Consider the following 1,153,433-nt stretch of genomic DNA (forward strand, 5'->3'; position numbering starts at 1 on the left):
GATTTTGCCCAAAACCGGGGTATACAGTATGCCACATTAAAACAGCCTTTTATCTCCCCCATGCTACTGAAAGGGTTGAATGTTTTAATCATAAAAAATGGTCAAGGGGCCAACCTGGCACTGGGTTTCTCATTTAGTGAGGCACTGTCACAGACCGTACTGCATTACAGAGCTGCTCAACATGTTACAACCACCATTTCCCCAGCTAAACTTGCGCTCGGCTGTGAGCTGGATCTACCTTTGCACAGGCTTCGTCCGCTACAGAATTTTCACCCATCGAGTCAGTTGAATCAACAGTGCTTAAACAACAAGCAAAATCCCGAATTTAACAGGAGGAGGAGAACACGGATTCCCAATTCAGAGTTATGGACTGGATCAGGGTCCGCTGCTTGTGTTGCTCTGACAAGCTTCACTCCTTCTGGTTAGCACCCTTTCAGATTAAAAGACAGCTTGGACATACAAACTTTCGGTTAAGTGTTGGTAGCATACAAACAGGCCACGCAAGGTGCCAGCCCCTTCAGGGTCTGACATCGTCATCAAAGAGAATCCTAGTCCACATAACACAACTTGGATGTCCCATGCCCCTTTCCGTCTTCCCCAGAATACTGATCTTCAACTCCATGCCGCCAGTGGGCCCCATCTGCGTTCTTGGCTTACCCGCTTCCAAGACTTTTTGACCTCTTTACACACCTAATTCAATAGGTTTTGGGGAAGCTGGGGATCGGGTTTCAATGTTATACGTGATTGTTTAGCAATGCTTTTGTCAATTATTTTACGTTCAGTTATTGATTATTATGGTCTACATCTTTTGGGACTTATGACGTCTACAGGAGAGAGTGTGAGTATCAAACACAGCACGTTAAATGTATAACGTTAGCGAGCAAAGATTATTAGAAACGTACTTCTAAGTGTCTTTGCTACACTACAGACAGTTACTTGGTGGCAAAATAAAATACAACTTATTTAAGTTAGACATTCATTTTACTGCAGACACCTTTCTCTTACTACTATTGTGTTCCGTGAAAAAGTGCGAAACGGCGTCCTGATAGTTTATCATGACAGGCACTGCACAGTTAGAAAGTGTTCAGACAAAATGATTGCAATGACTTTTATGGAACTACACGGTGCAGCAGTAACAATTTAAATGTCAATCAACAATACAGATCATTGATCTCTCATGACGTTTTAAAAAATATTCTCGCTTAGGTGATTTTGGCCAAACAACCAAACAAATTACAATGTTATAAATGCTTACGTTTTATTCTGCAATTGGTGCACAGATAAGGGACTCTATACGTTGCTGAAACAGGATCGATCTTCAACCAATGAGATGCTTCCATATTCTTTCTTAACTAGGCCACCATATAACTAAACCCCCCAAAAATGACAATAAATATCTACAAAATAAAACCAACTACTTTAAAAGGGCTTTAAAACTTTAAAATCACGTACAGTATTGTGAACATGTATAGCTAAAGCAATATCGCTTACACGTCCAAGACTCTGCGCTTAATCACTTACAATGCATGTACTCCAAAATAGCAAAACCATAAATCAACCCTAAAATAACTGTATAACAATATATTACATATTTTAGTGTTAATTCTAGTAGTAATGAATATTCCTTGATTTTAAAACGTTAATAAGTACTATAACGACACCAGTCTTTCACAATTTTTGCATCGTAACCCTTTTTTCCCCAACATGGCTTACCTGTTCTCCAATATCCATTGCAACACAATCTCGAAAGAAGTCGTTAATGTTTTGAACCGGACTGTTTGGGGGAAAAAAACGTGGTGTACCTTTTCAATGAAACAGTCGGCTTAAATTACTACACTATGTCTCTTCCGCCACACTAGCAGTAAGCGGCACTCTGGAATATTCGCTCTCAAAAAAACACGAAAACGTGACGTTACGTGAAGATGACGTATGTAATCTGTAGTAAGTTACAAATATCTATGGTGTTTGTGACGGACATGTTGGAAGGGTATCGTTGTACAGGTAGTTCTGTAGTTTCCTAAACGAGAAAGTTAGTTTCCTCGCGAACCTGTAACAGACAAACAGGATTCTGAAAAGTTCATGGATGGAAATTAAGAGAGAAAACAGCAAGCTACTGTAAACGAGTTTTATTAGATTTTACAGAAACGTGTATGTGTGGATAGCGCGTTGCCGTACCCTACACACGAGTGCAGTCGGTGTGTATTTGGAGTAACCCAAAGGACGTGCAATTGTAAAAACTCGCATTGAAAATAATGTTTTAGAATTTAAAACATGAACATTTTCAAATGTTATTTAATATCTGTTTTTAAAAACTGCTATTTGGGAGGATTAAACTGTACTTAGACGGGTTTGTGGCTATAGATAGATAGATAGACCATCCATCAATCTGTCTTCTTTATTTGTCCTCAAGGGGAAATAAAAAAAAAACTTTATTAAAAAATATAAAAAGATAAATATAACAAACCCCCAAACACACACAAGAACTTCTGGCTTTAATAATAAGGTAGACACTGCTGTGAATAGTAGGTCTGTAAGTGGGAGGAAGATGAGGTCAGACAATTTACAATACAAGACAATTTATTTTTGTATAACCCAAAATCACACAAGAAGTGCCACAATGGGCTTTAACAGGCCTGCCTCTTTAACAGGCCAGGCCCCCCATCCTTGACTCTCTAACAAGACAAGGAAAAACTCTCAAAAAAACTCTAGTAGGGAAAAAAATGGAAGAAACCTTGGGAAAGGCAGTTCAAAGAGAGACCCCTTTCCAGGTAGGTTGGGCATGCAGTGAGTGTCAAAGAGAATGGGGTCAATACAATACAATACAGGGTCGTCCAGATCTAATTATGCAATTATTGCATTGCATTAAAAGTTGCATAGTTAGATCTGGACCACCCTATACATAGAACAAAACACAAGTAATCCTCAATACAGTATAATAGTAAAATAAAAATATTACAAGTACAGAGCAGAATTTAACAGTAGATGATATCACATAATATGATTTGGATTTGTTTAGAGTTCTGGAGACCTCAGGCATCAAGCTGCCTCCCCCAATTGTCGATTCCATAGCTGAGATATTACTGGGCCAGCCAAACTGATAAAAGGACCCCTCTACCTGACGATTCCTGTGATCCTCCATCAGAGATGACTTTACCTTAGGCAGGCAAAACAACATGGCAGATGGGCAGTGGCATCAATTGCCACATTTGAGTACCAAGAAAAGAAACAGAATAGGTGAGGGTTAGTAACAAGTTATAACTATCTTATTTCTTATGTTTTAGTGCTAATGACTAACAACAGAAATGCAGTCTGTACAGTTAATCAGCAGCTCTAGTCAGGATATGCTAAACTGAAGTAGTGAGTCTTAAGCTGGGATTTGAAAGCTGAGACCGAAGGGGCATCTCTTATACTAGCAGGCAGACCATTCCACAGTTTAGGGGCCCTGTAACTAAAAGCTCGACCTCCCACTGTTATTTTATTAATCCTTGGAATCATATGCAGACCAGCATCTTGAGATCTTTTTTTTTAAATTTTATTTATTAAGTTTATTGTAATCATTCCATACAAATAGATCAATTTATAACAAAAAAAAAAAAAATTGAAGACAAATCAAACCCCACCCCTGAGAAGGAGAGCTTAGCCAAAGGAGAATTGCTTAGGGCTTTTTAATAAGGCAACAATAAACAAAAGAAAGGAAGAAATATATATAGGTAAATAAAAAATGGAGAAGGAAAATAAATGCGGTAATAGTTATTTCTCTTATTCTAAAATAATATTGATTAGATCCTGCCAGGTTTCTAAAAAATTCTGTACAGATCCTCTAACTGAGAATTTGATTTTTTCCAATTTCAAATAATATAAAACATTGGTTTCCCACTGACTTATCAGAGGAGAGTTAGGATTCTTCCAATTTAACAAAATAAGTCTGCGTGCCAAAAGTGTAGTGAATGCAATCACCGTTTAATTGTCCTTCTCCACTTCAAATCCATCTGGAAGAACACCGAACACAGCTGTTAATGGGTTAGGAGGGATTGTGACCCCAAGGCTGCATGAAAGGCACTTCAAAATTTTGGTCCAAAATGATGTTAGTTTGGTGCATGCCCAAAACATGTGACCCAGTGAGGCAGGAGCTTGGTTGCAGCATTCGCAGGTTGGATCTTGCCCTGGAAACATTTTGGACAGTTTTAAGCGAGACAGATGTGCTCGATATATAATTTTTAGTTGAATAATTCTATGCTTTGCGCATATGGAGCTCGAGTGAATTCTCTGCTTTGCTACCTTCCACTCCTTTTTTGATATATTGATTAAGAGATCTTCTTCCCAATGTCCTCTTGGGTCTTTGAAAGGTAGGGACACTAATAAGATTTTATATAATGCGGAAATGGTGTTTAATTCCTCGAAATTGAGCAGTATTTTTACAAGCATGGTGGAGGGTACGAGGTGAGGAAAATCGGGCAGTTTCTGTTTAACAAAATTTCTAATTTGAAGATAGTGAAAGAAATGTGTAGCTGGGAGGTTGAATTTGGAACGTAATTGTTCAAAAGATGCAAATATGTTGTCTATATATAGATCTCTCAGCATTTTAATCCCAAAACTTTTCCAGGTATTAAAAACTGGATATGTTTGCGAGGGTTGAAAGAGGTGGTTCTCTTGCAGAGGTGCCGCGGATAAAAGATTTTCCATCTTAAAATGCTTTCTAAGTTGGTTCCATATTCTGAGTGAGTAAAGCACAATTTGGTTATTAGTATATTTGCAATAACTTGACTTTATTGGAGCGCAGAGCAGGGAGTATAAAGAAGTACTACAGAATTTTACTTCTATTGCGAGCCAAGCCTGTGTATGTTCATTTTTTTGTGTCCAGGTTTTTATGGCTTGTATGTTTGCTGCCCAGTAATAAAACTGAAAATTAGGTAAAGCCATGCCACCTTCTGCCTGAGGTCTTTGTAGGGTCGCTCTTCGGATATGTGGGTGTTTTGAGTTCCAAATGAATGAGGTTATTGTTGAATCTAATTGCTTAAAAAATGATTTATTGATATATATTGGAATGTTTTGAAATAAAAAAAGAAGTTGAACATCTATGCAAGTCTTGCTTAATTTTTTCCATATAGACGGCAAAATTTTGTTGATAAAGAGCTTTATGTTTACTTGTGATATTTACCCCTAGGTATTTAAACTGATCTGCTATGGTAAAAGGTAGGGTGTCCAATGTAATATTATATGCTTGTGAATTCACTGGAAAGAGTATACTTTTATTCAGATTAATTCTGAGACCGGATATCTTTTGAAATTCTGTTAGTGCTGTTAGAACTGCAGGCACAGTGTTTTCTGGGTCTGATATATATAAAACCATATCATCTGCATATAGAGAAATTTTCTGTTCCAGTCCTTCTCTGACAATCCCCTTTATCTGATAAGAATTTCAACAGTGAACCGCCAGTGGTTCAATGGCGATTGCAAACAGCAGTGGTGACAAGGGACATCCTTGTCTGGTACCATGTTCTAGCTTAAAGTAGTCTGAACAAATGTTGTTAATACAAACTGAAGCTTCTGGATTGGTATACAGTAGTTTGATCCATGCACATATATTTGGGCCAAATCCAAATGTCTCCAATGCAGTGAAAAGGTAGTTCCATTCAATCATATCAAATGCTTTTTCTGTGTCTAATGATAGTAATATCTCTGGGGTGTTTGATTTTGCTGGTGAATATATAACATTAAACAAGCGTCGGAGATTGGAAGATAAGTGTCGGCCTTTAATAAATCCAGTTTGATCCTGTGATATTACCGAGGGCAGCACTTTCTCCATCCTTCTAGCTAGAATTTTTAAGAGTATCTTAACATCTTTATTCAGGAGTGAAATTGGTCTGTATGATGCACATTGTAACAAGTCCTTATTTTGTTTAGGAAAGACAGTGATTAATGTGCTTGACGAAATGTTTGAGGTAGTATTTGGTTGTCTCTAGCTTCTGTAAATGTTGCCAATAAGAGGGGAGCTAGCTGAGTTGAGAATTTCTTATAAAATTGTACGGGGTAACGATCAGGGCCTGCTGATTTCCTGCTTTGAAGTGACTTTATAGCATCTAGTAATTCTGTTAGAGTCAGAGGTTTATCCAGTTCCTCAGCACTTAAAGCATCTATTTGTGGTGTCTGTAATGTATCCAGAAATGCATTAGATTGTGTGTTGTCTTCTTTGAACTCAGTAGAATATAAGGATTTATAATAATCTCTGAATGCGTGCATTAGATTTTTATGGTCAATGATTTCTTCTCCTGCGGTGGGTTGGCACCCTGCCCAGGATTGGTTCCTGCCTTGTGCCCTGTGTTGGCTGGGATTGGCTCCAGCAGACCCCCGTGACCCTGTGTTCGGATTCAGCGGGTTGGAAAATGGATGGATGGATGATTTCTTCTCCATTCGTGTTGGTGATTACTGGTATTGCATTGCGAACTTCTTGTTTGTGAATTTGTTGAGCTAAAAGCTTATTAGCTTTTTCTCCATGATCATAGTAATGATGTCTTCACTTATAAATAAGTTGTTCAGTTTCTTTAGTTGTTAAGATGTTAAGTTCTGTATGCAGGGCCTGCCTTTTCCTGTGAAGAACTTCACTTGGACGCCTGGCTTGTTCTTCATCTATTCTAGTAATTTCGCTTCTTAGCTCTGACACTTTCTTGGTTTCTAATTTATTTCTGTGGGAAAGATATGGAGGCCTTTATTGTTTCTCAGAGTGTTCCTGCAGAAACCTCTGTGGGCGTGTTTATCTCTAGGAAGAAGCTGATTTGTTTGGATATAAATTCTGTGCAGTTCTCGTCTGCCAATAGAAGAGGGTTAAGACACCATCTGCGAGGTGAGTGTGAGGGGCTTAATGATTTTAGCTCCAAGACTAGAGGGGCATGGTTGGAGATAACAATTGTGTCGTATTTGCATGATTTAATCGTAGGCAGGAAATTATTAGCTATAAAAAATAATTCTTGAGTAGCTATAATGCACTGGTGAGTAGAATGAATATGTTCTTGAGTTTGGGTTAAGAAACCTCCAGGGGTCTGATAAGTTGTGGTCATTTAAAAACTGTGTAATTGTCTTTGCAGTGTTAGATGTCATCCCCCCTGTCACAGGAGTCCTATCTAAGAGTGGATTTAAAACACAATTAAAGTCCCCAGCCATTATAATTTTATGAGTGTTCACATTGGGAATGGATGCAAATAGATTTTGAGATCTTAATGTGTGCTCTGGTTTGTGAGTCATGATAAGTTCCAACAAGTAAGCCAGACCTTGGCCATTTAAGGCTTTATATGTTAAAAGGACGATTTTGAAATCTGCCCTAAACTTAACCGGGAGCCAGTGTAAGGATTTAAGAACTGGAGTTATGTGTTCGTATTTTCTTGTTCTTGTAATAATTCTTGTAGCAGCATTTTGGATTAACTGGAGGCTGTATAAAGAACAATTTGAACATCCAGTGAACACAGCTTTGCAGTAGTCAATCCTACTAGAAATAAATGCATGAATTAATTTCTCAGAATCCTGTTTATTTAGAAAGCGCCTTAATTTCTCAACATTGTTAAGATGGAAGCAACATGATTTGGACAACTTTGTAATGTGCGCTTAAAATGACATGCTAGAGTCAGAGATAACTCCTAGATTGTGGACTGATTCAGTAAAATTAATGGGGATTCCAACTGAGTTAAATGATGACAAAATATTGTTGCAATCAGCATCATTCCTTCCAATAATTAACATCTGTTTTATTTGTGTTTAAAGATAGGTAGTTCTCATTCATCCACTCCTTTAATTCACTAACACAACTAATTAAAGACAACATTGGAGAAACTTCATTTGATCTAAAAAGAAAGGTATAACTGGGTGTCATCTGCATACAAGTGCAAATTAACATTATGTTTCCTAATGATAGATCCCAGTGGAAGCATGTAAAGTGAAAACAGTAAAGGTCCAAGTACTGAGCCCTTTGGAACACTATACTGTATCTCAGTTCTGTGTATAATGATGAAGTACTGTCAGCACATTTCTGTACATATTGGAATCGATTTGATAAATAAGAACTAAACCAAGCGAGCACAATGCCTGTAAGCCCAACCTCATTTTCTAGCCTGTGCAGTAAAATAGAATGGTCTATGGTGTCAAATGCTGCACTTAAGTCTAACCATATAATTACAGTGGAGTTTCCTTCATCATAGGATATCAGAATGCTGTTTACAACACGCGTTAGTTCAGTTTCTGTACTATGACCAGTATGGAAACCAGACCAGAATTTCTCAAATAAATTGTAATGCATAAGGTGTGACTGAAGCTGACTGTTGACTACTTTTTCTAGTATTTTGGAGAGAAAGGGTAAATTTGAAACTGGTCTATAGTTATTAAGAATGTGTGGGTCTGGGTCAGACCTGCCCAGTTGTACTGCAAGTTTATATTTCAAGACATGAGAGATGCTGGGTATATTGGGAAAAGGATGCTAAGAATAGAGCTGCCAGGCAAGAGAAAAAGAGGAAGGCCTAAGAGAAGGTTTATGTATGTGGTGAGAGAAGACATGCAGGTGATGGGGGTGACAAAGCAAAATGTAGAGGACAGGAAGATATGGAACAAGATGATCCGCTGTGGCAAACCTTAATGGGAGCAGCCAAAAGAAGAAGAACATTTAAATAGTGTAGGTCCAGCTTGTTTTGTCCATTAATGGAACGCGCTGATAGAAGTTTATTGGCCTGGTTCAAGTCACTGTCATTCTAGGGTCCCCTTCATGCTTTTTCCACTCTGTCTGATTGCATCTGATGAAACCTATCCAGCATTCTTTGCAGTACCCAAAATGTTGCAGTACCTGAACTCACCATAACTCACTATGAGATGTGACAGTTCATTCAACTTATACAGTATAAAAGTTATTGAACATTCTTCATTATATGGGGGCAGGCCATATGTGGTAGAATCCTTTCCCCGTTACTTTTATCCTTGCTCCTGATCTTCTTTCTGTTCCTCCAATAAGGTGTAAGGGACCTTCTTAGGCAGTGATGATTGCAGTGTTACCAGCTGAGTACTGTCATAATTACTACATCCCACTTTACATTCCTCTTAGTTTCTTACATTCGTAGATGGTGTAATTATAAGGTAGCCATCAGATCCTTCAAGTTTGGAGCTTGTCAGAAAGGCAGTTGAGATGGGCTGGCACTCGGATCTGCACTGACAGCAGAATCACTGTAATTTAAAAATCCATTAAAAAGCTTATAGTAACAGGCCAGGAGCCAAATCTTAACAGTAATAATTAATAATGTTATTAATTGTAAAAATAAAAAAGTCCATTAAGAAAATTCATATCACATTTATTTGTTGATTACATTTAAGCTTACTATTAACAATTGTGTATTTTATATAGTTAATCAGCCCTCCTCTTTTCTGAACCGGTCTATACCAATTAAATGTACTTTAAACATGATATTGTTGCTCATCTGTGCTTTACTATGTTCATTTCCTTAAATTAACCAATTTCAATTCAGTGATTTTATAAGGTGGTCAATGCAGAACACAGGCCTGGGAGCACTCACACAGATTTACAAACAAAAATACAGTGGTGTGAAAAACTATTTGCCCCCTTCCTGATTTCTTATTCTTTTGCATGTTTGTCACACAAAATGTTTCTGATCATCAAACACATTTAATCATTAGTCAAATATAACACAAGTAAACACAAAATGCAGTTTGTAAATGATGGTTGTTATTATTTAGGGAGAAAAAAAATCCAAACCTACATGGCCCTGTGTGAAAAAGTAATTGCCCCCTTGTTAAAAAATAACCTAACTGTGGTGTATCACACCTGAGTTCAATTTCCGTAGCCACCCCCAGGCCTGATTACTGTCACACCTGTTTCAATCAAGAAATCACTTAAATTGGAGCTGCCTGACACAGAGAAGTAGACCAAAAGCACCTCAAAAGCTAGACATCATGCCAAGATCCAAAGAAATTCAGGAACAAATGAGAACAAAAGTAATTGAGATCTATCAGTATGGTAAAGGTTATAAAGCCATTTCTAAAGCTTTGGGACTCAGCGAACCACAGTGAGAGCCATTATCCACAAATGGCAAAAACATGGAACAGTGGTGAACCTTCCCAGGAGTGGCCGGCCGACCAAAATTACCCCAAGAGCGCAGAGACGACTCATCTGAGAGGTCACAAAAGACCCCAGGACAACGTCTAAAGAACTGCAGGCCTCACTTGCCTCAATTAAGGTCAGTGTTCACGACTCCACCATAAGAAAGAGACTGGGCAAAAACGGCCTGCATGGCAGATTTCCAAGACGCAAACCACTGTTAAGCAAAAAGAACATTAGGGCTCGTCTCAATTTTGCTAAGAAACATCTCAATGATTGCCAAGACTTTTGGGAAAATACCTTGTGGACTGATGAGACAAAAGTTGAACTTTTTGGAAGGCAAATGTCCCGTTACATCTGGCGTGAAAGGAACACAGCATTTCAGAAAAAGAACATCATACCAACAGTAAAATATGGTGGTGGTAGTGTGATGGTCTGGGGTTGTTTTGCTGCTTCAGGACCTGGAAGGCTTGCTGTGATAGATGGAACCATGAATTCTACTGTCTACCAAAAAATCCTGAAGGAGAATGTCCGGCCATCTGTTCGTCAACTCAAGCTGAAGCGATCTTGGGTGCTGCAACAGGACAATGACCCAAAACACACCAGCAAATCCACCTCTGAATGGCTGAAGAAAAACAAAATGAAGACTTTGGAGTGGCCTAGTCAAAGTCCTGACCTGAATCCAATTGAGATGCTATGGCATGACCTTAAAAAGGCGGTTCATGCTAGAAAACCCTCAAATAAAGCTGAATTACAACAATTTTGCAAAGATGAGTGGGCCAAAATTCCTCCAGAGCGCTGTAAAAGACTCATTGCAAGTTATCGCAAACGCTTGATTGCAGTTATTGCTGCTAAGGGTGGCCCAACCAGTTATTAGGTTCAGGGGGCAATTACTTTTTCACACAGGGCCATGTAGGTTTGGATTTTTTTTTCTCCCTAAATAATAAAAACCACCATTTACAAACTGCATTTTGTGTTTACTTGTGTTATATTTGACTAATGGTTAAATGTGTTTGATGATCAGAAACATTTTGTGTGACAAACATGCAAAAGAATAAGAAATCAGGAAGGGGGCAAATAGTTTTTCACACCACTGTATTTACTCATTCATCCATTTTATATTATGTCTACCAGTTCTTGTTCAAAACCATTGGGCACAAGGCAGGAACCAAACTTGATGACTTGGAAGCCTATCCCACAGGACATTTATGTATACACCATCATCCTCACACACTGGACCAGTTCAGCCTCATCAATTAACGTAATACAAAAACTTGGGTATACTGTATGAGAGGAAAACACACAGGTAGAAAATACAGATTCCACGAGAGAAGTTCTGGACAGGACTCATGATTTATGAGTCGTGAAGCAGTGCCAACTACTGTGCCACCCCAAAATTAAAAGTGTTTATGTCATAAACTAAAGCACACATCTGATTAATTTATAGTGATAACATCTTGCCTGAAGAAGGAGCCTGAGTTGCCTCAAAAGCTTGCATATTGCAATCTTTTTAGTTAGCCAAAAACAGGTGTCAATTTGCTTGACTTCTCACTATAGTAATAAGACATTAATTTTCTGAACTTGCTAATTATAAATGATGTTTTGGAAAAATCAAAACATTTTGATAATCTGTTCCCAAACCAAACAAAGAAATGTATTCATTTACTAAACCTACTTATTCCAATACATATTGCTGCCAATACTGAGTGCAATATAGGATCTCATTGAATGGGACATTAGTCCATTGCTGAATCAAAGACTTACCAGTTGTCCCAAAAAAATTAAGTTTAGTGGTTAGCACTGCTGTTTCACAGGTTCAGAATCCTGGGTTCAAATTCAGAGCTTGGTCAATGTATGTGTGAGTTTGTATGTTTTCACCTGTTTGGAAGTATAGATGTTTTGTATGTATAAGCCTCATCATAGATTTACAGCACATTCCATTGAGGACTGATTTAGGCTTCACACCTGATGCTGCCTAAATAGGCTCTGTGACCCAAAAACTGAATAAGCAGGTTCGAAAAAAGGATAAATTAATTGAAACTCATTTGGCCTGCATTTCCTCACCCATACTAAAGACCTGTATATTAGGTTAACTGGCAACTCTAAAATGATCCAGAATGAGTGAATGTGGAGGTGCGTACCTGTGATATACTTCTGTCCCATTCAGGAGGAGTTCCTGTCTCAAACCTAATGCTTAGTGACTCAGGGTCATGATAGACATATCACAGGAAGAAAACTGTGGGCACAATCATACTTCATGAACCATCTTAAATTAATAAACACTAAAATACATTAGTTCATGCATAATCTAAATCCTCTTTTTCAAAGTAGCATTTTGCCAAAAACAGAAAAAGGAATGCTACCTACATAAACCAAGTTTACTTTGTGATTAAAGGAAAAGATGGATTGGTATCCAGTATGGGACAGAGGTTCCCCTACCTGACCAGGAGACCCTCAGAATAGTTAGACCATGTGGATGGATGGGCGTTCCAAATAGGATGGATGGTATTCCCTTTTCCCAGTTAAGCTGCTATAATAGAAGGACAGAGGAAGACTGCCTCCTGGGACAGCATCCCTCTGGTGGGACTCCCTTTCATACACCTATAGGGCTACATGGAAGCTGCAGTCCTGATGGGCGGATCTGTTGGGGTACTTGGGTGCCGCCAGAACAGACTCCCTTGTCCTGTAGAAGTTCCATCTGACCCAGAAGTGCTTCCTGGTGGCAATATTGTTGCACCCCAAGTACGCCCGGAATCTTTGTTTAAATGGAGTTGTTCCGTCTCACTTGGGTAAAATGGAGTTGGGAGTGGAGGAAAAGACTCACCTGGGTTGGATTGGAGTAACAAAATGAAGAGAATTGTAGTGTTGATTGTGAAAGGAGTCTGTTTAAAGCAGGGGTCGGCAAAGTCGGTCTTGGAAGGCCACATTGGCTGCAGGTTTTTATTCCAATCCAGTTGCTTAACAAGCAGCACTTATTGCTCAAATACGTCTTTTCTTCTTCATTTCAGTTGTCTCGCTTGTTGTTCCTTATTAGCAAAAAGAAGTAAATGATAAAAGAAACCAGCAGTTGTCCATTTGTTCTGTTGTCAGCGCAGTTCGGTCTGAGCTGCCCCATAGTGGTCACAAGTGGTGTACGCACCAGGATTTCCTGGCTGTCTGCAGGCTAAAACCTTTTTAACACAGCTTTTTGTTTTTCTTGCTGGACTTGAATCCAAGACCAGACACTCTTTTTTTTGTGCCTCCCTTAGATCTTTCTATATTTTCTGATGGGGAAGAAAATGCTACCAAAGAGGTAAACAGAATTAAAAAGGTAGGCAAACATACTATGAGAAGCCCATACACAAGTCAATAGCTCGCCATAGAACTAACTACCTGTGCAGTTGTGTCTGGGGTTTAAGAGTCTGGGACGCCCCAGTTGTCACAACTCCCATCCCAAAAATTCCTTTCAACCTGATCAAACTCAATGAAATATGCTAAATAAATAAAATATAACATGTTGGGTACTTTCTAGAGTCTCACACAGATATACAGTACATAGTCTCTAACCAAATGCACTAACCGTCCTTTGTCTGAGGTTCACCTTATTGAGAAAGTGTACAAACCGGTATCTGCAAAGCATGCAAGTGTTTCTGATAGATGATTGAAAATAAAACAAGAATGTACAGTATGTGAAACCAGTGTTTAACAACCAAGAAAGTATTTTATTGGAAAGATTTGAAATCTCCTTTTTGTCATATTTTACAGGTATAAACACACTTGCCTTTTCTTCTTCATATAATGGATAGTCCTAATCATCTTTACCATATAGCATTCAGTAATTGTCCTGAAGAAGCAGCTCTCCCTCAAAATGCAATAGCAGTTTAATACAGTAATTCTGTGGAGGATTACCTACCACAGTGCATTTGTTCATTCACACTCTCAGATATCCACCCAAACTGAATACCAAATATTCCACATCTCTATTCTGTTACTCTTGGTGAGGTGATTCTTTCTATAAATTACATCTTTTGTTTATTGTTTACTTTTGTTGTTATTTATCTTATGATATGAATGCATTAAATATGTTATTTAATATGGTTTCACTCTAATGTTTCTAATAGGTTTGTATATTTTCAGTACTTTTGCTTTTCACATTATTGACAGATGTTTAGGTTGGTCCATTAATTTTTTAAATGTATGCTCAGCTATTGTTCAGATCTTTTGTTTATTATGTTTCTATTACCAATCCATTTTGAATATTTTATATAATTTACATTCATTTCAAATGTGGTTTTGAATTTTTTTTTCCTATATGCAGTAAATTAACCATTTTTTTTTTAAATTCCTTTGCCAATATTACTTCCTGTTTATTTCATATCAAACTGGTCCTGCCCTAAGCATAATGCTCTTAATACTGGTAAATGCTTCAATCATCTGTCTTGTTCCTACACAGTAGATCCTGAGACAGACAGATGAATTGAGTAACCACCATGAGCAACATGTAGTAACATTTTCTCAACCAAACTCTTCCACAAAATATAGGAGCCCGTTTTAGATTAAGCTTGTTCTTCTCGACCTAAAAAAAGATGCTGCTGCATGAGTAGTAATTTTAGTATATTATTTTACTGTTTTGCTTTACAAAAAAAGATAAGCAATACCATGAGCTGGTGCCTTTTCAAGAGATTGTTTTCAATCTCTGAATCCTTAATTGTACTTTGTTGGATCGAGAAGAAGATACAGATTCTTCCTATGTTATGTAACTTCCCACCACGCTCATCTGAGTTACTACCCTTGATTTAACACCAATACTTTAAATTATGTAAAAGTAATGCTAAAATAAAAATTTCTAAGAGATTCACCTTTCACACAGCTTCTATCTAGGAAGCTTCCAAACCAATAAACCATTCTGACATTATGTGTGGCATTACAGTTAGGTCCATAAATATTTGGACAGAGACAACTTTTTTCTAATTTTGGTTCTGTACATTACCACAATGAATTTTAAATGAAACAACTCAGATGCAATTGAAGTGCAGACTTTCAGCTTTAATTCAGTGGAGTGAACATAACTATTGCATAAAAATGTGAGGCAACTAAAGCATTTTTTAACACAATCCCTTCATTTCAGGGGCTCAAAAGTAATTGGACCAATTAAATAATTGGAAATAAAATGTTAATTTCTAATACTTGGTTGAAAACCTTTTGCTGGCAATGACAGCCTGAAGTCTTGAACTCATGGACATCACCAGATGCTGGGTTTCCTCCTGTTTAATGCTCTGCCAGGCCTTTACTGCAGCGGCTTTCAGTTGCTGTTTGTTTGTGGGCCTTTCTGTCTGAAGTTTAGTCTTCAACAAGTGAAATGCATGCTCAATTGGGTTAAGATCAGGTGACTGACTTGGCCATTCAAGAATTTTCCACTTCTTTGCTTTAATAAACTCCTGAGTTGCTTTGGCTGTATCTTTTGGGTCATTGTCCATCTGTATCATGAAACACCGCCCAATCAGTTTGACTGCATTTAGCTGGATTTGAGCAGACAGTATGTCTCTGAACACCTCAGAATTCATTCGGCTGCTTCTCTCCTGTGTCACATCATCAATAAACACTAGTGTCCTAGTGCCACTGGCAGCCATGCACGCCCAAGCCATCACACTGCTGCCACCGTGTTTTACAGATGATGTGATATGCTTTGGATAATGAGCTGTTCCACGCCTTCTCCATACTTTTTTCTTGCCATCATTCTGGTAGAGGTTGATCTTGGTTTCATCTGTCCAAAGAATGTTTTTCCAGAACTGTGCTGGCTTTTTTAGATGTTCTTTAGCAAAGTCCAATCTAGCCTTTCTATTCTTGAGGCTTATGGGTGGCTTGCACCTTGCAGTGCACCCTCTGTATTTACTTTCATGCAGTCTTCTCTTTATGGTAGACTTGGATATCGATACGCCTACCCCCTGGAGAGTGTTGTTCACTTGGTTGGCGGTTGTGAAGGGGTTTCTCTTCACCATGGAAATGATTCTGCGATCATCCACCACTGTTGTCTTCTGTGGACGTCCAGGTCTTTTTGCATTGCTGAGTTCACCAGTGCTTGCTTTCTTTCTCAGGATGTACCAAACTGTAGATTTTGCCACTTGTAATATTGTAGCAATTTCTCAGGTTTTTTCTGTTTTCGCAGCTTAAGGATGGTTTCTTTAACCCGCATGGAGAGCTCCTTTGACCGCATGTTGTCTGTTCACAGCAAAATCTTCCACATGCAAGCACCACACCTCAAATCAACTCCAGGCCTTTTATCTGCTTAATTGATAATGACATAATGACAGACTTTCCCACACCTGCCCATGAAATAGCCTTTGAGTCAATTGTCCAATTACTTTTGAGCCCCTGAAATGAAGGGATTGTGTTAAAAAAATGCTTTAGTTGCCTCACATTTTTATGCAATCGTTTTGTTCACCCCACTGAATTAAAGCTGAAAGTCTGCACTTCAACTGCATCTGAGTTGTTTCATTTAAAATTCATTGTGGTAATGTACAGAACCAAAATTAGAAAAATGTTGTCTCTGTCCAAATATTTATGGACCTAACTGTATATATTCTGACATTATTGTTGTGATGGATTATGAGGTTTCATTGTGCAACTTATTTTTTCTTAGACAATAATTGGTTTAAATTCTAATTTGATCAAACACTAATGATTCCTGTTATTACACTTTGTGCATGACAGTAATTGTTATTTTCTAGTGATCATACAGTATATCACTCTCACAAATATATGTCTTACTGTAACAAGTAAATGAAATTAAATATTTTAACAGTGACTAAGTTTAAGTACAGGAACACAGAGAACTGGAGCTTACACTTGAAGTACTGGATGCAAAGTAACAATAAGTTTCGAATAGGACACCAAGCCATTAAATGGCACACTCAAAAAACATACGGGACACTCATACAAGATTTAGTGACATTAACGATTGTATCACACATACAGTGGTGTGAAAAACTGTTTGCCCCCTTCCTGATTTCTTATTCTTTTGCATGTTTGTCACACAAAATGTTTCTGATCATCAAACACATTTAACCATTAGTCAAATATAACACAAGTAAACACAAAATGCAGTTTTTAAATGATGGTTTTTATTATTTAGGGAGAAAAAAAATCCAAACCTACATGGCCCTGTGTGAAAAAGTAATTGCCCCTTGTCAAAAAATAACCTAACTGTGGTGTATCACACCTGAGTTCAATTTCCGTAGCCACCCCCAGGCCTGATTACTGCCACACCTGTTTCAATCAATAAATCACTTAAATAGGAGCTGCCTGACACAGAGAAGTAGACCAAAAGCACCTCAAAAGCTAGACATCATGCCAAGATCCAAAGAAATTCAGGAACAAATGAGAACAGAAGTAATTGAGATCTATCAGTCTGGTAAAGGTTATAAAGCCATTTCTAAAGCTTTGGGACTCCAGCGAACCACAGTGAGAGCCATTATCCACAAATGGCAAAAACATGGAACAGTGGTGAACCTTCCCAGGAGTGGCCGGCCGACCAAAATTACCCCAAGAGCGCAGAGACGACTCATCCGAGAGGTCACAAAAGACCCCAGGACAACGTCTAAAGAACTGCAGGCCTCACTTGCCTCAATTAAGGTCAGTGTTCACGACTCCACCATAAGAAAGAGACTGGGCAAAAACGGCCTGCATGGCCGATTTCCAAGACGCAAACCACTGTTAAGCAAAAAGAACATTAGGGCTCGTCTCAATTTTGCTAAGAAACATCTCAATGATTGCCAAGACTTTTGGGAAAATACCTTGTGGACTGATGAGTTAAAAGTTGAACTTTTTGGAAGGCAAATGTCCCGTTACATCTGGCGTAAAAGGAACACAGCATTTCAGAAAAAGAACATCATACCAACAGTAAAATATGGTGGTGGTAGTGTGATGGTCTGGGGTTGTTTTGCTGCTTCAGGACCTGGAAGGCTTGCTGTGATAGATGGAACCATGAATTCTACTGTCTACCAAAAAATCCTGAAGGAGAATGTCCGGCCATCTGTTCGTCAACTCAAGCTGAAGCGATCTTGGGTGCTGCAACAGGACAATGACCCAAAACACACCAGCAAATCCACCTCTGAATGGCTGAAGAAAAACAAAATGAAGACTTTGGAGTGGCCTAGTCAAAGTCCTGACCTGAATCCAATTGAGATGCTATGGCATGACCTTAAAAAGGCGGTTCATGCTAGAAAACCCTCAAATAAAGCTGAATTACAACAATTTTGCAAAGATGAGTGGGCCAAAATTCCTCCAGAGCGCTGTAAAAGACTCATTGCAAGTTATCGCAAACGCTTGATTGCAGTTATTGCTGCTAAGGGTGGCCCAACCAGTTATTAGGTTCAGGGGGCAATTACTTTTTCACACAGGGCCATGTAGGTTTGGATTTTTTTTTCTCCCTAAATAATAAAAACCACCATTTACAAACTGCATTTTGTGTTTACTTGTGTTATATTTGACTAATGGTTAAATGTGTTTGATGATCAGAAACATTTTGTGTGACAAACATGCAAAAGAATAAGAAATCAGGAAGGGGGCAAATAGTTTTTCACACCACTGTATTTGTGAAAGGAAACCAAAACACCTAAAAAAAAATACACGGAGAGAATTGGCAAATTCTACACAGAGAGTAGCTCAACTAGGAATGTAACCCAAACCCATGACCTATGTAGCAACTGCGCTTATCACTATGTCAACCCTGCAATCAATCAATTAAAATTATGTTACACAGCACCATTAAAAACTTGGACAATCAGTTAAGTGTAAGCTTACAAGACATTATAAATATAGGTAGGTAAAGGCATCAATGAAAGCAGTGCTCTTTTTTTAGGTTGATATTGATAGACAACTTATGTAAATGCCAAATGTACATTTTAATTACAAATAATTCTGAAAGGCTACATTTAGTCAATTCGGCTTTATTTTGCACATTATATTACATACATCAATTTAAAGAGCTACCAAGAATACTAGAAAATAATACTACATTTCTCCCATCAAGTATCTATTGATCAATGTTTTTAACTTGTTCAGAAAGCCAGAGCCCATCAAAAATATTTCTGGACATAAGTAAATCAAATGCAATATAAAAGGTCAACTGAAATAAGCTAGAGAGAGTTTGGGATAAAAAATAAATTGGAGTCAGACAAATTAATTAACACTGAAACATTCTGTGTTAGATGTGTTTTGAAAGTTCAATAAATGTAAATATATACCTTCATAGTTTAAGCAGATATTTTAAACAGAGTAGAGCAACAAGGTGCATCCCAGAACTTAAGGACATCTCCTACACTTACAAGCTCAGAGAATTAAGCCTGTTTTAGTCTCAAGCAGACTAGGTCATTTTAGGACCAAATCCAGGTCTTCAAAACTCTCAAAATCACTGATACAGTTGATCCAGAAAATTCTTTCAACTAAATAGCAAATCATGTACATACCCATGAAAACGGAGGAAGCCAGTAAACACTTTCTTATTCAAAGAGTTGTGGGAATCTGGAACAAACTTCCAAGTCATATAGTTGAAGCAGAAACCTTAAACAACCTCTAAGAAATATCTGGATAAGATATTGGGACAGGTTTGATGAACTAAATGCTCTCCTCTCTTTTTTCAACTTTCCTATGTTCAAAAATATACTAATTTCAACACAAGTTAAAGTTCTGAGAAAGCAAATTATAACCGAAAATTAGTAATGGTACATTTACCTTAAAAATTGATATTAAGTAAATCAAATATTTTCTACAAGATCACACAGAACATGGTCACATTAAACTTCTATTTTTAGTTATTTAAAGGCTTGTATGGTGGCGTGTGTTAAAACAACTCAGTTATGTTTTCAAAGTCCTTGTTTCAAACTTAGAAAGCCCCATTGTCATTGTGCTGTTTATCCATGTGGGTTTTCTACCGGTGCAGATTTCTGCTCCCGTACCTACATGACATGAAAATTAAATTAACTAGCACCTTTAAACTGGATCTATGTGAATATACTACAATAGCTTGGCACTCTGTACAGGACTGAATCATGTTACTCATTCAGTGCTCCTGAGATAGGTTTCTGTATTACAATAAGCAGACACAAAAAAAGAAAGTAAAATAATTATGTTTATCATAACACAATAATCTTACATAATACCCTTCAGAGCATCTTTAAAATACATGACCTTTTTAATAATCAAAAACACAATTCTTGTTTAAATATTTTAATTACCAATATACAGTAATAATGTTGCCATTATCAATTAAACATTTTTTTTACTTAATTGACTACTTCTTAACTCTACATAAAAGTAGAAAAAATATGGAATCTTTTCAGTCCAAACTGGATATCTATTTAAAAAACTCCCATTTGATGCTTGTTGCTACCACATTGCTCTTTGGATCCCAGACATCTGACTATGATCTGCAAATTGGCGAAACATAATACGACTAAGACGCCAAGTGCGCTTTACACCTCGTGGACGTGAGGTTATCACACATCTATTTCGAATTCGCACCGGGCAGCTGTCTTTTGGGAAAGCTGCAATTTCTTTATCAGCCACCTCCTGAAAAATAAATTTAAAAAATTACTATTAAACAATTTCAATTTTATAAAAAAACAAGTTACATAAAACCAAACATATCGCCCAATATTCAATTACCACTAATATACTTAAAAAAAATTGGTATTTAATAATAATGATGCATACAACACAACATTGAAAAGTTAATCTCTTTATCTTGTTTATAAAAATTCATGATTGTTTAATAAATCTCTAATTTTAAATGAAAATGAATTTCAAAATAATGTTTTTAAGTCATTACTAACAAACTTCATAAGTGGGTTGAAAGACAGACATCCAAATCACCACAAAAGTAACATAATAAAAAAGTTTGCGAACCTGAAGCTCTTTTGGAAGAATTGTATTTTTCCTGATTGCATTAATCCGTAACCTTTCACTGGCATACTGAAAAGCCATCTTCCTTCTCTTGACATCCCGAAGCATCCTCCAGTCTATGTAGTGACTTCGCACTTGCTCCAAATAATGGGTTTTAGTTTGCAATGCCTAAAATTCACAGAAAATTAAATGATTACAAGGGTATTTTTCTAGAAAGTTTGAAAATGAACTTGTGAAAAAAATAAAAAATTTCATCACACCAAAATGCATTGAACCTACAACATACAGTAAATGAACAAAAACTATAAACCAGGGCCTTAGTATACTAGCCATACTTAATTTGTACCAGTATTTACTTTTATAAAGTGTACTCCCCTACAAAGCCTAACAAACTATAATGCACGCATATGAATGAAATAGAAAATCACATGTAGCAAAACACAATAAAATGAAAACAGAATGAGAAAAAAAGGTCACATGTACATATTGTGATGTGTAGTTAATACCCCTGCTGGTGGCCTATGTGAGAGCAGAGGGGGGATCCTTGGCAGACAAACCTCTTAGACAGTGCTGCCTGATATGGTTTTTATGCAAAGTTGGGCTATTTTTCTATTGTTTTCCATGGAGGAAAATACCTTATATCGTTTGTGATTGTTTGGGCTTCTTTTGAAAAACATGAACCAATACTTTGGTCTATTTTTAAAAGTAAAAATAAACCAATACTTTGGTCTATTTTTAAAAGTAAAAATAAACACTGCCACGGTTGTAATAACCTCCTGGAGAAGGAAGAACGTTACAGTAAAACCTTAAATTTTAATTGGAAAAAAAACTGCCAACATGTTAAAATGCTAACAATATTAATGACTTCTAGCACAGTATTTTTTTCATTTTGTATTAAAGCTGGAAACTAATAGACTATGAAAACTAAGGTGGTCCAACACCATTTAACCTTGTATAGTTCCCATTAAATATTATAGCCCTATTCATTAGATATGAAAGGGTGCCAACTTTGCCAGACGATTTGACCCATGAAACTGCGTTGAGCTGGGCTAAACTCAACTCTGACTTAAAAAAGGAGTCTACCCTGCTGTTAACGCTAAAGAAACAGAAGGCCGAAAGCAAGTAACTTGCCGGACGAAAAAGGAGCTAACTTCAGTCTCGGGAAAATCTCTGTATTTAAACATTCGACTATTTTAGGCTGATATTCCAGGTGATATCTGGCAAACTGGCTTTTGGAGTGGAGTGACAGGAAGAAGGCGCGAGGAGTGTGTGCAGTATTAGGAAAGAACGGAAAAATTTACAAGAATGGAAAGATCATTTCTTGTTTTGAGGTGGACAGGATGCCGTTTTTAAAGGAACTAAAATTTTAAATAAAACATTAAAGTCCAGCAACACACAGACCTGTGCGGCTTACACACACGTCTCGTTCCAATACATGCAAATCTGTACACGTTATATAATCGCGTATTATGCAAAGAAACACGGCTTTTATTATTTTGTACTGAAAATATTTTAAACCTACTTATAACACTACCAAAAACGCGTATGCAATTTAATGATGCAATTCAGAAAACTGCAACATATTACAAACTATATCAGCTTTCAATATCTTATTATCCTCATATGCTTCAGTCGACTTACTAATGGAAGTGCTTAAACAGCAGAATAATTATTTTGACATACAGCTAACAAAAATATTATAGTTCTAAAATATGTCATGATGTCACTGAAGAATGTCTTTCTGTCCTTGAGTGTTTACAATCGGATAACAACTTTAACAAAATATGCAACTTATTTACACAGCATACATATCTAAATACAAAAAAAGAGAAATCTATATATATATATTACTCGTTTTACCTGGTTTGCTGTTTTAAACGATGACTGCAATAATCTAAAACCCAGACTAAGACTCGCACGCCACATAGAAGCGGCCATGTTTGAATTTGACGTTCAAACTACAGCAACTTTATTTACACGATTTTATTAACAAATGCAAACTTTAAGTATCAGCAACAGTCAGATGCGAGTTTTTTTCGATTTTACTGTTTTTCTTTTTAGGATGAGGGCTATTTTTGCTTTAAACGAAGTAATAGTATGAATTACTTGTTATGTTCAATTTATGACCTATTTTCCATGACATCGCTGCAAGTGAGAAATCCTCAGGATGCGCGTACATGTACCGATAAACATCAGCCCAGTTTTCTGATGAAAAAACAATAACGTTTAAAACAGTATCGTTTACATACAACAGATTTTGGCGAATCGTTTAAATGCAATTATTTATATCCATTTATACACTAATAATGGCAATTATTAAATAATAATAACTAGTATTATTATTGTTAAATAATTCCTCCCATATAAGTAGCATTTCTCGGACTGCCTTCTTCCATCTCCGAAACATTTCTAAACTTTGCCCTGTTCTTATGCAACACAGTACTGAAGTATTGGGTAATGCCCTAGTCACCTCACATATAGATTACTGTACTGCTATTCTATCTGGCACCCCACAAAAACGTATCCATCTCTTACAACTTCTTCAAAATTCTGCTGCCAGGATAATAACCTGCTGTTCTAAATCCACTGAACATATTACACCTATTCTCTCTCAACTTCACTGGCTCCCTGTTAACTACAGAATACAGAATCCTTCCTCTCCTTTTCTAACGCTGAGAAACTTGTCCATGCTTTTATCACATCCCGCATCGATTATTGTAATTCCCTACTGGCAGGTGCCCCTTCTAATCTTATATCACAGCTCCAGCTTATTCAAAACTCAGCTGCAAGAGTCCTGACACGAACCAGCAGCAGCGAGCACATCACACCCATCCTGCTCCGTCTCCACTGGCTCCCTGTGTCTTACAGAATCGAATATAAAATCCTACTAATAACTCACAAAGCCTTAAATAACCTCGCGCCAAACTACATCAGTGACCTCCTCCATCACTATGTGCCTGCCCGCCCACTAAGGTCCTCTGATTCTGGCAACCTTGTTGTGCCTCACACTAATCTACACTCCATGGGTGACAGGGCCTTCAGCTATACAGCGCCCAGACTCTGGAATGACCTACCAAAATTAATCAGGTCAGCTGACTCCATGAATTCTTTTAAAAAACAACTCAAAACTCATCTGTTCAGGAAGGCTTTTAGCTCTATTTGACTTTATTACACTTCTCTCAGTTTACTTCTCTGTCAAGATGCTAATGTAACCTGTGTGTGTGTGCTAGACCATCAATTATGTTGTCTGTTTCTTTTTTTTCAGAATTCACTGTCTTAATCTTCTTTATTTATTTATCTGGTTTGTACAATGCTAGTATATACTGTATATGCTGTCGTTCTTTATTATATTCTGTAAGTCCCTTGAGCATGGGAAAGGCGCTATATAAATAAAATGTATTATTATTATTATTAATACAGTACAAAATACTGCTTTTAACATTTAAAGCTCTCCACAACCTTGCTCCCCCCTACCTCACTAATCTCCTACAGACTTACACTTCCTCTCGCTCACTCAGATCCTCATCTACAGCTCTACTTTCTGTACCGCACGTCAAACTCTGTTCTATGGGAGCTTGAGCGTCTCTCAAAGTGCTCCACAACTCTGGAATTCTCTTCCCTCTAATATACGTCAGCTCGATTCAATAACACATTTTAAAACTACCTTCAAAACTTATCTTTTCAAACTGGCATACCAATTGTGAATTTTGCACTGTTACTGACAGTTATCTTTCTTTTAACAGTGAAATGATACACTCAATGACAAAAAAAAAAAATTATTGTATGCAAATTGGCTTAATAATTTCTGAAAACATTTCACTCATTCCTCTCTCAATCTCTCTCTTTTTCTCACACATACACACAATGTGGTTACTTAAATATATACAGGATAGGATCTAAAATCCATGAAACAGAACTGTCTTACATAGATTTTTCCGTGTGTTGCCACTCTGTAATTTGAGAATATTCATTCTGGTAATATGGTGCAGCCTTAGTTTGTGGAAGACAGACACAACTAAAGACATGAGCATAAAATGATAGTTGTCAGTTTCAAACTGTGTTTCCTCAATGTGCTCCTTGAGAAAAACAAATCATCTGAACCAATCTCACCCCGAACAAACTGATTGATTAAGGATACACTGACAGCTTGTCCTAATGTCGACTGTTGGATAACACGCTCAGCTACTTTGACCACCTTGACTGTACCCTCAGAAGGAATCGTCAAACCTCCTTTGTTTTTTAATGTGAGCAAGCGGTAGCTTTGATCATATGATGCCGGTACAGCATCTGTTACCAAACTAGCACGGCACACATCACATGAAAGGCACACATCACAGTACAGCTTTCTCAAAATCCTGTCTAAGGGCTACCTCCCACTGCTTCCTGAGGTGGATTTCTTTGGGAAACCTTCAAAGTTTGAGAAATGTTAACAGCTAACAACAATCTACATAGTGACTAAATATGTTTAGCCAAAACGTTGTTTGGAGGCTCACTTGAGCACATACAGTTAGGTCCATAAATATTTGGACAGAGACAACTGTTTTTCTAATTTTGGTTCTGTACATTACCACAATGAATTTTAAATGAAATAACTCAGATGCAGTTGAAGTGCAGACTTTCAGCTTTAATTCATTGGGGTGAACGAAACGATTGCATAAAAATGTGAGGCAACTAAAGCATTTTTTAACACAATCCCTTAGTTTGTGGACCTAACTGTAAATGCATAGCTTTGCTAGCTTAGCCTGGCGTAGCTAAACTTAAGATTATAAAACGGGATTTTCTAATGGCCAAATATAACAAAAACAATTGTTCAGCTTTACCTATGAAATGTAATCCCCCGGGATCTGGTTTGGAGCGTACAGCGGTTTGTACAATCCCAAGCAACACATGCATGAGGCATCTTTATCCATTACTTCACTCCACAGCAGTGCCACTCGCAATATGGCGGCGACGTTGACGTACGATACTGCTGGTCATGCAGCGTCTAGTAATGTCTATGGTACTGACGGACAGGACAGTTTTGTGAACGGAGCAAGGCATTAAATCAAAAGAGAAACATTGCGCAAACATGAGGACGTCCCTGACAATGACAACTTAGTGCGCCACCGCCAAATCAGAATTGACACTGAATTCTTCGAGGCACAGACATCTTCATAACAACCCAAAACAATTTACCATTTGATTCGTCTTGATGTCTAGATATGCAAGACGTTGAACTTTTTCGTGTTACCCCTAATTTTGGACCTGTTGACTCGAACATCCCTTATTCTAGGAGATTGTTCTACTATCTCTTGTGCAGGAAATGACACCCTTAGAGTAAACCAATAGTTGTCTTTGGCAAAACAATCAGAAGGACTTGAAGTCGTGAACTGCACATCAACCGACTCCAGGGCTTCACCTCCTAATGGGATACAAAAAATCAAAATTAATCCAATTTACATAACTCTGAAAAATTGTACATTGCTAATATAGGCATGAGTGTTGTTAATTCTATTTCGAGGTGGCTGATCACAAAAATATTTTTGATATTTGATTCTTTACTGGTGGTCAGCCCTCTAAGCACCATTCCCAGAAGGTTAAAAATGACAAACTTCAAACATAAGCATGTGGGGTATTGTTTTAGATATTTCAAGGTCAGTAATTACAAATATGTTATTTTTGATCCTTTATTATTCATTTCATTTAATATTTATTTCAATAGCATATTTAAAAGACAACTTGTTTCAACCAAAGTGTCTGTACAACAAAATAAATTACAACAAACCAAACCTTTAAACAAAATAAAAGAGAAGTGTAAAAAAGACACATTTTAAAAGGAACTAGCTAACATAGCTGAAATACCCAGCGTTGCCAGGGAGCAAAATAAAGTGTTTTTTTTAATTGTTTGAGAAAAATATAATTTAAAAAAAAAACACAACTTTAAAAATAAAAATAAATTAACAAACAATGAAGACTCACCAATGTGCTTGTCTTGCGGTCTTGCATGTATGTTATCATCCAGTTGATGCTCGGAACCGGACAACTCTTATTTAATTTCAAAAGCAACAGGGGCACAGTGCTGCTCAAACATAAAGAATGCTGGCAGTCACCTCCACTTCGCCTTCTGGTGGTCGTTCCGAGAGTCAACTGGATGATAACATGCATACAAGACCGCAAGATCACCCCCCACCCTACCCAGAAGGGGGTGGGTTAGGGTTGATTTCAACCCTATAGTATTTTAAGTCGACCAATGAGAAACGTGTACTAAGTTTCATGAAAATCGCTCCAGCCATTCAGAAGTGATGCTGGAACATACATACATACATTGACTTTTATATATATAGAGAGATAAAACAACTAACAGATTAAAATGGATCTGGCCGTCTATGGACCTCTATCAGAGGGAGGAAATGACACATTTCTATTACAATCAAGGATATTTAGACTTTAAAAGTTAAAATCGAAGCACATATATTAATATTTAAAATATCTGACAGAACTATTCTTGTTTATTATGTATTTCTACCAAATTAAGTAAATTATTGCATTTCTTATGAACATCCAGAATTAGGACAGCCTATACTAATTCAGCCTTTTTATATTTTCTAAGTAACGTAATGGCACGACTCATTCAATAGGCAAAGGTTTCTTTAGAGCAGAGTCATAGGGTTCAACAGTCAAAATCCCCCCATAAGCAAGCCATTTACCCCCATTTTGAAAATATTCTCCTATTATGAAAATCTAAAAGAAACTGCTTCAAAAACAGTCTGTCCTTTTGTAGAGAAAGGTTTTGCCACTTTTAAGTACATTTTATTGCCATCCATCCATCCATCCATCCATTTTCCAACCCGCTGAATCCGAACACAGGGTCACGGGGGTCTGCTGGAGCCAATCCCAGCCAACACATGGCACAAGGCAGGAACCAATCCCGGGCAGGGTGCCAAACCACCACAGTTTTATTGCCAAAGCTGGTTAGTGAATTAGCTCTGGCTACAGTTGTAGTAAAATATTTGAAGAGAGTTTATGAAGAATCCCCTATTTTCAATGTGCATTCCTGTATACCATCATACATAGAACTATGGGCTCCTCCTAGCGGCCTGGGGGTGAGGGCCGGACTGGGAAGCCGGCAATCCTCCACAGTTCCCCCCTCTCAGCGAAGCCAACTGGGGCGGAGCGTTGATCCCCGCGAGGGACGTTCTCCTCCAAGAGGACACGTCGTCCGGACCTTGGCGATGATGTCGAGATCCCCCAGCGAACCTTGGGGGAACGGTGTATCTGCTATTCCACCGCTCCCCTGTCCTCCAGGGACAACTTCGCCATAGGTGGCCCGGTTGATGGCAGTTGTAACACCGCCGCCGTCCTCCTGGTCGCCTCTCTTCTCGGGACCTAAAACACCTCGGGAATTCAGTCAGGGTTAGCTCCGCCCTTTCCTCTGCCAAGGAGGGAATTACAGCCGCTTTGCTGCTCTCAGCACGTCTCTTTAATATGTCAGGAGCCCCACGTGTCTGTTTGGGAATCTCCTGCTTTTTCTGGGGCTGGTGCACAGCGTGAGGCTCCCTATGGAAAACAGAGAGCCTCTTTGCTGTTTGCACGCCCGTTGTCCTATGCATTAACGGAGGCGGCGTCATTAGTACCACATCGCTCCGGTAACAGCACTGTCCAGCCGGCCCGGTTCGATTGGCACTTCCTCCGCCCCTCCAGTAACCAACGGCAACCCCTTTATCACGCGGGTCGGGGTCTTAAGGTCCGCATCGGTCCAGAGCGGCGTCTGATACCGCCGCCCCGGTTCTATCGGACAGTTGCCCGACCACTCCGTCATTACACCACGCTCGACTGTTGGATTCACAGTGCTTTGGCAGCTGCTACTTATTAAACGCGGTGCCGGTTCACACTGCGTCCCCTTATTATATACGGCGCAGATTTCACTCACCTGCACCACCGAATCAATCGAGGCCGGGGCTTCACGGCCTAATCGCCGAAGGTATTCTTGTAGTCCCTTCAACGGCGCTTCGGCTGTTGCTCGCAGCTCCTCCACTCGAGCTTTCAGTTCCTCCAGACCCTGGAAGAAAGTGTAAAGGGGCGCGAGACATTTCTCGAGCTCCCACAAGTTTATAAAGTTATTTGTCTCGGCCGGAGGCAAGGCTACTTCCTTGTTATGATCACCTGCCGACCGGGAACCAATGAGCACGTCCGCTCCTGGCACGTGCTCTGCTGGGCTTCGCGAAGGCTTCTGGGACTTGGAGTCTTCTGAGGGACGGGTGACTGCAACAAGCCGACTGAGGTCTGCCTTTTTTACTTTAACGGCAGATCCTTCAGTCACATCCCACCCCTCTTTCTCTCTATTTAATATTGGCGCTGCTTCGCTCGCCGCCCCCTTCCCCTTCAGGGAGCGCAGACGCGTTGGGGAATTATTGACCTCACCGACGGCTCTAAACTGACCTTCTTCCTGGTCGCTGTCGCGCGAGGTCACGTGGACACATCCCACGAATGGGTTGACCGCTTCCAGCCTACTTCCAGCCCGACTTGTCTTCTGAGTATTGCGGCCATCTTGCCACGGTACAAGGCAGGCATCCGATTCACCGGTTACTTTCCGGAGGCAGGCCTCTGCAAAATAGGAATGATACATCCCCTGCCCTTCGGGCGTTGCCCCGGCACATACCTCCAGATTTGTCCGCGGTGTCCCTAGTCCAATTAGGGCTTTTGGCGCGGCTGATTGCTGACAGCCTTCTTGCTGTTGTGCCCTTCGGGCTTGCTCAGCCTTTATCGGCTCCCGGTCCTCCTCACACCCAGTCAGGTAAGTCCAGGTCAGCTCGGCGTCGGTCACGGTCTTCACCCAGTCGGTGTTTACCTTCTTTTTGCCAGACTTTTTCCCCATTGCGGCTGGCTGTGTCTCACGGCTCCCGATTGCAGCGCTCTTGGTCGCGGGTGGAGTTTTCACCTCCGCGGTTACTAGAGGGACCTTCCCTGGGTTCTCTGCCACAACGAATTTTATAGGAAATGCAGATCCTCTGCCACCGGACGGCCAGAGTATCCTGCCGACTACGCCAGTGTAGCAGTTAAGGCTTTTGTCCACCTCTTGAACCCTCAGGTACCACTCTGATGACCAGGTGAATGTATAATAACTATTTATTTTGTTATTATAATGTGCACAAAGCACTCCACACACCACACTATTCATATACACAATAAACTATTCAATAAACCAATCCTCCTCGCCCAGACACGTCACCACCCTACCTCCCAGCTCAGCTCAGTGTTCTGGGCTTCCCACAGTCCTTTTATACACCCTGACCCGGAAATGGTTCCTGGCCAAACCCACAAGTCCGTTTTCCTTCCGGGTCAGGGCAAACAGTCCTTTTCTTCACCCCGGGAGCACGTCGTTTCTTCCGGACACGTGATGCTGACGCACTCCCGGGTTATAGGGCATACAAGAGCCCACTAGCCCCCCTACGGCGACTCCTGGCGGCCCCCAAGGTATCCAGCAGGGCTGTGTCACAACACTACAAAGTCCATGAGGCCCTGCTGGAACTCGGGGCACGAATATGCTGTCCGGGGGGCTCCTCCTAGCGGCCTGGGGGTGAGGGCTGGACTGGGAAGCCGGCAATCCTCCACAATATATATATATATATATATATATATATACATTTAGAGAGAGAGATACAGAATATATATGTACAGTATATATAAATATATATACCAGTGGTGGTGCAGGGAAATGGGAAATTTTGGAACTGTTAGCGACCCTGGGGCGTCGGCAGTTGTTTGGGACCAATGCGACCTCGTTTAGAACCCCCTGACATTAGTTATAATGGAGCAGTTGAGTGGTGTGCAACGAGCGTTTGGTGTTGAAGCCTTTTATAAGAATGGTGCTAGTGTGACTACTGCACAAAGAGAATTTTTGGCGTCATTACCATTAAGGACATCATGATCCTGTCCTGTCTGCTCATGCGATTACAACATGGGTGCAAAATTTCGAAGAAACGGGTTCAGTCTTAAAAAGGAAGCCACCAGGTGGAGCCACTTCACATACTGCCCAACAATTGATGGCAGCCATTTGACAATTGTTTGGAAGGCGCATCATTTCATGCAACGGTGACATTCCATGGCCTCCGAGATCCCCAGGTCTCAACGTTTGTGATTTTTTTCTGTGGGGACATCTTAAAAGCCAAGTGTACCACACACGTCCTGCAACCATTGCTGAACTATAAAGGAGGATTGATGAAGAAATCACTGGCATTCCTCTTGAGCAATGCAGAATTTCCACAACAGGCTGTCAGAATGTGTACGGAGAAATAACTACTTTGAGTAGTTAGAAAAGCACTATATAAATGGAATTAATTAATCAATTAATTATGTTACCAGGGAACAAAAACAAAATTTGTTGACCACTATTTATATCACTGACTGTCATGAGTGACATTGTTTAGTTATGATTAACATAAGTACAGTATGGATGTCACAGTACACTGTGCAAAGACAAAAATGACCCTATAAACCTACAGAACTTTAACCATGTTTTGTAATGATTTTTATTCTCTAGTAATAATTGAAGAGAACATTTAAATGAACACTAGGGGTCAGTATTTAGTTACACTTGAGGTCAAAAAAGAGAAAAATGGGGCTTTTTGGTTTCTTTAGTTTGCTATGTGCCTAAAACAATGTTATTTCTACTTTAATTACTTTTTAATGCCCTTTACACCATTGGTTTGGTATCATAAATAGGAATGAGCTGTATTTGTTGCTAACATTACTTACATTTTGTTGGCAGCTGAGTGACAGGACATGATAAAGAAGGTTAATGGGGAATCACAGCTCCTTTCTAAAATGAAATTAACATCAAAATGGGAAACTGTGTAAAAGCATATGTTTGGAAAATGATATATAAAATGAGTTTACTTTTTCAATTATTTAGCTTGAAAACATTTTTGTGCTTTAATTTCTAGCATGCCCTTTGTTTCTATGACGTATTCATTCTAATAATGTATGCAAAGTAAATATACAATGCTCTAAACCAACAATTTGCAATGCTATATAAATTTTTTAATACAATAAAAGTTGCAGTTATGGTGCATTTACTGTTCTCTTTTCCGAGTTCATGATACTGAAGCCTATCATGACAGCAGCTAGAACAAAGCAGGAACAAACTCTGGAAGGCATGCCAGACCATAACAGAACACAGTCTCAAAAACATCAGAATAATTTAAAGGATCCACGTAAAGGATGGTGATTTAAAGGAAACCCACCCAAATGCAGAATTTACAAATGCCACACAGAAAACACATGACGTGGGACCTGCAGTAGGGCCGAAGAACCTTTGAGGTGGCAGACTTTTCTGTTGTATGATCATGCCACCCCATTTAGCAGCCCTTTTCTAATATTTAAACCCTCACATTCATAGTTGATTATATTGATAGACATAAACCATATTTTCTCTGTAATTATATACTATGTGCATGTATATATTTGGCACTAAAAACTACATGGTTATTCATTGAAAACAAAGGTAAAAAAAGTCCCACTTTGCAAAGGAACATCATTTTTCATGTATTCAGAAATTGTATCTTGTTTTACAGCTTGCCCTGTGGTACCATTCGTATTTATAGTTTTAATATGTGTGTTGTTTGGTTTCTATGTTGTTACAGTATATATTGGCATGGGGTCAAAAATGTAAGAGACAATTAAATTAATAGGCATGAGTACAAGAATTATAAAATGTTATGTACTATAGCCTTAAGAAATACTAAATTAAAATATCCAGTGAGGTACAATTAACTCCCCTCCTCCATCCCCAACAAGAGGAAGGCAGTCTTTGTAATTAAAAGTGTAACCTCGCCATTTTGTTAAATTCCTGTCTGTCTCAGGTAGGGTGGAGAACTAGCAAGAGATGTTGCCTGGACCTGAGAATGCCATTATGAAATGGGCTTGCTGATGCTTATTTTGTGGTCTTTTGGGAGATGTAAGCCCAAAGGGGAATAGGTTTTGACTTGATGCATTAAATAGGCTCACTCATTTAGTGCCTGCATACTGCTTGTTGTCTAGTAAAGTATACTTTAACAAAAAAGGCTTTATTTTTTCTCGCATATTTTAAAAAGGTATCAGTGAAATGGATTGTTGAGAGTTATTTCAAAGTCTCAGCTTTTCAGAAGGTTTTTCAAACATAATTTCTTATTAAAGTAAAAGAAAACATCATCAAGAGAAATTATACTACAGTTATTTTTAATTGCTACATTTTAAAGTGTTCCTGAATTAAAAAAGACATCAAGTTAATGCATCTGCAGCACAATTTAGAAAAAGGTTGGTTTATTCAATGTTCTTTTAAGATGTATTAATTATCAGGCAAATTAAAAAAAAAATCACCTCTTTCATATTTATGAACTAGGGATTTTTTAGCCTTAAAAAGTAAAGTTATATTAAACAACATATAAGCTCTTTCTGTCCATTGGAGAAATGCTACAATAGTTATTAATAGCAATCTTGCATTCTCTCTGTTTTTTTTCCCCTTGTTTGTTCTGTCTTGAAAAAGTCTCCAATGAATTATTGCTTAGAGCTACTAGTAATTTGCATTTGGAGGTGCTTGGGAATTTCATTGTTATGTGCATTATCATGCTGTTCTGTCTCAATATCCTATGAATAAAAATTAGAATTACTACTCTCAGTCTCATGCATCAATAACATGGATAAAATTAAACTTTAAATGATATATAGAACCCTACAGCTCTGAACTGGACTAAGTGGGAACAGAAAACAGATAGATAGATAGATAGATAGATAGATAGATAGATAGATAGATAGATAGATAGATAGATAGATAGATAGATAGATAGATAGATAGATAGATAGATAGATAGATAGATAGATAGATACTTGTAGTGTAAAAAGACCAAAAAAAAAGTTGAGGCTTTATCTAGATGCCTTGGTTAACATCCAGAATTCAAACAAAAAACATAAGGTTAGTGGTGACGGATTGAATCAACTTCAAGATCATCTAAGTCGTATACCTTGTACTTTAGATATGGAGTTCCATCCTCTTCTAAAGTAGGTCCAACAATGCACACTGACTTCTAGTTAAGGAGTTGGTAACGTATGTGGGAGACTGAAAGAGGCAGGGCTTTTCCTCATTTTCGCTTATGCTGTGCAACCCTGTTTGGTAATACTTCTAGATCTTTTTGTTTATGCATTAAGCTCTTGTGCTCTAATTATTCCACATCATTCTTGAGTTTTCATATGAGGAGTGTTTTGCATATATTGCAGGGTGTCTCATTCTCGGTACATTTATATAATAATAATAATAATTCCTATGCATATTTCAATATAAATGTTGCTAATGTCAGCCAGCAGTACCACACACCTGAGTTGTGGTCTCTGCCCAGTGAGGAAACAATATTCACATTGTCCGAACACAATGTAAGGAGAGCTTTCAGGGAAGTGAACACCAGGAAAGCAACAGGTCCAGATGGTATTCTAGGATGTAATTTTAAGATCTGTGCTGTCCAACTTGCACCCATGTTTACAGTAATATTTAATCTCTCTTTAACCAAGTCTACATGCTTTAAAAGATCCATCATTGTCCCTGTACTCAAGAAACCAAGTCCAGCCTGTCTGGATGATTATCTTGCTGTCATAATAATGCTTATTACAATGAAGTGCTCCAGGAGGCTATTTATAACTTACATATGGTCTTCATTCCTCAAAGAACTAAATCCATTACAGTTTGCATATTGATCCAACAGACAGGTCCACAGAGGATGCCATCACCTTGATTCTTCATACAGTACTTGCTCACCTGGACAATCAGAGGGAATTATGTGCAAAATATATTTATAAACTATATTGAACACAATAAACTCCTCCAAACTAATCACCTAGCTCAGAGATCTGTGACAGGACAATCCACTATGCACCTGGGTCTTTAACTTCTTGAAAGGCAGACCGCAGGTGGCTCAAGTGGTTGGTCAAACCTCATTCATTATCTGTCAGCCTTAACACAGGGGCTTCAAAGGGCTGTGTTCTGAATACTTTGCAGTACTCCCTCAGCAAATATGACTGTATAGCTGCACATGACTCTAACATCATTTTCAAGTTTGCTGATGACACAGCTGTGGTGGCCATGATCACTAACAACAGTGAGCAGGCTTAACTAAATGAAGTACAGAGTCTCTCGTGCTGGTGTCTGAACAATAGTCATCTTCTGAATGTCAGCAAGACAAAAGAGTTGCTTCTGGACATTGGTGGAAAACAGCAGAGACACTACCACCTCAGCATTAATAGCACTCAGGTAGAGAGGGTGGGATGTTTCAGATACCTCAGTGTCCACATCACAGAGGAACTGGTCTAAACACATTGACTCCTTGAAATAGAAGGCACAAAAATGTCTCTACCATGTCAGACAACTCCCAGTTACTAAGCAACATCTACACATCAACCATTGCAAATATGCTGACAGAAAGTATTACTGTCTGGTTTGAAAATGGCACACAGCAGGACTGCAAATCCATGTAGAGAGTGGTGTCGTTGGATGAGCACATCACCGGATGTGCACTCTCTAATTTCCTGGAGGACATTTATCATATCAGACCAAAGCAAAGAAAATTATCAGTGATACCAGCCATCAAAATAACAGCCTCTTCTCTGTGCTGCAGTCAGGTAAACACTACAACTGCCTCAAGGCCAACTCAGAGAGACTGAAGAGGAGCTCCTTTCCGCAGTCAATTTGCATTTTGAATGAGGAAAGTGCGTAGAGATACAATACATGATGCCCTATTGTTGATTCTCTAATACTGAGTCATTTAAGTTATTATTTATTCAATGTTTTTTATCACGTTTTGTATTTCTGGTGTAATGCATACTATTGCATTAATTTACCTTAGTGATGTCTTTAATATTTGTAAAGTTGTGTTATTGTTTATTGCTTACTGTCCTTTTATATTTCTCTTTATTCTTCTTTAATGCACAGTCCAACAACGAAGCATTTCAGTACATATTGTATACTACTAGGGGGCTCTGCCCCCTGCTCGCTTCGCTCGCCAACCCCCATGTTTGGTTTACCGGACATACAATACAATTTATTTTTTGTATAGCCCAAAATCACACAAGAAGTGCCGCAATGGGCTTTAACAGGCCCTGCCTCTTGACAGCCCCCCAGCCTTGACCCTCTAAGAAGACCAGAAAAAACTCCCAAAAAAAACCCTTGTAGGGAAAAAATGGAAAAAACCTTAGGAAAGGCAGTTCAAAGAGAGACCCCTTTCCAGGTAGGTTGGGCATGCAGTGGGTGTGAAAAAGAAGGGGGTCAATACAATACAGTTCAATACATAGAACAGAATAAATCCTCAATACAGTATCAAAATAAAAATTCTAGAAGTACGGAGTAGAATTTCACATTAGATGATATCACATAATATGATTTGGATTTGTTTTAAGTTCTGGAGACCTCATTCATCAAGCTGCCTCCCCCATTTTGCCATTCCACATCTGAAATAGCGCTAATCCGATGAAAGGACCCCTCATTCCCACATCCCCATTCATCAGGGATGACTTTACCTTAGGCTGGCAATCTACAATTTAAATAGATTGTTATTTTCTTGGGAATTGTTACATATGCATTATTTTCACTTTTTTACTTTAAAAACTTTTGTAAAAACAATACTTGTTTCTTTATTTCCTGCCTTGCGCGTGGTTACATCTCTTTCTTGCCAGACGTATAATGCTGCTCGTGTTGTGAAGGGTGTTGCAGCTGAACGTATGCTAAGGATATGCCTTTGGATCATTTGTCTTTCTGCTGCCTCTTCTGCCTGTCACATGTCGTTGTTTTAAGAGCTCTGAGCACATGATGCTTGCCTGCCAAAAGCAATCCAACAACTGCTAGCTTAGAGATCTGTTGACTTGTTTTAAATGATGGCTCACTGCCTGGTCTCGCGTGATGTTGTAAAAGCAATACCTGTCTTTTATTTCTGGCCCCGGGTGTGGTTGAATTCTTTCTTGCAGGATGAATAACGCTGCTCGCGTTCGGTGGGGGGGTAGCTGCTGTCGCGCTGCCCTTCAATCTTTTTAAAGCCTTTACAGCCGCTGTCCTTTTTGCTACGGCCCTGGGACAATCTCTTGGCACCAAGTCTTATGTTTACGGTCCCCGCGAGACGCACCGTGGAAAGTCTCCTTGGTCTCGCGGATCTTTAAAATGTCTTCCGAGATGATCACGTATCGTAGCCTTGCATTTGCTTTCCAGGACAGGATTTCTTTTTAGAATAGAGAGATGTGTATAACTGTATGTTAACAATAATATTTGATTTGATTTTGATTTGATATTGCTGATTTTTCCTCCACATTTTGAACATTCTTAAATCTTTCTATAATGTTCAGATTCTTTAAGAGCTGTTAGTGTTTTAAAGTTGGCTTTTAAATTTTGACTCTTCTTCAACACTGTGCCAAACAAGTATCTTCCCATGACCATCATTAGTACCACTCTGTTTACGGCTGTATTTACTGTATGATTGTGGCTGTGTACTTCAAGATTACCAAGGAGGTGAAGTGATATTTGGAAAGCTGAAACTTGCTGATTGCACAATATTTTATCCCAACATTAATACTTTATGGAATCATATTTGAAAGCATTTACACTGGAACATCTTATTTGATAAGACTCTACCAATTAGGATTTTGCAAGTTTTGCATTTTGCATCGCACATTCACTTTAGCTCCCATTTTTTTCTATGCAGATCACTGACAGATAGTATTGTTCCATTCTAGTGGTGCGTTATCTTTGAGTTACCATCAGCAAGTTGACAGAGCCACTGAAAGAAGCTGACTTTTTTGAAAGACACTCCAGTAGAGCTTTGGCTTATTCATGAATGAATTTGATTCCATTTTTAAATTTATAGGAAGAAGAAGGATATTTACTTTATATACTTATTACTTAACTTTTTCCTTTTCTCTTAATTCTACCTTGCTTCCCAGTGCTACTAATAAGAATCAGTTCTATAATAAAATGTTGCCGGTATGGCATTGAATGAGTGATGCAGTATGTAAGGATCATGGAAGAAACAATATATTCCATATAGACCACAAAAACATCTTTCCAAATATTTTATTATAACTTTGTATCAGTTAACAGATTGAAAAACTGTGTATGATTTGAGGACATTATCATTTATCCCATGGATTGAATTACAAAACTTTTTCAAAGTGCTTGATGGCCTTCTACTGGTCTTCCCAACAGCTTGTGAAGGAGAGACAGTTGGCCTAGACATTTTGTGAGCTATATGATATGCCTAACACTTCTTAAGGATCAGCTTTACCGTTCTTAAAAGAGTACTGTTTTTTTAATTATTTTTGCTGATCTCTGGGTTATTTCACCTTCAATACAGCATTCATCATGATTTTGTAATTTTCAATAAATATAATCAATATGAAAAACGGACATACAGTCATGGCCAAAGGTTTTGAGACTGACACAAGCATTGGTTTTCACAAAGTTTGTTGCTTCAGTGTTTTTAGATCCTTTTGTCAGATGTTTCTATGGTATACTGAAGTATAATTACAAGCATTTCATAAGTTTCAAAGGTTTTTATTGACAATTACATTAAGTTTATCCAAAGAGTCAATATTTGCAGTGTTGGCCCTTCTTTTTCAAGACCCTTGCAATTTTCCCTGGCATGCTGTCAATCAACTTCTGGGCCAAATACTGACTGATGGCAGCCCGTTCTTGCATAATCAATGCTTGGAGTTTGTCAGAATTTGTGGGTTTTTGTTTGTCCACCCTCCTCTTGAGAATTGACCACAAGTTCTCAATGGGATTAAAGTCTAGGGAGCAATGAATAAAGAATGGTACCAAAACATCCTCCGAGAGCAACTTCTCCCAACCATCCAAAAACAGTTGGGTGACAAACAATGCTTTTACCAGCATGAAGGAACACCGTGCCGTAAGGTAAAAGTGATAACTAAGTGCCTCAGAGAACAAAACTTTGAAATTTTGGGTCCATGACCTGACCTCCCCAGACTTTAATCCCATTGAGAACTTGTGGTCAATTCTCAAGAGGAGGGTGGACAAACAAAAACCCACAAATTCTGACAAACTCCAAACATTGATTATGCAAGAATGGGCTGCCATCAGTCAGGATTTGGCCCAGATGTTGACTGACAGCATGCCATGGTCTTGCAGAGGTCTTGAAAAAGAAGGGCCAACACTGCAAATATTGACTCTCTGCATAAACTTAATGTAAATTGTCAATAAAAGCCTTTGAAACTTATGAAATGCTTGTAATTATACTTCAGTATACCACAGAAACATCTGACAAAAAGATCTAAAAACACTGAAGCAGCAAACTTTGTGAAAACCAATACTTGTGTCATTCTCAAAAGTTTTGGCCACAACTGTACATGTACTGTATATAGACATGGACTAATTACATAAACATTATGTGACCATTAAGGAATTCTGCAGAGCAAATCTGAGCCCAGAATCAAAAAGCAGACCTATGTAAATGAATAATAGAATTTTTTTGGATATGATAAGTCATCAGCAAAAGTGGTGATAAACCTATAATACACAAAAAAACAAAAACTAGTATCTTTTATGACTTTCCTATATTATGGAGAGCCCCTTTCTTGCCTACTGGAGTGGCTACTCCATTTTCCTACAAATATAACATTCCCCAAAATTCTTGAATCTCCCATCTTTCCACAAGCTGTCCAGCCTGTCTTCTTTTTCTCCAGGCTCAAAATCCTAATGGTGGGAAGAGACTTTTAAGCTTTTTGATGAGACTACTTCTGAGTCCTAGGCTGGAGTAATTTCTAAGGTCAGGAATACCCCATATAACTGCTGGTGAGGCCCATATACAAGTGAACCCTCACCTATTTTTCAAGTGCAAGACAATACCTGCAGAGATCTGAGTAATCAAATGAAGAATGGTGGCCAAGCATTCTGCTAAATATTGGCCTGGGAATTATTATCAGTTTATTATTAACTGTTCCCAAGTGTCCAATCTTTGTTATATTTTTCCCAGAGTATCTAATTCCAGGGTTCCATCATTTCATACACAGAAACAGTGGTTATTTTATTAGGTTCATCTGCCCTTCCCTCATAACTGATTGCTTAATCAGTAATAGCATCACATATACAGACAATGCTACATGTAGCAGATAAGCAGGTATTAGTGCATTGTATGCGCCTGTGTGTGTGTGTGCTGGGTGGGGCAGCTTGAGTGCAATTCTGGTGGAGAATGGGCAAAAGTATAAATTGTACTTTGAGAATACAAGAACAAGGAACTTTGCTGGATCTTCACTCATCAATGTGTCTTGTATGTATAAAAAATAAGCTATCTAAGGGCTGTCTTACCAGCATCATAGGCCCCCAGGCAAAGTAGTGCACTGGGGCCCCTGTTTTGATAGCAAAACAGAAACGTATGAACTGTAGGTATGAGAAACATCATGGGCCCCTATGATCCTGGGGCCCCCAGCCAATGCACATTCTGCCCATATGTTAAGATGGCCCTGAGCTATCTCCCAAGAAAAACAAACACCAGTCCTGGAATTAATAAAAGATGTTGATGGGAACTAAAACTACAAGTCGTCAACAATATGAGTATTCCCATGAGCCACTAGAAATAAACACCTTGTATGACAAAAATTGATTGCTTCCTTTGTAGCTCCAACACTGTCAGTCCTGAAGAAGATCCATGAATTCTGATCAACTCCAACTTTCTCCTCAGCAATATTCCATCAGTCTTTAAAGTTCACTCAGTGAAGAATAAGAGCCATCTGATGACAAAAATCTTTCTTTTTCTGTTTCACTAAAGCAAAAATACAACCAATTATCATTAAACCACATTTTCTGCTAGAATCCCAACTCTTGTCACTTTTTAAAAAATTTTTTAGTTTGAAGAGTAAAAGACACCTTATGGCCACCCTGGTGGACAGCCCGGGCCCTTGTCCAGCCAGGACACATCCACGCTGGGAGGACCGGGCGAGCGTTGCCAGAGTGTTACCTCCCACAGAGAGCTAGATAGCAGCCTCCCTGGGTTGCAACAGTGCCTAGGACTCCCGCAGGGCTCCATGGGAGTTGCAGTTTGGTGCAGCCCTGTTGGAATCCATGGGGGCTGCCAGGTGGTGCAGCAGCAACTGCTGAGGCCTCATGGGCAGTTCTTCCGCCACACCCTGAAGTGCTGCCAGAAGTAGGTCATCAAACACCTGGAGCATTATATATTGGGCCAGCACATACTACTCGGTGAGCCAGAGTGAGGAGGAGGGAAACAAAGCTTGCCGAGAAGGAGTGGAGGAGTAAAAAGAGAGAAGAAAAGAAGAAGAATTTGAGTGGTATTGTGCCTTATTGAATTGTGCTTGGGAGTGTGTTTGACTTGTGGGAACGGGGAAGGCATTGCCCACAAGGGGGAAAAAGAAAATAAACCCGTGTGTTTTCCCAAGTGTGTTCCTGTGTCTGTCTGTGTCGGGTTGGGTGGCTTGTACGCCCCCTACTGGTGTCACACAATTCAACTAAAAACTAAGCTGAACATTGTGTTGAAGGAGGCATTTAGAAAGAACAGCTTGTTATACATTATCATGGATTATATATGGCAGTCAATTACTCTATCCAATTTTTATTATCAGCACTTAAAAAGAAGAAGCTGCATTAAATTTAGCTAATGAACACTGAGACCAGTAGAGGGCATAACAGCACCCCAAGCATAACTACACAATGCAGTCCTGGGTTCAAACAGAAAATATTTTTTTTTATTTTACAGTACTTCCAAAACTTTTCCACAATAGTACAATACAGAATCTTCGCATGTGTTTTCCACTAATACAAATCATCTTGTCTCCTTACCCATCTCCAACGTAGTCTCATCCATAACTTTGCTTCTTTTATTCCGGACCTGGGAGTACTTCCAGGTCTGGTGGAAGTTCTTTAAAGTGAGGACAGTCTGTTCCCACAGTTTTCTGTGGTGGCACCCAGGGACCACAACAGGGCTGCCTCATGTGAATGCAATTCCCAGCCTGCCCTGTTAGTATCCACTAAAGTCCAGGAAGACTGCCACCTTTTGTATCGGTAGTCTATGTGATTAGTCTCTCCTTGTCTTTCCATTAAACTTTCCTACCAGCCGTTTAAGAACCTTGTGCCATCCTGGCCAGAATGCCGGCCCATGCCTGGTGTCCATGACAAAACATACATAAAACTCTTCAAGACCCCTCCATCCCCAATCTCCCATGGACCTAATGTCTCAAATGCAGGCCAATGGCTACAGCTAAAACATCTGTGAATGAGCTGTGCTTTGTCACCATGACACTGGTCCATAATGTAGGACTAACAATGTGCCTCAATCAAGCATTTGTGAGATGAGAGTATTGAGTTATCTGGAGTAACCAGATAATTAGATAATTGGAGTAGTTCATAACATGCTGATCTGCAATAATTATTGGATACCTGGATCAGGATCTCTACTGTACTTATGACAGTTTGTTGAGTCTTTGCCCCAGTGAACATAAGCTGTTCACCTGACTTGCAATGGATTGTCTGGGACAGATGACATATGGAAATGGTACAAGAAAAGATAACAACCAATTGGAGGCAGTTCAAAGACAAAGGAACATACAACATTTTAAACAAAGAGCCACCCTGATGCCAATGTAAGTGAACTGCCAGGTGCCTGGTTAGGTTAGGCTAGGTTAACACTGTAAGAAAGAGAAACTCTAAGGACTCTTTAGTAAGAGAGTGGCCATGAAAGACTGACAGGAAGCCAAATAAATGTGTTTTAAGTTTTCAAGTTTCCATATGAAACCATTCTCAGAAGATAAGACTGCTGCTGTTGCTGTTGTTCGTGTTCAGTTTTTGTTTTTAAGTCCTTTTCTTTTCTCATCTTTTTTTGTAGTTTTCCCCACTCATTTGTTTGTCATTTGTTTAGATTTTTTGTGTTTGTTGTAAATTTTACACCAGTTCATTTTCCTATTTATTACTATGCTAGACAAGCTAGAAAACATATTTAAGTAGTAACCAGGAGAAAAAAACAGAGTCAAAAAACAAAACAAAAATTGTCAAAAACTGAGAAGTCTTCCGCGCTGATACCAAAGTCAAACTGCCAGACAAAAATCAAAGTCAAGAAATTGCAAGTCAAAATCAGGGAACAAAAGTAATATAATTTCTTGGCAAAAATGGGTTGTTTTGAATTTGCAAACTCAGATAGTGAAGTTCTTCCAAAAATTACCTTTTTACCCATCGCATTGTTAACTGGATGTCGCAACCTTTCAGGACATGCCCCTAACAACATGAGAGGTTGCCCTAACGACAGGAAGTTAAAATTGCAGCGGTCGTGAATAAACAAAAATGGTGGCAAAAACAGTAAAAAATATATAACAAAAACAAAAGTAAGCTTTAATTTGGAAAACTAATTGTAGGTTAAGATTCAACGATTCAAAGAAATCCCAAACAAGTGAAAGAATTTGTAAAAATATAGAGAATAACATGCAAAAATTAAATAATGAATCCATTTATAACACATTTATGTGTCTAGAGTTCTCAGGTTTCATCTAGAAACCCTATTTTAAGGTACTTGTTGCCATATCCTTTTTTAGGCATTATCTATTCTTGATTATGTTGCTTGGATCCTTTTTGTGCTTCCTTCCTTTTCCTGCTTTGTAATTTTGGTTGGTGTTTTGACACTTTCTGGATCAAATCTTTATTTTTGAATTTTGGTTCTTTTTGCTGACTTTTCATTTGGTTTGCCAGTTATTTAGCTATTTTTTGTTTTGAGTAATAGGATTGTTTTTTGTATTCTAAGAGTTATTTTTGTTTTGATTTTGGAATTTATTATTTTTGAATTTTGTATTTTTTTCTGAAATTCTATTTGAAGATCTATTTTTTATTTTTGCTTTGCTTGATTGTCTGAAATGCGGTCAGTAGACATGACAATTTAAAAATTAAGGTTTAGTTCTTTACCCTCTCCTTTACTGTGACTTTTTTGGCCTCATGCTAACTTTGCAGTATTATATGCTTTTTGAAGTTTTTGAAATGTCTGTAGTTGGGAATTTAGTTGATATAACCTCACTAACAAGGAAGCAAAGCAATAAAAAGGAGAAAGAAATGACCGGCTTGTTGGGGCAGCAAGGGTTTTTCGTGTTACCCTGTATACATTATAAGTACGGACAGGTAAAATGACATGGTCATTTCTTATCCAGAGGCTTATTTTCTCCAGACATGCTGTTAACTTAAGTTTTTCTTTTCGTCTCCGCCTTTGTTAACTGGCCACAGTCCAACCACTAATTACTGGACTTCATTAATTGTAATCCTTTGCAAATGCTTGGTTTTACTGTCTGTTTTAACCCCTTCACCGCCCTCTGCCGGATATATCCGGCACCGTTGTTTTAATGCTAACGCCATACTGCCGGAATTATCCGGCACATTTGCCTGTGGTTATATGAATGCCTGGCAAGTAGTATAACTGACAGTTTGGCGTGGGTATTATTACTACGTTGTATTTCGACAAGTCTGTGGTTGTTTTGGCCGGTCATGTGACGTGATTCGCATGTAACAGCTGTGAATATGGCGAAACGTAAACTGACTTCAAGTGAGGCTTTGCAGGTGATTTTGGACAGTTCTGATCATGATTGTAGCAGTTCTGAAGAAGATTTTAGTGACAGTGATGAGCAGCAACGTGCGCTGCATGATATTGTGAATGAAGACGCATCGGATGACGGCGCTGAGTGGGTGTATCCCCAGCATCTCAGCTGGGCTGCTGCCCGTGGTGAACTACCTTTTCTGCATTCGTTTGAGGGAACGTGTGGCTTTATTGTTGATGTAAACAATTACACTGCTGAGCAGTTTTATGAGCTGTTTGTGTCACCTGATTTGATTAGACATTTTGTTCATCAGACAAATCTGTATGCAGCACAGTTTATTGAGAAAAATCCCAATTTACCTCCACATTCCCGTGTTCGTGCTTGGTTTGACACTGATGAAAACGAAATGAAAAAATTCATTGGGATTTTGATGTTGATGGGAATAATCAGAAAACCAGATATTGAGATGTACTGGTCTACAGATCCTATGTATGCAACACCTATTTTTGCAGCTGTCATGACACGTAACCGATTCTCTTTGCTGCTGAAATTCTTTCATTTGAATGACAACAGAAACGAGCCAGATAAGAAAGATCCAAACCGCGACCACTTGTTCAAGCTACGTCCTTTGATTGATCATTTATTTGAAGCATTTCAGTTGCCCTACATGCCAGGACCGTCAGTTGCAGTTGATGAAAGTTTATTGTCGTGGAAGGGCCGCTTACAGTTTCGACAGTATCTACCATTGAAAAGGGCACGGTTTGGTATCAAGATGTTTTGCTTAGCTGAGAATTCAGGTTACATTTATAGATTTTGTGTATACACTGGCAACTTGCACAACATTTAGTGGTCAATACTGCTTGAATAAATGTAAAAAATGTAAAAAAAATGTAAAAAAGTAAAAAAACAAAAATTGTTCAGATTTCGCCTGGCGTGGGGAATATTTAGGGAGTTGGCGGTTAAAGGGTTAATAAACCTGTGTCTTTATGTGTACCCATTACGTAATTAGTAATTTGTCACAACACTCTGCGCCTATACTCTGTCATGATTTGGTATGATTTTGGGTCCTCATAGGCTGCCAGTGTTTACTTCCATTGTTAGGTCTGCTTCCAGTACTGCTAGAGGCGTGGCGTCTGGTTTCAGGACCCATGCATAATCAACCCGACAAGATAAAAGGACAGCTATGACTGCAAATCCTTATCTGATCTGCTGATACCAAATTTCTGAAGTATTCAAAGTTTATCTTTGTGCTCTATTCTTGCCATTGCTTTTGGTTTTGACAATCATTTTTTTCTACCACAATTATTGTCTCTTTTACATTTGGCTTCAGTTTTGTTTTGCTTTATATTATTTTTCTTGTTTTGTTTTTTATGTGCATCTCCCAGTTTTTTTTTTCGCTGACAGAACATACTCAGTGAAGAACACTATAAAAAATAAACTGAATTCATTGAACTGTACATAATCAGGGTCAAATAGCAAGGTAGAATATGACCTTTTGACCTAATGGTTTCAAGACTTTCTTTAAATTTTCCTATTCACATATACCGTATGTGTGTGAGGCCAAGTTAGAAACAACTGAAGGTTTTATATTTCAGACATCTCTCTCCTGTTTTATGAAGGAATGCCAATGAGGTACCCTGCCAAACTATACTGAAACATGTAGAGTCACAAAAATTTTTCATAAAGTTAAGCTAGGGCTCTTTGCCATAGGTCATCTAGTTGTCTTTTTAAAACAGAAGCCCACTTGTATGTTCCTAAAGCATGGTTTGTCTTACTGCATAGCCATTTTAGAAAAAAACTTTCTCAATGTTAACAATAGCTTATTAATCTGTGTACTGCCAAGCAAATTTAAAAAAAAAAAAGAACTGGGGCCCTATTATGTTCCCTGATTATGTGGTTACTTTTTGTTCTTTCATTTAGGGTAATCTCTTATGAGTTCCTACCATCACTGTAATACCCAGATAATACCCTCGACAAATTTGGTTTTATGAGTGGTATGAGTGAGCCTGTGTCCTGTGGCAGCACTTTTCAGAGTCTAAGCAGGAATCTGCTTCATCAGTGCAGCCCCAGGGAAAAAATGTGTAGAGTCATGGTGAAACCTGATGTCGACTTGGGTCTTTCACACTTCTTTTGTTTCCTTCAACAAAAATGTAGAATGTAGATGTAAATCTACATGTAAATGTAGAAATTGTTCAAGCTATTACCATAATGAATTGACTCCTACTGGAGTCCATGGTGAAATTCAAATGCTAAATTTTTTACTGCATTTTTCAGTATTTTTATTTTTTGAAAGTAGATCATGCTTTACTAGCATGTTCAGTCTGAAGGGCCATAATGAAATAGATAATGCTTTATTTGGGTTTATGTTGTTTCACTGTCAAACAAAAATATTAAAAATGTATCCCATCTTGCATCACATCAGACTCACTAATATTATTAATATACTTTGCAACAGTTATTCTGGCATGTTAACAGAGCGTGTCTACATAACAGTGGTCACAGAGTGTTCCTTTTAAGCAGTTGTAAATAAAAGAGTAGAAAGTCAGAATCCTTATCAGGCCAATTACTAAACTGTCGAGTGTGCTGAAGAAGTGTAATAAAATTATACCAAATAAAACCAAGTAAGTATTTCTGCCTCTGCAAACAGATCGTTCAGTTATAGAGACAAATAAGGAACTGTTCTCAGTTGCCATTACAGATTCCTTGAGGGAAAAGGAAATAAAATGTTTCAAGTTTAACTTTTTGAAATGCACTTTGCCAATATGGGGAACATTATAGTGTTATTACCATTCTAGGATTAATTACATCTTCTTTTTCTCAAAGTATCAGTAGCATTGGAAATACAATCCAGATAATCTGCTTTTCTTAAACCACCTGAATATGGGTTTAGGTTTAAGTAGGTGAAACTCTTATGTGCAGGGTTTAATGATCAGATCCTGTGATACAATACCTGTGATACAATACTAAACAACTAGACGTTTTTTGTTTGTTTTGCTATTTATATATCAAATTTTGTAAATCATTTTACACTTTAGTTCTGCATTGATAGGTTTGTATGCATGTTCTTGTGTATAAGTGTGCATATAGTGGTAGAATGAAGCCATTGTGGCAGGCCTACACTCCCAGAACAACGCACAGTAAATAAAATTGAAGTAAAAATTGTCCCTTTATTAAAAAAGAGTTGCAGGTAGGGATGAAAACAGTGAGAAGTTTGAAGTACAGATAAAGAAAGTGAAACCAACAAAGCCTATTCTCCTAGTTCTGGCTATAAAGGTCTTGAACCTCACTCTACCATGTGCATGCTTGCGTACAAACTAGCCCAAAACCAAGTACCTCAAGAAAACTCCCTATATTGTTATTCCTTCCATATCCTTGTCCTCACTTTAGTTTAGTATTTATCGCACACTCATTACAGCTCTGCACTCAGTTCTCTTCTGGCTGTAAAGCTCCATTAAACCCCATCCTATGGTCACTTCTAGCTAAGCCTTTCTAGTGGTTCCTAGTGACCTTGCACCAATGCATTTTCAGTTTCTCTTAAAGTGTCAGATCTCCATGGTACCCCTAACACACACCCAGTTCCCCACACTATTTATAGGTTTATAAGTAGTTTTTGACACTTGTACAGAATACAGGGAAAGTTGTAATTATGCTAATCAACATGAAATACTCTGGATCCAAGATTAGTGAGCATAAGTACAGCACCTTACTTCAGGGTTTCTTTCTTCCATACCTTGAGTACCAGCATGGTTCCATACTTTCCTTCCTGGGAAGGTGAAAACTCTAATGGCCAGGGGCTTCATGTATAAACGGTGCATACACACAAAAATGTTGTGTACGCCCATTTCCACACTCAAATCGTGATGTATAAAACCTAAACTTGGCATAAAGCCATGCACATTTTCACAGGAGCTCAAACCCTGACATACGCAAGTTTTCCGCTTGGTTTTGCAAACTAGCAGCACCCAGAGTCAAAGCAGTGCTTTTGTTCCAGTGTGGTTTCCCTTTCTTTTTTAGATCCACATCCCCGACACTGCTTTATCATATACACTGAAATTAACAGCATATTGTTTATTAGTTTAAGGCATCCAATTGTAATTAACTTGTAACAATATAATGGTCCACGAAATGGCCAAACTATTCCAAATACCATAGCTGTTTTAGCATTGTTACTCTCACTATACCTTCTTCTTCTTTCAGCTGCTCTTTTAGGGGTTGTCACAGCGGATCATTTTTTTCCATATTTCTCTCACTGCACCACTCGGATTATTTATATCATGTGTGGAATCACAGCTCTACAGCAGTTGATTGGAAAGAGAATTATCGGTATACAGCATCAAGCACACGCTGCCTCAGCCATGCTGCCTATTGAACTGCTCTCATACAGCAAACGCTTCAGAGTCTTTCCTGTACTGACCTCGCAGTTCAGAAACAGTTTCATCCCAAGAACTATAAACGCACACAATCAGTCCATCAAGTGCTCCTTGTAGAACTGTTTCTACTTATTAGTACAATCACTTCACTGTAAACTTGTGATTCAGTTATGATATTGCACAAACTGAGCCACTTTTTAAAGCGTGTATTTACATATGATGACATATTATTTTTAAGATGAAATGCAGCAAAATATGGTTGTTATATTATACAGATAAAATGTTAACATCATTTAAATAATCTATATTGTTAATAATTAAAAATGTGAGGACATGGTGGCGCAGCGATAGCTAGTTCAGGGATTGTTCCTGCCTCGCGCTGTATTCTTGCTGGGGCTGGCGCAACACTGGAAGGATAGATGGATAGAATAATTAAACATGTACTACGAAGATATTTCAATGTTCCTTAAAAGATTTGAAGAATCAGGGTTCTACAGATGGCTTAACATCTATTACAGAGCTGATTGTGTGGTGATTGGTTACTTGGAGAAAGAAAACGAAGGACAGGAATTGGAGGTTAGTATGTTTGAAAGAGACAGTACTGTTGATGTAAATTATTTCATCGAAGGTTGTGCATGGCGCAGAAAGCATCTTGCGGGAGGCATGAACAATCTTTGGACAGGGCGCCAGCTTGTCACTATCACTGCGCCACCGTGTTCCCATGTTTAATAACATGGTTTAACTTTAACTTTATCATCATGGAAATGATATCAAGTATACATCTCAGTATTTTAATTATTCAGAGAGCTGTAATATCATGAATGTAATGGATAATGTCTCCTGTCGGAGGAAGAGAAAGCCTGTTTAAGAAGCACGTAGTGATTCACACACATAGAGCACATAGAAGAACATACTATAAAACAAAGCATTTAACGTGCTACTTTAGTTACAATGGTATTTGAGAAACTAGTAAATTAAATGATTTAAAGATGAAGTTTATGATGTTCTACTTTAATGACAAAGCGATTAAAGTTGACATTTTGAGCTTTTTTCTCACTATGTCCCTATTTTTTTTTCTTTTCTCTATACTCTAATAAGCATTCATATGACACTCAGACAGTGGGCTATGACTCGCCTTTTCACAGTGACTTTGATATCTGACAACTTCTTTTTTATTTCGGGCACTGTGCGACTTTGTGAACTTGAGCGTTCAAGTTTCTCTGACACTCTGTCACTCGATCAACTTCCTTTTGTTGTTTATACCACTGTTTAAACCAACAAATAGTACTTTTTCCTTGCCTCCACTTGGTATTCACTGAAATTCTTCTATTTCCCCCGCCCCTGCTTTTGCCATTGCCTTTTCACAGAATGCTGAGCTTAAGGGCTATTTATATTGATTTGCATATTCAAAGGGCGTAATTCTGGGAGGAGTTTGGGTGGGGCAGCTGCCGCATGCACGTGCGTTACTTTTCACACTGATCGAGATTTATGGAGCGGAAGAACATGGAAGTTGGCAAATGCTTAGATTTATGCATCTGGATTTTTTTGTGCATATGCACATTTCCGCCTTTGTCCTTACGCCATGTTTTAGTGTGAATGTTATGCACGCCGTTATACATGAGGCCCCAGGAGGTTGTTTTAGCCTCTCTCTGTCTCGTCTTCTGTTCTCACACTGTCATGTGTAAGTGTTTAAATGTCAAAAAAAAAATAAAGTCACCATAAAACAAAAATAAACTTTCTATATACTAACAAGAAAAAAACATCAAAATAACAGATCAGATGAGCTAGCTGTTCAAAGTTTGTCCATAGGCATACTGCAAATTAAATACTCTGATAGTATGCTCAACTAACATTAAGATTTTTACTGCAGTTTCCATCCTGATGTACAACAAAATAATCCCATTCAAGCAAAGCAACATGAAAAAAAAATCAGAAGCAATATCTCTATGACCAGTAAGTAAACTTTGTGAGCAGTAATGTCAAAGGTCTCAATCACCAAGATAGTATTTTTACAGGAGACTCACTTAATCAACAAGGATCAGTTTCAATTGCAAAGAGACTTGACTGGCCAAATATTCCACTCCAGCTATACAAAGAAAGCTAGAGGTGTGGGAATCTTAATTCACAGAACAATTTCATTTGTAGTATCAGATCCTGAAGGGCAACATGTGATGGTTATGGGTAATTTATTTAATTGTAAAGAGATTTTGAAAAATATCTATGCACCCAATGTCGGTGATAGAGACTTTATCCATTCCTAACTTGAACACTTACAAAGTTATAATGGCCAGAGATGTTAATTGTGTTTTAAATCCAGACTTGGGGCCTCATGTGTAAACGGTGTGTACGCACAAAAATGTTGCGTATGCCCGTTTCCACAATCACATCGTGATGTATAAAAACTAAACTTGGTGTAAAGCCACACACATTCTCATGCCAGCTCAATCCATTGCGTATGCAAGTTTTTGGCTCTGTTTTGCAAACTGGTGGCACCCAGCGTCAAAGCAGTGCTGCTGTTCCTGTGTGATTTCCGTTTATTTCTTAGATTCACATCCCTGACACGGCTTTGTCAAATACACTAAAATTAACCACATATCATTTATTAGTTTAAGGCATCTGATTGTAATCAAGCTGTAACCAAATAATGGTGCACAAAATGGCCAAAGTATTGCAAATACCATAGCTGCTTTAGCTTTGTTACTCTCAGTGCACCACTCAGAGTATTTTAACCCACACGGAAAGATCTATGGTAGACTCTGACGAGAGCAGAGAAAATTATTCTAGCACACGCTGCCTCAGCCATGGGAACAGTCTATTTGAACTTTTCCATTCGGCAAACGCTTCAGAGCCTTTCCTGTAGGGACCTCATGGTTCAAAAACAGCTTCATCCCAAGAGCTATAAATGAACTCAATCAGTCCATCAAGGGCTCCAGCTAGAACTGATTACTTATAAGTATAATTACCTCACTGTAAACTTGCACTACAGTTCTAATATTGCACAACCTGAGCCACTTATGCTTTCATATTGTATATTTTTATTGTTGTTGTTGTTATTTTATCATTTTATAGGAAAACAAGTTTATGGAGGATTTGCATATTGAATCTCATTTTACCATACAATAACAATAAAGAAATTCAATGGAATTCAATAGAAGAGAGTGCATATTTACAGATGATGATGACTGGCTTCTAAGTTGATTTAAATTTCCAAGCACTATCTTCTTGGAGCTCTTGGTATCATTTTTAAGATGAAATGCAGTAAAGTATGTATATTACATTATACAGATACATTTTTAACTTTAATTAAATAATGTATGCTGTTAATAATTAAACTTGTGGGCACGGTGGTTCAGGGATTGTTCCTGCCTTGTGCTGTATGTTTGCTGGGACTGGTGTGACTCTGGATGGATAGATGAATGGAATAATTAAACATGTACTACAAAAACATTTCAATGTTACTTAAAGGTTTTGAAGAATTGGCATTCTAAGTTTACAGATGGCTTGAAATTTATTACAGAGCTGATTGTGTGGCGATTGGTTATGTGGAGAATGAAAAGGAAGGACAGGATTTGGAAGTTAGTACGTTTAAAAGAGACAGTACTGCTGCAGTAAGTTATTTCATCGAGGGTCTCGCACTGTTCAGGAAGCATCTTGCGGGAGGCAGGAACAATTTGTGGACGGGGAGCCAGCTCATCACTACCACTGCGCCACTGTGCACCTATGTTTTATATAGGCTTTAATTACTATTGTCATGCAAATGATACCAGCTATACATATTGGTATCTAAATTGTTTACACCAGTGCTTAAACCAACAAATAGTATGTTCTTCCTTGCCTCTGCTTGGTATTCGCTGAAATTCTTCTATCTTCCCTGTGCTTTTGCCTTTGTCTTTTCAGAGAATGCTGAACTTAAGGGGCTATTTATATTGATCAATCTTATTCTTGTAAAATTGATCTATTTGTATGAAATGTTGTGTGATTTCAATAAAATCAATAAAATTAAATATATATATATATATAAATATTGATTTGCATATTCAAAGAGGCGTAATTCTGGTAGGAGAAAAGAACGTGGAAGATGGCGTATACACAGATTTATGAATCTGGATTTTTTTGTGCGTACACACATTACTGTTTTTGTCCGTATGTCATGTTTTGCTGTGAATTCTACACACATTGTTTTACGTTAGGTCCCTCTGATAGGTCTTCAGCTACAGTGGTGACACTGCAAAAATAATCAGAGTTTGTAATTGATCATAACTTATCAGACCCATGGAGATTTCAAAATCCATACTTAAGAGCATATTCCTTCTTGTCACTAGTACATCACTGTTACTCAAGAATTAATTATTTCTTTATAGATAACAATTTCGTGCCCATGATCATATCTTGCAAATACGATGCTATTGTTATCTCCGACCATGCCCCTCTGATCATGGAGCTTACATCACTATGCACTACACAGTGATCTTGCAGCTGCTGTCTTAGCGCCCTGTCATTAGCTGACGAGAACTGTACAGAATTTATATCCAAGCAAACTGATTTTTTTAGAGGCAAATGCATCCTCTGTGGTTTCAGCAGGAATACTCTGGGAAACTCTAAAGGCACTTTTGAGAGGCCAGATTATCTCATATCTTTCCCACAAAAATAAATCAGAAACCAAGAAGGCACCAGAGTTAATCTGTGAAATTACCAGAATAGATCAAGAACACACCATGTCTCCAAATGAGGCACTTTTTAGGAAAAGACAGGCTTTGCAATCAGATCTCAACCTCTTGACAAAAAAAAAAAAAAAACCAGAGCAACTAATTCTTAAATTGCGACATCATTAGAGAAGACTAACAAGATCTTCTCTTACAAATCCATAAGCAGGAAGTTCGCAATGCAATATCAGTAATCACCAACGCATATGGAGATAGAGTCAAGGGCCATGAAAATATAATGCACACATTTAGAGACTACTACAAGTCCTTATATTCTACTCATTTTATAGAGCACAAGACACAATCTAATGTGTTTTTTGATACATTACGGATACCACAGCTAGATATTCTCAGTGCAGAGGAATTGGATAAACCTCTGATTTTATCAGATTTACTAAACACTATAAACTTACTTCAGAGTGGGAAAACAGCAGGTCCTGTTGGCTACCCTGCTGAATTTTATAAAAAAAAAATTTCAATTAAGTTAGACTTCACTTATTAGCTACATGTATAGAAGCCAGAAACAAAAAAAATCTGCCTCAAAGTTTTCACCAAGCATTAATCACTGTTTTTCCTAAGAAAAATAATGACTTATTACAGTGTGCATCATACAAACCAATCTCACGTCTAAATAATGATGTTAAGATACTCTCTAAAGCCCTAGCTAGAAGGATTGAGAAAGTGCACCCTTCAATAAAATCACAATAGCAAACTGGATTTATTAAAGGTAGACATTTAGCTTCCAATCTTTGACACCTATTTAAAGTAATATAGTCACCCATAAAGTCTAACACTCTGGAGATAGTATTATCTTTGGATGCAGAAAAAGCATTTGATATGGTTGAATGGGATTGCCTGTTCACCACTTTGCATAAATTTGGGTTTAGTCTGAACATATGGGCATGGATCAAACTACTGTATATCAGTCTATAAGCTACAGTTTGTATTAACAACATTATCTCAGAATACTTCAAACTAGAAACAGGTACTAGACAAGGATGCCGCATGTCACAACTATTTGCAATCTCCATTGAAGCATTGGCTGTTTACTTTCAAAATGCATCAGAGATAAAGGGGATTTTCAGAGAAGCACTTGAACAGAAAATATCCCAATATGCAGATGATATGGTACTGTATATATCAGACCAACAAAATTATGTGCATACAGCCCTAACAGCATTAGCAGAATTTCAAAAGATATTATGACTCATAATTAAGTTGAACAAAAGTGTGCACTTTCCAGTGAATTCTCCAGCAAACAACACTAGATTGGACACCTTCCCTTTTATCATTGCAGATCAGTTTAAATACCTAGGGGTCAACATCACAAGCAAATATAAAGCTCTTTTTCAACAAAGTTTTGCTCTTTGCATGGACAAAATAAAACAAGACGTACATAGATGTCTACCCTCCACCTTAATTTAGCAGGGAGAATAAACATTGTCAACATGAATATCTTCCCTAAGCTTCTGTTCCTATTTCAAAATAGCTCCATATACATTAACAAATCTTTTTTTTAAGAAACTAGGGGGCTGTGCCCCCTGCTTGCTTCGCTCACCCACCCCCGGGTTTGGTTTACCGGATTTTACTAAATTTAAATTTTAGTTTCAATTTAGTTTCATGGGAATTGTTACATATGCATTATTTTCACTTTTACTTTAAAACTTTTGTTAAAATAATACTTTATTTCCGGCCCCGGGTGTGGTTACATCTCTTTCTCGCAGGACATATAACACTGCTCGCGTTGTGCAGGGGGTGCAGCTGAATGCACACTAAGGAGAAGCACTCGGATCATCTGCTGGTTTTCTGCTGTTGGCAAGCTGTGTGTTTTGCTTGTAGCTTGTCGTTGTTTTAAGAACTGGGAGCACATGAAGTGTGTCTGCCAACAGCAATCCAACAACTGCTAGGTTAGATGTCCATGGATTTGTTTTAAATGATATCTCACTGCCTTGTCTCGCACAACATTGTCATTTATTTATGTCCCCGGCCGTGGTTAAATCTCTTTCTCGCAGGACGTATAACGATGCTCGTGTTGTCAATTTGGGGAAGGGGGAGGGTGAACGCCTGCTAAGGAGAAGCCTTTGGATCATCTGCTTTCTGCTACAGTTGCGCTGGCCGTCGATCATTTTAAAGCCTTTACAGCAGCTGTCCTTTTGCCACATGGGTGGGAGTGGATTTGAATTTAATTTAATTAAATTTAGTTTTGTTAAGTTTGACTTGATTGTATGGAATGTTATATGCTTTTAATAAATTCAGTAAAAGATCAAAAAGAAATCGTAATTATTTAAAAGCAGCACATAAACAAACCTTGAGCATGGGAAAGGTACAATATTAATAAAATGTATTATTATTATTATTAACTGACATATGCAGAACCTGACAACTGGCACACAACCAGTCATTCTTTAGCAATTATTACATCTTCTTTATATATAAAAGTTCATATTTATTAGTCTCTTATTTTTGTTACAACATGACTCCATTTTGTTTTTTGTTATGGCAGCTGCCATTTTATGTGTTCCTTGCTTAGACACAAGGGTTGTTTTTTAGGGGGCATATCTGATCACCGTAACCATTAACAGCAAGTCCAAGTTTGTGGATAACTTCAAAAACAATGTTTACTCTTAAACTTTCTTAGTTTTTTGTCTCATAGATTGGGAATTTTGATTATGATTAGTGTCCTTCATTTTAGGTAATAGTGAATTTTGATTACCCAGTTTTTATATTATTTTCTTATAATTTGGACAGTGTTTACCTCCTGATATCATATTTACATTTTATACTAGACAGAACATCAGGAAAAATTCCTCTGAAGGGTACATGGCAGCAAGGGGATTCTTGACTGGAAGAGGTGGGATCTTGCTACAATTTACAGTGAACAAGAACCTGAGACCCACCAGGTATTCCTTAGGTTTTTAGTTATACAGTGCACTTTATGGATGCAGGAACACGTAAGGCCACCAGAGGGAGCCTGAGAGTTTACATGAAGTCTCAAATGGCATTACTCACTCTGGAAGTAATTCCTGGTTTTGTCCTGGAAATAACCCTTAGGTCAGCTTCAAGAGCATCACCCTCTCAGTGACCAGTCAAGCTCAGACTAAGAAGGTGGTTTGTGTTATGTGTGTTTTCTTTTTTGCTTAATTTTCTATAAATTATTAAGTGAGAAGTACTTATTTTTGTGTATTGTATATTAGTATATTGCATGTTTTGATCAAATTTTATTAATTCATAATTTTGAATTTATTTATGAGGTTATTTTTGTTGTGTTCAAGCTTTAAATCAGTGGTTCTCAACCTTTTTTGCTTCTATTTCTAGTTTTATCTATTTTTGGTTGGTGATGACCTTATATAATATTTTCCCTTGTAACATTTAATAACACTGTACATTGATGAAATATAATACTCTCTGTCTATGTCAGATTCTTTGTACTTTCCCTGATGTGCACAATTAAATGGGTTTTGAGAGTTTTGAGTGACGTGAACTAGGGAGTTACTCCAAACAAAGATTCATAAAGTGTTCAGCTTGTGTAACAAAAAGGGCAAATGAAGAAACTTTATAAAAGGTAAATTTTATTACACAGAAATGCTCTGAAGCAAAAGAAAGAGTTGTCTACAAACCAGGCAATATTGTAGCAAGCAGGTCCTAAATACACAGTTCCCAAAGCGAAGTAAAATAACAGAGCAAGTAGGTCCAAAGTCCAGTACACAGCAATATCAAAAGAGAACTCACAAGAACTCGGCATAGGAACAAAATGAAGTACAAAGGACTGTATATCATTTGTGGTTTTCCCTTGACAGGAATGGATAGGTGGACATGGAAGCATAGACACCTAGATATTAAATACACAAAACTAATAAAAAAAAACACAAAATAATGCAAAACATTAACATAAGTAATGATGTGTATGAATTACTCAGCCATAGAAACAGCTTTTTTTTAGCTTGAGTTGGCAACCCATTGACAGTGATCTGTGACCCAATGATTGAGAAACACTGCTTTAAATTATGCTTCTTGTGCCCGTCCTATATTTTGAGCCTAGGGGGCAGTGCCAGTTGAGGAACTGCCCCCAGTACTACTGTATTTAAGTAGAAGTGGCTCATACAAGGACTGTGTCAGCATTATATTTTATCAGCTGTCATTTGGCTTATGATTTTGCATTTCTTTTTGGAGTCCTTGATATTAGATTTCTGACTTTAGTTATAAGTCTTTTTTTCACTTGTATTTGTTTCCTTTTTAGCCACACATTTTTTATTTCCTGTTTTTACATTTTACTTTCTTCACTTTCTCCAGTAAAATGTTTTAATTCTTAATGAATCGTAGAATATTAGAGGAATTTGGTTTTCTTTTAATGGACCTAAAGTTTTTTACAGGGTTTTTCTCTCTTTAGAGTCTGAAGCCTTTGCCCCATTCCCTGTGGTTAATGTAAGCTTGCATACTGAATTTGGGGCTAAGCTTCCTGGGAGTGGTGAGGCCTACACTTTTAGAAAGACCTGTGTGGGACAGCAGGTCTGATTTTATTTTTTTCAGGCTTTTCCTCCATTTTTTAGATTTGTGACCATTTTTTAATGTTTGCTTGAGGCGAGCACTCAACTGACATCGTTGTTTTGTAGCCAAAGTACAGAAAATACAGAGTATGGGAGGAGAGATGAAGTGTTTGATGCATAAAGAACATTGTTGCAGGAGGGAGAGGGGATTAGCCACACTGTCGGATAGGCCAGAACTCAAAGCCTCCATTAGCCAGGCCACAAGGGAGGTTGGAGTTTGCTTTTTACCTGTTTTCTTTGATGGCATGTATTACCTTGTTTGGCTCTTACTTTTGTAGACAAAAAGTTAAAACAAGGTTTGGGGCAGCCACCCATATATTGTTCCATGGCTGCAAAAGGGTATAAGTTATGCCACTGATGTGCACAGATTGGAGTTCAAAATGGAATCGATGGTATGGAAGCAAGATGGCAGCTTTAAAGGCCAGTACAGGAAGTGACGTCATTGGGACAGGAACCGGAAGTGATGTCATCGAGACTTGAAGTGATAACATCAATAGCACCAGACCTGGAAGTGACATCTTTGGGACTGGAAGTGACGTCTTCAATGGATGGGTGGTCTGCAGAGGATTGAGAGAGAGAGAGTTAGTGCAGCTCGCCACCCCCTGGTTTGGTGTAGTACTACTATTATTCAGGCCCTCTAGCTGCCTCCCAATCGCATGTGTGTGACTTACCCTAGTCACAACACACATTTATGCTATAGCTGCAGGTCACCAATGGATCTCCTTGGTATCCAGAAAAGACTCTTAGTCTTCACACTTGACTTTCCTAACAAGATCATCTTTTTACTCCCTCCTGTATGCCACTTATATGCCTTTTCTGGTCCTTTGGTGCAGTTCTACTTGGTTTTACATGCACAAGCCCTTTCCTGAACAAAGATGTGTTATTGTTATATCCAGGTAATGAAGTGAGGGTGTTCCATTGCTTCTGTCCTTTTGTAATTCCTGGACTACACCTGGCTAGAGGACTGAAAAACACTAAGAGTGTGGTTACATAATGGTTTTATTTTTCTTTTGCCCCTCTTCTTGTTGTTATTGTACACAGGTACTGACGTGTAAGGCTTGCAAACACTCACTTAAATGAAAACAAGGAGTCACTTTGAGTCTTAAATAACCCAGTAATTTATTCTTATATGTTGTAAAACTTACCTCCACTGAAAATCTAAGAATGCCGTACACTACAGAGTGGTGGGTTAATAGGTCAATCATTGGGAATGATATAAACAGTCCAAGATCACTACTGAATTGGAGAACAAAAAAAGGAAAATGGCGATGCTTATTTCCCAAAATTGTTAAAAACCCTGAACCCAGCCACAGGGGATGCACAAACCAGTGTGTTTCTTCGTGCCGGTCCCAAGCCCGGATAAATGGGGAGGGTTACGTCAGGAAGGGCATCCGGTGTAAAACTTTGCCAAATCAATATGCGGACAACAATACAAATTTCCATACCGGATTGGGTTAACAACGACCACCACCAGTAAGAACAAGACAGAATACATGTGTGTAAATGAGATGGAGGTCAGTGGAATGGTGAGGATGCAGGGAGTAGAGTTGGCGAAGGTGGATGAGTTTAAATACTTGGGATCAACAGTACAGAGTAATAGGGATTGTGGAAGAGAGGTGAAAAAGAGAGTGCAGGCAGGGTGGAATGGGTGGAGAAGAGTGTCAGGAGTGATTTGTGAAAGACGGATATCAGCAAGAATAAAAGGGACGTTCTACAGGATGGTAGTGAGACCGGCTATGTTAATGGGTTGGAGACGGTGGCACTAACCAGAAAGCAGGAGACAGAGCTGGAGGTGGCAGAGTTAAAGATGCTAAGATTTGCATTGGGGGTGACGAGGATGGACAGGATTAGAAATAAGTACATTAGAGGGTCAGCTGAAGTTGGATGGTTGGGAGACAAAGTCAGAGAGGCGAGATTGCGTTGGTTTGGACATGTGCAGAGGATTGATGCTGGGTATATTGGGAGAAGGATGCTAAGGATAGAGCTGCCAGGGAAGAGGAAAAGAGGAAGGCCCAAGAGAAGGTTTATAGATGTGGTGAGAGAGGACATGCAGGTGATGGGTGAAACAGAACAAGATGCAGAGGACAGAAAGATATGGAAGAAGATGATCCGCTGTGGCGACCCGTAACGATAGCAGACTGAAAGAAGAAGGAGAAGAAGTTAAAAACCCGATATCAAGTACTTTTACTGTAACGAGTGTACACTGTGCTGCATCCTCATACTTAATTTAAATGTTGAAGTTGACAGGGCTTCACTGATTGAACTAAAAGGATTTGTCTCCAGCAGTGTTTTTATTGATATCTGGAATTTTAAGCAGATCTGTATTGTACATTGTGAGGTATAAATATTGATATGTTCTGTAAGGTATGGTTGAGTAAATCATTTCAGGCTTTATATGTTACAGGGGATTTTCAAGTCAACTGTAAACTTCTCCGAAAGCCATTGTAGCAATTTAAGAACTAGAGCTATACTGTATGTTCATACTTCTTAATCCTAAGAAGATCTTAAGATTCTTACTACCATGGTTAAAATTAAGTGAAAAAAATTTGAACAGCCTGACAATAATGTGGTACAGTAATGAAAGAAACAAGGTTTTCATGATCATTCTTAATTTCACCATACAATACAATACAATACAGTTTATTTTTGTATAGCCCAAAATCACACAGGAAGTGCCACAATGGGCTTTAACAGGCCCTGCCTCTTGACAGCCCCCCAGCCTTGACTCTCTAAGAAGACAAGGAAAAACTCCCAAAAAAAACCTAGTAGGGAAAAATGGAAGAAACCTTGGGAAAGGCAGTTCAGAGAGAGACCCCTTTCCAGGTAGATAGGGCGTGCAGTGGGTGTCAAAAGAAGGGGGTCAATACAATACAGTACAGTACACAGAACAATTTCTCAATATAGTAAGAAATAAAAAAAAATATATATATAAATTTTAGAAGTACAGAGCAGAATTTAACAGTAGATGATATATCCCATAATAAGATTTGTATTTGTATAGAGTCCTGGAGACCTCATCCTTCAAGCTGCCTCCCCCATTTGGCCATTCCACAGCTGAAACAGTGCTGGGCCAGCCAATCCGATGAAAGGACCCCTCTCTCCCACGATTCCTGCGATCCTCCATCAGAGATGACTTTTCCTTAGGCAGGCAAAACAACTTGGCGGGTGGGCCGTGGCACCAAGTGCCACATTTGAGTACCGAGAAGAAAAACAGAATAAGTGAGGGTTAGTATACAATTATAACTGTCATGTTACTTATGTTTAAGTGCTAATGACTAACAACAGAGATGCAGTCTGTACAGTTAATCAGCAGCTCTAGTCAGGATATGTTAAACTGAAGTAGTGAGTCTTCAGCCGGGATTTAAAAGCTGAGACCGAAGGGGCATCTCTTATAGTAGCAGGCAGACCATTCCACAGTTTAGGGGCCCTGTAACTAAAAGCTCGACCCCCCACTGTTATTTTATTAATCCTTGGAATCATAAGCAGACCGGCATCTTGAGATCTTAATGTGCGCTCTGGTTTGTAAGTCATGATAAGTTCAGACAAGTAAGCCGGACCTCGACCATTTAATGATTTATATGTTAAAAGAAGGATTTTGAAATCTGCCCTGAACTTAACCGGGAGCCAGTGTAAGGATTTAAGAACTGGAGTTATGTGTTCGTATTTTCTTGTTCTTGTAATAATTCTCGCAGCCGCATTTTGGATTAACTGGAGGCTGTATAAAGAACAGTTTGAACATCCAGTGAACACCGCATTGCAGTAGTCAATCCTACTAGAGATAAATGCATGAATTAGTTTCTCAGAATCCTGTTTATTTAAAAAGCGCCTTAATTTCCTAACATTTTTAAGATGGAAGAAACATGTTTTAGACAACTTTGTAATATGCGCTTTAAATGACATGCTAGAGTCAAAGATAACTCCTAGATTGCGGGCTGATTCAGTAAAATTGACTGGGATTCCCATTGAGTTAAATGATGACAAAATATTATTGTGATCAGCATCATTCCCTCCAACAATTAACATCTCTGTTTTATCTGTATTTAAAGACAAGTAGTTCTTATTCATCCACTCCTTTAATTCACTAACACAACTAATTAAAGACCACATTGGAGAAACTTCATTTGATTTAAATGAAAGGTATAACTGGGTGTCATCTGCATACGAGTGAAAATTAACATTATGTTTCCTAATGATAGATCCCAGTGGAAGCATGTACAGTGAAAACAGTAAAGGTCCCAGTACTGAGCCCTGCGGGACACCATATTGAACTTCTGTGTATAATGATGGAGTACTGTCAGCACATTTCTGTACATATTGGAATCGATTTGATAAGTAAGAACTAAACCAAGCGAGCACGGTGCCTGTAAGCCCAACATCATTTTCTAGCCTGTGCAGTAAAATAGAATGGTCGATGGTGTCAAATGCTGCACTTCAGTCCAACAACATAATTACAGTTGAGTTTCCTTCATCAGAGGATATCAGAATGTCATTTACAACCCGTGTTAGTGCCGTTTCTGTACTATGACCAGTGCGAAAACCAGACTGGAATTTCTCAAATAAATTGTAATGCATAAGGTGTGTCTGAAGCTGACTGGCGACTACTTTTTCTAGTATTTTAGAGAGAAACGGTAAATTTGAAATAGGCCTATAATTATTAAGTATGTGTGGGTCAAGGTCTGACTTTTTAAGTAATGGTTTAATGACTGACACTTTTAGTGCATCTGGTACTGTGCCATGCAATAATGAACTATTGATAATGTTTAGGATAGGCGCTGCAAGAACATCCATTGCACTTTTTACTAGTTTTGTTGGCACTGGATCTAGGGAACAAGTAGTGGGCTTCATTTTAGAAATTAAACTTAAGATTTCCTGCTCAGTTACAGGATTAAAATTACTAAAGTGCTGAGTGCAATGTGAGACAGGGTCTGCTAAGCTAGTATTTGGTTTGTACTGTGATGCAGAGACCTGGGATCTTATATTTTTAATTTTCTCATTGAAGAAGTTAATAAAGTCTGCACTGCTAATGTCTGTTGGTATTTTGCACTGTTGATCTGAATTTCCATTTGTTAATTTAGCCACTGTTCTAAACAGTGCCCGAGGATTTTTATTATTGCTATCTATTAATGTAGAATAATATTCTGACCGAGCTTTAAAGAGGGCTTTTTTATATTTATTAACACTCTCTGTCCATGCAATTTGAAAGACCTGTAGCTTTGTTGTTCTCCATCTGCGTTCCAGTTTTCGACACTCTAATTTAAGAGCTCGAGTGTTTTCATTAAACCAGGGAGAGTTTCTATGTGCTTTGATCACTTTTGTTTTAAGGGGAGCCACTGTGTCCAGAGCATCTCTCAAGGTCACATTATAATGTGATGTTAGCTCATCTAGATTGTTTTCTGTGTTTACATTTGATGTTAACTGATCTAAATGGTTTTCCACAATTACACTCGACTTACTCAAAGTATCTATAAATTTTGAAGCAGAATTACAATCTAGATGCCGCACTGTCTTTGTTTTAATCTGGGAGTGTGTTCGCAAGGGCAGGACCAAATCAAATGTAATTAAGTAGTGATCAGAAATAACTTCATTTAATGGAGTAATAATTAAATTTTGAATTTCAACTTTGTAAGTTATAATTAAATCTAATGTGTGGTTATGATTATGAGTTGGACCTCTGACATTCTGACAAAATCCTACTGAATTTAACAAATAAGTAAAACATTTGCTAAAAGTGTCAGTTTCCACATCAATGTGTACATTAAAATCTCCCATCAGTACTACGTGATCATAATTTATAGCCAAGTCAGATAAAAGGTTGCTAAATTCAGACATGAACAATGAATACGGCCCTGGTGGTCTATAGACTAGCACTATAATTGTGTTGGAATCTGTTTTAATATTTAAAATGAATGCTTCAAAGGATGTAAAGTTGCCTAAATTTTTAGAAGTGATTTGCATTTTGTTACAATGAATTATTCCAAGGCCCCCTCCTCGACCTGAATCTCTAGACTTATGAAGGAACGAGTATCCATCTGGTGACGCCTCAGCTAGGGGTACAGTGTCACATTTACTAAGCCAGGTTTCGGTGAGAAGACACAGATCAGAGTTTGTACTTAATATAATATCATTTACCAAAACAGCTTTAGTGCCAAGAGAGCGAATGTTCAATAAGCAGCATTTAAAACTGTATGCTTCTTTCTGAATTGGTGATATACTTTTTGTTTTAATTTGTAGTAAATTTCTATTACAGATGCCCCTGGTGGAGGGTCTGGTTTTATCCCTTGGTCTAATTATACACCTTATTTTTTGGTTATCAATTAATTTAAGGTTTGTATCAAGACTAAATTTACTGGATGCCCCAAGACAAGGATTATGGGTAACAGCTTCAGGAAAGTAACAGGTGGGATAAACAACAGCCTGTGATTTAAGATCACATGACTGCGGCCTGGATGGTGCTCTAATCAGTCAACCAGGCAGTTTTGCTGCCATATTTTGGGATAATACATAAGATCCCCTCCAGTTAGGATGAAGACCATCTCTTCTGAAAAATCCAGGCCTTTCCCAAAAATCATCCCAATTGTTCACAAACGCTATGCTTTTGTTTGCACACCAGGTTTCTAGCCAGCAGTGAACTATTTCTGAACTAACACGTCATTTCTGGCGATTTACAAATGTTGCACATGTGTGATTGGGAGAGAGCTGAAGGGTCTAAATGATAGTAATTCCACAGCAGACCAGGGGGCAGTGAGGTGCGCTGACTATCTCTCTCAATCTCTTAAAGACCATCCACCTGAAATCCCTCGGGTACATCTAGTCCCGATGACATCACTTCCGGTTCCAGCCCCGATGATGTATTTCCTTTACTGGCCTTTAAAGCTGCCATCTTACCTCAATATCATCAGTTCTGTTTTGGACTCGAATCTGTGAACATCTCTGTTCAAATGAAATCATTTTTGCAGCCTTGGAACAATATACGGGTGGCTGCCCCAAATCTTTTTGATATCTGTGACTTATTCTTGTGACACAAACCATGCTAAAAGTCATGCCTATTGAGGTAACAGTTTTCAGCATTGCCTTTCTGAATTAATATTTTCAGAGTTAATACCCAATAAAAAAGCTTAATTTTGTAAATTTAAGACAAAATCATTTTTATTTTTCAATATTTGCCTTGTTAAAGCAGTTAGTTAATGGATTTAATTGAAGACATTTGGTTGAGCTGATAAATACAATTAGTTGTCACCAAGATAACGAGTCTTAGTAATATATTTAAGAATTACATCTCCAAATGGCAATATAAAAAGACAAAAAGGAACCAGTTCCAGCAATTGGGAACAAATGTATAACTGATATGGGAATGTAGGAATATTGTTATAAGGCTTCTGTACATATTGAAAAGACTTTGGTATGTAAGAAGTAAATCGTCAAAGACTAGCTCAATTAAACTTTAATGTCAATGTGGTACAATGTGCTTAAATGTAAAAGGGGTATCATTTGTAATTTGAGCTAAAGCTGTTTCTGTTCTGTGACCTGGTTGAAAACCAAACTGAATTTTTGGAATAAGACTTGAGTTGTGAAATTACAGTTGTCTTTAACACTGCATGATCTTTTTCTCAGGCCTATGAATTCCTTATCCTATTGAAGGGTATTTCAAAAGCGGATGACAGCGTCAATTCTTTTCATCAACATCCTGGCTTCAAAGAGATCCTCACAATCATGTGCAACAATAAGAGATTCAGAATATACCTCCTTAGGGCCTTCCTAAAACAGTGTTACCAGCCAAAAACTATCTGGAATTGTGATCTGTATACGTAAAATGCAAACACATGTTTAGTCAAAGAGAATTAAAATGAGAAGGTTAGCCCTGCATGTTTAATAAACCATTCTAAGTACTAATAAATTACTTGTCATTTAGTACAGATTGAATAGATATGAAAATTATTTTTCATCTTTATTATAATATTCTACCGTGTCTGTTTGTTTGTCTGTCCTGGATTTTAAATCACCTGTAGCTCGCAAACAGTTTGACCAATTGACCTGAAATTTGGTACCCATATACTATGTGATGTCTACTATCCACATTCAGGGTGATGGTTGACTTCCAAGGTTATTCCTCTTTTTATTTTTATTTTATTTTATTGTAAAATTAACTCTTGGCAGCGGCCATCAGGGTGGCTGTGCAGCGCATGCGTATGGTGCTGTTCTTATCCCTATCACCTTTGCCATCACTTCCCCTACCTCTTCATATCTTAAATCATTCTTGAGGCAGATTGAAGACTTAAGTGCCAGCTTAAGTGAAAAATTAAAGAAAACGTACTAAGTAATTGCAGCACAATCACTAACGTGATCAATTTTAACGTGAAAAGATGCCGAGGAAAAAAGAGAAGAAGTGGGTCACTAGCGTGGAGAAAAGAAGAGCTGTTCAGGAAGCAGCAAGCACATCAACCTCTGAACAAACGAATGCTAAACGTACAGAGAAAAAGTATGAAAACTAGGAATGCTCAAGTCAAGTGGATTCTGCGCCGTTACTGGTAGGGTTATATTTAAACATCTTCACAATTTTGTAATTGATTATTATTTGTTCATATCATTACTTGGTATTTGTAAGTAGAATTTGTGCTTTTAGGTTATTAATATGATTTCTCAGTCTTTTTGCTTACGTTCTTCCCTTCAACTTACAAAGGACATTGCATTATTTAAGTTGACCATTGACTCGTCTACAGTATATCTATTGAATTCTTTTTAGTCTGCCTTTTAAAGCTGCCATGCCACCACTCCACCACCATGGGTCACATTCATATTATGCATGCCTTTATCTAGATTAGCAATGCTATATCATTCTCCTCTCTGCTTTCCTTGACCTCATTCCTTCTTTTAAGACTTTGTTGACAATTATCTACTGCTGCAGCAGCTGAAGAATCATGCTGAACAGAGGTGTTGAATGAAGCTGCCTTTGCAAATGTATACAAGTAGATCTTTTACTGGTGGATCCAATTCCCAACAGCATCCCTCAAAGCTCCTTGTAAGGTTCACTTCTATTCAGAAAATGTATGCTGGGTTACTTGATTCACTAGTCTGACAATATGGAGTGTAGGCTTGCTAACGGCACCCATTTCAACCCTAGATCATCCCTTAAATTACAGTAGACATGGGCCAGATCAACTTTAGCTCTGGAATTTCTTGATTATGCCTAAAGTGAAATACTTACAATACTGAATTGTTTCTCTTGTAATCTCCAGCACAGCTTTTTCTGCCAACATCTTTATTAGCATTCTGTCTAATTTGGAGCCTAAATACATTGAGGACTCATGCAGACATGCACTTAAGAAATGATTATTAATGATGTTTGCATAGCCTATTACTCCTCATTACTTTAGACAGGAATTCACTTGCATAGGCTAGAGCAGACCAAAGACAATGGATACTAGCAACGTTTACTGTCACTTACTAATAGTGTGTTACTACTTCCAGTGCTGGTCATTATTGGGGTCATCCCCCTCAGCTGCTAATCCTGTGGGAAAGAGGTAACAGTCTACCCACACCATGAGACTTATGTTTACTTTATTGCCTTAATATGTGTAGACAAAGAATGGAAGTTTTAAAGCAAAACAATATTTTTTTAATTGAGTAAAATCAGCAACATATAAATGAATAACAGCAAAGTCTGGATATAGGGACCTGATTAAAATACACCCTTATCTCAAAGTCCTTAAGTTTTCCCCCAAATTAGTGGAAAAAATAATACTTGTGATCTATCCAAAAAAGCATCTCTGTGAGGCCAGGTTGTAATTCAGAGGTCAAGTTGAACGGTTCATGAATGATGTCTCTTGGGTCCAGCTGGATGGATTCTTTTTAATTAAGGATTTCAGACTCCATGATGTTACTAACAAATACAGTGGAACCTCGGTTCACGACCATAATTCATTCCAAAACTCTGGTCGTGAACCAATTTGGTCGTGAACTGAAGCAATTTCCCCCATAGGATTGTATGTCAATACAATTAATCCGTTCCAGACCATACGAACTGTATGTAAATATATATTTTTTTAAAGTTTTTAAGCACAAATATAGTTAATTAAACCATAGAATGCACAGAGTAATAGTAAACTACTGTAAATGTAAAAACATTGAATAACACTGAGAAAACCTTGAACAACAGAGAAAACTAACACTGCAATGGTTCGCGCTATAGCGCTACCAACCACTGGCTAAAAACACTTTTTTTTAATGAATATTTGAAAAAATCCGTAATTTAATAAACCACCAAGAAAAGTAACATTGCAACAATACATGCTGTGAACTGATCGCTGTAAATAGGAGTGAAAACAACATCAAGCCCAGTGCATTCTTTAACTGCCTTCCTACCTTATGCGTCCAGCTCTCTCTCTCGCGCTGCCTGTGTATGTGTGTCTGTCTCTCTCTCATGCTGCCTGTGTGTGTACGCGGCTCTCTTTCGCGCTGCCTGTGTGTATGCATCTGTCTCTCTCGCGCTGCCTGTGTGTGTGCGTCTGTCTCTCTCTCGCGCTGCCTCTGTGTGTGTGTGTGTCGCGCTGTCTCGCTCTCTCTCTCTTGCTCCTGCACAGGAAATGCACAGGGAGAGACTGAACATGTACAAACCAAAAGGGAAACTGGCTTGTTCATATACCGAGTGTGTGGTCGTGAACCGAGGCAAAAGTTTGGCAAACTTTTTGGTCGTAACCCCATTTGTACGTGTACCGAGACATTCGTGAACTGAGGTTCCACTGTACAGTACTTTATCTTGTCAAGAATGTTAGCCTGTACTGTATCCAGTTCCCTTGGAATAGATACGCTCCACCTAGTGTTTGATTTACAAACCAACCTAATATTATAATAATGTGTTTTACACTGAGACGAAAAAGAAAATCTGTATAAAATTACATAAAGTACATAGAATTATAAACCAAGTAAAGCAGTGTCCCATAACTGTTGCTCGTATGTAACATCTGTGAGCAAAAGTTTACCTTCAAAGAAAAAGGTCCACAGTCCAAGTTCAGGTACATCTGAATAACATATAGAAGAGGCATTTGGCAGCTTGCTTTTAAATATAATACTGCAGTCTTAAAACAGTGATTTATAATGTCCGTATGTAATATCTTAATTTTATTTAATTTACCTTACTCTGAAGTTTTTTTGTTTATCTTCCTGCTAGAAGTTTAAAAGCAATACAAAAGACACATATTACTGCTAATAGAGTTCTGATGCAGACCAAAAACAATAATTGCATCTCTGATCCAGGTATTCTAACTTCCTGTCCATTTACAATTATCTTCATGAATCTACTACTTATCAGCGGGTTGGAAAATGGATGGATGGATGGAATCTACTACTTATCTGTGTGTTTTTTATTTTTTTTTTCTAATGTAAGAGAAGGCGGGCAGCTCAACCCGGCTGGGACACCCCTGAGATGGAAGGATGGGGGAAGGCAGTTACTTGCAGACACTACCTCCCCAAAAACGGTAGATGGCACCTCCCCTGGAGTGTAGCAGTGCCACAGGGCATCCTTGGACTTGGAGTTTGCCTTCTCGGCCCTGTTGGGTACTGCCAGGGGGTGCTTTGAAAGGACCTGGGGAGTCATGCTTCCCTTATAGCTTGGAAGTACTAGGAAGTCATGAGGACGGAAGTCCCGAAGTACTTCCAGGCTAATTAAAGAACTTTAATTCTCTGTCTGACCTGGAAGTGCTGGAAAGTCATGTGGGTGGAAGAGCAGAAAAATTTCCTGGTCAAGGACTATTTAAATGACTGCTGAAGACCCAACAAGCGAGCCAAAGTTGGGTGGAGGTGGATGAAGCTTGATGGGAGGTGTGGAGGAGATATTTAGAGTGAATTGTGTTTATTGTTTGATTATTTGCCTGTTTAATGGTGGTTGTGGTGCTTGAAGGGCACTGTTTAAAGAAGAAAACAATTAAAGAAACTTCTTTGTGCTTTTACCTTGTGTTGTTAGCGTCTATGTGTTGAGATAGAGGAGCAACAGTTCCCTCTAGTGTTACACTGGGTAGGAAACTAAAACTTTCAATTTACCTGTCAGCCTATATACTCTTCTTTAATCATGGTCACAAGTCGCCAGACAGCAGCCAAGTGTTTGAGTTTACAAATAAAGAAAAGAGATTCCTGGACTCATCTTCTGAAGTGTTTAGCTACACAATAAAGAATGACCTCAAATTAGAACTTCTTCACACTGAGAGGCGCCAGCAGAGGTGGTTTGGGCATGTAGCAAGGAAGTCCCCTGAGTGCCTCCCCCTTTGGAAGTGTTCCAGACAAAGTCTACTGAAAGAAAGTTCTGGTTTAGAACATTAGAACACTCTAGACGAGAACAGGCCATTCAGCCCAACAAAGCTCGCCAGTACTATCCACTTATTTCTTCCAAGAAAACATCAAGTCGAGTTTTGAAAGACCCTAACATCTTACTGTCTACCACACTACTTGGTAGCTTATTCCAAGTTTCTATCGTTCTTTGTGTAAAGAAAAACTTCCTAATGTTTGTGCGAAATTTACCCTTAACAAGTTTCCAACTGTGTCCCCGTGTTCTTGATGAACTCATTTTAAAATAACAGTCTCGATCCACTGCACTAATTCCCTTCATAATTTTAAACACTTCAATCATGTCACCTCTTAATCTTCTTTTGCTTAAACTGTAAAGGCTCAGCTCTTTTAATCTTTCCTCATAATTCAACCCCTGTAGCCCTGGAATCAGCCTAGTCGCTCTTCTCTGGACCTTTTCTAGCTCTGCTATGTCCTTTTTGTAGCCTGGAGACCAAAACTGCACACAGTACTCAAGATGAGGCCTCACCAGTGCATTATAAAGGTTGAGCATAACCTCCTTGGACTTGTACTCCACACATTGTGCTATATATCCTAACATTCTGTTAGCCTTCTTAATGGCTTATGAACACTGTCGGGAAGTAGATAGCTTAGAGTCCACTATGACTCCTAAATCCTTCTCATAAGGTGTACTCTCGATTTTCCGACCACCCATTGTGTATTCAAACCTAACATTTTTACTTCCAATGTGTAATATTTTACATTTACTGAAATTAAATTTCATCTGCCACAAATCTGCCCAAGCCTGTATACTATCCAAGTCTTTCTGAAATGATATAACGGATTCCAAATTATCTGCTAATTCACCTATCTTGGTATCATCTGCAAACTTAACCAGCTTGTTACTTATATTCCTATCTAAATCATTTATATATATTAAAAATAGCAGTGGCCCTAGCACTGACCCCTGTGGAACACCACTCTTAACATCGGCCAGTTCTGATGAGGTTCCTCACATCATCACCCTCTGCTTCCTTTATCTGAGCCAATTCTGCACCCATCTACAAACATCACCATGAACTCCCACCTCTTTTAATTTGATGCCCAACCTCTCATGTGGCACCTTATCAAATGCTTTCTAAAAGTCCAGATAAATAATATCATAAGCTCCACTTTGATCGTATCCTTTTGTTGCCTCCTCATAGAATTCCAGCATGTTAGTAAAACACGACCTCCCTCTTCTGAACCCATGCTGACTGCTTAGAATAACTCCTGTCCTTGCCAGGTGTTGCTCGATCTTATCCTTAATAATTCCTTACATTAATTTTCCTGTGATGCATGTTTAAGCTTACTGGCCTATAGTTGCTTGGATCTGCCCCGTCACCCTTTTTATATAATGGGATGATATTTGCCATTTTCCAGTCCTTCGGAATCTCTCCAGTGCGCAGTGACTTCCTAAAAATATGCGTCAAGGGTTTATATATGTACTCACTAGCCTCCTTAAGAACACGAGGATAAATATCTAGGTTTAGGCCTAGAATATGTTGGAAGAATTATAAGTCCTGGCTGATCTTGAGTGAATCAGGAGACTATTATAACGGCTAAGACCGCACTAGTAATTGATCTATGAAATTCAGCACATTACCTCCTTAGCAGTAGTAAGGTAAAGGTAAAGAAGTGACATACAAATTTCTTTGTGTGCATGGATGTAGACTAAATATCATGTTGGCATCAGATATTGTGGATAAATAAAGTACTGCAAGTTTCGCAGATAAATGTTGGGGTGCCACCTCAGTTGTCCCTGTTAACAACTGAGCGCCCTCTCTTAACCTGGTGTGATCCACAGATGCACATGCATGACAATATATATTTTGATATCTGTGAATTGCAATGGCCTTACAGTGTCAGTAATACACAGTTACAATTGTCTTATAGAGACTGAATAGTTTATTTATGGCACAATTCCTTGACAGATGAAGATGCAAGAACAATTGACTGTCCTGGAGAAACAATTAATACCGTGCATCACAATTTCTTTACAGGTGACTGCATAAAGTTATTTGCAACAGAAGAACAAGCAATCAAATTAGGAAGATTTCTTCAAGCCCCTTATCTACAATATTCCTGAAGAAGTCAAGGTTATTCAGCAAAGGGGTTAAAGTTAAGTGGTGAAACTGACAGTTTTAAGTATCAGATAAAAGTACATGATAAGCTTGCCACAAAATAAGGTATTGTGTCTGTTGTCAGCTCAGTATATGACCCCCATGGTTTTTAAACACTAGTTATACAGCCCACAAAGGTTTTTGAATGAAAGACATGTTTTCAAAAAGTCAGACTAAGTTAAAAACCAAAAAGTCAACCGTGACATCTAACTCCAAACACAAAACTAAAATTCTTAGGAAAATGCATGCAGAAAAAAAGTAAAGACAAATTGCATTAAAGATGCATTAAAATTATATTTGCAATCTCAGACAACTAGAATGTACTGTATATGCTAACCTTTATAATTTTGACCTGGTGATATCACAAACTGCATACTCTCAGTTGACCTTGCCTTACAATGACATAGCAACTGTCAACAGAATTTACTCAAAATAGCGGTACCCACAGAAAAACAAAATGGCATCATGGTAGAATGTGAAAAATTTTGAACAATGCGAAAACTAATCTAAACTGAAAACAAAAAACTATTCTGTAAAGAGAACTTTTTATTAAAGCCCAGGAAAGCTCAGAAAAAATTAATTAAAACTGCTGATCATAATAATGAGAAGTTGCAGTATAGAAAAAGCGCAAGGTTAAGTCACAAAAAAGTAGGAGCCAAAACAAAAGATGGACATTTAAGCTATGGAAATAAGTGTTTCATAATGAAGAAGACGTTTAAGCACATGCAGTAATATATGGTAGTTATTATTTATTTTTAAGTTAGAATACATAAACTTGTTTGTTTGGGAAATGCATGACACTGACCTGCGGTGGGTTGGCACCCTGCCCAGGATTGGTTCCTGCCTTGTGCCCTGTGTTGGCTGGGATTGGGTCCAGCAGACCCCCGTGACCCTGTGTTCGGATTCAGCGGGTTTGAAAATGGATGGATGGATGACACTGACCTTTATATCATTGTGGTAATTACATTGTGCAATGCAAACCACTGGTCATCCTGCCTTCATCCGCCTAGAAACCAAGCAAACATAAGTCACGAAGTGGCGGGGCCTATAAGAAAACCAAGATGGTCCCGTGACAGAATGTGATTTGGTCCTAACTCTATCAAAAATGTATCGTAATAAAAAAATGTGATGATTTGATTCAGTTTTAGTTAGAGGTCAAGGAGAAACTGTAAAAAATTGAAAACAAAAGCCAGATCAAGACATGCTGCTTTTCAAATCTGGTGTATACCTACTTTCCAGAGCTAGAGGAGTCCAAATCAAGATATGTTGAGCTTAATCGCTGCTTACAACTGTTAATGCTGACATATTGATGGGTGCCACGTTTAGGCATTTTCTAAAGGGATTCAACACAATATGGCATTATAAATTGCACAGTACTGCTATTCTTTAATTTAAATGCTATAGTGTATAGTGGTTCTCCTAATGTTGTATGCTTTGTTTTAGAGCATTTTTTAAAATTTTATTACATTAGCTTTTTAAATAATAATATTGTTCCAGTAAATAAGCAAACTTTTCAGTGGCAAAAATCATAATTTGGTTCAGGATTAGGTATCATAATTGCAATTCTATTTAAATGTGTACTGTATATGTAACAGAGAAATTATTACCAAGGGTGGTTTGCTAGCTTTTTCCTTCACATCATTTCTCACAGAATACATTTGTTGGTGCACTTTTACCCTGCACGTCTCAGCCATGCTGCCAGGGCAGTGATTTACTTTTTCTCTCATTCTTTACATATATTTCCTTTATAGATTCTGTGTTTCTCCTTCAACCTTAAACTGTATTCTTAGGCCAACTGAGATGGCTTTCTAGAATGTGAAAGTGTTGGTGTGAGGCTCATAATTGTTAGATAATGAGATAAACAGCAAGTCTTCCCTTGGAAGGTTATAGGTCACTCTTGTGTCGGTACATACAGCCTATAATTATGTGTTAGATGAGTAACATCTAAGAGAGCACATAATCAAAACTGATTGTGCTTTATAAGATAGTTATACATTGTAGCTGTTCTGACTTTTGATGGGAATGTGTTTTTTGTGTTTGTGCATGTTTGTTAGGCCCAGAAGTGGGATAGTTATTTAATTTTGTATAATATGTAGTGTGTCATTGCTAGTGAAATATGTACATATTCATGCTAAAACTAATTGCATCTCACTATTTTCTCACTCAAATTTTATTATACGGTTTCATGCACTATGTAAAGGACAAATTGGCAGTCTTTATGTTACACCCTTTATGTTACATTTAACTTAGAAATTTCTCTCTGTCTCACTTCTTTGTGTTCTGAAACCTGCATTTTAAAATGCACAAAGTAACAGACGCATCCAAGTCAGTGGGAGGTGTGAGTGGATTTCCTGCTGTGAGTGCTAGCTGGCTGAATCTACTTGCTGATTTCAACAGAATGGACAAGGCAGTAGCTGTTGGCTGTCAGATGGAAAATGTTAAAAAAAATCTTTGGGGAACTGAAACCAGATGTTCCTGAGTGAGGACTGTCTGTCAGTGTTATAAACTTTATAGGCTTCTTATAAGAAACATCTTTCTTCAAAACCGTATTAGCTTCCTTTTAAATCATCATAAAGCCCAACCAAGTGTGAAACTGTTTACTTGTTTTAGTTTCAGAAAATTGCTCTATACTTAAAGTATTACAAAATATTTAATGTTCATTTGCATTATAACTATACAAGATATGCCATTAATGAGCATTTCAGTTTAATATAGCTTTTCACGCTGCACTGTAAATGTGCGAAAAAGCTTAATAATGGTAAATATACCATACAATTTAAATTGTATGTTCTGAATTCAAATTAAGTAATTAAAGAAATTGTATATATTACTGTATAGTCTATTTTAATATATAGGAAAATACATGTTAATAATATTATTGGACATTCTTCCTGCATGTTTTATGTAGGATCTTTCCATATTGTCCATCATCCCTAAGCATTTCATAAGAACAGATTTTCTAAAGAACACATAGTGAGTCTGACATGGGACCAAATAGGAGAGCTTGCTGTTTAAAATCCAGTTCTTTAACCATTTGACAATACTGCATGGCTTTACTGACAGCATATAATATGTATAGCTTTTATTTTTCTAACCCTCTTTTTTCAGGGTCACAGGAATGCAGTAATTATCCTGCCGGTATCGTTATGCAATTTTCTTATTATCAACTTAATTATTCAAATAAATAAATATACTACAAAGCAACAATTCTAGCTATTCAGTTGAGCTATTTATTGTATGTCCAAGGTCCCAGAAGACAATTCCAGAAATAAAATAGCTCACAAAATAATTCAATTAAAGTTAAGGTGTCTATTGTTATTTGTTTGCCCAACTCCGGATTATTGTAAATTGCGGGATGGTGGCAGGAGAGCGGAGGTAGGCATGATGTTAATGTTTATATACTTGTAAATATAAATGACTTAGATAAGAGCTTGGGCCAGCATATACTACTATTTTTGCCAAAATGGACTATTTGAGATTTGATACTAAAATAAAATGCCATATTAAACATACTTTCCCTGTTCATCAAATTCTTACCGCTGTAATTTTAATTATGGTCAAAGAGCATAGCTAAAGCTTGGAGCAATGGGTTCAGTTTAGGAAGCCACCTTGAAAGGAGAGCTAACTTGTTAGAGGCATCATGCGCACACCGTCACACACATGCACACAGTGAGACTGACATCTGACTAACTGAACAAAGTAATGCTTCTTAAAGTGTGCCACACTTACTTTCAGGTAATTAAATATTTCCGATCACGCTGACCCATTGAAGAGTTCAGACGTGTTAACAGTCATCTGACATAGACATGAGGAAACGCAGATTACATGTAAAATATCAGCCTACCCAGAGTTAAACCTAGGAACAGGGAAAATTTCTTAATAATATGTAAAATAATCATTTATCTGACAAATTAACCAACATAATAATCTTATTTTCTACCACCATTTCGAAAAAATATTCCTAAAGTTTAATTCATTTTAATCTTTGTTTTTCACATGAAGAAAGCAAATAAAAATTTTATTACATTGATAGAATTACACAATATACAGTCCAGTGGTCATTTACAATTTTATTCATTTTCACTCTTAAAGTCTTTAAAAGATCTTCTATTAAATCTGAGGAGTAAATGGAAAGCTATTATTTTTTCTTAATCATGCATCTATTAAACTGTTTTTTTTTTTTTTTTATTGTGGCCACGTTCTCATCAAATTACAGGTTGCTTCATATATCTGGATCTTTAATACATTTTCCATTACCAATCTGTGTCAGATTCTGCTTATACACAAAAATAAGACACCTCAATAAATATAAGTAACGCCCTAATCTACCACTGAAGTGGAAGCCCTCCAGTCTCTCTGCATTTCCCACTTAACTTAGGAAAAGACCCACCACACCCAGGGCTGAGGCTTTTTGGAGAGCTGCCATGGTAACCAACCGTGATTTGAATTGATGAACACAGACAAACTAAGTTTACATGATGGTGGTATCTGATAAAATTCTTTTCATACTCTAAAAATGTAAGGGTGGGTACAAGAGATGAAAAAGATGAATAAGAATAGTATACTGTATATATACACTGTATATACTGTATATATACTGTATATATATATGTGTGATAATTTTAGTCAGTTTGTTTATGTCAATGGTTCTCAACTAATGGGTATAAAAGGCTGCAGCCCAGTAGGGGGCCCCAGTAAACTTCAGGGGAGCTGCAAGATAACTGAAAATTATTTTGCTGCTATTCTATAATTTTCAAATCACTAAAAATCAAGCTGCAGTAGCAATATCAGACTTGTGATCTCGCTTCGTCAATATTCTAAACTCATTACATTTTGTCCACAGTGACTGTTAAGTTTACTCAAAGACACCCATTTTTAAGTGTGTTTCAGATTGTCTGTATCAGCAAGACTGGATTACATGTACACCTGATATTAAAATGCATCCCGGTGTCTGCACAGTCTGCATAGAGATAAGATGGACGCATACCAATATCGGGGTTTAGTGGTCACATGGATTTGGGCTGCTTGTAATGACACAACAAGGAAAATCTGAAATAATAATTACATATTTAAGCTCCACACCCCATCCTTCAGGTTTAGCCATGTTTATGTTGTTGCTGTATCATAAAATGTGTATCCTGATATACAGTAACTTCAGCTCGTTTGTTTTACTCTTGATATTTTTAGCATTAAGGGTATCAATTTTTTTATATTAAAGCCAAGAATTTTTAATGTTTACTGATTTTGGGCTTATTAACTGTAGGCTAGTAATTTTAAAGTTATCTTATTGTTACTAATACCACTATCTGTTCCTTTATAGAAAGTTAATGATCAGCTCTAACTCCCTGCCTTCAATAAAACAGTATAAAATTAGAATGGCCAATAACAAAGGTATACATATTTTATTTTGTTTCACTTCTCTTATTTAGCCCTTAATAAGCCTTCAGTAACAAACTGAAAGTGGTGTGGAACTCCGTATATAACTCCATATGTAAGCTGTCCTTTGCCCTCATTCACACACAGGAGGACGTCTGAAAGAGCATGTGCTGCCAGTTATTTCCTGCTAAATTGATTCTAGTAGACAAAAGAAATTTACCTCCATAAAATGGTAAAGCAAACAAAAAAGCTTCTACTTTATAAAGAAAATATAAAAATAGACAAAGGGCTGAGTAACATCATCATCCTGACAAAGGGCTGTTTAAGCCAGTGATCATCACCTGTTCCCTTGAACGGTGGCATTGTTCAGTTTGTCTAGCTTAGGTTAGAGTCACCTTCCGGAAGACCTCTTCACGCCATGGTGAGAGGTAGTTTAGTTTATTTTTTATGGCTATTTCCACATTTTCCCACAAGGGTTTGCAGTAGCTGCCTCCTAAGCTTTGGAATACTGTACCCTTTTATATTAGGTCAGCACCAACTTTGGTCACTTTTTTAACTCTTTGGGTGCTGAATATTTTTTTCAATAAACATAGTTTTCTGAGACGCAATGGCTTCACACAGAAATCAACATAAAACGTCTGTTGCTGCATGCTGTGGCTGCCAGTTTGCCAAGAATGTGCGGCAGGCAAGCTGCCAGGCTGTGTTCACATGGTTGCACGGGGCAGCAGCAGAGGTCACAGTCACAGTGCATTGTAATCTGGTTTCTACCTCTTATCATTGTTAAGTGGCAGTCCTCCCAGGCGAACAGTGCCATAGGCTGTGTCAGCTACATGAACCTGTTCAGCACCACAATTAGCTGGAGACTAATCCGCTGAAGCTGCAAAACCTCATATTCGTTTTTGATCGCTTGTATCAAAATCAGTGTACGACAAATCTTAGTCCAATTCAGAGAGAACAGGCAACACGTCCTCCACGGAGTATTTTTCTTTATGCTTTCACTTTAATCTCTCACCAGATGGCAGTGCCACTTTTGCCATTGTCTGCACATTACTACTCACGGGAGCACAGGAAATCTCGGTCAAAACCAATGACGCTAACTTTCCTTCTACCAGTGAGAGTTTAACTAAAACGCAACAGTTGGTTTTGTTACAGTTTACAGCTGATTGCCGATTATCGTCAGCTCCTCCTATTGACAAAAGTTGACATCAGCCCAGAAAGAGTTAAATCCAGTCTGAAAACTTATCTTTTTGGCCTAGCTTTTTAAACTTGCATGAGAGTACTATTTTTTTATTTTTATATACTGTATATTTTGGTATGTTTATTTACTATCTATACATTTATTGGTGCATTTATGGAAATTGAATAGCACTTTGGTCAACTGCTGTTGTTTTAAATATTCTCTAGAAATAAAATTGACTTGCCTATGTGACTAGTCTGAGGTGTTTCTCCTTAGGTGTGCACCGACTGCTAATAAAGATAATAGGCCTTTATTAATTAAAGCACATGCTTGTGTGAACACTTATCTTCATTGCCCTGACAACCGTGAAGTGTTAAGCTGCAATGGACTGTGTCCCCACCACTTTAGATACTACATGCGCAATGTGGCAGGACACGTAGCATGATAGCAAATATTCATTTTGTGTTGTATTCACATACACAGTTTTTGAAGGGTTAAGCTATTGTTCTATTGAACTTAGTTTTAAACCAGGAAATTCCCTTAAAAATCATAAGTTTCTTAATAATACTATACATATGTGTTTCAGGTTTTGATATGCATAACTATGCATGATTGGAAACAACAATTTTAATAAGATATAGACTGTAAAATACTGCTTTTTAAAGTTTTTATTTAACATTTAGCACAAAATTGGCCCTGGTCTGTGTTTGGTGTATGTGTGTGTGCATGTGTGTGTGTTTGCCTTGCAATGGACTGGTGCCCTGTCCAGGGTTTATTCCTGCATTGCACCCTATTCTAGCTGGGATAGGCTCCAGCAACCCCCACGGCCCTGGTCTGGATTAAAATAACATAATATTTACCACAGACAGATAGAGATGCAGAGACAGAGGAGCACAGTAAAGGGCACAATAGAGTCTGCAGACACATTTATGATGGGGACAAAGAACAGGTGGATGTGAGAGAACAGAATAGGAAATGAAAATGGAAGTACCAATGAAACAGGTAACACATTGGAGAAGAGGGTAATGAAACACAAGAGACAGAGGCATATGCCATGAGGGCAGCCTACACAGAGGACAAGAAGACAGAATGAAGAGATGATGGAATGGATGGAGAACCTGAGGTGCAGACAGAGGAAACAGAAGTAAGTAAGATGTTGCACAAACAATGCTGTTGGAAGCCAAAGTAAAGAGGGAACTGTAAAAAAAGATTTTGAAAAAAGATATGATAAAACTAAATAACACTAAATTTACCTGCAAACTATTAACAAATTGCTGAGACAGCAGTATAATGGGAACTCTTGTCTGGAATATTCCATTGAAACTAATAGTATGAATTGCTTCAGTTGGAGGCTTTTTATGAATCAAGACAAATATAAAAATACAACTGGATGGAAGTCAGTGGGTATAAAGAACTGGAGAAAAGATTAAGGAGCACAGTCACAGTGAGTGCATCATTCAAGACATGATAAAGTGCCATGAATTAAAAAAATATATATACTTAACTGATCATGAAATTGAAGCTGCCAAGCAACAGGAAAGGTGGAAAGGCAGATCCTTGGTCTAAAGATTAATTAACATATGTTGTTTCTTGCACGGTAAGGCCTTCCCTTTCATGGGAATGATGAAGGTTACACTGGTTCAAAGAAGTGAATTTTTGTGGAAATGGTTGAACCCCTTGGTCATTATGATAGTATCATCGAGCTTTTCCTTTAGTTCTAGATGACACGTCAACGACTAAGCAAAGAAGAAAGAGCATGGACAAACATTCAAAAAATTTGTTTTACTTATTAGAGTGAAAGAAACAATGTTCACTCACAGGCAGTTATACATTGCGTTGTCACAATGCAAGTCCCACACGGAATCAAAATTCAACGCAATCTTGAAGGAAAGTTAATTCCAAATATTGTTTTAACTAAAGTTTTAAAGTAAAAGTGAAAATAATGCATATGTAACAATTCCCTTGAAAATAACCTCTTAAAATTGTATATCCGGTTAACCAAACCTTGGGGTGGGCAAGCAAAGTGAACAGGGGGCAGAGCCCCCTAGTATAAAAATATCAGCAAAGTTAATACACTGCCAAACTGTTGTCAATATAAGGCTATTGAAATCAGCCAAACTAAAATAATGTAATTTATGTTTTAGCCTATATTTATTTGGCTATAATGTTTAGTGAATGTCATTGCCTTTAGAGACTGCAGTGGCTTGAGTGTAATTGTCCTCGAGAGTTTAAGGCTTGCTAACCCAGCAGACACCAAAGGTGCACCCTCCAGGACTCTGCTAAGGATGTAGAGCTGGTCCACTGTTCTGCGACCAGGACGAAAACCACACTGTTCCTCCTGAATCCGAGGTTCGACTATCCGACGGACCCTCCTCTCCAGAACCCCCGAATAGACTTTTCCGGGAAGGCTGAGGAGTGTGATCCCTCTGTAGTTGGAACACACCCTCCGGTCCCCCTTCTTAAAGAGGGGGACCACCACCCCGGTCTGCCAATCCAGAGGCACTGTCCCTGATGTCCATGCAATGTTGCAGAGACGTGTCAACCAAGACAGCCCTACAACATCCAGAGCCTTGAGGAACTCCGGGCGTATCTCATCCACCCCTAGGGCCCTGCCACCAAGGAGTTTTTTGACCTCCTCGGTGACCTCAGTCCCAGAGATGGGGGAGCCCACCTCCGAGTCCCCAGGCTCTGCTTCCTCATTGGAAGGCATGTTATTGGGATTGAGGAGGTCTTCGAAGTACTCCCCCCACCGATCCACAACGTCCTGAGTCGAGGTCAGCAGCGCACCATCCCCACCATATACAGTGTTGACAATGCACTGCTTCCCCCTCCTGAGATGCCGGAACGGTGGATCAGAATCTCCTCAAAGCCGTCCGAAAGTCGTTATCCATGGCCTCCCCAAACTCCTCCCATGCCCGAGTTTTTGCCTCATCAACCACCGAAGCCGCATTCCGCTTGGCCTGCTGGTACCTATTAGCTGCCTCCAGAGTCCCACAAGACAAAAGGGACCGGTAGGACTTCTTCTTCAGCTTGACAGCATCCCTCAATGCCAACGGGTTCGGGGATTGCCACCATGACAGGCACCGACCACCTTACGGCCACAGCTCCGGTCAGCCGCCTCAACAATAGAGGCACGGAACATGGCAATTTGGACTCAATGTCCCCCACCTCCTTCAGGACGTAGTCGAAGTTCTGCCGGAGGTGGGAGTTGAAGCTACTTCTGACAGGGGGCTCTGCCAGACGTTCCCAGCAGACCTTCACAACATGTTTGGGCCTACCAGGCCTGACCGGCATCCTCCCCCACCATCGAAGCCAACTCACCACCAGGTGGTGATCAGTTGACAGCTTCGCCCCTCTCTTCACCCAAGTGTCCAAGACATGTGGCCGCAAGTCCGACGACACGACCACAAAGTCAATCATCATGAGGCCTAGGGTGTCCTGGTGCCAAGTGCACATATGAACACCCCTATGCTTGAACATGGTGTTTGTTATGGACAATCCGTGACGAGCACAGAAGTCCAATAACAAAACACCACTCGGGTTCAGATCGGGAGGGCCATTCCTCCCAATCACACCCTTCCAGGTCTCACTGTCATTGCCCGCGTGAGCATTGAAGTCTCCCAGCAGTACGAGGGAGTCCCCAGAAGGTATGCCCTCTAGCACCCCCTCCAGGGACTCCAAAAAGGGTGGGTACTCCAAACTGCTGTTCGGTGCATACGCACATAGAACAGTTAGACACGTCCCCCCATCCGAAAGTGGAGGGAGGCTACCCTCTCGTCCACCGGGGTAAACCCCAATGTACAGGCTCCAAGTCAGGGAGCAATAAATATGCCCACACCCGCTCGGCGCCTCTCACCGGGGGCAACTCCAGAGTGGTACAGAGTCCAGCCCCTCTCAAGGAGATTGGGTCCAGAGTCCAAGCTGTGCGTCGAGGTGAGCCCAACTATATCTAGCCGGAACCTCTCAACCTTGCGCACAAGCTCAGGCTCCTTCCCCTTCAGAGAGGTGACATTCCACGTCCCAAGAGCCAGCTTCTGTAGTCAAGTATCGGACCGCCAAGGTCCCCGCCTTCGGCCACCACCCCTCACACTGCACCCGACCTCCTTGGCCCCTCCCATAGGTGGTGAGCCCATGGGAAGGGGGACCCACGTTGCCTCTTCGGGCTGTGCCCGGCCGAGCCCCATGGGTGCAAGCCCGGCCACCAGGCGCTCTCCATCGAGCCCCACCTCCAGGCCTGGCTCCAGAGGGGGGCCCCGGTGACCCGCGTCCGAGCGAGGAAAAACGCTGTCCAAATTTTTTATTCATCATAGGAGGTTATGTTGAACTGCACTTTGTTTCATCCCTCACCTAGGACCAGTTTGCCTTGGGTGCCCCTACCAGCGGCATAAAGCCCCAGACAACAAAGCTCCTAGGATCATTGGGACACGCAAACCCCTCCACCACGATAAGGTGGCAGTTCGAGGAGGGGCGATAGATAGATCTAGATACTTTAGATAGATAGATACTTTATTAATCCCAAGGGGAAATTCACATACTCCAGCAGCAGCATACTGATAAAGAAAATATTAAATTAAAGAGTGATAACAATGCAGGTATACAGACAGACAATAACTTTGAATAATGTTAACGTTTACCCCCCGGGTGGAACTGAAGAGGCACATAGTGTGGGGGAGGAACGATAATGGAAGTACGAAAATTCAAAAGTCTCAAAAAAAGGATAGGAAAGATTGCATTAGTGCAAAGAAACAGAAATTATTACTTGGTGAAATAATGGAACAGCAAAAAGACATTGAATATATTGTTCAGATTTAAACTTTAAGTTGGAGACTTGTAGATCGTCTAATTCATGTTGCCAGCGAGAATTAAAAGATTCCAAAAACTTTGGTGCAGTATGAAGCCTCGTGAGACTGACACTTTTAGCATGAGATTCTTTAAAGTCAAGCCCCACTTACAACTATTTTCAAACAAGACCACAGTCATCTAACCTCGTGTGAATGCTTTTGTCAGACACACTTCCTGCACTCTCAGCTCTTATAAATTTTTTCAGGACAATAATTTTATACGTTCTAGATGACACGTCAACGACTAAGCAAAGAAGAAAGAGCATGGACAAACATTCAAAAAATTTGTTTTACTTATTAGAGAGAAAGAAACAATGTTCACTCACAGGCAGTTATACATTGCGTTGTCACAATGCAAGTCCCACACGGAATCAAAATTCAACGCGATCTTAAAGGAAAGTTAATTCCAAATATTGTTTTAACTAAAGTTTTAAAGTAAAAGTGAAAATAATGCATATCTAACAATTCCCTTGAAAATAACCTCTTAAAATTGTATATCCGGTTAACCAAACGGGGTGGGCAAGCAAAGTGAACAGGGGGCAGAGCCCCCTAGTATAAAAATATCAGCAAAGTTAATACACTGCCAAACTGTTGTCAATATAAGGCTATTGAAATCAGCCAAACTAAAATAATGTAATTTATGTTTTAGCCTATATTTATTTGGCTATAATGTTTAGTGAATGTCATTGCCTTTAGAGACTGCAGTGGCTTGAGTGTAATTGTCCTCGAGAGTTTAAGGCTTGCTAACCCAGCAGACACCAAGGGTGACAAACCCTTTGTCTTGACAGGAGTTATGGTGACTTGGAAAAGACTGACTGAATTCCTTCAGACTGCCAGATGGCAGAAAAGCATAGTCTCATGGGATGGATGGGAGCCTGTTCCCTTTTGTGTAGACCAGGCAAAGCCAGGAGCAATAAATACGATTAATCTCAAATAAAAAGCAAAGCATAATCTTAATGTGTCACTACTGAAAAATAAAATAATACAACATGCTATTATTATTGATAGTATTTCAATCAATTTGTCTATTTAACTTCCTAATTTAAACATTTGAAATGAAAATAAATCAGATATTAAACTCATATTTATTTCATTAGTAGTAGTGTTGCTTTTTTGTGTCATACCTGTGAAATTGTATAACATACTGTGAAATACTTCATAGTGTTAAGAATACGTATTATATTACCATAATTCGTTTTGGGTTTGTTTTGTTATTAAGAAATGTTTTGACATTACTGTATTATTTTTGTTGTGGCACCATTTTGTATGGCAGTTTTTCATGGCTACCATGTTTTTTGCCAACAGTATCCTTTGCTGGCCTCACAGGTTTGGATGATTACAGTTTGAATCATCATTATGTAACTTTTATAAAAGAAGTCTGCACGCTTAGTGAAGAGTCCAAACATTTAGAATTGTCTGGTGTATTGATTTACACTTAAAAAAGAGTAATATGTAGGGTGCTTGTGTAGTTTTGATTCTTGCTTTGTTTCTTCTCAAATTACATTCTAGTTTTGTTTTTGCTTTGGTGTAAGATTGTTCTGACTTTAGTGTTTCTGACTTCTGCCCAATAAATAATTCTTCTCTTACTCATCCCTGTAAAATATATGCTGGTCAGTTTTCATTACACTCACAGAATTTGAACATTCATAATAAATAATGAGTCTTGTTATTTAAAAAACTACTGCTGCAAAGCAAGTTCTGTCGGTAACAAACCAATGTTTCCTGCTACCTAAGAGCTGTCAAAGAACTTTGTTATTTTATAGTTAAGTTAGACAATACAAAGCTAATCTTTTGTTTTCCTGCCATACATTTCCAACCATAGGCTTCTATTTCCAGGACCTCTAAAGCCATTCCATCCCAGGGGTCCCTATGGCTTTCAAGGCAATGAAGTTTTTATCTGTTTATCCTTTCTCTTTTAGAAAGTTCAACTTTGAATTACCACACCTTCCTCTTAAGGATTTTAGACTATACTGAGGAGTTTATAATGTGCGTGACCGAATGCTATTTTGTTTAACTGAGACTAATCACTTTTCAGCTTCTCATTCCAACGTCTGAGCAGTTAATGCTTGGCGTCTTTTGATTAGAACTCTGAATGGTTTGTGTTATATGGATCATATAAGCTTACTGGGCAAAGAATGTAAATAACAAATGCCGAAAATTACAAAAATAAAATGGAAAACAAATATAAAGGCAACTTAACTTGAAAGTCTTAATATACAGGGTGGGGCAAAAAATGTATACACACTTCAACAAAAGAAAAACCTGTATTAAACTTGTAATATTAAATTTATACAGATATCAAGGGATGAATTGAAGTCACTTTTGACTTCTGCATTTACAACAGGTGCTCAAAATGGTTAGCAACTCTTGTCTCCAGTTCACATTATTTGGTAGATGTTTGTGGTGAGCCTGTACATTGTTCAAACACCATAGCCGAGGAAGCAGGACTTGTTTCTGTACGAGCCCACCTGGATCTTCCCTTTTGTACATAGCACACAATACCATGGGTTTCAAACTTATCATGAATACGTGCAATTGTCAGGCGTGTTCGTGGCTCAATTGCAAACTCATGTCTCCATTGTCGTTGTACTTCAACAACATTCTCAAATTTGAACCATAACTTTAAAATGGTCTTGCACACCTCGAACAATAACTGCACCCCTGCCATTTTGTTTGAGGGTCCTGCCTGCTACATGTTGATATTAGCATTCATGCGAGTAATGACATCTTCTGAGATAATGTCATACTACACGTCCTTGCTGCAATTCAATTCAATAACTGTGTATGCATCTTTTGCCCCCCTCTTTATATTTAAACTTAATTATGACAAATCAGAAACACTGCTATTTTCATCAAAATTCAGCACACTTATTTCAACTATTTTGTTATATATTTTAGTCATTTATTTAAATACCAGTAACAGCGTTAATGCACTTGACTTGAGCATTCCTAGTTTTCATACTTTTTCTCTGTACGTTTAGCATTCGTTTGCTCAGAGGTTGATGCGCTTGCTGCTTCCTGAGCAGCTCTTCTTTTCTCCACCCTAGAAATCCGCTTCTTCTCTTCATTCGTCGGCATCTTTTCGCGTTAAAAATGATTAAGTGAGTGTTTGTGTTGCAATTAATTAGTACGTTTTCCTTGATTGTTCACTGAAGCTGGCACTTTAGTCTTCAATCTGCCTCAAGAATGATTTAAGATATGAAGAGGTAGGGGAAGTGGCAGCAAAGGTGGTAGGGATGAGAACGGCACCTGTACACATGTGCCGCACGGCCGTCCTGCTGGCCGCTGCCAAGAGTTAATTCTACAATAAAATAAAATAAAAAGAGAAATAACCTTAGAGGTTAGTCATCACCCGAATGTGATAGTGATAGTAGACATCACGTAGCATATATGTACCAAATTTCAGGTCAATACGTCAAATGGTTTGCGAGCTACAGGTGATTTAAAATCCTGGACAGACAAACGGACAGCCACGGTAGCATATTATAGAAGAAGATAGCTTAGGTGTGCAATCAAAGCTTCTGCAAGCTATTGCTTGTAATATCTGTTGTTTAAAATACAGTATATTGCCTGCATAAAGTACTATAATTTACCATGTATAATAGACTGAATGAAATGCTACTTTTGAATAACTGCATTTTGTCATCAAATAATACATTTTAAAATATTCTTTACTATTGTTGCTAATCCTAGTGATTGTCTCATTGTTAGAAACACATGGTCATAAAGCTAAATGCTGATTTTAAATAGACTATTTAATTATAACTGCATATGAAACTAACAGGAGGCAAATGAAGAACAGTTACTCTAAAATATTTGGTGGGGTAAAGCAAACAGCAGGTTTTCTACTTGAATTTATCCATGCACTGTGCATTTCAAAACATACAAGTTAAGAGTGGCATCAGGGTTCACAGAAAACTATGCTGGTAAAGATCTGAAGTGCATCAAAATATGTAATTACACAAGAAAAATAAAGGCGAGCAGAGCTGATAGAGCAGAACTTGCAAATGTTTATTCAGTAAACTCAGGATACACTTTTCACTAACTCATTTCTCACCTTATACCTCTTGATCCTGGTAAAGGCTGTTGTCGCAAGTTAACCAAACCTAGGCCATGTCCACACAACTACATTTTCATTTAAAAATGCAGACATTTGTCTCTGTTTTTACCTTTTGTCCACACTACCCTGGTGCTCTCCAGAGCCATATACTTTTAAAACACAGTCCCCTGCAGGTCATTGTGAACGTGCTAATGATGTGGTGCGTTCCTTTAGTTCAAAGTTTCTTAATCATAAGGTGGTGAGCAACTTTTGGTTCGTGGATTGCAATGGGGCATGAGTGAATCATGGTGGGTCATCTAATCAATCGACAGTGCTGTGCAATATTTTTCCCTGTATCAAGTCAGAAATGTGTCCTGAACGGGAACTACAGCTTTTAAATGAGCACTCTTATCACCAAGGGAGACCCCACCCCATGCTTTTAAATTCATGCTTATTTCATTTGAATAAAATTTAAAAGGAAAAACTGGATCCTGAGACTTTAAAGGTTGAGAAACACAGCTCTGTTGTTTTTCTGTACTTTTCTGATTATCTGGATTATTAAACCTCTGCTTCATTTTTTCTTTATTTTTTACTTTACCCCTTGGCTTTTATTTTTAGTAATAAAACCTTCCGTTATTTGAACCCAGGACTGTGCTGATGTGTTCGTGTTTGGGGTTTGGGGCTTGCTAATGGCTTGGTTCCATCACAAAGCATATATTTATGTAACAATGGATTATTAAAAGCATAAGGAAAAGGACTGAAGGTAACTAAAGGGTTAACTAAGTGCAGCTTCAAGCTTGGGCACGTGAGGCTTTTCCCTCATCTAGAGGAGCCACCAAGATAGTTGTTAAGGTTCAAATGAAGTAGATACAGTATGTAATGAACACCTCCTTAAAAAGTGAGAACTAGTGAGAGTATCCTAAACACCCTTATTATGAAACTGTGATAAGATCAATAGGAAAAACCGTAGGACATCCCTATTAACAAAGCGATGTTTAGAATAATGGAAGAATCGACATGTATTCAAAATTACTGCTGACTGTAGTCGATTGACTAAGATGATAGAATCCTGCATATTGAGTGTGAGATGATGTGATGTATTTGATAAGGTAATGGTAATAGAAAAGTATCAAAGGGAATGAATTGTATTAATGAATGATCACTCAATGGACTGAGACATTTGTGCATATGTACATTCAAATAAAGAACATTTCTGCATTTTCATCTGATCTACGAGAATGACTTCACTGAAAACAGAGGAAAGTTTTTTTTTCCACAACAAATGTAGCTTTCATTTAGCTTGTTTTGATGTATATGTTATCTTATTGTGTATTTATTTGGATGAAACTGGTTATTGCCAGAATTAATATGATAAAATGGTGAGAAAATCTCCATATTAGGTCCTGGATTTAAACAGCTGAAATTGAATATTTCAACTGATTAAAAATGCTGTATTTCATTGTGATTTTGTTTAGTGTGTCCTGATGACCCTGAATGCACCAGTGCTATTTCAAATTTTGAAATCAAAGTATTTTTCTAGTTTAAATAGTTTATATACCATAAGGTCCACTCAAGCCCCAGCCAAGGAAGTCATTGAGAAAATTGGTTAAAGCAAAAAAATACAGAGCTAACGAACAAATGTCTGTGTTCTTTTTTAAAATATTGCATTCAATGGTTGTTGCCTGTGTCATGAATGCACACCTGAGCATCTCCATCCAAGCAGTTCGCCGGTTTGTGATACTACCCCAGGCCGAGAGGTGGTGCTGCCACTAATTGTCTTGTTGTTTTCTTTCACCACAGCTTCGAGAAACCGGCCAGTGAGGGAAACTGACTCCGCCCCTTCCGGTCCCGGGGGTTGAAAAGAACGACTACCTGGAAGGAGGCATCACTTACTGTAATTAGAAGATGACCTGAGCAAAGAAGCTCCATATCAACACACCCAACGGCAGAGCTGGATTAGTAGTAGCCACTCTCCTTATGTGAAGATTCTTCACATCATCAGGCATTGTTTTTTTAATAACTAATGGTAAACAGGGAGAGTTGTATTGGCACCCCAAAATTCTTCTGTTGTCAGACCCTTCAGTTTCTTGGAGGGATACAACTTTTTACTTCTATGTTAAAATTTGCTCATTTTTAAAAAAATGCAATAATTTTATCCACTAAGTAGGTCTGTTTTTGCAATGCACTTTGATGGTCATTTACTTTTGTTTTTAACTTTTTTTTTTTAAAAAAAAGCTGACAAAACAGGTGTACTTGATAAATGGGTTGTATTTGGATGTCTTTTAATGGCATTCGGACAAATGCATCTCATAGGGTCTATGTTGCATTCATCAGGACCCAGAAAACACGGACAGAAATTCTTGCTTTAACCTTCATTGTATTCTGCTGCCACCATCACTTTAAGTTTATAATGATATGCTACCTATAAATTATCAACAGGGAAATCCTTCAAAAATCATTGTTTACCAAATGGGAGCTGGGCCGGATCTGCTATAAACTAATGAAGCTTAAGCTTCAGGGCCCCTAATCCCGAAGGGCCCCCAGAAGAGACTTCAGTTCACATTGCTTAAATATTTTGGGTGTCTATTGCATGAGGAGTTTTTAAAAATAATAATATTAACAATATAGTGTAATTTGATACAAATTAATAGTTAAAATATAAATGTAAAGGTTATTAAAGTATTATGTAGATTAGCTATAAATGAAAAAACATTCAAATTATTATTTTATTTTTGTTTGTGTAAAATGTGCTTCATGAAGTTCTCTTAGGTGTCTAAAGTAAAAGATGACATTGACTGCCATCTTTTCTGTTTTATTTCATCATATTATGGTGCATCATGAATGCATATAATATTTCCCTAATTTTCATCCCCCCATTAAATCAAAAACTATAAGGCATATAACATTTTTATTCATACTAGTGACTTTGACATGTGAGATAATCCAATACAGCAATTTTAATCAAAATTTGAGATGTAGTGGTTACATTTTTAAAACATTTGTGGTGATATGTCATGGAAGAGTGGTTACCCAGAAGTCATTGCTAGCTGTGAAGGGGCCCTCATAACAGTTCAAAAATCAGAGCCCCAAAAATATCGGTCCGCTACTGTATGGAGATAATTAAAAAATAAAAAGTACAATGTTTTGCCAGCTGTGGCATACTTTTTATAGAACCAGTTGCTGAATTGTTATGTGCTGTGTAATATCTTATTCTTACTTAGCATGAAATGAACTTTTAGCTGTTTTTCCTGTTAGGTGCCTTAGTGCAATATTTAACACTGCTGCCTCATGGATCTGGTACTGAGACTTTAACTTCTGTACCTGGTTGTCAGTGTGGAGTTAAAACATTCTCCTTGTGTCTGTATGTGTTATTCTCCTTCATGCGAAAGATATATGTAATTCATTAATTGTTGAATCTCAATAGGTCCCACGTAAATGTCTGTGTGTACATGAGTTGGTCCTGTGTAAGCCAGTCGTTGGACTGAGGACATGTTGAGGGTAGATTGCTGCCCTGTGTACAATGCTGTCAGTCTAGGCTCTGGCTCTGAGTGATCCAAACCTGTATTAAGTAGGACTGAAAAAATGATGCGTTATTTCTCCATGTATAAGTTCATACGTATGCAGTCAATATGCAATTAGTTAATTCAGAGCAAAGGCATTATAAAAGACTATGTAATAAAAGACATTGCAAAAAAAATACTTTTATACCTTCTTACATTTTTCTTTCATTTTCTTGATCCCTTGAATGAATATTAACTTCTAGTCTTTTACTTTCAAAGTGTTTTAATTGGGAGATTAGTAATGTAATTTCCATTGTAACAATGGAATACTTTTTTTTTTACCAAAGCACTTGTTTAGTTTGAGCTGATCTTACAATTTTAAAACTGTCAAATGAAATGTATTGCTTAGCCTGCATTTCACTGGTGATGGTTTCAGGTGCTGACCTGCATGAATTCAATTAAAATGTGTTTGCATATTTGCTTATTCTGAAGTTTAATTATATTTGTTATTTGTAGACTGATCATTAATTTGTTTTATCAGCATGTGTTGGTTTCTTAAACATGATTGTGAAGTTTGTCTTTTGCCTTTTCTGACAGTTGGGTGTACGGTCACCTTGTTCATTTTTAGTTCTATTACGTGGTATAATTAATCATTTAGGAAAAGGGTGTTATTGAAAGGATACAAAGGGGCTGTGTTTTCTTTTTTTTCCCTGTATTACATTTTGGGAATGAATAATTTTGTGGGCATCTTCTGACCTATTCCTAGCCTAGTCAGTGAATTTCCATATAACTTTAGCTTGCTTGACTCAGTAAAGAGCTGTAAAGCTGCTATGACTGCACAAGACGTCCACTTGCCAACATCTTACTGTGTCCTTCATCAAACTAATTTTTCATCTAAGCTCACAAATGCCATATGGGTCTCCACTACACTATGTCATAAATATTCGAGAGATGGTCAGCTTGTACAAATCTGGCATTTTTCAAGGTCAGGAAATATAAACGTTTTTGACAAGCTGAGATTTGAATGCCTGCTCCTTTCATTCAAACACCTTTCTCAAAGCTTGCTTCTCTGGATGTTCATCTGCACATAGCTCCTACTCATAATGGCTGAACATTTTTTGTTATTTTATTAACTTCAAAGAGTTAATCATTAAATTCGTATTATATATCAATAGTGTATGCCTTAATCAATGCGACACACATCACTATATATTACTTATATCAGAACACACAACGGCCTGTTTCTCATACCCACTGGGAGAGGAAAAAAAGAAATGTAGTATGATTTTCTCAGTCAGAAATACTGAAATATGCAGAAGAATACCAATGGCTTGACATGTTCCATATCTGCATTTTCAATACAACAAATGCATGTTTTTGTTAAGATTTTAATGAGTACTTCTGAAGCAAAGATGGTAGGTGCAACCATGAAACGGAGCACCAAGGGGAATGATGAAAATAAAGATAAAAAAGGTGAGTATTTAATACTATAAAAACTAACAGAGCCAAAAACTCAACACCAAAAATATTTGTGGAATCATCTTTTAGCTTCCACTGCCACTAAAGAGGGTTTAGAGAATTGAAAATAAGTTTAGAGATGTTTTAAGGTGTCTATTACATGGATGACATGTATTGATATGGTTAACATGTGTGCCGCCATCTTATATAGACACAGAATAATGACACTAGATGTCATTAGTCACATGACTGGAAATTAGCACGGCAGCTGTAAACATTATGCCCATGGCCATGCAAAGATAGTCACAAAATGCCTGTCACCACCCAAAAAGCATAAACAGAACTACAATATAATAATTCAAGAACTGGAAAAATAGAAAAATGTATGCAGAAGATGCACAAATGAATAGCAAAAGTCACAATACAAAGATTACAGCTGTCTTTCATAAATGGCATCAGCTGTAAAATGATACAACCTAACGTAAACTGATAAAACCTCACCCCAGGCATGCAGAATATGCCATATTCTTAATAATTTCTCCTAATGCAGATAGAGCCCCATCTTTCCCAACATCCTTACTGTCATGATCAGGCTTATAAGTCTGAATTTTTTCCAACTGTTCCTTGGCCTTTAAAATACACATATTTAAGTGTGGTTTTTGGAGTTTTTGAACTCAAGAAATCTAGTGGTTATATTCATATTTGGGTTCCTTTTGTTTTTAACAATGTTAAAAATGGCTCCGATTTTCTTATGAGACTATGAGATCTAGCTTTCTGCTGGGTGGCGGTTTCTGGAGGTCTCACATCATGCAATGTTTTAAAAGTTATCGCGATGCATATCTTATCATCCAAGATTTAGACTTGTGAAAGAAAAACAAAGAAAATCCTTTATATTTTTTCTTATTGTTAGTTTTTTTTTTTAATTTACAGTATACAACAATTTTTTGGCCTCTAATTATGACCCTCTTTGTAACCTTTATGGCTTACGACATACCGATCTCTTCTCTGACCATAATTCTGGCTACATGTCTTGAGCTTTGTTATTTAATTATTGTCTTCCAGATTATGACCCCTGCGTGCATTCTGACTTCCCCCTGTCATCTCCTTGTGTAAGCAGAACTCTCAGTCCTTGCAACCTTGAGTATTTCCAAGCTATCAGGCAGTGAATTCTTCACACTTATTTATAAAACTTGCTGAATCTTTCTGTGAACTTGGGACATCACACCACTTAAAGTCTCTGACATTCAGCTACAAGGCGTCAGCAAAATCACAACCAAAATTATTATTAGGCAGACACCTTTATCCAAGGCAACTTATAACATTTGAGACACAATTGATTATTTCTTTTGTTTTCCAATTAGAGCACAGACAGGTGAAGTGAATTGCTTATGGTTCCACAGTGTCAGCAGCAGTGTTTGATTGTACAAAAGTCCAAAGATTTAACCAGTACACACACTGCCTGCCGCATACCACGCTTCTGGCTAAAATGAAAGGGGTTTGGTCTGTCTTAGTCTGATCTACCTCTGTATTTGTCTCAGTGTTTACATCACACATCTTAGAGATTGCTGCCATCATCATGAACCTTTATTCACTTAAAGTATTTAGAATAATTGTTAATAACGTGAGCTCTGCTATGCTTCGTTTCTACTTGTTGTTTTTTATTACTTGATCTGTCACTTACCTTTATTCACTAGACATTGCTTGTCTTTTACAGTACAGGTACTGTCTTTTTACCCCAATATGATCTATGCTGTACACTGGCATTATGGAACATTCTCCGAGTAAATTATTATAAACAGCAGTACACCTGGTTATCCAGGTGATTATCTAATGAGCCAATCATGAGGCAGCAATGCAAAGCCTAACATCATGCAGGGCAAATATAGGACAACAGCTTCAGTTAATTATTCACATCAAACAACAGAATGGGGAAAAATGTGATCTTGGCGATTTCAACTGTTACATGATTTTTGGCGATACATGGGCTGGTTTGAGTATTTATTTGAATTCTGATTTCATGGTATTTTCATGCACAACGGTCTCTAGAGTCTACAAAGAACTGTGCAAAAAAAAAAAACATTCAGTTCTTTGGTGTGAACATTAGTGGATGTCTTGAACCCCCAAGCCTCAGACACAACCACACAAGCAATAGTTCCAGTTTCAAACAAGTTATTTTTATTAGACAGAATACTGTTCACAGGCTGTTTTCTCATAGCACAGTCACAACTCTTATTCTCCTCTTCAACTCCTCTCAAACGAGTGTTGTCCACCTCATCCCAACTCCAACTCACCCAAGAGAGGTGGGCAACTTCCTTTATGTGACCTGGGAGTGCTTCCACTGCCAGAACAGGGCACCCAGGAAGCACTTCCAGATCAAGAGAAACTGCCATAAAATATGGTAGTCTTCTTCTGTCCATGCCTCCCAAGAAAGCCAACCTAGCTGCTTTCATTAACAAGTCCCATACAGTCCTGCTGGTGTCCAAACTGGAGCCAGACCAGAGGAGCACTGCCACCTATTGAACTGGGGGAAAGATTCATCCTGGCAGGCAACTTCCCCAAGTCCATTCTTTCTCCCCAAACTGGGTTAGAGAATAGGATCCATCCTGACTGGAATGCACATCCATCAGTGATATCCTTCTGCCCCACAGCCTATTTCAGTATTGTTGCTGACCATGTGCATCCCTTTATGACCACAATTTACTCACCTTCTATTGTCTACTTCCAGCATGATAACGTACCATGACAGAAAACATAATCAGTTTCATTAACAAAACACTGAAATTGGTGTTTTCCAGGGGCTTTCCCAGTCACCACATCTGAATGCAGTAGAACAGCTTTGAGATGTGGTAAAACAGCATGAATGTGCAGCTGACAAATCTGCAGAAACTGCATCATGTCCACATGGAGAAGAATCACAAAGGAATTTTTCCAACATCTTGTAGAATCAATGCAATAAGGAATTGAAGCTGTTCTGAGAGAAAGAGAGGGCCCTACTCTCTATTAGTATAGTGTTCCAAATAATTTGCTCAGTGAGTGTAATTTAGTCATTTAAAACAAGATATTTTGGCACTGATCATATACATGAATTACCTGGCATGTAATTAAACAATCATACGAGATAAAAACATTTTGCCCCCAGAGTTTACTGCCTTCTGTAACTGTAAATTTAGTTTAAAACAAAATATATCCAGAAGTGACCCTTAGTCATGACACCAGAACTCTTACTTGTGAATCACATGAGTGCTTTTAGACATATGTAGTCATATGTCCTTGCACTAAATTTGTAGTTTTCAAGAAATAATCTTTACCATTAGGGTACAATAGTTAGTGTGGCTGTCCTGTCAACCCAGTGGCCTGGGTTTGAAGCCCACATCAGGCTGCAGTTTCAATGGAGTCTGCACATTTTTGCCAGGTTGTCTCTGGGTACTCCATTTTCTTCTCCCATATTGTAATGGCTGATTGGTGACTTTAAGCTGGAACACTATTGGTGAGAGTGTGTCTGTATATGTGTCTTGTAATGGGTAGCCATCTTGTGCTGAGTTTGTTCCTCCCTTGCACTTAAGACTTCCAGGATAGGTTTGGATCTCTGCAATCTTGGACTGGTTTAAATGAAGATGGGTTGTTATTTTATTTTCAATAATATTTGAGAGGTTATAATAAACATGAATGGCATGGCAGTCCATGGCTTAAATGCCATTTCCCACCACAAATACATTAACAGTTTTTGAGGACATAATGTCTGGATGCAAGGGAAGATGAGTATATAAAACCACATCCATTCTGAAGATAAAATTTTGAGACATACGAGGTGAGACACAAAAATAACTGGACTGGGCTTGGGGCTTTCCTGGAAAACCGTATGGAAGTCAACCATACATGAATCATAGAACTATAACTCCTCCTACACAACCTCTCAAACCACCGACCGGCTAAGTATATCCTGTGAATAGCCCAGTCAGTATTTGCACAACAATCGCTACACAAGTTGCTGCGATAATGTCGGGTGAAAAAAATCGAACAGCAAATCAACATCAAATTTCTCACACATTTTCTCTTTTTCGTACAGCAGTGTTTGAATGACAAAAATATTCCTGTCCTCAGTCAGCCTCCCTATTCTTCCAATTTAGCTTCCTGTGATTTTTACTTGTTCCCGAAAATCAAAAGTGACCTGAAGGGAACACATTTTTCTTCAATGGATGAAGTGAAGGTAAAAACGGCAAGCCTGTTGAAGAGCCTCAAGCAAGAAGACTTCCAGCACTGATTCAATCAAATGAAGAAATGTGTGGAGCGGAGTAGAGATTGGGAGGGGGAGTATATAGAAGGTGACAATGTTTAGAATGCTGTAATTCATCAATAAATTTTTTTTTTTTACCAATCTTTTTATTTTTTGTCTCACCTTGTAAACTGCATCCACTGCTTGGTGCTGTTAACCATGGAAATATGTTAAAAGGTTTACCTACCTGAAAATAATGCACATTAAACAGATTTTTTTCTTTCTTGTTTAATTTTGCCATTCACTTTTAATGTATTGTTTATTTCCGCTACAGTGAAATGCAATAAAATACTAAGTTCATGCAGCTTCTAAAAATACAACACATTTTATATTGTTTCGTGCCCACTTTCAGGATTAGAATATGCTGAGTATAAAAGGTAATTAATTTTAAAACATTGCTATACTGTTTAATAGCATGTTTGTACTACAATGTCACTTGAGTATGGAAAGGTTATTTTCTTTTCATTTTTATTTTATTTAGCCCTACTGCAGATGTAAGTTTTTTTGCAAAACCTTTGAAATTCCAGCAAAATTATAATAATATAATAAATTTATCTTTCCAAGATGTGATCTAAATCCATGACCAAACCAAACTTCAGGCATTTTAGCAAATTGTTTTTGATAAATGAATTAATAGCGGAAGTGTAATAAAATTTTTAACATCAAAGAGGACTTGGTACACATTTTATTATTACATGATGATATATTTGGCATATTTGACTCATAGAAAGTTGTGCTTTATTAACTGGACGTTTAATGCTTTATCCAGGTCCACTTTGCAGCTTCAACTGATTTCTTTGACTCCTGCAAGGGTATGACTGTATTGTGTGCTCTGTGATGTTTACTTTTTTGTTGTCTTCTGGAACACAGGCACTTATTTTTGCGTAATTTGATTTACAGCCATGAAATACATTGAAAAAAATCATGCAGCTTAATACTCTTATAGTGTGGCAGCATAAAGTGTTGAACCTCTAATTTAGGGAACTGAGGAGTATACACATAAAAGAACTGCTTACGAATTATTCAAACTAGCCTGACATCTTTAATGGGATGATTCAAAAAGCATGACCACAGTTAATGAAAACAGTGTTAAAAATAAAAGAAAAAAGGTAATGCGCTTTCGAAAGCAGTAGTATGTATGGTCTCTGATTAGCAAAGTGCACATTCACCAATGAACCATAATGCAATAATACGTCAATTGATGAAGCGGATGCCTTCTGTGGTTTTAGTTCACTATAGTGTCTTTTTTTGTTGTTGTTTTTGAAACGATTTTTGACGATGATTTAAACTAACGTGTCAGCTTTGGTTTTGTGTTATTTCCCTGGTTTTTTACTTTATTCCCTCTGTTTTAACGTAACTATTGTCCCATGTATTGAGCTTTGGTTATTACTTTCTGGACATCCTGGTTATGGTTCAAGTTTCCAGTGTTACTGCTGCATGCTCTGTGGAGTTAGTGTAGTACACCAGTGCATTACACGTAATCACCAGATAAATCAGTTCTGTTCAAAGCAGAGGATATGGAGGCCTGGGTTCATGTCCCTGTCCTCCCTGTGTGGAGTTTGCATGTTCTCCTCGTATCATCACAGGTTTCCCTGGGAACTCTGGTTACTTCCCACAGGCCAAAGAAATGCAAGTTAGGTGGATTAGTGAAACTAAATTGACCCTTGTGTGTGTGTGTACGTGTGGGTGGATGTGTGGGTGTCTATGTGTGTTCGCCCTGCAATGGATTTTTGCCCTGTCCATAGTTTGTTTCTGCCTTGCGCCCTTTGCTAGCTGGGATAGGCTCCTGTGCCCCTGTGCCCCTGTTCAGGACAAAGCGGGTTAGAAAATGACTATTCAAAACAGAATGCATCTGACCAATCAGCTATTTTGTGATTGTGCCTCTGTCAATATGTCTGCTAGTAAGATTGTTTCAAATGAAACACAGCCACCACATAAAGAACAAGGATCTCTGTACCTCCACCTAAGAAAGAACTCTGCTTTTATAAATTATAAGAAAGAATTCTGCTTTTATAAATTATTACACAGCTGTTAGTGACACAGTTTGTCAGTAACGTTGCTGAAAGGTTTTGATAGTAGTCAGGTTTTGATTTGTAGTTAGCGGTTTGTATCATTTTCACTTTTTTTGTTTGGATGGGTGTAAATACATTTTTTCAGTGCACTAATAAAGCAGCCTATATGATCTGTAAGTGTCTGTGTCTGGCGCACTTTCAAGTTCTGTCAAGCTGTCATATCATTGAGCAGAGTTAATGTGAAACCTAAGGGTGTGTGTTATAATATTGGCATTACAGAAAAGAATTCAAATATAGGAAAAATGTTCTGAAATGTATGACTTGTTATTGTTTCTAACTCACCCATTGAGGCAGGAGGAGGAGGAGGCCTCTTACTTCTGGCATTACGTTACTCTACACATCTGGGGACAGTGATAGTCAGAGATTTACCAGGCCAGTACAGCTGTCAGCCTTTAACACAAATGTCCTAAGGTGAGCTAAGGAATGCTGAAAGAAAAACAAATGCAAATCTAAAATACCCAAAAAATGGCTTGATCTAATTTTCAGTATGAGTATAGATTTCAAACTTTTTGGGTTTTAAGCAGAAAGTGAAACATTAACAATCACTGGGTTAACTGACTTATAGCAGACAACGATTCTATGTGATGTCAGACTTTTAGATTGTCTCTCACTATCATTTTGAAGCAGTGTTCACCAAGATCTAGGTTAGTTATTGATTACTGTCAGGTTTCACAGAAGGTTTAATCTCTACTTTATTTGCTTGATTTTGCTGACCACATTTTGGCTGTTCTGTTTGCCTGTTAGATACCGTTTTTGCAGCTTTGAACTCATAAGCAGGTACAGGCTCCTTGCCCATAATTGTGACCAACATGCACACACTTATTAATCCTTTACTGATCGCCACCTGTATAACAGCAGCAGACTAATGCAATTAGGTTTCTTCTGCATGAGCGAATGTCATTAATCCAGAATCAATTTAATATTTTCTGAAAGATAACATTTTTTTCTAGTGAACAATTGGACTTTCTAAGGTTGTTTTTTGCATGGAGAATTGCTTTATACATACCTAGGGTGTTACATTTAAAAGTATAAAATTGCAACATAATATTTTTAATTGAATGTAATAAGAGCTTTGTTTTGGATGGATGTCGTCATTCTTGACTTTCTTACTACACATATTTGCTAGGGACATGGCCCTGGAAATCACGATCATTGTCACCATGTCTGGGATGATACTAATGATTACCATGTTGAAGTTGATGCTGTTCAACCTTGGGGATAAACAAAACTCTTTTTTTTTAAATAAAATATATAATAATAACTCTTATATATATAAAACTCTTATAATATAAAAAGAACTCTTTCATGAGTTATTGAAATTCCTAGCTTAGGATACCTGTGTATTCTCTATTGTGATTCTGGTACCACAAAATATGAAAAACAGATGACTTCAAAACGACCTACAAAATGCAGCTCAGAATCCTAACTGGCCTGTCCCAAAATAGGTCTCACCCCCAGGAGCCAGACCCTAGGAAACTGGAAAGTGTTAGGCCTGTCTAGGCCTCAAAATGGAGAACAGGCTTTTAAAGTTAAAAATGCAAAAGGTAATCTGAAACATCTCAAAATAATGTTTCACAAAAAGGAGTACCGTGAAACTGTGCCCTGTACAGAAAAAAGTTCCACCACAATCTTTATAAAAGAGGCTTTATTAACAAAAATGTAAAAATAACAAAATACTCAAAAATATCAAAAAAAAGAAGGCAGAAAGGATTTGCCTAAAATGGTAACATCCCCAAATTGTAATCCAACAGAGTAAACCAATAAATAGAAGCAAAAGATCAAAATAAGTGTCAAAAACTAAAGAAACAACACTGCCAACAAAACTCACCTTTAAAGTGTATTCAATGAAAGGTGATGAACTGCATACTGTATCTCATAAGCTTTTATAGGACTGGGAGCAGAGCCTAAACCGTGATGGACAGGTGGCCCCGCCTCTTAGGGAAGCACACACAAAACACAGGGAACATAAAGATATTTTTTAAAAAAAAAGCACATGAATATTTTTAAGTATAATGAAAACAACAAAAAATTAAACATTTTGACAAAATGATAAATGAACAACAACAACATAACAATAGTAACAGAAATAACAAGCTAAATAATTCAAACTGAAAAATAAATGTAAAAGACAAAGAAATGAACATAAACATAAGCCAGAGAAGGAACATTGGCCAAGCAGAACAACAACTTGTTTTCCCCCTTGAACTTTGTTAGCTCCATTCAAGTCTTCATTGTGGATATATCGCCATTCTCATCCTGGTCCTTCCTCTCTTGCACCTGTTACCAGTGCCATAACAAACACTTTGTTACTCATAAATGTTCTTCCTTGTGGTGTGTTTTTTTCTTTAGTTTTATTTTGGACTATGACTTTAGTGAACTCCCTTGAACCCGATAATTGATCTCTTGACTCATTATGTTTTCAACACATTAAATGGTTACAGTATGTCTAAATTCCTGCCATTCAATTTAACAGGAGTAGCCCATTAAGATTAATGGTCTGAACAGCAAGCAGAGCAGTTTCATCTCTGTGTCTTATTTTTTTGTGATCACTTAGAGGCAGAGTAAATGTCTGTCAAACAATACTATTTTATTTTTCATTCAAGGAAATGTGAGCTTGGGTTAGACTGTCATAAGATATTTTAGTTTTATGTTTAGAAAGTATCTGGTCCAAGCCTTAGAATCACCCTTGTGGTCAAGTGCAACCTTTTAAAATATTGTATTCAGCAGGCTAAAATGTCCTCTGGTAGAGGTAGAGTCTCTGCATCCCTAAAAATGAGAACTTGTTCACCCCTAGGGCCTATACATAGCCAGGACTCCAAAGCAGCTTTGGGGCTTCCCGCTCTCTTTCTCTCTTGGACAGCATAGTCTGACGTGTCCAAGTTTGGATGTCTGTGATGCCAACTGCTGGCTAGAGGAGTTGTCCTCAGCTTCTGTCTTGGTTTTTCCTCTGGGGCCCTTGGAGAATTCACTTTTACAGCCTCCACAATAATGCTCCTTGGTATCTCCTTTCTGTCCTTCCTACTTCTTGGGGGTGTGCTCTTACTGTCAGTGTGTGTTGCTTTTTCTTTGGAAGATCTCTGTCTGGACTGTTCCCTGGTAACACCTTGGCTTCTGGCAATGTCTTATATTATTAATTTATTTAGGAGAATAAACTGAAATTTAAAGAGGAACTGGAGAGTCTGATTGCAAGGATTCCTCATTTTATGTCTCCTAATAATTTTGCCTTTTCTCAGTAAATCTGCCTCTGGTAGTAATGTACATCTGTTTTTTAAACGTCGAGCAACAATTCATACTAAGTTTCACGGAATGTTATATTTCAGTTTGGATAGTAGAGTCATTTGTACCTCACTTCTGAGCTGGTGCTGTTTGAATAATGCTACTCATTGCTGTTCTTAGCATAAGGCATTTTAAAAAACAACACTATTAAACATATTGTCAAAAGAATTTATAATGTTTCTATCATATTTAATCTGATCTGAGATATTTCAGGAATTTTAAGCTTAGATCCTGTATTGCTACTAAAGCCAAATATGTACGGATAGTCAGTTCTGTGTGTGGCCTGAAAATAAATATACAAGGACAAAAAGGCATGACTTGAAAAAAGACACCAATGCTCTAAAATAAAGTAATAAAATAAACTTTTTATGTTATGAATGGGAGCTGTTTGAGGCCTTCTCAGTGATGACTGCAGCAGAGACACTCAGGCATAAATACCTTTTTGAAAATCCCAATTTCAAATTTACACTAGACTGCTGTTTTCCATTCATTCTGAAATGTATTCATTTTATCAGATCAAATAAAGACAATACATATTTAGAGACTTGTTAAGCATTTTAATAAAAAAAAACTCTTACTGCTGTGCTGTACATGGTTTTGTCTGAGCCTAATGAGAATCTAACAAGTAAGATTACATGCTGTACGATTTTAAAAATTTTGTGTTGACATTATGCAACAAATAAAATAGCTTTCCTGCAAGAATGTGCTAACAGAGCAAATTATAAAAAGAATGCTATATGTCTAAAAATCAATTTTTGGATTCATCTGTGCATATTTATTAGTTGTAATCAATATCAGGCTCTTTAGTGAATAAAAAAACTTTAGACATCTAATTTGCGAGTGATTGGGCAAATACACAAAGCATTAAAGGTTACAGCTTTTTATTTATGGGAAAAAATCCAGCAACATTTGTTTGAGTTCTCAGTTAAATGTTATACCTTAATAGGTCTCAATGTAAGAATGTATTTGCAGCTTTCCAAGCAGTGGCAATGTTAGGAGGCTTTAATGGTTCTCTTTTTTCATTGGAGCAATGCAGAAAGGGAGAGGGGGTGTGGAAATGGGGGTTATACAGTGGGCAGAAGCAGAGTCGGTGGAAATTAAGCTGTCAGTCCTTCTTCATAATCACTTCCCCGTTGAAGGAAGATCAATGTCAAGCTGCTTGCGTGCTGTCTCTGTGCCAGCCAAAGTGGGAACTGAGTATGGGTATAAGCCAGAAAGGGAGTGTTTTGGTGATACGTGGGAAATGAACAAATGGGTGACCCACTTCACTGGGCATTTAGGGTTACTCTTCATGAAGACAGGTCTAAAAAGGCAAAAAGGCTTTGTTGGGTTGTTCCTTTGCACTTCATATTTATCTTTCCATAGTCTGCATTATTTTTACAATAAAGAAACCTTTTGCAGATGGGTTTTTCAGTGGAAGCTCCCCAAATCCCCAAGATATGTGTCTTAGATTAACACGTGTGCACGCGCCAAACCTACAATGAACTGGCACGCCATTCAGAAACCATACAACCCTGAAATTGAGAATACTGTGTTACGTTATGATAAAAAATAATCATTTAATAATTTTCTTTTTTAAATATTAATGCACATCAGTCTTTATTTACACATTGTGATACTTTGTGCATTTTTAATGTCAGTTTTAGGATGCCAGGCTTCAAAGTAATTTTCCTTTGCCTCCTCATTAATGTATTTTTCTTATTTTCTTAATTGCAGTATAATGCTAATAATACTTCTGGTCCATTCAGATTAGTAAAATTGTTTTTTTAATTTTAGTGGACATTTTCCTGATTTGAATTTTTTTGAAAGAGATGGAAAGACAATAAACAAATTTACCTATATTATATCTTGCAGTGAAGTGTATACCTTCCAATATGAAGCCATAAATGCCAATTATTTCTCTTCTGAGTAGTTCAGCATGTCTATAGTGTACCAGATACCAAAAATATATAACTGAGAAGTAGGCAGTATGGTTAAACACATTGGAAAAAAAACTTCAAAAAGCCTGTTTGGCACTGCAGTCACAGTAGCGTAATGAATAGTTTGCTTTCAGAATTAATTACAAGTTATCTTGTTGTATGCTTGTAATCTTGACATGGATATATACAAATGGTGCAAGCTGGGATGCAGACATGATATCACTAGGGTAATATTGTTGGTTTTGAAACAATAACAAAATGTTCAAAATTAAAGACTAGAGTGAGAACTGACTAGAAACACATGCCTTTCATACGGTAGGAACGTGTTAGTTTTGTATGAATATGCCAGCCTGCAATGTATCAGTTATTTCTTATATTTTTTGTACACTTTTATCCACTGATTGAGGATAAGTTATCACTCAACTAAAATGTCTCCCAATCTCAGTTTTACCTGCTTTATCTATAAGCTGAGCCCTCAAAATGCTTTTTTCTAAGATTTTTTCCTTCTTTGTCTTTCACTAGTGAAGATCAAAATGTACACCAGTTGTTTAATATACAGAATGCATTTTGTTTTAGTTTTCTTTATTCACAATTAATCGTGAGGTAGCAAGCATATAATCATGGGTGCTGACAGGGAAGGTGAAATGGCCCTGGGCATAGGACGGCCTGTGCAGAATTTCATTGTTCCTTGTAATGGTGCCATCTGTAATAATATCGTAAAGAGCGTCAGAAAAAAACTGAGAGCAGCTGTAGCAAGAAGTAATGCATAATGAACAGGCCATTGTCAAAATTAGCTCCCTGCTTCTAGTGTCCCACTGCTTGGCTCAGGATAAAAGCAGCCTCTCACCTCAGCCAAATTTCAGTTTTTCCACAGTTGTTGACCAAGCAGTGCCCTTAAGGACAGCATTCCAAAATCTATGAAAAATTACTTACTTACATGCAGCGATGTACCAAGAAAGACTGAACAGTCTTGTGATCTTGTATATCAAAATGGAGCTTGCAATGTCAAGTGAGCTTTATGGATATCATTAACGACTTTACAACTACAAAAGCGCTGAGGTGGATTCTGTAGAAATTAGTACAGTAAGAGAGGACCTGTTATTTACTATACTGTACGAGGGGGGACCCAAAAATAACCAGGAATAAATAAATAACCTAACAACAACAAAATTCCGGTTATTTTTGGGTCCCCCCTCGTATACAAATTACATAACATTAAAAAGAAATGTTGTTACATTTGGCTTGCAGTGTTACAAAATACAAGCTGATACCCTTTTTTATTTGATTTGAAGTGTAAAAAATACAATACAAGGACAAATATTTGCATTTGTATTTGGGCTGAAATGTTAAAAAATTCATACTGGTAATGGTTGCATTTGGAATGAAATGTTATAAAATACACGTTGATAATGTTCTTTTAGTAAAAGTGATGGTAAATGGCTAGTATGTTGTGAAGCTGAGGCTGAGGAGAGACTCATTAATACAGTTTCTATACCAGTAGAACTGTATAATGTCACGTATGGCATTCATGCTATGAATTGGACACTATATTGCGCCCAACCCGGCACAGACTCACACTGAGGCACATGTAAAACACACAAAAGACTATTTTTCTTCACCTGTTGGGCATGTCTTCCCTGTGAACCCCACAGGCAATACACAGTCCCAAAAGCACTCACAGTTTCACACAACGCACCTTCTCTTCCTCCACCACTCCTCCCTGGCAACCTCATCCTCTTCCTCTCGATTCTGGCACTTGAGTGGTGGATGCTGGCCCCTTTTATAGCCCACCCAGAAGTGCTCCATGTACTTGATCACCTGTTTCTGATTGCACTTCCGGGCGAGGCTACAGAGTCGTCCATGCAGGCTCAGAGACCCATGCAGCACCCCCCTGGCGGCCACCCTAGATCCTAACAGGGCTGTGGAGAACTCCATCTCCCAGGGAGCCCGGCGGGAAACTGAGGCACCAGCGTCCCAGGGGAGGTACTGAGTAGCCCATGGTTGTTCCCATGGAACATACGTAGAAGGGGCATGGGACCTGGCTGCCCGCCACAATGCATATAATACATATAATAGTTTATAAAACAAACGTTCACACCAAAGAATACAGCATAAATACAAATTTGCATGTTATAGTTGAAGAATATTTGTCATAGCTCATCTAACTAGCGTCCAAAAGAGCTGGATCTGCTTTTGCCATTATGTGATGATTTTTGGTGAGGCAGGACAAGCAAAGCATGATTGCTGCAATGCCCCTTGTTTCCACTGATACTCTGACCAGTTTATTCCTCTTAACTGTGAAATGGGATCACAAATTGAATAAGGAAAAAACTCCAGCATTAGGCCATTATTTTACCACAAACATATACTTCGCCCTAGATTAAAGTAATGTGTAGAACGGCCAAGACATTTTGTTAGATTTTGATTTTTCTCAGGTAATGTTTGCCCCTAGAGGTTTATTTTCTTCAAGCCCTATATCAATTTGATTTTTCATTTGCAGTAATTTGCAACTGTTACACGTACACTGGAAAAATTATTCTCCCATCAACAGCATAAGATCATAAAAGAAAAGTAACATCAGGTAGCATTGAATCGAATTGTCTTAGATTTTGTTATGCTGTAAACGAACACTCTACTACTCTTTACTGCATACAATTACTACAGTATGTGCTACAAGAATGAGAAATGCTAGAATATGTTGTATTTTCTTTTTTAGCAAAGAGCAATTCCAAAAAGCAGAAAATGAAAAACTCTGTAAACAATTTAAGTACTGTTATACCGATACAAATAAAACTGAATACAGTAGTGATAAAGAAGAATAATAAGATGTTAGGTTACATAGCACAATGTAGAGTACAGTCAAGGGGAATTATGGTAAGCTATATAACATGCTAGTTAGGCCTCATCTGGAGTACTGTGTGCAGCTTTGGTCTCCATATTACAGAACAGGCTGGTTCCAGGACAGATATATGAGTTATGAAGAAAGACTGAAGACCTTCAACCTTTTCAGCTTGGGGTTAAGCAAACACAGAATAAGATAAGAACTAACATCACTGAAGTTGTTACAAATATGAAAGAAATTAGTACAATGGATTCTGATTGTTTAACAGATGGAAACATGTTGATCGTAGATTTTGCAAAAATATTAGAACATTATTTTCTTCACACGGAAAGCCGTAGACACATGAATTAAATTAACAAGTAGTGGGGTAGAGGAGGAGGAGGTTAGGAGCACGCGCTGATACAGCACATTGCCGCACCCGCCACATGACAAACCAACTCAGGATCCCAGATTAGGACCCGAGTGCAGCCTTGCAATGGGTGACACCTCAGCACCATACTAGTTCAGGTGGAAAGGAACAGTGTGAGTTTTTTTTATAGTGACTGGAGTGCAAATTCTCCACCAACCCCCAAGTTTTTCCTGCAGGTAGGAGGGCCTTAATTCAGGGCTGGATGCAGATTAACATCATACCCAGGATGGAGCAATTGCAGGTTAAAGGCCTTGCTCAGGGGCCCAACGGAGTGGATTCACTTTGGGCGTTTACAGGATTTGAACCCGAAGTGAATCCACTCTGTTGGGCTCCTGAGCAAGGCCCTTGATGTTATTTTGGAAAATTTAGGCAAATAGGACTGGAAAGCTTTGTTGGACTGAATGAACTATTCTCCTTAAAATTGTTCTAATGTTCTAATGGCTCCAGCGGACTCCCGTGACCCTGTGTTCGGATTCAGCGGGTTGGAAAATGGATGGATGGATGGACGGATGTTCTAATGCAAAAATGTGTGCATAAAATCTGTCGATCAATAAAGATATACATACAGTATATAAAAATGCTGCTCTATCTTGACATCTGCATTTGGCTACAGGTTCTTATCCACATTGTATGTCCTTTTTTGCAGTACACCTGGGAAAAAAATGATACATGTCTCTCTCAGTCTTCTGCAGATACCGTATATGTGGGCATCCAGGAGGAACATCTGATCATAGGGACAGTAATCACAAAACTGTCCGTCTGCGTGGTCCTATGGGTTTGATTTATGGAGAGTAAGGTGGAAGAAACAGTAACCCCATCCTTGGATAGGCTGCAAACCACTCTATGAGCGTGAGGAGGTGGTGAAATGCCACATCATACCACAGAATTACAAAGGTTTGTTTATTTTGCAGTTCTTACTGTCTTTCTTCACCTGGCAGAAGCCTTTTATATAGGTCATCTAAGAATAAAATCAGGGGCTTTGTATTGTATGGCCCAATTAGAGGATTATGTAATAATATCAATCCATCAGAGGCTATCACTGCAAACATTGCGATGCTGGCACCCCTCCAGCCTGTAATATACACTATTGTATTTTTCTCTTTAAACTTCTTCCTTTCCAGTAAGCTTTGACCAAACCAGCCTCATCGACAAATATGAATGCATGGGAAGTTTACCTGGCTTGAGCCTTCATGATGCTCTAAAATAAATCCAATAAAGGCCATTACGAGAGTTTTCCTGGATTTACGCAATTGCAGTACATTCAGTTATACCTAATACATGGCTCTCTTTGCTGTGTCCTGTTTGGTTTTCTTCATCTGTATTGCACATATATTATTACCTGAACATAATTTGCATCTGAATTTCTCAGACATCCTCTCAAACAGGACAACGTAGAGCAGCTTCTTTCAGACCTGATGTTTTTTTCTTAGAACTAAATAGTTGTCCTGCTGGTTTGTTGCTCTAACTTCAATGATAGGCTGCAGTCCCCTGTGGCTCTAAATTGGAAAAAATGGGTTCAAGAAATGTTTGGTTGGATGGATGGAATCTGCATTTAAAAGTTAGGTTCTTGAGGATCATGCATCTATCCTTGGCTGCATGTTATACAAGGCAGGAACCAACTTATACAGGTCCATTGTAGGCTACAGTGTATTTGCACATGCACCCACAAACTTTGAGATATAGGATGAGGACTGGAGTGCCCTGAAGAAAGAAATAGATAGCAAGAATACTGAGCAGACTCCTCACAGACATCAACACTACCAGGATTCAAACCCAGTCTCCTGAGTCAACAGAGCAAACCACTGCACCACTCTATCACCCCATGAATAGATTTACAAGAGATATGTATTATAAGTGCTGGAAACCAGTTCCTTGGGGTATCGTCTTACAAGAATAACTTAAATTAGCTGCAGAAATACTGTATATGTAATTACTGGTGATGCTTACTTGGTGATGCTTGTATATATACGTTGTATATATATATATATATATATATATATATATATATATATATATATATATATATATATATATATATATATATATATATATATATATATAATGAACTTTTATTCCACACAAACACTTCCTTTCACCAAGAATAACCCAACTTCCTCCTTCTGTCGTTCGCTGAGTGTTGCCCGCTGCTTCCCAACTCTGACTCCTAGAGCTATGGCAGTGGGCTCCTTTCAAAGTGAACCCAGGAGCACTTTCGGTGATGTGACCTGACCAGTTGGAAGCACTTTTGGGTCATGTAAAAGCCAGAGAGATCCAACAGGGCTGCACTTCCAGACTCCAACTTCCATGCAGCCCTGTGGGTGTCCAGAATGGGACTCTACATGAGGGGCACTACCACCTAGGGTGGTAGGGGATGAACTGCTCCCCTGCTGGTTTCTGCAGTCCTTGGGCATCCTGATCAGGACAGAAATGTCATCCTTCCGTTATGGTATCCTAACTGGATAAGGAGTCCTCTTCTGTTCTGGGCAGTATGCCCATCCAACCTCTGGGGCACCTACTGTATATATTTATATATATTTAAAGTATACATATACATACATATATATATATATATATATATATATATATATATATATATATATATATATATATATATATATATATATATATATAGTAGGTGCCCCAGAGGTTGGATGGGCATCCTACCCAGAACAGAAGAGGACTCCTTATCCAGTCAGAATACCCACTATTCCTGTCCTGATCGGGATGCCCAAGGACTGCAGAAACCAGTAGTAGTATATATATATATATACATAAATTCTTTGGCAGAGTTCAGATCCATCACAAGATATGCACACACAGACCCACACTCACTATCTCAAACAGCCAATTTAAGGTCACCAGTAGAACTAAGCTGCACATGTTTAGAGATGGGGAAGGAAATAAAGCAGTCAGAGGAAAAAGGGAGAATGTGAAAAACCAGACAATGACCGCATTCAGACCCATAATGCAGGATAAGTCAGGCAATAGTATTAAACACTGTGCCAAGGAGACGCACAAGTAAAAATTAACTTATGAAAAAATAAATCAGTTCTTATTAAAGATACAGAGATGATACAACATGAATAATTTATAAAACACTGTTATGTATGTTTTCAAAAGTGAGTCTTATTTCAATTCATTGCTTATTTGCCGTCGTTTTGTCCTCTTGCAAGTTTGAAAGAGAATTTTGTTAACCAAGTCAGGCAAGTTAAAACATGACACTGACGTTCTTCTGAATTTTTTGAAACTACCCATCCGTCCATTGTTAAGCCCATTTAATCCAATTCATGGCTGTGAGAACATTTTCTGAATAGGCTTTAATCTGTTTTACCTGCTTGTCTTGCCCCTGCTTACTCATTGTATGATGGAGCACCCAACGAAGCAGCTGAATAGAAAGTTCTAGAATATACAATCACTTTTTAAACTATAAAGCTGTCCAAAATTGCCAAACATTTAATGAGAATAGCATAAGTGAAGTCAAAGCAGTATGGAGAGTTACTGTAGTTCAGCAGTATATTATTGAATTCAGTTCCACAGAAAATATTGTTTAAGCATTTATTTACAAAAGAAATTATTTTACAGATCAAATAAATATTTAGAAAACTTTTCAAAAAATCAAGTAACTCATAGAGATTGAAGGTTTTCAGTCTTTCAGTAAATTCTACGTAAGGGAATACAATATCGGGTGGCACAGTAGTGAGTTCTGCTGTCTTGCTTCTGCAGACTTCTTTTAAATTCTGGGCATTACCTGTGTGGAGTTTGATTATGCCCAGTGGGTAGTCCAGTTGTTACCTGCATCCCATAGACATCCTGAAAGCATCAGGTTGATTGATGATTCTAAACTGGCCCAGTGTGAATGTGCCATGCAATGGATAACAACCATGTCCAGGTTTGTTTCCTGCCTTGTGCCCATGCCTGACATAATACAGTATGCCATCTGTCTGTGATACTGAGCTAGACAAACAAGTTAAAAACAGATAAATGCCATACAGAATTATGTTACAGAAGTGAAATACAAATGCCCAGAGGTTACCTTGCTGTGAGCTTCTAAAAAAATCTATGAGTACCCTTTTATCCTAATTGTTTTATGTTTTTATTACTCTCTTTTAACTTTTGCACTGACTGGCTGGCAAATGTATCATAAACATAAACTGATGTGATGAAATAATTAAACATGTTTTTACTTGCCAGCATTTTCCCTTTTAATTTTGAGTTTAAAATATTATATTTTGATTCTGGGCAATTATTTCCAGATGTCAAAGATCCCATTGAGCCTACTTGATCTAAAACTAATCTAGAAGGTTGCTGAGTTGTACCTTTAAGCTTGGGTGATATTGCTATTACAATAGTAGACTTACAGTAATCTCAATTCCTTTTTCTTTGACAAAGCATTAATTGTGTTTTGTTTTTATCTTTTAATAATGTGTACATTTATACTGTGTTTTCAAAAGTTTTTAAATAGAAAACAGACATATTTAAAAGCCGCCCAGAGATCAGATGGATAGGTGAGCTTTACTGTCATATCTTTAGGTTCAGAGTTATTATGTGGCTGTTGGTGGTCTTACCCTGGGGTAAACCAGACCTCCTACAATAAGTAAGCCTCAAGTGACTAAGCATGTTACAAAATGTCCAAGTGTGTGATTGACACCCGTCCCTCAAAAGCTCAAACACTTACTCAGTCTAATAGAGTTCTTCTTGACCTTATTCAGTGAGGAAGGCTTGGGTTTTGCTGCTGCACAGGTTTACAGCCCAGAGGGAGGAAAGTGGAGTGTGCGCAATGCAGTGAAGTGCCAGCTGTAGGTGTTCACATGAGCAGTCAGACAATATACAGGAGCATTAGGATGGGTCTGGCCCATTGTCTTCTGAAGTAACAGACTTCCATAAACACAATTAATTTATGTTAATCCCAGGTCTAGCGAGAGCACACTTTAAATGTAAAAGCCTTAAATACTTTTCTTCAGAGCTATGTTTTCAGTTTCTAAGCTAACAAAAATGTTTATTTTGTTTCTGGAAATGACTGTTAGAAATCAGAAGCTAAGCTTTGGTTTTGTAAATGCATGCAGGCAGTGGAGCAAAATCTGTCCATTCTCTCCCTTTGGGTTTATGTTGCAATGAATATTAAGCACATAACGATCACTGTAAGAAAGCCATTTATATTCCAGAGATGATGATTTTTTTCTGTGTGTTCAAAAGTAGGGAAAGAAATTAGGTTAAAAAGTATACACTACTTTACAATTACTGTTCAGAACAAGATTGTAAAAAATGTATAAAACTTCTGTGAATGAAGGTGTGTGCTTATGTACCTAAAATTCCATTGTTTAGAGACAGGTTTTACTTGCGAAAGTGTTACTTTATTAGGCCTGGAGCTGAATATTAGATAACCAAAAAGTGAAGAATCAAGTAATTAATATTTTAGAAAGACTGAATATTAGATAACCAAAAAGTGAAGAATAGAGTAATTAATATTTTAGAAATACATGCATTCAAACTTAGAAACTAAAAGTTGATATTCCTTCAAGTACAAATTAGTTTATGTGAAGCATACAGTAGATTCGAACATATTCACATAATCAGTTCTAACCAACTCTGCAAAATATATCTGAGCATATCATAAAGATTCAGAATGATAAGAATTGCATCATGTACTCAAAATCAGAGCTTAAAAATTATAAAGAAATACAAAATAATGTACAGTATATAAAGCCATATTACTCAGTATTAGGCTATCCTTTTCCTATGAATAGTTTAGGGGTGCAAATTGCACATATATTGCATTAAATTGTTAAACAACATCCTACCTTATTCATTTGTTGGGAACAAATTATAATTACTTTGCATTCATTTTTTAAATCAAAAACACAGTAATAATTTATTTGCTAAAAACAAATTAAACTTACTTTACATTTTATTTGCTAAATTGCACCATGCAATTTTATTCCTCTTTTTTATTAACAATTGAAATGCATGCATAAATGTTTAATTGAATTTAAATGCTTTTAAACTATGTTATATTGACTTTTCTTTTTGCATTTGGGTTTCAGACCTCTCCAGTCACCTTAGAAACTGTTTCCTTGGAAACCTGGGAACCTTGTGACATCTCAGACTTCAAGGCACCTATTTGCCACATTCAAAATGTTGAGCCTCTTTGGAACACTGACAAGCTATTTCACCTCTTCTGTCGAGAAGTAAATTGCACAAATGTCTTAAGTTTTGGAGAGATCAATCAGTCTGAAATAAACTGCTGCAGCATTTTGGATTAACACATCAGTGTTGTTTTTGTTCGAGATACCAAAGGTTTATTTTCATCCATCCATGATTCATTATTTATTTTATGTGATACCTTTCATGGTAATGTGAAATTAAGGTAAAAACAAAATTGAAATTAAAAAAAATATATAAATTAATTTTTAAAAGCAAACTAAAATAACCTGTTTTCCTAGTGCTTGTAATCAGTAATTTGACAATTATCCAAAGGCAACATACAAATATGTCTGAACAGCCAATCATTACACTGTATTGGCATTAGAGAGCAAGGGCAGGCTTCCCTTATCATATACGACATAGTATCTGCTCAGAATCCTATAATAGCAACTCATTTCAGTGAAACACAATGTTTGCACTTGGAAATCAGTGACAAAGGGCAGTCATTTTATTAAAACACTAAGCTGAAATATTGATTAATGTTCCTGTAGCCATCTGTTTGGGGGTATGTGGCATACCTCTAAAATAAATCTCTTTCCATCCCTTCACTTCTTTACTCTAACTTCTTATATTGTTCACATTTGACTTGTAAATCCATTTCCCTTTTTTATCTGCTTCTATTTTTTCTTACCCAGCCTACATTAGAAATTTGGGTCAGGACGTAGTCTACAGTTATCTAGTGAACAAATGAGCGAGCTGTGCAAATTTGGTTTGGTCCAACAGTATGTATAGCGGACATATATATATATACATATATATATATATTCATGGGCGGCACGGTGGCGCAGTGGGTAGCGCTGCTGCCTCGCAGTTGGGAGATCTGGGGACCTGGGTTCGCTTCCGGGTCCTCCCTGCATGGAGTTTGCATGTTCTCCCCGTGTCTGCGTGGGTTTCCTCCGGGTACTCCGGTTTCCTCCCACAGTCCAAAGACATGCAGGTTAGGTGGATTGGTGATTCTAAATTGGCCCTAGTGTGTGCTTGGTGTGTGGGTGTGTTTGTGTGTGTCCTGCGGTGGGTTGGCACCCTGCCCAGGATTGTTTCCTGCCTTGTGCCCTGTGTTGGCTGGGATTGGCTCCAGCGGACCCCCGTGGCCCTGTGTTCGGATTCAGCAGGTTGGAAAATGGATGGATGGATATATATTCATATATTGTGATGGATGGCTGGCTAAATATTCTGGCCCACACCTCCAGGCCACCAGATGGAGCCCTCCCAACAGCATGGAGGTTCCCCGAATTCCAGCAGGGCCTTATGGACCTTGTAGTTTGTATACACAGCCCTGCTGGATACCTTGGGGACCACCGGGAGTCGCTGTAGGAAGGCTGTCGGACTCCGGGTCAGGGGGTATAAAAGGACTCTGGGAAAGCCCAGACATTGAACTGAGCTGGGAGGAAGGGTGGCGAAGTGTCTGGGAGAGGAGGAGTGGTTATTGTATTTGATTATTCGTATTTGTTATCTATACTGATATGGGCTACATAATTTGTTAGGAATGAAAGGAAGCCACATCGTTTAATGGAAATGAAAATTATCAACCTACAGAGGGTTGAATGCATAGACACCCCGAAAATCAAAGTGAAAAAATGATGCGGCAGGCTAGTCCATTTTGCCCAAATTTCATTGCACCAACTCAAAATCATACTCAGTAGTTTGTATGTATGCCTGACATCGTCGGGGGGGATTTGGACCAGATCTGGACCAGGGCATCACTGAGCTCCTGGACAGTCTGAAGTGCAACCTGGTGATGTCAGATGGACTGAAACATGATGTCCCAGAGGTATTCTATTGGATTTAGATCTGGTGAGCGTGGGGGCCAGTCAATGGTATCAATTCCTATAGGGTCTGACAATGGGTCCAAGGATTTCATCCTGATACCTAATGGCAGTCAAGGTGCCTTTGTCTAGCCTTTAGAGGTCTGTGCATCCCTCCATGGATTTTCCTCCCCAGACCATCACTGATCCACCACCAAATGGGTCATGCTTAACGGTGTTACAGGCAACATAACATTCTCCATGGCTTCTCCAGACATTTTCACGTCTGTCACATGTCCTCAGGGTGAACCTGATCTCACAGTCAAAACCCTGACTAGAAACCCAAAGGGCTGAGGCAAATCTTTATTTTTTTGTATTATTATTGCAAGCACAAAGCTCTGAAGATCACAACGAGATCAAGATAATTAAACAAACAAAGTCCGAAAACAGAATCCAAAAATCGTTGTCAAAAACAGAGGTTCAAGAAATCAATAAATACAGTGCCAATATGAAATTGAGAGGTGTGGTCAGAAACAGAGCAGTGGATCAATAATCCAGAAATTCAAAAGTAATAACAAGGCACAGATACTCAAAATACTCTCTATTCCCTAGTGCATTCAAAATGAACCACCAGGATCTATGGAAGGTGTTGATGTTGATTGGCAGGTGGCTCTGCTCCCTGGGGAACCACCCACAAAGCACATGAGACATCACCTAGCCCATTCCCCTTTACCAACACACACACAGAAAAGTGAACGTATTAAATTAAATAAACATTAATACAATAAATGGCATAAAATTAAACAAATCAAACAAGAAACACAGCTGTGAACATCAGCCAGGGGGAAAATGCTGGCTGAAACATGACAGTTACTTTAAGTTTTGATTCCATAGGAACATAAAGAATTTGACAAAACGAGAGGAGAGCATTCAGTCTATTAAACTCACTTATTTAGCTAATAGCTAAACTGTCCCAATGTCTCGTCCAGATTCTTCTTAAAGGTTGTTGAAGTTTCTGCTTCAGCTACATGTCTAGATAGTTTATTCCAGATTCCCAAAACATTTTAAGCAAAGAAGTACTTCCTAGCTTCAGTCCTAAAAGCATTTCCCCTTAATTTCCACTAGTGTCCCTGACTATGTGATTTACCCTTAAGCTGAAAGAATTCTGCTGGATGTACTTTATCGATGCGTTTGTGAATTTTGAAGACCTGAGTTAAGGCCCCACAGAGCCTCCACTGCTCGAGACTAACCAGGTTTAATTCTCAGGTGTGTCAGAGAATACCATGTTATTTAAGTCCTGGGATGCACTCAGTTGTTCTGCACAGCTTCAAATGCTGCTATGTCTTATAGCGTAGTGACCTGAACTGCACACAATACTCAAGACGTGGTATCACTAGTGCATTAAATAGTCTGAGCATAACATCCCTCAATTTAAATTCTACTGTTTTTTATGATAAAGCCTAACATGTTTAATTGCTTTTGTGCATTGCTCAGATGATGAAACTGGTCCTATGTTAGTATGGCTTAACGTGCTCTGTGATGGACTTGTGCTCTGTTTAGGGCTTTTTCCTTTCTTTCACAGAGTACTGCACTCTATTCCCCTGTATTAGATTAAGCAAATTTGAGAATATACTGTTAATGTTACACTTTTTGTTTCCAAATAATAATTTATTCCTTTCATCAATTATCAAATCTGCTCTTCATAGTTGTTGAAATGACACAAGAATGAACATATAAATATGTTAGTTGTCATTAAAAATAAATCAAAATATGAAAATCAAATCCTTGATCAACAAATTAAAAATCAAAAATTAAAATCAAAAGCATTTAAACAATCTTCATGGGATCTACTAACAGACGCAATACAGCACATCACATAACCTGGAGAAGGTTCAGAACACATGCTTACATGGGACCAATATAGATACTGCTAGATTATTTACTGAGCCTTTTAAAACAATTTATTTATTTATTTACTAGGGGGCTTCGCTTGCCAAAGCCCCTCTCTCCCTGGCCTATGGTTCACGTTTCTGCCGCTCGCATTGTGAAGAAGGGGGCTGAACGCATGCAGTCGCTACTCCGAAACCCCCTCATAAACGGTGATACAATGGGAAACAATTACAGTTTTTTTTTACCTCCTCTTTGCTCGATCAGCTGCTGGTTTGCTTCTGCTGATCTGCATCTTGCGCGGCGTTTCGAACATTTAAAAGCCTATACAGCAGCTGTCCTTTTGTCTCACTGCCTTGTCTCTTTTCTCCCCCAGACATCCTCTGCTCCTGTTGGGGGTCCTACTCCCGAGGCACGCCCCTATGTAGAGGAAGATTTTCTATTCTTTTAATTGAGAGACGGAACTGTCCCCTCTGACAACACACAGAGCTCGATCCACTCCTGAAAGAGACTTATGTTTGTTTGAAGTGCCTGAATAACATTTCTGTCTCTACAATCTCCTGTGTATCTGTGCAACTCTGTGACTCAAGCATGACAGTGTATGTGGATTTCGCTTTCACCAAAAAACAAATCTTTTAATTCTCACGGATACACCTCTTTATTGGGAAGAAACACTACTTTTCCCTGATGGCAACACGAATTAGACGATCTAGAAGTCTCCGACTTAGTTTAAATCTGAACAATATATTCAATCTCTTTTCGCAGTTCCATTGTTTCACTAAATAATAATTTCCGTTTGCGCTAATGCGATCTTTACTATCATTTTTTGGAGACTTTCGAATTTTCGTACTTCCATTATATCTAACCTGCTCTGCATGTGTATCGCACCAACGTTTTTGAATTCTTTATGACATTCTACTTTGTCATCTACTCTTTGTCTCGCGGGACGTGAAAGTGTCTCTCTGAGAAAGTCACGTCTTGCCTCTCTGAAAAAGTCTCGTCTCGTCCCAAGATTGTTTTTATATAATAGAGAGATTTATTTATTTATTTACTGCCAGCAGGCTGCATACTTTTTCATTCTAAAGCATGTGACTACACTTATACTACATTAATTTCAAACCTTTTCTAATTTCATGATACTGCTATTACTTACATTTATATGACAGCTTTTATATATTTGCTTTGGGAGTCACCAGTTCTTGGAAAGGAAACATGAGTGCCATAGTTGAACCATATGAAAGGGAAAGATGTTGTACTCTGATTTTTTAAAGATGTTTTTATTGATCTTGTAGTTCAGTTTTGCGATATGTCTTAAGTTTGAGTTGGCTGCAATTCTCTTGTTAAAGGTCTTTATCCAGGAGGTATCAATAGGTAAAAAAAGGTTCAGGCTGGTGCTATAGGAGTGCTAAATAGAAGCAAATGTTGGAGATTCCATTGATTTATTCACACTGGCTTCCCTTCAGATATCAAACTGTCTTCAAAACTCAGCTACTGAGTTGTTTGTTTCAATTCTTGAGAGTATGTATTTATATTACTCATTCCATACAAAAGTGGCAGACTGATTCTGGCCTTTTTCTGTTCTAAATCTCTTGCTATACAGCTCGTTCATATTTGTGGCTCTTATTTTGTGGAGCCGTTGTCTGACCTGATGCTCAGACTGAAACTGACAGCCCACCTGTTTTCTCTGCTCCTTCATTTTCAAGCCTCAACAGTCCCATTTCCAAGTATAGAAATAACACCCTGGCACTGGAGTCAAACTTGGGCAGTTTACTGTCAAAAACTCTACTTCACATATACAACCCTGTACTGTCACTTTATCTCACTCTTCCAATGTACCCATTGTAGATTTCTGTTGTAATTATATTTAATATATAATCCTTTTTATGATATCTGCTGTTAAAGTTTTTCAGGCATTCGTCTTAGCTTAACATGGAATCTGTTAGTTGTACTTTTTTTGTATCTTCTGTTTTACATTTTTATATTTTATGTTGCACTGATTAATTTGAACTTTATAATCTGTTACATGATCATTTGCTCTTTTGAGCATCTTATAATAATTCATGCTACTAATGGAGATAATACAAATATGGAACGATTGAATGATTTATTTGTAGTTTAATTTCAAGAGACTAACAAGATAAGAAATACCTTAAGATTTTTGGGACATTGTCTCTTATGCCAATAACATGTTTTGAAAAACTAAGGTGAAACTGAAAATACACAAAAAATGTATTTGTATATAATGTGTAGGACAAGGCTGATATGCCCCTTTGTGAGCATACATCTAAAAAAAACATGAAAAGAATTATTATCCAGAGAAAATTTTTCTTACATTAATATACACTTTGTAATTGTGAAATGCCATAATTTATTACATACATGAGGTTCATTTTTGGCATGATGGTAATGTAATATGCATAATAGTAATTATATGTCATTTTACGAGTAGCAACAATATTTCCAATAAAATCAAAAATAATACACCCTGAACAAATTGAATCCATTATTTATGCCATAGGAAACTGTTGTCAATCCTGGCACATGAAGCACAAGACAGGAATTGACCCCCTCACTGTTACACACCGACACACGTGCTTACTGGGGCTATAGAGAGTCACAGTTCAAACTAATTTACACATATTTGGAATATGGACTACAGATAATGACCAGCTAATGAATGAAAACTCATTTCTTAATTTCTTGTCAGTGTGAGGCAGTGGCCAATCACTTTGTCATTGTACAGCCCATATTAAAAATAAGGTCAAAGCACAGGTATGTGTAAAATACAAATTAAGGTTATATTTAATAAAATCAGCAACTTATGAAATAGAAGAGAAACATTCCACAATATTAAATGAAAATTAATTCAGGTATTTGTATAGCAGTGCTTATGTTTTACTTCCTGCAATACAGTCTCAAGTCAAAGAGTGGCAACATGTTACGTGTTGTTTAGCACATGCATGTAAGAATTTCACTGTACTCTGTGCATGTGACAAGAATGACCCTATAAACCTATACATGTAACTGGCAAAGTACTAATCAAATATTAAAAATGGATAAAATCATTTATATAATTCAAGTTAGCTGTGCTATAGAAGTCGCAACAATATTATAATTCTGATAAGCCATAATCTTATTCTTGTTGGAATAACAAATTAGATTTCTTTACTATTACTATGATAGCTACTTTTTTGTTGTTATTATGATTTTTTTAAGGTAAAGTGTTCAAAAAATTAAAACAGAATTGTAGACGGAAAATATACTCCTTTTGGGTAAATCTGAAAGATCATCAGGGAAATGTACTGTATCTTTCTGTGTTTATACCTATATGAATTTACTACTATTACCTTGTGTTCACACACAGAGGCAATTCTGCACATTGTAATACTTTTACAATCAAATGTCAAACGTATCATTCAGACACCGGCACAACACTACAGTAGTCCACTTTGGTTTCTCCTTCTGCTAGTGGCCCTTACACTTTACAAGTGCATTAGCCTCCTAACATAGACACAAGATTGCTCACATACAGCTAGTATATTTTACTTTTTGTCTCAATTTATTATATTATTACATTTAAACTAACACATTAAACAAACAATGATGCAAACAATGAAAGTGACTTACACAGTATAGTAAACAGTAGTTTTTATATTTAAAAAAAAAATCATGTAAATTTGTTGTTCAGAAAGACTATTTGACTTGACTCATGTTGCAAAAGTTCCAAACTGTGGACCACTCACATGTCGGGTGTCATGTTTTAGGTGCTGAGCAATTGTTTGCCTACTGTGATCCATTTCCTTGCAACAGTTCATGCACTTGACTGTTGTTGCTAATGAAGCGCTATTTACGAGATTTACACATTCAGTCTTGAAGACTTTCTATTACATGCTTGTCATTTATTGCTTGTTTATTGTTTCCTGCATTCTTGACCACTAGCCTGTTTTTACAGCTGTATATTGTTTTACCCCAGAGAAAAACCCCCTTGTTGATAATTTAACAAATTGTTTGGGATTAGACACATCTATACTCTCTTGCATTCTGACTGAATTCCTTTTTTTATTTTGGGTGGTATGGGGCTCAGATGTTATCGCTGCTGCTTCACACCTCCTAGAGACAAGCAGTAGTGTTAGATGCCAGTGTTGTCATTGAGTGGATTTTGCATGGTTTGTTATCTGCATTTTTTAAGGGAAAATAGTGTTCTTCACTCTTCTGAAAGATGGGCAGGTTACATTGATTTTCATCTTGGAACTGGCCATATACAGTGCATCCGGAAAGTATTCACAGCGCATCACTTTTTCCACATTTTGTTATGTTACAGCCTTATTCCAAAATGGATTAAATTCATTTTTTTCCTCAGAATTCTACACACAACACCCCATAATGACAACGTGAAAAAAGTTTACTTGAGATTTTTGCAAATTTATTAAAATTTAAAAAACTGAGAAATCACATGTACATAAGTATTCACAGCCTTTGCTCAATACTTTGTCGATGCACCTTTGGCAGCAATTACAGCCTCAAGTCTTGTTGAATATGATGTCACAAGCTTGGCACACCTATCCTTGGCCAGTTTTGCCCATTCCTCTTTGCAGCACCTCTCAAGCTCCATCAGGTTGGATGGGAAGCGTCGGTGCACAGCCATTTTAAGATCTCTCCAGAGATGTTCAATCGGATTCAAGTCTGGGCTTTGGCTGGGCCACTCAAGGACATTCACAGAGTTGTCCTGAAGCCATTCCTTTGATATCTTGGCTGTGTGCTTAGGGTTGTTGTCCTGCTGAAAGATGAACCATCGCCCCAGTCTGAGGTCAAGAGCGCTCTGGAGCAGGTTTTCATCCAGGATGTCTCTGTACATTGCTGCAGTCATCTTTCCCATTATCCTGACTAGTCTCCCAGTCCCTGCCGCTGAAAAACATCCCCACAGCATGATGCTGCCGCCACCATGCTTCACTGTAGGGATTGTATTGGCCTGGTGATGAGCGGTGCCAGGTTTCCTCCAAACGTGATGCCTGGCATTCACACCAAAGAGTTCAATCTTTGTCTCATCAGACCAGAGAATTTTCTTTCTCATGGTCTGAGAGTCCTTCAGGTGCCTTTTGGCAAACTCCAGGCGGGCTGCCATGTGCCTTTTACTAAGGAGTGGCTTCCGTCTGGCCAGTCTACCATACGGGCCTGATTGGTGGATTGCTGCAGAGATGGTTGTCCTTCTGGAAGGTTCTCCTCTCTCCACAGAGGACCTTTGGAGCTCTGACAGAGTGACCATCAGGTTCTTGGTCACCTCCCTGACTAAGGCCCTTCTCCCCCGATCGCTCAGTTTAGATGGCCATCCAGCTCTAGGAAGAGTCCTGGTGGTTTTGAACTTCTTCCACTTATGGATGATGGAGGCCACTGTGCTCATTGGGACCTTCAAAGCAGCAGAAATTTTTCTGTAACCTTCCCCAGATTTGTGCCTCGAGACAATCCTGTTTCGGAGGTCTACAGACAATTCCTTTGACTTCATGCTTGGTTTGTGCTCTGACATGAACTGTCAACTGTGGGACCTTATATAGACAGGTGTGTGCCTTTCCAAATCATGTCCAATCAACTGAATTTACCACAGGTGGACTCCAATTAAGCTGCAGAAACATATCAAGGATGATTTATTTTTAATACATTTGCAAAAACCTCAAGTAAACTTTTTTCACGTTGTCATTATGGAGTGTTGTGTGTAGAATTCTGAGGAAAACAATGAATTTAATCCATTTTGGAATAAGGCTGTAACATAACAAAATGTGGAAAAAGTGATGCGCTGTGAATATTTTCCGAATGCACTGTATGTATGAGTGCAAGTATGTGGGTGTTGTAAAAGAATGACAAAAGAGTCATAAAAAGGTTTGGGGCAACCTCCCATATACTTGAACCCGGCTGCAAAATGTTGATAAATAGATAGTACAGTTGTGTACAGATTGGAGTCCTAAACAAAACTGCTTGGGTGAGGTAAAGATGGTGGCTTTAAAACAAGGCATAGGAACTGATGTCTTCAGGGCTGGTAGCGGAAGTGAAGTCATTGGAGCCAGGCTGAATTTCCCATAACTCGTCTGCAGTGGAAAGAGAGAAAGGATTAGCACACTCCGCCACCTCTTGGTTTGGCGTGGAATTACCCTCAGTTGAGCCCTTTAGCTGCTCCCATGCGCAAGTGTGTGACAGTGTGTAAAACTGATTGCTCTTCTGTCCAGGGTTGGCACATTGTCACACTGAATTGGAATAAACAGAATCAGAAGACAGTTGGCTGTTTGGGTTTTGTCACAGAAAGACAACACTACTTCTAATGGACTACTTCTTTTAAAACAGTAGTCTTCTTCTCTACCAAACTATGCAAATGAATTATGCACACTATTCAATAAGTATGAGTAGTTTATCTGTAAAAACAGACGATAAATTAGGATATAATGATATGGCTCTGTCTTAAAATGTCTCATAATGGAATTTTGCAGACAAAATAATTAAATGATAGATAGATAGATAGATAGATAGATAGATAGATAGATAGATAGATAGATAGATAGATAGATAGATAGATAGATAGATAGATAGATAGATAGATAGATAGATAGATAGATAGAGTTCACAACTGAACTGAACTAACAGGGAGAGTCTGCTTTATAAGTATGATGGACAGGAGAAAGAGGTGGAGTCAGGGCAGCTGGAACAGGAACTGATGTGGTGTGAAGGTGAATTCTGGGTACCGGAAGTGATGTCATCAGGGTTGGCCGGAAGTGATGTAATTGGGTGGACTGGTGGTGCTGTCACTGAGAAGCAGGGCCTGAAGAGGAACAAGAGGAGAGGGGATTAGGTGAGAACGCCAGCCCCCAGACTGGCAAATAAATAGCAGCATTTGAGCATGTAAACTGTTCCCCATGTGCACGTGTGTGAGAATAGATAAATAGATGGATAAAACTTTATTTGTTCTTTAAATAAATAAATAAATGCAAACATAAATAGATAAATATATATCTCTCTATTATAATAAAAAATCCTGGGATGAGATGCGACTTTTTCAGAGAGATACTTTCACGTCTTGCGAGACGAGACTTTGTGCCAAGAGGTTTAACCACGCCCGGGGGCCAGAAATAAAAAACAAAGAGTAGATGACAAAGTAGAACGTTGTAAAGAATTCAAAAACGTTGGCGCGATACACATGAAGAGCAGGTTAGAGATAATGAAAGTACTAAAATTCGAAAGTCTCAAAAAAGTGATAGTAAAGATCGTATTAGCGCAAACAAACGGAAATTATTACTCAGTGAAATAACGGAACAGCAAAAAGAGATCAAATATATTGTCCGGATTTAAACTTTAAGTCGGAGACTTGTAGATCGTCTAATTTGTGTTGCCATCAGGAAAAAGTAGTGTTTCTTTCCAATGAAGAGGTGTATCTGCGAGAATTAAAAGATTTGTTGTTTGGTGAAAATGAAATCCACATACATGAGTGGCAGAGATGTGAAGTGGCTGACGCATAGTGCAGGCCGGGGGGGTTGGTGAGCAAAGCGAGCCGGGGGCACAGCCCTGTAGTATATATACAGTGATCCCTCGCTACATCGCGCTTCGCCTTTCGCGGCTTCACTCCATCGCGGATTTTATATGTAAGCATATTTAAATATATATCGCGGATTTTTCGCTGGTTCGCGGGTTTCTGCGGACAATGGGTCTTTTAATTTCTGGTACATGCTTCCTCAGTTGGTTTGCCCAGTTCATTTCATATAAGGGACGCTATTGGCAGATGGCTGAGAAGCTACCCAACTTACTTTCTCTCTCTCTCTCTCTCTTGCGCTGACGTAGGGGGGTGTGAGCAGGGGGGCTGTTCGCACACCTAGACGATAGGGACGTTGCTACTTTCTGTGTGCAGCTGCTTCCTGAAGGACATGCTGCACGGTGTTTCGCATACTTAAAAGCTCAAAGGGCATGTATTGATTTTTGACTTTATTTTTCTCTGGCTCTCTCTCTCTTTGACTGCTCCTGACGGAGGGGGTGTGAGCTGCCGCCTTCAACAGCTTTGTACCGGCGGTGCTTCGCATACTTAAAAGCTAAACAGCCCTATTGATTTTTTTTTTTGACTGCTTGCTTTGTTCTCTCTCTCCTGACGCGCACTCCTTTGAAAAGGAAGATATGTTTGCATTCTTTTAATTGTGAGACGGAACTGTCATCTCTGTCTTGTCATGGAGCACAGTTTAAACTTTTGAAAAAGAGACAAATGTTTGTTTGCAGTGTTTGAATAACGTTCCTGTCTCTCTACAACCTCCTGTGTTTCTGCGCAAATCTGTGACCCAAGCATGACAATATAAAAATAACCATATAAACATATGGTTTCTACTTCGCGGATTTTCTTATTTCGCGGGTGGCTCTGGAACGCAACCCCCGCGATGGAGGAGGGATTACTGTAGTTCATTTGAATTTACCTGTTGTTAATTTACTGTAAGCAATACTAGTATTACTTATTATTAAGTGGAATCCTTTATCCAAGATGGCTTATAACATTTGAGAGATACAGTTGGATAGGTGACTTGCTCATGGTCACATAATATCAGTAGCAGGATTTGAACCCGCAGCCTCACTGTCTGTGGTGTAAAGCCTTAACCACTACGCCTCTCTGCCTGCCATTATTATGTGGTATACTCTGCAAAGGTTAGTACACATGGAGTGAGTGAGACAATCCTATCACAGGTTACTACAAGTGCAGCACACAAATAGGCATTTTTAATATATATCTATGTACCAAATTGGGTATTAGTATTAGCTCTTGTAAAAATCAAATTAAAAATCAGGCATCAAATAAGAAACCTACTGGTTTTGGAGTTATTTTTGGCACACTGTGCCCTCAATTCTTAAGGAGGGTTCTGAACATATTGGGATCATTGCTTCTTAAAACAATTTCATTATTCTTACTATTTCCATGTTAACAAAAGTAGAACTCAAATATTAATTATTTTCAGAAGAAAAACTACTACTTGGGTGGGCAATGTTAAGGGAGTAGTGTTTGTCCAAATTGAGTATATAATTTTTTCCATTTCATGTACAAATTATAAAAATGCCAACAACATACAGTAGAATCGTAAATGCTTGATAGTCAGGAAGGATTTCATTTAGACTAGGGACTGAAAGTTAAACATTCAGTTAAATTAGAAACGAAAGGCAGATGTGTGACTTATTAGAAGCAGGGGGGCAAAAAATAAACAGAGGCTAAAGAGCCGATTAAGCTGTAACCATGTGGTCTTGCCCTGTTTTGCATTACTTTGGTAAGGGGGTGATGTCCCTTTTTACTACTGGCTGGACTTAATCAGTGGTAACTGATACAGGAAATGGGAACGTATAAAAAATCATTTGGTCTTTTCAACAGGATTTACCATATCTGTTTATTCGTGTGGCTGAAAATTTACAAGATTATGCCAGTTGACAATAGATTACTTTTAAATGAAATCAGATGCTAAACATTAAATAAAGGGTGATATTGAATAATTGTAAATGCAGCATTCAGAACAAAACAACTTCACTTCACTTTCTGTCCACTTCCTAGTGTGGATTATAATGGCTGCATGCACTGCTGGACTTCTACAGATAAACAAGACAATGCAAAACCACTTTCTGCACACATTACAAAGGCATGGCTGCGGAAGAAGAGGGTATGGGTACTGAACTGGGCTGCCTACAGTCCTGACCTGTCCCCAATAGAAAATGAGTAGAGAATTTTGAAATGGAAAATGAGACAAAAGTGACACTGTACTGTTGCACACCTTAAGACATGTTTCCAGGAAGAATGGGACAACAATAACACCTGAAATGCTTCATCGCTTGGTATTTTCAGTGCCGAAACGTCTTTTAAGTGTTGTGAGAAGGAATGACAATATTACAAAGTGGTAAATGCTTTACCATCCCAACTTTTTTGGAATGTGTTGCAGGCCTGATGTATATTAACAAATGAAATGAATTTGACCAGACAGAACATGAAATATATTGGGTTCACACTGTCTTCAATGAAATACAAGTCAAAGTAAAGTTAAGAATCACTGAGTTCTTTTTTATTATTTGCATTTTCCATAACCTCCCAACTTTTTCTGATTGGGGGTTACATGAAATAGCTACTGTAATAGAGAATATTGTAACACAACTGTGATGGCATCACCAAAACAGCAATAAAAATAAATTACTCCATAAAACAAAAAGATTTGTATCAAATGATATATGCAGTTTGTTCAAGATTTACAAAAAGTGACAAGATTCACTGATGATGTGATTTTTTGTTGCTTCCTAATGGAATTCCAGTATATTAGTGAAACATGATCTACCAGTCTAAACCTATGTTGACTCTTTACTAATACACCTGGGGGGTATTTTTCGTACGTCGCTTAAATCATCCGAGATCAGGTGCCTCATCTTGGATAAGTTAATGCCGGTGACACTCATCCGGGATAGGTCGGTTTTTCAAACGCAGCCGTGTAGTAGATTAGTCGAGCTGGATCTAATCATACGAGATGAATGCGCGCGCCCACGCTGAGTGAAAAGCCCATATATATTGAGTCTAGAAAACATGATCAGCAAGTCTGATAGGCTGTAGCAAAATGACGAACGAACGGGCGCATTTTTTTTTCACACACGCGGCGCAAGACCTTTTATTCGAAGGACATGAAGAATTTCAAGATTTAATATGCACAAGGGGTAACACTGCAAAAGCAGCCCAGACCAGAAAAGACGGCTGCCAAAAAGTGGCCGTCAAATTAAATGCTAAGTAGTGTGCATTGTACTTACTGAATGCAGCGTTTCATTTCCTATGTGTCAGATTAATTATTATTTAATATGTCATAATTCCAGATCAAACGTGAGCACAAGGAGAACATGGGAACAGGTTAAAGTGAAGTACAAGAATATACTTCAAACTGGTAAATATTGGTATATAACTATTTAAAGAATTGTTGACATAAAGAATCATATATAATATAAAAAAACATTAATTTTAAAGCTAATAAGGAGGCAGACAAGCAAAAAACAGGTGGAGGTCCACGCGGTCCAGACCTAACCCCTGCAGAAGAGTTGGCTCTCCAGCAAAATGCCCATCACCCTGTTTCTGAGGGCATTCCAGGGAGAAGCTCTTCCTCAGAACCAGTGGCAGCATGCAGTGGTCACTTAATTTCAAGTAAAGGATGGTCATTGCATATATTTGTCCTCCATGTGTGCCATAGGTATGTTCCATATAGCCCTTTTTTTTTGTTGAGTCAGTTACAGGGAATGTCATATCCCTTGAACCTGTGTCTGACCAACGAGATATTGACGAAGGTCAAATATTTGATGAAGACACTGTGTCTGATTATACATCAGGAGGAGAGGTACATTTTCCAAATAATGTTTGATCAAACTCCACTCTGATCAGTCCCATGTGCCCCAATCACTTTTGGAAATCCTGGTAATGAGAATGTTAGGCTGATTGTGGGATTCTTTATGGAACTGTGGGTGTTTTTGCCTGTGTGTTACCTACATGCAATGGCATGATACGCCTCTTTTATTGTCTGCAGACGCAGGTGTCCAGGAAACACAATGAAAACCCGAACGAAATGTTTCAGAGCCTGAAAGACTTTACGAATTGCCTGGCAAACTGCACTTTTCGATAGATGTTCCGCATTGCCTACAGTATATAAAAAAGTGCCGCTTGCAAGAAACCTCAAAGCAATGCATACTGTCTGTGTGGTTGTGACAGCCTGACTTCGCCGAGTTTGACTTCGAATATACGGAGCTAATAAATCTTTGAGGTACAATATTCCCCCTCGGCTAAAGCGGTATCTTTCGTACAGAATTTCCACCGGGAGCAATAAAGGATCTTGCCAATCGCGCAAAACCCTCTCTATATGAAATTCTCTTCATATAATTTGCGCACCAATATCAATTGGTCGCTCATTCAGGAACGGCGAAGCCATGACTGGATGACTTCCACGCACCATCACTGATCACGTGTGTAAACTAATCCTTGTTTATGTAGAACAAACCTGCTCAGAGCAGGTTTGCAGATTAGGATGTGTTGCTATGACAACACTTCCAGCAAGAGTTTCGAAAAACCGACAGATCCAGGATCAGGCCAAATCGTCAACAATTACATCCGGCTAAACGACTAATCCACGTACGAAAAATAACCCCTGTTCTAGACATGTGCTGCTCAGCCTTCTCTTTAATTATTGCCTCCACTATTTTACCTGAAATATACGGTATGCTAAGCTTCCTGGCCTATTGTTATTTGGATTGACTTGATCACGTTTTTTATACTATGAGATAACATTTGCTACCTTCCATTGTTTTGGAACATTTTCAATGCTAAATAATTTCTGAAAATACCCCTTAAGGGTTTATATATGTCATCACTAACTTCCTTAAGCTCTCTAAGATAATGTTATTTGGCCCTGGTGATTTATTTCTTCTGCTTCTGAGCAAAATCCATAACTGATATCCACTTTCTAACCTGAGTCATCAAAAGGATTGCCAGAACCTATTTTAGGCCATCCATCTATCTTCCAAACTCACTAATTGAGAGCAGGTCGTGGAGAAGTTGGAGCCTATCACAACAAGCATCAGGCACAAGCCAGTCCATCTCACGGAGAACACAGAAAAGAGCCAGTTTAACATTACCAGTCCACCAAACCTGCATGCCTTTGAAAAGAAACTGGAGCATCAAAAAGAAACCCATGCAGACACGGGGAGAACATGCAGACTGCATGAAGAAAACACCTGAGACTCAAATCCCAGTCCCCTTACTGCATGGCAGGATTGCTACCACCGTTACCATCATACTGCTCTCCATGTCCCAACCGAATTTCTCCCATTCACTGCTGCAGCTGCTGTTGGTGTTGCTTATTCAAATTAGAGGAATTTTCAGATAAAGATGCCTCTTCCTTTTAACCTGTCAGCTACCCTTACCAATGGTGTTCATCATTTGGTTTAGAGTTGTTGCCATGATAGAAACTAATAACTATTTTGCCTCAGCTTCTTGTAGCTGCCCCACCTAGTAAAGTGTTGACCAAGTTTTATTTAGTCTCCATGTCCCATGATTCTCCCATGATCTATGATGCTCAATAGATGTATCTATTAGTTTGTTTGGGTCTTCCAGGTCCGTTGTGTTCATCTAAGCCAACTAATCATCAGGTTATTATTAGTTGAAAGATTAGTTTACAGTTAGTTGACAGTCCATAAACAGACTCATGGTCTAGGACTGGTCTTTGCCAGCAAGTGCCTCCTGGGTGAGTTACCCGAATTGCATAGTCAGTTCTATCATGAAAATGCTGCATGCAGCTAATGTTTAGAATCATTAAACACAAGGTGAAGAACAAGTGCTGGACAAAATGTCAATCTGATTTCAGTGACCATGAAAATGAAACTAAATCTACAAACCTGCACTTGAAGAAAATAAATGTACAGACGTTGAGTATGGTGCATCCTGGGATTTGAAAAACAATGTCTAGATTGTCAATGGTTAAGACAAAATACTTATAGTATGTGACAATGATATAAAACAATGTAATCATACATTTGTATTTGAGTCTGAGTTTGAATAAATGTCGCCCCCAAATTGTTCAGCCCTAGGCAACCACATAGTTCGCCTAAATGGTAGAGTCAGGCCTTAGTATAATATTAACTTGAATGAAATTCAAAATATACCAGTGCAGACATGTCTTAAAAAGACCATCTTCAGCCACATAATTTAAAGTATTCCCATTCAAGTCCTGTTTTACTGATGCTGCCCTTTAAGTAAAGTCCATTTTAAGTAAGTGGCCAGACAAAATTGAATAGACACCATAGAAACTGACTGAAGGTCTTGCCTATCTGCAGAGGCCTGGCTACTGGTCATAAACGCTTCATTCATTGGGTTTTTGTTGTTGTTATGGTTTAGAAAAAGTACATCATCCTGTAGCACGGATCACATTACAGTATGTGTTAAACTAAGACTTTGGACATTAACATGCACATATTAGGTCAATCAATTGCCTTTTTTCACTGACACAGAAAGAATTTCCAGTCTTGCTGGGGGCAAAGTTTTATTGGCCAAAATACACAGATCAGCCCAAACTTGAGAGAGTGTCATAAAAAAGTAAACTAAAAGAGATCAAATAAGCAGACGAGAGGGAGTGTCAATGTGAGTGTAGTCTTTTGTTCAAATCATGCCAGATGTTCTTTAGGTCTAATATGGAGGAAAGAGATCAGAACCCATTATATATTGTTAATACTTTTTTAAAATTTTTATTACAGCTGATAATTGTAAATATTGTGATAATGTGCCTTGAAATGAATAAACATTGACTAAATCCATCCAGGAAATTCACCAGAAAATTCACCAGAAAACAGAAATAATTTGAATTATATCTCCTCTAAGTCCACTTTTTATTTTAATGAGAACTTTTATTCTATCAATTATAAGCTAAAAAATTAAATGTTTGAAATAAATAGAAAAACAGACACAAAAGATAAGATTCTAAATTTAAAACTCTGGAGCTGTGAGACAGCAAGTATGATGTCAGCCATATTAAATATATGATATATGATTTTGGCAAAAGTACTTTTGGACAGACTATGGAGTACTTTTGTAGTATGCCAAAAGCAAATCTCCTAAATGGCAGTGAACAACGGAGAATGATATTTCCCTAGTTTTACTGGAAGTTTTAATGTAAGCCACTTGGGAGATGATTATAATATGAATTAAATTAGTGCATTCACTCAATAATAATAATAATAATAATAATACATTTTAGTTATTTGCTGGCAAAGGCAGAGGCACTCATGTTCACATTGCCAATCATCAATGGATTATTTAAAAAACTAGAGAGTATGAGAAAAACCTATACATGTGTTTCAATGATTACTCAAATGCGTTCGATGTCCCAAAGCACAGTAGGCTCTGGACCTGCGAGAAGGAAATGCACACCACCACACCTGATTGAACTCATAATTTGACTCTATCAAGATCGAGAAGCTAAAGTCTGAACACCATATGGAGACACAGATTGGTTCAAGATCGGGAAAGTTACATGACAAGGATTCATCCTGTCACTAGTAGCTTTCAACATGTACACAGAAGCTGTGATAAGGTGAACAGGCTTAGATGAGCCCAGAATTGCCATGAAAATGGGTGGTATCAACATGCTGATGATACCACCCTGCTGGCTGAAAACAAGAAGGATCTCAAATATCTGATTATGAAAGTTAAAGAAGAAAGTGAAAAGGTTGTGCTACACCTGAACATCAAGAAGTCAAATTTAATGAGAACAACAACAAAAAATGCAAACATCAATATCAAAATCAACAATGTAGAAATTGAAGTGGTTGAAGATTTTATATTTCTTGGCCCCAAAACTGTTTGTGATGGCGACTGTACACCAGGGTTTTTGAGATGACCGGCACAGGGAAGAAATATGATGGTCAGTATGAACAACATTCGGATAAACAAAGATATTCACCTGAGAACCAAATACAGATTGGTCAGTACAATCATTTTTCCAATAGTAACATGTGGCTGGGAAACCTGGATGCTGAGAAAGGCAAACAGATGAAAGGTCGATGTATTTGAACTGTGGTGCTGGAGACATCTTTTACATATTGCATAGTCAACCAGAATAATAAACCAAGTAGTACTAGAATGGATCAAACAGGAGATCTAACTGGAAGCCTAGACAGCAAAGCAAAAACTCTCCTACTTTGAAGCAGGTCACTTGAGAAGGACGTCATGCTTGGAATGGTCAGTTGAAAAAGAGTAAGTGGCCACCAAGAACTTGATGGCTAGGCATCATCAAGAAAGATACTGGACTGAACATAGTAGAATTGAAAGAAGCTGTGAGAGATCAAAAGACGTGGAGATCTTTAATCCACAGGGTGACCAAGAATTGTAGTTGATAGAACGGATAGAATATATACCTAATGGACTGAGCTGTAACATTTGTAAAACAGCTTGGTCTTAATGGGGATAATCAGAAGGAGAGGATAATACTATTATGACTTATCTTGTATGATTCCATTGTACACAGCACAGTATAATGCTTTTGATGGACTCAAATCTCCTCCAATGATGTGTTAAACTTGTGCAGTGGCTCACAGTCTAATCTAAAAGAAGTCAGCCTAATATTTGGGTTTGACACTGATTTGAAACATTACTTTGTTGCTTGATATTGACAGAAAATGTTCTTTCATTTAGCATTGCTGTGTCTGTACTCATATAGTCAACCATTTTCTATTTGTAATCCAAAAATATCTTTTGGGGACTGAAGGCTATCCTGACAGAGCACCAAAACATCATAGGACACAATATCACACTTACTTGTAATGACCTGATTTGGATTCACCAATTAACATAACACACATCTTTGGGATCGAAGAGGAAAACTTGTGGAAAACTTACACAGGCATGAGAAGAAACTTCAAATTCCACACAGACAGACTGGGCTAGCATTTGATTCCAGGTCTCTGGAGCTGTAAGGCACCCAGCATCTTGCTATTACAGTGCCCATAGTGGATACACATAAAAATGCAAATGTAAGTACTAACCACTTTTACAGTAACATGATAAGATGCTGTAATATATGTATTTATGAAATTGTTACACTGTAGTTTTTCACAGGCTGAACTAAACAAATCCAATATTTAAATATGTAAAATATGTCACTTGATATGTACAATTGAAAACATTGGCAATTAGAAAACCTCCAATACAGAGATTTACTCATGAAGAATGAATGAAGAGATCAGTCCGTTGTCTGCCTTAGGTACCTGTCCAAAGAAAGTAGCACAATTCCTATAATGATATTTCTTATTTTGCTATGGAAGTAGCAAAAATGTTGATTGAATTTAATATCACTTACAATTTTTTAATGTGGTCACTGTAACTAGCATTGCAAATCCTCCTCTTTCTAAGGTAATAAATAATCCTCATCCCTAATCCCTCTTTGATGAAAGGAAATTTAAAACTTTAAATTGATAAAATGCTATACATTTTTTTAACAAATGTCTACGGGAGAAAATCACTTATACACATGTTTATATATAGAGGTTTAAAAACGTAAAAATATAGGGAAGCCAAGATTACATTTTAGGGGCAGGCTATATGAATATTTTCTTCAGAGTAATTGAGAAGAATTTCCTTTTTATGGTACATAAGCAACACGCTATATACAGTACCATACGTAATAAATAATTACACATTGTTATTTTGGAAACATTATTATTTAAAAAATGTTCAAACTGTTCTAATGATGATCTCTTCTGGGCTGTCCTCCATCTGATGTACTGTACAATTTGTGACATAAGACATCTTTTCCTTATGAGGTTCCAGATGTTTTAAGTGTGCAGTGGAAATTTATGCTGGATGGGACCCCAGTCTATTGCAGTGCTCACTCATCCAAAGCTAATTTAGATTAGCAAATGAACCTGATCCACAGGATAAAACCCACACTGTCACTTGGAGAACATTCACACAGGCAGGTTCTCATGCTAGGATTCAAACTCGGAAATCTGTAGCCTTAAAGAGACAGGACAAAAAAAAAAAAAAATATATATATATATATATATATATATATATATATATATATATTTTTTTTTTTATGTATTGTGGTGGACGGCCAGGTCCCATGCCCAGCCGAGATGCCTAGAAGGAGCAGGAGAGGGATTAAACCTCCCCTGGGCCATGAGAGGGCAGCCACCCTGGTCTGTATGGTGACCACGGGAACGGGGCATGGAAGCTCAACCCCACTCGGGCCTGCGGCCACCACAGGGGGGCGCCCGGGAGGATTGTGGAGCCCTGGGTGTCAGCACTTTTGCCACACTCAGAAGTGCTGGTGGAAGAGATATCAGGGACACCCGGAGTACTTCTAGGTGCTCATGCGGCACTTCTGCCACACCAGGAAGTGTAGCCGAAAAATCATCAGAGAACACCTGGAGCACATCCGGGTGATTATAAAAGAGGAAGCCTCCTCCAAGTGAGAGAGCCGAGTCAGGAGGAAGAAGGCAACACTTGGGAAGAGAGGTGGAAAGGCAGCAGTAAAAGTCCGGAAGGGAGAGAAAAGGACGGAAGAAAGGTGTTTGGTGTAGGGGCACTGTGTTGTATGCTGGACTTTTATAATTAAAGTGCATTTTTTGGAACATTGTGTCCGTGTCTGTCTGTGCCGAGGCTGAACTACCACAATACAATATATATATATATATATATATATATATATATATAGTGACACTAGACGGCGCTGTCGCTCCTCAAACCCACCAGACAAACATCCAAGACACCAAGTAAAAGCACCAAGAAATAATTTAATTTCTTCTTTCTTTGATATTGTGCCAGAGTGCATCACAATCACCCCAATAAACAATAAATCAATAATACAATCCAATAAATCAATCCTCCTCTCCCAGCAGCTCCGTCACATGCCCTCCCAAATCCGGCTCTACTTGCTGGGTCTCCCATAGTCCTTTATATAGTCCTTGACCCGGAAGTGCTCCTATCCTTCTGTCCATGTGATCTAATAGCACTTCCGGGTCAGATGAAGACTTGCATTTTTCTTCACTCCGGAAGTATTTCTGTTCTTCTGTCCCCGTGACTTGGGAGTACTTCCAGGCTATAGGGAAAATAAAAATTCCCACATCTCCCTGCAGTGTCACATGGCAGCACCCACGGCACCCAGCAGGGCTGTGAAGCTGAATTCCATCTCTATGCTGCAGGGGAGACACCATTTAGCGTCCTGGATGTGTCAGCCAGGATGGCCTGCCAGCCGTCTATCACCGTATATGTGTATGTGTATATACTGTATATAATATATATATATATATATATATATATATATATATATATATATATATATATATATATATGTATATATGTATATATGTATATGTATGTATGTATATGCATGACCCATGTTTGACAGCATTTAGTGCTCATCTTCAAGCAAGATTCACTTAACCAAAGTGAACAAACTGCTTCAGTAAATGTCATGACTACAGTAAATTAAGCAGAAAACAAGATCATCATCTGAAGAGTGTCAAGCAAGGTTTTTTCATTGATAAAAAACATTTACTCTAGTCTCATGAAATTTTAAACAAAACAAGAACATTACTTTTGAAGAATGTCTCCAACATTCTCTGCCCTTTGGGGTATACAGCTTTGCCTTTATGTAACTAATTTGTTGGTTTCTTAAACAACATTTTTTATCAACACTGTGGTATGCTAAATGGGGCCAAACTGCTTATGTCGCGCCTTAATGACAGAATAAAAAAATACCTTATACTTTCTTCCATCTGCATGAAATTGTTTAAGTTAGTGGGTGACCACTAAAGCCATTACATCATTTATCTGCATATACCTGAAAAAAGAGAGTCTTGTTCATGAAGCCCAAATTGCTCAATTTTCTTCAAAAACAGAATTCTTTAAAGACCAGAGTCTGTACGGTGGTTTTCTAACACAGCCCACAGTATTTAAAAAAAAATCAAACTTTTGATTTTAACCTAAAACGTACTGTATTTTATGTCTTGCAAATGTTGCCATAATTATGAGTCAATTAGAAACCTATTTGTAGATTTCTCTTCTGCCTTTCTGTTGCCATGAGTCACCCCATGGCAGCTATAATTCTTTTTAACATTCCATATCCCACAAGCAGGTAAAAAAGAATGTTTTCTTTAAGTTTAGTTTAATCAAATCAGTTTGTGCGGCTTACTGCAATATACCCTGAAGGAGAAGCACTTATTAGAAATAAGCACAGATTATTTATTTTTTAGTCTGTTATGTCCTGGTAAAGGAGATCAGTCTATTAAGCTCAAAAGCATAGAGCAGACTTTCTTTGCTAGAGAAAAAGATTGTGACTCCTGTTCGAGGATTTTCAGACCAGCCATTCAGAGTAATACAAGGAGTAATAGAAATAAAGCAAAATGGTGATGTTGTCTCATTTGTTAGAATAGCTGGCTTACCCTTCTCCCTCCATCCACACCTGCAGTCTCTCTCTGTTTTCCAGCATTATTCCACTGATCCTCAACACAGGCACTCCCTAGGGCTGTGTGTTGAGCCCTCTGCTGACCTTAGATTAGATTAGATAAACTTTTGTAGCCTTCTTAGAATTATGTTTACCCTCAGAAAAATGAGGCAGAAATGTTTAATTTTTTTCAACAAGAAAAATGTTATTACATGTAACAGAAAAATGTAAATATCAAAAAATCAACATTAATACATTAGAAAAGGTATGTGTATTGTCCACTGCTGTACTGATGCAGATTTAGTACACATCCTTTAAGTGATACATTTTGAAACCAACCCACAACCCAATGTTACAATTGGAATAGTAGAAGCATGTTTTTTGTGCACTTTTCTTATATTTTTCTGCTGCTTGTCCATGAGAGGGTAGAATGTCAGTGGCTGATTCACATGATGGACTTGCCCATTGTGCTCTTGTAGGCCACCACGGCGTGAAGCTCAATGACTTCCATATTTCCACTGACATGAACATTGACGGTTGTTGCATTGTGAACAGTGCTTAGAGGGCTAACATATTTCTTGTCCTTGCGCTTGATCGCATTCATTTTGCATTTTTGCCACGTAGTTACTGTTGCACCACAATGAAGCTAAATGCAACCAACGTCGCTAGGCATATCACTGCAGTTCAGTCGTACAGTTCTGTATGCATCCGTTTCACTATCCATCCCTACATCTGATGACCAATTCATATTGTCATCAGTAGTGCTTGATTTGGGCACTGGTTCAGTTTCAGTTTGTTATAAAATTGGCTTTATGGCTTTTGTTTGCCATTGTGTTTTTACCTGAAAGCTCTACCCCACTCATAAAAACTGAGAAGTTACCAAAAAGTTACCATAAAGTGGCAGAACACATACTGATGTTATATTCATGGGATTGGAGCCTTGATGTAGAAAAAAATATGGCAGCAGAAGTGGCCCAAATAAAATTGCAAAAACTAAAGTGAATACAATTTTAAGAAAATGATTGCTGAATCAGATTCCTGGGCTAGGAAAAGCTCCACAACAAGTGTAAGAACACTCAGTTTGAAAAAATGAAAGACGTGGTAAATGTCAGAAATTCAGATTGCTAACAACACTCTTACCACTAGATTCAGAAAAGCTACTCCATGGCCACTGCATGATTGTCAATTGAGAAATGCATTATTTTTTCTTCTATACAATATACAGTATGTGTTACAAACAGTGTTTCTCATTTCTTATTTGCGACCCGAGATTTCATAACAGTTTTAATCGCACCCCCCTGACATTTTTTGAAACCCTAATAAAATTTATTCCTATATTTTTTGCTGCTGATACACCGCTACAAGTTTAAAATTTTCCTACGAATAGCGAAATTACGCTACATATGGCAACATTTGTGCCCCCTTTTTTGTTACTTGGGCGCGCCCCACAGTTTGAGAACCGCTGTGTTACAACTATAATGAAATGTATTATTTTTCATCTCTCATTGGTATTGTAAAACTGCTAATAGTCTCTGGGAGGCATGCAAATTAGAATTTCATTATATTTGTTACGTGTTAGGCAACTTTAAATATGTATTACATGTCTCATAATTTTTTTTTCTGATAAGTTCCTTCATTGCTTTGACAGTTTTTGGATAGCAGAGATAATTTCTGGATGCGTGTTTTTCTTACAGAAAACTTCTGGAATTAAATATATTTTATTATTGCTACATCTTCATTAATCATGAAGCCATTTTGTTTTGGTTACAAGCAGTGTGTCATTGTGATGGCTTCAGTGTCACCATGCAAATGGTTGCTGTCTGGTCCCAGAGGTCATGTTGTAGGACGTAATCAACATGACAGGCCCAAGACATCATCGATGTGACAGACCCGAGATTGTTGAGAGTAAATTTTGGCGTAGGCGTTTTGCTTTGGTGTGTGATTCTTGATTCTCATTATACTGACTTTCAGTTAATTTTGGTCTCAATCCATCTCCTGATGCTTTTTTCCAGATCATTTTTGTAGCAGGGACGTGTGGATTTAAAAAACACACACACACACGTGGATATTCTTAAGCTGGAACCCAGTTGAATTGCTAGCTTTTTTCTGTCATTTAAATAACAAGTTTTTTGTTCTCTGCCTTTTTCCTCTGACGCAGGACTATACTTTGTGCACATAACAGTAATCCGAATTGAAGTGGACTGCACTTAGACATAATTAGTTTCCAAACTCATTGGCTAGCTTGAATGTCCACCCCTTCATCCATTTTTCCAATCTTTTCATCCGTTTGGGTGCAAGGTGGGAACCAACCATGGATGGAGTGCCAGTCCTTTACATTACACACCCTCACACACACCCAATCATACTGGATTCAGTTAGAGTCCTCACCTCCTTTAATTTTCTCATCTGTCTGTCTCCAAAGAGTATCCTTCATATTGATTGCATATGACCTGGAATGACCGGCATATATCTATCTGGACAGAAGCATTATTTTTTATTTAACAGTGGTGTCCCATTGATGTCTGTCCAATCATTCACTCACTAACGGTTAAGGTCTGACATTAAGAATAAGCAATTCTTTTACTAGTGAAAACATAACTTAAAATGTAGTAAGACTTAAAGCAGGGCCTCTTGGGGGTTCACATCTGTCAACCTGAACCTAAGATTTTATCAAATGGCGACCAAGCAATTGGAGCTCATCAGTTAGCTTGTCACTGATCTGTTGGACAGCAACATGCAGAATTCATCTCCTTCCAGGTCAGGGTGTTGTAGCCCAGTGTGACCTGCTGACTTAGAGTTCTTACCTCAATGCGCAAATTATTTAACGTGTCATTGTCCCATTTGTATGTGTGGCTTTCTGTGAAGTTAATCCTTCTATATGTGTTAACATTTCAGAGATTAGACTGCAAGGTGCTATATAAAATAAATATTGTATAAGTGCAATATTTTTTTTTTGCACTTTTTGCACCGAGTAACCAAATCATGACAGCTTTGTTGTGCAGCAGACTGGGTGTTTTTATTTTGTAAAATACCTGCAAAGTGCTGACCCATAACACACAACAGAGCGGCACAAGATCCTGTACTGTCAAGGTCAGTGCAAACAGTGGGGGATGCCTGGTTTACACTCATCACTCTTGACATAAGGGGCTGGTCTGTGAAAGGCCTGGCATATGGATCAATCCAGTACAGTGTTGAGAACAAATGATAAACAAATTTAGCTGTACTGTGTCTGAAGTATGAAGCTGCCATGAGGCACACAAAGGCAACATTAAACAAGGGAAGGTTGCAGCTCTTTTCTAGTGTGACATCTAAGTGATACACTGATCTTATAACTTTACTGCATCTCCAAAAAGACAGAAATATGGACATCTCTCTATACATTCGTCAATCTCTCTGCCCATTCTCCCTTTCATCCATCCATCCATTCATTTGCATACAAATCCAGTCTTCCCTCTGTCTGTTTATTTACCTGCTAGTATATTGAGCCATCGTGTCTATTCACTCTGTTTTTTGTCTGTCTGACTGCTCATCTGTCAAATTCGCCATTTTGTCCATCTCCCTGTCTTTCTAGCTATCTGTCTATCAATCTATGTGTCCATCCATCCACTCCAGTTTTCCAGTCCATCTCGTATTCATCTATTCATCTTTCTGTCCTACTGTACATCCATTCCTCTGTTGATCCATTTACCTAGCTGTCCATCTATCCATCCACTCAACCACCAATTTTCTGTTAATCAGCCTGTCTGTCCATCTTTCTGTCAATCTATCTATTGTCCATTCATCCTTATGTCTACCCATCCGCACACCCATCCATTCGTATACCTATCCATCTATCCATTAATCAGTTCTGCCTTCTGCTTATCTATCCATCTGTTCATCCATCCACCATTTCCTCTGTCTATATTTGTCCTTTCACCTAAATATCCAATCCTTTCTTCTATAAATTTCTGTTTTATTCTTCCATCTGAGTTGAGCAGCAAAAATGTAATTAATAATAATTGCATTACTGTGACTTATGCTGTTAGTGAACATGCAGACGTACTGTATATGTGATTTTTTTGCTATGTTTAATTTTTTGCAGATAGAATTACCCTGTGTCACAAAAAGCATGATGAGACATGAGAAGGTTTGGGGCAGCCACCCGTATATTATATGCTGGCTGCAAAGAAGTAAATTGGTCAGAGTTCATTACTCATGTGAGTCCAAAACATAACTGAATTGCTGCCTTAAAATGGCGGCTTTTAAATACAAGCAGAGGAAGTGATGTCATTAGGGCCAGAACCAGAAGTGACATCATCGGCAGTGCCGGGGCCGAAAGTGGCGTCATCATCAGCGCCGGAACTGGAAGTGACGTCATCGGTGGTCTCGTGACCAGGCAGGATTTCCCGAGAAGGGTCTGTAAGGGACTGAGAGAGACAATTAGTGCACCTCGCCGCCCCCTGGTCAGGCATGGAATTACTCTTATTCAGGCCCTTTAGTTGTCTCCTAATCACATGTGTGTGACACCTGATATAGCTACACATGTAAAAATATCTAGGCTTGTATTAGAAATATTAGATGCAGTACTATAAGAGTTGTAAAAAAGGACACCTTTCCAAATGTAAATATTTTGAGACAAACTCCTGGATACAAAAGGAAGAAGAGGTACAGTATATAAAGAAGGAGGATTATTTTGTAAGTAACTAATATATTGTTGAGTAACAGTCTATCAAAATGATTTATTATCCAAGAGCTTTTGGACCTCTTCTCTAAAGCAGATCACTTGAATAAACCTGAGGAGCTAAGACCTCCATAGCAAACAAGAAACCTGTTCATGATCCTGTTTGAAATGAGGCTGTTCTTCTAGTGAGGTGCTGTTTCCACTGCCTTAACTGATGCTTGTTTTGAGAGGTGAAATCACCATTAAAGCTAAAGATTTATGTTGTTTTCCTTTAATGTTTAAGCGTCTGTCTTCTGCTGTTTGTTTTAAGGCATGAGTGCATTTTTGAAGGTGCAAACAGTGGACTACAAGACAAAATAGCTCATTTTTCAGGAACTGTGTGCCCCCTCCATCTGCCCTTGTTAGGAATCCATCCACCAGTTCATCTTTCTGTTCAACCACCAATCCATTCATTCATCCATCCAACCAATCTTTTTTCCCCATTCCTCTGTCCATTTATTCATCCATACTCATTTCATAGTTTGGAGGGGAGTAGGCTAATGTGAACCCCATTGAATATATCAATGTATATATATAGTATATATTCCTGGTGTAACCAAAAATTATTACAATTTATTAGCAACATGTCCAAGAATGAGTCTGGATGCTGAGCATCAAAGGGCAATAAAAACAATGTCCTCAGAATCCCAAATGTGATTTTCTACCTGCACCATTCCTCATCTCCCTTTCTTCTGTAACTCTGTCTGTCTAGCTGAACAATTTAGCTCAGCTCATTCTCTTTTCTTTGGCTTAAACCAAACTCACATTACGCAGCTTCTAGTCATGCGTTATGTTAGACCAACTGCAGCTGCTGATCTTGACACCAGACCACATCAATCTGAATGACTCAAAATCTCTGAGCATGTCTAATTTACCAACTGAGTGCTGATTCCAGTACAGCACAGTCGTGCTCACCCTTTTCTGTGACGGCCAATGATGTGCTGCTTGACGGAGTCAGTACTGCATAAAGGGTTAACAGATATGGCAAATCCAGCCACAATCCCTATCCTTTTTGTTCTGTTTTTCCAGTTTCTTTTACATAAAACACAAGACAAGCTGCTCTTTTGTTTGTGTTTTTATTTATTCTATTTTATATGACTAAAGACAAAATCAAGTCTGTTTGATTTTATTGGAGCAGGTCACAGACTAGTTGAAATGAATCACTGGGCATGTCACATTATATAACTCCCTTCACTGTAGTGCACTGTCAACTGCCTCCAAATCATTACAATCATGCAAATGAAAGCTAGAACTAAAGAATCCCTGGAACAGTTGTGTAATGTGACAGGGCCTTTAGGCGTTTTAACCTTTGCTCTGTATTCTCACCCAAGGTGGCTAAATGTGCCATTTCTCACAGCTTCCACTTGTCTAACTGTGCTTGCCAATTTCATACTTCTCTAATTTGAACATACTGTCTCCTTCTAGATGCCATGATTTGTTTCCCAGCTGACTTCAAAAGGAAGGAGTTTTAGCGTGTAAACTGCTAAATATCAGCAGTGAATTGGTGTACATGCTAATATCACTTGTCAATGTCTCTGCTTGGTCAGAATATTAGCTCTGATGAAATGAAAACCAGCAGATGCTGCAAACTACAATGCTCAATTTTTTAAGCTAATTATTGTTTGCTATGGACAATTGGTGTGCATATTTGTAGTTGGTTGTGTGTACACAGTAAATGACAATGGAACACGTTGTAAAGCCACAGAAGCTCTTCATAAATCACTGTTTGTGTGACAACTGGTGAGTGCTCACTTGTCAGTAATGCAAATCGTGCCTTCCTTTTGTTTCATTTCTTCATTTTATTTACTTTTCCCAAACCCTGGAATGTTGCTTTCGTTTATCTGGTCAGTGGAACTCAAGCTCCTGCCGTGTTGTGTACATTTTGACAATAAGGTGGGCTGAGCTCCACTGCGCTGACCTCCACAGTTCAAAGAGCTAATCGTGTCTTATCCTGCCCAAAATCCTTAAATGCAGCTAATCCGATCAGCTCCTCTTGTCATTTTGATTTCTGAATTAGGTTTTACACGTATGACTTCATATTTACAAAGTTAAATTGATGTAAGCATTTCCAAGATAATATAAGCAAATAAAAATAAAAATAATATCATAAATTAATATACTGTATTCAGAAATATAAATATTTATACACTAGCTGTGTTATGTGGCTTTGCTATGGCAATTTTCTAATTTAATGGGCCTCAGTTATAGCGCCATTGGTTAATCAGATGTATTAGAAGTTCGATGTACCTAAATACTTTTCTGGATATAATATTTGTACATTTTTAATCAGGGGCTAATATCATTAGTTTACTGGTTGTACTTTAATTTAGGTACTGCAACAATACATTTATTACTTATTTACTATTATTTAACACGGCAGTAATAAATTTATCTTTTGGTCTTAATAACACTTACAACACTTTGCAATATGGCCTACTAAAATAATCCCACTTTGGAATGGTCAAAGGTGGCTTAACTGATACATGTTTTTCTTGATATGGCATATTTGAATATAAGACCTATGAAACCTTTTTATATTCACAATTAATTTTACGAGAATGTCAATATGCTACACTCCACAAAGGTGAATAATCACTTAAACGATGCTTTGTAAAGATAACAGGACCAAAAGAAGCTTTTGCTAAGGTCTTGTTACATAACAGTAGATGAGTAATAGAGGCATTTTCAGTACCTAAACAAAAGTGTTACCAGTCCACTTCAGCTGTTTACTGTTGAACATGATAAATACCTTCCTTGGTGGTGTTGGTGTGGAACAGATTGCTGTGGAACGTCATATTAAAGTGGTATTCAGTTATGTTACAAAGGTGATTCAAAGTTAATTCATTTAAGGCTAAAATCTGCTAATAATTTTGACTCTCTATTAGCATCAAAGCCTAAACTCCTAAACTTAGTACTTCCACAGTATACAGTGAATTTGAATAAATGTCTACCAGCAAATAAATAAATAAAAGTCACTACGTTCTTTTTTACTCACTAAAAAGCACCGACTTGTTCCCTTTTTATCATATTCTGAAAAATTGCATCTCCATCATGTGTAGCAAAAAAATCACACTTCATTCTATGCAATCAGGGCTTGGCTTCATTGGTTAAACTGCATTTTTTTCTTAATTCATTTCCTCTTTATTTTGTTACTCCAAAAAGCACTTAATGTGGATTGTTGATTGGTATTACGAACTTAACGGTGATATGCAGGTGGACAACAGTGAGGGCTTTTTCAAAAATGTAAGGCAATGCAGTGAGGAAAAAAATGTTATCAATTTTCAGTAAATCTCAGATCATCGGTCTGCCAAAGCAATTGACAAGGCTGTCCAATATTTTTCCCTATTTCTAACTGTGCTCATTTCACCAAGTTGACCCCCTACCCCCTGTTCTTTTATTTACACTTGATTCACAAAGGTGGTAACACCTATACCCCCCCATTCATCAGGGACTGGGTCCTAAGGTCACAAAGTTTGAGAACTATGGCTGTAAGATAAATGCTATAATACAGTCAGACAATGAAAAATTGTTATCCCAAAATGGTTGAGGAAAAAAAAACAGCAGTTGCTACCTTTGATGACATGCTCTTATTTAGAATCATCTGGAGCAGCGTGCTGCATGATGGGAATTGTACTCCCCACTCTGGCATCTGCACAAAGATAAGATGAAGGGGCTGGGGAGGTTATATGTATTAAATGCCTTTCTTACTGGATCAGTTGCAGGAAATTGACTACACTCACAGCCACAGCACCTGGAAAGCGATTACTAAATACGTCTTTTTCAAGCTTTGCTCTTTTCACTTTGCTTCTACAGACGGCCCTCATTTGCATTACCTGGAACACCACATTTCCCCATGTAATCATTATCAGTGCTGTGGAAAAACCAGGGACACACTGCATTAGAATGTCCCACTCACTAGACCATTATTAGTATCAGGAAATAAAAAAAACATGGGTGAGCTTATTTTTGTTTTTCTACAATGTAACCAAATTTCAATCAATCAAACTGTCAAGGCATTTTTGAGATTTTGGTGTATTTAGTTATTCTATTGTGGTTTTTTTTTACCCCTAAATAATGATATACCAAAATGTCATTTTTAGTACATACCTACTTTCCTAGATGTACCATCCTGCAAAATGTAATCATTTTGGCTGAAAGGAAAATAGTGTTTCTGTTGATGAGCGAGAAGTTAGTGAGTGAAGTTTTCATTATATATATAGATACAGACTGTGATATGTGGCCGGCCTTTCATCTCGGCCAATATCCCCAGGCTGCCAGGTGAAGCCCTTCCTGCAGCATGGACGTGCCCCGAATGCCAGCAGGGAATACTGGACAATGTAGTTTTTATTCCCAGCCCTGTTGGATACCTTGGGGCCCGCTAGAGGACGCTGCACAGAGACTATTTGCCTTACGCCCAGGAAGTACGTCAGAGTCACGTGGACAAAGGGAACGATGTGCTTCCTGGGTGAAGAAAAGAAGGATTTTTATCTGACCCGGAAGTATTCCAGATCACATGGACAGAGTGGGTGAAACACTTCCGGGTCAAGGACTAAAAAAGGACAATGAAACACCAGAGCGTTTAGCTGAACTGGGTGGAAGGGTAGCAACGCGTCTGGGAGTTGAGGATTGTGATTATTGTATTATTGATTATTGATTTATGAGTATTGTGGAGTGGAGGGTGCTTTGTGCACATAATTATTATAAAATAAATTATATTTGTACTTTTACCTGGTGTCTGGCGTATTGTCCGAGGGTTCAAGAGGACGACAGCGCCCTCTATCTGTCACAGTGGCGTAGTCAGCAGGATTCTCTAGCGTCTTTTGCAAAGGATCTGTATTTAAATTTTCTGTGGTCAGAGAACCCTGAGAAGGCAGCGTCCGGACGCGCAGAAAAACATCGCCAAAACCCCAAATTTACTAAGTCCGTTATGGGGAAGAAGAGAGGTAAGCAGAGCGGCAGCGCCAGCGGAGCAGTTCTTCTCATAATGGCCGACGCTCGGCCAAATTATATTTGGACTTTTACCTGGTGTCTGGCGTATTGTCCGAGGGTTCAAGAGGACGACAATGCCCTCTATCTGTCACAGGACACAGATACTGTATATATAAGTGTCTGGCCAAATTGGGAAATGGCCAATGTCGCTCTAAATTGACTGGCCAATGTCTGATCTTTTCCTCAATTTCGAGATTTGGCCAGCCAGTTTGCAAAATGGCATGGGGGTGATCAGCCAAAGTCAGAAAAAAAAAAGGCATGAGCAGCGATTTGTTGCGCACTTAGTAGAGCAATTGCATCGAGTGTAGCCTTGGCGGCTCTTGTTCAGAAAGCGGACGCCACTTGGTTGTTTCACAATAATTAAGATTAGGTATATAAGTAGGTTTCACATTTCTGTTATCATTTTAGCCCTAAAATAGTGACTTAATATCAGGGACCTATTTTATTGACCTTAAGGTTAGTGTTTGGGCAAGGGGAAGGCCATCTCAAGTGGCGTCCACTTTCTCAACAAGACCCGCCTTGAGCTGTTTCTCGTGCAGAATGGAAAATTCACTTCTGAATCTGCATCTGAAAGTTTTTAAGCATCTTCGGACCTTGAGCCAACATTCTTACATCAGGGCATCGGATTTTGGCCAGGGAGTTCTCGTCACTTCGCGAAATGGCCAGCCAAAGTAGCATATACACTGGTCATTTCTAGTAATTTGGACTTTGGCCATACCTCGTGGCCAAAATGCGAAACGGCCGCCCAATTCAGGAACTGGCTGAACTTCGGGTTTTGGCTGTAATATATATAAATGTATACATATATTTAAATATATATGCAAAATATGTGCATATGGTAATTTATGATATTTTTACATTATTAAGAAAAATTGCTAATAATGAGAATTTTATGGTACTGTTGTGTTTATGTTCTGTTCAGTTGTTGTATCATAATCATGTTAGCCCTAGAAAGGCCCTTTATGATGGTACGTGCTGATCTAAAATTTCTTATCGGTCACTTTTGTAAGTAATCTTGTAAAAATCCATCTGCCAAATAAAAAATGCCAGCAATAAATGATTATTTGCTGGTAATAACAAAATAAGTAATAGATAATCTATTACTTTCAGCTAATACAGAACCTAAACACAACTAAATCCTGGGGCCCACAATCACAGGGAAAAAGCAAGTCAAACCCCATCTGACCTTGGGCACACAGATTGTTTCTGGGCACTCTACTCTCTGCCATGCCCAGGGACTTGGTTGAACATTACACAGTACTTATGCTGGATTCCATTGCGAGATCAGGATGGATAGAGACAAAGTGCCACTGTAGGACACAATAAAGCAAAAGAGAACGGAGACTTCTAAATGTTTGACATAAAATGCATTACATCATCATTTGTATATGATAAAACCAAAATATTTGGAGTTAATTATTCCTGCTATAATTGCTAGTATGGTGTTATTTGTTTTTATTTCAATGTCTTCTATTTAATTGTATAAATAAAAATAATCAGATCATTCAGAACCTTCCTATCCTTGCATACCCTAGCTGCATTGTCTAGAAAGCATGAACCAGTTCTGTATGGTATAACAGTCCATCACAGGTCACATTCATGGACATGCCCACAATGGCTGAATTTGCAGATCAATCCAACTTTTATGTCTATATTGGTTAACTGTCATTTAAAGCCAGTGTTCTGAAGCTGTGAGGCAGATACACTAACAGCTTTCCCACCTAGAATAAATAGAGATCAGTTTATTTTTGGGTGGCTGAATGAGCTGCCCACCGCCATTGAAACTGTTAACTCCCTCAATGTGTTTAAGAAGTGTTTGAAGACTCTCTTGTTCTGTGTATGTCTGTCTAATTGGCAATGGCTATAATAGATTCCTGCAACAAAGGAAGTGTAACCAGCATACATTTTTTTAAAGCTCTTCATTTGTGATGATCAATTCTGTAACCCTGTCTTATAACACTTGCGCCTAAACAGTCTTCTAGATTGATGTTTACTCGATTATGTTGACCTCTTTTGTAGGTTACTTTGGATAAAAGCATCTGCTAAGCAAATAAATGAGAATGTAAATGTAATTTATTGGTATAGTGTGCTCTTCTCAGCAGTACTTGCCCAGAGATTTCCGCATAAATACTGAAGGTAATAGCTAAAAACGGTAATAGACACACAAAAACTGCAGCTGTAATTGTCTTGTTGGCAAATATATATAGCTAACTGAGGTGGCATCCTGGGCTGAAGGTCAGTATGGCATTAATATGCATGGTACAATGCTTTTGGGAGCTGACTGTGCTAAAGGTTGACCAGGATTGTTATTCGATTGCAAGTGAAATGGTAAATTGTGAGAAACATTTTGGAGATGTGGCAGCTAATATCCTGTACTTATATTAACTAATATGTGTCACTTGTTCAGAGTAAAAGGTTCCTGATCATAATATAACCCTGTCAACCTACTTGGATCACAAGGTGCAGGTTGAGGTGCAAGCCAATTCTGGATGGGCCACCAGTCCATGGCGCCAATGCTCATGCTGATCAATTTACTCTGGCCTAACATGCACATCTTACGGATCAGGGAGGTAAGCATCAGCACCCTGGAAAAAAAGGCTCCACATCCGACGATTGTTGTCTATATATAAATAATATTTCTGCTCCTGGTCTTATTAAACTAAAGTATTCCAACTGCAGTATTTCTTATACCAAGTGCAGCTTTTTACTTGTGTTTGACGCTTTGCTGGAGGTTATAAAGCCTGCTTTAACCACTAATATTTCTGATTTAGCATTCAATAATAACATTTTCCATACTTTGCTTTAATGAGTATAAGATACACCTTCCTGCTTCATTTAAAAAGCTACCAGCAAACATGCAAGTAAGCACTTGATTCTAATTGCATTAAAAGCGCGTAGTTCCTTCCATGTCTCTTTTCTCAGCCGCCTGGTCAGCTGCCATCTTCACTAATATCGCCAAGCAACATGCAGATACCTCCACCACCCTCATGGTTATCCTGCAGAAGCCTAGAACCTGGCACAGTGTTTACTTTTTTTTTCTTTGTGCGTCATGTACTGTAGATAGTAATCCATATCATTAGGAAATGGGTGTACATTGACTAGTTGAAACAGGCTTTAAAGTATTTATGAAAATTTAAAGATTGTTTGCAGTGTACAGCTGACTCTGCAAATTTGCTGTGATTTTTATTTTTAGTTAAGAAAGCATGGCCAAGTTGTTAATGCATTGGGCTGCACACAGGTAGGCTGTTTTTGCAGTCCCTGCCTGTATACAATTGAGTAAGTGTTTGGAGAAAATGCACTAAATTTCCAGATTCATAAAATAACTTGGGATGCCTCTTTATGCAGATTTTACATGTTTAGCCATTGGCTAAGAGTGCCATAGAAAATTGGAAATATATTGGAACATTTGGAATTATTGGTTACATAAATTGATTTCTACCATATCGACATCTGTAAGTCACCATCTGTCAAATAATGAAATGCTGATTTTGTTCAGGCAAGACTAAGCTCATGTTTAAAATCTTTGGGTGAATGCACAAATATAACTAACAATGCTAAAATTAAGAATATTGGTTTCTTTTGAACAAGAGCAACTAAATGATGATGTGAGGTTAACAACATTACTAAACAGTTCACTTCAGAAAGAGTCTTAGCTTTGATATGGAAAACATTTTTTGTAAATAGTTATAATATTCTAACCTCAACTGTAAAGAAAATTAACATCAATCTTTTATCTGAAACCGCATAATGCATGTTTAGGGCCACAGCAGTGCCTGAAGTAAAAGCAAATGAATGCTGGTACGCTCCACGTTTTTCAGCTTCTTAGTTCTCCTCCCGATACGATGTACACACCATTCACTGCTGGTATGCTGAGGCAAATAATGGAAAACTGCCAGTACGCCATACAGGTGCATACCGGGGGCAGAGGAAGCCACAGCCTATCCCAGTAGCAGCAAGCACCATTTTCAATTTGAAACATTGTTCTTAATGTTTCTGACTTCCAGCCATTATCAATGGGCAGTATGGATAATTCAGTGGTATTCTTGAGTAAAGAACAAGACTCTTGTTGTAAAGTAAGAGGTTACTTAGAAGTCATAGTTCTTCATTGAGGTGTGGTATGATGCACCCAAAACACAAAAACCCACTTATGCATCCATTTTTCACTTTCTGCTAAATCTAATTTTATTTACAGAAACTAGGAGATGAAGTCTATCAAGACTGCAATGGAACTAAGGCAGGGCACACTTACTTGGTCACACACTCACCAACTCACTCACATGCTTACATTCCCTCATACCAGGCTGGGGCAAAGTTGCAAATAAACTGCTGAGTATGTCTTTGGGATGTGGGTGGAAACAATGGTAAAATCCCATGCTGAAACAGAGGGAATTGCAAAGAAAATAATTATCATTAAATAAAAATAAAATTATTCGTAACTTGGATAGAACCTAAAAAGGAGATCTATGTGTAGTATTTACACTACTGTGTACATCGTCACATCTGTGTAACTGATAAACATCCATCCATGCATCCATTATCCAACCCGCTATATCCTAACTACAGGGTCATGGGGGTCTGCTGGAGCCAATCTCAGCCAACACAGGGCACAAGACAGGAAAACAACCCCGGGCAGGGTGCCAGCCCACCGCAGGGCGCACACACACACACACACACACACACACCCACACAACAAGCACACACTAAGGACAATTTAGAATCGCCAATGCACCTAACCTGCATGTCTTTGGACTGTGGGAGGAAACCGGAGTACCCAGAGGAAACCCACGCAGACACAGGGAGAACATGCAAACTCCACGCAGGGAGGACCTGGGAAGCAAACACGGGTCTCCTAACTGCAAGGCTACAGTGCTACCCACTGCGCCACTGTGCCGCAACTGATAAACAGTTAATGTAAATAATTTATAGATTTTATTTATTCTGTTTGAGTACTTATTCTTTTTAAACATCCCAAGTTTCTTCTCTTCTCTTTCTTTAGTATATTATTGGCACTAGAGTGTGCAAAATGTGAATCCTGGCTTAGTCAATATCAGTGTGGAGTTTACATGTTCTCCCCATGTCAGATTTTCTTGGAGTACTCTACTCTCCACACCCTTGGACTTTTGAAGACTATTAATTGACTGTGTTTGAGTGAGTTTGTTCAGATGTAGACTGGTATTTCATCCAGGGGCAGATCCTGCCTAAGAACATATGTAACTCATGGCCTTGTAATAGAAAAATGTGTTCAGAAAATAGATGAACAGGCGGCATATTTTGCACTGTATGTACATAAGAAGCTTGACTGTCTTGGATTGGCACCCCATCCAGGACTGGTTACTTCAGTGTAGTTGCCATTCAGTACCCTGAATTGAAATAAGTAGTTCCAAAAAATGGAAGGACAGACGGACGAATAGATAAGGAGGTAAAAGAGGAGTATGTCATTATGCAAGTGCAGCAGGATAAAATTAGTGCCAATTTATTTGTCATGTCTTTAACAAATAATTCTAATTGTGAAGGATCACAATCAAAAATATTGCACTCCTAACATTCTTTTTTTACTATTCAATACTGAAATTATTTTTAACAAAGTTTGTTCTTTTGTATATTATCAAAGCACAATAATCATATACACAAAATCATCTTTTCAAATCATCTTTGGATTCTCATGTGTAATTCAATTTAGCAGAATGTTTTTGTTGTAACTACTTGAGGATATTCTTTTATTTCAATGTATGCTTTGTTTTTTTAACTATACCTATTCAATGTTTTAGGAAAATTAAGTTACTGCAGTGACATGTTCTGTCTTAGTCACGGGACAAAGGACAAATTCCAAGATAAAAAAAAGTTTTCATAAGTTATTAAGAAGAAGAAAATGCAGTCCTGAGATCTTAGTACTTGATTTGTTCCAGGGAGAAAGACAGGAATTTCTCATTATCTCGCCTTATTTTCATTCCTGCTCAAAAAACAGAGAGCCCTCCCAGAGCATCCATTGGCTCCTGCATTTAGAGGGAAGGAGATTTAAACCCTGAAGAGTGCTGGAGGAAAACAGAGAGGCTAACTGACACTTACTCTCAGCCACTGATCTTTGGCTCAGCAACAGGTGTTTAAAAAAGTTTGTTCTTAAAAGACAAAACAATTTACCCTTCCAGCTGCAAGACAATTATCTAATCATCAGGAATTATAAAGGTAAGAATGACATGCATTCTGTTTTTATTGTGTCTAACTGAATGTGAGGCAGGGAAAGGAAGAATCCAAACAACCCAGAAATAGAAACAATAAACACAATAAACAGTTATTACCAGCTTGTGGCAATATAAAATATTCTCTTCTCCTAAATGCGATTTTGTAATTTCTACTTTTTGATAGCCGTTATTTTCAAATGCAGACAAACATATGAATGCATGCATCCTGTTTAAATTGCTGCAAGTTGTGTCTGTTACTTGTGTTTTTCTTTTTTAATGTAAGATCATTTTCAGAGAATTAAAATTTGCTTGAAATATCAAAGAGATTTCGCTAAAGGTATCTATCTATCTATCTATCTATCTATCTATCTATCTATCTATCTATCTATCTATCTATCTATCTATCTATCTATCTAAAGAAATGCAATTTTAATATGCAATGTAAACAGTAGGTATTACATGTATATTTTCTTAATCTCATAAAATATTTAGTGTATTTTGTTGCTCGGGAAGCCAATGATTTCTTATGATCTGTTGCAAATAAATTATTGTATTTTCATGGGTAAAAACTTTGCAGATAAAACATACAAGTTGTAAATGCTTTCATATAATGTACAACAACTTGTATTAATACAAAATAAAACATCTATCTATCTATCTATCTATCTATCTATCTATCTATCTATCTATCTATCTATCTATCTATCTATCTATCTATCTATCTATCTATCTATCTATCTATCTATCTATCTATCTATCTATCTATCTATCTATCTATCATCAAGGTAGCCCCCTCATTTTAATTTTTTATTTCATTGAAACAAAAGCATCTGTATGCAATTTAACTATCTAAAAGTCATTCCCCAGTATAAATGTTTTCTTTGTTCAACAATCCTTTAGTCTAACTTGTACAACTGCTATTTGTAAGTGCAATTTAAGCAAAAAATAACCGTTATATACTCTAAAATTGATCAAGGGCAGCAGCCCTTTTTAACAAATAAGAAGAAGAGGAGTGTTACTGTAAGTACTTCACTTATGTAAGTAATAACAGCAATGCAGAACAGCACTGTTTTATTTTCCAATACCATAACTAAATAAAAATTCACTGACAAGACTTTACATTGAACTTATTTGAACTTTTGCCTGCTTTAACTGAATTTTGTATCTGTAAATTGTGAATCCTCTTAAGTGCATTCTGTGAACAAAATCTAAATCTTAAAGTATAATGTAACAAAATAGGTTTAAAAGTTATAATTATATCTTTAAAAATTTTAAAGCAAATGGTCTGAGAATGTAAGAGTTTCTTTAATACTGCAATACTGCTTTGTAATTATGCTATTTGAATATCTTAAATTTCATACCATCAGCAGCCAGAACTTACCACATATAATTACTCAATTTTTGACCTCGTGTAAAGAACTTTTTCCCTAAGACACTACAATGTGCTGTGAACAAAGTAGGCACAGATGTGAATGAATGATCGAGGTTAAGCACCAAAGTGCTTCATTGTGAATATCTGGCCATATCAGGTTAGAAATACTTCTCAGGGGATTAAGTGAGTATCAGCTTTTGGCATCTAGGCCACAGCATTCTCCAGGGCTCAGGATCAAATCCAGCAGTAGAGAAGGCAGTGTTCAGACAGAAGGCTTTTTTTTCCTGTTGTTTTGACTATTTACTGTTTATGCAATGCCAGTAACCATTAAAGGAAATGTAAGAATACCATAAATAGCACGGAAGACAGGGTCATAAACTCCAAATTACCAATTGTAGAATCATTTTATGTATATTTTTAAACATAGAAACCGGTCAGAACAACTGCTTTCTGCATAATTTAGAAAGAATAAATGCATATTAGTGTTGTACATCATCCACCCATTCATCCTTTATTGATCCCTCTGGATTGATTTTACATTACACAATACAAATCCTAATAGCACAAGTTGATCTGTTTGTGTAATGCCTCATGATTGAGCGTACTTTGGGCTGAACCTACACAAACTTTACTTTGCCTTTTTTAAGGCTACATTTTAAGGTCTCTAGGAAAGTCTAAGGAAATATATAAAACCTATAATTTTGAAAAGAACATTTTAATGTGATATCTTCCCTGATTTGTTCAGCTTTTTCACCACTAAAATATCTATATATATTTAAAAAAAAAATAAATTGCATACTACCTGATTTTCTTTTACAGAACTAGTGGTAATATTGTGATTATGTTATATTAGGTATACATGTATTGTGTACATTTAAATACAATTTATCAATATAATAGATTAAGCTTCATTTGCAAGATTTCAAATAGGAATGCTTGCTGTCCTTCTTTCTTCTTCTTGTTTCTTTATTTGACATCCAGTAATTCTTCTGTTTTTGTGCCTTCGTTTCTCTAACAAAGACACCATAAATGCAGGGGAGTACCTTCCACATCATCTAGTGATTCTATTCTAAATCTCTCCATTAGATGGCTTTGCAGTCACAGGGTCTCTTGTTGTGTGGTAAATAAGAAGTTCCCCTGTCAGCGTTTTCCTTTCACCCCTGGGCAGCCTCTAAAGAACTGAGGGCTCATCACTGGAATTCCAGTGTCTTCAGACATTAAAAAGCTCAGTCCGTATTCAAAGAGTGACCGTGTCAGTCACCCAGAGCTACAATGCAGAACACCTATTGAGCTAGCCGCAGAGAAATCTTTCTTGCCCATTGAATAGAAAGGTTTCCCAGAGTTCATACGAAAGTGTCTTCTTGCATTTTTGTTTGTTTTACTCATTTTTCCAAAAACAAATTGTACGTTATTTTTTACACCTTCACAGTTTTATTAGTTTGGACAAATAAAGCTGTATAAACATAGTCTAAGGCGAATATAAGTTAGCTGCTTTCATTTGTTACACTCTGACACGGTACCTTCATCAAAGACTACTAGATGTGTTGAAATTTAAAAAAAAAAAAAGAACAAAAAATACAGTATTCAGTTAAAATGCCACACTACATATTGCCAATTCCATGGTAAAAAAAAACAGTGCTTCAGGCCAACGTGGAGCAGTGCCAGCCCGAAGATCATGCAACTCATAATCACTTCTCTATAATTTATGCTATGATTTTCAAACAGATGCACTTTGTACAATTTCTAGTATATTATGATGCTCTCCTGATGAGGAGTATCTTGCTGCAAAATAACAGGAATTTCATTCAAATTTTTTGGAAACCCAGGGGGAAAAACCCAAATTTATGAATGTATTCAGTGCTCCTTACAGATTATAAAATTGAGCAAATTCAAAACAAATAATTTGTTGTTTGGATTTGCGGTTTGCCAGTTTCTACCTTTGCATCAAACAAATGGGCTGTTTAGTCAACCTCCTTTACTTTGTGTTACTCATCATTTTCACCACTGCGCTATACTTACCTTATTTCCAGTCAATTGAAATATCACAACCAAGGTCATTTGGCATCGTGCCTGGTGTTGGCGCTTAGCTTGCATCTGATGGATGGGTTCAGAGAATGGAGGAACAGCTGGATGGCTACTTGGTTTGGCAAGATCTAATACTTACAGAGCTCTTGCTCCTTTTAAATGAAATTCTCTGCTTAAAAAATAAGTAACTTGTATAATGTTTTCATTTTTACAATACATATCTGAACAACTATGATATCATAAGGAAAAACAATTTTTTAGTGAGATATATTTCGAGTTTTGTGTACGTGTATCATGTTAGTAACAATATAAGGAGAAATTGTTGATGACTAGAAAGTGTGAAAAGAAACAACAACACATATAAAATGTGGAAGAAACATCTCTTTTGTCCACTACTTAGAACTGATAATAAACAAGAAGAACAAAAATGGTGGGAGGAAAGGTCTATACTAAAGGAGTAGATGAAAAGTGAAAACAAAGATGTGTAAGCAAAGGCTGCAGTAATGGTTATGTCAGATTCGGCATGTATATATAGTTCTCTGCATTATTTCAGCATTTTTTCATAGATTTGTTTAGAAGATATCCATTTTGTCTCTTTCTCCATTGTTGTCACATATGCTTATTGTTAGGCGGATTGGTGATGTTAAAACTGACCCCAGTGGTTTGTTCTGTGTGAGTCTGTTCACCCTGTGATGTTCTGGCACCCTGTCCAGGGACTGTTCCTGTCTTGCACCCGATACTTGCTTGGGGTGGGCTCGGCCTCCACCTGACCCTTCTCCTGATAAGTGAGTTTCAAGGATGGATTAATGCAGGGGTTGGCAACTATTTTTTATGAGGGGCCACATGAGAAAAACAGCTTGTTGAGAAGGGCCTTAGGCCAAACACATTCTGTCAACTGTTACATTATGGTAAATATGTTCTATTTCTTTTTCTCACCATAATAAAATTAATATAAACCACATATTCACAGGTTTTGTTTGAATCATTGAACCATGGAACATACGCACACTATAGCATGTCTTTAAACACAATCTATAATTGTGTAAACCAAAAAAACTAAATAAGAAATACATTTTACTGCTTTGACGACTGATAAAGTATTTTACTGTATGTCTGTACCTATGACAACTTAGTGGGAAAAATTAAGGCTTTGTTCAGCTTCACCCTAATGCACTAAAGTCAGATAGACAGATGGTGATCACTGAGAGAAGATCTGTACCTGGATTTGTTGAATTTGTTTACTGAGGACATGTGTTCACATGTGTATGTTGATCCAAAGAGAACATGCATTTTCTGAGCTAGTCTTCTCAAGTGTGGGAAATTCTCCTTTTTGAGAGAATTGTAGAATGTCAGTAATTGCGCTGACTTGAAGTGACCTGCCAACAATGTATCAGACTTTAAGTCTATAATTTCAAGTTGTACCTAACTGGGGGGCACTGTCCACATCACATGTAAAAGATGGTGAGCATCTCAGTTTCCACTGCTTTGAAGTCTTCAAATTGCCTGGAAAACCCACCATGCAGTGTCCGGAAGATGGCTGCTTATCAGTTAAACTGATCAGTAGATAGATTCCTCCCTCTCAGTGTGGGAAGATGTGTCAATGTGTTCCTCTCTATTTGTTCAGGGAGAAGCAGCAGTTTCCTCCTGAAGGCCTGTGTATATCATGTGCAAAAAGACTTTTGCCTTGTAATTTTGTATTCAGTTCATTTGTATGTGCAGTCACATCAACAGCAAATGCTAATTCTGATAGCCACTCAGTGCGGCTTAGTTCAGGGATGGGTTTTCCTTTCATTTGACAAAACTCCTAAATTTCTGATTTCTGATCTCATACCTGTATGAGTACTTTGCCCAAGCTTAGCCAGCTGGCAGCTGTGTGGTAGCCCAGATCAGTATGATCAGTCTCCATGCTCCTCCAACAACGTAAGAAACTGTCTGTAATTTAATGTCCTAGCCCTGATGAAATTTATAGTATTTATTACAACATCAACCACATAATTAATTTTCAGCATTGATTTACATAGCACTGCTTGGTGAATAATACAATGTAAAAATAGGAGTTTTTGGGATGGGTTAATCTTAGCCACTTTTTCCTGCATCCTTTTTAAAAATCCTACAATTTTACCTTTCACATTAAGAGAACCACTAGGTGTCTCACCAACTAATTTTTCCCACTGGAGTCCTAAGTTGTACATGCATGTACTGAGTTCAGTAAATAAATCCTTACTGTTGTTGTCCCTTTTGCTGACTACATAGAACCCTGCAGTTCCTCTGTCATTTCATAGTCTTTCCTTATTCCTTTCACAAAAATCAGAAGCTGTGTTGTGCCATGAACATCACAGCTCTCATCCAAGCCAAGGAGAAAAAGTCGAGATTTTCCACCATGTGTTTCAGCTGTAGTACTAGATTCTCCGTAGTTTCCTCAGTCCACCTTGTAACTGTTCACAGTGAGAGGGACAGATGTTCATACACATCCTCCTTCTCTGGGCAGAGGATTGCCGCTGACTCCAATAAGCACTATTTAACAAATTCTCCTTCAGAAAATAGTTTGCTTCTTTTTATAGTTTTGTGAGCGAATATATGGTTGTTTTTTTCACGTTCCTTCCTTTGCTGCATGAAGCGTTATAAAAAGACTTGGCTGTTTTTGCAGTTTAGATAATTCCTCTGCATTTTTTACCTTCTGCTCTTCAGATAAATTTCTGTATTTTCGGTGTGCTTGGTCTTGAAGTGTTTACTGAAGTTGTAGTCTTTAAATGCAGCAATGTACTATTTCCACACCAAATAGATAACTTTACCACTAACGTCTGTGAAAAAATATGTAGGAGTCAAGGATTTGTTGAATTTCATTTTTTACTGCTCATTTTTCTTGTTTCTTTGCACAAAATGCAGATGGGACACAGATTAACAAAAGGGGTCGTCTTCCTTTATTGAATATAACATGAACAATCTCTGTATCACCCCTTTCTCTGATGCAATCTCTCAAAGTTTCCCTCTTTTATATCCTGTCCTCTCTGATACCGATCTCCTGCAATTTCCCATACATATCAACTTTGATCTATGCGGTCACATCTAGCTGTGATGAAGAGTGACACACCCAGGCAAGTACTTGTCGTCCTGTCCGTACCATCCACAGGACACACAGAACCAGACCATAGGCTGCATTTGCCCCATGGGCCCAGGTCTGGATTAATGGACAAATGGATGAATGGAAGCGTGTTCTTCTTGGCAGTCATGGTGGAACGCTTTATGTGTTGTCTAAATACATTGTGAATGCGGCAACTCATTATATAATGCATGTCATCTTACAAAAGGACTGAGCTGTAGCTTGTGTGAGCAAGAAAATTAAAAAAGGAAACACTTTTGACTGCATTTCTAAAATGAGTTTTTTTGACTTTAATCATTTTTGACTTGGAGTTTTGGTTTCACTCCATTATAGTTTAAACACTGTGCTGACTATTGCCTACTTTCTCAGTTTTGATTTAAGTCTACTGTCTTGTCTACCAGTAAAACAACTGTTCACCAAATATTTGATGTTTTAATAACAGATACATTCTCTGCTCATAGGTTCTCTGCTGAATGCAGCATGGCTAAAGGGGTTTTAAAATGAAATAAAAATGGTTTTGAGGTGCACTTACAAAAAAACTCATTCATCAAATGAGACACTTGGAGAGATTTGTGTCAAGTACTGCCTGTGGACATGTCTATTGACATGCTTATTGCCAGCTTCTCTCTTGCCATTTCCTGAAAGTAATAAATAAACTGGTGCCTTATAAAATCATCTGAGCCTGTTCTAGTATATTACGTCTAAGATTTAGGCATGCTTAATTTTCTCATCTTTTGAGTCTTTCACATTTTTTTAATAATAATAATATTCTGTCCTATGTTTCCCGAGCTCCTTTATAACATTGTGTCTTTGTTGCTCTACTCATGTTTATATTGTTATGTATATGTTTAAACCAAAATCTCAATTTTTTAAACATTAATTGCCCGTTTTTCTTTAGCCACACTTCATCCATGTCTCCTTGTACTCCACCTGTCAGGCTCATGTCGGTGAATTCAATTTTTAACACTGTCATCTGCCATATTCATACATTTACTGTTTAGGCAAAGTCCTCACAAGTCATGAATGGCATGCCATTCAATTAAAAGCGTATCTATGAATACTGCAAAGGAGATAACTCTGTAAGAAAAGAATCACTAAAAAGCAAGTCCTTGTCTTTGAACAGCTCCTGTTGTGGGTATAAATTCTCAAATCAGTTCGTTTTATATGCTGGATTCCATTTTTCCTTTGGTTTATTTTGCCTAATGGTTCATTACCTTACCTTCTATAAAGAGTGAAGTCAGTGATGTGAAGTCTTGAAGTCTAATTTAATGAAAGCCAATTGAAACACTAGAGCCTAGTTCTAATGCAATGGATTGTAAGTACAAGGTTCCTAGATCAACACTCAATAATAACAATAATCACAAAATGATCCTGAGTAAGAAAAACTTTCTGATGTTTGTGTGAAATTTACCTCTAGTCACAAGCAGACACAAAGGAGGAGTGAACAGAAGGAGTTGTTAAATTCAATGCAATCACAAAATGATAGGGAAATCCCACATAGTAATGTAATGCCAATAACAACAACTCTCTGTATTAGTGGACATTCAGATAAATTGACTCCTCATACTACATTCAAACCATACCAGCAGGGAGCAGCTGTTTATATTTCACTATCAAGTTAACTTCACTAAGAACCTGCTAATCACTTGTCAAGTTACCAATACACAGTTCCCTCTCACTGTCACTGCGAGTAACATCAGATAACATTCTCAAACCTGTTTAATCTAATTCAAGCTCATTGGGCTTCACGCAGAGAACCATAGATATGTGGAATAAGGAGGGTACTACTTTGTCAAATTTCAACTGGAGAAATTAAGGAAATAGAATTGACAGACTTTATTGACCAGAGTAGCCTGTTCTTGTCAAATTTGCTCCGAGATTCTATTATTTATTACCAATGTTATGTGCATTGCCTAGCTGGATGCAGATGCCAATTGCAGAAATTCTATAACTATAAAAAAGTTCAGTTAAGCAATTTAAAATGTCATCTAATACGTCAGAAAAAGTTACCCAAGTTCATAAAGAGATGATCTGAGTGTTTTAAACTGGGAAAACTTGAAACCAGCTTCCTTTTAAGTGATTCATCCTTCAACAACGAGAATACACAGTGGTCTTTGTGAAGACAGGACTCGTCCTGATTTGTGCTTTATAACTAAACACTGATACCTAAAGTGAGGGAATTCTCTCTCAATGAGAGTGTTTACATGCACACATATAACACAGGGATAAGGTGGGTAACCAGGTCAAAGCAGAAGCCTGATTTCTTAAAAACCTCCTGCAACCACAAGGGATCGCCAGAGAGCCCTAGACCACAGATCCAGTGAAACACCACACGTTATCAGGATCAAATAAAGGCTTTTTATTCTCTCCAAGCAGTTCTTGCCAATCCTTCTCTCCAGTGAGAGAATTTTGAATAACAGTGTATAATGCTTCCTCCTTCTCTCCTCCAGTTGAGTGTTGCCCACTGCCTCTGACTACGTAAGGCCATCTCCCAAGCACCCCTGTGAGTGTCCCTGCTGGGTTCCCATACGAGGAACCACTGCATCCTGGGGTATGGGGGATAGAACCACTCCTGACTCTCGGCTTCTGCTGGTCCCTCCATTAACTTTATTTATTTGTTCTGTCGGCCAATCCATCTGCGTCAATTGAACTGGTCTCCAGTCTGGGTAATGGCTTCTTCCCCATCTCATCTGGGATGCCCCTTCTGGCCCTTTACACCCTGTTTACATGAGTAAATCCACTTATTAAGCATCATCAATGGCTTTCATGAAACCGAAAGCAAGTATAGGGCCTCTGTCTCTCAAGATTATGCTGCTGAGCTTAGCACTATTATGTTTAGGTTATAAAGATATATTAAGAGATTTCTGAAATATTGAGATTATTTCAACCAGAAAAAGGGATAATGCAATTGTTCATGCATTTACATCAGGAAATTTATCTTTGTGGACCCTTCCACTGCCTTTAACCCATGGCTGTTGGATGCTTGTGTGAAGCAAACATATGTGCAGGCTAACAAAGTGCAACAGACAATGCGCACACTACAAATTCCTTAACTGCAACCTGGTTAAGGGTTTATCTGGCCACATAACTAAGTTACTCAGAAAGAAATCTATGTGTGTTATCGGTTTCTCAGAGGACATTATCCCGATATCACTAACTGGAATAAGGGTATGCTGCACATGACATTTATAAAAGTTTGATTCCTGTAAATAAATGGGTTATTAATGCACATGTAAATGCACTGAATGTAATGATTAGGAGTTACAAACAGAGCTAAAACGAGTTGAGGCCTCCAAAATAAGCCGCAAAAGCAGGCCAGGAACTTCAATAGACTGCCCAGATCAAGAACATCTCAACTCTACCAGCAGGCTAACTAGATATGTCCAAAATAGAGAAACAGGCTTGCAAGGCTCAAAATATATTTTAAAGTCTCAAAATATCCTAAAATGTCTTTCAAGGGAGAAAAACCACGAAAACCCTAGTGTGTAGAGACTCTCTGAAGTGAAGAATCTTTATTAAAGAAAATATTTATTTAAAATGCTCCAATGAGCAAAAAGTAGTTGCCCAAAAGGCAATCCAAAGTAAACTAGTCCCATGTACAATCCAAATGGAGGATCTAAAGACAAAAGCAGAAATAGTCACAAAAACAAGAAAATCCAAAATGAAAAGGTAATACTTACAGATTTCCAACAAACTGTCACTCGCTCAGAGTTACTGCTACTGAGATGTTTTCCATGGCTCAATAAATACCGAGGGTGAGGTCCCAGCGGCGGTGATGTCATGGTGGCCCCATCTCTTGGGGTTTCATCCACAAAGCAAAAGGCAACAAAAGAAAACAATACTTCATACACAGATACAGAACTAAACATAAACATAATATTAACAAAAATTATATAAAAACCTAAAAATGCTTTGGAATAAAAACAGAAAAATATAAAAACAACGTAAGCCAGGAAAAACCCTGCCAAAATATAACACTCAAAGGATGAAACCCTCACTAAATTGATGGGGACGGTATAGATTGTCTTTTCATTTGCACTCTAAAGTGAGAATCTGTACCAGCAACAGTGATGTCATGCTTGTGTTTTTAGAATAGCTATGTGGAGCTCTCTGAAAGCCACAACATTTTTGTACATAATGAGTGGCTCTGTTGTGGGAGACTGATTTTCTTCACTTGCTTTTTAACCTCTTATGGGGAAAGGGGGGCGGGAATTAGCAAGCAAAAGTTTCCTCCTTCTAAGGACAGCACCTACCACAGTCCTCAGAGCATGTATTCTAACCTTCAGTAATTAAAATAATTGCCTGTCAGACAACTGTCAAAGGCAGCCACAGATGGAGATGAAGAAAGTTTCTGGGCCTGATTGTTTAATTAAGTTTGAAAACTGCCCCATGCTGGAGGCAATGGGCAGTCAGTCTCATTAGTGGAGCAGGTATAACACTGAGAACTGCGGCTTAGATGGGAAACTGATCAAATAAGACCAAAGTTAATAAAAAAAAACTGCCATTGATGCGCTTTGAGGGCAAAGACATCAGATTTTCTCCAAGAGGATTGTTTTTCCACATTGAAAATGTTTAATCTTTTGAAAGTTACCATGGGAGTACACTGGATCTACCGATTGAACAGAACACCCATTATTTTTCCCCTTGTTTAAATTTTTTTCCTTTCTAAAGTCACCGTGCAATTACCAAATTGGCACTTACTATGTGCATATAGGCTGAATTTTCTTCTCTCAAATATAATATAAAGTTACAATCAGAAATATTCAACCCCCAAAGATTGTAAGGATTTACTAATGAAAGTTTTTTCAAAGAGCTAGATTTTGCTTTGGATAACTTCTTTATCAGTTGAGTTTTACAAAAACATCAACAAAGAAAATGTATGATGTAGTATTTGTGAGTAACAGGATATATTATTAATATAGCCATGTAACAATTATTCAATCCCTATATAATATTGCTGTTTTTAAAACCTTCTGCTAGTTTTTTTTGGCCTAATGTGGAGCTAAAACATAATTAAGCCCATTGGGAATTCAATAATGACCCTTAATTGGCTTCATCTGTGATGTATATATAAAGCCCATCCACGATGGTGTTGAAGGAGCTTTCATAAAAGCAGAGAGAGGAAATTATTTCATTGCACCTGAAGGGCATCGATATACAGTAAGAAGATCTCCCAAAAATTGAACATTCCATGAGGCACTACTGGGAGCATTATAAGGAAGTTTAAAACTTGTGGCACATCTGCAAATCTGCCTGGCTGAGGGAGAAAGTCTTAAACAACTAAGTCCGGACAACTATGAAAATAAGCCCTTGTTACTGCAAAACACCTACACTTTGACCCAATGAAGGCCGGGATAAGTGCTTCAGTGGTAACTACAAGACAAGCACTGAATAAGCAAGGACTTCATGGTCACACTCCACTCTTGTCCATAAAGAACTGCAAAGGTTGACTAGAATATGCCAGGAGAAAATTGGGAAACAGTTCTATGGACTGATGAAATTAAATTGGAACTGTTTGGAAACATGAATTACCAGTAGGCCTATGTCTGGTGTGAGAAAGGCTAGGCTTTTGACCAAAAAGAATACCATCCCCACAGTCAAGCATGGGTGGGTCACTGATGATGAGGGAACATTTTTCAGCTGCATCGTGGATTTCCAGAAATACCTTGCCATTTTAAAGAGGAATTTGATGCCTTCTGTTCAGAAATTGAATCTTGGTTATCGTTATCCAATAAGACAATGATCCCAAGAACACCTCCATGTTAACCAAAGCTTGGATGAGAAATAGACCCTTCTCAGTCCCCAGAGTTAAACCCCATTGAAAATCTTTGGTGGGATTTAAAGAAGGCAGTTGCAGCACGGAAGTCACCATACATCAAAGAGCTGGAGGCTTTTACACATGAAGAATGGGTAATGGTTCCAACAAAGAGGTGTAAGAAGCTTGTCAGCACTTACCAAGAATGGTTATTAGAAGTTATAAGCCTAAGGGATGCTGGAGCTTGGGGTTGACTAATAGTGCGCATGAACATTTATGAAAAGAGTTACATTTTTCATTTGAACTCAAACTTAAGTCAATTGTTGTTCTCAAAATAACTCAAAATGTGTCAATAAATATTTTTTGTTGTTTAATGAGGCTTTTTGTCATATTTTCATTAACCTCGATTCATATCACTATAATATCTTTCTGATTGCAACTGTAGATGCTAAAAGGAGTCTGTACAGTGACAGGCTTTTCTGTATGTACTAACCTCCCAGACATAAGTGTTTTATTTTAAGTTAATGTGTCTTAAATGATGATTTAAAAAATGTTTTATTTATTGTACCGAATCCACTGAATTAAAATGATGGGGAAAATGGTGTGTATAGGCAAAAAATAGCATTTGTTTTTAATCATATTAAAATATTAAAATAAAAATAAGGATCTATTTATGGAATAAGTTTTGTAGAACAACATGGGCATGTGTTCAGTTTCATTAAGTGTAGAGTTTGCACCTTATCTCCTGTGGACAATCAAGGGTTGTGCAGCCCCCTCACCCGAACTCAGACAGGCACAGAGACACAAGTCCAAGCACATGCTTTTATTCCCTTTCTTTTTAGCACACAAATCACCATCTCAGTCCCTTCTCTCTCTTTCTTCTTTTATCTTTCTTTCTCTTCTCTGCTGCCTCCACTCCTCTGTGCAAGATTTGTCCTCCTCCTCCCGACTCTGGCTCACCGAGTACTGCCTGCTGGACCCTTTTATAAGGCACCCGGACATGCTCCAGGTGCTCGTTGACGCATTTCTGGCAGCACTTGCAGGTGTGGTAGAAGAGCTGCCAAGAAGGGATCAGCAACTGCTGCAGCACCCCCTGGCAGCACCCACAAATCCCAATAGGGCTGTATCAAACTCCAATTCCCATGGAGTCCTGCGGGAGTCCAAGGCACCGTTGCAAACCAGAGGGGGTTGTCACCCAGCGCTCTGGGGGATGTAATGCTCTGTCCACGCTTCCTCTCCCGGTCCTTTCATCGTGGAGGCGTCCTGGCCGGGGAAGTGCCCCTGCCATCCGCCACACCTCATATTTTCATGGATATTCTTTCAGAGATGCATGTTTTACGTTAATCTGGTGTCTCTAAATATGCCTTACATATATGTTTCTGTGGTGTGTGTTTAAGGATGGATATATGTGTGAGTATACATTGTGTTGATCTGATGTCCCACCCATGATTGGTTCAGGCCTTACACATTGTCCTGCCAGGGCAGGCTTCTGCTCCTTGTGATGCTTTACTGGACAAATTGGGTAAAGAACGTATGGATCAATGCATGGACGGAGAATTCAGTGAAATATTTCTTTGCTCAAATACTAATCACCACTCTTAAACCAACCAACATAGCTTCCTTTAAAATTTTCTAAGAATTACCATTTATAACAGAAAATTTTCACTTCGGCATCAGTCCTGAAACTGCTGTATTGTACCATACCTTACCATGCCATACTACACCATACCAATTTTCTAAGCCCGTTTAATCCTGTGTACAGTTGAAAAGGACTGGAGTCAATCCCCCACTGTATTATATACATCAACAATTAGTATGAATTAATGACCTGATTGAGCTGATAATGACTTAATGGCTTTCAGTTTGAAATTATAAAACACATATTAACAAACTGGGTGCATTTGTTTCCTTTGCAAATGCATTTGTGTTACCCTTTTAGTGGCTCACAGGAGTTAATGTGTTTTAAAAGGTGTTCTACACATGCCATGTTCATATTTGTTGATGAATGGAGAAGCAAAGCAATTTTTGATATATTGGTTTAATAATTGTGGAGAGCAACAATCAGAATGGAATGGATTACATTCTAAAAATAGTGCTGATCTTATTCCTAATAGGTGTTGCTGCAAATGTGCCATGGATTTAAAAATTTGATTACTGCTTTTACAATAATCTGCATTGTAGCTCTGTGAATATTTATAATGAAAGTTAAAATAAATGATTGCCATCTCATTGTTTATCATTTATAAATTTGTATGGAGCAATGATTGTGACTGCTGAATCTACTGGCAGAATTTCAATCATTTCATTATTGTCAATGACATCTTCTCTTGAGCACTGCTGTCTCATTGTAAAGCAATCTTTCTGATAATGCCTGGCCATACAATATTCAGATACTGCCTGCAAAAAGACTCTCTGAATGTCATTTTACTTAAGGTTTATCTTATTTTGTAAAATACTTTATCCACCCATTTAATCACTGTTATCTAATCACTATCAAGAGGGCCAAAGACTGTCCCAGTAGCATCAGGCATAGGGCAGGGATCAACCCTGAACAAAGCACTACTTCAGTAAAATCTTTTTTTATGTGATCTTTTTGGTTTTTTGTTGAATGAAACTCACTAACATCTTTAAACATCAACAACAACAACAACAACATTTATTTATATAGCACATTTTCATACAAAAAGTAGCTCAAAGTGCTTTAACATGAGTTGCATTCCCTATTGTGAATTTCCCCTTGGGATTAATAAAGTATCTATCTATCTATCTATCTATCTATCTATCTATCTATCTATCTATCTATCTATCTATCTATCTATCTATCTATCTATCTATCTATCTATCTATCTATCTATCTATCTATCTATCTATTGATAGTGTGTTTCAAAGGGTCACACTTAGATAAGGCATCTTTACGTTTTCTGATGTTCACATAGATTATGTGCCTTGGATGAAATATGAAAGTGTAAAATTGAATAGTTATCAAATATTTCATTTACTGTTTTACCAAAAGGTCATTGCAATTTTTGACATTTCTTATGTGTAATTAGTTATCCAAAACTTCAGATGTATAGTATACTGCACTACCATTGTGTTTCAGACTCTGATTTGATAGATGAGAAGCTCACAATTGGCGCTAACACATAAACAGTAGTGACACCAATATTTATAATCCTGAGAAAATGAGTGGATGGATGTATGCATGGATGTTTAATTGAATTTTACTGGTACATTCTCATTTCTTATTGTGAAAAAGAAGTGTATTAAAAATAACCTGGCAAATGTAGCTTTATAATGCATACCATGCCATGTGATTCATCACTGACTGGGTGGAAGTCACCCAACCTTTAGTTTTTTCTCTGGCATCACTTAACATAATCTGATATCTACAGAGGGCAGTTTATCCTACTAAAATTCATATTTGTTCCTATGGTCTGTGTGGTGTGTTGCACCAAATACCATCTGCATCTGAAGTCATCTGGAGTGAGTTCAGTGCTCAAGGAGCAGTTAATGACTAGGGACTTTAGTTTAATTGACTCTGTGAAGCACATTTTCCTCATCATATATTACTCATCCTAATTTAAACTGCTCTCATTCTGCCATCTTTTCCATTAAATTCATATTTATTTATTTTTCTTTGGTTGAGAATCAAATTCCTACTGGGAAAGCATATCAAATGGATAAAATTCCAAAAAGACCTTGATTCTACAAAAGTAAGTGTTGCCATTCCTCAATATACACTGGACAAATTAAAAAATAATGAATGGTCTGTTATTCTGGTAATACAGAGGACCTGCAACAATATGCTCAGACTACCACAGTTTTTATTTTAACTTTCAAAGAATAAAATATGGCCTGAGATATAGATACTACACTACCGTACATCTGATTGTAACATGACTGCTTTCTCTATTCCATTAAGCATAAGAATCTTGAACATGCATACTTGAGTAACACATGAATATACAAAAATTGATCAAAAAGAACCAACTGAACATGGCTTCTAAAAACTACAAATTCACACATTCTGTCGTAGCCAGCCTTTGTAGAGAACTGGTACTGGTATATATTGACTAGGCAAGAATTAATGAATACATGAAAGCATGTTGTTCTCTAGAACTAGAAACTGAATGACACCACAGGACTTGGTTTTGTGTTTTTTTCTGTATTAATATTGACATGGTTCTAAAATAAGAAAAATACACTATAAACCACAAATGCCAGAAACTCAAAATTTACATTTCTTAGTACATTTGAGCTAAGCATACAACATCAGCACCAAGAACACACCTTTCACATTCAAAACTTTTTGATCACTCCTCCTACATAACAGATTATACATAACCTTATGGTTTCCTTGACATCTTAAAAATTTCTGTTAATCTTGACAGATCAGATTATTTCTAAATTGAAAAAGGTGAAGTTATTAAATAGTATAAAAGTTTCAATGAGAAAACCCCATTTATTATAGAGGATAACTGGTTGTGTCATTTGAGCACACTTTAGAGCAATGAGTCTGGCCCTTACCGAGGTCCGTTGAGGTGCTTCCATCCAGTTGCATAAACCAAATGGAAATGGCCTGGAGGTCCTGTTATAAGGATGACTTAATGACAAGCCATTTAGATGGAGCTGTGGCCGAAGTCAGGTTGGAGTCTCTGATCGTCAATGTAGTTGGCGAGTTCTGGAATGAGGAGGAAACAGACAGACACATTATCTGACAGGCAGATGCAGTAATCCTTTCTTGTCTATCCTTGAATTTAGCCTCTGTACTCTTCATCAAATGGTTACATTCATGACAATGTGTAAGTATGTTATAAAAAATGAATGTTAGTCTTTTATAACATTAAAAATGTCCAGTTATCTGCAGTTTAATAAAAGCTTACTGCTGTGTAATAAAATGCTGAAGATTCCGCAGCCCTGATTTGGAACCATTTTTGAATTTTCAAGTCAAAACCCAAATGCTGTTTCATACTCAAGATCTAAGCAGCAATTTAAATATGGTACGGCAAAAATTAAACCATTTTCTTTATCCTTTTTATTTTCAATTAATACTAATAACAGAGAATCATGACATATAGAGTTTCTATTTATTGTGTTACACATATACAGTTTCTGCAATCTGGTTTATTTTTTAACATTTTACAGATTCTCCTTGGCCTCTAAATATAACTGAAATAGTTTTAGGGGCTTTAGAGGTCAATGAATATGGTTATCACATTGATTTTTGAATCTGATGAACCATCACATTGGTTTTTGAATCTCTTTTAGAACTTGTGTTCATCATCAAAGTTTGTGAATACAACCAAATGTTTGTGTTTGTACTTTCAAAAATATCTGGTTTTGAACTCTATTCTGCTCCTCGACTAAGATTTATATTTAATGTTTAGGCTGTGGCTTGTTCACCATTTTTAGTTTCTGATATTCTCACTAGAATTCTCAATTTACTGTGTGTCCCAGGCTGTGTTACTAAATACTGTCTCATCTTGGCTAGTTATTTTTTTTAATCCATCTTCTCATTTCATTTCTATTCAAAATGACTGCTACTCTGAACTGTACACTAGTGGTGATCTATAATTTCAAAGTTGCAGAGTGTGAATATTTCATTAAGACCAACCAGTGTGTGATGGTGCTCATTATTACTTCTACTTTCTTGCCGCTCCAAGGATCAGGGTTTTATTTCTGGCCCAGTCATTGTTTGTGTTGAGGACATTCTTTCCATCTCCTTATGGGTTTTCACTTAGTATTCCACTTTCCTAACAAATCCAAAAATATTAATTGTGGGAAAATGACCATGTATAAGTGTAAGTGTGTGTATTTGACATCTTATGTACGTGCGCAGATGGCCTGGTGTAAGTGTCTGTATTTTTGTGTGTGAGTATGCTTTGAGATATGCAGCAGCTCCATTTGCAATTCGTCTCTGCCTGTGGCATTTGTTGCAGCTCCCTCTGATGCTATAATGGAAAAAACAGGTTCCCAAAGTTGATGGATGGGTTAGACCAAACCAAAATAAAGATAATATTAAGGTACAATGAAACAAATGAGCCCTGCCACATCACCAGTTTCACCCCAAATTATATTACAGCATGTGCAAAATGGAGCCAGAAAGTATTAGGTAATCGAGACACACCCAAGAAAGAAAAAGAGAGTCAATCCCAAACACTGAGGTTGCCCAAAATGACTACTTTATTAAATGAAGACTTGCAGGAATGTGGATATTAAATATTACTTGTTAAGTGTATCATTTTACTTCCGTGGTAAAAATAAAATGGTTTGGATGGTGTGAGTATCATTGAGGCCTTCAATTACATCATTTTACTCAAAGCCTTCCACACTGTATGACACCCTTTCTAGCAATTTAGTTTAATTTTAGGAAGTGCTGGATGCTTTTTTGGCAAGCCAGTTGGCACGTCCAAGACACTGTGGTTTGTATAAATGATAGGGATTCATCTCAGACAGGCCAACACTACTGTTCTGTTGAGAAGCATTTTATAAATGTGTTGAATTTCCACAAATAAGCAAACAGAAATATTAATTATTTTTTCAGATTTTTGGCATCCAGCTGCATTTTCAATCTTTCTACTTATCTTGTGTATTTGTAATTTTGGTATTCATTCCAAACATACTTTCCAACAGTACCTCATGCTGCATGTCCTCACTTTAAAATCTGATTAAAAGAAAGTGGCAGATGTGAAAACTACTAGATAGTTTAGAAACCTAAAATGATATACTATATCAATGCTGATAAAAAATATGCTTCAAACTGTGTGCAAGCAAATACTTCATATTTGCATTGAAATCCATGAAATGTATTTTTTACACCAATTGCATTCATTACAAGGCAAGGGAGAGACTTTCTTGTAAATTAATGAAGGTCTACAGGTCAGGGAGCATGCACTGGTACAGCGCATTGTCGCACCCACCACATGACGAAACAGCTTGGGATCCTGGTTTGCAACCCTCCAGGCAGACATGCAGTCCAGTCCCACCCTCTGGAAATGACCCTCCATCTGCCGCAGCCAGGTGTTACGTGTGTGTCCCCTTGGCCTGGTCCAGCCACTCGGGTCCTAAACAATGAAAATCCTGCAAGCCGGATCATCCTCGGGGAATCACATGGCCGCAGTGGCATAACTGATGCTCCCTCACAATGCAGGTAATGTGCCTTATTTGGGACTCTGTCAAACCAGCAGTACCCGAGGATTCTCTGAAGAGACACAGTACTGAAAGAGTCCAGTCTCCATGTCAGGTCACTGGATAACATCCTTGTCTCTCAGCCATATAGCAAGACAGGAAGCACCAGGACTCTAAAGACTTGGACATTCATCCAATGAAGGTCTACCTTATAAAGCAAATCTATCAATATATCTATCTATCCATTTTGTAAAATAACTTACCCAATTCAAAGCCATGGTTGGCCAGAGCTGATTTCAGCATCATCTAGTGCAGGGGAGTCCAACTCCAGTCCTGGATGGCTACAGTGGCTGCAGGCTTTCGTTGTAACCCTCTTCTTAATTAGTGACCAGTTTTTGCTGCTAATTAACTTCTTTTGCCTTAGTTTTAACCTATTAGTTGTTTCTTTTTCCTTAATTAGCAGGCAGACAATAATGAGACACAAAACGAGCCACCACATGATCAGCTAACCACAGTATCTGAAAATGAAGAAAGGTGAAGGTGTCAGGTTGATCTGCTCAGGTCATCAAAACATTTGAAAAAACAGAAAATCAACAGTTTTGGAAATATCTGCTGTGGCAGAATGATAGCAGCAACAAGCCATGGAATTAAATAACAGGGTTAATTGGCAGGATTGGCACTTCAGCCACTGTAAGATAACCTCACAATGTTGTGTGGTGCTGAGGTGTCACCCGCTGCACTCGGGTCACAATCCAGGTGGCTCGTCATGGGGTGGGTGCAGCAACGTGCTATTAGCACATGCTCCCAACCTCCCTCTGTCTTTAATTAACAGCAAGAATTGGTTTCTCATTAAGGAAATTCATTGGAGTTTGAAGCTGCAGTTTAGCTGGTTATTTCACATCTCATTTCTGTTTGGCTGCCATTTAATGAAAAAAAGAATTCAGAAGACTGAATCCTTAAAAACAGGACTGTTAAGAAGAAGGGAGAATAAGTTAATTGACAGTGAAAACCAGTCATTGATTAGGAAGAGGGTTAGAATGAAAACCAACAGTGACTGCGGCCTTCCAGAACTGGAGTCGGACACCCCATATCTAATGCAAGGCAGGAACCCAACCTGAACAAGGTCAGTCAGTTAGTCATCATCCAACCTGCTATATTCTAACACAGGGTCACGGGGGTCTGCTGGAGCCAATCCCAGCCAGCACAGGGCGCAAGACAGGAACAAACCCCAGGCAGGGCACCAGCCCAAAACAGGGCACACACACACCCACACTAGGGACAATTTAGAATCGCCAATGCACCTAACCTGCATGTCTTTGGACTGTGAGAGGAAACTGGAGCACCTGGAGGAAACCCACGCAGACACGGGAAGAACATGCAAACTCCACGCAGCGAGGTGCCCAGGAAGCGAATCCAGGTCTCCTTACTGCGAGCCAGCAGCACTACCACTGTGCCACCATCCCGCCCACCTGAACAAGGTGCCAGACCATATAAAAAAGCAAACTGTAGCAGTTAGAAATATGGAACAATTTTTAAGTCCATCATTTTTTATTCTGTTTTCATAGAATGCTTGAGCTTTCCACCAGCAATGGGTACACAAGCCTGGAACCAGTTCTGCATGATATGCTACTACATCATAGAGCCTACTCAAAGCTTATACACCCAGACTTACTCATTTTTTCCCAAATTAGCATTACCACTCAAGCTATCGGCTTGTCTTTGAACTACGAGAGGGAGGTAGAGCTGCTGGGAAAATAATTTCTACTTTCTAAGCCAACTCTGTTTATTACAAGGTCCGGGAGAGTCCGAGCCTATTCTGTCAGCACAAGGTATGGAGAACAAATCCCAAACTTGGCATCAGGCCATTGCAGGGCAGTAAGACACACTGTACTGGTTTAAAGCCATCAATTCTCCTAATGTACACGTCTTTTGAATGTGGGAGACACAAGGAAAATATGCAGCCTGACACATGGACGGCAAACAGGCTGGAAAGGTAAAGCAGAAGCAGCAATTGGTGAGACAACTTGTTGCCTAAGACTTTTAAATGCATTGCAGAATCCTTACGCTGATATTTAGACTGTACCTTAACAAAACAGACACTCTGGATATGAAAAACTCTAATTGTGTGAATTATTAAAAAATGATAGATGACTCACCTGACCCACACAATGTAGTCAGCCCTTAGGGACCTTTCAAGAGTCTAAAGCTGGGATAAGTTCCTTTGGTCCTGGAGGGTAATAGTGTTGTTTACTTTTCAGTCTACTTGAGCTTTTAATTAAGTTATTTGGCTTAATTTATGGGTAGAAGTGGATGCTTTCTATAAGCCCTAAAGTACTTTTGGATCTTTTCTATTAAGTGCAGATTTATAATAATCTTTGAAAAAATGTGTCCAATATGTCCAAAAATAATTTGAGCAATTAAGAGAGAATTAAAGCCAGAAATCCTACTCATCCTTAAAATCTTGATCTGTTTATCCTTGACAGAGAAAACAAAGAGGTTCTTTCTTCATACATTCAAGTCTGTATTGCATACAAAGAAATTTGGACAAATGTTATTTGGTTGCCATCTTTCAAAAGACACTGCAGTACATATGGATGATCAAACCGAAGGATTTAAAATAAAATGTAGCATTTGAATCAAAATAAACAGTAGTAAAAATAGCAAGATATTTTAACAAATAATACTGTAATGACAAAAGTAATAGATGTGTTTATGACTTAGGAAGCTGGTCAATGCATTGCAAAAAAAGTCATGATTGTTTTTTCAAGTAATTAGTAGTTTTAGCTTTTAATTCATAGTGTTTTAAACAAAGGAGAGAGCAGATATGAGCACCACAGTATTAACTTTAGCAATGTGTGTGTAAATATAAAAACAGCAAAGTTAAATAAATCTTTTATCCTTGCTGATTATGGTGCTGGGCAGTGGTTATGTGTTACAAGTTTGTCAGACATGCAAATAAGAAATTTTCCATTCTGTGAACATAAATCTGAATTTATGCATTTGACTATAGCATGGGTATATACTGGCACTCCAAATGCTGCAACTCCAGTAATCTGATTCTTTTTTGCTTACTCGTTTTATTTCAAGAAATAAACATTACAGCAGAGAAACACACATTTACACAAAATTTTAAAAAGTAACAGGAGCAGGAAATAACAATGAGTTGCTTTCCTGACCCACCTCTGATACTGATCAGAGCTGGGCTCGTACATGATGTAAGAAAAATGGATTGAGCGAATCACTCATGATCTTTATCTGCTGCTCATTCTTTCTTTTATAGTCCTGCAAGGAAATATACATTTCTACCCATACATTTTTCCGAATCAGCTTTGTTCATTCCTAGGATCACAAGGATCTGGAGTTCATCCTAGCAGCAATGGACACAAGGCAGAAAGGAACACTGAACACCTGGTTCCACACTCATGTTCTTCCATACTGGGATAGTTTTCAAAACTGCCAGCTAACCTAAATGACTGTCTGCAGGGTACCCAGGAGAAGATAAACATGATCACATGGAGAGCTCTCACGCTGACGCTAGGCTCACAGAGATATAAATATCTATCCATCCATTTCCTAAAGCCACTTCATCCGATTTTACGGTCATGGAGAGCTACAGCGTTTACTTGTACTATCACGTAAAATGAGAAAAAAACATGAAACAGAATAAACAAATTCATAAAATTAATATGCGTCTCTATAATGTAAAAGTACAAATACAAATGCAAAATGTAACAAAAGGTTATAAACATGCTGGTGTTATGAGCAGCCCTTTCAAAGTAGTCTCTTTCTAACCATAGTCGAGTTTTGGAAGGCAATGGTGGACATTTTCTGATATCCGTTTAATCAGTTATATTATTATGGATGGGTGGAATGTCATCAGATATTCTCCTTTTCAATTTCATTTTGATTTGTGAGATTGGAAGGAAATCACTTGGGGCAAGGCCATGTCAAAATGTAGGGTGTGGGATAACAGAATTGTATTTTACGCAAAAATTCATTCAAGTAGAAAGCAGTATATGCATAGGGGCACTGTCAGGGTGCAAAAACCATTCATCATTTTCTTTTAAAATGATATTGAATTTATTAAAATCAAATAGCATTCCATACAAAGCAAGTCAAGTTTTACAAAACTAGGTTCGAAACAAATCTACCCCCACCCCTGAGAAAGAGAGCAAGGCTAACAGAGTAAAACTTTAATAGTAGAATAAATAAATAAATAAATAAAAAAAGGGAAGAGAATCTGCTTACTAAATTTAAATGCTTATTCTAAAATGTTATTGATTAGATCCCGCCAGATCCTGAAGAAATATTGTACAGATCCTCGAAGTGAGACCTTGATTTTTTCCAATTTCGGATAATATATAACATCAGTTATCCACTGACTTAAAAGAGGTGATTTAGGATTCTTCCAGTTGAGCAAGATAAGTTTATGTGACCATTCATCATTTTTGAACACCTAGGGACAATTCCTACTGCTAAAGCTCCTCAATTCAGTTACCTTTTTCAAGAGAAGCCTGGTTTACAGTGGGTGGCGCAGTGGGTTGTGCTGCTGCCTTGCAGTAAGGAGACCTGGGTTCGCTTCCCAGGTCCTTCCTGCGTGGAGTTTGCATGTTCTCCCCGTGTCTGCGTGGGTTTCCTCCGGGCGCTCCGGTTTCCTCCCACAGTCCAAAGACATGCAGGTTAGGTGTATTGGCGATCCTAAATTGTCCCTAGTGTGTGGGTGTGCCCTGTGGTGGCCTGGTACCCTGCCCGGGGTGTTTTTTCTTGCCTTGCGGCCTGTGTTGGCTGGGATTTCCTCCAGCGGACCCCCGTGACCCTGTGGTTGGGATACAGCGGGTTGGATAATGGATGGATGGTTTACAGTCAGATCAATTATAATGAAAGAGATTCTGAATGACAAAATGGCATCAAAGTCAATCCATGTTTACTCATCTGCTTAGTTTATATCTACACAGACATTTTGATTGCACCTTGCCCATGTAGATTTCTTTGATGAAAGATTATATTAGTTGTATTAAAATAACATGTATTCTGCATCTCCATTTTCTAGATATATAAGTAAGAGCTGTGATATACTTTAGCTAAAATTACATTTTTCTATTTGAGTTATTCCACTATAATTCATGCATTTATGACACACTAAATAATTTGTGGGACATTCAGTTTTGTTCATCTCACGTAGAAAGGGTTATGAAAGTGGCTATAAAACGTTTTCTCCCCCTTGGATGTTTTCACGATTTATTGTTATACAAAATTCAAATCACAATGGATTTATTTTGACTTTTTTTGACATTGATCAGCAGAAAAAAAACGAATGTCAAAATGTAAACAATCTCTTCAAAGTGGTTGAAATTAACAGTAAATATAAAACACAAAATAACACCCCCTTCAAGTCAGTGTCCTTCGGCAGCCATGATAGTTTGTCTGTACACAGGTCTCTACCACTTTTGCTCATCTGGACACTGCAGGTTTTTCCAATTTTTTTCTTGGCAAAACTGCTCCGGCTCTGTCAGGTTGCTTGTGAATTGTGAATGAACAGTCTTTTTCAAATCCATCCACAATTTCTCAACTGGATTGACATCTGAACTCTAACTTGGCCACTCCAGGGCATTAACATTGTTGTTCTTAAGCCAGCTCTGTGTAGCTTTGGCTCTATGTTTGGGATCATTGTCTTGCTTGAAAACAAGGTGCAGTTTTCTTGAAGATTGCTTCAGGTTTTCCTGCAGGATTTACTTGTGTTTTACTGCGTTCCCTCACAAGCCTTCCAGTGCCTGCTGGCAAATTCTGGCCGAGATTTTGTATGTGTTTTTTTAACAATGGCTTTGTCTTTGCCAGTCCCCCATAAAGCTGTGACTGGTGAATCCCGCAGGTGCAGTTGTGGACTGAACAGTCTATCCAATCTAAACCACTGTAGCTTGTAAGTCATTTAACGTTGTATCTTGGTGGCCTCTCTCACTAGTTGTCTTCTTGCATGATCACTCAGTCTTTGTGGATGGGCAGCTCTAGGCAACTCTTTACAGCTGTCCAGTACACTTTCTGTTTCTTAATGACTGATTGAACTGGACTTTAAGTTGTATTCAGTGACTTCAGTATTTTCTTGTCTCCATCCCCTGACTTTTCAATGACCATTTAACAGAGTGGCTTGGTGTGTTCTTTTGTCTTCATTGTGTAGGTTATGTCATGATTCTGGACCTTCCACTTACAGTGGCATTTATACTATAAACAACAGAAATACCAGACAGGTGATCTCTACTGAACTTATTATGTGACATCTAAAACCAGCTGGCTACACCAGTGCTGGTTTAGGAGTATCATATTAAAGGGGTTAATACTTGTATGATTCATTATTTTGTGTTTGATTTTTCTACAGTAATTAATATTGACTATTTTGTAGAGATCTGTTTTCACTTTGATATTAAAAAGAGTCTTTTTCAGTTGATCAGTGTCAAAAAACAGATTAAATTAACTGTGTGGCACAACAATACAATGTGAAAATATCCAGTGAATACTTTTTATAGGCACTGCATTTACAAAGAAATGTCAAAATAAAAATGCAGTGAGTATAGAAGTTTCTTTAGAATGGCTTCTTCTGTCAAACAGCTCCCTTTGTTTGATATAAAGACTTGCAAGATTGGCTATGAGGAAGCCTTGTGTATGTATCCATTTATTTGTCAGTTTGTATTTGTAGTCAGTGAGCTTTATATACTGAAGAACACAAGATTTTGTATTGCAAAAACAAAAGTCCCAAATACTTTAGAATTAAACTTAGTGAAATATACTGTAAGTGTCACTTAACATTAGTCATTCTTGCTTTTTCAACTTTTGTGGAGTTGTCTTAAAAGCAAAAAATATAGGACATTATCCTGAAACTGATGTCAGTGCACCACAGGGCTGTCTCTTTTACTCACCAAGATTCTTTCATTTCAGTTTGTACTTGTTAGCAACTTACTGTGTCCAGCTTGGTTAACACGGATGACTTTGAAAATATTATTACTGTACGAGAAAAAAATCATTTGCTAGTTATCAGAGACTTCTCTACTGTCTAAAGAAATTGAACGTTCTCAAGCTTAAGCACCACTGGCACTTATGCAAAGCTGTTTTGCCCGGTGAATACTCTACTATTACAGTGTTATTCTGTTCAAGTCACATACAGTACAAACACAAAACCAAAGATTTCCATGCTCTGTCAAAACTTAAATTGACCATAACAAACACAAATGGTGCTTCGTCAAGCAAAGCTAAGACATCATTTGTTTCTAGGGAACGTTAAACTTAATGTAAATGTAATAAGTTTCCCATCTCAGGTAGTACAGAATATCTCATTTTGCACATGGCTGACTATTCTTCTTATTGTTAGCAATTACATCTACCAGTAATTTATTTAAAACACCTTTCTTTCCAAGTCTGAAGCCAATGATTTAAATAAAAAGGCTTCTAAAGGTATCTAGTGGAGATTAAAAGAAAGACAATCAATAAAAGCAAGTTAATAAAGCCTGGAGGCATACTTCATTATCCTTCCCTTTTGAATAGACAAAGCAAGACAGATTAGAACAGAAGTGGGCCTGTGGTTCAAAGGAGGCCTATACTAACCAAAATCAGATTTATCTAAGAATCTATATGCAGGCATCTCAGCATTACAGCCTCAACAAAAGGCAAAAGGCTTTGAAATCCAAAAACTCAGACCTATAAAACCCCTGAACCTCAATGACAAAAACAAAGTTTTTTTATACATATATATTGTAAAGATTTATTTAAAAAATGCATTCAAAAAGAAACAGAAAAATGTAAATGTTTCCCAAACTATAGCAAAAAAACCCACAAGAGGAAGGGTCTGCCAACCGTCAGCTTGTTTAACATAGGGGAAACAAAGAATCTTCATAAATCAAAGAGTTTATATTATAAAAATGTTCTTTGTAACAAAAAGCTCTAAGGAGTACAAAAGGCACAGCAAGAGTAGGAAAAGGCAATCCAAGGCAAACAAGTCCCAAGAACAGAAATCCAGAAAGAACAGTAAAAAACAGCATGAAGGTGGTAAATTCCAGTATATCCACAGAAGCACAAATAATCTCTAGGACCAAAACCACCAAGCGCATTCAAATGAACCGCAAGGGACTGCACACTCTCTCAGTCTTTATAGAAGAACCACCCTATTTTTAGAAGTCAAACAGTTATGTTTAAATCCAAGGTGCAGTGAAGTTTTCATTGAGAAATAAATAATCCTTCACATAAACAGTATGAAGAGGACGTCAGCATTTCATAAATAAATAATCCATTACAGAAGTTAAAGATCAATGGTTAAATATTGTAGAAGTCAGGGTCTGTACATAAAAATCATCACGAGCCTCAGTGCATTCATCTAAAACCACATCCCTGCTGCTCAGCCATGCGATCTACTCTACAGCAGGAGACACCTTCTGACAAGAGTAGTCAACCATCTAACTGGCTCATACCCCTGCTGCCATCCCTCGCTATTCAGTGGGGATCTTGCAAGCCCTGCTCTGTTCTCTCCGGGGTTTTGAATGAATCTCTTGAGACAGTGGGTCGTTCTTGCTACTCTGGACACTCTGCAGGAGCAACCCTACCCTGTGAGTACCGTCTGCGTGCTACACTTGGGGCATCAGTCCCAAACACTTGCCTCATCACCACAGCACCCACTCTGCCAGGATCCTGTCTCTTCTCTTCTTCTTCCTTTCCTTTTGATTTTACCTCCAGTCTTTCTTTTCTCTTTGATTGTTTCATTCTTGACCTTCTCCTAACCTTCTTAGGATCTCTTTAATAGTATTGTGGGTGCAGGTGCCATGATTATGCCTCATAATAAAAATACATTTTATTTATATAGAGCCTTTCCCATGCTCAAGGCACTCAAGATACAAATATTGTCTGCACAGAACAATAAACAAATAAATACAGGATATACAAAACATTAAATAGAATAAAAGAGTATAGTATTACATTCAATACTACAAGAAATGCCCGAACATATAACATCATTTGTGATATACAGTAACACACACACACCAATTATCCTGAGTATCTGGGCAGAGAGGCAAACTGAAAGAAGGGGCGGAATGTTAGGTTAAGTTAAAAGTCTTCCTGAACAGATGAGTTTTAAAATGTTTTTTTTTTAAAGGAAAGAATGGAATCAGCTGATCTAATTAATTTCGGGAGGTCATTCCAAAGTCTGGGTGCTATACAGATGAAGGCCCTGTCACCCATAGAGTGCAGGTTAGTGTGGGACACAACAAGATTACCAGAATCAGAGGACCTTATTGAGTGAACGGGAGCACAGCGATGGAGAAAGTCACTGATGTAGTCCAGTGCAAGGCCATTTAAAGCTTTATAGGTTACAAATAGAATGTTATATTCAATCCTCTAAGACACAGGTAGCCAGTGAAGGCGAAGCATGTTTGGGTGTGATGTGCTCGCTGTTGCTGGTTCACCTAAGGACTCTTTCAGCAGAGTTTTGAATTAACTGGAAATGTTATTTTGACTGGGGTGTTATAAAAGCAGGTTTCTCAGCATTAGAAGAACAGAGGAAAGAGCGAACATGGGATATGTTACGGAGGTGGAAGTAAGGTAGTTCTTAATAGTAGCACTTTGAGCTACTTTTTGCACTTTGAGCTACTTTTTGCACTTTGAGCTACTTTTTTGTATGAAAATGTGCTATATAAATAAATGTTGTTGTTGTTGTTGTTGTTAATGTGGTTTATATGGGTGGAATAAGAAAGGGAATACTCAAAAATGACTTGCATTAGAAAAAATGCCTGATGAGATCACCATTAAGGGTGACTGAAAAGGAGCTCATTTTCTTATGTTGTGCTTTACTGCCAATTTGCAGGAGTTCAGTTTTGTTGCAGTTTAATTTTAAAGAGTTCTGCTCCATCCAGGTTTTAATTTCACTGAGGAAAATTGTGAGCTGAGAAAGCCCTGATGAAGTTTCACTTTTAAAATTGAAATAGAGCTGAGTATCATCTACATAAAAATGACAACCCAGTCCAAAGCTATTAATAGTATGGCCAAGGGGAAGCTTATAGATACCAAGGACAGAGCCCTGAGGAAGGACAGAGCCCTGAGGAACACCTTGTGTGACTGGTGCTGAAATGGAGGCTAACAAACTCCTGCCTGTCAGTTAGATAGGACTTAAACCAGTGGAGGGCAGTGCCAGAGACTCCCAGAATGTTCTCCATTCTGAACAGGAGATTGTCACTGAGGAAACCAGCTGAACTTACTGCGTCAGCACATAAAAACACAGTAGGCCAATTTCCCCAGTAAACCCCAGGGATTCATGGCTATGCTATCTCATGCATATCCACACCCACTAAGTCTGAGCACTGTTTTTAAACTGCACACACTGCCACAGACCCCTAAATGCACTTTACCTCATCAATGTCTTATAAAATTCTGCATAATCATTTGAATGAGATGTCAAAATTCTGTTTTACTAGAAAAAATAAATGGTCTTAAGCACCACCAATAAAAAGCAGCATGGCAGAACCATACTGTCTCAATGGAGTGTACGCATTCTCTAGGTGTCCCGATGGCTCTTTCTCCAGCTAACACAATTTCTGCCCACAGCTCAAAGACATTAAGGTTAGGTTAATCACCAATGATAAACTGGCCTGGTGGGAACAAGCATGGCTGTGTTCTTGTGTGGCCACTGTGGTGTGCCAGGCAGTGTTGGGTCCATTCTTATTCCAAATGCTGTTTTGACAGGCTGTAGTTCACAGAGCCCTGCAAAGGACAAAGCATGTGAATAAAATGCTAAGATAATTTCATTAGTTTCTTTTTTATTTTCCATATTTAGGTATAAGTGAATACAAATGTATAATTCTTAATGCTCTGTTATTTTTCTTCATTTCAGGAAGGATCCTATTTCCTTTTTTATGGAATTTTTATTAACAGTTAGTTGACATCAAAGATTTCCACAATGGTGTTTCAAAACAGGCTTCTAATTCTTTTGGGAGTGTTGTATATGCAGTTCTCATTAATCATCACCGAATCCCAATCTCGAGAAGGAGAACATGGGCTCACCTTTAGTCATGTCTACAAAATTGACCTGCCAAAGTCTTCTAGTTGCAATGTGGAGTTAGACTCTCTCCCAGCCAAAGACCAGGGCTCTGAGATGGTAACATCACCTGAGGGTCAGCTGGAAGACAATAATTTGGTCTTCAGGCATAACATTCGGCTGCAGACACCCAAATGTGATTGTGAAAGTTCAGATGCATTCAAATCCATGTTGCTTAGACTAAGTCGTCTAGAAGAAGAAGTAAACTCCCTAAAAGATCAGTGCTCTCAAGGATGCTGTGGTGGAGGAAAAGGAGGTATGTATTTTTATCATGAAGTGAAATATTTATTTGTATGTTCTATTTTTAATACTAAAAAGTAAACCTAAGTGGAAATGAAAAATATTTTTCATTGATGAAATTTATGTTTGTACTATTGTGAAATGAACAGGGAATGAAACAACCGACATTTATAAATTGGATGCATTAATAACAGAAATAAAAAGAAGCAAGGCCATAGTATTTGATATTTAGAAATCAAAAGCAAAACCTACTTACTGAAAGCTAATTTCATAAGAAAGCAAAACATCAAAAATGATGTATATATTATGGTGCAGCAGATAACAAGTACTTGAGAAGTGCCATTTGTTACTTAGTTAGGTTATTTTAAATTGATATAAGTATTTTCCTGGTTATGTTAAAATGTGTGTCTCTATATTAGTACCTACTTAATGGAAGGTTCTATTATTACCCCTACAAGGTAATTTGTACATAGAATATTCCAATTATTTCTTATCAGTCTATGATCTTCCTTGCAGTTGGCATTGTGGGCAAACAGTTTCAAAATGTACAAATGCATTGAATGAACTGAAATAAGTCTCAGCGCTTCGGTCAGTTGTAATGCTGTGTTTTTAAGCGCTTAACAAATAAAAATGGTATGGTAATGGTATGTAGGTTCACCATAGAAAAGTAACAACTTTTAAGTACAGAATGTAATTGAAGTTTAACATGAGAAAGCTAAGATTGTAATGAAACAGAGAAGAAACCTTTTTCTCCTTTTCAGCCTTTTGTTCTGCGTGTTTAGTATTTTGTTCTGAATTGTTGTGCTTTGTTAATTTATAAATTTTCACTAAACGTTTTTTAAAAATGAACTTTATTGGACTGTGAAATTTCTTTTGTTATGTGTTTGACTCAAACCAGATGCTACTTTGCCTTGCTCAGTAGCTGCTTGATTTTGAGAACCTGGAAAAGATGCAACTACATAGGGAATTTTGAAAGGCTTGGGCACCCATTAACAAAGCTTCATAAAAAATCTGTATATTTGATATTGTTCACAGTGAACGTCTAATGTTGGGCAAATAAATGTAAGGGAATTCATGCACTGCAGTATATTTGTCTGATTATATTATGTAAAACTAATGGCTCAGGGTTTAGGACTTGCAGCTCCAAAGTCTAATCCTACAGTGATCATCGTCAATGTGAAATCTGCACATTCCTCTTATCAATGTAAGGTTTTTCTAACTATTATGGGTTTCTTCTCACACATCTCAATCATGGAATTTACCCTAAGTATGACAAGAGTTTATGTGAATACATAACTGCGTGTGCTTTAATAGGCCACCATTCCATTCTTGTCCTGAGCTCATGGCTATCAATGAAAGTTTTGACTAATCTCATGAAATAAACAGGTACAGAAAACAGATACACTATGCTTGACATTTTTTGGTATTATTATTTTACTCATTCCAAAAACATTCTGTTTATTTGATTAGCAGTGTGAGTTTATGTGAATATTTTTCTGTATGCCCTATCATTAACTTGTGGTTATTTTATGGTTTGCTCGTGATTCTACTAATGCAGAAAATGGGTACCGAAGATGGATGTCTATTTTTTATTTGAACTATTTATTCATAGATTTATTTTTTAAAACCAGAACGAATGTCTTTTTATAACAAGTTATATTTGAACAACTTGCATTACATGTCTTTGTTTCAGGCATTGCCAGTCTTTGCAGCAACCATGGAACATTTAAGAGAGAGACATGCGAATGTGATTGTGATGAAGGCTGGGAAGGAGAAGACTGCTCAACCCGCAGCTGCCCAAATGACTGCACTGACAATGGCCGATGTGAAGATGGCAAATGCATATGCTACCAGGGCTATGCTGGTGTCGACTGCAGTGAGTTGCTGTGCCCGGGTGACTGCAGTGATAAAGGTCACTGCGTGGATGGAGTTTGTCAGTGTTTTGAAGGTTTCATGGGAGATGACTGCAGCCAGCGCAGGTGTCCCAATGACTGCAGCAATAATGGGAAATGCAACAATGGTGTCTGCATTTGTGACGAAGGATTTACCGGTCACGACTGCTCCAAAGGTAAAGATAAAATAAATAAATTCTGATTTCTTTCCTTTAGAGTTAATTAAGGTAGGCGACCAGAAATTAAATGCAATTATGAGGATTCTTATCTGATCCTTAATGATTTTTCATTTATTTGTAAGCGTTTTTTTTGTTGAGCTCCATAATTTCATCACTACCTAAACTCTAAACTCCACTTTGCATCAAGCTTTTTTGTCAGTGAGCCATGACATTGTATTGTGTGTAATTCAGTTACTTGTGCTAACAGGAATTAATAATGGCAACCTCTGTTTGAAACCTGCAATCTATAACTATTACAGCAAATTTCAAGCATCAAAATGTACAAATTTTGACTTGCAATGAGAACATATATATATATATTACAGCAACCATCACTCCCCAGCATCAAATCTCTACTCTGCCAATTGTAAAATATGCAGTATGCTACCTGAGGTTCACTCAACTCAGTATTCAATTAAGTTCTACAGCACAGCATGCAAATTAGATTAGTAACAAAATTAATTTGGGTTTGAATATTTCTGTCAGATTCCAAAAGTGCATTTTAAAGGCAAAATTATTGTTTCTAATCATCTTTGTATATAATATGCTACCGTGGCTGTTCGTTTCTCTGTCCAGGATTTTAAATCACCTGTAGCTTGCAAACCATTTGACCTATTGACCTAAAATTTGGTACACATATACTATGTGGCATCTACTATCTGCTTTTGGGGTGATTATTGACCTCCAAGGTTATTCCTCTTTTTATTTTTATTTTATTTAATTGTAGAATCAGCTCTCAGCAGCGGCCATTAGGGCACCGTTCTCATCCTTATCACTTTCACCGTCACTTCCCCTACCTCTTCATATCTTAAATCATTCTTGAGGCAGATTGAAGACTTAAGTGCCAGCTTAAGTGAAAAATTAAAGAAAATGTACTAAGAAATTGCAACTCAAACACTGACTTAATCAGTTTTAACGTGAAAATACCGCTATTGCCGCTAGGGTGGAGAAAAGAAGAGCTGCTCAGGAAGCATCAAGTTCATCAACCCCTGAACAAATGAATGCTAAACATACAAAGAAAGAGGATGAAAACTAGGAATGCTTAAGGCAAGTGTATTCACCGCATGTTATCGTGCACTATATGTACTATATGTACTATATATATAATGTTTTTCAAGAATGAATTCATGATCTAGATCACGGTTTCTTAAACTTTATTTTTTGCTGCCACCCAATCTTGTCCTTTTCAGTATGTTTGAGACCCTTTCTTTGTTGATGTTCATCAGTGTGGTTAATCGTGGCCAATCATCTGAGCTAAGGAGTCCCCATTGTTGGGGAGGGGTTATTGAGGACAATCGTTGGAGCATTTACAAACTTTGCAAACCATCTGCGAATCATTACAATTAAATACAACAGTAATTTGTGAGCCAATGGTGGTAACCCATAGTTTAAGAAATTCTGATATGTTTAATTAACAGGTGAACCGAAAAGATTAAGCAATCTGCCCACAAAACAAAATGTTTTCCAAAATCAAATCCAAGAAAATATTCTAAAACATGTGTTCTCATGTTTACCTGGATCATGATATCATCACCATTTTAAGAATTATTAACCAATATCTATATCTCCACATAAAATGATACGATGCTGGTGTAGTGGCTGAAGCCCGTCACAAAACAAAATGCAGGGGGAAATGCTCATATAATCCTAATATCTAAGTAGCGTATGTTCTCAGGAGGAAAAATAGACCATATCTTTGCCTTTCATTACTACAAATAGTTACCTGAATCAGTTTCAGCTTAGTTTCACGGACTTGCCGCAGGAACAGAATCACAGCAGAAACCAATTTTTTAATCATACCAAAGACGGAAAGGTACATGAATACTTGCAGACAGAAATAAAAGCAATCTTTGTGCTCTGAAGCCTAAATTCCTGTCTTTAATCTTTGGTGCTTTTTTTCAGCACATTGCTTTTTCACAATTATGTTGGAGAGTTAAAAAAGACTATTAAAATTTCAAAAAGTGATATTGAATATTAATGGAAAAGAAAAAATTCCTCTGTGAAGTCAGATTGTGAAACTTCATCCAAGCACAAAATTGAGTTTTAACAAAGTGAACCATAAATTTAGTGAAACCAGCAAAAAATCGGCTGATGTTAGTGAGCTGGACAATGGGATATTTTTTATTCTTAAACAACTTCAATTCTGTCAGTCAATAGTGGGTTTTGATAATTTTAAAACATCTGAAGCAACTTTATTAGTAGTTCCTGTTAAATAAAGTCCCGCTATCAAAACGTCATGTAATTCTTTTAAATTACAGCAATCAAGATCTGCTGTACTAATAAAATCTTAACCATATTAAAATCTCTAGACCACAGACAGAATGCCAAGTTTTGTTATAATCTACTTATAAATAAGGTTTTTTTTTTTTTCAACTCTTTGGTTACATTTGGTTACAAAGCTTCCCTCAGGCCTTCACATGCCAGAGACGTCCTTCGAGTAGAGCTGTCTGTCAACAAGCTTGATTGTCTTTAGAAAAATATGCACTGCAGAGGAAGCAATTCTAAAGTCATCTGGTGTCAATGCTGAGTTTATTAGCTCAGCTACAAAAACATACGAGAGGAGCTGTTAGCCTCACAACTCTCAACTGCATTAAACTTGCATGCAGGTAGGCAATTTTGAGATTTGGTGAGTTAAATGTTAAATTATGATTTAATGCAAAGTTAAGTGTGATGGAGGATGTAGGAGTTTGCTTGTTGAACCAGTATTTTGAATCTTAGGTGACCAGGGCTGTTTTTCTGAGCTTTTCACAACAGTCCATCAGGTAAAATGACAGAATTATGGTTAATCCTAACTATAACTGTAACCCTAATACTTAGCAAAGGTGGAAATGATGAAGTAGTTCTGATAGTAAGATCAGATCAAGTAGTTGATGGTAAGATACGAATTCCATTTCTGCCACTAAACATTCTGAAGATGTCAGGAGTGGTTGTTCACTGTAAGCTGCAAAGTAAAATATGATAAGGCCATCTTAACTGTCCAGAATATATCTTAAATCAGGGGTGTGGTGGCTGCAGGTTTTCATTCTAACCATTTTCTTAATTAGTGACCAGTTTCTACTCCTAATTAATTTCTTTCCCTCATTCGTAATTGTCTTGCTATTTAAGACAGAGACACAAAATGGGCCAGCACACGACCGGCTAACGTGTGCATCATACAATATCTAAAAATAAAGAAAGGTGAAGGTCTCAGTAATGTTGATCTGCTCAGTCCCATAAAATATTTGATGGTTCTTTTAGAAAAAAGAAAATCAACTGTTTTGGAAATGTCTGCTGTGGCAGAATGAGAGCACCAGCATGTCATGGAAGTAAATAACAGGTTTAATTAACAAGAATAATCTCCTAATTAAGAAACTGGTTGGAGGGAAATAGGTGGAAGTTAGCTGGTCATCTGTTGGTTCACTTCACATCTCATTTTTGTTTGGCTGCTATTTAAAAAAATCAATTCAGAGGATGGAGTCTTTAAAAACATGGCAATTATAATGAAGGGAATAAAAGTCAATTAACAGTAGAAATTGGTCCCTGTTGAAGAAAGTGGCAGGAAGAAAAACCAGAAGCCACCGCAGACCTCAAGGATCAGAGCTGGACCTCCCTGCCTTAAATGGTATGATATTTAATTTGTAAAAAATTGAAATCTAATAAAACAGTTTAGAAAATGATTACATGCATGGAAACGTACCACAAACGGGACATTCTGCAAAAAAATTGAGCATCACTTTCTGTTCACCTGGTTTTTCTACTGCCAAATGGATTAATCAATAATAGGCCACCAAAGTGCTAAATTAAGCCACAATGATAAACATATATAAACATATATTGTATACACAGGCATACAATATACCTGTATATATACTGTACATACTGTAAGTAGCTCACTATGGAATGAAGCATTCCATTACACATTTTGAAACAGTTACTTCACCATAAATTCTTTATTTGTTTAAGTAGTTCTTTCAGGTCTTTACTTAGCCTTAGGCTAAAAAAGATGCTCCGTTAGCATAAGTAGTATAAGAAAGTAATATGAAACAACCTTAGCAGCAAGTCTAACTAGGGTCTGGCATGCTAAAATAATGACTCTTGAGTCTTGATTTGAATGCTGAGAATGATAGGCTTTCTCTCGTACTGGTAGGCAGAAGTTCCCAGAGTTTGGTCCCTACAGGTAAACACACTGCTTTCTATAGCAGTGTTCAATGGAGTATATTCACAAATAGGTTTAATATAGTAAATTGAGGTTATAATCCCTTCTATAAATCTTGTTTTTTGTAATTTGTTAATTTAATTTAGTCCCTTATTTTGTGTACTGTATTGTGAAGATACCGTATACAGTATGCTGTTGCAATAGGCTCTGTCATAAAGCTATCTCTCACTTTAGATCAGGATACACACATACTGAGCATCTATTATCACCATTGCTCAGTCACCATTCTCAGTTTAATTAATGTTGTCATACAGTTTATGTTACAGTAAAGGTGGAGTGGCTAGCACTAGTGCCAGATTCCAGAACCATTTGCGTTCATTGGCACTTTCTCATCATGTCCATGTGAACTTTTTCCAGGTAATTCTGTTTCTTTCCATATTCTAAAGTCTTGCACATGAAGTTAATTAGTGACTCCAAACTGGCCCAGTATGAGTTAGGACACATCTTTACTCTATGATAAACTGGCATACCACCCAACTTGGTTATTGCCTTTTTGCCTAACTCTGCACCAGTAAGCAATGGCTCTCAGAGGCTCTATAATAGAAAAAGCAGGTTCAGATACTGGGTGGATGAATGGATAGTTATAGCAATAGATTTTGGCTATGTCAGTTTCAGTGCTTTACAGTTTATTATTCTCAGTGAATCAATGCTAAAGGCAAAGATAAATAACTAATAACAGTAAAAACAGTCTATGTGTTTATTTTTGTTCAGTAGCTATAAATGATAAACTAAACAACATTCCTTAAAACTGTCTAACAGTTGAGATTGTGTGACCCTTGGTGTGAAAGCTTATTAACATTCTCCTTGTTCAAGCCAGCATTTTCTTGCATCTGTTTTTTATCACAACCTTAGATAATTACCACTTAATTATGCCTGTCAATAATTTAAATGCATGTATTATGTTCTCATCATGCCATTTGAAACAACATTTCATCGACTTCTCCATTTTCATCCTGAGGCAAAAGCAGGAGTATTTTGGAAACTACAGGGCATAATTAGTAACGTATTGACATACTTGACAGACAGGCCTTTAGCTGTATCACCATAAAATGCAATACATCGAAATTCCAGATGCCAACCCCTTCCTTGACTCTTTCACTTTTTCCGTGACTTTTTCCTCCTGTCTAAACCCAGGCGTTATGCTTTCCTCTGGGAGAGATCCCCTGTTCTAACCTTTACCTCTTCCTTTGAAACTAAATCACCATCAGTCTCAGTCAACAATCTAGACCATCTCTTCCTGGCAGGCCCTCCCAAGGGAATGTTTGTAAACCACACTCCTAGGAATTGATCATCATGGATAAAGAATAAATATTTGTTGTGGAATATTGGACTGAATGGGTCTTTGTACAGAGACTTCTTTTCTAAATATTTTTATTAAAAAACAAGACTGTCCATGGACAGAGAAAGCCATACTACTGCCAGATTTCTTCCTGAGCATGCATATTTGAATGTATAACTATTGCCAGGTTTCTTCAGTTCATTTTCTAGTATAATGTTTATAATATGTAGTTATTTCTGACACAAATGGAATTAAGTACAAAATGGTGTCTTATTCCAACTGCAAATAGCTTGAAAATGTGTGCTGTGTTTACAGAAACTCCTCTAATATAACAATGGCAGGTCATGTTTAAAGAAACGACATAACAGAGAGCTCTGTAAAACAAATTACTGAAAGAGGAGAGATCAAGCTCTTCAAATCGGTCTGATTATAATTTATAACATGGAATTCATGCTGCAAAATGCCCTATAATGTAGGTGGAAAAGGCAGTTCAAGTAGTTTTAGGTTGCACCTTTTCACAAAGGCACACAGGTCAAGATTTGTAATTGTTCTCTTGTCAGATTTCTTCTGAGCTTAAGCTGGAGCAGGTCGAAGCAGTGTGAGGAGGTGAGAGGAGGGGCGGTGTTATATTTCAAAGATCACCAAGAAAAAATAACTCAGGATTTTGTGATTGACGCTTTTTGACAGGATGGATAACACATTTGCTGTGAGATCTGACAGTGCAAAACCATAGTCTTAAGCCATGGAATTTCTCCACAGGGGATAATACATTACAACTAAAATGTTAAGCTTAAAATGGCTACAAAGGAATCAGTTTCAGATTGACAGTCTAATATAAATTTCTTAAAGGGGTTTGCTGCTGCTACAATGTTTGATTTGAAATGAGAAGCTCCGACAAGCACTTTTTTATAGCTACTGTATGGTATGCCAGACAAAATGAGCAATAATGTGACAGATCAATTTACCTTTAAGCACAAGAAGCCTCTGTAGGGTTTATTACTAGTTACATTGGATCAACATATCTTGTAGTAATAGGACTAGATAACCAACTGGCAATGTTTGCCGATCAGGATACAGCATAGTTTTTTTTTTGTTGTTGTTTGCAGTAGTATGATATTATCATTTAAAGTCCTTTTACAAAATCTCTGAGCAAAGAAATTTGGAAGTAGACACAATATTTTTCTAATAGTCAGTGGTTGGAAGGTTGGAAGACAAAGTCAGAGAGGCGAGATTGTGTTGGTTTGGACATGTGCAGAGGAGAGGTGCAATGGTATATTGGGAAAAGGATGTTAAAGATAGAGCTGCCAGGCAAGAGGAAAAGAGGAAGGCCTAAGAGAAGGTTTATGGATGTGGTGAGAGAGGACATGTAGGTGATGGGTGTCACAGTGCAAGATGCAGAGGACAGAAAGATATGGAAGAAGATGATCTGCTGTGGCAACCCTTAATGGGAGCAGCCAAAAGAAGAAGAAGAAGGCATCCGTTATGAAGTAGTTACTTGTTCATTCTGCATGTGTTTGTCCTGGGGATGGTGATGTTGGCAGCTTGTCAGACTGGACAGAGCAGGCCATCCTATCTCAGGAGGACATTTCTGGATATTTTTTGGGAATTCCAGGGAGCTGTCAGGGTAGTTGAGTGTTGAGTGATAATCCTTCCAAAGTGTCCTACATCAGCCTCTAGAGTCTCTCCCACTGGCCTTTATCTGGTCCAAGAGAAAAAGTTTACAATATTCCTGTATTGATCCAAAGAAACAATGGTCTACTCTGATGTTGTCCCCCACTGATTTTCTTACTTTGTCAGGTGATGATCACCCAACAGCCCTGTGAAGTAACAAGGTTTTGGCATCTTATATTATTACTTGGCTGCTTACAGATTAGAATAAAGATGAACTTTAGATTGGCTGTTAAATGATAAGTATCATTTAAAGACTTAGCTGCCATTTGGCTATCACAATTCAGGACAACTAGTATGTTTACAAAACTGCCAACATCTCAGTGTCTTGATCTTGATTGATCTCAGTGTCACCGATACCATGCCTCTGTATCCTGCAAAAATTATTGTTAGCACTTTAGTTTAAAATTACCTTCCATCCTAGATATAGAGGGTTGGATAATGGATGGATGGATGGATCCTTCTATTCATTGATCTTGTGGATCCACGTCAGGCTCTACTTTGGACAAAGTCTAGCAGTAAAGCAATCTTGTGGATCTGAATATCCACGTCAGGTTCTAGTTTGGCAAAAGTCTAGCAGTAAAGCAATCTTGTGGATCTGAAAATCCACGTCAGGCTCTAGTTTGGCCAAAGTCTAGCAGTAAAGCAATCTTGTGGATCTGAATATCCACGTCAGGTTCTAGTTTGGCAAAAGTCTAGCAGTAAAGCAATCTTGTGGATCTGAATATCCATGTCAGGGTCTAGTTTGGCCAAAGTCTAGCAGTAAAGCAAGTATTTCCTCCAAACACAACCATATTAAGGACATTTAGAAACTCTAGCTATCTCAATGTCTTTGAAGAATTTGCAATTGCCAGAGTGCATCAGTAGAAACACACCCAAGAAAGTTTAAACTTCATGTAAAAGCCTGAAACTAAACTAAACAAAAGATGTTAAGCATCAATGCTACTGCCTGCAACTCCACAGTAGAGCAATATAGGCAATGCCATTTTCCACAGTAGCTGAGTTACAGGTTCAAAACTTTCATGGATTAAACTCTGTGTGGAGTGTACCTTTCTCCACACAATAACAGTAGCTTTTTAATATTCATGTGCCTTGTTAATTGGTGACATTAAATTATCTCTTATATGCTTGACTGAGGGCCTTGTGTAAATTATTTGCTAGACCTGTTTTATCAAACCGCCTCTACGTATGCGTTTTTTCATTACAGGAGTAACTTAAGTTCTCTGGGCTCAGATTATCTTCTAGACACAGCATTTTTTGCACAGTTTACATTGTCATCCTAGAGCAAAGATTTCTTGGACTGAGTTCAAACAACAGATAGTTCTTCCAGAAGGCAGAATTGTAGTAATTTAAGCAAAAATCAAAATAATGCAAGGGGTACTCAAAGTGAAAAACTAAGGATAAAGATCTGGTTTAGAAAATGTTAGCACTCTTGGAAGCTACAACATAACACTACAGGTTTTTAAAGTGGATTGAGGGATGGTTTGCAATGCCAAGACTGTGGGGAATTAAAAAATAAAATTATGTAACACATTGCTTTGTACCTAATGAAGGAACTCCTGCTCCTGCCTCCTGCATTAAAGTTGCATGTATTTGGAAAGAAAATTCTTTATGACTATTTCTGTAGGAGCTTACAGGATTTGAGGTAAATTTTCACCTCTTCGGCTGCCATGTAATATTGCCTCCTGATGGAATATAGAAACATTAAATAGAATACCAGAATTTGAGGTATTGGGTTATTAGGAAGAAATACAAACTATCTAGTCATGGCTTAGGCACCAGGCAATGGCGGAGCTACCATTCCCTACAGACTACTGAAATATTGAGAAGAGCTTTTATTTTCTTTATTCATAACTCTAGGTCTTTGTGTTTCCCTTCTTTTATGTGGACTGTCACTGATGTTTAAACTGCATGAAAAATATTGCAAATAAAATTACCAACAGCATGAAATGTACTAATTAAACACAGAACATCTTTTACAAGGCATACATTGCTCAGGCTATACAGCTACTTAAAAATTTGTCCAACGAAGGTTTATAAAGGATCATATATTTGAAGATAATTTCAAAAACATAATACTCAGAAACCAATAGAACAGAACATATAGTAATAAATACCAAGAAATAAACATTATATGTGCTGAATACAGTATATAATGACAGATTGCTAGCAGAAGCAAGAAGCAAAGAGGAAGTAAAAAGTGGATCTAGAATTATCAATACATTAATAGGAGAGCTCATGATATTTGTAATTTAGGTTGACCACTGTAATAGGTTTGTTCTACTAGTTATGATCCTGAGAATATTACTCTACACAGAAGTTGTCATGACACAGATGTATACATTTGAGGGATACAGGGAAACTCAGGGCCACCAGAGTTTAGTCTACTGTTAGGACAGGAAGTTGTTCCTGGCCCAGGAAGTGATTTCCTTAGAAGTACATCTAAGGAGAAGTATGAAGCCACACCTTGACTTGAGGAGAAACGAAAGAGGTGAGTTGGGAAAAAACGCCTTCTGGAAGGGAGGGTGTATGGTAAATAGAGGTGGTATCAGAGGTGAGCGGGAGACAGGCTTTGTGTAAGTGCTTGTGTAAGTACTTTTTTCTTTTCTTGTAACATTTTTTGTCATTTTGTAAAGCACTTTGAGCTACACTGTTGTAGAAAAATGTGCTATATAAATACATGTTGTTGTTATTATTGTGTAATGTTCTTAGGATGGTGGGTGTATGGAGCATTCATCCCACTAAGTAGACAGTGTACAAAATCCTATTGTGAGGACTATTGGTACAGTCAGGATTTCTTCTGGTTTAGTTTTGGTCATTACTTGATATTCTCCCAATGTTTTTTTCTCTGTCTCTTTTACCCTCTAAGCATGAAGGAGTGCCTCTATCACCATGTATATCTGATGAAAGCTAACAGCTGAAATGTTGTGTCTCTAACCTTATTACCGTAGAAATAATCTTTAATGTTTATATATATATATATATGTATATATATATATATCCATCCATCCATCCATTTTCCAACCCGCTGAATCCGAACACAGGGTCACGGGGGTCTGCTGGAGCCAATCCCAGCCAACACAGGGCACAAGGCAGGAACCAATCCCGGGCAGGGTGCCAATCCACCGCAGATATATATATATATATATATATGTAGAGAGAGAGAGAGAGACAGAGAGAGAGACAGAGAGACAGAGAGAGAGAGTAAAAACCAGGGACGCTCCAGCTGCCCCAACCACGACACAGACAGGCAGAGACATAAGCACAGCACACCTTTATTTCCACATAGGAAGCGTGTCTCCCTAGCACTCCTCTACAGCACAGTACACCAAGCACCAAATATACAGTCCCATCTTCTTTCTTCTCCCTTTGTTGTTCTGCCTCCACTCCTCCTCTGGCAAGCTTCCTCCTCTTCCACCCGACTCTGGCTCCCTGAATGGAGTGAGGTGACTCCCTTTAAGCCGGCCCTAGGAGTGTTCCAGGTGGCTCATTAATCAAACCTGGAATCACTCCAAAGTGTTGTGAAAGCCCAAAGTAGGGCTCTGCAGCACCCCCTGACGTTCCCCACGGAACCCAACAGGGCTATGCCAAACTCCCAGTGTGCCCTACGGGAATCCATGGTGCCACAGCCACCCAGGAGGGCTGCCCTCTAGCACACGGGGGAGGTAGTGCCTTGCAGATGCTTTCTTCCCTGGTCCTTCCATCCAGCTGGCGTCCTAGCCAAGTGATGGACATGGCCGCTGTCACTATATAAATATAGATAGATAGATAGATAGATAGATAGATAGATAGATAGATAGATAGATAGATAGATAGATAGATAGATAGATAGATAGATAGATAGATAGATAGATAGATAGATAGATAGATAGATAGATAGATAGATAGATACTTTATTAATCCCAATGGGAAATTCACATATATATGTATATGTGTGTGTATATGTATATAGTGGTAAATAATCAAACCTTGACACAACAAAGAGGTTTTGGGCAGCCTCCAATATACAGTACTTGACAATTGCCTGCAAATGCGAAAAGGTTGAGAAAAATGGTCTTTACAGACAAGAGTCCAAAACAGAACTGAACAGGTTAGGAAACATGGCCAATATAAAATTGAATAGCAGGAAGAGGAGGGATCTTAGGACCGAAACTGGAAATGAGGTCATTAGGAGGTGGGCTATTCTATTGGTATGGAAGTGACGTCTTCTGGGGCGGAACCAGAAGTGACTTCATGGGAGCCAGCTGGAATTTCCCGCATTTGGTCTGCGGGGAGATAAGAGAAAGCATTAATGCACTCTGCCACCCCCTGGTCTGACCGGGAATTGCCTTCTTTTGAGTCCGTTAGCTATGTGTGTGACCATATACTATATATATATATATATATATATATATATATATATATATATATATATATATATATATATATATATATATATATATATTATAAAAAAAATCTTGGTGGAAGGGAGACCAGGGAGACAAGACGTGATCTTCTTGGAAGACACTTAAAAGACCTGCAAGATGAAAGAGATTGGCCCTGGAGCGTCTCGTGGGGACCTTAAACATGAGACTTGGTGCCAAGAGATTGCAATTTGACGTCCCGTGAGATTCACTGTAATGTCACGCGAGACAAGGCAGTGAGACAACATTTAAAACAAGTTCACGGACATCTAACCAAGCAGTTGTTGGAATGCGTTTGGTAGTCAGACATCATGTCCTCCAAGCTCTTAAAACAACGACAAGCGACAAGCAGAAAACGCAGCTTGCCAGAAGCAGCAGTTGGAAGCCAGCAGATGATCCGACTGCAACTCCTTAGCATGTGTTCAGCCCCCCCTTCACAACGCGAGCAGCAGAGACACAAAGTGGCAAAAGGACAGCTGCTGTATAGGCTTTTAAATGATCGACGCGCAGCGCGGCAAACATAACAGGCAGCTCACCAGCAGCAGCAGCAAGACAACATGATCCGACTGCATCTCCTTAGCATGCGTTCAGCCACCCCCCCTTCAGAACGCGTTATACGTCCTGCGAGAAAGAGATTTAACCACGCCCGGGGCCGGAAATAAAGGACAAGTATTGTTTTTACAAAGGTTTTACAGTAAAAGTGAAAATAATGCATATGTAACAATTCCCATTGTATATCCGGTAAAACAAACCCGGGGGTGGGCAAGCAAAGCAAAGCATGGTGGTATGCAAAGGTAGTACCCTTAGGTTCAGCTAATGCCTTTTTGGCTTATTCCATCCTATATTTTAATTGGATATTTTGAATTTAAACCCGTAAAGAAATTATTATGAAAAAAGAATACTATGAAGGTCTGACAAAGAGTCTTTCACCAGTGATATCCCCACAACACATGTATCCTAAGTGCCACCACAACAGCCAGAGAAGAGAAACAAATGGTGATGCTTAAATGCCAAACAAATCTATTGCTGCAAGTTATTAAAAAAATATGAAACAGCCTCAGCCTTGCTCTAACAAGCATACACTATACTAAAATAATGATGCTTCTTCTTTGATTTAAATGTCAAGGTTATAGGGGCTTCTGTAATAATAGCAAGTGCATCATCCCACAGTTTTGGGCAAGTGATGGCCTTGCCTGGCATATTAATGTAACTTGTCCTTGGAATTTTGAACAGGCTGACATCATGACACTGTGGCGTATACTATGAAGTCAAAGCAAGGTATAGGGGGCAGGGCTATTAAAAGCCATCTAATATTATGTATTACAATTAACTCTAAACTTAACTATAAACCAATGGTCAAATTTATGAACATGATTTACAGTGATCAGTCACAATGGTAAAACCACCTGCCTAATGCTGTGCAGGTCCCCCTCGTGCCGCCAAAACAGCTCAGACTTCTTGAGGCACAGACTCCACAAGACCCCTGAAGGTGTCCTGTGGTATCTGGCACCAAGATGTTAGCAGTAGATCCTTTAAGTCCTGTAAGTTGCATGATGGGGCCTCCATGAATAGGGCTTGTTTTTACAGTTTATCTCACAGATGCATTCTCTTTCCCAGGTAAAAGATGCACACACACACCCAGCTGTCCACATGATCTAAAAGAAAACATAATTCATCAGACTAGTCCACCTTCTATTGCTCCAGGGTCCAGTTCTGTTGCTCACATGCCCATTGTAGGCACTTTTTGTAATGGACAAGGGTCAGCACAGGAACTCTGAGTGTTCTGCAGTTACACATCCCCATGTTCAGCAAGCTGCGATGCAGTGTGTGTCTTGACACCTTTCTCTCAGGTCTAGCATTAGGTTTCTGAGCAATTTGTGTTACAGTAGTTCTTCAGTGGGACTGGACCAGATGGGGTAGGGTTTGCTACCCAAGTGAATGAGTGAGCCCTGGGCACCCTGTCGCTGATTCACAGGTTGTCTTCCTTGGACCACTTTTGCTAGGTACTAACCACTGCATAACGGGAATACCCAACAAGACTTGCCATTTTGGAGATGCTCTGACCCAGTTGTCTAGCCATCACAAAGTTTCTCTGATCCTTACACTTGCCCATTTTTCCTGCTTCCAACACGTTAATTTAAACAACTGACTATTCACTTGCTGCTAATATATCCCACTCCTTGACTAGTGCCATTGTAATGAGATAATTAATGTTATTTACTTCATCTGTCAGTGGTTTTAATGTTGTCGCTCATCAGTGTATAAGCTGGTACTCCTCAGTTCTAATTAGTATCCTTAATGATAGATTTCATATAATTGTATAGTAATTTAAGAAAGATTTTGAAGAGCCTGACAATATAGGTTATTTTACTAAAGTATTAAAATAATCAATTCTCCTTTGAAACAAATGACCCAAATAGTTTCTCAAGATTCTGCAAATTAATAATCCATTTTAACATACAAAGATGGAAAAAGCAGGCTTTAGAAAGAATGGACATATGGTTTGAAAAGGGTAAATCCAAATAAACAATAAAATCTAAATTTTGGATTCAGCCACATAAAATCCAAATCTAATAATGTCATAGTAAATTCAGACTGTAAAAATCCTCTTTTTGCAAAAAATGACCACTTAACATGCAGATTGTTAGTGCTGCTGCCCTAATGGACCCTGTGTCCTAGGTCTGAATGTCATGTCAAGTCATTCTTTGTGTGGAGTTTGTGCATTCTACAAATGTCTCCATAGGTTGCTCTCTGAGTACTCTGGTGTTAGTTCTATATTCCAGAGACATGTTAAGTTAATCAGTAATTCTAATATGACCTCATTGGTATGTTCATCAGTACCCCCTATGATGGATGGGTCCACCATCCAGGATTGGTTGTTTAGAACTCACCTTATGATTCAAGACTTAGTTCAGCACTGGCAGAGAGTTTAAACTGTAAACTGGGTTCGACTTCCTACATCTCATGTCCTTCATGTGGCAGCATGATGGATGTTTTGGGGCCACTTTAAATTAATATTTCCAATATTCAATATCAAGTCCAAAGCTAAAGATCACACTTCTCTGGGCTGGGGCATGCCGATATAGAATATGTCCAGATGAAAAACGTAACGACATAGGATGATAATTGGAGATCAACTTTTCTGTATCACTATCAAGTTACAAATAAACCCCTTAGGTTTGGGATTCACCACTTAAAGGTTCACCCCGTTGACAACACAATATTTCTTGTTTCGTATTTTACAAGAAAATTTTTATATTTTGAATTATAATGTTTTACCTGCTTCCCCCAAGTCTTTCTGGGATTCTTTCTGAGTGGTTCTTGGGTCTTGGGCCCCTCTTCTGACTATCCTTCTGACTCCTGGGTCAGAAATCTTGCAAGGAACTCCTGTGCGTGGCCAATTGATGGTGGAGTGATGTTAATTTCACTTGCAGATAATGGCCCCAATGGTGCTTATTGGAAGATTTAGAAGTTTTGAAATACATCTGTAATCAGTTCCATTAATATGGTCTGCAAAAATCAGGTTGTGGAGGTCTTGAGAGAGCTCTTTGCTTGAAACCATCATGAGATGTTTCTTGTGTGACACCTTGGTAGCAAAACACCTTTTTAAAGCCCATCAATACATATTAACCCAGCTGATATCAATTTGCACAGACAGAAGGTGGAATTATTTTCTAACTACTTACGGATTTCAGCTGGTTCCTTCCCTTGGTGTACTGTTTTTTGTTGGTGAGTTCAATACTTTTTCCCTGTGTCATTCCTCTTTATTAGACGTATCTTTATTTATGGTGTTTAATGTTGCGAGTTCTTTATATTTGTGGATTTCTTGACTTAATACCAATGTCTTGTGAGAATTTCATGTGAATAGCCTCATTGGAAATATATTTAGTGAAAAAAATGTTGATGCGTTTAATGCTTATTTCCCCCATTGTATTTGCTTGCTTTTTCTTCACACTTAAGATGTGCAAGGTACAGAATAAAATGGTGTGGCATTTTCATTTTATTTTCACCATTAAACCTATAATATTTTTCAGTAAATATCTTTATTTCTACAATCTCTGTACATTTTACACTTTATTTAGGCTTTCTAATGTTGGGTTCTGCTCAATCTGTTAAAAGGGCTAATGATGAATAACAGCCTTTGACCCAGTCGTCAATCAGTGTCGTTTCCATCCCTTTCAAAGCTTCCACTCAAATCAACAGCTTTGACATAGAGGTCATGCTGTACAGTCAGCGTGTATAATTTAGGTTGCTTTTAACAGTTCTCTACAGGGAAGCTTTTAGTATTATGCAAATAGCCAACAGAAAACTGCCTATAAATTAAATAAATTAAAAATTGTTAAAACAGCAGTCATGCTTCCTTCAGTTTTACAGTTTTACTGAAGTGTCTTTTGCAAATAAGAAGTTGTATTTTTAGATTATTCACTGAAGAAAATGACTTAATATTTCAATTAATTACAGTGTTAGAAATTACACAGTTCTAGCATACCCTTTTAAAACCTGCTGAGCCAATTCGAAGTCACTGTAGGTCAGAGCCTTTCATGCCAACATAGGTGGGAAACAATCCTGGATGGGGTGCCAATCCATTGCTTTAACCCTTTTAGTTTTTCACCTTTAGAAACTTTCCAACTCTCATCTTTTTTCTTCACCCGTATTTCTCATTATATTGTCATAGGGAGCCCTTTATGGCAGTGATGAATGCAAAGCAAAAAATAACAGTTCATTACAGGGTACTCTTATGCCCTGTTTAGTCTATTTTGACATGTAAATCTTTGGTTTCTGAGGGCTAAATGAGGTAACCCAGGAAAATACACACAGCCTATGCAAGGCGAGGATTTGAACGCAACTCTGAGGTGTCAGTGCTAAAAACAGAGCCAACCAACACTTTTATATGGAGTGCAAAATAACACCATTAGAAAGAAGCATATTGATATCTGTTCACTGTACAAGTCCATGTCTAGCATTCATTTTCTTTCCCTCTAAAAGTTGCACTCATTTTTTCCTTACACAGACAGAAAAATATCACATGTAAAATTCACATCTAACGAACTGCGTAGATAACATTTCCACTAAAATCTAAATTGTTTAATTATGGTGATCAAAATAACAATATATCTACAGTATTTATGTGTGCTAATATACAGCATGTCGCTTTAGACTTGAGACTCTGTGATGATTTAAAACTGGATTTAAAAAGAAATGTAAGAAAAATGTTTAAAATAACAAGGAAAAAAAACGATGTGGAAAAGTGCAATTTTTCTTTAAAAGTCTGCATTCATCTTCATTAGCGATATGGTTTTATTACAAAGTAAGTCTGTGTTAATGGATTCTGCTGATCATATATGCCATTCCCCAGCAGCCGAGCTGGATACCCGCAGCTCTGCAGTCAGGCACCTCCATTCATTCCACAACATCCTGCCACTTAAAGCCCTCAGGTAATATGATGAAATTAAAAAAGAGCTCAGTGTTATACATTACAAACAGTTTTTGTGGTGTTTAGCAGCCCATAATAGAACACATATGATAACAAAGCGAAAGCCATTCAAAGACCCGGACATATTGCACAATAAAGTTAAAATCTTCTAAAAGAAACCTTTTGATCCTTCATTCTGTATTGCGTGCCTTCCAGAGGAAGTAGTGGAGACAGATTATTTACCCAGCATTGGTAATTCATTACTTATTTTCTTTGTAATGATTACGAAAATTATTGAAATATTTGGTTATTTCTGTATTTACTGTGACAAAAAAGCCCTCAGTTAGTGTCATCCTTAGAAGCCGCAGTTACCTACAGTGCATTTCTCTGAAGAATGTAACTGTTGAGTCTTGAAACATAAAAGGCACCTTAATAGAAAGTCGTCTCCCTGCTGTGAAAAACAACATCCCAACCTGTTACACAGATTTTCCTCGGTTTTGTGGTCTACGGGCTTTCAACTCATTTTTTTCTTACTTGAATGTTTTTCATTTTTCTTTAATATCATGGTTAGAATTTACTTCTTCTTTAATATTTCTTTTTCCTATACCGCAAGATAATTTAAGAAAGGAAATCTGTTACTGCTGATCCTAAGTGTCGCCTTGATTCAATTTACAGTTGTGGAAAGATCCGTTGATTCTTTCTTCTCACTAGAAACCAAGCAGAGAATATGGCTACATCTGGATGAAATATATTAATTTTTGTAAATGGGCCCACTTAGTTCTTTTCTCAACTGATTTTCAAACTTTGCTGAATAAAGATTTTCAAAACTGCTTCCTGTTCATGCAATATATGCTCAAAACGTAGGCCTCTGTCTTTGGCTAAATTCTGATCAGTCTGGCTGGAATCTTTAAGTTTATTTCCAGAATTGGATAACGCTTTCATATTCATATTTAAGTACAACTAGAATTACTTACATGACCCGAAACTGATCAGTCAGTGATTTCTTTAGCTTTGTTCCTGTCTGCTTTAAAAAGGATGAAATTAGAGAAGACTATCGCTGCAGTAAGCTAAAGACTGCTAATGAAAAAAAATTGCATGACTCCTTTTTTATTTGCACTCCTGCTGTCCAAAGAATCACAGTGTGCTACTCTGCTTTGTTGCAATTGGAAAATGGCTCAGCAGGGTCAGCAGTATGATTACAACAGAACAACTGAGTGGAGGCATCTATCTAATCTACTACACTTGTCCAGAAGGTGCACTTAATGTTAGTGACAGAACCAGTAATCTGCCACCAGATGTGGAGAATTCTAGCCTAAAAGCACAAACAGGTAACAAGTAAAGTAGATTCAAACTTGCTTTGAGCATTAGAGCAGGTGTTTGTCAGTTTAAAGTGAAATTTCTTATCAGGTTAGTGTGGCAGTTCAGAGGAGAGGATGCCTTTTAATGTGTAATTGTAAGGAAAGGGTCATGGTTACACCTAAAGTGTGAGAGGAACTAACAAAATCATTGTATCTTTAGCACAGGGAATGACACCCTCAAAGAAGAACAAGTCACTAATTAAATTTCTCACAAAACAGACAAAACATTTCAATAAAATCTTGTTTTCAAAATCTTAGAAAGATTAAGTTGTTAAAAATTATAAGAACATGAACATGTTTCAGATTTAATTATCCAAAAGCAAATGATTTATTCAGTAGTTTTTATAAAAAAAAAATGTCTGTAATTTTTAGTCTATATCATGGGTGATCCTGGAGCGCTACTGTGGCTGCAGGATTTCATTCTAACCGTTTTCTTAATTAGTGACCAGTTGTTGCTACTAATTAACTTATTTTGTGTGAATTGTAACTGACTTGCTATTTAAGACTCAGACCCCTTAATTGTTTCTTTTTCCCTTAATTGGCAGCCAAACAATAATGAGATACAAAAGAAGCCAACATGTGAACAGCTAGCCTGTGTCCATTACACAATATCTGAATATAAAGAAAGGAAAAGGTCTCAGTAATGTTGATCTGATCAGGTCCACAAAGCATTTTGAAAGTTGCTCTTAATAAAAGAAAATCAACTGTTTTGGAAATGTCTATTGTTCCCTGAATGAGGGCACTAACAATCCATGGAATGAAATAACACGTTTAATCAACCAAAAGAACTGGCTTTGGTTGGCGTTTGAGGACTCAATTTAGCTGGTCATGTGTTGGCTCATTTCAAATCTTGTTTTTTGTTTGGCTGCTATTTAAAGAAAATAAAACCAATTCAGAGGACTGAGTCTTAAAAAAAATGGCAATTAAAATGAAGGGAAAAGAAGTAAGAACAACAGAGACTGGTTACTGATGAAGAAAGCGGCAGGAAGAAAACACAAAGTTTTTCAAAATGCCCCATGATGCTTTGCGATGCCAGCATGACTTCACATGACAGGCAAAACTTTCACACATGCTTAGTGTAAGCCTGTTGCCTAATATGCTTCAGGCATGTGAGATGTCAAGACCCTATAAAGCCAGATTTGTACCCAAATGCATTCAAATATTTATTAAAATTATCAAAGTATTATCATTTGAGGGGTATATTAGCTGACCGTAATGATAATATTATGAGGACTACCATGGCATACTGCGGTGGGCTGGTGCCCTGCCTGGGGTTTGTTCCTGCCTTGCGCCCTGTGTTGGCTGGGATTGGCTCCAGCAGACCCCCGTGACCCTGCATTAGGATATAGTGGGTTGGAAAATGACTGACCGACTGACTGACTGACTACCATGGCATATATTAAACTGATCCCTGTGCTGTGGCAGCACAGCACCACATGACTAATTTGCATACATAATTAGCCATGTGCCGCACAACTAGTCAACATGTGTCTTTAAAGTAGCCCTCCTCCTCTCTCTCTCCTCAGATCAGAGTAAGACCCTATAACATAATAATAATAATGAAAGATTCATTGATGAAAGAAAAAAGTGCAAAGTATCTGAATTGATAGTTGCACTTGGAGCCCTGACTTAAGGAGCCAGCCCCAAGCCAGCACTTTGTGGCTGAAATGTGTGCTCGAAGACTGCCAATTGCAGCATTCCTTCTGTAATGTTGTGCTGCACAATAAATAAATAAATTGCTATTGTTATTGTTGTTATTATGTACTTATTGCTAGTTTGTTGCTATTTGTTGTACTTTGTGGCTATCCTTCCATTTCAGTTTTGTTATTATTTGAGGCATGGCCGTGCAGTGATTAGCACTACTGCCTCACAGCTCAAATAGCATTTTTAGCCACAATAATTAGTCTGGCATAGTTGGCGGACCGTAGTAAATGAATTTTGACGACTTGATAAAAGCCAAAGTCTGTACCTCATATTTACGGGATACATGTGTAACAGTCATACACTTTACTTCTTATACAAAAAGTCTGTACACAAATGCTCTACACACATTAATAAATGAGTCCCATTAAGTTTATACTTAGCTTTGCTGTGAATGCTATTTTGTAAGAAGCAATATAAATCAAAACAATTATAGAACAGGGTAATCATGATCGTGTAATGTTAAATGAAGACAGAGAATATTTTCTAAATAATAATAATAATAATGAATTCATATGAAATATTTCATTGCATTTTTTTTTTCAGTCCTTGGTCCCAAAAACCTGCGTCTAGTTAGAGCAACTGAAGAATCGTTGCTAGTGGATTGGGAACACGTGCCGGGTGCAGAATATTACGTCATCACATATCACCCTGCAGGAGCAGAAGGATCTATCCAGCAAATCAGAGTTCCCAGATCCCAGAACTCTTACCTGATCACTGGCTTGATGCCAGGTGTCAAGTACATCATTCAGCTATATGCTGTGATAAAGGAAACATCAAGTCAGCCAAGCAGCCTGGAGGCAAGCACAGGTATTGTTTCAAATTACATTTCATTGACATTTATTAAACATTTCTGTATAGTGTACAGACTGCTTGTTAACTAAATAGTACAAAACTGGAAGTTTGAAACAATAAAATGTCATTAACAAATACTTGTTTTCCCTTACACTTATAAGTAAAATATACATGACATGTGACAAAACAATACATTTGGGGTCTTGAAGAAATTAATTGTTTTATATGTACACTATTTCGAATGGTGGCATTGCTAAAAGGTTTCTAAGAAGAAACATAAGAATTTGGTGGTGGCAGCTTTTTGAATTTAATTATAGGAAACATATTAACTGAGCCTATTAGTTGAACTAAACTTACAATGTCCTCTTCACTACGGCAATTTCTCATACATTGCAAGCAGTTTCTACAATGATATCTTTACAAATCCCTTAGCTAAATCAAAACAATCGTTTAATGGCTTGACAAAACAAATTTGGACATTTGGAATGTTGTCATTTTTCATTGTGATACCTCACATGCACCTTTGTACCTTCTGTTCTGATGCATAGTTTTAATTTTCCTTTGTGATATTTTGCCCACATTTTCCATTAAGAAAAATATTTAATTTGTGGCAAGTATTTTTATCTATAAGTTACAATGGTTTATTCAATTTGCATCTATGCTTTCACTAATAATCACAATGATATTCATTAGTGGTCATGTACTGTCATTATCCTTTTTATAGTTTCTGTTTCACCATCTTTAGATACTAGCTTTATGAAATCTGAGAGATATTGAGATCTGAATTAAATAAAACATCCATTAATCTGTGAATTTTAGAAGTGATTTTACCACAAGGAGGTGGAGAAGGACTTTTCCATGTAGTGTAAAGACACTCACATGCAAATTAACATTAGTGAGATTAAAGAGTTTGTCTGTCACTTCTGGTGTGCTAGTGAGCCCCTGAAATCAGTTACACTAATGGGGAAGGGGTAGGGGTGATTGAGCCCTATAAAGACCTGGGGTCAATATGAACATTTGAGTGGACTTGGTGGTCAACATTGACTTGGTGAGAACAGGATACTCGGGTGTTTTAATGTGGGTGACAGGCTACTGAGGGTGTCCTATTCATTTATAATAGCCAGTGGCCTGTTGGTGGAGTGACACTTACTCAGGGGTTGTGACAGATACCTGGATAAACTTATCAGGAAGACAGGCTGCATTATAGGACTTACCATAGACTCACTTAAGACAGTGGCAGAAAAGAGGATGATGCCAAATTTAGAGGCCCTCATGACTAGTTCTGACTGTCTTCTTCATGGTACATTCTACTGAAGAACCTTCAGCTGTTTTTACCCAAAGGCATTTGACTGCATTTGGCCACTGTGTCCTTCTTCACCCACACCAGTTATAATAGGTACACTGGCAGAGAGACAATATTTCTTAAATATTAATAGTATACTGGTGACATTGTTCTGGTTTTTGCACTTGTGCTTTGGTTTGAATGACATTTTACTGTTTTTTCTGTCAATGGGAAGTGCTGTTGAAGCAAAAAATACCATTTGGGGAACCATAATCAGTAAAATACTATCTATCTATCTATCTATCTATCTATCTATCTATCTATCTATCTATCTATCTATCTATCTATCTATCTATCTATCTATCTATCTATCTATCTATCTATCTATCTATCTATCTATCTATCTATCTATCTATCTATCTATCTATCTATCTATCTATCTATCTATCATAATTTAATTTTGGCCTTTTTGTATATCTAGTTTAGTTACTTGATATGAACTCAGTATTGTGCCTGTTTGTCAGTATATGTCACTGTACACTATTTTTCTAGTAAGTGTTACATTGCATGCTACAGTATGTTGACGCTTTGTTTACTAAAGAACTTGCTGTGTAATATTACAGAAGAACTTTTTCTTTTCTTTCCTCCTGCTGATTATTCTTCCTTTTCTTCAGTCTTGTTTTTTCCTTTTGGCATAATCCAAAATCTCTACCAGATGCGGATGCTTCATGACTTAAACTTACTGTTCCAAGATTTCACTGCAGTTATAAGCAGGGCTGTGACAGAACTCACAATTTCAGTATAATTAACCTGTATTTGGAATTAAACTATTGTTATTTATCCTCAAATTGAAAATTAAATGTTTATAAAGTATGAATAAATGGATAAAACAGACTTATAAAAATGTTATTTATCATCATGACATTTTGCATTCTTCATATATATTAAAAAAAAAAACTACAGTCATCTTTATCGTGTTATCATGCCATTACCCCAAATCTTTTAACCATTCTGTGCAATCCTACTTTTTCTTTCAAATTTAATTTATAGTAGGAATTAATCAATATTTACAGTAAATATATTCTGCAAAAAGGGCAAATATTATAGAACAAAAGAAAATGAGACCAATGGAAGGTTAATTTCTGGCATGTTCAAAATTTGTTAAACCGCTTAAAATTGATTCCTGTTGACTTAGCAGAGTTCCATAGAGGTTCAGCACAGTGAAGCATGAGTTTGCCCACACATACATGACTTTTCATCCCAAGACTCTAAGCATTAATTGCATGAAAATGCTTCAGATCTAAAACATAGCAAAGGGAGTTGGTGAACAAAGCATAAGAATGACTCAGATGCGCCCTCATTTCAAAGGAGCCACACCTCACGTAAAAGTTTCTCTAGTCTGCTATGTTTTTGTCAAGAAGGAACCCTAAAATAATTGTAAATGTAGGTTTAAAAGGTGCAAGTAATGCTAAAAAAATGTTTGTTGTGAAATAGATAAAATGTCCAAAATCAATCCTAGAATCCAAACATTAAAACAAGCAACCAAGAAGCTTTACAACATTTAATCAATGAACTCTGAAAGTCAAAAGCTGGCACTACAGTACATGTGAGATGTCTTACATTCAAAGAGAAGAATTGACAAAGAGGAGACCATTCAGTCCATCGAGTTCATTTGTAAGCTCATCTTACTTAAAGGTACAAACCAACTTGGATTGCTATTGGCAGATTCCCTGGCACTGTTATGCATAATAAATGGGATTAACTTTCAGGGAAAAAGTACATTAAATGCATGCATTGGCTATCATAGTATTTTCAGTTAAAAAAAAAAACAAACAATCCATTAGTAAATCTGTGACTATATGGAACATTCATTTTAGCAGTTTTATAAATGTGAAAATAAGTTTGTTTTATAAAGATTTTATAAATAAAAAGTGTACCATGCTTTTTAATTTGATTTTACATCCCTTTATCCATCCAGCCCTCCAGTTTTAAGTCCACTTATTCAGTAACCGGTCCAATTCAATTCAATTCAAGATCAACAACAGTTTTTTTTTTTTTGTTCTTTATTTCGCATTATACAATTTCTTGTATTAGGAATTTATTAGTTTTCACATACCACTTGGAGTCAGAGCGCAGGGTCAGCCATTGTACAGCGCCCATGGAGCAATTACAGGTTAAGGGACTTGCTCAAGGGCCCAGCAGAGTAGGATCTCTTTTGACAGTGACAGGGATTCAAACCAGCAACCTTTGGGATACCAGCACAGATCCTTAGCCTCAGAGCCACCACTCTGCCCAAGTTACATAAATTATACTGTACATATATTAATTGTTTCATGCTTTACATTAGTACGATTTGCAGTGTTTTTAAGTTAAAATATAATGAATTCATTACATTTTTCTTTAATTCTAATTAACAGTACAAGCTCAAAGCACATTAATAGGTTTATAAAATTAGAATCGTTTCTATGTTTATTTGTATATTGTATTGTATACTTTATGAAATCTTATGAGCTGTATTATATTTATAATATTTAAATATCTATATACTTTTTTTTTAAGTTGCACTTTCCACATTCACAGCTGCTTTCAAATGTCTGTTTCATTTTGAGTCTGCTGTAGACTTTACCAAGCCTAATTAAGTAGAGAGGTCTGTTAAGGGCAAGGAACTACTTACAATGAAGCCCAGGTTTTATATGGATCTAGCCCATTTCCTTTTTAATGACTTTCTTAGTGCCAGGGACTGTCTTATATTTCCAATATCTTTGACTCAATTATGTCTGATGTTGTTTTTACATTGTTTCTGCAGTGATCTATTTAATTGACCAGATCAAAGTGATCTCACAAACAGAGGATTCGATTCATGTTGAATGGAAGAACCCCCCAACTGAAGTCGACTATTTCAAGTTGACGGTTGTCATGCCTGATGGTCAGGAGAAAGAAATTAGGGTAGCAAAAGGAGAAGGAGCTAAAACAAGTTATATAATAAAAAGTAAGAATCAATTTGACTTGTTTGTTTTCGAATTTCAATGTATACACACAAATAAGGACATTTATATAAAACTGAGATCCCATAAATATTATGCCAAAGATGGCAAATATAACGATTTTGGAATATTTGGAGTCAAATGTTGCATATGAAATCAGTTTCTGAATGTAGAAGGTCAGTATCAGGTATATTTAGAAACTATTTTCATATGCAGTATATTTACTCTATATACTTGAATATTTGTACTAGACACTGATCCTATAAAATAAAATGTTAACGATAATACATTTTTATATTTCACATGTAACCAAATTAACACAAAAGTGTATTTTCACAGACTTAAGTGGCATGGCAAATTAGTGCAATTATGTTTCAAGGTCCATGCCTTTGTTTTCAATGCAGTTTTGTAAGGTGAAGTTATATAACCTATATACTGTTTATAGTTATATTTATCCATGTCTGTTCTGTAAAATTCACTATATAGAAAAGAAAAGACTAGCTCTCATTCCTTTTCTCCTGTTGTTTGCCAGATCTCCTTCCCGGCACCATGTATCTGATTAGAGTGCAGTCAGTCCATGGAGATGCAGAGGGGAAGCCATCGTCTGTCAATGGGATGACTGGTAAATAAAACTATGTAATTAACTGCTTGGATAGTATAATTTCTCATTAAACAATTAGCATTGTTTCTTGGACTCTGCAATAAATTAAGCATGTTATTTTTTTGCAGGTTGAATTAAAAAAAACAACAACTTGAATATTACACATTTTTCTTATGATCTGGCTATCATGAAACATGTAATCCATCACATTTTGTACTTTTTTTTACTTCAGTGTTTAGGAACAGTATATATGCAAAGAGTAGGACATATAAAGACAATACAGGTTTTGAAAATCACTTGACTGGGAAAAGGTCACATGCTCAGTTTCCAGAAACAAATTTCATTCAGCAATTTATTACCATCTTCATTCGGTTAGTCATTAATGGATAATGGAGTTGTCGTCAATCAGCTGCAATGGAGACAAATTAGTAAGCAACCCTGAATAGGATGCCAGTCCATCACAGGATATCGATTCCCCCATACACCAATACACTCTAATATAAGGCCAGTTTAGAGTTGTAAATCAGGCATGTCCTTGTGATGTAAGGTAACCATAGGTTATGGAGAAAATCCATACAAAGAATGTGCAAAGTTCACAAAGTGTATAAAGTGGCCAGATCAAGAATTAAATCTGAGCTCCAGGAGCTTATGGGTGGAGTGGTGTCTCTGAGGCTAGGGATCGTTGCCATTAATCAGAAGGTTGCCAATTTGAATCCTGTAAACGCTAGAAAAGACTCCACTCTGTTGGACCCTTGAGCAAGGCCCTTAACCTGCAATTGCATCGTATAATGTTAATCTGCATCCAGCCCTGCAAGCAGGTCCTCCAACTTGCAGGGAAAACCTGGCACTCCAGTGGCACTCCAGCCACTGTAAAAACCTCACCCTGTTCCGATGTGGTGCTGAGGTGTCACCCGCAGCACTCAGGTCCCAGTCCAGGTGGTATGGCGTGTGGTGGGTGCGGTAACACGCTATCAGTTCTTGCTCCCAACCTCTCCTCATCTGGAGCTTTGAGGCAACAAAACTAACCACTGCTCCATTAAATCATTTTAATTATGATTAATTATTACAAATGAAAAACTAGAAATATAATGAAGTACTTATATATGTATATAGAAAACAGAAAGGGTTGTGTCTGTCAGTCATGTGATTACTTATGACCAACTGGGGCTAGAACCTTGAACTTGGTCTTAATTGAAAGCAAAATATCTGGCTACCAGCAAACTCGGCAAAGTTATTGGGGTTTGCTCCTTCCCTATGGCAAACTGCACAGGGAAACTGACTGACAAGGTGACAAGGCAGAAAGAAAAGGAAGAGCAGCAACATTTGAGTGTGAAGCAAATTTCAGAGGCTGATTATGTAATAGGAATAAGAAGAATGACAGATCGGCATCCACTTAGCATCAACCATATACAGCAGAGCAATCTGCTGGTACCAGCAAACTACTGGGGCTGGAGGATTAGAGGGCCACATATTTCTAGTTATATTTTATTGTAACTGTTTATTAATTTGTTATTTGTATAGATGCATTTAAATGAAGACAGAATGGTGGAATGTGAACAGGGTGCTTGAAAACTTTTGTTTGAATTTTGCAGTTTTTCTTTTACATGATTTCACCTTTCAGAGTCCTGTGATTTCCATATTTTTGAACTCTGCAGCTTTCATATGGAATACAGCATTATTAATTGGAAGTGAAGTGAAATGTTGTATGAGGAGTCAATTCAAAAAGGGAATCACCTGTTGAACTGATCAACAGGAAGACTGTCAGAAAATAAATCAGGCCTCTGTAAATAAATTCTCTTAGATATCAATATCAGGCTGTGTGTTACTGGTTTCTTAACAATCTTTTCATTTATATACAGTAAGTACTCAAATATTCTTTTCAACAGAACAACAGAAAAAAGTTCAAGTATTATTAAGTCAGGCTTGAAGATGCCTTGTAGCAATTTGCTGTGAAATAACATTAGTTAAAAAATGATGAATAAGACATGAAGCCCGTAAAGTAAAGTTAAGGAAGTAAAATTCATTTTATATAAAAATTTCTAAACTGGACCTTAGTCCTTAAAGACAAATATAGATAATTTGAAGCACTACCAAGTAAAACACTTGAGTTCGCTGGTGCCTGGACAGTAGGATCATTTTATTGGATATGGACAATAGGAGATTCACTTACTCGACAGGCTACTTTGTGAAACTGTTGATATTGGATAAAAAATTGTTTGTAGACTTGTTCGTGATCAGAAGCATATGAGGCTAAATGACACAGTAAAAGCTTTCTTCCCCCATGTAAATGATACTTTGACAGCCTATTAGCCTTCTTTGAGTGATTGTTTAACTAAAATTTGGCATATTCATGCTGTCATTTGCTACAGATGGCTTACCATCAACCCCTCTTTTAATTTCCCTTTCCTAATGATATTATGATACAACAGCTTAAGGGATATTTTTTGTTATGACTGTCTTTATGTAAATATGAAATCATGAAGAGTCTGTTTTAGTGAAATCTGCGTATGGTTTTAATTCAGCTCATATACAGTTTACTGTATGCCTTTTGGAATTTGGACCTCTCCAGCTCTGTTACTTTTTTATCTAGAAAAAAATAAAGATTTTAGATTGAACAACAACTCATTCAGCAATCATTACAGCCATCAATGGGGATGCTAGATTTAAACACTTGGGAGTCTGTACAAATACAATCAATTGGAAAATCCCATCAAAATGTATTTTAATTTAGTGTTGACAGATTCATTGTTGGTGGGTATTTGGGGGCAATATCCATCCAATAGGTAAGAGAGCCAGGCCCATCCATTAATGATTTATTTTTTAAGAAAGAAAACAGAAACACACACTACATTTTATACACACACACACCCATGCACGCACGCACACATATATATAATATAGTTACCATTAGGGGGTGTTGCAGCACCCTAAACCTCAGACGCCACAACCTTACCAACACAAGTCCCAGTTTAAATAAAAGGTTTGTAGCGACGTTTTTCCAAAATTACCAAAGTTCAGCAGCTCTAGCTTAAAAATGGCATTTAACAAAAGCATGATGCACTAAAATGATTCCACAGACAAAATATCTTCGTTTTTAAAAGTTTTAGTTAAAATTTAAAGTAGAACAGTTCACACAAAAAAGAGAAAATTAAAATTGCAAAAAAAAAAAAGGTTTCTTGTTAAGAAAAGTTCTGTTCAAAGCTTAAATCTTGTTACATTTCAAATGGTTACAAATTACTTCAAAACGTTTCTGAACCATTTCAAAACGACGGTCAGAAGACTGCATGCCTATCCCATTTCTAAGCTGAAAATGGGACTTTTAAGTCCCTGTGCACTGGGACCTGTTCTAAACGAAGAAGCGACTCAACACACTATCTTAGTTATAGCAAGAAAGTTCTATCTCTTGTTAACTTATAGGGGAAAAGACTATACCATTGTCTATGACTATGAAAGAAAATTATATTCTATTCAAATTAAGCAAAGTTTAACTCAAAGCTTTAACTTTCTATGATTGGCTCTTACAAGGTTAATTAGCACAAAAACCTTACAAAAAGGCAAAAATGACATAAGCACAAGCACAATTCTCTTCTTCTCCCTTTTTCTTTCTCCTTCCACTCCTCCAAGTTAGCTTTGTCCTGTTGCCCCAGGTGTGCCATCCATCACTATATGTATATACAGTGGTGTGAAAAACTATTTGCCCCCTTCCTGATTTCTGATTCTTTTGCATGTTTGCCACACAAAATGTTTCTGATCATCAAACACATTTAACCATTAGTCAAATATAACACAAGTAAACACAAAATGCAGTTTGTAAATGGTGGTTTTTATTATTTAGTGAGAAAAAAAAATCCAAACCTACATGGCCCTGTGTGAAAAAGTAATTGCCCCCTGAACCTAATAACTGGTTGGGCCACCCTTAGCAGCAATAACTGCAATCAAGCGTTTGCGATAACTTGCAATGAGTCTTTTACAGCGCTCTGGAGGAATTTTGGCCCACTCATCTTTGCAAAATTGTTGTAATTCAGCTTTATTTGAGGGTTTTCTAGCATGAACCGCCTTTTTAAGGTCATGCCATAGCATCTCAATTGGATTCAGGTCAGGACTTTGACTAGGCCACTCCAAAGTCTTCATTTTGTTTTTCTTCAGCCATTCAGAGGTGGATTTGCTGGTGTGTTTTGGGTCATTGTCCTGTTGCAGCACCCAAGATCGCTTCAGCTTCAGTTGACGAACAGATGGCCGGACATTCTCCTTCAGGATTTTTTGGTAGACAGTAGAATTCATGGTTCCATCTATCACAGCAAGCCTTCCAGGTCCTGAAGCAGCAAAACAACCCCAGACCATCACACTACCACCACCATATTTTACTGTTGGTATGATGTTCTATTTCTGAAATGCTGTGTTCCTTTTACGCCAGATGTAACGGGACATCTGCCTTCCAAAAAGTTCAACTTTTGTCTCATCAGTCCACAAGGTATTTTCCCAAAAGTCTTGGCAATCATTGAGATGTTTCTTAGCAAAATTGAGACGAGCCCTAATGTTCTTTTTGCTTAACAGTGGTTTGCGTCTTGGAAATCTGCCATGCAGGCCGTTTTTGCCCAGTCTCTTTCTTATGGTGGAGTCGTGAACACTGACCTTAATTGAGGCAAGTGAGGCCTGCAGTTCTTTAGACGTTGTCCTGGGGTCTTTTGTGACCTCTCGGATGAGTCGTCTCTGCGCTCTTGGGGTAATTTTGGTCAGCCGGCCACTCCTGGGAAGGTTCACCACTGTTCCATGTTTTTGCCATTTGTGGATAATGGCTCTCACTGTGGTTCGCTGGAGTCCCAAAGCTTTAGAAATGGCTTTATAACCTTTACCAGACTGATAGATCTCAATTACTTCTGTTCTCATTTGTTCCTGAATTTCTTTGGATCTTGGCATGATGTCTAGCTTTGAGGTGCTTTTTGTCTACTTCTCTGTGTCAGGCAGCTCCTATTTAAGTGATTTCTTGATTGAAACAGGTGTGGCAGTAATCAGGCCTGGGGGTGGCTACGGAAATTGAACTCAGGTGTGATACACCACAGTTAGGTTATTTTTTAACAAGGGGGCAATTACTTTTTCACACAGGGCCATGTAGGTTTGGATTTTTTTTCTCCCTAAATAATAAAAACCATCATTTAAAAACTGCATTTTGTGTTTACTTGTGTTATATTTGACTAATGGTTAAATGTGTTTGATGATCAGAAACATTTTGTGTGACAAACATGCAAAAGAATAAGAAATCAGGAAGGGGGCAAATAGTTTTTCACACCACTGTATATATATACTGTATATATATCTCAAATTCCATTACAATGAAGTGCTTGGGACTGGAAAAAAATGCTATAACAGGGATTTCATTATATAAATACCAAATACTAAATAATGGAATTGGAGCATGGCACAGTCTTTTGGTACATATAGTTGACAAAGCTGACTGCACAATACCAAATTCGATGGCAATATCTATTTTCCTATTGTTAGCATCCATGGCAGTGAGAAGTTCCACCTTTTTATGAAAAATAAATTACTTTAGTTACAAAAACAGTTCACAGTCAGTATTAAGTTCTTGTGAGTGGATTGGAGGTCCTCCCTGGTGTTCGGAGTATGTGGCCCTCAACTTTCAAAAACAGTGCACCTCAGCTAATGGAGTAACTGTCTCTCTCTGGCTGCTGTCAGTTATTTTGTGAGTCACCCTTTTTTTTAACCTGGAAAAGTTTTACATAAAAAGATCATGATAAAAGTTTTTGTGGAAATGAAGGTCATATTCATAAATAAGAATTGTTGGATTCATAAACTTCTAAGATCAAAATTTATAAGACACATTCAAATGCAACACATTTTTTTTAAAGATTATGGTGTGCAGGTTTTCATAGGGTAAAATCTCGGTGAATTTATAAAACATGTGGGAAACTTTTTAATAACCACGAGGGAGGCTCAACAGTCAGAAGTTTGGCAAACCAAAAATTTATCTTCAGTCTGATCAATGTGCTCAGCGAAGTCAAACATTATCTCAAAAAACATTGAAAAAAGTGACAGTCAAGTTGTAGAAAACAATCCAGAGCCCCTAGAAACGTCCACAATGCCTCCGCTCTGCAGTAACCTTTCGTGAGCTGCGCAGTTGCAAGAGTGTGACAACTGTCGAGTGAACCAAGTTACATCATCTATTTGGCTGTTCAGCAGCGCTCCTGAATTGCGATTTTTTGGACAAGCACTGAAGAAAGATGTGTGTTTTGCTACTTTTTTAATGAAAAATGACTTAGTTGTAATTTATTTAGTAGACAAAATGGACTTCACTGTAATGAGGGTTTTCAACATTAGTTCTATAGCACATTGAACAGGACCACATAACAAATTGGTTAATATGAAGATTTTGTTAAAATGGAGTTTGTTTAAACTGAATTTGGCCTGTATAAATATATATAGAATAAAGAGTAAATTATAGTTTTTTTTTTGATTGGTTAGTCGGAGCTGACAGTAACTCAGCATTACCTTAGGCCGGAGCTTGAGCATAAGCGCAAAATTGTCAATGTGAATTCTTTTTTTTTTTTTTTAATTTTATTGTAATCATTCCATACAAATAGATCAATTTATATAAAAAAAAAATTGAAGACAAATCAAACCCCACCCCTGAGGAGAAAGGAGAATTGCTTAGGGCTTTTTAATAAGGCAACATTAAACAAAAGAAAGGAAGAAATATATATAGGTAAATAAAAAATGGAGAAGGGAATTAAATGCGGTAATAGTTATTTCTCTTATTCTAAAATAATATTGATTAGATCCTGCCAGGTTTTAAAAAAATTCTGTACAGATCCTCTAACTGAGAATTTGATTTTTTCCAATTTCAAATAATATAAAACATCGGTTTCCCACTGACTTATGAGAGGAGAGTTAGGATTCTTCCAATTTGACAAAATAAGTCTGCGTGCCAAAAGTGTAGTGAATGCAACTGTTTGCTTGTCCTTCTCCACTTCAAGTCCGTCTGGAAGAACACCGAACACAGCTCTTAATGTGTTAGGAGGGATTGTGACCCCAAGGCTGTCTGAAAGGCACTTAAAAATTTTGGTCCAAAATGATGTTAGTTTGGTGCAGGCCCAAAACATGTGACCCAGTGAGGCAGGAGCTTGGTTGCAGCGTTTGCAGGTTGGATGTTGCCCTGGAATCATTTTGGACAGTTTTAAGCGAGACAGATGAGCTCGATATATAATTATTAGTTGAATAATTCTATGCGTTGCGCATATGGAGCTCGAGTGAATTCTCTGCTTTGCTACCTTCCACTCCTTTTCTGATATATTGATTAAGAGATCTTCTTCCCAATGTCCTCTTGGGTCTTTGAAAGGTAGGGACTCTAATAAGATTTTATATAATGCGGAAATGGTGTTTAATTACTCGAAATTGAGCAGTATTTTTTTCCAGCATGGTGGAAGGTACGAGGTGAGGGAAATCGGGCAGTTTCTGTTTAACAAAATTTCTAATTTGAAGATAGTGAAAGAAATGTGTAGCTGGGAGGTTGAATTTGGAACGTAATTGTTCAAAAGATGCAAATATGTTGTCTATATAAAGATCTCTGAGCATTTTAATCCCAAAACTTTTCCAGGTATTGAAAACTGGATATGTTTGCGAGGGTTGAAAGAGGTGGTTCTCTTGCAGAGGTGCCACTGATAAAACATTTTCCATCTTAAAATGCTTTCTAAGTTCCATATTATGAGTGAGTAAAGCACAATTGGGTTATTAGTATATTTGCGATAACTTGCATTTATTGGAGCGCAGACCAGGGAGTATAAAGAAGTGCTACAGGATTTTACTTCCATTGCGGACCAAGCCTGTGTATGTTCATTTTTTGTGTCCAGGTTTTTATGGCTTGTATGTTTGCTGCCCAGTAATAAAACTGAAAATTAGGTAAAGCCATGCCACCTTCTGCCTGAGGTCTTTGTAGGGTCGCTCTTTCAGATACGTGGGTGTTTTGAATTCCAAATGAATGAGGTTTTTGTTGAATCTAATTGCTTAAAAAACAATTTATTGATATATATTGGAATGTTTTGAAATAAAAAAAGAAGTTTAGGAAGGATATTCATCTTAACAACGTTAATTCTTCCGGCTAGAGTGAGATGAAGGACTGACCATCTATGCAAGTCTTGCTTAATTTTTTCCATACGGACGGCAAAATTTTGTTGATAAAGAGCTTTATGTTTACTTGTGATATTTACCCCTAAGTATTTAAACTGATCTGCTATGGTAAAAGGTAGGGTGTCCAATCTAATATTATATGCTTGTGAATTCACTGGAAAGAGTATACTTTTATTCAGATTAATTCTAAGACCAGATATCTTTTGAAATTCTGTGAGTGCTGTTAAAACTGCAGGCACAATGTTTCTGGGTCTGATATATACAGTACCATATCATCTGCATATAGAGAAATTTTCTGTTCCAGTCCTTCTCTGACAATCCCCTTTATCTGATAAGAATTTTGACAGTGAACCGCCAGTGGTTCAATGGTGATTGCAAACAGCAGTGGTGACAAGGGACATCCTTGTCTGGTACCATGTTCTAGCTTAAAGTAGTCTGAACAAATGTTGTTAATACAAACTGAAGCTTCTGGATTGGTATACAGTAGTTTGATCCATGCACAAATATTCGGGCCAAATCCAAATGTCTCCAATGCAGTGAAAAGGTAGTTCCATTCAATCATATCAAATGCTTTTTCTGTGTCTAATGATAGTAATATCTCTGGGGTGTTTGATTTTGCTGGTGAATATATAACATTAAACAAGCGTCGGAGATTGGAAGATAAGTGTCGGCCTTTAATAAATCCAGTTTGATCCTGTGATATTACCGAGGGCAGCACTTTCTCCATCCTTCTAGCTAGAATTTTTATGAGTATCTTAACATCTTTATTCAGGAGTGAAATTGGTCTGTATGATGCACATTGTAACAAGTCCTTATTTTGTTTAGGAAAGACAGTGATTAATGTGCTTGACGAAATGTTTGAGGTAGTATTTGGTTGTCTCTAGCTTCTGTAAATGTTGCCAATAAGAGGGGAGCTAGCTGAGTTGAGAATTTCTTATAAAATTGTACAGGGTAACGATCAGGGCCTGCTGATTTCCTGCTTTGAAGTGACTTTATAGCATCTAGTAATTCTGTTAGCGTCAGAGGTTTATCCAGTTCCTCAGCACTTAAAGCATCTATTTGTGGTGTCTGTAATGTATCCAGAAATGCATTAGATTGTGTGTTGTCTTCTTTGAACTCAGTAGAATATAAGGATTTATAATAACCTCTAAATGCGTGCATTATATTTTTATGGTCAATGATTTCTTCTCCATTCGTGTTGGTGATTACTTGTATTGCATTGAGAACTTCTTGTTTGTGAATTTGTTGAGCTAAAAGCTGATTAGCTTTCTCTCCGTGTTCATAGTAATGATGTCTTGACTTATAAATAAGTTGTTCAGTTTCTTTAGTTGTTAAGTTGTTGAGTTCTGTATGCAGGACCTGCCTTTTCCTGTGAAAAGCTTCACTTGGACGCCTGGCTTGTTCTTCATCTATTCTAGTAATTTCGCTTCTTAGCTCTGACAGTTTCTTGGTTTCTAATTTATTTCTGTGGGAAAGATATGAAATAATCTGTCCTCTTGAGAAGGCCTTTAGAGTTTCCCAGAGTGTTCCTGCAGAAACCTCTGTGGGCGTGTTTGTCTCTAGGAAGAAGCTGATTTATTTGGATATAAATTCTGTGCAGTTCTCGTCTGCTAATAGAAGAGGGTTAAGACGCCATCTGCGAGGTGAGTGTGAGGGGCTTAATGATTTTAGCTCCAAGACTAGAGGGGCATGGTCGGAGATAACAATTGTGTCGTATTTGCACGATTTAATCGTAGGCAGGAAATTATTATCTATAAAAAAATAATCAATTCTTGATTAGCTATGATGCACTGGTGAGTAGAACGAATATGATCTTGAGTTTGGGTTAAGAAACCTCCAGGGGTCTGATAAGTTGTGGTCAGTTAAAAACTGTGTAATTGTCTTTGCAGTGTTAGATGTCGTCCCCCCTGTCACAGGAGTCCTATCTAAGAGTGGATTTAAAACACAATTAAAGTCCCCAGCCATTATAATTTTATGAGTGTTCACATTGGGAATGGATGCAAATAGATTTTGCATGAATTTCTTATCATCAACATTGGGTGCATAAACATTTATCAAAATCATTTTACTGTTAAATAAGTTGCCCGTGACAATCACATATCTCCCTTCAGGGTCCAATACTACATCTGATGCTACAAATGGAACTGTTCTGTGTATGAGAATTCCCACCCCTCTAGTTTTCTTTATAAAGCTAGAATGGAACATTTGGCCAGTCCAGTCTTTTTGTAGTCTGAACTGATTCTTGCTTAGTAAGTGGGTCTCCTGTAAAAATACTATTTTAGCATTTAAGCCTGTTAGGTGAGAGCATACTTTCTTTCTCTTTAATTCGTGATTCAGGCCTTTAACATTCCAGCTCACAAAGTTAACTGTCCCATCATGGAGACATTAATTCTGAGTTTTTAATGTCATTTTATAATCTTAACTGGTAGTGAGGCAGTTTTAATCTTAATTTCAAAATTCCCCATGAGTTATTGCATTTTAGCCTATTGTTGCATTGATATTTATAGTTATAAGGATGAGAAGAATAGATTAGATATAGCCTGCTCCCTTTCTCTCCCCCATTTATCCCCCCAACCCCCCATTTTTCCTCCCCACATGAGGCTTGATCCCACTTCGCGATGTCCCATTCCTCTGACATACAAAGAGACAGAGCACGTCTAAAACAAAACAAACCCCACCCTGCAGCGGCATTTGAGAATTAAAACAAAGAGATATCTATTGCAACTGAATTCTAAATACTATCTGCCGAAAATATAATCGTTAACAGTCTTTAAGCTTAAAATAATCTTCAGCAATTTTAAGATATTAAGATAATAAAAGAATGAACCATGGGAATGATTTTAAAAAGTAGTCTAGGATAAACATAGTAAATCCTAATGTAATAGTATAATGTAATAATATAAATGTAATAGTAATAGTAACTGCGGTGGGTTGGCACCCTGCCCAGGATTGTTTCCTGCCTTGTGCCCTGTGTTGGCTGGGATTGGCTCCAGCAGACCCCCGTGACCCTGTGTTCGGATTCAGCGGGTTGGAAAATGGATGGATGGATGGATAGTAATAGTAATGTAATAGTAGAAATAGCAATAAACCAAGAGTATGATGTTAAACAGTCTACTTTAAGGTAGTAAAAAAAAAACAAAAAAAAAAAAACAAACCCTACTTTAATTACTTCCACACTCACGTCTATAACTGTAATTAAGACATAAACATATAATGTCCGAGTAAAGAAAAGGATGTATAATTATAATACCAGTCTCTTTAAAAGTGGATCTGACAGCAGATGATAGGTCCTTCCCATGCCTTGACAGAATACGGCTCCTTATTAACTTTCAAAAGAGTGTCGGAAACAGCTACTTTAGTTCCTTTTCAGCTTCCTCCTTGCTTGAAAGTACATAATATTGGTCTTGAACTTCCACTTTCAGTTTGGCGGGATACAAGAGGCTGTATTTGATATCGGCTTTCTGTGGCAGCTTTTTAAGTAGGCGGCGCATTTTGCAGCTGTTAATGGTGAGAAGTCGGGGAAAACACGAATAAGATTATTTTCAAATATAATCTCTTGCTTGTGTCTGAGAAGTGCCATCACATCAAGCTTACATCGTAATCGCTCGAAGCAGACAATAAAAGACCTATGTGAATTCTAATAATTCTAAAGCAGGCAGCATAAATTTACAGAAATTACAGTACGGATATTAGGAAGTGCCTGAAATCACCTTTAGTACTTTAATTGCAGGCTAGATGGGAATATCGCAGCCTAAGAAGCCCACGTTGATGGCATCTTATAGACTTGCTCTGGCCACTCTGGTTTCTACCCAAGTAGAGGAATGTTTAAGTTAATAATACACTCAAAATCTTCCCAGTATACAGACAATATGTGTCTTTATGAGGCTGGACTACAATGCACTATTGTCCATACCGGGATGGCTTCCCGCCTTGTGTTTGTTGCTACAGTGATAAAGCCTGACTCAGTATGACCCCTTTGATATAAAGACAAATAAAGATATGATTATATGTACTGCGGTAAAACCTGCATTTGTTTTATGCAGCAATAGATTTATCAAATAGATTTATAAAAATACCCAGCCGCGGGGGATGCATAAACCAGTGTGTTTCTTCGTGCCGGTCCTAAGCCCGCATAAATAGGGAGGGTTACGTCAGGAAGGGCATCCGGTGTAAAATTTTGCCACATCAAAATGCAGACAACAATACAAATTTCCATACCGGATTGGTTGAGCCCCGGGTTAACAATGACCACCATCAGTACTGTTAGGCAACAGGGTGCTGGCGGAAATTGGGATACTGTTGGCTGAAGAAGAAGAATAAGGAGAAGAAGAGGGGGGAGATGTGTCTGGAGGCAGGAGGAGAGGAGGAAAGTAAAGAGAGTGACACTGAGGGTAGGAACTTTGAATGTTGGCAATATGACTGGTAAGGGGAGAGAGTTAGCAGGTATGATGGAGAGAAGGAAGGTTGACATATTGTGCGTGCAAGAGACTAAATGGAAGGGGAGTAAGGCCAGGTGGATTGGAGGTGGATTCAAATTGTTCTATCATGGTGTGGATGGGAGGAGAAATGGTGTAGGAGTTATTCTGAAGGAACAGTATGTCAAGAGTGTTTTGGAGGTGAAAACAGTGTCAGGCAGAATAATGATTATGAAGCTGGAAATTGGAGGTGTGATGATGAATGTTGTTAGTACATATGCATCGCAAGTTGGGTGTGCAATGGGTGAGAAAAAAGATTTTTGGAGTGAGTTGGATGAAGTGATGAACAATGTACCCAAGGGACAGAAAGTGGTGATTGGAGTGGATTTCAATGGGCATGTTGGTGAAGGGAACAGTGGAGACAAGGAGGTGATGGGTAGGTATGGTGTCAAGGAGAGGAATGAAGAAGGTCAGAGGATAGTGGATTTTGCCAAAAAAGATGGACATGGCTGTGGTGAATACGTATTTTAAGAAGAGGGAGGAACATAGAGTTATGTACAAGAGTGGAGGAAGATGCACACAGGTAGATTACATCCTTTGCAGAAGAGTTGATCTGAAGGAGATTGAAGACTGCAAAGTGGTGGCAGGGGAAAGAGTAGTTAAGCAGCATACGATGTTGGTCTGTAGATGATGTTGGAGATCAAGAACAAGAAGTGAGTGAGGGCAGAGCCAAGGACCAAATGGTGGAAGCTGAAAAAGGAAAACTGCAAGGTTGAGTTTAGGGAGGAGGTGAGACATGCACTGGGTGGCACAGAAGAGTTACCAGACAGCTGGGAAACTACAGCAGATGTAGTAAGGGTGACAGCAAGAAGGGTGCTTGGCATGACATCTGGAAAGAGGAAGGAGGAAAAGGAAACCTGGTGGTGGAATGAGGAAATACAGGAGAGTATACAGAGGAAGATGATGGCAAAGAAGAAGTGGGATAGTCAGAGAAATGCAGAAAGTAGACAAGAGTACAAGGAGATAAGGCGCAAGGTGAGGAGATAGGTGGCGAAGGCTAAAGAAAAGGTGTATGATGAGTTGTATGAGAGGCTGGACACTAAGGAGGGAGAATAGGACCTGTACCGATTGGCTAGACAGAGGGACCGAGCTGGGAAAGATGTGTAGCGGGTTAGGGTGATAAAGGATAAAGATGGAAACATACTCACAAGCGAGGAGAGTGTGTTGAGCAGATGGAAAGAGTACTTTGAGAGGCTGATGAATGAAGAGGACGATGTGGAGATAGTGAATCAGGAAGTACAACGGATTAACAAGGAGGAAGTAAGGACAGCTATGAAGAGGATGAAAAATGGAAAGGCTGTTGGTCCAGATGACATACCTATGGAAGCATGGAGGTGTTTAGGAGAGATGGCAGTGGAGTTTTAACCAGATTGTTTAATGGAATCTTGGAAAGTGAGAGGATGCCTGAGGAGTGGAGAAGAAGTGTACTGGTGCCGATATTTAAGAATAAGGGGGATGTGCAGGACTGCAATAACTACAGGGGAATAAAATTCATGAGCCACAGCATGAAGATATGCGAAAGAGTAGTGGAAACTAGGTTAAGAAGTGAGGTGATGATTAGTGAGGAGCAGTATGGTTTCATGCCAAGAAAGAGCACCACAGACAGTGGCGTAGCGTAGTGGGGGCGGCCCGCCCCAGGCGGCACTTTTAGGGGGCGGCAAAATTTCACAATAAATAATAATGATATCTTGTAAAAATTTGAACCATACCTAAATAAGGGGGCGGCGGAATTTTCCTCCGCCCCGGGCGGCTGACACCCACGCTACGCTACTGACCACAGATGCAATGTTTGCTCTGAGGATGTTGATGGAGAAGTTTAGAGAAGGTCAGAAGGAGTTGCATTGCATCTTTGTGGACCTGGAGAAGGGATTTGACAGGGTGCCTCGAGAGGAGCTGTGGTATTGTATGAGGAAGTTGGGAGTGGCAGAGAAGTACGTAAGAGTTGTACAGGATATGTACGAGGGAAGTGTGACAGTGGTGAGTTCTGCGGTTGGAGTGATGGATGCATTCAAGTTGGAGGCGGGATTACATCAGGGATTGGCTCTGAGTCTTTTCTTATTTGCAATGGTGATGGGCAGGTTGACAGACGAGATTAGAGAGGAGTCCCCGTGGAATATGATGTTTGCTGATGACATTGTGATCTGTAGCGATAGTAGGGAGCAGGTTAAGGAGACCCTGGAGAGTTGGAGATATGCTCTAGAGAGGATAGGAATGAAGGTCAGTAGGAACAAGACAGAATACATGTGTGTGAATGAGAGGGAGGTCAGTGGAATGGTGAGGATGCAGGGAGTAGAGTTGGCGAAGGTGGATGAGTTTAAATACTTGGAATCAACAGTACAGAGTAATGGGGATTGTGGAAGAGAGGTGAAAAAGAGAATGTAGGCAGGTGGAATGGGTGGAGAAGAGTGTCAGGAGTAATTTGTGACAGATGGGTAGCAGCAAGAGTCAAAGGGAAGGTCTACAAGACGGAAGTGAGACCAGCTATGTTATATGGGTTTGAGACGGTGGCACTGACCAGAAAGCAGGAGACAGAGCTGGAGGTGGCAGAGTTAAAGATGCTAAGATTCACACTGGGTGTGACGAGGATGGATAGGATTAGTAATGAGTACATTAGAGGTTCAGCTCAAGTTGGACGGTTGGGAGACAAAGTCAGAGAGGCGAGATTGCGTTGGGTTGGACATGTGCAGAGGAGAGATGCTGGGTATATTTGGAGAAAGATGCTAAGGATAGAGCTGCCAGGCAAGAGGAAAAGAGGAAGGCCTAAGCGAAGGTTTATGGATGTGGTGAGAGAGGACATGCAGGTGATGGTGTAACAGAACAAGATGCAGAGTACAGAAAGATATGGAAGAAGATGATCCGCTGTGGCAACCCCTAATGGGAGCAGCCAGAAGAAGAAGAAGATTTATCAAAATATTGAAAAACCATGACCATTTTTGCTGGTGTTAGAGAGAGACAAACAGTGAACACTCATCCACCCAAAAGCAGAATTAATGGAGAATTTGATGTGAGAGGAGGTTTTACGGTAGACAGTCAGTGAGTACCTGCAATTCAAAGTTGCATACATATTTTAAAAGTGGAAATAAAAGGAATGAAAATGTTTTTTTTCATGGGTGAACATTTGTAATTGACTCTGGGGGATAATTCATTCATATAGTTCATTCAAAAAAAAAATACATCTCTGGTAGTGCTGCTGACATCAAATGACCATTTTCTACGTCTTTTTTCATTTACATGTTTACATTTGGGGTTCCTACATCATTCTCTGTGTTGTAGATTTTGACCTTTAGTGGTCTCCAGCTTTCACTGCGCACTTAAAATAAAACGCTTTTGTGTTGCCAGTTTACCCAGACATACGCACTACTAAGCATTGGCATGTCCCCAGTGTTGACACCCTTTTATCATCATATAGCACTGCATATATTGTGGTTTTATAACAACATGTGCTTTCATTTTAGTTCTTTTACCAATATTTTCTTTAGAATACAGAACACATTCCATTGCACCCCACAGATTCCCAGTCAGTGGTGTTGAGGTCTGCAGATTGCAGAGGAAAGTCAAGATGCTAAACATGCGCCTTAGCCACTGTAAATCAAATAATGGAGAGTAGAGTGTTGTGCTTTGTTTCCATTTAGGTAATTTAACTGTTTCACTTCACTGCTTTTCATACTCATTCAAAGTTATGAACTAAATCTTTGATTCTCTAGTAGATTTAACTTTATTTAAAGTTTCAAAGGGTTTTATAAAACATTTACTACTTGAGCACTGGGTCCACAGAAAGCTGTTACAGAGGTTAGCACTGCTGCATCACAGTTCAGATTGTCTGGGTTTGAATTCCAGTCGAGTCACTGTCTGCCTGTCTAGAGTCCACACATTCTCCCAGGGTCTGTTGGCTTTTTCTCTATCTGAATATGTGCGGGTGGATGTGTGGGTGAGTGTGTGTGTGTGTGCATTAGGTGAATTGTCAAATCTAAATTAGCCCAGTGTGAGAAAATGCTTGAGTGTGTCCTGTGGAATGGATTGGCATTCAGTTCAGGGTTGGTTCCCATCTTATAGTCTAATTGGTTATATAGCTGACATTACACAAAAAAATACATGCAATAAAATGATAATGTATAGAATTGAACTGATGTCACTATCTCTACAAGTCTTGAAAAGTAACTAGTTGAATGAATTTATAGAGTCACAAAGTGTGACATACCAACCCCCAAAATCTGCTCATTCTCCCTGGACAGCAGCCGGACTTAAACTCACGGTTTTATGGTTATAGAGCAACCATCACTTGTACTGTCCCATCAGATACCTCCTTTAGAACAGCTGTCTGAGAAGACCGCTCTATAATCTGAAGGTCCTGAGCTTGAAATCCAAAACTGCTGTCTCAGGGAGGATGAGCAGCTTAGAGGGTGGTATCATCCTGCGTGAATTCACCAGCACAGGTAGATTTGCTCAGGTAAGGGGTAATTGTAATAGAAGCAGTGAGTATAGGATGACTAGCATGAAGGAGTTTGCTTTAGCTCCAATGGATAAGCAGCTGCTTACTGATTTTTGGGCCCTTTGTTTATAGTGTGAGGATGTAAAATTGTGTCTCACTGGTGAGATTTGGAAGCTTGTCTGGGATTGCTCATGGGAAGGGCAAGTGTACTACTGATGCACTGATGCTAAAAATATTACAGTACTCAGATGTAGTACCAGTAAGAGGGATGCTGGGTTTCCTTTTGATCCACTGGATAAGCTTCTGCTTATATACATGGAGGCTCCGGGTTGTCAGCCATCCCCTCCATTTGAGGATATGACATGTAATGCTTCCTTAGGGCGGCACGGTGGCGCAGTGGGTAGCGCTGCTGCCTCGCAGTTGGGAGATCTGGGGACCTGGGTTCGATTCCCGGGTCCTCCCTGCGTGGAGTTTGCATGTTCTCCCCGTGTCTGCGTGGGTTTCCTCCGGGCGCTCCGGTTTCCTCCCACATTCCAAAGACATGCAGGTTAGGTGGATTGGCGATTCTAAATTGGCCCTAGTGTGTGCTTGGTGTGTGGGTGTGTTTGTGTGTGTCCTGCGGTGGGTTGGCACCCTGCCCAGGATTGTTTCCTGCCTTGTGCCCTGTGTTGGCTGGGATTGGCTCCAGCAGACCCCCGTGACCCTGTGTTTGGATTCAGCGGGTTGGAAAATGGATGGATGGATGGATGCTTCCTTAATAGTGATAACAAAGAGATGGTTTCTCAGATGTGTGTGGTCCTTTACTGTATCATTTGCTTTTTTGCCCTTATATGTTTATGGTTCTAAATATGGTGCCACTTCAGGAGTTTAATTTCTTCTGCTAATCCAACCCACTCATTGTTCAGATGCATTGCCAAATCAGATTATTATGTAGGCAGTGAGTGAGCTTTCAGTGGCTTCTGTAGAAAACTGGAACATTCCTATTTGGGACAGATTGTATTTCTAAAGGAAAATCAGGCACTCCTGAGGTTGCTTTACAGAGGAATAATGTTTTCTTCCCACCTCAAACTGAAAGTAATAGAGAGTGAAAAGGAGTTAAATAAATCCACCCTATTGAATGTGACACCATTCATAACCACAGAGTTAGGGGAAGGGTTTTATTGTTCCTAAAATGAATGGATGAAAGGATTTTCACAGAAGAAGACACAGACAGTGAAACACATGAAGAGCAATTTCACAGCAAGAGAATCAAGAGTGAAGCTTAAAGAATGTAATTCTTACATTATACTAGGAAGAAGGTTGTTTTAATTTTTTTTTAGCTTTGACGTGAAAGCTGGTGCTGAGGGAGATTCACTGACCAGATTGTCATTTACCCTCATGCAAGTAAACTATTTTGTAATGTGTTTTCCAGAAATCACATTTTAACCATCAGACCCAGGGGGAGAGTAAATGAAAAAACACCTCAAATAGGAAATAATTAACATTGGAGCTCTAGCCAGTGGATTTCTCTGATCCTGGCCTTTGGGCAAGAGCTGAAAGCTTTTGCAGTCATAACGGAACAAATTCTGCTCATGGTCATTTAGATACAGCAAACCAACGTCTTTCATTGGTATGCCTTTGAAATTTATTAGTGGTAGAACTTGGTTATTTTTAGATCTTTATTGTTCCTTTTCATTTTCTGTGCCAAAATATAAAATATAGCTTTTAGAAAACAAAGTACAAGATAAGACCTCATTCACAAGATTTAAAAAAGTCTGAAAAATCAATGATCAGATTAAGACCACTAGGCCCATTTTATGCACAGTAAAGTGATAATTATTTAACAATCTCTGCAAACAGTATTCATTCTGTTATTTTAACAAGTGTTATATGTATATACAGAATATTACAATTTTATATTTTTTTTTCTTTCCAAACTGCAAAGTATGTTGTAGAAATTTTATTCGCATCTTAAAAGAAGAATTCATCTATAAACAATTGAATTGCTCATTCTACATTAGTGGATTGTCATAATGAGAATAACTGTCATTCTGGTTTTGTCACTTTCAAGAGGCTTAGCTAGTAATAATGTGGGCATGTGCCAATAATCTTTCCTTATTTGGCTGAATTCAAATATTTGCTGGATTGGCGCATGTTCAGTTTTGTGAGACCACTCAAATATATTTACATGTTGTACATAAAGCATATGAAAATTATAAAAAAGGTTTGTGTAAAGATGGACAAACACCACTTAATATAATTTAGGGGACGGTGATAATAGGGTATGATGATGAGCTTACTTTGGATAAACCAGTGTGTGTGACCATGCTGGTCACTCTTCTGGACTACAGTAATCCCTCGCTATATCGCGCTTCGCCTTTCGCGGCTTCACTCTATCGCGGATTTTATATGTAAGCATATCTATATATATAAAAATGGAATGGGTGGGTCGTCGGGTGGGCCTTTTTTTCATTCCGTCGTTTTTTCGACGTTTTGAAAATGTAGAATGATTATTTGATTTTTTTGTTTTTATTTGATCGTGTCTATGTAGCCGCCGTCGTAATAAAGTATCGCTAAAATCGTCATTTATCGTAATTTATTTTTGACGTATAACGTCGCCGTCGTCGAGGTCAGTGATACCAGTGCAAAAAATCTGCTTACGGTTGAAAGACACGCCCTACTCACTGGACAGTTAAAAACACCAATCAAACTAACGATGACATCAAGTATTACCCAATCAAAAGTAGGAAAGGAGGCATCATCATAAAATGCGTGTGGGATGATTTGCATGAGACGCTGCTTTAAAAAAAAAATGATAAAAAAAATACGGGATAAATCCCGTCCAGTATTGATTCAAAACGGGACACGCAATTTCATTCTCAAACGCGGCACGATTCCGTATTTTAAAGGACGGGTGGCAACCCTACAGTGCCAGGTAACCACCCATACAATCACATTGTGATTCAGACTAGGAATGCAATGAATGTAATTACCCCGATCTACATACAAGGCGAAAGTCTTGCAACATTCAAAGATGATGGTTTGGGATAAGTACACCATACAACATAAAAGAGCTTATGAAGCCTTGAACCGAAAAAAGCAACATCTCAGAGATCGTAAAAAAAAAAATAGGAGCTAATGTCGTTTTACTCGCTGTAGATTTTAGTCAAACATTACCAGTTATTTCACGAGGGAGACCAGCAGATGAACTCAATGCGTGTTTAAAATCCATGCTTCTCCCACGCTCGGTTATATCTCGCGTGTTCTCGGGTAGGTGCACCAAAAAATGTATACATTTAAGCATGTAATGGGCAAACAAAAAATGAGGTATACCCGAAGGCACAGCAGTAGTACTTAATGTAACTTTACTTCTTAAATGTTAATGTTTTACTGTTTAATAATTTATACGCTTCTTATATGTTGTTCAAATTCTTTTATCAAAATACCACTGACAGCGCAATGCACGATACCATCGAGTGAATACACCATACGCATCCGCCCACGGCTGCCCTGCTGTGCGCAGATAGGACTTGATTGTACAATAAAATAAAATAAAGATAAAAAGACTAAAACAATCATCACCCATAAAGCGGATAGTAGACGTGACGTACTATATGTGTACCACATTTCAAGTGTATAGGTGCAACGGTTTGCGAGCTACAGGTCATTTAAAATCCTGGACAGACACACAAATTGCCACGGTAGCAAATTACAGAAGAAGATTTTACTGTTTAATAATTTATATTTATATGAAATGTGCTTCTTATATATTACTTCATATTCTCATATGATAATGATGTTAATGTTTATATTGATTTCTGTGTTATTAAAACTGCATGTATGTGTGTATATGTATATATATATATATATATATATACGAGCTGTATATACCCGGCGTTGCCCGGGGCAGAAGTAACCTAATCGGTCAAACACTTACATATATACCAAAGTAAACCTAATCGGTCAAACACTTACATATATACCAAAGTAAACCTAATCGGTCAAACAGTTACATATATAAAAAAACCGAACCTAATCGGACAAACAGCTTCATATATACAGAAGCGAACCTAATCGGAGAAACAGCTAATCTATATACATAAGCAAACCTAATTGGTCAAACAGTTACATAAATACAAAAGCAAACCTAATCGATCAAACAGCTTCATATATACAGAAGCGAACCTAATTGGTCAAACAGTTATGCATGTGCAGAATGATTTTACAAACATTATGCGTGTTAACAATCATTAAAAAGAAAAGATTGAGGAACTCTTCTTCTATATGTGATGAAGCCACTAATAGGACAGATTTTTTTCAGGACCCAGCTGTTTCATAACTAAACTACTGCCACCCCAAAGTAATGCCTAATAGTGGTTTTTGGGGTAGCTGTGGAATAAAAAGGGTGTTTTTTAGTCAGTAAGAATCTGACACTACCCTTCAGTACGGGCTGAAGGGTGCCTATGTAAGGTTTTACATCCTTCCCGTATGGAAAAAAAAACATACTAAACTTTTTTTTCATCATTACAGATAATCTCAGTCAAATCGAAGTACGCATTCTCAATTTATTTTTATCTAATTTTTACTTTTTCACAAAGCCATCCCATGCCAATTTGTATGAATAAACTTTTGCTAGAGAGTTAGCAAAAGTTTATTCATGCACATATTTTAATACGGATAATCTATCTCTAATCAAGGTTCTCATTTTCATTCTAATTTAAAATAATAATAGATACTCATTTTTTTCTTCTGTTTTAGAAAAACCAATCTATGCCACCTACGTGTTCGTCAAGTCAGCTTCATCCAGCTTCATCACATATAGAAGAAGAGTTCCTCAATCTTTTCTTTTTAATGATTGTTAACACGCATAATCTTTGTAAAATTATTGTGCACATGCATAACTGTTTGACCAATTAGGTTCGCTTCTGTATATATGAAGCTGTTTCATCGATTAGGTTTGCTTTTGTATTTATGTAACTGTTTGACCAATTAGGTTTGCTTATGTATATAGATTAGCTGTTTGTCCGATTAGGTTCGCTTCTGTATATATGAAGCTGTTTGTCCGATTAGGTTCGGTTTTTTTATATATGTAAGTATTTGACCGATTAGGTTTACTTTGGTATATATGTAAGTGTTTGACCGATTAGGCTACTTCTGCCCCGGGCAACGCCGGGTATATACAGCTCGTTTAAATATATATCGCAGACTTTTTGCTGGTTCGCGGATTTCTGAGGACAATGGGTCTTTTAATTTCTGGTACATGCTTCCTTGGTTTGCCCAGTTGATTTCATACAAGGGACGCTATTGGCAGATGGCTGAGAAGCTACCCAACTTACTTTTCTCTCTCTCTCTCTCTTGCGCTGACTTTCTCTGATCCTGACGTAGGGGGTGTGAGCAGGGGGGCTGTTCGCACACCTAGACGCTACGGACGCTCGTCTAAAAATGCTGAAAGATTATCTTCACGTTGCTACCTTCTGTGTGCAGCTGCTTCCTGAAGCGACATGCTGCACGGTGCTTCGCATACTTAAAAGCTCAAAGGGCACGTATTGATTTTTCACTGTTTGTTTTCCTCTGTCTCTCTCTCTCTCCCTGCTCCTTATGGAGGGGGTGTGAGCTGCCGCCTTCAACAGCTTTGTACCGGCGGTGCTTCGCATACTTAAAAGCCAAACAGCCCTATTTATTTGTTTGGTTTTCTCTCACTTTCTGACATTCAGTGCTCCTGATGCGCACTCCTTTGAAGAGGAAGATATGTTTGCATTCTTTTAATTGTGAGACAGAACTGTCATCTCTGTCTTGTCATGGAGCACAGTTTAAACTTTTGAAAAAGAGACAAATGTTTGTTTGCAGTGTTTGAATAATGTTCCTGTCTCTCTACAACCTCCTGTGTTTCTGCACAAATCTGTGACCCAAGCATGACAATATAAAAATAACCATATAAACATATGGTTTCTACTTTGCAGATTTTCTTATTTCGCGGGTGGCTCTGGAACGCAACCCCCGCGATGGAGGAGGGATTACTGTATATTGCCTGGTGACTAAAGGAGACAAAGTTACTGGGGTCTCAAAGAAATTCTTCCATGTCATCATGGCTAAAGTGTATGAAGGAGAGAAAGTTAATTCCTAGCATTCCTCCAACATTTTTTCCAGGTGTTCTCTTGAATGAATCCCTATAAGGCTCCTGACATGCTCCCACAGCTGATAAAGCATGGCGTGCACAGACACAAACTGGTAAATGGCCTCATAAGCCTGGAAGTAATCTATTCTTGGCATTTATTATAAAAGCACCATGACCACTTGGCTTATTTCCATGTTGAATAACATATTGGAAACTCAGGGCACAGTGATGATATCTAAGTTTCACATGAATTATAAACTGAAGTAGTGGCATTAGTGCATTAAGTGTCATCTGAACACAGCCCCCATTAGATGTTGTGGAAAATTAGCTTCCCACAGTCATTTAGCCTTTTAAAACGTTTTAATCAACACTAAACTTTAAGAAAAACTAATTACAAAAATCACAAAACCAAGGACAGTACCATAAACAACAGCAGGGTTCAAAAACCCAGAAATCCAATCATGAAAAACAACTAAGCAAAAACAGGAATCCTAAAGCAAAGATACAATACTGAAACAGTTTTATTTGTTATACAGCTGGATTAGTCCAAATGCATCATTATGTGGCCCCGCCTCCTTGAGCTACACTTATAGGATGCAGGGCAGATAACGCAGAAAAGTAATTCATGGACACTTGACATAATACAAAATTGAAAACTAATTAATAGATAACACCATATTAATAAAAATCATAATATTGCGTAAATATAAAGACAAAAACTCAAAAACATAATATAACAATTACATTAAAATAATAACTAAAAAATTATAAACTTGAGCCAGAGCAACAAACGTGGCTATAACACAACAGCTCTTAATCATTTTTACAATGATTATTATCATAGAAATTATTAGAAAGGTGATGCATGCCAGTTCTTTGTGGCATGGATTTTACAAGATGTTGGAAACATTCCTCCAAGATTCTGATCTATGTTGACATAATTGCATCACACAATTTCTGCAGATTTGCCAGATGCACATTCATGCTGTGAATCTCCTGTTCTATCACATTCTAAAAGTGTTCTATTGGATTTAGATCTGGTGACTAGGGAGACCACTAAAGAGCATTGAACTCTTTTTGAGGTGACTATTGATTTGTGATATGATGCATTATCGCGCAGGAAGTAGCCATTAGATGATGGGTAAATTGTAGCCATGAAGGGACACACATGGTCAGCAACAGTATTCAAAGATGCCATGGCGATCGAGTAAATATTGACTGGCATTAAAGGACTGAAAGCAGGGTCGGCTCAAGTTGGAAGGGTCGGGAGACAAAGTCAGAGAGGCGAGATTGCATTGGTTTGGACATGTGCAGAGGAGAGATGCTGGGTATATTGGGAGAAGGATGTTAAAGATAGAGCTGCCAGACAAAAGGAAAAGATGAAGGCCTAAGAGAAGATTTATGGATGTGGTGAGAGAGGACATGCAGGTGATAGTGAAACAGAACAAGATGCAGAAGACAGGATGATATGAAAAAGGATGATTCGCTGTTGCAACCCCTAATGGGAGCAGCGAAAAGAAGAAGAAGAAGAAGAAGAATTAAAGGACTGAAAGTGTGCCAAGAGAAAATTTTCCACACCATTTTAATACCTCCACCAGCCTGGAGTGTTGACATAAGGCAAGTGGTGTGCATGGATTCATGCTGTTGCCACCAAATTCTGACCCCACCATCTGTGTGCCTCAGCAGAAATCAAGATTCATTGGACCAGGCTACATTTACCAGTCTTCAACTGTCCAGTGCTGGTGAGGCTGTGCCCCCTAGAGTCTCAGATTTCTGTTCTTGGCTGACAGGAGTGGAACCTGATGTGGTCCTCTGCCATTGTAGCCCATTTGCCTCAAAAGTTGATGTTGATTCTGAGATGGTTTTCTGTTCACCACAGTTGTGGTTATCTGAGTTATCATAGCCTTTCTGTCAGCTCGAACCAGTCTGGACATTCTCCTCTGATCTCTCTCATTAACAAGTCATTTCCATCTACAGAACTGCTGCTCACTGGATTTTTATTCTTGTTTTCTACACCATTCTGAGTAAACTCTAGTGAGTGCTGTGTGTGAAAATGATAGGAAATCAGTAGTTACCAGAATACTCAAACCAGCCCATCTGGCACCGACAATCATACCGTGGTTGAAATCACTGAGATCACATTTTTTCCCCATTCTGGTGTTTGATGTGAACATAAACTGCAGCTCCTGACCTGTTTCTGCATGATTTTATGTATTGTGCTGTTGCCACTTGATTGGTAGAGTAGATAATTGCATGGGTAAATAGGTGTACAGGTGTTTCTAATAATCTGCTCAGTGAGTGTATGTATGTTTAATATAGAGTCTTACAAAAGAAAGACAATCATAAACAGCACCTTTAAAGCTGCTTAAAGAAAAAAATCTTTGATTCATGCTTGTCAACTATCTTCTAAGCCAATAGGAAATTGAAACAACACCTGCATACAGGCTCAACCCTAAATTTAACATGTTTTTGAATATGGACACATAATTCCTGTAAATGTGACAATACTGACCCTATAAACACTCTCTATATTAAAGCCTATGCTTAAAAGTGCAACGATTTTGTGCAATGATTTTATGTGACTTTTTATGTCACGTTTTTTGTCATACTTTATATCGTGCTTATTTTAAAACCTACATATTTATGTTTGGTATCATTCTTTTCAGAATTTATCGAACTTTAATGTGATGTTATTAGATTTTCAGATTCTTATTCCATTTTTAAATTATAAACTAAAATATCTTGAACTCAGGTCCCACAAGACAAGACTTTATGCCAACAGATTTACCCACACCCGGGGCCAGAAATAAAAGACAAAGAGTAGGACAGCTGCTGTACAGCCTTTTAAATGTTCGAAGCGCTGCGTGAGATGCAGATCACGCAGCAAACTAGCAGATGATTGAGCAAAGAGGAGATAAAAAAAAAAAAAACTGTATTTGTTTCCCATTGTATCACTGTTTAAGAGGGGGTTTCAGAGGAGTGACCGCATCTCCTTGGGGTGCGTTCAGCCCCCCTCTTCACAACACGAGCAGCAGAGATGCTAAGCGGCTGGCGCGTAGCGCAGGCAAGGGGGGTTGGTGAGCAAAGCGAGCAGGGGGTAAACCCCCTGATAATTCAATTCTTTTCGTCTCTTTTCCTTCATTGCTTCATGTGGCAGACAGAAAACAGGTTTGTTTAATTTGTTTTTTATTTTGTATGATACAATGCATTTTTTGTTTATGTATGTATATTTGGGGCTTTCTCTGCTGTATATAATATATATATTGAATCAAGATCAATTCTTTGTGTTTCAACAAATTTATCTCTGGCTCTCCTATCTTCTTTCACAGTCACATATCAATATAAATGTTAATTTATTTTCATTTCATTTTGACTTTCCATGGATTTTCCTTTTACAGCATAAAACTTTCAATCTACTTTCATTACCAAAAGACAAAACTTGCCACAGAGCCAAGGTTTATGTGCAGTCCAACTTGAACTTTCCACACCAAGTGTGTCACTTGTAATTAAAACAGATTGGTTTGTGCTCTTAGTTTATGACATTGGCTTGGACTTGAACCCATTAAGTCAAACGTTTAAAAGATAGTTGGCCCGGCCTCATAGTCTATACTTATACTAGCTGAACTACCCGTATATTTTGTCCAGTTGGTGTTCAGTTCACTTCTTTAATTTACATGTGCAAGCCTGTGAAAACTATAGGCTTTCTCCTCTATTTCTCAAAATTATGAAAATAAGTCTAAAAGTATCCACAGTGCACAATTTTTATTTTCAACCAATGGTGTCAGATGCCAGTTTTTGGAAATATTGAATTTATCTGTTTATAGACTGACAATTTGGAAAATCATACTGTGAGGTCAAAGAAGCCACTTATGATTTGCACTGAGGAGCCCCAGTACGTAGCAGAATTTCATAAAAGATTATTGGTTTAGTTTAATTAAGACATATCAAAGCAGAGCATACGTTGACTGTATTTCATTTTACATTTTGCTGTGTCAGAATAATATTCAACTACTGACTTAACTTCATGCACAGTACAAGAGTAGGGGAAATAAGGGAAGCCTTTGCCACTGGTGATAAAGGCCCTAGTTAGTACTCCATTACACTTGGTGTAAGAGAAAGCATGAAAGAGGAACACAGACCTGTTAGGTGGCTGCTCAAGATATACAGTATGTCTTTAGGGAAGATTCACTGATGGAGTTCTAAACCATGCCTAATCTGAAAGGGGTTCTGCAATAGGGTGACAGTTAAGATAGAGTCAGCCTAGGCCGAGTGAAACAAGGTAGGTGATGTTCAGATTCACCATTAGCAGCAAATGTGTATCAGGCCAGTTCCCATTATTCCTTTTATCTCAGTTAATCACATTTTAGATTGATAGATTCAGCCAAATTGTAAAGGTTTGACTAAATTAAATAAAAACAAATTTGGCAGCCTTTGGAATGTGTGACACAACTAATCTTTAAATTTTGCCGCAGACAATAAGACAGAGTGACCCCGGTGATCTTCAGCATAAGTCTTCCAGGAACAACCTGGACGAGTAATATTTGTCTGTAACCTCTGCTGAAAGCATACTACAGACCTATAGAAGGTCAAGCAACAGACTATTGTGAGCATGAACCTCTCAGCATGAATTCTGTCAACTAATGACCAATTACTCCTTTTATGGCAAATTCCTTTTCGCTATGGATTCCTTGCATTATCTACGTGGAATTGTTTTGTCAGCTTAAATACAACTCATTTGAGGTGGTGGTGTCTAGCTTGATGCTGTTAGTATTTGCACTTGTCCGGTGGCTAGAATGTGAAATGAAAACATACTAGTAGTATACTAGTCATAAATACCAATAATTAGCAAATGTAGTCACTGATATAAAAGCAGGCCTATTGTACATAACCCTGAATTGGTTAAACACTGTTGAAAATTAATGTATGGATGTAAAATAATTATCATAAATGGTATAAAAAGTGCAATTAGATTTTTTTCAATTATTTGTTTTATTAACAGAGCTTGATAGTCCGACTAACCTGGTAACAAAGAGTGTGACTGAAGACACAGCTACACTGTCATGGAACAAAGTATTGGCTCCTATTGATAGCTACAGAATCAGCTACTCCTCTGCAGATGGCCAGAGTCAGGAGATCTCGGTAGGTGCTGATAAGAATACTCACATGCTGACTGGGTTAAGACCTGGAGTCGAGTATACCATCTACATCTGGGCAATAAAAGGAAACCGGAAAAGTAAGAAGGCTTCAACTAAAGCGGTCACAGGTAAGCAATTCACTCTCATTTTACAAAGTCAAATGAGATTCTTCCAAGAAAGGGATAGATTTAGGAGGTTTTATTCTTTTTTGAATGAAAGCTGTTGCTATTTCAAGCTGTTGCAAGTCAGATAATATAAATCAATGTATTTTTAATTTGATGGTTATCATACAGAACTGCATGCAGCCAACTATAACTATTATATTCTTCTGAATGTTACTGGTTAAGTAGTTAAAGTACAGAACCTTTCCCATTATCTGGTTTTACAGCAATGAAGCGGCAGACCTGTGATTACCAGTAGTTCTTGTTATCATAAGTGTTCTGTGATTCTCATACATGCACACCTAAAGTAAATAGACCAAATAGTAACAAGACTTGGCATAGCAGTAATACATTTTTCTTTTGACTTAGACTTAATTTCAGATTGTTATTTATTGATTTGTATAACAGGTTTCTTTGTTATACTAAACAATAAAAAACAAAGTTCAATTTTTTTGTCCCATTAAGCAGTGTGACAGAGAACAGGTGAATGGAAATGAAAAATTCTGGGATTTCAGCAGATTATTAAACTTGCCCTGTAGGCATTATTAGTATCAGGAGGATGAAATGTATAAAATGGGCAGTTATCTTTGTTGATAGTGTCATTTATGCAACAATCTTCTGGTTTCAGTTGGAGCCAGGCTCTTAACTGTGCCCATTATGCTGAAATGAAAGAATTGTCAAGTGTAAGAGGTACCACTGTTATGGTCAGTAGTTAAAGCACTGGGTTATACGTATGTCAAGCTGTAAAGGAAAAGGATTTTATTGCTAACCATGTGATTCACAAATTTAACTGTCTTGGAGCCTGATGAAGAACTACAGTAATCTCTGTAAAGTTTGTCCTTCTGCATAAAACAGTAGCAGCTTGATAGACATGGTGAATTATTAGAAAACCAGGCTTAATAGACACGTCAGGTTCTGTTGTTCTTTTTAACTTTAATTTTATGATGGTCATCATAATGTAACCTATTGATTTATGTAATTACCCTGGCACATGCTGGCTTAGCAGTCCTTTGTGTGGGTGGGCAGGTGGCATTTTAGAGTGAAAGAAAACCTAAAATTTAGAAAATATTAGAAAACTGCATGACACACAAAAATTAGGATTATGTTTGCTTGTTTTTTCATGGACATTGTCCTAATATCTCTGTTTCATCTGTGCTATGTGTGAATGCTTTTCACTATCTATTCAGTAAGCAGTAGGGGTGTCACTGAACCTCCAAACCCCCAGACACAAGTAAATGCTACAGTCCTGAGGTTCAAATACAAGATCTTTATTTTACAATACCTCTACCAATTACTAGATTGTCTTTCACGGTAGTACAATCCGATAATGTTTTTTTTCCTCCCTCTGCACCTCCCTTGTAGTCTCATCCACACTCCTCCTGACTCTGACTCATTGAGGTAAGGTAGAAAGCTCCTTTCATGCTGGACTCAGATTGGTTTCCAGTGACCCGGCGTGACTTGTGGGGAACACTTCCAGGTTGTTTGGACACCAGGGTAGTCCTTCCCTGACAGCGCCCCCTTGCAGCACCCAGGGACCCTGACAGGATTGCACTTTTGAACTTCTCATGAACCCCTGCAGTGTCTAAGCTGGGATGCCTACAGCAGACCACTTTCACCTAACTTATAGAGGACGGAACTGCTCCTGGCCTCCTGCTTCTGTTTGTCCATCCCCTGGCACCTTCCAACTTAGCAAGAGTTCATGGCATTATCCAGCCAGGATCTCAATCTGTCCTCCAGGGCACTCACAATATATAGTTGCCACTGGGAGGCACCTTGGACCCCCTTACACAACTAAAATGACAACAGTCCTAGGTTCAAAAGAGTAAGTCTAGACAAACATTTCTTCCTCTTCTTCTGTCTCCAGTTCACCTGGGTGAGGCATAGCAATTGCTTTTCTTGCCAGACCCTGGAGTACTTCTGGAGCCACATTATTGCAGGTCAGGTGGAACCTCAAAAAGGACAGGGAAGCCTCCTTCAAGCAGCACCCTCAGGTGGAACCCAGGGACACCAAAAGGTCTGCATCTGTGGACTACAACTGCCATGCAGTGCCCTGCCAGTGCCGAAATGGGAGCCCCCACAAAGGGATGCTGCCCCCTGGAGTACTGAGGGTACACGTGTTCCTAGGAAGGGAACACCAACAATCCCAGCAAGGATTCCCATCCATTGATGCTCTCTATGAAGGCCACCTGGCCAGGTAATTAAGCACCATCCATTCCATCTGGGATGCCAGTCCATCCCTGCCTTCTGTCACAGGTGTCTGGTCACACTTATAGGTAATCTAACTATGACACCATTAAAATATCCGACTACGCCACCCAGTTTTATTAAGAGACTGGGAACTCCTGAAATTTACCAATAATAGCACACAGGTTTCTTTAAATTGGGCGGTGAGTAAACACACAATGAAAGACACAACAGTAATTTTAGAAAAAAGCAACAGTAGGTTCTATTACACAAAACAATATAAGGTACATTAAACAGATGAACACACATAACAAAAACTAAACATATCAGGAATCAATTTCCCTTTTTTTAAAAGGAAAATACACAGTCCACCCTCTAAAAGTCCGTTAAAAACAAGAATTGGAGGATACAACCTTTAGTGGTGCAGAGTCCAGTTTGGGCACTGTGTTACCCCAACACTTAATTGTTCAACTGTCCATGGATGCACTCTGTTCCCCGGCAGAAGCTGTGTCAAATTGTTGACTCCCTGTCAGCGTCTCTTCGTTGTTCCTTTTTCTTCCACCCTGGGCTCCTTGTGTGGCTGGGACCTAGGCACGCCTCATTCCTCGTCTGTCAGCTTTGCTTGGTCCTCTCATGCGGCTTCCCTCTTTCGCTGGACCCACAACTGGCGTCTCCTTGTGGAGCTGTCTCTTCCTCCCTGGAAGTAAATGTTGCTGTCCTTGTGCCTCACGTCGTACCAGCCAGGTACCCTTGTCTGCCTGTGAGCCCCCTGTGCCCTGTCTGAGTGTCTTGGCAGCGTTTCCTGTTGACTCTTCCTCCTGCCTTCTGCTGCCCAGGAGTTTATATTTAGTCCCTGCTGTTGTCAGTCCTGGACAAACAGTTTAATCAATGACACATCTAAATTGCCTGGGTTTAACAATTAATGAAAACACAAGTTAACAAAATGTATGGTTACCAAACATTAATAAGTACAGATATGCTGATTAGGAACCAATATTTCCAAGCCAGGTAAATACAGGCATCCTCCAAGGCCAGACTTCAAAGCAGTGACTCCCTTGCAAGACAGCAAATACCATTAATAAGTACAGACAGCCTTTTAACTTCTCATCCCCCAGTCCCAACAGTGGGTGCCTAATGGAACCACCCAGTGCACAAAAAAATGTAAAAGTGTCCCCCTCTGACACTTCTTTCACAATATGTATATACAAGTACAGTTTGATCAGTGTATCAATAGCCATCAGTTATGTTTGGATGTAACAACATCAGGGTGAACAAAATTTACTGAAAAAATGTAGACCAAAGATACAAATTTCTGATATTGATTCATAAATGCTGAATTTGTAAGATGTAAAGGAGCAGAGGATTTGATAAGATAACCTTGAAATGCTATCCTATGTAGCAGCCAAGATGATATCTGTGATAATAATATAAAACATCTGTGCTGCTTTAATTTCTTCTTTAATTTATAATCAAAAGGGTTACCATGAGGCATGACTGATACGTTCAGGTTAGTTTTACTCAGCAGGGGCTTTATAATTGCTGCTTTGAAGCTAGGAAAGAAAGGTATTTACTAAAGTTAATAATCAACTAATGGGGGGTTTTTATGTAGAAAGGTGCTCTTCTTGAAGCTCTCTAAGGACAAATTTCCACAATAAAATTGATCCTATAGTACAAAAAATGTAACACAAGAAAGAGAGAAGTTCAGGTAAAACACAAAGTTCAATGCAAACAGAAAAGAAACAAACCCTGTTGAGTCACAGAGCTTGACTGTACAGGCCTTGCATGCCTAGTCAGACTGCCAACCCCGATGCCCCCTACCAAGTATAAGAAAGCACTGCTTTCTCAACCTCATATCGCTGTGTTTTCTTGTCTCTAAGCTCTGATCTCTTCCACTCATCAGAGGAGCTATGTCCTCAGTTGACCCCCTGATTCTAGACTAGTTCTGTCCTTGAGGTGGATTTGCACCCCCTCCTGGTTCACTTTCTAACCAACCCCACAAACTTTTACCAGGCTTGACAGTATTTCTGCTTTGGGTACATGCATTGAGCGGCTCATGGTGCCTCTGTAAATCTGAGCCTTTATTTGCCATTAAAGGACCAGGTCTCATACTGGTGCCTATGTCCTTGAAGTTGATTTGCTAATCTGCCCCTTAGTGGGTGAGGAGGAGAGTACTAGCTGGTTTCCGATATTTTATATTTTTAGTCATATCTGCAACTGGAACCATGTGTATTGAAGTGCTGCATATACAGTACTCACGGATTAAGTTCTACCATGGATAAGTCAGAACTTGCTTTTACAGTATAATTTCTGGCATTTTATAATATCAGTCATATAAGTTGATTGCGGAAAACTCACACTATTGGTACAAAGGATTATGATATGCTAACACCCACCTGAGAGAGTAACCATCGAGCACACTGCCTTTTTTTCTATGTGGGTGCGGCAATGTGCTGTATCAGCAGGTGCTCCTAACCTCTGTCTCTCTTCCTCTATTGTGCCTAAGTGACCACATGATAATAACCATACTATTCCAAAGCAATGTTTGCACTGATTTGTGGTTTTTGTATCTCACACCCTCATACACCTTTATTGTAACAGCATCCCTTATCTATGATGGAGCGTTCGATCAGAAGAAAATAAGAAGCTGGTTTTAAATTAAACGTTGTTGAAGTAGCGAAAGAAATTGGTAACTGCGCTGCTGCAACAAAATTCGATGCGTCTGAGAAACTGATGCAAGACTGGAGGAGGCAAGAAGATGTAAAAAAAAATTAAGTGTCGCATTTTTGAACGGGCATATAAGTCGGGTCTGATTTTATGATCGATTTTTCGGGTGTCAAGACCTGACTTATATGTGAGTATGTATGGTAAATAAAAAAAATCACCATGGGTGCACACCCTTAGCAGAGTTCTGGGGGGTGCATGGGAGTTCGCCCAACCAGTCTACATGTGTTTTGTGGACTTGGAAAAGGCGTTCGACTGTGTTCCTCGGGGAATCCTGTGGGGGGTGCTCCGGGAGTATGGAGTACCGGACCCCCTGACAAGGGCGGTTCGGTCCCTGTACAACCGGTGTCAGAGCTTGGTCCGCATTGCCGGCAGTAAGTCGAACCCGTTTCCAGTGAGAGTTGGATTCCGCCAGGGCTGCCCTTTGTCACCGATTCTGTTCATAACTTTTATGGACAGAATTTCTAGGCGCAGCCAGGGTGTTGAGGGGGTCCGGTTTGGTGGACTCAGGATTGGGTCACTGCTTTTTGCAGATGATGTTGTCCTGTTTGCTTCATCAGGCTGTGATCTTCAGCTCTCTCTGGATTGGTTCGCAGCTGAGTGTGAAGCGGCTGGGATGGGAATCAGCACCTCCAAATCCGAGACCATGGTCCTCAGCCGGAAAAGGGTGGAGTGCCCTCTCAGGGTTGGGAGCGAGATCCTGCCTCAAGTGGAGGAGTTCAAGTATCTTGGGGTCTTGTTCACGAGTGAGGGAAGAATGGAGCGTGAGATCGACAGGCGGATCGGTGCGCCGTCCACAGTGATACAGGCTCTGCATCGGTCTGTCGTGGTGAAAAAGGAGCTGAGCCATAAGGCAAAGCTCTCAATTTAACGGTCGATCTATCTTCCTACCCTCACCTATGGTCATGAGCTATGGGTAGTGACCGAAAGAACGAGATCGCGAATACAAGCGGCTGAAATGAGTTTCCTTCGCAGGGTGTCTGGGCTCTCCCTTAAAGATAGGGTGAGAAGCTCAGTCATCCGGGAGGGGCTCAGAGTAAAGCCACTGCTCCTCCGCATCGAGAGGAGTCAGATGAGGTGGCTCGGGCATCTGATCAGGATGCCTCCTGGACGCCTCCCTGGTGAGGTGTTCCGGGCACGTCCAACCGGGAGGAGGCCCCGGGGAAGACCCAGGAGACGCTGGAGGGACTATGTCTCCCGGCTGGCCTGGGAACACCTCGGGATTCTCCTGGAAGAGCTAGAAGAAGTGGCCAGGGAGAGGGAAGTCTGGGCATCTCTGCTCAAGCTGCTACCCCCGCGACCCGACCTCAGATAAGCGGAAGAGAATGGATGGATGGATGGATCATGGGTGCAAAAGAGAAGTTAAATATATTATTTGTAAACTGTACATAAGATTAATCCAGCAGTCACTCAATTGGAGAAGCTCCTGATAACTGGAAATTTGCCAATGAGAGCTCAATCCAGAAGAAATGAGATCAAATGAACTCTAGTAATTAATATGTCCATAAAACCTTACTTGAGTGCTCTGTAGGATAATGGAAACTACAGTCAGAAAAATTTTAAAGCACCATATGAAACTCACAAGATCTTTACAGTGAAATTTGTTTGATTTTTTTGAACTGTAGCAGGGAAAAATGAAATGTACACCACCATGTATTTAGAATTTTAAAAAGACTTCAGTATTGTTTAAGACCAAAGATACATTTTGAAATCATTAGCATTAATGATAGGTTAGAAAAATAGATTTCAGATTGGTTAATGGGCAGGAGATGAAGAGAATGTCCTTAGGGATTTGTTTGGGGACCATTGCTTTTGCTAATTTATATTAAATGGCAAAAAGTAGCTTCTGATAAAGTGTATTTACCTAAGTTATTTGATGAAGATACCAAAGTTAGAGGTACAGAAAATACCAGAGACACTGTTGGATTCTAGGATATTGGTGACAATTATAGAACATGCATTCATCCAGAAAGTACTTCTTCACACAAAGGCTCAAGGGAAATCTAAATATGAAGCAAACTATTGGGTTATTTTGCTGGGGTGAAGATCCTGAAAGCTTCTAAAAGTATAAACATTAAGTATTAACTAAACAAATAGTATGAAGCAATAAATGGACTCCTCACATTTGTAAAATGTATGGTCTTATTTGTGCATTTAAAGAAAAAAAGGGAAAAATAACATAATTTTATTTATTTATTATTTTTTTTATAATTTTATTGATTTTATTATAATTATTCCATACAAATAGATCAATTTTTACAAACAAAAATAGGATTGAAAACAAATCAACCCCCACCCCTGAGAAAGAGAGCATGGCCAACAGACCAAAACTTAAACTCATCAATTTATTTATTTTTACTATTTTTATTACAGATAAATGGAGAAGAAAAAGAAATGGGGAGAGAATGTACTTCCTCAGTGATTTAAGAGCTTATTCTAAAATATTATTGATTAGATACTGACAGGTTTTGAAAACGTTCTGCACAGATCCTCTAAGTGAGAATCAGTTTTTTTCCAATTTCAAATAGTATATAACATCAGTTACCCACTGAGTTAAAAGAGGAGAGTTAGGATTCTTCCAGTTTAGCAAAATAAGTCTGCGTGCCAATAGTGTAGTGAAGGCAATCACAGTTTGTTTGTCCTTCTCCACTTTAAGTCCATCTGGAAGAACACCAAACACAGCTATTAGTGGATTAGGAGGGGTTGGGACACCAAGGTTGTGTGAAAGGCACAATTTTTGCCTAGAATGATGTTAATTTGGTGCAGGCCCAAAACATGTGACCCAGTGAGGCTGGAGCTTGATTGCAGCGTTCACAGGTTGGATCTTGCCCTGGAAACATTTTGGATAATTTTAAGCAAGACAGATGTGCTCAATATATAATTTTGAGTTGAATAATTGTATGCTTTGCGCATATGGAGCTTGAATGAATTCTCTGCATTGCTACCTTCCACTCCTTTTCTGATATGTTGAGTGAGAGATCCTTTTCCCATTGTCCTCTTGGATCTTTGAAAGGGAGGGACTGTAAAATGTTTTTATATATTGCATAAATACTGTCTGAGTCCTCGAGACTGAGCAATATTTTTTCCAGCATAGAGGAAGGTGGGAGATGGGGAAAATCGGGCAGGTTCTGTTTGACAAAGTTTCTAATTTGAAGATAGTGAAAGAAATGTGTTGCTGGAAAATTAAATTTGTAATGTAATTGTTCATAGGATGCAAAGATGTTGTCTATATAAAGATCTCTAAGCAATTTAATCCCAAATTTTTTCCAGATATTAAAAACTGCATATGTTTGCGAGGGTTGAAAAAGGTGGTTCTCATGCAGAGGTGCCACAGATAAAAGATTCTCTATCTTAAAATGCTTTCTACATTGGTTCCATATTCTGAGTGAGTGAAGCACAATTGGGTTATTTGTATATTGGCTATATCTTGCAAAGTAATGTAATTTTAGCATGATTACAAAATGCATCCTAAAGGTAAAACGATGTATACAAAAAGTTTCCATTACAATGTTACATTTTTAAGTGAGATGAGTGAAACATTTGTAGTTCCTAGCAAACATATGTAATAAATAAGTTCAAAAAGACGAGAGCAGTGGGTGAAATCTGCATGTGCCACCTTCAGGTGCCATTTGTGTAGTTATTCATACTCTAAAAGTATTATGGACCTGTTCAAAATTAAAAGGCATTCAGAAGGTTTGAGAAGTAAAATGAAAATGACAAGCTAATGTTAGGCTCAGATGATAGAAGGTGTGCAGTCACAACTTGTATAAGCAATAAAATATAAACAATTTTGTAACAAATATAAATAGTCCAAAATGAAAAACACTTCATTTTAGGAATATGAAAATTCCAGACTCATTAAAAAGGTGTTATTGATTCTCTAATGTGTAGCCTCCTCCCAGTTCCTCCAGTACACTTAAACATTATCTTTTTCATGTATGACTTTGTTCCTGATGTCAAACATGTTTACAAGCAGTTACATGTTCAGCTTATGCTTAGGTCAAATACCACAAGTAACAGAAAAATGGTCAACAAACAGATCTGCCAATGCAGTCAGTGAGCCTGCACTTGTGAGAAATCATGTAGGAATCTATAAAGAAAAATCTACTGGCACCATGGAATTGCAGAATTCAGAATGCAGAATACTATTGATTTTCTAAGAATTCAATAAAGAGCAATGGCAAAGGCATAGGCAAGGAAATGCAGGGTTTGCATTTGAGTTCTATGAATTAATTGCTGAATTTAAAGGTTAATATAACATTTTAAAAGCAACATAGGAAAAAGGCACATGATGAATAAATTAATAAATAATGGTATACAAACAAAAACTAGCCAGTAGTTTGTGTAAGGACAACTAATAACTGGATATTTATCTCAATATGGACTCTCAGGTGTTTGGAAAGCCATATTGAGCTAAAATTTGAAGTTTCTCTGGTCATTATGAAGAAGAAGTTTTCTTTTAAATAAGTTTCAATTAACGACAAAGGCAAAAAAGTGAAAAAGTACCTGAATATGGTCCCTCCTGTTTTGGACTACAACGGGTATGAAAAGAATAAAATTTCACACTCCGCAGAACTTAACAGCCTAACCAGTTCTGTTACCAAGAGAGGATCAGAAGGCATAGTAACATTGTTCTAGAAGAATGTTCATATCCCACTGATGACTGCAAAATTGTACTGATCAACTTAGTTGAGCAGAACCCAGAATTCTCTGTAGGTTCCAGCATAACTCTCATAACTCTCATAAATTCACTGCGCTGAGGCCGAAGTGGAATATACTGTTTTACATTTGTGTCATAATGGGAAATCAGATTAGCAGTGATGGGTAAACGTCATGTATGTTTTAGTATATTGCAACTTTTAGCTCATATGAAGGGAAGAGATGTTTGATGATAACAGTAAACAAAGATAAAGATTACATTTCACAGCAATCATGTTGCAGTAGCAGATATCAGCAGCAGGTGTCTTGATAACATTCTTTTGACTAAAATGAGGATTTTAATTCTCAGTGCTGTTAGCAGAACATTCCATAGTTTGCTCACTTAAGAAGCTGTCATACACATACTGTTCAGTATAATTATTTAATAATAATTATAGCAGGGATGCCTGGCTGTCACTCTGGTTGGAAAAAAGTGAAACAATATCCATTTATTATTTGGCAATCAATGTATTATTTGTACATTGTTCAAATGTCAAATTGCCATTATTAATGAATAACGGATTAAAGTTGCTACAAATCATTTGGAGTGCCTTATGATACATAACGTTTTTCGTTTCACGATTAGGAGCAAGAACGTATAAATTCTTTCCTGATCCTACTCTGGAAGAGGTGACATATAGCTGTGAAAAACGCGGTTCTTTGAGGTAAACTCCAGTAACTTTAAGTGATTGTCCTTACGCCTAATTTATGGACATCACAAATGTAAAACATACTGAAAATTGAAGTTGTTTGAATTCGAAACGGAGTTCATTGGAAATCATAGGTATATGCTGAATGAAAAAATCCTCTCCATTTCCAGTTCTGGTTAGAAAAGTAGCTTTGATTACGTGTGGATGACATGACAGTGTTCCCATGTTTCTCATAATCTTGATATATAATTTTTTCCGAATTAAATTAGAATTTACTGTTCTAGGGTTTTCCTTGATTTTTTGAATCACGCTCACACATTTGAATTTTTTTATTAATCACCAAAACTGAAGCTTTTGGATATTTACTCTTCCTCTTATTTGGTGATTGCGTTTTGACGAACATCAGGACAGACAAACTTTCTTGCTCATTTATTATATGTAATAACATTAACTGTATCACACTAAACCAAAAAAAATGTGTTAGAGCTAAGTCAAGTGAAGGGCATGCAACACCAAGGGGATCAATAATAAGGAGATAAACATTACAAGTCCACAATGAGGCTACTGAATATGTATGGAGACAGAAGGAGTGTCGTCAGAGCTTAAACAGTTAAAGCGCTATGCATTATAAAGAGGATATGAAGACATTAGTGGCATGTTTTTAGAAGTGGTCCAATGGTCCCATCAACCAAATATATAAAAACACTATACAGTTGCACCAAAATTTTTGTGAAACAAGTTATAATATATCTGTAATCAGAAAAGTGACAAGATTGTCATAAGGTGAATATAAAAATTAAAGCTTATTTAATGAAAAAGTGGGGTGAGAAAACATCAGGATATTATACCTTTGTTTTTAATTATCATCTACTTAACTATCAAAGACGAGTCATAATAAATGGTAAGATAATTTGCTGCTTCACAGACCTTGATGGCCCCACCAATTTACTAACAATGAGTGTCACAGAAGACACAGCCATGCTTTCCTGGAACAAAGCACTTGGCCCAGTTGATGGCTACAGGATCAGCTACTCTTCAGCAGATGGCCACAGTCAGGAGATATTAGTAGGAGCTGAAAAGAACTCTCATAAACTGACTGGACTAAGACCAGGAGTGGAGTATGTAGTTAACATGTGGGCTGTGAATGGAAACCAGAACAGTAAGAAGATCTCAACAAAAGCTACCACAGGTAACAGCTTTAAGCTAAGAGCAGCATGCGCCCAAACATGCATGGAGAATGTACAGGCGGAGGATTTACAGCAGGCAATTGCAAATTGTGCAGCGCTTTCCAAGCAAAATGCTAGAAATACAAATACATCTTTAAAGTGGGTGTGTTTTTTAAACTTAATTGCATGAGTGGAGAAATGCTTTAGATAATGAACAAAAAGGAATGCAAACAGTATGAAAGATGATGTGGCTGGCCATCATCTTTAGAACTTTTGAAAGGAGTTGGTGATAAGCGGTAAGAAAATCTACTGCTTCACAGACCTCGACAGCCCAACCAATTTACTAATAAAGAGTGTCACTGAGGATGCAGCCTTACTATCCTGGAACAAAGTATTGGCACCAGTTGATGGCTACAGGATCAGCTACTCCTCAGCAGATGGGCAGAGCCAGGAGATATCAGTGGGTGCTGAGAAGAACTCTCACAAACTGAGAGGACTGAGACCTGGAGTGGAGTATACGGTGTATGTGTGGGCTGTGAAGGGAAACCAGAACAGTAAGAAGAGTTCAACAAAAACTACTACAGGTAATGGCTCTAAGCCAAGTGTAGCATGCATGTTAGTTATTTACAGACGTGGATTTACAGCAAGTAATTGCAAATTACTCTGTTTTACAAGAGGAACTTTGCAAATACAACTGCAGTCTTAAAACCAGTCTTTTTAAAATTAAATTCCAGGAAGTCATGATGGTGGCATAGGTGTTAGTGCTGTTGTTTCCTGTAACTTAAATGCTGTCACTGTGGAACTGGCACAGTCTCTCCATGCCTGAATGTTTTTTTCTCTGGGCCCCCTGATTTCTGACTGCATCCTAAAAACATATTTAATTATTTGCTTAGAGACTCTGAACTGGCCTAGCATGAGTGTGATTGTATTAAGTGTGAATGTATCCAAGAATGAACGGACATCCAGTCTGATTTGGTCAAGCATTCTACCGAGTTCTGCTGAGTTAGTCACCGGAACCCCACAATACTGTAACTAAAAAAAAACAATAGATGGATGAATGTTTTGCATGTCTGAAGCAGAACCTCAATACACGACTAAAGCAAAAACATTTTTGTAGTGTAATCAATTTCCTCCATGGGGTTGGACTGCTGCCTTGCAGTTAGAAGACCTGGGTTCACTTCCCAGGTCCTCCCTGCGTGGAGTTTGCATGTTCTCCCAGTGTCTGCGTGGGTTTCCTCCGGGCGTTCAAGTTTCCTCCCACAGTCCAAAAGACATGCAGGTTAGGTGGATTGACGATTCTAAATTGGCCTTAGTGTGTGGGTGTGTTTGTGTGTGTCCTGCGGTGGGTTGGCACCCTGCCTGGGATTGGTTCCTGCCTTGTGCCCTGTGTTGGCTGGGATTGGATCCAGCAGACCCCCGTGACCCTGTGTTCGGATTCAGCGGGTTGGATAATGGATGGATGGATGGGTTGGACTGCACTTGTAAACCTTCAAAAGGCGATAGTGAAATGTTTGTAAAAAAATCTACTGCTTCACAGACTTCGACAGCCCCTCCAATTTACTAACAAAAAGTGTAACGGAAGACACCGCCACACTTTCCTGGAACAAAGCATTTGCCCCAGTTGATGGCTACAGGATCAGCTATTCTTCCAAAGATGGGCAAAGCCAGGAGATTTCAGTAGGAGCTGAAGAGAACTCTCATACTCTGACTGGACTGAGACCTGGGATGGAATATACGGTCTATGTTTGGGCTGTGAAAGGAAATCGTAATAGTAAGAAGATCTCAACAAAAGCTACTACAGGTAACGGCATTAAGCACCCAAATATGCATGGAGAATGCACAAGCAGTGCACTTAAAGCAGGCAATCGCAAATTGTGCAGTGTTTTCCAAAAAATGGCTTGATTATAACAACTTCTTCAAAATTTGTGTGTTTTTTTTAATTTAATTGCATGCATGGGACCAACGCTTAATTACTGCAGATAATGAAATTGAAGGAATGTAAGCAGTGTAAAAAATTTTATCTGTGAATCTGGCCATCAAGTTTTGATTCCTTAAAAGAAGTTGTTAACACATAATAAGAAAATGTACTGCTTCGCAGACCTCGACAGCCCCACAAACTTACTAACAAAAAGTGTCACAGAAGACACAGCCACACTTTCTTGGAATAAAGTACTGGCCCCAGTTGATGGCTACAGGATCAGCTACTCCTCAGCTGATGGGAAAAGCCAGGAGATATCCGTGAACACTGAGAAGGACTCTCATAAACTGACAGGACTGAAACCCGGGGTGGAATACACAGTCAACATCTGGGCTGTGAAGGGAAACCAGAACAGTAAGAAGAGTTCAACAAAGGCTACTACAGGTAATGGCTTGAAGCCAACTGCAGCATGCATGTAATTATACAGTATACAGAAGTGGATATGCAGCAAGTAAAAGCAAATTACTCTGCATCTTAAAAGAACAATTTTCCAAATATAACTACAGATTGAAAAAGGGACTTTTTAAAAAGAAATAATGCATAGCCATCATGGTAGCACAGTGGTCAGTACTGCTTCTTTCAAGGATCTAATCATTGTCTTTGTAGAATTTGCACAATCTCTTCATCTTTGAATGAGTTTTTCTCCAGGCTCCTTGACTTCTTACTGCATCCTAAGGACATGCTTGTAGTAGTTGTTCAGACTCTAAATTGGCCTGACATGGGTGAGTGTGGGTTGAACGTGAACGTATCCAAAAGTTGACGGGTGTCCTCTCTAGGGCTGATTCTGTGATTTACATGATTCTACTGAGATGGGCAATAGCTCCCCATAATGTCTGAATCACAAAACTAGGTTTAAAAATAGATGAGTGGATGGATACTTTGCTAAACCTACTGTGTATAGATGCAAAAAAAATAAGAAATTAAAGCAGTGTGAAAAGGTTTGCTTTATGAGGCTAGTCAGCATTTTATGGACCTTCAAAAGGAGATGGTAATATATTGGTAAGAAAATCTCTGTTTCACAGACCTCGACAGCCCCACCAATTTACTTACAAAGAGTGTGACAGAGGACACAGCCACACTTTCCTGGAATAAAGTACTGGCCCCGGTTGATGGCTACAGAATCAGCTATTCCTCAGCAGATGGGCAGAGTCAGGAGATAACAGTTGGTGCTGAGAAGAACTCTCATAAATTGACTGGACTGAGACCCGGAGTGGAGTATAGAGTCTATGTGTGGGCTGTGAAGGGAAACCAGAACAGTAAGAAGGCCTCAACACAAGCTACTACAGGTAATAACGTAAAGCTAAGTGCAGCATGCACCCAAACATGCTTGGAGAATGTGCAGGCAGTGGATTTACAACAGATAATTGTAAACTGTACAGCTCTTTCTAGGATAAAATGGTAGAAATACATTTACGCCTTTACATTTTGTGTGTTTTATAGTGTAAATGCATGTGTGGGACAAATGATTTAGTAAGTAATGAAAAAGAAGGAATGAAAACAATATGAAAGATTGCATTTGTGAGGCTGGCAAGCATCTTTTGATCCTTCTAAAGTGGTAAGAAAATCTACTGCTTCACAGACCTGGACAGCCCCACCAATTTACTAACTAAGAGTGTCACTGAGGACACAGCCACACTTTCCTGGAATAAAGTACGGGCCCCAGTTGATGGCTATAGGATCAGCTACTCCTCTCCAGATGGGCAGAGTCAGGAGATATCAGTGGGAAATGAGAAGAATTCTCATAAACTGACAGGACTGAAACCCGGGGTGGAGTATACGGTCTATCTGTGGGCCGTGAAGGGAAGACAGAGCAGTAAGAAGACCTCGACAAAATCTACTACAGGTAATGGCTTTCAGCTGAGTGCAGCATGCGCCCAAACATGCATGGCAAATGCACAGGCAGTGGATTCACATCAGGCAATTTTATATTGTGCACCATTTAAAAAGAACGACAAATACTTTTTTAAAAATGTGTTTTACAAACCTTAACACAATTGCATGTGTCCAGCAAAACAGTCAGGCACGGAAATTAAAAAAGGAATTTAAACAATGTAAATGCTATGCTTGCTAAAGCGGGTAAGTATCGTCTAATGTAAAATGACCTTTCAAACAACTTTGATTTTGAAAATGACCTCATGATAAGTGAATGGTAAGAGAATGTACTGCTTCACAGATCTAGACAGTCCTACTAATTTACATACAAAGAGTGTCACTGAGGACACAGCCACGCTTTCCTGGAACAAAGTTTTGGCTCCAATTGATGGCTACTGGATTAGCTACTCCTCAACAGATGGTCAGAGCCAGGAGATATCTGTAGGAGCTGAGAAGAACTCTCATAAACTAACTGGACTGAGACCTGGAGTGGAGTATACAGTCTACCTGTGGGCTGTGAAGGGAAGCCAGAGCAGTAAGAAGGCCTCAACAAAATCTACTACAGGTAACGGCTTTAAGATGAATGCAGCATGCGCCCAAAATGCATGGCAAATGTGCAGGCAGTGGATTCACAGCAGGCAATTTCAAATTGTGCACCATTTAAAACAAACAATAAATACACTTTTTAAATGTGTTTTAAAAATCTTAATGGAGTTGCATGTGTTCAATGAAATTAAGAAGGAACTTAAAAGCTGTTCATGTTTGCTAATGCTGGTAAGTATAGTCTAAACCTTTAAAAATGACCTCATAATAAGTGAATAGTAAGACGGTGTGCTGCTTCACAGAGCTAGACAGTCCTACCAATTTACATACAATGAGTGTCACTGAGGACACAGCCACACTTTCCTGGAACAAAGTTTTGGCCCCAGTTGATGGCTACAGGATCAGCTACTCCTCAGCAGATGGGCAAAGCCAGGAGATCTCAGTGGGACCTGAAATGGATTCTCACAAGCTGACTGGACTTAGGCCTGGAGTGGAATACACGGTTAACATCTGGGCTGTGAAAGGAAGAAAGACCAGTAAGAAGGCCTCAGCTAAAGCCACGACAGGTAACAATTTTCAGCTAAGCATGTATGGAGTACTACAAGCAATCGCTATTTATGGAATGCATGCAAGAGACGCTAATACAATATGTATATTGTGGAACATTCTATTTGTGAGATATTTCAGGAAAGGCAAACTATTTTTGATACATTTTCAAGTATAATCATTCAAAAAATAAGCATCGATTCCAAGCAGTTTTAGAGCATTTTCCCCTCAGGTGTCTGACCAGCATCTTCTCTGATCTGAGGGTAAAAAAATGTATTACTTCGCAGATATTGACAGCCCAACTAATTTGGTGGCAACAAGTGTGACTGAGGACACAGTTGCGCTGTCCTGGAACAAAGTACTGGCTCCAGTGGATGGGTACAGAATCAGCTACATCTCGGCAGATGGGCAAAGTCAGGAGATCTCAGTGGGAGCAGAAAAGAACTCCCACAAGCTGACTGGGCTCAGACCTGGAGTGGAGTATACTATCTACATCTGGGCGGTGAAAGGAAATCGAAAAAGCAAGAAGACGTCCACCAAAGCTACAACAAGTAAGCATAGTGCGGTCTAGGCATGTGCATTCCAGGCTCTTTCAATCTTTGATATAATTATAGTAATCTATTTCACAAAACTAATAGCTTTGTGTTTATTTTTAAATTGATGGACATTCCCTAAAGTGTTTTTATTTTAACTAGTATAGTGAAAAGTCAAGCAAAATGACACCTTTTATTGGCTAACTAAAATGATTACAATATGCAAGCTTTCGAGGGAACTCAGATACCTTCATCAGGCCTGAGTTGCCTCGAAAGTTTGCATATTGTAATCTTTTTAGTTAGCCAATAAAAGGTGTCATTTTGCTTGACTTCTCACTACATTCATAATGGCTAACATGGTACAACACCCTAGTATTATCAACTAGTATAGGAAAATAAAGTACAGGTAGGTAGCAATAACAGGGAAAAAAACAAAATCAACAAGGTCAAAGAAGGAGGAAAAGAGGAATTTCCACAAACATAAATGAAATAATTGCTACTTGAGTCAAAGCAGTATAAGCCCCAAACAAGGAATTGGTAGTAATAGAAAAATATGTAATTTTATACCACACCAAGTGCTAAATAGGTGTGTACTGAGTTTGTGATCTTGTGCAAGTTTTAAATTACAAATCTTAAATAACACAGTGACATTTGACATGTTGATTTTATCTTTCAAACTGACCGCTACTTACCTTATTTGTTTCATCAGGAATCACATAAATTATACACAAATGACAAGTCTAACGTAAAGAACCCAATGGAAGATTTCCTTTTGAGAGATGCCTAGTAATAGTAATAAAAAGGGAGTTTGATTTTAATATTATCAGAACTCAAGAAGTAAGAATGTCCATTTTCCTGTCCACCCAGTGCCAGCTCCATTCATCCAAGCTGATGCCCCAATATGGTGGCTCATTTAACATTGCTGGTGGTGAGAAAAGTCATATCTTAGAGGCATTCTATTTTCAAGATTTTATTAACAGCTGTGGTGTGATGTTCTCTTCCCCAAATCTAAAGTAATTGACTACCTCTCCATCTTGAATTGGTGGCTGTCCCTTCTAGTCATTTTATCTCTAAAATGCATGTGGTTTAGTAGTCAGTCTGCGGCTGCATAAATTACTCATTCTGTGGAGCTTCTACATTTACACACACCAGCTATAAAGCTGCATCTGTATGGCCAGTCCTACAGGTCATTCTATCACCCATTAATCCCTTCTAGTTATATTTTTTTAGTATGGAGTGACAAAGGAGGTTCAAACATGGATTAGGACACCATCCATCCACACCATACACTTGTGAAAACACTCGCACTAGTTTAGATTTGCCAATGAAGCTAACCACAATGATGGAAGAAACCTAATCGGCAACGGGTAACCTGCAAATTCTGGAAGGACACAGGAACTCTTCTCAGAAGGCAATGATTTAAAATATAAAAAAGATACCATTTTATTAATTGAGTAAGCATTATAATATACAGTGCTCAAGTTGTATTGTAGTAACAAAGTAATTATTACAGTAAAAATGAGCTATACTTATTGGATGAGGCAAAGATGGCAAAATTTTTCACCTCCTATCCACTTGCATAAATAAAATAGAAAAGTGTTCCCAATGGACTGAGAAATATATTTTACTGACTCGCTACACTGGTTCATTTTTTATTCCAAAAAGTTGGTAAAGGTAATAGCAATTTTATTCTATCACTTCCTGCATGCATGTAGGGGTAGCACAGTAGTTCATCAGTTAGTGCTACTGCTTTATGGTTCGAGATGACCGAGTGTCACACCAAAGTTTGCACATTTAACCTGAGTTTTTGTTCTCTTTGTGCACCAATTTTATTCTAACATCTAAAAGACACTCAAGTTAGGCTGATTGGTAATTAAAATGGTCTCATTGGATGCCAGAGTGAGTGTGTCTTATGATAGACTGAAACCCCTTCCATGGCCGTTTGTTGCCTTTCACTCAGTGACATTAAGATTGGCACCAGGTCCTGGGGACCCCAAAATAGAATTAAGAGCATTCTTTCAATGTGTGGATGAATGTGTAAAAATCTTCATCAACCTAATTATTTCTATTTTTTGCATGGCTGCTTACAACAGGGCGGAAAAATACTGAAAAAAGATTATGACAATCTAGCCATGAGTTGCCTATTTTAATATGACATATTTTCTCATAACGGTGGCCAGATATGACACATCTGAGGAGATTTACTATTCAGCTTTCTGTAAAAATAGTTTTTTTTTTCAAAATACCTATGGATAAGTTTGAATACACTGTTATCAAAATCATATGGTCACTACTGCTGCTGCTGTGAACAGTCTTTTATTTAAAAGGTGCTGTATATTTCATGCTTCTGCTACCATCTGCCAAGAAGCAGCTTTCCATGATATAGCACATATAATGTAAGAGGAACAGAGTTTATAATACTAACATGGCTATAACAGAGAGGAGACATGGAGGAGTGCAAGAGCACCTTCCCACTCAGGATAAAAACACAAATACACACCACATCTGTAGAGAATGAAACAATAACATATTAAAAGTAAAAAGTGATATCAGAACAACCTCATCAGTTGCAGACAAGTAGAATACAGCACAGAAAGAAATTTGTTTTTGCTTTAGCAGAGTCTCCATGTGTTCACCATGTCATGCAGCTTCCATTCAGCTATACCCAGAATTTAGGGAAGTGGGGACTACTGCAGAAAATGTGTAAAGGTTTTCTCTTAGTGAATCATTTACATCATGTCACCTGCTGACTTAATCTTTGAACTTAGAGGTTAGGAGTGGTGACGTCTTTATTGACTGTTTCACTGAGAGCTTTATTTTTGTATTTTTTGTGTATTATTATTGAAATAATAAAGGGAAAATGATTTCCATAGGACCAACTATGTGCTTTTGTCTGTATTAAAAGTCTTGAATGTTTAAGTCTGCCATCTGTAGCTCATGTAACTCTCCTGCCTTCATAGAAGACAAAGTCTGCGAATGTTGTCTTGATTTCAAGAAACACTGCAATCTTCCAAACCTCAAGAGCTTCACTAAAGTTCAAGCTTCCTCATGATATAGGGTAGCTTATTCTAATGTCTTCTGGTATAATACGCCACCGTGGCTGTCTGTTTGTCTGTCCAGAATTTTAAATCACCTGTAGCTCGAAAACTGTTTGACCTATTGACCTGAAATTTGGTACACATATACTACATGACCTCTACTGTCCGCTTTTGGGGTGATGATTGTTATTCCTCTTTTTATTTTTATTTTATTTTATTGTAGAATCAACTCTCTGCAGCGGGCAGCATTGCGGCCATGCGGCACATGTGTATGGGCACCATTCTCATCCCTACCACCTTCGCCGTCACTTACCCTACCTCTTCATATCTTGAATCATTCTTGAGGCAGATTGAACACTTAAGTGCCAGCTTAAGTGAAAAATTAAAGAAAAACATACTAAGTAATTGCAATACAAACACTGATTCAATCAGTTTTAACGTGAAAAGATGCCAACTAAGGGTGGAGAAAAGAAGAGCTGCTCAGGAAGCAGCAAGCGCATCATCTGAGCAAATGAATGTTAAACATACAGAGAAAGAGGATGAAAAGTATAAGTCAAATGTATTCACTGCACGTTATCGTGTAGTCTGCTGTTACTGGTTCTGAATATTTTCTTTAGCAGATATCACATCCTAGTCAGCACATACAGTATCTGTACCTGTAACATCTCCTTCAATAATAATAATAATAATAATAATATATTTATTAATATATATATATATATATATATATATATATCATTTAGCACCATGCAAATATGTCCAGTTAGTTCACACACTGAGTCAGTGGTGGGCACTGACAGTCCAGTGCTTTAATTACTAAGGCCACATCATGCCATATTATGACTTAATATACTGTATTACAATTTCTTTAAATCATTTAATTTTTTATATATTTTATTTATCACAATGATATATTACTACTTTCTTTTACAAATATATACATTTTCATATATATATATATATATATATATATATATATATATATATATATATACATACACAGTATAATATATATATATAACCAGGAAATAAGAGCAGGTTGGATTTTTCAAAGAAAAAGAAAAAAGACCAGCCTGTGACATGAGAGTGCTTTACTTGGACTAATTTTTACAGAAATGCACAACTGTCAGAACAAACATCATTAAACATGTCTTTATAGTAATAATAAAACCAATACTGATATGAAATATTCTAATTACAAGGAGCACTCAGATAACTTGACATTTATTACTGCTTCCTAATGAGTTAATTAATTGTAATCCTATGGATGTAAATTTAAAGACTGTAATTACAAATTTTGAACAAATGTTATTTATCAAAGGTAACATTTCACTTTGCCATGTCACTATCAACATATTTTGAGAGGTGTTGTGGTAATGTGACTTTGTTTCAATACATGTTCTGTTTAATGACAAGCATGTCTGTGATACCAATTTTGGTCAGCAGGTGGTGCAATAGTCATAGTTCTATATCTGTAGTGACCCAGAGCAATGGCACTGTGAAAAATCTCAATATACTCAGGAAAGCAAATTATTTTTACAAGAAACACATTCAGTGAGTGTGACAAGGCTAACCGTAACACAGACAGCTACACTATAATGTTACTTAAATGTTTTCTGTCACTCCCAATGTAGCTTGTTATTAAACAAGATAAACAATTACATGGAATTTCCTTTTTAATGGTCAGGAATCGTAATTTGATTTTACCCAGATCTGAACATTTTATGTTTCTAAAATGTTTACAATAGTCAGCTTTGATTTTTATGTGATCCTGCCTCCTGTTTTCTTTGTCTAATGTGAGATTTCTTTCACTTCTTTCAGATGATCTTCTCTTAAATTATATTTGATTGAGTGATATATGCTGTGACTTGTGGGTTATTATTTATAATTGGATGATGTCTGACATGGATTTAGTGAGTCGCTCTGCATTACAGTTATAATAAAAGAATATTTTTAAACCTAAGTCTTTTATCTAACAATACTGCCAAAGGGCATTACCTTTTTTACATACATTTTTTCAATTTCTAGATAATAATATGTACTATCTATCTATCTATCTATCTATCTATCTATCTATCTATCTATCTATCTATCTATCTATCTATCTATCTATCTATCTATCTATCTATCTATCTATTCTGTTTAATCTTACATGATATTTTATTCTGTGTTTCAATCCATTTCTTAATACATCTTCCAAGTATTGTGTTTGGCACTTTATTGTTTTGGAATTTGATTTAGCAATGTGGTTTATGTTGTATTTGATGATAATATGAATATACACAAAGATAGGTTCTGTCAATACAATTTTATGTATATTTATTATTTCCATTTGTTTGTTGTTTTAAAATGTGTGCATATTTGCAACAGTTTTAAACTTTGGGGTTATTAACTGTATGTGTTTCTCTCTTTGCTAGCTACATTTTCTGGGGGTGTTATTTTTAAATTTACCAATGGGTTTTGACTTTTTCCATTGTCAAATACAAGAAATACAATATTTTCTTGTGTCTTGTTGCATCTGGTTGTTGGCCATGTTTAAATGACACGTTAGTACTGAGCTGTAAGCATGTCCTGTAGTTTCATATGAGCAGGCCGGTACTGAATGCGTGACACACACACCAGTGTGCAGAGCCTGAGGTCTCCGACAACTCATTACCCTTAAGAGTGCAAAGCAGTGCACCAGACACCAAAACATCTTTCTTTCCATTTTGTAAGATTAGTGTGCTTATTTTGTCAGATGATCTTCAATTATGGGTGAAGTAGTTTGGCACTATTTAAATATGAGATTTTTTAAACTAATGCTTTTAAATTGAAGTTGATTCAATATACTGTAAATATATGACAGAGAGACATTGTTAACTGAGAACACAGATACCAGATTAAAAAATGCTTTGATCTCAGTAGGAAACTAAAGAAGCACAACAATCATACAGTACTATTAATTACAGATGCATAAGACAAGCCGTTAAATATACATGTAGGTACACATTAGTGCACTAAGGCTGGGTCCTCTTATAAACTTTCAGACCTAAACAAAATGACAGTACAATTCAACAGCAAATTTCATGTAGCTTTGAAGATATAGTGTATTTCTCTTACTTCACAAATACAGTCATATTAAAAAGCTTGGGAACACCTCTCAGCCTGCATAATAATTTACTCTACTTTCAACATTTCCTAGGAACATCTGAGTACTGGGGTGTTTTCCGAAAAAAGATTTTTAGTGAAGCAGTATTTAGTTGTATGAAATGAAATCAAATGTGAAAAACTGGCTGTGCAAAAATTTGAGTCCCCTTGTAATTTTGTTGATTTGAATGCATGCAACTGCTCAATACTGATTACTTGCAACACCAAATTGGTTGGATTAGCTCATTAAGCCTTGAACTTGATTGGACAATCATGAGAAAAGGTATTTAAGGTGGTCAATTGCAAGTTGTGCTTCCCTTTGACTCTCCTCTGAAGGGTGACAGCATGGGATCCTCAAAGCAACTCTCAAAAGATCTGAAAACAAAGATTGTTCAGTATCATGGTTTAGGGGAAGGCTACAAAAAGCTATCTCAGAGGTTTAAACTGTCAGTTTCAACTGTAAGGAATGTAATCAGAAAATGAAAGGCCACAGGCACAGTTGCTGTTAAACCAGGTCTGGCAGGCCAAGAAAAATACAGGAGCGGCATATGTGCAGGATTGTGAGAATGGTTACAGACAACCCACAGATCACCTCCAAAGACCTGCAAGAACATCTTGCTGCAGATGGTGTATCTGTACATTGTCTTACAATTCAGCGCAATTTGCACAAAGAACATCTGTATGGCAGGGTGATGAGAAAGAAGCCCTTTCTGCACTCATGCCACAAACAGAGTCACTTGTTGTATGCAAATGCTCATTTAGACAAGACAGATTCATTTTGCAACAAAGTGCTTTGGACTTGTGAGACAAAAATTGAGTTATTTGTTCATAACAAAAAGCGATTTGCATGGCGGAAGAAGAACACCACATTCCAAGAAAAACACCTTACCGTCAAATTTGGTGGAGGTTCCATCATGCTGTGGGGCTGTGTGGCTAGTTCAGGGACTGGGGCCCTTGTTAAAGTCGAGGGTCGGATGAATTCAACCCAATACCAACAAATTCTTCAGGATAATGTTCATGCATCAGTCACAAAGTTGAAGTTACGCAGGGGTTGGATATTCCAACAAGATAATGACCCAAAACACAGTTTGAAATCTACATTCATTCATGCAGAGGGAGAAGTACAATGTTCTGGAATGGCAGTCACAGTCCCCTGACTTGAATATCATCGAAAATCTATGGGATGATTTGAAGCAGGCTGTCCATGCTCGGCAGCCATCAAATTTAACTGAAATGGAGATATTTTGTATGGAAGAATGGCCGAAAATACCTCCATCCAGAATCCAGACACTCATCAAAGGCTATAGGAGGCGTCTAGAGGCTGTTATATTTGCAAAAAGAGGCTCAACTAAGTATTGATGTAATATCTCTGTTGGGTTGCCCAAAAGTATGCACCTGTCTAAATTTGTTATGATGCATATTGCATATTTTCTGTTAATCTAATAAACTTAATGACACTGCTGAAATACTGCTGTTTCCATAAGGCATGTCATATATTAAAAGGAAGTTGCTACTTTGAAAGCTCAGCCAGTGATAAACAAAAATCCAAAGAATTAACAGGGGGTTCCCAAACTTTTTCATATGACTGTATTTGCTTTAATTTTTAACAACAAATCCTAATTTCCTGAAAACTATAATTTTGAAAACAATATTATACACGCAGTAATGCACATTAACATTCAGCCTTTTAGCCTCTAGCTGGCAGATGTATGTCAGTATCGGCCGAAGGTAACTTCTAGTTTCTTTCAAATAATTACATATGCAAATTTCAATAATTTATTCCAAAAAAAGTCATTAAGTGGTATGTCCATTATTTGCCAAAATACAGTACATGCTTGAATGTTACTTTGACTTGATGAGGGTGTGGATACTTTTCTGTTGCTCAGCTAGACTAAAGTTGTAGTTCAGTGAGGGTCAGAATCTGCATATGTTTAATTAGTGTTCTATACCTATTGACTGGTTCCAGGTCAGGGTACCTGACAAGTCACGCACAGGAGTTGTGATGTTTTACAGAAACTCTCTAGTGATAGCAGCAGTATCTAGTCACACATTATCATGCTACATGACATACTTCTGAAAAGTTAAGATTCCTTCATAATAACCAATCCAGACCTGCTGTCTGGATTATAGAGCTCTCCAACCCTTTACATCAGGCACTGGTAGTGTATGCCACTTGACAGCGATCTCTGGAAGAGCTTTTTCTCTACAATGTATGCTTGCCAATTTCACCCATCACACCTTCCCAGACAGAAATGAGATTCATCACTAAAGCTGAATCAATGACACAGTGTCCAGGGCATTGATTCTAAACACCAGACAAGTCACTGCTGTCTGAGCTGAGGTGTCACAAAGTGGTTCATAGTATCTCTGAAATTAAGGTTAATGTCACGCAGACAGTGACTTGTTCTGTTCTGTGAAAAGTAATGCTAGATTTGATCAGTTGTGTTAAACAGTCGTGCACTGCTATCAGACATACCTGTATATGTTGATCGTTCCTGTCTTTAGTCCATCTGGGTGGTCCTCTCCAAGGGGTCGGATTTATTTATAGTTTATATAGGCAGGTGCTCATGTATTTACTAAAATCTTATTTTAGAAGAGATATTCAAGTACCACAAATAACATTAAACAGTTATGAAGTAATTGTCCTGAATGTGTAGAACTCTGTTTGTGTTTTTATATTTACATTTTTCAACACAATTTAAAAAGGTAGCTTTTAACATTTTGGTGACAGCATTTTTTTCTCTATTTTTCCCAAGATTGTTGCCATTTTGCCACTTTCTTTACATGTCCTTAGTCATGTTTTTGTCAGTGATGACTCCTTTTGCTAACGTGTCACATGTTGCCTCACCGCTTTTTAAGACTTGTTGTTCATACTTGCATTTTTTTTAAAAATGTTGATTTTGATTATTCATAGTTTAAAGCTAAAGAATTCTATAACAGTTAGACTCTTGTTTATACATTTGTATTTTTGAGCATTTTTGTTTAGATTTTGATGCTCAAAATTTTGATCTTCTTGCTTTTGACCTTTGCCTGTTTCAATTTTCTCTTTATTTTATTTCTTTTCTTTTACTTATTCCAATTCAACCTTTAGGCATGACATTTTAAACCAGACATGGGTATAATTATGTTTAGATTACAAAACTGAACAACATAAATTTGGACTTGTATTAAAAAATGTGCATTATTGTTATAACTGACCACTTCAGATCAGATAATAATTTTGATGGTATGCTATTGTTTGGAATTAATGGCCAAAACAGGCTTTGTACCTGCTATCACTAAGTTGTACATTAGATAGATAGATAGATAGATAGATAGATAGATAGATAGATAGATAGATAGATAGATAGATAGATAGATAGATAGATAGATAGATAGATAGATACTTTATTAATCCCAATGGGAAATTCACATTCTTCAGCAGCAGCATACTGATACAATAAATAATATTAAATTAAAGAATAATAATAATGCAGGTGAAAAAAAGACAGCAACTATGTATAATGTTAAATGTTAACGTTTACCCCCCCGGATGGAATTAAAGAGTCGCATAGTTTGGGGGAGGAACGATCTCCTCAATCTGTCAGTGGAGCAGGACAGTGACAGCAGTCTGTCGCTGAAGCTGCTCTTCTGTCTGGAGATGATACTATTAAGTGGATGCAGTGGATTCTCCATAATTGGTAGGAGCCTGCTGAGCGCCCTTCGCTCTGCCACAGATGTTAAACTGTCCAGCTCCATGCCAACAATAGAGCTTGCCTTCCTCACCAGTTTGTCCAGGCGTGAGGCGTCTTTCCTCTTAATGCTGCCTCCCCAGCACACCACTGCGTAGAAGAGGGCGCTCGCCACAACTGTCTGATAGAACATCTGCAGCATCTTATTGCAAATGTTGAAGGACGCCAGCCTTCTAAGGTAGTATAACCGGCTCTGTCCTTTCTTGCACAGCGCATCAGTATTGGCAGTCCAGTCTAATTTATCATCCAGCTGCACTCCCAGATATTTATAGGTCTGCACCATCTGCACAGTCACCTTTGATGATCACTGGGTCTATGAGGGGTCTGGGCCTCCTAAAATCCACCACCAGCTCTTTGGTTTTGCTGGTGTTCAGGTGTAGGTGGTTTGAGCCGCACCATTTAACAAAGTCATTGATTAGGTCCCTATACTTCTCCTCCAGCCCATTCCTGATGCAGCCCACGATAGCAGTGTCATCAGCGAACTTTTGCACATGGCAGGACTCCGAGTTGTATTGGAAGTCCGATGTATATAGGCTGAACAGGACCGGAGAAAGTACAGTCCCCTGTGGCGCTCCTGTGTTGCTGACCACAATGTCAGACGTGCAGTTCCCAAGACGCACATACTGAGGTCTGTCTTTAAGATAGTCCATTATTGTTATTCTCTGTCACCATGATTAGTAAATAGTAATAACTTACCTCGAAACCTATGTCACCTTTATCTGAAATAACTACCTTACCTTGAAGTCAGAATTATAATTATTGAAGTCCCATGAATACTTTAAGAGCACAGTGAAGTAACCAATCAGCTTGTTTTTAACTTGCTGTGTACACATTTGAATAGGGGAGTTGAAATGATGGCCAGATGAGTCATTGATTGGCACATGCATGATGCAAGTAACAATGTCATTTGTGTACTTGTGACAATTCTGACCCTATCAGCTATGAATCTACATACAGGAATTATTCATTACATTTGTCGTTTTTTTAAACAAGCTAATAGTGCCTGATTTATTGGGGTTTAAGTCACACATGAGTGCGAATAGAACAAACATTATGATCAGCACACCACTACCTTGGGCAAAAGCTAAGTGAAAAATATACAGGTAGTACATCAAGAAAAAACTATGTTGTTCATATGTGAGAATTACTGCTATTAAATCTCCTTTCAGATTTAATTAGTGTCGAATTGCTTGTGTCGCCATAACTGTTTCTGCCAGTCTGTAGATTTTAGATTTTTGTTTTTTCAAACATTAACATTTACATTATCCATTATCATGATATAAATGACTAGGATGAGATCTGGATTTGCTTCACTGATGGTTTTCATGAATTCCCTAGATTAGAGTAGGCTCCCACTAACACCTCTCTGCTCTGTTCAGGTCCCGTCATTTGAAAGATGGCACAGAGGTCATCATGCTGCCTTATACTTCTATACACATGGGTTAGACTTATGGCCTTGTCACTCACCACTTTTCTTCTACATCCCAAACATGTGCATGTCAGGTTCATTAAGTCAATGAAAAGTGGCCTGGTTTGAGTTAATGGACGTGTACAGTATATGGTAGTGTGACTTTCAAAGAAAATAAATCACATCCTACTTTGATTGCTAACTTGTATTCAATGTTTCCAAAATACTCACTTGCTTCCAGCTATTCAATTTTGGTCATAAAGGTTTCAATGATTGATTGAATGATATATATTGTCATCAAAAAAATGAGCAAGGCTGGATTATGAAAGTTGTGTACATTTTATTCCCTTAGATGATGGTCTTTATAGGCAGAATGGGGGCTTGCTTGTTATAATAGAGACCACAGCTGGGGTTCATCGCAGCCTGATTCAACTCATATTTGAAATTCCCAGTTAAATCCAGCCATTTGGTTACTGAAATAAGTAGGAATGTTCTGGTATATGGTAGAATTAAAGAACATTGTGAAATACAGTAGGCAACAGTCCCATAAATTTAAATTCTAAACATATACACTATGAGAATTCAAAGATGTTGAAGGTAATAAAAACACCATTCTTGTGTTAAAGTTACATCTTATAGTTTTTCAACTAACAATATGGAAAACTTAACTATTTTCTTCTAGTTATTGCAAAAATTAGTAACCTTGTTGCCAGAACAATGAAGGAACAGTGATTTCATGTAGATCATTGTATTTGTATGGTTCTTTCAGATATTGATGCTCCAACAAATCTGAAAGTGACTGATGTGAAGCAAAGCAACGGAATTGTCACTTGGACTCCCCCCAGTGCTTCTATTGATGGTTACATCCTGACTTATAGGAGAGCTGATGGAAATGGACAGGTAAGGAAGAATGAAAAAGAGCTACTGGCCATGTTAAGCAGTGAATACCAGCAATCACCATAGAATTTTACATGCTCACCAAACTTTACATTTTTTTAAATGATGTTGCAATATGTTGTCTGTTTTACAATCATCTTTCAAAGGATACTTGTACTGTGGCACTGTGGTAATGCTATTGCCTCGTTATAAGGAGATCATGGGTTTATGTCCTGTGTTCTCCCTGTGTGGAGTTTGCAAAGCACTTTGAGTAGTGAGAAAAGTGCTACATAAATCCATCCATCCATTTTCCAACCCGCTGAATCCGAACACAGGGTCATGGGGGTCTGCTGGAGCCAATCCCAGCCAACACAGGGCACAAGGCAGGGAACCAATCCTGGGCAGGGTGCCAACCCACCGCAGGCTACATAAATGAAAAGAATTATTATTATTTCAGAATGCACATATTTACATTAAATTGACGAACGTCCATTAAAAAAGCTTTTTTCATTAGGTCACATTTACTTCTTTAAAAGTTTTATTTGTTCCAAATCTTTGTATGATAGATATATATAATCTAGTCCTGAACTTGCATCTGTCCTTCATGACACGTTCTGGAAAATATGTACATAAGAAATTTGCCTCGAAAAGGGGTACAGGTCACTGCTGATTAATACTGTATGTTGTCTTTTCGAAAAATTGTAGTAAAAGGGCTAATTAAACAGATTGGGTGACATGTATTCTGACTTTCAAAAGAAAATAGATTATGAATGGCCTGACTTTAAAATTGTAAGTGGCTAATGAATGTAGTTTACATTTTGTCAAAATTGCAATGAGATGCAGAAAACATCTTTATGAAATGAGAAAAGTTTAATAGCATACATAGAGTTGTCTTATATGAATGGTGAAGAATATTTACATCCACTTAAGTTTTTTACAAGCTGCCTTGTATATTTTGTAAAGTACAGTATATTTTTAGTGAAGCTATTGAATTGTAGCTGATATAAATGGTAAATGTAACAAAATAATGTTATATATTACTTTTATTCCAAAAAGGAGACTGAGAAGCAACTGGGCCCTTCAAACACGAGGTACACCCTTGAAGGATTAGAGTTGGGGGTCCGTTATATTGTTCGTTTAGTAGCATTCAAAGGTGTGCAGCGCAGCCGAGTGGCCGAGACCACATTCTCAACAGGTATTACTTCTGATTTAGCATGAATAAAGAATGAATTAAAATAACAAAATTTAATGTTTACATGTGTCTGCTTAGTGTTCGTCTATAGAGTTTTAATGTCACAATGTCACTTGTAGCTTTTACAGATTTTATCCCAGCTCACCAACATATGTTTCTGCTTCAAACAATGTACAAGTGAAATACTCCAAGAGTTCATGTCATTATTATTATTTCAGAATACACATATATTTACATAAATCAAAGCAAAGAAGAGACATTATTGTAGAGGCACATGTGCATAGAATAATGCCAAGGAGGCCAAGTCACATAAAAACAGAAGATTTTACAAAATAAAAGAAACAATATGGCAAGTTAAATGTAGAGAGAAACATAAAGTATAAAATGAACAGAATAAAAAACAAAACTTGCAGCTCCTCTAGGCCTACCCATACAGTTTAACACTGTCTACCAGAAAGGCTGGCTCATCTACTCACCCACACTTTGTATCTTTACCTTCATTAGCTGGGATGTCTATTCCTCCCACTCACTAACTCACCTCCCTAGTCTAGACTTAGTGAGACTATGGCATGGACAAGGCTTGAAACTCTATCAGTTTCAGGGTCACCTTCAGCCAAGTCTTGAATTACTTCCACATGTGGGGCAGCCCTACCTATGCAACAGGAATGACAGGCTAAAGTTCCCTCTGTTGGCCTTAGTTATAAGATTTTAAGTTGGCTATTTTTTTTTGTTTCCTTCTTTTTTTCATTCATTAGACATAGCTTTGTTAATTATTCTTGATAAGAATTGGGAAACTTGTTTTATTTGTGCCCTGAATAATTTTTTAAGGTTTACAGAATTTTGCCTTTTGAAATTTGAAATTTTAGCTTTATTTTTCTACATGAATTTGAACTTAATTTCCTTCTTCAAGAGAGGTTAAATTTTTTTTTGTTTAAATTTAACTGTGTCACAAAACCACTGTGAAAGCCACTAATGGTTGCTATGGGATCTTGGCTGGTTGCTAAGGACTGCCTTTGTGATATAAGATGATAAATTGTAGTGCTGCGATGCAAACTGCTTTGTCTGAGACACAGATTCAACCAGTAAACAAGTGCTCTTTGAAAGTCTCACTTTCGGCTTTCAGCACTTTCTTTATCTTGCCATTTTAAATCTAGTTGTAATGTAGGAGTATGGTGAATAACTCTTTGCAATTCTTTTCTGATAATGATTATGATTAAGACCCCTGGTTTACAAAAACTGATTTCAGTGTTCAGTATAGTTTACTTTTTGGTTTCCTCTTTTATTTCCAGTTTCCAAGAAGGAAATCGTTTGCTTTTTAGCTGAAAGAAACATCACCTAACATCCAAACAATGCTCTGTAAGAAACGGTGTCAGTAGTGGTCCATTTCCCACTTCTCTTACTGGCATAACACTTTTCTATTTGTTAATCATTTTTCATTGCTGTTTGCCTGTTAAGTTTATTTTGTGTTTGGTTAATTATATTATTGTATATAGGAGTGGGGACTTTAATTTGGTTACAGCCCTCAGGTACAGGGCTTCGGTTACCTGAGAACTATTTAAGACACCTACTGCCACTGCCTCATTGCAGTGACATTACCAAGCTTTCTGCAGTAGTTTTCTTCTGGTAATATTTGTAGTTCTCTGTTGCTCAGTTTGATTGTCTTTTGAGCATTGTTTTCTTTTGACTCCTCTATTGTTGAATTATAGTTTTATATTTCATGATTTTTGATATTGCATCTTGTGGACTTTAGTGTGATCTCTCAGTTTATTGTATTAGTTAATTATTTTCCGTCATATTTTTGTATTTCAACTTTACATTTATTTTTCTTCATTTTGACATTTGAGAGATTTTTTTGTATTGTTTACATTGTCAGTACTTTTACAGTATTAAGTTTGTAAATTATTATCTATGAGTATAATTACTGAAATATTTTTGAACAGTGTGTTTGAACTCTTTCGTTAAATGTTTAATAAATTAAATCAAATCAAATAAATATGCTCGACAGGGTTTTGGTCTTTCCCTTTGGAGTTATTCATACCACCAGTTTCCCTGTATTCATAAGCCATCACTTTTTTTAAGAAGACTGCCTCTCCAGGACTGTCTTCTTGCTTCTTCCCCATAAAAAGTTGTTGGCCTGGTGGTCTTTACCTTTCCCCAGCAATCCATGGCTTCTCTATAGTTTTCTATAAGAAGGGCTTGGACTTCTTGGGAACTACTGGGCAACCTACTTCCCACTAGCGTCCTGAGAGAAACATCACATATTTGTGCCCTAGACATATGTCACTTTCTAGCACCTGGGTACCCATGTACTTTGTTTTTCTGGGGCACTCCATACACCTACCATATCACCTCTTGGTCTTGCCCTTTATTCTACATTGGCAGTGCATGTTTTTCTTTCCTTTCTGTCATTCACTGAGGCCTATATTTGAGCTGTGCCAACCTCTCATACCTGTCTGTATCTTTTTGTGATGCGCCATGTCAGCGGCCATGACATCTTTCCCCAGTGGGGCATTTTGTAGGTTGTAGACCAAGGATGGACTAGGGCAAGTGAGGAGACAACCACAAATGTTTTAGATGTAACCAGAGCAAAAGTGCATGTTAATTAAAAGCAATAGTTTCACAATAACAATACATGAGGAATACAATAATTTAAACAGTTAAAATTAATGTCTTCATTTCATATGGAATCCTTTCCAAATCATAGATCTCCGAATGCAATCATTCCAGCATTCATGCTCTTAAGTGAAAAAACTGCCGCCACTTCTCCATCGTAAAAACACTAACACCATCCTAATCACCTCACGTATTCCATCCTGTATCACACTTGGAAACTCAGACGACACTTCCTCTTTCTGAAGTAAAGCAGGTTTGACTGTACTCTCAAGAACGGCATTTGAAACTCAAAAGAAATTTATAATAGACCAGACCACCCATTTGAGTGCCCCAAACAATACTTCCTTCTTACTTTCTCTAATCCTTCCATGCTTTGAACTCTCCTCCTTACTACTACTCAGTCAATTTATCTACCTGGAGTAAGGCGCAGTGTGAATTGCCACATGGAGCTGTCAATGCGGAGTGGCTGATTCCATTACTTTCTCATTACTCAGTTGCACGCGCTTATTAAATTACCCAATCCCTGCATTAACTAGTCCACTAGAGCACACCACTTGCTTATTTTATTGCTACAGACACACTAGCTAATCTGAATAACACCTTTCAAAATTCTATAGCGGCCATTTTGCAATTGCCCTGTGACACAGAGTGTCAAACTTTTCCCTCTCGATTAAGCCATGCATCATAAAATCTAATCTTCAGGCTATAAATGATAAATATCTGTGTGTAACTTTATAATTCATACACTAAATTGTTTTGAAAGCAGAAATAATACATTTAAACAAGTACAAGTCAAAATGATGATAATGGTTCAAACTGAGAAAAACTAAATATAATCTTCTATAAAATTATTAGTATGACTAATTAAAGCCATGTTAAATTTGATAAAGTTAAGTATTGTATCCAGAAACTAATGAACCTCAATGAACTGGTGCTAAATATTTTGTCCGTCTTAAACAGAATTCTCCATTTTTTGCAGTTGGTATTCCTTTCCCCTTCCCTATGGACTGCACCCAGATGATGAAGAATGGAAATACAACCAGTGGAATCTACACAATTTATGTGAACAATGACCGCTCCAAACCAATGGCTGTCTACTGTGACATGACAACAGATGGGGGTGGATGGATTGTATGTTTGTTTATATTCCTTCTTCCTTGCATGTTTGCTAAGAAACTTTATAGAAGATGAATACGAAATATGACCATCTAAGCAATGAAAGATGACAAGATGAAATTAATATAATCACAAATTTCAGTTTTGTGTGTGCCACCTGATTAGTGGATTGGTATATAAAATGTAAGCTATAAATCTGTATTGAAATTTAAAAGAAAATATTTGCATTCAATCATTGTAAGAAATAAAGGTCAAGGAACTAGAGACACCTTTAAAATTCATCACCTTTACTTTTACATTTATGAACCACTGTTAAATTGTACAAAATGTTGTACTAACTTCAATAACAGTCTAAAATCTTGCTTAGTTTAATTATGAATTGTGAAGTGACGGAGCCTATCCCAGCAGCACTAGGTACAAGGCAGAAACCAGCACTTATCAGGTGCCAGTCCATCACAGGGCTCTCATGCACACACAGACAAACTAACAACAAAAGTATTGAGAGTAGTGAATTTGGAACATAAACAATCATTTATGATTTTAAATATTAATACTATTATTATAATTATTGATACTATTATTATTATTGTTGTTGTAGTGAAAAAAGAAAAAAAACAGTTTTTGATGTGGTTTGGTGCATATTAAAAACATTTTTTTTCCTCTGCAGGTTTTCCAGAGACGCAATAGCGGAAAAGTTGATTTCTTGAGACGATGGAAAAATTACACTCAAGGCTTTGGAGACATGAATGATGAATTCTGGCTTGGTTAGTAGTGGGAGCAAAGCAAGAAGGAACTTGTAATGAAATTCTGTATTCTTCTGAGTTTACAAACACTAAACCTCTGCTTACTGATTTGTTTAATTTTCTGGATGTGTTGATTTGCTTCTTAGGTCTGGAGAAGATTTACGAACTAACAAACACCCCAACTCAGTATGAGCTGCGTGTTGATCTAAGGGCAGGTTCGGAGTCGGTGTATGCTGTATATGACAGCTTTAAACTTGCACCCTCAAGACAGAAATACAAAATCTCTGTTGGCAACTACAGAGGCAATGCAGGTTTGTCTAAACAGGATTTTAAATTTAAAGTGTGACATGCTAGAGTCGATAGAAATAGAACTTCCCAAAGAAAATGATATTGATATAATCACAATTTTCAGTTTTAAATGTGACTTTTGATTAGTTAATTAGATATTGAAATTCAATAGTAAATAATTTCATACAGTGTACCTGCAATTGAACCTATATACTCTAAGTTAAGCAGTTAGAAGTTGTTATAATGTAGATATGGTAAAGACTATTTCTCTGTAAACAGTGCGAGCAAAAATATCATACTTTATCATACATAAATATTTAGAAAGTACTTGGAAATTAAATGTTCTTATTCTTAGCTTCACTAGTATATTATACTCCAGTTTCAATAAAAAAAATTGTAATAAAATGTGATTTATTATATATTACCATTCAATAGGTTTCAATAACTTCAGTTTTCAAGTTGAAGTTAAATGAAGAAGTGCATCGCTAAGACTGACAGCCTGATTTAAAGCTATGAACACCACATCATCATTTTAGCTAATTACATGAAATATGTCAGTCATTTAAATTTGTATTTCTTTTAAAGTGAGAACTACTAATTCAATAAATATGTCTCATTTATATTAAGAATAATGAAAGATTCATCCCTCCAATTTAGCTATGTCGATTTAATATTTAACATACTGTATCTGTCATGAGTAGTGATGAGCCAGTAATTTGTGCAAATTGAATTTGTAGCAATTTGGGGTATTATGACCAGCGTGACTGCATGATGCAGAAAGAAAAATGTTTAGTTCCTATCATATAAAAAAACAGCATTCCTGTCCCCATCACATTACTCCACTCTTGTGGCTAGCGATTATTGATAAAGAGTTTCTTAGGGATGTTCCCTTATCCTAGCCACTATATTGACTTTGTCTCTGTCACACTTCTTCTGTAGTTGAACAATTGTGTAAACCAGTCATCACAACACTATGACAGACAAAGCAAGAGGAAAGAAGTGACCTCCCACAGGACAACCTGCAGAAACGGATATGCTGAGAGAGCACCTAGTGCTGACACAAGTGGGCAAAGTGGCGCACACATTAGCAGCAATAGTTTGCGCTTTTTATCCGAACAATCCTTTACAAAAAACTCATAAAACTCCTTTTAGTTAGTTGTACATTTTGTGGTCCTGAAATCACATGGAAAATGAATTTGTTTTCTAAATGAAACTCTGGTGTTTTAGTCAAAAGTAGACATGAGTGAATTTGGTGGTGAATCCACAGTAAATTTCATTGTTAACAGTTTTTATTGGAGAAACTGAACGATTTTATGATTTGTTACTGCAGTATAGACAAAAGCTGATGATCTATCAAATAACCACTATACCAACAAAAATATTCTTTTTCTTACTTTTTTATTGGTCACATTTCTCTTTTCTGTATAAGCTGTGTCTTCATGTGATGCTGTAATTCCAGGTGATGCTATGACCTACCACCAAGGAAGAGCCTTTACAACAATGGACCAAGATAATGACATTGCCTTGAGTAACTGTGCCTTTTCACACCGTGGAGCTTGGTGGTACAAGAACTGCCACTTGGCAAATCTCAATGGAAAATATGGAGATAGCACCCATAGTCAGGTAAATTATGCCGAGCATATGAATCTATTTCAAATATGCATTCAGTCACGGCACACAATTACATTTGTCAGTCTGCTTAACAGCATGTCTTTAGTCTGTGGCAGGAAGCCAAAGCCTTTGGCAATAAAATGCAAACATGGTGTAAACATGTAAAGTTCAAACTAAAGTACCCATTACTAAACCCTTCAAACTCTGGGAAGTGTTCTTGTAGAACATTTATGCAGACACTTTTTTGCTTCATGCCAGATTTCTTTTTTACATATTGAACATTTATATTTAGCACACTAACCTTATATATAAACATCTATGCATGGAAGTGTGTGTGTCTGTCTGTCGGAAAAGTGAGATGTGGAGTTGGAGTAAGGGCTCCACCTCAGAGGAAACAGAAAACGAAACATCTACGCGTGGAGGTGTGTGTGTGTGTCTGTCTGTCTGTCCCGGATGTGCAAGGCTACTACAGCTTGAAGCTCAGACAGCTGGAAAGGCAGCCCCAAGTTAATGAGCCGGAAGAAGAAAGTGACTCTGTTGCCAAAGTAAAACCACCGAGAAAAGAGAGAAACTCTTACGCAAGGCGAGACGAGCACATCGGCAAAATGAAACCTAGGAGAGAGACGCCCAGAGTAGTTCCTTTCAATTACCTGACATCTCTACATTTCAATTTTTTTTCTGAGAATTTCAATAGTTTCTAGGAGCCTTGGCATTTTACAGCACAGGTTTACACAGGTAGTTTTTAAATATTTCCTCACCAATTATCCATATACACTAATAATAAAGATGAAATCACATACTGTATGTGAATAGACAATAAGAATATGTGCTTTAACCACTCAACTCAGCAACAGCACAAGTGGCCAGTCTCCTTAAAGCTCCCGTAGAAGAAGCATCCTGCCCCACCTTGATCATACGCTCTTATTAAAACAGTAACCATTCAGGCCCTTTGCATGATCTTATTTTACAATATAACGTTATGATTCAATACATTCTTCCTTTCACATTTACCACTTATTTAAGTAGTAATTCAGATGCCATTAAAAATATCATAACCGTTATCATAACTATTATCATGTTTTGGGACATTACATATGTGCTGTATAATTTAAATACAGTTGAACGAAAGACAAAAATATACAGTATGTAAATTAATGTTCACATTGAGTCAGTTTACATTCACAAAATAACATAAAAAATGTCATTTTTTAGACATGGGAATATCGTGAAGAATATTCAAAGAATAATACATGCAGGAAAAGTGAGAACATGCAGAATCCACACCAGCTTTTGGACATTGGATTCAAACTCAGACCCTGCATCCGAGAGGCAGCAATGTTAATTATGGCATCATCATGCCATTTACTTTATTTCTATCATCTAACATTTTTTAATTGTCTCTTTAGAAAATCTACACACAGTGTGTTGAAAGATTATTCATCAGCTAATTCTGACAAAACCTTCACTGTAATAACTTTTAAGAGGCAGCATATTGAAGAACAGCACGTTACTGAAAACAGAATTAAGTCTTTTATTTTCACTTATAAACCATTTCTGTAAGGAGGGGAAAAGGCCTTTTTCTTTTTCAAGGTTCTTCTTCTCCAAACCAGAAATCCACCCCGTTGCTTTAATTGGTGTCTGACTGGTTGCTGTCTCTAGTCTTTATACATAAATTGATTATCTAAAGTGCATTTACTCACTAAATTATGGACGGCGTAGATTTTCAAAGCCACCACCTGTGAGAAGATGATCACAATAAGAAAAGCAAGTGAAAGGAGACAGAATGTGTGCCATGTGAAGACAACAGAATAGAACGATAGAATATGAACTTAAAATGTTTCTGGCAATACCGAAATTACAATGACTGTGGCTGAAAAAGATGGTTGAATAAAAAAAAAATATTGAGGTAAAAAGTTAAGGTTTCTCATTCATAAACAAACATTGAATATAGTCACAACATGTCATATTTAATAAGATTATAGAAGTAATGAAAAAAATGATGTGATATGTTAATATTAGAAAAGATGGAAAAATCCAATCAGACACAGATTTCTTTTTGTATTTAAAGTGTGTGGTAGAAATGTTTAACAATGTGTATTAGGCAAAACAAGAGAGTTTTCAGAAACATTGCAAATGTCTGAATCACATGAATATCATGTTATCTTATAATCAAAACCAAACTTGAACCAGAATTGAAAGTCAATACAAAACAGAAGTCAACAGTTATAAGGGAGTGCAAGTGAGATGTTAAAAATGAATGTCGAATGTATTCTGATACCACACAAATAAGCAGAAAAACCAAGGAAAGAATCACAGTCAAAACTAAGCACAGGTCAAAATGAAATAAGTCAAGCCAGTCTTTTGTCTTGTCAGAACTGAAAGTCATTAGTTCATAGAAAAAAAAATAATTTACAAAGAGTATTCACAATTTCCACAATCTTCAACAAGCAACAAAATAGCTGATGGCAACCTTTATGCCTATACCACACATTGCACAATTCCAGTTGATCTTGCTATCTTGCCTATACCTTTCTTACTGCCTATCACCAAGGACAACAAAAAGCCTAAAATGGCAGCACCCATAACAAAAACCAAATGGTACCGTGGGAAAAGTAAGTTGTTTTTTAAAACAGTGAAAACACTTCATATCCAAAAATAAATGTAATTGCTACATTCCTTGATCGCTAAAACATATGTTTACACTAAAGTAAATGCAGACCCAAATTTATACGGCATATAAAAAAATTTAATCATAACAATATGGAGAGGAAAACAGTTGCAAAAAAAAAAAAACTTGTAACACAAAGAAAAATTTAATTAAATGTTTTATTTAATTAAAAAGTCAAGAAAAAATATATATGGCCAAAAAGGAGACAGAAAACAAAAATAACAACTTCAACATCTGAAACACAGAAAAGTAAATCATATCTTGATCACAACAGATTTTTAGACATATGTTAACAAGACCTGAATAAACAATGCCCAAATTCACAATCAAGATCAGTATCAAAAAGACAAAGCAACAAGGCAAAAACAGACATTCATCAAAACAAAATGGTCAAAAGATGACCAAAACCAAAAGCACAAGAACAAAAAGGATAGCGGAGACAATGGGAACCAAGTAGCTAATGCCACTCATGTGCTAACAGTTGGACCTTAATGCAGCACTAGAGTGCATTTACCTAATGTGTTGTTTAATTCCAAAGCAATATATGAACAAACACAGGACACTAAATTATATGAATTAAGCAAAATTCAACTAAAACAGAAAATTAAAACAAAAACATAAAAACTAAATACAAAGAAAACGGCAGATAAAATCCCACAACCAAACACAGTAATGAACGAATTTTGGACTTCAGTGATGGATCATTAATGATTGGTTTGTTTCATCACAATAGACTTCTTTTTAGTGAATCAAAGCAATCAAAGTATGGCAAAAATGTAAATGTTCTACATGTAAGAAATTGGGTGTCACATCATCGTTTAGCAATGACTGATGTTTTGCTCAGAGGTATGAAGAAACCAATTGGAAGTACTGTATGTGCTGAAGTGTAAAGTGATGTGAAGTTATGACGCTCTGACAAGAATGGTGTGATCTATTTAAAGTGTGAGACTTCTTGAGTGCTGAAGCATTTATAGTTGTGAATGAAGGCACTGCAGTATAGAGTGAATAAGAAAAAATAATCATGTAATGGGCAAAAATTAAGGAAACACAGCAAGTGAGAGATTCATTGTGAGGCAAATGCACATAAATCTGAAAAAGGAGCTTGACAGAGTGCTGTAGAATGTAATTAGGCTGGCATTGTGAATGGCATGTAAAGGTAAATAGGCATATTTATAGTGAAAAGGATGTAAAGTGTGAGAGTTAATGGTAAGTTGAATAAGAGTAGTCATAGTTTTGATATGAATATGATGATTCATCTTGAATGTATTCTGTGGACGGCTCTGTTGTTGACATTAAGAAGCTGACCAGAGATGTGCAATAGGATCTGTAATGAGTGCGCCTGTATTCATTGCAAAAGACGGTTGAAACAAATTGAAAACTAGTATGAATGCAAAAGCCTGAAGGTGAACAAAAGACATGCCAAGGTGATTTTTGGAGATCAGAGGGCAGTTGGTATAGAAAGGCAGTAGAAGGCAATGTGATGTGTGGTGTAAAGGTGCAAAGAGGATTGTACTTTATTCTCTGCTTGGATTAGCTTATTAAAATATAGCAGTATTTGTCTAAAGTATGTCAGTTTGTACTGCATGCTGATATAGGTAAATAAAATTTTAGTTATTAGCAGTGGAGTTGCTTTGGAAACAGTAAGGTAGTTCTGATATTTAGTTAATATACTGAATGACAGTGTAGGGAGAAAAGATGAAAAATTCTATGATCACCTGATTTCTAGGTGACAAAGGGAAATGTTTATACAGTTTGTATGAAGAGCTGAAAAGTAGTGAAATATGGTTGATAAAGGCAGAACAAGAAGAAAGAAATGAAATTAGAGGGAGAGACAGCAGAAGTGGTTCTGTGGGGTCTCTTGCTGAAAATAATCATGATCCTGAACATCTTTCAAAACAGGTTATGTTCATCTGTGTACAACAACAACAACATTTATTTATATAGCACATTTTCATACAAAAAGTAGCTCAAAGTGCTTTACATAATGAAAATAATGTAATGTAACAAACATACTGTACAACAGTCCTACTAGGATGTGCACACTCATTTTACCGCTTCACCTAAAGTTTTTGTCATTTGTATCCTCTGAGAATTTTTTTTTTAACATTTTATTGAATTTATTAAAATCGAGTAAAATCCCATAGAAGCAAGTCAAATTTTACAAAACTATGTTCGAATCAAATCAACCCCCACCCATGAGAAAGAGAGCTAGGCCAACTAAGTAAAACTTTAATAGTAGGAAATATAAATAAACAGAATAAAAAAGGGAAGAGAATCCTCTTCCTCAATTTGAAAGCTTATTCTAAAATGTTATTGATTAGATCCTGCCAGGTTTTAAAAACATTTGCACAGATCCTGTAAGTGAGAATTATATTTTTTCTAATTTCAAATAATACATAACATCAGTTACCCACCAACTTAAAAGAGGTGGGCTAGGATTCTTCCAGTTGAGCAAGATAAGTTTACATGATAATAGTGAAGTAAAGGCAATTACAGTTTGTTTGTCCTTCTCCACTTTAAGCCCATCTGGAAGTCCACCAAACACAACTGTTAATGGGTTAGGAGGTATTGTGACACCAAGGCTGCATGGAAGGCATTTAGAGTTTTTTGTTCAAAATTATGTTAATTTGGTGTACACCCATGGCCCAATGAGGCTCGAACCTGATTGCAACTTTCAAAGGTTGGATCTTGCCCTGGAAACATTTTGGACAATTTTAAACAAGACAGAAGTGCCAGATAGATGATTTTAAGTTCAATAATATGCACATATGGAGCTTGAGTGAATTCTGTGCATTACTACCTTCCACTCCTTTTCTGAAATGTTGAGTGAGAGATCCTTTTCCCACTGTACACTGGATCATTGAAAGGGAGGGACTTTAAAATGTTTTACTGTATATATTACAGAAATGCTGTCTGAGTCCTCAAGACTGATCAATATTTTTTCCGGAAAAGAGGTGGGTGGTAAGTGAGGAAAATTGGGTAGGTTTTATTTTGCAAAGTTTCTAGTTTGGAGGTAGTGAAAGAAATGTGGTGCTGGAAAGATAAATTTGGAGTGTAATTGTTAGTAGGATGCAAAGACATTGTCTATGTACAGATCTCTAAGTGATTTAATCCTGAATTTTTTCCAGACATTAATAACTATGTATATTTGAGAGGGTGGAAAAAGGTGGTTATCGCGCAGAGGTGCCACCGATAAAAGCCTTCTCTGTCTTGAAGTACTTCCTACATTGGTTCCATATTCTGAGTGAATGAAGCATAATTGGGTTGTTAGTATATTGGCGACAACTTGTATTTATTGGGGTACAAAGAAAGGAATATAAAGAAGTACTGCAGGATTTTATTTCTATTGTGAACCAAAACTGTGTATGTTCATCTATGTGTGTAAATATCCAGGTTTTTATAGCTTGTATATTTGCCACTCAGTAATAAAAGTGAAAGTTAGGTAGAGCCATGTCATCTTCTGCCTTAGGTCTTTGTAGGGTCACCCATTGGATATGTGGATGCTTTGAATTCCAAATAAATGAGGTTATGATTGAATCAAACTTCTTAAAAAATGATTTATTGATGTATATTGGAATGCTTTGAAATAGAAAAAGAGGCTTATGAAGGAATTTCATCTTTACAGTGTTCATTGTTCTAGCTAAAGTGAGTTGAAGGGTAGCAATTTTTTTTTGATAAAGAGCTTTATGTTTACTTGTGATGTTTACCCCTAGTTATTTAAACTGATCTGTGATGTTAAAAGGGAAGGTGTCCAATCTAATATTGTGTGCTTGAGAATCCACTGGAAAGAGCACACTTTTATTCAGATTAATTCTGAGACCAGAAATCTTTTGAAATTCTATTAGTTCTGTTAGGACTGTAGGCACAGTATTTTGTGGATCTGATATGTATAGTACCATATCATCTACATATAATAAAATTTTCTGTTCAAGTCTTACTCTGATAATCCCCTTTATCTCATAAGCATTTTGACAGTGAACTGCCAGTGGCTCAATGGCGATTGCAAAAAGCAGTGGTTATAAGTGGCATCCTTGTCTAGTACCGCATTCTAGTATGAAGTAGTCTGAAATAATGTTAATACAAACTGAAGCTTCTTGACTGGTATACAGTAGTTTGATCCATGCACATATGTTCTGGTCAAACACAAATTTCTCCAATGTAGTGAAAAGGTAGTTCCATTCAACATATGAAATGCTTTTTCTGCATCAAACAATAATAATATCTCCAGGGTGTTAGATTTTTAGGGTGAATATATTACATTAGACAGGTGTCAACGATTAGAAGCTAAGTGTCTGCCTTTAATAAATCCAGTTGGGTCTTGTGATATTACTGAAGGAAGCACTTTCTCAATCCTTCTCAGAAGTGAGATTGGTTTGTATAATGCACATTGTAATAAGTCCTTATTTTGCTTAGGAAAGATGGCAATTAATGCTTGGCGAAAAGTTTGAGGTAGAATTTTATTGTCTCTAGCTTCTGTAAATGTTACTAATAAAAGGGGAGATAACTCAATTGAGAATATTTTTTATAAAATTCGGCAGGGTACCCATCAGGGCCTGCTGCTTTCCCACTCTGAAGTTAATTTATAGCATCTAGTAATTCTGATTTACCCAATTCCTATGCACTGAGAGTATCTAGTTGTGGTATCTGTAATGCATCCAAAAATGCATTAGGTTGTGTCTTGTTTTCTTTAAACTGAGAAGCATTTAAAGACATATAGTAGTCTCTAAATGTGTGCATTATATTTTTATGGTGAATGGTTTTGTCTCTGTCTGTGTTGGTAATTGCTGGGATTGCATTGCAAACTTCCTGCTTGTGGATTTGTTGAGCTAAGATCTTATTAGCTTTCACTCTATGTTCATATTAATGATGTCTTTATTTAAAAATTAGTTTTTCTATTTCTTTAGTTGCCAAGAGGTTGAGTTCTGTATGCAGAGCCTGTGTTTTCCTATGAAGTGCCTCATTTGGACACCTGGAATGTTCTTGATCTAGTCTGGTAATTTCACTGATAAGATCTGATACTTTCTTGGTTTCCAATTTATTTTTGTGGGAAAGATATGAAATAAGCTGTCCTCTTAAGAAAGCCTTCAGAGTTTCCCAGAGTATTCCTGTAGAGACCTCTACATTCTGTACAGATCTCATCTGCTAACAAAAATGGGTTAAGAAGCCAGCTGCAAGATGAGTATGTGGGGAATAATGATTTAAGCTCCATGATCAATGGGGCATGGTCAGAGATAACAATAGCATCGTACTTACAAGATTTAATCATGGCAAGAAATTGTTATCTATAAAGAAATAATCAATTCTTGAGTAACAGTGATGCACTGGTGAATAGAAGGAATATGCTCTTGAGTTTGGGTCTAGAAATCTCCAGGGGTCTCATAAGTTGTGATCAGTTACAAACTGTGTAATTGTTTTTGCAGTGTTAATAAGTGGGTCTCCTGTAAAAATACTATTTTAGCGTTTAGACCTGTTAGGTGAGAGAATTCAATCTTTCTCTTTAATTCGCGATTGAGACCTTTAACATCCCAGCTCACAAAATTAACCTTTTGTTCATGGAGACATTGCTACTGAACTTTTGTTGACATTTTGTAGTCATAATTTAAGATGTTATGTAGGCAACCCCTTAGAATATATTACTATTACAAATGCACAGAACTTTCCATTTGTAAAAAAAATGCTAGTACAATGAATATATGGTTTTCATCCTGTTGATCTTATGACCTTTGATATAAATTGCACTACAACTAATTTAACACTGACAATTGTTGATTTTTTTGTTACTTTCTCTGAGCTACGGATGGAGATTGAATTCTGATTTGTTAAGTTTGACTTGATTGTATGAAATTTTATTTTCTGCCAATAAAATTTTAAAAAAGTAAAAGCACCCTTGTACAAAAAATGAGTATATCCAACTCCTACATGTGCTTATACATGTTTTTCCTAAATCACATTTCTAAAATATAGATTAATTTCCCACTTTCCATCATAGAGATTTGTCCCAATGAGGAAATGTAGCTTTTTACAGAAGCACAATAAAAAATATATATTTTAATAAACAACAACATCACCTTTCAAATACATACCAGAATTTCTAAAAGTAAAGAAAACCTTCTGACTTGGCCAAAGATAGAAAAAGCAGTCGCAGTCACAGTTTCTTTATAAGGGTGTAATGCTGTAGGTACAGTGCCATCACAAAGCTTCAGATCCCTTCCATTTTTTTTCACATTTTGACATGTTGAGGTCTTATGCTAAAATCATTTAAATTAATTTTTCCCTTAGAAGGTAACACTTAGTGACAGTATGACAAAGTGAAAAGAGGATTTTAGAAATTTCTACAAATGTATTAAAAATAAAAAAACTGAAGTATCACATTGACAGAAGTATTCATGACCCTTTATTCAGTTCTTTGGTAAAGCATCTTTGGCAGCAATTACAGCCTGGAGTTTTCTTGGGTAAGGAGTGACATGCTTTGTACGCCTGGATTTGGAGATTTTCTGCCATTTTTCTCTACAGATCCTCTCAAGCTCCATCAGGTTGAATGGAGACTGTCAGTGGACCTCTATTTTCATGTCTCTGCAGCAGTGATGTTCTGTTGGATTTAAGTCCAGGCTGTGGCTGAGCTATTCATGGACATTCCCAAAGGTGTCCCTAAGCCACTAATGTGCTGTCTTTGCTTGTCATGTTAGAAGGTGAATCTTTAGTCTAGTCTTAGGTCTACATTGTTCTGGAGCAGATTTTCATTAAGGATATCATTGTACTTTACTCCATTCAGCTTTTCCTCAACCCTTTCTAGTCTCCCAGTCCATGCTGCTGAAGAATAACATCACTGTATGATGCTGTCTCAACTGTGTTTCACTGTTGGTATGGTATTGTGCAGGTGATGAGCGCTGGCTGGTTTCCTTTCAAGGTGTTGCTTAGAACTGAATCCAAACAGTTCAATCTTGGTTTCATTAGACCAGATAATCTTGTTTCTCGTAGTCTGAGAGTGCTTTAGGTGCCTTTTTGTGAAATCCACGTAGCTCCCATGTGTCGTCTGGCCTCTCTGCCATAAAGCTCAGATTAATGGAGGGTTTCAGTGGTGGTTGCCCTTCTGAAGGTTTCTTCCATCTTTACACAGGATCTCTGGAGCTCAGCCCGAGTGACCATCAAGTTCTTGGTCACCTCTCTTACCAGGACCCTTCTCACCTGAATGGTCAGTTTGGCCGGGTGGCCAGCTCAAAGAAGAGTGGCTGTTGTTCCAAACTTTATTCCATTTAAGAGTTATGGAGGCCACTATACTCATGGGAATCTTTAATTAATACATACTAGCCGAAGCCCGCCGTAGCATACGGGGGTGTAAGAATAGGAACAGAAAACGGTGAGAAAGGAATTCAGAAATCAAGAAGAAATAAATACTTCTTGAAAGACGCAGTTGTAAATAGGTGTTTTGGTGGGGACGACAGATAATTAGTCGAAAGATCTACTCGTACTACAATATCTGGTCTGTGCTGTGGTCTTTGGGTATCCGACAGTGCATGTAGAATTTCCGGCCAAGCAGGATTACATGTGAAAGTGATAAATAAATCAGGCTTTCCGAATTTTCGTACTATGGCCATGGCGTCCTGATAGTTTTGTTGCATGTATGTTGGACTTCCTGGAAATGTGGACGGTAATATGATCATTTTGCCTACAAGTACGTTGTTATTTTCAGCGTTTGCTTGCAGTGCGTCTGATAGTCCTTTGTATTGTTCTGCGTCTGATAGTCCTTTGTATTGTTCCATGCGCAGATCTTGTTGATGTAATCTGAAATAGTTGAGACGCACGCCCTCTGTTTTAACATATGCATCTACGATGTACTGTTGGAATAGCTTGCTGCTGGAGTGAAAAATACTAAATGTATTCCTCATTGCTAAAATTGGCATTGAGTAAGCCTTATTCGCTTGGAGGTTCTTTTATCGGGAACATGTTGTAAATCTTTGTGCCAGCCAATGTCTCTGTAAGGGAATAAAAGCGGGTAAAACATAGGATCACAATTCATATTGAGCGTGGAAATCTGTTTACAGGAGTTGCGTACGGGATAGATGCAAATGTCCCTTTTGGCAGGTGGTTCGCCATCTTCTCCAACGAAAATCACTGCAACATCGGTGTGACATGTCGGGGCATTGTACTGTCATAAATCCTGCCTAGGGTTTTCCTTGAAAACCATTCGTACAGATGCTGTTGGATTGGACAGAGTGATTTCATGCATGTGTTTGTATGATTTAGCGAAGGGGTTGATGGTTCTGAGCATGGAATCTAGCTGGAGAAGTACATTTTCGCTGCATACAGAGTTTGCTTTATTTTGTAAGCATACTTCAGTAGCTTGCACTGTGTCAAAAACATACAACTGTCCATATCCTGGAGATGTAGAAGTGTTAGCGTATAGTGGAGAGATTTGGTGATAAATTTGCCTGTGTATTTTAAAACAGTATGATCCGTGGCCAGGAGGTTGAGTTATCTGAGCACCCATGGAAGCAAACGCTAGAGAAGAGTTGTATTCTCGAATGTGTTCACGATAATTTTTAGCTTCTGATGTTTGCTGTGTAAGAAGCTGTTGTAAAGACACAGGTGACTCCCGCAAAGGTGGTAAAGCTACTTTACTGTTGTGGCAGCACCTTGAGTACTTGTTGGATGTATTACTCTCAGCAGGCCAGTATAGTGCATGACAGGGTTTGCACTGCCGGTCCGGAGTCCCAATGTTGTTCTCTTGGATGGGAAGACAGGAATTAGGTGAAGAAGTACTTGTGGTAACAGGAAGAGGATTGTGTGTATGTCTGCTGAGACTGCGCTGGTTTGGAAACGTTGCTTTGCAGATGTCGCATTGCAAGAATTGTGAATGAGTTTTGTTGTGTTTAGTCAGACAATCGTGTGTAGTGAACTTCTTATTGCATTTCTGGCACTCATATAGTTGTTGGGAAGAATGCCTTTTCTTGTGTTTAGGAAGTGAGGTTCGCATTTGAAAAGTTTTGTTGCAGGAATCGCACTGGAAGAATGTGGGGAAGGGTTTGGAGGAGAACGAATAGAAATCGAGAAATGCTGTGTCGTCTGCGTGTGGGCGGGACCGGTTTTGAAGAAGAGCCACAGGCAGCATGGGGAAGGGTTTGGAAGAGGACGAATAGGAATTGAGAAATGCCGTGTCGGCTGCGTGTGGGCGGGACCGGCTTTGAAGTGGAAGCAGGACGAACCGGAAAAAAAATGATATATTAGAGATTGTGCTTTGAGACAGTACTGTCTCTAATCTCTACAGGAAATGCCTTCAACCCCATGGCTAAATTTATATACACAGGTGTAGGCCTTTCCTAATCATGTCCAATCAATTGAATTCACCATAGCTGGACTCTAAATAAGAGGTTGAAACGTCTCAACGATTATCAATAGAATGGGATGCACCTGAGCCAAATTTCAAGTTTTGTAGTAGGGTTTGAATACTTGTGTCAATGTATTATGTAAGCCTTTTATTTTTAATACATTTACAAAATTATTAAAAATCATGGTTTTCACAAGAGGACTCGTGTAGTTCAAGACCAGCCTCTCAAAGGTGTTCATGATCTGGGATGTAAGTGCCACTGATCTACTAATCATTATGTGAAGGGGCATCTGTCTTCTTTGGAATGAGAATACTACAAGCCGCATCACTTTCTGGAGCCTTATTGGCAGACTGAAGAAGTAACAGAGGACAATACAAAGTTAGCCAGCAAAGGCCTAAAGAACTTAAGGACTGATTCCATCTGGTCCTATGGCTTTTCCTGTGGGTAGCCTCATCAGTTGTCTCCTCACCTAGTCATCATTTATGAACTGCCACATGACCAAATTTTACCAAGGGCTTACTAGGGCAGTAGCCCAGGGCCAACAGAAAAGCATTTTTTGCAGTGAATTTGACAGGTTTGCTGATGGCCTTGTTTGCTGAATTATTTTCTGAAAATTTGCCATTTGGCCGGCTTAGGCAAACTTTTTTTTCCCAAACCCCCATGCTTTTTGGCGAGGCTACAAAATTACTCACAATTACTTAAACATTTTAAATGCATGCATTACTTTAGTCCTCTGCATCCTCGCTTCTTCCAGGCCTCCACTCCTTTCTGATCCTTGGGGGCAAATGACATGAAGTCCGTGTTCGTCTATATTTTAGATAAGTCGGAAAACGGTGAGTTGATTTGTGTTGCACAAAAGGAGTCACTGAATGAACTCAGTATATCCACCTCATTATGTCATTATGTTTTTTTATGTGGCAAACACTTTCATTAATTGCAACTTGAAAAATTCTACTACCAAGTTAAAAATACTCTGCAAAAGTTTAAAACAAATCATAAGAAGCATAGGTTATAGTTAAAAAAGAAGATAAAAACAGCTTGTGCAAGGTAGATCAAGTGTGTGGAGCATCCCGATTTGATATATTTGTGGAGAGGGGTGGCCAGTGGTCAAAAAATAATACCGCATGATTAAACAAAACAGGATTATTTCCTTTACAAATGCAGCAAAAATATAACATATGTAAATGTAACAATAATAATAATTATAATACATTTTATTTTTATTCATTTGTAGGTGCCTTTCTAAACACTCAAGGACACCGAACAATAGATAAAACACAGATTATAAACAAAACTAAAATACAAAAATTAAAATCAGACAGAGCAATTGTAGTCAAAGAGAAAAAGCAGTCTTAAACAAATGAATTTTAAGTTTAGATTTGAAAAGTGAAAATGATTCAATATTTGTAAGCTCAGATGGTAGTGAGTTCCAGAGCTGGTGAGCAGAGCAACTGAATGCTCTGCTCCCCATAGTGGTAAGACGGACGATGAGTACAGTCAAGTGGATGGAGGAAGAGGATCTAAGGGTATGAGAGGTAATGGCAACATGGAGGAGGTCAGACAGATATGGAGGGGCAAGGTTGTGGATAGCCTTAAAAGTTAACAGAAGAATTTTGAATTGAATGCGGAACTTAACTGGAAGCCAATGAAGCTGCTGCAAAACGGGAGTCATATGGTGAATAGAGGGGGTTCTAGTAATGATGTGGGCAGGTGAATTCTGGACCAGTTGAAGCTTATAAAGAGATTTGCGAGAAGGACCAAAGAAAAGGAAATTGTAATAATCCAGTCGAGAAGTGACAAGGCTATGAACAAGGATAGTGGGGAGTGGGGAGTGAGGGAGGGGCGAATACGATTAATGTTACACAAGTGGAAATATGCAGATCGGGAGATGTTATTGATGTGGGACTGAAAGGATAAAGTACTGTCAAGGATGACACCCAGACTCTTAACCTGTGGGGAAGAGGAGACAGAGGAATTATCAATAACAAATGAAAAATGATCAGGTGTAGGATAATGTTGATTTTGTACCAATGAGAAGAACCTCAGTTTTGTCACTATTTAATTTAAGAAAATTTGAAGAAAACCAGGATTTGATTTCTGCTATGCAATCAATAAGTGAGGAGGGTGGAAAGGAAGCAGTAGGTTTGCTAGTGAGATAGAACTGGGTGTCATCAGCATAATGTTATATTAACGAAAGATATTACCAAGGGGAAGGAGGTAAATAATGAAAAGGAGGGGCCCCAGGACAGAGCCCTGGGGCACACCTGAAGTAGCAGCGGTGGGGTGGGATGTGAAAGTTTTAAGCTGAACAAACTGAGTGCGGCCTGAGAGGTAGGATCTGAACCATTCTAGTGGAGTGTGGGTAATGCCAATTGAAGATAATCTATTATGACAAATACTGTGACAAATAGTGTCAAAGGCTGCAGTCAGATCAAGGAGGATGAGAATAGTAATTAAACCAGAATCAGCTACCATAAGGAGGTCATTAGTAATTTTTATAAATTTTTAATATTTTTATTACTTATTTAATATTTATAATACTTATTTTTCATTTCCCCTTTGTTTTAGGAATTTTAGGTCTAGCCAGCAGCCTTCAAAAGGCAAGTGTTGGTTGAGGTAGCATTCCTGGCACTGAAAATGCTATTTAAAATGTTGATTTTAAAGCTGTTATGATGATAAAAGGAAAATGAGAAATATAGTAGTTATTTCCCATTATGTTCAATGGGAAAAGAATACATTTTTTTTTTACTATATCGAATACTTAATGGTTTTGAAAAAAAAAAACAATAGCAAATTTTAGATTTTGGGTTGAAGGATTAAATGGAACTGGATCAGGAATAAAATTTATTTTTAGGGCAAATCTGTTGTTATTTCACCCATTAACCCAAATGTAGAGCAGCATAGTAGAAAAATATGTCAATTTTAAAAATGACGATACAAACTGACAATTAAAAATTATAAAACACTGATCAAAGTGAAAGTGATCTGCAAAACACAGGCAAAATAAAAACATATTGCAGCATAGCATCTCTGGAGTAACATGTTGCCAAGATTGGTCTGAGGTAAAAAAACAAAAAGGACCACTCTTCTACAATCTAATGTCAGTGTTTGCTTTCAAATAAATATTTTTTTCATATAGATTTTAATTGTATTCATGTAGTGATGTTTCTTCTGACAGCCCAAATACTAATTGAAAATCCACCCAGGAAAAACTACAAAAAATGTAAAAAAAAACTGCTAATCTTACAAGTAACACTGATGCTGATTTGATTTGATTGAATCCCTTGTTTCAATGGCTGTTAATAGTAGGAGCTTGGAAGTGCTGAGAGCACAGAGAAAGAGAGAGAGAGAGAGAGAGAGAAAATACTCATGCTGTGCTATTTAAATTTCATAATTATATGTATGTTGTAATTATATTTTCACTTGCTGCTAGTTTGTGAACATGTGATGTATTTTATTTGTGGTTACTGTGTCGTCTGCATTTTTTATTGTTTGAGGCATGGTGGCACAGCAGCTAGCAGATCGTTCAGTTCTTAAGCACTAAAGGCATTTCATCCGCTCCAGAGGTGTTACAGTGTCTTGGAGAAAATAAACTTGCAGCACATCTTCCCAGATGTAGATGCTGCTGTACCTGATGTGACACTGCTTGTCACAAATGCAAGTTGTGAGTGATCTTTCTCCATGCTCAAGCTAGTGAAGAATGGGCTCAGATCCACAATAGGACAGAAAACATTGAATTATTTTACTCTAATGTCAATTGAGAATGATCTGGTTCAGAAACTGGATTTTAGTGATCTGCTCAATGACTTTGTTGCAAAGAAATCCAGAAAAGTACAGTTTTGAAAAGCAATCAGTTGTCTGTGTTAATAGTCAGAATGGCCTGTGCAGTGTTTGATATTTCCTCTTTAGTAGGCATTCACAATAGTTGTGATGGTTAATTGGTTACTTGTCGTCTGTGCAGCAATGGCTAATTAAAGATATACGATTTGATACATCATACTTGGTCTCTCATAATTTCAGACAGTAGGCCCTTATTGTTTTCCATTTTTCAAATGTTTTGCCATTCATTTTAAAGCCAAGACTCAGTAGTACATATTTACTTTACTTGTTGTGCCTTTGAGACCTTGAAGTTGATGTGCACTCATAGTATTTTGTGTAGATAGAACCCCCAAAAATGCCTCATACTGACGGACAAAAGTAAGAGTTGTCGATGCAGTAGGAAAGGAGTGGGGGGATTTGATCATTAGAAGAAGGTGGTGAAGATAGAAAGAGGCAAAATCTGTTAAAAAAAACATACCCAGGGTATTAGCTTTGTCCAAATTCACAGCACCTGAGGCCAGGATTTTTTGAGTCCAGTAATTATGCCCAGTCCATTCCAAACATCTTTTATGTTGCTTTGAGTGAATTTGTTTTATCGGCTACCTTTCAATCTTTTATCTATTTTCACACCTGACTGACCTCTTTTGTTAAAGTTAAGGGAACAGCACAACTTGCGGGACATTTTTCTTTTCCCACATATCAGTTCACTATGCATAGCTGAATGCATCAATTTCTACTTTAAAAAGTTCAAAGGATTTATTATATTTATTTGTCCAGCAGATGGCAGCACAACATTACAGTTGTAAAGTGTACAGTACATGGCCAATATCAATTGAATTTAAGGCATTTGAACAGAAATTTCACATCTGTAACTTTTGCAGTCAACGTTCAACATACCAAAGACTGCATCAATAAAAACTGGGCTGGAATAGAATAAACATAAGATTCACACTCTAATGTGTCTGGATAAAATGTCTGACTAAAATATAACTTTATGAACTGTCTTAATATAAACATTTTTGACCAAAGAAAGTTTTTTGTTTACTTACTTTATGTACACAGTGTTGGAAATGATAAAATCTCAAGGTATAAATTGACAGGCCAAACAGTGTATATAACATGAGAATATCACGGTATGAAGTCAATAATCACCTTTAGTGTACAGTATATTATATGGAATGTTCCTTTTTTCATCTCATTGAGTGATTATTCTTATGCTTTGAATTGGGGATATTCTTATTGAGTTAAAAAAGTCTCTTAAAATTATTAAAAGAAAAATTGTAACAATTTCTGTGCAAAAATAATGTCAAATCACACATGCTTTTGTTACCAGTTACCAACTGTACTCCTGTCAATATGACATTCTTCATATTAATAACCCAGATTACAGTTATCTGGATTTACACATGTTTTTGAAATAATGTAAAAAGACAAGACTTCTTTATTATTATTCTTCTTACTATTATTATTATCTTGTAAACCTTAAATGGGAAAGGCCAACTTGAAAAATGGATAGAGTACTCATTCATTATCCCAATTTTCCTCTCGCATCACACATATGTTCTTGTTAAGTTGTTCGGTGACTCAAAATTCACTCAAAAATGTGGGGTGTGTGTGGATGTGTGCATGTGTGTGAGTGTGTGTTTCACTAGGTCTTATGATGCACCAATGCCTTATCCAGGCTTCGTTCCTGCTTGGCTTCCTGTGCTGTCTGGACTGGCACCAGTTCCAGGTAACCCTGTACTGGATAAGAAGATTAGAAAATGTAGAGATGGAAATTCAAATTTTATTAAGGCAAAGCATGTATTTATCTATTTGTTTTGTTTGTGTTTGTTTTTACTTAGTACTTTGATATTATACACAATGAAAATTATTTGCATATTTGACAACCTCATTGTGATAGATAGATAGATAGATAGATAGATAGATAGATAGATAGATAGATAGATAGATAGATAGATAGATAGATAGATAGATAGATAGATAGATAGATAGATAGATAGATAGATAGATACTTTATTAAACCAAAGGGGAAAATTCACATACTCCAGCAGCAGCATACTGATAAAGAAAATATTAAATTAAAGAGTAATAACAATGCAGGTATACAGACAGACAATAACTTTGTATAATGTTAACGTTTACCCCCCCGGTGGAATTGAAGAGTCGCATAGTGTGGGGGAGGAACGATCTCCTCAATCTGTCAGTGGAGCAGGACATTGACAGCAGTCTGTCGCTGAAGCTGCTCCTCTGTCTGGAGATGATACTGTTTAGTGGATGCAGTGGATTCTCCATGATTGACAGGAGCCTGCTCAGCGCCCGTCGCTCTGCCATTGATGTCAAGCTGTCCAGCTCTGTGCCTACAATAGAGCCTGCCTTCCTCACTAGTTTGTCCAGGCGTGAGGCGTCCCTCTTCTTTATGCTGCCTCCCCAGCACACCACCGTGTAGAAGAGGGCGCTCGCCACAACCGTCTGATAGAACATCTGCAGCGTCTTATTGCAGATGTTGAAGGACGCCAGCCTTCTAAGGAAGTATAGCCGACTCTGTCCTTTCTTACATAGAGCATCCGTATTGGCAGTCCAGTCCAATTTATCATCCAGCTGCACTCCCAGGTATTTATAGGTCTGCACCCTCTGCACACAGTCACCTCTGATGATCACGGACAGCAGCCATTTTTGCACCAGTATACTCACCTATTAGGTGCTGAAGGGTTGAGACATAGTTAGCCAGTCAGAGACAGAGGATGTTTTGGGGGCCAGCATGACTTGGCCATGGTGGGCAATTTAGCCAGGACAGTGGGATACACCATGCTCATTACGAAGGATGTTCTGGGAACTTTTATGACCAGAGAGAGTCAGAACCTCGGTTTTATGTCTCATCCAAAGGATGGCACCATATTTACAGCACAAAGTCCTCGTCACTGCACATTCAGACCACAGGGTAAGTGCCCCCTGCCGGCCTCAGCAACACTTCCTACAGCAGCAACCAATGCATTTCCCAGATGGTCTCCCATCCTAAAAATAAAATTCTTTGCATTTATATAGCGCTTTTCTCACTACTCAAAGTGCTCAGCAATTGCAGGTTAAGGGCCTTGCTCAAGGGCCCAACACAGCAGAGTCCCTTTTGGCATTTACAGGATTCGAACCGGCAATCTTCCGATTGCCAGTACAGATCCCTAGTTTCAGAGCCACCACTCGTACTGGCCCTAGGACTAATCCTAGTACTGGCCAGGCCTGAACATGCTTAGCTTCAGGTGGATTACCTGTTCTGAAGTGTATGTGGTGTGACTGCTGAATGAATCAAATGTTTGCAATGTGTGATCCTTATTTGAAAATGTTGTTAAGAATAACACAGAGTCAGATGACACTCTCCAGGTTACTGCTGGGAAAATGGACAGTAGAGTAAACATTTACCCCAAATCATTCTTTTTCTGCCTTGATTGTTCTTGTCTGCAGGGAATAAACTGGGAGCCTTGGAAAGGCCATGAGTTCTCAATTCCATTTGTCGAGATGAAAATTCGAGCACACGTATCAAGTGATCCTACAGCTACTGGGAGGAAGAAGAGATCTTTGGCCATGAGAGGAAAACGAATCAATTAAAAAGGGAAAAAAGAGGAAGAAAATGACAGCACAATGAATTTGTTTATTGTATGTATCAGGGCATTGTCACTAAAACAGAATGTTGATTAGACGAGAGAGGTAAGGCATGTGTACTGAATGGGTGGAGAATAAAAACTGATTTAACTTCTCTCAATCCTTGTTGCTTATAATTTTGTAACATTGTATGGATGACCACACCCATCTTAATTATGGGATCAAACAGATACTGATATTCAAGTGTATGTGCAGCAGTTTGGTTGGTTTGGCTACAGTATGTAGTATTTCATGATCACTTCACCTTTCAGACCTTTGTGACTTTGCATTTATTTCAGTTAAAATCCGAAAGCATCTGTTTAAACCATGGCTTAAGACTTTAAAGGTTATACATAACATTTCATATATATTTATATATATATATATATATATATATATATATATATATATATATATATATATATATATATATATATATATATATATTTAGAGCTCTTTATGTACCAAACAAATACCTCTGCTCTGTAATTTTAATCTTGCCATAATATTTAAGGAGTGCCTGGTCCAGTCATTTCATGGATGCTGTATGTATAATCTCTCATATTTCACTTCTTAAGACAGTAACTAAATTTATGTATAAACTCAGTTTAAAAATAACTATTGGAATTGTGCTTCTGAATCTGTATAAACCTCTGACATTTGAGGTCAGTTATGTTAAATCTTGGTGAATTATTATTGCTACCATTTGTTCCTATTTTGAAAGTACAGTGTTAAAATGAAATAAGCTATACCTCAGTCAAGAATATAATATAAAGATGTTTTTCGCTGGGCAGTCAAATGGTTTGTTTCAGCATTGACAAACTGAGCTCACTGCAGTTACCACAAACATATTACCTAATGGGTTATTTGCTGGTGTATTTTTATTTTTATCAAATAAAGTATGTGTTCTGGCAATGTAATCCTACAGTCCGCTCCACTTTAAACACTAAAATTTCATAATTTGCCACTTAGAGGTTGAATCAGTCAAGTCAATCTGTCTCACAAGCAGTATTTCTTCATATACGTTATCAATATCAATTCAGCAGCAAGTTTCAAGCTAATAGGGGAAGAAGCAAAAACTCAAGGTTCTCCATACTATTCTGGTTGCCATCCATTGTTAAATATATAATTCACAGTCAATCTGCAAGAAAATCATCTGATGTGATGTCTAACAGTTTGTAATTTGCATATTAAAACAGCTCAAATGTGAATGCTGACAACAGCAGTAGAATTAGGCAACAGTTGAAGCATGTGCTAAGCTGCAATGAGTCACTTATTTCTCAATGTGCACTCTTCCCTGGAAGGCTTAAAGCCTTTATCTGCCCTGAGTTCATTTTCTATCTGGCTTGTCCTTCACATTCATGCAAAGCGCACAATCAGTTTCCACTGTAGTAATTTATTCAGTTTTCTATGTATACATTTAACAGTGCATCGTGTTCTTGCCTGTTGCTTCGTCATCCTACATAACAGCACACAAATGATGGCTGTGAGTTGTTAATTTCTGTGGTCAACACCTCACACATCCATAGATTGTGAAGCATTTTGAGTTCCGAGTTTAAATTTAAAAATGACAACCATTTTACAATATACTTTTCTCTAGGTTCATTTGTTTTTTATGCAAATATATGAAGTAGTTGTATAAGACCATAATTCAAAGCTACTTAAAATATTATCATAATAAAGAATTTTACGAATTCATTAATCAAAAAATAAGATTAGTATATGTAATTGCAATTTCAATTCTGCTGATGATTTATTGCAACCAAATTCTGCATTTGGTGGTGGGTACAGCGACTAAATTGACTGCATTCGTTACAATTAAAAAAGCAACAGTGTTATTGTTTACCAAAAGGAGTAAATTTATATGTTTTAATAATCAATGATGTAACTTTTATTATTGCATTCCAAATATTTTTTAAATTTTATACACCAGTAAATGTATGTTCTTTGTTCATTGTAATAGTTACATGTGCATGGTCTGATTGGTTCAAAAAAATAAACATACTTCTCATAATTACTGTTGTTTGGCATCTTCATTTCTTCGGCCATGGCCAATGACATATCCACCGCTCCACCACTGGTACTGTGTGAATTTTGTCTCTGCACGTGTCTCTCATTGCTTTTAGATTCTGGTCATGCACCGTACTGTCAGTTGCTAGACAACTGCAATTACCTGGCTGTCACCTGAAGCCATCCTGCTGGTAAAGTTAAACCAACACCTAATCTTGACTCTTGGCTCAGTCATTGAAGTTTTTATTCTTTTTTTGTACACCCTGTTACTTCCATTTTGACCATATCTTCTTGTTCTTGTCTTGTTTATAATACACTACCTTTTAATAATTTTTCCAAATGTCCTTGTGTTCTCAAGCCTACACTCTTTCTCAAAAAGAGGTTAACTATGAGTGCAGAAGATTCATAGATTACAGTTACAATTATAGACTGTTTACAGTTTAATGTATCCCATATTAATAAGAGTTAGTAGAATTATTATAAGAGACAGATGCATAAATACTTTTAAACATACAGCTATGCAGAGTTTTTATATGTGCTTTGTTACATAAAATCTGCCTTGCGGTAATGAGCATGATCTATTGGAATATGGAGTGATCCCTCAACTAATGTAACTCAGTGGGAACCCTGAGGAACAAAATATTTAATTATTTAAATACTTATTTTTTCAAATTGACTAATCCCTTACAGGGTCGCTAAAAGCAGAAGTCTGTCCTACCAACATAATGTGCAATGCAGGAGCCAGCTCTGGTGATGGGACGCTAGAACACACTAGGACATATTCACATACATAGTTACACTGACTCCTACTGGGCCAACAATTAATCTAACTGGCATGCCTTTGTAATGCTGAATTAAATAACAGTACCCAAAGAAAAAACACAAAAACACAGCAAGACTGACAATGTCTGTGACCATGACCCAAACCAAGGGTTCTGGAACTCTGATGCAGTAGTGCCACCCACTCACCATTGTGCAGTCCCAGCCAAATTATTTAATTCTGTTTAAACACTTTAATAATGTTTTTAAGTATCCCCAAGGTTCCTTTATCAGAATTAAATGTATACATCTATTAACTAAGAAATAGTAATTTTATCTCATTCTGAGACACAGATTCAGCATCCTGAGTTTGAATCTCACACTCAGTCATTGTCCATGTGCGAAGTCTGCATGTGTATTTCAGTTTTCCCCCCATACTGCCAAAAAGATGCTTTTTAGGTTAGGTTAATTGTGTGGGGCGGCACGGTGGCGCAGTGGGTAGCGCTGCTGCCTCACAGTTGGGACCCCTGGGGACCTGGGTTCGCTTCCCGGGTCCTCCCTGCGTGGAGTTTGCATGTTCTCCCCGTGTCCGCGTGGGTTTTCTCCGGGCGCTCCGGTTTCCTCCCACATTCCAAAGACATGCACGTTAGGTGGATTGGCGATTCTAAATTGGCCCTAGTGTGTGCTTGGTGTATGGGTGTGTTTGTGTGTGTCCTGCGGTTGTTGGCACCCTGCCGGGGATTGGTTCCTGCCTTGTGCCCTGTGTTGGCTGGGATTGGCTCCAGCAGACCCCCGTGACCCTGTGTTCGGATTCAGCGGGTTGGAAAATGGATGGATGGATGGGTATGTGTGTGAGAGGACCCGGTGAAAGACTGGCACCCTTTCCAGGGTTGGTTTTTGTCTTTCTATGAAAGTTGCTGGGATAGGCACTGACACTCTTGACTCTGAAAAGAATTAGATGATTGTTATATAAGAAGCAACTCAAAAATTTCAGGAATTGGTCAATAGCACAGGAATAGGGTGTATTTATCATTTACAGTATGTCATTAGATGTTGTCGTGTTAATCAGTCCACGGAGTATCATCATGCTGAGTTGATAGAGGTGCATATATCCAACATTTATTCTACAATCACGTGTGTGACTTTAGTGATTTTTTTCTCCAAGCTGATAAAAGCATGCTAGGTCATATCAAACGTCAAGACAACAATGTTCACGCTTTTCTGCATTGATGGACTTGTTAATCAAGAGATTCACCATGAACAGACTGTTAATCAGTGACATTACACTGAACTGTTGAGGCATCTGCAGGAAAGACATCAGGAAAGTAAGTATCTTGTGCAGTGGCACCCGCAAAAGCTACATTTTGAACCATGAAAGTCATCTGAATGCATCAGCCAAGGAGTGTTTCAATAAAAACAATGTGGTTGTTACTCTGTACACTACCCAAATTCACCAGATCTTGCTCCCTGTAACTGAGGGAAGTCAATTACCTTATAGTGTTAGTACTAGGGTGTTGTACCGTGTTAGCCATTATGAATGTAGAGAATAGCCAAGCAAAATGACACCTTTTATTGGCTAACTAAAAGTGTTAGAAATACAGGGAAAAATCGCAGGAGGTTCTAGACACTGCAACAGTTGATGACTACAAGCAAATTTTTCTACGAATGGAAGAAGCACTGGTACAAGTGTATTCATCTTAAGGGGAGTATTTTGACGGTGACTAAATTGGTGTTGTAAGTTGTATAATAATGTTTTTTTTTTTTAATAATTTCTGGAATTTTTGGGTTCCCCTCGTATTATGTTATTCTTCTTGCTTTCCCATCAAAGGTTGGTTTCTGACTTATGCCCAATGCTCCTGAGATTGTCTTTAGCCCCATATGACCCTGAATTGAAATACTTTTGAACTGAAGATCTGCCTCTCCTGCTCATTCATTGGTCATGAATCTTCAATTAAAAATACTTTATTATGGGAAAGCATTATTCCTATTTCTCTTTTGAGTTTTCCGTAAGCATCTTAATACATAATTCGCCAGTCCCCTCACTCACTCACGTCCGTCCGAAGCCGAATGCGCAGTCGCCTTCTGCGCACGTCGCCTTCTGCTCACGTCCGAAGCCGAATGCGGAGTCGCCTTCTGCGCAGCGGCCCAAAAAACCTTACGAGACCGACATCGCGGCAGATGGTGGATTTACGGCCACGAAAATTCAAAGAGAAAGGTGACTTCGACCGACAGGCAACCCCAACATCGCGGCAGGCGGCGGATTTACGGCCGCAAAAGTTCAAAGAGAAAGGCAACTTCGATTAAAGCTTTAGAGGCCTGAAAGGCGATTTCGACTACAGCTCGAGGCCTAATTACACATTCATTCAATACACCTATATCGGGTTTGTGGTGCTTATACTTATCACTATTCCACTCGTGCCCGTTTCATCTTACGTTGTCGAAACGGGCTCTTTGTCTAGTTAATAATATTTTCACAATAAGTGCACATATTTGTTCATTTTGAGCATACATACAAATGTATAATGAACATGTTTATAGGACACAAGTTATGTGAGAATTTTTTTTTTCCATGGACATTTTTTAACATCATTTGCCTTTTCACTACACTGGTCACTATTGGGTTCCTTTCAATTAGAATCTGTATGATATACATTTGTCAGTGAAAAATGATTTAAAAAATTATTAATTTTACTCTTTATTTTAGTCCCTGAATCCAGCATAGTCTGATATGTGGTGGAGAGTTCTAATTACAATAAGGCCATTTAGCTTCTAATTCACGTGCTTCTAACCTTATTAAAAACCACATTACATGTTTTTACATGAGTAAGTATACAGTACACCATCACATTATATAATATGATGACTTATTTTGTTTGGTAGATTTTCCAAGTGTCATTTATTATATCATTTCTAAAGGAATATTTTGTGTTTCAAAAGTGGTTATATACTGTACCTTTTCATAATTGGGATTTAATGGAGCTTTAGAACAGCAGTTGAATTAAATCTGGAATTACCCATACTTTGGGAAAATAAATGATTCACACATAAAATGTAATACAGATCATAAAAGATTGTCTTTTTGTGTTACACACCCTTCAGTAAGTAAAATAACATAATCAACTTTTTATGCTTGAAGTGAAATCTTATTATACTGGTAACTGCATATATATCTTGTAGCCACCATGGTAACATGGTAAAGGAACACTCTTTAGAAGAAGCCACCAATAGAACATTGACTTCTCTATCCATTCATTTTCTGAATTGCTGAAGTTGCCAATATATTGTCATGCTTGGGTCACAAAGTTGCATAGCAGAACTCAGGGTTTTCCAAGAGACAGAAACTTTATTCCAGTACAGGCGGAACAAACACAAGTCTCTTTCAGGAGTGATCTGACCACACAAGGGACAACTGTCCCACCTCCTGGTCAAAAGAACATTAAATTTTCCTCCTCAAAGTGGCTTGCTGGCTCAGGAGCCCCGACCAGAGCAGAGGGTGTTTGGGTGAAGAGAGACAAGACAGTGAGACACTAGGACAGCCACAGCATGGTCTTTTAAATGTCTGGCTTGCAGCTGATCCTACAAAGAGGAGATGGAAGGCTGTGTTTGCTTCCCATTAAATCACTGTTTAAGAGGGGAGTTTGGGAGGAGCGGCCGCATCCCCTTGGGGCTGTGTTCACTGCGTTCACAATATGTAAAGAGCAGTGAGAGAATTTGGAGAAATCACATACGTACACTCAAGCAAAGTGAGAACCACTAAACTCCACTGGGACAGTGATGGTACTGGCATTGAAACTAGTCTCCAAAATGCTGTTAGGCAGCCACCCTATACACCATACCACCTTTCTTCCTTTTTATTTAGTTGGATGAATTTTAACTGGAATCAGAATACAGCATCAAGAGCAACATGGCAAACCCAGTCAGGTTTTAAGTAGAGGCACACGTGCAATATGTCCAGTGGATACATTTAAAACCACTACAACTACTCTATGTTCCTATATTTTGAACAACAGGCTTGCTAAATTCAGTTTGCAGTTAAATGATATATATCCTATTTCCTTTGCTAAAATGTGTTCTTTCACACTATAGTTTCATTTCATTTTTTTAACAAAAGAGAAATAATTTTTACCCATAATACAGTATTAGAAGTACTACAATTTCCATAGCTATGGCAATGTAAACAAACAGCAAAATGTAGTTGAAGGGCTGCGCCTCATTTGTATAAATAGGGTGGGGCAGGCAACAGCATGTCCATTAATGTGAATGAATCATAACATTCCCTTACATGCTTTTAAATTCGTATCTCACAATCATTTCAAATTTAATAAAGTATTCAATGGACTATAGCCAGTAGAAATATACTGTTTCAGGACGATAAAATAAAAATGTATACCCAGCAAATGAAGTTATGAAAAACTGCTAAAACCTATGCTTCTACATATCAGGACCAGTCATGAGTTTGCTGTCCTGCTGTTTCTTTCTTTAAAAGAAATATATTTAAATTCCAGTGGATGAGTGTGTGTGGGTAGACTTGGCAGACATGAGTTAACACAGTCGGCCAAAAGAAATGCAGATGAGCTTTATATGTGGGATTTAACAGACGGTTGGGACTGATCTATTATTTCTGACATTAAATGTGTAAAATAGTTTTGTGGCAAATCAGGTTTGTTAAAATATTTTTTCTGCCATTACCCAATACTCAATTCATGCATTCATTCAATTTATCATTAATTTCTTTTCTGAATATGCTTATTCCAGTATAGTGTCTAGTAGAGCCTAAGCCTAAACTGCAAAAAGTAGGATGCCAAGCTTAAAGGTCTGCCAGTCCATCACAGGTCACAGTCATCAGATTCTACCAAAGTAATTTACTATAGAATTACCAATTGGCCTACCCTAACAATTTTACGATGCAAAGTGAAAACCTGTAACAAATCTGAGGAGATGTTTAAACTCTAGAGACAGGATTCTAACTCAGTTGTGAGTTGATTTTTGTTATTTTTGATTTAATAACAGTGTATATGGAAACAATTTCAAGTAATTTTTGCAGACAATTCCATTGCCATTTGGACAGCAGCAGCTTGCCTCTTAATTTAACACTGTGAATTCTAGCACTTCTTAAACTTTCTCGAACCAACCATGAGATGGCTAAAATTTTCATAATTCCTTCAGTTTCTTGTGATTTCAAATGATTAGGCAAATTAACACTTGCTATTGAATTATTGCCTAAGACATATTCCATTACGACATATCATCAATCCAAGGACTTACTTTTTTCTCCATTTTTTTTTATTACAGTACAGTATTACAGTAGAGTGGGTTAATTTTGATGCAGTGACATCAGCACAATTTTGTATAATTGATTGAAGTTTTAAGAATTGATAGGGGGTGGAGAGAAAGAGGGCAATCCTATTTCTATTTTATCCCTTATACCCCAATAACCGTTAGTGACAACATAACAATATGCTTCATAGCTGTATCACTTGGCAATAATATGAAATCTACCTCAAAGCTACTACAAAATGTCAACAAAAGTTCAGAAGAAATATTTCCATGACCAAATAGTGAACTTTGTGAGCTGGAATGTCAAGGGTCTCAATCATGAATTAAAGAGAAACAAAGTACTCTTGCACTTAACAAGTCTAAATGCCAAGATAATATTTCTACAGGAGACTCACTTATTAAGCAAGGATTTTGTTTGCAAAGAGGGGGGTCTGGCCAAATTTTTCACTCTATCTATACAAAGAAAACCAGGGGTATGGGAATCTTAATACACAGAAATATCACATTTGTAGTGTCAGATGCAATATCTGATTGTGAAAGGCGATCTGTCATAGTGACAGGCAATTTATCTAATACTACAATGATTTTGATTACTATATGATTTTGATATACTATAGATTACGCAACTAATGCGGATGATAGACCTTTCTTCCAAAATGTACTTGCATCTATCCCTATTGTGAATACTCACAAAATTATAATGGCCAGAGAGTTAAATTTGAATACAGAGTCTGTATTACAGACCTGGATAGATCCTCAGATACAATGGCGATAACATCTAAAACTGCAAAGATAATTACACAGTTTGTAACGGATCATAACTTATCTGGCCTATTGAGGTTCTTAAATCCTCCTCTTATATCCTAAGGGCATACTCCTTATGCTCACCTATACATCATTGTTACTCAAGAACTGATTATTTCCTCATAGACAATACATTTTTTGCACACTATCAAATCTTGTAAGTACGGCGCTATCGTTATCTTTGACCATGCCCTTCTGTTCATGGAGCTTAAATTACTGTGTACTACACACTCATCTCGTAGTTGACACCTTAACCGCCTGTCATTAGCTGATAACTGTACAGAATTCATATCCAAGTCAATTGGTTATTTTATTGAGACAAATGCATCCTCAGAGGTCTCAGCAGGTATACTCTGGGAAACTCTGAAGGCATTTTAAGAGGACAGATTATTTCATATCTTTCTCACAAAAATAAACTGGAAACCATGAAGGCATCTGAGTTGTGAAATTACCAGAGTTGATCTAGAATACGCCAGGTTTCCAAATGAGGCACTCTATAGGAAAAGACAGGTTTTGCAATCACAATTTAACCTCTTCAATACTAAAGAATTGATTGTGCCAACCCCATAGATGCTGCTACATTGCACTTTTTTTCTCCAGCCTCTATGCGCTTAATAATCTTTAACTTCATTTCAAGCAAAATTGACTGTCTCTTTTGTGATTACATTAAATATTTCTACACACATAACAAACTTTTGGGATGCAGTATACTAAACATAAACATTTGTTATGTATACAATATGTTGGGATATTGCACATTATCTGAATAATACCACATAAGTTTAGCAATAGTCAGAAGTTAGCACAGTATGAGGATTTGTTAAGCAATGTATTACTGAAATTGGCAACAAGTACATTATCACCTTGGTGGGTGGCATTGATGAAATACACTCCAACAGCATATAGATTAAATAAAATCACATCCATTTTGACAGTGAAGTGTTGAGAGAAGACAACCCATCACCGCCCTCATTGCTGCTGGACGTCTCAGATTTGAAATTACAGGGAAGTATGCTGGTTTAATTGGGTCAACACTGCTAAATCCGAACGTGAAGGGATGAATATATACCCTTATCTATATATACAAGCACATCTATATACATAGATAAAGTATTTATGCATTGCTAACCAAATCTTCTCTTTCCTTGACTCCAGTTTAGAGAAAAAGACATGATTAGACCTTGCTGCCACTTCCCAATCTAGACATCTTAAGAGCAGGCATCTATTGTAGATACCTTAATGAATAGACTGGCATCTCACCTGGGATGAGGAACAGCACCTTACCTGTACAATAGTGGATGGGCTGCTTAAGTGGAGGTGTAACCCTGCCGAGATAACACTAGGTTCCTATCCTATTGGGGTGGTCAGACAATGGATGGACTGAGGGAGACTAGTTCTTTGGGACAATTTATCCCCCAGGGAATATGGTGGCAGTGTTACTCTGGTATATTCACAGTTTGGACTCTTGCAGGGTTCCATGAGGTATGTAGTATGGAAAGGCAACCCTGCTGGTGTTCTTGATTGCCACCAGAGGGAGCTGCCGGGAAAAGGTCTTTCTACTTTGGGGAACTTCCACATGACCCGGAAGTGCTTCCACCATGCTATGTCGAGAAGAAGAGCACTGTGCTTGTGTTTGTGTTACTGGGACTTGTGTTGATGAGGTTGTGTCTATTGTGTTGTGTTTATATACATATAAAATAAACACACTATATCAAAATTAAATATGAACCAAAAACAAAACTGACCCCACTGTTGATTAAATAGCACAAATAACAGACATCACTATATACAGTGAAAATGTAATTAAATTCAACTGAAAAATGTTTTTGCACATCACAACAAAATCTTTATTAGCTTTGGCTTACTGTATAATCAGACATATGGAGCAATAAATTAACCAGTCAGTACAGGCTTAAAAGAGTGAGCTACTGACGCAATTAAGGTGAAGTTTTAATCCAAATGTCTTAATCAAGTTCAAGGGTCAGGTGCCTAAAGAGCCTTAGGAGATTGTCAGTGCAATTTTCATACTGAAATTTGACTTGAAAATTCATAAAAAAGACATTATTTCTAGCAGTTCAGAAATGGAAGATATTAGAAAGAGAGCAGCAACTGGCAAAACCCACGTTAATACTGTTAATTCAAAATGCATGTAAGGAATACAAGGTATTGCTTTCTAAGTGCTCAAGACAGAAAAGAATGCTGACAGAAAACATTGTCCTCTTGGACACTAAAAGTGCATAATATGTTGAACTGAAGTAGATCATCTCTCAGTTTTGTTTATAAAGGATAAAATACCTGACAGTCACACTGGAAGGATTCAGATTAAATTGCAGATCCTTGAAGATTGCTGAGACCCATGTTTAATGGAATTTAGGATTACCTGATAGCATCTGTCACTGAGCTTACAATTTTAAAAGCTTCAAGCTATTTTATTAGGCCAACCCGAATGGAGTTCAACACAACAGGTAAAATGGTGTGAATAATTAAACTAAACAGTTGTCAGCGCCATCCGGTCTGGAGTCATAGGCCCTGGTTTCACAGAAATCCAGAGGTCTTCTGTTTTTTGCTTTTTGTTTTTTTTCTTCTTTTTGTCCAGCTTTGTGTGTGACTCTGGATCACCACTACCACAACAGGAACAGCAATGTTGCTTACGACAGCAGCAGCAGTGACAGCACACCACCATCGATGTAAAGAGTACCACCAGAGGCAGTGCCAGTAAAACTACCAGACAGACTGTGTTGTAAATCCCCTCTTCGTGCTTGGTGCTAGCAATATTCCATAAGTTATTAAAAAAAGTTGTCACGTTTTCCCACATGTTTCAAACTGTTTGCCTTTTTTTATCAAAGCAAATACAAAAATATAATAAAATTCAGTCCAAACAAACACGTACACACAGTGCCTCCATTTTGTCCAGAATATGAAACAATGTACTGTAGTTATTCAAATATTTCAGTCACTTTATCAAAGAAAAATCAAATCAGCTCTTCAAAAGCTTACTCCACTGGAATCACAAAAAATAATAAATCTCCAAGAGCAAGAAACTTCTTTGGATTTGCATCTTGCACAGAGCAGATCCTAAGCTAGTCATCTTCATCTGATGCGTTTTTGCTATAAACTTTGTGCAAAATATAAAAAAGTTGACTCCCTGGGCAGATTCCAAGCAGTTTATTACTAAATGTGCCCATGAGCAATGTTCTCAAAGAATTCTGTACTTTCCAGCTTTGTATTAATCTGTACTGTGCATAATTCAAGAAGCCACAGAGTTCACATGAGCGGCTGGTCAAAAATGGAAACTTCTGTGAAGACAAAAAAAAAAAAAAAACAAATATAGAAAGTTATTTGCCATTCCCTAAAGTCTTTTACTGTGAGTCACAGGAGATTAATCTAGATGATAGAATCACAAATACTGTGTAGTTTCAGGGTTCGCCAACCGTCTGCAATATGTGTTTGCCAACTTTCAAGCCATACGCTCTATTTGTGTATTTACATCCCATGCAAAACTTAAAAAGCAGTCACAATACTCTAATTCAGTAAGAAATGAGGAAATACATTTGAAAAGCTATGACATTTACCCTTCAAATATTGAATATAAAATTACACTCAAATTACAGATTGCATCTTGCTCATTTAAGCATAATTACATTGAACTTATTTAATAACAGACATGATTTTACGTTTTACTAACAGCAGGCAGAGGAACGTGCATTATTGTTAGAGAATAAACAACATTTTAAAGAAATTCATTCTATGGTTTATACTTTGCCTCCTAGTACCATACACTGAATAGACTGGTAGTTAGTTAGGCACAACCTATGAGACATTTTTAGTGGCATGTGTTAAGTTTTAATGGATGGGGAAAAATCTTAAGAGTATTGGATTGAATGATTGATTGTCCTTCTGTTCAAGACATGTACAGTATACAACGATTGTTATTGGTCCAAATTGTTAAAGGTCCAAATTATTTTCACAATCATACATTGGCTCTAATTATTACTTGTACTGAGATTTAAAATGTAAGTAATATTCCATTAAACAAATTCACTGGTAAGCACTACTAAATTATATTTGGCTTGTTCCTGCTTTTAACAATACAATCACAGACTAAAGTGAGTAGAGCACAATACTGAGATTACAACTCTACTGTAAATCAAAATTTTGTAAGACACAGACTTAATTCTGCAGAACAACACAGATTAGTTGGCACATGTTTATAAAGTGTCTCTAAAACAAGCTTTAGATACAGTGACCCTCCTCCGAACAAAAGTGATCTGAACACAAATAATCTCTCATTTGTTTAAAAAGACCACTCACTCATTCTTAAAACTAGAAAGCCTTAAGTGCAGATGGACAGCAACAGAGCTATAGGGCTCTTAAGCAGCTTGGATGGCAGCTTTTAACTGGCCCACTCTGAATTTCAGATTAACAGATGAAAAATAAAACAATCTTCATGCACTATTTAGTACATTTGCTAATTTGATTAAATGTTAGAAGCACAGATTTTACAAACTTCTTTAATGATAAAATATATAATATATGGAATCCCAGCAAACAAGGCCATCCTAGAGATTTAGTATTGTGGTATCAAATCCTTAGTAATTTTAACCTTTTAATAGAAGAGGAAGTCATAGTCTGAACTTCAAATATTAAACCTACTGCCTGTCCTTTAGACCCATTCTCTGCAAAACCATTGAAAAGCTCAATCCGTGTGGTGGCAGCATCCATTATTAACACTGTATTGACCAGCACAGTTCCTAATGTACTAAAAGTCTCATTTGTAGGACCATTACTGAACAAAATTAGAGCTTGACCCAGTAATAATTACAGAACTATTTCATATTTACCTTTTCTTTTTGAAGAACTTGAAAAAGTAGCCACCACACAGCTTCAGTCTCACCTGACTCACTACAATGTACCTGAGATGTTCCAGTCTGGCTTTCACTAAGGTCACAGTACAGAAACAGCATTCATTTGTGTTGTTCACAACATGTAAAACATTACAGTTACTACAAATTAAATTTAAGTGAAGCATTGGCACCATTGACTATTCTATTTTTTACAGATGTTTGAAAATTATTTTGGGCTCTCAGGTACTCTCCTTTTATCCAATCCATTTTAGCATAAACTGAAATTATTTTGTCTTCAAGTGAGATGTGGTGTTCCTTAGAGCTTACTACAAGTACTGATACTAATTTCACTTGCATCATGTCCTTAGGAAATATTGTTAGGAAACACAACATCTGCTTTCACTTGTGTGCAGATGGTACTCCACTACAGTAAATCTTTCCTTTCGAGCAAATGATGTTTCTCCTATTGTGTCCTTAATGAATTGTGTCAGTGATTTAAAAAACTGGACATGTAATAACTACTTGTCTTTGATTACAGTACAACCAGAAACATTATTAATTTTTAGGCATGAGATGGGCAGAAATAACATCTTTCTGACTAAACAGCATAACCAAAACAACATGCAATTCACACTTGATGTCTGACCCTAGTCTGTCTCTTACCATACATATTAGAACACTAAAGGTCTTAAACAATATTGGAAAATTATGTTTTCCAAATATGGAGTGCACAGAGAAGTTATTTATGATATTTTATTAATCACGGGCTGTTCCAATAATACGATTTGTGGCTTTGAGTTCATTCGGAATGTAATGTTTTCCTTGGATCGTTTAAGTTCTTCATATACCAGTTTGTGCTTGATTTTTTTGTTATAATAAAATAAAACAAAATTTCTGCTTCAAGAATCATTATTAGAACTTGGAAATACCACCACATAACTCATGTTCTAAAGTCTTTACACTGGAAGCCATTTCAATTTAGGGCTGATTTCAAAATCATTCTTCCTTGCCACTGACTGCTCTAAGATGAGCAGAGAAGAAGTCCAACGGTGAAAGCAGAAACTGAGTCTTAAGTGACCTGTTGCACTTCATGGTTTTGTATGCTTGAGGCTTCACAACAACATCCTTGACTAACTTCCATGTGATTCCTGCCAGCCCCACTAGCAGATCTTCAAACTGCTTGTCATTGATGACAAGTCTGATTTGTGAACTAACAAAAACGTCATCCTTAATTTTGGCACAGTATTCGTGGAGATATCTGTCTCAAATATTGACATCCTTCACCTTTCTTGTTAATTACTTTCACAAAAATTTTCATGAGCCCGATTGTAATATGTAGAAGAGCTAAAAATATCTTTGTCAGGTCAACAAGTGGTTTATGTGCCGCACTTCTCTGCCTTGGAACTAAAACCTTGCAGAGTGGCCAGTTCTTTTGAATGTAATGAGACTGAAGGCAGTAATGTGTATATTAAAGCTGCATTTCTAGTAGCAAGAGCACTGCATTTTTATCACCACAGAAGTTCTAGTTGAAGTTGTTGTACTGCATATGCTTTAACAACACTTCCATATTTTTGTAGGTTTATTTCATTTGTACTGCATAGCCAATGGGTATTAATTGGTGGGCATTGCCATTGTGTAACAAGACAGCTTTCAGGCTTAACAGTGACAAATCAATAAAAAGATGCTATTATCGTGGGTCATACTCACAACCCTAAGCCATAAATATTCCATTGAATCAATAAAATAGCTTACTTTATCTGCAAAACTTTAGGAGACTTAAAATAGGAGTTCAAATCACAAAAGTAGGCGTTTGCAATAAATTGCATGCAATATAATAATTTAAGGCCGTTTTTGTGTTCAGCAGGCCAAAATCCATAAGACATATCCAAACGTGTTCAAGACAAAATATTCATTGCCCAGTGTTATAGGACTTAAAAGCTATACTTACCGATGTAAGAAATTCTCCATCATTCTCAGCGTTTAAATTCAGGCTGAATGAACTCATTAGAGCTGCTAATTAGCTGTGCATATTCACATTCTGTGAACAACTTGAACAAAAATACAACTATGATAATTATTATGAACTATTATAGATCATCCTCTGTTCTGTTTCTCTTCTTGGTATGTTGCTCAGGTAGTTGCTGTGACTTCTATACTCCCAAACTGCAAGTTCTACCAGTGAAATATGAAGCACCTTGGAATCCAAAGATTAAGACGCTCGATCTTCATGTTAGATTGTCTAGCACATACTTATAATGTTGAGGAAAAAAGCCAGAACTGGACTGGGTAACTCTACCTGCTTAAAATGACCGTATGTTTTATTTTTTATCTCTAAGAATGCAGTTGACCGAAGTTTTTGTTTTGCTGTCCTCCGTTGTCAACTTGTAACGGCCGACCCCTTACCCAGCCGGAAGCTACACTACCAAGACCTGTGGCCTGGATAAATTACTGAGATGAATCTACATATACCAAGCCGTACCTCTAACATCCATCCATCCATCCATTGTCTCCCGCTTATCCGAGGTCGGGTCACGGGGGCAGCAGCTTGAGCAGAGATGCCCAGACTTCCCTCTCCCCGGCCACTTCTTCTAGCTCTTCCGGGAGAATCCCAAGGCGTTCCCAGGCCAGCCGGGAGACATAGTCCCTCCAGCGTGTCCTGGGTCTTCCTCGGGGTCTCCTCCCGGTTGGACGTGCCCGGAACACCTCCCCAGGGAGGCGTCCAGGAGGCATCCTGATCAGATGCCCGAGCCACCTCATCTGACTCCTCTCGATGCGGAGGAGCAGCGGCTCTACTCTGAGCCCCTCCCGGATGACTGAGCTTCTCACCCTATCTTTAAGGGAGAGCCCAGACACCCTGCGGAGGAAACTCATTTCAGCCGCTTGTATTCGCGATCTCGTTCTTTCGGTCACTACCCATAGCTCATGACCATAGGTGAGGGTAGGAACATAGATCGACTGGTAAATTGAGAGCTTTGCCTTGCGGCTCAGCTCCTTTTTCACCACGATATACCAATGCAGCGCCCGCATTACTGCGGATGCCGCACCGATCCGCCTGTTGATCTCATGCTCCATTCTTCCCTCACTCATAAACAAGACCCCGAGATACTTGAACTCCTCCACTTAGGGCAGGATCTCGCTACCAACCCTGAGAGGGCACTCCACCCTTTTCCGGCTGAGGACCATGGTCTCGGATTTGGAGGTGCTGATTCTCATCCCAGCCGCTTCACACTCGGCTGCGAACCGATCCAGAGAGAGCTGAAGATCACGGCCTGATGAAGCAAACAGGACAACATCATCTGCAAAAAGCAGTGACCCAATCCTGAGCCCACCAAACCGGACCCCCTCAACGCCCTGGCTGCGCCTAGAAATTCTGTCCATAAAAGTTATGAACAGAATCGGTGACAAAGGGCAGCCCTGGCAGAGTCCAACTCTCACTGGAAACGGGTTCGACTTACTGCCGACAATGCGGACCAAGCTCTGGCACCGATCGTACAGGGACCGAACAGCCCTTATCAGGGGGGCCGGTACCCCATACTCTCGGAGTACCCCCCACAGGATTCCCCGAGGGACACGGTCGAATGCCTTTTCCAAGTCCACAAAACACATGTAGACTGGTTGGGCAAACTCCTATGCACCCTCCAGGACCCTGCTAAGGGTATAGAGCTGGTCCACTGTTCCGCGACCAGGACGAAAACCACACTGTTCCTCCTGAATCCGAGGCTCAACTATCCGACGGACCCTCCTCTCCAGGACCCTTGAATAGACTTTTCCAGGGAGGCTGAGGAGTGTGATCCCTCTGTAGTTGGAACACACCCTCCGATCCCCCTTCTTAAAGAGGGGGACCACCACCCCGGTCGGCCAATCCAGAGGCACTGTCCCTGATGTCCATGCAATGTTGCAGAGGCGTGTCAACCAAGACAGTCCTACAACATCCAGAGCCTTGAGGAACTCCGGGCGTATCTCATCCACCCCCGGGGCCCTGCCACCAAGGAGTTTTTTGACCACCTTGGTGACCTCAGTCCCAGAGATGGGGGAGCCCACCTCTGAGTCCCCAGGCTCTGCTTCCTCATTGGAAAGCATGTTAATGGGATTGAGGAGGTCTTCGAAGTACTCCCCCCACCGACCCACAACGTCCCGAGGCGAGGTCAGCAGCACACCATCCCCACCATATACAGTGTTGACACTGCACTGCTTCCCCTTCCTGAGACGCCGGATGGTGGACCAGAATCTCCTCGAAGCCGTCCGAAAGTCGTTCTCCATGGCCTCCCCAAACTCCTCCCACGTCCGAGTTTTTGCCTCAGCAACCACCAAAGCCGCATTCCACTTGGCCTGCCAGTACCTATCAGCTGCCTCCAGGGTCCCACAGGACAAAAGGGTCCTGTAGGACTCCTTCTTCAGCTTGACGGCATCCTTCACCGCCAGTGTCCACCAACGGGTTCGGGGATTGCCGCCACGACAGGCACCGACCACCTTACGGCCACAGCTCCGGTCAGCTGCCTCAACAATAGAGGCACGGAACATGGCCCATTTGGACTCAATGTCCCCCACCTCCCTCGGGATGTGGTCGAAGTTCTGCCGGAGGTGGGAGTTGAAGCTACTTCTGACAGGGGGCTCTGCCAGACGTTCCCAGCAGACCCTCACAACACGTTTGGGCCTACCACGCCTGACCGGCATTCTCCCCCACCATCGAAGCCAACTCACCACCAGGTGGTGATTAGTTGACAGCTCCGCCCCTCTCTTCACCCGAGTGTCCAAGACATGTGGCCGCAAGTCCGACGACACGACCACAAAGTCGATCATCGAACTGAGGCCTAGGGTGTCCTGGTGCCAAGTGCACATATGAACACCCCTATGCTTGAACATGGTGTTCGTTATGGACAATCCGTGACGAGCACAGAAGTCCAATAACAAAACACCGCTCGGGTTCAGATCGGGGGGGCCATTCCTCCCAATCACGCCCTTCCAGGTCTCACTGTCATTGCCCACGTGAGCATTGAAGTCTCCCAGCAGAACGAGGGAGTCCTCAGAAGGTATGCCCTCTAGCACCCCCTCCAGGGACTCCAAAAAGGGTGGGTACTCCGAACTGCTGTTCGGTGCATACGCACAAACAACAGTTAGGACCTGTCCCCCAACCCGAAGGCGAAGGGAGGCTACCCTCTCGTCCACCGGGGTAAACCCCAATGTACAGGCTCCAAGTCGGGGGGCAATAAGTATACCCACACCCGCTCGGCGCCTCTCACCGGGGGCAACTCCAGAGTGGTACAGAGTCCAGCCCCTCTCAAGGAGATTGGTTCCAGAGTCCAAGCTGTGCGTCGAGGTGAGTCCGACTATATCTAGCCGGAACCTCTCAACTTCGCGCACTAGCTCAGGCTCCTTCCCCTTCAGAGAGGTGACATTCCACATCCCAAGAGCCAGCTTCTGTAGCCGAGGATCGGACCGCCAAGGTCCCCGCCTTCGGCCACCACCCAACTCACACTGCACCCGACCTCCTTGGCCCCTCCCATAGGTGGTGAGCCTCTAACAATCGATGGTTTAAACACAAGCACACAAAAGCAGGTATGTCAAATAAGTGAATAAATATATTAAATTAAACACAATAATAAAACACTACTGCACATTCCCCACGTAGAAAATATATATAGATGTGTATATCCAACCACCAAAGCAACAACTTGAAAACACCATATATACAATAACAAACCCTCCCTTGCCCCTGTAACATATAACACACACAACACAAATAACAATAATGGATATATACGGAAATGACAATGATCGTGAACTTGAGTCTGGGTATGTTACTGTCCTGAATAGGGGTGACTGGTCAACAAAGAATGGATGTGTTTGAATCTCCCGGAAAAATGGAACAATCTCACCATGTATCCTCGGCGTGTGGTGGATAATGAAGTCCAACCCCATGGTCTTTGGTGATGATTGAACTGAAGTAAATCTGGCGGAATGAAAAACAAACTGGATACAAAAGCGCGATGTGAAAAATAGCAGGTAATGGTGGTTCGTTGTCGTAAAATGAAATCTCCGTCTTTCTCCTTCCTCCTCCCTCTTTTCCCTCCTGATTGTTTAAATAGTAATGAACCAGATGTAACTGAATGTGAACAGGTGCTTTCCATCTTGGGGCTGCGGTCTCTCTCCCTCATCCATCCCCTCTCATTTTACGGGGACAACATTCACTGATGCACACATTATAAACAGCAAACGGGATGATGGCCCCGCTACAAACTGGCCATATCTCAATTAGAATTTATTATTATCATAATTTTTTATATTAATCAATTTGAAATTGCTCTGTTTTACTGTGTATTCCAGCTAATTTGAGTGTTTGTGTATGTGAAGAATTTCATCCATCCATCCATTATCCAACCAGCTACATCCTAACACAGGGTCACAGGGGTCTGCTGTAGCCAATCCCAGCCAGCAAAGGGCACAAGGCAGGAACAACAGGTCTCCTTACTGCGAGACAGCAGCACTACCACTGCGCCACTGTGCCACCCGTGAAGAATTTATGATTTAATAATTCCTTAACAATCGGAGCCTGTACTCAGTAAAGTGCACTATATAAAAATAAACTGAAATGAATTGGATATAAAAAAAAGACAAAGTGTATCATTAAAGAACTTAACAGCTCTGTACAGATACTTTTCTCTCTCCTTCATTTTGGTAAATGACACAGGAAAATTCACACTAATACTATAAAATTACAGGACAGGTTTTGCGCAAAGGCCAAAAGGCTACTAAAGAGCCACTGCATGTGAGTGTCTTGTGTATATTCTCTGATGTTGGTTTTAATGGAAGGTGTTGTGTTCATTGTCTGTTGTTGGTCTATTATTTCTGAGGTAGGAGACATGAAGGTAAAAATGTTATTGCACTGCATATATTCTATACAAGTAACAATAAACTTGAGACTGAACTTGAAACTGAATAAATGAGTAGCAGTTATAGGTCACCTCAGCCGTACTGTATATCTAAGATCCATGGCTAGACCTGGAATAGGATGGAATAGGATCAGTTCCAGCATATTCCTGTTAAGCACACTTCCACTTAACAACAACAGTCCAATCTCACTATAAAAATAGTAAGGGCAAAAAAATAGATTAAATCACAAAGTTATCTTTTGTCTTAAACTCCTTTACATAAGAAGATGAGTAATACAATTTTCTTTGTTTTTTTAACTCATGGAATGGCATTTAATTTCAAGCAAATGAAGCAGCAGACTTCAAAATTGATTATGGTAATTGCCTAACACTTATTTTTTCAGCAATTTGCACCACATTTGCTTCTTTAACAGATACAGAGACACAAATAGTGCAGTTATTCTGTATGTTCAATGTCATTAACCTGCTGTGCCTGTATTTTGATGTATATGACCATTTTTAATATTGTAAACCTTAGCTCCATTATACCACTTTTGAAAATGGTACAGAAATTGACATAGACCAATGAAAACAAAAGATAGATAGATAGATAGATAGATAGATAGATAGATAGATAGATAGATAGATAGATAGATAGATAGATAGATAGATAGATAGATAGATAGATAGATAGATAGATAGATACTTTATTAATCCCAAGGGGAAATTCACTAAAACACAGTCCACATTCTTTTATAACTTGTAAAATAACCTGAACCTTAAATTAAAATATGAGCAGGTAAAACTACAATATTTCAGAACAATTCTGCACATTGCTAAAGGCAGCAGATGAGATGTGGTGCATACAGTTTACTGAAAATTAATGTTATTAGTATTCTAAAGGAAGAAAATGGCACCTTGTCATCAACATTTTAAGGAAACACAAAACTGCAGCAGCTTTGTAAATGTTAACATTTTGGCAGCTGCTTTGTTGTGGGAGTTTGTGAACCTCAGCAACAGGAAGTTAGCTTAGCAAAAAAGAAAGAAGCACATTGATAAACAAGAAACCACCTTCTCCAGCTGAATGTACGCAGACATACTGCTTTACTCTCAAGTCACTACAAATGTTACTGTTGAAAAATAGGGGGTCAGCTTTATTATAGGTGACTTTGACAAGCTATTTTATTGGGAAAAAAAAAAGATTTTTCAAAAGAAGAAAACAGAAAAAGGTCACAGACAGTAGGCTTTGGCAGCTTTACAGTAAACATTATTATTTTATTTGGCAACGTGGACCTTTTGGCTACCACAAAGTTGAAGTTTGAAGCGGAAGCCCAGACATGCCTGGGTGGAGTTTGCATGATTTTCCCATGTTCAGTTATTTATATATAATATTAATATATATATATATATATATATATATATATATATATATATATATATATATATATATATATATATATGCAAAATCTTTGACTCATTTTGTTTATATAAATATGAAGTGAATAAAATGGGCTAATATTAGACATTAGCTCATCAAGAGACACACCCTGTCTTAATCCTTTCAAGCTCCCTAGATGGTATAATTAAATCTAGAAAAAATATGTAATATTAAAGAAAAAACTGTGAAACACGGCACATACACATATGTGGTATGTCAGACCGAACCCTAACGCACTCCTTCAGAATGAAAATGAGGCGGAAAAGCTGAAGATCAGTTGGATAAAGTCTTGGTAAACGTTGTGCTGAAAATGGAAAACAGACGTATTTGCCTTTTTGTGGTGTGAATAATTCATATTGACAATCCTTATAATTGCTATATATTAGTAAGGCGCCCATCTGCTGATGGTGTGTGAATCTAGCTTAATAACTTGCGTATTTCATAGCTTGTCTGCGTGGCTGATGAAACTGCTGCAGTATCATATACCACAATTCAGCTACTTCTGTGAACTTGGCTAACAAAACAAGGGGAATTTTCTAAATTCTGACATTCTAAAACAGTTTTGGCATTGTAAACTGCTTTTATGCAATGAGGACTGCACTAATTCTGATGAGCATTACTAAGCAGATGACTAGTGTTTTAGATTTCCAGTAATCTCACACAAAATGAGTTATAATGTGTTACAAAATACATTTATTGTTTGTAATCTTCTCTTTATAACCAAGTAGTTAAAGCTTCTTTTAGAATAATATTAAAAATATGATATTAGCTGGCGGCACGGTGGTGCAGTGGGTAGCACTGCTGCCTCACAGTTAGGAGACCTGGGTTCGCTTCACGGGTCCTCCCTGCGTGGAGTTTGCGTGTTCTCCCCGTGTCTGCATGGGTTTCCTCCCACAGTCCAAAGACATGCAGGTTAGGTGGATTGGCGATTCTAAATTGTCCCTAGTGTGTGTGGGTGTGTTTGTGTGTGTCCTGCAGTGGGTTGGCACCCTGCCTGGGATTTGTTTCCTGCCTTGCGCCATGTGTTGGCTGGGATTGGCTCCAGCAGACCCCCGTGACCCTGTAGTTAGGATATAGCAGGTTGAATAATGGATGGATGGATGATATTTGCTTTGGGCAAGTATAATTATACAACTGTCATAGATGTGTTTTCAATTTTTTAGCCCACATTTTCCTGTTCAAAGTCCTGAGGAGTTAAAGCCTACAGTAACATTAATAATGGACAGGACACCAGACCCTACTGAGAATTCTGTTTAAAAAATTAAAAAAAAAAGCAAATTCAAACACCATCCTCATCATTCATCCATGATATATAGTTGTATTTCATATTCTATAACTCATTTTTTATTAAAGGTTTTGTAGACCTGTGATCTATTAAGTCCTACAACAGTGACATGCATGTAGACAGCTTAAATAATTTCACATTCGCTTCTACAGAATCATGCATCTGAAGGAGATTAAAGTACATGCAGATATAATATATACTTCAATGGCCTACATAATTTTAACTGTTGATTTTAGAATGAATACTTTCATCCATTTGATAATTTAATGGTCTCTTTTCAAATATTATATTCATATATCTTATTCCAAGAATGATTTGAACCATAGAAATATGGCATTGACAGCAATAATGTGGGAATTGTCCACTGTATGATAGTATAAAAGTTTTAAAATTAAGGTAAATTAAAATAAAAAATACATTTCTAGGTGAAAATCTTACACAAGGCATAATAATTCTCAGACTTCAAACTAAACAAGATGATAAGTAGAAGATCATAGTTCTGACAGTGGTTAATACTTTTCAGATCTTGTTTTTTTCTGATGTCACTGTATTGTATGGTATTTTTGCTTCCTATTTCTCACTGTCCATCCACTCATACATTTTGTAAGTCGCTTATTTAGCTCAGAGAGCACCTTCTCCACTCGGATGGTACCTGTTAACCTAACGGCAGGCAAAATATGCAAACTCAACACAAGCAATACTGGGCCAAGACATGAACCCATTACTTAGGCTGTCCCAGCAAAGGGTCGAACTAACCCTGAAAAGGGCACCCATCTACCGTAGGGCACAATCACATATACACATAACTCACTCATACAGGAATCACCACTTAATCTCACACAAACAGCTTGGAGTTGTGGGAAGAAAAGCGGACTTCTTCTTCCATTTTTTTCTTCTTCTCTAGATACTCCCATTATTATATGGGGTTTCTGACGCCAACGCTCCCCAAATATCCAGGCCTGGGGCCGACTACAAAATGGAGCCTAGGTTGGAAGAAAAGCAGACTACCTGAAGAAACAGCCCTCACGTGTACAGAAGTACAGAGAGAGCATGTCCAAGTCTATGCATGCAGTGATCAGGCTGGAACTCAAATCCTGTCTCTTGGAGTATCGAGGCAGCAGTGGTAACCCTGGTATCATCCTGCTGCTCTCATTTGCCTTTTCCATGTTTGCTAAATCTTTAGCCCACACAGACTGTCCAATTTTATAATTTCCTTCTTGTTTTTACTGATCTGTTCATCCTAATAGCATTACGCTGGGTGGTTTCCAATTGTGTAGAGTACAGTGTCTCAGACCGGCTAAGTATCTGCCATTGACATGCAGAAGCCCCACCATTTGGCTGGCAGAATTCTGCAAATAAACATTTTAATTTAAGTTCTTTACTTTTCTGGGCCTTGGGCTAAGGTGACTAATGGACAAATGTACTGAAACATCTGTAAGTCAGGCAAACACTGACTTCAGCTGTAATACTATTAATGTAGCTGCAGATGAAATTGCTTTCCGGAAAGAATAAATCTATTTTTTCACATTAATGCACTGAGCCGACTGTGATCAGCATTTCTCTGGGACCCACTCTATACAGTAGATCACAGCATGTTTTCAATAGTACAAGGTGAAGTCAAGTATATCGATTTGTTTTAAAGCTGACATAACTGCAAAGAGGTCCAGTTGTGAAACCACTGCCACAAGCATGGTGAGTGACATTAAATTAATTCACTGAGGTTCACACCCTTAGAGTTGTCTGGTAACAAATCAGTGACAGTGTAAAGAATAAGTGCAAACATAAAATGAAAGAAGAATGTTGATTGACTGAGGTTCACACTTTAACTGAGCCAGCAATTAAAATTCAGTGAATAATTCAGGGTGAGCCAGCATCTAGTGATGCTGCTGCGCCACAGCTCCAAAGACTAGGTCCACATCTTGCCCAGATCACTGTCCGTGTGCAGCGTGCACATTCTTTTCTTGGTCACCCAAGGTTTTTCAGATGGTCCTCTATAGTTTTTCTACCAAATTCAATAGTCTTGAAGATTGGTGAATCTACATTAGTTTGGTGTGCGTGTATAAACGTGACCTGTGACTGACTAACCAGGGTTGATTACTTTATTTAAATTCAGGGTCAGATTTTATTATATCAGCATTGGCCACAAGTCAGGACTCAGTCCTAAACAGAGCATCAGTCCATTGTAGGGCCCATTCATTCATGCTTTGCTGTCAGTTTGAAATCTTTAATTATATGGAAGGAAAACTGGACAACAACAACAACCACATACTTGCATAAAATAACTGACTGATACTTTTTAGATAAATCCGAAGTATGCACAGCAATGTGCCGGTAACCCAACGAAGACAGGAGCCTGCCTTGCAGCTGATATGGTCAAGTTCTTGTGAACTACCACCTTCAAACAAAACAAAAGGCTTTGAACTTGGATGGATGGAAAGATTACTTATGTTTATTTGTGATTTACAAGTAGTAAGTGTCAGAAGACAAGTTATTAACAATGCTGTGATGGTCTAAGTGTACTAGACTTTAGAAATGTAATGGCTAACGTGATAAAGAAACTGCAGGAAATGATGTAATGTGTTATAATTTAAATACACTTGTTAATCAGAGGTGTCAGGAATGAGCTGTTTAAGAGAGCCATATTTAGTTAATCTGCCATACCACCCAAAAAATAAACAAATTAGAAACAACAGACACATTTTACTTTTAAAAAAAAATTGTCTGTTTATTTCAATGGAAATGTATAAGCTTTTTGGAATGATAATGCTTGTTCTAATCAAATATGCCTTTGTGCTCTTACTATTTAATTGATTTCAATGGTGTGCATCAATTGATACTACCTGTTTAGGGTTGACACTGCTTTTTAATAAGCACTTTAAGCATTGGAAAGCTGCTATATAAATAAAATGGGTTATTATTAAATAACCAGTCTCAATATTGGCCCCATTATATGGCTTTCTCTGGGTAAGAAAGAAGTACTTACATTAGGTTTACATTAGAACACTCTAGACGAGAACAGGCCATTCAGCTCAACAAAGCTTGCCAGTACTATCCACTTATTTCTTCCAAGAAAACATCAAGTCGAGTTTTGAAAGACCCTAATGTCTTACTGTCTACCACAATACTTGGTAGCTTATTCCAAGTTTCTATCGTTCTTTGTGTAAAGAAAAACTTCCTAATGTTTGTGCGAAATTTACCCTTAATAAGTTTCCAACTGTGTCCCCGTGTTCTTGATGAACTCATTTTAAAATAACAGTCTCGATCAGACAGTATAATAGTCTGATAACAGTTTTGTCTGATAACAAATAACAGTTTTCTACTTGTAGCAGAACACTGAAACGTAACAAGCTGAAGCCCTTAGAGTTGTCTGGTAACAAATCATCCATCCATTTTCCAACCCGCTGAATCCGAACACAGGGTCACGGGGGTCTGCTGGAGCCAATCCCAGCCAACACAGGGAACAGGGCAGGAACCAATCCCAGGCAGGGCGCCAACCCACTGCAGGTAACAAATCAGTGACAGTGTAAAGAGTAGGTACAAACACAAAATGAAAGAAGAATGTTGATTGGTGGAATGATCATCAATTGAGTGTCAATGTGTGGTAAAGTGTATCAAATGACACAACTAAGATTATACTTTTATGTTGTCGACAAAGAGGGAGGACTAATAATGACAGTTGTGCAAAATGATCCCCATTATATATGCAGCACATACATACCACTTTGGTTTATCCTATGTGTATGATGATTTGTTTGTTCTAGTTCAAGTTTACTGCCATGTGTACATAATAAAATGAATTTCTAGCTGTCAAGGTTTCTGCTTCAACTACATGTCTCGGTAGTCTGCTCCAGATTCCTCTGTAACTCTGTGTAAAAAAAGTGCTTAATGGCTCCAGTGAAAGTCAACTAAATACACTTTCTCTTAGTTTCCACTGATGTCCATGAGTATGTGATTCACCCTTAAGCAAAATGAATGTTTCTGATTCTAATTTATCAGTGCCTTTGAGGATTTTAAATACCTGGATTAGGTCCCCATGTATTCTCCTCTGCTTGATACTAAACAGGTTTAATTTTCTGAGTCTATCAGAGCAGGACTTGTCTTTAAGTCCTGGGATGCTCTTGTGTGATCTCCTTTGTACAACATTGTGCACGGTTATGTCTTTATTGTAGCATGGAGGCCAGAATTGCACACAATACTCCAGATGCAGTCTTACATTAAATAGTCAAAACCTAATGTCCCTCAACTTTCCCACTTGTAACAAAATGAGACAAAAAAGTATGACAACACAAGATCATCTGTAGTACAAATTACAACACGAAGATCACTCACTTGTGGAATTAATGTAATTATTTACACTTAACAGTTTTCTCAATTAGAACATGTTTCATAAAATATCATAGTATAGGTAAGGTTTTCTGTAGTGCCATACACTTCTTTACTTCAAATCTTGTAATAAAATGATGGGGAGTCACAACGACCCCAGAAACCCACTCCTTCATGAATATTTAATGAACATTTGTAGTCACATGACAAAGCAGGTTAACCCAACACAATCTTGTTTTATATTGAATAAACCTCACTATATTAGGCTATATCATAAAAGGAATTAAAAAGAGTCAAATCCATCCATCTATTTTCCAACCCGCTGAATCCGAACACAGGGTCACGGGGGTCTGCTGGAGCCAATCCCAGCCAACACAGGGCGCAAGACAGGGAACCAATCCCAGGCAGGGCACCAACCCACTGCAGGACATACCCACACACCAAGCATACACTAGGGCCAATTTAGAATCGCCAATCCACCTAACCTGCATGTCTTTGGACTGTGAGAGGAAACTGGAGCACACGGAGGAAACCCACACAGACACTGGGAGAACATGCAAACTCCACACAGGGAGGACCCGGGAAGCGAACCTGGGTCTCCTTACTGCGAGGCAGCAGCGCTACCCACTGTGCTGCCCAAGAGTCAAATCAAGTAGAAAAATTTCTTTAAAATAATTATGACCCATGTTCACTGTTTTCATTGTAGACATCATCTTCTGGTGATGTAGAAACTGGATAAGCAATTCCAGAAATGGATGTCAGGGTACGATAATGAAAGGAGAGTGTGCACCAACTCACCTATCGACATAGTGTAAGAATTAAATACTGGGTTAAAACTTTTGAAAAGCTTTCAAAATAATGAAATAAAGCATGATTAAACACCCTATATATATATGCTGTTGCTGCATATGGCAACTGCTTTCATCCAATCTAGTATTGGTACTTGTGTTATGTCTGACGCTGCTTGAATAATTTTTACATCTTTAACAGCATTTTTATCTTTAATATCCCAAAATCATGCAAGGAGTGCTTCAATGGACTTTAACAGGCCTTGATTTTGACAGCATCAATCTTAACAATTGTCCATTGGAGAAACAGGGTTCAGAAAAGGCATGGATGGGTGGATGCATTTTAACTCATCTTTGACCGTAGGATGGAATGGCTGCCCAGGGATTAAGTTTCGTTTCTGACACATTTGTTATCAGACGTTTGCCCTTTCTCATTTCCTCTGAAAATATGAGATTGCTCCACATCCAAAAGACATGTGCTGTAGGATATTTGATGGCTCTGAATTAGCTTTGAGTGACTGATATTGAGTACAGGCCTGTAGAGAGGAGAGGAGCGGAGCGCCATTCAGGATGTTCTCTTGTCATTTACTGAATGCTGCCTGTTATTATTCTGGTGAATTCATAGTAAAATGAATATTTTGCTGTATTGTTTCTATATTGAAATATCATGTCAGTTTTACACCCTAACTAACAGGACAATTCCAAAGGGTATGGACATCTTTATCTTTAAAAGAAATTAAAACATTCACAGTCATATTTATGATAAAATTTCAAAATATAGTAAGAGGTAATACAAATCCTTCCATTCCTCCATCCATTTCGGATTAGGTCTGTCCAGTTCTAAGTTGTAGGTAGTCAGTGCCAATCCCAAAAACACCAGGCAATCAACCCATCAAGGCAGTACCAGTTCACTGCAGGGCCTGGGTCTGCTTTTGCTTTAAGTAAATTAAAGCAATTATGACATCTGAATTTTACAGTTATGGAAATTTACATGGCAATAGCAATTAAGGGTATATTTGACATAGTCCATAGATTGTAAATAAACTGGCCATTTTCAAATGACCAGTGGCCTCTTCCTTCACTAACACTAAAACATCTGAGTAAATGACAAAATTAATTTTCATGGTTTGGAACTGGATTGTTATATGGAGTACTTCAATCCCAAAAACGAGTATATTTTACATTGTTCTTCCTTTAAATCTCTTATCTTTCAGTCACAATAAATAAATAATATTCTTAAAGATATGACAATAAAGATTCTACAATGAAATAAAATTTTTGTGAAAATAAAATTTAATGGGGCAGCTCAGTGGCACAGTAGTTAGCCCGCTTGCCTCACAGACTTAGGTATCCCAGGTGAATTTCTCTTTTGGTAAATGACTGTATGATATTTGAAGGATTGACAACCTTTAAGAAGAATTCGGAAGACATTTTGGGACGGCTTAGCTATTAGCTGAACAAACGGGATAGATGTACTGAATGGTCTCCTCTCGTTTGTCAGATATCTTATGTTTCTTATTTAAATGTTCTCCCTGTGGCCATGGGAGTTTTCTCCCGGCACTACAGTTTAATCACATAACATTCAAAACAAATTTAATATAAAGCCACAATATTTATTAATAGTATGAATATTCACATATAGTACATATCAGATAGCCATCTGAAGTTTAGATGTGGCCATCTACCAATAACTTTTTAAACTCCACATATGATTTCCTTAAACAGCATAGTTTCTCCCAGCTATGTAATAGAGAAACAGATTCCTTAGCACCAAAGGAGAAGTCAGACACAGGTTTCCTTTTTTAGTAAAGCAAATGCTGCACATGTCTGAGTAGTTATGATATCTGCAAAGCCTGTGCAAATGTCAAGGCAAAGAAAGGAAAGGCTGCAAAAGAATTCATAAATCTGTACTTTTTACAAGACCTTTTGAAACATATTAGTCTTCATTCCAGCATGAAGGCATTACAGTAAACATTATTTTCATTAGTTCAGCATACATTCATAAAACTGAAGATGTTATATTTCAATTGCATTGTAATCCACTTTCTTTTATCATGCTGCCTGTGTTGAATTCTAGATTAGTTTGCAAAGTGCCTTGTGGTAACAGTTGCCGTGAAAGACAAAATATATAATTACGGATATGATGGGTTTGTATTATCCTGTCAGATTAATTTGCTCTACTGTTTTTTTTCCTACAGTATATTTAAAAGAAAAGACAGAGCAGAGTGACTGCTTCAGTGCCCACCTCACACTAGTTGTGTAACCCTGATCACGTCACTTACATTTTTACCCTGCTTTATTCACCTTAGGTAAAGGTGTCTGCCATGTTTAAAATAACAACAGTAACACATTTGTCGGTATTCTGTGACTGTATTACAATGCTGCATAGTTTGTATTGTCTATTTCCATTTTAGATTTCAAAAACTGAGAAGGGTTGTATGTAATAATTATTTGAATTCAGGCGAATTCCAGTCTGTTAAAAATGTGAAGGTTATGTGAGCCCTTCCCATTCTCTGGGCTGGATCAGAACACCTGCCATCTATAAAAGGATGAGTAAATCCTCTATCATCCATTGGTGACACACCCAAACAAGTGTGCTCACTCTGACTTAGTGGGTGTGAGCTGCATTTCCAAAGCAAGCTCTCAGTTCCCATTTGAGGACCTCAGCATCCACTTTTACTTCCCTCGCAGTCCCAACCCTGACTGCATGCCCAAATCAGCTATCAGCTATTGTAATCTTTCACTGATAAGTAATTAAAGAGGAACACTTCTCCCAAGTGACTTTAATTCGTATCTGGACGTCAAAGGGTTGAATCCAGCTCCTCTAACAATGACAAATCATTTCATTTTACAAAAGAAAGAGTCAGAGGAGTCAGAAAATATAATGACTCAATGTTGCGGAATGTCATAAGACACATTCCTTCAAAGAAGTACAAGTGAAATCCAAGTCTCCGCTTATGCTTGCTAAGCTAAAATTAGAACGGTACACTCCTGAGGTTCAATCACTAGGCCTTTAAACCTGAACTTTTGACTTCAACTTATAAATTACCGTTCTCTTGTGATCTGTGGTGTGCAGCTGGTCAAATTTAAAGTGGTTGGAATGACTGCAGTTATTCCGTGTTACCTGCTGCTGATGTTTTCCTGGTTAAAACAGATATGCTAATTACATTCATTAACAACTTTGTGCTTTCCTCACTAAATTACTGATGATTACTGAACACATTATGCTGTTAAAGTGAAGAAGTGTGGTCTATTCATTCATAGCCGAAAACATTAACAGTATAAAAGACTAAATTACACATTTTGCATATTTCTTTTTAATTTCCTACATTAAGCAGCAATTTTCCTTTCACATCTGCTATTTTGTACACATGTATAATTGTTTCATATGTTGGTTTGATTTTGAAGAAGATTAATGCATTACAAATTTACTGATTTTATTTATAATCTGTGCAGATGTCTGAGACAGTCTACTATTAAAGGAGCTATATAAAGTGAACTGAATGGTCTCATGAAAAAAGAAATAAACTCAACAGTTTTCTGTCAAGTGAATGTTACAAATTTAACCTGAGCTACTGGTTTGACCCAGCAGGTACGGTTATCATCCTGTCGTGTTTAGAAATTCAAACTATTGCAGGTTTTTCCCATTATACACATGGATTTACTTTGCAGTCTCATGTTTCTTCCCCTAATAAAAGTGATGCTGCCAGGGTGACGGCTGTCAACACTTTGTCATGGTTTTGATTATTAAATAGTGTATGAATGAACAGAATGTCTTTCCGTCAAGTAACATGGGCACAGGAATGAAATATTAACTTCAGTAAGTATAAACATCCAACATTTACATGAGAAAATAATTACATTTATTAGCCTACAAGGCTTACAAATTATTTATTCATGATCAAACCCTAATATAAATTGTGTCTGAAATTTATCAATAATCAATTCATTTGAAGCTACAGAGAAAGAGTACCTCCGATAACCTCATTAACATATGCCTATTTTTTCAAAAAAATAAAAATTCTTTAAATTCAGAATTCTATAAACTAATTTCCCTGTTAAAAGGTATTGGCAAAGGTTGTAAAACTTTGGAATTGTTAATGTGCAGTGCTTATAAAAAGTTTTCACTCCCCTTGCAAGTTTTTACATTTTCATGTTAACAATATTGAATCACCGTGGATTTAATTTGGTTTTTAGACACTGATCAACAGAAAAAGGTTCTCGAATGTCAATAATAAAAATTGATGGTCTACATTAATCCACCTTAATGAAAGGATAAGTGTCTGTGTGTCCATCCAGCTGATATGTCACAAACATTTTTATTAATAAATGTATTGTATTTATCATTCTAATAGACATTACATCACAACATTAACACTGTTTTCATGAATACCAATGGCAATTGGTAGATGTGCTCGCCCTGACGGCCAATAGCATCCTGCCTGACATGGCTGCCACTGTACGAAGGGTTAACAGCTGCAGTCAAATCAGCAGCAATCTCTGCCCTTTATTTCTTTTATCCATTCTGCTTTGATATGTAAAATACAAGAAATCAGACAAATGAGCTTCTCTTCTGTTAGTGAGGTCGACAGCCCCCATGCTGCTTGATGGAACCGGCACTGTATGAAGGGTTAATAGCTGAAGTGCTTTCAGCTGCAGTCTCTGCCCATTTTTTTTATATTTTCCATTCTGTTTTAGACCATAGAGCACAAGATATCAGACAGAGAAGCTTCTTTTCTATTTGTGAGGTTCAAAAAACATGTGTTCCTTATTCCTCATCACTACATTCTATACATTTTTCTTCCAGATGAGCATTAATTGCTTGTCAGCTCTCCTGCATACATAGCCCATCCCTCCAACTAAAAAGAAAATCAAAACTGTTTGATTTTATTGTAGCCAGTTCCAGACTAGTTGGTCTTAGTTATTAGGTATGTCACATTAGATCAGGGGTCCTCAATCACGGTCCTGGAGGGCTGCAGTGGCTTCAGGTTTTTGCTCCAACCCAATTGCTTAATAAGAAGCACTTACTGCTCAAGTAACACTTCTGCTTCATTTTAGTTGTCTCGCTCGTTAAGATTTTGAACCCTTATTGCTTATTTTAACCTTAAATAGCTGTATTCTTGGTTTTTAATTACTCCTAATTAACAATAACATGCAAATGACAAAAGAAACCAGCATTTCTCCATTTAGCTTGTTACCATTTACACCACTGTGTATTTATCATGCACTATTGGGTTTAATGAAATACTTGGTAGGAAAGTGAAGAGAAAAAAGTGAAGGACTGAGAATTACTCATTCATTTTAGACTTCAAATCATTTGGATGATATCCTTAGAAAGGGGAAGCAAATCTAGGATATGAGAATGAAATGACATGGCAGTGTTAAAGCCATGAAATTAAATTATTGGCAAGAATTGATTTCTAATTAAGTAACCGGGTTAGAACAAAAACCTGCAGCCACTGTGACCCTCCAGGACTGTGACTGAGGACCCCTGCATTAGATGATCATCTTCATAGAAGTGTGCACCGCCAACTGCCTTTAACTACCTTTGACTGGCCAGGATTATGTAAGTGAAAACCATGAATGAATATCAGTGAAAAATGTTGTCTAATGATACAAAGCTTAACCGTGTGTGCATTTCAGAATATCTAAAATGCATTTAAATAAAACACACATATTCAATACAAAATACAAATTATTAGCATTAGAACCTCCTTAATTATTGCCATCTCTGGACTTTGCATAAGCTCTGAACAGAGACGTGTTGTACTCTAGTCTGGACGCCTTTGCATTGGGCAGTACTGTAGTTGGTTGTTGTTTGGTACTACTTTATACTCCTTAAGGTGGTCACCTTGTTTATCATTTCTATTTGTTGTAGCTACCCACATAACTGACACTTACTAAACCTCAGTTACTGATGCTTTAAATGACAGTGGCACGCAAACCTTAAAGTCTGCAATGTAGTGGTTAGTTACAGAAAAGTTACTGTATTTAGGTATGGTCAAGCTCTGGTTTATTTGATTTTGTTTTTTGCCTCACATTTAGATTTTGATTTTGCGTACTCGTTTGACCTTGGTTACAAACTGGAGCCTATGTAATGACAATGCTTTGGCCTAGATCTACTAAAACCTTCTTTTCCTTTTTGGTTCGCTTGCCCTTCTAACCAAAATAAGATGAATGTAACTACTGATCTGCTACATTTCATAAATGTAAGGTTTATATTCTAACCCCAAAGACTCAGCTCATTAAAATAATATGAACTCTATCCTATTTAATTTATGGATACACTACATTTTTTGTGCTTTCATAGTATCCTGGACTCATCAATTAAATGTTTCAATAGAGCTCCGAGCTTAAGATCAGTTTAGGCAACCGTGCACAGAAAAATCACCAATTTTAAAATGAGCTCACTTAGTGTTAAAGTAACACTTAACACTATAGATGTGGAAAGAGTTTTCATATGTACTTTTTAAGTATTAATTTATTTACCTCTGTTTAGTGTGTTTTAAACCTCATTCATGGCTTATTATGTCTGAATTTGAAAATTTAACTTTTAATTTTTTAAACCAATGTATACAATTATAATTGCAATTTTAACAGTCATCAAGAGTGATGCACTTGTCATTAGCTGGATGGATCAATAAACAGTAAGCAAATCAAAGGTAAACTAATATTCAAATACCATTTTTAAAGTATCATGGTGTAAAGAAATAATTTTAAGACTGAACAATAAATGTGGATGAAGAAAGCCCTCTTTCAGAGACCTAAAGCAGAGAGAGGGTTGGCCATATTGAGTTGAGTTCTGAATGTTAATATTTGATGTTGAACACTTTGTCTTTGAGAGTCTGGAATGAATCATTTAACTCTGAACCTATGGTGGCTAGTCTAGCTATATAAAGGAGATCAAACTTTTCTTTCTCTACTCTTTTGACCCATATCTGACTATAACAAACTCATTGAGAATCCACTACTTCAAAACACGCTTAGAAAGTGACACCATTAGAGATGATAGCATTAGCCCAAAACTTTATTACAACTCTGACTGGTGTTTTAAACTTTATAAAGAATTCAAAGATCCTTAGAGGCATGTTATTTGCAGACCTTATGCCCCTGATGAAGTTACCCATGACAAACTGGTCTAAGACAGGGATAGGCAATGTCGGTCCTGGAGAGCCGCAGTGGCTGCAGATTTTTGTTCCAACCCAGTACTTAATGAACAGCCAATTATTGCTGATGAAGCACTTATTGCTTAAGTGATAGTTTGATGCTTCGTTTTAATGGTCTTGCTTGTTAAGTTTCCCCTCCCTTAATTGCTTATTTCAATCTTAAACAGCTGCATTCTGTGTGTTAATGGCTCCTTATTAGCAATAAGATGTAAATAATAATGTGGCCAGCAGTTCTCCATCTAGCTTATTTCCATGTGTGTTCATCATGCACTTTTTGATTTGATGTAATAAAACACTTAATAGAAAAATGTGACAGACTGAAAATGTTCAGTTTTAGGCTTCAAATAATTTAGATGATACCCTTGGAAAGGAAAAAAATCTACAAGGTAAAAACCTAACATTGTAGGCTAACAAGCCATAAAATTAAATAAGGTCTGAGATTGGCAATCATTGGTTTCTAATGAAGCAATTGGGTTGGAACAAAAACCTGCAGCCACTGCGGCTCTCAAGGACCGACTTTGCCTACCCCTGGTCTGAGAGAATGAATGAGACAAAGAACGGCCAAAGAATTAGGCACTTGTGGAGTAATGGGACACAAATCTGGAAACACTGACAAGTACCTAGTGACCTGATAACCTATGTACCCCATTCATGTAGGATTAACACCTGAAGGAATAGCAAGAAAAGGGGTGGTAGAGGCATCAATGCCATTCAGTTGACAGGTATGTTTGGGTTATACGCAGACATACTAGACCTTGGCAATGGAAACTGGTTCTTGGGATGGAGAATAAAAAAATCTGGCAGAGGAGATAGAGCCAACACGGGATTTTGAAAAATGGCATTTTGGTAAATTTAGACTTATCTTTATGCATAGCATAGAGCACACTAGTTGATCAAGGGACTAACCATTTACCTATTCTCATAAGCGCCTGGCTGTAGATGCCATATGGAACAGACTTGTTTCAATGGTCCAGTCTTAGATTTCAGGAGCAACATGCAGAATTTTCTAGGGAAAAGCTGACCAAGCCTTTGTAGCTGCTAAGATAATTAATATACCTGGGAATATGTCAACAAAAATAGTCCATTCAACCAGAATGAGCCAAAAACACTGAATTTTTTCATCAAGACAAAATGTTATTGCATGTAACAAAAACATATAAATACCAAAATGTCAACATAAATACAGTAGAAAAGATATGTGTATTGTCCGCTGCTGTACTGATGCAGATTTAGTCCACATTCTTTGTGTGACATGTTTTAAGACAGACCATAAACACACAGCCTAATATTGCAATCACAACAGCAAAAGCGTGTTTCTTTGTGGACTTTTCTTATATTTTTTCTTGTTGCTTGTACATCAGAAGGTAGAATGCCAGTTCCTGTCCTGCATAACTGATGTGCCCCTTGTTTTATTGCAGGCTATCACAGCACAATGCTTACTGACGTACGCATTTCCTCTGACACAAGAACATTGCTTAGGCAGCTAATGTCTTGCTTGTCCTTGCACTTAATCACAATTATTTTGTCTTTTTGTAACACTGCTACTGTCACACCTTGGTGAAGCTTCATGCGACTGAATACAGTGGGCACATAACAGCAGTTCACTCATACAGTGCCGTATCATGCATCAGTTTCACTGTCTGTGTCAATGACTGATAACCAGTTCACATCATCATCACTATCTAAAGCTGCCTTTACAGCTTTTCATTTGCCATTGTGTTTTTCAAAGGAGGCTCCAGCCACTCATGAATATCGATGAGTTACCTGACAGTTACTATAAAGTGACAGAAACCATAGAAATATTTTTTTTTTTGCAGCATAATGTTACTTCATCCACTAGATGGTAGCAGAATACTGTCTAAGGAGATATTTGGGCTAAACACTATAAAGTGTATCACTGCATGTTACCCTTGAGCCTCACTCAGGTTTAACCGTAATTACATGGAATTCCAAGCCTGAGTCACGCTTGGGTTTAACGTCAAGGAGGTTAATACTTCTTTAAAATAAAATTATAATTAATTTAAAAATGAACAGTATTGCTGATGAAATTAACATAAAAAATGATAATTTTATTTTGATTTAAAATAATAAGTAATTAAATATAAGACAGAGGTATGACTTCATCTGGTATTATGAAGCATAATACGTGCCTTGAAAGGGAAGGAACAGAACTACAGAATTAATAATACCAATCCATCCATCAATCCATTATCCAACCCACTATATCCTAACTACAGGGTCAAGGGGGTCTGCTGGAGCCAATCCCAGCCAACACAGAGTGCAAGGCAGGAAACAAACCCTGGGCAGGGTGCCAGCCCACCGCAGACAATAGCAATACCCTAAAGGAAAATATGAATGGCTATTTTTAAACTTACTGTGAAGGTGTACCGGGTGAGGACCAACTTTGCAGCCAAAAAGTAAGGGGAGTAATAAAGGAGGGTAACACATATTTTTATAAAAAGGAAGTGCCCTGGAAGTAATAACTCCATGGGAACAAAGTAGGAAGATGACAAGGGAGGGGGCATTTAATCATTTAATAGTCATATAGGCGGAAGCAAGAAAGTCGGTTACAGTAAAAGTGGTCCCCCCTAACTGACACCACTGTTGCTGTCTATCAAACTGGGTAACCTCACTTCAATCATTACATGTGCCCAACTGGTTTGTTCCTATTATTTATTATGGTGATTATTGCTGGGAGTCGCCTAGTCTTTTACGTACGTAATGGGCTTTAGGAATGCAGAAATTCCTGGGATTGGTAGGTGAAGTTCAAGAAAAATGGCCCTGGAAGTTCTGAAAGGCATTTCTGACCAGGATTTAGATGCTATTTCCATTTAGTCCATCATTTAACTTACAGTCGAGAGGTAAGCAGAGTGGTGGGTTGAGAGGCCAGAGGTAAGTGATAGACAGGTAACTTATCTTGTATAGATAAGCCCTAAGGTGTTTTGCTTATTTGGCAATATCTGTTACTCCTCTTGTTTAGCTTTCCTTTGTCAATTTGTTTATAATAGAAATACAACGGGATGGCTTAAAAAGTGCCCTTTATTGACAACAACAATGCCAGTGCCAATACCAGTGCCCTTCATTAGTCTTTATTAGAGATTGCTCCTGCATTTACTGTCTCATGTGCCACATTTCATATAAATAACATCTTAAAGTCTGCTTCATCACTTTGACAGGTTAGACTCTGTATGTTTTAAGAGCTTCTCTCTTTAAATAATTTGTGGGTAATGGATGCTTATCAAGCCTGGGCAAGTTGCTTATGGTAGTTAATAAAAAGTAATTAAGTAAAAAAAAAGTATAGAATTCTGTTAAAGAAGAAGAAGCTTATTTATGAGACATAAGTTCACCTTTCTGACTTTATTTGCAACAAACTATTCTGAGCTTTCTGGAGCATTTACATCCTGTCAAATGTAGCCTTAGTGTGCAAATGTACAGTACACTGTGGAAATATCCACTTCCCTATTTTCAAACCTGATTGATCCTAATGTGTGGCAGAGGTGAAATCGAATCACAACATCTCACAACTTAAAATCCTTAAATTTTCTTAACCCATTTGAAGATTGCAGGGTGCCAATAAATTGCCGATCGTACTCATGCACACACCCTCAATACACTCACAAAATGCCAACTGTAACTGGCAATTAACTAAACCAGTGCATCTGTTGAAATGAGGAACAAAAAATAAAGAGTGTCCAGAGGAAACCCCTTACAGATCGGGGAGAACATACAAATGGCAGGCAGTGTGGCATATTGTGTAAGGTTTTAGACTTGAAACCCTGAGGTGGTGGGTTCAAATCCCGCTACTGACACTGTGTGACCACGAGCAAGTCACTTCACCTGCCTGCGTTCAAATTGTAAAAACAAAAGAAATGTAACTAATTGCATCTCAATTGTTTTACGTCACCTTGGATAAAGGCATCGGCCAAATAAGTAAATGCAAACTCGACATAGACAACGACAAGGCACAAAGTTTGAACCCAAACAAAACAAGAATTAAGAATAAATCTCATCTGCTGTCATTTTTACAAAAAACAAATAAAAAAAACATAAATATTAGACCATCGTTCTCTCTGAATGGCCTTGACTGAATTGCAGTAAATAAAATATCACAGCAAGAGACCTGTAGTGGAATATGGACATAAAAGTTTGCTGTGAATTGTATAATCTCTTTTTGATGTAAATATTGTCACAGGCCATCAAGAATATCTTGTTTGCTTGTTTGCCAAAATGTAAAAGATTGGCACCTTCTTCTGCTTTGAGATAATCCCTGAATAATTTAGCAGTTATTTTCTTGGCAGGGTGAGGTTGCCAGCAGGTATTGTTTATTGTTTGGTGTATTTGTGAATCTTATCAATAAATGACAGCATCCATGAACAACAAAGAAACACATTTTTCTTTTTTCTCTAACTCTGACTACTTAAAATAAAAGATATGATTTCATACCATGCCATTTCTTTTTGAAAGTTTAGTACAAAGTTAAGCTTGGCCATAAATGTTGGCATGCATTTTTGAAGGATAGTTTTACCTTCTCTTTTGCAGTTGCAAGATATTTTAGCCCCAAAACCATAGTGTGTATTTTTTTTCACAGAATTAACTCTATTAATAAATTACTGAAGTAGTGAATGTGCCCATTGCCAAGACTTCCAACTTTTTTTCCCTAATATATTATCTGGACAAACAGTCAACTGTTTATTTTTAGTTCCTACTTTTACAATCTCTTTGTAAGATAATATAACTGTAAACTGTCTGATCAACATAAAACAATTTAAAACAGCATTTCATTTGCCATCAATTTAATGACAGTTTCACACTCACCTACCAGGCTAAAAAGTTCTGTGCTTCTTTTCCCTCTGCTGTACCGTGTCTGTCTGCCTTGCGTGGCTCATATGAATATGACTTAACTGAAGTGTGATTAAAGTGCCCCTCCCACTTCAAAGCTCTTGTGCAGGGCCTGCCCGTTTCTCCACCTGGGCTCCAGTATGCTCAGTTATAAGTCAGCCAACTTCACAGACAAGGCAAGCGTTCATTTTGCAGTGGTTAAGAAAGCACCTTCTGTTCCTCTTTGAACTTACTGGCTGACACGCTGCATTCTTGTGGTTAGTTTATACATTAAACTGATCCGTGATGTCACACAGCCCAGCTTCCTGAGTCTACTGACGCCAAATCCAAAGCCTGGTAGGGCTCTGCACGTAAAATGCAAATAAAACTTCAGCTTTGCATTGGCGAGGCCCCTGCTACAATTTAAATGTAGTCAGTTGACAGGAATGGAAGAGAGGATGTTGCATAATCTGGGTGTTGCCTGCTGAACAAGCAGTGCATTCACCTGAAGGTTTGAACAGTTACAGATTCTGTGTTAGTTTTTTTGTATAAGTTTATTACAGGGCACAATTTTTTGTTAACTTTTTTCACTTTTGCCTTATTGTTTTGGTTACAGACTGTGATGCCACTGAACCCTACTTAAGTAAAACTAGGAACTGAAATATTAAAAATGCAGGATGTACATATTTTTACTTTTTAATTTTAAAATGAATCTCTCCCATGAATGGAAATGTAGGGGGCGGATCACAGAGACCATACCAACCTGATGGCAAGGCCTTCAGTAGGTTTATTCAACATTTTCTCTGCTGCTCAACTTTCTGTCTTAAGCTCCTTCAGATCTGATGAAGTTAACCAACCTTTTGACACAAATCTTCCAGGCATTTGGCCATGTTGCATTTACTGGGAGATGTGACATAAAAATTATACAGCATGTGTCACGCACAGTCATCTGAGGATCACCTTCCAGGCTCTGATAAGGTATGCAATAACCCGCCAGGACAAGAGGGGGCGCCAACACTAACCATATTATCTATTTTCTCCTCCTTAGCTTTGAGAAGCCACCCAAGGAGGGCACACCAGTCACGCCCTGAATCATTTAAGCCACTCCCCTTCAGGACAGGGTGGTATAAATCTGAGAGCTCCCAGAAGATGGTGTCTTCATTGCAGCAACAATGTTCCATATGAATGAACTCCCACAGGACTGGCATAAATCTCAGAGGTCCCAGAAGATGGCATCTCAGTTGGAGGAGCAATTTCTTGTATGAACAAACTCCCAGACACAAATTCGTTCAAGAGAGATGAATATTTTAAGAGGCTGTTGAAGCTCACAAGGCAGTTGTTACACTAATTTTCTGCTGCACCAGTATTTACCCAATTTTGTTCTATTTTTTTTTTGGACATTTGCAGTAAAAGAGGTGTACACCACAAATCATCTTCAGTTCCCCAATTCCTTATTTGACTTCCACACATGATACAGTATTGTCCATCATTCTGGTGGAGCCAACTCTAGGTGCCTCTTCCATGGCTGCTAAGGATACCCATGTAGTTTTTATCCAGAAGAGATTTACAAACTAAACATTTTTAATTAAGTCATTTATATGCTTTTACAGCAGGGCATAAGAAATGTGATGAGAGGACCATTCAGCCTGTCAAACTTGTTTGTTTAGCTAATAGATAATCTGTCCCAATATCCCATCTAGATCATTCTTAAAGGTTGTCAAGGTTTCTGCTTCCACTACGTCTTGGTGGTTTGTTCCAGTTTCCCACAACTCTTTGTGCAAAGTAGTGTTTCCTGGCTTCAGTTTTAAATGCATATCCCCTGCTTCATTGAATGTCTATCTTCATGGGTTTGAAATCTACATCCAGTCATTGTCCATATGGAATCGTCTCCAACCAAAAGTTGTACAAGTTAGGTTAATTAATAATTTCATATTAGCCCTTGTATAAGTCTGTGAGTGGGTCCTACAATGGATTAGACCCCTTGAGGATTGTTTCCTTCATTGCACCCAGTGCTGCCAGAATAGGCACTGCAACCCTGAAATGAATTAAGTAGGTTGGAGAATGCTATGTTACAAATGACTTTCCTTTAGTTATTTAAAATGTTAGAAGTTGGGCATCAACAAGGCAGCCTTGTGGTTTATGGTCCAGTTCTGCAATTACTGGGCCACACTTCCTTATTTTTCTTCCTAGTACAGTTAAACAAGGTGTAAATGTGCTTTAATGCTAGAACTTAGTTTGAAGATTATATACCCTCCTTATGTTCCGTCATAAACCGTGATATACTCCCATCTCTACTCCATTGTGTACTTGAGTATGACCTGTTATGGACTTTGACTTGGCTAGGCATAGTCAGATTTCAAAACCTGAAGGAAGATACCGAATGATCCAAGTTTTCTTCTTCTACAGCGTGTATGTAGTGCACTGTGTGTTTTTTGTAGGGTTGCCAACTTGGGCATATTTACTTTGCCTTAGTGATGCTTTTGATTTTTCAATGTATTCTTTGAAACTGATTTTAACAAATAACACAGGCATTATGAATTTATAGCAAGTATCTTCACCTGAATATTCTTGAAAACAATCATTGTCTCAGGTTTGTTTTTTAATACTCTGCCTCTGGGCCCTCATTTCTCACACTGCTTTTGTTTAACCCCATTTTGTTTAAATCCCTACTTAAAACAATTGTGAAGCAGTCACATGATAGTAGGGGAGGGGGAATAAAAGAAGAATTGTGACTTTCTGGGGTGCTGTTCTATTCAGCCATCCCTTGAAAAAGCCATTTACTTTGCTGTAGTATTTAGTTGAGCTTTGGTATTTTTAATATTTTAATATGTTGCCTGGATGATTTTGAACATAGAACATGAGAACAGTTTTGACAAGAACATGACTTTCAGCTCAACAAGTTTGACAGTACTTTGCAAACGATTTCTCCAAAATAACATCAAGTGGATTTTTCATGATCCCTAAAGTTCTAATCTCTACCACAGTCATTGGTAACTTATTCCAAGTGTCTGTAGTTGCCTGTGTAAAAAAAAAAAAAACTTTCTAGCATTTCTGTGATGTTTGCTCTTAACACGTTTCCTCTGTGTCCCCACGTTCTTGTTGAAGAATTTATAAAGTAACAGGTGGGATCCACCACACTAACTCTCTTCATAACCTAAAACACTTCAAGAATGTCACCTCTTGATTTCATTTGCTTGTACTCTTTCCTCATCAAGTAGCTCATAACTCTTGGTCTGAGAATCAGCCTAGTCATTCTTCTTTGGTCTTTCTTTAGAGCTGCTGTACCTTTTTTGTTATATGGAGAGAAAAATTGTACACAGTGCTCCAAAGGCTTTAAGGATTTTACTTTTGATTTGCTTCATTGTGCTTACCATAACTTTTTTATCTTACTTTTGCAAATTTCTACTTCATCATTTCTCTGGCTCCTCACCATTGTTTTTACCATGGTACCTGTTGTGATTTGCTCTGGGCTCTATTTCAGATTTACATTCAGTTTACATCCTGCCTCAGAACTGGATTCCTGCACAGTGAAAGACAGCTCAGAAGCATCACTGTAAGTACTGGTGACAAGCTAACCCCACTGAATTCACTTCAGCTCGAGTTCCGAGAAATCATGGAAATGTTTGGGAATTTCTCTGAATTCATCAAAATGCATTGAAGTCAATGGCAAAGGAGAAACTGAAGAAGTTTTGAGTAGATTATAATGGTTATAATGGTACAATGGTCTTTTAAGTGTCCTGAACAGCTAGGGAAACATGTGCCAACTATGCCATACCAATTTTTGCAATCAAAAATGTGACCTGAGCTGGTAGGCTGCAGTGGTAATTACTGTGCTTCTGTGCCTCCCTAAAATACAATTAATAGAATTAAATATCAGAACAGTAAAATTTCCTGTAGACAATGTCAGACAGGAAGCATGAACTCACTGAGTCTTGTCCCTACCACAGATTCAATTGCAGCTACATCTCTCAACTGAAATGTACAGTTTGTTTTTTTTTTCTTGACGGTTTTTCTTGCTCACAGTCACTGCTGCAAAATAAGTGCAACACTAAAGTATGTGCATTCTTCACTATTTCACTTATTCCTGTTTGTATCAACTGCATAGTACTCTGGGTAATACTGTTAAAGGGAAAAGCTGGGTGTTACACACAGGTTGCATACAAATCCATACAAAAAGGCATTACATTTAAGACCAGAATTCACAGATGCATTTCCAGTTTCCTTCTGTGTATGTGTTTTGTATTTAAATGTATTCACCAGCTTTTAACTCATTTTTGTCCCATTTCTAGTATCAGCATTATATATTCTAGGAGCTGTCCCATCTAGCATTAGCTGCTACAGATCTGTGATGTCATGCTGGCCCACAAAGCATTGTGGAGCGCAGGGAAAAACTTAATTTGAGCTCCTGCATGCTGAATTTCTAGGAAAATATTTGGTAGACATGGTCACTAACAAACACAGTATATTTACAATGAGGAAAACGCTTTGGCCAATTTTGCCCATCAACACAAGTAACTCTGCATGAATATTTTATGAAGGAATAAAATTGATTTGATGCACTCTAGGTTTTACACTTTTCGGGGTTTTCATACATTCAGAATTCACTTCTGTGTTTATGTTTTCTCTTTATTTTGAGTTTTGTATTTTTATTAAATTTTCTATTATTATTTTTTTTATCATTCCATAACACCATTTTGTTTTTCTAGCACTGCCATTTTGCCAGGAAATCAATAAACAAAATTGCACTTGAAACAATCAAGGTTTCTCTCCACAAACTCAAATAAACAGGACCAGTATAAATGCTAACCCATGCCATTCTAGCATCTGGTTGCCCTTTAATGAAACATCGCTAGAGTTACATGGGGGTACCCATGGAAAACAAAATTGTGTTATGGAAAGACATCAAAATAGTTAACACCTTTAAAGAAAACATTTCACAAAAAATAGTTATCAAAATTAAATTTAGCGTCCTTCAAATTCCCTAAATGTTTAAAAATGTCTGAAAATGAGAAACAAAGATGTGAAACATTTACAACGAAAGAAACTAATTACAGACGAGCAGTATGCAAAAGGTTGTCTCATAAGAGGAAACTGAAAAATGTTCAAAATATAAAATCTGAAACCCACAATCAATACCAAAAACTGCAGCAGGAATCTAAAACCTAAAAAAATCAATATCAAATATAACAAATTGTGAGAGAAACAGCAGAAGCAGTAACTAATTCCCTGACTCTGTGTTGAGGCATTGCAGGTCTTTATATAGGTTGCTTGAAATTTTAGGGGGTATGTCCTTTTTAGATCAACATACAAGAACCAAGGAAATTAATTAACAAAATTAACAAAACAAAAAAAAACCACATAATACCAGTAATAATTTAATACAATACAAAACAAAAACAATAACATAAACCAGAAATAAATTAATAAAAGAATAAACAAATAAAAAGAAAAGATACTAAACTCAGGGGAAGAAGCTCTGGTTAAACCATGATAAAGTGGCTTTAATGTTTGCCAGTTTGTTCCACCATAGCAAAACACTGATAAAAACAACAGACAGCTGATAACTTTCAGTATTACATTTATGCCTCACCACAGCACTGTCTTTTTTGCCAATTTTTTTTTATTTATTAAGTATTGTCAGTTTAGTTTCCAGCCAGCCATGTTAGGACGAGGCTATTTACATATTCAGTGCTCACAGGTGCTGTGGACATTAGGGCTGCAGTCACTTGAGAGAAATATAAAAGATCTCTGTCTGCCTTACATTCCTTACAGTGGCATTGCCAATGGACCTCTCTCTCTCTCATTAGGTATTTAAAGAGCCTGTAAAGATGTATTAGTTGTTTTTGGGGATCATTTTTATTTATGAATTGTACTAGCTTTGTGAGTGATGATAAAATATGAGTTTTTCAGTCTTCGGTATATTTAGAATTTACTATTTAAATAGTCCAATATAATTAAGAGTTTTGGATTTTACTATCCAATCTGTTTTTTGGATTTCAAACTTTTAGATCAGGCCCTGGGTTAGGTATGTTAAGAATGTCCTAAATTCATTTTTCCTGGTTATTTCTGCATCTTTTGTGGTAGGTTTGGGTTCTTTTATAATTTATAACAATAGAGAACTTAATTCTAACTGTTGCTTATACCTAAAATAATTTCATGTCTTCTCACGATGCCATTATTGATTCATTTTTACATGTCCTTATTTTGTGGAACTTTTGCATATGGCTGCTATGGTGTTGCTGTCTAGGCATGCCTGGGATACGTGACATCAACAGTGTGACTCTATAACAGTCAGAGCACTGATATTCAAATTAGTGTTTCTGTGCTTTCTTTCTTATTTTCAGGTTTAAGATCCTTCACTGTACAATTTTGGATTTTTTTATTGTGTTCTGGTTTTACATTTATATGTATTTGATCTGGCTGATGTCTTTATTCAAGGCGACTTATAATTGGTTACATTTGTTTTGGTTTCTTATTTGGAGCACAGACAGGTCAAGTGACTTGCTTAGGTTCGTACAGTATCAGTAGCAGGATTTCAACCAACAACCTCAGGGCTTGAAGTCCATAGCCTTAACCACAACACTTCATGGGCCTTTTGGTTATACAGTGCTTAATCTAGTTTATTTCCTGGTTATGAACTAGTGCCTGCTATTTTGATTACAGTGATACTCCGTGTCCTGGACAAAGGACACTGACCTCTTTCGGGGCATCTTGTAGTCATGTACTGAGATAGACCAGGGCAAGTAAGCAAATAGACATGATATTTTTTATCAAAAGCGAAGCAGAAGTGAACTGTATGCAAAAAATGAAGGTATCCATAGTACAAAGAGTACAATCAACAAATAATTTTTCTTTAAAAACAAATTGTGCCTTAAAAGCATTGTCTCCAATAAATAAATAAATATACTTAAAAAATCCATACAAAATCCAGCAAGAGGACGAGAGGTATTCTAATTTTTTTACATCCATGTCTGGCCATCAGTAATGTCGAGTCCATAGCCCAATACTGTCTTCATTCATTCACTCAGTCACTCTCTCTTTCTCTCTAATGAGTGAGTGGTCGCTCTCCACGATCCCATTCTTGTCTCTTAAGCACTTATCCCACATCCTTTATATTCTTGTGGCTCTTTGCTCTGCACCCCACATCTGGCACTCAGCAATTACTGCAACACATTCTCATTAATTGTATTAGTGATTGTACATGCTCATGTGCGATACACTCATGAAAAGCTGCCAGATAAGCATTTAAAACATTTAAAAGCATTAATAAATGAACCCATTAAAACAACCCCAGATTCACCTTACTACAAGTATGTTTCATCTTCTGGTCTCAATTCTATTTCAAAGTGCTTTCTGTCAATTTTTGGCACTACAGAGTTAAGTGTGGAGTTTTTTTGTTTTTCTCTACTTGTTTTTTTGTCTTTTGTTTTATTAGCTTATTAACTATTTGCCCTTCAGTCTCTTTTATTTTATAATGGTTAGGAAATCTTCATTTGTTTAAATTTGTTATCAATGCAAGCCTTGCTGCATTTGGTGACTATTTTGAATATTAATTTCTTTTTGTTAATTACTTTTTGTAACATATTAGTTTAATATGGTATACAGTTGAGTCTTGAGGAGGAACTTAATAGGTTTTGGTATTCCTCCTAAGCAAAATCACAAAAAAGAAGGCCAACTTGAGTCGTATCTCCTGTAAATAATTAATTATAGAAAATATGTTTGCCAGGTAATCTTGTAATACTGTCGTGCATCTGAGTCTCCAGATATACAGTAAATACACTGAACAATTTAAATATTGATGACCTGTCCTACACTATGGAGAAGCAAAATGGTGTGAATTAAGTGAAGTAGAACTGAAATATATTTTTACTTTACCATGCATTGTAGGGGCTGACGGAACATTTTGTTTCAAAAATGGAGATGAAATTCATGTTTTTCAGTTTTCTTTGTTTTCACAAAATAAACACATGGAACTACAGTTCTGGTTGAAAATTAGTTTTATGTTCCATTCACACCTGCAAAGGATAGAGATACTGTATTATCATGGAGACAAGCTAGAAATCATATAAAAAGGACACTCTGTCATAAAAAAGAAATGATAAAAGCAATGTTATGAATTGCCTAAACACAACAACTAACTTCCTCACTCCAGTTAGCCTGTGTTATCTCCCTATGAAATCTACAGCAACAATTTAGCAATTTACTCTTTAAAAAGAAGTCATATTTTTAGTTTCTTGAGAACAACTTTTTTATTGTAGCTAGTGAACTTAAATATTTATTGATTTAAACAAATAACTGTGTGACGTGTGATAAGAAATGCATCATAGTAAGATGACCCACCCTGACCTTGAATAGGTTGGGTAACACAAAACTTTGGTCTGGAGTTCTTCTTCTTTTAAAAGACCTTTCAAAGACTCCAGAGTACATTGGGAAAAGGATCTGTCACTTAATATTTCAGAAAAGGAGAAGAAGGCAGTCATGTACAGAATACACTCGAGCTCCATATGTGCAAAGCATTCAGTCATTCAACTTAAAATCTTTTATTGAGCGCATTTATCTCATTTAAAATTGTCCAAAATGTTTCCAGGGCAAGATTCAACCTGTGAACGTTGCCATCTAACTCCAGCTTCACTGGGCCACATGTTCTGGGCGTGACACCAAATGAACAACATTTTGGACAAAAATCTTTGCATGCCTATCAGACAGCCCTGGGTGCCACAATTACTCCTAACCCATTAACATTAACTGTTTGGTGTACTCCCAGACGGCCTTAAAGTGGAGAAGAACTAAGAAACTGTAATTTCATTTCCTTTACTATACTACTAGCTCATAGACTTATCTTGCTCAAAAGGAAAAATCCCACCCCACCACTCTTAAGTCAGCGGGTAAGCAATGTTCTGTACTACGTGAAATTGGAAAAAATCAAATTCTAATTTAGAGGATTTTGTTCAAAACATTTTTAAAATATGGCAAGATCTAATCAATAACATTTGATTTGATTCCCCCATTTCGGGGAAAAGGAATACCCTTCTTTTCTTGCTCCTTTTATAGAGTAGCTATTGTTGCTGGCTACTCTCTCTTTCTCTTGGGTAGGGGTTGAATTTTGCTTTGATTTGTTAAATTTGACTTGACTGTATGGAATGTTATCTGTTTTTAATTAAAATAAAAAAAATGTTAGGTTATATCATTAAAAATGTTGAATGTAACTCAATGGACATTATGCGCAAACTATATAATGCACTCGTAAGATCGCAACTGGAATTTTGTGTATAGTTCAGGTCTCCACGGTACAAAAAAGACATAGCAGCACTTGAAGCTGTGAAGAGGAGAGCAACCCAGTGCATCTGAAAACTTAAGGACATGACTTTGACAGACTCAGAGATTTAAACCTGTTTAGTCTTGAGCAGAGATGACTGAGTGGGGACCTAATCCAGGTATTTAAAATCCTCAAAGGCATTGATAAAGTAGATCCAGCAACATTCTTTCAGCTGAAGGGCGAATCACATAATGAAGGACATCAGTGGAAATTAAGGAGATTTGCCTTTAAAACTGAAGCCAAGAAGCAATTCTTTATGCAAAGACTTGTGGGAGTCTGGAACAAACTAATGAGACCTGTAGTTGAAGCAGAAACTTTGATGAATTTTAAGAAAAATTTAAATGAGATATTGGGACAGCTTAGTTATTAGCTTGATGACCTGAATGGTCATCTCTAGTTTGTCAAATTTCTTATGTTTTTATGAATATATAGTACATATACATATGTATTACATTTTACAGGTCAACTGACATACACAGTACTTGAAATAATAGAAAGTATTTGAGTGCAATGCCAACTTGCAAAGACTGCAGTGCTTTCAGCACTTTCCTCCATTCAGAAACTGTATTAAAATCTGAACTTTATTAGAACATATGTGGTCCCAGAGAAAAAAATAATCTGAATGGTAGTTATGAAAGGTATTAACCAGATAAATGATGAAAAGTCAAGAAAACGATATCAAGAGGGAGCCTGCACATATGCTTTCCTTAGTGTGTGGTGTCATGTTTAGAAATTTTGGCACTTAAGGACATTTCCCACAAATGCACTTTACAAGCATGACTTATTTGGTGAGGTACTGACTCGTTTTGCCTTGATTCCCTTTTCTTCTATCATCATGACAACAAAAGTGTAAATTACAGACAATTGATTGCCAATAATTTGTACATTAATAAGTATTAGGCACCATTGACTGTGGTCAATGAAATGTGAGGAAACATATATACTAGAAAAATACAACATGTACAAGTCATTTTAGTAATAAGGAGTCATCTTACACATTTTCAATAAAGACTGTATTTGTATCTTTTTTTGCATATTTCTTGTAATTAAAAACAGGGATGAATTTATGCATGAATTTCATTTTATGTTCTATCACTGTCAATATTAATTTGTAGCTAGCATTAAATAGTTTAATTTTTTTTCTAAATCTTATGAAAAGGCTAAAACACAAGCAGTTTGCCAGCTTCCCACTCTCACATCCATGGTTATTGAATATAGTAATTAAAAATGATCTTGTCTGTCCAGCTATCTGTTTATAATTTATAAAATACACTTGCCCATGAATTAAAATCATGTGGTGCCTCTCACAAAACTCCTAAAATATACACAAGAATACCATACAAAGCAATAGACTGACACGTGGAAGCTTCTGTCATGCATTTAAAGAATATATGGTAGCAGTTTTTTTAAAAGAAGAATAAAAGTCAACAAATTAGTTAGGTGGTTAAAACCAAATGCACTACCTGATGAAAGTCTAGAAATATGTGTGAAAGGTGAACAGATAAAACCTGTATTTTATATAATAAGCTGGTTAGTTTTATACAATAATCAGGTTACATAATATAACCTGCTTTTTATTTTTCTACTAACAGCTATCCATCTTTTTTCTGAGTCAGCCTTTTGTTTCCTTAGCAGCTGGTGAAAAATACAATTTAATATAAAAGTCAAACAGAATGTTTCACAAAGCACCCTGTACTTAACAGGTACTTCACAAAGTATACAAGAGTACAATCACAATAACAGGTAGAATCAAATAATTAAATGCAATTCAGAATAATTAATCAAATGGCCAAAAAGGTTAAAATACAATTAAGACTAAGACCAAGCAATACAAAAAGCCAAGTAATAAAGAAATGTAATGACATAAAAATATTTTAATGAGAAAAAGGCAAAGGTACAATAATAAGGCAAAGGTCAAGCAATACCAAATGCAAAGAAATTAGAAAATGTAGCCACGGTGTATTATGAGGTGCATTCGGGCACTAAGTTCACTGATATAAAAGATGGAGATTTCACATTTTTTTAATTTACTTCATTCAATAGTGTGGGGAGATGGCTCTGAAGCTAGGGGTCTGTGCCGCTTTGAATCCCGTAAACGCCAGAAGTGACTCTACTCCGTTGGGCCCTTGAGCAAGGCCTTAACCTGCAAATGCTTCGTCCTGGGAGTGACTTTAACCTGCATCCAGCCCTGCAAGCAGGTCCTCCAACTTGCAGGGGAAACTTGGGGGTTAGTGGCAGGATTGACACTCCAGCCACTTTTAAAAACCTCACACTGTCCCAGTGTCTTAATCTAGGTGGCTTGTCGTGTGGTGGTTGCAGTAACACGCTGTAGTCAGTGCATGCTCCAACCTCTTCATCCAAGAGTCAGTTATGAAGTATTTGTTAAATATTTTTGTAACATTAAGTTATATTAAAAAGTAATAGCAAAAATAGAATGCAATTCCATGCGCTAGTAGTCAGCATTAAATATGTTTTTTAACAGCACTTTACAGTGGAGTTAAAAACGCAGTACAAACAGGCATGTGGTGCCTCAGTAGCTTTCATACACAGCAGATTGCAATTCAAGGGATGTGAAACTGACATCTATTGATGAATCTTAGGGGAGGAGGGTCTGTGACTAACTGTTGTTCAGTTTTCTTAAACGAAAGTATACCCAAAAATTAGCAAAGAAAAAATAACTATTAATACAAAATGAGCAATACTAGCATACATTACCCTATGAAAGGAGGAAAGCAACTGACATAAGTTTCCCATCTAGCTATTAATATTATTTTAAAACCAGCAATTCCTCAGAATTATATAAATAATTAAGAACTTGAAAAGAATGAGTTATTACATAAGAGAAATACAAAAGGTGAAAATTATCTTAAAGATTTTAATTCCAGTCTGAAGATACATGGAAGTAAAAGGGTACAGATAAGCCGACTGTCAGTCTGTTGTACACCACACCACTAAACAATCAACTGTAATCCTGCCCTGTCCTTGTTATTAGCAGCCAGCATATCTCTGTCTATATTTACTGTATATCAGTTAGGGCAGCTGTACCTTTCCCATGTAATTAATTTCTTCAAGCACTGTTTAGGTGCACATTGATAAAATCGGTTCTTACAATAATAATCTGCAGTTCATTTAACATTTGTATTTCTATGAATAACTCACCTAAAGTAGCAGTAGACATTCGCTGTTGTGTGAGCACACACACACTCTCCCCAGCATCTGACTCACTTGCATTGGGCATTTGAGTGTCTATCAGACAAGTAAAATAAAATAATACACAAAATATACAAGTTCAAGCAACTGATTTCAATATAAAATTGAAACAGTAAACTAAATTCTAGCTGAAGTCAAATAGAATGTTCTTCTGTTCCTCTGTTTTAAGATAAACTATTTTACAAATAACCAATACTCTTCAATGGGTGAATTTAAAATTTCAAAAATGTGTATGGCACAATCTGCTTGAGTTATCTCAAGAAAAATTGAACCATCTTGACAAATTTCCTTGAAGAATAAGTGAGCCACATTTCAACTAAATTTTTCATGGGCTGGTGCAGTTGTTTCATGTAGACAGACATGCAGAAAGAAGCAACACTAAAGGCCAAAAAATGACCAAACAATTTAAAAGGCCAAGCTACACAGAATCAAAACAAATCTAAAGCTAATTTTAGATAATATAATCCAGAATTGTGAATTTTTACTTAGAAAATGGGAGCCAGTGCCAAAGAGAACAAAGTCAATTCCCCAGCAGTTAACTAGGGGCCTGCAAAAGACTAAAAAGGAGGCTGAGGTGGCAGCCCCGTTACCAAAACTCCTGCATAACTGGGAGGTCCTGTGTGCTCAACATTAAAAGTTAAAGGCCGACAAGATAAGTAATGCAATTAAGAGACAAAAACAAATTACAAAATTATTAACAAACAGGGCCATACATAATGAAAAATATATAAATAATGGAAGAAAATAATTAATAAAAATTACATTAACTAAATGGGCAAGACTGTTTACAAAAACCGAGTGTATATTTGGATTCTCCAATAAAAAGCTCAGTGTGACTTCTAGTTAAATAGGGAAAGGATATCAGAGCAAGTTTTTTGTATTTTGCCTATGAGCTTTGCCTCTTATTTTTATTTGTCAGCCAGTATCCTTGTGGTTATTTTTGTACTAATCAGAGCCTTCTTGTTGACACTGCCAATGAATTTCTCTTAAGGAAAAATCTTAATTTCTGGATCCAGTCTTTTCTTATTTTTAAAACATTAGAAGAATATTTTCTTGTCAGTATAGCAAAAGACTTGTGATGTTTAGGGGTAAGGATAAATATTTTCAATGGTGGGTTATTGCTGTTTGCTAATGCCTTCTCTCTTCCTCCCTCTGCAGAACAGAAGATTGACAGCCATTCCACCGCTGACATCACTTCCGTTGACCATCCTCTTGGACCCACCCCTTCCTGCCTGGAGGCCATATGACCAGCACTTCGGCCATCTTGAGACAGTTCTATTAGGAACACAGGTCAGAAAAGACTACTCTGCATTCATTGCATACTTTCATTTTTCTTTGTTTTTTCTTTGCTTCCATTTATAAAGGGTTATCAGGGAGGTGCCCCAACCTTCTGTTTTTGGGTCTCCTTTTACAATGGGAATAAAACAAAACGTAAAAAAAAAATAAATCACTACAGAATAATCAAATGATCTGATAAACAGATTCTACAAAGTACAAAAAGCTTAAAATGATACAAAATGCATGTATAATGTATGCTTGTTAAGTGTTATATTGGAATTGTGAATTGCCTGAGCTAAAAATTAAACCATGAGAGTTGGTAAATGTGAAAAAAATTGTATGGTTGACAATATATTTTTGTAACTTCACTGTAAAAATTTAGACATCAATGTTTTTTATTTTTGAATGGAGTTATAATTTAATAGCAAGTTAATTGCCTTTTTTGATTCTTTGAAATTTGCACTGACTGTTATCATTGAAATGGGGAGCAGTACCTTTGGTTTATAGTGCCTAATGATGGATGCAATAATGGAAGAATAAAAGAAAAAGAGCAATAAAAAAAGCAATTGTTGTATATACACATACATTCCCATAATGATTTAGAATTTGTAATTATAAAATTAACAGAATTTCTTTATTCAGTGGCTGTGAACAGAGCATAATCAGCCCAGAAGGACACCCACCACAAGCTACACAACACTCCTTCTGTTTAATCGCTTGGCATGCGCTTAACACATAATCAACATAATCAAAAGGGACTTTTAATGTACTATAACAAAAAGCAATGGAATGTTAATTGGTAAACTATAAGTGTATGTGTATGCCATGGTCAGTCCTTGAGAATGTCATTATACTCCTCTGTTGTTTCATAACAGTTTTAAGCACCAGTGCTCATTTTGTGTGAATTCTAGTATTCTAGAAGTAATTTTGCTGCTGCATAAAACTGGCACTATCTTAGATTTCCACTGCATGTACAGAGTTGGTACTTTCTGCTATAGTTCAATTGGGTTTCCCGAGTAAACTCTAATTATCTCTCACCATCAAGTAACAAGCAGTGAGACTGACTGTCAACTCTTAAATGGCCAAATGTAAATGAGCATGAATGTGGTCATTTGATGTTATACCCAGAGTTTTTAAATGCCTTGTTGCTTGGCAATGTTCTGACTTGCTGGTACACTGCACTGGATGAAAGAAATTAAGAAAATTCGTGAATGGTTGGATTGCTTTGTTGTAATTAAGCACAAAGTAGAAATGTACACATTTAGATTAGGATTATTTATAGGGTGACTGGATAATAAAACACTGTTGTTATCCAGACTGCCGGTAGTTGAGCATGTGTAATCACAAATGCCTGCTGTACCACGTCTCAGGATCCAGCATAATGGTTGGACATCTGCTTTAGCTGGAACATTTAATCAGTTACTAAGAGGACAGTGTTAAAAACTTTTACAACCAAATCAAGTTAATCTGCTAAAATAAAGAATATAATATATAAGAAAACATCAATCTGATACAACATTGTTTCAATATTTAAATATTTTATTTTTATTTCTCTAGGCAAAATAAATGATCAGAATAAAATAGTGTATGTATGAAAATGTAGTGGAGTTAAGTTTAATTGTACTCTATAAATGCAAGAATTGATTTAAAAGTTAGTTTTGATAAGTTTGGCTGGAGTTTATTTAAATTTCTGTCACTAACATTGCCAAATGTTGTGGTCCAGGTCAATCTGTCTATACAAATAAAATGCTAAGTGTTGTCTGTCTGTCACGCAAAAACTTACAAACCTCTGATCTTTAATCCTGCTCTTAATCCAGAGTTTATAACGACCCACAAATTGGAGGTGTGGGCTACCTTGACCATATAATTGGCCTATGGTCCCTTCTCATGGCAAGTGGCAGCACAGCACCACACTGTACATGACAGGAAAAGAACCTCAGCAACATCTGCTGACAGTGAACCACTTGCAGACGTGGACTGTGGCAAGAACAAATACAGCAACTCATTGCACTGTGCGCAGCCTGCTTGTACTCACAAACTACTGGGACTGGATCTGCTGCGGGAAATTGCAGAATTTGATTACATAATAATAGGAAGAAAAATTATCACTCCAGCCTCCATGAAGTTATTAGGGTTTGGGTATTTCTTATGACAAACTACATAGACAAAATGATCGAGAAGATGACATGGCTGCTGAAAGTGAAGCAAATTGCATGGAACGGAAGTTCAGCTCTGGTGCAGGCATGGAAGTATTCTCAATTGGTGGACTTAGAGAAGGCATATGACCTTGAGGGATTCTGTGGGGGGTGCTGGGAGAGTATGGGGTCCCGGGGCCCCTAATAAGGGCCATTTGGTCCATGTATAATCACAGTGAGAGCTGTGCCCGCATACTTAGGGAAAACATCCGCACCACATTCAGTGAGTGTGGGATTCCACCAGAGCTTTGCTTTGTCTCCTATCCTGTTTGTGATTTTCATTGACATGATATTGAGGCACAGCCAGGGAGAGGAGGGGGTCCAGTTTGATGGCCTTTGATTGCATCACCGTTTTTTGCAGATGACACATTCTTGTTGGCTTCATTGGTCTGTGAACTCCAATACACATTGGGATGGTGTGCGACCAAGTGTGAAGTGGCAGGTATGAGGATCAGTATCTCCAAATCTGAGGCCATGGTCCTAAGTAAGAAAAAGTTGGACTGTTCTCTTCAATTGGGATTGAGTTACTAAATCAGAAGGAGGGGTGTTCTTCACAAATGAGGGGAAAGGAGATGGTGAGATTGATTGAAGGATAGGGGCAGTGAGTACAATTATGCAGTCACTATACCGATTTGTATTGGTGAAGAAAGAGCTGAGTCAGAAGGCAAAGCTCTCAATTTACCAGTCAATCTCCATCCCTACCCTCACCTATGGTCATGAGTTTGGGTAATCGATGGAAAAAATGAGATTGCAGGTACAAGTGGCCAAAATGTGCTTACTGTACAGGGTGGCTGGGCTCTACCTTAGAGATACTGTGAGAAGCACAGACATCTGGGAGAGGCTCAGAATACAGCCGCTGAGCCTCCGCATCGAGAACAGTCAATCGAGGTGGTTTAGGCATCTGATATGGATGCCTCCCAGACATATCTCTGTGGAAGTTTCACAGGCACAACTAGCTGGGAGGAGACCCTGGAGAAGACCCAGGGCTCACTGTGAGGATTATGTCTCCCAGATCGCCTAAGAAAGCCTTGAGAATTGGCAAGTGTGGCCTTTGAAAGAGATGTACGGGCCTCACTGCTTAGACTGTTACCCCCGCAACCTGGTTTCAGATAAGCAGTTGAAAATGAATGAATTAATGTCATACATTGAAAATGTATGCTAGTAAGCCAAAAGATTTTTAAAAGCATTTAGAGAGGAACTGATTAGGTCATTTTGACTTTTTCTTGTTTTCTTCACTTTGCAGTTATCTGTGTTAATGACAGGAGGCTGTAAACCAGTCTTGTCAGTCTCCTATTAACTTGTTGCCCACTTGAAAGCCAATTAATTCAAACAGAAAAAAAAATTAACAAAATGTTTGTTTCCATTTTCTGCAGTCACATCTTCCAACATAACGTCACAAATTGCCAGAGCAATGCAGAAACCAACTCGGAAAAGCTGCTTCTTCACAGGGCACGGCACAAACACACCACACTTTGAATGTCAACTCTAATTTAACATGCGAGTTTTAGGGAATTGGGAGGACACTTGAGCATCTGGAGAAGTTCCTTAAGAACACAGGTGGTACACGCAAAATGCATTTAGACCCTAACTAGGCTTGGATTAAAACTCCTACAGTATGACTATTGAACTTTGAGGTGATATTGCTTATAGCTGTTCCAGTATGCCTTTGAGGGATGGGTTATTTATTTTAAAATCTTCCTATGGTTCTTTGCTGAAATTTACTATGGTTTAACTTAACATGCAGACACGATTATGGCTGCTTTTCCACAGTGTGAACTAATAAATAAGACACCCATTAGTTTAAACTTTACAATGGTAGATTTCAGGCACCAGCAAGACATGTGGTACTTGGGTGCAGCTTCACCCCAGCTGCTTGTGCCTAATTGTTCTGTGTGTGTTCGGCCTCATTTCAGGACGCTATATACTGTTGGGTGATCATATGTTTTAAATGTCACTGAACAGGATGCTTGAACAGTAAGAGATTGTAGGTATGAGCATTGTGTCTAAAGGGACTGACATCTACAGCTCCTAGGAGTTCTGGGAGGGATATAATTTCAGTATTCAGTACAATAATTTTTAATAAAAATACTGTAACTTTATTGAAATTATTGAATCAGTCTCCCAATGTTCTGTAATACTTTAAGAATCTAGGATACCCACATTAAATCGTGTAGGTACACCATCCCTTAATTTGTCACCACACACTGTGACAAAAAAAGGTAATATTAATAAAAAAAGCAATACAGAGCAACAATTAGTACCCTAATAAACGTGTTAAGCCTGATTAATATATGTAGGCAAGAAAGACGTCAGAAACTGAGACATGTCCCATCATGCGACTTGAGCACATTGGGTTTTTGCCATGTGCTACACACAGAATTTTCCTTGGCTACACCTCAATGCAAACATAGCACTGCATATCCAAAAGTTCAAATTCCTAGATGAAGCTGGTGTCACATGTGAGGCAATATGGGTACCTGTATGAATGCTTGTCCTCCCTTCACCATTTTTGGTTAATGGGTCTGACGCTCCACCTTCTCCATTTTTCCCCTCTTAAAGCCAGTAATAACAGGCCCAACATAGCAGAGTCTCATTGAGCATAGCAATTTTTCACGCAACGATCATGTAAACCATACACTTCCTCTGCTGTGAAACTGTTATAAACGCAACATTGACCAAACACTGCCACCTCCTCAGTACAATGATACTGATGTGCCGATGGAACGGGCTGTGACAAAGTTAAACATGATTTTGTCACTGACAGTGTATGCACTTTGCATCACAATCTACATGCAGCAATAATGGTACTGAACAGCTCTTCGTCACTAGCATCAGCACTTTACCAGTCAACTTCAACAAGCCTACACTCACCAGTCTGCACTCAGTATTACATTTTTTCTGCAAATTATTTGTTCTTCTCACGTGCTTGATCACATTTTGATAGGCACTCGGTGGCTAGAGAGTAATTGGTGATTACAGTAATCCCTCCTCCATCGCGGGGGTTGCGTTCCAGAACCCCCCGCGAAAGGTGAAAATCCGCGAAGTAGAAACCATATGTTTATATGGTTATTTTTATATTGTCATGCTTGGGTCACAGATTTGCACAGAAACACAGGAAGTTGTAGAGAGACAGGAACTTTATTCAAACACTGCAAACAAACATTTGTCTCTTTTTCAAAAGTTTAAACTGTGCTCCATGACAAGACAGAGATGACAGTTCCGTCTCACAATTAAAAGAATGCAAGCATATCTTCCTCTTCAAAGGAGTGCGCGTCAGGATCAGATAATGTCAGAAAGAGAGAGAAAAGCAAACAAATCAATAGGGCTGTTTGGCTTTTAAGTATGCAAAGCACCCACGGCACAAAGCTGTTGAAGGCAGCAGCTCACACCGCCTCCGTCAGGAGCAGAGAAAGACAGAGAGAGAGAGATAGAGAGAGAGACAGAGAAAAACAAACAATCAAAAATCAATACGTGACCTTCGAGCTTTTAAGTATGCGAAGCACCGTGCAGCATGTCGCTTCACGAAGCAGCTGCACAGAAGGGAGCAACGTGAAGATAACCTTTCAGCATTTTTAGACGAGCGTCCATAACGTCTAGGTGTGCGAACAGCCCCCCTGCTCAATCCCCCTACGTCAGGATCAGAGAATGTCAGCGCAAGAGAGAGAGAAAGAAAGGTAAGTTGGGTAGCTTCTCAGCCATCTGCCAATAGCGTATCTTGTATGAAATCAACTGGGCAAACCAACTGAGGAAGCATGTACCAGAAATTAAAAGACCCATTGTCCGCAGAAATCCGCGAACCAGCAAAAAATCTGCGATATATATTTAAATATGCTTACATATAAAAGTGTGAAGCCGCGAAAGGCGAAGCGCGATATAGCGAGGGATTACTGTATCTTCAAAAGAAGTGTGCTGTACAATTTACTATTTTAAATTCTCAGTAATATATTTTTGTAACACATTCTTGTTTATTATGGCTCCAGAGTGTCAATCTGATGCATTTCAGTCAGTCATGCAAGTAAGAAATTCACGGTATTCTGTATATGTGACAATACTACAACAACAACAACAACAATTTTTATTTATATAGCACATTTTCAAACAAATAATGTAGCTCAAAGTACTTTACATGATGAAGAAAGAGAAAAAAAAAAGTAAAAATTGAAATAATAGAACACTAATTAACACAGAATAAAAGTAAGGTCCGGGTCTATTTCTACAACTCCCTGAGACACAGGGAGGGACACAAACACGAGACTTGAGAAGGGGCTGCTTTGATGGTAAAGAAGAGGTGTTTATCTCTCCCTTGCATGTTAAATGCACCACTTTATAGGTTTACAGGATAATTGCTGACATGTATATGGAGTACAGTGAAGTTCTTACTTACATGTTGATACCTTTTGACTCCATGGCACTATTCAAGGTATGAAGAGATGTCCTGAGGGAGTCCACTCTTGTTACAAAGTGTTTTTCTGATGTAAAACATTGGTGTGCATGTCTCAAAAGGAAGCAATCCCCCATTGCAATCCTTTTTTATAAGTCATTTGAAAAAATGCATCAAATGATTCTCAGTGTTGTGAGTTCAGTATACAGTTGCATATCATGTTTACTTCATTGTGCACAGAAAAAAGCCAGAACATGACAGGGACTTGAAATAGCCTTAGTAATTCTCTTTCTTGGATTAAACTGAAAAACTAAGTTGAGAACTGCCTATTTGGGTAATTACTGAATTAAAGAAACGTTTTACCCACTTGGAATAAACATGAAAGACATTGGAATTTTTGAAAGAGTAATGAGTGGAAGATTTTGTGATTTAAAAAAAAAAAAAAAAAAAAAAAGTGTTAAGAATGACGGAAACAAAAGTAAACAGGTTCTGCTGTTGCTAGGCTCTTACAGAAGTAGTGAGTCAGGCAGATGAAATTCTGGACTCCATTTCAAAATAATACAATGATTGTTGTATTTGGATATTTACTGGCTGTCTCTGGGATGCACAGTAAGATATTAGGCAATTGGGTGACTGACATTTTCTGACTTGTAAGATTGCTCCTCTTTGCTCTGTGTAGCGCCTGCCTCATTTGTGCATTTTCTGTATGCTACCTGTTTCTTCCCACATTATAAAGATTTTTATTCTGTGTCAAGTAATTAAAGTAAATTGACCTCTTCTTCCACAAAATGTAAAAGTGTTGAACCGAAGTCTCATCTAGGGTCTAATTCTTCTGTGACAAATTTTGGCTGTCCAATGCCCTGTGAATGAAATTCAGCTCTAAAGGTTTGGACTTTTGTATTTTTATACTTTACTTATCTGTACACATGGTATGTACAGTATGTTCATGCTGGAGAATGTTAGACATATAAGTAAAAATGTCACTGTATTCTGTAGAATGGAGCTACTGCTACCACTACACTCATTACTTTTAAAACCATTACATTAGTGTTCTTCACTTGTTTTAGTAACTTTAAAGTTATTATATTTTAAGTGATTGTAATTTTTTGTCTATCTATACAGTGTGAATCCACCAGGGAGCATACAGCCACACACAGGTTTAACACAACACCCCTGTTTATTTACAGCTTAACGTGCACAATCACCGGCACCAATACACAGTCCCTTCTTGCCGCCAGTCTTTCTCTGTCCTTTTCCTCCCGACTCTGGCCCTTCAATGGAGTGAAGTGACTCCTCTTATTCAGGTCCTGGGAGTGTTCCAGGTGGCTCATCAGTATTACCTGGAGTCATTCCCAGGTGTGCTGGAGGTCCTCTATAGGGCTCTGCAGCTCCCCCATGGAACCGAACAAGGCTTCACCAAAGTCCAGCTCCTGACATGCCCTGAGGGAATCCCTGGTGCCACAGCTTCCCAGGAGGGCTGCCCTCTAGTGTCCCAGGGGAGTTATTGCCTCACCAATGCCTTCTCCCCTGGTCCTTCCACTCTGTTGGCATCCCAGTCAGGTAGTGGCCGTGGCCGTACATCACAACAGTCACTTACTGTAGAGTTCTAGTGAGCAGGTCTTTGCATGCACTGCACCCAGTCTTCTGCTGTTGATACAGTATATATCCATCCATCCATTATCCAACCCGCTGAATCCGAACACAGGGTCATGGGGTACAGTATATATTTTAACAATTTAATCTATAAATTGATTTTTTATTCTTCTTATCCAGTTCAGCTGTGCAAAGATCAGGAGTTTTTACTAGCAGCAAAGGGAGCAAGGCAAGAATTTATTCCTAGACAATAATGCTACATACACACATCTATGTTTTCACTTAGAAATTGCCATCTTAAATGAAAATGATCTCTATCCAGACTAGCATTTTCACATCATTTATGAAAGTATCTCCGTCCAGACTGAAAACGCATATGACATCAATGTTTGCCTACACTGGGCATTCATATTGCAAATATGCAGGTGTCCATTAATTATTTTCCACATTTAAGCTGTACAAAATTTAGTTTAAATGCATAAAGGTAAGCAATGCATCAAGAGCCTTGGAAAGCAACTCTGTTTTTTCATGTGAAGGCTAACCAGTCAGGGAATGAGATATTGTAATAAGCAGGATCCAATCAGAGAAGGGCTACGTAATAAGCACAGACAAATCAGAGCGTGATGAGAGTCTACATTTTCAAAACTCTGTATTTTCACCTATCCACATTGCAATGCCCAGGCCTCATTCTTCAAAGTATACAGCCCTGGAGAGAGTTTTCAAAATCTGTTTTCATAGGTTAAAAATGTTGGATTAGTGTGGATGAAATGCGAAAACAGACTTTAATCAAAAAAACATAATAGTGTGAATGTACCTTTAGGACAAACCCCTGGACACTCATACTCACTCATGTAGCTCAATTCAGAACTGGCCAACTGACCTAACATATACATATTTAAGGATGTGGGAGGAAAAACCACAAACCAATTCTCAATCCACCTATTTAATGGCTCTACCTAGTTTCTTCAGTTCAAAGTCACTTTGGACAGGAGTGTCAGGTGCAAGGCAGAAGTGCCAATCCATCATTGAGGAGCACTCATGCACACACCTATGGTCACACTGAGCTAAAGTAGACTCAATTAATCTGTGAAACATTGTGGTGTAGGAGAAAAACTGGAGTATGCAAAGAAAAACTCAAGCAAACATGAAGAGAATGTACAAACTCTGCCCAAACTTTTCTCAGGTCAGGATCTGATCCTGGTAGAAATAAAAATAGCACCACAGTGCTGTACCTCCTTACAAATATATATCTTATATATTTGTATACAGTATATATAATTGTGGAAATGTCAGCCCAGCTACAGACAGAAACACAGACCCACAATGTCCAGAAGATACACTGTTTATTTTTCCTTTTGAACAAGACACAGCACAGTGCACAAATTACCCCCAATTAGGTTCAGTTCTTTCTTTCTTTCTTTCTTTCTTTCTTTCTTTCTTTCTTTCTTTCTTTCTTTCTTTCTTTCTTTCTTTCTTTCTTTCTTTCTTTCTTTCTTTCTTTCTTTCTTTCTTTCTTTCTTTCTTTCTTTCTTTCTTCCGCCACACCAGGAAGGAAGGAAGGAAGTGCTGTGGTCCAAGGCTCCATAGTCCTTCGGGTGCCCCCTGACGGTGGCCACGGATCCCCACAGGATGGCTGGCCTCTTGTGTCTTGGGGAAGGAATTGCACCTCTCCCGGTCCCCTGCTTCTGCTGGCCTCCCGGTGGGGCAATATATAAGTAAAATACTATGTGTATCTGTGTGTGTGTCAATTAAAATAATTATTTTCTAAAAAGTGAAGTACAGCTTTCAGTGTATGTTTCAAAAGAATAAAAGAAAGTTGGCAACTGAGAGGGAGACCATTAAATCCAACAGGATTTTTTGTTTAATTAATAGCTAAGCTGTCCCAAAACACAAAATCTTAAATGAGTATTTTCACTTTACTAACTAATATGTAGAACTAAAATCCATATCAGGATATACAGACACTGAGGGGAAAATGGCAAACTCCTCACAAACAGTGACTGACTATGGTAGGACCTTGTCCCTTGACCCTGTCAGCAATAGAAGTACTAGAGACTAATGATATCCCAAATCAGATAACTGATCTCATGTCATTATTTATTTAACTGTAATGGTTTCCACATAAATCTCCACCACTCGACTCAGTCCCTACTGACCTCTAGACTATATGTCAGCAGTATGCAGTTTCACTTCAGCTCTTTCCAAAATAGTTGCCTAACAGGAGGACAGGCCCAAAGGATATTGCACATTCATGCTGTTTGCCCTGTTTGGCAATGCTAATCATTTTTAAAAACAGCAATACTAGTATCCTGTAAAAGGTTTGATCTGAGCTAAAATGGTTCAGTTTCCTCATCTGAATGTCCGGTTCATTATTCAGTGAATCATATTTTGCTATAGAATGAAATAATGCACCGAGGTAATATGCATGATTTTTTTTTTCAATCCTTCTCAGTCTATTTGAGGGGCCAGAGCCCATTCCAGCAGCATTGGTGCAAGGTAGGAAGCCCAACGGTAACAACAGATGCGGAGAAATGAATACTTCCGCTAACAAAAAGACACTCTGAAATTGCCAATCATCTTAACAACAGAGATATCAGGAATTAAAAAAAATAACATGAGAAAGGAGATGCTAATAATGTAGAAGTCAACCCTAAAGAGATCTTTCAGTTTTTAATAAGAACATAATAGTGAAGGAGGGAGGACTTGTTGGCACTTTGGTTAGTACTTCTCTTTCAAGGATCCAGTATTTGGTTCCTGTGCCTGGTTGCAGTCTCTTGAGGTTTACTCATTGTGTTCACAGAGCTTTTTGTCCACATTCTGTGGTGTTGTGTTCTGACTTCCCAATAATGTGTAATAGTACTGTCTTGGTACATAAAGCATGTTTGTGAGGTCCAAAGCATTCTTTATTCCTTGTTACATCATTATATGTATTGTACTTTCAGATGAGCATTCATTGGTCATCAGCTCTCGTGCACACAGAACTGCCACTATGAGTAAGGACAAAATCAGACATGTTTGATTTTATGAGAGCAAGTCATGGACTAGTTGAAGTGATACGCTGGGTATGTAACATTATGTAACTGACCTACATGGAGTGCACCGTCAACTGCCTCCTGCTCACTAAAATTATGTAAACGAAGGCAACAACTAAAAAATTTCTGGAAAAAAACGTCTAACATGGCACAGCCTTAACCCTCTTCCCGCACAAATATTCTCTTATCTCCCTGATATTTCTGAACCTGACTTCCTGGTGAGCCCTTGCCTATATTCTGCGCCCAACTCCAAGCTCACTAAACTTGTAGCCAGAAGGAGACCAATCTGCGTCCAAGTCATGAATTATTTACAGGTTCAGAAATTCTCCATACGACTCCCAGGGCTGTCTGAACAAACTCTTTCTATCAGTTGCAGCTGTCCTCACAGTCCTGATCCCTGACCCATATTATAAGGGCAGGACACTCCCAACAGAGCTTTCCAATCAAATAGAGAGCATAACGCCTTATCAATATGGCAGACCTCTAGATTATTAATTACCCATGCCCCAGTCTCCCTCCATTATTCACACTATATCAAAATAGCTACTTTTAGGGCTCCTTCCAATATCTGCACATCTGCATTCCTGCCAGGATACATTTCAATAGCCTTCCTAACCAGGACAATCCTGACAATGCCTAAGCTTACAGTGATTTTTCAAGACAGAATTTAAAATGCAGCCCAGTTAGTGCTGGTGGACACTGAATAGGTACTGCCTGTGAAGAGTTTGTACATTTTCCCTGTTTGCATTGATTATTCTTGTAATATTCTGGTTTTCGTCCCAGATTGCAAAGTTGTACAGATAAGTCGACTGCCTTAGCCTAGTGTGACTTGTGGGTGTGTGCATAAATGTTCCAGGCCAATGGACTAAAACACTGCCTATGGTTGATTCCTGTCTTGCACCTGATACTCTAGAAGAAAGTGGCCCTCAGTTGAAAAAAGTAGGCTAGTCACTAAATAGTTTGTTAGAGGCTGAAACTGTTAAATTAACTCTTTATGTGATTTTAAACGGCATAGCATCCATTCATACTTACTTGAGAGTTTCTAATACTTAGCAAAATTATTCCTACCCTTTCATCTGTGAAGTTAAAAACAGGCCTATAGTATACAAGAGACTGCTGCCCTTTTGTTCCTGGCATAGCCATTTACTAGAATAACAGTTTTCATGAGAACTTGCCTGTTTATTTTAGGTAGATTAAATGATCTTAGACAAAGCCAGCGCTCTAAGTTTGGTTCGTTTTTTCAAATGCAGATAAATATAGCATGCGTCATGAAGTAAGCTTGGATAAAAAATACATTTTTCAGAGGTGGAACAGGGAGGGAGATAGGCTTACAGATGCCACTTCACCAAGCAAGGACTGAATACTGCAGATGGGCTGCTTCTTTTTCTTTAATTTACAGGATATATTCAGCATGCTTGTTTTGTTTAATTTGGGTTTCTTTAAAACACAAGAGGAAACACAAAATTCAGTGCTGTATGTGTCTTTTTGAATAATTCACTTCTTTAAGTAAGCACAATTTGTACTAAATTGTATTGCATTGCTGGTGTATTTCCTTGTTCTTTTGTTTTTTTTTGTTAATTACCTATCCATAAAAATAAAATAAAAGCTAAAATAAAACAAAACAAAAACAATATATGGTATACTTAATGAAGCAATTTGCACTTCACATTTCACCTGAAAATCATTAAATTTCATTTCCTAAATCCACTGTCTCTAGTTCAGTGTGATATAGAGCCAGAGGTTTATCTTGGCAACATCTAACATAAGACAGGGATTATCCACAAAGAAGATACCAGTCCATTAAAAAAAACTGACACACAAAGCCACACTCAGTCAAATTGGAAAGTTCCATCCATTCATTATCCAACCCGCTATATCCGAACCACAGGGTCACGGTGGTCTGCTGGAGCCAATCCCAGCCAACACAGGGCACAAGGCAGGAAACAAACCCCGGGCAGGGCGCCAGCCCACCGCAGAATTAGAAAGTTTAGGGTCTCAAATGAACTTCACCTCATGACCTTGGGATGGATTAGGAAAAACCCATACAGGAACATTGAGAATGAAAAGAAAGTCTGACTGGCATTCAGACTCTTTCAGACAGCATCCATATTTTATGTGTCAAATCAACATACAGTAATACCTCGTCATATGTCAAATTCAACTTTACATTGTTTTTTTGTTAAATATTATATGGAAAAATACAAATTGTCTTAAGTCAGTTCATAAAACCTTGCGTCGGTCAGCCAATATTAAAATATGTAAAATAATATGGTATATTATAATATATAAAATCAAATAAAAGCTTATAAATTAAAAAAATATTGTCTTATTTACCAGGTCTTTGGTGCCGATAACTCTGAGTCAGTCAGTGTTGTTATTTGTGCAGAGCAATTCATTCAAGCTTTTTTGTGCTATTTGTAGTGTCTCTTTTATGTTGCATTTATGACTTTATTATTTGCCCCCATGACTACGAAGAATGTTCATAGCATTAAGCATCATGCTATATCATTGGAAGGTAAGGTTAGCATGATAAATTGTCACGAAAGGGATGAAATATTGCTGCTATTGCTTATGCTTTTGATTTGAGTCGGACAATGGTATCAACAATTGTGACAAGGAACAGATTTTAATCCACATTAAGGATGAAGCTCAAGGGATGAAGAACACTGTCATCAGCAAGAGGAGAGGTGAGATTTATGAAGAAATGGAAAAACTGCTCTCCCTTTGCATTGAACGACAGACTTGTCAGCGTATTTCCATAAGCTACATGTTGATTCAGGAGAAAGCGTTGTCTTTGTTTTCAGACCTCAAGAAAAGGTTTCCCGATGAGAATGACAGAGTTCAAAGCAAGTGCAGGATGGTTTATGAGGTTTAAGTAGCAATAGGGCCTTCACAACATCAGGATCAAAGGCGAAAGTGCGTCACCTGACAAAACAAATTCCCTGCAACATTGGCAAAGCTTATTACAGAAAACAGATTTGTTCCAGAACAGATATTCAGCGTAGAGGGGACTGGTCTTTACCTGAAAAAGATTCCAGACCATTTATTTATATCCAAAGAGGAGAAGGGTATACCAGGTTTCAAGGTTTCAAAAAACTGTTTGACCGTTACATTAGGAGGAAAATGTGCAGGCAACTTTAAGCTAAAGCCACTGCTAGTGTATTTTGCCCAGAATCATCAAGCGCTGTAGAACATCCCCAAGGCATCTCTTCCAGTAGTATGGATGTCATATCAGAAGACTTGTGTATCTTGTGAAATTTTTGAGGATTGGTTCTTCAACCAATTTATACTAGCAGTGGAGAAGTATTGTAAGGAGAAGGGAATCCCATTTAACATCCTTCTTATTTTAGACAACAATCCTGGCCACCTAACAAACATCGTTGACTTTCATCCCAGTGTCTCTGTTATTTACCTCCCTTCCAACACTACCTCTATTATGCAACCGATGGACCAGGGGATCATTGTCATATTCAAGCTCTACTACATACATACATCTACTACTAATACACTTTGCCAGGCTGTAATTGCAACCCAGCTGGATAATGGCGTCACACTGTGATTTCTGGAATGTATGCAACATTTACAAGACCATAAAGATCGTTGTTTGGAAGATTGTGTGCCCTCATTTCAAGGGCTGTGACAAGGTTAACAAGGACTTGGTGACATTGAGCACTCAGCTGCAAATGAAGTTGGAGGAAAATTTCATTTCATTATTTGAGGCAGACAAGCAGCCCTTGATGAACAATGAGTTGATGGAGCTTCTTGAACAGCAGCATCAAGAAGAAGAAAATCCAGAGGTACAGCCACGTGGCTTCATCATCAAGAAAATGCACCAGGCCTTTGTGCACATAAAGAAAGGTTTTGCATCCTTTGAAGAGATGCATTCCAATTCTCATCGCTTTTCAAATATTATGGGAGTATGTCACAACATTTTGGCTCCATATATTTTCATCCTAGATGAAAAGATGAGCAAGAGCCTTCAGGGCACTCTGGACCAGTTTTTGCAGCGTGTCAACACTCAACCTCATTTGTCTGCTACTGATGAGAGTCAGCTGTCAACATTTCTAACACCTTCAAATCTTCATTGTAACCTCTTCCTCCTCCAACATCTATGTCATCCCCAGTGAGCAAAATCAACATCACTCGTAACATTTTTTTAGTAAATTTGTTTTGTATCTGGTTTATACCACTTGTCATCATAAGAGGCAGTCCTCCTAAGTGAACGCTGGAGTGGTTGCATTAGCTATACAGACATACTCGGCACGATGATCAGCTGACGCTGGCCCCTCACTTTCGTTTTCAATTTCCAGATCACATACATCAAAATCTGACAACTCAGAGTCTGACTCAGCGATATGATACGCAAAATGTCATCCACAGAGTATTTTGCTTTGCGCATTTTCTTTGGTCTTTCGCCAGATGTCAATGCCATTTGAGGGGTTGTTTTCTCTTCACTACTTGTGCACGTGCAGAAAATCTTGGTCAAATCAACAAAGCTAACTTTAAAGAGAGCTGAACTAAAATATAACAGTGAGTTTTGTCACAGTTTACAGCTGATTACCATCCTCTACCCCTGAATTTCGACATCCGCCCTGAAAGAGTTAATTTAACAATAATAAAGTTTATACATTTACGGCAATGCTTATTAGGTGTTTATAGGGGGTCTGAATAATTTTTTAGGGTTTTTTCGTGTTAAGTCATTTTTTGACTTAAGTCATGCCTTTTGGAACCAATTAATGATGTAGGGTGAGATATTACTGTACCTCCATTCAGCCAATAATTTCCTAAATTTGCCTTTTTTAGCTACAGGGCCACAGGAAGTGAGAGTCTAAAGCAGCAGGAATCAGACCTGGGTGAGGAGCAAGGCATAGATGCAAGTCATTCATAGAGAATAAATTTGAAGTCTGCAATTAACCTGACAACACCTCATTGAGATGTGGAAGGAAACTGGAAGAAACAGAAACAGAACGGCTGGTCCTGGATTTGACCACAGGTCACTGTGGCTGTGAGGGAAAGTTGGCAGTTATTATAACACCCCATTATACCACATAATCATCAGTATTTCAAATTTTTTTTAAAAAATAGTTTTTCTCATTCTGATGTGACACAGTGGTAAGCACTGCTGCTTCAAAGATCCTGAATTCAAATCTGTACTGGGTTGTTGTCTATGTGGAGTCTGCAAGGTCTCCCCATGTCAGTCTAGGTTTCCTGTGGTTACTCCGGTTTTCGTCCTACATTCTGAAAAGATGTGTGTTGTAGGTGAACTGACCCCATTAAGTCAGCCTCAATATGTGTGTGTGTGTGTGTGTGTGTGTAGTACACACCCTTGCTTAGGGATAGGAACAGGCCCCTGCAGCCCAGAGCTGGATTATGTATGTTTAAGAAAGTATACATTCAATTATATATTGCCACCAATTATTATCTACTATATAATAAAACTCTAATGTTTGTGTGTAAGTGTGTCCAGACCCTCCATGCAATCTGATCAGTCAGTTTGGCTTTGATCAAATTGATCAGTCTTTCCTTGGTTGCTCAGTTGATATACATGAGGATACCGAGGAATGGTGTAGGAGAAATGCTGAGAGTTAACTTTAAACACAAGAAGTGTTTGCAAGAATACAAATGATATTTTTACAGTGGGGCATGTCTATCATTGATGAGTCATAAAAGTGGACAGGAGATAAACAACAGGCTTCAGAATGACAGACTGAGAAGCAGGAACATGGATGAGAGAAGAAGACACAAGAGAATACAGAAGAATAATCATCAGTACAGTATGAAAGATCAAATATTTTTAAAATGTATTCTACCCCTGCCTGGGGTTTGTTTCCTGCCTTGTGCCCTGTGTTGGCTGGGATTGGCTCCAGCAGATACCCGTAACCCTGTAGTTAGGATATAGCAGGTAGGATATTGGATGGATGGATGTATTCTATTACCTCTCTTTGACAGGTAATGTTGCTAATTAGAATTTAATTGATAAAAAAGCAACATTGTGATTAAATGCAACTTTTCTAGGAGTTTAAATGCTTTCTTTAATACTTAAATACAAACTTTGAAAACAGGAACATTTCTGTATGTGAAGTGTGTGGCTTCTGTGCTAAAAGTATAAACTTAATCTCATTCTATTTAAGTTTTAGAAATTTTATTGGAGTCTGTCAAGAAAGTATGTCATTAACTCTATAAAGCTCAATTTAAAAAGTTTTAAATAGTTTGTTTGTGCCATACATTGAAACAGTACATGAAAACGAAACCCTGTCTTGGTGGTAGCTGCTCAGTATTTAAATTGTACAATTATCCACCTCATTAAGTGAGCAACCTGTCCAAACAGAGTGCTGTATAGTGAGTAGACTATAGGAGTGAAAGGAGGGAAGGAAGCTTTGAGAAGGAGACAGGGAGAGGGCACATGAGGGGTTGAATAAAAGCAGAGCAAGAGGCACAGGAGAAATAATGTCGATGGAGTAGCTAGGAGTGAAAGGGTGGAAGACAAAAAAAAGAAACTTCGTGAAATTGAATAAATTGTGTCAACATAAAAAAGACAACCAGGTCATTATATGGTGTGCCTAAAAAGGAAGGTGTCACACAATGGTTAATGGTGTATTAGAGGCATCCATGTAGTGTATGTTAGCACTGTGCCAGAAACAAATGAAAGCCCGTTGGTGACCAAAATCTACATATATATTTTATTAAGTGAGTGAACTTTCCTGATGTTCTGTGTCAGACTGAAAATTTTCTATACAGTCATTTTCTGTGTAGGCTTGGTTGGAGAGACCTGTAACCCTGCAACCTGCAGTTATCCATGGATGAAATGGGCATCAATTTACCACACAGGAACTGAGTAACAGATCTGGAGGAGCTTGTGTATTATACACACACGTTTTAAAATCCAAATGTTACTGAATTTGAAATACATAGTTTACATACATAGGCACACAGTGATGAGCTAAAGCATTATGACCACTCACATATGAAGCATATGACACCATCTATCACGTAACAATAGGTTATGTTAAGGTCATAGATATATTAGATAGTAAGCTGACATTAGATACTCATAGTGTTAAATACAGAAGATATAGGCAGGTGTGAAGACCTAAGTGACTTTGATAAGGGCCAAATTGTTATGACTCAATTCCTGAGAAAAAGTATTTCTTAAATGGCAATGCTTGTAAGATGCTCATGTATCAGCCATGGTGAGTACCTACCAACAGCAGTCCAAGAAGGGAAAAACCATGAACTGCCAACTGGGTGTTGAGTGGCCAGGAGTTGTTGACATGAGATGTCAATGAAGACTATCCAAGATAGCAAAAGTTGCAGAGAATTTTAATTATGGTTATTTGAGTAATGTGTTACGACACACAATGCATCAAATCCTCATGCGAATGAGACTGTGTACCCACAGATAAGTCCTAATGCCCATTCTAACCACTGGCCACTGTTGAAAGCGCCTACACTGGGGATAGAAACATCAGAACTGGACCTTGGATCAATGGAAGAAGGTTGTCTGGTCCAATGAATCCTGTTTTCTTTTGCATCATGTGTACATCTGGGATTCCTTTGGAAGAGATGGCAACAGGATGCATTATGGGAAGAAGACTAGCTGTTGGAGGAAGTGTGATGTCTTGGGCAATGATCTGATTGGAAAACACAGGGTCTGGGTATTCATATTGGATGTTAATTTGACGCATAACTCCGACCAAAACATTTTTTCAAACCAGGGACACCCCTTCATGGCAACTATATTTGCTGATGGAAGTGGCTTCTTTCAGCAAAGATAATGTGCCCTGCCGCGCTACACAAATTGTCTAAGAATGATTTGAGGACCAGGATAAAAAGTTCAAGGTGTTGCCCTGGCATCCAAGTTTTCGAGATTTCAGTATAATCAAGTAACTGTGGGATGTTTCTGAATAACAGGTCTGATCCATGGCAGCTCCATCTTACGACTTACAGGAGTTAAAGGCTATACTGCTAACATCCTGGTGCCAGATACCACAGAACATTTTCAGAGGTCTTGTAAAAGCTTTTTTGGCAGCACACAGAGAAGCAACAGCATATTAAGCAGGCGGTCATAATATTTTGTCCCATCAGTGAATATATATATTGTAAATATATCTTTGATTATGTATTGATTAAAACTGCATATTTTGTGTTGCTCATATACATAGTGCACATTTAGTTAATTGAGTAAAGTGAACATTGGCTTTTGCATATAAAGGAGTGTGGCTTCCATCATTTAACTACTATTTACATTAATCAGTGAATGATAATTGTATTGAATGCTGGATGTATTTGGTAGGTAAAAAGGGTGAGAATGTACTGTATTTTAGTAGAGAAAATCTGCATTCTCCTTGCAATATTTCTAATAAAGGACACACTGCCAGAAAATGAAATGGTGTTTCCTGTTAAATGAAGGAACAGGCCCCAGTGCAATTGAAGCTTTTTGGTATAGATGCCGACATGAGAATGAAGAAACCAGGTCCTGGCCATGTTGAGATATACAGTGCAAATTAAAGGAAGTCCGGGTCGGGCGCTACATGTGTAAAAGAAAAGTGACAACTTGGCATCTCTCCACACACAGAATTTTACCAAAGACTCAAGATCATTTTCAAGTTTGCTAAATTTACCTGAGGATTACACAGACTATAACCCTTCTGAGCAACGTTTGGGTGCAAGACATGAAATGTTTCATTGTGGTATATAGAAAAAGATGCATTTATTATTTTGACAATGTTATATAAAAGAACTTGAATCAGGTAGAACTGGAAGCAAAAAGTAGAAAAATAAAAACCAGTCAAGAATGCTACAGCCCCACTGAGCAATCCTACACAGCATTGTTCCATCTCTGCTATGAAGCTCACCCTTTCCTCGAGGTGATTTTAAACTCCCCTTGTCAGCATTGCCTTTAGTCCATACTCTTAATTCATTTCTGGAATCAAAGGTGGCCCACTTTGGCTCCAGTAATACCAGACTAGAAACCCTAGAATTCTGTATAGTCCTTAAAGGGCCTGTTCTCCAAGACAGCAATCAAGTCACCTACCCTTTCTCCTGAAATTCCATCTTCTACCTGTTCCTATTGAGAGCTGTCTGCTGTCTCCTACCACCATGGAGGAATTCCCCTGGCTTCCTGTTAGTCCTCTCTGGCGTTATTCTTTTATTTTCAAGATCAGAGACTTAAATCACCCTACACTAATTGCACTCTGGTATCATCTGGAAGTTTTTCCAGCTTTCTGTCATGGCCACCTCTTGAATATAAACCAAGGAATGTTATGCTTAGGCATTATAATATGCTAGTGAGATTGCAGGTAGGGTACTGGGTGCAGCTATGGTCAACACACAACAACAACAACAAAACCATAGCAAAACAAGAAGAGACACAGAAAAAAGCAACCAAGTCCATGATGGACCTAAACAGCATGTCCTACTCTGATGGGCTTAGGGAATAAAACCCATTTCAGCCTTGAGAAGCAGTTACATGGAGACCTATTTCAGATGTTTCTCAAAATTCTCAGAGGCATCAATAAAACTGATCCAGCAGCATTATTTTAGTTCCAGTGAATCACATACTCCAAGAACACCAGCGGAAATTAAGGGGAAGTGATTTTACGATGGAAGTCAGGAAACACTTCCTCACATAAATTGAAATGGGAATTTGAAACCAGCTAACAAATCATGTAGTTGAAGCAAAAACCTTTACAACTTTTAGAAAGTATCTGGATGTGTGCTGTGGCAAAGTAGGAATTAGTTAGCCAACTGAGCTTGAAAGAATGATTTCCTCACGTTTAGTAGACTTCTTATGATCTTATGTAATGTACACTCATTTGTAAACTGATCTGCACCAGCTAATAGCATGTTTCAGCTGAAGTTCTCAGCTCATCGAATTACAGTTTCTTTCTTCTATCATTCAACCCCCCAAACTTGTTTTGAAGTTTAGTGCAGTGCAGTGAAGGAGAGAGAAGAACTAAGAGCACAGGAAGCATGGCAGCAGAAGGGTGCCACTTCCTATTTGCGGCTTTTGGAAGATAAGTGAGCAGAGTTTTCGCAGAGAGTTGTAATTGAAAGATCATCTTTTGTAGTTCACAAGGATGGACTATTGGGCATTTCAAAACATTATCTCTCAAGGGTCTCTAAAATAAAAACAGCATGGTGCAATGTGTGTTAGGATACAGAGTGTTGCCTTATGTACTGTCAGTACATGATGATACAAATGAGGATATTGTTTGGGTATTACACTGTAAGTGAAAGTTGTTTACTAGCATATCTTGATACATTCTTGTTTATTGTACCCTTTTTCATAACTTTCCTTTGCATTCATTTACATCATAGGTTAATGCTTATATGATCCAAAAATGCATGGTTCTGTACAAATGCTGATGCAAGTCTATAGTGTTGTATCAATCAGTACACAAGGAAATCTCCAGGTTGTAATCTCCAAATACCTTCTTTATTACAGCAAAACCTCTGTTTTACAATCTCCTTCTAGGAACTCTCCTCCCATCCCTCTCCCAGTTCTATTTATATCATTTTTGTACAGTGCCACCTACTGTCCAAATTAATAACATTAATAACACAACATAACATATAGTAATGAGAGCCTTAGATTCACCACTTACTGACACTGCACCTCATCTTATCAGTTAACTGCACTGAATGCGCTTGTAGATCTTAGAATGTACTTCTGACTCCATAGAATGCTCAGGAAGAGCATGTCAATCAGTTTCCCTCGCTCAGAAAAACTGGAACTTTGCCTGTTGCAAAGGATGATGGACTCAGTTTGTACACATTCACTCCATCATTTATTTTTCCCAGGAGTACTGTTAACAAGATATTTTATTTTTCTGTCTTCTGCTCTCAAGTGGGCATACAGTATCTCATATTATGAAATTGGCTTATGTTGGCATTAATTTGTTATGTATAACTGTTGATATTTGCCTTTATCAATGAAAATTCTGTACATTTTAGCACTTTACTGTATTATTATTGTGTGCTCTTTCTAAGCCTGTATGCAATGAAGAGTCCTGTACAAAAGTAAATTGAGCTAAATTCAACTGAATAACATTTACATTGGTTTTCTCAGATTTATTTTGCTGCTTTGAGTTCACATTGCCAATAATCTGGCTCTGGATGCAGATCAGTGAAGGTCTTTACTCGTGAGGATGTTCTGCAGTTTCCAGGAGAGTTATGCAGCAGTTAGTTCTCATTAATTTCATCAAAATTCCAATAGGCCGATTCCAGTGCCATTGCCGTTAATAACTGAATTAACACAAACAATTATGGGGTTTGCTTTGCAATGAGTTTGGTAAAATCAAAGAAATGTTTGGGAAGACATTGAGTTCAAAGGGAAGGAGAAACTGAACTAGTTTTGAATACATCATAATGGTGCTATGGTCTTTTAAATGTCCCTGAGGGCTAGAGAAGTGTCTGCCAACTACACTGGACTAATTGTGCCCAAGCATATGACCTGAGCTGTGAATAACCACTGTGCCACCATGCCTCAAACAACAAAAGATGGAGGATGGAACAATAATCATAAGTAAAATACAAAAACTGATTATAAACATGAAATAAGTTAAAATATATATATAATTTTTGTCACAGAGTTCCAATATTTGGGGCACTAATTGGTTCATTCCATTGTTTCAAGTGACAGTTCCAATCAACTGGAACATCATTTTTGATCTATCTGCACAGAAGGTTCACACTTTTTCTTCCGTCAGGAAAAAAGAAACACCTTGTAAATAGTGATAAACCTTTCACTATTATTATTATTATTATTTCACAGGGTTTCATGTGTTTTCTGACTTGGACAGAAGGTGTGGAGAGCTTCTTTATGGTTTGTTTTGACTCATCACTCCGGCAAGTGGCTAATTGCACATGCATTCAGCTGACATGTGAAATTAGCCCCACGGTGTGATGGTAAGTGATTGAGCCCACAGGGATTAGTTTTATACTGTATATTATTAGTAGTAATCCTCATAAATATTCTCATTATGATTAGCCAAAGTACCCCTCAAATGAAAATACTGCAAGTTTTTTCTTTATATGTATGTAGGGTGAAAACTGCACTGATTTACCAATTAGGTTGTTAAATCATGCAAGTGCAAAGCCGATCAAGCAGCAACGTAAAAGCTGAAGTGGAATATACTTACAGTATGCATTCATGAAAGTTTTGCACATAGTTGCTATGGCTCTGTGATGTGACTTGCAAAGCATCATGGGGTACTGGGAAAAAAATATTAGTCTAGGCCAGCCGCATTTCCAGGAAAATATTTGGTGTAAAAGTTATCAGAAAACACCGCATATCTGCTATGAAAAATACTTTGGCAAATTTTGCCAATCAACATTAAAATGAACAAACACAGCCACAGAAAATATATTATTCAGACTAACTCATGTAGTCTATTTGTGTTTTTAATTATATTTATTTTAAAAATGTATACATATTGTGATAGACAGCCAGCAGCTGAGCCCAGTCAGACACCCTGAGGATGGAAGGATGGGGGGAGACAGCTACTTTTGGACACTGCCTCCCCCAAAACGCTAGATGGCAACTCCCCTGGAATGTAAAAATGCCCCAGATTCCCGCAGGGCATCCCAGGAATTGAAGTGCAGTTTCTCAGCCCTGTTGGGAACTGTGGGTGCCACCAGGAGAAGCTGTGAAAGGACCAAAGGAGCCATGCCTCATCCATAGCCTGGAACTACTCACGAGTCATTAGGACAGAAGCTCCGAAGTGCTTCTGGGCTGAAGAAAAGCCAGTTCTCCATCTGACCCGGAAGTGCTAGCAAGTCACGAGGACAGAAGGGCAGAAGCAATTCTGGGTCAAGGACTATATAAAGGACTGCTGGAGACCCAGCAAGCAAGCTGGAGTTGGGTGGAGGTGGACAAAGCTTGCTGGGAGGTGTGGAGGAGAGAATTGTATTTATTATTATAGTGATTAGTGATTTATCTGCCTGTTTAGTGTGGCTATATATATATATATATATATAAAACATTTGATAATATGAATTTTAGAAGTTCTGGAACACACTTAAACTTTATTCAGAATAATACAATTAGTTAGAATACCTGGCCCTGAAAGTGAAAACTAAACACCTGTTTTATTTCATACTAAAATGAATCCTCTGAAGGAAAATCATTTAGTTAATACCATTTGGTATTCCATTTTCTTGGCAGTAGATTTATTAACTCAGATTAATTTACTTTAATTAAATGATTATTCTCTGTTATTTTCATTGCCAATGCACATACTGAAACATTTTTCACTTGACTTTAATGTTGTTAAGTTTATGCAGTCCAGATACACCATACTGCTGCCTGTTCTGTAATAGTAAAAAATTAATAAATAAATGCAAATGTAATTAGAACAGCTTTCAAACAAATAATCTGCTTTATGCTTTGCCAGTGTAAAAATTACTAGGGAGAACTAACAGAAATAAATGAATATACTGAATAATTCACTGTTCCTTCACAAAAGCAAGATTTAGGTAATAAAAAAATCAGGTTGCTCTGTTGGATTGGCTCTGATATGGAGTCTTGTTGTCAACTGCTTTTCACACATTTCTCCTTCAGCCGACCAGCCCTCTGGAAGGCCACCTGAAGATGATTGTGCCAGAAGATGTTTCTTTCATTCTGGATGGCATACCTTTACAACCAAGGTTAAGCAGTGTACATGCAGTTACATACTACTAAAAACACGTTTAATTATTTAGGCCAAATAATAGATATACTTTTATTTTTATACTTGAAGGAATAATACTGTGGACCATGATGACCAAATCAAAACAGCTTCAGCAAAGTTTATTCTATATTTTCTTTTCCATATCTCTGCTTTTCCCAGGACTCTGACAGCACATGGATGTGCAGAAATGACCTGGGGAAACTATGCTCAATATATATTTCCAGACGCAAACAGAAAAACAAGTCTGCAGCCAACATAATAATTTATAAACAAGTCATTTGTAATCAGTTTATATAGAACTAAAGGAGACGGTGTCCCTGTTAAGCGGTTTGTGACTATGGCCATGCAGATGTATGATAGCAGATTACATTAACAATGAAAAGAATTGTGTTTTTGTGAACATCTGTGGGCAGAAAGCTGACAGAATTCAGGTACTATTTCCAACCACTCTCAAGCAAAGCTACTGTCTGAAACAGTGCCATACAGCTTTTGACAATTTAATTACAAAGTCCATAAAGCAGTGAGCCTAGGTCTGAAAATGATTTCAAGCAGATGATCCTGTAAGCCATTTTTTACACTGCTTTTTTCTTTGCTGATGGTCACCTGGCATTAATAGTTGCAAGGACAGACATACAATAAGCCTGGTTTGAAAGGCAGCCTATCTGAGGTCACCTTTATCTCTTTACGCATAACATTTCTCCCATTCACAGTGGACCAGTTTAAAGAGCAGAGCACAACTTGACTTGAAAAAAAGTCACTGGTTTCCTGGGGCCTCATGCATAATGCTGCGCATAGAATTCGCACTATAACATGACGTAAGCACAAAAGCCAAAATGTGCTTACGCACAGAAAAATCCAGATGCAGGAATCTGTGCGTTCGCCAACTTCCGCGTTCTTCTGCTACATAAATCCCGCTCAGCATGGAAATAAACGCACGTGCACGCGCCTGCTGTCCCGCCCCAACTCATCCCAGAATTACGCCTCTTTGAATATGCAAATCAATATAAATAGCCCTTATGCCCAGTGTTCTGTGAAAAGGCAATGGCAAAAGTACGAGGAAAAATAGAAGAATTTCAGCAAATACCAAATGAGGCAAAGAAAAACGTACAATTTGTTGGTTTAAACAGTAATATAATAAACAAAAGGAAGTTGATCGAGTGACATAGCGTGTCGGAGAAACTCGAAAGCTCAAGTTCACAAAATCTCACAGTGCCGAAATAAAAAAAGAAGTTGTCACATATCAGAGTCGGCGTGAAAAGGCAACTCGTAGCCCACCATCTGAGTGTCATATGAAAGCTTATTAGGGTACAGTGAAAAAAAAGGCACACAGTGTGAAAAAAGCACGAAATGTCAACTTTAATCTTGAAATTTCCACTTTAATCACGTAGTTTATTTTGTCAATAAAGTAGAACATCATAAACTTCACCTTAAAATCGTTTAATTTACTAGTTTCTCAAATCCCATCGTAACTAAAGTAGAACATTAAATGCTTTGTTCTGTGTTTGATCTTCTATGTGCTCTATGTGCCTGAATCACTACGTGCTCTTCCTCCGACAGGACACAGAATCCATTACGTTCGTAATATTACAGCTCTCTGAATAATTAAAATACTGAGAAGTATACGTGATATCATTTTCATGATGATGAGTTAAAGCATGTTATTAAACATGGGAACATGGTGGCGCAGTGATTGTTCATGTCTTACAGCAACAAGATGCTTGCTGCGCCATGCGCGACCTTCAATGAAATGCTTTATTACAGAAGTACTGTCTTTTTCAAACGTGCTAACCCCCAATTCCTGTCCTTACTTTTTCTTTCTCCAATTACCCAATCGCCACACAATCAGCTCTGTAATAGACGTTAAGCCATCTGTAAGCTTAGAACGTCGATTCTTCAAAACTTTTAAGGAACATCGAAATATCTTCGTAATGTTTAATTATTCTATCCATCTATCCTTCCAGTGTCGCGCCAGCCACAGCATGAACACAGCGCGAGGCAGGAACAAACCGTGAACGAAGCTCAAGCTCGCTAGCGCTGCGGCACCGTGTAGTTAGTTAGTTTTATCTGTATAATATAATCAACATATTTTGCTGCATTTCATCTTAAAAATTATATTGTCATCATATGTAAATACACGCTTTATAAAATGGCTCAGGTTGTGCAATATTATAACTGTATCACAAGTACAATTACCTCACGGTAACTTGCAAGTACAAACAGTTCTACAAGGAGCACTTGATGGACTGATTGAGTGCGTTTAGAGTTCTTGGGATGAAACTGTTTGTGAACCGCGAGGTCCGAACAGGAAAGGCTGTGACGTGTTGGTCGGATGAGAGCAGTTCAAATAGCGAATGGCTGAGGCAGCGAGTGCTTGATGCTGTATACCGATAATTCTCTTTCCGATCGCTGTAGATCTGTGATTCACACTCAGATACAGTGATATATATACTCCGAGTGGTGCAGTGAGAGTAATATGGAAAAAGATGATCCGCTGTGGCAACCCCTAATGGGAGCAGCTGACAGAAAAAGAAGAAGGCTAAAGCAGTTATGGTATTTAGAATAGTTTGACCATTCTGTGGACCATTATATTGTTACAGGTTAATTACAATCACATGCATTAAATTTATGAACGATATGCGGTTAATTTCAGTGTATTTGATAAAGCCGCCGTCCTGGATGTGGATCTAAGAAAGGGTATCCACACAGGAACAGTAGCACTGCTTTGACGCTGGGGGCCGCCAGTCTGCAAAACCGAGCGGAGAACTTGCATACGACAGGGTATGAGGTACCATGGAAAAGTGCGTGGCTTTACGCCAAGTGTAGGTTTTATACATCGCAATTTGAACGTGGAAACATTCTTATGCAACATTTCTGTGCGTACGCACTTTTTATACATGAGGCCCCTGGTGTATTGTATTTAGTGCCAATGAGGTAACAGCAAGCTGAGGAGGAAGATTTTACATTAGCATACCCATATGGTGTTTCTGCACTAAGTCCATATATCGCAGAAAGGACTACATTTCATTATTTAGTAACACATTTGCATTTGGAGTTTGCTAAGATAATCAATGCTTTAATAGTGTAGTCTAGTACAAATTTATTTCTGGGTCTCTGCACTCTACAAACTATAAACGACATTGAGATCATGTTGGATTATACAATGGGAATATCTACCACTGGTGCATTTTGTTTCTGATAATTTTGTCAGCTCATTTTTTCATCACCCACTCTGTGCCTTCTACATGTCACTGCTCTGTGCACACATATTGCCTGCTGAAGCTGAAAACAAATATGGCCAGCTCTAACCTGAGCAATGCCTTTACAAATGTCATATAATAGAAACACCTTTGTGTCACTACAGAAAAATACCTTCAGAGCAACTCATCAACATCACACCATGTATTTAATCTCTCATTTCAATGTTTTGGTAGCAACAATGGGCCCAGACTAATGTTCCACGGTTTTTACAATATGGATCAATTTTTCTTTAAGGCTTGGGATAACACAGTTAAGATTATCTAATTTGTCAACTCTCCATTATTAATCCATGATGTTTTTACTTCTTTTTGCCTGTTATGGGTCAATCTCTAAACTGGACACCACTCAGTCACAGTACAGATAGTGAGCAAAGTTATCCAGTAAACAGCTCACTGGTGACTGAGAAGTCTTACCCACGTTATAATGTAGTACTAGGGTGTTGCACCCTAGTACTACAGACATACAAGACTCCGAAATGTACCGCTATTACATGGAACTAAAGACCCGGTGGAAGAAACTGGCACACATGGACAGCGACATCTTCTTTTTAACGAAATGCAAAAAGGAAAATCTTATCCTGAAAGGCATCATGATAAGGAATCCAACCATCCACACTTATAATACTCGGTCTGCAGAGCAACTTTGTTTTAGGACATCTGCAAGGATAAGAAACCACTTAATCCAAATTTTCTATAACATCAAGAAGAACACGCAAAGAGAGATCCAAGACCTCATCCTGCTCCTTGGAAATGACAGGCAGGAGATGGTAAAGGAGCTCCATCGCTATTACAAAAGACTTCTGAAACTCCCTATTGTCAACAAAAAGAAAAAAAAGCTTTTCTCCACATTATAATGAAAAAATCCCACACTTTTTACGCTGAGTTTCACAAGATCCCAGTTTCTGCGCACATTTCTTTACACCCTCATCTGCTGTATATACAAGACCAGATTAAAACCCCACAAATCTGTGGGTGTCGAAGCTGAAAAGTCCCCCATCACTTTATCTCACTACCCTACTAGGCACACACATACACATACACATTGTGAACATTATACGAGGTGAGACACAAAAATAACCGGATTGGTAGAAAAATATATATTTTTATTGAATAATTACAGCATTCTAAACATTGTCACTTTCTATATACTCCCCCTTCCGATCTCTACACCGCTCCATACGTATCTTCCATTGATTGAAACAGTGCCTGAAGTCTTGCTTGGGGCGCTTCAACAGGCTTGCCGTTTCTGTCTTCACTTCATCCACTGAAGAAAAATATGTTCCCTTCAGTTCACTTTTGATTTTCAGGAACAAGTGAAAATCACAGGGAGCTAAATTGGGCGAATAGGGAAGATGATCAAGGACAGGAATGTTTTTGTCAGTCAAAAACTGCTTTACGGAAAAAGCAGTATGATCATCCCGAATAATCTGAATCACCGTTTTGATGTTTTTATCCGGCCGAGATGGCCGTGGGCGACCTGTGCATTGAACGTCTTCCAGATTTTCTTCATTGTCCTTCCTTGAAATGTTTGTGCCCCTCAAAAACTTGTGTGTAAGACAAACTGTTATAACAGTACACTGTGATAACTTTACTGTTGCTGTTTTGTTCAGTTTCATGAGAAATTTGATGCTGATTCGTTGTTTGATTTTTTTTCACCTGACATTACAGTGGCAACTCGTGTAGCGATTGTTGTGCAAATACTGACTGAGCTCTTCACAGGATATACCCAGCCAGTCGGCGTTTTGAAAGGGTATGTAGGAGGGTATATAGTTCGATGATTCACGTTCGGCCGACCTCCAAACAGTTTTCCAGGAAAGCCCCAAGCCCAATCCGTTTATTTTTGTGTCTCATCTCGTATATGTTACAAAATCAGATAAAAGGACTGAAGTAGATAAACAATCCAAAACTTTATATCAGGTCACCTTCGTCATCCTCTTTTGTTCATTAGTGTATTTTAATGAATGTTACAAACTATTCAATGAGAGCAAAATCACATTTGAGGAAAATTTGTTTTCTACTTCCTGCACAGTTAATGAACACCTATTACACATTTTTGAAGGAATGAAGCAAGGCTGTGACAAAAAGGTGAGATGTTACTGCTCGTTTTGTGTTTGCATATATACACCAAATGAAATAAAAAACTGCTTATTAGGGTTTGGTGTTGTTTGGTGCATCTTATTTCCTGCGGTACGTCATTGTCCCTCACCTTATTGCTCACCTCTATATGGGTGTTATAGGACTGCATGTTTCTGTTAGAAGTGATATTAGTCTTTTCTTAACCTGGCTATCTGTAAGGTTGCTCTCATTGGTCTGAACTGCAATATTTATGGCTTGTTCAAGTCATTTTGGTTTATTTTTAAAAAATGCCAGATAAAGTTTTTCACTAAAACTGCACATTTTGCTTATATCTATTTTTCATTTTTTTTCTTTTTGCTATACCACTGGGCTTTCATTTTGAATGATCATCCTTATGGACTTTTTCTCTTTTGCAGCATGGTAAAAAATTCAAATTTACAACCTCATAAAAGTGACCTGTAGACACCTACACTGATTGTGCCTCACTCTTATCAACCAAAATTACCATTTTTCTTTTGAAATATGTTTATTTAGGTGTGATTGGAGAGGTTCATAGGATCAAAATAAGGAAGGGATGTGTGGCGCATAGCAGATCACTGTGTGTGCCTGTATTGTTAGTTAAAATGTGGTCATTTTCTGTTATTGGGTATTTCTCAGATATGCTAAGGCCCCTCTGGAAGCAAGGCTCCAGGGTGCATATCTGAATCACCATGATGGTAAATCCAACTATGCGTATGTAGCATAGTAAATTACAGTGTTTGTCGTAATTTGCAATACAGCTATGCACCACATAATATTTGTTCGGGCAATGTACGACTGCATATAGTGTATGTCAAGCAAATCCATAATAGAGTTCAGAAATCCTGACCAGGGAACAGGATGTAGTGAACATAACGATATAGTGAATGCAACAGCTTCTCGCACATAACATGGGTATCTCACGTCTCTTGTAATCAAAGCAATTGCGCCATCAGTACTGTACTGTACTTTCTAACATTATTTTAATGTGAACTTCCTTACTTACAAATAAAAAGTTTATATATAACAGTTGTCACATATGTGCGCATAGTAGGTAGCTAAAGAGTCTAAATATGTGTAATTTAACACCAGACCAAGGCGTGGCGGAGTGCACTGACCTTTTTTCTCACTTTCCTGCATACCGTTCATGGGAAATTCCGCCTGGCCTTGATGATTTCACTTCCGTTTCCTACCTTGATGACATCACTTCTGGTTCCAGGCAGAATAACATCACTTCCTTTTCCGGACCCATGGATAATGTCACTTCCGGTGAAAAACCCAAGAGACTGAAGAGACTTCCAGTTCCGGCCCTTTTGATAATGTCACGTCCAAGTCCAAAACTATGGAAGAGGAACCTTCCGCTTCTGCCCTCGATGACTTCACTTCCTTTTCTGGTCTTTAATGCTGCCATATTTGACTAACCTAATCAGTTCTGTTTTGGACTCCGTTCTGAGCACATCAGTGCTAGCAATTTACCTATTTGCAGCCAAGGAATATTATATGGGTGGCTGCCCCAAACCTTTTTATGACTCTTGTGTCTGCTTTTTGTGACACAGCGTATGCTGTGACACATAGGCAGCAGCACCCTATCTAGCGTATCACATGTCTCTGGAGCGTTGTAGCGTTATCTCTATATATTTATTCAAAACTAGTGTACTACAGTATTCCGTATAGCTTTGCAAAGTACTGTATATAATATGGTGTTTGCATAGCTTCCATATCGCATAACATCCTGTTTCACAGAACATATCATGGCCATTAAGTAACACAGCATGTACTACTAATTAATTATTATTAACAAATTATTACAGAACAGCATTATCACTTGTAAAAGCTACAACTATAACTTAGCATATACAGTATATTAAATTGGAGTCAGAATCAAAGTTTTTCAACAGCTTCACAACCTAAAGCTAACATGCCTTCTGACTATCATTGCATTCCTGGTATATTCATTCCCTCCTTCTTTCAGAGATTACAAGTCAGGAATGGGCTGGATTTCTCCATAATTGAGACTTCATACATTGGCCTTGGGTTACAAAATGTATCAGGGTCAGCTGAAGCACACAAATCGATACTTTGCAGAATTATCTATGGTTCATTTAGTCAAAATCAATAACTTCATTCCTTACCAAGTTGATCTTTTTTTCTAGTCGAACTGAATTTAATAAGGCACTGTTATGACCATATGACACAGGCTAGCCTAGCTGGGGAGTCAAGAGAAACACAATCTATTTTACAAGCCTTTATTTTGCACATTCAGTTTACACAGTATGTGTAATAGTGTGGATGGAAACATTTTTGTTTCACCTTTCTTGAGGTATAGCTCTAGTCTGTTATTAGTGATCATAATTATTCAATGAACACTGTTTTACTTGTAATGCAAAATGTTGTATCTTTCTTTTTCTTACAGTAGCTGATTGCACCTTCATATCTTTCTTGTGGAGAAACAACAGAAGCGCTTGTTGCATTAATAACATACGCCTGTTTGTACACCACTAACTCTGACTAACAAGTCAGCACATGCAGCCAACTTACAAGTTTAGAGGAACATAAGGAAATGCCCTAATGGCTTATCCTGTGAATGCATAATTGAATTTAGAAGCTTTTAGCCTAGTGTGGAGAGGGAAAAATGATTTGCATGGCAGTCATTTCTCTCTGCAAATCATCTTCCTTAATTACAGAAAATACTCGCTGCTAAGTAAGGCACTCTGTGTCGTAATAAAATAAATGTGAAGGGGTATTAAGTGCAAAAGCCTGTGCAATAATCATTTACATTTTGTTAATTGGATTTTTAGGAAAACAAGTAAAAATGTCTTAATTAAGTGCAAACAAAATCTAATAATAATCTCACAGAAAAATAAAATATTGATGATAAAAAAATGGCAGTATCTCTTTTCTTATGTTTAATATCTGTTCAGAATGGCCATGTGCTGACATCATGGTGGTAGCTGGCCTGACTGAGTCTGGGTGGGTGGGTTACCTTGAATTAGAAGCCCACTAGGGATATACAAGGAGCATACGCAGTGCAGAAAGGACCTGCCCCAGAAAAGAAGAGAAGCAAAAGTGGCTTCAGGCAGCTAGATAGACGCCAGAGAGGTTGTGCAGCCATGGAGGGGTCAGGCTGTGTAGGCGGGCTGTCAGGGAAGGCGCCCAGAAGGCTTCTTCAAATCTTAAGGCTGTTCAGATTCATTTCGGGATGCAAAGAGCAATCCATAAAGAAGGAACCTAATGACATTTTTCTTTTATAATTAATGTGTGTATATATCACTTAGGAAATATATTTAAGCGCATAGTAAATAGTTATGCCAATTTACATGAAATGCATTTCATGTACAGTATTCTCTGGCATAATATAATTTTGACATAGAAAAGATACTAATAAACAAAATATCTAACAGTTGGTTCACTTAACATGGGATAAGAATGTGTTTTTTTTTTCTTCCTAGAAACAAAGTAATTATTACAAATGAGGCGCTACTGCGGACAGAGCCTTGTTACTAGAGCGGCAAGCCGGCCTATCTCAGGCACTGCCAAGTCTTGCCAACTCAGACTCTCATCCTACACACCAACCATGAATGCAGCTGCCTCCAGTACTGTACTCCTTTGAATCTGAAATATACTGAATATATTTACATACACAGGGTAGTGTGAGCAACCTGGCAAGGGAATATGCCAGCTGGAGATTTCGTTTGCTCCCTCTCTGGCCACTTCACCACAGAGTATGTTATCGTATCTAGCATGGACTTTTACCATTTCATTCACTGCAGACTTACAACCCATCTGATTTCAATTGTAACTTATGATTCATTCAGTTCCATTTAGGAATCTTCTATTTCTGTCTCATTTGTAACTTTTAGTTTTTCTTTTAGTATTTGGGAAGCACTTTGAGTGTCCATGTCTGTATGAAATGTGCTATATAAATATGTGTTGTTGTTTCTGACAAGATGGAAAGCAGAAAGCTCACTGACATTTGATACCTGCTTATCAACAAATCTATACAAATATAATGCAAAGTTGAATGACTGACTCACTCACTCATCAGCAAAAACACAATTTCCCTTTTTATTAAAAAGCTGAAGATTGGTAAAATGGTACATCTAGGGCACCATATATCTGCTAAGAAAGAACATTTCATAATATCAATGTTTAAGAGTAACTTCTCCAACAGAAAAACTAAATACCCCAAAATCTTAAACTCTTTAACTGATTTGATTCAAAATTGGTGAACTTATAGAAAATCAGCAGATGCATGTTTTTTTTTTATTTGTCAGTACATTTTTTATTTATCCATATTTACTAGTATTATGTTAACATACATGCTGTGTGCTGCACTGACAGGGGGCTTTACACAAGCAAAGGATGAAGCAGAAGCAATTGATGGGCCAAGCAAATAGCACCACTAACCAGTTGGGTGGACAGATGACTGAAATCTGGGTGGTGTAGTGGGCAGGGAGAAAGAGACATGATCATGGTGTGAAACGGAAACAGAAAGTTTGAAGTTCAAGGAAAACGGAAAGCTCAAAGTTTATCAAGTGCTGTTTGTTTTGCTGTTAACTACCGATGCTCTTAGATGCATACTTGCGCACTCATCTTAGTTATATATTGTGCTTCGTCAACCTTCAGACCCTGGTCGCGGCCAAAATCACTACAACAATGAGTGCCCCAACCCTACCCCCCACTTTGATCACAGCGCTTAAATCACACACTACTCTAGCATCGACCTTAGATCATGGTGCTTGAATGTCTAATGGGCACAGAAATTGTGTAATGATGCTTGAAGCTACTGCTGTGCGCTCTTCGCATTAACACATCAGTGTAACGCATAGGGGATTGGCACTTATGTTTTTCCACTTCAAGCACTGCTTTACATATGTATTGACATCTGCAGACTTTAAAGGTGAATTACATACAACTGACAAAAAAACATGAAAACAAATACTGTACCTGAGTGAATGACATAAACAGTGAAAATCGTAAACATCTGATAGTATATATTTGCAAATTTCAAATTATTCCTACTGATGACCTGTTTCAACTAAAAAAAAATACACTTTTCTGTAAAATTATGTTTTGCAGTGACCACCAACAAAAGCCAAGTCGCTAGGAAAAGCAGAAAAAAGTAGCTGAAATGAAATGCAGGAATGTTTTACTCATGGATACTTGTGTATAGCGTGTTCAAGAATAAGCAGCTCCAGGAGCCTAATAATATTATCATCAGTTGACTGATGCTTTTCCCCAAGTCAGTTTAAAACATCTGAAACACAACTGATTACATTTCATTTGTTGTGACTTGCTCATGGTCACACATTGTTGGTAGATGGATTTAAACTCACAACCTAGAGTTTGAAGTCCTAGATGCAAAGCCTTAACCATTACAACACACTGCCTGCCAATAATATTAGCACTAGGTAATGTATACAGAAAAGTACTGTTAGTTACATAGTACTTCTGATATACCAGATTAAGCAACAGCACTATAACTGATGCCCACTGTCTTACGAAATGCCTGGGGTATCACAGCTAGTAAATAGATAAAGAATAAAGTAAAATTACACAATGGTTGGATGCTCTGGGGAATGGAACAGAGGCAGGATTTGTCCAGGAATTAGAATGTCCTTCTTCAAGAAAGAATGCAACAACTACATTGATTTGTGATGGGGTCTTAATGCTCTACATCCCCTGATTGGTGATGAAAGATGAGACTGATCTTTTCTTAAATGAAGTTAAACATAGCCTGACAAATTTAATGTGACTTAATTGTCAGAAACCTGCTGCTTCATGTCCTGCTTTTGCCCCACCCTGCTTAGAAAGTTAAACCACATAATAGGACAGACTAATGTAGCACATGTTTACTGCATTTAAGGGGATAACAATCAGATATACTTCATATCCCTACTATTAGTCTTCCTATCACTTTTAATAAAACTATATCTTATATTAATTACTAGTTGTACTACCCACCATCTAAGGTAGGTTAAAATCTAATAAGCTGATTTCTGTCCTTTCAGCAGTTATTCTATTGGATGTATTCTGTATTAATGTTTTCAGTGCTCCGTCTATTGGAATGTATTGTATTTTTGATGCATGTAGTAATAAAATGTACTGCATTTTTTTCATTCCAACAGATGGCACATCATAAACATTGCCAGTGCTTTTATAATCCCATACCAAATGACATAGCAACCAGATGGACACACAGATACACAGACACACACACATACACACAGATACTTGCCCTTTTATTAAGGTGGATATATAACATGATGAGTAACGGAAAGGAGATTAAATGGATGAGTAGATGTAACCACCAAGATTATTTTGCGAATAAATGTAGGCATCTTTAATTGAGCTAACTTTTTAAAAAGAATTGAATGAAACTGTGAAACCTCATTCACCACTTAACAATTAATGCTCGACGTCTATCATCTTTACTCTGTTACTAGCTTGCCATTTGACTATGTAAAAGCTACCTGGAGTAACCTATAACAATGGAGTTCAATGTTCAGACTAAAAGGACCTCATTTTCTTCTTGCTATCTGTAAAGCACATCAAGAGTTTTTTTTCTGATGGTAATATGCTGATTTAATGTGCTTCAAAAGCACTTTATTTTAAGAAGTTAATTAAGCTTTAAAAGTATTGTTTTGCACATGGGAACCCTTCTCTCCGCAGTTTGAGAATAAAGGTAAAGTGTCAGGGAGAGTGTGTCCTTCAAAGAATATAATTTTTCTCCTTCTCTGACCAAAGAAGAGAAAGGTGCCATACCTGAATGGGACTTCCCAGGTGGGTGGATGGACATCCCAAACAGAGGGGAAGATTCCTTACTCCAGGCAGAAGCACAGGTGTCCTAAATGGACATATATGCAGCACCTTCCCTGGCCAGGACAAAAGGGAAAGATGAGGAAGGACATTTGATTCCCCTGGCCCGCTAGATGGCAGCAGCCGTCAATATCGGCGCCCATTCGGGAACCAGAAGGAAATGCCATAAGTTGTATTCCAGCAGCACAGCCCTGCTGGGGTCCATGGGTGCCACAATAGGGTGCTGCAGGGAGATGTAATCCCTATTATATGGGACTTCCATGCGAACCAGAAGTACTTCCAACAGGCAGCAGCCATGATGATGGAAGTACTCCCTGGTCCTCAATAAAAGGGACTGCACTCGCATGTCCAGGCAATTTGCAGTTGAGAGAAAGGAAGGCAACACTCGACTGGAGTAGGGAAGTGCATTGGAGAGAGGAGAGGTGATTGTTGAGAGATATCTTGTACTTGGTGTTCTTTGGAAGCATTCTTACAATAAACATCCATTTATTTGAACCCAGTACTGTTCTCCCTAAAATACTTGAAAAAATACATGAAAAGTAGTTGCCGATCAGGTTCAGTCACAACTTACGCATCACAATTTACCTGAGAAATTTCAGTCTGGTTTCCACACTGGTCATAGTACAGAAACTGCACTAATGCGTGTTGTAAATGATATTCTGATGAAGGAAACTCCACTGTAATTATGTTTTTAGACTTAATTAGCGTTTAACACCATTGACCATTCTATTTTACTGTTCAGGCTGGAAAGTGATGTTGGCCTTACAGGCAGTGTCCTTGCCTGGTTTAGCTCTTATTTATCAAATCGATTCCAATACGTACAGAAATGTGGTGACAGCACTCCATCATTATACACAGAACTGAGATATGGTGTCTCACAAGGTTCAGTACTGGGACCTTTACTGTTTTCACTTTACATGCTTCCACTGGGATCTATAATTAGAAAATATAATGTTAATTTTCACTCGTATGCAGATGACAACCAATTATACCTTTCTTTTAGACCAAATTAAGTTTCTCCAATGTTATCTTTAATTAGTGAATTAAAGGAGTGGATAGATGAGAACTACTTGTCTTTAAACACTGATAAAACAAAGATGTTAGTTATTGGATTAGATGATTCTGACCACAAGAATATTTTTGTCATCATTTAACTTAGTTGGAATCACCATTCATTTTACTGAATCAGCCCACAATCTAGAAGTTATCTTTGAATCTAGCATGTCATTTAAAGCGCACATTACAAAGTTGTCTAAATCATGTTTCTTCCATATTAAAAATGTTGGGAAATTAAGGCGGTTTCTAAATAAGCAGGATTCTGAGAAATTAATTCATGCATTTATTTCAAGAAGGATTTACAACTACAATTTGTTATTCACTGGATGTTCAAACTGTTCTTTATTCAACTTCCAGTTTATCCCAAATGCTGCTGCAAGAATTATTACAAGAACAAGAAAATATGAACACATAACTCCAGTTTTTAAATCCTTACACTGGCTACCCATTTAAGTTTAGGGCTGATTTCAAAATCGTCCTTTTAACATATAAAGTTTTAAATGGCCAAGGTCCAGCTTACTGATCTGAACTTGTCATGACTTATAAACCAGAATGCACATTAAGATCTCAAGATGCCGGTCTGCTTATGATTCCAATGATTAATAAAATAACAGTGGGAGGCTGAGCTTTAAGTTACAGGGCCCCTAAACTATGGAATGGTCTGCCTGCTACTATTACGTATTATGTAATATCATCTACTGTTAAATTCTGCTCTGTACTTGTAATATTTCTATTGCACTATTACATCCCGAAGGTTGCCAGTTCGAATCCCCATCATTGCCAAAAGAGATGCTACTCTGCTGGGCCCTCCCTTGAGCAAGGTCCTTAACCTTCAATTGCTCCAGGGGCGCTGTACAATGGTTGACCCTGCGCTCTGACCCCAAGGGGTATGCGAAAAGATGCATTTCACTGAGTGTTGTCCTGTATAACTATGTATGTGACAAATAAATAATGATTATTATAAGAATTATATTGTATTGAGGATTACTTGTGTTCTGCTCTGTGTATTGTATTGTATTGACCCCCTTCTTCTCTGCACACCCATCCTACCTGGAAAGGGGTCTCTCTTTGAACTGCCTTTCCCAAGGTTTCCATTTTTTCTATATAAGGGATTTTTTGGTAGTTTTCCCTTGTCTTCTTAGAGAGTCAAGGCTGGGGGGCTGTCAAAAGGCAGGGCCTGTTAAAGCCTATTGCGGCACTCCTTGTGTGATTTTGGGCTATACTAAAATAAATTGTATTGTATTGTATTTTGTGCAGTGGCGCAGTGGGTAGCGCTGCTGCCTCAAAGTAAGGAGACCTAGGTTCGCTTCCCGGGTCCTCCCTGCGTGGAGTTTGCATGTTCTCCGCGTGTCTGTGTGGGTTTCCTCCGGGGGTACTCCAGTTTCCTCCCACAGTCCAAAGACATGCAGGTTAGGTGCATTGGCTATTCTAAATTGTCCCTAGTGTGTGCTTGGTGCTTGGTGTGTGTATGTGTGTGTGGGTGTGCGCCCTGCGGTGGGCTGGCGCCCTGCCCAGAGTTTGTTTTCTGCCTTGCACCCTGTGTTGGCTGGGATTGGCTCCAGCAGACCCCCGTTACCCTTAGTTAGGATATAGCGGGTTGGATAATGGATGAATGGATTTATTTTGTGTGTTTGTTTTGGGGTTTGGCACCCCGTTCTATAACATTTTATATATATATATATATATATATATATATATATATATATACATACATACATACATACATACATACATACATACATACATACATACATACATACATATATGTATGTTTGTGTGTATATATATATATATATATATATATATATATATATAATATTTATTTATATATTATGAGGGGCCGTTCAGGAAAAAAAGATTGGTTCATAAATATATACATTGGTTCAGATATATATATCGGTTCGGATACATTGGTTTGAATATATACATTGGTTTTAATACATCTGTTCAGATATATATATCGGTTCAGATATATACATTGGTTTAGATACATTGCTTGAGATATATATAAATTGGTTTGTATAGATCCGTTCAGATATATATACATTGGTTGAGATACATCCGTTCAGATATATACATCGGTTTGAATACATCTGTTCAAATATATACATTGGTTGAGATATACTGTATATATTGGTTGATATACATTGGTTAGGATATACATATATTGGTTTAAATAGATTGGTTTGGATATACAGTGATCCCTCGCTATATCGCGCTTCGCCTTTCGCGGCTTCACTCCAACGCGGATTTTATATGTAAGCATATTTAAATATATATCGCGGATTTTTCGCTGCTTCGCGGGTTTCTGCGGACAATAGGTCTTTTAATTTCTGGTAAATGCTTCCTCAGTTGGTTTGCCCAGTTGATTTCATAGAAGGGACGCTATTGGCAGATGGCTGAGAAGCTATCCAGCTTACTTTCTCTCTCCCTCTCTCTCTCTCTTGCGCTGACGTAGGGGGGTGTGAGCAGGGGGGCTGTGTGCAACTGCTTCCTGAAGGACATGCTGCACGGAGCTTCGCATACTTAAAAGCTCAAAGGGCACGTATTGATTTTTTTTATCTGTCTCTCTCTATCTCTCTTTATCTCTATCTCTTCCTGCTCCTGACAGAGGGGGTGTGAGCTGCCGCCTTCAACAGCTTTGTACCGGCGGTGCTTCGCATACTTAAAAGCCAAAAAGCCCTATTGATTTTTTTTTTGACTGCTTGCTTTGCACTCCTTTGAAAAGGAAGATATGTTTGCATTCTTTTAATTGTGAGACAGAACTGTCATCTCTGTCTTGTCATGGAGCACAGTTTAAACTTTTGAAAAAGAGACAAATGTTTGTTTGCAGTGTTTGAATAACGTTCCTGTCTCTCTACACCCTCCTGTGTTTCTGCGCAAATCTGTGACCCAAGCATGACATTCTAAAAATAACCATATAAACATATGGTTTCTACTTCGCGGATTTTCCTATTTCGCGGGTGGCTCTGGAACGCAACCCCCTCGATGGAGGAGGGATTACTGTATACATCGGTTCAGATATATCCGTTCATATATATATATTGGTTCAGATAGATCGGAATGATCAGATTATCCCTACTTCACAAATAACGAGTGTTTAACTGTTTTTATAGTAAAACTGACGAAACGACACACATGCACATGTACACACGCACTCAAACTCACAAATCGTGGGTCACACACACTACTTATTAAGTGTATGTGTCAGGTGTGATCATCAAGAGACACTGGTTTATCATTGACCGAAAACTGCCCGGTGATTTCTGTTATTCCGTATTGACAGCATTTCATTAAAGGGCGATCTGTTTAAGCAAGGACATTAGTCCTGTTTGCTGAAAGGATGTTATGGAGGAAAATACTGGAATAGCGCTGTTTCTTCTGAATGTTTATCAGTGATCAGGGATCAGAATGATCAGAATATCCCTGCTTCACAAATAACGGGTGTTTAACTGTTTTTATATTAAAACTGACAAAACCACACACATGCACACACACACCCACACACGTACATGCACGGACACACACACACACACACAAATTCACAAATCGTGGGTCGCACACTCTACTGATTAAGTGTGTGTACATATATATATATATATATATATATATATATATATATATATATATATATATATATATATATATATATATATATACATTATATACAGTATGCATATATATCTCTCTATTATAAAAAAAATCCTGGGAAGGAGACTAGGGAGATGAAATGTGATCTTCTCGGAAGACAATTTCACGTCCCATGAGACAAGGCAGTGAGACAACATTTAAAACAAGTTCACGGACATCTAACCAAGCAGTTGTTGGAATGCTTTTGGCAGACAGACATCATAAGCTCCCAGTTCTTAAAACAACGACAAGCGACAAGCAGAACATGCAGCTCACCAGCAGCAGAAGCCAGCAGATGATCTGACCACTTCACCTTAGCTTGCGTTCAGCCCCCCTTCACAACGCGAGTGGCAGAGACACGAAGTGGCAAAAGGACAGCTGCTGTACAGGCTTTTAAATGATGGAAGGGCAGCGCAACAATAGGAACAAGCAGCTCGCCAGCTGCCAGCAGCAGCAGCAGAAAGACAGCAGATGATCCAAAGTCATCTCCTTAGCATGCATTCATCCGCCCCCAAACCCCCCCACCCCCTTCACAACATGAGCAGTGTTATACGTCCTGTGAGAAAGATTTAACTACGCCCAGGGCGGAAATAAAGAACAAGTATTGTTTTAACAATTCCATAAAAATAACAATCTCCTTAAATTGTATTTCCAGTAAACCAAACCTGGGGGTAGCCCAGCGAAGCTAGCAGGAGGCAGAGACCCCTAGTTATATAAAAAAAAAAATCCTGCAACGAGACAAGACTTTTTTAAAAGAAACTTTTTCAAGTCCCGCGAGACTTTGGGGATGAGATTTTTTCAAGGCACGCCCTCCTCTCAACCATATTCAACCACGCTCACGGTCTTCTCGCCTCTCATTCATGTGAATGCTTTTGTCAGACACTGTTCCTGCTCTCTCAGCTCTTAAAAATTTTAATGTTTTCTTCACTTTAAGTTCCCAATTAAAGAAGACATATTATGTCCAAATCTTATTGAAGAATTTCATCACGAAGGGTTATCAACAGAAAAAATAAGTATACGGGCAATCCTAGCACCTAGAAACAATAAAGTCAAATGAATTAATGCCAAAAATGTTGATTGGTTACACTGCAAATTGGTTGAATGCGTATCAATAGACTGTGCTGAAACAGTTGGTGGTGATCCTGTGGAACATGAACACATCAACTTACAATATCCTGAAGAATATCTTCAACTGTTAACACCTTCTGGTCTTCCACCGCACAAATTACTGTAGAAAGAAGGATGTATCCAAGAAAGGTAATGTAGTAAATCTTCCGTGGAAAACATCAGACAACAAAGGAAATCTTGATATGCCATTCATATTAAAATGTTAACAGTTTCCCGTTAGAATACCTTTTGCAAAGACAATTAACAAATCTCAGAGCCAAACATTTAAAAAAGAGAATGAAATGAAGTTCAATCATGGGCAGTTATATGTTGCATTGTCACGATGAAAGTCCAAACGCAGAATCAAAATTCAATTAAAAAAAGGTTTTTACTGAAGCTTTACAGTAAAAGTGTAAGTTTAAAAAGTATTTGCATGTTAATTTTAAAGTCAAACAGTACGAAATTGTATTACTCAACGAATAACTCTAACACAACATGAAACATAATTTACTTTCAAATTTGTATGTTTTACTATTTTTTAACATGGTTAATTACTCACTGTAATGTAAAAGAGTTAGTTCTATTATGCATATGTAACAATTCCTATGAAAATAAAAATCTGTTTAAATTGTACATTCGCATCCCCATACACGAGTGGCAGAACCGCAAAGAGGCTAAGTGCGTAGTGCAGGCCCAGGGGTTGACAAGTTTGTATGTGTGTGCTTGTGTGTGCTTGTGTGTGCTTGTGTGTGCGTGTGTTTGTGTGTGTTTTTATATATATATATATATATATATATATATATATATATATATATATATATATATATAATATAGTGGCAATGGCCACTAGGCACAAACCAACTCTGAATGGGATGTCTGTTCATCAAAAAGATCACTCACTTTGGACCAATTTACAATTGCCAATTAACCTAAACTGCAAAACTTTGGTATATGCCATTACTTTGCATAAGATCTACAAACCTTCTAAATTTGTCAAAGGAAAGAATGCTATATGCAAATGAACTGCACTATGATTGAAGGACAGACTGAAGATTTGCGTACAACTGCCAAGGTCACTTGGAGTCTGCCCACAGTGTTTGATGCTGGTACTGTATCACTGTCCTCTAACACAGTACATTAGAATCCTTTTTCTTGTAGGATGTTAGGAGACCCCTAACCACTGGATCAAGACCTCATATAATATAATATAATATAATATAATACAATATAATATAATATAATATAATATAATATAATATAATATAATATAATATAATATAATATAATATAATATAATATAATATAATATAATATAATGTGGCGGCACGGTGGCGCAGTGGGTAGCGCTGCTGCCTCGCAGTTGGGAGATCTGGGGACCTGGGTTCGATTCCCGGGTCCTCCCTGCGTGGAGTTTGCATGTTCTCCCCGTGTCTGCGTGGGTTTCCTCCGGGCGCTCCGGTTTCCTCCCACAGTCCAAAGACATGCAGGTTAGGTGGATTGGCGATTCTAAATTGGCCCTAGTGTGTGCTTGGTGTGTGGGTGTGTTTGTGTGTGTCCTGCGGTGGGTTGGCACCCTGCCCAGGATTGTTTCCTGCCTTGTGCCCTGTGTTGGCTGGGATTGGCTCCAGCAGACCCCCGTGACCCTGTGTTCGGATTCAGCGGGTTGGAAAATGGATGGATGGATAATATAATGTTCATAATGCAATTGAAAAAAAATTGTCAAACCACACTGATTTCTGTTATGCTGCCTGCTCTGCAATACAATACCCCTTTTTTTTTACGTTTATAACACCCTGCGTCCTTTAGAGGTGACCCACATATTGGCCTGCTAAAGAAATTTGCCACCCATCTATATGCATAAAGTACATAATGAGTAACAATTATGCTCTGGTTAGAGTATGATGCTTCTGACAAAATTATTTATACATTGTGAGAAGCAGCCCAGACACAGACAGACGGACATTGTAAGTTTTCCCAACACACGTTTATTTACACTATTTACACGATTCACTTGTGCACAGCCCAGTGCCTCCAGCACCAATCCCCCAAAGTCCAGGCCTCTCCTTCCAGTGCCTGCTTCCTTCAGGCCGCCTCCACTCTTCTCCACCAAGACTTCGTCCACTCCTCGCCCGACTCCAGTCACTGTCTGAAGGGAGGCGGCCCCTTTTATGCACCCCCGGATGGGCTCCAGGTGCTCCCCGACACTCCTCTGCCGACACTCCCCTGTGTGGCGGAAGTGCCGGGTGCACACCAGGAAGGGCTCCGGGTGTCCCCTTTCTTCTTCCCCCCAGCACATCCGGGTGTGGTGGAAGTGCTGAGGTCCAGGGCTCTCTAGGCACTGGGGCACCCCCTGGCGGTGACCAGGGGCCCCTACAGGGTTGGGCTTCCAAACCCTGTACCAGTCAAAAGTCTTGCAACATTCAAAGATAATAGTTTGGGATGAGTGCACCATGGCACATAAAAGAGCTTATGAAGCCTTGAACCGAACAATGCAAGATCCTCAGAGATCCTACCAAAATAATGGGAGGTACTCTCGTTTTACTCACAGGAGATTTTCGTCAAACATTACCAGTTATTCCATGAGGGACACAAGCAGATGAACTCAACGCGTGTTTAAAATCCATGCTTCTCCCACGGTCAATTATGTCACGTGTTCTCGGGTAGGTACACCAAAAAATGTATACATTTATGCACGTAATGGGCAAACAAAAAATGTAGTTTACCCGAAAGCACTGCAGTAGTACTCAATGTATCTTTACTTCTTGAATCGCTTCTACATTATTAGATGGAGGCCGTACAGCACATTCGGCATTGCAATTACCATTAAACCTCGCTCACGATAAAAATCCAATTTGCAACAAAAGCATGGGCTCTGGAAAGGCAAAAGTCTTGCAACATTCAAAGATAATAGTTTGGGATGAGTGCACCATGGCACATAAAAGAGCTTATGAAGCCTTGAACTGAACAATGCAAGATCTCAGAGATCCTACCAAAATAATGGGAGGTACTGTCGTTTTACTCACAGGAGATTTTCGTCAAATATTACCAGTTATTCCATGAGGGACACCAGCAGATGAACTCAATGCGTGTTTAAAATCCATGCTTCTCCCACGGTCAATTATGTCACGTGTTCTCGGGTAGGTACACCAAAAAATGTATACATTTATGCACGTAATGGGCAAACAAAAAATGTAGTTTACCCGAAAGCACTGCAGTAGTACTCAATGTATCTTTACTTCTTAAATGTTAATGTTTTACTGTTTAATAATTTATACGCTTCTTATATGTTGTTAAAATTCTTTTATCAAAATAACAGTAACGGCGCACTGCACGGTAACGTGCAGTGAATACACTTGACTTGAGTATTCATCCTCTTTCTCTGTACGTTTAGCATTTGTTTGCTCAGAGGTTGATGTGTATGCTGCTTCCTGAGCAGCTCTTCTATTCTCCACCCTAGCGGCCTGCTGCTTCTCTTTCGTCGACATCTTTTCGCGTTAAAACTGATTAAGTTAGTTTTTGTGTTGCAATTACTTAGTATGTTTTCTTTGACCTTTCACTTAATATGGCACTTAAGTCTTCAATCTGCTTCAAGAATGATTAGCGAAGGTGGTAGGGAATGAGAACGGCGCCTGTACGCATCCGCCGCACGGCTGCCCTGCTACACGCTGCCGTGAGTTGATTCTACAATAAAATAAAATAAAGATAAAAAGAGTGATAAAATCATCACCCCGAAAGCGGATAGTAGACGTCACATGGTATATGTGTACCAAATTTCAAGTCAATAGGTGAAACGGTTTGCGAGCTACAGGTGATTTAAAATCCTGGACAGACAAATGAACAGACATGGTAGCGTATTATAGAAGAAGATTTTACTGTTTAATAATTTATATTTATATGCAATGTGCTTCTTATATATTACTTCATATTCTCATATGATAATGATGTTAATAATGTTGTTTATATTGATTTCTATGTTATTATAAGTGCTCTTTATTTGTTGAAAAATAAAATTGGCAATTAACAAACTTATTTTATAAATACTACATTTTTTTTTTTTCCCCTTGCACTCAGTGAGTGAAGCCACTGGGTAATCAGCTAGTACATAATTAAAATTTAATAGGTTGATGCTGAGGTGACTTTGAGCAGCTGTTTTAATAAGAAAAGCCTCAGCAAAAGACTTGTGCATCCACCATACCATTGTCTACAACTGTTCTATCATGTATTTAATTCATTTATATTTACTGGAGTATTATGGTGTTTATAAAGTCTTAGTTTTACAATCTAGCTTCAGCAGCAGTAGAGTTTATACTGCAAATATTTCAGGTTCTGAACTTGAAACATGAAAGGAGATTAAAGTCACATAAGGCAGACTATTAGATTTAATAAACAATAAAAACATTTTCTCCCAAGAGCTGTTAATAGCATTTTGAGCTAGCACCGAGATTCATGCTGTATGTTATATCAACTCTGGTTTAACTTCACATTAAGTCTGGACAGGCTGAAATTGGCAGGCAACTGGCTGTCGTATGTAATAACAGATATTCGTCATACTCTTGAGTGCCTTATTTTTATGAGCTGCATCCTTCTTCTGCCAGGCACATAATTTAAGTTCCTATTTATGGTAAGTGGCATCCACTCTAAGTTGTGGTCATGATAACTACAGAAGTCCATGTCTCAAAGAGCTTGTCAGTACAAGGCCTAAACCATCAAGTCTCAAGTGCTCTTCTTTTTGTGTGCTGAAGTAATAGAAAGCAATAACTTGACACAAACAGATTGTTTCGCCTTTGTTAACTGAATTACAGAGCACTTTTATGAATTGTAACTGCCTATACTTGCAAAAACCCACAAGCGTAAATCCATCTGACAGCCCATTAGAGCTCACATGCATCTGAGGAAATGACAACAACAATCATTTGTGATTTGCACACTGTGTCTTTTTATTAAGGTGGCACAGTGGTTAGAACTGATCCCTTACGTTTGCTGAGCTGTGGATTCAAATGTCAACCTGGCCACTGCCTATGAAGGAGGTGGAATATTTCCACCATCTACTCCGTCTTTCCTCTCTGATCTCAAATGTGAGCAGGTTAGGTTAGTTAGACTTTAAAATACAGTACTATTGAAGGTATGTAAAGCTTTAAATAATCTTGTTCCTTCCTATATTTTGGAGTGCCTGCCCCCCTACATTCCAAGTTGTAACCTTGGATCTTCTAATAGTGGTCTGCTTATTATTCCAAGAGCTAAGCATAAAAGAAATGGTGAGGTGGCATTATGCTGTTATGCCCCAAAAATCTGGAATACTTCACAAGCCAGAATGGTTCAGTAAATCATTAAAAAAAACTCTTAAAACCCTTTTTTTGAATTTGGCTTTTTCATAGGCTGCATTTTATTTCTGCTCCTAATAGGCTATACATGCAAATAATTATATTCTTTTTGAATTTACACTCATTGCTAATCTGTACAGTTGCCGCCTGTGATGTTTGAGTGAAAGCAGATTCCCCAACTGTTGAGATCCACTGCTTTGAATCCCAAAGGGTGAAGCATAAAAACAGTAAGGAGCTACATAAGTACTTTTATTTTAGGTAGGATGCCCAGTGGGAACTGGGTAGTCTTCTGGCCTAAAAAACACTGCGAATTTTATTTTTCTTTCTCCAGCATCTCACCCTGGGAGATATTTTCATTTTTTCTGATCTTCCTCAACCATCTGACCTTATCACTGGACTCATCTTTAGAGACTTGAATATATATATAATATAGTTGAAAAATAGTTTTACTGTCAAATAATGCAAAGAGTACGCGACACGTGTTTTGCCCTAATTCTGGGCTCATCAGGAGTACACACTCACTGCACCCCCCTCTCGGGGAATCGAACCTCAGACGTCAGCACTAGAGGCAAAGCCTCTAACGTTGTGCCATGGCTTGTGGTTCGTTCATTTGACAGCATGTAGATCGGGGTAATTACATTCATGGCATTAGTAGTCTGAATCACAATCTGATTGTATGGGTGGTTACCTACCAGGTAATGCTTGTGGTTGGTCAGCAAGAGGCTTCGCCTCCAGCGCTGACGTCCGAGGTTCGATTCCCTGAGAGGTGGGTGCAGTGAGTGTGTACACTTGATGAGCCCAGAATTAGGGCGAAACACATGTCGCATACTCTTTGCATTATTTGACAGTAAAACTATTTCAACTATTCTATGATCTACTTCTCGCAACTGAAAGAAGGCACCGTGGAGGATGTTAGCTGACTGGCTGACCAACCACAAGTGTTACCTGGTAGGTAACCACCCATACAATCAGATTGTGATTCAAACTATGAATGCCATGAATTTATATATATATATATATATATACATATATATATATATATACAGTGCAATCCATAAAGTATTCACAGCGCATCACTTTTTCCACATTTTGTTATGTTATAGCCTTATTCCAAAATGGATTAAATTAATTTTTTTCCTCAGAATTCTACACACAACACCCCATAATGACAACGTGAAAAAAGTTTACTTGAGGTTTTTGCAAATTTATTTAAAAAATAAAAAAAAACTGAGAAATCACATGTACATAAGTATTCACAGCCTTTGCTCAATACTTTGTCGATGCACCTTTGGCAGCAATTACAGCCTCAAGTCTTGTTGAATATGATGCCACAAGCTTGGCACACCTATCCTTGGCCAGTTTCGCACATTCCTCTTTGCAGCACCTCTCAAGCTCCATCAGGTTGGATGGGAAGCGTCGGTGCACAGCCATTTTAAGATCTCTCCAGAGATGTTCAATCGGATTCAAGTCTGGGCTCTGGCTGGGCCACTCAAGGACATTCACAGAGTTGTCCTGAAGCCACTCCTTTGATATCTTGGCTGTGTGCTTAGGGTCGTTGTCCTGCTGAAAGAAGAACCGTCGCCCCAGTCTGAGGGCAAGTGCGCTCTAGAGCAGGTTTTCATCCAGGATGTCTCTGTACATTACTGCAGTCATCTTTCCCTTTATCCTGACTAGTCTCCCAGTTCCTGCCTCTGAAAAACATCCCCACAGCATGATGCTGCCACCACCATGTTTCACTGTAGGGATGGTGCCAGGTTTCCTCCAAACGTGACGCCTGGCATTCACACCAAAGAGTTCAATCTTTGTCTCATCAGACCAGAGAATTTTCTTTCTCATTGTCTGAGAGTCCTTCAGGTGCCTTTTGGCAAACTCCAGGCAGGCTGCCATGTGCCTTTTACTAAGGAGTGGCTTCCGTCTGGCCACTCTACCATACAGGCCTGATTGGTGGATTGCTGCAGAGATGGTCGTCCTTCTGGAAGGTTCTCCTCTCTCCACAGAGGACCTCTGGAGCTCTGACAGAGTGACTATCGGGTTCTTGGTCACCTCCCTGACTAAGGCCCTTCTCCCCTGATCACTCAGTTTAGATGGCCGGCCAGCTCTAGGAAGAGTCCTGGTGGTTTCAAACTTCTTCCACTTACGGATGATGGAGGCCACTGTGCTCATTGGGACCTTCAAAGCAGCAGAAATTTTTCTGTAACCTTCCCCAGATATGTGCCTCGAGACAATCCTGTCTCGGAGGTCTACAGACAATTCCTTTGACTTCATGCTTGGTTTGTGCTCTGACATGAACTGTCAATTGTGGGACCTTATATAGACACGTGTGTGCCTTTCCAAATCATGTCCAATCAACTGAATTTACCACAGATGGACTCCAATTAAGCTGCAGAAACATCTCAAGGATGAAGGGGAAACAGGATGCACCTGAGCTCAATTTTGAGCTTCCTGGCAAAGGCTGTGAATACTTATGTACATGTGCTTTCTCAATTTTTTTATTTTTAATAAATTTGCAAAAACCTCAAGTAAACTTGTTTCATGTTGTCATTATGGTGTGTTGTGTGTAGAATCCTGAGGAAAAAAATGAATTTAATCCATTTTGGAATAAGGCTGTAACATAACAAAATGTGGAAAGAGTGATGCACTGTGAATACTTTCCGGATGCACTATATATATATATATATATATATATATATATATATATATATATATATATATATATATATATATATATACTGTATATACATATTGTAAAAGATAGAGGGCGCTGTCGACCCCTTGAACCCTCAGACCAGACGTCAGACACCAGATAAAAGTCCAATATGACTTTATTTTATAATAATAATGTGCACCAATCACTCTACACTCCACTATACTCATATAATAACACAATAATCCAATACAATAATCAATCCTCCACTCCCAGACGCGTTGCCACCCTTCCACCCAGCTCAGCTCAACGCTCTGGTGTTTCACTGTCCTTTTTATAGTCCTTGACCCAGAAGTATTTCACCCTCTCTGTCCATGTGACCTGGAACACTTCTGGGTCAGATTTAAAATCCTTCTTTTCTTCACCCAGGAAGCACATCGTTCCCTTTGTCCACATGACTCTGACGTACTTCCTGGGCGTAAGGTAAATAGTCTCTGTGCCTCCCTGCAGCGTCCTCTAGCGGGCCCCAAGGTATCCAACAGGGCTGAGAATAAAAACTACATTGTCCAGTATTCCCTGCTGGAATTCGGGGCACCTCCATGCTGCAGGAAGGGCTCCACCTGGCGGCCTGGGGGTGTTGGCCGGGATGACTTGCCAGCCATATCCCACAATATATATATATATATAATGACTCTATTTCTCAATTAATTACATATCTATTTTATGTGTATATTTTTGTATGTAATTTAGTCATTATTATTCTTGTTTTTCTTTTCTTGTAACTATTTTTTTTGACATCTTGTAAAGTACTTTGAGCTACATGCTGTGTATGACAGTGTGCTATAGAAATAAATGTTGTTGCTGTTGTTGTTGCAGCCATTCCAAATTTGTCTGTATGTGCCCTGCAGTGAACACTGTGCCCAGTCCAAGGTAGGTTGCTGCCTTGTGCCTAATCCATCTGGGATAGAGCCATGTTCTAGTGTCCTAGAAATTGATTTATCAGGTTTGATAATAAACCAATTTTCATATTGACAACTATGATGGAAATTCTTTTACTCAGAATGCAGAAAACTGATACAATACATTACAAGAATCATGTAGGAAAAAATATTTGCATGCAGTCTCTACATCTGTCCATTTTTATTTGCATAATGTGGTACTAGTACAGCATCGTGGCCTGAGATGCAAAATGTTGGTTTAATATAGTGCCTCTTCTGTAATATGCAGCATTCTGTAACATTTCTCAAGCATGGAGCAACAGCAAAATTGCTTGCTTAAAACTGACACATAACTAAGTTAATGGACTTTCTTGGAGTCATACATTAAGTCAGAGGTAAAGATTGAACCAGCAGCTTTACAGTTTACAGTCCTATTCCTTACTCACTAGGCTGGATGGCCTAGGAGATGGATCACGCTAGTCATCTTTGTTCTGCAACCTCAGGCAATCGATGTAATAATGGATGGCATTTACTACTGTATGAAATGAGATAAAAACAACAAAGACTGATCAAGCACTTTCACTTCCTTACTTATTCCATTCATAAATTTCTGTTTGCTGTGTTGAGCTCTTTCTCTTGGTTTGCTAGACCGCTTACAGCACTGCACTTACTGCTTTTACTTATTGATGAAGGAGGTTAGCTTGGCCTTACCCATCACCCTCACAATGTTATCTGTGTGACATTAATGTCTGTCACAATCACAAAATGGCTGGAGTAGGTGTTAGATCACTACCATTAACTCTCTCCAGTGCTGTGCTTTTGCAAATGAAACAGGTGAAGAATTTTATAAAAGATGAATCTGCCAAAGCAAAGAGCATTATTCAGGATTTTTAGTAAATATCATCACATGCCTTAGTTGCTTGCTATTGCAGTAATTTTAAAACCAGTCACTGCCTTACAGTAATTGAGAAGATATTTCACAGTGGTTTAGCACTGTTGGCTTATGGATTGAGGGATTGGGGTTAGATTCCAGGTCAAGTTATGACTTGTATAAGGCTTACATGTTCACTTTATGTTCATATGAGTATTCCCAGGTGATTTGGGGTCCTCTCACTTCATAAGGAAATGCATGGCAGGTTAGGTGGTGACTCTAAATTGGCTGAATGTGGGTGAATGTGAGTGTGTGTGGGCATTCAAATCTACTCTATGACGGATGGCTATTTTGCTTAGTAATGTTCCTGCATTATGCCCGGTGTTGTTAGAATAAGCTCCAGCTCCCTGTGACGGAAGGAAATGGGCACAATAACACATAATGTAACATTAAATTGGAGTAGCTGCATAAAAATCTGTGTAAACATGAGGCATCATGTAAACTGCTTATAAACAATGATTCAGCCTCCACGCCATGCCACATACAAGGTACAGTGTGCATACATAAATACACAAAAATCCACATTCATTTACTAAGCTTGTTTAATGCATTTTGTGGGTCGCAAGAGATCAATGCAAAATTTATCAGCTCTGAATGCATGCCAGGAACAAGCACATCACTGGACACACTCCTGCCCAGTTCCACATTCACTCATACTATGACAGTCTACAGTCAACATTTATGTTATGTTGAATTTGGGATTTTGGAAGAAAGCTGGAAAACCATGTGCGTGCCACAAAAATAGTAAATAATACTGTACATACACATACAGTACTTACTTAACCCACTTTATTCAACCTGGGTGGCCAGATCCTATTTGATGCCGAATGTTCATCAGGAGACCTCTGTTGACATGACTGCACTTCCTCATAGGACAAACTCAGACGCACACCCACGCTCAACAATACCAGGCCAAATTAGAGTCACCAGCCAACCTAACACACATTGTATACATCTTTGCAATGAGGAAAGCATATTCAGAATAAACCCACATAGTGCAAACATGGCACACACAGTGACCAGGCTAATGCTGTACGTGAGATGCCCCCACTTGTCATGGGTATCTGCATCCAGCCCTGCAGGCAGGTCCTCCAATTTAAAGGAAAAACTTAGGGGTTGGTGGCAAGATTGGCACTCCAGCCACCATACAAAAAACCTCATAGTGTTCCAGTGTGGTGCTAAGGTGTCAACCACTGCATTCACGACCTAATCCAGGTGGTTCGTCATGTGGTGGGTGCGACAATGCGCTATTAGCGCATGCTCCCAACCTTTACCTCTACCTACCCACAGAAGTGAGATCACTCACAGTGTAGCCCCTAAGTACTGGCTACTCTACAGGAAAAGTCAAGCCTCAGAACTGCAGCATGCCTGACACTGTAAACGTATGTGGGGTCGTGACTGCAAGCAGCTTTCATAAATATCCAGATGGACTGAATTTTTAGTGCACAATATTGGAACAACATACTTCAGTCGGAGTTTCTCTTTTATTTCTCTTGCTCCTCTTGTCACGTAACTGCAGTACGTTTAGTGGTGCTGGGCAACAGTTACTGATAGGATGGGCCAAGAGCCCAGTGCAGACAACAGAAAGGACTGGGATGGAGCCTAGATCCCATCCTGACACTGCCAGGCCACACACATAAACACACCTTCATATTTATTCATTTATATTTTAAAGAAGATGAAGTTTGGCAGGATGGCACAGCTGGATCAGTAGGTATCGACTAACATTTCAATATATCAATATTTAGGGCTATCTCCTCCGATTGAATAACTACATACTTCAGAATCTCAAAACTGCCTTGACAAATTTGATTGAGATTTGGGGATTTGTAGAAAAAAAAACCTAGCGGACATGTGCCTTTTTATTTGTCGATATTTGTCATTAATAATGCTCTAATATTGACATTGTGTCCCCTTTTTGCCATACATGCCGATGCCGATCGCAAAGAGAAATGGGCCGTGCAGGTTTTTGCAAATGAAGGCAGAAGTGAAGTGAAAGGTGCAAAGTTCATTGAACTTCAAACAAAATGTGTTTAGCAAGTGCTATAAAGCTGTGGCTGTTAGTGCAGTGAATTTTTTGCAATTGATCCAGTAAGAAAGGCATTTAATATATCCTACCCCCCCATCTTATTTTTAACCTTGTGGTAAATGGTGATGTGGAGACTACAATTCCCATCAGCCAGTGTGCTACCCCAGGTAATTTCATCAAGTTTAAATAACAGCATTGACAATTATGACATGTCATTAAAGGTGGCAATTGCTGTGTTTTTTTTCTCTCAACCACTCTGAGATAACAATTTCATTGTCTCGCTGGATTGCAGCATTTATCTTAGAGTACATCTTTTGTCTTCGATTGTGTATAGACATGTTGCATTTACAAAAGACACTTTTCCACTGTTTATTTTAATGTGAACCTTTTTCTGAGAAATGTGTTGTCAAAACAACTATATGCAGTATTGACAAACCCTTAAAGACTAATCTTTCTTTCTTTTTCTACACTCCGGCCAAAAAACTTAAAAACTGCCAATCCCAAATATCTATTTTTAGTGAGTTTTCCATTGCTAACACGCACACAAAATATAACATTTTCAAAAGGAAACTCAGTTGTTTTGACTCTCATTGCAAACTGTAATGTTATATTTGGCATAATCTACAATATGAGATTTGGGCAACTAGATGTAGTAGGGTAATGCACTTGACCAAGTGTACACTTCATTCTATTGTGGCCACTGAAAGTGACAATAAATTGATTACACTACATTTTTTTATCAGTGCCTAGCCTTGCATTTTTGAAAAAACTAACACTGTTTTCCACCTGCATAGCCTTATTTAGTTCAGAAAACAGCAATCAACAGTGCTTGAAGTGGAACCATAGTACTGGTGGTGCTTTATTTATGGAGTCTCAGCTGCATTCAATCGGCTGTTTGGGAGGGGCTGGGTGTCCCCATGAAGATTCACTAAAAGATACCAGTACTCACTAGTACAGCGCTAAGAAAAGGGGCCTGTACAGTGGAAAGTAGATCATCACAATACACTTACAGTGGATCAAAGTGGGAAGGGGGTACTCACTGATACTCTATGAATAGGTGCTGGTGCTCTATGTTGAAAGTGGGCTTTTTGAATTTTTTTTTTTTTTGTTGCTGGTGGACATTTATTCAAACCCACCATATACTGAGGCAGAACTAATTCTAGACTTTGATGCTAATTTCTAGCATTTCTTTAGCTTTGAATGAATGAACTTAAAATCACCTTTGTGACATTAACAAATATCCTAATTTGGTGATGTCCTTTAATATGGAGTTCTGCTGAAATCTGCTTTACACCAACACCACCAAGAACTGTATTTAGCATGTTTGACAGTAAGCAGCTAGTAAATAAAATACAATAGAATAAAATACAAATATTGTATACAGTAGAGTACTTAGTTAGTTACATAGTTACATCCGATTAACCAACAATACTAATACTTTGGGCCTTTGAATTAGAAATTTCCCAGGTCAAGGTGGGTAACATAGGTAGTATATAAATAAAAAAATCTCTATATATATAAAAGTCAATGTATGTGTATGTATGTATGTATGTTCCAGCATCACGTCCGAACGGCTGGAGATTTTCATGAAACTTGGTACACATATTTCGACTAAAATTACTGTAAGGTGAAATCAACCTTAACCCACCCCCTTCTGGGTAGGGTGGGGGGTGAACTTGCGGTCTTGTATGCATGTTATCATCCAGTTGACACTCGGAACGACCACCAGAGGGCGAAAGGAGATGACTGCCAGCATTCTTTATGTTTGAGCAGCATTGCGCCCCTGTTGCTTTTGAAATTAAATAGAGTTGGCCAGTTCGGAGCATCAACTGGATGATAACAAACATACAAGACCGCAAGACAAGCACATTAGTTAGTCTTCATTTTTTGTTAATTTATTTTTATTTTTAAAGTTGTGGTTTTTTTAACATATTTTTCTCAAACAATTAAAAAAAAAAACAAAACATTATTTTCCTCGCTGGCTTTGCTGGGTATTTCAGCTAGTATGTATATATATATATATATATATATATACTGTATATATATATATATATATATATATATATATATATATATATATATATATATATACAGTGGAACCTCGAGATACGATCACCTCTGTATACAAGAAACAAAACATTATTTTCCTTGCTGGCTTTGCTGGGTATTTCAGCTAGTATGTATATATATATATATATATATACTGTATATATATATATATATATATATATATATATATATATATATATATATATATATATATATAGTGGAACCTCGAGATACGATCACCTCTGTATACGAGAAATTCAAAATACGAGGAAAGTATGAGCGAAAAATTCAGATCTAAATGCGAGCATTGGCTCATGTAACGAGCCACGAGCTAGGCTGTGGGTATAGCTCGCGGCTTAGCGAGGGGGCGTGGTAGCAGTTGCAAGCCGCGATCTGCGGTGTCTGCGTTTCTCACTTAAGTGCACAGGTGGGAAACTGCCCACATCCATGATTGTTCCTGTGGCTGATGGGCTGCAGCTGCCATGTCCTCCCCGCATATATAGAGAAGCGCGAGCCGGTTAAGGGGGAGAAAAAGTAAAAGGAGAGAGAGAGAGAGAGAGAGAGAGAGAGAGTGAGAGAGTGTGCAGGCTCGCGTGTAGCTGAACAGGCGAGCCAAACAGCTGAAGCAGGACGGTGTAGAGAAGGTCAGCTGCATTAAGAGTGTCTCGCCTGTTGCAGAGCCCGCAGGTGAGACGCTAACAGAGAAGAAGCACCGGGGATTGTCATCTGTTTTTTAAAGACTGCATCCTTTTGACGTTTTAACCTCGTGTTAAAGGATTGTTATTCTTGTGTATTTTAAACCTCCACTTCACAACTGTTTTAAGGATTATTTATTTAAAGATTTATTGAATGCTCTACTGCACTTTGGACACCTGTTTTGATTCTTTTAATAATCAGTTATATTATTTACCAGTGTTATTTATTAAAGGTAGACTACAGTATATATAATTTATCAGTGTTATTTGTTAGGAAAATTGATTTTTATGTTAATATATTTGGGGTGCGGAACGGATTAACTGGATTTCCATTTTTTTCAATGGGGAAGTTTGTTCTAGATACGAGAAATTCGCTATACAAGCTCAGTGCTGGAACGAATTAAACTCGTATCTAGAGGTTCCACTGTATATATATATATATATATATATATATATATATATATATATATATATATATATATATATATATATATATATACACTGTATATATATATATAGTGACCACTATCGCCACCTCTTCGTCTCCTCTGGTGGTAGAAGCTATACGGAGATCATCTGCTGCTCTATCACCCTGTCTACCACCTGCATTTGCGTGCATACACTGTTAACTTACCCATGTTACTGCGTGACTTATTATTGCACAATGTCTAGTACATTTAAAGCTGTGCGCTCACCTACCCTGTTGGCTGCTCTTTCTACTTTTTCTAGACTGCAATTGAGTCTGAAAAATGAGTTCTTACAAACTGAAGTAAACGGTCGATCAGCTAGGAAGCTGCCGCTTCTGCCGACTGTTTGAATGAAAGCTTCTTTATTGAATAAATTCTTAATGCTCTTCCTGCTAGTCCCAGAATAAAGTTTTCTTTGCACAGTACTCAACTGCTTGTCTTTTGTGTGACTCAGAAACCCAAGCAGGACAATATATATAGGACTTAATTTTGTTTATACTGTATATAGTGGCTAGAGTTGCTCCCTTGTGTGTTTATCCCAGACTGGGTGCTTCAGTGGGAAGTTTGCATGTTCTCTCTTCTTGTATCTCCAAGTGTTAGGTTAATTATGTTAGGGTAATTACTAATCGTGAAAATGGCCGAATGCAGCTGATTGTGTGAATGTGTCCTGTGATGGACTGTTATCCTGTTTAGGGTTGGTACTTCTGGAATAATATCCAGGCCTCATAACTCTGAACTGGATTAAATGAATTCAGAAATGGAGACGGTTTATTCAACCTGATCATATACATATGCAGATTTGTACATATAAGCAACACAGTACACATTTTTTAAGTGTGAAATAACACAGACAAAACATATTCAGCCTTAGTTGGGATGTTCACATCACTTACATGCTGTGTTCCATACTGAAGCCAAAGCATTGACCAAGGACAATGGATCCAACATTCAATTTCAGGCGTGTTTATTGCCACAGGGGTGCACATAAATTTATCACGTTAAGTTAGACTGGCAACCACCATTACGAAAGTCAGTGGTCTGGACTTTGGAACCCTTCTGCTTTTTTAAAATTTTTTTAACTACTTAAACCCAAATAAGCAGAGAAAAAAAGCTGACATTTTTGTGTCATTAAAGGTTCCAGTCTCCAAACTAACACATTGCATTGACAGCTGTCCTGTAGTTTGCCATGTCATGCTGTCATCTGTTTTGTCCACACTGCGCTTTTAAATAAGAGATCATTAATAAAAGAGAATCCTTACCTTTTAAATGATAGCACAATGTCTCTCTTGATCTCCCGTGAGAATGTCAAATAAAAAAAAGAAATCTTCTGCTACCAGCTCAGCAAGTCTGCTATCTTTTTGCATGCAGAAATGTTGATGCTGTACTTCGAATCCATCACGGTGAATTTGCTATTAAGTCGACATGTTTATGGCGCTATTAGCAAGCCCTCCAACAGGGACAGTAAACCAGCCTATTCTTGTGTCAGTAGTAATTTAGTTTGAAGACCCACTGATTTGTAAAACCACCCCATGTTTCACTGCTGTTTATTTTGCTGCCTTACATAAAGCATACTCCAGTGATCTGCCATTTGAATGGGGGAATCAAAAAGTAAAAGCCATTAGTCTAGCTCCTTACTGGCAGTTATGATGCCGGTTTTTCCTGGATGGATGCGATTAGCTTCTTTCTTTTTTCTCTCAAAACTGCACATCTAGATTCTACCAGCTCTGGCCCCATAATTAGCACTGCCATTCCTATTAATACCTTGGGCTCTATTTTAATCTCAGTGAGTTGTGCGTAACTGATTTAAATGCAATAAAGCTACAGCTTAATTTTTCAGCTTAAGGACAGCTTCCATCTCTTTAATCCTGCTAATGAAAATGAACTCAAACTGCTAAAGTCTATTACATGCCTATTCTTTTTTCTTTAATTGCACCAACAAAAACACTAGGCAACACTTTATTTGAATTATATTGTTACCTGTAGCTCCACACCCCGCGATCTTGCTGAGTCTTGTGAGGTAAACAACGAAGCAGACCGGGTACGATGATGTGCTATGATAACTCCATGCTCCCTAAGAAGTAGCTTATTTTAGCGACACATCATCATAGGATGCATTCAAACAAACAAGCTTTGGAGTCATTATATCCAGAAAGTAGCGTTACTCTAGCGGTCGCCCGTGAAATCTTATCAATGTCCTCTATGATTCCCCAAAATTCCCCTTGCACAATCTGACAGGCCCCGACTGGGAAGTTGAGATGCCGATGGTTCATTTCAGTCTGTCGGTCAGTGAACAAATTAAAAGCACATTTGTAGGTCTGGTGGGAATAATGGCGCAGATGCTTGGTTTAAGGTGGCTGTCTTGTGCCATTGTCCTGGATATACTGTAGTTAGAAGGGCTTCTTGTTGTCTCTGTTGAAGATTTCTTTGAAATGCTGCTTTCTAAGGCGGCTTCCCTTTTTGTTGCTGTTGCTGTCAAGGCTCATTTCATCATTCTGTGACATTAGCGTTTATGAAGCATATTGCAGTGCTATCCATGCAGAATGCCTTGCTTCGTTCACTAGGCTTTCCCCTGTTTACTACAACAGAGTGGATGCTGCGCTGGAGTAATTCTACAAACCATTTCTAAACTGGGCCCTTTGTGAATTAGACCTTTTCACATAATACTTGTTAAACTAACTAAATTCCCATCTTCATTTTAAATGTTGAAATGTATTTACCAGTTATATACCAGTTACAGACAGGAAGGAAAAGAATTCACATTTAGATGTATGAGATGTTGGCTAAACAGAGAAGCACATTTAATAGCATACAGAGACAACTTCACTGCTCTAAGGAGCACCATGTGAGCTTCTTTCTACCCTCAGCCATCAAGCTCAATAATGAGATACCCCTCAGTCGAGGTGATATTGTTCCTGTGTGCTGAACGATACTGAGCTGGTCTAGTAGACATCTTAACAGACAATGATGCTATGTGTGATACTCTGTGCTAATACTATACTGTATATGCCACCAATGACTGTCATTCTCCACTGTAAAATTGTAAATTGTATACCAATCAACCAAAACAACAACAATAATGAAGTAAATAATTTTAATTAGATAGATAGATACTTTATTAATCCCAAGGGGAAATTCACATACTCCAGCAGCAGCATACTGATAAAGAAAATATTAAATTAAAGAGTGATAACAATGCAGGTATACAGACAGACAATAACTTTCAATAATGCTAACGTTTGACCCCCGGGTGGAATTGAAGAGTCGCATAGTGTAGGGGAGGAACGATCTCCTCAGTCTGTCAGTGGAGCAGGAAAGTGACAGCAGTCTGTTGCTGAAGCTGCTCCTCTGTCTGGAGATGATACTGTTTAGTGGATGCAGTGGATTCTCCATGATTGACAGGAGCCTGCTCAGCGCCCGTCGCTCTGCCACAGATGTCAAACTGTCCAGCTCCATGCCTACAATAGAGCCTGCCTTCCTCACCAGTTTGTCCAGGCGTGAGACGTCCCTCTTCTTTATGCTGCCTCCCCAGCACACCACTGCATAGAAGACGGCGCTCACCTCAACCGTCTTACAGAACATCTGTGGCATCTTATTGCAGATGTTGAAGGACGCCAGGCTTCTAAGGAAGTATAGTCAGCTCTGTCCTTTCTTACACAGAGCATCAATATTGGCAGTCCAGTCCAATTTATCATCCAGCTGCACTCCCAGGTATTTATAGGTCTGCACCCTCTGCACACAGTCACCTCTGGTGATCACGGGGTCCATGGGGGGCCTGGTCCTCGTAAAATCCACCACCAGCTCCTTGGTTTTGCTGGTGTTCAGGTGTAGGTGGTTTGAGTCGCACCATTTAACAAAATCCTTGATTAGGTTCCCTATACTCCTCCTCCTGCCCTCTCCTGATGCAGCCCACGATAGCAGTGTCGTCAGCGAACTTTTGCACGTGACAGGACTCCAAGTTGTATTGGAAGTCCGATGTATATAGGCTGAACAGGACCAGAGAAAGTATAGTCCCCAGCGGCACTCCTGTGTTGCTGACCACAACGTCAGACCTGCAGTTCCCGAGATGCACATACTGAGGTCTGTCTTTAAGATAGTCCACGATCCATGCTACCAGGTATGAATCTACACCCATCTCTGTCAGCTTGTCCGTAAGGAACAGAGGTTGGATGGTGTTGAAGGCGCTAGAGAAGTCCAGAAACATAATTCTTACAGCACCACTGCCTCTGTCCAAGTGGGAGAGGGATCTGTGTAGCATGTAGATGATGGCATCCTCCACTCCCACCTTCTCCTGGTATGCAAACTGCAGAGGGTCGTGGGCGTGATGGACCTGTGGCCTCAGGTGGTGAAGCAGCAGCCGCTCCATGGTCTTCATCACATGTGACGTCAGAGCAACAGGCCAGAAGTCATTTAGCTCACTAGGATGTGATACCTTTTTGGACTGGCGTGATGCAAGATGTTTTCCAAAGCCATGGGACTCTCCCCTGTTCCAGGCTCAGGTTGAAGATGAACTGTAGAGGACTCCCCAGCTCCAATTCACAGGCCTTCAACAGTCATGGCGATAATCCATCTGGACCCGCTGCTTTGCTGGCACAAAGTCTCCTATATCATTTATATCATTACAATGGCACTTGTCAAGGGATGGGATATATTAGCAGCAAGGGAACAGTCAGTTTTTGAAGGCAATGTGTTGGAAGCAGAAAAAATGGGCATATGTAAGGATCTGAGTGACTTTGACAAAGTCCAAATTGTGATGACTAGACAACTGGGTCAGAGTGTCTCCAAAACGGCAAGTCTTGTTGGTTGCTTCTGCTATGCAGTGGTTTATACCAACCAAATCTGGTCCAAAGAAGGAGAACTGGTGAACTGGTAACTGGTTCATGGGTGCTCAAGGCTGATGTGTGGGGGGAGTGAAGACTAGCTGTTTGGTCCAATCGTACAGAAGTGCTACTGTAGCACAAGTTGCTGAAAAACTTAATACTGGCCATGAGAGAAAGGTGTCGGAACAAAAAGGAGTCAAAACACACAGAGCATTGCAGCCTGTTGCGCACTCTGCAGTCCAGTCAGAATGCCCATGTTGACCCCCTGTCCACTTCCGAAAGCATCTACAATGGGGACGTGAGAGTCAGGACTGGAATATGGAGCAATGGAAGAACGTGGCCTGGTCTGATGAATCACAGATGTATTTTAGATAAAGAGGATGGTGGGTGCCTGTGTCATTTTCCTGGGGAAGATATGGCAGCAGGGTGCACTATTGGAAGAACTGTTAGAGGCAGAATGGTGCTCTGGGCAATGTTCTGCTGGGAAATTTTAACTCCTGACTCCTGCCAATCATGTGGATGCTACTTTGACACCTACCTATAGATTGTTGTGGACCATGTACACCCATTCATGGCAAGGGTGGTTACTTTCCACAGCAGGTAAAGCATTTTAAGAGGGGGAGCATCCTGATTCTGAAGAGGAAGAGCATATAGACAATCTCATAATGACAATAAGAACTGGTTAAGACCACATAGCAGGATGGAGCTATCAGTCAACTGACGGTCTATACAGCTTATTTGAGCATCTTATGGTAAAAATTTCAAAGATGGAGAAAACCTAAAATTATGAAGTTCTTTTATCTAAACAACAAATCAAGTAATCAAGAACAAACTAAAGAAGATAACATTGAAGGTACAGTAGAAGCCAAGAAACACAATGGATCCTGGGGTTCTGGAACAAACCAATTAGACATTTGGTTTAAGGAATTGGGGAAACATGGAAAGCAGGTAATAAATAGATGTTTGTGTGCCCTGTGATAGACTGGCATACCTTTCAAAGTTGGTTCCTGCCCTGCATCTAGTATTGCTGGAATAGACACCAGTTCCCCACAGCCTTGAACTGGAAAAATACATTTAAAAATGGATGATTTACTTATATATTAGTCAAACAAACAAATACAGACTGATCATATCATGACTCTTGACTCTAAAATGCACAAACAGACATTAAGGATATCCTCCCTAAAGTCAGTTTGCTTACCTGTACATTTTACAAGACACTGGTAATCAATACTAGAACGGTTCCTGCCTTGTGCCCACTGCTTCTGGCATGGGCTATAACTTCCCACCACTCTGAATTCAAACTTAGATAAATTGAACCGAGTGCAACTGGCACTTCTATCATTTTATTCTGCAATGCTGCACTGATTCAGTATCATTTTCTCACTTCTAACTTTTCCTTTGATTTGTTCATTAACATAACCACTCAGAAACGAGACACCTGCTTTGTGTTCCTTTTCAAAATAATTCATAAAAGAGCTCATTATGAAAGATGCTATACAGAGCATATGTACATACAGACATAACAGATTATTCTTTCTGCTTTACTGTTTGTGTGTCAGGTTGCTACAAATCATCACTTTAATATTGCTTAAACAAAGTCCATCCACCCACTGCGTAATGTAGTTCATGTTCATAACAACAACAACAATATTTATTTATATAGCACATTTTCATACAAATAATGCAGCTCAAAGTGCTTTACATGATGAAGAAAGAGAAAAAAGACAAAATAAATAAGAATTAAAATAAGGGAACACTAATTAACATAGAATAAAAGTAAGGTCTGATGGCCAGGGAGGACAGAAAAAACAAAAAAAAAACTCCAGACGGCTGGAGGAAAAAATAAAATCTGCAGGGGTTTCAGGCCATGAGACCACCCAGCCCCCTCTAGGCATTCTACCTAACATAAATGATCAGTCCTCATTGTATTCAGGGTTCTCATGGAAGAACTTGATGATGACAGTCATGTGGACTTCTGGGGCCTCATGTATAACGCCGTGCGTAGAACTCACACTATAACATGGCGTAAGCACAAAAGCGGGATTGTGTGTACACACAGAAAAATCCAGATGCAGGAATCTGTGCGCACGCGAAATTTCACGTTCTTCCACTACATAAATCCCGATCAGCGTGAAAAGTAACGCATGTGCACGTGCCTTCTGTCCCGCCCCAACTCCTCCCAGAATTACGCCTCTTTGAATATGCAAATCAATATAAATAGCCTTCTGTGAAAAGACAATGGGAAAAGCACGGGGGAAAATATAAGAATTTCAGCGAATACCAAGTGGAGGCAAAGGAAAAACGTACTATTTGTTGATTTAAACAGTGGTATAATCAACAAAAGAAAGTTGATCGAGTGACAGAGTGTCGGAAAAACTCGAAAGATCAAATTCACAAAATTGCACAGTGCCCGAAATAAAAAAGAAATCACATATCAAAGTCGCCATGAAAAGGCAAGTCGTAGCCGACCGTCTGAGTGTCATATGAAAGCGTATTAGGGTACAAACAAAAAACATAGGCACACAGTGGGAAAAAAGCACGAAATGTCAACTTTAATCTCGAAATTTCCACTTTAATCACGTAGTTTATTTTGCCATTAAAGTAGAACATCATAAACTTCATCTTAAAATCGTTTATTTTACTAGTTTCTCAAGTAGCACGTTAAATGCTTTGTTCTGTGTTTGATCTTCTATGTGCTCTGTGTGTGAATCACTACGTGCTTCCGTTCTTTCTCTTTCTCTGACAGGACACAGAATGCATTACATTCGAGATATTACAGCTCTCTGAATAATTAAAAAACTGAGATGTATACGTGATATCATTTTCATGATGATAGGAATGAAAGCATGTTATTAAACATGGGAACACGGTGGCGCAGTGATTGTTCATATCTCACGCAAGAGGCTTGCTGCACCATGTGCGACCTTCGATGAAATAATTTATTACAGAAGTACTGTCTCTTTCAAACATACTAACCTCCAATTCCTGTCCATACTTTTCTTTCTCCAATCGCCACACAATCAGCTCTGTAATAGACATTAAGCCATTTGTAAGCTTAGAACGCCGATTCTTCAAAACTTTTAAGGAACATTGAAATATCTTCGTAGTACATGTTTAATTATTCTATTCGTCTATCCTTCCAGTGTTGCGTCAGCACCAGCAAGAATACAGCGCAAGGCAGGAGCTATCCTTGAACTAGCTATACGCTGCGACACCGTGTCCTCATATGTTTAATTATTAACAATACAGATTATTTAAATGAAGTTAAAGTTTTATCTGTATACTATAAGCAACATATTTTGCTGCATTTCATCTTAAAAATGATATTGTCATCATACGCGCTTTATAAAGTAGTGCAGGTTGTGCAATATTATAACTTTAGTGTAAGTTTACAGTGAGGTGATTGTACTTATAAGTACAAACAGTTCTACAAGGAGCACTTGATGGACTGATTGAGTGCGTTTATAGTTCTTGGGATGAAACTGTTTCTGAAACGCGAGGTCCGTACAGGAAAGGCTTTGACGCTTTTTGCCGTGGTTGAGGTAGTGTGTACTTGAAACTGTATACCGATAATTCTCTTTCCGATCATCTGCTGCTGTGATTCACATTCAGATACAGTGATATAAATACTCCGAGTGGTGCAGTGAGAGTAATATGGAAAAAGATGATCCGCAGTGGCAACCATTAACGGGAGCAGCAAAAAGAAGAACAAGATGCAGTGAGCGTAACAACGCTAAAGCAGTTATGGTACTTGGAATACTATGGCTATTCCCTGGCCCATTATATTGCTACAGGTTAATTACAATCAGATGCATTACACTAATAAACAATATGCAGTTAATTTCAGTGTATTTATAAAGCCGCGTCAGGAATGTGGAGCTAAGAAAGAAAGGATGAGCACACAGGAACAGTAGTTTGACCATTCTGTGGACCATTATATTGTTACAGGTTAATTACAATCAGATGCATTAAATTTATGAACGATATGCGGTTAATTTCAGTGTATTTGATAAAGCCGCCGCCGTGGATGTGGATCTAAGAAAGGGTAACCACGCAGGAACAGTAGCACTGCTTTGACGCTGGGTGCCGCCAGTCTGCAAAACCGAGCGGAGAAATTGCGTACGCCAAGGTATGAGTTACCGTGGAAATGTGCATGGCTTTACGCCAAGTTTAGGTTTTATACATCGCGATTTGAGCGTGGAAAGGTTCGTACGCAACATTTCTGTGCGTACGCACCGTTTATACATGAGGCCCCTGGTCTTTAATCCATCAATGTAGGGGCGCAGGTCGGAGATGTTTGTATGATGGCAACAGTCAAGAATCTATCCTGGACAAAGCAGCACATTAATAGCAGGCCAATTTAGGGGAACATTTAAACACCCCATTGATGGTGCATAGAGCAATATTTGAACCCAGGACTCTGGAGCTCTGTGGCAGCAGACACACTACTGCATTTCTCTGACACACACTAATTGTATTGAAATTGGGCCTCAATCAAAATAAAACAAGCCAGTACAATGGTGGGCCTCTCTAACAGAAATGCCCATCAATGACAGTAGCTTAATGCTGGATTAATTTTATTCTATTTTCTTAATTAACTAAAGTGCAATTTTTGTTCGTTTTCATGTGGAAAATTTTAGCCTGTAAATATTTGCATTAATTTTACTTCTAGCTCCAAATGGCTTCATACTTGATTACTAATGCATTAGAAGCATACACATTGCCTTATCAGCATGTCCTTGTTTAAACGTGCAAGGTTTTATATATGCAAATAAACATAACCTAAGAGGAAATGAACAAAGTGGTCCCTGATTGAAATTTGTAATCAGTTTTTTGTATGAAAGCCTTGCTGCTTGTCATGTTTCTCATCATGAAAGAAAAGAAAAACTTCAATTATCTCAAAAACTTTAATAAGGTTAAGCTACACTTGTCAGCGTCTTTAATATCATTTTCTACCTAATGACACCCTTTCCAGTGCTGGTTCCTACCAGTTACCCAGTACTGCCAGAACAGACTCTAGCTCTCATGACCCTGAACTGGATTATATTGACTCAACAATAAATCGATGGATATTTTCTGCTTATTTAAGTCAACAGCCACACATTTAAGGATGGTAATAACTGGCATGGTGTAAATAGAGATGCAATGTCTCAGAGTATGGCTTTGCTTTAGAATAGGTAATATAATTTTGCCAAATCATTCGGATCCTCCAGGCATTGTACTATGTCTTGGCCAGCTATGTGCGATCCAAAATGAACTGTATGAAGATTTTTCCATCCAGACTGATGTTTACCAGGTAGATGTGGTCTCTCCTCTGCTGTTCAATGTAGTGGTCAATGTGATTATGAGGAAGGCATTTGTGGGCAGGAGTGGAGTGCAGTACGATAATAATCATTTTCTAACTGACCTGAGGTTTGCGGACAACACCACCATATTTACTGACAATGACTCTGAGGCCACAGATGTTGTCTATGATATCTCCCACATCCCACAGTCACATAGCCTGAAGATCAATAGCTTTATCAAGTATTAATTTCTGATTTTCCTTTTCTATTTTAGACCCTTATTTAATGTAGGTACAGTATCATGTTCTTAGGACCTAGTATACTGTAACCTTTGTTCTGTTATTTTTTTTTTTTGTGGTATTATGATTTTCTAGTGTTATGCTTTGTGCCAGTTGCCCATGGCATTGCCCCTTGTTGGGGCATCTGTAGTCACAACCGAGGATGAATGGTGGCAAAGTAGACTAACTTGTCTTCTAAAATTGTACAAAGCCAGTGTGTTTATTGTGAAAAAGTACAAAAGCACATTAAAGTGCACAAATAAATATTCTTCTTAAAAGCACACTTTCATAAATATATACATGGTTAAAAGCAGAGCCAATCCCATAAATCAAGAGAAAAAGAAACACTCCCTAAATCTGACCAATCATCGATGTTGCAATAATAAAACTGGGAGACCCTCATAGCCATCAATCACTCTTCACCTGCGGATTCAGCAGAATGATCGTTCCGTTTCTCAACTCCTACAGACCCCCCACAGTACACGGTTAGCTCACGTGACCCCACACATCTGTTCAAATCTTTCTAAGTTCAGCTCAGCAGACTGCCCCCACTTCACCTCTCTGCTACCCAGCGTCATTATTGTCTCCTGCATCCCTTTGGCTACGTTAACCCTCAGCCAATTCGACTGCTCAATCATCCAGTTTCACGGATCTTCCCTCTCTAAATCTATGCCCTTTCCCAACTGAACTTGTAGAGTGTATCGCAATGCTCCTCCCTCATTCGGTCTCCACCCTGGTGCTTTTATCCTTCACCCATTCACCGCACTCAATTGCTTGGTAAGTGCAAAACAAAAGGAAATCTTTTTATAATGTAAAACAAATTCTCATCTTTCAAACGATCTGTGATCTCTCTCATCACACCTAGTTTGCTCTTGAAATTTTCATTAGTTTTGTTTATTATTTGTTTCTGGTTTCCCTGCTTGGTTTAAATTGGTATTTTCCTTTGAATAAATGTTAATTTCTAGCTTTGTTATTTGTTTTGTTCATATTTTTTATAATTGAACAATTTATAAATATAAATTTAACCTAATAGTTGATTTTGTCTTGGATTGTTATGGCTTTTTACCATCCTATTGAGCATAAACCTTAATACAATTAGGACTTCAAAATAATTGAGCTCATTATCACTGTCTGGAGAATCGGACATAGTTCCAGATACTTCAAACCTCTGTAGTTTGTTTTTCACAGATCTGTACTTTTCTTCAGGTTGTGTGGTTTCCGGTTCTAAAGCAGCTTTGCAAACCATACATATAAGTGTCATAAACTACATGTGCAGCTGAATGATAAATCAGGTTTCAGAAGAAACTGCATACTAGTAATCTTCACTGTTCAGTCATTTCAAAGCCAAGGCAGAGTAGTAAGAAAATTAAAGCCAAGAAAAACTAAAAGATTAGGAAGGTTCATCAGTCACCAAATTAATTTCATTTAGATTCAATCTCACTCCTATGTGGCTTATACATGCAGCACACTGTCTTTGACAGAAGCATTGCTTTGCACTGAAAAGTAGAACACACAAAGTGGGGTGTGAAAAGTGTTCTCAGGTGAAGACTGTCAGCTGACAGCACGCTGTCTCTGTTTCATCCATGACGTTACTATGAAACAGCTGAAAAACAATGCAGAGGAAATATATTTGTAAAGAAGAGGGAGAGAGGCAGCTTTTCAGTTAACAAATAAAATCAAGTAAATAACTTTAGGCTATTGTAAATACATCCACACCCAAATAATGAAGACAATGACAAACAAAAATGTCAGGTTATGTTACAATGGCTATGGCTAATACCAAAATGTAAAAAGAAGGCACATAGGAGAACAAGGAGCATGTGTTCCCATCACCAGCTTGGACACCACAGTGATGAATTTGATTGAGCTCCTTCATTAATCTGCCTTTTTCTCTTTTTTGATTTGTTAACTATGAAAGTGTTTTCATAGTCTTTTTTCCATTATTCTTACTTACTTTAAAAATGACAGCAAAGAGGTATGTCAGTGTTGGTAACACTTAACAATGACTTTCAGTACATTCATTAATAAACCATTACAAACCTTTTGATAGATAATAGACAAATACTTTCAGCCACAAATTAGGTACTGCAATAAAGATCAACAACTGACGATTCAGTGATTTATAAAGATATAAATAAGCATTATATATTGTTTATTAGTGACTTACTAATTAATTTTATGATACATGATCATTTAATGATTCCTTAATTATTCTTTTTAGATTACTTAATGTAAATTCATATGTAAATTACTAAGGCGTACCCATCTGTCATATGCGTACTTGCAAACTGCTTGGGCTAGTACCTTGATCTCGGTTTTGATCGAAACCTTATGACTTAATACATTCTGGAAATTCAAAGAAAATGAGGTAGTGCCAACCTGACCTGTGCTCGTGTGTTTATTACAGTAATTGACAACCAAAGTGATATGGCAGAAAAAAAGAAGACAAGCAATATGCATAGAGCATCAAGCAAATCACAGAGGCCAATGATGTGATGCAGAACACCATACTAGAAAGAAGAAGGACAGCATTGCCATTAGCTGAGCATGAAGTGAGGGATACAGAATGCAAGAACAACAAAGACAGAAAAAGGCTTGTGATCGTCAAATACGTGTTCAGAATTAATTATAAAAAGTGAGCTCCTAGAATTACTGGCAGAGAGTTTACTGTTCTTTATACAGTATCTAGCCATTTGTTGTGTCACACAACCTATTCCCTAACGCAAAATGCTCCTTACATTACTTTCCAAAAACAATATGCTTAGAAAGCCAACATTTTGTTTTAGATTGTATTGTATTTTTGATTATTGAACACTGAACTTTATTAAACATGCATAAAGGATGGTGACCTGTGATTATGTGTTAACAGGAAAGTAACCATAAAACAAAATTCTAACCATTATAACAGCAGAAAAAAAGAAGAAGAGCAGTGACATCTGCTGAGCTTCATGCAAATTACAGAAGAAGCTTCAGTAACAAAGAACGAGAAGGAATAAGAAGACAAGACACTGAAGCACATAGCCAAGCAAGAAGTAATCCTGAAATCCTGAATGCATTTCATCTGTAGCCAAACACAATGGCTCGTAGGCATACAAGATAAAGTACAGGATACAGAATGCATGAGCAACAAGACAGAAATGCATGCTGATAAAAAGAGATCATCAAATACTCTAAAATTCCAATCATATGCAAGCTTTGCTTTTACATCCTTATATTGTTTTATTTGTAGAGCACTACAGTACTTAGGAAAGGTAGGTTACCAAAGAGATCACTCTGAAGCTGTACTTTTTAAGGTGAAAACAAAAGAATGTGTTGACAAAATGTAAAAGTTCAGCTTGTTCTATTTGAACCACTGGAAGTATTGAAATAAATGATCACTTCTACATATAGTGAAAGAAATAGCTATTTAGAACACATAAGAAGTATCAACAGCTCTTTATCTTTGCATTATTGATAATCCCCAAGGACAAGCTGTATACATGTTCAAAATTCATAGTCAGGTTCATTATTAGGTCTACACCTGTGCAAAAGCCAAGCTATGCCAGCTTTTCCATGATGGTAACTATTTAGAAAACATATAAAATATCAATAACTCCTTATCTGTAACTGTGTTTTGATTTTCCTTTTAATTTATAACTACTAAGCATGTCAGTTAGAACCACAGAACTGTGTATTTCACTAGTTATTAATGAAAATTATTATAAAGTGTTACCTCAATGCCCACTTTCATTGTAATTTCATACAGTTAACACCCTTAAGTATTTATCAGTGTTTATCAGGCTTAGATGTTATGGGATTTCCTCAAAGGCAAATGATTGTGAGGCATCCAAAAGAAGATATCAAAGCAGGCCAGGATCTTCACTGGTCTTTTCATCAGTACCTCACCTGAGTTCAATGCAGGCTCCAAATATTACCTTGGGAACTGGCAAAATAACACAAAACATATCAAAATATATGAAAAAGGCCCAGAAAGAAGAGAATACCCCTAAAACCCAGGTTGTTCAAAAAAGTTGAAACAGGAATCTTTATAAATCAAGGATTTTTTTGAAAAAATGGCAAAAAAATGCTCAACAGAGAAAAACAAGACACAAAAAGATGACCCATAGGAAATAAGTCAAAATCAATAAGCAGAAGTTATAAAACTTATAAAAAAAAAAAAGAAAGAAATGATCTCATGCTCATAAGCCTTCTCAGCTCATTTACATAGGCAGAGGGGAGGGTTCAGGAGCAGTGAGATCAGGGTGGCCCTGCCTCCTGGGGCTTCACCCACAAACAAGAAGGAGCAGCAGAACATTTAAGGAGGCCAGAAAGTAATTGCACAAACAAAAACAAAACCAAGAAAAATAATAACTCAAAATTAGCAAAAGCAAAACAACAATAAACCACACAGCATGCATAACTATGAACAAATAAATAAAAGTAAAATATTTACTTTTCTGTCAGTCCATTTGCTGAACTTGTTTATTCTAATTCAGGTTGCTGTTAAGGCAGAGCCTATCTGAGCAACACTAAGTGCAAGAGATGAATAAACCTTGGATAGTGAACCACCAACTTATATACTGTATCTTTGGCATGTGGAAGCAAATTGAAATTCAATGAGGAACAACTCACATACACGCACAGAAATAATTTAGCATTGCAGTGTGTGTCCAGTGTCCTATAGAGGATGTGCAAACTCAACAAAGACAGTGAAAAGCATGTGGGATAATTTCAATTTGCCATTAGGAAAGCTGCAAATAAATGGACACAAGAAGAAGAATCCAGCCCCACATAGACAGGCAAGCAACTGGCCGCAACATCTCTGAAGCACTAAAGCAGCTTCACGAACTACTGCACTATCCATAAGAAAATCAACAATATAGAAATAACTGTATTTCTTTAAATATGGGAGCATATCCATGTTCAAAATTGATTTAACAAAGAAATGGATTCAGTTTGGCTGAATTTTTAAGTATCACATTGTACAACTTGCCCATCTGCCGGTCTTAATCCCTAGGGCAGTGGAGTCTTCTAGCCATTCCATTTGTACTTTGTATAGCACCAAATATTATTTCAAGTAGAATGAAAAGTAAAATGCATCATCACAGCTTTCACCTAAGCTTGTAAGTACTGTACACAGTACTTAGGTGTTCTTTAAAAACAGATCAAATACAGTATAGATAGATAGATAGATAGATAGATAGATAGATAGATAGATAGATAGATAGATAGATAGATAGATAGATAGATAGATAGATAGATACTTTATTAATACCAAGGGGAAATTCACATACTCCAGCAGCAGCATACTGATACAAAAACAATATTACCAAATTAATGAGTAATAAAAATACAGGTATAACAGACAATAACTTTGCATAATGTTAACGTTTACCTCCCTGGGTGGAAAATATTTAACATGTGTTAATCCACTGAAATGTAAATTAATTTATTCAGCAAATTATTATTATTTTACTTTAAAGTAGTTGACCTTAAGTAGTTCCTTAGATAGAATTACCTTCTAATTAATGCCAGAGCAAATATTCACAGTTATTACTCCTATGCCAAACCCAGTTGATCCTACTGATTATAATTAAGATGCCTTAAGAATCAGATAGACATTCTCATATTGTATATAAATGAACAGAATAAGTACAGTTTGTATAACACATATCATTAAAAAACTACAAACAGATTCCAATGAGCAGAACTCCACAAATCTCTTTAGTAGTGCCATTATAAGGGGTTCAAAAACAACATGACTTAAATGATGGACTTGATGGACTTGGGAGGGTATGTATGTTTCTGCTTATTTTTTTTAACATAAAGGTGAAGTAATTTTGTAATAAATATGTAAGTGTTGTGCCCAATCTTCCAGCTTCACTATAAACCCAAGGATGATTATTATGTCTTTATGCATTTTTATTTACTTATTGATGTTTTCTGTTGGTGCTATTCACCCTTATTGTATTTCTAAATAAAGATATTTTAAAAACTGCTGAAATGTCAGGTTTCAACCCTGTCCTATGATTAGGCCCACACCCTTGCCAATGTATGTGCTGTATAAAATGTGATGCTTTAAAAGGAAAACAACAAGATGAAGTTATATCTAATGTACATTACCATAGATCTGAGCAAAGGATGTAAGTGCGGCTACATTTTGCCTGTCAGCAGAAGAGTGACTTTTATCCTCCCGAGTCTTTATCTTATTCTTTAATGAAACATCTCTTGGTTTTCTTTGATCTTCTGTGTCTTGATCTTGGTCTGATTACACATTACTAAAAAGAAAGAAAACATGCACATGCCTTTCAGGGAGATCAGTTTCGGAATTATAGTACATCTCTGTGTCTCAGAAAGAAAATCAAGATGACGATGATAATGTGAACAATAGACCTCACAGGCTGAGATAGGTCACCAGGCAGAAGATCTTGATCTGGAGAGAAAGAACAGATCTTGGCTGAATATGCAATTGAATTACCTATAAAATTTGCAGATGATTCAATATTCATTCAAAATTCAGAGATAATGACCTTGGCAAGGACTGCTCCTGGGTTGTGCCTGCTGGTTCACATGTTCAGTAAGATTCCTTTTGCTTTCATTCTGTAGAGTTTCTTCTACCAAAAGAGCTTTTCCACTTTTCTTGTTCATTCTCAATCTTATTGGTTCAGTCAGCAACAAGACAAATCATAGGTTTTTGAGTTTAGTTTTCATAGCTTTCTGTCTGCTATCATTACTCCATCTTACTCAGTGCTTTATGGTGGTTTTCAATACACACTGCTAACTCCTCATGACCTTTAAGCTCAACTAGCAGTTCAGTATGAGAAGACATCCACACATGTACAGTTCATTTATCAGTCTGATGGTAGCATATGCCATTATGGGGTGGGAGTAAAAGGTAACCAACACATGGAATGATTGAGTCCAAACAGGAGAGATCCAAGAAGAAGACAGTGTTGGTAAAGAGGAAACATTAAGAGGAGTCCTGGGCAACCAGCACAGGTAAGCCAGAAATTTATGACCTGTACAGATCCATGCTGTATTCCCCAGGGTACATCTGGGCAGATGATCCAGCAGGAAAGCTCCACCTTAGAAGAGTGAGGCCATAGAATGCATACAAGAAGTATACAACCTCGTGGGCCAACGGTTTCCAGCATACAGCCACTATCAGGATGGATGGGACCGCGTTGTCTGCTGAAGAGTGAGCTCATGTTGCTCATACTCTCCCCGTATATTAACAAGTAGACAAACAGATTTAAGTGGGCACAGACTGTATTGAAATGTACAGACCTTTTAAATGAATACTCATCTGAGAGATTACCTAAGAGATAGCACTAAAAGGTCTAGAGGAGTCTCAAGCAGAGACAGACCTACATTTTTCGGGCCCCTTCGCAACCAGCAATAAGGTCTGGGTAATCACTGGTATCTTCTTCAGTGGGGTTGTTCCACAACAGATCACAAGAAATTTTTCTTTTAATACTTAAATAATCTTTCAATTTTATTTTGAACTATTATTTTGTATTGAATTACACTATATTATTAATATTGTTACTTTTCGAAAACCCCTTCTCATACAGTAGACATCAAAAATATTTAAGTAAAGTTGCTTCTGGAGCCCCTGTGGGATTTGGAGCTTAAGCTTCATTAGTTTCATAGTAGATCTGCCCCTGGGCTCAAAAGTGTACGGGCACCAGAGGAAACTACAGGGAGCTGTCCTACTGTCCTTCTAGCAAAGGTAGAAACCTGACCTCATGAAATGGCAAGAAGTGACCCCAAGTATGGCTTGGAAACTAATTCTGCCAATTTGTGGGGCTAGTGGACAACATGATACACAGTGGTCAAAAATAATGTAGGCAGTCCCATAGGGGCTTCAACTTTGCTTTTTTGCTTTTAAGTAGAACTTTGTGTACACCCTGTGTTCATGACTTCCTTGTGGTTTATACTGTATTTATTAAAATACACAGTTTCTTACACTTTTGGCCTCCATGGTGTTATTTTGGGTCTGGATGGTTTCTCCCAAATTCCCTCTCCTGTCCCAAAATGTAGGGTTAAAGGAAAAAAAAAATAATTAGTAAGTTTCTTTAAAGTGTTTATGTCTTGGGCATAAATATAATGGTACCTGGGAACAAAAGTTTATAGTGCAGTAAATTTTGGTGTATGACACCATATTCCTCAATTTGACACCTTCTTTGCAAAGGTCAACAATTTGATGGTAGCTGAATTGATAATACTGTGACTTCCAGGCCAGTTCCACAGGCAGAATACTGTACCAGTAAGGGCAAAAATGATTCCTTTTGGTTTACTATTATGTTTTACCAAATTAACTTTGAAATTGTTGTACAGTTTGCCAACTGCTTATGTGGTGAGGCCTTAAACCAAAAGTGTTCTAGCCCAGATATTAGGATTAAATTAACCAAATTCCTGTGTTTGTCATGCTTGAAATTGTCAGCAGATGCAACTGTCATTTCTGTCCATCTGTAAGTGTAATTGACTTCAATGAATAATGCAGCACGAAGCTCAACTGATTAAAGTCAACAACTCCGACTAATTCAATCCAAAGGAACCGTCAACTGAATTATGTCATGAAAGCAGACTGCCTCTCTGAGGAAGATGTCACAAAGTCGTACAAGGACAAAAAATAAAGGATTTAAAGTACACTGCACTTTTACCAACTATGTGCATAATAAGAAAGATTCAATCTATAAACATTAAAAAGAAATTAGACAAGAGAATCTTACTGTTTTCTTTATACCATTTAAATGTCCCTTTCTGTTCTGTTAATAGTACAATAAATACCAAATCAACCCTAAAGCACAGCAGGATGATTCTTTATAATATACAACCATCTATTTAGTTCAAACATTTAAAATTGTACTCTTGCACGCCAAAATGAAAAGACATTTGATCCTTGACTGATGCAATTAGAAGTTATTTCCTGTGGATGGAGGCAGCATTTCAGTTTAAATGGCACAGTTTATTGTTTGGGACAAGAAGTAAGATATGCACATTATTTACATCGTGCACATATTTGACTAGTATGCCTCAAGCAAAACACTTCCACAAAATGACTTTTAATGCTGTATGATTATTGGTATTTATCACAATTGTGACTAAGTGCCTCCTCGCTCTATCTGTGAAGCTGGGTTTAAGTCTGCAACCTTCTATCTTCCAGTCCAATTCATGACTATCTTGTTTACGCTGCTCACTTACTATCACAAACCAAATTGAGCAGTGCTTATTTATGCTTGGTCTGTTGTTCTAATGTCTAAGCTACTAATTGTGCATAATAGAAAGAAAGGACAAAAGACTAAAACAACTGTAACAATTACAGGCGGTCTACGAGGTTGGAAAAAACATCCCTTTATCTTTTCTCATTATCTGATTATCAAGGCACATTTAATAATTACGTAGAGAATACACTTTTATTCTTGCATAACATCTATGTAATGAGAAAACTAACATTTGTCTACTTATTTTTGAGTAAATGAAACTAAATTGTAAATTTGCTCTCAGACAGTCTCATCACTAACACTATGTGTTACAAAATAATTTGAAAAGATAAAATTCAAACATCTCATTTCTTGAAGCTTTCAAAATGTAATGATCAATTAAGTCTAAAAGCATCGAACACAAATTACAATTTAGCAATGCAACATGACAAGGTTAGTTAGTGAGTATGTAATATTAAAGCCAGGCACTGCTACTTTAAAGGTGGATATTTCACCTGCAGTTTATACAAATACCATATTTATGTGTCAAGCTTTCTAAATCAGATGAAATAAAACAGAAATTGCTTCTTTGCTGATGGCTTGTGCAGTAATTCTGTGTGCAAAGGAGATGTAATCCATAGCAGGCTGCTTACACTTTTACAGAGTCATTATTATCACATATACAAAATATGGTGCAATTCTTATTTACATTTACCGCTAAATGTTGGTTGGAAACCAGGTGTGCATTTAATAATCATATCTTTTTACATTAAAGTGGGTGATTTTTGGGATTATTGAAAACTTGAGAGAAATGTCAGCCTGACTAAATCTTACACCATCTAAACCTCAGCCTTGTGATCTTATATCCTACCTGTAGTTAGCTACTACCTGAAATCCCTGTATGTGAGTCTCAAGAAAAGACATTTATATCAGAGTCAAAATCTACTTTCTACTATTGGATCAAATACCATTATTTCCTTATTTTATCATATTAAAACACTAAATATAAAACCTCTCTATGTACATCATTGCAGTTTAAAATATTGCTTGCTGAACATTCATAACAAACATAATTCTAAAATACAGCTATTCTGGTTAAAGACATTACAAAATCAGTACAAGTTTAGATGTTTGTTTGCCTTCTCAAACACACCTTTTTTCATACTCTCAGTCACATGTTAGTGCCTTTCAAAAGAAAATATTAAGAGTATAAAGAAGCTCACTGTGATTTACCAATAGCACACATAACTTACTGAATTGTAGAGCACCGAGGAAAACCTGTTGTGAACGTGCACAAAAGTCTCAAAAAAATACTCAAAATGCTCACTGGGGGGGGTCATCAAATCATGGCTAGTAAAGAAAGGGTAAATGTAGATTCTTTAGAAATAAAAGATTTTTTATCACAAAAATGTACTGAAAATAGTGACGCTCCAAAGAACACAAAAGGCACAGCAGGGAAAGCCTGAAAAGTCAAAGACAATCAAAGACAGACAATTCTCAATACACAAAATCAAAATATGAAGTCAGAAACAGCACATAAGGCCAGAAATACAGTAAATTCAGGAAAGCATAGAATAGTTGCAATAGAAAGTCACAAACGCATTCAATGAACCGCAAAGGACTGTGGATTTTCTTCATCCTTTATAGTGCTCAAGGCAGTCCTTTCATGGTGAAGGGCAGGTGTCCCAGACCTCTTGAGAAAACACCTACACGACACATGGAACATAGCAGAACAAGCATAAACAGATAAATATTAAACAATACACAAAACTAATATGTAACACAGCATAATGTAAAGAATTAACACAAGTAACACTATTACCATAAGCAAAAGAAGCACAAATGGATAAAAAGGACATAAAGATGTAGGTTAAAATATAACAAAAATAACTGATAACTAACAGATTTACTACACTGCATGGAATGAAAGTGTGTAAAATTATAAAAATTTACTCTATCAGGCCTGTTCGAAATATTATTACAAAACAAATAGGTAAAAACAGAAGCAAATCTTGCATACTATTTAGAACAAATAAGACTTGTAAAATTTCTCCCAACTTTAACAGCACTGATTTTCTATAGTTTTTAATGATGAGCTAAACAGTATAAGTGTACATAGTAGATTGAAAAATCAAGTTCAGAATTCAGTACTGTACAGTTGAAAGGTCTTGTGCACACCATGTTAGAAATTTTAACTTAAAAATAGAACTATAAATCGTACTTTGCATTTCTAGAATGAAACCAACCATGTGTCCTTTGGGCCCAACCCCAACTAAGTTAATGGAAAACATTGTGCTTAAGATATTTTAAACATAGTCAAACCTTTAATGAATAAGTCATATTTAGACAGAATATGTTCATTTGCAAATTTATAATGTTTATTAAATAACCTCCACACTTTATTCTCACCTAAAATACTTCAACCTATTTAAATGTCCAGTCCAGTTCAATGGCAACAGCATAGCAATAGCCTAGCCTTATGCTATCAATAACATTCCAATATCTGTGAATAGAGGAAATGCAAGTTTATTGCAGTATTAAGTTTAAGTATAGTTTGATCAAAATGTTTTCAGTATGTAGAGAAATGTAACAATAGCATTCAGTCATTGCACCTTGAGCCCTTTTGCATTATATGATTCCATTTAATTTAATGCCTAAATATTTGTGTCTCCTTACAGAACCTGAAAATATTTCTGTTATTGTGTCCTCAGAAATTTTATAAATTCTACTAGTTCGCAGAAGTTTTAAAGTCATTAACACGATGCTGTCAATTTTTAGGTGGTAGCTTTGAAACTAGTCTTTCATTTCATACTATTATTTCTGGATTATCTAATGTTTGTGTTTTTGCATATAAGGAAATATAATAATAATAACAATAATAATAATTCATTACATTTATGTAGCGCTTTTCTCAGTATAAGGAAGTTAATTCTGTATTTCCTGCACTAGGGCGGCACGGTGGCACAGTGGTAGCGCTGCTGCCTCGCAGTAAGGAGACCTGGGTTTGCTACCCAGGTCCTACCTGCATGGAGTTTGCATGTTCTCCCCGTGCCTGCGTGGGTTTCCTCCCTCAGTCCAAAGACATGCAGGTTAGGTGCATTGGTGATTCTAAATTGTCCCTAGAGTGTGCTTGGTCTGTGTGCATGTCCTGCGGTCAGCTGGCATCCTGCCTGGGTTTGTTCCTGCCTTGCGCCCTGTGCTGGCTGGGATTGACTCCAGCAGACCCCCGTGACTCTGTGGTAGGATACAGCGGGTTAGATAATGGATGGATGGATTTCCTGCACTATATTGGATGCAGAAAACAATGCTTTGTTCACAGACTGTCTCTGAGCTTAGGATCTATTTCAAAATACAGAAGTGTACAAAGTTTTAAATAGGTTTAGCCTTTATACAGAACTATTTAATTTGTACATTCCAAAGCATACTTTATGGTTAGAAGATGAAAGACTTCTAACAACTCCAAAAATAAATAAATCTAAAATAGGAGGTAAACTCCTTAACCATAGTACACCCAAACTGCGGAATGGTCCACCTATTAGTGTTAGTGATACTCAGAATTTAAACCATGGTGAAGACTCATTTCTTCATTGTGGAATCTTTTTGTTAAAGAAGCTGATATGGTGGCTCATATGACATGTATGTTTGTTAGCTATTTCTCCAAAAAAAAGGAGTCAATTCATTGTGAGCTCTTTCTAAGCACATAATTTGATAAATGAGGATTCTCCATATAGATCATGGGACAAAGACAAAGCAGCAATGGTGAAAGGTAGGAACCAGCCCTAAATGTCCATCCAGCTTAGTTAAACTTGGATGATTATATTACAAGAAAGCTGATAGAGTATATGAGCTGTTAACAGAGCTTGTGTGAACAAGTTTGATTTTTTCCCTTGTGATACACTGGCATCTCATCCTCTGATGATTTCTGATCTGTGCTCATTACATTGTCATTTAGTGTCCAAATATGAAAAAAAGTGGTTAAGAATGGATGGATGGGTTTAACTATAAATCATACAAGTTAAATAAATTCAGCATTTTATCATATATAACAAAAGATGCACCATTTAATGAATGCTTGCTTAAGAATTCATGTTCACTCTACTGAGTTCAGAATCATTTTTACAGTTTGGTGAGCCTTGAGGAAAATAAAAGTTTGTGCTCTGTTAACTTCTGTATTTCAATCCATTCTTTTAATGCTTAATGTGTGAACTCAAATAAAATAATTCATAAGATGTCTTACACTGCATTTAATTATTTCTTTTACTGTTTGGCATTCATTATGCTAAAATGTGCATCTCATAGCATCTAAAGCAAAATTTGCAAGAGTTAAAATTTAGATCAGTAAGCATTTTCCATAATTTCATGACTTTGGTGACCTTTACTGTACTGCTGAGCAAGTTATTCTTTTACTGTTCTGCTAGCTCTGAGTTTCACATTCTTGTGAAACACTCGTTTTCAAAGACATACTTAAACTTTCAGGTAAGATGCAATAGTGAACACATCATAAATAATTTATCAGAATGATAAAATATAAATCAGTTCTTTTGTTGCAATACATTTGAAGTTAGCTGTTAAAGCACATAATTTCCTAGAACACGTATACAATGTGAACACCTATAGTTAGCATTCTGCATATCGACAAGAAATTCAAAGACCAAAGTTAAAAACAATTCATGGTACTGATGTCTTCCATCCTGGAGACAATTTTCTTTTATGCTCTGATATTCACAGTGAATACTGACAATACTTAAATGAATTTCCAAAGCAATGAGTTCACATGATGCTCAAGAGTGGTGGCTGTTTAAAGTTTGAGCTTCCTCACATTGCATCGCCTGAGCCTCCCTTTAGACTGTTAATTACCACGACTGTTACTAATGCTACTTCCCTTGCCATTTGAGGCAATGTCATCTTCAGGAAGCAGAACCCATTCAGCTCCTTTAATTCTGTCTAAAAAAACACAGTGCTCTGACATGGAGAATTCTGATAGAGACAACAGGATGGCACAAGGACCTTGGGGAGAGAGAGTCTGTATCAGAAGGGGTGGAGCCACCCCAAACCTAACCGTAACTGTGAGAAACCATGCAGAGGTTATTTATGTGGATTTGTGTGAGGGAGTACGAGAAAGAAAGAGAGGTGATCAAACTTTTAAAGAGCAGAACTTACAAACCTACTCTTCTGCTTCAAGTTGTTGGCTGCAGTATATGGTCTCAAGGGTCTCCTGAAGGATCCTGGCATGGACCACCTGAATGAGTTGGGGAAAGTGGGTGCAGAAGGTATAGCATCTGATCATAAGTGAACTGTGAATGTGCAGGCTCAGAAGGTGGTAGGAGAAGATCATTGGAGCTACATGGATGGGGCTGTGGAAGACTGAAACATCAGCACTGACATTAGAGTGGCCAAGGAAGAAGATGGCCTCTAGGTATTTCATGCAAGGAGCCAGGGAGAGACATTGCATTCACCAATGTTTTAGACCAGGGGCTCGCACATTTATAGGAAACTAAACAAACCTTCTTTAATATTGAAGGATTCAAGAAGGATTGTACAAAAACAAAGGTAGGCACAAAACCACAAAGCTAAAAAGAAACAAATCCAAAGGTCACAAATTAAAAACAGTGCCTTAAGCCGAAAGCAAGGGTCAAAACCTGGAATCCAAGCTCAGAATAAATGCACAAACTAAAAAAGAGGTATGAGCCTTATTCTAAAACCTCCATATTAAAGGCTACATCATTAGGTGGCCCTGTCTCTACATAAAGCGGACCAATACATACACTGACATTATAAAATACAGAAAGAACACAACCAAAACATAACCAATAATACAAAATGCAGTAATATTCAAAAAGGTTAAATAAAAAATAAATCATAATTGATTCAGAGCTAAGAGGAGAGGAAGAGAAGCCCAGAGGAAGTATATTTAACTTAGAGTTGATGGAAAAGATATTTGTAACATCATGCCAGGAGCATCATAGTTAATAGACAAACTGAATTAACTTTTTTACAGGGATTATTTCTGAATCCAGACGCTAAACTTACTGTATATTAATTCATCTGAAATAACTGGGCACATTTTTACTTTACTACATATTATTAATCGTCTTCCTTTCAAAATTGAATTGTGTTACTTAAAATGGAGACAAAAGCATTGCAATACGGCAGTCAGTGCTTTATCAAACTATGGACTCTTTTAGTTAGAATTAAAATAAGTTCAGGCATCTTTGAGTATTCTTTAGAAAACAAAGTTGGTTGAAGGTCAATATAATTAAGCACTGCCTTTAAAAACTTCTTCATTTCGCTGGGTGATCACCAAACACTTATAAAGCTGGAAAGTCTGTTATAATTATGGTATGAGTTGTGACTACTGCCTATCACTGCAGTAGAGGAACTGGAAAAGAGTAGTAAGAAGTCAACTTAAGAGAAAATGAGGTCTGTAAAATTGTGATAAAAATTGATTAGGAATTGCACTGACCAGCTAAATATTAAATGTTTTTGTTATTCACTATGTTCATTAAACATCAGTGAAATTGCTTTATAGATTCTTTTTTGAGATCTATGACTTCTGCTCTTTAACATGAGCAATTCATACTGTGAGGTGAGTGCCGATGAGTGTGTTTCTGCATTGGGTTGAATTAATGCTCTTCTGGATCATGTTCAAAAAATGCTAGTTCTCAGTGAAGGAGGTATTAAATTTGAAGTATTATTAGGCTACTGACCTTTTATCAAGGTGTCTAACAGGATTTGAGATACAATTGGTTACATTTCTTTTGTTTTTCCAATTGGAGTAGCACTATGTGAAGTGACATGCTTATGGCCACACATTGTCAGTAGCTGGATTTGAATCCATAGCCTCAGAGTCCAAAGCCTCACTACACCAAACTGCCTGCCTAGAATGATCAAAAATGAACCGCTATTTCATTCATTCAGAATATGAAGGAAGCACTTCAAGATAGAGAAGCTTTTATGTGTGGCACCTCTGCACGATAACAACCTTTTTCCACTCTCTCAAACGTATGCAGTTTTTAATGTTTGGAAAACATTCTGGAATAAAACACTGTATATCTATATATAGAAAATGTCTTCAAATCATATGAACAATTACACTCCAAATGTAACTTTCTAGCAACACATCTCTTTCACTACCTCCAAATTAGAAAGTTTGCTAAACAAAACTTGACTAATTTTCCTCACTTCCAATCCACCTCTATTCCGGAAAAAGATATTGATGAGTCTTGAGGACTCAGACAGCACTTCTGTAATATAGTATATTAAAACATTTTAAAGTCCCTCCCTTTCAAAGATTCCAGAGTACATTGGGGAAAGGATCTATCACTCAACATCTCAGAAAAGGAGTGGAAGGCAGAATTCACTCGAGCTCCATATGTGCAAAGCACACAATTATTCACCTTAAAATGATCTATCAAGCACATTTATCTAGTTTAAAACTGTCCAAAATGTTTCCAGGGCATGATCCAACCTGTGAACATTGCAATCGAGCTCCAGCCTCATCGGGCCACATGTTCTGGACCAGCACCAAATTAACATCATTTTGGATGAAAATCTTTAAACGCCTTTCAGACAGCCTCAGTGTCACAATCTCTCCTAACACATTAACAGATGTGCTAGGTGTTCTACCAGATGGGTTTAGAATGGAGAAGGACAAACAAACTGTAATTGCCTTTACTTCAATATTAGCACGTAGACTTGCTCAAGTGGAAGAATCCTAGCCCACATCTTTTAAGTCAGTGGGTAACTGATGTTATATACTATTTGAAATTAGAGAATCTGTCCAAAACGTTTTTGAAACCTGGCAGGATCTAATTAATAACATTTTAGAATAAGCATTTTAAATTGAGGAAGTGGATTCTCTTCCCCTTTCTATCTTATTTTGTTTTATTTATGTATTTATTTATTTATTTTTCCTACTATTAAAGTTTTACTCTGTTGGCCTAGCTGTCTTTCTCATGGGGAGTTGTTGATTTGACTTGAACTTAGTTTTGTCAAGTTTGACTTGCTTGTATGAAATTGAGGGCAAAGACTTAAAAAAAATTCTACTTCACAAAATATTACGGTTTAATGTTGGGACAAAGTTTAAAGTCTGAGTAATGGTTATTGCCCACACTTTCCTGTTTATGGAGGAAGTTGTAAGATAGCTGAAAGCCGCAGGATGCTCTGACATCTAGTTGTGAACTTGTCCCTGTTACAGTGTCTGCTAATTTTAGTACAATACCCTTCATGAAAGTGTAACTGGATACATGTTACATTTTGTATTAGTTAAATTTTTTTCTGTGACTCTTCAGCAACAGGTTAATAGGACTATTTTGTACCAAAAGAATCTAATGAATAGTCTGTTGACAGTCAAAATTGTAATAGGAAGTGACTTCATCCAAAAATGCAGCATGTAACTCTGGCGTGTGCACATTTACCTTGAATAGCTGTACATGATTCAGTTATTGAACTATGCATGATTATTATTATTATTATCAACTATATAGTCATAGGAGGTATGTAACAAAAAAAAATCACACTCATTCCAGAGTTGCAGTAAACAGAGAAAAATGTGGACACATAATGAAAGCAGACAAATGTTCATTTTATTTGCCACACCCTAAGACTCGGAAAGAATTCTGCTGGGACTGCAAGAGTATACTAAGTCTGGTGAAACAAATCTTTTTCCTCAAAAGAATGCTCACTAAAGACTCCATTTATTTGTGAACTGAGTGACAGCACTTAGTGCCAAACAGGATTCTTCATTTCTTTCATGTCTGTATTTTCCCCAGCCACACAAATGCTGTGGTTTTTCTAATCTGGCCATATGTGCTTTTTTTTGTTGTTTTATTTTGTTTTTTGTCAGACACTCAAGTTCTTGGGGTCTGATGATGAAGACTTTTCTTCTCTTTGTACATTGGCAAACAGAAGAGTGTAATGTAGCATTTGCCATACTGCATGATGTGAGAGGAGGACACAGTGTCATATTGAGATGAAAAGCGCAGCATCACTAATACCAGTGCTCTGCTCTTGTGGGTACCATCGCAAATAAAGCACGGTTTATACAAGCAGCCTAGCAAGGGTGCTTAAAGGGAACCACTGCAATCTGAAGAATACTTAATAGATGATGACTCAGGCGCCGCAGAGAGTGGCAGCCTTTTCAGCATGCGAATTTCCCCTTGGGATTAATAAAGTATCTATCTATCTATCTATCTATCTATCTATCTATCTATCTATCTATCTATCTATCTATCTATCTATCTATCTATCTATCTATCTATCTATCTATCTATCTATCTATCTATCTAGCCAAATAGGCAAAAAGAATCAATAGAGGCTATCCTGTGCCTGGCCCCCCAGCACCTGTGCCATAATATTAAGTAAGTCTCAAATATAGGATATTTTTTTCCTCACATTTTTTTAAGGCCACAGTTAGCGTAAATATGTTAATTATCAATGACTGTGCCACAAAGTGACACAGTGGTGGTGTTGCTTCCTCATAATAGCTTTCCATAAGGGTTCACATGGTTTTGATCCAGTTTCCTCCCATCATCCAAAGACATACCAGTTAGAAGAATGGGTGATTCTAAATTGACCTGTGTGTGTGTCTTCACCCTAAGATGGGTAGGCACCAAGTCTTTACCTGTTGCTAGCTGGAAGAGGCTCAGACTTACTGAAGTTTAAAATCTGTTAATCTAAGTGAGGTTTACTACCTATTGTAATTTTATATTACAAATTTATAAGATTTGGCATGGGATGTGATGTAAATATGTATCAAACCAGTTGAGACTCTAAAAACAATTATCATGAATGGTTCTTGTGGCTCACCCCAGCCTTGCTTGCTCCACAGTATGGCTTAGTCTCAGTTTTTGACTGATGAAGGTGATATGTCCACCAAATCCATCATCACAGTCCTTCCTTCATACAAAACAATGAGGAATGTTTATGGAAACAGCAACCAACAAAAGACAAAGTGGTTGATCAATTCTCATATTTTATTAATGAGTAGAAAATGTATTAAAAAAAGGGCCTATACACATGTTTAGAATAATTAAAGCTAAAAACACACACATCCAGTAGGTAACTATATAGTTCAGCTTTTTGCAGAAACAAGACAATGCATGTGTGATGTCGCCCCCATGGTTTGTGCCATTTTTCCCAGTATTTATACAGTTAGCACCAGTCCAGCATGCAATGTTAGATCCATAAAAAAACAATAGTAAGCTATAGAGTAAAGCTATGCATTTACATCAATGTTAATTTCATTTGGAGCGGTTAGAAATGTCATCATTTTTTTAAATAAATATATGTTGAAAGCTTTATAGGACATAAAATAAAATGGGAATTCAATTATATGCCCTTTTTGTAGGTGAAATTAGTTTTAAACACTTTAGGATTTCAATTAGGGGAGAAGTTAGAAAAATGAAAGCAGTGATATTTTATTTGATGTCCTTCATAATGGCCTCTACTACAAAGCAAATTACATGAAATGAAATAAAATTTCTATGTATGCATAAAATCAAATAAAAAAATCACTGAATTGATTATGGCCAATTGAATTAAGTTATTCTGCATGGCTCACTGAAGTGTGTGAACATCACCTGATCATAAACCATGTCTTATTAATTCACCCATTATGTCTGAAACAATTAACATGATCCACAAAATTCAATAACTAATAACTTCATCGCATGGTTGCACAAAACACATTACATTTTAAATATTTGATACAATCATGAATTGAAGATATACATTAATGTAATACAGAAGAACATTTCAGAGATCATTTAAATATACATTGGCCTTCTTTTGGTATGTGAACATAAAAAGGTAAAATTGAGTTTCAAAAACTGAAAACGTGGAATAGAAGCAGTTATTAATTACAATTTTTCTCCTTGCATTGCTTGGATTTTTGAAGCTTTCAACATGTTTTAGAATGGTGTGTTTAGTTCAGACATGCTGTACCTCTGCTCTATAGCTTCATCTTAACTGACAGCTTAGCTTCTGCTTAGAAAGGTTTGTTTTCAAAAGACTTCCGCAAAGCATTGTGGATCTGGAGACAAGCCATATCCATGAAAAACAAAATATCTAAAGTTATGTCTTGTAGCAGCTTAACTTTTAAGCAATTATCATTTTTTGGAATGTGTTTAATTGCAAAAGTGAAAACAACACAAATCTTTGTCAACAAAAAAGCAATAAAAAGTCTAATATCTTATGAATGTGAAAATAGTTATGTTCTGCGGCACTTAAATTGGAAGATCAGCTTTCTTCAAAATATTCTATAAGATCAAATAAATTCCATTAGGGTCACAGCTACACATAAGATAAAACTTTACTCTGTAAACTGCATAAAGAAAATCCATTTTTGGCCATAGTAATAATAGTAAAGGTTAAAAGTCTGACTTCATTCACATTTCTTAGAATGTGAAGATTTGAAGTGATCATTCTGAAATTTCCTGGTTGATGCTCAGGAATGCTTTCTTTTGTGTTTTTATTTATATAAACATATTCATCCATTTTCTGAAAACATTTTCCAAAACACAGTCATGGTGACCTGAACCTATGCTGGCAGAACTGCACACAACGGGAGAGCTGGCAGCCCATTACTAGACACTCTCATCCGTCCTGCAGCACACACTCACTCACTCATACCAGATTACTGCAGACTCAACAGTAAATTTACATCTTTGGGATGTGGAAGGAGAACAGAGTAACAGGAAATATCCTACATGGATACAGAACATGACAATGCCACATGGATGGTGTCTGAGCCAGGAGCCAAGCCTGAGGCCCAGGAGACGTGAGGTAGGCTACTTGACTTAGTCAGTGCTTGCTTAGCCAGTGATGATTAACAAGTGTTTCATTTTCTTAGCTATCATTCCCATATACATTTAATTTATAGATAACTTATATAGGTCTCTGATCAGAATTTTAATGGTGTTGTTACAGTTTTGTGTAATATTGAGATTTAAAACCTATAAATTAAATGCAATAAACAAAATAGAAATGGTACAATGAACAATAAGCAATTAGCTTAATCTTAGCTTGTTGGAGGTTTTTCTTTGCTCTGCATCAGGCTAAGATCAGGGGTGTAGGCTTTAGGAACTCGCCCAGAGACAGTTCACTAACAACTGATGACAACATTGTGGTAAAAAAGAAAAATCTGTATATATTCTCTTTTCCGCTCCATTGTCATGCTTGTATGTTAGTCATTTTTGTTCTCATAAATATGTACTTGAAGTCTTTGGTCTTTCCTGCAATGAATTCCAAAATCTTGAGAAGTTGGGTTGGGCTCAAATCAGAGTTGCATATACATGGTATAAATATGAAGTTGGAATAAAATGTTTATGTAGGTTGTATTACTTAGGAAGAAAAAACCCTTTTCAGGTCAGTATTTAGTCTGTGACCTTCCCCAGGATGAGTTGTTGGGCTCATTTGGGTGAAGATCAAGAGTGTGGGACTGCATAAGGAATATGCTGGAACACTGAACTGCTTTACATAGCCAAAATGTGTATAATTTGTGCAAATGGGTGTAGTAAACACGAAATGAAGTTCCTCTGAATACTCTGGCATTCTCCCACAACCTAAAATGTTTTGAGTGAAGAGTGAATCATCATCACGCTGTGATGAATGGGCGTCCTGTTGCGAGTTGGTTCACCATTCTGCCAGATTTCACACAGATAGGATTTTGTGCCCTAAACAGAACAGTTTAGGAAAATAACAAATTTAATTGCTCAGAGTACATGCAACTTTTGGATTTTTCCTAATTTTTTGCTAGCCCTCATATTTAGGTAAATCTGTGTACTGTTTGTCTCATGGAAGGCAAAGTACATCCATCTATTTATTCTGAATCTTCAAAAATGGTCTTTATTGCCACAAAATATTAAATGCACTTAATGCAACAAACTAACATGTGCATGGATATAATAATAGCCACAAGTAAACAAATCAAAGACATCCAATAAAATTATTTATTTGCCAACAAACATGATCAAGAAATGAAAATGACCATAAGTAAAAAAAAACACCTTTTGTCTGAATTAAAGGTTATTATTCTGAATTGCCTGCTCTGTAAATTACCTTCCAAGTTTCTCACACATACTCTGTTTAATTCCTGGAAAATTATTTCACAATATTGTTCGAATATTTGACAGTATGTTATTTTTTAATGAATATTAGTATTTGAAAATAAATGATATCTGCAGACTTTTTAACTGTTTTATTTTAGAGACTATTGGAGTTTTTCAGATTTTTTCTGGAGCTGACACTTTTTAAAAATAACCTTTGAGCAGTATGATCCTTCAAAGAGTGGTATAAAACATAGCAGTATGCCAGTGTGCATGGATAATAATTTATGCAGCCTTGATTTACTTACCAGAGATTAATTAATATTTAAAACGGAATACACACAGAGGAGTTCAGGTTGCTTCTATAGAAATTTCATGTCTTTTCGTGCCTTTCAATCCACAATGCTTTGCCAATAAAAACAGAGAAAACAAGGGGAAGCAGACAGCTTTCTTAGTCAAGGACAGAATCATTTAATATTAAAATTATTTTACAGCACATTTTTTACTTTATAAATAAAAATGTTTAACTGATGCCAACAAAGTATTTGAATGTCAGTAATGAATGAGAGGTATACCATAATTTTAACCAGTGTTTTATTTTACATAGTATAAAAGACATGGAGAAGAAAAAACCCTTGTACTCCCTGATACAGATAGACTTGTAAACTTGTAGACAGCAGACACCTCTCAAAATGCCCACATTTTATGTCAGCTTAGAACAACTGAGCAATGGCTGATACAAATGAACAACACCACAAATGTTTGCTTGAAGTGAAGCCACTGTGATTGCTTTATGAAAGTGAAGAACATGTTATTTAAAGTAAATATTGCTTTTATAGGAATGATGGACCCTTGGTACCCTCAATAATTGGTTGGTAAATATTTGGCACATATTTTAGCGATGTCCAAAAAAATGACCTAGAATACAATAATGTTGATAACTAAACAATCTATAAAAGGTAACAGGATAATATTTACAAATATCTAGATGACTACAGTGCAAATGGAAATGGAAAATTGATGTACAGCATGTAAAATAAATAAAAATAATACTAAAGTAACAAACTACTATAAAATTGCACTCTTTTGTACTAACAGCTCTTAATTTGCAGCCAATATGTTCTTAATTGCATACTGTATCTATCTGTTCAACAATAAAAAAAAAGAGACATCAGAATAGAATTAATAATGGCAGCTCACAGAAAGGGCAGCCACAGTCTCATGAGTGTTCAAAGAAAACCTACCTAGGCTGACATGCACTTATTTTCAAATTTAATCACGGTGAGAGAAACATTGAAAAATGTTTTTTGTTTTTGTTCAGATTATTACACATTTATATAGTGATGGCTGTAGTTAAGATTTTTCATGCAGAGTGTTGTACATGGTGGCATTTAATTAATCTGTAACCGATGAGAACATTTCTGAAATTCAGCTAGTCTGGTAGACATTGTTTTGAAATAAAGTTCAGTGAGTTTTGAGAATGCATATGAACTTATATGTTATTATTTATATTTTACCTATAAAAATACTTTATAAGAATTATTGTCTATATCAGGTTAGTTGGAGCCTGTCATGGAAGCAACATTAAACAGGGCACTATCACATAGTGTCACGCTTACTCATACCAGAACAATTTAGTGTCTCGAATTAACTTTACAGCAGGTCATTAGGATGGGGAAGGAACCCCACAGTAAATAAATATATGGAAGAAATATGTAAAGTACACCCAGAATGCACACTTACAGGAACTCAAACTTGGATTCAGAAATTGCTGGCCATATTCAGTCTAGCCTGATATTGGGACGAATTCAGTGAAAGCCCAGATCGACATTGGAGGAACATAAAAATTATTATTATTATATTAAATAACTAGGGGGTTCCCCCTGCTCGCTTTGCTCGCCAACCCCCCCATCCTGCACTACGCACCAGCCACTTCACGTCTCTGCTGCTCACATTGTGAAGAGGGGGGCTGAATGCACCCCAAGCAGACGCGGTCGCTCCTCCGAAAACCCCTCTTAAACGGTGATACAATGGGAAACAAATACAGGTTTTTTTGTCTCCTCTTTGCTCGATCAGCTGCTGGATTGCTGCTGCTGCCGTTCCACGTGATCTGCATCTCGCACAGCATTTTGAACATTTAAAAGCCTGTACAGCAGCTGTTCTACTCTATTTCTGGCCCCGGTTGTGGTTAAATCCCTTGGCACAAAGTTTCGTCTTGCAGGACATGAGTTCTTGATATTTTTTAGTTTATAATTTAAAAAACAGAATAAGAATCTGAAAATCTAACAACATCACATTAAAGTTCGATCAATTCTGAAAAGAATGATACCAAACATATATATGTAGGTTTTAAAATAAGCCCGATTTAATGCGTGACAAAAAAGTCACATAAAATCGTTGCACTTTTAGACTTAGGATTTTATATATAGAGAATAGATATAAGTGTGCATCACATTATGTTACTGACCAGGAATTTCATTATTTACGACTTTAAGACAGAAGCAGTTAATCTTCATGAAACAAATGATAAAGACAAGCCACCTTATGCCAGTAAGGTGTAAGAAGACTTCTTAAAACCTTAGAGATACAGTACATGTGTACTGTACCGTGCAGTTTTTGAAAGAGCCGTTAGACTTTGCGCTGATAATGGTTCGGATCACCCAACACATTTCCAGGCTTACTTTTTATAGATGTCATATAATGAATGCTTTGATTACTTTGTGAGCAATTTTGGCGATCTGGTCCCTTTTGCATGCTTGATGTGCACCGTCCCACTGCCCCAAAATAAGTTTCTGTTCCCTTCCACTTGCCCTCAAGCAGCAGCTGCTCTTGGGTGTGTGTCCCTTCATACTTTTCACATCCTGGAAATTTTGCTTATGTGTAATGTCGCAGAACATTACCACAACTGCATAGACTTTAGCAGGTGTACAAACAGAAGGTGATAAGCATGCCACCAGCAGACAAATGTTTGCTCTCTGTAACTCCAACATTTGTCACACATTTTGTTAAAGGTCAGCAGTAAATATCTCCACAAATGAGTATATGAAAAGTGAAAAGTAAATTGATTATTTTATACTATACTGTTGTCCATCAGGAAATGCCAGTAACACTTTTTAAAAATTTAAATTGCAGTACTACTAATAGCATCTGAGGAAATAATAAATGCCATGAAATTTGTTGGATTTACTATAATTACTAGTTAAGCATTATTTTAGGTGGATCATCTGTAGCTAAATATAAATAAGAATTCCCCATACTCAAACTGTAATATATATTTTTTAAACTGATGAAATGTGATGCTGAAATAAGAAAATAAAGAAGTAAAAGCTTGTCATCTAAAACTCTACAGCAGTTAAGCACGGGATTTTAATTTGGCCACTTTTTTTCAAACACATCAGACTAAAACTCTAAAAGTTCAGTTTGAAAATTTGGATAGACGAGCCAAAATTCTGAAGGCGCAAATTATGCTGGCACTCAGTTTCAGTCTAGTACTTCAGGTCTGGATTTTAGCACCCCTTAAATTAAGACATGGACCTTTGATACAAACAGTCCAAAGTTAAAAACAAAGCAATAGAAAATCAGGAGTCCTGCTTAAGACATGAAAACAGATGAAGTGATGCACTGCATTATGTGTTTTAGCATCCAGCTAGGACACAATTTATCATAACATTAGTCAAATAAAAGCATCTTGGCCTAAAATCGTTTTTTATAAATATCACCATGACCAATAAGACATCTGATGGCAAAATGATTGAATGAGGGCTTTGTTATTTTTAAACATTCCTGTCAGTTCTAAGAAGGAATAAAAAAGATCAGTGGAACACTGCTAATTTTAAATAGTTGATATTCACTCTGGCATTTTGTTCTGCTTACTTAATTTCTGAGTCTTTGGTTTAGTGCCACTGGTCACCAGTCTTGCTAAAAATGAACATATGTCAATTAATAAATAAAAACTGGGAACAAACTGTAACATTTTACCAAGGGAAGTGTGTATAATGTACCTGCTATAAAACAGTTATCAGAGGTAACATTAGTTAAATATACATTAAAAACTATCTAGGGTGGTACAATTTGGTAGTACTCATGGACCAAATGTCCTGAGCTGTGCTCAGATGTAGTTCTTGTGAAGTTTGCATGTTCTTGCCATGTCTGTGTGGGTTTTCCTTTAGGTACTCCAGTATACTTCCCACATTCCCAAAAACATACAGGCTAGGTTAACTGCAAATTCTAAACTGGTCTCAGTCCCTGTGTGGAGGTGTACTTGAATGGGCCATGAGACGGACTGCATTCTGACTTTTGCCTAACTACCCATCCCCTGAACTGGATTAACTGGGTTTGCATATGTTATGTTTTTATTTATTTAACATTTGTCACCTCAATCATGTCTCTAGGATGTTTTAAGAAACCTGGGTATGTAAAGAAGGTGGACACTTCACACAGACAGAGTCTAGACTGGGTGGTTTCATCGCTAACTAAAAGTATAATATAATGGATATTTCCAACAGATAAGATGTTTATTTAAAAATTGCAAAATTATTCTCATGTGGACTTAATGACATGTTAAGAAAGTCAGATATACAAAATTCAGGTGTACAGCTCAGAGGTGAGGAGTTATTCATTTCCACTGATGCATGAAAAATACCTTTACAACACCTAGAATATGGTTGCCATCGCTAAAGTAATGCCTTTTATTTATATTTTTTGATTTACAAGTGGAAGCTTATGGTGACACTAATATTAAAAGAGAATTTTGGATTTTCACGGTTTTAAAATGAAATATAGAAATAAGCATTATTAGGGTGATCCTTATATACAATAGTAGTACTTGCAGACCTTTAAGAGAAAAGTTCCCAACACAGTTACTTTCCTCCATCTGTAAATCCTGCTTCACTAGTCTTGCTTAAAGGAGCACAGAAGAATACTGATCTAATACATATTTTCTTAAGATGTTATAGATAAGATGCATCATCAGACCAAGGGGATGTCAATGTGTGGCCAGTTCTTTGTAAGAAGTGTAGCGCATTCTCTTTGTTAAAGTGAATGCCATAACAGATAGACTGGCTTAGAGGCCTTTTTGGAAGGACAACATGAATGGAAGTGTAACCTAGCCAGGATGGTTTTTAATTCTTTTCCTAGTTGAGGTGAACAGATAATGAATGGACTGGGGAAGACCTTATATCAAGAACAATTCAGCCCCCAGTAGAAGAGGTGGACATGGTCCTCTGACTTGGTCCCATTTTGGACACCCACAGCGTTGCCTGGGACTTGTAGTTTGGACCCTGTCAGGGTCTTTGGGTGCCACCAGAGGGTGCTGTGAAAAGAGAACCTCCCTGTTTTGTGCAGCTTTCATATGGCCCAGAAGTGCTTTTGTCATGCAAACCTGTGGCATTAAAAGTAGTCCTGGGTCCAACATAAAAGGAGGTGTCTCACCTCACTCTATGAGTCAGAGTCAGAAGGAAGAGGATGACACTCGCTAAAGAGGAGTAGAAGGAGATGGATAAAGCATCTTAGCTGTATTGTATTGTGCTAAATTGACATAACAAACCTCTTAAGGTACTGTAACCTGGGAATGTGTCTGTGGCAGCTCTTATGGTGTTTGGGGCTTTGAGATACCCCCTAGTGATTGCATTAGCTTATTGGCCATCACCCACAGTTACCTTTGCTGCTGCCAGTTATTTTTAGGCTGAAAAAGAGGAGAGTGAGATAGTCACATAATATGACAAGCCTACCTAATTTCATTTTATCTCATATAGAACTGCACAGCGCCAAATACCAACCCAGGTCTTGGAGACTTTGCCTGGGATGGAACCCCAGCCCATTACTGAATCTGCTTATTTATAAAAAAAAAAACAAAAAAAAACATGCAGAATCCTCTTGCATATATTTTATATTCTTATCATACAAAATCCTAAAGCTTACTGCATTATTCACTTCTGATGCAAGCCAATTTTAAATCATTTCTAATTTTAAGTAAGGGAGACAAATCATTGACTAAACTATGTCCAGAATATTATAACTAAATGCTTATGGAAATGCTTACACAAATAATGCAGAGGGAATTCTACTAAAATAAATATTTTAAAGAAGAAAAAAAGTAAATGCAATTTATAAATATTAAAATTGATGAAAGTGAATGTAGCCTACCTAGTTGCCATAAAAAAAAAACAGCGTACGATATTGCTTCTGAAGGTTAAAGTAACAATTGAGAAACATGTGACATGGTGGCGAGGTAAGTACAACAGGTATTACCGAGTAGCCATTAGGTTGAAGCTGTGAAATGGTAAAAGTACAGCAGAAGGATGACCATGGAACTGTTAACGTGAAATAACCTCGTCACAAATCAAATAAATTCCATTCTCAACTAAAAATGTGATTGGAGTTAGGAAATCTGATAGTTACAAAATCAAGATACAGTACCTGTTTTAAAAAACAATAGTTATCAGCTAAAAGCATATGTGCTATGCTTCTTACAAACTCTATGCCAGTAAGTAGACACCGAATAAGCTAAAAGGAGAAAAAGAAAGCAAAGAAAAAAAACACCTTCCCTCTAAATCCTCATGTTGTTAAAGCCTTAGTTCATTTCCCTTTTTATACTTCTATCCTTTTCTGCAAAACCATGCTGTAAATTCACTTCTTAATCAACAGATCTTTATCCTTTTCACTCCTTTAAAAATAGAAACAGCTAGTTGTATTCTGAAATTATAGCCTTGTGGATCTTCGCTTTTTCTCACTAATGTTTCGATAGTTGAATGGCCGCATCTTCATCTCTATGAAGGGAATAGAGAATTCATGTCCTTTCCAGTGATACCAGTTTATCCCCTGTAAGACAATAATGAGTTTACGTTAGAAAGAACTTTGACAGGCTTAAGGTCTAAATTAGAATACATGAGCACAGAGAAAAAGAGTTTCATTACAATGAAAAGGTTAAAAGAAAAAAAGCTTATCCCTAATGATTAAAGAAAAGGTTACATTTAATTTAAACTGTCAGCACTTACACCAAAATTAAGCAATAGTTCAAACTGACTTGTGCAAGGAGAGAGATGGAGTTCTACAATGTTAAACAAAGAATTTTCCAAATTTCTTTTGAAAATATGTGTAGCTGACTAGAAGAAAATTGAGCCATTTCATGTGATATAACAAACTGGATCTAAGAATCATGTTTTGTATTGAAGCACATACAATGACAGTAATAAATAGTACTAAAGTAAAATAATTCACAACATAAATTACATGCTTCAGTATTGCCCCAGGATACTGGAATGATACACACAGCTGATTCAGTGTGTGTACCCCACAGATCTTTTTGATTTTCCTAAAATGCCCAGCCTCTGAGGGTTTGTTCCACATTAAAAGGCCAAGAAACCCAGCTGCAGCATTCCCATAGAATGTAGCCAGGAGGCGGAGTCTGGGCTCTCTTTTTCACTGCACTGCTGTGAAAAGAAAATCTAGGACAGCTGGTCACCCTAGAGCAGTGTAACATTGCAGGTCAGATGCAAAGGAATAAGCAGAGCACAAAATGAATTTCTTTTAGAGCGACAACATCCTCTCCTTTGGGTGACGCACAGATTCCCAGCTGCAGCAGTTATTTTTGCCCAAACATGCTTAAAAATTTGCTTTACTGATTATAATCCACATATTTGTATCTCACTGACCTGACTATGCCTAGACTCTCCATATTTTCCATTCAGGTTTGCTCTGTGACAGTTTTTGTACCACCAAGCTCCTTTATACGATAAGGCACAGTTGGTGACCGCAATGTCATTGTCTTTGTCCTTAGTGGAGAATGGGCGACCCTGGTGGTAGCTTAGGGAGTCCCCTGGAGGAAAAAAGTATTAAACAATTAATCATCACATGGTTATAATATGAAGAATCATGTTATGAATAAACGGATATTATAAAGCAATTGGTAAAAGACTTGTAGTCCCCTATTGGTTTATTATCCCTAAGGTACACAGATAAACATTAAGTTAATGTCTAACATCTTTAACCACATGAAAAAGCTGCTGTAACAATTATATACTTATGTAGTCCGCCCAAAATGCTCATATGTCTTCCAGCAAAAGAAACAGTGCAAACCATCTATTCTTCTTTTACTCAGCGACCTTAAGTCAATTTCATGCACATGGCAAAAGTGGATTTGCAGGAAGGAACATTGGATGGGGCACCTGCTAATTCAGGAGATACTTAAACACAAAGGCCCAGCTTGGAGCTGTCATCTAATGTACTATAAAATGTATGTCACTGGGTTGTGAGAGAAAGACATAAGCACCAATGCAGATGCGGAAAGAATGTGCAATTTCAACCCAGCCGAATCCCATAAATGACAGAAGTGATTCCACTCCGTTGAGCCCTTGAGCAAGGCCCTTAACTTGCAATTGCTCCATCCTGGGTATGCCATTAACCTGTATCCAGCCCTGCAAGGAGGTCCTGCAGCCTGCAGGGAAAACTTGGGGGTTGGTGGCAGTGTTGACACTCGAGCCACTGTAAAAAAAAAAAAAAATTTCGCACTGTTCCATTCCATTCAAACTAGTGTGGTGCTGAGGTGTCACCCGCTATGCTCAGGTCCTAATTTGGGATCCTGAAGTGGTTTGTCATGTGGTGGGTGAGGCAACGCACTGTATCAGTGCATGCTCCCAACCTTCCAAAGATGTTTAACCAATAATTTATTTTAGATGAAGCAGGATCCTGGTTAGGGCGGCACGGTGGCGCAGTGGGTAGCGCTGCTGCCTCGCAGTTGGGAGATCTGGGGACTTGGGTTCTCTTCCCGGGTCCTCCCTGCATGGAGTTTGCATGTTCTCCCCGTGTCTGCGTGGGTTTCCTCCGGGCGCTCCGGTTTCCTCCCACAGTCCAAAGACATGCAGGTTAGGTGGATTGGCGATTCTAAATTGGCCCTAGTGTGTGCTTGGTGTGTGGGTGTGTTTGTGTGTGTCCTGCGGTGGGTTGGCACCCTGCCCAGGATTGTTTCCTGCCTTCTGCCCTGTGTTGGCTGGGATTGGCTCCAGCAGACCCCCGTGACCCTGTGTTTGGATTCAGCGGGTTGGAAAATGGATGGATGGATGGATCCTGGTTAGTGGCTTCATGGATATGAGTAATAACAGAACCCTCTGTGTTCATCACACTAATGTCATTATGTCTGTAAGCTCTATTGCCTTTATAATGTCATGGCTCTTTTTTGGAATATCTGTTATGGTTAATAGCAGAAAACTGCAGTACATGGTATTTTTTTTGAAAATTCCAAATTACACAGAACTAAATATGTCTGAAAAATTAACAGTGAACCCTATCATAAGACACCCACATTACCAAACTGATATCTTCTTACAGGAAAAGCCTTTCAATGCAATTAGGTCAGCTGCCAGTAAGGTAGGGCCATTAGTCCTTCAGTGAATGTGATCACTATTGTAAAGAGTGTGACCATTCTATTGACTTCAAGGGACCACAATAAAGGGAAGGTAGGGAGGGGGTAGTCTTCAAGTATAGAAGCATAACATGTCTGTCTGTTTCTATAATTTCTTGCAAATCACTGAGCCAAAAATAGAACTGTAAAGTAAACCTGACTTCTCCTCCATTACATACTGTGGCGGGCGGCTGGGTCCCATGCCCGGTCGGGATGCCCCTTCCACATATGTTCCGGGGGAGCAACCATGGGCGTCTCACTACCTCCCCTGGGACGCTTGGTGGCAGCTTCCCTGGCTGACGATGGTGCCTCAGTTTCCCGCAGGGTCTCATGGGAGATGGAGTTCTCCACAACCCTGTGGGGTTCTGGGATGGCCACCAGGGGGTGCTTCATGGATCCCGGAGCCCACCTGGACACCTCTACAGTCCCGCCCGGAGGTGCAATTAGCAACAGGTGATCAAGCACCTGGAGCACTTCCGGGTGGGTTATAAAAAGGGCCAGCATTCACCACCCAGGAGCCAGAATCGGGAGGAAGAGGACGAGGTTGCCTGGGAGGAGTGGTGGTGCCAAGGTGGAGAGAAAAGTGTTTGTGTGTTGGCAAAGTGCTTGGTTTGGGACTGTGTTGTGGCTGGAAGGATTAAGGGGAAGACGTGCCCTCCAGCTGAAGAAAAATGAAAAGTCTTGTTATTTTACACGTGCCTCTGCGTCAGTCTGTGCTGGGTCGGGCGCAATATAGCGCCTTCTATCACAATACATAAAACAGGAAGATAATACAATGGAAGACCACATGATGACCTGAGTGGGACAAGGAATAGGCTGTTTTTACACAGAATCTCAGAATGTACCATAGTGATGTGTTGAGAAATCAAATGTTCATCTGTTTCCACATCAGAAAAACTTGAGTGTGGTGTAACTGGAAGTGATGATTCATATTTGGAGTCAGACAACTGAAATTGAGTTAAACATGGTCATTCAATGGGTTAGAAATTAATAAAAGTAAAAGAGCAAATCTAAAAATCATAGTGGAGGGAAAGAATAAGCAACAGGGTCTTGAGTACACAAGGTGTAAAAAAGTTACGTAAATGCTAGAAACAAGGATAAGAGTTCTTTACAACTGAGTACAGGGGCTTGTGTAAAATACTGACTGATTGGAAAGAGTTTTATGAGTAGATATAGAAGGAAATAACCTTTCTACCAAAGAACCAGTGTGGAAGTCAGTTTTTTTGTTGGCATGTAGGATTCATTCATTTTCATTGTAATATGAGGAACTTAGTCCTTCACACCCAATGCTGATTCATGAATGGTGCTCTTGTGCAAAATTCTTCAGGCTGATGACAATGATGACCAATGATGATAAATACTGAAGTTTCATTAGTCTATTTAATGAATCAACTGACTGCAGTTTCATACTTGTGTGCACCAGAACATTAGGGCTTTCTCAACTCTCCTAACCAAAAAACATTTATGTTCTATTCCTGGCTAATTTAGAGCTGTTCAATAACTTAGAACGCATGTCTCAGGCATGTGGGAAGAAACATGGAGTAGATGGAGAAAGTCCGGCATGACCATGGGAGCTCCATGCAGACCGTGATTAAGTTAACATTTAAACATCACCTCTTGGTGTTGCATGGTGGCTCTGAGGTTAGGGATCTGTGCCAGCAATCAGAAGGTTGCCACTTCAAATCCTGTAAAAGCCAGAAGTGATTCCACTCCGTTGATCCCTTGAGCAAAGTCCTTAATCTGCAATTGCTCCATCCCGGGTATGATGTTAACCTGCATACAGCCCTGCAAGCAGGTCCTCCAAGTTGCAGGGAGAACTCAGGGATTGGTGGCAGGATTGGCACTCCAGCAATTGCTAAAAAAACTCACACTGTTCCATTCCATTCAGACTAGTGTGGTGCTGAGGTGTCACCTGTTGCATGGTTGCGCTTGAGTTTTAATTTGGGATCCTGTGCTGTATCATGTACCATCCTTGCGGTGTTATAAGAAGGAAGCAGCAGCCTCTGTGTCTCCTGGCCGCATAAATATTAGTACACCACTAGAACTTAACTCTTTAGTTTATGATAACACTGTCCCATCAAAAAGCCATTTCACTTACTACACTTTCTAACTGCAGGTATCCAAACAAGGACCATTAATATTATCTTGGATCTATGACCATTGCTTGCAGCCGGTTCTGTAATACACGTTCACATAATGTAATGAATGAAGAGCACACGCTCATTTACTTAAACCAGAACTAGTTTAGAGTCACCAATTAACCTAACATACCCATTTGTGGTATGGAAGGAAACAGGCGTATGTGGAGGAAAAACTTTGAAGATACTGGGAGAACATGCAAACTCCACAATGTATAAGTTAACGTAATGGATGGATAGACAGACAGACCATTGGGTAAATGCAAACTGCATTTATGAAGGTGACTTATATTTCATATCACTATATACAGTATAAATTGTGAATTTCCCATTGGGATTAATAAAGTATCTATCTATCTATCTATCTATCTATCTATCTATCTATCTATCTATCTATCTATCTATCTATCTATCTATCTATCTATCTATCTATCTATCTATCTATCTATCTATCTAATACGCTAATGTGGCTGTCTGTTTGCCTGTCCAGGATTTTAAATCACCTGTAGCTCGCAAACCGTTTGACCTATTATCCTGAAATTTGGTATACATATACTACGTGATGTCTACTATCCACTTTTGGAGTGAGGATTGAGCTCCAAGGTTATTTTTATTTTATTTTATTGTAGAATCAACTCTCTGCAGCGAGTGGCTGTGTGGCACATGCATATGGGCCTCATCCCTGATCTCATCCCTACCACCTTCGCCGTCACTTCCTCTACCTCTTCATATCTTAAATCATTCTTGAGGCAGATTGAAGACTTAAGTGCCAGCTTAAGTGAAAAATTAAAGAAAATGTAGTAAGTAATTGCAACACAAACACTGCCTTATTCAGTTTTAATCCGAAAAGATGCAGACGAAAGAAGAGAAGAAGCGGGCCGCTATGGTAGAGAAAAGAAGAGCTGCTCAGGAAGCAGCAAGCGCATCAACCTCTGAGCAAACAAATAGTAAACGTACAGAAAAAGAGAATGAAAACTAGGAATGCTCAAGTCAAGTGTATTCAGTCAAGTCAGTGTGCCGTTACTGGTACTGTATAATCTAACTACAAAAACAGTGAATATTTTACTTACAACAGTTAAAAACAGCAATTTTAATATTTTTTGAATGTTACAATAGCAATACCAAAAGTCTTTACTATTACATATAAGTTTTAATTCATAAAGTATATTGAGTGATCTGAAGTCCTTAGTAAGCTTAATTTGCAATCTCATTTTTCATTTTCATTTTCTTTTAGTATTAGACATTGCATCATTCTTTATCTGCATATCCAAAACAAGCAGATTTATTTTGTGCCAGAAAACAGTTATCTCTTTTGAATTGTTTCAGATTTGGTAGTGATTGACTTTTCTTCTCAGCTTTTAACAAGAAAGTATGGAGCAATGCATAAATAAGATACAAGGCAGTAAAACTTGCATTGTAATTTAGACCTTTTGATAATGGCCTTAAGGAAAGCAGTGTGGGTGGATTCAAAGTAACAGGTAACATCAGTTGCCTACACATTTCATAGTACCTGGAGTTTTTTTACTCACCCGCTGTTCCATTGTACTCCCCAATTCTGAGCTTGTACAAGTTTCTTGCATCACCGATGAAGAATCGGTCATAATTAGCATACACAGATTCTTGTCCATCTCGCATATCGATTCGGAGTTCATAGCGCCCTTGAGAGGTGATCCGATGAATATTATCTAGTCCTATAAAGGTAAAATGACAATAATTGTAACTGAATTTATGCATCTAGCCATTTATTTTCTGGGTGTAGATCCCCACTTTCCAAAAAAATGCTCAAGTGTTTACATTTATAAATGGAGAGGAGCCTCGTATAATAAAAAAAATGGAAGCACTACACCACAATGCTGTCCAGGCTTTGCTACAATACACAGTATAAGTTTATTACTTGGTTGATGCTTAATGTTAAATTATGTGCAGAAAGTAAAGAACATCTATTAAAAAACTCACAAAATTGTGTTTACGTACAGTATATGGTGTCTTTTGAAAAAAAAATAAAAACAGGTGCGCATAAGTACGTAGCTCAGTAATTTATGGTGATCAATATCCCAAAGCAAATGAAGAACACTTTCACACTCAGAGCATCAAACAGTCTAACAAATTTGTGTTGAATTCTTAATTAAATTTATCATGAAGTCTCTATTCTTAACTATTTGTTACAATGACATTCACATCCTTATAAGCAAGATGTGTGCCAAAAATCAGCTTGGACAATAAGATTATTAGACTTACTATTTTCTGAGTTGATTTCAAACATTACCGCTGCTAAAAAGTCACATTCAACAATTTTTTAGTTTATGAGCAAGTAAGCGATGTATCTGATCTGAACTTTACACACCGTGCCCAAAAAAGCTGAAAATGCAATTCATTTTTAACCACGTCCTGTAAAACCTGATTTCCTGTTATGCTTTCATGGTTTTCAAAGCTATAGTCATCCTTTCCTAGTATTTATCACATCTTTAAAAAAGAATTCTCCAATGTTTTTCTTCTGTTTGTATCATAAAAATAAATATTTTAAATTAAATATTTTAGATAGATGGAAAAATTTACACTGATAAACATCCTACACCATGTGAAGTATTCACTTCAACTCATTTACTTAAAAAATAACAGAACAGCACAGGATCAGATATAATAACAAAGAAAACATTGTTGTGCACTAGAGCGTCTCATAATAATAAGACAAGCACTCCACAGATACTGAACATTTAGTGTGAAATACCACACACTCTATGTCCTGCCAAATCTGGTGGAACCATTAGAGTGAACTACATTTACAGAATCATTACCAGAAAGAAACTGTGAACTACGAACAAATTGCAGAAAATAAAATAGCAGCAATTAAAACATGTAAGCATCTTGAGGCAGGTAGACAGCAATTTAACCTCAGCTACAGTCTATTTCCTTACACTTATGGCACTCAGCAATGGTTCTTTAAAAGTACACATTCTTCTTAAGTAAGCCAGCATTTTCAATGCACCCTGCTGTTGTGATTCTATAGTTAATAAACTTCTTTTCAAACCTGTCTGTTGAGTTTCATTTGTAAAGCAAATATTTAATTTCTCAGCCCCCTTTACATATGTTGTTTAACTAACATATTTGTTTTATTCCAGTAAACACACAGGCTATATACATTTTAAAAAATGCCTATAATTATAAATAAATATATTATAAAATTCTGTCATGATTTTTTTTCCCCCCACACCATCCCGGGTCACTTTCTGTTTCAAGTCCAATGTGGCTGGGATGAGCCCAAATCACTGTTGTGGGGACTAAAAATAACAGAAAACAGGAAGGGGCAGAGCCATAAACCAGACTGGTAACTAATCTGATAGTTTTCTCTATAGCTTAGATACCACTGATCAGGAAGAAGAGCCTTAGACCTGTTTCTACTTAGAGGACCCCCCCACCCCACAATACAGAAATTATCTGTTTACTGGGAGTTAAGAGAAGGGTGGTCTCTTTTGTTCACAGAAAGAGAAATAAAGAGACCATTGACACAGACCACTGAACTGGAGATGGTAACAGTGCCTGCCTGCAGGTGGATAACACCCTATGACACAGCCAGCATCTCAAAAAACAGAATCTGTGTTGCTATCCCTAACCATTATTATTCTAATTATATCCGTAAGTTCTTAACATTGTATTAAGTGAGTTTTTAAAGTAATGGATAATTGTTTCCTATTTGTCTTCCCTTCAGTGACTTTGGTTTCCTCCCTTAGCCTAAATACACTGACTTCTCTGCAATTGTCCAATATGAGTGAGTGTTCCTATACTCTTAAGTCAATGTGAACGTGACCTACAGTGGCCTGATACCCAGTCCAAGCCTCGATCCTGCCGTGTGCTCATTGGTAATAAAAGAATCAGTAACAAAATGTTTACTTTACCGTAAAGGGATGGACTTTAGTTTCATGCCTGTTATGTAAATTTGTTTTCAAGATTTTAAAATAAATATCTCAATAATAAGGCTTACAAGCAGGGAATGGGGCATTTGTTAGGGCTGTTATGAGGAGGATGTCCTTCTTTGGGCCGCACACCTACTTCCTTGCGTGCCTACTCACTCATTCCTGAGCAAAGCCTTCAGTTTGATCATTGCTGCTCACCACCCCCTATCATTTCAGCTGTCTCTGGTATTTCATCTGTTTCTGTATTTAAGATGGGAACAATATCTTAAAAAAGTATACTGTAGTGAAAAGAGGATTGTTTCCCATAGCTAAAGAAACAAATTTCAACAGAGCTGTTAGACTTTATCTTTATTCTACATTCAGTATAAAAGTCCTCATTGGAAATCACATATTACAGTTATTTGTTTTCAACTGTCCAGTGCAGTGGCTGATGATCGTTCCATTATATATTGCATCCTCACAGGTGGCGCAGTGGTAGTGCTGCTGCTTTGCAGTAAGGAGACTGTGGAAGATTGTGGGTTCGCTTCCCGGTTCCTCCCTGTGTGGATAGCGCTTTGAGTACTGAGAAAAGCGCTATATAAGTGTAATGAATTATTATCTTAAGCACATCTTATCTGTATCTTACATCTATTGACTTTATATGTTCTAAAATGTTTTTTACTTCATTTTTCATTAATTTCCACATTCATATTAACTGAATATATTTCTTTTAATAAGCCACATTTGATGGCTACAGAATATTAAAAGTAATTTTCTACAATTATCCAGTAAGGCTGTCATCAAGCCAGTCTTATCTAAAGGTCTAGTGTGATCTGAAAGAAAAAAGTTGCTTTTTAATGTGGTTCTTGTATACATTAGCTTGTATACATTAGGATGTCATTCCACTGACTATATTTACATGCAGTGTGAAAAATGTTTATTTTAATTGTTGGACAGAATTAGATTTTTGTTTATTTTCAGTATTTACTACATGCATTGTTGTAAAGAAGCTTATAGGTGAAGGAGAGTCAGTGTAATGACAAAATGGCAGGTTAAAGGCTCACATCAGACTTCCTGAGAGAAAGAGAGAGAAAGGCAGCACTGTGATAGAAAGAGGATATTACTGTACATGAAACTAGTCAAACTCTCAGCATGCATGAGGCGTGTTTATTCTAAAAACATATATTACAGAGTTGTCAGCTAATTCCAAAGAATTACCGGTACTTTATCCAGAATGTATTGTTATGGTGTGACGACTGACTACTGATGCACTGTTGTGAGCTGCTCTCATTGCCAGTAACAACCAAGCTTATTTAATGCAAATTAATTTTTCCACAAACTGACATTCACTTCAGTGCAAGCACGTATATAACGCTTTTGCTTATACAGAATCATTCTACAGGAATACTAACATTGAGGCATTATGCCAGATGCAATGTGAATAATGTGCACTCAGCAGTAGTATGCTAGCATGTAGATCTGTAGTATCTGATTTCAGCTGCTGGTCATACAGTATATACTTACCGACCAAGTAAACCCTTACATAAAGGAATAGATTTTCCTTTTTACTTATTTTTGCCTCAGAAGCAACAATTGATTTTGGCTTATTAGCACCTCCTAGAGACCACAACTAATGTATGTGGAGACAGACATGCTTACTCGCCAACCCAATAAAACTGTCTTATAAAAGAGTAGATTAGGGAAAGATAGGACCACTAGAGGGCAATTGATCCTATCATGTGTGAAAACTCCAGCAATAGTAGTAGTCATACTGTCACATGTACAATGTTCACTGAGATTTCTACTTGCATGTCCAACAGAAATGCATCACATCGCCATGATAAATATATTTAACAGAAAAACATAAATCGGGTTTCCTGGTGTGTTCCTTATTTCTATTTCTATGCTCATACTTCCAGTAACCTTTAGAAAAAAGTACAAGAGAAGCTCCAATATAGTTAGCCCTCCTTACTCCTGTTTCAGAGATGCCCTTGTCACTGTTATATGTGTTATGGAGGGGTTTAATTAATTGCAGTATGAATAAAACTTTAGTTTACACACATGCTGATATTCTACCAGAGTTAGGGTGGCACCTATGAGTGGATTAAGACATTTAGGGACCCTAAGGAGTGAAAAAATGATGCTGTGCTCATTTGTAAATTGAAAAAAAAACAAGATTGTAAAATATTACTGTTTATTTGTATAGTATGGTCTGACTAAAAACAAAGAAATCCAAAAAGAAGGAAAACATCTGACTTGGCAGTCCCAGTCACAGTGAGGCATTATGCAGACATATTGTTGTTGGTATAAAGGAGCCCCAGTAGTGTGCCTTGATGTACTTCTGCTGAGTAATTAGTTGGTGGAAAGTACTCAGTGTTTGTGAGTCAGAGAGAGGATGTGCAGTATTGTTCATAATGGCACTCAATAATGTTTTCATTCTTTCATCGACTACTACATGTTTAAAATCTATTTAAAAATGGGTTCAGAGCATTCGCTTTTTATACATCTCCTTCTAGCACCTGAACCCTGGATTGTTTAAGTCCAGTGATTATGTCCAGTCCATTCCAAACATATTGATGTTATTCCATGTTAAATTGTTTTTTTCCCATTCCTTCACTCAGCCTTTAATTCAGTGCTCGCAGGACACCCTTCAGAGCCTTTTTAGCACCAGAAGAGTGTTTTGGAGGTGAAAAGAGTATCAAGCAGAGTAATGATTATGAAGCTGGAAATTGGTGATGTGATGATGAATGTTGTTAGTGCATATGCACCGCAAGTTGGGTGTGCAATGGGTGAGAAAGAAGATTTTTGGAGTGAGTTGGATGAAGTGATGAACAGTGTACCCAAGGGACAGAAAGTGGTTATTGGAGCGGATTTCAATGGGGATGTTGGTGAAGGGAACAATGGAGACAAGGAGGTGATGGACAGGTATGGTGTCACAGACAGAAATGAAGAAAGTCAGAGGATAGTGGATTTTGCCAAAAGGATGGACATGGCTGTGGTGAATATGTATTTTAAGAAGAGGGAGGAGCATAGGGTTACGTAGAAGAGTGGAGGAAGATGCACACAGGTAGATTATATCCTATGCAGAAGAGTTGATCTGAAGGAGATTGAAGACTGCAAAATGGTGGAAGGGGAAAGTGTAGTTAAGCAGCATAGGATGGTGGTCTGTAGGATGACGTTGGAGATCAAGAAGAGGAAGAGAGTGAGGGCAGAGCCAAGGATCAAATGGTGGAAGTTGAAAAAGAAAGACTGCAAGGTTGTGTTTAGGGAGGAGGTGAGACAGGCACTGGGTGGCAGTGAAGAGTTATCAGACAGCTGGGAAACCACAGCAGATGTAGTAAGGGTGACAGCAAGAAGGGTGCTTGGCATGACATCTGGAAAGAGGAAGGAGGAAAAGGAAACCTGGTGGTGGAATGAGGAAATACAGGAGAGTATACAGAGGAAGAGGATGCCAAAGAAGAAGTGGGATAGTCAGAGAGATGCAGAAAGTAGACAAGAGTACAAGGAGATAAGGCACAAGGTGAAGAGAGAGGTGGCGAAGGCTAAAGAAAAGGTGTATGATGACTTGTATGAAAGGTTGGACACTAAGGAGGGAGAAAAGGACCTGTACCGATTGGATAGACAGAGGGACCGAGCTGGGAAAGATGTGCAGCAGGTTAGGGTGATAAAGGATGAAGATGGAAACATACTCACAAGTGAGGAGAGTGTGTTGAGCAGACGGAAAGAGTACTTTGAGAGGCTGATGAATGAAGAGAACGAGAGAGAGAAGAGGTTGGATGATGTGGAGATAGTGAATCAGGAAGTGCAACGGATCAGAAAGGAGGAAGTAAGGACAGCTATGAGGAGGATGAAAAATGGAAAGGCCGTTGGTGCAGATGACATACCTATGGAAGCATGGAGGTGTTTAGGAGACATGGCAGTGGAGTTTTTAGCCAGATTGTTTAATGGAATTTTGGAAAGTGAGAGGATGCCTGAGGAGTGGAGAAGAAGTGTACTGGTGCCGATATTTAAGAATAAGGGGGATGTGTAGGACTGTAGTAACTACAGGGGGATAAAATTGATGAGCCACAGCATGAAGTTATGGGAAAGAGTAGTGGAAGCTAGGTTAAGAAGTGAGGTGATGATTAGTGAGCAGCAGTATGGTTTCATGCCAAGAAAGAGCACCACAGATGCAATGCTTGCTCTGAGGATGTTGATGGAGAAATATAGACAAGGCCAGAAGGAGTTACATTGGGTCTTTGTGGACCTGGAGAAAGCGTATGACAAGGTGCCTTGAGAGGAGCTGTGGTATTGTATGAGGAAGTCGAAAGTGGCAGAGAAGTACGTAAGAGTTGTGCAGGATATGTACGAGGGAAGTGTGACAGTGGTGAGGTCTGTGGTAGGAGTGACAGATGCATTGAAGTTGGAGGTGGAATTACATCGGGGATCGGCTCTGAGCCTCTTTCTTATTTGCAATGGTGATGGACAGGTTGACAGAAGAGATTAGAGGACTATGATGCTTGATGATGACATTGTGATCTGTAGCGATAGTAGGGAGCAGGTTGAGGAGACCCTGGAGAGGTGGAGATATGCTCTAGAGAGAAGAGGAATGAAGGTCAGTAGGAACAAGACAGAATACATGTGTGTAAATGAGAGGGAGGTCAGTGGAATGGTGAGGATGCAGGGAGTAGAGTTGGCGAAGGTGTGATGAGTTTAAATACTTGGGATCAACAGTACAGAGTAATGGGGATTGTGGAAGAGAGGTGAAAAAGAGAGTGTAGGCAGGGTGGAATGGGTGTAGAAGAGTGTCTGGAGTGATTTGTGACAGACGGGTATCAGCAAGAGTGAAAGGGAAGGTCTACAAGACTGTAGTGAGACCAGCTATGTTATATGAGTTGGAGACAGTGGCACTGACCAGAAAGCAGGAGACAGAGCTGGAGGTAGCAGTTAAAGATGCTAAGATTTGCACTGGGTGTGACGAGGATGGATAGGATTAGAAATTTGTACATTAGAGAGTCAGCTCAAGTTGGATGGAGAGGAGAGATGGTGGGTATATTGGGAGAAGGATGCTAAGGATAGAGCTGCCAGGGAAGAGGAAAAGAGGAAGGCCTAAGTGAAGCTTTATGGATGTGGTGAGAGAAGACATGCAGGTGATGGGTGAAACAGAGCAAGATGCAGAGGACAGAAAGATATGGAAGAAGATGATCCGCTGTGGCAACCCCTAACAGGAGCAGCTGAAAGAAGAAGAAGAAGAATCCAAGGCTTCTTGATTGGAACGGAACACACAGTCTTTGAGGGTACCACAGCATCAACACAATAGTTAATATAGTCTGTGATGCAGCCCCTCAATATCATCCCCATGTTACTCGCACATCATTTCTCAGTCTGTCATTTAGAAGCAGTCATTCAGAGCCAATTCTGCCTCCATTTCTTCACTATTCTAGTGGTAATAGGTTGCCATCTAATCACAGAATTGTAGCTGGGATTAAGATAGATCAGACTGTGGTCAGAACTTCCAAAGAGTGCCAGACGTTTACACTTAAATGCATCTTTAGTATTTAGTGCAGCTAGGTGCAGCTAGTCATTTCCTCCAGTGGAACATGACACAAGCTGATGGATGTCGTTGTTTCTTCATGGTTGAAGTTACCAAATTATAACTGTATAACCACAGCGGAAGAAAGATGCATCACTAGAGTATTGGTGACAAAGTGAGTAATTTCTGTTGCTGAATTCTCATTTGCAGAGACAGGAATATAAACAATAATGATGATGCATCTTCCCTGGGCAAATAATATGAACAAATTCCAACAGTGAGAATTTCAATGTCTGAAATACAAATTGTAGTTTTAAGTGTAATATGATTCCTTTTACTCCATTCCTCATTGATATAGATGACCAGTCCCCCTCCTGCCTTTTTCCACACCACACTGTGTCTGTGTCTGCTTGAATAATACTAAATCCTTCCAGCATTAGAACAGTGGTATCAGAATTAATTCAGCTCTCAGTAAAACACAAAATGTCATTGCACCTGCATGTGCACCGTGACCTGCTATGAGAGCAGAGAGTTCACCCATCTTATTTGAGAGCAATCATACATTGCCCATTACAAAGGATGGTAGATCAGTTGTAAATCTTTTAGCTTTGCTTTTATTCTGGCTGCAGCTCTTTGGCTTATCCATGGACAAACAACTTTTACAGTATGGTAAAACTGAGCTTCTTAGGTGCTTGTGATTGCAGTGCACGTAGCTGATTTCAGAAGTGTTTAGTCCACCCCACCCCTATTTTCTCAGTGTCTCTTATGTTTTCAGGTGCTGCTGGCATACTGTAAAGTAGCCTTTGAGGTCTGCTTTGCCACCCTTTCCAGGTTCACAGGTTGTCCAAAAGTACAGACGAAACAAGCTGGTACCTGGGTTTGCATTGTCCTTAGCAGATAACTGATAAACTTGAAATACATTTAAAATCAATTTATCCAATTTATAGTGGCTACTATCAGTGATGAGCCAACTAGTAACTTGTAAAACAAGTTCAGAAGCAAAAAGAAAAACAGAGAGAAAATGGGGTTTAGAGATTAGGCTAAGGACTTTGTTTTGCTTGTTTCTTAACCTCAAATGTTGGCCCTTATTTTGAGCTTTGCAGCAAGTTTTTCTTATTTTTACTTTGGTTTCAGATACCAGCCTGTTTATTTAACTGTGAATTCTGGAAAGTCCCTACAAAAAAGCCCTTAATTTTCTGATGAAATTTACTCTTTTTGTCAGAACTTCCGGCTTATCTATGACTTAAGGCATTACAGATACACAAACGTGGACAGGTCCAGCAAGATCTGTACTACAAAAGAGAAATCTACACATTGGCAAATGGAAGGCTATTTCAAGTGTTAAGGCAGCCACATGGGGTAGCATGCTACCTTTGTTTAAAAAGTGTTCTAGCAGTACTTACTCTGAAGGGGGCATAAGGAAGAGCTTATGGTTTATTCTCCATGGACCAAGGAAACTGTCCTAGATCAGTTGGTGACAAATAAGGAGATCTCGATTATAACATATGAGCTTGTGTTGCTTAAAATCAAAGACAGGCAGCACTGGAGCCATCAGGAATGGCTGAGTCTTTAATCAAGATTGGGGCTTGGGGCAAATTTTAATTAGAGAGGCTCTGGTGGGATGGTCCGAGGACTTTCAAATGGATTCTGGGAAATGTCTCAAAAGTAGCCCATGGGGAATGGTTGGGAGATGGGTGGGTTTAAAGGGTACTTCTTGCAAGAGTCCTGTCATAATAAGAGAATGGGAGATGAGTTGGGGCAAGACTTGTGAGCAAATATACAAACTGTCCTACTTGGTAGGGTGCAAATCTGGTGTCTTGACCACTGGCAGCTTTCTATAAAAGTCCAGATGGACCAGACTAGGTAATCAAATAGAAGTCAGATTTAACCAAAGTCAGTAACATTTTCCATGCAATCATGTAGCAAAACTACTAATACTAAAGGAAGTCACTAAATGCAAAATCATAAAACAACAGGCATTAAACCAGAGGGTTCTGTTCAAAAAAGAATGCTCAAAAATGTCTCAGTTTTTTGGTGTCTCAGTTAGTTTTTCGGTTAACTTTAAAAAAAAAGTTCTGACACTGTTTAATGCTCAAAAATAAAGCTTTCCTGATACATTTTTTCATTGTTTTTCATTAAAGTTTTGTGCTTTTGAATGTGCATGGTCATTTTTATAACAGGCTGTGATAATGCTATAGGTCTGGCAACTTCTTTAGATTGTAGTAACTTGACACACAAAATGGGAGCATCCATGAAAATGAGAAACATAAAATTGTGGTACCCATATGTAAATGTTTTATGAAAAAAATTCTTGCAAAATGGCAATGAAAGTATATGACTGAAATAATGGTACAAATATTTAATTATGTATAAAACAAAGGCCAAATTAAGTAATTGGATATTGTTTTCTCTTGTGTTTTAATACCTTATGTTCTTCGTCTAATAATTCCTGACTCAGCAATTTCATTAAATAAAATATTCATTGATTTCGAGGTAAGATTGTACAGAAAAGTGTCCCTGTCATGTTATGTATGATGTAGAATATTCATCGAGACACACCTTGATTTCTATTATTTAAGAAATATGGATTAACACTAGAATTGCCAGAGCCTACGAGAAAACTCGTAAATCTGGCCCATGTTAAATCCGTTTGCACCTTTCCGTCAGCGTCTTTTGTCCTGTAAATGTGCTAATAAAGACAAGCAGCAAGCAGCCTGCTATTCCATCCCCCACCATCGCACGTGCACAAAGTTCTCCCAGCTCATGCCTTGATTGATTATCTGGGAGTGAAGTGCTGGAGTTTTAGAGTTGAAATAATAGATTGTTATTTGGAACACATGCATTTCATGTGTGTTCCGTTTCTACAGTAATCTGTGTAAACACATTGTTAAAACAGAAACTTTTTCATATTTTAGTAATAAATGTTACAAAATGTAGGCATAAACTATAGAATGTGTGAAACATGAAGTCCAAAGATCAAATAAACACTTTCACAAAAGGTTCAAGAACAATACAACAGCTTCTGCGGTGTAGTGCTAAGATTTGCTGACTTGTAATCAAGAGTCCCCGGTTCGATCCCCACTGACTCCTATATTTGCCGTTTTCAGTAGTGAGCTGCTCTTATTGTTAATATTATACAGTACACATATACATTTGGTTTGTGTCTGTAACAGCCGCTGTACATTTATAGTACTTGTAAAAGTTACCATTTTTTTCACTTTTATTCTCTCAGTCACGACCACGATGCATACTCCTTCCCCAACCGGGATCTGACGATGTTACTTTTATCTGAAACTGGGAATAACTGTAGATGTGAGTGGTGTTTTGAGGCAATGGAACTGGACATTCTCTTATCTGGATGGATAAAAGACATAGGTATATATGATATTTGGAATAACTCATTTTATGACCTGTATAGTACATTTCGGAAAACATTGTGGCATGGATGCAACATTATTTATATTATTCATATTCATTCACATAACATCTTGGGCGAGCGAACCCCCTAGTACTACAAAAAGATGAAAAATAGGAAAATATTAGAAAGACAGTGTTAAAATGGAACAAAAGAAGTAAAAAATAAGTCATAATGTAGCTGAGCCATGACACTAAGCAATTGTGGCACTTCATACCAGATTATACTGGTCTACCTATCATGCTAAAACACCTGAGGGTACAAAAAGGAAAATAAAAAAAATAAATAAATTAAGATGTACTGCTGTGTTTGGAATGGCTAGCCAAACCACAAATAGGCAGGGTTACTTAAATTTGTGAAATGCAGAAATCAGACTCAGAAACATAAAAGTTATTATCTAATATGTTTAACCTAACTTTGTCATATATTTATAGTAGTTGAAAAACTATAATATTCTAATGAAGGAGTTGAAAGGGGTCTTGTACAAAGCAGCTTGTCATTGTTTTATTTCTTGAATTCCGATAGCCATTAACTATGTAGGTGACGATTATTTTTTTGCTGGGATCACTTATGATCCTTCTTAACCTTGCTGTACTCTTAATGGAAAGGGAATTGTAGCAGAAAAATATTCAAAGTAAAATGTAAAGTTCTATTCAAAAATGACTTTTATGCTAACACATCTTCCTCAAGAGGAACTGGTGCTGTTGGGCTTTCTTGTAAACAGTATGAGCATGCTGAGAGATAGACAGAGAGCCATCGTAATACACGCTGAAGTACTTAACAGCAGGAATGTGTACCGCAACTTGTCCCTTCAATCTTAAAAGGTTGAAGAAGGGTTTGGGAGTGAGGTATGCTAGACATTCTGTAAACCCTACAGCTCAAATGTATAGTTCTGGGAATAAAGAGGCAGGCTTCCAATTGAGGAAAAGCACATAAGCAGGTTGGAGTTCAGTTATTCTCCAGGACAGTATTATTAAAACTGCTGTATAAAACAGTTCAGTTGTTGAACAGTGGAAGCCGTGTTGCAGCACATGGTCTTGGCTGGCTTTTAGGGTTTGTTTTCTATTTAAATTACCATTTACTTTGTTTTTGTAGTTGCAATTGGCCATCTCTGTTACCCTTTGCTAATTTCTTTGGAATTAATCTGCTTATGTCTTGCCATGGACTGACACCTTGCATTTCTAGTCTTGTGTGCAGTGCTGCCAAGATAGCTCTCCCTCTGTGACTCTGAATTGGACTAAATGGTTTTAGTTTTATTCAACATTTATCAGTCATGGTGACTATATGTGCTTGCCCCAATAAATTAAACAGCACTATATGGAATGTTCATCTATCCCTCATTGAACCACCTTGTCAGCCTGAGCCTATCCTCACAAAACTGGGTATAAGGCAGGAATCTAGTCTGGTCTTAGGGGTCAGTGAACTGCAGGACACATTTGTGTACAGATTCACATTAGCACCGGGCCAGCACAGAACCACCAGGTACCCTAATGTGTAGATCTTTAAAATGGGGTTGGTCGGTGTAGTAAAATTATATTACATAGGCACACAATATCCTAATTGACAGTTACCAAGTCAAGTTAAGGCGGTTGTCATGAGTATGTTATACAATGAAGTGTGTATTAGCATATCTCCTTAGAACAGCTGACAAAATACACTCCCTAAAACTACCTGATTATGAATAGATGAGAGATTAATAAACTGTAACAGGTGAAAGTGTGGCTAGTGTAGAATAAAACAAGTTACCACCAAGGCATACATTGGGAGCTCTGTTACTATCAAGAGTGTCTCATGTGATGGGCAATGACATGCTTTGTGGAAGCCTTATTGAACGTATTTGAAATAAGTGCACTTCAGAAAGTAAGAAACTAATCACAGCTCTATTAGATGGACAATAGGTGATACAAAGAAAAACTTTTCTTACCATTTAATTAAAAAACACAGCATGTGCAATGCATCAGTCATAAATATGATCCCAAACACTATTCTAATTACATTAGACATAATTATCCATTCATTTCGTTATTGTGAGGAACCATGCAAAATACAGTACACATGAGCAAGGTGAGAAAGGTGAAAACAGTAAGCAATTAAGAACTTGAGCTCTTCTGGTGAAAGAAATAGAGACCAAAGTGGACTTTAAAGTGAAATCAGTTATAAATGTCATTTAAATGAAACAGAGATACAAATGGAGGATTTGCAGCCACATCTATTCCCCATTTTGCAAGTTTTAATGTTTCAATATAAAGAAAATAGATAGCACTTTAAAAGAATCACTTTAACAGTACGGTACTGATTTTGGCCATGATTCTCCTTTCCTAAAAAGGAAAAAAGACTAGGAACAGCATTACAATGCAACTTTTTTGGCATCAGATGTTTGTTGAGGTTAAGAATTACCATTGTGATGCCAAGTGCATTTTCTAAAGGGCTTGTGATACCTGAAAAATGTTTTTGTTTTAGCTGTATCTGCCAGCCTATTGTTAGCCTAGCCCAAAGACAAAAACTCACTTAAAGTAGGCAACAAAGGACAAAGTACTCAGAGATTAGAGTAAAACAGCAATTATCTTGACTTTTAAACCTTATCTAATTTCTCGTAACAAACTACTGTTAAGGCATAAAAAGCAGAACATTGTCACAACAAGGCAGCATACTGAAGAATAAAGAAGGTTGAATGGGATGATAGCAATGCCAGAGACAGCTAAAACCAAAACCAATGATCTTACCTTTGAGAATATGACTTCTTCTCTACCCTGGCGCCTTGCGAGTTTGCCCCAGATTCCTTCTTGTTCGTGTGATGCACTTATGTGATGTAAAGGCCAAGAGAACTGAAGATGACATCTGGCTAAAGCTGTCCAATTGTGTATTTGACCAATGAAAAAATCCTTTCCTTGAATTTGCTTTAGAGCAAAGTTATTGAGTGCCTTTATTTTGACTATTCTGGCTTTGCTCTTGGCCATTTAGTTTTGTTTGTTTTTCCATTTTGCTAGTCTTTTGTGTCTTTTCTCTAGTATTTTTGCCTACATTGTGTTTTTTGATATCTACCTGTTTTGACCTTTTAGACTGCAGATATATTTTACATTACCTGTTCTTCCTGACTGCTCTCCTTCTAGCTTATCTGGATTTTCATCCCCATTTTTCTTGCTCAACACGATTGGGCCTCGTTCCAAGGATCACCCTAGTGGCTCAGTGTTTATGTCACAAAAGCTGTAGCCAAGATCTCACAATAAGCCAGTGATCACCTTCGAAGTCTTGGTTGTAAGAGGCATGCCTGTCATTACTAATGGGTACAGTCTCATTAACAGTAGAGGCATCTGAATTCAGTAATTTTTTAGACTGAATGCTTACGGCAGCATTTATTGGACTGATTCTGTGTTTCTAAATCTTTTGCAATTTTTCAGACATTGATCAATAATATGCTGAAACCACATTGACGAGTTCCTTCTACGTTGTACACTATCAGACAATGCACAGAAAAACCAGTGAAACTAAACAGCTACAAAGACAATGTGGGCTTTGAGAGATGCAGAACTTATAGCTAAAGCAAAAGAAATGTCCACTAAGCTGGCAGAGTGGTGTTCAAGTTCATCTGACAGAGTGTCCAGTCAGGCAGGATGTTATTTTTTAGGAGAGATAAAGATAAGTAATCTTTCTTAAGAAGATAAAACAAAAAAGATCTGTTACACAAGTTTCTTTTGAAAGCATTAGCAAAACCAAAATTCTTGGCTGATTAGAACTCAATTCAAAATAAAGAGATTTTACAAAATTGTTTTTTGCTCTAGCACTTGTCTCTATGAAGTTGTACACATTTTTGGATTTTTACTTAACGCAAATTGCCATCAAATATACAGTATCATGGCTGCCTCTGTGGCACAGGTCATATGGCATATGCATCTCACATGTCCAGCAATCCTGTAGCACCATAGCAGCCAGACACAAAATATAGTGACACTGATGTTATCTAGAAATGCAAAACAGTAATTCTCATAATTAAACAAATACATTAGCCTCTTAGAATTTTGAATATCAATTATGTTTTGAGCTTTGTTGTGAAAACATTTCTCTTTCCTTGCTAATTCAGGTTAACAATGTATTTACTGGTTCATGATCCTCTGCCTTGGTGTGCTGCTAAGTTTATAATATTGTCCTCACAGGTGGCGCAGTGGTAGTGCTGCTGCTTTGCAGTAAGGAGACTGTGGAAGATTGTGGGTTCGCTTCCCAGTTCCTCCCTATGTGGATAGTGCTTTGTGTACTGAGAAAAGCGCTATATAAATGTAATGAATTATTATTCTTGACAGTACACTAAGATTGCTCCTCTTAACTAAAAAAACAACAAAAAAAAGGTCAGGTATCTTTCATAGCTTGTCACACTTGCACATCAGAGGATCTCCTCACAGGCTTGATTGAGGTATTTGATAATCTGCCAGGGTGAGAGGGGGTGCTGTCGCTAACTTTCTTTTCTCCTTCTCTCCCACAGCTCCAAGAAACCACCCAGTGAGAGCACTTAGCTCCGCCCCTTTGTGTGACATAAGGACCTCGGCTGCCCAGAAGGAAGCATCTTTTGCACTAAGAGTGACCTACCGGATAGAGCTCCAGTGATTGACCCCTTTATTCAATGGCATCGAGTTGAATAATTTGTTGCTTTGCCCAATAGACTATTTACACTGTTGTCAAGAGGCATGATTCTTATTTGGACTGTTGTCATTAAACAGGACGAGCCAATTGGTGTCCCAACTTTTCATTTGTGCAGCAACCTGTCATTCCTGCACTCGACCACAAGATATTACCTGATTTCCATTTAGGAAGTCTGTGACTGTGGCAACAACATCGTAAGGTCTTACTAACTACTCACTGCATCTTGAGGTAAACATTGCAACTTGAGAGAAATTGTCCTGCTATTAAAATCCCAAGATTTCTTGAAAAAAAGAGTTTGCTGCTTCAGTCAGTACTGTTCTCACAGATACTGTATACAATAGATAGAAACTTCCAGTCCAAAGCTAAACATATTATGGTGAAGAACTAAGTGCAGGTTGCCAAATGGGTTCCTAAGACTCTACAACAATGGGATGACAATTTACTTTGTGCATTGAAGCTGAAGTATGCCATGAAGGAGGATTACAACTACAGGGTTACAAGATGTTCTCTGACCTTCCACATGTTTCACTATCTCAGAGTGGTAATGAAGATGCATTGTTTCATATAAACTCATTTTTAACTAAAACAGAATTCTCATTATGTGAGAGCTGAGCCAAGGAGGGCAGAGAATGTGTGTATCAAAACTTTGGAAGAAACCATGAAAAACTGCTATATGCTGACTTTAATATTTCTGTTTCTCACTGTTCCGACTTCTGTGATTTATAGGATGACTATGGCTTCCAGGTTTTAGAACTAAAACAAGCAGGGTAAGATGAAAAAGAAGTAGAAATCCTCTACAAATTCAGGACAGCATAAGAGATGCAGACTGAAAAGGATGAGATAACTCATTTCTGTAATACAAAGGACATCTGTAACATTTTGTGAAAGGTCCTTGTGGGCCTGCCTTCAGAAAAAAAAGTTATTTTGTAGAAGTTACCCAGCACTTAAAGAAGTAACTGGGAAATTCAGAAAAGATAAGGGCCGAAAAGTAGATAAGAAGCTATACAAGAGGTTGGCAAAGCCTTGAGTGAGCTTAGCCACTCAGGACCTTCTTGCAGTACAGAAAACAGCACACACACATACACACGCACACACACACACACGCACACACACACACACACACAGAGTATATCTGAGTACTAAAAAGAGAATTTTTTTTCTAGGCTAAGATTCTGTTGCTATGGTAACTCTTGGAGGAGGCTGACTGCTCAAAGGACAGCTTGTTTTAAAACACCCCAGTCCTCTTCAGCTTATATAGTTTGTCTCATGGATATCGCACTTGGCTCGTCATTGACCACCCTCATCTTCATGAATCAGGAACTATATCTGGAAAGATTGTCTCTATAAATAAATAAATCTGTACTCTACTAGACTAGACTGTTATGTCTGGAGAATTACAGGGCCCTGTGAAAGCCCCAAAGGGACTGAAATAATATACATACATTTTTTTTGTCAAGCATTTTATTTCTGGAAATTCAAATATTCTTTCCACTATCCAATTCCATGGTAAAAGTACAGATTAGACACTAAGTGAAGAAACAAATGTAAAAGTCCACTAATAGTTATTATTTCATTTCAGATAAGATCACAATACAGTATAGGTCTTTCAATGATCACCTTTTTCCTGCCTAATATTCTTTTGAATTTGAGAGAGCTAATAATTCTTCAGAAATGACAGTTAAATAAAGATGAGCAATGCAAACACAGCCCCAGAGCAACCTTCATGTCAGTCATTCAGGCTGTTCTGCAAAAGTCACACTTTCCTTTTGTTTCTTAGTGCATCAGTATATTCCAAGAACAACAATGGGAACTGAGGATGAAAAAAAAAGAAAAAATCTTACCAAGCCAGAACTCATTCTCCAGGTTGCCGAATCCAACTTTATAATCATTCCACTTTCTGGCAAAATCTGTCAAGCCATTCTGTCGCCTTTGGAATACCTAAAAGTTATCAGAATTCCAACTGATCAAAAAAGTAATAAAGGTGTAGAAAGCAAAAAAAAAAAGTGCTCGGAAAACTGAAACTGTCTGTAAATATCTATGCATGCCTTAATTTTCTAAACCTATTTTTTCCAAGTCTGGATCGGATGTCAGTAAACCAAATCTGAAGCCTGCACTCTTAGCAGGGCAATTCAGCTTCAGTACACTGTAATCATTATAGAAACTGTACTGGAAAAACAAATTGTGGGGTAATAATAATATACTTTATATTCTAAAATGGCAAGGCCTGGGTCTGAAGTAACACCCCATCCCTACAGCTGTAAGAAAACAAAGACACCATGTTGTTCATGAGTTAAACAGCTACGTCAGATAGTAAGAGACTCAAAGTTGAAATGAATGTTAATTACTGAACATATGGTAGTCTTTCAGAAACATATTAATCAGTCAAACAAAAGGATTTCATGAAAGAAGTTATAAAACATTTCACTCAGTGCTATCCCTTACTTAACTATATATGTCCAAAATATCTCTGAGACCAAAGTGAATTATATAAACATACATGAATTTATGTACATTTGTACCGAAATGATGACACGTCTTTCTATATTTAGCTTTCCTAAGCTTTAGCCTTACTTACAATCCAGCCTCCACTATCGGTAGTCATGTCACAGTACACTTGAACTCCTTGATTTGGGTCCTTGTTTATGTAAATAGTGTAAATGCCACTAAGGGTTTCACCATTCAGAAGGTGCTGCGCACAGTTCTGGGGCATGGCAAAGAGACGACTGCCTAGAAAAACAAAACAAAAAAAAATAAATAAAGATAATCTAGACATCTACCACCTGAAAATAGGTACTGCAGTAACTAAAATGCCCTTTTAAAATGCACAGCAGAAATGTCTGTTCTTCATGATATACAAGTAACATAACAATGATGACTAATAAATGAAATAAAGCAATTTTCTTTCAGTAACATTTCAGAAATAATGACAGAAAATCAATATAAAGTCTAAGGAGGATTACTCAAGTAAGGTATGTTTAATAATACTTTTTATTTTTAATGCTAACTTTACAGTTTAATTAAGTATGTTGATTGTTGTTGGGGCTAAACTGGATAAAGTGGGCATATAAAATGGAGGGATGGCAGTAAATGTCATACATAAATCTAATTCAACTGGAAATATATCAACTCTGCATGACCTCAGTTTTACCAAGAACTTTCATAGTTGGTTACTTAGCAAATGTGAACATAACTAAAAAATCTTTTATTTCAATTTATATTAGGTCAAAGAAAAAATATTCTTCATTAACACTATGAATATTGACTGCATCTGTTATGCATTGAAATACTTTAAATAACTAACAGCACTGACAGCACACAAGTAAGTGTGAAGGTGTTTGTTGAGTGTGGCTTGTAGTTGACTGGTGTCCTATCCAAAGTTGATTCCTATCTTATACCCAGTGCTGCTGAGAGAGATTCTAGTTGCTTGTGACCCTTAGATGGGTAGATGGAGTGATCATTTTTCTGGTATATAGCCAAAATATTGTGGCTTTAACGTTATTTTTACAGTAAGATAATCTTGAGTCATTAGGCTCTGAAGAAAATACCTGTGAAAAAATGTGTTACCTACAGCTTTCAGAAATCTTAATCGACTTTCCATTTTCTTAATGTGATGTAAAATAAAATTGCCTGAACATAATCCATTGCTCCACTTTTGTGTTACTTTCAAGATGAACTGAATAGTAAGACATCTGCAAGATCAGACCATTTCTGGCAGAGAATGCAGCACAACTCCTAGTCTAGGCTTTGGTCTTATCATGTCTGGACTATTGCAACTCTCTGTTGGCACAAGTACCAGCATGTGTCACCAAGCTGCTGTGGATAATACAAAAAGTAGAGGTACATCTGGTGTTCAGCAGCCTAGGTGCGCGCACATGTCACTCCTCTTTATAGATCTCTACATTGGCTCCTTGTAGCAGCACATATTAAGTTAAAATCCTTGATGCCTTCCAATTGAGTAATCAGTGGTCAGAACCTATATACATGTAGACACTCATGCTTCTTCTCGCCTGGTCCAGTATGCTGATGAATGTTGTCTGGTGATGCCACTTCTGTGTAGCATCAAATCTCAATCAGGTTGCTCATTCCACTGTCTGCATTCGAAATTCTAACTCCTTTAGTGTGTTTAAGAAGCATTTGATTTCTCTGTAGACAGGTGAATTTCTGTCTCACTAATATTGGCTGTTAGATATTAGTAACCAAGTAAATGTAACTAGCTTGCTTTTTGTTGTGAGCTCTTCACTTGTCATGATCAATTTTGTAGCCTGTCCTGTAACACTTGTTCTCAAACAGTCCCTCAGAAAGATGTTTATTCAGTTATGTTGACCTCTTTTGTAAGTGAGCAAATAAATGTACATGTAAGTCCAGGTTTTAAATAAGACAGCCACAGAGATGTGCAAATATTTTCTTTAGGGGCTCGGCTAGAGGATAGTCAGAATTGTAGTAAGTAATTACAATGTAGTAATTGTAGATCATTTTATCTTTTACCAAAACCAAGTCGCTAAACTGAATTGCAGGTCAAGAAACAAACAAAATAAAAACAAGAATTGTTTTCCTAATTAAATCCTTGATCAAGCAATAGTCTCTTGCAAGTCTTCCCTTTAATGGTCCTAAAGTTCAGACGTCCCTAATTGCGCACTGCCAGAAATGTAATGATGTCTTATGTTGAGAAGTACACAAACATGTGCCCAGCAATAAACACCCTTTCTAACAGCAACATAGAACTGCCCATGTAAACATTATCCGCAATGGTGGCGTCCACAGAAAAACACACAAAACAGCAACACAATGACATACTGGCAAAAATGATAAAATATAAAGAAAGAAAGTAAAAATTAATAATATTCTGAAAAATAAAATAAAAACAATCTCTAGCTTATTCCTAATGCCCAGAGCATTTTTATGTTGTTCGTATTCTTCATGTACAATTTACGAGAAAAACTCTAAAAATTGTTTGTCTATCAATGACTGCCTTGATGTGCATAAGCTTATACTATCACAATGTGTTAGAATTTAAAATTAGAAATTCTAAAGAGCTGTAAACTCTCAACTATATTCATCCCACTTTGTGGAGTGCTTTAACACCCATCCATGTAGTTTCAGAGGATTTAAACTTTATACGCACAGTCCATTCATCTAAAGGGATGTGAGGACCAAGAGAAGCTGCACTCAGTCAACTGCATGATGTCGCCTCACTAACCTTAACAGCCTAAGTGACCAAGGGCTCCATCTTCATATGAAAGACACTGCTTAGTTTACAGGATGTCCAGTCTGCATTACTTATCATGTTGTTGATTACACTGTGGATTGTAGTCCATAATGACAACTAGAGACAAACTGAGCTACATGATATGTCAGAAAAAAAGCAGAAACCAACGTACTGGTGGTGAAAGTGGTGAGGACGGAGTCACTAGTTTCAGCACCATGAGCAGCATTTAACCTGACCGAATACTCAGTGGTTTCTGAGAGGCCTTCCAGCCGGATCCATGTGTCTTCAGAGTCCAAGATCAATTCCTATGAAATAAGAGACAAACAGATCTGAATGTGAAAAGAAGAAATCTTGAGTAGTGTTGTTCAGGCTAAATTTATAAAGAATATGGCAGGCTCTTGTCTTTCTTGTCTTGTCTCTAAAGCAAAAACCAACATTTGCATTTAGAATGAAAAAGAGCCTTTGGAGACGAGTCCTCCCCAAAGGGCCCATAACACACTTTGCAGAATCCTTAAGTCATATTTAACATGTATTTGTTTTGCAGACCGGTTTCTGCTCCTTGTTGTTTTCTAATAACTGTACTAAGGTAGTGCACAAAATACCTGACAGCTCTGGCTGAGTGACTCTCCATCTGTTCATATACAGTCATTTATATACAATATTTGTTGTACTTTCTGTCATATAAAATGGTATGTTTTTTCTTCTTCATTTACTGCCAACATGCTGTTGCATAAGTTGTTTAAAGAAAGACAAAAATCGTCAACTGTTTATTCATTGAAATGGTATTTGTAAAACGCATTACCCATTAAGGACGGAGACTCTGAATAAGCTTGGGAAGTTCTGTTTAAGACCTAAAAAAGTAAAACTACCATCCATCCATCCATCCATTTTCCAACCCGCTGAATCCGAACACAGGGTCACGGGGGTCTGCTGGAGCCAATCCCAGCCAACACAGGGCACAAGGCAGGAACCAATCCCGGGCAGGGTGCCAACCCACCGCAGGACACACACAAACACACCCACACACCAAGCACACACTAGGGACAATTTAGAATCGCCAATCCACCTAACCAGCATGTCTTTGGACTGTGGGAGGAAACCGGAGCGCCCGGAGGAAACCCACGCAGACACGGGGAGAACATGCAAACTCCACGCAGGGAGGGCCCGGGAAGCGAACCCGGGTCCCCAGGTCTCCCAACTGCGAGGCAGCAGCGCTACCCACTGCGCCACCGTGCCGCCCATGCTTTGTCAGTATAAAGTAATTTTTTTGCATATATCTAGTATACTTTCAGCCTTGTTTGGCTAAACATGACTGCATGCAGGTAAAGATGCAAAAATATTCTGTAATCTTAAAGAATGAACATCCTCTCAGCCCCAGTTTAGGTCCTATCATTTCTAAACTTACATTGTAGGGACAATCTAGGCATAAGGTACATCATGTCGTCTTCTGTATAATGAGCTTCCAGTTATCAAAACAAGACATCAGCCCTTTAATAGCATCAGATTCAACTATGATCCAGCCACAGTGAGGATATAGACTTTGCAAAATGGATACATACTACTTTTAAAAAAAGTATCCACACTCTCTATAATATATTACATATTAATTAACTCACAGTGTGAATCCATATCTTCCTGTGCGCACATTTTCCTCTGCCACAAGAATAATAATGAAAAGTATACATGGTAGCAAATTTAATTTTCCAAAAACTGCTCATGCAGGCCTTCATACTGAAGTCATTCCTTTATTATTTCTGCCACCTAGTGGCTTATGAGATAAACTGTCATTTTCCTCCTCGCTTTATTCTGTAATTTTACTGTACTAATAAGAAATATATGTGTTCACTGTATGGAATTATAAGAAATCTGCATCACATTAATTATAAGGTTAAGTCATCTACACATTGGGAAATACATTTTAAAATTAAAAGGTAAAATAACACATGTAAGCCACTGTTTAATAAGGCAGGTGATATCCATCTAAACTGACAATAATAAAAGCAAGTATAAAGTGAAATTAATTTGTATTATAGAGAGTTAATGGCCATGTATGCACATTTAGGTGTTAATTTAACAATGGTGTTTCGTTTTTCGTGAAAATGTTACTGAAATTGAAAAAAATCATTCTAAAACAAATTTGTATTAAATTTAACTATGAAGTAAATGGCACATATTAATCTTCTGTATTTAATCATTATTTGTTAAAGTTCCAGTTTTTATTACTGACTCATTTATTATTAGACAGAACATCACTTCTTACTTGATTTAAAACAAACCGGCACATCTTCCTTATCATGCTATGAACAAAAGAATACATTAATAAAAAGTTTTCTTGCTCAGGCTATTTTTCACATATTCCCGAGGAGTTATGCCTGTTGCTGGGTGATAGCAATATAATTGATTTACCTCACTTCACCTGAGGACTGAAATGTAATTGCTGGGTTAAAGTGATTCCTTCATCTTGATCTGAATTCTAACAATCTTGTTAAAGAATTAGCTTACTAAAGCAATTCGCAGGCTGGAAGGCCGTGCCTGGGAAGCTTCCTTCTTTGTCTAGTCTTTATGTGCAGAATTAAAGAAGACATGGCCATATAAGCACAGTTACCTTTCTGTTTCGGTCAGCAGTTGTGTAGGTGAGCACATAGTTGTCAATGTCAGAGACTGGAGGCTTCCAAGCAATTAGGGCGCTTCGATGGGTCACTTCAGTAGCTGTCAAGTTCTGTGGAGCATCCATAGCTTTAAAAATAAATAATGGGAAGCATTAGAACACAGCATTTCAGGCTGATTTGTCAATTTATCAGCTGTCACACAGTGTCATATCTCCAGGGCTATCCTTAGCCCAGTATCTATTCACAAAACAAAAAAACAAGCCCCTGAAAAGGAGTAAATATTATAAAAAATGGCTGTGGCTTTGCAAAAGTGCCCTTTCACTTTAGAAGTCACTATGGAAAACAGATTGATTACCAATGAAAGTAAAAACATAATGTCAGGCAGGGCACGTTGTGAAAGGCATCTGCCCTACTATATAGGAGTAAGACGCTTTCTTTTTGTAAATTGCCATTCGGTTCTCAGCACATACTCAGTTAAAGGTAAATTGGCCTGATTGACGGCTCAGGTGTGTACAGCTCATCCTTAAATTAAACAACTGCATGAGCAACAGAGAGGAAAAATAGATAAAGAGAGGGAGAACCCAGTATAGCCATTACAAGCTCTGCTGAAAGCGACAATGATTGTAGAGGAGGTGCTGCAGAGAGCACCAAAGTGACCTGCTGTCACAAGCGCTCTATTTCTTTTCTCTATTTATTGGTTTGTACATACCCAGGTTCACATCTTGAGAAGAAATTTGTGTCATTGCTGGCATTATATGGCTCATAATTGACAGGCACAGTATTGGATATTTCATTTCAGGGGTACTGTTAATAAAAGGCAACAGGGAACTGGGGAAAAAGTGGCAACTTTTCAGTTTGGTGTACAAAATAAAACCATGATGTCTCAGAAGATTCTGTATTTTTGGCCTAAAAGTGTCTCCAATTCATATATAGTAGATGACAATGTTGGCTCCATCTTTCTGTCTATCCCACCATAGGAGGTTTTCTAGCATGTAGACTGAGGGCCATATTCCTAAGGGACACAATGTCGAAGGTTTGATGCGCACCTAATGCTAACCTCACATGATACTCACACATAGGTGATGACTTAGGCTGTTATTAGGCAAAAGAAGAATTGTTTAAGTACCATCTATGAAGAAACAGCAATAAAATACATTAGGGGATAATTCTCCAGTTAGAACAGTTTTGGTACGGCCATAACATTTTAAGTACCTTTTGCTGAAACTTGATGCTTCAAAATCGAAAGCTGGTGAAATACTTTCACAGTAAATCAGCATATTTCTGAAGTAAAATTCATAGGCCTCCTCTGCCCCTCTAAAAAGAAACTCTACTGTACAGAGCAGAATTATGTCAAAATATCAAACTTCTTCTATTAATTGGGCTCCACTACAAGAAAGTAATTACCTAGAGGGGCTAATGTAGTTTTATTGCCAGTGACAAAAGCCAAGTCTACAAGCCTACATCAGCCATAACCAGAGAAGATAAATTAATTTTATAACCTTCTTTAAAAAATACATTTTCCAGAGTCCAATGATTGTGGCCAAGAGTGCTAACATTCCAACTTCATGTATTGTGGAAGTCTAGTTTGCCCCATAGGCTAAAGCTAAAGTATGACAAATTCTTTATACTGACACCGCCTCAATGTTTGCTGACAAGTTCTCCTCCCTAGTGGAGAAAGTACAGTATGTCCTCTGTGCCTGCAATTCAAAGATCACTGAACATTCCAGTGTTAAACTCACTTGACAATTCTTGAAGTGATATGTTTGTTGGCTTACTGTCAACTGGAACATGATTTCAGGTTGTATAATTTGAAGTCATAATACAGAATTTAAGTGTCTTAGTTTAGACTTGCTCTGCCAATACATGACAGATCATAATCATATATTCGTAGCCTTTTCAAAAATGTCAGACACAGCAATCCATTAACTACAGTACAAGTTGGCCCTTGTAAGTTCTCTGAGCATTGTTTTCAGCTTTTCTAGTTATTTTTTATGTTAACCTGTTCAAACCATTGATCATGGTGCCATATCCAATGAAAGTTCAGATACTAAAGACAACATGAGAATTAAAAGATTGCAGACTTGATTCTAATTTTCTAATATTTAGCATAGTGGAAAAACATGTAGTGACACTCCTTGGTGAAATCCTCAGGTTCTGTCTAAAATCTCTCATCATAAATTCCCACTAAAAGTATGAGTGTATGTAGATGTCATTCCAAGAAACAGAAATTATTGTAATGCAAGATTCTGTGTTTGTTGTACTGGATTCTGCAGGAACAAAACATGGAACTATGGAAAGAAACATGAGGTTCTGTGGTATAGTAGGACCGCGGCCCAGAAAGGCCCATTTTAAATAAATAACTCTGCGATATGCTGAGAAGAAGGCTCATCTCTAGGTTTATGAGAAGTGGTCAGCTGACTGTGCGTTGCCTTGCTGGCACATGCGGATGGTCTGATTGTCTCATTATTAGCCTGGGGTGGCAATCAGGCAATCGCACCAGCAACTGCTTCCCAGCACATAAAAGGGGAGTGCAAAGGATCGGAGGAAAGAGACAGGAAAGGACATCAGCGAGGCAGTTTAAGGAAAGAAAGAGAAGCAGGCAGGAAGACGGGAGAGAGAGCCGGTGCAGGTGTGAGAGAGACAGAGAATGAACCAGGAAGCTGGCACCTGTGAGGACAGCCCCTCTAAGGAGCGATAAGGCATCTCTCTGGAAAGCTGTTGACGAGGATCACTCCAGTTGAGTGACATGGGAGTTGGAATGACTAGGTGGTGAAGGCGGCTCACTGCAGAAGTCCAGGAAGGCACCGGGAGTCGGCAAGACTCAGACGGGGAGCCCCACTGTGAGCATCATGGCCTTTGGGGACCTGAGCCTTGGGTCTGGATGAGGTGCCCTGTTATAGCCATGGAGTGGCAGGGACCCGGACCCTTAGAAGGATGATAGGTGCCTGTCAGATAGATGTCTCCTTGGCTGCAAAGTCCCATTAGGACAAGCTGAGGAGACCGCTATTTTAAAGGAGTGCACCCAGGCTCAAGTTTTTAAAGACTGTTTCAGGTCATGTTTTAACCTCACTTTAACTGATAATGGGATTGTTTTTAACCTCCACAGCACTTTGTTTTATGGATTATTTATTTATTTATTGGACATTTTGCACTGCACAATTTTTGAACACTCTTTAGATTTGTTTGCTTTTCAATAAAAGCACTGAGCACTGTTCGACCTTCTCCTTGCTTTATGTGGTGTCCTCATTTGTTTGGCTCATCCCTTAGAAATGTTATTGGTGGTGGTGGGTTCAAGAGGCTCCCGGTGGGACCTGGTAGTTTGGGGCTGACCCACAGGTTCTTTGCCAGCCTTTTGAGCTGTTACTGAATTTTTAGACAGACAGCCTTCGGACTTTGTATAATGAAACAACTTTGCGTGCAAAATATTGCACCCCACTTAGAAGAACCTATTGTTTGTCAACAAAGTGGAGAGTTGCTGTTTTATAAAGTTTGATACCACCATCAATGTCAATTAAATCAATTATTTAATCAAGTGGAATACCTCCTGTAGCTAATTTCCTATTACTGACCTCTTCGTTATTTGAAAAAAATGACTGTACTTTCTATTCTTAATCACTAAATGCAATTTCCCACACAATGCCCTTAATAAAATTTACTTGCTCTGTGATTTTTCTTTTAATGTTAAAATGCTGAAACATATTTTATGGTTATTTTTCAAAAATATTTCAAGAGTTAAATTACAGTTGTTATCATTGATATCTGTGATAACTACTATAGAGGTGCTTTTACCTTCCTAAGTGTCACACTCATCATGTAGACCTATCAGTAATGTCTCACATCTTTCCTGAACCCAGTTGGATAAGGATTCTTTTTAATATATCTCTTGATGTCATGGGCTCTGGCCATGAATCCTCTTTGTCCTTTGCCCTTTTTTTTTTAAATTAACCTCTTCTTCTTGAGTCTCTGCTCCAGCCTGTGCTCTGCCCAGTAGGACAAATTATTTATTTAATTAAGTCAAATTCCTTAATGATGATCAGTTTGCCTGCCTGGAGTTGATCCTATTAATTATGATTTAATCAGAATGAGGCTTGGAGAAGAAAGGGGGGGATATCTAGGGGCATTAATTAGATGTCCTTGTCAGTTTGTGTAGCAGCCTCAAGTTTGTAGAGCAAGCCTGGTTGCTCCTTTGCTTTGTCCCTCCTCAGATTTTCTCTTTGTTCTAATTTTCTGTCATGCCTTTGGCTCTGCTTGTGGGTTTGTGTCTTATTATTATTATAATAAATATTATTAATAATATTTTTGATCAAGCCTTCTTAGTGTCATAGTGTTGGTATCTTCCTAATTTCAATAGGTGCCCATCTGAATCTTAGAAGAGATTTAATATTTAGCTTCTTTTGTTTCTTTATTTCAGCTTTCTTAATTTCTTTGTTCCTTAGTTTTGCCATTTGATTCAGTTTCTTATTTCATTTAATGCTAATTTGGCAATTTTCTTTTGATTGTATTAATTAATTTATTGGCTTTTGTGTTCTGTTTGCCTGTATTCTTGTCTGCTGCTTCTCTTAATTATATAATTGGCATTTAAATAAAGATAATTAATTAGATCAAGGAGTTTCATTGCTCTCAGTTAAAGTCAGAGTTAAGCTAATTAAGGCATTTTAGGATATCAGGGCTGCGGTCAGGTTTTACTTACTCAACACTGTTTTGGATTGTTCTTAATCTCATATTGTTACATTCTGGAATATTTTTACAGATAACATTCATCAAAAATAATTCTCTGAAAGCTGTTCTGTAAGTGTGCAAGCTTTCTGCAATTATATTTTATGCTTTCAGTATACTGAGGGAATGCAGTTATTTCTCACATCTGTAGTATATTTCACCATTTATTATACATTTGGATAATCCACCTTTGTTCTAACAGAATTATATTGCTGATTTTGATATTTGTACTACTATACAGTATACAGATGCAATACACCAGCTCTGTGTTAAGTGTAATAAACAGTTGAAACATAAAAGGAGTTACCAAACTTTGAAACTAAATGACACATATTACACAATTAAGAGCAAGGATGCAGACTAGACTATATGATATGCATATTAAGTGTTAATATTATAATATAGAATAGTTACAGGCTAAATAAATAAATTAAAAATGGAGCCAGTGTGTTTTGCCTCATTTATTTTAAGATTTATGGTAATGAGTTTTCTGTTTAGAGAAATTGAAACAGAAAGGTAAAATAAAATGCATGCATTATTCATTGATCTTAATAAAGAATGTAAGGATGTTATTTGAACGTGTTCTGCCAACAAGGCAATTATTTTTTTAGAGCTGAATAAACCAAACTATTGAACAGTTCATTTTTTATTCTGTAGTCTAAGGATTAACTTATTCACTCATGACAAAGGCAGCACTTGAATTCAGTATCAATAGATATATATCATAATAGTTAGGAATGTCTTCTAATAAAGGAATTTGGATTATTTCTCCACTTTTAATTTACAGGATCAAATGCTTTAATCCAAATATCATTATACACATTTTTGTAATATATTTTCTAAAAATAGATTTCTTTCTCTGCGGTGGGTTGGCACCCTGCCCGGGATTGGTTCCTGCCTTGTGCCCTGTGTTGGCTGGGATTGGCTCCAGCAGACCCCCGTGACCCTGTGTTCGGATACAACGGGTTGGAAAATGGATGGATGGATGGATGGATTTCTTTCTGAATTGTTTCATTATGAGCACAAGACAAATAAGACACCATTTTACATTTTTAGTGTGGGCACAGTGCTTTCTGATTTTTTTTTTCTGCATGCTTTTATTTAATTTATTCCTTCATTTACTGTATACAGTAAGGGAAAAGAAAAAAAAAAGTGCTTGAAACTGCCTGCCTGTCAAACTAGGACTTTCTGATTTGAAAATGAAAATGAGATGATATATAACATTTAACTTTGTGCTTCTCTGTGATAATATTTCGCATATGATTATTCATATTTCTTACACCTGGACTTGTAATATCTTTAACTATTTTGGGATGTTACTTTATACTTAATTCAGAGGTATGCTTCTCGAAAATTCCATTTATCTAAAGCTGATTGGTGAAAATTCAAATACATTGGAATTTGTGATGTAACTGATAAAAGGAAGCTTTCTGTTAGATTTCTTCAGTCTGCTATGATGCTTTCAAGAAGGTACATGGGGGCTCCACCTGTAGGTGCAAATAAAGGATGGCCATGTTTGAATTTTACAAAGATGGCTCAAGACTCTTTTTTTTTATTTAGTATTTCCCTCAACAATACACTTCAGGGTTGTACGGTCACACAATCTGTACTAATTATTTAAATGGATGATACAAATTATGTAATTTACCCACAATTTCGTGCATTTGTTTTATTTTTAGAATAAAATTCTATAAAGCATTATATATTTTGCTCCCAATGGATATCATGTTACTGAAGATTTACAATTACAGAGCCCTGGTCCAGTCAATACCTATGTGGAATTTGTACTTTGTTTCCATTGTCCATGTGTTTTTTCTAGGCCAGGGAAAGTTAACACATTAATTTTTGCAATTAATGTGGTCTGCAAACACCTCTGGCATTACAAAACAATTGTACTAATAAATTAGGTGAAGTTAAATAGTACAAGTAAATTAAGTAATGTAATTACATACACTTCCAATACCATTTATTTTTTACCTTTAAAATTTTATGAAATATAATTTTAATTAAAAGGTTTAACATTTTATATTACGTGGTTCTCAGTGATACAAAACATGTCAATACCAGTGATATGCAAAGAACAAACAAGCTAGTTCTCTCAACAAACGTAGTGGCAAAATGACACTAAGGAATTAATCTTTACAACGCATGTACAGTGCGTGGTACATTTTATATAACATTCCGTGACAGTCTGGGCTATCATCGTAATGTTACTCAAATGGCTGTTGTCTTTGGGAAATAATCCATCAGTAAACTGTTTCAGCAAAACAGTCTTGACGACAACTAGCCGTTGACTGACTTAATAGATGACACCAAGCACCTCCCTCTGATCGGTTCACTCTGACTGACTATGATCATCTCAGTACACAGACTGGTTGAATAAACCAGTATGCCCCCTACTGATCTGAAGAACCATTGCAAGTTTGTTCACGAACTGCACTGAAGAGATTCGCAGTACAGCACACTGAACCAGTTTGACTTGCAGTACATTGAATCTCAGTTCAGTTCACTGATGATATATGTATAACAGATTGCATCGGAAAGGACAGGATACAAACGAAAGAAATTGTGGAAAATTAATCCAAAACTGAAAATAATTTAATTTAGTCATATTTCAGTGTTCTCACAGTTTTATCATGATGTGCGCACTTTTCTAAAGTTCTATTTGTATGATTGTTTTTTTTTTTTCTATTTATTGTCAAAATTTTATTTATTGTCAAAATTCAATAAAAAAAGAGAGGTTAGGAGCACGCGCTGATACAGTGCATTGCCACACCCACCACACGACAAACCAACTCAGGATCCAGATTTGGACCTGAGTGCAGCCATGCAAAGGGTGACACCTCAGCACCACACAAGTTAAGATGGAGTGGAACAGTGTGAGGTTTTTTATGGTGGCTGGAGTGCCAATTCTGCCACCAACATCCAAGTTTTTCCCTGCAGGTTGGAGTGCGTACATGCAGGGCTGGATGCAGATTAACGTCATACCCAGGACAGAGCAATTGCAGGTTAAGGGCCCAACAGAGCAGAGTCCCTTTTGGCATTTACGGGATTCGAACTGGCAACCTTCCGATTGCCAGTGCAGATCCCTAGCCTCAGAGCCACCACTCGGCCATAAATAAAAGGATTGTTCTTATTATTATTATGTGTGAACTACTTATTTTGTTGCATGTTTTTTATATTTTTTGTTTGTTGGTTAAAGTTGTTGCATAGTTATGATACTATTCTACATTTTAAACCAGAATATAGCTTGTAGTTTTTGAAGTGAATGAATTAGTGATTCAAAGATTCAAATTATTTTTGTGAACATGAACGAAATAAATCAATAGTTTTGCACATTACAAGTCAATATGTAGCCCTGGGGTTCACTTGCTTGATTTATACCTACTGACATAGGCGCAGGGGAGTGTCAGGAAACGGGGTGGGTTATAGCAGCCCTGGTGCAATGCTAGAGAAAAGTTGTGAAGGTAAGAAATACACTCTTTATTTCATTTCATGATTCTGTAAGAAGATTGAATCAATGTCATGTCACATAAATGCTAAATAAGTTATCTTTGAGTGGCACTAAAACCAAAATAAGTTGCTAATACCTCTGTATTTAACTCGCCAGTCTGCCAGAGAACTTACAGTACTGACTGCCCAAATATAATGACAAAATTTTACGAAATAGAAGTGCAATGATTATCCCTAAACATGATTCAAGTTTGCAGTATTTTTGCTAATTTATGCAAAGAGCGCAACATAACTATCCAGTAATGCACTGTGTCAGTTTTAAAGTAAGATAAAAGCTACAGAGATCTTTTTTTTGCATGCAAGGAGCACAGGTGTAGGTGTAGTGGTGTTTTACAACTGTTTTTCTGTGGTGGCACATTTTTTGTAACCCAAAAAATCCCAAAGCACACGATTCTACCAACCAAAAAAGTATTAAATCTATACCTGTGCTAAACTGCCTGAAGGGTAGGGGAATTAAATCAGTTTTCAGCAGTACATTTAAAGTCAATAATCATTTGGATAGTTTCATTTTTACTGTGTCTCATACGGTATGGCAATTTGATAATTAGTACACTGGCCTTGCTTTCTTATTACCTTCTTTTCAAGTTGCCCTTTAGGAAGGCATTCAGATTCAGGTTGTACTTGCTCAAGCAGTGTTTTGTTAAAAGTTCAAGTTTAAGTTATTGTTTAAATTTAAACTATGCCATTATTTTTTTTAATTCCTTTAAATTCCTTTTCATTAAATGTATGAGTCAGTGTCAGTTTACTTCATGATTTATGTATTAATTTTATAATTACATGTTTTAGTGTTAGATGCGACTAGTCACAATGAGTTCCACACATGTATGCGATTAATTACTTAATTTTTTAAATCAATTTCCAGCCCTAGTTTTTTTCTTTTTAAGTTGTAAAGTTAATTAATAATTCTAATGTAACTCATTATGAGAAGGTTTGTGAATGTACCCTGCAACAGATTTGCACCCTATCCATGCACCCCCTGCTGCCAAGATAAACTGTGACCCTAATGGTCTTGAACTATTAACGATTAAGCAGGTTTGATATCAGACAGATGGATGGATGGATGAATGGATGGATGGATGGATGAATGGACGTCACATGCATGTAATAGTTAATACAGAGAGGAAAAAAACTTCATTACATGTGTAATATTATTTGAAAATTACACTTTAATGTTATTAGCGTGTTATACCGTGTTAGCCATTATGAATTATAGTGAGAAGTCAAGCCCTTTTATTGGCTAACTAAAAAGATTACAATATGCAAGATTTCGAGGAAACTCAGGCCCCTTCTTCAGGCAGGATGTAATCGAGATTTTTAATTAGCCAATAAAAGGTGTCATTTTGCTTGACTTCTCACTACTTTAATGTTATGGAAAGTGAAATAGTTATGGCTACAATGTCTATAATATGCATGTCACAATAAGAAGTCAAAGGAAGCACCATCCACTCACTTTCTGACAGAATGGTTTGCTGTGCAGGGACACAAGGAACAGCTCCTTGTCACAGCAGCAACTGGCACCAGGCAGGAACTAATGCAACATATAGAAAAACCCACATGCACACACAGACACGCAAGTGCACCATGCCAGTCAACTTGAAGCTATTTCTTTAGAGCTTAGGGATAACTAACTGTAGTCCAGGAAGAAATCCATAGAGAGAGAACATGTAAAGTTCACACAGACGGCACTCCACTCACATACAAACTCTGTGCAATGTCAGTGCTACCAACCATGCCACCATGTCAACCAAAAGCAAAAGGTAGCCATTAATGTAAGATATTGAATCTGAGATTTAACCAGAGCCCTTCTCCAACAGGAGACAAACACCATCCCCTACACAGCTCTGCAGGAGACTGAACACATAAGTGGGAGTATCTTTATCTTGAGAAACCAGTATCCTTATTAAGGGGTAAAAGTGCCATTTCTACATCTTAACTTTTTGAACACAATTACAAAATTAAAATCAGAGGAGTGTTCTTTTAACAAAGTTGTGTTGATTAACTAACCTTATTGAGCTCATACAGTTTGAATGTCAATACACTGTAAATATTTATAACACTACAAAGATTAAAATTAAAAATACAGCTAGAATTTTCATGGTCTTGAGCACACAGGCTTATGATAACTGAATCTTAATTATTTCATATATTTTTTTTCTCTATATGAGAATATCGTAGTACTCTGGCAATTTGCAAAATACATGGATGAAAGTTTTACATATAAGTGCTTTTCAATCATCACTTCATTCCTCTTGATGCAAGAGTATTTTCCACTAGCATTATTGCTGCATTTTACTCCCACATTTTCATTGATTTGCTTGTTAGGTTAATTGGATGAGTATGCCCAGCCATGGACTGACGCTGTCGACCAGACCTGGTTCCTGCGTTGCACTCAATACTGGCAGTATAAGCTCTGGTGCTTTATTTCCCCTCAGCTGGATTAGGCGGTTTTGAGACTGCCATTTTCTGTTATGATTATACATTTGATATGATACATATTTGTATCTATTGTTTTCCAAACACAATACAGTGACGTACAGTAATCGAATTCTACCTATGAAAATAAATCATAGCACAGCTACAAAAAATAACAAATAAAAAACACATTTATAATTTACATGGGATCATTTTGGGATGCCGCTTGACCTAATAATGTGTCTTTTACACCATGAAGCAATAATTATACTATCCAGCCAAAAAAGGCAACATTTTTTAACAATGTATAAATGCCGAATCAATAAACAAACACTATACATTATCCTAATGATCAAAATGATTATTTTACCACTCTCTTTTATTAAAGACAAATACATACGTGTAGTAAATTTGGTATTAATGGTTTCACTGGTCACAGATCCCTTGGTAGCATACATGGCCACTGTGTAGGTAGTAGTGGGAATGAGGTTGGTAAGTTTATACTCTCGACTGGTGCCTTCCACGATCTTGGTATCCGCTGTCACTAAAAACAAAAAGAAAGAACAAAAATCTATGGAGATTGTGCCAGAAACAAGCAATTGATAATAAATATTGAAATAATAATCCATCTTCTTAACCCTCTTTCTTATTACAAGATTGTTAGAAGGTATAAGCCAGCAACATGGAAATAAGTCTGAAATCGGTCCTGAAGGGGATGCATGTTTTTGGCTGAAGATATTTACTCACACCTGTAGCTAATCAACTTAACATTTGTCACTTTAGGGTGTAGGGTGGTACCACCTGGAGTTTATGGGGAGAATTCACAATTCCACAAAGTGAATGGACACAGAATTCAAGTCCAGGTTGCTGGAAGCAGCATGAGCAAAAAAGGAACCACAGCACCACCTGTAAAATGAGCAGTTATTTTATATTTTACCTTTCAATTTAACTGCTTGGTATCCTGTTCTTTTGATTTCTGTCTTCTTTAAAATTATTGTCATGTTAAATTTCTACTGTACTACCAGGCACACAATATTTGACTTGTGTTAATAGACTCAAGCAAAACAATTTCATCTTTACTTGCAATCATGCAAATGACTAGCCATAAGTTAAAAAACATACTACACATACTTACAAAACTTGGCTATTAGCTAAATAGGCAAGCAAGATGGAATTAGAACTTTCCTTTGGTCTAAAAACACTCCCAGATTTGAAATGTATAGGCCACTTGGTATTTACTTGTCTCTCTATTATATGAAAAAATCCTTCAACACGAGAAGACTTTTTGGAAGAGAGATTTTTTCAAGTCCCACGAGACAAGACTTTTGCCTTGAGATCTTTTCAAGTCACGCCCTCCTCTCAAACATTTTCAAACAAGACCACAGTTCTCTCAACTCTCATTTGTGTGAATGCTTTTGTCAGACACACTTACTGCTCTCTCAGCTCTTATACATTTTAACGTTTTCCTCACTTTAAGTTCCCAATTAAAGAAGATGTATTATGTCCAAATCTTATTGAAGAATTTCATCACAAAGGTTTATCAACATAAAAAATGAGTACACAGGCAATCCTAGCACCGAGAAACGAGGAAGTCAAACAAATTAACACCAAAAATGTCAAACAGTTACATGCCAAATTGGTTAAATGTGTATCAATAGACTATGCTGAAACTGTTGGTGGTGATCGTGCGGAAGATGAAAACAACAACTTACAATATCATACCCTTGGTTTATTGTTATTATTGCATTAAGACTTACTATGCTTATCCTGGACCACTTCCTAATACCATCCCCTGGGTTTATTATCTTATTACTTTAAGATTGCTGAAGATTATATTATATATTTTATACTTAAAATTTGTTAATGATTATATTTAATCATAGTTTGTTAATGATTATATTTTAGGCATATAGTATTTAGACTATATTGGCAATAGATATCTCTACTTTTTAATCCTATAATTCCGCTGTGTGGGGGCTTGTTTTGCTTTGGACATGCTCTGTCTCTAGGTATGTCAGAGGACCGAGACTTTGTGAAGTGGGGTCCAGCCTCACGTGGGGAGGCAAAATGGGGGGTGGGGGGATAAGGGGGGGAGAGAAAGAGAGCAGGCTATACTGTATCTAATCTATCCTTTTAATCCTTATAATTAAAACTACCAACGTAACAATAGGCTGCATGGCAATAACTCTTGGGGATATAGGAAATGAATGTTAAAGCTGTCTCACTTCTAGTTAAGACTATAAAATGACATCAAAAACTCAGAATCAATATCTCCATGATGGGACAGTTAACTTTGTGAGTTGGAATGTTAAAGGCCTGAATCACGAGTTAAAGAGAAAGAAAGTACTCTCTCACCTAACAGGTTTAAACGCTAAAATAGTATTTTTACAGGAGACACACTTAGTTTAAACGCTAAAATAGTATTTTTACAGGAGACACACTTAGTTTAAACGCTAAAATAGTATTTTTACAGGAGACCCACTTACTAAGCAAGGATCAGTTCCGTCTGCAAAAGGACTGGGCTGGCCAAATGTTCCATTCTAGCTTTACAAAGAAAACTAGAGGTGTGGGAATTCTCATACATAGAACAGTCCCATTTGTAGCATCAGATGTAGTATCTGAACTGGAAGGGAGATATGTGATGGTCATGGGCAACTTATTTAACTGTAAAATGATTTTGATAAATGTTTATGCACCTAATGTCGATGATAAGGAATTCATACAAAATGTATTTGCATCCATTCCATTCCCAATGTGAACACTCATAAAATTATAATGGTTGGGGACTTTAATTGTGTTTTAAATCCACTCTTAGATAGGACTCCTGTCACAGGGGGGATGACATCTAACACTGCAAAGACAATTACACAGTTTGTAATGGACCACAACTTATCAGACCCCTGGAGGTTTCTAAACCAAAACTCAAGAACATATTCTTTCTACTCACCAGTACATCATTGCTACTCAAGAATAGATTATTTCTTTGTAGATAATAATTTCTTGCCTACGATTAAATCTTGCAAGTACGATGCTATTGTTATTTCCGACCATGCACCACTGATCTTGAAGCTAAAGTCACTATGCCCCACACACTCACCTTGTAGATGGCGTCTTAACCCGCTTCTATTAGCAGACGAGAACTGTACAGAATTTATATCCAAACAAATCAGTTTCTTCCTAGAGACAAATACATCCTCAGAGGTTTCTGCAGGAATACTCTGGGAAACTCTAAAGGCCTTCTTAAGAGAACAGATTATTTCAAATCTTTCCCACAGGAATAAATTAGAAACCAAGAAAGTATCAGAACCAAAAAGCGAAATTACTAGAATAGATGAAGAACATGCCAGGCTTCCAAGCGAGGCTCTACATAGGAAAAGGCAGGCTCTGCATTCAGAACTCAACCTCTTGACAACTAAAGAAATTGAACAACTAATTTATAAATCCAGACATCATTACTATGAACACGGAGAGAAAGCTAATAAGCTTTTAGCTCAACAAATCCATAAGCAAGACGTTCGCAATGCAATCCCAGTAATCACCAACACGAACGGAGATGAAATCATTGACCATAAAAATATAATGCACACATTTAGAGACTACTATAAATCCTTATATTGTACTGAGTTTAAAGAAGACAACACACAATCTAATGCATTTCTGGATACATTACAGTTAACACAAATAGATACTTTTAGTGCGGAGGAACTGGATAAACCCTCTGGCGCTATCAGAATTACTAGATGCTATAAAGTCACTTCAAGGCGTAAAAGCAGCAGGCCCTGATGGTTATTCTGCAGAATTTTATAAGAAATTCTCCACTCAGCTAGCTCCCCTCCTATTAGCAACATTTACAGAAGATAGAGACAATCAAATTCTACCTCAAACTTTTCACCAAGCATTAATCACCGTCTTTCCTAAACAAAATAAGGACTTATTACAATGTGCATCATACAGACCAATTTCACTTCTGAATAATGATGTTAAGATACTCTCAAAAATCATAGCTAGAAGGATGGAGAAAGTGCTGCCTTCGGTAATATCACAAGATCAAACTGGATTTATCAAGGGTCGACACTTATCCTCCAATCTTCGACGCCTGTTTAATGTAATATACTCACCAACAAAGTCAAACACCCCAGAAATATTATTATCATTGGATGCAGAAAAAGCATTTGACATGATTGAATGGAAATACCTTCTCACTACATTAGAGAAATTTGGGTTTGGTCCGAACATTTGTGCATGGATCAAACTACTGTATACCAATCCAGAAGCTTCAGTTTGTATTAACAACATTTGTTCAAACTACTTTAAACTAGAACGTGGTACCAGACAAGGATGCCCCTTGTCACCACTGCTATTTGCAATCGCCATTGAACCACTAGCGGTTCACTGTCAAAATGCTGATCAGATAAATGGGATTGTCAGAGAAGGACTGGAACAGAAAATTAATCTATATGCAGATGATATGGTACTGTATATATCAGACCCACAAAATTCTGTGCCTGCAGTCTTAACAGCGCTTACAGAATTTCAAAAGATCTCTGGTCTCAGAATTAATCTGAATAAAAGTATACTCTTTCCAGTGAATTCTCAAGCATATAATATTAGATTAGACACCCTACCTTTTATCATTGCAGATCAGTTTAAATACCTAGGGGTAAATATCACAAGTAAACACAAAGCTCTTTATCAACAAAATTTTGCTGTCTGTATGGAAAACATTAAGCAAGACTTGGTCAACCCTTCATCTCACTCTAGCTGGAAGAATTAACATTGTTAAGATGAATATTCTTCCAAAGCTTCTTTTTTTATTTCAAAATATTTCAATATACATCAATAAATCATTTTTAAGCAATAAGATTCAACAATAACCTCATTTATTTGGAACTCAAAACATCCACGTATCAAAACATCCAAAGATCTAGGGCAGAAGGTGGCAAGGCTCTACCTAACTTTCAGTTTTATTACTGGGCAGCAAGCATACAAGTTATAAAAACCTGGACACAAATAGATGAACATACACAGGCCTGGTCCACAACAGAAGTAAAATCCTGCAGTACTTCTTTATATTCCCTGCTTTGTGCCCCAATAAATGCAAGGTATCGGCAATATACTAATAACCCAATTGTGCTTCATTCACTCAGAATATGGAACCAATGTAGAAAGCATTTTAAGATGGAGAAGCTTTTATCTGTGGCACCTCTGCCAGAGAACCACCTCTTTCAACCCTCGCAAACATATGCAGTTTTTAATATCTGGATAAAATTTGGGATTAAATTGCTCAGAGATCTTTATATAGACAACATCTTTGCATCCTAAGAACAATTACATTCCAAATTTAACTTTCCAGCTACACATTTCTTTCACTATCTTCAAATTAGGAACTTTGTTAAACAGAACCTGCCCGATTTTCCTCATCTTGCATCCTCGTCCATGCTGGAAAAAATATTGCTCAATTTCAAGGACTTAGACACCATCTCTGCAATATATAAAATTATTTTACATTCCCTCCCTTTCAAAGATCCAAGAGGACAATGGGAAAAAGATCTCTTAATCAATATATCAGAAAGGGAGTGGAAAGTAGCAATGCAGAGACTTCACTCGAGCTCCATATGCGCAAAGCATACAATTATTCAACTCAAAATTATATATCAAGCACATCTGTCTCGCCTAAAACTGTCCAAAATGTTTCCAGGGCAAGATCCAACCTGTGAACACTGCAATCACGTCCCAGCCTCACTGGGTCACATGTTTTGGGCCTGCGCCAAATTAACATCATTTTGGACCAAAATTTTTAAGTGCCTTTTAGACAGCCTTGGTGTTACAATCCCTCCTAACCCATTAACATCTATGTTTGGTGTTCTTCCAGATGAGTTTAAAGTGGAGAAGGACAAACAAGCTGTGATTGCATTCACTACACTTTTGGCACGCAGACTTATTTTGCTAAACTGGAAGAATCCTAACTCTCCTCTGATAAGTCAGTGGGTAACCGATGCTTTATACTATTTGAAATTAGAAAAAAATCAAATATTCAGTTAGAGGTTCTGTACAGAATTTTTTTAAAACCTGGCAGGATATAATCAATAAAATTTTAGAATAAGCTCTTAAAGCACCGAGGAAGCAGTTATCTCCGCATTTCTTTTTCTTCTCCATTCATCTCTACTGGCCTATTAAACTCATCAATTTAGGTATGTCTACAAGCCGTAAGTTTTACCCCGTTGGCCATGCACTCTCTCTCTCTTGGGGGGGGGGGGGGGGGTCGACTTGTTTTTCAATCCTATTTTTTGTAAAAATTGATCGATTTGTATGAATGATTACAATAAAATTAATAAAATTATATATATATATATATATAAAAAAAAAACTTACAACATCCCAAAGAATGTCCCCTCAGGGGCTCTGTAATTTGGGTTGTTAACAATAGCAAAATATTTACATGCTTAAAAATACAAGTTGCTTTGAATCAAATTTAACATAAAAAGGATTATTGGGAAAGATATGTCTATTAAACATTATGGGAACGCGTTGTAAAATATTTTATTATTCTAAGTTTATTGTTTCTGAACATTTTTATTATTCAACTTGTTGACATCAAAGTTCTTGCTGAAAATATGAGTTTCCATTCAAGTTAACTGTTACTAAATGACCCAATTACAGTGAGTGTTGATGTGGTCATAAGAGTGCCCTGTGATGGACTGGCATCTCTCCTTGTGTCAAGCACTGACAGGATAGGCACTGAACTGAGAGTGAGAAAGAACATATGTCAGCCAAATATCAAGAAATGGACAGAGATGCCTATGATCGTAGGATCTGAGCTATCAGATCATTAGTTGACAAAAAACTGAAGATAAAAATATTTTGTGTAGCAAGTGGTATTGATAGTTGGATTTTGTAAATTGAGCTGACACATATGGTATATTAACACCAACATTAAAACATGTCTAGTTTTTAGAAACAAACCTTTTTAGTCATTTAGAGATAATAATAATGCAAGATCAATCAAACAAGGCACATTTTACCCAAGTCAAAGTATAGCACTCCTAATTTTGTTTGCAGTGTTTTTTGTTCCTCTTTCTTTTCCCACATTTCACAAAATGTAACACATAAAGATAGACAGACAGAGAGATCATTTATTCATTTCCCTCAGGGAAATTCAGGTGTCCAGTAGCTCAAGCACATCAGTAAAAATTGTTATAAACCATTAAAAAGGCAAGGAGAACAACAAATAAATAGTACATAAATAGTAAAAAGTACAAATGATCAATTGTTATGGTTTGACTTATCTTTTCAAAATAAGATAATTAATTTAACCCACTGTCAGACTCATAAAAAGTGTAAAAATCATGCTGGTTAGTTTTCTCTTTGATTCCTATACCTCCTGAAGCTGTCCTGACCCACTTACACTAGTCCTTTAGCAAGCACAGTGCAATTTCACAGCTCACCAGCAGATGGGGCTGTAGAGAGCCTTCTCCTGATGCTCACTAACACAAAGTCCATTCTTTTTCCATTTTAGCCTTTCTCATCTGCTTTCCATCATTGTCTGCAACTCTTGAATAAGTAGGCAAGGCAGGTGAAATAGAATCTCAGTGTAATTAAAAGCGACTGGTGCAGGGCCCTTTGGCTCTTTTATTCTGGTGACCAATATTTTATTATTTAGTTTGCTAATGGATAAAATCATTAATAGATAACTAGACCATTACTCCAGACACCTAGGTACTACCCGCAATGTGTGAATGTCTATGGTAATGTAAGACTCTGGCACATGGCTCAGAATAAACTGTTTTAATTTATCTTAAACAATGGATTCAATTGTAAGTGGACTGGAATGTATGAAACTTTCAAACTATTTATATTTTCATTAAGCACGTCCCACCACCAAAGTGCCGATATTGTGGTTTTGCCTTGAAAAACCTTAGACCAAGCATCACAGTAAAGAAGACCGCCACCCTTTTGAGTGTATGGTTGATTTGGCTTTTGCCAGCTTATGACATCAGAAATACAGCTCTCTAAGCCCAGAATGTGTTTTGTTCCTTTTGCAATAAACATATTAAGTGCGGTCAAGTGACTCTTCCTGCCTGAATCTATCAAATTAGTATAATGGCAAGCAAGGGTAATGAGCTGAGTGGGATGTTTGTATGGATTTGAAATTATATGGTTTTTATGCATGTCCAGACCACTGCTTGTAATGTTTCTTAAATACAGTACTTGGATTAGTTCCTGCTTCGTCATGATCCAGCTCAGGAGAAGTGGGTTTAGAAAATGGATGGATCTAATCCAGTTCAGGGAGAAAATGTATAATGTGAAGTTGTAATTTAGTTTTTAAATCACTCAATATGTTTAAGAAGATACAGTATACACTTCAACTGTAAATGAAATTCTCCAAATTAACTCATAAACAATATGCTCATATCTGTCTCTCTATTATAAAAGAAAATCCTGTGGGATGGAATGACTAGGAGATGATACGTGATCATCATGGAAGACAAATAAAAGAGCCGCAAGACGAAAGAGAATGGCCACGGAGCGTCTCACAGGGATATAGAACATGAGATTCTTGCAAGACATGACGTGACAGCAGCTACACCCAAACCAGAGCAGCGTTATACGTCATGCAAGAATGAGATTTAACCATGCCCAGGGCCAGAAATAAAGGACAATTATTGTTTTTACAACGTCACGCGAGGTTGTGAGGCAGTGAGCCATCATTTAAAACAAGTCCACAGACATCTAACCAAGCAGTTGTTGGATTGCTTTTGGCAGACATGCATCATGTGCTCCCAGCTCTTAAAACAACGACATGCGACAGGCAGAACAGGCAGCTCGCCAGCAGCAGAAAGACAGCTGATGATCCGACGCTTAGCGTGTGTTCACCTGACCGCCCCCCCCAAAACGCGAGGAGTGTTATACGTCTTGCGAGAAAGAGATATAACCATGCACGGGGCCGGAAATAAAGGACAAGTATTGTTTTTACAAAAGTTTTTAATGTAAAAGTGAAAATAATGCTTATGTAACAATTCCCATGACAATAACAATCTCTTTAAATTGTAAATCCGTAGCACACACAGATCATGTGCTCTCAGCACATTTAAAGCCTATAAGGACAATACTTTCTAGATGAAACAACGCAAAGAAGAAAGAGCAGCATGAAAATTTTAACAGGTGACAAGAAAGGTGATGTATATATTCTGCGAATAACATTAGACACCAAAGGAGATCGTGATATGCCATTCGTATTAAAATGTTTACAGTTTACTGTGAGAATAGCTTTTGCTATGACAATTAACAAATCACAGGGACAACCATTAGAAAAAGTCGGATTATTTATTAGAGAAACAGAAACAATATTCACTCACGGGCGATTATACGCTGCGTTGTCACAATGTGTCTCCAAAAACGGATTCAAAATTCTATGCGATCATGAAAAAAAGGTAATTCCAAATATTGTTTTTAATAAACCTTTAAAGTAAAAGTGCAACTAATGAAATTGAAACAATTCCAAATAAAAAAAAAGCTTTTAAAATTGTATATCCGATTAACCAAACGGTGGCACAGTAGCGCAGTGGGTAGCGCTGCTGCCTAGCAGTTAGGAGACCTGGGTTTGCTTCCCGGGTCCTCCCCGCGTGGAGTTTGCATGTTCTCCTCGTGTCTGCATGGCTTTCCTCCGGGTGCTTCTTCCCACAGTCCAAAGACATGCAGGTTGGGTAGATTGGCGATTCTAAATTGTCCCTAGTGTGTGCTTGGTGTGTGTGTGCATGCCCTGCGGTGGGCTGGCGCCCTGCCCGGTGTTTGTTTCCTGCCTTGTGCCTTGTGTTGGCTGGGATTGGCTCCAGCAGACCCCCTTGACCCTGTAGTTAGGATATAGCGGGTTGGATAATGGATGGATGGATGGATTAACCAAACACAGGGGTTGGCGAGCGAAGCGAGCAGGGGGTGGAGCCCCCTATTTATAATAAATATTTTCTTAAAATAGTTATTTTATGGTGAATACACACTGGTGGAAAGAGTACAATGATAACTGGTTAAATGTAGAATCTCTTGTTATTTGCAAACCATTAATAATTGGAAAGAAATAAAAATGAACTTGGAACACACTTATTTAAAATTAACACACAAATGTAAACAAAATAAATGAATAAAAATTCAGAGACTGGATTAATATTAAAGCACATAAAGGAGTGACACCCATGAGCATTTTTGTTAATTTCAGAGAATAATGCACACTACTGGGAATTTCTAAAACTGTAATCAGAAAGTTGAAGCAAACTATTTATTAAAGGATAAATTTGATTAACAGCATGGATTTAGGCCTAATTAATAGGGGAGATGGAGCAGAAACCTTCAACCATTGTTACTCTCCAAGGCCAAGGTGGCCTACACCATCTAAGCAACACATCTGTTAATATTAATTATGTACATTAAACCATATTTTTGGAATAACATTATCTCAAATTCATCTTGTATTCATGTCAGAATAGTGAATAAGAAAAAAAACAAAGAAAGGGTTTAACAAATGAAGTTTTTCTTATGGTGAAAGACGTTGTCTCTAAACTATTTTTTTGGTTAGATACATGATGTTAACATTCAACTTTTAAAAATCATTCCTTCAGTAATTTCAGTAGAGCAATTATCATCTTAAATTAATGGAAATGATAAGGTCAAGACCTACTCTTTTTGCAACAATATAAAGAAATACTGAGTGCAGCTCAGCACATTACTACAATTGAAAGCATGCAATGTTCATATGAAAAAAGAGGATTGTCAAATAAATTAAAGCAGTTTAAAAAAAAAAAAACGCAGCACAACAGCTTTCCATGAATTCAACATTAGCAAAGCAAAGTGCATTCATCTGCACATCCCAATTATACTCTGTAATGTGTATGAATTAATTTAAAAAAATGAAAAATCTCTTCAGCTAAGATGAGGTGATTAGCTGAATAACTCTTGCTGCTATTGTGACAGGCAAAGATCAAGAGGACAGACGTGGCACTTAAAACCCCTTAATAACTGTGCTTTTTCAATTTGCTTTTTAGACATTTTATGTTTTATTAGTTGGTTGATTATTTCTATGGCAGAGTAAGTTCCTTTGCTGAACTCTAGCATTTTGTATAAGTATGGGTAATGACTAGCAGTTTTAATACTGAGTTTTAAATGGACTCAAACAAAAAGTACATTACTAAATTTTCTTTACAGGCTGGTCATTTCATGTTAAGCAGAATAAATTATCATAATGATAGTCCAAAGACATGCAGGTTAGGTGGATTGGCGTTTCTAAATTGGCCCTAGTGTGTGTGTTTGTGTGTGTCCTGCGGTGTGTTGGCACCCTGCCCGGGATTGTTTCCTGCCTTGTGCCTTGTGTTGGCTGGGATTGGCTCCAGCAGACCCCCGTGACCCTGTGTTCGGATTCAGCGGGTTAGAAAATGGATGGATGGATGGATGGATAGTGAAAATTTTTTTTGTACATGCTAAATACTCAGCTAATCAAATATCCCATTCTGTATGTAAGATCTCTTAAGTTTCTACTGTAAGACTACACAAGTATTCAAATAACCAAACAGAGTTATAGCAGTTTAAAAATAGTTCTAACATGGGCTTTTATCTTAGTGAAAATTTCCTCTTTTGGTACAATTGACTCATTTATTATACGATCCTTCCAATATTAAGAAATACTGCCTTTATACCATATCCACTCTTCCTACAAAGGCAAAGCAAAGTATGCCTTCAAGAAGAAAGTTATTATTAGCCATATCCCTTACAAACAAGGTACCTTATCTTCACATTGTTATTCATTCAGGACAAGCCTGGTAATTCTTTACTACTCAGTGTAATTTATTATTATACAACATTCTTCATCATACAAGGGGTAAGCAAAAGAAGGTTTACAGTTGTTTGTATGGAAAAAGACTTGCAGGTTATGATTATTACAATAACTTTACTAACTCAATAGCTTTATTAACTTTATTAACTCAAAAGAATGTCACAATGCCATGGTGTACTTAGATACAATTTCGTAACTTCTGAAATTGCTGGCCTTCATTATTTACACATTCTTGTAGTCTACTTGCTAATAACAATAATAATAATAATAATAATAAAGACAAATAAGAAAACAAATAACACAATGATTAATAAATAATAATACAAGAGTAAATTCTGTGTTACGTATACTCACAGCTGTAAACCTATTTTTGCCCATCCCTGTATATTGGCTCAGAGTGTTCCACACAGTGTCAAATGTAAAATAGCCTACCAATAAACAATTCATTTTGAATTAAGATTTATTCATAACAGTAGTTACTTCATACAGGTCCAGCATTATAGCATAGAAGACTGAATGAGAGTTAACATGACATTTTTCAGGGACACTAAAGGTCTAAGTCCATCCATCTAGGCCTGGCTGAAACGCCGGTCCATTACAAAGTCTGTTTGTGCACATACCCATGCTCATATACTTGGTTAATTCAGTAGTACCAGTCAACCTAATACTCCCAGGAAAACAGAAGGAAACATATACAAACACTGGGTGAAAATGCAAAATCCCCCTGGTTGCCATCAACTAGTGTGGATACACAAACACTGGGGGGAAAATAAAAAAATCCCCATGGTCGCCATTAACTTGCTGGTGGTCTGTGAAAAAGCAATTACAACCACTGTGCCTTGGTACCAAGAATGACATTCAATAGTATTTGTTTATCTTTCAGACACTTTACTTTGGAGCTCATCTTAAAGTGATTGTCCACTTACTCTGATTGTGCGTTAAAACCAAAACATAGTTGTCCACACTAGAGAGAGGGGGGTGCCATTGAAGCAGAGCTCCATTTGGAGTGATATCCACAACTTGCAGTCCCAGAATGCTGTCCATAGCTGAAAGAAAAGGACCAAAAAAATTAATACATTCTTGTCTAATAGCACAGAACCCCAGGATTGTTCAATAAATATGCAGGGCTACTATATAATTTACATAAAAGGAAGAGAAAGAGAATTACAGCATCAGCTTAACACTAGAATTACCAAAGCCTATGAAAAAACTTGTAACCCCAGCCCACCTTAAATCTGTTCACACCTCTCCATCAGTGTCTTTTGTGTTGTAAATGTGTCTATAAGCAAAAGCAGCAAGCAGCCTGCTATCCTATCCCCTCACCAATGCAGAAAGTTCTCTCAGCTCATGTCTGTTTACCTGCGTGTGACTTGCTAGGAGTTGTATAGGGTAAATAATATATCGTTATTTGGAATACATGCATTTCATGTCTGTTCCGTGTCTACGACAATCTTTGTAATCACATTATTAAAACAGAAACGTTTTTCATATTTTAGCAATGATTGACAAAATGTAGACATGAAGTGTATAATGTGTGAAGCCTGAAGTCCAAATATCAAATAAACACTTTCACAAAAGGTACACGTATAACAAAACAAGTGCGCTTTTATTCAAGAATATAATGTAACTGCAGAAAAAGAACTTGTGATAGAGTGCGACATTGACACGCCCTTAATATGACCGCTTTGGTGGTGCTGATGGAGAGGTGTGAACGGATTTAAGATTTGCTGGGATTACAAGTTTTTTTTGTAGGCTTTGGTAATTCTAGTGTTAAAAGCCAAAAGCATTTTTCCAGAATACACATTCAGTGATATTTGTTGGGCAGGATTTACCTCATATCAGTCAGTTTTAAGAGAAAATCTATGACAAAAGAAAGACACTGATTTATGTTGTTTTAATCTGTAAAATTTGGCAAATAAATATCACTTATGTGTGTAAACATTCTGTCAGAAATACACAGGGCTTATGTTTCAGAGATGCAGAAGCTGTGTTCATGTCTTTTCACTTGGTGATTCAGTGAAGCATGCAGTTTGACAACAGATGCCCAAACGTTTACACACAATTGTATTTCTCACTGGCACCGTAGCACAGTCGTTAGCTTTGGTACTTCATGGATTTGCTGTCCTGTGTTTGAATTCTATTCTTGGACATAGTCCTTGTGGAAACTATATACTCTATGCATTAATGTGTCAGTTCTTCTCTGGGTACCCTACTTTCCCTCCCACATTCCAAAAGATGTGTATCTTTGGGGAACTGGCAATCGAAATATGAAATGTGTGAGTTTCAGTGTAACTGGGTGTATGTTTCCATTTGTGGGGTCATATTTATAAAGCTTATGTATACTCCAAAATATGCCCAAAATGTTTGTACACAACTTTTAACACAAAAGTCAGGAGTAATAAAAGAAATGTTGATGGGAGAACTTTGTATTTATTTATATCAACTTTGACCCATCCATGCAACATTTTGGAAAAACAGGGAAATGGATCAAGTAGCTCAAGTATGGAAATGGAGCCAAATCAGCTAAATGACGATTTGTGAGTATAATAACTCATATTATCAAGCTTTTATTATAATGTGCATTGACATGAGAAACACATTAAACCTTAAAATGTATGAATATGATGAACAGACTTTATTTTAATACTCTATTAAGAGGACCAATACTGCATATTTGGACTGAAGAAATAACTAAATAACCGATGAGGTGCTATATTCAGCTTCCTTATGGTGTGGGTGTTCATACATAAAACATAACATGTTTTTGCCAACACAAAAAGGCAATTTTTGTAATCATAGCACTTTACTACATTCATTGCTATAAGTGCACCTAGCAAGAATGAAACTACTTTTTTTAACTGAAAGCAGTGACATCCCATTAATGTGCAAGTCATCCGTTAGGCCAAGATGAGACTGACAAACATTGTGGCTCAGTAGCCAGGGTCAACACATGATTCATTGTTTTGATGAAAAGTATGTTTGACAGATGTGATGGTACTGTACGTGGTGGCTGACTTGTTGGTATGGTAACTGGATGAACTCTCCGTGTTTCATATGACCGTTACTATTTATTATAACAGAAATCATGCCATGTGATGATGTGGTGACCGCTCAGATGCTGGCACCTTATGCCTTTCACTAATGAACAGGACAGGCATTACAATGCCAAGTGTTCCTTTGCGTGTTCAGTTTGGAATCACACCATAGGATTTGGTGCGTTAGGAAGGAGGATGCTTCACCAGCCAATCAGCCATTTAAGGTCTGTAGCATTGTGAGTGCATACAGTTAGGTCCACAAGCATTTGGACAGTGATACAGATTTCATAATTGCCACCATAATGTATTGTCGCAAAAACCAGACATAAGAGTCATAAAAAGGTTTGGGGCAGCCACCCGTAGCCGTTGGTAGCCTGGCTGCAAAGTTGCAAAATGCATAACAGCACTGATGTGCACAAAACCCGAGTCCAAAACAGAATTGAGGGACTAGGGAAAAGGTGGAGGCTTTTAAAGGGGAAGACAGGAAGTGAGGTCAAAGGGGTTGGGCTCATAAGGGTCTTCAACCATAGGCTTGAGCCCGGATGTGACATCCCAAGCCCCAGAGCCAGCAAGGGTTTCTTCCATAGGCTCTGACCTGGAAGTGACATCAAGAGGACCAGGTGGAATCTCCCGTGAAGGTCTGCAGGAAAGGGAGAAAAAGAGTCAGCGCACTCTGTCACATCCTGGTCTGATTCGGAATTGCCCTTACTCAAGCCCCTTAGCTGTCTCTCATGTGCACGTGTGTGACAGTATTTAAAATGAAATACAGACTCTGATGTTTAATTCAAGGGGTTTAACAAAGAACATTGGATGAGACATTTAGAAAAGACAACCATTTTAATATATGGTCCCACCAAATTCAGGGGCTCAAAGGTATTTGGACAAACTAACAATCATGAATATAACGATAATTTTCAAAACGTGGTTGGTCCTTTCCAGTCAAAGACTGCCTGAAGTCTGAAACCCATAGTCATCTTCACGTGCTGGGTTTCCACGCTGCTGTTGCTTTGCCAGGGCTTTAATGCAGCTGTCTTCATGGTCTTTTTGCCTTCAGCTTTGTCTTCAGCAAGTGAAATGCATGTCTAGTTGGGCTGAAGTAATTTGATTGACTTGGCCATTGAAGAATATTCCACTTCTTTGCTTTGAAAAGTTCTTGGCTTGCTTTCACAGTATGTTCTGTACTGTGAAGTGTCAGCCTATCACTTTTGAAAGCATTTGTCTGAATCTGAGCAGGTAGTATAGCCCTGTACACTTCAGAAATCATCTTGCTACTTTTGTCAGCAGTCATATCATCAATAAATACTAGTGACTGACTTCCATTGGCAGTTATGCATCCACATGCCATACCACTACCTCCACCATGTTTTACAGATAATGTGGTATGCTACAGATCATGAGCCGTTCCTTCTCTTCTCCATACTTTTCTCTGTCCATCATTCAGGTACATATTGATCTTAGTTTCATTTGTCCAATGTCAACTATTCCAAAAATGGATTTTTTAAAAATATGTTCTGGTAAAATTCGAATCTGTCCTCCCTATGCTTGATGCTTACCAATGGTTTGAACCTTGTAGCAAACCCTCCATAATTACTTTCATGAAGAATTCTCTTGATTGTAGACTTTGGCAATGGTAGGTCTACCTCCTGGAGAGTGTTCTTGGTTTGGCTAAATGTCATGAATTGTTTTTTCTTCACCAAGGAAAGAATTCTGTGATCATCCAGCACAGTTCCGTGGTCGTCTAGGCTTTCTGGTGTTGCTGAGCTCACCAGTGCATTCTTTCTCTTTAAGAATGTACCAGATGGTTGATTTGACCACTCCTCATGCTTCTGCTATCTCTCTGATGGGTTTGTTTTGTTTTCTTTGTCTAATGATGTTTTTATACTCATATTGAGAGTTCACAGAGAGAGCTTCCAATTTCTAACTTGGAATCAACTGCAGACCTTCTACCTGCTTAATAGGTAATTAAAAAATGAGGGACCTGCTCACACCTGGATATGGAGCAGCTGGTTAGTCAATTGTCCAAATACTTTTGAGCCCTTTTGGGACCATGTATAAAAATGTCTGCCTTTTTAAATGGCTCATAATGTTTTGATAAACCTCTTGAATGAATGCTGAAAGCCTACACTTAATCACATGATGATTGCTTTATTAAACCCATTGTAGTGGCATACACAGCCAAAATTATGAAAATTGTGTCACTGTCCAAATTCTTAAGGACCTAACTATATGTACAAGATTGATTAGCATAGTTCATATATGGTTGTTTCAGGGTGGCAACAAGGCAGTGTTTGAGGTGCGTTCACGTACATACATTTACAAAGTAATTTAGATTTATAAATGGTAAATTGTGTAGAAATGTTTGTATGCCGGGTTTAATAAATCAGATTATTTTTTTAACGTACACATTTTCTTCTTTTTTTGGCATACATATATTTTGAAGTTCAAATCGATACAAAGTTTTATAAACAAGGTACCAGGGATGTTTTCTGTACCCCCACAGAATTAGATTAAGTGAATTAGAAAATATCATGTGTTATATTATGTACCTGGACCACTCTCTTTCTTTGTTTAACCTTTTTTTTAACCCTTTTTAAAATAGTTTTCCAGATGGCAATTGCCACACTGATGCTGTACCTGTTATGAAACATGGTTTTCTTAATTAGGCGTAAAGGTGGAAAAAGAAGAAAAGGTTACAATTTAAAATGTCACATTTCTGTGACTGTGTTAATCACAAGCAGTGAAAATCTATTCTGAAGTGACAAAGTGAAGGAATTATTGATTATCTCCTGTATATTTGTTGAAAATAATTACTGAATGCTGCATATGGAGCATATAGACTTCAGTTTCCAGAGGCATCACTAGATTTTTTCAATGTTATTTTTTTAAAATAAGAACGCTTTAAGAGGACTTTTTTACTAGGGTGATTTCAACAAATGTTTCATACACTTTCATAACATATTAAAACCCTGAATGATTTTTTTTATAAACTGAAGTGCCTTGAGGTGTTATTCCGTGAGGAAATTGTTCCGCTGTCAGCCCTGACTATTATTGGAATTCGTCTGCATTCTTATCATACATTTCTGGTGTCTGCTGAAGGTTGATTACAGTGATCCATAGTGTGCGGAGGATGAGAACCCCAAAAGCAATCAGGTTTGTGCCTGAAGCATCTTAATGGCTCATTCACCATGTTACTAATGATGTAGCCTGACAGAGCTGAGCAGGCTATGACATTTCCAAGATCAGAGGCTTGAATATATCAATACTTCACACTTTAGGATCAGGGCACATCAAAGCTGAGAGAGTGAGACAATTCCATTTAACACATTTTGACCTATGGGAATTCTCAAGGTAATACTATTCAATTACACGAGGGACTCAGGAAACTGGGAGAAAAGACAAAAAAATCCATTCTCTGCATCTTTTAATATGTTCAGTGAAAATCAGCAAATATGGCTATGTTACAAGCTTTTCTTTAAATTAGCATTGCAAAAACAGAACACATTACTTACAAGTTTTATCATTACAGAGTTCTTCTGGTAAACCTAACTTGGAAAATGACTATACAACTTTTTACATTCAAAGTTTTTCTTTCTAATTAAAACTTTTTGTTTTTTGTCTCCATTATCAAACCTATAATATTTTAGCTGTAGCAGAGATGATAGTTGAGTTCCATCAGACACACTCATAAGGGGCACCTTCAAGGCTCCTGTAAGGTGGGCACTTCAACTCCAGAATGCAAGTTGGCTCTATTGGGTAACTTCCTCTCATTTCTGCCCAAAGAACTGAAGACCTACATCAAGACAACTACAGACATCACTTCTGCTCCTTTCCACGAAGTTCCTCCACTTGTGCCCTGGACAGTATTTATGTCAGTGTTCAGACTTCGATTGAGTATGACAGAGCTTGTTACCAGAAGTGATTGACAATTGCAGCGACCTGATCGGTTGCCTTTTATTTTTTATGCCATTTCATGGCCAACTAGCTGATCATTACAAGGGTTTGCCACAAAGTGCCCCAACTCTTTATTTATTCTGTTTTGTGCTCCTCTTTTTCATATGCTATGCACTGAAAATGGAATGTGCTTCACCACTCTTGAATTCATTAGAGTAGTATCATAAATGCATTTGTGTGTGAGTGTTATCTTTGGAACATTTTTCATTCAGGAAACCTATAAGAACACTCTGCATATTTAGTAGGAAATTCAATGAAATAAATGTCTGCCTTCAAGGACAAGAAAAGTTAGATATCTGCTTAATGATAAGGGAGAATACAATAAAGTGTACATCCTGGAAATTAATTATAGCTGGAAACCTACTTTTGAGCCCCAGCCTCTGAGCCTTTACTGGAAAATCCGCACTAACACCACTAAAAGAATAAGTTCAGTATTTTTCATATCCAGGTTATTTTTCACAAGGATTGTATCTATGTATTTGCCATGCAAAATTGTGCTCAAAAGGCAAACATTTTCTATAATTTTCTATTTCTTGCCCACACTGGTGCTTCACGGGACATGAACTCAAATCAGTACTTGATAACATTTTTGGCTTGAACAATGAATGTGTTTGGAAAGTTTTAAGGATTTTGTTTTCTGGCTGTACCCATGCCCCATGATAAAAAAAATATAAATTTACTTGACTTTATTTTGGGGAACAGTGACATTACATTCACTTTGGGAAGTTACTGTATACAGTGTATTAAAATAAGTAATGTAAGTACCCAAAAAGTTAAAAGTATAACCATAAATAAATGGCTTTGTGATCAGTAAATACTAGTTTCATGGTGTTTGTATGCATTATATCTACAGCATACAACAACAACAACAACAACATTTATTTATATAGCACATTTTCATACAAATAATGTAGCTCAAAGTGAATACAAGCATTCCTCATTAGTATTTCAACTTACAGCATCATTTCCTTAATAGAACAGGCTGTTAATTGCAAAGACTGTCCATCCGTCAGTAACCTGTACTACTCATTACATTTTAAGTGTCAGCATCATTCTTAGGGAGGCATAGGAAGCCATACACTGTAAATATAGTGAGATTTTTGAAAACCCTGACCCCCTCAAAACTGTCCTGTGTCCCGGTGCAGGCAAACTCTATTAACTTAGGCAAGGATTGACTGTCCACTGCTGGTGCAACTGCAAGTTCACAGGCTTGCCATGTTACGTGTCTGTTACCCGATGGTTGATGCAGGGGTCTTTTAAACCTGACCTGGTCTTGCTCTCTTTTTTCTGTCTACTCGCCCCCAGAATGAGCTGGCTCCAGCCGCTGATCCACAGCCGCTGAACTTACCTGGTGAGGGAGGCTATCTGCTTCTAAACTGAAGAAGGGAGCTGATGTTTGTGTGTACTGAAGTGGCAGTTCCCGTTTGAATAAATGCTGTTTCTGTTCGTATGAAAATAAAGCTGATTTCCTTAAAAACCTGGATTCACAACTCTTGTGACCCACACATCACAATAAATATTATATATACACAAACATATTGTGGACGTTGGCCTCGGACAGAAGCAGGCAGACACAGGAAGTCCCGAAACATACACGTTTATTCACAATGAAAGTCCGCACACAACACAGTGCCTTGCACCAAACACCCTTGTGTCATTCCCTTTCTCTTCCACTCTCTGGACTGCTTCTGCCGCCTTTCCACCTCTCCTCCTTAGCGTTGTCTTCTTCCTCCCGACTCCGGCTCTCTCATGCAAGGGAGGCGGCCTCTTTTATAATCACCCGGATGTGCGTCAGGTGCTCTCCGATGAACTTCTGCCAGCACTTCCACACCAGGAAGTGCCGGCAGAAGTTCATCGGAGAGCACCCGGAAGAACTCCAGGTGTCCCTGGAATTCCTTCCTCCCAGCACCTCTGGGTATGGCAGAAGTGTTGGCCTCCAGGGCTCCACAACTGTCCAGGCCCTCCTGTGGTCCAGGGGAGGTCCTTCCAGGTGTTCCTAGCATTACCCAGGTAATGTTAGAGACTCTTATGTTATTCCAGTTTTACCCAAGTCTGTTGGATGCTAGGTTTATCCAAATTTTTGTGGTTTTCCTGTAACACATAGACACACACACACACGCGCACACACACACACACACACACACACACACATATATATATATATATATATATATATATATATATATATATATATATATATATATATATATATATATATATATATATATATATATATATATATATATACACAGTATATCATAATCAAGTTTAAATGTCATATAATAAAGGATTAACATAAATTTAATCACTCTATATAACTTCTAGGACTTTTATAGAGCCCAGTCAATGAGTACATTCATTTGAATATATTCATTCTGGTATTAAAATGCACAGATTAATATCAGAAAGCTACTGAAAAACATTTCCAAATGATTTAATAAAAATGCAAACACATATAATTTTAGTATTTTCAATAAACACTGTATTTGAAAGTCAAATGTGTAACATTATGCAACACTTGAAGAATACAGAGACGCTTTTTAATTCCAAAAATAAAATAAAAAGATATTCCTGTGTGGCATGCCATTGTTATCAGGCCACAGGGGCAATAGAAGATTAACCAAGATATCTTACAATATATAACGTATGTCTTTGTTGTGTATGCATGGTATGTGTTTATAGGCTCTTTTAAAAAGGCTACTCAATAACATTTCACAATAAAAATGACAGCAGGCAGTGGTAAATGAAAAAATGAATTATTATTATTATATAAAACAATATAATGTAGATTTCAGAAGAAACTATATTCTGATACATTACACTATCAATATAATTAACTCGGTTGTCTTTCATGTATATGTGTTATGTGTCTTACAGTATATGTGTTTGTGTGGCGCCCTGCTCGGGGTTTGTTTCCTGCCTTGCGCCCTGTGTTGGCTGGGATTGGCTCCAGCAGGCCCCCATGACACTGTAGTTAGGATATAGCGGGTTGGATAATGGATGGATGGATGGATGTTATAACTAGTAATTAAAAAAAATACTTTTTCTAAAAATATTCACCATCTTCCAAAAATGTAACTGTTTTTTTTTATAAGACATGACATCCAATTCAGAGTTGCAGGGGCCAAAGCCTATCCCTGAGACACTGAATGCAGTGCTGGACAGTCCTGGAAAGGGCCCACTCATGCATGCACATATAGATCCAATTTGAAACTGCCAATTAGGCTAATGTACATATCCTTTCGAATATGGGTGTGATAAATGGAGTAACAACAACAACAACAACAAAAAAATCCAGGTAAAAATAGGGAGAATATCCAAACTTAATGCAACAAACACCTGAGTATAGAATTGATGTTGAAGCTGAAACTGTGTAGTTGCACCACTAACCACTGCTGCATGATGCCACCTTGGTGAATAAGAAATTATACATTAATGTTTAAATCAAAATGGTATTTGAAAAGGTGAATGTAATGTATTTGTTTTCTTGCCATTTTTTAATAAACTAAATATTTTGATTCCATATGAAACACTTTTTTTTTCTTATATTATAAGCCGCTCTGTTTATCTCAAAGGCCTATATCTGTGTGACTTTAAAAGATGCCAGAACGCATAAAACCCTCACTTATCATCTCACAGTCAGAATCTACCACAGTAGTGTGATGTGCTAATAGCTAACATGCAAATAGCCTGGCCTAGTAATCAGAATAGGGAAATGTGTTTGAGTATTTAATGTGTTCAGTTTTGAAGCTTAAAATTGTCAATTCAGTTCCCATCACCAGCTTATTGACTAAGACTGCCTGTACTCCAATGAAAAGTAAAATAAGTGTGGACTTGAAAACTGTTTTGGGATAGTGTTCAGTATAGAGTAAGCAAACACAATATAAAATCAAGAATGTTTCGATTGACTGTTTGTGAACTAATGTCATCCTTTAAATGCTAAGGAGAAAAATCAAGACAATCGCTTTTAGAAATCAAGAAAAGTGCAGAAAATTGGAGGGCATTGAATATCAAAGACAGTAATCTTAGTCATCAGAAATGTCTGTGTGGGGAAAAAATCTAATGTACTGCAACTTGTGTTGCATAATCCATGTGTCAGTTATCCAATTGTTTGCTCACAACATGCAAAATACATAAATGTTTTGCTAAAATATTGTTAAATAGATACTTCTGGAAAAATCAGTGTGCACCATAAACAGGAAATGCAATTCACATGGGACAGAACTTTTGAATTTAAGGCAGGACTCTTAACCAATGAATTAACAGAAACAACTGCATAACTGACATGTGGATGAGGCATGGTTTATGTAACACAAATAATGTGAGACTTTTGTTTTCCCTCCAAGGACTTTCTTTATATCATGTGCCATTGAGCAACACTGGCCTCATTGGCTTGTTTTCTATGACAAATTTTGTATCTCTGTTCTTCATGAAAACATGAAATAAAAAACAATTTCCAGTCATCACTTCAAAACACATGGGATATGTAACTGTTGTGGTGTGAAATTTTGTATACAGGTTGACACATGCATGTCTTTATTTGTAACTTAGACAAAGCAATGTAATATTAGTGTTATATCACTGATAGGAACAGCAGTGGTTTGATGTTTAACTAACTACACTCCCCCCTTTAGAACTGAGTCAGGATAGTGAATTTATGACAGGGTTGGGGGTAATTGCCTAAAACAAATATGGCAAGTGATTCTCTGCAGGACTCTCTCAATCAGCCCCACAGGAAAGCCAGACTACTTAGCTGGCAAGCATCCCCTTAACAAGTGGTTTTGGGGTCAGTTGTGAAAGGTATTGTGTGCCCCATTGGTCTGAAGTATGGCTGTTTGGGATTGGTTTGAATCAGAGGCCATTCTGTAGCACAACACCCTATTGGTATAAGGATTTCGACAAAGAATATATACATTTGGTTTTGTTTACCCCTCCCCCTTTCTCTCTTTCACACCATCATGATGAAAGAGTATCTCACACACCATGGACAGTAAAGAAGACCACACTGAGAAGCACAGCTCAGCAGCCTTATCGAGACAGCCATGCAGCCTGTCCTGAAGAAAGCTAACTAAAAATGATGACTTAACTAGAGACGTTTAAAGTAACTAACAAATCCGTGTGCCACCTGAAACTACATATCAGCATTTTTCAGGTTGTATGGTTGCCAATATTCAAACATACTTTGCTTATTGCTATTATTTTATGAATATTAGCCATAATACATTATTTAAAGTTATAACTTAACTCCTGATTGTCTTTTACTCTATGTAATTGCCTGATGTTATAGATGTAGAAGGGAAGGTGGGGAGAAGTTATAAAGTACAATACCTTATAAACAGTACTAAGTCTGTGGGATTTGAGGCATTCTGACAAAGGCTACACATTAATAATACAAAATGGGAAAGTAGAGTAATACAGAACCCTACCAAGACAAAACAGTAACATATGAAGGGGTACCCAAAAATAACCAGAATCTAGAATTAGTTCTAAATTTCACCACTAGGTGTAGCATACTTATAGTATTCTGTGGCAGTCTGTCAAATGGTGTTGCTCTGTATTGTTGGTACAGAATTCCGTATCAGCTTTTTCTTAGTGCTTATTAAACGTGTTCTGCGATTTTTGTGATGGGTGATCATAAAGAACAGTGAGTCTGCATTAAATTTTGTTTTCTCTTAGGAAAAACAGCTGCTGAAACCATAGTGATGCTTGAAACTGGTTTATAAGTAAAACACAGGTCTACGAGTGGTTTTCAGGTTTCAAATGAGTGGAAATGTCACTTGAAGACCAACCAACATCTGGCTGACCTTCCACAATTAGGAATGACAACAATCTTGAAAAAAGTTCCCAATCCAATTTACGAAGATCGTCGTCAGACTATTGAAGAGATTTCTGAATTGACTTGTGTGTCTTGGAGTTCTTGCCACCTTCCCTACTCACCTAATCTTGCTCCATGTGACTTTTTCTTGTTCACGTATATGAAAAAAGAACTCAAAGGAAAGCGTTTTTGTACCATGGAGGAAGTCAAAGAAAATTGCCACAGGCATTGGACAACGTTCCTCTCCATCAATTCCAAAAATGTTTCCACCAGTGGGAAAACCGTTGGAACAAGTGCATTCATTCACATGGAGAGTACTTTGAAGAAGACTAATGTTTCATTAAGTAAAAATTATTAAAGCAATTTTTTTTTCAGTTCCTGTTATTTTTTGGTACCCCCTTGTATAAAAAAATGTATCATTTTTAAGTATAATAGTATTCCTGTAAAGCCCCTAATCTAAATTGTTTCTAATCAGTTTTATTGCGTATAATACTATTCACAGACCACCAGAAGTGGGTAGAGTTGCCAAAAATTGTACTCAAGTAAGAGTAGCGTTACTTCAAAATAGTATTACTCAAGTAGAAGTAAAAAGTAGTCATCCAAAAAATTACTCAAGTAAGAGTGAAAAAGTATTTGGTGAAAAGACTACTCAAGTACTGAGTAACTGTTTGATCATAATAAGTTATTTATATTTTAGAAATGTTGTAATAAGGCACACAAAAATATAAAATAATGTGCAAATTCTGCTATTTCCAAATAATAAAATAAAAAATGAGTAGAAAAATAACATCTTTACAAAATAAAGATGCACAAATAACACAAAGTTCCAAATCTCAGTTTTTCACAACAAAGCTTTTGAAGCCAATACCTACAGTATGTAACATGTATGTTTGAACAGTGCAAACTACTTACAGTGACAAGATATACTGTACACTGACAGTATAATACTGCATATTCACTTGCCCTCCAAATAGCACAGCTGATAGAAAATAACATTAGAACAAGGCAGCTTGTGCACGTACAAAAAGTCTCACTTTACCTGACTGTCCGTGTCTTTGCACGTCTGGCTAAAACGTGCTTGTTCTTCACTCAGTGAAGTGATGGTTAAGCTTCAGCAGGAGTTGGCTCTCATTTTTCATGTATTCTTTCTTTCCCTGTCTGCTGTCTGTGAGGAGTTTGTGCTACTATGCCGCCACAGTTTGTGTGTGGTCATGTGACTGCATGGCTACGTCTGATTTGTGAAACGGAGCCATGTGATTATTGTTGCTACGTCTGATTGGTGAAACAGAGTCTTGTGATTATTGTTGCTATGTCTGATTGGTGACACAGTCATGCAGTAGATCCACTGGCGGCTTCTCTCTGGCAAAAATATAGCGTATATAATGGAAAAAGGTAACGATTCAAGTGTTGCCCAATGTAGCGGAGTAAGAGTAGCGTTTCTTCTTCACAAAAGTACTCAAGTAAAAGTAGAAAGTATGGTGCAGTAAAACTACTCTTAGAAGTACAATTTTTTAAAAAAGTTACTCAAGTAAATGTAACGGAGTAAATGTAACTCGTTACTACCCACCTCTGCAGACTACAATATTAAAAAATCACTTCACAAAGTAAACATGAATATATTATAAACTTTGGTAGAACCATCCAATAGTTAAACTTCCAGATCCTCAACACATATGCAAAGAAAAATACTTAAGACATGTTTTCATTATTTAACATTAACATAATAGGAATCAGCAAAATACATTCTAATTCATTGTGAAAAACTAGATGAAGTGGAATAACAGAGAAATCAATGTAAAAATTAAATGTCTGTTGAAAATTCTTTCATAAGGAAAGCTTATCTATCTATCTATCTATCTATCTATCTATCTATCTATCTATCTATCTATCTATCTATCTATCTATCTATCTATCTATCTATCTATCTATCTATCTATCTATCTATCCTAAGAAAAATAAATAATGTATGAATCTGCAAACTAGAAAGGTGTTCACCTGTCAATTTCATATCGGAACACTCAGTATAACAGTATACACTAGACTGATCTAATCAAATTGGACTAGCCTGGTTAAAAATTGATTTCCCAGGTGCCAGAGATAATGTATTATCCTCTCTGTCACTGGAGATTGATTGTATATTTTTTCTAATGCGCATTTCAACATTTATAATGTTTAAGGAATTTATTAGTAAAGCACATCACTTCAGTGAAGTTGCATTAGCAGGATATTGGTTATTTGATATTGTAAATGCTAAATCCAAGCATACAAGATCAGACTAATTTCACTGGGGTATGCATATCTTAGTGTGTTAATGTTTCCCTAGAGATCACAGATGCAATATTATGATTGCTCCCATGTTTCTGTAAATTCAGCTGTTGCTTTTGATGCACCTTGTTGTGTTTAATGATGCAGAGAGAAAACTCTGGGCTGGCGGAACAAAAAAAAAAAAAAAAAAGTGCTGCATATACACAAATGCCAAGGAGAGAGAGAGAGAAACTATATTTATACGGTCCATTTTAACAAGATGAACTGCAGCCAAACTCTAAATCTCATGTCTCTGGTGCAGCAGACAACATGCAAACAGATTTTGTTCATGAGCATTGCAGAGCAGAGTAGAGTAGTCCAGATGGCTTGCTATAAAAATGCTTTTCCAGTCTCAAAATATTTTGTATTCATATGCACCAAAAAAATAGTTGATATCTGGGATATGTTATTAAATATATGCTAAAATAAATGCCCTGATAACAGCATGAACATCTGTCAAATGTAATGTGTATTTTTTTTGTCATTTCCCCTATATGCATTTGTATTCCTTTGAATAGGCTTATTTTCCACAGAAGTCTCCCACCCGCAGTCCTTGGGGACCTTTGTAGTAGCAGATTTTTGGTCCTGCCAGTTCCTGCTTATAACTGCATTTCTGTCTCGATTAAACCTGCTGTTATTTCTCAGTTTCTGTGTTTTTGTTTAAATCCAGAAATACTCATGTGTTTATTTACATTCTGTGAAAATATAAAAGGTAATTGTATGATTCACTGGGATAACTGGGATAAACCTAATTTCCTGTTAAGTCTGTTAAAATTCTGCAGGTTTTAGCATGAAATGTTTCAGTAATCAAGCTGCTTCTCACTAATGATCACACGAGGTGGAAATAACACTGAGGTAGTGACTCCACTTTAGCATTCATTGTTAGTTTGCAGTTGTATCTGCTCTTTGTTAATTGTCAGCATCTGGATACAATTAAGGAAACAAACTACTGAAAACAGGATAGAAAATAAAAGCGAAAGAAAAAAATAGACTTCTATATAGATAAAGGTTTATATCTATCTATACTCGTATTGTTCACAACATTACCTTCCATAATACTGTGTTATTTGTTGGTATTAGACAATATCACCACTGTCACGTGTGTGTGCAGATGAGACAGTTTAAGGGCTCCGGTGACTGTAATTAACCGCTGCTCTAGGGGTGGGCGCTGTCTTCTAATGCCTTTTCTCTGCATCCCTGTGCAGACTGGATGATTGGCGGCTTTAACACTTTTGAGGTTACTTCCAGTATCTGTCTGCTTGGACCAGCCTCTTCCTGACGGAGGAAGTTTGGCCATTTTGAAAACCGTTCACTTTGGAACTCGCGTCTGAAAAGACGTTTTTGTAATTATTGCTTGTTTTCATTTTAATTTCTGTATTCCAATTATACGGGGTCATCAGGATGGTGTCCCAACTCTTTATCATAGTCTGTCTGTTCTATTACACTACACAATCAACATAAAAATGCAAATAACAAGTTTAGTAACCTGATTTTTTTTTAAATTAATTTCTTTTAATACTGTATGAAGAAATCAAGTTCTGACTCACTACACTGCTGGTTGTTGAAAGTGCAGCCAGATGCTGAAGGGCAATAATTGTAGCTTACAGCACTTTGATTCAAAACTTAAAGCATGTGTCAAAATAACTCAGTGAGTCGGTGCAAGTCTACCCAAATCAGGTGGCACACAACAAACAAAGCTTTGCTAAACAGCCAAGGTTAAATGTTATAATTACGTATTTTTGCTAGGAGGACTAATTTATTCAGATAGTCCTGATTTAATAAGTGTCGTTTTCCCAAAATCCATCATTCATGGCATATCCACTACAAAGAGTGGAAATCTTTAATGTAGGTATAGGGCTGCCAAATCTTTTTCTATGGAAATGAGGAGAATTGGGTCAAAAAAAATGAGGACTTTTGAGGACGCCTTTCCCAATGATGCCATAATATGCCTTTATACTGTCGTATGGTTTTTTAAAATGACATAAACCTTTAGTAACAGTTTATCACTATAATTATGATATGATGGCCACAATCACTGTCACTGGCAAACTAATATCCCATTAAATATTTTGAATATGTCAAGCCTCTTAAGCTATCCAAATAAGAATGGAAGGAATGAAGTCTGCTAATTTAACTGTCGTAAACCTATAAAAAATGATACACATGGTAAATTCACATCACTTTCAATTTAGTTTATTTGCATTTATCTACATTCTTTTATATTTTTCCACTGAAGCTATTTTTCTCAGTAAATCTGGGTTTTTGTATAAATATGAATAGAAATCTTTATATAACATGCTACTGAAATTGAATCTTATGAGCATTAGCCCCTTAATTGAATCAATAGTGAGAGCATTTCTATCTTTAGACCACTGCATCTCCATCATTGAAAAAAGTCTTTCTGCAAAAGCATTATGTGGTGGTATGGAAAAGCACATTTTTAACAGCTCGGAGAACAACTCTTCATTGTTACAATGGCTAAAATAATTAGCCCATCTCACATTACAAGGAACAGAAAAATCAGTATCCTTCCTTTCTGCTACAAATTTTTTAAAATTACAAAATTGGTCGAAACTTTCACATCATCTACACACACTCCTTTTTTATGAAGGTACCTTATTGTGGAAACCACACTATCCCACTCAACTGGGTCTCTTAAAGTTTTTGTTTTTTATGTCCTTCCGGCCATCAGACCTTACTTTATTCTTTGTTATTTAGCATTATCTAATCTTATTTTTATATTTCTATTTTTTATAAACTTTTCTTTCTTCATCTTGTAAAGCACTTTGAGCTACATTATTTGTATGAAAATGTGCTATATAAATAAATATTGTTGTTGTTGTTCCAGTGGTTTCAGCCACATGTCCAAGTATTCAGTATAGGAGGTATACAAATTCTGGACATTTATTTTCAAAACTCCACATTTATCAGTATATCCCTCTTCCTCCCTCTTCTTCAACATTTCCTTAATTCTAAGGGAAATAAATTGACATCTACTTCTTTCTTCCAGAATATTCCTTACAGAAGCAAGAGTTTCAACAACCACTATTAAGGAATTGTCATTCCTTTCAACTTCCTTTATATGGGAGTTAAAGCCTGACAGTACTGTTTGACAATGAATGAAATAAATCTCACTAAAATCATCATCATCATCAAAGAAAAGCTTTAAAACCTTGGAGGGCTGGGGTTCTTGAGACAAAAAGAAGGATTTTAGAGCTGGAAAAATGCTTATAATCCTTTTAATGGCAGGCAGAAACAAAAACCACATTTTTCTGCTGTGATACAGACGCTTTCTTTAAGTAACTTCTGTTATTTTAACATGTATTGAAATTTTATATTATGTTGGTGATGTTATGACATTCCATTTTTTATTGTGTCTTTCTTCACAGGAGAAGCCGTGTTGTGTCCTGAATTCCCAGATGTCGTCATACTGTTGTTGGTTATGGCATGGGTGAGGCGCATGATGTCATGTGGATATGGCATTTCATACGTTCTTTCATTCAAACTTGGGATCTGGTAAATTACACAATCAATTTCAGACGGAGATGGCGACAGCTTAATGTGAGGACCCTTAGGACTTTGAATTTTGGTTTTGTTTCAAATTTTGACACTTTGCTTCTCTTATTTATTTTGTACTGGCAATTCTTTTGGTTTCACCCCTAAAGAAAACCCTCAATTTCCTAATCTTTAAAAAAATATATATTTTAGGTCCTTTGGACCTGCCATTTTTCTTTTTTGGCCACAAAAGAAAGAGCATGAAACTGCATCAACAGTGCTTTAACATAATTTGTAACAGTAAATCCCAAACCTGTGTGTGCTGTAATGCTGACAATGTCACTCTCTTGACTTCCTCGTACAGCAGTTAGGTTGATGTCATATTTTGTAGCAGGGTGCAGATTGCTCACGGTGTATTCTGTTATATGATTGTCAATCACTATATTTTCCACTCTTCCTGTAAATTCAACAAAAACAAGTAGAACCGTCAGACTGAAGGCTTCATCAATCAAGGAATGGTCTGGCATGTTAACAAAATTGTAATGCAATTGTATTTTCCTTATTAGTATGCTGAGAGCAACAATTTATAATAAGATACTACATGACAGCACCCTGCTCTATTGGCCTTTTGTTTACAAAAAACATCGATAAAAAAGTAACATTCTGAATTAGGCAAATTCTAGTCAATAAACAGATCAATATGTAGCCCCAATGATTTTTAAAATGTACTGTAATGAAAAATACACAAATGAGTTGAGACACTTAATAATCAGTATTGCTTTAAAATGAAATATCTAGGTTTCGTAATAAAAATTGTAAAAGTGTTGTATGGGAATCCTGTAAACTCCCTCTAGGGGTGCCTTCAAGGGACTAGATTGGAAATTTACTAGCTGAAGCCATTAATCAATATGAAAACCTTGATTTGACAGATACACTAAATTTTATTACATAGAACCCAAAAATAACATGGAAAATATATCTTTTAACTGTCACATAATCATTCAGAGAAAATGAACATGAGTGTGTCCTTTACTAGTTACTGTAAGCTCTACCAGCTGCACTGTCTTAAATACATACATTGATAACCTAATGTGTGACATAAACCTGAGAACCATAGAAAAGTAACCAAAAATGTCAGATAATGAAAAGAAAAACCAACAATTAAAAAGAAAGTGAACATTGAAAACCAGAAATATATAGCAGCCTTTAAAATGTGTTTTGTTAGTCTGGAGACTAGTCAGGGCCATGAGAACCATATGTGGAAATGTACTAAGACAGAGTAAGCAATATGTGTTTGCTTATACTGTATGTTGATTATACGTGATAATAAGGGACAGAGATACACCCAGCATGCCCTTGAAGATGGACTACACAAGATGGAGACAATTAGCTGTACTGCTTTTGGACAGAAGATTTTGCCAGTGCATTCTTAAAGCAAGATTACTTCCAGGCTGTCGCCCAAGGCATAAGCACCTTTCTTTGTCAGCCGCATTTAGTTTTATAATTGCTGTGGTGCATGCAGTTTTTCATGGACACACTAAATCCAAACTTTCTTTGATTGCAATAGGATGCATGAAAGTAATCATACCTTCTCAAAGTCCAAGGTAGAACTGGCCAAATCCCCTAACTGTATGATATATTTTTATTGCTACAACTTACGGAATTAGATGCTATACAGCATCTTTAGTTGACATGTATAATATACACATCCTAAATTTGTATATTCATAAGATATTTAGCAAAATATGATTAAGTGTTGACATCTTGAATTTTCTTATTGCAATCTGTTGACTTCTTTTAATGTTCTCATCACTAGGGCCATACCTGTAAGGCCTGACATTAAAACTCGAATGTCATCATTGCATCATAATATCCTTATATAAAAATGTAAAAGACATTGTTTTTAGGGATGCTAGCAATCACATAATTAAAATGCACTGACATCATCTATCATTGATCAATCCAAAAACAAAAACATGTTTCTGGAAGGGTACATTAATAGAAACTTCAATATATTTAGTTATATAACTGTTTTGAAAAAAATCTAGCGAATAAAAGCTTCAAAGAACAGAAAGACCTCGTGATGACTGGTAGGACATCTTGTAGTAGTCAAATGGTGCAATGGGTGGTAACCAGGATAATGAGACTGAGTCTTCTGTAACATTTAAATATGATGTTTCCCTTGGTGGATCCAGTCCTGTTGAACATAAAAAGCAAAAATGTCATTAGGTGAACATCCTCATATGCTGTATTGGGCTTCATTCATTTTCAGTACTGTAAACACATATGTCATGGATAGATGGAATATAAACATGCACCTTTATAAATCATGCCACTCATTTTTTATATAACTTTTCTCTCACATTTCTCAGAATCAACATGATTTATAAGGCAAATAAGCACTCATGTCTCAAGTTTCAGTATTTTGATAGGATGATATAGACACACATTAAAACCATTTAGTGCTTTTTGTGAATAGTAAATTTTTATTGTTCGTATCATGCAGATAATGTGACAATAAAGAGATCATTTAAAATTGCTATGACTACTGCTAAGGATTAAGTGCCTGAAAGAACCCTATGCAAAATTATGAAGTGTACTACTTTTTTAAAATACTTTACTTACAGAATCCACCATTCTGTAATAGTTTAAGTTATTTAGAACAGTTTGCTTTGTGCAACAAAGCAGTACACTAAATAAACAGCATTTGTATTTAATATTAAGTAAGATGAAGAGCTTTTACATCAAACAGTTTAAGAATTAAATAGACTAAATAATCCATAATGCCATGTTTTGAAGCATCATGCAATGACTCGAAAAGCTTTGTGAAATTTACTTCATCAGCACAAGTTAGCACTTTCCCTGACTGTTTTGCCAATAAATGGAGAGATATGAATGATAACAGTTGCTGCTATCTGTTTGGATTCCTGCAGGTTTTTAGAGTCGACACAGCCTGCAGCTCCCATCATTATCCACCAAAATAAGATAAATGCATACAACACAAAAATGATTTTAAAGAACATAAAGTTTGTTTGCCCTGAGAAAGGGAACGGTTTACAAAATAATTAATATAAATAAAATGTGCCTTTGTTATTCACAGAGTAATTTCAGTTGTTTAAATTACTTAACTAATGCTCAAAAGGGAAGAGTAAAGATGTTAAGACATGAACCAGTTGGAATTCTAGACATAAATAACTAAATAAATAAATTCCATTCTAATGTAACTGATAAAAAGACAGATATTTAATATGAACATGGACCTCTATATGGACATTTTCACTCAAAAGTCTCTTTTATACAATAAGGTTAGCAACGGCTTTGCAAATATAAAAACAAATATTGAAAAACAAAACTTCTTCCTAACAATTAAAAATAAAGCAAGCTCTAATTGGAGAAAATTTTAACTCATTCTGAAATCTGCATTTTTAAATGTGCAGACATTAATCGTTAGTTTAACAATGACATCTATGTATAATGTGGCTAACAATTACTGTATTTAATGTTTTAACAGATATGTTATGGGCATTGTTGTTCTTTACATAAGTACAATATCCTGTATCAATTACATTAAAACGTCTTATCACTTACTACACATGTTTCTCTAAAAAACTTCACAGCATGACGAGGAAATACACAAGCTGCCTCTAGGAAGACTGAAGAGGAGAATTGCTTTGAAATGTCACAAATCAAGTAGTCTTGATCTATGTTATTCAAGCAGTACTATACATCTTTTAATGTGTATGATTAAAAATACAGAATGTCCTCAAAAGAAAATGTGTTAGATGCTTATAAATAGCAAGAAAGGAAACATTTGATTAATGTAACCAATTAAGTTTGTTTATTCCATTAACTAAATATCATTACATTTTAATAGTGTATATTAACCTAACGTTGCTTGAATTCTCATAGTAGATACAATGCATGTAAATTTAATTTGTTTCATCAGAATGAGCAAAATACTGTAAAACTCTCCACTTTGAACTTCTTTGTTACTATTTGTATATCTGTTATTCTAGGATTTAACCATCTGCCTCAACAGTAAAGCAAAAATGAAGGATACTTTCAAATACAAGGAATTGTGACATGAATTTAATGTCTTTTTATTAGGTAACAAATAATAATTGTGTTTTAATTAGCCTGAATAGCAATGCATATTATGTAAATACATGCTGAGTGTCACCTGGTAATATAATGACAAGCCAGATGCAATGGCAGGAACATAAATCAGTTGCGAGGTAAAGCTAGCATCTTGGCTCATTTCATTAAGATTCGCCTAAAGCACTGACTACAGCATTCATCGTATATTATAGTAATCTCAGGTCGATATATATGTTAGGGATGCAAATGTGATTTATGGACAAAATTACGTACATTCTTACAAACACTTTCAAAAATGTAAAGCTCAAATATACCATCAGACATAAATTAGTAAACATTTATGTTGTTGGCTGGCCATGCAAACACGCAGGTGTCAGTCAGTGGAAAGGTGGATGTACAGCATGTTACAGGCTTGCTTATTGGCAGATTACAAGTACTAGATGGTTGAAGAATTTGAAATATAACAAATCCATTTCAGTCATTTTTGTTTTTCCTTTGTATAGATAACAATGGCTGGGCCCCAGGCTTAGAGAGTCACAGTGCAGATGTTCAGCACATTTTTGGTCTGATTTTCCAATAATTCTTCTTTTTGCCTGTTTCGGCACTGCCTATGAAATATATACTGCCTTTCAATACAACCAGATCAGTGATAACTATATATAAAGATACCAATTGACATGACCTTTCAGCTTTACCTGTTCATGCTATGTAGGCACAGTGGAGTGTGTCTCCGACAGAGTGGTAGCTACCTCATGTTTATCTACAGTAGATGCTGTGCTCATATGATGTATCATTAAAGTACAAACCCAGACGCAGACCAAAGGCAGGTGGTGATTTATCTAGTTGGATTAGAGCATCTTAATCTGTTTGACTAAATATGGTAAATTGAAGGGGTTTGAATCAAAAGACAACAGACTATAGAGCTACTTCAGCACTATTAGGGTGATCCTTGGTCAGCAGACCCTCTACAGAGTGCATGAAACGTTACTCATCCAGGTAAACTTTTTAATAAAAAGTATAAAGGTTCACAAGTAAGGCATATGTGTGGCCACAGTCTGAAAGATAAGAGGAAGTGGTAATAATAAGCAATGTTAATAGTAAAATACCTGAGAAGTGTACTGGATAAGCAGGAATGCTTTTTCATCTAATGGGTTGACATCAGGTGTTTATAAGACGAAAGTGGAAGAGACAAGTGCAGAAAATTTCTTATCCTGTCATCATTTTCTCTGTTACCTCTCCCTTATGTATAGGTGTGTGATAGGGATATGTATTATAGAGAAATATAGTTGCAGTCAACATGTTTGTGGGATTCTAGATTGTTTATGTGTAAAAATGATTGATTAAATCAGCCTGATTTTTACAGCCATTTAAAAAAACTACAATAGCAAAAGCCAAAAAAGATAAACTGCACTGCAATACTTTAAGAGTCACAACATCAGACACTGTAAGTTTCCCCCATATTTCACATTGCTGTCTTATGTCAGATCTGAAAAAACAAGGAATGTGAAGCCTACAAGTGGTTAAGCAAGGAAATTTGACCCTTACAAGCCTATATGTAATTAAGCAAGAAAATCTGAACATCACAACAGAAGTCTTTAGCAATTGTGACTCTCCAGGACAAGGGCTGGCCACCACTCGTATAGATTAGTCCTGCTGTGCAATTTAAATTATTATAAATGACAGTAATATTGTACTGGCTTTAATTTAATACTTATCTGAGATATCTCCACCATCCAAAATTGATTTACCTTCTGCAAATCTCTCCAAAGGTCAATTTCTATTTAATAATATTACATTCTTTAAATAGCTATTTTTGCAGATTCTAACACAATTTAAAAAGACATACCCATGAGGGAGAAACTGTATACTTACAGGGTATATTCATTTAAAAAGTTGAAGACACAGTTAAAAATCAAATAGTGTGTTTCTATATTTTTATCAGTCAGGTAAACCTTTTATGAATATGATGTACAGTATTTCTAGCAAAATCGAAACTGACAATTATGACACTTATTGCAGATTCTGATCAAATTGTTACCAATAAACAAGCATGTAGTGGCATGGATGAAAACACAAAGCATACAAGCTTTATTTTGTTGTATGTTTTGCAGAGTACCTGTGGTTACTGAGCCCGTTACAGGTTCAAAGGGCACAGTGCCCTGTATAGTGACCAATGTGACAATATACTCTGTGGATGGTTGCAGACCGGTGAGTTTGGCCTGAGTTTTTGAGCCTTCAAGAGTGACCTGTAAGGTTTCACCATGGTCCTGGGGATTGTAGTTGAGGATAAACATATCAGCTGGTGGGGCAGGTGAACTCCAAGCCACTGTCACTGTGGAAGAAGTGATTTCGGAGAAGTACAGCTGTGTGACAGGTCGGAATCCTGTAATCCAAAGTGACTGGTCAACAACAATTTTATGAATAGAGCAGTGATAAGAAATCACAGTTTTGTTTAAAATTAAAGAGAAAACATCTCGCAAACTAGAAAGCTGCAATCAGATTTAAACTTGAGCCAATGCAGCTTCAGAAAATATACAGCACTGATATTCGTTACAGTTCAGATTACAAAATTATAAGATACAGAACAGAAAAAATAAAGAAAATTCATTTGATTTTCAACTTCGTAATATCACACCTATACACAATATGACAGTTGCACCATATTATTTCTAATCTTATGAAAACATTATAAAATTATTTGGGTTGAAGCTGCTTAATAAATGAGTGTACAATTATGAAAATATAAGCTTTTAGAAAATATTCTTAAATAGATAATAGTTTTGCTCTCTTTATAATTTCAGCACAGTAATCAAAGCAAAGTAAAATTTGTGCATTTACAAATTACCAATCTCATTCACTTCAAAATATTAGCAAGATGCCCCATCCAAAACTGCTGCAATGGTACAGCAAGTGACTCTGCGGCCGTCGTCATTTTCTAAAATCAGTCACAATCACTAATCTGCTGTTAAAGCAGCAGGAGATAATATAATATCACGCAAAAAAAGACACTGCTGGGAGCAGTGACAAAATCTACTGAAAATACAAACTTCTACAAAAGAACGTTCCACCACGATGCCTGCGATTAATGTGTTAAAAAAACCTTCCTGGATATTCAGGGGACTTTACTGAATATTTCAAGCATACGGAGAGTCGATTTGGGGTGCTGTGTTTGGAACAGCCAAGTCAAAGCTGCTGGATGGATTGGAGAGTGACAATGGAGAAATAAAGTTCTGTGAGCTCTGGAGTGGCGTGTTCCCTGGATTTCTTCATCTAAAACTAAGCTGCAACTGTTGAAGCTGCTGGCATAAACTGCTTATATTCTAATAAAAATTACTGAAAAGAATGAATAAAACTACTGAAGTCTGAAGCATCTCAACCACCATTGGAATTTTTCACAGCATTATGAAACCAAATCTTTGCTTACAAAATAAGCAGATTATTGGATCCTGCAGAAATATATTATATTGATATCACATGCAGTAAATCTCTCAGCTATGCACTGAAGCATTTTTGCTTTTGAAAGCACTGAAATAACAATTTCATAAGAAAAAGACACATAAGCAAAGTATATTTATTCTTGGGCAAAAAAAAAAGAAATGCAGGATCTTACTTTATAGCTATCTATTTCTACAATTTCAAATTTCTTTTTTCAAAAAAGTCCATTCATAGAAGTGATTCTGCAGTACGCATACTCATTACGTTCAACACATAGAACTACACATCTGATAACTGACAGCTTTTAATGCAGTCTGAAGTGGTGAGTACAGTACAGCAGAGAGGGAGCTCACAGACAGCCTTGCCTGTACAGACAAAAAGCTTGGAAGGTGCATACCTGAAGTCACCAGTGTAAGGATGTATACAGTAACATAATGTGGAGCTGTATCCTGCCTAATGTGTCCTAATAAGCTTTTCTAAACACCAAGCAAATGCTTCAGACTATTCAATGCATATCCTCATAATTTATGGGTCTAGCAGTTGGTTGGATTAACTGGTGGTCTGATAGCAAATTCTTTCATTCACTGGATGCAGAATGACAACTGAAAATGAATTTAAACATTGAAAGAAGCATAAAATTATTTATATTGTCATGATCACTTTTTGTAATTTGTTCAGAGTGTTTGGGACATTTTTTGCTAGGGACGACTCCCAGAGAGATGCTGCTGAAGACCATGCTTCCGTTTGGTGACATATTAGACAAAATATACGTATTACTTTTTATTTTTACCTAAATAATAAAGCAAAGACATTTACACTAACAAAAGAATTAAAGGCTTCTTTTGGTTAAGAATTTCATGTTCCCAATTAAAATCCTCTCTCCAATATCATTCTTGGTTTGCCTCATCACAAAACCTCGCCTGTATAATCGAACAAAGCTTAAGGCTTCAGTTCATGGCTTGTGTATTCAATCTCTTTCACTCAGAAAATTAAACCAATAGGTTAATTTCTTTAAGAATCATAGATTTCAGCTCAGCATTCAACACGATCATCCCCCAACAACTGATCGGGAAGCTGAGCCTGTTGGGCCTGAACACCTCCCTCTGCAACTGGATCCTGGACTTTCTGACCGGAAGGCCTCAGTCAGTACAGATCGGGAACTGCACCTCCAGCACCACCACACTGAGCACTGGTGCCCCACAAGGCTGTGTGCTCAGTCCCCTGCTGTTCACACTGCTGACTCACGACTGTGTAGCAACACACAGTTCAAATCACATCATTAAGTTCGCTGATGACACGACCGTGGTGGGTCTCATTAGCAAGAACGACGAGTCAGCGTACAGAGAGGAAGTGCAGGGGCTAACGGACTGGTGTAAAGACAACAACCTGTCTCTGAATGTTGACAAGACAAAGGAGATGGTTGTTGACTTTAGGAGGACACGAGGCGACCATTCTCAGCTGAGCATCAACGGCTCCTCTGTGGAGATCGTCGACAGCACCAAATTCCTGGGCGTCCACCTGGAGAAGGACCTCAGCTGGTCCCTCAACACCAGCTCCCTACACAAGAAAGCCCAACAGCGTCTCTTCTTTCTGAGAAGACTGAGAAAGGCCCAGCTCCCACCACCGATCCTGACCACCTTCTATAGAGGAACTATCGAGAGCATCCTGAGCGGCTGCATCACTGTCTGGTTTGGGAATTGTGCCATATCGGACCGCAAGACCCTACAGCGGATAGTGAGGACAGCAGAGAAGATCATCGGGGTCTCTCTCCCCTCTATTGAAGACATCTACACCACACGCTGCATCCGCAAAGCCACCAGCATTGTGGCTGATCGGACACACCCCTCCCACACACACTTCACCCTCCTGCCATCTGGAAAAAGGTACCGAAGCATTCCGGCACACACATCCAGACTGTGCAACAGCTTTTTTCCACAAGCCATCCGTCTCCTCAACAAAAAGGGACTGGACTGACAAACACACACACACGCACGCACACACACACACACACAAACATTATCACTTAGCTTAACTCAACTACCTCAAAACATTGAGAATGGACTGACTAATCAACACAAGCACAAACACACTGACCTACACTACCAAACTAACGTACACACCAACCTGTAAATGCTTTTTTTGCACAATATCCATTACTGGACTACTTTTTGCACTAACTTCTTTACTTCCTAATTTAAAAAAGTCTTCCTTAGATAGTTAGTTAGTTTTTGTTGATTTATATTGTAATTCATGTTAGGTAATTCATGTTAGGTAATTTATGTTAGGTCAATCTGTCTTGTCTCTGCTAGCCAGCTAACTAGGCCTCTTAGTTAGCTAGTTTAGTTTTTCTGTTAAATTATGTTGTAAATTTATGTTGCATGTAGCACCTTGGTCCTGAAGGAACGTTGTTTCGTTTCACTGTGTACTAACTGTATATGGTTGAAGTGACAATAAAGCCTACTTGAACTTGAACTTGAACTTGTTGCTTGTTGTCTCTGGATGCCATTATGAATGCCATTCATAATGGCAGTCTAGTAATGTAAATGTATTCCATTACAGAGATATTCCAGGGGTATTAATGCCAAAATTTTAAATGTTAAAACTGTGGGAACCTGCTGTGATAAAGGAACTGAATCTGCAACATAAGGTATTACTTGTCTAAGATGGTGAAGTAAGTCAAGCTTGTGCAGAACTGGGTTGGAAAGAAAGAAAGAAAGAAAGAAAGAAAGAAAGAAAGAAAGAAAGAAAGAAAGAAAGAAAGAAAGAAAGAAAGAAAAAGAAAACTAATAGTGTGAATAAACGTATTACTATGATTATCTGGACAGAACAAGTCAAATCAAGTTGGGGAGGATGCACTGGTATGGTGCATTGCCGCACCCACTACACAACGAAACAACTCGGGATCCCGGTTTGCAACCCCCCAGGCAGACACGCGGTCCAGTCCCACCCTCCGGAAACAACCCTCTATCTGCCACAGCCAGGTGTTACGTGGGCGGCTCCTTGGTCTGGTCCAGCCACTCGGGTCCCAGAACCAAACCTTCAAAAAGCCAAAGACGACAATAAGGCATTTTAATCTAGCACACCTAACAGGAGGTAATGGATTTACTATTTTAGCATATATTGTTTTTGTATTTGAACTGTATTTCTCCTCTTTTTTTCTAGGTGGTAGCCTTGGGATATGTATTTGTAGTTTCAGGAGATCCACATAAAAGAGATCCTTTAAAATTAAAGAGTGCAATCAGTTAATAAGTTCAAATTATCAGTACTGAAATATAATTATAATTGTTAATAATTAACACCATAGATCTACAGTACATTATTTCACTTTTTTTTTTTTTTACAAATATATTAGTATGTTGTGGTCCTGGTAAGAGTTTATTACTCACTTCCATGCCTAAAGAAAATTTACAAACACAAATCAGATATTTTTTCTAAGTACATCCAACAAAACAACACCATTTTCATATTCATTAATATAAGCTTGATTTGCTGATTAGACCACATAAATACAAAATGAGTTACTGCTGTCTTCACCTACAGTTTGTTGTAATATATTGTGTCTTACTTAGTCAGTGCAGAAAGCCCAGATACATTAATTTAGCATTAGGGATTCATGGTAGGCAGCTTCCCAGGCATTTAGTTGCTGTGCATATTTGTCCTAATCTAACAATTACTTTGATTTTTTTTTCCTAGAATTTCTGCATCCCTCCTAATAGAGCCATTTGCTACCATTACACATTTTCTGCAGTTTCAATAAGTTAAAAGCAGTGAATTTAAGTATAAAAGTAAACTAAATCTCTAAAATTTAAAGCATGCTTTAGAGAAGCAGTGAGTGTCAATTGTATGGCCCTCCATAAACAGCAGTGACCCACTAGAATAGCTTTTGGCTGTGGCAGCAGCATGCTGTGTGCTTAATTTATTAAACCTAGGACCTTTCCATTTTTTTGATTGAAAGGAAATAGCCAAAGCTTCCAGTGCTGTTTTTGTAATAATGGAGTAGAACAAGATCTGTTTTCCTCAGAGCCATGATGTTTAGAACACCACTTACTGAAACAGGTGTGCTAAAAATAGCCAGTTTTCTGGGAAAAATAAACCATCCATTTGATATTTTTCATTTTACATCACTGTCACCATCACAATGGATTGAATGTTGAAATGGATGTTTTTCTGCTAAATTTCCGAGTACATTTTCAAAATATAAAAATAAGGGAAAGAATGAATGAATGCTCTAAAGAGAAAATAAAAAAAACATGCATGTATTATTTTTATATATTATTCTTGAAATGTCATAACATAAAAAGATAAACAATCATGTAAACCAACAACTGCACACTATATTAAAACATTTACATAGCATTACAAATCCCCAAAGCACAGTAAATCCTATTAAAACAAGAAAGGAAGAACTTGTTGCACTATTGTGAATCTGTGTTGAGCAGGAGTCCTTACAAAAACTGGGGTCCAGGACAAAATATGTTATTCTGGGAGTCACCAAGCAGCCTCTAATAACCCTAAAAAAATTACAGTTGTATATAAACTAAATGGAGGGCACTTTACATATAGGGGGTTTCTAAAGGTTGCATCATCCTGTAAGAAGCATGTAATCCTGACTTTGACTTCTCAGAAGTCACACTGGAGACTTATACCAAGTAGAAAAAGATTAAATAGTCTGCTAAGTTCAACGATGCGCTTGGGACAAGTTTAAAACTACACGTTCATTTTCAGACCACCCTTAAGGATGGAGGTGGCCATATGATGTTTTTTTTTTTTTCTGCATCAAGACTTGGAGGCTTTTTTAAGATAAAAAAGAAAGCAAATACAGCAAAACATGAAAACTCTTCTGTTCACATGAAACCTGGAAACTGGGAGAGCCTACACCTCCGAGCAGAGCAATAACCTAAAACCAGGTTTAAAGAGGAACTGACTGAGGGAGTCTGAACAATTTCGTAAAGAGAAATGGGGGTTTTAACCCAGACAATTTAAAAAAATATATGTATAATGAAGAAATGGGTGTAGATGTGGTAAGCATTGTTGCTTCATAGACTAAGGGTCCTGAGTTTAAAATCCTGGCCCAGTCGTTTTCTGTGTGGAATTTCTATGTTTTACCAGTGTCTGTTTCACCAAAGCTGCAGTGCCAATAAAAAGTATTCACCCCACTGAAAGTTTTCACATTTTATTATTATACAAAATTGAATCACAGGGGGTTTAATTTTGCTTTTTTGACATTGATCAACAGAAAAAGACTTTTTAATATCAAAGTGAATTCAAATCTCGGCAAAGTGGTCTAAATTAACTGCAAATACAGAAAACAAAATAATTTATCACATTAGTACGTTCTTCTTTCCTCTTTCAAAGCTCCATATCCCACCAATTCACAAATTGGTAAACTTCTGGATCTTGTTCTCTCATGGTACTTCACACAAACACACACTTTTTTATTCAGTTTTCTCTGCATCTTTCCTCTTCCCCACTGCCATTGGTTCCACTGTGTCCTTCCTCCAATACCTTCCTTTCTCCTACCCATTTCTCTTCTGTAATTAAATTTATATAGCGCTCTTCTAACCTATGTAAACTGCTTTACATAGACAATGGGGAACCACTTCACTACCCCTAATTGTAGCATCCACCTGAATGAAGCAACGGCTTCCATTCTTAATCTAGTATACTCACCACACATTAGCTTTTAGGTGGTGATGGGATGAGACAGATAATTAGACAATTAGAGACAGAGGATGATTAGTGGCCAGAATGAAGAAGGCCATGGTAGGCAATCTAGCCAGGACATCATGAAACATCCTACTGTTTTCAAAGTATACCCAGGGATCTTTTGTGACCACTGCCACTGGCAACCTGTGCACAGTATTGTACTCTTGACTTGATGCTGCAGTCTATCCTCACTTTTCTGGGCATGCACATGAACAACCCTCCTGCACATGGCTTTCTGAAGTGCTACACGACAAACAGACAAAGCATGGGACAACTGAAACAAAATGGATGAAGACAAAAGCCGGGCTAACCGGGATAAATATCAATCTCTTCCATCTTCCTTCTGTCCTGTTCAACCAATACTAAGAACAGACTTCTTGATCCTAATAATTTCAGAAGGGTCCACTTCACTGAGATGACTGTATTTATTATTGTAGATACTTTATAGCTGCCTAGAGTTACCAACATGTTATCTGTCCTCATTCTGCTGGATCTCTTATCTGCCTTTGCCACGGTCAACCACCAGATCATCCTTGCCACCATCGCTGACCTTGGCACCACTGGAACTGCCCTTGGTTAGTGTCAGTGCTACCTCTTGTGGAGATCCTACCGTGTGTCTAGGTGTGCAGAGATGTGGAGGGAGCAACAGGCATGCCCAGGGGTGCCTCAAGGATCAGCTCTGGAATCCCTCCTCTTCTCTCTACACACCTCCTCACTGGGCCCTATCATCCTGTCCAATGGTTTCATTTATCAGTGCTATGCTGAAGCTAGGCAGATGTAACTGTCATTCCCTCAAGAGGACCATGCAGTATTAGCTAGAATCTCTGCATGTTTAACATATATTGCAACCTGGATGATGGAACACTATCTCCAGCTCAACCTGGCAAAGATGGACCTTCTTGTTATCCCAGCTTGTCCATCTATTCAGTATCCCATCTCTGTTCAGCTCAGCTCATTAATGTTAACATTTCACAAGTCTGTTTGCCACCTTGGTGACATGGCGATCGATGACCTTCACTAAAAATGGCAATTCAGTATTCTCTGTTCCTCCTCTCTTTCCCAAATGATTCTCAGTCTTGTAGATTCACTTTTACAACATCCAGAAGATCAAACTGTATCTGACAGAGCATGCAGCACAACTCTTAATCCAGGCTTTGATCTGGATCCACGTGGACTATTGAAGCTCTCTGTGGCAGGAGTACCGGCATATCTCACCAAGATGCTACAGATGATTCAAAATGCAATAGCGTGTCTGGTTTGCAAACAGTCAAGGCAGACACACATCACTCCTCTTTTCAAATCACTACAATGCCTCCCTCTTGTGGCAATATATATATATATATATATATATATATATATATATATATATATATATATATATATATATATATATATATATATATATATATATATATATATACATACACATATGAATAAAGGCCATTGTGAGGTCCTGAACCTCTTGTTAACCACATCAGGTCTGCTGATGAATGGTGTCTGGTGATGCCATCTGTGTGTGGCATCAAATCTCAATTCAGACTCTTTTCACATGATTTCCGTTTGAAATTCTGACTCAACGTGTTTAAGAAGTGTTTGAAGATGTTTTTGATGTGAACTTCTATCTAAGTGATATTAGCTGTTAGGTTTTTATAACCTAGGAATTGTGACTAGTTTGTATTTTGCTATGAATTCTTCACTTTTAATGATCAATTTTATCCTATAACACTTGTTTACAAACAGTACCCCAGACTGATGTTTCCTTGATAATGTTTACTTCTTTTGTAAGTCACTTTGCATAAAAGCATCTTCTATGTAAATAAATGTAAATGTAAAATTATATGCAAATGTAGTCACCCCTTTCAATATGATACAACTAAATCACCACTGGTGTAACCACTTGGTTTTAGAAGTCACATAATTAGTTCAGTGGAGGTCATCTGGCTGTAGTCAAGGGTATTCAATTGATTATAGTATAAATACACCTGTATCTGGAACGTCCATTTTAGGGTGTGTCCAAATCTCCAAATATCCAAATCAATAAATATCTTAAATCAGTCATTAAGAAATGGAAAGAGTATGACACAGCTGTAAATGTGCCTAGAAGAGGCAATTCACAAAAACTGAATGATTGTGCAGGAAGAAGATTAGTTAGGGAGGCCACCAAGAAACCTGTGAAAACTCTGAAGCAGTTACAAGCTACAGGAATACAATTGGAGAGACTGTGCATACAATAACTGCTGCCTGGGTGCTTCACCAGTCATTGGTTTATGGGAGAGTGGCAAAGAGAAAACACGCGCATGGCATCTAGGCTAAAGTTTGCCAAGCACATGGGAGACTTTAAAGTCAGTTGCAAGAAGGTTCTATGGTCTGGTAAGAGTAAGACCAAAACCAAGCTTTTTGGGCATCAGACTAAATGCCATGTTCGACATAAGCCAAACACTACACATTATTAAAAACACACTAATGAAACATGGTGGTGGCACAATCATGCTATGAGGATGCTTCTCTACAGTAGGTCCTGGAAAGCTTATAAGGTAAGAGGGGAAAATGAATACAGGGAAATCCTGGTTGAAAACCGGATGAAATCTTTAAAAAAACATGCACGTTGGGAGAAGATTTGTTTTCTGGAGCCAAAGCCAAAACTACACAATCATAATTTAAAACCAACAATGTTATTTTCCTGGAGTCCAGATCTCTATCCAATTGAGAACTCATGGTTAGACTTGAAAAAGATTGTTCACTCACGACCTCCAGGCAATGTGACAGAGCTCGAGTAGTTTTGCAAAGAAGAATGGGGTAAAAATGCAGTGTCCAGATGTGCAAAGTCAATATAGACCTATGCATGTACGTAGGTTCAATGATCTCATAGCTGCCAGAGGTGCATCTATTAAATACTGGCTTGAAGCGGGTGAATATGCAATCAGTTATTTTGTTTTCTCTTTGTAATTTAGACCACTTTGCAGAGAATCTGTTTTTATGTTAACAATAATGAGTCTTTTTCTGTAGATCAGTGTCAAAAAAGACAAATTAAATCCACTGTGATTCAGTGTTATATATTAATAAAATGTTGAAACTTCCAAGGGGTGAATGCTTTTTCATGGGCACTGTATGTGTGTTAGATTAATTGACTCCAAACTGGTGTGGTGTGGGTGCGTGTGGCAGCATGTCATGTAATAAATGAATGGCCCATTTCGGGTTGACTTCTGCATTACTCCCAGTGGTGCAGTGATAGGGTATAGCTACCAGGGAACTCTGAAATCGATTAAAAGAGTTTAAAGTGTCATGATTAGTTTATTTAATTTATTTTCAAAGCGTAAAAAATTTTAAGACTTTTAACCGAAAGAATGTAGGAGAAAAGGCCAACCTGAATGAATTTAGTGATGCTGGTGATTGAATAATTCTTGAAGGTTTTGTTTCAATTAATTGTGCTAATTAATAAAAAAACAACTAAATATGCTCTATTAAGCTTCAGGTTTGTAGGACAGAGCTAGGAAGAAATGTGTTCTAACAAGCTTTGAAGAAGTATAAATAATCACTGGTACTGAAGAATTGTGAGATTTGATTAAATAATAAGAAGCACAAATATAAAAAGGTGTATTTCTATAAAAATAGGGTTAATAGATAGCATTAATCAATTCATTTTGGGGACCTTTTTTTAGTACAGGTTCACATAGATTTTATCTTGGCAGTCTAAGGAGACAGTCCAAAGGAGACATGCTCACACTATTGTAACTTACAGCAGACTAAATGAGAGTCACCAATTTGGGATGTGGGAAGAAACCAAAAAAAACCCCAAAGTCATAGGGACAATGTGTCAGCTCCTCACAGTCTGTGACGAAATTGGGATATCAAACCAGGCCAACATGACACACCTGATTAATGAACAGCTAACATTATGTATTTCTCACATTACCTGCTTCAATCAGAAGCAGCACTAAGTGTACAGCCCCAGGGCAGGACCAACTCAAGCACGTTTATTTCCTTAGACAACCACCCCAATAATATGCCTGATATAACAGCTGTGATGGTAGAGGTTAATTCCCTTATCAACATTTCATTGTGAAATTGAGAGAATGGGAATGATTTTGATGTACAGTATCTTCCATACCCTGCAAAAAATGATCACTTACCATTTAACATTTCACTGTCAAAATGGACATGTTATTCTAATCATCTGTGCCATGGGCTTGTACATTATCGGTGTGCCCCTACAAAGAGACAGCCCACAGGCAGCCACATAAATAGATTGTGCCATGGGCCAGCATCCCCTGTCATACAGTTGAGTCTTAGACAAATTTCTGTATCCCCTATGCCACTAGCAAGTGCTACAATACGTGTGATGACAAAGCTATAGTGTTTGTGACACCATATTATCTTGAAATTAAAATGCTGTCTCAAAATGAAATATCATTTTCTCCCCTCAAGTCTCCAATACAGAAATTGCCTCAGTGTTCACAGCTGCCAGGACAGGCTTTGGTTTATGCAACTTAAAATTACATTAAAATGGGTTTGAAAATGTTTAAAAAAAAAATGTTTCCTTTTTCAATCATTCTTTTGCAACCTAGACATGAGACTGTATTTATGAAAATCTGCCAAGTCTGATTTTAAACATACACAAAATAATATTCCATTCCTTGCTACAAATGGTCCTTTTTGATATGTTTTAGGTTAAATATGTCTGAAAATTATTGCTCATTTCATTACACCTTTTACAAGTCACCATCATACTGGTAAGTATTTTGGATTACAATCATAAATCATCATTTTGTCATTACTGTAGTGTTTTTTCATTTCAATGTATACTGTGGAAGGTATTATAATCATTACATATACATAAATAAGTATGTATACATTGTACAGTATATAAATGTATATGTTTATCAAAAATGTATGTGTTTTTATTATTTGATAAGGAAGTTGCATTCTCTGATTAATTTTGACATTAAACTTGGAAAACATATATAAATCTTAACTAGAGTAAATCCTTAGAAACACGCACACAAAGAAGTGCATGGTGGCAAAATAGCTAGCTTTCCTGCCAAGATTTCTTCCAGCCTGGTAACTACCTGTGAATTTCTCATGATCTCCAATTGTGGGCTTTTGTCTAGTTTTAGGTGAATTGGCGACTGTAAATTGATGCTGTGTATTTGCGTTTCCCATGATGGGCTAGCAGCCCATCAATGGCTGGTGTCTACTGTACACTGCACCTGAGATAGGCTTCATCTCCTTCTGATACCACATTAGAATTACGGGGATTCAATAAATGGTTTACAGATTTATATAAAAATTGAATCAATGTATTTGGCATATATTTTGTATATATTTTGTGCTGCTTGTAGAAATTGTTTGTTGACTTGGAAGATCAAATCTTACACTTGTATAAAAAATGTATTGTTTAAGCCAGAGGCCTGCAAAGTGAATCCTGGAGTTCTATAATGGCTGCAGGTTTTTGTTTCAACCAGATTACCTACTTAGAAACCTATCCTTGCCCAATAACACAGGGGTCCCTAACCCCCGGTCCGAGAGAACTGCTGGCAATGGAGACTTACCCAGTGAAGGGCTACAGCAAAATGGCTCCCCCCTTCACTGAGGACACTTTTCAGAATGCTAGGCGGGTGGGGCTTTGCAGCGGCGCAGAGTGAGGAGAGGGAACGAGGTGAAAGAGTATTACAACACAGTATTTTTATGGTCCCGACAGTTTCCCCATATGACACGAGTCTATAGAAATCTTGTTACAATGAAGTACATTCAGCAGATACTTTCAATACTACGAAGTGACCTTGAAATGTCTGAATGAATCATCCACAGAGCAGTTAGTTCTGTGGTCGCAGCTCAGTTGTGCACAACGATCCCCAAACAGAAACATTGTAAAAAAAATTTCTTTCTTCGAACTTTCCTCATACTGTTTTTTTGCTGTTTTTGTTTTCTGTGGTTTTACCTTTTTGCTTATTGCTCGTCAACAGCTGAAAAACATCCACTGGAATTTAACTCATTGTCACCCTCCTATAGAAACGGCAGACACTAAAAAACGATAACAGTGTTAATGTATGTGATGTGCAATCTGTTGGAATGACAAATGCAATGCATATGTCTTTATTATATGCAAAAAAAGTAGAAAAATCTCGGGTTGCAAATGTATGCGAACGGCTGCATTTGAAGACGCCAAAAAAAACATTTTTATGTGGTTCAGTGTTGCTCGTTCAAGAAACATTCCTATTAATGCGGCACTCATTCAAGAAAATGTGAGGTTTCTAAACTCTCTTGGGACCTCCTCCAACTGGACAACAAGCCGAAGAGCATCCTGAAGTGCGATCACCGCTTCTGTTGAAGACTGTTTATCCGTTGCCGGGGCAAAAGCAGGCTGACAGCTCTGCTGTGCCTCTCTCGCCAAAGTAAACAGAAAAGATCTTAATGGGTGATGCAAGGAACATTGTAAATGCAGGGAACAGGATTACTTGGCCACTAACCTGGCCACAACCCTGCCTGACTGCTGTGTCTGTGTATAGGAGGAGTGTGGCAGATCACATTACAATAAATAACCGTGCTGTTCCTGTTTCAAGCTGAATAAAGCTGGTTTTGCTAAAGTACTGAGACTCATCCTCGTGTTTTGGGGTGTAAGACAGGGACGTATAGCATGACCATGATCTTTTAGGATTCGCTTCTGTGGCGCTTCACTGCAGCGCTGTGAACCTGCTGTTGCCCTGCCCCGGCAATGGACAAACAATCTTATACAGGCACGGCAATCATGCTTCGGGACGTGTTGCATTCCCATTCCCATTGGGTGGGGGGTGGGGGGATCCCAAAAGAGTTCAGAAACCTCACAATATGAACAGGCACTCTTCGGCACCCCACCTTTACCCACCCTGCAGACTCAGTATCTAACCAGGCTGGAGGAGTGCTGGAGGAGACTGAGGAGGAAAATCTGAGGCAGCGGTGGAGAAGCAGCATGTGGGGCAGAGGCAGAACATACCCATTGTTCAAGTTGGTAGATAAAGTGGCTGCATTCAAAGCCAAACTTGATTTATGAAGCAGACGAGTGAATATTGGGATTTTTGATATGTTTCAAACGTTAGCAGAGGTTGTTAAAGATACCAAGCCTGGGCCTACTTTATCCCAGCTGGTGTATGACCACCTATGTGAGCTTTCAATGGAGTTTGAGCATTATTCCCAACCACAAAAGACCCCCGAAATGGGAATGAGTGGATCCGTGACCCATTTGTGAATAAGCCAAGTGAATCAACTTTGTCTGTGCTTGAACAGGATCAACTGCTTGAATTTGCAAATGATGGTGGCCTTAAAAGTATGTTTGAGACAACTTCAAATCTCCATACGTTTTGGATTAAAGTCAAGGTTGCCACAAAAACACTGAAAAGTCTGCTCCCATTTCCAACACCCTATCTTTGTGAGGCAGCATTTTCTGCAGTGACAGCAACCAAAACGAGATTACGAAGTAGACTGAACATAAGCAACACACTTCGCATGTCACTGTCTTCCATCGTTCCCAGATGGGATTGTCTGGTTGCAGGAAAACAAGCTCAGGGCTCCCACTGATTCTGCATTATGGTAAGTTGTATAATTTCTATTATGATATTCTAACTTAATAATAAAAGAAATGTAATGTAAATTGTGTATAAAACTGCCCCTGAATTCCCCCCCACCAGTCCCTGGAAAAATTTGCTTCTAGTAAAGCGGTCCTTGGTGTCAAAAAGTTTGGGGACCACTGCAATAACAGATCTTATTTAATTGTAGGTCTTGTTGGTGATGTCATTCTGCAATGTCAGATGATTTTTTTCCTGTCCAAGGATATCTTCCAAATGATCTGTAGCCTGAAATTGGTTATCATTTTTCAATTCTTTACCTTTAGTGTTCTTGCAAATATGTTATTATATCAGTTCATGATGAATACACACAGTTCTCCATCTAAATAAGTTGAAAGGAAAACTGCTGGTTCCTTTGTCATTTGCATCTTATTTCTAATAAGGAGCAATTAAAAACAGTGCATGCAGCTGTATAAGACTAAAATAAGCAATTAAGGGTGTGGGAATCTTAAAAAGTGAGACACTTGAAGCATCCAAAGTGTTGCTTGAACAATAAGTGCTTTAACAGCAACAATCAACTTCTTATTAGGAGAATGGATTGGAACAGAATCCTGCTGTCATTATGGCCATCCAGAATTTGACTTTGCAGACCCTAGGTATAAGCTATGAAACAAACTGACTTAAAAATTCATCATTAAGTAAACATAAAACTATTAGAAAGAACTGTACCTGTGAAAGCATCAATGCTGACTGGAGAGCTTTGCTGCCTGCCACGCTGTGCTGTAACCACTATTGCGTACTCAGTTCCAGGTTCGAGGTCAGTCAGTGTGATGTCTGACACATTCTGGAGGACAAGAACTTCAGCTGCTTGCCCATTGGATGCAGTATATTTGACTCGATAATGATCAATTGGACCTTTGACTTTTCTCCACTGCAAGGAGATTGAATTATCAGTGGAGGCAGTCACAGTCAAATCCATAGGGCTGTCCAGATCTGAATACATTAAAAGAAAATAAACAAATCAAACTGAATTATTAGTCTACCAAACATTAATCAGTTTGACCAGAACTTAATAAATGACACTCAAAACAATATATTACAGATACCCTGATCACTATTCTTATTATGCTAAATAATACATATTTTTAGAGTATATAGATTGTAGGTACAATTCTCGTTCAATAATGTGAAGTATAGCTCAGTGATGTATATTGCTTGGAACATTCCAGTATGACTTAATTTAATGTATGCCCAGCTTACTGGTTATGCATTGAAGTCTGAGTTTGTGAAACAATTAAACCAAACTTCTGTCAAGCTTGAGTGCTACCAAAGTAATGGTTTATGCTCATAAAATAGTTTTCTTTTATCTCAACGAACTATTGAGATCTAGTAACAAGTTGTACAGTGCGTTCACATCTCTCTCAGACACGGTTATGAATGTATGACAGCAGATGGTGCAGATCTTTTGCTAAGAAATGGTAAGACAGACACTAATGGGCTACGGTTACAAGATCAAATATGTATTGTTCTTCTTTCCTTTTCTGGATACATTGCTTGAAATCATTGCTATAAAATGTAAAAGAAAATTCTACTGCTCCTGACCTGTAAAACTTTGCTAGTGATCCTTATAAATGTAGACAATGACAGAAAAATCCCACATCCTGGGTAGATGTTTCTAGGAATTTTTTGTTTCTCTCATTTTTTAATATATGAACAACATGTCTGATCAAATAGCCATGGATTTGATTTAGGCAAGTTCATTTCTTAAAAGATAAATCAGAATGACATATATTTTATCGAGCACTCTACATTTAGAGCTTACTTTATAAATTAAGAATAAGGTTTGGCAAACACCTATTGTAAACACTACTTATTCATACTTAAGTACTAATTTGTTTTCTAATAACTGTTAACAACAATAATAACAATTATGCAAATCAATTATGCAATTAATAACAGTTTATGCAAATCAATATAACATCAATCCTGATGCCAAATGAATAGTAAAAGTCTCTCATAAAGACTAAAATCCAACGATGTTTATTGTGGCAGTCTGTGGTCTGGAGCACACACTCACATGCACACACACACGTATATGCACACACACATACAGTCAAGCTGTAGTCAGATATGTTCCTGTCTATTGTATGTGGAGGGCAATGGTATTCTTACCTGCTTCTGACAAGTTTTATCACCGCTCACCGCTTATGACTTTGATCTTTCCAGTAATACTAGATTATTTATTTATCCTTATGGAAATAATCTTCCTAGTAAAGAATGTAGAGTGCACTTACTCCAAGAGGCAGCTCTCAGTTTCACACACCCAAGCCGTCAGCCCTTTTACACTTAGAAGGACTGATATGATCCTTTCCAATGTTTGAATTTTTAATTGGCCAGAAGGATCCCAATATCAGTCAGTCAGTATCCAGCCCGCTATATCCTAACTACAGGGTCACGGGGGTCTGTTGGAGCCAATCGCAGCCAGCACAGGGCAGGAACAAATTCCGGGCACACACACCCACACACTAGGGACAATTTAGGATCGCCAGTGCACCTAACCTGCATATCTTTGGACTGTGGGAAGAAACCGGAACACCCGGAAGAAACCCACACAGACACAGGGAGAACATGCAAACTCCACGCAGGGAGGACCCAGGAAGCAAACCAGGTCTCCTTACAGTGAGGCAGCAGTGCTACCACTGCACCACTGTGCCGCCCCAGATCCCAATATTTCTATGTATAAAGCAACTAAGGATATTCACATAAATTCTTCAAATGCCCCATAAAGTTAACATTCTATATGTTCATATTATTTCAACAGAACATAGGATGGACACCTAAATAACCAAAATATTGTAATATCTCATTGAAAGTATCATGGCTGCAAGGACTTTAAGATACAATCTGTATTTTTCAAGTCAAAGTTATTTCTTCAATATTTAATTTGCCACACAAAATTGTTCTCTAAAGTGAAGCCTTTTCTTTTTATAAATTTTAAAAATACCTTGTCTGCTACCTTGCAGCTTACAATGGGGATGGAGGGTACACAGGTCAATTGATTAAATGAATATGTCCATTTCTCAAGCTGTGTCTTGAAATTACATATGTACTGCAAAACAGCATATTCATGTCATTTTAAGAAAGAAAAAAAAAATACAAAGCAAAATATGGCTTGGACATCTAGCCATTTTAAAAGGAGACTGTGCACTTTGCTCTTTCACTCATCTTCTTTTGGCAGCATCTTCCACAGCCAAGCAAACACTGCTTATGACACTCAGTTTTGATGCCCAGATGTGAATTGCTGTCTGTATTTTGTAGACAATGATGCAATAATAACTGAAAAGAACAAATTTATGATCATTTTTATTCTTTCACCATACTGAAACTTATTTTTTTATTTCAGTGGCTGCTTCCACCATGCGGTGACATGTTCTCCCTTCTTAGTCCATGCATCCAGGGTGAGAGGCTACCCATATGCCATTCTTTCCCCCGGCTCTTCATCGTCACAATCAGTTTTCTACTAAACATGCAAACTGTATTATTAATCTTTCTTTCCAGATATGACTAATAGCACCTCCAAACAAGGTGATAGTATACATGCTCAGCAAGAGTTGTGTCTGCAATCTTCACCTTTGCCCCACCCCTCAGCACTGCCGGTGCTCATGGAGCTCCTTTTATGTCAGCTTCTGTAGGTAGCGCAGAGCTGTATTTCCTGTCTCACAGTGCCAGGGTTTGCATTAGCTTTGCTTGCTTTCTCTGTGTATTACAGATTGATTATTTGTACAAAGTACAATGAAACTCTTAAGTCCACTTTTAACTACGCTCACACTCAGTGTGTATCTCGCACTGTAGACTTTGTAAAATGACAACACAATGTACAGAGTAAAAAGTAAGTGCTGTTTTGGAAAAAATATTCATAAGATGTGAGTACACATCTGTCTGTTATTAAAAGCCATGGACAAACATACTGTAACTGTTAAAATACAGAACTCAGAGACAAAAGTAGGGTAATAAGCAGAATAGAGCTTTGCACTGGAGGCTTGCCGGGTTGTCATAACTCCACCCACGACGGAAGATGTGAGTAGACAAGCAAAAAGAAAATGTGTTCTTACCTCAAGTAAAATATTTCCAAGAATCCATGACAGAAATAATTATGTCTAGTTTCCTTTTGTGATCACAAAGATGCCTCATACAAACAAGAGTCATATTTTCTTAGATCAAAACCTTTTCTTGTTCAAAGTGGATGCATTTGGTCAGTTTTATTGCAATAATTTTCATTCACCATGGACATGGGTATTCATTAGTCTTATTGTTCTTATTCTTAAAATGTTAAAAAAAAGCAAATGCTTCACTTCAGAACATAATTTTTGTGGCAAATTAATAGATACTGTGAAGAAATAACTTTGACTTGAAATAAACCAAAGACAACCAGCCTTGAGATCTTGCAGGAAGACAGTGGACTGCACTGAGGCCTGACAATATGCAAATTTGCTCCTGAAAGGCTTAGTGGTGTGGCAGCAGCCTGAGACTAAGGGTCTCAAATGACCATAGATGAGGGGAGCAGGGGGCTGGAAAGAGTAGAGGATATAGGTGTGCATCTTAATGCACAGAGTTAAGTTGGCTCCTGGATGCTGAGACAGAAAGGAGTAACGGAGATTCATGATCGATGAGCAGTGTGACAGGCAGAGACAACCAGCAGTGCTGTGCTCCAGGACCTTAAACACCAGAGCAGAGTAGGTGGTCTTCTGGCAGTGACATGCAGGTATAGAGCATTGTCCAGGGCACTGGAGCAGCATAAGGAACTAGCAGTAGCATGCTTTGGTTCCCTGAATACCAGAAGGCATTAGGCAGGCATCACGTATGGCCATAACAGTGGAGGGAAGTGATTAGAGTGTTCATAGTTCAGAGTTCTTGTATCATTATCTTTGCTTGTCAAATAAATGATCTAGTGGTACATTTTCACCAAACCTCCGATTATGAGGGTTTTCCTTTTCTCTTCTCAATTCAGTAGGTCACTGCACAATAATTAATGTACAGTGTAGTAAGGTACTTACTATAACCTCATTTTGATGCTGAGAATTTTGTTTCCAAATTTTAAAAAGGATGTGTTCTCTACACTAGCATTAAGATATGGCTGTCATTCCCCAATACAAACTCTTAAACCTTTATTCGATAAAAGCCATTTTATCAAGCTAAAGTTCATACTTTAAACATAAGTATTAGCTTAGTTTTGGAAGAAATATTTGACTTTAGAGTAAAGAAGTTAAATACATGAGTTTCAGCCTGTATGATTGATAGCATGGTATAGCTCACCTCCAAACTACTACGTAAATGGGACATTCTAACTTATGTTTTGGTGTAACCACTGAGGTAAACAAAGTATTTTGTTTACAAAGGGCAGGGTATAAGGGTACAGTATCTAGTTTACCATGAGAGGCCAAATAGCACTTTTTTGTGTTATGTGTCACACATAGTAGCTATACAATTTTGGAAACATAAAGGTAATTTTATTAATATCTAAAATATTTAGAGTACTTTGAAATTGTATACAGAGTTTAGAAAACAATTATTTATTTTTGTCAATTTTTTAAATAAATGATTTTGTACAAGGTCACAAATCAAATTTGGGTGGGGCAGTGGTCAGCAGTGTGGCCTTATGGATCTAGAAACCAGGGATTGAATCTCCACCAATTTATTGTCTCTGTGGTGCATGTTTTCCATGTATTATAGGACAGACTGACATTACCCATTTTGTACTGCATTGGCACACAATAATTTTGTTTAAGAGGCAACTGCCAGACCTTCTAATCTTAAGATAGAGTGTCAGTTCTACTCACAGGGACTCTCTTTGGAATAATCTGTCAGAAGCAAATGACATCCAGAGATACACCATTTAAACACTTGGATAGTGAACAAAGAGCCATAACTAAATGATTGGCAACCTTGATGGGCAAAACACCAATTGTCAACTAAAACAATTGCGCCCAAGAAATACAATGGGAAAATATCCAATCCTTCCTTTATAACCCACGGCAAACACTAGATCTGCGCTGTCTCTGTATGCTCTCAGTGCTCTTGACTTGGCCATGACTTCTGCTCCAAAGCAGGGCCCCTGTTGCCTAGGGTGTAGCCATAAAAAAAGACTGGAGAGCCCCCTTTTACTCTGAAGGGCAAACTAGCGCTGGATTGTGCTACCAGCAAACAGGGATTAGTGTTGTATATCTAGTGGCAGTATTCTTAATGATCTTATTATGGTCAGCTAATGTGCCACTCAAATGAAAACACTGCAATTTTAACATATGGGGGGTGGAAATCCAAGTGGAGTACTGATCAGGTTGTGATCAAACATGTGGTTATGAATGTGTGAAAGCATGCACTTGGCTGCTACAGCTCTGTGATGTCATGCTGTCCTCGCAAAGCATCATGGGGCACTGGGAAAAAAAAATGTTTGTCTCAGCTGCCCAAATTTTCAGGGAATGTTTGGTAAACCATGCCACCAGTAAACACAGCATATTTGCTGCTAAAAACTCTTTGGCAAATTTTGCCAATCAACACTACTTCTGAACAAAGAAAGAATAAGAGCACTGAAAATCCTTAAATGTGTGCCAAAGAAAGATAACCCAGAAGGACTGGAACCTAGCATCACCTACACTCAGATTCAAGAGGAACTAAACAATAAATATACAGACTTTGATTCTGAAAACTATTGATTGTAACTTAGTACTTAATTTAAAGCCACCTAATGTGTTCTGGTTATTGGTGTCACTGTAACTAAAAAGCAATAACCTTTGTGTCTGCAGCTGTTATTATTAATTTCCTTTACTAAATTCAGAGTTCAGAACAGCATCTCACATATGTGGGAGCTGGGGAGGTAAACCAGCGTAGACTAGCTTTGAGCAAATCAATACCACCATCACAGTGCAGGCAGTAGGACATTTAATAACTAGCTAAAGAACATATCTGGAATGAATTATGTTTCCTAAATATTTGTTTAGACAAGAATTAATAAAGTTATAGTATGTGCCTTTTTCTATAGGACAGAAAAACATCAAACTAAGCTAGCATAGATGTGTTGTGTAGTTTTATTTTTGTCCTTTATCTGAATATATTTTTTGGTATTTTGTACACTGTATTAATCCCCGAGGGGAACTTGTCTTTAATTGAATAAGTGAATATTCTTTTATGTTTATATTATGAATAAATTGTATTATTTGTTTATTGTAGCAAACATGTTTAGGTTATTTGCTGAAAACAGGCTATCACCACGTTTGAACTGCAAACTGAGAAAATTAGGTATTTATTGTGGAGTTTTAACAATAAATTATACAGATCTCTTTTTAGCTCTGGCTTCACAGCTGGATCCAACACCCACACCACAGGGTCCCAAGGGTTTTCTACTTGGTATTCCAGTTTGCCTGCCATATCACCAAGGGCATGCATGTTAGTTTAACTGGCAATTCCAAAGTGTGATGTACTTGTGACCAATCATCTGCCTTGCACTCAATACAGCTAGAATAGGTTTTGGTAACAGATGACTCTAAATTGGACTAAACAGGTTTGAGAATGTTACATTTTGTTGTATATATCAAACTTCAGAAATCTGTATTTCAGAAATAAAATTAAACATGTATTCAGCCATTCATTCTTACATCAGTTATTAACCCACTTTTGTGATGTACAGTTACGAGGTGAGATGAAGGAACGAGGGGTAAATTCAATACACAAAGCCACGCTCATTGACACCAGCAGCTTTATATGCATGTACCCAAAGTAAAAGTCTATGCATACACAAAGAGAATGTGTAAACCCCATCCAGATAGTGACCTGGCTGCCCCAATATACATTTAAATTAATCTACAAAAATAACATTGTATTTTGTAAAACATTAAAAAATAACATTACAGAATTTGGAACAGATAACATGAGCAAGTAGTTTAATATTTACAATTTTTTTATTACCTTCTAACAGTTTGGGCAATGTTGCATTTATGTTATTTCACAACCCTGAACTGACAAATTTAATACTGAAAATGGAGGGACAGTTGAATGCATATAAATTATATGCAGATAAGTTTAGATTAAATGATAAGTCAAAGAGCCTCAGAACTGGCCATCAAACACAAATGCTTGCAGAATAGCCATCTGGCAGGAAAAGCTTCCTATAATATGATGGAAAGGTGGGAAACAGAAATCTAGGGGTACGGGCTGGGAAGTTTACTTTTACCAGTGGAATCTGTCTGCAACCACCCGTTTAGCTAGAGAGCATAATAATGAACAGAATTAAATATCTGAAAAACCACATTATTGACAAAACAAACATGAAAAAAGACTCTGGTATATAGTAGCAAATGGACCAAAAAATAAATCAAATCATTTATGAGGTCAAATAAAGTCAAATACACAGTAAACCATACTCACCAGTTCTTGCGTTCATAGTTGCTGGTGAACTTCGGTTGCTGCCCATGCTGGCAGATATCCCAATACCATATTCTGTACCTGGTACTAATTCTGAAACGCAACAATATGAAGAAAAAAAATACCACAGTCAACAAGTCAAGTTATCTCAAGTCACCTATAAGTAATATATATTATTATAATTAGAATTATAAGTATATAAGTAAGTCAAGTTAACTATAGTTTAAGGTACATAGAATGAAATTGGAACTAACAGGCACCACATTTCTAATAGTATAGACTAATGACTGTAAATAGCATTTTATGTTAATGTCTGAGGTGCTTATTGGAACACTGGGTTAAAGGATCATTTTCACATGTTTCCTTCACCTCCATGTAGCCCACATTACTTAAACTAATAATTATTTTGCAAAATGTTATCTTTACTCAGCCTTGCTAATCACTTGGCAGATGCTGGAACAGCAGCTATTGATTTATTCAGTGATGTTGATGAGACATTACTTTAGAATCTAAGCATGATCCAAGCCATTATCATTGAAGGCAAGCTTTACCATTAATGATTACAGAAGAATGCAATGTAAGCTAAACTTCATCAGTCTTCCTCTCGCTGTGTCTGCTTGCACATTTCTTGCAATTAATGCTTTTTTTTTTTTTGCTGGACATTAACTCATTATCTACAAGACTACTCTGATGTTGTTTATGCATACAGATATTGTTTCAAACATTAGCTACTCGTATTCTATTCCATTACATTACAGGCATAAGCTGAGATAAGCAACCATGATGTGTGTATGTATTTTTGAATAAAATCAAGTTCATGTAGCATGCATTTTGGTACTTGTGGTGGTATCATGCAATGAACATCAGTAGAAATCTGGCTGTTACAAGGACTACTAATAAAAGATTTCATGTATCCAGCACATTCGTTTCCCCACATTAAGCAGTGATTCTTACCAGTAAAATACTTAACACTCAAAGTTTAAATTTTGAGTCTATCACAATAGTAGTAGTGTTAGCAGTAACAGATATGTTCATTTTATATTGAATATGCCTAGTAGTAAATGTAAGCAAAGTAAAAAAATTACATTTATTTTGTTAGCATACTGTATTTCACTTATATTTAAACACAAGTGCTGCACTGTACATAGTAAATCCTTTGATGATGTAATTTCAGCAGTTCTATTGTCATAGATGGAAACTCTACTTCCAAGTTCACATTTAGAAAACATTCTCTGCACCTCCTAGATTCACTTCTAAACAGCAGCTTTTTTGACAGCTGCCCCTCTGCTTGTACAGGTAAAAGCTTCTTTTATTTTAATTTCTCTTTTTACACAGGTGGATTACATACAAGTGAAGGCACTCTTACTTGGACATTTCATTTAGAATTATTATCAAGTGTTTGAAATTTAAAAAAAAAGATAATTCCTGGCAAGTGGGATTAGTTTGCTGAGAGAAGTATTTATAGAATTTTCATAATGGAATGCGACTATATGTACATGCTGTACAAAATTGACTGCCCTGTTAACTACACAAGTAACACAAAGTCTGGGTCTATATTCTTCAAGCACAAACAGTGACAACATTTTCCAGGTTACACTCATTGCCACACTCTTCCTGTGCTCCTGCTTATTAAATGATGGCTGTGAGCTGGAGACACTGTGGGATTGAACAGGCAGTGTTTAGGTGAGCACAGACACATGAGGTAACCAATTGATGACACATTTCAAAATGATGCATTATAGAACCAAATAACTTTTTTAGACTCAGAGGAAATGAATTAGGTCCTTTTAAAAAATGAATAAACAAAATACTGTATGTACAGTTTTCTTTCTATGTAAGCTATGACAGCAATGTGCATCCTCATACATGTTGTATAAATAAATGACAGACTCTACTGGGCATTTCTGACTGGAGATTCATAGCCAAGTTATTTTATAAACAAAATATTTCATTTAAAGTGCTGACTCTCTGAGTAAGCAATTATTGATTTACTCATACACTAATGGAACACTCCTCCTAATAATAATAATAATAATAATAATAATTATTTGCATTTATATAGCGCTTTTCTCACTACGCAAAGCACTCAGCAATTGCAGGTTAAGGGCCTTGCTCAAGGGCCCAACAGAGCAGAGTCCCTACTGGCATTTACGGGATTCGAACTGGCAACCTTCCTTCCTTATCTAGTTTTAGTGTTGCACATAAGGTCTAATCTACCACAGGGCCAATACAGAGTTTTCCATTTAAGTTAATATTCATGTCTTTGACATGTGCAAGGAGAAACAATCATCTTCCCAATGTGCAAACAGAGAAGATCACTATGCCACACAGTTTGAAATTAACTCATTTGAAAACCACCATATGGATTTAGAAGGCAAACTAGCAATGGAGAGCCATGTGAGAAAAATAACATCCTTCGCCTGGGGTGTTTCTATTTAATTATGAATTTCCACATTATAATTACAAAATAATCAACTTTCAATCATATTACAAACCTGTGAGTGCAGCTCTAGTGGTTGGTCCATCATTTCGTGGTACAATGACTTCATGATACTGATCTCCAGCCAGAGTACTGTAGACCACTTTGTAGCTATCCACTTCAGCTTCACTATTGTCCCACTCTAGATCCAGAGATCTAGAACTTTTAGAGACTACACGGAGATTTTTTGGAGCATCAATATCTGATGGATATAAAAAAAATGCACATTACATGTATGTAGAAGGTACCAAACATAATTATTAATAAAATGTGGATAGTGTTCTATCCCTGATGTTGTGCTACCATTTCTCAGAAAAGACCACAAATGATGTGAAACTCCAAAGTTTTGTTATTGTGTGTTCTTTTCCTTATTCTGCTTTTAAACAATCTATCTGTCTGACTTATGCAAATTACTGCATATCTTTATATACTGTATAATACGCTACCGTGGCTGTTCATTTGTCTGTCCAGGATTTTAAATCACCCGTAGCTCGCAAACCGTTTGACCCATTGACCTGAAATTTGGTACATGGATTTAGCTTAATATTTACAGATTTTATGGACTCTACTTTGACTGGGAACAGCTGAGTCTGTGGATCACGGGACGAGACCTATGAACATTTCTTTGTACCTGGCGATCTAGGACCTCGGGATGATCTGTCTCTGTGATTATATTCGCTATGCTGATCTTCTCCCGTTTCATCTTACAGTACTCTATGACTGGGAACTGATCTGATGTTCATACTAACCTGGCTTATGGCTCCAGGGTGATCATGCCTGAAATTACCAAGTGTTACTGTTTGTGGCTGTGTATTGGAACCTCCAAACCTCCTCCTGCTATGCTTTCTGCTGCTTACTATCGCCACTCACCTATGCTACCACACCCGCCTGTCCTACCTGCTTCTCCACTGCTATTCAGATAAGTAATGCCCAGTATCATGTTAAAATACTCTCATGACAAATTCCTTCTTATTAAACAGTTTGACCAGAGCAAATGGTCTGACTGGAACATCCTAAAGGACGCCGGTATTTTGCAGCGCCCGAAATATGTACATCGCGGGTCAGGTCACCGCCACCTCCGGGTGCGAATGAAAAGACTACCAGCAGCATTTGCTCAGGAATAAGCCGTCCTTCTCATGGCCCTGGAAATAGAAGTGTCAGTGTTCCAAATTTACATTATGTGGAAATAAACCCTGATCATGGCTCTGTGCAAAAAGAAGCCTCTTTAACTAATATTGCACTGTTTACCTCGAGATCTCTTAATGGCAAAGCATTGGTGCTGTCAGAACTCATCACTGACACCAAACTTGATATTCTGTGTTTAACGGAGACTTGGCAAAAACCAAACGAATTTACGTCTCTCACAGAGGCGACTCCAATTGGTTTCACTTTCCATACAGAGCCTCGCAGCTCAAGGCAAGGCGGTGGGCTTGCAGTAATTGTCAAAGCAGACTTAAACATCAAACAAATCCCAATTGAGTGTCCATTGTCTTTTGAGTGCCTGGCTCTTAAACTAATAACAAAATCAGGTCCTGTCTCACTCATTGTTCTTTATCGTCCCCCAAAATACAATGCATCCTTCTTATCCGATCTGATTGAACTTTTGACCCACCTAAGCTCTTACTCTCAGAGAATTATCCTTCTCGGTGATTTCAACATCCATATTGACATTACTACATCTAAACTGAGAAATGAATTCCTATCCTTACTGGACTGTTTTGACTTGACACAACATATTGATTTTCCCACCCACTCTGGTGGTCATATATTGGATCTGATCTGCACTTCTGGACTATCTGTTGCCAACATTTACAGCACTGATTTGGGACTCTCTGACCACAAAGCAGTATTTTTCACTGTCTCACTGCCTTTCCCTCCTCTTACCTGTAAATGACAAATTTCTTACAGAAACCTTAAAAATATCTGTCCCTTTATCCTTTCTGGATCCATTTCTGATCTTTTACTGTCTTCACCTATTCCACCAACACTAGATAGTCTTGTTGATCACAATAACTCAGCCCTTCATTCAGCATTAGATAAAACAGCTCCTTTAAAACATAAGGTTTCCTTTAAATGTTCAGCTCCTTGGTATAATTCAGAATTGCGATCTATGAAAGCAGCTGGCCGACGCCTTGAGAGAATGTCACGTAAGACTGGCCTCACCGTGCACATCCAGGCTTTCTCTGACCACCAAAGAGCTTACAGAGAAGCACTAACTGCTGCCAAGAACACCCATTATGGCAGAATAATAGAAAATGGCCATGATAACCCAAGGGTTTTGTTCTCTGTAGTTAATAAACTACTTGAACCCGCATCTGGCCCAACTGCCTCTTCTACTGAAGTCTGTGAGGAATTCCTCCACTTTTTCCATAACAAAATTAAAGATCTAAATAATTCAACTAACATAAATACATCATCTGTTTATATATCTCCCTGTTCTCCCACTCCATCCAGCTCCTTCTCTAAGTTCTCACCAGTCACATCTGCGTTTGTTAATAACCTGCTTTGTAAGATGAGGCCGACTACTTGTGTACTGGACCCCATCCCCAGCACACTACTTAAATCCTGCCTTCATGCCATAATCCCAACTATTACAACAATAATAAACTCATCCCTTGACACTGGCTCTGTGCCGCTCACTTTTAAAATTGCTTCTGTAACCCCAATGTTAAAAAAGTCTGGTCTTGATGCTGACAATCTTAACAATTTCCGGCCTATTTCCCACTTACCTTTCCTGTCAAAAGTTCTCAAGCGTGTTGTAGATTCCCAACTCACCAATTACTTAACCTCTAATAACTTGATGGAACCCTTTCAGTCTGGTTTCAGGGTGCGGCACAGCTGTGAAACCGCTCTGCTATGGGTAACCAATGATTTGCTTAAGACAGCAGACTCTGGACAATCCAGCATATTAATTCTGTTAGACCTCAGTGCAGCATTTGACATGGTCAGACATGACATTCTACTGTCCAGAATGGAGAACATGCTGGGTATTTCTGGCACTGCCCTCCAGTGGTTCAAGTCCTACCTGACTGATAGGCAAGAGTTTGTTAGTCTTGGCAACAGCAGATCTAGCTTAGCGTCAGTCACACAAGGAGTCCCTCAGGGCTCTGTCCTCGGCCCTCTTCTCTTCTGTATTTACATGCTTCCCCTTGGCCATATTATCTGTAGCTATGGACTGGGTTATCACTTTTATGCAGATGATACTCAACCCCACGTCAATATTCAAAGTGGAACTTCATCAGAGCTTTCTCAGCTCACAACCTGCCTTAGTGAAATTAAAACCTGGATGGAGCAGTCCTGTAAATTGGGACTAAAATACAACTTAATAAAATGAGCTCCTTCCCAGTCTATCTTGGCGGTGATCTCATCAGACCTGCCTCTACTGTAAAGAATCTTGGTGTCATTTTTGATTCCTTCCTCTCTTATTCCACCCACATAAATCAGATTAAGAAACTTTCTTACTTTCACCTCTGTAACATATCCTGTGTTCGCTCCTTTCTCTCCTTCTCTAATGCTGAGAAACTTGTCCATGCTTTTATCACATCCCGCATCAATTATTGTAATTCCCTACTGGCAGGTGCCCCTTCTAATCTTATATCACAGCTCCAGCTTATTCAAAACTCAGCTGCAAGAGTCCTTACTCAAACCAGCAGCAGTGAGCACATCACACCCATTCTGTTCCGCCTTCACTGACTCCCTGTGTCTTACAGAATCGAATATAAAATCCTAACAATAACCTACAAAGCCTTAAATAACCTTGCGCCAAACTACATCAGTGACCTTCTCCATCACTATGTGCCTGCCCACCCACTAAGGTCCTCTGATTCTGGCAATCTTGTTGTGTCCCTCACTAATCTACACTCCATGGGTGACAGGGCCTTCAGATGTATAGCGCCCAGACTCTGGAATGACCTACCAAAATTAATTAATCAGCTGACTCCATGAATTTTTTTAAAAAACAACTCAAAATTAATCTGCTCAGGAAGGCTTTTAGCTCTACTTGACTTTATTACCCTTCTCTCACGTTACTTCTCTGTCAAGATGCTCATGTAACCTGTATGTGTGTGTGTGCGAGACCATCAATTATGTTGTCTGTTAGGCTTTTTTTTTCTCTGAATTCACTGTCGTAATCTTCTTTATTTATTTATCTGGTTTGTACAATGCTATGTACTGTATACCCTGCCGTTCTTTCTTATATTTTGTAAGTGCCTTGAGCATGGGAAAGGTGCTATATAACTAAAATGTATTATTACACATATACTATGTGACGTCTACTATCCACTTTTGGGGTGATGATTGACCTCCAAAGTTATTCCTCTTTTTATTTTTATTTTATTTTATTGTAGAATCAACTCTCAGCAGCGGCCAGTAGGGTGACCGTGCGGTGCATGCGTACAGGCGCCGTTCTCATTCCCTACCACCTTCACCATCACTTCCCCTACCTCTTCATATCTTAAATCATTCTTGAGGCAGATTGAAGACTTAAGTGCCAGCTTAAGTGAAAAATTAAAGAAAATGTACTAAGTAATTGTAACACAAACACTGACTTAATCAGTTTTAACATGAAAAGATGCTGATGAAAGAAGAAAAGTGGGTCACTAGGGTGGAGAAAAGAAGAGCTGCTCAGGATGCAACAAGTGCATCAACCTCTGAGCAAACGAATGCTAAACGTACAGAGAAAGAGTATGAAAACTATGAATGCTCAAGTCAAGTGTATTCACTACACTTTATCATGCAGTGTGCCATTACTGGTTGGAATTATAAAACATTTTACAGAATGCCATCAGAATGCATCATTCCTGATTTATCTTCTTAAGAAGTTTTGCTGTGAAGTTTCCACAAGAACCAAAGTGAGAGGGAAATGACTCCCATTGTGCATCACGTATTGGTGTTCTAGGCTCTGCATGGAGCTACACTGAATTTTTAAAACTTTGTCACACATTACCATGTGTTGTTTCACTGACTACAGAATCCCAGTCTCTAAAATAAAGCACCTGATCTTTCATGTTTACCTTCTCATCACACAGCATCTAAATTTATGAAAACCATTTTACTTCAAGGCAAAAATTGGAATGGCAAAACAGAACAGCTGTGCAGCAGAAGTCTCATTTCCATCAACATGGAAGTGTTACATGAAAAACAATATTCAAACATATAATTTTAGTCAAAGTGATGCTTAGTTTTCTCCATATTGACTTGGTCATTTTTGAAATGCACCTATACACTAGAAATGATAGCTCAGAGTACGTAGGCTTAAACACCTGTGACATTGATAAGTAAAGTCCAATGAAGAGTCATATAAAAACATTTGCCTGAAATATGAGTATACCTAGAATGTGGTATTTCAAGGATAAAAAGAATTAATGAAAAATATAAATAAACAGCATTGCATTTTTTTTAACTGGGATGCTGTTAATATATGAAAAGTAAGACAAAACTGCCTTTCACGTGTTTAGTGGATGAGGTCATAATGTTTATTAATATATAAATATGATTACTTACCTGTAGCAAATACATAAGACATGCTGTCACTGGTAACTCCTCCCTGAATGCCAGTAACTGAGACTTCATAGTGAACTCCAGGCCGGAGAACCTGCAAGGAGTACTGGCTTAAAGTAGGCTGCAATCTGAACATTGTCCGGGGAGCATTTGCATCCAGGGGTCCATAAGACAGCAAGATTTCATCCACCTTTGCCTTTGGTGGTGTCCATTCCACAAAGGCCACTGTATCGGATACATCTCGAACAATCAGATGACTTGGACCATCAATTACTGACAAGACAAAAAGGAAAAAAAAAAACATTTTAGGCTGCATTTAAAGTGCACTGATTATCCTTTATGCATTTCAAATCCAGAACAGAATGTTTATGGCTGTACAAAGACAAGAAATTAAAAATTTAGAACTGGTACATATATCTGCTGACTCCTTAAATTTAGGCAAATGTGTCATTTTCAATGTTGATTGCATTATAAATGTATAACAACTCTGCCAAAACCTCTTCACTGTCAGCTTAGTATATCAATAAATTTTCTTAAGGTAGAGGATACACAACAGAAGACGTTTTTTGTAATTTTTTACTTTATTACCATCAAAGCAACATCATCAAAATGCAAAACTAAACAATAAAGGATTGGCCAAATGCACCCTTGAAAACACAAACTATATCATTAAAAAATGCTAATTCTTCACTGAAATCTTTTGTAATGATGGTTTTATGAAGTTATCTAGGCAAAATAAAATGTATTGATGCCTATAATATATATAAATGCAATATTTCCACCCATTATTAATAGGATTTATGTATGTTTTGTTCAGGTGATCTGCTGCCAAAATGCTGATAACATCAATCAGTCAGTTTAAGAAAAACTACTACATTTTTATAGTCATTTCCAGAATATGGAATATAGGTTGTATTTATTATCTGAATACATTTTTAACTACAGAGTGGCTAAACTTGAGATGCTATTAATTAAATGCAATATACTCTTTTAGTACATATATATGATATCATTTTCTAACCTACTTTATCCAGGCCAGGGTCACATTTGTTGTAGCCTATCCCATCTAGCATAGGGCACAAGGCAGGTACAAACCCTGGATAGGGAGTCCATCACAGGGCAAACTCACTCAAACACATTCTCCAAACACCCACTAGGGCCAAAATAGCATCATCAATTCACCTAACATGTGTGTGAGTGTGTCTGTGTGTAATCCCATTTAATGTAGTTCAGTGTGGGGAAGTGCTGAAAGCAGAAATCACCCTGGGTGGACTGTCAGTCAATTTCTGCATACACTCTCACACACACTCATGAGAGGCCATTAACCTTACATGCCTTTAGGATGTGGGAAAAAGAAAATGTGACAACCCTGAACACCTTAGCACCATAATACAGAATTTATTGCTAGGATGCTGGATCTGTGAGACATCACTACTTACACCTACATCAACAGGCTACTCCTTGCTGATCAATATATTGTATATTTATTATTATAACTGTTCAATATAAAATCATTCAATAATCTGCAAAATGCTGGTGGTAAGAAGTTTAAGTTTATTTTCGTGTGTGCACCATATACTGTAATGAGATTTTTAATTGTACATCTTCCACAAATATATTACAAAAGACAGAGAATACAGCACCATTCATCCAACATAAAATCAGACAGAATATACAGTAAAAGAATACACATCAGTCACGTTCATACAATAATCAGTATGAGGAACTGTTGAATAGCCTTATGACCTGTGGAGAAAAACTGTCTCTGAATCTAGTGGTGTGAGTGCTAATGATCCTGTACCATTTCCAGAGTAGGTGACTGTGCAAGTGACTGTGGTCTTTAATAATACTGTTTGCCTTTCTATGGCAGCATGTGTTTATTTCATGAACAAAATGGACAGTGTGTGCCAGTAATATTGCATGTAGTGGTTTGTGGGATTGAACTCAGCAGGCATGTTTGTGCTTTAGGGATTTACAGTTGAGAAACATCAACACTAGGTCCGGGTCCTGGATGGCAATATCATTTGGGATCCTTTAGTGCCTTATCTAATGGGATACAATCTGGTATTAATAAGACAGGCTGTTCTTGACACCTAATGATTTAAGGTTGAAATATTTAATGAAGGGTGGCTCAGAGTTAAGTGGGATGGACTTATTTTTTACATTTCAGCATTATATTAGATGAAGACCTTTCCAGACTCTACTAATAAAATACATTATTAATGGAATTATACTTACTGTATGTTCTGCTGTATTTTATGTACCTTGTAAGTGTTTGGAGATGAGGCATATTGTTTATGTGAAGACATCTTCACTTATTAGGTCTAGATTGTAAGACTTTGCAGCATCAAATGCTGATTATGATAAAATACAAGTAAACAACTTTGATGTACAGTACAAGGTGTTCCTAAAGCATTTGTCAAGTTAAAAATCAGAAGAACAAGAAAAGTTTATGGGCCTCAATATACTTCTTGAGAAATGTGTAGACAAACAGTAGCTAACCATTGTATATTCACATGTTAAAGGACCTGGTGGCCCACTGGTTAGTTTAGGTTTGGGTAAACTACATTCACATGAGGTCCATTCACACTGCTTAACAGTAGATAGATAGATAGATAGATAGATAGATAGATAGATAGATAGATAGATAGATAGATAGATAGATAGATAGATAGATAGATAGATAGATAGATAGATAGATAGATAGATAGATAGATAGATAGATAGATAGATAGATAGATAGATAGATAGATAGATCTTTATTGTCATTGTCACTTTTTACAAAAGAACAACGAAATTGAAGGTGCAATCGACTCAGTGTGAGGAATAAGAGTTAAAAAGACAAAAAGACAAGAAGAGAGAAAAATAATAACAAACCGAATAGTAATAAATATACAAATTGCACTTGTTGACTTAAGGTCTATATTGCACATTGGTAGAATAATATGAAGCAGTTTTATTCTGAGTTCAGGGCCATGATTGCTTTCGGATAAAAGCTGTTTTTAAGGCGGTTTGTCCTAGTTTTCATAGCTCTGTATCTCTTGCCCGATGGCAAAAGCTGGAAGAGGCAATGACTGGGATGTGATGAGTCCTGTGAAATGTCTATTGCTTTTTTGCGGCTTCGGGAGGTGTAGACTTGTTCCAGAGTGGGGAGGGTACAACCAATTGTTCTCTCCGCTATCCTGATGACCCTGTGGAGCGCTTTCTTTTCTGAGGAAGTGCAGCTGCCGTACCACACACACAGTCCGTACGTGAGCACACTCTCGATGGAACAATGATAAAAAGCAAGGAGCAGATTTTTTGGGAGGTGGTTCTTTCTGAGAATTCTCAGAAAGTACAGTCTCTGCTGCGCCTTCTTTAGCAGCTCCTTGGTGTTGGCGCTCCAGGTGAGGTCATCCTCCAGCTCCATACCCAGAAACCTGAACACCGGGACCCTCTCCACACAGGCCCCGCCAATGATGAGTGGCTGGATGTCAGTTTTGTTTTTCCTAAAGTCAATAACAAGCTCCTTTGTTTTTTTGTTGTTGAGGAGCAGGTTATTGACTGTGCACCACTCTGACAGTCGCTCTACCTCGTCCCTGTATGCTAGCTCACCCTCCTTGCCCAAGATGAGTCCGACCACCGTCGTGTCATCCGCAAACTTTATAATCTTGTTGCTATGGTGAGTGGGGACACAGTCATATGTGTAGAGGATGTAGATGAGCGGGATGAGCAGACAACCCTGCGGCATCCCAGTGTTGAGGCTGAGAGCAGTGGATGTGTGGAGACCCAGCCTGACCCTCTGGGAGCGACCCGACAGGAAGTCCAGTATCCAACTGCAAGTGAGTGATGGAAGTCCCAGATCTGCCAGTTTGGACACCAGTCGTTGTGGGAGGATGGTGTTAAACGCCGAGCTGAAGTCTACAAAGAGCAGTCTGGTGTAACTCCCCTGCTGCTCCAGGTGGGTCAGGGCAGCATGAAGGGTTGTGGCCACAGCATCCTCTGTGGATCTCTTTGCTTTGTAAGCAAATTGAAATGGGTTCAGGTCTGCTGGCAGGCAGGCGATGATATGACTCCGCACCAGTTTCTCAAATCACTTCATGATGAGCTTTGGGTCCCACAATGCTACTACATCACAGATCTGGCATCCTGGGTTCATATCAAATACTTCACTGTTGTCTGGAAGAAGTTTTCATGTTTTACCCCTTGGTACTCCATTTTTGCCCCCTTAGCTGCCATGATTATGTTTATTAGTCATTCTAAATCGCCCTGTTTGAGTGTTAGTGGAGGCTGATGCCACTCCAGAGCTGGTTCTGGCTTTGTGTTCCTTATTTTTGCTGAGATAGGCTTTGGCCTCTGTTGACTCTGAATTTAATTAAATCAGCCTGAGAATGTTATATAAAATAACCTGACATAAACAAAAAAGACATTCACAGCTTGTAAAGAGTATATAGTTAGAACATTAGTAAAATTTTGATGAGAACAAGCCACTAAGCCCAACAAAGCTCATTCGTCCTGTTCACCTAATTCCTCCAAAACAACATCAAATAGAGCAATTACGGTCCCTGAAGTACTACTGTCTACCACAATACTTATTCCATGTCTCTGTGGTTCTATGTGTGAAGAAAAGGTTTCCTAATATTTGTGTGAAATTTACCCTTAACAAGTTTCCATCTGTGCCCCCTTGTCTTTATTTAACTCATTTTAAAGTAACAGTGTCAATCCATTGTACTAGTTTATTTTATAATTGTAAACACTTCAATTATCTCACCTCTTAATATCTGTTTGCTTACACTGAAAAATGTCCAGCTCTTTTAATCTTTCTTCATAATTCAAATCCTACACTCCTGGAGTCTGCTTAGTTCCTCTTCTGTGGACTTTTCCAGCACTTCTATGTCTTTTTGGTGGCCCAGAGACCAACACTGCACACAGTACTCCAGGTGAGGCCTCATTAGTGCATTATAAAGTTTATGCAATAACCTCCTTGGACTTGCACTCCACATATAGTGCCATATAACCTAATATTCTGTTAACCTTCTTAATGGTTTCTCAGCACTGCCTGGAAGTTGATAGTGACAGGTCCACTACTACTCCTAGGTCATTCTCTTCAGGTGTATTTTCAAGTTTCAACCCTCCCATTGTACTGTATATTCAAATCTAAAATTTTTGCTTCCAAGTGTCATACTTTACATTTACTTAAATTAAATTTTTTTCAAATCTGTGCAAGTATGCTGTCCAAGTCCCCTCTAATGATTCAATGGATTCTAGATTATTTCCCAATGCTTCCAACTTAGCATCATCTGCAGACTTGTCCAGCTTGTTGTTAATATTCTCATCCAGATCAATTATATATATTAAAAATAGCAGCAGCCCTAGCACTAACCCCTGAAGGACACTAGTCTTAACATCACTCAATTCTGTTAAGGATCCTCACAGCATAGCCCACAGTGTATTCCCCCCAAAAGGGATAGTGGTATCATGTTTTATTCAGAGCAATTTAATTAAAACACCTTCATTATCTGCCTGTCAGTCTTACCCACTTTATTATGTACTTGGCACAGAAATTCTACAATTATTTCTAACTGGCAAAATGAAAAGGAAAATCCCGCAGCAAAGTTTAGGACAATACAGCCTAAACTTGCCATGCCACCCAAAACAAAGCAGAGAAAACGCTTGGTGATGACTTGTATGTATTTATTTTTAACACAAACTTAAAATTGGTTTGTAATATTCAATTAGGAAATATTTACCCTAAGTACAGTAAACTAGACCTGGGGGAGAATGTGCCAGTCTATGAGTCTTTTATTTGTGATCTTGCTCCTTGGAGATAAAATTATGAGTATGATAATGACTAAGAAAAAGTCACACTTGTTTAGCTCAAGAGAATTAAAGTGGCTTTGTTTTCATCTGAAGTGCTAAGGCAAAAGGCCAAATGCTGTGTCAAACCTTTAGTCAGCTATGGTATCTTTAGTAACAATCTCAAACAGGATTTGTTTTATTAACATTTTAAATTGTTAGGATATAGCGGGTTGGGAAATGACTGACTGGCTGTCAAATACATCTATTTAGACTAAATTTATTAGATTTCCTCTGTGAAGAACCATTAGTCGTGGCTTGGTCTATCTAGCAAAAGGGAAAAGTCCAAGTTTCCAGCACACACCCTTACCCTACTTATAAACCAATTCTTTCAAATCCAAAAATAAAGGTTTTGAAAGAAACATATGAGTGGGTAGGGCACAGTGAAAGAAAGTGTCTAATAGGTCACTTTTATGAGATTGTGAATGTGATGTTTTACCTTACCTCAAAAGAAAAAAAGGAGAAAATGGATGGTCATTCAAAATCGAGGCCCAAGTGGTGCAGTAAAAAAAGGTATTAAACACAAGAGAGGTCCAAAACACTGTTTTGCTAAAAACTACACTTGACATTTACAGCTGTTAAACTTGATGTTATTTTGGGAGAATAAAGTGGATAGGACTGGCGAGCCCGAACAGCCTGTTCTCATCTAGATTGTTCTGATGTTCTAATGAACAACTACATATACTGCAGTTGAAACTAATGAGACTGACCTTACAGTTAGTCAGGAAATGGCTAATAGCTCCACTTCTAGCGGCATAGCAGAAATCTGTAGTCTGATAACAACGACAAAGACGTGAACAACTACGGTATATGGAAGACAACAAGACCACCAGAGCAGAAAACACACACCAAACATCGCATTTGATTCCTTATATGGTCTTTTATTTAATTTAGTGCATATATGTAACTGCAAAATGCTCAGTTATATATATATTTTTTGCCACAAAGTGGCATAAGTCTTTTAAAAATATTTAATTGATATTTGTTAACTGAGCTACCTGAAGAAAGTTGATTTCCTATAGATGTGATGTTGCACCCATTGGTCTGTTTGTTAAAATCACTGCATGCACTGAGGAGCGAAAAAGTAAGTTGTAGTTGACCTGATCAAGTATTTTGGAGGTTTTTTTTTCCCTACACTAATGCCTGTACCTGATTTATTGCTGATATGTGCGCAGTTCATAATGTGTGTGTAGAGTATATGCATGTGCCTGGTGGGGAAGCGGCTTTTGAGTTTTGACTCCCTGGGCCCTGTGAGGGTCTTAATCAAGCCTTGAGATTAGTCATGAAAAATAAGAATACATAGGATGGAAAATAAATTGACTTTGTTAACTCCTTTTCAATATTATTATCTACCACAAATTTAACTTAAAACAATATTCAATAAAGAGTATGGAGTAAACATAACATTATCAGAACTGTTTCATTCAAGATTGCATGAAGCTGAAGAAGGCAGGAGCGAGCCCTGGATGAACAGCCAGTCTTTACTTGTGCCCATTCATACCTAAACCCAGTTTATAAACAACAATTAGCCAAACCTTCATGTCCTTGGAGAAATGGGATGAACACTGGAGTGTCTGGAGAAATAGATATGCAAACATGCAAAGGTCATGCAAATGCCCCCCAGACAAAGACTCAAGACAAAGATCAATGTGGCAGCAGTACTAGCCATTGTGCCACTAAATCACTAAAACAATTATATTCACTGAGCTATGCTTTGTTACCTGTATGGAAAAATGTAACCGCATTTGAAATTGTATTCATTTTTGAATTTTTTAAATTACACTTTCCAAGCAAAATATTAAAAATCTTCACATATACAGTATACACAAATTTCTTTAGGGAGAAAGTAACCAACAGTTTAGATCTTTGACACATGAATTTTAGATATTATTTTGATTTCTAAATACTCAATGAAATTTAAATGCATTAGCTATGGCTATGCTAATAAATGCTAATGTAATTCTTACTTACAGTAGGTTATGGCATTTGAAATGTCATGGGACAGTTCAGTAGAATGCAATCCAGTCTTCATCTACCAACATTCTGAGGAGTTCTTGAGTAAAGTTCACATTAAGTGCATAATTGCTCTGAGATTGCCACATTTATCATTATGACAGGTTCCATTAAACATAGTAGTGGCATTACTATTCTAGTCAAACTTTGGAGCGTTCTCACAAATTGCACTATGGTGCATTTTTAATAATCAAATTGCACCTATTAAAAGTATAATGATATATAAATATGGTAAGAATGACATTCTAATATGTTTAGCTGGGGATACAACAAAACACAAAGATACACAGACTTTCATATTCTCTAAATATCAGCAGTTTTACCAATATAATGCAATAAAAATCCCCTTGGTTATTTGCTCAAAGGGTCTTTCAGCATTACAGAACAGGACAGAATGTTGTATTGTTATCTGCCGGAAGCCTTACAATAGAGCAGACATATTATTGTTGTTGTATGCCCTCGACACTGAACTCATAACAGCTAAATCTATAAAGCTGCATCTGCAAATCTTCTTAATGGTGCAGGTCATGGGGTAGAAAATGGAACAACTGCATTTCTGACTTGCAGTACACGCATTTATTTCAGCGCTTTTCTGTAAAGAGCTAAAAAGTAATGCTAATCAGACATCTTTCTGTTATTCTACAGACTGAACTGTAATTTAAAACTAATGGACGCCAGCCACATCTGTCCTTCTTTTGACAAACTATTATGCCAGTACATCGCCATGGATTCTTAGTAAAATGAAATATTTCAATGAATCTTATACACTATAATTATGAAACCAGAAGAGTGAAAAAAGAGCCGGGAAAATGAACAAAGAACATAATAAAGGTATTGTGTTGCACAAAATGAACACATCAAAAATAGCAGAAAATAATATCTGCCCAAAAGGCTTAATTTAAAATTGGTGAAAGGGATATTAATATGATGGGTGCTATTAAGTATCTAAAGTTGAAGTTCATGAAGTTGTTAGACTAGTTTCAAAGACATGAACAATGATGTGGAAGATAACAAGACCACCATGGAGGAAAACACACATCAAACATCACATATTATTCCTTAAATTGTCTTTTATTTAATTTAGTGCATATATGTAAACCCAAAATGCCTCAGTTACATATGAAATTTTTGACCCAAAGTGACATAAACCTTTTAAAAATGTTTGATATTCATTAACTATCTGAGCTATTTGAAGAAAGTTAATTTCCTATAGATGTGATGTTTGTTAAAATCACTGCATGCACTAATGAGCAAAGAAGTAAGTTGAAGTTGACAAGATCTAATGTTTTGGAGTTTTTTCTATCTATATTAATGCCTGTACCTGATTTATTGCTGATATGTTTGCTGTTCATAATGTGTGTGTACAGCATACGCGTGTGCCTGGTGGGGAAACGTCTTTTGAGTTTTGACTCCCTGGGCCCTGCAAGGCTCTTACTCAGGCCTTGGGATTAGTCATAGAAAATAAAAATACACAGGATGGGAAATAAAATGACCATGTTAACTCCTTTTTACTATTGTTGTCTACCACAACTTTAACTTAAAACAAAATAACGTGTTAAACCAGTTTCAATTTCAATAAAATGAAAATGGTGAAGTATCCAACCATTTTCTGACTTGACAAATGTAATGTATAGATAAGCTTGATGAAGAGCTAGTATGGAAAAAGAGCCTATTAAAATTCTTTCATATTTTTTAAACTTTGAAGACAATTACAGTATGTTGGTGGGTGTGTGTGTGTAACTGCAACAAACAGTCAAATAATGGTATTGAGTAAGATTTTGCAGTCCTATATATATATATAAAACTGCTCAAAAAAAATAAAGTAACACTTTGAAAACACATCAGATCTCAATGGGAAAATAAACTGATTTGGACTGAGTTTATGACCAGTAGGGGGCGGTGCAACCTCCTAAACCTCAGACATTATAAAGCTGAAACACACTTTATACTGAAATAAAGGCTTTTTATTGAGCCACAATACAATACAATTTATTTTTGAATAGCCCAAAATCACACAAGAAGTGCCGCAATGGGCTTTAACAGGCCCTGCCTCTTGACAGCCCCCCAGCCTTGACTCTCTAAGAAGACAAGGAAAAAACCCCAAAAAAACCTAGTAGGGAAAAATGGAAGAAACCTTGGGAAAGGCAGTTCAAAGAGAGACCCCTTTCCAGGTAGTTTGGGCGTGCAGTGGGTGTCAAAAGAAGGGGGTCAATACAATACAATACAATGCACAGAACAGAACAAATCCTCAATACAGTATAAAAATAAAAATGGTAGAAGTACGGAGCAGAATTTAACAGTAGATGATATCACATAAGAAGATTTGGATATATTTAGAGTCCTGGAGACCTCATCCATCAAGCTGCCTCCACCATTTGGCCACAACTCCTTCTCCAGAAGAAGCACAACCAAAAATACACAGCAAGCACAGTTCTCTTTCCTCTTCCAAGAGCGTAGCCCACTGCCTGATTCTGACTCAGTCCAAATGAAGCAGTGGGCTCTCTTTTAAAGGCAACCCGGGAACTGCTTCTGGTCTCCTCTCCAAGTTGTCCTGATCAGTTCCGGATTGTGCAAAAACCAGGGAAGCCCTTCCCTTGCAGCACCCTCTTGCGTTTTTGGACTCCATTTCCCATGCCACCCTGTGGGTGTCCTAATCAGGTTTAGCCCTGAGGAACAGTGCCTGCTGTGTGGGGGAATGCCCTGCTCCTGGGGAGCCTGTTCTCTTGGTCCTTCCATTATGGCCTCTTGACCTGGTATGAAACCTTCCATTATACCGGCCTGTATGCCTGTCCTTGCTTCTGATGATGACACCCAATAGGTTGTTGAAAGCTTAGGAATAAAAAACTATTTTAAGATGCAAGACTCATTTTCTCCCATTGTGGTTTTCTAGCTACTATATACATCTTGTGATGTTTGGGTGTCAGACTTGTACAAGAGAGAAGGAGGTGAATCCAGGTTTCCGAAAAAATCAGCTTTACTGTTGTGCTGTGAGGAGCATTCCTAAAGCATTTATTCACACATGAGCTGTCACTTAAACAAACACAGCAGGAAAGCAGTGACGATAATGTCATCCTGCATTCGCTCCCTTCTCAGATTAAAAGAACAGATAGCTTTCCTGCACAAGAGAACAGACAGAAAGTGAGCACAAGGCCAGGTCAGGGTCCGGTTTAAAATGTTCCCCACTTCAACTGTAGGGCGACAGACACGTTACGCAGTAAGACTTCAAACATGCAGTTGCACTGGAGGCGGATAACCAATTCTTGGCTACATTAAGAGAGGTTTGGCATAGACTGCAGGTGGGGGTTTATATATATAGGATATTTGTAGTTAAAATGTCAAATGTTGAAAATATACCTCAACATCTTGAATTATGTGGTATACTTTTGTTAATGCAGTGGCAGCACTTGCAGTTTCATATTTGTGCCTAAAAACTCTTCAGCTTATTTGATTTTTTAACACATACAATGTTGTTTAGGATCCCTACTAGGGAATGAATTTTTGTTATCTAACCTCAGTGTAGTTATTTTTGTTTTTAATATTAAAACACTATATTCAGGTCTGAGTGTCTTTCATGTGGATCTCTCATCTTGTTCAGGATTCCATCTCAGTAGCCTAGTATTCTTCTACAGTCCAAACATATTCTGCTATGTCTGTTTGTAACTCTAAAATGCTCCAGTCTGAATGTATGTGGCTGTGATGGATTACTATAAATTCCACATGTGAGTACTGATTTGTGTTTTTCGCAATTGGGATAGGCTCTGGGTCCAGCTCCCTTTCATCTTCATCAATATTAAGCATGCAAGAAAGCTGAGGCATAATCAGAAATACATTCATGTATGGGAAAAGTGTTGAGAATTTATTAACATCTCTTTTTTTTAAATCACATAATACAATCTACAACAAGTGGCTACTTTATTAGGTGTAGCTGCCCTTCAAACATACTGTAGATACTCAATCAGTGACAGTAATTAGTCTCTTCTGGAGATTAGGAGCCACCAGAACAACTTAACTCTTGTTATGTAAACTAAAAACAAGACTGTATAGTTGCATTTGGCTATACATCAAAAAGATTTACCATTAAAAAGATTTTTTGAGTTGTTATGAATCCCAATTTCAGCCGATTGACTTTGATCAGAGTGACAGAATATCTTTAGAACCCCATCAATTCATTGATTCATTCTGCCAAGAGTAAACAATTCAAGCTAGTGGGGTGAGGTAATGGTGTGGATTGTGTATTCATGGCACACACTGGGGTTATTGAAATTACTACAGCAATATTTGAACTCTGATTTTTACTCTTCTGGTGAATCCTTTACAGGTAGCAGTGTACCCTTTTGCAAATTAGCCTTTTCTGCATCTCATTTGTAATTTTTTTCAGTTTTGCCTCTGATAACTAATAATAAAATACCTAAAAAAGATACAATATACTGTCAGTGTGTAATCTACACCACTGCTTACTGCAATAGATACTAATAGTAGTCTTAAATTTTCCTTATTGGTAAAAAAGAACTAAATGTTCCAGTGAAAACAAAACTGTCACTATCTGAACAAAGACTTTAATGGTATGATAATCTGTATTTTTTTATATCTTTGTGCTCTTTATTTGCATTGGTTTTCTGAATTTTCCCTGTATAGGCTCAGAGGAATGTTAACTTACAATGGAATAGTGTTGTTTTTTGTTTTTTTTTCTCTAAACATTTTACCACTACTATTATTTCATGATAGACAGAGAGCAGACAGAGGTTGTTAAGGACAGTTAATACCCACGGAAGCAGAAGTCATGAAATCCATCCATCCATCCATTTTCCAACCCGCTGAATCCGAACACAGGGTCACGGGGGTCTGCTGGAGCCAATCCCAGCCAACACAGGGCACAAGGCAGGAACCAATCCCGGGCAGGGTGCCAACCCACCGCAGGACACACACAAACACACCCACACACCAAGCACACACTAGGGCCAATTTAGAATTGCCAATCCACCTAACCTGCATGTCTTTGGACTGTGGGAGGAAACCGGAGCGCCCGGAGGAAACCCACGCAGACACGGGGAGAACATGCAAACTCCACGCAGGGAGGACCCGGGAATCGAACCCAGGTCCCCAGGTCACCCAACTGCAAGGCAGCAGCACTACCCACTGCGCCACCGAAGTCATGAAATCAGATGGCTTAATTACAATGGGAAACTCTGCATAAAGTTGGCCCCATGGGGACTAAGGTGCATCTGATCTTAGCCATGATGTTTTCATTTGCTTCCCATGGTTGTGTAAGCTGGACAATGAATAAGTTAGACATTCAAAGAATTGACACTTTCGAAGTGTGGTGCTGGCAAAGAATTTTGAACGTACTATGAACCGTACAACCAGAATAATCCTTAGAAGTGAGGATGGTGAAACTCATGTACTCTGGACATGTTTTCAGAAAAGATCGCCCCCTATAAAAGCACATCATGCTTGGCAAAGTGGAAGGACAACGAAGGAAAGGAAGACCCTCATGAGATGGGTTAATACAGTGGTTGCAACAATGGGGTCAAACCTGTCAGAAGTTTTGAGGATGGCGCAGGATTGGGTAGTTTTTCATTCTGTTGTACATAGGGTCAATATACGTCAGAAACGACTTAATGGCACATAACAATAATATTACTTTATACAGTGATCCCTCGCTATATCACGCTTCGACTTTCGCGGCTTCACTCTATCGCAATTTTTTCTCATACACGCTTACGTCACTACGCATGCGCTTTCTGAGAACTTTTATCTAAGCCCCACGATGGCTCCTAAACATGCTGCTTTTTCTAAGCCTTCTGACAATGAAACTAAGCGCCGGAGGAAGATGCTTACCATCCAGGAGAAGGTGAAACTCTTGGATATGATCAAAGATGGCAATACCCTACAAAAGCCTCCTCACACATATGAAAAGACAGCGCCAGCAACTGCCTATCAAGATGTTCTTCAGCCACGCACCCAGACACCCACTGCCTACTCCTAGTACTCCTTCAGCGGAAGAAAACAACGACGCACCTGCTGAAGATACTGCACCACTTTGTCACGCTTGGGTCACAGATTTGCACAGAGACACAGGAGGTTGTAGAAAAAAAAGAACTTTATTCAAAGCACTGCAAACAAACATTTGTCCCTTTTCAAAAGTTTAAACGTGCTCCATGACAAGTCAGAGATGACAGTTCCGCCAGGAACAGAAAATGTCTGAGAGAGAGAGAGAGAGAGAGAGAAACAAAACAACCAATTCCAAAGCTGAGAGGCGCTGCACAATACTTTCAAGTAAGCGGAGTACCGTGTGAGAGGTTTATCGCGTGTTATAGCGCAAGTAAGAAGGGTAAGGAGCAATGTGAAGGTAGACTGTCAGCTGTTTCAGGGGTTTTCCCAGGGGCGTCTGTGTCCTCTGAGGGTGCGATCAGCGCTCCAGCTTACAACCTGAAGACTCTTCTACTGAGCTCGTGCCTTCATAGGTTAGTGGTTGTGTGTAAGAACTGTGTGTGTGTGTACAGTAATTAAATGTACAGTACAATAATAATAATATGATATTTGTAACGTCTAATATGTCTTATTTTCTCTTATTTTGTCTAATATATTGGGTAATACGAGTGTAATGGTGACTAAACGGTGGTATTTCATGTCTAGAGGGCTCTAATAATATTAAAAAACTTATTTAGAAGGTCGTAAACAGGTTTTCTATACTCTGTGAAAATATTCGATTCATAAATAAAGAATCCTACTTCGCGAAAATTCATTTATCGCGGTAGAGTCTGGAACGGATTAACCGTGATAAACGAGGGTTCACTGCACTTTCTTTCAGGTATATATATATATATATATATATATATATATATATATATATATATATATATATATATATATATATATATATATATATATATATGTAAAATTTTAACTTATAGCTCATCAAAGCACTCTGATGTCTTTCAATCCTGGTGTATATGCTGGTTACAGTGACACCGAACTAGAACTGTAAAACTAAGTAAGCAGTGTGATGTAGGGGTCAAACTAAACTAAAGGAATACTTCTCCCAAAAATGATATCTTTTTATATGCTATTTAACACTGTCACACACGTGCGCATGGGAGGCAGCTAAAGGGCTTGGGTAAGGGCAGTTCTGAGTCATACCAGGATGTGGCAGAGTGCACTGACTCTTTTTCTCCCTTTCCTGTAGACCAAGATTCCACCTGGCTCTCTTGACGTCACTTCCGGGACCGAGCCTATGGAAGGAGACCTTGCCAGCTCCGGCCCCTGTGATGTCACGTCCGGGCTCGAACCAATGACTGAAGACCTTCATGAGCCCGACCTATATGATCTCACTTCCTGTCTTCCCCTTTAAAAGCCTGCACCTTTTCCCTATTCCCTCAGTTCAGTTTTGGACTTGGTTTTGTGCACATCAGTGCTGTATCTCATTTTACGACTTTGCAGCCAGGATACCAAATTATACGGGTGGCTGCCCCAAACCTTGCTATGTCTCATTGTGAGTTTTGTGACACCACATATAGTTTGTAGTAATGGCCAAAAAAAAAAAATTAATCTCACATTTTCATTTAAAATGGAAATAAAAAGTGCATAATCCACATGTCAAGTCAAACAGTTATATTTTCACAAAAGTCCTTAACATCACTTTAACATTTCCATAAAATTATCATGTGAACAAAGATGAAATGTGCTCAGATGCGAAAGAGCTTTTGAACTGTAGACATACGTCATTACATTTATATTCATATCCACAACTTCAGTACCTTGGAATTATTTAGTGTCAGGCTAACTGCACTTGTGAATTGAATTTCTGTTTGTTGACACATCTCGGATGTGCACAAGTACAAGGCATAATTTTCCTGATAATCCTTGCACTTGCTTTTCTTTAACTTTGAATCTGTAGTTGTACTCATCTCAAAAGTGTAGTCTGAAATGCTGATATCACACAAAGTGCAATGTTAGCCACTGAATAGTCTGTTACTGGGCAGGACTCATGACTAAAGATTGTGGAGGTAGACCTTCAATTCAGCTGTTCTGGTGCATTTGAGTGTGTTTCATTTTCTTTTATGGAAGTGCTTTTGGAAGTGGTTTGTCTAGCAATATTCCAGCAAAAGTACCTGTGCTTGGGAAGTTGTAAGCATGCGACTGGATGACTGGAGACATGAGTGACATCATATTTTTTTCATGAGCATTTTTGATATTATTTGCAGCTGTCAAGTGTCGGTTGCCATAGATGCCTATTAAGTCAGAAATTGGCATAAATTGGCAATACATTTTCGGATGTAGTATTCCTTAAACCTAAACTTTCTGGTTGAACTCACACCTTTGACTTGCCATGTAAATCTGTCTATGCTCCAGTTTTAAAAAATATGCATGTGTATACAATTGTACAGTGTCCGAACTCTATAAGGTGTTAAGTACAATATATAATATTTAAACATAAAAACTTATCTAGTAGTGTCCCATTCAAAGCAGGAATAATATTACAATAAATTTCAACATTGATAGTGTAGATGTTACTTGGTAAATTGAATGTTCAGTTTGTATTATGCAAGATGAAAAAAATCAATGACAACTTTCAAACAGTTATTTGAATCAAAAAGATCAGTGCTACACATATTGACCAAAACAAAGAAAAAGAAAATAGAGCAATAAGAACTTGATAAAATTTGAATCTTCCAATTAAACATTCTTTGTATTATCCACAGAATATTCAACAAAGCTAGAAAATGATTAAATTCTGCCAAGAAAACAATCAGCACAAAATAACAGATCAACTCCGACAAAGACAGTCAGAGAAGACCTGCAAAAGCGTTAACAATATGAATTTTCAATGAGAAGGATTTGTCGAACAGAAAAGGAATAAATTTCCATCATTCTAGTGCCGAGGAATCAAATACTGATAAAGTATTCATCAGTCTCAAAGAATCTGTTTACAACATTGCTCATAAAAATTCTTACTCCCTCGAGACAATACCAAAATGTGTGATAAAGTCTGTCACAGATGGAAAAAATACTAAATGTGTAGAGTAAGAAGTATCACTGTATCTGTGAGCTGCCACAACTACAACCTTAAAAAACACCTCGATTTACACATAAGAGAAACAACTTTAGAGAGAATGACCTGAATTATTGTAGTGAAGTTCAGGTAGAGAATAAGTTGAATTTTTGTAGGTGCTATTTATGTTGAGCTGTTTAAAGGATGGATTTGAAGGAAAAGAACTTTGAAAAAGTAAATATTTACAGCTATGTGCATCACCATTGTTAGACTATACTCATATCAAAGTGCCATTAAACATACTATTATTACTTATTATCAAACATCTATATTTATATAAGGTATCTTGGCTTTACCACATATATGTCAGGATATAACCAGGTTAAGTAAGCCAAAAACAAGTCTTGAAAGTAATATTAAGATTGTTGAAACTCTAATATAAGGTTGAAAAAAAGAGACACCGAAAAAAGAAGCAGAGAGAGAGGAAGACATGTGCTGACAAATGAAATGTTATCTGAACACTGTGAGTGCAATCCACTGCTGCACTGGACTGTGGATATGCAGTTCAATTCATTTTCAGGTTGTATTCAAGTTCGTAATTTGATTGGTACATTGCCTTTTGACTTTGCTCACTGTTAAAGCTAAACATTTAAAACCTGTTTGTGCCCACATACAAATATTGGAATATTTAGATGGTTTATAAATTAGGAATATACTGAGTGATTAATTAATGTATTTACACAGAGACGAACTGACTACTTCAATGTGCTATTCACAGACTTTTCAAACTGTTCTATATGAAGCCTACAGTTAACTCAAAATGCTGCTCTAACACTCATTATCGACATCAAAATGTAACTCTTTCCAATCATTTAGACTAGCTTTCAGTTAAGTTTGGGGGGAATATCAAAATCCTTTTTCTTACATGCAGTATAAAGCTTTGAATGATTCTGGACATATACCTATCTGAGCTGATCATGTTATGTGAATTTCCCATTGGGATTAATAAAGTATCTATCTATCTATCTATCTATCTATCTATCTATCTATCTATCTATCTATCTATCTATCTATCTATCTATCTATCTATCTATCTATCTATCTATCTATCTATCTATCTATCTATCTATCTATCTACAGTACAGACTGGATAGCACACTATGATCCCATTCTGCTAAACATTTTAATGATAAATAAAACAACAGTCATTTAGTATCTCAGAAAAGGAGTGGAACTCAGTCATACACAGAATGCTCTCAAGTTCTGTATGCCCCAAGCATCCCATAATTCACCTAAAAGTCCTTCACTGATCATAGTTATTTCATTTAAAAGTGTCCATATAATAAAAGTATAATATACCCTGGGCCGCTAAATCTTTTTCCTTTTAGTTTTACCTATGTTTTTTGATCCACTTGTACAGTAATTATTGGCTGTTTTTATTCGGTTTCCATTTTTCATCACTACACTCTTCTTGGTTGTCTCCTCTATCTTCTAAGTATTGATAAACTCCAATATAATTTTTTCCATTGTTTCTCCTTTCAACTTTTCAAGTGTGTCTTGTTTATTATTTACTTTAATTTTCTTGAGCCTTAATCTTAACTTTATTATGACTATATTATGGTCCATGTCTGCATCTACCCCTGGTAGAGTACCAGCATTCTTTATACTATTTTTATAACAATGTGTTACCAAAATATAATGAAACTGAAATCCTCCTGTGTCTCCCGGGCTTTTCCATGTGAATCTTATTCTATTTTCATGCTTAAACCAGGTATTAGCAACCATTAATTTACAGTATTTCCTCTACAGAAATCAACCAGCCTCTTCCCTTTCATTCCTTGTTTCTTGTCCAGAAAATCCAGTTCCTTTCCATTTCATCTCTCACCTACTATTGCATTGCAAATCACCTAATCACTATTATAATTGCATAAGTATTTGCCTTTTCAAGTTTCAAAATATAATCTATTTTGCCATAAATCTTCTCTAAGCTACAACATTAATTACAAGTGAACTGAACAACATAGGTAAAATTAGGAAGAAAAAATGTAATAAGCCATGGATCACAGAGGATATGATAAAAGAGATGATGGAAAAAGATGGAAGAAGTGTGTGTGGCACCCTGTGTAGTGGCAAGGATGGTACCAGACTACACAATGAGCGTCTTGTAGTTCGGGACTGATCAGGATCAGAATTTAGAGGTGTTTGACAGGGAGACACAGACACAAAAAGATGGTATTGCCAGAAAGAAAACTGAGCTTTATTTATAGGTGCACAAAAAACAGTATCGGGTAGGCTTTTTTTAACACAGTCTTCACCCAAACAAAAATAGTTAATATTTACAGTGAACATTGCCAGCCCACAAATGAAAAATAATCAAAAATAATAAATGTATGTACACAAAGAAATTGGTCGTCTTCTTAAATAAAAAAGCAGTCAGAAAAATACTACATAAAAAAGTCCTTCCAATAAATGACAAAATATTTACAAAGAGAAAAAAAATCAACGTATATACAAAAAAAGACAAAGGGTGCACCACAAACCCACCACCAAAACTATATGATAGATAGATAGATAGATAGATAGATAGATAGATAGATAGATAGATAGATAGATAGATAGATAGATAGATAGATAGATAGATAGATAGATAGATAGATAGATAGATAGATAGATAGATAGATAGAAAGTAAGACACACGCCACTATGCTTGATTTGAGGAATCTTTGAGGAATAAGCTACACGAAATTGTCACTCATCCCACAATTGAGTCAAAAGACAATCCTTTAGGCAGGGGATGCCTTTTATACTGAGGAACTAAACTTCCAGCAAATCCTGCATCACACCACCCCCTTCCTCCAACTGCGGCAGATGCAGGTGTGTTCCACGTATTTGTTTAACCTAACCGCTACAAGGTCTGTATTAAATAGCATGGTGGCACTGCACAGTAGTCTTAAAAACTTTTTGGACTAGTAATGCCTGGCAGGCAGATTACCACACTGTGGAACAGAAGAAGGTGTGAGGAATTATAAACAAGCAAAAAAATAAACACAAAAATCATAGATGAAGCAAGAAATAAATGGTAGGATTAATAGTGCAAAGAATTTGAATTACTCGAGGAACAGGGGAAAAGTGTTTTGATGAATGTGAAAGTTAAAGACATCACAAAAACCTTTAGAAACTGGACACAAAATAGCTACAATATTAAACAGTAAAAATCAAGAACCGCTAACTGAACCAAACAAAGTGAAGGCAAAAATTGAAATAATATGTGGAAGAATTATATGATGCTAATAATAAACCAGAAAAAGAAGAAATGGAGCTGGTAGAGGTAGAAGAAATTAATAAAGATGATATTGTACCAGAATGGATGGGGTAAGAATAGCATATGGGAGAAAAGAAATGAAAATTGGAGATAGATAACAGCAGAAATCATTGAAAATATTGGTGATAAAGGGAATCAGGAGCTAAAAAGATTGTACAAGAGAATGTATGACTTCAGGGAAGCGGTGTTAATATCAATAATAAAAAAGTCAGATGAAATAATTTATGGACTACAGAAAAATAAGCTTATTATCACATGCATCAAAGGTAATGTTACAGCTGATATCAAAAAGAATAGAAACAAAAGCAGAGAAGCTCTATGGAAGAAGATCAGCTTGGATTCAGGAAAGGGATGTGAACGAGAGATGCTACTGGAGTGGTGAGGATGTTGAGTGAAGGAAGTCTAAAGCATGGTAAAGGGTGTGTATATGTGTGTTTTGTGGACTTGGAGAAAGCATTTGACTGAGTAAACTGAGTAAAAGTGCTTGGAATATTAGGAGACACAAGAGTAGATTGACAGGATAGAAGACTAATTAGGAACCTATACATGAACCAGTCAGTATTTTGTCAAAGGATGGAAGAACTGAAAAAGAAATAAAAATACATATAGCAATGTGAAAAGCAGCCTTCAAATAAAAAATAATGGTTAATAAATATATTAGACAGAACATTAAAGAAAAAAATATTCTGGAGTGTTGCATCGTGTACAGTAGAGACATGGACAATGAGGAAAGAGGTATAAGTAGATTGGATGCATTTGAACTGTGGCTATGGAGAAGGATGGAAAAGGTCACATTATCTTTTAAAAATACTGGAAAGGAATGGTGAAGAAATGAACATGCTTGAAACAGTGAAAAAAGGCAAAAGGAATGGATGGGACATATACTAAGAGGAGATGGATTGCTGAAAGTAATGCTGGAGGATAAACTAGAGGGCAAGAAATCAAGAGGAAGACCAAGGCAAGACATGTTACCTGAAAAATGGTAAATCATACAAAGAAATGAATTGTTTTCTTTGTTTTCTCTGAATTAATTTTGAAGTTAATGATTGTATCTGTAATGTTATCATTATTTGTTTGATTGAATAGCATGCCATTGTAATGTTCTGCTTTTCAAAAATAAAATACAACAACAGTGAGATGTCAAGCCCTTAACGACAGGGCCCCAAAATTGAAGAATGATCTGCTTGCTTATATGAGTTTCAGCACTTAGTCTAGCATACCCTGCTTTAGAGCTGCTGATTAGTTGTACTTATTGCACTACTTTATTAGCCATTTGTGCAAACATATACATAACACAAAAATTAGACAGACCTGTTACAAATGGCTACTAAAACCTAAACTTGAACTTTTTTGAAATACTAGTATTCCATAAATTAATGTATTGAATCCAAAAAATACAATAAAAAAAAAACACATAATAAGAAGAGAAGCAAAGTGAGGCAGTGTGCATTTGCCTGTTAATATAAGCAATGCCCCTTCACTCTCAGATTTTAAATCCTACTTTAGTCTAGGATACCCTGACTAGAGCTACTGATTAGCTAGGCATACTGCATTTCTGTTTATTAGTCACTTGTAAAGAAATATAATATTACAATATTTTTAAACCATTAATAATGTTCCTCTATTCTGTTTCTCTTCTTGCTATATGGATGTGACACTTATTGCCCCTGCTCTACTGCCATGCTGCTCTCCTGCGTATGGAAAAGTCATCTCAGATAAAAGGACATTGGAATCATTTGATGGAAAGATTCTCTAATCAGATTGGATGGTCAGCACAGACTACACTATAGAAAACCCAGGAGCAGTTAGCCAGACAGTCTCCAGGACTGTGGCTTTAAAATCGGACATAGTTCATCAATTAATTAATGGACAGATATTGCTTGTTTACACTTATGTTTAGTCAGTTCTAACTTGTTCTTGGTGTGTTTTATCAATTATAAACGTATATGTGTACCAGTTCTGTATTTAGTAATTAATGTAGTCTAATTGTTCACAGCACCCTGCACTAAGCAAGAAGACCACTCTACAAATATAAATTGTATTGTATCCCAGGAACCAAGATACAGTTACAGGATATTCACAATCTGTGTGGCACATGTTTTTAAACACATTTTTACAACATTTGTAGTTACAATATGTTCAGTAACCCAAAGATGTGCTTGCCAAGAACTAGAAAAGGTCCAGAGAAGAAAGACGAGGCTGATTTCAGGGCTACTGTACAGGGGTTGAACTATGAGAAAAGATTAAAAGAGCTGAGCTCATACAGTTTAAGCAAAAGAGGATTAAGAGGTGACATGATTGAAGTGTTTAAAATTATGAATGGAATTAGTACAGTGGATCGAGACTGTTATTTTAAAATGGGTTCATCAAGAACACAGGGACACAGTTGGAAACTTGTTACGGGTAAATTTCACACAAACATTAGGAAGATTTTCTTTACACAAAGAACAATAGACACTTGGAATAAGCTACCAAGTAGTGTGGTTGACAGTAAGACTTTAGGGACTTTCAAAACTCGACTTTATGTTTTTTTGGAAGAAACTAGGGAGCTTTGCCCCCTGCTTGTTTCGCTCGGCAACCCCCCGGCCTGTGCTATGTGCCAGCCACTTCGCGTCTCTGCTGCTCGCATATGTGGATTTCACTTTCACCAAACAACAAATCTTTTAATTCTCGCGGATACACCTCATCATTGGGAAGAAACACTACTTTTCCCTGATGGCAACACGAATAAGACGGTCTACAAGTCTCCGGCTTAAAGTTTAAATCCAAACAATATATTTGATCTCTTTTCGCTGTTTCATTATTTCACCGAGTAATAATTTCCATTTGTTTGCGCTAATGCGATCTTTACTATAATTTTTTTGAGACTTTTGAATTTTAGCACTTTCATTATCTCTAACCTGCTCTGCATGTGTATCGCACCAATGTTTTGGAACCTCTTTACGACGATCTACTTCATCATCTATTCTTTGTCTTTTTTTTCCGGCCCCAGGAATGGTTACATCTCTTGGCACAAAGTCTCATCTCGTGGGACTTGAAAGTATCTGTCTGAAGAAGTCATGTCTTGTTTCAGGCTAAAAAGTCTCGTCTCATCCCAGGATTTTTTTATATAATAATAGAGAGATAAGTGGATAGGACTGGTGAGCTTTGTTGGGCTGAATGGCCTAATCTTGTCTAGATTGTTCTAATGCTCTAAAGTGTTCTATTTTTATTTGACAGCTTACCACTAGAGCGGAAAGACTGTCTTTACCTCTAGATTTCAAAGTCGTTTCTTAATTTCTTAAACAAAAGGAATGGCAGGTAAGGTTTACAGCTTTAGGGCAGACTGAACAACTGAAGGGGACATAGCAGTCTGAGACTAAGCACTGGGTATGTCCCCATTGTCTCTCTCTCCTTATATATCTTTCCCATTGTCTTCTTTTAAGTTGCATGCAGTTTATACTATTATGATCCTGCAATTATACTTTACTGAAATGGCAGGAGAACTATGTGAGCTTTATGAGCTGCATATGTGAGTGCAAAAAAAAAAGAATGAGAACAGGTGAATGAGAGAGAATAAGTGAGAGTTCCAAAACTTGCATATAAATCAAAGCACACTTATCCTAAAGCTTCCAGCACACCCATAATGTTTTACATTCGTTGTTATCCCTCATGCTGCACTGTTTCCCCAACCTTCTTCCATTACATGCGTAACACCCTAGCAATCATGTCAATGTGTACAATAACATTTTAAATGAAAAACAATGAGGTAGCTCATCTATCAGCTTGAGATGAAATTGCATTGAATCTGTTGGAAAAAAGACAGGATTAATTTTTGGGTACACAATACCACTTGCTTTAATTTCTTGGTGAGTCTGGATGTGAGAGTTTCAACTGCCTAGATGCAGTTATATTTTAATATAACAAATAAGAGTGGTAAAAGAAGAATGCAGCCACAAAATAATTACACTGAATTGAAAGCTCTCCCTACAAAGGAGTTATCTGTCGATTATATACTTTTACTAAATATTCCATAGTACAACCAAAGAAAAAAAAAGCAATTACATGACAAGATCATTTTTGAGTGGATCCAGACTTACAAGTTTTCACCACTGCAGAAGTGGGAGGACTTCTGGCTTGATCCTTTAGTGCAACCACATTTACAGTGTACTGTTCGCCTGGCTTTAACCCAGTCTGGTTGAAAGATGTCATCGTACTGGGAAGCTGGGCAATCATTCCACCTTCATTGTCCTGATGAACAAAACCAAATAGTTTATTCTTCTGAAAATGACTCTTAATTAAAATACATTTTTACAGTAAATCTGCTATTGTCAAAACTCCTGCTGCTTTGGGAGCTCTAGTTGCAAATCTGGCACTAAATCATAGTAATCACATTTAATTACAGCAGTCAGAGCAGCAGACAGATGTCTAGAAATGACAGCACATGAGCTATAATCTGAGAAAAATGCTGATATTTGTGTTGTTTCTTTCACTTTTTATCATTGATGCCATAAAGGGATACTTGGGTAGTCAAAATCCATGATCTTCCTTTCTCACTCAAATGACTGATTGTATTTGCATTTTCAAAGGTGCCCTTTAAAATAGCTTAGAAGTGCAGTTTGACACATTTCTGTGGGAACTTTCAGGTTTTCTAAAAGAGGTTATCACTGAAGATCACGGTTTAAAAGACGTCTCTGTAATCTTGAAGAGCAAAAATGATTAATTAATGTGGCAACATCCATTTCCGCCAAGGCTGACAACTGAAGTAAGGCTGCCGTCCTTCAGCTCTGCACTATTTCGACCAGAGCTCTACATCATTTTAATTAACATTTCATCTTCTTAATTAACCTAAATGTTGCTGTCTGTTATAACAAGTAAAAATGTACAACTGAAACAAAAAAATACCCCACTCCACAGCTTGTGGGAAATCTTCTCAATGTGCTGGATTTCAGCACAGCAAGATCATATAGTACAATATTTCTGAAGTGCTATGACACATATAAATTCTGTTTTTAGTACTTTAGAAGTTCTTACCTTTGGAATGAAGCTAATTTCCCAGCCATCAAAAGAGTATGAAAATGGCTCCCACTGCACCTCTACTGATGTCTCTGTGATGGATTTGAAAAGTATACCTTCTGGAGGTGAGAGATCTATGAGGCAACAGGAGATATATTATCACTCACTATCTTTCTTATCTTCAATCAGTCAACTATATAGGGTCAAGAACTTTAACAGGATCTCAAGGGACAGATTAGGTATTAGGAAAAGGAAAGGCAGAATATACTGTATGAGCAGTCTTCTTTTGTTTTCACTTTTCCTTGAGACAAATTAACTCAGATGTCATTTTCAGGGTTAGGGTGGGTAGAATTTTTATAGACACATCTGACACTCTAAAGGCATAGATAAACAGCAATACATAAAAATAAACAAGACACCATCACTCTTGAAAGAAATTCTTTATTTCTAGTTTGCGAGATAAAACTGTACAACTCAGTATAAAGAATCACAAGATGACAAATTTGTAAATGCAACCTCTAAAACGTATTGAAAGAAGAAATTCATTTAGCAATTAGTTGCTTCCACTTTTCAGATTTTAAGATTTTTTTTAGATATGTGTTGTTGTAGAATATGTATTTTTATAGGCTAACACCAAAATATTAAAATATGCATTGTTCACAGTCATTCATTGATAAGCGGGTTCTGGTATCCGCTGCTAAAGGTTTGCTGCTGGTTTTGCAGCCACAAATTGAGTCATGCCAAAGTCAAATGAATATGGAGGGATTGCACCATTGTTGAATGTTGATCGACTTCTTTGGGAAGAGGGAGTGAAACCTGCTGAAATTCACCAGAGGACATTGGCTTGTGCAGATCAGCAAGCTGTTTGGGTACGCATCTTATGCAAACTTTACAATACCCCAAGTCATCATGCACTATGACATGTGCAGATCTATAGCTGATATCCAAAAGTGCAACAACAACGGACAATGTCGTTCATCGGTCAATGTGGGCTTGTGTGAAGGATGTTGATGGTTGATCAGATCAAGCTTCATCAGTCACTTTTGATGTTCCACTTTAAACCTTTCTTCCCATTCATACTCTTTTCAGAGACTCATGCTGTTTTCACTTCAATATCGAGCCAACATCCTTTGATAAATGTCAGCAGTTTTCACTCCCTCAGCCAAAAGAAATCTCACAATGGCACATTGTTCAACAATGGTGCAATCCCGCAATGGAGCGTCCATGTTCATGTGTCCATGGCTTCAACTAGTTTAATGGCAGACCGCTATGCTGTGTGTGTTCAAACTACCCATAAGCCATTGCAAATGTGCTGTATTGTGTCAGCTTCTATCCATTGCAGTTACTGTGTATTTTTCAAATTGCCTTTACTTTTTGATTTACCCTTGTGTCTTCCTTACAGTCTGTTAATAAAGATATATTGAACTTTGTTGAATATATATTATTAATGTGCATGGTTTAATGTATTCTCTGAGCATCTGTTATCACATACAGACTGTTGGTTCGTCGCTTCATTTCAGTTTCTAGTCAGCGGTTACTCTTATACACTTTTTATCATTGAATTACTTTGTTGTTTAGTGTATATTGCAAAATACATGCTGCTAGTGTTCATTGCTTAATGTGCAACATTTCCTACTGTCCACCGTCGACTTTATGAAGCTCCTGCAATTATTTCGGCCTATTCTTTGGGAATATACTGTAGGGAACCTGAGCTTTGACTAAATATTGTCTCATTCTCACTGTAAAAGAGTCCCGAGTTAAAAAGAAAGAAAAGTAACATTAGCATCATTGTAATGCACACTGGCAGCTCATTACTGAAAAATCAACTCATTATGCAATGAAAATGGCAAATATTGGGCTATTCATCCGTTCATTAAGAGACCTTGTTTATCCTGTTCAGGGTTTTGGGGGATGGACACTTGTCCCAGTACCATTCTGTAGGCAGGGACCAACTCTGGGTGGAGCAGCAGGACAGTAAAATTTGTAATCATTGTTGCATAAAGTTTTTAATGTACACTTAATAAAAAAAATAGAAAATACAGTCCTTCATATGCATATCACTCCATGTTAAAACATTTTATTTTGTGCTGAAATCTTCTCAGTTTGAAAGTAATAGGAAAAAAAACTGAACACAGTGGATCATTTTTCAAGTGTTCAATGTTGGATTTGCTGTGCATACATCAAACAGCTCTCACTGTCTAGAATGGTAAAAGTCTCTCAAGTTTGCCTTTTGAGACTACTTCTTAAGTTAGAGGACATAAATCAAGAGAAAACTAGACAATTGTCTGTGACAAAAAGTATACAATTTGAAGGAGGGGGTAGCAAAAGATAATGAAAAAACTAATAAACCATTGCTGAGAAATTGGGCAACAACCACAGAAGGAGCAAGCAATCACACCCTGCCACATCATCTAAACAAGGTGGCAGCAAATAATGAGAGAACTATCATTAGAGCTGTGAAGTAAAATCTGAACAATAAGAGCCAGAGAGATCACAAACAATATTCAGAATTCACATCGAAAGAGACATTGACACGAAAGATGCAATGGATGATCAAAGAAGCAGAATAAACTCTTAAGTAAACATAAAAGTCTTCCATGTGTAAGACAATAAAAATGCTTCACTGGACCATAATTCACCATAAAAAAAAATAAGACCTAAAATATATTGTATGTTTATGCATGTGTGTAGGATGAAAAATTCAACAAATATGAACAACAATTTTTAAACAGTTTTACTATTAGTTACAGCAGTTGGGGTACATATGTGTGTATGATCTTTCTTTAAGTTGTTATAACAAAGGTTCAAACTGATCTGGTTAATTGTTGGCTGAAACAGCAGGCTTTTCAAAGTTTTTCTGTGGGCTGAAAATGGATGAAGAGCACAGATCCATCGCCACCTTTTGTAGCCATATGGAAACAATGTTTTACCTTAGGGAAGTGTCTACAAATGTACTGAAAAAAACCAAGAATGAATGCAGGAGTGTTACAGAGGAAGAATGACTGGGTTGTCCATCAACATCCGCATCAAATGACAATATTGAACATGCTCATGACATGCTTCTGGTAAGCAGGCATGTGTGTTGGGCAAACTGTGTGAATAACCTGGAAGACTATGTTGAACAGTGATGTTCAAGTGAACTCTATATTTCTGCACTAATTTTTAGGTGCATTCACATTTAATGCATAAAACACATACTACTATTGTAATGTCTTTCAGTCTGCAAGAAACAACTCCATTCCCAGCTGAACAATTTTGTTGAAATCTAGCATTCTTATTGTTCAAGGAAACCTGTTGAGGTAGTTCAAATTTCATTAAATGTTTCAAATACCATGTGCTGTACATGTTTTCGAAATTTCAAAATCTCACATAGAAAAGCATTGGTGTGTATGTGAACATGTTAATCTTAAACCTATGAACAGTTTTAAGTTTACCTGGAGAGCAGTTACTTTAACTTGTATATTTTTTATGCTTTTTTTTCTTTTACTCATTCCACATCCACTCCTGACTGCAAAACATTAAAACACCTGCACTAATATGCACCAAATCAAGTACACCTTGCTGCTGGACAAATGATTGGGCAGGGTTGGATAACTGAGTATTACCATATGAAAAAGGTATGATGTTAGATGTGTACTTTTCATACATCCATCCATCCATCCATTTTCCAACTCGCTGAATCCGAACACAGGGTCATGGGGGTCTGCTGGAGCCAATCCCAGCCAACACAGGGCATAAGGCAGGAACCAATCCTGGGCAGGGTGCCAACCCACCGCAGACTTTTCATACAATTTAATAATAATAATATTCTTTATTTATTCAATGTGGTGGTAATGATATTGCTTATTTATACATAATCGTCCCTTACAATACCAGAATGCAGGGGTTGGACTTGTTATATGCTAACAGGTTGGCTATTGCTGCAATCTTATCTTTAGCTCATCTCATAGCTGCATGGCATCTTTTGTGAACCTCAGTCACAGCAGCTCACTTCTTCTGTAAGTTAGATGATGTTCTTATCCATAAAAGCTAAAAAGAAAAGCTTAACTTATGTAGAAATGTGTGAAAGATGGCTTGACAGTACTTTATCTTTTCAGTCCCACATCAATAACATCTCCCGGTCTGCATATTTCCACTTGTGTAACATTAATCGTATTCGCCCCTCCCTCACTCCCCACACGACTGCTATCCTTGTTCATAGCCTTGTCACTTCTCGACTAGATAATTGCAATTCCTTTTCTTTGGTCTTTCTCACAAATCTCTTTATAAGCTTCAACTGGTTCAGAATTCAGCTGCCCACATCATTACTAGGACCCCCTCTATTCATAATATCACTCCCGTTTTGCAGCAGCCTCATTGGCTTCCAGTTCAGTTCCAGATTCAATTCAAAATTCTCCTACCAACTTTTAAGGCAATCCACAACCTTGCCCCTCCATATCTGTCTGACCTCCTCCATGTTGCCATTCCCTCCCATACCCTTAGATCCTCTTCCTCCATCCACTTGACTGTCCGCTTCATCCGTCTTACCACTATGGGGAGCAGAGCATTCAGTTACTCTGCTCCCCAGCTCTGCAGCTCCCTACCATCTGAGCTTAGAAATATTGAATAATTTTCACTTTTCAGATCTAAACTTAAAACTCATTTGTTTAAGACTGCTTTTTCTCTTTGATTACAATTGCTTTGTCTGATTTTAACTTTTGTATTTTACTTTTGTTTATAATCTGTGTTTTTTCTATTGTTTGGTGTCCTTGAGTGTTTAGAAAGGCGCCTACAAATAAATAAAATGTATTATTATTATTATTATTTTTACTTCATGCTACAGTGACTAGACATGTACTCAGTATTTCTGTTGTACTAAAAACACCCTCATGGCTGCAGGCTGCATAATATGGCGGAGAGGGCAACAATTTACACTTTATGCGCATGTTTTAATTAACACATTCCATTAATTTAGTTAATTCATGTGTTTAATTAAAACCTTCTCACAATTTAGTCCATGCATGCTTCTCCGCTTTGCATAGCCCTGCTGCAATTGGTGTTGTAAAATAAATATGGCAAAAAAAGAACTGTCAAATGACCTTTGAGAAAGGTAATTCAGTACTGGCTCATATGTAATCTGTTCCTGATGTCACTCAACATTAGCACTAAAGAGGTGTCAAAAGCAACAAGGCACAAACATCATTGTAGCATCACTTTGAACAATCTGTAATGGTTAAGATGATCGATGAGCAATGATGCTTTTGGAAAATCACCCCTAATTCAAAACATTCTCCTGGATGTAGGTGATTTAGGATAACAATAACTTTACTTATGGAATGCACTGTGTACAGTGGCACAAGTGGTACAGGTTATCAAAGAACCACAGGGGACAACTTTAGAGAGAAAGCTTATGGACTTTCTAACACAATAAAAACATAATGCACAAGGCCAGGTTGACCCTTTAGTGGCTGAAGTACAGAAAAAAGATCTGAAGTGGCTCTTTTCCGATGTTGGTATATTGTCATCAGTAGCCCTGAGAATCCTTTCTAGCTGCTGTTTGCTCAGAGTGATGCCTTGTTAGGCAAGAGACAATGCTGTTATAATTTATTCTAAATCAAAAAGTAGCCTTATCATAGTGTCTCTCTCCATTAGGCTTTCCATATACAGTAACAAGTTCAGCAGGGCTAATGCATAGCAGAGGTGCACACATTAATTAAAAGTGTGAACGTTTTAATTAAAACATGCAAGCAAATTGTAAATCATTCACACAGTTTATTATTTATTTTTTGCCCATGTTCTCTCTGGGGCTTCGTAATCTGAAGAAGTGTTTCTCAACCTTTAGCGACTCACAACTCAGTTTTTACAATGGAAGTTTATTTGCCATTTAATAGAAAAGGGGGTCACCCTTGATGAGTTTTGTGTGATTATCTGTGGTATGGAGCCCTTTTGGTGCAGTTAGTGCAGTCTCTGGAGTGGGTGGGCCTTCACCCAGAGGTGAATTGAGCATGATCATTAACACTAGAATTACCAAAGCCTACAAAAAAACTTGTAATCCCGGCCCACCTTAAATCAATTCGCACTTCTCCGTCAGCATCTTTTGTGTTGTAAATGTGTGTCTCTGCTCAAGTCTGTTTACCTGCATGTGAGTTGCCTAGAGTTGTAGATGGTAAATAATATATCGTTATTTGGAATACATGCATTTCATGTGCGTTCCGTGTCTACAACAATCTTTGTAAACACATTGTTAAAACAGAAACGTTTTTTATGTTTTAGTAATAATTGACAAAATGTAGATATGAAGTGTATAATGTGTGTAGCCTGAAGTCCTAATATCAAATAAACACTTTCAGAAAAGATGTAAGTATAACAAAACAACTGCGCTTTTATTCAAGAATATAACTGTAGAAAAAGAACTTGCGTTAGGGTGTGACATTGACATGCCATTAATATGACTGCTTTGGTGGTGCAGCAGTAAGAACTGCTGACTGGTAATCAAAAGTTCACTGGTTCGATCCCAGATGCCTACATTTTGAGAAGTGAGCTGCTCTTATTCTTACTATTATAGAATAAAAACATTCATCTGATTTGAGTCTGTAACAGCCTGTGTAAATTTATGGTACTTGTAAATGTTAGCATTTTTTTTTTAATTCAGTTTTATTCTCTCAGTCACGGTCATGCTCTCGCCGATCTGAGCTGCTGTTTTCACATAAAGACGTGCTATAACAGAGGTGAACTCAGATGATGATAAGGGTTCTACATCGGAGAAAGAGAACAGAAGCACTCCCCACAAGAAACGTCCACTCACATATAAGAACAACGCAGCTACACCAGGCATAAAGGAGAAAAATGGTACAGTTTGGATGCAGCAACAGGTCGGCATGCTTACAAAGTACATGTGTAATGCCATGAAAAGTTCATGCTGACACTTCAGTACGCGAGCAATGGTACAAGAATGCACATCATACTTTTGCCGTTGCTGTACTTTGTATATAAAAGACAGATCGAATGTTATTTACCTTGATTTATTTACTTATCTTCCTACAGCGTAAAGTCACAAGTAGACTTCAGAGCGTCCTGTGTTTGATCGACAACAGCATGCTGATAAAGTACAGCAATGGCAAAAGTATGACGGCAGCTTCCACCTGCAGCTATAGACTCTTCAGTACGCGAGCGACTGTCCACGCTAGTGTTTAGATCTGGACGGTGTATGTGCTCAAAAAGAAGTCTGACTACATTCTCATACCATTGCTTGCGTACTGAAGTGTCAGCATGCACTTTTCGTGGCATTACACGTGTACTTTGTGAGCATGGCCATCAGAAATGTTTTTGAAAAAATGTAAATTTAAGGTATTTTAACTAGTTAGCCACAGAGCCTCCACGTCCAACAAAAACGAACATAGCACATAAATGTCATTAATTGAAACTCTGCTGTCTATGAAAGCAATTTCACTTATGTGATATTGTAAATTTTCATTAAAACAACATATTTTACATACACTAGTTGCACACTTAATTACATTATATTCACTGTTATTTTTTAATATGACTCAATGTTACAAAAATATATAATAAACAAAACTGTGATAACAAACTCTTTGATAAAGTGAGTATAAAATTGAAAAATGCTTCTACTTTCAAACCAGCTAACCAAATCTCCAAATGCACCTTAATGTTACAGCATTGGTACATTTTCTTTTTTGTTATAAATGTATTGAATATACATTTTCACATACCCAAATAGTTCAACCTTAAGAAGTCTAAAAATTGAAGAGTGTATACAATCCACTATTTGAACAATAAACTGAATTCTGAATGTTGCTCCAAAAAATATCAACTGAAAGTGGGTGAAGTTATGGCTTTCCAAAGCCTTATTAAGTGACTGCTGATGCTGTACATGAAGGATGCAATCTGCTGTATTCTAATTTAGACAGTTCAATTTGTTTTAATATTCATTCTCTAATAAGATTAGAGGAGACAAATACAAAAAATGTTATTCTTACATTTATAATGCATGTATATAATAAAGACAGTATATACCCATTAAAGAAACTGACAGCCATCATGTTCCTTAATTTTATAGCAACAAAAACGTATTACTTATAAAAAAGTACTGTATATAAATGTATTTCACTCTCCCAAGGCTTCTATTTTTTAATACATATCATTTATTTGTTGTGATAAAACAATAAATTCACAGCCTTGTTGTCGGAAGTAGTGTATACTGTGTGAAGAGTATGATCAACAGGCCACCCTTAAATAGAATATTATTCAAAGAGGAACAAGATGGTGCAGCAAAAGAGATAGCAAGAGGTAGCCAAACTGAACATCAGTTTGAGCAGGTTTATTTTACTGGCTGCCCATTTTCCTATCAGAAACTTCGGGGCCCAGTCAGTCCTCTAATTTTTTTTGTTTTGCCTTGTGCAGGTTCTTAAAAAGAAACATCCTTTATCTTGGAAAGCTGTATTGATAAAAGCAGTCATTGTCACTTTAATTGAAAATCAGTTTTGTGACCATAATAAATCATATTCTTCTCTATGTCTTCTGATAATGTATGCAGTTCAGCAAAAGTCATGAGATAGGAAGCTTGCATCATAGCCAGAAACCTGGTGAGTCTTTTCAGATCTGATGCCATATGGACAGCAATGGCCTCTTCAGCATGAGTACACCTCCTTATACTATTCACATAAGCATGAACTCACCTTTAACATATTTGTTCCATCTGGTTTAAGAAGATTCAGAGTGAAATTTGCAGCACACATATATTTCTTTATTATTTTCCAATTAACTGAAATCTGCAAAATCAGGTTGCTGATGACTTGTAATTGAAGTAGACAGCATTCTATAATTTACAAAATGCCCACCTGGCTGGTAAAAGATTAATGCTCAGTTGCAGATAACCAGAAATTTCCATTTTAGCCTATAAGATTTACAGATTTCAGCAGAGCCTTGGCTTCTTATGCCAGGTAGCAGATGTCAACACTATTCATGCTGCCAGGTCTTTTTCCTTAGAGATACATGGGAATGTCACAGTTCATTTTTCAGACATTCCAAACAATATTTTATGGCCAAGATCACATGGGCTTTGATAAAAAAAAATTAAAAAATGACATTTTGATATAAATTTAAGCAAAAATGTTTTAAGAGGTTGTATTTCACTAGTTTGATTTCAGAGTTATCAATACTAAAAAGTATAAAAAAAATGCACACCACAAAATAAAACACACATAGATGAATTCATCCATCCATCCATCCATGTTGAAACACTTAACCCAATTTTAGAATCACAGGGAACCAGAATCTATTCCAGCAACATTTTAGCTCACATGTGCGCAAAACGTTCACATAACAGCACCTTTCTCCTGCTGCTTTAGTTTTGTTAACTATACATAATAGAGAACAAAAAAGTCTGTTCTCTGGAATTAAATGGAAGGGGGAAACAATTGTGTCAGTATATATACTGTAAGACAGAATTGAATGAACTCATATTGGCTGCAGATTATTATTGTAAAGAACTGACTTCATCAATCTGCAGATAAATTGTATTTGAACTGATTAATTAACAAGAGAAGGTGGAGCTCCCCTAAGTGATACAAACATAGGATTGGTTTAGCAGTGGACAGTGGCGTCAGAAGATGGGAGGCTGAAATGGCTTAGGAACCTGATCTATGACGTCCAGCCCTGATCTTTCAGTCCCAGATATACATGAACAATTTGCGGAAAGCCTTGCCTATCGTGTACCATTCATATTCCCGTTATACTATATATATATATATATATATATATATATTATTATTATTTTTCTTTTGAACTTCATTATTTACATAGGTTTAATGAATTACTATGTTTTAACTAATATTAAAAGATAGACGAGGAGCTTATTTCAGTTCCTTTTCTTCTTTCATACTGATTTTGGTCACTGGTCATTTTGTGTTAATAGATATTTTTCATGCATTAGTTGCTAATTATTGGATACTATTCTATTGGGTCTATTTTCAAAAAGTTTGTAATTTAAGAATATTGAACAACAATGGCATGTATTCAATGTCGTCCAATAGCACATAGAATTGCCTTTTATTATCGCTATTACTTTTAAATATGACCCACTGTTACAAAACTATTTAATAGACAAAAATCTAATAACTGACTATTGGATAAAGTAAATAAAAAACTGAAATGCCCCAGTGTTCAAATCAGTTACCTAATTTGCTAAATGCACATGAATGTTATGCCATGTGCATTGTCTAACATGTTCAATTTTCACTGCTATCAAGGAAACAGAGCTTTCTGAATGATCAATGATTTAAAAGTAACCTCAGGCATGATAGAGTGATGCTTTCTATAAGAAAAGAGAATACCCTTGTGACTGACAGTGCTCTGTAAATATTGGTGCCAGATTACAAAACTCACTTTTATGGTGTTTTCCTTTTAATATTTATGTATGTGTCATTGCTTGTTCTTATGTTAAAAGTGATAGGTAAGTCACTATTTATGACAGACATACACAGCTTCACTCTCTAGACTCACTAAATTAACACACTTACAGTATATCCAATATTTGACCTTCCGTAAGTGCTGTGAATTGAACCGAAGACAGGATGGACTACTAGAACATCTGAAAAGGTGATGACACAGACTACCACTTACATGTATCCTATAAGTAAAAGTACAGTTACTTGGAAATCATCTACTTGTCAAGAACTTCCTTTGCCACTATCACTACTGTTGTTTACATCCACACAGAGGCAGCTCGTAGTACTGTATACAGCAAATTGCCATCAATTACTAAGTACAAGAACTCTTACCCGGAAGCCCTTTACTTTTCTGCTCACAGACTTAATTCACTATAACATGAAAATTGCTTTTTGTTTTTCCGATTTAAGGATGACACTCCTATACCAAATTAAAAGGAGCATATAAAGGGATTCCTAGACTGAGTTTTCTTAATTAACATCGGACTAAAATCCTATTAGGCATACGACAAAGAGAAACTGAAGAGTGCCTCCTACTGATGAGCAAAAGAAGTAAAACAGATACACTTTCTGATTGTGCAGAACTGTATGAATTCAGAGGTCCTGACACATATTTACTCAACTATAGTAAACTGAGGATTCTACTTATTACACAAAAAAATTAAAAAGGTCAGTCAGTCAGTCATTGTCCAACCCACTATATCCTAACACAGGGTCACGGGGTTCTGCTGGAGCCAATCCCAGCCAACACAGGGTGCAAGGCAGGAACAAAACCCCGGACAGGGCGCCAGCCCACCACAGAAATTAAAAAGGTGTTCTTTGAAAATACAGATCAGACATTGCACAACCAAAAACATACTTTAAGATAAGAAGTGACTTAAAATTAGAAAAAGACTTACTACATTCAAATCATAAGACAACAATTTACACGATAAATCAAAATTTAGGCAATTAGGCATGCAAATGGAGGAGGGAAGTAGAGCACACAGATGATAGCATGTAGATATTATGGCAGGAATTAGTCAATCACAAGCTATAATTACATATATAGCTGTACAGTTAATAATTATATTTCCATAATTTGCACAATATATTCATATAACATTTACTGTCTGCATATCATATGCTGCCTGATGTGCACATATATACTGTCTGAAGTTCACCCTTTCATGCACTTCATATATTGAACTGTATAATTTCTAATACTGTCTACACTTCATATGAAAGATTGTCTGTATGGAAGAATTTCATTGTGCCAATAGTTGCATTAGCTGCACACTGCAATAAAAGTTTAATTTCAACTTCAGCATCTATAGTTTGTGGGTACAAAATTCCTGTGTTATTTGTACATTTCTCTTTTTCATTGCACATCTACAGGTTGAAGTTCACATTACCTTTTTCACTTAAACCACACTGTGAGGAAAAAAACAATTTCATCTGCTCAGGGTTATAGTTAATAAATCCATTAAAGATCATTGAAGAAAGGAAAAGTGGAACAGTAATCTAAGAAGTGCTGAATCACAAAGTAATATCATATTAAAAAATGTGGTATCTTATGGGAACATTCTACTCCTGACTGCCCCGATTCAGAAAGCATCTTAGAAGGATTTGCAGACTCTGATTATGATATTGGATTCGAAAAATGTTGAATATATCCTTTATACAGTTACTAACTAATGGTAGTTTAAATCATTAATACTATTGTTTAGTAAAGTTGTCTTTCAAATGTTGCATAGATTATTTCTAACCTTACATAGAGATGAAGAGTGGGTCCTGGAATCAAGGACATTTTTGTAGCTTTCTTGTATTTCTTATTACTTCTGATCTTCAATCAGTGGGGTCTGCTTGGCTGATGCTTTCAGCCAATGTGGCCTCATGATAGCAAATATTTACATACATTTTTTGTATTTTGTATTATGAACCATGTGACTTCATGGTGCCTTGAAATATGAAACTGAATGTTTATTTTTTAAAAAGTAAATAAATTTTGATTGTTTTAAATGTATGTTTAATGATAAGCTTGTCACAGAATAGGTTATTTAAAAACAGAATCCAAATACATTTACATATACATTTCTGACAGTTGGGCGGCACGGTGGCGCAGTGGTAGCGCTTCCCGGGTCCTCCCTGCGTGGAGTTTGCATGTTCTCCCCATGTCTGCGTGGGTTTCCTCTGGGCACTCCGGTTTCCTCCCACAGTCCAAAGACATGCAGGTTAGGAGGATTGGCGATTCTAAATTGGCCCTAGTGTGTGCTTGATGTGTGGGTGTGTGTGTGTGTGTCCTGCAGTGGGTTGGCACCCTGCCCGGGATTGGTTCCTATCTTGTGCCCTGTGTTGGCTGGGATTGGCTCCAACAGACCCCCGTGACCCTATGTTCGGATTCAGCGGGTTGGAAAATGGATGGATGGGTGGATTTCTGACAGTCAGAATCTGTACCAGGTTATCTGCCTGTGCTGTGGTGTATGTTCTAAAAGCACTCTAAGGGAATCATTTCAGTGTCTCCTAATTCGGCTTAATGTGCTTTTCATTAGCCAATCAGCTGTGAATAAAAGTATTAGGGTAGGGCAGTGAAGAGAACGCCCATGTGCAAATGAGCGGAAAAGTTCATTTATGGACATTCTGTCTGTATGAGGACAAGCCCGTTCTTGCAGTGAACCTATTTTTCAGAGTTTACCGATGCAACTTCCATTCCTAGTAGCCTGAAGGAGTAGGCAGAGAGAAGCCATCAGCATGCCATTAAAGTGCATTTAGCAGAAGGAGATAATTACAGTGGTGATGCTGTGGTCTTTCCTATACAACACTGAAGTGTACATTTGGCTTGATGGTTGTACAATAGAGGGTGGCATGCATGACGTGATTCATCTAGTTAAGATGTGCATATCCTAAGTAACAGCATTCTCTGTATCTGATTTATAATATAATCCATACTACCAGAGTAAGATTTCAGTAGTCAGCCAACAATGAGCAGTAATGGGACCCCCTGATTACCATAGGGTATTGGGGACACAGTGTGAAGTCATTTTAGGTATAATAAAGAAAATCACTGGCTAAATACTAAACTACTGGTATGACTGACAATACCAACCCATAGTGTGGGGAAGCCCCACCCCACCACTGTACAACCACATGATTAACTACTGTAATTCTTTTTCTCTTAGACTTGGCCCAATCTCAGAGAATCTAAAAATGAGCCATAAATTTCAGCTTCCGACTTTTTTTCAGTGGCTAAATTGGATGCACTTTTTAAAATTCTTTAGGGGGACAAAGAATCACTGCCTGTTCAGACCTTCTTTCTTTACTTATGAAGGAACTTGTATCTTGTATGAGTGCATGGGGATCACCTTCAAGGCTCGACTAATGTAAGCAGCACCACTCCTGTATGAGAAGAGGCACTCACATTTACAACCTATGCTCTTTTGCCTACAGTTTGGAGAAACCACCCAGTGAGGATGCTTAGTCCCACCTGTGACTTCTGGAGTAAGCCCCAACCCACTTCCGGATGTGGTGGTATATATCAGGAAGAAGGCATCTTTTGAGACCTGGACTTAGACAGTGAGAGAACTCCCTTGCAAAGCCAACAGTGCTGATCCTAAACCACTACCTTTACAATTAAACACCATTTTCAACACTTTGGTGCCCCAACTTACTCCATACTGGTCTGTGTTCTTTGTCACACAATTACACTTGCTAACACAAATCATATCTCAGGTATTGAAAATTTACTCTTAGCTGTTCATATACTTCCAAAAATATATATAAAATGGTTATAAAATAAATAGCTGTTTTAAGGAATTTGCAGGACAGCACACCAATTACTCGGTTTACCTTTAAAATCAATAAGACCTCTGACCCTATGTGTACATATTTCAGCTCCCTGCCAGTCACTGCCACATGGCCTTTCAAGAGAGGTCCAATTACTGTAAATTCACCATCAGCTTAGGTTAATTGTATTGGGCCAAGAGGTCATCAACATCTCCAATGCTCAGGTTTTTACAAATATTTCAACTCTCAATGGATGTTGGTGGCCACTGAACTGATCAAAATATGTAACTATGTGGCTATTGTTGTTAACAAGTCCAAAGATACAAATACACTTTTGATCAGGCCCTTTGATGAAGGACTATTGAAGTTTACACTAGACAGCAAACAATCAACACATTACTTTGTATGGAATTTTTCTATAGTTTTTCTCTAATAGCATTATGTTTTTGATTTTGGCATCAAACTATTTCACACAACAGTAAAAGATTTTATAATGTGTCTCAAAATAGAATTCATACCTTACTAAAATTTTATTGAATCACAAACCAGTTATTCACATTTTTATAACTATATTTTTAAATGGATATTTTACCTTAAACCTGAAATGACAACTCTGAGAACTGTGATTGCTAGTAAGTAAAATATGACAAAAGTATAATAAAAATATGACGCAACAATATTTATTTCTAGCACATTTCCATATAAATGATGCAGCTCAATGCTCTTTTCAAGATGTCAAAGAAGTGATTACATGCAAAGAGAAACAAATTAAAATTAGATAAGAAAAATAACACATAAATATTATACAAAAAACATATATAGAAACACTGAGATATGTTTACTGCATAAGTATTTCTTCTTTTTCTGAGTCAGTGCACAAATTAAGGGATGTTTTCTTCCACTTGCCACAGTTCTTCCTGCCTTCTGGTGAGAAATTGGGGAGCAGAGGGGAAAGAGACTGAAGTCTCCAGATACCTCAATGCATGCTCTGGTTCTTTTCAGAAAAGACAACACTCCACTAGAATTAGAGTTTTATAGGGGTCTGCCCAGCCCAATAAATTCACTCCAAGGTAAAAAGAAATGGACCCTTCTGGTTATCTGTTACCTAGACAGTACAAAGGGAGAAATGGCAAGGAAAAGGGCAGACCTGTTACTCCTGCTACTACTACCGTTAATACTACTACTGCTGCTTTGCTAACTAAGTTCATCATAACAAATCAACTCAACATGAAGCGACTATTAGGATGGAATTTAAAAGAGCTGCCACTTTGATAACAGTGTAAAATAAAGTAATACCCATGCTGTTATATATTTAATATAACAATTAAATGGCTGGACTCAAAAATATAATTAAAGAGTTTGTGTTTGAACTGTTTGAGTGCCCCCTGAACATCATGGACTTCAAGCATTAAATTCTGCTCTTCTATGTCATAGTACATAGCAGAACCAAAAGTTCATGAAGTCTTAACATCTTACTCATTACTACTGAATTGAAGCAGCTTTACTGCTTTAACACTTAACACTTTATGCCTGTAAACTTTCATAATTTACAGTTACTGGAAACATTTTAACATATCTGACATTTGCAGAAAATAATACTTACATGTTGACACTTGGACACTGACTGGTGCACTGTGCACATTATCCAAGGTGGCGTAGATACTAATGTTGTATTCAACACCAGGCTCCAGCTCACCAAGTGTACAGCTTGTCCAGTTGCCTGGCACCCTCAGCTCCAGCTGAACACCTCCAGGAGTTGTTGGCATGTAAGCAATCAGATAATCCTCCACGATTAACGGACCTTCCCACTCCAAGTCAATAGCATGTTCAGCAATCGCAGACACTTTCAGCTTTAAAGGATGAGCAACTACAAAATAAAGAGATGATTTTGTTAATAGAGTGAAATGAGCTGCCTTAGCACTTGTGGCTTTCTTCAAGAGGAAAATGAAAATAATTCAGTGACTCCACATACTTGTATTTCAGGGGAATAGGCACCTGCAGCATTTTTCATATAATCACATAGCAAGGAAGAAAAACTAGGTTAGTTAATTAATTAAGCACTTAAAACTAAAAAAAACAACATTGGCTGAGGTGGAGGGATAGAGAATTTGATACTTTCAAAGCAATATATAATAAATGATTTATTTTATTTTCTTCTGATTACTTCCCTAACTCCAAAGACATGCTTTGAGGCATTAAAAATGAATGAACGGTCCACAAGGCCTTGACTTTTATAAAGGACACCACAGGACTGCATTTTTACTCAGGAGGCTTTGTGGGCCTGCATTGCAAATGTGGCGACACTGCTCTTGCCACTTTTTTCGTGAACTGCATAATAATGTAATTGTGATAGGTCATGTTCCTCCTTCTGTTTCGTTTTTTTTTTTAGTTTTTAAAATTAGATCTCTCTCCTATTGATTCCTTGATGTAACCGAGCCCAGCAGCAATTATCTAAATCATTTCTGCCTTTTTATATTATTTGAAATTAGGGCTTCAATTTTTGAAAGAGACAATGAATGCACTTTTTATGCAATGACTTTCCCAACTTCCATGTAATCACCCCATCATCTATCAATATGTATTTCCCTTCCTAAAGTCCACTGACACTTTGTTCTCATGCAGTTTGTTTGACTGAAATATCTAAATTGTCCTGGTGTGAGTAGATGTGTTTGTGCCCTGTGATGGACTGCCACCCCATCCCGAATGTGTCCCCACTCCCTAATCAGCTAGGACAACACAAGCAAAATAAAAATCTGTTGCTATATTTTTCCAGCTTCCCACTCTAGGTGACGTGACTTAGCACTGGCGTTATCATGAATAATTTGCATCTTCTATCCAATGATGTTGAGATCTCAGACAACCATGATGGTAAATTAGTAAAAGTGGGGCTGAAAATCTGTGAAGCAACGATGTTGAAAAGTACATTTACTAACAACTGTACAAGGATAACATTCATTGATTCCAGCTGGAGCAACATAAAAAGAAACAAATTCCTAAGTGCTGAAGAACTAAAATAAAGCAGAGAGTACACTACACTTACCTGAGACTAGAACTACCGGACTTTTATGTACTAAAATACATTTTCTCATATTGTCATATAATAGTAAAGCCCCAGTAAACAAGATGTATTGGAAATTACACACAAATAACTGACACAGTCTTTCATCTTGAAAATGAATTTGGAAAGATAAACCACTTCGAGAAAATGTAGCCTACACATAAGGTGTACAGATACTTCTCTGGTGCCCTTGGACTAAGTGACAGAGTGCTTTGTTCATTAATCATAAATGAAATGGAAAGGACTAAAAATGCAATTTTCTCAAAGGTTTGCTTGTAGTGTTTAGGCAAACTGCCAAAAACAGCAAACTTGAAAGTTAAAAAATATATCTATAAAATAACAAAAGGGTATTAATTTCAAATTAAGATATTACAGGTCCTGGAATTGTGATGCACTGGGTGCTTCATCCAGGGTTAGTTTCGGCAGCTGGGCCCCCCGTGACCCTCTATTGATTTAAGAGACTTTGAAATGTAATGTAATGTTAATGTATGTCTCCTTGGCACAGCACACTTACATTACTGTATATAAACACGCACTTCACATTTTCTGTCTCATTCTTCCTAATTCATGCCTCATTTTCTGTACCTCCTAAAGGTTTAGAGATTCATTTAATAGCAAAAACTCCAAAGGCCATTAAAGAATGCTGCTTTCTTTTATGTTCAAAATCATTGTATCGTGCACTGTATAAATTCATTTTTAAACAAATCAACTGTCATTACCTCTTTGATTTGTATATTAAATTTACATGTTCTTTTATTTTCACCATTTTAATAAATATGACTTTAGTGCACCCTGTCCAGGGATTGTTCCCTCCTTGCAGCTAATGCTTGCTGGGCTGGGCTCCAGCTTTCCTGTGACCCTGCTCAGGATAAAGCGTGTTTAGAAAATGAATGGATGTCTTTAGTGTAGGAAGGCAATATAGTGGCAAAGGTACTGTACGTGCATACATTTTCCCCAGGTCTGTGTAAGTTTTTATATATGTAAGCCAGTAAAGTGGCCCAAAACAACCAACAAGTTCCAGTTTTTCACAAGACTAGTTTTGTTATTTATCAAATTTTTTGTGATGGTTTGCGACCAATCAATGAAAAAAAAATGTTTCTGTTTCTTGTCCTTTGTCAGTATGTCATTGTACTTTTTGAAGAATCGTATTCCTCTTTCAGCTGTGTCACTCACTACCATCATGCATGTTGAGAGTTCACAAAATGTATTCAAAATTGGATCATCTGTCCACTGTTATGGTGGTTTCTGGAGAAACGATGGGGACCTTTCTTTGTCTTTTTCCATAAAGGATGGATGCTGTTCTTTCTGTTACTAGATTCTCCAACTTTAGCTTTTCAGATTCGTTTCTCAGCTTAATACATCGTGGAATTCTGGTAATGGTGACCTTTTTAGGCTTCGCACCATCTTTTTCTTTGTTCCTGCTGAGACTCTATAATCAAAAAGGATAAGACAGAAACTTCTACTTCCTACTAGAATGTTCTTTAAACTTCTATTTAATACTAGGATGTTCAGGAAACTTCTACTTAATCCTAAGATGTTCAGGAAACTTCCTCTTATTACTAGAATGTTTTGGGAACTCCATGTTAGTACTAGAATGTTCTCTCTTTAATTTTTAAAAAATGTTTACTAATAACTTAGCTTTGTAGATAAATTACTCTACAAACATCAACTCTTTGGATTGGTTTGTGGACCACCCCAGTAATCCAGTTTTCCTCCTATGCCAAAACGATACGAATAACAGATTACCTGGTGGCTTTAGTTTGGCCCTCTATAAGTGAGTGTGGGTGTTCTTTGAGATGAAATTGTGCCTTTTCCAGGCTTCATTTTCGCCTTGGACCGATGCTGCTGAAATAGGTCATTATCTGTCTTATGACTGTAATTGAAACAAGAAGGTTAAATGGATAAATATTATTATATAGGATATTTGTTAATGAACAGTTCTAAATGGCACATTTTGGAGATTCATAAAGCAAAATTAGTGGAAGCTAAAAATGCTTTATATAAATTTAAGATAAAAAAACTGCTGGTCACATGAATCACATGAATTCTTAAAATCAGGTATAAAGATCTGGTAGGTGCCTTTTAACACATTCTATGCATGTAACTGTGATTAGACAGCTGTGTTATTCTTAATATTTGAAAAGTGCCATCTGAAATTCCAATAACAAATACCAAAGAATTTGTTTATGTTCTAATAATTACAGATAAAAGAAATTAATGTCATGTTATATTTCACAAATGAAATTTAAAATCTAAAGGAGTCTAAAGGACAGTAAATAGGTCTTCTTCATTTCTGAACAACAGATTGTACCCCAAAGGACTCACAAAACAGCTTTTCTTGCTTCATCAGTTAAAATGAGTGTGATCTAGCTGAGTGTCTCTCTCAGAAGGAACATCAAAAAAATTTTCATATACAACTAGAAAGAAGGGAAACTCGAGGTTTGTTGTATTTGCAAGCAAATTCATTTGATATTTTTTAACTCCTTGAATGCAAATATTTAGGTCCTTCTTTTGCTGCCTTTTGGAAAGACGCCATTGTCATTGCTACGAGTATGGCTCTAGGGTCGGAGGTAATCGGCCCAACAAAATTTAGAGTAAGCTAAGGGTTTCTTGTGTTATCTGATCTGCGGATACAAATATCCTAAAAAATAATTTTAAAAGTCTTTTGTTATAGTTCTTCTTAAATATTTTAATTGATTTGACCCCTTGCCTGTTTTCTTCGACTTTGATTCTTGTCTCTTATTAGGATTTGGTAGCTAGGTTTATTTTATTTGTTTTATGTTTAATTGTTTACACACTATTACACTGTTTAGCTAAGTACATATCACCTGTCCATTTCTCAGCAAGACAGTGCTAACACATCATCCATCCATCCATTATCCATCCATTATCCAACCCGCTATATCCTAACTACAGGGTCACGGGGGTCTGCTGGAGCCAATCCCAGCCAACATACGGCACAAGGTAGGAAACAAACCCCGGGAAGGGTGCCAGCCCACCACAGACTAACACATCATTCCCCTAAAATATATGGAAAATCATCAGGTGTCACACACTTGTTCACTTCCCTAATACTATTATTACACTACATTCCCTGATCTCATTTTCTCAATACTAGCCTATTTCTCAATACTAGCCTATATTTCTCTTATAGGTTGCCACACATGATAACATGATTACCTTGAACCTAACATGTCTGGGGAGTTCTTTAAAGAATCCTTATTAATCAGTTTTTAAAGTCATCATTTCTCATGTGACATAAGAAATGTCTGCTTCCTCTTGTCATTTAATTTAGCACCCTTTCTTGAAGCTTCTGTCTCACATGATTGTGAAAGCCGTGTGGATGCATTTGCTGGAGTTTTATTAAAGTATATCTATGGACTTTTGGAATGACAGACCAGCAGCTAAGAAATATTATTTTATTTTTGGAGGAAAAATTAAAAAAAATATCAAACGTACAAAATAGAAGCTAAAAAACAATTTAAAAATCTATTGAAAAATACACATGAATACAAATGTGCAAATGCACATACTGGTGTGTGGACACAAACATTTCCAAAATGCATCTACAAAAGAGCCTTGTAGGTCAAACATAGCACATGGGGTATTTCAGAGCAAGCCTAGCACATCAAATGTTGCAAAGCAGGCTGTTCATAAGTGTTTTGCAGTGTTTATTATTGGAACACACTAGGAAATTTTGTTTGTAAATTCTGAAAATGTATTTCATTTTTATTTATTTTTTTATTTGACTTGCATTTTTTAGTTACATATGTGCACATTCATTTCCATTTCCATATAATAAAACAGTGTGTTTAAATAAACTACATAGACAGAGAGTGTTAAAAAGGTATAAAAAAATCTCTCTTTGTATTCTGCTCAGAATGCTATTCCAGATTATCAGATTATAACAGTAATAACTGTTTAGAACAGTGGATAATCTAACAAATGGTAATAGTGAACTACAATGCAAAATAGACATTAGCTGTGCAGACTTTATGACCTTCTTTAATGAAAAAATTGACAATATATGATTCCAGATCACCATGTAACCTCACCAAATTAAAACCATATTAGCAAACCCTGTTTCATCTTGCACACACCAATAGAGTAATTTTAATTTGGTAACATAACAGGAAGTAATAACTTTACTTTGTAAAATGAATAGTCCCAACTGAACTAGTTACAAGCTCAATAGATGCTCAGGCAGCACCTATTCAGCATTTTCAATAGTTCATTACTGAATAGCACAGTTCCTGTTGGACTAAAAGTGCCAGTTATCAGACCATTACTTAAAACGTCAGAGCTAGACGTACATAATAATAATTATAGACCCTTTTGAAATTTACCCTTTTTCTGTAAAACAGTGGTCGCTACGCAGCTTCAGTGACACCTTACACATCACAGTTTATTTTAGAAATTCCAATCTGGCTTCAGCATCAGTCATAGTACAGAAACATCACTAACCCATACTGTAAATGACATTCTGATATCTTGAATGTAATATTTGCCTGGTTTACTTCTTATTAATCAAATCAACACCATTACATTGAAAAATGTGCTGGCAGGAATCCATCATTATCCTCGTTAGTTAAATATGGTGCTCAGCAGGGCTCAGTATTAGGGCTATGACTGTTTTCACTTTACATGCTTCCATTTGGAACTATTATTAGAAAACATAAAACATTAATTTTCATTTATATGCAGATGACACCCAGTTAAACCTTTCTTTTGGACCAAATGATATTTCTCCAGTGCTGTTTTTAATTAATTGTGTCATTGTCTCTGAATACAGAAAAAACAGAAGCGTTAATCATTGGAGGGAATGATGCTGACCTCAACAACATTCTATCACTCCTACTCAGTTGGAATCACCCTTAGTTTTACTCAATTAGTAAGCAAGTTAGGTGTTATGATTGACACTTTCATGTCATTTAAAGCACATATTATAAAACATGTTTTTTTTTCATCTTAAAAATGTTGAAAGATTAAGATGTTTTCTAAACATGCTGGATACTGAGGAACAAATTCATGAATTTATTTCTAGTAGGACTGACTACTGCAATGCATTATTCACTGACTGTTCTAATTGTTCTTTATGTAGCTTTGAATTAAATTCTAGTGCATGAATTATGACACAAACCAGAAAATAAGAACTCCAGTTTTCAAGTCCTCACACTGCATCCCAGTTAAGTTTAGGGCTGATATCAAAATCCTCCTGTCAACTTATTAAGCCTCAAATGGCCAATACTTACTAATTGGAGCTCATCATTACTTACAAAGCAGAGCTCATATTAAGATGCTGGCCTACTTTAGATTCCAAGGATTAATAAAATAACAGTGGGAGGTCGAACATTTACTTACAGAACCCCTAATCTGTGGAATGATCTGACTGCTAATATAAGAGATGCCTCTTCAGTCTCAGCTTTTATATCCTGGCTGAAAACTTACTATTTTAGTCTAGCATACCCTGACTAGAGCTGCTGATTAGCTGTGCATACTGATTTTCTGTTTGTTATTTATTTGTACAGAAATATAACAGTTTACAAAATGTTACTAACTCTCTATTCATTTTCTCTTCTCAGTATCTGGATGTGGCACAGCTCTACTACCAGGCTGCTCTCCTGCATATGGAGAAGTCATCTCAGAAAAATGAGCATTGGAATCATCAGATGGAAAAATTCTCTCATCAGATTGGATGGCCCAGCACTGACTCTGCTGTAGAATGCCCAGAAGAGGGGGTTTGAGACAAGTTGGCCAAAGTCACTAGGGCTGTGACTGTGGCTGAGTTTGTTTTTGACTTTCTCATTTAGAATTTTAATTTCCTTCGTTATCATCTGGCCATAGTGCATCAGTTAATTAATGGACAGATAGTGTTGGTTTCCATTTATGTTCAATTGGTTTCCACCTTGTTCTGTGTGTGTTTCAACAAATCTGAATTTTTATGTTATTTTTATGTATTTTAACTGAGAATTGTTCACAGGACTCAGTGAACTATAAAAGAATGTGTAGGAGTATTTAAGGATCTGTGTTATATATAATATGCATTTATACTAAATATCAGAAACAATGGACACCTGCATTGCCCTATGTGGTCAATAGTTCTGAGAATGCACTATGGTTGGCTGGTTGAGAAGCATTTGCTGCACTGATTAGCCACTCAAGGTAATCCACACTTTGCTTACGACGTAAATATGTACAGTATATATGAATGTGGGTGTGTGTATTTTCCTTGGACAATTCTATACCCTTTTTCCAATCTCAACAACATTTTGTACACATATCCCACTTTGTCATGAACAGACACTAGACTACATTACATGGGGACCCAAAAGTGTGACCCTGGGGGTAGCTTTGGGAGAGTTTTTTCCTTTTTACTACAGTGAGTTGTAATGATAGTGCCACCTGGTGGCTCACCTGTGTCACTGAGTTCCTGAGGAAGTGAAACACCAGAACAGACTAAAGCCAGTCTAGCAGACAAAAGGATCAAAGCTTAAAATGTACTTACCCATGCTAGTGCTGCTAGTATAACAGATACATATATGCAATCCTTTACTAAGATTTATTTAACAAAGGTTGATATATGGAGTAAAAATGCCATTGCAGAGAAATTATTTTGCTATATGCAGTAACAAAAGGTATTTTAAAAATGGTATCCTAGATTAGGATGATTCTTCTCCAGATCTCATCAACTCTCTTGACAGGAGACTACTTTCTCTCTGAACGCATTTGTGCTCTAAATTGGCATAACTTGGAGAGCTTTGAAGAATAAAATGTTACTGATAAAAGTGGTTTGACAGTTTTCATAAACACATTTGACATAACGGTTACTAAATGAATTAGTCAGAAAAAGCTGATAAATGTATTCAGTTTAACTCATATTACTTTATGAAAAACAGCACTATAAGTCACTTGATGAAAAGACATTGAAAAGACACTGAAGCAAAGCAGAAACAAGAAATATCTTTTGTATTACCACCTTTGATATATTCTTCCCTACTTATGCAACTGTTTATATTACTAGCTCTTACATTCAGTTTGCTGTATATTGCACTTCATAGGGATCTATAGTTTTATTTTGTTAAAACACACACCAATGGCTCTACTAATGGTAAAAACACTCTGAATTTGAAAAAAAATTGCCTATATGGTGGGACAGGTATCAATCATTTTTATTATAATCTGTTTATTTTCAACATCCTAAAAAGTTAAAAAAAAATGTGATTCTTTTAATTTTTTTATTAAGTTATAGGAATTGAGAGCTACCTTAGCTTTACAGCTCCAGAGTATGAATAAGGGTCTGCATGCTCTATCCTCATTCATGTGTGCTTTCTTGGGGTCCTTTAGTGTTCTCCCACATTCGACTGAGTGAGAATGGTTATATTATTCATGTATGATGCAAAATACTGGTGCTGCATCCAGAGTTGGTTTCTGCATTGCATTTGATGCTGCTGACACTTGGTACGGTGCAGCACTACCCTGAGTTGCAATAAGCAAGTTCAGAAAATGAATGGCCAACAAAAAGATAAATATTTACAGGCTTTATTTTATCATGTCTACCTTTTCTGCAAACAGCTCACCACTAAACCACTGCAAAGAAAATTTTTCTCTTGTTTTCACACTTAAACTTAATTGAATTTGCAAGATTTACAATGTATGCTGTTATTAGGATGGCAAGTACTATTAAGAATTCTAATGGAATTGTGGCATATGGCAAATAAAACGGAACCTGAACATGTACCCCAAGTGCAAAGCCCTCTCACAAATCTAGAAAATAACTGCATATGAATGAATGTTAAAATCGCTTCTAAAATGAATAGGCTGACCCCCAGAGATAAAATGCTATAAAACTTCACTGCTCTGTTGCTATTTTTCACATAAATCTAATGTACATGAAGAATGAAAAAGGAGGTGAAGGGGCATTATATTATACAGTGCAAGCTGTAAATCCTTTTTTGTTTGGATTTAGTATTTCTCTCCTGGGAATCATCTGGATTTTCCTTTTACTCTTAGATAACAATTGTTTTTTGGCATATTAAAAATGACTGTTTTATAGGGAATTAGCAATGAATGTTACAAAATGTCCCTCCTAATTGCCTCCCAAACAATTAAATGTGGAAAAATTTTGGAGGATAAAATTGGGTTGCATTTGTAGCCTACATATATATATGTATATATATATATATATATATATATATATATATATATATATATATATATATATATATATATATATATATATATATATATATATATATATATATATATATAATGTACTGTATAATAAAACACTAAAGACACACAAGGAGAAGAAATAGTATGCAGAGAGCCATCTTCAAAGACAGCAAGTATAAAAGTGGACAGGATGTGAAGAAGACGCCTTGAAAATAATGACAGAGTCTGAGAAGCTGCCTTTACAGGAATACACTCAAGACAGGGAGCACCAGTGAAGAAGCACAAATACACACATGCGAATACAGAGGAAAGGTGCTTAAAGTGCATGTAGGGCAAGAGGTAGGAAATGTTCCTTTGACAGATAGCATGGCTAGTATATATACTGAGATGACTTAGACATACTGTTAGTTGAATTAGAAGAAGACCTGAGTGTTTTGGGTTACTACTGTGTGAGAGTTAATTAAAATTCAAATACTGCTCCTAAAAACTTGCATATTAATTCATTGCAAAGAACTTTATTAGCATAAAAAGTTAACTTTACCACAAAAATCCATTTTCACATATTTTGTCATGACACAAAATGATCAGCTAAAAGTGTCCAGCAAGCGCCATAACTGTCTCCTCCTGAGGAGTCAGCTCCAGATTTGTGTTGCCACCAGTTGGGAGCTTGCTCAGTACTGGCAGCAGGTGAGTGTGAGTGCATCTGCGCATAAAGTGAAGTGAAGACTTTTGGTCAATGACCTTGTGTCAAAAAGGACAGCAAAGAAGCCACTTCTTTCCAAGAAAAACATCCAAGGACAGACTGAAATTCTGCAGGAAGTACAAGGATTGGACAGCAGTAGACTGGTGCAAAGTTATTTTTTTTGGATGAATTCTCCTTCCGACTGTTTGGGACATCTGGAAAATCGATTGTCCGGAGAAGGAAAAGGTGAATGCTACCGTGAGTTCTGTGCCTTGCCAACAGTGAAATATCCTGAAACAATCCATGTGTGAAGTAGCTTCTCATCCAAGGAAGTGGGCAAATTCACAATTCTGCCCAAGAACACAGCCATACATAAAGAATGGTATCAGAATGTCCTCCAAGAGCAACTTCTCCCAACAACCCAGGTGCAATTTGGTGAAGATCTGTGTGTTTTCCAACATGATGGAGCACCATGTCACAAGGCAAAATTGATAACAAAGTGGCTCAGAGATCATAACATTGAAATTATGATCAACTTCAAACACTACAAAGGCAACAATGGATCACCATCAGTCAGGGTTTAACTCAGAAGCTGATATCCAGCATGCCAGATCGAATTGTAGAAGTTATGATGAAGAAGGGTCAATACTGTAAATATTGACTCTTTACATAAATTTGATGTATTTGCCAATAAAAGCCTTTGAAACACATGATATTTTTATAATTGTTCTTCAGTATACCAGAGAAACATGTAAAAAAATAATCTGAAAATGCTGAAGCATCAAAGTTTGCAAAACACAACATTTGTAAAACTGCCAAAACTTTTGCCCACTACTGTAGATGTGTGCAAAATTGGCTAGAATACAGGATGCAGAGGATTATGATGGAAGGAACCCTATATGAACTGGGTGAGGTTGAGAGTCGTGTCCCTAAGCGGTCAGTGCTGGGCTCACTGCTGTTTTTAATATAAAAAATGTTTTGGATAGAATTCTAAATAACAAGCTGGTTAAACTTGCAGATGATAAATCACTACAGACGGACATGGACAGCAAACGGGCTTGGGTAGATATGGGATGAAATTTAATGTAAGTAAATGTATTATTATGTATTATGTAAATGTATTAGAAATAGGAAGTAAAAATGTTAGGTTTGAATACGCAGTGAGGAGGATTTAGGAGTCGTAGCAGACTCATCACTATCAACTTCCATGCAGTGTCCAGAAGCTATTAAGAAGGCTAACAGATTGTTAGGTAATATAGCATGATGTGTTAAGTACAAGTCTAAGGAGGTTGTGCTTAAGTTTTTTAATGCACTGGCGAGGCCTTCTCTGGAGTACTGTGTAATGTTTAGTGCAGTGTTTCCTAACCTCTGTCCTGGGGACCCACTTTGGCTACAGGTTTTTGTCCAACCAGATTCCTAATCAGTGACAACACCTGATAGCACTGATCTCATTTAATTGGCTGGTATTATTTTTCTTTTATTCTACATTCAGAAAAGCACAGAAGCATGATTTTTACATTTATAAGACATTTGGAAATATTTCTGCTTTTGCTATAGAATTAAATGCTTAACTCTTTTTTGTTGATTTCATTATATTCTGCCCTTTCTCTGTGCAGTTTTTCCCCTTCGTTGTATCTTATTAATGGCAATTAAAAATGAGCAGAGCAGACACGCTAGCAAACAACACTGAATAATCAAAGGCTGCAACTATTTTAGCGTCAGACCCACTAATTAGTAAATAATGGATTAATTAAACAATTAGAACATCTAGAAAAGTAGAATGAAAATCAAGATGAAAATATTGTTAAGAAGATAAAAATACATTATTCCCATATACAGTAATTGTTTGGTACATTTTAATATATACAGTATATATATATTTTACCAAACTTAGTTTTCTAATTTCTATATTGATCCCAAAACACAGAATTTGGAAAAAAATACATTACTTAATTAGCCCAGGAGTCCAATTAAAAACAGAAGCTGGTTGGAACAAAAACCTGCAGCCACAATGTGCCCCCAGGACCGAGGAAACACTGGTTTAGTGTATAGTGTATGGTTTTGTTTTCTGGGTCACAAAAAAGACATAGAAGTGCTAAATAAATTCCAGAGAAGAGCGACTAGGCTAATTCCAGAATTGCAGGGAATGAGTTATGAGGAAATAATTAAAGGAGCTGAACCTTTTCAGTTATGCAAAAGTGTGTTAGGAAGTGACATGCTAGGAGTATTTAAAATTATGAAGGGAATTAGTACTGTAAATTGAGACTGAATTTTTAAAATGAGTTCAGCAAGAACCTGGAGGCACAGTTGGAAACTTGTTATATAGAGAGCCATAAACATATAGAATAAGTTACCAAGTAGTGTGATAGACAGTAGGACATTAGGGATCTTCAAAACTCGACTTGATGTTATTTTGAAATAATTAAGTGGATAGAACTGGCGAAGTTTTGTTGGGTTGAATGGCCTGTTCTCATCTAAATATTTCTGATGTTCTAATCAAATGCATTTTTTTCAATGTAACATATGGCACATCATAACTTTTACAAATCCCATACCAGATGTCATATAACAGAGAAATAGCAACTGGACAGACACACAAATACATTGATATATACACAAAGACAGGTGGATGTAAATGCTTTCCAAAAGTTGTGATTCTATATCATTTTCTGCTGAATAATGTCCTCTAAGAATTTCAGATATGTTTCACATGTGACTGATATAATGCAAATTAAAATGCATTGCACACGTATGTTTATTTTGTTTTCAAAACCAAAGGCAAGTTATATGTTATATGTGCTGTGATGCAATCTGGCTTGAGGCTTAACAAAGATACTGTTGCTGTCAACAATACAGGGTCATTCATGAAAAGGAATAACAACATGAAAGAACAAAAAGAACTGTAATAATTCTACAAATTATTCACAACACATCAGGACACATTTAAATTGGATCATAACTAGTAATCACAAAAATAAAATCTTCAAACACAGTAAAGCCAGACTTGTACTAATAAAATCCTGGCAAGTCAGTGGCAGATTTTTGTCAATTTAAAACTTTTTCTGTACTTTAAGCATTTTCCTGCACTTGACACCTTTTTAAGTCAGTCCCTAGAAAAATGCTTAATGGGAGTTTTACTGCATTTCATAAAAAGATCCGTACTAACTCAGTATCATCTAAATATATATACATGGCGCACATTCAGGTTTTGTAGTTTAAAACTTTAAGTGTTGTTAATTGTTTTGACTTCCATAATAATAATAATACATTTTATTTATATAGCAACTTAGCCCATGGTACACAAAATTTGACTCAAACTGCAGCAGACACATTGCTGCAAATAACCAATAATTATTTTATACAGGGAATACCATTCCAAAGCACTTTACCAGTATAGATGTAAAGACAGTACAATTATGGAAAACCTGAAAGTAAAATTGACTATATATATTTTTTAAACAGTAGGAGGTCATGTAGGTTAATTAAGGTGGGAATAATCCCAGACTCCATAGTATTAAGAGACCAAGTTCTTATCCACTGTGCTACAATTATATATGTAATTCAGAGTGTGCTCCAGCAGAGTATCTTGTGCATTTGACATTAATCACACATTTGTCTTGTAACAATAGATGTAAACCACTAACAAATGACAGGAGCTTGTAAATAGTCATAATTTATTAAAGGTGAAAGCCTTCCTGAAACTGAGACAATTCTCTTATATATAATAAAAACCTGCCTAATGAGCAAATAACTAACATCCATATCTGTACAACAATAATTTACATAATTATTCTGTACAATAGACAGGCTTAGTGAGTTACAATTAAGAGACAATTGTAATTGGAAAAATCACACTGCTCTAGTGATGAGTAAGCTTTGTCTTAGTCAGTATGAATAATTTATTTATATATTTTAAGCAGAACCAAAAGGAAAAGCTGTCAAACTAGAATAAAAGACAGATTGTGAGCAAATCTGATGTGTTTGAGACTTATTAAAGCCTACTTCATCTCCCGGTGGGATTCCAACTGTCAAAAAGCAGAACTAGCAAAGCAAGTGGCAGGCAAACTATTCATAAACCTAACAACAAAAACCTGCAGACAATTAAAAAAAACACTTTAATAAGAACAATTATTTTCTTCAAACAATTACTGTGAAAGAATATGAGCTGCTTGACTAATGTATTTTGTGGTGTAAGGAAATTAAAGTGTATTGAAATTTTAAAAAGGAATGCTAAAAAGAAATTATCAGAAAAAACAGTTATGTATTTATTTTTTTCACAAATGTTTAAGAGTTCAGTTGTAAAACAGCAATAGCAATTAATTGACTGATGTTAACTGGGAAAAATAGCTTAAAAGAACTGTGCTGCCAATCATCATAACTGTAGTTTAGCAGTAGGGGGCAATAGAGAGAAATAAAAAATTAGGAAATAAGTAATGTGTCAGAACTGGATTTGACTGGGTTCTTCAATATCAAAAAATATACACTGTATCTTGAAATTATTGCCATGGATTGTTTTACTATATTTCTTTCTTTAAGCATTCATGAAAGCCATGGTAGAACACTTGTACATAATTACAATTTGCTAAGAGTATTCTAGCTACCAGCAGGCAGTTCCTTTGTTTTGTTATGCACCATTTTTGACTTTTAGTTTGTAAAACAAACTTAAAAAATAATAGTTCAGGGCTGGCTTCTTCCCTGTGACCCTGAACTGAGTTAAGTAGCTCTGAGGATATAATATTATGTATGCTACTGTATGTTCTAACTCAGTCTGGGCAGCATACAGTAAGGATGCAGTTTTTAGGGTTGTTGCCTAATGGCTCAAGTGGACTGGACACTGATGGTGGACAGTTTTTATATTGCATAAATATATGTAAGCTTTTCTCCAGGATTTCCAGTTTTCTTCTCCTAATTTAATTAGAGACTCTAAAGTTGTCTGGTGAAAGTCATTATGAATGTGTGCCTGTTAAAGTGTGGTTGATCTCTATCTACTTATAGAATTAGCTAATTTATATGTGCGATTGTGTCTGTTTTGGAGTTTTGGACTGTGAAAATTCCATTTCTGGAGTTACTTTCATGATTGGTGTTGAAATTAAAAAGTTTTTTTGCTACAATCTTGATTTTCTTTCTTTACGCAATGCCCTGGAAGTTAGTTACCTCCTGCTTATGATGTCACAGGGCATTACAGCATAAATATTCCAGCATTTTTACACTGCCTATACCCTTAGGTGTATTCAAATACAGTGGAACCTCTAGATACGAGTTTAATTCGTTCCAGCACTGAGCTTGTATAGCGAATTTCTCGTATCTAGAACAAACGTCCCCATTGAAAATAATGGAAATCCAGTTAATCCGTTCCGCATCCCAAATATATTAACATAAAAATCAATTTTCCTAACAAATAACACTGATAAATTATATATACTGTAGTCTACCTTTAATAAATAACACTGGTAAATAATATAACTGATTATTAAAAGAATCAAAACAGGTGTCCAAAGTGTAGTAGAGCATTCAATAAATCTTTAATTAAATAATCCTTAAAACAGTTGTGAAGTGGAGGTTTAAAGTACATAAGAATAACAATCCTTTAACACGAGGTGAAAACGTCAACAGGAAGCAGTCTTCAAAAAACAGATGACAATCCCCGGTGCTTCTTCTCTGTTAGCGTCTCACCTGCTTCTCCCATGCGGGCTCTGCAACAGGCGAGACACTTAATGCAGCTGACCTTCTCTACACCGTCCTGCTTCAGCTGTTTGGCTTACCTGTTCAGCTACACGCGAGCCTGTACTTGCTCGCTCTCCCACACCGACTTCCTACTGCTGTGGATTCCTGCCTCCTCCTGCAACCTCCGTTCTCTCTCCTCTCCTCTCCTCTCTTTTCTTTTACTTCTTCTCCCCCTTAACCGGCTCGCGCTTCTCTATATATGCGGGGAAGACATGGCAGCTCCTAGGGTTACCACTTTTAATACAAAAAAATAAGGGACGCATACGTATTGATTCAAAACGGGACGCGCAATTTCATTCTCAAATACGGGACGATTCCGTATTTTAAAGGACGGGTGGCAACCCTAGCCAGCCCATCAGCCACAGGACAAATCATGGATGTGGGCAGTTTCCCACCTGTGCACTTAGGTGAGAAACGCAGACACCGCAGATCGCCCTGCGGCTCGCTACAGCTACCACACCCCCTCGCTAAGCCGCGAGCTATACCCACAGCCTGGCTCGTGGCTCGTTACGCGAGCCAATGCTTGTATTTAGATCTGAATTTTTCGCTCATACTTTCCTCGTATTTTGAATTTCTCGTATACAGAGGTGATCGTATCTCGAGGTTCCACTGTACTCTTGTTCTTCTTAGTGTCAGTTAGCTTTATTCCAAGTAAACCCTAATCAGGGTTCTAGTAACGGATTGGTTTTGAATGTGAATTTTGATTTCATCTAGCACTTTTGGGATTAGGTTTCTCGATTTCATTTGGTTTTCCTGGTTTTCTTACCCCTTCCAGCTTTGAGCTCAGCATTTTCTTAGTTCTCACAATAATCCTTGGGCCCTTTGCATGTCTTCAACACTTCTTACAAACTGTAATAGTCAATAAATGGGATTAGAAAAAGGAAGAATAGATGGATCTCTTTTCCTGTGTATGAGAACTGAGAAGGAATATTTAGAGTTAAGAAGATTCAGTGTTCCTTAATAATAAGAAGTGTGTTGCTAATAGAATTATAGGAATGTGTCACTTAGGCATTAAATAAGGACGTGTTAAACTAACCAAACAAATGTGTAGGTATTAAGCTATAAGAATGTATTTCTTATAACTCAATGTAACCTTTGATATTGTATAAGCTATGTGTGTACGAAGAATGAGGAAATAAGTATTGTCTAAACTGCTGAAGTTGCACACACCCTGTGACAGTTAAAATAAGAAATTGCTGCAACTGGTCTTGTGTGTGTGCGGTGCTGACAAGGGTGTATTGCTTAAGACTGTGAGTGTGCTGATGACTGTTTTATCTATAAGAAACACTGTGCGCTCCTGCACGTTCCAATCCAGGGTGTGACCACAAGCTATAATGATCTATGTATGACTTCAAATTGAACTACCATATTTCCTCTTTTTTGTTTAATAAACAAGCTGGGTATAAAAGGAGGGAAACTCCCTGCTGACAGGAGGCTGTCTGTAGCTAACTGAGCTGACAACTGCTGAGGCCTCTTGCTCACCAAAAATAAAGAAATTGCTTTTTACTTTACATTGTTGTCCCTCTCCTGTTGTTCCTGACTTTCAACGAACAACAGAACCCTTCACCATCTTAGCCTGAGAGTTGGCACATATACATGAGAAGTACAGAAAATCAGCATGTCTTCTTGTGCTTTAACAACTGCTTGTTTAAAAAACTGAAATTAGCATTGAAAGTGAATCTCATTTTATCTAATGTTTGAGTGTTTTGTCCTTCAATGACTGTAGTAAGGTGTGTGTTGGTTGGGTCTAGAATTATGCCTCAAGTTAAAAGAACCTACTTTTTACATAGTAAGTTTCCATTCCAAAATACAATTCATATAGAAATTTGAGTATCAATGTACTCATTACACACTTTCATATAAATTAACAGCAACAATGCAACTCCTGGTGGGTGCTTAAATCTAAATGTAAAAGAGCCAGGGTTCAAACTGTCAGTGAAGGTCTGGACTCTCTAACTGGAATTTCATGGCTGACCTACTTATCCTCTTTCTAATTACTAGATATCAACTATGTTTATGCATATGGTCTTGTACAAATAGTACAATAAAATTCTTACTTGCATGTCTCCACAGAATAGGGATGGTACTATACTACCAACAAAAGACACACCCAATTAAAAATGCAATGTAACATATACTGTATAGACAATTATCTACAATATAGGAAAAACAAGAACATGCACACTATTTGTTATTATGATCATTGGGTAATGGCACTGTACCATTTGCCAGAAGGAATGAGAAAGAAAGGCTGGCTGCACGGTATGGCTGAGGTCTTTAATCTGCCTAACATCTTTATATCTGCCTATATCTGCCTAATATCTTTAATAATAATGTCTGCCTTTCTAAGGTAACTTGGATTATATATGTCCTGAACAACTGGGTACCACCTTCACCACCCTCTGCATTGCTTTATGATCTTGAGCCAAGCAGGTGCCATACCAGGCATTCATTAATAATGGATCTTAGTGAGAACCTTTTGAGAAATGGAGCTTTTCTTACATATCTGATGAAGTGGAAGTGTTGGTAAGCCTTCCTAACAATAGTTAAAATAAGTTGTTTTTTTTCTGTACACCATCTAGTCATTTTTGGTGATCAGACTTATGATGGAAGTATCATCAGCAAATTTAATGATGGGAGACATATAGAAGACAAACAAGGAGTACAAAAGGACACTCAGGACACTACCCCGTGGAGTGCCTGTGTTCAGAGCCAGTGTGGAGGTAATGATGCTGCAAATCCAAACATGATGAGCTCTGCAAGTCAGAGAGGCCAAAATCCATTTCTAGAGGGTGACATTAGTTTGGGGTTATTTTTGAGGTCACCATTGAAGTCACTCCCATAGATCATGGATCATCTTTGAAATTAAAACAACTTAATTTCCTGGAATTAAAACATATCTGAAAATGCATTATTATTTATGGACAAGTGTATCCATGAAGATTATTAAGCCTCATACTCTTTGCAATAGACAACTGGATCTCCTTCTGCCACATGAAGAAACTGAATATCTTTTTGATACTCCTACCTAGCATACTGCTACACCTTGGACAGCGTCTACAATCACAGAGGCTCTGCAATCACCAGTGTGGGTTTCCTTTAAATGTACAGTAGCTCCAGTCAGACCAATCTCTTATTCTTTTCCAAATGTCTTCCCCATTTTTCTCGAGAAGCTGCCTGTCAGTCAAATAATACATCACCATGTATATATGTGTGAGATTTAAAATATATTATAATTTATTCAAATGTAATTAATTCGAGGTCAATGCACATTTCCTTAAAATCAAGGCGCCACTTCATAATCTGTGCATCATGCAGCAGTGAAAGGAAAAAAGGCTACAACAGCTTGATGTATTTAAGTATATTGCAGAATGAGAGGAGCAGATATAATTGAACTCAGATGTGGAAGCATTCCAAAAAAGCCATTTTTCCAAAATGTCATTCTTACTCATCTGCTGCAAAAGTCAGATAAAGAAACGTGCTTTTTATCCTCTTGTAAAAAAAGAATAACGTATCACATATATATTTTAATTCTAGTAAAGATATTGTCAAAATGTGTGAGCAGCGAACAGAAAGCAGCCTTCTATGGAGAAGTGTTACAATTATGCAAATGTAATGCTCACACTTTAAGGTTAACAGTGAATTAAAAAAAAAAAATCAATATTAAGCAAGTGTTGCCACTAACTGATTAAAACATTTTCTATTGCTCTAACATTGAGGACATAGTTGTTGCTATCTTTTATGGTATAGTAATAAACAGTCATTCTAACAAGTTGACTTTTATCTTAGTTAATGTACGTATAATAAGAAATAACAAAAAGGCACAAACATTTGCTTTGACCGTTTTGTAAATTACATTCATTCAATACGTTTGCCATAAAATTGAGTTGTTTACTTACAAAAAGACATTTCTTAAAAACATAAAGAACATTCTCACACGTGTACACCTTAAGTCAATTCAGTGTCATGGGAGACAAGAGCCTGCCCAAGCACTTAGATGTAAAAAAGCGAGCTTCCGTCTAGCATAATATGAATGTCCAGTATATCAGTACGTTTATGACAATACTTTTACAGTGAGCTGAACATGCATAACTTAAAAAGTTTTGATTGATGAATCCATGATAGACTAGCTACCATTCAACCAGCCATCTATTTTCTACTTTTTTTTTCTGGTGACAGTTTTAAAAAGTTTTAAGAAGATGAAGAGGAAAGACCTGACTTTCATTTCTCCAGAAACAGATTGCAGCTCTTTCTGGGGGATTCCCTGAGCAGATGTGAGAAATAATCACTTTATGGTGTCCTTGGACTGCTCTGCTCTCTTTTCCCAGTAGGTTCTGCCCTATAAGCATGCAGCAGGATGTACCCAGGGGTATCCTTCTGACCAGCAGCCCAAACCATCTCAGTAGGTGCCTCTAGATTAGGTATGGAATCCAGTTTAATGTTTTAACCGACTCTGTTTTATTGTTTTAATTACAATAAACTGGTGTTTCTGTTTCCCACCTGTTTCTACCAGGAAGCATCTGACCTCCATCAACCTAAATGGGATTAAGTGTGTTCAGATAACTAATGCATTCATGTTTAGCAAGAACAATGGCCACTGATGTAGCAGTTTGTGCCACTACATCATAGCTTTGTGGATCCGAGTTTAGATCAAAGCAGTGTTCCCAACTTATTAGTGTGTTTGCAAGGATTTTCACTGGGTACTCCAGTTATCTTCTACAACCACAAAGATTTGCACATTAAATTCTTTGAAAATCTAAACTGGCCTATGATCAGATATTATCAGCTTGCTAGCTTTGAGCAGGTGAGAAAGACATGGAAGGAAGTTTTTGACATCTCCTGTTTTCACAAGATCAGAAGTAGAATTTTTAGACAAACTATGACATCATTTCTTACCCTCAATGTGCAGTTCTATCCCTTCTTGTCCAGCCTCTATATACAGCATACCAATTTCCCGCTGGAAGTTGGAGTTCATTTTGGATCCTGATCCTGAAGAGGATGGAATTCTATATCTGTCAAGCCAGTATTTTGGGAACTATGGTTGTTTGACTTGTTCTTCAATATTTACTTTTTTGTTTTTTGTTTTTCCTTAATATAATATGGCTTCTGGTCTGGTGCCCCAATTCCCTCATGCTCCCTGTTTTTTTGTTTTACACAGCAATTGTACAGGGCGTGATTGCTTGTGACCCATAATGGAGGATGCATCCCATCTATCATTGGTTCTTGGTTTGTGTATGTATCAGTAAGAAGAGGTAGATAGATATTTATTACTATTAGCTAACTGAAAACCTCAGTTCCCAAACCACCTGTTTTACTTTTTATTTTGAGACAGTGCAACTTTAACAATTTGGTCTGAATGAAAAATCATCTAAAATCCAAAATCATCACTCCAGATCTGATTAACAGAAATGCAACTCCCTGTCATGGTTTCCTTTTATTTGACAAATTCATTCCCTCCTAATGTTCCACAAAAAATATTTTACATAATACCCTTATTTTCAGGTCATGGTGTAAATCAACCAAGTGCTCTTTTAAGAAATGAAAAATATGTTACTGGAACAACTTTCTATCATAAAATATTCAATGGGCCTGAAAGAAGAATGACAAATTACAGCGTTTAAAAGACAACTCATATTGTAACTCATATTGTATCTATTATCATTTGCATTATAATAATCTTATTCTTTCGGCTGCTCCCTTTAGGGGTTGCCACAGCGGATCATCTTTTCCATAGTTTGCATTGTAATAATGAATAATATAAAAAAAAAATGAAGTACATATATCTTAGGTTTCGTGAGCTTTTTAAATTTTTGCAGCAGACTACAGTATAGGTGGAATGAGAAACCATTTCTCTCAGTGTCTTAGAGAAGAAATAATTGACAAATGAAATTGCAGCAGTCTTTAGAACACTTTAGCTAGTGAAACCACAATGTATGTCTATTCAATTAAGGAATAATTTAAAAAGACACATTAAGGATGTCTGAAGAAAAAGTACATTAGTTCACTTTCTAGTAATTTCTGTTTTATACTAACAGTTAAAACAATGTGGAAGAAAGTCTTCGTGTTGGAGAGAGGATCCATAAGGAATTTCTTTATTTAATCAATTAAAAAAAATGCAGTTCATTTTCTAAAGATAATGATGTTCAGATAAACTGTTTACATACACAGAGATTCTTCATATCAAATTAAATAAAAAAAAAAGTAGTTAAGAAGCCAGAAATGAAAGCAAAGAGGCTGAAAAATAGGTTTAGCTCACTAGTTAGGTTTACATATACTGTATTATTGGAATCATGGTGATAAATAAGAGTTTGTTCCACAAATTGGCCACTTTTCTCTAATAACCAATAACAATAAACCAAAACCTCTAATAAACCAATACTGACGATGACAAACTTCCATCCATCCATTATCCAACCCGCTGAATCCGAACACAGGGTCACGAGGGTCTGCTGGAGCCAATCCCAGCCAACACAGGGCACAAGGCAGGAACTAATCCTGGGCAGGGTGCCAACCCACCGCAGATGACAAACTTACATGCAGCAAATAAGAAAGATATTAGCATAATGATAAATGATAACCAGTTAATGTGACTACCTTTCAGGAAGATGTCTATAACAATAGCTGGTTACATATATGGGTAATATGGGTAAATATGGGTAATTTACATGCACAAAACACACTACCCACGTGCACCCTCTTCTAACTGAAAGAAAAAGATTAAGGAAGTCCAATGAATTCAGTGTCAGTCTTCTCAAAATGAGAATGGTGAGATTTGTTACAAAAGAAGAAAGTCAAAGGATTTTCCATAAAGTATTAAGCATTGCCATTACTCTTAAACCTCAAGGAGTGTTGCAGAAAAGGAGCGTGCTTTGCCTTCACACTCTTGGACACTTCTGTAAAAGTGGACATTTCAACATTTGTAAGTGCTTGTCTTTTATGGTCATTTATGATATTTGAGTGGTAATATCTATCTATCTATCTATCTACAGTAATCCCTCCTCCATCGTGGGGGTTGGGTTCCAGAGCCACCCGCGAAATAAGAAAATCCGCGAAGTAGAAACCATATGTTTATATGGTTATTTTTATATTGTCATGCTTGGGTCACAGATTTGCGCAGAAACACAGGAGGTTGTAGAGAGACAGGAACATTATTCAAACACTGCAAACAAACATTTGTCTTTTTTTCAAAAGCTTAAACTGTGCTCCATGACAAGACAGAGATGACAGTTCAGCCTCACAATTAAAAGAATGCAAACATATCTTCCTCTTCAAAGGAGCAAACAAATCAATAGGGCTGTTTGGCTTTTAATTATGCGAAGCACCGCGGCACAAAGCTGTTGAAGGCGGCAGCTCACACCCCCTCCGTCAGGAGCAGGGAGGGAGAGAGAGAGAGAGAGAGAGAGAGAGAGAGAGAGACAGATAAAAAAATCAATACGTGCCCTTCGTGCTTTTAAGTATGCAAAGCACCGTTCAGCATGTCGTTTCAGGAAGCAGCTGCACAAAAGATTGCAACGTGAAGATAATCTTTCAGCATTTTTAGACGAGCGTCCGTATCGTCTAGGTGTGCGAACAGCCCCCCTGCTCAATCCCCCTACGTCAGGATCAGAGCAAGTCAGCGCAAGAGACAGAGAAAAGTAAGCTGGGTAGCTTCTCAGCCATCTGCCAATAGCGTCCTTGTATGAAATCAACTAGGCAAACCAACTGAGGAAGCATGTACCAGAAATTAAAAGACCCATTGTCCGCAGAAACCCGCGAAGCAGCGAAAAATCCACGATATATATTTAAATATGCTTACATATAAAATCCGCGATGGAGTGAAGCCGCGAAAGGCGAAGCGCGATATAGCGAGGGATTACTGTATTGTGAAAGATCAGCCTCGGCACAGACAGACATGGACAGCAAATGTACAAAACACGCACCATTTATTTTCCCCAACACACAACACTGTGCACAAAAATGCCACACTCTACTTAGTCCTTTCTCTTTCTTTAGGCCACCTCCACTCCTCCTTGTAATCTCCGTCTTCTTCCACCCAACTCCGGCTCCTTGAGTGGTGGCTGCAGGCTCCTCTTATAGCCCACCTGGAAGTTCTTCAGGTGGTAATTAGCCTAATTAGGCTGCACTTCCGGGTGTGGCTGCATCACAGTCATTAAGTCGTTCCGCTCCCCCTGGTGGTGGCCACGTAGCCCAAAAGGCATGAGCTCCAGTGTTCCACGATTGTGGCCCCGGTACCGCCCAGGGGGGCTGCTCTCTTGCACACAAGGAAAGATGGTGCCTCTCTCCCGGTCCGTCTTTCTTCCAGGCATCCCGGTGGGGCAAGATCCCTGGTTGTCTGCCACACTATCTATCTATCTATCTATCTATCTATCTATCTATCTATCTATCTATCTATCTATCTATCTATCTATCTATCTATCTATCTATCTATCTATCTATCTATCTATCTATCTATCTATCTATCTATCTATCTATATACGCAAAACTCAAAGTTGACTGATTGACTCCTTCACTCATTCACTCCCCAACAGACACACTATTACCCATTTAGTTAAAAACGGAAATTTGGCAGGATGGTACATCTAGTTCAGTAGGTATCTGCTAAGAAAGTACATTTCAATATACCAATATTTATCGGTAAACAAAAAATAATAACTAAATACCCCAAAATCTCAAAAATGCTTTGATGGATTTGATTAAAATTTGGTGATGCTATAGAAAAAAAAATTAGTCAACATGTGTTTTTTATTTCTCGATATTTGTCAATGATAATATTGTGAGAAGTGGCTATTGTAGTGCACTGTGTCCTCTTTCTTGGCACAGCGATGAGGCTTATGGGGCTTTCCATGTTAGCACTAACAATAGGGTAGAAGGAGTGAAGAAGGCAAAGTGTTCTGCACAGGAAAAAGAGAGGGGATCAGGGCTTGAATGGATCGTCGATTTTATATACTAACGTCAACATGCTCCGATCTCAAAGCCTGCCCCGCTCCTCAATGTCATATACTAAAATAAACAAGCTATGCTCTCCAAGTGTGACACCTCTTCATATTCAGCCCCCCTAAAGGACCTCAATATCATATACTAAATAAATGATCTCTGAAGTTCAAGGGGTACCGCAAACTAAAATGTCATATAAAATTTATAATGCATTGTGAGGGGGAACAAGAGATCGACAACACATAGTTCCTTCCTGTATGGTTTCACTTCAACTACTGGATGTGTTATATTAGGCATGAGCTGTGAAATGGAAGGAGCAAAGTTCGACTAAGTTCAAGTAAAATATGTTTACTAGTAAAGCTTGAGTCGGGTTGCCAAAGCGGGAGGGGTAAATACCAGAGAAGTGTCTACCTCGTGTCCAACACAAGCAGGTACCGACTGCATCAGTTTAAATACTAGTGCAGCTTAGTTAACATGTCCTACATGACCAAAACGGAGAAGGGTGGAAAACCACACATATGCTGTGAGTTCACGAGATTTCTTTTCACATATTCTCTTCTGTACAATCCTTACTTCTCTCCTATTTGGACCTCACTCCTTCATAAAAAGTTTTCCCCTTCATTGTTTACATTTCAGACTCCCATGTCTTCTTTTCTCTACCAACAAAGATGTTATTATAATACATTTACAAGGAGAAAAACAGTGTTTGAAGTGGGCTGGAAATCATTTTTAAGAAGTCTCTGCATCATAGTATCAGCTGTTATTTTGTTCCACTTTGACCACTACAGAAAACAATTCCAAAATTAAAATATTCTGTTCATTGCACCATTTAAATGTGCAGCCTTTAAATAACATTGCTATTTGTCCATTCATCCATCCATCCATCCATTATCCAACCTGCTATATCCTAACTACAGGGTCATGGGGGTCTGCTGGAGCCAATCCCAGCCAGCACAGGCCGCAAGGCAGGAAACAAACCTGGGCAGGGTGCCAGCCCACTGCAGGGCACACACACACACACACATCCACACACCAAGCACACACTAGGGACAATTTAGAATCGCCAATCCACCTAAACTGCATGTCTTTGGACTGTGGGAGGAAACTGGAGCACCCGGAGGAAACCAACACAGACACGGGGAGAACATGCAAACTCCACGCAGGGAGGACCCGGGAAGTGAACCCGTGTCTTCTAACTGCGAGGCAGAAGTGCTACCCACTGCGCCACCGTGCCACCCTATTGCTATTTGTAATACATTAAAATAAATAAAATAAATTTCAGAAACTATACAAAAATGTCCTGAGTTAGCTACATAGTAATTCTGATTAACCAATGACACTATGACTGAGGCTCATTGTCTGTAACTATAGACAACAAAGAAGTTATAGGCCCACTATAACGGACACAAAACCAGGTAGTACAGCTAGTTTTAGTATAAAGATAAGCAAAAGTTCATTATAGCAATGAAATAAATAATATTGCAGTGTTATATTATCATCTTCAAAAAAGTGAAACTTCATTTAATGTGGACTGTTTATTTTTGATGGCCATTAAAATGGTAGTTTTTATTGATTTAGAAAATACAAGGGGGCTTCGCCCCCTGCTCGCTTCGCTCGCCTACCCCCAGCGTTTTGAACCCGTGCCCGCTGGGCAGCTACGTGTCCGGATGACGCACGTTTAATACGGAGCGTTTGCCCGTGTCATTCTGGAGTCCCCCACCGGTAATGCAGAGCTTCGTCCGTACTATTACGTGGTGCATTGTGGACTACTGTGGACCCCGTAGTTTTTCTTGTTTCAGTTTGTATCTGTGGTCAGTTGAGCTCATGTTTTTCAAGCTTTTGAATTCCGGTCTTCATTATCTGTAACCTGCTGTCCATGTGCGTGGCCCCCTTGTTCAACCTGTTTATGACGTTTTACTTTCCTTTCTACTCTGTCTTTAATTTCTGACTGTGCTTTATTCTGGTTTTGTTTCAGTGACACTTGGTCCGTGGTGATTATATGTAAAGGAGGCAGTCTAATTTTCTCCTTTTGACAACAACGTGTAAATTCATTATTTGTATTGCCAGTTGTTTCCTCTGGGAAGTTAAGTGAATGACAATGATTGCAAATAACATTCATTAATCCCAATGAATTTTCCTCAATAGTGGACTCATTATTGAAGGCGTTGTCAGCCAACTGGCGTAAGCATTTAGCAGGTGTCTGGCGTTGATGTCCGCGACGGGCATGTTTTGCTTGTGGCGTTTGACTACCGCGTTGTTGCATGTACATTATTTGTGACGCGCTATTTTGTAGTTTTAATTGATTTGCCACCGCTTTGCGAAAAGTCCGTTTCAGTCTACGTCGTGCATTGGATATGTAATAAGGAGGATCGCACTCACTGTTAATATGTAGCCTTTTCTGCAGTTGAACGGTTAATAGTGCTTTATTGTAAGGAGATCCACCTATGCTCACACCTATGCCGCCTAGTGTGAAGGTGTTCAGATGACGTATGTTTAATATGGACGTTTCCTTTAGAAATGTGGTTTTGGGTGTCACTTCTTATTGATGGGGGGGGGGGGGGGGGGGTTGAGGATTGTTGTTGCGCGAGCGTCTTCTTTCTTTTTGTGTTCCTGTGTCTTGTTTGAATCCCCCTCTTTGTGTGTGTCCCGTCCCTTGCTTGTAGGGTCTGTGGGGTGGTTTTGTGTTTTTTTTTTTTGTCTTCCATGGGCTTGTTGAATCCCCCTCTTGGTGTGTGTCCCGTCCCGTCCCATGCCTGTGGGGGGGATGTCGTGCCTTGCTGTTGTGCGCTCGTCTGTTCTTTTTTTTTGGTGTGTTTAGTTTCATGTGACTCCTTTTTGTATGTGCTCACTCCTTTTTTCTGTGGTCTTGTCCGCCACTCGCGGCCCCTCATCCGCCTTTGTCGCCCTCTTTTGTCCGCCTTTCTCCAACTCTCGCGGACTCTTTTTGTGCCTGCGCCTCTCGCGGACCCTCATCCGCCTCTCTCGCCCTCTTTTGTCCGCCTTTCTCGGCTCCTCAGCCGACTCTCGCGGACTCTTTTTGCGCCTGCGCAGTACGTCTTTTTGCAGCTACGGCCCATGGCCGGATGTGCCTGCGTCCATCATCCGGTTTAGCATTCTCGGTTAGTAATATAGATACTGTGAGGCAACATTCCAGGTGGTAATTGTGAATTAAGAAATTCTGAGAAATAAATATTCACATACTGTATTTGAAGTGTTTAACAATGATATACAGTGATCCCTCGCTATATCGCGCTTCGCCTTTCGCGGCTTCACTCCATCGCGGATTTTATATGTAAGCATATTTAAATATATATCGCGGATTTTTCGCTGCTTCGCGGGTTTCTGCGGACAATAGGTCTTTTAATTTCTGGTACATGCTTCCTCAGTTGGTTTGCCCAGTTGATTTCATACAAGGGACGCTATTGGCAGATGGCTGAGAAGCTACCCAGCTTACTTTCTCTCTCTCTCTCTCTCTCTCTCTCTTGCGCTGACTAGGGGGGTGTGAGCAGGGGGGCTGTGTGCAGCTGCTTCCTGAAAGGACATGCTGCACGGAGCTTCGCATACTTAAAAGCTCAAAGGGCACGTATTGATTTTTTATCTCTCTCTCTATCTCTCTCTAACTCTCTCTCTGCTCCTGACAGAGGGGGTGTGAGCTGCCGCCTTCAACAGCTTTGTACCGGCGGTGCTTCGCATATTTAAAAGCCAAAAAGCCCTATTGTTTTTTTTTTTTGACTGCTTGCTTTGCACTCCTTTGAAAAGGAAGATATGTTTGCATTCTTTTAATTGTGAGACAGAACTGTCATCTCTGTCTTGTCATGGAGCACAGTTTAAACTTTTGAAAAAGAGACAAATGTTTGTTTGCAGTGTTTGAATAACGTTCCTGTCTCTCTACAACCTCCGGTGTTTCTGCGCAAATCTGTGACCCAAGCATGACATTCTAAAAATAACCATATAAACATATGGTTTCTACTTCGCGGATTTTCCTACTTCGCGGGTGGCTCTGGAACGCAACCCCCGCGATGGAGGAGGGATTACTGTAATCAAACATATGTACCACTGGAAGCTTATTAATGATTTTGGGGGAAAAAAAATTAAAGAAGTAGGTGTTAGAAATGTTGTGCTAAACACCTCTATTAAACAGCAACTTAATGTGACAAAGAGACAGACTGTGTGATCTAAATTAAAGTTAATTGAGCCACATTGTAAAGTAAACAGTTCAAATAGTCGACGGTTATAATACAAACTGCTCCGTTACCCTATCGTAATGGAAAGAGAAATTATTCCGCAGAACTGAATACGACACCTATAGACTGAATTACTTCTTTGAGTGGGTGGCAATTTTGTGAATATCAAGATAAAATGGACACCTCTTGATTTAAAAGATTTAAAATATACTATCTTTAGCACAGATTTAACCTTTAGATGTCACATTTCCTTATCTAAGACTTGATTTCTCCATCGTAGCTATACTGCAAAATTACCTATTTTTTAATTTACAGTATATAGAAAAGCTAATTTATTATTGTTTGGCATACATAATTGAATATTGTAATGTAATATTGTTTGATTTCAATAGTATAGCCAATTTAAATAAAGTCAGAGAGGATCATAACTACAATTAAGCAGTATAACTGCATATCTTCAGTTCTTGAACTTCTATACTAGTTTGCAATTAAGGTAAGAGCTGATTTTTAATTCTTTTCTTTTTAAAGGATTAACTCCCCTTTACAGTACCTTTCAGGAGGTATTAATGCCTCTCCTCCACAATGTATGCTGTGATCACCTCCACAATGTATGCTGTGATCACAAGATCACGAGTGCTGCTTAAATTTTACAGGAATAATAAAACTAGTGTAACATCTGAAATTATCTATTCACCAATATTACAAATTCCATTTGATCTAATTTTTCAAATCAAGACAGTAGGTTTTTTAATAATTTTGGCAATTATTGTGTTTAGCTGCCACTAAGTTTTTCTGTTGGCCTGGAATCACAGCCATTTTAATCAGGTTGTCTTTCTTGGGCTGGGTTGAAGGACTGTGGAGGCAGTTTTACATAAGTGCTGAGAGCAATAAAAAAATGTCCTTAACTATGGTTAGTTTTACCCAGTATAAGAAAATTTGCCAGATCAATTGAAAATATGTTGTTTTATAATTACACTTTAAGTGTTTGCATTTTTACACATTTGCCCACCATGAACTAAAATAAATGAAATATCCACCATGCTCTTTTTCTATGGACAAATATTCTCTTTATACACAGCTGTGAGATGCAGGTGGCTCCCCACTTCGACCGGGAGGAATCTGAATGTTTTGGAATTTGTGCAAAAAAGTAGTGTGGTCCATGCAAGTTGAAAAAATACAATTATTTAGTGGCCCTAATAATAAACTGTATACACAAGTCATCTGAGTTCACTTACTAGGCTACCGACCACCTTTCACAGAGACAAATTAAGCCACGAGCAGTGATTAGCAAAATCAATAAGTGAGGTGATTAAATACATGTAGTGAACTGTTTATTCATCCAGGTACAAGACAGAACTATCTTTGAAGAGCTAAGTGATTTTTCTGCAAGTCTCACACTTACTTTGTACATGGTAGTGAAAGTCTACAAGCATCATCCATTTTATCATAAGCCTTGTCCTAAATATTGCTGTAAGTCTTGGCTCTTCACCCTCTCCAGCAAATCCAGAATGGTTTCTTCTAACGTTAGGTTAGGTTATATAGCACAGTGTGTAGAGTACATGTCCGAGGAGGTTATGCTCAAGCTCAAGCTTTATGATGCACTGGTTAGACCTCATCTGGAGCACTGAGTGTAGTTTTGGTTTCCAGGCTACAAAAAAGACAGACGTGCTAGAAAAAGAGAAGAGTGACTGGGCTGATTCCAGGACTGCAAGGGATGAGGTATGAGGAAAGATTAAAAGAGCTGAGCCTTTTCAGTTTAAGTGATAGGAGATTATGAGGTGACATAATTGAAATGTTTAAAATTATGAAGGGAATTAGTCCAGAGGATTGAGACTATTACTTTAAAATGACTTCATCAAGAACACCTATGTCACCAAGTAGTGTGGTAAACAGTGAGACTTTAGGGACTTTCAAAATTAAACTTGATGTTTTTTTATTAGACTTAAGTAGATAAGACTGGCAAGCTTTGTTGGGCTCAATGTTCTTATCTAGATTGTCCTAACATTCTAATTAGAGAAAGAGGCAGTTCTTGAAATTAGCACAAACTGTAGCGGATGGTTACCAATATCATGTAAGTATTAGCCGTTATTCATTGCTGTTGTACACGGCACATCAAACTCTGCAGGAAAGGGTTATAAAAAAAGAACGAACGAGGTAAAAGAAACATGCATTTAATGCTATATTAAAAAATAAAAATATGAATGAAATTCTTAAAATATTTGAAGATTAGCTAACTTAATGATGAGAGCAATTATAAATAAAAGTGATTCACCCTATGTGAAATTGTTTGGAATTTAAATCTGCATAAATTGGAGGTCCCCTAGGACTGAATTTAAAAACTACTGTGTGATTTTAATTTTTGTATATTGAGATTTTTTTCTGTTCTTAAATGTACTGTAAATACAAATACAGATCCACAATAAACCCCATTTAAAACCATACATTCTTCCCTCTACCTCCAAATACAAAATAGACGAAGCAATGGTTTTGGGAGGATATTCAACCTTGCTTCATCTGTAATTTTGTTTTTGCATGTGATAATTGTATGCATAAATTAAAAATCTTTAAAAGAACCATCAGTGGCAAAGGTACCAGTAGGATGATACTGGTCAAAAGAAACCAACACAGTCAGATATAATGTTTTTCTATATGTTAGTGTGGGCAATCCAAGGCTAACATGAAGCAATGGTTTCTGTTATAGTGAGCGGTATTTTGAGATTAAAATCTGCATGTATGAGAAAGATAGTATATAACCAATAAGTAAATTAAGGATGTTAGAAGGCACAATGTGAGCCCAACTAAATCAAGAGTCATTGACCTTTTACCAGAGAAAGAGTGAAGGCAAGGGGAGCTTTTGAGATGGAAGCATTTTTTTTTGGTAAGCATGTGGCAGCAGTTTCAAATTGGGAGAACTGGAAAGCTATTTAGCATTTGAGAAAGCAGACGGTCTGTAATGACAAGAACAACAATCTGGATATGATAAAGGGACACTCTCATCTGATAATGCTATACCTTCAGAGGCCTGTCCTCCACCATGAGGTGTGGAACCTACTTCTAGGTAATCAAGGTGGTGCTCAGTGGGTGTTTCACTTGAGGTGATGTATAAAGGGTTTTGAAAATAGAGATGTCACACCATTTCACAGACATGGACAAAGAAATCTGTTTAGTGGGGTACAAAAAGAATTCACTGTTTCTTCTTTGGTTTGTTTACTGGATACTATCAAATTTCAGTCATCCATTCCTGCTACCTTTTAAAGCCAATAAACACCAACTAATGAAATCATTTTGGTCTTCTGTTAGCATTATTTCAGACTGGGAGTAAGACGGCAGGGCACTTATTGGTTATAATCAACAACATTTTTACACATGGTATAACAATAATACATTAAATGCACAGTATGAAATGAATGTGTATTTTCATGATCTCAATTACTGGTTCCATATGGCACAGCAAAGTATAATTTAAAGATTAGCAAGACAAGTGTTAGAACGATTCAGGGAGGTGTTTACACAACTTTTCTCAGCTTACTGCACATTTTATCTTTAACAGACAGTTTTTCCACCTCTCAACATTAAGGCAATTTGCATTCATGAATGCCAGTCCCCAATATAAATGATCAAATAGTAGGCAGCTGTGCAAAGTGGAAGTGGTATTGGCTCAGTGATGGCGTTTTGCTGTATTTCAGATCTTTGCTGTGGCTGTTTTGCTGTTAAATTATTTGCTTTATATTCAATGTTAACATGGTGATGACAAAAAATGATTGTGGATTCCTTTTGAATGTTAAATATAAATTACCTGTAAATGTGTACTGTATATTACGTATTTACTTTGGTCTGACTAACCTAAAACTAACCTAAAACTAGGTAAATCACGTTCATAATGAATTGTATTGCAACTTTGGATTTTATTGACAGTTTCTCTGTATTTAAAATATAATCACAGTTTATAAAGTGTTTACCAGCCAATAATAAGCTGAAATGAAATTGACTTATAGTGTCTTTGATTTATGCTTTGTGGCGATATGCGTTGTGATTGATGTTACACAAAATATCAGTTGATGTATGGGAGGAGAATTTCTGCATCAATTTAAACCAAACATATTTTAATGTAAACTACCATAACATACTGTAACATTCTGAAACTTGTTCAGTTCAATTCAGGATCATGCAGGAGCTGGAAGATTATCCCAATATATATACTGTATATGGGAGTAAGTCATAAACAATTCACAATCTATATATATTGTGGAATATGACCTGGACACAGACAGGCAGACACGTTGTAAGTACCCCCACACACGTTTATTTTGGGTCTCCATAATACAATAAGTCACTCACCGAACCCAATACCTCACAGTCCTTGGCCAACACAATGCCTTTATCTCTTTTCAGACCGCCTCCTTCTTCCTCCTCTTGAGACCTTGTCCACTCTTCCACCCGACTCAAGTCATCATGCAAAGTGAGGCAGCCCCTTTAAATAAGCACCCGGATGTGCTCCAGGTGCGTCCCCGGCAATCTCCCACCGACACGCCCCTGTGTGGCAGAAGTGCCGGCTGTATCCCCGGAAGCACTCTGGGTGTCCCTGTTCCTCTTCCCCCCAGCACTTCCTGGTGTGGCGGAAGTGCTGAGGTCCAGGGGTCTGTACCCGTGGCCCCCAGGGTGGTCGCCCCCTCGAGGTCTGGAGGAGGCATAAGCCCTCCTCCGGTCTTCTCGGGCGTCCCGGCTGGGTACCACCCCCATCCGGGTACCACAATATATATATATATATATATATATATATATATATATATATATATATATATATATATATATATACATACACTAGGGGGCAAAGCACCCTGCTCGCTTCACTCACCCACCCACCCCTTCCCCAGACCACGGGGCGTGCCTCACTCCAGGCATTTCGTGTTTCTACCACTCGCATTGTGAAGAGGGGGCTGAATGCACGTTAAGGAGATGCGGTCGGATCAGCTGCTGTCTTGCTGCTGCTGCTACAGAGCTGCGTCGTGCTGCGCCTCGATCATTTAAAAGCCTGTACAGCAGCTGTCCTTTTGTCTCACTGCTTTGTCTGGTGGGATGTCAAAGTGTCTTCCGAGAAGATCACGTCTCGACCTAAGTTTTTTTCATTATAATAGAGAGATATATAGCAAAGCTGGTTGACTGAGTCACTCATCAATAAAAACACATTTTCCCATTTCGTTAAAGCTGAAATTTGTACAATTAGGGCTATAGGTATCTGCTAGGAAAGGACATTTCAACACATCAGTATCAACCCCCAGAACAACAGTACCCCAGATTTTCAAAAATAACGTGACTGATTTGAATGAAACTTAGTGATGTTATAAAAAAAGTAAATTAGACAGCATGTGTCTATATTTGTTGGTAATAATGTTGTAGCAAATGGGGTATTCTTAGGCACCATGTCCTTTTTCTGTCTCAGCACAGATAACTGGGGATTGCAGTTCCTTTAAATGAATGGCGCCAACATAACAGCGCCACTGACCAGACTGACACTGTAATCGTGCAGTCAATTGGGGCTGCTGCTTTATTCAAAGGAGTGCCACTACTAGAAGTGAAGTGGAAGAAAACTCAGGAAGCACTAAGAAAATGTGCTTAGCAAGTTGCATCATTGGGTGCACGCAGCACTCCCTACTTTGTCAGCTTCTTCTTACAAAATACTAAATATGTTCAAATTCTAGCCAGATTAGATTGTCAATCATGCTTATATATATGCTTTGAACAATGGGGTGGAAGACAACAGGCCTTGGTCGTGAAATACATGGAATGTTGCGGAGAACTAGGATGTCCCATTGGAGGTCAGACCGCAATATGCCACTGCACTGCGCTCAGGTTTACAAAGCAGAAACAGTGAAGTGCCATTTGTTATACTTGAGCCAGGGTTCCTTCTCTGGCTGGTGTTTGAATCCTTTGCTCATTTTTGATTCTTTTGTTTCCATTGATTTTATTTCTGTTTAGTTGCATAATTCTGTGTATTTGATTTTGTCTATGTATGTATGCCTGAGTTCCAGTCCTTGTGTTTTGTGCGTGGTTTCCATAGAGACTGGACTATCTGCCCATCACTGCAAGAGAGTGTCCCCAAACATTGGGGCAATCAACAGTTACTGGTGGTTCATTAAATGTGCTTTTTCATTTGAATGTGATTGTTCTTGTGTTTTGTGAATTTCTGTATTTTTGAACCATGCTCTGTTTTGTTACTTTGCTTCTGAATTCTGAGTTGGGGCTCTGTTTGCTCGGATTGCTTTGCGTGTCAAGAAATTCCTTTTTGCTTTTTGTTCAGAGCATTCTTGTTATAAAGAGTCTACTCTAGAGTTAGAGTTTGCCTTAATTACTAGCCAAGGTGTGACAGTAATATACATCTCTACTGGGTATTCTTGGAAGGTTTTGGGGCTTAACATGCTTCAGACCTCTCAAGAATCATAACACAGGTATGCCTATCAGTCCACTTCAAGCCATGGGAGTAACAGCATGCCTTGATCGTTTGAAACATTTGCGTAGCTCATTAAAGTAGTCTACCACAAACATTGTACATAGTTCATCATATTTCTTTCCATCCATTCTTTCTACACAGTGCTTAAAACGTTCAGTTCATTACCTGGAACACATAAATGTGCAGCTTATAAACAATTCCATGTGTCTTGCTTTTGATGTAAACCCTCCAAAACTTTGTAATGGTACAAGATTACTGATCAGAGTTATATTCAAATCTGATTGAACCTACCAAATTTACAGGATGTGCTACCGGGTGAAATTATATTTATACCTAAAATTCCCATTATTCCCACGAATTACCTCTTTCAATTCAAAATAATTCAGTTTCCTGTAAAATTATGTTTTCAAATGACCATCAACAAAAGCCAAAGACTGTCGGTAGGGAAAGCACGAATTGATATATGCCACGAAAGTTATACTCATGGGCAACTGGATCTAGTAGTAAAGAGCTCCACTGAACTAATAATATTAGTCCCTGGCAAAAAAAATAACAAATACCATATGGATAGAAGTATTTGGTTACACAGTACTTCTGATACATCCACTTAATCGACGGCTGAATATCCAAGGTCCCTTCTCTTAGGTATGCTGGAAAACACAGCTAGGATATTTATAAAAATTAACACAGAAGGAATAGCTTACTTGTGCATTCTTTTTTGACATAGTCTCCAAGGTTATTAAAACATTTAATCCAAAGATGACATGTCTGTCACAGGGATGTTCAAGATTTTAATCAGCAGTGAACATGGAGAGATGAATTGATTATTGTTCATCTGTGAGATTCCTTACACCATTATTTAACATTTTGATTCATTCATAGACACTGCTGTGTTGTTTTTTTTAAGCCATTCCTGTATAGCTGTAACTTTATGTTTGGGAGTCTTTGTGTCGCTGGAAAACAAATATTCTTCCAAGATGCAGATTGTTTTGCAGATATCAGGTTTTCCTTTAAGGTTTCAGTGTATTTTGTTGCATTCATTTTAAACTTTACCTTCACAAGCCTTCCAGGGCCTACTCCAGAGAAGCACCACCATGCTTCATTTTTGGTAATGTACAACGTCTGGTTTATGTAGAAAAATAGTGTTTAGTCTGATGATGCTGCCACCACCACGCTTCACAATGGTGATGGTGCCGTGATTTAATTATTCCAAACACAGTGTTTAGTCTGATGGCCAAAAGGCTTCATTTTAGTCTCATCAGACCACAGAACCTTCTCTCAGCTCACTTGCTAGACTCCTATGTGCCTTTTGGCAAATTCTAGCTGATATGTTAGGCACATTTTGGTTTTCTCTATATCACTCCCCAACAGTTGTCTGCAGAGCCTCTTCAATCTGAGACACTGTAGTCTGTACCTCCTTCAGAGTTCTCATAGGTCTCTTGGGGGCCTTCCTCACTAGTCTTCTTCTTGCTCAGCTTTTGTGGACAGCCTGCTATAAGCAGATTTACAGCGGTGCCATACTCAATTTCTCAATGATTGATTTAACTGGACTACAAGGGATAGTCAGTGACTTGGATATTTTCTTGTAGCCATCCATCTACATAGTGTAATACTTGCCTCATTATGCTTGTCTTTTTCTCTACTTCTCTGCATCCATCAATAATTGTATTGCTGCTTAGAAGCTTGTTATCCATCCACCTATTTATTCTCAAACTCATTTAATCATATAAAAGTTGTGAGGGCAGCAGAATATTTTTTATTGCAAATTATTTGCAGATTGAAGTAAATCACCAAGTTTTTGCAAACATTTGTAGTGAAACATTAAAGCCCGTTTAAAGCAAATTCACTTCTTAAATGTTATACTTTGTAATTTATTCTTGCATGAATCAAATAATTTAAAAATTGGTTAAATGGCTTATAGTGTAGCATACACTATGTTTTGCATAGGCAGAGAGCCATGGACTTAACACACTCAGGAGGTGTAACATTTTCAAATTCAGCTATTGTTAAATTTGCACATTCTTTATCTATGTGCATTTTTACCTTGGTACTTCAGTTTTCCTTTTATTACCCAAAGATTTGTACGTCACGTTATTTAGAACTCCTAAAAGACCCTGTAAAGGGTGAATATGAATGTGTGCATTAGTGTGCCCTGTGACTGGAGCCATTTCCTTGTGCCAAATGCAGTTCCAGCTCTCTAAGAGTCTAAAGCTGGATTAAGTGGATTCCGTGACAGGCTGGATTAATGATTCATGTCGTTTTAAACAGTACAGTTCCAGTCGAATTTGTCTGCAAGTTTCCTGTTGAATAAATACTTTTGTATTTTGATCAGAAACCTTTCAGACAGATTTTCATCCATTTACTTCCAACATACTTTAAGAGCTGAAAGGTCCAGCCTTTATTCTGTAATTAAATGTCACAAGGCAACAAGAAAACTTGACTTGTTCTTGAAATTTTGTGGTTAAAAGAAAGCAAAAGCAGCACCAGCACTGAAGCTAAACTCCTTGAGAATACAGAATCAAAGTGAGTAAGGTAACCGCTACAGGTGCTGTGGTATTGCCATCTTAAGTCTCTATTTTCTGGATTTCATTATTCATCTGCTTTCCCACTCAGTAGTCCTGTCACACTGTGAACAACTGAAGCGGGCATTTCAAAACAATACCGAATTTTAATTTGTCAAGTGCATTTTCTTTGAAAGTAAGATTTGCAATTGACTTCCGTTCCTAGCTAAAATTCATATAAAGAGGGAGAAGGCAATCAGATTGATAGTGACAAGCAAGTTATTTTTATGAATTTGAACTGTCTGCAGAGGGAGCGCCACTTTAAGGGAAAAATAAATCAGCACACTGAAAAACAATAACAATCTATTCAGATGCATGTGCTTGTGTTCTTGGAGTTCTGTTTCACTGGTCTTAAGTGTGTCTTCTATAACATGATTCAACATTTTGAGGCTGATAACAAAATGAAAATTATGTTCATACTACATTTGTGATACACTGCTTTTCTCCATGCAGATATAAGGAGAGTGAACTGACTGCATACAGAGTTGTTTCTAAGGCGTTTTACAGAAAGAGTTATTGAAGAAAATTTAGTGCAGCTGACATACTGTATATATTTGATTGTTACAATTAAAAAAAGGCATGTCCAAAAGCCTTCCTGCAATAAAACATCCTTTCTTCAGATTTATCCGTGCTTTTCATTTTTTAGTCCAAAATTTCTACTTTCAGGTCCCAGTAAAATGTAACAAGACAGATATCAACAAGATAGAATGCCTCATGGATGCCCATCAAATTAATTTACAGTAGGGTAGAGCTGATAACCAACCTGACAACATATCTAGGTTGATCACTATGTGTATAGGTCATTACAATTCTGGCTCTGTGTGTGTGGTGTGGGTCACTAGTACATGTACTTTAACTACTGATAAAAACTGATATTTGACTTTCATCGGCTGCATGCTGCGTCCTTTTAAGGGAAGACACTGTAGGCCAAATGAATAGGATGTAGCCACATGTAGCAGGAATGATTAAATCAAATTTTAAAGGGCCCTCCAAGAGTCAGAAAACATATTAGACTCTGTGAAATAATAATAATAATTAGCAAAAGATTTATAACTATCTACAAGGTGTTTCAATTATCTTGATATAAGAAAAAAGTGCAAACCATCTTCGGAAACAAAAAAGATATTCCAGCTACATAGAGTACAACTTCAAAAAACTGCTGCGTGGCATGACCAATAAATGCCCCGAAGACTGGCCTCAACACACACATATATATATTTTATATATAAATGTCTACATGTAGAAAGTTGAAAAAAAAAAGGATGACAGAGTAAAAGAGCCTTTAAAGGTTAAAACGAGACAGAGAGAAAAGAAGCACCCCTATTCAACCTGTTTATTTATTTTAAGGATTTCGTTTGATTTCACCGTGATTTAAATGAGTGAAGTGCTATTCCACCTCCAAGTCGTTAGATGGGCGCACCTTGCGCGAGCAGTATGGAGCAGATTACAGCAAACAGGAAGAATAAATCCTCCTGTGTGAAGCTGACGCAAGCTCAATGCGTGTGCTCTCTTTATTCTTTATCACAGTTTCTAAACACTGGCTGGATGAAAGAACAGCAGCTCTCTGACTCTGAATGTTGCAGGGGTAACATACGTGTGGAAGTGTGTCTGTCTGTCTGTCCGGCCCGGAAGTGACAAGTGGAGTTGGAGTAAGGGCTCCATCTCTGAGGATACACAAATGAGGCCAGCACGTCGGCAAAACGAAACATCTGAAGAGTCACTCGCTTAGCCCCTAATACAGAAGCGAAGCGAGCACATCGACAAAACAAAACCTCCGAAGAAAGACAAAGTCTACATATATACATACATATATATACATATATATATATACATATATCGTCACACACATGCACATAGGAAACCATTTAAGGGTTCAATTAATGAAAATATTCCTACATTCTTCCCCTGCTGATCAACAGAAGAGCCTGCCTCTTAGAGAAATGACTTCTGCTTCCAGTCCTGTAACCCTGCCTCCTAAAGATGTCACTTCCACTTCTGGTCCCTCCGAACCCACCTCTTCCTGTCACCCAACTATATAAAGGCCATGTTTTCACTTTGTACTTAAGTTCTGTTTTGGAGTCACGTCTGTAAACACATATTATATTGATTGCTCAACTTTTCCTTGATTTCATGTATATAGGGTGTCTACCCCAAAACTTTCTGATGTGTTTGCTCTGCATATTTTATATACTGTATATATATATATATTTATATATATATAAATATGCTTACTAAATGCTTACCTGATGAACAATCGCTGCCCACATACCCTTCATCACAAGTACAAGTGCCATCCTTACAGCGACCTTTTTGGCTGCAGCTGTTGGGGCAGGTCAGAAGTGAACAGTCCTCTCCCCAGTGACCCTCCTTGCATTCACAGGTTCCATTAATACAAATGCCTTGGTCAGAACAGTCATTGAGACAACGCACTTCAGAACAGTCATCCCCAGTGTTAGTTTCTTCACAGACACATTCGCCATCAATGCAAAGTCCCTTTCCACTGCAGTCGTTCGGGCATCGCTCCTGAGAACAGTCATCTCCAGTAAAATCACTATCACATATACATTCACCTTCAAGACATAAGCCTCTGCCAGAGCAGTCATCAGGACAGCGAGGTTCTGAGCAATTTTTTCCCATCCAGCCATCCTCACAAATACAGCCACAAATGTCCATGCTAAAATTCCCATGTCCACTGCACTGAGGCACATAATCCAGCCGACCTAAAGAGAAAATAACATTTGTATTAAATTTTTTGATAATTATAGGGTTTTATTTAAAAAATCATTTTTATCCAAAAGCATTTTTAAATCATAAAAATGAGTAAAATTGTTAGCACTGTTCAACTGCAGCACTAGTAAGTCAAGTGTGCTGATATTAAAAATTGAAGGCTTACTTTTCAGTGCTTTACTGAAAAGTAAAGCCTCATTTACTCTTTCAAGCAGCACTCCTCATATCAAGTAATATCAAGTGCTTAACAAAGGAGAATATTATCATATCATAAAGTAAAACTAATAAAACACTTGTGATAGGAATGAACATTGAGTGCAATCAGAATAAGAAAATAATGTAACTGATTAAAGAGTGGTCACATTGCAGAGAAATTTAGATTGCTGGGAGCAGATATTTATTATCAGTGCAGTTAACAGACACCCAGTATAGCCAGAACGGCCAGTATAGCCACCTACACAGGATGCAGTGAAGCCCTGTTGAAAGCACAGTGTGATAAGGTAATGATCATTAGCTTCATGAGTGGTTGGCTTACAATTTCTATCATTAGCCTTTTTATCTAAACAGGACATAGGAAGAACACCTCAAAGGACAAAGAAAAGTAGCTGAATCCTATTATAGCACTGGATTATGAGTTTGGAGTTGAATGTGGAGTGAGGCCAAGTCAGCGGAGATCAACACAGTGGTGTAATGTAAGGGCTGCTGAATCACAGTTTAGGGAACTCGTTTTAATCTTGCCCTTTATCTGTGTGGTGTCTGTGCCTATTACTGTTTTGATCACAGAAATGCATATTTCATTTAATGGAAGGCTTAAAGTAGTTTAGTGTGAGTCAATGTGTGTGTTCCTTACAATGGACTGATATCTTATCCACAGGATGAGGTCTCAGTCCGTGTGCTAGATCTGTTATCCATCATATCTATCATACAACCTGCACAATTTGATTGGATTGTATTACATTTTGTATTTCATGATATGATTTGTATTACAATAGGAAAATGGGTTAAAGTATAGTTATCATTTGCGGGGACAATGAAAGTTCAACTAAGATGAATTAGTGACTATTAATGTCAGCATACCAAAGTAAATAGGTAAGAAAAGAGGATAAATAAAAAAAGTAAATATTTCAGTATTTCCTCCTAGAACATTTTTATTAATGAAGAGTAAGGTTTGCCCTTAGAGTGGCACCATAAATAGATAAGTACTATAAATGATGTAAAAAAAATTACATTATACAATACATAAAATAACACAGTTGTGCAGGAAAACATGAGTACATACAAATTTTAATTGAATTACAACATAAGGATATTCACAAAAAAGGTTAGAAATTGTGAATTGAACCACATTTTCTAAGTTGTTCTAGTAAGCAAGAGGTCAGAACACAGTTGTTTACTTTGCATTATTAGTTAATTGTTGAAAAAATGTGAGATTTGCAGAAATGCATTATCTTTGGGGATAAGGTGTGTGGCATGGACCCGGCCAGGACGCCCCTTCACTATATATTCAGGGGGAGCAGCCCTGGAGGGTGCAATACCTCCCCCTGGATGCTAGATGGACGCCCCCCTTGGTTGGAGCGGTGCCTCAGTTTCCCGCAGGGCTCCAGGGGAATTGGAGTTGGGTGCAGCCCTGATGGGTCCCACAGGCACTGCCAGGGGGTGCTGTAAATGGGACTCCTGAGCCTGTATGAGCAGCACATTCATCACACCCGGAAGTACAGTCGGAACTCGGCAATCAAGCACCTGGAGCACTTCTGGGTCAACTATAAGAAGAGCCAGCAACCACCACTCAGCAGCCAGAGTCGGGAGGAGGAGGACGAAGCTTGACAGGAGGAGTGGTGGTGCCAGAAGGGAGTGTTTTGTGTTGGTGGATTGTGCTTGTTGGGACTGTGTTGTGCCTGTGGGGTTCACGGGGAAGACATGCCCCACAGGTGAAGAAAAATAAATGTTTGGTTTATTTTACACGTGCCTCCGTGTGAATCTGTGTTGGGTCGGGTGCATATACTGTATAGCGCCTTTTCACAGGTGGAACCATTTAATTGCCTGAAGACAGTGTCAGATTTATATCTCAAAACTACTCACATTGGTATAGAAACTGTAGAAGGCATGTCACTTTAAGGACCAGATTGCCTAAATTTTGCCACTCCTGAAGTCGTCACATTAAGTAAAACACAATACTATTTGGTTTTTTTTTTGGATTTTTTATTTGTCTCCAAGGATTAACTTAGTTTTTTTAATAAGAAGTGCATTAAATAATAAATCAAGAAATGAATAAATACAGGATGATGAAAAAGAAAGAAAACTTCTCACTTGGCAATTACAGTCCCAGTGAGGCATTATGCAGGCAATTGCTGTTGGTATAAAAGAGCCCCAGTAATGTTTCCTGACACTTCTGCTTAATAACTCATTGCTGAAAGTCCTCAGTGTTAGTGTGCCAGAGAGAGGATGTGCAGTATTGTTCATAATGGCCCTCAGTTTTGTTTTATTTCTCTCCTTTGCTACTACCTCCAGGGGCTCCAGAGTATGTCCAAGCCTGCCCTTTTAATTAGCTTCTTGAATCGGTTGGTCTCTCTTGAGGTGATGTGACTAGCCCAGCACACCACAGCATAGACAGGCTCACTGGCCACCACAGAGTTATAGAAGATGTCACTACCCACATTAAAACGATGCAGGATGTCTGTTCACTGTCTCATTGCTTTATGGAGCATTCTTCCTATAACATCTGACCATACGGGACAAGGCTGTGAGCCATCAGCAGTCTGGTTTAACATTTAGAAATTTAGCCCAATAGAAATTAGGGGATTAAAACTAGTTCTACATACTTCTTGCCATCATCCATTGACAGTTGCAATGTGGACCCTTGAGTCAGTAGTGCTACTTATTGAGCGAAAATGCCATCCGAAACAATCAAATCTACATATAAAGTTATGTTAATATACATGCAAAATAAACCCCAAACTCTACCTGAGACTGGACTTTCTCCAAAGCAGTGGGTACTGTACTGGTGCCTCAGAAAGGAGACCTCCCTCTCCAACACCTCTATACGATTGACCAGCTCTTGCATGGTCACTGAACTCGGACAGGCGCAGGCTTGTTTTGGGATGTTGATCTTATGTGTGAAAATCACCTGGTTTTCTGCATCCATTGTGTGCTCTGTGTACTGTGTGGCTGCTTCTCTTTCCCCCACTTTTACTCCATCCCCAGCAGAAGAATCCAAGCTGACAGAACACAGTGATTCTAAAGGAACGTTGATGTTGTACACATGGTTAAAAACCATGGCTTTCCCCTTCAAGGATAAGCTTTCGTTGGCATTCTGCCCCTCCACTTCCTTAGTGTCCCTTCTTCTTCTCGTGGTCTTTACAAGAAATCCACCATGCACTGAAACCAACAAAAATGTCACAGATAGTCCAAGAAGAATGTTTTGTAGAGTAAAACTTCTATAAGCATTGCAGCTCATGGTTACTCAAAGTGAGGAATAAGTGGCACTTTGATGCTTGGTTACCTTATGAATTTACTGTAAGGAAAAGAGAAAAAAAAAGAATTTGTAATATAGCACACTACTGAAGCACATCATGTTTGAAAGGGAATACATGAGAAAAGTAGAGTTCTGACAATTATACTGCACTAAACTATGTATCCATGAGAATAAAACACTTTTAACAAATATACTGTACTATATATACCGTACCTCTTTTTTTGTATATTTTAGACTTTGTGACTTCAAAAACCAAGCAAGAATATTCAAAAAGACGTACACCTAGCTATCACAGATGGTGAGGTGTGTCGTGTGATAAAATTAACACATTAGCAGCACAGCCCAATATTAAAGTGCATTTGCAATATTGGAAGAAAATCTGCTATCTGAGAAATTACTTAAATTCATTTATGTGTAAATTAATGTCATTCTTTTAACAAAAGCAACAGAATTATACAGATTTATTTAAATGATTGGGATACACAATCCAATTGTAACCAACATTTCTTTATCATTGATTCCCACATTACACATTCCATGTAAAGATTGCATTAATAGTCAAGAGCAAATTTTAAGTCATTTTTATATTACTCTTAAAAATTGTGAAATAGACTGCAAAAAAGTGTGAAGGAAATGCAACGAGTCCTTACTGTTCTGTTACACTGCAATTGTTTTGTTTTTTTTTGACTGATAGAACAAGATTGCTGTAATAAAACACAGTCAACTGCAATATTGTATTGCAACAGAGATGTTGTAGCCCTAACCAGGTCACTGGAAAACAAAGGGGATATGGAAAACCGCATACTGTCAGGTGGGTAACTATACTGTGATATTATGTGGGTACAGCTATTCCTTCCTCAAGACCCCTCATTATGCAAGTCTGATTGGCTAAAAGGACAAAAAGGAAAAGAAAATCAAAGAGATTCCTAAAGTTATGTAAAGACAATAATGTCCTTTGGACTGCGAGCTAACATGTCCCAGTATTTCATTAAGACTTTTTTTAATTGCTATAATTATTTTCTGCAACAACTGGACTGCATGGCTGGTTGCAATTTCTAAAACCTCTTTTTGCAAAGAACTGCTTCCATCTTGAATGCACGTCCTCTTAATATTCAGTTTTTCTTCTGTATATTATTCAATATTTAACTCAAAAGAACCTGCTTGACATTTTTAAGAACTGAGAAGACTGGATTAGTTCCCCAAAAAGTCTTTTTTTTCTTTCAAAACTAAACAAGTACAAGTCCCTTAGCCTCTTACAGTAGGACACACTCTTTAGCCTGGGGATACTCTTCTCTACACAGCTTCATTCATTTATTCATTCATTCATCTTCAAGTGCTGCTAAACTACATATGACACTTCATTGAACCAAAAGAATGTACCCCGATGGATGCAGTAACCAGAAATCAGGGAATGGAATGGTTGTCTGAGCACTGCTTGGGGCCATACATGTTTGTAATGTGTCATATGGTGTTGACATTACCTCAGGATTTCATTAGACAACAATGAGACAAAAACAACAGGATGGCCTGTTTAGAGTGTCACTGCTTTTGCCATTATCTTTACCTTATCTCAGAAAAAGCTATTAAAATTCCCACCAGATCAATTAACAGTCATTTGCTAAGCCACAGTACAATATCTGTCTAATGTAGTTATAAATTAGAGGAACAAAAGCAAATTCATACAAATAAGAAAAGAAGGCTTAAACTCCACTAGGTTAGAGTATGGAAATGTGTGGTCACAACACCAACCAGTGTACAATCCTACAGCCATTATGTGCTGAATGTATCCATATTTTTAATAGTCAGACAAACGCATAACACTACAACCAATGTGTACTATACTAAATTGATCTGGAAAATAAAAGGTTTTGCTGAATTCAGTGGTTACAGTGTAACAATTATATAATGAACAGAAGGTAATAGATGGCTTTTATAATTAATTGATACTTAGAAAATATGCAGCTGACTAAACTTTACTGTAGTAATATCAGAGGAGAAGAAGAATAAATTGTCTATGGAGTGTTTCAAATGCAAAACACTAAAGTTTACCCCTTGGAATCATGACTATCATAATAACTGCAGTGGTTCTGGTAAAAGGACAGCACATTCATTAACATTAGGCTATTGATGTGTCATTAATTTCCTTATAGTGTTCTGTAGCTTACAATGATTGCTGTGTGCAAAGTGCCAGGGCATTTTTCTCTTGTTCGCTCTCTGTCTTGCTGCCTAATTTGGTTTGGAGGAAGTTATATTTAGCTGAACTACTGTGGTTTCTCAGATGCATTTAACCATGATACTCATAAACATTATTACATATGCTTCAGTTCACTTTTTACAGCAGTACAAGATTCCTCAGCTGTGCACCTTATCAAAAGTATATGTACTGAAAGTTAAATACTGTTTGTTTTGGTGGTCTGTCATTGTTTTAAACCATGCAATAATGGCAAAGCTGTTATATCAATAAAATAATGATGTGAAGTGCAAGGACTATGCGCTACAGATTGCTAATAATTTTACTGCTAACTGAAATTATTCATGAAGCATGTGTAGGTGAAAGATTATTAATCAGCATTTAAAACAGGAACAGAAATACAGCAAAGCATGAATATAAATATGCTCATCAGAAAATATCTACTGTATGATATATACTGTAGCTGCATGCTGTAATGAACACTGACCAGACATCCACAGATAATCATGTCGCCTGGTCTTTTTACTGAGACACCTTTGCAATCTCCTTTCGGAGCCTCAAGGTTCATGTCCATTTGCTGACATTTCCAAGTTTTTCATGAATTACTAATGCCACAGTTTTATTCCTGAATTCTGTTGTAGCTGCTACACAAAGCAAATTTTGACATTAAGAAAATATGTGTTTGTACTGGACTGCCACATTACTTTACTTCTGTGTATTTATTTGTCCCCAAGGCTTTGTGGAACATCCTCTCATATTGTACAGGGTATTTTAGTCAACTAATTAACACAGATCTCCTAGGGTGCCCTGTCTGAGACTTCACTCTAATTACCCAAAGCTCTTTCACTGACCACTGACAGTCATTTCTTTATCTGCTGTCCTTGGCTGATTTTAAGGTGCTATCTATTAAGTGGCTATCCCACCTGAGAATTCTGTGCAGCTTTAATCCACACTACTGCTTATTCTGCTTAGCAAAAAAAGTCAACTAACTAACTAACTGAGTGCCTATAAAGTGCAGCATTAAAACTATAGCATAGCTGCTTTAAGATCAATGTGCAGTTAAGACTTGTCCAGGATTTGTTAATGCTTTACAAGTACGCAAAATTCAATTGTACCACGGGACTTTATACCTTTAGGAAACTGACACAGCACTTATATATGACAGCTTAGCTAAGTGCTAAATAACAGGATTTGCATAATCACAACTTGCCCAAACAAGACGCAAGCACATTTTTATTTCATTTGAAACAAAAGACTTTTGACATACACCAGTTTAGTAAAATATCATTTTACAGTGAAATAAAATGTTGTTCAACTAACATTTAGGATTGTAGAGGGGTGGAAACAAACCTGGATGGGATCACAGTCCATGTGTAGGGAACACTAACTCATTTCAAACTAACAACAGATACCAGTCAACCTGACTTGCACATTTTTGGAATTTGTTAGGAAAGATGTAGGGCAGCTCATGCATACACAGATAAAATAGTCAAGATTTGAATGCAAAACTCTGCAGTAGCAGTTCTAACTACTGTGCTACTCTGACGTTCAAGACATTTCAGTGATTCTAACATTTAACATTTCAAAATGCCCACACTTTTCTAACATGAATGCACCAAGGTGATGTCTATTGTCATGTATACATTGTACAATGTGATTGTTATTTGCATGTCTCTCCAGAACTGTTGCCAATAATATTAGCAAAGACACACTTACGCAAGTATCCATAGCATGCAACATTATGCTATATCTATATATCCTGTATACTGTATATATATATATATATATATATATATATATATATATATATATATATATATAAATATATATATATATATGTATTTCAAAGTTTTCTTGTCAAATAATGCAATGAGTACGCGACACGTGTTTCGCCATAATTCTGGGCTCATCAGGCGTACACACTCACTGCAACCCTTCTCGGGGAATCGAACCTCGGACGTCAGCGTTAGAGGCAAAGCCTCTTACGTTGCGCCATGACATGTGGTTTGTGTATTTGACAGCATGTAGATCGGGGTAATTACATTCATGGCATTCGTAGTCTGAATCACAATCTGATTGTATGGGTGGTTACCTACCCGGTAACTCTTGTGGTTAGTCTGCAAGCCAGCAAACATCTGCCAGGGTGCCCTCTTTCAGTTGCAAGAAACAGATCATAGAATGTTTCAAAGTTTTCCTGTCAAATAATGCAAAGAGTACACGACACGTGTTTTGCACTAATTCTGGGCTCATCAGGCGTACACACTCACTGCACCCTCCTCTCGGGGAATCAAACCTCGCACGTCAGCGGCGAAACCTCTTACGTTGCGCCACGGCATGTGGTTTGTTTAATTGACAGCATGTAGATCTGGGTAATTACATTCTATGATCTGCTTCTCGCAACTGAAAGAGGGCACCGTGGCGGATGTTTGTCAGCTTGCAGACCAACCATAAGTGTTACCTGGTAGGTAACCATCCATACAATCAGATTGTGATTCAGATTACGAATGCCATGAATGTAATTAAATATATATATAGAAGGAGAGAGCATCCTCAAGACACTACCTTCCCCGGGATGCTAGAGGGCAGCCCCCCCAACGGACTCCCTCAGGGCATGCTGGGAGCTGGAATTTGATGCAGCCCTGTTTGGTTCCATGAGGTTCTCTGCAGAGAGAGCAGAGCCCTGCTATTTTGGGTTTCTATCTCACCTGGTAGTAATTCCAGTTAACCCTGATGAGCCATCTGGGGCACTCCCAGGTGTAACATAAAAGGAGGAAGAGGGATGAAGCTTGCCAGTTGAGGAGTGGAGGCATAAAGGACAGCAAAAAAGAAAAAGCAAGAACTGTGTATTTGGTGTGTGCTTGGTGCATTGTACTGTGCTGCTGTGGGAAGCGAGTGCTACCCTACTGAAATAAATAAGTGCGGTGCTGGAACTCGAGTCTCTGCCTGTCTATGTCATGTTGGGGTGGCTGGAGCGCCCAGTGGTGATTGGCAAAGGCAAAAGAAAAAGGGATGTAAGGGTTAGCATGTCTGATAAGTAAAGGTTCCTAAATGCACAATGAGATCGAAACAGAAGGAATTTCCTTTGTACCATTTTGTCTATTTTAATAAAGGTCCATTTCGCTATTCTAGTAATATACATTTGCAAATATATCTAAACCTCATAATACGTCTACAGTGTTTGTTATGTTACAATATTTATTACTATGATTGACTGTACAGAAACTCTATGACTTGTAGATAGACACTGTCTCTGAATCTACTGGCGCAAGCACTAATCATCCTGTACCATTTGCCAGAAAGGAGGAGTGAAAAAAAGCAACTTAGTACACTGGCTGAAGATTTCAGTAACACCGTCATGGAGTGGGAGAATTAATGACTTATCCAGGATCAGGGGAGCGTGACCCTAACCTAGCAACACTGAACAATAAACAGGAACTAGCCCTGGATGAGACATGAGTCCTTGTTATGGCATGCAGACCAAAAAAAAAAAAGAAGAAAATCATGGTTGACTTGACATATGTAAACATGATATAAACATCCATTAAGTGTAAGAAAATGAAGATGAATGGGGCATTGCCAAGTGGAAATGTCAGATGTTCTCTCCAGGAATTTGGGGCCTCATGTATAACACCGTGCGCAGAACTCACACTATAACATGACGTAAGCACAAAAGCGGAAATGTGCTTGCTCACAAAAAAATCCAGATGCATAAATCTATGCGTACGCCAACTTCCACGTTCTTCCGCTACATAAATCCCGGTCAGCGTGAAAAGAAATGCACGTGCACGTGCCTGCTGTCCTGCTCCAACTCTTTGAATATGCAAATCAATATAAATAGCCCTTAAGGTCAGTGTTCTGTGAAAAGGCAATGGCAAAAGCAAGGGGGAAAACAGAAGAATTTCAGTGAAAATGGAGGCAAGGAAAAACGTACTATTTGTTGGTTTAAACAGTGGTATAAACAACAAAAGGAAGTTGATCGAGTGACATAGAGTGTCGGAGAAACTCGAAAGCTCAAGTTCACAAAGTCACACAGTGCCTGAAATAAAAAAGAAGTTGTCAGATATCAAAGTCGCCATGAAAAGGCGAGTCGTAGCCCACTATCTGAGTGTCATATGAAAGCTTATTAGGGTACAGAGAAAAAAAAATAGGCACACTGTGGGAAAAAAAGCACAAAATGTCAAATTTAATCTCTAAATTTCCACTTTAGTCACATAGTTTATTTTGTCATTAAAGTAGAACTTCCTCTTAAAATCGTTTAATTTACTAGTTTCTCAAATCCCATCGTAACTAAAGGAGCATGTTAAATGCTTTGTTTTGTATTTGATATTCTATGTGCTCTATGTGTGTGAATCACTACATGCTTCTTAAACCAGCTTTCTCTTCCTCCGACAGGACACAGAATCCATTACATTCGTGATACTACAGCTCTCTGAATAACTAAAATACTGAGATATATACTTGATATCATTTTCATGATGATAGGAGTTAAACATGGGAACACGGTGGCGCAGTGATTGTTCATGCCTCACGCGGGATGCTTGCTGCGCCAAGCGCGACCTTCGATGAAATAATTTATTGCAGAAGTACTGTTTCTTTCAAACGTACTAACCCCCAATTCCTGTCCTTACTTTTCTTTCTCCAAATACCCAATCGTTACACAATCAACTCTGTAATAGACATTAAGCCATCTGTAAGCTTAGAACGTTGATTCGTCAAAACTTTTAAGGAACATTGAAATATCTTTGTAGTACATGTTAAATTATTATATCCATCCAGTGTCACGCCAGCCCCAGCAAGAATACAGCGCGAGGCAGGAACAATCCGTAAACAGAGCGCCAGCGCCTTGCTAGCGCTGTGACACCGTGTCCTAACATGTTTATTTATTAACAATATAGATTATTTAAATTAAGTTCAAGTTTTATCTTTATAATATAATAAACATATTTTGCTGCTTTTCAACTTAAAAAATTATATCGTCATCATATGTAAATACGCGCTTTATAAAGTGGCTAAGGTTGTGCAATATTATAACTGTATCGCAAGTTTACAGTGAGGTAATTGTACTTATAAGTACAAACAGTTCTACAAGGAGCACTTGATGGACTGATTGAGCGTGTTTATAGTTCTTGGGATGAAACTGTTTCTGAACTGCGAGGAAAGGCTCTGAAGCATTTGCCGTATGAGAGCAGTTCAATAGACAGCATGGTTAAGGCAGTGTGTGCTTGATGCTGTATACCAATAATTCTCTTTCCGATCAGCTGCTGTACAGCTGTGATTCCCCACTCAGACACAGTGATATAAATACTTCGAGTGGTGCAGTGAGAGTAATATGGAAAAAGATGATCCGCTGTGGCAACCCCTAACGGTAGCAGCTGAAAGGAGAAGAAGAAGGTGAAGTGAGAGTAACAACGCTAAAGCTGCTATGGTATTTAGAATAGTTTGACCACTCTGTGGACCATTATTTTGTTACAGGTTAATTATTATCAGATGCATTAAACTAATAAACAATATGTGGTTAATTTCAGTGTATTTATAAAGCCACGTCAGGGATGTGGATCTAAAAATGAAATGGAAACCACACTGGAACAGTAGCACTGCTTTGATGCTGGGTGCAGCCAGTCTGCAAAACAGAGTGGAGAACTTGCGTACGCCAGCGTATGAGCTACCGTGGAAATGTGCGTGGCTTTACGGCAAGTTTAGGTTTTATACATAACAATTTGAACGTGGAAATGTTCGTATGCAATATTTTTGTGCGTACGCACCGTTTATACATGAGGCCCTTGGTCATGTTTTTCATTATTCAGTATTGGTTGAAAACATCAAAACAGATTATAAACAAATGTAGATATAATGGGGTTCAACTGTGATCTAAAATGTTTTGAAAAAAGATGAGGTTGTATTGCCATAGACAGCAAAACATTTCAAATCAAGACAGTTGCAAATGATAAATGCTTCACACAAAATTTGGGGACCTTTATAAAACACTTACATTAAACTAAACTGAAATTGTATTTAATAAAATTGAAATTTGCCTTGATAAAAATTCATTGGGTTGCAGCACTTCCGGATTGGAATAATGACTCCAAAATCTGCTTACAATCTGTTGATCTGCTCAGAAGTTTTGTGGTACAAATACACAGAAACACAAACAGATAAACAAAACACTAGGAAAATGGCTAAATCATGTTCAGAGATGCTTAACATGTGCAATCCGCAAAAAAGCTCAAAACTTCAGATTTCAACTGAATTACAATTTGTTTTCCAATATTATAAATAACATATTAAAAAAATTCTAATAGCAGGAGCATCAGGTGTCCAGTAGTACCTCTGCTGATTGGCTGTCTTAAAGGGTCTTAATTCAAGTACCATTAAGGATACATAGCAGCTGTAAAGGCTGCATATTCTAAAGCTTCCAAATTCTAATTTGACCACACACCTTTAAGTCTAGTTGGTCATGAACATCAATACATTAGATGTATGGAAAGTTTTCTGATAAGCAGCTAGTGAGTGATTTCTTCCACAACCCAGGCTGGCAACTAGAAAACAGAAAGAAACAGAGAGAGACAGAGGGCTGTTAGAAAAACAAGTTTCCGAGGATAATTGCAGTTCACTACATTTATCTTCCTTCTTATTTCCACTTATAGCTTTGTTATTTAGAGCACCACACAAGTCACTCACGACTTGATTCTAAGGTAGTGTCAGTAAATTATATACCAAGATGGACAAGTAAATAATGGCAAAGAAGATGTAAACAAACACTGCCTTGACAATGGAGAAAACTTAGTTGTGCTGCCTAGGTTCGTTTAAAATATGTTTCTTTAAATACTTACTGTACTAAAAACTATATTATTACTTTACTCAGACCATGTTCACAGAGATTATGTCATAATTGTACTTGATTTTATATACGATACAACCCATAATCCATTTCCTGAAACTGTTTTATCATTAAAGGGTCAGAAGGAGTCAATGTCGATCCTTACAACAGTGGTGGAAGGGCAGGAACTCTGAAAATGATTCCAGTTACATGCAGGCCACTCTCCACTACAGTGGTCAAAGAATGACAATAATGTGGAAATGCAGAAGTGGTATAGCGATTCAGTGATTACTGTTTCTGAACTTAAGCTTGAGTGTGCAGAATTCAAATGTGCTCTGTGTGTCCATAATGTCTTTTTAGAGACACTATGGATTCTTTTCACATCCCAAAATATCAATGTCAGGTCATCTGGCTTCAATAAATTGCCTTGATATTTGGGAAAGTAAATGTATCAGGGGTCCCCTGTGATGGGCTGTCTTCTCACCCAGCACAAAATACTGTTGGGACAGACTTCAACTGTCTATGATCCTGTAAAGGAAAAAGTAAGAATGGCTAAATAACAGTAAACTGATAGATGTGTTAGCCTGCAAGCAGCTTTAGAATTTATCTTGACATGGGAATAGCCATATTACCGACATAAAGAATTATGCATGATTTGGGAACTTAGCTAAAAATGTAAAACTATCATATTTTAGCCTCCTCATTATAAAGATGTTTAAAATGTTTAATATTGTATTAAAGTAAAATGCTTTTTTTAATTTAATATAATTAAATGACATAACTCATGCATGAAAAGAATGTGCATGCATGAAATTATCTTTACATATATGTGATTTCCTATAATATTTTCTGGAACACTTTAATTTAAATTGACATAAAGGTGGTTTGTGGAATTTTCCATCCATTCATTTTCCAACCCGCTGAATCCGAACACAGGGTCACGGGGGTCTGCTGGAGCCAATCCCAGCCAACACAGGGCACAAGGCAGGAACCAATCCCGGGCAGGGTGCCAACCCACCGCAGGGTTTGTGGAATTTTTTAGTTTATATTAGCTTTAGGAGCTTTCAAAGCAATGCCAACTATTTTGGGTATTAATTATTTTATATGAATATTTTACATTTGCTCTGCTGTCACTTAAACAGTTATGGAGCGCAGAAGAATAAATGAAATAGAAAATATTAGCATTGCTTTCTTCCAGTAGTCCTGCTCTAATTTTAGCTCTCTTAGCGATTCTTTCTGTACGATTCTTCTTAGTACTGCAGATTCCATTCCAGGCTGCCGCTGTTAATCCACTTGACGATCCTCCATTGTTCAAGCTGTGCTGTGAAATTGTGTCTTGAGATTTTTGCCAGTAATACAGGTGCTAAAAAGGTGTTTTTTAATGTCAATAATTTGTGTGGCACAGTGGGCCTGCTGTCTCATCTGTCCACTATTATTGTGTCAGGTACTGTGCCCAGTTACTGTATATGTGGAATTTTCATGTTCTCCCTGGCGCCTATGTCGAATTTCTTCCTGGCATTTAGAATGTGCAGTACACCGAATACTACACTCAAAAAAAGATTCTTAGGATACTGTGAGGAACTTTTACTTGGGATTTGTTGTTATAACATAGCTACCCTAAAATGAATTCACTCGGAATGAGCATGTTTTAAGGGTTTAAGTATTTACTTCTAGTACCACTCATAAAATCGTCTCATTTAAACAGTAAAGTTTAAAAGAAATGGATTCAATTATTTTAAATAACAGCACTGCTCACTGATTTTGTGTCATATATTATCATTTCCATACTTTATTAGGTTGACTTTACCTGAAATTAAAATGTAGTTAAGCTTTAAAAAATTGGTGTTTGGATTAATTTGCCATTACACAAATACCTTAAGGAGACATAACTGAAAGTGAACATATTTGTAGGCTTCGTATTTCTGCTTCTAATGATTGGCATAATTTTGTTGGCTGTCATGTTACCTGGTTTTACTTATGTTTAAACAGAGCAAATAAATTTCATTGGCAATGGACCAGCAGTCACATTAGGATGTACCACAGCAATGTTGCCAGATGGGCAGCACACTTTGTAATAATGCACATCTCAGTGTTGTCATACATAATTATCTTCCTTTCATGGACCTTTGAGGCAGCACTACTAGCCAATGCACCACCTTGCCACCCATTTATAGTATATACAGTAGCACATGGTCACACGCATGAGTTTGGTCTCTCTTCTATTCTTTTTGTGAATGGGACACAGTGGAAGGATTTGACACCAATGTCTTATTGTTCTTCATTTGTGCCCCAGGCCATGTTAGGCCTCCACCAATCAGAGCACACCTAACCACACCATGCATGCATATGCCCCTGAAGAGCCATCTTTTCTTAATCAGCTTTCACTCTTTTGACAACCTACTTCATCTGAAGTGCTAAAGCGTAAGGTAGAGTAGCCTGCAGCACCTCAACCCTTTGTAATAACTTGTTGGCTTTTATTTCCACAGATTTACATCATATATCTATACACTGTTCTAGACACAATAAATCCTAGATTGTGTAGAATTGTAAAAAGATATTTTGCAGAAATCACGTTTTAACCTTTTAAGACTGAAGTCTTGGTATTATTTATATGCACAATTTTCAAACCAAATTTAATCACAGAACACACAAATATCACTACTAAAAACAATGACAAACATTTCCATCACCTTGGTTCTAAGTGTATTTCTAGGGGTCTAATATCCAGAGGAAGCCCTTTGTCAATGTCATAGAAAATAGATTTGTTTAAAAATATGAAAAGAAATAAGTATTATAAAACATTATTCTATCTATCTATCTATCTATCTATCTATCTATCTATCTATCTATCTATCTATCTATCTATCTATCTATCTATCTATCTATCTATCTATCTATCTATCTATCTATCTATCTATCTATCTATCTATCTATCTATCTATCTATCTATATTCTTTAAGTATTAGTAGTGCTCAGCATTTTTTGGTAATTTAAGGTACTTCAAGTCCATTCTTTAAGTGCCCACAAATGACTTCAAGGTTCTTGTTGGTGACCTTGACAAAGTTTCAAAAGACCCGGGGGTGGAATAATAATTATAGAAGGAGATAGGAATAAAGATCAAAATGTAAGCATGCATAACTGAGGCAAAGTCTAGCAGACAGTGAAATTTCACAAATATAAAATGGGTATTGAAGGGAATAATCAAAAAGATGAAAGCTGTAGAGAGGGGGGAAACACATGCAAGACATATACTGCAGCAGAATATGTACATTGTTGGTCAGCACATATGTAAGTGTATTTTGTAAATTTGCATTATAAGTATGTCTTCTTAGGGCTGCTCTTCTTACACTACAAGAGGCAATATTTCTTTGGGTAAACTTCCCAGCTGCCTTATAGGATACATATTCATTCATTCATTCATTTGCCAAACCTGCCTTGTCCACAACAGTGTTACTCTGGACTCAAGACAGTTAAGAGCTCCATATTTTTTAATATATGTCTCTACAATCCATCTCCGAGAAAATCAGAACATAAACCACACTCATTTAACTAGGCCAATTTAGAGACGCCAATCAACCTAACTAAAAAATTGTTTGGATTTGGGAGACAACTGGAGTATCCATACAAAACCAACTTAGAGAGCAAGCAAATTCCACTTAGACAGTGTCCAGGTTGAGAGATTAGATCAGGACTCTTTAGCTGTGAGGCAATGGCAATTTACTATTATGATATCCAGAGTATTATAGCACATATTAGTATTATTTCTGACTAACAGTTTTTGGTTGTGTCTCTCATGTTTAGCTATATTTTGTTCTTTTTTCTGTCTCATACATATCACTTCAGCCCTGATGCAGATATGAAAAAGAGGTTCTGTATAATGTGTCAGCTAGGAGCTGACCTTTCTTAGTTATTTCTGTGAATTGTTAGTCTGCTCAGGAGAGGCTGGGTAGCCAGTTATCTGTAAGACATTCTCTTAATGTAAGGTGTCAGCGGCTCAATTACTAACTTCACTTGATACATCAATATATGACTGCAATTTTCTCTGGAAATTTGAAGAAAACATTGGGCTGTAATGTCAGTTTATGGATATTTTTTAATGAAAAGAGGAACTCAATTATCTGAAGTTCATTTTAAAAAGTAAATGTACTGCTGTAATTGGAGCAGACAAATAAATGAGTGTTACAACTGCAGAAATTCCAGTGAACAATCCATTTTTTAACAATATTGCATTAGTATCGGCCTACAAACTCACCTAAATATACAGACTATAATAAGTGGTTTTCTTCCTGATGTTTCTTCATACCTGGATCAATGTGGAGTCCAAGACATTCCAAACTTCAATATGTCTGATTGTATCTAAAAATCCACACAAAGGGGGTACTACAACTCCTAGAGGGCACCCTGAGCTTAGCTACAAAGGTATTCATATCCCCATTTATTAGGAAGGGTGGCTTGCAAACTTGCTTACCTCCCAAGCACCACTTACTCTCCATACCTCACTCACTCTTTCCCAATCTTGGCCTTTCTTCCTTTCAATAGTTACCCTTTGTTGAAGTTTACTCTAACCTATGAAAACATTCTTTGGCAAGTTAGATGGCTTTGAAACTTCCACCCTCCACAATCACTTCCATGCAAACCCAAACATCATTATTTGAATCAGGGTGAAACTTATTGTCTATAGGGACACCAAGTAGAGACAATTATAGCAGCTTCAAGTGTTCCTGCCTCCTGACTTCTCTGTAGTCCTGGAAGACTACTAGACACACTCCAAGTTGCCAATCTTCTTAAAGTGGAAAACATTCCAAATCATTCAAATCAGAGGCCATTTGATGTCTCCTACTTTTACGGTGTGAGAATGCCAGCCTTCTATAGTCCCCAACTTGTATTGATTTTAAACCAACATGGTACCTGACCTGAGAAGCTAGTGCAAACCTTGCCAGCTGGATGTTTTGTGGGATGTTGCCAGGTATCCATGGAGTCATCCTCTCTCAGATAGGGGCATCATGGTCCCTGCTGCCATGCAGAAGCTTGAAAGTCGTATAAAGTTTTGCTATTCTTCTTGGACCTTCATCAGAAAGCAGATCATTTACAACGTACCTTTGACATATACTTGGTTGCTTGCTCTGGCTGACATGCTGTGCACTCTCATCTTTGAGAGTTTACACTGTTACCTGCCAGCCCACCAAATCCTCTCCCTCAGTCCGTTGACCTCAGATGTCCTCCTATCATGGTGGTATAGTATTCACACTGACAAGGTCTACCGTCTAATAGTGATTTGTGTTTTGTTACAATGGCACTTTACTATATATGAAAATAAAGTAATACATTTAAAGATGTATTTAAGCTGTTCCAAAAAGTGTAACTTTAAGTATTGTGACAAGAATGAGTCTCCAGGCATTATAAAGGTTTGGGGCAGCCACCTGTATATTATATCCCAGCTGCAAAAGTTTGAAATAATTGAAGAGAGATGTTCACCAGACAGAGTCCAAAACAGAACTGAATATTTGGAGGTAAGATGGTGGTTTTAAGGGCTGGGGAAGGAAATGATATAATCTATGCTGGAACCAGAAGTGACGTCATCAGAGGTGCAGGAAGTGACGTCATCAGAGGTGCCGGAACCTGCCGAGATTTCTCGGGAATGGTCTGCAAGAAACTGAGAGAGACAGCCAATACACTCTGCCACCCCCTGGTCTGCTGTAGTATTACATTTACTCAGGCCCTTTAGCTGTCTCCTACTCGCACATGTGTGACAGTATATTGATTTGGTAAACATGAAAAAACAGTTCTGTGTACAAGAAAAATCATCCTCTCAATGAAAGTACAACAGGTAAACGATTGGCTGTCAAAATAATGGATATCATAAATCTTTTCAAGAATGGCATTTTCAGTGCCTTTGAGAATTACAAACAAACTAAAATCATAGTTGTCCCTTATAAATATGAAAGGCATTTCAAAAGGTATATTTATGCATAATTTTTGAATTGCAAGTGATCACAGATACACAGTCATATTTATAGGCAATTAACATACGATATATGACTGTAAGAACTATCAAAGGTCATAAAACATCTTAATGCTTTTCTTTCTGCAAAATTGCTGGAAAAAATCCAGTATTTGTTTTAAGAGGTTGCTAACAGTTGAAAAAATCTAAGGAGGACAAAAACAGAGCAGTCACACTAGTACCAGTGAAACATTTCTATATGCTAGTGTGTGCAAATATGCATCAATGAGGGATGTATGCCCTTCTTGTTTAAATGTAGCACAAAAAAGTGGATATTCAGAGGGCACCAAAGTTAGAGAGACAGAGACAGATACAGAGAAGGGGAAACAGATGAAACAGAGGTTAAAGATGAACAAAATAATGCCAGGAGAATTTCTCCTGACTGATACTGTATGTTCTAGAAAAGGGTACCCATGTAGGACAGATGAAACATTGTGGTACATTATTGATAACAGGCAAATAGGAAAGTATGAATAGCAGGACGATCTGATGAGATGACCTGAGGACTTTCAGAAGCCATTCCAGGCTCATGAAATAATTCTTGTGTAAAGCTTAAAATAAACTCTCAATGGTCACTGAGTTTAAGGTAAGTTGAAGAAAAGCGTCAGCAAAATAGTACACTCAGAAATCCGCAGAGACTGAGATGTGAGTGGCAGTGTGTTTTGGGCACTGGTTATTGTTGTGGACAAGTGGGTGTGCCACATTACCTGTTTGTCAGACACAAGACCCTCTGCAATTAAGCCTATTGGAACAGCTAGGGTTTGTATTTGGTTCTTGTATCTTCCCTTTAATCACTCTATTGTGTTTTTGCTTTACTAAATTGCTATCTTTGATACCTTTTTATTATGTGGCTCTTCTGGTTTTAGACACCAGGCTCATACATAGATAACTTGTCCCTCACTATATATAAATATACATCACAAAGGTGAACAAGTTGAGGTCCCATATTGCAATCAGGAGAGGATAACACAAAGGGGTGATATAGGGTGTGTTTACAAGGACAGCTCTAGTTGTATTCATTCTAAGGGCATAGAAACAGATAACAGTTAAGGATGATGGGAAGCTTTGGATTAACCATTAGGCAAATAAGTATGTGCTTAGGGCACCAAGAGAAGGGGGTCAAAACAGAGTTTTTAGCTATCATGCCCTTCATGTTTTGACTGCTACACTCAATTTTTGTCAATTTTTTTGTAGTTGTTCTTATCTATCATGTTTGACATCAATCTGTTAAAAAGACATTTTCTTTGGCATAGTGAGTGAGTAAAGTTTTAAAGTTTGGCTTGAAGGAGTCATTAGATATTAAATTTGTTTCTGTTTTATGAAATTAAGAGTTTCACATCCATCTAGCTGTCTGGTCTGGCTATAAGTAGCAGCAAGGGGGACTATTACATAGTACATTAGTCTTCTGTCATGTTCCATGATAGTCAGGCATCTGTGGAGTTGTCTAGGCATTTTTTAAAATGGATAGAAATTCATATGTGCAGGGTAACTAACAGAATGGCCCCAGGGGTTTCAAAGGGTATGCCGGACCATGAAAGTTGTACAGGAAATCAGCTTAAAAGCTGTCCCTGGATCAGGCTTAAAAACTTGTTCTGGTCATTAAAATAGCAAGTGGAGTCAAGAGAAGAGTCTGAGGCAAGAGTTTGAGAAGAAGAAAGACCATACAGTGTAAGAGAAGGAGGGATAAGTTTGAAAGGAGGTCAGAATGGAGTAATATCTTGCATTTACTTGCTTAGCTGACTATTTTATCCAAAGCAAATTACAAAGGAGGTCAAAATAACTGAGTAACACCGGTCTAGGACTGATTTGAACAATTGTAGTGGGGCAGGTTTCAAAAGTTGATCATCACAAGTAAAAAGCTGTAAAGCTAGCATAACAGAAAATGATCAAAAAACTATGACAGTTCCCCATATTGCAAAAAACGTCAATGACAACTTGACTGATATTTTTAGAACAGTAGGGTTTTAGTTCACTTCTTGAACACATTGAGGGAGTCAGCAGTTTGGATGGAGTGGGCAGCTCATTCCACCACCTAGGAGCTACATATGAAAAGAGTCTGGATTGAAATTTGATATTACTCTTTGGTGGCATCACAAGACGCTGTTCACTGGCAGACCTGAGAAGGAGCATAGCACCTCACAAGTGTCTCCATATACACAGGTGCTGACCCACTGATTACTCTGTGGGCAAGTATCCATCATCTGAATTTAATGTGTGCTGCTACAGGAAAGCAATGTAGTGACTTGAAGACAGGAGTGACATGCACCCATCTTGGCTGGATGAATACAAGATGGTCTGCTGCATTTTGAACCATCTGCAGTGGTTTCATGGCACATGCAGGTCCTACTGCTGGTAGTGAGTTACAGTAATACAGACATGACAAGTCCAAAGCTTGGACCAGAAGTTGTGCTACATACTCAGTCAGATCTGATTTAAAGTCCGCTTTTGCGGATGATATACAGAGTGAAACTACATGAACGACAAACAGTTGAAATGTTGTCAGAGAAAGATAACTGCTCATCAATCACCACATCAATATTCCGTACTGAGTTGGTAGAAATTAGTGACAATGAGTGGTAAGGTTGTTCATGAAGGTAACTATATCAGCCACCCCATGTAGGAGAAAGAGTCCTCCAGTTGTATAGGTAGCCCTAGTAAGGCATTAAGCTTTGTTGTTTTGTTTTTCATTTAATACTTTTGAGTTATACCTTTGTTATGGCTTTCTCTTTACAATAAAATAGGGAATCCATTCCCGGATGGGTTTATCCATTCCCGGGAATTCGGGAATCCCGCATTTCATTCCCGGGAATCCCGGGCTCCTGGGGATGACACAGTGCACGGGCATCTCACATGTGAATGGTTTTAGAATGACCACCACTTATTTTTAATAAAACTACTGCAATATGTTGACACAAGTAAAAGACTAACCTTATCTACAAGCAGTTCATGCTGTCATATAAGTACATGTATCTTCAGTTGTGGTAATAAGAGCGTAGAAAGCACAATGTCCTCACTGGTGGCACAGTGGTAGTGCTGCTGCTTTGCAATAAGGAGAGTGTGGAAGATTGTGGGTTTGGTTCCTCCCTCTGTGGATAGCGCTTTCAGTACTGAGAAAAGCGCTACATCAATGTAATGAATTATTATTATTATTATTAACATGTCCAGTGTGCGCCATCCAGTACGCCAGCCGCTGAGAAAGCATGCTCTGCCTCCACTGAAGTAGGTGGCAAAATCATCAGATACTGATACACTTGTTCTAAACAACGCCCGCGCTTGCCATTGCTCTGAAACACCGCCATTTCAGCTTTTACTCATGCATCCAGTTTCTTGTCATCATTCTGTGATGGCAAGTTTCTTGGCACAGATTATGCGGATGCAACAGACTGACACATTGCAATTTCAAGTTGCTGTTCAAAGCTGTTGTCTGATGAAGTACAATTTGCAGCAATGGCGCCACCTTAATTATTTTCAACTATAACTCTGTCATTTCTTGATCGATTTTTACACTTTTACACCCTATATATGCGAGCTTGGCCATTCCCGTATTCCCGGGAATTACAGCAGTTTGGATTCCCTACAATAAAGTTCCTTTTCAGTTATACATTTGGCTTCTTTTTTACACAATAATGTTCGGAGATAGCTCAAGAGTTCCCCTGAAGGGGGCTTATATGTAAGAATAAGCTAGTGAAGGGTGGAGATTAGGTATCTGAACAATAATTAGATTCCTGGCTCAGTTACTTTTTTGGTCAACTTTAAACATTCTCCATGTTTGCATGTTAGTACACAGGTACACTGGTGTAAGTCTTCACATATCCTATAGATTTGTATGTTCATATGGTGACACACTGTTGATTTTCAGTGTGCTTGGTGCGATTGACTGTGAGTGTATTTGTGTACTTGTGAATGTGTTCTGTAACTGACTGCTGTTCTGCCCAGTGTTGTTTCTGGTCCTGCCCCTAATGCTGCTGGGATTGTCCATAGCTAGTGACTGAATAATTTTATGTTTGTCAGCATTGTGAATTATTACTATTCTCCAGAACATGATTGTTAACTTTTTCTCACCAGCACATTCAATGTGTCAAAAGATCACTGGCTCAGAGCATAGCATGATTATAACACAGAGCAAATATTTAAAATTCAATCATAATTTATGTGTACAGTATATTGTGCAACTGCAATGCGAAGGTAGTTTACAGTGTGCGGATTACAAATAACATTCATTGGTAATTGGGGGCACATACAAATGACAGAAGTGTGTTTTATTCTTTCTTAAACCTGGTCTCAGTACAAATAAGCATTTTTATTAATCACTATATTATTGATACCTACTATGCCTCCATCCAACAAGTGATTTTCTAAACCTGAATAGACTAGTCCAGAGTAACACAGGCACCATCCTATCATAGGCACATTTATACACTTATACCAGTACAGTTTAGAGGTACTCATCAACCTGTTGTGTATATCTGTAGAATGTGCTGTCAATGGAAGCTGTTTTACTTAGACAATAGCTAAACACAAACAGTGGACAGATCAGTCCTTGGAATTAAGAACCGTAAGCACTGAACCATGGGTTATCCTGCATTATTTGTTGATAATAACAGAATCAATGACCAACATGTTCAACAGTAGTATTCTAAATGAAATGATTTACATTGCATACTATGTGAAAGTTCTGCAGGTATACTGGAAGTGCTTCTAGGTTAGGGTTAGCAATGTCGATCCTGGAGAGTATAATGGCTGCAGGTTTTTGTTGCAACTCAATTGCTTAATTAGACACCCAATCCTAATAACAGATTTTATTTAATTTTGTGGTTTATTAGTGTTTTCATTCTGCCATGTCAGGTCATTCTTATATTGTAGATTTGTTTTCCTTTCCAAGAGTATCATCCAAATATTCTGAAACTGAACAGGATTAGTAATCCTCAGTCATTCACTTTTTTCTCTTTCAAATATTCTTTTAAACCAGATAATCCACAATGAATACACACTGTTGTAAACAGAAATGAGCTAGACGGACACCTACTAGTTCCTTTGTCATTTGCATTTTATTGTTAAAAAGGAGTAATTAAAAACAGTGAATACAGCTATTTAAGGCTAAGAGATGAAGTAAAGGTGGGGAATGTTAACAAGCAAGACAATTAAAACAAAACAAAAAAATGCTTCTTGAGCAATAAGTGCTTCATCAGCAGTAATTGACTTCTAATTAAGAACGTGGGTTAGAATAAAAGTCTGCTGCAGCCACTACAGCCCTCCAGGACCGACTTTGCGCATCTCATTCTAGAGGGCAAGTCCACTTTAACATTGGTTGAAATGTGTATATGCAATATTAAGACCTGTTGTGGAATTTAGCTATACAATTATGCTCATATCAATAATTGCTGAAATATTTCCTGAAGTAAATACTTGGTAATTTTTCATTAATTTGGGTAAATGGTATCATCACTTTGTGGACAAGTTCCTACAAATGCTGTCAAGTTTAAACATCACATAGTCTGTTTTACACTTATTTCTTCTAGGCTTGCAATCACTTTGATCACAGTGTTCATTTAAGTTATTCTATGAAAACAGCACATTCATTAAATGTGAATAATCTTTCAAGTAGAAATTTTAATATTATAATTATTTTACAGGATGCTTAAGAAATGAGGGCAGCACGGTGGCACAGTGATAGTGCTGCTGCCTTGCAGTTAGGAGACCTGGGTTCGTTTCCTGGGTCCTCCCTGCGTGGAGTTTGCATGTTCTCCCTGTGCCTGTGTGGGTTTCCTCCAGGTGCTCCGGTTTCCTCCCACTGTCCAAAGACATGCAGGTTAGGTGCATTGGCATTCCTAAATTGTCCCTAGTGTGTGTGTGTGTGTGTGTCCTGCGGTGGGTTGGCGCCCTGCCTGGGATTTGTTCCTGCCTTGTGCCCTGTGCTGGCTGGGATTGGCTTCAGCAGACCCCCTGTGACCCTGTGTTAGGATATAGTGGGTTGGAGAATGACTGACTGACTGACTTAAGAAATGAAGTTAAGAATAAAACAATAACTAGCAATGCCTAAACTTTCAAGATGAGGTCAGCAAAGCAAATTGTAAACCAGTTAGTAACCAAAAATCCAATGAGCAATCAGAGTGGGAGAACAAACTCTTCTTTGTTTCCAAGTTAAACCTTATGAAGTTTTTTCCTCTATAACCATTTCACACAATTAGGTTTCTAACTCTTAGCCTTTGGTAACATAGTAGTTATTAAGAGGACAAGCCACGTGACCAGTTCTGTGGATGATAGGTCTATTATAAAATCGGAACAATTCATATTTACTCCTTTGAGTGGGCAGTGATTTCAGTAGTTAAAGACTTAGCAGCAATTGGCTGGGCCTCAAGCCAGAGCTTATTGGGTAGATCTGCCTCAGAAGGAGAGCCTTATGAGCAGCAAAACTGGTGTGCTGCCTTCCTAATTTGCTGGTGCTTTGTTTCATTGAAGTGCAATCAGAATTAGAATTTCTAGCAAAAAATACCTTCAGTGCATGAATATATTTTCTGAAGTCATGCTCCAGTATACTGAGGATAATAAATTACAATATAATATTCTTTTTACTGCCTAAGTCTCGGTCCCCACTGAGTGCTTAAACAGTAACGAGTCAAATGACTGAGTGCATAAAAAGAGAGAATACTGTTTGATGTGTTAAAGAGGCAGGACTGAAGAAAGTTCTAAAGAAGAATGAAACACAACTGTCTAAGCATAGGTTTCACCACATTATCTACATTTCTTTCAACTGATAGGAATACTTTTCCTGTTATGGCAAAAACTGTGAGTCATGCATAAATTACTGTGCAATATATACTGTAAAAGAGAGCCAGACCACAGATCACACTTCTAAGTATTTTGTGCTCTATTTAGGATGTCACTGAGTGCACTCCCTGGATGGAATGATAAAATCCTGCAAAGGAGATAACCAAGAACACTCTCTGGATGAAATAACAAACTAATAAAAGTTAGGCAAAGAAACACATCCTAAAGCCACAAACCTGACAGTTGCAAGATATTGTCTTCCCAAGGTGTCTGCTTATTGAATAATAAGTATCCTGCAAGGAGCCAACAGTCAACACGGGTACTTTTCATATGGGGTCTGAATTTATCTGGAAGCACTTCTCAGCAAGGAAGGTGTGACACTGGAAATGCTTCCAGGTTAGGCCTTACAGCATGGAGTTAAACTCAGATATTGGAGGGACCACTGTTGCCACACATTTTCATTCCAGCCACTTTTCTAATTATTCACCAATTACTGCTACTCATGAAACATGTTTTTTAGCCTTAATTTTAATTTATTTGCTTTTTAGGATTTAGTACCCAACATTATTTCTTTTTTTTAACCTGCAGCCAGAAATTAATGAGGTTCACAGCAACCCAACAGATCATCAACTAACTTGATCCCAAATGTGTCCATCATATACTGTAATACCTGTTTTAATAAAATACAGTATTTGAAAAGAAAAAAACTGAAGGTCTGAAAGATATTTATCTGCTTTGCTGTACAAAACATTGTGATGGTATGCTCAGAAAAAAAAGTAAAATCAATTAGAAAATTTGAGTACTAACACTCCAGGAAATAAAACAGTGTGTTTTATTTAAGACAAGAATTCACACCTAATTAGAAAACTTGTTGGATGGAAAGTGAAGGTGGTGGCTTCTGAGTTAGCTGGTCATTGATTGGCTCATTTTTCACCTCATTATTGTTTGGATGCTGGAAAAAAGAATCAGTTAAGTGTTCTGAACCTTTAAACCTAATAAATTAAAATTAAGATGAGAGAAGTCTGTTCTATAAACTGCAGCAGCTGGATAATAATTAAGAAAGTGTCTAGGTTAAAAACTTGCAGTCTTTGCAGTACTCTAAGATCTGAGTTTAAACACCACTCCCTATTTTAAGGACCTTCAGCCCCTCTGTCAAATGAAGTTGAAATTTGAAGACGAAAAGGAAGGTGAGGAGAAGAAGGAAAACCCAGATTAGTGGAGTAAGGTTGGAGGTAGACAGACAGTTCATTGTGTTCAGTTAGGCCTATGAAGGGCACAGTCTTTATTTTTATTGTGAGTATTCTCTTCTGTTCATTCAGTTCTGCTATTCCCTGGACCTTTTCCAATAAACCTTTTTTGGATGAACTCTGGAAGAGTCTGAGCTTTATTCTGGAATTGGGGTCAGCTTGAGAGTGCCCCTGGCCATCACAATGTTAAGGTAGAACAAGTTGCTGGGCCCAGAACAAAAATATGTGACTAGATTAGGCCTAACTTAGAGCCTCCTTCTTATGTAAAACAATACAATAACAAGATACAGTTAGGTCCATAAATATTTGGACAGAGACAACTTTTTTCTAATTTTGGTTCTGTACATTACTGCAATGAATTTTAAATGAAACAACTCAGATGCAGTTGAAATGCAGACTTTCAGCTTTAATTCAGTGGGGTGAACAAAACGATTGCATAAAAATGTGAGGCAACTAAAGCATTTTTTAAACACAATCCCTTCATTTCAGGGGCTCAAAAGTAATTAGACAAATTAAATAACTGGAAATAAAATGTTCATTTCTAATACTTGGTTGAAAACCCTTTGCTGACAAGGACAGCCGGAAGTCTTGAACTCATGGACATCACCAGATGCTGGGTTTCCTCCTTTTTAATGCTCTGCCAGGCCTTTACTGCAGCGGCTTTCAGTTGCTGTTTGTTTGTGGGCCTTTCTGTCCGAATTTTAGTCTTCAACAAGTGAAATGCATGCTCAATTGGGTTAAGATCATGTGACTGACTTGGCCATTCAAGAATTTTCCACTTCTTTGCTTTAATAAACACCTGGGTTGCTTTGGCTGTATGTTTTGGGTCATTGTCCATTTGTATCATGAAACACCGCCAATCAATTTGACTGCATTTAGCTGGATTTGAGCAGACAGTATGTCTCTGAACACCTCAGAATTCATTCGGCTGCTTCTGTCCTGTGTCACATCATCAATAAACACTAGTGTCCCAGTTCCACTGGCAGCCATGCACGCCCAAGCCATCACACTGCGTCCACCGTGTTTTACAGATGATGTGGTATGCTTTGGATAATGAGCTGTTCCACGCCTTCTCCATACTTTTTTCTTGCCATCATTCTGGTAGATGTTGATCTTGGTTTCATCTGTCCAAAGCATGTTTTTCCAGAACTGTGCTGGCTTTTTTAGATGTTCTTTAGCAAAGTACAATCTAGCCTTTCTATTCTTGAGGCTTATGAGTGGCTTGCACCTTGCAGTGCACCCTCTGTATTTACTTTCATGCAGTCTTCTCTTTATGGTAGACTTGGATATCGATATGCCTACCCCCTGGAGAGTGTTGTTCACTTGGTTGGCTGTTGTGAAGGGGTTTCTCTTCACCATGAAAATAATTCTGCGATCATCCACCACTGTTGTCTTCTGTGGACGTCCAGGTCTTTTTGCGTTGCTGACTTCACCAGTGCTTGCTTGCTTGCTTTCTCAGGATGTACCAAACTGTAGATTTTGCCACTCGTAATATTGTAGCAATTTCTTGGATGGGTTTTTTCTGTTTTCGCAGCTTAAGGATGGCTTCTTTCACCTGCCTGGAGAGCTCCTTTGACCGCATGTTGTCTGTTCACAGCAAAATCTTCCACATGCAAGCACCACACCTCAAATCAACTCCAGGCCTTTTATCTGCTTAACTGATGATGACATAATGACAGACTTGCCCACATCTGCCCATGAAATAGCCTTTGAGTCAATTGTCCAATTACTTTTGAGCCCCTGAAATGAAGGGATTGTGTTAAAAAAATGCTTTAGTTGCCTCACATTTTTATGCAATCGTTTTGTTCACCCCACTGAATTAAAGCTGAAAGTCTGCACTTCAGCTGCATCTGAGTTGTTTCATTTAAAATTCATTGTGGTAATGTACAGAACCAAAATTACAAAAATGTTGTCTCTGTCCAAATATTTATGGACCTAACTTTATTTGTCCCATATTTTGGATGTAAGTAATTTCATAATGCAATATTGTATGCAGGTATTTCAATGTGCACATGCTGAACAATAAGATGTCTTGTCTTTATGATTGTGTGCTCTGAAAAGAAAGTTTGCTTTAAACATTACTTAAAGATCAGTTCAAGTAAAAAATGTAGCCTTCAGTGGAAGACAAGCACTGATGACACTGTCATTAACATTGCTGACTAGTTTTGATATTAAATTATATGTATGTAATTAATTGTCTTAACTAGTAAAATGCACTGTTTATCAGTTTGATAATAACATAACCAAATGTGTTCTGAGTGGCTATGTAGGGCATCACTCCAGTGTGCAAACTTGTTATATGTGCAAGTAGTGGAAACGTGGGTAAAGTACTATACATTGCTGTATCCTTTCAACCAAGACTGGGGATTAAGAAGATCAGCTAAACCTAGTGCCACCTTCGTAACAAGATGATACTGGACATTTACAAGAGTGTTTGAGGGTTTACCCTAGAAGTAACCCCTGGGGAGAAATGAAATGCCACTTCCAGTGCTTGAAACCTAGATGTAAGCTTGGGTTGTAATAAAGATAGGGCAGCCTAAATAAAGGAGAGAAACAAGAAGAAAGTTAATAGGAGATTTTATTTAAGAGTGTATGCAATGTGTATGGATTGTGAGTAACTGATAAGACTGTGCTACCTAACAGTCAGGAGTGTAACTTATTATTGATAGGCCTGTGCAACAGATAGGGCTTTGTTTGAGTCATTTGCATTTTATATATTGATACATTGTGTTCTCCCTAAATTCACTCCTACTTTGTATGGCTGTTTTAGTTTAAGTAAACCAAATTTCATGTCCTCAGGAATATGAGACTAAATGTTTTCCCATCATCCCACAAAATACGCTATAGCCTAAATTATTTTTAAGTCCCAAACCAGCCAAATACAGTCCAGTTGTTATATCTGCAAACAGGCTAAGTTTGTGAGTGATCCAGCAGAACAGACAAAAGTCAAAAAAAGGTCTATAGTGAGAGATCAAAAAGTAAAAGTGATCAAAAAACAAGAGCAAGAAGTTGTTAAACAAAATTTTGAAACAGCAATTAGAAAAGGGTCTTGAATCTGCAGCTGAGATTAGGAATTATTTCCAGGAGGATCCATCAAATCACATTGTGACCTCAGAGGACACTTCCCAAACAACAGGCTCCAAAATGGCAGTGAGTGGGAAAGATAAAATGGCGGACAAATATTAAACCATCAAAATGAAGGAGAATCACAACAAATGAATGTCAGAATCAAACATAGTTTGAAAAAAAAAAGTGCATTGTTTAAGTGTCTGATTACCAGAATCTGTCTTACAGGATTGAATATAAAATTCTATTAATAACCTACAAAGCTTTAAATGGCCTTGCACCGGACTACATCAGTGACCTGATAAATCACTTTGCTCCTGTTCGCCTACTAAGGTCCTCTGATTCTGGTAATCTTGTTGTGCCTCACACTAACCTGCACTCTATGGGTGACGGGGCCTTCAGCTCCATAGCACCCAGACTTTGGAATGGCATCCAAAAATTAATTAGATCAGCTGACTCCTTCATTCTTTTTAAAACAACTTAAAACTCATCTATTTAGGAAGGCTTTTAACTTAACTTAACACTCTGCCCTTTCTTTCAGATCACCTCTCTATCCAGGTGCTCAGACATAATTTGTGTGTCTGTTATATCACAAATTAGGTTATTTGTTAGGTTTTTCTTTTAGTATTGAATTTAGTATTTTACTCTGGTTTATTGTCCTTTATTCTGTTTAATGCTTTGTTATCTGTTTCATTGTTCTATTCAGGAAAACATTTGTATCCAATGTTACATATACCCTGCTGTTTTTTCTTTCTAAGACTCTGTGAAGCGCCCTGAGCATGGGAAGGCACTATATAAATAAAATGTATTATTATTATTAATGATATAGAAAAGGGACTGTGTGTATTTTCATTTGAAATTCACTGAAAAATCAGGTTGGAAAGAAAGTACGATACAATCAGCATAATGTATGCTTGGAATAGCTAAGACTTTTTAATCAACTATATACTGGTCAATATTGTATGATTTTGAATTCTGATTCTTATGTTCTCTCCAAAGATCACTATGCAGCTCTATTTTGATACATACAGTAGTTAAAAAGAAAAAAGAAAACCATAATTAAAATGGAGCATTCTGACTTTGAAGCTGAGGACTTCCAAATCTCAGTAGCTAGGGAACTGCCATAGTCATATAGAGTTTACTTCTATCCCTATTGGTTTAATAATAAAAGCAAAAACCATAACCAAAAACTTCATTTCCACGCTGAAAGTCTAATTTTGAGACTTAACAAGGAAATGTATTCACTGACATACCCATAGGACATACAGAGATTCACCCTGGACTGTGGGAAGAAGTCAAAACATGCAATTATCACAGAATGGGCAGCCCCGCTAGAAATCAAGTGCTAACTGCTCCAACATGACATCAAACAGTTAACATATTTTTAATTATATGCTTTTGGATTGCATTCATGCTACGTTTGGCATCTAATAATTGAAAATTATGTTTAAGAATGTGCAATATGTTAAGATGACAATTATTTTTAATGATGACAAGAACCCGTAAGTTTTCTAGTGACATTTCCTACAAAGATCTTTTAGGAACCACTCCTCTTGTACTGGCAGTTATTGAAATAAAATACAAGATAAGCAGTGTTATTTCTGGAAATATGTTTAGTTTAAGACTGTAACGATTTTATCATTAAGATTTCAGGTTTGAGTTTGTTAAGTTATAATGCAATATTTGTGATATTTTTAAGGCATTGAACAATCAGCATATTTCTGCTGCTCAAGCATTTTACTAATGGTGATGACTTTGGTTATGGTCCTTGTTATTAAGTGAAGACTTTCATCAACTCCTACACTGAAAAAATACATTTTATTTATTATGTACCAATTCAGGTGGTTGGTCATGTGATAGGTGCAGCAATGCGCTACAAAGCACATGCTCCCAGCCTGGTGTAATGGCTAAGTGTACTTTAAAATCCAAGAGATACTTGTTTAGCTATGACCTCTGTCTCCCTAAAACGTTCTAATCTATCTTGTTCTCAAGTTGGCTTGGATAAAGATATCAACAAATGTAAAATAATAAGAAGCGATCAAAAAAGCTAAAAGGGTTTTAAGTTATTTATCACGATGTGTGGAGTATAAGTTAAAGAAGCTGTGATTTCATTATATAATGCACTAGTGAGGCCTCACCTCGAGTACTGTCAGCAGTTTTGGTCTCCATATTACAAAAAAGACTTAGCAGTGCTGGAGAAACACTGAAGAAGAGAGACTAGGCTTATTATAGGACTAAGAGGCATGAGCTATGAAGAGAGATTAAAGGAGTTGAACCTTTTAGTTTAAGGTAATGGATATTAAGAGGTAACTTACTGTTATTGTTACTTTAAAATAAATTCTGTTAAGGTCAGATTTTGCAAAAATGTTATAAAGTTTTTATTAATTATTATTTTTATAAATTATCTGTAGCGTCAGGACTTTAGGGGCCTTCAAACCTCGACTTGCTGTTATTTTGGACAATCTAGGTGAACAGAATGGACAAAGTTGTTGGGCTGAAAGGCCTGTTCTTGTCACAATTCTTCAAACATTCTAATGTTCCAATAATAATACTGTAATATAATCCTAAAAGAAATGATTCATACACTTGTAGTTTTGATGTGGTAAATATACCATGGACTTTGTACATTATATGAAAGACACTCAAAAAAATACAACTTTTTCAAGCCCACTTCCTTTGATTCAGGGCCACATGTAGCACTAACCCTATCCTGCAAGAACTGGGCACAAGATAAAAAAGAACTGTGGATAGGCCATTGGTCTATTATAGAGCCAAAAACCAAAACTACTACATATTCAGCCTGAAGAATATTTATCCAGTCTTGCTTTTTATAACCCCACTCATTCGGTGTTATTGGGAACCAGAAGCATTGGGTGCCCTGAATAAGGTACCAGTTTATCATAAGATACAGCACAAGCACTTGAACTGGTGGAGTATAGAGTCAACAATTATGGTTAATGCACATGTCTTTGAGAATATAATGGTTTCCTCCCACATCTCAGACAGTGGCGTAGCTAGAGTTTGTGCTGCTTGGGGCGGGTGCTGCTTCAATTTGCTGCCCTCCAACATATCTGTATGTTAACCTATTTAAATAGAAAATTAAAATGAAGTATAGAGAAAAATTAAGATAAAATTCATATCTAGAGAAACAACAATATAATTTTTCACATATAATTATTTATAAGCATCAACTAGACAAGAATATAGTATAGACACACTGAAAAGCCGTGTTCTAATTATTAGTTTAATATAATTACACTGTGAAAACCAGAACCAATGTAGTATACAAGTGATAGGTGGGGATGTTTTCTGCACAGAGCAAGAACGCATTCGGATTGATAACGAAACGAAATTATAAATTTTAAATTAGTTGTTTATCTTCCTAGAAATTATTATCGGTGTAATGTTTATGTTTATTTTTGTTATTGCCACATAAATTTCAACTGCTGTGTCTGATGCCGTCACAGAAGGACAGTCTGAAGATTATTTTTGAAACATTTATGGATAAAAATCACAGAATATTATTTTTTTCATTCATGAGTGATATTTTTCAGAACCCTGTTGCTTAGACACGAATTGTACTGAGTCTTTTGACCAATAATGCCACCCCCAAAAATGTGCCGCCCGGGCCGGTTCCCCCCCCACCCCCCACATGTGGACATAGGGAGAGCATGCAAATTCCACAAAGAAAGTGAATGTGCAAGGCCTTGAACCCAGTATGCCACTGCAGCACGAAGTGCCTCCTGCACTATGATACATTATCAAATATACAAACTAATGAAGAAGAAAAAAATTTTTAAAAATGCAGCTCTGACAGATACTAGGAGCAGCTAGGAAGCAGAACTGACTTATTTTAATATCAAACAGAACTAAAGAGAATTTTATAGAACAGATATAGTGTATTTAAATGAAATATACACACCATTTTTCATTTTTTCTGTATTTTAATGTTTGCTCTGAAAATAATTCATCTCTCAAGTTGTTGTTATCCAAACAGAAGAACAAATGCATTCATTAAGGCAGGTCAAGTCAAACTGTCATCATTCCCACACACACTATCAAAATAAAAGAGTGGGCCAAATCTTTTCTTTCTTGAAAGCTTTGATATAGTCAGGAGAGCTGCTATCGTACTTAATGTGCATTGTCAGGGGCCATTGTCGGCCAAGAGCAAATTGTAGATAGAAATCAATAGGAACCCATTTCTGTAAATTACATGAGTTGACTGGCTGGTCACAGCAGTTTAGAAAGAAAGACAAGACAGATCCTACACCTCCAAAGAGGAGGCTGCTTGCTTACCTCTTGGCAAATGCTGCCCTCCTGTACATTCACATATTCAACAGCTTAAACATGTCTTCATGACAGCCATGGTACAGGCAACTAACCTTTCTGTCTCCTACCACACTGTAGGCTGTGTCATGCCACAGTTAATTCAGGCAAATCTCTGCGACTTGCTAATTGTGCCATGGGGAACAGACTCATCCATTTTTCATGTCTATTTTTCTTCCTTTATTGTTTAAGTAAGTTCCTTCTTTTTAAAAAGCCCTCAGCTTCTAGAACAAGCAAATAGCAACTTAGAGAATAAATTGTCACTACAGAAATCTCTCCTGATTATCATGTTCATTAGTAGGCAGTGTGTGACTGAAAACCAAAGCGCTGTTGCTTCAGATCTTGCCCCCAGGTCACTGTATGACAAAGAGCGATTCGTGTAAATCTTTTTTTGTTTTAGCAAAATGAATATGAATCAAGACGGAGGTGCTGCACACCACACATGTAAAAATTCTTGACATGAAGGATGCATATTAAATATGCAGGTAGATTGTTGGTCTCAGCAAATTCTTTACTCTTCAACAAATAATATACTGACACTTTGAATGACTGGTGCCACATCCAGGAGTGGTCCCTACCTTTCACTCCCATTGCTTATGGTACAGGCTTCAGCGACCCTGCATTGGATTAAGTAAGGTTGACAAGGTGTGGGTATGCATGTCGTCTGGCTTTTTATTTTCTTTCATCAGATTTAAACCAGCTTTTTGTGTAAGTTATAATTATCTCAATCCTGCCTACATTTTCTTAACCAAATCTGCCCAAAGGTATTCCCTGTTTATAATCCTACACAGCCTTTACTCCTACGTTCCTTGGTGTTTTAGTAGCTGTGACCTTCTAGTGCAGTTTTCTAACTAAATTCACAATCACCACACAGACTACCCTGTAGCAGTACATTCCTTTGGACCTATAGAAAATACTTGGTCTAACTGTGAAGAATTTAAAGAAAAACAGGAGAAAAGCTTGTCTTTTGAAAATGTTAAACATATCTAGCCATAGAAAACACTAATAGTGCTGTATATTAATTATATCTTTATTCATTTCATTTGACACCATGGGCACCAGTACTCATGAGGATCATCCAGTTGAGCTAGATCTAATGTTGGCACTGTCAGGTGTGAGGTAGAAACCTCCTATGTCCATTGTGGCATGTGGCTGGGGGTGGTACCCAGCTGGGACTCCCAGAAGGACAGAAGGAGGGCTCATGCCTCCTCCGGACCGCCAGGGGGTGTCCTTATGCCTGGAGGACTTGGGACCCTGGCACTTCCGCCACACCAGGAAGTGCTGGGGGGAAGAAGAAAATGAGACACCCGGAGTGCTTCCGGAAAGACAGCCGGCACTTCCTCCACACAGGGGCGTGTCAGGGGAAGATTGCCGGGAACCACCTGGAGCACATCCGGGTGATTATAAAAGGGGTCGCCTCCCTTCATTCAGGGCTGGAGTCGGGTGGAAGAGGACAAGGTCGGAACTGAGCTGGGAGGTAGGAGGGCGAAGTGTCTGGGCGAGGAGGAAAGAGTATTGTTAGTAATTAGTGATTTATTTATGAATAGTGTGGAGTGGAGGGTGCTTGGTGCACGTGAGTACAAAATAAACGAAAATTGTACATTCATCTGGTGTCTGGAGTGGTACCTGAGGGTCCAAGAGGTGGACAAAGGGCATATCTGCTACACCATAGAGTCAACTTTTATAGATTCATAAAAATTCAAGTCTGGCTGAAAAGTACAGTATATTATTATGGGTTCATACCCCAATTCTGCCTTTAGCATGTTACTTAGCTTAATTGTGATTTTATAAATATATATCTTTGTAAGAACTGCAGTATTACTTAAAGAAGATGTTGACCTTGATGTTTAAAAAAAATTTAATTGACTGAGATTGACTAATGACTCGTATTTTAAGGTCACTCTGAAAATTTCTTGCCTAAGGCGTTATTTTTAAGAGTATTAGCTAATTTACACTAACACTTTTTAAATCAATAAAAAGGTAATGAAAAACCTTCATCACGAGTGGATACACCTTTAAAAACACATTTTTATTGTTTAATAGAAAAAAAAACACTTTAAAGCATTCTAGCATTTTCTTTTACAAAGAAGAGGACATTTAATATTAGTATTCTTCTAATAGCATTTTTTTAACAAAAGCTTCAGTGAAAGAAAGGTCTAAATGGTTAAAGAGAAGTCAGTCATCACTTCAGTGCCCCAATGCTGATACCCTATGAAGCCAAACACATTTGACATTGTAAATAAAAGGTTTTTAAATTTTAATTTACTGTAGCATATTTACTGCTAGAAGTGGTCATGCTTTGTAGTTATTTGTTCACCAATCGTTGTCGGTATCCCTGTCATATGAGGACACACTTGTCATAGTCCTCTACACTTTGAAGCAGCACATTGGAGTTAAAAAGGTAATAAAACATGTCTTTATTATCATAAAACCCTATGAAAGAATACCCCAAAGTGAGCAAACTAAGTACAAATAACTAAAAACAACAAACCTACAGTGTAACTCAGTGCCCTGGCATGTGAGCACTGAATGTTTCTGCCCATGTCACAATCTTCTTTATCTCTTTCTCTCATTTTGATGCTCCTGCTTAGTGATGAATGAAATAATTTGTGCAAAATTAAATTTGCGGCAAAACTCGGGGTCTCACAACCAACATTTCACTTCCGTCAAAATTAATACCATTGACACAAAAAGAAAGGTGTTTACTTGCTATCTGGAAGTATTTACATGCATAAAATTCAGTATGCACCAGCTTGTCCTTTAGTATTTAAATAAAGATCTCTAGTCCAAAAAAACATATTAGTAGACTCATTTCCAGTCATGTGTGGACCTCCAGATGTGTTCTTGTAGTACAATCTCCTAACTGCCAGTTATGATTACAATTTTGGCGATTGCAATACTAAAGAAATCTGAAGCTCTACAGTTGCCTCTGAAGGAATCAAGAAACAGGAAAGAGCAGTTTCTTGATAGAGTCTGGGTGGAACAGGGGGTGGGGAAGGGAAGGGGAGGACAAAGGGAAATCAAAGATAACAAGGACAATAGAAAAAAACAATAAAAAATAAACAAGGTTAAATACCAGTAAGAAAAAAAAAAACTGCTGCCACTCTCCTTTAAAAATGGCATCCATTGTCTTGACTAACTTCAGCTTTTCTTTTATGCCAAATTGTATTATAGATCAAAATAAATACAGTGGAAACAAACATAAATTTGATCAAGACAAAGTGTGCTCTTATCTCCAAGGTAACTTGAATAATGACACGATCAAAATGGTACACGTGACTCCCTTCTGCATTTCATATGTCAGCTACAAAAGAGGAAAAACAAAGCTGGGTAAAAGTCTTGAGTGATTAATATGCAAGCAGGTAGCCACTGGCAAGGAAAGGAACATGTACCCTCCTGTTTCTGTGCGAAAGTAAATGTCAGGGTTCTGATGTCACAGGAAAGAACGTTTCATTGCATTTGAAGGCTGATGATCTGCACTTTCTATTGGTCACTTCCAGTGATTGGCATAATCATGATCCAATAAAAAGCCAGTTGTCAGCCATGCATGTTTTTGGCCACCTTTGATTTCTGGAAAATAATAGTCTATGTCTGTTTTTCTTCCTGCACATCATCAGTAAAAGCAATACTTTCAATATGGATGTAAGAGAGCTTTTATGTATTACAATTTTGTAGATATTGAAAGTTCCATATCATGCCAATTTAGGGATATACATAGGGACCACAGCATAGATAGATAGATAGATAGATAGATAGATAGATAGATAGATAGATAGATAGATAGATAGATAGATAGATAGATAGATAGATAGATAGATAGATAGATACAACAAGAATACTACATTTGGAATTTCAGGCTACTTCCAAATTAAAGTTAATGCTAAATAAATTAAATCCTAAAGGTTTACTCATGTATTATATTGGACATAGTATATTATGGTGAAAACCTGAAGTGAATATATGTTGTTAAAAAAAGAAAAAAAGAAAAAAAGTTGTAGTACAATAATGTATTTAGAAGACAATAAACATGTTTCAGTATAAAGTATATCTATAAAGACACTGCTTAAAATGCATTTGTGGGTTAAATGTCAAAAGTATCTGTATATGTGAGTGTTATTTGTAAACAAATTGTGTTGAAGAGAATAGGTGAAAGAAACATAATGTATGAAATTACAACATAATGAACACAAACACCCTCACACCAGTGCCCACCTCCCATCACAACTCCATGAGGAACAATAATAAACATAAATTGAGAAAATGACTAAAATGGACCCTACAAGACTATTCATAAAGGGCAACGGTCCTCAGCCAGGCAGAAGTAGAATGAAGAAAGGCAGGAAGGGGCATAAGTTCCCATCATCACTTGGCACCAGACACCCAATTACCCACAAGCTTGGTGACCGAATGCCACTCGTTAAGCAGCATTTTTAAATATATTTAGAAAGAAAAATCTAAGTTGATCTTTCAACCTTGCCACCCTGAAATTCAGTTTGTGTGTAAGCAATACTAAAATAGCATGGGACTGGACTTTTTCTAAAGCATGCATTAGAACAATATATAATAAATTAATGTCAGTCTCAACTACTAATTATCCCATAAAATATTTCTTAACAATTTACAAACAACTTTGCAAATTACTTATTATGCCACAGAAAGATTACCATTTCTGCAAAGACCTAAACATCCACCTCCAGTATGAAAAAAGTTTTAATTTGCAACATAAATGAATGATAAGAATGTCATGCTGATTAACTTGGATATTATAAAAAGTTACAAAACTGTAACAATGTATATGACCAAACTCAGATCATGGAGGGCCACATTGGCTGATAAAAATTTGAAACCTTTAATTGTTTATTTTTTCTTAACCACCCAAATAATAATGAGGTGCAACGTGAGCCAACGGATGACAAGCCAACTTACTCTGGCCAGTAACTTAATAAATGGTCACTTTTTGTCATAAAATAAAAAACATTACTCAATTCTGAGTACATTACTCAAAGTCACACCAGACATTTCCAAAAGTGTTGATTTTCATTTTTTGACCACACCATCTAAATGTTTGTTGTTAATTTTCTTTGCATTTATATAGCGCTTTTCTCACTACTCAAAGCGCTTAGCAATTGCAGGTTAAGGGCCTTGCTCAAGGGCCCAACAGAGCAGAGTCCCTATTGGCATTTATGGGATTTGAACCAGCAACCTTCCGATTGCCAGTGCAGATCCCTAGCCTCAGAGCCACCACTATTAGACCACAACAGGTCAATATTTCTCAGTACTTTACAATATTCTTTTCAAATATTGTATTGAAACAGATATGGTGGACACAAAGGTACGTATGGAATCACTTTAGCCATTATTTAGTCTCATTAATGTTTGCCTGCTGGTTATCAAAAAAGGGAAACAATAAAGGATCATGAGTCATAAAAAAACAAATTAGTTAACATAAAGGAAAAAGATGTCTGTTCCAAAAGCAGCAGTAACTGGTTACAAATGAAGCAAGAGTCTGGAATGAAAACCTACAACCTCTGTGTTCCTTCAGGGTCTCCATCAATCTACTTTTCTTTACATGCTTTGACCAGTTCAGAGCCTTCCATTGCAGAATTGAGGGCCACCAACAATATGAATCCACTTTCCAGTCATCACTTCCAAACCATGTGATCATGCCTACTGGGGCATGTGACCATGCCTTGTGACGTCATGATGTGATAAACCTCTTGTATCCCTGAAAACACTTGTACATCACCAGTAAACAAAACTAAATGAAAACAAATAAAAATTCACCAAATAATAAGAAAAATGGCATCAAGTGGCTGGAGGTTACATATAGTTGTGTTTAGTAGTAGGATATTGTACTGTGTTAGCCATAATGGACGCAATGTGAAGTCAGGCAAAATGACACCTTTTATTGGCTGAACAGATTACAATATGCATGCTTTCCAGATAGCTTAGGCCCCTTCTTCAGGCAACATGTAATGTTTAGGCAACTTGTAATGTCTAAAGTTGCCTGAAGAAGGGGCCTAATCTGCCTTGAAAGCTTGCATATTGTAATCTGTTTTTAGCCAATAAAAGGTATCATTTTGCCTGATTTCACATTGCAAGCATTTGTGTTAAAACCATTGACTGGCCTGTAGAGGTTTTTTTCATATGGGTCTATATGGACTGAGGTTTTGTTTTCCTTTGCTCTCCTCTGTTGTCACATTGGTTTAGCCTAAATACTAGTGAACATTTACGTATTACATTTATTTATACAGTCATATGAAAAAGTTTGGGAACTCTTCTCAGCCTGCATCATAATCTACTCTACTTTCAACAAAAAAGATAACAGTGGTATGTCTTTCATTTCCTAGGAACATCTGAGTGTTGGGGTGTTTTCCGAACAAAGATTTTAAGTGAAGCAGTATTTAGTTGTATGAAATTAAATCAAATGTGAAAAACTGGCTGTGCAAAAATGTGGGTCCCCTTGTAATTTTGCTGATTTGAATGCATGTAACTGCTCAATACTGATTACTTGCAACACCAAATTGGTTGGATTAGCTCATTAAGCCTTGAAATTCAAAGACAGGTGTGTCTAATCATGAGAAAAGGTATTTAAGGTGGTCAATTGCAAGTTGTGCTTCCCTTTGAGTCTCCTCTGAAGTGTGACAGCATGGGATCCTCAAAACAACTCTCAAAAGATCTGAAAACAAAGATTGTTCAGTATCATGGTTTAAGGGAAGTTTAAACTATAAGGAATGTAATCAGGAAATGGAAGGCCACAGGCACAGTTGCTGTTAAACCAAGTCTGGCAGGCCAAGAAATATACAGGATATGCAGCATATGCGAAGGATTGTGAGAATGGTTACAGACAACCCACAGATCACCTCCAAAGACCTGCAAGAACATCTTGCTGCAGATGGTGTATCTGTACATCGTTCTACAATTCAGTACAATTTGCACAAAGAACATCTATATGGCAGGGTGATGAGAAAGAAGCCCTTTCTGCACTCACACCACAAACAGAGTCGCTTGTTGTATGCAAATACTCATTTAGATAAGCCAGATTAATTTTGGAACAAAGTGCTTTGGACTGATGAGACAAAAATTGAGTTATCTGGTCATAACAAAAAGCGCTTTGCATGGCGAAACACCTGCTATCTACTGTCAAATTTGGTGGAGGTTCCATCATGCTGTGGTGCTGTGTGGTTAGTTCAGGGACTGGGCCCCTTGTTAAAATCGAGGGTCAGATGAATTCAACCCAATATCAACAAATTCTTCAGGATAATGTTCAAGCATCAGCCACAAAGTTGAAATTACACAGGGGTTGGATATTCCAACAAGACAATGATCCAAAACACAGTTTGAAATCTACAAAGGCATTCATGCAGAGGGAGAAGTACAATGTTCTGGAATGGCTGTCACAGTCCCCTGACTTGAATATCATCGAAAATCTATTGGATGATTTGAAGCAGGCTGTCCATGCTTGGCAGCCATCAAATTTAACTGAACTGGAGAGATTTTGTATGGAAGAAAAAATCAAATCAAAAATACCTCCATCCAGAATCCAGACACTCATCAAAGGCTATAGGAGGCATCTAGAGGCTGTTATATTTGCAAAAGGAGGCTGAACTAAGTATTGATGTAATATCTCTGTTGCACCTGTCTAATTTTGTTATGATGCATATTGCATATTTTCTATTAATCCAATAAACTTAATGTCACTGCTGAAATTCTACTGTTTTCATTAGGAATGTCATACTGTATATTAAAAGGAAGTTGCTACTTTGAAAGCTCAGCCAATGATAAACAAAAATCCAAAGAATTAAGAGGGGTTCCCAAACTTTTTCATATGACTATAGTGATGCAGAAGTTAGATCCTAGCCATGGAGGGCAAATGAACAGTCAACGTGGCTCACAGCTGGATTTGGACCGCAGCACAGACCAAAGCGAGTGAGTATGTGTTTGATGAGCTGTTCGAGTTGGCGGGCAGTACTCTGAGGTGTGTTCCCTATCACGTGGGAGGAGGGGTAGAGTTTCTGGGTGGGGCTTCGTTGTTTCTTTCCCATGGTTTTCGATGGTGGACGCGGTCGGGTGTCGTAATCGAAAAGAATAATGAAAAGTCAACGTGGCTCAGAGGTGCATGTGGACTCCTAGCACAGACGAAAGCGACTTACGGGGTGGTCGGTGAGTTGTAGCGTCCGGGCACATGAGCAGGCAGTGTGAATGCCTAGAGAGCGAGGGTGGATGCGAGCTGGGGAATAAGGAGTGTTGGTGGGCGGGGAAACGTTTTCCGTGCTCCTGCAGGACCATCTAAGAAGACGCATGTTTGTCGCGGATGTGAATTGCTGTATGTAGCGTGTAAAACAGTTTGCGATGGTGCACGAGGTCGTGCGTCGTAACCGAAAAGTCAACGTGGCTCAGAGGTGCATGTGGACTGTAGCTCAAATGAACATAAATGACGGCGTGCTTTCCGAGGCACTGCGTCCGAGTTGGTGGGCGTGGCTCTGCGAGTTGTCATCGTATCCAATGGTCTTAGAGTTGGTGGGCGTGGCTGTCTTGCGTGCTTTCCATGGGTGGCTACTTGTCGGCGGTGCGTGCTTTCCATGGGTGGCTACTTGTCGACGGCTTAGTGAATTATATATATAGATTGTGACGTGTGAGTCCCTGCCTTGCACCCCAAAACACGAGGCTGAGTCTCAGTACTTTAGCAAAACCAGCTTTATTCAGCTTGAAACAGGAACAGCAAGGTTATTTATTGTAGTGGGATCTACCATTCTCCTATACACAGACACAGCAATCAGGCAGGGTTGTGCCCAAGTAATACTGTTCCCTGCATTTATAATGTTCTTTGCATCACCCATTGACAACAGGTGCTTATAGCATGACTATGGTCGGCTCAGATTTGCTTTCATGGTGAGCCGCTGCAGTGCTGGGAACCTGCGGTTGCCCCAGCAACAGATAAGCTGTCTTCCACAGACATGGCGGTTGCACTTCGGGATGCTCTTCAGCATGTCGTCCTATTGGGGGGCGTCCCAAAAGAGTTTAGAAACCTTACTATATATATACTATATATATATATATATATATATATATATATATATATATATATATATATATATATATATATATATATATATATATATATTTACACACTGTGATGGATGGCCAGGGCCATTACCCGGTCGGGACACTAGCTGGAAGAAAGGTCCTAGAGATGGAGCATCCACAAGGCAACAAGTTCCCCAGGATACTAGAAAGCAGCCCCCCTGGGTGCTGTGGCACCACAGATATCCTGCAGGGCATGCTGGGAGTTGGAGTTTGATGCAGCCCTTCTGGGTTCTGTGGGGGCTTCTAGGGGGAGCTACAGAGACAGCACCTGGGAGTGATTCCAGACCTTGCTAACAAGCCACCTGCAGCACTCCCAGGTGCAGCATGAAAGGAGCCACCTGACTTCATTTCTAAGCCACAGTTGGGAGGAAGAGGATGAAGTTTCCCAGGGAGGAGTGGAGACAGAAAGAGAGTGAAGAAGAAAACAAAGACAAAGTGCTGCATTGTATACTGTGTTTGGTGCTGTACTATGCTGGAGTTGTGGGAAATAAGGGAAAAACATTTCCCACTCCTAATAAATGGACTTGTGCTCTGTGTCTGCTTTGTCAGGTGTTTGGGGAGCTGTATGCCCCATGGTGGTTCACAACACATACAGTATTCGTTGAATGTTTCTAGATGTAGCATTCTGAATGTGTCAATGTCCTACAGTATACAAGGAAAAAGCATTTGATTTGAATAGAAAACAGATGTAAGAATGTGCTGCCTGCATAACTGAAATGTTACCTTTTGTTGATGTGACAGTTCTGCTTGGCTTGGTTGTAAGGATGACCTGCATCTTAACCTTTGTGCCAGCTAGACAGTACACACCATTGAGAGCTTCCTGGCTCACTCACCAGTGTACATCTGTCATCTTTCCTTTGGATCTTTATCAAACATTTAACATAATTTGCAAATATTTCAATTTACTAGCACTTCAATCTATAGGCAAAAAAGATTCTAACATATTTTAGGCATTACTGTGGCATTCTGAAGCATTACAGAATGTTTTTCTGTGTGTCCAAAACAAAATATTACTGAAAAGCTTGACAAAATTAGTGTAGGTGTACAGCATATTTTATACTGCTATTTTGAATGCTTATTTGAGATTTTAGCAAACAGAATCTTTGCTTTAACTTGGTTTAAAGACATACAGTACTTTTGTCTTTCTATTTACAAGTCATCTCTCCATGACCATGTCTTTTTGTTCATACTGAGCAAACCTGATCTTAGCTTCTCATATACCATTATATTATCTGATTTTACACTTAATATATAGTGTTGCGTTCACTCTATGTATTAAACTGCTGCCATTTGGTTGTGGGAGACAAGCTGGTAAAAATCTCATTTTACCATATACACATGACAGTAAGCCTAATTTTGAATTAAACTTATTTATGTAAGTGTTCTAGCACTTTAATTAATTTTGGATGCATCTTTTACTTTGATTACAGCAGTTAGTCTCTTTGAATACAACTCTTTCCACTTAGCACTCCCAGATTGTTGTATTTTATTACACTTATTTATGCTCAAGTTCAGTCAAAATGTAAGAGGATTATCTGTCCTCTGTCCACACTAGGTGAGTCCACATATTTTCTATAGGACTATGGTCTTTTCTCAGACTGAACAGCTGAAGTAAACTCTCTCGGGGTAAAACTGAAACCGCAAATTAATCAGTATCTCAAATCTGAATGTTTCACTGTTTTAAGACTGACAATTTTGCAAATTCACTAATACTTTTCAATGTGAATTTTTGAAATATCGTAACTCTGTACAGCACGTTCTATTTTAAATATCTAAACAAAAAGTAAACTTTCTGGACAAATTGCCTTGAAAAATAAGTGTGCTAAATTTCAGAAAATTTGGAGTTATTTCTGGACATGGTTATTTCATTTTAAGACATTCCTTGGCTCAGCTGGCAGTGAATGTTTGATCGTTATCATGCTGAAAAGTGATTTTATTCTTTACCTTCAGCTTTAGCCAAAATTTTTTGATATTATTTAACTTTCTTCATTTGCCTTGAGTCCTGAATTTCCACTAAAGAGAAGCAAGTCTATAAGATGATGCCACCACTAAACTGTGTACTTTATTCTTCACGCAATAACCTGCATAGGTTTTGTGCCAACATGTCTTTTGTAATTAAAGCCTGGATGTATACCTTGATCTCACTGGCCATTAAAATGTTTTCCACAAATGGTTATGGGAGATTGAATCTATCCCCTTACAAAGTGTAGATGGGTTTGGATGCTCGGTTTGTGAGAAACGACCTTTGTCTTGCCATCTTACACCATTGCTCAGAAAATGATGTGCATAGGTTAAAAAATGCAAGGAGTAGCCCATTACTGCTGTAAATTGCTACAGCTTCTGGTAGGTTTCCATTGGCATCTTAGTAGTCTGTCTTTCAAATCAACTTGGCTGGTCAACATGTTTGGGTGGACATTCTGATCTTTACAAACTCCCAGTGAGGAGCTACTTCCTCCTTTGGTTAATGATGCTAATCACAGTGTTGTACATTATATAATATGTAATACTTCTGAATTTATTTCCTTTCTTCTCCTATTGTAGCTTGCTTCAATAAGACCCAGCCAAGCTTTTGTTAGCTTATTGTTGACCAGAGGTAAATCTGCACTGTGCAATCAAGAAATCCCCATTACTGAGGCATACTTGCCTGAGATTTTCTGTTTATTTAATAATAAGGTTCCTTTTTTTATACAAAGGTGCTAAAGGAGCCCCACACAATTACAGTCCCTTAAACAGAATTCAGGCTGAACGGAGACAGCACTGAATGCATTAGAATATGTAATTCTTGGACATCCTATGACATTCAACTTAATCAGTATATAACTGTTACTTAAGGACTCTTTTTTATTATATCTGTCTGTCCTGCATAAATTATTTTCCTAAACTTGGTTAATTCCAGAGTATGACCTATGTACTAAAGTGTCTACACTTCCAAGTAAAATAAAACGTTGTTAATGTAGAACAGCTCTCATTCAGTACACAGTAACACAAATATTTAATTTTTTAGTCTTTCTGCAGGAACATTCAATTTGTTTTTAAAGGTTAAGAAAATTCTGATATGTGTTGTCTTGATTATAGCCTTTATACCTGAAATTGAAATTTCAATAGCTGTGTTGACTTTAAATACACATTATTTATATAGTTATAGCATCTAGTGTTATATGAATGTATATATTCTAAGAATCAATGAACCAAGAAGTATAATTTAAACTACAACTGTCAGCAATAGATGATTAGAAAATAGTCGTAATATATACGTTATAAGACAGTGTCCTTCAGGTAAATAGTTGTCCAAAAAAGCAAAGAACATTTTAAAAACTAAATAATTAGCTAAAGTAAAAATTGGTTACCACATTTTAGCTTTACACTGTTCAATGCTCGGCATCTCTTGCCAGCTAGTGCATGAAGCTGGATATTTTGAAAAGAAACTGAGTTGCCTGTGAAACAGCTTATACTGTACATAAGCTTATACTGTACATTATCCCATCAGCAGGGTGGAGGGAGCCTCCTTCTATTGCATAACAAGATCTGAGAGTTTTTACCTGAAGCTTTCTGCTTTGTGACTGCCAGCTGTGGTGTCACAGAGAAAACACATGGATTAAGACACAACTGTTGTCTGTTCTCTATTACTCAAACAAGCATTCAAAGTTTAACCGGACTGCAATTTTTTATTCTAATGCTCATGCAAAAGGACGATTTCTCAGGGAGTGTTTGGGCCCAGGTGTTTTGGGTGGTTTTGGTTTGCCCCATTTTTTTCATACAATCTAACAGATATTGGTTTTGATTTGTGTTCAACATGTCTTGCTCACCAAGTCTGCATTTTGTTCTTATGGCCTTAGTTGTCCTCTAATCACTGAAATATACAAAAAATATATAGAAAAAATTTCTTATACCAGTTGAATCTAGTTCAGGGGTATGTGGTGCCAAAGCCTGTCCTTCCAGCATTGAGTGTAACACAAGAACCAACACTGGATTGAGCATCAGTCTATTGGAAGGTCAACTTGTGAATATGGTGCCAGTTTAAAATGATCAATTAAACTAAGCTGCATATCATTGGGATGTGGGAGGAAAACCCAAACACCCAGATCAAAAAAAGCTACAAAGACTTGGTGAGAATATGCAGACTTAATATAAGGAGTGACACAAAACTGGAATGGTAGATCTCTGAGATATCTGCACTGTCTATTGCAGTTGATTTAAAGAAACAATGTATTTTGGTACATTTAAAAATGAATAATCATTCATCAAAAAGTAATCATTACTTAGTAATATTTATCTTTTAATGGTCTACCCTTACTAGAAATGAAAAGCTGAAAATCATCAAAAACTAATAACTGATAATTTGATTTTAGTTAAAATTCCTTTATCTGTGAATGGTTAAAGATATTTCCCACTGCCTAATCTTAGTCTCTCAGGTTGCTGGCCTCACCTTGTGAGAGGGGAGCATTAAATACTGTGCTGTGCAGGCAGTTCAATTCATCGTCTGTTTTGACATCAATTGCTGTTTTCACCTTCAACGACAGGGTGTACATGTGAACTGGTGTGATTGAAATGTCAGCTTTGAAGCCTGACGGTCTAAAATTATAGCCATGTGAGTTGTTTTTGCTTCGGTTCAGGATTCCAGGTTTTACAATGAGTAGTGCTTTAGTGAAAAATGTATGATGACCTTGAACATTTTGGAGTTGCACAGAATTAGTCGAATGCAAACAGACTGACAACATTAAAAATGAAAGGAGGTAACTGATATTATTTTAATGAGTTAGTTTAGAAAAACTGTCAAAGGCTGATCTGTTGGGTTTTAAATATAATGAAATGATATGGCAACATTTCCAATGGGCAACTTGTTGCTTCAAATGGAAAACACATCAAATATAGATTTACAGTATATTAAATTTAATCTATACAATTTTTATTGCAAATACATTAAAGTAAAATGAAATTGACTTAAAGACAGACTATTACTCAGCACTGCTGCTTTTGTCACAAGGATTAGATGGGACAATTAGTAGTCATGCACATATATTAAAAAGGGTCTTTTGCTTTTAATGCTTGAAAACTCAGATCCTTTTCAGTACAGGGCAGCACCGTTAAACAAAGAATATTTTCTGCATGCAAAAATAGTTTCTGTTTGTTTGTTTTTTTCCGAAACAATTGAATAAAGTGATAGCAATCTTACTTCTTTTATATTCTTAAAAGAAATTAGAGAAAAATGTGCATTGTATACACCTATATATCCGTACCTGCATTCAGTGACAGCAGTTGTCACTGTTAGTCCAAACCCACACTGGAATGGACTTGTATTCACCAAAGGTCTTCCTGCAGGTTAAATGGATTGTCGACGTTAAATTGGCCCTAGTGTATATATGGGTGAGCATGCATGTATGTATGTATGTGACTGTGTCTTCACCCATCAATGGACTGGCATCCTGTCCAGGGATTGTTCCTACCTTGTGCCCTATGCTTACTAGAATAGGCTCCAGCTTCCTCAGGACCCCACTCAAGATAAAGCGAATTTGACACATGGATGGATGAAAGGTGGCACAGTAATGCAATAGTTAGAGCATTTTCCTTTTAACCCTTCACTCCCAGGGTGGCTTTAGCACATTCTTTGTATGAGTGATGTATTTTATTCTCAGAATGGTATGCTTTTCCCCATATTTCAAAGATATTCATATTAGCTGGGTTGACTGTCCCAAGATAGGGGTGAGCGTGTGAGTGTGCCTTATTAACAGACTGGCACCCTTGTCTTGTGTTGATTTCATACTATTCCTATAAAGCTGATTACTACCACCTCTCTCAGAACTGTAACACATTCCAAGTGTCATCTACCTATAAACTTTGTTAACACAAATATCTGTTGATTCATCCATTTTTATGCCCACTTCATCCCATTACTGGCAGCAGCATCATTTGCCAAGGCAGGCATCAAACCAAGATCCACTTTTTGGCAAATTCATACATACACCTACACACTTGTAGGGGGCCACCTTTGATAGATGGGAATATGCACTTTACTGGCTAAGATGTATGTACACATGAGGAGAAAGGGCAAACTCCACACAGACAGTGATTGATCCAAGATTCACATAAGTTCTACCAAAGCTGTGACACACAGAGGTGTTTACTACAGTGCCACCCACACACAGCTAACTCCGATATACTTGCTAAAATATGGTTCAGGTCCTATTTAAATAAGCCTTGTATTTAAATTTCATGCATATGTGTGTGGTGATCCCTTTATCTTTTTTAGCATGTCTGTTTTTTCTAAGTAATGTGTATTCATTACTTTTCAGGAAGGTGTCTTATGCAGCAGGAATATCATAATTATGTGCATTTGTAGCACTCTTAGCATTAAGAAACTTTTGCTGTTTGTATTCACTGTCCATTAATAATTCAATGTATACTAGGAACACTCCATTTCTCGAATGAAGGTGGTTCATGTGCCCCTCAAAAAACACAGCTCCCCACATCACTCCACCAAGGTTTCTGCAATGCCCTTCACTGCCATTACTATTAAGTACATTTACTTTTTAATTCTGAATGATAAAACTGTAGTAATGACTGAAACAGACCCTCCAAAGTTTGAGTTTGTTCAATTGCCAAGAAAGCAAAAGCGGTGTAATGACTTCAAGGATAAGGCAGCAATCAAATTAGAAAATGGAATTGGGAGATTTATTGTTGTCACAATGACAAGCCAAAAGGTGTAACCAGGAAGTCAAGAAACTAAACATTAAGGCTTAATTTGTGTAACAATAATTACAGTCAAGTATGCTGCAGCAAGTTAAGAACCAGAGAAATTACACGTAACCAGAGCAAAAACTTTAAATCGCTGTTGAGCACATAGGCATTATTCGTTAATGTTAAAGAATGGTCTGTTTTGGATAATTTTACACCGATTTCTATATTACATTTGTTAAGAATAAATTCTAAAAATATTGTTTTTCAACATTTACAAGATTACTTGAATAAAAATTCTGCTCTTAAAAGTACCAGCCAGGTTCAAATTTAATAACAGAAAGGAGAGTATTCACAGAAAAGAAGCTAATGATTACAGATTCATACTGATGGGAATAACATATCAGTCCTTGAGCACTGCATTCGACTACACGACTACAGATCACAGTCTTCACATTAACTGCCATAGACAGTCTGTTGGACTTTCTGCTTGTGCTCTGAATTGATTTAGGTCATCTATTACATGGAGAACTTTTTTTAATTACTAGATAGATAGATAGATAGATAGATAGATAGATAGATAGATAGATAGATAGATAGATAGATAGATAGATAGATAGATAGATAGATAGATAGATAGATAGATAGATAGATAGATAGATAGATAGATAGATTTTGTTTGTCTTAACATAACTTAATGAAAGCATTGACTGTTAACTGTAGGTATACAACATCCCATTAGTTAAAAGTCTTATGAAAAATTATTATGATAAAGATACACTGCATTTGCCTTAGTGTCCAACTTAACATTGACTTTCAAAAAGGGACAGGTACAATTTCAAATAATTTTATTGCTCTTAACATTACACAGTAAATATAAGAACAATATGCCAAATGCATTTCACCATAGAAATTTAAAGATAATTATGCATAGAGCTCTATAACATTACTTAAATGCCTCTAGCATTAAATGCTGCATAATTCTGTTTGGTAATATACAGTATATAATCAGGTTTTCTAATTTGAATAAAATAAATTACTTTCCACTATACAATATGGTGAAATATTACTTCTTCTGGGACTAGAATGAAATGAATAAACAATGTGTATAAGTAAACTTTTTTTAGTATTAATTACTAGATAGATAGATAGATAGATAGATAGATAGATAGATAGATAGATAGATAGATAGATAGATAGATAGATAGATTCTTTACATTTATATAGCACTTTTTGTCACTACTGCAAGCTCTTTATGTAATGAGTGAGGAGCCACTTCAACCACCACTAATGTGTTGCATCCACCTGGATGATGTAATACCAGCCATTTTTGTGCCAGTACTCTCACAACACAATGGCTACTAGGTGGTGAAGTGGTGAGAGAGATAGCCAATTAGAGACAGGGGATGATTAGGGGGCCAGAATGACTAGGCCATGATAGGCAGTTTTGCCTGGACAGTTGGATACACACTGCTCTTTACGAAGGATACCCAAGGATCTTTTATGACCAGAGAGAGTCAAGACCTCAATTTCATGACTCATCCAATAGATGAAACTATTTTTACAGTACTGTGTCCCCATCACTGCACTGGGGGATTGGAAACCACATTCAGTCTACAGGATAAGTGCCCCTACTGGCCTTGCCAACACCTCTCCAAGCTGCAAGCTAAGCTTTTCCTAGATGGTCTCCCATCCAAGTGCTGGGTGGGCCCAAATATGTTTAGCTTCAGATTGAACACCTGTTCTGAAGTGCATGTGATATGGCTGCTGGGATAGATAAATACATATACATGCACAATATAGCCTGAGTAGTACAGTATGTCTGAAATACATTATATTACAGTGACTGTAAATAGTTTTCAATCCCTTTTCACATTTTATTGTTGTGCAACATTTAATTTGGCTTTTTTGACATAGATAAACAATAAAAGGATTGTGTATTATCAAAGTGAAAACATATTTCTGGAAAGTGGTCTAAATGATTTACAAATATAAAATACAAAATAACCATTTGATTAAGAATTTGCTATCTTTAATATGACATACCTAAATAATCACTGGAGTGGCCCATTGGTCTTAGAAGGCACACTATTAGATCAAAATGTAGTTCACCTGTCTCTAGCTGAGAAGATGAAATTGGCTGTAGTATAAATGCACCTCATCTGGAAGCTCCAGCCTGTGAAATAAGTAGGTATGATAGCCCAACCTTCATTATCTACACAAGAGAACATTCCAAGCAACTCCAAATTATGAATTGTTACCATCTTGTGTTGTAGTAGCTGTTTCATATTTGTGGCTGCCATGGACAGGGTTCTGGAGATTGTGCAAATTATGTCACTGGTGTGACGGTATAAGACCAGCACAACAGAACAGTAACTATCTGAGTTTTGATAAACACTAAATAAAAACTTTGCTTTCTTCTTTTTTTTTCCTTTTTTGACTTCGCAACACTTGACTTACTGCTTTTCTTTTCAATTACGGTCCTTGATTGTAATTTGATTTGACACTTTTTTAATGTTCTGGTTACAATCTCTTGCCCATCTCTGTTAAACTTGGTTGCATCCTGGTGCTACCTTAACAATTTGTTGCATTTAGGTTCTACTTGAACATATAGCACATCTGTGAAAGGTGTAAGAAAGAAAAAATGCAGATAGAAGGGGAGAAAATGAGCGTGGCAAAGAGATAAGAAAAAGCCACTCCAAATGAGTGAACTCCAAGGTGTTGCTTTTGGTTTGAGATCATTATAATTCAAAAACTGGCTAAAATAAGACAAGCTATGCCTTTTTTCTGGGCAAAAGGTTAATGGTCAGAAACACAGTGTAATATTGTACTTTTCTATAAAAGATGAAGTCGGAGCTTTTTGGATCAAAACCCAACTGATAAGATTGCTTATTTAGTTTTTAGTGCATAAATTCGAAATATAGAATAATGACAGCCTTTACATTTTTTAATCTGCTTATTCCATTTAACTTTACTGTAAAATATATTATGATAAGAAAAAAAAATAAATAGTGCACTGCAAAAATATTCATCACCTTTCTTTTTGCTCTACTTGTATTAAATCAGATATGAGGCTTACTCAGATCTTTAAAAAACAGAAAGTGTAATATTATTGTGGGAGGTGTTAGGGTTCCTGAAATTATTATTAGAGATAAGTTGCCAGACACTATGGGGGTTGAGAATAGGAAATGCTGAAATGTTAATCCATAGCACAAATGGTGCTGCCGAGTAATGCAAAGCTCTGCAGGAGGAAGAAGTATGGAATTCTGGTGTGAAGGAATGGGCACATGCCGAGAAACTGTAACTACCTTAGAACAGTTCTGCTTAGTAACTAATTGTTGTTACCATTATTTACACAGTTGTGGATTGGCACCCTGTCTGAGCGCTGTTCCTGGCTTATGCTTGCTGGAACAGGGTCCAGCTTCCCTGTGCCTTGCCTTGGATAGGTAGGTTTAGAAAACGGATAGGTGAATGTAACTTATTCTATACGCACACCACCCTCAGGTCTCAAAAGCTGGCTGGTGTGGTGTACTGTAATGTTCCATACTGCAGAATTAAAGAATTCTGACTCTGATCCATTTGATTTGTCTCTGTGTATTTCACTATTTACTGTACATATCAGGACTAAAAGCACCTCAAAAGAGGTAAACTTTGGATTTGAACAAACTGTAAAATGAAAACATTAAAATTACTTGTGTTATTTGACTTTCAAGAATTAATTTAAATGTTCATCTGATTTGTAAGCTAAAGTAAAGTAGTTATATTCATTAATCACTAGTCCTGTAAATCTGTAAGGCTGTGGCACTATCTGCACTGCTATCATGCTATTACATACAGGGCCTCCTGTAAAAAGGTTTTTCAGCATGTATGAAAATAATAATTAAAAATGCATAATGTGCAAAGTTTAGCCTGAGCTTTGCCCTCATTTCCATATTGCCATTCAAGTCCACTCAGTGCCTGCTGTTACCACATGTATTACAGGTTGTACATGCTATTGTATCTCTGCAGCCTACTGTAAAGACACCCTTCTCACAATGAATGGTTGGAGGAGAGGATCTTAAGTTCAGGCTGGAGGACACCCCTGGTGGTATTAACATGGATATGAGCATGTGTTATTTTTTTTGTTACTCCAGCAAGATCATCAACAATGGATTCCACATATGATTCTAGACAAGAGGTGAATAAGGACCTCTCAGCTATTTTAAATTTACTGCTAATGTTTAATTTTAATGTAAATGATAAATTATGCTATTAAATGCTTGATTACCAAGAGGATTTTAAAAGTAGTTAAGGGACATTTTCAGAATGCTTCTCTTGTGAAACATCTCTTGGTCAAAACTCCTAGAGGTTCAGCACCACCAATTTTCACAGAAGATGTTTTACACAAATAATCCAGATAATATAAAACGGCTACATACGTTCATAAAGTTTAATCTACATGACAATATAATAAACCAGTAATGGCGCACTGCACTATAACATGCAGTGAATATACTTGACTTGAGCATTCCTAGTTTTCATCCTCTTTTTCTGTACGTTTAGCATTCGTTTGCTCAGAGGTTGATGCGCTTGCTGCTTCCTGAGCAGCTCTTCTTTTCTCCACCCTAGCGGGCCGCTTCTTCTCTTCTTTCGTCGGCATCTTTTCACATTAAAACTGTTTAAGTCAGTGTTTGTGTTGCAATTAGTACATTTTCTTTAATTTTTCACTTAAGCTGGCACTTACATCTTCAATCTGCCTCAAGAATGATTTAAGATATGAAGAGGTAGGGGAAGTGATGGCAAAGGTAGTAGGGATAAGAATGGCGCCCGTACGCATGCGCCGCACGGCCGCCCTGCTGGCCACTGCCAAGAGTTGATTCTACAATAAAATAAAATAAAAATACAAACAGGAATAACCTTGGAGGTCAATCATCACCCCGAAAGCAGATAGTAGACTTCACATAGTATACAGTGGTGTGAAAAACTATTTGCCCCCTTCCTGATTTCTTATTCTTTTGCATGTTTGTCACACAAAATGTTTCTGATCATCAAACACATTTAACCATTAGTCAAATATAACACAAGTAAACACAAAATGCAGTTTTTAAATGATGTTTTTTATTATTTAGGGAGAAAAAAAATCCAAACCTACATGGCCCTGTGTGAAAAAGTAATTGCCCCCTTGTTAAAAAATAACCTAACTGTGGTGTATCACACCTGAGTTCAATTTCCGTAGCCACCCCCAGGCCTGATTACTGCCACACCTGTTTCAATCAAGAAATCACTTAAATAGGAGCTGCCTGACACAGAGAAGTAGACCAAAAGCACCTCAAAAGCTAGACATCATGCCAAGATCCAAAGAAATTCAGGAACAAATGAGAACAGAAGTAATTGAGATCTATCAGTCTGGTAAAGGTTATAAAGCCATTTCTAAAGCTTTGGGACTCCAGCGAACCACAGTGAGAGCCATTATCCACAAATGGCAAAAACATGGAACAGTGGTGAACCTTCCCAGGAGTGGCCGGCCGACCAAAATTACCCCAAGAGCGCAGAGACGACTCATCCGAGAGGTCACAAAAGACCCCAGGACAACGTCTAAAGAACTGCTGGCCTCACTTGCCTCAATTAAGGTCAGTGTTCACGACTCCACCATAAGAAAGAGACTGGGCAAAAACGGCCTGCATGGCAGATTTCCAAGACGCAAACCACTGTTAAGCAAAAAGAACATTAGGGCTCGTCTCAATTTTGCTAAGAAACATCTCAATGATTGCCAAGACTTTTGGGAAAATACCTTGTGGACTGATGAGACAAAAGTTGAACTTTTTGGAAGGCAAATGTCCCGTTACATCTGGCGTAAAAGGAACACAGCATTTCAGAAAAAGAACATCATACCAACAGTAAAATATGGTGGTGGTAGTGTGATGGTCTGGGGTTGTTTTGCTGCTTCAGGACCTGGAAGGCTTGCTGTGATAGATGGAACCATGAATTCTACTGTCTACCAAAAAATCCTGAAGGAGAATGTCCGGCCATCTGTTCGTCAACTCAAGCTGAAGCGATCTTGGGTGCTGCAACAGGACAATGACCCAAAACACACCAGCAAATCCACCTCTGAATGGCTGAAGAAAAACAAAATGAAGACTTTGGAGTGGCCTAGTCAAAGTCCTGACCTGAATCCAATTGAGATGCTATGGCATGACCTTAAAAAGGCGGTTCATGCTAGAAAACCCTCAAATAAAGCTGAATTACAACAATTTTGCAAAGATGAGTGGGCCAAAATTCCTCCAGAGCGCTGTAAAAGACTCATTGCAAGTTATCGCAAACGCTTGATTGCAGTTATTGCTGCTAAGGGTGGCCCAACCAGTTATTAGGTTCAGGGGGCAATTACTTTTTCACACAGGGCCATGTAGGTTTGGATTTTTTTTTCTCCCTAAATAATAAAAACCACCATTTACAAACTGCATTTTGTGTTTACTTGTGTTATATTTGACTAATGGTTAAATGTGTTTGATGATCAGAAACATTTTGTGTGACAAACATGCAAAAGAATAAGAAATCAGGAAGGGGGCAAATAGTTTTTCACACCACTGTATGTGTACCAAATTTCAGGTCAATAGTTCAAACGGTTTGAGAGCTACGGGTGATTTACAATCCTGGACAGACAAACGGACAGCCACAGTAGCGTGTTATATATAAGATACTCTATTTGCTAGCAAATGAGCAAAATGCAATTTTCATGTTTTCTCATAATTTTTTTTTTGCTTTTCAGTTATAGTGTTTACAACATGGAAATTTTTATTGTTATAATTTTTGCTGAATAGGAAATTTTCTAGCAGTGTTTCCTTTTACACTGGTTTTTATATGTTAATTTTGTAAAAAGAATTGGATAACAATACTCCTAAAATACACTTTACAGAAACGCATTGCAAGGTGGTCTTTGTCGTTGATGTGTCTCACCTCCAAGGAACCTGACTTTGATTCCTAGTTACTCTCAATGATTTATACTTTCTTTCTGTCTCCACATGGATTTTCTCACAGTTTTCTTCCATCACCCAAAATTTGCATTTAAGTTGGCCCTGTGTGGGAGGCAGTAGGTGTGAACGCTGCAATGGACTGACACCCCATGTGTGGTTGGTTCCTGGCAAGATACACTCCAGCACCCTGCAGCCATGAAACAATGGAGTAGGTTCAGAAAATAAAAATTAATGACTAATATAGTATGTGTATATTTATGTGCTTACTACTAAATTGTTGAATGTAGTACAGAATAAACTTTCAGATTCAAATTCAAATTTTATACCAGTATCTATAAGTATTATAAAGGCAAGTAAAGTACCAGTACTTTGAAAAAGCAGATCACAAATATCTTGTAGACCATAGAATACAAATATCTCCTCAAAAACCCAATTCATTTCAACTCTTAAACTTTGTTTCCTGCTAAACACTACTGGATACAAAGATTATGACATTTCAGATTGAGATCACCAAGCCAACGCTTTTAGCAGAGAAATGGTATCTGGAGACAGCCAGTGAAACTAGGATGGGAATAATGACCTCTATTTACAGAGGGTTAATACACAACCTCTTGGTTTGCTGGGTCAGTTTTCATACAATCTACTTTTGCATGTGCTGTCACTGGTAAGAACTTCAAGGGATTTCCTTGTTATTGGTGTCCAAAACGATAACATGATTAAATCTTGCTGTCTTTTTGGATGACCTGAAACGTTTTTCCAATTGTACCTGTGCTTACTCATTTTGTGTTTTTTTGAAAGTGAGAGCTTCCTGATTTAAATAGAATTGTTTCATGAGAAAAGTAGAGGGAAAAACATAGAGAAGTGTTTCTGGAGTTTAAAGTAATATAGAAAATATGAATAGCTCACACACTCAAATTAAATTTACCTTTTTATAGAAAAGTATAAATACTTAAGCTTTATAAAATAATACACTTTATTTATTTTTAACTAAATAGAAGTAGAAGGTAAGTGAGTTAAGTATTGTCATAATCATCAATTGGTAACTGGCCGTGTCACAATTAGTCATGCAGTGTAGAGGACAGCATCAAGATTCAGCGATTATCACTGCTACCTCACATTTCCAAGGAACAGACTACAGTATCCGACAGGGTCCCTTGCATGTTTAAAACTACAGCTGCATGACCTTTGTCTGAGTACTCTAGTGTCCCCCCAGCTCTAAGTTGTGAGGTTCCTTATGTATGTGAAACAAAATTATTGATTGGCTGTGATGATGCGGGTTCGGCTCCATGCTCCCATCTGCTGTCCGGGAGCCCTTGAACCCGTCACCATCGGTAATGCTACCAATGAGCTAAGCAGTGAGGCAAGGGAATGGCGCAAAAGTACAAAAGTGCTTTTATTTAAAAGACAACAACAAAGTATTCAAAATATTCAAATCAAAGTATTCAAAATTAATAAAGTGCAGTGCCTTGTAAAAAGTCTTCATTAAATAAATAATCCATAAAACAAACGTGGAGGTTTAAAAATCACTAAATAGAACAAAAATAATAATCCTTTAAAAGACGATGAGGTTAAAACGTTGGAAGCAATCTCTTTAAAACACAAAGCCTGGTGTGTTCGTCTTACTAGTGACTCCCCTGCTTCTCCCTATTCAAGCTTTGCAACAGGGGGAGCCACTCTACCTGCAGCTGACCTTCTTTCTCTCATTCGCACAGGTCTGGAGGCCTCCCGATCCCTGGCTTCAGTCGTGCACTCAACCCAGACTGGGACTTGGCTTCTCTCCAACGGCCAGGACTCTCACGCTGGAGATTATCTTCCCAGGTCTCCCGACTCCCGCTGTCTACCACGGCGAGTCACCCCCCTCGCTAGTCACTCCCGCTCCTCTCAAAATGCTCAGCGGGAGCAACCACAATCAACTGCCCTAGGTGTTAGATAAACACCTCGCTAGGGCCCACAGTCCAACTGCATTCGAGCCTGCTCTCACTCGTTCGCTCGATCTCCTTCGCTCTCTCTCTCTCACACCGGCTTTCTCCTCACTTCCTTCCAGCAACCTCCGTCTTTTCCTTTCTCTTTCATTTAATTTTCTTTCCGTTCATTTTCTTCCTCTAGCCGACTCGCGCTTTTATATATCGAGAGGGCATAGCAGCTGCGGCAAATAGCTGCCCCAGGAACAATCACGGATGTGGGCAGTCTCTCACCTGTGCACTTAGGTGAGAAACGCCTACATCGCAAATCGCCCTGAGAACTGCTGCAGCCACACAACCACCACGCCCCCTTGCTAAGCCGCAAGCGCGGTGATATTTAAAACTGGCCTTTGCTGAGAGCTGTGGACCCGCTATACCACACTGGCATGAAAGAAATATCTCATACATTAATACAGTTTAGCCCCATTTGTCAATTTGTTTTCTGTGAAGTTAATATTTACTGCAAAAGTTTTCTGCCAATGGCCATATCTGCATCTGAATTTCCCCATGGGATTAATAAATGTATCTAATCTAATTTAATACTTTGAAATGCAGACTAAAGTGAATCATATGGAAGTTGAGAGAGGATGTGCAATTTTTTTGTTGCTGTTTTCATGAGATAAAATAATTTTCTTGAGGAAGTACAATATCATTAGTTTTTTTTTTATTGTTTTCTAGAGATAATGGAATCATTTTCTTGAGATTTTGAGAAAAGAAAACTTAATCTTTGATCCTGCTGAGCTTGCTAACATCTGATAACAACAATGATAGCAACTGACGAGAAATCATGTGATACGTACACAAATGTAAACCTATTTGCATCATGAATTTGTTAGTGAGGCAGTCATGTTGGATGATTTATGCCTGTTTTGTGTTGCTTTATGTCAGTCTGATTATTTTTGGATAAACCATCCCCAATCCCATTGAGTTTATTATAGCTGTTCTTGGGCCAAATGTAATTCTTCAGAATCTTCCACATCTTCTTTGCAGAATGCCCTCTTGCTGCAAACATGCTTGAATTTCATGCACAAAATCTGTGGTGACCCGTAATCCAGAAATTTTATGGTATCCAATTAACTAAACCTTAAGCTTCTCAAGGTCTCAAGAAAATCTTTCCATTATCTTGAGAAAACAAAAGATCTTGAGGAAAGTATTCTATTATCTCAAGAAAACAGTAAAAAACTAGAAGGCACAACCTCTCTTGGCTTCTATAGAATCATGTCAAATAGATTACAAAGTGTTTTCGAAGATGTTCAAAATGACGGTACTTTCTGTTAGCTCTGGTTTCTCTACGAATGTTATCTTTATTGGAGATGCTACTGTGAAGACTACAAAGACTAAAAAACAGTGAACTAAGAAAGAAAGCTTGATGATCCAAATACATTACATTTGCTTTCAGGTGCCTGTTTCGCAATTAGTCTCAATTTACAATTATTTTATCTTTCCCGGTCAATAAATCATGTTTTTGGTTAAACTTCTCCAAAGTAATTAAGAACCAACATGTTTATCAGAACACTCTTTTTAAAAGCACAGGTAATTTAACTGTATATCCTTCTACAAGCCTTAATGAAAAATAATTGTTTTAAAATTTTGTGCCTTCAGGATAAAGACTCTAGATGTAGAACTGGGGTACCCCTTTATAACATTTAATATAATTACATTATCCAAAGTAGTGCAACATATTACAGTTTCATTTCTAGCAGTCACATTACAATTTCAGATTTAACTTTGCTTCAAAACATATAATATGTAAATATTGTAAATGTCTTGATGAGTAGGCATTCTGTCTCACATAAGTGTCCAGAGTGCTGTAACCCATTGACTTTCGATGGCCCTGTTTGTATTGTACAGGCACACTATTTTCGTTTAGGTTTTGTATTTAATAATATTATCATACTGATACTGGAGATGTGTGATATTTTATGACACTACACAATAGCTCGTTTTACTTTATAATTATATTGAGATTAACTTGCTCTTTATTAAGGAAAAAGATTTTACATTTTAATTTGTGAGATAACAGCTTTTCGGGTTTACAAGAGAGAATTGAATTCTATTAAAGTGAGACAGAGGGAAGAGAACCATGTTGTATATCCGGGAACTTTTATAAATATACTTTGACGAGTGATACAGAACCTTTTTATCAAAAACCTCAGAGGGCATTAGAAATGTAGAGGAGTATCCAGATATGCTTTCAATTTTTCCTGACACATTTATTTAACAAAAATGGAGAAGTCTGCATACGGGTAAGTTAATTAAATCTATACTTTAATTATTCATGCCTATAAGATATATAATTACAAAGTGTAAATGCTTTCTTTTTGATCATTACATTGAGGATAGAGACACAAAGACATGGGTGTATTGATTATATTACACATTAAACAATTACAGGTGCAGGCACTACACTAACCTTACTGAGTTCATGTTTTCAAGTGCTTCAGTGGTTAAGTCCATTTTAAGTATTCTGATTTATTTTTTATTAAGAGTTTTTTGTGAACTAAAGGACTTTACTGGGTGGTTCATGTATTTGATACAGCACATTGGAAATGTAAGTCATATAGTTTACTCTGATAACTGCTAAATTTAATGTTCACTGTTATTGGTTATTTCTTCCATATAAGATATTGAAGGTACATGTAAGTGTTTTCCTTGTACTTTCTAAATGATAGATATTTTCATATATTTCAGTTTAGAGACTAAAGTAAAAGAAATTTGTAGCATGAACATTGTTCCCAGCAAGTAATGAATCATTAATCCCATCATTCTGAAAGAAGTATGATTGTAGAGCTGAAATGAACATTGAGGAGGTCCTGTTTGTAACACTAAACATTTTTGAAAATCTAGAGAAAGCACAAAATGAAGTCTAGATTTGTTTATAGATTTTAACAATACATTCAGTATTCTTCAGCTACATCTTTTTACTGAGTAAAAGAAAATCTTAGCTATACACATTGCTTGTTGATTTAACTAACAACTAAGATTTACCACTAATTCGTCATTCTTGAAATTTAAAACAGTGTTTTGATAGATGAACAATTTGTACAGTGAGTGGACATTTCAGCAAAGGCTGCCTTGTTTCTAAAGTAAACTAACTTCAATGCGAACTTCTACATTTTACATATGTTTTAAATATGCTTTGTAGAGTGTTCTGTTCTTTCGTCTGATATATGTTTTTGGAAACATGCATGCTCAAGCAGGTTTACCTGGATTGATTCAATATCTTTAAGATAGATATGCAGTGAAATCAGATTCTTAATGATCCTTCTCACCTTCTGCATTTTATATGTCTGTTTTAGCACATTGATAACTGAATTCTACAGTGCAGAATAAAAACAATGCAATAAAACATATAGCAAGCGCTGAAGTAGGAGAGACAGGAACACCCATAGGATGTGCCTTTAAACTCTTAAACTAATTTGAACTTTTCTTGTTTATTGATGTACTGAATACATTTAACCCTTTTATTTCTACAGAATCTTCCCCACTGTTAAAGATCACCCTGGGCAAGTTGTTTAAGACCTCATCTTGTCTCCCTTTAAGTATACTTGTAATGATCATGGGCTAAGTTCCACTGCACACCAGCAAACTTGTGACCAGCTCTTCATGATCACCTTTCTGTCACATGGTTTGTCAGGTTCCTTACTTCAGCAACCTCTTCAGCTTCTCCACAGACATTCCTTGCTGCTTAGATTTTCTTAAACTGTCCTCCACACATCCTACTACCAGCCCCCAGACTGACTGATATTCTGCCAAGTGATGGAACGATGGCAGGCTGTTTTGGCAGTAGAGGATAAACCAAGAGGTGAATGTTAGTCAAAAACAATGTGAAAGTCACACATGGGATGATTATCAATACCAAAACAAAATGTATAGTCAAAAAGAGATATGCAAAAAGTCAAAACCAGAGATCTAATACGAAGTACACAAAGCATTTTAGACAGGCTTTTATAGTAATCATTATGCTGATGATGTCACATAACATGACTTCCAAGAGTGCGCTCCTAAAAACGTGCAATTGTGTTGTAGCAACAGAAACATAAAAATCAAAATAGCGATGCAGTAAATTAAAAGAAACCATAACGATAAAAAAATAAATGTGATCTTAAACAAAATATATCACAAATTAATGATAAATTGATTTCTCTTCAACCAGAAGCTTTCATACAAATGTCTTAAATAAGCAAAACAATTTATGAAAGACAAAAAAAAGTTAACAACACATCTTATTTGTTATGCCTGAGAGCTCGTGCTGAGCTCCTCAAAGGTGCTTCTCAGAAAGCTATGAAAATGAAAGGGCCTTTCTTGTGAGCTCAAATACCCTAGAGTTGTTAAACCTGAAAGAGGAAACCAAGAATGGGAGCAGCTGAATGGAGAGTTCAATAGAAATGTGCCATCATGCAGTGCCCAGATTACTGATAGTGCCCAGCATTAATCGAAGAAGATTATATGCGCTGAACTGTGAGATACAACATCTGACTGTAGGTCGTATGAGGTCCAATGAAGAAACTTCACTGCTAAGGTGAAGCAATTAGATGTTATGTAGGTGTCTTTGAAAAGTGTTTTAAAAAGGACTTGTCATCACGAAATTGATTGAGCTTTATAACATCACATGAGGTTTTTTTTTTCTGCATCTTGTTCCACACTCCAGCTCAGTAGGTACCAGTAATGCACCTTATATATAAGTTTGTTAACCCCCATACTAGAAGAAGAAGAAGAGCTTCATCATGGCAAGTTGAAGTCTATTGAAATTGTGACTAGATAGATAGATAGATAGATAGATAGATAGATAGATAGATAGATAGATAGATAGATAGATAGATAGATAGATAGATAGATAGATAGATAGATAGATAGATAGATAGATAGATAGATAGATAGATAGATAGATACTTTATTAATCCCAAGGGGAAATTCACATACTCCAGCAGCAGCATACTAATAAAAATCAATACTGTATTAAATTAAAGAGTGATAACAATGCAGGTATACGGACAGTCAATAACTTTGAATAATGTTAATGTTTACCCCCCCGGGTGGAATTGAAGAGTTGCATAGTGTGGGGGAGGAATGATCTCCTCAGTCTGTCAGTGGAGCAGGACAGCTGCTCTTCTGTCTGGAGATGATACTGTTTAGTGGATGCAGTGGATTCTCTATTATTGATAGGAGCCTGCTCAGTGCCCGTCGCTCTGCCACAGATGTCAAACTGTCCAGCTCCATACCTACAATAGAGCCTGCTTTCCTCATCAGTTTGTCCAGGCATGAGGCGTCCTTCTTCTTTATGCTGCCTCCCCAGCACACCACCGCGTAGAAGAGGGTGCTCACCACAACCGTCTGATAGAACATCTGCGGCATCTTATTGCAGATGTTGAAGGACTCCAGCCTTTTAAGGAAGTATGGTCGGCTCTGTCCTTTCTTACACAGAGCATCAGTATTGGCAGTCCAGTCCAGTTTATCATCCAGCTGCACTCCCAGGTATTTATAGGTCTGCACCCTCTGCACACAGTCACCTCTGATGATCACGGGGTCCATGAGGGGCCTGGGCCTCCAAAAATCCACCACCAACTTATGCTGGTGTTCAGGTGTAGGTAGTTTGAGTCGCACCATTTAACAAAGTCATTGATTAGGTCCCTATACTCCTCCTCCTGCCCACTCCTGATGCAGCCCACGATAGCAGTGTCATCAGCGAACTTTTGCACATGGCAGGACTCCGAGTTGTATTGGAAGTCCGATGTATATAGGCTGAACAGGACCGGAGAAAGTACAGTTCCCTGCGGCGCTCCTGTGTTGCTGACCACAATGTCACACCTGCAGTTCCCGAGATGCACATACTGAGGTCTGTCTTTAAGATAGTCCACGATCCATGCTACCAGGTATGAGTCTACTCCCATCTCTGCCAGCTTGTCCCTGAGGAGCAGACTATTGTTCATTGTTTCTGGATTGTTGGTGTTCTTCATATTGTTTTGCTTCATCTTTGATTTATGATATCTGGATCAAGTATTGGTACTTACTAGCTGAGGATTGCCTTTTAGGCAACTGTTCTTTGTTCTTTATAAGCTTTTGATGTTTTTCTCTTTGGATAAATAAATACCTTCATTTTATAAAGATTCTTTCCCTAGACTGTATTTCAAGGTCAATATTTATTGTTTCTCTTTCTTTTGGAAAGTACTTGGATATTTTGAGGCTTAAGGGTATTTTGGGTCTGCATGGCCTGAAGAAGGCCTGTGGGTTTAGAAGTTTAACCCATTTGGAGGCCTGGCCTGGCCTGGCTCATGAAGGCTTTTGGAGGCCTCATATTCTTTTTGCTATGAATTTGACTCCAAATCTTGACAACATGTGAGCAGTAAATTGTATTAATTACATTAGGAGAATAGCAATTGATGCAAATTGTCTTTTGATCTCAGTTTGCTTACCATGATGGTAAGGATATCGCATATATCTCGGTAGCATTCTTAAGTATACCATCCGATATACAGATGACATAACACAGCTCAGAGATGACTGTGAGATTCTTGACTGATCAGCCAGTTCACACTGAAAAGTGGACACCTCCAACTACCCTACAGTTGTTAAACCTGTAATGGCACAGGATTGTGTGATTTCTGCATGATAGTCTCTGTAATGTAGGCTCCAATTCAGCATCCACAGCCAGTGAACAGATCTAGGAAGACTAAATTGGCTTATAAGCCAGGTATCATCATGAGCCACAAAATCATTGCAGTACCTAAAAACTTTCTTTAGCCTGTCACTGGCAATATCCTCCAAAAGAGCTAATACATAACGCCAGTTATGTTGTACAACACACAGAACACCCACAATTGATAGGCTACACACTAAAGGTAAGTAACATTAAGCTTATGTATTGGGCGTTACTACCAACACTGAAGACAGCTGCATTGAGAGAACATGTCAACTAACCATGATTTTATTAATTCAAGAACATCGGCATGTGATTGGTATACCATAGAAATGTGCAGTGACATGAGATTTTTTTGTTCACTTCATTGTACTATTGCTAAAATGCCAACACACAAAAAGTCACATAGACTTATGGATGGCCCGAGCTTGCCATAACTTTAGGCCAATTTTTATACCCAGCTTGTGTTTCATAAATCCTGACTTTTGAGTAAGAAATGGCTTACAGATGACTTTTTGAGTGTTAGCATGTGTTATACATGAGGCCCCTGAGCTGTACTGTAACTGCTTCTGTCTGTCATGTGCAACAACCACATCATCTGCATTAGCAACAAATAAGCTGTTCAATAGTAAGGTGTAACTCAGTGAGAACTGCATTGGATTCTACTTACTGTATGTTGTATACGTATTATTCTCTTACTTTTGTATATTATATCTTTTTTTCACTATTGAAATATTTTGGCATATAATTGAAATGCACATGATCAAAATAATTTCCAGTGGTGAAAATTTACTTTGACCTTGTCAAAAATCACATCACAGTAATGCTTGCAGAGTTATGTTTATATTTTGTAATTCAAGCAGAGTCCAAAAAACTAAAATGTTTTGCTTTTAAGCCACTTGTGTTTTCCAATTCACAAAAGCAGAAGCTACCAACACAGAAAAACCTGTGATGCATCAGGATGTTACAGAAATCAGTGAGAACTGATACAAAAGTAAGATCACATTCATGCTGACCCTAAAAAATGGGGCCTCCTGCAAATGATTCATTCAGTACATCTCATTAAACTGATCTTGCTTCAGAAGATAGTCATTTGGAAAAACTAAGGGGCTTACAACACAGCACTTTGTTAGTAATTGGGAGAGTGTAGTGTTGTAATACTCTAGCAACAATTTAATCATTTATTCTTCATGAGCATGTATTGATTATGATTAAACAGTAATGTACATTGCCACAAGTTACAGAAAAACCATTATAAATGCTGATTGGGTTTTCTTTCATATATTCTATGTTTACTACAGTATGTTGCTTTTTGTTTGTTTTGTTTTGTTGGAAATGCATTTCCCCCTTCAAGTGTGGTGCAATTAATATCCATAGCTGTGCTATTTAAATAACAGTGCTGTTGAAAAGGCAATTACCTTAAGCATTTAATCAATCCCAATGACAGTGTTTCTCATTATTTAATAGCTAGACCAACAAAGTGTATCTGAGGGGAGGTGGACTTTTATGCAGTTTATTCTCAGTGAGGCATGAGCTGTTGATTATACATGTATCTCATGCTTTAAGTAATAAATACAGAGGGAAATATACTTGTAAGGTAATTACCAACTAAAGGTTTACAACTTTATTACATCTTGTTTTATAACATGGTAATATAGCTGCATCATGTTAGTAGTTTCCCAGTAATTTTTCCTTGAGTAGTGTTTTTTTAAGTTGTGATATAAAAATCTTGTGCTTTTCTCACTTTCAAAACAGAATAGGATGTACTGTGTTTATTTACTAAATAAGGAATACAAACTGTCTTATAATCTTGGGAATCACATACACCCTCAAACCTCAGTGCTTCCTTGACAGTTGTTTCAGAAATAGCCAATTACACTGCCATGTACAGATATTTTCAGTAAATTTCAAGCAGATTCAGTAGACAATTAATCAAGTACCATCATCAAGTGGGGTATTTGGGATCCTAAACAGAGAAGATGTTAAAATGGGCTTCTATATTTTGGAATGGCTGAGACTGGGAAAAAGGAAAATGTTTATATCAAAAGATGTAAAGACCCCAGAGTCTGTTGTAGAGCAAGAACAACTACTAGAGGTTGACCCACATTTGAACATGAGTATCCTTATTATGCTCAACATGGGAAATTAGCAGCATAGTCTCTTTAAAGAGCATCCTATTCAGTCCAGAGTACCCCAAGTAGTGCATGACATCCAATCTTACAACCAGGTATTCATTATGGAGGCTATAGATCTTACCTAGTAATAGGAGAAGACTCCTCAGGGTCAGATTTTCATGGATTACTGAGTTAAAAAGGCATACATTGCAATTCCTCCAGGAGCGCTGTATGATCGCTGACCCTGCACTCTGACCCCAATGGGTATGCGATAACTACATTTTGTTGTACCTGTACAATGACAATAAATTGAAAGTTGAATCATCATACAAAGATTTTTTTTGATCTGGGCCTAGGTGCATTTTGTTGCTACTGAGGGTCTGAACAAGGAATCACAGTGGACTACTCACAACTTTTGATTACAGTTTTAAATTTCGTATTGCACTACAAAATTCTGCAATTTCAGCAGCTAGTCAATTTGGAACTTGCTAGTATAATGCAGTGTCTACCCATAATTTTTCTTTTCCACTCTCTCTTAATACACAAAGTCATCAAGCTGAGACTTATTCCAGCTCCAAAGTTTGACAAGGATCTCCTCCATTTGTACAGCCCAAAATACTCACTTCTGTTCTTCTGTTACAGCCACCAATGTTTGCAGTTGAGAATTCACTGGCTGCTAACTCTTTTGGATACAAGAGTTCAGCCCTATGACCAGTGGCTCGCTACAAGAGAAAGTCATGGAATATTGTGACTGAGTCAGTGGGGTGTCATAACACACAACTAACAGTAATGGGCACATTATGCAACAGTCTCAAACTCACAGTGATTTTCTAAAGCGTACGTAAATAGAGGCTACAACAACACATTTTGGGAAGAGTCAAGTAGTGTCACACTGGCATAACATTCCTCCCATCCTTATGTTACTACAAAATGCGCAACTGGGAGAGAGAATGCTCTTTATAACGCATGTAATTACACTAGAGGATAAAGATTAATACTTGTGTGCAAAGTACAAGAGTCCTCCAGGACAGCTAAAATTCCTCCCCAACACTACACTTGGGAGAGGACCTGGTTTGAGTACTTGGGTTGTGTTGAATTGAGCGTAAATCGTCTAAGAATGTGATTGCCACCTTACAATACCTAGTTTCATATGTAGATAGATAGATAGATAGATAGATAGATAGATAGATAGATAGATAGATAGATAGATAGATAGATAGATAGATAGATAGATAGATAGATAGATAGATAGATAGATAGATAGATAGATAGATACTTTATTAATCCCAAGGGGAAATTTACATATTCCAGCAGCAGCATACTGATACAAAAAAAAAACAATATTAAATTAAAGATTGATAACAATGCAGGTATAACAGACAATAACTTTGTATAATGTTAACGTTTACCCCCCCCAGGTGGAACTGAGGAGTCGCATAGTTTGGAGGAGGAACGATCTCCTCAGTCTGTCAGTGGAGCAGGACAGTGACAGCAGTCTGTCGCTGAAGCTGCTCCTCTGTCTGGAGATGATACTGTTCAGTGGATGCAGTGGATTCTCCATAATTGATAGGAGCCTGCTGAGCACCCGTCGCTCTGCCACAGATGTCAAACTGTCCAGCTCCATGCCTACAATAGAGCCTGCCTTCCTCACCAGTTTGTCCAGGCGTGAGGCATCCTTCTTCTTTATGCTGCCTCCCCAGCACACCACTGCGTAGAAGAGGGCACTAGCCACAACCGTCCGATAGAACATCTGCAGCATCTTATTGCAGATGTTGAAGGAAGCCAGTCTTCTAAGGAAGTATAGCCAGCTCTGTCCTCTCTTACACAGAGAATCAGTATTGGCAGTCCAGTCCAATTTATCACCCAGCTGCACTCCCAGGTATTTATAGGTCTGTACCCTCTGCACACAGTCACCTCTAATGATCACAGGGTCCATGAGGTGCCTGGGCCTCCTAAAATCCACCACCAGTTCCTTGGTTTTGCTGGTGTTCAGGTGTAGGTGGTTTGAGTCACACCATTTAACAAAGTCCTTGATGAGGTTCCTATACTCCTCCTCCTGCCCACTCCTGATGCAGCCCACGATAGCAGTGTCGTCAGCGAACTTTTGCACGTGGCAGGACTCTGAGTTGTATTGGAAGTCTGATGTATATAGGCTGAACAGGACCGGAGAAAGTACAGTCCCCAGCGGCACTCCTGTGTTGCTGACCACAATGTCAGATTGCAGTTCCCGAGACGCACATTCTGAGGTCTGTTTGTAAGAAGTCCACGATCCATGCCACTAGGTATGAATCTACTCCCATCTCTGTCAGCTTGTCCCTAAGGAGCAGAGGTTGGATGGTGTTGAAGGCGCTAGAGAAGTCTAGAAATATAATTCTTACAGCACCACTGCCTCTGTCCAAATGGGAGAGTGATCGGTGTAGCATGTAGATGATGGCATCCTCCGCTCCCACCTTCTCCTGGTATGCGAACTAAAGAGGGTCAAGGGCGTGGCGTACCTGTGGCCTCAGGTGGTGAAGCAGCAGCCGCTCCATGGTCTTCATCACGTGTGACGTCAGGGTGACAGGCCTGAAGTCATTCATCTCACTAGGACGTGATACCTTTGGGACTGGGGTGATACAAGATGTTTTCCAAAGCCTCGGGACTCTCCACTGTTCCAGGCTCAGGTGGAAGATGCGCTGTAGATGACTCCCCAGCTCCAGCGCACAGACCTTCAGCAGTCGTGGCGATACTCCATCTGGACCCGCTGCTTTGTTGGCACGAAGGCCAGTATTAAGGCCAGATGTATTTGCTTTATGTAATAAAAACCAATAACAGATTTTACTATGAAGATTTACACGGGATTTTGTTAAATTTAGAGTTGGTTTTAAAATCCCACTTTGACACACAGAGTTTACATAACTTATTAATGTCCATACTCAAGAGTGTACACTGCGGGTCTGCCTATACTTTGAAAAATAAATAAAACTAATATAAAAGGCAGAGTCTTTAGCTGCAGAGCCCCCAAATACTAGAACTGTGTCCCAAGGAATGGAAAGTCAATATTGTTGATTTTTTTTTAGAATTCTTTGTAGACCTGATGCTGCAGCTGTTCATATTGCTTTTTAATAGCTGTAATAATGAGTTTTACCAAGTCTTTCTAATTCTCTTTTATTTTTACAGTGGTCTGTGATGGCACTTTGTGTACCTTAGAGCAGATATGTGCTTGCCAAAGGTAGACCTGCTGTCCTTTTTGGTGTGTCATCAGGCTAGAATCTGGAAGTAAACGATTTAACAGATTAGTGTAAAAAAATTAACCAGTTTTACATACTACTTCGTACATATTGCATTGTGTCATGTTTCAGTATGGTGTTTTGTGCTTTTGATTTAGGTGATTTTGTGTTTTATTTTAAATATATTTTATTTGAAATAATATACAGTACAGCATGGAGAGCTTAAACTGTATATTTACTTTGTAAGAATAAATATACCTGCAATTGGACTGAATACTTATTCAAGAATACACTAATATAAAAGGAATACATGTACAGTGACAAAGGATGTACACTACAAGATGCGTCTTTCAACATAAAGTACAGAATAATACAAAACAGAGCACAAAAAGTATGACATGCAGCCTTTGTAGCTCCTTTAATATACAGTAGTAGCAATGTCCTAAGGTCGAGCTCACCAGGGCCAAACTTTCAAAAAGATATGCATGTATCTGCCAAAACCAGTTTTCAGTCACGGACAATTGTATGTTGCTCTCACGAGAGTTTCATCTTTTCATTCACTTACTGTTGTATCCTCAAACCCACCCCTTTTAGACAACTGTGTCTTTCCGGAAGTGTTCAGCCATCAATAAATAATTATGTAGTGTATGCCTGCAGGAACACGTGCAGAGAGCGAGCGAGCCAGAGAGAGAGAGAGAGAGAGCGACACACACAGGCGCACGAGAGAGAGACACGCGCGCGAGAGAGAGGGGGCTGGACGCATAAGAATCTATATAATAATAATACTTCATTAGCAGGAACACGTGCAGCGAGCGAGCCAGAGAGAGAGAGAGAGCGACACACACAGGCGCGCGAGAGAGAGGGGGCTGGACGCATAAGAATAATAATAATAATACTTCATTACATTGATATAGCGGTGTTCTCAGTATTCAAAGCACTATCCACACAGGGAGGAACCGGGAAGCGAACCCACAATCTTCCACAGTCTCCTTACTGCAAAGCAGCAGCACTACCACTGCATCACAAGACAGTTAAAGATTTTGTTTTCACTTCTGTTTACAGAGATCGGGTCGTAGATAGCATTGTTGCAATGTTACTTTTCTTGGTGGCTTATTACATTATGGATGTTTCACATGTTCATTTTTTTTCCCTGTGCTTATAAGACATTAAAAAAGTGTTTCTCAACTGTGACTCCGGAACAACTCTGTACGCAAGCTATATTAAGCATTAACAACGAAGACTCGCTACACCTTAATGAACAAGTACTGACACTTATCCCTATCGACGAAGTAACTTTCACCAGCATGGCCTCAATCGTCACAGACGATCCCGCTTTCAGTCGCGGACAATTGTATGTTGCTCTCTCCAGAGGTCCATCTTTTCATTCACTCACAGTCGTATCCTCAAACCCACCCCATTTGGACAACTGTGTCGTTCAGGAAGTGTTCACCCATCAATATATAATTATGCGGCATATTCCCCGGGAAACCTCACCCGGCCCGGACATGGAGAGGATTGACAGATTGATAGCTCTTTCTCGATTCTGTGCGTGGTGTTGCATGGCCATTCTTAGTTGGTGGAGCGATTTGTCTGGTTAATTCCAAAAACGAATGAGACTCCCTACTGCTAAATAGTTACGTGATCGCCAAGCGGTCGGTGTCCAACTTCTTAGAGGGACAAGTGGCTTTCAGCCAGGTGAGATTGAGCATTAACAGGTCTGTGATGCCCTTGGATGTCCGGTACTGCACGCGTGCTACACTGAATGGATCAACATGTGTCTACCTGGCGGCGACAGGCGTGGGTAAGCCGTTGAACCCCATTCGTGATGGGGATCGGAGCTTGCAATTGTTCCCCATGAACAAGGAATTCCCAGTAAGTGCGGGTCATACGCTCGCACTGATTATGTCCCTGCCCCCCCAGGCTACTACCATGGTCGGGTGACTTGGTGGATTATATATAGAAAAGCAGCCGGAACCGCAAAGAACAATGAAAAGACAACGTGGCTCAGAGGTGCATATGGACTGTAGCAGAGACAAAAGCGACTCAGGTGAGGAGTTGGGGGTGGGCACATGAGCAGGCAGTGCGTACCGAATAACGATTGTATGTTGGTTCGTAGCGTGCATTGTTGCAATGTTACTTTTCTTGGTGGTTTATTAAATTACGGATTTTTCAAATGTTCATTTTTTTCCCTGTGCTTAAAAATCATTAAAAAAGTGGCGTGATTATGCGGCATATGCTACGCCGAGGGTTGGCTAGTAAAATAATAATCTTTTACATGCTCTACAACTCTGCAATGGCCAGTGCAATTTTCTACACTGTTGTGTGCTGGGCCAGTCACTCACTGTAACTTTCAAGAAAGGCCCACCAAATCAACAAGCTAATTAAAAGCACAGGCTCAGTTATAGGATGCAGTCTGGACTACCTGGAGGTATTGGCAAAGAAGAGAATTAAAACAAAACTGAGTGCCATTATGAACAATGCTGCAATCCTCTCTTTAACACTAAGTCTTGCAGACGAGCTCAACACTTTCTATGCTCGTTTTGATGCAGCCAACAAAGAACAGGTGCTATATCCTCAAGGGGGCAGTGAGTCTGTCACTCTGATCCTTGAAACGTCTGATGTGAGAAGGTCCTTCAAAAAGGTCAATCCTCGCAAAGCTCCAGGACCAGATGGCATCCCAGGCCGTGCCCTCAGGGCGTGTGCTGACCAGCTAGCAGGTGTGTTCACCAACATCTTCAATCTCTCCCTGAGGCAGTCAGTGGTCCCCACTTCCTTCAAAGCATCCACCATCATTCCTGTCCCAAAGAAACCGGTGGTCTCCTGTCTGAATGACTATCGCCCGGTTACACTGACATCGGTCATTATGAAGTGCTTCGAGCATCTGGTCAAAGGTTACATCTGCTCCTCCCTCCCCGACACGCTGGATCCTCTCCAATTTGCTTACAGAGCAAACAGATCTACAGAGGTTGCCATTGCGCTAACAATAAACACTGCCCTCACCCACCTGGAAAGAGGAAATACATATGTAAGAATGCTGTTCATAGATTACAGCTCGGCATTCAACACCATCATCCCCTCAAAACTTGTCTTGAAGCTTGACGACCTTGGGTTGGGGACGACCATCTGCAGATGGATTTTCTCTTTCCTCACAAACAGGCCCCAGGTGGTGAGAGTCGGCAAACACACGTCCTCATCACTCATTTTAAACACAGGAGCACCGCAGGGCTGTGTGCTTAGCCCCTTCCTGTATTCCTTGTTCACCCACGACTGTGTTGCAAAATACGGCACAAACACCATCATCAAGTTTGCAGACGACACAACCATCATAGGCCTTATCACTGACAACGATGAGACGACCTACAGAGAGGAGGTGCTGGCATTGAGTAATTGGTGCCTGGATAACAACTTGTCTCTTAACATCAGCAAAACCAAGGAGATGATCGTGGACTATCGGAAACAGCAAGGCAGAGAACACCAGGCCATCTACATCAGCGGCGTAGAAGTTGAAAGGGTTAACAGCTTCAAGTTCCTCGGAGTAAACATCACCGAGGATCTCTCGTGGACCCATCACATAGACACTGTGGTTAAGAAAGCTCGCCAGCGGCTCTACTTCCTGAGGAGGCTGAGGAAGTTTGGCACGAATGCCAACATCACCTCAAACTTTTACAGGAGTGTGGTCGAGAGTGTGCTGACGGGCTACATTACTGTATGGCATGGGAGCTGCTCTGCCAGCAGCCGGAAATCACTACAGAGAGTGGTGAAGGCAGCAGAGCACATCACGGGCAACAGTCTCCCTGCCATTGAAGACATTTACCTCCATCGGTGTTTGCGTAAGACAAGCAGCATCATAAAGGACCACAGTCATCCAGCACACCAGCTGTTCTCCTTGTTACCGTCTGGCAGACGATACAGGAGTCTGGCTGCTCGGACTACAAGACTTAAGAACAGTTTTTAGCACCAGGCCATTTGACTCCTCAACAGCAACACCTGGACACTTACATACACTTACATTACACCTACATTGCATTACATCTACATTGCACTACTCACACACAAACTGTACCTGCACACACTCTGAATACTGACTGGAACATGCATCTGCACTTTATGGAATATGCATCTGTACTTATAAAACATTATCTGTGCAATAACTGTCATTTGTACTTGCTGCTCATTTAACTCATATTGCTCTATAACTTCTTTTAAAACGTACACGTTTTATTTTATATGGCTTGTCTATTTTTAACTTGTAATTTTTTTTTTTTATTATTTTTTTAGCTTTATTGGATCTAGGCTGAGTGACTTGTTTTTCTCGTCATACACATTTCATTGTATGTTGACCCTGTGTTAACCTATATATGACAAATAAACCTAAACCTAAACATAAACATAAACATAAGTACTTTCAGCTAAGTACTCAAAAGAAGTGTGTCAAGAAACGCTACTGGGGCTCCTTCATACCAACCGCAATATGCCTGCATAATGCCTCACTGGGACTGTGACTGCCAAGTCAGAGGTTTTTATTAGTATTACTATTACTATTATTACTATAATTTGTAAGGCACGGTAATGTTAAACACTTCAAATCCACCAATGACTTATTTTGAATTTTAACAAGTCATTTAAACTTTCTTGTTGGAATATATATTTAGAGGCATGCAATAATTTTTGAAAATTTGGATTTACTCAGTTTAAAACTGTTAGATAAGATATGTGAGGAAATTCTCTAAAATAAGTTCAACGTCAAGCAATGGATTGGCACCCAAAATAGCACTCCTTCCTGCTTTGCATCCCATGCTGCCAGGATAGGCTTCAGCTTCTGCCAAATGGAATTAAGCTTGTTCAATGATTGATGGATGGATAGATACTTAAATCCAAAACTCAAAATCTTCAAAAGATAGGAGAATATATGATTTGTTTGTCTTTTGTACTAGGACATGTCAAAAGAGGACACAACAATAAATATATTTATTAAACTGGGAATTCTCTGTTGTTTTACACATAAATCACTTTTGCTTTACTCAAAATTCAATATATTCAGCATGTTTCAAATTCAACATTTTTGAAACATCTAATTAGTGTGTGATCAATAGCAATTGGATTTTACAGTACACACGAGAGCTGCCTTGAAGCCTATAAATGTTGTAACATTTGAAAACAATTAAATATAGAGCAGCAAAATGAATGCTATGGCAAAACAATCCACTTTCCAGCAAGTTAACTTACTGGCACTTGAGACCTGAAATTCAACTGAACTTTACTTTAAATTCAACTTTTCTGTAGTGCAACCAATTGCAGCATTAGCACTGACAGGTTAACACAGTTACTTGGGGTCATACAGTGGGAAACAAAACGGAGGTGGAACTGGCAATCATGGGCTTCACCTTCAAGGGCTCTTAGTCACCAACTCGCCCTAAATGCACAAATTTGTTTTATAATGCTGCTACAAATGTGGTCTCCTATCATGTCTAATTGAATTAAGCAGGTTGGACCTCATTATGTTATTCTTCTAAAGATGTGACCGAGGATGGCCTGCCAAGTATAAAATGACAATTTTATAAAGCCTGTGAACCTTTTTCTCCACTGTGGAATTTCTGTCTTCCAACTATTAAATAAAACACACCTGATTTCCAAAGTACTGTATACTTTATTATTTTGTTCAGTGTGATACTGTTAATGCCCCATTATTTTTAATTAGTACATCCTTAAAATAAAATTTGTAAAGCATCATTTTGAATGTGTTCCTTTCTTATAGTTTCCCTTATGTTAGGAATGAATTTTTGGGTGATGGACATCAATGAACCCTTTTTTGTCAAAGTTACTTGAGATGCTCAGCGTGACAATTATGAAAATGTCTTTTGCTTCAGTGCCTTCCAATTCCCTCAGTACTTTTATTAGGTGATAAATACATGAATAGGGTACTCTACTTAAAATAATTAGATTAATGTCACCAGCTATTCTATCAGAATTTATTGTCTGTTCACATAGGCTGAACACAAAATATGTAAAATACTTTTATATGACAAGATAATAATGTAAGAACATTCAACAGCAGACACCTATGAGAATTACAAAAAAATGCTTTGTCTGGCTATCTTTCAATAACTACTAATTTTACATTTCAACAAAGGGCACAGCTATAGTTTAGATTAGATAACTCTACATTTTTCAGATAAAAATGCAGTAGTTATCAACAGATTATAATAATGTGGATGAATGCATTTTGTCTGCTCTACTACATACTGTATAATGTTAAGGATACACCTGTTTTCTTACTAAGTACAGATTAAATCTTTTTCATCTTTAAAGCTGTAACATAAATTTCATTACAGCTGGTGCCCCATCCATGAATGACTTCTGCTCTGAAGTCAGTGTTGTCAGGATAGGCTCTGGTCTACATAACTATAACAAAAATAAGCATTTTTGAAAACAGATTAATTAATTAATTCATTGTATTATAATCAAATGAAAAAATCTAAAATAGATGCAGTAGATGGTGCTTTTTCCTGTGGCAAAATCTAATCAATATTTTTATAGGTTATAAAAGTAGTTTCTGAAGTTAATGCGCCTCAAAAGTATCATTTTAACAAATGTTTGGTCTATTCTATATAATATTATATAGGCAGGGGTGGACTTAGGATGGAGGGGGTCCATGAGTTTGAAACATTGTAGGTGTTATGAGGGAGTCACAAAAAAGCTAATATGTAAAGTAGCAGTCTCCCAAACTTGAACAGGCACTTTAGCTGGACAGCAAGTAGTGAGAGTGTGCAGTGGCTGTATGGATAGCAGCAAAAAGTACAGAAACCGCGGCTGAGATTGTGAGTGCTAGAAACAGAGACAGAGTATACAATGCCAAAGTTTGGAATTATACTTGACCTTTATCAGAGTATAGTATCCCATGTGAAATGTTGAAAACTAAAAGAGTCTGAACCTTCAACTGTTGATTTCGAGAGACAGAGAGAGAGAGAGAGAAAGAAAATGGGAGGAAAAATATTGAAAAATCTAATTTTGCACCAGGTTACTGTCAAAATATCAGGTGTTTTCAATTGATAAAGTAAATCTTACAAATCAAAACAAAAATAAAAATACATTTTAAAAATAGAATATAAATGATAACACATTAGCAGGTTTAGTTTTCCACCAGTTTTCTGACTCTGGAAACTTTTGTAAAACTACTTTATTGATAAGCTTGGCCTGTTGTTCAGTAGAGATACAGCAAACTTCAGTAGCTGTTGGAGATACAGTTTGTATAGCTCCATTTTAATACAACCTTTCCAGACATTGAGATTTGTCAACCGAACATTCTGCTTTGGTATGTAAAGTGTAAAGGACAATTTTATTTTCAAAGGATATTCTTGCTACTCTGTGCAGTGACAGGTAAGTTGTCAACAAAATGCAAACAACTGACAACATAGTTGGATCAAACAACAGGGTGTTTTGGGTGCACAGCCTGAGGGTCTGCTCGCAAGTGGACTTTAGCATATATGAGAAAAACTATCTCTCTATTATCATAAAAAAATCATGGGACGAGACGAGACATTTTAGTCTGGGACGAGACGTGACTTTTTCAGAGAGATTTCACCACCTGAGGCCACAGGTCCAACACGCCCTCGACCCTCTGCAGTTCGCATACCAGGAGAAGGTGGGAGCGGAAGATGCCATCATCTATATGCTACACCGATCCCTCTCCCATTTGGACAGAGGCAGTGGCGCTGTAAGAATTATGTTTCTAGACTTCTCTAGCGCCTTCAACACCATCCAACCTCTGCTCCTTAGGGACAAGCTGACAGAGATGGGAGTAGATTCATACCTGGTGGCATGGATCGTGGACTATCTTACAAACAAACCTCAGTATGTGCGTCTCGGGAATTGCAGATCTGACATTGTGGTCAGCAACACAGGAGCGCCGCAGGGGACTGTACTTTCTCCGGTCCTATTCAGCCTATATACATCGGACTTCCAATATAACTTGGAGTCCTGCCACGTGCAAAAGTTTGCTGATGACACTGCTATCGTGGGCTGCATCAGGAGTGGGCAGGAGGAGGAGTATAGAAACCTCATCAAGGACTTTGTTAAATAGTGCGACTTAAACCACCTACAACTGAACACCAGCAAAACCAAGGAACTGGTGGTGGATTTTAGGAGACCCAGGCCCCTCATGGACCCCGTGATCATCAGAGGTGACTGTGTGCAGAGGGTGCAGACCTATAAATACCTAGGAGTGCAGCTGGACGATAAATTAGACTGGACTGCAAATACTGATTCTCTGTGCAAGAAAGGACAGAGCCGCCTGTACTTCCTTAGAAGACTGGCATCCTTCAACATCTGCAGTAAGATGCTGCAGATGTTCTATCAGATGGTTGTGGCGAGTGCCCTCTTCTACGCAGTGGTGTGCTGGGGAGGCAGCATTAAGAAGAAGGATGCCTCACGCCTGGACAAACTGGTGAGGAAGGCAGGCTCTATTGTTGGCATAGAGCTGGACAGTTTAACATCTGTAGCAGAGCGAAAGGCGCTCAGCAGGCTCCTATCAATTATGGAGAATCCACTACATCCATTAAACAGTGTCATCTCCAGACAAAGGAGCTGTTTCAGTGACAGACTGCTGTCACTGTCCTGCTCCACTGACAGACTGAGAAGATCATTCCTCCCCCAAACTATGCGACTCTTCAATTCCACCAGAGGGGGTAAACGTTGAACATTATTCAAGTTATTGTCTGGTTTTTTTTTTTTTTACCTGCATTTTTTATTACTCTTTAATTTAATATTTTTTGCTGCTGGAATATGTGAATTTCCCCCTGGGATTAATAAAGTATCTATCTATCTATCTATCTATCTATCTATCTATCTATCTATCTATCTATCTATCTATCTATCTATCTATCTATCTATCTATCTATCTATCTATCTATCTATCTATCTATCTATCTATCTATCTATCTATCTATCTACTTTAATGTCTCGCGAGACGAGACTTCATGCCAGAAGATTTAACCGTGCCCAGGGCCGGAAATAAAAGACAAAGAGTAGAAGACAAAGTAGAACATCGTAAAGAAGTCACAATACACATGCAGAGCAGGTTAGAGATTCTGAAAGTACTAAAATTTAAAAAAATGATAGTAAAGATAGCATTAGCGCAAACAAACGGAAATTATTACTTGGTGAAATAACGGAACAGTGAAAATAGATTGAATATGTTGTTCAGATTTAAACTTTAAGTCAGAGACTTGCAGATCGTCTAATTTGTGTTGCCATCAGGGAAAAGTAGTGTTTCTTCCCAATGAAGAGGCATATCCGTGAGAATTAAAAGATTTGTTGTTTGGTGAAAGTGAAATCCACATACACAAGCGGCAGAGATGCAAAGTGGCTGGTGCTTAGCGCAGGGTTGGAAGGGAAGGGTTGGCAAGCAAAGCGAGCAGGGGGTGAAGCCCCCTAGTTTAATAAAAGGAGATGTCACCCACAGCAACCCACTAACCAGCACCCATGCCTACCCTACTTCAATCCTCATGATTATAAAACCATCTAATCAAACCTAAATAAAAATCTTTTAAATATGAGTAGGCAAGGTATGGATATAGCTGGTGTCTAATAAGTCACTTTGATGAGATTATACATGATGTGTTGCCTGTGCCACAAAAGAGAGAAAGACATCATGGATTGTGATTCAAAACGAGTGCCAAGAAGTGCAGCAAAAGGAGAATTTAAAGAGAGAAACAAAAGATGCTATTTTGCCAGAAATATACCTGATATTTGCTGGTTTATAAACAAAAACTAAATCATAATTTAAAGAAGCTGTACTTACCAAAGTTGAAATTAATAAGACTGACTTTACAGATAGTCGAAAATGGCTAGTTTTGTTGCTTCTAGTACATAGCAGCAATTTGCAGTCCAATTCTGTAGATTCACATAACACTAATGTAGATGTGACAACGAATGTGGAAGACAAGAAGACCAATGTAGGAGGTTAGATTCACCAAACAACACCAACCCAGAATGAATGATTCTTTATATATTTTTTTTTTTATTTATTTATTTTACTTAATGATAATATGAAAACCCAAAAGCACAGCTACAGGTTACCCTTTTGCCACAAAGTGGTGTAGGCCTTTTAAAATATTTAATTGATGTTTGTCGACTTCACTATTATAAGAAAGCTGATTTTCCATAGATGTGATGTTGCACTCATTAATTTGTTTTTCTGAAATGTATTTATTGTATGCGCTAAAAATAAAGGTAAAGTTTACCCAATACAAAGTTTTATAATTTTTTTTTCTACTTAAATGCCTCTATCTGATTTATAATTGACATATGTGCTGTAAATAACATGTGCGTATATGTGTGTGGCTGGTGGGAGTAGTAAGTTAGGGGGCCACTTTTTGAGTTTCAGTAATCCAACCTTGCCTAACAAATATTTTTCATTCGTAGTCCATAAGAGAGAAAGCGTTTGGGATCATATGCTGATAGCACGTTGCTGTACCCACCACATGACAAACCACCTGGATTGGGACTTGAGTGCAGCAGGTAACACTTCACCACCACACTGGAACAGTGTGAGGTTTTTTTTACAGTAGCTGGAGTGCTAATCCTGCCACCAACCCCCAAATTTTCACTTGTAAGTCGGAGGACCTACTTGCAGGTTAACGTCATACCCAGGACAAAGCAATTGCAGGTTAAGGGCCGTGACTCAAGGAGCCGACGGAGTAGAGTCACTTCTGGCCTTCCAATTGGTGGTGCAGAACCCTAACCTCAAAGCCACCACTTTGCCCCATAAGGCGTTTAAAAAGCAAGGTTTTGTGGATCAGTACTTTTCAAAGCCAGAATATTGAATCATTATATACAATAAGTGCAAATAAAGCCAACAGCTGGTCATAACTCACATCAGCCCACATCAGCACACTGTAATTTGTTTTCGGTTTGCAGTGCTGGATAAGCTGCTGTGCATGTCTCTTAGGCTCAGTCAAAATAGCAGGTAGTAAGTCATCATTTATTAACAGACTGGATCTCTAAAAGGAATCATCTGTATCTGATAAAACTGTCCTGCGTCCTGGAGATCAGTGAAAGTTGAAACTTGATCAAATTGTGTTATATCCTGTTCATTGAGTGGTCTCAGAGTTTACCATTTATACAAAATCTTCACCATTGTATGCTTCACTATCAGTAGAAAGTCTGTAATGCTGTCACTAGCCATTGCCAAAGAGCAAGTGTGATGTGTGATAACATGACATTATCCTCCTGCACATGCTTTATAGCCTGAATTCAACTCTCCTTCTGCCACAAATTGCTGTCTAACAGTCAACCTCTATCACCACCTGCAGTTCACTAGAAATAGGTACATTTGGGGATAACAGTTGGTGTGGGTGTGACTAGCAGTAGATGAGTTTTCTCTGGGATAAAGGTGAAGAGGTTAAAAAGGGCTACATCGGTCAATCTAGTGGCAGAAATATTTCTTTGAAAAACAAAGAACAAGTATTTTTTTCATACACCTTGGTTAATTTCTTTAGTTGTTTCCAGCATTTTGCTGCTCATGAACAATAGTACACTGTGCTCCTCTACCTACAAACTGCTATTTTACTTGTTAAAATTACATTTCAGCACATTATAAAAAGGTGTCTGTCACCAGCACAAGAAAATTTATGCAGAAGCATCTGAACAATTCCAAAGGAGCAGCTATAGTAAGAAGACAAAACGTCAGATATAAGCTATGTTTTTAAAGTACTTGACAGTGAGCTAAAAATCAAGTCAAGTGTATCACCTAGGAAAACGAAAGGGAAACAAGCAAATGATTACTCCCTATCTCCACATGTTTAATCTCAGGTGTTATGTTATGAGTGAAAGATTTTAGCTTGCAAAAGCACAGTCAAAGTTCTGTGGCAGTGGGTAAGGCTTTGGACTTCAAACACTAAGGTTGTGGGTTCAATTCCACCAATGACTCTGTGTGATTATGGCCAAGTCACCTCACCTGCCTATGCTTCAATTGGGAAAACAGAAGAAAGGTGGCCAATTAAATCTCATATCATAAGATTCTTCTGTTCAGCTTAGCCACAACTGAATGTTAAAAAAACACACTCAATTTATTTTTTTTTTAATTTCACGAATATGGTATGAAAACACATGTTGTATGAATACAGATATAAGAAAAACAGATATATAATTGTCATAATGCTGAGTGTCAGTGTCTCAAGTAGGACATTATCTTTGCTGTAAATCATAGTTTTTGTACCCCCTAGTCATTATTTTGCACATTTCTTTTCTTTGTGCTTATAATTTTTGCATTATTTTCTTGTTGCCATGAATTGCCATTTTCTCTTGGCACATTCTCACAAGATTTCATTATCGTGAACCGGATTTTGCATCAGCCCTGCTTGGGACATCAACATTGCCGTGATTATTTAAAGGGAAGGTGCAAGTAGCTGGATAAAATTAGGAATGGTTTAAAATGCAGTTAAGTATCTTTGGCTTTGTTCTTCTGAAATATGATTTTTGATAAACATTTTATGCTTTAACAGTTGGGCTTTATGTTTTGGCATTTCAGTTTGTCCATTTTCTGTTGCATTTTTCATGCTCTAACTAAAAATCTTTAGAATAACAATCTATATATATATGGAACAGTCTGATAGTTTGGTGTTCACATGACTCAGATTATTTCCTACTATCCAACTTTGGAGAGAAGTTAGCTTAGGTTTGGCTGGGTTAGGAAGAGTGACCTATTTAAGTGTTGTAAAATTGGAATGGTAAAATGTTTTTTAGGTACTTGGTAAAAGATTAGTTACAGTTGTAGCTAAATTCGTAACAGAAGAGGCCATTATATTGTTTGATAAAGATAAATTTGAAGTGAAAACCAAACAAAAGTCAAAAAGAGAATTTGCTCTTAATTAATTCTTTAGAATTGCCTGATCAAAAGTATCTCTACAGGTACTTTCTTTGAGAGATTTAATGTCAGACGCATTAACACAATCTACATGGTCTTGAACAGAATTACTACCCATATTAGTTGGCACATCTAAGTGTGTTTTGGGGGTCCCTTGGAATTTTATGTGAGTCAAACATATATATCAAATCAAATGGGAAGGTTCTCCCTTGCTGTTGTAGAAGAAGAATGTTCTCCTCAGCACCAAGTACCCTGTGTGTTTGGTAACTAAGTTTCATAAGCAATGCTTGTAACCCTGCCAGTAGGAAAACTTGAAGTATGAACTAACAAAAATATGTTACCCAAGGGCTCAGGAAAATGGTTTCTACATGATTTAAACTGCCTTTTTTGTTAACTTCCTCAAAGTGAGTGACTCAGGGTCACAAGACTGCAGGGTTCAAGTGCAAGGCGTCTGTCCTGTGATCAGCCTTGGGGACATAAATAATGCTTAGCTCAGACATATTGCTTAACTTTACTTAGATGATAAGGATGTTTTCCTGTTTTACTAATCATGAGATGAAGAGGTATAAAATACTTCCCCTAACTGTCGATCGGGGTTCAGATGAGCCCTGCGGCAATAGACTGTGCTCTCTGAATCTCTACTTCCTGTGACTCAGAGTGTGAAATAAAGAGAACTAACAAATATCACCTGCCTGCTGTCAGTCTGCATTCTTTTCGTCCACACTGTTTTGTGCCACTTGTACACAAATGCCACATTGAAGAGCGGGAGTGGGGTTCCCCCTTGGGGTTTTACACAAGCATTATGCAGATGTCATATTGAAGAGTGGTGGTGGTGGGGGTGGGGGTGGGGGTGGGGGGGTATTTGGCATGGCTGGGCAACCAAGATCATCTGAAGCCAGTAGCTACATCTTGTCCAAATATCAACTCCACTAAAAATCACCTTCTCTAGGTGAGAGCCTAGCTAGCCTGTATGGTGGAGCCCGCCCTGGACGTATGTTATTGTCTGTGTCCATGATTTATAGCATGTTCACAATGATGCCACACGCAATACTACATGTAACTGGGCAAAGAGCAGTGCCCAAAACTAGGAAACAGTGGTGCCCATGAAAATAAACCTGAACAGAAACAATTCAACAAAATGGACACATAATGATACCACTGCAATAATGAGAAAAAGGTCGTAAAAATTCATAATGCAAAAAAAATCCAAATGAAACAAACTCGTTATTTAAGTGTTCCTGACACCAACATTTAGGTAGTGGTACTTTGTGAAATCAGTGAAGTCAGACCTGAAATATTTGGAATGATAGGTATAATTTTGATAATGACCATAGAAAGCAATAACCTGATTAAATCAGTCACAGTGGCAATATTGGAAGAGATTCAAGGAACAAAAACAAAATCACAGACTCTTATATTAAAATTGACACCACTCTTCAAGTTTCATTAAACATTTACACATCAAATCAATTTCCTTTGAAACTGTATGTTATAATTGTCTAATATTCTACAAGTCATAAAAAATAATTTTAAAAATATTGAATTTTGTTGAGCATTAGTTATGTATAGGTATTTATCTTTAAATATCTGCTTGTATGTTTGTTTCATATTTGAAGGTGAGGCACCCCTTATAGGATTCCAGCAAACATGTAACTAGTTTATGAGATCATAAAGTTCTTAGGTGATGTGAGTTTATCCCCATTGAGTTTTTGCCTGAGGATTACTAAGGAGCTGAAATGTGTTGTTTAAAGCAGTTTTAAAACTCAGAAGAAAATACCCGATTTATTTTACACTGAGCCCTGTCCATGTCACTAATCTGCACGTTCTACAAGCAGCCAAAGTGAATATTAACGGGGGAATGAATTCTGCTATAACAATCAGTTTTATTATTTGTTTTTTATTTCTTGTACACATACTATGTCTGAAAGCATCATGTTTTGTTTATGAGTGGCCAGTTTGGGAATCAACCCTTTTTTACAAGGATTAAATACCCCTGGAGGGTGACATAAAGCTGAGTCTGTTGTTTATCCATTAGTGAGAGGAAGGTGAAGAATCCATAATTTGTGTATCAGCAAGGGGATGAAAAAGTGTGCAGTAAAAAAATATTCTACCAAAGAAAACCAAAGTAAAGCACCAAGTAGCACCAAGTATCTGAAAATGTGGGAACAGTAAGTAACTTGGTTGTCCTAAGACATCTTAGGTTTCCACAGTAGTTTACTCCTTTGTATGCATTTTCTGAATTTTTTGGAATGTTCAGGTATGTTGAGTACACTAAAACAAGTAACACAATTAAAATTATAATCCTGTTGTGTGCAGATCAGGGGGATGAATGTCAAGTTGAGATTTTGGTAAAAAAAAAACAAAAAAACAAAAGAGTGACTTTATTCTGAAGCAACTAGGCTAGCTTTTTAACTCCATGTTTTTCTCCTCTGCCAATACTTTGTTGAAAAAACTTGGGAATAGGGTCAGGGGTCAGTGTTTAAAGATAATCATTCAACTTCAGTTTCATTGAATTTTGTCATTGCATAAAGCTTAGTAATTTATTTTAGTGACCAAGAATTAAACGCAAAATTAAATTAAAGTAAAATTAAATGTGTGTGTTTATGGAGCTGCCTTGGTAAGATTATAACTAGCTCACAATCATTGTAACCTTCTTGTTAGACTTGTGGTTTAAATAGAGAGCTATGAATTCCCAGTACAGTGGAAATATGGTTGTATTATGTACCCATGTTTTTTTTTTTTCAAAAAATGATAAATGCAAAAAAATATAAAATATAAAGCCTGTCAATACAGCCCAATTCCTTGATGTTTTTCTGAAAAGGAGCTGCTTAAGCATGTATTTTTCTGAGAGAGTGTCTTCTTAAACAGACGTTGCCATAAGTAATGAAACGTGCCCTTGGGGCCTCATGTATAAATGGTGCGTACGCACAAAAATGTTGCGTACTCCCATTTCCATGCTCAAATCTCAATCTATAAAACCTAAACTTGGCATAAAGCCACGCACATTTTCACGCTAGCCTCAAACCCTGGCGTACGCAAGTTCTCCGCTCAGTTTTGCAAACTGGCGGCACCCAGCGTCAAAGCAGTGTTTTTGTTCTAGTGTGGTTTCCCTTTCTTTTTTAGATCCACATCCCTGACACGGCTTTATAAATACATTGAAATTAACCACATACTGTTTATTAGTTTAAGGCATCTGATTGTAATTAACCTGTAACAATATAATGGTCCACAGAATGGCCAAACTATTCCAAATACCATAGCTGCTTTAACGTTGTTACTCTCACTGAACCTTCTTCTTCTTCTTTCAGCTGCTCCCGTTAGGGGTTGCCACAGCGGATCATCTTTTTCCATATTACTCTCACTGCATCTCTCAGAGTATTTATATCATTGTATCTGAGTGTGGAATCACAGATCGTAAAGAGAATTATCAGTATACAGCAACAAGCACGTGCTACCTCAAGCCATGCTGCCTATTTGAACTACTGTCATATGACAAACGCTTCAGAGCCTTTCTTGTAGGGACATTGCGATTCAGAAACAGTTTCATCCCAAGAACTATAAACACACTCAATCAGTCCATCAAGTGCTCCTTGGCGCTCTGTTCACAGATTGTTCCTGCCTCGCACTGTATTCTTGCTGGGGCTGGCGCGACACTGGAAGGATAGATGGATAGAATAATTAAACATGTACTACTACTAAGATATCGGCGTTCTAAGCTTCCAGATGACTTGACAACTATTATAGAGCTGATTGTGTGGCAATTGGTTACTTGGAGAAACAAAAGGAAGAACAGGAATTGGTTAGTACGTTTGAAAGAGACAGTACTGCTGCAATAAATTATTTCATCGAAGGTCGCGCACGGCACAGCTGGCATATTGTGGGAGGCATGAACAATCTATGGACAGGGCGCCAGCTTGTCACTATCACTGCGCCACCGTGTTCTCATGTTTAATACCATGCTTTAATTCCTATCATCATGAAAATGATATCAAGTATACATTTCTGTATTTTAATTATTCAGAGAGCACTAATATCACGATTGTAATGGATTCTATGTCCAGTCGGAGGAAGAGAAAGCATGTTTAAGAAGCACGCAGTGATTCACACACATAGAGCACATAGAAGAACACATATAAAACAAAGCATTTAACTTGCTACTTTAGTTACGATGGTATTTGAGAAACTATTAAATTAAATTAAACGATTTAAAGATGAAGTTTATGATGTTCTACTTTAATGACAAAATAAACTGCATGATTAAAGTGGAAATTTCGAGAATAAAGTTGACATTTTGAGCTTTATTCTCACTGTGTTCCGATTTTTTTTTCTTTTCTCTGTACCCTAGTACGCTTTCATATGACACTCAGATGGTGGGCTACGACTCTCCTTTTCATGGCAACTTTAATATCTGACAACTTCTTTTTTATTTTGGGCACTGTGCAACTTTGTGAACTTGAGCTTTCAAGTTTTTCTGACACTCTATGTTACTCGATCAACTTCCTTTTGTTGTTTATACCATTGTTTAAACTTATAAATAGTATGTTTTTCCTTGCCTCCACTTGGTATTTACTGAAATTCTTCTATTTTCCCCCATGCTTTTGCTATTGCCTTTTCACAGAACGTTGAGCTTAAGGGCTAGTTACTTTGATTTGCATATTCAAAGAGGCGTAATTCTGGGAGGAGTTTGGGTGGGGCAGCAGGCGTTACTTTTCACGCTGACCGGGATTTATGGAGCAGAAGAACATGGAAGTTGCGCAGATTTATGCATCTGGGTTTTTTTGTGCGTACACACATTTCCCTTTTGTCCTTACGCCATGTTTTACTGTGAATTTTACGCATGGCGTTATGCATGAGGCCCCTGGACATTCCCAAATTGTCAATCTACTGTTTTATATCCAAACCTTCCATATTTTTCTCTCCGCAGTCCTGACTCCTTTCTTGTGTCTCCAGGTTTCTTTTTTAAGGCTGTCAGTGATGATTCACTCAAAACAAAACAGGTTGGTGGGGTACCATTTACAACTTCACTTAGTACAGCAAAAATGCTACAGCCGGCTCCGTCTGGGAATTGTCCCAGAAATAAATTACCCTAACAGCACACTTTTTCAGTTTTGATGTCACAATATTATATTAAGTACCTGAAGGTATGTTTGAGGTTTGTAATGACCACAAAAAAGTTAACTTCAGAAAGAGCTGAAACTGTATTCCCAAGATCAATGTTGTTTGACAAATGATAAGTGTTATATCAGTGATAGATGAGGCAAAGTATTTCTAATATACACTTTCTCTAATTAGGGTTTCCTTCACTGAAATGACACTCCAAACACTTCCTGGTGTGGATCTCAGTTTTGAAACTCTCCCTCCATTGCTGTTCTTTAACACTTCTAAAATCTGTCTCATCTTTTGCCTGTGCAGTCTTACCACCGGCCCTGCTTAACACGGCTCACCTGGGGTCAGTGGCAATACGACTTGCCATACATTTTCCCAGCTCCATGCGCCAGTAGTTTCACTGGTATCCACGCACCCAGGCCTATGGACCTTAAACGATGGAGAAATGATGGTGGAGCTAAAGAGACAGCAATCTCTCAGTTGCCCTCACAGGTGGCGCAGTGGTAGTGCTGCTGCTTTGCAGTAAGGAGACTGTGGAAGATTGTGGGTTCGCTTCCCGGTTCCTCCCTGTGTGGATAGCGCTTTGAGTACTAAGAAAAGCGCTATATAAATGTAATGAATTATTATTATTATTATTATTATTATTATTATAGTTGCCTTCCTCTCTGAGGATACCCACTTCTGACACCACCGAGTGCCAATATGAATTCTTTTGCTTTTTACACGAATCCTTTAGGTGGCATGCCATCTTTAACATGACAGCTAGCTGTTGCCGCACTAGATGGAATTCTGCTTGGGACCTTGTAGGCTTGCCATTTTTATTGGCACACCTGCTGGTGGCTTTGAAGCTGCTCTTTTGCATGATGGAATACCAGGTCGTACTCTGGGTGACTCATCCCTTTATAATGCAACTTGTCAGTGCTGTTACACTGTATCAAAGTTGCATTCAAGTTTTTCCTAGAATTGCTTTTGGTCCAATTAATCTCAAATTATATATACTGTACATTTCATTGCTCATACTATATTTTATAAAATTGGTTTTAGGCATGGGTGATAAGGAGGGGCAGTGGCTAGTATTTCTGCCCTTTGGACCCATCACCCTTGGATCAAATCCTGTGTCTAGCTAATATGTGTGTGAAGTTTGCACATACTCCCTGTGTACACTTTCCTCTTGGGACACGAGGTTTCCCCACTCATGCCCCAAAGCCATGTCTGTCAGATAAATCAGCAATTCTAAAGTGCTCTTGTTAGGGTGAGTGGGCCCTGTGATGAAGGGGTATCCTGTCCAGGATTTGTCCCTGCCTAGTGCTCTTGGGATAGTCTGTGATCCCAGTTTGACTCTGTGGTGTTTAAGAATCTTTAGAGACTTTTGTATCATAAAAAAGTGAACAACATTCTGCCTTGTAAATCAAGTTTATGTATCACCACCATTTCTGCATTTCATGGGTAAAGACGTCCAGCAGGATAATGAAATGTGTCCAACATTGCTATTTTTGCCAATGTTTCCAGCCATTTTTAACTTTGTAAATTAAGATATTTAATGGAAAGTTTCATTTTCACAGTGCTGGCTTTGTCATTTACAAATATGACAATATTAAAATTAAGTATGTTTTTCCAGTTTATTAAATTTTCTTTCTTTTTTTTTGTTTAATTATCCAGAATTTTAACTTGTTACTATACTACACAACCCAAATGTACTTCAGTTTACCTGCGATTTGCCCATTTTCAAATGAAAGTTCAATAGCCTCGTTGGTAAGATGTCTTATTCTAACACCACAAGCAATGACAGTCAGAACAAGAGAACTTCAAGCCTACCATTGAGTACAAAATCTTAGCACCATTTGTCAAAAATACCACACAAATAATAAATATACAGCAAACCATCCTACAGATCTTCACTTCTTTCATTAGTTCATACCTACAAAATAAATACAAAGCAGCAAGCATTCTGTCAAAGAAAACTAACGTTGTTTTTATTTAAATACTTTTTAAATTTAAAAGAGCATTGTGCTCAATGCTATCTCAGCAAGTCTGTTGTTCCACTTTTTCTCCTTTCTATTAGTGTAACCAATTTAGAAGATTCAATCTCTACCTGTTCATCTCCATGCTACTGGGCTTTGTGTGGGATTGAATTTTTTTTTTATTTTTCTACATCATAAGTTTTCATTCTAGCTGAGAAATAATTATGTTCAAGCTGTTCCATTCTTATGTGCACATCATTTTGTGCTGCTAACCCCTTGTTGCAGTTTTATGTGTTTTTCTCTCTGACATCTTTTGAGCAACCCTTTCTTTTTATACAAACTGTGTTAATAAGCTTTGACAAGCAATGAATCAAGTCACAATTCAGTATTAGCTGCTGTTCCCTTGAAGTTCTCTTGAGAAAAATGGATTTGAATGTTTAGGATTGAAGAGCTAGATTGTGACAAGCTATAAATCAACAAGTAAATTATTCTGACTCAGAGCTTTAAGTGGTATATAATATGAAATTGTTTTCTCATTTGTTAATAAGTGTTATTTCTGAAGAGAAAGTGCTGTTTCTAATTGGGATGCATCAGCTATTGCATAGGCAATATCAATTGACTTGTCCTTTGGATGCATTATCTTGGATTTGATTTGAGCTGTTCCCAATCTGTTGTGTGTGCAGAAAAGTGTTCACACCCCATTTTAGCAAAAATGAACTGCTCTTCTTGATGCACAAAATATGCCCAGACGGATGCATTTTCATTTTTATATCTTCTGTAGCCTTTCCCTGAAAGTGTGTCTGCACATGTTTTAAAAGATATCAAAAATGTCAGTTTGTATGCCATGAAGGCTTCAGGAGACAACTACCAGCTTAAATGCCAGCAGGTGCATGACAAAATTAATGTCTGGCGTTTTTAATTGCATATTCGAATTGCTTCATTCTTCTGTCTTAATAATTGCTGTTCAATTGAAGAAAATAGTTTCAGGAACCGTCAGAAGTGTGCATTGAAAGTTGCAAAGCACTTTGGCAGAATGATCTGTAGGCTGCACACCCTTTTCTTTACAAAGTGGTTCAGGCCTTTTATCTCTGCCTTCCAGATTGCGCCGCATCCTCTCTGCCTTGACTGACAGGCATTGTTCTGCTATTCATGAACATATATGAAAGAGTTCTTCATTGACTCTTTGTATCTTAGGGAAAGTCAGCAGAAAATAGTGATGTGCAGTAACATATAATATTAAAAATTTTAAAATGTATGAATTGTAGTTGTATACACAAAAAGGGTAATATGATGCCAAAAGTGTACTGGAGAATGTAATATACTCTACACACCTTTTACTGTTCCCTGAAATTCTCCTTTTAAGCCAAAAGATGTGAAAGGTGTTTTCCTTTTCTCTTGACTAAGTTAATATGGTGAATGAAGTGGAAGAAACATGTGGCACTGTACATAAACTGGCAGTGAACCAAAATATTCTCTTATTCTCCAAGGGGAGCAGTGTTCACCTGTCCATGTGATCTGAGCATTTCTTAATAAAATACAGTTTAGCATGCTTAACTGCTTAACTTACAAGAGGCATTTAGGATAATTTTACTTCTTTATTGGTCTTACAGAACTTGAAGGTTTTAGTGCTGAATTTGCATTTAATGAAAATAAGCACATTTTGCTATTCATCACACTTGAAAAAGTTATTTATCCATTCCCTGTTTAGGTCAGGGGTCTCCAACTCCAGTACTGGAGAGCTACTTTGGCTGCAGATTTTCATTCTAACCCTTTTCTTAATTGGTGATGAGATTTTGTTGCTAATTAACTCTTTGCCTTAATTTTAATTGATGCACAACTTAAGACTCAGGTCCCTTAATTATTTCTTTTTTCCTTAATTAGCAACCAAAAAATATTAAGACACAAATTGAACCAACGCATAAACAACAACCTGCGTCCATCACACAATAACTGAAAATAAAGAAAGGTGGAGACCTCAGTAATGTTGATCTGTTCAAGTCCACAAAATATTTTGACCACACTCTTAAAAAAGAAAATCAACCGTTTTGGAAATGTCTGATATGGCAGAATGAGCACCATGGAATTAAATAACGGGTTTAATTAGCAACGAGAATTGGCTTCAAGTTAAGAAACTGAATGAAGGTTGGAATTTGAGGCCCCAACTTAGTTGGTCATCTGTTGGCTCACTTCACATCAAATTTATGTTTAGGTGCCATTTAAGGAAAAAAAGAATCAATTCAGCGGTCTGAGTCTCAAGAAAAGTCAATTAAAATAAAGGGAAATAGTAAATTAGCAGCAAAAACTGGTCACTAATTAAAAAAACAGAATGAAAACATGCAGCCACAGTAGCTCTCCAGGACTGGAGTTGGACACCCCTGGTTTAGGTTACTAAACCACAATGGGCTAAAGTGGACACAAATAATACATCGATATAATGCAAAAGCAAAGATGTTGCTTCCTGAACACTTCTGGATGTATTTTATGGATTTTGGCCTGCTGATCACAAAAATCTCTTTTAAATATTCCTGTTACATACCGTCTTATTGCGATCACCTATTTTTGTTATTTCCTCTCGCATTATAAGTATAGATATGCAGTATTACAACTAAAACTGGAACGTCTGTGGTGATCTAAAAGTATCGACACTGTTACTTAGAATACAGCTCAGATATACAGTACTAAGTATTGCTGTTTCATTTGTAAATGGAATACTGAAGAGTCTCATTACATTAAAAGAACTGGCTGCTCCGTAAGCCATTTGGTTTCATGGCAGAAACGTGAGGCACAGAAACCACCTGTCAACCCAACAAACATATTTTTTGCCTCCTCTTCATATAAAACTTGAGCTGATTGAAGATTTTGTGAAAATGATAAACAAAGAAGATGAAGGATTTTGAAATCTGAAATAGATATTTTCACAAATAAATGATGCCAAGATTAAGCAAGGCATTTTTGTTGGTACACAAATAAGACATGACAAACGGTTTGAAGATCTGTTGGTGGTGCCAGCAGAAATCGCAAGGAAAGCATTGAAGAATTTTGTTGAGAATATTCTTGGCTCCTACAGAGCACAAGGATATGTCCAGCTGGTTGACAAGTTGCTTCAAGCATTTAAAACCATGAAGTGTAACATGTTACTAGAGATTTAATTTCTGCATACATACTTGGACTTCTCCCCTGCTAATCTTGGAGTAGTCAGTTGTCAACATAGTGAAAAGATTCACCTGGACATTGCAACAACAAAAAGACGGCTTGAAGCTGTCTTTCATAATCACCAAAACTTTTTAAGGAAGCAAATCTTTTGAAAAAATGTGTTGTCCACTGTAATCAGGACTGAATAGATGGATACAGGGGTGCACTTATGCAGTGGCATTTGAGGAGGTTTGGGCATTTTGGTGTGGGGGTGTACAGCCAGATTTTAAAACCTGTTTATGATATACTTGTCATTTTATCACTTACTTGTTAAGTACCTGCAACAATCACCTTGATTGCAAATATACATGTACAAATGTGCCTAAATGAAATGGAAATGTAGCCTACACTGAAAAAAGCATAACATAATATAATAGACCTTCTCATACCTGCTGAATTTAATTTAGAGTGGCAGGGGGCTTAACATAGGGGGCACGACATACAGTAGTAAGCAGTCCATCACATGGCCCATTCAAAAACACAAACACACATTCATAATCACACAGAACCAATATGGAGATGCCAACTAACCAAAAACAGAGCATCTTTTGGGGATATGGAAGAAAACCAGCTTACCCAACACAGGCAGGCAAATCATCCTGGATTCCCCAAACATGTCCTCTCTTTAGGCACCTATTTCTGTGTCTGAGTGTTTTTTTTACAAAATTGCCAGTTTGTCTGAGGTTCACTGTTTCCAAACTTGTTTACTTTTTTCAATTCATGACCTTTTTTTTTAAGTTTTATCTACTGTATAATTCTTAACAAACATCAGATGAACCAGCAAAGTCTATGTCATAGAGCAGGGGTTCTCAAGCTGTATGTAGCAGTAGCAAGTGTGCAAGTAGCAAGTAGGTAATAGGCAAGTTAATAAGACCCTAGCTCGGGCAATTCCCCCTTATATGGAGAAAGTCATTTTTTTAAATTTATTTCTGGGTCTTTTTTTTTGGCTCAGTTAACCCTGACCCAGAAAACCCAAAAAGGAAAATGGAAAATGTTTGGGTACAGGATTGCAAATCCACACCATTTAACCCATCTCTCCAAAATGATTCCACGTTTGCATAGGTGGAGACTATGTTTCATTCCAAAATTTTTTCCCCAGGGAATCTATTAAGTGAATGCATCTGCACTTTATTCCACCTCAGAGAGCCCTAAGTTCCTGTGCTAATTTGTAATTATAATTTATATAGTCAGTTTTCAGTATTAATAAACCATAAAATATTTCAGTCTGCCATGGTTCGCACTGTGGTATTGTTGTTTCATTGGTACCAGAAAAAAAAATCAGACCAAAATGAAAAGTCTTCAATGCTGAATCAGAAAGACAAATTAACCTTCTGGCAGTATGAACATTCTACAAAAAAATAATATCATAAAAACTGGACACTGGAGGAAACATCAAGCAGAAAGCTATAAAAGAGGTCTTATGTAGTATAGCTGAGATATTCAATAGTGATTGGCATTTCGATTCACTTTACTGACTTGATTCTTTCAAACTACCCATTTCAGTGAATTATTTCATTTGATTTATCAATGGCATCCAGGGCCAATAGCAATAAAAAAATAAAAAAAAACTTTCTCTCTCTTCTAATTAAAGTATGATATATATTATATATTAAACATTCATATAGTATGACATTGCTCTATTTAAAAAGCACAATGTGTGACAACATAATTAAAATAAGACAATATATTTTAGAATAATAAGTGAACAGGAATGGTGTGAATCATGCATAGGTAATGATTCAGATCACAAATCAAATGAACGAGAACCGTGCAACTCTTTCACGGGTAATGATTTAATTCAGACTCAAAAGAAGCAGCAAATGACACATGCCTGGTATAGTCAATAAGCCGTAAAAAAAAGTGTGTAAAAGTAAAGTTAAAAGCAAATCATTATTAGAAATTAGAATCTTTTTATAAGGCTGAAATTTGTGTGTATACTGTACATGGAATGTACAAAGATACAGAAATGTTAGTTTAGTATTATGTTTATATATTCTCTTTAAAACAATTTCATTAACAAATTGCAGAAAGCAAAACAATTGATATATTCTGATATAAATGTGTTCTTACTAAAAATGTGCTTGAATAATCAATGAGAGAATCATCAGTGGCTGAGTTCTTTTTCGCCACTAATATTCAGTTCAAACACAAAAAAAATCATTAATGAAGAGAATAAAAATCATGAGTCTAATAGGCAGCACTTGCACACTCACTTTAAAAATCTACCTGGAAAATAAATCACACAGACAACATCTAGCATGAGCTACAGCACTCCAGTTGAGCTCTGCTCAATCAGTTTGTTCGTGCTCACAAATCAATTCATATGTCTCACTGGAGAGAGTCATTCAAAAGAATGAATCTTTCACAGATCACCCATCACTAATATTCAATTTAAGTCAATTTAATTCAGTTTATGTTGTTCATAATGGTTACTTATGAATGCTTTGAAATCACTTCAGGTTTTTTTATATTCTCTGCTGATTGATAATTGATTATATTGATAATATTCTTGACATAGTAAATTCGTCATTAGATACGGGGGTCTTCCCAGGCTGTCTTAAGACTGCTGTAGTTAAACCCCTACTTAAGAAAAATAATCTTGACCCCTCTGCTCTTGAAAATTTTAGACCCATCTCTAAATTGCCTTTCTTAAGTAAAATTCTACAAAAGGCAGTCATTATGCAGTTAAATGACCACCTCAATAAACATACTATTCTTGATAAATTTCAGTCAGGTTTTAGAACAAATCACAGCACAGAAACTGCACTTGTTAACGTAGTAAATAACTTGCGGGTAAATGCAGACAGAGGCCATTTATCTGTTCTCATCCTCTTAGATCTGAGTGCCGCATTTGACACCATTGATCATAATATTCTTAGAAATTGCCTTAGTCAATGGGTGGGTCTCTCTGGCAGTGTCTTAAATTGGTTTGAATCCTACCTGGCAGGGAGAAAATTCTTTGTTAGTTGTGGTAATTACAACTCAAAATCACATGGTATCCTATATGGTGTTCCACAAGGCTCTATCCTGGGTCCGCTGCTCTTCTCAATCTACATGCTTCCATTAGGTCAGATTATCTCAGGGCACAACGTGAGCTACCACAGATATGCTGATGACACACAGCTGTACTTATCAATAGCACCTGATGACCCAAATTGTCTTGATTCACTAACACGATGTCTTACTTGTATTTCCAAATGGATGAATAGTAATTTTCTAAAGCTAAATAATGAGAAAACTGAAATTTTAGTGATTGGCAATAATGGATACAATGAAGCTATTAGAAATAAACTGGATGCATTAGGATTTAAAGTTAAGACGGAGGTAAAAAGCTTAGGGGTAACTGTTGACTGTAATCTGAATTTTAAATCGCATATTAATCAGATCACTAGGACAGCATTTTTTCACTTAAGAAACACAGCAAAAGTTAGACCTCTTATATCATTGAAAGATGCTGAGAAATTAGTTCACGTGTTTGTTTTCAGCCGACTAGATTACTGTAACGTACTCCTCTCAGAACTACCCAAAAAAGACATAAATCGTTTGCAACTAGTGCAGAATGCAGCTGCTAGAATCCTACCTAGGAAAAGAAAATCCAAGCACATTTCTCCAGTTTTGATGACACTACACTGGTTACCTGTGTCATTCAGAATTGACTTTAAAATTCTGCTTTTGGTTTATAAAGCCTTAAATAATCTCGCCCCATCTTATATATCGGAATGTCTGACATCTTATATTCCAAATTGTAACCTTAGATCCTCAAATGAGTGTCTCCTTAGAATTCCAAGAGCAAAACTTAAAAGAAGTGGTGAGGCGGCCTTCTGCTGTTATGCACCTAAAATCTGGAATAGCCTGCCAATAGGAATTTGCCAGGCTAATACAGTGGAGCACTTTAATACACTGCTGAAAACACATTATTTTAACATGGCTTTCTCATAACTTCACTTTAATTTAATCCTGATACTCTGTATATTCAGTTCATTATAATAACTATTCATGGTGGCTGTAAAATCCGTACTAACCCCTACTCTCTCTTCTGTTTCTTTTTCCGGTTTCTTTGTGGTGGTGGCGTGATGTTCCAACATTAATGGATTAAAAGCCAGAAGTCTGCATGACCATCATCATAAAGTCCTTCCGTGAGAACCCTAACTACAAAGAGGACTATTTCATTAATGTTAGGTAGAATGCCCAGAGGGGACTGGGCGGTCTCGTGGCCTGGAACCCCTGCAGATTTTATTTTTTTCTCCAGCCGTCTGGAGTTTTTTTTTGTTTTTGCTGTCCTCCCTGGCCATCGGACCTTACTCTTATTCTATGTTAATTAATGTTGTCTTATTTTAACATTATTTACTTTGTCTTTTATTTTTCTTTTCTTCATTATGTAAAGCACTATGAGCTACTTTTTTGTATGAAAATGTGCTATATAAATAAATGTTGTTGTTGTTGTTGTTGTTGATTCACCAATACAAGAAAACCCCAGATATGATACATAATGTGACCCATCCTGATGTCTAGCTATGCAAAACTTTTTTGGGGTTCCTCCTATTTTTGGCCTTTTAGACCCATAAAACTCTCATTCTTAGGCCATTTTTGGATATATTCTGAGCAGGAAATTACATTCTCATGTTGAGAAGTAAACCAGTAGGTGTCTTCTGCAAAGATGATTAGAAGGACTTGAGGTTGTGCAATTTCAATTGAAGTGATCCCAGGGCTTTGTCCCCTCATGGGATGTGAGAGCTCAAAGATACACCTTTTCACAAAACCTTGAAAAAAATGGGGATTGGTAATATAGGCATGTGGAGTGTCCTTTAATTCTATTTTGAGGTTGCTGATCACAAATAAATAATACAAGTGGACCTAATCCTCTAAGAGCCACTTCCTTAAGGTTAAAAATGAAAACTTTTAGACATACAGTGAAGGTATCATTTTAGATTATTTTAAGGCCAGTGAATACGAATTTGATGTTATTTTTAATTTTTGTCTTTTACTAGGAATCTAGCCCTTTATAAACCTCTACCAGAGGATGTAAATGACACATTTATATTACAACCAAGACTATTTAGACTTTAAACATTTAAATGGAAATTCATATTTTAATATTTTATATATCAATATGCGGACAACAGTTTTGGATGATCCGCTGTGGCAACCCCTAACGGGAGCAGCCAAAAGAAGAAGAAGCACCTATTCTTGTTTATTATGTTCTTCTACCTCATGAACTATGTCACTACATTTCTTACGAACACCCTGAATTAGGGTGCACTACACTAATTCAGACTTTGTTCATAACGTTCTTCACTAAGTGCACGTGCACTGTAATAAGTTAAAAGGTAGTGTGGTAGATTGCTTGGACACAGACAGACGGACATCATTTAAAGTCCAACACATGTTTATTTACACAGAATATGAAGTGCACAATCCAGTGCCGCAGCACCAATCACCCCACAAGTCCAGGCCCTCAACAAATGCCTTTCCTTTCTTCAGGCCGCCTCTTTCCTCTCCCAGACCTCGTTCTCTTCCACTCGACTCCAGCCCTGAATGAAGGGAGGCGGCCCCTTTTATTATCCCCCGGATGTGCTCCAGGTGTGCTCCAGCAATCTTCCACTATGGTGGAAGTGCCGGCTGTATCCCCGGAAGCACTCCGGGTATCCCTGCTACTCTTCCCCCTAGCACTTCCTGGTGTGGCAGAAGTGCTGAGGTCCAGGGCTCTCCAGGCATTGGGGTGCCCCCTGGCGGTGACTACGGGCCCCTACAGAGTTGGGTTCCACAGCCCTGTACCCATGGTCCCCACCACAACCAGGGCAGATGCCCCCTCGTGGTCTGGAGGAGGCGTGAGCTCTCCTCCGGTCCTCTTGGGTGTCCCGGCTGGGTACCAACCCCAGCCGCGTGCCACAATAGATACAACTACAAATTTTACAATATTATATATTCAGCTTTTATATTGCTTGGGCAGAGCTGCACATACCCTATGTACTGTAACTGCTGAGATGCTGTTCAATTTGCGGAAAGTGTGCTTCCTCTAAAAGTATCATCTTCTGACTCCGAAAACAATATTAGACATAATATGAGCTGCAATATACCTTATTGTAAAAAAAAAAATGTTTAAAAGTACAGAATCTCATAGTTATTGGGGGATCATTAGGTGCCACTAGGAGATGTGCCCAAGGGCTTGCTTTAATTCAGTGCATCTCAAATTCAGTCCTGGGGGCCCCCTGTGGCTACATGTTTTGGTCCCAGCCAATTGCTGTTTTTAATTGGATTCCTTCCTTAATTAAGCAAGCTGTTATTTACCAGTTTCTGTGTTTTGGTGTCAATCCAAAATTTTTGAAACTGGATTAAGATCAGACCAATCATGTCAATCCAGTGGGTTTGCAGCATTTTTTTATATAATTGCACATGTTTATGTATGTTAAATGTTTAATGTTTTTATCTTGTTTTCATTAGGATTTTCGTCATCTTCATCAGCCCAAGCTTTCTATTCCAATTTTTCAGGTATTCGGATTATCTCAGCTGATATTTCCTAATGAGCACACTAATGGGTATGACACTCAAGTAGTGGCTATAGTTCAGTATTGTTTGCTCTGGGATTTAGTTCCCTTGTTGTTGTCATTATTAGAATACAATTACAGGAGCAAATGCCACAGAAAAAAAGGAAAATTTGAAATTTCATACTTTGTCAAAATACAAATATTTCTAAATTTCTTATATTTATAAACCTCATTCTACTATGTCTTTCTGAATGTGCAATATGGAAAGAAAAAAGACCAGCTATTTAAACAATATGATCAATTAGAGGTAAATTCATTCACTGACTGTGAAAATGGATGTAATAAAACCCTGCAGCCACAAGGGTCCTCCAGGACTGAAGTGGACAACCACTGGTTTGAACAGATAACTTGTTCCATGTCCAATGTTTGTAAAAGGAATCCAAATGGATAGCATACTACACACCCTCCGGCCAACCTAATTACATCAAAACTCAGTTTTTAAGGACATTCCCATATGGCTAAGAAGCAAAAAACCAATATCAAAAAAACTCAGAGTCAAATATCATAAAGCTACAACTTCATCAGCGAATTCCAGCAGGGGAGATGGACAAGCTGATGTCAAAAATGTCATTTTAAAGTTGACTTTTTTGGCAAATAATGTTTTTTCTCTAATATGATAGTATTTTAAAGTTTCTTCTTACAACAGATTTTCAAATTATATATTACTAGCCATTTCCTCCCACTGTACAAAGACATGCAGGTTAGGTCGATTGGCGATTCTAAATTGGCCCTAGTGTGTGCTTGGTGTGTGGGTGTGTGTGTGTGTCCTGCGGTGGGTTGGCGCCCTGCCTGGGATTGGTTCCCTGCCATGCACCCTGTGTTGGCTGGGATTGGCTCCAGCAGACCCTCGTGACCCTGTGTTCGGATTCAGAGGGTTGGAAAATGGATGGATGGATATTACTAGCCATGGTACCTGTCAAAGACTGGTAATAGAATAATTGAAAAATATTTGCTCTTGCCCTATGTGCACCTTAAGCGCCAGTCCTCTGTATTCGTCTGCATCTGAACTTCACGAGCTTCACCGGCACTAATTAGCTCGAGTGTGTTCCCATAATGCCTGCTTCTCAGAATGTCATTATTTTTAAGGCACCTTTCTCACTCCTGTTCAGTTTTATACTTTCTGTCTTTGAAGGCGACTCTCTCAGCGTGTGCCTTCACTCCTCCTCGTGCATCTCACTGTCACACTTCCTCTTTCTTTGCGTCACCAAAGCTAAACTGACCAATCACACCAAAGTCAAACTGACCAATCAGATTGCTGTACGGGATTGGTCAAACAGACCTTAGTGTTTCATTGTATAGTAGATATTGCAAAATATATCATATCATACAAAATATTTTAAGCTTAGAAATCAATACTGTAAAAATTGTATTTAAACTTGTTAATTCATAGTAGAATATTTGTGAAATTGTGTAAAGATCTATGGACCTTGTAAAATGAAATTGTGTCCCCTTTCCCTGAAGGTTTTCCTTTATATGTCCACTCACATTGGTTTCTTTCTTTTCTACTTTTATGGTCCAAGGACACTATGAATTGATAAATATTTCTCTAGCAAAAAGCGCATGGAGAAAACATGACAAATCAACACTCGCACCATTAGGGTAATCAACTAGGCAGTATTCTTTTGGTGGAAAAACTCATGGCATGTGGTGGAAATTAAGAAATTTCTCACAGAAAGTACTTCAGCTGAACTGGTGAGGTGCTGAGGTGAAGTGTTGTCTCTGTCCTCCTACATTCTCTTACTTAAAGTTCTTTTGCAGAATGAAAAAGGAAAATGATTGTTATTTTTCATATGACTGGTTTCAAACTGAGCCAGGACAAGCACAAGATGAGTAGAAGATGGCCAAATACAAACATTTAGCAATAGCCTGGAGTGCAGACAGTGGCAAAAAAGAAGCTAAAACTTTTCAATAGAACCTAAAAAACAAGCTATTGCTCAAGGTATTCATATATCAAAGGTGCAGAGGTGTAATGTTAGCATATTTAATTAGAGAAGCAAATGGGAGAATTGCCAGTTATCAAGCAATGTGTGTAGCCTCACAATCTACAATAATATGTGTGGAGATGCTGCCCAACACAGAATGCGGTGCACATATGTGATGTACCAGCACAATTCTTGTAACTCCATCTATTAAGAAAAGCCTTGTTTCTTTCTTAGTGTTTTTGTTTTTTATTTGACTGTTCATGCCTCACCATCAGGGTAAATTCTTAAGATAAGTCAGACACTATCTGTGAAAGGGCAATTTTAAAACTTCATTACAGTCAATAAAAACCTGCTGCTTTCAGGTAAAGTATACAGTTAAATGTAAGAAATAAAAGGCAGAATTCCACTTCAGTAGGTTAAAATCTTAAGTGACACAGAGATAAAAATTATTAAAAAATCTCTGAAACTGCAAAGAAATAGCTTTATACTACTCAACAAGAGTTAAGTCCTTTAAAAGATGCAATCCATCTCCCTAGAGTTTGTTCTGGTATATAAAGAAATTCCTCTTTCTGACTGCTATTCTTCTTTAAATTTCAGAGCCCATCTCAGAGCATTCAATGAGAAGCTGGTGTTAGCAGAAATTTGAGAAAAATAAATCAAAGAATAAATAGGAATTGCTGTTTGTGTTTTACTAGATTCCTTGGCTGCCTTGGAAACTCCACCCTGCATCTCAGTCCGCTGATAAACGTCAGGGTCAGAAATGCTATCTGAAAGCCCTGGGATTTTTCCCTGTAGCTCCTCTGGTAACCTCAGATACCCCTGTCTCCCCACTGTATCACTTATGGGTCAAGCATCCTTGGTATCTCCCATACTCCCTAGACCAAATAATAGAAAGCAGGAGGCATATTATTGCTGCTATTATTGCTATTTAGTATTCAGCATTTTGAGAGACATTGGATTTGGTGCTGGAAAGGAGACTCTGTAGTCCTGCTAGGAAATGTCAACACTTAACATCAATGTGGGATGGTGAGATTGGGAGGAATGGCTTATCTGATCTGATCCCAAGTGGCAAATTAGTACTGGCTATCTGTGTGGATTGATGCCATGATTAAACACAAAGTTGCTCATAACTTGATCTAGGTTTTGGTCAGTCAATTATACAGTAGGCTTTATAGTTGTGCCATCTGATTTGAGACCATATGTTCTGGAAACTCTGATAAATCCCAATGGATTTGATAGAAAAGACTAGTACATAACAGGTCAAATTTACTCACACACTTTCTCATACCAGCCAGGTTTATAATTGCAAATTAACAAATGCTGGGGCGGCCCACCAGTGTAACACTGCTGCCTCTGGGTTACAGTGTCATTCATTTGAATCCTACACATTGTAATTGTGGTGAATTTGTGCATTCTCTCCTTGTCTGCATGGGTTTTTCTCCCTGCAATCCATCTTACCTCCTATATGCCCATGGCATGTGTCAGGTTTTCTGGCAATTCCAGATTGGGTTCCTGTGTGAATGTAAGCATGGGAGTGCTCCAGATGAAATACAAAAAATATCCTCCTTATGAAAGAATGTTAGACACCACTGAAGTCTGGCAGGTAGCTTTCATCTTTAATAGAGTGCCAGAGTGTGGGTTCCCTTTAAAAGTACTGTGAGGCTCCAAAGTGCAAATACACCAGGAACTGTTTGGGAGAATTTGACCATGGACATCCTGAAGTCAAAAGAGGGCATACTCTTACCCAATTAGTGAGTGCAAGGCTTATCTGAAAGTGACCCTTAACAGGAGATCTGAAGCCAGCTGAAGACCACTCTTGCACCACCGATTCTGGAGTTGGTGGGAAAGTTGAAGGCAAATGCTCAACCGGGGTGTGGTGCTACTTTGGGTGGCCAGGTGAGTGAGCCACTTCACCTGATAGACATGTTCGATCAGTGATGTAGATGGCACTGAGAGGCTGTAGGGATGTTGATATGGAGAGTTGACTTGTAGTCTGTGTTAATTTATCCCTACCTTTATAATTTATTATATTAAAAAAATTATGCCAATTCTGTTTACAGTTGGCCTCCCATATGTTATTCAAGGTGTGTGGGGCTGCCACAGAGGTCTGGTCCAGACATAAAAGTAATGGTAATGACCTTCACAAGAAAACATTTAACTTAAACAAAATCAATTAATGTACAGTAAATCATTTACAAATAACCAATAAAATTACTTGATGCAGTATAATCGTGTAAACATTCACACTAAATGGTTTGCTTAGACTTTGCTTAGTCTGAAACTGACATTAATGTGTTACATATATTCAGGGATCTAATTTAAATTCATTAGAAATGCAGAGACATACAAAGTATATAGCTTATTTTTGTTTTCTGTATTTCTTTTTCATAATCTTATGATAGGAATTGACTCACCATCCTAATAAATACCAGCGTACTTCATGGATGGTACAGTCCTCATTGACATATGATTGGAAATATTCATTACTTGTTAAATATGAAATGTATCAGTTTCCCAGTGTATGATCTGTGTCACAGCAGTAACAAACCAAGCTTCTGATTTGGTTGTATAGTAAGAATATGGCAAATTTGTCATGATTATATTTTTCATTTTCAGAAGCTCAGCCAATCACAACTGTATAGACTTCTTTCAGGCTGAATGTCTACTGGTCAGGTATATGTTATGCAAAGTACAAATGATTTTTAAAGAATTCTTGAAAGCACAGAAGTTTTCTATCTAACGGGGTACAACACTTTCATTATGCCTTGAAAGGAAGAGGCCATCCAATAAAAAATTTGTACTTTTATGATTCAAAGATCGTGTTACTAAAAATTTCATTTCACTTTAATTGCAAAACACAGGAGAAAATTAATTTAACAATGAAACCCGGCCACACAAGTGATATATTTTAAAATATTTAGAGCTTGCACATTGAATCTAATGGCAATGTTATTTCACTAACATCTGCAGCATACAACTGACAATGAAGTTCAGAATACTTTAATAAGTCTGGGCTAGAGGAGAGGAGATAGACCTGAGGTTTAATTTAAGTCAAAACCTCTGAATGATCCACGGCTCATGTTGCTGACTCTACCTTAACAGAGTATCTGAATCGACTTTTTCAATACACCTTCTGTATTAAAGGTCGCTGCTTTGCTCTTTGCTTTGGGAGCTTTGCCACAGCTGACTTTGCAGTAACACACAGAGCAGAAGGCATACCTTGAAGGCATGGGCAGCCGGTATGAATGCAACAACAATGTGATTAATAGGACAGCAGTTTGCTGTGGAACTGGTAGATTTTAAATTCGCCAAAAATAATAAGAAAAAGGAATCGTTTAGCAGTAACAGAAAAACACAGCCATTATACTGTTAAAAATATTGCAGCCTATAAATATTCTAACACTTTTAATTGTCATGGAGCATCAGAAACATTTTTGAAAAAAGCTTATAAAAAATCTAAAAAGAAGTTTATCATTTAATGTGAAAAAAAAACCACAATATTGAATAATACCTAATAGTATACCTTGAACTCTATCCATGCCCAGGGCTACAACTACACCTACGTATACATGACAATATTTCTATTTCAATATGTTCACTAAACATGTGGTTTAGAGTTTTGAGATTGGCAGTGTTTTGATCTTACATATGGCCAACATCTCTGTGGAGTTTGCATGTACAGCGCATCTCAATGTGGGCTTTTTTCTAAGCATTACAATTATTTCCCATTTTCCCAATGTTATTTGAGTTGGGCTGATTGGCAAATCTGAACTTAGAGGTGTGTAGTTAAGTTGGTTCTGCAACTGATTGGTGTCCTGTCCAGGCCTGGTTTCCGACTTGCACTCAACATTGCCAGGATTGGCCCCAGCCACACTCAAGAGTATCAAGCTTTGTTCCTTAGGTTAATCATCATGGTTGTGTGTGTACTTGATGTCCTCCATGTTACGGCTGAAACACTAGGTCGAGATATTTATGGTGTCATGCTGTGTTAAAAATCAGACCTGATGAAGTGGTACAACTGGAGCGTCTAAGTACTAGGCACTGGCGTCTGTAATGGAAGAAAGAAAGTGACCTTTACAAGAGGTTTAATTACAGCAAAATGTTACAGTATGGAATCAAAGAAAATAGCACTTTACAAAAATTAATTTATAAAAAGTGTCAAAAATGAAACAATGAATCTCATAAAAATCAAAACAAGCTTTATAATGAAAATAATTTGATTAAATTGTTACAAATGTATTGCATTTACTTAAAATAAGTGACACATTTAACTGTACATTATGTTACGGTAAACAAACACAGCTGGTTATGAAAATATGGACTCTACTTATTGATTGGTAGTGTCCTGTGATTACCTCATCTCCTGCTGATTGCCAAGGATGAACTGGCGTGACTGTAAATGCAAGTGAATTTCCTTCATTTCAGCACCCTCTGATCATTATTGGCAATTACACAATAAGAAACAAAAAAGAAATGGTGAATTATGTCAGGTAGGAAAACAAATTCCAAATTTGCTGGATTTGAACCCTCACCATTAAACAGAATAGCTGATTGAATCACTTCAAAATGAAATATCAGCTAAATTCAGAACACTGTTTAGAGCTTTTGAACGCGATGTGTGCAATCTACGGATCATTTATGATACACTTAAACAAACAGAGTAGCAAAACATTTCAAGGGCTTATGTTTTAACATGAAAATGCCACAATAGTCAAGATGTATAAGGTGCTATAGTTTCACTTTGTAATCAATATCTATACAATTCATCTGACACCATACATCTAGAACGAAATATTAAATGACATTTGGGTTAAATTCTTCAGGAGGTATTGTTGCAATAGCAATAATATTGTTATAATTATAAATTGTTGCACAGTGGAATGAATTGTTACAGTGCTACTTCAAGAACCCTGTGATCTAGGTTTGAATCTCATCCTAGTTGTCCATATGAATATTGAATATTGTAACAAAGACATGCAGGTTAGGTTAACTGATAACTCTAAGCTGACCATATGTGGGTGTGGATACAGTATGAGTGCGCCCAACAATGAAGTGATGTCCAGCCCAGGCCTAGTTTCTTATTGCTCCAGATGCTGATGGCATAGGCACTAATACCCTTAATTTTGAGTTGAATTTAGCGAGTTTGAGGATGTCATGTAGTTCTACTGGTCCAGTGGATAACACTACTGCTTCTCACTTACAGCATCTTGGGCTCAAATTTCTCATCTAAGTAGCATCAGTGTGAAGTTTATAGAGGCTTTTTCTTCGTACTTCAGTTTTTTTCTTTTTATCTCCAAAGACATGCATATTTATCTAACTATGGATTGCAAACTGGCCCAATGAATGTTATTCTGTAAGTGGGTCTTTATCAGAGGACTGGGATACCATCGAGGACTGGCAACTACCTCCAATGTCATAATTGGATCAAGCAAGTTTGAGAATGTTATGTTTTGTTACATTCTTCCATACCTCTTTTCAAGGCAGAGTGGCAATGTTACTGCAGCTTATAACAGTGGGTGTTCCTTTAATTTATTTTTATGTGCTCGTCTTTATTGTCTGTCTTCTTATCCTTCACATTTTCTCTTAGTAATGATATTTGAATCTTTAAAGTCAGTGACACTCAATGACTATTTTTTTAATGCTTTATGCTTTGAGTGATGTAATGCAATCATATACTGTAAATGACTTTGTTATTTGGCTAATGTGAAAATTTCTTGAAAAGGAAAGGCGCATTGTCTACGTTTTGTTTTTCTCTTCCAGTGCTGCCTGGTGGCCAAATAATTGGATTAAAGAAGTTTAAAAATGTATGCGGTGTATGGAAACATTGATGGGTAAATCTGAAAAGAATAAGGAGACAATAAAAAGGTATCAGCTAATTATTCACTTTTGCATTGTTTAAAAAGTGTGGCAGGAATTATGAGAGGGAGTATGGTATAAAATTAGATCTTTGACAGAAAGAATTAAGATTCAATATGCTAATATTCAAGTTACCCTCAACAATTCCCAACATATCATGGAGGATGCTGCTGCAAAAGCAGATAATGTGGGAGGAAATGGGCTTATTGCAAAAGAAAATACAAATTGAGTTGACTGAAACAGTCCGAGCTTAATTCAGTAATTGAATCACTGACATCCTCCCACAAGATAACAACATATGCAAAATGATCATAAATTTAAAAAAGATCCTGCTTTTTAACTAATGCCACACACATACAGGTGTTAAAAATCAATCACTTCTCAATATATTCCCATAGGAAGGAGTTCAATACACTTCCACGCAGTGAAGCTACCTTCAGTAGTATCACGTCTAATGATGAATGCTGTCAGGCTAACAACTTGTTCAGTCTCCTCCAGAATGAAGGGCGGCTTAATAGCTCCCAAGTTCCTTCTTTGATTTTCACACCTCATCTCTGGTTATTTTTGATGTCCACACTAGCTGCCTCCAGCTGAAGTTTCACTGCTTGTGCTTTTCCAAGTAGAAAGCTCAGTATGCATTCTGGACAAAACACAGTGCATGTAAAGTACAGCACTGCTAATTATACAGGAGGTGAGCCTTGGCCCTCTCAAATGTCTGAAACCCAGAACAATGCAGTCCTTATTAACATACAAAAAAGGCTTCTGCTTGAGAATGTAGTGCATATATGTGTCAGATACAAACAGATTTTTGTGAGCTGTTTCAAAGTATACTCTAGTAAGTATAAAGAATTTGTCAGGTGCTGGGGTGAGTGACAGATTACTGCTTTGAGTTTATTTTTATTTCATGTATTATGCTCATCTATTTGGTTATGTGTCTGCAGCAGAACGCGACACGAGGAGATTTTCTGAAGGATCTGTTGAGCTACACTATATTGCTGTTTTTTGGTTTTTATTTTCAAGTTTCTCTTTAGGTTTCATATTGTTCATTCTCTAGTGGCTGAGCCCTCTATTTACAGTATATATGATTAATTACTGCAGCTTTTCTTGCCTATTTTTATTGGAAGTTCTTTTTTTCAAAGTATAATCTGCCTGTGTGGGCAGCATGGTGAAGGATCTCTTAGCACTGCTTCTTCACTGCTACAGATTCTTAAATTCAATTTATACCTTAGACTGTGTCTGTGTGGACATTACATGATCTCATTGTGACTATGTGGAGTTTTCTTTGTGTCTTTCAATTCTCCTCTCACATCCTTTATGGAGATTTTTTAGACTGATTGGTAAACCTAAATTGGCATAGCATAAATGACTGTCAGGATGCATTCTGTGATTAACTGGCATCTTGTCAAAGGATGATTCTTGCCTTACTTCCCATGATGCCAGGATAGGCTCCATCCCTCGTGAAACTGATTAGAAAAAAGAGATAGACAAATGGATTGTGCCTGTTCTCTAAAATGTATTGTACATTTATATACTCCCATAGAAAGAAAAATAGATAGATAGATAGATAGATAGATAGATAGATAGATAGATAGATAGATAGATAGATAGATAGATAGATAGATAGATAGATAGATAGATAGATAGATAGATAGATAGATAGATAGATAGATAGATAGATAGATAGATAGATAAATAAATATCCCAAACAGGTTAACCGTGGGTAAACAATTTAGATTTGGTAAATGTACCACTTACCTATTTTTATATCATTGGACATAATTAAACTGAAAAATGCACCAGTCAAGGAGAACCGCAGACTGGGATATGGCAAGCACTTTCCACTGACAGAAGTCCCAAGGACACATTAATGAAAAATTGGGGAGATTATTTGTCTGTCAGCTTTTGTATCTGAATGATCCCTAAGAATACTCAAGTTTGGGAGACTTTTATTTGCTCATAATATAACCTATATTGGTGAAAATCATAAGAGATTAAAAAGGCAGTGGTAATGTCTAGCATGTACTGTAGGGTGATTTAATTTTAAAAATGTTTAACCTGGCAAGGTACCTGGATAAGACCGTTGTTGCTCAGGTACATTTAAGTCCCTACTAGATCAGATGAAAAGAGGACACGTTTTACAAATATGAGCACCTGTTGCCCTTTCAAGAAGACAGCCTGGGGGAATACAGATGGTTAAGATGGATGGCCAGGGACAGAATGGAGGCTGGCGGCTGAGATGAAACAACATGAACAGGCTTATGCTGGTTGTCAGCTAAACTAGGCGTGGGTTGGTGGCTGAAGAGTTGAATCACTGGTCCAAGAGGTGTGTCAAGGATGACAGGACTGGAATTAAATTAAGGGCTATGAGAGAGGCAAAATGTCTTTCTATTGCTTCATTCATACAGAAGGCAATTCTGACATCATATCCATAGAGGAGCCATGCCAGACCATGTTAGACCATGTCAGGTTGAGAGCATGACGAGCCACCAGGATTGGGGTCCAAGCGCAGCGGGTGACACCTCAGCACCACACTGGAACAGTGTGAGGCTTTTTATGGTGGCTGGAGTGCCAATCCTGCCATCAACCCCCAAGTTTTCAGACGAGAGAAAAATCAACATACTAAGACAGAGAGCCACCTGGTAGCTAAACAAGGTAAACTGTTATTGATCAGGTTGCATTATTTTACTTTCAATTCAGGCAGGCTCTAGTGTCAGGTTTTTGAAATCGTTTTGATTTTTTACTTTAATTTTGGTATCTCAAACTCTTTGTCTCTATAGTTTAAACTTCTGTTGGCCTTTTGACAATTTGCTGCAGGTTTGAATTCTCCAGCTTCAAATTCTTTTTTCACAATAATTCTAGGACAGTACATCTTGTAACAAACAAAAACTCATACAGACAACATCCAGACCTGGGATTCAAACTCAGGATCCTGGATCCGTGAGGCATCAGTGACAAATACTGCTTCACTCTAGTAGAAAAAGACTTTCCCTGCAAGAATGAGCCACTGCAAAAATAAATACAAGTGGGTCATAGCAAAGAAGGGCAAACATGCGTCTAAATATTTTAGATTTAGAATTTCCAGAGTAGTGTGTTCACTCCTGTTGTAATCTGTTTTTGGGAACCTCTTGTACTAATTTTAATACCTTTTTGTATCTTTATAATACGCTTTTGCACTTTTCAAACTTGTTTCTTCAATCTGGTGATGCCATTTTGTGATCTGTTGTTGGGATGTTTGCCACCATTTTGGAAATTCTTTGCATGGCAGAGACCATGTTGTTTATGGTCGCTGTTCTTGTTGCCAGTCATGTGACCTATTCTGTCAATAAGGCCTACTTCTATTGAGTCAACTCACAGCTTCTGCTGTCCATGTATTACATCTGTTTCGTACTTCTCTCAATCCATTTCCCATTAGGGTAAGTGGAATCTAGAATGCACCTCCAAGAAACCACTTTAAAATACCCCACTGAATGCAACTGCTCTATTTATCTTTAGCCAAGTCAAAAGTTTTCTTTCTTTTTAATTTTCTTTCCTTTTAGTCATTCTGTTGTGAATTTGACAGAGGATGTGTTATTAATCCAAATATAATAATATTTATTTATTTATTAAACTTCTGTAAAAAGTCAAATTACCCCTGGGGACAAATAATCTATCTATCTATCTATCTATCTATCTATCTATCTATCTATCTATCTATCTATCTATCTATCTATCTATCTATCTATCTATCTATCTATCTATCTATCTATCTATCTATCTATCTATCTATCTATCTATCTATCTAGTGTTGCAGCACTCTTGCTTTAAATTGTTTGATAAACCCACAGACAACACGTCCAAACAGCAGGTAAAAGTCCCAGTAATATTTTTAATTATTTCAATAATGTGCACAAAGCACCTCCACCTCCACAATACTCAATAATAATACAATAAATCACAATAAATCAATCCTACACTCCCAGCAGCTCTGTCACACTTCCTCCCAACTCCGGCTCTTCCTGCTGGGTTTCCCACAATCTTTTATATAGTCCGTGACCCGGAAGTGCTTCTGTCCTTCAGTCCATGTGATTCCATAGCACTTCCGGGTCAGATAGAAACTCTTATTTTTCTTCAGCCCAGAAGTACTTCAGTTCTTCCGTCCCCATGACTAGGGAGTACTTCTGGGCTATAGGGAAAATAACAATCCCTGTGTGTCCCTGCAGCGTCCCCTGGTGGCACCCATGGTATCCAGCAGGGCTGTGAAGCCAAACTCCATTTTCCATGATGCCCTGTGGGGATCCGGGACACTTCCATATTGCAGGGAGGACTCCATCTAGTGGTCTGGGGGTGCTGGCTGAGATAAACTGCCGGCCATCTCTCACAATATATTTTTCAAAAGATAAATATTATGTATGTATTTTCAAATGTCATTTAAATATTTTAATGGAAAATACCATTGATTTTTCATTTACCAGTTTGCAACGCAAGTGACACAGTGGCCTGAGTTGGGGTTAAAATGATACAAAGTAACGCATTGCTGCAGTCTAATTACATTTCCCAGTCATAACGTAGTGTAATGCGTTACAGTTTAAATTGTTGTAACTACAAAACATTATAATTACTGACTGTGTACTTCATCCATCAATCCATTTTCCAACCTGCTGAATCCGAACACAGGGTCACGGGGGTCTGCTGGAGCCAATCCCAGCCAACACAGGGCGTAAGGCAGGAACAAATCCCCGGCCAGGGCGCCAGCCCACCGTAGGGCACACACACACACACACACACACGGGACAATTTAGGATCTCCAATGCACCTAACCTGCATGTCTTTGGACTGTGGGAGGAAACCGGAGCACCCGGAGGAAACCCACACAGACACAGGGAGAACATGCAAACTCCATGCAGGGAGGACCCGGGAAGCGAACCCAGGTCCCCAGGTCTCCCAACTGTGAGGCAGCAGCGCTACCCACTGCGCCACCGTGCTGCCCTGACTGTGTACTTGCATTACATATATGTTTTTAAACAAATAATTTGTGATTGTTATAAATGTAGTAGATGGTCAGGCTCTCCATCTCACGTATTGTTCAAAGTGATGAGTGTGGCTATCACTCCCCTAGCTCTTTTGCACTGCTCGTGCACTCTGTTTTCACACATGTGTAAATTAATTGAATTTTGCAATGCTGTCAAATGTGTAGCAGGGATTTGTGTTAATATGTAACATTATATGATAGTTCATTCTAGTTTGGCATTGTACTGATGTTGATTTTGTCTTTACCGAGAAATAAAGATTTTTAGGTTTACTTTGAAAATTAAGCACTTTACAGTTTTACAATACACTGAAAGAATATGCTTAATGGACAGAATTTAATCCCATCATAAGGAAGATGAAGAGAAGTGAACCGTGCTGTATCATTGATATCTAATCAAATGAAAACATTATACGTGCTGTGTAAAGTCACATGTAGCCTCATATCCTAACATGCATTTCGATTTTTAAACATTCCCCTCAAAATGGAGATGACTGTGTATAAGTAAAAGAATTGAATCTTCACCTTAATAGTTAGTGAATTTAAAATAGTTAGCTACAAAATATAAAAACGTTTTTTCATTACCACACCTTATTTTATAGTGTAAAGAGCACCAAAACAGGGGAAAGACAGACACATAGACATGGCCAAATTTAATGTTTTATACAATAAACACTAGAGATAGTTGGCCCCATCTGATCAATAAGTGCTCTGATCTGCTGGTTGCTACACTAGCAATAATTTTCCAGTATTCCAATTTAATGTTTGCAGTTGTTCAAGTGATTACATCAGCTACACTTTAAGAGATTTAATTAATCATTTGTAATTGATTACTGTCTTTAAGTAATTACCACAGCTAGGACAGTGGGCCTGCTCTTGTAGCCAGATTCTGCTTTGTGGCCTGGCCATTGCCTCTGGGAAGTTTGAATATACTTCTTTTGTCCACATTCTTTGTTTTTTACTTTTGGTTGTACAGTTTCCTCCCTCATACTAGCCATTTTATTGCATTCTTTTTATTATGTTACCAGGCAGTGGCAATGTGTTGGACATGCAAACAAGAGTTTTACTATATATACTCTGTGCACATATGTGATGGTCTGATGTTGGCTTTTAATTTTTCTTTTTCAATTTATCCTAAGCTTTGAAAAATAGACACCATTTTGGGCATTTTGGAGACCAAGAAATTTAACAGTCATATTTGTTTTCCAATATGATGCATTTTTAAAGTTGTTAAAATTAAATCTTCCCAAATGCCATTTTATTTTTCCTGTATGAGCAACCGTAATTATTAGACAGGTATTTTGCTATGCATTTTGTGACACATGGCATCATTACCACAATGATTGGAAAGGTCACCATCATGCACCTTTTGATTTAATGGCTAAACTCCCAAAACATTTGCATTAGTTTCTTTGCATTACTGATTACAGCTATTTTTCTGTACTTTTTAACCTCTGTTCCGGCAAAGAAAATGTTAGGCAGACTTTTAATGAGGAAGAATCAGGAGTTGAAACACCATCTTTCGCCTTGCAAAGTTTGAAACTACTTAGTCTAAGTGATCTTTAATTTAAACAAAATACCAGAAATCAAAGTAAAAACAAAACAAATCCTTAAGCTGTGTTAAGAAGATCAATAAACATAAGCCACTAAAGATTTTTATCTAGAACTCAGATATCCAGGTAGTCTTTAAGCTGACCTTTATACCTTCTTACACATGATATCTCGAGTCTGGATGTTATGTTTCAGCCAGGATTCCTCCACTGGTTTATGTTCAAATTGGTTTTTTTTACATTTTTTTTGCGTGTTCATGTTTGATTCCATTGTTTATGCTAACATAGTTATATATATATATTTTGCATTATTTTGTGTTTTTATTAGTTTTGTATATTTTGTTTTATGTATTCATCCTTGTGTTACCATGTACGTTGTATTTTGTGGGTGGCCACCAATCCAACACCAAGGGACTGCCTTCAGCCCTGTAAAGGCTTAGGGAATTCACAGTTCCTGGGGTACACTGTATATGCAGAGTGTAGGTAAGTTCCATTTTTGATTATTGCAGTCTTTTTTGCTATTTACTGGGTTTTGACTAATTTTTCTGTGTTTTTTGACCTCTCTTTGGGGTTATGTATATGGGACTTGGTTACATCTGGATTGTCTATTTTTTAAGGCAACTCTTTCTGTGCTTTTTGTGCTCCTTAGAGATTCTTTTTGCTATGGAACATTTTCTTTTTTTTTTTTATATTTTTATTTTATTAATTTTCATTGTAATCATTCCATACAAACAGATCCATTTATAACCCAACAAATTTGAAAACAAATCAAACCCCATCCCTGAGAAGGAGAGCTTAGCTAAAGGAAAATTTCTTTAAGCTTTTTAATAAGGCAACATTAGGCAAAAGAAGGGGAGAAGTAAATATCTATATAAATAAGAGATGGAGAAGGGAGTTAAATACAATAATAGTTAATTCTCTTATTCTAAAATAATATTGATTAAATCCTGCCAAGTTTTGAAAAAGTTTTGTACAGATCCTCTAACTGAAAATTTGATTTTTTCCAATTTCAAATAATATAAAACATCAGTTTCCCACTGACTTATAAGAGGAGAATTAGGATTCTTCCAATTTAACAAAATAAGTCTGCGTGCCAAGAGTGTAGTGAATGCAATCACCGTTTGTTTGTCCTTCTCCAATTCAAGTCCATCTGGAAGGACACCAAACACAGCTGTTAGTGGGTTAGGAGGGATTGTGATACTAAGGCTGTCTGAGAGGCACTTAAAAATCTTTGTCCAAAATGATGTTAGTTTGGTGCAGGCCCAGAACATGTGACCCAGTGAGGCAGGAGCTTGGTTGCAGCGCTCGCAGGTCGGATCCTGGCCTGGAAACATTTTGGACAGTTTTAAGCGAGACAGATGAGCTCGATATATAATTTTTAGTTGAATAATTCTATGCTTTGCGCATATGCTTTGCTTTGAACATTTTCTGAAATAAATATTTTATTTTATAAAGATCCTTTCTTTGCTTTATTTGTTACTCAAGCCAAACTGTTGATGGATCCTTCTTCTTTTTTTGGGCTTTTGCAATCTTTTTTGGTACTTTAAAGTGCATCAGCCAGAGACAAATTTTGAGGGTCTGCTCCCTAGCTACCTTGGATGCTTAATTTTGGGGTTTTGTTTGGAGGAATTTACTAGTTTGAAACACCTGACCTCTGGTTGTGCTGCATGGCAGTGTGGCTATGGGATACAGCAGGTCCGTGGCTCAAAAAGAGTGGCCATTTTAATAAATAAATAATGAACGTACTTGTGTTAGGGAGTAGAGCAGGTGCAAGCAATCTTCTGTGAAGACATCCCTTATCCGGGTTGGCATGAGGTGTTGCCGGCACATGCGGGCAGTCTGATTGCCTTATTATTACAGTTACCAGCATGCACATTAAGAGGAAGAAAAAAAAGAGGAGTCAAGGAAAGAGAATGGAGGTTGAAAGACTGGAGAAGAAGCAGGCAGAATAAAGAGAGACAACAAGTTGGTGAACAGAGTGGAATAGGGTGGATGGGAGTAGAGCCCCAAGGAGGAGTAAGTGGCCATCAATCAGGAGGTGGGTTTGGGTCACTCCTGTTGAGCGTCTTTAGGAGCAGGAGTGACCATTATGCTCTGGAGGTGCTCTTGCCAGGAGGAACTTTTGAGACAGCAGCGGTGTGAAAACAGGTGAAGCCTGGATTGACAGCAGTTCGGGCAGGAATAGGGCTCAGTGGTTGTCCGTGGACACCGTGGGATTGGCAGTGGGGGATATGGGCTGATTGAAATGCATGTCTGCACCAGCCGGTCGACGTCTGTCCGGGCTGCAAGATCCGGGTAGGATAAGTAGCAGAGTTTTAAGAGAATGCACCAGTGCTTATGAATTTTAAAATGAGTTTCCTGCACTGCATTGTTTTAACCTCATTGTTAGCAGATTTTTTATATTTATTGATTTTAACCTCCACCATTCACTTTTTTTATGGATTATTTATTTATTGAACTTTTTTTGAGCACTGTACTTTAGGACACTTGTTTTGTGGATGTTTTATTATAAAAGCACTTGCCCTTTTCAACACCCGCTTGCTTGGAGTGATTTGTTCTCATCTGCCACGTTCATCTCAGTTACCGGTACTGATGGTGTCGGGTTCAAGAGGCTCCCAAAAGTGAAGAGGTAGCAAGAAGCTGACCTGCACTGTCACAGGCTAGCAACAGTACACACAGTAAACTCAAAATGGTGGCACTCACGGTAAACAACATGGCAACTTGGGGAAGATGATAGAATATTTTGCCATAATTAAATCAAAATGTTCACAACAAAATGTTATTAGAACAGAATTTATCAACATCCGAAACTTACATGAGCTAGAATGGCCAAGAAAAAATAAAAACAAAAGTTATACAAAATGTATAACAAAATCAGTTCCTAACAGCCTTTGGCTTGTATATTTGGCTCAGTTTCTATGCCTTTACTGGTTTTAGAATTTCATGCTATTCCCTAAATAAGAATCTTTGTTTTACAAACTGGCCTTGTTTGTCTCGATTCTTGATTTTTTGGTTAGATTATACATCTCTTTCCATTCTTTTCTCAAACTGCTGCCATTTTAAGCAGTCAGTACAACTTGATAATTCTACCAGTACTACTGCTACAAGTGTACCAGTTGCTCTGATGGCATACTGTGGGAGTGGATATGCCCTGGCTTCTCCCTGATTTTTGTACTGGACTAATTAGGATAAATGCACACCAATTTAATATGTTCAATTAGCTCCAAATGATAAAGGGTTTCATGGCTATAGTTTTAAAATCTGATTTATAGTTCAAATCTACTGTACGGCCTACAAGTAGAGTACATTTTTCTCAATAATGTGTAATGATGATTACACTGCAATAAAACAATATGTTGTTTTACTTCTGAATTTTAGAAGCTCAATTTTGAAACAATGACTTTCATAACCAATGTTGGCATTCTCTTATTATATTTTTTTCATAGAGTATATACACAGAGAAAGCTTTTCCCCAGCACTATCAATGACTTGTGACAATGATTTATTATTATTTTCCAGTATTCAATGAGTTCTGACCCATTCAGACGACATTTGTTTCTATGTGTTGTGCCTCAATTCTGCCCCTTTGGTGGTCTTCTATTTCGCTCCTCATCAGGTCCACTAAAGTTCAGCTAGGAAATGAGATCTGAAACCAAGATACCAATAAATAATATCCTCTAAATGTTTCAGTTGTTTAAACCCTGCTCTTTGGCCAAGGAAATAAGTAATAGAGTAATTTATCAATGGATGTGCAAGAAGAAAGAAGTGGTCGAAACGGGGATCATCACTACCAGGGATGGTTTATTGTGGATGGCAACACTAATTTATCATCAAGCAAGCTATTTATTATGAACCTAATAATGAATGGCATGCATTAAGAGATGTCAGTCCTCACTAATCAGATATATTGTGTGATATCGCAAATATTCAAACACTGCATTTAAACTGAAGTCTGAGGAATGGGTTTTCATTTAAACTGAAAAAGTAACAAAATAAACCACCTTAAAAGTCCTTGCTCTATTATGTAGCAACTAAAATAAAAATATCAGTCTTTCAGGAAACATTAGACTCGATTAACACAACAAATATAACATTGCAGTTTTAAATATCCCCACAGACTTGACATGGTTCAGAAAAAGGTGTCTGATTTTTTAACACATATATTGTTTATTTAGGCAGCAACTATATTAATTGTGTTATGGAAATATACAATACCTATGAATTAAAATGTATAATTAATTATCAGTACTACTTAATGTAATATGGAAGAATGGTGTAACAAGCCCTTTTTTAGAACACTGAAAAGGAGTGAATCAGAAGCATATTGTTCTCTTACCTTTACAAGCAAAGACTCTTGGGTCAATTTGGTTCAATCAATAAAGACTCTGAAACAACAATAAGAAAAAATAAACAGTCATTCAGCAGTTTTCCAAAGAATATTACCAAATACACAAAGCAAAAGCTTAAGAACCTTTGCACATTCTAGTAGAAACACATATCTGGATAGGAAACTTTATCTTTAGCATCCTGGACAAAAAAAATCTGCAACAGGCTCACGTTGTGCCCGCCACAAGTCAGTCCCAATCTTAGATTTGATCTGAAGAGTTTACAGTGATCTGTGACATTGCTGTCTGAGCTAAAAGAATGTTTCTCTGGCTTGGAAGCCTATATTTGGCTTTCTTTGGTGCATGGAGGTGAGTCTACTGTACTGCTCATTCCCATAGGCTAAACCCGTAACCCGTTTACACTTTTCCCCTCTCTTATAAAAGGGCTGTTCACTTCTAACATCCATTTACTGTTATTAAGCACATATTACACCAATATGAAGTTACACTTACAGCCTCACATCAAACATTCTAGACATAAAGAAGAAAAATCAATGTGTTAACTGCATGAAATGAACACTCCCATAACCTGGCAAGCTGAAGTGACTCCTCTTCTTACTTGTGGGGTAGTGATCTCACCATATTGGTCACTGTGATGGGTTTACTGCATAATTCTATTACAGTATATTGTTGGGAGAGAAAAATCTGATTTTTTTTCTTGCCACAAAAATGTCAAATATTCCTATTAAGTTTACAGTAATCCCTCGCTACTTCGCGGTTCACTTTTCGCGGATTCACGACTTCGCAGGTTTTTAAATACAAGTGATTGCCCGCCTATCGCGGAAGTTATGTTCCAGACCCATCAGCAACAGGAGAAAATCCGCGATATAGAAAGACCATATAAATAAACATTTTTTTAGTTTAAGCCTTAAAATACCCATCCCACATGCTTTAAACACATGTAAACTTATAAAACACACTTTGTTAACACATATGATATGTGGATGTCGGGCTAAGGATATGAGTAACATCTCACTATTATAAAACATTTTAACTTCACGCAAGACAAGACAGTGAGACAGGAAAATTGGTGATGTACAGGCTTTTAAATTATTGACACGCAGAGCGACAAGCAGCACAAACCCAGCACAAAGTCCACTTCTCCTTAGCGTTCATTCAGCTCCCCACCCCCTTGACAATGCGAAGTGGCAGGAGCGTACTGCGCTTCCGGGGAGGGGGGGTTTGAGCGAAGGTGCGTTCAGCTCTCACACACCCACACACACACACACACACACTCCTTGCGCAGAGCGACAAGCAGGCATTTTGGCAGAAGCAGCACAAAGTTCATTTCTGCTCAGCATGAGTTCAGCTGCTCCCCTTCACAAAGCGAGTGCAGACACATTGACGTCTGATCGCTGCATGCAGTGTGCAGTGTTGGTCTGCAGTGTTTAAGAATGCAGAAAGTGTTTAAGAGCATAGGAAGTGTTTATAAGAGCGTGGGAAAGGTTAACAAGAGAGTGAGAAAGGTTTATAAGAGTGTTGGAAGGGTTTATAAAGCCTTAAAATATGTATAAATAATAAAATAAATATAGGTCGCTACTTCGCGGATTTTCACCTATCGCGGGGGGCTCTGGAACGTAATCCCCGCGATAGGTGAGGGATTACTGTACAAGTGAATCTGTCCCTTAAAAAACTGAATGCATGTTATGCACACTGGTATCATTTATTACTGCAGAATTCCGAATTCATAGATACAGTACATGAAAAATGCATTTTATACCATAGACCACAACATTAAAAACTCCATCTTTAATCGAGTAAATATTTTGCAATGGTGTCCACCATGAAGGGTACTTATTTATTATGAATTTATTAATGCATTTGTTTTTCAAATAAATGTGAAACTCAGCTCCGTGATGTGTCCCAAACTTTTTAAGTGTTTTGCCGGTTACTGCACATTTCCCCAGTGTTTCTAAACATGTTGCATCAATGACAGTGTATTGTTTTTCAATATGCTGGGGGTTCTTGTGGGGTTGCCCTTTTAGATACATTAAATTCTTATGGCAAAGGAGGAATTCAAAATATGTGTGAAAAATTAGTACATAAAATTTAAATCTTAATAAAGTTTTCCAATTACAGCACTATATATTAGGTAAAAAAATCAATAAAAGTTCAATTAATTTCAGTTACTGGTAATTATTCTATTTGTTGTCTGAACTCTCTGAGGCTAAGGATCTGTGCTGGTATCCAGAAGGTTGCCGGTTCGAATCCCCATCACTGCCAAAAGAGATCCTACTCTGCTGGGTCCTTCTGCAAGACCCTTAATCTGAAATTGCTTCAGGGGCGCTGTACAATGGCTGACCCTGCGCTCTGACCCCAAGGGGTATGTGAAAACTAACAAATTCCTAATACAAGAAATTGTATAAGGCGAAATAAAGAACAACAAAAAAAAAAACTATCCATCTATTTGCAAACTTGCTTAATACAATTGTGAGGATGCAAGAACCAAGCCAGGTTAAAATTTCAGACCACAAGAACACAAGACATAAGACAAATGAGAGGAGACCATTCTGTCCATCAAGCTTATGTGTTTAGCTAATAACAAAGCTGTCCCAATACCTCAGGTTCTTAAGGTTTCTGATTCAACTCAATGTCTCAGTAGTTTTTTTTCACACTCCCACAATTCTTTGCGTAGAGAAGTGCTTTCTGGCTAACATGCACTACCCCTTAATTTCCACTGGTGTACTCAAATTTGTGATGCACCCTTATGCTGAAAGAATTTTGCTGTATCTACTTTAATAATGCCTTTGAATATTTTGAACACCTTGGCAAACTCACGTTCACTTCCAAACTCTTACTGGGCCCAAATAACTGTAACTTAGGTATCTTTAGGATGTAGGAGGAAGAATGAAGTCCATGTAGAAACAGACTCAGGGACATAGAAAGAACATAATGGCTCCACACAGGCAGGGGTTCAAATCCAGTCTCCTGAGCTGTGAGCCAACAGTGTTAACCACTGCATCTCACTGCTAAAAGTTCATTTGAAGAAAAATTAAATATTAGTAATACTTCCATTCAAGAAGCTGGCAAAAGGCTAAAACATACATTGTTTATAAAGGGATGTTTGGCTCACATCTGATGCAGGCAACTTACAGTACCATGATACATTATACTAGTTGACATACATTTTTTTTACAGTTTGAGCACAGGATAGCTAAACAATTTGTGCAGAGCCATACAGCATGTTACACAGTAAATGGCATTGGGGCCAGCAGCCTTGTGGTTTGAAGTTCAATGCCTGAACTCCTACACAATACTGCACTTTACACAGCCATTCAGCTTTAAATATTTATGAATATACAAGCACAAAGAAAAACAAAATGCTTACACTTTGTCTTACCTGAAGATGAAGTGTTTAGGCATAAGCATTGCACTCTCTGTCTGTCTATGTCTAGTTCAAATAAGGCAATGTGCCCAGCATCTCACCATTTTCCCTTTCATATATTTTTTTATGTGCTGTTTATTGTATGTGAGAGCTTAAGATATTTTTTCCTGTGATAGCAGTTGGTCCCTTACACAAATCACTGATTTTTCAGTACAGGCAGTTATTGCAAAAGCATAACATGATTTCACAAATCTTATACTGTAAACACAATGACAAAATATAAACAAGTTATTAAATGAATAACCAGATTTGACCTACAGTATGAGCTGCCATTAATGGATATGGTGATGTGCATCGAAGCCTTGTAATTAAAAAAAAGGTGAGCAATATGTGTTGACTTTAATTTGGCTTTAAAAGCATGTAATTAGAAGTTGTATTGCAATTCTCTAAATCACCATGCATAATTTCACATAATCTGAGAATGTCATCTGTACTGAGCAATTTAGGTGTCTTAATAAAAGAAAAAGAAAAGCCTATTCTGAAAGTCTAAATTCACATACTTCTTAACATAAATAATCCCATTAGTTTAGGGAGGCAGAGGGGATGATGTAATTAGTAAATTAGTTCCCATGTTCCACCAGCAACTCTGCCTCAAGTTTTAAAGCTGCTGCATTCAGTAGTATGGTGTTGAACAAGTGAGGTTCACAATATTTAATGTATGCACTATGTATCACTATGGCTTTCTCAATTTTCTTCTGTGATTTTATTATCATGAAAGCATTTCATGATTGCAAACCAGAAGCAGAACATGAATTAAATGCACAAGTCAACTGAGAGGTGATTTTACATTTGGATGGTTTGTGAATTTGATGACAGATGGAGAAAGTTTCGCAGCTGGTAGCCTAGTGCCCATGAATTTCAGGTTCTTCTTTTAATTGGATTCAGTTTTACTGGTTTTGTCTTGCAAACGTGTCCAGTGAAAGCATTTCAAGTGCTTTTTTGGATGACTAAGTCTACCTGATGTTTTCTTTTCCACTTCCTGTCTTATAATTTCTGAAATTTTTTTTATTGCCACTTTTAGATTCTTTGAGCTTGCCGTTTCACTGTAGCATTTTATCTCCAGGAGATTCCATTTTACATGGGCATGGCATGACTGATTTATTCCTCCACTTAAACTATTTATTATCTGTCAGGAGAAAGTCATTTCAGAGGCACAAAATATGACTTTGAAGAATGCTCCTTACAAAGAAAGGTTAGAAGGATGAGCAAGAAGCTCTGTCGGCAGTTACAAATAGGTGGTACACATTCCATTTGAAATTTGTCTCATCACTTACATGTATGAATTGGAAAAAGAAAACCTGTAGTTTTGAAAAGGAATTAATCAGACGTATAGTGTATATTACTTCTCATACTAATTTTATCATGAATAAAATATCTTAGAAACATTTTAGCTCTTCAACTCAATCACCAGTGCTAAAGGAATTACTGCTTTTATAAAATAAATGAGTTCCTAGGTTATGATATTGTAACAGTCGTTCCATTCTAGAGCATATTTAACTTCTCTTATTGCATCTACTGTGTGATTCAGAATGTTTGTCATAGGATATCAGACACTCATATTCTGCTCGGGTAAAATATATCTTCTTCACAAAAGTAATATCTTAAAATGCTCTAGTAATACTTTGTATTAATATTTTTTTAGCATGTGTACACATTCCACAGCATTTTCCTGAAGAGTTTTACACAGCAGGTGAAGTCAAAATGGTACAAAATATAATTTGCTTCTTCATATTTTAATTTTCATAATGAGAGAAAGAGACAGGGAGAGGTTGGGGGAACAAGATCACAGAAGGTGGGCAGGAGATAAAATATTTTAGGCTGACAGAGGGCAGTACATGGTCCTGATACAGAAGGCTAGTTGTTTCTCTGCAGCTTGTTGAGTGGTAACACATCAGCCATGAGTGCTCCTTTAATGGCTATGAAAAGCTCTGGAGAGCAATGGTTAAAGCAGCTGGATGAAAGTACTGTGGCTTGGTGTCTCTTAGCCCTGATCCCAAAAAAAAGGAGTATGAGCTTGTGTAGAAGTGACATGGAATGGGCTTTCCAGCTTTCTTACAGCTAAAACAAATTGAGTTTAGAGTTAGGAATTGGATGGTGACATGTTAGAAACATTTACGTAATGAAGAGTAGGATTTGGAATGAGAGACAATCAAGAGGTAAGAAAAACTGTACAGGTCTTGGAAAATGGGAATTGGATGAGCCACCCCACTCAGCAGAAAAGCTTCAAGGCCTGCATAGTCAGTCCAGAAACACGACAGAATATTAGGATTGTCAGTTTTAGCTCTCCTTGTGAATTTTTTTGGTTAGTAAATGCATTATTTATAATACTGCTGGTCTTCATTGCATCATTCTAGTATATAAATTGAACAGAAGGCTTATCCAGACTGGCCCAGACAGAAAGAAGAAACAAAGAATGTAAGCAAAAATGTGAGCCACGAAAGAAACGGCAGACTTAAAAGTGAGCCAAACTCCAAAGACATCTGGCAAAAGTAGTTTTATGCACGATGAAAACAACTGAGCATACTGTATTTTCCAGCTTTTTCTAACTACTTCCTCATAGGACTCATGTCTCATTTACCTCTGTGTGTAGTAATGTCTTTTGTTTCTTCTCATGATATATGAAACATCAAAAGAGAAAAACAGATTCAGCAAATAAAAGTGAGCTTGATAAATTGATGAAATCTGTCCCTACTTTATTCAAGCAAACAAACCAGAGACAACTGGATCTTTGCAATGGCTCGGGTTAATATACAGTCATCTGTAGTTTTAGTTTATTTTAAATGAACAAGAAAAATATGAGTTTTGGCCTTTTAATTTACCCATGGGTTACAGGAGGCACAATTGTTTTATAACTATTAATATTGTGTCTATCTGTTGTGACTGCTTAAAGTGCTCTTGCACTGTCCTACTACTGAGAATAATACTAAGCCTCTTCCTATGTGACTCAGACTCTACAACTCCTAAAGGTTAATTGGTCAAAGTATAGTGTTCAGGAAGGAAATAACAAAACAGAGTGAACTGAGAAGAATAAACGCAGTGAAAAGAATAACTTCTATTCATGGACCTAATGGAACACAATCATTCCATACCTTCATATTTCCAACCTTATTCCAGTGCTGGCTCCTCTTCTTATAATCCTCTCCTCCTTCTCCTATTCCTCCTTGCCAGATAAGCCCTTGACTCTACTCTGGCAGAGGGGAAAGAGGTCTCTTAAAGGCCTGATTTAGGAGCACATCAGTCCAAATCCCATATAATTAGTACAACAATACACAAGAAGCTTCCCAGCAGCCTTAGCTATCTGATCTTTCCTGGGTGACTACTTGTTATTAACTGGGCAGGTGCCAGTGGAGGTCCCTGGAGTCCTGTCTTAGTCACTTGCCACTGGAGGACTGAGTTTCTATCCCACATTGTCTACTGGCACTCTTTCATGTCATTATCACGCCATGCATGAACAATTTATTCTCAGCAAACTCCTCTATCTATCTATCTATCTATCTATCTATCTATCTATCTATCTATCTATCTATCTATCTATCTATCTATCTATCTATCTATCTATCTATCTATCTATCTATCTATCTATCTATCTATCTATCTATCTAGTACATTTAATACATATACTAGGACAATAATAAAATATTAAGGATTCAGGCGGAACCACCTATAAATTCTGAGTAAAACATGATCAAAGTATAAATCTTTGATGATTGGTATGTATCCATGATTTGCATATTTAAAAGTCATATTAAGAAAAAATTATACAGATAAAAGATGCTACCTAATAAAAGAAGGATGCTGATTCTATCCAAGCTGTTACAATAAAGCACCAGTCAGAGAAGTACCTTTATGAGTTCATGGAATTATTATTTTCTTTCAAACTACATGAAAACTAATGGATAAATGAACAAATTGTATTTTATTTTAAGGGACTTGGATTTTAGTTAGAAATATCATAAAAGTGTCAAATTATACATGAACAATAAATGTTAATGATCTACTTTAATGCAGCACAGTAGTGCAGTGGTTAACACTGCTGCTGCCTCACATCACTGGAGTCCTGGGCCTGAATCCTGACCTGGACAACATCTGTAGAGTTTCCCTGTGTCAATCCACTGGTTCCAGTGTCCCCATACATTGCACTGCTGTGCATGTTAGGTTTAATGGAAACTCAAAATTGGCCCACTGTTGGCGTGTGTGTCTGAGTAACTGTATCCCTCCTAAACAGTCAAAATAGGCTAAGCCTCCTCCCAAACCTGAATTAAAAGAAGCAAGGATAGAAAATGGTTAGATCAATGTTGAAATATATTTTGAGCAAAGTGAAATTAAATTAATTAAAAATGCCCTTGCCTGGCTGTGACACCTTCATAATTGAAGAACCTGGGGAGAGAACATACACAGAGTACTAGATGGCAGTTCCCCTGGACTGCAGCAGTGCCTCGGATTCCCACAGGGCTTTATAGGAGTTGGAGTTCAGTACAGCTCAGGGTTCCGTGGGTGCCGACAGGGTGTGCTTCAGGGACTGTGGTGCACTACTTTGTCTGGCTTCCACCTCCCCGAAAATGCTTCCAAACCTTGCTAACGGGCCACCAGAAGTACTCCTAGATGCAGAATAAAAGAAGCCCAATGTCTCTGTTTGAGAACCCAGAGTCAGGAGGGAGAAGTGGAAGCTTGCTGGTGGAGGAGTGGAGGAAGACAGACAGGAAGAGAGAGACAGAAGCAAAGAAACAGAAAAAGTGCTGTGTGCATTATTATTATGCCTTGTGCTTTGTAATGTGTGCTATTTAGTGCGAAACTATTGGGAAGCGCCCCACAACTAAATAAAAGCCTGTGTTATACTAAAACTTGTGTCTGTCTGTGTCGGGTTTGGGGAGTTGGTGCGCTCCCTGCAGGCCACAACTGATTTTGTAGTCCCTATGCTGAAGAAGACAGCTCTTCATTATGTTTTAAACAATGCTCTTCGTTACCAACAATAAGCAGTTGCTGGTTTTTATAGTAAATTTGCACTTCAGCAGGCCGGAAATGTGTTTTTGATAGCCTCTCTTACTCAGCTCACCAACTGTTGACAACACAACAGGTGCTTTATGGTCTGCAACCTTTTCCATATGCTATAAAACATCCACCTGTCTAACTTTGCTTTTCTGAATGAAAATGGAAGCTGCAGAATGACAGAAGTGATGTACCTGAATGACTCTGACTGCCCAATCAATGTTAAACATCTGTTTTGACATGAGGTCTCATTTTTATAAGTGATAAGCAGCATATAGTAGCTCACATGGTAAGTGAAATGCTTAATTGCTGAAACTGAAGCATATGGCAGTATATACAGTATACGGTGTTATAATAAATTAAGATTTCCTGTAATAGGAAAACAAGAATATTTTGCATATGTTGCAGTATTTCAACTTTTTTTTTTACAATATAAGAACAGCAGTGACTAAATTTGTTTTGTCAGAATGATGCTCTTTCTGTTATCCAATTACATAATCAATATAATCCAATCCAGTGCTGAGGGGAGCCCAAGACAATCCCAGCAGGAAGCAACCTAAGATGAGGCGACCAGCCCATCATAGGGCACTTTCACTTACTGATACAGGATCAATCTAGAGTCACCAATTTACCCAGAACACAGGGCTGGATAAAGTGCTGACACTCAAAAGGACACCCCTCACTTCATCAGCCCTACCAGGCCCACTCATATACGCTGACATTATGAACATCAAAAATGTCAGTAATATATCAGGTATACGCATTGAAAAATCTCCAAAACTTTATATCAGGTCATCTTGTTATTTTTTTGTTGATTACATGGTCAGCACCAGAACACACTCATCAAGGAGGCACTGGATGTTTACAGGGGGCCCGTGCGTGATTACAGTACAAATAAAACCCAAAGTATTTTTAATTTTACAGCAAATTTTCCTCAGTGTTCTTAAGCAATAGAGAAGAGAGCATGCAGAATTTTGACATATAGAACGCAACGCCACAGGTTCACACAGTAATAACCCACAGGCAGTTTGTGTTGATCAAACACGTGGCACTGGCACACATACAAAAAAACAGACAGCACTCAATAGGCAGAAATGTTCATACAATAAAACAAAATAAAAAGAGTAAAAAAATAGTTCAGCCTGTCACTGCATTCTGCTATAATAAGTCATTAATGCACTGTAATATGAAAAGGCCATGTCACATTATGCAACTTTTCCAGAGATTTACAGTCATAGCCTTCATTTACATTATCTTAGCAAGTCAGAGGCAATCGGCATGCTCCAATGACACCTAAAGTGACATGCATAGCGACTTACTGCGACTCGTCTGTGACTTACTCCAACCAAATCAAACAGGGTGCACACCCAAGTCACCTTGATGACAGATACAGCCATGCTAGTACTCCTGTCTTTTGAATGTGAAAGGAAATGTGAAGTTTTTGGAGAAAACACAAAGAAATGAAAAAGAAATGTACAGAAACTGGTCTGGGATTTTAGCCTAGTGCCCTGCAGCTGTAAGGCAGCAGCACTGGCCACTGTGTCACTATGTAACTGATCGCTACAAAAAACAGATACTGACTGGCTGATAGTGTCAACAGTGGAAGCAAAGGAAATTAATTAACCTGAGAATATAATGCATTAAAATTATATAGCTTTGAAGACTGCAGAATAATTAAGGGCACTAAGACTGATAAAAATGACAGGCTTAGTTTATCAGTGGTCTCTAAGAGATAACAGTTCTAGATAAGATGTATTGTGTGGCATTTGGTGTTTGGGCCTTGAGCAGCTCAGCTCCTGGCATGTCTGCCTGCATTATTGGAAATTCTACTGATCCTTTGAAATTTACAGTAATTGCGTTTTATGCCTTAAATTATATTGCACAGCCTTTCTCCCACTAGATCCTAAACATACTTTAGATTTTATAATTATTTGTAATTGTCTTTGAACCTCTGACATGTTTTTACAGCCTCATATTATTTGCTTTTCTGTTGTCCTGTCTTTTAAAGCATATTTATGAGGTCATCTTTCACCACAGGTACATGAGATATAGCAATAGGGCAACTGTACACACAATTTTAAAATTTTACAAAAAAAAATATTCTGTTTCTCTGACAAGCTCGGTGAATTTGAGTGAGTTTTGCATTGTGCACATTGACAACACTCAGACTTTGGTTCCATGCACTAAGCATAGGATAACTGCCGTACAAATTTAATGCAAATTAATTCAAAATGAACTCAAACTTGTTAAGTTACAGCCAGCATTTGTTCCAGGGCTTTTTTTTTTGTCATTTCAGAATCACTGTTTTTATGAGTTTTTGTTTTTATATACTTTTTGTTAATGTGTTTTCTAGGTGGAACCCCAAGAGGCAGGGCTACCATGATGGTCATTCTTTGAGACCATCTTCAGCCTTTAAACTAAGACTCAGGAGACAGTCCCAGTAGACCTTCATTGAAGTTTGTGAAGTAAAGATCTGGGGCCTCATGTATAACACTGTGTGTAAAATTCACACTAAAACATGGCGCACAGACAAAAGTGGAAATGTGCATACGCACAAAAAAAATCCAGATGCATAAATCTGTGCATATGCCAAGTTCCATGCACATACCCATAACAAATCCCAATGAACGTGAAAATTTAACACATGTACACACACCTACAGCTCCACCCCAACTTCTCCAAGAATTTTTAAATAGCAAATCAATATAAATAGCACTTTCTGTTCAGTGTTTGGTTAAAAAACAATGGAAAAGGCACATGTAAAAGAATTTCATTGAATGTAAAGTGAAGGCAAGGAAAAACATACTGCTTGTTGGCTTACGCAATGGTATTAGAAGCAAAAGTGTGGAAAAGACACTTGAAAGTTCAAGTTCAGAAAGTTGCACAGTTTCTGAAAGAAGTGGTCAAATATCACAGTTAACGTGAAAAAGTGAGTTGCAGCCCACCGTCTGTTCATTCTGTTTTGGACAATATTACAAAAACGGACCCCTGTGCAATAGTCAGGCGGTGATGATGATGCTGTGCCGAGTACATCTTCGGGCACTGGCTGCACACACACACCTTCCGCCTCAGAAACTGCTGGGAGGCCATCTGGCTGTGTGCTGATGGATGGAGTCACAAAATGCAATAGTGGATGCTGTAAGAGATGTGGCCAATGAACTAAGGAATATAAGGGCTGTACTATGTGATACTGACCACAAATTAAATAAATTCGTTAAAAAATAAATGCTGCATCTGAATACCTGTTTTTACATTTTGCTAATTACATTCAAATGAAGTTGTAATGCTGTCCGATCTGGCTGATCATTTGGTGGGTCAGGTTCATCATAGCACATCTGTTCAGGTACATGCTTACACACTGTGACACACTTTCTGTGCATTATAAAGCAGCACATTAATAGAGTGGAAATGCATTCTATTTACATAAGCAAATTCATTCTCTGAAAGTGTCTTTATAGCGTAGCGACAGCACCGAGCACCACAACGGACAGATTCTCTGCTCTTTACTTTGAGGTGATTCGCTGTCCTTAAAAGGGCTGCTTGCCTTTTGCCACATTAGTTGGAAAAAGAACCAGTGTCTGTGGGGAGCAGCCACTTTTATAGGTTTTCCAGCTTTATATGATGTAATGTCAGCTCATTCTTTTAGTGATTCATCCCTGGCTGATGTAACTTGTCTGGCTTTGTAGCAATAGCAATGTGTATACAGTTGATCACTCTGATTACACTTGGAAAACCGGACATTGCTGTGAATTGTACTTTTATTTTTCTCAGTTCAATCACAGTGTAAGGAAATCTTATATATCTGGATGACAAATGGATAATAACATCCTATACAGCTGGCATGGTTCGACTCAGTGATAACTGTGAAATACCTGATCAGTCAGCAAGTTCAAGTTGAAAACCTCCTGCAGCTAAAAACCTGAGAATGGACAGGACTTGCAAAGGAGCAGGTAGAGCACAATTCCTCAGCTCCAAGATGATAGCTCTCGGGAATCGAAATCAACTCAGAAGCCAGTCGTCGTAATCTAGAAATACACAATCTCTTCTAATTCTTCCATGTGTGATGTCTAACAACACTAAAGCATCCATGGTAGTTGGAATAGTTTGGCCATTCCGTGCACCATTATATTGCTACAGAATGATTACAATCAAGTGAATTAAATTTGTAAACAATGTTCAATTAACTACAGTGTATTTGATAAAACCCACATCATAGATGTGAATCTAAAAAAGTAGACCACAGAAACAGTAGCACTGCTGTGATGCTGGGTGCCACCAGTTTGCAAAACTGAGCAGAAAAGTGAGAATGCTTATGCCAGATTTAGTTTTATACATCTCAAAGTGAGCGTGGAAACGGACATACACAACTTTTTTGTGCGTACGCACCATTTATACATGAGGCCCCTGGAGTGAGTAGTACCGGATTTTCTCTTTTTGTTATATGAGTTTTTGCTAGTGGCATTCAGACTTTTCTTTTGGTTTATTGTTTTGAACTTGTGTACTTTGGATTGTCTTATTAGGCATACCTTTTGCCTTTTTATTTTTTTCTTTTATTTTGATTTTTACTTATGTGAATAAATTCTTCATATTATGGTGTGTGAGTCACAGACTTGCACAAAAGAAAAAGACACGAGTCCAGGTTTACAAGAAAAGCGGCTTTATTATTGTGAAGACAGGAACAATCTAAATCATTTAACCAAACGGGAGCTGTCACATCAGCACTTGAACACACAGCAAGAAAGCAGTGACAATGACAGTCTTTCTGCTTTAGCTCCCTTCTTCAGATTAAAAGAACAGATAGCCTCCCTCACCAAGCAGGCTGAGTGGCTGTAAGTTAGCGGCTGGAGTAGCCGCATTCCAGGGGAAAGAAACAGAAAGTGAGCTCACGGCCAGGTCAGTGGCCGGTTTTTCAATGTTCCCCGCATTAACCATCAGGTGATAGACATGTAATGTGGTGAGCCTGCAAACTGGCAGTTGAACCGTCAGAAGACAACCAATTCCTGCCTGTTTTAACAGAGTTTCAGTGCACAGTGTAGTTGAGGGGTTGTCAAGTACCACTTAGGGGGTGCTGTGGTTTTATGATATATAAAGACACTTTGTTAGCCTTGCCGTTGAACCAGAAATTTTATAGTTTCCTATTCCTTTAAGGGAATTTTTGTGTTCTTTTGGGGAATTTAAAAGTATTCTGACACCTTTAAAGCCAGTGCCCTATTTTGGGCCTAGGCATTCCTTGAAGCCAACCTCTTGAATGTGAAGTCTGGCTGCCTGGGGGTGAGGTCTGTTTTCTGAGGGTGACCAGTGAGGTCCTCTTTAAGGCTTTTGTCTATTTTGAGGACTGTTGTATACTGCTGAATCACAACAAAGATGACCCCATACTGCTATAAAATAGAGTTGAGAAAGATTCCACTGTATATAAAATGTTAAGGTCTGTCCATCTGCCATGTAGTTACTTGTGAACTACTGGGGCTACAACCTTTATCTTGGTCCTAATCAAACGCTTATGACCTGATACATACTAATGAATACATCTGAGGTGGTTTCAACCTCAGCAAAGTGAGCTGGGCTTATTCATTTCTTAAGGCAAACTGACTGGGTAGGTGATATGGCAAAAAGAAAAAGAAGAGTAGCGACATACTGCTGAGTGTCAGGCAAATTACAGAAACTGATTAAAGTATATGATATGAAGAAGATGAATGACATGTACAGCCTACTGGTACTTGTGAGCTACTGGGGATAGAACTTTGATCTTGGTGTTAATCAGATGCTTATGACTGGATTTATTCTGGAAAGTCAAAAAAGTAAAGTGATCAACAAAGCAACATGGCAGAAAGAAAAGCACTGTCATCTGCTGAGTGTCTTAATGGTGGGCAGAAACGTTTTTTTTGTAATTACAGTCTCAATGCTTGCAAATCTATCTATTGATAACCACCCAGGACACGCTACACATCTGTCCAAATTCATAATCAGATATACAGTAAGTATTGTGTTTATTAATCATTGTCCATGATTAAGAGGAGCAGCTTCAGTGACAGACTGCTGTCAATCTATATCTATCTATCTATCTATGATGAAGAACTCTGTAATAGGAAGAAGGAAAAACAAGAGCAGGAACATCTGCTGAGCATCAGGCACATCATGTAAGGTGCTTAATACAGGAAACAGAATGCAGGAACAAGAGCAAGAGAGAAATGCATGCCAACAAACAGGCACTACTTTGGAAAGTTACAGTACCAATGTGATCACTGTGAAACAGTATTTTTTCATTGTGGAAACAAAACACTATCTTGCTAAAATGGAAAAGTTTAGCTTGCTGTATATGAACCACTTTTATCTGTAAATAGAAGGTCTGTGTGTTTACTAGTAAAGATAAAAAAGATACCAATAAAATGTGAAACCATCTTCTCTGCATTCAAAAAATATATCGATGCAAACCTTGACCCAAAGATTTTGCATGCATGTCTGAGCCAGATAGTCTGAATCATTCATCCTCACTCCAGTGAATATTAGAAAAACAGAAATTATTTTGATTTTAATGAATCACTGTGCGTGTTCTCTACATTGTATAAGAAAATCATTCATTTTACAATAGTGAAATTTTTCTCTAATCCTATACACCTTACATGATTTTATTATTACTTGTAGTGATATAACACATGATGAATTCTAACTCACAGTTCAATGTCTGATACTTTACTGATTGCCTTAATGATCAAAATACTCTTCCAAAAGGAATCAATCACTACATTTTAGTTTCATACAAAGGGATGTTTCTATGATGGTTACACTACTCTGGTGTCTTAATATTTTAAACAACATACAGCCCCAGCAGGATTGATCTAAAACCACTTGAGCTACCATTTAATTCCTGCTTTGCAGCCCAATGCCAAGACACATTGCAGCCATTTTTGAACATCTGATGCTCAAAAGCCTGCTATTTGGTGATTATTAGAAGCTTCAAAACATTTTGTTCACTTTGCTATAACAAATCAGTTCTGTAAAAAAATTATTAAGCCATGACTATTGTAGAAATCACTGATGGTTTTGGATATCTAAATTTATATACAATACAGAAATAAGAAATCCTATGGCTGGGAACTAAAATTATTTTGCTTATATTTCAGTTCATATTTAAAATGTAACACCATCATTAATACAGTTTACTTTAACTCCGTCAGAGGTAGAGAAATACAATGGACACAGCATTTGAACATTTTTGAAAAGGGTAAGTATACTGTTGCAGGAATTCCAATATGATTTGGTATTTTCGTTATTTGTAGTAATAGCAGTCACAGCACAACCCATCTAGTATGTGAAGCTATATGTCAGAGAGGCAGCTTGGCATCCCATGTAGTGCTAAACACCCAGATGAGGGTTTCAGAAAAGACTCAAAGAGTTACTATACATTATGATATGTAAGGTGGACAAAAACAAACTCTGTGTAGAAATCCTGATCAGTCTGCTAAAGATCATGCAGTCATGAAGCAAACTGAGCCTATAAGAAAAAGAAACGTGTGCTCATATTTATCAAGCATCTCAGAATGACTCTAAACAATTGCACTAGAAGGCTGACTAGGGTAAGAATTTGTCCTGCCACAAAGCAAGACAGCAGAATTAGTTATGAAGCATCCTACACCCATTCTCAGCTAGGAGCAGGAGTCTATGTTTCATAATGAATGACGTCATGATTTTATGGTGCCCAAGGCCACAAAATGGCACTTATGATGACATTTTGTAATTTTGTAAATCTAATGCTTAGGCTTAACCATAAAGGTAATACTAATACTACTGCTAATAATACTATTCAAAGTAGTAAAAGAAGAAGATAATAAGGATATTGTGCTAAGCTTCACGTAATTGTTGCCACTTTGAAAGAACATCAAAGATAATACTTTAACAAGCACAGAGAAGGAATAGCCGAGACAAACACACTGAATGAGAGTAAAGCCTGACAGCAGGCACTTTTTAAATTTTTTTTTAAACAATGCATGATCCATAACTCTGCTTCCAGAAGAATCATTTTCCTGCTGTTATGGCCACAAGAAAAGCTTTGTAAAAATAGCACTTATTAAAAAACCTGCCACAGCTTTTCCTGGGTGGTTTGTGAAGTTGCGTTCACTCTTCCAGAGTGGTAGGCCATGCGCCCCTCTCTCTTAAATCTCCTTATTTTCTGCAAGCCTGTACTTATCCAATCCCCCTGGAATTTCCACCTATTTTCTTAAACATTCCTGGGCTTGTAAAGTGTGACACGAATATTCCAGGGGTTTGTGCAATGCAGAACTCAGTGGACCTGTAACGTTTAACTGTCGATCACTCATCCAGCCCCATTTATCTTCATGGTAATATGCTGACTATTACAATACAATTTGCATCAGTGACCACCAATGTGTTGATACTGTGATATCACTTGTGATTCACATATATCCGTTCACACCAGCAACTCTAGGAAAATCTGAAACTTGCATGAATGCAGCTTTCTTTAATATTACCTTATGTGGAGTGTATAAATCAGCATATTGCCTCACGTGTTGTAAGGGTGTTCAGAGTTTAGTGCAAAATTTGAGAAATTATTAGCTGTAACACACCCAAATCCTTGCTTATTTTGAAAACTTTATTTTTGCTGTGCCTAAAAAATACAACGTTGCCAACATTTTCATTCCTACTGAGGGTGTATGACTTCTCCATGTAGTTGGAATGATCATGTGACATGCAAGATTTTTTTTACAAATAATTTTCTCTCTCTATCAAATGGATATTCTTTTATGTGTTCATTGTTGTTCAGTGTTTACAAAACATTCCACCTTCCCTGGAATGTGCACACTGATCTCTGCCTGAACGTCATCTTCTCACAACTCCTAGCAGGTTTAGGACAGCTCACAAGCTCTACTAAATCCTGTTGAACTTAGGAGTAGTTTTCTAAATTAAGAAAACTGATAAAATGCTTTTACTCCTACTCTAAGATTAGGACCAAACTCAGAGATTTTTTTAGTCAGTTAGCACCATTTTCCCACTCTGAGATATTTGATAAATAATGACACTGGATGTAATAAACTCAGGTCCTACAATTTGAACTGCAGCTGCATTAGAAAGTTTTTAACCAATACAAATGCATCTTGAAAAAAATTGACGATTGAAATAAAAAATCAAAAGTCATACATTCTGACTTTATATGTGATGGAAGACAACTACGGAAAATGTGTTAAGATTTGAAATTTCTTTTTATTATGCCTTTCCTGAGGTGCTTTCTGAAAATATATGCATATAGTTACAATTCTGAATTTGATATTAGTTTGCATCAAAAGTGTTATTAAAAATGTTGAATTATTTTACTGTCTTTTCTGTAATGTCCTTTTATAATGGGCACCACCATTTTGTGGAGTGTTTTTTAATGCATTAATTGACATGAAAGTGCATGGAGGGTAATATCAGGGGTCATGTTTTTTGGCAGAACAAATATTATGGTTGTACATTTAAGTAAACTTGAGCTATTTAAAAAAAAACATTACTAAAAAGCAGACTTTTTATAGGTTAAACCTCATCCTTTCCCTTAATATTAATCTGAAGTACACCGAAAAAAGGGTAAAATTGGCCTTCAGATGTCAGCAGCAGAAAAATGGAGATAAAGGAAACATGTAAGGCAAAAACGTACTGACAAGAATGTAGTGCAGAGCTGATAAAAGTGATTATTTTTGATTATTATTCTGTATATTATTTTTAATGGTACAATCAGGCCAGCCACATCACCTGGTAGCCATGATTCTGTTTTTTATACTACAGTTATGCCAACAAGACAAAAATACTTGTCAATTGTTTTCTTTATTTTTTCTTCACTCCCTTAATGATTTCTTCCATGTATCCGGGTATATTACCCATTTGCATGTGAGTGTGTAGTAATTGTTTGCTATACATGAAAACTGTACATCAGTTTATTTTATGAACTAATCTGGTATAACAGGTTACAAGGCAGGAACAGCCCCTTAGCATGTACTGCTGCCATAGATCTTTACAAGTTTAGAGTGGTAATATGACAGCGCCACTAATGAAACATTAGTACAGGTTTTATATTATTCCATTATAAAAAGAAAATAATGAGCAGTATGCCAGAAGATTAATTATTATGAATCATTAAAAACACTGAAAGTGTTTGCAGTACAGCATTATCATGCTAGCTAGGCATGATGCATTGTATGTTTAACATTTTGAGGTCCAGATCTTTGTGACAAAATGTGCTTGTGGAATCCTTTTATGAACTTTGTTCTTTATCTTATGTATAACCTTAAAGATTCCATTCCTCACACATTACACCTTTCTACACAATTTCCTAACATTGGGCACCCCCTGTTCAGAACAGATTCATTTTATGAAGAAAACTGAATGACTAAGCCAAAATCATTATCCCATAGGCATTAGGAGAACACAGAAAATCTGTCCAGTAAGTAGTTGCCAGCTGTGAAAACAATCCTGGCACTGTGACACTTCCACTGCTGTTAACTGGCAATAAATGCCCTTTTAAACGCTGAAAATGATGATAATGTGATAAAATGTGAAATTAGTTGCAATACAAAACACATTTTACGTACAGTGTTGCCAGCAGTAAGCCATATGACATATAACGCATTGCTATAGGAGCCTTACTCTTCAAATGCGTCACATTTTATTCAGCATGGCAATTTAATATTCAGGAAATTTAAATGCACTCTGCTAAAAAAAGAATAAAATGGTTTGTTTTGGATCCCTCAGTTACTTCTATCACCATGTTCTCAGCTGCACTGTACATCAGAGAATTTCTAAGCAAATGTGTGATAAGTATTAGAATGCATCAATATGTACATTGTATTTACTGAACTAATAGGCGAGCTTAAACAAATGTTTAGCAGGACAGTGCTAATTTTAAATTATCCATTTTACTTAATTGAATATAGAAAAATTCCACCAAGCCATCACTTTTTGCTCTACTACTGTCAGCAGAGCAAGAAGTTATACATTAAATGCACCAAGACTATGACTACATTATATTCCAGGGCAAAAATGCATGTATTACTAGGACACTTCCTCTGTCTTTCGGCCCAGAGTTTCAGATATTCATTTTTTAAAATCTCCTGCAGTCCCATGAATTATTCAGCTTCTACTGTATCATATTTTCACTTCATTAAATGGAAATGTTGCTCTCTAGGTTGGCTTGGTGGAGCAGTGTTGTAACTGCTGCCTTATAGCTCCTGGGGCTAATGTTCACTGTCTGTCCAAGTCACAGTATGTGCAGAACTGACCCATTCTCCCTGTGTTCATCCAGTTCCTTCCCACATTCCAAAACCCTATGAGTATGGATAGTTGTCAACTAGTAACAGGCACAATGACCAATGTTTCTGTTTTATAGCTCCTGCAGACCAGGTTTAAATCCTGGCCTGGTCACTATCATGTTTCATTTTCAAATGTATTGTCATGTATACTTGAATACAGACGTTCTTACATGCTTGCATGTCTCCTACAGATTTTTGACTTTAGTACAATACAGACAACTGAAAATGAACAGAAACACAGGCAGGGAATATAAAACAATATATCATATACAGTATATAAGAACATATATCAATGGAACTCATGCAGATATAAATATGAGTGGCTACTCAATAATCTTTCAATATAAAAAACAAAAGCTGTCTCAGAATCTAGTGCTATGAATCCTAATAACCCTGTACCTTTTGCTAAAACAGAGGAGTGATAACGTTATCCAGGCAAAATGCTTGAGATCTTTACTAACACTCATTGGTGATATCTAGAGAGGGCATTGGGTCAATTACCCCTTTTCTCAATCCCACAGTTGGAAGGGGCAATTGGCCCCCCTTCCCCAAAAGGTCAATGCTAGAGAAACCTATCAATGGTAAAACTGAGAAGCAAAGTTCATGCCAGGTGCATTTAAGTCTATATGTTGCCATATTCAGACTGCAGCTTAAAGTGACTCAATTCCACTTTCTGCCTCATTTCCAATTTTTAGTATGACCATTCAAATTAATTTTGTAAACAATACATATCTGACATATCTACAAGGAATGCATCTCACATGTGAAAAATTAATAATTAAAATTTTGTAAGAAGTAAGTGACGCAGTAGACCACCATGAACAGAAAATCATAACTGTTGTTTTGAGCACAATTTTCACTATCTGTATGTAGAGTAATAAAAGGCAGGTATGGTCTGTGTATTATCGCGGTATTTCCCTCTACTTACCCTTTATCTAGGGGTAAATGTATGATTTGTTTCCGGGTTGGTCTACTGTTGCACCTTAAGATTAACACACCCATACATAGCTTTACGCATACCCAGAGAAACTCAACAGTGCCCTATGAATGAGACACATACAACTGGTTAACATCTAGCACTTTAAACCACACAAGTGCCTTATGAATAGCACAACTTGTCACTCTCCTAGCACTTCATTAGACTTAGTTATTACCAGCATGAACAACATACAATTTACATAAGATATCTCAGACCTAAATATTACTTTTGGTCTCCAAGAATACATTTAAACATACAAAGGCTCAACATCTTTGACTATAGGCCATTTATCAACCAAGAATGCCTTACTTTATGTACTGTTCCCTACTATGGGGTGGAGCTCTCACCCACAGCCTTAATAAACCTCACAGCACAGAGGTAATGGCAAACCTCCGGCTGCACCTGGTGCTCAAAGAAATCTACCTTATTACTTCAATCACTCTAGACATTAAGACAAAGCATAGAAAGTTAAAAGCAGCATGGTATTTATTACAGGAATAATATAATAGAAAATTGGACTGATAGTAAAGTCTGGATATATATAGTCTTTAGAATAAGCTTACGAAAAAATAAAGATGACAAGTATGAATGTCGCAGGGGGCTTGTGATCTAGCACTCGTAGTTGTTCATTAGATGCTTTTCTGCCGATCAGATGGAAACAGCCACACGTTGACGTCGCTCTGTTCTCTTCTCCTGACATCTTCCTCCCTAATGTTGCTTTTCAGACAAGGCACGTTTATTATAAAATTTCATGCCGGGGGTTTCACAACACATGATTCTTACATATACCTGATATGCTGGGTATCAATATGATGGATGAATTTTGCTCAGATTCTTTAATCTTGAGTACGTCCGTTTATCCCAAACAATAAAACTTTTGATGTTGCTTAGTACTACTGGCATTTCTTCCTTTCCCAGGCTGTAAACCAATTTAGCAACTTGTTGTGCCAGATGCCCAGGTTATAAACTAACCGATAACCTTAGGCACCAGCATGTCTTCCTTTCTTTGTTGGAACAGTTGTTTTAAAAGTGATGTACAACTGAGAAGAGGATATGCTTTGATGTGTCCTGAGTTTAGTTCATCTGTTGTTGTCTTGAACAAAATATAATGAAAACACAGAACAAAAGTTACAGATTTTGTACCCCACAACAGTCTGGCATTCAGCCTATGAATAGATGGTGTTCACTTAATTTTCCAGGACAATATATTTGATAGACAGGGACAGACTACCTCCTGTGTCCATGTGTTCCCCAGTATAATAAGTGGTAGCATCTGTTTGGTGGAGGTCCCATTTGGACACTTCCTAGGGCTGCATGGGAGTTGTAGTTCCAACAGGCAACCCTCTTGAGGTTTTTTTGGTGCCGCTGGAGAGAGCTGCAGGAAGGAGGCCTAAGCTGGATGTGCTTTGTGAATGCAATACTTTTGATCCGAGTTCTTGAATTATAAGAAGACCCTCCACTTCACCTGGGTGAGTTTGTGTTTGCAGTGCACATGGACAAAGTTTGCCTGAAGAGGAGGAGAAGGGAAACAGAAGAAGCCTATCATGACTGTTGTGTGGGTAGAATGTTTTTAATGCATTTTGGAGAATGAATTGGACTGGCAAGTGTGTGTAAGACAGATGAGTTGTCAGTTTGGGATGTGGGACACCCCTTAAAAATCACTATAGAAACCAATGGATGCTAGAGAAGAGCCAGGGCTAGTGGGAGTAAGATGGGGAGTTATAATGACAAAGAACGGTTTGAAAATTTTTGAATTTTGAGGAAGACATTCTATTTCTAATGTCAGTGCCTGTCTGCAAGTCTCCCACAGAAAAACATATATTTGAGGCTCCTGATTTTATATAGATAACGGTATTGCCATTGGGCTGTATTGGCTGGCAACAAGCATAGAGTACCACACCGCACCTAATCCAATACTGCAATGCCTGACTAGCTCAGGCTACACCTAGCAGAAAACTTTTGGAATGTTTACGTGGAGGCTCTAAATATTCAGATAATTCAGATTCAAGCATTCAAATGCAGGTCATATTCAAAGAGCATATATTTCAGATTCAGTACAACATAATGTAGTCCAATCTGAAAAGTTGCAGCTACATGTGTTTTTGCTATTCACACTCTCTAGGAAGATTGGATCTGTGTCACATATGAGTGACACAATTGGAACTGAGCTGCACTGTGAATGTAGCAATAAAAAGGCAGAGCTGCATTTAATCTGTCAGCATAACAGATAAACTTCAGTGATGGTAACAAGAAATCCACAACCTTACCACAGTAGCCCCATAAACTATAAATATATACATTGTGAAAGGGTGCGTCCCGGACACAGACAGGCAGGCACGTTCCAGTCCATCACCCCACGTTTATTTACACAAGTCACACTATATACAAAGTCACTAGTGCACCTCACCAAATCCCCACAGTCTCTCACAAGCCCGGCTTCTTCCTTAAGCCTCCTCTTCTACTTCACACAACACTCAGGGCCTCTCCTTGCCGCCTCCTCTGCACCGGCCTCGCCAACCTCCTACCCGACTCCAGCCTTGATTGCCGGGCGGCGGCTCCTTAAATAGGCGGCTGATTTCGGGCCGCACCCAGCCACCTGTGACAACATTTAATTTAGGTCCTAAACAGATTAGCCCAACTTAATCACAAAATGAAATGAAGTCAAAGTATAATAATCATCTTTTTGCAAATACCCAGGATTCTTTTTTCCTGTGTTCATTTCAATGTATGAAGAGAATCCCATATCACCATTCACTCAATGCACAATATCAGTGACTGTTTTAAACAAGAAACTGACTATAGAAAATCTATTAACAAGGGATGAGTGAATGTGAAGAGTGTCCTCAATCGATTCATAGATGTTAGTGAACAATGGAGGACCATATTTACTATGTGTTTATGTAAATTTTAATGCAAGCCCTTTTGGTAGTGTTATGAAAATCCATCCATCCATTTTCCAACCCGCTGAATCCGAACACAGGGTCACAGGGGTCTGCTGGAGCCAATCCCAGCCAACACAGGGCACAAGGCAGGAACCAATCCTGGGCAGGGTGCCAACCCACCACAGGACACACACAAACACACCCACACACCAAGCACACACTAGGGACAATTTAGAATCGCCAATCCACCTAACCTGCATGTCTTTGGACTGTGGGAGGAAACTGGAGCGCCCGGAGGAAACCCACGCAGACACAGGGAGAACATGCAAACTCCACGCAGGGAGGACCCGGGAAGCGAACCCAGGTCCCCAGGTCTCCTAACTGCGAGGCAGCAGCGCTACCCACTGTGCCACCGTGCCACCCTGTTATGAAAATGAGATTTTATAATTTTTTTCTGAGTTTCCAAAATTTTTCTCTGCCCTCATAGATTTATTTTTTCTGTGATTTTCAGATTCAGAGAACTCATTTGCATCCTTACTTTTCAGTTGACCTTAGTTCTAGCCTTGGTGTTTTTATTTACTATTATATTTTGATTCTTCTGTGATGCCACTCCCTGTAGCTAGGAAGTATGTCACCGGAAGTCAGATGATGTGAAGTTACAGGCGTGAATGAATATAAGTTGGTATCTTAAGGGACTCATTGTGCAAGTTTGTGGATACCTTGTAAAAGCTCTGTTCAACTCAGTACTGAATTCCTGCTAAATGAATCCTAGGTCTTTTCTGTTTGACTTTGATATTTCGTTCTCCTCTTTAGCTTTACATCAGACAGTTTGGTTTTTCCAGATTTGTTTTTTTGTGTGGTTTATTTAGTCTTTCATTTCTTCTGCTGGTTCACTTGCTCCTAATCTCTCTGCACTATTTCACAGAGTTGAACACTGAAGTGCTTATATTTTGAGTTATTTCAGCCTTTAGCAATGCATTCAAAGCCAAGAGTTCATTATTTTGTCACATTATTTTGCCATGTCTATATCTCATATGCTACTCCAGTTGGAGGATTATTATTATTATTATTATACAAATTTCAAAGAAAGAATTTGCATCAGTCTTGTTATTCCAGACAGCACAAAGGCTTCTTATACAACATATATCCAAAGAAAAAAATACTAAAGTAGCCTACAATACCTTTGACCAGTATTCAAGACCTCCACTCTTTTATGTTTCAAAGACCAGACTTCTCAAACACATCAGTTTTTTAAAAATTTATATAAAAGCATTACAACAGTCCACTGATGCCGAATTCAGTCTCCGAACTCATATAATAATTTCTTTCAGTGGTAAGCTATTGAATGCAGTAACATAAACTATTGTTAAGTATGTTGTTGCCTATGCCTGCACAAACCCACAAGTTTATGTTAAGTCAGCATCTTTGCTAATGCTATTTTCCTTTCGAAGGCGCTGTGTGTGTTACATTTGTCGTGAACAGAGGAATGCTGCATGCCTGTAATATCCAGTGTGCCACTCATCACCTTCTGTAGTCCTTTGTGGACCTGAACCAGGATGTTATCCAGCCTCTGAGTACAAACTCCATTGCTTCAGACATCTGAGAAGGCAAAGGCATTAGGTTGACTTGATTAATGCCGAGATGTGTTGTGTCCTCATCTCATCCAACATGCACTGCGATTTCTTAAAAAACAGTCAGTGAGCTATTGAGTGCTTCAAGCTGCATGAGACATTCTAAACTGGCTCCTAATTTACCAGGTAGTCTTGCTATTGCTGGATAGCTTTAGTAATTTGACTAAAAATGATAAAAGCTTCACACAGTCATAAATACAATATACTGATGCTCTGCTAAAAAAACTTCAGAAGACTTGATTATGCATAGAGTATATTTACATGAAATATTGACTAAAATGTAATGCAGTCATAAAAACCTAACCGTTTATGTGATTCTTGTCAGATTTACTGCGTATTTGTGTGACATTACATTTTATTAAGTTCAAACTGCAATGTAAAATATATAGTATGTCTGTATATTCTATCTGTATGGTAGTACTTTCACTGAATTAGGGACTGACACATTCTTATTTACATACACAAGCATAATAACTAACAGTAATAAACTGAAAGAACTATGGGAATGATCAATAATTATAGCCTGCTGGAAGAGAGACTAAGCAACAGCCATATTTAAGGAAGGTTATCAGCAAGAAAAAAAATCCAAGAGTAGCATATTTTTTAAAATTATCATAACTAATTTAGCTGATATGATGGTGCCGTTATTAGCACTGCTAACGTACAGGTCTCCATGTCAGATCACCAAGTTGAACGTTGTTGGTGAGTAATTCTCAATGCGCTTGGAAATCATTATAAATTGGGGAAATTTATAAGGAATGGAACCTAATAAATGTCATACAGATGATGATTGGGATGGCCCTAGCAACTATAGTTCAGTTAATTTAAAATGTATCAGAAGTACATTCATATAGGCAATATATTCAGCCATTAAAGGCAGAATTACTATGGCCAATTGTTAAAGGCAGGTTTTACCTATCAAGAATGTCTCTTTTTGCGTATAATTAACACTGGATGAGGTGGGAGAGATTATGTTTTAATACTATATGAGAGACCTACAAGAGCAAGCTTCAAAACCTTTGATCATAATGGCACAAAACAATATGAGTAAGAGGCTTATTAACTACAATATGCTGAAAATCAGGGCACAATATACACAATATTTGTTTCAGTACAAACAACTAAACAATTACAATGCAAGAAACTTTCTCCATGTTAGTTTATAGTGAAAGTCGTCCCTAAATTATCAGTGAAGAAATCAGTTTTGTTTTTATTACTTTTAAATTCATCCATCCATTTTCCATTACTTGTCCAAGGGTCAAGGAGACAACAGTTTTAGCAGTGAGGCCCAATACGTCCTTTTCCCCAGCAACAATTGGTAGCTTATACTGTGGGATCCCAAGGCATTTCCAGACTTTTTGGTAGATATAATCTGGATCTTCCCTGGAGTCTCCTCATAGCTGGTTGTGCCAGTAAAAACTCCAGTGGGAGGCTTCAGGGGGGTATCCACATCAGATGCCTGAACCACCTCAGCTGGCTCCTCTCAGTGCTCACTGACCTGATCTGATCTGGTATAAGTAATATACCAGATATTGGCCAAACAGTAATATACCAGATATATGGACAAACACTTCAGCAAGCTGAGGAAAGCAGCAGCTTAATTCAAATTTGTTCTTTCACAAAATTTACTCTGCTATTGTTCGGAAATAGTTACTTTCCATAACCTCTGCTAAACAAGGCTGTGTTTTCAGGAGAGAAAAATGACCTTGTGTTTGGAGGTGCTAATTTTCATTCCAGTCTTACCACATTCTGCTCTGGACAATTTTACTGCAAGCTGGAAATCACAGTCAGATAAGGCCACAAGGAAAAAGCTCATTCTTAAATTATAGAGATACCATGCTTAGCTTCTTACTTGGGATACTCTTTGGATGCATCTTGGTATTCTGTCAATGGTAGCCACATACAAGGCACAAAGCATGCACAACTCTCACCCAGCAAAAACAAGAACCAAATGGCTGATGGTAAAAGTCCAGAAACTTCATACTCTTGTAGAATTTCAATATACCACAGTAATATGCCTTCTTAAAGTATGCAAAAAACTTGGAGGCAGAAATGGCAAACACCCATCATCCCTCAGATAACCATATGAGGACTAAGAGTTAGTCCACTGTTCTGTGGTTGGATAGAATTTACATTGTTCATACTGAATTGGACGTTCAGCTGTTGTACGGGGTGTCAGTTTCAACAGCCAAGCCTAAGCTTTCTCAGGGAGAGTGAAGTGTGAGATTATCATATTTGGAGCAGACTCTCATGCCATCTGTTTTAAAAATGGATACCACCACTCCAGTTTGACTGCACTGAGGCACCACAGCACGTTTGTAAAACATAACTAGAAGACAACAGACATCTTTGGGTAGAATGCAATTTCATTATGTGTCAAGAGCTTATCTATACTTGAAAGCTATTCATAGTACAGATTAAAATTCATATCAAGTACAAATTAATAAATCAGCAGACACTTTAGAGAGAATACATATACAGTAATAAAAGTTTTTTCTTTAACGTATTTTTAATTTGATAGCAAGATTACTTGCTTAAGTATACTTTTGCTTTTATATCCTTTTCAATATTGTTTTGTTCTTGGTATTTAAAATGTTATTGCAATCAATTTGATAAATTTCAAATCAGTTTCTTTTTGCATTGTTCTCTCCACTGAGTTCAAGCTGAGTGCTATAACAAACTCACAGATAAAATACATTTACAAATTTCTGAATTACTATTTCCATCCATCCATTTTCCAACCTGCTGAATCCAAACACAGGGTCACGGGGGTCTGCTGGAGCCAATCCCAGCCAACACAGGGCGCAAGGCAGGAAACCAATCCCGGGCAGGGCACCAACCCACCGCAGTGAATTACTATTTACATATTAAATACACATAAAGATACAGTTTAGCTAAAACAAACAGTTAAACAAAGCAAATTCAAAGTGATTAATGTAAATGGTTCCTAACAATATCTGTCTATTAATATTTTTCTTGAAATGTGGGTCAGTTGACAATGGAGGAGAGGAAAACAAAAACTCCATTCAGCATCATCCCTAGAGATAAACCTCTGGGGACCCTTGGCCCCCTAGGTCAGACCTAGTCATAGTCTTGGGTCATCATTTATAAAGCTTGCATACGCACAAAAAGAGGCTTGAAATGTGCATATGCAACTTATCACTCGAACACTGAGATTTATAAAGGAAAATGTGATGGGAAACAAACATATTATTATAGCAACTCTGAATCCATGTGTAGTATGTAATGTTTTGGAGAAACAGGGAACTGAGGATATGCTTGATAAAGTAGAGAAATGCAGCCAAACCAGTTAAATGTTGACTTGTGTGCATTATTATAATATTATAATTTTAATATATTACAATAATGGCTCAGTGATGTAAATTATTATATACAGTATAATATATACTTATATAATAATTCACATCACCATGCATTATAATGTGCCTTGATATAACAAACTTAAACCTGATAAGTTTTGAATATGATGTACAGACTGTAGTTCAATTTCCTTTTAAGACAGTCAATACATCGCATTTGCATTGAAGAACCTTTTTGTTTTTTTGTTACTTTATATCAGCTATCTTTTGTCAGAGAACTGGTAGACAGGTCGGGAATATCTCAGCCAAGCTTCACTCCATCACGTTTGCTGTACTGAAAGTCATTAGCTGGCTGAGGAGGTGCTACATTCCGTTTTCTTATTGGTGTATATACTTTTAACACAATATGTTTTTGACAAAATAAAAAGGCAATTTTCAGCAGTGTCTCGCATTGTAATTGGAAATTAGGACATCTAGCGAGGAAGAAGCAATGCAAAATGTTAAATTCTATTAACACACAAGTCCTAGGTTATCCAAGATGAGACTGACAGACATCACCTCTCTGTGGCCTAGGTCAACCCGTAATTCATTTATTTTGAGGCAAACTAGCTTTGGCAGACGTGATGATATTGTATGTGGTGGCAGGCTTGCTGGTAAGGTAAATGGCTGAACCTTCAGTGTTTCATATGTTCTGTACTATTAATTGGCAATCATGTCATCATATGTGCCAAGAATTAACAGCTACCTGCTCATACGCTGAGACCACACATCCAGAGGCGTAGCTAGGGTTTTCAGCTCCCGGGGACAACTGAAGATTTCGCACCCCCTCCTGTTTGGCAAAATGCAATGGGGAAGGGAAAGAAAACATCAATTTTGGCACCCCCTGGATGCTGCACCCGGGGACAGATGTCCCCCCTTGCCCCCCCCCCCCCCACCCCAGCTACGCCACTGCATACATCTCTCCTGAATCTCCAAGAACAAAGAGGAGAGGCACTATAATTCCACACATAATCTTGCACCCTCAGTTGTGGAGTAGCAGGCAGATGGTGCCTTTTCGATGAGTCAGCAAATGAGCATCTGCACATCATGATTGTAGGCTGATTAGCATCGAATTTACAAGATGACTGGTTTACAAAAAGTAAGTTGCATAGAAATGTGCATACACCAAGTTTTATACGTTTGATTTTTTTGGCATATACCTTTTCCAGTTTTTTTTGTTTTGTTTTGTTTTTTGACATGTGCATATTTTCATGCTCAAACCCACACAAAATTTCATAAATAAGGCACCTGGAGACTTCAGCTAACTGGCCACCCACACCCTACTGGGCATTCTACAGTCCAGTGAAAGTTTGTGCTGGGCTGACTAATATGATGAGAGAATTATTGAATTTTAACATATATGTTTTTTGTCACTTACCTTGTAAAGGAAAGGTTGCTCCTTGTGGCGACTGCTACATACCATATATACTCACTTATAAGTCGGGTCTTGAAACCCGAAAAATTGATCATAAAATCAGACCCCGACTTATACACCTGTTCAAAACTGCGACACTTACATTTTTTGTTGTTTTACATCTTCTTACCTCCTCCAATCTTTCATCAATTTCTCCGACTCATTGAATTTTGTTGCAGCAAAGCAGTTACAAATTTCTTTTGTTACTTCAACGACGTTTAATTTAAAACCAGCTTCATATTTTCTTCTGATCGAACGCTCCATCATAGATAAGGGATGCTGTTACGATAAAGGAGTATGAGGGTGTGAGATACAAAAAAATACAAATCAGTGTAAACGTTGCTTCAGAATAGTTCGGGTATTACTGTGTGGTCACGTAGGCACAATAGAGAGAGAGAGAGAGACAGAGAGAGAGAGGTTAGGAGCACGTGCTGATACAGCACATTGCCGGATCCATATAGAAAAAAAAAAGTCATTGTGCTCCGTGGTTACTCTCTCAGGTGGGCATTAGCATATCATAATCTCTTGGACCAACAGCATGAGTTTTCCGCATTCAACTTATACAACCGACATTATAAAATACTAGAAATTATACGGTAAAGTCAAGTCCCTACTTATCCATGAATATTTACGGTAAATGCCTTTTAAACACAAAATTGCAGTTGTTTTCATAAATATGTTTTTCAGCAAATTTGAGATACAGGACATTTCAGTTTGAAGGATTTTGTCAGAGTTTAATGACATTTCTTAAATATTGTCCAAGTGGTATTATTACAAGGAATGGGTTGGTGTTCAGAGTCTGGTTGAAGCTGTTGTTGATGAGATGATGATGAGCTTATTATAAAAAAAACACAAAATACACATAAGAACACAAATCCATTCTTGGCCTTTTGATGAACGTTTCTGCTAAAAGGATTCACTGTGTTTAACACTAGAATTACCAAAGCCTACGAAAAAACTCGTAAATCCAGCCCACCTTAAATTCCTTCACACCTCTCTGTCAGTGTCTTTTGTCTTGTAAATGTGTTGATAGGCACAAGCAGCAAGCAGCCTGCTATATCATCCTCCCCACCACCGCAGACAGGGCAATAAGTTCTCCCAGTTCAAGCCTTGATTATCTGGGAGTGAGCTACTTAGACTTGTACAGGGTAAATAATTTCATGTGTGTTCCGTGTCTACAACAATCTATGTAAACCACATCTTTAAAACAGAAAAGTTTTTCATGTTTTAGTAATAAAAGACAACATGTAGACATTAACTGTATAATGTGTGAAGGCTGAAGTCTAAATATTAAATAAACACTTTCACAAAAGGTACAAGGACACTGCGATAGTTTCTGTGGTGCAGCGGTAAGAACTGCTGACTTACAATCCAGAGGTCGCGAGTTCGAAACCAGTGGTCTTGTATATTTATCGTTCTGAGTAGTGAGCTGCTCTTATTGTTAATATTTTAGAATAAAAACATACATTTGATTTGTGTCTGTAACAGCTGGTGTCAATTTATAGTACTTGTAAAGGTTAGCTTTTTTTTTTTACTTTTATTCTCTCAGTCATGATACGATACAACAACAACATTTATTTATATAGCACATTTTCATACAAAAAATACAGCTCAAAGTGCTTTACATAATGAAGAAAAGAAAAATAAAAGACAAAGTAAGAAATTAAAATAAGACAACATTAGTTAACATAGAATAAGAGTAAGGTCCGATGGCCAGTGAGGACAGAAAAAACATAAAAAAACTCCAGATGGCTGGAGAAAAAAATAAAATCTGCAGGGGTTCCAGGCAACAAGACCGTCCAGTCCCCTCTGGGCATTCTACCTAACATAAATGAAATTGTCCTCTTTGTATTTAGGGTTCTCATGGAAGGACTTGATGATGTTGGTGTATCTTGCCTTCTTCGTATCTCATTGTCACTTGAATTTTTTTTATTCAGTTTTACTGAGTGTTCCTGCTCATGTTGAATTACTATGCACCTTATGGTCCATGATGTCAAAGCCGCACTGAGAAAAACAGAGACATAGGTATATATGATATTTGGAATAATTCATTTTATGACCTATATAGTACATTTCGGAAAACATTGTGGCAGTGATGCAACATTATTCATATTCATTCGCATGCTTTCTTGTGGTTGTAATTAGTGACCATCTTTTTTTTTGTTCCGATCATGCCCAGTCCCCACTTTTTGGTGCATGGTGTTGTTTCTTTTGTACTCCAGGAAATGAAGAGGAAAGAATAGTCAGTTCTGCGCTATATACAATCATCATATTCACATTTACAACAGGTGTACCTGTTGCAGTGTACACACTTCTCTCTATGCTGTGGTTCCTATTAAATTGAAGGGGCGCCTGACACTGATTGAGTTTGCTTTCCTGGGGGAAGCGGCTGTCTTGGAACAGTATTAATTCAATACATCCATCCATCCATTTTCCAAACCGCTGAATCCGAACACAGGGTCACGGGGGTCTGCTGGAGCCAATCCCAGCCAACACAGGGCACAAGGCAGGAACCAATCCCGGGCAGGGTGCCAACCCACCGCAGTAATTCAATACATAGTTTACTAATTTGTGAATTTCCCCTTGGGATTAATAAAGTATCTATCTATCTATCTATCTATCTATCTATCTATCTATCTATCTATCTATCTATCTATCTATCTATCTATCTATCTATCTATCTATCTATCTATCTATCTATCTATCTATCTATCTATCTATCTATCTATCTATCTATCTAATAACTGTAATTAGTTTGGTTTACTTTAAGTAAACAATACAGTATGTGAAAAAGCCTTAAAAGTGTAAAAGGCTTGATGTATTTGTGATCTATAATTTCAGCTATAATAATAATTTTGGCTTAATTTTTACTCTCTAAAAATTGAAATAAGATTATCATAATATTCTGGCAAACCAATTGACTAACCACAGAATAACATACTGTAAAAAAACATTTCATTCATCTAGCTGATCTGAGTGCAAGGCAGGAAATGGCTTTGAAGAGGATGGCAGTCCACTGCGGGGCCTACTCATGCACACACCCACAAAGGGGCCAATTTGGGATTACCAACTAACCTAACCAGCACATCTCTGGGGATGTTAGAGGAAGGAAAACCCATGCAAACAAGAGAAAAACATACAGCACCACGCTGACCAAGGCCAGGCATGGGATTCAAATCCAAAACACTGAATCTGTCAGATGGCAGAGGCACCCACTGTGCCATCCTTTTGTAAAATGGACAAAGATAATTATGCACAGACTCTGGATCTGTAAGCGCCGATCAAAACAAGTGCTTGCTCCTTCGCCTTCTGTTGCTTAGTGATGTGGTACCAGTGCATGTACTGTGTATGTATGAGTTCAGCACAGTAGGTATTAATACAGTAGAAAAAAACATCTAGCAGCCAGTAAAACTATTGATTTCTTTACTTCAATGCCATCACTATTTCCTTATTCTATTGGATTTATTTTTAAAAGAAGAAGACCAGCATTTGCAATGAAGCAGCCCCCTGATGCCCTGCAACTTGCAAGTCTCTGTGGCTCTAAATCTCCAGGGAAGCATTTGTATTAAAATCAGACAAGTCATGAAAAAATTTCCCCATGCACTGTCTAATAAATCTGATCTCAGATTTAAAGTTTTTTATTATTATTATTATTAAGAGGGCATACATTTTAATGAACATTATTAGATATATTGTATCACCCAAAAGCAATACTTATTGATTAAAGAGAGCAATAGTTTTCAACAAATCTGATTTGAAAAATGTGACCCCTTTTAATAATAAAATAACACTGGTATGTTTATCATGTTGGGTTCTGAAAATGTTAATCATGTATGGTTTCAAATGGCCGGCTATACAGTAGATTTATATCCACTTGATGCAGACAGAAAATCTTAAAGCAGAAAGGTGAATTTGTGAATCAAATGCCCGGGATTTAATCCTGCCTTGTATTGGCTGGGATTGGCTCCAGCAGACCCATGTGACCCTGTGTTAGGATATAGAGGGCTGGAAAATGACTGACTGACTGACTTCTCTTAATTTTTCTAACAGCAATCTAAGATTGGGTGCCCATTTATGAAATAATATGCATATTCTAGAAATGAACTCAACTTTTTGTCTTAGTGATTTTTGTATTTTTTTGAATGTAAACATCTCATTTGGACTCCTTCCATAACATTTCAATGGATTTGTGGCTTTTCTTGCTTGTATTACATTACTGTCTTGCTACGTGTCTCAGCTGAGCTTAAGCTAACGGACAAATGTCCTGACATTCGTCTGATGAATTCTTTCATACAGAGAAGAAATTGTAGTTGCTTTAATGATGACAAGTTGTGCACAGCCAGAAGCAATAAAACCCACGACACCACCAACACCATACTTGACTTTTAATATGAGATTCGTACTGAGGAATGCAATTTTATGCATGACTTCAAAAATAAAAGGACACATGCAGTCTATAAATTACATGCTGTGACTGAATAAGTCTGTCCATAAATAGTCATGTTTAACTCATCAGCCAACTATTTTATTACATATTGTACTTATTCATTTTAGGGTTTTGAGTGAACTTATGCCTTTCCTTGTATTGACATCATTTGGTTCAAGGTGGGATTCATCTTAGAATCACCCTCAGTCCATCTCAAGGCATATTCACACTAAGCCAATTTAATGTCACCAGCTAATTTAAAATGCACGCTTTCCCACAAAGCCACAGGGAGAATGTGTTTTCCCACATCAGCAAGTGCAGGGCCCTTTCTTTTGATGATGGTGGATTTAACATTACTGTAAATGCTTCCTTCTGGGATTTTTTTTCTGATCTGTGCCATCTTGGTGTCATCTATAGCACTGGTAATCCCTTGACAGATGGGCAAACTCGTACAATACATATGTGATTACAATATCAAAAGATATTCAGTATTAACTTTTAATTAGGGTAAAAACTGTCACTGCAAGTCCTCCACCTTCCCTGCTGTGCCACTGGATCACATTGGGCACCAGTTATTCATGCTGAACAAATCTTAGAAACGTTTTTCTTCACACAGAGAATCATAAGTATTGTGAAGGCTAGGAGTTGCCAGTGAGCCCCAAACACGAACACACAAGACAGTCCCAGTTTCAAATAAAAGGTGTTTATCACACAAATAACTTGTATAAGCAAGCACAAAACAAGATGTCTTTTCTCTTCCTCTCCTTTCTCTACCACACTGCTCTCCTCTAGTCGAGTGTTGCCTTCCTTCCTCTCAACTCCAACTCACCTGAACAAGGCAGCACAGTCCCTTTTATTGAGGACCTGGGAGTATTTCTGGTTCCAGGGCTTTTGCCCATTTCAATTACTTCCAGGTTATATAGAAGTTCCTAAAAACAGGGTGTGTAACTCCCTGCAGCTCCCTCTTTCGGCATCCATGGACCCAGTAGGGCTGCGTTACCGGACTACATTTCCCAGTACATCCTTCTGGTTTCTGACCGGGCACCAATATCCAGGGCCGCTGCTATCCAGCATCCTGGGGGAATAAACAGCCAGCCCACAGCAACAATCCTTCCCTGTTCTTCCCATTAATCCCAGTCAGGGAAGGAACTCCAAATACATCCGGCTGGAAAGCCTGTCCTTCTGCTTGGGACTTCCTGTCCAGGTAATGAATAGTCCTCTCCTTCATCTGAGATGTCCATCCATCCATCTGGGGAGCCTTGTTCAGGTACGGCAGCTTTCTCTTTCTCGGCCAGGAGGCCTATCTGGGTAAGGAATCCCCTCTCCTTGTCGGGATGCCCATTCATCCTATGTGGCACTAGCAGTACATAGAAAAAGTTGCCAGGTAGTGTGGTAGGCGGTGCTATTTTGGAGACCATCATAACTTCACTATTTTACCTGAGCCAGGCCCACAGACAATGTTGAGCTACAGTAGATCTGCTTGAATGGCCTGTTTCTGTAGTCATTTTTCTAATGTTTAGAGTATGCTCTGATGGAGGTGTCAATGTAAATAGGATATTCTTTAAATACTTTCAAATAATGTCTAAAACACATGCAGTAATTTATCCCCAGTCAATTAAACCTCATACAAAGCCACAAAATGCAGCGACTACTTTTTAAACAAGAAGAAATATTATGGTCATTTTCAACACGTCTCTATTTTTCTGTCAATGTAAGCAGGGTTACTGGCAGTGCCTCAGCTGGTACTGATAACAATTGCTATTATAAATGCTCATAAACTACATTCCAACAACACGGTGATTACAATCAACATCTGACCTTCACCAATAAGTGAAAAATGCAGCTACCTTGGGGCCCTTCTAATCTATTTGAAATTCTTTTTTACTTTGACTTATAAGCTGTATACTGTATATACACAATGTTCATTATCCATGTCCTTCAAATTTGTACTTCTCATCCGTTTTTTATTCTGCCTCACATCTGGCATCAGTAGGCAGTCACTCTTCACATCGTACCATAGATCAGCCAGTGCTGAAACTGATTTTGTTTTGCTTGAACCAAAAATGAAATGAAAACTTAAATAGTGATCTTTGGAAAAAAATGAATATGCAGACTTTTAAGTAAAACGTAAGAAGTAATGAAACCCATTTATATATAGAATTGCATCGTATGTTTAAGTTAGATGACAAAATGCACAATTGTTTTGCATTTTTCACATATATAAAATGTTCTAATGCTCAAAGTAAAAAAATATAAAGCGCTTCTATATTTCAAATGGGCTTGATACCTGCACTGACCTCTCTTACGAAATATATAGAAGCAGTAATGAAGATTAAAATTAGGGAATTGTCTATTTACCAAAGGCAGGCACGGCTCCCCATGATGTTGAAATTTACTGTGCGTAAACCTTGAGAAAGTGAAAAACTTTCAAGGGGTGTCTGATTTTAAATGCACACAGAGAAAAAAGCACATTACAAATACTCTCTATTGTCTACATGAAGAGAGACAAAGCTTCCAGCAAGGTAGCAAACGAAAGAAATGATGCTTTTAAAATCCTATTACTTATTTATTCAAAACTATCTGATTGTCTATTAAAGATAATGTACTGATTTATATTTGCTTATATTTTAAATGTAAACTGGGATAAGCATGTCATGCTGAGGTCATAATTTAAGTTTCTTCTTTAATTGGGGTGTAAATAACAGGGAGTCAAATGTGACTTTAGAACTCAACAAATGTATTTCATTGTTTCGAAACCAGTCAAGTCATAATAATATGGTTCTTAATTGTTATTTTAAGATGTTTTTAAAACTGCCATGTCAATTGTACGTGCCTGTTCTCTGAAGGATTCAAACCCTGTTAAGAGCTCAACTTTCCTTTATTAAAAGGATATTGATGTGTCTATATTATGTGGAGGCTTTTCTTAAGACTGACTCTAAAATGCTTTACAGCAGCACTGGGAGAGGGAAATAACAAGTATAAGGTAAATAGGCAATCATAATATTTTAGTGAACATACCTTAGTGTCTGTATCAGCAGGTTTTGGGTAAAATACCAGAAGGGATGACAATCTTAACCTGTCAGAGACTTCAGAAGGAGACAGAGTCAAGAGAGTCCTTCGTATTATTTTTCCATGAATAACAATGTAATGGAAAGGCAGTGGGGAATGCACAATAAAAGCTTATATAATCCCCACCTTTATAACTGGGTACAGCAAATGGCTGAAACTGAGTCCCCAGCAGGGCTGTCTCTCCCTTTCAGTAAAAGTGGGTCGGTAGATAAATACAGAGTTGCCAGAGACTGCTTTGGGCAGAGGACCCCAGGGATTTTAAAGGACTGGCCCAGAAGTGCTCCAGAGGAGAGCCCTTGGAAGTACTGTCCATAGATCCAGTGCAGTATGCATGCGTGACTTAAACTGGATTACTGCCAGACAACAGAGTTGCTAGGCATTTGTCTCAGTATCATAAGTATACTGTACATATAACAAATGGTAACAATAAGCAATACAACATATAATATTACCATAAATGTATATGCAACATATGCCTAGCAGCAGCACCTGTAAAGCAAGGCCAAGGAGCCACAGCATGTAAAATAAAAGAGCACCATTCTGACAAAAACATAATGACTTCTATCTTCAGCTTCCAAATATATATTTTTTTCAAAGGGAAACACCCTCTATTGTTTACTGGTTATTGTTACATATCTATTCAAGGCTGTTTCACTGTATGTTATGCACACCACTTACTACAAAATGATTCAGCTCCTAATTTAAAGCTTGTCCTAAACTATGATTATGATTGGTATCTCTTTATTCAGTTATGCTATGCTAACTCTTCAAAATTTTGTTAACAGCCACAAGTCTAGATACAGTATAATGTGCATGAGATGACATCCGCTGTTTCTCTCAGAAGATGATAACACTTAGAAGTGCTTATATACTGTACATGATCGTTATTTAATATAGTCCAGTCCAGACCATCTCTTTTTTCGTGATCCCCTTCCATTTGTCCCCTGTCAGCTGAGTAGGATTGCCACTCTAAACCATTAAGTCAATACCTAATCAATCAGTCTGCCTGTAGCTATTTGTGTTTATCAGTTTTTAACTTTAATTAGCTAACAAATGTAACAATGTTGCTTAGGTATGACTAAAGGAAATCAGTGCATGTAGTAAAATGTAATTTGTGTATATACCAATTAATTATTTCCTTTAAGCATTTTTTTATTTATCATTTTGTTAAATGTAATTTTTTTCCAAAGAAGTCAGAAAATGCAAGTAATATATATATATATGGCTTGAGTAAGGGCAATTCCAAATCTGACCAGGATATGACAGAGTGCACTGACTCTTTTTCTCCCTTTCCTGCAGACCATTCACGGAAGATTCCATCTGGTCCTCTTGACGTCACTTCTGGGTCCGAGCCTATGGAAGAAGACCTTGCTGGCTCCGGCCCTTGTGATGTCACGTCCGGGCTCGAGCCTATGGCTGAAAATCCTTATGAGCCCGACCCCTTTGACCTCACTTCCTGTCATCCCCTTTAAAAGCCTCCACCTTTTCCCTATTCCCTCAGTTCTGTTTTGGACTCGGTTTTTTGCACATCAGTGCTGTATAACATATTTACGAATTTGCAGCCAGGATACCAATTATACAGGTGGCTGTCCCAAACCTTGCTATGACTAGTGGTCAAGTTTGTGACTATATATATATATATATATATATATATATATATATATATATATACATATATATATATACACACACATATATATATATATATATATATATATATATACAGACACACGCACTTCCACAAGTAGATGTTTATATATAAGATCTTATATATAAACATCTACATGTGGAATTCTGTGTGTCTGTCTGGCCCATAAGTGAGAAGTGGAGTCATTGTAAGGGCTCCACCTCCGAGGAAACAGAAAACTCGCTTAGCCGCTAATAACACAAGCGAGGCGAGCACGTCAGCAAAACGAAACCACAGAAGAAAGACAAAATCACTTAGGTGCTAACATCGGCAAAATCTCTATTTACTTTTCCTCCCACCACTATTACACAAGCAGGGCAAGCACATTGGCAAAACACATCCTCCTAGGAGAAAGATGCCCAGACTATTTCCTTTCAATTACCTGACATCTCTACATTTCAGCTTTTTTCTGATGATTTCAATAGTTTCTAGGACCCCGGGCTTTTTACAGTATGGGCTTACACAGCTAGTATATATATACAGTATATTGTGAAAAAGGCGCTATATTGCGCCCAACCCGGCGCAGACTCACACTGAGGCACGTGTAAAAACACAACAAGACTTTATTCTTCTTCGCCTGTGGGGCACGTCTTCCCCGTGAACCCCACAGGCACAACACAGTCCAAAACCAAGCACAATTCACTGTCCTTCTGGAACCACCACTCCTCCTGTCTAGCTTTGTCCTCCACCTCCCGACTCTGGCCCCTGAGTGGTGGTTGCTGGCCCTTTTTATAGCCCACCCAGTGCTTGATCACCTCTTTCTGATTACACTTCCAGGCGGGGCTGTAGAGTTGTTCAGGCCAGCTCTGGGACACATGCAGCACCCCCTGGTGGCCACCCCAGATCCCAATAGGGCTTTGGAGAACTCCATCTCCCATGGAGCCCTGCAGGAATCTGAGGCACCATCATCATCCAGGGAGGCTGCCACCAAGTGTCCCGGGGGAGGTACTGAGAAACCCATGGTTGCTCCCCCGGAACATAAGTAGAAGGGGCGTCAGGGGCACAGATATTAAACAGGAGTGGAATTTTTAAAAATATAGTTAAAAAAATAATAATTGTAATGACTTGAGGGTTAGGAGACAAAGTATTGGACTAGTATTTGGACAGCATTGGTTGTTAGTTTCTCTAAAAAGTACCATTTGTCATATAGCTACAGAACCTGTGTCTCCTACCACAGCCGCACTCCAAAACCATTGTTTCTTTCCACAGACTCCACTCCACCCTTCAACCCAACCTCTGTTCTACTGTTCATTTCTCCCCACTGAACCAATTTGGAGTCTTCATGATCCAATTCAAGTGAGAATTCTTTTGATACTCCCTGAGAACCAAGGCCAAAGAATTTTAGAGAAGTAAAGCCATGTAAGTGCTTCAGTTTAATAGCTATGTGTTTCATTCCTTCCATGCTCTGTATGGGCTCCCCTCATAGTGAATTCCAGATGGCTCTGCCCTCTTCTAACAAGGTGTCTTCTCTTGTCAGTCTGCAAATGTTACAATGGCTTCTCTTTAGTCCCTTGTCCCCAACAGCAACACAAAGTTCTTCAACCAGGCCATTCAAAGATGATGAATTTGAATGTATTAAGTTAATATGTTCAGATTTTTATTTCTGGCCAGCTCATCTTGAAAGTAGTCCTCATAATCATGTTTGGGAAATATAGCCCCCTACAGTTACCACCAATGTTAATGTAAGGCTAGTTGTCTGTCTCAGATCATTAAGCCAGTCCCACCGCTACCGCCAACGTAGCAAAGTGGTTAAATGACTGACTCAAGACATGGCTGGTTTCTTTTGCAAGACTGCTTATTTAGAGATTGTAGATCAGACATATATTTGATCAGATACAAATGTATTCCTGTAAGATTAAGACATCAAATAAAATGGAAAAAATTAAAACATCAGTAATCTGGTAGCTTCACAACCAACGCTGTATGCAATCTCTAAGTTCACAGGCATCATAACAGAGCTCAGCTCACTGATGACACCGATCAATGTCTTCCAGTGCACAGTAGTGTTTGGTATTATTGAAGAGTTGTGTATTCTCTGTTTGGGCCTAACTATTGTCAAAGATATATATTTGATTCTTCATTTCGCCAATTTTTTTTTTTAATCCAAAAATTATCTCATGCAGGCTTTGATGACATCTTAATGAGTTGTTCAGTTGACTGGTAAAAATAGCAGGTGGATTCAGGAGGCAGAAATGAATTTGGTTTTCTTCTTACAATTACATTTTATAACTTAATTGACAGCCCTTTTTATTTCCAATCATGATTATGTATAATATAAGAACTAAGTCTGAGAATTTTCTTTAACTGAATAGGTTGATTGTTTAGCATGAAGAAATTCATTTACTGTATGGTGACCTTGAACTTAATGAAGTTTTAAATAAGCACTTCTGTATGTTTAGAAAATATTTCCTCTTTGAAATAATGTGAAATTAAACACATCAATAAGTTCTTTCTTTTTTTTTTTTTTTTGCTTGCAGTGCTTATATGGCAAATCTGAGGAACAGAAAAGTCCTTATGCACTTCGAGCATCACCGCTTTTAATTAGATGAGTGATCCTCTAGGAAATGTGAGTGTCCAGCAGAAAGCATCAGCCACATCAGATTGTGTAGACGATAGTCTGATAATATCAAACTAAAAGCAGTGACAGCTGTTGTCAGAGCCAGCATCAGCAGGTGTCATGCATATCACTTATATATGTACTGGAGCAGAATAATAGGCTTTCTTACACTGTATGCTGAGTGCATATGAAGAAGTCCACAAGACAGCACTGAAAATGTGACCTATGTGGCACTTAATAAGTATGTCTTCTTGGAAAAGCCTCATAGGTAGAGAGTTCAGGACATTATTTCTGTAATGTAATAATACTTTTTACATCATACTTTTAAAAAGAGCATCAATGAGGCCCAGCACTCTACAGACCTTTAGCTCATGTTTTTGAAATTGAGAAGTCAAAATCATCTGCTTTGGGTTCTGTCATTTTAACCACAAGTTTTGTCTGACTTTCAAACTGATTGAATTTATGTAATAAGTAGCAGTTATTGAATGTGTTCTTGTTATATGAACATTACTTGATTTAAATGGATAACTGCAATACACTTGTGTTGTGTTTATTTCTAGCATGTACAAAAAGCGATTAGTAAAACAAAGTCAAGTAGCCTCTACATATAGGAGGTGTCATTAGAGGGTTAATCAAAAGGGGTACTACTGGTAAAGATGTAGAATCAAAATAAATGGTGTTTATTATTGGAGCTTAGTGTAAAATCTTGCAGAACTAGATTTGTGTCATTTTTAAAGACTGAGTAAAATTTCATAGCTTCATTTACATTATCACTGACATTGTGGTCAGCAACACAGGAGCGCCACAGGGGACTGTAATTTCTCCGGTCCTGTTTAGCCTACTGTATATACATCGGACTTCCAATACAACTCGGAGTCCTGCCATGTGCACATATTTGCTGACGACACTGCTATCGTGGGCTGCATCAGGAGTGGGCAGGAGGAGGAGTACAGGAACCTAATCAAGGACTTTGTTAAATGGTGCGACTCAAACCACCTACAACTGAACACCAGCAAAACCAAGGAGCTGGTGGTGGATTTTAGGAGGCCCAGACCCCTCATGGACCCCGTGATCATCAGCGGTGACTGTGTGCAGAGGGTGCAGACCTATAAATACCTGGGAGTGCAGCTGGATGATAAATTGGACTGGACTGCCAATAGTGATGCTCTGTGTGAGAAAGGACAGAGCCGACTATACTTCCTTAGAAGGCTGGCGTCCTTCAACATCTGCAATAAGATGCTGCAGATGTTCTACCAGACGGTTGTGGCGAGTGTCCTCTTCTATGCGGTGGTGTGCTGGAGAGGCAGCATAAAGAAGAGAGACGCCTCACGCTTGCACAAACTGGTGAGGAAGGCAGGCTCTATTGTAGGCATGGAGCTGGACAGTTTGACATCCGTGGCAGAGCGACGGGCACTGAGCAGGCTCTTGTCAATCATGGACAATCCACTGCATCCACTAAACAGTATCATCGCCAGACAGAGGAGCAGCTTCAGTGACAGACTGCTGTCACTGTCCTGCTTCACAGACAGACTGAGGAGATCGTTCCTCCCCCACACTATGCGACTCTTCAATTCCAACCCGGGCGGGGTAAACGTTAACATTATTCAAAGTTATTGTCTGTCTGTATACCTGCATTGTTATCACTCTTTAATTTAATATTGTCTTTATCAGTATGCTGCTGCTGGAGTATGTGAATTTCCCCTTGAGATTAATAAAGTATCTATCTATCTATCTATCTATCTATCTATCTATCTATCTATCTATCTATCTATCTATCTATCTATCTATCTATCTATCTATCTATCTATCTATCTATCTATCTATCTATCTATCCATCCATCCATCCATCCATCCATCCATCCATCCATCCATCCATCCATCCATCTATCTATCTATCTATCTATCTATCTATCTATCTATCTATCTATCTATCTATCTATCTATCTATCTATCTATCTATCTATCTATCTATCTGTTATGTTAATGAGTGTGCATGCTTATATGTCTTGCAAAATTAAATGGAAATGTACAACAGTTTTTTTAACATGATATATTCAAGCAGTCTGTTTTATCATTAGAATATAGATCTTGTAGCAACCATCATGAGGGCAGCGTTGTTTAAAATATGAGGTGACAAGATGTACCTTGCAGCAGAATACTGTTATTCTAAGTGGTAACGTTACATCTTCTAATAGCAGTATGCTTATTATTCAAAGAGCCAAGCATAAAAAAGTGGGAGACAGCCTTTTGCTCTAATGCACCAAATATTTGGAATACTTTACCAAAATAGATACCCCAGGCTAATACCCTAGATCGTTATAAAAAAATCCAAAAAAATAACTTTTTTAATTAGGCTTTTTCATAGCTACATTTTAGTTCTACCTTTAATAAACTAGATGTGCATAGAATTATCCTACTCATCAATGAATCTGCAATTCTTATTTATGCTTTTCTCTGTTTTCTTTTCCAATTCTGTGCCACTACCACCTAATCAAAGCCCTGTGCAGACGGCTTTGATATTTGAAAAAAAGTGGATACCCCAACCTGTCCTGAGACTCGCTTCATCGAATAGTCTAAGATGAAGCCTAAAATAACAAGAAAGGACTACTTAAGATCATTTATGTTAGGCAGAATGCCAGATGGGGGCAGAGTGGTCTTTTGGTCTGGAACCCTTTCAGATTTCGTTTTTTTCTCAGCTTAACTCAAGTTTTTAATATTTTTTTCTTTCCATCCCAGCCAACTGACCATATCATCGGACTGTCATTTAGAGATATAAAAAGAAATTTTTTAATTTAAAGACTCTGTTTCTCTTAATGATATACTGTATCTGTCTCTATGAAAGTGTATATTATTTATATTTTGTTTACTATTTATATTATTCTTATTTGATTTTAATTTGTTTTTCTTTGCATATCCTGTAAAACACTTTGAGCTGCATCCTTTGTATGAAAATGTGAAATAGAAACAAATGTAGTTGCTGTTGCTGTCTAACGCTTAGTGTAGCCACGCACCTGTAATCCAGGCAGACTGTGGTTTGGTGTTTTCCTGCTGGGAAAATCCATGGACATCATTGGAAAAGATGGCATTTGGATGGCAGCATATGTTGCTCCACAATTTGTACACATCTCCGTGTCCTCACAGATGCGCAAGTTACCTACGACTTTGGCACTGACATACTACCATATCACGGCAGACTCTGGCTATTTGACCTGATGTTGATAACGGCTTGGATGCTTCTTTTCATCTCAGGCTGATGGCAGCTTTTTCCAAACACTATTTGTAATGTTGACTTGTCAGACCACAAAACATGATTCACCATCTTAGATGAGACCAATCCAAAAGAGGTTTGTTGCACTTCTGTATAGTGTTGATGTATGGCCTGTGCTTTGGATAGTAAATTCTGTTGACTGACAAAGGTTTACTGAAGTATTCTCAAGCCCATGCCATGATATCCATTACAGATGCAAAATGGTTTTTAAGATAGTGACGTCTGAGGAATTGGTGATCACATTCATTCAGAAGTGGTCTTTGACCTTGCTCTATACTAAGTGGATTCTTTTATATTTTGCATTATAAAGGATGAAATCCTACCAATTTGTCTTTGGAAAACATTTTTAAAATGCTGAATAATTCACTGATGCATCTGTTGGGAAATTGGTGAGCCTTAACCCTTTCTTGCTCTTGAAGGACTAGATGTTTTTTGGAGGCTCTTTATACAGTATACTATTTCATGATTCCCTCACCTGTTAAGCATTACATGTTTCACATCACCTTGTTACATCGTTATTAGTCCTAGACTACGCCTGTCCCAACTTTTTTTAGGATGTGTTTCAGGCATAAATTTAAGAATAAACGTATATCTTCAAAAAACAGCTGATAAGGTAAAACATGAAATGCATTGTCTTTATACTGTTTTTGTTTGAATACAAGTCTAAGTAAATTTACAAATAACATATTTTTGTTTTTATTAGCAACTTTTCGAGATTTGGCTTATATATATATTTTGTATTTAGTATTATGTTTTATTCTTTGTTTAGTTTTGGGAAAAAAATCAATTTAAAACTCATAAAATACTGATAATTGATGCAACATAAATATGTCAAGAAATGAACCAACCAAAATGCTTATTTTTATTAAATTCTTAAAGCTGAGACACTTAGTGGTGCATAGCTGCTATCAAAAATATGTTTCTGGTACTCTTACTAAAGATTGTCTTGAAATGTGCCTTTCTAACGTCATTATTTCTCAGCAGGAATCCTGAAGAATGTTGTAACTGTCTAATGATTCTCTTTTGGCAATGTGTGCCAATTTAGCTCAGACAATTGCAAAATGTTAACCATATTCTTCAATACAGGCTTAAATTACTAATTGACAATAGTTTGTGAGTTATTACTCCCACACACGGACACAGACAGTCTTATTGCTATATGTATTTTTACTTATTTTAGTTTAAGTTGTGATTTGTTGTCATTTAGGAAAAGGAACCCTAAAGGACATATCTAAAGGCCATGTCACATGAAATGACTTTTGGCAAAGATGGGTTAGATACTAACATAAATGTACTAATATATTTTCCTGTGTTTGCAGTTGGAAAGGTTTAATTTGTTTCATACGGTAGCATTGCTTAGATGTTGTTGTTAGAGAGTACTGAAACTTAAAAAAGTCATAAACATAACCAAAAAATGTTTACCCTCCAAAACAAATGTCAGGTACAGATCAGTGTTTAAGTTAGAATTAACTAATTCTAAACTTGCTTATTACGAACAAAGTTATACAATTCGATTCAGTTTCAAATTGATTGGTGTTTGTCAAGTTTATTGGGATTTTTCCTTACTGCAACTTACATCCCTTTCCTTTTGTCAGTTATTTTTCATTTTATGGAGGAAGTTATAGAAATGTTTAATATAATTAAAAATAAATAAGAAACGATAATATAATAGTATCATTGCCATCTGAGCTTAGAAATATTGATTCATTCTCACTTTTCATATCTAAACTTAAAACTCATCTGTTTAAGACTGCTTTTTCTCTTTGATTATAATTGCTGTGGCTGATTTTAATTTTTGTATTTTTTTTGCTTTGTTTATAATGTGTAGTTTTATCTATTGTTCAGTGTCCTTGAGTCTTTAGAAAGGCGCCCATGAATAAATAAAATGTATTATTATTATAATTGTGTTTCTTTTCATCCTACTTAGGGTTTGCATTGGACATGTACAAAAGATATATTGACAATTGTGTTAATGCTGCCTCCAGCTCCAGAAGCCTGCTGCAGGAATTCATTAAAATTTTAAAACTAGTTTTTCATCCATCTCAGGTTTACAGTCGACATTTCCAACGCAGATCTACCATTTCTAGATATCAGTCTTTCTATCAGCGTTCCAAGACTTAAAACCTCTGTCAATTACAAGCCAACTGACTCAGACAGTTACCTTCTCTATACCCCCTTCCATCCCTGGCATCCTAAAAACTTTCTACCTCTTTTAAAGTTCTTTTGACTCTGCTGCCTTTGCAGTGATGAGGTTGATTTCTGCAACAAAGCACTCACAATGAGGAATTTCTTCATTGTTACAGGATACCGTTCTCATATTGTGCACAACAAACTCAAGCCAGGAGTAGACCTCATTACATCCACTCTAAGACAAGCCCCAGTAACTAAACCCATATCCCACCCGAACACTCTAGCTAGCACAGGGCGCAAGGCAGGAACAAACCCTGGGCAGGGCACCAGTCCATCGCAGGGTGAACATACACATACAGACAGAACGCCACACAGTGAGGACTCAGGACGTGAACCTTGGTCTCCTTACTGCAAGGCAGCAACTGTATTACCACGGCACCACCGTGCTGCTCAACTGTATAATTATACATCTGAAATCTGCAGTCAGCTTTAAGCTCAGTGCAGAGACAGCTTACCTCCAAACTTGATTGTTTTACTGTGCAATGTTCACTTCCTTCCTGTTTCTGTGTAGGCTTCCTCTGAGCATTCCAGTTTTCCTCCTACATCTCAAAGGCACGCATTTTAGGTTGTTTGTTGACTGTACAGTAAATTGTCCCCACATGAACGAGTGTGCATGTGTGACTGAAAATGCCCTGTGATGGACTCCTTCCCTTTTCGGGCTGTTCTCACTTTAGACCCTGTGTTGATGGCGTAAGCACCAGGCCTTATTAATAAGTGGTTTAGAATATTCATGGATGGATCGAAACATTGTGTCTAAACTTTCATTCTCCTTAAATGATAACTCTGCTCCACTCACTTTTCATTTGAATCTGAAGTAATCAATGCTTTTTCACTTATGCCCTGCGAGTTTTTGTAAGAAACAGACACTGGAGTGTGATGTTACCCTACTTTTTCACATCATAAATGTCAAAAGTAATTTTCCCCCACATAGGATTTAAAGGAACCTACCATAGAGTAAGCTATATCATACTGAAAATTGAGTAGAAAATTGTTCTTATTTGGGCACGAACAGGTACAGTGCAAATGGTTTGATAGTGCAATAAGACTATAATTTAACTGGCCTTTCAGATGAGAATTCAATGTGCTTTGAAGCATGGCAGAAATGATGGTGGACATAAAAGGACTGACTTTGAAGGCTACAATAAAATCTAATTGGCATATTAACTGCAATTTTTTACTTTCATTCTGGAGCTTTGTTGTAAGCCAAAGGTAGGGTCGGTTGCTTAAGGGGCTGGCCATGTAGAATGGAGTCTTATGTGTAGATTACAGACTTTGCTTCAGGAAACAAATAGAAAATGTCCTACTTACAGTATATATAAGCACAAATACTCAGGTCTTAGGCTGAGTAGGCAATAGGGGAACCTAGGTATCATGTCAGGTGACTGCAAGCTGCATCTATATTCTTATAACTAATGAAGTTATCACTATTAAAGGAAGTTGTGATTAGGAAAAAATGCAGCCAAGTTTCAATTAGTAAGGCTGGCCGTACTTTGTGTATGAGGATTAAGCTTGTTTCTGTTTCCTTTTCCGGTGTCGCAAGCCACCACCATCTACCCAAAGCACCATGATGTTCCAACAATGATGGATGGATTAAAAGCCAGAAGTCTGTATGACCATCAGCATCAAGTGACTCCATGAGAACCCTAACTACAAAGAGGACTATTTCATTTATGTTAGGTAGAATGCCCAGAGGGGACTGGGCGGTCTCGTGGCCTGGAACCCCTGCAGATTTTATTTTTTTCTCCAGCTTTCTGGAGTTTTTTTTTTTTGTTTTTTCTGTCCACCCTGGCCATCGGACCTTACTCCTTTTCTATGTTAACTAATGTTGTCTTATTTTAATTTCTTATTTTGTCTTTTATTTTTATTTTCTTCATTATGTAAAGCACTTTGAGCTACTTTTTGTATGAAAATGTGCTATATAAATAAATGTTGTTGTTGTTGTACATCATTTAGACTGGAGGACTACACAGAGTATGTAGCCAATTCACCATTTGTATAACACACAGTGTTGCCATTAAATGAAGTATGAATTGCTTCTCTGATGTTCAGATTTAGCCACCTTGCAGAATTCTGATCAGTATGTCCAGTTGTCCATTTCTATACCCACTTTGTTTGGTCACTGAAATTATGAGCCTGAAGCCAAACATAGCAGGGAAAACAAATCAGAAACAGGATATAGCAAGAATTCTGGTCAATATAGCAAGACCTTCATATGGTTTAATTTATGGACACTAACCAGCCTGACACTATGGTTTGGAATTTAAGAAAGTAGCCAGCATCTATTCCATTGAGGCTGTAATGTTACAAAATATGTCATGATTCTTCTGCCCACAAAAACGTATTTAAAAAAATGTATCCTGCTTTGTTTATGCTGTCACTCTTGTCAGGACACCAACAAAGGGATCATTGGTGTTTCTGCATTAAAGGACAATGGCACACAGCCTCACCAGATGTGGAGAAAAATAAGTAGTACGCTTCCATCAATAATTTAAATTATTACTCTACTTGGTCTTCTTAATTTTTTTTCTTGAAAAAAATTGTTTGTTTGTAAGATGTGAAAATGTCTTTGTGCCAGGTGCTGCGACCCCATTTCAGGCTCATGGTGCTTGACCATCTTGCCCTGCAGTGTTCTGATTTACCCTTGGGTGGGGTTTTGCTTGAACGTTACAGATTAGTGATTGGGCTTGAAGGCTTCAGGCACTTATTGTCAGTTTAAAAATGAGGGCCTTTTTTATATTTTGTGTGTTTGCACTTCTGTTTTAAGATTTTCCCAATCAAGGCAATGCAGTGCAAGCCAGAATATAGGTATGAAAAATCAAGAACTATTTGCTCTCTTAAAGATAACGAGAGTAATTTGAAAAAAAGAAAGCACATCAGTATCAGGAATTTATCCAGCAGAAGACATGACAATGAACAGCATGGGGCTGAGCGGCGTCTTGATGTTGACCAATAAGGAGACCCACCTGACAGCACTAAATTTGAAAAAGCTACCAAGGGAATCTTATAAGTGCTCCTTTCCTTCATGGAAAAGAAACAGTAGCATGATGACTGTTTCAAAGAAGAACAGAGTCTGGGGGCCTCATTTAAATGCACAAAATAAAGCTTGTAATGTGCATGTGCAACGTTCCACACAAACGTTAGGATTTATAAAAGAAAATTTATGGCAACTCTGACCCATCTGTACGCTACATTTCAGGAGAAAGCTATTAACTGACAAGTGAGGTAGTACATCCTCTTTTCTGGTGGTGTTGGAGCACATACATAAAACATGAAATGTTTTTGCCAGCTTACAAAGGCTTCCATAACATAATAGGAACACTTTACTGCACTCATTTTGCAATAAGGGCACCTAGCTAGAATACTGCTGCTTTTATTAACCATGAGAAGTGACATTCCATTAACGCACAAGTCATCTGTGATGCTAATATGTGGCTGACAAATATCATGTCTCAGTTGCCTGCGTCAACTTATAATGGCAATCTTTACAGTACTATACGTGGTGAATGATGCATTGATAAGGTAACTGGCTGTTTCCACATGGCCTTCACTATTCATTGTAACAGTAATCACGTCATTGCATGTGCCAGATAATGGTGGTTTCTCGCTGAGATACTGGCACTTTACACCTTTTCCAGACCCCCAGAACCCAGAGGAGAGGTGCTATAATAACGCACATTATCTTGCGCTCTCAGTTGCAGAGCACAGCCAGATAATCTTGAATGCAGAGGGCGATGTCTCGGTGCATCTAAGTTCTGTGGCCTGGTAATTGCATATGTATGAAGTTGATTATATGGATGTTTCTGGGTGGCTTTCGAGGAACGCTCATGTACACATATTTACAAGGTGAGTGTGATTTTATAATAGTGAATTGCATAGAAATGTGCATATGCCAGGCTTTATAAATAAATAAATACATTTTTGGCATGTACATACTTTCATGCTTGAATCCGTCCAAAGTTTTAAGAAAGTGGCGCCTTGTCTTGGGGAGAATCATCTGGTATATAGAATGTAATTTTTTCAGCCCACCACTGTACAGCAAACATCTGGCCGCATGGTGGTTAGCACTGCAATTGGACAGCCTAAGAGTCTTGTGTTCAAGTTGAGCAGTGTGTGTAGTTCTAATGTTCAAATGCATACTGCTAAATTTTAACTAATGATGATGATGTCAGAGGGTATCCCCTTCTTTTTGACACCCACTGCATGCCCAACCTACCTGGAAAGGGGTCTCTCTTTGAACTGCCTTTCCCAAGGTTTCTTCCATTTTTTTCCCTACTACAGTTTTTTTGGGAGTTTTTCCTTGTCTTCTTAGAGAGTCAAGGCTGGGGGGCTATCAAGAGGCAGGGCCTGTTAAAGCCCATTGCGGCACTTCTTGTGTGATTTTGGGCTATACAAAAATAAATTGTATTGTATTGTATTGTATCACAATGATATCATACCAATCCTGGCAGGCCTTTCTCCAGGATGCCATTATTTGATTGATTTTTTTTTTTTTGTTGTTGATGCAAACAGTGTGTAAACTTGCATGTTAACATTTGAAATGTTTTTACAATTAAAGGTAAATTCTGGTATAGCTCCATTAGAATCGTCATGACAAAAAAAACACCACTGATATGGAACTGTATTGTTTTTGGCAACACAACGCCATAAATGAGATGTGCATTGCTTTCAATCAAGAAAGTATCATCATAAAAACAATACCAACAGCACCACAGTCCACTCACATACTGTAGGATGAGGTTGTGCATGTTGCAAAGTGCACACTCCTGATACAATTACCAGCTTATTTAATCAGGAAGATGTTTTACTCTGCACTGCAGTTTTCATAGACAGTATTTGTGAGAAGAAGTGATGGAGAGGTTAGTGCTACTGTCTCATAACTCTGGAAAAGTCAATTCAAATGGTGGGCCTAGTCATTGACTGTGTAGAGTTTGTATGCTCTACCCACATGTAGGTTGTTTCTCTCTGGGTACCAGTATCTGTTCCACTTTCATACACATATGTATTAGGCTGACTGGGGACGCTTAATTGGACTGGCACACCAGACAGAATTTGGCAACCTATTGTAACAAAGGCGCTATATAGGCGTGTGACCCGACACAGATGGACACAGAGGCACGTATAAAAAACAAGAAAACTTTTATTGTTCTTCTCCTGTGGGGCACATCTTCCCCGTAATCCCCACAGGCACAACACAGTCCCAACTGTGCAAGCAAGCACTTCAAAAATACACCACACACTTCTCTCTTCCGGCACCACCACTCCTCCTCTAAGCTTCGTCCTCACCCACCCGACTCTGGCCAATAGTGGTGGTTGCTGGCTCCTTTTATTAGGCACCCGGAAGTACCTCCAGGTGCTTGATTGACGACATCCGGCTACACTTCCGGGTGTGGCGAAACTAGTGCCCAAAAGGAGCTAGCAGCTCCTGCTGCAGCACCCCCCCGACAGGGCCAGTGCAACCCAACAGGGCTGCACCAAACTCCAATTCCCATGAAGCCCTGCAGGAGTCCGAGGCACCACTGCAACCCAGGAAGGCTGCCATCTGGTGTCCAGGGGGAAATATTGTGTTTCCCATGCTTGCTCCCCCGGAACATATGCTGCAGGGGCATCCCAGCTGGGCATGGGCCCCAGCCATCCGTCACACTATAAATTGACAGCTTTACTCAACAGAATCCCTAAAAAGAATACTTAGATAGATAGATAGATAGATAGATAGATAGATAGATAGATAGATAGATAGATAGATAGATAGATAGATAGATAGATAGATAGATAGATAGATAGATAGATAGTGTCACAGTAGAAGCGTGGAGCCACCTCTAACACCCTCAGGTACCACTCTGAACACGAGGTAAAAGTATAAATACTATTTATTTTATAATTATACTGTGCACAAAGCACCCTCCACTCCATACTCATAAATCACAACAATTCTCTCTCACAATACAATCCTCCTCGCCCAGACACTTCGCCACCCTACCTCCCAGCTCAGCTCAGTGTCTGGGCTTTCCCACAGTCCTTTTATATGCCCTGACCCGGAAGTGGTTCCTGGCCAAACCCACAAGTCCTTATTCCCTCCGGGTCAGGGTAAACAGTCCTTTCTTCAGCCCGGGAGCACGTCGTTCCTTCCTGTCACGTGATGATGACGCACTCCCGGGTTATAGGGCACATAAGAGCCCACTAGCCCCCCTACAGCGACTCCCAGTAGCCCCCAAGGTATCCAGCAGGGCTGTGTATACAAACTGCAAAGTCCATGAGGCCCTGCTGGAACTCGGGGCACCATCATGCTGTCCGGAGGGCTCCTCCTGGTGGCCTGGGGGTGGCAACTGGAGTCTGTAGCCGGTCGTCCATCACAATAGATAGATAGATAGATAGATAGATAGATAGATAGATAGATAGATAGATAGATAGATAGATAGATAGATAGATAGATAGATAGATAGATAGATAGATAGATAGATAGATAGATAGATAGATAGATAGATAGATACTTTATTAATCCCAAGGGGAAATTCACATGATGGATAATCTTAGAGTATAGCATATACAAGTTAAGTTATACTGTTCTAAAATCTCTTTTAAGATAGTTATTGCTAAATGTAAATAGTAAACTTTAACAATACTTTGCAATGGTTTAGGTAGAGCACCCTCATTTTCTCAAAGGTTTAATGACCTTTATATTGTCATTATTTTCATTTGAGGATTCCACTGTACTGCTGGCAGGGTTGGTGGTGGCACTGTGTAGGATATTTAGCTTCAGACCACAAGATTGCAATTTGAAGTTTCATGCTTAACTCAGTAGAAGACCTTGAGCAGATCATTTAACCTGCCATTGCTCCAGCTGCAAACAAGCATAATATGTACTGGTTTTGTAAATCAAGTTAAAGTAGATGTCTGTCAAATATGTAGCATATTTTACATATAACAATCATCAACCTTAATTCTGTCACAAGGTGGCATGATGGTCAGGCAAGTTATTAAACTTCACACCCTCAAGTCCTCATTTTGATTTTTGTAATGAGAACTATCTTTGTGGAGTTTGTTTGTCCTCCCTGCACTTATATGTGGTTTTCTACAATTACACTGGTTATCCTCTCTCAATCAAAAAACTTACTGTGCAGGATGGGTTACATGGCAAGTGTATATTTGCACAGTTTAAGTGAATGAGCGGCAGACTGAGCATGACTATGCCTTGGCACCTTATCTACAGTTGGTTTCTACCTTAGAACTAATGCTGGATTAAGCAAGTTTTAGAAATAAATAGATGTTTAACTACAATCAAGTTCCAGCCTTGCGATATTTCAGTATGTGTGAAAGAAGGAACTGACAAATGATGGGAAATATCTCATTTCAAATTTGTAATGGACTGCTTCCTAAATTATTAAAAGGGCCATCAGCATTAATGATAGGGAAGACCTTTTCTTGCAAAAGAGGGCAAACTAGCAGTTTCTAGACACTGATAGTAGGTCTGCGATATGTCGGCATCTGAATCTGTTTATTACATGGCACAGAAGCAGAGATGGCTATCTTCTAATATAATTGTGGTCCCTTTATATTTGCAGTGCTCTTATATTCAAACCATTCAACGTTTCTTTATGTTTGTTTTTGTATTTTTTTTTTTGTTTGTTTTTTTATTCTCCATATACCTTCACCCTATTGGAGCGATTTTTAGGAAATTTAACATTTCTTTTCACTGCTATGCTGACGATGCTCAGGTTTATATTCCTGTCTGCAACTCTACAACAAATCAACTCCACAACTGTCTGTCTGAACTAAGATCCTGGATGGCTAATAATTTTCTTGATCTAAATCAAAATAAAACGGAGGTGCTTATAGTGGGTCCATTGGCTAAAGCCCAAATTGGTCTTGGACTTCTTGGCTCTTTCTCTGTCTTTTCCAAACCTTAAGTCCACAATCTTGGTGTTACCTTTGATGGTAACCTCTCTTTTGAGAAACAAGTAAATTCTGTAGTCAAGAGTTGCTTTTTCCATCTTCGTCTATTAGGTAAGATAAACCCTTTTTTATCTTCTAGAGATCTTGAGATAGCTACTCATGCGTTTATTTTTTCTCACCTCGATTACTGCAACTCACTGTATTCTGGGATTAACAAATCCCTGACACACAGGTTACAGTTGGTCCAAAATGCTGCCGCTCGCTTTCTGGTTGGGGCAAGAAAGTATGACTGTTTCTCCTATTTTAGCTTCTTTACACTGGCTGCCTGTCAGTTTTCGAATTGATTTTAAAATCTTGGTGCTAGTTTTTAAATCTTTACATGGGCTTGCTCCTGCCTATTTATCTGAACTGTGTGTTTTACACCAGCCATCCAGAGTGCTTAGATCTTCTGGTCAGCTGTCTCTGGTTGCCCCTCGTACCAAGTATAAAACAAAGGGGGACAGGGCTTTTGCAGCTGCTGCGCCTCACCTGTGGAACTCTTTACCTCATCATATAAAGGAGTCGTCTACAATTGAATTGTTCAAAACAAGATTAAAGACTCATTTCTATTCACATGCAATCCATTACCTTCAGTAATACTGATGGTTTCCTCTTTGTGATTATATAACATTACTTCTATTTATTATGTATTTTATTTTTTGTTTATGTTTTATGTTAATTGTTTTGTTTTTCTTTTATTCTATTATTGTAAAGCACTTTGGCCACAGCATTACTATGTTGTTTTAAATGTGCTATATAAATAAATTGACATTAACATTGTTTACATTTATTAAAGCATAGTACTATATACATGTGCTATATTTCTGAGGATGTATGTATGTGCGTGTGTATATATATTTATACTGTATACATACTAGGAATCACTCAAACCTACATTTCTCTAAGAAAGGTGGTTATCTGCTACTTACGAAATACAGCACCCCAGGTCACTCAAGTGAGGGTGCCACCACCTCTCCTCTTTCATGCTCTAACAGTGTGCATAAAGCATTTACACTAAAAATGATTAGTCAACTGCGGTGGGTTGGCACCCTGCCCAGGATTGGTTCCTGCCTTGTGCCCTGTGTTGGCTGGGATTGGCTCCAGCAGACCCCCGTGACCCTGTGTTCGGATTCAGCGGGTTGGAAAATGGATGGATGGATGGATGATTAGTCAACCTGTGAAATGTGCTTCATTGTCAGCAGATGTTGCCGCTGCTCTTTTCCTGTCTGACACGGCTGCAGGAATCCAAAACCTAATTATCTGTCGGACGTACCCCACACCAGCAATTCTTTGGTCATGTATGACTTGTGGATGCAGTGAAAGCTATAAGTCATCCTGTGCGATGTACCTCACTGTCAGCAGATGGCACTGTGCTTAGTTTCCTGTCATAAATACCATGTGTCCATGGAGCTGTTCCTGTCAGCCACGGTGCACAGCTGTTAGATGGTCCCAAAGTCCAATTATGTGGCTGAGGTAGCTGCACTTTGTGACTTGTGTTATGTGAACCACACCATACACTCTCAATTGAACTCCAAGATTAAAATTCACAGCCTAGTGGTTTGTGAGTTTTTGTGACACATAGCCAACCTTTAGTATTTTATATATAGATATATTTAGTATACTATATAGTGTGTGTGTATATATAAACATATACAGTATATAATATATACAGTAGTGCCTTGGGAAAGTATTCATCCTTCTTGGTCTTTGTCCTGTTTTGTTTCAATTAAATCTAGAATTATAATGGATTTTGGGAGGTTATCACCATTTGTGTTACACAAAATGCCTACCTCTTTGAAGGTGCAAAATATTGTTCATTGACACAAACAATAATTCAGAAAACAAACAGAAGTCATAAATGAGTTATTCACCCCTCCAATGTCAATACTTTGTAGAGGCACCTTTTGCTGCAATACCAGCTTTAAGTCTCTTGGAGAATGTCTTTATTAGCTTAGCACATCTGGCCACTGGGATTTTCACCATTTTTCTGAAGGAAAAGCTGCTCCATCTCCTTCAAGTTAAAAGAGTTCAGCTGGATTGACGTACAGCAATCTTCAAGTTGTGCCAGAAATTCTCAAGTGGATTTAGGTCTGGGGTTCAGCAAGGCCATTCCATTACATTTAAATGTTTGCCTTTAAACAACTTCATTGCAGTTTCAGCAGGATGTTTAGGGTCATTGTCCTGCTGGAAGGTGGACCTTCAGCCCAGTCTCAATTTTCTGATGGATTGCAACAGGTTTTCCTCAAGAATTGTCCTGTATTTAGTTTCCTTTAATATCTGACCAGTTTTCCTGTCCCTGCCATAGCAATGGCTTTTTTCAATCTATTTTTCCATAAAGCCCTGCTGCTCTGTGGAGTGTACCCCTTAAAGTGGTCCTACGGACAGATACTTCAATCTCCACTGTGGATCTTTGCAGCTCATTTGTGTCTTTCTTGGATCTCTGATTAAATTTCCTGTCCTGTGTGGGCAGCCTTCTCTCGTCAGGTTTGTAATGAAGCCATTGTCTTTCCATTTTGTTATAATGGATTTAAAGGTGGGATATTCAAATTTTGGGATATCCCAGTCATGTTCTATACTTCTCCATCACTTTTCCACTGACCTCTTTGTAGTGATCCTTAGTTTTCACGTTGCTTGCTTAGTGGTGTTGCAGAGTCAGGGGCCTTTCAGAACTGGTCTTTTTATATAGACATTATGTGACAGATCATGTAACGCTTTGATTGGACCTAATTGTGTGACTTCTGAAGTTAATTGTTTGGACCAGATCTTATTTTGGAGTTTCATAGCAAAGGGGATCAATACATATGCACTCACAACTTTGCATTTGTAATTTATCTTTTTATGTATATATATATAATGTACAAGGTATTTTATTTTCATTTTACTTCAACAATCTAGACTATACTGTTTAGTTCATTACATAAAATCCACCAAGGGAGATTAATACTTTTGCAATGCACTGTATACAAACACACATACAATATACCATATATATACATATATATGTTACATATTGGAACTTGGAAACAGGGCAAGAAAACCCTTTCTCTCTTATGGGAATTTGCCAAGCTAAATTTATGAAAGGAGAAGAATTGAGAGGGGGAGTGAGGCAGCTAGAGAGAGAAAAGAAAGAGAGAGATGGAAAAGCAAAGTAGGTGGGAGGAAAGAAAAAAAAATTCCAAAGATGACTCTGTAGAACTTTTTTTTTTTTTTTACTTTGTGTTGAAAATACTGTAAAATGCAAACTTGCTGTCAGTCACTGATAAAAAGAATTGCTAACAGCAGCTCTGTTGTCATTATACCTGAATATTTTAATTTTTTGTTATACTATAGTTTTGGTTCAATGAGCAGAATCTTTCTGAAAAATGCAATAAAAAATGTCAAATCTCTGAAAACAGAGAAGTTTGTCCAGCACATAAAAAGAAACTGGAATAAATTTCATTACCTCATTACATTTATTCAACCATATTTAGTTTCCTTTAACATACCTCAGTTTTCTGTTCCTAAATTCATTATTATTGAATGTGATAAGTGACCTAAGGTGTAATCCGCTGAAGCAGTTAAACAAAGTGCCTATGTTATTTTTTTAAGCAGATGCGCTTTTTTTTGTTTTGCTGATTTACAAGGTCATCAAACCCAGACTGTACTAAAGAAGCTCTCCATTTTGCAATGCACTCTCTATTGTTTGTGGGAGTTGTGCACTGTGGATTTAAAACACCAGGAGATGAAAAGGGATAAGTCAAAAGCCAAGGTCAGGAGACAAACAGGAGGTCTGTACATGGAGAAACTACAGTAGATTTAATTACCAAAATACAAAGTCAGGAAAGCAAATCCAAATCCTAACACTAAAGACTTCTTGTAAACACCTTTTACTTGATTCTTTTACTAAAGAGAGTTGCAACGTAATAATGGCTGCATACAGTATGTATGCCACAATCCTATACTGTAGGTAGGCTGTGACGACATATGCCACATGACTTGTCCTGTGACCAGCAATGGGGATAGTAACAGTGAACAATATGCTACAGCCATGAAAATGAGCACAACAAGGCGATATTAAAGTCATAACAAAGCTACAACAAAAAATCTAAATACAAAAAAAAAAAAAAAAGGACAATAAAACCCATGTGATGAGCTAGAACAAGTCAAAATCATAACATCTGTCACTTGTTGAACTGCTTGTATATTTTAAATAGTTACTATATCAAGGTAAAGCACCAGTATCTCCCAGCTCCAAGAAACTATGGTTGAATAATGTGACCATTTTATTTCTGTTTTGAGTTTGCACATTCTCCTCATGCCTGGGTGTATTTCCGTAACGGTTCTATGGTTTTCCTCCCCAGCTCAATAGGTGTGCATGTTAGGCTGTAATGTAAATCTACTTTGGCCCCAGTTTGAATGAATGAGCATACCCAGTGATGGACTGCTATCCCATCCAGGATTGTTTCCAGCCTTGCACTCAGTGCTGATACGACAGGTTCCAAACCCCAACAACCCTAAAATAGGATTAAGAGGATTCTGATAATGGATGAATAGATTTATATTTTATTGCTATCATTTTACAAATAAGCTTTTAGTTTCATATTACTAAACAACCAGTTGTATTGCTGCCAGGGTTTTGTTTTATTGTTGTTTTAATTATTATGGAATTTTTATTTTTCACATTTTTATACAGTATTATTTCTGATATGAAATGTGCCATGATTTCTTATGGTTTGTGGGTGGAACCCCAAGAAAAGTGGCCAACATGTAATCACTGCTGTGGGGTTCTCCTTCTGGTTTTGCAATGCAGTCAGAAAGAGAGACTGAGCAGTGGATCATTGAGTTTGTTAGCAATTTTTCTTAAAGCTTTGTTTCATTTTTTATTTCGGTTTGATGTAGTTTTTGTTTCTACTGTTAAATTTTGCTTTTCAGATTGTATTTTGAGACTTGTTGTCACGGATTGCGTTTCTGCAGGGTAAACTCAGACACACTCACACACAATGTCGGCAGGGCAGTATAGGGTGATGAGCAAACCAACCCTGCATGTCTTTAGTACATTGAGGAAACCGGAACACCAATGAAAACTCACATAATTTTAAAGGGCTAAAATAATATCAGCATGGAACAGAGAAAAATCTAAATGTAGGTTCAAAGGAGGAATCTAAGAAAAATGTTTAGTAGTTCTACTCTGCATTTGGCCTGTGCAAACATTAGCATACACTGCTGTGGCATTAGCTTTTACTTCTATTAGATGCACTTAAGTTGAAGTTATACTAGAGGGTGCAAGCTATATAAAAACAAATCAATAGTTGAAACCTGATTGGAGTACAATGGTGCAAGTTGAACAATGTGTCATAATACCCTGTGAAGGGTGAGTAGATCTCTGATCTGTCTACAACTTACCCCCAGGCTCAATGACCATAATGAGTTGTCAGGAAACGTAACATGAGGTCAGAAATGTTTGGAAGCTACTGGTGTTCAGCACTTCATTCTGCTGTCTGAGCTAAAGGATATCAATATGGAGGCTGTCAAATTTAAAATGGAGATACTTTGAAACAGCAAATCATTACTGCAAAAAAAATAAGAAGAAAGAGACAAAGCAAAAACAAGCACATGTTCATGTAAGTGTATTCAAGAAGATATTCTAAGTTATACTGATTTCTTCTTTTCAAACATTTAGGTTGTATATTTACAGGTTCACAACTAATACTCTTTATTTCATTCATTGTTTTTCCACAGTGAAGACCTTTCTGAAGTGATTATCCATCCATCCATCCATTATCCAACCCGCTATCTCCTAACTACAGGGTCACGGGGGTCTGCTGGAGCCAATCCCAGCCAACACAGGGCGCAAGGCAGGAAACAAACCCCAGGCAGGGCGCCAGCCCACCGCAGGGCACACACACACACACCAAGCACACACTAGGGACAATTTAGAATTGCCAACGCACCTAACCTGCATGTCTTTGGACTGTGGGAGGAAACCCATACAGACATGGGGAGAACATGCAAACTCCACGCAGGGAGGACCCGGGAAGCGAACCCAGGTCCCCAGGTCACCCAACTGCGAGGCAGCAGTGCTACCCACTGCACCACCGTGCCGCCTGAAGTGATTAACAAGTGCAAAATGACAGCTTTTTATGAATTTTATTAAGAGGACGATCAAATTGGCTGATCTAAGGAGGATGGAACCATTTCATATATCATACCCTCTCAGCCCCACTGCACTTGCACAAATGGGGTCAGGGGAAGGATCCACTATGCAAGCTGTGTGGTGGGAGGGGACCTATGGCACCCATCCTTTCAGGTTACAATATAGCGTTAAGCTAGGGGAGATACAGATGGGGCCATCATAAAGACTTGCTCATCCTCACAGACATTTTGGAGAAGAAAAGAGCCAACCCAGTGCCAAAATATTAGGCACCACCACCTTTGTCAAAAATGGAGCCAATCTTACAGTCCCTACCTCTGTTATGGTTAGCCATGGAATGGGAGAGTGGACCTGGGGAGGAATCTACAGTTCCCTGAATCAGCACTGTTGATAAGGTTGTGACTAGATGTTGTCATATGGGCTGCTGAGGAAAAGAAGATGATCATGTTGGAGTTGATAATACCTTGAGAGGAAGGCTACAGAAGAGAGAAGAAGCTAAGTACCAAGATATGGCGCAAGACTGTAAAGACAAAGGACAGCAGACATGGCTATTCACAATGGCAATGGGGTTAAGAGGATTCCCTGCACAGTCAGAGTGGAAATTTCTGCCAGCAATAGGATTAAGGCAGCAGCCGGAGGTCAGGGGAAGCAGTAGAAAGGGTTCTTGTTGGTTATGGTTTAGGAAACTAGATGCCAGGAGCTGATTGGTAATGAATTGGCATCCACTGCTGGACTGCCAGCTAGAGGGTATAGCAGTTGAGTGAAACACCTGAAGAAGCTATGTACCACCTGATGACATCAGATTCAAGCCAGTCATTAAAATGTGACTTTGGTTGAGTGCACCAGAAAGTGTACTGGTAAGCTATGTCAGTCCTGTCATTTACTGGAGCTCTGTTTAGGCCTGCTTCAGAACTGAACTAAGTGGGTTTGTTGGTGTTACTGTATACTACGTCTGAGCAAATAATCAAAAAAACATGTCTTGTGCCTAGAGCTGGCAGGTTAGTCACCATCTCCCAATGAACCTGAACCAAATAAAAGGTCTGGAAAATTGATGAGTTGATTGATAAATGGATGGATGGATGGTTGGTTGGTTGAATGGACTGATGGACCATACAAACAAAACCTAATAAGACTGGGTGGACTCTAATATCCTATTATTGAACACCAGACCAATAGACAAACAAGTGAAACACAGATCTAGGTTAGGAAAAGAGAGTAATAAACTGAAATAAGTGCTAGAAAACAATGGACAAATAAAACAAACTTAGACAGACAGAGGAACAGGGTATTAAAGCACAATTGTGTTAAGTGTTACAACTGGAGCTGGTTAACTGACCAGCTCAGGTACACGATAAGACCGTGATGAGGACTGACTTGGCAGTCCTGTGGATTAAAGTGTAAAGCATAGCCATTGGACCACACATCTTACAAGCCAAATAGTCATTCAGTAAAACCTTATTCAGCATGTAAAAAGAAACGGTCTAGGACATAAAGTGTAGGGCCCATCTGGCTACTGCCTGATTCTTGCTTCAAGTCCAAAGAAATTAACAGTATGTCTCAATGTTCTCTTCTAGGGCACATCCAACATATGAGATCTTAACTGAGAAAAGTATAATAAAAATAAAATTAAGGGTGAATGAAGGAAGGCTGATACTTAAATTATTTATCTACTTATAGTGGATTCGGAAAGTATTTACACCCCTTCACTTTCTGCACGTTTTATTGTGTTGTAGATTTATTAAGAGATTTTTAATACATTTGCAATACTTTCTGAAAGCATGTTTTCACTTTGTTATTATAAGTCACCAAGTGTAAATTGATGGGCAAACATAGCAAATTTATCTATATAAAATTAAATCTATAAAACAATAAATTGTGCAGAAAGTAAAAGTGTCTGAATGCTTTCTGAATCTGTATGTAAAGACATGAAAACTCTTATCCAGATGATACTATTTATGGACTTCCCTAGTATTTGGTAACCATTGTTTTCATGCCACAATAATATTTTACTGCCATCTTAAAATGTAATTTTTATACTGACTTAGTTTTTTACTTCATTGGCATTAAAACATAGCTGTTGCTGCCCTAATTTGAAAGAATAAGAAAATGGATCCCTGCACACTTTCCAAGCTGGTGCATTAAGTAAGTCAGGACAGAAGAGCTAGGTCATTAATTAATCCTCCAGATACTTCACAGGCGATAACTCCAGCGCCTGTGGAGGGTAATGACCTTTCAGTGGCCTCACCTGCTAAATGCTCTCTCTTCAGCACCATCCCAGACTTTCAATTACCTAAAGCCAAAAATTGAACTGGCACCCTTTAGAAGGTGTTCCAATATTTTACAATATACTACATTTTATATTTCTATTTTTTTCCTCTCTCTTTCTATATACAGTATATATATATATATATATATATATATATATATATATATATATATATACTGTATATATATATATATATATATATATATATATATATATATATATATATATATATATTCGGGATTAATAAAGTATCTATCTATCTATCTATCTATCTATCTATCTATCTATCTATCTATCTATATGTATACTGTATATATATATATATATACATACATATATACATATAGTATATAGGAAAAAAAAAACTATGAAAAAAGTAGTTTTCATTCTCTGTGTTTAAAGGAACCAGAACTTAGCTAAAGAACAGAGAGTTTTTAACAAAAAGACTTCCCTCCTTTACATAAAGGCTCTGTTTAAAGAGAATTTTATATATTATATATATATCTCTTAGTAAAGTAAAGTCAGCCAATGCTGAGGCACATTACTCTTTTCTGGTATTATGTACTGATAATAACAATTTCTTGAGAAATTTCAGCTGCATCCTTATAATTCTGGCTTGTGGATGTTAAACAAATTTAGCTTGGTTTAATGTTCTCCTTCAGTGGTTTCTGTCTGTGACTATCAACAAAGGGAAAAGGTAATTTAAAAATGAGTATGCTTCAGTTTATATTAGAAGCTTCAATTAAGTAGACCATGAATAGCTAGACTCACAGTTCAGGGACTAAATTGGTTTTAAAATATTAAATTTAAAATGTGGAAGGCATAGAAAAAACCTACTTTCATATTAAAATTTGTGAGAAGTTAAGCTTTTTTCAAACCGATATATTCACCTGTGAATAAGTATGTGCAACTAAACAAAGCTAAATGATTTGAAAACGTCAGTGTTAAACCATTAGCTTCTGATTATCTACAAATGTTATTCGTCACTGCAGTTCTGCCACCTAAGTTTAGCTAGAGGCATTTTCTTTCCAAGGCCAACTGATAATCCTTTCATTCTAAGCAGAGTAGATTTATTCTTATCCATGAAGGACATGAATGTTGAATATTACACATGCATCTCATTTGACCATTTGATCTTTTTACAAGCCAACTGAAAACACAGTAGAAGAGAACTGTAAGTTATACTCTCAAAAACAAAATATGTCTGACAAGCTAATGGGAAACTACATTGTCATTCCAAAGGACATAGAAAACCATATGGTGTTAAAGACTTGGCCAAACAAGTCCCAATTTTGCCAAAGCCAGTTATGCTCTTTTTGACATTATTGAGCCCTACAGGCTATACTTTTTTGGAAAATGTATGCACTTCAGAAGTACAACTTTACAACTTTAGTTGTTTGTTTTTAAGGCTGCCTTTTTCCAAATCAGTGTATCCTAATTTTGTAGTTCAAGCAGTGCATTCATAGAACTGTTTACAGTAATCCCTCCTCGATCGCGGGGGTTGCGTTCCAGAACCCCCCGCGAAAGGTGAAAATCCGCGAAGTAGAAACCATATGTTTATATGGTTATTTTTATATTGTCATGCTTGGGTCACAGATTTGCACAGAAACACAGGAGGTTGTAGAGAGACAGGAACGTTATTCAAACACTGCAAACAAACATTTGTCTCTTTTTCAAAAGTTTAAACTGTGCTCCATGACAAGACAGAGATGACAGTTCCGTCTCAAAATTAAAAGAATGCAAACATATCTTCCTCTTCAAAGGAGTGCGCGTCAGGAGCAGAGAATGTCAGAGAGAAAGAGACAAAAAAAGCAAACAATCAAAAATCAATAGGGCTGTTTGGCTTTAAGTATGCGAAGCACCGCTGTATAAAGCAGCTGCAAGGAAGACAGCAATGTGAAAGTAGTCTTTCAGCATTTTTTAGAGGAGCGTCCGTATCCTCTAGGCCAGTGTGCGAACAGCCCCTCTGCTCACACCCCCGCCGTCAGGAGCAGAGAATGTCAGAGCAAGAGAGAGAGAAAAGTAAACAATCAAAAATCAATACGTGCTGTTTGATCTTTTAAGTATGCGAAGCATCGTGCAGGAAGCATAACGCTTGACAGAGCAGCCACATGTAAGCCCAACAAGGATGGCAGCAATGTGAAGGTAGTCTTTCAGCGTTTTTTGAGGAGCAGCCGTATCCTCTAGGGGTGCGAACAGCCCCTGTGCTCACAATATATTTCAGGAGTTTTATTTAATACGTAATACGCGCTCTGGTTGGGTAGCTTCTCAGCCATCTGCCAATAGCGTCCCTTGTATGAAATCAACTGGGCAAACCAACTGAGGAAGCATGTACCAGAAATTAAAAGACCCATTGTCCGCAGAAATCCGCAAACCAGCAAAAAATCTGCAATATATATTTAAATATTCTTACATATAAAATCTGCGATAGAGTGAAGCCATGAAAGACGAAGCGCAATATAGCGAGGGATTACTGTATTCTCTTTGTTATGGAGCTGTCTTCTGCTACCATTTATAAATATCTGATAAAATAAACATACTCAAAACTTAATTGTAAATGGTTTGGTTAATAATAAAAACATTTATTTAAATAGCACATTTTCGCACAAAGAATGTAGGTCAAAGTGCTTTATAAGAAGTCAGAAAAAGTTACTAGAAAAGAAAAAAAAATGATTATGTAAAAATAATAATTAATAAGTAGCAAAGAAAAAAAAATCTATACAATCTTTTAAAAAATTGATATATAATTAGTAGAAAAGTAATGTCCTAATATTCAGTATCATAGTGTAAGTCTCTAAAGATAAGACCAGTGAAGGCCTTTCATTCAAGGCCTTTATTCACAAAAATGATTACTAGCATATGTTTCCACACATTAATTTTCCAAATCTGATTCATCTATTACAGGGTCATGGATGGAAGGCTATCCCAAAATAAATGAAACGGTCCAAGATTAGATATCGGAGCATCTCAGGAAACACTTATGTGTACACACCCATAGGGGGTTAGCTTCAACAGTGTGTTTATCATGCGCGTGTTTGGGATGTGAATGGGAGACAGTGTACTAACAATGCACACTTTAATAAATTTTACTGAGCCAAGAATCAAACTCAGATCCCTTGAGGGATGGGAGGCAGCACTTCTAACCTTGGTGTAATCATAATGACCCAATTTAAACGTGTTGATGCAAACTTAAACAAAAATTGGACAAAGACATATAGTGACATTTACATGAATAACGTCAGGTAAATCGTCAGGCCCATTTTGTATTCACACTTCTATAAAAAAAAATAATTGGAGAAGTACAAGATACTAGATCAGCACACAAGCTGATGTCTCCAGCACATGACAAACTGTAGAAAAATTATACTTTATAATAATAACCTTTAAGTGAGTGAGTGATTGTATTTGAGTAGGACGATGTGGAGGTTAGTAAAGGGCAGATTTCTTCTGTATTTGTCTTGGGGGGGAAAATGTCCCAAGAAACTGATAACATTTTACCAGACAGCGACTCTATTTCAGCTTATTAAGGAAAATTTTAATTTTAAAATAATGTGCCATTCTGTCTCACATCCTTCTTTCATTTGAATTGCAAATCATACGTTATACTGCAATGACAATCAAACTCCACATTTACTTAAAAAAAAGATTATGTTAGTATGCAATTAAAAGTAACATGTAAACTGATAATGTGCAGTCTAAAACCTGCAAGTTAAATAAATTCTTTAACAGGTTTGAGACTGTGGCTGTCTTGCACATGGTTACCACCCATGTGCTGATTCAATTTGTGTGGTTCAACTCCCCTTGTACACCCACTCGAGTCCACATTACTCTGCAAGACCATGTAGCACTGTCCACATCCCCCCATTTGTATTTACACTTCTGTATACCAACTGCCAGTGTGCCAGTGTTTCCATCCTCATGCACCATCTACATCGGCTTACACCCACCATTTTGTCATCCTCCCAGCTACCCTTCACATTGGAACAGGTGAAGAAACAACTATGGAAACTCAATCAATGCAAAGCTGCCAGACTTAATGGTGTTAACCCAAGGGTGATGAAGGACTGTGCTGGCTAACTGTGTGTAGATTTTCAGCATATCTTCAATATAAGTCTAATCCTATAAAGGGTCCCAGCTATATGTGTGGTACCAGTCTCATAGACAATGGAGCTGAAAGTCTTAAATGACTACAAACTGGTGGTTCGGACCTCACACATTACGAAGACCTTGGAAAGGCAAATATTGGCTCACTTGCAACTTCTGGTCAGAACAGGGCTGGACCCTCTGCAGTTTGCCTACTAGGACCACATGAGGTGGATGATGCTGTCATACACATGGTTAAGAGATCCTACTCCCATCTAGAGAAGCAGGATGAGGGCATTGTTTCTTTACTTCACCAGTGCATTCAACACCATACAGCCCAAACCTTTGGGGGAGATCTGGTCAATTTGAATTGATGCTACCATTATGCCCTGAATGGTGGACTACTTAACTGGTAGACCAAAGCTTGTACAACTTAACAACTGTGTGTCCAACATGGCCATATGTAGCACAGGGGTCCACAGTGAGATGTAGTATTCCGCTGGTATCAGAGACATTTGAATGTGTTTTACAAATTATCTGCTCAAGCCTTTTTAGTTAGAATTTTGTATATTCATCTGTCTGTTCTGATTATTTAGCTACCTTTTGTTAAAATCATTTGTTTTACTTGTTTGTAATACCTTTGTATAAATATTTTTATTTAATCAATTATAATGTGTCTTCTTATTATTCAGTACAACTATGTATGATATGTTTTTCTGTGTATACTATTTGTGCTGATTGCATGTAAATAAACTAATTACTCTTATATATGTTTGTAAATCTCTTTTTAGATTTTTAGATTGTTGATACACACCTTGATGCTCCATTAATTGGTTATAATTATCTTTATCCTTTATTATTATTAATGTTACTTTTGGTAATTTTGTAGGCATTTTCATAATAATTCATCTTCTGCTCAATTTGTATAGTGTCACTTTCTGTGCACAAATCTTATTAGACCTATATAAACGAAAAACCTGTTTGAGTGTGTATGGAGCAGTGCATTCTGCTCACGCTCAACCACAGCCACTAGATGGTTCATGAATGCAGTTTTACATTTTTGTGGCGCTTGCATGCACCTCACTTTTTACTATGAAAGACCTATGTGCAGAAAACGGCACTGCACCACAATGACATCGTAGTATAGACACAAATGAAGAGACACAACATTGAAATGAAGCAATTGTTGAAGCTCAACAACGTGCAAGTGAAACACCTCAGTGATGGAGGGCAAGGCTTGAAATTTTCACAAAAACATTGTCTATGTGGAGGTATTTTCTCAGCACAAAGATTAATAGGACTCATATGTCAGCGATACGGCTAAGATATGGTATCACCAGTGTCTTCTTATGAAAGCCACTGGGACAGCAGACACAGGTGGGTCCACATCCTCTGCACTGGGTCATTCTTAAGAATTGCTTATGCCTCTCCAAGTTCATGAATATAGTAAAACTGTTAAGGAGTCTTCAGGTTTATTTTGGACTGAAGATTCCACATAGCTAGTGATATATAAGTTGAACATTTTTTCGAAATACTGTAGCTCCATAGGGAACTGTCCTATTTACCCTGTACATTTCAGACTTGGATACAATAGTGAATCATGTCATCTGCACAATTTTTCTGATGACATAGCCAAAGTTGGGTGTATCAATGGTGGGCTGGAGAATGAATACAGAGCATTAATGAAGGACTTTTTAAAAGGTCCAAATTGGACAAATTGCATCTCAATATCACTAAGACAAAGGAGATAATCATAGGCTTCAGGAGCGTCAAGCCTACTCTGGCCCGTTCTCATTGATAGTGAAGACGTGCAGGTGGTAAGGACAAACAAATGCCTCCGGGTGCATCTGAACGACAGGCATGAGTGGAGTAACAACACTCAGGCATTATACAAGACGGATCAGAGCTGTCTGTGTTTCCTGAGGAGGCTGAAGTTGTTTGGTGCATGCAGGCCACTCTTACATGTTTTACACCAGTCTGTTGTAGCCAGTGTATTTTTTTGGGCAAATGGCAATAGTGCAGGTGATGCCAACAAACTTAATTAACTGATTAAAAAGGCTAATTCAGTCTTGGGCGTCAGGCTGGACTTGCAGAAGGAAGTGGGAGAACAGAGGTCACTTAGTAAGCTGTTTATTGTTCTGGACAACAAAAGTCACCACCTGTATGAAGTTTTGGCTAAACAGAGGCGCACGGTTAATAAAAGAATGAGAATACTGTGTTCTCCAAGGAGTGCCATGTGATGCTGTTTTGATCCTCAGCCATCAGGCTCTATAATGAGTCACCTTGGCCGGCGAAGTGTTGTTTTCTCTTTGCAGAATGGTGCTGAGCTGGTGTAGCAGACATCTTAACAGACAACCATGCTATGTGCGATATACTGTGCCAATAACTGATAACCTGTACTTTGAAATGGTGACTTATAAGTATGTGCAATTCTTATCACTCAACACTTAATAAATATCTATACTTTACTTACAGATAATTCTTGTTGTTATGTGGGGTATTTGTACCTTGTTAGCATACATAAGATTATTATAATTCTTGTTATATGTAAGTTTGTAGCTTTTTGTCTGCTGCTATAATCTTGTAATTTCCTTCATGATTAGTAAAGTTTCTATCTATCTATCTATCTATCTATCTATCTATCTATCTATCTATCTATCTATCTATCTATCTATCTATCTATCTATCTATCTATCTATCTATCTATCTATCTATCTATCTATCTATCTATCTATCTATCTATCTATCTATCTATCTATCTATCTATCTAATCCAATTCAGGATCACAGGGAACAGGAGCTTAATGTTTCAACATCAAGTGCAAGGCAGAAACCATCCCCAGATTGGGCATCATGGGGTTCATTCAAACCCACTTTCACATAAGGCCATTTAATCAACTAACTGGAAACATATACAGTATTTTGGACATGTGAGGACATAAAAAGTTCTGAGAGAGAAACCCACACAGAAAGCAGTGGTATGGGCAAATTCTAAACCAGGATTCATATTAATAGGATGCTATATCCACATTGCTCACTTCTAAAGCAGTGTTTCTTATAGTTACACTTATACTACGTATATACAGAATGGGAGTGATGAGCAATATTACTAAGACATAGAGAGTCTCACAATGTATTTTAGGGGTTCTTGAAAGGTCTATGATTAGTAAGTAAAACACTATACCTAATAGTGATGACAGTGCTAGTGGTGCTTTTGGATACCATTTTAAATTATAAAACCGTACAACACTGTGCTCTATCCCCAGCTTCAGTCACTGCCTGTCAGGTGCTAATACAGACATGGCTTCTTATTGAATGCACCCAGGATCTTTTGACAGCATGCAGCTTTAGTCTAATTGCTGACCTTAATAATTAATTGCCAGAATTCTCTGCAAAAGAGAAAAAATTACCTAGTATTCCCTTACTGTGACTTTAAAAAGCCATTTAATAACATGTCTGTTGTGTTGATTGTTTTTAAGACAATCAGATCAAGCTGACAGTAGCAAAAGATAATTTAATTTCAAAAGAATTTTTAACAACTGCCATGGGTTAATACTACAGTAAGTCACTTTACATATCTTAGACAATAAGCAGAATAAGCACCTTTTTCCTATCTACTTAGGACAAGTGTGGCTGCAGCTGATGTCAACTGGCATGCACAAGTTCAAACATCTGACGATTAATTAGTGAGTCTTTATCAACTTGAAAAGAGGCAGTGCAATTAAATGTAAGTAGAGGTCATGTCCTTTTTCAAAAAAGGAGCTTTGACAAATGAGACATATAAGCAGCTATGACAAGAATTTTGCTTTGGCTAGAAATAAAGCTATATGCTGGACTTCTTGCATACCGTGGACAGAAATTTTAAATACAAAATAATAATACATATTATAGTATTAATGATTAATTCATCAATTCCTTTAAGTAAATATTCCCACAGGTTATAACTATATCCACAGTGACAATATCAGTTGTAAAGTTTAAACTCCATGTTTCAGCTATTAGTTGAAGTGGTCTAAAACTCCAAGGACAAGTGGGTCAGCTTCCAGTCAGGTCATTATATACAGTATTTTGAGTCCACATGTCCTGCCTATTTACACATGGATTTTCTCCAACTCCTCCAGTTTCCCCTACTGTCACAAACATGTATACATTACAGTACTTTCATGCGTGTGAATAATTGGCAATGTGACTGGGCTGGTTTCTACTTTAATAATAATAATAATAATAAATTGTCTCACTGAGCCAGACATATAATATATACATCTGGAGACAACCATGAGTGAATTTTGCTTAAAGATGACGGTAAAGTAGGGGTGCTGATTTTGAAATGCAAATTGCGATGGCACTGTCATTAACACAATCTGACAGAGAGCAAGCTTTTGGTTACCTGTCCACAGTCAAAAAGTCTCCTAATAAAATACCCTATTAAAAATATAATTATATCATGTGCAGAGAGCAAATTGCATGTGTTAAAAAGAAACACCAAGGGAAAAACCTTTCTGTAACATCAGATTATACATTTGAAGGCTTCAATGGATGAGTATTAGAGGCGACTGATACGTTTTCACAGGTGGTGTCTGCTCTCTGTTGTTTCAGTTGCAACAATAGTGTTGGAGTCGATGTAGGGTTGAATGAATTGGCATCTATGTTTAAGAAAATATGAATTAAAAAATATTCATTTGAAGTAAAAGACGTGTCAAAACCATTCCACATGCTCTTTTGGTCCTCATCATGGTGTTAATGCACATCTTGGCCTGTCCAGTACAAGACCCGTACAAACCCAGGCTAAAATGTATCATACCCTTTCCACCATGCTACCCAATCTGATGCCAGCTTTTCCATTTCTACTGTGCTCCAGTCCGTGACATCCATAGTCCCCTTATACTTCCCATGACTTGCCCTATAGATGTGGAAACATGTGCACCTGCCACCGAAATTTTTTACACCAGTCTCAAAATTGCCAAATCCTCTGCCAAACTGCCTAATTCCCCATTCTGCCAAAACCCACACCATAATATCCACAGAGGCGGCCTTTGGGGGTGGTGACTTGGGCAATCGCCCCATGCCCCACGTCTGAGGGGGGCCCTGTGATAGGAGATTCTTTTGTCACCGTCAGCTCATCATACAAATATGCGGGGCCTCTGCAAGACATTCAAATCCGTTATAGACTGAAATACGGTACGTGGTGGATTTCTTCTAATTCCTGTGACCGTTGCGAGCACGGAAAGAAGCTTTTTAAAGTTGAAACTTATCAAAAATTATCTACGATCAACAATGTCGCAAAACAGACTGTGCAGTTTAGCTATTTTGTCAATCGAAAAGGAACTTGCCTCAACATTGGACTACGAGGATCTTATTAATGATTTTGCTCAGCGAAAAGCCAGAAAAGTGGACTTCCGTCTGTGACTGTCAAAGCAGCTGTTTGGTAAGTGTTCGTTTTATTACAAGTGTTCTGGTTTTCCGTAATTAAATAAATGTGCCGACTCCAGCGGGTTCAGCAAAAACGACTGTTATCTAGTTTGTTAATTTTGCGTGCAAAATGTTTCTGAATCATTAATTAAGTTGGTTAAAGGCCACTAAACCAATATAAGAACAATTACAATACGTAATGTAATCAAACGGCCAATGGTACCTACATAAGGCACCATGTTTTTTAACAATAATAAGGCGTACAGCATTAGAGGCGGACAAGCCCGTGAGCGTGGTGGTACGGTATATAGCCTACACTTATGGCTCTCGGCCCCGCATATGACACTCGCCCAAGGCCCCGCGTACTCCTAAGGCCACCTCTGATATCCACACCCCCACCTCTGTAATCTTTCAATAATGTACATTTCCAACTGTCCTATAATACATCCATAGGATAAGTCCAAACAAAATCTTATTCTGCCTCAACTAATAGAGTACTCAGTCCTTGGCCATTTCCACTGCATTCCATAAATCCACATCATACAATCACTAGTCCTCTGATTTTTCTCAAGTCTTGCATCCCAGTTCATCATTTACCACAACCACAGAGTCATTCCCATCCTAATTTTATTGAACACGTGCTGCCAGTCTGCCCAGTCCCTATGCAAATTTCCCAGGCTTACCTCACTTGGGCACAAACTTACATTCTAAGATGCACCCGATGCTAAAACATAACTCGTCCCTAAAACCAGTCTTGTACTACATCCACAGGACAAGTCCAATCTAAATCTTACTCTGCCTTTATAATCAAAATATCCATATTTCATTGAACATAAATTTTGTCCTCCTTTCCTCCAGGCCTGAAAATTTCTCAGTTACTTTTTGCTTAAACTGAGTCATTTCACTAAGCCAGCCCAAAAAAATTAGCTGCATACCATTGTCCAGAGCAGTGCTTCTCAGCCTTTTCTTCTATAGTGACACACTTTTTGTAACCAAAATCAACCCAAGGGACATCACTATTCTACTAACCACAAACACATATATATCTTATCTATTATTCTGGACAGGATGTGTCAATATTTGGTCACCTTTTTGTTGTGCTTTCTAATGCCAATCCTGTAGGCTTCCTCTAGCTGTTCAGCAGTATTAAGCCTGCCAAAAAAAATTAGCCTCATGCTGTTGTCTAGATGAGTGAGGCTACTTTCATGCCTCTTGCATTTTTCAGAAAGATGTTTTAGAACTTGTTGTCCACAACACTTTGGTACCAACGCTTTGAAAAGCAAAAAGGGAAAGCATTAAAAGGCATCACTTACACCACACACAGTTAGCCAACTCAGTTTGTCATAACAAGAGCTGGACAAAGTCAGTGTGTAAGCTCATCCTGAAATTTTTAAGTCAGGTTGGTCTGGTCCAAGCTCCTTTATCATTTTGTTTTACTTCAAGTGAACAATTTATGAAGAGCTGTTTTATTAAAGAAATAACCAAATTTTCTTTAATTTCATAGTTTCAAGCACTTGCTCATCTGTAATTCCACAACGTTAAAGGCAGTTGTGAACTGTGAACCACTGACATCAATATGACATAGTGTATTGATGATTGCCCAATCACATTAGATTATAAAAACCTAAAGCAATACTAATTTGCTGCCAATAAATGTAGGAGTGGGAGTGAAAACTCTGAAAGCAACCAATTAAAGGGCAGCCTCAGGTCACTTGCTTGACAAATGATCAAGGAATTACATAGAATCTCATTTAGCCAGCAACCTTCACTCTGGAAACATAGGTATGCACACAGAATTTTTTTTTAATTCACACAGAAATTAAACAAATTCAAGTCGGAACTAAGTTCTAATGGATGTTGACATGCACTGACACCAGGCACATTATGCAAATAAACACATTTATTTCATTATTTCATGTTACCTAATTGATTTTAGTACAGTTTTTAAAATATTTGGAGGGGGTGGCGCATCAACATCCCACATTACAAACCACCAGAGGACAGCTTATTAAAAGGAGGTGAAAAGATCTGTTGTTAAGAGAACTGATAATGAAGAGCCACAGGAGATTTAGATTTCAGTACTCAAAACACCTGAATTAATAAATACTGTATGTCTAACAACACCAGCGAACAATGAATGCATCTGCCCAACATCCACCTTCTGACCACACAACTAAATGAATAACTAAAGTGACTAAACTTTATTGTTTAACTGGAAATGCAAACATGCCATGCCAGAAAATAGCCACAGCGCTTTAACACTTTGTATACCCATAGACCACAATGCTTATCTACACTCTATTTGCTGTTGTTATGTCATATAGTGATGCAAAAGTTAAAATGACAAAAGATATCGTATCAGACAGAGACACTTCTCAAACATGTGGCACCAAGTAGAAGAAGTGGGCTATGTGTGTATGTGTCTTTCTTCTGTCACACCGCTCATTACAATGTACAAGTTAAGCATTAATCTTCCATTACCTTGTGCTACTCAGCTTCTGAATAGATAACATCACTTTTAGTTTTTAATTTTCACTCAGCGTCAAGTCTTTCTTCCAGTTTGTTTTACTCTCCCCCTGAAACCCTGGTGGTGCTTTAAAGTGCATGGGCAGGAGAAATTAGGAATGGGTGCTTAGGAAGAACCCATGTGGATGTAGCCTTTGCAATGCAGGATTTCACCACTGTTCACTACACACTTTTTAATGAGTTGTCCCCAGACATGTATTCCCATTTGATAATCACATCTAGCCCAGCAAGACTACTGATTCAATCACTTCTGGCTCTTGGTAAACACAAAATGGGAGAGTGGATTCAGGAAACAATTGGTGAAATTCATCCTTTGAATTAAATCTACCAATCAGTCAATTAATCAATCAATGAATCCAATTCATTGTTATAAAGCAATTTTTCACTGGGTGTAGTGCTAATACGTACAGTAACAATCAATTAATCTTTATTTTATACAGCATTCATCACAGAGTATAGTACACAGGACACTTTGCAAAACAGACAATTTAAGTCTCCAGATAAAATAGAAGATAATCAAATACATGACAGATTACAAGTAAACAAATTTAGAATCTACACGAGTAAAGATGAGCAGAGGTAGGATATTAACAGAATCAGAAGAAAGCACAAAATAATCAGGATCCTCAAAGCTGGTTAACAAGATGAAAAAGAGAAAATAGCTCAAATCTTCTATATTAAATCTATATTAAATCCTTGATGTAGCCAATATAGCTGATTAAAATGCAAGAGAGAACAGTTTTCAAATGTGTAACTGTGTATTCTGTATGCATCAATAAAATGGCTAATAGTAATAAAAATAATAATAAAAATAGGATTAGTGTGGGGCAGCACATGGCGCAGTGGTAGCGCTGCTGCCTCGCAGTTAGGAGACTTGGGTTTGCTTCGTGGGTCCTCCCTGCGTGGAGTTTGTATGTTCTCCCCGTGTCTGTGTGGGTTTCCTCCCACAGTCCAAAGACATGCAGGTTAGGTGCATTGGCGATTCTAAATTGTCCCTAGTGTGTGCTTGGTGTGTGGGTGTGGGTGTGGGTGTGTGCATGTATGGGTGTGCCCTGCGGTGGGCTGGCGCCCTGCCCAGGGTTTGTTTCCTGCCTTGTGCCCTGTGTTGGCTGGGATTGGCTCCAGTAGACCCCCGTGACCCTGTAGTTAGGATATAGCAGGTTGGATAATGGATGGATGGATGGATGGATTAGTGTGTAATGCTGAAAAACATTAAACTCACTCAAACTAGTTTGGGTCATGGGGAAGCACTGAGTGCAAGACACAAACCAATCCTGGTAAATATGTCCATAGAAAATAAAACTTTAGTAAAAGATAGTTTTCTATGAAAGACAGTATGTAATTTGCTATAAATGTAGATTATAACTCTATGGAGTTACTATATTCCCTCTGTGTCTATGTATCATTTTCCCACAAGCCAAGGATAACATTTATTAGGTTAAATGGCAACTCCACACTGTCCACGTGTAAGTGTACTCAGTAATGGAATGGCACCTCATCAAGGATGGATTCGTGGTCTGTGATTGATGTTGCTGAATAAACCTCCAGACCTTAAAATTAGATTATGCTAGTTCAGTTAATGAACAGATCTGACCTTTTTGTTTCACTGTACTAATGAGTTAAACAGTTCTACTGAAAATTCAGAAAGTAATCATTACAACAGGCTAAAATATACAGTAGGTGTGATTGAGGATGCAAAATACATTTTGAGGATTTTGAGATTAGAAGCTAAAGTAGAGGTGGACACATTCGTTTCTAGTGGGACCCTTAAAGATTTTGGATTTTTGCAGCCAATCCTGCCATCAGTAGCTCTGTGAGCCTTTAATGAGCCATCTTGCTCACTTTTACCCACTTAACAGTAAATTACTGGTTGTATTTTGACTCTGTAGGTGCCTGTGTGCATTCAGTTGACTTGTAACTTGGATTACTACCAGAGAGAGTTCTTTCCACCAATTATCAGTTTACTCTTCACATTAACTTTGCCAATATTTTGCTACATACCTGTTTTGTAACTTTGTAGTGAAACTATTGTAGATTTATGAAACTTTATGAAATTTATTTAGCATTCTCTCCAGCAATATTTCATATCTGTCAGTAACAACCTTACTTGCTTTATTTCATACTTTTGTTTTTTATTGTATTAACTTTATAATATTTGACTCCTGTGAACTCTATTAGGGGTGGCACGGTGGCGCAGTGGTAGCACTGCTGCCTCGCAGTTAGGAGGCCCGGGTTCGCTTCCCGGGTCCTCCCTGCGTGGAGTTTGCATGTTTGCGTGGGTTTCCTCCAGGCGCTCCGGTTTCCTCCCACAGTCCAAAGACATGCAGGTTAGGTGGATTGGCGATTCTAAATTGGCCTTGGTGTGTGTTTGTGTGTGTCCTGCGGTGGGTTGGCACCCTGCCCAGGATTGGTTCCTGCCCTGTGTTGGCTGGGATTGGCTCCAGCAGATCCCCGTGACCCTGTGTTCGGATTCAGTGGGTTGGAAAATGGATGGATGGATGAACTCTATTAATAATGCTATATAAATTATATATTTTGAAACACTTCTTAACAGGTGGTGGTAGCACATGGTTCTAGGCTGCAAAACAGGAGGAAACTAAAGTGGCACCTGAGAGAAAAGGCAGTAAATGAACCTGAAAAAAGCTGCAGCCGCGTGCTCCAGGCATAGAGGTGGGGTCGCCCCTTCCCTTAGAAATGACTTTGGGTTTTTAAACCACCTCATTGCCAGACACAAAGTTATTGTAGAGTTGGGAGGTGAGTTCTAATAAGTTCACAAACAGATGATGGAAAGCGACAGGTTTGACAGGCAGGATGAGTAAACGGTAAGAGGTGATGGCTGTCTTTTTGCACTTGTAGTCGGATGAGCCAGCCCAGCTAATAGACAAGGATCAATACCCCTACAGATATGACAAAAGGGGCAGCTGGTTTGTTAATTTCTCAGCACTTCACTTGCTCCTTGTGTGTATCCCTCTCTTTCTTTAATATTTTTTTTCTTTTCTACATACTCTAGCCTCCAAAGCAGTGGTCTGGGTAAAAAATTCTCTGTGGGAGAATAAATTAATATGTTATCATTTGCCATATTTTGTGCTCATTACATATTTACTGCATTATACAAGATAAAGGTTTTAGAGTGAAATTAGTTTCTTAAAAACCGAGCAGTGATTTCAACAAGAATAAATAGCACATGTTTTTAGCAAACCAAAACAATAAAAGATTTTATGCTAAACTAAGGAGGTAAAATGTTCACAGGCATCAGCTAGCTTCTAAACATTAGAATCAGTGGAAAAAAAACCCTACAGCCACTGCGACTCACCAAGATCAAGATGGCTCAACTCAATTTTCACTGGATCCAAAACATCTAAGCATATTTTATCTGAGCATATTGGTATGGGGGAATTAGATGAAGATAGACTGCAGGGCTTCACTTTAGGACCATGACGAACTCAAATTTGCACTGTTAATCATTGGCTGAACAATTCATGACCAGGCTACTGCTGATGGACAAGTGCAAAATGGGTTTACATACCAGGAAAGTTAAAAAAGTTTCCGCACTTTTTTTTTTAATTCTATGTATTACAATTTTCAGAAACACATTACATCACTTTTCTACATAGTCACCTTCATTTGCGATGCAATTTTCCCAGCGTCATGCCAACTTTTTAATGCCCAATTACTACTCCTCTCATTGTACTGGACCCTTGCATTTACTAATTTGTCAAAAATAGTCACAAATTAGGATTTTAATGATTGTGTAGCTTCATATAAAATCAGTTAACAGCTAATCATTTGCAACACCTAGATGAAATAATGACATTCAATAAGAAAATAATGAACATTCTTCCAGTGTTGTTTAAATTAGGTGAATGCATTACCAGCATTATTATTATATACTGTGCAGTACATTCCTCATTTAGAACATAGACTGTCATTGGGTTATATGCTCTTATTCAATAACAATTGAAATAATTTCTTACTAATAACTAAATATCAGTAATGGATCATTTAACACTAAAGTGTTTTATTTAATATGAAAGTAGATACGTATCAGCTGAATATGTATAAATTGCCAAACCACTCATACTTGAAGCGATACCTTCATTTTTTTCTAGTTGTTCATTTATGACATCTTTTAATTGTAAAGCCTGCTACAGACAGAAAGAAAGTGCTTGGGGAAGGATTGGGTGAATTCATTAATGTTGTAAAAGGCGCTAAGATTTAAAATGATTAAAATGAGCACATAGGCTAATGAGAATCAGAATGAGAGCAGGGCTGCATTGTTTATAAACTGCCACAGGCAACAATCTGTGAAGGGAGATTTTCAGAAGATTAATGCTAAATTCTGCTGCTCTCCACATCCCCCAAGACAAGTGGGGATAACTTACTAAGCTCAGCATTTCCAAAGACAGACGCATGTGTCAGTCTATAGTAAGATCAGACAGGGATAATAGCAACAAGGGACATCATGTCAAAGCTCTTAAAGGCAGAGGACCCAACAGGCACAGCGATGAGCAGGCTTTGCTCTGGAGGGTGTGTGCAAAAACTTATGCCTAACAGGTAATTCCATTAATTTGCCTGGAGCTGAAAGTGCTTAATTAAAATGAAAGGAAACCTGATTAAGGACTTGTCAACTGCAAAAAGGAAAGCTCCTACTTCACTTTCATTATGAATGCACTGTGTGAGATCCTATCTTTGCAGATTAATTAGAACTCTGAGCATCTCTTTGAGGGAGTGCATGTGCATATTTATAATAGTACAAATGATCTTTGCAGGTCTTAGAACATTCACACTTCTGCTTGTACTTTTAAGGAAATAATGCTTGCCAGTCAAAGGAAACAATTTAGAAAGTTCTGTTACTTTATTTTTATACAAGGTGCCCTCTCCAAAAAGGTTTTCCCATTGCTTTTTAGTTTGATGAAGGTTTCCTTTCTCTGAACTTGGTGTGAATAAATGTGGGTGTGTGGGTGATGAACTAGTGGCCCTCCTAGTCTCAGTTTCTGCCTTGTATTCCCAGTGGCTGTGTTCTATTGGTAGTTCTGCAGTTTTACTATATTACATAAGGATATCTAATTTTTTTTTTCATATTTTTGAAATCTCTGCACTAACATTCCTATACCCATGAAATGGTTAAAATAGAAAAAAATGGATGGATGCTACAATGCTGCCAGTGTAATGCTCACTCAGTTTACTCATAATAACACTAATTGCATATGGGGTAACTCCACAAAGCTACAATGAGTTCTCCAAGCAACCATTCAAATCATATAGACTATTTTTTAAGGGAACTGTAGACAACATGTGACACACATCAAACCAAAAATAACAGCAACAAAATTTCATATCAAAACCATTCAGGAAAAAGTCTGAATTAGAATAAGCTGCCTTAATTCAAAGAGGTCATAAAGGATGTAATGATTTACATTATGAGATAGAAGCACATAATAAACAAGAATAGTTGCATCAAATATTTGAAATATTAAAATGATAATTTAAATGGTAAAAGTCTAAATATTCTTGATTATAACAGAAAATTGTCATTTTTCACTCTCTAATAGAGGTCTATAGAGGGCTAGATCCATCATAAAGGATCAAAAATTAAAAATAACATCATGTTCATCATCAATTACCTTGAAATAGTATAAAAAATACCCCACATGCATATGTTTGAAATTTGTTATTATTAACCTTATGGGAGTGACTTGTAAAGGGCAAGGACCACTGGTAAAGAATCAAATATAGGGTGGTCCAGATCTAACTATGCAATTATTGCACTGCATTGCATTAAAAGTTGCATAGTTGTATAAAAAAATTATATTCATGATCAGCATACCTATACTATGAATCTCAATTTTTAAAAAAAGTTTTATGAAAAGGACTAACTTTGACCCAATAGGGAGTGAACTCCTGTGGTGGGTTGATGTGGCATGAACAACTTCAAGTCATCCTGATCAAGTTTGCTGAAGACACCTATTGGTTTACGCTTTATCACAAGGTGTGTAATTTCCTGCACAAAATATGTTAGAAAAATAGTCTAAAAATAAGGGTTTTCAGGTCTAGAGGGCCAAAAATAGTGAGGTTCCCCAAAAAGCCAGATGTCTTGTAAGTAGACATCAAGATGAGTCAAATAGTATATCATATGTAAAAGGTTTCTTGTGCTGGGGAGTCAGGAAATTGAAGTGATTTGAGAGTGTTCATAGGTAATTCTAATAAACCCAAAACCTTGAATTAATGACAGGGTTGCTGACAGCTTTGCTATAATTAACAAAGCTAGAATTAGCAATGTTTATTCATTGGTTGAGGTGCTGGGCTGCTCTTCCTCTGTCTGAGGGCCGTATTTTTCACTTGAATCGATATTTTGCAAGATGCATACAGGGCTAAAGCTAGCACAGATGCTGACGTGTGTTTCACTGTTACTTGGCATCTGAGTGATCAGGTCTGTTTTGAATGGAATTGAAAGTATGGGTGAGTAGGCATAGGGAACTGATTTACCTAGAAAAGTGATGTGAGCAGCAATATGCATAAAGTAATGCAATAAAGACTTTAGGCCTCATGTATATCGCAGTGCGCACAACTTGCACCAAAACATTGTGTACTGACAAAATTGGAAATGTGTATATGCACAAAAAAATTCAGATGCATAAAACTGTATGTATGCCAAATTCCATGCACTTCTCCTTTATAAATCTCAATGAATGTGAAATTTAATGCACATGCATGCACCTTACAACCCGACAGACTCCTCCCAGATTTGCACATATTTGAATATGCAAATAAATATAACTAGCTCCTTCCGTTCAGTGTTTTGTTAAGAGACAGTGGCATATGCACATGAAAAAAAGAAGAACTTCAGTAAATGCAAAGTGGAGGCAAGGAAAAATATACTATTTGTTGGCTTAAACAGTAGTATAAGCAACAAAAGGAGGTTGATGGAGTGATACAGTGTGGTGGAGACACTCGAAAGTTCAAATTCAAAAAGTCACACAGTGACCGAAAGAGAAAAAAAGTGGTCAGATATCAAAGGCGACATAAAAAGTGAGTCACAGCCCACCGTCTGTTCATTTTGTTTCAGACAATATTATAAAAGACTGACTCCCGTGCTGAGAATGTGACTCCAGGTGCTTCAATGCCCAGCACATCTTCAGACGCTGGCTGTGGACACACCTCTGTCTCAGAAACCACTGGGTGACCATCAGGCTGTGTGCTGACGGACGCTGTTCTGGAGTCACACAATGCAATAGTGGATGATGTAAGAGACATGGCCAATGAACTAAGGAATATAAGATCTATACTATGTGATATTGACCACAAATTAAATGAACTGGTTAAAAAAATAAATGCTACATCTGATTACCTGTGGCCGGCACGGTGGCGCAGTGGGTAGCTCTGCTGCCTCGCAGTTGGAAGACCTGGGGACCTGGGTTCGCTTCCCACGTCCTCCCTGCGTGGAGTTTGCATGTTCTCTCCATGTCTGCGTGGGTTTCCTCCGGGCGCTCCGGTTTCCTCCCACAGTCCAAAGACATGCAGGTTAGGTGGATTGGTGATTCTAAATTGGCCCTAGTGTGTGGGTGTGTTTGCGTGTGTCCTGTGGTGGGTTGGCACCCTCCCCGGGATTGGTTCCTGCCTTGTGCCCTGTGTTGGCTGGGATTGGCTCCAGCAGACCCCTGTGTTCGGATTCAGCGGGTTGGAAAATGGATGGATGGATGATTACCTGTTTTTACATTCTGCTAAATACATTCAAATGAAGTTGTAACGCGGCCCAATTTGGCTGATCATATGGTGGGTCAGGTTCATCATACTGCATCTCTTCAGGTACGGAGACTATACGCTTGCACAATGCAACACATTTTCTGTGCACTATAGAGCATTATATTAATAGAGTAGAAATGCTTTCTATTTACATAAGCAAATTCATTCTCTGAAGGTGCCTTTATAGTGTAGCGTTCACACCAAGATTTTGTTTTTTCATTTTTAAAGTGCTTTTTCTAAGATAAGATTTAAAATGCAAATAATATTCAGAAATACATATTGCTGAACATCCTTAGGATAAAAAAAAAATGGAACCACCCACTGTCACATAGGTTTGTTCAATTTAAGGAATTAAGCAGTGCAAATTAACACTGACTTGGAGCAAACCTACACTGTCAATTTGCATACAGTACAATAAAATGATTTCATCTCCACCATCACTCATTACTTTGGATGCACTTATCATTTAAGATGCAGGCAGAACCCTTTCAACCTAAACTTACTTCACTAATTACAGAAGAATGAGAAGAAAATAGAATGCTACGAAAACTAAGGTTCTTCAGTTAGACAGTAGAAAGCTGATCTGCTCCATTAAAAAAACAAGGCCAAGAAGAAAATATTTTTCTAACTTGAAAATATAAGAAAGATAACAATGTGTGCTTTCTGATGGAATAAACTTAACAATTAAGCCATGAATAAAATTTTTTTTCAGTAATGAAATGTAACATAAACTGTGTTGATAATATCTTATTGAATGCTTTTAGGGAATATTGCTCAAAGTTACAAATATTTTTAAAAAATAATAACAAATCCAATGTGAAAATTGTCACTAGGCTATCTCTAATATGTGGCAGATTGCAAAAACCCTTGCCTCACTTGCCTTCTGCTTTCATTCATCTATTGTTTTTCTAAGTCCATTTCTTCCATTAAAGGTTGAAGGTGCAGAGTTGTAACCATTTAAACTGTAGATCTCTTTTAAACTTTGCTTTTAGTTCATTTTTTTAAACCTAGATTTTGTATCATAGCACTTATCATTCATTAGCCTGTACTCACTCTGGTGTTTACTATTTTCAGCGTGAAATGCACTGTATATCCAGGGTCATCAAAACAGATCTCTGAGATTCCAACACGTTAAATTTCTTAAAATCTAAACACTTTTAATAAGCCTTAAATACAAACACTATTTGCATCTCTATAAAGAATGGCCTACAGTCACCAAACCTTTATTTTAGGCTGGGTGGAAGCACAATTCACTTGTGCTATATACAGTACCGTTCTGTACAGCAGCTCTTTGTTGTCATGTAAAGCTCAATCCTCATCATCTTTATGAAGCTTTATCCACTGGTTTAAAGGGGATTGGTACATAAAGCAATACTTCAGGATCATGTAAGATGGTAGTGCAGTTCCTAGTAAGTACTACATTGCATGTAATCTCTTAGTTCCTGAAAAACAACTTCTATATTGTACACTTGTTCCTTTATCCCACTGCAGACATGACTGAGACTGTAAATGGATGGATGTACACTCACTGAGTAAATCATTAGGAACAGCTGTACACCTACTTATCTATTATTATTATTATTATTATTATTATTATTATATCAGTTAGTCATGTGGCTGCAGTACAAAGCATAAAATCATGCAGATACTGATCAGGAGCTTCAGTTAATATTCACATTAAACACCAGAAAAGGGAAAAATCTGATCTCAGTAATTTCGACTGAGGTATTATAGTTGATGCCAGATGGGCTGGTTTGAGAATTTTTGTAAATGCTGATTTCCTAGGATTTTCATGTGCAACAGTCTCCACAAAGTTTACTCAGAATTGGTGCAAAACCCAAAAACATTCAGTGAGTGGCATTTTTGTGGAGTGTTGATGAGAGAGGCCAGAAGATTATGTCCAGGCTAGTCTGAGCTGACACAAAAGCTACCGTTACTCACATAACCACCCTGTACAACTGTGGTGAGCAGAAAAACATCTACATATGCACAACATGTCCAATCTTGTGGCATATGGGCTACAACAGCAGAAGACCACATCATGTTCCACTTCTATCAATTAAGTATGCCTAGCTCAGGCTGCATTAGTCACAGGCTCACCAAAACTGGACAGTTGAAGAGTGGAAAACGTAGCATGGTCTTATGAATCTTGATTTCTACTGAGGCACACAGATGGCAGTGTCAGAATATGGTGCTAACAGCATGAATCCATGTACCCAAACTGCTTTTGTCAACAGTCCAGGCTGATGGTAGTGGTGGTTTAATGGTATGAGGAATGTTTTCTTGGTACACCTTGGGCACATTAGTACCAATCAATCATCACTTGAATGCCTACTTGATTATTATGACCATGTGCATTTGTTCATGGCCAAAATTTACTCAACTTCTAATGGCTTCTACTACCAGGATAATGCACCATGTTACAAAGCAAAAGTCATCTCAAAATTGTTTCATGGTCATGACAATAAGTTCAATGTTCCTCAATGGCCTTCCCAATAACCAGATCTGAATTCAATATAACACTTTTGGAATGTGGTAGAATGGGAGATTTGCAGCATGAATTGACAGCTCACAAATCTGCAGAAAATGTGTGATGCAATCTCATCAGGATGAACCAGAACTAGTGCTGGGAGGTATACCGGTTCATACCAAAAACTGTTTTTTATTTTTGTCATGACATGGATTTTTTCTTATACCGCAACACCGGTTTAAATAGCCTAAACAACGTTCAGAATGTGGCGCAGCAGGAAACTGTTTAAGGGGGGACCTTTTTCACTGCTACACCGCTAAACACACATGCAACAGAGTACATGCGTTAGTGGAGGTACTGAGTGGTGAAAATGGACAGAGAACATTCAGAAACTGAAGCAGAAGCAGACGATAAAATTGCACATGATGACACAGAAGAACTTTTGCCAAAAAAAGGAGCTGTGTCTGTTGTCAGGAGATACTTTGGTGTTAAAAGGTCGGATGTGGACCAAATAACTATTTACTGCAAATGCTGTCGAGCAAGCAGTGGATTGAGATAACCAACGCCATTACAATCCATATAGCTAATGTGTCAGTGGACAGAGATTAACAGAAAACATTAATAGAAAGTGTAGTTGGTTTACAATAAATATTTATTATTCATTCCTTTTCTAAGACATGTTCAGTGCAATACAACTTTTGACAAGCACCTCTGGATATTTTACTAAGTCTAAATGCCTCTTTGGATGGTTGAAAATATGTTGTCAAAATTATAGTTTAAGTTGTTTGCAAAATTTGTTCAATAAAAAGGTTCTATATTTTGACTGCAACTGTCATGCAATGTGATTCCTTCTCTTCATTAGTGCCACCCCCTTGAAAACTATCACTTTATGGGGCCATGCAAACCTGTATTAATACTTTTGTGTGCACATTAAAATGTTTTTTTGTACAATGTACAATTCTCATTACAGTGGAATAGGTTATTCTTAGCCAGTCTACTACAGTAATTGCAGTGGAAAATGTGGTTAACATCCACTCTTGCATGGGAAAAAAATACCATTGAATATCGTGAAACCGGTATAATTTTGAAAAAACCGTGATATATAATTTTGGTCGTACCACCCAGCACTAACCAGAACCACAAGGGAATGATTCTAGCATCTTGTGGAATCCAGGCCACAAAGAACTGAAGTAGTTTTGAGAGCAAAATTGTATTAATATAGCATTTCTAACAATTTGTTCAGCTAGTGCATGTACTGTATCATAAATGTAAATTCCTATGTACCATAGTTGTAAACTCCTGAAGCTTTGTATAAATTAAACTCATAATTATAACATAATTATACAATGACAAGTGGTTTTAATTTATACAGTAGATTCTGAAGAAGAAGACATTGCATTTATATGTGACAGGTGTCTGGTCACACTTACAGGTAATTTAACCTAGACACCGTTAAAATATCTGACTATGCCATCCAGTTTTTATTAAGAGACTGGGAACTCTTGAGATTTACAGTTAATAGCACACAGGTTTGTTTAAATTGGGTGGTGAGTAAACACACGATGAAAGACAAGGCAGTATTTTCAGGAAAAGCAACAGTAACTTGTATTACACAAGACATTATAAAGTACACCAAAAAGATAAAAGAACATAAGCATTAACAATATCAGAAACAAAACCCCTTTTTTTTAAAAAAAAGCACATAGTCCAAACTCTAAAAGTCTGTTAAAAACATAAAGTGAAGGATACAACATTTAGTGGTGCAGAGCCCAGTTTGTGAGCTGTGTTACTAAAAACAATAGTCAAACTGTCCATGGATGCACTCTGTTCACCAAATGCTCGATTCTCAAAAAAAAAAAATTGCCAAATTGTTGAATTTCTGTTAGCGTCTCTTCCTCGTGGAGTGAGCACTCTCTTGCTTTTCCCTGTGTGAGTGGCCTTGACAACATTCTCAGTGGACTGCTCCTCACCCAATGCCTTCTACTACCCAAACGTATAAATCTCCTTCAGTCCCTGCCTAGATCAGCATGATGATGGATTAAAACAATGGTACATGTCAATTTCCTGAGCTTGACAAATAATGTAAACACAGGTTAAACAAAAAATATTGTTGCCAACTATCAAGGAGAACACATATGCTGATTAGAACCCAATGTCCTCAGATATGTTAATTTTCAAGCCAGGTAAATACAAACATTTTCCAAGGAAGGAGGCAGTTCTGTTATCACAATATTGAACTGAATGTATGTTAAAGCAGTTCAAACTTCAAAGCAGGTGACTCTTTTGCAAGACAGCAATTATCAATGTCCTGTAGACAACCATTACAATAATCAATAACAGCATTATTCAGGAAATTTGCTTTTCAACTTAACACCCCAGTCCCAACAATGGGTGCCGATTGCCCCTTCATCTACTGTCTTTTAAATATAATATTTATGTGTTTCTTTGCCGAAGAGAAAAAATGTTCCCCTCTGACATATATACAGTAGCACTTTTCAAGGCACACTTTACATAGAGGAAGAGAGTCAATTCAGCTACTACCAATATGCAAGATCCACCTGGATGATGCGATGGCAGCCAGTTTGCGCCAATACGCTCACCACACTTTACTTATTAGTTAGTATCCCTGTTAAGTATGTATTATTTAGTATTTACTATGTTTTCTTTAAAAACAAAATGGTTGTAAGCAGTAACTGGTCGGTCAGTCAGTCTGATGAATGTGGCTAACAGTATAGCACACTTACTTGAGTATAAGTTAAACAAATTTATACGTAAGATGTATCATGCACTTGAGAGATCCCCTCAGCACTGCTGTGTGCATTTATTGGTCTCCATATTACAGAAATGACATAGAAGTGCTAGCAGTACTGAAAGTTGAATGTTTTTCGGTAGCAGAATCACCAAAATGGATTCCTGTCCTTCAGCCTGTTTGTTTGGTGAGGTGAGGAGTGAAATGCACTTTCTGGCTGCAGCATCCTGACCATGCCTTTGGGCAGTTTGTGTGTGTGTGTGTGTGTTTTTTTTTTTGCTTCATCAACAACTCAAAAGAGTAGGATAGTTATTGTTCTCAGGTGAGCTTGTTTTCATTTGGCATTGTACTGTTAATTTGTTTCTTTGGTTATTCTTTAAATATTGCACTAATCTGAGTGAGTTACAACAGGCAAAATCATGTATCTATTCATCTTCCAAACCCACTCATCCAGGGCAAGGCAGGAATAGCACTGGACTGGCCGCCAATCCATTGCAGTGCAAAACACACACACCACCACACAAGGGCCAATTCAGCAATGCCATTTCACCTGACCAGCATGTATTTTGAATGGGAGCTCCTGGCAAAACCTGTTTTATCAATTGCAAGGAAAACATTACTGTATACTACACTAGATATGCAGCTCAGATTGCTATCCTTAATGGTGATTTTTCACTTTTGGTGACACAAGGCAGATTTTCAATTTTTGCTTGATATCTACTAATTATACATTACTTAGGATTCGTTTCCAAGGCTTTGCAAGGCAGCTGTGTGCACAGAATTACAATATAGTAACACATGCAGTTGCAAGTAGGTCTTTTCACAAAGGAAAATTAAAAAGAGCAAACAAAGCAGCATATGAACAAATACAAATCTGTGCAACTAATTAATTGTTGCATCGTCTAGTATCTCAGTTGCTATGAACTGTTAGCTGCTTCATGTTTATGACAAGAACAATGTCCTACTGAAGTCTCTTTAAAATAGTTCTCTTATTGATGTTTGAGCATTTCTCTTAATAGCCTTTAATAAAACATTTTATAAGTAAAGAACTACATGGAGCCAACTATTTTTAGAGGTAATGTCAGTCCTTAAAATATGTGATAGATTGGCTGGGTTCATAGTAGCACCTAGATTTTATATGGCCCACTGTACAAGTCATTATTGACAATTCAGCCTGTCACAAAAAACCTTTTCCCACCCCTCTTTAGAGTCATTTGAAAAAGAATGTGGACATCTGTACTTGTTTCTTACTCTTATTTCTTCTGACATATTTAAGGCCTGTAGTTTAGATTATTTCAGAATAAGCCTTATATTTTAGCTTATTGTCTTTTGCATACCAGCACAATAAAATGCTTACTAATATGTGCCCACATAAAAACATAGTCAAGAAACAAATAAAAAAGCAATTCAATGCTAACCATATTGCAATATTAAATAAAAATTGAACAAACTTATGTAAGCCCGACTACGTGAAGAACTGCCACTCTATTCAGGGTTCCTTCCTATGCTGCACATTGTAGTGCTGTATTGACATCTGGCTTCCTGCAACTTGAATTTGAAATAAACAATTTAGATAAATCAATAGATGGATAATTATACTGTTTATAATTATGAATGGAGAAAGGACAGAGAATAACAGCTGTGACTTACAAGCTAGTTCTTTAGGAAGAGTGTGGAAGTAAAATGGAAACTGTTTAAAGGTACATTTTACGAAAATGTTCAGAAGTATTTATGCACCCAGGAAACTTTACATACACTGAACCAGATACCAAAAAGTGTGGTTTAAGGTTGACTCTTGTGGACCACCAACTCTCCTCTCAATTATATACAATTACAGTATATTAGGCAATGTAGTCTATTCTTATCAAAACTTATGTTTGTATGCTCTCTAATTTCTAAATTCTTTCCTGATCATTACAGAATGAGATTTGATATAATAAATTAAATAATCAAAAGAATGTGTTAATTATCACTCTGGTGTTGAGCTATTTGATTGGCTTTCCTGGTTTAAATTTAGATAATTTAAGTCACTCCCTAAAATGGCATTCTCATCTAGACTTACTTATTTTGATATTGTAATAAAGCAAATTATTCAGGTTACTATCTGTACTGGGGAGTGTATGATATATCACATGTTCAGTGTCATGTGTGAATACATGAAGTTTTCTGTTCAAAACAATTTTTCAAATTAAGATGCAGCTTATTTCGCAAGCAAAGTTAAACTTTTTCTGCTTTATGTACCTTTTCAGACTTGCATGTCTTTCTAAATATCATGTGTACAGTGCCCGCTAAGAAACAGATGCTATAAGACCTCTGCTTAAACAGTATTTCACACAGTTTGGTTAGCAAAAATGTTCAAAAGGTGACACTCGTGATGCAGCCTTTGTTTGTGCATTTAAATTCGTTTAATAGGAAATTTTACAGCTTCTACTGTAGGTCACTTGCTATTTTGGAAAACTTTTTGACATGTACGGTATGTTCTGACTTTATTAAGTTGATATTCTTTATAAACATTTCTAATGTTTCATGCTTTCTCTGAACTCTTTCATTTCTTACCATATTTTTTGGAAACCTCTCAATAGGACGTATCATACAGAGCTGGCAATCTAAAGAAATTAATGTCTATAATGACTTAATGATATACACTGGTGTATTGGCTCGAAATATGTGATTGACAAACGATGTTTAGTGTTTAGTCAGATATTCATGGGTTTAACTTTTTTGCAGAAGGGATGATTGTTTTCATTTTCTACAAAAGAAATATACTTTGAATTTTCTATTGTGAGGATGTAAGCCTGAGAACCACACAACATGTTCACATGCTATAGAATAATAACTTTTTAAAACCGATAAAAGTCTAAAAGGCATTCAGCTTTAATTTCATAATTTAAGAAAAGATTGTCGCAAAGTCTCAATTGGGTTTGAATGGGTTCTGTACTGGTATAATGCCATTTAAGCCTTTCATTGCTTCACATCGGTGATTTTCACTGGTAGCAGCCGTTTAAACCTTTCACATTTTGTGGATTTTCAAGCTAATGCAGTCTCATTAATGAAAATTCTGAAATGGTACAATTGCCTGTGGTACAATACCAGCAGGGTATAGCAACATAACCCGGTATTCCTCACTCATTCTGTTTGGCTGCATCTAGACATACAGTACACTCATTATAACCAGTCATTAAAGCTGCTTCCTCTGAGCATCTTGGGTTTAACACCTGCACCCAGTCATTGTCTTTCAGTATAATTTGAAGTTTATATGCTTTCCTTGTGTATGTATGGGATTTTCTATAGAGCACTTTGATTTTCATTCCACACCCTACAGTCATTTTTGACAATTTTACATTGGCTTTTGATACATGAGTGGATCTTATATTGTTCTGGCACCATATCACCAGATACTCCCTGCCTTGTTTTCAAAGCCACTGCCGTTTTATTTCAATAACAGTATCACTTGCATGGATTTTGATCTGCAGCAACTGATACAAATAAACCATCAATACAAGCATACATGAGGACAGCAGTAATCATCATTCCCCAGTAGCTTACAACAAAAGCAATTTAACACAAAAATTAATTACAAAATGTAATTACAACTCTCTGCAAGCCTGTATTGGATTGAGTGGGCCTGACAATGTTATGTCATCACCATATTTAGAATTCAACCAGGCTTCTATTATTGCAATATATATTCAGTTATTTTATTTTAATACACAGTATCTTTTATTAAAACTAGAACTTTCGAAACTGTTGCTCTTTGTATGCTTGCTAACTCATTGCTAGTGAATACATTTATTTTATCTTCAGTTTTCTCCATTTGATTGTATAATACAGTTCATTACTTGAATGTGTAAAACCTAATAAGCTGTGCTTATTCATTCGTTAATAAATCAGGGTCTGTCTATTTTAAATAGAATTTGTCCCAGACAGCTTCATAAAACTCTGTCCCAAAGCACCCATTTGAAAAAAATGATCTGTTTTAGACTTTGTTGTTATTTTTTGCATGCTACATGTGTGGTGTGAGGCCGGAATGCCTTCACACTGGAAGGACATAGGGAGGGAGTGTATCCAGAGCATTACCTCCCCCGGAGCGATAGGTGGCAGCCCCCCCACCCCCTCCCAGGTTGCAGCGGTGCATTGGACTCCCGCAGGGCTGCATGGGAGTTGGAGTTGGATACAGCCCTGTTGGGATCCATGAGCGCTGCCAGGGGATGTCGCAGCTACTGCTGAGCCCAGGAGTGCAGCTCTTCCATCACACCCGGAAGTACTACCGGAAGAGGAACACCGAGCACCTGGAGCACTTCCGGGTGCCTTATAAAAAGGGCCGGCTGACAATACTTGAGGGCCAAAGTCGGAAGGAAGAGAACAAAGCCTGAAGAGGAGTGGAGGTGGAAGGACTGGCAGCAAAGAAGGGACTGTGGTGGTTTGTGCACTGTGCTAAATTGTGTAAATAAACAGTGTGCTAGGTGCTAAACTCGTCTCTGTGCCTATCTGTGTTGAGTTCATTTCAATGAGCTGGATCTGTAATGCAACATTGCTAACCACTGTGTCATTGTACTTAATCCAGAATGTAGTAAGAAAATCAGAAGGGAGTATATTTACAATACACATAATATTTTCTTATTACATTTTTGTGATTAATCCATAGGTTTGCTGCAATTTAATTCTTACCAATATCAGTAGCCACACATTATTTCCCTACTGCTGTAAACAAGCCACACTGGCTTTAAAGGCCTGAGATGGTTCCTTGTTTGCATTCTTATTACATTTTTGAGTCTAGACAGAAAGCCTTATCGTGCCTTTTTTTGTCATCATTTTTTCAAATGGCAGCATGATTAGTATTGCTGTCTCACATCCTCGAGAGTCCTAAGTTTGACATTCACCCTCAGGGGTCTGTCTGTGGTGTCTGCTTCTGTGTCACATTTCTCTGCTTGTTTCCCTCTGTTCAAGCACGTGTATCCTAGGATAGCTGGCCCATGCAAATTAGTCTCTGTTGCTGCAGCTTTTCCAAGTTTAATTTGGCTCTTATTGCAGCCATTGTACTTCTGTGCTTGCTTAGGTGGATGCTAGCTTGATGAAACTTACTATGAAACAAAACAGTTATGGAATGGATTTTTTAACTCATTATTTCTACCTCAGCAACTATAAAGCTTCATATTTCCAGAAAAAAAAACATGAGCATCTGCAGTGTTTTAATGAGATCAGCGAAATGTTAATTCCTTCTAAACAAGAACACCATTTTTAGTTAAACTCATTGCGGTGCAGCCCAGGTACTATTTTTCCTTTATGGTCTACATAAAAGTTAACTTTAGAAGTCTACATTATGAATACTTTTGATATTATTCTTTTGATCCAAGAATACTGAAGCTATGAGATTCAAATCAGTTCTGAAGTTTCCTTTTCCTTCTGATGGTTAGTTTTGTCAAAAAAGAACATGTACTGCAATTCTTCATATAGCAAAAGACTGACAGAGTTGTACTATCATGAAACACCATGTTTGGGACACATGTGGTGAGTTTGCGTGTCGTTCCCTGATAAGGATCAAGCCTGGTATTTGTTGTGTTGTCAACACCTCTCTAGGACGAATATTTTAAGCAGGTAGTGTGCTCATCCCAACCTCAGAACCTACCCAGCCCAATATTCAGAAAAGTCCCGCTGACTTCAGGAATAGAATTCCAATTAATTTTAGCTTGGAAATAAAAAGTAAACGTATACAAACGTATCACCATTAAAGAAAAGTCTGAAACATCAGACTAGATGATGGTAATTCTTTAGAAGCTGAGATATAACTAAATTATTAAAATAATTTTATGCAATATTAATTTATTAGATATCTATTTCATTTTTATGTTCAGATAAGCGTAATATGAAGCTGCCCCTAGTCACTGGTAAACTGATCAAACTGAAAGAACAGAAGAGAATACTCATTGTTTTAATGTTTAACTTGGGCATCATAGTAGCACTGTAGTTAGCAAAATACCTCACTTATCCAGTATCCTGGGTTCAAATTTTGCTTGTGGACATTTATTTTGTGTAGTTTTCACATTTTCAGCCCTCAGTCCAAGGTAGGTTCCTGTGTTGCACCCAAAGTTCACAGCACAGCCATTTGCCCATTGCTAACTTTAATTGGATTGAGTGGATTCCATAATGTTCTATTAACTCATTCAGGGCAGATGTTGACTTTTGTCGAAATTCAGGAGTAGAGGACGGTAATCAGCCGTTAAACTTGCTGCTTTGTTTTAGTTTGGCTCTCTTTGCTAGAAGGAAAGTCAGCTTCGTTGATTTGACCTTGATTATCTGTGCATGCATGAGTAGCGAAGAGCAAACAACCTCTAAAATGGCATCAAAGCAAAAGTACAAAGCAAAATATTCAGTGCATGACATTTTGCGTATTATTGCCGACTTGGACTCTGACTTGTCGAACTCTGATTTTGATGCAAGTGACCTGAAGATGAAAGTGAGGAACCGGCTTCAGCTGATCAGACGGTCGGTCCCCAGCTGATCGCGGTGATGAACACATGCTTGTGTAGCTGATGCGCCTACGGCAACGTTCGCCTACGAGGACCGCCACTTACGATGACAGGAGGTACAAACCAGACTGTGTCACACTGCCATACGAAGACAGTCAGACAGCCAACCCGCCACGCATTCCTACCGGCCATCGAGCGGCCCCCCTACACAGCCACCAGAGACCCTGAACAGGCGCCGACAGCAGCCACAGCAACATATGAAACCTTTGCTTTGTGTGCTCTTCAGAAAAGTGAGTTGCCTGCAAAAAATATTCAGCCCTCAAAGAGTTAATGTCAGCATTGAACAATTATTGTTTACACTTAAAGTCAAGTTACAGTAATTACTTGGGCACTTTGTGCTGTACAGAATGCCTGAAATATTTCCACTTTTTAACAGTGTGCAGGTTGTACATATTCCCTATCCACATGTGTTTTCTCTGGGTACTATAGTTTCATTTCTACTTCTAAAAAAAAATCTATGTTGCATTAGTTAGCAATTCTGATTTGGTCTGGTACAATTGGGTGAGGCTGGAACAAAGGAGTACTCCATGTGCAGTGATACACTCATGTTAGCACCATGAATCAAATACTTTATTTGGTAATTTATTTAAATTACCACAACAACATGATTTAAAATATTTCATTCATCACCATTCAGTATTCATTTTTTCCCAAATAATTTTGATTTGGAATAAGTCCTACAATTAAGTATTTTGTGTTATATGTGTGGCATATGTCCTCCATTTTCTTTTGCCAGTGTCATGGTTTGAATTGGCAGATGTTTCTAAATATTTTCAAATTTTTGGAAATATCTTTAGTCTTGATTAAAATAAATATGTCCATATAGTCAATATCTGGCAAAAACTGATCAGGGTGCTAGGATTCCTAAACGAAGGGGCTGGCCTTTTACTATGGTGTCAGGAAAACATTATGTCCATCAACATGTGCAAAACAAAAGAGTTCCTAGTGGATTTCAGCAGGGAGAATGAGAAGTGAAGTGCACACTTCTGTTCATTACTGCAGTGGAGAGGGTTGAGTGTTTCAAATACCGGAAACAACATCAGGAATGACTGAGTATGGTCCACACACACAGACATTCAGGTGAGAAAGACAAGGTAACATCTTTATCATTTCAGACAACTGAAGATAGTCAGAGTGTCAAAAGGTGTCCTGTAGCCCTTCTACCAAGTGGTCATTGAACCCATACTGGCAGGATGCATCCCTGCCTGGTATGGAAATGGCTAAAAAAGAATCACATAGTACTTCAGAGAGTCATGCATTTGATTGAGCATCTCTGGAGGATATCACATCCCTACAGGATCTATATACAAAAAGGTGCACTGCCAAGGTAGCCAGGATCACAAAGCACTCCTCTCACCCTTTCCACAGCCAGTTTAAATGGTTAAGGTCTGGCAGGCGCCTGCATTGCCTCAAATGAAAAACAGCAAGACTGACAAAGAGCCTTCATTTCCCATGTGATAAAAATACTTAATGGTCATCTTGTCAGGCATTCCTCAAAATTATAAAAATAGTCATCAATTATTTACATTTTTTAATTATTATTTATTATTTAACAATTATTATATCGCCAATATGTTTATGAGTCATACAATTACAATTGCTTGAGTATTTTTAATCCACACCTTTTAATATTTGCTAGCTGTGCTATCTCAGATGGGTTGAAATCTAAATAATCAATGTAGACCTCAGCATTAACATTTGCCATGCACTATGCAATGAATATGTGTCTTTTACAGTATATGCCACTTGTGATGGGATTTGTAACAGCATTGTTAATGTTTGTGATACATCATCGATTGGAAAGACAAATGCAATGAATTTTACTACTAAAAGTGTTTTTGGAGTGACAGAGACATAGCTACCAGATGGACACATAGACACTCTATCCTTTAATTATGGTGGATTATCTATTTTTAATATAAACTTTTTTTTATTTCATTGCACAGAACAGGCTGCTCCCATAGCTGCATTTCATTATATAATCCTGTGTGTGTACATGTGACAAATAAATAAAATCTTGAATCATGGATTTTAAATATTTCCAGGCTTCCGTTTCTACTGTAAACAGTTTGAGATAGAGTTATGACAGGGAAAATTAATTAGACCAATAATAATAGTAGCGTTGAGAAACTTTGATTTACATAGGCCAGAGAAAGAAATGTGGCTAAAATGAACATTATTACAATAGCAGCATGGAGAAGTGTGTATTAAGCTATTGTCTTTACACCCAAAGAGCTCTTTAAAGCATAATGAGCATTTCCCCACTACACTGTGGGGATTAATGTAGGACTTTAATATTTCTATATGGCAGCAACCAGTTTGTCCAAGTGGAATGGTCCTTAATTTGAAAACATAAATCTAAACACTGAATCTCCTGAGAATTAACATGCATGTCTGTGCTTTCCTTGGATAAAAATATGTTTTTCGAAATTCTCACAGGTGTCATTGGAAACTGAAATTCTGCAGTAGATCCCAAAGAGCCAGTTTCAGATTTCTTAAAACATCTCTTTAATTATAATTGCTGTATTTTCAGCATTACTTATTTACAGCATGATGAATTTTATAATTTAAATAATTAAGCCAGTCACATGAGTTTTTTTTTCTCTCTCAGTAACAACTGGATGTTGCAGTGAGTGCCTACACTCCAACATTCCTCCTATGTGAACATTTTAGGCAGGATTTCTTTTTAAAGGACAGCACAGTGACAAACTACACTAGTTAGTACTGTAGTCCCAAGGATTCAGCATAAATTGTTTGAATCCTGGTGCATAAATGAATAATGAGTAAGTGCCCTCTACTATCAGAAGTGAAGGATCCAGTAGCAATCATTTCTGGGTGTAGTTCAGACCCGCTGTCCCAGGTGCAAGTGCATTGCGACTGCCAAGCTGTATCCCCTTCCAGACCAGATGAGTGTAAAGTTAAGAGAACAAGAGCTTGGGTGAAGGACATATGTGGGGGTCTGAGTAACAAAGAATCTTGAGTGTGGGAATAAAAGTATCGATGATTTAGGATAGGGTCACCCCAAAACTATATGGTCTTATTTCGCTTTTCAAACTTCATATGGTCTTAGGCTCCATGTTACCTGGTGCTGCAACCTGTTTGGCTTCCTGTCCCTCACAAGGTAAACCTTTGTCCTTAAACACACAAAGATTTCATCTATTCATTCATTTAACCATTTAATCCAATTCTGTGCAATGTGGGGCTGGCATCTATCCTGGATGAAAACAACTGGATGTGGTGCCAATCCATTACAGGTCAAATTCATGCATATACCCACACTTATTCATTTATGACCAGTTTAGAGACAACATGTATTACTAACAAATAAAGAATCAAAGTATCAACAAAGGCCTAGGAAAATGCAAAGTCTAACACTGGCTTAAACCAGGGTGAGATTCAAGTCCAGTCTCCTGGAGGGGTGAGACAGCAGCACTAATCACTAAGTCCCACTTCTGTCTTAGGGCAACGTGATAATACAATTCATCATTATTTACATTACAGGCATACTATTTATGGCAAGTTGATTACAAAAGAAATGGTCTACACTGAATTGAGGCAGTTGAAGTATAATTAATTTTACTCTTATTAAAAGTATTAAAGAGTCAGAATGCAAATTGTACTTTACCAGCAGCACAAACAGAAAACAAAGTAATTATCTGAAAATGCCAAGATTTTTGGGACTCATAATGAGCTCCCCCATTTTAATGAGGCAAATGGTAATGATTTTTCTTGCTACGTGTTTTGAGTCCAAGGTATTCTTGTCTTACATTGAAGATTATTTTCTAACATCGGCCTTATGAAAAAGGGTAAAGATTAATTACTCCTAGAGAGGAAACTGTTACAGTGCTTTATATGTTATAATGACATGCAACTTGCAACTAACAGAACTATAATGAGATTTTCTGTAGAAACCAGCAAATTTGTAATTTACTTGTATCCTTTGGGAAAAAGGTAGAAGATAATTTTCTAATTATATGCAATAAATATGAAAAATGTCATAAAATCACTTTATTTACTTTTTAACCTTAATGTTCACTTTGTTAGCAAGATTTTGAATGTTTTTTCAATAATTTTAAATTGTTGCTCTTTCCTTATTTTTTCAGGGTAAAGGAAAAAGGTGCAGAGATTATGGCTGAATTAAATGCTGAAAGGTAAGAAAGGATCAGAACATATTCTGCCAGGTCTGCTTGATTTATTTACATTTTTATCTTACAGATTATTTAAATAATCACCCCCTACTGACAGTTGACTACAGTATTTTCAGTAACAAAATGATGCTGACAGCAACACAGTGTTATAATGGGAATTGATACAGCATGTGGAAGAGAATGGTCTCTTTTTACAGTGTATAAATATTTCTGTTCTTCAGATTTTTAAGTACCCTAAAAGTGTTCACTTTGAAGGATTTTATACAATAAAACTGATTATTCTTATTGTCTCTTTCAAATTGATCATGTAAAGCTATGAGTTGTCATGTTCATTGGTCTCTTTGAAGTAGATGACCTACATATTTTGGTTTCCCATTTAATCATATATCATAAGCTGCATTGTAAAGTAACATATTTTGGAAATTGCTGGACTATGTTTTTCATAAATTATTGGCAATCAATACTTACAAACAATATTACCTCCTTTTTGTTTTCCTTTGGAAGAAGGATAGCTAATTTATGAATCACAAATGAAATATGATAATGTCCTTGGAGGGTGCGACACATAAGACATCGATAGTCACCGCATTGGAGAAACTCCACCTGTATTTTTTTTTTAAAATGGGCTTGATTCAAAAATAAAAAAATTAAATGCTCTTAAAAGGTGCACATTACAAACAAGAGCAAGTCTGTTACAGAACTATCTTTAAATATTTGCATCTGCCCATCTGTTTTAAGTGGTAATGGTAAATCACTATATGTGGAGAATAAAGTTTTGTTTTGCTGCGGTTAATGAAAGAGTAATAGTTCTAACCTGTCTAGAAATGCAATAACTAATTAAAATAAAGTGTTTCTATTTATTGTAAATGTTGCTACTACATCTTAGTACAGAGCAGGAAAAAATCTTGTTTTATTCTTCTTGTTAGTAATGTGCTGGTGTTGGCCTTGTGCCATCTGAAACAGATGAACTGCATGAAGGAAGGGCTTCTTTATCTGAAGCAGGTGGACGTACATACAATTTTTACTTTGAGTGTGGGTTCAAGAGCTTGAGATAAACAAATGATTTGCATAAAATAAAACTATGTTTGAGAAGAAAAACAGACATTCGCATGTAAATATGTGGATTGAAAGTCCATGGATGGAAACAACAGAATGGAAAAGACTGAAGTGAACAGATTTGAGTTTTCAGCTCAGTAAAATCTAACATATTATACAAAATACAGCCATGAAAGGAATCAGTACACTGGCCTCAAGGGAAAAGCTATCCTGTGCATAAAACTCTCAGGAAAGAATTCTGAAAAAATATCTTTCTTCTACTTATATCCTTAATCCACTGTTTTGTCATTAATATAAAAATGATGTTCAGATTCTCATCTATTGTAATATATATGCCCGTGGGAAGGTGGAATTGTTATCACATTCATTGGGCACACCTTTGTTTGTGACACTTTATACTTTTTATGAACTAGTAAGTGTTTTAGTGATTTTATTACCTAATGTGCATTATGATTTATTATGTGATGATTAAATACCCATGATATTTACACTTGAAAACAGTGACTTTACTTTTAGCTCCGTACTTGTTCTGGTATTGTCTGTGTGTTATTTTAAAAAATTCGAACATAAGCATCAGTAGGCTTTGCACCCAACGAACCAAGTTACCCGAACTATTCTATAATATTTCAGTAATTATTTACCGCTGGGATGCTGATCTTTCTGATCATGAAATAGGTCATTATGATAGCAATTGATGAGAAGAATTTATAATGAATTGCAAAATTACAGTATTTGAGGGTTTCTCTGGAGTGCCTCCTTCTCTTGAATGATTTGGCTCAAAAACTAATCAGTACATCATCATCTCATAACAGGGTTAAATTTCAAGTTTGGTATTTTTCCGTCCACCCGTTTTAGCTCTAGACCGTCCTCAAGAAACTGTGACACACTGATACATACACACACACACACACAGACAGACACACACACACACATCATTGCAATGTTTTTGGTATCAGGGAACCCTGAAACGTCAAGATCTGTTGAAAACCTGAGATCGAAATTTTTGACAAATCTAAACCGTTTGCTTCTCCTCCACAGACCATAGGTTATGGTCGGGGAGGACGCAAAGCAAAAACACTAAAAAGAATAAAAATTTGCCTTAAGATGTCTTAACTGGTAATTACTAATCAACCAACTAAACAAAGATAAATCCAGATATAGATGAATACAATACATGTTGAATTTTATAAGAATAATTAGCTAATGGGTATTTTAGTAGATTTGTAAAAACAATTCAGTGAACTGTATTGACAAAACTCATATCACTATATCCCTAAAATATATCACACATTATGAAAATATAATAAAAGCTGACAAATCAGAAAAATGTCACGTGTAAGTGCAATTAAAATAAAAATTGAGATAAACATTATTTGATGGCTTAAAATGTAATAATTACTGTAGTTGAAACATATTAAGGTGTATAGAGAGTTATATTTTAAAAATCATTTGAAGCAAAAAGACGTGGGATTTGTATTGAAATATAGTAATAAAATTCAAAAGGGAGGGTTACAGTATGTGTATAATTCCTAATAATAAGAATATTTACGGGCGGCACGGTGGCACAGTGGGTAGCGCTGCTGCCTCGCAGTTGGGAGACCTGGGGACCTGGGTTCGCTTCCCGGGTCCTCCCTGCGTGGAGTTTGCATGTTCTCCCCGTGTCTGCGTGGGTTTCCTCCGGGCGCTCCGGTTTCCTCCCACAGTCCAAAAACATGCAGGTTAGGTGGATTGGCGATTCTAAATTGGCCCTAGTGTGTGCTTGGTGTGTGGGTGTGTTTGTGTGTGTTCTGCGGTGGGTTGGCACCCTGCCCGGGATTGGTTCCTGCCTTGTGCCCTGTGTTGGCTGGGATTGGCTCCAGCACACCCCCGTGACCCTGTTTTCGGATTCAGCGGGTTAGAAAATGGATGGATGGAAGAATATTTACATAGACACCCAGAAGACAAGAAGGTAATGGCATAATATGAGGAGATGATAGAAATACATCAAATAAAAACTGATATGTTTCAAGTGGATCTTTTCATTGCACAATTTAAAAACAAAGATAAAAAAGGTTATCGAATGTAAGAACACATTCATCAAAACCTATTAATAAGGAATACATCTACAATATAATAAAACACTAACGTCTGTGAGTCTAGGCCCTCAGAGCAATCTGATTGATCAATTCAGCTTTGGTGTGAGGAGTCCATTTGGCTTTGGTGATGCAATCAAAGGAGGAAATGCAAGTATGAGATGCATGAGGAGGAGTAACGGAGTAGTCACCTTTAAAGTTGCGAAGTAGAAAACCAGATTGGAGGTGAGCAAGGCACCTCAAAAATAAGAAGGCTTTATGGGAATGTGCTTGAGGGAGGGAGAGTCAGTGAAGATACCTTCAAACACACGTGAATACTGAGCAAAGACACTGAAAGTATATGTAGGACAAAAGAAAGCAAGTACTGTGACTAGTATTTAATAAACGACTGTATTTTCAAAATTATTGAGGAAACACCAGCAACATTTCTTTTGAGCATTTAAGATTATGTTAAACAAAAATAAATATCACAGTTATAATGATTAATGACATATGTGATAAATGTTTTATGGTCACAGAAAGCAAAAAAGTGGTAACTTGTATTAAACTCGGACAAGACAATTTGTGTTCCTAAAAGTTTGTAGGTGCTTACCTAAACTTACCTGTTACCAAAATAGTGCTGTGTCTTCATATCACTTATTGTCAAGCACGTCTGAAAATGTTATATTTTATTATATCAATAACTGTCAGATGTTACAAACAATATCAAATTAAATTTTAACTGTCGTTCTGTTGCAAAGAATCATAATATGCATATCTTTGTGCAACTGTGCTTGTTCATGTAAGACTTCTCAATGACTATTTCCTTATTTTTTTATTTAATTCGAAACATTACAACATATTGTAATCTTTTTAGTTAGCCAATAAAAGGTGTCATTTTGCTTGGCTTTTCTCAACACTAAATTTGAAAGATAGCAAAACTGTAATTTTTCTCAATTAACTGTAAATGTAAGTTTCACAAACACTGTAGGCTCTTCCACAAATTAGTCCAGAATACCAACACCTGTTCCATTGTGCCACCTAGTCAATAAAAAAACATCATCAAAGCCCATTATTGGAAAATTGCATTTCTCTTACTGTGTTAAAAAATACTGAAACCTGTTAGAATAGAACATAGACCACATCTCATTATAGATACTACCGTATGGAATGGGAGAACATTCTGAGAATCAAAAAAGTCAGTCGTCTGAAGATCAATAGGGTAGACATTTAAACATAACATCCAATTTGTTACAGTATTTGACATACACCTCTGACAAGTTAGGACTGGGCAAAAATTGTGTGCTTTTATGGTCAGTTACAGGTAAAGGATTATTTTCTTAACTATTTTACATGTAACTAGCAAACCTGTTTGGTTAACTTTGATATAAATTAATTCTTTAGCTCCCCACACACTTATAAGCTGGTTTCCTTTCTTTGGAGTCAAGATGTCAACATTTCCTGATCTGGCATGTGCTCTGGGATTTCAAAGTCAGTCCACTGTAGCCCTCCAATCTGATCAGCTCATGATCTCCTCCTGTGTGGTGTTGTACATTTGTGAGTCTGCCTGTCAGCCTCACCATCACTCCTGGGATCTGAACTCTGATTCAATTAAAGAGTGTCAACATGTTACTGATTCGAGCCATGCAGAGTGTGCCTTCTCTGCTCAGCCTGAATTTTTAAAATCATCAAGTTTTGTTGAAAGGGACAATTATGAATTCTTTTTCCAATAGGAACTAGACTTGCCAACAATTTTATGGTTCAATTGACTTAAACTGGAAACAGGAAAACAATGAAACAAATTTACATTTTGCAAAATAGCTCAATGCATGATTATGATTTTGAGGATTAAAGGTATATGATGTTTGCACATTAAAGAACTCAAGCATACAAAAGAATAACTAAACCAAAATACCTTCTGATTATACCTTTTAATACACATTTACATCAGATTGCATGTTTAGTAGATATAACAATTATGCTTGCAATTTTTTCAACTACTGATGCAATTAAAATAATTATTTTATATTTTTTCATTCTGTTCTGCCAAAATAAACAAATTACTAAGGGAAACAATCACACATTTTACATATTGTAATATTATGCATTAGACCACATCTATCCTTGTTCAGACAGTTCAGTTAATTGCAGAAACTAACCAAGGATGGCCATCTGGGTTTCTTGCAATGTATTCATCATTACAAACTTCAATAAGTAGTTTTCCTCAGACTTCACAGGTCAGAACCCACAATTCATAAACTAGAAAATATCTGTCTAGAAATAACAGTTCGTAAAATTTTCTTTATGTATTTGTGTGCGAATTTAGAGTGGAGCTCAATAAGATGTAACTTGGGCTGCAAGTGGCTTAAGGTGGTATAGAACAGAAGCCAGACCATAACATGGCTTATTGAAAATTACACTGACAGCATTAATACTTAAGTTGTGCCACAGAACGTTAAGAGCAAAAGGGGTCACTATGTCTTCCATATAGCTTCAGAAATATGTGCTATAGTGGAAATGCCATCATAGGAGAGCAGTGGGACACCTGACAGCAAAGCAGAAGTGCCTCTGTACATTATGGGACAGTTGGGGAAGTCCATTTTCTTGTAAGTGGCTTCATAACATTCTTCACAAAGGGCAGGTGACTGAGATCAGATTTCTAACCCTTTATAGAGTGGAGTTCAGGGTTACATGGACATCAGGGGGGCATTAGAGGGAGTTCCTGGAGGACACCACTGGGAACTCCCAACCTTGGTCCTGTTGGAGCTATGTTCTTTTCTGCTTCTAGTCTTTATTTGGTGTTTTTGCCTTTCCCTCTAAATAGTGCTTAGTAAAATTTTTAAGATGTCCTAGCCCATTACTAGTCCACTTCTGGCATGGGAGGAGTCCTTGATGATTTTGGTTGCTCTGGCCTTGCACCACTTGGTGTAAATGACCTACAGGAAGGGGTGAACAGATCATATGGTGCAACCCACCGCTCATACCACCTTTTGCAGGGTTTTCCAGTCCTGAGAAGAGAAGCTGCCAAACCAAGATGTGATGCTCAGGGTTAAGATGCTGTCTAAAGTGCATATGTAAAATGTTACAGCAGCTCCTGATTTCACCCATGTCTGCTGATTTTCTGTTTCATTGCCTATGTGAATCTCTTAATTAGGACAACTTTTTAATGAGACATCCCTTTTTCTTGGGGCAACGCGATTGTCCACTTACCTCTCCAGTAAGTTTTTTTTTCTTTATACTATTATTAATTATTTGTTTTTTTTAGAAATCCACCTAAAAAATTAAACAGGTTTTACTCAATAAACATTTGGGACATTTTATTTATATATTTTTGTTTTTAATACATTTAAAATTATAGCAAACCAAGCAAGTGGGAATCAGGGCAGAAGAATCCAGTTATCCACATTAAAAAAGGCTTTTGTCAGATGAAATAATGGGTTTGCACCTGCACGTGCACCTGTTTCTAACTTGGCAAATCTACAAACAAAACTTCATTAAAAAATGATATATATTGGCTTAGCTTGCAGGATCTGCCCAGACAAAGAATCCTAAATACTGGAATGCTGTTACTACTGATCTACAAAACAATAAAAATACTGTTAAAAAGCAAAAAATAAAAATATTTTCTTAAAAGTGCATTCCATTGCATGGCCTACAGTTACTTGATATCAGTTATCATTATTCTTAGCTTGTTTCACTTTAGGCTATTGCTAGTTTTATGGTGAAAAATACTACAAATATACAACATGATTTACAACATAATGAAATTTTGATAAACCATTTACGTGATTATTTTAACCTCAGAGCTCATATTAACATTAGCTTACTATTGAGTTCATAATTAATTTAGAAAACCTGCATTAATCTCTGAACAATACGTGAACTATTCAAATAAATTACAACAAAGATGGACATTGCTTAAACACAAAAGTCTAAAACTTGTGTATTTTAAGTCTTACTCATTTCCTACTTAACTGACATCTAGAAGGAACATTTCAGGAAACCATTTAGGCTGCATGCAACTCTGCAGGTTGTCAAGAGAATCCATCAAGATGACAGAAGTGCTGAGTGGGTATTACTCTGCTGCAAGCTCTATAAAATCGGGCAATTAAATGCAAATGGCCCTTTCCCCTCTGTCTGCTTAAATAAAGACACGCTTGCTGCTAAGAAATGAAAGGAGAAAATTACAGATTTTAAAAGTGTTACTGGGATACTGAACTTGATAGCACAGCCTTTCCCCAAGGAGTTCATGTTTTACACTTAGGCACTAAACGAGAAGCTCATGGCTGTGAAGATTGTACACATTTAACACTTAACATTGATAGAAGTGCTTAACACTGGCGTGATTAAATTGATGGTACTCATCTATTATCAATCATATTATTCTCAAGAGAGAAAAGGGGTGGGAAAGAAAACATTTACTTAGGTATATTTTATTATACTTATTGTTTTAAAGCAATATGCTTTTGGTGAGAATACAATATAAATGTAATCAAACACATATTTAGAATTGTTTTTTCAGGAGTTATTTTCTTGATTTTTGTCTTCACTTTACTAGAAATTCTAGCTGACTGGAGCCTAGTCGACACTATCAGACCCATGGCTACTTTCTGTGACAAATTAAGACAATGATAGTCAAAGGCAAAGACTCTATGTGAGCACACTTTCATGAATGTAGATTTGTGTGCCTTGGGACTGAATACAGAGGATTCTGATTCAAGATATTTCAGAATGTATTTATTTTATAGTGAGGTTATAAAGTGGTTTATGCTGCTGCATCCAAGCTTCAGAAACCAGGCTTCAGTTTCCAAGCCTAATTATTGTCTGTGTGGAGTCTAAACATTCTCTCTGTCAGTTTTCCAAGCCAGGTGTGCATATTTAGTGTTGGGTTTGTGCTTTTGTTATGTATATGTAAGAATTTAATACTAAATATAAGGTCTATTTAATGTTTCAAATAATTGCATTGAATGTGTGATGTGCCTGCACCCTGGTATTAAGGTGCACGTTACAGCCGGAACTTGTTTTATACAAAAAATGGTGGAAGTTTGGTAATTGCTGTATTTGTGTCTGTCTTTATTAACTTACTATTATACTGTTGGTTTAAGTGTAAAAACACAGCAGCTTTTGATTTGTGCTAGAAGAAAAACATACTCTTTTTTGTGCAAACTGTACCCTCAACTATTATGTGACAGTTTGAATTTGTGAATTTTATGTTTTATTATTGTTGTTGAATTATTACTTCTTATATTTTAGGTAATTTCTGTTATGTCTGTTATAATCCATCCATCCATCCATTTTCCAACCCGCTGAATCCGAACACAGGGTCACGGGGGTCTGCTGGAGCCAATCCCAGCCAACACAGGGCACAAGGCAGGAACCAATCCCGGGCAGGGTGCCAACCCACCGCAGGTCTGTTATAATATATATATAAATTATTGCACTCTTTGAGGGACTGACTGGCCATACCTGGCAAGTCTTTTTTTGTGTCTGATCTGTGAAGAAGTTAGCACTTTTGTTTCTCCAATCAAGAAGGTAGAAATCCTTTTAACTAGTAACACTAGTCTCTCACAAAGTCTCATATGTTTTCTGACTCTTGGAGTTTCTCTTTAATGTTTCTTTTAATCGGTGTGGCTCGATGTGGCTGATTCTTATGCATTCAAATCTCACTGCCTTCTCATACACAGATCGGATATGTGGCTGTTGAGACTGGTTTATGCTACTCCACACCAGCAGTTAGTTGTACCGGAGACCCATACCAGACCCACAGATCCTCAAATAGCATTGCACCTTGCACTATGAGACCAATATACTGCCAATTTGACTATACTAAAATCTCACTTAGTGTGAGCTAGGAGGGCATCAAGGGGCCAACCCTAGTCCTTCTTCTCTTGTCGGCATGACAGGAAAATGTAGAAAATACAGACTGACAGGCAGCCATTGGTCTTTAGCTAGTGTTTCAATGTTTCCTTAAATAAGAATATTAGTTAAGAGTTGTAATACTGATGTGCAGCAAAAACAATTCATAATTGAACTAGCTCTTTTAAAGTGAGTGACAGGAAGATTGCAGTCAGGATATTTGTTCATTTTTATACAGGTATATATATATATATAATATATATATATATATGTATTGTCACACACGTGCTCATGGGAGGCAGCTAAAGGGCTTGAGTAAGTGCAATTCTGAGTCAGACCGGGATGTGGCAGAGTGCACTGATTCTTTTTCTCGCTTTCCTGCAGACCATCCATGGGAGATTCCACCTGGCCCTGTTGACGTTACTTCTGGGTCCGAGCCTATGGAGAAGGACCTTGTCGACTCAGGCCCCTTTGATGTCACATCTTCTATGGCTGAAGATCCTTATGAGCCCGACCCCTCTGACTTCACTTCCTGTCTTCCCCTTTAAAAGCCTCCACCTTTTCCTTATTCCCTCAGTTCTGTTTTGGACTCGGTTTTCTGCACATCAGTGCTGTATAAACATTTTTACAACTTTGCAGCCAGGATACCAAATATACGGGTGGCTGCCCCAAACCTTGCTATGGCTCTGTGGGGAGTATCTGACAATATATAAATATTATTAGTTTCTTTCCATTTTTGTTTGACATTTTTGCCCTTTCTTGAGTAGTGTATCAAAAAGTAAAGTGCTCTTTCCAACAGAAGTTGTTATGTTGACTTTTCCCTAACAAGATGTTATAATCTCTAGAGTTTAGATGCCCTAAATTCAAGGGTCAGTGCCTGTGATATTGAGATTTAGTCTTAAATGCTTGACTAAGCTTTTACTTGTACACAGTGCTGCCTATACCAGAGGGTCTAGTGCTCATCCAATATATTTAATGTGAGAGAGAGACATTCTACAACATTTCTACATTATTTAATAAGAAGGCAAAACCTGAAACGTTTAATGTCACTTTCCATATAGCTACGAAAGCATGTAGAATAATAATAACTATATCTGCAGTATTATTTTCTAAAGTAAAATTACTATTTTATAGTGATTTTTACAAAAAGTCATCACCATCTACAGTATACACCCGTATAAACAGCATTGGGTCAACATTGGGTCAACATTGTGTGTTTTAGTGTCAATTTCACAGTTGACTTATTTAATTGTAGTAAGCATGCACTTTAATATGCAAGCTGGTGCAATTTCCATATTTTTAAGACACATAGCCTTAAAGATAGAGAAAATAAAGAAGAGACTACAATACTATTTGTTGACGCATTTATCCAAGGTGATTCATTACAGTTGTTAAAACACACACACACACCCACGCACGCACACACACATGCACTATATATATATATATATATATATATATATATATATATATATATATATATATATATAAAATTGGAGTACAGGAAGGTTAAGTGATTTCTCAAAATCACACAGTGAGTCAGAGACAGAAATTGAACCAGCAGCCTTGTGGTTTAATGTTCAATGTCCTACACCACACAGGAATTTTAAAAGCTGCCTGTGGTATAGTGTCAAATAGCTTAGGTCAATGCTACCTAACTAAATGCAGTATCTCTAAAGAGACTCTGCTGTAATACCACAGTAGAGCTCTTAAAGCAGAAGGAAGAGTTATGAAACTAAGAAAATGAACATGAAACAAGTATCTATCATCTAAATTTTTAAAGAAAATATGCAATTTTGAAACATAGTACTTAAAAATATTTTCAAATACCAGAGAAGACACTCTTTTGTTTTGGTGATAATATTGTAATGCATTATTGTACACAGTATAAGCCTAAAATTTCTAGAAGTAAAAAAATACAATAAATACTAATTTGCACAAAATGTGTCACTGAGTTGCCAAGGGTTTTCAGTTGTAACAGGAAGACAAAGAATATGGCACACTGTCAAGATTCCTATAGTGTATTTGTTTGTTTTTCAGATTAAATTCTGTTCTTTCCTGTGTAGCAAAAGTGAAAATTAATTTTAGTTGTCCACCCCAGGGACAGCAAATTAATGCAGGTTATGGAGTGTAGGATCTCTGCTTCACTTTGCAGCCGGTATACCAGAAATATGAAGATGATCTGTACAATTTATGAACAGGATTCCTAAATCAGCTAAAATCTACATTAGCATTTTCATTCTCTCTGTTGTGATACGAAACATGTCAGAGACTTACTTTCACAAATATTTGTTGAAATAAGCAAAATAATACAATTTATTTATATCATAAGGATAATAGAAGATAGATATATGCCTATATATAGATGTATATGTCTCTCTCTATATATAGAAACAAGAGTCGCTAAAAAACAATACAAAACATAAAATTACAAAAGATTAGTTTAACTTTTTCTCTCTTACAGAAAGAGGCACATAACATATCCATAACATCTTTTGACTTAGACAGAACTTTCCTGTCTTATAGTAAAAGGCAAACAAATTATGAATTCTGATTTTTCAATTCATGAGGTTAAGATGGATGAGTTCTTTGGCTAGTTACTACATTTCTGTTGCCTGCAAGTGGCGTTCATTTGCTCATAGCAGAGCCTTTGCACTGACTCGGGATCAGCCCCTACCACACAGTTATTTCTGTTGGTGTATATGCATGAGGTCTTGCTTGTGAGGGGCTTCCTTGCTCTTTCTTACTGGAGTTACAATAAGAAACTAATAAAAACCAGAATTTATCCTTCACAAGTTATTTTAACTATATAATGATAAATTAATGAAAGGATGGCTATATATATTCTATTCTTTTTCAATTTTTAAACCGAATGATAACATTTAGGGAAGCTTTACACCCTTTCATAAGGGAAAATAATACATTCTTTAATATTGAAAGGTGAAAATGAAAATATTGAAAGGGAATGAAATATCTGCAGGGCTGCGTGAAATAGTAAGGCATACACCCTTTATTTTTTGAGCAAAAGACTGCACTTCAAATGAAGTGCCAGATCATATACCAACCTCAGGAGCTTTTGGAGAAATCCCTGACAGTGGTTGCATGATCATTTAGAATACATGAAAGATGGCATTTTGCTCTATGTATCATTGACTTCTGTGTAAGGACATGACTTAAGATGAACAATTAATTAGATCTGGAAGAACACAGTTGTGACTCGATGATGAAAGGAAGGAAGAAGGAAGAAATAGTACTTTTCTGGGAACACTGAGCTTTAAGAATGGAAAGGATCTGTATAAAAACAATGCCTATATGATATAGAGGCAGAGCAGTAAAGAGCTTTGTTATACTGTATATGGTTTAATTTTCTTCTTTATCATTTGTTTATGTGTATGTGCCCAGAACAGGAGAAAAAAAACTGTCCTCAGTGTCATTTTGTGAGGTTGGACTGCCATGTAAGCCATCCATTACAATGTACAGTGTATATACAAATCTCTATAGGCTTAATCTGGATTCCTGCCAAGGCACTGATGATGAACGCTGCAACCCACTGCAGCCAAGCCATTTCCCACTAGACTGTAAACAGTTCTGAAGCTAATCTCTCTTCTGTCATACTGTACAAAAAATCATTAAAAATGAAGAATGCAGAAAAGTGCATATAGAGCTGAAAATAAACTTGTAATCAAATGGGAATGTAGGCGTTTACTGAGTTAAGCTGCGACAAGAAAATAATGTAAACATGAATTTAAGCTTTAGCACATTGTAGATGTTGAAGAAGGAGGTCTAGACTGATTAATTACTACAGTTCCAAAATTGTGATGCCAAGAGGATAACTTAGCAAGTTTTAAAAGTAAATGACACATCTTATAAGTGTAAGAATTGTGCTTTTCATTTTGTGACATATATATTATTGGCCCCAGGCATGCCTCATAAATTAATAAAATAAGGTAATCTGAAGTAACTAATAATAGATTATCTTGCTGTTAATGTATGACAACCGATTGATTGACCTATAAGAATAAAATCCTCAATGTTTAAGCATAAGAAGAATACAGCTGAGCCCATACAAATGTCACGCATCACCCACATATACATGTTCCTCCTCGGCTTACTAACTACAAAGTGTTTTTCTGCCAGCAGATGGTGAAAACAAGCCACCAGATTGCTTTGTGTTGTCAGGTGTTTTATTTGAAAAAAACTTACTAACTTTTTGCTCTGTTCAAATGCTATAGGAATTTTCTGGGATGCCGCTTGCGATGCCTAATCTTTCCACATCTCAGTGTTGTAACCACTGGGGGGCGCACCAGCTCCCCAACACCCGACATAACAGACACTGACAAAAGTTCAACATACCAAAGGCTTTTATTCAGTGGGAAATGCTTTCCACCCGTTTCCCACCAGCACAGTATAAGAACCGCACAAAATTCACAGCCTGTAGCACTTTCTTCTCTCTCTGTCTCTTTCTGCCTCTACTCCTCCTGACTCTGGCTCCCTGAATGGAGTGAGGCAGCTCCATGTGTCCCTTGATGTCCTTCTGGCAGCACTTCTGGGTGTGGTAGAAGTACAGAGATAAAGGGTTCCACATTTCTACATGCACCCCCTGACGGTGACCACGGACCCCAACAGGGCCGAGCTTTCAATCGCCAAGCCTGTGGCACTGTGCCAAGCCAAGGGACTGCCCTCTGCCATTCCAAGGGGAGGTAATGTCACGTACAAGCTCTCACCCACGGTCCTTCCATTAGAAAGGCATTAGTAAGAACCCCAGCTGTCCAGCACACTGTACACAAAAATTTCTTGTGGGAGAAAAGTAAGGACACTGTTCATTTGCTGCTTAGTTCATGTGCAAGATTTCCACTTTTTTTTCTTGAACTACAATACGACCAGAAAAACAGTATATGCCTTAGCACTCAGCATGACTGGATGAGTGACTCATGTTGTCTCTTCTATAATATATTATAAAGCATGGATGGAGGATATGAGCCTAACATGCATGTCTTGGGGATGTTCAAGGAAAACTAGAGCAGCCATAGAAAAACATGCAGAATCAAGCAAATTCTACACTGATAGTGATCAGGCTGGGATATCAACCCAGAATTATTATTAATCTGGAGCTACAAAGCAGCAGCAGCACTAACTAGTGCATGAACCACATTTCATTGGTCATTCAGAAGATGGTCACTTATTTGTTATATTGTAGCTACTGTATATTTAAAAACTGAGGTTGTACTACACAATGTATGTGTTTAATGATTGTGCAGCATTTTTTGTTAAAGTAAATGTTTTGTGAGTCCTTGATTCTGAAAATGTCAACAGTGAATCTTTAATCCCTATATTTTCCACACTTTCAAAGTGTATTTTTACCATTATTTAGTTTTACTTTTGTTTCTTTTAAGAACAGTTAAACTCATTAGTTTAATTATGTTAATAGCAGCAATAGAGATCTATTGAAAAATAAAAAGTGTACCGCCTTTGTACAAGCATTTTTATATTATGAGCATCATAGCAACATCTCTCATCATTCCATCGATAAGCTACATGCAAGTTCGATTTTAAGTCAGGCACTGGATTATACATGATTTACTACTACATGCATGTCAAAACTACTGTGTTTCTCTACATGTTCTTATAGAGCAGTACATACTGTACATGTGAGATGTCACCAGGTGCACGTATGTAACAAACTTTTTCTCATCAAAACTGCTTTGGAAAATATGTAGAGCTTCTCTGTAACATGGAGCCCAGAATCACACTCATTTATGAACTTAGAAAGCATCCCAGTCTTTCCTCAAATGTATGGTTGTTCTAAAGAGCTCATTGCTCTAAACAAGCTACTGTAGATTATCTGTGCAGATATAAAACTGAAACCCACAGCTAAAAGTCACTTGGTATGTCATTTAAATGTCACTTAACAGTATTGCAATTCGATCGCTTATTGCCACGAGTTGGTGAATTGCTTTGTATCTCCCTGTCTTATTTTTAAGTGTTCTTTTTATATAGTCACTGCACAGAGAATAAGCAGATGGCAGTTTTCTTCCTGTAAAAACCCTGTATGAGTTCTGCCAAAGAGTGGAAAATGGCAGTCCACAAGGACAAAATAATGAAGGGTCAGAAGATGAAACATGAATCAAGAAACGAGCATAGTCAAAACCAAAAAATCAAGCCTAAAAAAGCGTCAAAATTCAACATGTAATCAGAATCAAGGTTAGAACACAGTCAAAAGTTTGTTTCCTGGAATCTGTAACTTTAAACACTTGAACACATAATTAGAATTAGTCAGATGTGGATAGTGAATGTATTTTGTTACCAGCTTATAAACCATTGACATAATTACATCACTCAGTGTGACTTACTGGATCTGTGGCCTATCAACCTGAGGTTGGTAGAAGGACAAACTGATGGCAGCCTCCATAACAAAGCAAAATGGTATCACTGTAAATTCTGTAACTTATTTTTATCATGCAAAATGTTTTTATTAACCAAAATAATTACATATTTAAGATCATCATGTTCAAATTTGTGGAAAATAGTCCAGAAAATTGAGAGGAAAAATTTATGAAACCAAGAAATATTTGTACATTCTGGAAGGACTCAAAAGCATGATAACTTGAAAAAGCATACTTGGTTGAAATCTAACATTTGATCCTTTCAGGTGGTTGATTTTTACATTCTCTTATTCTATGGAAACTTCCTCCCAAAACTCAATAGTTTTTAAATTATATTAGGATTGCTGACATATTTGCTTTCTTTTTCTGTGAACAGAAAGAGAATTTTGAACTGGTTTTGAAGTCAATAAAGAAACAGAAATTAGTACCATGTTAGTACCATGCGTGCATACATTCCCACACCAACTTAATCCAATTTTTGCTTTGTGTGGGTATATTAAGAGTCAGTTTATTTTATTTACTACAAAATAAAATAACTTACAGTTTGGTCTTTGCGCAGATTTATATTTGCATGATTTGATTGCTATAAATGAGTGTGATTCTGGGCTCCATGTTACAGAGAAGCTCTACATATTTTTAATCTACAGTAGCTTGTTTAGAGCAATGAACTCTTTAGAACAACCATACATTTGAGGAAAGACTGGGATGCTTTCTAAGTTCTTATTGTTTTTTCTTGTAAGTGTTCATTTTTGTTCTCTGGCTAGACCTTTTTATTTTACTCTGCAGGACACTAGTAAGTCCAAAGATAAAATGAAGGTAAAATAATAGATTGTGGGAAGGAGTGGTGTAAATGTTGGAAATAAGTTTAACTATCACCAAGTAACACAAAGGGACACTGAAACCAAATAACTGCCACTACTCATTTTTTGTACCAGTGTGTACATGTGGGTGGATGAGAAAGAGATTCATCACCAAAAAATAAAACTATTGCAGAACTTATAACTAAACCTACTTTTACCCATGCATGACCTAAGAGCTAAAGACTGCTATCTACAGAATGCTATAGGAATAATTTGTTAAACTTAATATACCATATCTTATGGTCTGTTTGCATTTCGTAAGAGCAGAAATTAGCAGAACCTTTACTTTTTGTTTTATTTTACCTTTTGAGCGAGAAACATCCATGTACATGAAAGAGAACATGGAGGAAGTCGATACAATTGAAAAAAAACTCCTACAACCTTGTGGAGCTAAATATATATCAGTTCTACTTTACTCTGTATGCCTTCCATAATAGTGCATACACAAAAGCTACTTGTGTCAAACACGTTGGCCCTGTAAGTGACCTGAATCTATGCTCATGTATGTCTGCAAGAAAACAGATGTTTTGGTTAACATCCAAATAAAATTGTCTGATTAAATACTGCCTTAAAAAGAGAGTTCACCCAATGTGCTATAGTACCCTGTGCTGACTGCCTCCTGCATGTTCCTCACCATCCTTCTAAATGGGTCAGAGGATCTTAATCTTTCTCAGACTGTCAGCTTTATATCATAGCTTTCAAAACACTGATACTCTTATGTTATCTTTTCCTAAAGACACATTGCACATGGACAGAAAGATCTCATCATCAGGAACTTCTGGCATTGCTACCACTACTCACTGGTATTCCCATGTCCTTGTGTAACACACAATCTACAAGGTTTCTGTAATAAGTAAGTAGTTTCTGTAAAAAGTAGTAGTATACTTTTCCGTAGCTCCTGATTTTTCACACAGATCTCAAGAAGGGTTCTGCTTTCACTTTTAGTGTATTACCCCTGTGATGGACGACCGGCTATGGACTCCAGTCGCCACCCCCAGGCCGCTAGGAGGAGCCCTCCGGACAGCATATTTGTGCCCCGAGTTCCAGCAGGGCCTCATGGACTTTGTAGTGTTGTGACACAGCCCTGCTGGATACCTTGGGGGCTGCCAGGAGTCGCTGTAAGGGGGCTAGTGGACTCTTGCATGCCCTATAACCTGGGAGTGCGCCACAGTCACGTGACTGGAGGAAGCGGCGTGCTCCCGGGATGAAGAAGAGGACTGTTTGCCCTGACCCGGAAGGAAATGGACTTATGGGTTGTGCTTAGAACCACTTTCGGGTCAGGAGCTATAAAAGGACTAAGGAAAGCCCAGAACACAGAGCTGAGCTGGGAGGTAGGAGGGTGAAGTGTCTGGGAGTGGAGGATTGTTTTGAGAGAAGAGTTTATTGTGATTTATATGCGAGTAGTGTGGAGAGTGCTTTGTGCACCGTGTAATAGTAAAATAAAGAATAGTTATACTTTCACCTGGTCTCAAGAGTGGTACCTGAGGGTTCAAGAGGTGGACAAACGCTATATCTGCTACACTGGCGTAGTCGGCAGGATACTCTGGCCGTCCGTTGGCAGAAACCTGCATTTAAAAATAAATTTCGTTATGGCAGAGAACCCAGGGAAGGTCCCTCTAGTAACCGTGGAGGTGAAAACTCCACCCGTGACCAAGAGCGCTGCAGCTGTGAGCCATCCTCTACAGCAGGCTAGTATGGGGAAGAAAACTGGGAAGAAGGCTGGAATTGTCCCGAAGACTCTGTCCCGGATCCGATGGAGACGCTGTGGACTTACCTGACGGGCAGTGAGGAAGATCGGGAGCAGCTCAATGCAGAGCAAACCCGAGCGGGACGACAGCCGGAACGTTGCAGGATTGCAACTCCCGAAGATTATTACAGGAAGTTGGAGCGTGACTGCATACGTTCCGAGGTAAGTGCTGAGGAAGCACGCGAACCGGCGGGTGCTTGTTTTTCTCTGTTTGCAGAGGCTTGTCTGCACGAAGCAGGCAAAGAGCACGCCCGCCTCACACCTAGACAAGATGGCCGCGAAAGAAAGGAAGCAAGCCAGTCTAGGCGTCCGCGGAAAGGGAGTCCATTGGCGGAGGATGTCCACGTGACCTCGCGCGCCGGCGACCAGGAAGAAGAGCAGTTGGGAGCCGTCGGCGAGGCGAATACTTCCCCGACGCGTCTGCGCTCCCTGAAGGGGAAGGGGGTGGCGAGTGAAGCAGCGCCAACTTCACATAAAGGTAAAGAGGGGCGGGAAGTGACTGTAGTGTCTGCAGTCAAAGCTAAAAAGGCAGACCGCAGCCAGCCGCGGGAGGCTACCCGTTCCTCTAAAGACTGCAAATCCCAGGAGCCCTTGCGAAGCCCAGCAGAGCACGTGCCAGGAGTGGACGTGCTCATTGGTTCCCGGTCGGCAGGTGATCATAATAAGGAAGTAGCCTTACTGCCGGCCGAGACAAATAACTTTATAAACTTAGGGGAGCTCGACAAATATCTCGAGCCCCTAAATATTTTCATCCAGGGACTACATGAGTTAAGGAAGCGAGTGGAGAAGCTGGGAGCTGCAGCCGAAGCGCCGTTGAAGGGACTACAGGAATACCTTCGGCGGTTAGGCCATGAAGCCCCGGCCTCGAATAGTGCGGCGGTGCAGGTAGGTGCCATCTGCGCCGTATATAATAAGGGGATGCAGTGTGAACCGGCACCATGTTTAATAAGTAGCGGCTGCCAAAGCACTGTGAATCCGACAGTCGAATGTGGCACAATGACGGAGTGGTTGGGCAACGATCCAATAGAACCGGGGCGGCGGTATCAGACGCCGCTCCGGGATAACGCGGACTGTAAGAGCCCGACCCGCGTGAAGAGGGGGTTGTCGCTTGTTACTGAAGGGGCGGGGGAAGTACCGATCACCCCGGTGCAGCTGAATAGTGCTGTTACCCGGAGCGATACGGTACTAATGACGCCGCCTCCGAGTTTGCATAGGGCAACGGGTGTGCAAACAGCAAAGAGGCTCTCTCTTTTCCATAGAGAGCCTCACACTGTGCACAAGCCCCAGTGAAAGCAGGAGATCCCCGAATTAAAAAGAGGGTCTCCTAACAGAGTGAAGAAAAGGGCGGAGAGCAGCAAAGCGGCCGTTAAACCCTCCTTGGCAGAGGACAGGGTGGAGCTAACGGAATTCCCGAGGTGTTTCCGGTCTCGGGAAGAGAGGCCAACAGGAGGACGTCGGCGGTGCTACAACTGCCGGCAACCGGGCCACGTGTGGCGTAGGTGTCCCCGGAGGACAGGGGAGCGGTGGAATTGCAGATACACCGTTCCCCCAAGGTTCGCTGGGGGATCTAGACAGCGGAACCACGGCCCGGATCTCGCGTCCTCCTGGAGGAAGACGTCCCTTGCGGGAATCAACGCTCCGCCCCACTAGTCGTCGCTAAGGGGGAGGGACTGTGATGGATGACCGGCCTCGCCACCCCCAGGCCGCTAGGAGGAGCCCTCCGGACAGCATATTTGTGCCCCGAGTTCCAGCAGGGCCTCATGGACTTTGTAGTGTTGTGACACAGCCCTGCTGGATACCTTGGGGGCTGCCAGGAGTCGCTGTAAGGGGGCTAGTGGACTCTTGCATGCCCTATAACCTGGGAGTGCGCCACAGTCACGTGACTGGAGGAAGCGGCGTGCTCCCGGGATGAAGAAGAGGACTGTTTGCCCTGACCCGGAAGGAAATGGACTTGTGGGTTGTGCTTAGAACCACTTCCGGGTCAGGAGCTATTAAAGGACTAAGGAAAGCCCAGAACACAGAGCTGAGCTGGGAGGTAGGAGGGTGAAGTGTCTGGGAGTGGAGGATTGTTTTGAGAGAAGAGTTTATTGTGATTTATATGCGAGTAGTGTGGAGAGTGCTTTGTGCACCGTGTAATAGTAAAATAAAGAATAGTTATACTTTCACCTGGTCTCAAGAGTGGTACCTGAGGGTTCAAGAGGTGGACAAACGCTATATCTGCTACACCCCCTTGAGCCCCGTTTAGTAAAGTAATCAAATCATATGGACAGGTCACCTCATGAAATTCATATGGGACAACATAACATAATATCTCAAACTAGCTTAAGCCAATTACGGGCCATGAAGGATGGGAGCCTATCTCAGAAGCTCTGAGCTCAATTAGGAGCCAGCACTAGATGGGACGCCAGTCTAGCACAAAAATGACATAATACATATATCATATATAATACATGAAAAAGGCTTTCTGTTTGTTACGGCCATTCATATTAATATAGATGAAAGTAGACTCATCAACCATTATTGAATTTAGTGATTATGTATTCCAAGAAGTGAAGAAAAAGCGCTTTAGCATATATTTTGATTTTTTTGACATAATACAGGAGGTAATTGTGCTTATGATAGATCATTAAGTAGTCTCCACTAAAAAATACATGATTTATGATATAAAATGTAGCATTGGAGCAGGCCAGACAAGCGTGACATGAGAGGCCACAAATGAAGGTAGATTCAGAACAAGAAAAACTAACATTTTTCTGTAAATTAATTCAAGCATTGGGATAGAAAATCTAAAAAGAAAGAGATAGGTTGGCACAACAAATGATAAATAATGAAAGAAATAGCAAATATGTGACACATTTCTCAGTGTAAAAAGCACACAATTTACACAAGTTATTTTTAATTCTTTTTTACATCAGACTTTATGTTTTTGAGGTTAACATTTTATTTGTTTTTACTAGTAAACATACTGACATTTCTTTCCAGAAATCTAAAGAAGCAGAAAGCTATCTGGTAACAGTATACATTGAGTCTTATTATTGCATGTTTATATTGTAATTACCTGACACTTCTGTACATAAATTGGCATTGTTACCATGGTCTTACTGTATAAGCCACATAACAATATGCCATTTAGTACTTCCTTCTATTGTTAATCAAGTTACACAATAAATACACATCTATCTATCTATCTATCTATCTATCTATCTATCTATCTATCTATCTATCTATCTATCTATCTATCTATCTATCTATCTATCTATCTATCTATCTATCTATCTATCTATCTATCTATCTATCTACAGTGCATCCGGAAAGTATTCACAGCGCATCACGTTTTCCACATTTTGTTATGTTACAGCCTTATTCCAAAATGGATTAAATTCATTTTTTTCCTCAGAATTCTTCACACAACACCTCATAATGACAATGAAAATTTGAGATTTTTGCAAATTTATTAAAAATAACAAAACTGAGAACTCACATGTACATAAGTATTCACAGCCTTTGCTCAATACTTTGTCGATGCACCTTTGGCAGCAATTACAGCCTCAAGTCTTTTTGAATATGATGCCACAAGCTTGGCACACCTATCCTTGGCCAGTTTCGCCCATTCCTCTTTGCAGCACCTCTCAAGCTCCATCAGGTTGGATGGGAAGCGTTGGTGCAGAGCCATTTTAAGATCTCTCCAGAGATATTCAATCGGATTCAAGTCTGGGCTCTGGCTGGGCCACTCAGAGACATTCACAGAGTTGTCCTGAAGCCAATCCTTTGATATCTTGGCTGTGTGCTTAGGGTCGTTGTCCTGCTGAAAGATGAACCGTCGCCCCAGTCTGAGGTCAAGAGCGCTCTGGAGCAGGTTTTCATCCAGGATGTCTCTGTACATTGCTGCAGTCATCTTTCCCTTTATCCTGACTAGTCTCCCAGTCCCTGCCGCTGAAAAATATCCCCACAGCATGATGCTGCCACCACCATGCTTCACTGTAGGGATGGTATTCGCCTGGTGATGAGCGGTGCCTGGTTTCCTCCAAACGTGACGCCTGGCATTCACACCAAAGAGTTCAATCTTTGTCTCATCAGACCAGAGAATTTTCTTTCTCATGGTCTGAGAGTCCTTCAGGTGCCTTTTTGTAGATTGCTTCTTCCACTTACGGATGATGGAGGCCACTGTGCTCATTGGGACCTTCAAAGCAGCAGAAATTTTTCTGTAACCTTCCCCAGATTTGTGCCTCGAGACAATCCTGTCTCGGAGGTCTACAGACAATTCTTTTGACTTCATGCTTGGTTTGTGCTCTGACATGAACTGTCAACTGTGGGACCTTATATAGACAGGTGTGTGCCTTTCCAAATCATGTCCAATCAACTGAACTTACCACAGGTGGACTCCAGTTAAGCTGCAGAAACATCTCAAGGATGATCAGGGGAAACAGGATGCACCTGAGCTCAATTTTCAGCTTCATGGCAAAGGCTGTGAATACTTATGTACATGTGCTTTCTCAATTTTTTTATTTTTAATAAATTTGCAAAAATCTCAAGTAAACTTTTTCACATTGTCATTATGGGGTGTTGTGTGTAGAATTCTGAGGAAAAAAATGAATTTAATCCGTTTTGAAATAAGGCTGTAACATAACAAAATGTGGAAAATGTGATAGTAGTAGTACTACATGACACAATTAAGAAAGTTATACATTAAAATGTATGTACACTATAGATATGTAAGTGTCCAATCAATTTTATTACGTCAGATTAAACAAAGCATATTCTATTCAGCAGTGTAAGTATTCTTATAACTTTGTATACTCAAAGCCACTTTTAAATGCAGTTACAGGTTTTATTATAGATACATGAAAACACCTTGTGAAAACTGAGCCTAGATGGGCTTACTGTTCCATACTATAAAGTCTAAGTAGACTTAACTTGACTTGTTGGGAGACACTCAGTTATTAACATTGGCTTTCTAATTAGACATTGGCCACTTGGACAGGATTAGTTTTTACACCAGAAGTGAAGTGTAAGGTTGGTGATTTTCCAGCAGTGCTTTACTCTGAAATAGCATTTCCCTGTTTTCTTATGCTTCAGAAAAAGAGGCAGCCAGAAAATGGCATATAAATTGCTACCCTGAGGTTCAAGAAATGAATAAAGCATGTAACACATAAAACACTTGAGTTTCAAAAGGTAGATAAAACCCCAAGCATCTGCTCTTTTCCAGTCAGCCATGACTCCTGACTGTGTTGCTATCATATTTTTCCTGTTTTTCTATCTACCAGTGTTCTTGCTTGAGCTGTAGCTTGCTCTCAGAAACTCCCAAGGCCTGAGAAGGATGGCAAGGCAGTGAACACCTTCAATGTTTTGCTACCAATGCATGTGTCAAATCATAAGCTCTCAAATAATACCAAGATCAAGTTTTATGGCTCAATGGTCTGTGAGGTTTTGAGTGACAGACAGACAGCTCTTAGCATTTTATATATAGATTTCTTAGATCTAACAAAAATGCCCCCAAGTTCCTGCTATAGCCCTTGTATGTTACATTGCCTTTTATTTCTGTGACCTCAGGTAACAAGATACAGTAGACTACCAGAATAGGCAGGAAAAAAGTTGCCTATTTATTCATGTATTACAGATAATATGCCCAAAATATAACGAAACATGTTACAAATATTGGCAACATCATAATAATAATACAGCCTGGTTCATGCTATGCATCCAATATGTTTAGATTACTAGGTGAGTGACTCTCTGTCACAATCTCTGGATAGGGCAGCAGGAATAGCCTCACCTCAAGATGGAAAATGACAGAGAGAGCAAGGCCGTCTACATGGATGAAAACAGAGATGTTTTGCCTTTCCCTCAGCATAATTTAAGAACAAATTTATGTCCATTGACACACATTTTGCACAAGTGGGGGTCTGTAATTTTCCGTGACTTAGCTTTGGCAAATTCAAACCCACACAATCAAGCTAATGTTTTGCTCCTGTCACTCATTTTCTCAAGTTTCAAAGGATGTACAAATGTAGTTTTGGATAACCAAGAAAGGATATAAAGTTATTTAGATGGTAAAGTGCCTTCTCAAATCTTCTTTTCTCTCTGAGTCATATATTTACTTGTTCCTAGTCCAGGACGCTCATTGAATTAATGTGTTCCTTCACACCTGGCCCATTCTGGTCGACTCTCCCCATTGTTGTCATAGATGGCTGGAGCACTTGATGAAAGGTCTTATCTGATTTAGTAAGTAAATGTCCCAGCGCGACAACTGGCTTATCTAGCTTCTCTGCATTTTAAAAAAGAGACACTAACTTTCTTGCTTGCTTAAACATTTTAAAATATAACATTATTAGACATTAATTACAAACAACAACAATAATAATAATAATAATGTATATGCTCTCCATATATATATAATAATAATAATAATAATGTATATGCTCACCTGCTTCTTTCATTCTTGGGGCTTTTTGAGTCGTCTATCCATCTTACAATACAAACTTGTTAGACATTTGAAATCTTACAATGGTTGCTTTCACAATGTCCCACAGCTCTCAGTCCAAGCCCCTCAGACTTTGTTGTTCCTTTTCTATGATAATCTTTTCCTAGGTCTATTGACGAGGCTCCAACAGTCTTTAAAGTACATTTAAATCAAGATGATAGAGCCATGTACTCTTTTTGTTTTCACTTACTGTTCCTTTTTTCACTGAAGTATTGACACTATTGCACTATATGGTAATGTAGACAAGTTCCAAAAGCAATACCAAACATTTATTAAATGTCCGTGTACCTGTATTACAAGTACCATTTCTAATTTTCTATTGTTACTATGTTCCCTTTTGATTCTGTTGAAATCTGTCTAATATGCTTTCTATCTTATCCGACTGCATTTTTTCCTTTCATGTAAATGTGCTTCTCTTGAGTCTTTTCTTACTGACTATCGTGCATATGTGTTGCCAGAGATGACCCAATAAACACATCCACCATAAGCCAACTTTATCTGGTTCCTACAGGCACTGTACTCTGTTCCCAAAAGATACATTATTTATATAATCATGTGGTGTCTGAGATAAAAAAAATCACTTCTAAGAAAACCAGCATACCGTGATGAAGGGGACAGTTAAGGTACAGTAAGACTGCCTTTTTTTCTGAATAATATTTGGTTGCTGGATGCTAAAATGATTTGACTGTTCAACAACATGGAAAATAACTTTTTTTCTTGTTATACAACAGAAGGACTAATCTAGTAGCACTGTAAAGAGAAGCTATTCATCTTTTTAAATATTAACATTGAATGGATTTTAAAAATAACAGAATACCCCATATGTCAGCTGTAGCATTTAAGTATACTGCCATTAAGTCTGCCTGTAACAGACATATATCAAGCATTATGGCCCTTTCCAGACTGTAATGGCTCCCTCATCTATGTTTCTAACTCATTTTCCAATTTCTATATGAGATTTTGTATATTCCCTTAGTGTCAGGTCTTAAAACCTGTATTCTATTTACAGAAGTCCATAGATGCAATATCTAGAGGGTAATACCATCAGAAAAGTTCTTCTTTGCTATATTTAATAAGATAAGAAACATTTTGATGCGTAGTGGATATTCAGGATAGTATTTTCACCTTGCGTTGTGATTTAAATCTCCCCAGGTGCCACTTTAGTATTCTAGGTACCATCAAAACTCGATTTGATGTTACTTTGGAATTATTAAGTGGATTGGATTTGGCAAGCTTTTTCAATGATCTGAATAGCCTGTTCTCATCAATTTCTTTTCTAATGCTCTAACATACCTACAGTTCTTTCTGCCAAGTAGTATTATTTAATGTTTGTGAAATTTACTCTTCAGCATCCATCCTCTGTGATAATGCGTTCTTGTAGAAGAATCTTTAAAAGTAACATTTTCTTTTTAGATTTCATGGTCAAAATTACTTAAATTTTTAATTGCTCAAATGTTTCCCAATAGCACACACCATGTAGTCTTTTTGTAAATGGTCAATTAATAATAATAATAATTGTTATGGTCAATCACCTGGGATTCTTTTATCACTCTGTTGCATTTTACCTCCAAACAGATGGTCAAAACACGAAAAGTTAATTAACATTCAACAGCTAGTGGCTGCACAAAAAAAGGACAAAGATCTAAAATGGAGAGATACAAAAAATATCTTGAGTAGTTTTTCTCAATCAAAAAAAAAAAGCAGTTTCAGACTTAAACCTAGATAGTAAATTTGTTTAGCACCATGCTCAATTTTTATACAGTAGGTCTGTATTGTACATATTGCCTGGAGTCGCCATTGACCAAAGCCAGATTAAACAGCAATCCTGATGCCAAAATGTTTGAGAACCACTGTTCTGGAGCAGGGGGAAAAAAAGCAAAAACTATCTGCAGGAAATTTTTCAAAACAAGACGAGCGCTTCTGTCAGCACACAATTGCCTCAGATTGATCAGTGCCTCAAAACAATGCCAGATTATTGTATGGGTCTCACCCCTGGATTCTGTTCTGTATTTCTTTTGTATTATGTGTCCTTTTGTTCAGTTAATTTACCTTCCTTTTGTTTTTCTTAATGAATGGTTTAGTTTCTTAATCTCTTGTATTATTTGAACTATTCCTCTGGTTTTTGTCAAATTGTTTGTGATGGTGGTAAAGTGAGAGCATTTAGACCACTCAACAAGTACCTGTGGTGTGTATATATTGCTGTCAACATTAAAGGTGGTCCAACTTATAACATATCTGAAAGACATTTTCAAATACTCAAACATTTAACTTATGATTCAGAATAGTCTTATAATAGTGCAGAGATGGCATTGCAGCCTTTGAAAAATGTATCCATCGCTGAGGAATAAAAAATATTTTAAGATATGTGATTCATTTTCTCCCTTTGTGGATTTCCAGCTACAAATATGCAAACTGTATCGCAGACCTTCGCTTCCATATATACACTATATATGTTTAGGCCTCTGTTACGCCTTTGTAGCAGTAGAGGTACTGGAGTATTTCTTTACATTTGTAGCAGTAGAAGTACTGGAGTATTTCTACTCTTCAACTGCTACCCTCATCTATTTTGTGTTTTTGGCTTTGTTGTTTGAAACTTTCTTAGATTTCACTTTTTCATTTATTTCCCTTTTCTCCTTTGAATTTTTGTATTTTGCAGGTGTACATCCTTATTTCTAAATTCTTTTGAAAATTGCCTTGTGGTTTATTATTTTGTTTCTTTATTTTTATGATAGTAATGGCTCATGTCATTGAGGAAAGAGCACATATTACAAACAAAAAGTGATGCATTCATTCAATGCAAAGTGAAGCAGTATGGCATAGTGGTTAGGGCTTTAGACTTCAAATGATGAGGTTGTGGATTTAAATCCCACTACTGACACCATGAGATCACAAGTAAGTCACTTTATTTATTTAGCAGAAGGAAGAGGAGAACCGCCAGACCAAAGCTGCAAGAACCCACTAGAAATGTGTCCTCCAGTTCACGAAGCAACTATTGTGCACGAGAAAACACAAGTAACTGACGCATTTGAGTTCCACCCGCTGGGTGGCCACTGAAACTACTTGACCTGCCTGTGCTCCAATTTTAAAAACAAAAGAAATGAAACCAATTGTATCATAAATCTTGTATGTAGCCTTGGATAAAGGCGTCAGCCAAATAAGTAAATGTATAATCACATACAGTACAAAAATCCCATAACAAACATTGTATGGAGGCATACACTTGGAAAAAAGTTCCTCATGGTACAAAATGATCATGGAATTTAAAATTTGTAACTTCTTAATTTTGGGCAAAATCCTACTTGGGAGTACAAACTTCTTCTCATTTCTTACTCTTTCAAAACAATAAAAAAGTAAAATCTGTTAGATTACTGTAGGTATATTAGTACTGCCCATTATCATCAGGCTGTTATGAAAGTACATTAAATTAAAATGTCATTTTATAATTTCCAGCTGCAGTATTTATGCATATAAATAACTGGACAAAAGAAAAAAAAATCCAGCAGTTCACACAGTATGCTGCCTCAGCCCACGCTTACATTAGTGCTGCAATTTAATAAAGTGCCACACGATGAACTTGCAAATGAACTGTAATTCACAAAGTTATGCTATTCATATGAGATGTTCATAAGAGCTTCACATTAGAAGTTCAGGAAATACATTGTGGTCAAAAACACAAGTGAAAAAGCTTGCCTTGCAATTAAACTAAATCTGCATGAAACTCCCAGTGATGCACTTTATGAAAACATGATGTTAAAAGGAGGATATTGGAATTAAAAACTATTGTTTATGTTCTCATTTGAGATTGTTGAATAGGGAAATATAAAAATGGGTAGACAGTAAATTGTGTAAGATTTATGTACAGTGTACTTCTATCATCAGAGTAACTGTTGCCTGTTATGCTCAGTGGGGTGTAATTAATTTGTAGATCAAGAAAAAAAGATTAATGATTCTCTAATACATCAATTAGATGTATCCTCTGAACAGCATTAACAACTTTTTAAGACTTGGAAACAAGGCACATAATAAATATTACATGAGACTAATGCAGGGAATTAAACAGACTGTGCTGTAAAGCTTTTAAAAATCTATATTCTAAGATTTAAGTGTACCTTATTAAAGAATTTAAATTAGGACTGGTCCATTTGCACCTGCATTTCTATGCCTATTTTAGACTAACTAATATACAGTGCCCTCCATTATTATTGGCATCCCTTGTAAAAATTAGTAAGGGTTAGAAAAAAAATCACTGTCTGCTGAAGAACCGTCATCTTGCACTGAAAAAATGAGAAACATCTGACTTTTAATTGAAACAAGTTCGTTCAAAGAAAAACAAAGCCCACATCAAGAAATAAATATTTTTAACAAAAATACTGTCCCACAATTTTTGGCACTCCTGCATTTACTACTCTGTATAACCTCCCTTTGCCAGTATAACAGAATATAGAGCATGGCAAGTGAGACCATTCTTCTTCTTTACATAATCTCTCCAGATCATCCAGGGTTCTAGGCCCTTTCCTGTGTACTCTCCTGTTCAGCTCAATCCACAGGTCTTCAATAGGGTTCTGAGATGGCCACGGCAGAAGTTTGATTTTGTGGTCAGTTAACCACTGCAGGGTTAATTTGGACATGTGTTTCGGATCATTATTCTGCTGGAAGATCCAATGACAACTCAGTTTTAGTTTCCTGGCAGAGGCAGACAGGTTTTGATTTAAAATCTCCTGATATTTCATGGAATCCACGATGCCATGTACCCTAAAATTGTTTCCAGGGCCTTTGGAGGAACAACAGCCCCACAACATCACATAACCTCCACTATATTTCCCAGTTGGGAAAAGGTTGTTTTAATTATAGCTATCTTTCTTTTTACACCAAACCCACTTTGCATGGTTATTGCCAAAAAGTTCATTTTTTGTTTCATCAGACCATAGAACACGGTTGCAGTCAAAGTTGTAGTAATGTTTAGTAAACCCCAGGTGCTTATGTTTGTGGATAACTGGAAGAAAAGGCTTCTTTCTGGCATACCTTCCAAATAATCTGTTGGCATGGAGTTGCTGTCTGATGGTGGTTCTGGAGACTTGATAACCCCGGGATTTTACTTTTTCTTGCAATTCCCCAACAGTGATCCTTGGAGATATTATTGCCTCTCTTACCATCTTGCTCACTATACGTGGGGGTAAAATAAACTTGAGTCCTCCAACAGGCAATTTTGTCACAGTTCCAGATGATGACCACTTCTTTATTATTGCCCTAACTGTAGAAATGGGCATTTTCAGGTGAGTTGCTATTCTTTTATAACCAATCCCTGAGTTATGAAGGACAACACACTTTTACCTCATTTGGATTGAGTGTTCTCTTTTCTTTGCCATGATGATGGTTGGCTAAGGAAATTTGGTTCTGTGTCTCCTAACATTTGTATCCCGGTTGATCAAGAAGTCATTGATTTCAGCTGGAAAGTTCCTATATACTCCAATCCACTTAACAATGTCCAATTTAAATGGGAAACATGCTTCAGTTATATTGTTTCGTGTTAATTTCCAAGAGTGCCAATAATTGTGCCACACATGTTTATGTTAAAAATATTTATTTCTTGATGAGGACTTTGTTTTTCTTGGAATGAACTTGTTTCAATTAAAGGTCAGATATTTCTAATTTTTTCAGTGCAAGGTGACGGTTCTTCAGCAAACAGTGATTTTTTTCTAACCCTTCTTACTAATTTTTACAAGGGTTGCCAATAATAGTGGAGGGTAATATATGTCTTTTTTATTATTACTTTGAACAGTTTCAAAAGTATAAATGCTCCTGTGCTACAGCACTGTAAATGAAAGGAAAAGTATTTTTTATAAAGGAAATATTCCTCCTCCTGTGTGGCCCAGTAAGACAATGCTTTATATTGATGCTATGCAGGTTCTGAAATCTGGACATAAACTTGCCCACGGTCACTGTCTGTGTGGAGTTTGCATGTCCCCCATGTTCAAGTTCTGTTTTTTTTTTATTCCCACATCTCATATATCTGTGTGTTCGATTAGTTACTATGGAAGTGTGAATAGGCACCCCATACAGCGAAGGCTCCAGCATTTTAACCTTTGTGCTGCTGGCAAAGAGTTTGACACACCCCACTAAAAACGTGGAACTACTGGCCTCAGCAAATAAATTGATGGCTATACCCACTGCTTCTACCTTTTTATAGTTTGTCTTTTATAGCATTATGGCACTCTCTTCTTATGGAAGAAGTCTTATGGAAGGTATATATTTAGTACATTTAAAGTCTGCTTTTGTCAATGCCACTGTCTCTTTCCCACAACTTTATATAAAAATGTAGGTAACAGTTTAAGAAGTTGAAGTGAGCTCGCTCATAAATGTATGTACAGGTGTGTGTGAATTAGCTCCACGGGGTGAAGCAAAATTCAGACTGACACATGATGGTGTTGCAGTATTTTCTGTTCCAACTCCACTGCCTTATTACCTTTCTAATACCTGCCAAACACGTATACTGACTAAGGAATTAAAATCAACATGAAAATAAACTCATATGGCTTATCACTGTGGGACCTTTCAGTCTATTCATCTCCTCACAGCACAGCCATCAAACAATTAGCTTTGTAAAACAGTTTCCCATATTTAATTAATTGCTTTAAAAGATCAGCAATTTCATTATAATGAGAGCAATTAAGTGTTGCTTAATGTAAAAGTGATAAGTATTGTTAAATTTACAAAGTCATATTTATTCTGATATCTTTTCTCATCGTCTGGCATCTAGACATGTAAATGCATAGTGAGATAAGATAATTTTTTTTTTTTTAATTAACTAAGGACAACAGTCATGTGTTATAGTGTTGTGTCATGTTAGTGCAGACATTTTAAATAGTTAAAGGTGCACTAAGCATTTTAATTTGTCCATTTGAATTATTCATCTTAAGGCACAGCATCTGATAAAGCTGGAGTACTGTTAAAAGTTACACAAGAGAAAAGCACTTCATTGTCAAAGAAACATAAGCAAAAAATTATTTATAAAACTTGTTAATATGTTCTGGTAAATTTGCCAAGAAACACCTGCTAAAAAACAAATATAAGAAAACAACAGATAAACAAAATCTAAGCCATTGTTTTCTGGAACATGAATAAAGGCTGCTCCCCAATGCTACATGCCATGCAGCATTAATAACATCAAGCACCTGTTCACCATGACAAAAACAGAAAAGAGGCAGACAACTAAATCAAAATAAATATTTTTGTAAAAACAAGAAAAACTCTGTAATTTTATGCATCAGTTTATTTTATTGCCATTTTTATTAATCGTGCTGTCACTAATCTGGTTTCAAATGGCCATATTTCTGTTGCTGGATTGGTTCCAGGATTAACAAGTTGTTTTTTCCTTTTCTTTTTTCAAAGCAGTATTGTTTGTTTAGGGATTTATACATGAGTGTGTTAGCAGATCTTTTTTTGAAGTTACTGTAATAGAACCCTTCCCTTAGGCTATACACATCTTGAATGATAAAGGATAATTAAATGATAAAGGATATTTTTCATTGCATGGGAGGCTTATGTTTTATTCAGTTAAGTATTGGACAGGGAACTTCAAAGAATAAATCATATCTCTTTGAAACAAAATTTGAATGTAACTTTTAAAATGTCCTGAAGTCATGTTATGCAGTAATCAGAGTAAATGAACGTCACACTTGAATTTATCTCATTCATGTTTGATCATGCTTGTGTTAATCTTGCTTGATTTTGTTGAGGCTTAATTAGGTATAACGTTACACATTTATTATCTGCAATTGCCAGGTTTACTTTATAAATGTAAGGAAATATTTGTTTAGACGTTATAATAAGCAGATACTGATGATTAAATTTTAGACCTTGGTAATGGCCCATTGATTTCTAACGCTTATTTTAATAAGATACATTACCTGTATGTGATTTCCCAATAACCACATAAAAAATAATAACAACATACTGTGCACTGCATGGTCATGTTATTCTATTTCTGCCTTTCCTGTGTAATTGACTGCTCAGTCAGAGCCAGCATCGTACAGTATATGCTATTTGAGATAAACTAGCACCAGCAAATCTTATGTGAGTGCAATTCATAGAGCCAAAGGGCCTGACTAAAGACTGAGATTACTTTCAATGTGGCATGTTGATGGACATCACACTCTCTGACATGAGTGTGTCATCAAAAGGAACCCTACTGGGGTTTTCCCCATGTAATAGTGTCAAAAAAAACCCGTCAATCATGGCGCCCTCCGTGACAGACGTGTTTTCTCGCTCCACTCCATGCCGTTTTTTGTTTTGTTTTGTGCACAAATGCCTTGCACTACTATCATACAGCAGACAGGCATTGCTGGACATTGCTAACTCACACAGCCCCTGGAATTTACCGGTTTTATTCACTACATTATTCCCTCCCCCATCTGGAGAACAAAGACTCCTACATCAGGATGCTCTTTATTGACTACAGCTCCGCTTTTAGCATGGTTATCCCCCATAAAGTCACCCATAAACTGTCTGTACTCGGCCTGCACCCCACCCTCTGTGACTGGCTCCTAGACTTTCTGACTGGCAGGCCCCATTCTGTCAGGACTGGTAATAGGATTTCAGCCACCATTATCACAAACACAGGCACCCCACAGGGATGCATCCTCAGCCCCATCCTCTACACCTTGTTCACCCACGACTGTGTTGCCTCCCACAAAGATAACATCATCCTAAAGTTCGCAGATGACACCGCAGTGATTGGACGCATCACTGGTGGGGATGAGGCATCCTACAGGAGGGAGGTGGACAGTCTGGCGTCATGGTGTGAGGACAACAACCTCACCCTCAACACAGACAAGATGAAGGAGATGGTAGTGGACATGAGGAAGGAGAGGAGACCTCACCGGCCACTGTTCATCCGAGGGCTTGAAGTGGAGAGGGTGAGCAGCATTAAATACCTGGGCGTCTACATCAGTGAGGACCTCACTTGGACATTTAACACCACACAGCTGGTCAAGAGGGCTCAACAGTGGCTGTACTTTCTGAGGAGGCTGAGGAAGTTTGGTATGTCGACTAAGATCCTCGGCAATTTTTACAGCTGCATTGTTGAGAACATCTTGACCAGCTGCATCACCGTGTGTTATGGCAACACTACTGCTATGGACCGCAAACGCCTGCAGAGAGTCGTAAAGAGTGCTGAGAAGATCATCAGGACCCCATTGCCCTCTCTGCAGAGAATCTACAACTGCAGAGTCCGCAGGAGAACTGCTTCGATACTCAGGGACCCCACCCACCCCCAACACAAACTGTTCACACTTCTACCCTCAGGCAGGAGGTATAGAAGTATGAAATGCAGGACTTCCAGGCTAAAGAACTCTTTCTTTCCCAAGGCCATTAGACTCCTAAATAACTGATTGGAGTTTATAACCGTGGTTCATCTCATTCTATCTACCTCACACAACTGTATTGGACTTGTCCATCACACATCTATCTACCTGCATATTACACTTCATACTTCTATTCTGTTTTTATACTTTATGCTGCCTCTGTTACTTATTATCTGTCTGCTACTTATTATTTACGTTTATCTTTATACGTTGGTTTTGTCATTTGGTGTGGACAGCAAAGAAAGAATTTAATTGTACAGGGAAATGTGTTTCCTTACTGTGCACATGACAATAAACTTTGAACTTTGAATTGGCATATAACTTCAAAAACATCTATCTAGCAGTGGTCCTGTGGTCAGGATGACATAATTTATTCAGAGTAACAGTTGGGTTACAATCAAACTGTCAAGAGCTGAGTACAAGAATGGAATACAATAAACATCAAAATGCAAAGTCAGTCACACCAAGTCACACATTTGATATTTCAAGTAACAAGACAACAGAATCTTAGACCTGTCAGTGAAAACCTAAAAGGGGTGGTAGCAGTGGATTAATCAAAATGTTATGTGGTCTGAAGAGTCCTAATCTTTACTGATTCAGGCTGAGTGGGAAATCTGTAAATGGAAAACATGTATCTCTCCTCAAAGATTTTAAAACATGTATGGTGATGGTAGTGTAATAATGGTATGCGCTGTGTGAGTGTGCATTTGTGACACACATTGGGCCACTTAATTTGAGCAGAGCAACTTTTAGATGTTACATCCTTAATGATCAAGTGTACCCCAAAGTCATGTAGTTTGTTTGAACAAGATAATTGATTGTATCAAAAGGCCAGTAGGATCCCAGTTAGGTGACCTTAATGCAACAGCCTCCCTTGGCATCAAATATCAATTGAATGATGCATTTGTTTAATGCTGCCATTGTTTGCTGGGTACTCTTTGTTTTACTTTCCTTTAGTGGTATAGTCTACACGAAGGTGATCATCAGGATTCTGCCTGCTGCGAGACTTTGTGTATATACTCTGTGAATGTGCACATGCTGGTGCTCCACTATGCTCTATATGCTTGTTTTGTGTGTGATATTCCATCTAGAAATGTTAAAAAGAGGAAGATTTGTATCAAGTGGGTTGTAAACGCTTTCCTGGTAACTTTTCTTTAAATGCTAGATGTAGTCTTTGTGATGTTCTTCGTTGAATATTCATGAATTATATTATCTTGTTGTTTGCCCTCCTGCAAGTTTGGTGATAATGTGAAAAATTTGCTCTCAATTTAAGTTCAGGTTCTGACTCCACAACGTTCACAACATCGAGAAAATTTGATTTTATCATGGTGTCCTTGTGTGTGTGTGTTTGTGTTAAAGTTACAATTTTCATTGGAAAAATTATGTTTTTTTTTTCTTTTGCATTTTATAGAGCTCCTGGATGACTACAACCCAGCAAAGATAAAATATTTTAGATCAAGCGTTTTCAGAGATATGTGCCCTGAACGCCAAGACCTACATACAACAATAACTTCTTCAGACATTATGTTTGCCTTATTAAATGCTCCAGGCCCATTGCTTTTGGTCCAGTTTGTTCCAGCACTTATCCCCATATGCTTCACAAACAGGCCAGTGATAACTGTCATAGAAATTGTTTAACTGAGATTTTTGCAGTCTGCTCTATTTACTCATGGGGCCAGGCTGACTGATCAATTTGCAAAATTTATTTAAACATACATGTGCACACATACATGGAGGCACATGAAAGCACATGGCCTCATGAACATGCACATTCAATCAAAGATATGTAGAAGTGAATACAGCCGATAGCTTGTTTGCCCTACCACAGCCCATGCTTGATGATGAAGAGGAAGAAACAAACACATTCAAGCACACGCGCACTCACACACACACCTAGATCTGTAAACGCTGACACGTTCAGAGGCATTAAGCCACCCCTGCTCCAATCTGTCTGTCTCTGTAGCTAGTTTACTTGACCCAATGCATTTAGTTTCAAATGAATTATTATTTAAGTCATTCGAGTCTATTTCTTACTCTACATTTACTTGGTCAAATATCAAATAATTTAATGTACTTGATTGTACAATATTACACAGTATAATCAGTTTTATTGTATTATAGAACTGCCATATTCCTAAAGTATCATTTTACTTAGTGGAAGTATTTTAAAGACCATTCCATACTGATTTTTTTCTTAATGTTTAACTCACATTTTGCTTTTCTTATCTCAATATATTTTTTGTCCGGATTATTTTCTGTGGTGTTGATCTAATCTTTGGAGTAAGTATGTATCAGGGCCAACTCCAACTTTGTCGAGCTAGAGACATCAAGAAGGGGTCATTTTGTAGGGCACCTGTTAGGTTTTCCCTTTGCAGGCCTTACTATGGTAACACCATATATTTTTTTTATTTTTTGGCTTTACCTGTCACTACAAATCAGTAAAGTAAGGCACCACAACTTGATGCCAGATCATTTTTGATAAATATGATAGGACAAGCTATTCAGTGGAAGGGCTGGGCAAGAAATCAGAATATGAGAGAAACAGAAAAACACAATCAATAAAGCCCAATACGCAAAAGCTCAGAAAAAATCTAGGAAACAAAGCAGCATATTTCTAACATTGGCTGCTTTTTTAAAGTGCCTTTTGCTTTCTCTGCCACTGAAGAGAGAAAGAAAGAGACAAAATCAGTCCAAAGTAGGAATGTTGGGACACACAAGCTGCTATGTTAAGTAAGGACAGTGTTGACATTTAACAGCAGCGTTCATCTCTATGCAAAATATGGTTAAGGCTTCAGAAAAACAGGAGGAGGTTGGGAGCATGCCGTGATAGCAGGTTGCCGCACCGACTACACAACAAACCACCAGGATTGAGACCCAAGTGCAACGGGTGACACCTCAGTACCACACTGGAACAGTGTGAGATTTTTTTTATTTTTTTTATTTTACAGTGGCTGGAGTGCCAATCCTGCCAAAAAGCCCCATGTTCTTCCTGTAAGTTGGAGGACCTGCTTGCAGGCTGGATGCAGATTAACGTCATACCCAGGACGAAGCAATTGTAGGTTAAGGGCCTTGCTCAGGGGTCCAACAGAGTCACTTCTGGTGTTTATGGGACTTGAACCAGCAACCTTCTGATTGCCAGCACAGATCCCTAGCCTAAGTGGCAACACTCCACTGGGAGTGAAGGGAAATGGTAAAAAATAATACATGTAAAAAAGTAAGGTAGAATCATAAATTTCTCTCATGAACGGTTACAGAATATTAGAATGTGCAAATCACAATGACATTAGCAATATAACAGATTTGATTAGACATGAGTTGGCATCCAATAAGCTCCAACACCTCATTGAGTCCATGCCACTGAAAAATTCAGTCTGTTATTGTATCGTGAGGGACCTAACAAAGAGGCTATTTGGTACGCTGTACATTGCTTGCATAAAGTTTTTTTTAATACTGTCATGAATGTATACTATAAATATAATTCACTTTTCTAAAAAATATATATTTGCTTAAATAGTCACAGTAAGGGCGGCACGGTGGCGCAGTGGTAGCGCTGCTGCCTCGCAGTTAGGAGACCTGGGTTCGCTTCCTGGGTCCACCCTGTGTGGAGTTTGCATGTTCTCCCCGTGTCTGCGTGGGTTTCCTCCGGGCGCTCCGGTTTCCTCCCACAGTCCAAAGACATGCAGGTTAGGTGGATTGGTGATTCTAAATTGGCCCTAGTGTGTGCTTGGTGTGTGGGTGTGTTTGTGTGTGTCCTGTGGTGGGTTGGCACCCTGCCCGGGATTGGTTCCCTGCCTTGTGCCCTGCGTTGGCTGGGATTGGCTCCAGCAGACCCCCGTGACCCTGTGCTCGGATTCAGCGGGTTGGAAAATGGATGGATAGTCACAGTGAGATTTTTTAAACACATTAGACTTAGGTTCTATTAGTCTGCTTGCAAAGCAAGTCTTCTTAATTACAGCATGTCTGGGAAATAAAAATGAGCTAAAGCTGAAAGGAGCAATCATGAGCAGAAGAGGTTATCGATAATCTTTCAAAGAGATTATTAATGTCTCCTTATGCACTTTAATATCATATACTTTTCTTTAATATATATATTTTAAATATATTATAATATATATATATATAATTGTATAAGAGATAAATTGTATTAATATATTTTTTCAAGCTGAAAATTTTATTTACACTTGTACAGTATAAGTCATTTAATTTCAGAAACCACCCAAGTGAACTTATTGACTTGTCTGCAGTGGCTGGCTTAATTAATTGAGAGTAAATTCCAATTTGCTGATGGCATGTTCTAAATAAAACCTTTCTGTTCAATACCACAAATAAAGTTCACAGAATTAACTAAAAGCTGGAGGGGATTGTTGAGCTTTGTAAAAGAATTGAGCTGTATTGTAAATTTAACAGGTAGATTACTGTAAATTTATGTCGTGATTGGAACATTTTGGAAAACTAACAAAATTACTAAATGGCATGCATTTCCTAAAGTATTTAATGGTCATATCCCCTGCAATATCTTTTTGTTTTGTTCACACCTAATCACACAGAGCTAGACAAACAATATAAAACATACATCTGGAGACATCCATGAGTGAATTTGGCTTAAAAGTGGGTGGGAATAATTAGACTGTTTGAAATTTCTAAACTAATCCAATTCCTTAATGAAGACAGAGGTCAGAGTATGGGTGGCAATTCTGAACTAAAATGAGCAACGATGGGCTTGTTAACCTGATCGCAACAGAGAGGTCTTTACTGATTACAATAATCTGTCTACGGCCGAAAAGTCTCCTAAAGAGACCTCTGTTAAACATATAAATGTGTGTTGTGTGTACTGAGAACTTTTTACATTTGTTAAAAATAAACATAACCTGTTGCACAAGAAAAACCTTTTTTGTAAAACCAGATTATACATTGACATTCAAAGACATCACTGGGCTAGTGGCTTCCTCTGGATGCTGGGCTGTCTGTCTGTCTCTCTCATTTACGACACTGCTATCATGGGCTGCATCAGGAGTGGGCAGGAGGAGGAGTATAGGGACCTAATTAAGGACTTTGTTAAATGGTGCGACTCAAACCACCTACACCTGAACACCAGCAAAACCAATGAGCTGGTGGTGGATTTCAGGAGACCCAGGCCCCTCCTGGACGACGTGATCATCAGAGGTGACTGTGTGCAGAGGGTGCAGACCTATAAATACCTGAGAGTGCAGCTGGATGATAAATTGGACTGGACTACCAATACTGATGCTCTGTGCAAGAGAGGACAGAGCCGACTATACAGTCATCCCTCACCTATCGCGGGGGTTACGTTCCAGAGCCTCCCACAATAGGTGAAAATCCGCGAAGTAAAAACCATGTTTATATGGTTATTTTTATATTGTCACGCTTGGGTCACAGATTTGCTCAGAAACACAGGAGGTTGTAGAGAGACAGGAACTTTATTCAAACACTGCAAACAAACATTTGTCTCTTTTTCAAAAGTTTAAGGAGTGCACGTCAGGTGCAGAGAATGCTAGAGAGTGAGAGAGAGAGAGAGAGAGAGAGAGAGGCAAACAATCAAAAATCAATAGATGCTGTTTGGGCTTTTAAGTATGAATGTCAGAGAGAGAGAGGGAGAGAGAGAAAAGCAAACAATCAAAAACCAATAGGTGCTATTCGAGCTTTTAAGTATGTGAAGCACCGTGTGGGAAGCATATCGCTTGACAAACCAGCCACAAGTAAGCCCAGTAAGGAAAGGAGCAATGTGAAAGTAGTCTTTCAGCATTTTTAAGACGAGCGTCCATATCCTCTAGGGGTGCGAACAGCCTCCCTTGCTCACACCCCCTCCGTCAGAAGCAGAGAATGTCAGAGCAAGAGAGAGAGAGAAAAGCAAACAATCAAAAACCGATAGATGCTGTTTGGGCTTTTAAGTATGCGAAGCACCATGCGGGAAGCATATCGCGCAACAAAGCAGCCACAAGTAAGCCCAGCAAGGAAAGGAGCAATGTGAAAGTAGTCTTTCAGCATTTTTTTGAGGAGCGTCCGTATCCTCTAGGAGTGTGAACAGCCCCTCTGCTCACAATATATTTGAGGAGTTTTATTTAATACGTAATACGTGCTCTGATTGGGTAGCTTCTCAGCCATCTGCCAATAGCATCCCTTGTATGAAATCAACTGGGCAAACCAACTGAGGAAGCATGTACCAGAAATTAAAAGACCCATTTTCCACTGAAACCCATGAACCAGCGAAAAATCTGCGATATATATTTAAATATGCTTACATATAAAATCCGCGATAGAGAGAAGCCACGAAAGTCGAAGCGCGATATAGCGAGGGATTACTGTACTTCCTTAGAAGGCTGACGTCCTTCAACATCTGCAATAAGATGCTGCAGATGTTCTATCAGACGATTGTGGTGAGTACCCTCTTCTACGCAGTGGTGTGATGGGGAGGCAGCATAAAGAAGGACGCCTCACGCCTGGACAAACTGGTGAGGAAGGCAGGCTTTATTGCTGGCATGGAGCTGAACAGTTTGACATCTGTGGCAGAGCGACGGGCACTGAGCAGGCTCCTGTCAATCATGGAGAATCTACTGCATCCACTGAACAGTATCATCTCCAGAAAGAGGAGCTGCTTCAGCGACAGACTGCTGTCACTTTCCTGGTTCACTGACAGACTGAGGAGATCGTTCCTCCCCCACACTATGCGACTCTTCAGTTCCACCCGGGGGGTAAATGTTAACATTATACAAAGTTATTGTCTGTTTTACATGCATTTTTTATCACTCTTTAATTTAATATTGTTTCTTTATCAGTATGCTTCTGCAGGAGTATGTGAATTTCCCCTTGGAATTAATAAAGTATCTATCTATCTATCTATCTATCTATCTATCTATCTATCTATCTATCTATCTATCTATCTATCTATCTATCTATCTATCTATCTATCTATCTATCTATCTATCTATCTATCTATCTATCTATCTATCTATCTTCTACGATGATACTGCCATTGTCAATGTGAGGCTGAAAGAAGTGGTGGCTACATCTTTGAAAAAATGAACTGTAAAATATGCATTGCACCCAATGATTACTAAAATAAGCTCTAGCTGCCTCGTGACGTTGCACTGTATAAACATGTCAAAATAATAGATCGATGGATGGACTAAATGTTGTGATTTCATAACCAGTTAAAAGGAGGTGAAAAGATGAATTGTTCAGAGAGTTATTAAAGAAGAGCCAAAGGAGATATCATTTTCAATCCTCACTACACCTGATACAGTAAATGTACAGTATCTGATGACACTGATCTCACTCCGGCAAAACCATGGATGAGGCTGCACAGTGCCCAATGTCTCATTGCACATCGAAATGAATAACAAAAATAAGTTAACATTACTGTCTAATTGGAAATGCCTGGCATGCCATACCTGAATATGGTTGCAGTGTGCTAACATGTAATATACATAGACAAGAATGCTTCTCTAAATTTTACTTGCTGCTTTTATGCCATGTAGTGATGCAATAGTCACAATGACAGCAAAATGCTGTGTATAAATTAATTGTTAAGCCTCAGGTACTGAGCGTTTGAACTTATAAGAGCAATTGTACCTTTCTATTTTCTCTGAGCCTTTTGTTCAGTTTTAGCTCTATGTCTTTCCAAAGTTCTTTTATATACTGCATTTGTCCTATACATAAGCAAAAACGGGATAATGCAACACCAAACATTTAAAGTGCATGGAATGGAGGAAATTTGGGGTGGAATTTTAGAAAGAACCCTGTGGGCAGTACCTTTTCAGCAATGGATTTCATCAGTATTCACTACAGACTTTTTTATCAAGTTGTCTCCTGATGGCTGTTCTCGTTTGAGAATCTGGTTGCACAAAACTAATGCTATTCTTATTTTCACTTTGGCGTATTTCTCAAGATAGCTATATCGCAACTCAAGAACAATTGGCATTTTCTATTAAAACAGAAGTAACATTAAAAATGCATTGTACTAAAGGGTCCACGCAAGTGCTTTAACTGCCTGCTTGTCCTAAAAGAATGAACAGATATGCAGAGCCTGCTTCTGTGGGTTTGACTGCCTGTACAAGTCCACTTACTCTGTGTCACATTGTCTACTGATTTAGCTACCATGGCATAGAGGTGACTAATGCCTATCTGTGTTAAGTAGCTTCAGTAGCTCATCTCATTGATTAAGAGCACAACAGTGCCTGCAATATGTTTTGGTGGTGTGGTGGACGGCTGGCGCCCTTGCCCAGCTGGGATGCATTCTTAATGGAAGGACAGTGGAAGAAACATGCTCGGGTCATCACTCCCCTCCGGATTGCTAGATGACTGCCCACGTAGAGTTTTGCAGCACGATGGATTTCCAGAGGACTTCATGGGGTTTGGAATATGGTGGCTCAGCCCTGTTTGGTTCTGAGGGGACCCCCTGAGGGCACTGTGGAGCCCTGTTTCATTGGGCTTCCAATTCATCTAGAAGCGCTTCTGGATAATGAAGTTTCCCACAAATAAAAGCCTTTGTGTTGTACTAGACTTGTGCCTGTGTCTGTCTGTGTCGGGGATGGGTGGGAGCTGGAGCGCCCCTCTGCAACCCACAAGTGGCGTAGTCAGCAGAATTCCTGGTTGTCTGCGAGGCAGGGACCTGCATTGTAACATCCATGGCAAACCCTCACACAGCAGTGCAACTGCACACACACAGCAGCATGGCAGCATGTGAAGGACCCGTCGAAGGGGCACAGAAACACTGCTCCTGCCCTAATGGGGAAAAAGAGGACCAGTCAAGGCTCAGAGGCAGCAGATGGCCAAATGAATGCCATTGTTGCCGGCAAGCATTTGGCTTGCTGGGAAGAGAGGCCACACATAAGAAGTGAGCTCCAGACGAGGGGATTCAGGAAGAGGTAGATGCCAGGCCCAGGGATGATATTCCATGGGATTGTTACATGTCTGTCCCGTGTGCCGACCTCCTAGATGGAGAATGTCCAGATTACTGTCTATGGCCACAGCACACTGATCTATGAGATGATGAAGGACCGAGCTCTGACGAAATAAGTGACAAGGACCTGGCCCAGCTACTCACTGAAAGACAGAGGCAGGAAGACTGCCTGGAGCCTCACTCAAATGACGGGATCCAGGAAAGGGTAGATAGAGCAATGTAGGATTGAACCACCCTCCCAGGAGCAGGTAAGGGGTTGGAAGGTGTGTGCTAGTATCCTGCCAGTAAAATGGTGGAGGTGGGGCTGGTGAACAACCACCCCGAGTTCATAAGACACCTGATGGACCCTGCACCAGAAAAATGTTTGCTTCATGGCTCATGGCAGACAGAGGGGGAAGACCAATGTACGAGTACCCTGCTCGGAGAAATGACTAATTGTGTTTTAGTGGTACAGGAGCTGGAGAGAATGCTCCAGCCTGTATGGGATATTTTGCAGGTGGTTGATCTGCTGACTGCGGTTGGTTGGCACCCTGCCCGGGATTGGTTCCTGCCTTGTGCCCTGTGTTGGCTGGGATTGGCTCTAGCAGACCCCCGTGACCCTGTGTTCGGATTCAGCGGGTTGGATAATGGATGGATGGATTGATCTGCTGATGTGGATGATCGAGGGTCTGGAGAGCATGGCCAAGGCTCCCCTGAAAATGGTAAAGGACTATTTGAGGAAGCCCGGTGCAGGACACACTGACCACACAGATGTGGCGGTACAGGTGAGTGACACCAGTACTCTACATGAAAAGGAACTCAATGCAAATTAACTTTAGTTGACTCTGAAGAATCTCGAGTAGCATTGGTTCTGACAGCGGACACGGGTGTGATGACCGAATGCCTGGCGGTGGGAGAGAATGACCAAGGCCTGAATGAGAAGGAGCAAGTCAAAACGGGTGCAAGACAGTGCAGGATCTCTCTTTATCTCATAGAGAAACCCAAACTGCCATATCATCCAAAAGAAAGAAGTAGACCACCAAGAGAAGGACCGGATCTCCAGACATTGCAGTGGATGAGCCCATGTGCTCACATATGGCGGAGGGTCTCTCTCCGCTGACACAAAGAAACACGCTGACCTTGACTGGGTGTGAGGTGGAACAGGAGTTCCTGTTCTGTTTCCAATCCTGCAGGTCCCAAGTGCAGCAAGGGTGCAGTGATGCAACGAGTGTTGTTAGCTGGAGGCGCTGCATGTATACAGTGCATGTAGACGCCAGGAGATGGCATTGGCACAACATCTCCCCATCGCTCTCTTGTTTGTATCTTTCAGGACGCAGCCATGGACTGGCCAACATCGACACACCCTCTTGGAGGAAGACAGGGAGTTGGAGTTTGCTGCTTCAGCACTTTTGGGTTCCAGTTTGGGGCACCAGGGGGTGCTGAAGACACTGCAAAGCCCTTATTTTATTGTGCTTCTGTCTCACCCGGAAATACTTCCAGACCATGTTAATGGACCACTGGAAGTACTCCCGGGTGTAGGATAAAAGAAGCCCACTGCCTTCATTCTAGGAGCCAGAGTCAGAATAAAGGTGGACAGAGGCAGAGAGAAAGACAGAAGGAAGAGAGAAGACAAAGACAACTGTTGTGTGTTCCTTGGTGCTTTATGCTGTGTGTTGCTGTTGTGGGAAACTGTTGGGAACGAGTTTCCCACAAATAAAAACCTTTGTGTTGTGCTAGACTTTTGCCTGTGTCTGTCTATGTCGGGTTTAGGGAGCTAGGCTGTATAGATTAGTTGAAGCTAGGTTAGGTATACTGCATTTCCAGTTTGATCAGTTCAGTGACACTGAATCAGTTTAATGTGGTAAAATGCACTAGCATTAGAAAAATGATTTTTGCATTTCCCCCGTAATTGAACACACACTAAAGCTTCTAAAGGTTTATTTACAATCAGCCTACATGAATAAAGCATGACAAGTACAAGTGAATTATGGAATCTGAGCAGAAGAGTGTCTGTTTAATGTGGTTATCAAGGAAGAGTCAAAGACACAGAAACTGAAGCAGATAATTATCAAAAAAAAAAATCGTATGGCAGAAATCCTGAACAGTCGATTCAGTTTTGTCAATTTTGTTCAGTTTAAAAAGCTATTTTAATTTTAAAACTTCCATTTTAGAATGTTAAGGTCAGGCCAGGCTATGCCACTACAAATTGAATGCCATTCCTACCGCCCAGACTAACAAAATATTCTTTGATTTTGCACAGCATTATATATAATTTTTTTAATCTATCTTTTTTGTTTGATGCTATTTATGTGTTTTGCACATTAAGGACCAAATTTCAACCCTCAGATCACAACTTGACTCTTTGTTAATCATGCAAAAATGGATGAATTGGTTTTTACTAATTTTTGCATGTAGGTTGCCATTGGTCCAATTTAAAATATAGGCTATATCACATTTAAAAAAATTAATTCATTTAATGGGAATTGAGGAGCGCAGCAACCCAAACATTGTGCATTATTCCAAAACAGTTTAGTCAATCTTAATGAAAGTTTGACTGTATAGTAAAGCCAACCAAACTTAAAATCCAAGCAGTTCAAAAATTTAATTGGGAAGGGTGGTTGTAATGAGGGGGGTGGCAGAAACTACATCATTCAAAAATGGCTGTCGAAGTTTGTGAAATTTTGCATGCGTATTACTGTTGATACAACTTAACATCTGAACTTTAAAGCCTTTCAAAATTTCCAGCAAGAAATTTGGTTGTACGGATTGTGGGTCTGTGCAAACCAAAATTATGTAATCGCACTAAAACAGTTCAGTCAATGGTAATGAAGTTGGCATATGGTTTTGGCCCTATTTACAATGCCTACATTCCATGTCAGTGATTCAATGGTAAGGACGCAGGTTGGTTTTGCGTAAAAAAAAAAAAATCATGCATCATTCAAAAATGGATATGCTTACTTTTCACAATATTATTCTTTAAATTACTGTTAATGCAATTTCAAATGCAGGCTTCATTGAGTTTTAAGAATTTCAGTAGGATTCATAATGGGAGGGCCAACACCACATGCATTATTTTAAAGCAGCTGAAAGTATGTTTATGAAATTTCACCTAAATTTTATTGTTAATCCAACTTATCAAACACAGTTTATGGAGTTTCAAAAGTTTCATTATGCACAGAGGTGCAATAAAGAAAACAACACAAAAAATAGTTGTTGTGCCCATGTTGCATGCTGCATCAATGATTCAACTATTTAGTAAAAAAACATCCTAATGTGAAAAACAACTCCTCATGAAACCACACTAAACCACAAAGTGCAAAGAAGTAGCCTTCATGGTCCAGCCCAGCAAGGAGTTACTGCAATTATGATATTCCATGCACAAAAAAAAAAACGGGGGTAGACGTATCACATTGGTGAACTTGGCAATAGCCTAGAGCATCAAAGTTTTTGGGTGATCTTTGGTGCTCAACCCCTGATACCCACTCCTGCTACCACGCCCATGCTGTTTGTGTGACTCGCAGGGGTCTTCAAAACAGGATTTCCCTGTCCTGCTATTTGATCCAACATCTGTGTGCCTCTCATCTGATATAATAAAGCAGAAGCTGCTCAACAATCTGTAGTAATATATATAGTAATTGTCTTCAAGACTCTGTGGTATGGGTACAACATTGACTCTTTTGCCTAAAGCATAAAAAAAGTTAGAACCAGTCCTGAAAAAAAGAAATTCCTGACTCGTGAGAGCAGAGAACTCGATAGAGAGGAGTATAGATGACAGATGCGACACTTGCATTTCAGCCATCACAAACAAAAGGCTCAGCATTTGAAAAACAATAAATATTTCCTTTCATTCCTTAACCTTTAATATAAATATACCTGGGGTAATGCTGAATACTTTGGCTAGTTATATATTATCACAAAGTGTCACATCTTATCGGCACTTGCTTTTTCAGATGAAAGACATGGCTTAGGCATGCAGATGTCACAATGGTTTTAATTGTCCAGAGATTTGTAGGACATTCTCCATGCCCAGAATTGAATCTATAATCTGTCTGGACATATTAGTCTGGCTGTGAACAGCTACTCCATTACTGTTCACTAAGTTTAAAATTGATAAAAGGGTCAGAGGGGATGCACTGACCATAAAAGAGTGTAAGCAGACATGTATATTGCTTGAGTGTTTCATGGTATAAATGTGAGTGGGAAAACCAGAAGGGTAGTTTTTATATCTGTGTTTCCCAGAGCAACACCGTGGTGGTGTCTTGGTTAGCATTTCTGACTCATAGATACATTGTCCTGGGTATCAGCCCCTTTTTGACATCAGTTACTGAGTGGAGTTTTCATGTCTCCCATGACTTCTTTGGTTTCTTGGGTTTCCTCGCACATTCTCAAAGACATACATGTTAGGTTAATTTGTGATTCCAAATTGGTCCTGGGTGGGTATGTGTGCGAGTGTGCCCTGTGATGGACCAGCACACTATGAAGGTTTGTCTGTCTTTGCATTCTGTCCAGCGCTGCTAAGAAAGGTCCCTGTGTCCCTGAATTGGCTTTATCAGGTTTCAGAAAATTAATGGAATGGAGCAGACTTCACAGTATAAATAGCTGTTTGGGCCATTCTTCTTTCATATCTTTTTTGGAAAATAAAGGCTTGATTTTTAATATTTGTCCCTCCTTATTCCATGCCCTAGCAGGATTGGGTACAAGGCAGAAGAAAACCTTGAATGGGTCACCATCCTACTGCATGACACACTGACGTTCACTCATGTGAGGCAGACGTGGAGTTGCCAGATACAACAGCTTGCATATCTTTGAAACATGGAGAGGTCGGGATTTGAACCAAGGAACCTGAAGCTGTGAGGCAAGCACACTAACCAGTTCTCTGCCGGTTAATAGGGGAGTTCTTAGGGCAATGCTACTACTGAATGTTTAAATGTAAAAATCAGATGCTTAAAAATATAATAGAAAAAATGCACTTACAATCAATTTTTATTTTAAATCTTGCACCAATGATTTGAATCAAGTATTTTCCATATTACTTGCTGAACTCATCTGATTAAATTTCTCTCCATTTCCTTTTTCCTTAGTTTTCAGTACTTGTGACTGAGTAGAAATTGTTTATGGTCACAAAGACCACAATTTCCACTCTCCATGCATTCCATTGCACCTCCCTGCTCTGTGCTCTTTTGACCAATTTCATCATTCATTGCATCTTGAACCAATGAATATATTATGGAAATCTTCACAAGAGGTCTCAGAGAAAAAATCTGAATGTACAGGTAATCAGCAATTCGTGTTTGCTGTACAATAGCTTCACTTTTCTTTACCTGAAGACCTTCACCCAATGCTACAATTTATTTCTTGCTTGCATATTTACCAATAAACTAGTCTGCCATGCAAGTACTGATTTTCCTTTTTACTTCTGTTCAGAACCTAGGTCCATTGTTAGTAAAATAACATCTAGGTCTTTTATTAATTTGTTTTGGGTGTGAATAACTGAATTTGTTCAATTCATTTCAATGTATTCTTATATAGCACTCCTCAATGAGCACTGGGTCAGAGTAGTCAGTGGAGAAATAAAAAATGATTCTACTTCATTAATAAATAATGTATTAACATGTTGGACACAAACAAATACTTCAAGTGTATACTTTCATGGCTTTAAACTACTTTTGGGTCTATTCTCTAATTTGTTTAATTTTCACTATTTATCCTTAACATCCCAGATGCACAGTATACATAATGCACATTGGGATTAATAAAGTATCTATCTATCTATCTATCTATCTATCTATCTATCTATCTATCTATCTATCTATCTATCTATCTATCTATCTATCTATCTATCTATCTATCTATCTATCTATCTATCTATCTATCTATCTATCTATCTATCTATCTATCTATCTATCTAGTATAGATTCTTAAATCCACTGTTGATTTGCACATGCAAGTAAGAATGTCACTGTACATTAGACAATAGTGCCCCCATAAACCTATTAATAAGACATGAAACAGCCCTGGAGGAGGTATCATTTCGGAGCACACATACATGCCTACTGGTGCAGACATGGTAAGAACACGTAAACTGAAAACAATTAGGCTCAGGTTGCAAACCCAGGATGTAGGTTATGCCGGATGTGTGAGGCAGAAGAAGTAATAACTGTGCCACATTTCCCTACAGTAAACTGTAATGTCATCGACCAGCAGCACAGCCTGGGTATCAGTCACCAACAGTGTGACCTAGAATTCCATCATTCAAAAGAGTTGTAGCAGGGGAGCCATTAAAAATGACAAACCTGCCAAAGTTACAAAAATAACAACTGAGTGTTGATAAAGCATGTGATGCATTTATGTTAGTGTGGTCAGAGTGGTGATGTATTCAGACTGTCAAGGTTCATTTTGTTGAAGGCCCCCTCCCCAACATCTCTATAACCTCTGTTACCAACATTTTTCAGCTTCAGCTAATGGACACAAATCACCTAACTAGAGACTACACGTTTCTGTTTATTTACCTATTTATGTATTTATTTTATTTACAGAGCTTTTGTATCTATCTATCTATCTATCTATCTATCTATCTATCTATCTATCTATCTATCTATCTATCTATCTATCTATCTATCTATCTATCTTCTACGATGATACTGCCATTGCCAATGTGAGGCTGAAAGAAGTGGTGGCTACATCTTTGAAAAAATGAACTGTAAAATATGCATTGCACCCAATGATTACTAAAATAAGCTCTAGCTGCCTCGTGACGTTGCACTGTATAAACATGTCAAAATAATAGATCGATGGATGGACTAAATGTTGTGATTTCATAACCAGTTAAAAGGAGGTGAAAAGAAGAGTTGTTCAGCGAGTTGTTAAAGAAGAGCCAAAGGAGATATCATTTTCAGTCCTCACTACACCTGATACAGTAAATGTACAGTATCTGATGACACTGATCTCACTCCAGCAAAACCATGGATGAAGTTGCACAGCGCCCAATGTCTCATTGCACATCGAAATGAATAACAAAAATAAGTTAACATTACTGTCTAATTGGAAATGCCTGGCATGCCATACCTGAATATGGTTGCAGTGTGCTAACATGTAATATACATAGACAAGAATGCTTCTCTAAATCTATCTATCTATCTATCTATCTATCTATCTATCTATCTATCTATCTATCTATCTATCTATCTATCTATCTATCTATCTATCTATCTATCTATCTATCTATCTATCTATCTATCTATCTATCTATCTATCTATCTACATACAGCAGGTGAGCTTGCATGGGTGGTATTGTCCTGGCCTCCCAGTACTCCTCTAGCTTATTAAATGTCTGAAGTAAATTGGGAGCTGGTTATGCTAGTTTATAAGAAATTTAAGGGATGACTTTGTTAAATATTAATACAATATAGTGTGTTTAAATTCTAACATATTCATTTTTGTAAGTCTTTCTTTCTGTGTGTGACATGTATGACTTGAGAATGAACTGAGCCTAGAGCATTCATGACAAAAAACATTTTCAAGGAGAATTATTGAGTGTATCCACTTCAAGTCCCTTGATTCTCTCATGTCACCCTTTATTGTGCCCTCACTCTTTTAAATGTCATCCTCACCCTTTCCCAAGATGGTTTTATTTTGCCTTAAGTTAAAGTATCATTTGTATGGCAACTTTGTTGTATAATATATATTAGATAGGGAGCTGCAACTTATAAGACAGTCTGTCAGGGCCATACAGTATACAGTATAACAGTAGGACAGAATGAGTTTAAGCAACACAGTAATCACCACCATCCCTTTTCTCGTTTTTACTAACAAGTCAGTGTTTTCACCAAGTAAAGAGCTGAGAAACACCTATTTACCAGGCAGGACAATTGTGAAGAAGAACATGTCAGAGGGTGAGAAAAGCAAGCAACAGAATGCCCTCATTGTGTCTCTGTATTGCTGTGCATGCTTCTCTGCTTTGATTTTCTCTTTTTTATTATCCTCTATCACTTTTAAGGTAAAATATTTTAATTTGTTGAGAATGAAATTAAGGCAGGAGACAGTCGTTTTGGGTTGGAAGGTCTGTTTTAGAGAATGGAATAGATTTAGTAAGTATATTGAAAAGCGCTATATAAATGTAATGAATTATTATTATTATTATTATTATTATTATTATTATTATATTATATTATGGGCATGGTCACTATAAAGAATGTATTAATAATGTACTAATTAGTTTATAAAATATGCTAATCTTTTAGAAACCATTATTGAAACAGACTTATTTTTTTTCATTGTGTTTCTGAAAGAACCTCCATCAAATTGTTTTCTTAACCTACTTATTCCAAAAAAAGTGTCATGTGAAGCCAGAATAAACCATTAAAGGTTTCCAATTAATTGCAGGACACAATATACATAAAATCCAACGTGCCTGTCTGTCTGTCTGCTTTTCACGAGAGAACTACTTAACAGATTTAGATCAGGTTTTTTTCTATAATTTGCTTGAACATTCCAGTTGATTTTGTGACTTTTGCATAAAAGTCTCTCATCACGCTAAGTATCATAGTTCGCTTGTGACACAATTTATTCGTGGGAATCTGAGAGACAGGCTGCAAGCCAAGGGAAGGAGGAAGCATTACATCAGGAGTAGGGAGCCAGGTGGGGCCCTCCTCACTCACGTGCCAGCCTCAGTTCGAGTCGCTCTACCTCTCGCCACATGTTGTAGCATACCTTGCCTCCACTTAGCTAGCAATACCGGTTTGTTCAGCAGACATTATCATCTACAAAATTGTTAAGGAATAACATTTGACATTTTTGAGAGAGAAATAGAGGTACATGTATTTTAGACGGTACCTGATCATTGGTAAAGATATCAGGGCCACGTGCTTTTCTCCCCATCAGAGCTGAACTCTATCAGATACAGTGCCAACGTTTGACTTTAGAGCGTACCTACCTTCTGCTTGGCCAGAATGACATGTTTTTTGTTTTTTTTTAATTGATTTTTAAAGTTTGTCCTGTTTCACTACTACATGGGTGGAGCTGCAGAGGACAGCTAGTCACTCATATACCCATTTCCATTCATAACATTTACAGCTGCCAATGGTTTTTACGGTTTAATTTAGACTCTGGCTGGAGAAGCAGGCTCAGGGATGGATGGATATTTGATCCTAACACACATGTCTTTGAGATGATACTGAAAATTGGAATTCCTCGAAAGGAACCTACACAGACATGTGAGCAGCATGCAAATTGGTGGTCAGGAGCTATGAGACAGCTGTACTAATCAATGTGCCATGATGCCACCCGCAAAAGGCCATAATGACCATCAAATTAATTGTAACCCTTTAATACATTTTGTTATTGTTTATTTGTTGTATTACCATTCCATTCCAGACTGTTCCCTGCCTTGCACCCAACACTGTAGGAATAGATTCCATAGCCATATATTGGAACCATATGCGGATTAGAAAATGTCATGTTTAACTGTAACATAAGAAAAAAAGCAGTGGCCAGCTCTGTAAATTAAAAATGCTGTTATTAACTTAAAATTTTATACAGTATAGTACAGTAATCCCTCCTCCAACGCGGGGGTTGCGTTCCAGAGCCACCCGCGAAATAAGAAAATCCGCGAAGTAGAAACCATATGTTTATATGGTTATTTTTATATTGTCATGCTTGGGTCACAGATTTGCGCAGAAACACAGGAGGTTGTAGAGAGACAGGAACGTTATTCAAACACTGCAAACAAACATTTGTCTCTTTTTCAAAAGTTTAAACTGTGCTCCATGACAAGACAGAGATGACAGTTCTGTCTCACAATTAAAAGAATGCAAACATATCTTTCTCTTGAAAGGAGTGCGTGTCAGGAGCACAGAATGTCACATAGATAGAGAAAACAATCTCTAGCAAACAAATCAATGGTGCTGTTTGGCTTTTAAGTATGCGAAGCACCGCGGCACAAAGCTGTTGAAGGCGGCAGCTCACACCCCCTCCGTCAGGAGCAGAGAGAGAAAGAGAGAGAGAGAGAGAGAGAGAGAGAGAGAGAGAGAGAGAGAGAGAGAGAGAGAGACAGAGTTTGTTTTTCAGTCAAAAATCAATACGTGCCCTTCGAGCTTTTAAGTATGCGAAGCACCGTGCAGCATGTCGTTTCAGGAAGCAGCTGCACAAAAGATAGCAACGTGAAGATAATCTTTCAGCATTTTTAGACGAGCGTCCGTATCGTCTAGGTGTGCGAACAGCCCCCCTGCTCAATCCCCATACGTCAGGATCAGAGAAAGTCAGCGCAAGAGAGAGAGAAGAGTAAGCAATCTAGCTTCTCAGCCATCTGCCAATAGCGTCCCTTGTATGAAATCAACTGGGCAAACCAACTGAGGAAGCATGTACCAGAAATTAAGACCCATTGTCCGCAGAAATCCGCGAACCAGCAAAAAATCCGCAATATATATTTAAATAAGCTTACATATAAAATCCGCGATGGAGTGAAGCCGCGAAAGGCGAAGCGCGATATAGCGAGGGATCACTGTATATGATAATAATCAAATATTTAAAGTATAATAAATTAAGTCATTACCCTTTTTTCCCCCCACTTGTTTTTGTTTATTGCTCTTCCTAGAGGATTTTCTCTTCTCTAATATGTCTTTTTCTTTAGGTTTCAAAGTTAGAATGTTGCACTGAGAGCTTGGCAGTTGGTGGTGATCAACCTTTGCCCAGCACTGGGCAGTTTGCTGCAATCTTTCATGCTTTCAGGAGTGAGAGATCACCTCAATCACCTGCTGCAAAGAGTTGAGCAGAAGAATTGCCAGCATGGTGGACTGCTTATCCATTAAGCACAAAAATGGCATGACATAGAAATCAAGATTTTTTTTTTTCTGCATTTCTGTGCACAGTTCTGCTCTTTCTTCAAATTACTCTGGGTGAATTTTATTTTTGCACTTTAAAATATGCCTTTTATCTCCCATGTTCTATCGTACAGCTTTGAAATAAACTGGTGTTAAGTACAGGGCAGACTCCATTCTTGAGCTGCTGATGTCATCATAGACTGCAACTATAACACAACATTATTGGAAATCAGATTTAGACAATAAATGCGTGGATCTATCTCATGATGTATATATTATAGTTGTAAATCAGTATGTTTGTTGTCTACTAGATGTCCAAACCACTCACACTGGCTTCTTTAGATAAGTAGTAGCAGCAGCAACTCAATTCTCAGATTTCCTTGGATTGTGGAAGTACTTACCCCTTCATGGAGAATACGTCAAACAACACTGCATTGCCACTTAATATTGGCCACGAATAGCCTTCATTTCATTGACTACACATGTAATAATTAAGGATGAGTGGTATAATAACAGGTAGCATGGCTGCACAGTGGCAGCGCTGCTGCCTCAGAGTAAGGAAACCTGGGTTTGCATCAAGGGTTCTCTCCATGTGGAGTTTGCATGTTCGCCATGTGGGTTTCCTCCGGGTGCACCGGTTTACTCGCACAGTCTAAAGACATTCAGGTTAGGAGGACTGGCAAAACCAAAACGTGTGGTTGGGGTGTGTGTGTGTTGTTAACCCTGTGGTAGACTGGCTCCTTGTCCAGGATTTGTTCCTGTCTGGCTCCGTATGTTAGCTGGGATAGGCTCTGGTACCCTCTGCGGCCCTGTTCAGAGCTAAGACTGGTTAGAAAATGACCAAATGATTTGGGCAATGACTGGTAAAGTTGGCATCTTTATCTAATGGATTAGCTTTCACTTCACCAGCACTGTCTAATAAAATGAAGTGATACTGTCTTTGCTATGGAAATCTGTAGAACAATCCTCCATAATTGTTAAGTAAAAAAAAGCCTGGGTAAAAATGAGCAAAATTGAATATTAGTTTTATTGCTTAAATTTGTTTCAGGGAGAGGCAATCAATATAATCAGCCAAAATGTCACTTAGACAGCTGTAAACTGACAAACCTTAATACCATATTAAATATCATATTAATTTAAAGCAAGCATCAGAATAATTAGGTGATTGAAGCAAATTAAATAAGTTAAACTACATGATAAAAGTATCAGGGAAAAGAAAGCTGTAAATCTTAATCTTTTCTTTGATTAGAAAATGTTATTAATATTCAGAATTCTATGAAACATCCATGATTTCACCTTTTGTATTATACACTGAAGTCCTGCAGAGCTTTTAGTTTATCCAAGTCAGTTTCTTGCACATTACTTCATTATTCTTAATAATGTCATGTGGTGTTTAGAAAATGAGTGTATATTTTGTGAGAATTCTTCTTACTGCTCTACTCCATGTTCTATTACTGTATATTTTACAATCCAAGCCACACAGACTAAAAAGCAAACTCTGGCTGTTACATCGAGTCACAAAGTCAGTGTAGCTTTGCAGTGCTGTATTTATGTTAAGAATGTATAGTTGACTTAGCACTAATGTATTTGAAAAATACTGAATTTTATTCAACTTTGTTTAGTCATACATTTTGAAACGTCTCATAACATAATAAGGTGAATATATTTACTCAGTTGGTACGGTACTGCTTCATGTAGCCCTTCACTGAATAAGAGGCTGCTGGTAGTTCTGAAATTGGAATTTCAAGTATACTAGGGGGCTTTGCCCCCTGCTTGCTTCGCTCACCAACCCCCCTGCCTGCGCTACATGCAAGCAACTTTGCGTCTCTGCTGCTCACGTACTGTATGTGGATTTCACTTTCACCAAACAACAAAACTTTTAATTCTCGAGGATAGGTCTCTTCATTGGGAACAAACACTATTTTTCCGTGATGGCAACATGAATTAGATGATCTACAACTCTCCGACTTAAAGTTTAAATCCGAACAATATATTCAATCTCTTTTCGCTGCTCCATTATTTCATCAAGTAATAATTTCCATTTGTTTGTGCTAATGATCTTTACTATCATTTTTTTGAGACTTTTGAATTTTCGTACTTCCATTATCTCTAACCTGCTCTGCATGTGTATCGCGCCAACGTTTTTGAATTCTTTACAATGTTCTACTTTGTCATCTACTCTTTGTCTTTTATTTCCGGCCCCGGGTGTAGTTAAATCTCTTGGCACAAAGTCTCGTCTTGTCTCTCTGAGAAAGTCACGTCTCGTCTCTCTCTCTTTTTTTTTTTTTTCTTTATTTCGCCTTATACAATTTCTTGTATTAGGAATTTGGTAGTTTTCGCATACCCCTTGGGGTCAGAGCGCAGGGTCAGCCATTGTACAGCGCCCCTGGAGCAATTACAGGTTAAGGGCCTTGCTCAAGGGCCCAGCAGAGCAGTGGCCTTTTGGCAGTGACGGGGATTCGAACCGGCAACCTTCAGGATACCAGCGCTGCTCCTTAGCCTCAGAGCCACCACTCTGCCCACTCCAAGATTTTTTTATTATAACAGAGAGAAATATTTGGCCATATCACACTAACTGCTGGCTTTTTTATAATGTCATTTATTACACAATATATTACTAAAATCAATCACTACATACTTTTTATATAACGTTAAATCTTTTAAATACTGCACAATGGAGCTCAGGTTCTCTTTACAAATAATTTATAGGATCCATCCAGCTTACTTAAATCAATTAATTCTGTGTGAGAAGAAGCCAGTAGTTGAATGATCTGTGCTGATGTATTGATGATTGCTGAGAGCTATGCAAGTTTGCCAGTATAACAGAAGTAGTAAAATCAAGACAACTCAGGTTTTCTAATTACAAATTAAATGTGTTCCAGTTAAACATATTTAAGAAATATTTTCCATTTTTATGGTGACACTGAAGTGATTTCAAGAAGATGAAAAAATGGTTTGTACTAGTTATTGAGCAGATCTGAATGTCTGAATATATTTATTGTCCTGTATCATATTATAAAAGACATGCTATAACAGAGAAATAAGCTTGCTCTTTGGAAAAATGTCATTGTTTCTGGATCATTTAAAACTGGAGCCACAGCAATGCACTTCTGAAAATCTATTGCTGAATAAAAATAAAATTTCAGTTTGTAAATTCAGTCATCCCATCCATTTTCTGTCTTAGCCTTATAGCAACACTTTTCTGCACATTCAAATTCATTCACAGTGTTTTATTCTTGTCAGCGTGTCACTGCACTTGACATTTGTCATATGTGATATGCTTTATGCTGTGACAGAAATTGCTTCTTCCCAAATCAGGCAAACGGGCTTGCATTTCACATCCCCAAATAAATTATCATTTTTCTATTTGTCATTAAAACCTTGCCATGCTGCATCTAATTTTCTTTTATGCTGCCATAAGCCTACAAGAGTGGGAAAAATCCCTTATCATTAAACAAGTTGAAACAACATAGAACAGCAGCTGAAAAATGAGCGTAGAGAGTATTAACTGAGCAATACATAGAAAATATATAAATTAAATTTCAAACATTACTACTACACCAACAACAAATTTCAGTACACTATTAAATGAAGAAAACATGTGTAAAGCCAAGCTTCTGCAGAGAAACTGATACAAACTTGGAATCACTAGTCATACAATTTATTATTGATAGTTTTTGAGTGCCATCACAAATGTATATAAAGTAGCTTTTCTGTCAAACTTCTGTCAGAGCTAACAGATGCAAGAAATATAGGGGCCTTAGGACACAGACAATGAACATTCTATATTTAAGTGGAAGTGCAAATATTATTGGTACGGCTCTACATATGTCATATGTCTTGTAGATAGATAGATAGATAGATAGATAGATAGATAGATAGATAGATAGATAGATAGATAGATAGATAGATAGATAGATAGATAGATAGATAGATAGATAGATAGATAGATAGATAGATAGATAGATAGATAGATAGATAGATAGATACTTTATTAATCCCAAGGGGAAATTCACAATTGTATGTTTGAACCAGAGGACTCAGAGTTACGGCAAGGTGAGTCGGCAGGTACTGAAAGGGCTCCTGTCTCCCGAAAAGTTATTTGAAGGACCACACCACAGTGGGAGTGCCGGGTGGATCAGCAGCAGTTGGTGGTAAGTACTGCATGGGCAAAACACCCATTTTCAGGACATGGTAAAAGCTTTTATAAACTCTGAGGTAAAGTACAATTCTCCAACAGCCACGAATTGAATTCCTGTACTTTATTGTATTACTCAGCCGGTGTGTGAAACATTAAGTGTGCTTAGAACTTTAAATGTGTAGACATATGGGATTGTCAAAGAAATCTTTAGAGTGAAAGTCACAACAGTTTATGAGGGTATTTCTGATCCAAAAGTGGTTCCAGGAATAAGCACAAAGAACAAGAATAAAGTTTTATCAATACCACAGACCCTTTGACCTTGTAAGCCTGGGGTGAGAAATGAGTTAGGACTAACGGTCAACCTGATGCTTTAGGTCAGAAAGTGGGAGAACTACTGGGTGCTTTATGGACAGTATTTTGGATAGTGAGATGGAGGACATGTCATCCTCTTGTAAACATGGTTCAAAACACTTTTTAAATAGACCCATACAAATACAGCCTAATTAGTATACAGTATTAAATGGAGAAAAAAGAGATTGTTTAAATGCTGTAATGCTGCCTCAAAAAATCATTCTAAGTATTAATAAAAATAAACATTAGTTAGTAAAAATATAGTTAAATATATATCAATGTAAGAATGGGAAGTATTAACATTACCTAGACCAAAGGTACTTCTCCAACCAGGAATTAAGGTCCAGAATATCCTCTAGTGTGCAAAATAATCAGAAAATAACCTGCATATTAAAAAAAAGAAAAAATGAATAAATGAATTAGTTGATTCGAGGCATTTTTAAAAATTCACAACATATGGGCATGTATCGCAATGTATATATAAATAAAGAATTATGCATTAACAGCTGACATCTTAGACATGTCTTTTATGATTTAACCTAATGTTCTGAGAGTGGGATTCGGGACTCTCATTTATCAAAAAACAAATGTCTAGAATGATTATAAATCTCAATGAACAAATATTTTCTAAAAACATCTTATGACTAATTTGCAAAACATTTGTAAGCCTGAATACATTTTCTTAAATTATTCCCATTCATGATCTGTTTTTAAATTACAAATTATTGTAAAATTGTGCATGTTTGAACAAGTGTGTCATCGCAACCCAGAGAATGCTCTCAAATATCCTTCTAATAAAGAGAATAATACTAAGAAAACCAGATAGACATGAACAAGAAATACAAAATTGAAGAACTACAGGAAAACCGAGGACAAAACTAAACAGTGAAGATGGAAAGAAAGAGATCTAAATTCACATTAAATGAAGAACCAAAAAAAAATAGAAATAAACAAAATCTAGGATGGAAAATCAAAAGCAAAACACACAAAAAAAAAACAAACAAAAGATCAATAAATAAAATTAAAAAGCTAAACCCTAATCCTGAAGACAAAGAACCAAACAGAAAATCCAAATTCTGAACAAGAGAAAAATTATTTTAAATCAAAACGAGAAAACACACATAGCAAAATCTTCATAGAGCTTGACACATGAAATGGACACTCGAAATCTGTCCACAGGGGGCTCTTATAATAATTATCAGCAGCACCAGAGACTGATTTCAAATTGGAGGCAGGCCCCTCTTAAGCTGTAATCGTAATTTGAAAGTGAAGAAACAGAACAAGTTAGTACACATTAAATCACTACAGCAACCAAAATCAAAGGGAATGAGCAGAAACTGGGAGTTTAAATTGGCTAGACTAGAATAAAAAAACATAAAAATAGACAGAAAGATATTGCTTTAGAAGATAGACTTCTTCAGCTAGTGAAACGTTTCTTTGAAAAATAAAGTGCAGGGACTAGACACAAACATCCTGGTCTTCTATAGCCAGCTTAACCTGGCAACAAAACTACATAAAACCTGATAGATTGCATAATTGCCATTGATGGACCCACTGTGTATTAACTATATTGACAAATCAGTTTTCAAGTTGCTTAGGATGAATTACTGTAAGATAACTCAAGATCATTAGTACGAGTGTGTTGCTCATTCATGGTGACAGTATACCTTTAAAGGAGAGATGATAATCTATCTTTGTGCTGCAAAGTGGAATACTGAGAACTTTGCAGATATGCACCAAACAAACACTCCATTTTCCTTTGCTGGCCTCACACAATATGCTAAGGTGGTGGACTGTAGTGGGCCATTGTGGGAAATAGAGGAAGATGATCCATAATGAAAGCAGATACAGGTTCATGAAACAGAAGCAAGATTCAACCCAGACAAAATGAAAATAGGAAGAAAAGCAAAACAAAGGCAAAACTGTCCAGAGTTATATAAAAATTGTCAAAATCCAAAAGATAGGTAGTAATGCCAAAAGCAGAGTGTTAATACACTACAATTCTTAAACAAAAGGCTTCTTGTACATACAGAATGCCAGAGCACCTCGTGAATTTTCTTGTGAATCGCAGGCAGTAAGAGAGAGGTAGATGTACTGTGTTATTCTTGATAACTGTTAACAATGTCATGCCACAGCCACAAATTTGCATATGTGACAAGCTTCATCTTTAGGTTTTTACTAAAAATATCATTTCATCCCAGAAATGTTTTAAAAGTGAGACACCATTTTTTTTATTGGTGCCATGATAATTCACAGCAGCCAGATCATGTAATCCACCTGATGCTAAGCATGTTTGGGCCTGGCCAGTACTTGGATAGGAGAATATCTAGGAAAAGCTTGGCTTGCTGCTGTAGGAGGTGTTGTGGGTGCTTACTCTGTGGTCTGGGTATGGATCCCAATGTCCCTGTGCAGTAACAGGGATACTGTGCTGTAAAAATTTCTATCATCCTTCAGATGTGAAACAAAACCAAGATCCAGACTCTCTGTTGTCGTAAAACATCCCTGGGTATCTTTTGAAAAGAGTAGGGTGTACTGTCAGTGTCCTTGCTAAACTGCCCAACATGCCTTGGTCATTCTGGCCCCCTAATTGTCCCTTGTCCCTTATTGGCTAACTATCTCTCTATCCCTTCACTACCTAATAGCTAATGTGTGGGGAGTGGCACCCAGCTGGGACGCTCAGGAGGACCAAAGGAGGGCTTACGCCTCCCCCAGACTTTGGGGCCCATGGGAACAGAGCTTTGAAGCTCAACCCTATAGGAGCCCGTGGTCACTGCCAGGGGGAGCCCCAATTCCTATGGAGCCCTGGCCCTCAGCACTTCCACCACACCCGGAAGTGCTGGGGTGAAGAAGACCAGGGACACCTGGAGTGTTTCCGGGTGCATAGCCGGTACTTCCACCACACTGGGGAGTGCCGGCAGAAGCTAATCGGGAGGCACCTGGAGCACATCCGGGTGTGTATAAAAGGGGCCGCCTCCCTCCATTCGATGGCTGGAGTCGGGTGGAAGAGGACGGAGGTCGGAGTGGAGGCAGACCAGAGAAAGAGAGAAGAGGCATTGTGAGGCCTGAACTTTGGGGTGATTGGTGCTGTGGTACTGGGTTGTGTGTGTGTTTCATTTGTAAATATAGTGTAAATAAACGTGTTGTGATGCTGAAATCATGTCTACCTGTCTGTGTCCGGGCTGTTCCCCACAATACATACATATATACATACATATATACAGTATATATACAGTATACATATATATACATACATACTGTATGTATATATATATATATATATATATATATATATATATATATATATATATATAGTAAATATAAATAAATTACAAATATTTTTCTTTTTGAAGATTTTTTTTACACCAAAGCCTCATACTTTAAAGTATTTTTTAATATATACTGAATATTTTTAGAATGCATATAGATTTTTATGTGTTATTTAAGATTACAAAGTAATGTTCGCTTCTAGCAACCAAGGAGCCTGGATATCCCCAGGCTATCCCTGGGTTATTTCTTTTCAGTTTGATAGATAACCTCTTTCTATGGTGATGACTGAATTTCACAAAATTCAGATGCCATACATCCATGAAACAATGATAAAGCTTTGTTTGGACAAGTAGATACGAAAACACTATCTGGTAAGTCAGTTTTACTCCTGGGCAATCATAAAGTCCAACTTACAACAGGAAAATTCTTCATCACTGAAAACACAGTGTCATTCATCTTAAAATTGTACAGTGTTCACATCTTGTTTGACTAAAAGAATTTAAAATATATTCTGCATGAGACCCTTAATTGTGAGCGATGCAATTTTTCTTTGGCTTTGCTTGGTCATATATTTTGTTTTTTTCCTTAATTAACACCATTTTGGGGAAGATATTTGCTTATTTGTTAGTTTGATTGATTGATTTATAGTTATTTCTAAACCTTTCATGGCAGAGTTTGGTGTAACATCGGAAAGGATTACACTACCTAGCGTTAACCCCCTGAGATCTCCTGTACTATATTATTAGAACACCAAATGACTGTGTTTATATGCAGAAATGGAAATGCATCTGCCATAATGCTATGAAAAAGTGACATGTTATATTATCAAAAAACAGAGAAATTAACAATGTAGAGTTTTTTTGAGAATTTTACAAGAATTTAACAATGTTATTCTAAAATAACTGTCGGCCTCCTGCCTGTGTTTCTGTTTAACATTTGGTGTTTTAGGTCATATGAGGAACTATGATGTTACTAGCATAGCGTTATTGAAACAGGATTAATGGTACAACAGTACGTCTGTCTATGTTGATCATGTTATACATTTACAAACCTCTGTTCACCGGATATGCTAGCCCATATGTCCCACTTTCTTTATGTGTTTTGTTGACTTTATTCATCTGACATTCTAGCCCTTACATTGGTCTTTTTTTGGACATGCCGCCCTCTTGTGGATACCGGAGGAAATAATGTCTAGGTTCAAATGCCGGACACCAAATATTTTTTCGCTTTATACATACAGAGAGAGACATTTGATTCCAGAAAGCCCATCTCCCTATGTTTCTCTCTCTCACACACATTTATAATTATTTATGTATTTAAGAGATTTGCACAGTTTGAACACAGTTTGAAGGACTCTGTGCCATGTTACACCATCTCTCTTGTGAAAGTGCCCGCATTGCACTGGCTCATCTTAGTTTAAAACTTTTGATTGTTTGGATTGAAAAAGGACTTGGCAGCTGCTGCTAACCCAGACTGTCACACAGAAGAAAATTAAAACACTGAATGAAGCTTATTACTTATTTTGCACAAACATGTAGGGCCTACTGCCCCTTAATGCAGAATTGCCACTGCAATTTGAATTGGAACTTCTTATACATGATATCAGGGAACTACAACAGATCATTGTAGTCCACTGATAGAAAACACATGCAAAATTAGGAAAGATTTATTAAAATCCATCTCTTTTTTCACTTATCCAGTTCAGGATAGTTGGGACCCAGCGCCTATCCCAGCAGTATGAAAATAAAGTCAGTAATCACCCCTAGATGATAAGCCATTCCATTGCTGGGTATCACTCACACATTCCAGGCCATTGTAGAGTCACTAGTTAATCTAACATGAATATTATTCAGATAAAAGAGGAAAACCTACAGTTCTCAGGCACAACAAAGGCATACAAACTTCACACAGACAGTCTGCTAGCTAGCAATGAAACCCAGGACTCTAAAGCTGCAAGGCAGAAGAGCAATGGATTGCACAACTCTAAACAGGGCAGATTTACACAGATGCTGAAGCGTAAAATTTTCAAACTCTTGGGAAAATGTTGAAAAGCACTAGTTCATATTAAAGCAAAAAAACAAAACAAAAGAGTCAAAAGCCGTGACTAAAAGCTCAGTCCAGCATCTGTGGTTTTTATGGTGGGGATAATAATATCCAGAGACATTTCAGTGCATTTGCACTGCAGCCTTGCTGCACCTCTGCTGTTTTGTAGACGGTCATTTGTACTAAATTTGTACAACATAAACAAAGATTCGGGGGAAGCATACTGAAGTTTAGAACAAATGCCTTGGCATCACTCTGCATATACTTCTTAAATGCAGCTTTAATTAGGTTACTGGAGAGAACCCTGCCAGTTAATACTTTATTGCACTTCAGGGTTTCTCTCATGATTATTCCCAGTAAAACAAACATATTGTCAATAAGGGGTTCCCACCTGCTGTTCACATATGCACTCAGTTTTAATTTTGTCAGTCTTTGCCGAACTATCACATGTGGTGCCTCAGCAACAAACTGAGGGTGCTGCCGGCAGGCTTGGTGACATTCATCAGCAATCAAACCACATGCCTTTCAAATGGATGAAAATCAATGTGCATCTGTGGGAAGCAATTATGAATTCATGTAAGATATAGTAATAATAGAAACAGAAAACAGTAAGACGTTCTGTTTCCCAGGAACAGATCTAAAGCCATTAATTTCCATGCCAATATTTTACAGCATATTTAGTTGGAAGCAATAAAAAATAGCAATTCAGAGTTTACATGTGGAGAGAAAGAAATTAAACATCATCCATATGTCATCCAGATCTAAAATAGACACACATTCATGCATAATGTGATGAGTTTGTAAGTGGAATAGTGCTTTAGCATAATAACTGAACATGTGCTTGCCATTACAGGACTAAGTGAACTACTGGCACTGTTCACTTTCTTGTTCACTATAGCACAATAGACCATCCTGTCAAGCTGCCAGCTTAAATGATTCAAAATCTACATTTCACGGGGAACATTAATTATCCGAATAGTGAAGAAAATTTTACAACTTGGCACTTGGCAGAAACAGAAAGCCTCCCAAATGTAGTATGTGGTAACAGCTAAGTGCAACAATAACTAGCCAGACGTCCGGATTGACAATTCAGTGTCACAAACAAACACACTTTGACAGAATATATTTGGTCACAAGAAAAGGACACCAATGTGCAAACTACTGTATATAAAGCTTGTACTGAGAGTATGAGACACTATATCAGCTAAAGTACAATTTCTTTTTGAAATATAAACACATGAACAGAAAACAGAAATAAATGTTGCATCTGTAAGACTTGACCTGAATTTCTGGTTACATTGGGGAAAAGAGACATATGGAATTGTACTAATTATTGGGACAATGCTGAAAAGAAAATTTGATTAAGATGATAAAATGTAGGCAGCTACAATACCCTGTTGCTGCTATCTTTCATGACCGCCGAGAGCTTTCTATAAAGTGTCAGACTGACTGAATGAATCAATAGATTGATGGCAATGTTGCAAACACACAGTGATACAGTTTGTCACGACACTCGCCACACTTCCTCTGTAAATTGTAGTAAGAATGGGTTGTGGCAAGCCGATTCGCTTCAGTCTCCACAGAAATCAAAGGTGTTGTTATGCCTTCTTGACATCAGAGTTGGTGCTGATTGTCCAGGAGAGGTCATCAGAAATAAACACACCAAGAAACTTGTTGTTACTGACTCTCCACAGCAGAGCCATTCATGAGCAGTGGGGAATAGTCAGCAGGTGTTCTCTTGAAATCGACAAGCATCTCTTTTGTCTTATTAATATTTAAAAGGCAGATTATTTTCACTACATCACATCACCAGCCTCCTGTTCAGCCTCCTCTCTGTATGATGTCATCATTGTTGCTGATGAAGCCTACTATGGTCGTATCATCCAAAAACTTGACGATGAAACTGGACTCAGACTTGGCGGGGTAGCCATAGGTGAGCAACATGAACAACAGTGAGCTCAGAGCTCAGCACTCAGCCTTGTGGGGCACCTGTGCTCAGCCTTATGGTGTTACATGTTCTGCTGTCAATGGGACTGACTGATTCATTCTGATTCATCCATTCTTTTATTAGATAAAGTTCTGACTTTACAAATAGTGTGTCACTGTTTAAAATTGTGGTGGTGTGATAACGGTCAGCAATGGACATCTTTTCTGTAAGGAAAACGGAAGCCCCCATGAAAATAATACAGAAAAAACTCAGTGATGAACTTGTGTCTCCAAAATAAAGACAAAAAAAAATTAAAAGACTAATAAACACATATTGCAGTTCCAAAGCTCCCAAAAGAAATCTAATGGCACTTTTTTGGAAGAGTTGCAATTCATCGTTGTAAACAAAACTATATGCACAGCTAGGAAATTCTACACAAAAAAAAGTTAAAACTAAGTCTTTCACTGTCTTTTTTCAACAATGTTCAGACATTGTTTAATATGTGTCCCATCATTTCCCACCTTACATGAGATGCTACCACATAGTATCATAATAACTGGACATAAAACAAATGGACTCACCCATGAATAATAAACCAAAATGTAGTGGTGCCAGTAACAAAACAATGGTAGAAATAAAAATAAACAAAAATAGAATATAATTTGCACAATTTTGGCATTGTCTATTATGTTTTCATGATTTGATCTCTGAGTTCTGTCTCGCAGGAAGCCAGTGAGCTATCTAGCCTTCAGACATTTTGATAAACCAAACCAACTGGATGCAGTTGAGGAGTCAGAAAAGAAAACCTAGAAAAAGACAAGAAACTTTACCATGTTCTTGTTGTTCCAGAGTTTCCTTTTTCAGTGATGGTAATGATATTCTCTCTGTTTCTATAGCTGCTTAGATGTTCCCAGGTGCACCAGCCCTAGGATTAAATGCAAAGCTAAAGTTTTTTGTTTTTTTTTTCTCTGCTCTTCGCTTCGTCTTCTGCCATCTGTTTTGAGGTGAGTGTGGGTGTTTTCAAGATAGCACTACGATTCAGATAAAACAGTCTATTTGTCATGGAGTCTGTGCCCTCCTCCAAGCACATATTTCTGAAAACATTACACAAAAGCAGAACAAAAGCTGCAAGTTTAAATGAGGCTAGAAAATGGGACACTTAAGAGATGCCCTACTATATGATATTAACCCTCAACTAAAAAGAGCTAAGGAAAAAAAAAAAACAGTTTCTAAAGGGACACTTGTGCTGAAAGACTGACTGAGAGCCCACTTTATCCAATTCCAGAATACAAAGTAAAGATAATTGCTAAATGTAAACTTTAAGTTATCAGTGTTTGATCTAGGCTGTGTCATTGACCCCTTTAAATACCAAATTTTGCATTCATACTGTATATATATATATCAGTAAGTTAATGGGTACATGGAAAATGAATGACTGCAAGAAACGAACATAAAAATAAAGAAATTAGTTTAACAAAACAAAAGACTACAGACTATTACACATAATTTTTTTAATCTATCTAAATTATACACAACTTCCACTGCTAAAGCTGAAGACCAAAACATTCACTAAGGGCTGTAATAAATTAGAACTTCTACTCTAGATATGAAATCCATTGATGACGAAAGCTGGCTGACAGAGACAAAGGGTTATGATTAAAATCAAAAAATGATAATGTATGCTTTTCATACTTTGTACTTTATGGAAAAAGAAGCTATTGTTAATTTAAAGTATGAATCTTTATTATACTTAATGATGTCACAAGAAGTCGGGCACCCCAGCACTGTGTTTTTGCAGCACCCCAAACCCCAGGCACAACTACCCACACACAAGTGCCAATTCAAATGCAAGGTGTTTATCACAATAAATTACCACAATAAAGTCTTCCTTGCAATAATAGTACCAACACAAGCACAAACACAATTCCCTTATTCTCTCTTTTTTCTTCTTTTACTCCCACCAGGTGAGCTGTGTCGTCTTCTACATTACTCCAACACGCCTGGGTGAGGCAGAGTGACTCCTTTTATCCAAGACCCGGGAGGTCTTCCGGTACTAGGACATGGTCAACAGGAACTACTTCCAGGTCATGCGAAAGTCCCACAAAATATGAATTGCGCCAAACAAGGCTGCCCCATAGGACTCCAGCTGCCAGAATACCCTGTGGGTAATTGTGTGGATATCCTAACTCAGAAATGCTGCCATCTATCAGGTAGGGGGAGTAAATAGTCCAAACATATTATCTCCCCCGGTACCATCTTTATGTTGGCCTCCCAGCCAGGTAAGAGACCAGGACACACCCTGACAGGGATGACAGCCCATCTATGCCATCCATTATAACTATTACTGCCTTAGGTATTGCCTGCTACAGGTCACTTATAATTTTCAAGCTAATGTAATGTGTGATGGCTGAAGATGCAAATGGGACAATTTAGCCTAATTGTGTAAGTGTGTGCTTGTATCTGATGAGAGCATTGTCATCCTTCTCATAAGTCATCTGTGTCTTCTAAATCTGTCTCATAATAGGAGTAATGACAGAAACACAGAGATAATGTTGTAATTCTAAGACTGAGTAAGCCCAAAGAGTAGAGTGGATTCTACCTGAGAAGAATGTGCCCATTGGAAAAGTAAATGGGTTTGGGAGTGGGAGAGGAATGGTGAGTTTTATTACAGCAAACAGAAGATCATAAGATAATGACCCATGCCTTGCATGACTTGAATGGCAGCTTTCTAGATATATAAGATTATTTTGTTAATGTGTAGCATAATTGCTTACAAAAGGATCCAGACACATGCTGTGTGTATATGCATAGAAGTTTTTCTCAGGTTGTCTACAATCATTAAAAAAATTAAATAGTTGTGTTTTATACTAGATTTAAACAGTAGCCTCACTGTACGGATGTACATATGACAATAAAATTAAACATGAACATACTGAATGACTTTCAAACTAAAACAGAGGGGCAACCCTGGATATATTTGACCCAGCATAAACTACTTCTTGAACAGGGAGCTAGAACCTACCCCAACTGTAAGGGGTGCAAGGCAGGAGCCAGACTATTGAAGGGCTGACTCCCATAACCACCCAGACCTTCACTGGATCAATGAAGAATATCAATCAGCCCACTTTGTATGCCTAAACACTGTACCAATGAAATGTATGAAATGCTGAAAAATTAAGCATTAAAGCAATTTTTATACATTTATTAATCTACAATAATATAACAAAAATCAGATCAAAGGTGTGAAAGGCACATTTATGATTTTCTTTTGCTATTTTAAATAACATCATAAAAAATAATAAATGGAGATAACAGATTTTTTAACTTTGGAGGAGTCATTTCTTTCAGTTTTTTTGAAACACATACTCATTGGTATTACATTCTTTATTATTCTACTAGGAGCTTCTGCCATTCTGCTTTATGAAAGTGTTTGCTGTATTAATGAGTTACAGTTTAGCCTGTAAGTAACATGATTAATTCTTCCATTGTTACTTATAGTACTTCAGGGTCATGTTTAGTTACACATGCACATTATTGTCCAACTGTCATGATTTTGTATAAAGGTATTCTTTCTCACCCTTGGACTCCAGGGGTCTCATGCATAATGCCGTGCATAGAATTCACACTAAAACATGGCGTACGGACAAAAGCAGAAATGTGCATACGCACAAAAAAAAAAATCCAGATGCATAAATCTGTGCAAATGCCAACTTCCATGTTCTTCCGCTCCATAAATCCCAGTCAGCGCGAAAAGTAACGCACATGAAAGCACTGGCCACCACTCCCCAACTCCTCCCAGAATTATGCCCCTTTGAATATGCAAATCAATATAAATAGCCCTTAAGCTCAGGGTTCTGTGAAAAGGCAATAGCAAAAGCATGGGGGGAAATAGAAGAATTTCAGTGAATACCAAGGGGAGGCAAGGGAAAAGGTATAATTTGTTGGTTTAAGCAGTGATATAATCAACAAAAGGAAGTTGATCGAGTGACAGAGTGGCGGAGAAACTTGAAAGTTCAAGTTCAGAAAGTTGCAAAGTGTCCGAAATAAATAAGAAGTGGTCAGATATCAAAGTCGCAGTGAAAAGGCGAGTCATAGCCCACTGTCTGAGTGTCATATGGAAGCATATTAGGGTACAGAGAAAAGAAAAACAAAATAAGGACACAGTTGAAAAAAATGTCCAAATGACAACTTTAATCTCGAAATTTTCACGTCATAAACTTCACCTTAAAATTGTTTAATTTACTAGTTTCTCAGATCCCATTGTAACTAAAGTAGCATGTTAAATGCTTCTTTCTATGTGTTCTTTTATGTGCTCTATGTGTGTGAATCAGCTGCTGTACAGCTGTGATTCCACACTCAGATACAGTGGGTTAAATACTCAGTGGTGCCCTGGGAATAACAATGCTAAAGCAGTGATGGTATTTAGGATAGTTTGGCCATTCGGTGCACCATTATATGGTTATGGGTTGATTAGAATGAGATGCCTTAAACTAATAAACGATATGCGGTTAATTTCAGTGTATTTAATAAAGCCGCGTCAGGAATGTGAATCTAAAAACTAAAGGGAAACCACACAGGAACAGTAGCACTGCTTTGACGCTGGGTGCTGCCAGTTTGCAAGACTTTTGCGTAAGCAAGGGATTGAGCGATGTGAGCGTGGAAACAGGCGTATTTTTGTGCTTATGCACCGTTTATACATGAGGCCCCAGGACACTAATACATGGGAAAGGAATTTTGTGTTTCTACATCAGGCTTAAAAGCATCAAAATGTTCAGAAAAGCTAAGTATGAAATGTTTTTCTGCAATACCTGATTCACTTATCTTAGAAAGCAGCAATTTCAAGACTTTAATAAAATCTTAATTTGCTTTCATTAACTTAAACAGATAAAGAATATTTTCCAAATATAGTATTCTTTGACCCACTTAACCAATTTAATCATTGCTTGGGCTAGAACTTAAGCCAGTATTAGGCAGGAACCTGGTTTTGGTAGGGTGGCAGTCCGTTGCATGCTGTACTAATTCACAAACATCCATATACTGTAAATTGTCTACTGTGCTTTTTGTCCCGCATATTTTAAGCAGTTTTAGGCTTTGCAAACCTGTGTTAATGAAGCAAAGTCATCTTTTTTTATTTTGTCCACATCCATGATTTCTAAACACATGGAAGCAAACTGCTTAGTAATCAGACAGACAAACAGTATATTATAGAGTGAAGAACATCTATCTCTAGGTTATTCATGTCACATCTTGCTGTATATTCAAGCCTGGTTCTTTTTCTGGTTAAATTGTTTTTGAAACTATTCATACTGTATGTACTTAATGTTATTTTTTAGTTATTTTTTATAAAAAAAAAACAAACTAATGTTTAATTGTGTTTTGTGCAGTTGTAGCAGAAAATCAACAGTGAGCTTTCTTTTCCCCCATAAATGCCTGTTGGAAATTCACATGTGGCAAATATTGTAGCCTGTGATTGCAGCAAATGGCCATAGCATCCACTTGAGTCAATGCTAGTTTACAGCCAGCATCCATTGACAGATTTTTTTGCAGTTAGTAACACTGAGAGGTCATGTAAAGGTTGTATCACATTAGACTACTTTCACAGCGATTTTCAGTTGCAGCCTTCATTTATCGAGTCTTAGCGAGTCAGAAGCAGTTGGCAGTGTGCTCCCATGAACATGCCCAGTGACTCACTCCAGCTAGTCTATGACTCACCCTGACAAAATCAAGCAAATGTTTAGGCATAGGGATAAGCTCTGCATGCATGAGAGCTGACAACCAATGAATGCTCATTTAGATATAAATTGTATATGATGTAGAGTTCAGGAATATGGAACACAGGTGTTTTGGACCTGACAAACAGAAGAGAAGCTTGTCTGTCTGATATCTCATATTATTTGCATCATAGCAGAATTGAAAAGAAAAAAAAATATCAACATTTGTCTGGCTGCACACAATTGGCAGTAAAAAAATGGGGGCAAGTTTTACTGTGCTGAAAAGTCATCACACAGTTGCTAACTTTAACATGCCCAGTCATGTAAATTGGCATGAAATGGTGTTAAGATCAGCAACTGCGGTCAGCAAGTCTGACTTCTCCTTTGACTAGAAGTTGATCAAAGGGACATCTGCTTAAGCTGAGGCTAACAGCAGTATTTACATGAATGTTGTGGACCATTTATATGAGTTCTGTTAGAACTGTGTCTTTATTTTGCTTTTTTTTCTCATTTTTTGTACATTTTGTAACTTTCCCTTTTGGTGGAATGATTTCTAGCCTATAAGTTGATAAATATTTTGTATGTCTTTATTTGTAAACTAGACAAAGTAAATGTAATATTAGACAGGCATGTTTTACTTCATTACCTAACCAACCCACCAGTCTTTAGGACTGACGCAGGATGTGAAATTTATGGTGAGGATGATGGAGCATCAGACCAGCTTGGCAAGAGTGGTTGTCAAATCACTATAAGCCATCCACTGCAGGAAGGCCATAAACCAACTAAACAAACCAACTGGCAGATGAGTTGTACCTGAGCACTTTCAATGGTAACTGGTCAAGAAGGGACTGGAAAATTAATTCTATTGGTCTGAAGTGTGGTTCTTTATGTTTGGTTTTGAATCAAAGAGCCCCATTGGTTTATGTTTTGTAGTGAAAATGGTATAAAGCTGGTCACCTTACCTTTAACTCTGTCTTTCACCATCTGGCCATGAAGAGAAGCTGTGATGAACACATCTCTATCTCGGCAGACATATTGAGATAGGCATATGGCCTGTTTCAATACTCTATTCAAAGGCCATATGGTAGCAAAGTAAGATAGAGTGAAGATATGCCGAGAGTCTCCGTTGACACAAGATGCACTACTACTTAGGCAGTAATGGTATAATTTGGTATATGGTATAGGCCAATACCAAATGGTATAATTTGCCAGTATTCACATAGTATTCTGATTCCATAATATTTTTTGCTATTTCATCAATAATATATAATTAAATGTGTATTTTAACTTCTGCCTCTTTCTCTACTCTGTCTAATTGCCTGAGGTTACAGATGTAGAATGAAGAAGGAAGGAAGTGCTAAAGTTCCTGATCACAGAGTAGTAAATGTATGGAATGTTAGACATTTTATTAAGCTGCACACAATAAAGAGTATAAGGTCACCACAGGACCTTATATAATAAAACATCCCTCATTCCCTTTTTTATCCCTTGCTTATGTTTATTGTGTTGTTTGTAATTTTCCCTTTCTTCACTAAACCCTAACCCTAACCCCTTCTGTTCTGACATGATGAGCCTTATATGTTGTACCTGTTTTCCTCATATTGGTGCTGCCCTGATTTTCTTCTTCAGGTCTCTTTTTTCTGTGGTTCTCATTTTCCAGGTAATTTTCTGAAACCTGTTGATCTTTGGACCATTTTTACAGTTCCTTTGCCTTTTGACCTTTGTTTTTGATTTTCGCTTTGCAAACTTACTTTGATAATTTAGGATTACCTTTTTCTTTTTTAATCTAGGCAATTAGCATTATGTTTTGTTATTTTGAAATATAGTTTGGTTTGGAAATTTTTTGGCAATATTTTTGGATTTTAAAATTTTGTATCTTAGATCTTTAATGCATTTTGGTTTTAAATAGTTTTATTCTTTGTACAAAGGGATTTATAATTGGTTGCTCTCTGACCTTTTTTTAAGTATTCAAGTCTTTTTCAAATTGGCTAATCCTGAATCATAAGAGAACGTCTCGGCCAAGACTATATAAACTGTGTGTATGAGGTTAGCTCTATACAGGAGGATCTCTTTTTTTATTTCAAAAACATTATTTAGCATTTCAGGGAAGAAATGAAACAGTATCTGTCACACAGAATTAGCACTGGTCTATAGTGAGGTTTCAGAGATAAAGAAGGTGTTATAGGCAGCATCCAACTTTTTGAATGGGATCAGTGATTTAAATAACGATGAGAAATTTTTTGATTTAGGAGACTATCTACAATCATTTGAGTTACAAGTGCAGTATATTTTAAACTTGTATGGCCCAGCAATAGCTAATCCCTCAAAGTCAAAACTAAATGAGAAATTATCAATGCTGTTAGCTGCTGTTCCTGTCTGTATTTAGTCTTCTACATCACTTCAAACCAAATTATAGTCAACCATTCCTGTCCACACTTCTACGAAGCTCAATGTGCCAGATTCAATTGTCGCTGTTGCCCTCATCAAGCCATTTGTCACACTACTCAAACCACCAATTCCAGTCCTCACACTCAACATGGTGTCTCTAGTCCTTACAAATGAGACTGAGTCTCCAATCCTCATCACTATGTCTGAGCTAACTTAATTTTTTGCCATTCAGCCATGCAAGCTGGAGTCAATTCTGCCTTTGAAGTCAAGCTGTCCAGTCATCACTGCCAGGAAGTGGTCCCTCAGCACAGTTGTCCTCGACCCCAGGAAAGGTAATTTCAGTACTGCTGCAAAGTCCCTGCCAGCAGCTGGTAAACCAGACTTGGTGTCCAAGTTACCAATAGCATTGTCCACATATGAGCCTTTTTTTCTATAACCCCGGGAGGAGCCACCATTAAGTCTAAACCCCTCACTAAGGCCAGCGGACCCTTTTGAGTGGGCATCTATGTGTTTGCTAAGAGGTACTTCTGAGTGAGTGTCTGCATTTTCTTCAATTAGCATTCTAGAAGAAGTGTCTGCATCTCAGCCTAGGGGCACTTTGGGATAATGTACCCCACCTATTAGAGATTGCAGGTTGTTTGGACTATTAACTGAACCCTTTATTTCTGTGAGATGTACTCTGCCCAATTTTTACAATTTTTCCCTGTTTTCCATATTTGTTCTCTTTCCAATAATTATGTGCGTAAGGCTTTCTGTTAAGACCTGAAAGTCCCATTTAAGGTCCTTACTGCCCAAGCCTAATTACTGAGGCATTTGCTGTTCAACTCCACTTTTGTGTCTCTCTCCTTTTTTCACCTTCTTTGTGAGCATTTTTGGTCTTTGTTGGTCTTGGCTGGTCTTTTATTATTTATTTTTGATCCTTTTCAACTGCTGACCTTTAAGATTAAATTTTTTGATTATTTTGCTAGAGTTGCAGTCTTATTTTAATAATTATTGGATTATCTTTTGTTTTGTTTCTTTTGCCCTGGATATTTACATTTATTTGTGAAAAACTTAAAAGGGTGGAAATATTCAAATATCTTGGATCAATAATAATAGAGGAAGGAGTGCTAGATTTAGAAATAAACTATAGAGTGGCAAAAACTGGAAAAAAATATCAGGAGTGTTATGTGACCGAAGAATTAGTGAAGACTGAAGTGTAGAAAACAGAGGACATATCAGCACTGTTTTATGGATCAGAATTTGGGGCAGTTGAAAAAGTGTTGTAAGGTTTCTAAACTCTTTTGTGACTGTCCTCAACAGGACAACATGCCAAAGGGTGCCCCGAAGCGCTATTGCTGCATCTGTGGAAGACAACTTCTCTGTTGCTGCGGCAACCGCAGGCTCCCAGTGCTGCAGCAGCTCGCCGCGAAAACAAATCCGAGCCGACCGTGGTCGTGCTATAAGTGCCTGTCATCAATGGGTGATGCAAGGAACATTATAAATGTAGGGAAGAGTATTACTTGGCCATGCCCCTACCTGATTGCTGTGTCAGTGTATAGAAGAGGGGTAGATCCCGCTATAACAAATAACTGTGCTGTTCCTGTTTCAAGCTGAATAAAGTTGGTTTTGCTAAAATACTGAAACTCAGCCTTGTGGTTTGGGGTGCAAGACAGGGACTCACATGTAACAGTGTATGAAAGGAAATTGTATGCTACAGAAATGAGGATGGAATGAGAGAATCAGAGGTACAGTTAACATATTCTGATAAGATCTAGAATGAGAGAATCAGAGGTACAGTTAAAGTTGGGGAAAACTCAAAGAAGATTCAGGAAAGAAGGGTAGAAATGCCACAGGCATGTCATGAGAAGAGAGAATCATGGATATGGAGGTATATAAGAAGATGACCAAAGAGAAAGTAGATGGACTGTGTGAAGGGGAATCTAAGAGAGAAAGGGGTATCAGGTAAGGAAGTACACAACAGATGAGAGTGGAGGAAACTGGTCCAATATAGTGACCTCACATGAAAATGGGAAAAGGTTAAGAAGAGGAAGATTTTTAAATTCTTTGATTTATTTAAAACTTATGCTTTGAAATGTGTGACCCAGAAGAACAGTAGTGTTCCCTACCTTCTCTCAGTCTCATGTCCTGTTTTTCTAGTCCCCATGACTCAAAAGGCCTGTAACCCTCTTATTACATTAAGGCAATGCATGAAACAAACATGTAAATGTTGATTTGATTCAGTACACCATTTTTACATGAGGCAGACTCTTGTGAAATCACTGTAAAACTAATGAAGTGCTATAAAGAGCCAAGCTCAGTAATGATGGTGATACATGCATCTTGTTATTAAAACTTACTGCACATATTTACACCAACTAGCACTAGCAGCACTGACACACTGTGATGTTCGCTCCATGCTCCTATTCAGCTTCTGGGAGCTCTGAACCCAACACCGTCAGTAATATCACTGATGAGCTAGGCAGTGAGGCACAACAATGAAGCAAGGGGATGGTGCAAAAGTGCCAAGTGCTTTTATTAAAAAATCAACAAAACAAGTGTTGAAATAAATAGTGCAGTGCTTTAAAAATCTTCAAATAAATAAACCATAAAAACGAGTGATAGGTGGAGGTTAAAAAAAACAATAAATAAATCCTTTAAAAACAACAAGGATAAATAATGGCTGGAAAGCCCAGTGCCTTTCTACTGGTGACTCCCCTGCTTCTCCCATCCAGGCTATGCACCAGGGGAGCCACCCTACCTGCAGCTGACCTTCATTCTACCTTCTGATCTGGAGGCTTCCCAATCCCTGGCTTCGGTTCAGCGCTCTCCAGACCGAGACTTGGGTTCTCCCACAACGGCCAGGACGCTCACGCTGGGGAATCCTCCTCCCAAGCGTCCCGACTCCCGCTGTCTTCTGTGGCGAGCCATCCTTTTTCCGGTCACTCCCGCTCCTCATAATGCTCAGCCGGAGCGACCACTACCAACTGCCCTAGGTGTTGGTGAAACACCCCGCTAGGGCTCACTGTCCAGCTGCCTGCGAGCCTGCACTCACTCGCTCTCTCTCTTTCTCTCTCTCTCGCACCAGCTATCCTCTCCCTAGTTCCTGCCTTCTTCTCCAGCAACCTCCATTTGTCTTTCCTTTTCTCTTTCTTCCTTGTCCCCCTAGCCGCCTCGCACTTCTATTTATCACGGGGACGTGGATCAGCTGTGGCACTTAGCAGCTCCTGGGAACAATTACAGATGTGGACAACTCCTCACCTGTGCACTTAAGTGAGAACCACCCACATCACGAATTCCCCAGGAACTTCTTGGCCGCACACACACCATGCCCCCTCACTAAGCCGCGAGTGCGGCGATTATTTATTTTAAAAAAGTGCACTTTTTGCACCATCCCCTTTGCTGCATTGTTGTGCCTCACTGCCAAGCTCATCAGTGTCAGGTTCAAGGGCTCCCAGAAGCTGAATGGGAACACGGAGCGAACCCGCATCGTCACACACACACAGTGCCTTCATCTACAGTAAGTACACTCCTGCATTGGACAAGACTTACTGAACATGGTAGGTTGTTTGTCTCTCTTATGTTTAAGTGAAAAATATACATTATCTAAATAGAGAAAAGAAGTGCAGAAATTTTATAATCTAAAATGTGTAACCCTGAGGTTCCTTCAATTTAGTTCGAGATTGAAATGTTGAGAAGCACTATAATTTGGGATTTCTCGATTTACTTGGTAACCACTGAACTACTGATGGCAATGACCTTGATTACTTAGGTTATTTGTTTGTGTTTGTGGTCTGTCATATCAAGAAACATCAGCTTGTATACTTTATACAGTATTTTAAAGAAACAAAGGACAGATGTGTGTAGGTTCTATGCAGAAGCATGAATTAGCTCTGCAGACCTTCCAGAGTCACATTTTGCAATTATTTCCCCCTAAACATTCAGTTGATACTAAACAACTCTTTAAAATGGTTACTACTGCAGTCTCTTAAATCCAAGGACCTCAGTTCAAGTCCTGGCCAATTCACTATCTGAATGGAGTCTGTATGTTCTGCTCTTGTCCACATATTCACTGTTGTTTCCTCTTACAGATGCACATGTGAGGTTAAATGGTGACCCTAAAGTAACCTAATGAAACCGAATGAATGAAAGCAGCTTCTGGTGCTGATTGGGTAACAAGGCATGCCTATTTGTAATTAGATTTCTGTACTGCCTTCTCTCAGAATGAGGGAGTTGCATTGTGTCTTTGGATGATTTCATTACAAGTACCACTCAAACTGAGAAGGCAGAGTGCTCCTTATGTCAGCAATGATTTGGACAAGGAAGCATGACTGGGGTACCAACCTGGCAATCCCCTTTAAATAAGAATGTCAAATATAGCAATAACTGCCTTTGTTTCTTGGTTTCTCTATACAGTCTTAGTCTTTCTCCCTCCAACAGGCCCCTCAGATTAAACAACATTTTCATCTCTGGCGCCAAACTTACTGTAGGGTTGGCCCAGAAGGGACTGGGCTTCCAGAGCCTGGGACATAGTCAAGAATTTTCCAGATTTTGCCCCCAGAGCTACAGGCAAAAGGGGAGAAGTAGTTAGTGACAGTGTCATCTTTCATCCTGAAGTGGAACCTGTTACCTCTACTGAGCCTTGAAGGTGCCCCCTAAGCTTACATGTGTGACATTAACCAGTATACCTTGTTTAATAATGTGCAAAGAAACTGTTGAAATACAATACCAGCACAGATCTCTTTATGGAAAGATTTATCTAAGATCTAATTTTATACAGTGCTCTTCACACAGTATGCCATCACAATATCCTTTACAAAGGAAAAAAAGAGTACCATGATAAAGTACAGTACAAGATCATTTAATACATGATAAATTACAACTGAGACTGATATCCAGGTGGCACCTTTGCCCTGCAAAAACCCTTGCCACCTACAGAACCATCTTCCAATTAATGAGGAACTTTGAAAGTAGAGGAAGAAGGAAGGCAAGCAAAAATCAATTAATCTTAAGGTACTTAAACCTGCAAAATCCCTGTCAACATCTCCTTTTCTGCTCCAGCTGTCTCCTTTTTCTGTTCTGACCTTGGCATTACAACTGTGCTGGCGCTTGTTAGTGAAGAAAAAAAAAAAACAAAAGGTTTGACAAAACTGAATGGATTATATTGTAAGATACTTTACTGTTCAGAACCACTTGAAACAAAGGTACTAATAGACAGACAAATTTTAGTTTCTTCTTCTGTGTGCACTTCCTCCTTTTTCTTTTGAACTGTTGGATAAGATCCTACCATTACCTATTCTCATGGGGTGAGGATTCTGTCCTTACGTGATATTTTGTTGGTTGTTTTATGCTAATTTAAAATTACAAATTCATTTGTATTTTTGGTATCAATAAGATTTATCAACACACTAACATGAATATGATCATATTTAATTTGTAGACAGCTTTTGCAAATCCAGCATAAGTTGTTTGTAAGCAGAAGTCTACAAATTAAATACTTGTACATTCTATGAAGGTTTGATTAATAAGGCCAAGTGTTTGCTTATGGTCTCAAATCATACTTCTGGGATTAACTTTGCTATAACCTAAATAGAAAATCTTAAGAAGTAAATCTCACCCAAAAGTATACAAAGATAAGTTTAAGAAAAGAAAGGAAAGGGTGACAAAAATAATTAATCCTTAGTATAAATAATATAAGTTTTACAACTGCAGGTGCAATTTCAAAGTTTTCTAAATGTATGACATAATGAAGCTATGTGTCTGCATGTTGTAACGTGAAGTGACACTGGATTGACGGTTTGGCCAGGATGGATGGCATTCCCTATCTCAGACAAGACTATAAAATGAAAGGATGGGGAAAGATAGTCTTCCAGGACTATATAATTCCCTGATTTGCTAGATGGCAGTGTTCTCCTGTGCCGGTGCCCCCATTCACACATCTGCAGGGAATAGTGGAAAATAAAATTCCATGGGTGATCCAGTGAGAGCAGTAGGGAATGGCTATTCCTACTTTGAAGGGTTTCCACTTGAGCTGACCTGTGTTCAATGTTGTGGCTCCAGAAGTACTCCCATTTACAGCATAAAAGTGGGTTCCTCAGGAGGAAGAGGGCAACACTTCTGGGAGGAGATTTGGGAGAAAGAAACAGGAAGAAAGGATTTCTGATGTGTGTCTCTGAGAGCTGAAAGTACAAACCTGAAATAAAAGGATATTTGAAAATGTGACTGGGCAGAATGTACTTAACAAACAATTGGACACACTGTGTCAGGTTCAGACCCCTGGAAAGAATCACCTTCCAAGTGTTTTCTGTCATCACAGGTTTACATTTTGCCGTAGCTCAAATTTTGCCTTTTACCTCTGTTGTTTCAGTCTCACCTGAAGATTCATCCATGATGGCAACTGTGAAGCTGAGTACATCTAGGCTTTTGCCCCATCCTTTCACCTCCGCCCTTTCAACCATGGCTAAACTGAGGCTCTTTCTGTGCAAGTTTCAGACAATTTAACATAGCTTTTATTTCAATTCATTTCATACAGATGTGGATTCCACCTTGTGTTTATGATATTGTAGAATGTTGTACAGAACTCTGAGATTTATTTTCCCCCTTTCCTATCCCAAGATTTTTTTTCCTTTTCTCTGTTGTCAGAAGGCCATATAACATAAATCAAGTTAATGGGAACTATTACTGCTTCATCTTTATGTGTGTCTATTTATGTGAATGTTACAAGGGCTTGAATTTTCCTTTCATCATAGATGTAAATATACGTTAAGCACTCTGAGCCTGTACTCAGAACTAAAAACATACTCAGATTTCCTTAATTTAATTCATGATCGTTAGGAACTGAAGTTATCCTGGCATCAATGGACAGGGTACCAGTCCATTGCAGAACCCCACTCATGCACACACTCACATAGAGAGCACTTTGTAATCGCCATTTAACCTTGGAAATTTGAAAGCAATCTCATAAAACCCATTAAGACTCGGGAGGAAAGCACAAATTTCACATAGACAATGACAGCACTAACCACTGCACCACTCTACTCCGCAGGGCTAAAATAATTTGAACTAAATTCAATGGCCACACTCGCTCACTCATGCCAATTTAGAGTTGTTTTATGCTCTGCTGGTTGCCATATAACTCTGCCTCTGTCTTCCATGTATTTGAATCTTGTGCTGTAGTTGATCAAATTTCATTTAACGCATCACAGTTCCATCAGTGCTTAATTGTGACTTTTCACTTCTTTCCGTCTGTGTGCTCATTTCTCAGTCACTTCTTTAGCACCCCTTTAACACTGGACACTGTTGTTGTCATGTTTGTGCTACTGCACATCTGCCTTGCTAATTTTCAACTGAGCTTCACTGCTCATTCTGCCTTGATTTTTCATCTAGCTTCTTATGTTGCTGCTTTCAGTCAACATCCCACCCCCACCTTTTCAGTTCTCATTCTTCGTTTTCTTGTTTGTTCCTCTTCACCAAATGTTCATATCCAACCGGCCTTGCATTTTCATTGGCATCTGTGCTGAGGTTTTAATCTTCAATTCATCTGCACCTACTTGCAATGCAGATCTGCCATGCTCCGTCTCCAACCTGTGCCAAGCTGTTATGTTCACAGAAGCCTCCCGCTAGCCATGTGTTCCTGTCTACCCTTTACTATTTTCTGTGTGTTTACTGTAATAACGTTATCATTGCAGTACCAATTTCATGTCTTGAGATTTTCAAAAGTATATTCCCTTTTGGTTTTGTTTTGATCTACTGTACATACCATGCTCGTATTTGTTTATATTAATCTCTTGCTAACAGTAGAAGGAGCAAAGCATGTTGTCTATGAAAGATGTTGTCCCTTTGCTTCACTGTTGTCACCTCTGAAATGTTAAGTAAGATAAACTCTTTTATTTAACTGTCAAAATTTGTTAAGTCTTCCTTATAAGGGGTAATTGTTTGTGCTTCATCCACTCAATGCTTTCTACTGTAGGATTTATTGGTCTTAATGGTGCATCTAGGGTGTCATTAATTGGCAGGGAATTTTGAGACATTTCGTTGAAGAGAGGGAATTCGAAAACCATTTCTTAACTTACAGGGTTAAACTTTAATACAGATGAAGTGGACACCTTGCCAGATTTGAAAGTGTCAGAATAAAACTATTGAGGCAATTCAGAAATTAGCCAACAAGACCTGATTAATCAACGAAATGGTCTCCTCTCATTTTATAAACTTTTTGTGCTCTTCTATTCATCAGATGTCACTTAAGACTTATCTTGCTCTTTGGTAATTTTCTCTCAACCATTCTTATAATGATTTCTATCATGCCGCAAATGTCTTTTCTGAATTTTCTTTGCAGCCCTCTTATTCAGAGCAGGTATTTCTGTCTTTGTTCATAACTTCATTCTGTATATTTTTGTTTATCCAATCGCACTTTTCATTTTTCCAAGAGTTCATGCTTTATTTGCAGCTTTCACATTTTATGTTGTTGGTAATTCAGACCTTAAGTTATCTTTTTGCCACACTTTTTGGTTGTACAACTTAATGCTGATGTGATCTTTAAATTCTCTACTGTTTAGGAGAGGAAGTGAGCTCATTAAAATAAAATAGATGCAATATTCCAGGTTTCAGTTATACACAGGTTGATTGCGAAAATTAACTTCAATCCGGGCTAATCAAAATAAGGGCTAACAATTTTACTTAGTTTTTAGAAATGTTAACTGCTGGTATTATTTGTGGATATGCACACATTCAGTAATCAATTTGTCTCATTGCTTGAAAATCAGGAACCAAGCCCACTTACTGTTGGGTTTGTACAGGACATCTGAGGTATTCAAAGTGTAGTAAGTCAGTATTATTGTCATGCAATGAAGAAATAGTGCTCAGAGACACACCAATTGACCATACCACATGTTAAGAGCAGATGTTAGTGGTGCCTATAGTCCAGAACATACATTGTCATCTCAAGAAGCAGACCTTCTTAAAATTTCAAGGATAAATTAAACTAGTGTAGACAGCAGGGCTTGAACTTTCAAATCATCAACCTACCATCCATCCATCCATTTTCCAACCCGCTGAATCCAAACAGGGTCACGGGGGTCCGCTGGAGCCAATCCCAGCCAACACAGGGCACAAGGCAGGGAACCAATCCCAGGCAGGGTGCCAACCCACCGCAGTCAACCTACCATTATACTCTTATTAGATTTAGTTTAGTTGTGGCTAAGGCTATTGATATTGCCTACTCATATTGCTTGTTGATTAATTTTAATTGTTTTATTGGCTGTAATGAATTTCTTTAATTTTACCAAGCATCCATTGTGGATGTTGGTCTGCCTTAATGTAGGTATGTCATCAAAAATATGGACTAATTTTCAGATATGCATACACATATTTTCAAACTTAATCTGATTCAGGGTGGTGGCAGGCTGAAGCTTTCCCTGGCAAGACTTTTCACTGGAAAGGGCGCCAGTTCATCACAGAGGATGTGTTTTATGGCATTTTACCATATAATTAAAGTGATCAAAATTTCTCTGACCAGTGATCTATTTAAGAACTTGCCTGAGCTAGGACCCAGGCAGTATATATATACACGAAAAGCACAGGGTGCCAGTGATGGACCTGCCAATTCTGGTGTTCTATGGCACATGCCAATCAAGCCCCACAGTGCTGGGCAGTGAGCACAGGGTCCACTAGAGGATGTCAGGCCCTCAGGCCACCCTCATGAAGTCTGTTTCTGATTGTTTGGTCAGAGACATTCACACCAGTGGCCTGCTGGAGGTCATTCTGTAGGGCTCTGGCAGTGCTCATCCTGTTCCTCCTTGCCCAAAGAAGCAGATACTGGTCCCGCTGGTGGGTTAAGGACCTTCGACGGCCCTGTCCAGCTCTCCTAGAGTAACTGCCTGTCTCCTGGAATCTCCTCCATGCCCTTGAGACTGTGCTGGGAGACACAACAAATCTTCTGGCAATGGCACGTATTGATGTGCCATCCTGGAGAAATTGGACTACCTGTGCAACCTCTGTAGGATCCAGGTATCGTGTCAAGCTACCAGTAGTGACACTGACCGTAGCCAAATGCAAAACTAGTGAAAAAACAGTCAGAAAAGATGAGATGGGAAAAATGTCAGTGGCCTCCACCTGTTAAACCATTTCTGTTTTGGGGGTCATCTCATTGTTGCCCCTCCAGTGCACTTGTTGTTAATTTCATTAACATCAAAGCAGCTGAAACTGATTAACAAGCCCCTCTGCTTCTTAATTGACCAGATCAATATCCCAGAATTTTCATTGACTTGATGCTATACTCTGATTAAAAAGTGTACCTTTAATTTTTTTGAGCAGTATAAGGGGGCTTTGCCCTCTGCTCGCTTCGCTCGCTCAACACCTACAAACCCAGGCCACACTACACACCTACCACTTTGCGTCTCTGCCGCTCGCGTTGTGAAGAGGAGTGCTGAACGCACGCTAAGGAGATGCAGTCGCTCCTCTGAAACCCCCTCTTAAACGGTGATACAATAGGAAACAAATGCATTTATTTCTACCTCCTCTTTGCTCAGCTGCTGGCTTGCTGCTGCTGCCATGCTGCATGATCTGCATGTTGCGCAGAGCTTCAAACATATAAAAGCCTGTACAGTGGCTGTCCTTTTGTCTCATTGCCTTGTCTCGCAGGACGTTGTAGTGTCTCCGAGAAAATCATGTCTTGTCCAAGATTTTTTTTTATAATAGAAAGATATATATATAAATAAATGCAGGAACAAAAAATGAGAGAGGGGAGAACATGCAAAGTCTAAACAAAAGAGGGAGCACCAAGGTCATGTACCCCAGTCTCCTTATTGTGAGGTAGCACCAGTACACCACCATGCTGTTATAATGAATGAATATACATTAATTTTGGTATCAGGATCAAATGGGAGCTACAGTGAAAAAAGAGCTGGTAACTAAGAAACAAGTCAATAATGGCCACCAAACAGGTAAATCAAATATGCAGGCATATATATATATATTGGAACCAGAGAGTGAATTAAGATACAGGCAGATCTATGAAATTACAAAATGTTAAGAACAGATACAAGGTAAACAGGAACACCAAGGACTAGAAAAATGTCAAAAACACAGTGCTTGTGATCCTAGACATGGGCTTGTTCTGATTAAATATGTACACCCATCTAATTACATGACTGTTCGATAATTTGGAGGTGGAGAAAGGGCACAGAAAGCAGCAGGCAGCACTTAAATTGAGGAAAAAGAGGTGGAGTCAAGAGACAATTCTGTCGCATCCTACAGAGTACGAGTGCCAATATACTAAAGTACGAGTATATACCTGAAAATATTAATTATTTATGTCACTGTCTTTTCTTTTTTCAAAATGGAAAAAGAGTTGAAAGTAACTAATTTAGAGGTTTGCATGAATCTGCTCCTCTCTTTCTTTGAACACTAAAATTATTCATTTTTGCTTCTTTTTTTCCCACATAACTTGCCCAATTACAAATCTCAAAATGATTCTGTCTTTGTAGGTCCTGACTCCACAACAGTGGCACAATGGAAGAATCAGGTTTTGGAATGACAAGGTGGATGAATGGATATACAGTACTTGCTTTACTACTAATGAATTACACCCATACATTCTTAAACACTCTTAGTTCACCTCAGGGTTGTTGGAGCCAGAGCTCATCCTAACAGCACTGGGCACAAAGCAAGAAAAACACCAATGGGCACACACATGCACACACCACACTTTGCTCAGTAATTAATCTACCTTACTGGAGGATATGGAAAAAGATGATCTGCTGTGGCCACCCCTAACGGGAACAGCCAAAAGAAGAAAAGACATCTTTGGAAATGTGTAAGGAAAAGTAGAGTACCTAGAGAAAAAAAACAAACATGGGAATAACATGACGCATGGAGAAAGACCAGGCATGGGATTTGCACCCAGGATTAATGAGACAGCAGTGCTAACTGCCGTGCCACCCACTACTGAATTAAAACTCCTTATTTTAGTTATTAAACTGTTGGAGACAAAAATATGATTTAATTTGTATGGTATTAAGTGCCTTATAACTTCATTGGGTCAAACATTTGTGAATAAGAAAAATAAAATTAATTGCTCTCTCTCTCTATGGGCATTGTTATTTTGATTTTTGTAAACTAGTTTAATAAATACAATAGAACAAATTTCTTAACCCTTCAGAAATTATTAAAAATAATTGGTCAAAAAGCACATCTCGTATTTCATTAACTTAATCAAAGAGTCAAAATTTATAGTGATAGACAATGATTATTATTTTTTTTAATGGAAGTGTTTGTCTCAGAAAACAGCAGTCTGCAGCATTACTGAATATGACAATGGACTGAAAACTAACAACACAGCACAAAAAATGCTGATCAGGCATAAAACACAATATGCATGCAAGTGCATGGCAACAAAAAACATACAGTATTTGTATTTCTCTTTTTGAATTCTCAGCTTAAATGGATTAATGAGAGATGGAAGACCAATTTGAACAAATCATGTGGTAATACAAATCTCATCAGAACATTCTAAATTACAATAGTTGGAATTTTCTGTACTTCCTGGTCACTTTAGAATGTTTTTCCTGTATTTACTTCTTATATTTGTTATACTGTGATCTTTACAGTTTCTGTGTTTAATATTAATTCATTGTGGGATAGTTTTATGTTTAAATTAAATATGGTGTTTCCTTTACAAATTGCATTTTATCTATTTATTTCAGGTTTGTCCAGCTGGTAAGGAAAAATGACTTGTTAATGTATATGGGGGTGTTTTGAAATAGAAACAGAAGCTTAGGGGGGATATTCATCTTCATGGTGTTAATTCTCCCGGCTTGAGTAAGATGGAGGGTAGACCATCTATGGATGTGTTGTTTAAGTTTTTCCAAGCAGACAACAGCAAATAGACCTCTTATAAAACTAACTAGACTGTGCAATCAAAGGCATACATGTGACAGGTGCATTCTTAAAGCTAAAGCAACAGTGACGACATAGAACTATATATTCAATTTTGATTTTGTTTGGTTCTTATGTTTTGTTTAAGGAATTTTATGCAGGACCCTGTGACAGCTTCAACTCCTGAAGTTACGTGAAGTGGTCACATGTCCACGAAAAAAACTAAACTTCGCAGGAATGCAGATTATCTCCAGGGAGGGACAGAAGAAACTAAAAGATAGTCAAGGAGTAGGTAGAATCAAAATTCTGCATTATTAAAGTTTTATTTAACTAAAATAATTCTGAGGTGTCTCAAGAGGGAAATAAAAGCTTGAGTGTAAGCTTTCACATTTTATAGTTGTCACAATAAAAATATGCGGTAAAATAAAGAGAAATGCAAACACTTGTACAAAACATTTACAAATGACTGTATATTGAAATCAGGTGCTTCAACACAGGTGTAGTTATTGAGATAATTAATCACTGGACAGTCCGTTCTGCTTAAGCTTATGATTAAAAAGCTGACTGGAGTGGGTTTCTCATTTTTTTTTTGATATGGAGATCTTAGTAAGTTTATCGAGGCAAATTTGGCAGGAGCTTTATCGACTGCGTACTTACTAACTCTTAGAAAGAGCCATTTACTACTACTCTGTATTTGGCAGCCACCTTTATCTAATCATTCATTACATTTGTTTCCATATATCTTTGCTTTACAGTTGGAATACAGATGGGACAACTGACTGGCTCAGAGTCACACTATTGGCTGGAGGTGGAAATTCAACCAGTAGCCTTTTTGTTCAAGTACAGTGTTTTCACACTACGTCTTCATTTATACAGGTGATTTGTTTATTTTGTCAGTTGTGTGCATATATAGAACATAATTTGGGAATAGGGATGTAAACCACTGATATTAAAGGACTGTAAACCTGTTCTGCATAGCTCTAGTAATTTTATATGATGATACCCCTTCTTTAAAGAGTATCACATTAAAACTGTTAGGCAAAATGTGCCTTTTTAGCATTAAATGCTGCTGATACAGTCCTTTCTTTCAACATAATGCCAAAGGCTCCTTGTAGATCTGTGAAAAGAGTCGAGTTTGGATTGCATTTCTGTAGCAACCTGTCATTTTTACAAAGGCCCTTTACCTGTTCATACATATTCCTCAACAGCTAACTCAATTCCATGTCTGATAAAAGGCAGAAAATGACATTGCTGTTTTCTCTTTAATGTGCTGGTGTTTGCAATAAAACCCCATGAGGAAACAGGAAGAGGAAAATGCAAAAGCAATCGTTGCCTTGATTATTCAAGCACCAGTGGATTCACATGCATTTGCCTATTTTGCTTGTAACATCACTTTTTTTTGCAATGTGACGAGAATACTGCTTGATAGGAGATGATTAGAATTTGCTGTGATGTTAGAAGCAGACTTACATAAATTATACAGCTGACCCATTCTGGAAGATTATATCAGCTGTGAGCTGCACACTATTTTTATATTTATGGATAATTCAAGTAAGCTACATGATGTCATACAGGTTGAAATTACTTCCATTCTTGAACCTCTTAAAGTTGAATATAGATGTCAAGTTTTTCATGCACAGAATAACCTTTAATTTATATACCATTTACAAATGACTGCTAATCAAGCACACTATGATTTCTAATCAAATTATTTTTCCTTATTAGCTTAAAACCAAGAGCATCATTCTTTTGCAAGAAGGATGTCATTCCCTAACCAATTTACATGGTGGCAGGAGTACTGGGAATAAGCCAGATATCAACTGTACATGGGATGCATGTCCATGGCAGGCACTGTGATGCACCATGCTCCAAGGACCCCAGCACAATTATCCCTTGGTTATCTTGTAGTTTGTGACCAAGAGAGAATGAGACAGTGCCTTAAACAGACAGCAAAAAAAGGATACATTTATTTTACTAAAACAGACACAAATATTTTTTTTCCTTCATCCCATAATCAAAAAAAAATCAAGAAAAAGAAAAATTAGTTTTCTAAATAAGCTATTTACAAAAGGAACTGAGCACACCGCTCACAAGAATATCCCCTCTCCTTGGCCCTGGGGTTTTGTCTCTAAATGTATTGATGAGGGGTTCCTTGCTCTTAGCTTGATGCTGATAGAAAGATCACCTTTCTAGCTTCTCAACCTGAGTTTATGCAGCCATGGCTGATTCTACCTGCCCCCACATTCCATCTACTCCAATGGAACTCTTCGTTGTGACACTGGCCACACTCCCTCTGACAGAACCATCTTCTTAATCATATACTCACTCATGTGCACTCACCCACCCGTCACTGACGCACAAGCTACTCTCATACTATCCCTCCGGTAAACATTTTCTCTATTTCCCCAGAACCTGCAACTCTTATGACTTTGTTTGTTTAACTCTTCTGTTTAGTTGCAGCATGGAATACTGAAAATGTGTCAGCAATACCGCTCAATTAAGAAAACATCTTTAGCCCTGGGCGGCACGGTGCTACAGTGGGTAGCGCTGCTGCCTGGCAGTTAGAAGACCTGGGTTCGCTTCCTGCGTGGAGTTTGCATGTTCTCCCCGTGTCTGTGTGGGTGTCCTCCGGGTGCTCCGGTTTCCTCCCACAGTCCAAAGACATGCAGGTTAGGTGCATTGGCAATTCTAAATTGTCCCTAGGGTGTGCTTGGTGTGTGTGTGTGCGCCCTGCGGTGGGCTGGCGCAATGCCCGGGGTTTGTTTCCTGCCTTGCGCCCTGTGTTGGCTGGGATTGGCTCCAGCAGACCCCCGTGACCCTATAGTTAGGATATAGCGGGTTGGATAATGGATGGATGTTTAGCCCTTCATGTGCTGTGAAGTAAATAACATTCATCCCCTGTTTCCATCCCAAATCCAAGACACCAAAGATTCAAGGTCTGAACTGTAGCTGTTGCATCATTTACATTACACTGTTTCAAAATATTTATTTGCAAACAAGTGGATTAAAACTAAACAGCTGTATTGCTGTACATGCTGTGTGATGCTGTATTTAGAGATTTTGCATACAGCACACTCTTTCCTGGTTGATTCTGTGTTTATACAAAGGAGTGCCGTACCATTCACCATATTTGCTTCTTGCTTTACACCCACTGCTGCTAGAATAAACACCGGCTCCCTGTGTCCCTAAACTGGACAGATTAAATTTACCCCTCAGCACATGCAAGATTAAATGTACAGTATATGCCAGTAATGTCACAAGTGCTTAATCTCTCCCTACATAGTTGTCACTAGACAGCCAGAGCATGTGCATGCATGGTTATTACCACTCCAAGCACACAGTCTTTTGCAAAATAATGCAATTTTTCTGTGAAATAAAGCAATCCTTAAAGCAATATGTACTTTTGAATTGACTGAGAATGTTTCCAAACAAGTGAAGGCTAGTTGTCCTCTGATTTATATTATAGCTATCAGATCCCTTTAAATTCTGGATCACGCATACAAATAATATTGTAAATGAAAGCTTAATAAGTAGCAATAGTAATCAAGAAGTAACACAAGTACATGCATTTATATAATTATGGCCAAGCCAAAATGCAAAAAGGGAGCTAACAGGAGCACCAGCAAGACCAATGACATTTATTCGACAGCTCAAGGCTCTTGGACTGGTCCTCTAGATGTGTAACAAGGGAATGAACACAGATTAACAAGATATGTGCTTGTTTGCCGAGGAAAGGTGAGCAATCTGGCTACATTACAGTCAGGAAGAGATCGCTATTAGCTGGCAAGAAATGCATTAAATATTTAGGATGAAACTACAAAGCATAGAATTTAAATAAAAAGGTCAGGTTAGTGGAGGTATGCTGTTCCTCCAGTTTCTTATAAGAAAACTACTGTGTCATTCCTAGATGAAACTATAATAAACAGTCTTTAGGTAGCAATAAATCCCTAAAAATAAATGAATCAGATGATGTGGGATATTGACTTATGCAGTTTAACACAGGGTTATTTAATCAGAAAATCAGGAATGAAACTTTTTTCACAAAAAATATATAAAAGTGCTGACTTAGAAAACCAAGTGTAATTGATCATTATTTAAATATAAGCCACAAGCTGAACCATTCAAAAGATGATAGATATTGCATTTCTTTACAATAATGCTACAATATGTATGATGTGGACTATTTAATTTAATATCAAGGTATTGAATGCTACAGTACATATATTGGCTTTCTTAATGCACTGCATTAACTGAACAAATGGCCCATTTAATCGCTAGCAATCTTCTGCTCCCTTCCAACTTCATCTGTTGTATGGGAAGGGAAATCAAGAGGAGAGCCTGACATGAAGACTTCACTCTAACTTGGTGTGCAAAAGACGGAATCTAGCCGACTCTGCACATGAATTTAGAGTTTAGTGTTTAGTTTGTTGCCTTTTTTGGATTCTCACTATGCATCGTTACTTTGGCGTATTTTGCTGTACTTTCACCTCTTGAAATTTTGCTTGTACGTATCATGAATTTAAATTGTAGTTTGTTTTAGCTGCTTCAATTCATTTTCCTTCCTGCTTGTCCAAATCTGTACTCTTATATTGGTGCACCTTCCTGCTGATCTTGGCAGGGCACTGCACCACACTTTTGTGGTTTGGCAGTATGTGCCTCTCAGTGCACAGATATGAATATAAAGTTCTTAAAACTGCACTTAATTTTAACATCACAAAGACTAAAAATTATACATTCATACTTTTTAGGCTTAGCTCCAAAAAAAACTAGGAAGATGCACTATCAGTGGTATGAGAAACTTCTGCATCATCAATCATCAGATATTTTGAATTAAGCCAAAGCTTTATTTAGAAAGGAGAGGCCATTGGGCTGCACACAAAGGAATTTTAAAAATTCCCACAAAATCCCTTTCATTTAAACTAAATTTTCAAAAATGCTAAAAAAAAATTATAAAAATGCAATGACAATACCTTATTACTGCACATTATATCAAACACATTTATTTTTATATTGCAAAAAGCAAGTATTGCTTCATCAGTAAAACCTTTTCACAATTTAGTGTCAGGATAATGCATATGGTGAATGACAAAAAGAATAAAGATATAAGCTCATGGATGTGCTGAGTACCAGGTGAAAACGAAAAACATGCTAATGAGAAACAGCACATATATGGTGAGATGGGCATTAAAGTTTAATATATAGATAGATAGATAGATAGATAGATAGATAGATAGATAGATAGATAGATAGATAGATAGATAGATAGATAGATAGATAGATAGATAGATAGATAGATAGATAGATAGATAGATAGATAGATAGATAGATAGATAGATACTTTATTAATCCCGATGGGAAATTCACATATAGAAACGGTGAGACTCTATTTTTCTTAAAAGAAATACACAAGCTAGTACCACAATCAGAAATACAGTATTAAGAAACCAAAACTAAAAATCTATATAACAAAAAAGTGTAAAGAAATGTATATGGAGACTCATTAGGAGTTATAATTAGAAATTATATCTTTAATTGCAGTGGAAAATAAAAATAGGTATTGCCAGACAAGAATTAAAATGAATTCCATTACTTTAAGAATTTATCACCACCTGCTATTTAAAAGCTTGAAGTTTTCATTTCAAATGTCTAAAAAAACACTTTCCAAATCAATTGAGTTCTGCCTATTTAATAATATGGATCCCTAAATAAAGGAACAGTAGTTGCACCAACATTAAGTTATAAAACAGTAATACAAAAACTTAAACACACTTTTGTTATGATTAGCATTTTTCTTTTATTTTTTGTGCCTTTTCTGAGGTATTTTCTAGTTAGGTATGCATATTGTTTTTGTTTTTTATTTTAACCCAAGGATTCTGAATTTGACATTTGTTAGTATCCAGGCTTTGACATTAAAAAATTAAATTATTTTACCATTTATTCTGCAAAACCATTTTGTTTGATTATGGTCACTGCTATTTTAAAATGATCAATAGTTACCATGGCAATCTTACCCAGAATGTCTCCTCAATATGTGGCATGTGACATCACTGCAGTCAACTATATAAAGGTCGGAGTGAGCATATCAGGATCTTCTGTGATTAAGGACAGAAACTTGAGTGTTAGTGTTCAGTTCTTTTTGTGGGTTTGCCCAGTTATTTAAAAAAATCTTGGTAAAAGAGTTTTGACTTTTTGGTAAGTAGCTTGGCTTGATTGCTTCACAATATCGTATCTTCTGATCATATCCATTTAAAAATCCCTCTATGCCTTTTAAGTCAGTGCACATTCTTCCTGCAATAAATCTGAACTTGAATTCTTACTTCTTATCCTTACTCATAAATGTCTTACAGTTAAATAATTAACATAAAATCAAATGAATTTAAAAAAGTAAGAATTTGACAAATTCAACCATTCAACAAGAAAGTGCAAGAAACAAAAATCATTTATAAATTCTTTGTTTCAATTAATACACTTTGATGCTGTAACTTGGAGCAAAAAATTCAAGTACCTGTAATGTTGAAATTTTAATAAGAAATGATTTTGAACTTGCTATATATCATGATATCTCCTTCTGGAATTCACAGTATTTCAAGATTTGTGCTAAAGATAATGACTGAATCTCTTGTGCTTTGCAGATAATAGTATAATTAGGGCAAAGAAAACAGAAAGTATGCTATGTGAGGTACAGGAATTAATCAACCTTTACCTTACACAGTGCCTTTTAATAAATACACATAAGAATGTAATGCCAAGCAACACGCTTTTTAATGTAAGATAAATGAAAGGGAAATACAGTGCAAACACACTCAGAAGAGCCTTCAGATATATTGACATCATTTAACAGTCAAAACCTAATGGAAAACGACACAAATTGACAACTGAATTCATAGATAACTCAATATAGTTACTTCACTATAAAAGAAGATAATAAAAACAGAGGGTAGCCTTGAAGGTAAGCTGCCATAGGTCCAGAGGCTTGGATTTGAATACCATTGCGGAAAACTCTATCCATCTATAACACCTGCAGATGTCTCCACGTCATTTGTAGCTCTATGTTCTCAGCGAGGTTTCTCCTCAGTTTTATAGCAGGTGCTTTGTGCTTATTATTTCCTGCCATTATTGCCACAGTAAAGAATGAGTCAAGTGTGAATATCATTTTCATTCTGTGTATATCTGGTACAGGTGGCATGTTTGGGGATGGATACATTTTAGCAATTAATTTTTAATCCAAAATAACCACAATTTGTTTAAAATTGTTCTATTAAATATTAATAAAGAAGAATGTGAGCCCTGGAGCATCCTGCATTCCCATGATTAAAAATATTACCACAGTCTGAATATTTAATGAACAATTTACAAGAATTTCACATTTGTTGATTTAGGTAGTGCGGCAATATACAGTTATCAAGACAAAGTCTGATAAAAGGAAAAAAATATTTAATGAAAATAATAAATAAAATTGCCTAAAAAAATAAGGTTGCTGGCGGGGTGGGGTTTTAATTTGGCATCTGGAACTCAAAATCCATTTGCATAAGACCTGCACATAAGACTTAATCAGTGAGTCTCCTTGAATATTACTCCAGTATCACCAAGTCAAGTAAATCTAAATTGGCAAATTAAAGCAGACATTCTAAACTCTGTAAACTGAATATGTTAAACAGCAAAAATAATATATAAATTGTGAGCTCCAAACGAGCAATCAACTCCAAGAGATTCTGAGCAAGTATTTATTATTCAGTGCTGAATTGTGTATTTCTAATTTTCTAGCAACAGAATGTAACCTATGGACTAGGATAAAAAACACAGCCCAGTTCATATTAAGACATTCTGTTTCATTGCCACATTTTAAGCATTTGTAGAATAGAAACAAATGCTTTTATCTGGGCTTCACTTTGTCTGTGTGGTGCTTGGGTCTTCTTCTGCATGCCAAAGATGTGCAGGTCAAGCTGATTGATGACTTCAACTTATCCCCGAGTTCAATTGCCTTACATTGGACGGGTGGCCTAACCAGGGTTAGTGCAAACCTTTCCCCTGAACTTGAATTGTGTTGGTCAGGTCAGAAAATGAACAAATGAACAATAGATTAATAAAGAATTATTACCATTTCTTGATGTGGTAGCTAATTAAAATGCCACTGAATACAACACAATATTGTTTATCCAGTTCTACTGTGACACTGTGATAATTACGTTCCTAATAATCTGATAAATGATTATCTCTATGATACAGATTGTCTAAAACACTCTTACCAGAAGAGTTTGACAGATTTCATCTAATGATATTTCCTGTGAACTCTACTAGATGCAACTCTTCCATTGAATTAAAAAGAATCTAGTTTTCACTGTAAAAGCGAACCATATTTAACTACCATTAATTAGTGCCAAAGGGTTGTTGTAATTAGACTGGTTTCCTTTTCAAAGAGGCATACTTAGGTTTCAATAAATTGATTCATTCTATCCAAATAAGAACACTGATTTTTTTCCCCTGAATGTTCAACTATTGTAGACGAAGCAGGATCAAGTGTAAAAAGAAAAATATCTCTATACAGTAAATCTCTTCTATTCATGGATTATGTTCCTGCAGATTTGCTTATCAGCTTTTACAAAAGTTTAGCCTACTTGTGACACCCATGGTTTACTCAACTTCTTTGTGGCAATGCGCAGCACAAAAAAAATTCTAAGAGATCTACCACACAGCAGCAAAATGTGAGATGAAGCCATAGCAGGTCTGATGCCCTTAGATGTCCGGGGCTGTACACACGCTACCCTGGATGGATCAATGTGTGTCTACCTGGTGCCGAGAAGCATGGGTAAGCTGTTGCAACCCATTCATGATGGGGATCGTGGCTTGCAGTTGTTCCGTCACGAACTAGGAATTCCCAGTAAGTGTGGATCATAACCTTACACTGATTAAGTCCTTGCCCTTTGTACACACCTTTTGTTGCTACTACCAATTGGATGAGGTCCTTGGCCTGCGCTGTTGTACATCTACCACAATACCACACTCTCACTCTGGCAGAGAGCCTTGAAGATGAACGTGACTATAGATGAAGTCAAAATCATAACAAGCTTTCCTGCAGAATGATCATTACCAAGTGCCCACTTGACCCCATGTCCCCCTGAGCCGCCATCCTGCTCGAACCTAACCCAGTTTGTTATGAACTGAGAGTCCCTAAGGACAAGAATCCTAAAAACATACAAAAATGCTCAGTGGGGGGGATTTACCTGTCAAAACCCGGCTAGTAATTAGGGCAAACACAGGGTCTTAATAAAATAGCTTATTTTACTAAAAAAATAATCTGTCACACTATGAAGCCACAAAAAACATAAAGGAACTGCCAGCAAGGAAATCCAAGGTGAATAAAGTTCCAATACAGAAAGCAAAGAAATGTCAAAAAACAGATCAGAAGGTTGAAAATCCAGAAATCCAATAAATCAAAGAATAATGTTAAACACAAGTAAACTCCGCAGCACATTCACAATGAACTGCCAGGAACAGTGGGACACCCTCCTGATTTAAAGGACAGAGGGCAATTCCTGGCGGTGATTGGCAGGTGACCACACCTTTTGGTGGGACCATTCTCAAAACACATAGAATGTAACCCAAGCAGGTTACATACATAGACAAACTAAAAAACAAAGAATAATGCACATAATCAACAAAAGTAAAAGTAACATAAATAAAAGAATCAATAATCAACAAAACAGATGTAAAACATGTATTAAAACCCTTGCCATTGGGGGAATCCTGGCTGAAATATAACACATTTTCATCATAGGATGAATGCTTCGGCATCAACAGTTTGCATATCCATGGGGATAACAAGAACTGACAGTAAATTGATCATAAATTTTTTAAACATAGATTTAACTTTTGATTTTGATTATATAAGTAAAGCCAAAATCAAAGTAAAATATGCTGCTAAAGCCAATAAATAATAATAAAAATAAATAATACAATAAAATGTTGTACGTATTCATGTACTATATAAATTAAATACCACCTCTGTATTGCTAGCTGGAATTATACTTATGAATATTTTCTATGCAATTAGTTGGTTCAAATTTATGTTTTAATAGTTGTAGTAAAATGATAGAGAGGGGTCTTAGCCATTAGATCGATTTAAATCTTTCCATTACAGCTTTGTTTATATACATTTGATGTGTTTAAATTGCGCCTCTAAAATCATGTATCACTGCATTCATGAATACAACATCTAAGGCCTCCATTATACAATGATGTTATGCAAATTTGTACGTAAACCCAAAATATATTCATTTTCAGTAGAATTTGATAATTATAAGAATGTGATAATACAGTACAATGTCATTCCTCATCATATTCTGTACATAACTTTTTCTTGTATAAATGCTTTGAAACAGTGCAATAAGAGAGAAGCAGAACCAGTACTAAAGATTTACTCCCCTAAAACTGACAAAACACCACCATAGTGATAACATTTAATTAAATATACAAAATCAATAACTGACAATATACATTTTTCAATTCGGAAAGATGGTGTTAGATTTCAGGAAATTATTCAAGATATTATAGGGGAAACATGTTTGACTATTAAATCCTTATTGTATGTTCTGTGTAAGCCAAGCACTAAACATGAGAACTGATGCTATATTGAGCTTGTCAGAAAATTGGCAAAATAATGGACTAAACATTGCTTGCAAAAATAATTTTTTTCATCTTGTCACTTTAAATTTCTTTTAAAAATAGAAAGCAATTGTTTTCTTATCTTATTATATGTGAAACACATAAAAATATTAACTATCACTCAAAATTGATCTACTTTAATCAGGCATTAACTCCTTATAAGCTTATTGAAAGATCAATAGCACAGCTAAATCTGAATATAAATTGACACACATTTTAAGAAGTAAAGAAGTGTACTTCCTTCTACAGCATAAGATGCACTAAAAGATTTGAGATACACTGACAAGGATTTTTAAATATCAGTAGTTCCATAAGAACAAAATATGCCTTTTTTCTGTTCTTAGTAACTATAATGGAATTTTCCCTTAAGGTTTAAGGCACTGAGAGAGTCACTGAACTAGTGGTGTTGAAATGGTAGAAGAATACATCAAGTGAACTGATTTTTGTTTTACATTAAATAAAACAGAGTTGTTATTATATGATGTCAGAGAGTAGCAATGATATCGCTGAATTCACATGAAGCTTGCTTTATTCTGTGCGATTAGACTAATTTCCTTTTCAAAAAGGAAAACCACACTTTAATTAATGCTGAAGTAGGTTTAACTAAAGAGGTGCATAATATTGAAAGTTTAATAATTAATTACTGATGCGCTAAAAAGAATGAGCAATTTGTTACAAATGTAAATAATTGAATTGGTATCTCTAGCTGTCTTAAATATTCAGAGCAGCCATGTCATTCTGAAACCTTTAAAAACACCTTCACCTAGTATTAGAGCATCAACCAGTGAGGCATTTTATGTAAATGATCTTATTACTGATAGTAAATTGATTTTTTCAATTTTGAGTGAAACATGGCTCAGCATCGATGGAACTGCTACATTAATTAAAACAGCCTCTTTAAATGTTAATTGTGTTCATCCTGTTTGCAAAGGAAAGAAAGGCAATGAGTTTGTGAATGTTTTCCCAAGCTGTTTGAATTGTGAGGACACAAGTCTTGGTAGTTTTCCTCTTTTTGAATGTCTTATTATATTTATTAATAAAGTATCAGGTGTCCTAATGTTAGTCATTTATCATCTGCTAAAAGTATTGCCTTATTATTCATGTACTTTGGGACTAAATTAAAAAAGTTATGGCCAGTTTCTAATGTTAGGTGATTTAAATTTTCATAAAGACCAGCCTACTCCAAAGAAATATAATTTATGAACATTGTGAATGCCTTTGAAATCTGTAAGCATGTTGCCCTGCCAAAACAGAAGGCTTGTGACATGCTAGATTTAATCATAATTGTATTTGCAAGTTACCTTGTTCTTGAATGTGTTCCAGAAATTCAAAGTGCAGCTGGTTTAGATTTTTTCCCAGAGCCCCATGATGCTTTGTGAGGCTGAGCTGTAGCAACCAGTGTTGGATAGGACAGCCCATCTAATATAGAATACTGATAGTTGTATTCAGCCAAAAATGAGCAGAGAACTTGTGAATACATTTAAACACAAAAAGTGCATACAGAGGGAAACTGGAAATGTGTTGGTGTATTCATGTATTAAAGGCAGTATCATTTTGGTTGGACTTGTATGTGACTCTACCATGTGAGGGACAACAAGCTACAATGGATATCTCAACCGGAATTTTGGTGTCCTTATCCGGACAGGATACCCATAACACAGAAGGACAGGGGAGGGCAATAGTTTCTGCTTATTGTCCCCCTCTATATGTTAGATGACAGCAGCCCTGGATATTGCTACCTGTTCGGACACCTGCAGGGAAAACTTGGAATTGTAGTTTAGTAGCACAGCCCTGCTGGGGTTTGTGGGTGCCTGTAGAGGGTGCTGCAGGGAGTTATACTCCCCAGTATTTAGGACTTCCATATAGCCTGCAAGTACTTCCAAAAGGCGAAGGTTTGGCACCAGAAGCACTCCCAGGTCCTCCATAAAAGTGACTGCACTGGCTTGTTCATTACGAGTCAGAGCCCAGAGTAGAGACAGGCAACACTCACCTTGAAGGAGTACCATTGTGGAGGAGAGAGAGAGAGCGAGAGAAGAAAGAAGAAGAGACCATGTGTTTCTCTGGTTTAAACAACATATTTGTAATATTTGAACCCAGGACTTGTATCGTACATTTGAGTTTGGGGCTCAATGGTGCCCGCTAGTCTCCACAGCCTCTGTAATATTATTATCCAGTTAATACAAACAGGAATGAGTGAAGAATTCATATTCTTTAGTAATGCATATATTTGGTAGTAGTGGCAGTAAATCAGCAAAAGCGCCAGGGGAAAAAAAAAGCAATCTGTATAATTCAGTTCAAGAGAGGTGAGTACCGGTACCTACTATTGAATCTTTGGGGGCATAAGTGAATTTATGCTTCCTGTCTGCAAGACATTTTACCATTCTGATATTTAATTCTATTAATTGTATGTCAGGTAGGCTTCATGAAACAGTGATTAGCACAGCTGCCTCACAGCTCAGGTCATATTTTTAGCCGCAATAACCAGTGTAGCATAGTTGGCAGACATTTCCATAGCTGTCAGGGACCATTGCACCATTATAATATACTCAAAACTAGTTTAGTTTCTCCATTCTCATTGACTTCAGTGCATTTCTTGGAGTTCAATGAAGTTCACAAACATTTCCACGATTCCACCGTTACATATGAAACATCAAGAGTAATTCATTATATAATGCCTTATCCCTTAAGCTTGCTAGACAAAATTCTGTTTCTGCCTTGCACATCAATTAGTATTTTTTCATCTGCCGAAGCAGAACATTTATTAATTTATGTTGCTTAGTGTAACAAAATCACAATTAAACACATAAATATTATAACACTTATAAATTAACATAGATGATATCCAAAGAAGGAGGCATATTTCTTACAACCATTAACATTAAACTTTTTTTTATTACATTTTTAATCGTTGCAAATAAAGAACCTCGTAAACTATAGGCTAAATACATATTACTGTGCTTTTCAATTCACCACACAATCACTTTACAAAAGTGTGTACCAAGAGACTGGTCTTATTCTCTATGATGATCCTGTAAAGTACATTTTCAACAAGACATGTCTGAACAAAACATTTTCATATCTGAAACTGCACACATGCCAGAAAGAAACTCATCCCTTGGCCATCCAGCAAGAAGTATCATAGCATTCATTGTCATTCCACTCGCTAACAGTTTATTCCTCCAAGCCATTAGCCTGCTATTTTACATATATTTGTATTGTTTGTCTGTTACTCATTTTGCCTGGTTCCATTTTATCTTTTTTACTTGACACTTATTCTTTTAAGTTTACAGGTATTACAAGTACCAATGCAAAACATTTTTCCAAATTCCCCTTAAAAGAACTATTGGGTTGTTGGTTTAATGGAAAGTTTTATGATAGAATATAAATTGTTCAAGTCAGTAGCAGGTACACAATATGGCTGCCCATTTTCAAAGGGGTTAGACAAGCTTGTGGAAACAGGAAGGGCTGTTTGAAAAGAGTAGGTTAATGAATGATAATTGCATTTTCTGTCTCCTAAAGGTCCTTTAAATAATCTGTGTCACCTTTACCTTGAAAGAACAATACAATGAGTTAATGGTTCTAATCATGACTAGTCGAAAAGTTGTTTAAAGCAGGTAGATCTGTATTTAAAATGCAGAAAATGCACAGACCATTTATTCTCTAAAAATTTTAAATTTATACTTTATAATATGCACTTACCTCAGTGGTACATAAAAATCAGAAACTAAGAATGAAAAGAGAGATTGCAGTGTCAAGAAAAGTTCCCCTCTTTTTTACCAATCCAGGATTTGTTACATTGAGGACTTAATAGCTTTAATGATAATAACACAAACTAGCAATGTCACACTTAAGAGGACAACAAATAATCTATATGGCATGAAAGTTAAGATTGTTGTAACCTCAGTTAGTATGCCTCTTTTTCCCTCTAACTCTCCATTGCTTGCCTGTTTGTGTGTGACACAAAACACTTACGAACTACTACTTTAAAGATTTCTTCTCTTTTGCTGTGGGAAGGAGGTACAATAAACCTTCCATCCATTCATCCATTATCCGACCCACTATATCCTAACTACAGGGTCATGGGGGTCTGCTGGAGCCAATCCCAGCCAACATAGGGCGCAAGGCAGGAAACAAACTCTGGGCAAGGCGCCAGCCTACTGCAGGGAGGTACAATAGATAGATAGAATTCACCTTTGCAACTTGCAAAAATTATTTGCCATAATTTTAATTTGGAGGAGATATTACATTTCTTAGGAAAGTGAGTTCTAATTTTTTAGTGTATGATACAGTTGCGCAGTGCTAAGCGCTGTTGGTTCTAGGACCTGCCGTTTAGTCATGGTCACTGTTTATGTGAGTGTTGCACGTCCCTGTCATTGCTGTTAGGATTTTTCTCTGGGTATCACTACATTTTCTCTTCCACATCCCCAAGGACTAGTGATGCGTTTTATATCACTATGAAAAAAAATTTTAAACAGTATTATACCTGCAGTATATAAAATTTGGTAATCTTACACCATGAACGTGTGACTGAAATTGCTTTATGCTGCCTTTATTGAAAAGTAAGCACTGTGTCACAAAATAGGACTGTTCATTCTCTGCAAGGGATATATGGAGTTAGATGCTTTGAAAATGCATGGAGCTTGCACACGGACGTTTGGCAGTAATTATAGTGGATGTGTTTGAGACAACATATCAGATCTCTCCAAGCATTTATCCCTTGCTCATCCCAATGTCTTCCAAGGGCTCAGAACTCAATAGTTGTAAAGTAGTATTTACAGTTAAAAAAAGGGTAAGAATATTGTACTTTGATGGCTTAATAAATTGCAGCTATTTTATGCAACGCAAGGTAACAGAGAACTCTTTTCCAGGCTTGTTTGATAAACAGGAACAAACGACAAACTAATTCAAGCTCTATTGTTGTGATTATGTAAAGTATGATAAAAAACGTTATACTATATAGCATTGAACCAGAATTTAGTATATGCATTGTACGCACTCTTTTGATTAAATGTATTTATGAACCCCCAAGGACATTTTGAAAGGTACAGCGCAGCAGGCAAAATGTGTAAATATGACAGAACAGTGAGTGGGAAGGAGCGGTGTGTTTCATGGCCCTGACAATGAAGTTGGAGACAGACTGTGCAAGGACATCAGTCAGGTAGAGAAGTGACTAAAAACAAAAAGGCATCCCTTACATCCCTGGGGTGTTGGATGTCAGACGATAGTACCAGGGTTGGTGAGTCAGAAAAGCTCAGTGCTGCATAAGGTTTCTCACTAAGACTCATCAGTAATTTTAATCTCCAGCATGTGTACGCATGTCGTTCTTTCCTCATGGTGTTTACAATATTTAAAATAAATTAAATGCACTAATATTCTGTTAAGACAGTCACTTTTCAGTTTTGTCAATACTTTTTTGGGGAAAAACATTTATGTTGTATTTTATTTTATAACAAACACAAAGTTATCTGTTATTTGTGTTGGTATCTTTTTCGTAACCAGTACTGAGGTGCGAAGCTGGCATTGGTACCAAGGTCAAAATTTTAGTATTGATCCAACACCACTAAGGGCACACACGCTAGTTTTATTGATGATTATAAATTGGCCCAATATGAGTGAGTGTGGGACCTGCAATGGTCTGCCACACTATTTAAGGTTTGGTCCTGCCGTGCACCCTGTTCTGCTGGGATAGACTCCAGCTGCCTTCATTGCTAAAATGGATTAAACAGCTTATGAATTCTATGTAAAAGAAAGCAGAATTATTATTATTATTACTTTTAATTAATCAAATAGCAGTTGGAAGAGCATCAATTGTAGTAATTACTCTTTAATTAATCATTAACAAATATTTTTGTAAAACAGAAGTTAAATGCAAACTAATGCATATGAAATACCTTTTTTAATATTTAGTTAAGCTCTATACACTTTTATAAGATGAGTCTTGTGAGAATTGAAGGTTGATGATCTAAAACCCCATTAAATAAAGGAAACTGATGGTATTGATTTTAAACATCATTCAAACATCTCATCATTTTTATGTTTTTAAAGGTTCCAATTTTCAGGATTTTTCATTTACTTGTTAAAGATTCTTTACTTATAAATATTGTCCAAGCTCCTTTTATACAATTTGGCACGCTGTTGTGGTCAATCTTGTGAAATTTGACCTTTAAGCTTTGTCTGCAGCACAATATTTTTCTTATTTGATTTCATAGTTAAAGTAACTTAATGCATATTCCCATGCGACATTTATTAGGTAGGGTGTCAAGTCAGAGTAGAAGGTTACACTGCTTTAATGCCTTAGGTTTGATTTAAGGCAGGAAAGCTTTTTACCGAGTTTGCACTTTTTCGTAAGTATGCATTTATCATATTTTGTTTTCCTTAGGTCGATTATATTATTCTAAAGGCAAAAAAGCTTTCATGTAGCTGTGATCTGAAAGAGGATAAAGAAATCTTGAGAAGGAAGTTTAGCTGATGTAGTTTTCTTTTTTTAAATCATCCAAATCTTTCCTTCTATTGTTATAAAGAGCCAGAGTTTATCCTGGCAACATCAGATACAGGACACTGTAGGTGGCAATATTTTGTTACTATTCATATAAATTTTAATTGTATAATTCTTTTGGACTAGGTTTGTTTCTAAAACTAACTGTTACAAGAAACCATTAAAATTTACATCCATGTATTCCAGATGAAATGAGCTTTATTCATTTCTCAATGACAACTTATCTTGCTGCTCGTTTATTTATTAACAAATATAACTGCTCACCTTTAAAAAATTAGCTTAGGAGTTATTATTCTCGTTTTAAAAATTGAAATAGGAAAAGTATCTTTTGACAGACAATTATGTCTTTTAGCAGCTGAAAAATCAGTACAACAATTTAATTATTACTTTTTGCCCAAAGTTAAACCCTTCGTTTAAAACTGGACGAAGAATAGAGTGACTTTTGCCGCTCATTGAAAGTCATTCTTTCTTTAAAGCTGTCAAGTATAAAGTATGTCACTGACACTTTCAAGCATGCAGGGTCTGTTTATCCAGCTTCCGTTAATTAAGTTTGCAGAACACCCAGAAAATGTTGATTTAAATCAGGTTGCATAATGTGATCACTTTGTTTCATTTGCCTTCATTAGATCAAATATGTATTTGGGCTTGCATTGAGAATTGTATTATCGAAAGTTATTCTGATTTCAGCTTAATTTAATAATATGAGCCCAATTTAATGATATAAGCCCAATACACTAGGGCAAGGTGGGTGGTTATAATATTTAACATAAATGACATATTTGTACATTATCCTCACATTGAATGTATTTATTTAGCTTTGCTTAAATAACTGAATATATTAGCACTTATGCTAATAATAAAATACCTGACAAGTCAGCTTTTTACTAGATTTTAAAACCCCTTAACATGGTTATACCTTGAAGCAAGAACTAAGTAATGGATATCCAATAACTAAGCAAGTATGAGAAAATATTAATTCTCTGCACATCGAGTGGTCTGCTAATTAGTGCGAGACAGATTGAATAGCCCTCGCATCCACATATGGAGGTAATATTTAATTCATTAAACACAATCTGTCAGACAATCTCTCGACTGTATTATCGTATCAGCAGCTGCGTAGTTAATGAAGCAGACAATCAGCTCTCAAAGAGCTTCCCACAATATCTCCCATCATAATGGCATTGCACCCTTAAGGAAGCGTCTTTGAACTTATAGACTTACAAGATACCTGACAAGTCAAATACTCTACCCCCTTAAAGTATTGCGACTCCAACAGAATATGTCTATAACATTTGTGTTGGCATCAATGGTTTCATTTAATTTACAGTATCTTACTTTGTTACATGCTTAAAATTATCAAAGATACTTAAAAGCATGTTAAATGAGACCTGCCCATGTAGTGTTAATGTATTATATGCAGGGTGAATAACTCTTAGAACATACTACAAGACTAGCAAGTGTAGCTGTTAAAATCGTTTTAATCTATTGTTAGTAAAATGTAATTATTATATGAATTATACACCTGAAATGTCCAAATTCCTGTAGATGTCATGACATATATGCCATTCTTGATTATTTATACTAGCATCTCTTATACCAGTCCATTTTTTTATATGTAAGAAGTCAAGGCAACTCAGAAATCCATACTTATCGGCCATTCTAAATTCTTTTTATAGCATAGTGTAAGTAGTAAAAGACTTATGGGAATTGGGTACAACATTAATTGATAAACTGTACTATAAAGTAAAATAAAAGCCCATAACCAGAATTCATGCACCAAAGTTGTATCATCAAAGATTTAATTTCTTGACTAATCTAAATACAATTTAGACTAAGCTCATGAATTGTGCCATTGTAACATGAATTTCTCCCTCAGAACAAACAGACACCTACACTGTCTTCAAGTCTCATCTTATCTAAGTTACCTATCTGGATTTGAAATGTCTTTTTTGAATTAGGGTGATATTGTTATCTTTAGTGGTTATTCATCTCCATAATCACTGATATCGAGAACCAAGAATCTGAAATAAGTCTGTTTTCTTTTTTGCTGACATCCGTCAATGAAATGACCTGCACAATATTACAAGTCATGTGTCATATCAAGGTCGGCTACAAAAATTCAAAAATGTCAGAAGCATCGTAATATCTTTTTAAATGTTGCTCTACAAATAAAGCAAATATAAAATAATAAACCTTAAAGAAACACTTTACTGTGCTGATGAAACAGCATCTGTTTTAATGGCTTTAAGTTTTGCCAGTATACAGTTTGACCTTTGAACCTGTAGTCTTTTTCATTAGAGCCAAATAAGCAAATAGCATTCCAGATTTCCAGCTGCAACTATGGAACCTCATTTCCGCAGATCAATGGATAATACTTTAATAATAATAATAATTATTCATTACATTTATATAGCACTTTTCTCAGTACTCAAAACACTATCCACACAGGGAAGCGAACCCACAATCTTCCACAGTCTCCTTACTGCAAAGCAGCAGCACTACCACTGCGCCACCTGTGAAAAGGTGTAATTTAAGGTGTAATTGATGCTGTTTTATAATTGTGTTGTATAATTACAGTCCTGGGCCTGGAACAATCCAGAAATCAATATAAATAAAGAGGGCTGCATTTACATTGTAGCGGTTCCCAAAGCCAGTCTAGCACTTTCAGGTTCAACACTGTAGCATAGGGAATATGCTGGAAAACTGCATGCCTGTAGGGGGTGCACTTTAATGGCTCTATCACAGTGGTGAATGGTAACCTAGAAATACGTGTATGGGGATATCAAGAAGTGACCCTGGTCTTGGGTTTAAAAGCCACTTCTGGACAGTTTCAAGGCAAGCTTGGAACTGGGAGGAAGCTAAAGACAAGAACTCAAGGAAGGAAAGAAGGTGGGGGCAGGCATTTAAATTAGATTAGATTGTATTAGATTAGATAAACTTTATTAATCCTATGGGAAATATTAGCTGTACACAGCAACAGAAACATAAACAACAAGGAAACATACTCACAGGACAAATGATATAGTCAATCTATCAATAAATCAATCCATTGACAAATAAATAAATAAACATATTTCAAAATGAACTTAACAAGTGACCCGGGAGGAAGCACCAAATTGCCTAATAGCAGTGGCCAGAAAAGACCTCCTGAGATGCTTCTTAACAAATTCTGGTGGAATGAACCAGTGGCTAAAAATGCTCCAAGAGAGCTCTTTCTGGAGGGATTTAGGTGTATTGGCGCTAGTGTGTGTGTGAGTATGTTCACCCTGTGATGGACTGTTGCCGTATCTAACAATTGTCCCTGCCTTGTGCTGTTGCTTGATGGCTCCAGCCTCCTGTTCTAAATAAGCAGGTTTGGAAGATGAATGGTAATATACTGGTTGGTCTAGCCTTGTATTTATCATATCTTTATTCCTGGTATATTTCTTCTTTTGTTTTGTTAACATGTTCCTCTGTTTAGTGGTCTCACTGGTTATCCTTTGGGTTCAGGGTCAGCCTTTGAGTGCCCTTATAAGTCTACAGCCAGTGTATTTATGATTTTTTCTTGATACTCCAGTATGACATATCACTTCAATAGCTTTTACTACTTGATAATAAGCACATATTATAATTTTTGACTGCACAGATGATACAACCGTAGTTGGCATAGCAGATAATGTGGCAGATGAATATTAATGTAAATAAATATAAAGCATTACGTTTAAAAAGTAAAAATGTTGATTAAATATACAAGAGGAGGTTTGAAACTTAAAAGTACATCTTATGAGAAAGATGTCTTCACTATTTACACCCAGAAAATATACAGAAGTGATTTAAAAAGCTACTAGGATGTTAGGTTATGTGACTTAAACTAAAGCTATATATCGCACTACTGAGGCTTCCTCTTGAGTACTATGTGCAGTTTTGGATTCCATATTCTAAAAACGTACTTTGAGCTATTAAGAAAGATTTAAAAACGTTTTCAGTTATAGTAAATGAAGATTACTCGATTGAACTGTTTCAAACTATGAAGAGAATTAGCACAGTGGATCTCATCTGTTGCTTTAAATAAACTTTTCAACAAAAAATATGTGGACGCAGATGGAAACTTATTAAGTGTAGTGGCTTCACACAAGCATTACAAAGTTTTTCTTTATGCAAAGAACCATAGACACATAGAATAATTTACTAAGTAGTGTGTAGACTTCAGAGACATTCAAAACTGATTTAATGTTGTTTTGGAGAAATTAGGTGAATAGAATTGGTTATCTATGTGGGGCCTGTTATTATCACGACTGGTCTAATAATGTTGTTTAGGTAGATTTGTTCCTATCAGATTTCCGTGCTGTACACAAATCTGTGATAATGGTCTTGTCCAGTCTAGAGGTATAAAAAAAATCTAAATATTGTAATAGTGTTTTTTTGTCATTTTTTATTTTTGTTGTTGCTTATGTAATATGTGCCTTAATTTTAGCATGTGGTCTGTTTATATAAACAAAGATTTAGCCTACATGATGCTAATCAATAATGGACAAACACTGGAGTAATCTCCTTGGCAGTATTGTGATACAATTCTACTATTAGAAATTAAATCAAAGCTGAGAAAATATTATTTTAGATGGACTTACTGCTGTCTAAGCAGCTGGAAGCCTTCCATATTTCTTTAAGCAGTGTCTTTAAGCAGTGTTTGTTCAAGGTATGCAAAAATTCAGCTGAGCCAAATAAAATAAATAAATATATAAACAAATAAATCAAGTAACCTTTTCAATTTGTCATCTTGGCAAACATTTTACCCAAAGCAGTATTTCAGATATAATGTAAAAATTTTAAAGAGCAGGTACGGTGGTGCATTTAATGGTGAAGAAGAAGGTAATTAATAAATGAAATATGAATACATTTTTATTATATTGGGTACATAGCAAGATATTAATTTAACCTCATTCTTCAGACTGATTGTTTTAAGCTTAGAAAATGTGTGCTATAAGCATACATTTTTAAATAAACTATTTATTGAACGATGAATTTACATCTGAACTCTTCATTCATTATTAAAATGTGTACTGATATTACTTCAGCATAATGCAGTGCCCTTTTTAATTTCTTTTCCTGTGGTGGGCAATAGGTGGTGAAAAGTGCAGTGCTACTGCCTGACAGTGCCAGTGATCCCACTTCTCTGCCCAGTCACTGTTATCACAGTGTGGACATTCTCAGGATTTTCTACTCTTCTGCCATATCCAAAGATGTGAATCACAATTGGTCGACCGTGAATGAATGTGGGTGAGAATGCTGTGTGATGAACTGCCATTGTAGTCAGTGTTAATGCTTGTTTGATGGTAAATGTTGTCAGGGTAGACTTTTACTCACAGCCACCTTATAAGTGAAAAAGTGTGTTCAGAAAATGAATCAACTGATTAATATATGTATGTCCATGAAAAAATAATTTTAAGGGATAGTGAGGAGCCATGCTATATTTGAGTAGGATCCAAAAATCATGGACTCTTGTCTATCATTGTACACTCCAGATACCCTACCTCCATTATATGGAAGGAAATTGAGTAAGTAGGGAAAGGCTCATGTGGACACATTTTAAAAGCCATGCAGATAGTGTGACAGAGGCAGGAATCAAGCTCATGTTCACGCACCACTCACCACTGCACATCATCCAATAGTCCGTTTTCACTTACTGTATACAAATATAAGAACACTCACAAGATTTTAACACAACATCAAAAAAATGAAATTATTAATAAATATGTCATCAATATTTATTATGCCAAATTGTTTCAGCTTGTTTTCTTTATCATGCAAAGGAGCTTTGATAATTTTCCTGTACGACTGTCCTACTCTTTTAAATGAAAAAAGTTACAGGAATTACAGTAAGTATTGAGTCATTATTATATTTGTTGCTGTGCTTCAAAAATTGGCGGTTAATTAGCCACTGTATAATCCTCATGTAACACAATTTCAATTATTCATTATCTAACACATTTATTATACCTGTATTTTTAAGGGCATACAAATATTTAAAACTACATTTACATGATTGCTAAAATATATTATTTAATAATACCTAATCTTCTGTCTGATTTTTTTTTACATTCATTAAAATTTCTGAGGTTTTAAATATATTATATTAAAATTATTTAAATATCAAATTACATGTACATAATAATTTCCATCCAAGGACAGACAGATTACACGATTACCAACTCTAAATGTGTGCTGTGCTCTAAGAGTGGAAGTGAGTGTGCCCTGTGATGAACTGGCATCCCATCCTGGTATGGTTATTGCTTTGTATCCAGCACCGCTGGGACAGGCCATAGCTTCTCCAGACCCAGCAGCTAAAAACATGGGCTTGGAAAATAAACATATTTATAGTAATTACATAAAAATATGCAAGAGTTTAACAGTAGATGTCACTTGATATGACATTGATTAATGGTTAATAGATTTAATTTGGTTAATTGTTTAATTCTTGGTTACTGGTTAATTCTCATTTTATGGATAATATTGTGCAAAGACAAAACACTTAAGGTAGTTAACCTATAACAGTGGCTTTACATTACATAAACATTGCACGATATTCAGGTATTAAAGACTAATTCACATTAAGAGTGAAAGCACATTTACTGAAACAATCACTGAATAACGGGGGTTCACATGTGACATCAGCATGGCTGGAGGGATTTCATTTTTTTTCTGTGGTGTAGTAATTAATTTAACTTAATTTTTCAATTTCAGTTATTAACAAACTAATTAGAAATTTTAGATTCTTCAGAAAGTTCTATTTGTGTTAACAAATGCAATTAGTATTTATGGCCTGATTTGGAAAATATTGCACCAAATTATATTTATCCAGAAAACCAACATATCTTAATCTGTAATTCATTAATAATGAAATGTTACTTTTGATTCTATAAGGAATCTTGTTTTTCTGGTATTTAAACCAATAAATATTTTAGATAAAAATTGTTTCATTGTTTGGTTCCAGGTGAACAGTTGCCCAGCTAGCAAGATGTAACCAGTGTCAAGAGTATCATTAAGGTGGTAAATGGCAGAAGAAAATACTGCAGAAGATGTCTGGCTGACCGAAATGGAGCTAATTTGGAAAAAGGAGAGTAGCTTGGCATACCACTATGGGAATTCAGATGCTGCTAGGTATCAGTATGCACTGTAAGATGGCATACAGGGTAGGGCAACATTTCAGGAGTGGGGGAGCTGCAGCCTCAATAGAAATAGGTCACTTCTGCTAAATGCCAAAGTGCAGGGAGACCAGCAGTTGCCTGGGACGTTTGATCCTCTGTCCAGGGAGCGAGAGAAATTTGGAAAGAGGTCAGAAGACCTCCTAGGCATTCAGCAGCAGAAACTGGTTCCACCTTCTAAACTGATGGACCACATTGCTGGCTAGATCTTTGTTGTTCTTTTAGCAGAGGAGACCTTCCTGGGAGACCTTGTTTAATAAGGGTAAATGAAACTTGGGTATACAGGAACACTTAGAGTTCCTAAAGGAAGTTCTAGATTAGTAACATAAGTTGAAATCAGTGATTATTTTTGAGCTTGGCAAGGAATGACCATAGGAGAGGTCTTAAAGTCACCTCAAAGCAGATGAAGTATGAAGTCAGGAGAAGACAAGAGAACAATTGTAAGAGAAAGAGACCAGGGTGATGAGAGAAACAATAGAGAAGATGGAGAAAGAGACATGTGTAATGAGAAAAGAAGTGCTTAAGAGATGAGCAAGGGTATACAGTGTCAGGGACACATTATTTTTTTACAGTCTTTGCATATGATTATCCGTGTTATTCGTTTTTATATTTTTATTTTTGTTAATATTTTCTTATTACTATTTTGGTGATATCATCACATTGTTACAGTGTGAGTTTGCCTTTTTGTGTACTTAGCTTGGGCACCATCATTTTGTGTGTGCTTTGTGGTTGTTAGGCATGTCATATCTTACTGGCCATGGTGTATATGGCTACTAATACTGAGCAAGCATCCAAACTTTAGAATTAAAATGTTTAAAGCTACAAGTTTGCAAAGACTTGTCTTTAGCAATAGAAATATGAAGGCTTTTGGTTTTGAGTTTGTCTTCTGTGTTGGCTTCGATTTTGCTCTGCTCTTTTGAACATTGACTATTGCTGTTTATTTTTATGGCAAACATTGCTCTCATTTTGACTACTCTTTGGGGAAAAAACATCACATTATTATTGTTTTTTATCTGTCTGGCCTCCTTGGCATTGTCCAGATTGTGGAGGGTGGTCATGATGGTGCCCAGTGCTTTTACATTCATACAGTGCATTCATTCGCAAGTAGTGTAAACATAGCAGGCCGATGTTATGACTAATTCATTCCAGAAATTTCTGTTTTGTGTGAGAAGCACTCGCTTGGGGTGTTTGAAGTGAATTATAAACTTATTGAGCTTCTAGGTCACTCTAGCTTGCCTCTTCAAATAGCCATACACCCCTGGACATGAATCAGTGAAAGGTTCCGATTTCAAAGCACATTGTTAACTCAAATTTAACAGGGTTGGCAGGGTTTCATTCATCAACCATGCTTTGAAATAAAATAAAATGCAAATGGACACAATAAGCACATACAGTAGTTAAAGAAAATCACCACAGTCAACTCAAGCAATTCTTTTACATAATGGGATAATTCTTTGTAATTCACTGTGTTTTGATATTATCCATCAATTTACTATTTAAACCAGTTCGATCCAACATTAAACCTAAGACTTGGATGCGATAAGGGGTGTCTATCCAGGGCACACTTGAACCAAACCATGTCAGCAAAATTACTTGCTTACATGAAGAACCAATTTATTATGACTAATTAACCTAATGTGCTTGTCTTTGGGATGTGACAGAAGAACTAGAGTAACCCAGGGGATACAGAAAGACAGAGAATGTACAAACATCACATAAATGGTAACTTGACTCAAGTCAGGACTATGGAGTACAGATATAGTAATGGTAACCACCATGAAACACAACATACTGTTTTGAAGTTCCTAAAGTATTTTATTGTATTTGACTGATTATTAATTGTCTTTTAACGAAAATGATGAAAATACAGAACTCATTTGATGAAGATTACCAGTCTCTCTAATCTTTGTTGAAACAAAATGACAATGGTTAAGGACGGAGTAAGGATGAAGGAAGTGCTCTTGTTGACATAATGCATTCACACAAACAATAAGGACCTGGATTGTGACATATACAATGCACATTACTTATACAATGAAATGATGGAGAAGTAGTCTTTTCTAACATGCTATGATTAACAATCATACCTAATAGACAGTTTTCTATGTTCTAAACACTAGTATGACATACTTTTCAATGAGCATGGTGATTCTTTTTTGCCATAGACATGATTTTACTTTATTGTTATAACAATATCATTTGCATGGTATTTTGTCAACATCTGTACAAATAAAGCAAAAAAATGAGTATGGTATGCTCACAGTTTGCTCACAGATGAGTATACTCATCTCACAGCATGTTGATAAGCACCTTTATAGTCTTGATTCACCTAAGTCATTTATGTCATGGAAATTAGTAAGCAGAAGTAGAATGAGATGCAACATGTCAGAAAAGACCTTAGTGGCTTTCTGTTTGTAGTCTACAAAAATGGAGAGAATCCACAGTGGGCAGGTCACAAACCATGATTTTTTTAAAAGTGATATCCGCCACTCTTGGTGCTTCCCATCCTCAGCAGATGTATGGCTGTACCAATCAAGACATTTTCAGTAAGAGGCCCATAGAGAATTGTCATTAAGACTATTCTGTAACACTAAACATATCTTTAAATGTCTCAAGAAAAGCAGCATCTGTTGGGCATCTGTGTTGACCCCCATTGTTAGAGTACTGTAACGGATAATGTCCAGAAACTTGAAATTCTCCACAGCCTAGTTATCAATGTATAAAGGTATCAGTGATGTTTTGCTTTGCTTAATGTCCTCCATAAATTGTTAAATTGTCTTGATATTTAATCCTAGATTTTTCAGGCTACATCATTTGACTTGTTCGATTACCTCGTTCCTGTATATAGACTCCATACAATATAGTTTATGATAGACAAGGATGATAATAGTAAGAGAAGTGTATTCAGCAAACCTGACCATTTGTATAGAATCCAAGCTTGAAAAGGAGTTTTCAATGTCTAACAAATAAAGGAGTGATGATTAGATGCAACTGTGTGAGGCACCCGTACTGTTGTTCACAGGCTTGGATTGATCTCCTTACTGCCTGCTTCCTGTCAGAACAAAAATCCACTGGCCTGTACAGCAAGGGTCGATTGATAGCCATGTTCACCAAATGATTTTTAGTTTGCCAAATATCTGGACATGTATTTTGCCACTTGTAGTCCTGTAGTCAGTAAACATGATCCCAACATGCATGCTCATTGATTCAAAATTCTGAAGAATGACATGTATTCCCCACTTCCCTGCTTGCTTAATAAGAAAATGATATGGATCCAGTTGCATGTCAGTAGGAAGTTGGTTATAAGTTATTCAAATACTTTTATCATGACAGATACTAAGGGGACAATTCTGGGTAAGTACACAATGGAGGTCTATAGAATAGGAACTATGCTGACCATCTTATATCAGTTTACATCTTTTGCCTGCTTAAAATATCTTTGAGAATAGGAACAAGTTGATTAGCACAGGACTTACATTTAAATGTGCAAACAAGTTTGGGTCCAGATGATTTTCTGCAATTCTGTATGCCAAGAATCTGATTTATATCATACTCCTGTATAATAAAAGATGTTTCCTTCTTATGGCACTCCCAGTCTTATTGTTGTACCAGCATTACTCATATCAGCTTCACCACAGGCTATACTGAGCTTCTCAATTTAAGTAGGCAGATAGGCTGCAGACCCCATGACCCTGAATCGGATTAAGCAGGTTTGAAAATATTATATCATGTTAATTTAAGTTAGCATTTAAATCTTCAACAACCTCTATAACATAAAAAGATTTGTTAGATCCATCAGTACAGTGTGAGTAAATGGTGCTACAAAGGCATTTTTTTTTCATCCTTCAGTGACAGTTGTGCATAGAAACAAATACAATGGGTATTTACTGCCTGAAGGGAAAAATTAAATCATATTGTATTTGACTTTTTACAAAAGGGATCCCTCCTACACAAGCTTCTAAGATACTGGACTGTGTTGCTGTTTGGTCCTATATTATACATCAGCTAAACGATGCTTACTAAAAAAGAAATAAAACATGGCTTTTTATTTGTGCTGGATAATCTTTGTGAAGTGGTAAACCAGAGATCTATAAAAAGTCGTTACGGCTCTTGTGTAATTTCAGTTAATACACATGGAGTGTAATGTTTGCAACCTGGCAGCTTCAGTTAATCCCCAGATGGAATGCATTGTGACATAAAAAAGCTTTGGTCTTATACTTTCTTCTTTAGATTTCTGCAATGCATTGTTAAACACTTGTCAGAATTTTAGACTTCTGCCTCTCTTGGCTTGTTAGCTGAAGGCATTGTGCCTTTACACAAAGATAAACTCGATGACGTCTCATTGTTTTTAATCAAATATGCAAACAAAACTATATTGCAAATGATAACAGTAAAATGGGAATTAGCAAGAAGAATACATTTGTATAACTTGATGAAGAAAACTGAACCAACCATTCCCGATTTCTGCTTTACTGATAGTTTCCAGACAATCCTTAGATTAAGATTTAAGCTGATGTGAAACTAGAGGAACAAAATCAGTAACCTAGGCAGGCCCAGTTAGGTGTGCCCAGAAAGTAGATGGATTTTCTTTAGAAATGATGTATAGCTCATGTTTACGCCAGTGACAAAGTGCATACATGGATTGAAGATCAACACCAGCAACCACCCAGCTAAATACATATGATGGCAGATTGGCAGATCACAATGTGTACCCAGAGCAGCAATTTACTACAATTTATCGCCTACCACATCTGCACGCTTAACTCTGTAGGCAGGGAGCATAGTCAGCTGAGACAAGTACTTCATCATGTAGGCTTGAAATTCCCAAGATGGGTTTCAGTGGCTTTATGCCGACTTTACTGAGGCGGACAATACATCACAATTGGCATGTCTCATAACCCCTAACATTAAAGATTAAAACAAAAATGTAATGGACATTTAAAATTTTCATTCAAGTGTACAATTGTCTAACAACAAATTAAGGCATATTCTTTTTGTTACTATTAAACCTGTTGTATATGTGCTACAAGAAACTTAACAATGTACAATATGCATAGTTTGCAGAGTGGAAATATGGGTGCTTCTAGCAAGACACGGTAGAATATGCTGAATATACTGTATAAGTTTCATCTTTATGTCCAGTAGTCTGTTTCCTTTCTTATTCTTTATATTTATTACAAATCAGAAGATAGATAGATAGATAGATAGATAGATAGATAGATAGATAGATAGATAGATAGATAGATAGATAGATAGATAGATAGATAGATAGATAGATAGATAGATAGATAGATAGATAGATAGATAGATAACATTTAAACGCATTTGAAAGGTTCAGTTCATAACAGAGTAAATTATTTCTCTTGCTGAGTCCCACTTTGCAGAAGAAAGAATATAAACATTAATCAGGATGATTGAACCTATCTCCCTAGGCAGGCAATGTGGACACATTCTTACAGCCAGTATTTAAGTGTCTGAATTACAAAATGTTTCTGCATATCAGGTCTTCACAAAATGTCATTTCATTTTCTGAACCCACCTTTTTCATGACAGGGCTGATGGGATTTGAACACTCTATTGAAGTATTGAGTGTAACATAAACCTCAGCGCTACATATGGGACAGTAGGTCATGACACACATACACAAACACACACACTCACACTGAACTAGTTTACTGCTGCCAGATAACCTAAGACATGTGTCTTAGGGATGTGGGAGAAAACCTAAGTACACAGCAACAAAAGAAGAACATATTAATTTCCCACAGAAAGTGACCAGGCCAGATCCCAAAGCTGTAAGGCGCCAGTACTAACATTACATTGTGCTACAGGGGTGCACCTTACTGAAAGTATTTAAAAAAATTAAAAGTGAGCCTATAAATGGAAATATATGCAGAATGCATAAAATAATGGATAAATATAGTAAAAAAGTTAAAAGTATTTATTCTGTTCCTATATGACTATATGCTGGATATGCAGTAGATTGAAAAGGGACAAATTATCTGACCAGAAGATGCTTTTATTTGCTTTTACTGTTGCCTGTGCCATTCAGATCAAACAGTAAAACCACAGACACTGTAATAAATAACCAAGAGATGGAATATATATATATATATATATATATATATATATGAAATGTTATAGCACAAAAAATAAATAAATAAACAAAGGTATACATAAAATACAAAATAAGTCATAAAAATTCAGTGGCTAGAATTGAAAGAGATGGATGACAGGTATTTTTATATGCTTTTCATTTAAAAGAACAATGCTCCTGCTGGAATTGGATTGCTGAAGTATCTCCTGTGCCCCTGAACTGCACAGAAACTCTTTATACATTGTGATTTCCACCAGTTCCTGGCAGCCTGATTACACGCACTACTCTGCACAAAATACACAGTTGGGCATTTAGCAGCTGTTTCAGGAACAAACTGAACATATAAAATATACGAACGAACCCACAATAAAACCTACATTCATAAACCTGCTTAAACCAGTTCAGGATTCTGGGGTAGGAGAGTCAAAACCTAACCAGGCAGCACAGATAGCTAGGCAGAAAAGAACTCTGAACAAGTGGAAGAAGACCACTTACACACACAGAGTTAGACTGACTGTACAGTCTATGTGCAGACAAAAGGCAGATGTGGGATTCAGACCCAAGATTCTTGATGGTAATAGCACAAGAAAGGCAATTATATGACAATAAAATAATGTAAACCACAGAAGCAAATAAACAAGTCCAGTCACCCTAACAACATGCAGTTATAATAATAATAATAATAATAATCCTCTTTAATAAAACCCCTGTGTGCATCCATGTGTTTGTGTGGGTGTGTCTTCTGGTGAAGTGCGCATGCGCGGGGCACTCTTCAACACATATTACAGACAAGGCGGAAGTACAGGGAAGGGCGGAATGAGTGGCAAAGTCACCGGCCTCTAGCAGATGTTTCAAAGGCCGCCTGATGCGTCACACAAGACAGAGGGCGGGACCTATAAAATATCGCACGGCCAATCCAATCGGATTTCGGTAAATGAGGTAAGACCTAAAACATAATGCACAAAAAATCCAATCGGGTACTGAGACGTGGAGACCAGCTTCCCCAAAGAGGTGGGATTAGTGTTTGTTGTGCAAGTGTTCACTCTGAGGATGTCAGATTTGCGATTAAGAAGCTTGGCCCGGTAAAATGTAAAGTGTCAGTCGTTGAAGGGGTTTTCCTAAATATACGAATTTTCATGATATTACAATAAGATGACTTTTAAAAGTAGATTTATTTTCGCGCACATAAAATCCGTTGCTGGGGAGACGCCACACATACAATAATCAGCTGCACGCCAGCACAGATTAAAATACTTGCTGAAGAACTGCACAATACTTGCTGGAGAGACGGCACAGGCACGATTATCAGCTGCACGTCACACATTACATCAGTTGCTGGGGAGACTCTGCTGATTGCCCACTGTTGTGACAGAAAATTAAACGCATATTATGGACATCAAAGCCAGTATTACTGTCAGAGAAAATTACAGGCATTTTACGGAAAAACAAACTAGTATTACTGCGAGAGAAAATTAAAGGCACACAATACAGTGATGCATATTACAGCCACATACAAGCCAGTATTACTGTAAGAGAAAATATTACGGACGTACAAGCCTATATTACTGTGACTATCTACTAACAACATGCCACCCAAAAAAAAGGACACGTCAAGTAGGACACAAGACACAGACAATCAAATCCTATATAAGCTACATCTCCTGGAAGAACGGTCAGCTCAGCAAGTAAACATCAACAAAAGAAAGGCTCAAAGACAAAGAAAATACGAGCAAATAGATCGATCTAAGAAAAAGAAAATGAGCGTCAGAAAAATGCTAAAAGAGAAACACTCAGAAGAGCAAATAGATCTATAGAAGAACAGGACAATGAGCGTATAAAAATTTTAAAAAAAGAGAAAGACAAAGACGAGCAAATAGATCTATTGAAGAAGAGGAAAATGAGCGTCAGAAAAATGCCAAAACACACAGAGCTAAGAGAGCGAGTCTTACTGCGGAGGAACGAAAATCACTGCGTCAGCAACAAGCTATAATAAAAAGAGGCAGGATAAGAGATCTTCAAACAGACACAACACATCAATCAACAGCCACAGAGGAGAGGATAAATATAATATTAATTATAGTTACTGTTTTGTCATATACGTTTCTATTTTATTTTTATTATTATTTTACTTTAGGCTTCTTGCAAAAATATTAAGGTCCATTGCCATTTAATATAGACTGTTCCTACTAATGTTTATGCACTACTGTTCTAGCGCATGTTATTGTAACGGGCTTAATGTCTAGTAATAATAATAATTCATTACTTTTATATAGCGCTTTTCTCAGTACTCAAATCACTATCCACACAGGGAGGAACCAGGAAGCGAACCCACAATCTTCCACAGTCTCCTTACTGCAAAGTAGCAGCACTACCACTGCGCCACCTGTGAGGACAAGTTAGAAAACCTTAAATGAATACTCCAACCAAAAATAATATTTTTTATATGTTATGTATCCAATGTACTTTGGAGTGCTGACAGAGAAAAAAATAATAATTCCAGGTTTTCATGCAGAATGTAGAAAAAGAATGTTATGACATAATAGAAGACAAATATTGACCACTGCTGTACAATGGCAAATGATGTCAAAAACATCCAAAGAATGAACACCTCTCCCCATTTCTTGCTTGTCAAGTATCCCCCAACACTCTATGTTAAGGGGTCCTGTCTAAAATTCAAAAAGTGAATCCCATGAGGTTTTAAGTGTCCTGTTAATGTATGTGTTAATAATTCAGGAAGTATCTATAATGCAAAATTTTTGCCAAAAAGCATGCATTTTGCATGTTTTGAACATAGCATTGGGATAACATACATGTGGATTATGTGACATGAATAATGTGGGAGTTTTTCTTTTTTCCAGGGATGTTTTTCACACCATTTTCCACTGTACAGCACTAACCACTATTGCCATTTACTTTGTCATAAACTTCTTTCTCTCCAATCTGCATGAAAACATGAGATTACATTTTTTTTCTCAACCACTACAAAGGACATGATGCAACTAACATAAAAAATATATCATTTTTGGGTGGAGTACAGTAATCCCTCCTCCATCGCGGGGGTTGCGTTCCAGAGCCACCCGCGAAATAAGAAAATCCGCGAAGTAGAAACCATATGTTTATATGGTTATTTTTATATTGTCATGCTTGGGTCACAGATTTGCGCAGAAACACAGGAGGTTGTAGAGAGACAGGAACGTTATTCAAACACTGCAAACAAACATTTGTCTCTTTTTCAAAAGTTTAAACTGTGCTCCATGACAAGACAGAGATGACAGTTCAGTCTCACAATTAAAAGAATGCAAACAAATCTTCCTCTTCAAAGGAGCAAACAAATCAATAGGGCTGTTTGCCTTTTAAGTATGCGAAGCACCGCGGCACAAAGCTGTTGAAGGCGGCAGCTCACACCCCCTCCGTCAGGAGCAGAGAGAGAGAGAGAGAGAGAGAGATAGAGAGAGACAGATAAAAAAATCAATACGTGCCCTTCGTGCTTTTAAGTATGCGAAGCACCTTTCAGTATGTCCTTTCAGGAAGCAGCTGCACAAAAGATAGCAACGTGAAGATAATCTTTCAGCATTTTTAGACGAGGTTCCGTATCATCTAGGTGTGCGAACAGCCCCCCTGCTCAATCCCCCTACGTCAGGATCAAAGAAACTCAGCGCAAGAGAGGGAGAAAAGTAAGTTGGGTAGCTTCTCAGCCATCTGCCAATAGCGTCCCTTGTATGAAATCAACTGGGCAAACCAACTGAGGAAGCATGTACCAGAAATTAAAAGACCCATTGTCTGCAGAAACCCGCGAAGCAGCGAAAAATCCGCGATATATATTTAAATATGCTTACATATAAAATCCGCGATGGAGTGAAGCCGCGAAAGGCGAAGCGCGATATAGCGAGGGATCACTGTATTCCTTTAAAAAACATTCATCCATCCAAGCTGAACTGTCACCTAGTTTGTGCCACACTATGCTGCCATTCAGGTGGTTTTAAAATTCTAAAACATTAACAAAAATTGATGTTTTAAAGTTTATAATGTTTTGCATATTTATATGTGGTATAAAGTTTAAAATGTTTTGCATAAAATCATATGGTGCTCTGTACAGCTGTGAAGAATGTGCATCACTTTTATAGAGGAGAAGATCATTGTATTTATATATTAGACATCTATGTGAGTACACAAGTTTAGGGTTTTCCTCAGTTTCATTAAGTGTCAAGCCGGGGTCCACTAAGACATTTGATTTGGCAGACAGATGGAAGTTTGTTTGGCTTTTTACAGAAGCTCTTTAAATAAATAATTAAATATATGCACTGTGGCGAGAACAAGTTTGAGGTGCTACAAGAACGGCACCAGGAAGAGGAAGGAAGTAGGGTGCAGATCAGCTGGCAGGCAGTAAAAGAGACACTGAGAACAGCCTGTCAAGAAGTGGTCGGAACGAAGAAACAACATCACAAAGAGTGGATCACAGCTGTGACCTTGGGAAGGATAATAATAATAATTCATTACATTTATATAGCGCTTTTCTCAGTACTCAAAGCGCTATCCACACAGGGAGGAACCGGGAAGCGAACCCACAATCTTCCACAGTCTCCTTACTGCAAAGCAGCAGCACTACCACTGCGCCACCTGTGAGGATATAGAAGAGAGGAAACAGAAGAAAGCGGCAGTCAATAACAGCAGGACTAGGGCAACAAAAGCCAAGGCCAAGATGAATATGCAGAAGCCCATAGAACAGTGAAGAAGAGCATTAGGAAGGACAAGAAAGACTACATAGACGGACTGGCAGCTGAAGCAGAACAGGCAGGGTACAAAGGTAACATGAAACAGTTGTATGACACAACTAAGAAACTATCTGGGAAATACAACAGGCCAGAGCGACCTGTCAAAGACAAGGAGGGAAAGGCCATCACAGGACTAGAACAGCAGATGAATAGATGGTCTGAACATTTTGAGGAACTTCTGAACAGACCAGTACCACCAAACCCTCCAGACATCAACCCAGCCAACAAAGATCTCCCCATTAACTGTGGTAAGCCGACCAGAGAAGAGATCAGGAAGGCCATCACCCTGATGAAGAACGGGAAGGCAGCTGGACCTGACGACATACCAGCAGAAGCCCTAAAAGCAGACCTGGAAGCATCGGTAGAGATGCTGTACCCCCTTTTCGAGAAGATCTGGTAGGAGGAAGAGATACCGACTGACTGGAAGGAGGGTTACCTAGTCAAGCTTCCAAAAAAAGGGGATCTAAGTAATTGTAACAACTACAGAGGCATCACACTCCTGTCAGTGCCAGGCAAGGTCTTCAACCGGATCCTCCTAGAGCGGATGAAGGACGTTGTCGATCCACAATTGCGAGATGAGCAAGCAGGTTTCAGGCAGAAACGATCATGCACAGACCAGATTGCAACACTACGTATCATAGTCGAGCAGTCCTTGGAGTGGAATACACCGTTGTACATCAACTTTGTCGACTATGAGAAGGCATTTGACAGTGTGGATCGAGGGACCCTGTGGAAGCTCCTCCAGCACTACGGCATCCCAGCCAAGGTGGTCAATCTGATCAAGAGCTCATACGAGGGAATAATCTGCAGAGTGATCCATGGAGGGCAGCTAACCAACAGCTTCCAAGTGAAGACGGGAGTCCGACAGGGATGTTTGTTATCCCTGTTTCTCTTCCTCATCGCTATCGACTGGATCATGAAGACATCCACTAGTGAACGCAGGAATGGAATCCAGTGGACCTTGTGAAGCCAATTGGAAGACTTAGAATTTGCTGACGATCTTGCACTTCTTTCCCACAGTCAGCAGCAGATACAAGAAAAGACAAATGTGTTGGCAGCCACATCATCACAGGTTGGACTCAACATACACACGGAGAAGACAAAGATTATTAAGATGAACTCCAGCAGCAACAACCCAGTCACCTTAAATGGAAGTTCCCTGGAGGAGATACAGTCCTTCACCTACCTGGGCAGCATCATCAACCAGCAGGGTGGAACAGATAGAGACCTCAAGGCAAGGATCGGCAAAGCAAGAGCCGCCTTTATCCAGCTCAAGAACATCTTGGCTTCCAGAGAACTGACCTTGACCACCAAGATCCATCTGTTCAACACAAATGTGAAGTCAGTACTGTTGTACGGGGCCGAAACCTGGAGGACAACCAAAAACACCACCCGAAGAATCCAGACTTTCATCAACGCCTGTCTCAGAAAGATCCTCCACATTCGCTGGCCAGACACCATCTATAACACTAATCTATGGGAAAGGACCTGCCAACATTCAGTAGAAGCAGAAATCTAGAAGAGAAGATGGGGACGGATAGGGCACACCCTACACAAACCGCAAACCAGCATCATCAGACAGGCTCTCAGATGGAACCCCCAATGAAAGTGGAAGAGAGGCCATCCAAGAAACACCTGGCGATGCGACCTCGAGGCAGACATCACAAGGATGGGCTACACCTGGAGTCAACTAGAAAGAATGGCTCAGGACAGAAACCTCTGGAGATTTACCTTTGGCGGCCCATACCCCGGAAGGGGTGGAGGGCATAAGTAAGTACTGTGGCGAGCGGCTGGGGGCAGTACCCAGCCGGGACGCCCGGAAAGACCGAAGGAGGGATTATTCCTCCTCCGGACCACGAGGGGGCGACCGCCCTGGTGGCTATGGGAAACACAGGAAAAGGAGCATGGAAGCTCAGCCCTATAGGGGCCCATGGTCACTGCCAGGGGGCGCCCGAATGCCTGAAGAGCTCTGGTCCTGGAAGTGCTGGGGGGATGAAGACCAGGAACACCAGGGAGTGCCGGCAGAAGTTCATTGGGAGGCACCTGGAGCACGTCTGGGTGAGGATAAAAGGGTCTGCCTCCCTCCATTCAATGGCTGGAGTCGGGTGGAAGAGGATGAAGCTCGGAGGAGAGGAGTGGAGGTGGTCAGAAAAGAGAGAGGCATTGGAAATTCCTGGACTGAAGGGTGATTGGTGCTGGGGCGTTGGGTTGTGTGCGGTACTTTTGTAAACAGAAATGAATGAACGTGTGTTGGTGTTTGAACCTTCGATGTCTGCCTGCCTGTGTCCGGGCCAGCTCCCTCAGCACGCACACACACACTATGGTCTGACCACACACCAGAATGACTAAAAAGGAAGAAAATTTTAAAAAAGAAAGAACAGAAAACTTAAGATTTGGCAGTCAAAGTCACAGTGAGATGGTGGTATGTGTCTGTTCAGAGATGTAATTATAACTGGGACCAACCAAGAGGCAATATAATGTGACAAGCTTTGGCAGTGTGAGTACACATACATTGATCCTGGGGCTAGCTGGAACTTTAAATGAGATTACAATAGATTATGGACAAGGGGATACTGGTCAGGAGCAAAGTCAATAGTGTCGATAGGCTGTTTGCCTAATTTATCATGTGCTTCTGTAACCCTTCAACATTATTGTACAATAGCAACCCATGCACTTCAGTTATTTAATGGTGTTGAGTATTTACACTCAAACTTTATATTCAATATCAGCTAAAATCATTTAATAAACATTACCAATAACCATAAAATATCTGCTCTTACAAATTTGTTTTAACGGTGAAATCCATTCTACTCTTTTACTGAAGCATATGTGAAAACTGTTTGAAACATTTATGTATTTTTATACATCTTATGAAAATAATGTCAGTTAGCAATCATAGTCGAAACAAAGGGAGAATGTAATCAGGCACCAATCAGGCTTGATAACCTGCCTGTTGCAAGTGGGCACAAGCCTTCTGCAGTGGGAGAAGAAATAAATACTAAAAGACTTGATTAAGCTGCTTCCAAGGGGTAGCAGTCCAATTATTTCTACTATGCTCCAAAATATAGGACTTAAGGGACACTACATTACAAGATGGCTTGGTTTATATTGGCTGTCTGTCTCAGCCAGTCAATGCCCCCATACTATTAGATGGCAGCTAACCTTCTCTACAGGAAACTGCTTTAGCCAAGCTAGCTGGTCTTCAGTGTGTTCCGTAACTGACAGTCCTGTCTTAATCAGCTTGTTGATTTGGTGAGTCTCCAGTGAAGTGTTGTTACCAGCCTAGCACATCATAGCATAGAAAACTACAGTGGCCATTACAGAGTTGTAGAACATGTAAAAGATGTCACTAACCAGAATAAGTCTAAGAAAAAAAATGCAATTGTTCTAATGTTCTGAAGCCTGCTTATTTAGATTCATTGTCATGAGGGGCTGAAATCTGTCCCAGCATTAATAAGCATTAGGCAGGAAATAACAGGATGCATTAATACACACACCCACACTGAATCTACTTTGGAATTGCTGATTTACATTTTCTGCACATCTTCGATGAGGTGGAAAAAATGAAGAATACAGAGAAAACAAATGCAGACCCAGACTGAAGGTGCAGACTCCACATAAGACAATACTCCGGGTCAGAAATAAAACTGAGAACTCCAGATCCATGAAGTAGCAGTGCTATCATGTAGTGCCTTGTGTTACTATATATTATTTATGTTCTTAAAATAAATGAAATGCCTTCAGTAGGGGGCATTATTGATTTCTCTCGGTATACTTCAGGTTCATGGAGTTAGATGTGGTCATACTCTATGATACCATTTTTGATGCATGATATAGTTATATTTACACCAAAAGGTCTTAATTATTACATTTATATTATCTTTTAAACAATGATAATCATGTTTCCATATTTATAAACATATCATCTTGGGGTCATAGGTGGAGTGTAGAGGGAAGGCAGATAAACAGGGGGTATAGTGCACAGCAAAAAAGTATAACATGATTTTATGAACTTTATTGATTATAAATGTTATTCCATAGTCCTCAGTTTGTTAATCTAAAAACATATTTAATGAGCTGGCACCCCAGTCCAGAGTTTTAAAAAACATTATACCTAATGCCATGTTCTAGACATTGTTATTATATTAGGTTCAAAGAACTCAAGACAAACTTGACTTGCTGGTCAGTTTAATTACAGTCAAAAGTACTAGGTAGTGAACAAAAGAATTAGCTCTTTAGTACAGACAGTTATAATTAGATAGATAGATAGATAGATAGATAGATAGATAGATAGATAGATAGATAGATAGATAGATAGATAGATAGATAGATAGATAGATAGATAGATAGATAGATAGATAGATAGATAGATAGATAGATAGATAGATAGATAGATAGATAGATAGATAGATACCGGGTGGAATTGAAGAGTCGCATAGTTTGGGGGAGGAACAATCTCCTCAGTCTGTCAGTGGAGCAGGACAGTGACAGCAGTCTGTCGCTGAAGCTGCTCCTCTGTCTAGGTTCTCTTGAAGAGTTACTAGTTCAACAACAGGGTCCTGAGGAGCTCAACCATATCAGAAGATCTTGGAGTAGTAGTACTGGTTCTCTGGATCAAAACGATCAAGCCAATTGAGATGGTTTGGGCATGGAGGGATTTTGGATACCATTAAGGATTGACCTTGTCTGAATTTGAAAATATTTTCTTTCCTCACTGATATGCTGATGGACATATTTCAATGTGTTCTTTTTGTGACTGAAAAATATAAGCAAAGGCAGGCATAACTTGTGTTTGTTGAGGCATTCTGAATAAATGTGCATGTGGAAAGGGCATACATTCAAATCAGCAGGAAGAAAAACTAGTGAAATTATGCCTAAACAATTTTTGGTTGTTACATCTAACGATTGTTTCTGTTGTGAAAAATATTAATTTTTAAAATAAGCAACACAAAAAATTACGCACTGCACATATTAGTACAGAACACTACTATAGAACATTAGTATTACATATAAAAGGGTATCATATATTCCATAGATTTCACACATGGGAAGAAGAAACTTGCATTTAATGCCTTTAATTCCAGCACACAGTTTGAGAAAATAAAGTCTGAAGCCTACTTTTTTGATTAAATGAGCTTGCCATGCCTTGTGTAGGAAGAACATTGTGCGTTACAACATAGTTTTAAACAGCTCACTAAACAGCTGCAAAATTATACTTCTGTAACCTTTCTGCATGGTTCACAGTTTAATATGAATTTGTCAAACTATATTTCCTCCCTTCCTGCCCTCCCAGCTTCCAATAATCGTAAAGCTTTTATTATCAGTTCTGACCTGTAAGCAATTTAAAAGCCCGGGTTCCCCATTCAGGCACAAATCCCTACTCAACAGTGCAACGGTGTGAATTACTTTCCAGATGCAGTTTTACATGGGTGAGCAGTTATTCACATTAACCTTTAAAATGGCTACAATAGTCACAATTCAAGTGACTATAAAATCTGCTGGACTGAATGAACAATAGGCTTGTGACTTTTATTTATGAAAGCATTGTGAAGATTACAAAAGACGTTATAATTGCACTTTCACCTTGCTCTTTTGGTCTTATTGAAGATGTTAGAAATATATCTCAATGACCAGCTTTGCATTCCATGTTGAAAAGAGCCATTTTAATTACACACTGCCAGGAATGCCTTATAATACCTCAGAATATCAAGGTATCATATATAAATTTTAAATCACATATCAAAATTCGAATGTTTCTACGCAGAAAAGAGATAACAAAACAATTTGTCAAGATTCCTTTGTTTCTTGATTTTGGAAACCACTTCGTCCAGTTCAGGGCCATAGGAACTGAAGCTCATTTCAGTAGCCGCAGATGTACAGCAGGAACAAACCCAAGATTAGGGCCGGGCTGTCTTAACAACATTATAGGCCCCTGGGCAAAGCAAAAAATTAAACATATATTTATTGTATTGGTACTTCCAACAAAATCAGTTTTTAAACATTAAAAAACATGCTGTACAGCAAAGATTAATCAACAAGGCACAACATACATAGATTACCATGGAGCCCCTATGCTTGTGGGGACCCCAGGCAACTGCCCAGCGTGCCCATGCGTTAAGACGGCCCTGGATTAGGGGCACACTCATGTAAGCACTCACATTGTGCCAACGTTTTGTCACTAAATATGCTCTTCTTTGAGGGTAAGTTGATTTCTGGCAAGCAGAGAACAATAATAACTACCTTTACTTAAATAGAACGTTTTCATTTAAAAGAAAAAGCCCAAAGTGCTTTATGAATAGCAACAGAAAAATTACCAATTACACAAAAAAATTAAAGGTACAAATTTGCAAATTCAACAAACATAGTGCCTATGCCAGGATTTGAACCAAGGACTCTTAAACTTTCAGACAAAAGAGATGCATCAATCTGCTGCCTGGCAACATCCTGTAATAGTAAATTTAATTAAGTGGCTTGACTGCATTAGGCTCTTCAACAGCTAAAGAGGTAGGGTGCCTTTACATAAAATGTTGCACTTGTGAGAGTTTCTTAGGCTGGTCATAAAGGAGAGTATGCAAGCTGCCTCGCAAGAAAATTGGTGTTTATTACTGTCATTTCAGGAGAGTTCATCCTTAAGTTGTCTAAATGCTCATTTTCTTCAGTCACTACAGTATATATTCTATATTGATATTGTGATGGATACCATGCATGTGCGAGCATTCTGGGCTGGAATTGGTTCTGATCCCTTACCCAACCATGAGGCCAGGAGGATGCAAAGACAGGGAGAGACCACCTGGCAAGGCTACAACACGATAAGACGGCAGCATTCATGGACGACATTACTAGTACGGACAACGGCAAGGCACAGAACTCTGATAGAATAGCCTTGTCATGTCCTGTGGGTGCCACAAGGGGCTGCAGCAGGGACACATGATCTGTATTCTCTGGGACTTCTGATTGACCCAGAAGTAAATCTGCTGTGCTATTATGTCCTGGCACTGGAAGTACTCCCAGGTTCGACATAAAAGGAATCTGTTCAATCTCCTCCAGTTGAGTCAGAGTTGGAAGGAAGGAAAGAAAGCAACAGTTGCTGGAGGGTGGTGGATGGAGAGAAAAGAGAAGAGAAGGAAGAAGAATTTGATCATAACTGTGCTTCCGCAAAATTAGAAGAAACCTTTGTGTGGTATTTTGATAATTAAAAACTCTGTTTTGAACTTGTGACTTTGAACCTCTGATTTCTGTTGGTTGTGTCCAGGGTTTGGGGGCATGGAGGAGCACCATTTCTGTCATTTTATATTTAATTTAATTTAATATATATATTGTGACCACCACAGGGCACTTTAGTCACCCCAAACCTACACAGACAGGAAGAAGAACGAGTTCCATGCACAGGACATGTTTCTTCCTCGCTCCTCATGACACAGCACAGTAGAGCACTAAGCACATGTTATGACACAGCACTTTGCCTTTTTCTTCTGCTCTCTCTCTACACCTCCACTTCTCCCTAGCAAGCTTCGTCCTCTTCCTCCCAACTCTGGCTTCGAATGAATGCGAGTTGATCCTTTTATGCTGCACCTGGGAGTGCTCCATGTGGCTTGTTAGCAAGTTCTGGAATCACTCCCAGGTAAGGTGAAAGCCCCAAATAGAAGGGCTTTGCCATCTCCACAGCTCCCTCTAGCAGCCCCCCATAGAACCCAACAGGGCTGCATTGAACTCCAACTCCCAGCATGTCCTGCGATAATCCATGGTGCCACAGCCACCCAGAGGGGCTGTCCACTAGCGTACCGGGGAAAGTAATGTCTTGTGGATGCTCTCTCTCTCTATATATTTTTTACCTGCACAATTGTGTTAAGTAACCTATAAATTTTCACTTTGATGTTAATGTTTGTCATTTGCTTTAGTGTGTCAGTAGAAAATAGAAAATTTTAGATTTCCAAACTTTCATTGCCCAAAAGATGAAATGTTGCAGAAAACATATTTGCATTTCATTAAAAAGTAACATATTTAGGCTATTTGTTATGATAAAAACTTGATTACTGTATAGGTCTCTAGCCCAGTGCTTGATTAAATATAGATGACAAACAGGTGGTAATGACCAATGAGATCATGAGCTGATTGAACCAAACTGATTAACCAAAGCAGAAATGAGTGTGGAAGGAATGAGAAAAGGAGAACCATACTAAAGGGTAAGGGTGTGAAACATGTGATAGGTTAACTTCCACATAATCAATTTATACCATGACAAGAATGAACAGTTAACTACAAGACAGAAGGTGGACATCCAGCATCAGTAAAATCCTTCCAAGCAGAAATTTGGATGCAGACAAGAGATTCAAGATGTGCTGCTGAAGATCTTCTAAAGAAAACCAAAGGGCAAGGCTGAGGACAAGAAACACAGTAGTCTGCCACAGAAAACTGAGAGTAGCAGACTAGAGATACATCAAACTGACAAATCTTGAAAATCTGATCTCAACATCATGGAGGCTGTCTGGGATTACCTGGACAGCATAAGCAAGCAAGACAGCCAAAGTCTGCAGAAGAACTGGGGAAACTTCTCCAAAATGCTTGCAGCAGAGAACCCAGTCTGTTTTCTTACAAAACTGCACTTAAGAGAGCTGATTCAGTTGTAAAGGTAAAGGGTGGTCACATCAAAATGGATTTAATTTAGCTTTTTACTGGTTACTGGTCATTATTGCACTTAAGACGTTTGCACAGAAATATCTATATATACAGTATTTTTTTCTTGCTACCTTGTCATCACTCAGTCTTTACATATTTTTGAAATCTGTTATGGGTGTTTTGATCAATATACAGTATTTTGCTCTTGATTGTGATGTCTATTCCAGCATAGCCGGTAAACAGGATACACAGCATATAGTTTCACCGCTGCCATTAGAACGGTAATACCATGCTCATTATATACTGTATTTCTTTTTTAGGTATTTGTCCTTGCCATTTTGGTGATGCTATGTCTATACATAATCAGTTATTTAGATGTTCAACTGTCATTATATTTATATGAAATCTTATTGTTTTAATGAGCATTGCAGATATTGTCATTTCTCTATTTCTTATCTTGATATTGATATATATAGTTTGTTAATTGTGTTATCATTTGCTTCTAAAAATGTGAACCTACCAATTACAGTTTAAAATTTCATATACATTATTTGTGTCATTTCATTCTTTGAATTGCTAGTACCCTCATTACTTCACTCTGTCTTGTCCATTATACCCCCTCATACTTCCATACTTCACTTCTTCGCCCAGTCACATCTTTTGAAGGGAAAATTGAATGGGTATTTTTTCACTATGCCATTGCAGATCTCTAATTTCCTTTAGCTTTCTTTTCATTATGGCTATAGAATGCAGTGAGAAACCATACTCTTAAACCTGTAGGAAGACCTTGCACATTACACATAACTTGCAATATGAAAGCCCATGTGTGCTTTCAAAAAATAAATATGCTAGGAGGGCTTCAAAATGTGCAAAGTATCTCTTATGAGCAAAGAGAAAAATATTGCTGCAAATCAGTACAGCAAACAAGATGCCTAAGTTCTGCCATCATGTAAAGAGAGATGTTGTACTATATTTTGGGGCACTTTATTGTGCTGACAGGTGATTGAAATGAAACTGGTCGATTTTCAGAAAGAAATGTACTAAATATAGCTACATCATTCATAGTGTCTCCTGGACTTATACCTGTTCCATTTACTCTAATAATGTTTCTTGTGAAGCTGGGTAATATTTGTCTAAGCATTTCTCTCATGTGAGTTGTTTGAGTGGTAACATGTGTAAAGTAGTCATTTATATACCACAGTACTCACAGAGCTGTAGGTGATACAAGCAAAAGAACATCATCATCATTACTGGTTTAATGGCTACTAACACTTGTAGCTTGTTCTCTGATTTCACCTCTCTCTCAACCCTACGCCACTACCACCTTCAGTTTTCTTGACTGCTGATGTCATTCCTACCTTTTTCAAAAAAGGTGGCTGTCATCAGCAGGCAATTCCTCTCATCCCTGCCAGTCAGTCAACTTCCCTCCTTAACACAGCACAGCATTCTTCAGTTTCTTACTGCTCTTCACCACAACCTTCTCAATAACAACCCTCTGTCAGTCCACTTGACCCCATACCTTCACATCTCCTCTAAGCTATCCCTACCTCTCTCATTTTTGCAGTTACACACAGTATCTATACATCTCATACTACAGGAATCATTCCTAATGTGTTCAAACAGGCCACACATGACCCATCTCAAGTAGCTAATTACAGACCAGTCTTTCTCCTATCTATCCAAAACACTTACACATGCTGTCTCTACCCAAGTGCCTTCTTTCCTTTTTCAAAACGGATTAGTTGGGCTTCAAAAGGGCCATTCTACCCTACTCTTACTTTAATCAACATATTAGAGTGATCAACATGTCATTCTTCTAGATTTCTCTTCTGCCTTTGACACAGTTAACCACAAGATCCTCCTTGTCACCCTCTCTGACCCTGGCAGTTCTGGGATTGCTCATAGATGTTCTACATCTCTGACAGATCCTATGTGACCTGGCAAGGAGAGATATCAGAGGAGCATCAGGAAAGCGCAGAGGTTCCCCAAGGATCAATAATGGGTCCTTACCTTTTCTCTCTCTACACCACTTAACTGTGCCCCATTATCTAGTCCCATGATTTTTCATGTAGATGTTATGCGAATAACACACAGTTGTACTTGTTATTCCCTACAGAGGATCACATATTCGCAGGTAGAAACTCTGCATGTTTCAACCTGGATGAAGGAGCGCCACCTTCAGTTCAACCTGGCAAAGACAGACCTCTTTGTTATACAAACCAGCCAGCATTTCTGTTCAGCTTGGTTCATTATCTCTGACACCTACCAAGTAAGTATGCAACCTTAGAGTTGTGATCAATGACCAGGTATTTTTACCTAGCCATGCTGCAAATGTCTCTTGGATTGCAGAGTTATTCTTCATGTTCTACCAATCCACTGCAGATGATTCAAAATGCAGCATAATGTCTTGTGTTCAACCAGCCGGGATGGACATATTACTCCTCTTTTCAAGTCACTATACTAACTTCCTATAGCATGACATATTACAATATAAGAAACCATTGATGATTACCTAAAGAGTAGTTAATGGTTCAGCACCCACACACACACACATATATATATATATATATATATATATATATATATATATATATAATATATATATATATATAAATAAATAAATTAACTAATTAATGATAGATAGATAGATAGATAGATAGATAGATAGATAGATAGATAGATAGATAGATAGATAGATAGATAGATAGATAGATAGATAGATAGATAGATAGATAGATAGATAGATAGATACTTTATTAATCCCAAGGGGAAATTCACATACTCCAGCAGCAGCATACTGATAAAGACAATATTAAATTAAAGAGTGATAACAATGCAGGAAGACAGACAGTAACTTTGTATAATGTTAATGTTTACCACCCCGGGTAGAATTGATGAGTCGCATAGTGTTGGGGTGGAACGATCTCCTCAGTCTGTCAGTGGAGCAGGACAGTGACAGCAGTCTGTCGCTGAAGCTGCTCCTCTGTCTGGCGATGATACTGTTCAGTGGATGCAGTGGATTCTCCATGATTGACAGGAGCCTGCTCAGCGCCTGTCGCTCTGTCACAGATGTCAAACTGTCCAGCTCCATACCTACGATACAGCCTGCCTTCCTCACCAGTTTGTCCAGGCGTGAGCCGTCTCTCTTCTTTATGCTGCCTCCCCAGCACACCACCGCGTAGAAGAGGGTGCTCACCACAACCGTCTGGTAGAACATCTGCAGCATCTTATTGCAGATGTTCAAGGACGCCAGCCTTCTAAGGAAGTATAGTCGGCTCTGTCCTTTCTTACACAGAGCATCAGTATTGGCAGTCCAGTCCAATTTATCATCCAGCTGCACTCCCAGGTATTTATAGGTCTCTGCACACAGTCACCTCTGATGATCACAGGGTCCATGAGGGGCCTGGGCCTCCTAAAATCCACCACCAGCTCCTTGGTTTTGCTGGTACCATTTAACAAAGTCCTTGATTAGGTTCCTGTACTTTTCCTCCTGCCCACTCCTGATGCAGCCCACGATAGCAGTGTTGTCAGCGAACTTTTGCACATGGCAGGACTCCGAGTTGTATTGGAAGTCCGATGTATATAGGCTGAACAGGACTGGAGAAAGTACAGTCCCCTGTGGCGCTCCTGTGTTGCTGACCACAATGTCAGACCTGCAGTTCCCGGGACGCACATACTGAGGTCTGTCTTTAAGATAGTCCATGATCCATGCTATCAGGTATGGATCTACTCCCATCTCTGTCAGCTTGACCCTAAGGAGCAGAGGTTGGATGGTGTTGAAGGTACTAGAGAAGTCCAGAAACATAATTCTTACTGCACCACTGCTTCTGCTCAAGTGGGAGAGGGATCGGTGTAGCATACAGATGATGGCATCCTTCGCTCCCACCTTCTCCCGGTATGCAAACTGCAGAGAGTCGAGGGCATGATGGTCCTGTAGCCTCAGGTGGTGAAGCAGCAGCCGCTCCATGGTCTTCATCACATGTGACATCAGAACGACAGGCCGGAAGTCATTCAGCTCACCTGGACATGATACCTTTGGAACTGGGGTGATGCAAAATGTTTTCCAAAGCCTCGGGACTCTCCCCTGTTCCAGGCTCAGGTTGAAGATGCACTGTAGAGGACTCCCCAGCTCCAACGCACAGGCCTTCAGCAGTCATGGCGATACTCCATCTGGACCCGCTGCTTTGCTGGCACAAAGTCTCCTCAGCTCTCTGCTTACCTGGGCTGCTGTAATTGTGGGTTGGGGTAAACTCTCACCTATGCTGGTATCAGCAGAAGGATGAGTGGAGGGTGCAGTACTCAGAGGTGAGAGTGGGTTAGGGTGGTCAAACCTGTTAAAAAAGTTTGGTTTGCTCTCTCCACGTCTCTCTTGATGGTGGCACCCTGCTTCGAGCTGCAGCCAGTGATGATCTTCATCCCATCCCACACTTCCTTCATGCTGTAATTCTGCAACTTCTGCTCCAGCTTTCTCCTGTACTGCTCCTTCGCCGCCCTGAGCGGGACTCGGAGTTCCTTCTGCACGCACTTCAGCTCATGCTGATCACCGCCTTTAAAAGCCCTTTTTTTCTGGTTCAAAAGGCCGTTGATGTCACTTGTAATCCATGGCTTGTTGTTAGCATAGCAGCGTACTGTTCTTACTGGAACTACAATGTCCATACAGAAGTTGATGTAGTCAGTAGTGCAGTCAACAACATCCTCAATGTTCTCACTATATGATCCCTGCAGGATATCCCAGTCTGTAGTTCCAAAGCAGTCTCTCAGAGCCTGCTCTGCCTCAGGGGACCACTTCCTGAATGAGCGTGTGGTAGTAGGTAGCTCCCTCACTCTTTGTTTGTAGTGAGGCTGAAGCACAACCAGGTTATGATCTGCTTTCCTAAGCGCAAGCAGCGGGGTGGCGCTGTATGCGTCTTTAACGTTTGCATACAGTAGGTCAATAGTCCTATTTCCCTGGGTGTTACAATCCACATACTGGGAGAAGGCAGGTAATGTTTTGTCCAGCGTTACATGGTTAAAGTCTCCAGCGATTAGCAGAAGCGCCTCAGGGTGCTGTGTTTGTAATTTAGCAACTGCGGAATGGATGACGTCACCCGCTATCTCCACGTTCACCCAAGGAGGGATGTAAACAATAGCAACAATGACGTGTCCAAACTCTCTGGGCAAGTAATAGGGACGCAGACTTACGGCCAACAGTTCAATGTCCCTGCAGCAAGTGGAGATTTTAACGTTAACATGTTCAGAGTTGCACCATCTTGTATTGACATAGAATGGGAGTCCTCCTCCTTTGTGCTTCCTGCAGGTACTTGCGTCTCTGTCCGCTCTAACTGTGCTAAACCCAGGTAGCTCCACGTTAGCATCTGGGATGTTAGTTGTTAGCCACGTTTCACTAAAACACAACAAACTGCATTCTCTGTAGATCCTGACATTTTTCACCAGCGCAGCCAGTTCGTCGATTTTATTTGGTAGTGAGTTCACATTTCCCAGGATCACAGAAGGCACCGAAGGTTTGTAGCGCCACTTTCTTGCTAAACGCTTGTCTTTTATCTTAGCACTGGCTCTGCTGCCACGATACCGCCTTCTTACCTCGTCAGGTAAATAGGGAACCACACTGGTACGGGCCTTTGTTCTCAGCGCTTGAAGTTGACTACTTGAATAGTCGAGTCTCGGTGTGTAAAAATCCATGTCCGTAGTAAAAAGTAAAAAGTGTCCAGGGAATGAGTCCACATAAAGAAAGTGGTAGGAGTGAACAGTGAAATAGAGAAAAAGGTAGAAAGGTATAAAGTCATACACGGAGATGCTGGAATGGCTGCCACTCACGACGGCACCTGAGTCATGGAAAATCAGATAGATAGATAGATAGTGTAAAAACATAAAATGATGTAATTGAACAAAATGTATGTGTGTACAGAAAATAGGACAGAATGATGAAACTTGTTTGTGTTTTGCGTACGTGACAAAAAGCATGTATACTTTCTGGAAGTTTTCTTTTGATGATGTGTGTGACAAGAAAATATACCTTTAGGGTAATGACTTTACAAAATTGGAAAAATACAATGAGTCAGGACGCTATTTTTATTTCTTACGTGGTCAACGATCAGGAGATTAGAAAGGTATAAAAGAGCAAGGACATCTGCGCTCGAGGCAGATGAAGTGCGGTGTCCTAGGACTGTGTTTCTCTGTCATTTTACCCTTGTTTGGTATGTATCAATAAAAGGTTTTGACTAATTTTAATTTTCTTCTCTGTCTTCAGTCACAAAAGTGTCCACAGTTTTTGGCGCCCGGACGTGGGGCAGGAGACGGCCGGTCGACTCCTCCGGCGAGACCATTTCAGTGATCCGTCTTACCAGCGGACTGCCGTCAACTTGAGTACTCCGGCAGCAGAGCATGCAGCTCCGGCAAAAGTTAGGACTGCCCTGTCCTGAAACAGTTCTTGCGTGAGGAGTCCCTGGTCTCCTCTTTGCTACATCCACAGTGACTGAACGGATTTCCAGACAGAGCTTGCACACTTCCAGGCTGGGGTAAGCACCGGGGGATTTCCGAACATTTTTTATTTTCTAAATAACGGGAGGGCGAGTTTCCTGTTGACCGTCTAGTCATACTCATATCTCAACGGGTTGCTTAAGGTGATGGAGACTTGACCCAAGCAGTTTGACGCATACGAAAGGTCTGACGAAAGGATACTGGCCTCACCCATATCCTAGACTCGGCTGGACGTATTGATGTAGTATTCTGCTGAACCGAATCGGACACGAAGTCACCTGAGCTGGAATCCGGGGATGTGAGCGGACAGGCTAACGGGACGAGTAACGGGGTGGTATATATATACGTATGGAAATATAAACCGGAAAAGAGCACAGATTGCAGGATTGCTGTTAGGAACGGAATGATATGTAGCGCTATGGAAGATATGTAGCGCTATGGAAAAATAAATAAATCTACATACGGAATAAGCAACAATACCGTGTTCTCCTGGGAACTGGGAAGGGACCGATAGTTAGGTGTCTCCCCTTGGGAAAAAGAAGGGAACAGTAAGGGAATAGTGAGTGGCACACTTAATACCTCGCTGATTCATACGGACAAGGGATTAGGCGAATCAGTATATAGTTGGAAAATTAAATACAGAACCCGGGAGAGCAAGGGGACATAATGGGAACTTATAACAGTAAGCCTGTTAATCGCCGCACAGGGGGACCGAAATCATTAATGCTGGAAGAATTATTTTCGGAGGATCAACAGACGCCCCGTAAGAATGGGTCTCCTAGGAAATTTATAGAAAAGAAGACAGGTTTAGATTTCAAGAAGGCATGTAAGAAATGGAATAGACAGAGTGGTGGGCGTTGGCCGATAGAGGGGACAGGAGATGTAAGTGAAATACAGGAAACTAGGAAGATCCTGTGTAGGAATAAGCAGGGTTGTTATAATAGTGGACCGTATCGAATGGATATGTTCGATAGATGGGAATTAGTAATAAAAGATAGAAATTTAGAAGCAGTACAGAAACAGAATGAATTGTTGCGGGCAAATGAGGGAAAGGCTAAAAAGGAGAAAGAGGAATTACTAATTACATTACAGAAAGTTCAGATAGGCACTGAACCACAGGCAGATGGGAGGAAAAGGAAGAATAATCCAAATAAAGACCCCCTTTATCCTATTATTTTTTCCCCTCCTCAGTACCAACCTCAGGCACCTCCATTATCCCCTCCTCTATCCCCCATTCCGACTGCCCCCCCTGCACTACAACTAGCAGAAGTTTCCCCTGATGATTCCCCAGGCACAGATCACTATGACCCCTCAACCCATCGTGATGACCCACCCTGTACTAGACAAACCCCCGTCTCCAAATGCACTCGAAGTCACAAACCAGCTCCAACTTTTTTCTCTTCTGATCCTTCACCTTTACTTACTTGCCCTTTAATAGAAGTTCCCAATCCCCATTATAACCCTGCCCATCCAGCTGGACCCCAAAATCCCACAACAGTTATGATAAATCGGAACTGGGACATCCAAGAACTAAAAGATGTCGTGAATGCACTTCCAGATCCAAAGGAAGTAGGAGGACTAAAATTTGTTGAACAACTTGATCAGTTAGATAGCATGTATAAGCCTAATGCTGCTGAATGGACCCAGGTACTTCGTCGAAAGCTTGGGACCACATGGGCCACTGTTAGCAGGGGTGTCCGCAATGACGTTCCATGGGTATGGAACCCAGCTTTAACTCGAGGACAGGTGGAGGCGTTGAGACAAAATATTGCAGAAAAATATAAAAAAGGAACGGACTGGTCCCTTATTTCTGCTGCAAAACAAAAGAGAGACGAAACGGTTGATGAATGGGCACATAGGATTCAAGACCTTATGGCTAATCACTCGGGCTTAGAAAATGTTGATGACCGCACCCAAGCTGCAGTTCCACCTTTTGTTTCCGGTTTGCGCCTTGATATACAAAACAAGGTCCGCACTTCCTGTATTGAGTGGGAAAGTGCCACGTTTGATGAAGTCAAACGACATGCTGAACATGCCGAAAAACAAACTAAGCAGAAGGAATCGGACTCTCATGCCAAATTATTGGCAGCACAGATGAACTATTATACCAGGAATACTCCTGACCAAGGTCGAGGATATGGCTTTAGAGGAAGGGGACGAGGACGAGGAAGAGGACGAGGTGGTTTTAGAGCTCCTCCTGTTGACCACACTAAGAATCCTTTTATTCCCTCTCCCTTAAATTCCAATGCTAATTCCTTCTCTTGCTACGCCTGTGGTGAAACTGGACATTTTCGTCGGGAGTGCCCTCACAGACAGCAACAGCCCCCACCTCCCCTTATTCCACCTGTTTTTTCTGACACCCCTGACCAACAATACTGGCCATAGGAAAACGCAGGGACCTCCAGCCACTCTTTTCAACTACCTTTGCTCACCCATAATTCAGAGACTGATCCTTTACTGACATTGTTCGTTGATGGCACTGAGACTGTTTTCTTAATCGACACTGGTGCCACTCGATCTACCCTCTCGCTGGCAAAGGTCCCTGCCTCGAACGAAACTGTTACTGTGCTTACTGCTTCTGGACAACCTCACCTTCTTCAAGTATCAAAACCTCTTCAAGTCCAGTCACGTCCTGGCGGACATACCTTACTGCATCGTTTTCTTTTGAATCAGCTCTGTCCAGTTAACCTTTTAGGAAGAGATCTCATGGCAAAACTTTCTCTTTCTATTTCTATGACTGACAAAGGTTTTTTCTGTTCTACCCCCAAGTTGTTGTGTCAAATTACCCCTTACCCCAAACCCTCTTTTGCAGCATGGACTTTAGATATTTCCCCACACACCATTCTCCTCAAAGCCCTACACTCTTTTTCCCCTTGTCTCTTTCCCAATTTACAGGCCCCTGACATTTTACACTGTACTGCCCAATACTTCCCTATAGAAGTAGACACCCCCTGGCTAGAATCTTTCCTTACTTCTGGTACTCGCCCCGAAACCCTTCACATCTCCTGTGTTTTTATTTCATCCACAAAGGCAGCTGCTTCTGTTCATCTTACATGCTCACAGCACATATATTATCTTGGCGGCACAGTGCCTCATATTTCCTTAGCTAAATCAATGGGGGGAAATAGGATCATGGGTAGAAAAATGCCTTGAAAGAACAGACTGGTTACAAGTTACTCCAGGTATTTTTGATACTCCTGACCATTTAATAACTAAAGTGGTGTTTCAAACTGATTTTTTAGTTCATCGCGCTTTGTGCCGTCCTTCCTCTTTTGCTTGTTCATTACAAACCACTTTCCCTTCTTGGCTCTCTATGCTCCCTGATTCACTATGGTCCCAGGGAAAGAATGATTATGGAAGGATAGCCCATTGTGAGCCTCTGGTGATCCACCCGAAATCCTCCTTCCGCCCGCACCGTGCCCAATATCCTCTGTCTCCCGAAGCAGAGGCTGGCATCTCCGCCGTACATTCCGATCTCGTCAAACGCGGTGCCATTATTCCAATCGAATACTCTCCAGTCAATTCCCCCATTCTACCTGTAAAAAAGGCTGACGGTTCATGGCGTTTCGTACAAGATTTGCGACAAGTAAATTCTGCCATCTTCCCTAGGGCCCCTATCATCCCTAATCCTTCCACTATCCTCTCTACTATCCCTCCTTCCGCTCGGTACTTCTCCGTTATTGACCTAGCTAATGCTTTCTTTTCTATCCCTGTGCACCCTGATTCTCAATTTTGGTTTGCTTTTACTTTCCAAAGCCGCCGTTGGACATGGACCGTCATGCCTCAGGGATACACTGAAGCCCCTTGTGTTTATGGACAAGCTCTTGCCCAAAATTTAGAAGGCTTTTGGCCGGAAAGAGGTAGTACATTGATACAGTATGTAGATGACATAATGATATGTAGCGCTACGGAAGAAGATTGTACAATAGATACCCAGAAATTGTTGCTGTTTCTGGGGGAAAATGGCCATAAAGTTTCTAAGGTTAAGCTGCAGCTAATCAAAACAACTGTAAAATATCTAGGTCATGACATTACGTTTGGAACAAGAGCTCTCTCTAGCGATCGCATTACAGCCATCCAAAATCTTCCTAGACCGGTCACAAAACAACAGGTTATGTCTGTTTTAGGTATTCTGGGCTACTGCAGACAGTGGGTTCTAAATTTTACTGAAAGAGCACAGCCGTTGCAACAATTGGCTAATACTCCTGGCATCCCCCTTTCTGGCCAGATCCAATGGAATGAACAGGCTGAGAAGGCTCTCTGTAACCTCAAAACTGCTCTTCTATCTGCGCCCGCGCTAGGTTTGCCTGATCATTCTCGTCCATTCACTTTGTTCGTGGACGAAAAGCAGGGATTTATGAATGCAGTACTGACGCAACAACATGGAGATAAACAAAGACCGGTGGCTTATTTTTCTAAAAAACTGGATCCAGTGGCCGCAGCACTTCCTCCGTGTCTTCGTGCTGTGGCTGCAACAACAGAAGCTGTATTAGCAAGCACGGATGTAGTTCTCATGAGCCCCCTAACAGTTAAAGTGCCTCACGCTGTACATTCTATCCTAGTACAGGCCAAAACTTCACATCTCACTACTGCTAGGGCAATACACTATCAGAATGTACTCTGTACTTTGTCAAATGTTACAATTGAAAGATGCTCCACTTTAAATCCAGCCACTCTTCTCCCAACTAACAACGAAGGAGAACCACATAATTGCCATGACGAAATAGCAAAGGTTGTAAAACCTAGAGTAGATCTACAGGAAACACCTTTAGAAACTGGAGAAATGATTTTTGTGGATGGATGTTCCTTGCGATTGAAAAATGGAGCACCCTCAACCAGTTACGCAGTGGTCCAAGGGGACCGCCTGCTGGAAGCAAATCGAATTTCATCAAGCTTGAGTGCACAGGCAGCTGAACTCGTAGCACTCACTCGAGCATGTCAGCTGTCCGAAGGGAAGATCGTAACAATTTATACAGATTCCAGGTATGCTTTTGGAGTCTGCCATGATCATGGAGCACTATGGAAACTAAGGGGATTTAAGACCAGTACTGGCAAACCCATCCAACATCAGAAATTGATCGAATCCCTTTTAGAAGCTATAACCAAACCATCGAAGCTAGCGATTGTTAAATGTCAAGCTCACACAGGAAAACAGGATCCTGTTAGCAAAGGAAATGAATTAGCTGACCACTTTGCTAAAGAGGCTGCATATAATAACACACCAATTTCTTTATTCCAACAGAGAAATGACCAGGACCCTGATAATCAAATTATTTCTTTACAGAGTGCAGCCACGGATATCGAAAGGAGAAAATGGTCCAAAGAAGGGTCCCTCTCTGATGGAGTCTGGACTCATAAACACACTAACAAACCTTTTCTCCCAAAAGCCTCTTTCCCAGGAATGGCAAAAATCGCCCATGGCCTCGATCACGCAGGAAGAGATGCCATGGTTCAAGATGTTGAAAAACATTGGGAAGCTGTAGGTTTCTCTACATATGCAGAGCAATTTTGCAGACGCTGTGCAATATGTCAAAAGTTTAATGTGGGAAAAGGTACCCAGGTAAGTCCCGCCGTTACCCCTAATCCAATGGGTCCGTTTGAACACCTCCAAATGGATTTCATTGAACTAACCCCGTCTAAAGGGTACCGATATTGTCTTGTGATTGTCGATGTGTTCTCCCGATGGGTAGAGGCTTTCCCTTCAAAACACAACGATGCCAAAACAGTAGCTAAAGCACTAATTAAAGAGATTATTCCAAGATGGGGTATCCCTCAAAAGTTACAAACAGATAATGGCACTCATTTTGTGAACTCCGTTATAAATGAATTAACCACCTGGCTCCAAATTAATGTGCACCATTATTGTAAATACCATCCCCAAAGCGGAGGCATCGTAGAACGATGCAATGGCACTTTAAAAGCTAAACTCGCAAAAATTTGTGAACAAACTAATTTATCATGGCCGGATGCACTACCCTTAGCTTTAATGGGACTAAGGGGACGGACACACCGACAACTGGGACTATCGCCGTTTGAGATTCTGACCGGACGTCCCATGCCCGTTGGCATGGTTGTAGGAAATGTGAATTTGCATACTGTGGACAATGATCTTCTCTCTAGTCTTGCAGGTTTACGAACCTCGTTGAAGGAAATCCACCAGCAGGTTAATCAAGCCTGGAGGACCAGTCCCCTTTCCAAGGATTCACCAATTCCCTTGGGCACCTGGATCCTGGTTCGAGATACTCGGAGGAAACACTGGCATCAGCCTAGGTGGAGAGGACCATTCCAAATTCTTCTATCCACACCACACGCCGTGAAAGTTGAAGGACTGCCTGCCTGGATTCACGCCTCACATTGCAAGAGATGGCACCCTTGATTGCTGTGCTACTATGCTTTTCTTTTCCCTTGTCTACTGCCCTGGTCACCTTGACTTTCCCGTTAGGAATTACCACATCAGTGCAGGTTGATTTCTGCTCTATTATCAACTGTGGGACTGGTCGACAAGCCCAGTGGACCTGGTCTGACAAATACGTGTGTATGACTGTTACAAAGTATTATTGGGGAAGTAACTGCGACAACTGGCAATGGGTTTTTGCTAACACTGGAACTGAGGACTGGGGTTATCAACCTTTTGAGGCCCAAAAATACGGTTTGAAAAATCGGTTTTCTATCATAAAAGGACATGCCTCTCATGAATGTGCTGACAACCATTGTAACCCCTTGATCATTACTTTGAAGAACCCCTCTTTACATGACTCAGGAACCTATATATTAGGGGCATATGTATCTGGAACAGACCCTTTAGGGAGATTTCTAATTAAGATTGACAATCCTGTTACTAACACCCCTCATTCTCTTGCACACACACCCATCTCCCCAACTTTTGGTTCAGACTTTTCTCCTGTTAAGATTATGAATATTTCCACCCTTTCATCCACTTTTTCAGTAGAAACTGGTTATGGGGATCAGAATAGATGGTTGCAGTGGGTTCTCTATTCAGCTAAGCAAGTTAATCGTTCTCATTGTTATGCGTGCGCTGCAGCCCGTCCCCATTTAGCTACAGTCCCTTTCCCATTATCTAACATTTCTGACCCCGTGGGGTTGCCCTGCCTTCTGTACTTATTCACTACTTCCAAGAAACCCCTCTCTGGTTCAAAGTGTTCTAATCTATCTATTCTTTTTCCCCCCACCCGTCACATGGCTACCCCTATGTTTCAAACTCACGAAGGAAATTATACATGTTTCAAATCTAATGGAACGACATGGGTAGGAGAATTACCATTTTCTTTCTGTTCTCAAACTTTTCAGGTCAACTTTTCTCTGAACACCGTTCTGTCTTCCTTTCTTCTCTCCCAAACCACTCCTAGATCAGATATTTGGTGGATGTGCTGTAGGTCCAAATTATTTGTCACCCTTCCCCCTAACTGGTCTGGTACCTGTGCTCCAATCCAATTAGTTATGCCTTTTAGACTTCTATCCTTACCTCCCTCTCACTCCCCATATTATTCCACACCTCCTTTTTATTTCCGACATACCCGCTCCCTTTTCCATATGCCTACTAATATCTCCTTACATGGCCCTGGAGTATACATAGATGCTATTGGAGTCCCTAGGGGTGTCCCAGACAGATTTAAAGCTAGGGATCAAGTTGCTGCCGGTTTTGAATCTATCATACCCCAAATTACTATTAATAAGAATGTAGACTGGATTAATTACCTTTATTATAACCAACAACGTTTCCTTAACTTCACCAAAGACGCTATTGAAGGCATACATGAACAGCTTGACCGTACTTCTCTGATGACTTGGCAAAATCGTCTAGCCTTGGACATGTTACTTGCGGAAAAGGGAGGTGTCTGTGCTATGTTTGGTGATGCTTGTTGTACATATATTCCAAATAATACCGCGCCAGATGGATCAATAACTCGTGCATTGGCAGGCCTCACTGCTCTCTCTAATGAACTTTCCACTAATTCTGGCATTACAAATCCCTGGGATCAGTGGTTTGCATCCTCCTTCGGATCCTGGGGACAATGGATAAGATCTGTTTTCATTTCTTTGGTTGTGGCATTTTGCCTCCTCCTCCTGGTTGGTTGTTGTATTATCCCTTTGTTTCGCTATATAATATCTAAGTACTTTACCGCCTCAATGGAAAGGGCATATATGCTACACGAGGAGCACATGTCTCGTATAGCTTCTTCCATTTTCTCCTCCCCATCCCCTTTTTCCCCCCCTTCCCCTTCATCAACCATTTCAATTTAATTATATTGCCCACATCATTTTGTTCAAAAAGGGAGGAGTGTAAAAACATAAAATGATGTAATTGAACAAAATGTATGTGTGTACAGAAAATAGGACAGAATGATGAAACTTGTTTGTGTTTTGCGTACGTGACAAAAAGCATGTATATTTTCTGGAAGTTTTCTTTTGATGATGTGTGTGACAAGAAAATATACCTTTAGGGTAATGACTTTACAAAATTGGAAAAATACAATGAGTCAGGACGCTATTTTTATTTCTTACGTGGTCAACGATCAGGAGATTAGAAAGGTATAAAAGAGCAAGGACATCTGCGCTCGAGGCAGATGAAGTGCGGTGTCCTAGGACTGTGTTTCTCTGTCATTTTACCCTTGTTTGGTATGTATCAATAAAAGGTTTTGACTAATTTTAATTTTCTTCTCTGTCTTCAGTCACAAAAGTGTCCACAATAGATAGATAGATAGATAGATAGATAGATAGATAGATAGATAGATAGATAGATAGATAGATAGATAGATAGATAGATAGATAGATAGATAGATAGATAGATAGATAGATAGATAGATAGATAGATAGATAGATAGATAGATAGATAGATAGATAGATACTCATGAGGTCCTATATACCCTGTCATCCAGTCAGGTCTGCTATTGAACAGTATCAATGGACAGCACATCTGTATAAAACCAAATATTACACCACACTCTTTTCATTTGTGGTGGTGGGTGAAGGTACTCACCTACATCCGAAATGCTGACTGTCTTTAATGTGTTTAAAAAGCATTAGAAGACTCTCTCGTTCTGTGAATAAATGTCTAATTGATAATGGTTTTGACAGGTTCTTGTATCTAATAAGGATTTTTTTCTGGTTAACACCTCTACCACTAATGTGAAAAACAATGGACACAGAACAGATCCCTGCCACCTTCACCTGAAATCTTTCACTGTCTCCATTTACTGTCCTAACCACCCTCATATTCCATATTGCTTCCTCAGATATTGATATCATTGCAGACACTAACTCTTTATACACACTTATTCTGCCTGAAGGCTGGTCGAGGACTAGGAGATGAAATGTAATCAAAGCCAGAAACAAGTTGAAACCAAGAAAATGAAAGCTATTGCACCAAAGCCTAATAGCTAATCAAAAAGCCAAGTCAAAGGGGAAGATGAAAATTCAGGAACCTGAAATTTGAGACAGAGAAGCTTATACTATGTTCATTTAGGTTTTTCATTGAAATCACAGATGTCAATGAATTGTCATGCCAGTATTTAATGGGTCACACAGATGAAATAAGATGCAACACCATGCAATACCACATTCTTTGGTGACTAAGAGCAGTGTTCTTCCTGAAGGCTGGAAGAGGACTAGAAGATAAAATATTGTCAAAACCAGAAAGAAGTTGAAACCAATTGCACCAAAGCCTGATAGCTAATCAAAAAACAAAGTCAAGGGGAAAATTGAAGGTTCAGGAAACATAAACTTTAGAGAGAGACGTTGGCACTAGGTTCGTTTGAGTTATACATCCAAATCACAGGAAAATATGAACCTTTGCACCAGTATTTAAGTTGTCACACTGATGACATAAGACGCGGCCCTGTCCAAAACCACATTCCTTGGTAACCAGAAGCAGCGTGCCATTAAAGGGAATCATAACATGTTGGTGTCCATATGCAAAACCAAACAACATTGCATCACTATGAAATAAATAATCACTATAATCAGAAGAAGTAGTAACTGCATAGAAATACATTATTAAATTGAATAGCTTATAACAGCACAATGTCAATCAGAAAATGAAAGATATCAAAGTTTTTGTGTTTTTTTAAGTATGTATACAGTAGATGTAAAAATTGCTGTGACATTTGATATGAGTCAATTGATGTTGCAATTCACATAGGAAAAAATATTGGATACATACTGTATAACTTGATGTGATACTCTTGCAGGAAACAGGAGTACTGAGTTATTTGTCACAAAAATATATGCAGGAAGATAACACAAAAGATAAATGCTTCTGCAGTCAGTGGAGTCTGAAATGTTCCAACAACCTAGCTGAAGCTGGAATAAAAATATGAATCAAGAGAATCAAATATATTAAAAACATATATTGTGAATGAGAGCATGGCAGATAAGAGATTGCACACCAGGATGGCAGAGCGTAACCAAAAAATCCTGCAAGGGAACTCTTGAGGGGAGAGGGAACTCACTGACAGCTTGAGAGTTCGGGCACATCCTACAGTGAGAATACATGATCTACTTAGGAGCAGCAAGCTCTGTACTGGGTCCCTCATAAATCTAGTAAGCGTAAGTGTCAGTCCAGAAAGAACAGATAATGATACTGGGTAGGGCTGGCAAAAAGTTGCAGCATCCCTTGAGTGACAGGTTGTACCCCATTACCAACTAGCAGAGGAATCTTCATCCATGCTGCTTGGGTAGTATGAATGAAAATCAGTATTGTTTGTCTAATCACTATAGGGGTGTTACTTTGATAGACCTATCAGTTCAAAAACACGACACAAGAATGAAAGTGAAACCTGAACTCTAGACATATCTGATACCTAAACTCCTAGCAATAGCAGCTCCTATTCATCCAAGTCATATTGTCATGTCCACATGCTTTTCTTCAGCTTTTTTAAAAACTCTTTTAGTGAATATTATTTTATACAGCATTTCTAAACTTGCTTCTCTGCCGTGCCTTGAATTCTTTCTAATAATCCATTTGGGGTGTAGAGATAAGAGAAGAGAGGAAGTATTATAACCACAGATGCAGTCAACTCTAGTTCATCCTGATGATAACCACAAGTGGAGCTGCAAACTGCAGCTGCATTTCTGCAACAGGCTGGTAAGTGTGACTTAAGAGAGCAAGAATCAAAGGGTTGGGATGCTCTGGTCAACAAAGAAAGTCCTACTGTAAGGTGAGAGCAGGTTTGCCATTGCACCCTTTCACAATGAAACAGCATATTGTTGCTTTTAACTGTATTTCTGTGTACTCTGTGAAACAGCTTGTGGAGGTATACTACCTAACACAACGTATATTCTTGTGTGGGTGCTGCTTTATATTGTGCAAGTAGTGATATCTGCAATGAATTAACTGCATTGATGCAGATATCCTCTAGTTAAATTGTTTAGTGTGTGTGGGTGCAGTTTAACTTCAGTTTGCTCTGATATCGTGCCCTTCTTTAGACACAGGTTCAGATTTGAAATGCTCGGCTTAATTTAGCGAAAAGCTCTTTAGTTTTCTAATAACCTATAGCAAACCAGTATTGTGCACTTTAACAAAGTGTAGGTTTGGCAGGAATTCATTATCCATCACTGTCAAGATAGCCCATGTATGCATTTATAGTAGTAAAACTGACTGTGTGGCAGTTGTACAGCATATCATTTAGCAAAAATAAAATGGAAGTGACAAAGGTGGACTGTGGGCTATAATAAAGACAAGTTAAGTGGTGATGTGATGCTATACGGGAGGACATAGTTAAATGTTAAATAGGGCATTAGATCTAATGTTAAAAATACCTAATCTTTTGTACATTTCTATCTGGCACACATATACATTTATTTTTTAGCCCATTAAAACCAAAAATACTTCATTCTTTTTAGAATATCTAGGTGAAATAGTAGTGCATTGTCAACACTGTGCACCTGGTTAATATTTTGTAGTGCTGCTAATGTAGGAAATGACTTTAAAAGAGACAATTAAATGTGTGAAAGTGTGGCAGACTAGAAGTACCACATCTTATTAGGAAAATTTTTAATTAGGGTAGCAAACAGAAAAAGGGTAGAAAATGAACAGCACCACTTGAGCCTTAGCTCATTACAGGTGTTGGCATCATTTTTAAGGGAGAGTTGAACGAAATCAGCATAAGAGAGCTCCACATTACATCTAGGAAAAGGCAAAACAAAAAAAAAGAAAAGGAAAGCAAATTCATTGGACTACAAGGCTTAGTTGATCATTTTAACTCTATGAAGGAAAGCAAAATTCAATGTTGAAGGAAAGTGAAAGAAAGATAATGCTATGTTGAAGACCATTACAGAGCTTAGTCGACCACTTAATTAAAAATATAATACATTAGAATTTTCTGAAGCAATAGAATATAATATGGATTTACAAAGCACCTTGCCATCCTAATATAAAAGTAAACTGATCAAATTCAGGTTAAGCATCCACAAGTCGGCTGTTGAAACTGGCCTAGATAAGGAGATCTCAACACTTGGTAAAAGTAGAAAGAATTCACTTGCCTTTATTCAGCCCTAATATGCCAAGAAGAATAAATATCCAGAGACACAATTCTCCGGTTGGCACTGCCTCAAAGTTTCAGAGTTCTGGAATAAAATCCTGGATGTTCTATGCAAAGTTTGCAGGTTATCTCATATTTGTGTGGATTTTTTCCTTACAGAACATACAGACGTGCAAATGAGAATAACTGAAGGATGGGATGTGCCTTCTCCAGGTGTGGTTCTAGTGTGATGATATCAGGATTAACTCTGACCTCCTAATGAGGAGGAGAGGGTTGAGGGCATGCACTAATACAGTGCGTTGCTGCACCCACCACACTACGAACAACCTCAGGATCTCCTTTTGGGGCCCAAGCGCAGCCACACAATGAGTGACTCCTCAGCACCACACTAGTTTGAATAGTGGAAAAGTGTGAAATTTTTACAGTGGCTGGAGTGCCAATCCCACCACCATCCTCCAAGTTTTCCCTGCAAATTGGGGAACCTGCTTGCAGGGCTGGATGCAGGTTAACATCATACCCAGTATGGAATTAGCCTGCAGTATATCAGATATGCATGTTCAGAAATTATATTTCTATTTAAGTAAAACATAGCAACTTAAAATATTTTATACAAAATAAGCCAGCGGTTAATTATATGTGAGCCTGTCAAAGACTGAAAGACAGTGGGATGGTGGAACCAGACACAAAAGAACCAGCAAGGAAAAAATGCAGAAAGATTTTTTAAAATGTTTAACATTAATTTGAAACACTAAAATGAAAGGATACAAATTTAGATGTGTGAGCATATATATTGGAAATTATATAATATACAATATCTTTAACTTGGTATGTTTATATAAATCATCAATTATCTGAAAACTGTTATAAAGCAAAGAATTTGGGTCAAAGATAAAAATAACATATCATTTGAGTACAAAGAAACCTTTTGTACTTATCCTCCCCTTCAGATTCCTCAAACCTCAGAACCATGACTCAGTGACACAACAGCAGACCAAACAGAAGAGGTGAAACAGAGCAGCTTAATCTTTCTTGTCAGTTAAGAGTGAAACGTATGAGTTTGCACTATTTGTGTGAATTGAGGATTTAGGACAAAAATGCAGACATTTAATCCAAGCTTCATTGGGAGCCATGTGGCACATAAGTAGTCCCAGTGAATGGTTTTATCAGAGCAAAAACATGTTTTTCTTTCTTTCTTTCTTTCTTTCTTTCTTTCTTTCTTTCTTTCTTTCTTTCTTTCTTTCTTTCTTTCTTTCTTTCTTTCTTTCTTTCTTTCTTTCTTTCTTTCTTTCTTTCTTTCTTTCAAGTAGTCTGTTAAATTGAAAGGAAATAATGATGGAATTCCTGATGTTAAATGTTAAGATTGTGCAATATTAAACTTGTACTAAAATTAATAAATATTCCCCTCACATCAATAGAAAAATTCCAGGAATGCCTTTCAAAGCTGAATTCAGATTTTTTCTTTATAGATTATTCATTTTGTTTGCTTGCTTTGCAAATGAAGGGTGCTAAAGAGCCTGTGAACAGTCTAAAAAGGGAGTCATTTTTCAAAGCTAGTCATCCTAACAGCATGTAGAGTATTTAGAAGGGCCCATGAAGAACTCGTCACAAAGGTACTAAGGACACATAGGCTTCACACAGGAGGCATTAGTGTGTTAATTTAAACATAGCAAGTAAGCACCATCACATCATCAAGACCCAGAATGACAGTGTTCAGCATTACCCCATGTCATGTATCATTTCACTAGATACTCATCATTGCTTCACTACTCACTTGTTGTTCATCCTTTACTTGTCAATCATCACTACTCATTACGTACATTTGTCACATTCCACTAGACATTCATCACACATCAGTCGACATTCTTCATTTCTCACTCATTTGTTTTCACTTTTTTTAACAAAACTATTTGTAATCAGACAGTGATCTGAATGGAGAATATTATGTAGGTAAATTACATGTATGTGCAATATCATTTGTTTATTCAAATATTAACCAAATACTTCTTTTTAAATGAATCAGGCACAATAGCACAATTAGTAAAAGATGATGAGTAACAAGTGTAGTTAAGTGTGATTTATGGTAAATGAGTAGTTACAAGTGAGGAAAGATGAATGATGCACAACAAATAGTGGCATGTGATGAGAAATGCATGAAACGTGAAGGTCAATCAATGTTGAGTGATGCTAAAAAGTGACAAGTACACTTGACGTAGAGTAATACAGATACTGGAGGCGAAGAGTGGTGAGAAATAATTATGTGCTATAATTGACAATGTAAAGATCATTTTATTATCCATGCTATCATCGGGTTGTCAAAAAACGTCACAACAGGTTACTTCAAAGTGTCACTGTTGTCATCTTGTATTCATCCTTCAGCTAAATATTAGCAAGGCAAACGACTAATTAATTTAAACAAATCACATCAATATATACATTACATCACATATTAATTCATAATCCAATTCCAAGATTTGATCCCATGATGTTGTATCCATGAAGCTTCAATGCTAACCACTGCACTACCATGCCAAATTACACAGAGTATGATAATATTATTGTACATGGCATCCTGGATTTATTTTTAATCCTACATCTAACTGTTAAAAAACAAGGTTCATATATGCTAAGAATTGGCCCATTTGAAACAGATCTCTAGTCATAACTACATTTTAATTCTTCAAGGTTGGTTTCTTTTCATATTTAATGATACTGGAATATGCACCCACTTGCCCAATCCATGTAGAAGATAAGTGGGTTAGGAAAGGGGGGATGGATAGAATTTTATCACTTTTGTTGCCTATAAATGTATCCACTTTATTAGATAAACCTGTTCCTTACTCTGCTCCTCCAAATTGCCAATCCTCTGCAACTCAATGTTATTTAGCATGGAGACTTGCTCATGACCAAATCTAACATAAACAAATACATGTGATCTAAGGAATTTTGATCATGGTATGATTGCTAGTGCCAGATGAGGCAGCTTTCACACACAGATGTCCTTATAGGATTTTTGCACACAACAATCTCTTTTTACTGACTGGTGAAGAACTTATACCATGTCACAAAGTGCACAGCATATCACGCTGCTTCCACAAACATTAATGTTAATTCGGTTTACTCCAACAGCCTACACAGGCCCAATATCTTAATTAAATGGAGCAGCTTTAGGCTGAGGTCGAATGAGAAGTCCCAGGCTTAATGTGTGGTCCAAAAATCTGTAGGAAGTGCGTAATGATAATGAGTCAGAATGGACCAAAAGGATAACAGTACCTTGTTGAATCCATAACTTGAAAAATTCAGGCTTTTCTGAAGGGAAAATGCGAAGCTTGCTCATTAGTAAAGAGTTGTACTGTATTTAATAAATTATCCTCTGAATGTGTAATAGATTTGTGACATTTGATCAGACCTAGGATATCATCAAATTCATAAAGAATTGGCAAATTCCATTCAGACAGACACACAAGGGTAAAAGCATGCTATGATTACTGCAGCTATCAGCACGAAATGTTCCCATGCATTCTAAGATTTACTTTAAAATACGCACAAGCAGTTCATTCTGTAGAGTTCTATCAGTGTTACACCAGCCCATGTAAAAACACAAGGCAAGCTCTGCAGAGCTATCAAAAATGATTACTCATTTAAATATTATTCTAAGTTTGTACTTAGTTTAATACTGAAGTAATTGAAACAATCAATATACAACTGAAACACAAACAAATATTTTGTTAAAACCAAGGTCGCCATCTGGAAAATGAATGTCTCCTTTCTAATTCTCAAATACGGCCAGGAAAAGAAAGAGCATGCAGCAGCTTAAATACTATCTTGAGCAAACCAAATCAATTGACTGAATTACTTCAGGAATACATTTTATCTTAGCCTTAAATTATAAACAATTCATGTGATTATATGGATTTTTTTTTCTCAGACTGAACATTTAGACAAAAAGCAAAACTCAAGTGATTACAAGTATAAAATTATTCAAAAAATAAAAGCTTTTTTTCTGGTAGTCTGTATCTATTTATTAAACAGCCATAGGCCCTAGGACACTCTCGGACACATAATAATACATTCCCTGATCCTTTTATCACTTCACACTCCTTATCATCACCTCTCTCTGTCTGTGCCATTTTTAACACGAAAAATAAGACTGCCAGCACCTCATTACACTTCCTCCTATTGGATTTCTAGTCACTTCTGCCACCTCTCTGCTCTGAAGACTCATTAGTTCCTAATTAAACAACTTTAACCTCTGCCCCAAGCCATTGTGATAGAGCTACTGTGAATGGAGTCCCAGTTCCCAGTCTTTTAAAGACCAGAAAATGCCATACAAACATTGAATCCCTTTTTGCCTTATTATCAAGTCTGTTTGGCCTGTTTGTGTAGAATCAGCAAACTGTTAGACTTTTAGTTACCAGCACCACCTAATCTGAAACAAATAAAATACCTCTGGCACCACCTACATGCAAGAAATTTAGGTTGCTAGATCTAAAAGAAAGCTCCCTATGCTCAGCAGGCTCTTTAAAATGTCATAATTATAAAAGGTTGCTGCTGCAATGTATTGATTTTTGTATTCTATTCATTATCTGGTTGGCTTCTGTTTACTTAAATCCGCAGTACATTACCAATGTGTCTATGTTTAAGCCACCATTCCTACATCATTTCTTTTTTATTGATAAAATAGGTACTGGGGCTGATAACCTAAAATATTTTCAAGCTCCTGAAAGAAACTAGAACACTAATCAAACCCTTTAAACGTAAAGTCTTTTCCCTTGACTTTACTTCAGAATTCAGTCTGGCAAAGTGCCAGTTGGGTGGAAACATGCACCTGTGTCTCCAGTTTACAAAAGTGGCTCATCAGGAGACCTGAACAATTACTTATCATTCTATCTTAACCACTCCCTTTTTATATTGGTATTGCTGAAGACCATTGTATACCAGCATTCCCATGCCCTTCTCCAAAATAAACACCCTCATCCATCCCAGTCACTCTATACACAGCTTATTAACTAAATGTATTCATATTACTCACCCAGATGTGAGAATGGAAGTTCCAGATATTTTACCGGACATCTTATGTGCATTTGACTATGTGTGGCATTGAGAACCAATGGCTATGCTCAAAACAAGTGGGATTTAAGCATGCTTCTATAGCTGGTTGATCTTCATCAATCATTGACAATTGGCTGTCATATGTGGTTATGAGTTGGTAACTTGAATACTAAATACCAGTATGTGACATCCCAAGGCTCATTCTCTTCCTGGTGTCAGCTTGGTCTTTCTGCAGATGACTCCCCTTGCTCGATGTGATCCTGGTCAATGGTACCTGTTATGACTTTGCTGCAGAGGTGTGACCATAACATCATGTGTGGGTGGGCATTTGGCTTGTCTGGGGGGGGGGGGGGGCAAAAATATCCATCCATCCATCCCCATTTTTGTAGGGGGGGTCAAATAATAATAACAACATAGTTTTATATAACATATAAAAGCAAAAATTGTGGCATAAATCATAACCTATTGTTCAATAAAATTAACAGAGGCAATGGAACTTGTATTATTATTTTTTGTGAACAAATATAGAACAACACCTACAAGGTAAATATCAATAAAGTCAAATGTATACAACATATGAGAGCCAATCAGGTGTTCTTCATGGATGGAGTTCTGGACAAATCTAATCACTACAGACAAATTCTCAATGTTACAACGATCCCTGGTACCATCACATTTAATGCGAAGTCCAGGAGAGTCAGCTTTTCATATTTGGTCCTGATATCTTTTACCACTATTTTGGCAAGTCTCAATTATTTCATTTTGAATTACATTAAATGTGTATTTTACGTTGTCTGGGATGTATTTTACATTTCTGCAAGTTTGCCATCTTTTTTGATTGTGCAATCAAAAAACTTAAGGAAAAGCCCCTCCTCCCCACCTTCGAGATTGTGACCACGCAGAGCCAGTTCATTGACTGCAAGGAACTGAACGGTCTCCCCAATGCTTTTCACATAATATCTATTCTTTTCTATCTGGGTTGGACCCAGTAGTTGAACTATGTTTTCACCCGTCTCTGCACGGCGCCGATACTTTTGCCGTGCAGACATGGCTCTGACGTGCGGGATACTAGACACGTGTTTGTGGAAGCCGACACCGTCTTTTTCCACAGCTTCTTTCCAAATAGTGTAGCCGTGTTTGGTGAATATGTCCTCGCAGTCCGAATTGGAAACACTAAATTTGCGGCAGGCAAAGCAAAAGCTGGCATCACGGACAACAGATTATTCAAGCCATGGTCGAGACTGATACCAGCTTGCACTAAAACATCTGAGTGTCTTTCCGAATGCGCGCTTGGGATAATTAATTAAAATTGGCTGGGATGGGCTATCCATATTTAAGTCAGGCAGACCGGACTGTATATTTTGTTGAAGGCAGAGGTTTGGAGTACCCGACACGGGCGCAGAGCTGGAGGATTGTGTAGGCTTTTCTACAGTTCATTTCCCGACATGGGTGCGCTGTGCTCCGTGTTGGTAGGAGCGATGTTGGGCTCAACCGTGGAGCCAGCAGCTTGCGAAGGGACAGAGGCTGAAGATGTTTGCTTTTTAATAAGCCACCTATGCATAGCCTTTGGTGTTACCAACCAGAAAATAAAAGAAGAATTGAACATATATGTTGTTTTAATTAAAGAATGCAGTCAACAGGTTCAAAACGTGCTGCAAAATGTGAGCAGGACGGTGCCTGTCTAGTGGAAGAGGCACTGACGGATACGCCCCAAATTCAAACGGGACAATTGGAAATCAACTTAGTTTTGAAAATCAAATGTTATTCTTCTCCAGACTTTTCATTGGACAGACAGAGCATTTCGCAGGGTGGGCACGGCTTGTCTCTGGGGGGTGGGGGGGCTTCGGGGCAGTGGTAACGCCTCCGCTTTGCTGACCTATTCAATAAAGACATTTCCATACTAAGTGAATGGGCTGAGTGTTGGTGTGTTTTATTGAATTCTGCAAAGACAAAGGTCGTAACCACTGGCTATGCCCACGTCACGGAGACATCTCATTCTGCAGTTGTCTTTCCTCATCACCTCTGTTGGGTAAGATCACATCAAAACCATAGCTATTAGATAAAGTCAATGGATTGGCTGCCAAGTATTACTTCCTTACACCATGCTGGTAGCATGTAAATACTTTATTCAAACAATCATGGAGTGCTGCTTTCCAGTAAGAACTGGTGGGCCCATTTTCACCTGCTTTTATCCTTCATAGATGAAACCACTTTGTCTTAAATCCAGAATATACAGTACTAATACCACTAGAAAGGATCATGTTCAGTCAATGCCCCACTGCTGATCCTTGGTTAGCCTGTGTCTTTTGCACACTTTTCTTTTAAGGATGGAGTCCCTAGGTTTGGCAGACCTTTTCTAGAAGTTTCATCACGACTTGAGTGACCAGAAACTCCAAAGTTGAACTTCACTTCTGTCTTGCCATACATCATTTGTAATTCTTCCTATTAACAAAGTGCCATCTAATCCTTTACCCTGCTCTCCTAAAGGACCATTTCATGTGCATAGAAGGCTCACAAAAATGTCATAATTGTGGCACAGTATTCAGAGCACAGTACTGCCTGATGTCTGAATGTTCAAAATCTTTGAAATGGTTTTCTGTAATAAAGTAGAATCAGTTTTGGTTCTGATCTATAGACATGCAAAGTTTTTGCATATTACAAAATAAATGAAAAATGATTTAGGGACGGGCAGCACGGTGGCGCAGTGGGTAGCGTTGCTGCCTTGCAGTTGGGAGACCTGGGGACCTGGGTTCGCTTCCCAGGTCCTCCCTGCGTGGAGTTTGCATGTTCTCCCCGTGTCTGCATGGGTTTCCTCCGGGTGCTCCGGTTTCCTCCCACAGTCCAAAGACATGCAGGTTAGGTGGACTGGTGATTCTAAATTGGCCCTAGTGTGTGCTTGGTGTGTGGGTGTGTTTGTGTGTGTCCTGCGGTGGGTTGGCACCCTGCCCCGGATTGGTTCCTGCCTTGTGCCCTGTGTTGGCTGGGATTGGCTCCAACAGACCCCCGTGACCCTGTGTTCGGATTCAGCGGGTTGGAAAATGGATGGATGGATGGATGATTTAGGGGCAAATGTCCTGAAAATGTTATGATTAGCATTTTAAACAACAACCCCAAAATTGTACAGTTGTCTAATATAATTTTTCAAAATTCCAGATCCCAGATAATAAGTCAATAAATTATTGAATTCTGCAGTGCGCTGTTCAAATAACAGAGTTTCTGCTGGTATTAGACTGTTCACTTTAGCTATAAATAGCCCAAGGAGAATGTTACAAACATCAATCAACTCCTCAGGTATAAAGACAGAATCTGAAAAGTTTCACTAATAAAAATTGTAAAAAAAAATTAAATTAAGAATCTTTTATATTTAAAAAAAATACTCTTTCAATATATGTTAAAGTGCCAACCGTAATGATGCAAAAAAAAAAAAAAACAGAATGTGGAAGGCATGGCTAGATCTGAAGAAGTGTGTAAGACCCAAGGGCAGAAATGCATCAGCTTAGGTTGGACAGCACTAGAACCCCCAACACGTTTTGGACAAGAACAGATCAAATAAACTGTATCCTGTAACTGTATTCAAAGTAACTACAACATTGTGCCCCTGCCACATTCTAAATACATTTGACCAAAACTGTGTGGCTTAGCATGCCAAGTCTCCTGACTTTAACTCCATCACTGGGCTGGGAAGCAGCAGGTGTTAGGTCAGAATGTAGGAGAGACTTGACCTACACTTCAAAGTTGTATGATTTATTACAATAAATATTATTATTAGGCAGACAGACAGACAGAAATGTATTTGTCCCCAGGGGAAAATATGGGTTTTTATAGTAGATCTTTAAATAAATAGATACATAAAAAGATAGATCCATAAATATAAATACATACACACACTATGGCCTGGACACACAGTAGAATGACTAAAAACAATTTAAAAGAAAGAAAACTTACTTGGCAGTCACAGCCACAATGAGGTATTATGCAGTTCAGATAAAGGAGCCCCCACAGAGTTTCTTGACACACTTCTGCTTAATAATTCTTTAGCTGAACATCTTCAGTGTTAGTTTGTCAGAGAGGGGATGTGTAAAATTGTTCATAATGGCACTCAGTTTTGTTTTAATTCCATCCTTTGCTACTGCCTCCAGGGGGTCCAGAGTGCAACCCATAACTGAGCACACCCATTTAATTAACTTGTTAATTTGGTGGGCTTCTCTTGAAACCAGCCCAGCATACCACAGTGTAGAAAACTACACTGGCCATTGCAGAGTTGCCGAATATGTGAAGGATGTTACCACCTACATTAAAGGAACACAATCTCCTAAGGGAAAAGAGCCTGTAAAATGTTTCATGTAATACATAAAAATAGCAAATATATTTACTGTGATATATTTGCACAGAGTGGCACAGCAGGTAGCGCTGCTGCCTCACAGTAAGGAGACCTGGGTTCGATTCCCGGGTCCTCCCTGCATGGAGTTTGCATGTTCTCCCCGTGTCTGCATGGGTTTCCTCCGGGTGCTCCAGTTTACTCCCACAGTCCAAAAACATGTAGGTTAGGTGCATTGGCAATTCTAAATTGTCCCTAGTGTGTGCTTGGTGTGTGTGTGTGTGTGTGTGTGCCCTGCAGTTAGGCTGTTGCCCTGCCCGGTGTTTGTTTCCTGCCTTGCGCCCTGTGTTGGCTGGGATTGGCTCCAGCAGACCCCCGTGACCCAGTAGTTAGGATATAGCAGGTTTGATAATGGATGGATGGATGGATTTTTACACAGTGGAGGATCTGAAACTTGTAAGTAAACCATTTAAAAAAAGTTTTTTTTTTTTTTTTTTAATCATCACTGCCCACAGCGAGGTAGCGTATGGAAGTTACTAAGAATCATTTGGTTATGTAGCATGCTGTGTTCCTGCAAACTAAGGAAATTTACACTTGTGGTGTATTGTGCCTTTGTTAGACTCCATCCAGAATATTTTGTGTAGTTCTGGTCATAGTTCCACAACAAAGATACAACAGCAGCTGAGAGAATGTAGAGACAAGCTGCAGCAACCGACAGATCCCAAGCCTTAAGGGTATAAACTAAGGGGAAAGACTGAAATTGAATCTTTTGGGTTTAAGCAAGTGAAGATTAATAGGTGACTTGTAGAAATATTTAAAGTTATGAAAGGAATCAGCATAGTGTAACTTTAAAATGTATTCTTCAGCTGGTGGGGGTTAGTAAAGAGTAACTTTTCCCCACATTAGAAAGCACATATATATTTGGACTAAACTAGTGTAGAAGACAGGAATATAATTTAATGACATGGTGTAAGAATCAGTGGGATATTAAAGACCCGAGTTGGACAGAAAGGCCTGTTTTCCTCAAAAGTTTCCTTCTGTTCTTATAGGTTAGAAATTAGTATACTCATCCACATCTCTTGAACAGGATATTCCCCAGTGAGAAGTGCCAGCAAAATATACAGCAGGATCTGTCATGATTTAAAAAATTAAGAGATTAATTCAACTGATAGCAAGATGCAGAAAATTTGGCAACAGTGGCGGAGGGTGATGCACTTATTTCTGACATTACTGCAAGTTGTTTTTATCACTCATCAAGGTCTCCACCTGCTAGATATCGTAAAGAAAAAAATATGGGCTGAAGATCTTTATTTCAACAGCAGGGTGGAGGAGAATGAACTGATTTACTGCAGGCTGCTGCCTCAGTGACAGGTGTTTGGTCAGATATTCAGCCGGCAGCCAAGTTTAGTGTGTGTGTGCGTGTGTGTGTGCGCGTGTGTGTGTTTTTGTAAAGGCTTTTTAAAAAAGTGAGTAAAGCCTAATTACATTTTACAAATATGTCTCTTGTTAACGGGTCATGATGAATATGTGGTACTGAATTTTTTGAGGTGTGCAGTGTTAGTGACTGATCCTTGGCATGCATCCCAGAGGAATCCTACCTGCTAATTAAGGACATTTTCAATATATTTTTTGAAAGCCTTTCTCAGCTAGATTCTGAATCACTGACTGCATAATTGCCTTCAACGTTTCCAAAAAAAAAAAAAGAAAGAAAGAAAGATTCCACAAATTAAAAATCGTCTGACTTGCAAATACCACCTAGACGGGTTGTAAGTACACTGAAGTAGTTCTAAATTACAGTGCTTGTCTTAAAATGGTGTTGTTGTCTAAGAAGTCTTGCTTTAGAGCTGAGAACTGTGGATTCCAGCTGTGCCCAAATGATTTCCAAATTATTCGTTGAAAGTTTCTGTTTGGTAAAGTTGGGTTAACCCTTTAGTACAAGGGTGTTTTACCATGTTAGCCATTATGAATGTAGTGGGAAGTCAAGTAAAAAGACACCTTTTATTGGCTAACTAAAAATATTACAATATACAAGCTTTCGAGGCAACTCAGGCCCCTTCTTGATGCAAAATGTAATACAGAAACTGGAGTTCCCTGTGTTTATTTAGATACCAGGACAGATACAACATTGGAAAACCTTTAAGTGAAACATCTTAAATGTAAAAAATTAATAGACCTCTTCAGGCTAAGATTCATTAAGCAAGAGAGGAGAACAATGTCTAGTCAAGATCTTTGGATAAGATAACTGTTAACCCTTTAGAAATATGACCCTTGGTAATAAACTTTAAGCAAGGGTCTCACACACAGTTTACACTTACCCAACTCACCAGAAGATTAAAAAGTTAAACCCAATGATCATTCTTCAACTTTGATTGAGTCTTCTTTTCAACATACTCAATACACCATACACAACAGTTACAGGTGACAGAAATACGTTCTACCATTTTGCTTGGTTGCTGTGATTAAGTTTTCATTTTATGAGTCTTTAATGAATAACGCTATCAAAAATGGTCTATAACAGAGGGAAGAAATGTTTAAAAGGATAAAGACCAAAGTAAACCTCGAACTTGCACAGTCAACCCCTCCCACTCTCCTCAAGGACACAGTATCTAGTAAATTAAATCTCCCAGCTCCACTGATATATGAGCTCATTCTAGCTGTGCATTTTTTTTCATCCCCTTGCCATAACAGTGCCTCTTTAGAATAAATATACCCACATGCCGTTTTATGGAGACACAACTGTCTGGCTGCAGAGCTTTTCTCTTCATTCTTAGCTGTCTCTTGTTAAGTGGGCATCATCAGTTCTTACACTAACAGTACTTCATGAAAGGTTTGAAAGGGCCTGTTTCATTTATGCCATTGATCTGTGTGCTTGGCAGGGAGATTCTGCAAGTTTGCTATTGTGAGCAAACCAAGTGACCATTCAAAAGCAGAAGAAAGGCCTATTGTATATTCTCTCCTGTTAATGATAATAATCTTACAATGTCATGTCTCTGTTCATGTGTCTGAAATTTTGATTCTGCAGATACTCTGAAAGTGTTATTGTGTTTCTTTCACAGACCAGACTTTCTTTATGAAGCCAGGAAAAAATATAATTAAAAAAACAACTATGTTTAATCACCATTGGAAATAATTACACCACTGAAACAGTTCACAGCTGCAGTATGAACCTGGTTGGAAATCTTTAATAAGTATTATTATATATAAATGACACACAAATAATCACTAATTAAAAAAATTACAAGTAAGTAATGAGAATCAACACCAAAATGTGTCCAGTCCAGCTGTGTCTAAATAATTTTCAAACAGTTCATCAAAAATTTCTCTTTGCTGAAGTCTGGTAAAGCCTGCCATCTCACATATAGCCATCTACTTAACCAAAGCTCCATTATGTAAGCACCTGCACTACTGATTCAGTATCACGGACATCAAACTTTCTGGTTGTTACTTCCTCTGTCTGATACATACTACAAATGCATGCCAGATATTTACATATGAATCTGATACTACTGCATATTTATTGATATTTATTGCTGCTGTTTAGTGCTAATTCTGTTCAGTCACATGTGCCTGCTGCACTGTGTCATTGTATCAGATATGTATTATTGCTGAAGTTTTAATGTTTCTGCACTTTTCATTATACTGTAATGTAAGATATAACGATCATAAATTAAAATGAATTGAATTCAATTCTTATAGCTCATTATTATTATTATCCATCCATCCATCCATTTTCTAAATCTGCTTATTCAATTACAGTGATGCATTAAGCTTGATGCTAAGCACCACAATTCATCCCTCTTTAATATTATAACAGGGTCCCTGCTTCTGCTTGCTTAGCTCTTCGAGTGAGCTTTGTCCCTGGATTTGGGTACTCTGTGGTCTCCAGTATACACTTTTATTGTACCCTGTGACCCCTATGAGAATAAGTGTTATATAATATAAAGATTAAGCCTACTACTGAAAATGTCAGGAAAATTGCACATATACATAAATTATTATATTGAAGATTAAGCTAGTTTTGATTAAAAAATTAACCTAACTGCATTTACTGAAAACTTAACCATTTATCCATTAATTTATAGACTTAACCTGTTCAATCCAGTACAGGGACATCTAAGCTGTATCAGTTTCAAGGCAGGAATCAACCCAGGGTGGGGTGTACACTGATTATAGGGCATACTTATTCACACACCATACTCACTCTTTCAAGGTTAATTTAGAGTTGCCAATCAACCTAACCTGTGCATCTTTGGGATACGAGAGTGTATTATCATAGTATTTCCCTCTAGTTACCCTTTACCTGTTCCCTCAAGTGTAAGTGTACTTGTCAGGCTCGTTATCGGGTTGGTCTACTGTTGCACTTTAAGATGAACACACACATACATAGCTATGCACATACACACCGACCCTAACCACAACAGTGCCCCATGAATGACACACACACGCTGATTAACCTCTTGCACTTTAAACCACACAAGTGCTTTAGGAATAACACAGCCTGTCACTCAGCACTTCAAGAGACTTACTTATTATCGGCATGAACAACATACAATGTTTTAATGATATCTCAGACCTAAATATTACTTTTGGTCTACAAGAATACATTTAAACATCCAAAGACTTAGCACTATTGACTATAGGCCATTTATCAGCCAATAATACCTTCTTTACGTACTGTTCCCTACTATTGAGTGGAGCTCTCACTCTCAGCCTAATAAACCTCGCAGCACAGAGGTAATGGCAAATCTCTGGCTGCACTAGGTGCTCAAAGAAATCTAACTTATCATTTCAATCACTCTATAGACATTAAGACAAAGCATAAAAAGTTAAAAGCAGCATGGTATTTATTACAAGAATAATAATAATACCACTGAAACAAAAAATAATAGAAAATAGGTACTGATATTAAAGTCTGAATATATATAGTTTTTAGAAAAAGCTTACGAAAAAAAGTAAAGATGACAAGGATGAATGTCCCAGGGCGGCATTTGATTTAGCAATCGATGTTCATGAAAATGCTGTTAACTGACGATCGGATGAACACTGGTCATGTGTGTCTTTGTTGTCTTTTCTGATGTCGCTCTTCCGTCATCACTGTTTCTTTTCTTCTTCGTTGCTTTCAAATGAGGCATATTTATTATAAAGTTTCATGCCGTGGTTTCACAACACATGAATGTTCCATGCACCTGATTGGCTGGCTGTCAATATGATGGATGAATTTTACTCAAACTCTTTAATCTATCTTTTCCCAGATAATAAAGTTTTTTGATATTGCCTCATGCCCTCCTTTCCCAGGCTGTAAACCAAATTGTTGTCCCAGATGTCCATCCATAAAGTAATCAATAACCTAAGACATGGCTCAGTTTTCCTTTCCCAGGCTATAATACCAATTTAGCACTACGTTGTGAACAACTGTTATAAAAGTGAGGTGTAAGGGAAGAGAATATGCCTTTTATTATAATGCCTCCTTACATCTGAATTTATCTTGTTGGGATTGAGCAAAATATAATAATAAAAATATAGAGAATAATATGTAGATTTTATATGCCTTAACAGAGAGTTATACACCCGAACAGGGAAAAGAATGAGAAAACTACACACAAGGCACATGAACATTTGGACTTTTCGAAATGATTCTACAATATAATAAAATGCAAGTCTTCTTTTTACATATGTAGTTAATTTTAACCATATCTCAAGATAACTGGTGTTCTGTTTTAAGATGTTTGTAATTTACTCTAAAATACCTCATGCATTTTAAGATAAAGTGCATCAAAGAAACTTCCTCACAATCTCTTCCCAAAATAAACGCCTTTAATATAGGATTTCCTGATTATTTAAGATAGAACAATTCTTATTTTGCTCTTTCAGATACATCTTCAGATATAAGATATTTGGGTACTTGTGTACTAAACGTAAGGACAACATGACAAAGGAAAACAAAACTGTTCTGACAAATTCATAACAGATTTATTGGGATAAAAAAAAATATAGAAATTTACAGAAATTGGAATATTATAGAAATACATACATACAAGTAGAGATACAAAGGTCGTGGCACCAAATTGAAGAGGGGAGGTTGCATAAGGTTTCCCCCTACCCATTCTTAGTGTTGGGGTCCGTGGGGGAGTTCCGTGGGGGACGTTTCACTGCCGTCTGTTAACTACACAAGTACTGATATCTGAAATATGTACATTTCAAATTCAACTTTATTGTCATGTGTACTCAATATTCATGAAAAATGAAAATGTTATTCTGCAAGTCTTTCAGCAATAGACAAGAATACACAACAACATACATGAATACATAACAATAAACTAAAAACAGAAAAGTGCACATGCAATTCAATAAAAGATTCAGTGTAAGCTCAGCAGTTATACGGTCTCAAGTTGGCCTTCCATCCTCCAGACATGAGAAAGCCTGCAGTACTGAGGGGAGGGACAGTGGATGGGTTCTATTTACAAACCTGATGGCATAAGGGAGAAACTGTCTTTTAGCCTTGATGTTCTAGCTGCTCTCTTATAACATTTCCCTAATGGTAGCAGTATGAACAGTTCATGCTGTGTGTGATATATACAGTATAAGATGTATCGAAATCCATCCAACCCTCTGGGCTAGGTACAAGGATAGAAACCAACTCCATGAAAAAGAAAACTCACAAATGTCTACACATGCCTACAGGGTCAATTTAGCAAAAGATTAATCTAATATGTTGTGGGGAAAACACTGTGGGGAGAAAAAAATACGAAGTATCCATATACTGTATACAATGAATTCATCAAGGATTGATCCTGCGTGTCAGGATATCTCTGATTGTTAACTGTTTAAATCTCTTTTAAATCTCTGAAATATCTTGATATAAATACCTAATCATTTTGAAGTATTTCAAATCCATTTCAAAATGTCTCAAAATGAAATCCTCCTTATGTTAAAATAGACTGAAATTACCTTTTAAAACACAGGGGAGCATTTTGAAATATTCATTGGACGTAACCATGTTTATAAAGCTCTTCAAGATGTCTAAATGTTTTTTCTCTCCATTAACTCTATAGCACTCCGGTTTCCTCCCAAAGTCTAAAGACATGCAGGTTAGGCGTATTGGCGATTCTAAATTGTCCCTTGTGTGTGCTTGGTGTGTGGGTGTGTGCCCTGCGGTGGGCTGGCGCCCTGCCCAGGGTTTGTTTCCTGCCTTACGCCCTGTGTTGTCTGTTATTGGCTCCAGCAGACCCCCATGACCCTGTAGTTAGGATATAGTGGGTTGGATAATGGATGGATGGATAACTCTATAGCAGCATGCCCATATACATAGAGACATGTAAAAGTCAGCAAATAACCTAACAGCACATCTGTGGTAGATGAACATTAGAAAAACATGTCCCAGAAAGTGGAAATTACTATGAACAATGTCAAAAAATATAAACAGACTAGATTTTGGAGTTATAAAGACACTTTGAAGGCATGCTTACACCTAGTATTAACTGCTTGGGTTCACAAACTATTCACTCTATGATATTCATGTGATACTGGGCTATTCGAATGTTTTTATATCATGCCAATATGAACTTATAACCTGGGAGTGCTTTCTTCAAAGAAAAGTAAAGTAGCAATACGTGGCTTTGTGCTGGCCTCTATTTAGGCCCTACATGACATATAATTGAGACCATGGCGTTCATATATGCTGTATTAAAGAAATAGCTAAGAAGCAGTGATTTTGTTATATCAATCTTTAAAGAATAAATATATTTTAGTAATATTTGAGGTATGGAAAAGTATAGTAATAAAAACTGAATTGGGGCTTTAAATTAAAAAAAAAAAAATCTAACACTACGGCTGCAGGTTTAGATTTAGTATACTCCAAATTGTTAAGGGCAGATTTCAGGACCACTGGTTACTGTGGCTTATCATACATCAGTAACAGATTATATCCAGATGATATTGATCTAAGCACACATTTAGTATGCTGGCTGAATGGTTAATGGTTCTTTATTAACGTTTCTTCTGTGTGTAAGCGTATGTGCAGAGCCTATCCTGGCCCCACTGGCACAAGGAATGAAAACGGGACAATCCGTCAGTCCTTCACAGGGCCCATTCACCCACAAATACACACATAGAGTGCAATTAACAAATATTAATTGATGTAACATTGAATTCTATGAACATATTTTATTTTAACTAGGCCTAGGAAAATGAAGTGTTAATTTTTGCAATTAATGTGGATAGTTTAACACGTTAAAAAATATTGTTGCATCCAGGGCAGGCAATGAGGCGATTACTTCATGCTGGTGTTCATTTTCTTGATTTATACATAACAATATAAATGTAGGGGAGTGGGAGGAAAGGGGGGAGGCATTGGGGATTATGGCAGTCCTTGTGCAACCCTACAGAAAAGCTGCAAAAGATAAAAATTGCGCTCTTTTTTTTATACAATGTTTCTGTAAGAATGTCAAATTAATGTCATATCACATTAGTGCAAAATAAGTTATGTTTGAGTGGCACTAAAACCACAATAAGACTCGAGTACCTCTGTCAGGTAGCTTGCAGTGCTGACTCCCCTAACATAATGACAAAATTCTGTCCTATCCTTACCCATTATTCCAGTTTGTAGTGTCTTCACTAATTTATGCAAAGAGTGCAACATATCCACCCAAGTAATGGACGGTGTCAGTTTTTAAGCAAGACAGTAGCTATGGAGATCTTTTTTAGCGTGCTAGGAGCAACGCTGTGATTTGAGCAGAATTTTCCAGCCATTTTAATATGGTGGTATACTTTTTGTAACCCAAAAAAATCTCAAAGCACACCACAATACTACAAACTACAAAAGCATGAAAGGTCATACATATGCTAAACCATCTGAAGGGTCTTGACTACCGGAGATGCTGTCAAAAATCAGTTTTGGAGACTGGCGCTCACAGATGCAGCACTTAGTGGGTATCCACTATCTCTTGGCTCTGCGAGAGTCACTGTCGAACAAGCAAGGCACCCTGGCCACTGAACCCTCAACACATCTCCTGGCTGCTACCATGCACTCTAATTGCTGCGTATGCAAAACAACGATCACAGAGCTGCTTTTATGTCAGTTTCTCCAGGTAGTCCTGTCCTTCTCAGACAGGCCTCGACCACAAGAGGAGTGTGTTTCTCTTACTGTAGGTCAGGACCAGGGGCACTAGACTGTTACTTCTGCAACACACCAGTTGAAAAACACTTTTGTCGAGTATAATTATCAAGTCTTTGGTAGTAGTGAACAACTGAGGATGTCATTTGCACAGTTTTAATACAATTTTAATGTTTGTCAATTTAGGAGATGCTTATACTTGCAACTAAAGTGCATTCAAAATTTTCAGTCATTTCGATCGATTACTTTTACTTTGACATGTCTGTGTTTTATATACTATGCCAATTTGAGAATTAACACAAGATTTTTTTTTGTTGTTATTTTTATAGTTTACGTTTTTAGGAAGGCATTTAAATTCATGTTGTACTTGCTTAAGTAGAATTTTGTTAAAAGTTCAGGTTTAAGGTCATTGTTTAAGTTTAAGCTATGCCATTAAATTTTTATTTTAATTCCTTTGTGTTGATTCTACGTTATTTTTGTGATTCAGTGTTTATTTATTTCATGATTTAAGTATTTATTTTATGATTACATGTTTTAATGTTTGATGCAATTAATCACAATTAATTATATACAATGATGCAATTAATTAGTTAATTTTTTTAAACGATTCCCATCCCTAATTTTAGCCTTTAGTCTTTACATTTGAAACAACTTGTTTATGGTTTAGGGAAGCGACTACTGCTTCATAATTTCAGAAGACAGGGTTAGAATCTTGGCAAAGTTATCATCTGTGTAATTTTTTCTGGTCCTCTTGTGCCTGCATGAATTTTTCTTGAGAAATTTCAGTTTTCAGTTTTCTTTTGAGGTCTCAAAAACATGCAAATTATGTGGACTGGTGACTTTAATGTGAAGTTATTAGAAGCGGTCAGATTCAGCAGCTGCAGATGGTTTACATTTTCACTGCTTTTCTGAGTTTTTTCCTGCTGGTGATTTTACATTTTTTCAGGTATCCAAAATGGCTTCAATATTGTCAGAACAGCATGGTTATACAACATGACAGAGCATACCAACATGAATGGAAGTATGGTAAGATCAGCAGCTCTTCTGATTTGTTTTTTGAATTACCATTTTCTTCATTTTTAACACTGGGTTATTTGTTAGCTAATTCCACTCATTCTTTGGGTATGTTTACTTTGTGTTTCCATTTCTTATGCATGTTTTGTTTCAGTGCTTTGGTATTTTGTTATCATTAGGGGCTGATTAAAGAAGGTAGATGCTAACACTGGTTTTCATTTTTAGTTTCTCCTCTTGAGCTGTTTATTTTCCCTTTCCACAACAGCCTCAACTGTTTGAATCTCTCTGTCACAACTGAATGTCTGTTCTGTGAAATAGACTGTGCCCAGTTTAGTCTTGGCTTCTGCATTTTACTCAGTTTTGCCAGGATTGTCTATGTTTTCCTCTGACACTGAAGTGTATTAAGAAAATGATTATACTTTATATTGACAAGCCAGGCCTGCCTCACTATAAATCAAATACTGTAGTTTCTGTCTCTGCTAAGTAACAGGAGTAACCATTGGAAGTCCAATGATGTCTTCCCAAAGCTCCCTCTGACAGCCCCAGATATTCTTAAACTGCTGAACCGCATCTTCCATTGAAAATGACAAGCCCTCCTAATAACCATTAGTTGGCTTACTCTTCATATTATTCTGCAAGAGTCCAAACACATTTAATTTAAATAGCATACTGCCACCTATCAGCTAGGGGGGCTTCTATCAATCTATCATCCTTATTGATCTTCTGCTATCATGTAGTAATTACTTCCTCTGTATTTGCTTTAAAAAGTGATATACTGTTCTCAGGGGTGACACGATGGCGCAGTAGTAGCAAAGCTGCCTCGCCATAAGGAGACCTGGGTTCACTCCCCGGGTCCTCCCTGCGTGGAGTTTGCATGTTCTCCCCGTGTCTGCATGGGTTTCCTCCGGGTACTCCGGTTTCCTCCCACAGTCCAAAGACATGCAGGTTAGGTGCATTGGCGATCCTCAATTGTCCCTAGTGTGTGGGTGTGTGTGTGAGTGTGCCCTGTGGTGGGTTGGTGCCCTGCCCGGGGTTTGTTTACTGCCTTGCGCCCTGTGTTGGCTGGGATTGGCTCCAGCAGACCCCCGTGACCCTGTATTAGGATATAGCGGGTTGGATAATGGATGGATGGATACTGTTCTCCTAGCAATGTCCTCCATTTCAGCCCTGCATGAATTACCATATTCATCCCATTTTCTCTGTTTTCTAGGGCTTCAGCTAGTCTTTTTCCAGCCTTATATATAGCCCCCAACTTGGAGTGTACCTGAGGATCTCTGTCCAGCCCGTACCAGTGTGCACATAACCCATGGCATTATTTTTAACATTTTGATCCTTGGACATAAACAAAACCTTTTAGTCCTCCAGCTGGTTTTATACTTCCCAAAAATACATGATTAAGAACATACATTAACTTCTGTGAACTAAAAATACTTACTAAATACCTACTGTGAACTTAAAAATAATTACTACTCTCAAAAATATATTTAAAAACTGTAAATGATCTAATTTTCATTCAGGAATAGAATAAAATATTTATGTACAGCAAAAGATAATAAAGAATATTTTGCCATACCACAGGTCCTGATTTTTCCCTAATTTACTTGTTATGTGTATTTATATTGATAGCACAGTTAATCTCCTCAAGAACTAATAAAAGTAATAATTAGGGAAATAATTAGCAAGAATGGTTTGTCATGAATCAGACAGAATAATTTTTTGTCAAACACTGAGAAATGTGGATTCTGTAAGTCATTTTGTTTTTGGATAATGAAATTTCGAATAGATGATTAGACATAGACCTGAGTAACCTAGAAGCTGTAACACCGCTAAAGACTACTAAACAGTTATATCTCAGACCAGCCATATGGGTGCTGTTTTTCAATTGTTTTGATTTCTTTATTGTGCACAGAATTAATAAATGGAAAGCTCATGGAGGTGCTTTGTTTTATCACTTTGGTGATATGGTTATTGAAAATGACTGCATTACAATAGAAAGATGTTTGGCTCCAATAGTTCTTTCTGTTAATTATGTTGTGTAACCATTTAATTCTTGGGCTTCCAGAGGGATGGACTGATGTACTCGAGTGGGTCCATAACTCAGTTTTTGCTGGGCATCTGGATGTTGTAAGAACAGAAGAGTGAACACACTTCATTAGTGGCCATCAGTGAAACACAAAATCAAATTATATGTAAAATACTGCACACAATGTAACAGAAAGTCTGTATGTTGTTGTTCTGCATGACTCCTACACCAACTACCATTGGACTCAAATTTTTAAAAAATTTCTTACAGATTGACCTCTTCCTAATAATTATAGTGTTTTTAATATTTACCCATTTCTATAGTCTTAGAGGACATTGCCATTGATAATATGTTTAGCAATCCTACGTTCCTGGCTCCAATATTATTAAGGTACATATTTTACTATATGTCATGTTTCTATTCTTCTCCCATAATGGCATTACCTCAGCATAGAACAGAATTTTCACAAAACGCTCTGAAATGTATTGCAATACAAATACTTTTCTTCACAGTAAAAGAAATCCTGATCCTTCCTGGAGTGTTAATCTCTTGATGATAGATTTAAAGTCAGTATGGGTTAGAGAAAGTGAACATTTGGAAAGGGCCAGTAAATCCTTTAAAATGTTTGCAGATCTGAAACAAAGAACTATCATGCATTTTTCATACAGCAAAATAAATGGGGTTGTACATTAAACATCTTAGGTTTAAGATGTCATCACAGATGCTAGCCCACAAGTTTTATTGGTCTGTAATAAATAACATGGCAGGTGGGCCCCATCATTTATAAACTGGCTTCACAGAGCACTGTTATTGGCCATTTAATCTTCCACACGTCGCTACTGATCCTGTAATATGTTGTGCTCCGTCACCCCATACTTCTGTACCTCCTGAACACAAAGTTCTCAAAAAACACCTGGAACTGTGTAGAACACTGGAAAAATATATAGTCTAGATTTGTCTGCTTATTTTTAACTTGATCCAGTGTTACTAGGGTTTATTATAGTGTTTATTTCAATGCAATAAAGATCAGTGAGACATAACAATATGAAGTAATTACTCAAAGATAATAAAATACATAAAAGGATGGCAAAGGTTCAGCTTTTCAATTAAATAAAAAAAAATAATTTTAATATAATTTAGTAAAATAGGAAAGCCTTATTCCCAAAATGTTATAGTGGGCTTCTTCCAGCTGAGCAAGGTAAGATGGTGTGCTAATAATGTGGTCTTAGTTTTCACAAAAAATTTTCCACTAATCAATAATGTCTTATTAGGTGTTACTCCAAACTGGGCTGGCACAGCAACAGGGGCTATTGTGTACCCACAGCTAGTTGGTAAATAAGCAAATAAGCAAAGATGTATTCCAATACAGTCTAAGTAGGGAACATTCTCAAAATATCTGACAACATATCTCTCTTAGGGTCTTGATACACAATATGAGTGTGTGCTAGTCACAGTTGTGAGTTGCACTAAACCATGTTATGTAGAGATGGAGGAAAATATATAAATGAACACAGTAGAAGAACTCCTCCACCTCAAATGAATAATTAGCATTTTCTACATTTTGCCCACTTTCTATTCCAAATAAACAATGGTTTGTAGATATTTTTGAGTAAATATCTATATACACAGATAGTACTTTATTTAGCCCCCAGAGGAAAACTTGCTTTTAACAGCGGGTCAATAAATAAATATTAGACATAAATAAATGAAAGGTGTGTGTGTGTATAAATGGTGCAGTCCACTTTGCTCATGCTCAATCACAATCACTAGATGGTGCATGCATGAACTTTTAATTCTTTTCGCCGCTTGCACGTACCTCACTTTTCATTCAATCCAAGCAGACAAACTCAGCTTTGTGGTACATGCACACTGTACGTTCACAAAATGAGTTACCATATGTTTGCCTGAGATTGGTTCCAGCCTGTCTCTCTCAACTTGTGCCACAGCTGCACTTGACTACACGTCTGTCTCAGACAAGATACAACCTGTCCTGGCCCACTTAGCTAATGCCTCTGCAAGTTCACCAATATCGTAAAACTGCTAGGGAGTCTTCAGGTTATTTTTGTATTTTTTATTTCCGCATGAACTTAATGTAATATAACAAACAACAACAGTTCCCTTTCAAATATACACCAGACTTACTAAAAGAAAGAAAACCGCTGACTTGCATAAAGACAGAAAGAGCAGTTACTGTCACAGTGAAGTAATATGCAGGCATATTGCTCATGGTTAGTGGATCCCCAGAAGCGTTTCTTGAAACACTTCTGCTGAATAATTTGTTGGCTAAAAGTACTCAGTGAGTCAGAGAGAGGATGTGCACAGCACTTAATTGTTACTGATCTCCAAACAAATTTAGCATAATACAAAAGACAAGTGGGGTAAACACAATACAGTTTTTACCATACAGACAGCAAAATTTTGTTGATAAAGAGCTTTATGTTTACTTGTGATATTTACCCCTAGGTATTTAAACTGATCTGCTATGGTAAAAGGTAGGGTGTCCAGTCTAATATTATATGCTTGTGAATTCACTGGAAAGAGTATACTTTTATTCAGATTAATTCTAAGACCAGATATCTTTTGAAATTCTGTGAGTGCTGTTAAAACTGCAGGCACAGTGTTTTCTGGGTCTGATATATATAAAACCATATCATCTGCATATAGAGAAATTTTCTGTTCCAGTCCTTCTCTGATAATCCCCTTTATCTGATAAGAATTTCAACAGTGAACCGCCAGTGGTTCAATGGGGATTGCAAACAGCAGTGGTGACAAGGGACATCCTTGTCTGGTACCACGTTCTAGCTTAAAGTAGTCTGAACAAATGTTGTTAATACAAACTGAAGCTTCTGGATTGGTATACAGTAGTTTGATCCATGCACAAATATTCGGGCCAAACCCAAATTTCTGTAATACAGTGAAAAGGTAGTTCCATTCAATCATATCAAATGCTTTTTCTGCGTCTAATGATAGTAATATCTCTGGGGTGTTTGATTTTGCTGGTGAATATATAAAATTAAACAAGCGTTGGAGATTGGAAGATAGGTGTCGGCCTTTAATAAATCCAGTTTGATCCTGTGATATTACCGAGGGCAGCACTTTCTCCATCCTTCTAACTAGAATTTTTGAGAGTATCTTAACATCATTATTCAGGAGTGAAATTGGTCTGTATGATGCACATTATAACAAGTCCTTATTTTGTATAGGAAAGACGGTGATTAATGCTTGACGAAATGTTTGAGGTAGTATTTGGTTGTCTCTAGCTTCTGTAAATGTTGCCAATAACAGGGGAGCTAGCTGTGTGGAGAATTTCTTATAAAATTGTACGGGGTAACCATCAGGGCCTGCTGATTTACAGTTGATTACAGTTTTAATATGATGGTTTTATTGAAAGAAAAAAGTTCACCAACACCTATATTACCCATCTGAATAAGAGACCCTTCAACTGTAGATGGTTCAGAGTAAAAAGAAGGTTGCTCACTGTTGGATCAGGTGAACGAGAGCACCTCTGATGTTTGCTTTTCAAAATCAGCGCCTCTACTTCATGTGGTGTTGGACTGGTTTAGAAATGTGACACCTCAGTGAGCCATCTAATTGTTCCCATCCAGTTTTAAGCAAAATTCACTCATGGTTGTCTGCAGACATACGGTATATACATCTGAATTCAGTGACACTACTCTTAAACTGAAGTTAATGACACTTTGCTTAGCCCTTTGGTTTTGATTTTTAGAAGTATCAGGATATTACCTAGACTTATTTTTTCAACCACTAAATATATAATAAATGATCATATATGAGACTGGATTAAACAAAAATCATCACAGATCATTTTCTCATGATCAGCCAGAATCTGCATTCTAGAGGAAGTTCCAGCCAATAACAGGTAGTTACATCAAAAAAAAAAAAAAAAAAAGCAAACAAAAGGGAAAAACACCTAAGGTACTTTTGACCAAATACAACTACTCATCTGCCAACTTTGCTATTTACACTCCATCCTGAGTTAGGTTTCAGGAGAGCTCTGAAGTCATGTGTGTGTATTCAGGGACAGCCTTATAAAAATGATAGGTAAAAGTACTGTAGTACTCTTTACTAGCATAGTCTTGTTTGCATCTCTAAGTCCTCATTTACAGTAGTAGCTTGTATAATATATATATATATATATATATATATATATATATATATATATATATATATATATATATATATATACAAACTATATAAAGTATATGCCAGACAACAACAAGCATTTCAAGAGATATTATGGAAAACTGAATTTACATTTACAGATATCTTAAAATATATTTTCTGATATCTTAAAATAACTTGCCATGTATTTTCAGATATCTCAAATACATTTCAATATATATTAAAATAACTCTAGGTACATTTTAGATATCTGAAAGATTCCCTTTTCGTTTCAGTCATTATTTATAAGGTATCTTGAAATTAATTTGAGCAAAATCTTGAACTGCACAAGTAGTTATTTTAAGATATCTCAACATGTGTTAAAGACACTTCAAACTGCATTTCAGATGATTTAAAATGGTCTGGATGTATATTTGAAAAATTCTTAAAATGTAATCAAGATATGCTCGCATGGCATTTCAGATATATTAACATTGATTCATGCTGTCTGAGATGTCTAATAAACTTTTTTTTATCTAAAATGTATTTCTTAAAACCTTAAAGTTTCTGTCTGTTCTATTTGCAACTTATTAAGATGTATTTCAAAATATATCAATTTTAGATTCAATTTATATGAAAATATTTTTAAAATGTATTCAAAAAGACAGAAAGTTATTCAAATCACTTTGTTTTCAACATATCTAATTAATTAATGCTGCTTCAATGATGCATTTCTATATATATCAAAATAGCTTCCAGTCTATTTTGGGATGTCTGAAACAACTTTCAAGGTATCACAGAATAAATTCCTGTGCATTTTGATATGTCCTAATGTATTTCAAAGTGTCTTAAAATAGACAAGATGTCCTACATGAGAAAAGTATTTCAAAATGAATTACAGATACAGTATCTTGAAGTGTATTTGAGATATCATGAAATGTATTTTTGATATCTGAAAAACTGAACAGCCTTTTAATTCCTCTGCAATTCATTTTGTGATATTTCTAAATGTTGATTTGGCTTGCCAAAACCATTAGCAATCTTCCAGTTTAAGACCCAAAAAGCCTGAAGGATCACGAATATGTAAATGAAGATCAAATGTGCTATTGCCCTTATGATCTTCAGGACGTGTTTGCCATCAAACTTCCAAAAGGAGGTCATTTTTTTTTTCCACTGACTATGTAAGTGAAAAACAATTATACAAGTAATTACATCTTTTTGTATTTTTAATTCTGCTAAAATGTCAGTATTACAACACACACTCATAATCTTTACCCCAAGTTAACACTGCTTGTACGACCCAACAGAACTAGAAGGCCCTGCACTGCCACTCAGATTATATTAGCTATGTTATTAGTGCACTGTTGACAACACGTTACACAAATACCACCAACAATGCTAACTATCATTTGTTCATAGTTAAAATAAATGTTCTGAAGTCACTCTGCAAAGGGTTCAGTGCATGCGTATGTGTGTATATATATATATATATATATATATATATATATATATATATATATATATATATATACATACATACATACAGTATTTATTTATTTATTTATTTATTTATTTATTTATTTATTTATTCAGTAGATCTATTGGTGACAGACAAGTGATCCCTTTGTTCTTCTTGAGCTACACACTCGTAAGCTTATATAGGAATACATAAGAAATGATGGCTAGAGAAGAGTTAATCATCAAAACTTAAGGTAAATAACATTATATGATCAAATCTATGCCACGTTTTAAGTGAGGCTACAAGAAATCCTTTATTGTATAAGAGCAGTATACGTATGTACAAATAAGTGCTCTTATATATATATATACTAGGGGGCTCCACCCCCTGCTCGCTTCACTCGCCAACCCCCGTGTTTGGTTTACCGGATATACAATACAATACAATTTATTTTTTGTATAGCCCAAAATCACACAAGAAGTGCCGCAATGTGCTTTAACAGGCCCTGCATCTTGACAGCCCCCCAGCCTTGACCCTCTAAGAAGACCAGAGAAAACTCCCAAAAAAAAATGGAAGAAACCTTGGGAAAGGCAGTTCAAAGAAAGAAAGACCCCTTTCCAGGTAGGTTGGTCGTGCAGTGGGTCTCAAAAAGAAGGGGGTCAATACAATACAGTACAATACATAGAACAGAATAAATCCTCAATAGAGTATAAAAATAAAAATTCTTGAAGTACGGAGTAGAATTTCACATTAGATGATATCACATAATATGATTTGGATTTGTTTTAAGTCCTGGAGACCTCATTCATCAAGCTGCTTCCCCCATTTTGCCATTCCACATCTGAAATAGCTAATCCGATGAAAGGACCCCTCATTCCCACGTCCCCAGTCATCAGGGATGACTTTATCTTAGGCAGGCAAACTAAAATTTAAAGAGATTGTTATTTTCTTGGGAATTGTTACATATGCATTATTTTCACTTTTACTTTAAAAACTTTTGTGAAAACAATACTTGTCCTTTATTTCCGGCCACGTGCATGGTTACATCTCTTACTTGCCAGACGTATAATACTGCTCGTGTTGTGAAGGGGGGGGGGGGGGGGGGGGGGCATCCAAACACACGCTAAGGATATGTCTTTGGATCATTTGCTGTCTTTCTGCTGCTTGCAAGCTGTCTCTTCTGCCTGTCACATGTCGTTGTTTTAAGAACTGTGAGCACATGATGCTTGTCTGCCAAAAGCAATTCAACATCTGCTTGGTTAGATGTCTGTGGATTCCTTTTAAATGATGGCTCACTGCCTGGTCTCGCGTGATGTTGTAAAAACAATACTTATCCTTTATTTCTGGCCCCGGGCGTGGTTAAATTCTTTCTTGCAGGACGTGTAACGCTGCTCGCGTTGTCGGGGTGTGGGTGGGGGTTGCCGCTGCTGTTGTGCTGCCCTTCGACCTTTTTGAAGCCTGTACAGCCGCTGTCCTTTTTTGCTACGGCCCTGGGACAATCTTTTGGCACCAAGTCTCATGTTTACAGTCCCCGCGAGACGCATCGTGGCAAGTCTCTTTGGTCTCGTGGGTCTTTTAAATGTCTTCCAAGAAGATCACGTATCGTCGCATTGCTTTTGCTTTCCAGTACAGGATTTCTTTTTATAATAGAGATATATATATATAAAGTATGTATATTTTATATATATATATATATATATATATATATATATATATATATATATATATACATACATATATATATATATATATACATACATATATATATATATATATATACATACATATATATATATATATATATACATACATATATATATATATATATATATATATATATATATATATATATATATATATATATATATATATATACATATACATATATATATATATATATATATATATATATATATATATATATATATATATATATATATATATATATATATATATATATATATATATATACAGTATATATATATTTTCCACAGAGGATATTAATAAAATTAACATAAAGAACAACAAATACCTTCCTCACATTTCAATTAGATCATCACAGTACTTATAACTTAATAAGAATCAGAGTGGGCGATGAGTTCAAAACAGTATTTAACACAAAATCTGCTCATTATGAGTATTTACTTATGCATAATCATTTAGGTAATGCTCTGGTCATAATTCAGTCATATTTAAGTAAAATTTTTAGTGATTTTTTTTTAGAGACTATTTACATAAATGACATCCACACTATCTCCAACACATCCGTCATGTTGAGTTCACCTTTCACCTTCTCTATGTGTCAATAATTGATTTAGAAAAGTAAGTAGTGATAATTTCCTAAGTTTTTAGTGTTATTTTTAGATTACCTGATTTGTCTCATTGGTTTATGTGTGGATTTTAATAAGTTTCAGGCATTTCTAAATAAGAAGGAACCAAGTTCAGTAAAGCAGGAACAAAGATTTGTTGGCTTTGCTAACTACTATAGATGATTTATTAAGAATTTTAGTATAGCTATAGCTCCAATTAAGTCACTAAAAAGTTTTTTTCAGTCTTGAAGCACATAAAAAAATTTGAACAGATTAATGTATTAACTTTATAATTTCATACAGGGCTCAAAAGTTGAAAGTGTGTGTCTTAATTAAGACATTTCAATGATATTGAATAAATTCTGGAATCCAAGAACATACTACCTAAATATATTTTTACTTCAACATTTATTGTCAGAAAGGATACTTAATTAGAGCAAATCATTGCTAAAGACATCCCTCAAGTTTGAAAATCTGATTCAGAAAATGCTAAAAAAGATATTCCATTTTGGAGGTTTTGATTCTCTTTTAGCATGACGCCTTAGCACTTCAAGAACTGTAGAACTGACTAAATGTTACTTTTGGCGGACATAAATAAGCTATTCGGTTTTATGTTCATGTGTGTGAGGGTTGAAACCGGACCAAAGTCAATGCACAAAGTCTTGTGGGACTTCTCTATCTTATTCAACCAACTACTTGACCTTGAGAGGAATTGTTTTTAGATCTTGTCACTCATCTTAAGCATTCAGACAAACTACCCTCTTTCTAAAGAGTTCATACAATTTTAGTATGGAATATTTTCATCTGCACGACTTTCTGAAATTTTCTAAGTCTGCACTTGCCAGATTTTTGGAAACATAGCTTATTTTCCAGGTCTATGATTTTCTTTTCTAGCTGAGTTTAGAACAAGCTTATTACAAAATAAACAGCAAAAAGGACACAGACAAGTAAGTACAAAGTGTTACCATTCATATTAAAACCAGTAAATGTACTAAAGGAGTCAATGACTACTGCAATATAATTTACAAAAGACAGAATATAAAGATGTTCTGTAATAGCTAAAGATGCTGAAGTCCTCCTTCTATCTCTGAGGAGTGTGGTTTGCTTGATGAGGGTGAGAGCTTCTTAACGCTTATTGACACAACACATCAGATTAGTCAAATCTTGTTTATTTTGAATAGAACTGATGTGATTGGTAATTAAACACAGTGCACCAAGGTAAAGCTTGCCAGGTGCTGTTTGCAAAATCATTCAAATTGTACAGTATGCATAATTTACTGCAGTAAGAAATTAGAAACATCTAAAAATAGGGACAAGTAAAGATTAAACATTAATATAATATAATATCCTATAATTGACCTGGAAATTGCATATATGTTCACCTTATCTATTCCATGTACCTTTACCTTGTGCTCCTATAGATTTCCTTACTAGGATGTTAGTTATATTCTGCTCTTTCTCAATGTTCTATGTTTATGTTTTTCCGTGTATATTTTAGGAAAAAGGGCAGATAGGTCAGAATAGTAAAATCCATGCATCCATTGCAGCTTAAGGACCCTTAATATGCACACCTAGAGTTTCTGAAAAATAATAGTCTAGGTAATTTTAAAGCAACATATTCCTGACTAACTTTCCTGATTATCTAATTTTAAACCCTTTAAAGAAGAAGCTGAAATGATGAAATGGATTAAAATTGCAACATATGCAACTTTACTCAAAAAGAATAAAAAAGAAACAAGTCTAATCAGAATAAATTTGCATTCTCTAATATATACTACATATAGTATATGGGTTTCTTCTTCTTTCTCCGCTTCATTTTAATTTTTCTGGCATGCAGCTGATAGCCTTTCCTATAAGCCATTAAGAAAAAAAACGCTTTCTGCTGTTTCAACGATATAGCAATACACTTGTGTAGTTATTCCTGCTGTTCTCAAAAACTAGTTTCTTAGAAAAGACGATAAAAATAACAAGGAGAATTGAGCAAAGGGAAAAGAAACAACATTTTCTTCTACTTTCCCACAGTGCCCTGGTAATTATTCTACATGTTTCAGTATTCTGGTATTTTGAAGTATGTGAAATTACTGATGAAATGAGATTTAAACCTTCAGGCCTTTGCATATTCACTTTGTTGAATTAATACGATTGAGACTCTTGGCATGAAGATAACTTTTGATTCAGGTTCCAAGTACGATGAACATCTTAAGGGCTGAGTTGAGTATCAATGGAATTATGAAGCAGTCTCCTTATATTATTAATGAAGAAAATGAAAAATGCATGTTTCGTTTTTGGAAGTACAAAGTGAAGGAGATGAAATATGTACGTATCTGCTCAGGTTGCCAATGGAATTCCACTATGCTGACTGCTTAATCTTCAGCGATGGATCTACAATTTAAAGAATCAATTCATTGGTTTCTGGTATAAGACAGGAACCCATAACCATCTTGCCACCTACCTTAAGTAAAATACCATTAAATGATTAATTAAGGCAAAGACTGTCTATCCCTTCCACTGTATTGTTCTGTTGTTCTACACTTATGTACACTTAAGCCTGTAATTATAATTGTTGGGTGTTATATTCATGGTTTGTTTTGAAAAAAAAATCCTTATGTGTTACGTGAGGCATCCTGTGAAGATGTACTCTATGATTTCCTGTGTAGTGGTTATTGCTGTTACCTTCTACGCTCATTTGCTGTGTACTATTTCATAACACTGTCCCTTTCTGCCTGCTTTTTTTTATCAAAGGTACACAAGTTTTCCTCCACTCGCCTAAAGATGCAAGTGATAGGTTGATTGTCAATACTAAAATGACCTATGGGCGTGCTAGAGTGGCTCCTGAGATAGACTGGCGCCCTGTCCAGGGTTAATTCCGGCCTTCATACTTAATGTTTACAGAATAGGTTACAGTCCCATGCACCCCTGAGCTGGATTAGTGGGTAGGAAATATATGATAATTGATTTGTAAACCAATATATTGCACTACTCGTTCTCTTTATTAAGTCTTATGTTTTTGCCAGAAGGGGGAGTTTTGGGCTAATGGTCAGATCTGTAAAAATGTACGCCATAAAACAATGGATTGACTACAAGCGCTGGAATGAATAATTGAGGGGTCAGGCCACTCCTGTTTAAATGTTGTAAGGCATGCATGCTTAGAGAATGGCTTGAGGGTAAGGTAGGAACTGAAATATCAGAACATAAGGTGATTCAGTTATTGAATCCTTCTCCTTTTCCATCCTCAGATCAGAAAAGTACTCCCAGGGTGAATACTGACCTCACCTTCCGATCTCTTTTGCTCCATCCACTTCCATTCCATTTAAAGAATTGTTAAACTGGAAGTCAGGTTTCACTATAAAATCCATCTGCTGGAATCAGCCCAAAGAAGCAACTCCCAAAGAGGGAAACATAAACCTGGATGAGAGACGTCCAAATACTTGTTTTTTATTTACTGTAGTTTAGTTATCCTGAAGTGTCCCCAATAATTCACTTTATTCCATTCTCACTCTCACAATGTGGATTGTAGACCTTGTTATTCCAAACTTTTTGCAAAAGTTGTTTTTAGGGTTTTGTTTTCCTATTATGGGTGATCTTACCATATTTCACTAATTTATAATTTTGTCTTCTTCTTGACTGTTTTCTAAGGTTGTTTACAATGCTACACTCTTTGAATCACAGTTTAAAAATGCACAACAAATGTTGAGGCTAACATTTGATAGGGAAAGAAAACTAATATCGTTGCACCTATGAAACAGGAGATGCAATTTTTAAATGCATTTTTTAATTAGCGCACTGCGACTTTTATCTTACCTTTTCCTGTCTTTGACTTGATATTGAACTGCTGCCAGAACCAGCACTCTTATTGATTCTCTAAATGTAACATTTTGACAGTGTGCAAAGCATTTCTGTTGACGTTACCGCTGCATAATTACCCATCAGGGAATACTATAATGTGCTTTTAGCTTGAAGCACTTGTTGAAATGGTGCATACCTAAATACACAATTCACAGCTTTTATGAATGGCAAAAAATAGCTGTATAAGGCTAACAGTAGTCTAGTAAAACTAATAAAAAATAAAATGATGAGCCACAACAACAAACATATTGTCTATAATGTTGGAGAATGTCAAACTGTGTGGCATCTTTTAGAACAAAAGAATATTATCACCAACATAAAAGCACTTAACTAACCTGTAAACCAACTGTCTCCTGAACATAAGACTCATATAAGATGCAAAAAATTGGGAGCATATAATACATTTCTTATGAGCTGAAATACAGTTCACCTCAAGGATCTGAGCACAGTTCTTTAAAGCTAGGATTATAAAAAATGTGACATTCACAAGATTCTTAGAGGAGACAATTTACATTCTCCCTACAAATTAAGGTTTTAAGCAGCCATTTAGGTAATGGTGCACTTCTGTCTAACATTAATTTGGAGTGAGGCTAAATGATTACTAGGAGAATTTAGGTTTCACCCACGAGATTGCATGGGCCAGTAGGTGCAGGACTTAAACTCCAAACCTAGCACATCCACTTAGTCAATGAGTGGCCTTGGGCAAGACACTTCATGTCTTAGTGCTTCATTACTCTAATATGAAGAAAGCCAAGGTTGTTCTGGAAGTGACTTTACAGTAATTGATGATTCAGAGTTTAGACCCTAATCTCAGTAAAGCGGATTGGGATTCCCATGGGGATGACGGGTGCTTCATTTATCACTATGAAAGCACCTTCATTATGTTGGCGTCATTTATTACCATAACAGCTCAAACAAAATATATGCTAAATTTAGCAGTGGCCATTACTCAGAATAAGAGGCTCTGTATAGTTGAAGTTATTTTTCCCTTTATTTGGATTGAAAAAGTAAATATCAGAATAGTTTTGAAGGATTGGTGGGTAAATCTTTTGCCTCGCCTCTCACTTCTACTCTCACAGCAAGGCATCTCACTTGCTGCTGAACCTGAAAGAAAGTCCCCACTGTGAAATAACATTTTTTGACAGCCCAAGCTAACTCTGCCTAGTTCTTTCCATTTGTCAGAAGAAGAACCCAACGCTATTTTTCCTCATTACAGTACACCTTCAGCATGCCTCAACTCATTTTGCCGCCAATCCCTCTGAGAAATCTTTGGCAAACGAGCGCCTGAATGGCTGACAAGTCATTTTTATTGCAAACATTCAGGCATCTTCAGCCTGGCAAGAACAGCCTGTACCTTTTGCAGGAAGGTAAATATGCCATCTTTAATTAAAAAGGAGTTTTTATTTTTACGATTTGTCCAGGTCAGGTTAATGGTGTGAAGAGTTTACAAAACCAGCTACAGATGATGGCACCCTCCAGGGGAAAGTTTTTTTTTTCTTTCGATACTTATATCTTTTTACACTGCAATGAAGAAAAATCACTGTTGCTGTTACTGAGTTTAATCTCTATCACTGCCAGCAGTACCCTCAAGCAAATGTACAGTAATCATCCATTTTCTTAAAGAAAAAATAGATAACTGTCCTTTATGGTCTGATTTCCACTTGATGGATTCTGGATAATTTCATGCAGTTGTTGCTTCTTCATCCCTTACGGTTAGGTCTCTTGCAATATTTTAGATAAATATGTCTACACCGTGAAGTCGATGTTCATCTTTTACAGTTAAGCTTCAGTTTCTATGAGTGACTGATGGAATCCTTTAATGAATATATACATTTTTTTCTATATCAGCAATAAAACAGAATAGTTTATGATGCCACACAAAAGGTCATCAATCACAGATGCCATCTATGGAGTGCATTGGGTCAATTACTTCCCCACTCCCAAGGCTGGGAGGGAAATTATCCACCAATCCTGGAATGATACTAGTGAAAAATTTCACTGGTTAAACGGAGTTTAAAGGTTCATACTAGATGTGTTTGACTTTATATGTGGCAGTGGGCTAGTCATTAAGGCAGATCGGTTTGACCTGTCAGCCTTATTGATATCCTGTTGTGAGAGTGACGGCAAAATTATAATCTAAGCCAAGAAGTTTGAATAACCATAAACTTAAAAATTGAAATTATATATTCAGTAAAAATATGTAATCATACTACAATATTCATTTTTAAATTTGGACCAAGGATTGCACAATTAATGTGTCCATGCCAACATATTCAGAGAAGAAGGAGAACAAGGAGTCAACTAGTGAGAACATTTTAGCAAGCAAGGAGTGAACATGAGAAATGTCATTAATTAATTCATAGATTGCAGTAAGCAAGTTGATATTTGATATTTAGTTTTACTGTATCTTTTAATATAAGCCCATTCATGAAATGCCTGTATTTTGACTTTGAATTAAATCAGAATTTAGCTGTGCATTGACAGGATACATGTTGTATCAATTATTTACTTTTATTTTGCTGTGTCATTTATGCAACTATTGCAAATGAGGATGATCATTATAATTGTTGTTTTTGTTTTATGACAAAATGAAGCCCTAGAAATGCAACTTTCCAACAAAGAACTGACAAGAATCTTTTTGACTATGTTCACAAGTGACTCAAAACCAATTTTTGTGCCTTAAAATCTGATGTTTTTAAGGCTGTTTGGACTCAGAAATCCAATCTTCTCAAATCAGATTTAGGAGACTTTCACATATGGTCCTAGATCAGATACATATCTAATTTGTGGCCATGCGACATGAATGAGAACAGTCAGTTCGGAATTCATGTGCTTTTTCGCCTATGTCCATGGGATTAGTGCTGTTGTTATCAGCTACCACCGGCAACTCGGCAACACAACAATGAAGGACAGCTACAGTCTCACCATTACTGGCTCCTTTCTTGTCCCACACACCTCTTGGTGCTGCAGGACCAGCAATTGCAATGAAAACAACAAAAGCTAGCCATCTGGCTTGTCAGCCTCATCATGTACAGCAACAAACTGTTTGTCATCCTCCAGAGCAAAATATATGGAGCGATGCATGCAGTAGTTACTAGCGTATTCATTTTGTCGGCTTTAATACCATGAGTCATCTCACATATATGAAATTTTTGATGTTGGTAACAAAGATGAATCGTGCACAAACATACAACATGGGCATGCATACTGTTTCAGAAGACAGATGTATTCACATTACATGTTAGATACAAGTCACTTGTACTTATGAATGTGAACCATCAAAACAGGCAAATTGAATCTGAGCAAAAAATCAGAATTGAGCATTGAGGCTTGTAATGTGAATGTAACATTTGTTATTCCAAATTACACATATACATATTTTGAACAAATTAAAAGTAATTAAAACAAATTCCATAGTAGCTTTCAATTTCTTTTTAACAGATATTCAACACTTTTCCGCCACATATTGAAGACCAGGCTCCTCAAATACATTTACGTTTTGAATGGTTCATTTGACTAACATATATACTGCTGCTAAATCTTTCGATACAAAACTCAAAAAATGGTTACTTCATTTTTCACTTTGCAGCCTATAATATTTTTCCACCTCCAATATTTATGACAAGTCAACACTTATTCCCAAAATCATATGAGCCCTTCAGTAATAATATACAAAACTAAATTCATCAGAAAAAAGGAAGCCCATTTTAGATTATATGTATGGGAAATTAGAATACAAAGCCCAGTTGTATTGTTGAAGCAGTTGTTTTAAAGGTTTTTTTCCCAGCAAGCAATAAAGAAATGATCCTCTTTTCAGCATCGAGGGAGAGGAGTAGAAAGAAGGCTATTTGGGGACCTAATTCAAAATTTCACAAAGACATTGATAAAGCTGATGCAGCAGAATTCATTCAGTTAAATTGTGAAGCACATACTTTAGGGCATTGGTGGTCACTTAGTCATGTGGTTGAAACTAAACCTTAACAATTTTAAAAATTTTCTGTATGAGATATTGGAACAACTTAGTTATTATCTAACCGACTGTGCTTGATCGATTGTGAGGCCTCTTATTTGTTATACTTCTTATATTCTTTTATTCTATTTACTTATGAAATAGCACTCTATGCAGAGCTGGTGTCCAGCCTTGTGTTAATGTTGCTGAAGTAAGCTCCAGTTACCTGCAACTCTATTACAGAAATCGGAAACAATATATGACTGGGTGCAGTAGCTTTCACATCGTCAGCTTACAACTTGAAAAAGATTGCTTTAGGGCTGAGGGGTCTACCTTAGACAACCCATTTCTGCACACAAGGGAGGAATAACTTGCACCACTTGATTCCCATTACGAAATCCCTTCTCTTATCCACTTCAACTTCTGCATACTGAATTGCTACTATAATGTCTTTAACCAGCTACCATTAGATGATACAATATAGCCTCTAGGTATGGTATGTTTTTCCTCCATAAAAATATATATAATATATATAATATATGTATATATATTTATTTATATATATTTATTTATATATATAATATATATAATACGCTACCGTGGCTTTTCGTTTTTTTCTGTCCAGGATTTTAAATCACCTGTAGCTCGCAAAACTGTTTGACCTATTGACCTCAAATTTGGTACACATATACTATGTGACGTTAACTATCCGCTTTCGGGGTGATGATTGACCTCTAAGGTTATTCCTATTTTTATTTTATTTTACTGAAGAATCAACTCTTGGCAGCGACCAGCAAGGGGGCCATGTGACGCATGCGTACAGGCGCCATTCTCATCCCTACCACCTTCGCTGTCACTTCTCCTACTTCTTCATATCTGAAATCATTCTTGAGGCAGATTGAAGACTTAAATGCCAGCTTAAGTGAAAAATTAAAGAAAACATACTAAGTATGTAACAATACAAACACTGACTTAATCAGTTTTGATGCGAAAAGATGGCGCTAGGGTGGAGAAAAGAAGAGCTGCTCAGGAAGCAGCAAGTGCATCAACCTCTGAGGTAAACAAATGCTAAACGTACAGAGAAAAAGTATGAAAAATATGAATGCTTAAGTCAAGTGTATTCACTGCACGTTAGCATGCAGTGCGCCGTTTCTGGTTTTAATATATTTGTATTGCCAAGGTTAGAATGTAGCAGAAAAATTACAAAAGGACCAGGACAGGAGAAGAAATTAATTGTTAGACAATAACATCGTCAGATGTCTTTGCCCAGAACATAAACTCAAACTGTTAATCAGTAACATGATATGTTATGAATTCTTAATGTGACTTTAAATAGCTGCAACAAAGGTTTCCCACAATGCCAAAATAATGGACACCAGAACTAGTGTGCTGCAATCTTAAATACTCCCCAAGTGATGCTACCACATGATGCAACTTCTGAGAGTCTTTCATCCTGATAAATAAATAAAACTAACAATAAAAACAAAAAAAATGAAATTAATAAGAACAAGATAGTGATAAACATTAATTCTCTACAGTCTATAATCCTAAAATCACAACAGTATCATATTTATTTATTTTTGTTTATCTTTCTTATCTTGAATGTATTTTGTGTAGTTTTTGTGTGTTGGCTGGTGTACACTGCAATTTCTCTTTGTGATCAATAAAGCATCATCTTCATCTTATGTTGTGTAAGAGGGGGACATGCCGCAAGCGAAAAGGCAGGACCGGGTCATAAACATGAGTTCTGGCAAAGGAAAAAATCAAAACCAAAAGGACAGCAAACCTAGTGTCTAAAACCAAAATGTATAGCTAACTCATAGTAATAAGCAGAATTGAATCAAAGATTTGATTCACAAACACTACCAGTATTTTTTCTTTTGAAATCTGCAAACTTAGGTAACACAGGGAATCAAGAAGCTGACCTTTATAAACCTTGACCTATGATGTCATGAGTCTGTGACTCTGATGTTACTACAAGCAACCACTGCGCAAATCTGAAAAACTGGAAAATCTCATGAATCAACATAAAAGATGTCACAAAAGGACACACAAAAACTATAACAGATTTAAATCAGAAGGATACCAAAGCACTAATGAAAGGAATGGCTTCATTGACCCCAAAAATGTGTAGTGTATGGGGAAACAGAATTCAAGAAAAATTGACAGTATAATAACCCAAAATAAATAATAATGACATGTTTAAGACATCTGTCAGAGGGGGACATTTTTTTGTGCACTGGGTGGTTCCATTAGCCACCCATTGTTGGGACTGGGGGGTGAAAAGTTAAAAGGCTGTCTGCAGGATGTAGGTATTTGCCGTATTGCAAAGGAGTCACTTTGGCTGGTTGAAATTACAAACAATACCAAGTTGTGATAACAGAACTGCTCCTTCATTGGAGGATGTCTGTATTTACCTGAAATTAACATGTTTGACAATATTGGTTTCTAATCAGCAGATCTATACTCATTAATGGTTGGTAACAATACATTTTGTTAACTTGTGTTTTCATTAATTGTTAAACCCAGGAAATTTAGATGTGCTATTGATTAAACTGATCGTCCAGGACTGTCAACAGCAGGGACTGAAGGAGATTTAAACTCCTGGGCCTCATGTATAAACGGTGTGTATGCATAGAAGTGTTGCGTATGAACGTTTCCACGCTCAAATTACAATGTATAAAACCTAAACTTGGCGTAAAGCCACGCACATTTCCATGGTACCTCATACCCTGGCGTACGCAATTTCTCCGCTCGATTTTGCAGACTGGCGGCACCCAGCGTCAAAGCAGTGCTACTCTTCCTGTGTGGTCACCCTTTCTTTCTTAGATTCACATTCCTGACGCGGCTTTATAAATACACTGAAACTAACTTCATATTGTTTATTAGTGTAACGCATCTGATTGTAATTAACCTGCAGCAATATAATGGTCCAGGGAATAGCCATAGTATTCCAAATACCATAACTGCTTTAGCGTTGTTACTCTCACTGCATCTTCTTCTTCTTTCAGCTGCTCCCGTTAAGGGTTGCCACAGTAGATCATCTTTTTCCATATTACTCTCACTGCACCACTCGGAGTATTTATATCACTGTATCTGAGTGGGGAATCACAGCAGCAGCTAATTGGAAAGAGAATTATTGGTATACAGCATGAAGCAGACGCTGCCTGAGCCACGACAAAATGTTTCAGAGACTTTCCTGTACGGACTTCGCGGTATAGAAAAAGTTTCATCCCAAGAACTATAAACACACTAAATCAGTCCATCAAGTGCTCCTTGTAGAACTGTTTGTACTTATAAGTACAATTACCACACTGTAAACTTGCACTACAGTTATAATATTGGACAACCTGCGCCACTTTATAAAGTGCGTATTTACATATGATGACGATATCATTTTTAAGATGAAATGCAGCAAAATATGTTGATTATATTATACAGATAAAACTTTAACTTCATTTAAATAATCTGTATTGTTAATAATTAAACATGTGAGGACACAGTGCCGCAGCGCTAGCTAGTTCAGGGATTGTTCCTGCATTGCGTTGTATTCTTGCTGGTGCTGACGCGACACTGGAAGGATAGACGGATAGAATAATTAAACATGTACTATGAAGATATTTCAATGTTCCTTAAAAGTTTTGAAGAATCGGCATTCTAAGCTTACAAATGGCTTCACGTCTATTACAGAGCTGATTGTGTGGCAATTGGGTATTTGGAGAAAGAAAAGTAAGGACAGAAATTGGAGGTTAGTACGTTTGAAAGAGACAGTACTTCTGTAATAAATTATTTCATCGAAGGTCGCGCATGGCGCAGCAAGCCTCTTGCGTGAGACATGAACAAGCACTGCACCACCATGTTCCCATGTTTAATAACATGCTTTCCTTCTTATCATCATGAAAAAGATATCACGTATACATCTCAGTATTTTAATTATTCAGAGAGCTGTAATATCACGAATGTAATGGATTATGTGTCCTGTCAGAGAAAGAGAAAGCCCATTTAAGAAGCAAGTAGTGATTCACACACAGAGCACATAGAAGATCAAATACAGAACAAAGCATTTAACGTGCTACTTTAGTTACAATGGGATTTGAGAAACTAGTAAATTAAAGGATTTTAAGATGAAGTTTATGATGTTCTATTTTAATGGCAAAATAAACTACGTGATTAAAGTGGAAATTTCGAGATTAAAGTTGACATTTCGTGCTTTTTTCCTACTGTGTGCCTATTTTTTTTGTCTGTACCCTAATAAGCTTTCATATGACACTCAGACGGTGGGCTATGACTCGCCTTTTCATGGCGACTTTGATATGTGACAACCTTGTTTATTTCGGGCACTGTGCGACATTGTGCACTTGAGCTTTCGAGTTTCTCTGACACTCTGTCACTCGATCAACTTCCTTTTGTTGATTATACCACTGTTTAAACCAACAAATAGTACGTTTTTCCTTTGCCTCCACTTGGTATTTGCTGAAATTCTTGTATTTTCCCCCGTGCTTTTCCCATTGTCTTTTCACAGAAGGCTATTTATATTGATTTGCATATTCAAAGAGGCGTAATTCTGGGAGGAGTTGGGGCGGGACAGAAGGCGCGTGCGTTACTTTTCACACTGATCGGGATTTATGTAGCGGAAGAACGTGGAAGTTTGCGTACATACAGATTCCTGCATCTGGATTTTTCTGTGCGTACGCACATTCCCGCTTTTGTGCTTATGCCATGTTATAGTGTGAGTTCTACGCACGGCGTTATACATGAGGCCCCTGGGCAGCAGAAGGCAGAGGAAACAGTCCACAGAGAACGCTGCCAAGACACTCGGACAGAGCACAGGGGCTCGTAGGCAGACGAGGTTACCTGGCTGGCACGATGTGAGGCACAAGGACGGCAACACTTCCAGGGAGGAAGAGACAGCTCCACAAGGAGATGCCAGGTGTGGGTTCAGCTAGAGAGGGAATACGCATGAAAGGACCAAGCAAAGCTGACAGACGAGAAATGAGGCATGCCTAGGTCACAGCAACACAAGGAGCCCAGAGTGGGGAAAAAAAAGGAACGATGAAGAGACGCTGACAGGGATTCAACAATTTGACACAACTTCTTTTGGGAAACGAGTGTCTGGTGAACAGAGTGCATCCATGGACAGTTGAACGATTAAGTGTTGGGGTAACACAGTGCGCAAACTGAACTCTGCACCACTAAATGTTGTATCCTCCAATTCTTGCTTTAAATGGACTTTTAGAGTGTGGACTGTGTGTTTTCCTTTTAAAAAAGGGAAATTCGTTCCTGATATGTTTAGATTTTGTTAGGTTCGTTTATCTTTTTAATGTACTTTTTATTGTCTTGTGTAATAGAACTTACTGTTGCTTTTTTCTGAAATTACTGTTGTGTCTTTCATTGTGTGTTTACTCACCTCCCAATTTAAAGAAACCTGTGTTCTATTATCAGTAAATTTAAAGAGTTCCCAGTCTCTTAATAAAACTGGGTGGCGTAGTTGAATATTTTAATGGTGTCTAAGTTAGATTACCTGTAAGCGTGACCAGACACCTGTTACACATCTACTCTGTGAGACTCCTGCGTTCACTGCATGAGAATCTGTTTCAGTCCCTTAATTAAACCTACCTTAAACACCACTGTGCATTTACATCCTCAAATTGTGAGAATTTTGCACTGTTCTTGTCATTTCCCACATGTTATACTATTTGAATTCACTGCCTGTGTCTGCTACTGTATGTACAGTTTATTTGATGAATTGTTTCATATAGCTCTATAAAATGCCATGTGATGGTACTCGCTGTTAAGGGTACCATCCATATAAAAATAAACAATCGTTACCTTGGCAATTAACATGGTTACACAGTAGGTGGCATGGCATTCATATCCTAACGCCGTATATTTGTGCTTTTTAGGACAGGTTGGCACCTCACTATTACCAAGAACCAAGGAAACTGAGCTTAGAGACTGGATTGGTGGATGACTGATTGACGGACTAAAAGATAAAGAGATATGAAGAGCAAAACTAGGATATGGGTTGCTAAAGAAACTAAGCAGTACGAGATATGCTGTTATTCTTGTCTTCAGAGATTTCACTTTCCATACAGTTACTTTTTTTGTAATAAAAATAACCAACTAAAAGCAGGTTAGACAATTCTTCTCAGAAAAAGTGATTGTTCAAAAAGTCATTTTTAATCTTTTTTAACATTTAGATTTTTTTTGTGCAATTACTTAAATAATGACTTTAAATGAAATGGCTGCAATTATCATTTGTGCGGAATGAGACAACGTATTAGAGTCATTAACGCCTGTCACACAAAATGGTACTTAATTTGAATAAGTACCTAAAGGGCAAGATTGTTTAACGTTGCACTTTACAGAGACAATCCTATGCCTCTCACCTCTGACGCAGATCTACAGAGAATTTTCCTTACGTGCAACACATGTTCCATGTCAAATTAAGTCATATGGAAGCTCCTCTCTTCCCAAGTTAACTGACAACTGTCAGCGTCAGAAGGCCCACATGCTATACCTCTGAAAAATCGTCATTACACTCAGGTGGCTCTTCCACAGGACATTACTACGTAAATTTAAATCTCATTGGTTCCTAAACTTGTACAAAAATGTCAAATCATTACTGTAATTACTTCAGGGCCATCTATGGCTCATATCCTGCTAAGTATTCCTATCAATTTCAGAGCAAAAAATTACTAGATGTGCAGTGATTCCTTCCCAGATTGCATGCCACCCTCTTGATATCCATTTACTATACAAGACATTCTAGTGTTACTTTCTGCAGTAACTACTTACTGAGTTGCCAACAGAATTCACAGCAAAATAACAAACAGATTGCATAGGCAAGTGCCAATAGAAAGAGTGCATTCTTTTTTTGCATATAGATTAGTATTTAATATTCCAAGCTGTAAAACATTTTTTTACTGACACCAGCAGGATGGGCGGTTAACAGTTTAAAGCTTCTAAGAAAATTGCTTTCAAAGCAACACAGCAATACAAATTGACCATGAAGTTCACAGAAAGAGATTTCAGTTGTATAGTGTACACCATCTGATGGGAGTGAGACTGGCAGGCAAGGTGTGTGAGAGAAGATCTGCTTTATTGATACTGACTGAATGTTTGACACTTTAAATAGAAAAATGTATAATCAAAATGGATCTGAAAAGTTTCTGATCTGTTACCCTGTCAAGATGGTGTCATCAGAATCTGTATAATGTTTAAATGAGTGACAAAGTAGTTAGCATTGCTGCCTCACAGATCCAAAGTCATGGGTTGGTCTTGTGTTTCTTTGGGTCTCCTCAGTATATTCTGAGCTTCTTCCCAAGAATCTTCTTTTAAGATAAACTGGCAAGTTTAATTAGCCTAGAGTAAGTATTTCTAAATAACAGAACTTATGTGTGTTTGCCGCTGTGCCTGGCAGGAGATTTTTATTTCACTATAGGTTGGCTCTGCCTTTAGCACAGTGCATAATGGACATCAGTGTCTCTATACTGGAATAAGAACATTAGATAACTCAAATTGTAGGTATTTATTTTCCACCTGAATAGTTTATTTCTCTCTAACAGGCATGCATATTATGGCCTGCAGGTCAAATCTAGCCTGTCTTCAACTTAACACACGTCAGAGTTTCAAAAGAAAAGCCCACAAAAAACAAAGATGGAATGTTTTGAATCCACACAGACAGGAACCGAGTATGCAATTTAAACAAAGGACACAGGGACTAACAGTTAGCAGGACAAACTATAGTGCCACTATATTGCTATTACATAGTGTAATAAAAGCAGAATAAGATAATCTCCATTGTTCCGTATGCTAGGAATCAAATTATATTAGTTCAGCCAATCACTAGACAGGCTAAACTGACTTAAACAAAAACTGACCACCTATGTTTTACCCAACAGAAGAAGTCATCAGCATTTAAGGTACTTCCACTGCTTTCTAGTTCTTTAACTTCTTTTGCATTTGGCTTACTAGAATTAGTATTATATTTTTGCTATTTTTCATTGACAAACTGTATTTTGCAGTGCTCACACAGGTCATTACAGAGAAGGCAACTAACATAAAAATACAATACTTGCTATATGCTCACCTTAACACTGACAGGAACTAATTTACTGAAAATTCTTTGAAGTTGCTTATTGTTGTTATTATTATTATTACTATTATTATTATTATACATGACATAATATATAGTATTTGTTTTTTATCAAAAGTCACATAGGTCATTTTTATGGTACCCAGCAATATGATAAAACCTTCTCCAACTGCTTTTCTATTTGTCTGGTTCAGCAGACCCATTTCTACATCGATTTCATGCACAATGAACATTCTTTATATTTTCAGTGTCTATTACTTTAATGGCTATACCATTTTCTCAATATCAGTAACCCACTTTCTAAGCATTTATTTTTTTACAACAGCTGTATTGATTGCAACAAGTTTGTGCAGTATCTCAATTTCTGCACACAGCTTTCTTTTCTCCAGACAGTGCCCTTTGTTAAAACAGTGCCATGGCACAATCATTCTCCTAACAGATTGCAGCTTTAATAAGGCATTTGGGGATGTAACAGGTGACACGTTCATCTCCAGGAATTCTTAGGTTCAAATGATGTGCAATACTGCTAATAATAGTCCATACAGTAATGAAAGGGCTCTTTAGATGGTGATCTTCTGATATAAAGCAGTGCCCTAAATGAACGACTCCATATTCTATACGCATTCAGTCTGAACTCTTCAGGTATACTGTAATTTTTGCAAACAAATGCAAGCTATAAACCTGAATTACTGTTCATTACCTCATGACATCAAGATAGTCATTATAAAGAGTGTCAACACTACTCCTCTCTTCAACATTTTGGACTTAGGAAAATAAATCAAAGCAAAATTTTATCCAACCTTGCATTGAAATCTACAACAAATAACTAGGTTTTAATAAAGATCTTCCTAGTTTGCTTTAGGAAAAAATAAACCAAAAAAAATCAAGATACATAATAGGTTTACTCCAGTGTGAATACGATTGTCAGTGTATGTGTATCAGAAAGGACTCTGTGAATGACTGGTGCCCAATCCAGTGTTAGTGCCTGCCTGACACCCAGACCTTCTGGGATAGACTGTGACCCCCATGACTGATTTGCATTAAGTGGGTCTGATAGTTAATTTACATTACAATTTAATATACAAGAAATGAACTGTACTGTACAACTGTATACTCTACAAATAACGCATGCTGGAGGGCACCTGCTATGTCAGCTCTGTATACTTTTAAAAATGCAACAATCATTATAGCAAGATTACTCTTGAAAGAATTACATTTATGGATGAAAGAAATTGATATCTTCTAGAAATCTTGATATGAATGTGTTACTTAGCCAAATCATTTAAAATAAATAAATAAAAAATATACAAAGAATTTTTCTCTAAATTTAAATGGAAATGTAGTAGTTAATAGATTAGTGTAGAATACTCTGCTAACCTTGGAATTCTAACTTTTATTTTGCAGCCTCCAGGAATTCATAAATTAACAGGCTGATAAATGGGTGCACTTAATAAAATTAAGTACAGTATGTTAAAAATAATGCATTAGTTATTGCAGTGACTATGATGGTAAAACACAGTGAGAAGGTATGGAATGGTGGTGCTTATTTAATGCTGTCTGGTACATTACCAGTAGGCCTTAAAGTGGTCAGAAAAAATGTGATCTCTGAAGACCATTTAGTTACTCATGATCTCAGAAAGGTCACAGTGTAATAACTGGATATCTGAAGTCTTAGGCTATCTTCAGAGAAAATGTGAACCCAGATGACAGTAAAAGAAAGCATGTGGGAGTTAGTAGTAGATATGTATACTGTACATAAAAGTGGCAATTTACTTAACAAGTAGGAAATATCATATCATCATAATAGCTGCCCACATTTTAGATTCAGAGGTGATTTCATGCAACATTTTTGACCTAAGTATGGTTTAGGTAATCTTTCATTTCTTTCCAGAATTAGACCCTTGGTTAAATCACATCCTTGTAAAACATCCAAGGCTTTAACTTTATCCTCCTTATTCCTTTGTGGTTCTTCCAAATACTGCAATACTACAAAGTATATACAGATGAACAAAGCTAAATATTGTAAAGACTAACCTGCTCCATTCTGAGAATATGATGGCTGGTAACTGTACAAGCATTATAATTTTTATGCTTTCTTCACTAATCAATTTGGGTTCCAAATCAGGTGTGCAATTATCATTTCTTATTTAGCAGAAATTATTGCCCAAGGCAGATTACAAAAACCTGAGTACACCTTGTACAATATGTCTGAGTACTCGTGAAAACATTGCCAACATAGCAATCAATTCAGACTGACAATCTTCATCAAAGTATGAAAGTACTGTTAAATACAGAACAATGATTAAATGAGAAATTGTTGTGGTGTGAAATTTTGTATACAAGTTGATAAATATTTTATATGTCTTTATTTGTAACTTAGACAAAGCAATTGTATATTAATGTTTCATTAGTGAGAAGTGTTCATGCTTACCTCCCAAAATATACCCCCCCAGCCCCCCCACCTTAGGACTAGGTTAGGATAGTGAATTTTGTGACAGGGTTGGTGGAAGTGCCTCAAGCCAGTTTTGCTAGTGATTCTATGCAGGACTTTCTCAACCAGCCCCCACATGGAGGCCAATTATCTAGCTGGCAAGCTTCACCTTACTAAATGGTACTGGGGGCAGGTGTGAAATCATTGTGTCGCACCAGAATTCTATTGGTCTAAAGTTGTCTGTTTGGTCTTAAATGAGAAGCCATTAAGTATCACGATGCCCTATTGGCTGTAGAGTTTGGACAGATAATTTTGCTTGTTTTACTCCTCCCTCTCACTCTTACACCATCTGATGAAGGAGCATCTCTCACACCATGAACTGAAAAGGACAACATAATGAAGAGCACAGCTCAGCAGCCACATTGAGACAGGCATGTGGCCTGTTCTGAAGACGGCAGACAAAAAACAATGCCTTAACTAGAGACATTTTAAGTAACAAATAAGTCTGTGTGCCGCCTGAAACTACACATCAGCATTTATCAGGTTGTATGGCTGCCAGTGTTCACTTGTACTTTGCTTACTGTTGTTATTTTATGAATACTACTAATAATACAGTATTTAAAGTGGTAACGTAACCCCTGCTTGTCTTTTACTACACCTAATTGCTTGAGGTTATAAATGTAGAAGGGAAGATGGGGAGAAGTTATATACTACAATACCTTAAAAATAGTGGTAAGTCTATGAGATTTGAGGCATTCTGACAAACAAAAATGAATACACTCTGCTACATATCCAAAGTACAACTTACTAGTATTAAGCTTATGAAGCCCCAGGGTTTAGAGATAGGACTTCAAAAGGCAACTTAGTGTTAACAAATTGGGGGCCATTTTAAATAGTGAGATAAAACATATTCCACTGGATCAATAGTTTTTATTGACAAGGGTAGAGTGGAGGTTTCACAGAGTAACAAGAGGAAAATGATGCAGGAAATGAAGATGTGAAAAATTGTTGTGAAATGAACAAATGATGTAATGGGAAGACAGTGAAGAGAACAAAACAAAGGATATTATGAATGTTGTGAGAGACATAATGCACAATGAGGACAGCAGGAGGTAGATTAAATAATACCTTTCAGCAGAAGTTACAGAATTCAAATCTTAAAAGAACAATAGCCTGAGCATCCTCATTAGTGTGGAAAGGACAAATATTGTGAATGTTGTCAAAAGAAAAAAAACAGGACTTGACCTTGAATATATTTGCCAAGTGTACAATTTATTTTTGTATAGCCCAAAATCACACAAGGAGTTCTACAATGGGCTTTAACAGGCCCTGCCTTTTGACAGCCCTCCAGCCTTGACCCTCTAAGTGTAGGAAAGAGAGTGTTTCAATTTCACACAAGTGTTGCTGACATGCTGTAAAGGCAAGACTGTAACATTCTCCAGAACTGTAATGCCTAAATAGGCTGAGGCACAAGAATACAGAAGGGATCAAAGGATGGAACTTTAGTCCTTAAAACGGAACACAACTGAAAACCAGGATATTGGTAACTCTGTTTCCAAAACCAAATTGCTAGTCTAAATAAATCATTCCCACATTATCTATAATGAACCTCAAAAATAATAACAAACACAAGAAAAAAATACATCCAAAGCAGGATCAAATTTTCCAAATTATATCACAACAAGAATGATACTAAGAAGAAAAATGGTGGAGGGAATTAGTTATGATTTTTCACAGTAGGTTCCATTTTGTTAATATTTTGAACTTTTATTTTCATTCTATTATTCTTTTTTATTTTTATTTCAGTAACATGTATTTTATTCATAAAAGCTGCCACTTTGTGTTTTTTGGATTGGCTTCATCCATATTGTTGTTAACAATAGTGTTCTTTTGACAACACATGACTGGTAGAAACATGATATGGGACATCATTGCAGGAATGCTATTTAAGATGGTGGCATTCTAGTAGTAGTATCCAAGTCCACGTTTCTGGATTAATAAACAAAACTTCACAGTATGTTAGTGGGCATAAATCTTTCAAATGTAGCCAGATAAAGTTTGTGAAACCTTTAGAATGTATAACGCAGAGCGTGAAATTCACACTAAAACATGGGGTATGAACAAAACTGGAAATGTGTTTAAGCACAAAAAAAATGCTTACACACAGCTATATGCATTTGAAAAGTTTCACACACTTTCACTTTATAAATCCCAGTCAACATGAATTTTAACACACATGTATGTACCTACAGCCCCACCCCGACTCGCCCCTGAATTTTGCATATTTGAATATGCAAATTTATATAAATAGCCATTTCCATTCAGTGTTTTGTTAAAAGACAACGGAAAAGCACGTGGAAAAAAGAAGAATTTCAGCAAATGCAAAGTGGAGGCAAGGAAAAACATATTATTTGTTGACTTAAGCAGTGGTATAAGCAACAAAAGGAAATTGATGGAGTTATACAGAGAGGCAGAGAGACTCAAAAATGCAAGTTCAGAAAGTTGCACAGTGCCCAAAATAAAAAAGAACTGATCAGATATCAAAATCAACATGAAAAGGCAAGTCACAGCCCACCATTCGTTATTCTGTTTCAGACAATATACGACTCCAGGTGGTGATGGTGCTGCTGTGCCCAGCACATCTTCGGGTGCAGGCTGTGCACACACCTCTGCCTCGGAAGCCGCCGTCTGCTGATGGATATGATTTGGTTAAAAAATAAATGCTGCATCTGATTATCTGTTTTCACATTCTGCTAATTACATTCAAACAAAGTCATAATGCTGTTCAATTTGGCTGATCATTTGGTGGGCCAAGGTCTGGTTCATCATACCTCATCTCTTCAGGTACAGGCAAGCCACGATTGTGTGCCACGTTATGCAACGCTCTACATACTTTCACAATGTGACAAGCTTTCTGTGGATTATAGAGCAGCACATTAATAGAGTGGAAATGCTTTCTATTTACATAAACAAATTCATTCTCTAAATGCGCCTTTATAGTGTAGCATTGGTGGTGAACGCTACAACGGAGGTGACTCGCTATCCTTAAAAGGACTGCTTGACTTTTGCCACACTAGTTGGAATAAGCACCTGCAACTGTGTGGAGATGCCGTTTTTATAGGCTCTCCTGCAGGGCCGGATTTTCCTATAGGCTAACTAGGCTTCAGCCTAGGGCCTCAAGATCAAGAGGGGCCTACATTCAAATTGTTAGCAAAATTTTATTATCTCTCATGTAATTTACAAACTTAAAAATGGAAGGTGAAAGGGCCTCATAAGTGGAATAGCCTAGGGCCTCTTTTCATATAAATCCGGCCCTGCTCTCCTGCTATAAATAATGCAATGCCAGGTCATTCTTTTGGTGATTCATCCCTGGCTGATGTAATAGCAATGTGCATACAGTTGACCACTCTGATTACATTTGGAAAACTGGACATTGCTGTGAATTGCACTTTTATGTCTGCCAGTTCAACCACAGTGTAAGGAAATCTTATATATCTGGATAACAAGCTGATAATACCATCCCCTATAGCTGACATGGAGTGACTCAGTAATGATTGTGAAATACCCAATCAAACAGCAAATTCACGTTGAAATGCTCCTGTGGCTAAAAACCCGAGGGTGAACAGAACTTGCAAAGAAGCAGGTAGAGCACAATTCCTGAAAGTCTACCTTTGTAAAGATGGTGCCAGTTCAGCACACAGCTCCAAGAAGATGGCTCTTGGAAATCAATATCAACTTAGAAGCCAGTCATCATTATCTATAAATGCACTCTCTCTTCTTATTCTTCCATTTGCGATGCCTTCTAACAACACTAAAGCAGCTGTGGTAGTTAGAATAGTTTGACCATTCTGTGAACCATTATATTGTTACAGCATGACTGCAATCAATTAATTAAATTTGTAAATGATATGCAATTAATTTCAGTGTATTTGATAAATCCCGCATCAAAAAAGAAAAGGATTCTTTTCAGAAACAGTAGCTCTGCTTTAACGCAGGGTGCCACCTGTTTGCAGAAACATGCATACGCATGGTTCCAGTCTGCTATGAAAATGTGCATGTCCTTAGGCCAAGTTTAGTTTTCATACATATTGAAGTGTGCGTATGCGCCATTTATACATTAGGCCCCTGGTTTTCTGCAGTAATTAATAATAAAATACAGTATGTGTTGTCTTCATCGATGTCACTAGTATAATCAAACGCAAATATACCTCGGCTAATAGCACACAAACAATTATAATTTTTCATGTCTTCATTGAACAAACCCATCAAACATTCAAAGTGTGCTGTGGAAAAAGTAAGAGAACCCTTGGTTTTAGTAACTGGTCAAGTAGCCTTTTTCGGCAGTAACCACTAAAAAGCTTCAGATTAGACCTGCAAAACATTCAGGGTGAATTTTAGACCATTCTTTGTTATAGAATTGCTTCAGCTCAGCTATATGCTTAGGATTTCTAGTGTGAACAGCTTTCTTGAGGTAATTCCACAACATCTCTATTGGGTTAAAGTCTAGGCTCTGATTGTGCCACTTTAAAAGGTGGATTTTCTCTTTTTGAAGCCATTCTGTACTAGATTTACTAATGTTTAGGGTCACTGTAATGCTGCATCACCCAACTTCTCCTGAGCTTCAGGAAGCAGACAGCCACCCTGACATTATCCAGTAGGATACCTTGAAATTATTTTCTCCTTGACGATGGTAAGCTGTCCAGGCCTCAAGTCAGCAAAACAGCTACAGATCATGAAGCTTCACCTGTGAGATAATGCTTTCATGTTGATATGCCATATGTACTGCTGTATATTATTCCTGACAACTCAATTTTAGATTCATCAGTCCAGAAAACATTTTCCCAATGGCATTGTATAGTGTCAAGATAGTCTTTGTCAAAGTTCGGGTTTCCAGCAATGCATTTTTTGGTGTTCTCCCTAGTGTTCTGAAATTAACACCATACTTGTTCAGTGTTTATATAAGACATATTCGTGAGCAGAGGTGTTAACTGGATCCAATGATTCCTTCAAGCCTTTAGCTGTTGCTCTAGGGTTACTTTTTACCTCATTGAACATTCTGTGTTGTGCCCATCAAGCCATCTTGGTTTAGCCCCCACTTTTAGGGACAGCAGCCACAATACTAAATTGTTTCCATTTACACATGGTTTGTCTAACTGTGAACTGATGAATATCTAAACCCTCCAGCCCTGTTTGGGACTAAACAGGTTAGAAAAAGACTGACTGACTGACCTTTCCAGCTTTATGCAAATCAATTTTTGATTGTAGATTTTTTGAGATTTCTTTTTGCAAGGCATACTTCATTTCACCAGATGCTTCTTGTGATTAGCAAACTGAAAATGTTTGAGTCATTTATTTATAGGTCAAAGTAACACTAAACCACTCCTCCAGTTTCATTTCATTGGTTGAACTCCAGATTTTTTTAACTCCTGACTCCATTTACCTTTTATTGAAGTCTAAGGGTTCATATACTTTTTGTGTCCAACTTACAACTATGATTGTTTGAGTGATGTGTTCAGTATGTACAAGAACAATATGGTAATTTGTGTGCTATTAGTTATTAATATTTTTGCTGCTGGAATATGTGAATTTCCCCCTGGGATTAATAAAGTATCTATCTATCTATCTATCTATCTATCTATCTATCTATCTATCTATCTATCTATCTATCTATCTATCTATCTATCTATCTATCTATTATTGTAACTTAGATGGACATCAGGCCATATTTTAAGACAAATTTATTTATAAATGCAGTTATTTCCAAAGGGTTTGCATACTTTGTCTTGCCAATGTATTTAGTCAGCTAAATCCTAAAGGCATGTTTATGGAGTGCTTAAGGCAGTAAACTATGTAAAAAAAAACAAAAAGAGTGGGTCAGTTTTTAGAACTTAAAACCAGCCCTGGAATTCCCCATTCACAAAACGACGACAGCAGCAGAAAACACATTTAGCATTCTAAAAACTGATGAGAAGCTGAGAAAGGATTATTACTGAGTAAAAAGCAGTCCTTCAGCTAAAGAAGCAACATTTCTTACTGCAACTAATCTCGAAAGTAGCTTTCTTAAAGTCAATAAGAGGAGTTATTAGTGAACAGTGCATTCTAGGATTTAAAACAAATGGGGCAATGAAAAGTGAACAGTAGTTAGAAAAGGAGTTAGAAAAGGCATTTGTTAGGATGTTGATCAAGTCACCTAAAGAAGGTGCATAGTCTGGAACTGAAAAGACAAGCGTATAGAATAATGGTTAGAGTAAAGAGACAGAAGGACATATGTGGAAGTGGGGACAGATAGACCAATGATTGGTATGTAAGAAGGCAGAGAAGGAAGAGACAATAACTTGTAAATTGGAGGACTTTGTGGGTGACCTTAGATGACCAGTGTGATTTCCTTATTATTCTCTATTAAGAGAAGAGCACTGCTAATGCTACAGATCTTGTTATATGGAAAGATCAAAGAGTTTTTTTCAGAGCTAAAATATCAGAAGAAAAACAGGCATTGATAAAGTAAATGCAATATGTAATATGAAATGGTAGTATTGGAAACATAACAAAAAGCAGATTAAGTTAAAAATGATGAGAATGATGGTATTAGTAGGGCCAATGGCCTTTGACAATGAAAATAGACCCGTTTCAGCAGAGTAACCCCTGCTGTTGTTCATAGCAGTTCCATGAGCAACCTGATATGTCAGCATTTGGAAGGAGGGGAGGAAATATTAAATAAAGAGTAAAAATCCATCTACAATGAAGGTGGGGCTAGTAGAATGATGATAGCTCGAGAGTCATGGGTAAGAAAGATATATTTCTTGTTGATAAAAAGAGCAAAATGATGCTATACTCAACAAAAAAAACTCTTAACTTGCCAAAAAATGAAAAAATGAATTGCCTAGTTGCTAGATTGCATCCTTTGTTTCTGAATGGCACTGGTTAAGTACTTTATAAACTAGAAACACCCAAGGTCAAATTTCTTTTCAAGGTCAACATCACCTTTTAACTTCATGATTTTGTATTGGAGCTGTTAGGTTTGGTTGTTCCTAATTTTTCTAAAGAATTCCCGTCCTATTTTTTTCCTTTCTTTTATAAAAACAGCCAAGACTGCCAAGAATGACATATTCTCCACGTTTTAATAACCTAAATGGGGATTGTGATGTCATACAAAGTGCACGCTCACATAGACAGGTAATTGTGCTGCAAAGAATATCAATGTGTTCCCTGTGGCCCTCCCATAGAAATCAGTATTTTGCAAATTTGCAAACAAAAATTAAATTAAATGCACAAACAAAATTAAACCTAAAGGAAAAAGTTAAATAAAACTGAAAACAATCCAACAAAGATATGCATGTAAGGGTTTCTGGATAATGCAAGTAGTTTTAGTCTATTAAGCATTCTAAGTACATTTTGGGAACTTCCAAATTATGTTCTTTAATTTTTAATGTTAGTATTCTTTTGATTTTTATTTATTTTACCATTTTGTTTCATATAACATTCATGGTCGATCACATAAAGTGTCAGGGTCGAGACATGTGACATCATTCCAGTGACATTTTCTAAAATAGCAGCACACTCAGATATTCTTTGAAACTTTAGATTGTTATGATATGAGTAGTATGTGAAAGGATAACGGATTAATTTTTTTGGTTTTATTATTCTGAGATCTGTCATAATTTTACTTTTTAATCTGCAGGTTCCTTCAATGTGCATTTTTGCATATTTGCCATTACTTTGAGGTTTATTATTAATTTTTATTGTTATTGTAGTGACATCATTGTCATCATTTATATTTGTTTTTCTTGCAGACACTGCCATTGTGAGCTTCTCTGGACTTGCCTGTGGCCATATTGTTGTTAATGATAAAGCCTGGTGCTAGTCATGTGATCACTTGAAGTGCAACATGTGACATCATCATGTCACAACTATTTAAGATGGTCAAGTGCTTCTCCAAGTGTCCAAACTTTGGATTCAGATTTCTAAAACAATTGTATTACATGGTATTAGGACCATTTGTCTTGAGCATTTGACTTTAAGTTTTGGCTTTTTATTGCAGTATCTCAACCTCTGTATGTTATAATGACTTCTCTCCTTCTGGTGTTCCTAAAAAGATTTTGGTTTCCTGGTTCATGATTTAGACACAAAAGCATTATCATTTTGAGCTTTAGTTTCTGCTTTGAATTTAGAAACTTGGTTTATTTGTGTTTTCCTTCATCTTTTGACTCCTGACTGGTTAACAGACTAAACTAATATTAAGTGTATATAGTGTCAGGAGTGTGATCATTCTTCTATGGAAAAAGGGAACTGAATGAAAGGAAATTTTGACCCCAACTTGTTTCTGTTTGTGGATCTATCAATCAAAGCAGCCCCTGTTTCGTCAGCTACTTTGTCATTTTTACTTGAATGGGAAATAAACAAATCTCTCTAAATGAAACAACCTCTACTGTGCATAATAGAACTTTAGGATTAATTATCAGAAGTTTTCTACATTCACACTATAAATATTGTTTTTGTCACAAAAATCTTCACCTGCAATACCAAAGTAGCACCAAACAGATACTTGATGAGATACTAAAGTATTTAATAGTGACAATTAATTTGTAATACTCATGGCTACTGAGTTTTTAATTAATAATAATGTAGAGCAACTGCATTAAACAGTACTTGCCATAACACCAGCACATGCACTAAAACTTACACAGCAAACTGTGTGAGTATCAAGCAAGTTAGTTCTTGTTATAGTGTTTTGACCATCTTCTTTTTAACATTCTCAAAAGTTTACTAATTCATTAATGCTAAAGAGTAACAGTTTAAATGTAGTCAGTTCCTCCTGGAAGCTACTTCTGAGACAAGGAATCTTTTATAATATCCAAAGCAGTTTTCAAGTACTAGTTGAGAAACATAACATAAAATGACCTGACTTAACATTTTTAAACCTACTTTTCTATAAATAAGTTTGAACTAAAATTATTGTAGTAAACACTGAATCAAAGCTAAATTAGTTCACATTTTTTCATTCTCATTTTCCAGCCATATCTTTTTTAAGTGAGTGTTGTTCTCTACAGCTCTTTCAGCTTTTTTACTGGCTTACCAATGCTAATTATCCCCTATTTACTTCAAGCTCTTTCTGTTTGATAGATACAGTGCAAACAAAGTACTTTTGAAGCCATTTGTTCATGTTTCCATCTAGATCACTAACAAATATTCAAGGTTCATCCATTCATCTTTTTGTCTATTTATGTCTGCTTTAGTGTAGCTATGAGGTATGCAAATCTATTAATGCTCAATGCAGTACTCACCCACGTTGCTGATATAATTATTAGCCAATCCTGCAATTTTTCCCACCAATTATATCTCTCCCAGCCTGATGCCAATTCATTTTTTGTTCAGTTTAGAATTCAACAATTTTGCATTATCTTTTCTATTTATGATATAAACAGTATATGCGAGAGACAGATTCTGTTTCACTTCAGGAGGTTTGTATATACTGTAGGAGGGGAACAACTATCCCGGCCGGGAAGGGGATGGTTTCTTACATGGATGGGAAGCCAAAGCAGAATGACAGATGGACTGGCACAAGAAAATAACTATGCCTGGCCAGTATAATATAATGAATGGATCAGTGGAAGCTGAGAGTTGGGAGTTGTTCCATCGAGGCCACCATCGGTGGAGGACCTTCCTACTTTCTGTATGTCACAGAAGTGCTTACAGGAAGATGCGGCATGGCACCAGAAGCATTCCTGGGTCTGGTTTAAAAGGGAGCCTGCTGTCTCCAACTCTGACTCCTTGATTTGAGGCAATGGGCTCACTTTTAAGCCGGACCCAGGAATGCAACACTTAATGGGAGGAAGAAAGGAGGAAGAACTGATTTTGTTATTGTGATTGTGCAACTATTCCTTGGAAAGGTGCTGAGGATAAATAAATATCTTTTATTTTATCCTAAAAGTGTGTTGGGTATTACTGCGTCTTGGGTTTGGGGCTGAGTGGAGGTCCCTTGTGGTTACAATATGTTTTACACATTTTGATATTGCACCTGCTCTGCAACTTTAAAATGCAACTAATGTAGGAATGCTATTGTGAAAACAGTTTGTTAATGCATCACAGATTACATGAAATAAGGAGTAAGGAGGAGGTATGTTTCAAGGGGCAAGCATGACACCAGGATGGGCATATTCAGGGGAAAAACCCTATGGCAGCAATGATAGAGAATTAATAAATTCATGTATGGGCCAAACAGAGGCAATTGGAACAGTACCCCTTCATAACTGCAAGAAGTCTATCAAGGATCTATTAGGGTCACTCCAGGCCAACAAAGGTCCCCACAAAGAACAGACTGAGCCTAAGAAATACTTACTTTGGACCATTAATTGTTAGAGAGAGGGGAAGCTGGGGATTTGGCAGAATGCCTGCAGGACTAATCCAGCACCACGGTAATAGAAGTATCCCCCCATAGACTGGGGGACCTGGGAGCTCAAAGTTGAAAGCAAGCTGCTTACAAACTACCATAAGGATGGTGCTCTTTTAGAGAGATCAATCGAGGGTCTGTTGAGAGTAGCTATTCCAGGTGCTGCTATGGACTACATAGTAATCCTGAAAGTTCATAGGATATCCCTGTTTAATGAATAGCCTGGAGCTTTCTCAAATGTTAAAGGGGTTTAAAGCATACTCTTAGCTGGTACTACATCGAATCTGGAGAAAATGAGGTAATGATTGCAGGCAATTTTGAATACACAGAAAAAGCAAGAGGTAGATTAGTAGCAGAAGTGTGGTGAGCATTCCCATATAGTTAGGGATTTCCTTTTTGTTAAGCTGGGCCCAGTACTGTATGTATTTATTACATAGTTCTTGCTTTCCTAGTTATCAACCTCTCTCTTTTTTGATAAATACACCATTATTTTTTAATACTTGTGTGTTTTAAATGACATTTCATTCTGGGCTGAAGCCGGCCTTGTTGACTGACCTTAGCATAGTTTACTATTTCCTGTGTTGCTCTTTGTTAGCTATGTGAAATTAAACCTTAAGATGATTTTCAATGCAAATGTAAGCAGCATTACAACTTGCCCAGATTGATTATTTAGAGTCAAACTAAAGAGACTGGCTTCTGATGCAGCCTCAAATTTGTTTGAATAGCCACAAGCATAAGATTCAGTAGCCTCCATTCCACTTTTGATGTAGTTCTTCAGAAAATCATTGGAGGTATGGCAATAATCAATTATTTCTCCATTTCTTGGAAACTTTATTTGAAGTATATTCAAAGTCAGGCAAATGGCAATGACAGAAAATTGCATGAATCAGAAATCTTACCTTTGAAGCACACTGAACAAAAATGTCTTCACAGTTCCATTCTCCTGTAATAAGAAAACACATCAAAATATAAGAAATAGAGCTAAAAGGATGCAATTCAAAACACACAGAAGAGGCCTTGTATTCACCATTCTGTTATTTGTAGCTCAGTAATATAACAAAATGTGCATGTATTTTTTAACAAATAAATATAACAAATGAAACAAGTGTATTTTAACCAATATATACACACATTATATATCTGCTCAAAAATTAAGGGAACACTTAATTATCACAGTCCAATACCAAGTCAATTAAGCATTTCAGTCTGTCCAGTTAGGAAGCATAGGCGATTTTGGTGCAAATGAAAGTGAGAACAGGTGCACTGGAGAAGCAACAGCAAGACAACCCTCAAAAATGGAATGGCTTTGCAGGTGGTGGGCACAGACAATTGCTCTCTCCTTATCCTTCCTGACTGATTGTTCTCTAGTTTTGCATTTTCCTATTGTCCTTGTCACTGCTGGTAGCATGAGGTTGTACCTGAAGCCGATTCAGGTTGCACAGGCATTCCAGCTCCTACAGGATGGCACAGCTATACGTGCCATTGCAAGAAGGTTTGTTGTGTTTCCCAACACAGTCACAAGAGCATGGAGGAGATACCAGCAGACAGGCCATTATATATGGAGTGGTGGGGGATGTGCAGGCTAATCAATGACATCAATGCCTTCGTTATCAAGTAACTGCCTGCACACTCTGACTACGTGGGTCCAGGCATTACCCTGCACCAGGAGAACTCAGGGTCCACTGCACCAGCATGAGATCTGACAATAGCTCTGAGGATTTCATCAGCAGTCAGGGTACCATTGCCTAGCACACAGAGGTCTCTTCAAGGATGTGCCTCTCCAAACCATCACTGACTCACTGCCAAACTGGTCATGTTGGATGATGTTTCAGGCTGCATAATGTTCACCACAGCGTCTCTAGACTCTTTTGCCTTTTCCTCTCGGTGAGAACCTACTGTCAATTGTGAAAAGAACAGGGGGCACCAATGAAGGAGCTGCCAATTGTGGCATTTTTTCATGATTGCCAATTGAGCTGCCCAGTGATGGGTTGTGAGAACAGGTCCCACTAGAGGACGTCAGGCCCTAATACCAACCTCACTGAGTCTGTTTCTGATAGTCTTGTCCTAGATATGCATACCAGTAGCCAGTTGGAGGTCATTTTGTAGGGCTTTGGTAGTGCTTTTCCTGTTCCTCCTCGCTGCTGGGTTGATGACCTTCTAAGGCCCTGTCCAACGCTCCTTGTGTGATTGCCTGTCTCCTGGTATATCCTCAAAGCTCTTGAGACTGTGCTGGGAGACACAGCAAACTTGGACTACCTGTGCAACCTGAATTGGCTGCAGGTACCACCTCATGTTACCAGTAGTGACAAGGACAAGGACACTAGCAAAATGCAAAACTAGAGAAGAATGAATCAGAACGGACAAGGAGACAGCAATTGTCTGTGGTCATCACCTGCAAAGCCATTCCCTTTTTGGGTGTTGTCTTGCTGTTGACTCTCCAGTGAACTTGTTGTCACCTTCATTTGCACCAAAATAGGTGAAGTTGATTCATAATCTCTTATGCTTCCTAACTGGACAGATTAATATCAATGAAGCTTAATTGACTTGGTAATGTTTATAACTTCTTTGTAACCAAAAATTAAGTGGTTTGAATACATAAAGGCAGTCAGCATCTTATCTGTCAATATTATCTGTGAAATAGTGGGAATCACAGAGTGAGGTGCCAAGTGAAGTTTTTTCTGTCATTTTGATGTTAATTGCAATACCAAATCCCAAATAGCACATATCTCTTTTAGGCATATTTTCATTTTCCTCTATCAATGAGGACACCACAAGTAATTTAACAGTAATGAAGCACAGTTCTTATGTTCAGTGAGTGGCTATCACAGTTTGAATGTTATATTATAGCTCTTTTATTCTGCTAGCCACAGGTAAATAGTATAATATAATCTTTCCTGTTACTTTACTTGAGAAAAAATAGTATTTATCAAATAGTACAGGGAGTAAACACAATATATAATAATAAAACATACCTCCCACATTTACTTCTGGGGTCAGGCATGCCCACTGGAACTCCTATAGCCATCTTTGTAGAGCTGCCCTAACCACTCTGCAGCCTTAGCTCTCATTTAAAGGGACAGACAACTCCCAAATAGCCCATTCTCCCCATTATACAGCTAACAGTCTGGTGGATTTCGAAAAAAATGTTTGTCATTCCCTCACTGCCATTTTGTCCTGTAAACTCCTCCTTCAGATTGCAGTCAAGGTCCTCTACACATGATGGAAAATCCTGTTGACATTGGCTTCAAGCATTCAGTTGAATTTTCATGGCTTACCAGCTGTTTTGCATCTACATCTCTAATTCAGTTTTATGTTTTGTTTACCTTTATATAATAAAAGGCTTCTCTGTCTATCACACAAAAGCTTGTGAACCACTAAGCCTTGAACCTTGATTATGCTTTTAATCAAGAGCCTGTGACATGATACATGTAACCATGTAATTGGGATTCGTGTCTTCTCATGGTAAGTGGCAGCATAGCTGCATACTGTGGTTGACAGGTAAAAAATGGTGGCACAGGTATGCAGCATTACCAATAGAAAAAGAACCATGGCAACATTTGCCAACTCTGAAGTAGCTCGCAGAAGCCAATTATGTGATAGGAAGAAGCAGGATGGGAGCTCCACCTTCTAGTTCACACAGCCTGGTAGGGCTTGCATACTACTGGGGCTGGATCTGCTGAACATGAGGGAAATTACAGAAGCTGATTATGTGACAGGAAAAAGAAGAATGACAGCTCCAGCCTGCACAAAGTTATCAAGGTTCACATCTTACTTACAGCAAACTGCACAGGCAAAATGAACGCGAAGGTGATATGGCTACTAAACGTCAAGTAAATTGCAGAAGCTGTTTACATGTTAGGAAGAAGGAGAATGACAGCTCCTGCATCCACTGCCTATCTAGCACATGTGGCATGGCAACTTGTTGGTACTAAACCTGGTCAAACAGATGGAAGTGAGAACTAACCCCTACTATGTTATTGGGCTTCAGGTCCTTCTCATGGTAAGTAGTGGCATAGCCGATAGGAAAAGAACCACAGTGACATCTCATGAAAGTGAGGCACATTGCCTAGGCCAACTGACCGTTTTCAGCGCAAGCGCAAATCATACACACCAGGCGCAAAACACAGTCATATACACCATTAGAGCATGACAAAGTGGAGGCCCCCCTCTGTAGATTGTCCTGAGTTGCTGCTTTTCGCAAGAAGCACATGAATTACCTTTCCTTGAGGATCAGACGTCTGAGTGTTTCCTAATATTTTGTAAAGCTGAAGGTCATAGTTAGGTATATTACTGTATAAAAATGAGAATAACATTCCAATCTTTGCTTTATTTCAAAGAAAATGTGAACATCATTTTTTTCACTTCCATCCAGTATCCAACCTGCTATATCCTAACTACAGGGTCACGGGGGTCTACTGGAGCCAATCCCAGCCAACACGGGGCACAAGGCAGGAAACAAATCCCGGGCAGAGCGCCAGCTCACCGCAGGGCACACACACTAGGGACAATTAAGGATCACCAATGCACCTAACTTGCATGTCTTTGGACTGTGGGAGGAAACCAGAGAACCTGGAGGAAATCCACGCAGACACGGGGAGAACATGCAAACTTCATGCAGGGAGGACCCGGGAAGCAAACCCGGGTCTCCTAACTGTGAGGCAGTAGCACTACCCACTGTGCCACCCTTTTTTTCACTTCTTTATTCTAATTAGAAACGAACATTTTACTGAAACCAACAAACAATTCTTTATTACACTTGCTTCCATGTGGATGACTAAGTCCACCCAGAAACTGCCTTATGGCAAACATTTATACTTCTTGTAAAACAAACCTCCATTACTGACTTCTAGTGGTCATTATACAATATACAGTATATCAATACAAACGTCACCTGAAATTAATCTTCAAATAATTCATTGTGCACATACTGTACTTTCAACTTAAGACTTGTCTCCAAATTATCATCTAATTGAATGTAAGTACTATAGCAAAATTTTCAGTAGCATCTCATGTATTCAATTTCTCATAAAAAAAAAACTTCATTATTTGTTAGCAAGGAGGCACAGTGCTTAGCTCTCAAGATGGCAAAGAGCTTAGGGTTACAATGTTCTCCCCACATCTCCACGAGTGTCTACTGGGAATTTTTGTTTAATCTTACATTTTAAAGGTGTACGTGTTCATTGATGCTGCTAAATTTGCCTAATGTCGCTATGTGTTTAAATGTGCCTAGTAACAAATTAGCAGTCTATCCAGGCTTTGATACGACTTTGTGCTCAGACTGTCGAGGAACCTGTAATGGTGTGAGTGCTCCCCGAAAATAGAGAGAAAAGTAGCAGCTGTTTCATTTTTATCAGCTTTTTTACGAACAGCTCATTTTGAGAAAAAAAAAACTGCAATAGGTGACACATTTCATGATGAAAAATGAAATAACATTACTTTAAAATGAAATAAAGAATAATTTGACCGAAAAGTGCACTATTACCTCAATTGTGCCACTCAATGCTTGTTCTATAGATTTAGTACCCTGCTATGACATAGAAAATAAATACTTTTGATGTAGAGTTGATGAAGAACTGGAGTTAATAACATCTTATAAAACTGTAAGTCCAACTCAGATTCCCAACTGAGTGACAGACTTAATTTGTAGTCACCAGTTTGGATGAACAAACCAGCACCAGTCTGAAATCTGCCTTTGGCTTTTAAATGGCAAAACAGAGCCATAGCATGAGCTACAGGCTGTAATCTACATTTACATTTTACATTTACAACATTTAGCAGACGCTCTTATTCAGAGCGACTTACAACAGTGCTTAGTAGTCTACGACTGTTCTTCAGTCTTTTTAGGCTAGGATTAAATCTACTGTCATTAAACAAGTTACCGCTGACCAAGTTGTACACAAAACCATGCTAGAAGAAAAGAGTAAGTTTAGTACAATTTTTTTTTTTTTTTTTTTTTTTTTTTTATAAAGAGAAAGGGTAGAAAAAAAGTATGGGGACTTTAGTCCCCCAAGTGCTGTTTAAAGAAGTGTGTCTTCAGATGACGTTTGAAGACAGTGAGGGTCTCCGCTGTTCGTACAGCAAGAGGAAGTTCATTCCACCACTGAGGAGCCAACACTGCAAAGAGTCTTGATGCATGTCGTCCTCTTCTTTTAAGTAAGGGTGGTTCAAGACGAGCAGTGCTTGATGTTCTGAGAGAGCGAGAAGTGACACGCTGCTTAACCAGTGCTGATATGTAAGGTGGTGCAGTTCCAGTTTTGGCCTTAAAGTGTTAGGGTTTTGAACCTGATGCGGGCAGCCACAGGGAGCCAGTGCAGGTTCCGCAGCAGAGGTGTAGTGTGAGAGAATTTGGGAATATTAAAAACGAGTCTTGCAGCTGCATTTAGTGAATCTCTAGTGGTCATTGTAGACTTTCTGTGAAATGTTAAGATGCACATGAAGCCCCAATGGCAGATGAAACCGAACTTAGACAGCAAGTAGTTTGTCCTAATCTGATTTTAAAAAGGCTGCAGCAAAAGAAATGTTCACTCCATTAGAATCACTCATATTTCAACAATTATCAAGTGAGAGCAGAGGACTGCCTTAGAAACTAGAGCCTACAGTAGATTGTGTGTTTAAAAATGTTCTTTAATACATTTCAAATAAGTACTACAAAGATGAAAATGGAACCTAAATTTTTCAAAATACCTATCAAGCAATTAAAAATTTGCTCTTAATCATTTGATGACAACTAACAGAAGTTAAACAATGTGATATAATTTACAGTTATAATTGCCTCCATTGGTATTGACAGTGTCACCAGTCTTACATGTTTTAGACACAGCAGTAACAAGTAATAAGCATAAAACATATATTGCCTTTAATTATACTGAACAGTCTTTTGCTCTTTTAGATTGTTTAATTTCTGGTAATTATTAATGTTCCTACATACTTTAGTAATGTTCTACATGGCTACAGTAGGAGTAGCTGGCACATGGAATGATACTGATTAGGTGGTACAGTGGTTACTGCTGCTGCCTTATGGTTGCAGTATCCTTTACACAGTATTTACAGAAAATGTGCAGTATAACATAAGCATCAAGTTAAATGACAAAGATCTAAAGGCCTAAAAGTAGTTTAGCAAGACTGAAGAGATGGATGAAAATGAAAAGGAAAAAGCAAATTAGTCTAAATAAGAAAATGAATGCAAGGAAAACCTGCAGCCCTTGCAGCCCCACATGGATTGAGATGAATAGCCCTGTACTATAGTGCTTCGATGAAAATCCTGCAGTTAGGGCTTGAGCTGATGGGCGTTTTTTTTAGAGTTGTCAGGTAATTTTTTATTTTTTCTCACTGAAAGCGACTGCCCGGCACAGCCCTTCAGTGCAGTGGTGTTGAATTATGAGAATTCTGAACTGCTGTGCTGCAGCACACTAGCCTGGCTGAGGACCACAGATGAAAATCTGCAATGCAGCCGCAAGTCCCCTCTCTTTCTTTGACTATATACTGCAAATCAGCAGACTTTCCCTGAGTTATGCATCCAGAGAGTTTATTTAAGTTACTTTATTTAAGTTGCAGAAGAAATGGCAAACAACAAACTTATACTTAAGTAGGACAGAAAGCTGCTTCATGGTGCTCAAAATGTAGGGCAGCAAACAGATCATTCGTAGCACTGAATAGCGGAATGGAGTGAATTTCTCCTTGTTTACTTCTCAGATAAACATGCACTGTAGAATACAAGAAACCACTTTTATACATCTTTTAATCTCATCCTTTTTTTTCCACTGCTTCCAATAATCATTCTTGCTCAAAAGAAAAGCATTAGTTATGGTCTGGTGCCAGAGCCTGTGTTATGTTTAGTTGTGAGTCTGTTGATTTAGCTGTCATTTAAAGTAAAAGTGCTGTTGTTATGAGTGCATTAAGAAGCATCGCGCAGTGTGTAACGAGCTCCAGTGATAATGCCCTCGCTTCTCAAACTGATGCCAAATCATCCAATGTACCATATATACACTTAATAAAATATGAATTTTCCACTCCTTGATTTACTTTTCTGGGCAACTTTCTCATATTGCTTACTGCGTTACTTTGTGAATTTCCCCTTGGGATTAATAAAGTATCTATCTATCTATCTATCTATCTATCTATCTATCTATCTATCTATCTATCTATCTATCTATCTATCTATCTATCTATCTATCTATCTATCTATCTATCTATCTATCTATCTATCTATCTATCTACTGTATGATCTCCACACCAATCAATATGTAGATCAAAGTTTGTTTTTTGTTGTATAAGATTTCTATTTCAAATTTTTTTAATGAAATTTAGCATGTTGTCAGCACAAATGTACATACAATAGTGAATAGTGCAGCCTATCTGGAAACCTGCCCTGGTCACTAGCCATAGTATGTTGCCCTTTTTAGGATGTGTGTAATGTTCATATTTACTATACAAGATGCTACATTTAACATATCTGCTTACAGTATGTGTTTGTTTGGCTATAATTAAAAAATTCTACAGCGTGCACTTTCTTTATTAAAATATGAGAATAATCTTTCTTAATTATTAACATACTAGAAAAATGCATCACTGTCCTAAAGTGTGAAATGTACTACAATTTTAAATGACACAAAAAAGGAAAACGCATAATGCTTTAAATATTAAGGAGGTAAACATTATTGTATTACACTTTAAAATCATTTATCATATATAAAAATGCAGAGCAATAAATAATGAAGCTGCAGCATGCAGGAGCTTCAGAGAAAAAAGTTTAAAGGGGACAAACGCTGTCTAAAAACACATGTAAACCTGAAGACGAACATGCAGCTTGAAATAAAGGTTGACAGATGCATATTTCCTAATGAATGGCCCTCAAACAATTGGGCAGGTTAACAGATGTCACTGTAAAAATGGTTGGCATTTATCATGCCCTCTTTCAAAGTGTCCTTCTTTCATTTTTCTCTTTCTTGTGTCTGTGGGAGGAGGGAGCTGAGAAGTTTTGCTGAAGGTCAGAAACAGGAAGAAGGATGGCGTTTTGTTGGAAGGCAGAATGTGGATGATGTGTTGTTGAAGGACAGGTGCTTTTTTGAAAGAGATAGGAGGGAGGATGGAGTTTTGCCACAGGCAGCTGGGAAGTTATGTTGGAGGACAGATTCTGTTTAGACATAAGTAGGAGGGTAGATGGGTTTTTTTCGAAGAAAAGATGGCATTTTCTCGGAGGGGTAAGGATGTCCTAAACTAAACACCGTATTACATGGATTTTACAAGTTTTTTTGTCGAAGTAATCTAGCTTTTCTCCTACATCCTAAAGCAGAATAAGTTGATTAGCTACTCTGAATTGGCCCAGTGTGACTAAGCAGGGGTGTTTTATAGTGTGTATTATGAAATACTGGCATTTGTGTATGGCTGATTACTGTCTCTAGCCACTCATGACTCTGAATTAGATTAAGCAGGATAAAGAATTGATGGATGGATGACAAGCATGAAGATATTATATATAAAAAGGTTCAGGTTTTTTTTGCTAGCTCATTGCTGAGTTAAACAAGGATCAGGAAGCTCAACTATGCAACCACTTTATGGCCTGATCTTAAACCACAGTAGAAGGAAATCACTTTTTCATTCTGCTGCAATGGAAAATGCAAAAGACCCCATTGGTACAAGACTTCTCTGATAAGATTTTCAGAAAAGACCAGAATTTGCTTGAAATGGGTATCAATCTAACACATGACACTTGACCTGAGTAATAGTACCTGACATGTCCTCTCATATTAGCGGTTTTGTGGTGGTTCTTCCTTATATTGGAAAACCCAGTCAGATGAATCAGATTACAAAAGTGGCAACGATGAGCTGATCAATTCTTCTAAGTCCAAGGAGGCAGAGAAATGGTCTGCTTGATGATTTGATGTGTTTAAACTACAAAATTGTTGGTTCATTTCTAGTTTCTGACTCACTGTGTAGCACTGAGCAAGTCACTATCTCTTATATATATTTCTCTTCTGGTTCGTCCTGCTTGCACTTCAAAACCGGTCCCGCCCACACGCAGGCCGACACTGCATTTCTTGATTCCTATTCGTCCTCTTCCAAACCCTTCCCCATGCTGCCTGTGGCTCTTCTTCAAAACCGGACCTGCCCACAAATAGCCGATACAGCATTACTCGATTCCTATTCATCCTCCTCCAAACCCTTCCCCATATTCTTCCAGTGCAATTCCTGCAACAAAACTTTTCAAACGCGAACCTCACTTGCTAAACACAAGAAAAGGCATTCTTCCCAACAACTATATGAGTGCCAGAAATGCAATAAGAAGTTCACTACGCAGGATTGTTTGACTAAACACAACAAAACTCATTCATAACTCTTGCAATGCGACATCTACAAAGCAACGTTTCCAAACCAACGCAGTCTCAGCAGATATACACACAATCCTCTTCCCGTTACCACAGGTACTTCTTCACCTAATTTCTGTCTTCCCATCCAAGAGTATAACATTGGAACTCCAGACCAGCAGTGCAAACACTGTCATGCACTATACTGGCCTGCTGAGCGTAATACATCTAACAAGTACTCGAGGTGCTGCCACAACGGTCAAGTAGCTTTACCACCTTTGCGGGAGCCACCTGTGTCTTTACAACAGCTTCTTACACAGCAAACATCAGAAGCTAAAAATTATCGTGAACACATTCGAGAATACAACTCTTCTGTAGCGTTTGCTTCCATGGGTGCACAGATAACTCAACCTCCTGCCCACGGACCATACTGTTTTAAAATACACGGGCAAATTTGTCACCAAATCTCTCCACTATACGCTAACACTTCTACCTCTCCAGGATATGGGCAGTTGTATGTTTTTGACACAGCACAAGCTACTGAAGTATGCTTACAAAATAAAGCAAACTCTGCATGCAGCGAAAATTTACTTCTCCAGCTAGATTCCATGCTCAGAACCTCCAACCCCTTTGCTAAATCATAGAAACACATGCATGAAATCGCTCATTCCAATCCAACGGCATCTGTAGGAATGGTTTTCAAGGAAAACCCTATGCAGGATTTACGACAATACAAGGCCCCGACATGTCACACCGATGTTGCATCGATTTTCATCGGAGAAGATGGCGAACCGCCTGCCGAAAGGGACATTTGCATCTATCCCATAGGAAACTCCTGTAAACAGATTTCCACACTCAATATGATCTGCGATCCTATGGTTTACCCACTTTTATTCCCTTACGGAGACATTGGCTGGCACAAGGATTTACAACATGTTCCTGATAAAAGAATCGGCAAGCGAATAAGGCTTACTCAATGCCAATTTTACGCATACAGATTTGCAATGAGGAATACATTTAGTATTTTGCACTCCAGTGGCAAACTATTCCAACAGTACGTCATAGATGTGTATGTTAAAACAGAGGGCGTGCGTCTCAACTATCTCAGATTACATCAACAAGATCTGCGCATGGAACAATACAAAGGACTATCAGATGCACTGCAAGCAAACGCTGAAAATAACAACATACGTGTCGGCAAAATGATCATATTACCATCCACATTTCCAGGAAGTCCAAGATAGATGCAACAAAACTATCAGGATGCCATGGCCATAGTACATAAATTCGGAAAGCCTGATTTATTTATCACTTTCACGTGTAATCCTGCTTGGCCGGAAATTCTACATGCACTGTCGGATACCCAAAGACCAGAGCACAGACCTGATATTGTAGTATGAGCAGATCTTTTGACTCATTATCTGTTGTCTCAACCAAAACACCTATTCACAACTGCATCTTTCAAGAAGTATTTATTTCTTCTTGATTTCTGAATTCCTTTCTCACCGTTTTCCGTTCCTATTTTTACACCGCCGTATGCTACGGCGGGCTTTGGCTAGTTGCAAATAATTCAATTGTAAAAAATACATGTTGTGGCAAGCGGCTGGGGGTGGCACCCAGCCGGGATGCCCGGAAGGACCGGAGGAGGGATTATGACTCCTCCAGACCACAAGGGGGCGACTGCCTTGCTGGCTTTGGGGACCACAGGAACTGAGCTTGGAAGCTCAACCCTATAGGGGCCCGTGGTCACCACCAGGGGGCGCCCCAATGCCTGGAAAGCCCTGGTCCTCAGTACTTCCACCACACCTGGAATTGCTGGGGGTAAGACGACCAGGGACACTCGCAGTGTTTCCGGGTGCGCAGTCGGTACTTCCGCCACACTGGGGAGTGCCAGCGGAAGATTATCGGGAGGCACCTGGAGCACATCCGGGTGATTACAAAAGGGGCCGCCTCCCTCCGTTCAGTGGCTAGAGTTGAGAGTGGAGAAGACGAGGTCTTGGAGGAGAGGAGTGGAGGCAGACTTGAGAGAAAGGTATTGGCAAGAAGGCTTGGACTTTTGGGGGAGTTTTGGGGTTGTGTGCACCTGTGTAAATAAGTATTTGTAAATAAACATGTTGTGGTGATTCAAACGATGTCCACCTGTCTGTGTCCGGGCCGCTTACCACAATGTAAACAATTATATGTAGTCTGACCTTGTAAATTGCGTGAGTCAAACAAAATTTCCTGTTTCAATATACAGTACATTTCAATAAACCACACTAAGTTTTAAGACCTGAGATAGCTCAGTCCAGTGGGGTAGCCAGGGTTCTGTCCATGGATTTATTCTTTGTGTTCACCCCGTGTTGATTTCTCTCTTTATGTTTTATAATAAACATATTACTGCGGGTGTGGGGAGCTCTCTTCAGGCCACTCTTTCTTTCTCACTGTAGACTTAAGTTCTAAATGAAAATCATGAATAGTTTGCGATTTTTTGTATCCTGAGGAGGGTTCAACCCACAGATAAGAGACCCTAATCAATAAATACATTTCCTACTGGCATTGCCTTTTAATTGATTCATTTTAACTTTCTTCAGATCGAGTCACCAGTGGCTACTTATTCCTCTTATAAAACTGCACTTACCCCACTACTTACAGTATATCCAAATAAGATTTGACTGCTAGAGTTATTATTCTAATCGGTTTTACAGAACTACAGAGATATGTTGCATGCAGTTCACATTAGCACAGAAAGTAGACATGAAACATGACATTTTGGTCTGTGAGGTTCCATTGGTCAAAAAATTCAGATTAAATCTGAAAAGACATTTCTTCTCTTACACTGTAGATCTGCTAGTACCAAATGTAGTTTTCTTAAAATTAAGTCTGATTTATCTGACATACGAATGTTGGTAATTTCCTATTTTCTCCATTACTTCTTTTTTGTGATTTCACTCCTAAGCATATTCAGCTCACTTTTTTTATTCGAATATGTTAATGTTATCTACTTTGATTTATTGATTTAAATAAATCTCGGCCTGAATACTTTTTTTAAATGTAAAGGCATACAATTGACTTGCCTTTCAGCTAACCACTGTGTGATAAGAAGGGTCCGACATCCAGAAAAAGTCCAAATAGACTAAAAGTATACAAAAGAAAAGTCAGTCAGTAATTGCTATATCCTAACACAGGGGCACGGGGATCTGCTGGAGCCAGTCCCAGCCAGCACAGGGCGCAAGGCAGGAACAAAACCTGGGCAAGGAGCCAGCCCACCACAGGGCACAAACACACACACACACCCACACACCAAACACACACTAGGGACAATTTAGGATCGCCAATGCACCTAACCTGCATGTCTTTGGACTGTAGGAGGAAACCCATGCAGACACGGGGAGAACATGCAAACCCCACGCAGGGTGGACCCGGGAAGCAAACCCAGGTCTCCTTACTGCGAGACAGCAGCGCTACCACTGCGCCACCATGCTGCCCCAAAAGAAAAGTGCTATTACTAATATCAAAATTACCAGAAAAGAGGGATGAACAATGGGAGAACACGATGTTGCTAACAAAACAGAAAGATAAGCAAAACACTTGTCTCTCCGGTTCTGCCACAAAGTGTCAATAACTGAAGTCTTCCCTGTGGGGTGGCTGGTCTACTTGACTGCTTTAAAAGTTCACAGAAGTACTCCCTACCCTTAACTCGAATCTGGACTCTCTTCTTTCCACCAAGTAAGCCTCCTATGCCTCTAGCTGTGAAGGGCTTTAAACCCAGTTCCTGAGATCATTTCTATTCAGACCACTGAATCATTATATTTGAGGGTCAACAATTTAAAACTTCCACTAGCAGCTCTTTTGGGTTTTCTTAAAGGACCATTTCTCTCATGCAGTCCCTTTAGAGTCCATAGCATTATAGCTGCCTAGTATTGTTCCTTAGGTGTGTGTATCCTCTAGCAAATGAATGGCATGCTACTAGATCTGCCTGGATTTAGTCTAAAACAGGAAATCTGACCTCAGCTAGTGACCATATCTTGCCAATTTTTTGCTAGGAGGTCTTGTAGCCTTTTTACCAGACTCAGCCTGCCTTGCTTTCTTTCTTGTATTAGTTCCTCTGCCTGTTGTACATCAAGAGCATCATGCCTCAACCAAGGGTCTAGCATTGGATAAAAAAGCTCCTGCATTCAATCATTGGTTTGTGCTATTTTAACTCTCTGTTCAGGAGGTCTTCTGTGAGACTTTAAGTTTCCTTTTACTAACTTTGGTGGTGCCTTTAACCCTGGTAGCTTTATGTTAGTTGGATACCTCTTTACAACTGTAAGTGCATTATTTATCAGTCTAATGAAATGCTCTGCAGATCATTTTTAATGTACTTTGCAAGAACACTTGTCTCCATTTTTCAAGAAACTGAGGCCAGCAAAAAGAGAAAATTGTGCAGTTAACAACACATCAGATATAAGATATTAGATTTTCAGGTTGCTGTAAGGATAAATAATTGTAATTACCTTTTAGTTTTACTGATTCACAAGTGTGTTTTATACATAAATAATCAATCTTTGTAGTTCTATTAGACGATTTTACCATTACTGATGGCTAATGGTATTAGAGAATAGTATCCTATATCCAACTAGTGCAGTACAATAATTAAAGAGCCCATATAAAATACAAAACCTTACAGTGACCTGGAAAAGCTTATGAGCATATCTAACAGGTATTGGACAGCAAGTAAGAAAAAGACCTGTGCAAAATAATCACACTTACAGTATTGAGCAGCAGAGCAGTGTACTCGTACCTAGAATAGGAACTTCTTACATACTAGAAAGTATCAAAAGGAGCTACAATATATACAGTATGTCAATCGCAATATATATTTGTCCTTGTATAGCACGTGTCCACTAATTGATCACATGATAATCAATGATATATCTTGACAAAACAGCTTCATATTAGCAACAATGTACGGTGCAACAAGCACCATTGTACAACATGCAAAGTGTAAAAATCATTTTCATTTGATACAAGCCAAAAATACAGTAAAAAGATTACAAAAACAATAATATAGCCACTCTTCTCCACTTATGCATGGATCAAAGTGTACATGCAACTATGCACATCTGTGAAGATAACCAAGGTGTGTGTTGCATGAAGCATTCCCAAAAACCCTTCAGCCTGGTAATTTCAGCTTGTGCTCCTCAGTAAAGAGATTATGCTACATTTACTTCAAATGGCTAAAAGCACAGTTTAAAATTTTCCTTTCAAATCGTGTCTTTTGTCTTACTGTTCATACCTATTCATTCAAGCCCTGTGTTTACACTTGTAAAGCATTGAAACAACAAGTAAGAAGAAATGAATGGCATTCTAGATGTGTGTCACCATTTTTATGCTAATCACACAGTTAATGTCAGGAAGGGCCAATCTCTCCATTCAATTTCCTTGTTGAAAGACTTTTCAGTGAATTTTATGAGAGTGTTCTTCAAGGTAATAATTTATGCTGATCATTTAATAACACGGAAACTTGACAGGGAAGATATCATTCAAGGTTATAATTAACCTGCTCAGCCTGGCCATGGGGCTCCTGATGTTAACGTGATGCAACTTAAATAGAAATACTATCATGAGCACACAGATCTTTTTAGATCACTTTAACAGGCAACTCTTACAAATGAGGATCAATCAACAACCACCAAAATACCAATAATCTACTGAAATGTGGACTCACAAGCTCTTAAGGCCAGCAGCAAATATTAAAGCCCTGAAGGACAACTACTGACCTTTCATTTGATTTGTATTAGATCCCACAGTTCTTAACATATTTTGATATGTCTTTAGACACAGTAGGCCACCAAAACTACCTACTAATATGTTTGTGGCTAACATTAACTCCATGATAAACTACAATTAAAAAATCTTCCTCAAAATTAGGAACCAAAAGAATGCAGGAATAAAAAATTTGGCTACAATACAGAGTAAGGAACTACCTTTAGAGCACAGGTGTCGAACTCTGGGCCTGGAGGGCCGCAAAGGCTGCAGGTTTTCATTCTAACCCTTTTCCTAATCAGTGACCTGTTTTCACTGCTAATTAACTGCTTTTCCCTTCATTTTAATAGCCCTGTTTTTAAGGATTCAGTCCTCTGAATTGATTCTTTTCTTCATTAAATGGCAGCCAAACAGAAACGAGACATGAAACGAGCCAACAGATGACCGGCTAAATGGGGGTTTATAACTGCAACCAGTTCCTTAATGAGAAGCCGATTCTTGCTGTTAATTAAACCCATTACTTAATTCCATGGATTGCTGCTGCCCTTATTCTGATACAGTAGACATTTCCCAAACTGTTGATTTTCTGTTTCTGATTATATACCTGAGAGATCAACCTTACCGAGGCCATCACCTTTCTTTATGTTCAGATAATGTGGTCAGCTGGTCACCTGTTTGCTCGTTTTGTGTCTCATAATTTTTTGGCTACTAATTAAGGAAAAAGAAAGAATTAAGGGGGTCTGAGTCAAGTTAATTAAAACTAAGGCAGAACAAGTTAATTAGCAGCAAAAACTGGTCACTAATTAAGAAGATGGTTAGAATGAAAACCTGCAGCCATTGCGGCCCTCCAGGCCCGGAATTCGACACCCCTGCTTTAGAGCATTTCTTGGGCACTTACTGCTATGGAACAAGACCTTAAAAAAGCTTTTTTTGTATTAATTAAATCCAGAAAGCACCATATGTACAAAGTAAATCTTAGTAACAGAAGTAAGGCTTTACTTCAAATTATAAACTACAAAATGGAAAACCACTGTCCTTGTAACTTACAACGGGCTACTAGTCATTATGTACAGAGTTCTATTTTGTTCTTAAAGGAACACTCCATCCAAAAACAATTTTTGCTTTTTGTTACTTACCCCATGAAGTTTGTAGTGATAGGCATGACAGTTTTTTCACCTCATATTTTCATGGAGAACGGTGAAAACAAACCATCTTATGGAATGGGTGTCTGTAGAGACCAACACTGGACCACAATTAACATTATAAAAAACACCCATGAGAAAATCTCACACGAATCTTGACCAGTGATTGAGGGGCAGGTCTCCAAGTGAAAAGTTCTATCCTGTGTGAACGCGTTTTCTCTGTGTGCACTGTTCTTATTTTGTGGACATATTTATTGAACAATTTTTTCACAAAAAACACATGCTGTTCTTATTACAGCTTGACTCTCATTAAGACAGGATTAGTTGACTAGCCATAGCTCAGAAATAATGACAAGGAATCTTTTATAATATTCAGTATGGAACTGCTTTGTTTTACTGTGTTTTTAATCTGCATCTTTATGTGTAAGCATTAAGTAATTAGCAATTTTTAAAGTTTGCAAGAGTATTTTACTTGTGAACTTATTACAGTGCTCAGATGCAACACTAACTGAAGAACACTATAGAAAAATAAAACTCTGTTGAGTTAACATAATAATAATTTGTCATAAATAACAAATATGTGGATAACCTTGAAAGTGGCTGCTTTTTGTAATACTTTATAATTAATCTCTGTATTTTAAAAGAAAAAAAGCGATGGTTTATCAATGAAATAATGTCACCTTCTTACAAATGTTTAAAGGAACAGTTTTAAAGGAAGTAATTAAAAATAATTAGGTTAAGTAAATGCTTATGTTTTAGAACATAGCGTTCTATATTATTTATTTACATTACTTGAAGTCTTCTTTTATTCTTAATTCAATTATTTTATTCATCTCATTCTGATTTTGGGCAAAACTAGTGTATGCATTTCCAGAAGCTCTATTCACTTGTATTTATGGCTATATTTAGTGAGTAAAAATCAAAGGCACTGAATGGGCTGACATTTACATTAAGTCAAAGTTACACAATTCACGTCCCTGAGGCATACACATGTTATTCTCAATCAATTTCTCACTTCAAGGCGATCTTCCACAAGATATGATTTCGAAAACAGTCTCAATATTGTACAAAATTATTTTGAAGAATGTCTTCACACTTACTCTGTTTTACAGCACAGTGCTATTCCTTAACTGTTTTTCCATTATACAGGATAAGCAAAATGATAGAACAGGATGCTTAAGCAAAAAGGCATTGTTGAAAAATATTCTTACACAATCTTTTCTTCTTCAGAATGAAATGTTTCTTTTCCAATTATACTAAAAAGCCACAATGGAATACCTAAGTAAATGTTTGAAAAGTGGTTATAAGTCATGTAAAATTAAAATTCATATTTAATTCAAAGACCAAAATTGTCAAAAAGCATTGAATGAATAAATTCAACAATGGGGTGTTATGCAGATTGACAAAACATAAATAGTATATTAACAGAATAATACTCCTTCTAGGATAGCATTTTATCATTTTCAACCCTACTTTTTTTAAACAAGTGCAAATACTAAATAAAATAAAATGAACATGTGATCTGTACTGGGAACCATACAATTGTTAAAATTTTAAAAAATCCATCTTGTGTATAAAATAGCCAATTGAAAACAATTATGTCTAGGAGATATGTGTAGTTTCCCTTCCAGCATAAAACAGAAACTGAGGGTAAAGACATTGCTTTATTTTCTATGTGAGCGAATAAAGGGGGATGATTAACAGTAGAAACATTATGAACTCGTTTTAGAACACAGGTCTGCAAAGCTGGTACTGGAGGGTCGTAGTGGCTGCAGGTCTTTGTTCCAAATTGATTGCTTAAACAATCTTTGCCAACAACAGATCTTATTTCATTTTACGGCTTGTCGGTGTTTTCATTCTGCCATGTCAGGTCATAGATTTCTTCCTTTTCAAGGATATTATGTAAATGATTTGTAGTCTGAAGTGGATGAGTAATTCTCAATCCTTTACTTTTTTCTCTCAGTTTTCTTCCAAATAGTTTATTAAACTAGACAGTTCACGATGAATATACACTGGTGTACATGGAAACAAATTAGATGGAGAACTGTTTGTTCCTTTGTCATTTATATCTTTGGTAATAGGGAACAATTTAAAATGGTGAATGCAACTGTTTAAAGACTAAAATAAGCAATTAATCATATGAAATCTTAACCACCAAGACAACTTAATGAAGCACAAAAATGTTGCTTCAGCAGAAATGCTTCAATGCTAATAACTGACTTCTCAGTAAGATATTGAGTTGGAATAAAAATCTGTACCTACTAAGTCCTTACAGGGCCAACTTTCAAGACCCCTTTTTTAAATCATTCATCATAACATACTTTCAGTAACAAAAAATAAAGGCAGGAAGAAAGAAAAAATAAAATTAAAATGTTAAATATTTAAAATCACGCTATATCTGATGTAGTGGTAGTGTTGACCTGTCAAAAAAAAAAAAATTTAAATAAAACAGAAATTTGCTTAAGTGAACTTAAGTGAAAAAAACAGATCATGTAATCTGTGAAAAGGTGTACCAAAAGACCTAAAACTGTTGATAGTGATGGACAGATGAAGCCCCATGAAGCTTTTGAAGCTTCTTCCCAATTGTGCTGGATAAAGACCTGGAGCTTCAAAAATAGTGTCATCTGGTGGTTTACAGAACTCATAGCAGCCATAAGCATGAGTCAGCTAGCAGAGGAGGCACACATCTAAGTCCGTGCTGACTGTTTAGTTTCAATCAGACAGATGCACTAAAATGCTCTGCGTGTTCATCTCAAACTTCTGATAACCATGTTGTCATTAAAATTCTGCAATAAATGGACATACTAGTATGAAGAACAGTATTTTCTACTGTAAAATAATATTGTAATGTGTTGTCCTAAAGAAAAGTCCCATTTGCGAGAGTTACTCCCCCTCCCCACCGCAGTAGCAGGCAGACCATTCCACAGTTTAGGGGCCCTGTAACTAAAAGCTCGACCTCCCATTGTTATTTTATTAATCCTTGGAACCATAAGCAGACCAGCATCTTGAGATCTTAATGTGTGCTCTGATTTGTAAGTCATGATAAGTTCAGACAAGTAAGCCGGACCTCTGCCATTTAATGCTTTATATGTTAAAAGAAGGATTTTGAAATCTGCCCTAAATTTAACCGGGAGCCAGTGTAAGGATTTAAGAACTGGAGTTATGTGTTCGTATTTGCTTGTTCTTGTAATAATTCTTGCATTAACTGGAGGCTGTATAAAGAACAGTTTGAACATCCAGTGAACACCGCATTGCAGTAGTCAATCCTACTAGAGATAAATGCATGAATTAATTTCTCAGAATTCTGTTTATTTAGAAAGCGCCTTAATGTCATAACATTTTTAAGATGGAAGAAGCATGTTTTGGACAACTTTGTAATATGCGCTTTAAATGACATGCTAGAGTCAAAGATAACTCCTAGATTGTGGGCTGATTTAGTAAAATTAATTGGGATTCCAACTGAGTTAAACGATGACAAAATATTGTTATGATCAGCGTCATTCCCTCCAACAATTAACATCTCTGTTTTATCTGTATTTAAAGACAAGTAGTTCTCATTCATCCACTCCTTTAATTCGCTAACACAACTAATTAAAGACAACATCGGAGAAACTTCTTCTGATTTAAATGAAAGGTATAACTGGGTGTCATCTGCATACGAGTGAAAATTAACATTATGTTTCCTAATGATAGATCCCAGTGGAAGCATGTAAAGTGAAAACAGTAAAGGTCCAGTACTGAGCCCTGCGGGACACCATATTGAACTTCTGTGTATAATGATGGAGTACTGTCAGCACATTTCTGTACATATTGGAATCGATTTGATAAATAAGAACTAAACCAAGCGAGCACGGTGCCTGTAAGCCCAGCATCATTTTCTAGCCTGTGTAGTAAAATAGAATGGTCGATGATGTCAAATGCTGCACTTAAGTCCAACAACATCACCCTCATCACCCTCTTAATCCAGTCTAGGGAGTCATAGCTTCAAACAGAAGCATCTGATTTAAGACATATGCCATCCCTGAATAAACCACTTCATTGCTGGACACACTCATGGATAAAACTATATTTGCTTAGAATTTGCCACTGTGGATGAACCAATTAACCTGTGTTTTGCTTGTGTACAGTCTACTGAATGACAAAGGTTTAGACTGAGCAATTTTCACAAATCAAGTAGTAGAGATGTTATGAAATTTAAGCAAAACAGTCATCAGGCTGTTACGGTCATGATTATTAGTGTTTTTGGATTAGGTATTTGTAAATGTACACATTTAGGAGGATTTTTTGGTTTTCTGAGGGTTGTTCTTTTTTTGTGGTTAAAATCAAGAAAATAAAGAAATTATTATTTAATTTTATGTTATTGCCACAATGGCATTTTAAATGTCCTTATTTAGTGGTCCTTATGCAGTTTCTAATGAATAACATCAGAGGTCCCTAATAACATAATTTTAGGAGTCATGGGGTACAAAGTTCAATCCTTGGGGTCACTTCCTCATGCAAGTTTCAGATTCTGCAAAAAAATAAACAAAGTTTACGTATAATTCTTTTTCTTAGCTCAAGAATGTCCTACCTCTTTTCTGATTTTTCACACATTTCCCTTTCTTGATTAGGCTTTGTTGCTAGGTTTTGATAAGACTTTTTTGACTTTGGCTTAGGTATTTTGACTCCCGTTTATCTCTCGGTCCTTACAATCTTTTTGATATGACAGTTACAGTAATCTGTCAGAGAACAATCATTTAGGTTGTCATACACGTGCGTTTAGAAGACAGCTAAAGGGCGTGAGGAACTGTAATACTACACCAGACCAGGGGGTGGCGGAGTGTGCTGACTGTCTCTCTCAGTTTCTTGCAGACCATTCCTGGGAAATCTCATCAAGTTCTGGCACCTCTGATGATGTCACTTCCGGCTCTGGTGCCTCTGATGATGTCACTTCCGGTTCCGTCACCTTCGAGGATGTCACTTCCAGTTCCGGACTAGATGACATCATTTCCTTCCCTAGACCTTAAAACCGCCATCTTACCTCCAAATAATCACTTCTGTTTTGGACTCAGTCTTGTGAATATCTCTGTTCAAATATTTCAAAAACTTTTGCAGCTGGGAAATAATATACGGGTGGTTGCCCCAAACATTTATGATGTCTGGAGACTCATTCTTATTACAGTGGCATAGCTGGCAGGATGGTGGTTCCTGAAAGAAAACGGGACGGGACCAAAGAATTAATCAGGTGAGAAAGTACTGGGGCCGAGTTTCCTGGTGGGGAGTTCGTTTTGGGGTCAGGAGTGACTTGGTGCAGGCTCCGCTTCCTAAATACGAAACCGGGCTAGTATTTTCGCAAAGGAAGAATATGGATGAGATTTACAGATGTGCGCTAGTTCCTATGGAAGAAACATGTTCTCTCAAATTATGTTCTCTCGGAGGAGAGAGCTGAACAGCCCATTGGGGTTAAGATCCCAGATAAATATGGGCTTTCTCCAGGCCAGCAGGCAAGGATCTTAAAAAAATGGGAGTTAGATCCAGAGCGATCTACCCGGGAGCAGGCAGAAGCTCTCTGGGAGAACAAACATCCAGTTTGAGCTGACAGCAAATCAAATAGTGCAGCAGGTTAACTGTTTTTTGTTGTTAAAAGGACTCTCCAAAATGTTGTCCAGCCAGCCTGGGGAGAATTCCACATCATGGAGGAGCTTATAAAGCTCCTGGAAAATCCTAAATCAACCTCACAATCTGAGGGAGCAGAAAAGTCCTCTAGTGGAATCCATGGGGATTACGTCACAAAAACTAGGTCTCTTTCATATAAACCAGAGCCTGTTCCAAAGTTCCCAGGCCTCGGGGCGAACAAGCTGCTGGGGGACGAGCAGGGATGCAGGTGTATGGGGAGAGGTGGTTTATGTGCACTTGTCAACCCCCTAACACTAACACATACGGGAGTGGTAATAGTTAATGGATATAAAGTAGAAGCACTCCTCGATACTGGTAGTAACATTTCCATTGTTGCTCGCCGATATGTACTACTGCGACAATGGATAAAAACAACGATCAGTATTACCTGTGTACATGGGGAGAACCTTAAATATAAAGCCGCCTGATGTCTCATTAACTATGGAGGATCGCTGAAAAAAATCATCATGGCAGTCCTCCAGCATCCACCTTTCGCTTTGATTCTCGGGCGGGGCTGGTTGGATAATAAAAGTGGTGTACCAATTACTACTCCCAAAAAAACCTTGGGCCTAACTATAGATGGGGATGACTCGACTCCAGCTGTCTCCACACCGTGTAAACAGCCGGTGGAGAGAGATACGGAAGGCCAAGAGGCAGACGGGGAGATTCCTGGGCCATCGCAGGTGGACACGTCATCAACCCGTGCCTTGACGAGCCGGGAGGAATCCCCACCCCTTGAGGTCAGACTGGACCCTCTCTCTGAAATACACTTTCAGTTCAGAGAAACGCTGGCTTCTTTCATAAGGGAGCAGTGGAATGATGACTCCCTGAAACATGCTAAAAATGCAGCAGTACTTGTCAATGGCCAACGCACTCATCAGTCCATGCCACAGGGTCCTCACTTTGTGATAGAAAACAACCTATTATATCGAATAGCTGAGCATGAGGGGTAGGTGAGAAAGCTGTTGTTAATACCACGAACTTACCGGCGGCAAGTCTGTGAGTTAGCACACACCCACCTCCTAGGAGGCCATTAGAGCGGATTAAGCTCCAATTTTTTTGGCCGGGAATTAATGAGAAGTTTTGCCGTTTTTGCGTCTCTTGCCCAGACTGTCAATTACGGCAAATTCCTAGGAGGGACCATGCTCTTCTTGTTCCCCTTCCCTTAATTGATGTTCCCTTTGAGAGAATTGGGGTCGACATTGTAGGACCCTTAGAGCCCTCAGCCCGAGGACATAAATATATATTATTCCTCATTGATTATGCTACTCGATATCCTGAGGCTGTTCCCCTACGCTCAGCCACATCGAAAATAATCACACGAGAACTTGTAGGGGTTTTTGCGCGTGTTGGCATTCCTAAAGAGGGGACTGGGCGGTCTCATGGCCTGGAACCCCTGCAGATTTTATTTTTTCTCCAGCCGTCTGGAGTTTTTTTTTTGTTTTTTCTGTCCTCCCTGGCCATCGGATCTTACTCTTATTCTATGTTAACTAATGTTGTCTTATTTTAATTTCTTACTTTGTCTTTTATTTTTCTTTTCTTCGTTATGTAAAGCACTTTGAGCTACTTTTTTGTATGTAAATGTGCTATACAGTATAAATAAATGTTGTTGTTCTTGTTGTAAAGAGGTCCTTATGGATCAAGGGACACCATTCACCTCAGAGATGTTCAGGGAAGTTGCCAAGTTACTTAAAATAAAACACTTAAAGACCGCAGTGTATCATCCTCAAACTGATGGTCTAGTGGACAGGTTTAATCATTCTCTCAAGCAAATGCTTCGCAAGGTGGACAGCAAGGACGGGAGGAACTGGGATCAGCTCCTCCCCCTCGTACTCTTTGCCTACCGGGAAGTCCCACAAGCCTCTATGGGGTTTTCGCCTTTTGAATTATCATATGGAAGACAATCTCGGGAATTATTGGATATTTTGAAAGAAGGATGGGAAGGAGAGGCCCTTCCCTCTACCAATATATTGGAGTACAGTAATCCCTCACTTATCGCGGAAGATAGGTTCCAAGGCCGACCGCGATAACTGAATTTCCGCGAAGTAGGGACACTATATTTATTTAATTATTTAACGTGTATTTGGACGTTTTTAAACCCTCCCTGTATTGTTTACAACCCACCATTTACTCTATTAAAAACAGGGACAACTGCTAAGCAATATGAAATCGGTAGATAAGTTTACACTTACTGTATAGCGAAGTACACGTAGCAGCTTGTAGGCGGTCATGACGTCGTCGACCTTGTTGCAAAGATTCCTAAAGCAGATTCCATCCAGACTACCGCCTTATCACATCCACTTGCAACTCATTTTGCACCCTGGTTAAAGGACACTGCGGCCGTAGATCTTATATGCTTTTCCTCCTTTTTAAATAAAAAGAATCGATGTCCTGCAGCGGTGTAGCTGTTCCCTTCCTTCAACATATCCAAAACTTTTACCTTTTCTGCAAACATTTGTATCTTCTGTTGGTGCTTGGACACGGCCCCCGAAGCATTAGTACGTTAATGATGAATGAGTGAGATGAGACTTCCTGGTTAATGCAACACTCCGTCGCTGAGCCAATCAGCAGCACACAGGAACTTAACTGCGTGCTCTGATTGGGTAGCTTCTCAGCCATCCGCCAATAGCATCTCTTGTATGAAATCAACTGGGCAAACCAATTGAGGAAGCAAGTAAAAAGACCCATTGTCCGCAGAAACCCGCGAAGCAGCGAAAAATCCGCATTATGAATTTAGATATGCTTACATATAAAATCCGCGAAGTCGTGAATCCGCGAAAAGTGAACCGCGAAGTAGCGAGGGATTACTGTATATCGTGCAGTTACATGATCGAATTGGAAAAATTAGACCTGTTCTAAAAAGTCACTTAGAAAAAGTGCAAGCAGCACAGGCCTGTTATTATGATCGTGGTACGACCCTTAGAGAATTCCATCCGGGAGATTGTGTCATGGTTTTACTTCCCATCTCCCACTCAAAATTACTTGCCCACTGGCAAGGACCTTATGAAATTAAGGAGAGGATAGGACTCCTTGATTATTTGGTGAAACAACCCAATCGTCGACCGAGCGAGTGGATCTATCATGTGAACTTGCTGAAGCCCTGGAAGGAAAGGGATTCTGATCCCACCTCTGCTCAGTCCAGCTCATTCTTTGCTCATACCATCAACCTTAATTTCGGTACAGAGTTAAACTCTAACCTGAGATGGGAGCTGGAAGCAGCCATCCTGTCCATACTGGAGGTGGTGACTGAAAAACCCGGAAGGTCCTCTCTGATTGCACATGACATAGTGACAGCGCCCGGGGTTATCATTAGAGAGCGGCCCTATCAACTTCCTGAGGCAAAGAAAATAGAGGTGGAACTTGAAATCAAGCGTATGCCGCAACTATGAGTAATAGAGGAAAGTTATAGTCCCTGGTCCAGCCCAATTATATTGGTTAATAAGTTGATGGGAGTTGGAGGTTTTGCAATGACTTCTGTCGGCTTAATCAAGTATCCCAATTTGATGCCTTATCCAATGCCCCGAGTGGACAAACTCCTAAGTTTTTGACCACACTTGACATGACTAAGGGGTACTGGCAAATTCCTTTAACGGACTCCGTGAAGGTTAAGACTTCGTTTAGTAGCCCTAGCAGACATTGGTAGTACAGTAATTCCTCGCTGTATCGCGCTTCGACTTTCGCGGCTTCACTCTATCGCGGATTTTATATGTAAGCATATCTAATTATATAACGTGGATTTTTCGCTGCTTCACGGGTTTCTGCGGACAATGGGTCTTTTTACTTCTGGTACATGCTTCCTCAGTTGGTTTACGCAGTTGATTTCATACAAGGGACGCTACTGGGGGATGGCTGAGAAGCTACCCAATCAGAGCACGCAGTTAAGTTCCTGTGTGCTGATTGGCTCAGCGACGGAGCGCCGAATTCGATTCCGCTGCGTTAACCAGGAAGTCTCGTCTCGCTCATTCAGCATCAATGTGTTTTGCTGTGTAAAGAGTTAACTTTTGGGCTCTTTTTTTGTTTATCTTTGTGCATAGTCAAGCTCTTTGTTATGGCTCCAAAATGATCTACTCCTACTACTGCTTCAGGGGCCGTGCCCAAGCGCAAACGGAAGATGCTAACGATTGCCGAAAAGGTAAAAGTTTTGGATATGTTGAAGGCAGGGAACAGCTACACCGCTGTAGGACGCCATTACGGCATCAATGAGTCCACGATTCTTTTTATTTAAAAAGGAGGAAAAGCATATAAGATCTACGGCTGCAGTATCCTTTAACCAGGGCGCAAAATGAGTTGTAAGTGGATGTAATAAGGCGGTAGTCTGGATTGAATCTGCTTTAAGGATTTGGATTGAAGAGTGCCGGAAGAAGAACAACGGCAGTGCTACACAATCGCCTGAAGAGGATCCTTTAGAAGAGCTGTAACGCTCTCCTTTGTTGTGCAGTAAAATTAAACTCATCATTATCGAACAAGTCGTCGTGTCATTGTTGGTGAGTAACCATAATTAATTTTCTATGTACAGTACTTATTACATGTACATAGTTTAGTGTCACTGTGCACACATTTTACTGTATACAATTTTTCTTGCATTGTACATATTTGTTGCTGGTGGCCTGTCTGTCATAATGGCTGTAACATATGTGATATCGGAGACGCTCGATATCTTTAAAAAGATATTTATGTTTTACTGTATAAAAACAGTGTGTTTATATACGTACATAATTTTAATGAATCTTACCTAATATCTAAGAGAATAGAAAGGGTTTATGCTGTATAATTGTGCGGGAAATGTTTATAATAGTGTGGGAGAGTTTATAAGGGCTTAAAATATATAAAAATAACCATATGATCATATTGTTTTTACTTTACTGATTTTCACCTTTCGCGGGGGGTTCTGGAACGCAACCCCCGCGATTGAGGAGGGATTACTGTATCGTGTTCTTCCATTCAGGTTACACGGGGCACCTGCAACTTTTCAGCGTCTGGTAGATAGAGTGTTCCGCCGTCATAATGCGTACAGTGCTGCCTATCTGGATGACATCGTCATCTATTCCAACACATGGAAGGACCCACGTACAGCAGGTCCATGCGGTGTTACGGACGCTAGGAAAAGCCGGACTTCGAAATGTTTCTTCAGATTGAAAGTAGCTAAATATTTGGGCTACCTGGTGGGTCGGGGTACCATCAAAGCACAGTGAACCTAGTGGCAGGTCCAAGCCTTTCTCGGACTAGCTGGGTACTACCGCTGGTTTGTACCCCGGTTTTCAGAGAGAGCGGCGCCCTTGACTGGCTTAACAAAGAATATGATATGACGGAGGCTGCATTTAGTGACTTATAACAGGCTCTTACATCTACACCAATTTTGAAAGCTCCTGATTTCTCTTTTCCTTTCATTCTCCAGACCGACGCGTAGGACACAGGTCTTGGTGCCATGTTGAGCCAAAATGTCGATGGTGTAGAAAACCCCCGTCATGTACCTTAGCCGGAAGCTGTTGGATTGGGAGACCAGGTATGCGGAAGTGGAGCGGGAAGCGTTTAGGATTAAATGGGAGATTACACAGTTGAGGTACTACCTCTTGTGACGGATCATGCACCCTTATAGTGGATGGCCCTACACAAAGAGTCGAATCCTGGTGATTTCTTGAACTTCAACCGTTTAAGTATTCACTTATTCATCATAAGGGCTCTCTTCACTCCAACGCCGATGCCCTTTCTCGTTCTCACGACCTCACAGTGCAGGTTGCCCAACCCGGCAGGTCTGGGCTAAGGGGGGGTCTTTGTCACACATGTGTTTAGGAGACAGCTAAAGTGCCTAGGGAACTGCAATACTACACCAGACCAGGGGGTGGCAGAGTGTGCTGATTGTCTCTCTCAGTTTCTTGCAGACCATTCCCGGGAAATCTCACCAGGTTCTGGCACCTCTGATGATGTCATTTCCGGGAACGTTGATGACGTCATTTCCAGTTCCTTCCCCAGCCCTTAAAACCGCCATCTTACCTCCAAATATTCAGTTCTGTTTCGGACTCAGTCTTGTGAACATCTCTGTTCAAATATTTCAAAAACTTTAGCAGCTGGAAAATAATATACGGGTGGCTGCCCCAAACATTTATGATGTCTGGAGACTCATTCTTATTACAAGGTCTATTAGAAAATTCTCTCCCTAGACCTTTCCTTATTTTGCAATGAAGTTTGGGCAGTACTTTAACAGTAACGTCATGATGTCATGGGTCATGTGGCTCATGTGTCATTTGTCTAGCAACCACACAGCAACTATAGCAACTCCCAATAAAAACCATCAGCACAAAATGGTACCTTCCATAAAAATATAAAAAAATGAGAGCACCAATAAAACAAATTATTTTACACAAAGTCACTTATGATGAAAACACCATCATAACAGTAAAATTAAAAACAATCAAATAAAAATGTTTTTATGCATTCCTGACAACCTATCTTTTTCACGTGTGAAGAAATCCAGAGGACCCATAAAAACCTATTTGAGGAGACAGGAGTTGTGAGACGACAATGATACCCCTAACCTAACATGCTGAGTACCACCTGATACTTCCTTCATCAAACAGAGGAGTTTTCACTGTGAGGGCTGCAAAACATAGTAGGGACTGTGTGTTAGAGAAGATTTGTATAAAAATCAAAATGATGCATACTGAATCAATAGTTTAACTAAGTAAATAAAGTGACAGAGGGCCATAGTAAATGGTTGGCATTGCTGGCTCATGGATCTTATGTTGTGAATTTAAATCCCATGATTAGATGCTATCTGTGTGGAGTTTGCACATTGCCCTCTTGTCTGTGTGGGGGTTTCCTCACCTGACACTCTAGAGTCCCACCCATATTAAAAAAAACATGCATCTGTAACTTTTAGGTTATACATTGCTCTGCATCTGTGGATGGCACCTGAGATCAGTGCTCCATCCAGGACCGATTCCTGTCATTAACTAAATACTATCTTTAAATAAATATCTGAGACCATTGTAGCCATAAACTGGATTAAACAGATTTGAAAATGTAATTGTAACATAGGTAAATAAAGATGAATATTGCATTGTAACCTTATAAAAATAAAATACTGGACAATCTAAATAATTAATAAAGAGTTAAGGCACTAATATACTGTCCTGTACTACAGGCTGTCTACTGATTAAGACGTGGAACTGGAAAAAAAAAAAAAAACACTAGATTTTGCAGGGGATCTGCGCTTTAATTTACTTCTCCTAATATCACAGTTCCTTATACCATAGGACCACAATTGATGCCATCAACAGATGAAAACCTGAAGGATTCTTACAGTCTGTTCGTCTGTTGCTGACTGTCCATGTGCTTTCCTCTTGATCTTTATCTTTCTCCTTCTTACTCTATCAGTCCTTCTGTCTTTGCATGCTGATTCATCTCTTTCTCAGTCTTTTCACACTCTTCCCAATCTTCCCATTCAACACCCCACTCAGGAATATCATATTTAGATACTGGTCTGAATGATTTACTTTTTGGTGAAATTCTTCTGTGCTTGTCTAACTGGTATGTTATAACGTGTTTTCATGGAAGATGCAAATGAGTGAGTTTTTGGATCCATTAGTAAATTCATTGCAGTGTACAAAATTACTTTCAAATATGTATTTTGATTCATTTACTGTACATATTTTTACTGAACTTTTAATATTTTATATTTTGTTGTACATAAAGTAAGCATTTAAACTGTCCTACAGCATCTGTATGGCTTTGCCTCCAGGCATTTTCTGGTCTAGTTTTAACATCTATATTATATTGCTCTACACTTATAATGACCCTGTCAGTAGATTGTAGTCATCTTTAGATGCTGCTTCTCCTATTCTTGGTTTCATCCTTTCACATGCGATTACAGTATAGCTGCTTGTCATCTTTTTATTTTGACATGATACAGATGATTATTGAAGACAGCATCAAAGACTAGAGTGTCTAAAGGCCAGACTACAATGTTGTAAACCTCAGATTATTTTATTACCAGGAGCTTTGCAATATAATCCAGCTATAAAAGATAACTGGTGAAGGGAGATGAGTTTGGTTTTATCTTCATACTTCCTTATTTTCTACTTCGTAAGCTCAATAAAATAGAACAAAATAGTTCATATGCTGCTGACAGAGCTTGATAAACAAGTTATCAACATCAACAACATAAATTAAAGTAGTATTCACTTGGTATATTCAATAAGTTTATGCATATCCATAGAGGAATTTGTCAGTTGTAGAGTCCTCCTACAGTACTGAACACCCCAAGGAATTTCTACAAGCCATTTATTACTATATAAATATTCACAAAAGTAAAACAGGACTAAATAACCCTCTGATAGTCAAGTTTGAAAGTAGGTAATGGTCCCATTAAAATAGCTTGAATGCTAAGAGGTATGGTTAGTTAAAAATGTGGATAAATAATAAGCAAGTGATCAGGAAGAAGGGAATAAATGAAGAAGTTCTTATTAAATATTGTAGCCTCAGTCATTTATTATGAAGTTGAACATGATAACCTCATCTCCCAAAGCAGTACAGCTGGGCAATAATATGAAAGAGAAGATCCCCCTGCCTTAGGACTCTGCACACTCTACCTTAAGATGTTGGACAGCACATTTCTTTCATGCATGCAGTGGGTTCTGGCGTGTGCGATAATGAAAACCACAGCAGAAGCCATTAGTGACTTGCAAAGTGTAAACAAACAGTGCAGCTTAAAATAATTACTTAGGGCTTTTAACCACTAATTTCACATACACCAATTAGCCACTACATTTAAAACCACCTGCCTAATATTTTGTACAGTGAAAATAGCTCAGACCCATCAAGACATGGACTCCACAAGACCTCTGAAGATGTCCTGTGCCATCTGGATCCAAGACATTAGCAGCAGAACCTTTAAGTCCTGAAAGCTGCAAGGAGGGCCTCCATGGATCAGACTTATATTTTCAGAATCCCACAGATGCTCAATCAGATTGACATCTGAGAAATTTGGATGCTATGTCAATACCTTGAACTCTTTGTCAGGTTCTTCAAACCATTCCTGAACAATTTTTTTGCATTGTGGCAGGTTGCATTTTCCTATCAGGGAATATTGTTGCCATGAAGAAGTGTACGTGGTCTATAACAATTTTTAGGTAAATGATACATGTCAAAGTAACATCCACATAAATGGCAGGACCCAAGGTTTCCCAACAGAACATTGCCCGGAGCATTACACTGTCCCTTACTGCCATATCTTCCCCAGGTTAATGATGCACATGCAACCAACCATTGCTTCATACTTCAGTTCTGATGTTCACATGTCCATTGTAGACAACGTTGGTGGTGGACAGCATGGGCACTCTGACCAGTCTGAGGCTACACAGCAAGCTGTGATGCACTGTGTGTTCTGACACCTTTCTCTCCTGGCCAGTACTATGTTTTTCAGCAATTTGTGATAGAGTAGCTCTTCTGTGGGATCAGACCAGACGGGCTAGCCTTTGCTTACCACCCACATCAATGAGTCTTCAGTGCCCATGACGCTGTTGCCAGTTCACAGGTGGACCAATTTTGCTAGGTACTAACCACTGCCAACTGGAAACACCCAACAAGACATGCCGTTTTGGAGATACTTTGACCTAGTCATCTAGCCATCAAAATTTGGCCCTTGTCAGAATCGCTCAGATACTTCAGCTTGTCCATTTTTCCTGCTTCCAACACATTACCTTCAAGAACGGAATGTTCACTTGCTGCCCACCACTTGACAGGTGTCATTGTAATGAGATAATCAATGTTATTCACTTCACTTCTCAGTAACTTTAATGTTGTGACTGTTTGGTGAATGTTTCTGTTTAAAAATCGTAAACCATCATATTTGATCTCTACAGATCACTTACTAAAAAACAAAATGGTACTTCTGGCACCACACACAGAAACAAATCAGTAAACCAAATCAAAGTTAATAATTCCAAAACATATCCGTGGGCAAAGATTGTGAAGCAACTCTTAAACTCTGTCAGATTGTATCAAACATGCACTAGTACACATGAGTAAGTGTTGGCTGATTATGCAAGATTTTTATTTACAAATAAAAGTGCTTTAAAAATCCAGTTAAAAAATAACAAGTATACAATTTTGTACTATACAAATGAGGAGCTAGGCAAATAAAGTGCTGCGAATACTCTCTATATTATATCGGTGTGTATTTTGGCAGTTTGTGAAATCTCCAGTCAATTGTTTTTGAGTTAAGGGCTTTCCATTTGTGCTAGTTTTTGGATTTGCATTTGCTTTACGTGCCTTTATGTATGTGTGTTAACCTCCTGATTGTGTTAAGAGCTCTCTTTTTTTTGTGTATTCTGCAACTTCATTGGGAAAAGCATCACTCTTTATCACTGTGGAGGCCAGCCGGGACACCCTTCTATATATGTTCCGGGGGAGCAACCTTGGGCGTCTCACTACCTCCCCTGGGACGCTTGGTGGCAGCTTTCCTGGCTGACGATGGTGCCTCAGTTTCCTGCAGGGTTCCATGGGAGATGGAGTTCTCCACAACCCTGTGGGGATCTGGGATGGCCACCATGGGGTGCTGCATGGATCCTGGAGCCTTTATTGACACCTCTACAGCCCTGCCCGGAAGTGCAATTAGACATAGGTGATCAAGCACCTGGAGCCCTTCCGGGTGGGCTATAAAAAGGGTCAGCATCCACCACTCAACGGCCAGAGTCGGGTGGAAAGAGGATGAGGTTGCCTGGGAGGAGTGGTGGTGCCTGAAGAAGGGTTTTTGGTTTGTTTGTGCTGTACTGAAGTGCTTTTGGGACTGTGTTGTGCCTGTGGGGTTCACGGGGAAGACGTGCCCCACAGGTGAAGAAAAATAAAAAGTCTTTGAACTTTTACACGTGCCTCAGTGTGAATCTGTGCCAGGTTGGGCGCGTATATAGCGCCTTATTCACAATGACACAAGAGTTTAGATGCTAAAGTTCCCTTGTTGAAATAATGGTTGATTCCCAGTTTTCACAGACCAGTCTGGATTGTAGGATGGGGGGAGATGAAGCTGGATTTCTGCATGCCTGTTAAATCTGCTGTCTTAACAGACCTTGTGTGCCACTTAAAGCCTAGCAGAATGGGCAATGCCCACTTTGTCGTACACCATTTTCCCTCGGTAACTACAACACTGCTAGGCTCCGCTGATTGGAGGTAGGCAGAGTGTGACGTAAGCAATAATTAGGAATAAAGGTCAGCACAAAGGCTTCCTGGTTTATATGAGTTTGCAAGTAAAATCTTTAGTAGCAGGTGCATTTTGTTTTTTTAATGATTTTTCTGGGTAAATACCTTGGGTTTTGATCTTATTGACTAAGATTTTTGGAAATATATTTAGGCTTGATGACAATAAGGTTTTGATTACCAAACTTCTGACTACATTACTTCTCCCTATCTTTTTCAGTCAATAAGGCTCCCGAATCCACACAGATAGACCAAGTGCAGCAGATATTGTTTCTTTTCTGTATTTTGTTACTAATTATTCCTCCCTATGTTTTATATTATTAATAAAGCTATTATTATGATTATATGTTGGAAACACATGGACTTAATCACCCAAATGTTTCTGATTAACTTTACAACCGTGTTTAAAAGTAAAAAAAAAATGAATACTGGAAAAACACAGGTTATTTCAAGAGCTATTCACATAGAAATAATATTTTTATCAGTATTCTCACTGACATACAAAGTCCAGGTAGCACAGTTTAAAAAACCCTTGATTATTTAATTCTGTTCTGATGGATGGTTAACATCTTTCAATTATTTAACACAATTCAGAGCACTTCATTCTGATATTTTGAGAATCAATTTTTCAGTCATTGCTGGAAATCACATATTTTATTTAGACAGAAATTATGCCTTCAAAGAAAATATTACACACAAAAAATAATAGAGAAACCCACTGGCTCAAAGTAGATGTTTGGCAAAAAAGTGAAAAAAAAATAAAAGCCTTGTGATAGTTCAGCTTTTGTTTAATAATACAAATTTTTATGAATTTACTAAAAACTATTTTTCTTGTTTTACCTTACAGATTTAAAGCCATAAAATAGCAGACATGTTGACACCAAGCAGCAAGTCACAAAGCAAGGGGATGCTGTTAGATTTTTTTCTGGCAGGATTGAACAAAAAGGAATAAAAAATGATCACCTGTCCATAGCTTAAGCTGTTTGTACAATGGAAAATAATTACTCCCCTGATAATGGCAGTTTAGATGTTCAGGTGAAATATAAACCTCCTTTTTTGGCTTCACTAAAAAAAAAAGAAAAGGATGTTTGGCCTCACTGACAAATTAATTTCATGATACTTATTTGGAATACCTGTGTTTTTATAATCCAATCATAAAGGCATCTGTCACACGTATAAACAAATCAAACAGAATGAATTTGTTTTAAGTTTTAAAATGTAATACATTTTGGAATTTTATCAAAGCCAAAATGGTGATTATTTCCTAAAGTCTTTTCAAAAATGTGTAAAATGGATTCCCTTAAAATCTTGTGCAACACCTGGCTGTACAGGATGTGTCACAAAACTTTAATTTAATTACAATGCTCATAATTATTTTTTGTAGTAGCCGGACAGCTTTATTCCCCTTCTTGTTAAATAACACAAAAATTGCCTGTTTTTTGGCAGCGTGTTTTGTTTTTCAACTTGGCTTGGCTTGTGGCGAGCTGCCATTTTTCAGCAAGCAATTTCTTTTTGAAAGCAAAGACTGGATGATTTTCTTTGGAAAACCGCAGAATGCTAGCAACAAGCAAACGTGAGTCAGCAAGTAATTAGAAAGGCAGGCCAATTACAACAAGCTCTTCATTTTCTTTTAAATTGGAAAACCAAATAAAAAGTTAAGTGAATTAGTCTATTGGATGTCAAGTAAGGTTTAGCCAGACACTGTCAGTGACCAGAATCAAGAATATAAAATCCATTCATTTAAAAGAATGCCCTGAATTCAGACTTGTTGGAAATTTATTTAGAATTGCAACATTTATTTAAATCTAAAATTAATTCAGATTTGTGTTTATTGACTTCTTTCAATAATCTAAAAGTATAAAGTAGTAGAAATATAAATAGTAAGTGGCCAGGAATAGGACTGTTAGGCTTAGATGCACCACGTTGTAGCACCACTATGAAAATGTTATTAAAATACGAGGGGATTTGGGCAGATGTGTCATTAGGCATTAAAACGTTGCTGACTTTTGCATGCTTATTAAGTATCAAATGGCTGTGGGGGTAAAACACTTACAGATGGCCCCTAGAGTTTGATATTAACAGGATGAACAGATTTTCTGAAGCTATGCCGATATAAGGCATATAAATTCCACAACAGCATTTTGAAAGATTTGTAGTTTGATTCATAATTGTTGTATAAAGTTCACATTCTCTGGGCATCCTGAAAGCTGCATCAAACAGCTATGCCATCTATCATCAGCTAACTGGGGTAATTAAATATCTCTTTGAACATAACTTTTTTTTCTCATTTTTACAGTATTTTGTCAGTATCTTGTGCAAAGCAAAAACTAACCATAGACGGATCAGTAGTCCAGTGCAGGACTCACACACAACCACAGTCACAAAAGTCCAATTTAGGATTGAGGTTTAGTCAAAAAGGGGATAACTGGAGCACGGACTGGAAAATCAGTATAGACAGAGAGAAAATGTACAAAGGCATCTATCAGGTGGGATTCAGAAAATATTAGTTTTGGAAGTGGTAGAATGGATAACTTCATTTCATAGGTCAATAATTGTAAATCCAGCTACAAAGTATAGCAAATGGTAGAAAACTAATTAGGAATTAGTACTAATTAGATTTATTTTACGAGGACATTCGAAGAACAGCTAAAAATATCAGAGTAGATATCAGAATCTTGAAGGGTATTAAACAATTCAAATCAAAGAGGATGTAGACAGTTAAGTAGGTGGGAGAAATTGTGGTGGTCTACGTGCAACAGTAAAGAAACAGCCATCCATCTATTTTCCAAAATCACTTATCCAGAGCAGAATCGTAGGGAGGTTGGAGCCTATCCCAGCAAGTACTGGACACAAAGTAGGAACAGTTCCCAGAGCAGGCCGAACACATTCGGGACAATTTAGCACACCTTCAGATGTTGGTGTAGTGAAATTACTTGAATATAATAGGGTTTCTTAGACTCCTGGCTAGGACAGCTGTGTCAAATTCACTAAAGAACTTTCAAGTTCTATGCTTCAGCATGGTAGGTTGTGCCAGATTTCCATGCCTGTTTGAGAAAAGAAGGGCTTTTATAAAAGTATACAACAATAAATCTGCTGAGATCTCCTATGCTACTCTGTTTGCACATAGACATACCTTGCTTAATTTCTAAAAATCCTAACCTCCCTCTGTAAATCAATTACAAGAAAGTCTTTTATAATTTAAAAAATAAAAAAAACATTTTTTGGCACAAGTCTTTTTTAGAATTTGGCAGGAATTCATAAATGCTACTCTAAAATTGCATTCAGTGCTTCTGCATCTGTTTTGTTATCTTTTTGATGTCTTAATTTCCATGAGGAATTATCTGCTAATGTGTTGTTGGTCTAAATGGCTCTCTGAACTGACTAGGGGTGCGGTGTTAAGTGATGACTGTGGTTTTAATGTGTATTAAATTTTTAAATCTTGTACTGGGTAATATTCATTTAATTGAATTTAACTTCTCATGATTTTAAGCTTCGTAATATTTTAGAAAATGCTTCTGGTATCTGTCTTATAGGCAGGTCTCTTTAACTTCCAATGGTGTTATAACATCCATGATTCACTATTGAAAAGAAAGACTCCTGATGGATCAGTTTTGCCAATGCCTTTGAGACTTGTGAAGCTCCAGATTAGGGCACTTATTCTGCTCAAGACTAAGGAGATGTCATTCCCTAAGCCTGTCTGAGTAGTTTTAGTTTCAGGATACACCTGCTGCTTTCCCCTGCATACAGTAGATTATAGAGGTGCTATGAATTTTATAGTGCTGTTATCAAAACTACACCCATTACTCTACAGTTAGTTATATCTTCATGAAGAGGATATTTAGATAAACCAGACACTTAAAACAATATATTAAAATGTCCAAACAGAACACTTCCACATCCTGGATATTGTTTCATTTACAGTTCTCTTGACAGTCATTTTACTTGTAAAGTTAAAAAAAAACAGAGTAAAATTATCTGTATTTTTTATCTTGGCTAGTTTTAAAAATGACTCTTAATTCCATAAGCTAACACATAGCTTAATTAACTGTTTTCACAAAATGTAGACCTCTCAATAGTTATTGTTAACTCAAAATTAATTGAATAGAGTAGACATAAAATAATGGGATGTTCTAATGGCTATGTAAGTGGCTGGTGAATACAAGAAGAGAAAAAAAGGGCTTTAAAATGCCAGGCATCACCAGCAAAACCTCTACTTTTGCTCAAAGCCTTTTCCAGCTCACAGCTGCTGTTCATTTAACAAAATAATCAGACTTACCATGTAACAAGAACTGAAAAATAACTATGCGTTGGGGTGATTTCTGAACTTAACATTCTTATATTTAACACACATAAATACATTATATGAGGTAAGCATTACCACCCCAGGACATGAGGGGGCACTATTGCTGACTGTCTCGTCTCATTTCCCATCCACAGCTCCGAGAAGATCCCCAATGAGGGCAGCTGACTCCACCCCTTCCCGTCCAAGGACTATAAGAGCAGGGCACTCCCAGAAGGAGGCGTGTCATTTGGGTACAATCAACCTGCACAACATGCAAATAGCTCATTGAATGATGGACTCCATGCATAGTATTAATCAGTGAAAACTATGGTTATTTAAGGTTTTTCAGGAAGCGTCAAAGCAAGATGTTGCGTTGACTTTGTGCCAAGAAGAATGCCTCCAAACCTTGCCAAAAAGATGGCAATATAATCGTCAAAAACCCCACTGAAGAACTGTAAGTCAATTGCATGGTTCCAATGGCTTCTCTTTAGCTGTATACATGTATTATACTGCAATGTAGTTTATGAAGAGTGAAAGCTGCATTTTAAAGAAAGTTAAATATATAATTTATTTTGTACCATATTTCTCTTGTCAGAATATTTCCACTATGGTTACTGAAGGGGTGTATATAGGTTTAAAGATAAGCTGCATTTCTAAAAAGAGTACATTTCCAGGGAGCATGTGTCCCACCATAATGATAACATAATCTCCATTCAGCTATGTTGATTCCCTCTTACTAAGACATGTCTTTTGCATGTTCCTTCTTTTACAGTCTTTTCTACTTGAAGCAGTGTAATGAATAGGTTCTTTATGACCAGTGCAGATATCAGATGATCAGCCCCTAACAAAGTAGACTGACAATAACAACAGAATGCATTGTGGAGTGTAAATATAAAATAAAACTATTAACAAATCTCGTTTAAGCTCATATGTTGAAAAACATAAGAAGTGCTGCAGATGTGACCTCTGAGTCCATTACCATATGCTCAAGTTAAAAATGATAGCAATCTGACTTTAAATAGCGAATCAGGAACTGAAACAAATCGCTCTGAACACTGTCCTTTTTGGGGCTCCGCGATACTTTCATATTCTCAGATTACAGCAGTGTAAACATTAATTTGCAAGTAGATAAAAGTAATTCATGCAGAACTGAACAATATTTACTCAGTTCCAAGTCTTTTAAAGGGTTCAGATGCAACAGATGTCAGCATTTCCCATAGCATACACATTTGCATATAAGCTCCTTGAAGCTTAGTGCAGGGTTAAATATGCAGCATAGCAATCAGGAAAAACCAATCTATATTAAACTGACATTGATCTACGCTGACTTGATAAATGTGTTACTTACAATTTCATAAAGCCAATGTGTTCCATATTGAGTTTTATTGAATGGAGATAAAATTAAATTGCAATTTATTGGATCTAGAACACAAATACAGGCATTTAGAAATGATCTTGGATTATGATATAGACATATTCAAACCAGAGGTGTGCAACATTGATCAAAGTACTTCACTATTGGTACTTACTGTAGAAATTTAGCCAGATTGCCAAATAAATTAATGAAGCATGCAAGAGGCTACTTGCCATATAATGCACAATATTTAATAAGAGACAAAATAAAAGCATTTCAGTGGTGTTAAATATTGCTTTAAAAATGGTTACTTACTGAATAAAAATAAGGTGCAGTGTTTAGTTCTTTTGCCTTTACAGAGGTCTTTATTGTAGTCCTGGCCTGTTTGGCACTTGGATGTCCTCCTTGTATGTTTGTGAGTGTTTCTAGTTCCCACTTGCACATTAAAGCAATTGGTTCAGTTGTGCTGTGTGATAGTCTAGCAGGGAACCCAGGGCTGGCTTCTGCCTTGTGCTAAATGGTGTTTGCAGTATCGTGATTGAGAAAATATGACCATGAATGGAGTATTACACAGTGATAGTAATCATCAAATCTAAATATTCCTGCACTTATTATCTAGAAGTAAGGTAACAGTGTGAAAAGGACAGTTCTAATCACAAACTTTCAATTTGTCTGAAGTAAACATTTCAAGGCTATCATCTCTGAATTACCAAAGATATGCTGACATTATCCAGTATGACATACTCACTATACAAATATATCTGCTTTTAGAAATAATGAAGCATCATATAAATATTTAAGTAATTAAGCAATTAATAGAAAGGTGTATAAAATAACTAGTGATGGTGAAATAGATCTTGTGATTGTGAAGGCAGCAAGGGTCAAAGATGGCACTGAAATAAAGAAAAAGGTTGATTCTGGCAATTGAGGGAATATTCTCTACTCTGACAAAACAGACAAAAGGCACTAAGATTCAATAATCAGTACAGAGACTGCTCCAGAGAAATTATATGTATATACTGTATATATACACATACATTCATCATATACACATACACACATATATATACATTGTGAGATATGGCCGGCCATTCATCCCGGCCAATACCCCCAGGCCGCCAGATGGAGCCCTCCTTGCAGCATGGAGGTGCCCCGAATGCCAGCTGGGAATTATGGACAGTGGACTTTTAATGCACAACCCTGCTGGATACCATGGGGGCCGCCAGGAGTCACTGCAGGGAGGCCCAAGGACTATTATGTGCCCTATAACCCGGAATTGCGTCTTAGTCACAGCGACAGAGGGAATGACATACTTCCGGGGTAAAAAGAAGGGTTTTGATCTGACCCGGAAATGCTAAGAAATCACATGGACTGAGGGTTCAGAAGCACTTCCGGGTCACAGACTATAAAAGGACTTTAGGAGATCCCAGATGTTGAGCTGAGTTGGAAGGCAGGGTGGCTAAGCGTCTGAGAGTGGAAGATTATTGTGATTTGTTTATTGTGTACGGTTTATTGGAGATTTGTGGAGTGGTGGTGCTTTGTGCACAGTATTATTATAATAAATATCATATTTGAACTTTTATCCGGTGTCTGGCATATTGTCCGAGGGTTCAAGGGAGCGAGAGCACCCCTATCTGTCACAATATATATATATATATACATATACACATACATATATATATATATACATATGCACATAGATATATATTTTTATACATATGTATATATATATATATATATATATATATATATATATATATATATATATATATATATATATATACATATTCATATATATATATACACATAGATATATATTTCATACATATGTATATATATATAAGAATACCTATTCATATATACATATTTATTTATATTTTGATTTTTTATTTATTTCCTTATTCCAAATGTAAATTTTTATTTTAAAGAAATACATGTATTAGGAGTTGCATTGTCTTTGGTTTTTTATCAAATTGTTAATTTTATATAATGTTAAAGTTGATTTTTTTTTTTTATTACTTACACATTGCTTTTTGATTATCTTTGACCAAAGAGCAAAAAAACAGCCAGAATAAGGGAAAAAAGTGAATGAGAAGGTAACATGGATGGCTAACCAAATCAAGAGTTGCAAAAGTGAGGAAATCACTCACCTACACTGGAACATGCAGCATGTGTAGCAATCCCAAACAGTGCATTTTGCCTTTTTACATTTCATATCATATATTTTACTTTATATTCACTCAATCTGTCTAAATGTATGTGCATTGATTTAAAAAAAACGTTTTATATTTTACCTCTCCTGTTTCTCTATTGCAAAGTAACCTCCAGTGCAGCTCCTTCTAAAAACAAGTACCATGTTTATTCTCTATCTTGTTAACGTACTCAATATTATGATAGCATTTTAAAATAGATTTACTGGTTTAATTTATTCTAAATAAGAGCTCTAGATTAAAACATTGTTAGGCACTGACCTGGGGACAGAAAATATGTTATTTAATTGCACTTAATAGATGTGAGAACTGAATAATAAACAACACACTGTAGCTGTATGAAGAATGAGCTATCATTAATAATAAGGATGGTTAAAAATCATTGGGTAGCAACAACAATAATCAAAAACAAAATTAATTACTAAGCAGCAAGAAGCCTTATGTATCTTAAACAGGCAAAAAACAGGAGGGGAGGGAGCAGCGCTAAGCCATGCTGAGGTTGGAACTACAGCATTTGGACAGCTCCTCTAATAGAAAGCTGCAAGCTTTCTACTTTGAGTGCCTCTTCATAGACTGCTGAGCTGCAACCAGACACTTTCTGTTCTAATCTGGCAAAACAACAAAAAAATTGTTTTCCTTGTAGTTTTCTGACCTTGACCTGAAGGACATGAATGAAGCTTGCTTAGCTTTATGTGTCAGGTTAGCTTTCTCTATATTTCATTGTTGCTATCTTTGTGTATGATGCATTTATTTGTAATTTAGTTTAGTAGTAATTTTTCTGATCATAAAAGACAAGTGAGAACATCAGATCTCTGCATTTACTACCATGTTTCACTTTCATAATCTCTCTAAATTCTATGCATTCAATGATGTTATACTGTATTTTATTTTGTTACCTTAATTGCAAACATAAAAGTACATCTTGATATTGTACACTGTGAGGAGCATTATACAAAATTGAATGTTTACAAGTAATTGTGTTCTACCCATATTAAATCTGTTCATTACTAAACCCACTTAATCCAGTTAAGCCTTTCCACAACCAGAGGCAGGCCCAGCAGCTTTGAACACATGCAGGAATCCAATTGTGAATGGGTTATCAGTCCATTTCATGGCATACTCAAGCACCTACACTCTAATGAGACCAAACTAGAGTCACCAACAGCCAGTGCCTCTTTTGGATGTGGGATGGAAAAACAGACTTCCTAGAGAAAAATCACAAAGACACAAGGAGAATGTGCACACTTTACACAGAAAGTACCCAGGCAGAGTTTGGCTGTCTAGCTCTGTGAAGAAGAGGATTACTTGTATTCTGCTTTGTGTATTATATTTACCCGTTTTTTTGACACCCAATGCATGCCAAACCTACCTGGAAGGGGATCTCTCTCTGAATTGCCCTTCAAGATTTCCTTCATTTTTTTTTCCTACAAGGTTTGTTTTGGAAGATTTTACCTGTCTTCTTAGAGAGTCAAGGCTTGGTGGCTGTCAAAAAATAGGGCCTGTTTGTTGCAACAGCTTGTTGCTGTTGTTGTTTCTGGTGCTGTGACATAAAAGCACTAAGCACTGTGCCACCCTCCATATCACAACTGTCAGAAAAGTCTACATAGAACTCCAAATCATCTACCAAGTTTTAAGTTTGAGCCTAATCTACTACATAATAAAACATAAAGGTTTATGCGTGTCTGGTCCCAGAGAGCAATCTGAATGGTCAGCTTGGCTTTGGTGTGATTGGTCAGTTTGGCTTTTGTGACGTGATCGATAGAGGAAGTATGAGTGTGAGACACACAGGGTGGAATAAAGGAAAATGAGGCATGCTGAAAGTTGCCTTCAAAGGTGGGTATTGTAAAAGCAGACAGAAGATGAGCAAGGCACCATAAACTGACAGAGTCTGAGAAACAGGTTTTATGTGGACATAATTGACAGAGGGAGCACTGCTCAAGAGTGGTTCTGATACATAAGGGTACAGAGGAAAGATGCGCAAGGTACACACTGGGCAAGAGATATCAATTTTTTTTAAATGTATTCTATAACCTCTCCTTGACAGGTAACATAGTTAGTAATAGATAAAGAAGCAATTGCATGAATGTTATCTTTGTACACGTGACTATTTATTTTCATAAACCAGGTGTATACTGACATAAAAGCAGATGGCTAATGAAGCCATATTTGTGAGGATGTTTCTTGTTGAAACGAGTATACAATGATACAAATTTTACTTAGCTGAATTCACAGAGATGTGCAGTATATGGCTGGTAAAACAACCAGATTAAGCACATAGCAAAAACCATGCTTGGGTGACCACTTTATAGGACATATAGTCTGGCATACAATCTCAAAGGGTGGCTTGCTTAAATCCATTTGTGCCTCACCATTTAAATAGTAGTACAGATTTCAGACAATGTAATGCCTTTTCCTATGAGAAAAAAAATGTCAAATAATTATTAACTTAACCTGTACTGTACATATTTCATTTAACTTTCTTTTTTGACTTTTTTTTTTAGGTTTCCTGATGAAGTTTACAGTACATATTCTATTCATTAAACACTAACAGCTTGGGGAACACTAGTGTTTATGCACATATTAATTTCCTTAATGTGTCCAAGTTAAGTTCACACAGAAGCAGGGTTATCCCAGCAGCCATGGGTGCAAGGCAAGTTCCACCCTAGGTAGGGCACCAGTAAAGTGCATTGCACACTGATTCATACTCTTTTTTTAAGTCACGCTAAGCTTATAGTAATCAGTTAACCTAAAACCTACATGTTTAGACTATGGGAGAAAAATTGATGAAGCCATGTGGACAGCATGGAATCTCCTTCAAGTGAATGAACTGAGATTCAAGCACAATCTCCAGGAGCTGTGAGGGAACAGTAATAAACAACACATCACCTGTTTATTGTCATATGATCTGAAATTTATTTTATAAGCATTACAAATTGGTTTAATGCAGATAATGTCAGACTGTAAAATTAAAAAATCGTACAATTAGGATAGTATAGAATGAACTAGAGTTAATATACCAAATGGGATATTAGCAGACACTTACAGATAATACAGAATTTAGTTAACCTATCTGTCCATTTTCTAGGCCTACGTTTTTCAATAGAGGATCAGATATATCAACACCTTGTCCTTGAACCATTATATTCAAAACTTGTAGTAGGTACATTTTGGGAATTTCAAGAAAACCTATTTATACATGGAAAGAGCATGCAAAGACCACAAAAACAGTCTTCGGGGTATAAACTGAACACAGGTTCCTTAAGCTGAATGGCAAAACTACAATAGTTACCCACCATTTCCTTCTGTCCATCAATTTTCTGAATATGCATTTTTTGGTAAAGAGTGTAACAAGAAAGAGAGTAAACTGGATAATCTAGAGAAAATATGATATACTAATGATATGTGCAAAGAGCACAGAGACCCCAGTCCTACCAATTGTGAAGCCTCTTTGCTAACCATTCTGTTGTCCCTGTGCTAGACCAACATTGATAAATTCAATATCTCCTTGTACTGTATGTTATACATACCTTTAGAAGGCTCACATTTCTGTACATATTTAAAAATGCAGTGAAATTTAAATCAAGCCCAAATGAAACATGCAATCTATAAACAAAAATGCACTTTTTGCATTTTGATGGCAATGAAAGTAATACTACTAAAATAATAATTAACATAGTTAACATATTATTTATTTGGATTCTCTCCAGAGATCTGCATATGGCCATTTAAAATCATGTTCAAAGTGTGGGCAGAACACCTGGACTCCAGTGTGCATTGCTACACACGACAGCATTTTGGAATATTGGACTAGCATATGTCTTTACTAAGACTGAATGTCATTAGTGTGATAAAATTTGTCAAACACACCTGTCAAATGGCCAGATTTTCTCATTAAATATTGAGAACAAATTGCAATTTGTGCTTAAAATCTCTTTCTCTAAATAAGTAGCCCTGCAATCTTTATTTTAAATCCTCTGGACTGTTCTAGTGACACATGTTCTTCACATAGGCATTTAAATTCAAGTTACATAATGCTGTTCTCTCCTGTTTATGCATTGCAATAATTTGACAGTGATGGGGTTAACCTTGCCTTCTTTTCTGAAAAAAAAAGGTATGAAAGGTTTTGCGTGTTTTTATTTGACTTGATGCCAGCTAGCCTGCGGTTGTTTAAAATAAAATCGATTCTAGAGAGATGTTTAGGGTTCAGGGGCAGCTGGGATTCGGGTGAACTTGTCTTGTACAACCTTCTTATTTGAGGCAGGATCTAATTAAGGAGAACTTTGTATTGAGCAGATTTTTATTTTATTTGCGCAAGCATGGTCTGGATAATGAAGAAAAAAAATTCTGTATGCTTGCCCAGTTACAATATACTAAGAGATGAAAAAAATGAGTGCAATTTTCCTCAGGCTAGAAAAAGTTGATATTCCCTTACTAGGATTGTTACCTTAAGTGTTTCTCTTCTGTATCCTTTTATAGCCAGGCAACAAAAATAGTGACCAGGGAGGCAATAATAAGCCATATGTGTTTATTGTTATGTCTTTTTTCACTTCTTATATCCGAAACAAGATGATTTGGCTTATGGTAGCAAATTACATGGACTCTCGTTGCTTCTAATGTCCATCAAAATAAGGGAAGCCGTCTTTTACCTTAAAGAACACAAACCTTGAACCTGTCAGAGCTATTTCAGAGAAGATTTACTGACTTAAACAATTTAAAAAAAGTTTACTTTGTTTATACAGCCAAAGAATTTACAGAAAAGGACAAGCAAGCAACAATTCAGCTTTTTATGGCAGTCATTCATTATGTTCATGTTTCATGGAATAACATGCTTCAGACCTGTCAGAGTCAAATACATGACCTGTTTAGGATGGGAAAAATATCTTTATTGACATGCGTATAGAATCACCATAGTACCATGAAGGAGATGGCTGAATCACAGCTGTTTATTACACTTCTTAAATACATAGTTAATTACAAGACTACATGAATTGTGGGCATTTCTCATGTCCTTGCAAATTACTGACAAACGGACCCTTGGAGTCAGATGTTTGCTAGTTTTATGCTATTTCTTTATCAATACTTAACCTGGTACAAGAGTAACAGTGAGGCTTTAATTTAACTACTTTCTAAGAGTGTTACGGGCAAAAGCTAACAGTACAAAGGATATTATAATTAAAATATAATCAAATAGTGAAAATCATATTTAGAGTAAAAATAAGCGCTGACAGACCTCATAGTGTAGACCAAGATAGAAAGGATCTTATAGTACTATAAGTACTAAAAGAAACACTGAATTGCCACTTTACCCACTCAGTAATGCATTGATTTCCACAGAACGGACCATGGACTCAGCCATAAGTCATGGTATGCAAGGTTTTCCTTGTCTGTTACTGAGACCCCGACTCTTCTGTTATGTGCAGGTGGCTTGATTTAAAGGAAAGGTCCAAAAGCAGATTAGCTCTATGAATTCCAACAGGACAGCTCTCAAATGTTAACCAATATGATGACAAAAAGCCAGAGTGCTGGAGAGTGTGCTAACTGGTCTTTTTGTCATGTTTTAGTATCCTGACTCAAACAATAACTCTCTTTTAATGGGGACAATTTCTGCACGGGTTTAGATAACCACAATGGAGTAGAAAAAAGTGTTTATTTAAGGTGCTTGACTATCAGTGGGAGCAAAATAATGCACGGCCATAAGCTTCACAGCCTATTATCATCAGTGCGTGTGTATGTGTGTTTTTTTTTTTATCTGGAATCAAAACGTTAAATAGATTACAGCTTAATTAAGCAAATAAAAACAGCACAGCAAGTACAACAGTATGCTTTAAAAACAATTCATGAAACTCAGCATTCAACCTCCAACTGAACAAGAGAGCCCCATCTCAAACAGTCTTTAATATAGGCTAAAACACCAATTAAAATATAAATGGCTGCATCCAGGCCTGGCATGTTTGCTTTAGGATTACATTAATGAGTTCTTGCTAAGTTTTAAGAACGTTCTGGACAGATCCTCATAAAGATACCTTGGTTTTTTTTCCATTTTGAGATAATTCAGAACAAATTGATTAAATTGTTCACACGTTGAATCTTTCCTCATGTACAGTTTAGACAATTTTAAATTATATAGTCTTTATACAAAGAACTATGGACAGGTGGAATAAATGATCAGAATGAAGTATTGTGGTAAGGAGTAATAATTCATCAACCTTCAAATATTTACTTAATGTTATTTTGGAGAATCTAACTTAAAGATCCTTTTCCCATTGTTCTCCAGCATCTTTAGAGGGTAAGTTAATTAAAATGTTTTTATATTCACCAGTGATGTTGTCCGAAACATTTACATTACCCATTGGAACCTTAGGGATAGAAAATGCAGGAAATTGGACAGGCTGTATTTAACAATGTTTCTCATTTACATATACAGTAAAATAAAAGGGTGCTGGAATTTAATAGTTCAAAGGATATAAATACATTATCAATATAAAGACCCTACTAACACATATTTTTAGATAGGTAACTTAAATGAAAAAGAAATATATATATTTACATAGATAAATATAATGATATACAAGTTTCAAAATGTAAATGATGAAGAAATATTTACAGTATGTTTAATTTTTTATATAAATAAGTTAATATTCAATATTAAAGTATAATATTAACTATTTATGATTTTGCCACAATGAAAATAACTTTTTTTCAACGATTTGAAATAAAATATTCTTTTCAAACAGTTTCACAGATGCAGAGTATTTTTAGTGGAATGTAGCTACCAGCAAAACACCGGCATAAAGGTCAATCATGTCTAACTTCCATCTGTAACTAAGCTCCTGACATCCTGGTCTAAGTCAAACTGGTTCCAATTAGTTCATTGCCACAATCAATTTCAATTTCCTACAAGTTAAGCAGAAGTTTGCTGATAAAGGAGGTCACTGTCAGGGTAAAAAAAGATTAAGTGTCTTTTTGACCTTTTACTATTATATGGCTGTGCTTTTCTTGCACATGTATGTGTCCTTGTACAATTTATACCTTAAAAAGGATCTTTAGACATCAATGGACAGGTAAACTTCTATTTTTTCCCCCGGTGTAATAAGCAATGCACATAATGAGAATTTACCATAAATTATATACAGTCTTGTGTTGTACATGTCTAAAAAGAGAAATTTTGACCCGATAGTTTTAAAACTTTTATTATAAATAATAAATACAGGAATGTGATTTTTTAAAATAAAAATAAAAAACAAAATCTGCTTAACTTTTAAAGTGTATCCAGTTCAACACAATACCAATGGTAATTTCAATAAACAAACAAAAAAATGCATGGTTTTCTCAAAAGATGAAACCTTCACTTTCACATTATGCCTTATGTGTGTATTATGTGTGTATTCCTTCAGGCATATATGATTCAACTGTACAGCCTACACACAGGGACAGGATGAAATATTCTTTGAGCAAAAAAAAAAAAAAAAAAAAAGCAGAACAACTCCCTATTCTCTCCTGGGTAACAGCTGACATTACAAGAGGCACTTGCCTAACCTCCGAAGATGGATACACGATTCACCCAGTGAGAAAACAACTGCTCTCTGAATATCTCTCCATCTCTCTCTCTCCAGTTTTCTGTTCTACTTATTTCTGAATTTAACTCTAGCTGGTCCTTTAAATCAAACTTGTTTGCCATCAGGAACTTAATTATCAGCAGACTTTGGCAGATGGTGCTCTAACATGCAAGCCTACTGGAGACCCTGTTGGCCAAACTAAAATGTTTGTGTGTATTGCATTTGCAGATCTTATTTTATTAAGAGCTCGATATATTTGCTTGTCTTATACTCCCCAGCACATGCTTTATGTTACAGCCTAAACATTTATTACCATATGTAGACAACATGTTTGCTTTGTAATATGAATGTCTGAAAGCAACATTTTAAAAATGCTTTAGGGTTCTTCTGTAAGACAATATACTGTAAATTATAGTTATAATACACAATATTACCAAGAGCTGGACGACAAAATTATTAAGAGTGATTATGATAATAGTTCTAGCTATTTCTCCCAAGCTTTGCCTTCCTTTAACTGTCTATACCTGTTATTATTGATTTAACTTTATAACCCGTTCACACTGTCCCTCCAATCCAAAGAGCAGGACAAGAGTGCTGCTTTTTATTGATCAACTAAACACAACATGATCCTTGTTAAGAAGAGGTGGTATTTGTAGCAGATCAATATCTTTCTTTTCACAGGGGAAATGCTCCTGACCTATTCTGGTGCTACAATAATGTAAACAAACTGACTTACTGCGGTGGCATTTAGGCTATGCCAAGATGGAGATATTAAAACTATTTTGAAATGATTGTCAATTAGTTACTGATCTGGACTAAATTATCCATCTTAAAATATAAAAAATTGTGCACAAATTCATAGTGGGCAAAAATGGATGTCAATTGTAAAATATTCACCATCCTTCCATTTTCATAGCTGCTCAGTCAAAATGAATGCTTATAATGGGAGCAACAGCAGTAAACACAGGAAAAATCCCTGGATGGTATGGTAGATCATTACCGGACGCCATGTGTTTTTTCAGCAATGGGACAAACTGCACTTCACATCTAATTCTCAATGCTGTTAACTGCCATATTTAGGTGCTGGAGGCTTTAGTGTTTTCATGTAAGCCACTTTCTTACTGAGTAATCCATTAGTGCTGTTAAGATAAAAAAAGTATGTTTCATTAATTTTAGAATAATGAGATGCAAAGTGAGCCAACAGATGACAGCAAACTCAGGGATCTCAAACTCAATTCCTGGTCCACCATTTTTACTCTGATTTCATATGTAGAAGCTAATTCTTGCTGTTGATAAATCAATATAATTATTTTCATGGATTCTTAGAAATGCTATCATTTTGTCTCACTAGATATCTCCAAATCCATTGGCTCACTTTGTATCTCTTTATTGTTTTATTGGATGGTTAATGAAAACAGAAAATGAAGGGTTCCGAATCTTAAAAAGTAAGTTAATTAAAAGTAAGGAAAGGGAGGTTTGTTCATTAGCAGAAGTTAATCTAACTTCAATAAAAGAATCTGTGTGTTATCTGTCTGTGAGTCCATCCTGTTGCTATGTTTCTGTTATTCCAAAAGATGGTGTATTACAAACATTTTTTGTAATAAAAAGCATTGTGTCTATCATTCTAATAGATGGCACATCATTAACATTTGTAGTAATGCATTTTATTACTTCATGCATTACAAAATATATTCCAATAAGAGATGCACTGCATACATTAATGCTGAAATCTTTATTGACTATTTAGATTTCAATCCATTTTAGATGGGTAGTTAATAATTCAGGTGCAACAAAAACCTGCAGCAACAGTGTGACTATCCAGTATCTGATATTGACACCCTGATTCATAAGGTTACTTCTGCTGTATAGTACTGCTTGAATATAAAAAAGTAAGCAAAACAAGATAATTTATATTAGTAACCAGTGACTTAACAATCCCTTGGGCTAGAAAATTTATAGGAGTGTGGAAAAACAAGGTGGCTGACATGAAGAAGAACATACTGTATGTTTTCTCAATTAGTTTTACTCTTTCCACATCTTCATAGTCAAGTCAATTCATTTTTGTATAGCACTCTTCAGTGGGTGCTGGTTAAGAGACAGACACCCCACTTTTAAAGCCACTATAACAGATTGTTTCACCTTTAATACCTGCTAAAGCTCATTTTTCTCCTAGGATGCACCTAGGCCTTAACGCTTTCTGTTGACTTGGCACATAAGTGATGTAAACATTTAAGCTTAGTAAAGATTTTACATCAGAGGCCAAAGGATGGCCCTGCTATCAATGTAAAAATAGTAATTAGTAAATATTTTAAATTTATTGATATAATGCCAGTTGTACTGAGATGTTGCTCTGTTTCAATATTTCACTGTCGTTTCATTCATCTATGAACTTGAAAATGAATGCTGCATTTTACTAGTTTTACACTTTTAAACATAGACAATATTTCCAGAACTAGTTAATAAATGGCATCTCATTTCCAAATCTAGTCCAAAAGCAGCAACCTGGTCAACTGTTTTGCATTTCGCATGGAAAGAACATAAGAAAATTGACAAATAAGAAGAGACCATTCAGTCCATCAAGTTTATTTGTTTTGTTAATACTGTCACACACGTGCTCATGGGAGGCAGCTAAAGGGCTTGAGTAAAGGCAGTTCTGAGGCATGCTGGGATGAGGCAGAGTGCACTGACTCTTTTTCTCCCTTCCCTGTAGACCATTCATGGGAGATTCCACCTGACTCTGTTGACGTCACTTCCGGGGCCGAGCCAATGGAAGGAGACCTTGCCGGCTCCGGCCCTTGTGATGTCACGTCCGGGCTCAAACCAGTGGCTGAAGAACATGAGCGCGATCCTTATGATCTCACTTCCTGTCTCCCCCTTTAAAAGCGTGCACCTTTTCCCTATTCCCTCAGTCTTGTTTTGGACTCGGTTGTATGCACATCAGTGCTGTATATTTTGAAAAAGCAACTTTGCAGCCAGGACACCAAATTTTACAGGTGGCTGCCCCAAACCTTTATATGACTTTGTCTCGAGTTTGTGACATTGGCGTAGTCGGCAGGATGGAGAAGTCCCAGAAGAGAAGGGGCCAGGACCTGCAATGCACCCAGGTGGGAGCGTACCGGGGCAAAGTGTTCAGGCGGGGAAGGTGTCCTGTGGTTAGGCAAGACCCAGTGCGAGCTCCGCTCCCGGCACACTTAACTAGGCAACCTGGAGAGGCCTGGGAATGTGCGGGAGGGGCTCACATAATTGGGCTACCCAGGCGGGGGAAGGCAAATGGGGCTTATTATATTCTCTCGGAGGAGAGTGTCCACTCCCCTGTGAGACCAGACCCCCAATTTCCACCTAGGGGTGCCCCAGACTGGCAGGTGAGTAAGGTAAAAACCTGGAGGTTGGACCCAGAGCGGTCGATCCTCAAATAAGCATGGTCCTTATGGGCAAGGGTAGGGCAGTGGCTACGGCCAAATGAAAATAAGCACTCCCAGATAATAGAGCAGGTAGTCTGCTATCTGCTCCTAAAAGAGCTTCCCCGTGGCTTCACTAGCCGGTCTGGGGTAAGCAGTTTAAGAACTTGGCAGAGCTCATAGAGCTTCTGGAGACACAAAGGACGGCCTCACAATCTGAGGGAGCAGAACCGTCCCTTTGTCGGACTCAGCCGGAGTACATCCCAAGACCTAGCACCCCCATACAACCCGGAGCATGTATCGGCGTCCCCGGATACGTGGGCGCTCAAGCCGCTTGGACGCATGGAGGAATGCGGGTGGAGGGCGAGGAAGGGTTGGTGTGCTCTAGCTAATCCGTTGGCGGTCCCACATACTGGCGTGGTGATCGTCAACAGACACAGCCTTATTCGATTCCAGTAGCAACGTTTCCATTGTTGCCCGCCGGTTTGTGCTGCTGTGACAGTAGTTGAAGATTAAGACCAGTATAACCTGTGTCCACGGAGAAATCCATTGGTACAGCTCCGCCGCTTGTGTCATCAGTTATGGGGGATCGGTACAAAAACTAACCGTGGCCGTCCTTCCAAAACCCCCGCACCCGGTGATACTAGGGCGGGACTGGTCAAATATTAAAAGCGATGAGACACATACCACTCCTGGAGTTAACTTGGGCCTAGTTATGGACGGGGATGAGCCGTCTCAAGCTGCCTCCACGCCGTGTAATCAGCCGGCAGAGAGAGACAAAGCGGCCGCCCTGAGTGACGTGGTGACTCCTGGACCGTCGTGTGCCGACACATCATCCACCAGCGCCACGGCGGAACAGGAGGAAGCCACGCCCCTTGAGGTCGGCGCCAACTCTCTCTCCCTTTTGCGGTTTCAATTTAGAGAGACTCCTGCTTAATTTAAAAGGGAGCAGTGAAGTGACGATTCCCTGAAGTTTGCCAAAAATGCAGTGGTCCTAGTCAATGGCCAGCGCACTAACCAGTCGATGCCACAGGGTCCTCACTTTGTGTTGGAAAATGACCTTCTTTATCACGTAGCTGAGCATGATGGGCAGGAGAGACGGCTACTGCTAATCCCGCAGACCTGCAGGCGGCAGGTCTGTGAGTTAGCACACGCCCACCTCCTAGGTGGCCATTTGGGTGCTGAGAAAATCCTGGAGCGGATCAAGCTCTGTTTCTACTGGCCGGGAATCAATGAGGAGGTTCGTCACTTTTGCACTTCCTGCCTGGAGTGTCAATTGCAACAAATTCTTAGAAAGGACCGTGCTCCCCTCGTTCCTATTCCCCTGATTGACATTCCTTTCCATAGAATTGGGGTCGATATAGTTGGACCTCTAGAGCCCTCAGCCCGAGGACACAAGTACATCCTAGTCCCCATCGATTATGCTACCAAATACCCCGAAGCTGTTCCGTTGCGCTCAGCCACTTCTAAAGCCATCGCATGGGAATTACTAGGGTCTTTGCACGCATGGGTATCCCCAAGGAATTCTTGACGGACCAGGGGACACCTTTCACCTCGGAGATGTTTAAGGAAACTGGAAAGTTACTGAAAATAAAGCATTTAAAGACCGCGGTGTATCATCCTCAAACCGACGGTTTGGTAGAGAGGTTCAATCAAACTCTCAAACAAATGCTGCGTAAGGTGGTCAGCGAAGATGGAAGGAACTGGGATCAGCTCCTCCCCCTCGTCCTTTTTGCCTATCGGGAAGCCCCACAAGCCTCCACGGGGTTCTCCCCTTTTGAATTATTGCATGGGCGACAGCCCCAGGGCATATTAGATATCCTAAAAGAAGGATGGGAAGAAGAGGCTTTTCACTCTACAAACATACTGGAGTATATCGCGCAATTACGTGATAGATTTGGAAAAATTCGGCCCCTCCTTAAAAGTCACATACATAGAAGAGGCCCAAGCAGCACAGGTCCGATATTATGACTGCGGCACGTCTCTCCGGGAGTTCCGCCCGGGGGATCGTGTCCTGGTCCTAGTGCCTACCTCCCACTCTAAGTTGATTGCCCATTGGCAAGGCCCCTACGAAGTCCAGGAGAGGAAAGGACTTGTCGACTATTTGGTGAGTCAACCCAATCGTCGGTCGAGGGTGCGGGTTTATCATGTGAACCTGCTGAAACCGTGGAAGGACAGGGATCCCGATCCCTCCTCCAGCAGTATTGCGGACACTTGGTGAGGCTGGGCTTCGGATTATTCCCAAGAAATGCTTCTTTGGATTGAGCGAGGCCAAATATTTAGGCTGGTTGGTCGGAGTACCGTAAGGCCACAGTGCTCCAAAGTAGATGCCATTTTGAAATGGCCCCATCCGCGAACCAAGCGGCAGGTCCAAGCCTTTCTCGGGTTAGTGGGATACTACCGCCGGTTTGTGCCCCGGTTCTCGGAGAGAGCGGAGCTCTTGACTGATTTGACAAAGAAGAGGGCCCCGAACATTGTGGTATGGACTGAAAAGACAGGCGCTGCATTTAGTGACTTGAAGCAGGCCCTTACGTCCGCACCTATTTTGATGGCACCAACTTTTCTTTGCCTTTCATCCTCCAGACAGACGCTTCGGACACAGGCCTGGGGGCCGTGCTGAGCCAAAGTGTCAATGGTGTGGAACACCCCATCATGTTCCTGAGCCGGAAACTGTTGGACCGGGAGACCAGGTATGCAGCGGTGGAAAGGGAGGCTTTGGCGATTAAATGGCTGAATACTCAGCTTAGGTACTACCTGCACCTCTACAGTGGATGGCCCTGCACAAGGAATCAAATCTGCGGGTCACCCGGTGGTTTCTTGACCTACAGCCGTACAAGTTTTCGCTCGTTCATCGCTGGGGCACTCTCCATGCCAACACTGATGCTCTTTCTTGGGTTCACGACCTCTCGGTTAGGGTCGCCCGACCCGACAGGTCTGGGCTAAGGGTGGGGCCTTGTCACACACGTGCGTATGGGAGGCAGCTAAAGGGCTTGAGTAAAGGCAGTTCTGAGGCATGCCGGGATGTGGCAGAGTGCACTGACTCTTTTTCTCCCTTCCCTGTAGAAGGGAGATTCCACCTGGCTCTCTTGACGTCACTTCCAGGACCGAGCCAATGGAAGGAGACCTTGCCGGCTCCGGCCCTTGTGATGTCACGTCCGGGCTCGAACCAATGGCTGAAGAATATGAGCCCAATCCTTATGATCTCACTTCCTGTCTCCCCTTTAAAAAGCCTGCACCTTTTCCCTATTCCCTCAGTCTTGTTTTGGACTCGGTTGTATGCACATCAGTGCTGTATATTTTGAAAAAGCAACTTTGCAGCCAGGATACCAAATTATACGGGTGGCTGCCCCAAACCTTTATATGACTCTGTCTCGAGTTTGTGACAATACCTAAATCCGATGTAACATTACATAATGTCCAATGTCACATTGTAGTAGTGAGGTATGTCAAACTTGCTTACGGAGTCACTGATCTCATCATTATTTTTGATCGCATTGTTTTTTATTCTTCATTGCTACAATCAATGCATTGATGAGAATTCATTGATTATCAGCTCTCATGCACACAGAGCCTTCCCTTTCAACTAAAGACAAAATCAAATCATTACAAATCACAGGAAAGTTATAGTGAGTCACTGGGTATGTCACTTTAGGCAGTTGGTTTCATGGGAATGTGCCATCGAATCGCTAAGATTGTGTAAATAAAGGCTACAACTGAAAATTGCTGGAAGAGTCACATAATGTGACACAGAATTAAGGTGTACCAATACATCAACCAGATACTTCTTAAAAGTTATCATGGCTTCAGCTTTAACTGCAGGTCTCAGTAGGTTGTTCCAGATCGCATAACTCTGTGTAAAGACGTGCTTCCTGGATGCAGTCCTAAATGTACTTACCTTTTTTAACAAATAACTCAACTGGATAGGGAACCAATCATCTGGCTAAACATACAAGGAAGTTAGCATTTAATTTTGGGAGCAGTGCTGTCATTGTATCATAACAGGCTTGCATGATGTGTGTTGTATATTTTTATAATACAATTGAAGAAAAGAAAACAGATTTTCATTTATATTGTGTAGGACTTTTATCCCAGCCAATACCCCCAGGCCATCAGGTGGAGCTCTCCCTGCAGCATGGAGGTGCCCCGAATACCAGCAGGGAATCATGGACAGTGGAGTTTTCCTTTACAGCCCTGCTGGATACCTTGGGGGCCAACAGAGGACGCTGCAGGGAGGCCCAGAGACTCTTACGTGCCCTATAACCCGGAAGTACGTCTTAGTCACAGCATCAGGAGGAATGACGTACTTCCGGGATGAAGAAGAGGACTTTTAATCTGACGGGTCAGGAAATATAAAAGGACTGTGGGAGATCCCAGTTGTTGAGCTGAGCTGGGTGGAAGGGTGGCAACGCGTCTGGAAGAGTGGAGGATTGATTATTGTAGTGATTATTGATTTATATGAGTATTGTGGAGAGGAGGGTGCTTTGTGCACATTATTGTCCTAATGAAAGTATATTTGGACTTTTACATGGTGTCTGGCGTTTGATCCGAGGGTTCATGGGCACAACAGCGCCCCCTAACTGTCACAATTGCTATAAACACATTTGTATGTCTTAAAATGTGTACAGTTTCTTCAGAAACGTCTTAAAAAGTTGTTGTTTGCTCACAATCTCAAGGATCTTCTGTACTTTGATGGGAATTAATCTTATCAGAGCACTCAGGTAATGTCAACAGCAAAGCTCAAAAATTTTTCTATTTTCTGCCACTTCATGGTATGTTGCATGAAGAAGCTTTGCTACTGGTTTTGAAAGTCTAACTACATGGAAGAAAGACTACGGAAATGAAACATGCCACCTGTCAAAAACTTTAATACCTGTCTAGCTACACTGTTGGGAAAATAAATGCATCCATTTATTAAATGCAAGGGTGTTTACTCACTGTGACTCTTTATGCCTTCCATCCACTACATGAAATTCTAACTATTAGTTATACATGTGAACGTGAAAATTGAACAGCAGCCGAAATGTGAAACAGGCTGCTCTCTTTTGTTTGTGGTTTATTTATGGACAAGGTTGGGTGCAAAAATGACTATCGCAAGGCTGGATGACAGATTATGAATGCTGTTGTAAATATGGTCAAACAATGGAATGCTTCTTAGGAGAATTGCCTGCCTTATGCTTTTCTAATGCATCTCACAAGAGGGCCGAGACTTCTCCAGAGCAAATTTACCTTTTATGATGTGAATTTCTCACCCTGCTTTGTGAGTTGTATGCACTTCAGAAATTGGTGCTTTGCATTTATCTGACATGAAAGACTTTTGCCAGCTGAGGCCCCTCAAATGAAACTTTAATCAAACTCTAACAACAAATCCTATTCTTAGAGAAAATGTGAGCTCATCACGTGAAGTCAATGTCACTATTGATTTTTTCTTGTTCTATTGCAAAAATGTGCACTCATGTCTCAAGGAAGACAGCTGTTGGCTTTCTTTTGTGATGCGAAACATAGCAGAAAAAAAAGTAACCTGGCAATGCAGCAAAGAGCTAAATATAATTCTACTGAACCACAATAATAAATGATTTAGGATTTTCAATTTTGTTTTTTCAATAATGTTAATTATTTTCTTTTTAATTAGGTACCTATTGTAAATTATTTTGGAAATCTGGTGGGTAATCATATTAATTAATTATTAGCAAAAATACATTTATTGTAAAAGTAACTTTTTTTATCATAGTGTTGTTTTGCTCTAACTTGCTATAAATACAAACATGCATACTTCAAAGCCATGTATGCACTTGGGATTCAAATCCACTTTTATGAGGGCTTTAGTATTTAATTCCCCAAAGTGTCCAATCGAAACTAATTTATACTGTGCTATAGTAATTACGATAGACTTTCCAAATGCAATCACTACTATTCCGGTGATCTAAATACCATCAGTATGGAGTGCAAACAGTAAAAATACAAATGCGAATAAATGAAATTTTATTGATATCTGCAAATAAACATGGCTTTGGAGTCTTGGGTTTCAATCCCAGCTCCGACACCATTGGTTTTGAGCTTACACTTTCTCCCTATGTCTACATTATTTTCTTTTCAGGCCCTCTGTCTACATGCACAGCAGAGTAATTGTCAATTTTAAATTGATGAGTGTGTGCATCTGTGGGCTTTCTTCCAGGTGTACGCACAGTGCTCCTGTGCTTTGACTCCAACCAATCTTGAGGTTAGATTAAGTGAGTTCAGTAAGTACGTACATGGATGTAAATGAATGAGATATTTTACACCAATAAAATTTATAAATATTTCTGAAGGCTTTTTTAAGAGAACATATTATTTCATATTTTTCCCACAAAAATAAATTGGAAACCAAGAATGTGTCAGAGCTAATCAATGAAATTACCAGAATACATCAAGAATATGCCAGGTCGCCAAATGAGGTACGTCATAGGAAAAGACAGGTCTTGCAATCAGAATTTAACCTTTTGACAACAAAAGAAATGGAACAGCTCATCTTTAAATCATGACATCAATACTATAAACACAGAGAGAAGTCTAATAAAATCTTAGCTCAAAAATCCACAAGTAGGAAGTTTGCAATGCAATAACAGAAATTACCAATACAGATAGAGATAAAATCATTGCCCATAAAAAAAATAACCCACACATTTAAAGAGTACTAGAAGTCTTTATATTCTACCCAGTTTAAAAATGATAAGACACAATCTAATTAGTTTTTGACGCGTTACAAACACCACAGCTAGATACTCTTGGTGCAGAGGAACTGGATAAACCTTTGACACTCTCAGAGTTACTAGATGCTATAAACTCTCTCCACTGTGGGAAAGCAGCAGGCCATGATGGATACCCAGTGGAATTTTGTTAAAAAAAAGTTAGCTACACTACTATTGCCAACATTTACATAAGTTAAAAACAACAAACCTCTACCTCAAACTTTTCACCAAGCAATAATTATTGTCTTTTCAAAGGAAAATAAGGACTTAATGCAATGTGCATTAAATGACCAATTTCACTTCTGAATAATGATGTTAAGATACTCTACAAAGTTCTGTCTAGAAGGATAGAGAAAGTGCTTCCTTCTGTATTATCAGAAAACCAAACTGGATTTATTAAATGTAGACACTTAGCTTCTAATCTTCAACATTTGTTTAATGGAGTATACTCTCACCCATAAAGTCTAACACACAAGTGATATTATTATCTTTGGATGCAGGAAAAGCATTTGACATTGTTGAATGGGACTACCTACTCACCATATTGTATAAATTTGGGTTTGCCCCAAATATATATGCATAAAACTACTCTATACCAGTCCAGAAGCCTCTGTTTATATTAGCAACATCATTTCAAACTACTTTTAACTAGAACATGGTACTTGAACAGGATGCCCCCGTACACCATTGCTCTTTGCAATCACCATTGAGACATTGGCCATTCACCTTCGAAATGTATCAGAGACAAAAAGGATTACCAGAGAAGGACTTGAACAGAAAATATCACTATATGCAAATGATATGGTAATGTATATATTAGACCCACAAACTTTTGTACCATTAGTCCTCAATGCACTAGCAGAATTTCAAAAGATATATGGACTCAGAATTATTTTAATAAAAGTGTGCCTTTTCCAGTGTACTCTCTAGAACACAATATTAGACCGCACACCTTCCCATTTATTTTAGCAGATCAGTTCAGATGCCTAGGAGTAAGCATCATGAGTAAATGTAAAGATTTTTTTCAACAAAAGTTTGCTATCTGCATGGAAAAAATTAAACAAGATGTGAACAGATGGTCTACTCTCTATCTCACATTAGCAGGGAGAATCAATACTGTCAAAAAGAACACCCTTCCCAAACTTCTATTTCTATTTCAGAGCATACACATATACATTAACAAATCATTCTTTAAGAAGTTAGATTCAATTATAATCTCATTTATTTGGTATTCGAAACATCCACACATCCAAAGGATGACTATACTATGACCTAAAGCAGAAGATGGCATGGCACTACCTAACTTTCAATTGTATTACTGTGCAGCAAATAAAAAAAGCTATAAAGACCTGAACATCAACACAAACTGATAACTATACACATGCCTGGTCTGCAACAGAAAAAAAATCTTGCTGCACTTCTTTATATGACCTGCTTTATGTCCCAGTAAATACTGTAGAAATGATCATCAATATGCTGATAATCTATTTATCTATCACTCACTCAGAATATCTGTTGCACCTTTATATGATAATCACTTTTTCTACCCTCTGAAACATACGCAGTATTTAATGTTTGGAAAACATCCAGGAAAAAAACTCTTAGAGATCTGTATTCAAATAATGTCTTTGCATGTTAAGAACAATTAACAAATTTAACTTTACATCAAAACAATTTTTTCACTACTTTCAAATCAGAAACTTTGCTAATAGGAAACTGATTAATTTTCCTCACCTCTCACCCATTTCTATTTCAGAGGCAATACAGTTGAGTCTTGAAGACTCAGACAGCATCTCAATCTTAAAGTCTCTTCTTTTCAAAGATCCCAGGGTACAATGGGGAAAGGATTTTTCATTTAACATTGCTGAAAAGAAAAGGAGTAGAAGGCACCCATGTGTAGAATACATTCCTGGTTCATGTGCGCAAAGCATTCAATCATCCAACATAAAATATTTCATCGAGCCCATTTATCCAGGGCAAGATTCAACATGTGAATGCTGCAGTTTAGCTCCAGCCTCATTGGGTCATGTGTTTTGAGCGTTCTCAAAATTAACATCATTCTGGGCAAATATCTTCAAATGCCTATTAGGCAGCCTTGGTGTCACAGTCACTTCTAACCCATTAACAGCTGTGTATGGTGTACTTCCAGATGGAAAAAGGCAAATTGATTGTAATTGCTTATACCACTCTACTAGCACATAGACTTGTCTTGCTCAACTGGAAGAATCCCAGTCCACCTGTTATAAGTCGGTAGGTAACTGATGTTCTATACTACTTGAAATTAGAAAAATTTAAATTCTCACTTAGAGGATCTGTTAAAAACTTTTTTTAAAATAAGGCAAGATCTAATTAATCAAATCTTAGAATAAGCATTTATATTGGCGAAAAGGACATTCTCCATTCTTTGTAGTTTTTCAAAGATTTCCTCATTTTGAAGTCTCTCCCCTCTTTCTCTTGGGCGGGGGTTGAATTATGTTACGTTAAATATGACATGATTGAATGCAGATAATATCATTAAAATTAATTTTAAAATATTTCTGCTCAAAATAGCCCTGCTGACTTTAAAAGCACATGAAGTATTCTCCATATAAATTCATATTTCATAGTCTCATCAATTGAAAATAAACCTGTAGTTTCAGTATTGTATTAGGTACAATGGCATACAAAGTTTTTTGAAAATATTCTGCAATGGGGTGACACTGTAGTTTGGCAGGTAGCATCAGTTATTGATGAACAACTACAGTGCTCAATTTTTCCTCTTGTTTTCTTTGGGTTTCTTTCTCTAGAGTTTCTGACTTCCTATGAAGATTCCAGTCCTATGATGGACTAACATGATAGTCTAGGTATTGGGATTGGTTCTACTTTTCTGCTATACTTTAAAAGTAATAGTGAGTGCAAGCAAAGGAAAGATATTTTAACAAGGAGTTGCTCTGAAGTATCTAAAATATACTTTGAGACACCTCAGAAGGGTAGTATACCCTTGGACATTTTTACATTTTTGTTTTGAATCGTAGTGAATTTAATTTGTCTTTTCTTCTTTTTGAACACTGATGAACAGAAAAAGGCTCTTTAATGGTAAAGTGAAAACAGATCTCTGCCAACTGGTCTAAATTAATTACAAATATAAAACACAACATAATCAATCATGTAAGTGTTAACCCTCTTCAAATCACTATATAGTAGATGCACCCTTTGTCAGCCATAAGAGCACTGAGTTTGTGTGCGAAGGCCTCTATCAGTTTTGCACATCTGGACAATGCCATTTTTCCCTATTCTTAATGGCAAAACTGCTCAAGCTCTGTCAGGTTGCATGGGGATTGTGACTGAACAGCTTTGTTCATCAAGTCCAGCCACAAATCTCCTATTGGATTTAGATCTAGATTTTTACTCAGTCACTCCAGGACATTAACATTGTTGTTTTAAAGCCATTTCTGTGTAGACTTGGCTTTATCATGGGGTCATTGTCTTGTTAGAAGACAAGGCACAGGTTTTCTGCTTAGTTTTTCCTCCAGGATTAGCCTTCATTTTAATGAATACACTTTACTCTCCTGGGACTGCTGCAGATAAGCATCTCTGCAGCATGATGATGCTACCATAAGGCTTCACTGTGTGATGGTGTGTTTTTGATAATATGCAGCATCTGCTTTATCCCAAGTGTGGTGTTTAGCCTGATGGAAAACAAGCTTAATTCTGGTCTCATCAGACCATAGAACCTTCTTCCAGGGAACGTCAGTGTGCCATGAGCCTTCTGACAAACTCTTGCCGAAAAGTCATTTGCATTTTTTAACAGAGACTTTATCATTGCTTTTCCTCCATAAAGATGTAGTACTAGGGTGCTGTACCGTGTTAGCCATTATGAATGTAGAGAAAAGTTAAGCAAAATGACACCTTATATTGGCTAACTAAACTTTTTAGTTAGCCAATAAAAGGTGTCATTTTGCTTGGCTTTTCTCTACTTCCATAAAGATGCAAATAGTGATGCACACGGGTACATCTGTTATATGCACAATCTCTCCAATTCTACCCACTGTAGCTGGTAACTGCTTTACAATTGTCATTGGTCTTTTGGTGGCCTCCCTCACTCGTGTTTTTGAAATGATCACTCATTTTTTTTGTGTGTGGACAGCCTGCTCTAGGTAAATTTTCAGCTGTGGTATACTCTTTTTATTTTGTTAATGACTGATTTAACTGGACTCCAAGGGATATTTAGTGACTTGGATATTCTTGTCTCCATTCCCCTGACTCATATTTTTCAATCACCTATTCACAGAGTTGTTTAGAGTGTCTTTTTTGTGTAAATTAGTCCACCATGTTGACTCACCACAAGTTGGTCCTTCCAGAAAAGGTGTATTTATACTACAATCAATTAAAAGCCCAGAAAGGTGACCTGTGTTGAACTAATTCTGTGACTTCTAAAACCATTTGGCTATACTAGTGATGATTTAGGTGTGTCATATTAAGTGGATGAATTGTTATGTGAACAGTTATTTTGTGTTTTATATTTGTAATTACTTAGATCACTTTGCAGAGACCTGTTTTCTCTTTGACATTAAATAGCCTTTTCTGTTAAAAAACCCAAATCAAATCCACTGTGATACTTTTCGCGGTCGGGTGGGTGGGCAGATAGATAGATAGATAGATAGATAGATAGATAGATAGATAGATAGATAGATAGATAGATAGATAGATAGATAGATAGATAGATAGATAGATAGATAGATAGATAGATAGATAGATAGATAGATAGATAGATAGACAGACATACAGAAATTCAGTATAATAAATTACATGTCCAATGATCTGGGTTTCAGTTGCCAACTTTAACTTAAGCTTAGTTTCTTTCAGTATGAATTTGGATGTTGCCCATAGGTATGTGTGTGTTTTCGCTGACATACTCAAAATGTGTGTGTTAACTTAATTTGTTATTTTAGATTAGCTCTATGAGGGATTGTACATCAGTGTGCAGCCAAGCTGGCTCCAAGTGATTCTAGAAGAAGTGACTTCAGAAAATGTATGCCAGGGTAGATTATTCGCAGTGGAGCTCAATGCTGTGCATGCAGATTCTTCTCAGGTAGGAAACAGCTCCAGATTACAAAACTAATTTAGAATGCAATCACTCTGCCCGATGTAATTAATTAAACTCCTGTGAGCTTCATTCAAAGTCAGGAAAAGAAAGCTGCAATCTGTATTTTTTTTCTTTTATAGTGTCTCTTTATCAAATATGGAAGCACAGGACATATCTTTTACATGCAATACCCCTCAGTTCCCATGCTTACCAGGTACTTCCATGTATAACATGTATTTTGATCAGAAACAGATAGACAAAATAGACATCCATTTTGCTCTCAACATCTCATTTGCCATTGGCAAGGGCAAAGTGATTTATTGTTACACATTAAACAGGGCTGAAAAAGCAACACAATTTCATGAGAACCTTCACATTTACAAGCATGTTGAATCCCATCTTTATTAAAACTGAATGGCACAGCGGAGCGTGTAGCTCATTGAAAGGCACTTCAGGTTGTAAGCATGGCAAAAACTTTACAAAGCTCTGTCCCTGTGGCACTGAGCCTGTCATCTTCAAAAAAAATAAGCACCATTGTTCCACATCTGGAAGCACAGGGACCTTGAGACAACTGTTTGGTGTTTGTTTTTTCATTTTTGTAATACTGTATGAAATTAGTTTACGAGATATGGCCTGGTGGAGAAGCCATTTTTTATATGTACAAATCTGTCAAATGGATACAGATTAAAACCACTGAGAATGTCACCGCTTTTCAATATACTGAATGGTTTTTCTAACTAAAAGTGCTCATGCTAGATCGCTGTTATGAGTGAACCAGAGGAAATATTCTACATGGTGCATTTAATGGGAATGGTCCAAGGCTATTTAACAATGAGGTGTCTAAAAGTATAATTACAATTGAAAAGAACAAAGTGAATGAAATGGTAGAGCATCCAATTAGGAAGTATGAAGCTATTTTTTTGATTAACTTTACAAAACAGCTGCACTTTGAAGTACATTTTAGCCAAAGGCACCCTTGGCAAGGATTCATATCCATAATGCAAAACTGTATTAATGTTTTTCCCCAGATAACAATACCACAGCTAAAACCACCAAACAGCTGTTTTATCCTGTGTGATAAATGAATTGCTATGAAATGAATACAACAAATGAAAATAGAGCGAGAAAGGAAGCTACTGCTACCCTATTGTTGACAATAACCTTGCAATTAATCACTTAACAAAAACAAAGATAATATTTATGGACCCAAATACCAGTCTGCTGTTTTTATCAAAGTGTAATTCACTTGAGATTCTAAAGTAATAAAAAAAAAAAATTCTGAACCTTTGCACTGAAATTATAAATGAGTCTGTTAAAACAGATTTTACACTTTTTCATGTTCATGTACAAAACTGTTTTCTCATTCATTATTCCATTATTCTTATTCACTTAATTCATCTCTGGGTCATAAAAAGCCAGTGCCTACTCCAAAATGTATCAGTGTCAGGGTAGGAACCAAACCTAAACAATCCAATGTAGGGCACACTCACACACACACTAACACACTTACTCAATGCATAGCTAATTAAGAGTAGCTGATTAACTGAATTGGCACAAATGAACATTCAAACACCACGCACACAGTGACAATGCTGGCAGGCAAACTTGTTAACACTTCCTAATGTTCTTAAGTTATCATCAGATATCTAGTCTGATTGATTGATAAATAAAGACCAAAGACCATTATGGGTTCTCTCTCTCTATTTAAGCAGACATTGGGGCTCTTTCACTTTTATGATCCTGTCAGAACAACTTCTTGTGCTCAACATTTGCTTTATGCCACTTTCTTGTTTATGAAGTATTTACATGCAAGGGTTCATCGAACAATACATGATACGAGCCACAAATTATGTTAATATACTGACATAAAATTCTTCCCTGTATTCCATTAGACTAATCTTTTGTTTAAATTCCTGTTCAAAGTGAAGAGACATAATTATTCTTGTTCTTCAAACAAGGGCAGAAAAGTATAAATTTATTTGTTTAAATCTAAGAGGAGAATAGGAGTTCTTGTCTGACTCAATCATCCTGAGCAAGTCACTTAACCTGCCTGTGCTGCAATGCAATAAACATCTTTGAAATATTATAATCCTGTAAATTGAGCCAAATACTGTGTGATTAAAAAGTATTCACCCCTTTAGAAGTTTCCATATGTTGTTATTATAAAACATTGTATCACAGTTGATTTAATATAGCTTTTTTGACATTGATCAAAAAAAAAAGACTCTTTAATGTCAAAGTTGCAGAAGATTTTGGCAAATTGATCTAAATGAATTACAAATACAAAACACAGAGTAATTGACAGGAACAGTATTCACCCTTTCATGTCAATGTTTAGTGGCTGTGCCTTTGGCTGCCTTGAGAGCCTTGAGTCAGTGGTCACAGGTCTCTGTCTATCAGCTTTGCACATCTGGGCACTGCACTTTTCCTCCATTCTTCCATATAAAGCTACTTAACCTCTGTCTGATTGCATGGGGATCACGAGTGAGCAGCCTTTTTCATGTCAAGTCACAAATTCTGTATCGAATTAAGATTTTGACTTGGGCACTTTAGGATATTACCATTGTTGTTATTATGTCATTCCTATTTAGATTTGGCATTATGGTATAAAGTCACTGATTTCTTGGAGAATGCATCATGTTTTATGCCAGGATTTTCATGCGTTTTGCTGCATTCATTCTTCCCTTTACTCTCACACGCTTATCAGGATGTGCTGCTGAGAAGAATCCCCACAGCATGTTGCTGCCACCGCCATGCTTCATGGTGGGAATAGAGATAATGTGCAGTGTTTGGTCTGGATTCATTTTGGTTATCAAAGCACAGAACCTCCACCTGAGTTTGCAGTCTCCAGGTGCCTTCTGTTGGTATGTCATGCATGCAGTGGTTTTCTCTTTGCCTCTCTCTTATAAAGCTGTGACTGGTGAAGCATCTTGTTGTTTTCAACCTCTGTGAATGTGGCTTGTAAGTCCTTCAGAGTTAATGTTGGTATCTTGGTGGCCTTCTGCACTAGACTTGTTCTCAGTATTTGTGCTCTTTGCAGATGTAGAGCTGTGGCATGCTCTTTACTGCTTCTTCATGACTGATTTAACTGTTCTATTATCTTCATTGTGTAGATAAGGCCATCCTACTGACTCAACACAAATTGAACCTTTAAGATAAGGTGCATTATACTGCAATCAACTGAATCCCCAGACAGGTGATCTTCATTGAACTAATTATGTGACTTCTAAAGCCAATTGGCTACACTAGGAATGATTTAGGTGCCTGTGTCATATTAACAGGAATGAATACTAATGAGATTAATTATTTTGTCTTTTATATTTGTAATTCATTTAGATGATTTTACCAAAATCTGCTTTCACTTTGACATTAAAGAGTCTTTTTCTGTTGATCCGTGTTGAAAAAGCCACATTAAATCCATTGTGATTCAACATTCTGTAAAAATAAAATGCAAACAAAAATATTTTTATAGGCATAGTATATTTAAGCACTGGTTTCTGAAAAAGATGTTTTTAACTCTGGATGGTAACCTTAAATGGGGCATTCTGTAAAGGTATGAATCTATTGAAGATTAGTTGTAGTGGCATGAACATGTTCTGCTAAAGAAGAATGACAATACAACAACATGTATTTACATAGTACATTTTCATACAAATAATGTAGCTCATCTTGTAGTGCTTTACAAGATGGCAAAAAAGTTATATGAAATGAAAAACATACAGTAAGTTTACACAATAATTGTAAACATTAATATAGTTCTTAAATAATTCCTCTTAGTTTTCAGGCTTCACATGATATTTGATGATGTTGGTCTTGTGGATAGCTGGGACACCTGCCTTCAATCCTTCAGCACAGGGGGCTGCATGGTGCCTTAATCAGGTGGTGGTGCCGCAGATCGCCACCACAGAAGAACCAGAAAAGACAGCATGGAATAATAGAGATTAAGACAGATTGCAGATTCCTGAAGAATATGGTAATTCTATGCCCATTTAGTCTATCAGGAATACTATTGAAATGTAGCTATGAAAAAACTGTATTAAACTAGCTTTTTTAAAATGTAACAGTATTAGCCTGGATAATTTCTACTGGTAAAGTATTGTAGATTTTAGGTGCATAACAGCAAAAGGTTTCCTCACCACTTCATTTAGGTTTGACTCTTGGAATTATAACCGGACCTACATTCAAAGATCTGTTACAACTTGGAGCGTAGGGGGGTAGGTATTTCAAAATATAGGAAGGGGAGAGAATATTTAAGAATTTATAAACCATTAGTAATATTTTAAAGTCAATTCTGAATGACTCAACTAACCAATGTGACGATGCTAAAACTGGTGACATGTGCTTAAATTTTCTTTTCCTAGTTAAGATTCTGGCTGCTGCATTCTGCACTAATTGCAACCAATTGATGTTTTATTAGGTAGTCCTATTAGGAGTGTATTATAATTATCTAGTCAACTAATAACAAAAGCGTGAACTAATTTTTCAGGATCTTGTAAAGTTATAGGAGGTCTAACTTTTCCTATATTCCTTAAGTCAAAAAATCCAAACAAAGTACCTCATGTATAATAATGTGCGTAGAATTCACACTAAAACATGTTGTACAGACAAAAACAGAAATGTGCAGACTGAGAAAATAAAAATCAGATGCATAAAACTGTGCATAAGCTAAGTTCCACACACTTTCCCTTTATAAATCCCAATCATCGTGAATTAATGCATTTGCACGTGACACCAGCCCCACCCTGAATCCTCCCAAGATTTCTGCAGATTTGAATATACAAATATAAATAGCCCCTTACATTCAGTGTTTTGTTAAAAGACAATGGTAAAAGCATGTGTAAAAAAGAAGAATTTCAAAAAAGAAGTGGTCAGATGTCAAAGTAGACTTGAAAAGGTAAGTGTCTGAGTGTCATAGGGAAATATATTATGGTCACAGAGGGAAAAAAAAAAAACTACGGACACTGTGAAGAAACAAAAGGTCTATGTCGAGGTTCAAGTCTTTATTGGCTTTAAGCTCAAAATTTCCACTTTAATCTCTCAGTTTATTTTGTCATTAAAGTAGAATGTTGTTAACTTCATCTTAAAATCAATGTGTAATTTACTAGAGTTTCTCAAATCCCATGGTAGCTAAAGTAGCATCTTAAATGCTTCATCCCATGGTAACTAAAGTTGCACCTTAAATGCTTCGTATTCTAATTTTCCCCTGACCCAGTCATTAATCGCTATGTGCTTCTTAAATGGGCTTTCTCTTATGCCAACAGGAGCATGCAGGCAGTAATTGCCACACAGAATACATTACATTCATGATACTATAGCTCTCTGAACATTTTAGAATACTAGGATGTATACAATTTTCATGATGAAATGCATTAAACCATGCATTAAACATTTAGCAGCAATGAGCTGGCGCCCCATCGAGGGATTGTTCCTGCCTCTGTTAGCCAAGATAGCTGTTGTGATGCACATGACCCTGGATGGAATAATTTATTGCAGCAATACTTTGTCTTTCAGACATAACAACCCCCAATTCCTGTCCTTCCTTTTTCTTTCTCTACATAACCAATCACCACACAATAAGAATCTGTAATAAATGTAAAACCAGCTCTATTCTTAATAATAATAATAATAATTCTTTGCATTTATATAGCTCTTTTTCTCACTACTCAAAGTGCTCAGCAATTGCAAGTTAAGGGCCTTGCTCAAGGGCCCAACAGAGCAGAGTCCCTTTTGGCATTTATGGGATTCGAACCGGCAACCTTCCAATTGCCAGTGCAGATCTCTAGCCTCAGAGCCACCTTAATCTTAGATAGCCGATTCTTCAAAACATTTAAGGAACATTGAAAAATCTTTGTTATACATGTTTAATTATTCCATACATTGATCACTAGAGTCACACTAGTCCCAGCAAGCATAGGGCACAAGGAAGGAACAATCCATGGATAGGGTGCCAGCTCATCTCTACTGCTGTGCCATGGTGCCTCCACATGTTTAATTATTAACAGTATACATTATTTAAATGAAGTTAACAATTTATTTGTAAAATGTAATATACATACTTTAATGCATTTTGTCGACTTAGAAGCCTAAGAGATCAAGTTTATTTCTAATACCCTTGCTATATCCATGTTTGCCAATCATATATGTTTCTCCTTGTTGAGTTTGAGAAAGTTACTAGTCATCCATTCAGAAATATTGTTAAGGCTTTGCATCAGAGAGCCAAGAGCATTACGGTCAACAGGCGGGAGCTATTGATAAATAAAGATGTGTGTTGTCTGCATAGGTGTGGTAACTCATCTTGTGCTTTAAGATAATCTGACCTAATGGGAAAATATAGATTGAAAAAAACAGCGGACCCAAAATAGATCCTAGTGGTGCAATATATACAATATCATGGGTATCCGAAGTACAATCACCACAACTAACAAAGAATTTTCCACTTGTTAAGTAAGACCGAAACCAATTTAAGACACTGCCAGAGATGCCCATCCATTGTCTATAAGAACACTGTGGTCTATGGTGTAGAATTCTGCACTCAATTCTAAGAGTGCAAGAAGAGATACTGTATATGGCCACTGTCCACATTAAACTACAAACCATTTACTACTTTAACCAGTGCAGTTTTCGTACTGTGATTTGTTCTAAAGCCTGACTAAAACTAATCAAGAATAAAATGTTGAATCAAGTAATCATTTATCTGCTTAATCAATGCCTTTTTTGCAATTTTACTTAAGAAAGGCAGGTTAGAAATTGGTCTAAAATTGTTGAAAACAGAGGAGCTGACATTATTTTTCTTGAGCAGGGGATTAACAACTGCAGTCTTAAGACAGTCAGGGAAGACCCCTGTTTCTAATGATGAGTTTACTGTGTTAACTTCACTATCAATTAGCACATCGGAGACTGTTGAAATTGCCTGTTGAAATTGGGTCAAATACAGCAGCTTCCCAGACTAAAGAAATTATTTTTTCTGCTAGTAATGTTGCTTGTTTTTCAGCTTCATACAAGGGCAGAGAACACAAAGTCGTAAGTTTAAATATTGGAAGGCTAAGAATCTAGAGCAGGCGTGGTCTAACTTTATTACATTAATGTCAGAGGCAGAAAACCCTTTCCTTTGTACAGCAACTGCAAGCACAGGAGATCATAACAGAATTATGGACAGAACATACTGTAAGAGAAATGTAATAATGTCACCACAACCATTCTAAAGAAAAGTGGTAATAGCCTACAAGGTTAAAGAAACATTTTGTTTTATTAAGCTAAATCGAGCTTTTTTCCAGCTTTTGCACAAGCACTTAGGATTGCAAAGTTAAAGGTTTATCTCTTGCAGGGGAACAGCCGAGATTGTCACACATATGCAACATGATGACAACTATAAAAAGCTACAGTGTAAGGTGAGAATCTGCTGCAGGAGAGATGCAGTAACTTTACCATCTTATTACTGAAGAAAGTTAAAGTTTTCTTGGGGAAAATGATCACTCTTAATGTCAGGTAGCGAAAGCTCTTCTTTTTCAGCTTTGTGAAAAAGAGATGAAAGGGTTATACAATATATACAAGTCTGAGACATAAACTTGTGGTAGGCATGGTGCTGTCCTGTTATACTGTTTCAGAAGTTGAGAACTCTTTGCTTTGGACAGGAAACAGAAAGGGAAAGGGGAAAACATAGTTAATATTATTATCACCCCCAGCTCCACTCTGAAGAAGAGCATTATTGGCCACCAGCACTAAAGCTCACTCATTTTTCCACTCTGTTTGATTTAAAATATGAGGTATTATATTTAAACCCAAAGGTTAATGACACAAAGATGACATTATGGAAATCTTTTGTCACACAATCTCTGTGTTTAATTGATAGATAGTCACCTCAGAAAAATCATTACACCACATTTGAAAGATAAATTAAGATAACATACATATACAGTAATCCCTCGCTATATCGCGCTTCGACTTTCGCGGCTTCACTCTATTGCGGATTTTATATGTAAGCAGTTTTAAATATATATCGTGGATTTTTCGATGGTTTGTGGGTTTCAGTGGACAATGGGTCTTTTAATTTCTGGTACATGCTTCCTCAGTTGGTTTGCCCAGTTGATTTCATACAAGGGACGCTATTGGCAGTATGTCTGAGAAGCTACCCAATCAGAGCACGTATTACATATTAAGTAAAACTCCTCAAATATATTGTGAGCAGGGGGGCTGTTCGCACCCCTAGATGATACATACGCTCCTCAAAAACGCTGAAAGACTACCTTCACATTGCTCCCTTCCTTGCTGGGTTTACATGTGGCCGCTTTGTTGCGCAATATGCTTCCCACACGGTGCTTCACGTACTTAAAAGCCCAAACAGCACTTATTGATTTTTGATTGTTTGCCTTTCTCTTTCTCTGACATTCTCTGCTCCTGACATGCAGTCCTTTGAAGAGGAAGATGTGTTTGAATTCTTTTAATTGTGAGACGGAACTGTCATCTCTGTCTTGTCATGGAGCACGTTTAAACTTTTGAAAAAGAGACAAATGTTTGTTTGTAGTGTTTGAATAAAGTTCCTGTCTCTCTACAACCTCCTGTGTTTCTGTGCAAACCTGTGACCCAAGCGTGACAATATAAAAATAACCAAATAAACATATGGTTTTTACTTCGCAGATTTTCACCTTTCGCGGGTGGTTCTGGAACGCAACCCCCGCGATGGAGGAGGGATCACTGTATACACAAAGAGAGGGAGGTTGGGAGCATGCACTGATAGAGCACGTTGCCACACCCACCACACCACCTCAGGTTCCCAGTTAGGACCACATTGGAGCCATGCAACAGGTGACACCTCAGCTCCACACTAGTTTGCATGGAATGGAACAGTGTGGGGTTTTTTTAAACACTTGCTGGCGTGCCAATCCTGCCACCAACCCCACATTTTCTCTTGCAAGTTGGAGGACCTGCTTACAGGGCTGGATGTTTATTAACATCATACCCAGGATGGAGAAATTGCAGGTTAAGTGCCTTGCTCAAGGGCCCAATGGAGTGGAATCACTTCTGGCATTTGGAGGATTCGAAGTGGCAACTTTCTGATTGCTGGTGCAGATCCCCAGCCTTAGCGCCACCACTCCACCAGTGAGGGAGAAATAATTAAAGAAATTCATCTTTAACAAATCTGGTCTCATGATTAAAAAACAAAAAAAAAAAAGGAAATATTCAGTTCAATTTAGTTTATACTTGCATAGTGTGCTTCTTTCACTACAGGCACTAGAGGCATTAGAGGTACTAAATAATACAAGGTTTACAAACATCAGTTCTCAAATTAAGATAAACTCACAGTGCATATTTTTTACACACAACACAAAATGTGTATGTGAAATTAGTTTCTGCAGCTCTAGAAGATTTTGCATGATGTGCAACCCTGACTTTTGATAATGTTTGCAAAGCAAGGGGAATCCCATTTTTTTAAAAATTAGAGCATTAGAACATGTTGATAAGAGCAGACCATTCAGCCCAACAAAGGTTGCTAATTCTATCCACTTAGAGAGAGAGGTTGGGAGCATGTGCTGATTAAAGTGCATTGCCGCACCCACTACACCACCTGGATTGAGATCCCAGTACAGCTGTGCAACGGGTGACACCTCAGCACCACACTGAACAGTGGCTGGAGTGCCGATGCTGACACCAACCCCCAAGTTTTCCCTCCAAGTTGGAGGACCTGCTTACAGGGCTGGATGCAGATTAACGTCATACCCAGGATGGAGCAATTGCAAGTTAAGGGCCTTCCTCAGGGGCCCAATGGAGTGGTGTCACTTCTGGCATTAATGGGATTCGAACGGGCAACCTTCCAATTGCCGGTACAGATCCCTAGCCTCAAAGCCACCACTCCACTTAAATCTTCCAAAATAGCTTCAAATTGAGTTTTGACAGTCCTTAAACTCCTATCGTCTTGCACACTACTTGGTAACATTATTCCATGTGTCTATGGTTCTCTGAGTAAAGAAAAACTTCATTACGTCTGCATGAAATGTCCTCACATTTGTGCAAATTATTAAACCAAGACAATACACTAGTGGCATGGTGACAATATAAATAGGTTGATCCCTAACAGCCTCCTAGCTCCTGTGTAGAATCCTAACAGCAGTCACCATCTTTGTGGAGTCTGCACATTTTGGCTGTCTTTAAATGTGTTTTATCCATGCAATCCAGTTCTGATCCATCACAAAGATGCACTTGTTATGTTAATTAGAGATTCTAAGATGATCATAATTTGGTTCCTGCACTAACTGGTGCTGGGAAAGGCAGCAGCTTTCCAAGACTCTACACTGGGTTAAGTGGGCTTGACACCTAGATATTAAATTACTTTTGCCCCTCAAGAAAACGAGGGTTAAAAAAACACATAGCTTCAAAAAAACATTTTTTCGTTATATATAGTGCTGGAAATCATTGTTCCCAACCTTAATTCTGTTCAGCATTGAGGTAAACTGAGGTAGCCTAATCTGAATGGCCAATCAAACAACTGTTTAATGAAAATGTCAGCTGGCATTTCAATGCTTTCTCAGTCAGTTATTAGACCACCAGAGGACTAGAAGTAAGGGGAAAAAAGCTCAATAAAATCCTTGCAGAGTGTATTTTACAAGCAAGACATACAATGATTTTGTTCTGATTTCATAGGAAAGCATAATTTTCCAAAATGTGCTTGGATATTTCAAATATGCATATTTCTGCTGAAAATAATAACTATAATATGTGCATATGTGAATTCAAAGCACATCTGAAATGGCCTGGTAGTTTTTATCTTTTGAGAAAAATAACCATGTGTACTGAATATTGCTATATGAGTACATTTATCAAAAGAAACCACTACATTGTCTGGCAGTATTCCTTATTTATTAATCATCTTTAGAATCACTTTTATCCCTCTTCAAACCCCTCTTTATCTGTTTTAAGTCTAATATATTCATTTTAACAAGCATGGTAAAAAAAATCTAATTTAAAACTTTGTCTGAAAAATATTGCATATGACTAAAAAGGACAACATCCCATTTGTAAGCTTAGCAGTCACTCGTGCAATCCTTATTATTATTTTCTTTATGCACAGAAAAGCTTTTAATTCAGTCATCTGTTGCAATGGCAGCATCTCAAAACCCAGCAGCAAAGATTTAGATCAGTTCTCATTTACAAGCTCATTGGATCACAGAAGATTGGAGGTCAGTCTTTCGTGTGGAGATCATGAAGAAGGGAAAGAAAACCTTCAAATGAAAAGAAAGGCTTGCAGTGAAATTGTCATTACACTGAGACTTCATCATTTATCGGGTTATTATGCTCGAATCCATTTAAATCATTCAGGCAGCAGTTCAGATTCATAGACAGTTGTGTTATATCAACAATTAGGCGATGTTTTAACACACCACTTATACACAAAAAAGTGTAAATTGAAGGAGTAAAACAAACCGACATCTTCAGGAAATGAAAAGCAGCTGTTTTTTTACATTTTGGTGTGAAGACTCAATTTTAGAAGTCATACTAGCAAATGCCTTAAATCACATACCTATAGTATGCAAAACTATTTAAATAGATGAGATGTTTCATTTATTTATCCCAGTGTCTACATGGATTTTCCAGGTGTTCTTTTTTTCATCCCACATTCCAAAAATGTCTGCTTTAGATTAATTAACAAATCTATCATGTTTGCATATCAAGTCAGAAGGTCTCTTACAGATACAGATGACATATCCAGGGCTGTTCTTGCCTTGTACCCAATGCTTCTGGAATGGCTTTGGTCTCTGTGACCCTGCACTATTCCAAATTTGTATGATAATCAGTGCATAGCTAGTTTAATTTATGTTTGCTATTTATCTGCCCCCTTTGGCATAGTGGTGCAGTGGTAGCATGACTACCTTGCACTAAGGAGACTGCAGTTCACTTTCAGTCCATGGATGGAGTCTTCATGTTCTCATTATATGGGTGTGTTTGGTTTCCTCCTATAGTTTAAAGACATGCCAGTTAGGTGAATTGACACTGCTACATAGGCCCCTGTGAATGTGTTTGAGTGTATGTGTGTGGTGGGATAGGTTCCAGCTGCCCCGTGACCCTGCCCTGGATAAATAGGTTAGGGAAATGAATGGAAGGATCTGTCACTTTCCATTCAACTGCCTTTTCTGTTCATCAGTTCTTATACACATATATTTTCACCATTAAACTGTTCATGAATTACCTAACTTCACTTTATCTCATACAGGGTTGTAATTCCTATCCTATTAGCAATGAACATATGTCAGGAACTAAACCTGTTTGGTATGTAGTCACATACGGGACAATTTTGTGATGCCAATCAATTTTAAAAACACACCTTTGTACTTGAAATAATAATACTAGATAATAAGTTAAAAACTGAAAATTTCTCAAAATTTCTGTATGTTGTGATGGATGGCCAGGGCCCATGCCCAGCCAGGATGCCCCTGCAGCATATTGTCCAGGGGAGCAAGCATGGGAAACCCAATATCTCCCCTTGGACGCTGGATGGCAGCCTCCCTGGGTTGCAGCGGTGCCTCGGATTCCCACAGGGCTTCATGGGGGTTGGAGTTTGGTGTAGCCCTGTTGGGTTCCGCAGGCGCCGCCAGGGGGTGCTGCAGCACGAGCTGCTAGCCCCTTTTGGGCACTAGTTTCACCACATCCGGAAGTGTAGCCGGATGTCGGCAATCAAGCACCTGGAGCACTTCCGGGTGCCTAATAAAAGGAGCCAGCAACCACCACTCATTGGTTGGGAGGAGGAGGACAAAGCTTAGAGGAAGAGTGGTGGTGGTGACGAAAGAGAGGAGTGTGGTGTGCTTATTGGTGTTCTTGTACACTTGGGATTGTGTTGTGCCTGTGGGGATTACAGGGAAGACATACCCCACAGGTGAAGAACAATAAAAGTTTCTTTACTTTTATACGTGCCTCCCGTGTCCATCTGTGTCGGGTCAGGCATTTATATAGCGCCTTGTTACAATGTTGATATTACTTCTGGGTCTTATTACAACAATTGATATCCTAAGTGCTACCAAACAATTGTCCCCCCTCCAAAATTCCATTGCTTATCTGACAAGATATTAAGATTCAATTAGTGCTGAAAGTGAAATAACAGATTAAAAACTATTAAACAGTAGATCAAAACTGAGTTAAATGCTAGCCAGACCCAGCCAGCCAAAAACAAAAACAAATGTGATATCTGATGGCACCTTAATACCAATCTTTTAAACTTTAGTCACTCACCATGCCAAAGAAAAACTTTTTTTTTAAACAATGCAGATTAAAGTTGAACATGGCAGGTAAGAACAATTACAAAAAAGTCAAGTGTAGCAGTGAATGAGTTAACATGATAGCTGGTGGGGAAACTCCGTGGTACCCCCATTCCCTTGGTGCCCTAAACACAAGCTTGTTTTGCTTAATGGCTAATCCAGGGCATTTTTACTTACATACACCATCAAGCTTACTTAAATCAATCATGAAGGGCCTGGGGCCTCTTCCTGCACTCTGGCCTCTGAAGGTTTAGAATGAATCCTGGGCAGTAAGCCAGACTGTTGTTGGGCATACATGCCCGCACTCACGTAGGGACCAATGAAGATTCACCAATTGACTTAACATGCATGTCTTTTGAGATCTGGGAGGAAATTTGGAGCACTTAAAGAAAGACTTCCACATACAGGTGAGAATATGGAAACTTCACAAAGAAAATAACCAGGCCAGGTAATCGAATCCATAACACTAACCAGTGTGCCACTCACTGCTATTACAATTGTTTTTGAAACATAAATTCATTAAATAATTTAACACATGGAGTATTTCTATGATTCGGTCATTTTGTTTGGTAAAAAATATTGAGATATTGCCTCTTTTGTACAGTATAACACTATTTAAAATAAAATCTAGAATAAATGAACTGAGGCCCGCTACTAGGAAATAACATGATCCTTCTGTTTTGTTGTCATGGTAGCATAAATGTATTAGGACAAGATTTCTGCTGAAACGTAATCAAATTCATAAACGTGAAAGCTCTGTTTACTGTCTTTGAATCACTGCAAATGCTTTAAAAACTTTTTTGAAATCATTTAAGATACAACATTACCAATGTTTACTGAACAGCTGCCCATCTCTATACAGAAGCTGCATTTTCTTCTACATCGAGAATAAAGCATATGGAAGAAACTGACCATGGATGGGTACCAATTTATTGTCACCATTTAGACTAAAGTGCATGACTTTGGAATGTCAAAAGATATTAATTGTTAACTTATCCATCCATGTAGTGAATAAACATGACATGCGTTTGACTGCGATCTGTGATGCACTTACACTTCATCTAGAGTTAGTTCCTGCCTTGCACCCTCTTCTAAAATTTAAAAAGCTTATAAAATATTTTAAAGAAACTAAAAAATATGAATTTCACAACACTTGACTTGCATTTGGAGAGCACAATAGTAAAAGGGTTAGCTTTGCTACCTGACATCTTAAGAGTCTAGCGTTCAATTTGGGTCCCACTCCAGTTACTCTCTGAATGCATTCATGTTTTCCTCATATTTGGCTGACCTTCTGCTAGTAAGCCAGTTTCATTCAAGATTCCCAAGTTGAGTGTATTCTATTTGTTTAAAACTGACACTATGTGAGTCAGGTCGAATGTGAGTCTGAGTGAAAGGGCACCCTGTGCTGGATTGGCGACTTATACATTTTTAATTCCTGCACTGCTCCTAATATAATAGGATAGGATCTGCACCTCCAAAATCCCCTAGTGCAAAAAGCATGCTCAGAAAATAGGTGGATGAATTACATTTCTTGCTCTTTCTCCCCCTGACATAAACATTATGATAACATTATGTAGCATTTACAGCCAATCATATTCTTTTCAACTAAAGGGTTTGGGCTGAAAGGTGCTTATCCTAACAGCAGTGAGGAGAAGGCACGGTACAAGATGGCAAAATATACATTTATCAAACTTTAGCTATTAACTCAATCAATTAAAGTCAATTTATGCAAAAAAAGTAACTTAACAGCTAAATTTACATACTGTAATTAACAGCACAAATTAATATAGTATGTTGAATTTTCTTAGAGTAGAAAGAAACATTAGGGTACACAGGAGGATGGTTTATCAAAAAGACCAAAGGTCAAGAGTAAATCCAAGAAATTCAAGAGTCATAAGAGTATGTTTTAAGAAGTTGACACAACGAAGCTGAAGAGATACTATTCTTCTGGAGCTACACAAGAAGGATTTGTGGGAATTATCAGATTCATAAAATTAACAGATGAATTGACTGAGAGCAAAATGGTCAGGTATCTCTCCTTGTAGTGGTCCATCCATCCATCTATTATCAATCCCACTTAATTCAGTTCAGGGCTGCTGGAGCAGGAGTCTATTCCAGAAGCATCACACACAAGGTAAGTACCATTCCTTGACATGAAGCTGGAGGTAGGAGGTGCTGACAACGAGTCTACCATGTTTGTATTCAGAGCTTTACAGAACCAAAAGACCATTCATCAGTATGTTAGTATACAGAGCTATTACACTAATCCAAAATGTCAGAAAAAATGTACAAACATCTTTAAAACAGAACAGGGGACATTGAGTCATGGACAGTGAATATGACATGCTAAGATACAGTACAATTCATTACTTTTTCCAAATTTGTGTTATTAATTCATATGTGTATTTCCACACTCTCTCAAATCCCAGTCACCCAAAGAACTTGCATATGGAAGAGAAATTATAGAAGTTCATTATAGGCTGATGATGCCTCAAAGACATGCCTTCCTCAAATCTGGGAAATGCCCATCATACATTGTAAAGTGCATATATCTCTGTTGCACTCTGCATTATTAAGTAAAAAATATTTAATACTTATAGAACAGTATTTAAAATTTTCAGAAATTAATGCTATAGTAAAGGATAGACAATACTGCTTACTGATCTTTGAAAAAAAAATTCTATGCAATTTATTCAGTGCCAACTAAAACACTGAAACTGAGATTGTAAAGTTGGTAGGTAATAGAGTTTGACCAACAGTAACACTTGATGTCACAGTTGTTCATTGGTGAAAATCTTTTCAACTTTAAAAAAAGATACAGCAAACAGAATGATTATGATGGTCTAGAATCTGGTGGCATCCTTTATAGAACAATTGAATACAATAGAATCCTGGTGATTCTACAACACTAACAAAGTTCAAAGAACAAGCCGGCAGTGGCAAGATCAGATGCGTAATTTTTTATGAGATTAAGAGGGTAGGGCCATATAACTGATAAGTATAATTCTGATTTATGTTATCTTTTGTGAAAATCAGTCAGGGAAAGTGGCAAAGAAAGCTGACAATCTTTCTACTTTACAACAACACTCATGCTCACACTTCATCTGTTTCAAAGACTTCTGTTCCAAACATTGAATTCACAGGAGATGCCACACCCACTCTGTTTTCCAAACCTGGCTCCACAAGACCACCTGTTTGCCAATGCTTCCTGCACAGCACACGTTACACCAGTGGTGAACATTTCATCTATATATATAAAATTCTTTTCGCGTTTGAAACGGAAATTACGTATGAGAGTTTGAAACGGAAATTACATATGACCACAGAGGAACAGGAAAAACATTCTTAATAAACCTGATTCTTGCCGAGAGAGCGAATGGTGACATAGCTCTGGCTGTAGCGTCATTGGGAATCGCTTTTACATTATTAGATGGAGGCCGTGCAGCACATTCGGCATTGCAATTATCATTAAACCTCACTCACAACGAAAATCCAATTTGCAACATACGCAAGGGCTCTGGAAAGGCAAAAGTCTTGCAACATTCAAAGATAATAGTTTGGGATGAGTGCACCATGGCACATATAAAAGCTTATGAAGCCTTGAACCGAACAATGCAAGATCTCAGAGATCCTACCAAAATAATGGGAGGTACTGTCATTTTACTCGCAGGAGATTTTTGTCAAACAGTTATCCCACGAGGGACACCAGCAGATGAACTCAACGCGTGTTTAAAATCCATGCTTCTCCCACGGTCAGTTATATGTCGTGTGTTCTCGGGTAGGTACACCAAAAAATGTATACATTTATGCACGTAATGGGCAAACAAAAAATGTAGTATACCCGAAAGCACTGCAGTAGTACTCAATGTATCTTTACTTCTTAAATGTTAATGTTTTACTGTTTAATAATTTATACGCTTCTTATATGTTGTTCAAATTCTTTTATCAAAATACCAGTAACGGCGCACTGCACAGTAACGTGCAGTGAATACACTTGACTTGAGCATTCATAGTGTTCATCCTCTTTCTCTGTACGTTTAGCATTCATTTGCTCAGAGGTTGATGTGCTTGCTGCTTCCTGAGCAGCTCTTCTTTACTCCACCCTAGCGGCCCGCTGCTTCTCTTTCGTTGGCATCTTTTTGCGTTAAAACTGATTAAGTTAGTTTTTGTGTTGCAATTACTTAGTACGTTTTCTTTAACATTTCACTTAATCTGGCACTTAAGTCTTCAATCTGCCTCAAGACTGATTAGCGAAGGTGATATTGAATGAGAACGGCGCCCGTACGCATGCGCACACGGCTGCCCAGCTGCACGCTGCCGAGAGTTGATTCTACAATAAAATAAAAATAAAAAGAGTGATAAAATCATCACTCTGAAAGCGGATAGTAGACATTACATAGTATAAGTGTACCAAATTTCAAGTCAATAGGTGAAACGGTTTGCGAGCTACAAGTGATTTAAAATCCTGGACAGACAAACGAACAGCCATGGTAGCATATTATAGAAGAAGATTTTACTGTTTAATAATTTTTATTTATCTGCAATGTGCTTCTTATATATTACTTACAATATAATAACTTCATTTAATGGAGTAATAATTAAATTTTGAATTTCAACTTTGTAAGTTATAATTAAATCTAATGTGTGGTTATGATTATGAGTTGGACCTTTGACATTCTGACAAAATCCTACTGAATTTAACAAATAAGTGAAACATTTGCTAAAAGTGTCAGTTTCCACATCAATGTGTACATTAAAATCCCCCATCAGTACTATGTGATCATAATTTATAGCCAAGTCAGATAAAAGGTTACTAAATTCAGACATGAACAATGAATATGGCCCTGGTGGTCTGTAGACTAGCACTACAATTGTGTTGGAATCTGTTTTAATATTTAAAATGAATGCTTCAAAGGATGTAAAGTTGCCTAAATTTTTAGAAGTGATTTGCATTTTGTTACAATGAATTATTCCAAGGCCCCCTCCTCGACCTGAATCTCTAGACTTATGAAGGAACGAGTATCCATCTGGTGACGCCTCAGCTAGGGGGACAGTGTCACATTTACTAAGCCAGGTTTCGGTGAGAAGACACAGATCAGATTGTGTACTTAATATAATATCATTTACCAAAACAGCTTTAGTGCCAAGAGAGCGAATGTTCAATAAGCAGCATTTAATTATATTTTTATTTTATTAATTTTCATTGTAATCATTCCATACAAACAGATCCATTTATAACCCAACAAATTTGAAAACAAATCAAACCCCATCCCTGAGAAGGAGAGCTTAGCTAAAGGAAAATTTCTTTAAGCTTTTTAATAAGGCAACATTAGACAAAAGAAGGGGAGAAGTAAATATCTATATAAATAAGAGATGGAGAAGGGAGTTAAATACAATAATAGTTAATTCTCTTATTCTAAAATAATATTGATTAAATCCTGCCAAGTTTTGAAAAAATTTTGTACAGATCCTCTAACTGAAAATTTGATTTTTTCCAATTTCAAATAATATAAAACATCAGTTTCCCACTGACTTATAAGAGGAGAATTAGGATTCTTCCAATTTAACAAAATAAGTCTGCGTGCCAAGAGTGTAGTGAATGCAATCACCGTTTGTTTGTCCTTCTCCAATTCAAGTCCATCTGGAAGGACACCAAACACAGCTGTTAGTGGGTTAGGAGGGATTGTGATACTAAGGCTGTCTGAGAGGCACTTAAAAATTTTTGTCCAAAATGATGTTAGTTTGGTGCAGGCCCAGAACATGTGACCCAGTGAGGCAGGAGCTTGGTTGCAGCGCAATAAGCAGCATTTAAAACTGTATGTTTCTTTCTGAATTGGTGATATACTTTTTGTTTTAATTTGTAGTAAATTTCTATTACAGATGCCCCTGGTGGAGGGTCTGGTTTTATCCCTTGGTCTAATTATACACCTTATTTTTTGGTTATCAATTAATTTAAGGTTTGTATCCAGACTAAATTTACTGGATGCCCCAAGACAAGGATTATGGGTAACAGCTTCAGGAAAGTAACATTTAAGGTTAAAATGTTTAAATTTCCCCTCATATGCATAGGTATAATAAATACATAAACATAACATCCTGCACATGTACAGTATATGTAACTATCAGTAGCACAAATCACAATACCATAATTATTATTAATTATTTTTTCCCTCGTGCTACACCACCGTGGCCAGGAATTAAAGGAATATCCAGAAGATGTGAACTTGCGATCATGCTGCCCCACACTTAATCAGGCCATAACAAAACTGCTGAAAATAACTGTCACATACAAACATGCAAATAATTGATCACCAATCTACAGATTGTACTCCTGTATACATAACCTTCACTTTTGCTTGTTGGCCCACAAAGTCAAGGGTTAAAAAAACAAAATATTATGTAAAAAAATATGGAAAAGCTAAAAAAGGACATTTTAAAACTCTTGCTGAAGCCTTGGATTTAGCAAATTTATAATTTTGCCACTGCATGAATGAATCATTAATCAGAATCAAACCCAAGCATCACATTAAATATGATAAATTAGTTAATTAAGTGGCCATTTCCATTAATAATTTTTCAGTAATGCTTATGGTAACACTTTATTGTAAAACTTTTATTCCTGTGTTCTTGAAGAGTAATAACACTAAAAACCTACATAAGGACAGTGTCAATATTATGCATTAATATCTGCATACTTTCTGTTTATTAAAAGTATTTGCTTAAATACGCATGCAGCCAGGAATGAAATATTAACAAGAAAGAAGTACATATATTACCAATACTAGTTTTACACATTAAGTATAAACAAAAACAGGCCGTAATTATGGTGTACTTGCATAATCAGTAATGAAACAATTACTCTGATAGTAAATAGGAATCAGGGAGGTGTTGTTAATTTTTACAATTTTGCAAAATCAGTTGCATTCATGTAAACTGTGTACAAATGTTGAGGACACCTAGTATTTGTATACAGAACTGAATTAAAATAGTTTCAGTAAATTTGTCAGGGATTTTTTTTTTATTGTTAAATAATTTTTAACATTTTGTCACAACACACGAAACTGTTGTGGATTAGGAGTCCCATGCACTAAGGAATTCCAAAAAATTCCAAAAGCACTTCCAAAAATGCCCACTAGAGGGGAGTATACTGCCAAACCCTGGCTAGACACAATATTTAAAATAAAAGATTTATTTTTAACAAAAATGCTCAGAGCCAAAAAAAAACACATAATGACTGTAAAGGCATTTCCAAAGTCAAACAAAGTCCCAATACAGTATATCCAAAGTGAAGTTAAAAAAAAGACAGAACACATATTCAAAAACTCAGTAAATCACAAAGCACAATAAAAATCACAAGAACGCTCCACTCCTAAGTGCATTCACAGTAAGCCACCATGAATTGTGGAAGAACCTCTAGCAGTGGGCAGTTCCTTGCAATTTTTGGCATGTGGCCCCTCCCCTTGGGGTACCACCCACAAAACAAATGGAACATAGCAAAGGCAGCTTCTATATATATTATATACACACACATACATACATATATACATATCTTTGATTAATGTTGATTATGTGCGTAATTCTTTACTTTTGGTTTCGTTTATTTATTTACAAATATATTTATAAACAAATAAACAAAACCAAAAGTAAAGAATTATACACATAATCAACATTAATCAAAGAATCAAAAATGAACAAAAGACACCAGTCAGAGGAGGAATCCTAGCTGCAACATGTTAGAACCTGGGGAGTGTCTCGCCAGTTTGGGTCTGGGTTCTCTTGGGGGGAAGAGAAAGAGTTAAACACCAGTATTAGCATGGTTTCCGTTTTCTTCCTAGAGTGAAAGAGAAGCTCCTGGAAGATGAGTGACCTAAACTCCGCCCCTTCCAGTCTACACAGTACTTAAAGACCTGCACAAACTGGAAGTCACTGTTCACTGCTAGACCTGATTTAGAAGAGGATAGAGCTCTGAACTAGCATCCTAGTTTGAATGTTCTCTGTAGTAACAACTATCAATTATTGCGTTACTGATTTTTTTTTTTTTTTTTTTATTCAAGACATTAAAGATCTTGTGTTTGTACCTTTTTCACAAACTATAAGACACAAGTGTGATTGATATGGCAGCTGCTTTTTTTCCTAAGGTCTCTGTACTGATTCAGGGATTAAATGCATCAGCGATACTTTATGCCATAGAAAAGTTTTACATACTTTTGTATTCAAAATACACTCTTGAGGTAAATTACTTTACACAGACAAGCAGCCTTTACTGTAACTCCCGAAGCTGTACAGAGAACAGCGACCAAGTGTGTAACTCTGAGCTGAATGGCATAATTTAAGGGAGCTAAACCTCTGTAGCTGTGAGCAACTACAGCATTGTGGGTACCTAATTCAGCTCTTAAAATTATCAAAATCCATTGCTCAATTTAATCCAACAGAATGCTTCCAGTTAAATAGCAAATTCGGTATTGAGGACACAATGGGGAAACTGAGATAAAGTGTGTTCAACACAGAAAAAAACACTTATTCACACAAGTGCTGTAAGAACCTGAAACAAACCACCAAGTTCTGTAGTTGAAGTAATCATTTTTTAATTGTATATTTCTATTTCAGATATTAGGACAAGTTAGCTGTTAGCTTTCCAAATAAGCTTGATGGATGGGTAGTCTTTTCATGTTTGCAAAACCACTAATTTATTTTATATAGCAGCTGCCTCTAATGGACACTGTCTCAGGTCAGGATAAATGTACAGGGTCAGTGCCATTGTTTGTATGTTGCATATTTTGTACAGCATCAGCACAGGATGGTCAAGTGGCTCAGCACATTAAGTAAAGAGCACAGGGGTGAAGGACCGAATTATTCACCTTGCGTTTTACAGGGCAGGTGTCTTAGCAACCACTTCAATCTCCACTTCAAGGAACAAAGCCCACTCCCGGTAAGCCCAAATCCTGTATTCAGACTAACCATCTGGAGGAGAGAACAGCTAGCAAGAGCAGAAGAACATTTTGGTTGCATTGACAGCAAATTCATTCTGTATCATGATGTCACCCTTTATTGGAATAAGTAGACTTGGAAAATGAATAGATGGCCACATTATCCAAATCAAAATAAAAATAACAGATCGAAAATCACTTCATCTTTACTAAATGCATCTTTTGGTAATAATTTTGTATAACATATTAATAGAAATCTGACTTATTTTGTTAATTGATGTATGATGTATGTGCCACAATTTTATCCTACTTACTTTTGTTGCTTCCAGTTTAATTTACCTCTTTCTTTATCATTTCAGATTAATTAAAATATATTACTCTTGAAACAGTATTTATATCACAGCAACTAAATTTAGATCACTTTTTGCGTTAGGCAAAATTCTAAGATTTGATAGATGATACTTGTCATTGATTAAGTGATTCCTTATGCTATACAACACAGTTTTGGCTTCTTGTTCATTTCATTTTTGTTTTTTGTTATTGTCTTTTTTTATCTGAATCCAAAAAACTAATCCAAAGGGAAAAATTATTTTTTAATAGTATAATTTTTTTATAAAAATTATAATTCTGAAATGTGGTCAGAATTAAATGTTAATAAACTTGGCATTACTAATGAAAATTTCAATGAAATGCATTCATTTACTGAGCAGTTGATAAAAGTATTTACAAAGAGCATTTAGGGAAAAAAAAATAAGACAGTTCAGTTATACAATATTTCAGTTGTGGGTGACAAGAGGAGAATGGAAGAGTGGAGAAGACACATCTTCAGCAAGTAATCTTGTGTCTGTGATTGAGTTACAATAATTTGAAGCTCAGAGTTAAGACTACCTAAGCCAAGAAAAAAACAGAAATATCCCGAGTCTTTAAGATATGAATAAGAAGTGGTTGTGTTGTGTTGGCTGAGAGAAGATGGGTCCACGAAAGCAACTGGAAAAATGTTTAGAAAAATAAAATGTCTACTACCCTAAAAAAGGAACTGAAATTGCTCTCTTGCATCTGTTTCTTTCAATAAACGTTTCTATACAGTTGTGTCCATCTAATTTAAAACCCAGCAAACCCTCAGTTTCAAGTAATTGAAACTGATGTTTTATTGAATACAACCAAGTACAACATTGTCCCAGGAATTTAAATATCATTCCCTACACTAGAAGGCTAAAGAATGTTCTGTCCAATCCAATTCATATCCTAGACTCATATTTATCAAGCGTCTCAGAATTACTCCTCGGAACTGCACTAAAAGCCACACTTGGATACAAATTTGTTCTTCCTCAGAGTAGGTCATAAGAACTGTTTACCAAGCATCTTAGTCCAAGTCCCAGCTAAGAGCAGGTATTCACGACTGAGAATGAATGACGTTGTGATTTTACAGTACCACTTTCTGCAAACTGACAACAATGTAGTTTTGTAGCTTTCAGATAATAACACTGAGGCTTCACCATAAAGAAACATAATAATACTAATAACAATTATTATGATTATAATAAAAAAATTGGAGAAAAAAATTGCCGCTTTGCAACATCATGAAAAATATTGAAACAAACACTAAGATGGAAAGACTGAGACAAAACACAAATGAGACTAAGCCCAATAATAGGTGCATTTATTGAACAATGAATGCTCTAGGGATTGTTCTATGCTTCCTCTCAACTTCCTCTCAAACATGCTCAAGATAAAGCCGGTTTAAGAAATGAATGGATGGGTGATCTTACTTTCAGATTAATCACATTTCTGCTGTTATGCCAATAGAAAACACCTCGTAAAGTGGTTTTACTGATAGTCACAGCTTGCACAGCTTGTGAAGTCATCTTCACTCTTTAGTGTCCTGGGATCTCATTTATAAACAGTGTGTATGCACAAAAATGTTGCGTATGCCCATTTCCACATTCAAATTGCGATGTATAAAAACTAAACTTGGCATAAAGCCATGCATATTTTCACACAGCTCAATCCATTGCATACACAAGTTTTCGGCTTGGTTTTGCAAACTGGTGGCACCCAGCATCAAAGCAGTGCTACTGTCCCTGTGTGGTTTCCCTTTATTTTTTAGATTCACATCCCTGACGTGGTTTTATTAAATACACTGAAATTAACCACATATTGTTTATAAATTTAAGGCACCTGATTTTAATCAATCTGTAACGATATAATGGTGCACAGAATGACCAAACTGTTCCACTGCCATGGCTGCTTTAGCGTTGTTAGAAGACATTGCAAATGGAAGAATTAGAAGAGAATGTGTATTCAGAGATCATACTGATTACTTGGCACATGATGATGACTGGCTTCTTAGTCCTTTTAAATTTCCAAGAGCTATCCTCTTGGAGCTGTGTGCTGAAATGAGGCCAGCTTTACAAAAGCAGACTTTGAAGAATTGTGCTCTACCTGCTCCTTTGCAAGTTCTGTTCACCCTTGAGTTTTAGACACAGGAGCTTTTCAACATGAACTTGGTGACTGATCGGGTATTTCTCAGTCATCACTGAGTTGCGCTGTATGGGATGGTATTATCTGCTTGTCATCCAGATAGATTTCCTTACATTGCAGTTGAACTGGAAAACAAAAAAGTGCAATTCGCAATAACCTCTGGTTTTCCAGATGTAATCGAAGCTATCAACTGCACACACATTGCTATTGCAACGGCGCTGGACAACTTATATCAACTAGGAATGAATCACCAAAATAATGAGCTGGCATTACATCATATATAGCTGGAGAGCCTATAAAAACAGAACCTCCACACAGTCGCACATGCTTTTTCCAACTAGTTCGGCAAAAAGCAAACAGTCCTTTTAATGATAGCGAGTCACCAGAAAAGAGCCATTTAAATAGCTGAGAATCGATCTGTTGTGGTGCTCAACACCAACACTACACTATAAAGGCACCTTCAGAAAATTAATCTGGTTATGTAAATAGAAAGCATTTCCACTCTATTAATGTGCTGCTCTATTGAGCACAGAAAGTGTGTCACATTGTGCATCGGACAGCGTTACAACTTCATTTGAATGTAATTAGCAGAAGGTAAAAACAGGTAATCAGATGCAGCATTTATTTTTTAGTCAATTCATTTAATTTGTAGTCAATATCACATAGTACAGCCTTTATATTTTAAGTTAATTGGCCACATCTCTTATAGCATCCACTATTGTATTTTATGACTCCAGAACAACGTCTGTCAGCACACAACCAGAAGGTCTCCTGGAGGTTTCCAAGGCAGAGGTATGTGTGCAGCAGTACCATCAACGCGTGGAGTCGCGCCCTCAGCACGGGGGTCAGCTATTGCCTGAAACAGTATAAACAGACGGTGGGCTGCAACTCGCTTTTCACGTCGACTTTGATATCTGACCACTTATTTTTTATTTCGGGCTCTTCACGGCTTTCTGAACTTGAAGTTTGGAGTGTCTCCACCACTCTGTTTTACTCCATCAAATTTCTTTTGTTGTTTATACCACTGCTTAAGCCAACAAATAGTACGTTTTTCCTTGCCTCCACTTTGTATTCGCTGAAATTCTTTTTCTTCTTGTGCTTTTGCCATT

General features: G+C 37.8%; 6 protein-coding genes and 1 pseudogene across 21 annotated transcripts in view; 1 reads left to right on the forward strand and 6 right to left on the reverse strand.

The window, feature by feature from the left end:
• cacybp (calcyclin binding protein) overlaps positions 1 to 1,904 on the reverse strand; it is a 20,475-nt gene extending 18,571 nt beyond the window's left edge. The window contains exon 1 of the mRNA XM_028811306.2: positions 1,714 to 1,904. Within this exon, the coding sequence (XP_028667139.1) occupies positions 1,714 to 1,731 (18 nt within the window). The 5' untranslated portion in view covers positions 1,732 to 1,904. The remainder of the gene's footprint in view (positions 1 to 1,713) is intronic.
• A 17,416-nt stretch (positions 1,905 to 19,320) lies between these two features.
• mrps14 (mitochondrial ribosomal protein S14) lies at positions 19,321 to 22,967 on the reverse strand. The gene is made up of 3 exons (XM_028811308.2): positions 22,826 to 22,967; positions 20,969 to 21,133; positions 19,321 to 20,632 (listed from the first exon to the last, which is right to left on the reverse strand). The coding sequence occupies exons 1-3, from the start codon at positions 22,901 to 22,903 to the stop codon at positions 20,450 to 20,452; spliced, it is 426 nt and encodes a 141-aa protein (XP_028667141.1). The 5' UTR covers positions 22,904 to 22,967; the 3' UTR covers positions 19,321 to 20,449.
• A 38,126-nt stretch (positions 22,968 to 61,093) lies between these two features.
• Positions 61,094 to 62,314, reverse strand: LOC127529463 (uncharacterized; the record flags this gene model as incomplete). Its single annotated transcript, XM_051933156.1, has 1 exon — positions 61,094 to 62,314. A coding segment is annotated over one exon (900 nt), but the record flags the coding sequence as incomplete, so codon positions are not given.
• A 90,886-nt stretch (positions 62,315 to 153,200) lies between these two features.
• LOC114659079 (tenascin-N) lies at positions 153,201 to 298,359 on the forward strand. Of its 10 annotated transcripts, none has more exons than XM_051933120.1 (22): positions 153,201 to 153,363; positions 183,601 to 184,060; positions 185,738 to 186,112; positions 206,718 to 206,981; positions 211,055 to 211,237; positions 211,765 to 211,854; positions 239,973 to 240,236; positions 251,448 to 251,711; positions 252,009 to 252,272; positions 253,226 to 253,489; positions 253,787 to 254,050; positions 255,246 to 255,509; positions 255,840 to 256,103; positions 256,384 to 256,647; positions 256,915 to 257,178; positions 269,233 to 269,363; positions 270,396 to 270,534; positions 274,124 to 274,275; positions 274,928 to 275,024; positions 275,150 to 275,314; positions 276,751 to 276,914; positions 296,172 to 298,359. In XM_051933120.1, the coding sequence occupies exons 2-22, from the start codon at positions 183,667 to 183,669 to the stop codon at positions 296,313 to 296,315; spliced, it is 4,674 nt and encodes a 1,557-aa protein (XP_051789080.1). In that variant the 5' UTR covers positions 153,201 to 153,363; positions 183,601 to 183,666; the 3' UTR covers positions 296,316 to 298,359. The 10 variants fall into 10 exon arrangements, with proteins under 10 accessions (XP_051789080.1, XP_051789079.1, XP_051789078.1 ...); XM_051933119.1 differs by lacking the exon at positions 253,787 to 254,050 and adding an exon at positions 254,689 to 254,952; XM_051933118.1 differs by lacking the exon at positions 251,448 to 251,711 and adding an exon at positions 254,689 to 254,952.
• LOC127529317 (general transcription factor II-I repeat domain-containing protein 2A-like) lies at positions 158,301 to 159,095 on the reverse strand (annotated as a pseudogene).
• Positions 298,360 to 307,027: 8,668 nt separating the features above from the next.
• LOC114659080 (uncharacterized protein KIAA0040) lies at positions 307,028 to 410,444 on the reverse strand. 6 transcript variants are annotated; one of them, XM_051933153.1, is made up of 3 exons: positions 336,731 to 337,101; positions 310,040 to 310,136; positions 307,028 to 308,494 (listed from the first exon to the last, which is right to left on the reverse strand). In XM_051933153.1, exon 3 carries the CDS (start codon positions 308,011 to 308,013, stop codon positions 307,687 to 307,689), a length of 327 nt encoding a protein of 108 aa, XP_051789113.1. In that variant the 5' UTR covers positions 308,014 to 308,494; positions 310,040 to 310,136; positions 336,731 to 337,101; the 3' UTR covers positions 307,028 to 307,686. The 6 variants fall into 6 exon arrangements, with proteins under 6 accessions (XP_051789113.1, XP_051789112.1, XP_051789115.1 ...); XM_051933152.1 differs by having other exon boundaries at positions 336,727 to 337,101; XM_051933155.1 differs by lacking the exons at positions 310,040 to 310,136; positions 336,731 to 337,101 and adding an exon at positions 410,422 to 410,444.
• A 27,521-nt stretch (positions 410,445 to 437,965) lies between these two features.
• tnr (tenascin R (restrictin, janusin)) lies at positions 437,966 to 914,352 on the reverse strand. 2 transcript variants are annotated; one of them, XM_051933130.1, is made up of 23 exons: positions 914,265 to 914,352; positions 756,800 to 756,848; positions 640,905 to 641,454; positions 637,460 to 637,936; positions 597,057 to 597,320; positions 581,262 to 581,377; positions 580,328 to 580,478; positions 556,090 to 556,359; positions 550,604 to 550,789; positions 548,112 to 548,201; positions 540,423 to 540,686; positions 525,131 to 525,397; positions 520,994 to 521,113; positions 519,230 to 519,373; positions 501,243 to 501,362; positions 488,899 to 489,042; positions 477,854 to 477,984; positions 475,421 to 475,553; positions 472,618 to 472,769; positions 471,884 to 471,980; positions 454,123 to 454,284; positions 448,711 to 448,874; positions 437,966 to 447,877 (listed from the first exon to the last, which is right to left on the reverse strand). In XM_051933130.1, exons 3-23 carry the CDS (start codon positions 641,395 to 641,397, stop codon positions 447,758 to 447,760), a joined length of 4,065 nt encoding a protein of 1,354 aa, XP_051789090.1. In that variant the 5' UTR covers positions 641,398 to 641,454; positions 756,800 to 756,848; positions 914,265 to 914,352; the 3' UTR covers positions 437,966 to 447,757. The 2 variants fall into 2 exon arrangements, with proteins under 2 accessions (XP_051789090.1, XP_051789087.1); XM_051933127.1 differs by lacking the exons at positions 637,460 to 637,936; positions 640,905 to 641,454; positions 756,800 to 756,848; positions 914,265 to 914,352 and having other exon boundaries at positions 472,618 to 472,765; positions 475,417 to 475,553; positions 597,057 to 597,314.
• Positions 914,353 to 1,153,433: the final 239,081 nt, after the last annotated feature.

The sequence above is a fragment of the Erpetoichthys calabaricus genome, chromosome 10, assembly GCF_900747795.2.
Source record: "Erpetoichthys calabaricus chromosome 10, fErpCal1.3, whole genome shotgun sequence".
Classification (NCBI taxonomy): Eukaryota; Metazoa; Chordata; class Cladistia; order Polypteriformes; family Polypteridae; genus Erpetoichthys; species Erpetoichthys calabaricus.

Bases quoted from the DNA above. Each gene is read 5' to 3' on its own strand.
- mrps14 (XM_028811308.2), bottom strand. From the start codon at position 22,903: ATGGCCGCTTCTATGTGGCGTGCGAGTCTTAGTCTGGGTTTTAGATTA. The intron at 21,134-22,825 runs GTAAAACGAGTA...TGTGAATTTTAG, and splicing joins CGTTTAAAACAGCAAACCAG to GCATTGCAAACTAAAACCCA. The intron at 20,633-20,968 runs GTTCGCAAACTT...TTTATTTTTCAG, and splicing joins TTCTTCCAAAAGAGCTTCAG to GAGGTGGCTGATAAAGAAAT.
- LOC114659080 (XM_051933155.1), bottom strand. From the start codon at position 308,013: ATGTGGGAAAACGTGACAACTTTTTTTAATAACTTATGGAATATTGCT.
- LOC114659079 (XM_051933120.1), top strand. From the start codon at position 183,667: ATGGTGTTTCAAAACAGGCTTCTAATTCTTTTGGGAGTGTTGTATATG. The intron at 206,982-211,054 runs GTATTGTTTCAA...TTGTTTCTGCAG, and splicing joins CAGCCTGGAGGCAAGCACAG to TGATCTATTTAATTGACCAG. The intron at 254,051-255,245 runs GTAATGGCTTGA...ACTGCTTCACAG, and splicing joins TTCAACAAAGGCTACTACAG to ACCTGGACAGCCCCACCAAT.
- tnr (XM_051933130.1), bottom strand. From the start codon at position 641,397: ATGAGCTGCAATGCTTATAGAAGTTTTACTCTACAAAACATTCTTCTT. The intron at 580,479-581,261 runs GTAAGAACTTCT...TTTGTTCATCAG, and splicing joins AAATTAGCTTCATTCCAAAG to GACAATGAAGGTGGAATGAT. The intron at 454,285-471,883 runs GTAAGATTTTTT...TTACCTTTATAG, and splicing joins GGAGAATGAGTTCTGGCTTG to GACTAGATAATATTCATCGG.